At 42.7% G+C, this 1,153,433-nt stretch overlaps 4 protein-coding genes and 2 non-coding genes across 9 annotated transcripts; 2 read left to right on the top strand and 4 right to left on the bottom strand.

The window, feature by feature from the left end:
* Positions 1-409,857: 409,857 nt before the first annotated feature.
* On the top strand, positions 409,858-861,215 carry LOC126272753 (uncharacterized). 4 transcript variants are annotated; one of them, XM_049975856.1, is made up of 9 exons: positions 409,858-410,055; positions 823,899-824,152; positions 837,135-837,481; positions 840,491-840,685; positions 841,955-842,177; positions 848,181-848,946; positions 850,041-850,612; positions 853,540-853,672; positions 860,588-861,215. In XM_049975856.1, exons 2-9 carry the CDS (start codon positions 823,900-823,902, stop codon positions 860,634-860,636), a joined length of 2,538 nt encoding a protein of 845 aa, XP_049831813.1. In that variant the 5' UTR covers positions 409,858-410,055; position 823,899; the 3' UTR covers positions 860,637-861,215. The 4 variants fall into 4 exon arrangements, with proteins under 4 accessions (XP_049831813.1, XP_049831814.1, XP_049831815.1 ...); XM_049975857.1 differs by lacking the exon at positions 409,858-410,055 and adding an exon at positions 661,999-662,070; XM_049975858.1 differs by lacking the exon at positions 409,858-410,055 and adding an exon at positions 711,379-711,397.
* LOC126273328 (sterile alpha motif domain-containing protein 1-like) lies at positions 701,956-794,754 on the bottom strand. The gene is made up of 2 exons (XM_049976875.1): positions 794,511-794,754; positions 701,956-702,140 (listed from the first exon to the last, which is right to left on the bottom strand). The coding sequence occupies exons 1-2, from the start codon at positions 794,752-794,754 to the stop codon at positions 701,956-701,958; spliced, it is 429 nt and encodes a 142-aa protein (XP_049832832.1).
* Positions 861,216-871,561: 10,346 nt separating the features above from the next.
* On the bottom strand, positions 871,562-871,636 carry Trnat-ugu (transfer RNA threonine (anticodon UGU)). Its single transcript has one exon. It is a non-coding gene; the product is annotated as a tRNA-Thr (tRNA).
* Positions 871,637-872,070: 434 nt separating this feature from the next.
* Positions 872,071-872,145, top strand: Trnat-ugu (transfer RNA threonine (anticodon UGU)). The gene has a single exon. It is a non-coding gene; the product is annotated as a tRNA-Thr (tRNA).
* A 2,163-nt stretch (positions 872,146-874,308) lies between these two features.
* Positions 874,309-994,524, bottom strand: LOC126273327 (odorant receptor 47a-like). Its single transcript, XM_049976873.1, has 8 exons — positions 994,366-994,524; positions 981,632-981,931; positions 962,968-963,171; positions 952,293-952,501; positions 938,235-938,334; positions 903,300-903,404; positions 876,926-877,081; positions 874,309-874,863 (listed from the first exon to the last, which is right to left on the bottom strand). Exons 1-8 carry the CDS (start codon positions 994,522-994,524, stop codon positions 874,807-874,809), a joined length of 1,290 nt encoding a protein of 429 aa, XP_049832830.1. The 3' UTR covers positions 874,309-874,806.
* Positions 994,525-1,077,945: 83,421 nt separating this feature from the next.
* On the bottom strand, positions 1,077,946-1,152,934 carry LOC126273326 (odorant receptor 83a-like). The gene is made up of 9 exons (XM_049976872.1): positions 1,152,923-1,152,934; positions 1,151,780-1,151,956; positions 1,145,212-1,145,514; positions 1,132,568-1,132,765; positions 1,124,138-1,124,352; positions 1,117,181-1,117,280; positions 1,109,597-1,109,704; positions 1,090,949-1,091,104; positions 1,077,946-1,079,109 (listed from the first exon to the last, which is right to left on the bottom strand). The coding sequence occupies exons 1-9, from the start codon at positions 1,152,932-1,152,934 to the stop codon at positions 1,079,053-1,079,055; spliced, it is 1,326 nt and encodes a 441-aa protein (XP_049832829.1). The 3' UTR covers positions 1,077,946-1,079,052.
* Between the last annotated feature and the right edge of the window lie 499 nt (positions 1,152,935-1,153,433).

The following is a 1,153,433-nucleotide window of genomic DNA, read 5'->3' as shown; positions in this document are numbered from 1 at the left end:
TTATATGCGAAAACTGTTCTTTTCACCGTACTAATGCCGGCCTTAAAAAAGATATGAAGAACATTTAAGAACACATTACCATTCTCACCAGTTTTTATATTAATTGCATTATCAGATGGAAGCTGATGGAAGGTATAGAAGAAGCCTTGTAAGTGGCATATGTGGATAGGAAAGGAAAGAAATATGATCCGCTTGAGAAATTTGAAATAGAAATCTACCGGTTTAAGCTTTATAATGTGCTTAATATATGAACTGGCGAGAATGGAAATGCCTTCTTCAACGTTTTCTGAATATTTTTTAAAGCTGGTGTTAGTACGATAAATGTGAACGATTTTGTACAAATACCCATTGGTATGGTGTCTCTGTATGTACTTTGTATCGTCTTTGGAATACTATAGAATGACTCATGACTTAGTGTAGTTGGCAAAGCCATATACATATTTACGAACTAGCGATGCAGGCAGAAGAAGCTGATGTGACCGGCGTTTACTGCTTTACGGAAGGAAAGCTTTGGTGAGTGGGCGGAAACATAGATAAGCGGAATTCGCCATTTATGCAAAACACTGTTTCCTGCTTGCAACCCAAAGATGTTTCGGTACCTCTGTGCCATCAACAGTGGGTTCTGTTTATTGAAAAACTGTAAAAATTGAATATTTTTAGGCTATAACTGATCTAACAGAATGAGGCCTAAGAACAGTTTTTGTTGGTTTTTGTTCTTACCTTGATTTTACGTTATATGATTTTTGAGAACCACCTGTACGGTGTCCTGCACTGATAGATTGTCATCTGCAAACCAAACGACGTAAATAAGAATTTTATCAGCGAGTTAACGCATACCTTGATTTTTAAACACATGATTTTAGTATGGGGAAAGGTTTGTGTATACATTTATTATTACTCACCTTCCGTTGCGATTGATCCTTCTTCTTTCGCGTTATGAGGGCACTGCATACAAATAGTAAATGTATTTTGTGTTATTTCGGTTTTACAAACGCCTTTTTACTTCGCAAAATGATGTGTGCACGATGTTGTTATGTATCCTAACCACTCGGCGCTAATTTGTTCCCGAATGAGGTTGCCTCCGAATTTGAATTTTGTTTACTTTTATCTCTCTCTCTCTATCTCTCTCTCTCTCTGTGTGTGTGTGTGCGTGTGTGTGTGTGTGTGTTAAGTTCGTTTAGCTATTTTTGTTGCCTTTTCTGTAAAGTTCCTTTAATGTGTTAAACAATGTACCTTTACAGAGTGTAGTGTATTCATTTAAAACTTGTTTGCCTTCTGCTGTTACCCTCTGTATGTGGAAGTTCTCTTCTATCGTTTCTGATATAGGCTGCGACTGGATTTCAGTATTTTTCTATAAACAAACTCACTGTTGATGGCACAGACGTGCTGAAGCATGTTTGGGTAACAAGAAGAAACTGTTTTGCATAAAAGGTGGAACCAATATCCAATAACTTTAACTGCAAATTTGGTAAAATTACAAAAGCTGCAAATCCAAAGATGAACAGATAAGCGCTACAGAGAACCTGGTGTTGCCATTTTTAAGATGAGACGAGCACTTAATGTCCAAATAATTTTATTAGATTTTATATTTTGACTGTATGTGCTTTTGAAGTGCATGTTTATGTAAGGTTAATTTAGCCAGATTATGGAAGCTTGACTCCCAAAACGCACTGCTGTGGATTATGTTCCTAAAATTAGTGGTCGTATGCTAAAATATTTATAACGTTCTACATTGTGCTTTCAATAATTTATTTCATCAATATTTTCATAATGCTGCAGAACCTAGGTCGAATATCACAGCGAGCTGCTGTAGCGATTAAGAAGCTGGATTAACCGAGTCATAGTACCTGTTTGATGATCTAGATTTTCCGATTTTTCGCGAAATACTCCATGTGAATATTCAAGTGGTCCCATAAATGCACACTGGCAGATTCCTTCCTGCACGAAACTTGGAGTCAATGTTCACTGTCTAAAGACCTTGACGCCAGCATGATTTTTAAAATATTTTCCTCTTTCTGTTCGTTGGGGGTAATGCGTTTTACGGTTCATCATCTGTTGCGGATTAAACGTGAAGTCCCTCACTGCAATATAGTTGAAGCCTGCGGTGTCTCTAGCTAAACATTGACACCTTTATTTTTGTCTGCAGACAAAATTGAGCGGCGTGATGAATTATGAAACAGAAAATGCTTACAAAGATTTCTAATAGTATTTAATTGTTCAAAAAAGTGACCAGGTGCTCTGACTCAGTATTAAAAGGTAAGATTGTTCCAGTTGCTGACGGTTAGGAGGTCAACTTCACTGAAGTCAGAGGTCGTATAAACATTGACACCTAGACAAGTGAAGATTCTTATTTCTTGAGCAACAATGCTGCTCTCTGTAGCCGGGCACAAACTAATAAAGACGTTGTCGCATGCAACAACAACAACGTGATCACATGTACCGTGTGCCTTTTCTTTTTGCCCCAATGTATCGTTTGATAATACAGCTTGAAATGTAGAATATATTCTTACATGTATCGAATTTTTAAAGACTGTGAGACATATGTCACAATCATAATACACCAAAACAAAAACAATAATAATTCCAGCGTTAATAATAAAAATTAGCTCCAAACTTATTACCACTTATGGAACTTAATAAGGGGCAAGGACTGGGAAATTTTTTATTTAATTGCCCAAGGTGTGGACCAGCCAGTTTCTTACCTGGAGTACCACGGATACGTTTACTACAATACTTACATGATGCGCTTGTTTCAACAACCAACCGATGTACATAAAATTATTATGAGCAGAAATCAGCTACTAAATACTTATTAAAGCTGGATAGGTCATAAAAAAGTTTATTCGTATACAGTCTAATTTCAGGAAATCAATGTTTCGTGAAACTTGATGTAAAAACAATGGTAATACGTATGATAATAGATTCTATGGGAGGAAACAATTAACGTATTAATTGTATTTTCAAAATTGAGCTTTATTAAGAAAGTTAACCACAAACTTTCTAATGGATTCCCCCTCCCCCTTACGAAACCTTGTGGAAAATTACCATTGTTCTTACGACCAATTCCACAATACATGTTATCAAAGCCGACGAAAATTTCCTTCATGAAATAAAATTATTCAGTATGTGACACTAACATAAATACAGGAACTACATGATAATTTGTACAAGATGTTTCTAAATTTTCCTTTCGAAGTAATTGGAAGAGTAAGAATGCTGGAGTCAAAATAGTCTGAACGTCTGTACTCGTACTGTTTCCGTGTTGTTGGTACAAGCATGTGTTGAACAAGTGTATATTTGTGTCTACCGTCGCAGTTTATTTATTTTGCTTGTTGGCTAACAGTTTCGGTACAGAGTACCATTATGAGGTTACACTATGATAAAAAAGCCATTAAATTGTTAGAACAGTAATGCAAGAGAAACTTACAAAGATATTATCCTTTATGAAAGCAAATGCATGGTATATAGTATAAAATGTATAGTTAGCCTCTTACCCTTGTTACGCAGTCCTCACGCTACTTCCCAAGTAGGTGTGTCAAATACTAAAACAAAAAATCAATTTTGAGCTTTATCTAGATGTAAATTGCGTCCAGCAGTTATAAGAGTGCCCTCTATGTACAGAGCGTATTTTTTATTGCCTTTTGTTTTTAACTCTTAAAAATGTGTAAAAGATATCTGTAGATAGCATAAAATCTGGAAATAAAGAATTACTTTATAAAATAGTCACTACTGTAATGAAAGATTAAAAGCAAAATTGTAAACTTGACTAAACACGTTTGTGATTTTGCAGTTAATCGTTTATTATAGCGGTGACTATTATGTTAAGTAGAAAGAATTTTAATTTTCAGATATCTTTTAATCCTTTCTTGAAAACTAAAAAGGAGAATAATAATAATAACAAATAGGATAAGCTCCATACATAGGAGGCACTCTTATCAATGCTGGCCGAAAATTACATCTATTTAAAGTTCAACATTGACCTTTTGATTTAGTGTTTGACATACCTACTTGGGAAGCTAGAGCGACGACAGCTTGCCAGGTGTAAGAGGCCGCCTATACATTTCAATGTCCACAAATACGACTACCACGCGTTTGCTGTCATAAAAGATAATGCAGGGTGTCCTACAAAGAATGACCCGATTTTAACTTGTAATGATATTGAGACAAATGTCACTAGGTAGCTGAAACAACGGTAGATGCAATCGGCATGGTCTAGAGTTTCAGAAAAAATCCGCTAGAAATCGCTACAAACGCTGACCTGGAGCGTGCAGCCAGTCTCGCACAATATAGCGTCCGTGCAACAGAAGGCATGTTGTGTTATTGAATTTAGTCGTACTCAGTCAGCGATCGCAGTTCAGCGGGCGTTTCATATTCGATTTCCCGCTAAACATTCCTCCCTTACCTCATGACACTGATGAACTACAAAACAAAATATCAGCTGCTGTAGTTTCAGTGACAGAAGACACCTTATGCTTAGTTTGGGATGAATTCGGCTATTGGCTAGATGTCGTTCGCGCAGCCAATGGAGGACATATTGAACATTTATGATGGATTTTTATAAACTTCTGTCTTTTCTGAGTAATTTGGTATGCAATTTGTTGGTGTTAAGCCCTTCTTTCTAATAAATAATTGTATTTAAAATCGAGTCATTCTGTTTGGATCACCCTGTATTTTGTAAACTGTTCTTATACCACAGTTCTAACTATATAATCGTATTTTTTGATCACAGTGCGGACTGAGGATGACATTGTCTACCGAAACTGATAGCCAGCAGGCATAATAAATAAATTACGATTGTTGACGCTGTCATATATTTTCTCAGTACTGCATTGGTCGCTGTTCTACAGCCAATATGTCAAGAAAATGTAACAAATTTGTGTGTCGATGTAATCCTATCTTCCACATAATATATGAGAAAGAACCAAAGAAAATGAATGTAACACTTGTTAATTACGTTTGTTACCAACTATCTAATGGAAACAAAACCAAGAGCAGATCACTCTTCTATATGTCAAATTGGAGGCAGATAATAGAGTATGTGATAAGAAATAAATGACAAATTTGAATATTATAAGTCTCGTGTTGCTTTAGCACTGCGTAATTTTATTATTTGAGGTAGAGTGTTGTATACATTGTGCTAACTAGAGCGACAGTCAGTTACCACTGATCTTCGACTCAGAAAACATAGAAGGCTGCAGCAGCTTGGTGGACACGTTTCCTCTGACACCTACTGCCAGCTACTCCATATCAGCAAGCTGAATAGTGATTAGACATCGTGAGACAGGAGAATGGGACGCTCCGCGGAACTCACGGACTTCGAACGTGGTCAGATGATTGAGTGTCACCTGTCATACGCCTGTAAGCGAGATTTCCACACTCCTAAACATCCCTAGGTCCACTGTTTCCGATGTGACAGTGAAGTGTAAACGTGAAGGGTCACGTACAACACAAAAAAATCGTACAGGCCGACCTCGTCTGTTGACTGACCGAGACCGCCTACAATTGAAGAGAGTCGTTGTGTGTGCTAGGTAGACATCTATCCAGACCATTAGAGAGGAATTCCAAACTGTATCAGGATCCACTAAAAGTACTATGAAAGTTGGCCGGGAGGTGAGAAAACTTGGATTTCATGGTCGAGCGGCTGCTCATAAGCCACACCTCACGCCGGTAAATGCCAAACTGCAGCTCGCTTGCTGTAAGGAGCGTAAACTTTGGACTACTGAACAGTGGAAAAACGTTGTGTGGAGTGACGAATCACGAACCACATTGTGGCGATCGCTTGACAGGGTATCGGTATGGCGAATTCCCGGTGAACATCTGCCAGCGTGTGTAGTGCCAACAGTAAAATTCGGAGGCCGTGGCGTTATGGTGTGGTCTTGTTTCTCATGGAGCGGGCTTGTACACCTTGTTGTTTAGCGTGGCTTTATCACAGCACAGGCCTGCATTGATGTTTTAAGCACCTTCTTGTTTCCCACTGTTGAAGAGCAATTCGGGGATGTCGATTGCATCTTTCAACACGATCGAGCACCTGTTCATAATGCACGGCCTGGGGTGGAGTGGTTACACGACAATAACATCCCTGTAATGGATGCACACAGTCCTGGCCTGAATGCTATAGAACACCTTTGGGATGTTTTTGAACGCCGACTTCGTGTCAGGCCTCACCGACCGACATCGATACCTGTCCTCAGAGCAGCACTCTGTGAATAATGGGCTACCATTCCCCAAAAAACCTTGCAGCAACTGACTGAAAATATGCCTGCGAGAGTGGAAGGTGTCACCAAGGCTAAGGGTGGGTCAACACCATATTGAATTCCCGAATTACCGATGGAGGGCACCACGAACTTGTAAGTCATTTTCAGCCAGGTGTCCGGACACATTTGATCAAATAGTGTATAAGAAATAACGATTTTAAATGAAAATAAATGTTAGCATCACGTCAACAAGACTAGACACGATATCGTTGTGCATCTGGTCGCGGACAGATATTCACGACACGACGTCTAGGCACTTCATCATTTCCATGCTACAGTGTATCTAGATCCGAGCAAAGTCCTTGCAGCCTAAGTCAGTAAGGTATGCGTAACAAAGACAGCTTTAATTGTGATAGAGGCGCTTCATCCATGCCGTAGAAGTTCTCACTTCGTTTCGGTATTGCACAAAAACCCCAAAAAGCTGTGATCGTAGGTTCGAGTCCAGCTTCGGGCATGAGCACGAGCATGGCCGTGGTTGTGCATACTGAGTAGGCCGTTACTGCACGTTTGTGTGTGTTTGCGTACATTTATCACTCGAAATGGAAGTAATATGAGAGATTAGATGGAAGTGTACAAGCCTGAATATGATCACTATTTCATTAACAAAACGCTAAGTTGTACAAAAGGCAGTTGAAGCTTAACTTTTCAAATAAAAATGAAAGTCAAACTATTACGTACAGAGATCTCTAGCTCTTACTGTTTTCAAAACTACACTGATCATATATAGTTTTACTCATTTTTCATTTTGACTTTATCAATTAGAAAATGTTTGTGGAAGCCCGTGATAGTAAAAACGATGGGTTTGTTTCTAAAATAGCTTTGTCTGCTACTAGTCACGATTTTACTTTTATTTATCTTCTGCACTGTGCACTCCTAGACAGGATTTTCCATTTTAAACCGAGTTTTCCCCGTATCTGTCATGTATTCGTGATTTTTCTGTTTGCGGTGATGCATTGTTCTATTTTCTTTAATCTAAAGTATAAACACTCAAAATTTAGTAATTCATGATTGATCATTGTACAGAGTTATAGACGAATTTGAAAAATAAAAATGCTTCTACTTAGTGTACCCTTGCAATTCACCTGTATTGAAACTCACATATATTAAACGTCACATAGAATTTTCATCGCACAGTGCACATCCAAAAAAGCAAACATATAAAAATGAGACAATCAGTAAGATATTCGTACATGGAGTCATCAGAGATAACGCTATAAGTTATCCACAGAGTGTTATATTACATTCTTTCGTGCAGAGGGTATTTTTGTTAATAGTGTGAATCATAATTTGATTACGTATGTATTTACAAAGGCATTTATTTCTGTGTAATACTATTTTTAATTCTCTCCCTTATTTAAGGATACTGTCACAGCATCTGAAGAAAAATTCACTGATTTACTTTCCTGTCTTTGAGTTAATATTTTCTCTTCACATTTTTCTTGGCTTGAATATATACCCAATTATTCCAAAACATCGATTTTATGACCTTCATTTGCTCTACATTTCTAACGGGTGTCCTGAAATGTGTATTTGTGTTGCTGTTGCGGAAATTATGTAAATTGAGTTTGTTGGCTTTAATGTGGTCTTTATACCTGGCGTGAGAATCTTGCAATGTTTGTCCTAGGCAGAAGATGCAGCGATCTTGGCACGTTACTTTGTATAGCCTCGAATCAGAATATGACTCATGGTTACACTTTATACAGTGTATTAGTTTCTGCTGTAATTTTTACGTTGTGGTCTTTGCAGATATTTGTAACTTTTTGTGATCTATTGCCAATGTATCGTCCTCATCGAGATTCTCTGTGGTACACCTAAATCAGTTTGGCTAGTGGCCTTATAATTCCTTAGTCACCCATTTACAATCGAGATGGATCACTGTGTAATGTTTTCGATGATGGCGGGACAGTTTTAGCAACAGCACTTTATCCACGATGAACTGAAGTCACTGGTCACTGTGTTGGAGATTTTCTGTAGCGAGGAAATAAAGGCGTCTGTTGTCCGGAAAAAAACTTCGCGGCTCCACTTCCGAATCGGAGTTGTGTCCATGTAAAGGCGGAAGGAAAAGGACAGTAGACATGTGGAAGTTGTTGCGTGTGAGTGGCTACCTTCCTGCTGTCCCACATCCCTTTACGGAAGCCGTAAAGCAGTAATAATTTCTCTGGGAATCGGTGCAGACGGTGCGGCAGTGCGGCACGTCACAGGGAAAGTGGGCGTGGCTGGTGGCTGCACAGGGAGGGCTGCGTGCTGTGGCATGCGACCGCTTCCGGTCGGAAATGCCGGACAGCAACAGGTGCAGCCGCTGCGGGGCGAGAGCAGGTCCGGCACCGCGCAGTGTGACCTTCATAAACACAAGTGAGGCGCAGCCTGGCGATGTGACAGTACTGTCAGTTTGAAAGTGGATGGTACCTACACAGAACGGGTAATAAATATAAACATTTCACGGCTGAATATTGACTGTTAGTTGTAATTCACTACAATTCCAAAAAAGGCAGGTGCTGTCTGGTGTGAATATTACGAAACCATCAGTTTCATAACTCATGGTTGAAAAAAACTGACACGAATTTTCTGCAGAAGAATGAGTTCCGTAGAAGTACAGAAACACTTACAGCAACACTGACCCTATGAATTACGTTAGAATACAGACTGAAGATAAGCATACCTACGTTAATAGCATCTGTAGATTTGAAAAATGTTTTTGACAATTCTTCTTGGACTACAGTCTTCGAAGTTCTGAAAGGAGTAGGGGTGAAATAGCAGGTAGGAGCAGGTTACTTGTAACTTGTTCGGGAACAAGACTGCAGTTGTCATTGTCCAAGGATGATATTTCAGGGAACAGTGGTTGAGAAGACGGGGACAGGATTTTAACCCATCCACGATGTTACACAATCTGCACAGTTTGCAAGCTTTGACGGAAACGAGGGAGAAATTTTAATAAAGAATTAAAGTTCCCTGTGAAATAAAAATTGCGAGATGTACCTATGACATTGTGTCAGAGATGGAAAGTGCCTTGGAAGAGCAACTGAATGAATTAAACATTGCTTCGAAAAGAGGTTGTAAGGTTAACGTCCACAAAAGTAAAACGAAGGTAACAGAATGCAGTCAAAGTGTCGATGCTCGGGGAATTAGGTAAGGAAAACAGACGCTAAATATAATAGATGAGTTTTGCTGTTTTGGCAGCTGAAAACTGATGAAGGCCAAAGTACAGACAATATAAAATGCAGTGTAGCAATCGCAAGGAATGCAAGTTCGAACGAGAAAAATTTCCTAACGTCGAATATAAATTTAAATGTTACCGACTCCATTCTGAAGGTATTTAGGTAGGGTGTAAGGAAGTGAAATGTGAATAGTTAATACGAGGGCATGCTGAAAAGTAATGCCTCTGAATTGTTTATTTGACAACTCTTAAAACTTTTAAAATAAAATAAAAACATTTATTATCATTCTACATCTGGATTCTTCATGCATACATATTTATTTCTCAACAAAATCATCCCGACGATGAAGAAATTTCAGCAAACGAGGGAGCAGTTTGTTGATACCGCCATTTTAGAATGTTTGACTTTGTTGAACGAGACTCAACCTCATCTCTGCTTGTACCGCTTTATCACTGCCAAAGTGAAGCACTCCAAGGTGTTCTTTAAGTTCTGGAAACAAATGAAAGTTGGATGGGGTCAAGTCCGTGACTGTATGGAGGATGGTCGTTGATACTGAACCCAAGGTGTCTGATTATTGTAGATATCGCAGCACTCGTGTGTCGTTTGGCATAGTCATGCCGAAATAGAGGGCGCACCATATGTGGACGAAGTCTTCGAACTCGAAACTCGATTACAGCTCGCTGTTTCTCACACACCGACATAGATACATTACCCAAGTCGTGTTACACGTGTAGGGAAGGAGCATACTCATACTTATAAAATTCACATCAGTCTTTCCATTGTACGCCAGCCTAGTCCGCTGTAACTAGTCCGCTCTGACGTCATAAATATTGCGCAATACTTTAAAATGAAGTAAATAACCTGAAACGTTTCTAGCATGTCAGAAGTAATACAAAATCAAGATGTGTTGGATATCAGTTCAATAACTTTAACCATTTCCGAAATTTGGATGTTTTTCTGTAAAAATCATTGGCGCAACAGAAAAGAGGTAGAAACTTAAAAATTTAAATTTAGATTTCTTTTGTTTAATAATTTAGTAGAAACAATATTCTGGATCTCACAAATTAAAATTTTAATTGAAATTCAAGATTTTCTGGTTTTTGTCTTAGAAATTAAGGAAGCAAGATAGACTAAGTAGGCGAATAAATAAAGCTAGGATGTTTAAATTTAAGTAGAAGGGAGATCCGCTATAATCATAAAAATGTGAGAAGTTTCAACAGAATAACTATAAAACTATAGCTATAGCTTATCTCCAAAGAGCAAGTTCAGAGCTTGTCTACTGCATGTAGTGTAATTAAATTAATTCGCTCGCCCAAAATATTTGACGTAGCCACGTCAGACTTTTATTATGATTTCTTACTTGTGTGCTGATTGCACAATTAAATTGAGAGCTTCATCAGCCATCAGCAAAGGAAGCAATGATTTATTCGATAACTTAAAGTGTTACATTACTAGCCCAGCGGCTAGTCGGGAGAGCAGATTTGATCAGGCGTTCCCTTAGCCGTCCGCACCACAGCTTTATTTGTTAGAACGCTGCGCGAGGAAGAAAGGCCCCAGTTCTCTCCAGACGCTGATTAGCGCACCACCTGTGCTTGGAGTCGCGTCGCGTCGGTATCGTTGATATAAACAGCCTCGGATGCAGTAATAAGTTACTCGGGATACGCGTAACCATGAAATCGTTTTCGAGTGAAGTGTTAATTTTGGGATGACGTTAATGATCTAATTTAACTGCGTATGTCGTATTTTCACGTGCCGCCGCAGGACAGAAATTCTACCATTATTAGCGTCGCGTTTGATGAACATTATCATCAAATTATGGCGAGCATTCACTTAAACAATTAATTTGAACAGTTATAGTTGCATCAGCGCATTAGACTCTGAACTGCTCTGGTAGTTGGATTGTGTGGATTCTTTTTGGCCTGTGACTTTCAGAATGTAGTGAACATTTTAGAGAGAATGGTTTCTGATTATTAATCCCAGATAATCTCCTAATTCCTCAGAGCTATAAGCTGTAGCTATAAATCTATTTCTCAGATGAAGTCGGCACTAGGAACTCTAATTACAGGCTTCACGTTTTGCTAATCCTTTCTGGTTGCCATAATTGTAGTTGGAGAGCCAGTGTTGAGAACGGCAAACAACAGCATTAAGTAAATAATAGGAACATTAACTATTATTCCACACGCCACCCCACACATTCTGCAATTCGGGGCCCTCTAGCAGCAGATTCGGAGGCTTTACTTTTTGGGACGCTCTCGTGGTTCCGACAAAAGACTAGAAGCTTTTCAAAGGGATGCTGCTGAAGAATGCTGAAGGTTAGATAGGTGGATCGAATAGCTGCTGAGGAGGTACTCAGTCGAACTGCGGGAAGTTTCGAGGTAAGTACGGTGGTGAAACTTGTAAAGAGAGACCAGGGTTGGAATACAACTAGGTTCTAATGAATGTAATCTGCAGTACTTACGTCGAGATGAAGAGGGTTGTACAGGCTGGACTAGGAAAAAGAGCTTTATCAAACCAGTCTTCAGACGGATGACTGCAACAACAACAGTTGCAATGCAGTGAACAAAGACACAAGGAAACAGAATGTTACCAGCATACCGTTACACCTGTCATCTATCGTCAGTGTATTGTAGTGAGTGCCTTATATTTGTGCATTACTTTTATGTACACTCAGTTCTTAGGTTTGGAGTCTTCTTTGCGGATCAAATGTCAAAGGCAAATTTTCAAAATTACATACCCTCGTGGGATCTTGCAGTGAAACAAATCTTGCGTCCTGTGGCAGCAGATTTCCTCCTTTGCGTCCGACACACGCACTCACTCACTGCTAATACGTTGAGGATCTTGTCAGGTAGTTGTTACTGAGGACTACACACCTTTACACACATAAGTTGCTAAAATATTTGTTATTGAACCACTCTAAAAAACACTGGCAAGCCTTTTACGATTCTAATTGATAAACTGGTCGGGTCTTACTTCATAGCGGTGCGCTCGGTGCGGCGAGGTCCATTATACACTCCTGGAAATTGAAATAAGAACAGCGTGAATTCATTGTCCCAGGAAGGCGAAACTTTATTGACATATTCCTGGGGTCAGATATATCACATGATCACAATGACAGAACCACAGGCACATAGACACAGGCAACAGAGCATGCACAATGTCGCCAGTAGTACAGTGTATATCCACCTTTCGCAGCAATGCAGGCTGCTATTCTCCCTTGGAGACGATCGTAGAGATGCTGGATGTAGTCCTGTGGAACGGCTTGCCATGCCATTTCCACCTGGCGCCTCAGTTGGACCAGCGTTCGTGCTGGAAGTGCAGATCGCGTGAGACGGCGCTTCATCCAGTCCCAAAAATGCTCAATGGGGGACAGATCCGGAGATCTTGCTGGCCAGGGTAGTTGACTTACACCTTCTAGAGCACGTTGGGTGGCACGGGATACATGCGGAAGTGCATTGTCCTGTTGGAACAGCAAGTTCCCTTGCCGGTCGAGGAATGGTAGAACGATGGGTTCGATGACGGTTTGGATGTACCGTGCACTATTCAGTGTCCCCTCGACGATCACTAGAGGTGTATGGCCAGTGTAGGGGATCGCTCCCCACACCATGATGCCGGGTGTTGGCCCTGTGTGCCTCGGTCGTATGCAGTCCTGATTGTGGCGCTCACCTGCACGGCGCCAAACACGCATACGACCATCATTGGCACCAAGGCAGAAGCGACTCTCATCGCTGAAGACGACACGTGTCCATTCGTCCCTCCATTCACGCCTGTCACGACACCACTGGAGGCGGGCTGCACGATGTTGGGGCGTGAGCGGAAGACGGCCTAACGGTGTGCGGGACCGTAGCCCAGCTTCATGGAGACGTTTGCGAATGGTCCTCGCCGATACCCCAGGAGCAACAGTGTCCCTAATTTGCTGGGAAGTGGCGGTGCGGTCCCCTACGGCACTGCGTAGGATCCTACGGTCTTGGCGTGCATCCGTGCATCGCTGCGGTCGGGTCCCAGGTCGACGGGCACGTGCACCTTCCGCCGACCACTGGCGATGTACTGTGGAGACCTCACGCCCCATGTGTTGAGCAATTCGGCGGTACGTCCACCCGGCCTCCCGCATGCCCACTATACGCCCTCGCTCAAAGTCCGTCAGCTGCACATAAGGTTCACGTCCACGCTGTCGCGGCATGCTACCAGTCTTGAAGACTGCGATGGAGCTCCGTATGCCACGGCAAACTGGCTGACACTGACGGCGGCGGTGCACAAACGCTGCGCAGCTAGCGCCATTCGACGGCCAACACCGCGGTTCCTGGTGTGTCTGCTGTGCCGTGCGTGTGATCATTGCTTGTACACCCCTCTCGCAGTGTCCGGAGCAAGTATGGTGGGTCTGACACACCGGTGTCAATGTGTTCTTTTTTCCATTTCCAGGAGTGTAATACGACATTGTACGGCCACAGGCTCTTCGCCACAATAACCTTTGGGCCCCCAGCGCTCTTCTTAAACGTTGGTTGACCTTGATTCTCCGCGCTGTGCACGGTTACTTCTCCACATTCTGCCTGGCCCTACCGTACGGGGGGCCTTGCAGTAAAACAAGTCTTGCGTCCTCTCGCAGCAGATATCCTCCTTTGTCTCCGACCCGCTCGCTCGCTACTAACCCACTCTCGTTGTCACCTGACAGACGCTGCGCGACCGCTCCGCGCTGCTGCTCACAGCGACAGCACGATAATAACAACAACATCTTTGGATTGCAAAACGACATTCCCTCACTTGGCCAGTGCGACTACAATTCTCTTTCAAATTATTTTGCTCACAGGAAATTACTAAAACATTTATACGTCACAGTAACATACGCAACGTATTTATAGACTTCATTTAAATGTACATAGTTAGTAAAGCAGGAAAAAATTATATGTGGGTACTGTGTTGTTGTGTTGCAAGTCTTGGTAATGACAGTTAAGGCATCGGTGGTGTGATTAGATGACAGGGAGACGTAGTTAACAGGGTGTACTTTTATACGCTGGGTCTAAATTCAACAATTCCTTCTCTCACTAGTAATTTTCTGCCCACATCAAGCTTTCGTCTATGATTTAGCTCGGAATTGGAAACGTGTGGTATTGTCAGGAAGTTAAGTGGTTTATTATGACAAAGAGAGACAATATATTTGAGTAAGACATGGAATTCCCAAAGAAGGACATTGTACGACTCTCATAGTAAAACAACTAAATTTAAAGTCTTCTTACAAAAAATTAACTATGTAGAGGGAACCTTAATATACGCAAAACACCATAGAAAATCAAACCAATAACGCTATCACAAGGTATGCTACATCTTCGAGATGCGGATGGATGTACATGGTAGGATAAACTTTTAGCTGTTTCGAGGCACATTTTCCCGAAATCAAGCACTTGGGAAATATACAGGTGGTATTTATCCATAACCACTACAAGGAGTTCCACCAGAGAGTAAGCAGAGGGGATGAAGATAGATTTCAGACCCATTTCGTGGTAGGAAAACACGTTAATATCTATAAATAAAAATTGAAAATAAATTCGTCACACATATAGATAGTCCTACCACAGATAATATTGTGTATTACATGATGTGGTGCAGTATTAATGGAGCTTATTACACAAATATCACGTGACATGTTCTGTGTCTCCAGGCGGGGGACACATCTATGAAAACATTGTAATTAGTCTGAAAATACTGAACTGAGCTTTTATGAATTTTCAAGGATGGATCTCAATTTGTTCAGAGTCAGTTTAATGTGACGTCGACACCATATGGTACTCTGACAGCAAGGGACTAAAGACACAACATACCGGCTACTGGGTTAAAATGACGATGAATTCGGCACCATGGTCTCATTCTAACGTCGCGATAAAATACACGATTGACCAAGTAAGTAAACGGTGCATGGAAATCGAAGCACAAAAAATTAATGGCCCACGTGCTTCCTGGTCGGAATTAACAAAGCTCTACTTGCTACGTCACTCTCACTGAATGGTAATAAATAGGAGAAACCGAAAATCTATTCGCAAATCATATTCTACAACATATCACTGATAAAAGAGTTGAGTTAAGCGTCGTTATGAGTAAAGATTACTCATTCAAATACGAGTTCCTGACTCCAAAATCTAACAGGAAGGCTCAACACAGCAGACGTGCGGTACGCTGTCGTTGAAGAGTTGAATTTGGAACACTACCACCGACAAGAGTAACAACTACAATAATCAGAGACAAGTTCGAAGTCGAAGGAACGGTGCGGGATATGAAGAAGAGACTCAGCAGACGAAAGAAAAGTTCAACAGACTATGAGTGTGTCGACGCAGTAATCCAGGCATACACACGATCCCCGAAGAAATCTGGGAGGCAATGCTCTCGTGAGACTTGAGTCTGCAGAACAGTCTTCATAGAATTTTGCGGTCTCAGAACTTGAAGCCTTACATTCCGAGACTACTTCATGCTCTTAACGAGGATGATCCTAATAGGCGAAGGGAATTTTGTGAGTGGTTCACTAACATATGTGAAGAAGAGCAACGTTTCCATGACCGAATTCTTTGGTCAGATGAAGCGACGTTTAAACTTGATCGAACAATTAACCGCTATAATTTCGTGTACTGGGCCTGGGAGAATCCATACGTACCCGAGCAAAAGTATATTAATCTACCAGGAATAACAGTCTGGTGTGGCCTGTCTACTAGAGGGTTAATCGGGCACTACTTCTTTGACAACAGTCACGGGCGACTCGTACTTGGAAATGTTGGAAATGATAACTCCTGGTCTTAGAAATGTGTTTGGTAACGAAGATTATTACTTTCAACAGGATGGGGTGCCACCTCATTTTTACCTGGACGTGAGGGCATTTCTCAATCGTACATTCCCTGCTAGGGCGAAGAGGGAGTGTGGAGTATTCCGCTTGATCTCCAGATTAAACTCCTCTAGACTTCTGCCTGTGGGGTACTCTCAAGAAAACAGTTTACGCTGCGAGACCACACACACTGGGTGATCTTAGAGAGCAAATTGAACACGCTTTTGATGCTATTCCGTTGGAAAGTTGGCATGTCGTAAGTCGTTGGGTTCACAAGGATGATAGCTTTCCGTGACGTCACTATGATATAGCCATGTCCTGTTTCGACCGCTTTGGATGTCTATCGACTTTCGTGGTCGTATCGTGTCTCAGCTTAGTGAACCTTCCATGGAGTGAAACTTACATCCGGGTATCCTTGTTGCTGTGACTTAATCATTTTTGTAAATAATGTGACTTGTTGCTGTTTTGAGTACATTATTATTTCCAACTGAGTCAGTTTCCTCGTGTGGTTGATTGATTGTGATCACCATCATACACTACCTCCGTCCATCATTCGTAGCAGCGCCCTCTAGGTGGGGTGGTGGTAGCGCTAGCAACGTATTAAACGTATTATTATCCCATGTTACCGGAGTAGGGGTGTCCCTGGCAGTCTCGGCCATCGGGGGCGCACACCTACTCCCCAGTCTTTTAAGACGGCTATTCTGTGGGTCAGCGTGTGTTCAGCACTGCCGTAGTGGTACCGCATCTCTACAAACTGCGTGTGATGATTTTCGTTGGGCTTACGACAAGTCTCTGAGATATGTTGATAAAGCTCTGCTGACTACTAACTTCAGACGGTTAATCTTTTCGAACTACAGTACAGATTCCTGTCTCCACCATTTTTTAAATATCTTCTGATGTACCACTATTCCGGTCGGCGAAGGGCGTAGCCGGCTCTGTGTGCAGTGATTTGATGCCATTTACAATCTGCAGCACGTTGGCCGTTGAAGATGGCTGCAGGTTTTGCGAGCTAATCTAAACCTTTTCGAGAAGTCACTCGTCTGTATTCTTAAAGCTGAACAACGCATGTGTCCGATACATTGGCGTGTAATAATATAACCAAAGGTTAATGCATTAACCGAGCCAGATTCTGTCAGATACAATTATTTTCAGTTTTGCTGTAAACGTATTATGTTCTTTTTGTTTTAAACCATCAGTCATATTATCAAGAGTTTTCTTGCAGTTGGTTAGGAGGAATTACAATTGTGCACTCATCATATTAACCCTACTTCTTGTGATTTGTAAAACAGTTTTATGAGCGACCTGTCAGTTAGTTTTTACTAGTTCATTGTAAATGTTTTTAGTATTTCTGATACTGAACAGTTGTTCAGAATAGTGGTTCATTTTTTTGTATTGTCTCCAGCAAACAAAAGTAATACACATAAGACAGTGCATAAACAGAAAAATCTGTACCGAAAATTTTAACTTGCAGCCAAAACAGCTGCTAATGTATATCATCTTTTTTAAATCACTTATCTTTTTGTGAATATACATCATTTATTTCTTTAATTGATCTGTCTCCTTCTTTCTCTTGGCGATCGACTGTTCAGATGTGAGTGTCATTTAAGGTACTTTATGTTAATAAGAACAGCATTTTAATTAAGATGTGTTCACAAAGATTTATTTAAAAAATCATTTCCTTTATTACATTAAAGATATCTATTTAATGTATTTTAAATTATCGGAATACCAAAAGTTGGAACCGGGTTGTTTAGTGGTTAAAATGATCCTACACCAGTCTCGCACTGTTGCTAAACATTTTCATGTTTTCCACAAAAAACTTACTTTCATACAAAACGAGGCAAGTTGATGTGGTTCATAACGCGACTACTGATCTTCGTCGGTGTGGGAGCGTTACGGAACCAGCACATGGAAGGGGCAATGCCGTTCGCCAAGCAGGAAGACGTAGTTATCACCAGTCATCGCTGGGTGATACGGGTGGTATTCAGCGCTTGGGATATGCGTAACGACGTGAGAACAATGGAAGAAGCATTTGACAGGTTCCGTCTGGGAACGGAAAGGCACGAGATACTCAATGGCAATGCCAGGGTATGTCAGAGAATAGATAGAGCACACGAGAAATTAAGGAGTGAAATAACCCATGTACTGGAGCTTATGCCACGTACCCGAAGGAAGAAGGGTTTGATTGACGCTGAGGTCGACTTACGAGAATAGTATTTGGTGTTGCTGATTGCTCTTGAGAAAGACATTCGAAGGGTGAACGTCACCGTAGGAGAGGTTAAGCAGTGGACAGAAGTCGTGAGTGACTGGCACACTACACAGATTGCAAGTTTAGAGGAGGACGTAGTGAATAACACACGACTGCTACGACAACTCACTGGAGAAGTACGTAATACGGTGAGCTAGAACTACAGAAGAAGCAGTTAATCAGAATATTAGTAAACTACGAACCGAAGTAGAAGTCTTAGATAGGGAAGCAGTAACGACATAATGGGCGCAGTCCGTAGAAGGTAGTGTTTGGTAAATGCGAGGGAAAGTAACAGACATACACGAGGCTATGCAGCAGGCTGTATGAGTTTAGCTAGAGGTAAACTTGTTTGGCCAGAGCAGCACTTGGAAAGTGCAAGGAAAGTACAGAGAGAAATACCGCCGGTGTTGGGGTTGGTTTGAAAACCCGAGCATAAAAACTTACCTTTTTATTTCAAAGACAGCCACAGTATCGGTGAGAACTGAAGGAGCGAAAGTTTACATTTCCGCTTCTATACCAGCAGCAAGGAAATAAACATGTTACGAGTGCTACATAATTCATGTGACTTCTATCAAATGGAGGACATTGAAGAATTTTGTAGGAGTAAAATGCAGCGACTATTATTGATTGCTAAAGACGAGGGATGATGTGTACAAATCGATGAAGCAAAAGCGGAAGGAAATTAGAATGTGTCCGAAGTCCGCCCCTGGTAGCTGAGTGATCAGCGCGACGGAGTATCGTACGTACCGGCCCGGGCTCGATTCCCGGCTGGGTCGGAGGTTTTCTCCGCTCAGGGACTACGTGTTGTGTTGTTCTTATCATCATCATTTCATCCCCATGGACACGCAAGTCGCCGAAGTGGCGTCATGTCGAAAGACTTGCACCAGGCGAACGGTCTCCCCGACATGAAGCCCTAGTAACACTGCATTTTTATTTCCATCTGTCCGAATATGGTAATAAGAGAGGGGCACGATTTCTGTGCTGTGAAACTGCTAATGGAACAAATGTAAGTAAAAAAAGGCAATAAAGAAGTGATCAAGCCTGAATTATACTTTCAGCAGGTAGAGGTGCATTGGTTGTACTCTACCTCTGACAAGATGGTAGCAGTGGCTAGTTGTTTCAAGCTGGGTCAGCTTACTTCAACAAAGAGGCTAGAATTAAACAGGAGTGGTTTGTCAGTAAATGGGACAGCGGGCGAGATAATGGGATCTACTTTTCATCTTCCCATCACGATTTCAGGGATAATTCTCCTGAATATTTCGCAGCCTCGTTTGTATTGGCCAGAGGAGACCATTGAAGTGCTACCTGCCATAAATCTAACCAGCTTAAATGAAATTCTAGGGTTGCAGTTAATGAGCTCTGTAAACACGCATCTGAACCAGCAGGAGAGATAAGTCTCCGTGGAAACCCTAGTGCAGCATGTAAATACATATTGGGATAATCAGTACTGGAAAGAGAAAACACTGGCTATTGTCATACCAACCACTGCAGCGATGCTTGTTCTGCTAGACGTAGACCTTGTTTCGGGGCATAGGAGATAAAGCTCAACACTTAATTTAGACACAGCCATCGTTGGGATTTCAGTGGACCAGATACCGCAAGCAGAAGGAAGATGAATGGACAAGGGGGTGGTATTAAGAACAACTGATTCATTTAAGCTTGTAAGTTTGGAGTACAGAGTTAGAAGTTATTGTGCAAGAGTCCTAGTAATGAAATAAGTTCCGTGGTGTTTGACTTGAGGAGCGGGCAAGCGATCCTGTAGAAATGTGTAAGATTAAGTCGTAGGATTAAGGAAAGCAATGGTTAGAATAAATCTTAAGAAGCGAAACGGGGCCAGAAGAGGCGGTCGCCAGGAACTTTAGTGTAAATGATAAGGTAGTATGGTCGACCCTAGAGACCCAGTCTTGGTAAATGTAGTGTATCGACGGTTTTCGGTGAAAAAGTGCGCAAGAGCAGAAGTGAGTTGCAACAGAGCCACCCACAGGCAGGTAAGAGCGTTATGTGTCGCGAAGCAAAACATGGCCAACATACATTGCAAAGTAGAGCCATCTGGGTGCAGTATAGCAACGGTCGATGCTGCAGTACACTAGTAGAAGGTTGGAAGCCTTTCGTCACTTGCCACCACGGAAGTATTTAGAACATGTGCCTCGAGCTCTAAACGAACATTCCCCGGAGCATGTAAGCACTCAGCCACTTGTGTACTAAAATATTCTCAGTATCACAGCCTACACCATAAGCCTGTGACACCCGGAGTGACATCCAAGAATGCAGTATCGGATCTGCTGTTCGACCATGGGATGGGGTAGCCTGCCGTGACACACAAGAGCAGCTGCCACTGGAGCAGAGAGTCACCTTCTCGCTGGAGGCAGCTCACAGCCGCCTTCGAGGAATTGTTATCTGCACTGTCACACTGTCATCACGGTCACACCCGGAGATGTCGCTGACAGCATCATTCGAGTGATGCCATGTTTCGTGGCGCTCTTTGCGCTGTAAGCATTGCCAGATATCTATTGTTACGCACGAGAGGCGACCGGATTCCTCCGCCAAGCACTTCCTGATGAACTATGGCCGAGGGCTGGAATAAAGAAGCTAATTAAACAAATCTACTGCCGTCCTGATGTCTCATTTCACTCTCCATAGGTGAATATCCATGGGTCATCTGACACATTTATTAAGTGCTTTAAACTTGTCCTTTTAGAAGCTTCGACAGAGCAAAAAAAACTTCCATTTACTACAGCCTACATCGAAGGAGAAATGACGAACGTTTGCTCACCTTGTATTCAGGAATGACTTTGTAATGTTTCTAACTCTGAATAATATAAAAGTAAGCAAGACAGCTTGTGTAAATACTTTCAGCATTAACAAAATAAGATGTGGTACTGGGATGGGCTTAATTTGCACAAGTATGTATTGGGAATATTGGCAGCTAAGCTATAGAGATTAGGGAGAAGCTGTTGCATGTACCCGACGCAAATTTAATACATGGGGATTCGAGAGACAGTAGTGGCAGTGGAGTGAGACAATCCCTTCCACCGGACGTCCAGTCAAACATTCAGGACACAAATGGTAATTACTGCGGCCAAGGCAAAGTTTCACACCAAGGACATGTAACAAATGACTGGCCCCCAAATATTAAGAATTCTCCACCCATCAACAAGAGGCTAAGATATGATAATCGTTTTAATGTGGGTTATAACACAAACCACAACGGTAACCTTCGGAATTCATAGCAGAATCATTATTCAAATTAATGAGATTCCAACATTGAGAACCGTATGTCAGTAAATGCAAGTAATGCAGTTACATGGAATGCACAAGTACTTAACTCAAATCTGACGCAAAACTGACAGCCATAATTCAGGTCGCAGAAGAGTGCTCCCAATTACTAATGGTTCGTTAAATTAAGTGAAACCACATTCAGTCTCGTAATAAGTTCCAATTACAATTACAAAACGATCCAGAAAGAGTTTCTGTATGGTGCGAAAAGTGGCAATTAGCACTAAACAAAGAAAAGTGCGAGGTCATCCACATGGGTACTAACAGAATACGATATATTTTGGGTACACGATAAATCGCACAAACCTAAGAGCTGTCAATTCGACTAAATACCTAGGAATTACAATCTCGAGCGACTTAAATTGGAAAAACCACATAGGTAATATTGTGTGGAATGCGGAACAAAGACTGCGCTTTGTTGGCAGAACACTTAGAAGATGCGACTTACCTACTAAAAAGACAGCCTACATTACACTTGTCCGTCCTCTGCTGTAATATTGCTGCACAGTATGGGATCCTTACCAGGGAGGATTGACTGAGGACATCGAAAAAGTGCAAAGAACGGCAGCTCGTTTCGTGTCATCACGCAATAGGGGTGAGAGTGTCACTGATGTGATACCCAAGTTGGGTGGCAGCCACTGAAACAAACGCGGTTTTCTTTGCGGCGAGATCTATTTACGAAATTTCAATCACCAACTTTCTCTTCCGAATGCGAAAATATTTTGTTTACACCCACCTTCGAAGGGAGAAATGATCTTCATAATAAAATTAGAGAAATCAGAGCTCGAACGGAAAGAGTTTGGTGTTCCTTCTTCCCATGCGCCATTCGAGAGTGGAATGGTAGAGAAGTAGTACGAAAATGGTTCGATGAACCCTCTGCAAAGCACTTAAGTGTGAATTGCAGAGTAACCATGTAGATGTGGGTGAATGCAGGTTGTGCGATGGAATGGAGCCACCAACACTAAAAAATCTTTACACATGTTAAGGTACAATGAGGTTATCGACATAAAAGATGAGATCTTCAATGATCCAGATATGTGAGAGATTTTTTATGTGAAAGAAACACCAAGACTGATCTTTCATATGGGAAATATTATTTGACAGCTAGTGGTGAAATTATGATTTTAGATTGACTAAAACTAGGACATTGAATGGCAACATCTGTGAAGGAACAAGGGTTAAGCGTAGAAGAACCAGGTTGCCGAATTCAGACATTCGTCTGACTTATTCTGTGCAAGCACAACATCCATTCAGTTTGAATGACGATGCGCAATACAGTTCGGCTCTCATTAAATAAAAAGTATCTGAAAAAGGTTTTAAATAAGCGTCAGGAAGCACGACTATCCAATCTCTTAACATGGTATGCAGATATATATTCTCAGGTAAGGCAGAAAGCTTTCGATGTTTCGAAAATAACGTGGCAGTTATACTCCATAGGTGTTACTGTTACATCCATTGGCCAAAGACGGAGGCACCTGAGAAAATGTTACAATGGGAGATTATAGAGATATCTTTTTCGTCATTAGCAGTACAATGCCAGCAGTGTCTACACCAGGCAGCAGTGTCCATCTAGGTGCTCGACGTTAGGACAATTAAGAAGATTCTGGTCACAGTTCGTACTAGTCCAGATTCCCCTTGGAGGGAGGTAACTGGTCGCTTTCCCAGATTCAAATAAAATTAAGGGTTATACCCCCACCATGACTTCAAGGGGCCTCAGTGCATAATACAGTCTGTTTTCTCATTTAAGAGTTCTTAGTAGAGTCATTTAGTATATTTAAGTAAAAATTCCTTTTGTATACACTATTTCTTATATGAAATGCCAATGCACCCACAACATAGAACAATGAGCTTATTTTAATTCATTGACTACACTGTACACAATGTAGTCAATTTAGTTCTAGCCTGGTAACCACCATATGAAATTGTATTAAAGTGATGATTAGTTTCATACCTAAACAAAAGACTGTTAATTAGTGGAAACCAGCAAAAAATTGAAGATGTATTTTTCATTTTTATGCTTATGCACATGAATTTCTATGAAGCATAAAGAATAGTAAACTGTGTTTTTATGGTTTCCCCAGCAAAACAGACAGACTTATAAGTAAAGATTACATAACTCTGGAGCCAGGACACTTCACCTCTTTACTTTCTTTTACAAGTTGGTATACATATATATGTGCTTGTAGATTTACATTTGTGAGATCAAAGATTATAATTCTTGTAACTGTTGTACTTAAGTAATTCTTGGTGTTTCCAATAGCTGATTCATTGTGCTGGAGTGCTATACCTATATGGGACATGAATCATCTACTATGTAATTGGCAAACAAGTGACAGAGTCATACTTACTGCAGGCATTCCTGGAGTCTGTGGGTGCGCCCTTTTGTGTATGTGTTTCGAATTTTCCACATCACTTTCCGTTAGTAGTAGAACGTGACAGAATTTGTTACTGGTAAGATGAAAACAATAATGCCCTGAATATCAATGCAAGTGTTCCTACTGTTTAGAACAGCAATTGAATCGGTAAGTATAAGGCCACCGGTCATTTACGTAGATAAGACAATACAGCCATACAGATCGGAAGATATTAAAAAGGAAATATTTTCCATTCACGAAGAGTCTTGCAAATAACGTACATATGTTTTCACTAAAAGATCTGTGGAGACAGAATAGACAATATTTGTTCCCATATGAAACGAAATACGAAAGGAGAAATAAAACGCGAAATAAGCGCAACGTGGACCCAGTCCTAAAGTAACAGTGGCTGTGTTTACTGAGTGGACAGATGACGTTGCATCTCGAACAAAATTAACAAGTCGCCGGCAGTGGTGGCCGAGCGGTTCTAGGCCGCACGACCACTACGGTGGCAGGTTCGAATCCTGCATTGGGCATGGATGTGTGTGATGTCCTTAGGTTAGTTAGGTTTAAGTAGTTCTAAGTTCTAGGGGGACTGATGACCTCAGAAGTTAAGTCTCATAGTGCTCCGAGCCATTTGAACCATTTTTAACAAGTCGATGTAGTAGGCACCTTTGAACACAAGGAAGTAAACAGTAAAGTATCTGCTTCCCTCACTCAGGCTCGGCATGCGATGTAGTCGGGTGATTAATCGAATGACAGCCTTTGCTTTTGAAACGTCCCCTTAGAAAAATTATACAGTACTGCGCTTAAACTGACACACAATATTTTTAGCGCAACGCAATCTGACTTTCAATAATCCCTACAAAAGAATGGCCCTGACTAACATTAACCTATACCTTTTTACAAATCACTTACTTCACAAAAACCTCCGTTACTCAAGCTACTGCAATACAGCGAGCGCCACTACTGCCAGCTAAATAAAAGATTCGAACTACTGAAGGCACTAACTACTGATGGGCATAGTTAGCAAATTAAAGATTTTGATAGAGAACAAACAACGTATTTACCTCAATAGTGTTCAAAAGTCATAATGTATATAGCAATTCATGACATCCAGTCTTACAAATTTCAAAAGTCCGCCATCTCTCTCCCCACATCCACCACTGCTGGCGGCTCACCTCCAACTGCACAACGCTATGCGCTGTTCACATCCATCTGCCCAACACTACAATGGCAGACAACAATGCAAACTACCCACAAACTGTACACAGCACAGCCAGTGATTTTTCATACAGAGCGCTACGTGGTGTTACCAATAAGAAAACCTAAACAGCCTACTTACATAGCCCCCATGCTCCCCACAAAAAATTTTACAAAGTGTTTTGGGCTGTAGCCAATAATGATTTGATAAAATTTTTCATAATTACAATAACAAAGAAATCAAATGCGCACATTTATTGATACAATGTTGGTCAAAAGCTAAAGTTTTCTCACAGTCCATAAAGACAGTCCTGATCATTCATCACAGTAAAATTGCAGTGTGTGTTTTTTTTTTTTTTCAAAGTCTGAGCAGTAAAGGAAATGCACATGGAAGTAGTGGATTTCCATGCAGTCTTGAAGAAGTAGTGTTGTCCTTCCAACGCAAAGACAGTGCTGACTCTCGACATGCAGAGAGGTAATGGGCCACAACAGAGTAAACCCACAGCAGAGTCAGTCGACGTTTTGAATAATATTGGTAGGTAGGTCATCGCAGAACAGACCCACTGTAGTCCTGGTAGAGATTACAGTATTGGTGGGTCATCAAAGGTGTAGACCCACTGCAGCCCTTGTAGAGACGACCAGCAACCATCTGTTGCGACTGTGCAGGTGCACAATCACCATCGAAGAGTCTTGCAGACAATATAGCAAGTCCATAACCACCACTTGTGCACTCACAAAGTTTTTTTTTTAAATTGTCCTTAGAACCAGCAATGCTGTTAACCAGTCCCTTGCTGAATTGTTAACATACGTGCAAACACTATCAGTCCCTACTTCTCACATATTGTCCATATACTATGACCAACAGAAACGTGTGCAGTGACATGTAACTTACAAGTTACTTAATTCTATGAACTGGTGTCGATTACAATTTTATAACATGAGAATACAATAACAAAGGTACAAAATACATTATTAATGAACATAACAATACAGATAAATTTTTAGTAGTACAGGCTTTAGAAAAGAATAGAAATAAACAGATACATCAGTGTTACAGGAATTACGACATAAGTGAATATGTAAAATAATGAGAATAGTTTATGAAACATTATTTTCACACATGAGCATTAAAACAGAACAGAATAAATAATGTCTAAACATCTTTACAAAGAAAATAACTTAGTATTTGAAAATATCTACAACATAAGTCTTATTAGTTAAACACATAAAGACAGGAAAAAGACAAATACACAAGGGTGCATAAACACATAGCAGAATAACACAGGAGAAAAGGACAGGGTTTGTTTTCAGTGTAACATTTGGTACTGCAGTCCAACCCAAAACTTCATTCCATAGATCTTTCGCCTTATTTCAACATTTGTATCCACCAAAAAAAATCCTACCCAAGCATGCTTTTTGTATTTATATGTACACATATTTCTTACGTCATTATTTATTTTCCGATATCTTACCTCATCATTTATTTGCAAGAAAATCCTACCTACACCAGTTGTCCCTAAACCCAACTTTTTTGTTCATATCCTCTTTCAAAATACTTTTTTGGCCAAACCATTTTCTTATATCTTCTCAATGCATTTCTTCCAATTCATCACAACTCGTTCCTATATACAGTCTACCCACTCTTAAGTTAACTTAAATCTACTGAGCTCAGATGCTAAACTAAGGGACGACGCAATGCAGCAGCACAAAACAATTAACACAAACTGCATTGACAAAAAAAGCAAATTGGCAAAAAAAAGGCAGCAATATAGGACTTAACAAAGCAAATGCAACATTACAACTAATATGAACCAATGAACAGCAACAAGAAAAATAAATCAGTAGTAAAACTGGCTTAACAGAGTAATACAAAGTGAAATTCAGTAACACTATGCCTGGCAAACAGAAGCAGCAAATGCAATAACTGATATCTTAATATGACAAAGCTCAAGCAGAAAAAATATGTGTATATAATTAATGTGGTGCACCACAAAAACTTATACTATGAAATAAATTACCAAGTACCTGAAAAGAAAGTTACATATGCAGTTCCTGTGGAGGGAAATGTCTTTTTGTGCTCCCTCATTTTTTTGAAAGTATATCACAAAATTATTATTTACTGGCTCTGTGGACAGAAAATATTTATATTAGTACATCTATTAAATTTTGTTTTAACCAATGCTTCAGTGCAGCTAGAACCTAGATATTAAACAAAATAGGCAAAGCAAGGCGTGAAACGTCATTCACTGGCCATATGGCATTTCATAATGCAGTAAACAATCTATCAACTACCAAGACAATGGATGTGAAATGTTTCTCATCATTTCATTAGGAATTTTAGTAAATATCATAAATTAAGAGCTCCACAGTATACTCATATGTTTTCAAGTTTGAGCGTGTCGCATTTGCGATGCTTTCTACAAAGGAATGTCAATAGCGAGGATAATGGCTTCTTTGTTGTTTTTATTTTCACCTGTGGCTCTGAAAGGCACACACTAATGGCTTGTTTCCAGATGGCTGTCGCGCAGCTGGGTGCCCACGACGCATTACGTGCAGGTGGTCTCTTAACTTTCTTACCGAAATATTTACGACACTAGTTTCCGCTACAGTGGCAGTCTCATATAAAAATATTTTCACAGGTTGAGAATTTGCGTTACAAATCTGTAGAAACAAAATCCTGTAAATATAACAGTGCCAAGAAATTTTCGCCAGTATTGTGATACATTCACACATTTACACACATTTCATAACTCTTTAAAGTACGATTCTTGATTTACAACAACCTTTTTCACAAACCAGAGTCCCTAACCACTACTCATTATTCCTTACCTTATTCGTCGACACTTTTCATCATAACAGATACGTAGCGTAATCAAATAACTCATATAGCAACAGCTTATTGATCATAAACATACCGCAACAGCATAATACACAGTCATCGTAATAATAACATCATAGTACCTCAGTCAAATTCTCAAAATCGTCGTAGCTTCCTCCAATAATTTCAAAACCTAAAAAAAAAATTCTCTGCTCATGTCAAAAGTGTCATTTACCTCAAACGTACTTTAAAAATCGTGATCCCATACCAAATGCGACATTCAAAGCTCTCATAGTATCACAATGGTTCCAACAAAAAAATATGAACAGTTCACAAAGTACAGACAAAATACGATTTCGGAAGTGTGAAGTTATCCAACGGTGTAATTGCGTAAACATCTGTCACTGATGTAGTAAAATAAATGTTTGTCTCTCTCAGTTAAATGATCGGATAGCTGTGTAATTTTGTGTTAGAGAAATATGGTACCGATCTGTAAAGTTGTATAAGCAAATACCATATTAGCTAGGGCTCCTTGTGCTTGCCATACACATGGTACACAAAGTAAGCGTGTACCCCGCTGAGGATTAATGTAATTATACCCTCAGGTGTTACAGATTACAGCAATGGAATGAAATGGATCATGGAAAACCTTTGTATCATTGTAATTCAAAAATCTTTAAAAATAAATGTTTTAAGTACAAAATTAATCACTCAAATACGTGTACTGTAGCGCTAAACTGTGCGTCTTGTTGTAAGATATTCTCTATGCAAGTGTCCTAGTTATCGTCCTACGAAAGCTAAGTTCTGCAAAAGTCAATGTACTTACCTCATGATAAACAAAAGTGAAATGCTTTGCGTATAGATATCTTAGTTATTACGCTTTTTGCCGTGATGAAGAAAGTACTGTGCTGTAACGAATTAATGTGCTACAGAACAGGCTGTCTCATTGTAGCTATACCACAAAAGTTACTAATAAAACATGTTTTAGTTTCCAGAATAATTCAGAAAAACTGTGCAGATATAAAACAGAAACACCGCAAAAGCAACATTGTAAATTGTCACTCATTAGTAGCATCGTGATAAAATCGTGTAGCTGTCACATAAACTAACCACTGTGTCATCTGGTATCTCGCAGAAAGTACTTTAAATCCAGAATGTATTTTCAAGTAAACCAAAATGTTGCATTAAAATCTCGTTAGCAGTAGTGGTAAATGTTCTAAGACGTTACGTAATCGCGCAACTAACAAGCAAGAATGTATACACACAATAACACTGTGTCGTCTGTTCACAATAACAATGCACTCGTAATTTCTGTTTAAATAAGTTCTCTTGGTTCTTGATTGGATATTTAACTTCAAACATTGTTGCATGTTAACAGATTATAAGTCTGACAAAGCATGCTAGTAATGTAAAGTGAAAAGTTATATGGCAAATACAAAGTTAAAACAGAGATTATCTCTCAGGAAGCGGTTTTACATGTGAAGTGTGGTGCAATCCTTTACTCTTCTTAGTACTCAGAGTTTGAACTTAAATGCAATTATCATGCGGTATACGTTGGTAAGGAATATTGGAATTTTTCTCAAGGTTAGCGTCTATGTTATTTTTCGCTGAGCCAGCCGGCGCACGTGGCTGCCTGCGGTCTCTTTGTTGGCGCGCGTCGTTATTGGGATTTGGAGACCTAACTTCTACAAATTCACCTAGACGAGAAGGCCCTGCCCTGTTTGAAGCTCGCCAGTTCTGATGGAATTCAGGTCTGTCGTTTTGTCGGTAGTTTACATAGTTTCTTGTTTGTCGGTCATGTGGTGGAGAATTTATCCCTAAATAGTAACTGCGCGCTGGACCGTTGTGTCTGACGTTATTCTGTCTCCCTTGATAATAATTGTTTTTGTTCCCATATTGTCTGTTTCTATGGTTATCTCTGTCATATTCATTACTACGGAAATGCGATCTTTCTCTGTAACTATTATTACTCTGCCATTGGTTGTCATATGGGTGGTGTCTGTTTTGGTCACGATTTGCGTTGTAAGAATAGACTTGTCGTGTCCAGTTATTGTTTCTGTCGTCACGGAATTGTGACGGATGTGACCTGTAATTGTTGTATTCCTGTTTTCGCGTTCTGCGATTGTCAGTCTCAATTTCTAACTCTTGTAAGAGTCCCTGAAAAACTTCAATGTCATCTTTGCAACGTCCTGCCAAAATAAAATGCCGCAAATGTTAAGGTAATTTGATTAAGCAAATGCGGATGAGTATTGGGTTTGACAGGTACTGATTCTTGTGCAACATGTCTTCAAAATATTTCACAAGACTGGAAAATTCAGATTGTTCGAAATATATCATCATTATGATGCCATGATTTACTCGGTCTTGTGTGGCTTGAGACCAATATGCTGAGAGGAAGGCATGGTAAAATTCTCCTTCACTGTGGCAATCGTGAATGACCGATCGCATTCTTACAGCTGGTTCATTTCTAAGTAGCCACACATAAATTCTAATCTGTGCTCTAATGACCAGTTGGGGGGGGGGAGGGGGGAGGGGGGGCAACGAGAGGATTGATGAAGCCATGCTTGTGGATGAATGTCGTTGTCAGAATTCTTAAATGTTTTGAATTTACGTGTAGTAATGAACAGCTTATAGTCAAAATCATCGTGTCGGCGAGTCGCATATCGGGCATTGTTACGTCGTGTCGGCGGTTCCATCTCAAAATTCAGTGTACCTTGCCAATTTCTTTCATAATTTCCGAAATACCCTGTGTTATTATTTTGTGGCTTTTCCGTATTTCTAAGTCCCTCTTCCCGTGTTGGAGCGCGAGTGTCCTCTGAAATATGTAATTTTGGTATTACCTGCGTCAACTGATCTTGTACTTCCCGGATTTCTCTTTTGTACTGTGTATTGATTTGATTTTGATTTTATTTGAATTTTCTAATTTGTTCATACTCTTCTGCGTCAGTGAAGGCTACGGGTCTTGTGTCATTCAGATCATCATCTACCTTTGTAGATAAGTTAGTGAACTGATCCAAAAGTTCGGCTACTTTCTCCGATACTGTACTTATTTCCTCAGTGTGTTTTTCTGAACCAAGTTTCAGAGTGTCAATTTATGTTGAAATCGTATCTACTGTGTCCTTTAAGTTTTGGTGAGTTTCTGCAAGTAGCGTAACAGAATCGGTAGATGCACCTGAGTCAATTTTGGCTTGCAAGGTCTCATGATTTTCATGAACAATAGTTTGCAGTTCTTTTATGGCTGATTCGTGATTCTGTAATGCATTTCTATGCCGCGAAAAAATAGGTTGGAAATGCTCACAAATTTGTGTTTTTACGTCATTACAGACTTTTTGACATTTCGATTCGATGTTATGTAACTCATTACTTAAATCTTCACGTGTTTGTTCAAGTGTGGTGTCTAACTTTTGAAGCTTTTGTTACATTGTGTCTAACTTTTGAAGATTTTGTTCCATTGTGACTAACTGTTGCTGTGTTTGTCTCTGATTTTGTTTCATTTGCTGCATTAATTGCAATAATAATGTATTAGTGTCTGGAATCTGTTCCTCTATGCTTTTCGACCGTGCATTAGCACCGGTAACATTCACATTTTGACAAGCAGAAAATGTGTCTTGACTTATTTGAGAAAACAGTGAGGACGCAAAACCTGAATGTACAGTATCTGCAAGATTGTGTCCTTTCATTTCGGATTCCTGAGGCGAGCTGTTGCCGACCGATCGATCGATAATGCTTCCCTGTTCAGTAATTGTTTCACTGCCGACACCATTATTTGCAGCCCGCTCCATTTCCATATGCACAATTACCAAATTACTACTTTGAACATTAGTTAATTCATTACATGGTGGCGCTAACACACTTCTTTCGTCTTCACTGTCATTTCTCAGTTTACTTTGGAGCCTCGTCTTACGTTTTTCACACGCCATTATTGTCACAATATTTCACACGACAACACAGAAAAACACTATTTGAAGAGCAAAAATAAGAGAACACATTAACATAACACTGAAAATAATATCTAGTTAATTGCAAGCGCAGCTGCGAAATACTTGGTGCAAATCTAAATGCATGCCACAACTGTTTTACTGTACAACAATGAAAAACTACAACTACAAAGGAAATTCTCTCTATAATTACGCGCTAGCAATAAACAAAATCTACACTAATTACACAAACTACAAGAAAAAATCAGAAGATTCCAGTGAGGTATCCTTGGCTAAGGGTCGACATATGAAACATCCCCTTTGAACAATTATACAGGACTGTGCTTAAATTGACACACAATATTTTTAGCGCAACGCAATCTGACTTTCAATAATCCCTACAAAAGAACGGCCCTGACTAACATTAACCTATACCTTTCACAAATCACTTACCTCACAAAAATCTTCGTTACTCAAGCTACCGCAATACAGCGAGTGCCACTACTGCCAGCTAAATAAAAGATTCGAACTACTGAAGGCACTAACTACTGATAGGCATAGTTAGCAAATGAAAGATTTTGATAGAGAACAAACAATGTATGTACCTCAATAGTGTTCAAAAGTCATAATGTATATAGCAATTCATGACATCCAGTCTCACAAATTTCAAAACTCCGCCATCTTTCTCCCCACGTCCACCACTGCTGGCGGATCACCTACAACTGCGCAACGCTACGCGCTGTTCACATCCATCTGCCCAACACTACAATGGCAGACACCAATGCAAACTACCCACAGACTGCACACAGCACAGCCAGTGATTTTTCATACAGAGCGCTTCGTGGCGTTACCAATAAGAAAACGTAAACAGCCTACTTACACTTTGGGTGATCTCAGAGTGCAATACGACGCATGAGCACCCGTTCACACGAGAACACAAGTAACGCAGTAAACGAACTTAGCGGTCGCTCCCGCAGCGCAGTACAATAACAGCTACGTCGCAGTTAACGTATGCGTTCCACAAAATTTAAAAAAGAATGATGAGATAATTAATGACTCCCACTTCAGAGACACGTGTAATGAACATTAAAATTCATGAAGATTCCCGAATGGACTGTTCTATAGCTCACAGACAGCAAAGACAGTGACGTTGACATATTACTTTCGAAAGTTGGTGTGCAATAAGTAGGCCTGCCAACTGTAGGGAGAGGAAAAACGAAGTTCCCCAATATACATGACCAGTCAATCACAAAATCATATTTGATGTATTTTGTAGAATTATGAATATAATAACAGATACACCTTGATAATGCTGTAGCAATGTTTCATGTACACTGTCGGTGAGTTGCTTGACGTCCCTATGAAAATTCGACAAACCTGCCCTGGAATATGCCGCAGGGTATTCAGCCGCCTGCATAGGTGTCATCCGGATCCATGCCAGTCTGCCGAGGGTTCTGAGATCGACTACAGCCATCACGTCTCGTCAAAAGCCTACATCGTCTCTACACGGCCGGTACGACACGTCAGTAGCCATCAATAAATGATTTCAGTATACTTTTAAACAACACTCATTTTGAGGAACTTACAAAACTTTGTGTGTGGGAACTTTATTACTTTCGGGAATTTCTTGATATGCAAAATACTGTATGTGGACATAAATATTTTTATGAATTTGTTGATATACAAAACTTTGTACATGAGCAGAAGAACTTTCATGAATTTCACTGACGAACTATAAACACTTTCTTCAAACAGCTGTAACCAGCGCAATTATCTTTCTCAAAATTCATAACACAAAGCTGTATTACTTCCTTTATCGTACAAGCGGCTCCGGTTACAGACTGTTATCTAATACGAATCTTGAAGAAAAACAACTTACAAATTACGAATATGGAAGCACCGGAATGCAGCTATTGAGACATTCATTGATAAAAATACGTCAATTAGGTTCAAGTTGAGACATAACATTACAGGATATTAGAAAGCGACTGCCAGTAGGCAGTTATACATCACCCACCCGTATGCAGCCTTTCTTGTCGGTTTCCAATGCCGTGTAATGCTGTTTTTCAACTTGATTAACGCATTTTCGTCAAGGAATATCTCCATAGCTGCATTCCTTTGTTTCCATTTTCGTAATACACAAAGTGTTTTTATTCGAGTTTGGTACAAGATGATGCTTCGTAACCGATACCGGCAGTACAATAAAAGAATCAAATACAGCTTTGTGTTATGAATTTTGTGAAACGAATTATAAACAGTAGCAAAGAAAGATATATGCCCTCGTCCTAAGGGAAGGTCCCAAACTCCTAAATATTATCCCGAGTATCATTAAATTACAATCCACACTTTCATAACACCCTAGCGCATTCAAAATAGATATCCAAACTGAAGCAAATTTAGCATACGAGCGATAAACAAGTAGTTTATAAGTAAACAATACAGATTACATAACCATGCTACTTTATCAAAGACTATACTGCTGTGAAGTAATCACCGGCAGTTCTCTTGTCCCCAAAACTATCAATCAGTATCAGAACCTATGTATCTGCATGTTGGAAATGACTTACTGTTTTTGGCCATCACTTTCGTCTTTCAAGAGGGCAACAGTATTTCTCTTTTTTGTACTGTCTCCATCAAACAGAAGTACTACCCATAAGACAGTGTAAGAGGAGAAGAATTTGTACCGACAGCTCACTATGTGCCAAAAACTAATACTGTAATCTTTTCTTGAGTGCACACGTTTGTTTCCTTAGTTGATCTGTCTCCTTTTTTTTTCTCTTGGCGTGCTACTGTTGGGATGTAAGTGTCGTGTAAGGAAATCGTGTTAATAACAACAGCATTTAATTCAAATGCGATCGAAGAGATTTATTTAAAATTTCATTCCCTTTTTTACATAAAAGTAATGTTGTGTGACAAGATCCTCCAGTCGGGTAGACCGTTCACCAGGTGCAAGTCTTTCGATCTGACGCCACTTCGGCAACTTACGCGTCGATGGGGATGAAATGATGATCATTAGGACAACACAGCACCCAGTCCCCAAGCGGAGGAAATCTCCGACCCAGCCGGTAATCGAACCCGGTTCCTTAGGATTGTCATTCTGTAGCTCAGACTACCCAGCTACCTGAGGCAGATCTTTTTCGCATTAAAAACATCTATTCGATGTATTTGATATTACCGGCCGCATAAAAGTTTCTGCGTTGTTTAGTGGTTAAACCGACGTGTGCCAGTTGCGTACTACAGTCAAACATTTTCATATTTTTCACAAAGAACCTGCTGTCATATAGAACGATCTCCGTCTATATAAATATGCATTTCATTTTATAAGAATTTCAATGATTTACGCAGTCAAACGTCACTAAACCATGAGAGGAAGCAACACGGCGCAATGGCCTAACTGGAATAACACTTGTGAAGGAAACATTTTAAAAAGTCGGTCAAAGTAACTTGTATATACTGACATTAACTTTCAGTTCCATCGCTTTAGAAGTATGCCTACTCGGAGCGACGATTTAAAGAAACGATATGTTTACGTAAATTTCTATTCTTTGCAGTCCCTTTCTTCAAACATCATTCAAACGGTTGCTGTAAAATACAGGCGATAAAGTATGCTTCAACAGTCATCAGTTTTTACGCTAACTATTTTTCTTAAAAGAAAAACAGTTTCATATGCTCAGCTATCACTTTTGCTAATTTATTGTAAATGCTTTTAACACATCTGCTACAGAAATATTGCATAGTCACCAGCTTTTACGCCACCTGTTGTGCTTTTTGAAACAGTCCTGTATGCTAAGATTTCAGTTACTTTTCTATAAGTTTCATTGTAAATTATTTTAACTAGTGACCTTGAATGATTTGACTAACCAAATGCTTTAATCAATTCTTCTGATCGTCAGTCAAATCCTGATTATAGTAGTTTCCTTATGTGAAAGAACTTTTCTTCTTGAATAATTGCTCTGTTTTAACCGATCGGTTTAGTGTCAGGATGGTTTTACTGATGTTCACTTGCATTTACAAGTTGTGTCTTGTGACCCTTTAACAGAGTTATTTTTTTTCCCTGTTTCAGTTCTGCTATCTAACAGTTGTTCCCATGAGGGGAGACGAAAACTGAAATGTCTTCCGAACTGCTATAACGAAACTGTTAAAGCTAGTATTACACAAAAATCAAACTAACGACTTTCCTGCTCTTATTACAGGTTTCAGGTTACCGTGGCAGCTTTTTGTAAATGATTAAAGGCTTCATTATTTTGCTATTACTTGTGGAGTTTTTAAGTTAAAATTTGAAATGAAGGTAAGTCAAATTTGTTTTATTTTAAGTTTTCTTTTGGGTGGCCTGGTACCTTAAGCTTAGCCAAATCATCGGTAGTAGTTTCCCCAAGTTTGAAAGTATTTGTGGTTAACCAGGTTTCATCTTTCATTTCAGAAATGCTTTCCGCAAATGCACAATTACTGTGTGCGCCTCATTAGTATTAATAAATAGAAGTGTATTAATCGGTTGCGCACTGGTGGGTCAGTCTTATTTCGTCTCATCTTATTGCATTTGATATTTTTATTGACTTCGTTTTATTTGATCTCTTTATACATTACGGGAACATGTTGTTGTTGTGGTCTTCAGTCCAGAGACTGGTTTGATACAGCTCTCCATACTACTATACTCTGTCCAAGCTTCTTCATCTCCCAGTACGTACTGTAGCCTACATCCTTCTGAATCTGCTTATTGTATTCATCTCTTGGTCTCCCTCTACGAATTTTGCCCTCCAGTACTAAATTGGTGATCCCTAGATGTCTCAGAATATGTCCTACCAACCCAACTCCTCGTCTCGTCAAGTTGTGCCACAAGCTCATCTTCTCCCCAATTATATTCAATACCTCCTCAATAGTTGTGTAATCTACCCATCTGACGTTCAGCATTCTTCTATTGCACCACATTTCGAAAGCTTCTATTCTCTTCTTGTCTAAACTATTCATCGTCCATGTTTCACTCCCATACCTGGCTACACTCCATACAAATACACTCCTGGAAATGGAAAAAAGAACACATTGACACCGGTGTGTCAGACCCACCATACTTGCTCCAGACACTGCGAGAGGGCTGTACAAGCAATGATCATACGCATGGCACAGCGGACATACCAGGAACCGCGGTGTTGGCCGTCGAATGGCGCTAGCTGCGCAGCATTTGTGCACCGCCGCCGTCAGTGTCAGCCAGTTTGCCGTGGCATACGGAACTCCGTCGCAGTCTTTAACACTGGTAGCATGCCGCGACAGCGTGGACGTGAACCGTATGTGCAGTTGACGGACTTTGAGCGAGGGCGTATAGTGCGCATGCGGGAGGCCGGATGGACGTACCGCCGAATTGCTCAACACGTGGGGCGTGAGGTCTCCACAGTACATCGATGTTGTCGCCAGTGGTCGGCGGAAGGTGCACGAGCCCGTCGACCTGGGACCGGACCGCAGCGACGCACGGATGCACGCCAAGACCGTAGGATCCTACGCAGTGCCGTAGGGGACCGCACCGCCACTTCCCAGCAAATTAGGGACACTGTTGCTCCTGGGGTATCGGCGACGACCATTCGCAACCGTCTCCATGAAGCTGGGCTACGGTCCCACACATCGTTAGGCCGTCTTCCGCTCACGCCCCAACATCCTGCAGCCCGCCTCCAGTGGTGTCGCGACAGGCGTGAATGGAGGGACGAATGGAGACGTGTCGTCTTCAGCGATGAGAGTCGGTTCTGCCTTGGTGCCAATGCTGGTCGTATGCGTGTTTGGCGCCGTGCAGGTGAGCGCCACAATCAGGACTGCATACGACCGAGGCACACAGGGCCAACACCCAGCATCATGGTGTGGGGAGCAATCTCCTATACTGGCCGTACACCTCTGGTGATCGTCGAGGGGACACTGAATAGTGCACGGTACATCCAAACCGTCATCGAACCCATCGTTCTACCATTCCTAGACCGGCAAGGGAACTTGCTGTTCCAACAGGACAATTCTCGTCCGCATGTATCCCGTGCCACCCAACGTGCTCTAGAAGGTGTAAGTCAACTACCCTGGCCAGCAAGATCTCCGGATCTGTCCCCCATTGAGCATGTTTGGGACTGGATGAAGCGTCATCTCACGCGGTCTGCATGTCCAGCACGAACGCTGGTCCAACTGAGGCGCCAGGTGGAAATGGCATGGCAAGCCGTTCCACAGGACTACATCCAGCATCTCTACGATCGTCTCCATGGGAGAATAGCAACCTGCATTGCTGCGAAAGGTGGATATACACTGTACTAGTGCCGACATTGTGCATGCTCTGTTGCCTGTGTCTATGTGCCTGTGGTTCTGTCAGTGTGATCATGTGATGTATCTGACCCCAGCCCCAGGAATGTGTCAATAAAGTTTCCCCTTCCTGGGACAATGAATTCACGGTGTTCTTATTTCAATTTCCAGGAGTGTACTTTCAGAAAAGACTTCCTGACACTTAAATCAATACTCGATGTTAACAAATTTATCTTCTTCAGAAACGCTTTCCTTGTCATTGCAAGACTACATTTTATATCCTCTTTACTTCAACGATCGTCAGTTATTTTGTTCCCCAAAAAGTAAAACTCATCTGCTATTTTAAGTGTCTCATTTCCTAATATAATTCCCTGAGCACCACATAATTTAATTCAACTATATTCCATTATCCTCGTTTTGCTTTTGTTGATGTTCATCTTACTTCCTTCTTTCGAGAGACTGCCCATTCTGTTCAACTGCTTTTCCAAATTATTTGCTTCCTCTGCCAGAATTACAATGTCATCGGCAAACCTCAAAGTTTGTATTTGTTCTCCATGCATTTTAATTCCGATTCCAAATTTTTCTTTTGTTTCCTTTATTGCTTGCTCAATATACAGGTTGTATAAAATCGGGGATAGTCTCTAACCCTGTCTCACTTCCTTTCTTACCACTGCTTCTCTTTCATTCCCCTCGGCTCTCACAACTGCCATCTGATGGCTGCACACATTGTAAATAGTCTTTCCCTCCCTGTATTTTACTCCTGCCTCTTTCAGAATTTTAAAGAGAGTATTTCAATCAACATTGTTAAAAGCTTTCTCTAAGTCTACAAATGCTAGAAACATAAGTTTACCTATCTTCTAAGTTAAGTCGTAGGGTCAGTATTGCCTCAAGTGTTCCTACATTTACATGAAATCCAAACTGTCCTTCCCCGAGGTTGGCTTCTACCATTTTTCCATTCATCTGTAGAGAATTCTTGTTATTATTTTGCAGCCGTGACTTATTAAACTTATAGTTCGGGAATTTTTACACCTGACAACACCTGCTCTCTTTGGGATTGGAATTATTATATTCTTTCTAAAGTCTGAAGGTATATCGCCTGTCTCATACATCTTGCTCACCAGGTGGTAGAGTTTTGTCAGGGCTGGCTCTCCCAAGGCTATTTGAGGACCATATATATAACATAATGATGTCTGGTTACATATACCAAAATGTACGTGCGTTGTACACCAGAATAATAAATGTAGTGTTACTATAACGCTTCTGAAATGGTAAACTGATTGTAATTGCAAAGTACTGTTGTCACTGTGGTAGCCATTCTTACACACGAATTAAAGTAGCAACTCATATGTTCAATTGGCCCATTCACTACAATTTTGGAAACTATTGCTGTGTTTTCTTTGTTTGAAAGCGAGTTCGTACCAATTTCATACTCGTTATTTACACATGTATCGAAAAATTCTTAACAATAAACTCCCCCAACGTTTAAGTGAGCTATTTGAGTAAAGTACTTCCAAATTTATGCGAAAAATTACACGTCACTACGAGAAAAATGAACTACTTCACTTCCGCTTGAAAGTAATTGAAACAAGGAGATAAAACAGCAGTAGGGACATTCCTGTATCGGCACCAGAATGCATTTCGTCTACATGTGTACTTTAACTGAAGATGTTCTTATTCTTTTTAAGGAAAAGGACTGCTAAAATAACTATATAGCTCGTAAATATTCTTCTATGCTTTACAAACAGTTGAGACTAAATTAGCTTCTGAATGGTACCTAGTTTGTATTACCAGGTGATCAAGTTGCTTTGAATGTTTGCCAGCATTTGCTTTTTCCATGTTTAGTTTGTAAATTATTTACAATAACTCATTCCGGTGAGCGCTCTTACTTGCACATAACATCGAATATTACTTTACCGAACTAGGTGGCGCAGTGGCTAGCATACTAGACTCGCATTTGGGAGGACGACGGTTCAAACCCGTGTCCAGCCATCCTGATTTAGATTTTCCGTGATTTCCCTAAATCGCTTCAGGCAAATGGTTCCTTTTAAAGGACACGGCCGATTTCCTTCCGTATCCATCCGTAATCCGACGGGATCGGTGACCTCGATACTTCGTGTCATCTCCCAAATCAACTATCCAACCCGAAAGATACTATTATTGCATTAATAAGAAGGTCGTACAATATTTTAGAAAAAAAGTGAAGGTGTAAATATTAATAAAGATTTATTTTCGAGAGATCCTTGGTATCTGAAGCAGCGTACATTCGCAGAACACACGTTGTAATTTAAGAGTCCCTTATGATACGATTTTCAATCAAGACGATAAAATCCGATACGGCCTCTCCCATTTCTCAAAAATCAATATGACCACAAAAATCGATAGACATCCCAAACGGTCTTACTGGTCATGTACCTGTCATACTGATGCCACGGAGAAGTGTAACCGCGGCGGACTAACATCCCCCGTGCTGTCCTAGTCTCCAAGGGAAGCCGTTAAGTTGGCAACACTCACATAGGATGCTGTTGGCTCTGGTTCCCAGCGTAAGTTTCAAAACAACTCACTCACTCATTCATCCATTCAAAGTCGTGTTTTACGAAACGCGACTTACTGACTCATTTCAACCTAAATGGGTTGGCCGAAGAAATGGGAGGAAAGACACCCTTAAAACATGACAGAACCATCTCCTGACTGAACTGCAGCTTCCACACAATGCAAGGTAAACGTCTCATTGCACCATCAGTGCACTCTGCACTTTGGAAAGACGCCAAATCGCAACTCGTCGTACCACACCACACATCTTTAGCCAGTTACTGCCAATTTTCTGTGTTGTTCTGCCCAAGGAAGACGTGCAGCTTCGTGCGGTGATGATAGCAATGACATCATGAGAGATACTACGCTCTAAATGTCTATTGCATGCAGTTCACTCCTCAGTATTCCTAGGAAACCACGGAGCGAGCTATGGTCGACTATGTCTGCTTAAGTGAACATGAAAGCGACATGGCAGCAAACCATTTATACCAGTAAACAAAATGATAATCCATCAAATAACATCCGTATCTTACGATGGACGTACAGCAGAAGTTTCGGAGAAACTAAAACGCTGAAGAGTTATTACTCAGATTAATTTGGGCAATGGAAATGTTTGTAATGATTTGTGATGCACAGGCACTGTCTCGTGTTCTGTTATCGCATTTTAATTACTAGAGTACGTATTTTAGAACAAACACATGTTTCCAAATTACTAGGCGAAGTGCAGTTTCAGAACTGAAGCCACTGGGTTTATCTTTGGTAAGGAAATCTGTATTAATTACATCAGCATTCCTGTCACAAATACTTAGAGCACGTGTATTTCTAAATTACCTAAATTATTCTGGAAATAATCAATTAGAGAACGTTGTCTACTGTGGACCAGCGATTGAATTAGACATTTCACTGCTTTCAGACCTTGTGAAACTTTTCACCGATTCATTTTCCGTTGTGATTCTCAGTGTTTCTCAACAACTAAAGATTACAGTTTAAAATCGTGTTGACAGTGAAGAAGCTGCCATTACGAATCGTACCACAGTCCTGTTTTGTTGCAGAAGAGTTTTCCTGTTTCAGTATCGGATATTTTAAATGCTTTGAGTGTGGGATTGTGTTACAAAATACCCATTAGTTGTGGATGGTTATTTCGTGTCATATATAAAGATGACTCCTCAACATTTTCTGTATGCCGTTGACTCATCGAGGCGATGTGCTGCACGTTCAGAGGTACACGTGTCTGAGTGTAGTGTCATTGAGCTTATGTGCCGCTGTTTATTTTATGTGAAGATCGACGGAAGCATTTACCAAAAGTGCCAACCCCACAAGAGTATTTCGGTCGGAAGAATGCAATGAGGATTAAATGCCTTCATAAAGGAAAAGCATAAAAAGTCTGCCACCATAGATTACAGTCTTCATGCTGGTGTTCAGACGTGTGAAAAATTGGAGTGGAGCCTGTGATCACCAGCGATGAACGTGGAGCCATCACAAGCCATTAACCTGTCTATTGGGCGATCACTTACACTGGCGAACAGTCAAGATAAGCAAGATACGCTTTGTACCAAACGTTTGAAGTCTCTAAGATTTAGGACAGAAAATTATAGCCGGATGACTTGAGAATCGAAGCTATTATCAGCGCACGAGCGGGTGAAGACGTACGAGGCAGCAATATCCAAACTGGCAGTTGTCCCATTGAGGTGGGAGTTCGTTCAACGTTCATAGCTGTTTGCGTTGTTTGATCAGCTGCAGGGTCGTTGGAGGTGGTGTCAGTTCGTAATGCTACTATATTTGATATTTGTTTCTCTCTCTCTCTCTCTCTCTCTCTCTCTCTCTCTCTCTCTCTCTCTCTCTCTCTCTCTCAAACACACACACACACACACACACACACACACACACACACACACACACACACACACACACACACACACACGCACAAAGAAAGAAAGATCATGCACATATTATGTAGCTTTTTAGGGGGGGGGGGAAATGTAACAATTAGAGAAGACTAACCCTAGTCCTTAATCAAATGAATGGAAAATTGCGAATCCAAGTATGTTCTGGTATAGCTCTTTCAGTGGAATATGACATCCAATGATTCACACATTGTTTTCCACGAAACTTACCAAATAGGAGAGCTTCCAGGGAGGCGAAAAGTGTCGAGTTCTAGATTAACAGTTACAAGCAGCCACAGCAGGCAACTTCTGCAAGTCCACTTTCAACTGTTTACGAGTAGCGCTAATCGTCCCACACTAATAATAATGGGAACTATATTCTACATTACTCTTAGTAGACATATGAGCACAAAAACTCTTCCACTTAACTTTACTCAGTAGCTGTTTTTAAGTAATGCTTCAAACAAAGCATTGAGTTTATAAATGGAAGTATATTAAAGTATTAGAGAAGGTGCGACTGACAAGATACACTTTCACTTTGTCTTCGCATGTCTGGGCATTTATAATTTCCTGCCTGATGTCAATCAGCAACCTATCACAGAATTATGCACCAGAATATAAAATTTAATTCTAATTGCCTGACAGGTATTCAGTACACAAGTAAAATAATTTTGATTTTTTTTTCAAACTCCGTAGTTCCTCCTAAGGCCAGTTTTATTAGCCACTAAATTCGTTTGAGAGTAAATGTGTTGCACGTGAGTATGAGAATCAGAAGATCCTAGGTGCTTCACTCTTAATAAACACTTTTGCGACTTTAGTTGCAGTAACGAAGAATATTATAAGTACAGAAAGGAACCAAAATAAGAACAGTTCTTTGCACCTTTTTGTGAGATTACCACATTTTGCACCCTTTCTCTTCTGTTCCGTGCTTAAGCACCTTCCCCACATTTTTATCTGTGTTTTCAATGCAGTAGACAGAATTTTTATCTTCTTGAACATTATTTTAAGATTTTGTTTAATCATAAGGCAATTATGTTCAATAAATTTTAAAATATAGTTTCTGGAAAGCCCAAATTACTGTTCATGTGCCCCGAGCAAGAAAGACTCATCTCAGCACCAATAGTCAACCTCAGCAACATCAGTCAAGTTGCAGTTGTGAAGTCAAATAAAATTTAAAGAATGATACTGGCTCAGTTAAAACCTATATTCAGTTAGCGCAGTTCCTGCCTATCGACTGTGCATTGTCTTGCTGACCGTTTTAGTTTTTCACTAAAACAAATTTTTCACAGTAAAATCATGTCGAAGTGTAAGAATTATAAGTTGAGTGACATGAATTCAAGACTCACTTTATCGAAGCATCATTCTGCGATGTGCTGTCTGAGAAATAAATGCTGCAATCAATGACAAGCATCAAAGAAACAGAACAAACCAGCACATCCAGAACAACAAACCTCAAGAAGACAAATGCCTGCACGGTAATGCAGTCGTTCAGTGACTCATGTATGAACTTGTGGCCAGGGGTATACTATACGAAAAAGTCAGGCTTGTGATGACTGATCAAGCACGCTACATGCTTTCGTCTTTCCAACAATTGAAGGGCATGTGCCCCAACCTCAGCTATGTGACAAGTATTGCACATTATCTACACCGGTTTTGAGAAAATATCAGGGAGAATTACTGCAGGGTAAATGGCTTCATTGCTGTCGTGAAGAAGATCAAGGGGTCACAGGGCTCCAACTTCCACAGTTTCCTGTCATCAAAAGGTAGTGTATTTGAATAAGCTGCGCAGTTCTATAGCACGAAAACTATGATAAAATCGAACACTGCGTATGTACTCTAGAGTCGATGGACACAGCAGATATCAAACAGGCACAAAATTCCTCAGGAGGAAAGATCTAGAGTTGGAACTTTTGCAGTGTATGTCTACAAGTATTTCCTTGATGTGATTCAGAGTTTGGAAGAAGAAGGCATGAAGAAGGAGCCACAATGGAAGAAGTTGGTGAATGTAATGGACATCCTTGATGGAACTGCTAAAGAGAAGTTCGAACTAAATTTCAAGATTCTTTACGGATGCTGATAACATACGCTCCATTGTTTTCTGTAGCTGTTGAGCGGAGGTTAGTCGTGTACAAGGAGATATTGAGCTCTAAGGGCCAGCGACTTAGTGACAAAAACATTGCGACAATGAAAGTTAATGTAGACTGTTTAAATGCAAATAACGTATTTCATGAGCACCATTTTTCCACCTTTTTATGTATTTTCAGAATCTTTTTATTCCCTTTTCTGGCCATAGTTTGCACCCTAAAATTTTCCCTACTTATAAGACATTCTGAATGATGGAAAGTACCGAAAGTATGCAAAGATCCCGTCTGCAGATTAAATGAAAGAGATAGATTTTTCAATACAAGCAGACAGAACTCAGCTGTTTGGTTAACTTCTACATGTCTTTCTGCCATCTCAGTTCACTAATCATCTGGATGCCTAAGAGATTCACACCTGGAACCTAGTCCATCGCGTACCCATTCATGTACCTGTAAGCCATTCATGTACTTGTAAGCCATTTTTATTGGTTTGGAATTGCGTAAAGGGATTTTTTTGTTGTAATATTAACAGTTAATATACTTGCTGTGAACTGATTGTAAGCCATTTTCGCTGTTCTCCTGGCTTTATCTGGTAAGAATGCGTTTTAGCACTTTTAAATTCAACAAACATCACAGTTTCTGAAGAGTCCTCACTGTCTTAGATAAATCGTGTATGTAGGCCGAGAACAAGAGAAGACCAAGTACCGAACCTTGAAAGTCACAATATTTAATATTTCTCAACTCTGAATGTAGTTTTATTGTGTTGTACCCTTTGGCAATGTTAGATCTTATTTTCTATGAGTCAAATCGTGATAATACACTCATGGAAATTGAAATAAGAACACCGTGAATTCATTGTCCCAGGAAGGGGAGACTTTATTGACACATTCCTGGGGTCAGATACATCACATGATCACACTGACAGAACCACAGGCACATAGACACAGGCAACAGAGCATGCACAATGTCGGCACTAGTACAGTGTATATCCACCTTTCGCAGCAATGCAGGCTGCTATTCTCCCATGGAGACGATCGTAGAGATGCTGGATGTAGTCCTGTGGAACGACTTGCCATGCCATTTCCACCTGGCGCCTCAGCTGGACCAGCGTTCGTGCTGGACATGCAGACCGCGTGAGACGACGCTTCATCCAGCCCCAAACATGATCAATGGGGGACAGATCCGGAGATCTTGCTGGCCAGGGTAGTTGACTTACACCTTCTAGAGCACGTTGGATGGCACGGGATACATGCGGACGTGCATAGTCCTGTTGGAACAGCAAGTTCCCTTGCCGGTCTAGGTATGGTAGAACGATGGGTTCGATGACGGTTTGGATGTACCGTGCACCATTCAGTGTCCCCTCGACGATCAACAGAGGTGTACAGGAGATTGCTCCCCACACCATGATGCCGGGTGTTGGGCCTGTGTGCCTCGGTCGTATGCAGTCCTGATTGTGGCGCTCACCTGCACGGCGCCAAACACGCATACGACCAGCATTGGCACCAAGGCAGAACCGACTCTCATCGCTGAAGACGACACGTCTCCATTCGTCCCTCCATTCACGCCTGTCGTGACACCACTGGAGGCGGGCTGCACGATGTTGGGGCGTGAGCGGAAGACGGCCTAACGGTGTGTGGGACCGTAGCCCAGCTTCATGGAGACGGTTGCGAATGGTCTTCGCCGATACCCCAGGAGCAACAGTGTCCCTAATTTGCTGGGAAGTGGCGGTGCGGTCCCCTACGGCACTGCGTAGGATCCTACGGTCTTGGCGTGCATCCGTGCGTCGCTGCGGTCCGGTCCCAGGTCGACGGGCACGTGCACCTTCCGCCGACCACTGGCGACAACATCGATGTACTGTGGAGACCTCACGCCCCACGTGTTGAGCAATTCGGCGGTACGTCCACCCGGCCTCCCGCATGCCCACTATACGCCCTCGCTCAAAGTCCGTCAACTGCACATACGGTTCACGTCCACGCTGTCGCGGCATGCTACCAGTGTTAATGACTGCGATGGAGCTCCGTATGCCACAGCAAACTGGCTGACACTGACGGCGGCGGTGCACAAATGCTGCGCAGTTAGCGCCATTTGACGGCCAACACCGCGGTTCCTGGTGTGTCCGCTGTGCCGTGCGTGTGATCATTGCTTGTACAGCCCTCTCGCAGTGTCTGGAGCAAGTATGGTGGGTCTGACACACCGGTGTCAATGTGTTCTTTTTCCCATTTCCAGGAGTGTATATGCCTTGACTCTATAACATATTCCCCACTATAATTTTATTATCGTCACAGATGTTGTAAAGAACGCAAAAAAATGTGAAGGGGGTAATTTTCTACTGTAACTGAGTTACTGTATTGATATATTGCTTTCTTGGAGAGAAGAGTTTACGAAAGCCAAACTGGGCAATTAAAATAGGTTATAGTCCGAGAAGTGGTTTAATAGTATGTTATAAGCTGTCTTCTTAAAATTTCTTGAGAACCAGGAAAGGATGAGACCTTCCTATATCCACTTTTCTAATTGGATGCTACTTTTGTGTATTGCAGTTTACGAAAAATACAATGTGAGTGCGACTAATTAAAAAACTAAATCAAAGAGGCGCTATCAAGTCACAGAAAGGTAGTGCTTTTATTGGAATATCATCATAATTGGATGAATTATTGCTTTTCAGCGGCCTAAAGATGTTTAGAAATGTGTGATGAGTTTAACAGATGACTTTTCAAATTGACATATGCCGATGGAATAAAAATGCCTGTTTAGTTAGATCTAACGTACAAGGTGTCTAAGAAAGAGTAATCTCAATTCACAGCACTATATGTTCTAAATGAATGAGGACGGAAACCTGGGATGAAATTTAGCTTATTCATCAGGAGCCAGGAGCTCTTCAGTAAAACTTGCAGAAAGGATGTTGCATCCGTCTCTGTTGGGGAAGGTGAACAGAAAAGCTGCTTCTTAGAGGAAGGATCCTTCAGTAGTTACAACTGGTGGAAATCAAGGAGTTTGGCGTGGTAATTGTGTTGGTACCACCAGTGAGATCGAGATGTCTTTTGGCGGCTGCACTATTGTAATGAGACAGGTAATAAGAAACCACTTCCCTATCTTTCCCTAACCAACGCATTTCTCTGTAACAGACTCAAAACTGCAGAAAATCGATTTTAGCGATCGAACCCGAAACGACAACAGCATAAAGGGTGAGGCTAAAAGTACTAAACATATTAGGTTTTATTGCCTTGTCTTTCTGTGTGACATTTAGTTCCAGAAACAGCACCTGCAAGAAGATCTACACATCTTATCGAAAGATTCTCACAACGATGAAGCGGTACCAAAACTTAAGACCGTTTATCTTCTTACACAACTTCCTCGACGGCTTAAGTTCTTATACACTGAACCGCCAAAGAAACTGGCGTAGGCATGCAAATTCAAATATAGAGATATGTAAATAGGCAGAATACGGCTTGTTAGATTGGTTATTGCTACTAAAATGGCAGGCTATCAAGATTTAAGTGAGTTTGAACGTGGTGTTATAAACGGCGCACGATCGATGGGACACAGCATCTCCGAAGTAGTGACAAAGTGGGGATTTTCCCATCCGACCATTTCAAGAGTATACCGTGAGTATCAGTAAATTGGTAAAACATCAAAGCTTCGACATCGCTGCTGCCGGAAAAACATCCCGCAAGAATAGGACCAAAGACGACTGAAAAGCATCATTCAAAGTGACTGAAGTGCAACCCTTCCGCAAACTGCTGCAGATTTCAACGCGGGGCCATCAACAACTGTCAGAGTGCGCACAATTCAACCAAAAATCACGAAGGTCCACTCGAGCACCTTTCATGACTTCACGACACAAAGCTATACGCTTCGCCTGATCGCGTCAGTACCAACATTGGGCTGTTGATGACTGGAAACATGTTGCCTGGTCGTACGAGTCTAATTTCTAATTGTATCGAATGGATGGAAGAGTATGGGTATGGAGACAACCTCATGAATCCATGGACCCTGATTGTCAGCAGGGGACTTTTCAAGCTGGTGGATGCTCTGTAATGGGGTAGAGCGTGTGTAGCTGGAGCGATATGGAACCCCTGGGTATAGATAAGACTCTGACATTTGACATGTACGTAAGCATCCTGTCTGATCACCTGCATCCATTCAAGTCCATTGTGTATTCAGACGGACTTGGGCAATTCCAGCAGAATTGCTACAGAATGGCTCTAGGAACACTCTTCTCAGTTTAAACACTTCGGCTGGCCGCCAAACTCCTCAGACATGAACATTATAGAGCACATCTGTCATGCCTTGCAACGTGCTGTTCTGAAGAAATCTCCACCACCTCGAACTCTTACGGATTTATGGACAGCCCTGCAGGATTCATGGGGTCAATTCCCTCCAGCACTGCTTCAGACATTAGTCTAGCCCATGCCTCGTCGTTGAGCAGCACTTCTGCGTCCTCGCGACGGCCCACACGATATTAGGAAGATCTACCAGTTTCTTTCGCTGTTTAGTGTAAAATAGCACACACACACACACACACACGCACACACACACACACACACACACACACACACACACACACACACATACTATTACATACAAAGACATTCACACATTCCAGTTCCATTAATATGAACACCGCCTATTTCGACGTCAATATGCAGTAACCACAATGACCACTCACTGAATATAGGTGTCAGCACTAGCAGTGGAAGATATATATAAAGCGCGTGAGAGAGAGTAGGGGGGGGGGGGGAAGGGAGGGGGGCCGAAAACAGTGGATCCGTTGTCATAATGCGAAAACGGCGATTTATCTGACTTCCAACAGAGTACGATTATTAGCTGTCGGGCCAAGGGTGTAAACATGTTCAAAACGGCTAAGTCTGTAATGTGCTTCCGTGCCGCCACAGTTGACGTATACTGTGCGTGACAAAATGGCGTCGAGGCAACTGAGGTGCACTTATTTCGATAGATGACTGGAGTGAACAACTGCTGCTTAGATGTGTACGAGTGAATAGACTGTAAAGTATATATGCAGATTAAAGAGACAGATGGTAATTTGTACTAAGTATGGGATTCGAACCACGGTCTCCTGCTCACAAGGCAGATATGTTTACCAGAGTGGCTGTATGGTTTTTCATAACTGCACCCTGGCACGCTCCTCTCGTCAGTCCTAATTTCTATTCACCCCTCAGCTCCCTCGGCATTTCCCATAACCTCGAACGATATTGCAGAGGTTCTCCAACTGTACTGGACTAGCACCTCAGAAAACGGGGGACCCTGCCTGAAACCCAGGCGTAGTTTCATTTGATAAAGCACCTTTGCGCACCATTAACAAAACATGAATTTTTCAAACGAAATTAATCTTATTATTGTTTGCTGCTTATGATTCGCTGAATCTGCAAAAACTTAGTCGTCACATTTATTACCTATAACAGTGCAAAAATAGTATTACTTAAGGTTTAAAATAAAATCGGTACTATGGTGTACGTGTGTTTCAACTCAAGTGAGATGGGTTTTCTTCATATACACCGTTTGTTAGTTAATATCCACCCAACCAAAGCAATGTCAAAGATCAGAACTGTGGGTGAGACAGACTACCAGCCACGAGGTCACAGTTACCATAGCACTTATAATTTTTTAACAGTGGCTGTTCTTTCACTTCGTAACAAAATTCAGTCAAAACTAATTTTATCGTAAACAGATTATCTTAAAGAAATCTTCCTGCAACAAATATCGGAAATATATTTGCCTAAAATTATTGTAATAATAATGTTTTATACAATTTAGTTTTCACTAACATATATAGCGTTTTTCTGTTCCTTAACTTCGATTGTGTTCGATATTTTAGTTTTTACAACTTTAATAGGCTTAAACACTTGTCTCTTATGTATACAGTAGATTTTTGTGTGAATAAGATCGTAATAAATTTCGGCTTTTATAAGTTAGTCAAACTTTTCCTAAGATTTGCGTATTTTCCTCTGACGTTGTACACTTGCTTATAGACCATGAAAAATTAATTGAAAACAAGGCAATATCCAAAAATGTCAACTGTTTAATCAAATGCATAAAAAAGTGCCATATTTCTGAGGAGGCTAACTTTAGAACAAAAAACTTTAATATGCTCAAACACTTGGTCCCCATGTATTTAATCGATTTTCATGTGAATAAGATCATAATGAATTTGAGCTTTTATAAGTTAGTCAAACGTTTCGTAAAATTTGCGTATTTTCCTCTGACGTTGTACGCTTGCATATACACCATGAAAAATAATTGAAAACAAGGCAGTATCCAAAAATGTCAACTGTTCAATCAAATGCATACAAAAGTGCCAAATTCCTGAGAAGGCTAACTTTAGAACAAAAAACTGAGCATTTATAGGTTGCTACATTAACTCAGGATATCCCTCTGAGGGAATTACATTTCACTTGCCAACCTCAATGGTGTCCATCAAGTGCCGGCATTCGCTCTCTATGCAGATATCTATCTCTTTATTGTCGACAATTCCATTCCCCGCGATTACCTCTGCCTTAGCCGGTCGCAGAGAACTGCTTTATGACTTCTATTCTTAAAGTAACCCGATTTGTTGGGAGCACACTATTTTTGGAGCAGCAGGTGCAAGAGGACTTGCCTTCGTTCGATAGTAAAAAATGATTCGGAGTTGCCGCAGCGACCGCAGGCGGCCTTCAGGGAACAAAGAAATGAGCCACTCCCGGGCCGCTGATGGTCGAGACAGGGCACCCAACATTATTCGGCGGCACTTGTGTGTGAGCTGCGTTTCTTTCTTGTTAATGATGTGCACATAACAAGGAGGGTAGTGGGGCAATGCGCAGTGGCAAGCACCAGTGAACCAGTGCTCCAGCAAACGGCGTCATCCTGCAACGTCTGCCTGTAGCATGCGCTTATGGATGCATTTAGAACATTTAGCATTGATTTTCATGTTAGTTTAGGTTTACTGGGGTTCCATAGCCACTGTCGTCTTCATTATACACTACTGGCCATTAAAATTGATACACCACGAATATGACGTGCTACAGACGCGAAATTTAACCGACAGGAAGGAGACGCTGTGATACGCAAATGATCACCTTTTCAGAGCATTCACACAAGGTTGGCGCCGGTGGCCACACCGAAAACGTGCCGAGTTTTCCAACCGATTCCCGATACACAAACAGCAGTTGACCGGCGTTCTCTGGCATTGTGAAGCCTCGCGTAAGGAGGACAAATGCGTACCATCACGTTTCCGACTTTGATAAAGGTCGGATTCTAGCCTATCGCGATTGCGGTTTATCATATCGAGGAATTGCTGCTCGCGTTGGTCGAGATCCAATGACTGTTAGCAGAATATGGAATCGGTGGGTTCAGGAGGGTAATACGGAACGCCGTGCAGGATCCCAACAGCCTCGTATCACTAACAGTCGAGATGACAGACATCTTATCTGCATGGCTGTAACGGATCGTGCAGCCACGACCCGATCCCTGAGTCAACAGATGGGGACGTTTGCAAGATAATAACCATCTGCACGAACATTTCGACGATGCTTGCAGCAGCATAGACTATCAGATCGGAGACCATGGCTGCGGTTACCCTAGACGCTGCATCGCAGACAGAAGCGCCTGCGATGGTGTACTCAACAACGAACCTGCGTGCACAAATGGCAAAACTTCAATTTTTCGGATGAATCTTGGTTCTGTTTACAGCGTCATGATGGTCGCATCCGTGTTTGTCGACATCGCGGTGAACGCACATTATAAGCGCGTATTCGTTATCGCCATACTGGCGTATGGCCCGGCGTGATGGTATGGGGTGCCATTGGTTACACGTTTCGGTCACCTCTTGTTCGCATTGACGGAACTTTGAACAGTGGACGTTATATTTCAGATGTGTTACGAGCCGTGGCTCTACCCTTCATTCGATCCCTGCGATACCCTACATTTCAGCAGGATAATGCACGACCGAATGTTGCAGGTCCTGTACGGGCTTTTCTGGATACAGAAAATGTTTTACTGATGCCGTGGCCAGCACATTCTCCAGATCTCTCACCAGCTGAAAACGTCTGGTCAATGGTGGCCGAGCAACTGGCTCGTCACAATACGCCAGTCACTACTCTTGATGAATTGTGTTATCGTGTTGAAGCTGCATGGGGAGCTGTATCTGTACACGCCATCCAAGCTCTGACTCAGTGCCCAGAAATATCAAGGCCGTTATTACAGGCAGAGGTGATTGTTCTGGGTACTGGTTTCTCACGATCTATGCACCCAAACTGCGTGAATATGTAATCACATGTCAGTTCTGGTATAATATATTTGTCCAATGAATACCCGTTTATCATCTGCATTTCTTCCTGGTATAGCAATTTTAATGGCCAGTGGTGCAGAGGGGTTCTAGGCGCTTCAGTCTGGAACCGCGCTGCTGCTACGGTCGCTGGTTCGAATCTTGCCTCGGGCATGTAATTGTGTGCTATCCTTAGGTTAGGTTTATGTAGTTCTAAGGGACTGATGACCTCAAATTTGAAGCCCCATAGTACTCAGAGGCATTTTTTTTTAAACACAATACAATCGTGAGCGCTGTAAAATTGTCAAAACTAAAAGTAGGTCCGGGACAATTGAGACCTACGTTCCTAAATGGATATTTTACGAGCATATGAAGTATTTGGAAGGTGTGAGCAAGCCAGGAAGAAAAAAATATTTACAGTCGTAAGTAAAATGTCATTCACTAGCGTAACTGAAGCTGGAAGACTTTTGGTCGGAAATTTCTAATTACAACTGTATTTTGACCAGAAATTTATTTATTTCTCTTGTCATATCATTTTGTCAACATCTGATACAAAGTAGTTTGCAAATTAATGGCTTACATTGTTAATAACTAAATCTATAAGGGTTTTGTTTGGAAGTTTTTGATAACATTTATCTTTTCACTCAATGTTTAGTTATTCGTATTGCTCTCGCTATTTCACATTACCAACATCCGATACAAAGTAGATTGCAAATTCATCTCATTTATTTTTTGCAGTTCTTCCTGCGTTGCTTCCCTCTCTCTGAAGACATTTATTCTGCCATCCGAAACCCTGCCTATTTCCCGGTCTTCCACATCAAGACTGCCAGGTGGTGAATAAGCTGCGGCACTTCCTTTATTTCTTCTAAGAAGACTGTGCAAAGAGACAGTTGCAGAAGTCACAAATGTTGCTTTTGCAAGATTTAATGCATCGTTTTTCTAAGAACTGATTACAGTATTCCAGAAAAATTCTTTACTTTTCTTCTAACGCGAGATATTCGGTAATTAAGCATTCTTTCCTGGCTGCCTTTCTCTTGCCATCCTGCATATGGTTTCATCATGTACTCTGAAAGAGCAAAAACATCATCTCCACCATAACAAATGGAAAATCTTCACAGTCAGAATCCATTTCCTTTGCTTTTTCTGTAACAAAAAATAAAAACGCGGAACGGGTGTTTCTCAAGAGTTTCAATCTGCTGTCAACACTTTTCAGCAATTGTCAACAGCTGGAGTTGGTTTTCGGTGTGAAGGTGCCTGAATATTCGATGCTCTGTGATTCGACATCACAACCTTTCTGTTTACAGGCACGCACTTCATCAATAGACCATCACATTCGATCGCGAGATTCAGCCTGAATACTGCGCAGCCTTCAGATAGTCGCAAAAACGAGGAGAGCGTCCGCTATCAGTATATGATACCGGCTCAGAAAATGAAAACTGTATGAGAGACGTACATAGGAGCTGACGTGCTCCGAATTCTTTTATAACTATCGTGTATCTTAAAAATCCTGCATTCGTAGTTGAAACCGACGTCATTTATCCAGTTGCCGTTCCATATCTCCTCCTGTTCACTTTTTTCTTTTACGTTCCCTGTTATCTTCAAAAAAGTGGTGCACAGTTCTGTGGCATACGTCTCATGGTACTTACGAGTAGTATCTGTAGACAGAGGTCACTGGATGGTGTTATCGGTTGCGGGTGACCGCTTTAACGCAGATCTTCAATGTTCTCTGCCTCATGGTAATGCTTGTACGATCTTCCCATCATGCCAAACCACTTAGCACAGCCAAGCTCAGCTAATCCGTTACCTAGACACGTCTGTCGAAAAAAGAACCGGAGGACGGCCAAATGCACGACCCAGTTGTAAGTTTAGCTCGTTAAGTGTCGTATGGAAAACGTTCTAAGGAACGATGGGTACTCCTCCAGCTATAAAAGAAGCGTCACGAAACCTGACAGCGGACGAAATGACACATCACGAGAAGAAATATCGGGTAAAACGTTTCTACCATAGATACCATAGACATAATCGGTTGTATAATGCCAAAATACGACGTAAAAGCGATATAAAAACAGACCAAGAAGATCAGAGAGTGTCTCAGATCGGCAAAGGACAGAAAGACCAACTGACAATCTCGGGAGGATATCGGATACCGTGTACATGTGGGAAAGTCTATGTTGGGAAGGCCGAGCAATCGATCAATACAAGGGTCATCAAATATAAACGTAACGAATTCCATTTTTAATAATCAGCTGTACAAATAAACCTTTGTTCTCTACCTGTTCCGGCCATCAGACCATCATCACAGCATGAAAAGACAATAACTGATAGACAAGCAATGCATCTATCTCTTAGATGTTTCGAATATTCTTATGTAAGAGAAAGTTGAATTGCTATATCATCTGAAGTTATTGCGTTATCTCCCTGTGATGGTTGTCTGAGTGACCGAAAGAGCTGATGGTTTAAAATGCAGTTACGTATGTATCTGACGGCAGGAGACATTCAGTTTGCTAAAATAATAACAAACATAAAGTAGTTTTGCAGGTCGGGGCAGATGGAGAAATCGCCCGTGGCAGACTATGCCCTTTGTGACGCCGCGCACGTAATAAAATTCGCCGACACGCATATTCTCGCTGTAGAGAAGAGCTACCACACATGTTTATTCAGGGAAGAGGTCGAACTCCACTAATATAACTGCAGTTTTGACAAGAAATGGGAAAGCCTCAAGATAAACGGAACCTGGAATCCCGTGCTGCAACGAATGACCGTTGCAGATAACAAGGGACAATCACGGCGGTAATAACAAGGGAAAAACCTCAAATGTTAGCACAATAGGTGTACAGAGTGATCCAGAAAAATGTTGACACTCTCTGACAGTCAATATTAATGGAACCAAATTACATACTGTTACATTCACGGGGGACCGCTGAACTGTTGACCCATCTACGGCTGTCAGTATTGCCAGTTCGTTGCTCGTTCTGGCTTCTGTTGATAAACTTTATTTTTCAAGGACCCCAATAGGTAGAAGTCAAGAGGTCGTCTTTGACCTATCCATGTTCCAGGTAGATTTTCATGCAAGTAGGCTCTGACATTTCTGTGGTAAGGAGGCGGAGCGCCATCGTGTTGTAGGTATAATACTTCATTCCCAAACGCCTCTCGGACGGCAGGTAAAAATCTATGTTTACAGCTTGTGAAGATACACATCACCACTTACGGAACCTTCAAAGAAGGATGGGTCATTCGAATCGCACGATGACTGACCAGACTACACATTAACACCCGGTAGACTAACACGTTTATCCACTTGATCGTGAGGTTTTTCAGGATCCCAGCACAAGCAGTACAGAATCGTTTCGTCAGACCAGAAAATCATCCGTGGAAACCGTTCATCCCTGCGAAGTATGCCTTCATACCACTCCTTTGACCCTGGTCATCCTCGTTCATAGCGTACACCGATCTTGGAATGTACACTTTCCACTTTGCAGCCTTCAGAATTCGTCGTACGGTTGACCAGCTTAACCGACTTTCAGGTGCACCCTGCTTTACAAATTTCTGAGGTGACCTAGTGAAATACTGCAGCACAGAAGCGCTGGAAACTGGACTTGTTGATGTATGTCTGTCGGCCAGACCTTTCCTTATGTACATCATGAACAGCACCATCGGCTTCAAATTTATCCCGACTACGATAAATTATTGTACCTGTTTGGTGCTGAGTTCATACATATTACGCCACTGCCGTTGTACTTCCATCATGTATTCGCGCATCCAGTACCACTTCAATGATGCCTTGCGTTGCTCAAACAACAATCCCAACTTCATCCATTTCTACACTGTCGTCTGCCGGAAAACGTGCGCCAACATCTGTCGTGAAAACAATGAACAACACTACTAGTGCAAAATTGTAACCATATGTCATTTTGTTCCAAAGATATTAACTATCAAAGAGCGTCTACATTTTCCTGAACCTCTCTGTATATAATCTCCCTCCTCGCTTTCGAATCCAATCCGTCATCAGCTTTGCCAGCCACTCACGCTGGTGAATCGTCAGAAAAATCATGCAAGAAACATCGGGGGAAGATCCCGTGATGAAAGCTAATAGGTAAATCAGTGTAGGATGACCGAAAGTAATGGCCATAATTGACGAGGCATTCCATGCATTACAGGATTTACCTGAAGTAGCTTAGGGCAGCAACTGAAACACTAAATTAGCCACACAGTTAGGTATTGGGTTTAGTAACACTCCTTAACGTAACTGTTGGAGTTCTCATTGCTCCTCAGAACGCCGCGCGGAGTGGCCACAAGGTTTGAGGCGTCATGTCACGGACTGCGCAGCCCCTCCCGCCGGAGGTTCGAATCCTCCCTCGGGCATGGGTGTGTGTGCTGTTCTTAAGATAAGTTAGTTTAAGTTAGTTTAAGTATTGTGTAAGTCTAGGGACCGATGACCTAAGCAGTTTTACCATTAGGAATTCACACACATTTGAACATTTTTCTCCTCAGAATGCATTCTGGGTATTGTATTTCACGCCCGATGCCCTGCAGCTGATATACGAGTATAATCCGACTACTAGTTAACTGCCTCAAGTAGAACGACACATCGGTCAGTGAAAATGATAGGAATAACATCTATTATTCATCCTCCTACGGTAAGTGTGGCATGTATGCTGCAAAATGCATGTGACACCCAGTATGGATACTGTAGGTAGCTGTAGAGTGATGAAACAGCTAGTCGTGTCCTTGTACGGAGAGATCTCGCGCCGTAACTCCTGCTCGCCACAGCTGATGTAACCTCCTGGCTAAGGCTCATTAGCACCTAATATGGCTTCTCGCAGTGCCGCACATACGGTCTGCAAATCCATGCGAAACTTCCTATCTTGCTTTTGCTGTTCCTCAGTACAGCTTTCGATACTTAAAGTACCCAGCCCTAAGTCTATACAAATGTTTATTTATGCACTGCTTAGCCGAAACACTTTGAACATACCAAAATGAATTTTTTTCTCTGAAGCAAAGTCTGCGCTGACATGAAACTTCCTGGCACATTAAAACTTTTTGTTGGACCGAGATTCGAACTTGAGAAAATTACCTTTTAAGGCAGCTCTTGACCGCGGAAGGAAGAGGTCCCGAGTTCTGTCCAGTACGAAGTTTTAATCTGCCAGGATGTTTCTTTTCGATCATTTCCCATCGCGAAACTGAATGCCGCAATGGAATGCTGCTGGCACACGACGCATTAAGGAAAGTGTGTGAGCCGAACAGAGATGCTCGGAGAAACTTTTTAACAACAATATGGGCCGAAAATGGTGAAATACTGAGATGTGAGTGACTTAAGCAAGTGACTTAGTAATGAGCATTTCGGAAATGACAAAGTTAGTCGGCTGTTCGCAAGCTGCTGTACTGAGCACATTTGGAAAATGGTTGACGGACGTTGAAACAACTAGTGGGCGACAAGGTGTAGGTTGTGTAAGCGTGTCACAGAGGGTGGAGTTTGGAGGCTTATTCACTTTGTGAAGCAGAATAGACGGCGATTATGGCAGATCTCACAACATAGTACAGTGTTGGTACAGGCTCAGGTGTTTCGGAGCATACCTTTCAGCTCACGCTGTTAGACAGGGGGCTCCGCAGCAGACACCCCCTACATGTTCCCATATTGACCCTTGAACCTTTAGTAACGACTTCAGTGAATATGGGACCCTCGAAATTCGACCGTGGATCAACGGAAACGTATCGCCTGGTCGGATGATTCACGTTTCTTGTAACACCAAGTTGTTGGTAGCGTCCAGATAGGGTGCCATCCAGGCAAACGCCTGCCCGATTCATGGAACCGACATAGGTCAATGGGGGCAGTATCATGTTATGAGGGACCTTAGGGACATTCATCTAGTGGTCCATGGTACCTGCGGTTGTAATCGAAGGGACCACGACAGTTGTGGACTACGTGAACATCATTACTGATCACATACAACCCGACATGCTTGATGCCTTCCCCGACGGCGATGGAAACTTTGAGGAGGATCGTTGTCCGAGTCACAAGGTCAGTATGGTGCGACAGTGAACTCACGTTTATATATTGGCCACCAACTTGGCCTGACGAAAACCGATGGGACAGTTGTGTGACGGTATCGGGAGCCAGCTCTGCGGCTACGAGCCACCGGCCCATAATTTACTGGAACTGCGTGGCCTGTGAGGTGCCACGTGCCTCCGGAAACCTACCAAGGACTTGTCGAATCCGTGTCACACACAGTCGCTACCGCACTATCTTCCAAAAGTGGACCAGCACGCTATTAAGCAGGGGACCATCGCATTTTGGCTCATCAGTGCATTTCATTCCGGTTAAACTCTTATATTCTCTATTTTGGACTTCTTTCAAGAAAAGTTAACAGCATCATAGTTTGATGATGATCATTCATAACTGCAAAATATATCTTTATATATAAATCTTTTAACAGAAATTGCTAGTATTTTGGCTGAACTACAGCTTTTTATTAAACTTACGTTTTTACGCTTGCAGCTGACGATGACATGGACACAATGCTCCCTTTCAGTTTCGTCGTAATATATTTTTCCAGAATATTGTAAATAAATGTTATTGTGTGACTATTTGGTCTTATATGTAACGTTGCAGAAAGATAGGAGTTTGAAATACTGCTTAAGTTGTAGACTGAAAGACATTTCTTTTTTGACTTACTGTTTTATTTCCGTAATGTTACGTATTTCATTCTGTTTTTAGAAATAATATTATCTTTCACCTGCTAAAAAAAATATAACTATATGCCAGTTCGCACATTTTTATTGGAATTACATATTTATATTTTCAGCTGGCTATGACATGAATAAACAAGTGACCTCTAGCGGCACGATACTGAGGTGACAAACGTCATGGGATTCCTCCTAGCATTTTGTCAGACCTTCTTTTGCCCGCCGAGTGCAGCAACTCAACGAAGCATGAATTGGAAAAGCCGCTGGAAGTCCCCTGCTGAAACATTGAGTCTTGTTGCCTCTACAACCGTCCATAACTGCGAAAGTGTCGGCGGTGCAGGAGTTTGTGCACGAAATGACCTCTCCAACATGTCCCATAAACGTTGGACAGGATCCACGTCGGGCGATTTGGATGGTCAAATCTTCCACTCGGATTGCCCACGATGTTCTGAGATGACACACTGTCATCCATAAAAATTTCATCGTTGTTTGGGAACATGAACTTCATGAATGGTTGCAAATAGTCTCCAAATAGCGGAACATAATTATTTACATTCAATGACGGTTCAATTGGACCATAGGACCCACTCCACGTAAACACAGTCCATACTATTATGGAGTCACCATCAGCTTGCACAGTGCCTTGTTGGCAGCTTGGGTTCATGGCTTCGCGGCGTTTGCATCACATTTCAACCCCATCATCCGCCCTTACCAACTCAAATTGGGACTCATCTGACCAGGTCACGGTTTTCCAATCGTCAAAGACCCAATCGATATGGTCAAGAGCCCAGGAGAGGCGCCACAGCGATGTCGTGCTATTAGCAATGGCAGTCGCATCGTTCATCAACGCCAAATTTAGCCGTACTGTCCTAACAGGTACGTTCATCGTAGGTCCCACATTGACCTCTGCGGTTATTTCACACTATGTTGCCTCTCTGTTAGCACAGACAACTCCATGCAAAGGACGCTGCACGCAGTCGTTAAATGAAGGCCGTAAGCCACAGCGTTGTCCATGGTGAGGGGTAATGCTTGAAATGTGATATTCTCCGTGAGAGGTAATGGTTGAAATGTAATATTCTCGGTGCTCTCTTGACAATATGGATCTCGGAATCCTGATTTCCCTAACGATATCCGAAATGGAATGTTCCATGCGTCTAGCTCCAACTACCGTTCTGTCTTCAAAGTTTGTCGATTCCCATCGTGCGGCCACAATGAAGTCTAACACCTTTTCCCAAGAATCCCCTGAGTGCAAATGCAAACTCCGCAAACGCTCTGTCCCTTTTACACCTTGTGTACGCAATACTAGCGCCATCTGTGTGTTTACATATCTCTATCACATGGCTTTTGTCTCCTGAATGTCAATGTCAACGTCAACATGTTCTCTAGTAGCTTCGCTGCGTGTCAGTTCAGCAGCGGTCTTGCACCAGTGATGTGTTCTATGTTCTGTAATAATGGACAGAGACACTTGGTAAAAAAAATTTGTAAATACTAGTTTTAACTTCGAATATTTTTTATATGCTGTTTTTAAGTTTTGTGTGCCAATGCATCTTACATCTACCGACCAGCTACTTAAAATGTGGAGTACATTTACATTTGAAATTGGCCACATGCATTTAACTGCAGTGAGGTGTTTTTAATAATAATACAATCTCAATACTACTTAACGTGTAGCTTTACCCTCAACGCTGTTGCTTCTCATTCGGCTAAGAGACATTTTGAATCTTGAAAGTAAGATAATTTGTAGAAAGGGTGGATAATGAAGTACTTTTTAATTATCTATTGAATTGATTGCCGTTCCAAATATCTTGTCTCACGCTGGGCGGAAACTCCTTGAACACTTTTGAACCAAAGCACAAAACTCCACTCTAAGCGCTAGACCCGAATGCAGAGTCTACATGAACGTCATTTTTGGTCAGATTGGATTAAGTGCATTTTTTGTTGCAGTAGATCCCTAATGAGGAGGTTGTTGAACGCGTCTGAAAATCAAGAATTCAAATATATATCAAGGAGGTATATGAACAGTTAAAAAAATATTTACAACACTTCTATTGTTGTGATTTTACAAATTAGATTTCAGCTTTTAGTATTTGAATCATGGCTATTTTAGATTTTCTGTTAGTACGCCTGATTCATCCTCCCAGTGCCATCTTCATACTGCCAAACAAAACAGGAATACATGTATATTTAAAAACAAAACAAGAAATAAAGTGGATTATTGATTCAAATTCCGTAGACAGCGATGTCGTTAGAGACGGAGCACAAGCTTGGACTGAAGAGGGATGGGGAAAGAAATTGGCCGTGTCCTTTCAAAGGAGCCGCCAACGTCAGATCACCGAAGTCAAGCGTTGTCGGGCTGAGCTAGCACTTGAATGGGTGACCATCCGGTCTGCCAAGCACTGTCCGTCAGCTGGGTGCACTCAGCCCTTGTGAGGCAAACTGAGGAGCTACTTGATTGAGAAGTAGCGACTCCGGTCTCGGAAACTGACATACAGCCGGGAGAGCGGTGTGCTGACCACATGCCCCTCCATAATCGCATTCAGTGACGCCTATGGCCTGAGGATGAGACGGCGGCCGGTCTGTACAGCTGGGCCTTCATGGCCTGTTCGGGAAGATTTTTTCTTTCATAGCAGCCATCCCAGCGTTTGCCTTAAGCGATCTAAAGAAATCACAGAATACCTATATCTGGATGGCTGAACGGAGATTTTAACAATCGATCCCCTTCTCAAATAAGAATGCAGTATCTTATCACCAAGCGAGGTGGCGCGGTGGCTAGCACACTTGACTCGCATTCGGGAGGACGACGGTTCAATCCCGTGTCGGGACATCCTGATTTAGGTTTTCCGTGCAAATGGTTCAAATGGCTCTGAGCACTATGCGACTTAACTTCTGAGGGTCATCCGTCGCCTATAACTTAGAACTAATTAAAGCCAACTAACCTAAGGACATCACACACATCCATGCCCGCGGCAGGATTCGAACCTGCGACCGTAGCGGTCACTCGGCTCCAGACTGTAGCGCCTAGAACCGTTTTCCGTGATTTCCCTAAATTGCTCTAGGCAAATGCCGGGATGGTTCCTTTGAAAGCTCACGGCCGACTTCCTTCCCCATCCGTCCCTAATGGGATGAGACCGTTCATCTCGCTGTCTGGTCTCCTCCCCAAAACACGCCAACCCAACCCAGTATCTTAACACTTTACCACCTCGGTGTGTAGGCGAACGAAACGTAAGTGTTATTCGTTAACGGAAGGAAAAATAGTAGTTTTTTTGTCGGTGATCATAATTTCATTTCAAAATATTTCACCTGTGTATTTAAATCAATGTTGATATAGAGATGACCGAATTTAGAGGTATACAATACCACACACATAAGTTTACACATCTATAAGTCTTTCCCATTCTCATTTCACTCTAAAATGCTCATAACCAAAATTAATTGTTACTTTTTTTCGTGAGCGGGTATTCAGGCATTCGTAGAATAAATTTGTCCATGACGAGAATCTACGAAAAAGAAAAATTCAGAAACACACTGCAATCTACTTCGTAACAGTTTAGGAGGAACAAGATAGAAATTTCTGACTGGCCTTTGGAAGATCCATTGCTTCCGTAAATCACTTCAATCGAAAATGCATATGGTTAATAAGAACCAAGTCTGGTTTCCTATGCAACACCTCTAGGTTTTGGGCTTATCATCTGACTACGAAATCCTCTTTTCCATTTCACGGTCTATAAGGCACACACACACACGCACACACACACACACACACACATTCTCATTCATAGTCGAAAGTAAGAGCAAGAGATGAGCTGACTAAAATATACAGTTCCCTCATCCGACCACTGAGAAGTGGTTTTGGAACGTCTGTCTAGATGTAGATGTACGAAGCATTACTCGACAATGTATGAGCACTCAGCAGGAAACAGGAATGAGAGCAGCAGAGAGAGCGGAAGGAGATACGAAGCGAACTCACTCGTCGGCAGCCACCTCGAGTCGCACTCGGCCGCTGCACGGGCCTGAGTCACATTCCGTGAAGTCGTCTTCTCTGGAAGGGTCGGTGCAGTCACGCGCACACACCTCCTGCAACAGCCTCCGATGTCGCCTTCGTCAGTGCGTCGCCACGCTGCACGTGTTCATTTGTCCTGGGGCGTCTGCCTTCTTGCGCCGATCGCTAATGACGGTGGCCGGCGCACGCTCCGCTGGTTGCAGTAACCGCAGGGGCGACGTACCCACGCCACGCACCACTGCATGCGAAGTCAACAATAGACAGTCCCACGCGCTGGCCGCGGAGTGTTGCAGGGTGCAAATAAACGACCTGGTAACATTGAAACGGTAGGAGTGGGAGAGGAGTGCTAATGTGCCAAGCCATTTCACAAACACATCTTAAAAACAGTGTATTGTTGTATATTAAATGTAGAATGGAATGACAATAATGAAAATTTGTACCTAATCGGGGCTCGAACCCGGATTTCCCGCTAATAGCGAGCGCTCGCCTTATCATTTGGCTATCCATGCACGATTTAGAGCCAGACCCAACCTTCATATGTCGTTAACCATGCGTCTACGACCCGTACTCGTACATCCATTATTATATATACTCCTGGAAATGGAAAAAAGAACACATTGACACCGGTGTGTCAGACCCACCATACTTGCTCCGGACACTGCGAGAGGGCTGTACAAGCAATGATCACACGCACGGCACAGCGAACACACCAGGAACCGCGGTGTTGGCCGTCGAATGGCGATAGCTGCGCAGCATTTGTGCACCGCCGCCGTCAGTGTCAGCCAGTTTGCCGTGGCATACGGAGCTCCATCGCAGTCTTTAACACTGGTAGCATGCCGCGACAGCGTGGATGTGAACCGTATGTGCAGTTGACGGACTTTGAGCGAGGGCGTATAGTGGGCATGCGGGAGGCCGGGTGGACGTACCGCCGAATTGCTCAACACGTGGGGCGTGAGGTCTCCACAGTACATCGATGTTGTCGCCAGTGGTCGGCGGAAGGTGTACGTGCCCGTCGACCTGGGACCGGACCGCAGCGACGCACGGATGCACGCCAAGACCGTAGGATCCTACGCAGTGCCGTAGGGAACCGCACAGCCACTTCCCAGAAAATTAGGGACACTGTTGCTCCTGGGGTATCGGCGAGGACCATTCGCAACCGTCTCCATGAAGCTGGGCTACGGTCCCCCACACCGTTAGGCCGTCTTCCGCTCACGCCCCAACATCGTGCAGCCCGCCTCCAGTGGTGTCACGACAGGCGTGAATGGAGGGACGAATGGAGACGTGTCGTCTTCAGCGATGAGAGTCGCTTCTGCCTTGGTGCCAATGATGGTCGTATGCGTGTTTGGCGCCGTGCAGGTGAGCGCCACAATCAGGACTGCATACGACCGAGGCACACAGGGCCAACACCCGGCATCATGGTGTGGTGAGCGATCTCCTACACTGGCCGTACACCTCTGGTGATCGTCGAGGGGACACTGAATAGTGCACGGTACATCCAAACCGTCATCGAACCCATCGTTCTACCATTCCTAGACCAGCAAGGGAACTTGCTGTTCCAACAGGACAATGCACGTCCGCATGTATCCCGTGCCACCCAACGTGCTCTAGAAGGTGTAAGTCAACTACCCTGGCCAGCAAGATCTCCGGATCTGTCCCCCATTGAGCATGTTTGGGACTGGATGAAGCGTCGTCTCACGCGGTCTGCACGTCCAGCACGAACGCTGGTCCAACTGAGGCGCCAGGTGGAAATGGCATGGCAAGCCGTTCCACAGGACTACATCCAGCATCTCTACGATCGTCTCCATGGGAGAATAGCAGCCTGCATTGCTGCGAAAGGTGGATATACACTGTACTAGTGCCGACATTGTGCATGCTCTGTTGCCTGTGTCTATGTGCCTATGGTTCTGTCAGTGTGATCATGTGATGTATCTGACCCCAGGAATGTGTCAATAAAGTTTCCCCTTCCTGGGACAATGAATTCACGGTGTTCTTATTTCAATTTCCAGGAGTGTATTCCGGTGCAGGTTAGACGTTGAACTTGGAAGTCGCTGGCCCTGCAAATTGTGGTGCCTGTGTTATACTGATTACGATGCAAATTTCCTTTGGACATGCATGTATGTCCTAAAGAAAGGGCACTGCGGTGACAACCGCCGTTACACAGCTCATCAAATGAGTTCGAGTCCTGGTCCGACATGAATGTTCGCTGTTGTCATTCCGTTATACAGCTCATGGTTTTCCTTAGTCGCAATTCATTTAGTGTATTTCATAACGGCTTAAAATTAGTGTCAAAAAAGTACGTGGCAACTTTTAGTTGCCACTCAGTGTTTAATAATACATGTTTTTCTTTCCCATCATCTTGTACAGGATTTTTTTTATGTAAATTGTCCGTTAATTACTTCCTTTCCGTTTATTAGTCTAACTTTTTGATTCATGATCAGTGGTATCCCTTTCTGTGTAGTGTTGTTCGTAAGTGAATGCACAAAATAGCTTTCATTTTCCAAATTATAGCCGTGTTCGGTTTAATTACTTTTGTTTTTAGTAAACTTTCCATTAGAAAGGTCGGTTGTAAACTTTCCTCCTACTTATCGGTATCACTTCTTCTGGAAAGATAGCTTTATACAATTGGAAAAAATCCGTTAGGCATACATGTGATCCGCGGTCATGTTTTATATCGCAGGCAGTATAGGCCGATTTGTAAGAGGGAGGTTACAAGTTGTAAGGTTTTTCATTTTGCAATGCTTAAACCACGACCGGTTTTGGGCTATTACATTGACACCATCAGATGTGATACTGAAAACAAACAAGATATCGAAGCTAACAATAACTTTTATCCTCCCTACTATACATAAGAAGACAAGAGAGATGTAACGCATTATATTTTAGAAAACAACGTGGGGCAAATTGCCGTAAAACTTAAGATGATGGCAAAGCGGCACCGAACAATACAACCGACGACTGCCTGGATAAAGAAGAATGGAATAAGCACCAGGACACTTGCATTTTATGCTGCTACCCCGAGCTCTGCGATGGAGTATATACTTCATCTGCGAACAGCTCTAGAGAGTATCCGACGCTTTCTACTAGATCATTTATATGTATTGTGAACAGTAACGGTCGTATGACACATTCTTGGGGTCCACCGGAAATTACCTTTACATCATTTATCTTTACAAGCACTTGTTTAAAAATGCTAAAGCTGCTCATTTTGCAGCACGAAGAACCATTTATAACCTCGGTTTATACAGCCCTTCCCCCGTAACGCAGTCAGCAGATAAGCAGACAGCCGCAACATGAGAACGAAGGGCCGCGTACCGCGAAGTCCACAGTACACACATGCGAATTTTAAGCATTTAAACCATACCGAACGTGTCTCAAATTGTTAATTTATTTAATAACTTACAGTATACATCGACAGCTAAACTGTTTCAGATGTATTTGTTACACAAGTGACGAACAGAAGAAAGAAAATAAGGCAATGTACGACGTTCCGTTATTGACGACTTCCATCAATCCGGACTTTAATTCGTTGACATTAAGTATTTTGTAACAAATCCTGGAGCACAGTTGGTACAATAATTTCTTAATAATGTGTATTTACTAAGTATGAAACAGTCCTTTATTTATTAACTCTAATCGCCACAATAGGCAAAGTGTCTATTAGACGACGAAAATAAACATTTTCCTTACATCAGCCGCACATGACATTATATTAATGCATTCACGCACTTCAAAGTAGTTACTAGTTTTATTTATACAGAACTGGAATAGAGTAAGAAACTGTCGTCGCCGTTGTTCTGCATATTGTGCTGAGTATCAGGCACACTTGATCAAATTCGTAAAATGTGATGACAATCCAGAAACAACTGAAGGTCAGTAAACATGTTTCTCTGATAAACCAGAAATGACAAAAAACTATTGGAAATTATATTGCGTGATAAATTTTTGGAAAACACGATGTTGAATTTTTTATCGGGAGACTGTGCCACACTGTTGGTTCCGAGAGGAATCAGAATTATATTAGCAGCCTCTTGGTCGTCTTTCTGAAAACAGGGGTGTCCTTATTTAAAGGCCAAGAGTCCAACAAAAGCAGTGAATTATTTGCTGCAAATGCTAAGAAGACGATGTAAATTGAACATTATTCTCTTCCATTTTTCCAGATTTTGTTGTGTAGATTACAAGACTTGCAAGTAAGCAGTGAGGTTTTTTCCTTTTTTATTCTTTGTCCTAATTTATTTATTGATGAAGACAGATATAAAGCTACGGAAACAGCAATCCACTCCTGACTGTCACTGGCGTTGTTGTATACAACGTGTCATAGCAATCACTGACTTCACAAGCTACTCTCCTTTTTCCGTTCAAAAAGGTAAAGTGAGGTTTCCACACAGTTCTTGAACGATGTCTGATTGGCTAAATACACAGAATTTTAGGGGAAAACAAGAAGCTTCTTTTTCACGTCAACTACAAATTTCTCAGAATTCCCTACTAATGACATTTTATCTACACATTTACCTGGGGTAATATTCGTAATTTTGCGACTTGATTTTGTACAAATTCTTGAATCCGTAGAAGCCCGGAAATCAGTGATGTTCATCTCACTTGCAAATCAGAGTTCCCAGCCTCATAGATCTACCTCGGTAGCCTGCACGGACTCTGCGAGCAATTCAAAATTTTCAGAATAGATTTTCTTTCGCACTTCTGTGAGTTTCATCATGCTGCATATTTCGTATTTCGTGTCAATCTTTCTTGTACTTACAAAATTCATGTTCAGAAGTTACAGAAAGTGTTTTCTGCCTCCCCCTTTTTCCTTTAAACAAAAGCTTTTGAGACTTTTCTGTGTCACTGAAAGCTATTACGACACATGTTTTCTTTGGGCGTGGAAGGTAGTTTACTTTTGTTCTGGACATTATTCAGCGCAACAATCATTGTTCGACGTACAATTCACGGAATCGTCTGAGTTATTTTCTGTTCCTTCTAATACTCGTAATTCCATAATTCCAAACGAAATGTCGACAACATTCGAATTAATATCCAAGAAATTGACTAGTAAATAATACATATACAGGTACTCAGGAGAAGTAGGTGATGTCTAATGCACACCACGTTCTTTACATTTCACCTTTGCAAGGTTTAAAACTTTAGTAGGCCTCCCTATTACTGGGAAACTCTGGAACCTACACAGTGATAGGTGTTATTAGAAACAATTGCTAATTGTTATGCATATTAAATGAATTGCAAACTCGAACGAATAGTCACTGAGGACAACTGTGTCAGAGAAACTTTCAGCGTTAACTAAAATTCTCTTTACAAAGTATGATCGTTCTGTGCCATGTTATATGTTTACCCACGTGCCGTTAATCAAGGATTTGTGCCTATTGTGTAGCGCATGTACTGTCTGCTACAGCTATGAATGGGGTATACATTTCTCCTACCTCCTGGCTCGCTCAAATTTGTCAATTTTCAATATATTTTAAATACTTGCTGTGTGTTTTAGCAGCCAAAATTTTGACAAATGGTCCTGTTGGAGGAACATCCGCAGGCATTATACCAGAGGTAGAAAATACCGCTTCAGTTGTAAAATGCTTTCACTATCGCACGACCGGGTCGGGCTCTTATAAGTCCATCTTCAGGTGTCGTAACTTTGTGCTGTGGCTCCCAAGAGCCGCGCTGGTCATGTGCTAGGCTTGGTGTGCTACCTATACGCTCACAGGTATTTTCAGCCTCTGGTAAAATTTTGACATTGTGTTTAGTTTAGTGTATTCTTCGTGTGCAAAAGTTGCAGTGCATGTTTAGAGGTACCGGACTGGACGTTCCCTTCGTAATTCATGCGTTCCACAAGTTTCTTTCCTCGCCGATTCTACAAGAAAACATTTTGATTTCTGGACTCATCAGACAACATACTATTTAGTACCTCTTCTTAACACTATATCTCAAACGTTTCAATATTTTTCGATTTTCCAAAATCCTGTAACCCAGCCATATTTTAGGAACGGTTTCTTCTCCATTTTAATACCTTTTTGCTTTTAGTCACTGTTCTAAAACGTAATCTATTTACTTATGAATTTATTTATCTTAGTCAGATTAGGGTCATCATGACCCCCCTTACACCTAACGAGACATTCTACACATTTTACGTTTTATTCATTGTGGCAAGGGTGTCAAAAGAGTTCTGACATTGAGTTAGATTCCTACGTACCTGTGACATAAATTGTGAACACAGTGGTAAGGATAGTAGGAAGAAATCACGATTTCTGTTCACTCAAGAAAAGAGAACAAGAAACGCCAATTACCGGCAGATAGATTTAAACTATGAATGCTAAGGCATGTACTTGATGGAAGGGATGGGAGAGGGTGCAGAGGGAAGGTGATAAAACACAATGTAGACAGGGAAAAATAAATAGAAGCTACTGATTGAGAAATGGAAACAGGAAGAATCTTAACTGGAAGAAGATGGGAGCATTTCCTTCACCGTCTGACAAAGCGAAACTAGCCTTACACTTAAGTTTCATGGAAAAAGTTATGACGTTTAGAAAAGGAAGTTCGTCAACTTCCTCTTAAATGCAACGGAGCACTGAATTTTTCCCAGAGGTGAGCAGTAGCTGCAGAGAAGGAGTTTGACTTTTTTGTTCGATTTTCTGTAGTGAATTGTGTAGTGCACTCAGATTAAACCGAAGAAAGATAGACGTAATGGGAATTAGCAAAAATGAAAGTAGCAGTAAATTTAACATCAAAATTGGTGGCTACGAAGGACGAAGTTAAGGAGTTCTGTTTCCTTGGAAGCAAAATAATCCATGAGGTACAATGCAAGAAGGACGTAAAATACAGACAACACAGGCAAAGAGAGCGTTTCTGGACAAACAAGGTCTATTAGCGCCAACGCAGGCTTTATTTTGAGGAAAAAATTTCTGAAAATGTGCGTTTAGAGCAGAGTATTGTGTGATAGCGAATCGTGGACTGTGGGAAAACCGGAACAGAATAATGTTGAGAATTAGATGGAGTAATAAGTTAGGGAATGGGGAGTTTTCTCGCAGAATCTGTGAAGAAAGCACCTTATGGGAAACACTGACAATAAGGTAGGGTAGGACTATAGGACATCTATTAAGACATCAGGGTATAACCTCCGTGGGACTAGAGAGAGCCACAGATGGTAAAAACTGTAGAGACAGAGATTGAAATACATCCAACGAATAACTGACGTTATTGGGTGCCTGAGCTACTCTTGGATGAAGAGGTTGGAACAAGAGAAGAATTCTTGGCAGACGGCTATAGACCAGTCATTAGATAGATGACTAAAATAAAATTATATGTGGTCGATGGGCAGATGTAGGATGCTTGATAAGTGAGACCTTGTGTTTTATGATCAGATGACAGATACCTATTCAGTGATCCGAGGCACTGCGGTGTACGTGCATGGAGGAGTCGATGAAGTGGAGATAGCGTACTGATTTCAAGTAACTTGTCTGGCCACAGTTCATCCTAACTGAGCACATAAAGCACTAACATGCTCAAATAGACGTTTGTTGCAAATGTAACGCTAACAAACAATCGTAGTTATTTCTGATCATCCAGAGTTTTCTCTGCTGGTCCCATGGAGGACTGCAGAACAGTAGCGCAGGCTCGATGTAACGAATGCTTATACAAGTTTACGTTTCAATCACATGTAAATACGTTTACGAAACTTCTGGAGTGGATAGAAGCAAGCGGAAATCTTCATGCGGAGGGTGAGATTATTTTCTGACCAGCTGAGGTACTGATCCAAGTTACGTCTGTATTCTTCATTACTATCTGATGTGGTGTAAGGATACCGTGGAAGACAGTGTGAGACAACTACTTACGGAATTTAGGAGTAATTAACTTCTGATGGGATGCTACAATTATTTGGAACTTTTTCGCATTAAGTCCTAGGCTTAGCGCTCATCTGAAATCTGGAGAGAGACCTCTTTCATGTGGAGAATGGCAATATTGATATCTCTTGATCTGTCACTTCAGTAAACCTGGACAGAACCGTCTATATGTCACTGACACACAAAGAGGGAAGAATAGTGTGTCCAGGACTGACCCCCTGAGACACTACTAACGGCAGGTAATTCCAGGACGTCTTATAATTCCTGCATTGTGTATGTAATTATAAAAACTAAGTGCAACATAATGCAATCTCTCTCGCTCTCCTTCCCTCCCTCCCTCTCTCTCTCTCTCTCTCTCTCCCCTCTCTCTCTCACTCTCTCTCTCTCTCTCTCTCTCTCTCTGTCTCTCTCACACACACATACACACACACACACATACACACACACACACACACACAGAATCTTCCACAGAGAATTAGTTAACGTTAGGCCTAACCAAAACATAACCAGTCCTGAAATTTCGAAATAAATAACGTTTCTATATTAAGTTCTATATGGATGCGAAATACAAACTGTGAAAGGAAACAAGTGCAACAAGAAACAGAAAAATCCAACATGTGGAAAGAAGGTGTATCTACAAAACTTCATTTTTCAAATTTGTAAATTCTGTCTTAAAAACGCAAATTTACGAGTGTACACGTAATAAATACCATTTCTCCTATTTCATGGAAAGAAAGTAAAAGCCCACTGACGACAATGAAACTTCAATGAAACATGTCTTGGGAATAATAGAAAAGATAAAATTGCGTTTTTCTCGAAGCGGACACCCTCGAAAAGCAAATATAACTTTCTTATTACTGCGGCGTACTACCTAAAAAAATTTATCAGCAGTGTAATACAACTAATAGTATTAAATTCTTTGCACCCAGATTTTTATTCCTTAAACAATCGAACTCGAATATATAAATCGCATCTCAATGATTATGATATCACATCTCCTTAACTATGTGTCTTACTACGACGTAATTTCGGAGGTACATTCACTGTCTGAAAATATTTTGCGAATTGAGTTAGTGGCAAAAAAGTAATAAACTGAAACGTCATGCTTGATGCTAAGGTTTTGCCTTATAAACAGTAAAATTGTAGTACTTGGAATTTGTAATATTATTATGGATATTACCTATTGGTCTTATCTAACTTCTTTGACTGTTTTCATTCGAGTTCGATTCCCGGCGGGGTCAGGTATTTTCTCTGCCTCGTGATGACTGGGTGTTGTGTGATGCCCTTAGGTTAGTTAGGTTTAAGTGGTTCTAAGTTCTAGGAGACTGATGACCATAGATGTTAAGGCCCATAGTGCTCAGAGCCATTTCAACTCTTTTCATTTCATGTGACTTCTGTATAACCATGCTGTTTGATGTAACATCCACATAAATGTTTTATTCATTATTTATGATAAATTATGTAGTGGTAATTAATATATAAATGTAATTAAAAAATTAATGTGCTGTAAAAGAATGTAAAAGTTAAAATTTTAATTGTAATTCTGATTCATACATAGGTAAAGTAGGTTTATAATCACGTAAAACGTGGAGCGAAGTCCCTCCGCAACGAAAGTACTTTGGCGAAAATAGAAAAGATGGATACAGGTGTCGAACTGCAAAGCTCCTTTCTGACATGAGTCAGTCGGTGTCAGTCGGTGGCTAGCAGGTAAAGGGTGATCATCTTGTGAATTGAAATAGGCGAGAGGTACTGCAAGATTATATAATATAGCCTCACATGATGAAGTACTATGAACATCCGACTCTAAGAAGAGTACTTCTAGTTTTTTTTCATCTCAAATTTTCAGTTGAATACTATATAACTGCATGGAACAGTTACGTGATTTCGTTTTCCATAATAATTCTGTTATCTGTAAACTTTGTGTTCATCCACTATGTTTTATCCTTGGTCGTCTACCTAGACAAAGTCCTACCTCAAGTTCTACAATAAATCCGAGTATCCTGTTTTACTCAGCTGAATACTCGGATTTATCGTAGAACTTGAGATAGGACCCTATCCTGTTTTACTCAGCTGAATCCCCCACGGGACTTGATCTAGAAGTAGGCAGGTAGCATCCGTGGGGCCCCGATCTGAGTCTGATATTGCTTCCACTTACTTGTGTCAGACCCCTTTCTCTCTCCTTTAATGTAAGCCAGCTTTTGTTTTCTTCGACCCCGATGGTATTAGGTAGCGAGGCCTGAGGGTGTCTTCCAGTTTCCTACCTAAGCACTGAAGGCAACGGGAAACGACAGTGCTCTTTGCTTCCCCAGGGCACTCACAGGTAAACCTGTTCCCCCGCATCTTGAACACATGATGGAAAAACAAAATTGGAAAACTACGCCAGGAGGTAACGTGCAAGGGAAATCTTCCACCATCAGTGGTGCAACTAGGCTAGAGAATTCTGGGGATCCTGGACGAGAGTGTGAAAGACAGAATACAACAAAAAAAACAAAGAATACCTTTTCTTGTGCTGATTGTAAGGTACGGAGTCTATTAGAAGGAGGAAAGATGCAGACTCTCCTCGAGGAAATGACACACTTAAATATAGATATACTCGGTACACGTGAACATAGATGGCCAGATAGTGGATGTGTCAGTCAAGAAGACAAAAGTGTGTTCTATTCAGGACCTCTTACAAGTAGGAAAAATGAGGTGGCAAACATAGTTTCGAAAAAGTTCATGAACTGTGAAATTAACACAGCTACATTATCTGACCGAGTAATTTCCATCCACATTAGAAGCCTGAAGCTGAATGTGAATTTAGTTCAGGTATATGCCCCAAGACAAGAGCGCTGAAGAAATAGAGAGCTTCTAAAATGATCTCCATTCAATAACACGCACATTGAAGCAGGAAGACAAAAAAAGTCGGAAATGCAAGAATTGATGGAGTTGGAGGAGGATTTGGTCTTGGTGAAAGAAAAGAAAGAGGTATCGATTTCTGTAGGGCTGAAGAATTCACAATTAAAAACATTTTTTACACGCTACTTCCCAGAAGACTGTACCCTCGAAGTTGCCGCAAGATGCAGAAGTGAGAATAGTTTGAAATCAGATTGATTATTTACCGATCAATAAGCGATTTCAAAACAGCATGACTTGTGCAGCAGCACATCCAGGCGCAGATATTGGATGAGACCACAATCCTGGTATTGGTACCATAAAGATTAAATTTCAACGTTCAAAACCGAAAAACAGCATGGGTGTGAGACCTGATAATTAAAAACTGAAGAACCTAAAATTGAGAAAGTGGGTGGTGAATGGAATGGGAAACAACATGCCACCCATAGAATAGATCCAAGAAACAAATACTAATTAATCCTGGAAAAAAGGTACGCAAAGCAGTCATCCAAGTTGCTACAGTCAAAATTGGTACGAGTAAAAAACAAAAGTCTAAGCCTTGGATGACAGAAGATATTCTACTGAAAATGGAAGAACATAGAATACAGAAGATGCATCATAAACTTGTGGAATATCAAATATAAAGAAATAAAGAAGATGGTTCGAGAAGCAAACGCAAATGGACTGAGGAACAATGCACCGAAGCGCAAGAAATGCTGAGTTATATGACTCGTATAGTTTCTCTAAGAAGATCAATGTTATAGCTAGAAACTTTAAGAAGAGGAGTCTAACTGCTTTAAGAGATAAGGATAATCGGATAATTCTCGAATCGGAAAAAATGACAAAACACTGGGAGAATTACATATCATATCTGTTTCACGACAAAAGGAACACGACAGTACATCAAACTGAAGAAGAATCTGGTCCAAGTGTCTTACAATCAGAGACAGAATATGCGCTGAAAGTAACAAAGAACAGAAAAGCGACTGGTGGCCATTGGAATTTTAAAATATATAGACACAAAAACGTTGACAGCCGTATTTCGTGAAATTTACAGCTCAGGCCAAATTCCGGATTAATGGCTGAAATCAACCTTTGAACCATTACCAAAGAAAGCAAATGCAAAAACTTGCTCAGAATTCCTATTGATCTCGTTGATGAGTCATGCTCTGAACTTTTCTAAGAACTATAAATAACCGAATTTATCATAAATGTGAGGAGCATTGTGGAGAAACCCAGTTTGATTTTACGAAAGGAATGGGAACCCGAGAAGCGTTATTTGGCATGAAGATACTTATGCAAAGACGCTATGACTATCAGCAGGATATCCATATATGCATTATAGACTATGAGAAAGCATTTTACAGCGTTAAGCATGACCCCCTTATCACAATCTTACGAGAAATATGACTGGATGGTGAAGACATAATCATTCAGCATTTATACTGGATTCAGAGAGCAGAAGTCATAATTAACAAACAAACAAAAATCATAAACTGTGCAAATGCTGAAAGGAGTCCACCAGATCTGTATACTATCCCCATTACTGTTCAGTTTGTATCTGGACAGGATTTTTCGATCCAGTCAGGATTCAGAATTATTTGGTATAAAAGTTCATGGAGTGAAGATCTGGAACTTACGGAATGCCGACGACACAGCTTTGTTTGCTCCATCCGTAGCCAGGCTACAGAAAATACTTACAGAAATATACAAAGGAGGTCAGCATTTTGGTGTCAGAATAAATGCCAAGAAAACTAACTGGATGTCAATCGAAATAACCCTGGTTAAAAAGATTCCTTAGTCATTAATAATAGAAAATTCGAGAAAGTAACCAAATTTAAATATCTACAATCTGTGATAAAGTCGGCCGGCCAATGTGGTAGAGCGGTTCTAGGCGCTTCAGTCTGGAACCGCGCCACCGCTACGGTCGCAGGTTCGAATCCTGCCTCGGGTATGGATGTGTGTCATGTCCTTAGGTTAGTTAGGTTTAAGTAGTTCTAAGTTCTAGGGGACTGATGACCTCAGATGTTAAGTCCCATAGTGCTCAGAGCCATTTGAACCATTTGTGATAAAGTCGAAACTTAATTGTGATGAGGAAATTAAAATTCTCTGTGTGATTGCCAAAGAACGTTCCGAAAGCTACGAAATTTGCTGATATACACAGACATGCTGCTTCATCTGAGAATAAAGGTGGTACAATGCTATTTATCTCCGTACTACTCTATGGAGCTGGAACTTGGTAAATTAAAGCAACTTCAGAGATCAGAAGCAACAGAAATGTGGTTCTTGCGCCGATTACTAAAAATACCATGGACTGAGAAAGTGAGCATTGCGGAAGTGCTGTGTAGAGCCAGGGTGGATAAAGAAGTAATGGGGAAAGAAGCATGAGGAAAGAAGCATGAACTTCTGCAATAATTCTAGAAGGCAGAATAGAAGGAAAGCGCACGTCAGGTAGAAGGAAGCAATCAGAGTCACAGAATATCAAGACATGGACTGGCATCAACTACTTTGAAGAGCTGGTTTAAGAAGCAAGGGAACGTCGCCTGTGAGCAGCCAACGCACTACAGGTGTACGGCACCAGGAAGAAGAAGAAGACTCAACTTAAAAGTAATTATGTTGATTAACAAAAGTTAATCAACTTTGTGGAACTGTACAGTACACAATTGTTTAGTGAGCTTAAGTTTCGAAATACTCTACGTAGTTCTCATAAATGGACTGTTAAAGTTTAATCAAAGTGCAATTACTACTAGGAGATTTTAAGTATTCAGTTCAAAGATTCTTCTTAATGAAATAACAGTGTTTGCAATTTCAAGTGTCATGTAGTTAACAGTGTTTCCCATGTTGTGTTGTGATTGAAGTGTACAGCCTCGATCAGAGTCTACCGATAGATCAGTTTCTGGGTTCCCTTGCTAACAGTTGAGACAGATTTAATTGTCAGAGTACAATAACAGCAATCAATAATAATCAATTGGCTACAAGTGTTCATACTGTACTAGATCCAGGCATCGCATGTTCGACTTGAGCTAAATAATAAGGAAGTGAATGTCCGTTGACAATGCAAATAATAACCAGTACAAAAGATATAATTACTTCGTAACTACTTCAAAAGTAGTAATTTCCTATAATTAAACTGACAAAAGAACCTCTTGTCCAAGTCAGTAGTGCACCATCATTAGTAACCATTTACCCTTAATTATCATTATCTTCCTACTAAAATGAAGAGATAGCAAACTTTTGAGAGCCAGTTGTTGCCTAAACGTATTAATACACCTCCTGTGTAGTTCAAGTCAAATCATTGGTACATTTTTTGCGAAATTGTGTTCCTGTCCTGTATCTCAGCAGCAAAACAGAAGGTATGAAGTTAAAACAATCCCAATAGTTAACTTTCTATATGAATCATGCTAGTACTTTGCCTAATTAGGCTGGCGACCGTTTCCTTTTACGTAATTACAGTTTACATGATTACTAATAGAACCTTGGTACGATTCCCGTTTACCTTTCTAAAGCTTCCTTTTAATAGAAATATTTAGGGGAACAAAATTAGTCCAATAACTTACCATGACATTGAAACGTCCCCTTGGAAAAATTTATACACGACTGTGCTTAAACTGACACACAATATTTTTTGCGCAACGCAATCTGACTTTCAATAATCCCTACGAAAGAATGGCCCTGACTAACATTAACCTATACGTTTCACAAATCACTTACCTCACAAAAATCTTCGTTACTCAAGCTATTGCAATACAGCGAGCGCCACTACTGCCAGCTAAATAAAAGATTCAAACTACTGAAGGCACTAACTACTGATAGGCATAGTTAGCAAATGAAAGATTTTAATAGAGAACAAACAATGTATTTACCTCACTAGTCATAATATATATAGCAGTTCATGACACCAATTCTTACAAATTTCAAAACTCCGCCATCTCTCTCCCCACGTCCACCACTGCTGGCGGCTCACCTCCAACTGCCCAACGCTACGCGCTGTTAGCATCTAGCTGCCGCTGCCCAACACTACAATGGCGAGTATTACAACAATGCCAACCAGCCACAGACTGCACACGGCACAGCCAGTGATTTTCAAACAGAGCGCTACGTGGCGGCGGCGTTACCAATAAGAAAACCTAAACAGCCTACTTACATAACCCCCATGCTCCCCACAAAAAATTTTTACAAATTGTTTTGGGCAGTGGCCAATAATGATTTGATAAAATTTTTCATAATTACTATAACAAATATATCAAATGCACACACTTATTGATACAATGTTGGTCAAAAGCAAAAATTCTCTCACAGTCCATAAAGACAGTCCTGATCGTTCATCATAGTAAAATATCAGTGTTTTTTTCAAAGTCTGAGCAATAAAAGAAATTGCACTTGTAAGTAGTGGATTTCTAAGCAGTCTTGAAGAAGTAGTGTTGTCCTTCCAACGAAAGACAGTGCTGACTCTTGACATGCAGACAGGTAATGGGCCACAGCAGAGTCAGTCGACGTTGAAGACTATCGGTAGGTAGGTCATCACAGAGCAGACCCACTGTAGTCCTGGTAGAGATAACGGTATTGGTGGGCCACCAGAGGTGCAGACCCATTGCAGTCCTTGTAGAAATAATGGTATTGGTGGGTCATCAAAGGTGTAGACCCACTGTAGTCCTTGGAGAGATGGCCAGCAGCCATCTGTTTGACTGTGCAGGCGCACAATCACCATTGAAGAGTCTTGCGGATAATATAGCAAGTCCATAACCTGGCAGGGTCGCCATATGAAACGTCCCCTTAAAAAAATTATACAAGATTGTGCTCTAATGACCAGTTGGGAGGAAAACAATGAGAGAATTGATGGAGCCACGCTTGTGGATGAATGTTGTTGCCAGAATTCTTAAATGTTTTGAATTTACGTGCAGTAATGAACAGCTTATAGTCAAAATCATCGTGTCGGCGGGTAGCATATCGTTCATTGTTACGTCGTGTCGGCAGTTCCATCTCAAAATTCGGTGCACCTTGCCAATTTCTTTCACAATTTCCGAAATGCCCTGTGTTATTATTTTGTGGCTTTTCTGTATTTATAAGTCCCTCTTCCCGTGTTGGAGCGCGACTGTCCTCTGAAATACATAATTCTTGTATTACCTGTGTCAGCTGATCTTGCACTTCCCGGATTTCTCTTTGGTGTTGTGTATTAATTTGATTCTGATTTTTTTGAATTTCATAATTTGTTCGCACCCTTCTGTATCATTCAGATCATCATCTACCTTTGTAGATAAGTTAGTGAACTGATCTGAAAGTTCGGCTACTTTCTCCGATAGTGAACACATTTCCTCAGTGTGTTTTTCTGAACCAAGTTTCAGAGTGTCCATTTGTGATGAAATCGAATCTACTGTGACCTTTAAGTTTTCCTGAGTTCTTGCAAGTTGCGTAACCGAATCGGTGGATGCAACTGAGTCCATTTTAGCTTGCAAGGTGTCGTGATTTTCACGAACAATAGTTTGCAGTTCTTTTATGGCTGCTTCATGATTCTGTAATGCATTTTCTTGCCGCGAAAAAATAGGTTGAAAATGCTCACAAATTTGTGTTTTAACGTCATTACAGATTTTTTGGCATTTCGATTCAATGTTATGTAACTCAGTAGTTAAATCTTCACGTGTTTGTTCAAGTGTGGTGTCTAACTTTCGAAGATTTTGTTCCATTGTGTCTAACTTTTGAAGCTTTTGCTGTGTTTGTCTCTGATTTTGTTCCATTGTGTCTAACTTTTGAAGCTTTTGTTGTGTTTGTCTCTGATTTTGTTCCATTGTGTCTAACTTTTGAAGCTTTTGCTGTGTTTGTTTCTGATTTTGTTCCAAGGTGTCTAACTTTTGAAGATTTTGTTCCATTGTGTCTAACTTTTGAAGATTTTGTCCCATTTGTTTCTGATTTTGTTCAAGCGTTGTGTCTAACTTTTGTAGCCTTTGTCCCATTTGTTGCATTAACTGTAATAACAGTGCACTGGTGTCTGAAACATGTTCCTCAGTGCTATTCGGCAATGCATGTGAACCGGCAATATTCGCAGTTTGAAAAACAGAAAATGTGTCTTGACTTATGTGAGAAAACGGTGAGGACGCAAAATCTGAATCTACAGTATTTGCAAGATTGTGTCCTGTCATTTCGGAATCATGAGGAGAGCTGTGGCCGACCGATCGATCGATAATGCTTCCCTGTTCACTAATTGTTTCACTGCCTACACCATTATTTGCAACTCGCTCCATTTCCCTATGCGCTATTACCAAATTACTACTTTGAACATTAGTGAATTCATTACATGGTGACGTTAACACACTGCTTTCGTCCTCACTGTTATTTCTCAGTTTACTTTGGAGCCTAGTGTTACGTTTTTCACACGCCATTATTGTCACAATTTTTCATACGACAACACAGAAAAACACAATTTGAAGAACAAAAATAAAAGAACACATTAACATAGCACTGAAAATAATATCTAATTAATTGCAAGCGCAGCTGCGAAATACTTCGTGCAAAACTACATGCATGCCACAACTATTTTACTGTACAACAATGAAAGAATGCAACTACAGAGGAAATTCTCTCTACAATTACGCGCTAGCAATAAACAAAAGCTACACTAATTACACAAACTACAAGGAAAAAAATCAGAAGATTCCAGTGAGGTATCCTTGGCTAAGGGTCGACATATGAAACGTCCCCTTGGAAAAATTTATACACGACTGTGCTTAAACTGACACACAATATTTTTAGCGCAACGCAATCTGACTTTCAAAAATCCCTACGAAAGAATGGCCCTGACTAACATTAACCTATACGTTTCACAAATCACTTACCTCACAAAAATCTTCGTTACTCAAGCTACTGCGATACAGCGAGCGCCACTACTGCCAGCTAAATAAAAGATTCAAACTACTGAAGGCACTAACTACTGATATTCATAGTTAGCAAATGAAAGATTTTAATAGAGAACAAACAATGTATTTACCTCACCAGTCATAATATATATAGCAGTTCATGACACCAATTCTTACAAATTTCAAAACTCCGCCATCTCTCTCCCCACGTCCACCACTGCTGGCGGCTCACCTCCAACTGCCCAACGCTACGCGCTGTTAGCATCCAGCTGCCGCTGCCCAACACTACAATGGCGAGTATTACAACAATGCCAACCAGCCACAGACTGCACACGGCACAGCCAGTGATTTTCAAACAGAGCGCTACGTGGTGGCGGCGTTACCAATAAGAAAACCTAAACAGCCTACTTACAACATACCGTCACGATCACAAAAATGAAAATCTTTTCAGAGGAGTAATATTATCGGTATATTATTAAATGAATAGTAGCCGGTAATGTTGTCAGCTACAAAAGTTTCGGAAAGGTTTGAAACTATATGTAAATTTTGTTGGGAGGCGCTAAGTGCATTCATTCTAAAATACTAAATGAATATAGTCTGGGTAATTTGTGCGCCATGAGTTACTGTGCCTCAAGACATCTCAAGACATCTTGTACACACAGCTTCCAACTCAAATACTAGACTGACTGTGTTAAACCTGCAACGTAAGATTATACATCTTAATAAGAGGATTATGACAGTATTTTGAATTTCTAAATTCTATGATAGTTACATCGATGATCAAATTATTGTTGTCCCTGAAAGTCGTTAGATAGACAACCTTCAACTGGGGCTATAAGGTCGTGTGCCCATTATTGATATTAAGTAATACAGATACTGCGACCTCGCGGAAGTCTATAACCGTTATTGGTTTACCTAAGGTGGTCTAGCACCCAGCAATCATTAAAATGGCTGGTAATACAGGAGGATCACCGCATTATTTTGTGCTATGAATCGTTCCAGCAAATCAAAACAATGCAATATTCAGACAACAGCTTGCGTTCTGTATGTAGGATTCAATCAGACGAGATCAGACAGTACCTTACAGTCTGGAGAAGATACCCAGAGCTGCTCACTGCACTCACCTGGCTCCCTTTCTCCCTGCTCCCCGCCCCCTTTCCCCTTCGCGGTCCTTTTTTAGCCGACAATTTCCGCATCAGACGTCAGTTTAATTTGGAGCTGCATAACGCAGGGGAGGCAGCCGAGCGCGTCGGCCCGCCGTTGCAGACCATTTAACAGACTAACAACTTTTTCCAAAAACAGCTCACAATCTTCTCGGAACAGATAGGTACAAAACTACTCAAAGCTCTACCCGTCTCAGAAACCGAGGCAGCTAAAGTGCGAGTTCGATCGTGCACGATCTAGTGGAAGTCATTTCAAATTCTGAAAGTGTAAAAAAATGTCATTACCTGTGATTCGCGAACGGAGAGAGGAGAGGTGGTAGCGCACAGTAACCGCTAATCATTCGTGACCAAATGACGAACGTTATGACGTAAACACTTGCCTAGATCAAACACAGTGCCGACATGAGTCGTTAGTGATGATGCTGCAGATATCGGAAAAGAGCTTTTCCTTGGGTGCTAGGTAATGGTTTTTTATTTACTTAAAGTTTCAAGATAATTTCGAACAACAAAAATACAGCGCTACGCGGCACACATCACACCGACGACTCGAAAGTTACAAAACTTTTATCGTTGATAAAGCTGCTCGCAACCCGATGACTGATTTGAACTATGCATTGCTTTATTACGTTTCTAGACATGGACCTCTGGAAGTGGCAAGCCCTTACCTTCCTTCTTCTATGGACTGAATTTATCAAACACCTATACGGGGATCCACATCTTGATAGGGACTCCGATCCACGGTGCAACATGACGTTTTGCGCATAGTCATAGCATTGCTATGGAGGTAAGCGACGAAACGACGACTGGATTCGAAATTTCTGCATTTAGGTTCGTACTCCGGCGCTTTCCAAAACAGTCACTGATCTACTAGCAACAGAATCCTTAACGTCATTCTTTTATTATCTCTCATATATCTGTATATTATTTCTGAATTTGTATATTTTTCTCAACATATACTAATTGTAGCGGTATCATTAAGAAGGTATCTTAACAGGCTTCTGAAACTACACACCGATTTTGAGCCAAAACTTACTGTTTCTGGATAATTTTTCAGTAAAACAGACTTTTAACTGTCACAGTCAAAACGGTTTCATGTATGCCCAGCTTCATACCTATACTTTATGATGCTAACTTATTCATCACGAATAAGTCACTAAGTTTTCATATTATCTTATTACAAATACAATTTTGTTTTTAATTAAAGTACTTATTAACTGAATAAATTGTATATAGCATTGTCACAGATAACGGCGGCCAATGCAGTAGTCCATTATCTCTGCCCGTCGTACATGTTAACGAATATACTTCCCGAAATGAAAAATATATTTATCATTGTCGCCTTGAATTGTGATTTATCTATTTCTGCTAGGGCCTAAGGTGGTTACATAAAGTAAGAAATGCAATTAAAATCTCAAAATACAGTTTATTGCGGCCTTACTGATATACCTGGTAAGAAGTGAACACTACGTTTTAAAATGCACATTTCGCATTTATTTATGTCTTTATATTTTATGTTCGTATTTATTCATTAAACTTCTTTTCAATAACAACTGTAAATGTTAGGGTCGAAAGTTAGTAGTTACAAGCAATAATCATGGAAATGTATGACACCTACAATTATGGATAAAGCGATGTAAGGCAAATGATGTACAAACATGTGTCATTTCCTGTTACAGATTTATTGACATACATACCTCTGAAACAGATACGCCTTTGGCAATCACATCTTCAGTTACATAAAACACAGATTGAGCAATATATCAGATCTCAATAACCGAGCGATAAAATGTGTAGGCCTTGATTAATAATAGTTTCAGCCAAACCAAATTATGAAACAGCGCTTAGTTAAATTACAAGAGAACAGGCAAGCCTTCAATGATAACTTTAGTTAAGTAAAATTACCAATCAGAAAACAGGCAGGCCTTCAATGATAACAGCCGCAGTTAGGCGAAATTACCAGTTTGATAACAGGCAGGTCTTCTTTAATAACTGCTTCAGTTGAGTAAAATTATAAAATAGAAAACAGGCAGTGCGTCTTTAATAAACCTTCAGTTAAGTAAAATTACCAAATAGAAAACAGGCAGCCCTTCAGTAACAACTGTTTCAGTTAAGTAAAATTACCACTAAGAAAGCAGACAGCCCTTCTTTAATAAAAGCTTGAGTTAAGTAAAATTACCAAATAGGCAACATTAAAGTAACAGCTTCAGTTAAGTAAAATTATAAAACAGAAAACAGGCTGGCCTTCAACGATAACGACTTCAGTTAAGTAAAATTACAAAATAAAAAATAGCCAGACCTTCAATAATAACAGGTTCAGTTAAGTAAAATTACCAGTTAGGAAACAGGCAGGTCTTTGATAACAGTTTCAGTTAAGTAAAATTACCAAATAGAAAACAGGCAGGCCTTTATGAATAACTGCTTGAGTTAAGTAACCAAGAGTCTGAATTGCCTCCTCACGAGGGGTGCACCAGTAGGCTTGTAAGTAAGAAGCACAAGACTACACCAAGTAGGAAGGCCAAGAAAGCTTAAGTCCACAGGATCGGCCTGCCAAGGCCCTTTCCGTTCGGTACAGATCGGCAAAGGTAATATCAACACTACGTCAAGTTGATGGAAACGGTCGAGAAACTGCAGGGCTGTACCAAAATACGAGAGGCGTTTGAAAAGTCCGTTCAAAATAAAAACTATTTACGTGTTTGGGGTAAATCTTTTATATTTCTCGACCTAGTCTCCTTTTAGACCTAGACACTTCGTCCAACGCCGTTCTAATATGTTGATCCCTTCCGAATCTCTTTAATCAACGTTGTGGGTAAAATCTTCTCAGGTATTGTTGAAAGGAAAGTGCGAGTATTAGTTGAGGACCAATTGGAAGAAAATCAGTGTGGGTTCAGGCCTCTTAGTGGTTGTCAGGACCAGATCTTTAGCTTACGGCAAATAATGGAGGAGTGTTATGAGTGGAACAGGGAATTGTATCTATGTTTTATAGATCTAGGAAAGGCATATGACCGGGTTCCTATGAGGAAGTTATTGTCTGCTCTACGAGATTATGGAATAGGAGGAAAACTTTTGCAAGCAATTAAAGGTCTTTATATGGATAGTCAGGCAGCAGTTAGAGTTGAGGGTAAATTGAGTTCATGGTTCAGAGTAGTTTCAGGGGTAAGACAAGACTGCAACCTGTCTCCACTGATGTTCATATTATTTATGGATCATATGTTGAAAACAATAGACTGGCTGGGTGAAATTAAGATATGTGAACAAAAAATAAGCAGTCTCGCATATGCGGATGACTTAGATGTGATGGCAGATTCGATTGAAAGTTTGCAAAGTAGTATTTCAGAGCTACATCCGAAATGTAAGGAATATGGTATGAGGATTAGCATCTCCAAAACGAAATTAATGTCATTGGGAAAGAGAGATAAACGGATTGAGTGCCAAATAGGTGGAACAAAGTTTGAACAGGTGGACGGTTCCAAGTACTTAGGATGCATATTCTCACAGGATGGCAACATAGTGAAAGAACTGGAAGCGAGGTGTAGCAAAGGTAATGCAGTGAGCGCTCAGCTACGATCTACTCTCCTCTGCAAGAAGGAAGTCAATACCAAGACTAAGTTATCTGTGCACCGTTCAATCTTTCGACCAACTTTGTTGTATGGGAGCGAAAGCTGGGTGGATTCAGGTTACCTTATCAACAAGGTTGAGGTTACGGATATGAAAGTAGCTAGGTTGATTTCAGGTACTAGTAGATCGGAACAATGGCAGGACGGTGTCCACAATGAGGAAATCAAAGAAAAACTGGGAATGAACTCTACAGACGTAGCAGTCAGGGCGAACAGGCTTAGATGGTGGGGTCATGTTACACGTATGGTAGAAGCAAGGTTACTCAAGAGACTCATGGGTTCAGCAGTACAGGGTAGTAGTCGGGGCAAACTAAGGAGAAGGTACCTGGATTCGGTTAAGAATGATTTTGAAGTAATAGGTTTAACATCAGAAGAGGCACCAATGTTAGCACTGAATAGGGGATCATGGAGGAATTTTATAAGGGGGACTATGCTCCAGGCTGAACGCTGAAAGGCATAATCAGTCTTAAATGATGATGATGATGATTCCGAATAATAGGAATTGACCAACTCTGCAAAGTAGCTATTAGTTGCGGCAATCACCTCCTAGTTTGAATAAAATCTTTGTCCCACGAGCCATTTCTTCAAATTGGGGAACAAATAGTAGTCTGAGGGAGCCAAGTCTGGAGAATACGGAGGATGTGAAACGAGTTGGAATCCTATTTCCATTAATTTTGCGACCACAACTGCTCATATGTGTGCTGGCGTATTGTCGTAATGGAAAAGGACTTTCTTTGCGGTCCAATCTCCGGCGTTTTTCTTGCAGCTTGGTTTTCAAAAGGTCCAATAACGATGAATAATATGCACTTGTAATAGTATTACCCTTTTCCAGGTAGTTGATGAGGATTATCCCTTACGAATTCCAAAAGACAGTCGCCGTAACCTTTCCGGCCGAAGGAATGGTCTTCACCTTTTTTGGTGCCGATTCTCCCTTGGTAACCCATTGTTTAGATTGTTGTTTGGTCTAAGGAGTATAGTAATGTATCCATGTTTCCCCCACAGTTACGAAACGACGCTTAAAGTCCTGCGGATTCTTCCTGAACAGCTGCAAAACCATCCTTGCAACACTTCACACGATTCGGTTTTTGGTCAAGCTTGAGGAATCATGGAACTCATCTTGCGAATAGCTTTCTCATGTCCAAATGTTTATGCAAAATATTATGTACCCGTCCATTCGAGATGCCCACAGCACTAGCAATCTCACGCATCTGAACTCTTCTGTCACCTATCACCGTATCATGGATTTCATCAACGATTTCTGCAGTCGTAACCTCCACTGGGCGTCGTGAACGTTCGGCATCACTTGTGCCCATATGGCCACACCGAAAATTTTGAAACCACTCATAAACTGTAAAAGCGGTGGCTCGTTTTTTTACTTGCTGCAGGGGCTGTCATTTTTTTATATTTGTTGTGTAAACCAGCAAGGCAAAACATAGGCCACTACTTCCACCACATCAAGTGGATTTAGTGCTCACGTACTCACACTGAGCCGTGAACACTTCCCAGTTTATCAATGAGGAATAGTTGAACATGATTACTACTGTTATCGGTGCCATGCGTGCAATGGTCGTGACAGGCGCGCGATATGGAATCTTTATACTATCGTTAGTGGCGCGAGACCTGCACGACCTTATAGCAACCGTTATAGTTCCGCATTATTCTGTTACACTTGGGGTGAGTTCACGTAAGGAAAGAGAAAGACTGTAATATTTACGGACTCATTTATTAAACAGTTGAGAATCGAGCAATAATACAACCAAATGGGGGCGAGGGGAAGAAAGATTCGAGTTCAGAAGCGTGCCCTAACGTACGTTCATAAGACGCCATGATAGCAGGAGGAAAGGAATTTTAGTAACGATCACCGTATTATCAAATAGAATCCTATTTAGTAAAAGAAGGGATTGCAGGCGTACAATGACCACCACCAGGAATTAGCCAAGACTAGGAAGATGCTACCGTGCGTGAATCGCTCGGTAGCCTCTCGTATTAAAGCAATAAAACCCGCAAGATGCGAAACTATTCACAATGACCTATCAGGTCCCCTCTGGGCCGCAGGACGCAATCTACAGTGCACGTCGGTGCTCATGGTTACCGTACTTCATCTCCTGGAAGCAGCACCTCCGGTCTCCGGCACGGTCACACTGGAACTAACCACTGCCCCTTTGTCCACTATCTATCCGAGGAGGGCGGTTGGCGCCCGCTGGCGAAAAACGGGCGCGTACCTGAACTGGCCAATCACAGGGCCGGAACTTTACAGGGAGGCGACCAAGCGAGGTTAAATTGAGAAGAAATATCAGCTACAAGGTTGGTAAGGCAGGTTGGGGAACTGAGAACAGGAGAACCTTTGGCCACTACTGAACTTTCAGACGCCACCACGTGCTACTCTGGCGATCGGAAAAAGGGTAGGAAACGGGGAGCCATCATGGCTGCTAGGAGGACTGCTGCCCTCGCCCATAAATAAAGAAAATTGCTGGCGCCAAGCTCCTCTCACAGAACAGTGTGAGACAAGCTGCAAAAAACGTCAAATAAATCAGGCAACCCATAGAAATGATTAATATTACCTGAATTATTATTTTACCGAATACCAGAATGTGTGGATTAGAAATATGAAATTCGAGCACTGAATGGTGAATGAAGAGCACGTCCTTTAACTGTTAAAATTGAAGGTTCAGAGTCACCGTAATGCTCATAAAGCTTCTCTTTAGTCTCCTAGGCGTTTTGCCTTTCAGAATGTAGTGTTTAATCACCACACGAAATTCTTTTTCTTCAATTTTTTGACAATCACTCGACTTCCTTGATTCACACGAATGCCAACCACAAAGAAATAGAACAATAAGGCTGAAATTTGGACTGCGTTCTTTCCAAAGATGCTACTAACTACTCATGACCTCGATATGCACAAGTGGTGCCATCTATCGGACTTTGCACGGACTTTTCAAACGCCCCTCCTAAGTACCCTCACACACACCAACCACATCACACAATATTTCAAGCCCTTATTGTGCGATTGTGTGATCATGGATCCATTCAGACAGGTGAACGTGCAGGGAGGCGGCAGTCTGTACGCACACCAGATTTGGATGACAGGCTTTTATATCCTGCAGACTTTCGGAAAAACATCATCCACCCTATTCCGTTGACAGCAAAGCCAACAACTGCGAAATCATCGCACAGTCAGCTTAACACCTCATGCATTCAAGTTGCTGACAACAATAACACACAGAAGAATGGAAAAGAAAAATGAGGTTCCGTTCGATGACGATCAGTTTGGCTTTAGGAGAGGTAAAGACACCAGAGAGGTAGTTCTCACATTGCGGTTGATAATGGAAGCAAGACTGAAGAAATATCAAGACACTTTCATAGGATTTCACGCGTTCGACAATGTAAAATGGTGCTAGATGTTCGAAACTGTGAGAAAAGTAGGGTAACCTATGGGGAAAGACCGGTAAAATATAAGATGTAGATGATCCAGTAGGTAATTATTAGACTGAAAGATCAAGAACGAAGTGCTAGGATTAAAATGGGTGTAAGACAGGGACGCAGTCTTTTATCCTTACCGTTTAGTATACACCCGGGAAAGAATATTAGTACACCTGGAAATGTAACGCGGATTTTTATCCGATGACGTCATATGCCACCTCGGGGATAGTAGATGTACTGATAATGGTTTAAGCGTCGTTTGCCAACAGATAGCTTAGTACCACAGCTACCATACTGCCATCTATGCCTTTCAATAGGCAAAGCTCCCAGGCAGAAGGATCAGTGTGATGCAGCCGTGCGAAGCAAGCAGGGAACCAAGGCCCAGAGATGCTACCGTGTTTCCTACAGCAAACTGAACGAGTCTCAAAAGGGTCGAATTGTGGCTTTCCGAGAGTACGGAGTGGTCTTTTCGGAGAATTTTCACACAATTAATTCTAAGTCGTTTGGCCACTGCCTGTAATTTATGCTTCTTTTCATCTAATTGCTCTATCGCTTCTTGTTGTGAGATTTTGCCTAACCTTTTTCGTTTTTTTTTCCCGACATTTCATTTCTTATAAATTGTGTTACCTGTCTTATGTCTTTTCTCAGTTTTTCTATTCTGATCTGTAGCCCGTGTTTCCATGTTGGTTTTGTGGGTTTCTTCTGTGTGTTGGTTGGTTCTGATCTCTGCCTGGTGTGTATATTTAGTGTAGTGAGTGCTCCTATATAAATCAGTAGTTGTAACTCTTCCATAGTTGTTTTCCATTTATTTTGTTGTGTATGATTGTGTTGATAGCTTTTATTGTTGTTTCGACTTGTGGGTTACTTGGCGGTCTATGCAAGAATGGTCTAATGTATGTATTTGTGTCTTTGTATTCTATATATGTCAGCTGAAATTTTTCTTCTATATCTAACATGTGTATCACTTCGTGTTCTATTTGTGCTTGTTCTGGTGGCTATCTTAAGATTTCGTTTTCCTCTGATTGTTTAATTGATGCCTGTTGTTCTTTGTTTGTTTGCTCTGGGATGTCTGAGTCCATTACTGTATTTTCTTCTTCTTCTGATTGCACATTATTTTGTTCCAGTATTTGTTGTACTTGTTGTTTGATGTTTTCTAATTCTGACTGGGGTATCCTGTTAGTTTTGATTATTACACGGACCTGACCAGCTAGTCGTTGTTCTGTTAAAAATTTTAATTCTGGGTATCTCGTAATAAATGTTGTGTATACTTGTGATCTGTATCCGGTTGTGTTGGTTCTTAGTTTCGTTGCTTGGTAATAACAGAACATGAGGTGTCGATTAACTTCATCTGACCATCTCATCCTCTGTCTTTGTTTTCCGTCTAGGGTGGTTGCAGGAAGCATATCCTGCAAAACACTTCTACTTGGATTTAAATCATTTTCCAGTTGGCTAGCAGTGTCATTAGCATTGTGGGCGGGCATAGGGTTCAAGCGTCGTCCCCGACCATGACGGCGCTTGTCCTAGGCTTCTTTAGTTCTGTCCTGAACCAACTAATCACACTAAAAGGGGGGTTAGCCCTATTAGTGGTTTGTTCTATTCGTCGCCTTTTACGACTGACAGAACATACCGGAGGCTTCTTCTTTTCTCTGGCCTCCACGGGGATTATTATTATTATTACTATTATTATTAACACCAAACGAAGCTACACACGTTTCTATAAAAAAAACAATGATAAGATTTTATGAGTCATTTTGTACGTTGCATTTTTCTTCAGATCGTAACAGTGGTTTACACTTTACAATCATAGAAGTTACTTTTCATAATGTAAGCCAATTGGCAAGTGATAATTATGTACTTGGCGTCCGATACGTATCTATGAAGTAAAACTTGTTTTGTAAATTTTAGTGATAGTTTACATTTTTAAAAATATTATTGGTAATTTAATTTGCGTCACCTACTAGGGGATTCTTCCCTCTTGTTTTAACGTAATTTTGAATAAATTTTAGTATTTAAGCATACCATTGTAATTTAAGGTATTTTTATAAAGTTTTACCTTTCAAATATTTTTTTTAAATGCAGAACACAAACGGCAGGAATAGAGAAGGTGCTAGTTACTACAGACAAATTCGAAATACGTCATAATCTACTTATTCCACTTCTTCCTGTTCATCTCTCCCTCCCCCTCATCTCATCCTACTCCATCATATCTCTGTGTCCATTTTCTCCTACCAACTATCTCATCTCCTCCTTCCCCTCTCTATGTTCGTTTCCCGCACCTTCCTCTGTCCCTCTCGTATTCGCACACTACTCTGACCTCAATATTTTTTTTTTTTTTTTTTTTTTTTTTTTTTTTTTTTTTTTTTTTTTAGTAGTCCGGCCCTCCATGTGTCCCTCTCCTGCGCCAACATCTTCATCTCAGTATTCATCTCAATTTTCCTCTATAGTTTGCCTTCTACAGCTCCATCTAATACCATGAAAGTTATTCCCTGGTATCTTAACACGAGATGTATCATCCTGTCCTTTCTTCTTGTCAGTGTTCTCCATATATTCCTTTCCTTGTAGATTCTACGGAGAGCTTCTTCATTCCTTACCTTATCAATCCATCTAATATTCAACATTCTTCTGTAGCACCACATCTCAAATGTTTTGATTCTCTTCTGTTCCGATTTTCCCACAGTCCATGTTGGGGTACCGTACAATGTTAAGCTCCAAATGTACATTCTCATAAATTTCTTCCTCAAATGAGATCCTATCGATGATGGTAGCAGACTTCTCTAGGCTAGGATTGCCCTTTTCGCCAGTGCTAGTCTTCTTTTATGTCCTCCTGATGGGTTATTTTGCTGCAGGGGTAGCAGAGTCCCTTTACTTCATCTTCTTCGTCGTCATGAATTATGATATTAAGTTTCTCGCTGTTCACATTTCTGCTGATTCTCATTACTTTCATCATACTTCGATTTACTCTCAATTCATATTCTGTACTCATTACACTATTCACCCAATTCAACAAATCCTCTAATTCTTCTTCACTTTCACTGATGACAGCAATACCATCAGTGAACCTGTGATTGATATCTTTCCACCCTCAATTTTAATCCTACTCTTGAAACTTTCTTTCATTTCCGTCATTGTTTCTTTGACGTATCCTCTGCTTAAAAAAAGGAGTTGGTACGTCCTTCTAGGTATTTCCAATTTATTCGAGATTTATTTTTGCAACAGTGCACAAGGAGTAAGCGAAATGATTACATGTACAGAGCAATAACACAAGTAGTTCTGATGTACTAAGTACCAAACGATTCTGAAACAGCCATATTAGTACTTGGTGTAGCCTCCAAGGGAAGGAGTGCAGGCGCTGACTCTGGAATCCAGTTGATCGTACAGATGACGAATACTGTGTTGGGATACTTTATGCCACACCTGCTGGACCTGTTCATGTAGTTCTGCAAGTCTTGTTGGCTGACAAGACACAGGAGTCGCTTCTCGTCCCATCATATCCCACATGTGTTGGACAGGGAACAAGTCCGGATATAGTACATTAGAGTGGCTGCTGCGCATCATGCGGAGTAAATTCAGTGTCGTGGGTAGTGTGTGGGCGAGCATTACCCTGTTGGAACAACCCATCACCTTCCTGTTGCAAGAACGGCAAAACAGCGCATCTGACAACATTCTGCACACCCGATCCAGAAACACGGAAGGTGAATGAGAGTTGTAGCTTATCGCACCCCAGACAATGACTTGGAATGGGGCACTTGTGTCTTGAACAAATGCAGTCTACGAGACAGCACTCACCAGGGTCTACATCGTACGCGCAAATGACCGTCCCTCGCGTGCAGGCAGGATCTCCTGTCATCGCCGAAGTCCACGGCGCGCCATTCCATCTCACATGTGATCCTTTGACGGCCACAGTCGAGCCGTGCATGGGGATGCTGTGGCGTGAGTGGAAGATGGACTAGAGGGGTGCGTGCCCGTAGTCCCACTGCTGGCAGATCTTCATATTTGTGCCGTGGTAGCTGTACTACCTGACACTGCTGCCCTTACAATACGGTGATCCTGGCGTGCGTCCGTGTTACATAAACGCCCCGAAACTCGTCTATGGAAATGGAAAAGTTCACGTGATCACATGATGCCAACATTCAACACAAACCAAAAGAAATTTTACCAGACAATAAATAACACACACATTAAAATAAACAATCCACCAAACATAACAGACATGGAACACTTCTGGAGCTACATATGGTCAAACCCGGTACAACATAACAGGTATGCACGGTGGACACAAGCAGAAACACACACATACAAGATGACACCAAAAATGCCTGAAGTGATAATTTTGGAACATGAAGTCACCCAAGCAATTAATTCTACTCACAATTGGAAAGCCCCTGGAAAAGATAAAATAGCAAATTTCTGGCTAAAGAAGTTCACCTCAACACAATTCACATCTAACTAAACTATTTAACAGTTACATTGCAGACCCATACACATTCCCTGATACACTTACACATCGAATTACTTATCTGAAACCTAAAGATCAAGCAGACACGGCAAACCCAGCTAAATATCGCCCCATAACAAGCCTACCAACAATATACAAAATATTAACTTCAGTCATCACATAGAAATTAATGACACATACAACACAGAACAAAATTATAAATGAAGAACAAAAAGGCTGTTGCAAAGGAGCGCTAGGATGTAAAGGGCATTGATAATAGACGCAGAGGTGACATAGCAAGCTAAAACTAAACAAAGGTCGCTACACTAGGCATACACTGATTACCAAAAAGCTTTTGATAGTGTACCCCACTCATGGTTACTACAAATATTGGAAATATACAAAGTAGATCCAAAATTGATACAGTTCCTAAACAAAGTAATGAAAAATTGGAAAACCCCTCTTAATATCCAAACAAATTCAAATAATAACACATCATAGCCAATAGAGATTAAGCGTGGAATATACCAAGGAGACTCATTAAGTCCTTTCTCGTTCTGCCTTGCTCTGAACCCACTATCCAACATGCTAAATAATACAAATTATGGATACAATATTACAGGAACATACCCACACAAAATCACCCATTTGCTATACATGGATGATCTAAAACTACTGGCAGCAACAAATCAACAACTCAACCAATTACTAAAGATTACAGAAGTATTCAGCAATGACATAAATATGGCTTCTGGAACAGACAAATGTAAGAAAAATAGCATAGTCAAGGAAAACACACCAAAGAAGAAGATTACATATTGGATAACGGCAGCGACTGCATAGAAGCGATGGAAAAAACAGATGCCTATAAATATCTAGGATACAGACAAAAATAGGAATAGATAATACAAATATTAAAGAAGAACTAAAAGAAAAATATAGACAAAGACTAACAAAAATACTGAAAACAGAATTGACATTAAGAAACAAGACAAAAGCTATAAATACTTATGCTATACGAATATTGACCTACTCATTTGGAGTAGTGAGATGGAGTAACACAGACCTAGCAGCACTCAATACACTTACATGATCACAATGCCACAAATATAGAATACATCACATCAACAGAAAGATTCACATTAAGCAGAAAGGAAGGAGGAAGGGGATTTATCGACATAAAAAACCTACATTATGGACAGGTAGACAATTTAAGAAAATTCTTTCTAGAACGAGCAGAAACTAGCAAAATACACTAAGCAATCACTCATATAAATACATCGGCTACACCACTGCAATTTCATAACCACTTCTACAACCCTTTAGATCACATAACATCAACATATACGAAGAAAGTAAATTGGAAAAAGAAAACACTACATGGCAAGCACCCGTATCATCTAACACAGCTACACATCGATCAAGATGCATCCAACACATGGCTAAGAAAAGGCAATATATACAGTGAGACAGAAGGATTCATGATTGCAATACAGGATCAAACAATAAACACCAGATATTACAGCAAGCATATTATTAAAGATCCCAATACTACAACAGATAAATGCAGACTTTGCAAAGAACAAATACAAACAGTAGATCACATCATAAGCGGATGTACAATACTAGCAAATACAGAAGACATGACAATGTAGCAAAAATAATACATCAACAGCTTGCCTTACAACATAAACTTATAAAACAACACATTCCCACATACAAGTATGCACCACAAAATGTACTGGAGAATGATGAATACAAATGATACTGGAACAGAGCCATTATAAGAGACAAAACAACACCACATAACAAACCTGACATCATACTCACCAATATAAAGAAGAAATTGACACAAGTAATCGAAATATCCGTACCCAATACAAAGAGTATACAAAAGAAAACAGGAGAAAAAATTGAAAAATACATCCAACTGGCTGAGGAAGTCAAGGACATGTGGCATCAGAATAAAGTTGACATTATACCAATTATACGATCAACTACAGGAGTCATGCCACGCAATATCCACCAGTACATCAACGCAATACAGCTACATCCAAACTTATATATACAACTACAGAAATCTGTATTTACTGATACATGTTCAATTACCTGAAAGTTCCTAAATGCAATGTAACATATACTGTACAGCTAAAGGAAGTCAATCTTGATAAAGGTCCGCGTCACTTCCCATTTTGAACCAGACATAACGTCTGAGAAAGGAAAGAAATAATAATAATAGTAATTGATACAGGCACTTGCACTGTTAGTGGCTACTGGGAAACCACCTTGGTTCATGAACTATGAATCTTGTTCTCACTTAACGAGCTGACGCTAAGCATTTTATAGAGCCGTACTTCGAGGAATTTTGCATCCCTCTTCGGACGTATTGAGCGATGTGCCATGGGGAGATCCCTCATAACAAAATATCTCCATTTGTCCAAGAGATCGATAAACCTGCCCTTGTCCCCTCTTTGTAGCAACTTCAGTTGAGGGGTCAGATGAAGAGGACAATGCGTAGTGTCAACAAAGTGCGCAGAAAAATTTGTTTTTCAACTATATCACTCTTCTCCAATGCCATATGCTCACGACTTATATTCCTTTGCCTTGTCCCAGTTTTCCCCAAGTACAAAACAATGATAAGATTTTACAAGTAATTTTTTACGTTGCATTTTCCTTGAGATTGTACCACTGATTTGTACTTGATGACCACATACACTGATGGCCCAAAACACTATGACCACCTGCTTAATGGCCTGTTTGTCCGTCTTTAGAATGAAATACATCACTCATTCTGCGTATCAGGCATCCGACAGTTTCTTGGTAGGTTTGTGACGGTATGTGGCATCAGATGCCCACTGCAATGGCAATTGACAATGCCATTGGGTCAATACGTGAACACGTAGGGATCGCCTGCTGCGGAGCTCCATGTTGAACAATGTACGCTCCGAAACATTTGTGCATTCGCCGGCATTGTGTAATTTTTGCAGAGATGCCACATGTCACCATCTATCCTGTTTTAGAGAGCAGATAAGCCTCCGAACCCCACGTTCTGTGAAGAGTCGTGGACGCCCAACGATTTAGTGCCTAGTTGTAGTTTAACTGTCCTTCTACATCTTTCCATCGATGCTCACGACAGTAGCAAGTGCACATTCGATCTGCTTCTCCGTTTTCGAGTCATTCGTTCGCAGGCTCCGCCTAATAATAATCTGTCCTTTCTCAAAGTCGCTTATGTCAATGGATTTTTCCCATTTGGAATCCATATCTTCGCTAGGGTGATCCCTAGTTCGTGTCTACCCGCAACGCCAGTAAGCGACATGCAGCCTGGCCATGGGCAGTGGTCAAATGTTTTCGCTGATCAGTGTGTGTCCTTTTGTAACATGATCCAGTTCGGCAGAGAGAATTATGCACTCAGAGCGTTGACTTCGGGAGGACGACGGTTCAATCCCGCGTCCGGCCATTCTGATTTAGGCTTTCCGTGATTCCCTAAATCACTCCAGGCAAATGCCAGGATGGTTCCTTTGAAAGGGCACGGCCGGCTTCCTTCCCCGTCCTTCCTAATCCGATGAAACCGATGACCTCGCTGTCTGGTCTCCTCCCCCAAACAATCCATTCCAATCCAATCCAATCAGAGCGTGATACGTGTCCAGAATGTCATAACGTATAACCTGTTTTTTAGGGTTCCGTACGTCTCTAAAATTGGAACACTTACAGGATCGCTTTATTGTCCGTCGTCTGTCTGTCTGTCCGTCTGCCTGTCCGATTGCTGAGAACCGTTTTCCTCAGGAACGAGTTGACGTATCACGTTCAAATTTATGTCACATATTGATGTTTCTTGTTGGTGTAAAAATTTTAAGCCTCTAAGTCGGTTCCATTAACAGACAAGGCCATTTATGTCACACATTTTGACACACTAAAACTCACTCATCAAAACTTATATGTTATTTCCCTTTGACCTGGAAGCATGACAGTTGGCAAGTTGCAAGGTTTCACAGAACAAGTAAATAAAGAAGTTCAAGAACTGTAAATCTGTAATTATATCACACGAAAAAAAAATTTTCATTTTTTCCATCCTTCAGTTTGTTCGTCGGTTAAGCCCCATTTTCTCTGAACAAAGTTGGCGTATCAAGTTCGTATTTATCTTATATACTGACGTCAATCATCCCTTGAAGGCATAAAAATCTTAAACTTCTTCTAAGTCAATTCTGTCAAAAGATACGGCTATCTATCTCACGTATTGTGATAGTCAAAACTCACTTATCAAAACCTGTAGGGCGTTTGGCAATCAGGAAGATTTCACAGTTCAAGTAAATAAAAAAATTCGGAAATGTTAATTTGTAATTGCTTCACATGAAAAAATATTTCTTTTTTATTTGTTATCATACTTCAGACATGAAGTTTAAACATTCTTGAATATCTTGGAATCCCTGGGATCGATATTTCGCCAGTGTCAATGTTGGTAATATCCAATAATCTTCAATATCCTCGAGTCCAGGATGGATAAACTGCCCAGACCCATAATTAAATTTGTATGGAACTCTCAGGGCGCGAGTCCTACTGGCATGTGGTCAATTTTATTTAATATTACCTTAAAACCCTGTTGTGTACATAGTTCCGTGCAGTCAGCGCGTACACAACTTTTCCACTAGAGCGCACTACGAGATGGCGCTGCCTTAGAGACCGACCAAATTCTGCTTCCGCCGATCCGCGTATAAATATGTATAGCAGCCAATGAGATTGCTGCTAACGTAGAACCTTTTCTCCTTGCGGATCACACTTGTGCAGTGATACATTAACGTGTGAGGTATTATAACGAGTGTACAGACATCCAGTTAGTTCCTCCACATCCTCCGTCAACACCGCGTGGATGCCTTTGTCCGTATCTCCATCTCCACGGCTCGTTACACCCTTCACCGCACCGATAACCCGTACCCTCTGGCGCGTGGCGGAGTTACTATAGGCCACCTCAAGCACCTCCCTGTCCGGCCCCAACCTCTCCTTAACAATCCTGCCGAGCATCTCACCCTCAGCCTCATCTTCCCCACCCTTTCCATCACCTGTGCCACCATTTATGTCTGCCCTCGCACCCCCATCCTGTACGATTTCCTAGCCCACACTGACCGCACCTTTTCCACCTACGTGATTGTCGCCGACCTCAATATCCACAGCCGTGATCCTGCTGACCTACAGCGGTGGCAGTTTCTCACCACACTCCAGGGAGACCTGGTTCCCCTGCCTCAGCACACCTGACCCGAATCCAACACCACTCCCATTGTGGACCTTGCCTCTCCCAACCTCCTTGGGCGCAACACTGCAGATGTCCTTGACCTTATTGGCAGTGTTCTCCTCACTATCTCTAATGGTCGCCATCCCTGTAACGCTCCTCGCCCTGACGTCCTTCCTAAACTTGTCCATGATTACTCCTGTGCCAACTGGGATACCTACCAGGACTCCAGTCACACCCAGGTTGCCGGCCACGACCTTACCCTCCAATCTCCTGATGACATGTCTCGCACTGCTGCCTTCCTGCACCAGACCTTGTCTGACGCCGCCGCCACCCATAACCCCACCAAAGCCACCCATCCTCACGGCCCCACCCTGCCATCCTCCTCCTTCGAGAGTCCCGCTGCCTCTACCGCTCTTTTCTCCTCACGCGTGACCGGTATACATTTACCCACCACCGGCAATTACAGCAACGCATCTGCAACCTGCTTACAGCGAAGAAACGCTGTGCCTGGCGCCAGACATGTACACAACTCCCCATTAACTCTTCCAAGTATTGGTATGCTTTCCACCGCCTTACTGGGAACCGCCCCGCCTTCCAGTACCCTTTCCTCCTCAATGGCCATCCCTTTCCTGACAACCTCAGTAAGGCCAACCACTTTGCTTTGCCTCTCATCTCTCCGATGTTTTTTCCATTCCAGATGATCCCCACTTTGATTATTCCCTCTTCCCTGACGTCATGAACCGTACGAATACCTTGCTCCTAGCTTCCAGTACTTGGGCGACACACCACCATCTGAACTTAACACTCCCATCACTACACAGGACATCAGTCTCACACTCCACACTAAATGCAACACTGCTCCCGGCCACTACCGCATTACCTACTGTCACCTCAAACACTGCCCTCCCTCCTTCTTTTCAATCCTTGCCACCCTGTACAATGTCATCCTTGCCACTGGCTTCTATCCCGACCTGTGGAAAACCTCCCGTATCCTGATGTTCTCCAAACCCAACAAGCCTCCATCTGATGCCTCTTCCTATCGTCCTATTGTCTAACAGCGGTGTTCAGCAAGCTCTTGGAATCCATCCTTTCCTGCCGCGTCCATCACCACCTCCGCCAAAACCACCTCCTCCCCAACACCCAATGTGGCTTTCGACTTTCCTTCTCTGCTGATGACCAACTCCTCTGCCTCACTCATCTCCTCTCCCTCCAGCTTAACTCCCACCGCTCCACCATTTTTGTCTCCCTTGACCTCGAAAAGGCCTACGACCGTGTCTGGCATCCCGGTCTCCTGTTTAAACTCCAAACCTAAGCCCTTCCTATCAATTACACCCATTTGATGGCCTCCTTCCTCTCCCACGGCCCCTCCTATGTTACCATCCATAATGCCAATTCCCACACCTTCTACCCCTCTGCAGGTGTGCCCCAGGGCTCTGTCCTCTCGCCTCTCCTCTACCTCCTGTACACGGCAGATATGCCCCAACCCCCCTCTCCAGTACACCTCTTGCAATATGCTGATGACACCACATTCCTCGCCCGCGCTCCTACCGTCCAATGGTCCAAACGCCTTCTCCAGAATCACCCTGACCTTTTTGCTGCATGGTGTAACCGATGGCTCCTGAGAATCAATCCTTCCAAGACCCAGGCAATCATCATAGGTCGTACCACTTGCTCCTTCCGGCTCCTGGACTTTTCCCTTACTGTCTGCACCCGTCCTGTCCGCCTCACCCTCACCCTCACCTACCTTGGCCTCACCATTGACCATCACATCACCTGGATCCCTCATCTCTGCTCCATCCAATCCAAAGCTCACAACCGCCTCTGACTCCTCAAACTCCTCTCTGGCTGGACATGGGGGTTACACCCCTCTACCATCCTCCACACCTACAAATCCTTAATCCATCCCATCCTCTGCTATGACAGTCCTGCCTGGATATCTGCCCCCCCCCCAAATTCTATAAGTCCCTCCAGATCCTTGAGCATCATGCACTCCGCCTCGCCTTCCGTATACGCGTCCCGTCCCCCACACGGATCCTCTCTGATCTCATTCCTTTCCCTCATCTGCTCCTATTCCTCGAACATATCCGTATCCTCTACACCTCCCGCCGCCTTGAACCCCCTCATCCCCTGGTTGCTCCTCTCCTCTCCCATCCCCGCCCCCTGCCATGTCTTCACTGTTGTATCCCCCCTACCCTCCTACATCTCCTTTCCCAAGGTGGCTTTCATCAACTCCCCCTCCTGGATGATGCCCTCTCTCTCTCTCCATTTATCCCTCCTATCAGCTCTGATCCTCACTCCCATTCCTTTTCTCTGTCCTTTTCCCGGGCTCCCTCTCCACCCTTCCATCCTCTTTTTTCCCCACCTCCCCTCTCTCTGACCCCTTCTCTCCCCCTGAGTCCTTTTGCATGTCCCTCCTCTGCCTCCTCTCATTCCCTCTCGCGTCTGCCCTGCCCCTCTCCCCCTTTATTAGTCCTCTCCCTCCTTGGTTCCCCCCTTTTCGCTTTTTCCCTCCTCCCTCCTTGTTCTTCCCCCTTCTCCAGGTTCCCTCCCCATCTGCCTTTGGCTTGGGAGTATCATCTTTGTGCCACCCTTTTCGTACAGTGTTTCGAGTTGTGTTTTTTGGCATGTGTTGCGAATGGCCATCATACTGTCGCTGGGTGTGCTTTTTATCTCTTGCGAACAGAAACCAGACTGTCGCCTTATTTTTTTTTTTTTAATTGCATGTGTACTATGTTACTTGTCTGATTCCTGTTTCTTTTATTAACATTGCCAACCCCTTTTGCTTCTGTTTTAACTTTCCGCATTTTTCCGCCATTTTACACTTTACGTTACCGTCACATATTTCTTTACATCTGCGGCGAGATGTGAGATATCAATTTTCATAGATTTAGCTTTTTTTCTATAACGAAACATTTTCTTAAAAATTCCCGTCCCCTATTTCACCCTCCTTGTGGTTCGAGTTCCAAAAACAGTGAATCACGTATTTTTTTTATTTCTAATAGAAATACCATATACAATTTTTATAGGTTTAGCTTCGAAAAGGCTTTCACAATGAATAATTTCCTAAAACTTTTCATCTCCGATTCATTCCCTTAGGGGTTTGAATTTCCAAACACACTGAAAGACCTTTTCTTCCTAACCTAGAAGCCAAATACAAATTTTAAAAGATATAGTTTTAAAAAGACTTTAGTAGTTCTTTAATAATGATTTAATTGTTAGGAAAACTTCACACAGTATTTTACCCCATTAAAGGTTGAATTTGCAAAAATCCTGAAACACTTTTTTTTTATTTCTGAATGACAAACCAAACACCAATATTCGTAGTCCTATCTTCAAAACTGTCTCAATAGCGACATATTTTCATAAAGATTTCACCCCATATATCACCTCTTAGGAATGGAGCTTCAAACAATCCCTTCTTTAACAGTGTTTGCATTATAAATCAACACCCTTTCCAAATTTCAAGTTCTATCCTTAGCGATTTGGCCAGGGCAATGATGAGCCAGTGAATCAGTCTGGGCCTAATCCATCTCCTCAGGGGCTGAATTTCCAAAAACAGTGCAACACGTAATTTTTCATTTCCGACCGAGAGGCCAAATAACAATTTTCAAAGACTTAAGTCTAAAAATGCTCTCACACTGAAAGATTTTCATAAAAATTTTCACCCTTATTTTACCCCCGTAGTTATTGAATTTCCAAAAACACTGAAACACGTGTTTTTCTTCCAACAGAGAAGTAAAATACAAATTTTGATAGATGTAATTTTAAATGTACCTTAGTAGCTCTTCAATAGTGATTTACTTTCAAAAAAATTTCACCCTCTATTTCACCACCATAGGGGTTAAATTTCCAGAAATGCTGAAACATAGATTTCTTTACTTCTGATCGAGAAAACAAATACCGATTTCCGTAGGTCTAGCTTCGAAAATGTCTTAATTGCGACGTATTTTCAAAAAGCATTTCGTCTTCTACGAGTAATTCACTCCCTTTATGATGGAATTCCAAAAACATACTAAATTTTATCAGACGATTGTCTGATAGGCCTGGTGATTGCAATACACCTTGAATGTTTACCATAAACGTAATAATTAATTTTCTTAAAAGCCCAAAGGACAGAAAGAACTTCAAGCTCGTTACCTGAATATCCACGTTCATATTCATACAAAGTCTAGCTTACAAAATTTATCATTTCAATCTCAATTCGCTGACATCTGAAACAGAAAAGCTCCGATTCCTGTAAAGGATGAGTCAGGGATAATACAGAAGTCTAACTTGATGTCAGAGAGACACAGGATATTAGAATTCACAAGTGCATCTTTAACACTAGCAAAATATAATATTCTTCTCGGGTATGCAGCCGGATCGTAACGTCTTCAAGACACAATATTTCCGCGGTCCAACTGGCCGCCATCTTCAGGTGAGAGTGCTGCTTCAACCTGAGAAGTCTGCAGTGGCGGAACACTGTCTCACCGAGGGACACAGAATACTATATGATGAGACACAAATGGTTGCCCCTGCATCTCGCTATTGGGACTGTATTTTAAAAGAATCCATAGAGATTCGGTTATCTGACAATCTTATTAATAGAGACAAGGGTTTTCTTTTAAGTAAGACTTGGGACCCAGTGTTGTCTGACATTAAACAACAGCGGTCTGTGGTTCTATCGTCGGAATAACATTTTAATTTATTTTTATTATATTTTTTTAATTTCTGACAGCGATATCTCGATTTCGCCTCTTTCCATCACTGGCGGCGGGGTATGTCTACTGCGCTAGAGGGCGGTTACGGCACCTTCTCGCGCACGCGTTGTGGGTCTTCTGCGGCCTATATAGAGGCCGCCGCTTGCGCTGGGAAGTCAGTTCTGGCGAGATCGTGCACCAGCACTCTCACCTGAAGATGGCGGCCAGTTGGACCGCGGAAATTTTGTGTCTTGAAGACGTTGCGATCCGGCTGCATACCCGAGAAAAATATTCTCAATTATTACGCCGGGAAAGCCTTCGTAGTCACATCAGAAACCTCTACGGGGAGGAGATGGTGGAACTTGTGAAGAAGTTTGATAAACTTCGTAAGAAAAAAGGCAAGTTGCTGAGTGCCCTCGCCTTTTTGCTGAGATGCCGTGATGGAAGAGTAATACCTAAGTTTGCTAGATTTGTGCATTTTATTGATACGAAAACGGCCAACAACATCAAGAAGCGTGCCAGTTTCGCCTTGGTCAAGGAGCGTATTCGCTTCACTCGAAGACAACTGGATGTCATATCCAAGGATTTACTTTTCTTGCACTTGGAGTTATCGTCGCTGCTGTCGGATGCATCTTGGGAATGGGTGGATAGTTCTTCTTGGGCACTATCAGATTGGACGCATAGAAGCGCCGTCAAGAAACAGTCTTCGAAGTTTCAACGGCTTTGTTCTCAACCCATTATATCTGATGACGACACCCGTCGACGGACAGTGATTAACCTCACGAGTAAAGAATTGGACGACGCCACGCTGTCAGTGTTGGAGAAAGGCCTGAATTTTGCCCCTACACCGAGGAATGTGCCTATCACCGAATTCATCTGCGCAGTCCAACAAGCAGTGTCCAGCTTTTCGCAGGATCAAGCTGAAGAGATTAGGCAAGAGGTCTCACATACATTGCGGCGGGCGCCGCCTCCACGGAGTAACATCTCCTCTCTCGAAAGGGCAGCCGTCCGGTCCATTAGAGAAGACGAAGATCTGATAGTTCTACCAGCGGACAAAGGCAACGCAACTGTTCTTCTGTCACGTGATGACTATCTGGGAAAGATGGACCTCTTACTTGAAGACTCAGCATACAGAACATTGCAGGGCGACCCAACTGAACGGATAAAACGGAAGACGCTTTCACTGTTGAAGAAGAGTTCTTTACCTGACGACGTTCTCAAAAAACTTCGTCCTGGTGCTGCCGTGCCACCGAGATTATACGGTCTACCCAAGATTCATAAGAAAGGGGTCCCGCTTCGTCCGATCGTGAGTAATTTGGGTGCTCCTACCTACAATCTAGCCAAGTATTTAGCATCTGTTCTTGGCCCTCACGTCGGTAAATGCGAACATCACATTTCCAATTCTATGGTGTTTATTCAGAGATTGAAGTCCTTGTCTCTTAGTCCCTGGGATTTGCTTGTAAGCTTTGATGTCGTGTCGCTTTTTACCCGGGTTCCTCTGGAAGAATCCTTGCAATTAATTGGGGAGAAACTGGATGAGGAAACAACCAGGCTTTGTCGCCACGTGTTAACGTCGACGTACTTTTTATTCAATGACAAATATTTTGAACAGACTGACAGAGTGGCTATGGGGAGCCCTTTGTCCCCAATAGTCGCCAATCTTTTTATGGAAGATTTTGAGGACATGGCGCTGAAGACGGCGTCCTTAAAACCAACCTGTTTCTGGAGGTACGTTGACGATACGTTTATGGTGTGGCCTCATGGGAGAGAAGCTCTGGACCGCCTCCTAGATCATTTCAATTCCCTGCATCCTAGCATCAAATTTACCATGGAGGTGGAAAATGATGGAAAGCTTCCGTTTCTGGATGTTCTGGTGTACAGAAAGGATGATGGGACACTGTGACACAGCGTTTATCGAAAGCCTACGCACACGGACCGTTACTTACATGCTTCTAGCTGTCATCCATCGTTCCAGTGTACGGGGATCCTGCGGACGTTGGCGAGAAGAGCTTATGCCATTTCAGATGGAGAAAGCTTGACACAAGAATTGGACCATCTTAAGATTGTGTTCAAGAAGAATGGCTATACAGATAAACAGATCCGTCGTGCTTTCCAGTTTGGACCTTCGCCTGAACCACCAGAAGATACCTGCAAATCGGTAGCTTTTCTGCCTTTTGCTGGGAGCATTTCCTCGAAGATAGGAAGGATTCTGAAAAGATATCACATCAGAAGTATTTTTCGCCCGCCAGCTAAGATTAGAGCGCTCCTTGGCTCTGTTAAGGATGACTTGGGTTTGAGGAAGCCCGGTGTGTACAAGATCCCTTGCCACTGTGGAAAGACTTATATTGATCAGACAATCCGGACCACTCAGGAGCGATGTGTTGAGCATCAGCGGCACACAAGGCTGCTTCAACCTGAGAAGTCTGCAGTGGCGGAACACTGTCTCACCGAGGGACACAGAATACTATATGATGAGACACAAATGGTTGCCCCTGCATCTCGCTATTGGGACTGTATTTTAAAAGAATCCATAGAGATTCGGTTATCTGACAATCTTATTAATAGAGACAAGGGTTTTCTTTTAAGTAAGACTTGGGACCCAGTGTTGTCTGACATTAAACAACAGCGGTCTGTGGTTCTATCGTCGGAATAACATTTTAATTTATTTTTATTATTTTTTTTAATTTCTGACAGCGATATCTCGATTTCGCCTCTTTCCATCACTGGCGGCGGGGTATGTCTACTGCGCTAGAGGGCGGTTACGGCACCTTCTCGCGCACGCGTTGTGGGTCTTCTGCGGCCTATATAGAGGCCGCCGCTTGCGCTGGGTAGTCAGTTCTGGCGAGATCGTGCACCAGCACTCTCACCTGAAGATGGCGGCCAGTTGGACCGCGGAAATTTTGTGTCTTGAAGACGTTACGATCCGGCTGCATACCCGAGAAGAATATTATCAATTATTACGCCGGGAAAGCCTTCGTAGTCACTAGCAAAATATGTTTGATAGCTGTCTGGCCAAAACTAGACATCGTCGTTCTTCAGTAATCATAATAGTGACAGGCTATTCAGTAATTGATCGGTGACAAAACAACTAAAGAAGAACTGTAAACCGATGGATGCTTGCAACTTTAGTGTGTGTTGCAGGAAAATTCTTGATAGCGTTTATTTATTTGGGTCAACTACTATACCTCATTGAAAAATAATATGACCTAGAAACTTAATTTTCTCTCTGCCAAATTTAGACTTTTGTAGATTAGCTGTCACTTCATTTTGTGAAAATTTGTCGAAAATTCTATGTAACGAATCCCAGTATTTTTTCCATGTGGCAGTAGCAGTTAAAGTGTCATCAACTTATAACGTTACCTTGTCTTCCAAATAAGGTCCAACCACAGTGTCTAGTGCTGTAATAAATACACCAGAGTTCGCATTTAGAGCGAAAGGCAAAACACAAAACTAATAGCTCCTTCCAGCGTAAACAAAAACTGCGTATTTTCTTGACATTACTGTTAACGGGATCTGCCACTGAGAAAATCTCATATCGAGGCTAGATGAATAGTATATTGTAAAACGTTTGTAATAGCTCCTCCAAATTTTCATCTATTGGAGGTATTGATATTATAATTTTACTAATCGCACGTGCGTCTAGGACCACAGATTCTTCTCCATTATGTTCCATTAAAGGTAGTAAAGGACTACAATACTAAGAGTGTGAAGGCTCGATAATTTTCGATGGTAACATCCTCTTAATCTCGTGACCTACAAACTCATGTTTCGGCAGCGGATAGGGTATGACTTTCTATTGAAAGTACTATATGGCGCTATGTCCATTAGATATGTATAAGTGTATATCACTCCTGGTTCTTCATCGAATACACATATAAATGTGTCATTATTAATTCTTCTTGTTGTTGTCGTTCCTGCTCACCAAAATGTAGTGATTTAAGTACATCATCAAGCATACTAGTGCTATCTGTATAATTCTTACTAAGCAAGTCGATGTATCGTCAACACGTGAACTATCAGTTTTAAAAATCGTACTGTTATTCCTTCATGGTATATATCAGGCTTAACTGGAACTCGTATTAAGTCTGCAGGGGACTTCCGGCGATTTGTTGAGTCCGTGACACATCGAGTTGCTGCATTACGCCAGGAAAAAAGGCGGTCCCATACGATATTAGGAGGTATCCACGACTTTTTTCACTTTAGTGTTTGAGCAACATGTGTGTACGTGGTCAAAGCCATGCGTAAAGGGCACCTCCTAATCCCTGCATCGATTTCAACCAAAGTTGGTACACATACTACACTGAAGACCCAAAGAAACTGGCAGAGGCATGCATATACAAATATAGATATATGTAAAAAGGCAGAATACGGCACTGCAGTCGGCAACGCCTATATAGGGCGACGAGTATCCTTCGCAGTTGTCAGATCGGTCACTGCTGCTACAATGGCAGATTATAAGATTTAAGTGAGTTTGAACGTTGTGTTGTGGTCGGCGCGCGAGCGATGGAACGCAGCACCTCCGAGGTAGCGATGAAGTGGGAATTTTCCCATACGACCATATCACCAGCGTACCGCGAATATCAGGAATCTTGTAAGACGTCAAGTCTCCGACATCGCTGCGGCCTAAAAAAGATCCTGCAAGAGCGGGACCAACGACGTGACAGATATGCAACCCTTCCGCAAATTGCTGCATACTTCAATGCTGGGCCGTCAACAAGTGTCAGTGTGTGAACCATTCAACGAAACATGAGAGATATGGGCTTTCGAAGGCCCACTCGGGCATCCATGATGACTGCACGACAGAAAGCTTTACGCCTCGCCTGGGCCCGTCAACACGAACATTGGACTGTTGATGACAGGAAACATGTTGTCTGGTCGGACGAGTCTCGTTTCAAATTATATGGAGCGGATGAACGTTTACAGGTACAGAGACAGCCTCATGAATCCATGGACTCCGCATGTCAGCAGGGAACTGTTCAAGCTGGTGGAGGCTCTGTAATGGTATGGGGTGTGTGCAGTTGAAGTGATATGGGACCCCTGATACGTCCAGATACGACTCTGACAGGTGACACTTACGCATGCATCCTGTCTGATCACCTGCATCCATTCATGTCCATTGTGCATTACGACCGGCTTGGGAAATTTCAGCAGGCAAATGTGACACCTCATACGTCCAGAATTGCTCCAGGAACACTCTTCTGAGTTGGACACTTCCGTTGGCCACCAAACTCCCCAGACATTATTGAGCATATCTGAGATGCCTCTCAACCGCCTCGTACTGTCGACAGGCCTGCAGGATTCATTGTGTCAATTCCCTCCAACACTACTTCAGATATTAATCGAGTCCATACCACGTCGTGTTGCGACACTTTTCCGTGCTAGCGGGGGCCCTACACGATACAAGACAGGTGTACCAGTTTCTTTGGCTCTCCAGTGTATTTACTATCTTGAAAGAAATGCTGGGGGGGGGGGGGGGTAAGACCGAGCAGCATCAAGGTTGGGATAGGGGTAATTAGGGGTAATTACGTGGAGAGAAAAGAGGGAAGCAGGAGATGAAGAGATAGAGGGGAGAGGAAATGGACAGAAAGAGAAGAGGAGGAGGTGGACAGAGAGAGGGAGGAGAAGGAGATGGACAGAAAAATGAAAGAGAAGGAGACAGTGAGAGAGGGGGGAGGGAGGAAATGGGCATAGAGAAGGGAAGGAGGAGATAGCAGGGATGAGGAAGCGATGGACAGAGCGATGAGGGAGCAGTTGGACAGAAGAGGGAGGAGCAGATGGGCAGAGAGGGGGGAAGAGAAGATGGATAGAGATGGGAGGAGGAAGAGGTGGATAGGATAGAGGTGGGCGAAGGAAGAGGTGGATAGAGAGAGAGAGAGAGAGAGAGAGAGAGAGAGAGAGAGAGAGAGAGAGGAGGACCAATTCGACTAAGAGCTAAGAGAAGATTCGAATATCCGCGCAACATCGGGCGGGTACTCAGCTAGTCAGTCTTACATAATGCATTCACAGCTGCATGTATTATTTTGACGAATAGAGCTAATCGGCTTTTAAAACCAATGGAAAGTGCAGTGTAATATCTAGTGCTGGAAACTAAACAAATACAGTGGACGACATCTGTAAAAGACTGCCTACATTCAAATAATATTACCAGTACAAACTGTAAGTAGGCAGTAATTATTCATAACAGGTACAGGAGGCGCCCAGATTGCATTACAAAACTCTGTATTGTGCGTAGGCTGGGAGACTCTGAGAAATAATTACAGCTTTGCGCAGTGGGAGCGAAATTAACATTGTGTTGTACTGTATACTTCACAGGTGCTAATGAATAACTCCATGTTTCGATCTGATACGCTAACAAAGTGAGAGCTCATCGTTCATAACGTTGTGTTGCACAGGTGCAGCTCTTACCACAGCCGTCCACAAAACTCGTGGATGTTGACCATTTGCATATGTTCTCTTTCAAGTAGCAATGTACGCGACCAGTAAAGAGACGGGAATTATTGGTGCGTCGTCTTTACATTGAAAAACTTACTGTCTTTCCTCTTCAATTTCCTCGCAGCTTACGTCCTGGGGAAAGACGAGAAGGTGTGTTTGGTACGCAACTTAGCTGTTTCTTATGCATAAGCGTACACTTAATGACAAGAAAATGTGGCAGGTCTTGTTCTCCACAGGACGTAGGTGTGATATTGTGCTGTACTTTAGCGCAATATGTATGCACAGAAGCTGTTGTTCGGTAAAACCTGCTCAGTCGTCCGAGATGTCCGAATAAATTTTATTTTATGACCCGTAGTACGTAAGAGCCGACTACGCTTCAGTAGTTCGCTTTAAATTGACTGTTTTACGCTTTTACCTACGCGACTGTTGCAGTACACTCGAGGCGGCATACCGGAACATCGTAATGTTGACGGAAGTCACTGTCATACCTCTCCCTTCCAGGGAAAACTTTTGGTACGATTTATTCGCAAAAAGAAATTTGATATGCTAATGAATTATTGAATTGGAACCATTTAATTAAAAGTGCGAAATATTCTCCTCCTCCGTGATGTCACAAGGAAGTTGTAGATCTGTAGCGATGCGGGAACAAAGGACCCATTGTTCTCCTTATGTAAACAAACTAATCACTTGTCCTCTTAAATTTGTTTATCGAGAACGCAATTAATGGCCCATAAATGTCAGTTTAATTACAATTATTTATGATCAAAGATGGTTGCTAAGTAGTGCCTGTGTCCATGTTTACCCAGGTGTCTCAATGTGTCTAAACGTAATCTTAATGACCATAATCTAAAACCCAAAAATTACGGCCTCGCATCCTCCACTCGTTTAGTATGTTCCTATTGGTCCCCCACCACCAGTCCACCACCGCCAAACATCACGAGATGGGTCTCAACACTCGTACTTTGTACGATAAACACCATGAAGTGTCAGCAGAAGATCAGCTATCACCTCCAGGGAGAATTAAAAGACGATGCCTGTTACATTAGAATCAAAGTAATAATTCTTCTGTATCTCTCTCTCTCATTATTACTGTTATTATTATTATTATATTATTATTATTATTATGTGTTTTCTTTCTCCCACAGTACAGTGAATTCTTGAAAATGATGGTAATGCAGTCAGCCTACAAGATTTATGACAGCCAATTGAGTTTCTGGAGCACCCACCTGATTCATCAGACTTCAGGTTTCCGTCACCTGATTCTTCTTCATCCAGCTTTGAGCTCCATTGTGGCAGCGGTACACAAGTGATATATAGCAGCAGGACGTAAACAAACTCTTCTTACCGAGGAAGTTCTTGTCATCACCAACATCGACGCCACCCATTGTGCATTTACAATGCATACCTCACCTATTAAGGTGCGGCTATTCTCATTTATGTACAATCTAAATGTGAGCGGGAGTAGGTGTGTGTCAGTGAGCAAGTCCTCTAGTCCTAAGTTCAACAATGTCCCACTGAAGCTGGCAGCAGCAACCCTCCTTCCATTTCGATTTAGTGTTCACAGCTACAGGATCTGCATGGTGTCTGTTCTTGCGAAGGAACAGATACCACACATTCATATACTTGATAAGCCTGGCAGGGCAATAGATCCACTTTCTTCGGTGCGAATGCATGCAAGAGCTCCGACCTCCTGTGGGAACCACTGAGTAGCGAACAGGAGTATAATGGACAGAGTCTGTAGACAGGAGGCGCTCGGTGGCAGTATGGATCGGCCAGAAGGCATATCGAGATAGTCAGCGTAGTTGCGATAACGCTGTGCCTCGGATGGTGCAGTGTCACCTAGTAAGCAGGTGATCCCACGTTCGAATCCCGGTCCGGTACACATTTTCTCTCGACGCCACTGATTCCTCTTCATATCCCACTGCAGCTGACAGCAGTGATCCCCCTTCCATTTACATGTAGTTTGTACTGTCTGAAAAGTTGCCACAATGCCTGCGTGGAGAATAGATTCATCCACAACAGCAGTCGAATATAGGAGAGACCTTACATGCCCCAGAAGGTGAAAATCCAGGGGGTCTAAGCCAATCAAACGGGGTGGCCAAGCAGTCGGTTCACCTCTACCTATACAGTACTCTCCGAGCGAGGTGGCGCAGTGGTTAGCGCACTGGACTCGCATTTGGGAGGACGACGGTTCAAACCCGCGTGCATCTATGCTCATTTAGGTTTTCTGTGATTTCCCTAAATGCTTCAGGCAAACGCCAGGACGGTTCCTTTGAAAGGGCGTGGCTAATTCCCCATTCTTCCCTCATCTCAGCTTGCGCTTCGTCTGTAATGACCTCTTTATCGATGGAACGCTAAACCCTAAACTCCTCCTCCAGCCGGCCGCGGTGGTCGTGCGGTTCTAGGCGCTCCAGTCCGGAGCCGCGTTGCTGCTACGGTCGCAGGTTCGAATCCTGCCTCGGGCATGGATGTGTGTGATGTCCTGAGGTTAGTTAGGTTTAATTAGTTCTAAGTTCTAGGGGACTAATGACCACAGCAGTTGAGTCCCATAGTGCTCAAAGCCATTTGAACATTTTGAACCTAAACTCCTCCTCCTCCTCCTGTACAGCACTCTGCAAACTGTGTATTCATATGCCTCTGGGCAAACAGACTCAAATACAGTTGTTGACAGGACGCAAGTGGCGTGTCTTCTAAATAATCAGGCAGTACAGAATGCAAGAAATCTGTGTTCTGTCCAATAAATTTACCTGGAAGAACATAGGATCTCAACAAGAAATCGCCAACGAAGGTTGCCCAGATGTTAATGGAGAACTTCTGTTGGTGAAACGATTGGGTAGTCTTCCATCCCTAGTCAATATAGTTTTATTTGTGAATAAACCAACAGCTGCCAAGTGGGGCGTAATAATACATGGCAGAACGTTACTCTTGGAGGAGAATCCGCAGGAGACAAGGCCTGCACACGATGCGTATGGTATAGGTACAGCACGTTTTCACGTAAACGTCTCCAGATCACGTGGGGCACATTCCTCTGCAAGTATAAACGTCTTGTGCTGATTCCAAAACTTTCCTCCATAGCTTCGAGTAGACCTTCCTCATCCTCTGGTGTTGTACATCTTGGCCGACGCATACTGCCTGATGGACGTGTGAAGGTGGCGAAGGACTCCTTCAAATGCCTTTCGGTCTGGTAATTTGCGCATTGGGTAGCGTTCCTGGTATAAGCAACACGCCAACCCATACATTTAATGAACGGTCACGAGCTCTCGGTTGGTGTACGTTTCCACCACTGATGCTGCAAACCAATGATACTGGCAATAACAAACGACTTGACAGTGGTTATGGATACATTTAACATTCTTAGCATGTACGTGAAACTTCCGAGCAGACGGCGCACCATAATTAAAGACGAGCTACGCATTTAACTGGCGATCACTGTACTCCATCTGCACGTGCTGATGGATATTTAGGCCCATATCACATCGATTGCCGGCCGGTGTGGCCGGGCGGTTCTAGGCGCTTCAGTCTGGAACTGCGCTACCGCTACGGTCGCAGGTTCGAAACTCGCCTCGGGCATGGATGTTTGTGATGTCTTTAGGTTAGTTAGGTTTAATTAGTTCTAAGTTATAGTACTCAGAGCCATTTGAAGCATTTCACATCTATTCACAATTTGGTTACTTGTGTAACACATGTAACTGCCGTCGTACATTTTCCTCCGGCAAGCAACACTTGTCAGCGTGCAATATGTAACAGTAACATACTCGAATAACTCGGTATCTGTGCATTTCCGGACCCATGTGTACACAGCCTTTTTTTTTGTTCTTGTTATGTAAGGAATCCATTCCTAAAGTTTTACTTCCAAATTTTGAAACACTCTGCATACGCACACATGCACATACAATTCTTAAGACATGTACTCAGCACAAATAGCTTAATGCACAATTTACATTCATATGTGGTGCGCATTCAACTCCATACACCAACACATATATAAGCACCTATTTGCACTAAGAACCGGCCGGTATGGCCTTGCGGTTCTAGGCGCTTCAGTCTGGAACCGCGCGACCGCTACGGTCGCAGGTTCGAATCCTGCCTCGGGCATGGATGTGTGTGATGTCCTTAGGTTAGTTAGGTTTAATTAGTTCTAAGTTATAGGCGACTGATGACCTCAGAAGTTAAGTCGCATAGTGCTCACAGCCATTTGAACCATTTTTACACTAGGACAAACAGTTCAGAAAACTATTCCACATACACTCACACACATGTACACTACGAACACATCCACTCTCTATCACTCAAATGAATAGTGTAAGTATGGGAGGCTCTTTCCGCATTGTCACAAATGAATCGGATTTTTAGTTGCGATACCGTATGTACATCATGCTCTCAAGATCGACTGTTAACTTGGCTCACCATCCCCAGAGAAGCTTCTGTACAACCTCGCAGTCACTGTTATAATAAATCGTCAGAACCACTGAGGCCGCACAATGCGTACCTTTAGCCCACCTTGTCGTGGTACTGATTTCTGTAAGGCACACGTATATCTTAGATCATAGACCGACAAATTACACTGCCTGTGACCAATTCACTTAGTCTTTCATCAGCCTAATAACCAAGTTTGATCGTGTGATACCATTAGAATTATCGGCTACTTAACCAGAGGTGTGGAATTCATCAGGCCAACACCTTATTACTTCATATGGATAGCAGGCTTCCACCCTGTGGATGGAACTGCCACATCCGTGTAAAGTAATTTTTGGTCTGCAAAATGAGTTTTCCTAAACCCTTAATGAAACTTGTACATGTGGAGCGCCAAAAGGCCGTTAAGACGTTTTCGTAAACCCTTAATGAAACTTGCACATGTGGAGCGCCAAAAGGCGGTGAAGACACGGTCTACCGTATGCTGACATCCCCGCTGATATGCTTATGTCCTGTGTACCGTCATTTGAATAGCTAATCACTAAAGCATTGGAGTTGTTGGTGCTACGTTTGAACACTTACTCTAATTGGAAAAGTGCAGCAGCGTTCGTCTCGACCAACAGCAACAGTGGAGGGCCGAGAAGTCCGCTGTTCGATATATCGTAGGAATACAAGATTACGAATGGGATTCCGAATTAGAAGTTACGAAATGCTGGTCCGTCCTCTCCTAGCAGCATGGAGGTAAGGCCCCACGTGCCATTGAATATTCAAAGGCCATTGACTAGCATGCCATAAATTACGACTGTGTACACATTTCTATTCCCCCGATTACAGCGTCATCTGTGGCGACACAGAGAAAATGCTTCAGACAAAACGTAGGTAGATTTTTGCCATAGAATCGTAATCTGGAATGAAAAACGAGGATTTCTGTTGAAGAGTGTAGTATCAGTGGATGTCCCACTCAGAGAAAAAAAATGGAATTATAAACTTTTTTAACCTATGTGTAATTTTCGAGATATTTCAATTCCTTTAGTTAAAATGAATACCCTACCGATTTCAACCAAACTTCGTAAACTTATACCTTTCTATCAGGCAACAATCGCTGTGGGAGCAAGGACCACCTATCTATCAAAGGGATGGGGAAGGGGGTAAAAACGAAGGGTAGCCCGTGGCGTGTGACTTCCCAGACTTGATTAGTCCAGAATTTTATAGAACTAGAGCACTTAACGAGTTTCAACAAACTTTACAGATAATTCCAAACCTTAACAAAGCTTTTACTCGTTGGCAATCCCTACAAAATCAGGAAAGAAAACATGTTTATCGCTTGCTCCTTTTCAGTTCTTCATGCTGTAAAAGTATCACATGACGCATGACATTATATTTTATAACTACGACTAACTGTATTCGCGATACATTTCGCATGTACACACATCAAAAGAAGTTTGGCCTCACCTCGGTTCCGAGATTTCCGGAGCCTATACAGAAAATTGGAATAGAGATCAACATAAACATCATTTCTGCACTTTTTTTGCTCATTAAAACCACACATTGCATGCTGTACCACCATACAGCGAGACCTTCAGAGGAGGTGGTCAACATTGCTGTACACACCGGTATCTCTAATACCCAGAAGCAAGTCCTCTTGCATTGAGCGGTCCATTTGGCATGTTGTTGGGCCCATCTGTACCGCGCTGCATGATGTGGCTGCAAAGATGGACCTCGTCATGGACGTCGGGAGTGACGTTGCGCATCATGCAGCCTGTATTTGTCGTGGCATACTATCCACATGTTTATCAAGGTGCTGTTGGTCCAGATTGTCTCACTCCTCAACGACGATTTGATGTAGATCCCTCAGTGTGGTTGGAGGGTCACGTCGTCCATAAACAGCCCTTTTTTTTATCCATCCCAGGCATGTTATATTGGGTTCATGTCCGGAGAACATGCTGACCACTCTAGTCGAGCGATGTTATCCTGAAGGAAGCCATTCACAAGGTGTGCACGATGGGGGCGCGAATTGTCGTCCGTGAAGACGAATGCCTCGCCAATATGCTGCCGATATGGTTGCACCATCGGTCGGAGGATGGCATTCACTTATCGTACAGCCGTTACGGCACCTTCCATGACCACCAGCGGTGTACGTCGGCCCCACATAATGCCACCTCCAAAACAGCAGGGAACCTCCACCTTGCTGCACTCGCTGGACAGTGTGTTTGAGGCGTTCAGCCTGACCGGGTTGCTTCTAGACTCATCTCCGACGATTGTTTGGTTGAAGCCATATGCGACACTCATCGGTGGAGAGAAAGTGATGACAATCCTGAGCGGTCCATTTGGCATGCTGTTGGGCCCATCTGTACCGCGCTGCATGATGTGGCTGCAAAGATGGACCTCGCCATGGACGTCGCGAGTGACGTTGCGCATCATGCAGCCTATTGCGCACAGTTTGAGTAGTAACACGACGTCCTGTGGCTGAACGAAAAGAATTATTCAATATGGTGTCGTTGCTTTCAAGGTTCCTTCGGGCCATAATCAGTAGGTAGCGGTCATCCACTGCAGTAGTTGCCCTTGGAGGGCCTGAGCGAGGCATGTCATGGGCACTTTCTGTCTTTCTGTATCTCCTCCATGTTGAGAGCCCTTCCTGGCGCAAAGTAACAACGTGGACGAGATCGAACCATGGTACTAACCGTCTGGGCATGGTTGAACTGCAGACAACACGAGCCTTGTAGCTCCTACCTGGTGGAATGTCTGGAACTGAAGGGCTGTTGGACTCCCTCCGTCTAATAGGCGCTGCTCATGTATAGTTGATTACATATTTGGACGAGTTTTAGGACATCTCTGAACAGTCAAAGGGAGTTCTGGGAACTGGGGTGATACAAAACTTTTTTTGATGTGTGTAGTATCCGCAAGTGCACCTGAATGCACCTACAACATCAAATGATTGTACGACAAACAGTTCAGATGTGACGTCATAAACATTAATCCCAAGGCCAGACGCTGTGTGGCGCAGTCGTTGACGCACATCGTAAAATAAATAACTGGACAACGTCGGGTTTGTTCGCTAATTTACAAACATAGTCGTTGCACATTAATACACATTGTAGGAATTATTGTACTTATTTCACGGATCAAATCGCCTGCCGCTGTGACCGAACGATTCTAGGCAATTCAGTCGGGTACCGCGCTGCTGCTAAGCAAGTTCTAATCCTGCCTCGGGAATGGATGTGTGTGATGCCCTTATATTAGTTATGTTTAAGTTGTTCTAAGTCTAGGGGACTGATGACTTCAGATGTTGAGTCCCATAGTGCTAATAGCCATTTTGTAACGGATCAAATTGCACAACGTAAGCTCACTTACTCTCTGCTGTGTTCGCAGAGTCATAATTGTCTATGCGGTACACCCTATCTTTTAAATATCCTCACGGAAAGCAATCGGGTGACGCCAAATCCGGCGACCAAGCGGGGCAATTAATACGGCCACCTCTGCCGACCCACGGACCAGTATAAACACGGTCTAGTGCCAGCCGTGCTTATGTTGCGTAAGGGATTGTGCAACCATCAGGCTGAAACCACATACGTTGCCGAACGTCCAGGGTAATATCCTGCAGTACTGTCAGTAGTTCCTAGTCCAAAACCGTTCGATATTAAACTGAAATTTGTGGTAAGGTCGTATGGGACCAAACTGCTGAGGTCATCGGTTCCTAAGTCTACACACTACTTAATCTAACTTTAACTGACTTACGCTATGGACAACACACACACCTATGCCCGAGAGAGGACTCGAACCTCCGACGGGGGGAGCCGCACGGACCGTGACAAGGTGCCCTAAGACCGCGCGGCTACAACGCACGGCACCGTTCGATATTTGCGTCTATTCATCGTGCTGTCCATAAAATACGGATCAATTACTTTGTTCTCTATGATGCCACAGGTTGATGGTCAACTTAACGTAACCAAATTGTCTATACACCAGTATGCCGGTTAACGCTACCATGATTTGTGAATACTGATTCGGCAAAAAGTGGGAGTCGTTTGCATTTGTTGACGTGCTCATTCACAAAACACTACCCGGCTATGGCAATCGGTGCCATGAAGTTCTTGATGCAGTGACACGTGGTCTGGATGATAGTTATGACGATGCAGTATTGTGACAATACTAGTTATGGAACAGCGGTGTAACTGACGGGCGATTATCTGTGGGTTCTGGTGCACTGCCGCTAGTCCGACTACTTCGTTAGCTTCATTTGCTTTGTCTCCTTTTGCCGGTATGTCTGCTGCCATCAGGCGTTCACAACCTCGTTAAAGAGCGAACGAGAGCGAGCTTTCTCTAGAAAATTCTCGGCATACAAGGTAAAAGCTACCTCAACACTTCCCCTACAATCTCCGTGAATCAGGATCATTTTAATTTATTTTTTTTGCAACATTCGTCGACCACTAGCACGTCTGTTCTCCAAATAATAGTTAAGTGTGCAGGCAGTAAGCACTGAGCCATCTGTTCTACGCTTGTAAGATACGTGATCTCCGGTCACCGTGTACTGCCTGTTATAGTGTGTCATAGTTCGCTACGTGGCCACATTGGCTCGTCGACTAGTTCCCTGATCGGTATGTCAGGAGAATAAAACATTGCGAATGGGGTTTCCAATTGGAAGTTTGTATTACTGGCCTGTCCTACCCTCGCAGCATGGAGGCTGCTCCGACGTGCCATTGAATACTCAAAGGCCACTGAGCAGAATGACGTAAATTAGGTTGTGTACCCTTTTCTGTTTCTTCGATTACAGTACCATTTGTGGAGAAACGAAGGAAATGCTTCAGACAAAACGTATGTGAATTTTGCCGTTATCTGCAATAAAAAACGGGGGATCCTATGGAAGATTTCAAAGCTGCCCCCACCACCCAGGCATGAGGCATAGTGGAGGGTCAAGTGTGCTATCAGAGGATGCCCCTTCCGAGACAAATAAATTGAAATTATAACGTTTTTTTTACCGATGTGTATGGATTTTATGGATTATATTAGTAATATTCCAGTAAACCTCTGGATTTTATTTTTCATAGGCATTTACGACCTCTGATTGCAGATTTTCATTCATATACTTCACACATTCATGATTTCGGCTTGCAGCCATTCTCAAATGCAATTTGAAATCTCAAGAATTATCCGACCTGTCTAAATGACATGTCATCGTCTAAATAATATTTAAACCAGATAAATGTTATTTCGGCGATCAAATGTTATTTAGGCAGGTCGGAAATTTTTGAGATTTCATACTGCGCTTGAGAATGGCTGTGAAGTCGAAAACATGATAGTGCGAAATAAATGAAGAGATATACACACTCAATTGGCGAATATTGCTTTAAAAAATTCTACAAAACTGTGTCAACGCACGGAGGGAAAATTCTGTATTTACGTTTTAATAGCAATGGGCATTAGCCAATTGAAGAGTAGTTCAGATACAGCCTGACAGGAGAGAAGTGGATTCGCGGTCTTCATGCCACCTTTGTGCAAAGCAAGAACATCACTTAATGAGTCAGCTGGGTGACATATTCAGGATTTCATTGTTTCTATTCGAGGTGGAAAGACCCAAGTAGGCCCCTTACATATCCCGTTACTCCAGTGTAAATGGAGACAGTGACGTCTAATTTGTGGTAACGCAGAGAAAGGTTCCTCAAGCGCATTCGTTGTGATGACTCATAGTCAACCGCGATAGTGTATTTTATATTCATGCGTTGTAGCGTATGTTCGCCCTGTTGTCTTTAACGAGATGACGTCGATCCTCAAGTGTCTACCAGTTCACGATTTCTAATATTACTGTGCTGCTCCACCGTGAATCAAGCAAACGTGTGACCATTCATGCCGACCTTTTCGCGTATACGTCAAATGTGTTCCGTTAAATCTGCTTTCTACAGGTCTCACACACTTGCGCAGTACTCTGAGTCACACGACTTTCTTGTAAGCAGTCTCCTCTAATTGTATTTTCCCAGTTTCCTGTGCTGAAGTCTGCCACCTGCGGTACATATTAATGAACCCATGTGGTCATTCCTTTTCCAAATTTTTACGCTTACTTATCTACAAAACCAAGTTACTATTGAAACCACCTTGCACCTCATTAATGTAAAAGCTCAACAATAGCATTCAACGAAACGGCGATCAGCAGCAACTGCAGCTACAGAACTCTTAATGAAGCCAACTGTGACTGTCACATTCACTATTTAGGTGGAAAATTAAGGTAACACTTGCGCAAAATACAGGCTATCTTGGAAGGAGTGAAACTTTCGTATAATTTCCTGGTTTTATGAAGTTCTATAGAGAGTCTTTTATCTGCTTGTGTTTTCTCGCATTTTTTTTCCATGCCAGGGAGGAGAACCAAGCTGGGATCCGAAATTAAGTGCGATTTCCTCGGAGTAGTAAAGCATCTTACACCAATAAAAGCAAGTCCTCCGGTTGAGACTGCATACCAGTTAGGTTCCTTTCAGGTTACGTTGATGCAATAGCTCTGTATTTAACAATCATACACAACCGCTCGCTCGACGAAAGATCCGTACCCAAAGTCTGGATAGGTGCACAGGTCATATCAACATTCAGGAAAGCAATGAGAGTAGTTCACTAAATTACAGGTCCACATCTTTAAGGCGATATGCAGTAGGATTTTGGAACGCATATTGTTTTCGAGCATTATGAATTACCTCAAAAAGAACGGTCTATTGAGACACAGTCAATACGGATTTAGAAAACAATGCTCTTGTGAAACACAACTAGCTCTTTACTCATACGATGTATTGAATGCTATTTACAAAGGATTTCAAATTGATTCCGTCTTTCTAGATTTCTAGGTTTCTGACACTGTACAACACAATCGTCTTGTATTGAAATTGCTTGCTTATGGAATATCGTCTCAGTTATAGGACTGGATTCATGATTTCCCGTTAGAGAGGTCACACTTCGTAGTAACTGACGGAAAGTCATTGAGTAAAACTGAAGTGACTTCTGGTGTTCTCCAAGGCAGTGTCATAGACTCTTTGATGTTTCTTATCTACATAAACGGTTTAGGAGACAATCTGAGCAGCTAGCTTGGATTGTCTGCGGATGATGCTGTCGTTTATCGTCTAGTAGTCATCAGCAGATTAAAACAAATTGCAAAACGCTTTAGAAAAGATTTCTCTATGGTGCGAAAATTGGCAATTGATCCTAAATAATGGAACGAGTGGCGTCATCCACATGACTGCCTTTAGGAATCCGTTGAACTTCAGTTACATGATAAATCAATGAAAAATAAAGGCCCTAAATTCCACTAAATTCCTAAGAATTACAATTACGAACAACTTAAATTGGAAAGAACCCATAGAAAATGTTGTGGGGAAGGCTAATCAAAGACTGCGTTTTACTGGCAAATCTGTTAGAAAATCTAACAGGTCTACTAACAAAACTGCCTATACTACGTTTGTCCGTCCTCTTTTAGAATACTGCTGCATGGTGTGTGATCCTTACCGGATAGGCTTAACGGAATACGTAGAGAATGTTCAGGGAAGAGCAGCACGTTTCGTATTATCGGGAAATAGAGGAGAGGGTGTTACAGACTTGATACACGATTTGGGGTGGACTCATTAAAACAAACGCGTATCTCGTTGCGGAAGAGCTTCTCCAAAATTTCAAACACCAACTTTTTACTCCAAATGGAAAAATATTTTGTTGACGGTGACATCATCATCACAACGTAAGAGAAATCAGAGCTCTGACGGAAAGATATGGGCGTTTGTCTTTTCCGCGCGCTGTTCGAGAGTGGAATAATGGTCAGATATGGTGAAGATGGTTCGATGAACCCTATGCCAGATACTTAAATTTGATTTGCAGATTATCTATGTAGACGTAGAGGTGTGGATGTGGATTTATTTTAACTTTCATTACATTTGATATTCTAAAACAACACATACCGGTAACCCAAGTCATAATCATGGGTGACCACTGAAGGGAATTCATGTGGGTATAACTGCAAGAGCATGTAACTTAGTGAGTTCAGATTGACTTTCTTGGCTCCGCTTTGCAACGGAGGACTGAGAAATGCAGTTGAGTTTAACTTTCAAAGCTGGCTTGAGGCACCACTTGTTGGGGGCGTTTCTGCAGGGGATTTCTCACTTCGCGTCCTCACGATTGGCTCCTTCAGACTCACGCGCAAGGGACACATTTGTTAAAATTTCAGACAAACCGATGAAAAATTCTGAGTACGAGGAAACAGGCGTCGTCTACTCTGTCTTCTGATTGGAGGAGGTGTCGTGTACGATTGAGAAATTCGTGTTGTTGACAGGTCAATTCGCCCCTCCTAGTTTATTTGGCATGTGTACACGGAGGCAAGCAGTTTACATTTTGCAAAGAGAAATCGCTGAGGTGGTGTGTGCTGAGTGTGGTGAACCGCTCCTGTGCGCACTTGGACGGTGATTTTGGACGTGAGTCACTTCAGATTTTACGACTTAGGATCTTCCTGTCTTTAAAGTAATTTACGAAGGGGTACTTATAAGAAACAGAACTCACATTTTGTGGCGAGCAGAGATTATGTAGTTCCACGTTTTGCCACTAGGAGCAGATAGAGAAAACATTCCAGAGTCATCAAGCCGAGTGCCATCGCTGAAGGAGATCAGGACTAGTTTCGACAAAGTTCATATTATCAACTATTTTGTGTGATTGTCATTTTTGCGATGGCTGATTTTCGTGAACAGCGTGGGGTGGTGACATTCTGATTTTTTTTTTCTCGAAAGAAGTGGAACAGAAACTTTTGGAATGATAAAAACGTCGTACAAGGACAATGCTATGACGAAAACTCAAGTATTTGAGTGATTTTCCGCTTTCAAAAATGAAACGTCAATTGATGACAAACATCAGCCTGGTCGTCCTTCCAAGGGCCGAACAGATGAAAATGTTGAAAATATTCGTGCAGTGATCAACGAAGATTGACGATGGACCGCTATAGAAATTGTGGTGCTTTCGGAAGCGACTTGGAGTTCAGTGCAGGGAATTGTGACAGAAGCTTTGGGAATGAAAAGGGCGGCTGCCAAATTCGTGTGACTGCTGAACAAAAACACGGGCGCGTGGAAGCACGTTGTTCTTTGGATGACTTCCGAAATGATCCACAGTCTGTTTTTTAAAAGTTATGACAGGTAACGAAACTTGGTGCTACGCTTACGATCGTGAAGCAAACCAACAAACAAGTCAGTGAATGATTTCAAGTTCGCTTCGCCACAAGAAAGCACGTCAGGTGAAAGCAACCATTAAGGGAATGCTGATTTTTTTTCGGGTCGACTATTCAGAGTTTGTTTCGCAAGCTTAGACAGGTAAACAGGCTTTCTGCTTGAAAGTTTTGCAAACTGCACTATTGCGTGCGGTGGAATCTGCCTGATCTGTGGCAGTCGGCTGATTGATTTTTTTATCATGACAATGCCCTACTCACATAGTCCTCTCTGTACGACAGTGATATGACTCCTGTTCCTCTCCCCCCATACACATTCGAACGTGCCCCGTACGACTTTTCTTTGTTTCCTAAAACAATGAATTAAGTTAGGTTTCTTTTGGATACCCCGTCGGATTAGAAGCGTTATGGGGGTTTCGCAAGCGATAATTATGCTTCCGTTTAACTAAATACAGATGGGGGAATGATTCGCTTCACACATTGTGATTCCGATTGTGTTACTTGTTCCTTTGCACTGCTAGGCAGAAAGCAGTTTTGAAGACTCGACTTTTGGTAGAAAATGCCGAATATTATCTCCGTTCGTTCTGTGAGTGTTTGAGTCTCCGTGTCTGAGCTCATGGACGTCCGTGTTGGGTTTTTGAGCCAACCTAATCCTCTCTGAACAACGATAACTAATACAGATTCTCCTTACGATTCCATACTTACTCCTTGTTTAACGAAGTTTAGGAGTACACTTCACTTTTTTGCATCAATTTAGTTCTAAACCTTTCCCCAATGTGCTTGCCAGCACGCCATCCTTCCTTCTGTGATCACTACCTCCATGAGCCCTGTGAGAGAAAGGTACTAAGAAGAGTTTAGTACAGTTGAAACCTTAATCGGTCGAACACAAGTTCGGTAGCTAGATTTCCGCTGCGGGTTTCATTTATAGTCGAACCTAGGGTTAAATTCGCTTAATGTCCCTGAGACATCGGACGACTTGGCATTTAGTGGGGGAGGGGGGTAGAGAACATTAAGCACTGTTCTGTTCAACAGGAAGCTCGCGGCTACGAAAACTTCATGTTATAGGGCAAACGATCATCCCACCAAAGAATCGACAACCCGCATTTAGACGTATTGGATAGTCAAAAAACAGTGGATATCTTCCAATCTCTGCGCGCAGTTCTAGCTTATACTGTTTATGTGCTTATAACTTGTACCCTGAGTCTGCCGTTGTCTTCGCATTTCAACAGAATGATACTGTGGTGTCACCGCCAGACATCACACTTGCTAGGTGACCGAGCGAGGTGGCACAGTGGTTACACACTGGACTCGCATTCGGAAGGACGACGGTTCAATCCCGTCTCCGGCCATCCTGATTTAGGTTTTCCGTGATTTCCCTGAATCGTTTCAGGCAAATGCCGGGATGATTCCTTTGAAAGGGCAAGGCCGATTTCCTTCCCAATCCTTCCCTAACCCGAGCTTGCGCTCCGCCTCTAATGACTTCGTTGTCGACGGGACGTTAAACACTAACCACCACCACCACTTGCTAGGTGGTAGCCTTTAAATCGGCCGCGGTCCGCTAGCGCTTAGCAAGGCGCCATTATCAGTCACTATTGATATTGTAAATCATGTACCGTGAAAACCGACTTTCGTCATTAATGGATTAAAGTTAAGTATTCCTCCAGCTACGTCCGTTGTTTCTAAATTCTAATTCCTTGTCCAGTTCCAGACCTCACTCCAGCCTGCGTGAGCTAAATCGAGTGCCTTTCGGCCTCCTCTAGCTCTCCTGCCAACCACAACATTGGCGACGAGGCAAAACCGCGTTCTTATCTAAACTGCCCTGATTTACTTGTGTAATGGCTTCGCCACCATCTCCTGATATACTGTCCGAAATTTATCGCTTACAGAATCAGCAGACGCAGGCATTACTGGATGCCCTTGGACAGCTCGTCCAGGGTCAACGTGCGATGCAAAATGATGCAGCAGCCGCCGCACCACCGCTAACGCAGCCACAACACGCTGTTGTACCCACTTCTCGGCCTTTTGATGCTGCACGGGAAAGCTGGACGGAGTGGTCACGCCAATTTGGATTCCATCTTGCCGCCTACAGAGTTCAAGGTAACGAGCGGCAGCCTTTTCTCCTTTCATCCGTCGGGGTACAAACGCACCGTGTGATAGTAAAATTATTTCCCCAACGCGACGTAGCAACTCTGTCCTACGAAGAAATTTTGTCTGCATTAGATGCATATTTCCAAAGAATCAGTCAATGTACTTGCCAAACGATATACCTTCTTTCGTACAAAAGGTACGGCAGGTCAGACAAATCGGGAGTGGGTTGCAACCTTGCAAGGCCTTACTAGGGATTGTGCTTTTGAGTGTCAATGTGGACTCCGTTATTCAGATACTATGGTACGTGATGCAATTGCACAGAACGGTTCTGATGTTCATATAAGGGAACAGATTTTGAAACTAGTCAATCCCTCCTTTCAACGAGTTATTGACACATTGGATCGGCAAGACACGCTTGACTTTGCTCAGGAATCATTTAAAAATTCGCCAGCAGTGTGTCAGGTTAACCGGCCCGCCGGGCGAGCTGCACGGAGCAGTAAACAGCCGTCGCACTCGGCCGCGCCGCTGCCGCTAGGCTCTCAGCCACGTGTGCCGAGCCGGCAAGCAAATGCAGTAATCAAATCATGCCGGCTGTGTGCTACTAAACATTAGCGTGAGAATTGCCAGTCACGCCAAGCTATTTGCTTTTATTGTAATGAAAAAGGACATGTTCAGAGTGTTTGCCAGAAAAAGCTCAGATCGGAAGCTCTAAACCGTTATAGGCCCTTTGCTTCGCGCCGGAATCGGACTCGAACCAAGGATACTCAGGCTCGCGAAACTGCGCCCATGGAAATTCATTTAGTTCATTCCACTCCGCGCAGTGCCACTCTCTCTAACAGTGACTGTGTTCGTCCCAAAAATAGTATGCGTCGACATCGTCGGAACTCCCGTCAAGTCGCAAGTGATTATGTACCAGTGTCAGTTCACGTTGCACGGACATTAACGGCAAAGTGATACCATTGCAGCTCGATACCGGAGGTGCAGTTTCACTGATCAATCAAGACACTTACAAACTGCTGGGCACACCTCCGTTGCGTGCCGCAAATGTTAAGTTAACTAGTTATTCAAGTCAAGAGATCCCTGTGTTAGGACAGTGCAGCCTTCTTGCAACGTACAAAGGACAAACAAAACTTGTGTCATTTTACGTCCTTCGTTCTTCTTCTGCAGTGAACTTGTTTGGTTTCGATTTATTTCAGTTTTTTAACTTGTCTATAGTAAATCAGGTCCTATCAGTGAACCAGACTGTGCCTTCATACAGTGTTTCTAGTCTATGTGAAGAATTTGCAGACCGCTACGGTCGCAGGTTCGAATCCTGCCTCGGACATGGATGTGTGTGATGTCCTTAGGTTAGTTAGGTTTAAGTAGTTCCAAGTTCTAGGGGACTTATGACCACAGATGTTGAGTCCCATAGTGCTCAAAGCCATTTGAACCATTTGAACCATCACCAGGCAACGCCGGTCAAATGCTCTTTGTGTATGAGAAATCGGTTGGAAACTTTCCTCTTATCAGCACGTTGTAGGCGTTGTCACCGGCGCTAACCTTGTCGAATGCTCTGGAAAGCTAATCATTTGCATATCACAGCATCTTCTTCCTGTCGGTTAAATTTCGCATTGTAGCACGTCACCTTCGTGGTGTAGCAATTTTAATGGCCAGTAGTGTATATGTATTGGAGTGTAACTGACAGCCACTCATTGGCACCTTTGCACAATTCCAACTACCTGTCCTGTCCTGAGGGTTTATCAGGGTGTTTCACCTCTCGAGTGCTATCAGCAATCCTTTGCAAAATTTCTGTGCCCTTATGCCAACAAGTAGTACAAGCTTCCGAATTCGCAAATGGATCTGAGCACTATAGGACGTAACATCTATGGTCATCAGTCCCCTACAACTTACAACTACTTAAACCTAAATAACCTAAGGACACCACACAACACCCACTCATCACGAGGCAGAGAAAATCGAACCCGGGAACCAGGCCCAGGAAGAGAGAACTCAACCGCACGACCACGAGCTGCGGACTCCGAATTCACAGTAGCTTTTCCTACACACAATAGCATATGATGTATCAGACCAACAAAAGTAGGTAATAATGTGAAATTTAGAAAGTCTATGGTGAGATGAGAACAATATTAGGCGACACAGAGTAATATCACATACTGTCAATTACTCGATACCACCATGCCCATCGCCGTTAAGATTCCTAGAGTGAATAATTTGTGCACTTACATTACACCAGTAACTTAAACCACCCAATGCCGGACGTTTATAAACACTGCAGAAGTACTGGATGTGGGAAAGTTCAAATTAACGTACCAAATTAATCCTTTGTGGGCTACGAATATAGCTTCGTATTACTCCTGTACGGAAGCACAAAATTTTTCAATCTTCTCCGTCTCTATTCTCTACTATAAGACATCTCCACATGCAGGTTGAACCACCAATCCACGCAGGCACTGACACAGTTCCATTCGTCAATTACTTTAAGAACTCAGCACTGTTCATATACCAGAACATCGTTGTGATGCCGCACCGTTCTCCACCACTCCACTTCGCACTGTCTGCGCACGCCTTCTCTTTACGACACCCGATGGCGCCACCAGCGCGGGGTCATGGAGGAGAGAACTCGCAGATGTGCCACTCATCGGCACAGGGGTGAAGTGTCAGTAGCAAGTAATGTTAATCAGACAGGAGCTTACCCGCTATGGCCGTCCTGCGGGTCTACAGGGGGAGTCCCCGCAGTGCGCTAATGACGGCGGCGGCAGCGCCGGCCTCCGCCTCATTACAGGGGACACTTAGCGGCTGGCTGCTTGATTAGGCACGCGCTATCGTAGACGACGTCGCTCCGCTGCTTTATCCGGTGTTTGCACTCTGGAGCCCGGCATCCGCGGGAGATGTGAGGCACCGCCTTCTAGAGTGTGGAGCGCTTCCTCGATTGCGGCCTAACGATCACAAGTACTGATGGTCTCGGGCAGGGACGTCGTCAGGGGCGACGTATCTAAATGAGAGCTCCTCTTCCAGCATTCGGCAGACGCTTAATTTCCTACGTGTTCTACCCCCGGCCCATGTGATCGACTAATGAGCATGGAGATACCATGGCATTCTAACCACTTTAAAGTTAATCGTACATTAATCCTTAATTTAGAGGCAATTGTGAAACAGGTTTATCCGTATTCGAAGTGGACCACCAAAGCAAAGCACTTTGACCTATGGATACGTATAACCTCAGCTGGGATGCGTATTGTCTCGAATCAGTATTTACCCTATGTTGATTGTGGTGTCACCGCCAGACACCACACTTAAAAAAAAAAAAAAGGTGGTAGCCTTTAAATCGGCCGCGGTCCGTTAGTATACGTCGGACCCGCGTGTCACCACTATCAGTGATTGCAGACCGAGCGCCGCCACACGAAAGGTCTAGAGAGACTCCCTGACATTCGCCCCAGTTGTACAGCTGACTTTGCTAGCGATGGTTCACTGTCTACATACGCTCTCATTTGCAGAGACGAGAGTTTAGCATAGCCTTCAGCTACGTCATTTGATACGGCCTAGCAAGGCGCCATATTCAGTTACTGTGAGGACGTATTTTGATCAGATATTGTGAATCATGTACCGTCCATAGCGACTTTCATCATGAATGGATTTAAGTTAAGTATCAAAGTAATTACGTCCGCTTTCTGATTTCTAATTCCTTGCCATGTTCCAGACCGCACCTCAGTATAGTTCTTCCCTCCTCACGCGAGCTTGCGAGAGCTAAACCGCGTGCATTTCGGCCTCCACTAGTAACACAGTGTTGGCTCTTCTGCCAACACAACAGTGATGAGGTGACAAAAGTCATGACACGCCTCTTAATATCGTGGCGGACCTTCTTTTGCCGGCATAGTGCAGCACCTAGACGAGACATGGACTCAGAAATTCGTTGGAAGTTCCGTACAGACGTATTGAGCCGTGCTGGAGCCACAACCGTCCATAATTGCGAAAGTGTTACCGGAGCAGGATTTTATACACGAACTGAACTCTCGATTGTGTCCCACGTCACCGATCTGTGTGGCTAAATCATTCCCTCGAACAGGCAACAATGCTCTTCAAACCAATCGCGAACAAATGTGGACCAGTGACACGGCGCATAGTCATCTGTAAATATTCCACAGTTGTTAGGAAACATGGTGTCAATGAACGTCTGCAAATTGCCTTCAAGTATCCGAGCATAGCCATTTCAGTCAATTACGAGGGTCACTCAAAAAGAAATGGACACTATTTTTGTAAAAATATAGTTTTCAGTCTGCATGTCTGAAAGTTTCACAGTGTGTAGGTACATCCTTCCCGCTTGTTTTCAAATTTAGTTCAACCTGTTCAAGTGAGTGGCACCGTCACACCATGTCTTCAAGATGGCTGCTACACTTGACGTAAGTCAGAAGCAACGTGCTGTCATAGAATTCCTGTGCTGTGGAAACGAGACAGTAGGAAACATCCACATGAGGATGAAAAAGGTGTATGGAGATGCTGCTGTCGATCGCAGTACAGTAAGTCTGTGCCAAGCAGGTTACGTGATGAAAGCGGGCAAAGCAATATTGAGAATTGTCCTCGCAGCGGCAGGCCTCGTACTGCACACATTACAGACAATGTGCACAGAGTTAACGAATTCGTGACTGCTGACAGACGCTTCACAGTGAACGAATTGTCTCGCTACGTTGGGATAGGGGAAGGAAGTGTTTGCAGAATACTGACAGAGTTGGCGTTAATAAAGGTTTGTGCTAGGTGGATTCCCAGGATGTTGACACTGGCTCACAAAGAAACAAGAAAAACGGCATGCAGCGAACTTTTGTAACAGTACGAGAATGGTGGAGGTGAACTCCTTGGAAGACACGTGATGAAACATGGCTCCATCATTTTTCACCAGGGCCGAAGAGGCAATCAATAGAGTGGCATCATGTAAATTCACCCAAGCAAAAATTCAAAACCACACCTTCTGCTGGAAAAGTTATGGCTATGCTGTATTTCGATTCCGAAGGACTCTTGCTTGTGGACATCATGCCAAGTGAAACCACCATAAATTCTGATGCATATGTGACGACACTGAAGCAACTTCAAGCTCGACTGAGTCGTGTTGGACAACATTGGCAAAAGCAGGATGTTTTGCTGTTGGACGACAATGCACGGCCACATGTCAGTCAAAAAACCATGGAAGCGATTCCAAAACTCGGATGGATAAGACTGAAACACCCGCCTTACAGTCCTGACCTGGCCCCATGTGACTATGATGTCTCTGGTAAACTGAAAGACTCTCTTCGTGGAACAAGGTTTGAAGATGATGACTCCTTTGTGCACGCTGCCGAACAGTGTCTCCAACAGGTTGGTGCAGAAATTTACCGTGCGGATATACAGCTGCTGGTTTCAAGATGGCGTAAGGCAGTTGAGAGGGATGGAAATTATGTGGAGAAATGAAAATATTGTTCCTAAAGGATGTATCTACACACTGTAAAACTATCAGACAAGAAGAGTAAAAGATGGATTTTAAAAAAATAGTGATAATTTCTTTTAGAGTGACCTTCGTATATGTTCAGTTGGATCAGAGAACTCAATCCATTCCTGTAAACACACCATAGTGAAGCCGCCAACAGCTCACACAGTGCCTTGTTGACAATTTGTGTCGGCAGCTTCATGGGTTCTGCGCCACGCTCGAACCCTACCGTCAGCTCTCACCAACTGAAACCGGGACTCATCTGACCAGACCACGGTTTTCCAGTAGTATAGGGTCCAACCGACGTGGTCACGAGCCCAGCAGATGCGCTGCAGGCGAAGTCGTGCTGTTAACAAAGCCATTCGTGTCGGTCGTCTCCTACCATAGCCCATGAACCCCATAACCCCATATTTCGCCGCACTGTCCAAACTGATACGTTCGTCGTGCGTCCGATATTGATTTCTGCGGTTATTTAATGCAGTGATGCTTGTCTGTTAGTACTGACAGATCTACACAAACGCCGCTGCTCTCCGTTCTTAAGTGAAAATAGTCGGCCACTTCGTTGTCCTTGGTGATAGGTGCTCATTTTGAGTACTTTATGATAGGTTAGGCTATTGAGATGTATCATAAAATAGTTTTGTTGCTCTGTCTTTTATCTAGGCATGACATAAATAAGTAATAGCGGTTCAGGAAGACATGCTGCCAGAATGAATACGCCTACTGTATCGTAAAAGCACTCAAACTTGTCTCATGTTTACCATCAAATTTGTTAGTTTTCATTATACAGACATCAAAAAAGTTTTGCATCACCCCACTTCCCAGAGTTCCTGAAGACAGAATATGACTATGAATATTACATCTGTGGATATTCTTCAACACATTTAATTAGAAATCTCCACTCAAATCGTGAGTCATATGAAACACGTATAAATATCCTATACTTTGCGGAAAACATCGTGGATGATTCAGCTTAGGAATGGACCTTGCCGTTGGTGGGGAGGCTTGCGTGCCTCAGCGATACAGATGGCCGTATCGTAGGTGCAACCACAATGGAGGGGTATCTGTTGAGAGGCCAGACAAACGTGTGGTTCCTGAAGAGGGGCAGCATTCTTTTCAGTAGTTGCAAGGGCAACAGTCTGGATGATTGACTGATCTGGCCTTGTAACACTAACCAAAACGGCCTTGCTGTGTTGGTACTGTGAACGGCTCAAAGCAAGGGGAAACTAAAGCCGTAATTTATCGCGAGGACATGCAGCGTTACTGTATGATTAAATGATGATGGCATCCTCTTGGGTAAAATATTCCGGAGGTAAAATAGTCTCCCATTCGGATCTCCGGGCGGGGTTACTTTAGAGGACGTCGTTATCAGGAGAAAGAAAACTGGCGTTCTACGGATCGGAGTGTGGAATGTCAGATCCCTTAATCGGGCAGGTAGGTTAGAAAATTTAAAAAGGGAAATGCATAGGTTAAAGCTAGATATAGTGGGAATTGATGAAGTTCGGTGGCAAGAGGAACAAGACTTTTGGTCAGGTGAATACACGGTTATAAATACAAAATCAAATAGGGTTAATGCAGGAGTAGGTTTAATAATGGATAAAAAAATATGAGTGCGCGTAAGATACTACAAATAGCATTCTGAACGCATTATTATGGCCAAGATAGATACGAAGCCCATGCCTACCATAGTAGTACAAGTTTATATGCCAACTAGCTCTGCGGATGATGAAGAAATTGATGAAATGTATGCTGAGATAAAAGAAATTATTCAGGTAGTGAAGGGAGACGAAAATTTAATAGTCATGGGTGACTGGAATTCGGGAGTACGAAAAGGGAGAGAGGGAAACATAGTGGGTGAATATGGATTGGTGGAGAGAAATACAAGAGGGAGCTGCCTGGTAGAATTTTGCACAGAGCATAACTTAATCATAACTAACACTTGGTTCCAGAATCATAAAAGAAGGTTGTATACATGGAAGAATCCTGGAAATACGAGAAGGTATCAGATAGATTATATAATGGTAAGACAGAGATTTAGGAACCAGGTTTTAAGTTGTAAGACATTTCCAGGGGCTGATGTGGATTCTGACCATAATCTATTGGTTATGAACAATAGATTTAAACTGAAGAAACTGCAAAAAGGTGGGAATTTAAGGACATGGGATCTGGATAAACTGACTAAACCAGAGGTTGTACAGAGTTACAGGGAGAGCATAAGGGAACAATTGACAGGAATGGGGAAAAGAAATTCAGTAGAAGAAGAATGGGTAGCTCTTAGGGATGAAGTAGTGAAGGCAGCAGAGGATGAAGCAGGTAAAAAGACGGGGGCTAGTAGAAATCTTTGGGTAACAGAAGAAATATTGAATTTAATTGATGAAAGGAGAAATCGTAAAAATGCAGTAAATGAAGCAGGCAAGAAGGAATACAAACATCTCAAAAATGAGATCGACAGGAAGTGCAAAATGGCTAAGCATGGATGACTAGAGGACAAATGTAAGGATGTAGAAGCTTATCCCACTAGGGGTAAGATAGATACTGCCTACAGGAAAATTAAAGAGACCTTTGGAGATAAGAGAACCACTTGTATGAACATCAAGAGCTCAGATGGAAACCCAGTTCTAAGAAAAGAAGGGAAAGCAGAAAGGTGAAAGGAGTATATAGAGGGTCTATACAATAGAGGGTCTATACAAGGGCGATATACTTGAGGACAATATTATGGAAATGGAAGAGGATGTAGATGAAGATGAAATGGGAGATACGATATTGCGTGAAGAGTTTGACAGAGCACTGAATGACCTGAGTCGAAATAAGGCCCCTGGAGTAGACTACATAGCATTGGAACTACTGACGGCCTTGGGAGAGCCAGTCCTGACAAAACTCTATCATCTGATGTGCAACATGTATGATACAGGCGAAATACCCTCAGACTTAAAGAAGAATATAATAATTCCAATCCCAAAGAAAGCAGTTGTTGACAGATGCGAAAATTACCGAACTGTCAGTTTAATAAGTCACAGCTGCAAAATACTAACGCGAATTCTTTACAGACGAATGGAAAAACTGGTAGAAGCCGACCTCGGGGAAGATCAGTTTGGATTCCGTAGAAATGTTGGAACACATGACGTAATACTGACCATACGAGTTATCTTAGAAAATAGATTAAGGAAAGGCAGACCTACATTTCTAGCACTTGTAGACTTAGAGAAAGTTTTTGACAATGTTGACTGGAATACTCACTTTGAAATTCTGAAGGTGGCAGTGGTAAAAGACAGGGAGCGAAAGGCTATTTACAATTTGTACAGAAACCAGATGGCAATTATAAGAGTCGAGGGGCAGGAAAGCGAAGGAGCGGTTGGCAAGTGTGTGAGGCAGGGATGTAGCCTGTCCCCGATGTAATTGAATCTGTATATTGAGCAAGCAGTAAAGGAAACAAAATAAAAATTCGAAGTAGGTATTAAAATCCATGGAGAAGAAATAAAAACTTTGAGGTTCGCCGATGACATTGTAATTCTGTCAGAGACAGCAGAGCAGATGAACGGAATGGACAGTGTCTTGAAAGGAGGATATAAGATGAACATCAACAAAATCAAAACAAGGATCATGGAATGTGGTCAAATTAAGTCGGGTGATGCTGAGGGAATTAGATTAGGAAATGACTTAAAGTAGTAAAGGACTTTTGCTATTTGGGGAACAAAATAACTGATTATGGTCGACGTAGAGAGGATATAAAATGCCATAGAATTTGTCAGCCAATATTTGATTTTTGTAATTGCTGTTGTTATCTTAAGCCAAGTGTTTTCAAATCAGTTTTAAGCATTTGTTTTACTTTTTCTGTTGGGTGAGTCCTTGAAGAGTTTCCCAGTATCAAAGAATGTAACATATGTGAATTACAAGCTTATTTTTTTTTACTCCGTCAAGGAACAGTAGATTAGGAAATGAGACACTTACAATAGTAAAGGAGTTTTGCTATTTGGGGAACAAAATAACTGATGATGGTGGAAGTACAGAGGATATAAAATGTAGACTGGCAAGGGCAAGGAAGGCGTTTCTGAAGAAGAGAAATTTGTTAACATCGAGTATAGATTTAAATGTCAGGAAGTCGTTTCTGAAAGTATTTGTATGGAGTGTAGCCATGTATGGAAGTGAAACATGGACGATAAATAGTTTGGACAAGAAGAGAATAGAAGCTTTCGAAATGTGGTGTTACAGAAGAATGCTGAAGATTAGATGGGTAGATCACATAACTAATGAGGGGGTATTGAATAGGTTTGGGGAGAAGAGGATTTTGTGGCACAACTTGACAAGAAGAAGGACCGGTTGGTAGGACATGTTCTGAGGCATCAAGGGATCACCAATTTAGCATTTGAGGGCGGCGTGGAGGGTAAAAATCGTAGAGGGCGTCCAAGAAAATAGCTCTGAGCACTATGCGACTTAACTGCTTAGGTCTTCAGTCACGTAGAACTTAGAACTAATTAAACCTAACTATCCTACAGATTCGGGAAAAATAGTAAAAACGCTGAGAGGAGGAATGATATTTCTTGTATTGACAAAGTTAAACGTCATATCTATAAAACAGCAGACTGGGTACCCGTAGGTTACATGAAATAAGTGCATTGCCAGATGCGTAAAAGTATCGCTTACAATTCGTGTCTTTTATATTGTTATTGAATATGTAGTATCTCTGTACTTTAATATTTTGTACAAAGAAGTGAGTTTTTAAATAAGCACCACGAAGGGTGCCAGGGTGTGCAAGGACTATGACATTGTCGGGTACTGTATATTTTATAAATTTCAGTGAAATGTGCGGTTGGGTTCGGCTCCTTGTATGCTTCTGTCTAAACTGCCGACTTCTTTTGTAACAATAATGAAACTAGTTATGGTAAGCAGATTGTCATTAAATTGCCAATGTACGTGCATTAACTGAAAAATATTGACACTGAGCTATGCAACCGGTTGACTGATTTTTACATATTTTTCGAAAACTGTTGTCTTGGTTATTTTAAATTATTATAAGCAGCTGTCTGTTCAAAGGACAAAAAAATGTGAAAAAACGAGGAAACAGCTAGTTAATACCATTAATCTGATAACTGGTGCCAATTTTAAGACTTGATGGTCAGTAAGTGTTGCTTAATGCAGTGTATTTCGATTTAAAGGTTTCATTTTTGGCGCAGATTATGGAGTACGCAGCGGTCCACTAGTACGGTAGTGGTGGTAAGATCCTATGGGACCGAACTGCTGAGGTCATCGGTCTCCACTAGTGCTGTTGTGGCGGGGTAGTCGTAACAAATGGTTTCTTCTGATAATTCTTCCAGATAAGGGAGCGCATTTCTCTGGATCACTATCGCAGGTTCTGACATTTTCATCACGTAGAGCGGTGAATTCTTGCCTTGTGTGGGTGTGTGTGTGCGGGTAGGAGGGTGACGGAGTCAAGAGCCGAGGAGCAAACAGCGCCGGCCGCCGTGTGCAGGGTGGGATATTGGTCCCCACGGCGCTATCTCCACCTTCTTCTACTCCACGGGGAGGCGTAGGAGCGGGGCGGAGCGGCGGGCGATATCACGTTAGCGAATTGACTGTCACATCGATTATCGATGTCGACGGCCGGGGAAGCCCCTTGCAAGCCGGCGCTTCGCAGGGCAGCACCGTCGGTCTGAACTTTCTCACACAGCCGTTTCAGAGCAGCTGGAGTGTTCCCCTCGGCGATGGCACTTCTTCCACCGAGACATAGTTCCATAATCACCCGACGCTATTTTTCCCTATAGGACGGCCCTCTCTTCGGCCGACGTTATGAGACAGGGTAGGTTTTTCACATATCACTACGACATATAGCTTCATTCGCCTTTTTATCTACTATATCGTGTAAGTCGGTGAAGCTTCATTAGTTCCGCAAAGTCGAAATAATTGTTCAGTCGAATACATGATGCAAAAACCACAATCGTAGTAGTAGCAGTAGTAGTAGTATACATAGATACAAACTATGATTTGGTCTACCTCTGGCTCTTATGCTGCCACTTATGTGGCTTGGGATTGGTTGATAGAGTTGTTGGATGTTCTCCTGCAGGATATCGCGTTAAAATCTGTGCAATTGAGCGCTAGATCGTCGAAATTCTGAACTGGTTGGAGAGCCTGCTTATGACACTCGAAACGTTCTCGATTGGAAAGAGATGTGGTGACGATGCTAGCTGATGTAGAGTTTAGCAAGAACGAAGGAAAACAGTAGAAACTCTCGCCGTGTGAAGGCGGACATTATCTTGCTGAAATATAAGCCCCAGATGGCTTGCCGGGAAGGGCAACAAAACTGGGAATAGAATATCGTCGACGTACCGTTATGCTGTAAGGGTACCGCCGATGACAACCAAAGGGGTCCTGCTACGAAAAGAAATTACACCTCACACCATAACTCCTGGGTGATGGGATGTATGGCGGGCAGCATTCAGGTTGGTATCGCACCACTGTCCAAGGCATCTCCAGACACTTCTTCGCACGTATGTCAACGATATTCTAAGCTTTGTTTCGCTGCGCTTTATGACGAGTAATCCTGTGCTTACATTTCAGCAAGTTAATGCCCTCCAGCATGTGGTGAGTTTTACTGCTTATCTATATGCTTCCCAAATCCTACCTTGGCGAGTATCTCTCCCCAACTGAGAACGTTTGGAGGGTTATGGGCAGGACCCACCAACAAGTACTGGAATTTGACGATTAAGGCACCAGTTGGACAGAATTTGACATGAAGTCCCTCAGGGGCACATCCAACAACTCTACAGTCAATGCCAAGCCGAATAGTTACTTGCTTAAAGGCCAGAGGTGGACTGACGAGTATTTGACTTGCTCAGTCTGTGAAGCTCTTTCTTTTGTATACATCATCCAATAATTCCCAAATTGTTATCATTTGTTTGTCTGCGCATGTACATCATATCTATCGATTTTCGCTTCATTTGGATAATTCCTTAGTGAAGTGTCACTTTTTTTTCTTAGAGTGAACTAGAGAAACACTGACTTTTGCATCCATCCAAGAAATGATGTCATGAAATTACAGAATTGTTGTCAGCGTGAGAGTTCACACTGAGGTTCCATAAATTGACTCTATAGATGCGATGCGGGAACATTTCACAACAGAACTACGAATGTAATCTAAGTTGTATGATTTAAGTTGACCCTGAAATACGACACTATTGATATATACGTCCATAAATATACTCCACCCGCCACTTTATTGTGTGTGGCAGCAAGCACTTCGTATACCACCCACCCACCACTCCCCTCCCCTTTTCCTTTTCCAGACAAGTCTTCAGCCTGGAATTTCTCTGACTGGGGTCGATTTGTCTTCAGTGATGAGTCCCGCTTTGAACTGAGGGTCGACGAAGAGCAAAGAGGTGTGTGGAGACGCCCCAGACAGCGGTGGAATACCAACCGGACTTTCGCCTGGTATACGGCCCAACACCCAGGAGCAGTCAGGGGTGCCATTTCGTTTCATAGCAGGTCATCTGGGGCACCTTTACAGCGTAGAAGTACGTCGACGATATTCTACACTCCGTTTCATTATCTTCGTTGTAAGCCATTGTAAGATGGCAAGAACTATGCCCCTTGCATGATGTCATTAAAGATCACTGAACTCATGTTGAGCGAACAGTAGGGCTGAACAAAACTGACAGACAAGGCACAATGCATCTTGTAGAGGGTACAGTATGGACGTATTGGAATAATTAATGCTGGGTGATGATTTTAAAGTAATTCCCACAACATGAAAGTTTTGTGGAAATGCATCGATTTACTGGAGGCTAGTTTATCCCAGAGAAGTATTCAGAGTTGACCGCAGCTGGGTGGTGGCATGTGGCTGGGAGTGGCAGCGTAGTGCGGCTCAAACTCTGAGAAAGCAATAAGGGGCCACGGCCTCCAGCTGCCTTAAGATGAGTGACAGTGAGTGGGTGGTTGACCCCATGCTGGTGTATCGGAAAGCAGACAGAGAACTTGTATGCCTGTTGATAAATGTCCTTAGTCCCGTTTTTAGTTAAACATGGGAGAAAGCTGAGGAAAGCTATGGTGGAGCGGTCAACAGAGGCAGAATTACGCCTGTTTGTGACTATAGCAACATCAGGCTGAATTCACGTTCCACAGGGTCTAAAGTAAATCGGGTGAAGAACGACAGCCTCCAATGGGAACAGAGGACCAAGGAATTTGAAGTACTCTCCTGGGAGTCACAATTTCGGAAAAATTGGTGTTTTATGCAGATGCTTATCTTTATGGGTGGCATGGGAGGAGCTAAATAGCAGAAGTTGACAGGAAGGGAGATTTTGTGGGAATTTGTTCAGTTCCCAGAGCAGGCATTGGTCGGCGCTGGAAAGCGACGCATAATTAACGCGACTTGTGGTGCAATTGGCATATTGATTTTGTTGGAGAGGAAACTGAAGCAAAGAGCGGATTGACAGAAGTCTCCATAGAGGTGTTCCGTTTGTAGCTTGCCTAGAGTGCGGACGTGGCGTTTTTTACTCAGCTTGCCTGAGAGAGAGTGAGCATCACTGCAGTTTAGGACTTAGCAAACAGAAAGATTGAGCTTGGAGATAGAAAGTTTTAGTTCAGCTATGTACTGAGCTAGATAGCTAGGAGTGAATAGACGAGCGCAGCCTTGCCCCACCACGCTGAATTTGGTGATATTGCGCCCGCCCCGGTTTGAGTTAGACCACTGATTAATTTGTTGGATCATGTCGGCAAAGTTTCCACGAGGATTTCATGGGCTGTGTTTTGTAGAATTCTTCTCGCACTCCGCATTATGCCTGGGTCAATCGATGGGAATCAATTTTGATTTATCGCGCTTTACTCGATGTAAACGCCATTTATTCCCACTGCCTGTTAGGAGAGTCATTTAATGTGATGATTGAAGGTTGTAGTTTAAAATAAATTTGTGCTAATCGACTGCATCCGTTTTCAACCAAGTAGTGGAAATCCCAAGTCACTTTCTTAATTAATTTTATGTTCAACATTTGCATCTTGTGTTCAATAGCCGAATATAACATCAATGTGCACCCCTTTTAATTAAAAGGGATCAATTCTGAATCAATTAATGTCAACGCTGCCACCGCAGTTCAATCAGGAGTCACAGGGCCTTATTACTTTCTTTGTGTTATCTGATATTGCGGCAGTTTTGCACACTCTGTTGATCTGTTAGTCAATTACCTGGGGTGAACACAAGCCAAAACCAGGTAAGCGTCGTCGGGTGGGGGGTTACACCATCGTGGGCTTGCATTTGAGACAGATAATGCCCACCTGCAGAAGCAAGAGTTTTTCAACTGCTCTTCTTCATACTTGTCAAACACTGTCTCGTGAAGCAAAGTCGCCGGACCTCCCCACAATTGTGAATGTTTCGAGCAATATGGGCAGGGCCCTCTTACCAGCTCTGGATTTTCATGACCTAGGTCGCCATTTGAAGAGAATCTGCCGAGTTTTCCCTCAGGAGGACGTCTGACAACTCTATCAATGCCAAGCCGAATAACAGCTTGCATAAGTGCCAGAGGTGGACCAACGTGTTATTGACTTGTTGAATCTGTGAAGCTCTTTCTCTTGAACAAATCATCCAATCTTACCGAAATTGTTATCATTTGTGTGTATGTGCATTTACACAACATCTACCGATGTCCTACCATTTGGATGATTTTTGTCATGGTAAATGAATCAATGCAATTTTCAGTGAGATCTTATCTGGAATGGTTATTTGTTTTTTTAATGATTAATAACAGATCTTGGCATTTTTGCGCCTATATTATTTGCCCTTTCGTACCGTAAGTACGCTGCTTCAGTGTTGGCAGCGCTGTGTAGCGCTTTGCATTGGGTCTCTGACTGCTTTTTTTTTTTTTTTTTTTTTTTTTTTTTTTTTTTTTTTTTTTTTTTTTTTTTTTTTTTTGTAAGAGACTTTGTGTCTGGTCGGACTCGTTGTTGGAGGCTAATCGCCAGCACTGTTGGGCAGTTGGAAGTTAGTCGCCAGCAGTGATGGAAGTAGTGTTGGGCAGTTGGAGGTGAACAGCCAGCAGTGATGGGTGTTAGACGTGTGAAGTTAGCATTGATGGAGGGTAGTGGTCTGAAGTGTTAGCGTAGGTTAACGATCTGTACATGTTCGACTTGCAGATTAAATGTTAACCATGAATATATACCTTTGTACTAGATGTCAATTACGATTTATATTCCGGTCTGAACTGGATGTCACATTATAAAGATAAAAAAAACATTATTTGGTTTGCAAAAAAATCTTTCCTTTGCTAACCACATGCCTATTAGTAGTTAGTGGCTTTAGTAGTTACAATCTTTTGTTTAGCTGGCTGTATTGACGCTTGCTGTGTTGCAGTAGTTCGCGTAATGAAGACTTTTGTGAGGTAAATGTATAGGTTATTACTAGGATTTCTTTCTAGTCAGGGCCATTCTTTTGAGTTAATTTAGTAGCAGTCAGATCGTGTTACAGTTTTATATTGAGAGTAATTAAGGAAGACGAAAAGTTTGAATTCTGTTTGTCAGGGCAAATTCAGTAGGTCGGTGTTGTGAGGATAAAGGATAGCAAAGTGACACTTGCATTCAATTTCACTCAGCGGTTTAAATAAATATTTCATTAAAGAAGTTTCACATAGCCACTGTTCTTTCTCAGTTTAGGTAAGCACAAACGCAGCGTCAAACAACTTTAACTCAAATGAGCCACATGTGTTTCAGTTGAGTGTTAACTAACGGAGACGTGCTAGTACAAGTCGTCTTATTCGTCTTCATTCAATATTATTATTATACTGTATCTACTGCACTTAAAGCATCTCTTGATGTCAGGTGAAATATATGGAATGTAATGAAATAAAGAGAAAATATAATTTACGCAATGGAATTGTCATAGTATTTCGTAAGCAACGTTTTATTTATGCTAAATGCCTTTTCACAGAAGCCGTTTAATGAATCGAAGCCTGCGATTTGCTTTACAGAGAACGAAGCCTATATCTTTGTTCCAGTTCTTGTTTCTACACATTGCTACCCCCAGATATTAGTTAAATGACCTAATTTCCGCTAATTAATTGTATACGTGAAGGCTACCATGTGTTTACTTTTAGTAAAGTAAACAACTTGATTTTTCTTTTCATGAAGACCCAGTAGCCAATCTCTGAAACAAGTTCAGTTTTTGTGAAAATCTAACTGAATTAAAATCTCACTTTTCTTAGATAAGTCTTTTAGAAAGGAAAATCGTTGCTGTTAATAATTAAAACTATCAGCTAAGTCGTTAATATATAACTTGAGCAGCAACGATCCTACTACGTTTTCTAGTGCCGAATATGTTCTTGTGTCCTGCTATCAAGTTGAGTGATATGGACCAGTTTTGTCGATCACTTCTGTTGTATCTGAGCTCTTTCAGCTGCTGTGAAGAGTTCTCTGCTCAATAAATCTTTGTGGTCAAGAGTGGAGCTAACTTCCTAGCAGATTCTCTATATAACCCGAGGGGAACTGTTGAACTGTTGGGCCCTAGTGTCCTTCTGGGTTTCAGCGATTTCAGTTTCATCTCTCTTAATAAAGAGTTATATGACGTCTATCAGTCTGTGATTTTTCTTCAAAATTGGTTCATATGACTCTGAGCACTATAGGACTTAACATCTGAGGTCAGTAGTCCCCCACAACTTAGAACTACTTAAACTTAACTAACGTAATCACATCACAGACATCCATGTCGTGGCAGGATTCGAACCTGCGACCGTAGCGGTCGCGCGGTTCCAGATTGTAGCGCCTAGAACCGCTTGGCGACACCACCCGGCTGATGTTTCTTTCTTTCGCTTCAACAGAATATCGGCCATCAGAGCTGATAGGCCACTTTTGATCAGCAGCTTAACAAAAAGGCAAACAATATTACTTGTAATTAGAAATTGGAGCAAATTAACCACATTCTACGTAGTTTATCGAAAATCCATCGCATTTAATCACTGTAACCGAACTATCAGTTTAATGAGCCAAAGCTGCAAAAAACTAACACGAATTCTTTACAGACGAATGGAAAAACTGATAGAAGCCGACCTCGGGGAAGATCAGTTTGGATTCCGTAGAAATGTTGGAACACGTGAGGCAATACTGACCCTACGACTTATCTTAGAAGAAAGATTAAGGAAAGGCAAACCTACGTTTCTAGCATTTGTAGACTTAGAGAAAGCTTTTGACACTGTTAATTGGAATACTCTCTTTCAAATTCTGAAGGTTTCAGGGTTAAAATACAGGGAGCGAAAAGCTATTTACAATTTGTACAGAAAATAGATGGCAGTTATTAGAGTCGAGGGGTATGAAAGGGAAGCAGTGGTTGGGAAGGGAGTGAGACGGGGTTGTAGCTTATTCCCGATGTTATGCAATCTGTATATTGAGCAAGCAATAAAGGAAACAAAAGAAAAGTTCGGAGTAGGTGTTAAAATCCATGGAGAAGAAATAAAAACTTTGAGGTTCACCCATGACATTGTAATTCTGTCAGAGAAAGCAAAGGACTTGGAAGAGCAGTTGAACGGAATGGACAGTGTCCTGAAAGTAGGGTATAAAATGAACATCAACAAAAGCAAAACAAGGATAATGGAATGTAGTCGAATTAATTCGGGTTATGCTGAGGGAATTAGATTAGGAAATGAGACACTTAAAGTAGCAACTGATGATGGTCGAAGTAGGGAGCATATAAAATGTAGACTGGCAATTGCAAGGAAAGCGTTTCTGAAGAAGAAAAATTTGTTAACATCTAGTATAGATTTAAATGTCAGAAAGTCTTTTCTGAAAGTATTTGTATGGAGTGTAGCCATGTATGGAAGTGAAACGTGGATGATAAATAGTTTAGACAAGAAGAGAATAGAAGCTTTTGAAATGTGGTGCTACAGAAGAATGCTGAAGATTAGATGGGTAGATCACATAACTAATGTGGAGGTATTGAATAGAATTGGGGAGAAGAGGAGCTTGTGGCACAACTTGACTAGAAGAAGGGATCGGTTGGTAGGACATGTTCTGAGATGTCGAGGGATCACCAATTTAGTATTGGAGGGCAGCGTGGAGGGTAAAAATCGTAGAGGGAGACCAAGAGATGAATACACTAAGCAGATTCAGAAGGATGTAGGTTGCAGTAGGTACTGGGAGATGAAGAAGCTTGCACAGGATAGAGTAGCATGGAGAGCTGCATCAAACTAGTCTCAGGACTGAAGACCACAACAACAACAATCAACCATTAGTGTCAAATATTCGCGACAAATTTTGCAGACAGTATGCACGTATATCACTGAATGCAGCTGCAAAATGATATCATTGTACGACACATGATTCAGAAGAATGGATGTCATTCACAATGACCTGCAGGAACACGAAACTGACGGACAAAATTCGCTGAGTGAATTATGTTTACTATGTGTGCCGAGTCCGTACGCGGACAAAGCTACGGGTAAAAATATGCACGTAAAACCCACCAAACTATACATACTTACTACTTACTATCTGGAAGTACTTACTGCGGGAGTAAGTACCAGTAACCTCCTATTGGGGTGTGGGGGTGAGAATGTGGAGAGACAAAAGGGGAGGAGGAGATGGACAGACATGAGTAGATGGTCACATATGGGGAGGAGGAGGAGGTGGATAGACAATTAGGAGGGGGGAGAGGGAGGAAGGTATGGAGAGACGGGGATGGACTAATAGAAGATTGTAATAAATACATAACCTAGCAACGCTAGGTACTCAGCTAGTTTCAAATAAGATATTCGTTCCACGAAAGAAGTGTTATACAAAACACTCTTTCGGCCGATTCTTGGATACTGATAATAAGTCTGGGCTCGTTCACGCAGCCTCGAGCGCTTGCTCATAAAACTCTAGTGGGGCACACTGTAAGTGAGGCGTTGTGCATCACTATCGATTTCCGAGAGCACGTAGTCCAAGAAGATACAGTCAGCACATTATTTCCTCTCATGAACGGCTTGATAATTACCATCACTGGAAAATCAGGTTAGAGCCCATACTGCGGCTTACCAGCATTCGTTCTTCCCTTTCACTATTCGTGAATAGAACAGGGAGGCAGGAAATGATAGCATTGGAAGCGCTCTTCACGACAGTCTATAAGGTGGATTGCTGACTATATACGTAAAAGCAAGAGTACAACATTGAAATTTTAATTACGGAACCCACAGTAAGAAGATAATTTTCTGAACATATTTCGTAAGTAATGGTAATGCTGTACCCACAGGACCGATGGCGATAATCAGAGGAATACGAGCTGGTGTTCAAATTAAGTGCCGCTGCGATTCACCAATTAGCAAGCAATTAGTACCGCAGATATGCATTGATTGCGGAGCCTCTCCCTTAATGCGCGAACCACGTAATTGTCTATCGAGTATCAGCGCAAAGCTCTGGTGTAATTTCCATAATGAGCTAGCCACAAGATATTGATAAACCGAATGATTACAATATGTGGTGAGTAAAACAGCCCTTCACATAGCTCTTTCTGTGCTAGTACGAGGTATACCGTACATTTGAAGCTCATACTGTTTGAATAAAAATTAGCTTATCGTTCCACTTTAAGATATCACATCTGATTGAATTTTCCCAAGTTGAGAAATGAGAAGGAGTGGTAGCCATGTTAAATAAATACTTGAAAATTTCTGTTAAAAAACTTGTTTATTGTGAGTTGGAGCCTCGTGCCAAGTTATTGCATTACTGAATAAAATGTAGCACAATATACAAAGCTTTGTCAGAAATAAAACATTTACAATCAAAATGCACCTTTTGCACATGGCCACATCATTATATGTAGAGCTTATAGATGACAAATCTTAAAAAGCACAGTACACAGTAAACTGTACATTAGCACATCTGTTTACCTTAGCTTGACATGTTCCATTCATTGAAGATCCACCTTAGATGGCGTGTACAGTATAACTCCATGTACTCTCCTAGTTTATTAAATACACCTTTTGGTTTTCCGGATTTTAGCGAATTCAACCGGAACAGGTCATCAGTAGAAAGTGGAAACTGTATGTAGGACAGCTAATCTGATAGCTATCTGAGACTACGGTCAGTATCGTAACCTGAACCCTGTTACGGTCTGTGGCACAGGCGCACTATCTCCCTACCCTTTCCCACTACTTCGTCCGTCGTACACACCCAAGCTGCTTTCCCTACAGTCTCTCCACAGAAAGTACGTAGTAAACGTTCCCCACAATTCGAAATGCTGCTCTGCAAATTTGTAGCCTGGTTTTACTGTCTTACGTGCCACCTATTACGGTTTACAGCGTAAATAAAGTGTATAAACGCAAATAAAATGATACAGAACGTCCTTTGCTGTCCGCGAGATTTATTCAACGACAGTTCAGGAGTTGCTCCGAACTCGAAATAACAAGGCCGCCGTCGTGGAAGCTCTTGCAGCATAGAATACGTGTTAGAGATATCCCGCAAGATGTGGAACACTAGAATGATTTTCAGTATCGTTTAATTTCATCAAAATGTTAGGTTTGATGCCTCAGAATCAACTAAAGTTTGATGTGTAATGATTCGTTGAGATATGTAGCTACGTGGTTTTCTATGGGCTTAGCTTTGTGCCCGTGTTTCTAAGATAAATAAATTATGATCTAACCAGGCGGATGTTAATATTCGTCGTCCGTAAAGTCTGCAATTAGGATAAAATCCCCAGCTTTCGATGATTACAACTTCCGTCGTTGTCTTCTGGTGCTAGCTCCGAATGTCGTTCAACTGATGAGCCTACCACAGGATGGGGTCTGGTTGGCTGTATTACGTCATGATGACCTTTTAGAGATGATTACTGCTGAAGCGTTGTCCTCTGTGTCCAGAGATGAAGTTTGTGCTCGCTGTCCAGCTTTGCTTGTGACGCCATCATTAACATCAGCTGGCAGGGTGTGTGAGGTCTCCCTACGTGACCTTTCTTTGTCAAGCACCTGCTACGATGAGTTGCTAAGTGCACAGCCAGTATCTTCATTGGAGTTACTATCACTCTGATTTCCAACTCCTTCGCTAATAACATTTTCAGGGGCTCAATGCCTAAACCACAAAACTAGTCTTTTCAAGAATCGCTCGGCATAGTATCGTTTTTCAAAATGTCTGGACTTACGGTGATATCGTTCAAGAGAGGCCCGCCTTGATAACTGCGCGACCAGGGAGGCGGAGAGCTAAGCCAAGAGGTCCGTGTTCGATACCCGGTGGGTCGGCAAATATTTCCGCTCAGGGTCTAGGTGTTGTATTATCCTTACGTTCGTATCGTCATAACTCTCATTCCGCTATTGGCTGAATGCGCACATTCCGAAAGTCAATAAATTGGAAAAAACGCTCAAGACAGCAATCGGCAGTAGTCTGTATAGACGGGTCAACGTTAACTGATGGCACGCTCGCACTGCACTCTCAAGCCGAAATTATTTTATAGGTTTCAATGCTTCTTTAATTTCTCTTATTCCCCGGAAGACAGGCCGGATTCCTTGCCTGATTAAGAAACCACTGTCTTGCACGTTGTTGCACCGGTGAATGGAAGTCGCACCATGTGCTGGTCCTTCTGGCCTGGGTTTTCGGTATCGTGTTTGGTTTCTACAAACAGCTGATTTAATGCCACGGACTGAATACTCCTTTATTACGAACACCGTCATCAGGTAATTAGGACCCGTGGTGGTCCTTGTCCAAAATTATCAAATGGTAAATGGCTCTGAGCACTATGGGACTTAACAGCTGTGGTCATCAGTCCCCTAGAACTGCGAGTGTAGCGGTCGCGCCGTTCCAGACTGAAGCGCCTAGAATCGCTGGGCCACCGCGGACGGACCGAGATTATCCTAATTCACTGTATTAGTATGTTCAGCAATGTTCACTTTACAGCTGGAGAATGAAAATCGCTATGGTTTCTTTGAAAAGAACGCGGCTACCCACTCTGTGTGTCGTATTGCTTCTCTAATGAAGTCATTGTCGACGGGACGTAAACCTCTATTCTCCCAGCCTTTTCATTTTTACTTCATATTCCATGCTCAGCGATCCACATACCAAACGCCCTGCTGTCGCATGCTATGAAGTAACGTCTAAAAACATGGAAAAGTTAGAAGTATTCTTTGAGCTCCCATCGTTTTTAGAGGGTGCGCCATCTTGTATTTTGTACTGTAGCGATGCTTTTCTAAGAAAACGGCGCTATACATGATGAAAAGTATTGCAGGGAAATGTCATTGCTCCACAGCCACTGTCATCCTCGATCATACGAACGTCAACGTTCTTCACTCGTATGTTCTGCACCGGTGTTTGTGGAATGTCGTTGCAGAAAATTTCAAGCTATCATGCAAAACAAAGGTAGCGGTATGTGGTCAGTGGCTGAGGTTTTCTGAGCAGACTGTCACACTCGCGGCGTTCCAGCGAGTACCAGTGGAGTTGCGGAACGGACACGTCAATCCTTGGGAGGTGCTCGATCCGGCGTGACGTAAGGAGTTGCGCTGCCGCGGCCGAGGCGTTTTTATTGTTACCACCACCGCGCAAGCGTCCAGAGGAGGGCGTCAGGCGAGGAGCAGGCAAGAAGAAGACTCCTGGGAGGTGACGGAGCTCGTGTCCCGAGGCGCTGGCGGCCGTCTGTGAAACCGCAGCGACCGCAGCTACGCGCCGCGCCGCTACTTAGCGGCGCCCACTTCTTCCCAAGAGCGTCCTGCACTCGTCCGTGACGCGCGCCTAAAAGCTGCAGGAAAGAGTAACACTGTCACACAGGTCATCCCCGGTTTCCAGAAGGGACGTCGAACAGATGTGCTGAATTATACACCTATATCTCTAACGTCGCTCAGTTGTAGAATTTTGGAACACGTATTATATTCGAGTATAATGACTTTTCTGGAGACTAGAAATCTACTCTGTAGTGATCAGCATGGGTTTCGAAAAAGACGATCGTGTGAAACTCAGCTCGCGCTATTAGTCCACGAGACTCTGAGCGCCATAGACACGGGTTCCCAGGTAGATTCTGTGTTTCTTGACTTCCACAAGGCGTTCGATACAGTTCCCCACAGTTGTTTAACGAACAAAGTAAGAGCATATGGACTATCAGACCAATTGTGTGATTGGATTAAAGAGTTCCTAGATAACAGAACGCAGCATGTCATTCTCAATGGAGAGAAGTCTTCTTAAGTAAGAGTGATTTCAGGTGTGCCGCAGGGGTGTGTCATAGGACCGTTGCTATTCACAATATACGTAAATGACCTTGTGGATGACATTGGAAGTTCACTGAGGCTTTTTGCCGATGATGCTGTAGTATATCGAGAGGTTGTAACAATGGAAAATTGTACTGAAATGCAGGAGGGTCTGCCGCGAATTGACGCATGGTGCAGGGAATGGCAACTGAATCTCAATATAGACAAGTGTAATGTGTTGCGAATACATAGCAAGAAAGAGCCCTTATCATTTAGCTACAAAATAGCAGGTCTGCAACTGGAAGCAGTTAATTCCATAAATTATCTGGGAGTACGCATTAGGAGTGATTTAAAATTGAATGATCGTATAAAGTTGATCGTCGGTAAAGCAGATGCCAGACTGAAATTCATTGGGAGAATCCTAAGGAAATGCAATCGGAAAACAAAGGAATTAGGTTACAGTACACTTGTTCGCCCACTGCTTGAATACTGCTCAGCGGTGTGGGATCCGTAAAAGATTAATCATGTGCTGGAAGGTTTCTTCGGGAATGGCAGCCCATTTTGAAAGATGCATTCTCCATCCCCAAATTCCTCTTCAGCAGTGGGAAGGAAGAAGGTACTTAAAACATCAGTGTAGGCCTGTGCTGTGATAGTGCCATGCAAAACAACAAGGGGTGAATCCCCTCCATGAAAAACACGACCACACCATAGCACCACAGCCTCCAAATTTTGCTGTTGGCAGTACACAAGCTGGCAAATGACGTTCACCGGGTATTCGCCATACCAACACTCTGCCATCGGATCGTCACATCGTTTACCGTGATTCGTCACTCCACAAAATCATTTCTCACTTTTCAATCGCCCAATGTTAGAGTTCCTTACACTAAGTGAGGCGTGGTTTGGTATTTACCGGAGAGATTTGTGGTATATGAGCAGCCGCTCTACCGTGAAATCCAAGTTTTTCACCTCCCGCCTAACTGTCATAGTACTTGCAGTTGATCCTGATGCAGTCTGGAATTTCTGTGTGATGGTCTGGATAGATGTCTGCCTATTACACATTACGATCCTTTTCAACTGCTGGCGGTCTCTGTCTGTTAACAGATGACGTCGACCTCTACGCTTTTGTGCTGTACTGGTCCTTTCACGTTTCCACTTCAATATCACATGGGAAACAGTGGACTTAGGGATGCTTAGGAGTGTGGAAATCTTGCGTACAGACATATGACACCGATGATACCCAATCACTTGACCACGTTCGAAGTCCGTGAGTTCCGCGGAACGCCCCATTCTGCTCTCTCAAGATGTATAATGACTACTGAGGTGGCTGATACGGGGTACCTGGCAGTAGGTGGCAGCACAGTGCACCTAATATGCAAAATGTATGTTTTTGGTGGTGTCCGGATAATGTTGATCACACAGTGTAGCATCAAATTTATGGAACAAACATTGCTCTGTTGGGTGGAGCTCATCAGTCATCACCTAATGCTTGGCAGTAATGATTCTTCCAGAGCAATCAGAGGGACCCATCGAATACCCATCGAATACCACCAGACATTATTGAGCCTTTCTGGTGTACTTTCGAGAGACAGGTGTGGGATCACTATCCACCTTCACCACTGCTACCTGAACCTGCCACTGTTTTGCAGGAAGAATGGTGTAAGATTCCCCTGTAAACTATGCAGGACCTGTGTTGATCTATTCCGAGACAACTTGAAGCTGTTTCAAATGCTAACGGGTTCCCTACACCGTGTTAAGCGGGGCAAAGTGTTTTTGTTGTTTCCACATTTCTGTCCAATCCTTGTGTTTCAGGCAGTATTCTCGAACCATGGCAGCGCTTTAGAAAAGCAATGCACACCGTCAGTTAGCTTGATGACGTCCTACGTAACAAAAATTCTTGTAAAACTAAAGCTCCATTTCGAGCACCCTGCATCACGTCGCATTTTCAATTTGTTTTCCTTCTTTGCAATTTTCTACGATTCCAATGTTTTTTTTTTTAATCTTCTGCTCATGCTGTCCTTTTTCTTACTTCTGTACAGCAGTGTCATATTTTCGCTGAATACGAGCCCGTATAGATTTAGCACTGCATTCTTCAAATACTTTCTCGCTGTTGTATTGGTTTCGTGAATACTGGATCATTTCTGACCTTTTTTTAATTCCATGAAACCGCCTTCTTGAACCTTTTTGCAAGGATAATTAGAATATTTGTTTAGTTAATCTGATCTCACTCATCCTGTAGTTACAAAGAAATCTTGGCTTTTCCTTGGCTTTCGTGAACTTTCTACACTTTGGTGAAAGTCCTTCATTGCTATTCTTTTCCATTTGACTTTTCTCTGTGTGGCACACACTTCTTTCTAGTAATTCTTGTGTCTCGTGCCTTTGCCCGTTTAATTTATGATTCATTTTTATGTAATCGTGGCTCGTTGCGGAGTAAAAATGTAATTATGATTTATTCTGTATGTAACCGTTGTTACTTTTGCTGCTGTTAAAATACCTTCGGAGCATTAAAAAGGGCTGTAATATGCAATCACAAAGAGACACAAAACAATACACGAAGTTATGTATCAACCTTCAAGTTGTGACTTGGTTGCCATCGGTGTAGGAACCACTCATCATGCAACTGCATTCAGGAAACCCATACACGAGGTGCGTAGGGCCAACTAATCAGTGAACCTATCCGTAGCACTGCTGTGTATCACTGTGTGCAACTAACACAGCCGACAAACCAGAGACAGGTCCCACTAGTAATGACTGCAAGATTAAGGGCGAAGAGTAGCCAGCACCGGGTATCATGTGTGTGTTTCCAAACAAGACAACAGAGCACACCGCCGACGTTTGTTCTGTTGTAGACTTATTTTCAGAGCAGTTCAGACTCAAAGATAAATAACTGCTGTACAATTAAGGTACAATTATTCTGTAACGACCCTCCGGAGGTCACGGGCTCCTCTTATACCAAAATACTCAGAAACTATCCCTGAGCAACTCCAAAATTTTTGTTGAGAATTCGGATTCATTTGTATAAACGATGTTCTAGCCTTTTTTTTTAATTTATCCATGTTATATGGATGTTGTATGAGCTCTGCGACTGTATTATAAGATTATGTGGAATAATTTATACTGCTGCAGTCACTTTTTACTAATTAATATTTTACTAGCACAACGCATTTCGGCAGCATGCTGCCATCGTGAGGTGAATTACACAGTTACTTATACATCAGTTGATAGGTTGTGTACATTAGCAGTGTGTGCCAGTGGTGTTAAGGATCGAAAAATGAACCTGTGTGGAAGGATAAATCTGTTACAGTGTGTACATTTTGTGGATAGCAAGATTAGTTAATATATTAATACGTATTAATATATTACCTAATCATGCTATTCACATAATGTACACACTGTAACAGATTTATCCTTCCACACTCGTTCGTTTTTCGATTCTTAACCCCACTAGCGCAACAGCTAATGTACACAATCTATCAGCTGATGTATAAGTAAATGTATAATGCGCCTGATGATGGCAGCAAGCTGCCAAAATACATTGTTCTAATAAAATATTTAGCAAAAAGTGACTGCAGCAGGATAAATTATTCCACATAATGTTCTAGCCGTTGTTGTGCAGTGCCTTAGTTTAATTTCTAGAGATACATGTTTTCTTACGTTTTTACTTAATGCTTATTCTTTTGCACTTTCCTTTTTACTTCTTCTATCGCCGTTGTATTTTAATGTGTCTGCTTGCATCAGTGTCTGAGATCTTTCAACTTTCTTACGTTTGCAGTTTATCTATACAGGGTGAGTCACCTAACCTTACCGCTGGATATATGTCGTAAACCACATCAAATACTGACGAACCGATTCCACAGGCCGTACGTGAGGAGAGGGGCTAGTGTAATTGTTTAATACAAACCATACAAAAACCCATGGAAGTATGTTTTTCAACACAAACCTACGTTTTTTAAATGGAACCCCGTTAGTTTTGTTAGCACATCTGAACATATAAACAAATACGTAATCAGTGCCGTTTGTTGCATTGTAAAATGTTAATTACATCCGGAGATATTGTAACCTAAAGTTGACGCTTGAAACCTCCGATGTTCAGTTGCGTGTTGTAACAAACACGGGCCACGGTCGGCGAGCAACATCTGCAGGGACATGTTTACGATGACGACCGTGTTTACGAGTGTGGTTGTAGTGCACTGTTGTGATTTGGCCTAGCTGTCGCAGTGTCCGCATGTAGCGCTTGCTGCTATTGTTATTCCGCATTCGTCTCCGCACGCAGACCAACTGTAGTACACCGTGTTACAAGACGTCTGTGATAGTGTAGTGTTGTAGGAAGTGTGACCATGGTGTATTCGAACTCTAAAAAGGCGGAGATGATACTCATCTATGGCGAGCGTCGACGAAATACAGCTGAAGCCTGCACGGTGTATGCAGAACGGTACCCGGACAGAGAGCATCCAACGTGCCTCACATTGCAAAACATCTACCGCCAACTGTATGCAACAGGTATGGTCGTAGCACGCAAACAGGTCCGTAACAGGCCCGTCACAGAAGAAGCAGGTGCAGTTGGTGTGTTAGCTGCTGTTGCCATGAACCCACACATGAGTACACGGGACATTGCGAGAGCCGGTGGACTGAGTCAAAGTAGTGTCATGCGCATACAGCATCGTCACCGCTTTCACCCGTTTCATGTGTCGCTACATCAGCAATTACATGGTGATGACTTTAATCATCGAGTGCAATTCTGTCAATGGGCATCAACAGAGAATGCGTTGCAGTTCTACCTGTTTACCGATGATGAGGGTTTCACAAACCACGGGGGAGTGAATCTACAGAACATGCATTACTGGTCCGTGGACAATCCTCGCTGGCTCAGACAGGTAGAGCGACAGCGACCGTAAACTGTAAATGTATGGTGCGGAATCATTGTCGACCACCTTATTGGTCCTCACTTCCTTGCAGGGGCCCAAACAACTGCAACATACACTAACTTAAGGACATCACACACATCCATGCCCGAGGCAGGATTCGAATCTGCGACCGTAGCAGTCGCGCGGCTCGGGACTGAAGCGCCTAGAACCGTCCGGACACCGCGGCCGGCCTGTTATAGAGGACTAAATAATCGATGTATTCGACATGCTATCATACCTGATCCCTGTGACTATAATGTTTGTTCTAGGAGAAAATTAAAAGTGATTCTTATAAACAATGGAGATGCGATGTCGAAAAATGACCCACCAGGAAACTCATACATCTCTGTAAATTTCAGGTTTTCAAGACAATAAAACGCAAACTTATCAAACATTTTTTTAGCATTTTCTCGCTCATCTCTACATATACCGGAGTAGTAAAGGAATCTGTTTATTGCGAACGTTTCACACTCTTGTAATAGTCTGAGGCTCTCAGAAAATAATTTGCATAATATTGCATGCCCATTATAGTAAATTCTTGACGCCGTAAAATATATATTCGCTCTGTAATAACTCGAACCCATTCAGTGTTCACAACCAAGTCTCACATGCTTCCTCGTAAAATTAAACATTGCAACCCGTGCCAAATGTAACGCAATAAAGCACCGAGCGTAAAAATCTTGGTAAAGTGGTCATAAAGTAAGAATTTCATTACTCAGTACTGAACTCCTACGCGGCTGCATACACCCACGTGACAGTTACTGCTTTTCGTTGACACAGCAGGACTTTCGTACCGTCTGGTGCGTGAATGTCAATATTTCCAGCCCGTTGGCTACTTCTCTTCTCAGGTGACATAAATATCTGCCTATAATGAACATCACATTAAGCAATTACAACAAAAATGGTTGTAGAGACTTGCGATATGATGTATAGGTACTGATAAAATGGTTTCTGCGGTCATTATACCAGCGTCCAGGGAATTTCAGTAGAACCAAGAACATGAATAAACGTGTATATGCTATGGAATCAACACACCCATTCGTAGGTCAAAGTTCGTACCATATAAAAGTATTTGTAGTTAGTTAACAAAGCGTAGTAAATCTCTCGCTGGAAACTCATTAGACTTACTTCAAACAGATCATACGCAAAGTTGTTTCGGTAGAGTAACATAACTGGAGACCCTTATCCTATTTTATGTCTAGATATTTAATCTCTGTTGACAGCTTGCACAGGAACTCACCTTTCTTAGTGATATTACACAGCACACGGACGAAGGGAGGAAAGTTCTTATCACTTTTATGTGGAGATTTAAAGCCCTTCGTATGGGGAATGGCACTTAGGTGCTGGTAAACAAAATAAAACATTTGTTCTAAAAACTAATGCTAATTCTAATGTATACGGTGCTTAGAATGAAATAAATGTTCTCACTATAAAGAAAAGAAAATTTACATTTTTCATTTTCTCTTTGCTTCCTTCCCGTGCCTGAAATTGTTCTTCTGTTCGTGAATGAGGCACTTATTTCTGTGTCATGACTGTCTTCCTCAGGCCACAGTGTCGTTTGAATCAGAATGCGAGAAGTATCATATCCTCTAGCATTCTCAGAATTGCATAAATTCTATTTCATATGTTTTCCTAATCTAACTTTGTGCTGTATTACTGTCCCACATGTTGACCACCAACTGGTGTGCGAAACTAACAAGAAGTCAGCATATGACAGGCATTAACCCGACGTGCTGGCCAATACGAGTCATGCAAACGAACAGATGCGTACTTCAGAAATTCACTGCTTGTTATAAGGTAGAGAGCAAAATTGAAAACTGTTGTTTCGACTACGTACTTTAAGAAGTAGCAAAGGATGATGTTCGAACAAGATGCTGAATAACGAATTAGACAGGTCTGGCTTGTGTCCGTTCTAAGCATAATGAACAGCTCATACGATACCTTGTATAGTGTGCTAACAAGTAAGAATCTGGTTAGCACGTAACATTTTTCCAACGTTTCACCATAGTGCGCTACAAGAAAGACAGGTCGACGCTACGCTTTTAAACGTCCACCTGGTGTCTTGTGCTGCGAGGGGTAACAACACCACCGTATAATACTGAGTACTTTTAGTACATTATTTGTGCGCCAATGCCATCTCATTCTCCGTATAACTACTTTATTATTTATTGACAGTTGTAATCCATTCGTAACTGTAACCAGAGGGAAAAGAGACTCATGAAACGTATCTCGAACGAAAACGTGTGAACCCGTCTGAACAGTGTATTGTTGCGAGTCATGAACAGAAATACCTATGAAATGTGCAGACTGACGCACCGTACGAAAGAGTCAGACGAGAAAGGTCAGCACTACCTTTCTTCTAAACCAACATAGCTGCATTGACAGTACACCTGTCACACGAAATCAACCTCTTGTAGGGATAATGACAGCTGTTGGTCGACATGCGTCCATAAATTTTATTTGTAGGCGCTTCCATCAAGGGGAGTTTTATGCATGTCGGCTAAATACGTCAGATATGGAAGCTACACGCATAGTGGTAGACAACACGCATCTCAAGTTGTTAGGACAGGGCGACGCTGCTCCACTAACGCAGAGCCATTCTCACAATGGCGGCGTTCCGCATGACTGTCAGTGAACAATTATGGTGAGGATAATTAGCAGCACCAACGTGAAAGGGCTTTTCTCGGTCTGCACTCGCAGAAATCAGTGTGAACACCTGTTCAAAAATGGTTCAAATGGCTCTGAGCACAATGGGACTTAACATCTATGGTCATCAGTCCCCGAGAACTTAAAACTACTTAAACCTAACTAACCTAAGGACAGCTCACAACACCCAGCCATAGCGAGGCAGAGAAAATCCCTGACCGGAGTGTGGTATATAGATAAATATTTTGCAATAAGAAAATGGCGTTTGAAATTATAAAAGGCATATTTAAATATTATCGTCTGCTCAGAAATATCCTCTGAATAAAAATACTTGCAATTAAAGCGCAGTATTATGTAATTTCCTTCGTTTATGCACTTTTCATCACCAAACAGGTGGTATTGGTGTAGAAGATAATAATTTACCTTTTGTAAATTATGTAATAAAAATGTATTAATAAATCATAGTCTTCAGTTAACATTATTACACTCCTACGATAACGATTAGCGATATGTTACAGAGAGTAAACTCGAGAATATCGCAAATTTGCTGAAAGTTGCGAAGTTCGGGTACTGAGAGTGTATGGACAGTATTGGGCAAATTACGAAGTTCGTGTGTATGGCAGGTAGAGGTTGTGGAATCCTTGTGAACCGGTTACGTGGTGAGCTGCATACATGGGGCACTGATATTTACATTAATTACTTCATTATCACTAACATATGATGTTTGTAGATTTTCTCTATTAGCCCTATAAAGAAAGGAAAATCTAGATCAGAATGACTTCCGCCATGTCAACCGGCGTGGATCCCGGAAAACATGTTTCGTGCGAAGTCCCACATAACATGTTGAAGCCATGGACCAAGGCAGTCCGGCTGATTGAATACACAGAAAATGATTTAGTTCTATACTAACACTTACTAATTAAAGTACGATCATATTGGTATCAAACGAAATTTTACGTGTTAAAATTTTAGTGAAAGACGTTGAAAACTGACCCATGACTAATTTTCACTTTTTCAATTACCACACCCGTATTCGAGCATCTGCGCTGTTTCCTGCGTTTCCCGATTCTTCACAGAGGGAAGATCCATCTCCTCTTCATCATTCAGAGGCGTTAGACAACACTGGAAACTTCAGCGTCAGTGTCATATGATCGATCAATGTTACCGTACACTCCCACCAATACAGCATGCATTGTTGCGATGTTTTTCCTCTTCAAATGCTGAAAACAATTTATCGTACACTACTCGACTGTATCAAAGGGCTGCTCCATTTTGTTTTGGGTCCTCTAGCGTCGTGCTGTGGCAATGTACGAGGGAATTTGAGTGTGTACCAAGACTACAAATATTTATCAGCGCAAAGAAACATTCATTACGTAACTTTATTTTCTCCAGGTGATAGTTAAAACTTTATCCTTCGTATATCAGGCGAAAAGAATACTGTGGTATATCAGTCGTCATGTCTGCAAACATTTTATAATTTGTCTGCTTTATTCTCGGCTGGAATCGAAGCACTAGCGGCCAACTGTCCGGACAAGGGCACGAGCATCGTACAACGATCGGATCCGCGCTACGCCAGAGAAAGAATTTGAGTCGTGCGTGAAACACTCTGCACTAAGGACGCTATCACCTAACGTAATTCGCGTTCTTCAACGGTATGTAGCCCCAAACCCGGTGGGATAGTATGGTGTGAAGTGACGCTCATAACACAGTCTCATTTCGTATGATATCCGTTAATTTGGAAAGCAGGCGTTACATTTCAGACGTTTTAAGAAAGGTAGAAACGGCCTAACTTGTAAGTTTTGTTGCAAGATAATGCAAGCCCACTTGTTGACCGTGCTGTACTGAGATGCCTCGACTGAGAGGCCTAATGTCCTACGTGGGATCACGACACTCGCTAACATAGCAATGACGGAGGGACGCTCTCTCTCAGAAGAGAAACAGGTGTCCCGGGCCATCGTCAGCACCGAGTGTCAGTGCAACATTGAAGATTACAGATTCACGTCTCGTCGACATTGACTTAGGATTTAAGTGATATGTTCTCTGGCAAGTCCGATGATGGCTATATCTCGCAGAGGAACAGCGCGAATCTGCCGGAAGAGGAAGGAGCGGTGGAGGGGTCATCGACCGGCGGGGCGGGGCGGGTCTCGCGCCCACGCAGCCGCGTCTGCAGCCGACAACAATAACTGCTGTTCGCGGTCTGCCGCCTCCGCGGGCGGGCACGCCCCCCTACTGGAAGCTCAGCTCTTCTCCTCTCACCTCTGGTCGAGCACATGTTGTCCTCGACCAGCAGCTGCTAGTACACTGCTAGCGAATAATACTGCAACACCACGAATCTTAGCAAATACGGAAAATTGGCGTATCAGACATCCTGAACACTTCAGGATTAAATGTGTGGGTGATTTAGGCATAGCCGGGGTATGAAGTGTAGTACATGAGGCTGCCACCTCTGAAGCAACAGTGGCTCTACTACGGCTGGGCGTCGAGTCGAACTGAATTTGGATGATAGAAACGTCATTCCATGTTGCTTGAAATCTAACCCAGAGCTCGTACATCGCAGCGGCTCGTCAGTAGCTCGGCAAGCCATGACCAGATGTTTTCAATGGGCGAAATATCTGCAAAATGTTCTGTTTAGGTCAACAGTCGAACATCCACTCATTCGATGAAACTCAGGACAGCACGGTCAACAAGTGGTGTCGCATTATCTTGCAACAAAACGTACAAGGTAGGTAGTTTCTACAAGCCTTAACACGTCTGAAGTGCAACCCCTTCTTTCCAGATTAACGGCTATCAAACGAAATGAGATTGTGATTTGAGCGTCACTTTGCACCATACCATCGCACTGGGTTTGGGGCTACATGACGTTGAAGAATGCAGTGTTGTAACCTTCGTGCTCCTCTGAGCTCTTTTGACTACGTCCGTCATGATGCTGTGCACAAAACAGGTAATCGTCTGAAAAAGACGTCGTGCAGCTTCTATGTCCGATTTTGTCGTTTGGACCCACGTTGACGGCGAGGCTCATTCTGCTGCTCCTTCAACAAAAAATGGCTCTGAGAACTATGGGACTTAACTTCTGACCTCATCAGTCCCTAGAACATAGAACTACTTAAACCTCACTAACCTAAGAACATCACACACATTCATGCCCAAGGCAGGATTCGAAACTGCGACCATAGCGCTCGCGCGGTTCCAGACTGTAGCGCCTAGAACCGCTCGGCCACCCCGACCGGCGCTCCTTCAACAGATGCCACATCAATGGTCGCTATGGTGACACTATGTGGCGCTTCAGACGGCGTCGCAATGTCCGAGTGGATACTTGCTCCAAACATTTCCTGCAGGCCCCAGCGAACATAGGTGACTTCGGCTTTGAGATCTTCATTTTGACCAACATTTTCTCTTGACGCACTAACACAATAAAAATATTATTTTAAAAGGAAATTTCTTTCCACTTAGCTTCTCCATTTTCTGCCGCCGACAATGCCAGTCCCTTTTATTATCCAGTACATTTCCCTTATTTGAAATCACGTCTCAGCAGTCTACAGTAATGTTATTTTTTTTGTCAATTTTTCCCGCACGATTTTAACATGTTAATGTACACAGTATTAACATCAAGGACAACACCACCGTTCTTTACGTCCTCCTGCGTTACTTCTCACTGCATTTTGCGAAAAATATTAAACGAAAGATGTCAACTCAAACCTTATTAAAACATTTTCTGTTCCGTTTTATGTTGTCCAGTATTAATCTTCCTCAAGAATAAACCGTGAAAAGCTATACTTCACTTATTATTAACACGAAGATTATTGAACTACTCGTAAATTAACTTTACCTACTTTCGCTATCGTTGTCCATTGTACACTCTTGTTCGTTTGTGTTTGTTGTCAGGATATGATTTTGAATTGGCTTGGCTCCGAAGATACAGTTGGGCTCTGTTTCTGTGATTTATATCAACATGATGAATCAAAGTTGCAGTTACTTACACCAAATTTTCCAGTCTTCCTGCATACCGACATCACAACTTCTCATATACATAGCACTTAATCAACCAATATGCATCCCTTCTATCTAGGAACAGACAGACTCACATGCAAAGTCAACGACATTAACACGCCCCAAAAATCAACCACTTGGATACTGCAACAACAATAGTCGACAGATATCCATATGCCGTATAAGTTATCTGCTGAAATTGTACTCTAGTGTATCTACATTGTCAAGATCTTTGGTTGTGTAAATATGTAATAATTATGTTAATTGTTTTGACGTGTTAATAAATTATATTATAACTGTACTCCTGATTTTATATGTAACACTCTGTAAATGTAATGATTTGTACAAGTTATATATATATGCTTTGTCATCAGTCTTCTGACTGGTTTGATGTGGCCCGCCACTAATTCCTGTGCTAACCTCTTCATCTCAGAGATAAACTTGCAACCTACGTCCTCAATTATTTGCTGGATGTATTCCAATCTCTGTCTTCCTCTACAGTTTTTCCCTCTACAGCTCATTCTAGTACCATGAAGTCATTCCCTCACATCTTAACGTATGTCCTATCACCCTGTCCCTTCTCCTTACCAGTGTATTCCACATATTCCTTTTCTCTCCGATTCTGCGTAGAACCTCCTAATGCCTTACCTTATGAGTCCACCTAATTTTAACTTTCAACATTCGTCTGTAGCACCACATATCAAATGCTTCAATTCTCTTCGGTTCCGTTTTTCCCACAGTTCATGTTTCATTACCATACACTGCTGTACTCCAGACGTACGTTCTCAGAAATTTCTTCCTAAAATTAAACACGATATTTGATATTAGTAGACTTCTCTTGGGCAGGAATGTCATTTTTGTCAGTGCTGGTCTGCTTTTGATATCCTTATGGCTTCGTCCGTCAGTAGTTAGTTTACTGCATATGTAGCAGAATTGTTTATCTTGATCTACTTTGAGACCATCAATCCTGATGTTAAGTTTCTCGCTGTTCTCATTTTGCTACTTCTCACTGCCATCGTATTTCTTCGGTTTATTCTCAATCCATACTGTGTACTCATTAGACTGTTCATTCCGTTTAGCAGATCGTGTAATTCTTCTGCACTTTTACTCAGGACAGCAATGTCGTTAGCAAATCGTATCACTGATATCCTTTACCTTGATTTTTAATTCGACTCCTGAAGCTTTCTTTTATTTCCATCATTGCTTCCACGATGTACAGATGGAACAGTAGGAGCGAAAGGCTACATCTTTGTCTTACACCCTTTTTAATACGAGCACTTCGTTTTTGATCGTTCACTCTTATTATTCCATCTTGACTGTTGTATATATTGTATATGACCCGTCTCTCCCTATAGGTTACCCCTATTTTTCTCAAATTTCGAACATCTTGCACCATTTTACATTGTCGCACGCTTTTTCCAGGTCGACAAATCCTACGAACGTGTCTTGATTTTTCTTTAGCCTTGCTTCCATTATTAGTCGTAACGTCAGAATTGCCTCTCTCGTGCCTTTACTTTTCCTAAAGCCAAACTGATCGTCATCTAGCGCATCCTCAATTTTCTTATCCATTCTTCTGTATATAATTCTTATAAGCAACTTGGATGCATGAGCTGTTAAGCTCATTGTGCTGTAATTTTCCACTTGTCAGCTCTTGCCGTCTTCGGAATTGTGTGGATGATGCGCTTCCGAAAGTCCGATGGTATATCACCAGAGTCGTACATTCTACACACATGAATAGTCGTTTTGATGACATTTCCCTCAATGATTTTAGAAATTCTGATGGAATATTATCTATTCCTTCTACCTTATTTGAGCTTAAGCCCTCCAAAGCTCTTTTAAATTCTGATTCTATTACTGTCTCCCCTACTATTTTAAATCGACTCCTATTTCTTCTTCTATCACATCAGACAAATCTTTCCTCTCATAGAGGCTTTCAATGTATTCTTTCCATCTATCCGCTCTCTCATCTGCATTTAACAGTGGAATTCCCGTTGCATCTTAACGTTATCACCCTTGCTTTTAATGTCACCGAAGGTTGCTTTGGCTTTCCTGTATGCTAAGTCTGTCCTTCCGACAATCATTTCTTTTTCACTGTCTTCACATTTTTCCTGCAGGCATTTCGTCTTAGCTTCACTGTACTTCCTATTTATTTCATTCCACGGCGACTTGTGTTTTTCTATTACTGAGTTTCCCGGAATATTTTTTTACTTTCTCCTTTCATCGATCAGTTGAAGTATTTCTTCTGTTGCCCATGGTTTCTTCCCTGTTACCTTCTTTGTACCAATGTTTTCCTTCCCAACTTCTGTAATGGCCCTTTTTAAAGATGGCCATTCACCTTCAACTGTACTCCCTACTGAGATATTCCTTATTGCTGTATACTTTACTGACCCATAAGTAGGGAAGCGAAATGTAAAACCTCTAGTAAAGCCCCTCCGCTACGGAAGCAGTTTGGCGGGACTGGGAAAGGTGGACTTGGTGCGCAAGACGCTTGACTCCTTGGTGGATAGTGGTATATTGTTCTGACTGTGATAGTGAGTGATCAGCGCCAGCCTTTGTCATCAGCTATGGTTAATTTGGATGTATAAACTGAGTCAAGAAGAGCTTGCGAGCATGTAAATTAGCCTCGTGTGGAATGTAAAGTGGCCTATCCACCATGGTATCACTATTTACCCTGTTTTTATAAATTTACGACGCCAAGAAGAGTTACATACGGGCAAGCCTAGTATCTAGAAACATATTTGCTTTACCACCAATTATATAGCCTCTGTAATATGCGACAAGGGCTACCACGTTCAGCAGAATTGTCATGTAAATATGTACATACGATGGACCAGGTATTATGTACTGAATAATAATATTTTGTGGAACTTCTAAATTTCGTGTGCACACTCACGATTATCCCCAGTCACATTCCTAGACAGGGTCCTTTCCAAGTTCATTGATCCCGAGTATCCTGTTTTTATTTAACTGATAATTTTGCCAGTGAAATATTTTGCAGTTTTATTAACTTTCTGGAGTATGAAGTTTGGTTAGTTTTATGTACAGTAGTAAATGATTTGCTCCTCCTTGTTTTTCATATTAAACTTTTCTGAAGTGTGTTCATAAAGAAAGCTTTTCATTAAATAGAAGCTACCATTAAAAAAAATCAATGACAAAAATACAAAGTACTTATAGCTGTCTGTAATTAAGTTATAAAAAGACAGCAGGATTATTTCACTTTGAACGGGTTTGTAAACTTTTAATTGTTGGTTTCTTTGTATACGTTATTTTAAGGTAGTTGTTCTACTTGTGCAGTAATTTACAAAGCCAGTTTGAGTCCAATGACAGACTAGTTGCTTTGTCCCGTCGTTAACTGCTGCACTAATTCTGCATTATTCATTATGCTTAAAGTTGTTACTGAAGGTATCTGTCATTTTCTTAATTTTCTGTGTTACCAACTACAATTGCTGATGGTTCTTCAAACGATACCTGTTTCAGGAACCCCGTAAGCTACTTAGATTATGTAATAAATGGAAGTAAAGGGTATTTATGAGCAAGTGCAGCAACCAATACAATCATTAATTATGCATCAAAACTTTTCTTGTCAATAATAACGGTAATTCCCATTTGTATAGAGTAACTTCATGTGCAAATTTCTGGAGCTCATACTAATTAGTACTGTTTCAAATCATGATCCTTTTTGTGATAGTTAATTATGGTTCATGCTGTTGCCAGTCAGACTGTGTTAGTACGTTCATATGCCCTTCTGCATTTGTTCATTATTCAGCTCAGTAGTTTTTGTGATCAGGAGGCGTTCGTGTGAGACAGCGTGTATTGCTGCATTTATTGGCCATTGTACGTTCTGCATAATGGTTAACTGTTGTGTTGTTTGCTAGGACAAGTTATTGTATAATACTGAGAATAATTGCGGTAAGAGGGATTAGTTAGGATATCAAATGAGGTTAATTTTCTTAGGTGAAATCTATTTCCACTTTGCCTGATACTGCATTGTCTGAAAACGCTGCTTACCGCATGTATACACACATCACTGTTTATTTCGTGTTAGTAGAACGCAAGTTCAAAACCTGAATACTTTGCTGTTGTTACTGTTACACTTACTCACTCACTTTAGTTATAATAGGTCAATAGGTACAGTCACGGTTACGCTAAACCCTTCACAGAATGTCAATATTATCGGCGGTTGCCAACTTGGTAAGGACCGGTAGTGTTACAATATAAAGTGACTAGCAATGTTCATGTTGCGCTGTAATTCATAAATTATACAGTTACATATCTATTATTTACGTCAGAAGATATAATTTGTAATTTAATGACGTTTCATGGTTGTGAAGAGCTACTGTCTTTCATATAAAGAATGGCAGCTAGATGCTGGTAAAACACAATAAAATATTTTTTTCTGGGAAAGGATGATATTTCTGTTGCATATGGCGCTTAGAGTAAAATAAATGTTATCATAGTTTAAAAAAAAACAAAAACATAATCCAGAATTTCATTTGCGGTTTCCTTGGTTCCGTTGCAGGTCCATGCCTGAAACCGCTTTGCTGATTGTGAATGAAACACTGATTTCTGTGTCCCCACAGCCTTCCTGAAGGCACAGTGTCGTTTTAATCTGAAGGCGTGGAGCACTGCGTTCTCAGACTGCCTGAAAATCGTATAAATTACGTTTCATATTTGTTAGTAATTTAACATCGTGCTGTGTTACTGTCCTAGATACTAGCCACCAACGGAGGGACGAAACCAACAAAAAGCCCGTGTGGGGTAGGTGTTAACCCAACGTGGCGACCAATACGAGTAGCGGTTACCTCCCAGTCATGCAAATTACTGCACCTGTTTGCTAACGAAGAGCTGTGTTCGATAGAAATTTACTACGTGTCAGGTTACTGAGCGGCCTTACCTCTCTAGTCAGACTGCCACTAAATTGCCTGCAGATGCAGACGCACGATTTTCCGAACACCACCATGGAGCATCACGCTCGCATTTATCACCATGCGTGGAAGGCACGACTGCTTACAACCAACACCTTTCCCCAACCACCAACCCAAGCAAAACAAGCAGCGGAACGATCAACAGCAAAACGAGAGTCATTCCTGGCCTGCGAGACCTTATTTAGTCTCGGTTTCTCAGACAAGAGCAGAGAAATTTCTTGTGCTAGTCCAGAACGTTAATAACCTGACCTATCACTGCGCGACAGCCGCATGCTGCAGTCAGTCAAACTTTGGAGGCGTTCTGGCCCTGCAGCTCGAGCGGTACCGATCCTAGTAACTAATTTCTGTTCTAAAAGCTGAACCTGTTCAAAATCAATGTGTCCATGTGCCTTCAGTTTGTATTACGCGTGCCATTTCCACCATTTTTTTGTCATTTTCCTAACTAGTGGTCGATTCAGGAAGTCTTTTTTCACCTATACATAATTTAATTATTAATGGTCTCTTTACTTTGAACAGAACATCATCAGATTTAAAAGGTTGTTAATCAATCAGACAGCGTTAATTTCAATTTCTTTATCAGTCTGGCCCTATTAATTGTATTCAAATTACTGATGACGCTTTTAGAAGGTGACCTTACAAGGGTGTACTTCCGCAAATTCATATGTCCCCTTATAAAACTCTGAATGCGCATGTGGAAAAACATAACTTCAGTGGCACCAGTATTGAGTATCACTGCTTGCCGTAGAATAATTAGGCAGCACTCCGTCTTCAGGCAACAAGTGGCCGATCGGGACCATCCGACCGCCGTGTCATCCTCAGTTGAGGATGCGGATAAGAGGGGTGTGTGGTCAGCACACCGCTCTCCCGGTCGTTATGATGGTTTTCTGTGATCGGATCCGCTACTATTCGGTCGAGTAGCTCCTCAATTGTCATCACAAGGCTGAGTGCACCCCGAAAAATGGCAACAGCGCATGGCGGCCTGAATGGTCACCCATCCAAGCGCCGGCCACACCCGACAGCGCTTAACTTCGGTGATTTCACGGGAATCGGTGTATCCACTGCGGCAAGGCCGTTGCCTGTAGAATCAATAAGTATTGCACAATATTTGTTCCCTGGCAGTGAAGTAGATAACAAGTTCGTAAATCTTGACGTCGTATTGCGATAGATCATTACGGTAGTTTCGATCGTAAAGGCACTTTTCGTAAATGTTCCGGATGTTTTGAATAATAATCATCTTCCAACAGTGTATCCTATCCATCTATATGAAGCCATGGGATTGAACCAAACAAGACGATTCAAACGACCTGGAATATGTGACATAAACACGGGAAAACAAGCTCTGGTCATACATCGTACAACCAAGACATTCGGTTATGACAGCCAACACATGTAAATATAGTAAAATATACAGTGATGAGTCAGAAAATTATCTCCATTGCCCAGAGTGAGAGTCAGAACATTATCAGCATTACCCAGAGCGAGACGAATGTCTGGTGACTTTACGAAGACGTGATGCGGAAAGGAGAGCAGGGACAAATGGGAAACCTTTCTAGAGACCTTACAAACCGCGAAATTGGAAATCCTTTAACATAAAAAGCTTTCACAAAGGTCCGGCTTCTGGAAAGAAAGTGTAACTCAGAAATAGCAACGCTGGTCGGCTAGTAGCGTGCTACCTGTCGTAAACATCTTGACTAAGGGAAGGTGAAACCACGTGTAGGTGACCTAGCGTTGGACGTCCACGCCTCGTCACAGAACGTGAAGGGTGGAGGCTTGTCCGCTCTGTAAAGGAGGGTGGTTGACCATCTGTGGCTTTCTAACGACAGAGTATATTGTTGACGCAGGCAAGTTTGAGAGAAATTCGTGCAGCGCACATTGTTGAACATGGGGCTCCGCAACAGACGAGCCCTACGCACTCCCATGTTGACCCAACGAAAGCATCAGTTACAATTACATTGGACACGAGATCATCGAGATTGGCTCGTAGATTAATCGAAAACTGTCGCCTGGTGGAATGAATCACGTTTCGTTTCTTGTTATACCAGGTTGATGGTCGTGCAGGGATACACGGTTATCCAGGTGAATGGCTGCTCTTAACATGCACTGTCCCCGGTCGTAACCCAGTGTGAGCATTTTTATGTTATGGGGGACATTTAACTTTAAATGGACGTCGATGAGAGCTGTTGTACTAAACTACAGTAAGGCACCAGGGCACCTATGGACTACGCCCACATTATTGTGATTCACTTGCATCTTCCAGCAGGATAAGTGTCAGTGTGACAAAGCCAGAAACGCGCTTCAGCGTTTTGAGAAACGTGTTAGTGAATTCACATTGATGTCTCAGCTATTAGACTCCCCTGATCTGAATCCGATGAAATACACCTGGGTTTCTGTAGGGAGCAGGCTCTGCAGCCACAAACCACTGGGCCGTAATTTACGGGAACAGTGTGATCTGTACGTAGACATCTGGTGCCACATATCTAATGAAACCTGCAAAGCACTTTTAGACTCCATGGCACTCCCAATCTATGATGTATTGGATTAGTGAAACTGAACAAAAATGGCTCTAAGCACTATGGGACTTAACATCTGAGGTCATCAGTCCCCTAGACTTAGAACTACTTAAACCTAACTAACCTAAGGACATCACATACATACATCCCGGAGGCAGGATTCGAACTTGCCACCGTAGCACCCGCGTGGTGCCGGACTGAAGCGCCTAGAACTGCTCGGATACCTCGGCCTTCCTGAAACTGAACCGACACGGTATTAAGCAGATAGTGTACATCTACATCCATACTCCGCAAGCCACCTGACGATGTGTGGCGGAGGGTACCCTGAGTATCTACACTCCTGGAAATGGAAAAAAGAACACATTGACATCGGTGTGTCAGACCCACCATACTTGCTCCGGACACTGCGAGAGGGCTGTACAAGCAATGATCACACGCACGGCACAGCGGACACACCAGGAACCGCGGTGTTGGCCGTCGAATGGCGCTAGCTGCGCAGCATTTGTGCACCGCCGCCGTCAGTGTCAACCAGTTTGATGTGGCATACGGAGCTCCATCGCAGTCTTTAACACTGGTAGCATGCCGCGACAGCGTGGACGTGAACCGTATGTGCAGTTGACGGACTTTGAGCGAGGGTGTAAAGTGCGTATGCGGGAGGCCGGGTGGACGTACCGCCGAATTGCTCAACACGTGGGGCGTGAGGTCTCCACGGTACATCGATGTTGTCGCCAGTGGTCGGCGGAAGGTGCACGTGCCCGTCGACCTGGGACCGGACCGCAGTGACACACGGATGCACGCCAAGACCGTAGGATCCTACGCAGTGCCGTAGGGGCCGCACCGCCACTTTCCAGCAAATTAGGGACACTGTTGCTCCTGTGGTATCGGCGAGGACCATTCGCAACCGTCTCCATGAAGATGGGCTACGGTCCCGCACACCGTTAGTCCGTCTTCCGCTCACGTCCCAACATCGTGCAGCCCGCCTCCAGTGGTGTCACGACAGGCGTGAATGGAGGGACGAATGGAGACGTGTCGTCTTCAGCGATGAGAGTCGCTTCTGCCTTGGTGCCAATGATGGTCGTATGCGTGTTTGACGCCATGCAGGTGAGCGCCACAATCAGGACTGCATACGACCGAGGCACACAGGGCCAACACCCGGCATCATGGTGTGGGGAGCGATCTCCTACACTGGCCGTACACCTCTGGTGATCGTCGAGGGGACACTGAATAGTGCACGGTACATCCAAACCGTCATCGAACCCATCGTTCTACCATTCCTAGACCGGCAAGGGTACTTGCTGTTCCAACAGGACAATGGACGTCCGCATGTATCCCGTGCCACCCAACGTGCTCTAGAAGGTGTGAGTCAACTACCCTGGCCAGCAAGATCTCCGGATCTGTCCCCCATTGAGCATGTTTGGGACTGGCTGAAGCGTTGTCTCACGAGGTCTGCACGTTCAGCACGAACGCTGGTCCAACTGAGGCGCCAGGTGGAAATGGCATGGCAAGCCGTTCCACAGGACTACATCCAGCATCTCTACGATCGTCTCCATGGGAGAATAGCAGCCTGCATTGCTGCGAAAGGTGGATATACACCGTACTAGTGCCGACATTGTGCATGCTCTGTTGCCTGTGTCTATGTGCCTGTGGTTCTGTCAGTGTGATCATGTGATGTATCTGACCCAAGGAATGTGTCAATAAAGTTTCCCCTTCCTGGGACAATGAATTCACGGTGTTTATATTTTTATATTTCCCGGAGTGTATATCCGTTCTCCCTTCTATTCTTATAATCTTTTAGTTCATCAGTGTATATGCTATGTGTATTTGCAGGATAATGTTGATTTCGTTAATCTCAAACTCAATTAACAAGCACTCTCCAGTAATGTCTGTAACCGATTACCAGTTTTATTAACTGAACTTTTTCAAGACTACAGACGTCGACGGCTATTCTCTTGACTACAGCTAATGTCCCACACTTTTTACACATTCTTAAGCAAATGTGCTGTCAATAAATTGACGTAGCACCCATCTTGATGACTAGGTGTTGTGCGATGTCATTAGGTTAGTTAGGTTTAAGTACTTATAAGTTCTGGGGGACTGATGACCATAGCTGTTAAGTCCCATAGTGCTCAGAACCATTTGAACCATCTTGATGAATTAAGGCGAAGTGCAAAACAAACCAAATAAAAACGATGAGATACATGAAGTTTGAACACTTTGATGAGTTGCATCAGGGGAATGAAATCATGAAGCTTAGCAGAGTTACGAATGTCTCTTGAATCATGGACTTAACATGAAAATAATATGAACGTGAGAGACACCAATGATTATTGTCAACGGAATAACTGAAAGAAATTAAGAAACTTGCTACCACTTTCGTCAGTCAACCACACCAAATGAACCAGTGCCAGTACTGTTAAGTATTACAGAATAAAACTATGGCCCTATACTCTCGTTATAGTGTGTGAGCCGTTTCCCGAAAGAGAAGGAAACAACAGGCTCCATGATTTTCTTTTAACATTTGAAAACAGGGTTACATTCTCTATCACATAGTAAGAATTTGACATTATATAATTTAATATATATGTCTCTGTCTCTCTTTCTCTCTCTCATATGATTCTCAAATACTAAATGATTTCATTGACATACAAAAAATAGCCCGCTCGGTTAGCCGTGCGGTCTAACGCACGGATTTGCGGACTTTGAAGGAGGGCCTGGTCCCTCGCACGAATCCGTCCGGCGGACTTTTGTCGAGGTCTGGTGAGCTGGCCTGTCTGGTTTTTAGGCGGTTTTCCAACTGCCTCGGCGAATGCGGGCTGATTCCCCTCATTCCGCCTCAGCCACACTATGTCGGCGATTGCTGCGCAAGCAAGTTCTTCACGTACACCACCATTACTCTGCCACGCAAACATAGGGGTTCAAATGGCTCTGAGCACTATGGGACTTAACATCTATGGTCATCAGTCCCCTAGAACTTAGGAATACTGAAACCTAACTACCCTAAGGACGGCACACACAAACATGGGGTTACACTCTTCTGGTGTGAGACGTTCCCTGGGGGGTGGGGGGTGGGGGAGGTCCACAGGGGGCCAAACCCCACAATAACCCTGATGGAGTGGTTCGGTGTGGTGCGGCGGAGGGGTGAAGTAGACTGCGGTAGTCGTCGTGGAGTTGTCGCCCACTGCGGCTGCAGCGGAGACAAAGGATCTCTGTCGCTTTTAGGCCGCCGATTAACATACAATACATACAAAATACTGAACTAGGTGGGCAAAAGTTACAAGCAGTGTTGTCCCATTCGAAAATGACCCCCGAATGTAGCGGCCAGAGCCATCGTAAGATGCAACTGTTGACATGATATCCGATCATTCTACGGAGACAGCTGTGCAGTACACATGGCTATAGGTCGCGACTTAACGAACTTCCAACGTGTGAAGACAAACAGTACAAGACTCAATGGTTATAGCATTTCGGAAATTACCCAAGAATACTTCAATACTGCCCAGGGTGGATCTTCAATATCGTAGTGTTACCGCCGGGCCGGTGTGGCCGTGCGGTTCTAGGCGCTAGCGTGACCGCTACGGTCGCAAGTTCGAATCCTGCCTCGGGCATGGATGTGTGTGATGTCCTAAGGTTAGTTAGGTTTAAGTAGTTCTAAATTCTAGGGGACTGATGACCACAGATTTAGTCCCATAGTGCTCAGAGCCATTTGAACCATCGTAGTGTTACCAAGTGTACATAACGCCGCGTACGACAATCTTAATTGTTTGATGAATGGGCGGCACATCATCTACCCCTCCCCGACCCAGCCAAAAAAAAAAAACACTGTGACCCTGACTGCCGTCGGTTTGAACGTAGGGTATTAAGAACCAGTGTTCAGCAATTCTGTAAAAAGGCAAATACTCCCCACATTTTTCTGAGGCTGGGGAGCAACTCGCTGTTGATATCACTTGCAGTGCCTTCTAGTGAGTTTTCGCCATCCAGTGCATATTACCAACTGAAAACATGGTAGCTTGGCGTTACTTTAGAACAGAAAAGATACCACACAGTCACAGAATGGAAAGATCTCTGTTGAAACGACTGCTGGCTGCATTAGGTGTGAGCAGGTTTTGCAGTGAGATCGCCCGTAGCGAGCGGTGCTCACAGGACGTTACGCAAGTCGAAGTGCCCGTTTCCAGGGTAACACCAATTAGTGACTCCTTGCGTGGATCCGCTCCCATAGCGCCGCCGTTACATCACCGTTGCGCAACAGATGACTGGAGCCGTCTATCCGACGAAAGGGCTCTGCGAGGGCCAGAGTGTCTCTGTTCACGCTTTCTAGTCGCGTTAAGTCACGGATACTGAATAGATATAAGAACTGATCATTTTGTAATGTCGTTCCTACAACCAGCAGACTGCGTATCGCAGCTTTGTAACAAATGGCTCTGAGCACTATCCTGCCCGAGGCAGGATTCGAACATGCGACCGTAGCGGTCGCGTGGTTCCAGACTGAAGCGCCTAGAACCGCATGGCAACACCGACCGGCCAACTTTGTAACAGATGGGCAGTAAAATCTTTCGACGCTAAGTACTAATTACGATTTTCACAGTAATATTTTTCAGTGGAATGTGTGAAGCAAGGAACGGTAGGAGTGGAAAGTGGCTGGAGGTGGTGTGAGCGAAAGTACTTAACAACTTCTAAAAATATTTATTAATAACAGAATTCAATAAATCGGAGTGTATGAGTTAAATCAAAACGCAAGGAAAATGACCAGCGTTCAATTTATAAACAAGTATTAACTTAATACGTAGCATTAGGTGCCAAACGGTGAGCTACCTGCCCTTCAAAATAATTTTAGCTGACCAATAACAAAGAGCGCACAAAACATTAGACAACCATGCTCCTAATAAATGTAAAAGCTGTAAGGACGACAAGAAAAATAAAGCAGCAAGGTTCTAGCTCAGGACGCAGTACCCAAAATGAAACTAAGACCCAAAGCTAATACACATACGACTTATGATCAGTATAAATAGTAAATGGATAACTGGAGCACGTGATACAGAATGCTGGCCACAGGACCAGACAGATCAGTAATTCTACCAAGCCCAGCAGTCTGGAAGTCAGTAAGGTAAAACAGTTAAACACAACTGACAATAATACAAGGGGCATCCATAGTGCTTAATTCACACAGAGTCTTCTCCCACTGAATTTATTTCAGATACCAGAATGAGACCTTGCACTGACTCCGGCGTTATGACCATTGAACAACTCGCACGGTTTAAGATGAAACACAGCCACACAAAGGTTTGTACAAGCAGCAGTTTCCACCGAGCACCACGGGTACTACACCCCTCTTTTACACCGTTGTCCACGAAAACACAACACGGTTAACAACCTATGCTTGTGTCTCATCCGATGGACCTCCTCTCGAATTAAGATGCCAAGCACTATCGACTCGCGCAGATCGAGAACCGACCCCTCATGTTATCAAATTCGTGCTGTTCGGACTCAGACTCCAGCGGGTTGCTTCCACTGGTACATCTCCTGTACAGCCAACCCACGTCTCTTTAGCCAGCTTGCTGCGCTTCATTTACGGCTATCTGTTCACGCCTCGATTTTTTTTAGTGAGTCTCTGTTAGCTTCCAGTCCCCACGATAACAGGGGCCACCTCATCCTCCAAACCACAACGGCTGGTATCAGCCAGCTGCCAGTAGCAAACCGCCCCACCTTCCCAGGCACCACTGCCCGCAATTAAGATCCCTGAATCAGCCACTCGAGGGTGTAAACAAGATTGGCCGGATCACCATCCATGGCCCAGCATTACATGAATAGTTTCGTCCTCCCACTGCTGTCCACAGCCCCCAGTGCTGGCTCTATATAGTTTCCATTTCCTTGTCTCACACCACCTTCCTCACTGATACGACTTAAGCCCATCCATCACCAAGCCGAGGTGCTGTGCTCAGCAATTTTGCAATATCCCATACGCTCTGCTGCGATGGGAATGCATCTCCAGCACTGACGCCAACTGCCAATCAGAACGGGACTTCAGCTATGGCTTGAATCGTTAATTCAGAGCACTAATGCATTAAACATATTTCGTCTTAATTGTTCAAATGATATATGCGGGCTGCAGAAAAAAACTGAATAATGAGGTCATACACTCGAAGCGATCAAGATCTTCCAGATAACCATAGGTTGAAAATTTAGCGTTGTGAAGAGGCGCTCATGAAATGACAGCCAATCAGCAATGAGCAAGCGAGAGTGTGTGTATTTAAACTAAGATGCTCAGGATGATACCTGTTGTGTTATAGACCGCCAATAGTACTTAGTCAGTGCAACATGTGGTACAGTAAGGTTCAGTCTGATTAATGATAGAATTCAAGGGCCACATTTATTAACTTTTGGTAAAGTACAGAAAGTATGAATGAACTTTTATTCTAGCAAGTGCAGTTTGGCACAACGACCACAGCGTAACACAGCAGTAGCTTAGTCGTACAAAACAGCACTGACAGACAAACCTGAAACTTTCGACTACCTGACAAACTTAATCGCCTTCGCTGCTGACTTGTTTTACGGACGTAGTCTCACAGAAGTACATTTCCGATCTATGGTTGTTTGGAAACTTGTGCTCGGTTGGGATTCCTCTACCCTGCACCGACCTTTTTTCTCTTTCTGCACAGTACATAGCGTCCCAAATGATCGAATAAACATGTATTCTTAATATAATAGAGGTATGCCAGCAACACAAAACGTGCCCTTAACGCACACACAGTAGACACTTTGAGAAAGCCCTACAGAAATAAGATTTCATGTTTCCGTATTACCAGTAAGTAGACTGGTATGTAAAACCTAAGTACAAAACCAGTTTTCGCATGATGTGTCGCTGCCAAACAACACATCTCGACGAAACTTGGACCATACATAGAAAGAATGCTATAGTAAAGTACAGGAGGTAACTGAAAGAATTACTCAATGGGACGAACCGAAATGACTTTTTTTTCAGAAACAATAATTGCACTGAAGCCATAGCGATTTCTGGTGGTATCCTGGAAGTAACAAAAGGCGGAGCATGGTTCCTAATAGAACCTGTGATCACCACGGTGGCAATGCCTGCTCAGCAACGTGCTCCCATGCCAGGCGAAAGGTTGGTAAGCGGTTCTTGGGTAGGCCTTTCGATTCCTCCACCAGAACGTTTGACAACTGCTGTTTGGTCATTAGTGCATGAGGACGTGCTGTGGTACTTCCCTGTAACGCAACAAATGTCATCAATACTAGTTTCCATATTTGACAATAACAAAATTATTCAGGAGGTCACTTTTTTAAAATTTCATGTTGGTGATTAGCCACCTTTGCTCCAATCCATACATTGTACAACTGTGTTATCGGCTTACTAACCAGTATAACGTGAGGAATATAGGACTACTCTATAGTCCCCTACATATTGCCACCGCAGGGACTGTGAAGACCAAATTACACTAATTACAACACGTACAGAAGGATTTAAGCAATTATTGTCCCCCGGCCCTACACCCGAAGGAAAAGGGAAGAAGCACTCGTACGTGGTGGAATGGGAAGTCCTCTTCATTCCCACTTCACAGTGATATATACGTGTGTAGATGCACTTTTAGATCTAGATGCGGAGGTGTGTGTTTACCATCCCATTGACGACAAGTTATGATTAAATTACTCTCCGCTCTCTTTCTTGGCGTTCGTCGTTCTGTACTGGAGCCTCTTGTTGCAACCCTTGTTCACTCAAGTACAAGCAGCCCTTAGCGGCACGCCATCTTATTTACAACTATTCATGACGTCGCCTTTCCGGCTTAGATTTTTTTTAAATGTGACTTGTAAGTACTGCTCCTCTTTCCAGTCAGTACTAACTTTAATTTTATTAATGTATTATATACCTAATATGTTTTAGAACAGTTAGTTTAATTCTGAAGACCCGGTCAAATTTGGCTAATACTTGTGGCCAAGGTCTTGTTTGTTCTAATATAATTCTGACATGGTCACTGAACCTTAGCAGCTATGTTCAAAGTTTTACCTTTGAGTAATTTTCAATTTGCATATTAATTTAATATTGAAGGTTAAAGGTATATTTTATTCTGATCAGCGATAACATCATGGGATATTTATTGCTACCTGTTCTCTGGGAACTGTCCTGTTGTTAAAGATGAAGTCTGTCAGCTTACTTCCTGTAGCCATTAGATGAGAGAGTACAGAATATACTCGAACAAAGCTACTAAGTGCCTCAGTGACACGTGATCAATAAATAAGAAGGTAAAACCATTTAAGGATTGTGACTAGCGTATGTCATTTAACTATTTGTCAATGATTATTTAAAACAGCAGATTCAATCTCCAATTAAAGTTTTTTGCAGTCTCCTCTCGTAAAAACGTAAACAAGAATAAGTATAAAGACTGAAGCAGTCTTCTGATAATTAAATTAAAACTGATACATTATATTTCTAGCGTACAACCGCAGAAACACTATTTCTTTATCTAATAATTCGGTTGTTTATCTGTCGGCTATCTTCCGCGTGATGCCACACGGAGGCCATGGACTCCTTCGGAAGTTGGTCGAAAGCTGTATGGCCGAATTATGAGATAAAGAAATAGGGTTTCTGCGCCCCAGATCTAATGGGTCACTCATTCCGCCACGAAAACTTGAATATGCACAAAATTAAAATAAATAAAAAGGAAGAATACGTAGCTCATAGAGTCGGGACACTAGCTGGGATTGAAGGGAATGATGAAGAGAATCGAGCTTGTTTTTTGTAAGGGGATTTACCTTCCTGCATTTAGGAAAACGAACCAAAAATTATAATGGTCGGACGGTGGAACAGAATAGCAGTACATCCGGATGCGATTGCGATATACCCTCTTCTGTGTGAATTACTTCAGTAGGGTTTAAAAAGCGAACAATGCGTAATATCGGGTATGATGTACGTGCCATAAAGCAGTTGTTGCACATCTCCAGAGGAAACCGCCCAGGAGATTTACGTGTGGTGACCTCGCACGCTAGAGAAATGGATCGTAAAAAGGGATACTGGTCATCGTCATAACTAGCTAGGCGAGCCCGTTCTGATGTCACAGGAAGGAGTCCTAGCAAAGTTCAACTCACCACGCCTTCGGTGACCGTATTACTCTTCTTTAATACTGTGAAACAGAATTCGGTGGTCATAGATGATTCTCCCGTACAGTACGTTTACCACTTACGAGGTGACCCTCCATACTGTAAATAATGGATTTTTGTGCGCTTCAAATATGTTGTAGAGGCACTTATCCTGAGAACCTGGCTATCCGGTTTTTTAGCGACGGACCTTTGATTTTGAAAAAATCGATTTTGAAGTTCATTGCGATCTTTGTATGCCCGTAACATAACATATATTCCGAGCAAGTCAGCGTAGCGCAGCGGTAAACGTTCACGGCTACGGTGCTGGAGGTACCTTATTCGAATCATACTACCATATGTTTTTATTGTGTATTCAAGAACCGTCAGGAAAATTTGGTCCTAACGTTCAAAAACGGGTAGACGAATTTACTGGGAAATACAGATATGAAGTCGTGTCCTGCACGAAATCCGGAAAGTTCACGAAACTCATGTACGAAGAATTTTTGCGTTCTGTAATTCTCTCGTCTACAGAAGAATGCTGAAGATTAGATGGGTAGAGCATATAATTAATGAGGAAGTATTGAATAGGAGTGGGGAAAAGAGAAGTTTGTGGCACATCTTGACTAGAAGAAGGGATCGGTTGGTAGGACATGTTCTGAGGCCAAAAGGGATCATCAATTTAGTATTGGAGTGCAGCGTGGAGGGTAAAAATCGTAGAGGGAGGCCAAGAGATGAATACACTAAGCAGACTTAGAAGGATGTAGGTTGCAGTAGGTACTGGGAGGTGAAGAAGCTTGCACAGGATAGAGTAGCATGGAGAGCTGCATCAGTCTCAGGACTGAAGACCACAACAACAACAATTCTCTCGTAAGGGGAAAGAAAACTTTTTTGTACATTATCGATTCGTGGGGAGGGCAAACCGATTAAACTTTATACGATCATCTATTCACTGATGAAAGGAGCGAGCACCTGAACCCTAAAAGCGGTCCCACCAAAGTGCACTCCTTATTGCAGCCCTGCGATGTTTATTTTTATCGACAGGTGAAAACCTTCACGAAAATTATTCAGAATGCTCCCGACTTGATGAAAGACAATAGAGAAATCGCTTCTAGGGAAGATTCGATAAAATTACATTCACTAATCCTACATCAATGCAGCGCACCTAATTTTAAAAGCTTGATTAGATACACATGTTCGCATCGAAATTAGCAGATGAAAAATAAATCTTTTTGAATTGCAAAACAATTGTGTCTCCCGGTATCGCTCATGAAGAAACAGTGCGCCTGCAAGACGGTTGCTTCCATAAAATGCGTGTGGTGCTGTGAAAATTTGTGCTTCGGTTGTTTGTATGGTAAGTATCACCCACAATACTGTTTTGGCACATCAAGCAATGTGGACGATGCATAATAAGATTTTGTAATATTGTATGACAGAAGAAATTAATAACTGAATATATCTTTATAATTTCGTACACCTTGCTTTGCTTGTTGATATTATTTTAAATAAAATTGAAAAATTCCGTTGATTTTGAAACAAAAAAGTACACGAGTAGTGAACGACCACGGTATCTCCAGCGCAATAGCCGTTTACCCTTACTGCTAGGCTACGGTGACTTGTACGGAACGCATGTAATTTTACGGGTATACAAAGCACACAATGAACTTCAGAATCGATATTCTCAAAAACCAAGGCCCGTCGCTAAAAAACCGGGTATCCAGGTACTCAGGGCAAGTGACTCTACAACATATTTCAAGCACATCAAAATCCGTGATTTACAGTGTGGTGGGTCCCCTTGTTAGTTGGAACTGAATTTCGGACAGGGAAAATTAATTGGTTTCCTCTGGCCATGACCAGCTGCTTTTTAATCTAGATATTTCGTGAAAATTCTGGCTACGTCACCGCTTCTTCAGTGATATTTGAGAACGATCGACAGGACTTACAAGTGATATTGAAACTTCACGACAGATTAAAACTATATACTAGACTACATTTGCATATAAATACTCTTGAAAGCGTTGACCTTGCAAGCCATACGTCCCGGTTCGAGTAAAGTCCCGACACAATGTTTTAGTTTGACCATAAGTTACATTGCATTTAACATTCCGATGTATAAATGATGATCCATTTTCGAAAGAATCTCCATGTAACATCTTAAAAACTGTACTTCATATAATTTCTTCCAAAACTGCTAGTCCAATAAGTGAAGAGCGCTTTGGTAGAACTTGCAAAATAGAAGAGAGGTGCCAGATGGAGTGGTTAGCCGTGGAGTCAAAGGCCAAGTATCAGACTCAGACCGTCACATGGTTTTAATCCATCAAGATGTTTTAAAATAGCGTACAGGTCACTGCAAAGTAAAAGATTCCTTCTTCCTTCTGGAAATAACTAATTACTGTCACCAAAGCGTGAAGACACAGATACCTCCGTCGAAAGAAGTATGGGAAAATAGTATGAGTAAAAGTAGTTGTTCAACAGTCACGTGCCAACGATCACATCAAAAGAAAAATGTCATTGGTGCACAACACGAAGAAAACATTCATTCTGAATTATCGGACCCTGTCGTATTTTCTGTGATGCTATATATTCAGGAATTATGCAGTTATATATTTCATTGTATGAGTATTAAAAGTAATGTGTATACAAAGATCTCTAAATTTAATAATCACCCGTAAAGATTTTTATGTCATTACCTTGTTAATTTTGAGAAAATCATCGTGGAATCAGGATTCTTGGTCACAAAATGTTGTGTACATAGTTCCGCATAGTCAGCGCATACACAACTTTCCCACTAGAGCGCGCCCCGCTAAACACAACAGCACAGGCGCAGCACTCGTCCGTCTCCACACTACGAGATGGCGCTGCCTTAGAGACGGACCAAATTCTGCTTCTGCCAATCTCCGTATTAATATGTAATGCAGCCAATGCGATTGCTGCTAACGTAGAACCTTTTCTCCTTGCGGATCACACTCACGCAGTGATACCTGAACGCACGAGGTATTATAAAGAATGTACAGACCTCTGATTAGTCAGTCTGCATTAGTCTGTACCAGTCTGCATTTGTCTGTACCAGTCTATAGTCAAGTTTCAGTCTGCGCCTAGTAAGATTACCATATTCCTGTATATAGCCATGAAGATTAATGAATAGACACTTTGTCAAGTATCAGAGATATGTGAGAATAAGATTAACATACCAAGAACTTCAGATTGTCAATTGTAAACAGCATCCAGAATCAAGTTACGTAATGTCTATGCTTTTTATTATTTTAATAAATGTGTGTGAAAATTAATCAAGTTCTGTTTAAAGTTGGTCACCGTCAATCTGTTACTCTAAGCGTGCAAGTGGAATTTCTATCGTCTGACCTAATGGCAGAAGATAAACACTCCACGATAAGACCATGAGACATATTGCTGACACACGCCTACCTCGTTAGAGCGACAAGTCAAATAATCTGATGGTGTGTGTACCGAAGGTCTTACACTACGCACACCACACAATTTGATATATTTCTCTTTCCTGATTATCACAAACAAAACTAAAATACAAAAACGAGTGTTGTCGCAAAAGTCACCACGGAAATAACCTACCGTATGTAGCCTGTCGCATGCTATGTTCGAACGTGGGGCACTGCGCTATGGACAGAAGTCAAAAGGAAATAAATCAATAGGAAACACAGAAAAGTTTGTTTCATACCTCGTTGCAAGACGTAGAGTGCGTTTAGGTGAGAATTGTCTTCCACTCTGTAATATTATTGGATTTCAGATACTTTGCATATGAGATATTTGTCATAAAAGAAAAGGACAGCCAACGAGCTGTAGTTCGTAAAGATGCTAAGCATCATAACACGAGAGTAAATAGACGAAATATTTTTTTAATGTGCGCCTATACCAAGACTCGCGTCCAGCGTTTAAATACTCTAAATAAACACTATGTCCCGCTGGGCGCAGATATTTAAAATCATTGCCGCAGCGCTTGATAACAAGAAGCTGCGAAAGAGAAGAAAGAGCAATCTATCTTTTGTTAAGAAATATTCTAGAGACTTCATCATCCCTTGTACTTTTGGTCGCCGACATATTAAGACGTACTACATAGCATTGTACTACATAGCATTGTTACAAGTTGTATTTTTATTTTGTGTCAAAACTATGTGAAACGACGAACAAACATTTCAGTAACTCGGGTGTGGATACAATGTACTTACACACACGGAAGGACATTTAATTTTAAGAAGGAACGGACCGGCAAAGCAGCGATTACTGGACTGCGCCATGTACAAAAGAAATATCAGATATAAGTCATGCATTTATTGTGTATTTGTCAATGTCTAGAAGTTTAAAGACAAATTGTTCAAAATATATTAATATTTTACGACGCAATAATTTTCTTTTTACTCTTTTCTTACACTAACCAGTAATAATGTTCAAATTGTATATAAGCTTTGTTACAGGTTCGCTCTTTATCGTGGTGTCTCGATTGTATTTGGGAGACCACTAATGAGTTCAATTTCCGATCTGTTAATCTTTCTCTTACGAAATTCCACTAATTTGCTTTCATTTCCATTTTTATATTCAAATAGGTCACGACTTCCGGAATAAGAAGTCAGCCTCATTGTGCCAACGGCCTTGTCAAAGAGGGCGGAGGAGCGGATAGTGGTTCAGGGCACTCTCGTGTCCTAGGGGTGGGAAAGTGCTCCTAAAGGCGGAAGAATCAGCAATGATCAACGACATGAGGATGCAGAAGGCAATGGAAACCACTGCATTAAAAACACGTAACGTGTATCCACAGGACATATGGCCTGTAGTTGAAGAAGTGTCATGATGATCTCTCCATTGGCAAAAGATTCCGGAATACTCCCCCATTCGGATCTCCGGGAGGGGACTGCCAAGGGGGAGGTTACCATGAGAAAAAGATTGAATAATAACGAAAGGATAATGTTCTACGAGTCGGGGCGTGGAATGTCAGAAGCTTGAAAGTGGTAGGGAAACTAGAAAATCTGAAAAGGGAAATGCAAAGGCTCAATCTAGATATAGTAGGGGTCAGTGAAGTGGAGTGGAAGGAAGACAAGGATTTCTGGTCAAATGAGTATCGGGTAATATCAACAGCAGCAGAAAATGGTATAACAGGTGTAGGATTCGTTATGAATAGGAAGGTAGGGCAGAGGGTGTGTTACTGTGAACAGTTCAGTGACTGGGTTGTTCTAATCAGAATCGACAGCAGACCAACACCGACAACGATAGTTCAGGCATACATGCCGACGTCGCAACCTGAAGATGAACAGATAGAGAAAGTGTATGAGGATATTGAAAGGGTAATGCAGTATGTAAAGGGGGACGAAAATCTAATAGTCATGGGCGACTGGAATGCAGTTGTAGGGGAAAGAGTAGAAGAAAAGGTTATAGGAGAATATGGCTTTGGGACAAGGAATGAAAGAGGAGAAAGACTAATTGAGTTCTGTAACAAGTTTCAGCTAGTAATAGCGAATATCCTGTTCAAGAATCACAACAGGAGGAGGTATACTTGGAAAAGGCCGGGAGATACGGGAAGATTTCAATTAGATTACATCATGGTCAGACAAAGATTCCGAAATCAGATACTGGATTGTAAGGCGTACCCAGGAGCAGACATAGACTCAGACCACAATATAGTAGTGATGAAGAGTAGACTGAAGTTCAAGACATTAGTCAGGAAGAATCAATACGCTAAGAAGTGGGATACGGAAGTTCTAAGGAATGACGAGATACGTTTGAAGTTCTCTAACGCTATAGATACAGCAATAAGGAATAGCGCAGTAGGCAACACAGTTGAAGAGGAATGGACGTCTCTAAAAAGGGCCATCACAGAAGTTGGGAAGGAAAACATAGGTACAAAGAAGGTAGCTGCGAAGAAACCGTGGGTAACAGAAGAAATACCTCAGTTGATTGATGAAAGGAGGAAGTACAAATATGTTCCGGGAAAATCCGGAATACAGAAATACAAGTCGATGAGAAATGAAATAAATAGGAAGTGCAGGGAAGCTAAGACGAAATGGCTGCAGGAAGAATGTGAAGACATCGAAAAAGATATGATTGTCGGAAGGACAGACTCAGCATACAAACAACCTTTGGTGACATTAAAAGCAACGGTGGTAACATTAAGAGTGCAACGGGAATTCCACTGTTAAATGCAGAGGAGAGAGCAGATAGGTGGAAAGAATACACTGAAAGCCTCTATGAGGGTGAAAATTTGTCTGATGTGATAGAAGAAGAAACAGGAGTAGATTTAGAAAAGATAGGGGATCCAGTATTAGAATCGGAATTTAGAAGAGCTTTGGAGGACTTATGGTTAAATAAGGCAGAAGGGGTAGATAAAATTTCATCAGAATTTCTAAAATCATTATGGGAAGGTGCAACAAAACGACTATTCAGGTTGGTGTGTAGAATATATGAGTCTGGCGACATACCATCTGACTTTCGGAAAAGCATCATCCACACAATTCCGAAGACGGCAAGAGCTGACAAGTGCGAGAATTATCGCACAATCAGATTAACAGCTCATGCATCGAAGCTGCTTACAAGAATAATATACAGAAGAATGGAAAAGAAAATTGAGAATGCGCTAGGTGACGATCAGTTTGGCTTTAGGAAAAGTAAAGGCACGAGAGAGGCAATTCTGACGTTACGGCTAATAATGGAAGCAAGGCTAAAGAAAAATCAAGACACATTCATAGGACTTGTCGACCTGGAAAAAGCGTTCGACAATATAAAATGGTGCAAGCTGTTCGAGATGTTGAAAAATGTTGGGGTAACCTATAGGGAGAGACGGGTCATATACAATATGTACAACAACCAAGAGGGAATAATAAGAGTGGACGATCAAGAACGAAGTGCTCGAATTAAGGAGGGAGTAAGAAAAGTCTGTAGCCTTTCGCCCCTACTCTTCAATCTGTACATCGAGGAAGCAATGATGGAAATAAAAGAAAGGTTCAGGAGTGGAATTAAAATACAAGGTGAAAGGATATCAATGATACGATTCGCTGATGACATTGCTATCCTGAGTGAAAGTGAAGAAGAATTAAATGATCTGCTGAACGGAATGAACAGTTTAATGAGTACACAGTATGGTTTGAGAGTAAATCGGAGAAAGACGAAGCTAATGAGAAGTAGTAGAAATGAGAACAGCGAGAAACTTAACATCAGGGTTGATGGTCACGAAGTCAATGAAGTTAAGGAATTCTGCTACCTAGGCAGTAAAATAACCAATGACGGGCGGAGTAAGGAGGACATCAAAAGCAGACTCGCTATGGCAAAAAAGGCATTTCTGGCCAAGAGAAGTCTACTAATATCAAATACCGGCCTTAATTTGAGGAAGAAATGTCTGAAGATGTACGTCTGTTGTACAGCATTGTATGGTAGTGAAACATGGACTGTGGTGCTATAGACGAATGTTGAAAATTAGGTAGACTGATAAGGTAAGGAATGAGGAGGTTCTACGCAGAATCGGAGAGGAAAGGAATATGTGGAAAACACTGATAAGGAGAAGGGACAGGATGATAGGACATCTGCTAAGCCATGAGGGAATGACTTCCATGATACTAGAGGGAGCTGTAGAGGGCAAAAACTTTAGAGGAAGACAGGGATTGGAATACGTCAAGCAAATAATTGAGGACGTAAGTTGCAAGTTTATCTCTGAGATGAAGAGGTTAGCACAGGAAAGGAATTCGTGTCGGGCCGCATCAAACCAGTCAGTAGAGTGATGACCAAAAAAGAAGTCCCTTAGGTATGTTGATCGAAGATTCTGATTGCGTGAAGGCAATCCGGCTCAAAAGGTCAATTAAGAAAACCCCTTCGCGTAATCAATAAGTACGTCTCCTGAACACAATCGAGAACCGACTCATCGGTGATCAATTAATAATCTCTCTTTTTAAGTCGTACTCACACAGGACAGCCGTAAGTTCGCAATCTAGCGATAGGTTCCATTTTGTCAGTAAATATTACCAACCAACAGTTACAGCATCACTATTATTATTTACTACTATTTCTTATACAGGATAAGCAGGTTCCTAACGTCAGAATTCGGAAACCGAATTTGTGTCAGACGACGTTTTCACTTTAAAGTAATGGATCGCGACTAGATAACAGATCACAAATATTACTGAAAAAGAAATTTTCGTCGTCCATTGGCGAAGAGAAGACAACGTAAAAGTGCTGTCAACAGCATGTGCGTCAAACCTCTGGGGGAAAATGCAGATGTCTGTTCTGTCTGTTATAGAACGAAGTCGTAAAAACACTGTGGATGCAGATAAATAAATCAGAAGGAAATGTTAAGCCTTGCGACCCGCTTCGTATCAACGAAGAAGAAGAATGTTGAGTTTCCTTGTCACAGGGATCTACAATGTACAGGTGCTGTTAGGATTTATTTGTCGTACCGCATGAGGTATCCACAGGATGGTTATCTCAGCAAATGTGTTAATTCACAGCCTCGTGTACCCTTTTCATGCGCCTTCGCTTGTACGTGTGTTCAGTATCGCTGTTTCAGTCACCCTGTGTTCAGGGTATAGATCCCCATCATAAGAAAGTGTGAGTATGCGGTATCAAAGCAGGGACCCCTGCATCAGTAGTCAGTGACCGTGGACGAGTGGTCATTCTCGTACTTACATAAAACATATCCAGTTCGTCTGGTGAATAACCGCAACGGGTCTGCCAATCAATGGCACCTCCCGATTGTTTCCTTTTTACCCTTTACGTGTAAGTTCGTGCAAACCACCGGCACGCGGTTGTGGCCGCACAGACCAGTTTCTTCTTTTTAGAAGTATAATGATGGACACAGTCACTAGGACAGGCTCAGTCACGAAAGCCAGCAAGAGCTGCTTTGGGTGACGTGACAGCTAAACACAGGTTTCTTCAGAAGAAATGTGGCGTGTTTCTGACAATTTGTCGACGTCATTCCAGGGAGTTCGTCCGTCAGGTGCTAGTCTTTTTATTTGACATCACTTCAGCGACTTGCGCTTCGATGTTGGTAAAATGATGATAAAAACAACACATTTTTACAGTTCCGAGCGGATAAAATATCTATGTCGGGAATCGAACTCGTGATCCCGTGATCCAGAATGAGCAAGGTAACCACAAGACCACGGGTCGCTACGCTTGGCGGTGTCGTGGTATTAGTGGTACCTTGACCAATATCACACGGGATCTTAATCCTGTTGCAAGCAGACGGGTCCTAATGGTGCCTGATGACACAGCAGGTGCAACATATACACAGATTTCTTCCCTGGATAATGATCGGTCGCTGCTCGCACAGTGCTTTGATCTTGGCGAAAGTCTGCACTACCCTGATGTCCGCAACCTGATCTACAGGTGTAGGCAAGTCTCACAGACTACTGTTGAAAGCAGAGACACACTACCGATACAGGGTGCCCAAGATGTATAGAAATCCATCGCTACGTTTATCCAGCTCCCGACAGCCACACAATGCCACCCCATTCAAATGGCTGAAGCTTTTCAACAGGAAAACCTACACGTCACTGGGACATGATATTTCCCTAGTATGAATGGTGCAATCACTGTTCAGCTCTAAACTTAGCGCAGTTATCTCCTCCAGAGTCAAAACAGAGCGTGCGCAGACACACCTCCTGAACGCCATCTGATCGCCGATGTCCGTAAATCACAAATACTAAGAACCTTCAGTACTCATGTGTTATACGCTCCGGTCTCGCGGTTCTAGGCGCGCAGTCCGGAACCGTGCGACTGCTACGGTCGCAGGTTCGAATCCTGCCTCGGGCATGGATGTGTGTGATGTCCTTAGGTTAGTTAGGTTTAAGTAGTTCTAAGTTCTAGGGGACTAATGACCGCAGCAGTTGAGTCCCATAGTGCTCAGAGCCATTTGAACCATTTTTTGTTATACGCTCCCACCACTGAACACAGTTCTTGACGGTGCTTCATTTTTTTTTTCTGGGAGTGTATCTCCTCGTTATGAGACAAAGAATTTAATTTCCCAAGTATCTCCACTAAACACTTGTGCTAACTCACGAAGACCAACGACAATGCAATTGTACCCCGGTGGAATGAGCCCACCGGACTAGCCGCACGGTCTAACGCTGGAAGGCGTGCCGATCCCCGCCACTAATCCGTTCAGCGAGGTCCGGTGTGCCGACCAGTCTGTGGATGGTTTTTAAGACGATTTTCCATCTCCCTCGACAAATCGGGCTGGTTCCTCTTATTCCGCCGCCGTTACACTATCTCGGCGATTGCTGCGCAAACACCATTTCCACGTACACACACGCATCACCATTACTCTCCCACTCAAACATTCGGGGTGAGACATTTCCCGAGAGGTGCTGGAGGGGGGGGGGGGGGGGGAAATCCACTGGGGGCCGAACCGCACAATAACCCTGGGTTCGGTGTGGGACCGCGGTGGGGTGGGTGGACTGCTGTAGCCTGTTGTGAGGTTGTGAACGACTGAGGGCTACGGCGGAACGAAACCTCTCTGTCGTTTCTAGGTCCCTGGTTTAATACAATACAATACTCTGGTGGAAGCCATGACCAAGGAAAAATGAATCATAGTCTGGTACATGTTGATGGAAGGATACCACTATGTGTGGAAAAAAAGTGATCGTTTGGCATTATTATTAGCCAGGGTTGTTCGGTGTCCTGGTGAGTTCTTTCTATTTGATGCCACTTAGCCGATTGATGCTCGCTGAAATGAGAGGAAAACACCTAGTCCCCAAGCGAAGACAACTCCGACTGGGCCGAGAGTCGAACCCAGTAAACCGCTATGTAGAGATAGTGACGCAACCACAAGCATGTGATTGGCAATGTGGTCTCTGAAGTCTAGCTGATACCGATGGAAACATATTACCGCTTAAATGTCCTTGTACGTCTGCTACTGCTCACCACAACTGAGCTAAATGGAGGTGTACCTCAGAAAATGTTGAGTGTTTGAACATTCTTTTGATTGAATACAACACAGATGAAGTCCCGCATACGCATCAGGAAATCTACTCCGGCCACGGCCGTTCTCCGTGAGTTATAGACATTTTACACATCACGATGTTGTTTCATTATGAGTGGGGTAAAATGTGAAGCGACGCAGCACTAAAGATGCTGTGCCGGTGCGTACTGATGTAAGCGATGCTGCTGCGAATGAGGCAGCAGCATTGACCACGCCACCGAGTAGGTCACGTAATCGGCGATTTATGTTATATGGGCCATGCCTGTCGTTACGGAGCGGTCTTAAGTCCGAAGCACATAGCTCAGACTTCCATTCCACGCTAACAGGTTTAACTCTAGCCTATCTCAACTGTCATTACAGTGAGTTACGAACACTGCTTGTGTTACGAGCACTGTTTAGACTTTCTGAACTACTGCTACAAGATTATACTTTGTTCTGTTGAAACAGGGTCGTCTAGTTTCTGGCGAGTTTACTGGCTATTGTAATCACGCTTTGCGCAACGGAAAAGAAAGGCCACTAACTAGAGAAATTATCCTACTGTTCTTTACCGTTCATACATTGAGAGCGACGCTGTTATTCTGTGAAATGCATTACCTTGTACTACCAACGCTGTGTGCAACGGCCGGCCGGAGTGGCCGAACGGTTCTAGGCGCTACAGTCTGGAGCCGCGGGACCGCTACGGTCGCAGGTTCGAATCCTGCCTCGGGCATGGATGTGTGTGATGTCCTTAGATTAGTTAGGTTTAAGTAGTTCTAAGTTCAAGGGGACTGATGACCACAGCAGTTAAGTCTCATAGTGCTCAGAGCCATTTGAACCATTTTGTGTGTGTGTGTGTGTGTGTGTGTGTGTGTGTGTGTGTGTGTGCTGCGCGTAGGAAACAAGAAAACTGAAAAACAAAGAGAATGTCCCGAAGCAACATCAATGGACGTCAAAGCCGCGCTTTAAATTTATTAAAAGTTCATAATAAAATTGAACGTTCAAAGTCCTTCTAGGAAAAAGACCGTAGACCGTTTCACAATCAGTGAGAGGCATCGAAGTGCCTGATAATTACAAGGAGCTGAAGACTCAGGCTAACGAAACCCATGCTCAATAAATAACGTATAAACAAGTAGTCCTACGTTTAAATATTCTCTGTTCGGGAAACAAGGATCCTTCGGCATACATGAAATATTTGTCGTGTGTATCAAAGTCACCCCTAATCCCATCTCCATAAACCGTGCCAGAATGAAGAGAGAAAGAATAGTAGGTTTAAAAAGAACAGTACTACCAATGTTCTTAAAACTATGGCACACAATGATCCCACCTGCAACTCTAGATAAACCGTGAAAAGCAATCTAATCATATAACAAAAAAATACGAGTGGTCACCAATGTAATTCAACAAGTATCCTATTAATTTACAGGGCATTCCAAATAAAAGTGGCCGGCACGAGTGGATACGAGCGGACGAGATTGTATGCATGTAGCCACACCCCGTGACGGGCACACCACGTGTGCGCCCGTGACGTGATGGTTCAAATGGTTCAAATGGCTCTGAGCACTATGGGACTCAACTGCTAAGGTCCTCAGTCCCCTAGAACTTAGAACTAATTAAACCTAACTAACCTAAGGACTTCACACACATCCATGCCCGAGGCAAGATTCGAACCTACGACCGTAGCAGTCGCACGGTTCCGGACTGCGCGCCTACAACCGCGAGACCACCGCGGCCGGCCGTGACGTGATGCACACCGGTTCAGAGCGCAGTGCGGGCTGTGTCAGTGTGAGTGGAGCAGTGCAAAGGGGACGACGGAAGCCACAATGTAGCAGTGAGTGTTCATTAAGGGAAGTTACGCGACAACATAGTCGTGGAAACGGTGCGGTCAGGTGTTTCCTGAGAAGTTTACTGGTGTCAAAGTGCCAACCAAAGACTGCCTTGAAACGTTTAGTCCGAAAAAGGCGTCAGACATGATACCGTTTGAACAAGTCAAAAAAACATCCTGAAACATGCCGGCAATCCAGAAAATGTGGCTGGAGTTCATCAGAAAATGCTTTAGAGTCCTACCAAAGCAATTCTTCGACTGTTGCAAGAGACCGCCATATAACGTCGATCATGAGGACGAATACTTCAGCTGCCACCACACATGCATCCCTACCGAGTCTCCATTTTTCATGCATTAAAACCAGCTCATCTTTCTCAGCGCCTCCAGTTTTGTGAGTAGCTGTTCACTGAGATAACAATCAATGGCTTGGACATGCACCTGTTCTTTATGTCTGATGAAGCGTGGCTTCACCTGAGTGATTGTGTCAACTCACAGAAACACAGGTTCCGGGCAGCGCAGAATCAGCCTTATTTTCCACGAAACTCCACTACGTGACACAAAGTTTGGGGTTTGGTGTGCAGTGGCTACACGCCGCATTATTAGTCCGATCTTCTTTCATCAGACGCTGACTTCGGAGCGTTACATTGCCGACACTTTGGAATCATTTGTAGCAGCATTAACGGAGGATGAAAAGACCTACAGTTACTTCGAACAGCATGGAGAAACTGCCCGTACAACTGGCCGAACATTGGAGCACATTTACATAATCGTCAAGGCTGACGGAGTTGTTACCATAGGTCAGTCCGGTTTCGGTTCTAGCCTTGTCACGCAGGTCACCTGATCTGTCAGTATGCAATTACTTTTGGTGGGGAACCCTCAAGTGTAAGGTTTATCGCAACAACCCTCTATGGTAGAAGATTTAGCATGAGACTGCAGCAATGCAAACAGTCCAGCATGGACCTGCCTTCAGGAACTTGCTGATTAGGGCACAAAATGCCAAGAGATGAGTGGTGGTCACTTTCAACATCTGCTATAATCAGGTTGGTTCCTGTGCTGTGTTTCTTTGCACCTTGGAACTCTGTCCCCCGGGCCGCTTTTTTTCCCATTCTGCATCATGAAAAGGGAAAGTAAAATAGATATGTTTCTATTACTATTGTTATATACTCAGCGACCAATCGCGTGTACTGCATTATCGTAGAGAGATAGCTTAGTGCTATCATACGTTAACTGTTCATCACATACACGTCTGCTTGTTGCTGCATCCCGAAGGAAAAAATACTCTCACCTGAGAGAACGCGAGGACTTTGTGTTCACTGTAAATCGTGATACCACATCACGTGATGACGTGTACAAAGCGAATCGTTGTCCAAAGCACACGCCATAGGTGTCAATCAAAGATCTCACTGTCCATAGTGCAGCAACTGATAAAACAATTCTGAAAAATAATAATAAAATAATAATAAACTGAAGTTTAAAAAATTTACATGGAAACGAATGATAGAAACAGTGAACTGCGTTTTTCTTTTGTAAGGACCCATCTGCCTACGAATAAATGGAAAAATAAGGCTGGACCACGTTGATAAAATGATAGAAAATACATTACAAAACAAAAATATGAATTATTGATCGATTGGAAAAATTTTGCTGCTGAGTAAGTATTTAAGGACACCACACAACTATGGTCATCAGTCTTCTTTTGTCTCCCCCCCCCCCCCCACCACCACCACCACCACCAAGAGGGAAGCAGTGCACCCAATCTATGGGGATGAAATGATGATGAGTAGGACAACACAACACCCAGTCCCTGAGCAGAGAAAATCTCCGACCCAGCCGGGAATCCAACCCGTGCCCTTAGGATTAACATTTTGTAGCGCTGACCACTCAGCAATTTTTTTTTAAGTCTCATTTTGAGTTAGTTGCTGACGTTCCCTGACGACAGTTGAATTTCATTATTGATCCATTCACTCAGTTTCTTTTTTTTATTATTACAGAGGGCTGTTAACCTTCTGACCGAACACACTGAGCTACCGTGCCGGCATACCAGGGGCGGACATTCACATCGTCAACAGTGGACTTGGACATATTTAGAAGAACTGAAATACCCTTTACCGATTTGTTACTAAGCTGAGTTCCAATGACTCACCGACGTTTGAAGTCCCTGAGCCCGCCTGACCGACCCACTCTGCTATTACTGCTTCTTTACTAACAACACAGTATTCGCCGCCTTGTTTCAAACCGGTTGGTCCTCGTCTCGTGTCATCTAGTGTTCAGTTCCGTATTACATAGGGGGTTCCAGATACTTGTGATTAGACAGTGTAGATTTACACACACAAAGAAAGCTCTCCTCAGTCAAATATCAACACTGATATCAAATCTTGCAATGAAATTTAGAGGAATATGTTGAAAGGGTAAGCCTGGAGCAAGCATTCTGCGGAAGTGAAACTTAGGATATCAGAAATCGTAAGAAGAAAAATCTGGACTCATCTGAAATAATGTACTATAGAAAAATATCAAAAATTAAGTACAAAAAAAAGAAGAAACGGAGAAACGGTAAAATTTAGAGGAAAGGAAATAAGTGTACAGAAAACTCCTACCAGAAGAAGGAGCAGTGTAATAGGACACCTCCTAAGGCCTCGAGAAATAGTTAACCTGTTTATGGAAAGAGCAGTAGAAGGGAATATAGTACGACCGATCAAAACTAGATTGTGCAAATAGGTTTATACTGAGGTGACAGTGATATGGACGTCTACAAATGGCGTTAGTATAACGTATTAAAGGGCGGTGCATGGGCACCGCTGTCATTTGTACACTGGTAAGGTTTGCTTCGTGATTATGGCCACAAGACAAGAATTAACATGCTTTGAACTCGGAATGGTTGTTGGAGCTGGACGCATGGGACATTCCATTTCGAAAATCGTTATGTAGTTCAGTATTCCGCCGGCCCGAGTGGCCGAGCGGTTCTAGGCGCTGCAGTCTTGAACCACGCGACCGCTACGGTCGCATGTTCGAATCCTGCCTCGGGCATGGATGCGTGTGATGCCCTTAGGTTAGTTAGGTTTAAGTAGTTCTAAGTTATAGGGGACTGATGACCTCAGATGTTAAGTCCCATAGTGCTCAGAGCCATTTATGTAGTTTAGTAATTTAAGACTCACAGTGCGAAGAGCGTGCCGAGGCATTATTTCTCACTACAAACAACGCCATGGCCGACGGCCTTCAACTTAACGACCAAGACAGCAGCATTCAGGTAGAGTTGTCTGTGCTGACAGACAAGCAACACTGCATCAAATAGACGCAGAAATCACTGCAGGACAGTGAAATTCGGTGTTAATGGACTGTGGCAGTAGATAACGGGCACTAATGCCTTCGATAACAGCACGATATCGCCCGCAGTGCCTCTCGTGAACTCATGACCATATCGGTTGGACGATACACGACTGGAAAAACGTTTCCTGGTCAGTTGAGTCCTATTTTCGGTTGGTAAGAGCTGATGGCAGGGATCGAGTGGGGCGCAGACGCCACCAAACATTGACCCACGTTGTCAACAAGGCCATGTGCGAGCTGGTGGTGGTTCCACAACGGTGTGGCTGTGTTTATGTGGAATGAAGGGGGTCCTCTGATCGAAATGAGCCGCTCAATGACTGGAAATGATAATGTTGGCTACATGCAGATCATTTTGAGGCACTCATGGGCTTCATGTTCCGGTGCGATGATGGAATTTTTCTGGATGGCAATGCCCCATGTCACCGCGTTACAGTTGCCCGTGACTGGTTTGAAGAAGAACAACTCGAGCGAAATAATTTGTCCACCCAATCGCCCGACACGAATCCCATCGAACATTTCTGGGACATAATCGAGAGATCAGTTCGTGCACAAAATCCTACAAGGGCAACATTTCCGCTGTTACGGACTGATTTAGAGACAGAATGCCTCGATATTTCAGTAAGGGACTGCCAATATCTTGTTGAGTCCATGCGCCGTCGAGTTGCTGCACTACGCCGGACAAAATACAACATTCGGAGGTATCCCATGACTTATGTCACCCCAATCCCAACCCCAAAGAAAGAAAGTGTTGACAGATGTGAAAACCACCGCACTATCAGTTTAATAAGCCACAGCTCCGAAATACTAACGCGAATTCTTTACAGACGAATGGTAAAACTGGCAGAAGCCGACCTCGGGGAAGATCAATTTGGATTCCATAGAAATGTTGGAACACGTGAGGCAATACTGACCTTACGACTTATCTTAGAAGAAAGATTAAGGAAAGGCAAACCTACGTTTCTAGCATTTGTAGACTTAGAGAAAGCTTTTGAGATTGTTGATTGGAATACTCTCTTTCAAATTATGAAGGTAGCAGGGGTAAAATACAGGGAGCGAAAGGCAATTTACAATTTGTATAGAAAGCAGATGGCAGTTATAAGAATCGAGGGGTATGAAAGGGAGGCAGTGGTTGGGAAGGGAGTGAGACAGGGTTGTAGCCTATCCCCGATGTTATTAAATCTGTATATTGAGCAAGCAATAAAGGAAACAAAAGAAAAGTTCGGAGTAGGTATTAAAATCCATGGAGAAGAAATAAAAACTTTGAGGTTCGCTGATGACATTGTAATTCTGTCAGAGACAGCAAAGGACTTGGAAGAGCAGTTGAACGGAATGGACAGTGTCTTGAAAGAAGGGTATAAGACGAACATCTACAAAAGCAAAACAAGGATAATGGAATGTAGTAGAATTAAGTAGGGCGATGCTGAAGGAATTAGATTAGGAAATGAGACACTTAAAGTAGTAAAGGAGTTTTGCTATTTGGGGAGCAAAATAACTGATGATGGTCGAAGTAGAGAGGATATAAAATGTAGACTGGCAATGGCAAGGAAAGCGTTTCTGAAGAAGAGAAATTTCTTAACATCGAGCATAGATTTAAATGTCAGGAAGTCGTTTCTTAAAGTATTTGTATGCTGTGTAGCCATGTATGGAAGTGAAACGTGGACGATAAATAGTTTAGACAAGAAGAGAATAGAAGATTTCGAAATGTGGTGCTACAGAAGAATGCTGAAGATTAGATGGGTAGATCACATAACTAATGAGGAGGTATTGAATAGAATTGGGAAGAAGAGGAGCTTGTGGCACAACTTGACTAGAAGAAGTGATCGGTTGGTAGGACATGTTCTGAGACATAGATGGATCACGAATTTAGTATTGGAGGGCAGCGCGGAGGGTAAAAATCGTAGAGGGAGACCAAGAGATGAATACACTAAGTAGATTCAAAAGGATGTAGGCTGCTGTAGGTACTGGGAGATGAAGAAGCCTGCACAGGATAGAGTAGCATGGAGAGTTGAATCAAACCAGTCTCAGGACTGATGACCACAACAACAACATGTCACCCCAGTGTACAGAGGACGTTGAATGTTGTCGTTCATAAGCAATGAAAAGATTAGCAGAAGATGAGAAAAGATGGAGGTCTCCGTCAAATCAGTAGCAACCTAAAGTCAAACAAAAAAATGGTTTTATAAATTCACTGTCTTGTATTACGAATCAGTTAACAAGTAGCCAGGTGCTACTTAAAAGAGACAGAGAGAAGCAGAAACAATGAGTCTCGCCAAGCTGCTCCGAACGATATGAAGTCAAATTTTCGTGAAGTTACTCTTATCCCCATCTGAATGCTTCATCCTACGATGTGTGCCGAAATATGCTCAATCGAAGCGTCGTTGTGAGCAGAGACATAAATTTTGCAATAGGCGATTTAAATCTCCCTTAAGCATACAATTATAATTATACATGGGTCACTTTGTACCGAATTCGAAGCAAGAAGTATAATTACAGGGCACTTAGTCAAGAGGGCGATACGCGTATCTAACACGTAAATGAATGGGCGTCAGCCACATGTGTAATAATTGCCGTCCCTCTGCTCAGGCTGGTAAGCCGTGGGCAGCGCCGCGATTCAGTGTCACGATACAGGCACGCTGCTTTGGCCTCTCAGCCACTCGGGTCGCGCGTACTTCAATGTGCGTCGTCCACATTTAAGTGTAAACACGAACTGTATCGGCTTTCTGCGACAATGCTGAAGAGAAGTTACTGCATTTAGCTTTATTAGGAGATTCATAAAAAAAATACCTTAGTGCAGTTGCTGCCTCTGTGAGAACTAACAGCTTAGTTTTCCGACATAGATACAGTACAGGAGCCACCTCATCTTTCTCTGGCACCTGTTAGCATCCATTAGTCAAGGTGTTATGTTGGATCTCTCTTTCCTTTTTTGGTCTCATCAGTTGAAATGTTTAAAATGGCTATGAGCACTATGGGACTTAACATGTGAGGTCATCAGTCCCCTAGGACTTAGAACTACTTAAACCTTACTAACCTAAGGACATCACACACATCCATGCCCGAGGCAGGATTCGAACCTGCGACCGTAGCGGGCGCGCGGTTCCAGATTGACGCGCCTAGAACCTCTCGGCCACTTCGGCCGTCTGTCTCATCAGTCTTCTGACTGACAGGACCACCGTAGCGGGCGCGCGGTTCCAGATGACGCGCCTAGAACCGCTCGGCCACTTCGGCCGTCTGTATCATCAGTCTTCTGACTGACAGGATGCAACCCGCTACGAATTCACCTTCCGTGATAACTTCTTCATCACAGAGGAGTGTCGGCCCCCAGTGTCCTCAATTTTTTGCTTGATGTAGCCCAGTTTCTATTTTCCTCTTAAGTTTTTACCGTCTACAGGTTCGTTTAGTACCGCGCAGGTCATTCAGCGATGTATTAACAAATGTCCTATCCTCCCCTTCCTTCTGCTTTTTAATATTTTACCTGCGTTCCTTTCTTCGCTGACTCTTCAGAGAGCCACTTTATTCCCTATCTTATCAGTCCACCTAATGTTCAACATCCTTTCATAACACCACATCTTAAACGCTTCGATTCTCGTGTTTGCCGATTTTCCCACAGTTCATGATTCACTACTGTACAATGTTGTGATCCAAACGCACATTCTCAAAAGTTTCTTCCTCAAATTAAGTACTCTTTTTGATCTCAACAAACTTCTTTACGCCAGTAATACCCTCTTTTCCTGTGCTAGTTTATTTTCTATGTCCTCCTTGCTTCGTGCGTGGTGTGTTATTTTGCTTCCAGGGTATCTGAATTCCTTAGCTTCGTCTACTTCGTAGCCATCAGTTATGATGTTAATTTGTCGTTGATCTCATTTCTGATACTTCTAATTACTTACATCAATCTTCAGTTTACTCTCAGTTGATAGTTTCTGCTCACTAGTCTGTTCATTCCCCTTACTTTTACGAGGATGGCGTGTCATCAGCGAATCTTACCACAGATGTCCTTTCCCCGTGAAATTTAATTCCACTCCTGAACTTGTCTTTTATTTCCATCATTGCTTCTTCAATGTGTAGACCGACGAGTAGGGGTTGGCATTTAACAGATGCTCAATTTCCCTCTTCATTTTTTTGTATATTTTCCTTGTCAGCGACTTCGATCTCCTAATACCTGCATTCATAATTTTCACAATTAGCTCGGGACGTCTGTTACATGATAATTGGTACTAACGCACTAGCCATTATGTCTTTATTCGTCTACTAGATTTTGCTTTGTTTTCTAATGTGGAATAGTAACAATGAAAGTTACGTTATAATTATTTTTTTACCCAACTTAACTTCGTATTTTTAGTTTTCTGTAGGTGTTGTTGCAGATTATTTGGCTGTTTAATAGGTTACGTCAAGATACTTCCGACTCCTTCTAACGTCAGGGATTTGGCTTCAAAAGCACTGTCATGCTCCTCAGTTTTTCCAAGGAAGTTTGAGTACGCTCCCCAATTTCGTCTAGATACCTCGCAAATTACGTCCGTTTTTAGATGGTACCTTTGATAGGACACGGCCGTTTTCCTTTACCATCCCTCTAAAAATCGACCTTGTGCCCCATCTCTAACGACCTCGTCGACGACGGGACGTTGAGCCATAATCTAACTTCTTCTTTTATTTGTTTTTCGAATTGCTTTGTTCCGTAGTGTTAAAGACTTACCCCGTGAGCCTTACGTATTACGATATACAGAGTGGTCAAAAACAGTCTGAAAATATTGTAAGGAACTTGCATGATGGGTTGCGCTGAGATAAAAATATGTTGCGCCGTTTCCGCGTTAATTCCCATTGAAGCTAACCAATCTGGCGTTGCGCGCTTAAATTCAAACAGTGGTGCAAAGATGGTGTCACCAAAACAGTTTCTGTTTGATTTCCTAACACAGAACAAGAGAGCGGTATAAAGATGGGACATGGGATGGTAGGAAGGATCGAACCCGAGCCAGAGGCACGCAGTCTCATGCGCTATCATCTACGCAATGAGAATAAGTGACAGTAGTTGTTGTATCTAGCGGGCCCCTTGAATGGCGCATGCAATGGCCTAGTTGGCTAAATTCGACACTAATTAACTCGCAAACGGTGCAACCTATCGAATTTCTTTTCTTAACGAGTATTTCTTAGCACCTCCATTTTCTATTACTGGTAACGCCCGAAAGCAACGATCTCAATTTGGTACTTTATTTGAATGTTAAAAATTTTCTCAATTGACGTTCATTTCATATTCCTCATTGTGTCGTACTTTTGTGACTAGTAATTGCATTTAGGCAGCGAGGAGCCATCAATTTCAAGTTTAATTTTCAGGTCATATACCTACATCTTTGTAAAATTTGTATAATTTTTATTACAGCTGATTAATAATGTAATGAGATCATGAATTACTTCTGAAATTTTTAAAACCTATTTTAACTATTGTAATTAGCATATTACATTGTATCTAATTTTTTGTATTTACCACATTACCCACAATTAGGTTAATTTAAAACCAAATTTTAGTTGATGTTCCATTATTATTATTGATTTGTTTGTTACAAATAAATATTCAACATATTTGAATCCATTTCCTTTAGAAAATATCAATTTACCTTATTTTTATTTTATTTGTAAGTTTCGTTTTATATTCGCCAAGTCTGCAGCCAAACACATTTTAAAACCTTCAGCTGAACATTGGGGTCTCATTTGAAGTGATATGGTAAACGAAAACTGAAATAAAATTATAGCATTTCATCTGTTTTCCTTCGATATGTCAAATATGAATAACAAAAACGTCACATAATACGAACTGAAACAGAAATAACAGGTTATCTGTTAGCAAACAAAGGATTTGTGGGTCTTTAACGCAAAAGTCTCGTAAGAGACAATATCAAATGGAACCACCGTTTTGTGTTGATCCTAATGCTTAAAATCCTGGACACATATTCCAAATACGTATTCGAATCAAAAGAGATTGGAAGCGACGTTTAGCCACTTTGGTTGTGTTTTACGAAGTTTTCTTTAAACTTATTTCAGGCAAATAGTACTTTGCTTTCTTTTAAACGCCACAATCTATCCTTACTCTGTTCTTATCGATCTAGGTCAATATACTTTTTTCCAATGACTTCCTTGTCGGCGAGACTTAAAACTACAATCTGGTTTCTTTAATTTGATGACACACACTAATACATAATGATTTATCTTCAGGAGAATACCATTTTCATCCAGAAACAGTCATTTGTTATTGTCATGCCCGCGTGTCGAATGTGTGTGTGTCAGAACTAGGACTCGTTTGTGAGGTTGTGCAGCTACCCCTAGAGTCCGCTGTGGAAAGTTAGCTACCAATAATTAAGCTCGAAACGATTAATCGTGACCCAACAGGCATATAGACAGTGCTTCGTTAATTTGCGTCGATGATGGATGGTTAGCCGATCTGAGAATAGTTTGTGGCTGCCCGTAATGAGTTAGTTGCGGTATCCCCCCGCCAGTGCACTGCACGATCTCTGCAATCGACTGATGTAAATCGCTACAAGGAAGCAATTAAGAACCACTCAGGCAAAGAACCGTATCATTTCTCCTATTGTCATGGGCGTGCTCCCGTTACTGTAGGCTCATTCTTGACAGAGATATGTAGGTTGTCTGTTAAGAATAGTAGTAACCTACGTACATGAGAAAGCTACTGATCTACTCGCTTAGGTCTTGATAGGACTGTGACATGACGTAGTGGATGGTAACTTACGCGGAGAAATTCAAAGTATTAGTCTGGTATCCGAAGAAGAAAAATATCTCTGTATAGCGTACTGACGCACTGGTAGCGACTAGATACGTCCGATAATGTGAACCGTAGTAATGTTTGTTATATGAACTGAAAGAATGAAGTGAAAGGATAAAGTGACACCTAATATAGTGGGCCCTTATTCAATTTCTCTATGCCTTTTGTAAGAAGTGTCAATCGATTGCGAGATGATTTCATTAAGAAAGCCATCACTGATACCACTTCAGAAATCCGTCCAGCAATTGAGTTGGAATTCAGCTTTCGATCGATTCGCTAAGGAAGAAAATGAAATACTGACAAGCAAAAATCGTTCAGTATCTGGTCACGAGTGTCTTTAGGTAAGGTGAAACAACTGCGTGTACCGCATGACAACGGTAAAAACCGACGAATTTTGTCTCCAGATAGACAAAATGAAGAGTAAAGCAAAAAGTAATTTGTCCTCGTCTCAAAAAATTTCATCAGTAATATTTACGAGCATATGTCAGAGCGCCTGTATCAGAGGAAAGGTGATCAGAGCAATGAGAATATTGCAGAAAACCATGGCTACTACAGAAGATATAAAACCAGAAAATAAATGTATAACGATTTAGCTAGTTCTGCATGAACCTACGAAAGAGTTTGAATACCTTGCAGGTTCATCTGAGCGGGACGATTAGGATATAATTAGTAACGTTACAATTTCTATAGGGATGAGTAACCCAATGCACACCACAAGAACCTGTATAAGAGATGTTGAGTGCTGTTCATACCACTAGAAACTTCATATTTCGACTATAGTCGTGTCCTCACATATAAGTATTGAAAAAATTTAAAAGTAGGAATTTTTGGTCTTGTTATCGTTGCATTTGCAATTCTACAGTTGCAGATGAATTTACGATGTGCGGCAGACTTTTTTGTGAACAATACTGACTAAACCGCTTGATGTTTTCTCTATTACGACATGTTCTGGTTATTGCCATCCTGGAATGAAGATGAAACCCAATTTAAGAGTAAAAAACTTCTAATTCTTAAGTTACTTCTTACACCAACTGCAGGCTAAGATGATAGTAGTAGCCAAAACGTAAAATAATGTAGTAAGTAAATGGAAAGCTATGCCATCTAAACACTATCTGCATTATTCGCTAAAATACTTTCCGCCATTGGCTACAACAACAGAACTGCAAAGTTCGTAAGTACCGCTTACTCATTCCAAGACTTCCTTTATTAATTCCCTTGAGATATTTGCAGTTGTCTTATGAGAAATCTTGGTGAAACGGCTAAACTGTTGTCGTTGCTGGAAAGATACTCTGTGTTCGGTAAGCCTTAAGAGTATTACATTACTTTTTTCCAGTCTGTTTTAGCGGAGGACAAGCTCTAATGTATCTCCCTGTACAGGACCTATTTAACGTAAGATACACAAGCCACAGTAATGACGAGTATAATGCGGTTTGATTGTGTGTGCTAAGGACTCTTGTCACAATTTGGTCATTCCTCTTCATGTTAGCGTGGGGACGAACGGAGTTTTTTCGTCACAGTATTATCTGAGTCGTAATTACTATGGAAAAACAACGAATAATTATCAAAATTGATCTTAAAACAATCTAAATCGCTATTTTTATATTCGCTGTCCTTCAGATCAATTTAACAGCCGCGGTGGGACCGCGTAGTTGGTATCATCGATGATATTACGCCGTCTATAAGATATCAGTTGATTGTGAAGAGTACACAATAACCTAAACCAGTCACCAAATAGAAGCAGAAATAGCCATTTGGCCAGTTTTAGAACCAGATCACCATTTGTTATATTAGCCAACCAGCACCTAAGACTCTCAAATTGTTACATCTTGCTGAGCTCATCTAAAAAAATTTTCTACCATAAAGAGATTTTGACGCGCGTATACACACGCCACAGAAGTAAGTTACAGAGTAGTTTACTCTAACCAATGGCACCTGTGTATTAAGGAAAATAAAAAAAAGCAATGGCAAAGGTGCGTCATCAGCCATTGAAATATTGCTTTATTAATCATCCCTTGTAGTTAAACGGGAAATTACCAGCTACTGCTTTCTTAGCGACCATTTTCCTATCCTACTTCATACGAAACTGTCAAGATTAAAGATAAGAAGAATATATTTGAATGGAAAGTGAGCGTTCAAGAGCAGACTGATCGCATTACAACTTCGATTCATAACTCCTTTGATGTTACCAACACTGATCCCTGAGCCTACTGGTTGCGTAAGGGGGCGGGCTGCCGCCTGGCAGGACGCTGCGCCTCGCTGTTTCATGTCGGACAGGAGCACAGCGAAACTTCTTCAGCTGTAGACCATCTGTACAGAACTTGCTAGCATTCAGGTCATGTTGGGGAAGTCATCAAAGAAAGATGAAAAAGGTTATGACTATGACCTGTTCCAGAACGCCACGACGGTGAAGCAATGCTGGGGATCGAAGCACGAAATTCTTCAGTAAACGTACTTGTCATTAGACTACTGTTAACTTTACGGTATGTTTATAATTTTTCCTTTTGGACCGTGTAATTAGCATTGAATGAAACACAATTTTCGTGCCAAACGCGTTTCGCCTTTACTCTTTAAAATGCATCTTCAGTGGCACGTTTCGTGGATCTTGTTCTACACGTTTTGTTTTTGTTCCATTTTGCCTCTGTTCTTCTTCTTGTAATTGCGATTTGAAATTCTGTTTCTCGAAGTCCACAGCAATAGGAAATGAACACTTCTTCTGATATTATATTTTGGTTGGTGTTGCCCTCCAGTTGCAATTAGATGATCGAGAAGTAAAAAACTATCAACACACTGTAATGTTATACGCAACTGAGGACGACAGGACGACAGAAGTTGCAGCTGTTAACTTCTCCACGAGATTTACTAGGTGTTATGGTGTGTAACGTAGAGAGAAGATAAAATACTGACTGACAGTAGCAAGAGAATCCTTTGTTGACACCGTGTATAAATTTAAATGTAAGGAAGCAAAATGGAATGCGATAACTACAGAGGCATCAGCTTGTTGAATGTAACCCATAAGGTACCGTCTATCATCAGCCTCAGAAAATTACAACCATTCATGAAGAACAACAGCCAACGGCCTTGCCGCAGTGGATACACAGGTTCCCGTGAGATCACCCAAGTTAAGCGCTGTCGGGTGTGGCCGGCACTTGGGTTGGTGACCATCCAGCCGCCATGCGCTGTTGCCATTTTTCGGGGTGCACTCAGCCTCGTGATGCCAATTGAGGAGCTACTCGACCGAATAGTAGCGGCTCCGGTCAAAGAAAACCATCATAACGACCGGGAGAGCGGTGTGCTGACCACACGTCTCTCCTATCCGCATCCTCAACGGCAGTCGGATAGTCTCGGTGGGCCACTTGTGGCCTGAAGACGGAATGCTTTTCTTTTATGAAGAACAACATATAGGAATACCACACTCGTTTTCGACTAAAACGATCGACAATAGATCATATTTTCATCCCATGAGAAAATTTGGGAATATGATAAAAGTATCTATGCTCTGTTCATCAATTTTTGACGAGCATACGACGAGCATTCATAGGAATATCCCATACGACGTACTGCATGACTTTGGAAACCCTGAGAAGCTAGTGAGAATGGTGCAAACTTGTATGGATGTGTCAAAGGTAGCAGTTCGTGTCCGAAGGGTCACGTCAGAAACGTTCGAGAGAGGTACGCGTTTCAGAGAAGGGAAAACTCTCACGTCTTAGAGAAAGTAATAAGGGAATTTAGAGAAAAAGAATGGGCTGGAGCACAGATGGATGGTAATTTCAGTTGTCTCGCCTATACAGGTGATACAGTACTGCTAAGTGAATAGGACAATGAGTTGAAATGTATAATTAAATGGACAACCACGCACTGAAAGTTGAGCTAAAGGCGAATTAACAAACGTATTTAATTGAATTAAGAAGTAGACAAGGGCAACAACAATTTGTTCAGATAAATGGCGTGAGGTTCAGTGGTGTTCCGACGTCAAATACTTGAGATACTAGATTACCGGTAACAACAGCATACAAATATACAAAAAGGAGAGAACAGCAGTGTGAATAAAATGCATTTATTCCCTCAGGGAGAATCTCAGCTCAAAATTATTATCGACTAATACTAAATGAGAAAATATAACACAGTGATATGCCCAGCAGTCACGCACGGTTCAGAAACCTGGAGAGAAGTAAAACCTGTTAACATCTGAAAGAAGAGCAATGAGGAAGATATGAGTATGAATCTTGGATAAAGGAGAAGGGTGACGGAGGGAGAATGAGGAAACCTACTTATTGATGCATATGCCAACAATCCTACAGAAACTGACGAGCAAAAGAATCCAGTGCGCGGGCCCCGTCGCCTGTTTGCCAGAAGAAAGACGGGTGAAGAAAGCACTTGAGGGGAAGCCAAAAACCAGACGCCTCACACGACGACCAAGGCAGTGCTTGATGGACGACCTGCCGAACGACCTGGTAGCCTTGGAAACTGAAGACAATTGGAGGAACCGAGCACAGAAAAGAATGGAGGCAGTTGTCATCAGCGCGTTGTCTGCAAGCCCTGTGGCCGCTCAATATGTATGTACATGTGCAGAAAGTGTATTTTGAATGTAGTTTTCTGAAATGTAGCCTTATACTACAGTAAGCAGTTTCTATAGGATGTAGAGCCTTGCATCAAACCATTATTCGGGCTGAAGATCACAAAATGACATTGGATGTGACTGTTGAAACGGGTTTCTTATACAGAGCGACATATTTTATTGAAATACTGTAAGACTCCCCCCCATGAACAATGGACCTCGCCGTTGGTGGGGAGGCTTGCGTGCCTCAGCGATACAGATAAGCGTATCGTAGGAGCAACCACAACGGAGGGGTATCTGTTGAGAGGACAGACAAACGTGTGGTTCGTGAAGAGGGGCAGGCAGTGCTGACCCTACCACTTATCTTAGAAGCTAGATTAACGAAAGGCAAACCTACGTTTCCAGCATTTGTAGACTTAGAGAAAGCTTTTGACAATGTTGACTGGAATACTCTCTTTCAAATTCTGAAGGTGGCAGGTGTAAAATACAGGGAGCGGAAGGCTATTTACAATTTTTACAGAAACCAGATGGCAGTTATAAGGGTACAGGGACATGAAAGGGAAACAGTGGTTGGGAAGGCAGTGAGACAGGGTTGTAGCCTCTCCCCAATGTTATTCAATCTGTATATTGAGCAAGCAGTGAAGGAAGCAAAAGAAAAATTCGGAGTATGTATTAAAATCCATTGAGAAGAAATAAAAACTTTGAAGTTCGCCGATGACATTGTAATTCTATCAGACAGCAAAGGACTTGGATGAGCAGTTCACAGGAATGGATAGTGTCTTGAAAAGAGGATATAAGATGAACATCAACAAAAGCAAAACGAGGATAATAGAATGTAGTCCAATTAAGTCGGGTGATGCTGAGGGAATTATATTAGGAAATGAGACACTTAAAGTACTAAAGAAGTTTTGCTATTTGGGAAGCAAAATAACTGACAATGGTCGAAATAGAGAGGATATAAAATGTAGACTAGCAATGGCAAGGAAAGCGTTTCTGAAGAAGAGAAATTTGTTAACATTGAGTATAGATTTAAGTGCCAGTAAGTCGATTCTGAAAGTATTTGTATGGAGTGTAGCCTTGTATGGAAGTGAAACATGGACGATAACTAGTTTGGACAAGAAGAGAATAGAAGCTTTCGAAATGTGGTGCTACAGAAGAATGCTGAAGATTAGATGGGTAGATCACGTAACTAATGAGGAGGTATTGAATAGAATTGGGGAGAAGACGAGTTTGTGGCACAACTTGACAAGAAGATGGGATCGGTTGGTAGTACATGTTCTGAGGCATCAAGGGATCACCAATTTAGTATTGTAGGGTAGCGTGGAGGGTAAAAATCGTAGAGGGAGACCAAGAAATGAATACACTAAGCAGATTCAGAAGGATGTAGGTACTGGGAGATGAAGAAGCTTGGACAGGTTAGAGTAGTATGGACAGCTGGATCAAACCAGTCTCAGGACTAAAGACCACAACAAAAACAACAAGTGTAAGACTTCATGTAGCCATGCTTCATAGTTCATACATGGCTGTCCCCTTACCCCAGTCCTTACAGAGCCGTCGGCATTTACATTTCGCTCACATTTATTTATATTTAAATTATAAAACCCTATTTATTTTTGTTTCCCTTTGAAAAACTTACGTAAGATGTGGCAGCCAGTTTGCTGGCAGCTAACTTTCAAAGAGAGAAAAGTATCTTTATAAACCAAACGAATGGAAATACATTTATGAAACAACGGGATATTGCCTGATATACACGTGACTCGCAGTTGGCGACATTGTCGGAGCTACGGATCGACATAGAAAGCTTGAGCGTGGCTCCAGGAAACGAAAGTACGCCGGATGAGTGTGAAAACATTCTTAGCCACCAGCTATCATCTTGCGCAACGAGCCGCTTCCGTCGCGAAGACGACGACTGACCTCATTCTCGGTGCCTCTCTCTTATTTCGCAGTGATTCCTGACGTGACAACACGCTCAGTTGCAAGCCATTAATCTGATTCACAGATTTTCATTCAGCCCTCCAAATTGCGCTAAGTTCTAGCGAAATTAGTATTCCCGCAAAATTACGATTGCATAACGATTCTCGTAACTACACTCAGCCACAGAGTTTTCCAGCGATGCCGTGACTTGACTCGAAACCTGTTGGGGCAGCACTCGAATGTGTATCAGGTCATCGTGAATTACCTTTTCTCTAATTTCCCCAAAATCATCTCAAGCAATTATCAGTTATTTGCAAAAGTCAAGGCTGAGTACCTCCATCCCTCCCCTGCCCTAGACAGTCATGCACATTTGCACGCCACGCCGTTCTCGGGATTCGGGCAGACGCGTCGGCCTCTTACTGGCCTTCGTTTGGTGACTAGCTGTGGTGTGGTAGCTGTCGTCATTTCACGATACATGTGTTGGGTTCCATCATCTTGGTAGCAAACCACATGTAGATTCATTCAGCCTGAGTCGAAACGTTTCGCAATTGAACGCTCAGTGCAACTTCGTTCCTGATTAATGTGGAACGACAGGGAGACGGTCGAAAATGGTGGAATTTTTTCTTTACTACGGAATTAGATTGTTTATACACTGAAGAATTATTCCCCAAAAAATTATGCGCGAACTCCAAAAAGTAACGATTCTGTGAACGTTTGAAGCCGAGCGTGCACGTCACTTCTTGGCGTTTAGAGAAACGGAACCGCACTCACGCTCCCTTTGCTCCATCCAGGAGATGTTTAGGGCTCTTCTAATGTTGCAATAGTTTACCAATGTCTTGAACACATAGTAGACTTTCACTTTTCTCACGTTCCCCCCTGGTAGAATCTCAATGTATTATGGCAAAGGTATTCGTGATAACATCGATTCTGCTGACAATATGTGTAATGGTGTTTGGATCATGGTACTTCACAAAAGTTCTTCGGATCATAACCCTCAACATCACTTCTGCCCTGCTGGCGAGTAATCCTGCTACACTTGGAAACGCCCTACTGGAAAGTTATAAACACAAAACGCCATTGCCAAAAATCGTTATCGGTACCCTCAACCCTATTTATACCGATTTCAGTGAATCTGAATTGCTGGAGCGTTATTTGGGTGGTTTTTCTCAAAATGCGAACGAAAGTTTCAGTACTGTCATTTGGAGATTCCCTCCAACAATAACATCCAACCGAAGCGAAATTGTCAACATTGCTACAAAATTGTTCGTGTGTCTATTCACTGTGAGCCATACTGCATTAATGCACTTTGCGAATCCTCTTCTAATCAAAATCGGCTATGAAATGTGCCGATCCTGTGAAGACAGAGACGCCAGCGGCGTTGCATTCAGCGACGAAAAGTGCTTTCAGGACGAAAATGAGGGATCATTAGTTCAAAATAGCAGAAAGCAGCCATCCAGTAGCCAGGGCTATAGCTGTTATGGACCAGGCATCGATGATATACTGTACGTTTCAAGCTTTGCCCCTTTTTATTACGTGTTAAATACTTGTCAACCTTTAAACGATCTTTTCACAAAACCAAGTTTTTCGGCATGGTTGCAGTTACCCACACTACAGTTTTCATCCGATTTTAATGATTTTTGGCTCTCTTGTAGCAAAGTGAATTCTCTTTAGTTCATGGTGGCCGACTTTTTAGCATTTTTTCGGTCAAAAATGAGGGGTCCAAAGACAGCCATTTCTCTACGAATATCTATAATTTTCCTTTTTTTTTGCTAATCCCTAAAATTACATCTGTAAGGGGCAGGATGATATGTTAATTTCATGTTTGGCATAGCCACAGCCGGAGTTACAGAGATAACCGTGATCTACCTCCTTTTAGAGCTGCCGCGAGAAAATCCCAAGTACACTGTATAGATACCAATATTTTTCAATTAGAAAATACCAAAAAAACATCAATGTATGGTTTATTCATTGCACCAAACCCCATTTGTCTACTACATTCCAGTACGGAGAAACAATCCTGAATTTGATCAATATTTTCGTCCGTTGCCCTGTTATTCCCCCTAAAGTTGCAGGTACTCGATTTGCACGGCGATCAACAAACTTTAGAGTTCCACGGATGGTATAGCGATAGGCTTTGTCGCCCTGACCCCGTCTGTGCGCTCGTGTTACGTCATTGCTCATGGCTAACTGCCTTCGTTCGTGATTCTCAGTTCCCAAGAGTCATCTCTGGTTTTCCGATTATTACTCTCTCTATGTACTGTCCGAGCTCTATACATATCAACAAGGTGCGACGACGAACGATCCGTTCTTTCAGTGCGGTTCCACGCTGAGCCAGATAATTTTCGGGAGTCCAAAATAGCAAGTGAGTGTTTTATGGGTAGATGACACTCTTCTAGTACTAACAGGCTGACAATTCGGGTGCGATGGGAAGCAACCGCTCGCGCTAAGAGGGAGAGCCGGTTTCGAGTCCGGTACACATTTCCACCTGTGATCATCGATACATTTCGATACCTAAATGCTGAAGACCTTTCGACTGGACGAGAAGTTGTTTCTCGTTTGATTCTGTGCCTGTTTTATGAACATTCAGCTTAACCTGCTGCAAGTCAGCAGTTTGCCATATAGCCCAGAATTGTGTGCTGCTTTTTTTTCGAGAACATATCTGATTTAATTACATTTCTTTGTCTACTGTTTTATCCTGTTCATAAACTGTCATTGACCTCCGCAAAAGTATTCCGTTCTGTCGGTTATGTAGTCTGATGTCTCCGCGGTCCAGTGAACAGTAGATTAACAAGTGAGATCGTTATTATTTGCTGGTAGGTGTGAGTTGGCTTCCGCCTCAGTTCAATAAATGAATACCGAAGCAGTAAAAGAAATGCACTTTGTAGTTGCCTCAGTCTGGCGTTCGGAGCAGAGTAACTAAAGATGTGAAACGACGACATTTTTGAAAATGTAAATCGCGTATCGCAATTTGATAACCGCTGTATCCTGTATGAATAATTAAAATCGTCGGTCGTTTTCTTTCAATGACTGCAGGTTCAGGTTTGCGATACAAGGAAAAAAACTGCATTGAAAATTAGTAACAAAGTCACGCCAGTGGGGGATGGGTGACATGTCGAAGTGTTATGTCTCCCCCACAAAAAAGCTGAAATTGGAACTAGCAGTACAATCATTATTGACATTAATATCTAGACTAGTACTGTAATAAGGTATTCAAATACATTTTGAATGAAAGTTAGAATTATTCAGAACTTCGGAAAACGAATCTTACATGACAAGATCAGGAAGGTGAAAGACAAAGCGTACAGCCAGGCATCTCTTACCTGGCCTCGAAGAAAAAATTGAATGCGTGCCCTCATTTTTAGTAGAAATAGTAAAAGTATTCCCTTACGGACTCTCTGGTCCTAAATAGATGTATCAGTTATATCTTCCTCTACAAGGAAAGATTTATAGTAAGGAGGTCTTACATTGTCCTCTTGAGTGACTACGAAATAGCTTGTTGCTTTTTTGTGAGTGGCCATTCAGCTCATAGAAATAATAGATTCCCTCTACAACTAGAAAGAAAAAATTAATATACACATTTCTTTAGTGTTTTTCAAAACAGTCCCACAAGTGAACAAGTCATTACTTGTCAAATTCTTAGCATAGGCCTTCCTATAGATACGCGTCCTTTATATAAGGTATTACATAGTGCTAATCCTGACGGCAGAACCCCACATTTCCATCCCGCCAAGTATCTACAAATTTAGCACCAATCCAAAATATATTTTAATCGATGTTTCTAAGCAATTTCCAGTAACTGGGATGCGGCATACTGTCATGGAATGACATCTTCAAAGCGCAACTACATTACAGTGTGACTTCATTCTCATTATGAAGTTTCTTCGAATTGTTTGTAGGGAGCGTTTCCACCCTAATATCTGGGTATGACCTATGGTTGCTGTCAGAAGTTATCATTTTATAAACAAGAAGATAACAGATATTGTTTACTTTCAGGTACACAGTTTAAGACCACTGCTTCGTCAAGAGCAGGATCAGAGAAATACAGGATTTATCAGAGAGCAGCGCCGAGTTACTTTCGAAATTCACATTTTTATGATGAAACCTTTTATGGAAACAATTTAACCGCTGTTATTTAATGTTTCCCGTTTCATTTTTTTTTTCAACGAGCTGATCAAATTTAAAGATGTCAAACAGTTAAAATATGAATCATGTTGGATGAAAGGATAGAACTTTTTTATTGGGAATGTATAAATTTTTTATGATTTAGATAGTGAATAGCTACACCAGTTACCTATTTTTTCATACCTAGCATGATACGTATAGAAAATTTACTCTCGAAATCAAGATCAAATATTTACATCGGTATTTTATGTTATGTTTGCATATGGTGTTCTGTCTCTCTTACCCTGCACTCATCTTTTTGTGGTTTTAAGATACTGTACCTCTTTCATAATGTATTGTTTGTTTTTTAATTGAATACGACATTAATTTGTGTCAAATCTGATAGCGTAAATTATCTGTAGCGCTCCGCGACGGTTCTTGCAAATGACACCTCCTTTTGACCGGACAGCAACATCAACTTCGATCGCAAGTTAAGACGGTAAGACTTGTTGATTTACAGTCGCATAAGGAATTACTTGACTTTGTTAACTATAATAAGATTTTGTACAGATAATGAAGAAATATAAATAAATAAATTAACAAAACACAAGTGTGAATGTTACATTTCAGGAATTAAGAAGGTCTATTGTTTTATCACATATGTTCTCCGCTCGATTTCAGCACACGAGCAAAAAATTAAGATGGTTAAATGACCAAATAAGATACAATAAATTACAGCGGTTTGAACTGTTTTCACAAAAAATTTTATTGCAATCGTAAGTGACATATCTAAAATTATAATTACTGAGATGCTCTGCATCGTGCTGCTTTAAAAAGTGCATCTTTTGTTACATTTTATTGGTGGCAAGACAAAATTAAATTTCACAGCAACAAAAAAATGAAAAGACACAACGAACTGGACTTTCCAGGGGAGGGAAAGAGAGAGAGAGAGAGAGAGAGAGAGAGAGAGACAGAGAGACAGAGAGGGAGGAGGGGGGGGGGATTTGGGGCGGGGATTGCGGAGTGACAGAGATAGTAATCGTTGATAGACCATTTTACCTCAAACACGAATATATAGAACTTAGAGAGAAACAGAGTGTAAAACTGTAAACTCCGACATCAGTTCTATGCCAATGGACAAATTTCAACTAAGAAGCAAGAGTCAGAATCAATAGTAAATTAGCATACACAGGATGAAGATCTTCTTGGAGTTCCGCAAAATAAAGAAGCTTCCAAACAGCAGTCGGTAAATGGAGTGAATAATAAAGTTTTCGACCACTCTTATTGTGCCATCGTCAATGTTTCTACGATTCCGTGATGTATTCTTCGAAATGGCCGTTCGTGTCTTCATGAATTCAGCTACTCTTTTAACCGTCACGTGTAACAATATCAGATAATGCACGATCTTGTGGTAATAATAATAAATCTCATACATCAAGTTTCTATAACCAACTGCAGCAAATATGAGCAGCGCATAAGTTCGACTATTCACTCTTAAAATTTATGAAGCTATTAATCGTGGTTCACAATGTACGCTATCTAGCAAAATTTATAACGAAATTATTCTCCAGTATTTTCTCATATGGCTTTGGATTAAGACTTCATTTAACCCACTTTTCTCCCTTACAGTCACCAGGCATGAGGGCTACATTAGATCAAAAAAAAAAAAAATTTCAACGAAACACAGAATTGTGTAATAAAATATGGCGTACCATTCTCAGTTACACAAGTCCATCACTCACTGTAAAAGGTGCCTACAGGGTGCAATATACTTAACTGAGATACTAACCCCCCACCCGACGACTCTCTCTTTCTCTCTCCTGGTAAGTTCAGTCTGACAGCGGGAAGTTTGTAGATGTCATTTTCTGTGAGGCGTGTAACGTTCAGATACGTGGGAATACTTCATATTTCAGGATAATGCTCAGAGTGTCACATGGAAGTGATCATCAGTACCCTTTATCAAAAAATGGCTCTGAGCACTGTGGGACTTAACTTCTGAGGTCATCAGTCCCCTAGAAATCAGAACTACTTAAACCTAACTAACGTAAGGACATCACACACATCCATACCCGAGGCAGGAGTCGAACCTGCGACCATAGCGGTCGCGCGGTTCCAAACTGTAGCGCCTAGAACCGCTCGGCCAAACCCTTTGTCCCTGTACGCAATTAATATCGCTGATATTCGAAAAGCTGACATTGATGCAACAGGCGTGACCAACATTTCAGGATAAATAATAGAACCACTTTGAAAGTAGGCTCATTAGCAGGCAAACTGATGTTTCTCAAAAGATTATCGTGAAATCAAACTTGATTTTTGTTTTATATAAGAGGGGCGTTCAGTAAGTAATGCAACCCTTTTTTCTGAAAGCAGAATGTTTCTATTCAGGATGCAAATACATCATACTATTCCTTACTCTTTTGGCTACAAAATTCTATTTCTCAATATAATGTCCGTACAATGCGATGTTACGCCAACTTGCCAGGAAGGCCTGTGAACCTGCATGGCACTACTGTACTGGTCGAAGTCGCTGCCAACGTATTGTGTAAGTAGGCTGTTTAGGTTTTCTTATTCGTAACGCCACATAGCGCTCTGTATGAAAAATCACTGCCTGTGCCGCTCCAACTTGAAAACATGTGATTACACTTTGGAGTTCTTAATTTATGATATTTACTTAAATGAAATGATGAGAAACATTCCATGTCTATTGTCTTGCTAGTTGGAAGATTGTTTACTGCATTATGAAATGCCTTAAGGCTAGCGAATGATGTTTCACACCTTGCTTTGCCTATTTTGTTTAATATCTAGTTTTTAGTTGCACTGCAGTATTGGTTATAATAAAATTTAATTGACTTACTAATATCACTATTTTCTGTCTACAGACCCAGTAAAGAATAATTTTACGATGTACTTTGGTAGAAAAGAGAGCACAAATAGACATTTCCCTTCACAGGAATTGCTAAAATAATTTTTTTTAATGATTTGGTAACTTATCTGCTAGTGTAAGTTCTCGTAATGCATCACCCTAGTGTTAAGATTTGACATATCTACTAAACATGGCCATTTTTGCTGTAATATTTTTTCTGTTTGTGGGTTTGTCATGTTTAGATATAAGTTATTACATTTATTGCTGCTTGCTTTGCTTACCTGCACCTTTTTTTATTGCTGTTTGTATTAATTGTTTTGTGCTGCTGCATTGCCTCGTCCCTTAGTTTAGCATCTGAGCTCAGTAGAGTTAAGTTAGCTTAAGAGGGGGTAGACTATATAAGAAACTAACTATGATGAATTGGAAGAAAAGCATTGAGAAGCTATAAGAAAATGGTTTGGCCAATAAAGCAGTGTACAGTGGAGAAAAACTATTTTTGAAAGAGGATGTGAACAGAATACAGAAAGCAGGTTTAGATAGAACTTTTTGGGAATAATGATGAACTAAGGGAGATCTCTATGCAAAATACTGCAGTAAAACAAACCCTGTCCTTTCCTTTCGTATTATCCCTCTATGTGTTTATGTACCCTTGTGTATTTGTCTTTTTCCTGTCTTTATGTGTTTAGCTAATAAGATTTATGTTGTAGAATTTTTCAAATACTATGTTATTTTCTTTGCACCTGCACAGTCGCAACGGATGGCTGCTAGCCATCTCTACAAGGACTACAGTGGGTCTACACCTTTGATGACTCACCAATACCATTATTTCTACAAGGACTGCAGTGGGTCTGCACCTCTGGTGGCCCACCAATACCGTAATCTCTACCAAGACTACTCTGTGACGACCTCCTTACCAATATTCTTTAAAACTTCGACTGACTCTGCTGTGGGTTTGCTCTGTTGTGGCCCATTACCTGTCTGCATGTCAAGAGTCAGCACTGTCTTTCGTTGGAAGGACAACATTACTTCTTCAAGACTGCTTAGAAATCCACTACTTCCAAGTGCAATTTCTTTTATTGCTCAGACTTTGAGAAAAACACAGCAATTTTACTTTGATGAATGATCAGGACTGTCTTTATGGACTGTGAGAAAATTTTAGCTTTTGACCAACATTGTATCAATAAGTGTATGCATTTGATTTCTTTGTTATTGTAATTATAATTATGAAAAAAAAATTTTAAATCTGTATTGGCCACTGTCCAAAACAATTTGTAAATTTTTTTTGTGGGGAGCATGGGGGCTATGTAAGTAGTCTGTTTAGGTTTTCTTATTGGTAACGCCACATAGCGCTCTGTATGAAAAATCACTGGCTGTGCTGTGCACAGTCTGTGGCTAGTTTGCATTGTTGTCTGCCATTGTAGTGTTGGGCAGCGGCAGCTGGATGTTAACAGCGCGTAGCGTTGCGCAGTTGGAGGTGAGCCGCCAGCAGTGGTGGACGTGGTGAGAGAGATGGCGGAGTTTTGAAATTTGTAAGAATTGGTGTCATTAACTGATATATATATTGTGACTAGTGAGGTAAATGCATTGTTTGTTCTCTATTAAAATCTTTCATTTGCTAACTATGCCTATCAGTAGTTAGTGCCTTCCGTAGTTTGAATCTTTTATTTAGCTGGCAGTAGTGGCGCTCGCTGTATTGCAGTAGCTTGAGTAACGAAGATTTTTGTGAGGTAAGTGATTTGAGAAACGTATAGGTTAATGCTAGTCAGGGCCATTCTTTTGTAGGGAGTTTTGGAAGTCAGATTGCGTTGCGCTAAAAACTATTGTGTTTCAGTTTAAGCACAGTCGTGTATACAATTTTTCTAAGGGGACGTTTCAATTGTTGCATCAATAACCTCTCCATCATCCACTTACTGGTTCTCCCGGAATGCATCCATCACTGGGCCAAATAGGAGGAAATCGGAATTTTATTTTAGTGCCTGGCAGGGGTTTCATCAAACCACTTTCACACTAATTCACAAACAGCGATCGGTAAAAACGAACACCTATGTCTTTTCGTGCGAGCTCTGATTTCTCTTATTTTATTACGATGATCGTTTGTCCCTATGTGGGTAGACGAAAGGACAATATTTTTGCGTTCCGAGGAGAGAGCTGATGACTGAAATTTCGTGAGAAAATTCCGCGGCAACGGAAAACGCCCTTGTTTAAGTGATGTCCGTTCCAAGTCCAGTATAATGCCTGTAACACTCTCTCCCCTATTCCTCGATACTACAAAACGTGCTGCCTGTCTTTGAACTTCTCGATGTACATCCTTAATCCTATTTGGTAAGGATCCCTCACCCGGTGGCAGTACTCCAAATCAGGACGGTCAAGCGTAGTGTAGGCAGCCTCTTTAGTATATCTTTGCATCTTCAAAGTGTTCATCCAATAAAGCGCAGTCTTTGGTTCGCCTTCCCCGCAACATTTTCTATGTTTTCTGTCCGATTTAAGTTGTTCGTAATTGTAACTCCTAGGTATTTAGTTGAACTGACGGCACTTGGATTTGATTGATTTATCGCGTAACCGAACTTTAACGGATTCCTTTCAGCACTCAAGTGGATGACTTCACACTTTTCATTATACGAGTATAATGTCAATTACCAAATTAAACACCATACAGATATCCTTTCTAAATCGTTTTGCATTTGGTTTTGACATTCTGATGATTTTACTAGACGATAAACAACAGTGTCATCTGCAAGCAACCTAAGACGGCTAGCTGCTCATATTGTCTCCCAAATCGGTTATTTAGGTACGTCACAGCACAGCGCATATAATACTGCCTTGGGGAACGCTAGATATTACTTCTATTTTACCCAGTGACTTTCCGTTTACTACACGAACTATGATAGGAAACCACAAATCTAGTTGCGTAACTGAGACGATATTCCACAAGCACGCAATTTGACTATAAGCCACTTGTGAGATATGGTGTGAAAAACCTTCTGGAAATATATAAATACGGAATCAATTTGAAATTCTTTTTCAGCAACACCCAACACTTTCTATGAGTAATGGGCTGCTTGTGTTTCACAACTATTTTTTTCTAAATCCTTGTTTACTAAGTGTCAATGGACCGTTCTCTTCGACGTAATTCATAATGTTCGAACACAATCCCGTTGCATGTCTAGGATAATGATATGGGCCTGTGATTTATTTGATTTCTTCTGTTAGCTTTCATGAATATTAGTCTGACCTTTGTAACTTTCTAGTCTTTGGCTACGGATCATTCGTCGAGCGAGCGTTTTTATATGATTGTTAAGTATGGAGCTGTTGCATCAGTACACTCTGAAAGAAACAAAACTGGCATAAAACGTTGACGAGAAGACTTGCTCTTATTAAATGATTTACGATGCTCACTACTCTGAGGATATCTACTTCGAAGTAGTATTAGTTGTTCTTGATTCGATTGCTAGGATATTTACTTCGTCTTTTTTATGAAGGAATGTTGTGTTTAGTAACTGGACTCTTGCAGCACTGTCATCGATAGTATTTTCATTGCTATCGTGGAGAGGAGGCATTGATTGGTTTTGCTGCTAGCATACTTTACATACGACCAGAATCTCTTTGGATTTTATGCCAGGTTTAAAAATAAAATTTCGTTGTGGAAACTACTCATCTCGCACTGAAGTCCGCGCTAAATTTCTATATTCTGTAAAATATCGCCAATGTTGGGGATCTTGCCTTCGTTTAAATTTGGCATGCTTTTTTCGTTGTTTCTGCAACAGTGTTCTGACCTGTTTTGTGTACCATCGGTGATCATCTCTGCCGTTTGTTAATCTATTTGGTATAAATCTCTCAATTGCTGTCGATACTGTTTCTTCGAATTCAAGTCACATCTGGTTTACAGTTACATTGTTAATTTGGAAGGAGTGGAGATTATCTTTCAGGAAGGAGTCAAGCGAATTTTTGTTTGCTTTGTTGAATAGATATATTTCTCGTTATTTTGAGTTGTTCTGTGGGTTACGGTATTCAGACTCGCTATGAAAACCATTATTCACTAAACGCTGTAACCGGTTTGATGCTCGTTATTAGCTCAGGATTATTTGTTACTACTAGGGCAAGTGTGTTTGTACCACCGTTTACTATTCAGGTGGGCTTATGAACTAATTGCTCTAAATGATTTTCAGAGAATGCGTTTAGCACAGTTTCGGGTGATGTTTTATGTGTATCTCCGGATTTAAACATGTATTTTCCTCTGCGTATCGAGGACAAATTGAAGTCATCACCAACTGCAGCTTTGTGAGTCTGGTATGTGTTTTAAATTAAACTCAATTTTTCTTTGAACCTTTCAGAAACTGTGCAACTGTGTCATCTGAGTTGGGAGATCGATAAAAGGATCCAATTATTATTTTATTCCGGGTGTCGGGCACATATTTCAGATTTCAAGATAAACAGCAACAAACGCGCCACTACCACCAGTATTTAGCCTGTACTTTCTTCGCAAAAATTGCGGCTGAACCTGTCCCTAACTGTAGTCAGATTTCGGTGCCTATAACTATCTGACCATTATTGTTTTCTGTTAGGGCTTGGAGCTCTGGTGCTTTCCCAACATAGGTACGACAATTTACAACTGTTATACCTATGGTTCCTAGGTCTATGTTCTTCCTGTCTTCGACCTGCACCCTTTGAGACTGAAGCCTAGTTTCCTCAAGGAGAACTAGAAGTTCGTCTGCAGTTTTTTGGCAATGAACAAACAAAAATCGTTCCTTCGATTTCTTGAGGGTCGCACAGAGCACTTAAGAGAAGATCTTTGCTCCATAAGGAAGGTCATCAAACAGAATAATCCCTTCAGAGCCCCTGAAGACCGTCGCCACGTCTTTACCGGCTGAAGATGCGGCTTTAAGCTTTTTCTTCGGAGGGATGAGGGTGTGGCGCCAGTCCATGGATTGCCGCATTGTTTCAGGTTCGAAGTGATGAACAATATTTCATCGACTGTGACAGTGTTCGACAAAAAAATGTCATGCTCCACCTAATAAAGCGCAAGCAGTTCCGCTCAGGTTGTCCTTCGTCGCTCTGTATTGTCTTATGTCATGCGGCGAAAAAACCAGCAGCCACACACTACTGAGTGACCCAGCTGGTGGACGAGTGTGTCAGCACTACCAATACAAAAGTCCAGTTGGGCAGCGTGGTATCTGATTATGACCCGTAGATCATCTCTAATGAGAGTGTCCGCACGTTCTAACACAGCAGGAGTCCCAAGTATGTGTGACTGGCCGCACGCGGGGGATCTGACAGGTTTGCGCGACCTTGTTGCAATGATGATCGACGTCTCACCCAACGACTCACCGTGCTATTTTTCACTTCCAGATCTCTTTATAATTCTTCGAATATCTGCGATGTTCTGGTTTTCCGCCAAAAGAAGCTCAATGACACCTTGGAACGCAGCTATATTGCAGATGCCAATTTGAAGGCTAAGTATAGATCCGCCATCTACTCAAACCTCGTGAAACTACAGGAGCTGCTCGAAGGTTTTCATCAAGTTTTGGAAAGAAATGAAAATCGGATGGGGCCAAGTCGGAAGGATGATCGATGAAGCGAACACAAGGCGTCAGTTTGTTATAGGTGCCGCAGCGCTCGTGTGTGATCTGCCACTGTCATTCTGAAGGAGTGGACGAACTCTTCGAATTCCTGATTCCAGTTCAGAGTTTGTGGTGGCGCCTTCAGGCATGAATTCCAGCTGCAACACTCCTTGAATATCTCACAACACTGCCAGAACGATGTTGCCTACTGATGGCAGAATCTTGAACTTTTTTTGGCGTCGGTGATCCTTTGTGGTGGTAATCGGTTGATGCTCTCTTGTTTTCGGGGTTAAAATGGTAACTCAGCTTCCGTCACCTGTCTCGATGTTGTTAAAGAACCCATAACCCTCATGCTCAAAATGCGAACGAAATTGTTGAAATATGTCCAGTCTTCTCTGTTTCGTGCCGAGAGTGAGCACTCAAGGCAGCTACCACACACACAGTTTTCTGTACCGCTGTGTTGTAATCATGGCCTGTACAAGCTCTTTTGACGTGCCTCATTTACCTGACAGCTGTATCTCTGTTATCCGACGATTTCCTTTGACGAGTTCATCAACCTGACTCCGACGAGTCTCGTCGGTTGCCGTCAGCAGTCGTCCACTGTGAGCTCTGTTACATAGGTTGCCATTAGTACCATCTTTACCGTTTACGAACATGAAAAACCCAACGTCGCACATTACTGATGTCGATGTCATCTCTGTACACAGATATCATTCTTCTGTGTATTTAAACTGGAGGCTCATTTTCTGCTGATGGAAACTCGATTACAGCATGCTGTATCTCACACAACGACATATTTATGTTCACTCCACCATGTTACTTGCTACAATTCGGAATCCTCTAGCGGAAGAAAGTTGCAACTTCCGTCAGCTAATTAGACCGAGTAATATGCATGGCTTGTGATATCTCAACCGATATCGTGAACAAAATAAAAAATTCGGAGACAATACTTTGCGTATATAGTGTATCTATTGCAAAGACACCTATCGTCGCGTAAATACCTTTCGGCGATATTTTGCTGGTGACTTACTGCATGTATGTTTGCTAGCTATGACGACGGTCGATTATCTGTTCTCGTTTTGTACCACTTTTCTTCACAGTTGTTAAATATTTCAGCTTTCACGTAAAAGATTATTAATGCATGAACATTGTGATTTGTTGCAATATATACATACAACCTCAATCATGCTACAGAAGAATGCTGAATAATAGATGGGTAGATCACATAACTAATGAGGAGGTATTGAATATACTTGGGGAGAAGAGGAGTTTGTGACACAACTTGATTAGAAGAAGGGATCGGTTGGTAGGACATGTTCTGGGCCATCAAGGGATCACCAATTTAGTATTGGAGGGCAGCGTGGAGTGTAAAAATCGTAGAGGGAGATCAAGAGATGAATGCACTAAGCAGATTCAGAAGGATGTAGGCTGCAGTACGTACTGGGAGATGAAGAAGCTTGCACAGGATAGAGTAGTATGGAGAGCTGCATCTAACAAGTCTCAGGACTGAAGACCACAACAACAACAACCTCCATCAAGTATCTCCTCCCCAGAGACCGGAGCAACTACTGTATGGACTCAAGAGGGGGAGAAATGTGTGTCCACTTAAACATATATACAAAACGAACGTATCGGTTTCACGCTTATTGTGATTACAGATTTCGACTCTCCTTCAGATCTAAGCACTTCTGCTATCCGTTTGCAAAATACACTGGACCTCATCCATGAAGATGTCAGTCTTTTGTTATTTTGCAATACAGGTTGCACGTTGGCGTGCTCACTGAAAACACTCCCCTTGTGACGAGAAATGAGATGTCTACTCGTACCTGGTTGCCGCACATTTACACTTTCCCGAATGCGTACGCACACAACATTCGAAAACTATACCGTGCGTGTTTTTACTGCGTGGCTATAGTGGGACTGTGGATGTTGTTATGATCTTTAAAGCACGTAACAACAAGAACCATCCATCAACGTGCTTCGTAACTCTTGTCTAAGAACAACGCAAACACGAACATTCAGCAACACGGTCACCTTTTAACTCAAATGCAGCCGAGCTCTCTACCGCAACTTGTCCTGCGAACTGGTGTCTACACCCCATCTGACAAAGTGTGACACAAGTTGTTTACTGCTATCACTATCTCTTCACAATATACAGAGGACTGATGGATTTACGGATGTCAAGACTTCCCAAAAAAGGTTTTCATTAGAAGTTTTTATATTACATGTTATATGGCTATAATCCTAAAGTTTGTAAGCTCTTTACATTGGCTGAGAAACTGTTAAATTGAGCATTCTTCACTTATGTTGTGTAACAAATATGGTTTTAGCATTGTGAACTTGTGAGTGGGCTGTTTCTGTGTTGGCAGCGCTGTGTAGCGCTTTGCATTGGATCTCTGACTGCGCTTTCTTTGTAAGAGACTCTGTGGCTAATTGGACTCGTTAGTCGCCAGCAGTGATAGAAGTACGGTTGGGCAGCTGGAGGTAACAGCCAGCAGTGATGGATGTTAGATGTGAGAAGTTTTCATTGATGGAGGGTAGAGGTCTGAAGTGTTAGCGTAGGCTAATGACCTGTACTTGTTCGACTTGGAGACTGAATATTATTCATAATTATATACTTTTGTACTAGGTGTCAATGACGATTTATATTCATGTTAGAACTGGATGTCACATTATTAACGTAAAAAAATACATTATTTCGTTTGCAACAAAATCTTTCTTTTGCTAACCACATGCCTATTTGTTGTTAGTTCAAAAATGGTTCAAATGGCTCTGAGCACTGTGGGACTTAACATCTATGGTCATCAGTCCCCTAGAACTACTTAAACCTAACTAACCTAAGGACCTCACACAACACCCAGCCATCACAAGGCAGAGAAAATCCCTGACCCCGCCGGGAATCGAACCTGGGAAGCCGGGCGTGGGAAGCGAGAACGCTACCGCACGACCACGAGATGTGGGCTTGTTGTTAGTGGCTTTAGTAGTTAGAAACTGTTATTTAGCTGGCAGTACTGACGCTCGCTGTATTGCAGTAGTTTGCGTAATGAAGATTATTGTGAGGTAAGTACTTAATGAAATGTATAGGTTATTGTTAAGATTTCTTTTCAGTCAGGGCCATTCTTCTGAATTAATTAAGTCAGGTTGTAATTTTCTTGAGCAGTCAGATTGCGTTGCGCTAGAATATTGTGGGTCAGTGTTGACATGATAAGAACAAGTAAAGGGAAATTAGGCTCAGTACGTTCAGTTTTACTCAGCTGTTTAAGAATCAAATAACGTAGAAGTTTCAACTTTGCAGTCATCCTGCAATTTAAGTACAGACACACTCATTTTAATAAGTTTCAAACTACATTTTATTCAATGGGCTTTGTATATTTTAATTATTGTGTTAATATTGTCCATGTTTGTAGCACAACATAAATGAAGAGTGCTCAGTTAAACAGTTCCTTAGCCAATGTCAAGTCCTCACAATAAGTATTTAACATGTAGTATTGCATACTTTTATTATTTATCGTGCTGAACATTGTCCATTGCGTTAAGTGTAATTAACGACGTTAAGAAACAGACGGATTGTATTTTTGCTTATAACGTTTGGTTACCTAAGAATTAGTGTCCCTTTCAGACGCTAGACTGAAGATGGCTCAGTAAGCGGAAAACTACTTTGAAATAAACAAAACTGTGTACGTGCTATTCAACCGTAAATATGGAATTGTTGGACCAAGAAGTAACGGAATACTCCATAAATAATATTACAAGCTATATTTAATACAGAAGACTTGTCAGTCGTTTCCCTGTGAGCCTGGCCACGTGGATAGGCTTGCAGCCTGATTGGCCAGGAAAAAGCGCACATTCACAGAGTGGCCGTAGCTACCTTCAAAAAAATATCCGACAGAGCTTTCAAGTCCACAGAAAGTTTAATGAGGCCAGACAGAAGGGGTATGACATTACACCAAGAAAAAAATTCAAGGAACAAAGATTTTCCCTTACATTGGCGAAAACGTTTGGAGAAACAGGATTCACGTCGTTTACAAGCCTACGTATGTAGAGGGTGTCTGATAAGTCACTTTCTATTTTTCAATAGTTATAATTTCTTTATTTATGAACCAAATTTCATAGAACTACACTACGGGCCATTAAAATTGCTACACCACGAAGATGACGTGCTACAGACGCGAAATTTAACCCACAGGAAGAAGATGCTGTGATATGCAAATGATTAGCTTTTCAGAGCATTCACACGAGGCTGGCGCCGGTGACGACACCTACAACGTGAAGACATAAGGAAAGTTTCCAACCGATTTCTCACACAGGAACAGCAATTGACCGGCATTGCCTGGTGAAACGTTGTTGTGACGGCTCGTGTAAGGTAGAGAAATGCGTACCGTCACGTTTCCGACTTTGATAAAGGACAGATTGTAGCCTATCGCCATTGCGGTTTATCGTATCACGACATTTCTGCTCGCGTTGTTCGAGATCCAATGACTGTTAGCAGAATATGGAATCGGTGGGTTCAGGAGGGTAATAAAAAACGCCGTCCTGGATCCCAACAGCCTCGTATCACTAGCAGTCGAGATGACAGGCACCTTATCCGCATGGCTGTAACGCGTCGTGCAGCCACGTCTCGATCCCTGAGTCAACAGATGGGGACGTTTACAAGACAACAACCATCTGCACGAACAGTTCGACGACGTTTTCAGCAACATGGACTATCAGCTCGGAGACCAATGGCTGCGGTTACCCTTGACGCTGCATCACAGACAGGAGCGCCTGCGATGGTGTACTCAACGACGAACCCGGGTGCACGAATGGCAAAACGCCATTTTTCGGATATATCCAGGTTGTGTTTACAGCATCATGATGGTTGCATCCGTGTTTGGTGACATCGCGGTGAACGCACATTGGAAGCGTGTATTCGTCATCGCCACACTGGCATATCACCCGACGTGATGGTATGGGTTACACGTCTCTGTCACCTCTTGTTCGCATTGACGGCATTTTAAACAGTGGACGTTACATTTCAGATGCGTTACGGCCCGTAGCTCTACCCTTCATTCGATCCCTGCGAAACACTACATTTCAGCAGGATAATGCACGCCAGCATGTTGCAGGTCCTGTACGGGCCTTTCTGGATACAGAAAATGTTCTACTGCTGTCCTGGCCACCACTTTCTCCAGATCTCTCACCAATTGAAAACGTCTGGTCAATGGTGGCCGAGCAGCTGGCTCCTCACAATACACCAATCACTACTCTTGATGATCTGTGGTATCGTGTTGAAGCTGCATGGGCAGCTGTACCTGTACACGCCATCCAAGCTCTGTTTTACTCAATGCCCAGGCGTATGAACGCCGTTCTTACGGCCAGAGGTGGTTGTTCTGTGTACTGATTTCTCTGGGTCTATGCATCCAAATTGCGTGAAAACGTAATCACATGTCAGCTGTAGTACAATACACTCCTGGAAATGGAAGAAAGAACACATTGACACCGGTGTGTCAGACCCACCATACTTGCTCCGGACACTGCGAGAGGGCTGTACAAGCAATGATCACACGCACGGCACAGCGGACACACCAGGAACCGCGGTGTTAGCCGTCGAATGGCGCTAGCTGAGCAGCATTTGTACACCGCCGCCGTCAGTGTCAGCCAGTTTGCCGTAGCATACGGAGCTCCATCGCAGTCTTTAACACTGGTAGCATGCCGCGACAGCGTGGACGTGAACCGTATGTGCAGTTGACGGACTTGGAGCGAGGGCGTATAGTGGGCATGCGGGAGGCCGGGTGGACGTACCGCCGAATTGCTCAACACGTGGGGCGTGAGGTCTCCACAGTACATCGATGTTGTCGCCAGTGGTCGGTGGAAGGTGCACGTGCCCGTCGACCTGGGACCGGACCGCAGCGACGCACGGATGCACGCCAAGACCGTAGGATCCTACGCAGTGCCGTAGGGAACCGCACCGCCACTTCCCAGCAAATTAAGGACACTGTTGCTCCTGGGGTATCGGCGAGGACCATTCGCAACCGTCTCCATGAAACTGGGCTACGGTCGCGCACACCGTTAGGCCGTCTTCCGCTCACGCCCCAACATCGTGCAGCCCGCCTCCAGTGGTGTCGCGACAGGCGTGAATGGAGGGACGAATGGAGACGTGTCGTCTTCAGCGATGAGAGTCGCTTCTGCCTTGGTGCCAATGATGGTCGTATGCGTGTTTGGCGCCGTGCAGGTGAGCGCCACAATCAGGACTGCATACGACCGAGGCACACAGAGCCAACACCCGGCATCATGGTGTGGGGAGCGATCTCCTACACTGGCCGTACACCTCTGGTGATCGTCGAGGGGACACTGAATAGTGCACGGTACATCCAAACCGTCATCGAACCCATCGTTCTACCATTCCTAGAGCGGCAAGGGAACTTGCTGTTCCAACAGGACAATTCTCGTCCGCATGTATCCCGTGCCACCCAACGTGCACTAGAAGGTGTAAATCAACTACCCTGGCCAGCAAGATCTCCAGATCTGTCCCCCATTGAGCATGTTTGGGACTGGATGAAGCGTCGTCTCACGCGGTCTGCACGTCCAGCACGAACGCTGGTCCAACTGAGGCGCCAGGTGGAAATGGCATGGCAAGCCGTTCCACAGGACTACATCCAGCATCTCTACGATCGTCTCCATGGGAGAATAGCAGCCTGCATTGCTGCGAAAGGTGGATATACACTGTACTAGTGCCGACATTGTGCATGCTCTGTTGCTTGTGTCTATGTGCCTGTGGTTCTGTCAGTGTGATCATGTGATGTATCTGACCCCAGGAATGTATCAATAAAGTTTCCCCTTCCTGGGACAATGAATTCACGGTGTTCTTATTTCAATTTCCAGGAGTGTATATTGGTCCAATGAATACCCGTTTATCATCTGCATTTGTACTTGCTGTAGCAGTTTTAATGGCCAGTAGTGTACTTTTTTTAGAAACAGGACTCCTTGAGTTTGTGTTTAACATCATTTTATACCTTCACACAGGCTCCAGCATTCTATACGCATTTTTAAACGAACTGGTACGTGCGATAGTGCTGCCTGCAACATATTAGGTGGAACATTAGCTAACATATCCGATAATACTGCTTCCAATTCACCCATGTTCCGAGGTTTTCTCCTGTGCACCTCCTCCTTGGCCCGTACGCAGAGAGAAAAATCTCAAGGCGTTAAATCAGAGTTGCGGGCAGGCCGTTCGTGCGCACCACGTCTGCCAATCCAGCGACCTGGGAAATGATCGTGCAGCCATTCGCGGAAATCATTTGTAAACCGTGCTGGTGCTCCGTCCTGCATGAAGTGAAGCTACGGTTTGTTCCAGTGTGAAATTACTGGCCATATACGATCTTGCAGCAGTTCCAGGTATCTTTCGCCATTCATTGTGTTCCGCAGAAAGAAATTACAAAAACTTCGGATGACATGATACCACACAATACTGTCACATTCGAATGCCCCTGTGTTGTTTCAGCACATTTATGTGGGTTTCCGGCTGCCCAGTAATGGCACATGCCTGTTCACAAATTCTCCAATGTGGAAAATTGCCTCATCAGTCCACAGAATGTTCTCAATAAGTTCAGGCCAATCTTCATACAAGCCATTATTCTGTTACAGTCATCAGGAAACAAATGCTGCACATAATGTGGCTTTGACGGCGAAAAAGTGATATCTTCCTTAAGAATTGTTACAATTGCGTAGCGTGAAAGACCATTTCACGGGATATTTGACGCAATGATTTCTTAGGGCTCCTCGTGAACATTTCACGATCTCTATCAACATTCTTTTGTGTCCTCAAAGTTGATGGTCTTCCTGATCTTCTTGCATCGGCTACACTCCCTGTCGTTAGTAATTTGGAATGGCAATTTTTAACTTTTTTTTGATCCAGCGTTGCACGAATACCCCATTTAGTCCTCTATTGCCTCTGTGCTCGCACCACAGACGCGCAGACTCATAAGGAACTTCTATTTTGTCCCGTTCTTCCACAGCGAGTACATGCGGCGTTTTTCAACAAAAGAAACAAAAGAAAAAAACACGACATCAAGGAGTGCTGTTCCTAAGAAAAGGTTGTTCTAAAAAAGTTGGTTGACAAATAACGAAATTTTAGCAGTTTAAAAAGAGGTAGCGACTTATCACCCTCCCTATATCGTCTGCTTACCTATGTTCACAATCGCAGTGCCGAGGAAACTTCTGATAATGGTAATGGTGAATACACAAGTACATTTTGTGCTGCGGAAATTTTGGTGTTTTAAGAGTTTGTCGTTGTTGTTAATTAGTACAGTAAAACGTTACATATCTCATCAGTCTGAAAAAGTTGCGGCACTGGGTTAATATACGTTAGATAAACGTCGAGATAACAATTTTAATGCTTCAGGTGTTCTACACAATCTTCCCTAACTTGAGAGGAGTTACAAAGCCTCAAAAAGGTAACAAGTCCCATTTTCAGTTTTCAAGCCAGTGAAATAATGTGGAATTTTATGCTTAAAATTGTGTAAAATTTGTTAAGAATTTATAATTTATTTTTTTCATTTCTCAAAACTAAGTGCGCTCAGGAAAGTTACCTAACTTGTAATGTGTTCGTATGCAAACCTTCGTGTTTCCAAAAACATTGTATATAGAAGTCTGTGGATTTCACTTTTCTGTTGTAGAAATTGTGATCTTTCTGTTGATACCAGTGTCACAGCAACTACCTGTGCTTACGGTTCGGTTTCTGATCTGTTAATTAGCATTTTGAGCCTTGAGGTCCAATTGCACCTCCTTCAGAGCTCGTTATCTGTCTTCTTGTTACTTTTAGTGCTCAGTATCACAGTTTCTACGAAGCCTGGGAGTGGGAGCAACCGATCATCGGTTGATGGTATCCTCTTCATATTGCTTGCCCAGACGATCTTCATTCAAGATGCAAGTTACTGGGATTCCTTATCGCCATAAAAATTCCATCCCAGCGGCTGTTATGGAAGCAATTAAGCCAATATGTAGAGACCGGAATATCTTGGTCTTCACAGAAAATGTCTTCATTGTTGCACTCAGAATCAAAACGAGTCGTTCAGCAACCTTACATGGTATCGCGTACACAATAATGTGTTTGCCTGGATAAAAACACTGAAACAGGTAGTCAGTGGTGCTGTTATTTCATCACAGAAGTTCATTTACGTAGATTGAATGTTACAAAAATGCTCAGCACTGTTCCTGGTGTTAACACCATCGACGGTCTTCAGTTTCTGGAAAAAGTGCGTGTAAGGAAGCCTCAATATGCGGCTTAATTTAACAAGTGGAAAGCAAGGGCAGCAAGATGGAGGAAGGTTCTAGGTGAAAAACAAGAACCACAAGGTGACCCTGACTACCCTACTGAATGTTTTTGATATTAAAATAAAAGATACTTGTGAATTTTTATAATACATCACTTTAATTGGATTTTCTGACATTTTCACTGTCATATGTACATTCATCTCACAAATTATTAAATTCGATTTTTCAGAAATGGGAGGAACCAGTTAAAAGGTGCCAAGAATCACATTAATGAGAAGAACAGGCTTATTCCCTGAATCAGGAGGATTTATACGAACTTTCGCCAATTAAATCGGTTTAAGGCTAAAAAATTCATAGATATTACATCAAAAATACATTGATTATAATTCAGTGAGCTAATAATATACGACCAAAACAGCTTCCAAAGTTTCAAAGTTGCAGATATAATACTTCCAGAGAAAAAGGTACATACAATTAGCATATTTGACATTGGAGAGATAGGGCTCTCCGACTCCTCTTCAGGAAAATGCATAGAGCGTTCATAGTACCATGTGAAACTGTCAGAGAAGTCTTTCTTCGGGGCGTTACTCATTCCGCGCTTCACATTGGTTTGAATGTTGGTTGTGTCATCAGAGCGTTGGATCTTCATGAGAATTTCTGTATCTCGTTGTTTGTGGTAGGTTCGTATTGATAACAGCGAATCTGGTCACTGTAGATGATTTTTGCAGAAAACTGTTGTCCACGTTTATAATTTTATTCAAATCGCGGCAGGTGTCCAAGCGTCGTTGTTTTTGTTTGGGAGGTGTGCCAGACGAACTTTACACACGCTTTCTTCTTTTTCAAATCATTTCGGAGAATGTCTTGAACATTTGATTGTTACTGCATGACTACAATGGGAATGTGGCTACTTTTGAACCCTGTAAAGAGCGTAACAACAAGTTCTGTCAAGCAACATGTCTAGACCCCATCCGACGAAGTGCGATATGTGATACAACAACGTTGACACACTAAGGTCGCGCGTCCGCCACTTAACGCTGCCTGCTCACAACTGACTGATCACATGCACTTCTGTTGTTTACGGTTGTTAGTTTCAGGCTGCCACCGTAGTAACTGAGCTGACGTCGCTTGTATGCCACGAATACAATCAGTCACAGGTCCTTCTTTACAGACGGTGTACTTTATTATTATCAAAATCGTATGCACTTTTGGCACATTATGGGTAGGAGGGTGGTAACAAACTGTGAGCACCAAGATGGAACCTATACACTCGAGCCTAAATTCAATCAATTTTTTTCTGGGTTCGTGATCGTCGTAAATTTTCAGGGTTTGTGGTCGTCGTGTGTCAAAATTCTCGAACATTTCAGTAAATAATGCAGATGTGGAATTGGAGTAACTTCAACATGACGTAGTCACTCCCTCAAGAAATGGATGTCGAGAAACCTTAAGAAGCGTCGAGAGGGATTGTAGTCACAGGATGTCGGACGCAGGGTTCCACATACGGGACATGTGAACGAAAATTTGTGCCGGACCGAACCTCGAACCCGGATTTCCTGGTTTGTGGCCTTAACCGCTTCGTTTATCCCTGCATGAATCACGGCCGGACCCAAACTTCCATATGTAGTCGTCCATGTGTCACAATCTGCACTCGTACGTTACGTACATTCTCGTCGGGGAAGGACATATTTATTTTGTTATATGAAGACGGCATCTATTCTTTCGGACATGTCCTAAAGAATATATGCCACTGGTGACCGTGCAGCTGTCTAGAATTGAATTACAATTAAATCAATGCCATTAGCTGCTGACGGGCGTTGATATACATCAACGGGGACAGTTGAAAATGTGTGCCCCTACCGGGACTCGTATCCGGGATCTCCTGCTCAGATGGCAGACGCTCTATCTACCTGAGCCACCGAGGACACAAAGGATAGTGCGACTACAGGGATTTATCGCCGGCACGCTCCCCGTGAGACCCACATTCTCAACTTACAGACCACACGCTACATTAATAGAGCCCCTGCAGGAGATACTGGGTTCGAGTGACGGTTGGGGCACACATTTCCAACTGTCCCCGTTGATGTATATCAACGACCGTCTGCAGCTAATGGTATTCATTTAATTGTAATTTCATTCTACAGAGCTGCACAGTCACCAATGGTATCTGTTCTTTCGGACATGTCCGAAAGAACAGATGCCATCTTCATATCGTTTAAGGCTAACCGGCTGATGACCGTCTTCAGTGCGGATGCCAGGGAGTAGGCAGATTTAAAATGGAATGAAATTAATCGTCGGTAATGCAAATGTAAGACTGAGATTGAGTGGAAGAATCCTAAGGAAATGCAGTCCGAAAAGAAAGAAAGTAGGTTACAGTACACTTGTTCACATACTGTTTGAATACTGCTCGCCCGTGTGGGATCCGTACCAGATAGAGTTGACAGAAGTGATAGAGAATATCCAACGGAGAGCAACGCGCTTCGTTACAGGATCATTTAGTAATCGAGGGAGCGTTACAGAGATGACAGATGAACTCCAGTGGAAGACTCTGCAAGAGAGACGCTCAGTAGCTCGGTACGGGCTTTTGTTGAAGTTTCGAGAACATACCTTCAGCGAGGAGCCAAGCGGTATATTGCTCGCTCCTGCGTATATCTCGCGAAGACAACATGAGGATAAAATCAGAGTGATTAGAGTCCACACAGAGGCATACCGACAATCTTTCTTTCCACGAACAATACGAGACGGGAACAGAGGGGAGAACCGATAGATGTACTAAAGGCACCCTCCGCCACACATCGTCAGGTGGCTTGCGGACTATGGATCTAGATGTAGATGGCTGAACTCTTACGGGACTCGGTGGATTGTCTGCCTCGAGTAATGGGTATAAAGGCAGGGGCACTACGAATGTAGTGTGCGGACTGTAAGTTGAGAATGTGGGTCTCACGGTGAGCATGCCGGCGATAAATCCCCGCAGTCACACCATCCTCTGTGCCCTCGGTGGCTCAGATGGATCATCTGTGTTTAGGTAGTGGGGTTTCGTGCCGCATATCTCCAATTGTAAAGCTCAAAGTTGTTTCTCGATTCTGTTATTTACAAGGTCGTCATGGGCGCCAACGGTGGTAATGATGAAATGGTAACGAGTAGACTGAAAGCCTTAACAGATAAGCTTGAAGAAATGGATGCAAATTTATTGAGAGTTAAGAGCGAATATAAAGAATTTCTGGAACTTAACAGGACTGTTTGCAGTTATATTCGAGCCTCGATCAGAAGTGTCAGCTACGATGCAGAAAATCCTGACACACCAAGCGCTGGGAGTTAATACTACAGAGTTTTGGTGCATTTCGTTGATATTATCAGTTCTGAATTTGTGCACACTCAGCGGCAAGCAATGTATCGAGATGATCAAAAATTAAAATTTGTTTCCGATACCTCAGTAATTGCTTTTACATCAGGTGCTTTATTTGGGATGCCGTTTTATTTATGAAATGACATTAATCACGGTTAACATTGTGGTGATAATGCACTTTCTGAAGAGGTAATTCCAAGCCTTGTTGTCTTTCATGTGTAATCGAAAAGTTGATTGTGACTACGACATAAAGTAGCAAGCAACAGCTGTTATGTATAAGTTGGTTTGTTATTAAGCAGCGTGCACGAAAATGTTTCCATGTTTGTTCCAGTGCAGCCTGATGAAGACAGTTCCATAAGTACAGACGCATAATTGCAATACTATATATTAATGAATGGATGAGGTGAAATATCGACAACATGTGCGATGGTCTCTGTACTTTAAGTTGGTATGAGGCTGTTAAAGTAGGCCTAGCTTACAAGCTGATAGATTTTGCACGTATACTTATTCAAATTTCATTGGACATACATGTTAATATGCAGCTTACAGCTTTTAATGAGTTTGAGTAAATGTGATTTTTATTTTGAAGGTGTCTGCTTTGCTTTACATTAGTGTCAAGAAGTTGAATGTACTGAGACTGAAATAAAAATATATGGACACAAAAAAGGTGGAAAGAGCGTCTGCCATGTACGCTGGGTATCCCGCGTTCAAGTCGTGGTGGGGGCACACATTTTCGACTGTCCCCGTTGATGTATATCAACGCCCGTCAGAAGCTAATGGTATTGATTCAATTGATCATACAATGTAAGCTTTCACGGCCGGTATTGTCTCCACTTAAAACTTCCGGGCTGGCAGACCGTGGTCGAAGTATAAAACTCTCTCCTGACGTTTCGTCTCCGACTGCGGGAGACATCCTCGGAGGTAAAGCGGCGAACTGCGAAGAGAACTCGAGGAAGCGCTGATTATATAGGCAGTACAGAGGGCGCCCCTGTCGATCACGTTGCGGCGGCTATGAGATTCTCTCTGGTGATGCCAACATTCTCGATTGAAAGTAATCGATCGTCACGCTTGCGGTGCAACGCTGACAACCAAATTTTATCCAGTTTAACACCTTCGTTTTCCTGTTAAAATTATCAATCTCGAAAGCCTCTCTGTACAAGCGTGCATAGTAATGTGAGGTTTTTTATATGACGTTCAGTCCTGCTGTGGCTAACTTATTTATAAAGACTTTTGAACAACGGGCGTTTCAGATTGCCAGTAAAAGTCCAGCCAGATGGCATCGCTATGTCGATGACACCTTCGTAGTATGGACACACGGAGCAGAGGAGTTGGATGCCTTCCTGACACATTTAAACGGCATTAATCAGAAAATCCAATTCACTAGGGAGACGGAAAGGAATGGGCAATTGAACTTCCTGGATGTGTCTGTGATTAAACGACAGGACGGAACGTCGGGACATAAGGTGCATAGGAAGTCCACACATACTGATCGTTATCTACACAAAGAATCACACCAGCACCCTAGACAGAAAAGAGGTGTAATGAAAGCTTTGGTAGACAGGGCGTACAAACTTTGTGAACCTATTTATTTAAAAGATGAGATTGAACATCTAGGTCAACTTTCGTGAAGAATAGCTATTCTAGCAAAGATATAGATAGAGCACTTCGCCGTAGGTAGAGAATCAGGAGTAACGACGAACAACAGTCGTCCATGGGCAAAGTTTTTTTTCCGTTCATTAGTAAAGTCACAGACCGCATTGGGAAAGTTTTAGGCAAGTATGGGGTGGAAACTATTTTCAGACCCCCCAGAGAAATAAAAGAATTTTTAAGGTCGGCAAGAGATGCACGACACCCTTTGGCTACATTCCTTGCATTTGTGGACAGATTTACCTCGGTACCACAATGAGAAGTGTGAACACCCGTCTTGTTGAACAAAAGAGGAATTGCCGCCTGGGTCACACGGATAAATCGGCCTTAGCGGAACATGTTTACCAGGAAGGTGATCATGAATTAAAATTCAACGAGACGAGCGTCATATCAAAAATCTCGCATTGTTATGCACGCTTGCATGGAGAGGCTATCGAGATTGATAAACATCGTAATAATTTTAACAGGAAAGACGAAGGTGTTAAACTGGATAAAATTTGGATGTCAGCGTTGCACCGCAAGCGTGACGATCGATTACTTTCAATCGAGAATGTTGGCATCACCAGAGACAATCTCATGGCGACCGCCACGTGATCGACAGTGGCGCCCTCTGTACTGTCTATATAATCAGCGCTTCCTCGAGTTCTCTTCGCAGTTCGCCGCTTTATCTCCGAGGATGTCTCCCGCAGTCGGAGACGAAACGTCAGGAGAGAGTTTTATACTTAGATCCACGGTCTGTCAGCCCGGAAGTTTTAAGTGAAGATTGATTCAATTGTAATATCACATTTGTTTTGAGTCGAGGACCTGGTACTGGCTAATAAATGCGAATTATCAGTGCCTGTCTCGCAGGTCCGAAAGAACATTGCACTGTATTTCTTAGCAAAACAGGCGCAGCTATTTCGCTTTCCACGAATGCGTTGGAACGACTTGCCACCCGTTCCGTTCATTGAGTCCGGGGCTTCCAGTGATCTGTAATGGCGTTCCGAAGTGGCCAGATAGCCAGGTGAGCGGACATCGGCTCCGAGAAAACACGAGTCGGAGGCGGCCGCTGACAGGTTTTTGTGACTCGGCCGCTGGCGGCCGCGATAACCAGCCGCCCGGCCGGAAGCTGCGGTCCGCGACTTCTGCGGACTCGCAGAGGCGGCGGCGGCTGAAGCGGTGGTGTCACGGCAGGCCTCTTTGCGGTTCCGTGCACGCGGCGTGTGGTCCACACGGGAGCTTATAAATATGCACCGCCTCATAGTGCGAAATAAGCGCCCGCGAGGTTGCGGCGAGACAAAGAAGCGAGCGGGCTCAAAGGCGCCGAAACGGCCACGCTGGGGTCGCCCGTCTGCGGTGAATCACCGTGGTCAGCTTTTAAGCGTGGCTGTTCGCCGTGAATCACTGCCCGAGAACTTTTATCGCCACATCCCACACGGAAACCGTGTCGACTACTGTCGACGTAAATGGTGGACCCCTCGACGTGAAATATAATATTACTTACTACCTGTGAGAACATAAGCGCAGACAGCAAGTTAGGTCGCACAGTGGGCATGCCTCACATGTAGGAGGAGGTGCTGCGTCTAGCTGACGTTCGGCCCTTTCAGTCGCAAACTTAAACGAGTTTTAGCATGCACCGCGAGTCACGTCATTCACAGGAGCTGTATTCGTTCGACTAATACGAGGGTTACTCCAAAAGAGGTTAGCACGCTTGGACTCGCATTCGGGAGGACGACGGCTCAATCCCGTCTCCGGCCATCCTGATTTAGGTTTTCCATGATTTCCCTAAATCGCTTCAGGCAAATGCTGGGATGGATCCTTTGAAAGGGCATGGCCGATTTCCTTCCCCATCCTTCCTTAATCCGAGCTTGCGCTCCGTCTCTAATGAACTCGTTGTCGACGGGACGTTAAACGCTAAATCTCCTCCTCCAAAAGAAATGCACACTATTTTTTTTTAAATCCGTCTTTTATTCTACATGTTTGATAGTTTTACAGTGTGTAGATACATCCTTTAGGAACACCACATAATTTCCATCTCTCTCAACTGCCTTACGCCATCTTGGAACCAGCGCCAATATACCCGCACGGTAAAATTCTGCACCAACCTGTTGGAGACACTGTTTAGCAGCGTTCACAAAGGAATCATCATCTTCAAACGTTGTTCCACGAAGAGAGTCTTTCAGTTTCCCAGAGAGATCATAGTCACATGGAGCCAGGTCAGGACTGTATGGCGGGTGTTCAGTCTTGTCCATCCGAGTTTTGTGATCGCTTCCATGGTTTTTTGACTGACATGTAGCCGTGCATTCTCGTGCAACAGCAAAACATCCTGCTTTTGCCGATGTGGTCCAACACGACTCAGTCGAGCTTGAAGTTTCTTCAGTGTCGCCACATATGCATCAGAATTTATGGTGGTTCCACTTGGCACGATGTCCACAAGCAAGAGACCTTCGGAATCGAAAAACTTTTCCAGCAGAAGGTGTGGTGTTGAATTTTTTTTTCCTTGGGTGAATTTGCATGATGCCACTCCATTGATTGCCTCTTCGTCTCTGGTGAAAAATAATGGAGCCACATTTCATCACCTGTCACAATTCTTCAAATAAATTCATCTCCACCATTCTCGTACTGTTCCAAAAGTTCGTTGCACACCGTTTTTCTTGTTTCTTTCTGAGCCACTGTCACTATCCTGGGAACCCACCTGGCACAAACCTTTTTTAACGCCAACACTGTCAGTATTCTGCAAACACTTCCTTCCCCTATCCCAACGTAGAATGACAATTCGTTCACTGTGATGCGTCTGTCAGCAGTCACCAACTCGTTAACTCTGCACATTGTCTGGAGTGTGTGCAGTACGAGGCCTGCCGTTGCGAGGACAACCCTCAGTATTGCCGTGCCTGCTTTCCCACCGACTAACTGTACTGCGATCGACAGCAGCATCTCCATACACCTTTTCGAACCTCTTGTGGGTGTTTCCCACTGTCTCGTTTTCACAGAACAGGAATTCTATGACAGCACGTTGCTTCTGACGAACGTCAAGTGTAGCAGTCATCTTGAAAATATGCTATGGTGACGGGGCCACTCAAGGGAACAGGTTGAAGTAAGTTTGAAAACAAGCGGGAAGGATGGATCTACACACTGTAAAACTTTCACACACGCAGAATGAAAACTTAATTTTTACAAAAATAGTGTGCATTTATTTTGGAGTGACCCTCGTACAATGCATTGACGAAAGTCGTGGAATAGCGATACGCACATATCCAGATGGCGGTGTTCCACGTGAAAAAGGTTTCCGACGTGGTTGTGGTATGGAACGAAAATTGACAGACTTTGACCTAGTTGGGGCGATGCGCATGGGACATTCCATTTCAGAAATAGTTAGGAATTTAGTATTCCGAGATCTACAGCGGTAAGAATGTGCCGAGAATACCAAATTTCTGGTGTTACCTCTCACCACGGACAATAGAGTGGTTGACTGCCTTCACTTAATGAGCGAGGCACTGACGTCTGAATAGAGTTATCAGCACTAACAATCAAGCAACAGTGCATGCAATAATCGCAAAAATTAACATGACACGTATGACGAACGTATCGGTTAGGAGAGAGTGGCGAAATTTCGCGTACACTACTGGCCATTAAAATTGCTACATCAAGAAGAAATGCAGATGATGAACGGGTATTCATTCGACAAATATATAATACTAGAACTAACATGTGATTACATTTTCAAGCAATTTGGGTGCATAGAGCCTGAGAAATCAGTACCCAGAACAACCACCTCTAGCTGTAATAACGGACTTGATGCGCCTGGGCATTGAGTCAAACAGAGTTTGGATGGCGTGTACAGGTACGGCTGCACATGCAGCTTCAGCACGATACCACAGTTCATCAAGAGTAGTGACTGGCGTAATGTGACGAGCCAGTTCCTCGGCCACCGTTGACCAGACGGTTTCAGTTGGTGAGAGATCTGGAGAATGTGCTGGCCATGGCAGCAGTCGAACATTTTCTGTATCCAGAAAGGCCCGTGCAGGACCTGTAACATGCGGTCGTGCATTATCCTGCTGAAATGTAGGGTTTCGCAGGGATCGAATGAAGGGTAGAGCCACGGGTCGTAACACATCTGAAGTGTAACTTCCACTGTCCAAAGTGCCGTCAACGCGAACAAGAGGTGACCGAGACGTGTAACCAATGGCACCCCATACCATCATGCCGGCTTCCAATGCGCGCTCACCGCGATGTCGCCAAGCATGGATGCGACCATCATGATGCTGTAAACAGAACCTGGATTCATCCGAAAAAATAACATTTTGCCAATCGTGCACCCAGGTTCGTCGTTGAGTACACCATCGCGGGCGCTCGTGTCTGTGATGCAGTGTCAAGTGTAACCGCAGCCATGGTCTCCGAGCTGATAGTCCATGCTGCTGCAAACGTCGTCGAACTGTTCGTGAAGATGGTTGTTGTCTTGTAAACGTCCCCATCTGTTGACTCAGGGATCGAGACGTGGCTGCACGATCCGTTACAGTCATGCGGATAAGATGCCTGTCATCTCGACTGCTAGTGATACGATTCCGTTGGAATCCAGCACGGCGTTCCGTATTACCCTCCTCAACCCACCGATTCCATATTCTGCTAACAGTCATTGGATCTCGACCAACTCGAGCAGCAATGTCGCGATACGATAAACCGCAATCTCGATAGGCTACAATCCGACCTTTATGAAAGTCGGAAACGTGATGGCACGCATTTCTTCTCCTTACACGAGGCATCACAACAACGTTTCACCAGGCAACGCCGGTTAACTTCTGTTTGTGTACGAGAAATCTGTTGGAAACTTTCCTCATTTCAGCGCGTTGTAGGTGTCGCCACCGGCGCCAACCTTGTGTGAATGCTCTGAAAAGGTAATCATTTGCATATCACAGCATCTTTTCCTGTCGGTTACATTTCACGTCTGTAGCACGTCACTTCGTGGTGTAGCAGTTTTAATGGCCAGTAGTGTGATTGGGCTACGGCAGCAGATGACCGGCGCGACAGCCTTTACTAACGGCATGACATCGCGTGCAGAGTCTCCCTGGTCTGATGGCCATATGAGTTGGACCGTAGATGACCGGGGAAACGTGACCTGGTCACTTGAGTCCCGAATTCAGTTTGTAATAGCCGATGGTAGGTGCCACAAAGCCCTGGACCCAATTTGACAACAAGGCGCAGTGCAAACTGGTGGCGGCTCCATAGTGGTGGGGGCTGTGCTTACATGGAATGGACTGGGTCCTTTGGTCCAAATGAACCGTTCACTGACTGGAAATGGGGATGTTCCGCTGTCTGAAAACCATTTTCAGCCATTCACGTACTTCATCTTCTTAAACAACGATGGAATTTTTGTGGATGACAATGCCCTAATTCATCGGGCCACAATCGTTCGCGATTGGTTTGAATAACATTCCGGACAGTTCGAGAGAATGGTTTGGCCGTCCAGATAGCCCGATCCGAATCACATCGAACATTTATAGGACCTAACCGAGAGGTCAGTTCGTGCACGAAATCCTACACTGGCAACAATTTCGCAATTATGGACGGCTATGCAGACAGGGTGGCTCATTATTTCTGGTGGGGACTTCCAACACTTGTTGAGTCCATGCCACGTCGAGTTCCTACACTACTCGGGGCAAAAGCAGGAGCGACACGATATTACTAGATATGTCATGACTTTTTTCACCTCAGTGTATATCGGTTGAATTTTTCTGAATGGATGCCACAACCTCGAAAAATATGAGTTATGACATCTTTTCTACCAGGTTGTTGATTCGAAATATTAATGTATCAGCATTACTAAATAATTTCGAGGGTTGCTCGTTGTCAAGTGCGTGAATACATTGTAAGTAGGCTGTTTGGGTTATTATGTTGGTAACGCCACGTACTGCTCTGTATGAAAATCGCTGACTGCGCTGTGTGAAGTCTGTGGTTGGTTGGACTCATCGTTGGAATATTCGTTAGTGTAATGTTAGACTCTAGGATGTGAACAGCGCTTGGCGTTGGACAGTTGGAGCTGAGCAGCCAGCAGTGGTGGATGTTGGGGAGAGAGTAGACGATCTGGACGTGTATCCAGTAGAAAAAGGAAACTTATACGACTTGATGTCATGACTTTGAGCGCTATTGAGGTAAATACATTGTTTGTTCTCTGTCAAAATCTTTCATTTGCTGACTACGCCTATCCGTAGTTAGTGCCTTCAGTACTTAGAAACTTATATTTAGCTATTAGTATTGGCGCTCGCTGTATTGCTGTAGTTCGAATCATGAAGATTTTTGGGAGGTAAGTTATTCAGGAAAGGTATAGGATATTGTTAGTCAGGGCTATTCTTTTCTAGGTATTATTCAGTCAGATTGCGTTGCGCTAAAATATTGTGTGTCAGTTTAGTGTTGATCATAATAAATAAAGATAGTAACGACTGAGTACGTTCAGTTTGAAAATCAAATAACGTAAGAGTTTTTCCAGCATTGTCATTTTTTTTACATACAAAGGGAAGTTTCAACATCAACGTCATAAATGGAGCAAAACAAAAGTCAAAGTCCATTTACGGTTTATGCATTGCATTGTCATCAGTGTACAGGGCTTCGGAATAGTTCGGATAGAAACAGCAGTTTTCAGTTCCATCATATGAAGGGCTTACTTCAATAATGGTACAAGTCCATTTTTGTTCATTCTGAGATACAGAGTCCTAAAGTTAAATGAGCGCTGAAAATCTGCAGTTGAGATACCAGAAATATTCAAGTATATGTTTTTCAGCGCTCATTTAACTTTAGGAGTCTGTATCCCAGAATGAACAAAAATGGACTTGTACCACTATTGAAATAAGCCCCTCATATATGTACAAACGTTGTGATTGAATTATCGTTCTAAAAATCTAAATTAAGCGAAGACCAGTCTTCAATATAAGCGTCCGTATGTCTGTATCACAAGAAGATGACCATGAAAAAGAGAGAATAAATAGGAATTATAGGAATTAAGGAAAACAGGAGAGGTGATGAAAATTTGATAGTCCTAGGTCGCTGGAAAACATAGACAAGGGGAAAGGAATAAGTGTGCAGAAAAGCCGGTTGAAGCGAACACAATTTTCCGAAATCATGGGAATATATCGTCTGCTTGGAATAATTGACCATGCAAAGCATACGCAAGTGTGGACATAGCCTATAACGTAGTAGAGTTGCACAGGAGACTGAAATTCAGAACCACAAAGAAAAAGTGTATGGTATGACAAAGTGGACAGAATGAGGTGTAGTGAAATTTTTGTGTACCAGTGGCAAGTAGCCTAAATAAAATAGTCGAGAGTAGATCAGTACAAGAGAAGTGAATTATAGGAAAGAGGGAATTAATTCAGGCAAGACAGGACACAATGGGTAGCAAAAGTAGAGGTGAAGAACCTACGGATGTCTGAAGAAAGTCTCCATATTACTGAATTAAAAAGTGAGCATGTGAATTTTATAAATTATGTGGTATAGGTTGCATCGAATTAAATTAATACGAGGTACAAACAAGGCAGAGTGAATCAGAATGAGTGTCACCCTTGTGTTGTTATTTCCAGTCGTGGAGATCACGGGATGTGGGGTCGTGATGTTATCCGTGCCTCTGAGCGGGATTACCCACCAATACAGGCTCACCTAGGAGATAGAAATGGTCGAAAAGCAAACAACGGATAGTGGATGTAAGGAAAGAAGGGAATAAGCGAGGCGCGGTGCGAGTCCCAATGCTGGCGAACTGCTCTCAAGAAGGTAGCGTGTCAATCTGCGTGCTTGACCAACAAATGCCACATAAGCTTCTATTATTGGCGAGATATACGGACGAACACGCAAGCCGGTTGTCAGATGGCCTACAGGTAGTCTGAAGCGTTACTGCGAAGAGGTTTTCCCGAGGCGAGTCACCGTTCCAGGGCCGCGCGAAGTGTGAGGGTCGCGGCCGCTGTATAAGTAAAATCCACGCTAACAATAGTACAGAATGTGCAATGACACCACTGAGCCGTGCGTGGCTCGTGTTCCCGCCATCGTGTATTTTACACCCTGTTTTTAACGTACTTCTACCTCACTACGTTAATTTAAATTACTACTGTCACTCAGTTGCTGCTTTTCCCTACCGTGAGCGGCGCTAGCAGCGCGTATCGATATATCCCCTCTCGTAGTATCTTTGCTTGACTGCTAGTACTTCCCGGTCGTTGTCTGTCGTAAGTGGAGTTCGGGTCGCGAGTTCGGTCTAGCAGGCAGTTGGAACGCGTCTGGAGGGCATTGAGGACCTGCCAGTCGGGGAGTTGTAATGCGACACTAGTGCAGTCGGGTGGAGCAGCATTGAGGCCTGCCTTGACATGGCTCGCCCTTCCATTGCCGTCACGCATCACTTGAGCTGGGCGACGGTCTTGGTGGATCGTCGGTCGGTCGTCCTACCGGCCGACGTATTTTGGTTCGCCGATCGTTCATGAGTCGGCTGTATGTGTGTGTGTGTGTGTGTGTGTGTGTGTGTATGTGTATGTGTTGAGTGTGTGTATGCGCGCGCGCATCGGCTCCCGATTGTCTTCGTGTGGGCTTGGTTATCGTTGCGTATCGTTCAGGTCTTCGTGCAAGTGTTTGTCATGTCGTGTGTGTAGTTGCCGTTGTTTCCACTGACGACGATTTTAGATGTAGTCGGCATTCGGCGGGAGTCGATCGGTTGCTATGGAAGTTATCCCCAAACTGTTCAATCGGCTGGGTCCGCTGCCGGTTCCTGCGTACTGTCGGAGAGTGTGTGGAGCTGTTCGATCGCTACGAGCTTCGTAGTTCACCGATCCAGGACGTCAAAATGAATAGTGGTTTCAACTACCCAAGCCACATCCATTCGGTGGTTCGCTGTTGAGAGATTTTCAAATGAGCAACACCGAGTGTTTCTATTGCTGAAATTTAGCCGCCATGCGGTGCAGTTAACTATATTGATTGACTACAATTCGAGTGCACCAGCGGAATTTTCTGCCTTGTGGCCGTTACTGTTCTGGTTACCTGCCCTGGCCACTAACGTAATTTCAGGCAGCGTCCTTTCCTCACCTGTTGTCGCTGTCCAACATGGTGTGTAATTTTGACAGGTAATACATACATCATTGTGAATTATGACGTTCGTAACCCTTTGTTTTTGCGTTCTCATGTACTGATTGATGGTAAGCAAGTCGTTTTGTCGCTCGGTCCGTGGCTGACCCCTGGTTGGGTTCCGACGGATCAAGTGTATTTGGACTCACCACCTGTCTCGCCTAAGTGAATGAGGGCAGACCGATCCGCTGCAGACTCTTGAGTGCCGTTCTCTTAACTATCCTTTTGGCACAGTTAATGTTGTTGTAATTTACTGTATTTTATATATTTAATTTGGCAAGGTTAGTTGTGGGTCTTCAGCCCTGGAAACATGTTCTCAGAGTTCCTTTGAAGTCTAAACATTATCGCCTTCTGCTCTTGAAAGGTTATTGTAATTTCCTCTGGAAGATTTTACAAATTCAAAATGGTTCGAATGGCTCTGAGCACTATGGGACTTAATTTCTGAGTTCTTCTGTCCTCTAGAACTTAGAACTACTTCAACCTGACTAACCTAAGGACATCACACACATCCATGCCCGAGGCAGCATTCGAATCTGCGACCGTAGCGGTCGCGCGGTTCCAGACAGTAGTGCGTAGAACCATTTAAAAAGTTATTGTGGGCTTTCCGCCGTTGTTGTCGCAAAAAGAAAAGTTTTAAACTTAACATCTTGTTTTACCGATTGTTGTAATATATATTTCCTTAATTTGCAGAATTTGACCTTGCGGCCTTCAGCCATGTTATTTGCGTTTGTTTATATCTTTCTGTGTACTTTATGGGCCATCAGCCCTGTTAGCATCTTAAAATACTACGGCCTTCTGCCTTCAGTAATCATCACAGTAGATTTTCAGTCGCTCCGCATGCTGATCTCATATATGTATACGACTTATCTTACTCATAAATTTAACTGTATGTCATGTCTTTCAAAAATTGAACTTTTTCTGAAGCATCTGTTTGGAAGCCTTCAGCCGCGAAGCAAATTTAATTAGGTCAAAAGTGTATTTGTGAACTAAATGGCAATAAATTACAATTGTGAAATGAACCCGACCGCAACTCCCTTGCCCTTTCCACAATGCTAATTACCTGTTAGCTCTACGTGACTTAGCGGGCGTTTCACCCACATAAAACACTTAAACGAGGCGAGGAAGCACATCTAAACACCCATTCTATACATATAAAAGCATAAAAAAAGGCAACTCCACAATCAGGCCCATGTGCAATGCCAACACGCAGCTTTGTCATCATGTCATATGACGTCATGCAGTTACGGGATGGGTGGGGACGGGGTGAGCACACCACAATCCCAACCGTTGTCCGGTGTCCAGCCCTTATAGCCATTACTCCTCATTCTAGTAGCTCATCAGTTGGCATTACGAGGATGAGTGGACCCTGTCCAGTCCTCGCCCAGGGAAAAATCATTGGCAGTACCAGGAAGTGAACCCGGGTCCTCCGCGTCACAGTCAGACACGGTGACAACTGAGTTACGTAGGTGGAAGTAGATACAACAGACTAAAGAAAAAAAGACAATTCCAAAAAATTATGAATGCAGAGTAATGAAATTTCGAGAATTCATTTGTCTAGGTAACATATTTAAGTGATAAACATTGCAAGATCACAGGTTAACGTAAGAGCGAGATCAGCCATTGTAAATGTGAAATGCTGGCCCATTAATAACCGGTATAACCGCTATAGTGTTAAATGCAAGCATACAAACGTGCATGCAATTTGCGTTGTACAGGTGCCGGATGCCAGTTTGTGAGATGGAGTTTCATGCCTATTGCACTTGGTCCATCAATATAGGGACAGTTATATGCTGTCCGTGTGTGCCAACGGCCTTGAAGCAGTGGTAACACCGGTTCCCGTCAGATCACCGAAGTTAAGCACTGTCGGGCTGGGTTAGCACTTGGAAGGGTGACCACCCGGTCTGCCGAGCGCTATTGGCCAGTGGGGTGATCTCAGACCTTGCGAGGCAAACTGCGGAGCTACTTGATTGAGAAGTAGCGGCTCCAGTATCGGAAACGGACTTACGGTCGGGAGAGCGGTGTGCTGACCACATGCCCCTCCATATTCGCATCCTGTGGGTTGAGGGTGACACGGCGGCCAGTCGGTGCCTTTGGGTCTTCATGGCTTGTGCGGTAGGAGCTTTTTATATGCTGTTTGTGGATGACGCTGGAGTTGTCGTCCGATGATGTCCCATAAGTGCTCGATTGGAGATGGATCTGATGGTCGAGCAAGCAGAGGCAACATGTCGACAATCTGTAAAGCAAGTTGGCTTACGACAGTGGAATGCTATTCGTGAATGGCAGAACAACGAGCCGAATCGCTGGACTGAAGTACAAATTTGCAGCTAGGGTGTTTGGGACAACCAGGGGGGTGCTCCTGCTCTCATACGAAACCGCACCGTCAGAACGTAACTCCATGTGTAGGTCCAGTGTGTCTAGGCCGCAGACAGGTTGATTCCAGTCCCTCACATAGCCTCCTTCTAACCAACACACAGCCACCACTGGCGCCGAGGCAGAACCAGCATTCATCAGAAAATGCAAAAGACCTCCACCCCGCCATCGAATGAGCTCTCGCTTGACGCGATTGAAGGCACAAATTGCAGTGGTTTGGGGTTAGTGGAATGCACGATACAGGGCATCTGGCTCAGAGCTGCTCAAATTGCTGCTGCCGATGTAATACGATGCGCCAGAGCCATACTCCTAACAGTTCTTTCCTCTCGGTAGTGCCACGTGGCCGTCTTCAGACCGGTCTTTCTGCGACTGTTCATTCCCTTCACCACCACCGCCGACAGCGATGTACAGTGGTTGCGTTCCTGCCAAGTGTTTATGCAAAATCACAGTAGGAATATCCAGCTTCTCATAGCATTATTAGACGAGCTCTCTCAAACTTATTGAGTTATTGGTAATGGAATCTTTGTCGCCTTAAAGACATTCTTGACTAACATCAGCTCACCACGTCTAATCCCGAAGGCGCCAAACGCCGCTGAATGGTTGGACGTGCATGACTCTTCACAGAGGTTCGGTGGCTTGTCTGCTCTTTACAGTAGGATAGATGGTGATCTGTGGCATCTCTGCCAAAAGAGCACAGTGCCGGTGATCGCACAAGTGTTTCGAAGCACATCGTTCATAGTACATTGTTGAAAATAGAGCTCCGCAGCAGAATGCCCCTACATATTGGGCCAGAGACATTGTCAGTTACGATTGTTGTGGGCACGGGACCATAGGGATTCGTCGATCAGTGGAAACGTGTCGGCTCTTCGTGTGAACCGAAAGAACAGATACCATATCCATATAAATAAATAGTTCTGGCAATACCGGCTATGATCTTCCTGTTCTGTGCTGATGCACTCGTATTACCCGAACTCTTACGGGACTTGGAAAGAATGTCTTCCACGAGTAATGAGTGTGTTGGGTAGGGACACAACGAAAGCAGTGTGTGGAAATATAAGGTGAGAACGTGGGTCTCACAGTTGGTGTGAGCGAGAGTCACTGCAGTCGCATTAGCCTCTGTGCCCTCGGTGGCTCAGATGGATAGAGCGTGTGCCATATAAACAGGAGATCCCGGGTTCGAGTCCCGGTCGGGGCACACATTTTCATATGTACTTCTTTATATATATATATATATATATATATATATATATATATATATATATATCAACGCCCGTTAGCAGATGATGGTATTAATATATAACTCTAATGTCGTTCTAGACAGTTGCAGGACATCAGTGGTGTCTGTTCTTTCGGACATATAAGTAAAAAGTGTTTTGCTTTGGTAGAGAGTGCAGCCGAAGGTCAAGTGTGTTACAGTTAGTTTGATAATATTAATCAGCAAGATTATGAAGCTTTTTTTTTTTTTTTTTTTTTTTTTTTTTTTTTTTTTTTTTTTTTTTTTTTTTTTTTTCGCCGCGGGGTAGCCGTGCAGCCTAGGGCGCCTTGTCACGCTATGCACGGCTGCTTCCGTCGGAGTTTCGAGTCCTCTCTCGGGCATGGGTGTGTGTGTTGTCCTTAGTGTAAGTTAGTTGAAGTTAGATTTAGTAGTGTGTAAGCTTAGGGACCGAGAGCCTCAGCAGTTTGGTCCCATAATATCTTACCACAAATTACCACAAATTTGCTTTTCCTCACTATTGCTAGGCCATCGAAGTAACTTGGCTATTTTACTGAAAATTGTTAGATTTGAGAGATAGGAAAATGTATTGTTTGCATGTTGAGAAGTTCATTAAATTTAAAATCAGCCTTGAGCACTTTTTCTCAATATATGAAAAACATAGTGTTGTCATTTTTGCGGATATTTCATTTTCTTACCAACCTTTCTCTTACAATTCTTTTTAATGCATGATCCAACCAAGTATGTTCGATAAACTGTTCGCTTTGCAATTAACAGAGAACTCTTTGCACCTCCGACGTGTCCCTGTTTAGATAAAGTAATTTGCAGCTTTAGCATAGCGGCGCGCAAGACAGGACCGTACTGCAACGCATTTTCAAGATTTGCGCAGAATAGACGTAAGGAGAGAAGATTATAATTTTAATTTTGTTTATTTAGCCAGGGTCAACTTACGTTTTGTGATCAAGTGCCGGCCACGGTGGCCGAGCGGTTCTAGGCGCTGCAGGCTTACCTATAAAGGTTAAAATCCACACACGCGTCGGGTATCGACAGTAGGAGCACGGAGAGCAGTTATTTCAACCAGAAGAAGCTGGTCGTCACTCAGGAAGCAATCCAATCTCTGTATTACCGAGAGTTCATACACAAAAAGCTGCCGCTCAAGAAGCAGACGGGGAGCCGGCGTCCTTAGAGTCGCGATGCGATGCGTGCACGGGCTACAAGTGCCGTCGTCTGCTGTGCGCGCACGTGTACGTGTCAGTGCGTGCGACGAGTATAAGTCCGCTGCAGGACCAGGCGGCAGCCTGGCGCCGTCACGCGACGCTAGCTCTCGAGTGATCTGCGAGTTCCGCGACGCATGATCGACCTTAGGGGCAAAAAACAACGACGTGTCATCGTCCCCACTCCAATGTAAGAGTGTAAGCACACCCTGCCTCTTCAACAACCCGGGGATAGGTTGTGCGACGGGCAGTCGGAATATTTTATAATCACCCCAAACAAATAAAATAACGTAATAACTGTTTGGAGGTGCATGTCTGTAGTCATGGCTCACACTGAAATGCCCGAGCCACAGTACAGCGGCGAGCCGCTACAAGAGCAAAAGGAGAATGGAACAGCACACGGATAAAGTGAAGCACAGTGCGGTATTTAATTTCTGCATCTGAAGGTGAGCAACGGTGCAATAACCGCGGCAGTCTGGGTATACGTGTGTCGTACAATGCACCACCTTACGACACAGCGGCGCAGACGTCTTCAGTGCTGTCAGACAAGGCACGAAGTGGCAGATCGTCTCCATGTGAAGAACCAGGAGCCACAAGCGCAGTGGAGGATCTGCTGATTGATGATCAGTGTATGACATTCGAGGAGACAGTCAAGAAGGGGAAAATCAATAATGGGCCAGTTTTCCGTGTGTAATACGACATTTTGAATAAAATCTCACCGTCCGCTGGATTCTTTGACATGTAATGTACACTACTGGCCATTAAAATTGCAACACCAAGAAGAAATGCAGATGATGAACGGGTATTCATTCGACAAATATATTATACTTGAACTGACATGTGATTACATTTTCACTCAATTTGGGTACATAGATCCTGAGAATCAGTGCCAAGAACAACCACCTCTGGCCGTAATAACGGCCTTGATACACCTGGGCACTGAGTCAAATAGAGTATGGATGGCGTGTACAGGTACAGCTGCCCCTGCAGCTTCAACACGATACCACAGTTCATCAAGAGTAGTGACTGGCGTAATGTGACGAGCCGGTTGCTCGGCCACCATTGACCAGACGTTTTCAAGTGGTGAGAGATCTGGAGAGTGTCCTGGCCAGGGCAGCAGTCGAATATTTTCTGCATCCAGACAGGCCAGTGCAGGACCTGCAACATGCGGTCGTACATTATCCTGCTGAAATGTAGGGTTTCGCAGGGATCGAATGAAGGGTAGAGCCACATCTGAAATGCAGCATCCACTGTTCAAAGTGCCGTCACTGCGAACAAGAGGTGACAGAGACGTGTAACCAATGGCACCACATACCATCACGCCGGGTAATACCCCAGTATGACGATGACAAATGCACGCTTCCAATGTGCGCTCCTCGCGATGCCGCCAAACACGGATGCGACCATCATGATGCTGTAAACAGAACCTGGATTCATCCGAAAAAATGACGTTTTGCCATTCGTGCATCCAGGTTCGTCGTTGAGTACACCTTCGGAGTTGCTCCTGTCTGTGATGCAGCGTCAAGGGTAACCGCAGCCATGGTCTCCCAGCTGATAGTCCATGCTGCTGTAAACGTCGTCGAACTGTTCGTGCAGGTGGTGGTTGTCTTGCAAACGTCCCCGTCTGTAGACTCAGGGATCGAGACGTGGCTGCACGATCCGTTACAGCCATGCGGATAAGATGTCTGTCATCTCGACTGCTAGTGATACGACGCCGTTGGGATCCAGCACGGCTTACCATATTACCCTCCTGAACCCACCGATTCCATATTCTGCTAACAGTCATTGGATCTCGACCAACGTGAACAGCAATGTCGCGATACGATAAACCGCAATCGCGATAGGCTACAATCCGACCTTTATCAAAGTCGGAAACGTGATGGTACGCATTTCTCCTCCTTACACGAGGCATCCCAACAACGTTTCACCAGGCAACGCCGGTCAATTGCCGTTTGTGTATGAGAAATCGGTTGGAAAATTTGCTCATGTCAGCACGTTGTAGGTGTCGCCATCGGAGCCAACCTTATGTGAATGCTAATCACTTGCATATCACAGGATCTTCTTCCTGTCGGTTACATTTCGCGTCTGTAGCACGTCATCATCTTGGTGTACCAGTTTTAATGGCCAGTAGTGTATCTAGCGGGGCCTGTGTCTTGGTCTGTAAGATCACCTCACCTCACTCTTGTACATTTTTCTCGCTGAGACTGATTGAACACCTGTAGTAGCGAATTCTGCAGTCTTTTCAAGCTTTACGAGATGATCTGCGGGTATTTGAAAGAATTCAATATTCACCGCAAAGATGAGTGCAGTGTCGCATCCAAATGCGAAGAAGGCAATCGAACACTTGCTTTGACAGATATTAGTGTTCAGTAACTTGGAGCAAGTAATACACTGAGTTGACAAAAGTCGTGGGATGTCTCCTGATATCGTGTCAGATCTCTCCCTTTGCCCGGCGTGGTTGAGGATTTCGACTTGGCATGCATTCAACATGTTCTTGGAAGTCCCCTGCATAAATACTGAGCCATGCTGACTCTATAGTCGTCCGTAATTGCGAAAGTGTTGCCGGTACAGTAATTTATGCAAGAATTGATTTCTCGATTATGTCCCTTAGATATTAGATAGGATTCATGTCGGGCTATCTGGGTAGGCAAATTATTCTTTCGAGTTGCTGTGCTTACTTTCATTCCATAATGTCATATGGGATTATTTTTAGGGGTAATGCATGAATCCAAGCTAAAGTTTTCCGGGCACAAAAACGCGCAATAAGAGTTATAGGTATTGTGGACTGAAGAACATCCTGCAGAAGCCTGTTTAGGGAACTAGGAATACTAACTACTGCTTCCCACTATATTTATCCCTCAGTGAAAATTGTCATTAAAAATATATCACTTTTTCAAACGAACAGCTCAATTCATGGAATCAATACTAGAAATAAGAATAATCTTCACAAGGATTTAAAGTCACTCAGCCTTGTACAAAATGGTGTGCATTATTCAGGAACACACATTTTCAATAACCTGCCAGCAGCCATAAAAAGCTTAACAACCAATGAAATTGAGTTTAAGAGAAGCCTAAAGGATTTATTGGTGGCCAACTCCTACCCCATTGATGAATTTCTCAGTAGAACCAACTGATATATATATATATATATATATATATATATATATATATATATATATATATATATATATATAACTTCTGCACAATTTAGTGCAGTAATGTGTTCATTGTAAATAAGTATTATAGTAGTTGTATTGCACGTTTATTAACTTATAAATAAAAAAAACTTTTGTATTTTAAATTCAATGCATTAGTATTTGTAAAATGATTGTTTCATGTAGCGTTCATTAAAAAAATGACGATCAACCCACTTGTGACCTGTGGAATGGTACATTAGCTTATTTGTTTGAGTTGTAAATATTTGTCATGTATTATTGTTTTCCTGAGATGTTCTACACCCCGGAGGACCTCCTCACTACGGATCAATTGGAATGAAAGTAAATCTAATCTAATCTAAAGTTGTCCAGAATGTTCTTCAGACCAATCGCGAACAACTGTGGCTTTGTGACCTGGTGCATTGTCATGCATAAAGATGACGTCCATAAATGGCTGTAAATTGTCTCCAAATAGCCGAGCATAACCATTTCCAGTCAGTGATCGGTTCCGTTGGACAAGACGATCTAATCCATACCATGTGAACACAGGCCACAATGTTATGGAGCCACCACCACCTTACATTGGGCCTTGTTGACAACTTGGGTCCACGGCTTAGTGGGGTCTGCGCCACACTCAAATCCTACCATCATCTCTAAATAACTGAAATCGAAACTCCTGAAACAGGCCACGGTTTTCCTGTCGTCTAGGCTGCAACCGATACGGTCGCGAGCCCAGGAGAGGCACTGCAGATGATGTCGTACTGTTACCAAAGGCACTCGTGTCTGTCGTCCGCTGCCATGGCCCATTAACGCCAATCTCGCCGCACTGTCCAAACGGGTGCTATCGTCGTAGGTCCCACACTGACTTGTGTCGTTATTTCACGCAGTGTTGCTTGTGTGTTTGCAGCGACAACTCTCGGAGCTAATCTCGGTTGCTAAGTGAAGACCGTCAGCCACCGCGTCGATGGCGGTTGTCCTGATATTTGGTATCCTGGGCACACTCTTGGCACTGTGGATCTCGGAATATTGAATTACTCGACGGCTTCCGAAATGGAATGTGCCATGTGTCTAGCTCCAACTACCGTTCTGCGTTTAAAGTCTAAAAACTCCCGTCGTGCGGCCATAATCACGTCGGAAACCTTGTCACATGAATCACCTGAGTACAAATAACAGCTTCACTAATGCTCTGCCCTTTTATACCTTGTGTACGCGATACTACCGCCATCTGTATATGTGCACATCGCTACCCCATGATCTTTGTCACGTCCTTGTGTGCTGATGTGGTATTGTATTCTTGTTAAAGAGGCCATGGGTGAAATATTAACAAAATTAAACGCAAACTTGATTGTAAAACTTGCATTTAAAATACGCTTATAGTAGGTAAGAGAATATTTCATAATCAAGTCCGAGGCAACTGGAAATGGAAATGCCGTGTGGCTAGAGCCTCCCGTCGGGTAGACCGTTCGCCTGGTGCAAGTTTTTCGAGTTGCGTGTCGATAGGGATGAAATGATGATGACAAGGACAGCGCAACACCCAGTTCCTGAGTGGAGAAGATCTCCGACCTAGCCGGGAATTGTACCCGGGCCGTGAGGTATGACATTCCGTCGCGCTGAACACTCAGCTCCAGGGGCGGACCGAGGCAACTCGTAGCCACACATTAGGAATTATCTCGAAAAAGGCTCGTTTGTGCAGCCATGTTTACTGGAACATTCTTGTTTCTATTTTATTACAGGTCTACTTTACTCAAGTCCACTTCCTCCATCAATTACATCCTGTATATAAAAAAAAAAGAGTGTGATATATGTAATAGGGAAATCACGCAGACATGCCACCCTCAAAAAAAATGAAAAGTATGCGACTATAACGAATCATTAACACTTTTTTCAGAGTTCTGAAGAAATAATTGTCAAATTTTATCATCAATACCCACAGCTGTCTTCTTTTTGCATCGCTCATGTGTGGCTCAAATGGCTCTGAGCACTATGGGACTTAACTTGTGAGGTCATCAGTCCCCTAGAACTTAGAACTACTTAAACCTAACCAACCTAAGGACATCACGCACATCCATGCCCGAGGCAGGATTCGAACCTGCGACCGTAGCGGCCACGCGGTTCCAGATTGTAGCGCCTAGAGCCGCTCGGCCACCCCTGCCGGGTCGCTCATGTGTGTTTTCCGATATACTACCGCCGTTTTTCGTCTCCTATACCCCTTATCTACACAGAAGCGACGAGTTGAACCTTTCGGCAACTAATTGTGATCTTTAAGCATGAATAAAAACCATAGGCACAATGGTATATATAATGGCTGTCAGTGTGGCACTGATACCGGTATATGGGAAAATACGTGTTAGCCATGTTAGAAGATTACAATTTAGTCCCATAAACTGATTCAAAGAGAAATATAACTGTTCAAAAAGTATCAAAGACCAACAGAAAATTTGTTATTCGTTTAATCTGTGACTACAGAATCATTCCACAAAATCAGACAATCGTTGTTTATTAAATATGTAAACTGTCAGGCAACCAGCTACGAATAGTCTCCCGCCGTATTTTAATGTTGCAGTTTTTTATGTATTGTTTATATTACCTTACAGCCTACAACATCAGTGTGGTTAATCAACTAAATAATTCCATAAAAACACCCACTTACGTGTCCATCGTCTTTAACTCTTGCTTGGAGATGCTGCCCTTTGACGTAGATAGCTGGCTCTACTTCTGCTTGTGGAAGAAATTTTCTTTTTCAGCCAATGGCTGAACAGACGACGGCATGTAGCTTCCGATCGTCAGAGCGACAGCTAATGTTCTGTGCAGTAACCGACTCAAGAAGGACGCCTTTTAACTGAGTCGCTGTTCTTCGAAGAGTGCTACTCTCTGACGAATAGTTCGTCTCCATATTGGGCACTCAAGGGTGAGTGTTTCTCCGTTGGCATTAATAATGTTACACTGCTTTCGGTCAGTTTTGAAGCTATCTTTGGAACTATTGTTTTATTCTCAGCATGGTGAGTGTCCTAGGTTAGTTCTCAGTAGGGTACGAGCTTCTTGATGCGACGTTTGGGCTTAAGATTCATATATACAACTCAGCCACTGCCTGTTTCCGGTAAAACGACGAAATTTCTACAGTTGTTTTGAAAGCCGTTCATTAAAAGCAACCTTTCACGTTATTCATTTTTACACGACTTGTGAATCGCTTAAGTACTGCAAATACATACTGTACCCATGATCTCAACTGCTAAGCATACGACAGTCTTCGGCTGCCAAAGTGGAGGTATATAAACATTGGAAAGTCGACGTCGATTTTGAGTGACGCCATATGCCAGTCGCAGGATAGTACCTGTATTGATGACGGTTTCATAGTCGTTTGCCAACAGATAGAGTAGGGACATAACTACCAGAGCGCCGTCTGTGTCTGTTCTGGTTTCGCAGAATAGAGTGAATCAGGCTATGTTTGTTAGGGGCAGACAAAATAAATCAAATTTAAACAACACGGCTGAAGGCCTAGTTAAAAAAATCTTGAGATACCTCCTGGGCTGAAGCCCCAAAACCACACCAAAGACAAGAACGGCTGAACGCCTGAACACACGTTATAAAAATTGCTTTAAAAATACATGCTGCTGAAGGCATTACTTTAAAAAAATTTTTCACGTAAATACTCGGCTGAAGGCCACACAAAAGACATTGAACAACTCAGGGCTTAGGGCCTGAATAAGAAGAATTTCAGATAGAACAAATTTAAAAAAATTGTTTCAAACCATTCAACGCTAGGAATTTTAAATTAAGATGGCTGAAGGTCTTATCTTAAAAATATTTCACTTCAAACCCGGCTGAAGGCCACACGCAGGACATTGAACAACTCAGGACTTAGGGTCTGGATAATACGAATTTCACATAGAACAAACTTTCAAAATTTTAGTTATTCAACAAATCAATCTTTGACTTTAATTTAAGTCGGCTGAAGGCCTTATTTTAAAATTAAAACAAACTAAATTAATAGACGGCAGAAGGCCTCACACAGTTCATCACACTAAAATGAAAATCAGGATCTAAAACCATCAGAACAGTGGTGCTCAGAAGTGTTCCAAGGGTCGGGCAGAGGAAGTAGCTCTAACATAAGATGAGGTGAGACAGGCAGCCAATAGTAAGGTAAGTAATCGGATGGCAACCCGACCCAGGGATGGCTGAAGGACCAAGCAACAGCCTAATCAATTCCCTTCTGCCCAACCAACGGCACGACAAACGAGTAGAAGGCTGTCAAACTACACGCTGTGCTGGACAGCATCAACATGGCGAGAAAAACACACTGCCGGAAAACTACGCTAACGACCAGGGCATGTAACTGGGTCATTAACGGCGACAAGGCAGAAAATACCGCTAGTGCACTTCACTGATAAGTAACAACTGATTTAATAGTTAAAGACCATACAGGAAGACGGCTACAACATTTCACTGACTCCAACACACCATACATTGCTGCTAGCCAGAACGACCCAGGAACCAACAACTGACAATGAACGAAGAGATGTCACAGCAGTTGAGGTTTCATAACAGGTTAACTGATCACTCAACTTCAATGTCCAGGTTCAGTGGGCAACAAACTTCGTAGCTCTGACAGCTAGCGCCTCACAACCCGAGCGCGCGTGCATGCCACCAGCGGTCCCAGCCTGACCCAGTGTCACGGAGACTTCCTCCGTGCTCTGTCCCAACCGACCGACAGACAGCATTAAAATAGCTGCTCAGTCAAAATCCACACAAGCGACACACGGCTCCACGAAAACACCTTCAGAAACAACTCAAACAATACTAAAAACACACGGAGAACCCAGAAGTGGTCGGTAGCCAAATACACGTCGTCCGATGAGACGAGCGACCGAACGACCAACCAATGTCCTCTCCACTCAAGTCATGTGTGTCGGCAACAGTCGGGCGAATCATGGCTGTCTCGACCTCACTGCTGCTCTGTCCCAACTGAACTCACGACACACGACGACCCGGAAATACCAGCGGTACTCCAAAGATAGTGCTATGTGTATCATCGACTGGATGCCCGAGTCAGTGCCTGCATTGCCGCCCGTGGAGGCAACATCAGGTACTAATATCGATGTTTCGGCATGGGTCTATGCCTGGAACCTCACAAGCGCTTATGTCATTGATCTGTAAATGTGCTCCATATGCACTGTTGCAACAATAAATCTTGAATGAATTGGAAACCTATAAAGCGTGTACTAATTTTTTTTTCCTACATTGTATATAAAACTAGCTGTTTAACCTGGAATAACTTAATATCTCGAAAAATACGCTCCACACGAGAAGAAAAGATGTTCCTGATGAAAAGTTATATTTTACAAGGAGGGAGTCAACTTATTATTTCCTAACTGGAACCTGGCAGATTAGGGAAAAAAAATATACATTTGTGGTCGATAGAGCTGTAATAGACATGGTCGATAGAGCTGTAATAGACAACATTTAATTTTCCGGTTTTTGCAATTAAGAATCGTCTCATTTGATTCCATCTTACATTTCCGATAAAAATTTGAACCTTTTCGTTCTAAAAAGTTCATATTATTGTTAAAAATGTGACTCAGTTTTCCAAATCCGATGGTACAGTAAAACTTTTACTTATAGACATCTCAAAGTCTACCGAATAAGGTTGCATTTAACGTAATACACTTTTCTCTTACCTTCGAGATTGATTTTGGTGAGTCCTCACACCATCAGAACGATGGATTCAGCGATTGCCGTCGAATATCACCGACATTGTGACTGATTTCGCTGTGGTCTTCCGTCCGACCGCCGTAACTCTCGCGCCGATTACAGTGCCGTTTATCACGAATGGAAAATATTGTTTCAGAGAAACGCTATGTATTTTTTGGCGTGGAATCCGAATAGGCGATTGAAAAGGGGGGCGGAGGGGGTTCCCATTTGAAAATAAAATTGTCGACCTCACGTCTGGGGGAGGCAGAGGACGGAAGGGAGGGTTACGGTTTTCTTTTTTTTTTTCCTTTTTTTTCTTTTTTTATGCGATGCGTATTTTTCGAGATATTTTGTTGTTCCCAAGTTACAACAAAGAAACACGCTGTTTTGCATTCGGCTATCGGCATCCATTATGTTTCCATAATTTTACATACTCGGAGGACAGCGATCTTATTGTAGTAAAATTATTTAAAATCAGTCTAGATCCCAGCCAGTGTTAAGTTCTGACTGGTTTCGGCCTTTTAATTACGGGCCAACATCAGAGTTTGTACCACCTGACCCGTTGTGGATGCCTCAACTATTGTAACTGAGTGACAGCGAATGAGCATCCACAACTTGTCAGGCGCCATCGTCGTCATCCAGATGGTGCAAACCCTGATGATGTCCCGTAATTAAAAGGCCGAAACCAGTCAGAAGTTAACACCGGCTGCGATCAAGACTGCTTTTAAATAACATCATGTTAGCTGTTGGTGGTGCTACGGATCTTAACACTTTACGAAGTTGACTTCATATTGCGTTCTGATAGACATTCCCTTGCTGTAAAGTACAAGGATTATGGTGATGTCGTGGCTACGTTAGCGCTGCTTTGCGTAATATTTTGTTTGTAACGTTATCAGAGCTATACATGTACATTCAGTCATTTCCAGATTTAATATCCGTTGCTCAAGGAGACAGATCTTCTTCCATGCTCCCGGAACAGTAGTACCGGTATTTCAATATTTCACCCTTATGATCAGAGTATGGCTTTCGGTAGCTTCCCACTATTTTAATATTGCTCCAAGTATTCTTGAGTGGAGTTTACTGTTGTTCTGATTCTCGCGTTTCGTGGAATTATGCACCACGTGCTCCATCATGGGACAGATATCAGCTTGTTTTTTTAGTGCTTGTTGAGTTACTTACCAATAAACAGGAAATTCACTTAAGTATTTTCAATTTGTATTCGTCCCACAGTCATTCGTAAGTCTGCGCGACTTGTGTACCGTACGCAAGTGCTCTTGTATTTCTATGTGAGACAGTATGACATCTGGGAAGAAATTATCACATACATTCTGCCTTTAGTGGAATTATTAGTCGAAACTGAGTTTTGTGAAGAAGTGTCGCCCCAGATACGAAAAATATTCAAGAATGTCGATGGGTTGTTGGTTATGTCAGGCTGTCGCTCATGCGTTCCTGTGGATGCAGAGAATAAAATTTTGGATTTTTATGTTTTAATATAACCTATACCAATTTAAGTTCTTGCTTTAACTGACAGTACTGCATTGTGCACGCTCTATGTGAATCTAAATCTTCATCTACGTACCTTTTTTTGTTGGTATAAGTGCAAATATTTGTATTAGTGACTGAGAACTGTGTATTGAGCAACAGTACATCATCAGTCTTTAGTTTATTTGGAGACAATAATTATATCTTTTAGGAGTAGTATATTTTTAAGTTGGTTAGTACGGTACGTGTGGAAATAGCAAGCAGTTATTGCATTCTCCTCTGGGTAGCAGGTCGGGTGTTGAGTCTGAACGTGCAAACACAAAACGGTTGGTCTATAATGACGGGTGTGATCTACTCAGTGGTGCAGATACGACCGCCCAGAAGACATCAGGTAGTAAATTATGAGACGTGTTTGCGGGAAGAGTGTCAGACGCAGAGGAAAAGCAGTTAACACAATGAAGTGTGATTACTACATCTGTGATTACGATATTTGCACTCTAGCACTCCATACGTATGCTCTGCAGGCCACTGTAAAGCGCAAAATCGATGGTACATAATTCTTGTACCATTATCATCGGTTTTCTTTCCTATTCCATTTACACACTGAGCAAGAGAGAATGACTATATATATATGCGACTGTAAGTATCCTAATATCTCGAATCTTATTCTCATAATCTCAACGCGAGAGGTGACAAAAGTCGTGGGATAGCGATAGGCACATATAGATATGGCGGCAGTACCGCTTGCATTGGCCTAGCTGTCATTTGTACTTAGGTGATTCATTTGAAAACAATTTCGACGTGATTATGGCCACGTGACTTGAATTAACAGATTTTTCACCCGGAATGGTAGTTGTCAGTGCTAACAGACAAACAACACTGGGTGAAATAATCGCAGAAATCAGTGTGGGACGTACAGCGCGACGAAATTTGGAGTTAATGGGCTGTGGCAGCAGACGACCGACTCGAGTGCCTTTGTTGAAAGCTGGACGTCGCCTGGAGGGCCTCTCCTGGGCTCGTGACCATATCAGTTGGTCCATAGACTACTGGGAAACTGTGGCCTGTTGAGAAGAGTTTCGATTTCAGTTGGTCAGAGTTGATGGTAGTGTCTGAATGTGGCCCAGACCCCACGAAGCGATGGACATATGTTGTCAACAAGGGATTGTGTGAGCTGGTGGTGGCACCATAACGGTGCGGGCTGTGTTTACAAGTGATTGACTGGGTCCTCTTGTCCAATTGAACTGACCATTGACTGCAACTGGTTATTTCCTGCTATTTGGAGACCAATTTCAGCCATCCATGGGTTTCATGTTCCAAAACAACGATGTGGCATGTCACTGAGCCACAATTGTTCCCGATTGGTTTGAAGAGCATTGTGGACAATTTGAGTGAATGATTTGGCCGCCCAGGTCGACCGACGTGCTTTGTGGACAATTTAAGAGAATGGTTTGGCCGCCTAGATGGTCCGGCACGAATCTCATTGAACATGTATGGAACATAATCGAGAGATCTGTCCGTGCACAGCATCCGGCACTGGCTGTTATGGAAGGATGCAGCTCGTATGGCTCAATATTTCTGCTGGGGTCTTCCAACGACTCGTCGAGTCCATTCCACTTCGAGTTTCTGCACTACACCGGGCAGAAGGAAGTCCCAGAGATATTGGTTCAAAATGGTTCAAATGGCTCTGAGCACTATGGGACTTAACATCTGAGGTCATCAGTCCCCTAGAACGTAGAACTACTTCAACCTAGCTAACCTAAGGACATCACACACATCCATGCCCGAGGCAGGGTTCGAACCTGGGTCCGTAGCAGTCGCGCGGTTCTTGACTGAGCGCCTAGAACCACTAGACCACCGCGGCCGGCAGAGATATTGGGAGGTGACTTTTGTCACCTCAGTGTACTACAGTGGCAGTATAATTGTTGCACAGTCTACTTGGAGTACATGTTTCCCCATTTCACTCGACAGGATTTTACTACAACTATGTCGTTATTTTTCCCAAACATCGCCACTTAAGTTCCCAGAGAATTTCTAATACACTTTTACATTAGTCGCACTGAACTCTTTCCTCATGCCTATGTGACAGGGACCCCAAAATCGGAACGATACAGAACTGATTGCTTCACCGTGGTGGATGCGCTCCAACAAATCTGAGTCGCAGAAGCGCTTCCCTAGTACTGATTTACTCTGATTGTCCCTTTTATTTTCGTTTGTTAGCATTACCCCCCCCCCCCCTCCCCAAATACTTATACGATGTGACTCTGTGAAAATATTCACGACTATACTTATAATCAGATTCTACCGTATCTTTCTCTTTTTTATATGTATTATCAAAACATTATTCGCCTTTAAACAGATCTGCCTTTCAAAACACCAAACGGAAACTTTGTCCAAGTCCTTTTGTAATTCCATACGACCATGTCACCCCGTCGATTTCCGCCTGTAGACTGATCTGTTCCACAGAAACCTGCAGCCACGTGGGCGCCAGCCACCGAGCCGGAAGACAGCCCAGAGCGTATCTCGCAGACAGGCCATCAACAGCAGCAGGGGCGCTCCCCCGATCGCATCCGCCCATAATAATTACCCCGGCCGCCCCACCCAATTTCCTATCGCGCGAGACGGGGGCGGGGGGGGGGGGGAGATGCAGTTAATCTGCCCGGCGCCCTTCTCCCCCCTCCCCACTCTCCGCATTTCGCTGCATCCTGATAGAGAACCGCCTTCGCGATCTAATAGGACTCGCGCTCTCCGTTAATTACTGCCGCAGGGCGCAATCGATGTCGAACTGCTATTCATCGCGAAACCCAGCAGTCTTCCACAAATAACTTGTGTTTGATGTCGGGACAGGTAGGAAATTAACACGGGGCGTAAACATTAGTATTGCTTATAGTTGCAGAGGCTCAGTCCAACGCGCCTTGGGAATCCAAGTTTATTACTACGCCAGACAAACATGCTGATTAATTGAGTTTTACGTTTCATAAAAAAAACAGTCCATTTTGTAAGGATTGGTGACAAGACCAGTGAGATTTTTTGTTTTCTTTCTTTCTTTATTGTAATGGGCTGGCATTAGGACAATACTCCATTCAGCCAAAAGAGCGCGCCGGCTGGGGTGGCCGAGTGGTTCTAGGCGCTTCAGGCTGGAACCGCGCGACCGCTACGGTCGCAGGTTCGAATCCTGCATCGGGCATCGATGTGTGTGATGTCCTTATGTTAGAGAGGTTTAAGTTGTTCTAAGTTGTAGTGGACTGATGACCTCAGATGTTAAGTACCATAGTGCTCAGAGCCATTTGAACTATTTTTTGACCCAAAAGAGCTTAAAAACACAATTATAAAAATTTTAAAAGGATGAGGTAAAAAATCACAACACCAAGTTGGAGTTGTGCGACTTAACCCTGTGGCGCATAGCGTCCACTACAGTGGACAGCTGTTAAATGTTGTATCTTTGGCATTTTCAATCAGTCCTGAGGCTGCAAATGCACACAGTTCACAACAGTGGGCACTCTCTACTGGTGTTGTGACTGCATGCCTTTTCAGCCTCATCACTGTTTCAAGACGCCCGAGAATTAAACATTAAATGTTGTCCACTGCAGCAGACAGCTGTTAAAGATCGTGCACCACAGGGTTAAATGAAAACTAGGAGGTGTGTTTCTACATCTGAATGATGATGTCAATTCAAATTTTGCGCCAGTCACGTAATGGTGGCGCTAGTAGCGCCATTACGAGGATGCTTTAAATACACGTTGTAACGGTCATAAGCGTTAGCTACTTCTGAGATTGATCGTGGTGAGCTGATGTTAGTCAAGAATGCCTATAGGACGACAAAGACGCAGTATCAACGCCTCACTGAATTTCAGCGAGGTCTTGTAATAGGGCTACGAGAATCTGGGTGTTCCTTCTGCTATATTGCAGAAATAATTGGCAGGAATGTAGCCACTTTCATGTTTGCTGGCAGCGGTGGTCACGAGAATATACGGTCCCAAGATGAACGGGCTCCGAACAACCACGTTGCACTACCGAGAGGGAAGACAATCTTGTTCGGCGTATGGCTCCGATGCATCGCAGTTCAGCTGCAACTGCAGTTTGAGCAATAGTTGCCACGACAGTGACACAACCGACTCCCACAAATCGGTGACTTCAAGGACAGCCTAGCAGGTGGACGCCCTGTAGCATCTATTCCACTGACCCCAGACAACCACCATTTGCGGCTTCAGTGGTGTCAAGCGCGAGCTCATTGGGGGGCAGGGTGGAGATCTGTTGAGTTTTCTGATGAAAGTTGGTTATGACTCTGTGCCATGATGGCCGTATTTTGGGTAGGAGGAGGCCAGTTGGGGCCTGCAACCAACCTGTCTACTGTCTAGACACACTGCACCTACAGCTGGAGCTACGGTCTGGCGTGAGATTTCGTGTTACAGCAGGAGCGCTCTCGAGGTTATCCTATTCACGCTGACTGCATATCGGTACGTCAAACTGGTGATTCGAACTGTTGAGCTGCCTTTCATAAATAGCATTCCAGGGGATGCTTTGCAACAGGATAACGCTATCACAAGTGCCGCTGCTGTAACCCAACGTGCTTCTCGGAGTGTCGACATGTTGGTGTGGCCTGATCAATCACCTGATCTGTGTCCAATCGAACACATATGGGACGCCATCGGACGACCACTTCAGCGTCATCCACAAACAGCATTAACCGTCCCTGTTTTAACGACGAAGTGCAACAGGCGTAGAACTCCATCCCGCGAACTGACTGTACAGTACAAGGCAAGCGCTTCTGCATATTTGCTTTCAACAATCTGGTGGTTACAAAAGTTATTAATATACCAGCATCACATTTGCGATGGATTACGCAATTACATTCAAAAATGGCTCTGAGCACTATGGGACTCAACTGCTGTGGTCATTAGTCCCCTAGAACTTAGAACTACTTAAACCTAACTAACCTAAGGACATCACACACATCCATGCCCGAGGCAGGATTCAAACGTGCGACCGTAGCACTCGTACGGTTCCGGACGGCGCGCCTAGAACCGAGAGACCACCGCGGCCGGCCACAATTACATTAACCTGTGACCTTGGAATCTTAATTACTAAAATATGTACCGAGACAATTGTATTTACGAAAGTTCCTTAATGTACTTTTTTTTTTGGTGTTGTGATTTTTTTCCGTCACTGCATATACATGTGTTTCAAAATATATCTGATGCTCTTCACAGTCGGCATTTAAAATAACACATAACAGTACACTGTAGAATATTTAAAAACAGTGAATTATAGGGAGAGTTAAAGCAAACACTGCGTTCTGCTATATCTCATTTCTATTTGATAGTAGGGACCTGCTTTTGGATAAGGTAATGGAGAGAGGGAACGTGAATGGGTCCTTTGGGGTAGTTAAAGTGTTTCAGGAGCTACTGGATTCTGGTGAGCTGGGTTGTGGGAATAGGTATAATGTGGGAGGATAGTTGCTAGGAAAACAGGGAGTCCAGGATACAGATTTGGGGGGGGGGGGGGGGGGGGAGTACGACAAGATGAAGAGGGAGGGACCAGGAGGCAGGGAAAAACTGTAATAGAAAGAGATAGGAAATCTAAATCTAAACCGAGGGGTAGATGTCAAGGTGGGTTTCATCGTCGGCAAGGGGAAGACTCAAAATTACGCGTGGAGAGGATATGTAGAATGATACACACACATTTTTCATATTAGGTGCATTGTGCTGCCGCCTACTGCCAGGTACTCTATATCAGCGATCTCAGTGACACCGTGAGAGAACTTCGAACGTGGTCAGGTGATTGGGTGTCACTTGTGTCATACGTCTGTACGCGAGATTTTCACACTCCTAAACATCCCTAAGTCCACTGCTTGCGATAAGATAGTGAAGTGGAAACGTGAAGGAACACGTACAGCACAAAAGCGTAAAAGCCGACCTCGTCTGCAGACTGAAAGAGACAGTTGAAGAAAAAAAAATGGTTCAGATGGCTCTGAGCACTATGGGACTTAACATCTGACGTCATCAGTCCCCTAGAGCCTAGAACTACTTGAACCTAACTAACCTAAGGGCATCACACACATCCATGCCCGTGGCAGGATTCGAACCTGCGACCGTAGCGGTCGCGCGGTTCCAGACTGCAGCGCCTAGAACTGATCGTTCACCAGGGCTGGCGACAGTTGTAACGGTCATAACGTGTAATAGGCAAACATCTATATAGACCATAACAGAGGATCTACAAACCGCATCAGGATCCACTGCAAGTGCTATGACAGTTAGGCGGGAGGTGAGAAAACATAGATTTCATGGTCGAGCGACTGTTCATAGGCCACACATCCACGCCGGTAAATGCCAAGCGACGCTTCGATTGGTGTAGGGAGCATAAACATTGGACAATTGAACAGTGGAAGAACGTTGTATGGAGTCACGAACCTCGGTACACAATGTGGCGATCCGATCGCAGGGTGTGGGTGTGGCGAGTGCCCTGTGAACGTCATCAGCCAGTGTGTGTAGTGCCAACTGTAAAATTCGGAGGCGGTGGTGTTATGGCGTGGTCGTGTTTTTTATGGAGAGGGCTTGCAACCCTCGTTGTTTTGCGTGGCACTATCACTGCACAAGCCTACATTGATGTTTTATGCACCTTCTTGCTTCCCACTGTTGAAGAGCAATTCGGGAATGGCGGTTGCATCTTTCAATACGATCGAGCACCTGGTCATAATGCACGGCCTGTGGCGGAGTGGTTACACAACAATAACAGCCCTGTAATGGACTGACCTACACAGAGTCCTGACGTGAATCCTATAGAACACCTTTGGGATGTTTCGGAACGCTGACTTCGTGCCAGGCCTCACCGACTAACATCGATACCTCTCCTCAGTGGAGCACTCCGTGAAGAATGTGCTCCCATTCCCCAAGAAACTTCCAGCACATGATTGAACGTATGCCTGGGAGAGTGAAAACTGTCATCAAGGTTAAGGGTGGGCCAACACCATACTAAATTACAGAATTACCGACGGAGGGCGAAACGAATTTGTAAGTAATTTTCAGCCAGGTGTCTGGATACTTTTCAACACATAGTGTACATGTGCGTTAGCACACCTGGGTTTATGATTAGTGACGAAACGATGGGGTGTTGAAGTCCAGCTTACGGGAAGTATAGAACTTAATGAGGTGTTACATGTCGGCGAGGAGTGAGGAAAAAGAGATGATTTGGTAAGTAATTCTTGTAGGGAAGAATGTTGCATGAAAACAACATTCAAGAACTGTTTCGTAATTTGAATATTGCACTACGAACATTTTTGACAACCTCTGCAAACAGATGTTGGGCCGAGCGCTCTTCCTCACTACTCAAAAGACACAAGAATTATTTGCGGTCATCCATGTTGCTGGATCGAATCGACAGTCTTGCAGTCCTGAATTCTGGTATAACACAGGAACTAGGCAATGAAGATGTGGTCGACGAATCAGCTACAAGGAAAGCACTCCGTAATTAGCTTTTTTCTGACTAGAGTATGGTGAGTTGACTACGCGTGTATTTATTATTATCGATATGAACGCAGTAGCAAGCTCACCAACACATTCCAAAGCGCTGCACGTAAAACTGGTATTTTCCGATGCTTATACCTCGGATTCTATTTCCGATAAAAAGGGGGAGTGAAATGTGTTGGATAACCCTTGGGCTAGGAAGCATTTGTGTGGCCAACAGAAAGATCGTCCTACTGTTAGCATCAGTATCTTACAGCACAGCGTCAAAGTATGAATATTACACACTTCCTACCTCTTAGACAAATAGAGTGTATTGGTTCGTTCTTTTTGAAGTTGAAGTGACCAACGGTTGTCTTGATGTCTCCTATAGAGGCACCATTACTTCATGAGCGGTTGCTAAGAAAACATTAAAAGATGATTTTCTTACAATATTTTCGCCGTAACCAGTGGACCAAAACGCAACCGAGAGTTCCAAGAGAACTATGCACAAAAAATGGATGATTTTTTTACGTTATATTCCTAAGATCCAGATCTAGAACAAATCTGGTAATTTTCTTCATATCTTTATCTATTTCCCAGGTACAGAGGTTCAAAGTTACCCTACCCGGACACGTAAAATATGTGCGAAAAAATTAAATAAACTGATTGATGACGGCTATACCGTTGATAAACCCACTATTTAGTTAAAATAAAGGATATACTTGTGAATTCATAAATTCATGACTGGTTCCTGAGGAAACACCAAAAAAGCGTTTTTTATCAATTTTTCGCCGTCAGTAGCGGATCAAATCCCAGCCGCGGATTCCAAGACTAATTTTTACGATATATTCCTGCAATTCCGATCTCGAACAACCTTTATTTTCTTTCTATATTTATCCATTTCCACGATATGGAGATTCAAAGTTACTCTACTTGTGCAAGTAAAACACTCAAGTAAAATACGGTGCGAGTTGAAAAAGTAGTTTATAAAATGACGTAGCACAAAGAAATATAATGTACAGTGTCTCCGTTATCATCAGAAGGGTTCTGGAAATTCCACGTTGTACCACTGAAGCACATGCAATATTTTTTTTCACATAGAATCCGGTCTGAAGTGTAAACACATATTTGCGTAATTTCGATTTCATATACGTAAATTATCAAATTTTACTGAACCGTCAAGTCCTTTCATATGAGTGGCATGCCCTGCCGTGACAGAGAAAAAAAGGGAACCAGTGGTAAAATGATACTATTGGAGCACAAAAGAGACGATTATGGTCCTCTTTATTAAAAGATTCTGACTGAAAAGCGGGTATCAGCTGCTTCATTCTACCTTCCTCAACAACTTTAAACATTTTCGCAAACATATAGCAATGCGAAGATATTTGCACTTTCTTATGCCGGAAGAGAGGGAGACGATGGCAGCGGGAAAGAGACGGAGAAGTATTAAATACAAGAATATGATAGACAGTGGTGATATAGAAAGGGCGAATGAATATGGCAGTACGAGAGAAAGAGGACACAGTGGCAGTAGAAAATAGTAGACACTGAGAGAACCGTGCTAGGAAATGGGTGAAGGAGACAGCGCCATTTGGAGAGGAATAAAGAGAAAGTGGAAGTGGTTGAGACCTAGTGATAATGAGGGCCTATGACAGTGAAAATGAGGAAGAGAGAGAGCGAGAGCGAGAGAGAGAGAGAGAGAGAGAGAGAGAGAGAGACAGAGAGACAGTGGCTGTGAAGAGAGGCAGCAGCAGTCGGAAGGAATGAATGAGACAGTAGCAGCAAGACAAAAGTAGATGGAGACACTGACAGTGAGAGAAGACAGTAGTAGTAGGACAGAGCAAAGCGGACTGTGACTGTGAGATAGGAGACAATGACTGCTGGAGAGCCACAAGGAGATAATGACGGTCAGTTGGACCTAATGGGTGAATGAGAAAGGGCAGATGGGCACGACAGGCTTACAGCGATGGTTTAGTGGGTGTGAGCGATTTGCGGTTAGGGCAGCTTGTGAGAACGAGAGGTGAGACACATGTTAAAAATAACACGAATATGTTCGCACGCCAACGTTTCTGCAAAATCTTTAAAGGTGCTAAGGAAGATGGGATGTGGTAGCTGGTACCCCCACTTTTCGGTCCGAGTCTTTTAATAAAGAGGAGCGGATTCGTCTTTGTTGAGTATGCTTTATCTTTGAATTAGTGAAAAGATAGATATCTGTAAAAATTGCGGCAGGTCGTACATTCTCCGAGCTAACTACTCAATTTTAGAAAGCTGCTACGCGTAAGACGTACAGAACACATTACGAAACTTCCTGGCAGATTAAAATTGTGTGCTGGACAGGGATACAAACCCTGAAATTTTTGCTTTGTTCCAGGAGTGCTTGCCACACGAAGTATGCAGGAGAACAAATGTGAAGTTTGGGAGTTAGGTGAGAGGTACGGGCGGAAGTACGGCTGGAGGTTCGGTCGTGAGTTGCGACTGGACTGGTCAGGCAATACAGCACTAACCGGGAAATTCGAGCTTCCAGGCTCGAATTCAACCTCGATGCAAAGTTACAATCTTCCAGTAAGCTTCAAAACAGCAGCCAGCGCCATTCTATATTACATATTACGTTAAGATGTTGTAAAAATGTCTAATTAGAAAGCTCCTGGGTATATGCATTTTTGTACATGAAACTGGCCTAAATGACGTAGTCCACAGAAACAGTGATCCCACACAAGCTTCCCACTTATTTTGGTTGATAAAAACAACGTCTAATAAGACAAGATCAAAACAGACCTGCTACAACAAATCCAATCGAACCGATTTAGAACATAAATAAACAAATGAAATCGTTTAAAGAACTGAGTAAGTCAGTTGGTATTTACAGATTTCTACTCGAGCAATTGTTTTTGTTCCAGTATTATTTTTAAGGAAAAATAGCTTAATCCAAAAATGAAAATACTTCTGCAGTCTTGTCAGCTGCAGGTGGACTATCAAAGCTTTTTATAGCAAACTACTGCATCCCTTTTCGACTCACCGTTAGGTTTACTGGATGGAAGTGCACATCGTTTTTCCACTAGTACTGTATTTGTGAATATCTTCATTCCTGTGAAACTGCAGTAGATTGTTGGCAACATATTTCAGGAGTGAATAAATGTATTGTGAAGCTGTGTGAACGAGGATAACGTTAATATGTACAGTTGTTTAAATAAATGCCTGTATGATTTACATGTGTGAACTCGACATGCTATACCAATTACTTGCTTTTGCACAATGAACACTTCTCGCGTAAGTGAGTACTTATCCCCGAATATTACCTCATAGCACTAGTGAATTAGAACATGCAAATTAAGTTTTTTTTCTGATGGTTTTGTATGTCACCAAAGTTAGCAATTATTCTTATTGCAAAAGAAGGTGAATATAAAGTTTTAGCGCATATGTCATATGGCTTCTCTAATTTAAGTTTTCATTAATATGTACACCAAAGAACTTAGAACTTTCTACCTTGTTTACTACATTTATAGCGGTTGAGGTATTTTTGACGGTACAAAAGTAGATGAACTGCGTCCTTTCAAAACATGTCCTTTGTACGAAACAAGTTAACTACTTTGCAAAAACATCGTTTACCGTGTGAATCCTCCTTTGATCAGCTTTAAGATAATACTTGTATCATCAGCAAATAGGACCAATTTTACCTCGTCATTAATTTAAGATAGTACATCTTTAACATAAAACACAGTATAAGACACATAATCGAGTACAGCGGAACGCCCTTTTTGCTTCTCCCCATTAGTGTAATACGACGCCCCTATTTATATCACTAAAACATCCTAGTGTAACTTCCTGCGTCATATTTCTTAAATCGGAACTGTATTCCACAAAAACTTAATCTTCCTTAGAGAATATAATGATTGATATAGTCAGATGGCTTTGATAAGTTGCAGATGATCCAGCTGATGATGTTTTGACATTTAAAATTTGTTTTACATGTTAAGGGTAGATACAGCCTCCTCTGTAGAATAGGAGTTTGGAAATGAAAACTGTGGTTAGCTAATTATCTTAATTTCTTGTCCAGCACATTTAACTTCTTGGTATAGGTTCCGCGAGTGTTAGTATTGGTTCTGAATAAAGTGTCAGCAGCAGTTGCTCATTTCTTTTTGTTTTAACAACCGCGATCGGTTTCAGACCCCGATATCATTCTTTATGCTACCTTATCGTGCACAGGTCTCATCATGTACGAATAACTACTACAGCCTACACTCTTTTGAATCTGCTTACCGTATTTATCTCTTGCTCTCCCTCTAAAACTTATAACCCCTCCCCCCAACCAAACTTACCTCCAGTACTAAACTGGTGATCCTTTGATGTCTTAGAACGTGTCGTAGAACTGTCACTTCTTTTAGTGAAGTTGTGCCACAAACTTTTTTCTTTCTGATTCTATGCACTACCTCCTCTTTAGTTACAAGATTTACCTATCTAATCGTCAGCATTCTTCTGTAACACCTCATTTCAAAAACTTCTGTTCTATTTCTGTCTAAATTGCTTTCTAAATTGCATTTTGTCCATGTTTTACTCCCATACAAGGCTCCACTCCAGACAAATACTTTCAGAAAATACTTCCTAACACTTAAATCTATACTCAATGGAAACAAATTTCTCTTCTTCAGAAATGCCTTTCTTGCCATTGCCAGTCTATATGTTATATCCTCTCTCCTTCGACCATAATCAGTTATTTTACTGCCCCAATATTAAATCTCATCTAATACTTCTAGTATCTTGTTTCCTGATCTAATTTCCTCAGCATCACCTCATTTAATTAGGCTACATTCCATCCCCCAAGCCGTTTTTCCCTTCCGAGTTCTTTACTATTTCTGGCAGTATCATCGGTAAACGTCAACGTTTTTATTTCTTCTCCCTGAACTTTAACCAGCTTTCCAAATTTGTCCCTGGTTTCTTTTATTGCTAACTCAATGTACAGATATAATAAAATCGGGGGCAAACCACAACCCCGTCACACTTCTTACTCAACCACTGCTTCCCTTTCAAGCACCTCGGCTTATAACTGTCGTCTGGTTTTTGTGAAGGTTGTAAACAGCCTGTTGCTCACTGTATTTTGCCCCTGGTACCCTCAGAATTTCAAAGAGTGTATTCCATTTGGCACTATCGATAGCTTTCCATCAGTCTATATAAACTATAAATGTAGGTTTTCCATTATTTAACCACCTTCTAAGAAGTCGTAGGGTAAGTGTGGACTCGCGTGTTCCTAAATTTCTCCGGAATCAAAATTTATCTTCTCCGAGGTCGGCTTCCATCAGTTTTTCCATTCTTCTGTAAAGAATTGTGACAGTTTCTTGCAGCCAAGACTCACTAAACTGGCAGTTCAGTAGTATTCACACATGTCAGCACCTGCTTTCTTTGGGAACGGAGTTATTACATTCTTGCTAAGGTTATTTCGCCTGTCTCATACAACTTGCACACCAGGTGGAATAATTTTGACACGGTTGACTCTTCCAAAGCTATCCGTAGTTCTGACGAAATGCCTCTACTCCTGATTACGTCTTTCGGTGCTGTTGTGTTTGGCAAGAGAGCCAACACCGTGTTACTAGAGGAGGCCGAAAGGCACACGATTTAGCTCACGCAGGCTGGTGTGAGGTCTGGAACAGGACAAGGGAATTAGAATTTAGAAAAACGGACGTAGCTGGTGGAATACTTAACTTTAATCCATTAATGGTGAACGTCCCTCTTGACATTACATGATTCACAGTATCAATAGTAACTGATAATGGCGCCTTGCTAGGTCGTAGCAATTGACGTAGCTGAAGGCTATGCTAACTATCGTCTCGGCAAATGAGAGAGTATTTTGTCAGTGAACCATTGCTAGCAAAGTCGGCTGTACAACTGGGACGAGTGCTAGGAAGTCTCTCCAGACCTGCCGTGTGGCGGCGCTCGGTCTGCAATCACTGACAGTGGCGACACGCGGGTCCGACGTATAATACCGGACCGCGGCCGATTTAAAGGCTACCACCTAGCAAGAGTGGTGTGTGGCGGTGACATCACAGGTGCTATGTCAGATTCTTCTCGCAGTTTCATATCTCCAATTCCATCTTCATCTATGACCCCTTCCCTTTTTATAAAACTGCCTTTGACTTCACTATGCCTGTATAGCCCTCTGTATTCTCATTCCATCTTTCAGCTTTTCCTTCGGTACCACTTCATGGGTCCTGCCTCGGACATGGATATTTGTGATGTCCTTAGGGTAGTTAGGTTTAAGTAGTTCTAAGTCTAGGGGACTGGTGACCTCAGATGTTAAGTCCCATAGTGCTCAGAGCCATTTGAACCACTGGATGGCGTGGAGCAGGCGTTGGATACAATAAGCGCAAAGTGACAGGTTAACAATTTATGATCTAAGAACATCTATCAGATTAAATTTCACTAATGAAGTTTAATTTAATATTCCTTGAGTATAAGCCAGATATTTTAAAATATTGTTAATTACCTGTACACATAAAAAACAGGTTGGCCAAACAAAATGTTTTGTATTCTTTCCAGCAATCAGTGGCTGAATGATCTGCCTAGTCCCTTAGTCGATATGCAATATGCTTGAGGCCACACCACAGTGCTGCCGCTGATGTATAGTACGCAACTTAATTGCAATTTAGATGACCGCAATATGCTAATCAGCAAAGAAAACCGTAATAGTATCTTCTCATACCGTCAGCCGTTGGCTATAGTCCTGGCACTCGCCCAACATACACTTATAGCGAAGTGGCCACAGTTTCAAATCATTTTAAATAATTCCACAAAATCTTAAGTACGACTGTCATCATAACCGTTAGCACAAACTCCGGCCACATTGCGACGTAAAGAAGCAGATAGCATACAATCTTAATCTTACACCACTCTAAAAAGGCTTGATAACATTTATAATTAAAGTGGCACATAGTCGTAGACATAGTAATGTCTGTAACAATCTCTTGAAATGCACAAAATGTATACTGAAGAGCGAAAGAAACTGGTACACCTTCCTAATATCGTGTAGGGCCCCAGCCACCACGCAAAAGTGCCGCAACACGACGTGGCATGGACTCGATTAATGTCTTAAGTAGTGCTGGAGGAAATTGACACCAGGAATTCTCCAGGGCTGTCCATAAATTCGTAAGAGTACGAGGTGATAAAGAACTCTTCGGAACAGAACGAGGTCATGCATTCAAGATAAGCTCAATAATGTTCATGTCTAGCGAATATGATGACCGGGGGAAGTGCTTCAACTCAGAAGAGTGTTCCTGGAGCCTCTCTGTAGCATTTATCAATGTTTTGGGCGTCGCATTGTGCTGCTGGAAATGCTCAAGTCCGTCGGATTGCACAATGGACATGAATGGATGCAGGTTATCAGACAGGATGCCTACATGCGTGTCACCTGTCACAGTTGTATCTAGAGGTAGCAGGGGTCCTATATCGCTTCAATTGCACACGTCCCATACCATTACAGAGCCTCCACTAGCTTCAACAGTTCCACGACTGATATGTAGGGTCCATGGATTCATGAGATTGTCTCCATACTAGTACACGTCTAACCCCTCGACACAATTTGAAACGAGGCTCGTCCGGCCAGGTAACATGTTTCCAGTCATCATCAGTCCAATGTCGGTGTTGACGGGCCCAGGCGAGTCGTACATCTCTGTGTCCATCAAGGGTACACGAGTGGGCCTTCGCCTCCGAAAGCCCATGTCGATGATGTTTAGTTGAAAGGTTCGTACGCAACCCTTGTTGATGGCTCAGTGTTGAAATCTGCAGCAATATGCGGAAGAGTTGCACTTCTGTCACGTCGAACGAATCTCTTCGGTCGTCATTGGTCCCATTCTTGCAGGATCTTTTCCGGCCGCAGTGGTCTCGAAGATTTGATGTTTTGCCGTATTCCTGATATTCACGGTACACTCGTGAAATGGTCGTAGGGGAAAATCCCCAGTTCATCGATGCCTCGGACATGTTGTGTCCAATCGCTTATGCGCCGACTATAACATCATGTTCGAATTCACTTAAATCTTGACAATCTGCCATTATAGCAGCAGTAACCGATCTAACCGCCCGAGTCACTTGTTGTTTTATATAGACGCTGCAGTTTGGAACCGCACGACCGCTACGGTCGCAGGTTCGGATCCTGCTTCGGTCATGGATGTGTGTGATGTCCTTAGGTCAGTTAGGTTTAAGTAGTTCTAAGATCTAGGGGACTGATGACCACAGCATTCAAGTCCCATAGTGCTCAGAGCCATTTGAAACCCCCCCCCCCCCCCCCACACACACACATATATGCGTCGAGCATCTTTGGGATCACGCAAAGCATTCTGCCTCATTTCAGCGTTCTTTCTTCATCTTACACGATTCTCTTATTCTTTCTCCATGGAGTCTCTTTCTGTCTTCAGTCCACTTTGTCCCATGCTCCTTTGGGACTTCATTCTCTGACCTCACATTCCACTTCTGTACCTTGTCCCACATACATTTGTGTGTTCAGTTTCTATTGAATCGATTTTTGCTGCTTCTAGGTCCAGTTTGACTTCTGTGATCCATGGTATTGTTGATTTCACCCCTCGTATGTATGTTAGAATTCTCATGGTGAGTCGTTTTGGAGATAAAACTTCAACCTTCTTTTTCTGATATCTGCTAATATGTTTGACATCATCTCTGAAGTTTTCCTAAGTGTAATCTGTATCACTCTTCTGTCTGCTTTGGCCCGAGAATTTTCAAAAAATGGTTCAAATGGCTCTGAACACTATGGGACTTAACTTCTGAGGTGATCAGTCCCCTAGAACTTAGAACTACTTAAACCTAACTAACCTAAGGACATCACACACACCCATGCCCGAGGCAGGATTCGACCTGCGACCGTAGCGGTCGCACGGTGTGTGTGCGTGTGTGTGTGTGTGTGTGTGTGTGTGTGTGTGTGTGATATTTACCTTTATGCTTTTACTTGGGCAACAAAACTGAAATGTTGTTTTTCAAATGTACTTTTGCTTTCTTGCATTTGTGCATGCATGGTCTTTATATTATCGACAGAAATACGGTTTGTTTTTAAAATTGTTATCTTTCATCAAAATCTAATCGGATCATACGTAAAATTTCGGTGTGTCTTTTGTTTTGCATTGTTCTGGATTTTGTCGAAGTGCTATATTTTTTTTTTCTCCGTTCTGTTTGTTCATGTAGGATATCATTTCGATTTTTTGCATCTAAGATGCTCTTGTAGCTTTCCTGTTTGACTTTACAGGGAATAGAAAGGTTAGTGTTTGTATTTACAGTAGACTGTTGGTTTTCTCTAAGATGCGAACTAAATGTGGAGATGTTGCTTTCACCTTTGTTTATACGTTCTTTGTATCATTGTAAATTTTCGTCGTATTTGTCCGACATAGATCTTGTCACCGTTACTGTAATTAATTTTGTATATTCCTGATTGGTCATACTTCTGAGGTTTGACTGTTTTATGTATTATATTCATTCCTAGATTATTCTCGGTGCGGAAGCTAATTTTCATATTCATATAAAGAAATTTGCCACTTATTATTTTGGAAAAATATTACCCATATATTGAAGCAAGTTCTGAATGTTACGTTCGAAAATGAATTAAGCCGTAGGCATTATCTAAAGCCTTTGATGATATCAGTTTGTAATCTTCTTCATAGCAAAACATTCAATTATGTTTACCGTGGATTTGCCTTCAGTTTCTTGAAGTCGTATAGTTAGTTATGGTATATCTCAAAGCCATTTCCTAGAGCTTCTGTCATCGCTCGTATACTATTTATCGTGCCCGTATCCTCTAAAATTTCTATATACGGCATGCTTGTGAAAGCTGAAGTAAGAGTCGGTACAGAAACTACGTATTGTTGCCGTGAATGTCTGCGGAATTGGTTGACAGTTACTAAATATTACAACAAGGTGTGATGTTATTCAGATGAAGCAGGGTGGAGGACAAAGTACTTGGTGACGTCTGCGTAGGCGCAAGTGCCTTAACGTAGCTTTCGAAGCAATGAGTCTTTTATTGACTTTATGTCGCCCCCACCGCTTCCCATCTTACGTTATTCTTTTCGTCTTTGCATATCTACTCCACTCAATCTCTTTTACGTGTTCTGCTCTTCGCCTGTCGAAGTATCAGCACCAGAACAGCGTTCCTGGAACAGTCTGAAATCTCCATAAACGCTTCCCGGACACTTCAGTAAAACGAGCGCCTGGAGACGACGCTAGCGCGTGGGCGAGACTCAATTAGGCCGCAGAGATTAAATGGGCGCCTGCCGACAAAGTGGCGTGCTGCCGCCGTCCGCGGTGACAGGCAGCAACCTTTCCGGGCAGAGCCGCTCGCCAAGGCTTCCGATGAGGAACGCATTAAAACGACTTCGTTGTAAAACGGCCTCAGACCAAGTGTGTCAAGACGCGAAGATATAATTTTTATCGTTGCGAATATTGAGAAAATTTATAGCCGTTGTAAAAGCTCATTTCTTGTTTTCTCTGTTAGTCCTCGCACTGCAGATTGAAATGCCGTCCTTAACTCTGAGCTCTGGGCGTTGCCGGAGAACCTCTTACGAGTGTTGTGGTTGTCAGGACAGTGACGGTTTTGACAGTCAAAGATAAAATGCAAATCAAAATGGAAGAAACATTTTTTAATGGCTGGCGGTACAGCCACTTTCCCTGTTATCTGTGAATGAACCACAACTGTTGCTCTCGATAAAGTAGTTTAAAATGACTGTGATTCTTCCACTTCCAAGCGTGTACGAAGTTCATACTACAGTCGTTACTAGAGAATGAAGGGGGAAAGCCTGATGAAATCTGTCAAGTCTCCTTACGTATGGTGTGCTTTTGACGGCTTGGTTCGCTCATCCATATTTCCTTATTTTTTGCTAATTATACTGTAGGAAAAAAATCGCAACACCAAGAAGAAGTTTTACGACATAAATGAAAGTTATTAGGCGTGTTTCGACATCTGAAAGATGATATCTATTTAAATTTTGCTCCAGTCGCATAAGAGTGGAGCTAGCAGCACCGCTATGGGGATGCAAATCAGGTTTGATTTAAATACACGCTGTAACGGTCTTGAGCGTTAGTTCCCTTTGAGACTGTATGCTATGAGTAGATGTTGGTCAAGAATGCGTTTAAGGCGATAAAGGCGCCATTATCGACACCTCAATGAGGACATGTAATGGGGCTAAGAGAACCTGGATGTCCCTTCTACGATACTGCCAGGAATGTGGCCGCTGTATGTGATTACTGGCAGCGGTGATCACGAGAACGTACCTTCGCAAGAAGGGAAGAACATCGTGTTCGGAGTATGGCTCTGGCACATCGTACTACATCTGCAGCAACAATCCGAGGTGCAGTTAGCACCACAGTGACACAACGAAATGTTGCAAGTCGGGTATTTTAAGGAGAGCTCCGAGACAGACGTCCTGTAGCGTGTATTCACTGACCCCAAACCACCCCGTTTTGCAACTTCGGAGGTGTCAAGCGAGACCTCATTGTAGGGAAGGACAGAGATCTGTTCTGTTCTCTGATGAAAGCTGGTTCTGACTAGATGCCAAGATGGCCGTGTTTCGATTAGAAAGAGGCCAGTTGAGGACCTGCAACCAACCTGTCTGCGCGCTACATACACTGGGTCTACACCTGGAGCTATGATCTGGAGTGCGATTTCGTGTGAGAGCAGGAGCACTCTAGTTGTTGTCCCACGCACCCTGACTGCACATTTATACGTCAGTCTCGTGAGTCGACTTCTTGTGATGCCACTCATGAACAGCATTCCAGGGAGTGTTTTCCACCAGGATAACGCTCGCCCACATTCCGCTGTTGTAACCCAATATGCTCTACAAATTGTCAACATGTTGCCTTATCCCGCTCGATCACCGAGAACGTCTCCTGTCGCCCATTAGTTATTTCTTGGTGCTGCGATTTTTTTTCCGTCAGTTTGTTTCGTCTTTACATACCCACTAACTCAAGATCTTCCGTTCAAAAAATGGTTCACATGGCTCTGAGCACTATGAGACTTAACTCCTGTGGACATCAGTCCCCTAGAATTTAGAACTACTTAAACCTGACTAACCTAAGGACACCACACACATCAATGCCTGAGGCAGGATTCGAACCTGCGACCGTAGCGGTCGCGCGGTTCCAGACTGTAGAGCCTAGAACCGCTCGGCCACCCTGGCCGGCAGACCTTCCGTAATCTACTTAGCGCATAGAAGGCTCCTTCAACTGCCTTATCTACAATTTCTCCTAGCTTTGTGTTAATTACTACATGACGCCGTAGTTTTCATAGAACGTAAAATTTTACCAGCCTTAAATGTCAGTAGAAATAAGGCCTATGCCACGGTGCCGCTATTGAAACTGAAGTCCTGCGTGGCAATGAGCTTCAAAAGACATATGTTAAAGGCATAAGCAACTTACATAAGTTTGCAGAGGATGTAGCCTAAGCGGGAAACTAAATTTCATCTCAACCTTTCATAATTACAAAAGGGTTAAGACAAGTGAACTGCTTGTTTGAAATATGCATCCAGAAAGCCTTAGGCTTGTGCAGTAAGAAATATACAGGAGTGGGCATTCATATAACAAAAGATCAATATTTTTGCATCATGCTGTTGGCAGAAGGTCAGGTACTGGTGGCCACTGAAGAATCTGGTATCTGCTTTGTGCTATGAACACTTTAATAGCATAATACGTGAGTACTGAACGCAAATTTTCATGAAACTGATACCTATGTAATGGAGAAAAAGTGTAGAATATTTAATAGTGGAGGGCTAGCACATCAAAGCATGTAAAAAGTTTATGTATTAGGGTATTATCCTGTTACAAGACGAAACAAGTAACTGGGAAATAAACAGCACTGAGTAGGCTATGGAAAACCGTCAATGCATAACTTAAACCTTTTGTTATGGTCTTCTAAGGTAAGCTGGGAAGCAAATACGATGCTCTATAGAAGTACTGTAAAGGTTATAACGATCTAAGTATGCGCGTGCTGAGAACTTACTGGAAAAAAATAAAAACAAAATCCGAGTTGTAGAAATGCACTATCTCAGAAAACGTGTAGAATATCTTGGCGAGATCGTATGAGGTACACAACTATTAGGGAAATGATCCAGACCCAAGAAAGTATAGCCGATTAAACAGAAGAACGACAGCTTTATTGGCATGGACATGCAGTGCGAAAGGCAGATGACAGATGGCCAGAAGATATTGATGTACTATCCTCAGGGAAGAAGTAGAAGAGGAAGCCACATTGGGCTTGATTAGATGGGATAACAAACGTCTTTAGAAAAAGAGAATTAGAAGAAGACAAGGAATCAGGGTAAGATGGAAACAGATGGCGCCAAATACTTGGGATGTGGCGACAACTGTAGGAACTCCATGGAAGAGAGCGAGAGGAATGCTGTAGTAGATATTGCTATAACCTGTCCCATCGTTTTCAGCAATTTACTCGTTCCTTGTTCTTCCCTGTACCACCTCCTATTGTTCTTTATGGTTTAAATGGCTCTGAGCACTATGGGACTCAACTACGGTGGTCATTAGTCCCCTAGAACGTAGAACTACTTAAACCTAACTAACCTAAGGACATCACACACATCCATACCCGAGGCAGGATTCGAACCTGCGACCGTAGCAGTCGCACGGTTCCGGACTGAGCGCCTAGTATTGTTCTTTATCTCCTCCCTGTTATTCTATAGGACCACAATTCAAATGTTTCCAGGTGCCTTTATTCTGTTTTTCTCGTAGTCCAAATATCATATTCACAGAAAGCAGCACTCTAGATGGACACATTAGGAGAACATTTATTAATCTCATATCAGTATTTTATATCTGCAGAGATTATTAAAGAAAGAGTTCTTCACTAGTGCCAACCAGTTTCTATATTTTCAGTCGTAGTACATAATCTGGACTCCTGGGTAAATTATTCCATTCCTTTCACCGATTTTTTTTCGAGTTCTGATGTAAACGAAGACGCTGTTCCTCTTTCTACAGCTATTCTTCTTTCTACTAATAATGAAACCTGATAAAATTAAGGGTTTCGTAAATTTTATAATGGAGGAAGTTGTGTACACGATGAGAGATCAGCGATTAACTGTCAGTTTCATGGTCAAAGAGATATGAAATAATAATACAGGCTGAAAGCCTTCAAAGTGGTGCATGGAGACGTATCTTCACTTTACCAGCAAAATACTGTAGTCTACTTATCAAACGATAATCCGGGTACAGAATGTGTTTGCAACAGTATAACGACTCAGAATTCACGTGAAATGGATAGCTTAAAACGCGACATTTGAAAGAATGGTTTTCATGGCATCAGAATTATAAAAGTGTAAAATTTATATGTTTTATAAATAAAAAATAACAATGATTTTCTTTGGTTTTTTAAATCTTAAAAAGTTGTGCTTGTTGATCGTTTATGAAAATATATATAGGTGAAGAAGCTCATGCCTTTGGTGGCTGTGTTAATGGAGATAGTGGTGCTTGGTTTAATGAGTATACAGAAGTTGAAATGAAGAGAAATGATAATTCGTTGACTCAAACATGTGTGCAGAAGAACAAGTAATGGGTTCTTACAGGTCTCGGAGTTGGCGGTGTTGTCATCAATGATGTCACATCAGAGCTAAATTCAGTATTTCGTCCAAGTATTCGAGGATTGCAGTATGCAAGTGATTTTTTAATTTTTTTTAGTCATCAATCGCCTTATTGGTTTGATGCGGCCCGCTATGAATTTCTGTGTTTTACGTATGTTACTTTCTTCCCGATTCTGCGTAGATCGTCCCATCTATTACCTCCTCAGTTCACCTAATTTACAACATTATTCTATAGCATCACATCTCAAACGCTTCGATTCTCTTCCGTTCTGATTTCCCCACTGTCTGTGATTCACTACTGTACAATGCTGTTCTGCAAACGAACATTCTCAGAAATTCTTCCGCAAATTACGGCCAATAGTTGATACCAGTAGATTTCTCTTGGCCAAAAATGCCCTCTTTGCCCATGCTACTCCCCTTTATATCTCCTCCTTGTTTGGATAGTCATGGGTTATTTTGCTTTCAAGTTAGGTTATTCATTCCATTCGATTCAGTAATTCGTCTTCGCTTTCACTGAGAATAGGAATGTCATCAGCGGATCTTATCACTGATACCCTGTCACCATGAGTTTTGATCAAAGTCTTGAAACTCTCATTTATTTCCGTCATTGCTTCTTCTATGAGCAGACTGAATGATGGAGACGTTTTGATCATTCAATATTATTGTTTCTTTCTGTTCTTGTACATATTGTATGTTATACGCTATACCTTACTCTTATTTTTCCCAGAATTTCGAATGTTATCATAATTTATATTGTTGAACCTCTTTTCTTGGACGACAAATCCTATGAGCGTCTCTTGGTTTTTCCTCAGTTTTGCTTCCATTATCAAACGTCACCTCAGAGCAGCCCCTCTGGTATCTTTACCTTTCCAAAGCCAAACTGACCGTCATCCAAACGATTCTCAGTTTTTTTTCCATTCTTCTCTTGCTAGAATGCATGAGCATTTGATCTGATTGTGTGATTGTTCTCGCACTTACTTGTTCTTGGTATCTTCGGGATTGCGGAAAGGTAGTATTTTTCCGAAAGTCTGATAGTCCATCGCCAGTCTTATACATCCCCCCAGGGGGTCCACACCTCTTTTGTGGATACATGCGTAGCGAGCATGGGACCCCGAGTTAATGTGGCCCTCCTTCATTTTCGGGTTGCATACCTTCCTTTTCCGCATACTTCCCCATCCCCCATCTTCACCCCTCCCCCCCATCACCTCCGCCTCTTTCCTTCCCTTTCTCCCCCTCTGGAAGTACGTTTTGTGCCTACGTCCGGAGACGGACGCTCGAAAATGTAAAACAGTCTCTCTTCTTCTCTTTCTCTGCTGGCAAGTCTTTGTCCTTCTCTTTTCCTTACCTCTTCTCTTTACCCTTTTCTCTGCTGCGGCATTTGAGACCTCTCTTCTTTCCTTCCTTTTCTTTGTTCCTCCCTTTCTCTTTTTTCCTCCCTGTGCGTGTCTGAAGGCCGAAACACGCATTCCCATACGTAGCCAGTGACGGGGTGACGCGAAATTCCCCACCCCAGGTAGACAGGTAGGACACGTACGTACCCCCTGGTAACGGCCAGGCCTAGGGAGGGGTGATTACCCGAGCTGATACCCTCCAAAAGTGCCGATTGGTCCCTCCATCCTTTTCTCGGGAGGTGTGACCTGAGGTGTGAACAAACACTTTCCCCACAAGGAAGGAGCGCGCCATCAGAGACGTCGGTAATCATGGGGGATACTTCCGCAATGGTTTCTTCATCATCTCCTATGTCTGCTCACAAGCGTAAGTCCAATGAGTCTTCCATCATTGCCACAGTTCCTTGATGTTTCTCGGTTGGATGAAGGTCAAGACTTCTCCATGGTCAACCCTTTCATTATTCAGAAAGGTTTAGACGAAATTGCAGGTCCTGTAAAGTCTTGTTCCCGATTACGAAATGGCACCTCGCTGTTAGAAACAGTCAGTGCCTACAGGCAAAAAAATTACTGCGTACTTCACTGTTACACACCAACCTTGTCCGGGTGGAAGCACACTTTAAATTCATCACGTGGGGTCGTTTATACACGCTCCCTCGACGCATTGTCCAATGAGGAAGTTCAAAACTATCTGTCTGACCAGGGCATAACAGCTGTTCATCGAGTCATGAAAAGGGTTGACACAAACATCGTTCCAAACCATACTGTCTTCTTGACATTTGACTGAGTTCAACTCCCATCGAACATAAAAGCAGGCTGTGAGATAATTTCCGTTTGCCCTTAAATCCCAAACCCTATGCACTGCTATCGGTGTCAGCGGTTCAATCATACCAGCCAGTCCTGTTCCAATCCGGCCAAATGCATTACATGTGGCAAGGATGCCCATGAGGGTGCTTGTCCACCTCCATCCCCTCGTTGCATCAACTCTATGGGTGACCACGCTGCTTCCTCTAGAGATTGCCCCATTTTTAAGATGAACGGCTCATTCAGGAAATCAGAGTGAAGGAAAAAATGCATCTTGTTTGCCTCAACACTTGGAACCCTAGGTTTTTGTCTGCCTCCATGACAAATTTCTCTCATTTGGACCTTTCGGTCGGTACTGTTCCGCTAGCTCGGCGCTTCGAATGGTTTGCTCTTGCTCATACACACTCGAGTGACCACTTTCCATGTGTGCTTCGATTGCAGCCACAACTGATATATATGCGCCCGAGACGCTGGAAGTTTGCCCAAGCCGATTGGACACTTTTTTCGTCTCTAGCAACATTCGATGACCGTCACTTTCCTAGCGTCGACGATGAGGTCACTCACATTACAGAAGTTATTCTTACAGCTGCGCAACGTTCAATACCTCGCACCTCCGAATTCCCCCTGCGCCCCCCCCCCCCCCCCCCCCCCGTTCTTGGTGGAACGAGGCATGCCGTGACGCAATACGTGAGCGGCGACGTGCTCTTCGCGTTTCCAGACACCATCCTACTTTGGCCAACTGTATCCGCTATAAGCAGTTCCGTGCGCGATGCCGTCGCTTCATCCGCGATAGCAAGAAGGCAAGCTGAGACTTCTTTTTAGCTCATTTAACACCTTCACTCCCTCCTCAGAAATTTGGAGTCGGATTCGACGGTAATCTGGCGCGCCTAGTTCCTCCCCAGTATCTGGGTTCACTGTCGCGCATGATAAATTAGTGGACTCTGTCGCAATTTCTAACTCATTGGGTCAACACTTTGCTGAGATTTCGATATCTTCAAATTACCCACCAGCGTTTCTCCCGAAGAAATGTGCAGCGGAAATGCAACCTCGTTGCTTTCTCCTATCAAAAATCGCGAAAGCTATAATACTGTTTTCTCCAACATGCACTCTCTTCTTCTCACTCTTCCACCCCAAGACCGGACGGTATCCACATCCAAATGTTGCTGCATTTATCATACCATTGTGTTACCTCCTTCGCCTTTATACTCGAATTTAGACCGACAGTACTTTTCCCAGACGATGGCGGGAAGCTATCGTCGTTCCTGTTCCGAAACCTGGAAAGGACAAACATCTCCCCTCTAGTTAGAGCCCCATTTTTCTCACAAGTAGTGTATGTAAGGTTTTGGAGCGTATGGTGAATTGCCGTTTAGCCTGGTGGCTGTAGTACAGCAGTCTTTTAACACCTGCCCAATAAGGTTTCCGAAAGCATCGTTCTGCAGTTGACCATCTTGTTACTCTCTCCATTTATATCATGAACAATTTTCTCCGGAAACGCCAAACAGTAGCAATATTTTTTGATCTGGAGAGAGCATACGATACCTGTTGGAGGACAGGCATCCTCCGCACACTGTTCTCTTGGGGCTTTCGAGGTCGGCTGCCCATTTTTCTTAGTGAATTTATGGCAGAGCGCACATTTTAAAGTGCGGGTGAACACTACTCTCTCCCGTACTTTCTCCCAAGAAAACGGGGTACCCCAGGGCTCCGTGCTAAATGTTGTACTGTTTGCCATTGCCATAAATCCAATTATGAATTGTCTCGGGCTCCCTCTTTGTGGACGATTTTGCGACCTACTATAGCTCTCAACGGACCAGCCTTCTTGAACGACGTCTTCAAGGATGTCTCGATCGCCACCACTCTTGGAGCATCGAAACTGGCTTGCGCTTTACTCCCAGTAAGACCGTTTGTGTTAATTTATGGCATCGTACGGAGTTTCTTCCGTCTTCCTTACATCTAGGCCCTGTCAACCTTCCGTTCGCGGACTTCGCTAAATTCTTGGGTCTTATGTTCGACAGAAATCTGTGCTGGTCAACGGCACCTCCTGGGGAGCGGTTCTGCGCCTCTATAGCGCCTTAGTGTGCTCGAAATTGGACTAGTTTACTCCTCTGCTCGGCCGTCTATTCTTCGGCGTCTCGACTCTATCCACCAACATGGATTACGTTTAGTGTCTGGAGCTTTTTACACCAGCCCTGAGGAAAGCCTTAATGCTGAGACTGCTGAACCTCCGCTGTCCAATCGGCGAGCTGTCCTTCTGAGTCGTCATGCTAGCCATCTGGTTCCATACCCGAAAATCCGGCCCCTGACATTTTGTTCGACGCCTCCTTGGATTTAGGGTATGCAGGCCGCCCTTCCTCCCTACTACCACCGTGAGTCCGCTTCCGTCAACTGCTCCATTCTCTTTCCTTCCACTTTCCTACAACTTTCTTGACAACTTGGAGTACAGCACCGCCTTGGCTCCGGCCCCGGACCTGCCTGCTCCGTGACCTTTGTCAGTTTTCCAAGGATGGTACCCCTTTCTTGTTTATCGTCGGGCATTTGCTGCTCTTTGCGCACAAATGAAGGATGCCACATTTATTTACACTGATGGCTCAAAACCATCGTTTGGTGTTGGGAGTGCCTATATTGTTGGCGACACCCCAAATCGATTTCGGCTTCCCAAACAGTGTTCGGTTTATACTGCGGAGCTTTACGCTATTCTCCTGGCTGTCCAATATATCCGTCGCCACCAGCGGATACAGTATGTTATCTGCTCAGACTCTCTCAGCTCTCTCCTCAGTCTCCAAGCCCTCCACCCTGTCGACCCTCTGGTCCACCGGATTCAGGGCTGCCTCCACATGCTCCACTTGGGGGGCGTCTCTGTGTCGTTTCTCTGGATCCCAGGATCTGTTGGTATCTGTGGAAATGATATAGCGGTCAAGGCTGCAGTCTCTCTTCTTCGGCCAGCTATTCGCATGATTCCCTTCGCCGATCTAAGGAGTGTTTTATGTCGTCGTGCTACTCTTTTACGGCACGCACATTGGTCGACACTTCCCAACAATAAATTTCGGGACGTGAAAGCTCTTCCCTGTGTTTGGACCTCTTCTTCCCGAACTCGTCGTCGGGAGGAGGTAATTTTAACTAGACTCCGGATAGGGCACTGTCTTTTTAGCCATCGACATCTTTTAAGCGGCGATCCTCCCCCACTCTGTCCCCACTGCTCTCAACTGTGGACGGTGAGACACCTTTTACTTGAGTGCCCCTAGTTTACTCCGTTACGCGCCCGTCTACAGCTGTCGCCTGATATATCTTCCATTTTAGCAGATGACACGCGCTCAGTCGATCGCGTTTTCGAGTTCATTAGTGCCAGTGAGATGACGTCAGTCATTTGAAGCTCTTTTTGGGGACAAACAACGCCTCTTCTATAATGGTTTTTTAACCTTTTCTTCTGTTTTTGGTTTCCCCACTTTTTGAGTTTTGCTCCCATTTCTGCTGGTTTCCAGTTTCGTAACTTTAGCTTTTCCTAAGTCACAGACCGGGCGCTAATGACCGTAGCAGTTTTGCGCCCTAAAACCAAAACAAAACAAAAAAATTCTCATGTATTCTGCACACCACTTTAAGTGGTCGTTCAGTTGGTGCTTCCCCAGTTATTTTAGGAACTCCAGTGGAATGTTATCTATCGCTTCTGCTTTTATTTATTTCAAGGCCTACAGAGAATTTTTTTTAAAATTCTATCTCTAATACTTGATCCCCTGTGTCTTCCATATCGACTGCAATTTCTTCTTCTATCATGTCGTCAGATAAGTTCTCCCCCTCATAGAGGCCTTCAATGAACTCTTTCCATCCAACCCCTCCCTCCTCTACATTCAACAATGGAATTCTCATTGCATCCTTAATGTTTGTTGCTTTTAATTCCACAGAAGATTGTTTTGACTTTTCTACATGTTGAATTAATCCTTTCACCGACCGTTTCTTTTTCGATTTCTTCACATTTTTCCTGCAGACATTTACCCTTGGCTTTCCTGTACTTCCTACTTATTTTATACCTAAGTGATTTATATTGTTGTATTCCTGTCGTTCTCTGAGCATTTTTGTACTTCCATCTTTCATAGATCAACTGAAGCCTTTTTCCTGTTATCCGTGATTTCTTCTCATTACGTTGTTTGTACGTATGGTTTTCTTTCCACCTTCCATTGTTGCCCTTTTTAGAGGTGTCCATTCCTCTTCAATTGAAGTGCCTACTGAACTGTTGTTTATTGCAGTATCTATAGCCTCAGAGAATTTTAAGCGTATCTCTTTATTCCTTAGTACTTCTGTATCACACTTCTCTGCGCACTGATTTTTCCTGACTAGTCTATTCTGCCTCTTCTTCATCAGTACTAAATTGTGATCTGAGCCTATACCTCCGCGTATTTCCCTGCCTTTTCCTCTTGAAATCCTTGAACAGAGTATTCGCTGTTTCGAAGCGAAATATATTGCAAAACTCAATTAGAGTTTCCAGTCTCTCATTCCTACTGCCAGCCCATATTCTCTTGTAGCTTTTCTACTATATCTTCCCCAACAACCGAGTTACTGTCCCCCATGGTTATTAGACTTTCATCCTTTTTACATACTGAGTTACTCGTTCACTATCCTCATACAATTTCTCTACCTCTTCCTCTTCTGCTTGTGACATCGTCCTTTATACTGGAACTATATTTGCTGGCACTGACTTGCTGCGAGTTTGACGAGAACAGCCCTATCATTGAACTGTTCGCATTAGCTCACTCTCTCCCCTACATTCCTATTCTTAAAGAAACCTGCATCCGTTGTATCATTTTCTGCTGCTGTTGATATTATCCTATATTTTATACCCAGAAATCCTTATTTTCTTTCCATTTCACTTCACTGACCAACCTATATCTACACTGAGCCTTTGCATTACCCTTTCCAAATTTTATAGCTTTCCTACTCTGTTAAAACGTTTGATATTCCTCGCCCCGTCTAGTAGAATATTATTTCTTTATTGGCTATTTCATCTTTTTCTCAAGGTCACCTCCCTCTTGGCAGTACCCTCCTAGAAATTCGAATGGGGGATTAGTCCGGAAACTTTTGCCAATGAAGATATTGGGACAATTTTTCAATTACGCGCAACGTGTCCTGGGGATACACATTATGTGTCTGATGCGGTGATTCCTATTGCCTTCTGCACCCTCATGCATTAGAGAGTTGCTAATTCTTCCACTTTTTAGGGGCATTTTTGCACCCCAATGGCAAGATAGTGCCCTATAGCTCTGTCCGCTCTTCCGTCTTATTTGATGAAGCCGTTGTGAGAAATGGCGTGATTTCTTTTGCCTCAAGTCTTCAGCCACCATGGCTGATAAGTTTCAATAAAAATGTAAGCAGTGGCTGGGTTCGAACCCTGGACCCGGCACGCTTTGATTATGTATCATAAACGCGACCACTAGGTCATGGATTTTTAATTTGCACTCGAAACGTCAGTTTTACTGTCAGTAGCACGTGATTAACACTATTATAGTGGTCAGTGAGTGGCTAAATGAGAACTGCCTCAACGTAAAGCCTCATCTGCAAACAATGAATCTACATGATTACTCTGAAGTTTACTGTTAACTGTCAGGCAGAGTGCTCACTGAACCACTTACAAGCTATTTCTCTACCACCCCACTCTGTTAACACCACACAGGAATAACGAATACTTAAATCTTTCCGTGCAAGCTCTGCTTTCTCTTATTTTATTATGATAGCCATTTCTCCCTACGTACAAACTCTGAGGAGAAAGTTGGTGGTTGAAATTTCGTGAGAAGATCTCACTTAATCGAAAAACGCCTTTGATATATTGGCTGCCACCTCAATTCGCGTATCATATCAATAGCATTCTGTCACCAACTTCACGATAACGCAAAACGAGCTGCCCCTCTTCGAACTTTCTCAATGTCTTCTGTCAACCCCGTCTGTTGCGGATCCCAAAGTGCACAGCAATACTCCAGAAGATGGCACACAAACGTAGTGTAAGCTGCCCCTTTAATAGATCTGTCGCATTTTCCTAGTGTTCTGGCAGTAAATCGCAATCTTTGGTTTGCTTTCCCCACACTATTATCTATGTGAACCTTTCAATTTAAGTTATTCGTTATTGTAACCCCTAAGTATCTAATCAAATTTAAACCTTTCAGATTTGTGATGTTTATCGTGCAACCAAAATTTTGGGGAATTCCTTTTCGTACTCGTGTGGATAACACCACACTCTTTATTATTTAGAGGCAATTGCACTTTTTTGAACCATACTGATCTCTTGTTTACATCATTTTGCAATCGGTTTTGATCGCCTGACGACTTTACAAGACCGTAAAGTACAGCAGTATCTGCAAACAATCTTAGGGGGCTGCTTAGATTATCTCCTAAATGGTTTATGTGGATCAGGAATAGGAGACGGCTTACAACACTTCTGTGGGGAACGCCAGATATTATTCCTTGTTTTATTCGATGACTTCTGTCAATTACTACGAACTGAAATTAGTTATGTGCATATGTATCAGATATTGGTTTAACGAAATAAAAATCATGAGATTAGAACAGTTTGCATTTCCAATCAAAAGAGTGATCAAGTTGTTAGGAGATTGCATCGCTCATGAGCTAAAATGGTCGCATCACATTAAGCATTTATGTAAAAAATGTGGAGGTGCGACAAATAACCTTCGTACTGTTTAGGCGTTTGTTGGAGGGCAGACCTAAGAATTTGTATTCGTATGTATCGTCTTCCAGTAAAAACCTATATGGACTACAGATACAACGCCAACGATTCAGCGTCACAAAACAGTAGAGAAATTAGTTAAGTGCCAGTATAAAGTCCCAAAGGCCAGTGTTGGAGTAATTATAATCGAATAAAAGTACACAACAAATATATCGCCGCCAAACTCCTGAAACATTTCCACTTCTCAGGCGACAGATTACAACAAATCATTACTAAGTGCTGTGCTGACAGATATTAGTTTAACAAGAAACTACCGCACTTCGTACGTTTTTACTTCGATGCTTTGCCTTTCGATAAATCCGCTGCCACTTTCCCAGCTTTGAGCTGCTGCAGCACGCCGTACGCTAATACTCTGCTGAGGCTGAACATTAAGGCGTCATTAAGATGCACCTTCCATTTATCCAAGGTAGAATGAATGGGAAACTTTTAGCTGACGCTTTGGCACTATGCCCATCCTCAAGAGAGGTTTACAGAGATCGGAAAATTAATCTGGGTGCAAATTTAAGGGCTCAAAAATAGCTTCCATACTCATAGCAGAACTTACAGTGATTTTAGAAGACCTTTAATCCGCAGGTGAAGTTGAAGAATTCATTATTTTTACCACATTCACACTCAGCACTGAGACTGTTAAAGTACTGCAAGGTCAAGAACACCAAAAATTATTTAGAACTAGCCTTTCCCCCGAGACTTTGCGCATGTGTGTCTCAAATGCGTATGCATTCTGAGAAATCCTGAAGCTTACTATCGATTAGATAAACAGATGTAAAAAAAGTCAAGGTAAAGCTGTTAAATGGATGCAGTGGTAAAGAACTGATGTATTTGGAAACACAGATATGGATACTGGAAGTATGAAATACAAATATATATGGATAGGGGAATAGCCTAGTGTTGTATTTAAAGAAACTACGAAAAGTAAAGACTATGTGCTTACAAAAACATCAGTTATTTACTGTTGCGCCATTTTGTCAGCTGCTGACCATCAAACCACATAATCGTAGATAATAACGAGACTTAAATAACTCAGGGAAATTTAATTATAAGAATTATAGTAAGTGTAAATGATAATTTGTATGAAATAACGCCTACCAATCAGTCATTAATAGTAAATAAATCGTGTTCTCTAGGTACAAGACAAAAAGATTCTGTTAAAACTGTTCCAGTTGATGTAAAGTTAATTACATTTGGTGAAATAATTTTAGATTTTATCAAATTTTATTCTACATAAATGGAGAATCATGATCACATCTACTAATTAACATGTAAAAGTTTATTGACACATATAACCCTCATAGATTAACAATTAAAAAAGGAGCACAACGAATTGAAGGTATTTGTTCAATCTGTAAATCAAAAAAAGGATATTTGTTAAAAAAAGTTGGTAGGTAATGAGTTAAGTATTTATAAACAAATTATTAAGGAATTTCACAAACTAGATATAAGAAATTTTAGAAGAAAAATGCAATTTCTTTTGGAATAGATTATTTATGGAAAGCTGACTTAATAGAAACGGATTCTGGAAAAGTAAAGGAAATTTCAAAAATAAATAAAAAGTATAAATATTTATTAACTGATATAGATATGTTCTCGAAATTTGCTTGGTCTATTCAAGTTAACTCAGCTGTTCTGTTCAAGCATATGTGAACTGAAATGGTTATAAATTTGGTTTGTCATTATTTAAAAATAAAAATTAGTTTTTTAAATTTGGTTACCTTGTCTGAAAGTAAAAGAGCAGTTGCTGTTGTGATCTTGAGTCCTGGGAGTGGTTTGATGCAGCTCTCCATGCTACTCTATCTTGTCCAAACTTCTTAATCTCCCACTATGTACTGCAGCCTAAATCCTTCTGAATCTGCTTAGTGTATTCATCTCTTGGTCTCCCTCTACGATTTTTACCCTCCACACTGCCCTCCAATACTAAATTGGTGATCCCTTGATGCCTCAACACATGTCCTATCAACCGATCCTGTCTTCTAGTCAAGTTGTGCTACTAACTCCTCTTCTCCCCAATCCTATTCAATACTTCCTCATTAGTTATGTGATCTACCTATCTAATCGTCAGCATTCTTCTGTAGCACCACATTTCAAAAGCTTCTATTCTCTTTTTGTCTAAACTATTTATCATCTACGTTTCACTTCCATTCATGGCTACACTCCATACAAGTCCTGTCAGAAACGACTTCCTGAAACTTAAATCTATACTCGATGTTAACAAATTTCTCTTCTTCAGAAACGCTTTCCCTGCCATTGCCAGTCTACATTTTATAGCCTCACTACTTTCACCCTCATCAGTTATTTTGCTCCCCAAATAGCTAAACTCCTTTACTACTTTAATTGTCTAATTTCCTAATGTAATTCCCTCAGCATCACCCTACATAATTCGACTACATTCGACTATCCTCATTTTGCTTTTCTTGATGTTCATCTTACATCCTCCGTTTAAGACACTGTCCATTCCGTTCAACTGCTCTTCCAAGTCCTTTGATGTCTCTGACAGAATTACAATGTCATTGGAGAACCTCAAATCTTTTATTTCTTCCCCATGGATTTTAATACATACTCAGAATTTTTGTTTTGTTTCCTTTCCTGCTTGCTCAATATACAGATTGAATAACATCGGCAAGAGGCTACAACACTGTCTCACTCCCTTCCCAACCACTGCTCCCCTTTCATGCCCCTCGACTCTTATAACTGCCATCTGCTTTCTGTACAAATTGTAAATAGCCTTTCACTACCTGTATTTTACCCCTGCCACCTTGAGAATTTGAAAGAGAGCATTCCAGTCAAAATTGCCAAAAGCTTGCTCCAAGTGTAGAAATGCTAGAAACGTGTGTTTTCCTCTTTTTAATCTAGCTTCTAAGATACGTCGTATGGTCAGTACTGCATCACGTGTTCCCATATTTCTGTGGAATCTAAACTGATCTTCCTTGAGCTCGGCTTCTACCAGTTTTTCCATTTGTCTGTAAAGAATTCGCCTTAGTATTTTGCAGCAGTGGCTTATTAAACTGGTAGTTCGGGAATTTTCACATTTATCAATGCCTGCTTTCTTTGGGATTGGAATTATTATATTCTTCTTGAAGTCTGAGGGTATTTCATCTGTCGCATACATTTTGCTCAGCAGATGGTAGGGTTTGTCAGGACTGGCTCTCCCAAGGGTGTCAGTAGTTCTAATGGAATGTTGTCTACTCCCAGGGCCTTGTTTCGATTCGGGTCATTCTGTGCTCTTCCAAGCTCTTCACACAGTATTATATCTCCCATTTCATCTTCATCTACATCCTCTTCCATTTTCATAATATTGTCCTCAAGTACATCGCCCTTGTATAGTCCATGTACATACTCCTTCAACCTTTCTACTTTCCCTTCTTTGCTTAGAACTGTGTTTCTAGCTGAGCTCTTGATATTCATACAAATGGTTCCCTTTTTTCCAAAGGTCTCTTTAATTTTCCTGTAGGCAGTATCTCTCTTACCCCTAGTGAGATAAGCCTCTATATCCTTACAATTGACCCGTATACATCCCTGCTTGACCATTTTGCACTTCCTGTCGATCTCTTTTTTGGGGGCGTTTGTATTCCTTTTTTCCTGCTTCATTTACTGCATTTTTATATTTTCTCCTTTCTTCAATTAAATTCAGTACCCCTTCTGTCACCCAAGGATTTCCATTAACCCTCGTCTATTTACCTACTAGATCCTCTGCTGCCTTCACTACTTCAGCCCTCAAAGCTACCCATTCTTCTGCTCCTGTATTTATTTCCCTCATTCTTCTCAATTGTTCCCGTATGCTCTCCCTGAAACTCTGTACAACCTCTGGTTTAGTCAATTTATCCAGGTCCCAGTTCCTTAAATTCCCAACTTTTCGCAGTTTCTTCAGTTTTTATCTACAGGTCATAACCAATAGATTGTGGTCAGAGTCCACATCTGCCCCTGGAAATGTCTTACAATTTAAAACCTGGTTCCTAAATCTCTGTCTTACCATTATATAATCTATCTGAAACCTGTCAGTACCGCCAGGCTTCTTCCATGTATACAATCTTCTTTTATGATTCTTGAACCAAGTGTTAGTTATGATTAAGTTGTGCTCTGTGCAAAATTCTACCAGGCGGCTTCCTCTTTCATTTCTTAGCACCATTCCATATTCACCTACTACGTTTCCTTATCCATGACCATTAAACTTTCGTCTCCCTTCACTACCTGAATAATTTCTTTTATCTCATCATACATTTCATCAATTTCTTCATCATCTGCAGAGCTAGTTGGCATATAAACTTGTACCACTGTAGTAGGCATGGGCTTTGTGTCTATCTTGGCCACAATAATGCGTTCACTATGCTGTTTGTAGTAGCTTACCCGCACTCCTATTTTTTTATTCATTATTAAACCTACTCCTGCATTACCAGATATTAGTATGGTTACTCTAATTTAAGAACTATCTAGTTGTCTCATATTTTGTAGTACTAATAAATTTCATTGTTCTTACTGACTCTCTACATTCAACAAGTCAACAAAGGCACTGCATTTTCAATCATGCATTTGACATTACGATTTGCCAACTGCTCGAATTTTTCATTTTTTCTGCTAAGTTTGTCTACTCTATCATTTGTGATCAGTCTCAATTGTGGCATCATGGCGATTACATTATTAACTATGGTAAGTTGGATGAACTAGTAAATAGCTTAACAGATAAGCATGAGTTTTTAATTTCTAAGACCATGTCAGTAATGTATCTGAAAGTGAGTGTTCTGATGACATCAGCGACAATCCACAGCTCTTTAAATTAGTGTACAGACTTCTGTTTCTAAATACAGTAACACAGAATGACAATTGCAACCACCAGCACAACACATTCGCATATCTGCTTCGAACATCATCAGGAGTACCAGGATGTACCACATATACAAGTAGCAGAATAAGTGATGTAAAAAGTTCATTGAAGTACTATTTCCTACAGCACTTCAGAATGAAATAACAGAGATGTTAAATACTGAGGGGCAATGGGTTTATGGTAATCAATGGACAAACAGTGAAAAATCTCTTTTTCAGGTATACGTAGGATTCCAGTCCTTGTGGGTGTATATTGTTCACATGGAGAACCTACAAAAAGTTTGTGGGATATGGATACTGGGCGGAACATACCGTATTTCAAGCAGCAGAGTCCCTACAAACATTCTATAAAATATCGCACATCTTGCCATTTGATATGACTCCATAAGAGTGGAAAGACGACATACTGATAAACTCTCCGAAATCCGTAATATCTGGGTTAATTAGAAGTCCTCCTTAAACTACATACTCCAGGGTAAAATGTAACTGTCCCAAGGAAACTGATGAAATATGGAATCAATATATGGATTATGTGTGCAAGTAAATCTTCATTTGTACTGAAGGCTCAAATTAATACAGGAAAGGAGAGTGGAGTGGCATCAAAAAAAGTCAGGGAATGAGAGTATTTGCTGATTTTACTTCTCATTTGCGAGGTCGAATGTAACATATGACAATTTCTTTACATCATACAATTTGAGACAGCTGCTCCTGAAAAGGAAATTGACAATGTTAAGAACCATATGCAAAAATAAGCCAGAGCTCCCAAAAATATTATCAACAAAGACATTCATAGCTCATCATTTTACTTCCTAAATGACAGTACAGTGATCAATTATATTCATAAGAGAAATAGGAATGTTTTACTAAATAGCAGCCTCCACCATGGTGAGGAAACAAGTGACATCGCTGATAAGAAGCCAAAAATGGTTTTAGATTCTAATTCAACTAAAGGGGCTGTAGACATTCTTGATCAGCTGACAGGTACATATAAATGCAAATGGAAAACCATTAGATAGCCCATGATGATTTTCTACATATGTCTTGTGGGCTTCCATTGACCCTAACTGGAATGCAAGAAAACTGACTAGAAGGAGAATATTTTTGAAGGACCATGAAATATCTGTGGTTGAAGAGCTCCTTGCATAAAGCAAGCATTTTCCAAGAACAGAAGATTTTTTTTGAGAATGGCCAATAGCATCCAAGTTCCAGAATGACTGGCAGGTGAAGCTAAATCAATAACAGCAAGAAACTCCACCAAACACACCCACTGTAAATTCTGTCCTTCAAGCAATGTCAATAAAACAAACACATTGTGCGGAAAGTGTAATAAAAATCTATCAAAAACATATGTCACTGACTTGTCTCCAAAATGCAGTCAGTAAGAAGGTAACAAAGTGATTTGGGCAGATAACCAGATTGTAGTTGAGGATGACTTTTGGTGAACATGTCTGTTGTTTCTAATATACTCCTCTCGAATATTAAAACAATAAATATTCTTTAGTGAAGTTCTGGGTATTAAGATTTTTATTACTATTATTATTATTATCATCACTATGATCATTAACAACATATTGTATTATAACTACAATGTCAATGGCTTACGACTATATTAACACAAATAGTACATTTGTATAATAAAAGTAAACAGAACAACAGGATTAAAGATAAAGCAGGTAAAAATATAAGTAATTCTTATTAAAAAATATTTGAATAGATACAGTGTCTCAAGATAGCTTTCACTGTCACGAGAAAACCAAAAAACCTACAAACGGATCATTGTAAACTATTTTAATGTAAAGAATTTCAAGGATTAATGAAAAAATTAATAGCAATCATTATTTAACTTTTAGTGAATTAAAAGCATATCTTGTTGAACGATTTAATGTTAAAAATATAAAAATGTAAAAATTTGCAACTTTGTTAGATTCTAATTCTAAACATTAAATTGGCACTAATATAAGAATAAGTCTATCGAAAAAGGATAAACTGCTACTGGTAACTGGTCAACAGAAATTTTTTAAAATTGATGATGTTACACATTCTAATCGAATCATATATAAATTGAAAGATTTCAATCATGAAGAAATAAAAGGACTTTATTATGATAAATAACTATTGAAAACGAATTTTAATACATTTATCTTGTTGAAAAAGTTTTAAATAATAAAGGTAATAAAGTATATACTGAATGGTTATGTTTTGATAATTCACACAATAGTTGGGTAAATAAAATAAATTAATTTTTTTAAATCTTAATGAAAAATATTATATTTACAAGGAGATAGTTACTGAAAATATGTTCGATACTGAATATAATTTCCTTTATGCTTATTGTTTCATTAAAGACAATAGAGTATATCATAATACTCAAAAAATCTAAACAACAATGATTTGATGTCGGTATTACTTGAAAATCCTAAATTTGAATTAATTTGAATTAATGGAATCAGATGGTTTTAATAAATTTTGTTTATTAGATGAATATAAAAATCGTTATGAAGGTTATTGAAAATTTAATCATTAAAAACGTTGATGGAAACCTAGTTTTATATTATAAGAAACATTTGGCAGAATTAAACATCATCATACAATTCTTCCCATGAATAATTATACAAGGTATTGTAATAATTTCGACAAGAAATAATTCTTAAAATCTCTTTCATTAATTGTCATAAATTTACTGAATTTGGTACATAATTAATTCATAATACTTCTTCACAATTTGTATGAACAAAAAGAGGTCTCAAATTTCGATAAGTAGTTTGAAGAACAACATGTCGTAAAAAACTATTTACTTGTTCATTTCATTCACATAAAATTTTACATTTCTATCATATATTTCATGTGACTTTTTGGATGTAATTATCCTTAATCTTATTCAAATATTTTAAATGATTTATTTGAGCTTCATATAGTTATTTTAGAATATTCACCATGATTTCGTATTAGTGGTGAAATGTCTTCATAAACTCAATCTCCAAAATTTTAAGTGATGTTAGTCAATCAAAAATAAAAGAATATACAAAATGTTCTTTAATAATTTTGTATGAGGAAGAATTTTTTTTCCATAGTCATGTTTCATCACTATTGGAATCTCAAGTTTTAAAATATTTTTCTTTAATGTGTTGTTTTATAGCATCACAAGAACATTTATACTCTAACATCACACAAACTTGATTTGTACAAGACCATGGATTATTTGTTCGTCAATAATTATTAAAATTTGTTCATTGTTACATTAAAGTAAGTAATTTTCTAATAATATAGTATATGTTCAGAGTTTGGTTTTCAAATATATTTCCAATATTTTTGGGTCTGCTATTATTTTAATATTTTGTCTATTTCTAATATTTTCTATTGTTCTACGTAATACAGAATTATTCAGAAATTTATAGAAATCTTTTCAAAGTCACTTAGGGCTTTAGTTCTCATTTCAGTATTGAAGTCAATCTACTTTCCAACTAATCTGATTGTTCAAATGGTAAGAGTGTATGAATTTTGATTAACTTTAAGTACGATTTAGTCATTGTTTCAGATTTCAATAATGTAAAACATATTTTGCTTTATTATTTAATGTTGTTAGTAATTTATTTTCTTCTCCTGGTGGTAATGGTAAATCTTTACGTAAATGATGTAATTTTTTTGGATATTCTAAATCGACATCTACTTTTACTATCAGCTGGTAGTTTCAGAAATTTTCCAAAGTTAAAACATTTTGGTTCTAACCACAGAAATTTTTAAATGGTTAAAATTGAAACAGAGTCCAACCTTCTATATTATTTGCATTTAAATATGTAACACAGTATGATTGTTTTTCTGGCTCAAAATTTTTAATATATTCACTATTTCATGTAGCACATCTTTCTTTACTTTCAGAAATTCGACTTTGAATTCCTTTTTCAAGAAATAAAATTATAACATAAGTGTAATTCAATTTTTATCGTCTTAAACACAGAATCCCAAGATAAACTAGTAGCTGCAAAATACCAAGGCAGATCGAGTTTAAAAGATTTAATACATGTATCTCTAAAATTTAAAAAAAATATCTGCTAGAATTAAAACAGACAATCTATATATAATCTTCTATATTCAGCTAAATTATCCATATTGAATTTATTTCCAAACTGTTTACGCACAATTATTATCTTCTTGGGAATATTGTCTTTATTATGTCTTGCTTAAAAACATTCTTTTATAGACAGCTTAGTTTGTTGAAACTATTTCAGAATCATGTATTCATAAGGATAAATTCTTTTTCAATTATTAAAGCTAATTGGTCACTGTCAAAATATTTTTCTGATTCTCAAAATACTTTTTTGTAAGATTAAAAGTTAATTTATCATTACTTGAAGCTATAAATGTAAATGTATCTCAAAATTTTAATCTTAATACTTCTTCAACATGTTTACTAAAAGAAATATATTTTGTTTATTATTGGAAAAGCATCAGTGTCTCAGTTATCTATTGGTAATTCTTTCATAAACAAATCAACATAGTTTTTTTTCAATTATAAATATAAACTGGAATAAAATTAGAATTTTTATAATAAAGATTACAATCTACATATGCAACATATCAACATTTTTCTGTCAAATGACGACTATCCCTTACTTTTTTCTCCCTTAGCAAATTTCTTTTCACAAACAAAACAAGTTCTCAAGTTTCTGAAATTTATTTTATCTTCATTTCTCATTGTCATTGTAACATTTTGATCATATGTTTCCTTAATTTCTCTAGATTCTTGTTTTAACATATCAACAAATTTTTTGCTGCATGTTTACGAGCATACCCAATAGGAGTCCTGTAATCACCATCAAAATATTTATTATAAATAAACATTTTTGACATTCATTAATATAATCTTTCTTAAGATTTGATGAACATGTTTAAACATATTGCAAAGACATTTCAAATACGAATAAATTGCAAAAGTTACCCTTAATGAATGTTTACAATTTTAAAATTCATTTTTTCACCTCCTACAAGCATATATATATTTTCTTCAGTATGTTCTTTGCAATCTCCTTTGTCAATCTCTAATTGTTCTTGAGAATAAAAATTTCTTAAACATCTATTACAAGGATAAATATGACATCCATTTTTACTTTATTGAGAGCTAAATAATCTAGATAGATTTTTTATGCTACAATAATGTGAATTAAATTTTATTATTAACATTTTATTCTTGTTTATTTTTTGTACAGTAAAGAGGATAGAGAATAAATATTTCTTCTTGATCATTTTTGTCGTATGCATAAACATTAATTGAAATATTTGATTTCTTTTCAAATTTTGGAATATCCATTAATTGAATAGGAAAATTAATTTCTCCTTTTCCATACTTTCATACAATTCTAATCCAACATTTTTATAATTTGTAACTACTTCTTTATGATAATTTGTTGGAAATAAATCTGCCTTTACTCAATAAAGGAAACGGTTTTGGTCAACATTTTTTACATTAATTACAGCTTTTCATTTTTAATTCCCTTTGGTAAATCGAAGGTGTGGATGAGGCATGTTGGCCTTGTTCTCTGTTCAATGGAATGGGCACCTGAATGGTGATGGGTGATGATTCAAATGGCTCTGAGCACTATGGGACTTATCCTCTGAGGACATCAGACCCCTAGAACTTAGAACTACTTAAACCTAACTAACCTAAGCACAACACATACATCCATGCCCGAGGCAGGATTCGAACCTGTGACCGTAGTGGTCGCGAGCTTCCACACTGACGCTCATAGAACCGCTCGGCCACTCCAGCCTGTGGTGACGAGTGAGGGGGACCTTGGCAATGGCAAGGACAGTAGCCTTCTGGGGTCTCCCATACATCACGTTTCTGTGTATGCACCTGCAAATAAGGTGCAGGAAATAGTGCAAGGTGACGACAATACATTTTTTTGATTATTTGCATCTGCTCACACCCTTATTGTTTTGAGACCAACGACCAACATTTCCCATTGTGCTCACTGTCATCTGATTCTTATCTGTTATGTGACATCTCACCACTCAGTCAATTAAGGGCATGTTGCGACAATGCTACTGGAAGGCTTCTTTGATTGCACACACACAGCTGCTTGTAGATAACTCTTATAAATCCAAAATTTTGAGAGTGGGCTCGAAAATGATTTAACTGATACAGAATATTTTCTTAAATACTTAAGCACATAATTTTTTAACATCTAAATAGGAGTTAAATATATATTAATGCTTCGTCACATGTGACTGTTTTATCTCTTCTTAATACAACAGATAATACATGACAGTATTATAAAAAAACAAGCAATTTCTTTTTCATCAAATCATATGTTTCCAAGGTGTTACATTAACTCTTCAGGTTTGCATAATGGACCCACCTCTTATGAGGTTTATGTACTTCTCTCCTACCAGGCAGCAAACTTCATTTTTCCTTTTTTTATTTTATATCATTCTATCAACATGATCCTTCATTTTGCTTTTTTCTCTTCTATCTTGTCATTAACTGACAAGATTTTTAAATCTGATCTTATTTTCTCATTCCTAATTTTATTCATTTCATTACAGCCTCTTATATATCTCATGAACTTCATCTGTGCTGATGTGATTTTATCGCATCTAACTACCCGTAACAATGAATTCCAATGCCTGTGACAAAGAACTGACATTTGGGACAGGTTGTAACCAATTTTTACTCTGACATATCTTTTTTCTTGAAATACCAAATGGTTTTTTCGCTATTTTGTGGCTTCAAATTTGTAGCCAATTGTATATGCTAAATGGAAATTGATGATACTACTTCTTCAAAAACTAAAAATAATTATTTGTGAAAACCTTTCCTAGTCTCCCCTAATAAGATTCCATGCCAATGCGATATGGCATATACAGGGTTTCAGCATTAGTGAGGTGTGGGAACATTTCATATGAGAAACAAAACTGATGGAGAGTTTCTCTTCACTAACAATGGACTGGCTTTCGACGCAAGCAGAGCTCCAGAGGATATGTTGGGAATCAGTATGCTCTTGAATGCAAAATCTGAAATCGCCATCTGGCAAACTTCGGTTTGGAGACATCTGGTAGATGAAAATAAATCCCATTGAAAGCCATCCCTATTCACTACCAAGCTAAAACAATCAAACTACCATCAAGTTATCGGTGCACAGTCTTGGTCTGGCTCATTCAAATGACAGTTTCACAGAAGACAAGACTGCACGTAACCAGTGTGGTCAACAGTGGCAATCAAATGTTGAAACTTATTTTACCAACTGTATGTGTTCTCAACAGGTGACTGACTATCTGACGACACAAAAATGATGAAGGGGTACGACATCATACTCTTGGCCATCTTGTAATCTGCAGGAATGTGGTCAGTGGCATCTAACTGTCATGTAAAATTTCCTATTGTGTATGATTTGGATGGAGTCGTGATGGAGCTGGGGAGTTCTGCAGGTGTGGCCTCAGTTTAACAACAGATTTATGAAACATAACAATTTCTTAACAACAGAACAATTACAGTTAATCAGAAATTCATTGCAGTCCAGTACAGTTCTACACTACCTCTCCCATGAACCATGTACTAGCCATTGCTGGGGAGGGTTGTGTGCCTCAGCAACACAGTCAGCATTACCATAGGTGCAACCACAATGGAGCAGTACCTGCTGAGAGGCCATACAAGCAAGTGGTTCCTGAAAGAGGAGAGGCAGCCTTTTTAGCAGTTGCAGAACCAACAGTCTGTTTCATTGACTGATCTGTCCTTGTAACATTGAACCAAATTTCCTTGCTGTGCTGGTACTGCAAAAGGCTGAAAGCAAGGGAAAATACAGGCATAATTTTTCCCAAAGGTAAGCAGCTTTACTGTATGGTTAAATGATGACGGCATACTATTGGATAAAGTATTCCAGAGGTAAAATCTTCGCCATTTGGGCAGGGCTACTCAGGAGGACGTCGCTATCAGGAGAAACAAAACTGGCGTTCTAAGGATTGGAGCGTGGAATGTCAGATCGGATACGTAGGTTAGAAATTTTAAAAAGGGAAATCGATAGGTAGTTAGATATAGTGGGCATTAGTGACGATCGGTGGCAGGATGAAGAAGACTTCTGTTCAGGTGAATACAGATTTATAAATACAAAAACACTCAGAGGTGATGCAATAGTAGGTTTAATAGTGAATAAAATTATAGGAGTATAGGTAAGCTACTACGAACAGCATAGTGAACACTTCACTGTAGGCAAGATACACACCTACCACAGTAGTACAAGTTTATATGCCATCATGTATGATGAGAAAAAAAGAAATTATTCAGACACTGAAGGGAGACGAAAATTTAATAGGCGTGGGGGACTGGAATTCGATAGTAGGAAAAGGAAGAGAAGGAAATGTAGTAGGTGAATATGGAATGGGAGTAAGGAATTAAACAGGAAGCTGCCTGGTAGAATTTTACACAGTGAATAACTTAATCATAGCTAACACCTGGTTTAAGAAGCATGAAAAAAGGATGTATACCTGAAAGAGGCCTGGAGACACTGGAAGATTTCAGATAGATTATATAATAGTAAGAGATTCTGGAACCAGGTTTTCAGTTGTAAGACATTGTCAGTGGCTGATGTGGACTCGGACCAGAATCTATTGGTTATGAACTGTGGATTAAAACTGAAGATACTGCAAAAAGGTGGGAATTTAAGAAGATGGAACCTGGATAATGTGAAGGGTGGGAATCTAAGGAGATGGAACCTGGATAAACTGAAGGAACCAGAGGTTGTACAGAGTTTCAGGGAGAGCATAAGGGAACAATTGGCAAGTACGAGGTTAAGAAATACAATGGAAGAAGAGTGGGTAGCTTTGAGAGATGAAATAGTGAAGGCATTAGAGGATTAAGTAGGTAAAAAGACGAGTGATAGTAGAAATCCTTGGGTAACAGAAGAGATACTGAATTTAATTGACGAATGGAGTAAATGAAGCAGGCAAAAAGGAATACAAACTTCTCAAAAATGAGATCGACAGGAAGTGCAAAATGGCTAAGCAGGGATGGCTAGAAGACAAATGTAAGGATGCAGAGACATATATCACTAGGGGTAAAATGGATACTGCCTACAGGAAAATTCAAGAGACCTTTGGAGAAGAAAAAACCACCTGTTTGAATAGCAAGAGTTCAGATGGAAAACCATGTCTAAGCAAAGAAAGGAAAGCAGAAAGATAGAAGGAGTATATAAAGCGTCTCTACAAGGGTGATGTACTTGAGGGCAATATTATGGAGATAGAAGAGGACGTAGATGAAGATGAAATGGTAGATATGATACTGCATGAAGAATGTGACATTTCAGTGAAAGACCTAAATCGAAAAAAGTCCCTGGGAGTAGACAACATTCCATTAGAACTACTGACAAAACTCTACCATCTGGTGAGCAAGTTGTATGAGACAGGCGAAATACCCTCAAACTTCATGAAGAAGATAATAATGCCAATCTCAAAGAAAACAGGTGTTGAGAGATGTAAAAATTACCGGCTGCAAAATACTAACACGAATTCTTTACTTTGCTTTAAAAACTCATAGAAGCCGACCTCGGGGAAGATAAGTTTGGATTGTGTAGAAATGTTGGAACACGTGAGGCAATACTGACACTATGACATATCTTTGAAGATAATATAAGGACAGGCAAACTACTTTTCTAGCATTTGGAGAGTTAGAGAAAGCTTTTGACAATGTTGACTGGAACACTGCCTTTAAAATTCTGAAGGTGGCACAGATAAAATACAGGGAGCGAAAGGCTATTTACAGTTTGTACAGAAACCAGATGGCAGTTATAAGAGTCGAGTGGTATGAAAGGAAAGCAGTGGTTGGAAAGAGAGTGAGACAGGGTTGTAGCCTATCCCCGATGTTATTCAATCTGTATATTAATCAAGCAATAAGGGATACAAAAGAAACATTTGGCGCAGGAATTAAAATCCATGGATAAGAAATAAAAAGTTTGATGTTTGCCAATGGCATTGTAATTCTGTCAGAGACAGCTAAGGACTTAAAATGTCAATTAAACAGAATGTACAGTGTCTTGAAAGGAGGATATAAAATGAACATCAACAAAAGCAAAATGAGGATTATGGAATATAGTCGAATTAAATCAGATGATGCTGAGGGAATTAGACTAGGAAATGAGACACTTAAAGTAGTAGACGAGTTTTGCTATTTGGGGAGCAAAATACCTCATTATGGTCGAAGAAGAGAGGATTTAAAATGTAGATTGGCAATGACAAGGAAAGCGTTTGTGAAGAAGAGAAATTTGTTAATATCTGCATGAAATTAATCAATTGAAAATGGCTCTCACGTCTACGATCTTATTCGCACACCCCGTGTACTTTCACATAACAACCGTAACACTACACACAGCATCTACGGATCTTCCGCGCGTCATATTACTGCACTGCTTCTAATCTGCAGTGTATACTATATAGGTTCTCTTAATCACCAAGACACAGCCGTCAGCTACGGAAACACGTAGGTAGTGATTCTCTTGAAATTCAAGAACATCTTTCGCCCTCTCCACTGGAATCGTCCTTCCCTGGCCTACGAAAGACACTAACTGCTAAGCCGGGTTGTTTCTGTGCACACAGCGGCCAAGACCCACGCTGACCGTTACCGATGTCCCGTTGACGACTCTTTGTTCTACCAGCTTGGTGAATGCTTCTCGCTGTTGCTCATATAGCAACTCTCACTCCAACAAACTTAGGTCCAGTCCACCACCAAGGACACCTCGGGCGTCTCGTCAGTACAGCCCCAGCGAAGCGCCGTAGGCTCGTCCTCCACTTCCACTGGGCGACGTCCCTGGATCAAGATGATGATGTTGGTTCCACTTGCTGCAGCTAACTAACTTCCAATCCATGCGTCACTGCTCCATCCCGGTCCCAGCGATTCCCGCGGCAGTCTCGTAAGCGCAGAACCAGTGCGACACACGGCCAATCATGACTGAATGCGGGCAAGGTAAATGTGCTGCTTTACATTCTTCTGACTTCTCAAATCGTTGTGTTCTCAGTTACAACAAATGCTATCTGTTGCATTTTCAATTCTGCACACTAATCCTTAACAACCAGAAGAACAAATACGCATTGGTCCGCCTCTGGCCCTGATGCAAACAGTTGTTCAGCTTGATATTGACTGACTGAGTTGTTGGGTGTCCTAGCGGATGTCGAGGCAAAGTCTATTTAACTAGCGTGTTTGATCGACAAAATCCCGCGATGGTTGCAGGGTCTTAGCCACAAGCCTCCAAACCTTTTCATTTGGGAAGAGACCAAGGTAGTGTTTGTGAAGCACGAGGACAAGCAGTAGAAGCTTTCGCCATTTGCGAGAGGGCATTATATTGCTGAAATGTAAAGCCAGAATAGCGTGCCATGAAGGGCAGCACAACGGGACGTTCAACTGTGCCATAAGGATGACACGAATGACATAAAGGTGTCCTGTTACGAAGCAAAATGACACCATGGACCATCACTCATGGTTGTCGGGTGACAGTGAGGTTGGTATCTCACCGCTGCCCAGGGCGTCTCCAGAAACGTCTTCGGCCTGGAATCTCATTGACTGGGGTAGAATTACATTCAGCTTTGAATCGAGCCCTGTTGGCCATCGAAGACGCTCCACACAGCAGTGAGATATCAACCTGACTGACGCCTGCCATACAGACTGACAACCAGGAGAGATGGTCTGGGGTGCATACCATTTCATTTCAAACCAGGACCGGATCGGTTATCATAAAAAGCACCTCAATAAGGACCAGCGGTGGACCAGTGCATAACTGATTAGCTCATGACACTCATCACTTGAATTAATCATCAAATTTTTCTATAATTGCTGTCATCTGTTTTTCTGTTCTTATATATCACATCTGCTGATTTCTGTCTCTTTCGGATAATTCCTCGTGTTGCATCGTCCTCTTCCTCTTTTTTCTTCTTTTAGAGTGTATTTGGAATTCTCGACTAGATTCTCTATACACTGAAAGATTGAATAGAAAATGAGAAATACCGTTCTCATCTGAGAAGAAGATATGGCATCAGAATTTCATTGGACTTGGCACCGCTCTGTTTGAATGTGTGGCTGTTTACTCTATAGTGTTGCTGTTGTTGTTGTGGTTTTCAGTCCTGAGACTGGTTTGATGCAGCTCTCCATGCTACTCTATCCTGTGCAAACTTCTTCATCTCCCAGTACCTACTGCAACCTACATCCTTCTGAACCTGCATACTGTATTCATCTCTTGGTCTCCCTCTACAATTTTTACCCTCCACGCTGCCCTCCAATACTAAATTGGTGATCCCTTGATGCCTCAAAACATGTCCTACTAACCGATCCCTTCTTCTAGTCAAGTTGTGCCACAAACTTCTCTTCTCCCCAATCCTATTCAATACCTCCTCATTAGTTACGTGATCTATCCACCTTATCTTCAGCATTCTTCTGTAGCACCACATTTCAAAAGCTTCTATTCTCTTGTTCAAACTATTTATCGTCCATGTTTCACTTCCATACATGGCTACTCTCCATACAAATACTTTCATAAACGACTTCCTGACACTTAAATTAATACTCGATGTTAACAAATTTCTTTTCCTCAGAAACGCTTTCCTTGCCATTGCCAGTCTACATTTTATATCCTCTCTACTTCGACCATCATCATTTATTTTGCTACTTGAAGTGTCTCCTTTCCTAATCTAATTCCCTCAGCATTACCCGACTTAATTCGACTACGTTCCATTATCCTCGATTTCCTTTCATTGATGTTCATCTTATACCCTCCTTCCAAGACACTGTCCATTCCGTTCAACTGCTCTCCTTTTTCTTTTGTTTCCTTCACTGCTTGCTCAATATACAGATTGAATAACATCGGGGAGAGACTACAACACTGTCTCATTCCCTTCCTAACCACTGCTTCCCTTTCATGTCCCTCGACTCTTATAACTGCCATCTGGTTTCTGTACAAATTGTAAATAGCCTTTCGCTCCCTGTATTTTACCCCTGCCACCTTCAGAATTTGAAGGAGCGTATTCCAGTCAACAGTGTCAAAAGCATTCTCTAGGTCTACAAATGCTAGAAACGTGGGTTTGCGTTTCCTTAATCTGGCTTCTAAGATAAGTCGTAAGGTCAGTATTGCCTCACGTGTTCCAACATTTCTACGGAATCCAAACCGATCTTCCCCAAGGTCGGCTTCTACTAGCTTTTCCATTCATCTGTAAAGAATCCGCGTTAGTATTTTGCAGCCGTGACTTATTAAAGTGGTCATTCGGTTATTTTCACATTTGTCAATGCCTGCTTTCTTTGAGATTGGAATTATTATATTCTTCTTGAAGTCTGAGGGTATTTCGCCAGTTTCATACATGTTGCTCACCAGATGGTAGGGTTTCGTCAGGACTGTCTCCCAAAGCAGTCAGCAGTTCTAATGGAATGTTGTCTACTCCCGGGACCTGGTCTTTCAGTGCTCTGTCAAACTCTTCACGCAGTATTATATCTCCCATTTCATCTTCATCTACATCCTCTTCCATTTTCATAATATTGTCTTCAAGTACGTCGCCATTGTATAGACCCTCTATATACTCCTTCCACCTCTCTGCTTTCCCTTCTTTGCTTAGAACTGGATTTCCATCTGAGGTCTTGATATTCATACAAGTGGTTCTCTTTCCTCTAAAGGTCTCTTTAATTTTCCTGTAGGCAGTATCTATCTTACCCCCAGTGAGACAAGGCTCTGCATCCATACATTTGTCCTCTAGCCATCCCTGTTTAGCAGTTTTGCACTTCCTGCCGATCTCATTTTTGAGACTTTGTATTCCTTCTTGCCTGCTTCATTTACTGCATTTTTATATTTTCTCCTATCATCAGTTAAATTCAGTATTTCTTCTGTCACCCAAGGATTTCTACTAGCCCTTTTTACCAACTTGATCCTCTGCTGCCTTCACTACTTCATCCCTCAAAACTCCCCTTTCTTCTTCTACTGTATTTCTTTCCCCCATTCCTGTCAATTGTTCCCTTATGCTCTCCCTGAAACTCTGTGCAGCTTCTGGTTTAGTCAGTTTATCCAGGTCCCATCTCCTTAAATTCCCACCTTTTTGCAGTTTTTTCAGTTTTAATCTAAAGGCCATAACCAATAGATTGTGGTCAGAATCCACATCTGCCCCTGGAAATGTCTTACAATTTAAAACCTGATTCCTAAATCTCTGTCTTACGATTATATAATCTATCTGAAACCTGTCAGTGTCTCCAGTCTTCTTCCATGTATACAACCTTCTTTCATGATTCCTGAACCAAGTGTTAGCTATGATTAAGTTGTGCTCTGTGCAAAATTCTACCAGGCGGCTTTCTCTTTCATTTCTTATTCCCAATCCACATTCACCTACTACGTCTCCTTCTCTTCCTTTTCCTACTTTTGAATTCCAGTCACCCATGACCATTAAACTTTCGTCTCCCTTCACAATCTGAATAATTTCTTTTATTTCATCATACATTTCTTCAATTTCGTCGTCATCTGCAGAGCTATTTCGCATATAAACTTGTACTACAGTAGTAGGCGTGGGCTTCGTATCTATCTTGACCACAATATTGCGTTCACTATGCTGTTTGTAGTAGGTTACCCGCATTCCTATTTTCCTATTTATTATTAAACCTACTCCCGCATTACCCCTATTTGATTTTGTGTTTATAACCCTGTAGTCACCTGACTAGAAGTCTTGTTCCTCCATCCACCGAACTCCACTAATTCCCACTATATCTAACTTTAACCTATCCATTTCCCTTTTTAAATTTTCTAACCTTCCTGCCCGTTTAAGGGATCTGACATTCCACGCTCCGACCCGTGGAACGCCAGTTTTCTGTCTCCTGATAACGACATCCTCTTGAGTAGTCCACGCCCGGAGATCTGAATGGGGACTATTTTTCCTTCGGAATATTTTACCCAAGAGGACGCCATCATCATTTAACCATACAGTAAAGCTGCATGTCCTCGGGAAAAAGTACGGCTGTGGTTTCCCCTTGCTTTCAGCCGTTCGCAGTACCAGCACAGCAAGGCCGTTTTGGTTAATGTTGCAAGGCCAGATCAGTCAATCACCCAGACTGTTGCCCTTGTAACTGAAAAGGCTGCTGCCCCTCTTCAGGAACCACACGTTTGTGTGGCCTCTCAACAGATACCCCTCCGTTGTGGTTGCACCTACGGTACGGCTATCGGTATTGCTGAGGCACGCAAGCCTCCCCACCAACGGCAAGGTCCATGGTTCATGGGGGGTTCTATAGTGTATGATGGCTGAAATAGAACGCAGTATTTTTGGCAGGTTAAAATGTTCTTACTAGTTTTTAGACAATATGTAACAAAATGGCTCTGAGTACTCAGTTCAGGTCATCAGTCCATTAGAACTTAGTACTACTTAAATCTAACTAAGCTAAGGACATAAAACACATCCATGCCCGAGGCAGGATTCGAACCTGCGACCGGAGCAGTCGCGCGCTTCCAGACTGAAGCGTCTAGTAGCGCTCGGCCACTACGGCTAGCACAATATACAACAGATTTACGTTAAATATTTAGAGACAGTTTTTCTTCTCCTGTTGATACAGCTCTGCTACAATGTCTGTGGTAAGTCAATCGTGCCACCAGCCACATAACGTACTAAATTCCTGTAGCGTTCTGTTTTCAAAAGGTTGCAGCTGAAAGGCGTACTTAAAAACAGTAGTTATTTTCTGAGTGCAGAATTGTGTTTCCAATTAAGAAAGTGACGTTGCCAAAGAGATAACGCAATCTTTGAGTGACACTCGGCAGATACACTGGACACATCGAGAGAGAGTCGCGTTGACCAAATACAGAATCTTGTCTCTGCCTGGGAGCCTGAGCGAGAAAGGAAGTCAGAGAAGAACACTCAGTGGTAATTACACCTATTGATGAAACCTGTTTCTGTGTATCCGTAATTGTAATTCGCTACACTCTTGCATTAGAAAAAGACACAGTTCTTTACTTCATTCTCCTGCTTGCCAGAGATTTTCTCATTAGAAAAAATCCGACTCAGTTCCCGCGATTTTGTAGCTACATTCTCCTGTGCTCTTCACTAATTTCACATGGTTATGAAAACTTTAGGAAAACTGCAATATTTTGGGCTAATTGATCCTACTGAGGGCCAGTTCTGAATCACGATATTAGTTTATTGGGAAATACTGCTTCCAGTCCAACGATGCGGTATATGGAAAATGTGATGTTGTGCGTTATGGTATAAACTCAACTAGGTGACACCTATTTCGTCGCATCAGGTACTTGGTTCCTCGAAGAAGTGAAACGACTGAAATATACGTTACTCGTCTCCCAATGGCTGTCCAGAGGACGCCCTTATTAAAAAAAATAAATAAATAAATAAATTAAAAAAATAAAAAAAACATTGTCTTTTCTGCCCTCTAATTGTCTCTCATTCATAAACTGAAATTCCAGAACGTCCTGACGCGAGGGAGGTGAATAGAGAGTCTGAAGATGAACGCGCATCGATAAACACGTATGAAGTGCTAGCGTGTGCTGCATTACTAGTATTATCCGAAGTGACTGCGAGTATAAGTGATACACTTTCCACAAGAATAGCTCTCATCAGAAATAAAAAACATCTCTTGACATCCTTATAAATGTTTGATTATTCATTGCCAATAGCCAAGGAACCTATTAATCACTACTAGTGATCCTCATTGCAGTAAGGTTGAGAGCTGTCATCACACTTAAAACCACGTGATATTTTCTACGTAATGGTCACACTTATGTAGAGGGCATTTGCAACGAGTAACTGAAGTGCACATGCCCACCTGCAAGGCCCAAGTGAAATGCAACCAGCTCACATCATCGCGTTTTCAGCAGCAAAATCTTGAAAGAAAATAACTAATACACTGTTGGTCTAAGTTTAGTTTGACGAACAGCTTATACTAGTCACATAGCGAACATAAAACTTCCATTTTTTTCCAAATGGATTTTGTGCTAGCGTAGCAGTCTGTATTTAACGTTATTCATTTAGCTGACTAGAAGATCAAAGGAAGGAAGAATGGAGTTTAATGTCCGGTCGACGAAGACCTCTTTAGAGATGGAGGACAAACTGAGACTGGAGAAGAGTGGAGGAAAGAAATCGGTCGTGTCCTTTTCGAAGGAACTGCCTTGGAATTTGCCTTTAGCAACTCATTGAAACCATGGAAGCGTCTATCCAGATTTTTGGAAGAGGGCTTCCGACCACTTTTCCCCTTAAGTGCGAGTCCAGTGCCTTATCAGTACACCAGCTCCATCGATGAGACTAGATAGGAGAGGTACTGATTAACACCATAATTTCCTTAAGCCGCGCGGTATGGGACAGCATTGCCATGGCAGACGGCTTCTTATTATGTATTAAATTTTATGCGAGAGGATACGTTTGATGAACTTGCCCATAACTCATTTTTCTCGTCAAGCGAGAGACATTGTCGGTCAGATTGTAAGGTGGCTATAATTTCGCACTTTACAAGCACTCATCCGCATACTTTGCCGTCAACTACAACCACAATTAGGTTTCATTTGATAGGTTGTACATCGTATGTATGAATATTTAAGTGATATGACATTGTCACGTATGCCTTTTAAATAATTGTTAACACTTATTGCGTGAAAGGTGACGGATTGTCTTTATTATCAGAACAGCGCAATGATTGATTGCCTGTACTAGTAGAGGTTGGAACGCCAGTGGAGATGAAACTAAAGGCAGATCTCAAGCTCTGGGTGGAAGTCCCGCGTAGGTTTTGGTCCTGCTTAAAAACAGGAGGTAGCTATACGGACGCGTGGCACCTGAGCTCTGGAGCACAATAGGGTGACGGCCGGCCGCTATTGTAGCAGGACTGGAAGGATAACAAGGAACTCTGCAAATCTTAGACGCAGGTGAGAGGAACGAAGAAGCGGCACCTCAGAAACCACGCAGGCTGGGTTATTTCCAAGGATTTTTACTGAGAAGCTTACCATTGTACAAGTATAGGATTTTCCTCGCAAACTTCCCGCGCTGGACAACACAAGACCAAAATATGGTTGGTCGGCGTTCGGAATAATCTGTAGAGAGGGAGAATATTCCGTGGTGTCGGGAATATGATTCGTTTTCGGAATTACGAGGGTGGGGAACCGAGCCTTGCTGGGAAGCCAGCAGTGGAGAGACGAGGTCTTCCGTTGTGAGCGCCCGTGTGTGACGGTCGCTCGGTATCAGCTATGTTGGTACAGACGGACTCGCTGTCTTTGCTCTCGGGAGAGTTTATAGTTAGAGCAGTCAATCACTGTCCTGTTTCGAACCTATACGATTCTGGACTTCACCTCCGGGTTGGAAGACGTCGTTGAGTACACAGCGTTCAGTAATTGAGAGCACTTCTAATGCCAGTACTTACGTTGATCTCCGTCCTTGTGGCTGGGAGTTCGCGTTTCTCATCTGTAGAACACAGAGAGGAGAAAATAGTATTAGAGTATATTAGTGAGAGGACCGCCGTCTGCCGTCCTGGTGTTTGAAAGAGTTTATTTGTGGCTGGAGTTTGTGATATTGGATTTCAGACATTTTGCATATGAGAAAAAGACAGCCATCGAGCTGCAGTTTGTAATGATACTAAGCAAGACCACGCGAGAGTAAAGAAACGAAATCTGTTTATAACGTTCGCCTATACCAAGACGCGTGGCCAGCGTTTAAAAGGTACTTTTAAACACTATGACTCGCTGGGCGCAGATATTTAAAATCGTTGCCGCATCACTTGATAGCAAGAAGCTGCGAAACAGAAGAAAGAACAATTTATAATTTGTTAGGAAAACTCTAGAGTCTTTATAGTGAGTTGTACTTCTGGTCGCCGATATGTTAACATGTACTTCATTACCTTTGATGTTTGGTCGCCGACTTGTTAAGACGTGTTGTGTAGCACCGCTACAAGTTATGTTGCATTTAGTGTGAAAAACCACGTTATCACCAAAAAAGCGCTTTTGTAAACCTTGTGACGATAAAAAAAATACTTACGCGCACGCCAGGACATTTAATTTTTACAAAATATCACACCTACAAAAGCAGCGATTGTTGGACTGCTCCATGTATGAGAAAAACATAAAAATGTAAGTTTTGTATTCGTTGTAAATTTGTTAATGTTTATACACTCCTGGAAATGGAGAAAAGAACACATTGACACCGGTGTTTCAGACCCACCATACTTGCTCCGGACACTGCGAGAGGGCTGTACAAGCAATGATCACACGCACGGCACAGCGGACACACCACGAACCGCGGTGTTGGCCGTCGAATGGCGCTAGCTGCGCAGCATTTGTGCACCGCCGCCGCCAGTGTCAGCCAGTTTGCCGTGGCATACGGAGCTCCATCGCAGTCTTTAACACTGGTGGCATGCCGCGACAGCATGGACGTGAACCGTATGTGCAGTTGACGGACTTTGAGCGAGGGCGTATAGTGGGCATGCGGGAGGCCGGGTGGACGTACCGCCGAATTGCTCAACACGTGGGGCGTGAGGTCTCCACAGTACATCGATGTTGTCGCCAGTGGTCGGCGGAAGGTGCACGTGCCCGTCGACCTGGGACCGGACCGCAGCGACGCACGGATGCACGCCAAGACCGTAGGATCCTACGCAGTGCCGTAGGGGACCGCACCGCCACTTCCCAGCAAATTAGGGACACTGTTGCTCCTGGGGTATCGGCGAGGACCATTCGCAACCGTCTCCATGAAGCTGGGCTACGGTCCCGCACACCGTTAGGCCGTCTTCCGCTCACGCCCCAACATCGTGCAGCCCGCCTCCAGTGGTGTCGCGACAGGCGTGAATGGGCGGACGAATGGAGACGTGTCGTCTTCAGCGATGAGAGTCGCTTCTGCCTTTGTGCCAATGATGGTCGTATGCGTGTTTGGCGCCGTGCAGATGAGCGCCACAATCAGGACTGCATACGACCGAGGCACACAGGGCCAACACCCGGCATCATGGTGTGGGGAGCGATCTCCTACGCTGGCCGTACACCTCTGGTGATCGTCGAGGGGGCACTGAATAGTGCACAGTACATCCAAACCGTCATCGAACCCATCGTTCTACCATTCCTAGACCGGCAAGGGAACTCGCTGTTCCAACAGGACAATGCGCGTCCGCATGTATCCCGTGCCACCCAACGTGCTCTAGAAGGTGTAAGTCAACTACCCTGGCCAGCAAGATCTCCGGATCAGTCCCCCATTGAGCATGTTTGGGACTGGATGAAACGTCGTCTCACGCGGTCTGCACGTCCAGCACGAACGCTGGTCCAACTGAGGCGCCAGGTGGAAATGGCATGGCAAGCCGTTCCACAGGACTACATCCAGCATCTCTACGATCGTCTCCATGGGAGAATAGCAGCCTGCATTGCTGCGAAAGGTGGATATACACTGTACTAGTGCAGACATTGTGCATGCTCTGTTGCCTGTGTCTATGTGCCTGTGGTTCTGTCTGTGTGATCATGTCATGTATCTCACCCCACGAATGTGTCAATAAAGTTTCCCCTTCCTGGGACAATGAATTCACGGTGTTCTTATTTCAATTTCCAGGAGTGTAGTTTAACGCCTTTGTTCTTTGAGAATATATTGAAGCTTCACTGTACAGAAAACCTATGCTTATTCTTTTCTTTAAATTAACCACAAATAATGTTATTTTTAAATGAACTTTGTTACAGGTTCTCTCTTTATCGCGGTGTCTCGATTGTATTTGGAAGACCATTAATGTGTTCAATTTCCGTTCTGACAACTTTTTTTTACAAAATTTCACTGTTTTGCAATCATTTCCACTTTTTTATTATTATTCAAATGGGTCCCTTAGGTAATTTCATTCAAGAGTCTGATTGCGTGAAAGCAATCCGGGTTAAGAGGGCATTTGAGAAACTCTTTTTGCGCAATCAATCTGTACGTCTCCTGAACACAATCGAGAACCGACGCATCGGCGATCATTCATTAATTTTTCTCTCTTTCCAAGTCGTACCAAAAAACGTCCAAGGAGAACTGTCATGAGTACGCAATCTAGTGTTAAAGGTTGCATTCTTTATCTTGTCGGCAAACATTGCCATAAATTGTCATCATCAATGTTGTACTTGGTTAAACGTGAAAAGCAAAACCTTTTATCGTTCTTCCATCGTCGCAGACGAGTACGAGACGCACCGGAAACACTACATACGGTGCTATCGCAAATTGCTTCGGCTTATTTTGGCTATAAAGCTAAACAGCTGTGATCACGTTAGTTTGTTTCCACCGAGGTTCAACACCACCGTATATCATCTTTGAAAGTAGATATCTTCTAGTGTTTGGTACGCAGATGATGTCAGTCATTTCGCGTTCGTGTTATTAGACCGCGCAGTCATAATAAGAGGCAGAGTTGAGCAATTGATTAATAATTTGATTTAGGAAATATATACAAATGTACTTAAAGGGTCTATTTTAATCTATAATAGTTATATATTGAACAACAACGTTTATCTTTTAGTATTATTAGTTGCCTTCATCATTTATTTATGTTTAGATTGTAATTTATATGTAAAAAAGAGCATTAAGAGATACTAAGATCTGCTTCAGGGGGTAGTCAGACAGGGAAAAATCATCATTTAGCGTTTGTTATTTTCCGTTGCGCACATTCATTTTCACACCCGCCTGGAGTAGCGTCTTGGAAGATAAGTAGAGCAACTTTCCGCGTTTGACACACCTGAATCCAAACTGTACTTAATTTTCAAGCACCATATTAGGCAACATTTTCCCTTTTACGTCTCTAGGTATTCCTTTATCTACACGGCTCCAACTTTCTCCTTTCTCTAAAATTTGGTTAGATGACTGGCAATGTCTCTGGATTCATTTTCGGCACGTACTCGTATCGTCTTCTCCAGTTTTCTGTAAGTTTTCTTCGTGTAACAGAGTGACAGTGGCGTGGAAGGGCTGGTTAATAAAGTGAGTTGTTTTTAATAACTCTTACTAAAACAAACAAGTTAGAAGAACAAAACTTAACCGCCTCCAGTGGGCACAATTTAAAATAAAATTTAAAAAATTACGTACTTAAGACAGTTAGGCGCAGCTGCCACGTCACCAAAATATTTCAATAGTTAAATCTAACTAATCAGACACAGCAGGTACTGTGACAGGGAGCAGTTTTGTTCCGATGATTGCACCCAACGGCCACTTTACCAAAATTGTAAGAAAACAGTTACGTAGCAGATGCAACAGCCAGAAATTTAAAACCTACACCTAAACTAATACAAAACAGAGAAACATTTGAACATTCAAATTTGATCAGTCACTTTAAACATTTCGAGATTTATAGAGCGCCTTCAGTACTTTGTATTGCGGAAACTCTTCACGTATCCCCTTGAATAACTTGCAGTACATCAGGAATTCTGTCGACATGGGCATGTGGGACGGTGCCATCACACTCGGCAAGACGTCCATAATCAACCGTGGTAAAGCCGTTGCTATGTATGCGCGACAGCCACTGGCGCGGCTGCCCGGCTGCATGCCCACCCTCGACCTCACCAGCTCGACCACTCCAGTCGTTCTGGTGGCCCGTGTTTGCTGGTCCACCTTACGGAACGCCGTCCTTTAGAGGCTAGGCGGCACTCGGCACGTTCGCGCGGGATTCAAGTTACGCAGCTGGCAGCCGCGGAAACGTGCAAGCTGTGCAAAGTATTGTCCTTGCTGTTAGGTAATTTAGCAGTTTTTGAAACGTAGCATTTCTGCATTTCTCATTCGCCATTGTTTTCTGCTTAAAACTCACGAGCCACTTTCACACAGCAACAACTGAATAAGGACCGACAAACAAAATTTTTAAACCTGTTTAGTTCTTGTATTTTTTTCTTCACATGCCTGCTGAGTGAACTGTGTATGCAAAAACATTATGACCACATGTTTCGATAACGTGTTGGTCCCCTTTTGGAATACAATACAGAATAGTTTCTGTGTGGCATTGACTCGATAAGTCATTCGTAGTTCAGAAGACGTGTGGCACCAAACGTACGCGTAAGACAATGGGATGGGGGAGCGGGACTGGCAGACATCACCGTGAGTTCAATGTATTGCTTCTAAAAAGAGTGTATGACATGTTTTGGCTAGTGACAGGCAGAATTATCACACTGGAAGTTGCCATCGCCGATGGGGAAGACATTGCTAGGTATCTGCTGTTGCCTCTTTCATTTTCTCAGCGACTGTTTTATCTTCTTAAAGCTGTCTGATTTCTATTTTGCAACAACCTACGAGATTTTAAACTGGTCAGCACAACTACATATCGATTCTCGTTCGTTCGTAAACTGGAGGTGGTGTATGCCATGGGCTTTTGGTTCGAAAAGGAACCCATTCTTCTCTCAGTCTTCTCTTGGTAAAGTCAATTCCTGTTGCCTGGAGTAACGAGACGTGTGTTGCACTGAAGCCATGTTTGGAAGAACATACTTCATGACGAATTTATTTGCCTAAGGACGAGGAAAGATTATCAGTAATTTTACATGTCAACATATTACCGTTAAGACAATTCCAAGGTAATTTCTCGTGCGGAAGTCTGTACTATCGTGTGAACACGAACTTACATGCTGCGGTGTAGGTTACGAGAGATTACGAAGATCAGGTACTGAACACCGTATTACTGAATCATTTTTCAAGTTTATTTCACGTTATTTTGTGCTGAATTTATCCATACTAAGTCATACATAAAAGACAAGATATACGTTGGTCATGAGTTCAGGCTGTGCATCCGATTCGTAAGGTTATTTTGCAAACTCAAACCTAACCACAATCCTCTCAGTAAAACTGTAGTCTTTTGTTTTTAATTGATGAAGAACGATATATAGATTTTAGTCAAAGTCTTCGTGTTGAACAGCCATTTCTAGCCTTCATTCAAACTGCTGCTTAAATACGTGGAACGTAGACTTGAACTGAGGTTAGACAGATGGTTAGGAAACTGAGCTGAGGGTGGTCATCCGAGGAATGTGTCACGAGACAAGAATAGAACCAAATAATCTAATGTACAGCAATTAATTAATACAGAAGTGTTGTGGCCAGGAATACTTTTCAGACTTTCGATTCTATGTAAGGTGTCAACCAAATCCAACACCTTCCATGAAAACCCTGACATGATAAGCAAATCTACTAGTATGTCACATAGCTCCGAATAAATCGTGACATTAAATTAACCAAAGTAATACGAGTAACGAGTGAGCAAATGGAATACCACAGACTAACACAAGAACGCCTAAATGCATGTCATATCTTCCCACCGTTAGACCGACGCAGTTCCAAGGGGAGAAACGAGAACAGAAGCCGAGAGCAGAACCGTGTTAAGCTTGAAGGCCCTACGATAAGGGACGGACTGGACAAACACGTCGACAGCCTACCGCTAAGACTACCCCCCGCAAGTCTTAGCGTGAGACTTTTTCGTGTCTCTGTTACATCAAGGACCACCCCCCAGCCCCTGTTAAAAGCTAGAGCCCTCCAGAAAAACAGTATAGATCTTACGATAACACAAAAAGGGCCACTACCACCCGCATGTTTTAGCGTGAGAATTCTTCGCGTCTCTGTTACATTAGGACCACCCCCAAGCCCATGTTAAAAGCTAGAGCCCTCCAGAAGAACAGTATAGATCTCACGATAACGCTAAAAGGACCACACCAGCTGCAGGTTTTAGCGTGAGACTTTTTAGCGTCTCTGTTACATTGCAAACTTTAAAAACATTGCCCCACCACGAAAAGTATAACGTTTCTCATTGGATAGACAGAATTTTTGTAGGCGGAGCTTAAGGTTAACATCGAGACCCTGATTGGCCAGATGAGAACACAGCCAGATAGTTTTTTTAAACCAACTTTGGTAAATTGTAGTAAGGAGAAGTTAGAAAAGAGTTAGTTCCGAGATGGCGAGATGAGCGGAGCTGTGCTGCCCGCCGCCCTGACGCTGCCTAAACACCGACAAGGTAATGAACGCACGCGATGCCGCATTTTTGAGCGCATAAGGCTTCACTCAGAACTGCAGAAGTCTCATATGTTACACCCCCTTTTTTCGTAATACTAGTGTCGATCGTAAATTAAAGCTCATGGTGTTCACATTTGGCACTTGAAGTAAAAATCTGAAACGCGATGATTTCTCTGTTATATAATTATTGAGAAGCCACATCAGCCACTGTAATTTACAACAAGTTAGATAAGTCATTAAAGATAATTGAGGGTCACTGTAGACCATTTTGATAGTTTTCTCTCTTGTGAGCGTTAATGTAAACCTAGATTATAGATGTGATATGGCATAGGTCATCCTTCGATCCATTGTAGAACTTGGAAACCCACTCAGGGAATATTCGTTCACATTTTTGTTGAACGCAGTTGGTTTTTACCATCCTGTATTAAAACATTTCCTTTTATCAACAGTGTAATTTATAAACGATGTTTTGTGAGTAGAATAAAATTTCCAATGGTAAACTTAACTGCTTTTTCGACGTTATTTTACCAGCTAACTAAAAATACGAAAGCCTTGAACCCCTTCCACTAAATTTAGTTAGTATTAAGATTCTTTTACAGAGAGTGCAGTGGAGCTGACGCTGAAATCTTTAAGTATTTGGTTATATCATTGTTAGTCTCACTGAACTCTTCTGAATTCTACATGTCATGTGTGGTCTGGGCTCTCCATACCAGCAACAGGTCCCAGGTTCAAACTAGTCAATTCCCTAAAAAAACACGCTCAGAGCGTCTTTGCGCAAAAGTGGTAGGGACACACGATATAGAACAAACAGACACCAACATGAATGTTTAGATCTATATTGCCCAGTAATAGACGTTTAATAGATTTGCTTATACAATTTTAAAATGACAGTATCCACTTTATTAACGCTGCAGTATTTGTCTAAAATTACAAAAAATTGACCTTGCCGCCGGTGGGGAGGCTTGCGTGCCTCAGCGATACAGATGGCCGTGCCGTAGGTGCAACCACAACGGAGGGGTATCTGTTGAGAGGCCAGACAAACATGTGGTTCCTGAAGAGGGGCAGCAGCCTTTTCAGTAGTTGCAGGGGCTACAGTCTGGATGATTGACTGATCTGGCCTTGCAACATTAACCAAAACGGCCTTGCTGTGCTTGTACTGCGAACGGCTGAAAGCAAGGGGAAACTACAGCCGTATTTTTTTCCGAGGACATGCAGCTTTACTGTATGATTAAATGATGATGGCATCCTCTTGGGTAAAATATTCTGGAGGTAAAATAGTCCCTCATTAGGATCTCCGGGCGGGGACTACTCAGGAGGACGTCGTTATCAGGAGAAAGAAAACTGGCGTTCTACGGATCGGAGCGTGGAATGTCAGATCCCTTAATCGGGCAGGTAGGTTAGAAAATTTTAAAAGGGAAATGGATAGGTTAAAGTTAGATATAGTGGGAATTAGTGAAGTTCGGTGGCAGGAGGAACATGACTTTTGGGCAGGTGAATACAGGGTTATAAATACAAAATCAAATCGGGGTAATGCGGGAGTAGGTTTAATAATGAATAAAAAAAAATAGGAGTGCGGGTAAGCTACTACAAACAGCATAGTGAACGCATTATTGTGGCCAAGATAGACACAAAGCCCATGCCTACTACAGTAGTACAAGTTTATATGCCAACTAGCTCTGCAGATGATGAAGAAATTGATGAAATGTATGATGAGATAAAAGAAATTATTCAGGCAGTGAAGGGAGACGAAAATTTAATAGTCATGGGTGACTGGAATTCGTCAGTAGGAAAATGGTGAGAAGGAATCATAGTTGGTGATTATGCATTGGGGCTAAGAAATGAAAGAGGAAGCCGTCTGGTAGAATTTTGCACAGAGCATAACTTAATTATAGCTAACACTTGGTTCAAGAATCATAAAAGAAGGTTGTATACATGGAAGAATCCTGGAGATACTAAAAGGTATCAGATAGATTATATAATGGTAAGACAGAGATTTAGGAATCAGGTTTTAAATTGTAGGACATTTCCAGGGGCAGATGTGGACTCTGACCACAATCTGTTGGTTATGACCTGTAGGTTAAAACTGAAGAAACTGCAAAAAGGTGGGAATTTAAGGACATGGGATCTGGATAAGCTGAAAGAACCAGAGGTTGTACAGAGTTTCAAGGAGAGAATAAGGGAACAATTGACAGGAATGGGGGAAAGAAACACAGTAGAAGAAGAATGGGTAGCTCTGAGGGATGAAGTAGTGAAGGCAGCAGAGGATAAAGTAGGTAAAAAGATGAGGGCTGCTAGAAATCCTTGGCTAACAGAAGAAATATTGAATTTAATTGATGAAAGGAGAAAATATTAAAATGTGGTAAATGAAGCAGGCAAAAAGGAATACAAACGTCTCAAAAATGAGATCGACAGGAAGTGCAAAATGGCTAAGCAGAGATGGCTAGAGGACAAATGTAAGGATGTAGAAGCTTATCTCACTAGGGGTAAGATAGATACTGCCTACAGGAAAATTAAAGAGACCTTTGGAGAGAAGAGAACCACGTGTATGAATATCAAGAGCTCAGATGGCAACCCAGTTCTAAGCAAAGAAGGGAAGGCAGAAAGGTGGAAGGAGTATATAGAAGGTTTATACAAGGGCGATGTACTTGAGGACAATATAATGGAAATGGAAGAGGATGTAGGTGAAGACGAAATGGGAGATAAGATACTGCGTGAAGAGTTTGACAGAGCACTGAAAGACCTGAGTCGAAACAAGGCGCCCGGAGTAGACAACATTCCATTGGAACTACTGATGGCCTTGGGAGAGCCAGTCATGACAAAACTCTACCAGCTGGTAAGCAAGGTGTATGAGACAGGCGAAATACCCTCAGACTTCAAGAAGAATATAATAATTTCAATCCCAAAGAAAGCTGGTGCTGACAGATGTGCAAATTACCGAACTATCAGTTTAATAAGTCCCAGCTGCAAAATACTAACGCGAATTCTTTACAGACGGATGGAAAAACTGGTAGATGCGGACCTCGGGAAGGATCAGTTTGGATTCCGTAGAAATGTTGGAACACGTGAGGCAAGACTCACCTTACGACTTATCTTAGAAGAAAGATTAAGAAAAGGCAAACCTACGTTTCTAGCATTTGTAGACTTAGAGAAAGCTTTTGACAATGTTGACTGGAATACTCTCTTTCAAATTCTGAAAGTGGCAGGGTTAAAATACAGGGAGCGAAAGGCTATTTACAATTTGTACAGAAACCAGATGGCAGTTATTAGAGTCGAGGGGCATGAAAGGGAAGCAGTGGTTGGGAAAGGAGTGAGACAGGGTTGTAGCCTCTCGCCGACATTATTCAATCTGTATATTGAGCAAGCAGTAAAGGAAACAAAAGAAAAATTTGGAGTAGGTATTAAAATTCATGGAGAAGAAGTAAAAACTTTGAGGTTCGCCGATGACATTGTAATTCTGTCAGAGACGGCAAAGGACTTGGAAGAGCAGTTGAACGGAATGGACAGTGTCTTGAAAAGAGGATATAAGATGAACATCAACAAAAGCAAAACGAGGATAATGGAATGCAGTCAAATTAAATCGGGTGATGCTGAGGGAATTAGATTAGGAAATGAGACACTTAAAGTAGTAAACGAGGTTTGCTATTTAGGAAGTAAAATAACTGATGTTGGTCGAAGTAGAGAGGATATAAAATGTAGACTGGCAATGGCCAGGAAAGCGTTTCTGAAGAAGTGAAATTTGTTAACATCAAATATAGCTTTATGTATCAGGCAGTTGTTTCTGAAAGTATTTGTTTGGAGTGTAGCCATGTATGGAAGTGAAACATGGACAGTATCTAGTTTGAACAAGAAGAGAATAGAAGCTTTCGAAATGTGGTGCTACAGAAGAATGCTGAAGATTAGATGGGTAGATCACATAACTAATGAGGAGGTATTGAATAGAATTGGGGAGAAGAGGAGTTTGTGGCACAACTTAACAAAAAGAAGGGACCGGTTGGTAGGACATGTTTTGAGGCATCAAGGGATCACAAATTTAGCATTGGAGGGCAGCGTGGAGGGTAAAAATCGTAGAGGGAGACCGAGAGATGAGTACACTAAGCAGATTCAGAAGGATGTAGGTTGCAGTAGGTACTGGGAGATGATGAAGCTTGCACAGGATAGAGTAGCATGGAGAGCTGCATCAAACCAGTCTCAGGACTGAAGACAACAACAACAATAACAACAACAACAACTCGAGATAAGTAAGGTTACCCGAAATGCGAAAAACTTTTTCCGAGGTACATGATCATGTACCTAGTACAAATATACCATTCAAATTTAAAAGTGTTGCAGTGATTGCTGTATTACCAGTCTTTGTGTCACATTAGTAGTCTACTACACACCAATAACGAAATCAGACTGAGAAGAAGTGTTATCAAAAATCAATTACAAATTATAACACTTTGAAATAGAAGCTACTGACGAGTAACAAAATTTTCAATTTTCAAGACAAGAAAAACTGTTCGTAAGGAACTTAGTTTATTTGCAGATATTAGTTGTTCCACGGTGGAAGACCTCCCCCAGTTTCAATGTACAAGATGGTGGACGATCGACAAAGTAGACTAAACAATGTATCTTTTATATAACTACACTGACGGAAAAATATAATTAATGTAGAGTAATTAAATTTCGGGAATCCATCAGTCTACGTAACATATTTAAGTGAATAACATCGCAAGGTCACAGGGTAATGCAAGTGCGAGATAAGCCATTACAAACATGAAGTACTGGTACATTAATAACAGGTGTAACCTCCAGAATGTTTAATGCGGCCATGCAAACGTGCATGCATTGTGTTGTACAGGTGCCAAATGTCAGTTTGTGGGATGAGTTCCATGCCTGTTGCACTTAGTCGATCAATACAGCGACGGTTAATGCTGTTCGTGGATGAAGCTGAAGTTGTCGTCCGATGCTGTCCCATAGGTGCCCGGCAGGAGACAGATCTGGTGATCGAGCAGACCAATGCATCATTTCGACCCTCTGTAGAGCATCCTAGGTTGCCACAGCGGGATGTTGGCGAGCGCCATCCTGCTGGAAAACACACCGTGAAATGTTGTTCATAAATGATAGCTCAACAGGTCGAATCACAGATTGACGAAGAAATTTGCAGTCAGGGTGCGAGATTGCTCCTGCTGTCATACGAAGTCGCAGGTGTAGGTCCAGTGTGTCTCGCACGCAGACAGGTTCGTTGCAGGCCTTCATCTGGCCTCCTAAGCAAACACGCGGTCATCACTGGCACCGAGGCAGAACCAGCTTTCATCAAAAAACACAACAGACCTCTCCCCTCCCCTCAAATTAGGTCTCGCCTGACAGCACTGAGGTCACAAATGGCGGTGGTTTGGGGTCAGTGGAACACAACCTTTAGGGCGTCTGGCGCAGAGCTGTCCTCGAAATAATCGATTTGTAACTTTTCGTTGTGTCACCGTGTAGCTAACTGCTGTTCAAATTGTTGCTGCAGCCAGAGCCATACGCAAAACACGATGTTCTTCCCTCTCGGTAGTGTCACATGGCCTCCCGGAGCCTGGTCTTCTTGCGACTGTGTAATCTCGTGACCGCCGCTGCAAGCAATCATATATAATGGCTGCATTACTGGCGAGTCTTTCTGCAAGATCGCAGAAGGAACACCAACTTTCTCGAAGCCCTATTATACGATCTCGTTCAGACGCAGTGAAGTGTCGATAACGACGTTCAAAAATGGTTCAAATGGCTCTAAGCACTATGGGACTTAACATCTGAGGTCATCAGTCCTCTAGGCTTAGAACTACTTGAGCCTAACCAACCTAAGGACATCACACACATCAATGCCCGAGGCAGTATTCGAACCTGCGACCGTAGCAGCAGCGCGGTTCCAGGCTGAAGCGCCTAGAACCGCTTGGCCCCAACGGCCGGCTAATAACGGCGTCTTTGTCGTCTTAGAGGCATTCTCGACTAACGCCAGCTCACGACGTTCAGCCTCAAAGGTAACTAACGCTCACGCCCGTTACAGCGTGTGCTTAAAGCAGACCTGATTTGCGTCCTCATAGTACCGCCACTAGCGCCAGTAGCGCCGCAGTTATGCGACTGCGTTGGAATTTGAATAAGTATCATCCCTCAGATGTATGAAAGCGCCTACTAGCTTTCATTTATGTCGTACAATTTTTTCCCTTCAGTGTTGTTTTAAAAATATACAGAATTTTACGTACCAGAAAACTCTGTAACTTAAGAATTAACTATAACCTCCAGAAAGCTTTAATATATTGTATTATACAGCACTTAAATATGCAGTTATCATCATATTTACAAAAGCTCCGCAAAACACAAGCCCACCTCTGACCACAACAAAAAGAGTAGAAAATGCCAGAGACCCTCTTATCGCAGTTTCTAGTGAGCATTCCTTAATGTGGGTCCAAAACCAGTCACTCGATTGAAAGACGAACAGGGAACACCATGTGTGCCTCGATACACTGTCCTCCAACTGGAACACTCTCCCCTTGCTAGTTATTTTCAGCCATTAGGTGTTGCCGAAAATCGTACTGTTCTGACGGCGCTGCTTGATGAGTCGCTTTCATTTTACGTCTGATAAATGTGAAAGTGTTACTGAGTGACTTCATTCAAAAGTTTAGCTGCTGTTGTTTCACTGTTACTAGATGAATACATACTGCGAGAAACAACCCATTTGCATTGCGTATCGTTACAAGAGAGAAGTTGACAAAGCAGTGACACCTGTTGCCATTCTGAATCTGGGTACTTACGTATTGTATTCTGTACTGATATATGCTAGCTCTTTATTATGCTTAAAGGTATGTTAATGTGCGTTGTGTAAACACTCTTTAAGCTTCTTCCAGAGTCAGATTGAGTTAATAATCTTTCATTGCCTTTGCATTTTAGTTAAGCAAATCGCTGTAATAAGATCGCTAGCTCCTCATTACCACAGAGGGTGACTGACGCTTCCTTAAACGTCACTTCCAATATGAAGCACGAAGGGACGCAGATGGTCAACAGTAATGTCTACGTAGCCCACATCTGTCGTAGCGGATTTTATTAGCAACACAGGTTCCATGGAAGCCCGGATTAATACCTCCTACAGCATAATACATCCCACCTACCTGCGTCCGTGATGGGGTACATGTTTCGAGCAGCCTTTCGCCTAGATGACGGGATATTCAGACACGACCATCGACCTGGTGTAACAAGAAACGTTATTCATCCAACCAGTCGACAAACTGCCATTGAAACGTGGTCCATTCTCAATGAATACGTTACCACAGTAATCGTAATTGACCATTTCGTTGTGTCAATGTGGGGTCGTCTGCTACGGAGCCCAATGTTCGACTATGTGCGCTGAACGATATGCTATGAAGCGCTTGTGCGTACATCAGCACCAGCTTCGACCTCCATATACTGTAGCGAGGGGTGGATGGTGCAAATGGCTCTGACCACTATGCGACTTAACTGCTGAGGTCATCAGTCCCCTAGAACAGAACTACTTAAACCTAACTAACCTAAGGACATCACACACGTCCATACCCGAGGTAGGATTCCAGGCTGAAGCGCCTAGAACCTCTCCGCCACACCGGCATACTCTGGTTGCACACTCCGTCAACCACCTCTCGGCCGTACTTTCAAATACGCGTGCCACCAGCTACTTCGCTGCGTTTCCTGCAACCGTCACCGCGGCACGAGGTCGCTTCCACGAACGATTACGCCACTGCCAACGAGATGCAAACATCCCGTCTCCGGAGCTCCAGCGGTGGGTGTACTTAAGTTCAAACATTTTTGCACTGACCCCATTTTGTGTGTTTGCCAGTTGAGTAGCATTTACAGCATTTCGTAGCGGCCATAGCTCGACATCTTCTGAATGGACACTGTATTGATGAGTTACAGATTTTTTTTTTTTGTATCCGTATATATTTCTACATTCAGATCTACTGTTAGCAACTGATGCTGCTACTTCAGCAGCAAAATTATGTATTATTTTTATTATTTTATGTTAGATGTAGGATAAATTAACATCCGAATTGTCTGTTCATGAACAGTATCTGTTCCTCAGTCCTGTACTCACACAATAACCACACAGCAAGCAAAAACATACACATGTAGTCACCACAGTAGCACACGAAGAGCCGACCAGTTTCTCCTTTTCTGAGATGCTCATTTCGAGATGCAGGGCTGTAACTGGTTTCTCTTTGTCAGAGTCGCTTACATAAGTGGATTTTCTCATTTGCAGCCAGCGTCATCACGAGAATGATTCCCTGTTCGTTTCTGCTTCGACCATACACTTACCTGCTGCACCTCGTGCTCGCAACGCCACTTTCCGGCATTCGATCTCGCGGTGGGCAGTGGTCATAGCGTTCCGGTTCATTACTGTAGGTCTGGTAATCATGATACGAAATGAAGCTTGTATTCAAGTCTTTCATCACTTCTAAACGACTGTTCCACCAAAATACTTGTCGGTAAACAAACAGTAACGTAAGCGAATAGTCTATCTGATTAGTTGTTTGTACACAGGACGAATCACCTGTCCCTACCGCTGTCGTTTTATGCAACCCGCAATGCCATAGCTGGTCTACGTAAACCATGCGTTGTCTACACGCAAACTATTAGCCCTACAGAAAAAAATTGAACAGGACCTTTAGTAGAAAACTTAGTGTAGTTTTGTGCTGAAACATGTTTTCGCTAGAAGCCGTAGTTTTCGAGTTATTCAATAAAAACATACAGAACTGACCTTAAAACGCACCCACACTCGGACCCCATGGGACAAAAATTCTAGTATGTTGATCATGAAACTCCCTCCTATCACTGTACAAATATCTGCGGCTGCACGAAATATTTCCCGCTTTCGACCATTTTTGGTCTTTATTGACATTCCTTATTACGCCACCGGATTAGTCGAGCTCTTATAAATTGTGAAAACTACTTTCGTATAAATTTTATTCAACAATTTTTGTGAATTTTAACTGCATATGATAAAGAATTACATCGCTGTATTCACCAGTACTTCTGACTTGGATCGAATTTCCATCGTAATTAGCTTAGAGTAACGTTTACAGAAGTATTTTTACGTTGATTATCCTCACGGCCACGATTAAATCAATAATGTTAATGAGGTAGCCCACTACACAAGTGGCGTAATAGCCCAGTCAATACAGACTAAGAAAAAGGTCCAATATCGGTAATAGTTCGTGTAGTCGGGAACGTTTGTACAGTTTTGGAAGGAATTCCAGGAACAACATAATGGAAATGCTGAATGATGAGGTATGAGTTTGGGGATGGAGGTGCGCGTGAATGTCACTTTCACTTTTTCTTGAATAACTCGAAAGCCGTGGCCTATAACGAAATCTTATACCAGTAAAAAATTTAAATACATTAAATTTCCTACAGAAAGGTCATTTTCATTTTTTCTGCATGACGTGGTTTATGGAGGTCAGCTATAACACTGCGGGCTGCATAAAAGGACAAAGTAGGGTAGCTGAATCATCCAGTGTGCTGAGAGTATCGCAGGTCCTGTAATGCTTCCTGTAACACACCCTGTGTTACTTTCCTTTCTGAAGAGTTGCTGTCCAGTACAGCGTACTGGGTTCTGTTAATCAAAATTTATGAGCCGGTCACGTATTAGCGAAGGTTACACCTTAGGTACCAGCCGACAATGTGGGACAGTGTTGACCCGTTCCGGAAATCTAGGAAGACGTAACCTACCTGTTTATTGCCGATACGGCACAGGGTGTGAATAAAGCGAGCTGCGTTTCTTACGAATTGTTTTTTCTTAAAACCTTATTAATCTTCTGGATTCTGTAACAGACTGGTCTGTAATTATGTACATTTGCACTTGTACACATTTTGTAAATATTTTTGACCAACGTTCTTTTCTGATCTGCACAACGTCTAGCGTCTTCAACATAAATTCTAATAGGAATTCCGTCACCGCCTGGTGTCTTGTTCACTTTGAGTACATTTAACCGTTTTTCAGTGAGGTAGATGCTTATGCCACTATCTCTCATTTGCAGACTGTTATGGCCAAGCGTTGGTACTGTTGCGTCCTCACGTGTAAACAATTTTTAAATGAGAAATTCAGAATTTCTTCTTTCTGTTTCCTATTGGCAGTTCCACACCAGACTGACTCATGAGAGATTGAATGGAAGATTAGGACCCGTTCATTGACTTTGCACGAGAACAGAATTTCCTAGAGTTTTCTGAAATAAATTTGGAATTTTTTCGAAAAGACTATGGGACCAGACTGCTGAGGTCATCGGTCCCTAGGCCTACGAACAACTTAATCGAAATTAAGCTAACTTACGCTAAGGACAACACACACACACACACCAATGCCCGAGGGAGGACTCGAACCTCCGACGGGGGCAGCAGTGCTACCCCGCGCGGCTGAAAATATATTTTATCAGTAACTTTCTGTGAAAATTATTGTAAGCATCACGCATAGCCCGTTTTTTTACTAAGGCACGAGTTGACAGTTATGTTTTCTCAGTTGCCCTGTAGTCTTCTGTAGCAAGAGTTGTTTTTTGCTAAATTCCTTGGATGAAACTATTGACCAAAGGTGGGGTCTTTGTAGAGTTTGTGCACGTATACTCATAAGTATCTCCCGGGATTTAGATGACGGCTGCGAGAAAACTACAAGACATACAGAAAAATGAGACCTATCAACGGATAGAGCGGCTCTCGAAGTTTGGAATTTTAGTAAATGAAATTAATTCGTGCCTACATGTAGGTAACTCAATGAACAGATTTCTAAGCTGTCGCACCTTCCCTGGCAATTCCTCTGAGCTACTTCAGTGAATTACATGCATATATCGATGTTTTCCCTATCACAAAGATGCTATAATCTGCTTACCTCCTTAATATCATGCGGATAATCTGGTAACCGTCATAATCCACTTGGACAGAGGCGCCAAATAAATCGATGTGTGCGATGATAAATTACTTAACATGGTATGGGCTTGCACTGTTTGTGTTGATGCTTGGTGTTTTCGACGTTCTCTCTCCCTCAGTGGGAAAAACGTCCTTCATTCACGGATTTTATTATCGTTAATACTAGTTATTAGGTCGCACAAAAGATTACTTAGGCGAACTGAGATCAGGCGCCGTCAATAGACCTATTACGACGCAAGTAATGACTCTGCCCTATGTTGCTGGTTTTTCTATACGATTAAGTAACTTAAATATGTGTGATAGCTGTTAAATTTTCTATTCTTGTTGTACTGTCAGATACCAACTCATGTGAGGACACATTATGAGTTACGCCACTTAAATTCTCTTTCTGCCACGGACAAAAGAGTACTCTAGTCTTTCCTCTTATGTTTCGATGTAGTCCAACCAGTTCCACACATAATTGACTGATTCGTTAGTACTTCAAATCAATTGTGCGTTTGCGTTGCTCTGTCATAATAACGTATTTATTTCATAAGATCGATAGATTTTACTGCAGTACTTACAAGGATGTTGTACTGAAATAAAAACAATAATAGAAAACAACAGAAAAAATTTTTAATGTGGAAACAATCGATAGCGTTCAACGAAATGCGTGCATGTATCGGGACGAAGCTCGCCTTTTTTTTCTCAATCAAAAGTAAATTTAGTCTGAAAGCCTGTCAGTGTACATATAATTCCAGTTCATGTTTTCACTTGCTAATGTTTAAAGAGCTGCAATTCTTTGCTTATTTAGAGCGACAGTAGCCATACCTTATAGATTAAGATATTCAGTCACTTTATTTGTCTACCTCTGAAAACAGGCCCAGGATATAAGAGCTTCAATTTTACAGTATGTGGAAGCCGATAAGCCATCATCAACTTATGTCTGAAGGTTTCTGCCGACTGAGTTAATTTACATAAAACTCTTCTTGATATCAAGCGGCTTCTTAGTAGGAAACCAGTTTCAGATCACGTTAATAAACATCTGTGTTCATGGATTTGTAAACTTTTTTAGTCATGTAATGTTTAAGAAATGGGTCCCGCTCCTGGATGCGCTAATACTCGATGAGTTATCACTAGGTACAAAGAATAACTGTTTCGTTTTACATTACTGGAGTTACGTTACGAAACTTTTCAAAACTTGTTAATATTTTATCCATTTTGAGCCCTAGAGCGGTAGAAATGGCACTATTTTTATTATGTACAGGTGATATTGAGAATTGTTTACTGAGCTATTAGTTACGATCTTCAGATCTAGCAGTAGCAGTGTTGTGAAACTGTAGCATATCACACTCATAAATCTGTCGGTATGCATGATTAGCGCATTAACATTGCCCAAGGCATATCGTTATGCCACAGACGTCGTCACTTCGCAATGCGACATCTCACGAATGTCATATTTACTTTATGTCAGCTGCTTCTTCCCACTTACGTTCATTAGAAGAAGCTCGGTTTATTTTCTTCCATAGTCTTTTGACTCCATTGTAAGTTAACATGGAATAAACATAATTAACTGGATCTTATTTTTAATTTGCTTCAACAGTCTTCAAATTTCTTGAGAGGTGTCATATCGTTTGAGAGTGTGTATTTGTACGAGGGACGTTCAATAAATAATGCAAGGCTTTTTTTCTCGGCCAGTGTCGGTTATGGGACGTCGTGGGATTCCCACTTCAGCCCTTATAGTTCCATGAAGTTCCGATAGGTGGCACCGCTATATGTAGTCTTCAGCATGGTGTCTGTAAGAGAAGGAAGAGAGCTGTCATCGAATTTCTTTTGGCGGAAAACCAGAGCATCATAGACATACGTTAAGTTTGCAGAGTGTTTACGGAGACCTGGAGTGAACAAAACCACTGTGAGTTGTTGGGCAGGGCGTCTGTCATCATAGCAGTAAGGTCTCGCACCCTGTTCAATCTCCGGCGTTCTGGCCGGCCGCACACAACTGTGATGATTGCAATGCTGGAACGCGTGGACACTCTCATTCGAGATGATCGACGAATCACAAACACCTCGCTGCTAAACTGGATGTCTCTCTTGGTAGTGATAACACATTTGTCCACCAGTTGGGGTACTCAAAGGAGTCTACCTGCTGAGTTCCTCGCCGCCTAGCAAGAGACTATAAAGAGCAACGAAGGAGCGTCTGTGCTGAATTCCTTGTGCGTTGCGAGGCTCACTGCAACAATTTTTTGTCGAGCATCGACACAGGTAATGAAACATAATTTCATTGCTTCGAACCAGAAACAAAATACCAATCTGTGGAGTGGAATGACACTACATCTCCTCTGAATAATATGTTCAAAGCCCCAGCCTCAGCCGGTAAAGTCATGGCGACGGTCTTTGAAACACTGTTTGATTTCCGCCCTCATTGTGGAACGACCAACTCTGAAGTATATTGCGCTACCTTCGGGAAACTGAAGAAACGGTATCAGTGTGTTCGTAGCCACAAAAATGCAAACGAACTGCTGCTGATCCATGGCAACGCAAGACCTAACAACTCTGCACCGCCGAGAGGAGCTCACAAAACTTCATTGGACTGTGCTTCCTTATCCATCCTACAGCACAGGTCTCACACCTTTAGACTCCCATCTACGAGGGTTGGAACTTAAATAGTGGAAACTATTTATGCATAACCGACACAAAAGAGTTACATGTTTGCACCTGTTACTGTCCTTCAAAGTACTCACCAGTGTTGTGTAGAACCTGTTGCCAGCAATGTGGAAGGCGTAGTATACCGTTAGCAGAGCCTGTTCTGTTGACGGTGCGAATGGAGTGGTCTACTGCCTGCCGAATCTCTGGAACAGTTCTGAAGCGATTGCCACGAAGTGGGTCCTCCATCTTCGGAAGCAAATCAAAGTCACAAGGACTTAAGCCTGGGGAGTATGGTGGATGGTATAGTACTTCCCAGTCCCATCGACCGAACACAGCAGCCACAGCTTCCGCTGTTTGCGCCCGCGCTTTGTCGTGCAAAATGATGGGTGGGTTGAGCAGAAAGCGTCGCCGCTTCTTTCGCAAAGCTGTTCGCAGGCGATGATCCAAAAACGAACAGTAATACTGTGCACTGACTGTCTGCCGTGGAGGAACGTAATGCGTTAGGATAACACCATCACAGCCGTACACGAAAATAACCATAACTTTAGACCTCTCCATTCGCACCATCAACAGAACAGGCTCTGCTAACTGTACACTACACCTAGCGCATCTCTGGCAACAGATTCTACACAATTCTGGTGACTTCTTTGAAGGACAGTAACAGGTGCAAACATGTAACTCTTTTGTATCGTTTGCCGGCCGGGGTGGCCGAACGGTTCTAGGCGCTACAGTCTGGAACCACGAGACCGCTATGGTCGCAGGTTCGAATCATGCCTGGGGCATGGCTGTGTGTGTTGTCCTTAGGTTAGTTAGGTTTAAGTAGTTCTAAGTCTAGGGGACTGATGACCTCAGAAGTTAAGTCGCATAGTGCTCAGAGCCATTTGAACCTTTTTTTTATACCGTTTGTGAATAAATAGTTGCCACCAACCTCCAACCCTCGTATTTGTCCTAACAAAGGATGCACCATTCCGCGAGAAGCAGTACGTGGATTATGGGGAGATTATTGAGTCAGGAATATGCTAGCTCCGACGTAGACCAGTAGAGTGGTACCATGAAGGCATACAAGCCCTTCCACTAAGGTGAACTGAAATTATGTTGGAAAATAGAGAATAATATGGTCTACTGGAATCCTGAACAAAACCAAAATGCTTTCAGAAAAATACGTGCTGCCTTACTTCTTGAAATGAGACAGTCTTGGTTGCCAATTGTTTGATCTTATTGTTTATTGGCAAAGGTGCCTTTCATGTTTGTGTCAATGCCAATAAATAGACAAAACAATTTGCAACGAAGACTATTTTATTTCAAGAAATTCATAAGCGGTTACTGCACCTAGCGTCCAGCATGGAGTAGAACCATTTTTTTAATTACTTATTGAACGACCCTTGCATTTAAGTTATTATTGGCCATTCTCGGCCATATATCCGTTTTCAAGTGTAGAATATTGTGAATGTACGAGGGTTATTTGCAAGGTAAGGAACGATAGATCACGAAATGTAAACCACAGTGAAAACCCGTTAAAACTGTGCACAGATACGTTGGGCAGTGTTTCTAGTATCTACATCTACATCTACATCTACATCCATACTCCGCAAGCCACCTGACGGTGTGTGGCGGAGGGTACTCTGAGTACCTCTATCGGTTCTCCCTTCTATTCCAGTCTCGTATTGTACTTGGAAAGGATTGTCGGTATGCTTCTGTGTGGGCTCTAATCTCTCTGATTTTATCCTCATGCTCTCTTCGCGAGATATACGTAGGAGGGAGCAATATACTGCTTGACTCATCGGTGAAGGTATGTTCTTGGAGCTTTAACGAAAGCCCGTACCGAGCTACTGAGCGTCTCTCCTGCAGAGTCTTCCACTGGAGTTTATCTATCATCTCCGTAACGCTTTCGCGATTACTAAATGATCCGGTAACGAAGCTCGCTGCTCTCCGTTGGATCTTCTCTATCTCTTCTATCAACCCTATCTGGTGCGGATCCCACACTGCTAAGCAGTATTCAAGCAGTGGGCGAACAAGCGTACTGTAACCTACCAGGCTATAAACATATCGGCTGCACACAGTGTGCCGCTCTAGAGCTGCATATTTAAGTATTGATTTATTATTATATATTCTGTACCTCAAGGAGTTTGCAGCCTGCCTATCACCCCGTAGAGCAAGAATTGGAAGAAAATCAATGAACGTTCAAACTTGGTAATAACCACTGTGCTAACAGTTGCAATTGCAGGTAAGTGGCACAATGCAAGGTGTCTGACGGGTCCGTTGTTCGGTAGATTGCGTCAGGTTGATTGTCTCAGTTATGAGCGCACAGTGAGCACATAAAGACGACTAGATAATGGTGTCTCCGGCCACGTATGGGTGCCTGGCGAGATATTTCGCCTGATTTCATACAACCCCACATAACGCAGCTGTCGAGCATTTCCTACATCTTGACAGTTCTCATCTGCATTCTGCACCGGTAATGATAACGCTCCTGCAGCATCTTCAGTGGGAAGTATATAATCACCTTCCATACAGCACAGGCTTGGCTACCTATGACCTTCATCTCTGCTCGAGTAAACCGCTGACACAACGAGCGACAGTCCAGCGCAGAAAATTGTTGAAATGCACTGGAGACTGCCTTCTATTACGAGGATGTTGGAAAGCTGATACAACGCCACGACAGATGTCTAAGTCGGAGCGGAGACTACTTAATGAAGTCGCTGGAAGGTGTTGCTAACCTTTGTAAATGAAACAGTTTTAATTTTCACTGTGGTTTCCATTTCGCCAACGATATTTCCTTACTTTCCGAATAGCCCTCGTATGTCCTATGACATCCAACCAACAACCAACACGTCCAAGTAGATAAATGTGTGTTTCCCCGAGAAGCATGTGAAAACATGGATTGTGCTTACTTTTCCCAGTGTGTTCCTTACATGTTTACCAGTTCTGTACAGTCATTTTCTGCCCTTGTTGCCGTTTGGATGTTACATGACATACGAACACACTCATGGACTTGCTTACTTGCAAATAGATGGATGGATGGAATTGCCAAAGGTGGCTTGATTAAATATAGAGTCTCGCCGGAAATAACGTCCTCTTTTAGTAAAAACCTTGTCGTTCTTGTTCCTATCGTTTATCCTATTTATTATGTGATCAACTGTTTTCATTATTTGCCATATTTTATTTCAGGATTCAACTTGGTGGCTAAATGCCCATCCTGACACCACAACCATGAAGGTAACCCAAGAAAGGAAAGAAGTGTGCTCCATCCATCTGTGGACCAAGTAATCTTTTATCCGTTTGTTAACGTATTGAGTCTGAGTATCGTATTCTCCGACGCAGAATTTGGGGGCTGTTCCAGCATTTGCCTAAACGAACGTGGGAAACCGCCTAAAAGCCCCACTCAGCCGGTCTACCGTCCACGATCGGTAAACCGAAGCGCGGATTGGTTCCGGATGTGACTCACTTTCCAGTCTGGCAAGCTGGCACGTTGTGCTTTACGCTGCATGTTCAGGTCTTTTAAGAAAAATTAGTAATTTAGTTGACTGAAGGTAGAGAATACTGTAGTTGCGCACACTTTTGACACATAAAAGCTGAAATCACTTTTCACACGATGTACACAAACGCATTCGACAACTGGAAAAACGACAAAAACAATACAACAGAGTGCTGCAAAGATGTAAATACAATGTTTTGTGCTGAGTTAACATATGTATAAAGGCTTGATGTAGGGAAAACAGGTGCTCAGTTAGAGATACAGTAAGTAATTAGGCAAGCAACAATAGGCTTTGCAAGTAACAAATAAAATATACAATAAAGCTTGTAAGTTCTTGAACTGTTTATGATGAAACATACGTTGCAAAATGTCTGTCAACAAAACATGCTGTTTGTAAATGTCTTTATATTTCTGTCTGCTAAAGTTATACGACATTAAATTAAGTCTAAGCACGTGTAATGAAACATTTATTGTGGCTTTTTTGCTGTTTTACTTAGCCATACCCTTAAATAACTGACGAGTGCAACAGCTCTCGTGCCTCTGACAATTTTATTTCTAGAAAGAACTACTTCTCATGTATAACATCATGACGAGAAAGCCCCGCATTCACTGGAAGAGCGATGAAGAAAACAGGGTCTAGTGAACGACGCGATCCATCCGCTTATTATTTTAAATGTAATGTACACGACGTATATTGCACTTGCGCCGTGTTTTAATTTGTATTTTTCAGTTGTAGACACATTACGAAAATTTTCTACATCTACATCCACGTAAAAACTCTGCAAGCCACCGTCCAGTGCATAAGGAAGGGCACCACGTACCACCACTTGTCACTTCCTTCCCTGTTCCGCCTTCAAACAGAACGAGGGAAAAACAACCGTCTATAAGCCTCCGTACGCGCTCTAATTTTTCGCACCTTACCCTCGTGGTACTTGCGGTTGGCGGCATTAGAATCGTAATGCAGTTGGCCTCAAATGCCAGTTCTCTGAACTTCCTCAACAGTGCCTCGTGAAAAGAACGTCGTCTTTCCCTCCAGAGATTACCATTTGAGCTCACGAAGCATCTCCGTAATACTTGTGTACTGATCGAACCTACAGGTAACAGATCTAGTAGCACGCCTCTGAATTGCTTCGATGTCTTCTTTAACTCCGACCTGGTGAGTATCCGAAACATTCGAGCGGTACTCAAGAATGGTCACACTAACGTTCTGTATTCCCTCTCATTTACAGATGACCTACACTTCCCCAAAATTCTCCTCACAGAACGAAGTCGAGCATTTGCCTTCCCAACTGTTAACCTGATGTGCTCATTTTATTTCATATCGCTTTGCAACGTTATGCCTACATATTTAATCACTGTAACTATACTAAGCAGCACATTTCTAATGCTGCATTCGAAAGTTACAGGATAGTTTTTCCTACTCATCTGCATTAATTTACATCTTTCAGCATGTAGCGCAAGCTGCCTTTTATCACACCAACTAGAAATTGTAAGTCACGCTGTATCCTCCTACGGTCACTCAACGACGACCGTTTCCCGTAAGCAAATGACTCATTACAAAACAGCCGTAAATTGCAATATGTCATTTGGGTCTGGCGAGTAGTTGTTTCAACAGTGTTGTTTACAAATTCTATACAGTCTGGTAAAAGCCAGCATGATAATAAGGAAACATTTGGGTGGGGGACGTAGAATGGGGAAACATTTTCCAGGTAACCGTAGGTGTAAAATGTACCGTGGTGCAGCCATAGGCATAAAACGTCAACCAATCAGCGAAAAGCCCGCGGAAGTTTGTCTGGTAAGCACGTGTGTTTGGACGTTTGTAGCAGTGTGGTCTTCGTTTCAGCAACAATATCGACTTCATATCGCTATTGGAAGTAGAAATTTCCAGCACTTGTTGAAAAAAATTGTTATTTGAGAAAAAAACTGTGTTTAAACTGTGATCATTCCACTTCATATTCCCACAAATGTGACACCCAGAATTTTTTATAAGTTGATTGATTCTAATTGTGGCTCACTATATTATAGTCAAAGGCTATAGTAGAAAGCCCATTATCCGAACTCCATCTACCAGAATCACTATTCAAAAATGGTTCAAATGACTCTAAACACTGTGGGACTTAACATCTCAGGTCATCAGTCCACTAGACTTAGAACTAATTAAACCTAACCAACCTAAGGACATCACACACATCCATGCCCGAGGCAGGATTCGAACCTGCGATCGTAGCAGCAGCGCGGTTCTGGACTGAAGCGCCTACAACCGCTCGGTCACAGCGGCCGGCCACTAGTTATCCGAGTCGCTTTGCGAAAAAAAATTTGTACTGTATGACTAAAATTGTTGATTTTGATCGATAGTTTTTACAGTATACAGCACACTGTACGTTGTCGTTCTAAAATCAATCTGCAGCGAATGCATCAAAAGATAAAATCTTCCAGTGAACGATGAGTACGATTCGCTTATTGTTGTGTTTATGGCGTCCATCATTCAGCGCGGCCTACATCAGTCAGTAACGTGACCATGCGTATACACTGATTTGCCGCTATACGTTCCGTCTTTCGTTCTGTTTCGTGCGTGTGTTTTAATTTACTGTGCGGCATATGTATTACAAGAGGAAACGGGTTATTTTATCGTTGGGAGACAAAACAAAAGTTCTTGAACAATTAGACAAAGACGAAGCGCTTAGCTGAGATGTTTAGCGTGGGAACAACAACAATTTCAGACGAAAAAAAAGGAGTCCCCAATTTCAAACTTTGTGTCTGTCCTTGGGAATGAAGATGGGAGTTCGGCGGGAAAATCGATGAAAACAGCAGAAGACAAAGAGCTTGAAGAGGTCGTATTCAAGTGATGTCTGTAGCGGTCAGCATTGGGAAACCTTTCAGGAACGATTGTCCGCGAAAAAGAAAAACTTTCAAGTAAATGGAAGAGGGATCCCTGCTGCCAGCAGCAACGAGGCATTGCACGGAATCAGCGACGTCGACCGAAAACGTGCACTGGACGAAGATTCGAACCCGGGGTCTCCTGCGGAAACCACTGCGTCATCCAGGACACAGCGTTATCACAACTACATGGACTAGCTCGGTAGCCCCCCCCCACACACACACCGGCCAATCCACACTCCCACGAACGCCACCTGACCACAGCCTCTGTCCATTATACTCCCTTTGGATACTCAGAGATTCCCGCAGGAGATCGGATGTATTTCGTACCTTCACACTGAATAAAATGGATCCTTTGCCCACCTAAGTTATCAATTATATGAATGCATGGTGTCTGCTCCTTCGAAAGAGCCGGCCTCTGTGGACGAGTGGTTCTAGGCGCTTCAGTCTGGAACCGCGCGAACGCTACGGTCGCAGGTTCGAATCCTGCCTCGGGCATCGAAGTGCGTGATGTCCTTAGGTTAGGTTTAAGTAGTTCTAAGTTCTAGCGTACTGATGACCTCAGATGTTAAGTCCCATAGTGCTCAGAGCCATTTGAACCTTCGAAAGACCGGACACCACTCAGATAGGTGGCGCTCGGTGGGTTTGTGGATCGGCCGGGGGGCGTGCAGAGATAGTCCATGCAGTTGCAATAACGCTGTGTCCTGGATGGCTCCGATGTTAAGTCCCATAGTGCTCAGAGCCATTTGAACCGCATGTGTGTTTTGCAGTGTAGTTCTAATGGCTCTGAGCACCATGGGACTTAACATCGGAGGTCATCAGACCCCTAGAACTTAGAACTACTTAAACTTAACTAACCGAAGGACGTCACACACATCCATGCCCGAGGCAGGATTCGAACCTGCGACGATAGCGGTCGGGCGGTTCCAGACTGAAGCGCCTAGAACCGCTCGGCCACATCGGCCGGCGGAGTCTAGTCCCAAACCGGTGTAAAACCTTGTCAACCGACCCTGGAAACGCCAGTAACTCGACATCGTTTTAGCCATCACAGAACAGTGCGCTTAGGAATGCCAGACAGCGCACCAGCCTCCGACACTGTCAGATTCCCTTTCTCCACAATAACAATCACGCAGTCTCGAATAGCCTCTTGATAATGAGGAATGGCTCGCGAAACAAGAGGCTGGACTCAAAGCGGATGTTTCGTGTATTAACCTCGAACCTTGTACTATCACTGTCTATTGCAGAACAAATGGTACAATGACAGACTTAACTAGCCACCCACGGTAGACATGTGACTCAGTACATCAGAACATTGTCACCAAATGCGGACCTATTGCCTAACAGCTCCAGAACGACGTTTCTCTTAGTGTAATGTGATACTCGAAGGAGACTAATCTGTTCAGTCTCTCTACATATTCCCACAAAGGGTTTAGGCCAGATACCTCAGTTTTCGAAAAAATCAAGGTTAAAAGTCATCAAGTGTGAACCCTTTACGCCGGCCGCTGTGGCCGAGCGGTTGTAGGCGCTTCAGTCCGGAACCCCGCTGCTGCTACGGTCGCAGGTTCGAATCCTGCCTCGGGCATGGATGTGTGTGATATCCTTAGGTTAGTTAGGTTTAAGTACTTCTAAGTCTAGGGGACTGATGACCTTAGTTAGGTTTAAGTACTTGTAAGTCTATGGGACTGATGACCTCAGATGTTAAGCCCCATAGTGCTCAGAGCCTTTTGAACCATTATTAAACCCTTTACTACTTCCATCTGGAGAGTTGATGCGGCGGTTATAGGAAATGCTTACCTACCAGAACTTCGTGTATTGAAATCCCCGTATTTTCTTTTGTCACGTGGGTAATTAAAAAAAACTTAACAAAACTGGGCATTAACTCCGCCATTGGCGGTTGCCAGTCAGTGGTCTCATCATGCAAGTTACGACGGAGGAGGAGAGGGAGGAGTAACAACCTCGTTAAAAATAACCTGGATCCATGTAGTTCGGGATGGTGGCCCCCTGTGAAGGCCCCTGTCTAAGGTCATAGGTGGACCCCCAAACTTCAGAAACGTCTGTGTGGAAACCACCGGTACTCTGGTGAGCCTCTGTTGGCTCTTTGAGCTCTGCCGCGATTCTAGAACTCAAAAGTCCAGTCAGATTCCTGTGGATCAGGCATGTCATGCAGAGAAGAATCGGAACTTCTCAAAAACCCTCAAGTCTGAGAGAATACTTTACATATGAACACTCAACACGAATACAATACTGAAACAAGGTAACCAGAAACAAGAGACCAACACCATAGACAAATTCAATATCAAAATTATGGCAATACAGGAAACACGATTCTCGGATGGGAATCACTTTGACTCGTAAAACTACAGAACATACAAGAGTAAATCAATCATAACCATTCCAGTAAGATATCAACGCTCATCGAAAAAGGATTTATAGTATACGCATCGACACTGCACTCGGTGATAGATTTCATGCAAACATTAGAAATAAATATCAGTATCCATGAAACGGTGTGGAAACAAAACCTACACACTAATCAATGTATGCGCCCCCAAAAAATAACTAAAACTAGAGAAATGCACGGGTAGTGATCCGGAAAAAATCAACAATATCGCCATGAAGCACGAAACGTGTTACTAGGAGATTTTTAATGCTCAATTAGGGAGATAAAGATACATCAGAGACGCAACAGGAAAATACACCGCCCACAAGAGGACAAACAAGAATGGAGAGAACCCAATAAACGTCTGCAGAAATTTCGACCTAAAAATCATGTCAACGCAGTTCCAGAAACCAGACAAGAAACAACGAAACTGTAAAGCCCCCAAGAACGCCCTAGACGAATTTCAGACGGACCACATAGAGATATCCACGAAAAATGCCAGAGAAATTATGAATGTAAAAATAAGGAAAGGATTTTTTGAATCCGATCATCACCTGCACCAAATCAAAGTGGAATTTATACCCAGATGAAAAAAAAAAACAATAGAATCAATATAACTTTTAGAAGAGAGTCAAAGTACCTACAGTCATACAAGAAAGAAATAATATAAAAATCAGGAAAATCGACAGTAGTCTCTGACCAGAACTGTGAAAATAAATAAATAAGTGTGCTTATAAAATTTGTGCAACCACTGAGAAAAAAGAAACATATATGATCAGATGGTGGAACATGATATGCGACAGAGCCATAGAACACAGAATTCCAGCCTGGAAAAAAATTAACAGTCATAGAAAATCCGAAAAATGGAAATATTCAACAGGATATGTAAGAGTACTTCGAGAATAATTAGTAGAGGAAAAGAAGTTAGGTTAACAACAAGTTGAAAGACTCAGGAGAAAACTTTAAAAAATACAAAATTTTTACAGGATATTCAGAGGAATTTCGACATAACAACAGCCACCGAGCTCATGTTTCAAAAGACAAGACGGAACAATGGAGAGAAACAATGGAAAGGAAATTTCACTGCTTTCAATGACATACAGAATTTATCCAAAGGCATGTTAAATCGGCTAAGGCCCCAGATAGATCCAGGAATGGGAGTATACCAAGAAGGGTTAAGAAATCGTGCAATGAACGGATATGATGCCAGAGATCAATATTAACAACGAGAAAGTCCAGAAACACCACAATAACATTCGTCGACTTCAAGAAGTCCTTCGAGTCCATAGATAGAGGCACACTCTTCAACACTTTGGAAGAAATGAAGTTGGACAATAAGATCACAAAGATAATCCAGGAAACATTAGCGAATACATCATTAGAGATGAAGATCATGGGACAGATCTGTGAACCACTCAGAATCAAGACATGAGTGAGACAGGGAGAAGGTCTGTCATTCATTCTATTTAAAACACTGTTTTAAAAAAATAATCAGAACATGGGACAAAAGAGTCAAAGGGGTAAAGATACGGAAACTCAAGGATAGAACAGTCAAAATAAAATGTCTGGCCTTTGCTGATATAACACATAACAGAAAAGAAGCCAAAGATGTTCTAGAGGCACTACACGACATATCAGCCAAATTTATAAAAGGATTATAAAACTCACACGAAAGAAACGTAGTACACGGACACAAAATCCTCTGGCATACAACCAGTGTCAAAGTATGGAAAGATGATACAGGCAGAAAGTTTCAGATACCTTGGAGAGATTTTAGAGAAACAGTTCTGAACTCGACGTGCAATGAAAAAAGGTTCACAAAATCACAAAAAGCATACAGACTTACATGAAAACTTTACAACAGAATTCTTTCCACATGTGTCAAATAAAGACACTATAATACAGTAGTCTTACCAGAGGCCCTGTATGTCTCATAAACAGCAGTTAAGGGAAGAATGAAATGCAAGAATATTGAAAAATAAGAGTAAAATACTGAGAAAGATCAACGGGCCAGTTCAGAAGGAGAGGCTGTGGATAAGGTGACTGACAAAACAGCTGTACAGACAGAGACGATCATAAACAACACCAGGAAAAGAACACAAAGTTACATCTCCATAGAAGACATGACAGGCAGGAAAAATACAGAGAAAAAACAAGAATACAGAAATTTCAGCCAGCGCCCAAATAGAAGAAAACAGGAAAGAAGTGGACAGAAGAGAGGAAGAAGAACCACGATGAATATACTAGATGTTTTAGACAAGATAAAAGAGAGACACCAAAAATATTTCATGAAAACTGATTTTGTTTTGGACTTCCCGCCAGGGGGAATTAACGATAATAATAATACAACTGGGGATTAACTTTACTTTGTGCTTTTACAAGATATGATAAAAAGGTAGGAATAATCTACTATGCAGTTATTTACAATAATAACGCATACCTTTTCATATTGTCATTGAGGCAGCATTATGTAATTACGTACAGACACGTTTTCATGAATATAATTCAAGTTTCTTGTCCAACATCTAATAAGTTAGGGAAAATTTTATCCGCCAAGATGTCTGTTCTTCAACACGCCAATGTATATTACGGAAGATTTGTGTATTTTGAATGTTTTTGTGACTCCTATCGCGTGATACGTTGGCAAGACTCTGAGTTTGTCAGTTGAGCTGTTTAGCATACCCGTAAGGTGCTATGGATCTGATCATCGGTGACCGACAGGGAAGGGAAGGATCTCAGAACATCATGCAGGTTTAAGAGAAACAACGCCATGCTTTGAATAACGTCTTACTAACAGAAAATCAAGGGGTGGCGCGATTAAGCATGAATGTATAGGTACCTGCATTAAAGAGCTGATTTATCAACTACAAAAGGAAACCATCTGTTACTAGACAATTTAGTTTATTACCATAAGTCATCAAACAAAATAATTTATGTTGTGGTTGGCAGGAGAGCCAACCGTATGGTTAAAGGAGGCCGAAATGCACGCGTTTTAGCTCACGCAGGCTGGCGTGAGGTCTGAAACATGACAAGGCAATTAGAATTGAGAAAAACGGACGTAGCTGGTGGAATACTTAACTTTAATCCATTAATGACGAACGTCGCTCTTTATGGTACATGATTCACAATATCAGTAGTACGGATACTGGCGCCTTGCTAGGTCGTAGCAAATAACGTAGCTGAAGGCTATGCTAACTACCGTCTCGGCAAATGAGAGCGTAGAAGTCAGTGAACCATCGCTAGCAAAGTCGGCTGTACAACTGGGCGAGTGCTAGGAAGTCTCTCTAGACCTGCCGTGTGGCGGCGCTCGGTCTACAATCACTGGTAGTGGCGACACGCGGGTCCGACGTATACTACCGGACCACGGCCGATTTAAAGGCTATCACCTAGCAAGTGTGGTGTCTGGCGGTGACACCACAATTTATCCACTGGATCAAGCATATAAACATTTAATATGTGGACAAGAGATAGCAAATACGAATTATAGCATTGGAGCAGAGTAATATGAAACAGTGTTGTGGTTAAGGCCAATGACTGCGAAGATTCTTCGTGATTTCAAGAAGGATCTGCAGAAAAGTAAAAGTGAACACCAATACTTTCGCTAAAGTAAATGCTGGGTGCAACTAGCTGGCTGTGAATGTTAAAGTTGCGGGATGAAACCTTCATGAAAGATAAACTGACTGTGTTCATCCGCCTCAGTGGGTGCATCAACGGCACATGCTTACCACTCTTGAACGGTTCGAGTCTAGAAGACGGCTGCAGCAGCGGCTGGAAATTCCGAGTCCAGTGGAGCTTCTGTATTTTTCTGTGAGCTGTAGTTCTCTGCCAAGACCTGGATCAAGACAACTATTCAATGTCTTATGTCGTTGTAGCAAGTGTACTCTTCGATGTCTTTCTCTCAAGAGCTTTCTGACTTTTCTCTCCAAACTTTGCTGCTTCAGAAGCGTCGGAATCTTTCCAGCTGACTGCACAGAGACTGCATGTACTGATCCACAACCCGAAACGACATGGAGCAATACATTCTAAGAGCATATCAGAGGATGTGCTGCTCAAATCTGTGGACAACTTTTGCAGACAATTGACTTTATGCATTGAAACAAATGGGGATAATTTTGAACAGTTTCTTCATGGCTAATCTCGTTAATTAAGCACACGAAATTGTTAGAGGTAAGGAGCTCACACTAATGAAGCACCTCAAAATGTGAGAGGCAAGGGGACTCACACAAATGAAGCACCCCAACATGTGAGAGGCAAGGGGTCTCACGCTAATGAAGCACCCCATGGGAACATCATTCCACAACGTCCATGTCGTTGTTCCTGGGTAACGCTAAAAGCATGATACAGTACGTTTTGTACAAAAATAGGTTAATTTGACATTACGAAAGAATTGGTGTACATTTTTAATCGATCTGATGCGTCTTTCTCTGATAATTCTAGATAAATCAAAGTTCTTCCCCAATTTTACTTTTTTTCGATTTCAGTGCCATCTGTCAATGGTTTTAAAAAGTGTTTCAGATCAAACTTGATTACTTTTTATGGAAAATCCGAATATGCAATAAAAATGGGGGTTTCCATTTAATATGGGCTGAAGGTCACGTATAGTATCATTTGATGTCCCCCTTTGAGCTTATGATCTTGTCTTACCAAATATTTTACTCAATGTATAGTTTTCGAGATAATCTCATTAGAAATCTCAGATGGATCACCCTGTATATACTATCTTCTTCTTACAAACATTTACTGTTTACCGTTTACTCATACCCGTCACTGCATATATAACTATAATAGAAAATGAATTACTTTAATATCGTTACTAAGTCGTGTCACTGTTTCACGAATTGCGATCTAAAATTTACGTCTTTGTCTCTATAAATATAAATCGAGCATTGCGTTAAGAAGCTTGGAAAATATGCTCCTTAACGTCAGCTAATACGTCAAATGATAACTAAATTTTTATGTTATCGATTTCCTTGCTTATTCCCGTTGCCGCAAGACTGGATGTATTTACTTTGTGTTTTGTTCCTTAACGATTTCTTCAATCAAACAAAGATTTTTTTTTTTTTTTGCTTTTCTCAGTGTCAGCGATAAACTATTTACATTTCTTTTGGTATTTCAGTAAAGTTCGTTCTGTATATAATATATCTTCCAACAGCGTTGAGTTAATGGGTGTCTAATGTCTAGTGTATACTTATTCATCGTAATTATATTTTTCCCAATTTCGTTAATGTAATTAGAACTGTTATAACGCAAAACCAATTACTCAGCAGTAGAATTCAGAACTGTTTCTGCAATACTCTCTTTCCTATTGTTTTGGAATTATTCTACCATAAATTGTAGTACCATTTCTTTCTTATTAAATGCAGCTGAAGCTGTTTCTCACATACTTTTGCCTCTCTTTTATTTTACTTCCATGATCTCTTTCCATTGCCTGCATGGATATTCAGAATTGATGATGAAATTATTTTTTCAGTTTCTTACTTGCTAAAGTGACGAAATTGGAAATCTAGGATTTTATTTTTATAAATAATACATTCTTTAGTTTTTAAAGTGCTAGTACGGTCAATCGGCAAACTCTAAATAACCGTCAATCGTCATCACTGCCACTTTGACCCTACGCTCAATAGTATTAAGCAAAAATCTCAGCCTCTTCAGGCATTGACTCCTGACTAACTCTTTAAGCCGTGAACTGTTCAACACTGTGACACTCACTACAGATTTTTCCTTTAGTGGTTACTAGCACTGTTCGTGGCTCATCCAATGAGGACGAATAAACGAAAAGCACGATTAGCGCTTTTCACAATTTCAGACTGTCGTGGTATGCCGTAGTGACTTCAGATAGAAGCCAGCTGCAGCTTCCAGTAATATCTTTGCCGCTCAGGATGCTGCTAGGCTGGAAAGCTCGCCACCACCAAATGCCAGCGGCCTTTTCAACTCTAGCACTTATTTCCCTAATGAGTTCAGGCGACAAGTTTGCCAGTAAAGTCTGCCACAGAATTGTGGCACGTTACAAGTGTCTTGGGTCATTTCTATTATTTGAGTCATTAGCCAAAGTAAAGTGAATTTCTGGGCGTAATATGGTCGCAGAGCTTCGATTTGCTGGTTTCCGGGAATGTTATGCTGCATAATTCTACACCTTCCCTGCCCTTTCTTGATATCCACATTCTTTCTTTGTGTTGTCTTATGCCCATTCCCAATGCTGTTAGAGTTCGTGAGGCTTGAATTTTCGGTAACGCGTGGTCATCCACTGTGTGCCGTTAGTATTTGGCCATCTGGATTCGTCCATTGTGGTTGTAACGGCTGTTGTTTTTGTTATTTTCGACTAAGTATAAATTTAATCGAGATTAATAGTACTTATTTTACACACCCTCTGTATAACCTACCTTAATATTCGACCCGTCTTTCTCGTCGTCACGCTTTCACCGTTTATGAAACAGATTAAGCTATGATGTTTATTGATATTCTCTTTCAGCGTATGAGGTAAAGATTGTCACTGTATGAGTCTACGGGATGTGGGACAGATGCACAGAGAGATTTTCTGTTGCGCAAATTATGGACTGGTCGTGTTGATTCATTTCGGGGCTATGATTAGTATTATGTACTGTTAATGCAGACTAATTGTGGGTGTCATCCATTCATAGAGGTAATGCCCGTTAACTCTAAGGTGGGCAGCTAATTATCTATACGGAACTAAGCGTAAATGTACGGAAGCCTCACAGTGACGACCAGAAAAACTTTATATACTAAGGGCCTGTATACTGCAGTTATAGCTAAAAACAGCGCATTTTTATTTGCAGATGACCTTTCATGCTTTATTTTAATAGCTCTCAAACATAGACAGGCCTGTGTTTGCGTAATAGTTGAAGTAATAATTCCTCTTCAGAGTTTTCTCAACGCTTTGAGGAAAAATGTAATGTTGCATTTCATTTGAGTAAGTGCTGTGCTGCGATTTTCCGCCGTCACTTCTTGTGCTGAAAGGAGGGGTTCCCCCAAAAGGTGAGACGAATGTACCGCCAGCGAGCCTGCTTCTCCACCATCACGCGCGTGTACGTGACACAGGTTTGTATGAGCGCGCGCCAGGAGACAAGCGGGCAACTGCCACTGGATTCGTGCCCAGGGCAGGGTCGTGCTCCCTTTCTTCTTCGTCCCACAGCCGTTTTCTCCACAGTCACAGACATTCGCGACTCTTTGAGGTAAGTAGACTACAGTTTCACCCGCGGTGATCCACGAAAGGCATACACCACTGAATCAACAAACAAGCGTAAAGAATCTTATTTTTTTGCCCAGCTTCCTATGCTTTATATTAGCTTCATTCCAAGCAATAACTCAAGTAGAACTGTGATGTACTCATATATCATCCTCACATCTTGTTCATGACTGGATACATGTGATTCTTCTGAAACTGATTTCAAATGAATTGATAAAGCACGTTTTGCAAAAATATAGCCCCTATTTAAACATGCACTTACAAATAATTTACTTATCTTTTTATGCCCAGGTATCGACAGCCACTCGATCACTAAGGGTATGATTTGTTCCAGGAGTTTTATTTTGTGACCAAGTTTAACGGGGCCTAGACGTGGATAGCTAGCAATTTCACCCGATGTTCTGAGAGTGCACGACACCTAGGACATTGTGGATTTATGTTAACACATCATAACATTAAGCAATTTTGTATCAGATATTATACTTATTTATCTAACTAATTATTACAAGGATTTGCCTACGAGAAGAATTCTGAATACACGTTTACTTTTAGGGAACGTTAAGAACGTTAACGGGGGCATAATTAGTGTAATATCACTCAGATTGTAGCAGACTTCTCGAAACAAACATAGAAATATGCTACACCTCGTATCTTGTAGTTTCTACTAAAATCTGAGAAATAATAACAATTTCTTTCATCTTATTATTTCATCCGACAATCTGAATCATATTACACGCATAATACCCCAGGTAACGGTACCAAAAACTGAACTTTCATTCAAAATTCATTTCGTTGACGAATTTTTGTAGTAATTAAACTATCACAGATAAATAAATATAATTTCTAATACTGCTTGACCTACCCGCAATTCCATCGGTTCATATCGAGCTCTCATTCAAGCATTGTGTAGAGTTTACACAAAGTGGCATACGCAGTATCAACACTTTGTACAAATTCACACTCACACCTGGTCCCTTTAAAGACTGACTCACCTTTTTTAAGTTATTCTGTACTGATGTATTTTCAAAACGTTATGGCCTTACATATATTTTTAAACAGTGGAAAAATTCTCATTTTTCAGACATTCAGGGGGCTGCGGAAAATTAGCAGCTCACACTCAGTAAACGAAACATTATTTCACAGTGGAGTTGTGATGACATTAACTGAAAGTAACAAATAGTTTGAATTACAGCATCGTAGAAAACATACTGGTGTCATCTTTCACAGCAACATACGACATATTTTTCTATGGTAAAATGATAATGACCTGCATGAGAACTACACTATATTACCCCATTTAAGTACAGTTAACCAAATAAATATGACCTTTCTTCTAAACAAATGCTAGAATTATAACATTGCTATCTAGTGCCCTTTAGTAGTGCTCTGTATAATTATGTATAATTTGAAAAACCAAGAGGCCTCCTTAGAATCTATCTAATCATTGTACATCTAGCACAGCGAATTTCACCAATACTAGTTGGTTCATTCAGATCCAATTTTTTTCAGAAGTAACTGAAAACGTATTTCCTTCTGTACAAAAGGGGTAACTGCAATACATCATTCGACTCCAGAGTTTATATAGTTTACGAAGTTAAAATTAACAATTGTCTGTAACGATTTTCCATGTATTTCGTATAAAATTCTCTAATGTTCTTAGGTTACGCATCCATGTACGGAATTACTTGAACGGAATGCAGAAAACAAAACAAAAAGAGATGCCAGACTGTTTTAAGTGTCCGTAGTGGTTAAGAGCAGTTAATATCACACAGGAGTCAACAATGTATAGAAAATGCCGTAAAAGTGACGATTTCCCTTTTAGAAAAGGCGATACTCTACCTTTCTTTTAGTTATCAAGTTTTCTTGTCTTATGGTAAAGTTTATAATCTTGGGTATCAATATTTAAACCACAGTCACCATGTCAGTTGTTCATGTAAGAAGTGATTTATCACACAATCAGAAGCTCTTTCAGAGTCGGTTGGTGGCATACAAGAAAGTGATCCGCAAAAGTTTTATATAGAAATCTGACTGTGTACGGCCAGAAAACGATTTCATTACGGCGCCTCCTAAATATGGCCTGCCTCTGAAGGTGTGTGGTCAGTGCGGTTGACTGTCATCCTGTGGGACCCGGGTTCGATTTCGAATACTGCTTGGATTTTCCCTTAAGGAGGGGAAGGGGAGGGGAGGGGAGGGAACTGGTACTGGGTCTACTCAGCCTCGTGAGGCCAACATAGAGGCTACTTGACGATTACTAGTTCCAAGGTCAAGAAACCCGATAACGACAGGGGCAGAACTGTGCTGACCACATGCCCATCCGTACCAAATCCAACGACGCAATTGGCGAAGGATGACACGGCGGTCGGTCAGATCCCACTGGCCCGTTTGGAGACAGAACGCTGAACTTTATCTTTTTTATGTCCTAAATATGAGCCCAGTGTATTAACTTTTAGCCAGTCTATCGTCATGCTTGGAAAATGTAGCTGTTGCTATCTGTTCAAGGAATGTTTGCTTCCAGTTGTAGGGCTGGGCAACGGATATATAATTTCTGCGATACTACTTCGAGCAGCATGAGAGTTTGATTTATTATCTGACTTAGTACTCCCACAATACGTGTGAATCAATTGCAAAACTATGATACCGTGGTTTGAATTTTGAAACTGTGTTATACTGGAAACGAAAAATTTAAAAAATGTGGCATAACTTCCAGTCTGGTACAAGCCTTTCGATACGACCCCACTTTGGCAACTTGCGCGTCAATAGTGCCGCTGAATTTGTTGCACACCTTCTCAATTCGACTCACTAAAATGAGTGGACCACACGCTAGATATCTCTACTTACGAAAAACCCCGACAAATTCAGTACAGTTTTTGTAGCAAGTGGTAACCCTAACAATTGATCTACTTAGGCAGTCCACTTCGCAAATGAAATTAAAACAAACAGCTAGAATAATAGTACTGAAACAGTTCTACATCTGCATCTACATGGATACTCTGCAAATCACATGTAAGTGCCTCGCAAAGGGTTCATTGAACCACCTCACAATTCTTTATTATTCCAGTCTCGTACAGCGCGAGGAAAGAATGAACACCCATATCGTTCCGTACGAGCTCTGATTTCCCTTATTTTTTCGTGGTGATCGTTCCTCCCTATGTAGGTCGGTGTCAACAAAATATTTTCGCATTCGGATAAGAATGTTGGTAATTGAAATTTCGTGAGAAGATTCCGTTGTAACGAAAAACGCCTTTCTTTTAATGATTTCCAACCCAAATCCTGTATCATTTCTTTGACCCTTTCTCCCACATTTCGAGATAATACAAAACGTGCTGCCTTTCTTTGAACTTTTTCGATGTACTCCGTCAGTCCTACCTGGTAAGGATCCCAACCGCGCAGCAGTATTCTAAAAGAGGACGACAAGCGTAACGTAGGCAGATTCCTTAATAGGTCTGTCACATTTTCTAAGTGTCATGCCAATAAAACGCAGCCTCTAGTTAGCCTTCCCCACAACATTTTCTATGTGTTCTTTCCAATTTAAGTTGTTCGTAATTGTAATACCTAGGTATTTAGTTGAATTTGCGGCTTTTAGATTAGACTGATTTGTAGTGTAACCGAAGTTTAACGAGTTCATTTAGGACTCATGTGGATGACGTCACACTTTTCGATGTTTAGGGTCAACTGCAACTTTTCGCACCATTCAGATATTTTTACTAAATCGTTTTGTAGTTTGTTTTGATCTTCTGATAACTTTATTAGTCGATAAGCGACAGCGTCATCCGCAAACAACCGAAGACGGCTACTCAGATTGTCTCCCAAATCGTTTATATAGATAAGGAACAGCAAAGGGCCAATAACACTACCTTGGGGAACGCCTGAAATCATTTCTGTTTCACTCGATGACTTTCCGTCAATTACTACGAACTGTGACCTCTCTGACAGCAAATCGCAAAACCAGTCACATAACTAAGACGATATTCCATAAGCACCCAATTTCACTACGAGTTGCTTGTGTGGTACAGTGTTAAAAGCCTTCCAGGAATACGGAATCGATCTGAAACCCTGGTCAATAGCACTCAGCACTTCATATGAATAAAGAGCTAGCTATGATTCACAGGAACGATGTTTTCTAAACCCATGTTGACTGCGTGTCAATAGACCGTTTCCTTCTAGGTAATTCATAATGTTCGAACACAATATATGTTCTAAAATCCTGCTGCATATCGACGTTAACGATATGGACCTGTAATTTAGTGGATTACTCCTACTACCTTTCTTGAATATTGGTGTGATCTGTGCAACTTTCCAGTCACTGGGTACGGATCTTTCGTCGAGCGAACGGTTGTATATGTTTGTTAAGTAAAGTATGGAGCTAATGCATCCGCATACTCGGAAAGGAACCTAATTGGTGTAAAGCCTGACCAGAAGAGTTGCTTTTATGAAGTGATTTGAGTTGCTTCACTTCTCCAAGGATATTTACTTCTACGTTACTCATGTTGGCAGCTGTTCTCGATTCGAATTCTGGAATATTTACTGCGTTTTCTTTTGTGGAGGCATTTCGGAAGGCTGTGTTCATTAACTCTGCTTTGGTAGCACTGTCTTTGATAGGATCTCCATTGTTATCGCGCAGAGATGGCATTCTAAATCTTGCACGTTACGTCTTGACCAATGTGTGGTTCTTAAAACAAAATGGTTCAAATGTCTGTGACCACCATGGGACTTAACATCTATGGTCATCAGTCCCCTAAAACTTAGAACTACTTAAACCTAACTGACCTGAGGTCATCTCACAACACCCAGCCATCACGAGGCAGAGAAAATCCCTGACCCCGCTGGGAATCGAACCCGGGAACCCGGGCGTGGGAAGCGAGAACGCTATCACTCGACCACGAGATGCGGGCAGGTTCCTTAAACACCTAAAATGTTGCAGTGGTCTTCTGTCCGAAGACTGGATTGATGGAGCTCTCCTCGGTAGTCTATCGTGTGCAACTCTTTATCTCTACGTATTCCAATACAATGCCATTTAACCCCTGTTACTGTGTACAAGCTTTGGTTTTATAACCCGGTCGTCGGGATTTACTATTTAATTATCCTGATTTATTAGAAAATATGACAGTGAGCAGCAGATTACCCAACTCCGTGTTATAACAATTTATCAAGTACACGCTATGATAGTATTTCACTTTCACGAGCACGAACTTACAGCTTAAAATCAGAATGAAGTAAAGCTTTCACGATAATTGGAAGACTGGCGTAAGTACTGCTAATGATGTAATACAATATTCTGGTGCCATAACGCATACAGAAGTTATTCACACAATCATTTACGCGAACTACACTGCTAATTATGAAGCAAGCGAAGTTGATATTATTACAAAAAACAATGTGCAGCTAATGAACCTATTCGTTTACTACAATGACTGAAAAATGCGTTTACAGGGTGTCAAGCTTCGACTAATAGCCAGTATAAGTTTATGATGACAGTTTGCAAAATAGTCGATAAAAGATACAAGTTCTCTGCACCATACTAAATTTTAAATTCCACCGGAGAGGAAAGCGTCATCGAGAGACTGAAATTTGCAAAAGAATATCGAACTTAGCTGGATTGATGTTGTGGACATCGTGAGTCTCAATCTGTGGCAGATAAACATGCGGTTCTAGGCGCTTCAGTCTGGAACCGCGTGACCGCTACGGTCGTAGGTTCGAATTCGGCCTCGGGCATGAATGTTTGTGATGTCCTTAGGTTAGTTAGGTTTAAGTAGTTCTAAGTTCTAGGGGACTGATGACCTCAGAAGTTAAGTCCCATAGCGCGCAGAGCCATTTTTAAACAATCTCTCATATGGTCCCTCAGTCCTTCTCTTAGTATGTTACATTATATGACTCACAGTGACAAATCGCTTCATCTGATCACCTCAGCATATTGCCACCATGTCTGTATTTTGTCACATGTAGTTCTTCGAACATAACAAACGTACACAGCTATACTTTAAGCACGCACGACGTCTGACTGGCAACCACTACTCTCGATGCTGTTACGACGAATAAAGTCTCTGACCAAGTAGTGCTGGTCTATTACAGCCATAATAAAATGTTTTACCTACTTTGTTCCTTTATATTACACATTCTACTGTTTCTGTGTTGTTTAAGTTCAAAGAGCTGTTAACAAAAGTAATAATATCTACAGTTACTAATTTGCTCAACATTCATGCAAACAGTTCCCTATGCTACTCGTTACATTTACCAAATATGAAAATACCTCAGAGTGAATTATCAATTGAAATTAACAAATAACGAACGAAAATTGTGCTGTACTTTTACGTTTTGAAGGAGTGTGTCTTAAATGTATATTAATGCCAATACTTAATTGTGTGACTGCAGTTCCTTCTACTAGTTTACGTCTCGTGTTTCCCTGCATTACCATCTTTACTAGTCCCTGTCGACACAGAATGTGCCGTATCAACCAACCCCTTCTTTTAGCCAGGTTGCCCCATATAAATCTTGCTTCCCAGATTCGATTCAGTGTCTCTTCACTGGTTATCTAATCTAAGACAGTTAAAGTAGAATAGTTTATTTTGGAGGTCATACTTGATTAAGTTGGCGATATAATGTTATTATTCTAGCGATAGAAAACAGCTTGGGTTTGGTTAACGATCTAACAGGACTGTTGTTGATAGCTTTGTATTGAACATTTGGCATCTGAAGTTATATAATTTTGCTTATTATAGCCTTAGAATTTTCAGCAATGGTTTAGTCCAATATTTGGTGTATAGATTAAATATGAAGAGGCAAAAAAAGAGCAATTTCGATAGATGTTTCTAAGATTACATAATAAGATCTTAATTTCCAACTGTAAGATTACATAATAAGATCTAAAATTAAGTTCTCTTTTAATATGTTAATGCATTCATAGCCTTTGGTTTCTTGATCTGTAAGCTATTTTTTATTCATTATATCTGCGCATAACATCTGTGTTTTTGTTTATATGCCACATATTTCTATTATTTGTTGGTCGCAAGTGAATCTTTATTTACCCGTGTGCAACAAGGGAGTCATTGCTGTGCATAACAGTTTTCCCTTTCTATATATTTGTCTGCACTGTGTAAGCGACAGTGACACTTCGTTACATGAGTACTAAGCGAACTGTACTAATAATGAAAATGCAAATTCAGTCTAATGATGAAAAATCTCAAAACAGTTTCCATACACAAAGTTAGGAAAAATGTTTTTGTGTTTTAGTAAAGGATAGCCGCCTCATTGCGGTAGTGACATATGTGGGGGGGGGGGGGGGGGGGGACATATCCAACTATAACGGAAAGCAACTCTTGCAATTGCTTTGATTCGTGTCACACTGACTGTGTTGATTTTCCGTGTTCACGAAGAGCTTCAGACTTTGACAAAGCCTACTGCAACTCAAAATTTTACGGTAATCGTAGGTTAGACAAATTTGCTATACGTAACCAGCGAGTAATTTTCTTCCGTGTGGAGATTTGAGAAACGGTAAATGGTTACTTCCACAAAAGCCACATATTTGAGGGTAGCCATCTATGTCTCATTGCTTCCTCGCTATTTCATTAAGTACGTCGGTCATTCTGGCACAGAATTGCTACCGTTGACGAGATATTATGTCTACGTCAGCTATTTTTGAATGAATGACCGACCATTAACAAAAGTGCAGCTCCCTAACAATAGTAACTGTCCATACAGAACAGACAATGTCAAATGTATTTCAGGATAAAAATAGCGTCATGTTATGAGTACCATTTCTTAGTATCCAACTATGATTGACAATATTTATGGGTGGCATATCAAATACAGTCTCGTTTCAATAAAATTGGCCGGGAGGATTACCTCTACTACTCCTGCTAGCACAACAAAGCATATACTGTTACGTTAAAGAATGTTAACAAGGAGGTTGGTAGGTTTATTTTCCCCTCTATGATAGTGCTCTCAGGGTCCGTCGTTACTTTATGAGCTCTACAGTACTCAAGACGAACTTTTGAATAAAAGATGCCTCCCACCACACACCACTAGTCGACTTGTGACGGAGCTGAATTAATAAATCGTCGTTGTGGTGCTTGTCATTCACAGGTAAGTTAGGATGTTGCGTCACTCCTAAGATGGTATCTGCTGTGTATGTATAACGTGTACCCCAGTAAATTTTGGGAGCGGTGTGCCCTCAGTAGGACAGCCACAGTGATTATGCAGGTGGTTTAGTTTCGTAGCCTACCTGGAACGACATCAAAACCGAAGTACGGCTGAGAGTAATTCCTTGGAACTGTATATACAGGTGCTCGGAAAACCCAGCTTTCTCTCCGCGCGCGGCTGAAGGTGGGGAGACTCAGAGTGAAGGGGATCAAGGAAGATCTTCGGACTTCATCTACAATTCTCTGCAATAAGTAGCAAGCGCTAAGAATGAATTAAAGTTTGGATTACAAGTTCATCGTAGTAAAGCTGTGATTTGAGAGCTATCACATTACACTTACGTGCCTTATGCCGGTCTATATTTGTTATTAATTTTCTATAACCACTACAGGTTTTGTAGATTAAGAGCATGCTTTCGTATACGCCTTATTTCATTTTAAGAAACAGAAAATATTCAAATTCAAAGAACTTGCAGAATAAGAAAGCCTATTACACAAAACTGTTGAAATGAAAGTTACGCCTACATTTGCCTTACATTTTTTGGAGTTTGGAACGTTGTACTGAATGCTGAAGCAGTAGGGTGGACTAAAAGGACAGTTTGCTGGAGTCAGCATAGTTTTACTTAGAGGCTGAATGGTTTTCAAAGAAATTAAATGCAAGGAAACTTTTCGAAAATAACAGAATTATTGTCATTTCAATGCTTGTTCCATTCAAGAATCATCAGTAAACTGGAACACTGAATTACTTAATCATCATTTATAATCGGAAAAAAATCATAATGCTAGATTTGTCTGCACAGGTTTCGCAATATACGTGCGTCATAGGTTTTGGGGAAAAAAATAATCGAGTATGTGTGACATACACGAAGCATTCAGCAAAATATCTGTTCAACAACGTTCGATATCCTGAGTATAATGTCAATAACGTAAATACAATGCGAGGAATGTAACCCGAGTTAACAAATAAAAGTGAATAATTAATAAAGATACCCCGTATTTGGAACGGTGTGAAACTGAGTTCTGGCTTGTAACTACTTTTGTTTGCTTGGATAATGAAAGAGACAACAAAAGAAGACATAAATTTCAGAACAGAGCTGAAATGGGAAGAAGAACAATAACCAAGGCAATGGTTTCCAACTGACAGAGCCCTCCAGGCGACTTCTGTCTTAGAGCAGCTCAAATAATTTTACAGTCTACCTCGCATAGAAACTCAGAATTTCAGAAACATACTGTGTCCTATATAACAGACAAGGCGACCAGAGCAAGAATTATATAAGGAGCAAATTGGTGCAAGCAAAGTAAAAGACCTCTAAAAGTATTGGTAACTGGTCAGGAGCTGAGAAAAAGCGTAGTATAGCACAGTACTGAATGGAAGTGAAATGTAAAGCGTGGGAAAATGGAGAACAGTAAACTATAAGTGTTTTTGAAGCGATGTTAGAATGCTGTTAGAAATTACACATGTGAATAAAAAACTAAGATGAGAGAAAAATAAAACAAAAGACGAAGAACTAAGTCTACAGGGAACAACTAAAACGAGTCGGATGTCTTGCTGCAATAATCGCACAAGGATTCTCATCTGCTTGCATGTGCTTATTGTGGTAATTTCCTATCATACTCTGTTTGAACCTCACCTTCTGTCTTAGAGCAGCTCAGATGATTTTACAGTCTACCTCGCATAGAAACTCAGAATTGCAGAAACGTACTGTTTTCGTACTGTGTGCAAGTTCGGAACTACAAAGCATCATCAAGAAAGTGGTTCATGCCTTCAGCCGATCCAATTCTCTCAGAGTTGTTTCAAGATCTTCTACTCGTCGCAAAATTTACTCCTCCATATCTGATGTGTCAACTGTGTGAAATCCCTTAATACCAAGTCCTTTTCCGGATCATCCCGTGTCTTTAAGTACTTAGAATAACTAGCTGTACATTTTTTTCTATCAGACATAATGCGGCGTTACGTATGAAGCGTGGCTGCTGTTCTGTCTCCTTTAACCACCCGTACTTACAAGGAGACGGTGACTACTCGTCATCACCGATTTCGTCCAAATTTAAGGTAACTCGATGCAGGGCTCGGTCAGAGGTGAAAACGACTGAAGTGGGAGCTCCAGAATGCCAAGCATCCAGAAAAAATTGTGTTCCTGGCGCACCTCAGAGGAGGCATGAACCTTTTATGTTAGGGGAGTCTCCAGGCCACGGCTTCTGACTGGTTTGATGCGACCGGCCACGGATTCCTCTCCAGTGCCAACCTCTTTATCTCAAAGTAGCACATGCAGCCTACGTCCTCAATTGTTTTCTAGATATGTTCCAATCTCTGTCTTCCTCTACAGTTTTTGCCCTCTACACCTCCCTCTGGTACCATGGAAGTCATTCCGTGATTTCCTAACAGATGTCCTATCGTTCTGCCCCTTCTCATTGTTAGTGTTTTGCATAAATTCTTTTCCTCTCCGATTCAGCGCAGAACCTCCTCATTCCTTACCTTACTAGTCCACCTATTTTCAACACTCGTCTGTAGCACCACATCTCAAAAGCTTCGATTCTATTCTGTTTCGTTTTTTTCCACAGTCCATGTTTCATTACTGTACAACGCTGTGATCCGAACGTACATTCTCAGAAATTTGTTCCTCAAATTAAGGCCTTTGCTAGATACTAGTAGACTTCAATTGGCCAGGAATGTCCTTTTTTCCAGTGCTAGTCTGCTTTTGATGTCCTCCTTGCTCCGACCATCAATGGTTATTTTGCTGCCTACGTAATAGGATTCCTCACTTCATCTACTTCGTGACCATTAACCCTGACGTTAAGTTTCTCGCTCTTCTCATTCCTGCTACTTCTCTTTACTTTCATCTTTCTTACATCTACTCTGAATCCATATTCTGTACTCATTAGACTGTTCATTCCATTCAGCATATCATGTAATTCTTCTTCACTTTCACTCAGGGTAGCAATGCTATCAGCGAATCGTATTACTGATTTTTTACTCTTGCTCCTGAACCTTTCTTTTATTTCCATCACTGCTTCTTCTATGTATAGCTTGAACAGTAGGGGCGTAAGACTAAATCCCTGTCTTACACCCGTTTTACTCCGAGCTATTCATTCTTGGTCGTCCGGTCTTACTAGCCTTTCTTGGCTCTTCTACATATTGTATATTACCCGACTCTCCCTATAGCTTACCCCTATATTCCTCAGAGGTTTGAACATCTTTCACCATTTTACATTGCTTTTTCCTGGTCGACAAAGCCTATGAACGTTTCTTGATATTTCTTTAGTCTTGCTTCTGTTATCAACCGCAACGTTAGAATTGGCTCTATGGTGCCTTTACCTTTCCTGAAGGCAAAATGATCGTCATCTAAAACATCCTCAATTTTCTTTCCCAGTCTTCAGTACATTGTTCTTGACAGCAAATTGGATGCATGAACTATTAACTGATTGTGCGATAATTCTCGCACTTGTCAGCTCTTGCATTCGTCATAATTGTCTGGATGATATTTTTCCGAAAGTCGGATGGTGTGTCGCCAGACATTCTACACTCCAACGTGAATAGCCGTTTTGTTGCCACTTCCTTCAATGATTTTAGAAATTCTGATGTAATGTTGTCTCTCCCTTCTGCCTTATTTGATCTTAATTCTGATTATAATATTGGATACCCTATTTCTTCTGTTTCTTCTTCTATCAGATCAGACAAATCTTCCCCTCCTAGAGGCCTTCAAAATACTCTTTCCATCTATCCAATCTCTGCTCTGCACTTAACAGTGGAATTTCCGTAGCACTTCTAATGTTACCACCCTTGCTTTTAATTTCACGTAAGGTCGTTTTGAATTTCCTATATTCCAAGTCCATCCTTCCGACAATCATATCTTTTTCAATTTTTTCACATTTTTCAAGCTACATTTCGTCGTGCACTTGCTATTTATTTCATTTTTCAACAATTTATATCTTTGTTTTCCTGAATTTCCCTGAACTTTTTTATACTCCCTTCTTTCATAGATCAACAGAAGTATTTCTTCTGTTACCCATAATGTCTTCTGAATTATCTTCTGTGTACCTATGTTTTTCTTTCCGATTTCTGTAATGGCTCTTTTTAGAAATGTCCATTCCTCTTCTACTCTTCTGCCTACTGAGCTGTTCCTCATTGTTGTATCTACGGCCTCCGAGATCTTCAAGTGTGTCTCGTCATTCCTTAGTACTTCTGTGTCCCACTTCTTTGCATATTGATTCTTTCTGACTAATCTGTTAAAGTTCAACCTACTCTACATCAGTACTAAATTGTGATCTGAGTCTATTCTGCTCCTGGATGAGCGTTACCATCCAGTATCTGATTTCGGAATCTCTGCCTGACCATAATGTAATCTAATTGAAATCTTCCCGTATCATCCGGCTTTTCCAAGTCTACCTCCTCCTCTCGTGACTCTTGAACAGAGTATTCGCTATTACTAGCTGAAATTTATTACAGGACACAATTAATTTTTCTCTTCTTTCATTCCTTGTCCCAAGCCCATATTCTCCCGTAACATTTTCTCTACTTCTTTACCTACAAATGCATTCCAGTCCCTCATGACTGTTATATTTTCATCTCCTTTTACGTACATGTATACCCGTACTATCGTTGTCGGTATTGGTTTGCTGTCTGCCCAAAACAACCCTATCACTGAACTATTCACAGTAACCACTCTCTCCTGCACCTTCCTATTCATAACGAATCCTACTCGAGTTATACCATTTTCTTCTGCTGTTGATTTACGCTGTACTCATCTGACCAGAAATCCTTGCCTATTTTTCCGTTTCACTTCACCCCTACTATATCTAGGTTGAGCCTTTGCATTTCCCTTTTCAGATTTTCTAGCTTACCTATCACGTACAAACTTTTGACATTCCACGCCCCGACTCGTAGAGCGTTATTCTTTCGATGATTATTCAGTCTTCTTCTAATGGCCACCTCCCTCTTGGCAGTCCGCTCCCGGAGATGCGAACTGTGAACTACTCAGGAATCTTTTGCAAATTGAGAGAGCATCATGACACTTTTCCAATTACAGCCCACATGTCCTCTCGATACACGTCATGTGTCTTTGATGCAATGGTTTCCTTTGCCTTCTACCTCCTCATACCGTTGATCATTGCCTATTCTTCCGCCTTTAGGGGCAGTTTCCCACCCCAAAGACAAGCAAGTGCCATGAACCTCTGTCTGCTCTTCCACCCTCTTTGATAAGGCCGTTGGCAGAAGTGAGGACGACTTATTATGCTGGAAGCATTTCTCGTGAGAGACCCTACCCGCCCATGACACCCGTTGAAGTTCATTGTTGATCCATTTATTCAGCTTTTTCATTATAGAGGGCAGCTATCCCTTTGACCGAACACGCTGAGCTACCCTGTTAGCGACCTCTAGACCACAGGTGCATCTCAGTACGATGTTTTTATTAATATTTTTTATAAACAGGATGAAAAGATAAAGCAAAGAAAAATGTTAGATTGCTAATCAGTTTCGAGGAATTGATTGTCAGATGCACGCGAGAACTTCGTAATTAAAAATAAATACTTTTATTATTTTACTTTTGACGATTTCTACTTTCTGGTGTGACAGTCATAGTAAAAATAGGGGAAGCAATGCATCTCCAGATATTTAGAGCTCTCTGTAAGCGTCACTTCTTTAGAGTTCTCAAGTTTCTACAGAATATCAAACATCGTTTACATTCATAAAAGTTTCTCTCTCATTGTACAGTTTGGCAGTAAACCCTAACGCTTCATTTCGCCAAATACTGGTGAGGATAGCTGGCGATGCACACTAGAATGTATTTGGATGCAGTCTGCTCGAAGGCCAAACTAAACAAAGTAAAAACAAACGGGGTGCCAACTCCTGAACGCTTTAATTACAATTCCCTCTTGGAAGGCTACTTTCAGAGTCCTAGCAGTCGCTGGCACAATCCTTTCTTGGAGATTTATTTCGAATCTCAAATTTCCCTTTGCCTTTCTCTTTCATTCTTTTTATGAAAATATTAATAACACATTGTATTGAGCCTTAATTCGGTTTATTTGTGCTATAAGTAACGTAAAAATTAGAAATAAGAGAATTTCCATAAAGAGAATCGACCTCATGATCCTCTGGTTACCGTTCTCTACGCTTTACGCTGCGCCAACTGCTGCCTCCAAACAACGCTGATATAAACGGCTCATACTTCGCCCGACTCGTGCCGAAAACGCTACATTTTGTAAACGCTCAGCCATCTAGAGCTCCCAGTACTGTCACTTTCATTTCTGAATAATCTCTGCACATACATGATTCTGGACGAAATCGGTGATGACAAACATGCGCGGTCCCCTTTTTAGATTAAGTTGGTAACTGCCCTAAAATTTCAAAGTCAATTCTGCACATGGTGCTGCGCCTTGTGCGACTAATCTTTGCCTGACATGTGGCAGGGTGATCGTAGTGCCTCGCAGTGCTCTGTGGAGCGGCAGCCAATTGCGAGTCAACCACCGTGCGTTAGACTGAAAGCACCGGTTTTTGCTTTACGAAAGTGATGTAGTAGTTCCTGAACTTGGCCGACACAGATCTAGACACGGCTGCATGCTGCTTTAATTGGTGAGATCGCACGATACTTTTGCACATAGGGAATGTGTAGTTATTATAATTTTCTGCATTAATTTACAATAAGTCGTTCTGCTTCTGATGTTTGTTTCACGCCCAGCAAATTCAACAATTTTATTGGCCCTGGCGTGGACCAGAACACAGTGATTTGCTACTGGATGTGAGCTTTGTACCCATATGGGCGAGGATATTCATCTGGTCTTTCATCACCAGTTTTTATATGATTACTACGTGGCTTCTCTCAGATGGAAGTAAATCAATTAAAGGTGTCAGTAGCTTTATGTTCAGAATTATTTACGGGTGTTGTGAAAAATATCACTATATTGTTCTCTCCTTTTGTGGAACTGCAGTCCACATGTATCAATAATGGCTACATTTATTTCTGTGCTCACGGCACCAATAATTCAAGAATAACATACGCTATTACTTCCTGACATCTCCACTGTTGGTGGAGTTTCACGTTCTCTGGGTGTGTTCTGTATGCTGTTACTTAGTAAGCCCACCTGATACGACAATGCTGTTACAAAATGTTACTGAGTAAACACAGGGAAATTGAAATTGACCTCGTCCAGGGGTGTATGATTCGCTGAATTAAAATAACAGTCAGTGACGTATCCTCTTTTGTTTATTTTTCAATGTATCCAATATAGATTGGTACATTATGCAGACTGCACTCTCATGCACATTGCATACATGATTTCTATTAAGGAATAATTCAGCTACGTTAAAGTTAGCTGTTGCATGTTATACATTTTCAGGACCTAACTACTCACGTGCTGTTAGTATCTTCATTTATCACAACACAAGGTAAGTAGCTGGATAAAAAAGATCTTTAGTAGTTCCTTTGTGCAAGGTATATACGAGGATTTAGAATGAAGTCAGATGGGTAATAAATGGCCTTAAACCTCCCAGAACGCTCTATAAACATAAGGCATAACTACCTTACAAGGATGTCATTTGGCGTAGGTGAGACCGGGTGTTTCCGACATACCAGTCAAGACCATACCATAGTTATCTCAGCTGAGTAGCAATGTAATCAGAGGGACATAGTTCTGCAGCATAGCGAATGTTGCCAGTAGTAAAGTGCAGACGTTATGAGAGTTATTATCGCGCTAAAAATTAATTTTTATTATATTGGTTTATTCTTAGACTGCGGTAAACATTTCAAAACCTTTTTAACGGTAATAGCTATAACGTAGAAAGGTAGAATGTTTTCTGGTACACCTTTGATAGGGAGAATGTTTTCTGGTACACCTTTTGTCAGCATTAGCAAAGCCATTATAGTCTGCGGTCTGTCGTGGTGCCTGAGTGGGGTAATATTGACAAATGAATATGGTGCAATGTGGCCAGAGTTTCGATATTTTACCAATTTTTAAACTTCAGAAAAAAGATGTTTACACTTGTCTTACATTTAATTTCAGATGGTGAGAAAAGGAGAAAGAAAGAGAGAGGTAAATATTTGGGTAACTCCTTAAAAAGCCATTAACTTTAGTGAAGTCAGAGAGATCACTGAACTGCGTATCACTGGAACTAAATGAACGAAAAAATTATACTTACTGTTCGATTGAAATCAAATTCAGACAAGAAATAGTGAACCGTGTTATTACATTGGCACAGTTATTCTGTGGCATTTCCCTGGTTGCAGCAAATAATCTATGCTCTTGACAAAAAAACAAGACCTTAAACACACTTTCAATAAAATTACCAAAATCGTCGGGGAATACTGGGTTTTAAAAAGATTAATAGTGAAATAAGCTTAAGAAATCTATCAGCAACCACTATCAACTGAGTTATAGGTCTCAATAAAGCTGAAGTTCACTTGCTTTTTTGTCCAACTTGAACGCCATTTTCGAAAAACACACTGTATGTATTTTGATACATGTTGAGATAAGTAAATGTGTTACTTTCTTAGAACAGGGGTTTTATTCAATTTGTAGTTCATACTTTCATTATTACCCTGTAAGGGTAATAATGGGTCGACATTACCCATGTGCTTGGGGCAATACAGACCTGTTGGTGACTTAAGAAAATATTTATATACTCTGAAGGTATTCATCATTTTTCGAGTTTGCTAGTAAAGCTATATGTCTAATATTTCCGTGTCACACAGAGTGCCATGAAGTTTTCTGTGAAGTAACAGATTGAAACAAAACTAAAAATGTCTTAAGGTATAGGCATTTCCCGAACCTCCCCTACATGAGTTCTGACTCCTGGTTGACACCATTAACTAAACCATAGTAGAATATCTCACTTGCTATTTTTCACCTGAGAGAATGGGACTTCGTTCTGCTCTTTCCGTTGTTCAAAGAAATGGCTCTGAGCACTATGGGACTTAACATCTGAGGTCATCAGTCCCCTAGAACTTAGAACTATTTAAATCTAATTAACCTAAGAACATCACACACACCCATGCCCGAGGCAGGATTCGAACTTGCGACTGTAGCGGTCGCGCGGTTCCAGACTGAAGTGCCTAGAACCGCTCGGCCAGTTCTTGGAAAGGGAGAACAACACATGACACATACACAGAATAAGGGAAGGTTAACAGAGTGGAAAAATTCAAATATCTGGAGGAATGTATATGAATAGGACGATCAAACAATGCAACCAACAAAGAGCGAACATAAAAACTTCAGAAAGTGTACAAACTGCCATGAACACACTACAATAAGAAAAACATTTCAAGACAGGTCAAACTCAGATACTACAGTACAGTTGCACTACATGAAACTCTCAACGCATCAGAAACGACCACACTCAGACCATCAGGCATCAGAAAGAAGAAAAATATAACGTAAATGCTTAGAAAAAGTGTTTGGAGCAGAGACGGCACATGGACACATACACTGAGTGAACAACAGATGTAGTACATAGTTCATTTAAAAAATCCAGTTGGATTTAAGAAATATAAGAAGACCTAAAACAAGTTGGAATCCGTGGTGACACCAAAAGTGGTGTCTGTCCTTTTGGACATGTCCCTATAATTCCAACTTGTCTGCACCGCCTGCTTGTCCATTATTATTTTCAGTTTTTCTTTATTTATCCTTGATTTTTATAGACAAGTAAATTATCTCTAATATTTTTTCGCCAACTCATCAGAAAAATAAAACCTTGCACTATACTCAGAAAATAAAAAAATACAAAATGAATGTTCAAAGCTTGAAGTAATAAAATAATTGACAGCCATCAGTATTTTTTTACGTTCTATTGCATTGTTTCATATTGTCGAATCTGTTCTAATCAATTACGTTACAATGACACTCTATAGGAAACTCTCTTATACAGAAATACTTAAGTACACGCAGGGGTTTGAGAAACTGCATAAACCGGAGGAAATTAATCAGAGTTTCATCTATAAATCTTACGCGCATAGGAACATAGTACCAATATGTATACACTGACTGGCAATTTACTTAAACACAGTTGCATGATTATCTGACACTAGTATCGTATACATGGGGCCATAAAATCCAGAAATTATTTGTACAATGCGAGACATTATAATACCGTGTCTCTCTATTTTTCAACGCATAGTGCCTCGTATCAATATGACATTTAAAATTATGCATTTGTTGTACACACCTATGAAAAGTAACTGGTCCTACTTCCACATACTTTGCTAAACATCCGTAACAAAGATAATACTGTACCATAGCTCTTTCTAAATCGCAAACATGCAGAAACATAAGTAAAACAATGTGAAAACGTGTAACATTCAAGTTTCGCTACTACCGCAAATTGCAGACAAGCAGTGCCATCCCGAAATCACGTGACTATCCCCGTTTGACGTCAAGACCATGCGCAGTAGGCTAGGCTCACTCCACAGATACATGTGCTCCATGGCTGCAACGCATATTGGTTGGGTATAATGTACACTGTTAGAATTGATTTGGTATTCGAAACAGTGCCAAGCTTGCTCTAGTGCAAAATATTGTCCTAGTTGCTACAAACGTAATGGAAATGTAAACTTTTAGGTTTACCCGTTATCTAACTGTCATCAAATTTCATCCTGGCACTTCCTTAACAGTAAAAGCGGCATGTTCTAGTTTACTATCTATTCGTAGGCGTTAAATGAGATGCTCCTCATATTGTCTTCGCATTTTGGTTCAATACTACACTCGTCTCTGCAGTGAGTTATGAATATTTTCAAATTCGCCCATATCATCTCGAAAATCTTGAAAACACTATACAATTTACTGCTCCAGGTCTTCAACCTTATCAACAGGAATGTTACACACTTCATTTCTGAGACGACTCCAAACAGAAAAACCCAAATGACTTGGATGATCTTGAACATCAAGGAAGACGTCTTGCTCGACCACACTGGAGCGTTAAATCTCGTCTTACACTAGCAGCCAAATGTCCTGATATCCCATCAAACTTGTCGACATTCCCCAACCGTGCGTCAAAGGTGAAATTGCAATCCAATTCGATGCAGACTTAATCAAAAATTGTATTTTTCAAATACATGAGTACAATCTAGGACAATATTTTATACTGATTTCAGTGCCAGCTCATAATCGCACTTTCACAGTTATATCACATATAGCTCGTTCAGGCATACGTACTCCACAGCTCGTGGTTTTGTGGTAGCGTTCTCGCTTACCGCGCGCGGGGTCCCGGGTTCGATTCCCGGCGGGGTAGGGGATCTTTCCTGCCTCGATATGACTGGATGTTGTTGTGTGGTGTGCATCCCCATCACGGTCGGAGGGAGGCAATGGCAAACCACCTCCGCTACGACCTTGCCTAGTTGGCGCTACGGGTCTCCCGCATCGTTCCCTACGCTCCTCAGAGGATGGGACCTTATCATTATCACTTACTGGTACCCTTTTCCTTCTATTATAGAATGCTACAACACGTGTCCATTCTTGCTATTACTTATGATACGAACCGTTAAGCTATTATAGTGTTTTAAATCTATTAACAGCTTGAATTTAGCCCTTAAACAAGCAAATCGTTTACAAATAGTTTGGTAACTGTCTCGTTCGACACCATTACGATGGATGGAAATGATCTTTAAATATCACAATGGAATTTTAAGCCCGCCCATCTAGGCGCGCGGTCTGACGCGTTGCTTCCCGAAATGGAATGCGTTCCGGTCCCCGGCACGAATCCGCTCGGCGGATTAGTGTTGAGGTCCTGTGTGCCGGGCAGCCTGTGGATGGTTTTTAAGGCGGTTTACCATCTGCTTCGGCGAATGCGGGCTGGTTCCCCTTATTCCGCCTCAGTTACATTTTGTCGGCGACTGCTGCGCAAACACCGTTTCCACGTCCGCCTACACCATAATTATTCTACCACTCAAACATTTGGGGTTACACTCGTCTGGTATGAGACGTTCCCGGTGGGGTCCACTAGGGGCCGAACCGCACAACAACTTTGGGTTCGATGTTGCGCAGCGGTGGGGTGGGTGGACTGCTGTAGCCTGTTGTTGGTGTTGTTGGGTTGTGAACCACTGAGGGCTATGGCGGGTCGGAGCCTCTCCGTCGTTTCCCCAGTTTAATACATACATACATGGAATTTTATGCTATGGTCTCGTGCCTGCAGAAAATAGTAACGGATTAAACAGGGTCTGCCTTCGTGCAAGAAGACAATTTTTATTAGTTTAGTCTCAAAATATATTTTATCACAGGTGTCGCATTGTCAGTGGGTTTTCTTTCTTTTATTTTTTCTCAAATATATACATACAAATTTCGTGCAGGTTATGAATACGTTGGCATCAGATTTTGCTGTTATATATATCGTTTTCATTTATACTGTCTGTGCTTTCTGGCACACAAAATAGTTTTCCAAACCAATGTCTTAACAAAAATTTACCAACGTTCACTTAACACTTTCAGATAGCTCTAAGCACTATGGGACTTAACATCTGACGTCATCAGTCCCCTAGAACTTAGAAGTAAATCAACCTAACTAACCTAAGGACATCACACATATCCGTGCCCGAGACAGGATTCGAAGCTGCATCCGTAGCAGTAGCGTGGTTCAGGACTGAAGCGCCTAGAAACGCTCGGCCACAGCGGCCGTCACACACAACATTTTAAAACATAAAAACAAGACATTTAGATCAGGCAAACAAAAACTAAGTGGAAATGAGAACAGATCAACTACAGTAATGATAAGCGTCGAAGAAAGGGACATGTGACACTATTTTACCGGAATAAATAGTTTAAAGTTCGTATTTTAAAAACAAAGTTCAACACAGGCGTTGCCCTGACATCCGTATGTTGCAGGCATCATTCTGCAATTAATTTAGACCTGTACGTAATTCCTACAGCAGCCACAAGCCACACATACATAATTAATAAGAATGCTGAAGTCCGTTTGTAGTCTACACAAAAACAAAAACTGTTCTCAGTATATTCCTAACGTAGACAAAATTTGTGTCTATACAGGGTGGGCCATTGATTGTGACCGGGACAAATCTCTCACGAAATAAGCGTCAAACGAAAAAACTACAAAGATCGAAACTTCTCTAGCTTGAAGGGGGAAACCAGATGGCGCTATGGCTGACCCATTAGGTGGCGCTGACATAGGTCAAACGGATATCAACTGCGGTTTTTTTAAATAGGAACCCCCATGTTTTATTACATATTCGTGTAGTACGTAAAGAAATATGAATGTTTTAGTTGGAGAACTTTTTTTCGATTTGTGATAAATGGCGCTGTAATAGTCACAAACATGTGGCTCACAATTTGAAACGAATTGTTGGTAACAGGAAGGTTTTTAAATTAAAATACAGAACATAGGTACGTTTGAACATTTTATTTCGGTTGTTGCAATGTGATACGTGTACCTTTGTGAGTTTATCATTTCTGAGAACGCATGTTGTTACAGCGTGATTACCTGTAAATACCACATTAATGCAATAAATGCTCAAAATGAAGTCTGTCAACCTCAATGCATTTGGCAATACGTGTAACGAGATTCCTCTCAACAGCGAGTAGTTCGCCTTCCGTAATGTTTGCACATGCATTGACAATGCGCTGACGCATGTTGTCAGGCGTTGTCGGTGGATCACGATAGCAAATATCCTTCAACTTTCCCCACAGAAAGAAATCCGGGGACGTCAGATCCGGTGAACGTGCGGCCCATAGTATGTGCTTCGACGACCAATCCACCCGTCATGAAGAATGCTATTCAATACCGCTTCAACCGCAAGCGAGCTATGTGCCGGACATCCGTCATGTTGGAAGTACATCGCCATTCTGTCATGCAGTGAAACGTCTTGTAGTAACATCGGTAGAACATTACGTAGGGAATCAGCATACATTGCACCATTTTAATTGCCATCTATAAAATGGGGGCCAATTATCCTTCCTCCCATAATGCCGCACCATACATTAACCCGCCAAGGTCGCTGGTGTTCCACTTGTCGCAGCCAACGTGGATTTTCTGCTGCCCAATAGTGCATATTATGCCGGTTTACGTTTCCGCTGTTGGTGAATGATGCTTCGTCGCTAAATAGAATGCTTGCGAAAAATCTCTTATCGTTCTGTAATTTCTCTTATTCCCAGTGGCAGAACTGTACACAAAGTTCAAAGTCGTCGCCATGCAATTCATGGTGCTTAGAAATATGGTACGGGTGCAATCGATGTTGATGTGGAATTCTCAACACCGACGTGTTTGAGATTCCCGTTTCTCGCGCAATTTGTCTGCTACTGATGTGCGGATTAGCCGTGACTGCAGCTAAAACACCTGGGCGTCATCATTTGTTGATGGTTGTGGTTGACGTTTCACATGTGGCTGAACATTTCCTGTTTCCTTAAAATAACGTAGCTTGGATGATGTCCAGGATACGGAGCAGCACACACAGCACACGCCCTTTGCTCATTTTGATCCCAATAGGCATACATCAACACGATATACACCTTTTCCGCAGTTTTAACACCGGTAATGTCTCATGAAGCAAATACCGTCCTCACTGGCGGAATGTTACGTGATACTTCGTACACATACGTATCTGACTATTACAGCGCCATCTATCACAAAGCAAAATAAGTGGTCCAACTAAAACATTCATATTTCTTTACGTAGTACACGAAAATGTAATAAAAATGGGGTTTTCTATTTAAAAAATCGCTGAGAGGCACCCACATGCCTTGCTCAAACTGTGGCATCAAGCAGTCAGGCCTGCAAGATGAGTGGTCTGCCAAGCGAGTGGATTTATTCTTATTTATCGAGTAACAATGACTGATTATGAGCTCTAGTATCCACAATTAAGCTACAAATTATTCTCCTGTATGAATATTACGCAACGGAAACCGATAACGCCCATCCGACTATTAGTAATTTACACAACTCTGATTGTTCACTATGATCTGCCAATACCTCATTTTCTTTCTTACCCAACGGCTTTGACCAACACGTGGCCATCGCACTGAATATCAATGGTGCACACATTATAAATTCTGGGTATCATGACTACACACTATTCGAAGCACAAGGCCTCCAATCTTTTTCTTTTCACTATCTTTTTTATTCCGATAAATTCTATTATGATTCAAAGATAACCTAAACACACCATTATATTTTATACAACAATTACACATGAGTAACTCCGCCCATTGGGCATGGCTTTACACTGATGATTCTCTATCTTATGGTCTCGTAATTATCTAACGCTACAGTGCACTTTCTGGCTAGGATGGTGGATCTTTTGCTATATCTCACACTTCGACTCTCACACCCATTATCACGAAAATTTCCTCCAGACCGAGCAGTACAAAAAGGAACATGCATAACCCACTGCCTCTGAACCTATCTTGCTACTCTCCCATGCAAACCACACATACTTAAATTACATGCAATACATCACACTGGTAACATACAATACATCACAAAGAATGGTCACAACGTTAGAATCACTTCACTTTCAGCTTTCCCACTTCAGTTAGTATTCATCCAAGTTTCACACGACACTGCCCCACTTCGTAATTTTTCTTTCTTACTACGAACTCTGGAGAATATATGCACGTCTTCCTGTGCAATGCAAGCCAAGTGGCGTTGCTGTATAGACAGCTAACTCACCTTGCTTCTCTCTCAGAGTATTAGAGTCTGAATCTAGCGTCACACGGAAACATAACACGCAAACTAATATTAAGATCATATTCGTCACACACGCGAGTCCTCAACTGATACCTTGGACGAGTACTTCTCTTTATCCTTTGTCTCACACACAAATTGAGACTCACACAATACTCACCACGTGGAAGTGCTCGTCTCTAATTTCAAGTCCTGCACACGCCATTTTTTAAATATTTCCAACTTATAGTTCACTCGCCAGTAATTCAGCTTAACTTTAGCACTCGGATGTATTTCAAGTTAGTACTAGCACTCGCAGGTATTTCAACTTAGTACTAGCACTCGCAAGTATTTCAACTTATTGCTACATGTTGTTTCATTGTGACAGTTGGTCACTTCCGAATATTAGTACGATCCCTTTAATATTACCTGCCTGTCATTTAATTCTCCCCCCAAAAGTTCCTGAAATATAGAAATAATTATTCCCAACTACTCTAAAGTATTTCACATGCATACCATTCTCTCCACTCTTTCGTCTTTACGGAGCACACCTAAGACAGGTCTTACCAACACAAGATCCAGCGCCAGAGTGCTGAAACATGGCCGTTCTCCAGGTCATCTCGCACCTCCGCCGAGGTGGGGGAGCACCATGCTGCCGTATTGGTCAGCCACATTTCAGGCGCTCAAAGCTCAGGTAAATTTCATCTCTTTGGTTCCACCAAATTTGACCAAAGGACCGTCTCAAAGATGATCATATATTGCACATTCACTATCTGCGGTTATCAGACGACCATACATTCATTCATTTCACAGATCTCACCAAATTGGATGTAGGAATTTATTTTGTGAGAGTGCAGATGTAATCAATTAAATAAATCAATTGTCCTTCTTTCCTGCATTGGTATCCGGTTTCGGTGTATTAAGTAAAGTTGAGTTATTATTACAAAAAATATGTTCTTCTGACAAGAATAACGAAGAATGTTGTACCTATTTCCAATGTCGGGCAGCACTGTACCCTTTCAACGCAGTTGATATCCGTTTGACCTATGGCAGCGCCATCTAGTGGGCCAACCATAGCGCCATCTGGTTTCCCCGTTCAAGCTAGATGAGTTTCGTTCTTTGTAGTTTTTTTTCATTTAATGCTTACTTCGTGAGATATTTGGCCTGGTTACTATCAATGGACCACCCTGTATATTGCAGAAATGACAAAAGAGAAAACACATCGATGCTGCCTTAACTGTGCTGAAACGTGTTGGGGGGATTTTTCTTTTTAGAAAACAAGAGAGAGAGAGAGATAGATGCTGTGTTCACGCAATAAGGTGGATCACATCTCATTCATTATTACTATCATTATATATGAATGACCTAACTGATATCCACTTGAAACCTCATCAGTCCAAGAGGTGTTCTTCAATGTGAGCTTCGTGACCTCCTTGTAGACAGGTCGTTGAACCCCAGACGTAAAAGAGAGGGCAGCCTGCCTGATGAGCGGGATTTGTTTTCTCGCGGGGACGGAATTTTCGTTCAGTCGCGGCCCCGCCGCCGCCTACACGTCACTGACGACGGCGCCGTCGGCCGCGCGCGCTCCGCCCCGTCACCGGGGCGTAAACAGCGGCCGGAGAATTTTAACAACCTGAGCCTTTCGGTAAACGAAACAGTGGTGCATTAAACGCCGCCGGAAGTCTAGCCAAAGAGATATACTGTGCTGGGAAAATAAGCTGTCGTGCCTGTGCGCCGGCGGCACAATCAGAGCTCTCTGCGCCCGTGACAGGCCGTATACCAGCCGCGGGACGAGACAAGGCGCTCTGCTGTTTATGGCGGTGCGCCTTACGGAGGAGCTGCCCCGGAGAAAGTGGCTGCGACCGGCGGCCGGCTGAATCACGCATAGCGTCATTGAGGGCGCGCCGTAATAAGATTGGCGAACACCGCGTGGCACGCCTCCTGGCGTAAATCCGACGCCCCTTAACCTCTGCTTATGAACTGGCGGTGCAGTGAACGAGGTACTTAGTCTCTACCGCTAGGTAACATTTTCATAGACAAAGCTGCTTTACACTGCGGCTAGCAGATGCAAGCGTATACATTATCCGGTCAAAAGTATCCAGGTGCCATCATGTACGATGTAACTGAACACTAAATGTCACATGAGGCGGATCCGCTGGAATAAAAGGAGGCAGGGAGTGTTTTGTTATCAGTAGGGAAGCAGTAGCAACAGAATGGTTCAGTCAGGAAAGCTCCGTGTGTGCTATCACGTATCGAAACTCAAGGCGTCGAAATTGACAACGGAATTGCACGTTCCCGCCAGACGCCAATAGCGATCGTGCAGTATCCGTCGGACCCAATGGAGCATGCCTGCTGGGCCATGCTCCGGCAGCTCGGTTCCACGAACGTCCTCTGCAGCCGCAAAATAGGACGGCCAGCGGCATGAGTACAGCCCACTCGCACTCGGAGCCTCTTCACATTACGCTATGCATACGCCATCTAGTCACGGCTCTCAGACCATCGTGATTCGTGATTTAGTTAAGAGAGCCTCATCAAATTGGTTCAAATGGCTCTGAGCACTGAGGTCATCAGTCCCCTAGAACTTAGAACTACTTAAACGTAACCAACCTAAGGACATCACACACATCCATGCCCGAGGCAGGATTCGAACCTGCGACCGTAGCTGTCGCGTGGTTCCTGACTGAAGCTCCTAGAACCGCTCGGCCACCGCAGCCGGCGGAGCCTCATCCTTGTTGTCATTGAGAGCTGGTCTGTTTTTCTACATCTGTATCTACATTTATACTCCGCAAGCCACCCAACGGTGTGTGGCGGAGGGCACTTTACGTGCCACTGTCATTACCTCCCTTTTCTGTTCCAGTCGCGTTTGGTTCGAGGGAAGAACGACTGCCGGAAAGCCTACGTGCGCGCTCGAATCTCTCTAATTTTACATTCGCGATCTCCTCGGGAGGTATAAGTAGGGGGAAGCAGTATATTCGACACCTCATCCAGAAACGCACCCTCTCGAAACCTGGATAGCAAGCTACAACGCGATGCAGAGCGTCTCTCTTGCAGAGTCTGCCACTTCAGTTGGCTAAACATCTCCGTAATGCTATCACGCTTACCAAATAACCCTGTGACGAAACGCGCCGCTCTTCTTTGGATCTTCTCCATCTCCTCTGTCAACCCGACCTGGTACGGATCCCCCACTGATGAGCAATACTCAAGTATCGGTCGAACGAGTGTTTTGTAAGCCACCTCCTTTGTTGAAGGACTACATTTTCTAAGGACTCTCCCAATGAATCTCAACCTCGCACCTGCCTTACCAACAATTAATTTTATATCATCATTCCACTTCAATTCGTTTCGTACGCATACACCCAGATATTTTACAGAAGTAACTGCTACCAGTGTTTGTTCCGCTATCATACAATCGTACAACAAAGGATCCTTCTTTCTATGTATTCGGAATACATTACATGTGTCTATGTTAAGGGTCAGTTGCCACTCCCTGCATCAAGTGTCTATCCGTTGCAGATCTTCCTGCATTTCGCTGCAGTTTTCTAATGCTACTCTGTGTACTACAGCATCATCGACGAAAAGCCGCATGGAACTTCAGACACTATCTACTAGGTCATTTATATATACTGTGAAAAGCAATGGTCCTCTAACACTCCCCTGTGGCACGCCAGAGGTTACTTTAACGTCTGTACAACATGCTGTGTTCTGTTTGCTAAAAACTCTTCAATCCAGCCAGCCACACAGCTGGTCTGATGTTCCGTAGGCTCTTACTTTGTTTATTAAGCGACAGTGCTGCATTATTTCTAATAACTCTTCGTACGATCGGAGAAATAGAAGTAAATCTTCTGTTTACTGTGTTAACTTCTTCACTAATCATTTCTCTGAGAGTCTCCAGTTTCCCTATCACATCAGTTGACACGCCACTCTGTAGCCCACGAAATCGTACGCAGCACGGTGACTTCCAATGTGGACTAGTCGTTGGGTGTCACCTGAGTAACCAATTCTTCAGGAAAATTTCGACCCTTCTGAGGCTGCCCAAGTCGACTGTTGTGATGTGATCGTGAAATGGAAACGCAAAGGAACAACCACTGACAAATTAATACCAGACAGAACTCATGTAGTAATGGACAGGGACTGTCGAGAATTGTTGAGAGTTGTTGTATAAAGCGTACCAAATCAGAGGGACAAATCGCTCTTGAATTCCGAAGTATTCCCTAAAGGTTGTGTACATAGGGCATTAAAAAGAATGGGGTTCAACAGCCAAGCACCACCTCATATCCCTCACACTCCTGTAGTAAATGCTAAACGCAGGCTAGAAGAGGTGTAAAACATAGCGCCACCGGATACTGATTGACTGGAAACGAGTGATATGGACAGGTGAATCACGCTATACGCTGTGGCGAATCGATGTAAGGCTTTGGGATTGGAAAATGTCTGGAGTACGCTACCTGCCATCATGGCTAGTGCCAATAATGAAGTACAGAGGAGATGGTGCTTCAGCATAAGGATGTTTCTTGTGGTTGGAATGTGGTCTTGTTATTGAGCTTAAAAAACGGAAAGTTTGAACACATTTCAAACATTGTGTACTGCATGCAGTAGGGGGACAGTTCGGAAACGATTTTTGCCTCTATCCTCATGGCAATACAACCTTTAATAAAGCAATGTGGCTATGGTTTGTGTACAGTAGTATTGCTTAAATAGACTGATCTGCACAGAGTCCCGAGTTCAACGCAATGGAACACCTTTGGGATGAGTTAAAACATGGAATTTGCTCCAGACACCAGCGTCCAGCTTCGCTACTTTCTCTGGTTTCAGCTATCGAGGAAGAATGGGCTGTCATTCCTCCATAAACATTCAAGTACCGGTACATCATCGAAAGCGTCCCAAGCAGAGATAAAGCTGTCATAAAAGAGAAGGATTGGTTAATCCTCCATAATATCCACTAACATGTGTCCGCATGCTTTTGGGCAGGTAGTGTAGTGATACCGCTGCCTCCTGCCCATGTCAATATCGTGTTGGCACTAGACGACTGAACGTAATCGTTGAAGGGAGCAAAAAAAATGCAAATGGCTCTGAGCACTATGGGACTTAACATCTGAGGTCATCAGTCCCCTAGAACTTAGAACTACTTAAACCTAACTAACCTAAGGACATCACACACATCCACTCCCGAGACAGGATTCGAACCTGCGACCGTAGCGGTCGCGCGGTTCCAGACTGAAGGCGCCTAGAACCGCTCGGCCACAACGGCCGGCTTGAAGGGAGCATTTGCTGTTAGATGCTGATGTATGTTGAGGCGTGCTCACGACCGACCGTAGTGGCAACATGCGTGTTATTCAAGGCCGCACCGAGGGGACGGCGAGATAGGTCCCCGCGAAGATCGATGGTACAGAGGAAGGGGAGGGGGGGGGGGGCGCAAAAACCAAGGAAGAAAGACGGTTTAAGAATTAACCGGCACAGGTTAATAACGTATAGTGTTGTTTTCCTCTGCCTACAAAAAGAAGCCTTTCCCTCGACTCACAACGGCAAAGCCGCGCGGTCTAACGTGCTGCTTCCCGAGTGGGAAGGCGTGCCGGTCCCCGGCACGAATTCGTCCGGCCGATTAGTGTGGAGGCCTAGTGTGCTGGCCAGCCTTTGGATGGTTTTTAAGGCGGTTTTCCATCTGCTTCGGCGAATGCGGACTGGTTCCCCTTATTCCGCCTCAGTTAGACTATGTCGGCGACTGCTGCGCAAACACTGTCTCCATGTACGCATACACGATAATTACTCTACCACGCAGACATTTGGGGTTAGACTCGTCTGATATGAGATATTCCCGGGGTAGGGGGGGGGGGGGGTTGAGGGGAGGTCCACTGGGGGCCGAACCGCACAATAACTCTGGGTTCGGCGTGACCGGCGGTGGGTTGGGTGGACTGCTGTGGCCTGTTGTGGGGTTGTGAACCACTGAGGGCTACGGCGGGACGAAGCCTCCCTATCTGTTCTCGGTCCGTGGTTCAGCACACACAATACACCTATACATAACTACACACATACGTCTAAGTTGAACCATCATGTACACAAACATAGGAAGTACGCCATTCTTTTGTGCTAGGTGTTTCGTTGCTATTGTAGTGTGAATGGAACTTTGACGCATACCAATCATCGAGAGTCTTACTTTTCTTCGCTACTTTGCTACATCGTTCTTGTATCAAATCTGGCTGGACTATCGGTTTCGTTGTGCTACGTTTTTATTTAACAAAATTATAAAATTTGATAAATCTGCGTTAAAAAAAAATTTCAGAAAAGTTGTTTCACGTGAATGGCGAGAGGGAGGCGGGGAGGGGGAATCGGAAACAAAGACAACAGAGTTAGCAGTTTTGCAGGGATGCAGGATCACCTCGTGAACAGTATCCCTGGCTGGGTGTCTGGTGTGTATTTACACCCCAAGGTTCTTTAAACTGCAAGTAAACCATTTTAAGAAGAACGTAGTAGGGTTTCCATCCTCCAGAATTTTTTTTTTCTTTTTTAATGTAACTGGGTACAGTAATCATGATTGGTCGTACATTAATCTGAAATTTTTCCAATGGGTTCAGAAAATACCCCAGGTATATAGTTTAACACTTCTGCTTCATTATTATCTACTCGTCGGTAAGGTAATCCTCAAAACTTCGAAGGCAGATAAATTGACTTATCAAAAGTGCATGTCATCTCATGTTATCTAGAACCATAAGTATAAGGTTAAAACGAATTTTTTCTCCACATAACTGAAATATTCGTAGATTGCATGGATCTTCATGAATTGTATGGTTTACAGTGAAAGTGATCGGTTCCAGTTTTTAAACATTTATTCATCCGTTCGTAACATCTGATCAAATCCATCATGACATATTGCAAAGAGGCCGAGTTGTACCGTATGTTTTCGTAAAACAACTGACTGGTTCACAAATCAAGAAACATACTTTTTCACAATTTTAAATCTTAGTGAAATACTATTCGAGTTACTAACACAGGTTACACTTCAAGGTATCATCTCAAACTGCCCGTCCCAGCACCCTCGCTGCTTCCCCATTTATATATTCTAAATAATGGATGCTCACTTGGACCATTATTAGTTAATAATGACAACATATTTTTAATCGTATTTACAATTAAAGGTTCCTAAGCTAAGGTGTTCTGATTACACAGAATAATACGTCTAAAATTACAGAATTGAATAATATGTGAAATTTATAATGTAAAAATGCTTTTTAAATGTGAAAATTCCATCTAAATAATGAACTTCACAAAATTAATCAACACGCGCTAATTACACAACGACTCACATTCCCAACAATAATTGAAGCTAAGCGTGTAAAACGAAACAGGTCTTGATTGACAGAATTTGTGACAGATGCCTATAATTTTATAATTAGGCGTATATCTGGTTACAGCAATACGAGTTTAATTAATAAAGTCATTAAGACGGAATGTTCTTTACAGCTTTCATCCTAAATTTACGTTTTACTATATGTGCCTTCATTTGTAAGCGACAAAATAACTTCTTGAATGAGTAAACTACATTCGTAACAGTCCAATTATTTGAATAATTACAGTTGGTGGTTAATACCATATATTTTATCCCTACCATTTTTACTAATTCAATTCTTTCCCATTACTACAATGAATGCCACAGTTTGTTAAAATACATCGTCGTTTGTTTTATTATGTAATAGTGTCTGCTAATTAGTCTCCAATTTTGGTCATTTTTATGAAATTCACGAATCACCACAATACCAATCATTTTATAGTGAGGGATTGTACTACACGATATCGGGGAATCGAAGTTTTCATTCACAGTTCGGAAATGCGATTTTTATAAGTAAGGAATTGTATTATATTTTATTCGTAATGGACCATGATATACGCTTTGAAATGGGCTATATCTTCGAGCAGATTTTAGCAGATATACGTAACAGCGTTAGTGGTGATGAATCAGTTTTTGGAAATGAGGATGAGAGTGATACTCATAAAGATGTGACCGGAAGACGTACAGGTCGGCAATGGGGTGGATGTTAGCGAATGTGAAGAAGATAACAATGGTATTCAGGAAATCAGTGCGCCTATTCTTGTACCTACAAGTGTACAGATAAGATATGACGTAGTACCATCTGATGCGCACAGGCAGGGTTCCCCCAGTATAATACGTGCAACTGTACATATTCCACGTTACCATAAGCCACAAATACGGACAAGAGCAGACTGTCCCAGACTTTTTATCACCAATCACATGCGGAGTGTAATAGTAATCCAGGAGACAGTAAAATTCTACATCCATGTCTTGAACGCTAGATTGAACTTGACTCTGCAGAACTAAAGGCATTATTTCCTCTACTAATAATTAGTAGTTTACACAAGATACGTGGGAAACCTGCGTGCGAATTTCAATTAGGTGAGTATGACTTACCCATTTTTTGAGTCACGATGAGCTTTTCAAGACTAGTGACTTTGTCATTCCCCTCCGATTCGATGATAAACTTAAAAGAGAAAAAGAAAAGCAGTTTCTGGATCAAAAGGTGAGCCTATGTGGGCTGTGTCTGAAATGTTGACTGATGAATGGATTTCGTCTTTATCCCTTGGCGTTGTAATACATATGATGAGCACCAGTGTGCTTTCAGGGGACGGTGTCCATTCAATGTGTACATTCCTCCAAAATCTGGACAGTATAGGATAAATGTGTGCGCTGTTGCAGACTGTGAGACCGGTTACCTCATAAATACACAACTTTATACAGGTACAAGGAATCTGCTCAATGAATGGCAATAAAGCAAGGGAAACGTGGTACATGATTTAGTAGATCACATGAGGGTAAGTGGTAGGAACATTTCTACTGATCATTTTTTTTTTTACATGTTTGCAGCTTAATTACACCATGCAACAATGGAGTTGTAATTTCAGCACTGTGTATTGGCCTTACAATAAGTCATTATTATTTCTGTGAAAATATTTTGCATTTTATCGCCACGCAATTGTTAGAATCACTTTGTGGTCAAAAAAGAATCCACAACAATACCAGGTTTTTCGAGACCTGACACCATGCGAGGAATATAATCGCTTTCAAATGCTTGCAGTCGTGGTGTAGAGCGTCATCTTGATACCTCGGGTATATGTGATCCGTCTGGAATAACTGTATGAACTGTTTAATAAACACTGTTGACTTTAGATTAGGTGTGTTGCATCGTGTCACAGAGATAAGTAATAACCAGCACCGGGGCGGTTCCAGGAAACTTGGAGGACGGAGAGACTTGGTGCATTCGTCTGAACTTCCAAAGTAAGACGGAGTGTACGTTAAGTGAGAATATTTCTCGAGTCGATGAACATTCGGTTCGTTATCCTGTCGTGGATGTACCCACATCCTGACCACCAGACATGCTCTCGTGAACATGAACTGTCTTCTGTGGATACTGGTCCAGAGTTGCAATGAATTTCTTGAGGAAACTGATTTTCCTTTTAATCTCATTTTAAGAGGATGATCGAGCCATGTGTGTTTTCACAGTGATAGTTACACTAACGTATTTTAATGTGGGTTAAGCTGGCACTCTGGAAAAACCAATATAGTGTGTGCCTTTTTTCCGTTTTACGTATGGACATGACCTGCTATGATAGATGCATGTTATCCGTTTAGCATAGGGATTGATTTCTGGCGCTATGTCCTGTATTTCATGTTCAACGTGAGACGGCAACCGAGAGACTTGCATCCAGAGCGATCTGCAGCCGACCCACAGAATTGGCCGTTAAGCTACTGTGGAGCGGAGGTCTCCTAAAGTGAAATTGACCAACTGCGTCATGAGTAGTGAAAAATTGAAAAGCCTATTCTAATTCAAATTGCTTTTAAGACGCTCTTGTGCTTTCATCAAGTAACATTTAACAGACCAACTTTGTTCAAGCTTATGTAAAGTGCGTTTATAACAATACAGTTATTGCACGAACAGTGTAGTGCTACGGTAGTTTATTATAAAGTAACCTTTTTATTTACCAAAGTGCGTGACATAAGTAGACATTATTATCTTGAATTTTATTAAATGATCATCTGTCAACATAAGTGAATCAGAGAAAAGAGCATTTTTTATATTCGAAAGGAAAATACTTTGTTACAAGAAATTTTACAACAGAGAAAGTGATGGGTTGGTTCGACTTTACGACTGCTACCACATACCAGAGCAGAAGTGTTGGATTATGAAAGATCTAGACGTATCCTCCGAATAACTATTCTAAAGGAACCTGGCATGAACAGCAACTAATTTAAAAACTTTATGAAAGCGAAATCGTACAGACATAAACATGCAAATTTCGAAGCGTCTTTATAATCAATATCGTGTCTGACCTTCAGAAACCGCTCGAAAATATATCATACGTCACAGGGTGAACTTTGGTTGTTACAAGACTCATAACTGAATGAACATTTTTACATTACTTGCGCTGTTTGTACGTACCTCATAACAAAGTTTTTAAAACCTATCAACCGAAATATGTGGTATATACTCGCGCAAAGGCGTGGTGTAGTATTGTGGTGTGGAAGGAATGCTGAATTCACATATCAAAAACCATTAAACGTAGACTCTGACAACAAGACAATGACCGTATCTCGATGGAGTGTAGGAATTAAAAATACTACGACGCTGCAGCGCGCGTAACACCACAACTCTCTCCTTCTACAGCGTGTTCCCTAAATATTATTTCAAATTAGCACAACAGTCAGAGAATATCAAAGCAGATATAATTAGTTAAGTTTCTGATACTAGGGACGATTTACGCAAACGGTAGTTCAGCATTCTAATTACAACAGCGGCATTCACGGGAACTACTCGAATGCGCGACCACCCAGTACATCGTCGAATCATTGATTGTTGTGTCCGTTCGCAGATTCCTGGCATGTCCGCAATAATACCAGCACCACAAGGGTTTCATACATCAGCTGTTTCATATGCGTCCAGAGGAAGAACTCTAGACGCATGACGTCGCGTCACATGGCAACTTCAGCCGATCCATTGATTCCCGAAGGTGGCTCTGACGTGATACCTCACACCTATGCTGAAATGAGCTACACCCCGTCACGCTGGAAGTGCATTCCTTGTCTGATATTCAGAGGCACATCCAACCAGTCCGGACATCTGTCATTATACAGACCAGTTTTAAATGTCAGTATGGATTCCCGGTCAGAGACACTGACACAACAGCTAAAAGTCAGCACCTCGAAAAGAAATGTTTGCTAAAATTATAAGTTGATTTCAGAGACCACACGTGCTTATTGAAGTATATTTGTTTTAATGTTCTCTACTTCCGATATTAATTTGAAGAATAGTTTCGGAAAACACTGTATATCTACACTGAGATATTACATTTCCTTTTTTAGATTTTCTAGATTCTGTACACATTCGAACTTCTAGCTTGGCACTGTCCGACTCGTGGAATGTTTCCCTTTCATTGGCTTTCCGCCTTTTTTTCATGGCATCTTTCGGAGGCACTTTTTGCGAAACGAGTGACAATGACACTTCTTTTCGATTAAAGATCACATCTTGCGGATCCACGAATCGTATCCCTAATGGAGCGTTTGTGAACCAATATTTTTTTGTTGTTGATCATTCCAGACTGTTTCACCTTTAGGGGTAGTTTCTCGAATCAGTAACATAGTAAGGCGACCTGAACATATTACTGCTACTCCGGAATCTTTGAAAAGGCATTACGATAGAATGAGGGTGACTCATTATACCGGAAGTTCTGAAGCGAATGCCGTGAAGTGTTTTCTTCAGTTCAGAAATCGAGTTGAACTCACGAGGGAAGAAGTCAGGGCAGAACAGTAGGTAGTATAGCACTTAGCAGCACCATCAGTCAAACAAATCAGTAACAGCTTGCACTGTACGTGCTTGGCACTGTCCGACTCGTGGAATGTTTCCCTTTCATTGGCTTTCCGCCTTTTTTTTCATGGCATCTTTCGGAGGCCTGAAAGGGGAACTAATACGGCACTTTTTGCGAAACGAGTGACAATGACACTTCTTTTCGATTAAAGATCACATCTTGTGGATCCACGAATCGTATCCCTAATGGAGCGTTTGTGAACCAATATTTTTTTTGTTGTTGATCATTCCAGACTGTTTCACCTTTAGGGGTAGTTTCTCGAATCAGTAACATAGTAAGGCGACCTGAACATATTACTGCTACTCCGGAATCTTTGAAAAGGCATTCCGATAGAATGAGGGTGACTCATTATACCGGAAGTAATCGGCCACCATTTATGATTATTTTTATTATAAATCGAAACACTAGTTAGGGTGGAACCCAGGACACAGAGTGTTTTGAGTAATAGTCAAAGACGCTCCGCATACATCAGATAATAACGTCGCGCTGAACTAAAACAAAGGCGTATAATGCAGTAGTAGCATAAGTGGTAATATCTGGCACTACGACCAACTGTGACAGGCAGAATCACAAATGTAGGTACTACTATTTCAATTTGAACAAGAAATCTGACAACTACTTTTGCCCCGGAGGATAAGATACATCTTCAGTTAGACCTACTTTTAAATTTCACAGGCCACATTTAGGTTTGTGGTGGAAGGTATTTCATGTCTCACCTTAATTTTCCACTTTCCAGGTCTGAGAATTGTACGCGGAAAGAAAGTTTGTCAGCAAGTTTGCCTACAAACAGAATCAAATATTTTTTGTTTTCTTGTCAGTTTCTTCTGGCTATGGTGTGCTTGGGCTGTATAGCATACAGAAAATAATTTAGAGGTGCTCTGCGGTGCGTTATAATGTAAAATGAACCTCAGTAATTTTGCGTACAGATTAACTTTGCCGTCCTGCGTGACGAACGAAACTTGGATATACCTGCATATTTGACAGTACTACAGAGAAGAATGTCCTGAGCTGAAGACTATAGTTTTAATGGAACATTTGTTAATGGTGGGAGGCAGTACAACACAACAATATTCTACTAAAAAACGGACTGTCAGTTGTATCGTAGACAATCTCTTGTTGGAAATGTATATTACGCTCCTGCTACGCTGACTGAAGTAATTATATGCTGGCCTTTAGTTTTAATTTAATACCTATAAGCCAGGAGGAGTTAGTTAACACAGATGGCATAGGTATAATCCATAAGTGCTACATTTTAGCTGGAGAAATATTTGTTCCCTCAATCTACGATCTTGCTAAAGTGATACAACAGACGTCGAAATTCTATACGAAGACGAATAAAACCTAAATTACATTTTAGGAGCGACAGATTAAAAAGCCGCAGCACTCTTCTGTGGCTCACTGGAAAACATGATTGGAGATTTGAGCGAGAAAGGCATATCTAAGTGACTTGTTACGTGTATGTTTCGACAGTAGCAGCATCAAAGCTTTATAGAATATATACAACAACAGATATTTGTGAATAAGATTGCTATGTCATCCATATCTGGTTCTCCAACCACCACGTCGTAATCATTAAGAAGTAAAAGGTTTAACCTGGCTAAAATAATTAGTAAAGGATGCTGGAATTTTAATTTGTAGCCGACCGTGGTGGCCGAGCAGTTGTAGGCGTTACAGTCTGGAACCGCGAGACCGCTACGGTCGCAGGTTCGAATCCTGCCTCGGGCATGGATGTGACCATCAAATGTTACCACCTTCTAACTCTTTGAACTGCTTGCTAAAGTAGATAATGGTTAAATTCAAGCAAGCGATTAAAAATAAAAATAAAAATAGAGCTGTAGGAAAGCAAACTATAAAATTAAATTATCACTTCTAAGGATTATGGGCATCTAACTGATGAGAAGTAGAGCATTTTAACACCTTACAGGGGAACGAAAATGATGTAAGCAGACATATTTAGGTAAATATCCTATCTGTAGAAGGGAACGAACGATATTAACCTCCAAATGCTGAATGGAGTATGACCATCTGATGTTACAATTTCTCCGTCCCGAATATAATATTGTCAAATACACTGGCGGAAAAAATGACAACACCAAGAAAGTTGTTCGACATAAGCGAAAGTTGGAAGGCGTACTTCTACTGAAATTTCGTGCCAGTCGAATAAGACTGGCACTAGCAGCCTCGCTACAAGGATTCAAATCAGGTGTGCTTCAAATACACGCTGTAACGGACATGGTGAGTTGATGGTAGTCAAGAACGCCTTTAAGGTCACAAATACCTCTTGAGTCTGAACGGGGTTGTGTAATAGGGCTACAAGAAACTGGATGTTCCTTGTGCGATATCGCAGAAAAACTTGGCAAGAAAGTAGCCACTGTAAATGACTGCTGGCAGCGGTAATCACGAAAATGTACGGTCGCCACTCGGCACTACCAAGAGCGAAGAGTATCGTGTTTGGCGTAGATCTACAGCAGCAGTTTCAGAAGCAGTTGGCACCAGTGACAAAACTAACTGTTTCAAATCAGTTACTTCAAGGACAGCTCCGAGCCCGATGCCCTGTAGCGTGCATTCCACTGACCCCAAACCAAGCTATTTGCGATTTCAGTGGCGTCAAGAGAGAGCTCATTGGAGGGCAGAGTGAAGGTCTGCTGTGTTTTCTGATGAAAGTTAGTTCTATGAGAAGGTAGTCGTTCGTGACCGCGTCGTTGTATAAAACATTCTCTTACCTCTTGCTGCCTCAATTCAAGGTAAAATCTCAAGCTTTCAGCGATTACCGCCATCGTCTTTGTCACTTGCTCCTGACGAAGACTTCGGAGGTAATTGTCGAAATCTTGAGATTTTACCCTTAATTGACGCTGTTAGAGGTCCGAGAATGTTTTATGCAAATCTGGTTCTGTCTCAGTGCCAGTGATGGCCGTGTGTCGGTTAGTAGGGGACCATTTGAGGGCCTGCAACCAACCTGTCTGTGGTGCTAGACGCGCTGGACCTACACCTGGAGTTATTGGCTGGTGTGCGATTTCGTATGACAGCAGGAGCACTCTCGTTGTTATCCCACACACCCGGACTGCAAATCAGTACGCCAATCTGGTGGTTGGACCTGTTACGCTGCCATACATGAATAGCTTTCTAGGGCATGTTTTCGAATAGGATAACACCGGATCTGTCGCTAATCGAGCATATACGTCAGTTGGAACTTTAATAGTGGCAACTATTTATTTACAGCTCGCACAAAACAGATACGTGTTTCAAAGTTTTACTGTCCTTCAAAGTAGTCACCAGCGTTGTGTATAATCCGTTTCCAGCGATGTGGAAGTCGTAGGATACCCTTAGCAATGGCAGCTGTGTTGACAGTTCGAGCGGAGCTGACTATTGTCCGAAGAATTTGTAGCTATTCGACAGACGCTGTGGCCGAGTGGTTCTAGACGCTTCAGTTTGCAACCGCGCTGCTGCTCCGGTTGCAGGTTCGAATCCTGCCTCGAGCATGGATGTGTGTGATGTCCTTAGGTTAGTTGGGTTTAAGTAGTTCTAAGTGTAGGAGACTTATGACCTCAGATGTTAAGACCCACAGTGCTTAGAGCCATTTTGTAACAGTTATGAAACGTCCCCTTAGAAAAATTATACACGACTGTGCTTAAACTGACACACAATATATCAGTTCATGACACCAATTCTTACAAATTTCAAAACTCCACCATCTCTCTCCTCACGTCCACCACTGCTGGCGGCTCACCTCCAACTGCGCAACGCTACGCGCTGTTAGCATCCAGCTGCCGCTGCCCAACACTACAATGGCAGACAACAATGCAAACCAGCCACAGACTACACACTGCACAGCCAGTGATTTTCATGCAGAGCGCTACGTGGCGGCGGTGTTACCAATAAAAAAACCTAAACATCCTACTTACACAGTTCTGAAGCGAATGCCGTGAAGTGTTTTCTTCAGTTCAGAAATCGAGTTGAACTCACGAGGAAAGAAGTCAGGGCAGAGCAGTAGTTAGTATAGCACTTAGCAGCACCATCAGTCAAACAAATCAGTAACAGCTTGCACTGTACGTGCTTGAGAAAATCAAATGTTCAAATGTGTGTTCAAATGGTTCAAATGGCTCTGAGCACTATGGGACTTAACATCTTAGGTCATCAGTCCCCTAGAACTTAGAACTACTTAAACCTAACTAACCTAAGGACATCACACACATCCATGCCCGAGGAAGGATTCGAACCTGCGACCGTAGCAGTCCCGCGGTTCCGCACTGCAGCGCTAGAACCGGACGACCACCGCGGCCGGCTCAAATGTGTGTGAAATCCTACGGGACTTAACTGCTAAGGTCATCAGTCCCTAAGCTTACACACTACTTAACGTAAATTATCCTAAGGACAAACACACGCACCCATGCCCGAGGGAGGACTCAAACCTCCGCCGGGATCAGCCCCACAGTCCATGATTGCAGCGCCTTAGAGCGCTCGGCGAATCCCGCGCGGCTTGCTTGAGCATTGTCCTGCAAAATGATGGTCAGGTCCTGCAGAAAGTGTCAATACTTCTGTCTCTATGCTGTTCATTTTTGGATACAACCTACGACCAGCTTAGAGACAGAAGTGATGACACTTTCTACAGGACCTGACCATCATATTGCAGGACAATGCTCAAGTACGTACAGTGCAAGCTGTTAGTGATTTGTTTGATGATGAGGCTGCTAAGTGCTAGAGCACCTACTGCACTCCCCTGATTTAAGACCTCGTAAGTTAAACTCGATTTCGAAACTGAAGTAAACACTTCACGGCATTCCTCCAGAACTGCTATATAAATTCGTCGGGTAACAGGCCGCCCCGCTCGAACTGTCAACACAACTGGCACTGCTAAGAGTATCCTACGACTCCCACATCGCTGGCAACGGGTTATACAAAATGCTGGTAACTACTTTGAAGGTCAGTAAAACTTTGAAACACGTATCTGTTTTGTACTAGCTGAAAATAAGTAGTTGACGCTATTAAAATTCCAACTCTCGTATAGGGCATCATGAGATGACAACATTAGTGTCATCCACAAACACTATTATCCATCCCTATATTGACCAACCAAATAAAATAAGCATGGAATTCCTTACCACAAACTGACATCCGCCACGTGTTCAACAGAATGCAATGCATGCAGATTTGCATGCCCACATTCAACATCCTGACGCTTACACGAGTAATTAAAGTACTAGCATTTCAAATGGCTCATAGGGCTCTGAGCACTATGGGACTTAACATCTGAGGTCATCACTCCCCAAGAACTTAGAACTACTTAAACCTAACTAACCTAAGGACACCACGCACATCCATGCCCGAGGCAGGATTCGAACCTACGACCGTAGAGGTCGCGCGGTTCCAGACTGAAGCGCCTAGAACCGCTCGGCCACAAGGGCCGGCACCAGCGTTTCACATCTGCAATTGCCTATCTTGTGTTTTCATTAATCTGTGATCTTGCAATATTAATAACTTAAATGTGTTAGCTAGACAAAAGAATTCACGAAATTTCATTGCACTTCATTAATTACTTTTTGATCTAACTTACTTTGCGTCAGTGTATATATCCAAGGTTCGTTCACCGTGGAGGAAGATGCAGTTAAACTGTAGGCAAAATGAAAATACCGTAAGGTACTTGAAAATTATTTTATGTGTGGCAGACAACCCAGATGTGGACCACAGCCAAATGCACATTGTTTATACAACTTCAGCATATTACTGCTTCTACACGCATCTGGCCGCGCGGGGTAGCCATGTGGTCTGAGACGCCTTGTCGGGCTTCGCGCGGCTCGCACCCCCCCCCCCCCCCCTCCTTTGGAGTTTCAAGTCTTCCCTCGGGCATGGGTGTGTGTTTTGTCCTTAGCATAAGTTAGTTTAAATTAGATTAAGTAGTGTGTAAGTCTAGGGATCGATGACCTCAGCAGTTTGGTCGCACAGAAGCGTACCACAAATTTCCAATTTTCTACACGTGTCTCGAAAAGAGAAAATCCAGGAAATTAGAGAATGAAATGTAGGTTAGCCAACAATCGCTCTTTAGGTTGGTTAATGGCTTTTTTTTAAACCTGAGGAATAATTATAACGAACGAGCATTTGTTTTGTTAGTAGAGAGGTAGACTACGTGGAAATCGATCACACAATATTTACGATTCTCCATCCAAATTACTCAAATCGGAACCTTGTTAAATTCGCAATCGAAGCAAGACTTGGTTAGATGATTATTTGTGGTGATGGCAATTATTTGTTGATGGTAGGCATTCTGATCGTGTTGCTATGCTAAGCGCCTTCCCTGCACTAGAAGATGTGTGTACGAGTGGTGAACTAGCTGAAACTGGTTTTGTGAAGCTAGGTTTACTTGAGATAGGTCAGTGCTTCACTAAGCAGCCATCGGAACATTTCGACCTTTAGTCAATAAATCCTGTGCGCGATCACAATCGTCGATAATGTTGCAGATGCATGTGGGTTTTGCAGCAAGTATTACTTTACCTTTCAAGCTACGATTCAGGCATCACTTTAGCACATCTTTCCTCCCTAGGTGGCGGCGGCTGCATTAGAAGCATTGTGTATAATGGAGAGGATTACTGCTGAGAAAAAATCCAGGAGAGTATGGTGCGATGATATATTACGAGTCAAATTAAAACCTTAAATTTGTAAAAACAAATCGAAATTTCGCGCCGTTATCCTGCAATTTGCTAAGCGGGCTACAAACAGCGTGCTCAATGGCGTGCAGGTGGCAGCATAGTGCAGATGCACACATACCGTCGCAGTATCAGTATAAAGATGGCCGCCCCACCAGGGAAGAACAGCGTTCTGTTATTCGGTTTTTGCGTAGTGAAGGGGTGAAGCCTATTGAAATTCATCGACGAATGAAGGTTCAGTACGGTGATGCATGTTTGTCACAGCAGCAAGTCTACGAATGGAGTAGGAAGTTCGCAAATAGTGTGACTTCAGTGGAAGATGCTCCTCGTCCAGGTCAGGCACAACGAGTTGTGACTCCACAGAGCACTCCATCAGTTGAAGCTATAGTGAAGGAAAACCGCAGAGTGACACTGAATGACATTGCATCATGTTTACAGATTAGTCATGAGTCAGCGCACCACAGTTTCACAAAGTGTCTGCAACATGGGTGCCACGGCAGCCGACTCCTGAAATGAGAGAACGCCTTGTTGACGCTTGTGAAGAACTCGGCGCTTTGAACGAGGAGGTGATGGCTTCCTTGCAAGAATCGTTACTGGGGACGAAACCGTGGTTCACTTCCACCAATCGGAAACGAAGAGAGCGAGCAAGGAATGGCGCCATTCCTCATCACCAAGTGATTTCCATATGTTTGGACCACTCAAAGTCGCAATAGGAGGAAAGAAGTTCCGTTCTGATGAAGAGGTACGCCAAGTGGTGCATGAGTGGTTGCGCGGACTACCATAAGAATTTTGTTTCTGTGGGAATTTATGCAGTTTGTAAGAGCTGTAGGACTTGCATTGAGCATAGGGGAGATTATGTTGAAAAGTGATACAGCTTTGTGCCACTTCTGCACAATAAATAATATTTAAAAAAAATATTCATTTAACTCACCCTCGTATTTCGTCGCACAAATGTCTTGTGAAACATCACAACGAGAAATCACGTATGTTTACCAACAGCAATTCTTTCCACGAGAATAAAACAGGATGGGTGTCAATGTTCTACCTGCCACATACCATAAGATGGTACGCGGATGTTATCAATCTTTATCGAAATAATCAGTAACCAGGTACACATAAGAAATTTTGTTTCCTTAACCGGTTTCAGGCACTTAGGTCCTTCTACAGAAGGTTATAACTATAGTATTATTTGCGAGTGTCAACAATAAGATGCAAGCAGCATATTGCTATGGTCAGGTGGTTCATAGTTCTTGTACAAAAATGGCATAAAGATTCTCATTTCTCTTCACAATCCTCGGACATTGACTCTAGGATTATCTCAGAACGCTATTGTATTTCTAATGTTCAAGTTCTTCAAAAAACGTATGTTCTTAAAAAAACATATGTAGATCACAAGCGAATTCAGGGGACGAGACAGCACAGAGTCCATATCGGGATGGGCGGGAGGTAGGGGGAGGGGGGGGGGGGAATTCAACAACAGCCGAAATCTAATACCATGCTGATACTATACTAAGCACAATACAAGTAAAATTAAGGGTTTACTTGATCATTGGCCTGAAGAACTGTAAATCTACCTCCCTCAGTAATCTCGCCATTAAAAAACTATTGTATACCAAATTTCCTCTTTCTCATTTTGAAATTCTATTACTTTATTTTCTTATCCATCTTAATAGAACGTGGAGATGTTTCGAATAGACTTAGGAAGATTCTCGCTAAAGAAGTTACTTCGAGTAGCTGCAGGGGCAGAAGAAGTGAATGCTACTCTCCCCTAAATGCAGTATTGAAGTAATTGACTCTCGACCAGCATGTCGGAAAAATGAAAAATGCACTAACTCTTTACATATCTTGCTATTCTCTGAATACATACGTCTACTTCTCATCTCATTTATCGCATCTTATCCTATGGCCTCTATGCCAGATATACAATTACTGGGGTATACACTAATGTTCAGAAAAAAAACAGAACACCTTGAACGACTAGAGATAGAAATATCATATTCACAGAACATGTACATGAGTATGTTCTGAAGAAATGATTAGCGTTTCAACCTGTCAATCCGCGGGTTTAAGGTCAATATCAGTATTGCGGTGCAACTCATCCTAGCGGTAAAATGTTCCTGCGTCTGTCGTTGTCACTATAAACCGAAGGTAATGGATCAGTGTGACTTTAGCTGACGTGCAATGTGGCTCTCAGACGTATGCAAGAACTGTACGGTCAAATCAGTGAGTTTGAATGGTTCAAATGGTTCTAAGCACTATGGGACTTAACATCTGAGGTCATCAGTCCCTATACTTAGAACTACGTAAACTTACCTAAAGACATCGCACACATCCACGCCCGAGGCAGGATTCGAACCTGCGACCGTAGCAGCCACGTGGTTCCGGACCGAAGCGCCTAGAACCGCTCTGCCACAGCGGCCGGCAATGAGTTTGGATTATTGGCATGAAATAACGTGATGTATCAGTCCGAGAAACTCCTGCTCGACTGGAACGAGGTGTTTCGGCAGTGCAACGGGTGTGTGCAGAATGGTTCACGGAAGGCCGTAGAACACAAGATGGGTTATGTCGCACCACCGAGGTCACCCTGCTAGAAGATCGACACCTCATCCGAATGGCATTACAGGAGAGATCTGCGTCCTCCTCGACTCTGGCGCATCAGTGGAGCAGTATAACACATCGTACACTATAAGGGATGATTGTCCATCGCGTTTAGTACGGCATAGATTATGTGCGCGTCGTCCACTTCTCAGCTTACCTTTGACGAACGTGCAGAAACATGCTAGACGTGCGATGTATGGAACGATGTCACTGAGGGCAGGAATGACATCAGATAGTGTTTTCGGACGAATAGCGGTTCTGCTGGTGGCTGCATTTTGGTTCGCCGCAGACAGGGCGAGCGGCATCACAGTGACTGCATTCGCAAATGACATATAGCGCCAACTCAAGGCCTTATGGTACGGGGTGCTATTGGGTATAACCACAAACCACAGTTGGTGCGTGTCTAGGACGTTGTGACCAGTGTGATCTACGCGAATGACATCCTGCACAACACCTTACACGCCAATTATCAGCATGACAACGCAGGACCACAAGTTTCTGCACCAACACGTACCTTCTTGGTGTCACAGGATGCCAGCTATTGCCCTGGCCGCGAGATCACCAGACTTGTCGCCAACCGAACATGTGTGGAATTGGCGAAACGACGGATGCAGCGCTGTGACACAATACCAACAGATGAATTCAGCATTGATGCCAGTCAGATAGTGGAGTGAACTGCATAACAATATGGTTCAAATGGTTCAAATGGCTCTGAGCACTATGGGACTTACCAGCTGTGGTCATCAGTCCCCTAGAACTTAGAACTACTGAAACCTAACTAACCTAAGGACATCACAGACATCCATGCCAGAGGCAGGATTCGAACCTGCGACCGTAGCGGTTCCGGACTGCGCGCCTAGAACCGCGAGACCACCGCGGCCGGCCATAATAATATCAGGAATGCTTACGATGATATCAGACTTGTTACTGTAATCAATAATTATCCCAACAAAACTGTTGCTAATAATACACTCCTGGAAATGGAAAAAAGAACACATTGACTCCGGTGTGTCAGACCAACCATACTTGCTCCGGACACTGCGAGAGGGCTGTACAAGCAATGATCACACGCACGGCACAGCGGACACACCAGGAACCGCGGTGTTGGCCGTCGAATGGCGCTAGCTGCGCAGCATTTGTGCACCGCCGCCGTCAGTGTCAGCCAGTTTGCCGTGGCATACGGAGCTCCATCGCAGTCTTTAACACTGGTAGCATGCCGCGACAGCGTGGACGTGAACCGTATGTGCAGTTGACGGACTTTGAGCGAGGGCGTATAGTGGGCATGCGGGAGGCCGGGTGGACGTACCGCCGAATTGCTCAACACGTGGGGCGTGAGGTCTCCACAGTACATCGATGTTGTCGCCAGTGGTCGGCGGAAGGTGCACGTGCCCGTCGACCTGGGACCGGACCGCAGCGACGCAAGGATGCACGCCAAGACCGTAGGATCCTACGCAGTGCCGTAGGGCACCGCACCGCCACTTCCCAGCAAATTAGGGACACTGTTGCTCCTGGGGTATCGGCGAGGACCATTCGCAACCGTCTCCATGAAGCTGGGCTTCGGTCCCGCACACCGTTAGGCCGTCTTCCGCTCACGCCCCAACATCGTGCAGCCCACCTCCAGTGGTGTCGCGACAGGCGTGAATGGAGGGACGAATGGAGACGTGTCGTCTTCAGCGATGAGAGTCGCTTCTGCCTTGGTGGCAATGATGGTCGTATGCGTGTTTGGCACCGTGCAGGTGAGCGCCACAATCAGGACTGCATACGACCGAGGCAAACAGGGCCAACACCCGGCATCATGGTGTGGGGAGCGATCTCCTACACTGGCCGTACACCTCTGGTGATCCGCGAGGGGACACTGAATAGTGCACGGTACATCCAAACCGTCATCGAACCCATCGTTCTACCATTCCTAGACCGGCAAGGGAACTTGCTGTTCCAACAGGACAATGCACGTCCGCTTGTATCCCGTGCCACCCAACGTGCTCTAGAAGGTGTAAGTCAACTACCCTGGCCAGCAAGATCTCCGGATCTGTCCCCCATTGAGCACGTTTGGGACTGGATGAAGCTTCGTCTCACGCGGTCTGCACGTCCAGCACGAACGCTGGTCCAACTGAGGCGCCAGGTGGAAATGGCATGGCAAGCCGTTCCACAGGACTACATCCAGCATCTCTACGATCGTCTCCATGGGAGAATAGCAGCCTGCATTGCTGCGAAAGGTGGATATACACTGTACTAGTGCCGACATTGTGCATGCTATGTTGCCTGTGTCTATGTGCCTGTGGTCCTGTCAGTGTGATCATGTGATGTATCTGACCCCAGGAATGTGTCAATAAAGTTTCCCCTTCCTGGGACAATGAATTCACGGTGTTCTTATTTCAATTTCCAGGAGTGTACATATAAGACTCTTTGCAGACATCTTTGATTTCTCTCTGAGCACTTGTTCCCCTAGCCTTCTTTGACGATAAAGCAGAAACAGAGCAAAGGAAAACTTGGTAAAAACTTGCAACGCTCACGGATATCAGGTACTCCTCGTCGACTCAAGATAATGAATCAGTTGGAAGAGTTAGAAGACTTGAAATTAAAGTATCCTGTGACTGAAGAGGCCACTTGCTTTTTCTATGTATTGACTGAAGGAGGAAGAATGAAATCAGCGGCTTTCCCACTTATCTCCTAGAGATCAGCATCTTTCCTACAGTTATCTCCTACAGAATGGTCGGATCATTAGATGCAAGAGGTAAATGACACACCAGAATGCGCAATCAGCCAGATAGAAAAGTACAATGAAACACTGACGAAGGATGAGGAGCAGAAAGTTTTTTCTTCAGATTATATCCAGACATCGAATAGCTCTCCCTTCTTCTTCAAAAGCCTTTGTAATGGCACAGTTTACACACTTGTCAAGAGAATGATTTTATTCTTATACTTTAATACCTTTTTAAGTATTAAAAAGGCCCAGGAGTAGATAAGATTCCGTTACTACTGAGAGCTTTGGGAGAGCCAGCCATTACAAAACTCTTCCATCTGGTGAGCAAGATCTATGAGACAGGCGTAATACCCGCAGACTTCAAGAAGAATATAGCAGTTCCTATTCCAAATAAAGCAGGTACTGACACGTGTGAAAATTACCGAACTATCAGTTTAATAAATCACGGTTGCAAAATACTAGCATGGTACTTTACACAAGAATGGAAAAGCTGATAGAAGCCGGCCTCGGAGAAGATCAGTTTCGATTCCGGAGAAAGTAGGAACATGCGAGGCAAATACTGACCCTATAACTTCTCAGAGAGGATAGGTTAAGGAAAGATAAACCTACGTTTATAGCATTTGTAGAGTTCTAGAGAAAGCTTTTAACAATGTTGACTGCAATACTCTCTTTCAAACTCTAAAGATGGTATGGCTAAGAATACAGGGAGCGAAAGGCTATTTACAATTTATATAGAAATAAAATTGGAGTTATACCAGTCGAGGGGTACGAAAAGGGAAGCAGTGGTTGAAAAGTGAGACAGGGTTGTAGCCTATCCCTGATGTTATTCAAACTATATATCGAACAAGCAGTAGAGGAACAAAAGAAAAATTTGGAGTAGAAATTTAAGTCCTGGGAGAAGAAATAAAAACTTCGAGGTTTGCTGATGACATTTTCATTCTGTCAGAGACAGTAAAATGCTTGGAGGAGTAGTTGAACGAAATGAACAGTGTCTTGAAAGGAGGGTATAAGGTGAACATCAACAAAAGCAAAACAAGGATAATGGAATTTAGTCGAATTAAATCAGGTGACGTTGAGGGAAATAGATTAGGAAATGAGATACTGAAATCAGTAGACGAGTTTTATTATTTGGAAAGCACAAAATTGATGATGGTCCAAGTATGGAGGATTTGAAACGTAGACTGGCAATGGCAAGAAAAGGATTTTTCAATAAGATAAATTTGTTAACATCGGGTATAGATTTAAGTGTCAGGAAGACCTTTCTGAAAGTATTTGAATGGAGTATAGCCATGCATGGAAATGAAACATGGCCGATACACAATTTAGAGAAAAAGAAAATAGAAGCATTTAAGATGTGATGCTACAAAACAATGATGAAGATTAGATGGATAGATCATGTAACTAATGAGGAGGTACTGAAGAGACTTGCGGAGAAGACAAATTTCTGGTACAACCTGACTAAAAGAAGCGATCGGTTGGCGGCACACATTCTAAGGCATCGAGGGATCACAAATTTAGTACTGGAGGGAAACATGGGGGGTAAAAATCGTAGAGGGGGAGCAAGAAGTGAACGCAGTAAGCTAATTCAGAAGGATGTAGGTTGCAGTAGTTACTCGGAGTTAATTACGCTTACAAACGGTAGAGTAGCATGGAGACATTCATCAAACCAGTCTTTGGACTGAAGACCACAACAACGTTAAAAAACCTGTGTGCCCTAAAGCGACCTTTAAAAGTAAATATATTGATAAAATTTTCTCCGTGTGTTACTTTTAGACATAAAACACAATATAAGCCTTGTGTAGGTATTAAATTTAAAACTTCAATTTTTTTTACCACCCTACTGCACCTTGTCTCGGCCCTCTGTAGTTCTTCCTGGATTTATACACTTTTTTAACGTTGCATGTATTTCTTTTCTATGTGATAGCGTCGCCCACGAACAGTCTGACGGAGCTTCCGGCATTATACAACAGTTCATGTACACACATGTTGAACAAGAACGATGCTAAAACTTCTGTGTTCACAAATGGTTCAAGTGGCTCTGAGCACTATGTGACTTAACATCTGTGGTCATCAGTCCCCTAGAACTTAAAACTACTTAAACCTAACTAACCTAAGGACATCACATACATCTATGTCCGAGGCAGGATTCAAACATGCGACTGTAGTGGTCACGCGGTTCCAGACTGAAGCGCCTAGAACCGCACGGCCACACGGGCCGGCTCTGTATTCTCACCTTCTGCTCCTTCCCTCTCTCTACCACCTCGCCTCCAACGAAGTTATTCACATATCTCACGATTTCCCTTCGTTAAAAATAACTTGTTGAATTCTGTCTGCTAGGAAGTTCTGTATCTAAACACAAATCTGGTCCAATGTTCAGTAAGCAATTAATTTCGTCACAAGGCGACATTGCTGAACAGCATCGAATGCCTTTTCGAAGTCAATTGGCAAGGCATCACCATTGGCGCCGATAGTTGCTGTCCTTTGGGGACCATCGACAAAAAATTTTCGCGGTGTCGTTTGGATCTTGTGGACGAACGAAACTACGATCTGCTGAGATAGACTCTAGAACAAATAACTGTATAAAATTAAACGTATATTGAGGTTCGCCTAGACAGTTATAAGAAACGATGTTTTTATATGTACCATGAAAAGCTGCAGCTAGTTCTGACACTTTTCCTAATCTTATGGAAGACTTTTAGAGCTTAAAACTGTGGGTACCGCAAGTGAATTGCAGCAAAATATATTCTATGTATAGTTAAAGATGTGAAAGCAAGTAGGGTAGATGTATGGCACATCCAACCCCCAACAAGAGTTGCTTCCACAGCGTTAATTAGACACGTAACATATTTTTTAATAATGATGTACACTATGTTAAGCTTTAAAAATATTGCAGATGACAACTTTAATTATTGAAACTAGTTACAGAGAAAAAAACAGCATAATAAAGATTTCATCAGATTCTGGTGACCTACGCAAAACTGTATCAATTTATACGCTGAAACGCCAAAGAAACTAGTACCGCCATGAGTATTGAAATACAGAGATATGTAAACACGCAGAAGACGGCACTGCGATTGGCAACGCCTGTATATGATAAAAAGTCTCTGGTGCAATTGTTAGATCGATTACTGCTGCAACAATGATGGGTTATCAAGATTTAAGTGAGTTTGAACGTGGTGTTATAGGTAGCGATGATGTGGGGATTTTCCCGTACCATTTTACGAGTGTACCGTGAATATCAGGAATCCGGTAAAACATCAAATCTCCGACATCGCTGCGGCCAGAAAAATATCCTGGAAGAATAAGACCAACAACGACTGAATCTCTTAGCGTGACAGAAGTACAACCCTTCTGCGAATTGGAGCAGATTTCAATGCTGGGACATCAACTAGTGTCAGCGTGCGAACCATTCAGCAAAACATCATCAATATGGGCTTTCGCAGCCGAAACTCCACTCGTGTACCCTTGATGACTGCACGACACAAAGCTTTACGCATCGCCTGGGCCCTTCAGCACCAGCATTAGACTACTGACGACTGGAAACATGTTGTCTGGCTGGACGAGTCTCGTTTCAAACTGTATCGAGCGGATGGACGTGTACGGGTATGGAGACTACATCATGAATCCATGCACCCTGCATGTCAGCAGCGAACTGTTCAAGCTGGTGGAGGCTCTGTAATGATATGGGCGTGTGTAATTGGAGTGGTATGAGACCCCTGATGCGTCTAGAAACGACTGTGAGAGGTAACACGTACGTAAGCGTCCTCTTAACACCTGCAGCCATTGATGCCCATTGTGTATTCCTACGGACTTGGTAACTTCCAGCAGGACAATGCGACACACCCTACGTCAAGAATTACTACAGAGTGGCTCCAGAAAAACGCTTCTGAGTTTCAATATTTCCGCTGGCCACCAAATTCTCCGGTCATGAACATTATTGAGCATATCTGGGAAGCCTTGCAAAGTGCTGTTCAGAAGAGATCTCCAGCCCGTCGTACTCTTACGGATTTACGGACAGCCCTGCAGGACTCATGGTGTCAGTTACCTCCAGCACTACTTCAGACGTCAGTCGAGTCCGTGCCACGTCGTGTTGAGGCACTTCCGCATGCTCGCAGTGTCCCGACACGATATTAGGCAGGTTCTTTAGTATATAAATGATGAGGAAATTAAAGAGAGAAAATATCGATGCAAGACATTGTCTCGAGTACTGATCACCTTCGAGAGAACGTTATGATGCTGGTATGAGCCAAGGGAAAATACCTCCGCTTGGCAGATTCCGGAAGCTATGGGTGAACGAATGCTGAAGGTATAAAAGTGATAGAAGTCGTAATTAGCTCGATGGAAGTAACTCTGGTACATAGTTATTAGAGCCAAGCTGTGTTATGTTTACAGGATTACAAGGGCGATAAATGCATTCTGTCCTTCGTTGCTGTTGTTATCTTTCGGCAAAATATTGGTTCGGTGCAGTTCTGTACACTGCTATAGCCTCTGGAAGCCTCTTCATCTGCATGATTACTGCAAACCTACGTGCACTGGAACCTGACTGCTATATTCAAATCTCATTCTTCCCCACACTTCCCCTGTTCTAAATTGACTATTTCTTGATGCCTCAAGATACGTTCTGCCAACAGATCTCTTCTTTTAGTGGAATCGTGCCACAAATTTCGTTTCGTCTTAAAATATATCTCTCTCGCAAAACGACTGATTAATACTACTCTTATTTCAAGTCAAGACAAAAGGGTGTTCGCTTAAATCCCTGACTGTGCAAGTCTTTATAATTGATTTATTCGACGTTATTAAAAAGTCCCTGAACATTACTAGTCACTCAAAAATGCAAATACTGCTTACTGTTCAATCCTAGAAACATTATTCTCATAACACATGAAACTAATCCTTGAGAAGATACTTTCTATTTGGATTTGAAGAATTTAATGCCCGCCCGCACACGGCGAGTGTTTCTGCTGCTTGTCTTCGCGTTTCCCAAACCCTGTCTCGGACAGCAAGGTCACCGGATATCTCCCCAGTTGAGATTGTGTGGAGCATTATTGGCACTGCCGTACAACCAGCAGCGCTTTTTGAGTATTTGATGCGCCAGTTGGTGAAAATTTTGCACGGTATCTCTCAGGACGGCACATAATAACTCTGTCAATGAATGCCAAGCCGAGTAACTGCTCGTGTAAAGGCCAATGGAAGACCAACGCATCATTGACTTGCTCAATTTATGAAGCTCTTTGCCTTGAATAAATCATTTAATTTTTATGGAACTGTAATCATTTCTTCGTCTGTATATGTATGTCACATCTACCGATTTCTGGTCTAGGCGGATAATTCCTTCGTGGTATATCGTTTCTCTGCAGGTGAACGGGGACAGAGGAGAAAAATTTAAGCTCTGTGCGAGGCACGGATAGCACTTCTGCGCAAATACCGTCTGCAGTTGATGAGGTCACTTTCGCGTCTTAATGTTGGTAAGTTCTGGCAGCAAAGCAAGGTGAGAAGTTAGTCACGTGACAGGAGCAGGCGCGTTTCCACTTAAAGAAATGGGAGGCAGTCGTTGACATAACCATGACTCACCTCCTCTGGCATATTTTGCAATATACGATGTCCAATAGCAACACACAACATAAATTCCATCATACAACCAAGGAAACTCAAAATTAGGGCAGACAAGTGGATAGAAAAGAGATTGTAATAACTGGACTTCATAAAATGAGAAACATTGACCAAAAACCAGTAAAATCACAAGAATATAGAATTTATAAGGGAATACCAGGAAAAAGAGTGGAATGAGATTTGTAGTCAGGTTTAGGATCATTGAATTCGTAATAGAATTTAGACCAAGACCTCCCAGGATATCAAAATTAACTAGAAAAGATGCGAATGAAACATACACAATAAGCAGTGCCAAAGGCCGCAGCTCGTGGTCTTGCGGTAGCGTTCTCGCTTCCCGCGCACGGGGTCCCGGGTTCGATTCCCGGCGGGGTCAGGGATTTTCTCTGTCTCGTGATGCCTGGGTGTTGTGTGTTCATCATCATTTCGTCATCACTGACTCGCAAGTCACCGAAGAAGCGTCAACTAAGAAGGACTCGCAATACGGCGGCCGAACTTCCCCTCAAGGGGCCTCCCGGCCAACAATGCCATACGATCATTTCATTTCAGTGCCAAAGCCCAGTTAACGATAAAAGTAACAAGAAAGAACACAGAGAAGACTTGGATGAATTTTGGGAGCTATTAGATGAGACGGTGACACAATATCCCGTCGGATCACCGAAATTAAGCGCTGTCGGGTAACCATCCGGTCTGACGAGCGCTGTTCGCAAGCGAGACGCACTCAGCGATTGAGAGACCAACTGAGGAGCTACTTGATTGAAAAGTAGCGGCTCCAGTCTCGTACACTGACATACGACCGGGAGAGTCGTGTGTTCACCATCCAGTGATGCCTTTGGGCTGAGGATGACACGGTGGCCGGTCAGTACCGCTGAGCTTTTCGAGGCCTGTTCGGACGGAGTTTAGGTTTAGGTTTTATTAAATGAGACGACAATAAACATAAATAAAAATCACACCAAAATTTGAATTACGGATTTAATGCTCATTTAGGAAAAGAAAATATATGTACAGGTTGATTAAAAATTAACAGAACACACTTTGTGGGTGTAATGCATGCATCAAAATAAATGTAAAATATTAAATAAAGCTTTGTATGAAATTGTTCTATTTTCGAGATATGAGTGTAGTACGGATCACATGCATCACAAACAATATAAAATTAATTCTTGGTGATTCAAAAGTAACTATTCTCATCTCTTAAGTCAGACGTGTGCATCAAAACAAGCGTGAAATATTAAATAAAGTCTAGTCTGAAATTGTTTTATTTCAGAGCTATGCACAAGAGTAGGGATCACAAATACAACACAAACAACACAAAATTAATTCTTCTTAGAAACAACACGAAGAGATCCAAAATTCAAGACAGTGTTCATTTACCCCAGAGCATGCCCAAAATGATGTAGGCGAAGGCGACACGCCAGAAGTTTGTACCGGCCCCATGATATTTAATGCCTACCACCAGTGTGCATCGAACTCGGAAATAAAGCATTTTCAGACAAAACTTTATTTAATATTTTATTTTTACTCTTATTTTGGAGCACACATTACACCAACTAAGTGTATACATCATACAGTGCAGGCTTTCACGGCCGGAATAGTCTTCAGTTAAAACTTCCGGGCTGAGAGGCCGTGGTCAATGTATAAAATTTCCACCTGACGTTTCGTCTCCAGCTGCGGGAGACATCTTCCGAGGTCGTCCGGCTACTGCCACTGAGGCTCCAGGTACTCTCGCATTTATAGAGAGCATAGAGGGCACCACCATTCGTCACGTGATGCCGACAGTATGCCTATCTTTGGAGGCGTCATTATTCTCGATTAAGAGTAATCGATTGTCATTCTTCTTGCGCAACGTCGACATCCATATTTTGTCCAATTTTAAAACTTCCTCTTTTCTATTAAAATTGTTGTGGTGTTTGTGGATCTCTATTGCTTCCCTATACATGCATGCATGATAATGGGATGTTCGTGCTAGAACGCTAGTCTCATTAAATTTAATTTCGTGGTTCCCATCTCGAAAAACATCCTCAGCTACGGCCGATTTTTCGATGTGTCCTAAGCGACAGTTTCTCTTATGTTCGGCTAAGCGGGTGTTTACACTTCTTTTTGTTGGAAATTTTATACATCGACCACGGCCTCTCAGCCCGGAAGTTTTAACTGAAGACTATTCCGGACGTGAAAGCCTGCACTGTATGATTAAACGCCTCTACGGGGAGGAAATCTCAGTTTCGGTTCGGTCACTGGAGGGACTGCGCAAGAGGAAAGCACAACAACTGTGTACTCTTACTTTCCTGCTACGCTGCCGGGACACCGCGACAGTGCCGAAGTTTCTGAAGGCGAGGAGAATGTTTCACTCGGCGCAAGCGAATCGATTTACAACCGCATGGAACTAGTGATGCTACGGGAACGTATTCACCAGACGCGGCGGGAACTAGCGGCAACTAGCAGTAAGCTGTTATATCTCCATTTGTATATCAGTAACATAATGCAGTGTTATGACTGGAATAAGGTAGACTGTCTAACGTTCAGGACTATGGAGCTCAGTGCAGAAATGGCAACTAACAGGCAGAAGAGGAAATTCGATGGCCTACAGAAAGGTAGGAGTGAAATATCAGTCGCTGGCAACTCTCGAACTGTGATTAACATGTCTGGGAGAGAATTAACAAAAGAGGAACATTCAGTTCTATCGAAAGGAGGCAACTTTGCAGTCACGCCACTAAAGGTTCCGACGGAGGACATTATAGCAAATGTGGAGGCGGGAATCCGTTTGTTATCATCGCATTCCGCGGATGAAATCAGGACTGAAACAGCCAGAATATTACGCCAAGCGAAACCACCTACCAGCAATTTGTCTCAACCGGAAAGGAGGGCATTGAGGGAGATCAATGCGGACAAGAGCATTATTGTACTTGCAGCTGATAAAGGAAATGCTACGGTTTTGTTGAACACTGAAGATTATCACAAGAAGATTAGTGACCTTTTGGATCCCACTACGTATAAAAAGCTTCAGAAGGATCCTACAAACAAAATTTTGAGAAATACCAATCAACTGGTAAAACAATCTTCTCTTTCTTCGGATGATAAAAAACAACTCTGCAAAACGGAAGCTTATCCGCCCAGGCTATATGGACTCCCGAAGGTACATAAAGCACAGGTACCGTTAAGACCGATTGTGAGTGCTATAGGATCTCCAACACAAGAGGTGGCCAGATATCTCGCCTGCTTGCTGCAACCATACATTGGCAGAACTGACAGTTATATTAAAAACTCGGCACATTTTATTGAAAAACTGAGGGAGATTAACGTTAGCTCAAGTGATATTCTTGTGAGCTTCGATGTAGTGTCATTGTTCACCATGGTGCCTGTAAACGAAGCTATTTCATATATAGCAGATATTTTCCCGACTGACTTAGTGGCTTTATTTAGACACTGCCTGACGACAACTTATTTCCAGTACAACAACGAGTTTTACGAACAGATCGACGGGGTGGCGATGGGAAGCCCTCTCAGCCCAGCAGTTGCCAATTTATTTATGGAGATCTTCGAACAGCGAGCGCTGCAGACTGCCAGTAAAAAGCCAGCTAAATGGTACCGCTATGTTGATGACACATTTGTAGTGTGGACTCATGGTGAAGAAGAGCTGGATGTCTTCTTGGTGCACCTGAACAGTATTAACCCGAAGATACAGTTTACGATGGAGAAAGAGAGCAACGGTCAACTCAATTTCCTGGATGTGTCGGTAATTAAACGGGTGGATGGGACGCTGGGCCACAAAGTATATAGAAAGAACACTCACACGGATCGATACCTCCACAAGGAATCAAACCATCATCCTAGGCAAAAGAGAGGTGTCATGAAAACCTTGGTGGACAGAGCCAACAAAATCTGCGAGCCGGCTTACTTGCAAGACGAATTATATCACTTACGTTCGGCCTTCATGAAAAACGGATATACCAGCAAGGAAATTGATCGAGCCCTCCATCAAAGAAGAAAAGAAGCCAGAATTCCAGAGCAACAACGGTCACCTACTGGAAAAGTTTTCTTACCGTTCATTAATAAAGTCACGGACCGCATCGGCAAAGTTTTGGCTAAACATGGGATCGAAACTATCTTCAGACCCACCAAGAAGATTAAGGAATATTTAAGAACTGCAAAAGACACTCGACACCCCCTAGCAACACCTGGGGTATACAAAATTCCATGCAGTTGTGGACAAGTATACATTGGAACAACAAAAAGAAGTGTAAACACCCGCTTAGCCGAACATAAGAGAAACTGTCGCTTAGGACACATCGAAAAATCGGCCGTAGCTGAGGATGTTTTTCGAGATGGGAACCACGAAATTAAATTTAATGAGACTAGCGTTCTAGTACGAACATCCCATTATCATGCACGCATGTATAGGGAAGCAATAGAGATCCACAAACACCACAACAATTTTAATAGAAAAGAGGAAGTTTTAAAATTGGACAAAATATGGATGTCGACGTTGCGCAAGAAGAATGACAATCGATTACTCTTAATCGAGAATAATGACGCCTCCAAAGATAGGCATACTGTCGGCATCACGTGACGAATGGTGGTGCCCTCTATGCGCTCTATAAATGCGAGAGTACCTGGAGCCTCAGTGGCAGTAGCCGGACGACCTCGGAAGATGTCTCCCGCAGCTGGAGACGAAACGTCAGGTGGAAATTTTATACATCGACCACGGCCTCTCAGCCCGGAAGTTTTAACCTAAGTGTCTACAGTTACTTCTGAATCACACTGAAGAGAAGAAATAGAAAATGGTCACCACAAAGAAGAACAAATACGAATGGCTTGAGACTCGTGGAATTCTGCAGAAACCGTGAAATGATCACGAAGTCAACATGCTTCAAGAGAAGCCGAATAAACTCAAAACTTGTTAAGATCCAGATTGGCAAACAGGATAATGGCAAGTGGATTATGGCGATACAGACAAAAATTTCCACAGCGAAGTCTACAGCGCGAAACTTCTTAGATGGACACAATGCATCAGATCATTAGATGTTGATAAAAATAAAAATTAAATTCACGTCGTTGACAAATAAAAAATCCCATCCCAAAATGAAGAAAATCGATGAAACTCATAAATTGGTAAGTCAGACGAAATACTATTTCAGGCAATGAATATAAAATTAACAGAAGTTCTAGAGGAAACAGTTACCCAGTCGCAACACATAGGTGAACAGATAGCTCCAATAAATCCAAGGAAAAGACACAACAGTGGAACGATGAGTGTGATAGACAGTGGTTGACAGACACCGAGGTATCAGAACGTAAAAAAGAAGAATCATACTTGGTACTCACAGAACAAAGAAAGATATAACAAAAAGTTATAAGAAGAGTAAAACGCCAATATGAAAACTTCTTATGGTAGAAACAAATAGCGAGAAACAAACTCAAGGGATTATTACATAATATTCAGCGGACAACTACAAAGATATGACTCTCCAACATTAATGTTAATGGATAAAAATAATAAGATGGCCCACAAAACAGTAGAAATTACAGAAATTATAGCAGAAACATATAGTAAATTACGAAACTGTGAAGGTCCTCGTCACTACCTCAGATACACACAGTACCCCTATTAAAACACCAGCAGGAAATATGAACCCACCTGCAACCCATGACGTCTACAAAGCTTTGAAAGAGCTAAAAAAAATTACAAAGCAAGTGGAGAAGATCAAACATTTGCATAACTTCGGAAATCTCCTGTAGAACCAGTGAAGATGACATTACATCAGTTCACAGTGAAAATCTGGAACAAAGAATAACTATCAGAATATTAGAATACAGCTACAATTGATCCATTACACAAAAAGTACAACCGTAGAGGAATTTCCCCTTTAGGTATTACATGTAAAGTCGTGTAAAGAATTCTATACAGTCGTTGTCAAGATCAGCTTGTGTAAGTAGGCTGTTTAGGTTTTGTTATTGGTAACGCCACATAGAGCTCTGTATGAAAAATCACTGGCTGTGCTGTGTGCAGTCAGTGGCTGGTTGGCATTGTTGTAATACTCGTCATTGTAGTGTTGGGCAGTTAGCTGTTAACAGCGCGTAGCGTTGCGCAGTTGGAGGTGAGCCGCCAGCAGTGGTGGACGTGGGGAGAGAGATGGCGGAGTTTTGAAATTTGTAAGACTGGATGTCATGAACTGCTATATATATTATGACTATTAAGGTAAATACATTGTTTGTTCTGTATTAAAATCTTTCATTTGCTAACTATGCCTATCAGTAGTTAGTGCCTTCAGTAGTTTCAATCTTTTATTTAGCTGGCAGTAGTGGCGCTCGCTGTATTGCAGTAGCTTGAGTAACGAAGATTTTTGTGAGGTAAGTGATTTGTGAAACGTATAGGTTAATGTTAGTCAGGGCAATTCTTTCGTAGGGATTTTTGGAATTCAGATTGCGTTGCGCCAAAAATATTGTGTTTCAGTTTAAGCACAGTCGTGTATAATTTTTCCAAGGGGACGTTTCACTTGACTTGGAAATAGGAAAATATCAAGGAGGATTAAGCTCCTGGAGAAACTGTCCAGAACAGACCATAACTGTGAAACTACTAATGCATTACTACTAAAGTAGTCCACCTTTGTGGACTTCAAAAAGGTAATAATTGTATCGACAGGTCTTCAACGATGAAGATATCAAGGGATTTCGGTCTTCGTCCTAAGTTAATAAAAAGGATAAATTTAACTCTAGCAAATACCAAATCTAAAATAAAGTTCAGAGGAGAAATATCTGAGGCAATGGTTCATCGCCATTACTTTCCAACTATGCTCTGGAGTATGTGATTAGGGGTGGTGCAAGGAGAAGGATTGGCACAAAGAAAGATTAAATAAAGTTAAATTGCTTGTGATTCGGGGGTAACTTAGCGGTACTAGTTAATAACATTCAAGAAGCCAGAAATCAAATAACAAGCCTACGACACATATCTCCAAAATGGGGTGTCATATATCATTCGAAAAGACTGAAGTGATGGTTGTAGATCCACTAGTAATCAACCACAGAATGGTAAATAATAAGAAACATAAAACAGGCTTGATATACCTTGGAGAAATAATAACACACAACTTGGACGGGAAACCAGCATGGCGAGAGAGAAATAATAAAATGATAGCTCAATAATTAACATGGTCTACTTACAATAAAAAATGTATATCAATCAAAACTAAATTAAAACACTACAAGACAGTGGTTCAACCAAGGGTGACACACGGAAGTGAAACTGTTTTCAGTCACCCAGAAGAACAGAATCGTCAAAATCCTTAACATGAAGCAACGAACAGGATGGATGAAGAAAATCAGAGATGATATAAGAGAGTTAGAATTAACCTTGGATAATTTGCAAAACAAAACGGAAAATTTAAAGAAACTGAAAAACATTAAACAGATTTAAACCAAAAAATACAAACTACAAACAATAAAAAGGGTATTCACAGATGAAGAAAGACAAAAAAGATCAGAACGAATGGAAAGATACTGGGAAATTCGGAAGGACAACCTTTTGAAGAAAATTATCATAAAATATTCAAGTGAAGTGGTCTAGTGAGGGGTCAAAGTTACCGTTCTTGCACTTCAGTATTTAGAGACGAACGCCTTGGTCCCTATTAGCACTATTAACTTCAGCAATAACCACAACGGTGTCTAACTTGTTGGGGGCCACCTCTTCTCTTTCCGTTTCCTTTGCGTGCAGTTTATTAGCATCTGGATCGTAGGGAGGCAACGTGCAGATCGAAAGAGTTCATTCGATTGAAATTTAAAGCACTGTTTATGTGTCCAGTTGCGTCTTGCACCAGATGAACTGATACAGCTGTGCTTCATGTTTGCTTTGTATCTATCTTAGCTATTATAATACTGTTCACAGAAGTCACCTGCATTCCCATTTTCTTATTCGATATTGGTCTTTCTCCCATCCTACAGTTAACTGATTTTGTTTATAACTCATCTGATAATAGATCCTATTCTTTCTGTCATTGCTCTTCAATAATTCCTACTACATGTGACTTCAGCTTACCGATTTCCCTTCTCAGGTTCCCTAACTTAGTTACCCGATTAAGTGACGTAAAGTTCCGCAATTCGACTTTAGGATAACAGATTCTTTTTTCCTGATCACAAATCCTCCTAAGCTGCCCCACATCGATCTCATAATGGAGTATTATTTTTCCTCTGGAATACTTCACCCAATAGGGTGCTATCATCAAATCACCCAGCAGACCTGCGTGTCGTCAGGAGGTATAACGCTGCATTCTCCTTTGCTTTCAGCTGCTCGCAGTACCCACATAGCAAGGCCATATCGGCGAATGTTGCAAGATCTGATCAGTCAACCATCCAAACTGTTATTCCTGTAACTTTTGATAAGGCTCCTGCCGCTCTTCAAGAGTCACGTGTTAAATTGGTGCAGTTACTTGTATCGCTGAAGCATGTAACCCATTGCAGCGAAGTCCATGTTTCTTGGGAACCGGGGTGGGGGGAGATACAAATCTGTGATGGAATCGTGACCCGAGGTGAGACAGTCCACTTGACAGATGCGTGAAGGTGGAGGGAGTGTTGAAAGATTTAGTACTGATGTAAGTCGTTGTTACTTGGATGGAAAGAACTCTGGAACGTACTTATTAGCTGTCTGACACGCACAAGATATTCAAGGTGGATAAATGCTTCTGTTCTTTACTGGACAAACTAATTCCACTTCCTGATTTGAGACCGCGTTCTCCGTGGATCAGGAATGAATCCACATCTCGTGCGAGAGCGATCTTGGCCATCCGTGCCCTGATCGCGGCCTTCCCGTCGGATGAACCCCACCTCCAGCTCCGACCAATCCCGGCCTCAGACTTCCCCCCTCCCCTGGCGCCTGCCACCTGCAGGCTTCCAGCGGCGCTGCAGCCACCAGTCGGCAAGCGGCGCTCGCACAGTGCGCTATACCCGTGTGCCTCTCGCCAGCGGCTCTTGTGTTTGTGTTGCGCGTTCTTCCTCGAGGCGGCTACATCTGTGCGGATATGCAGGAATGACGCGGGCTGCATTCGCCTGAGAAGATCTACCTCTCCGCTACTTTTTCTTCCACTGCTGTCAACACAAGAGCCGACAAACTGCCTACCTACAGGTAAGTAACTTCACGAGCTACGAAAAAAATGCGCGTTCGCCCTCTCCAGCACACGCAAGCTGATCTAGCATTTCCTTTTTATGTCCACAAGTAGCCGGATGCGAACGCCAAATAGTTAAGAACTTTGCGGCGTTGATGTTCCCATTAAAATAAAATTGCGAGACTGTTCTCACAGAACATGCTACTGTCAGTGTCAACCTACCCCTGTGAAATTTGACTTTTCGAAGAGATGCCACTGTAGGTATTAGGTAACGTTTCATCGTGAAAGACAATCCTTCGCATTCCCCTTGAGAAAATTCTAAAAACACCTTGGGGAAACAGTGGCCAAAGTAGCAAGCTTCCTCCGTTATATTCAGTGCATCCATGAACTCTGTGCTGAAGACATTGGCCTCTAATTCGAGAGATGTAAGTTTCATTTTTTGTACGTGATAGACAATCTCAATACACTTATTCGTCATTCAGACCACGAATGTTCAATCAAAGAGTGTGTCAGAATTGTTCCTCCAAGTTTCGATTATACTGGTGGGTGGAGTGTAGGAGCAAGGTTACTGAAAGGAAGTAGCAATAGTACTTGCAATTACACAAAACGTTTATTACAAATAGTAGGAGGTGAAACTCATTTAACGGTATAGCAGTCATTCGGTGGTTATTTAGGTTCATTGCACTGTCATCGATAACCCTTGCACCACTTAATGAAGTACAGGAGTTTCCTTTCTTTAATAGGTCTACTTCTTTCTTCCATATGTTAGTTGACTGCTGCTATATTTAAAAGGTAAAACAGAATTTTTTTAGTTAAAAAGTTAAGATGCAAAAAGATAATTTTCACTGGTGTTATTTGTTTGACGACAGGGGAGATAATGATACTGTTTCGTTTGTGGGTGTAGTTGCAGTGCGAGAAATTATGTATTATTTCTGGACTTGTGTGAGACGCAAGACTTTGTTTTTTTGAAGGAGAAATGAGAAATACGCGGGTGACGTCATTGTACGCGGTTCCGCTGACAGCAACGTTCGCAGAAGCTTTAAAATGCTGTCCTACTATCCACGAATTACGTGCTATTCGCACAATGTTACTAAGTTTCATCTCGTCTGTCCTTCAGGCGTTGAGAGTAAAATTCTGGGAAATCACCTGCGTCATATCCCAAGAGCCTGTGGAAATTATTTACCTGTACGCGTGGTCCAGCACTAGTCATGTATTATTCTGGGCCGCAATAGATTCAGAAAAGAATACCGAAAAGTTTTAAGGGTTTAGAATAGCTCATGGCGACGAGAGTTTGAATGCATCAATCTTTGTCTCAGAGCCTTGCGTGACGTGTGGAGTTTGCAAATTTAAAGGACAAATTTAGTTTCATATTCCATGGATCACATGTTCGATACATCGTAATTATGTGGATAGTCATTTTACATACAAGTCGCAACGTAATTTTTAAATTGGCTACATGCTGAACATTTAAGAAGTGTTTCAGGTTTTTGTGTTTCAGTTGCACAAGAGTTCTTTATAAGACTGTTTTACCGCAAGGAAATTCGATGTAAAATCCGCCTTTTCTTGGTCTACTCAGCGTAAATGAATTCGATAAATTTCATTTAACCTTTTTTCCACTGGCTGCATCATGGACGGCAGCTAGTGCTATCATTGCTTTTCCTATGCTGTAGACTTTTCTTCCATTTGTCAGCTCATCCTAGTTTAACAATAGATACTTTTTGATTATACCGCGAGGCTCAACGTTGTAGAACACCTTAGACATTGACAGCCTGCATTGTTTTTTCTCGACTATGGAGAGCAAGGTGCCTCCGTCTCACCGCTGATTACGTAACTGAAACAAGCCTCTGTTTACCCACACTTTGCATCTGTTGGCGGTAGATAAGACACGGGCAGAGTAGGTGCTTAGCAACTGGCGACGCTGTGTATTTAGGCTGGGCGTCGTCGATCTAAGTAGACCGCGAGTTTCCTGACTTCTGCCGTTTCATTCCCTGAACAGCGGAGAGGATGATGATGCTTACAGGCAGTTAAGTGGTGTGATCTTCATGCAAGGCGCCTCTTAGTAAAAGAGCCAACACTGTGGAGAATTCAAATAAAATGCATCCCAGCACGAGACCCATTATCATAATACTCCAGCGCGGTCCATGTGTATTACTATCTTCATCTCTTTTGTGGAGGTGCTAACGCAGTGGTAAAATTGATAACCCAGCCAAATATTTCAACAAAAACGCATTTTACTGTTGATCCAAATTTGTTGTCGGTCATACGATAGGGCGAAAATAGAGGCAGGTTTATCACATCAAAAGGTTTCCAAAAACGCTTAGTGACTGAAGGAACCATTTGTATGAGTATCTTTATAGAAGACAGTTTGCCGATATTTTCTTCCATTTTTAGTGCAGTGAAGTTCGTGATCACACTTTGAAAGCAATAGTAACATTAATAAACGTTATACTAGGAGAAACAATTTGTGCTATCTGTCACTGTGTCTACGTGGCATCGAAAGGAGTTAGGTGTTCAACAACAATGTTTTTACTACGTCTATGGTTTGCTTCCGGCCGTTCTGATGAGTTGTTTTCATTTTATGCAGCAGCTGAAGAAGGCGGCTGGGTTGTTCGCTGCAATAGTGTCCACAAAATGGAAACGACTACTCTGCAGAACACACGGATGTACACCATTTATCACCCAAGCCATTATATCTTGAGAGAACGTATTTTTACCATTCACCGAGTGTTACAGAATTTAAATTATCAACGCGTCATGAAAACCTAAGAAAGCTTTAAACAATATCTAGGAGTCTTTGAATGGTTGCGAAGATCGTTATCCTAAGAGTTCGTACACATACAGAAAAGAAGACATAAATATTCGTGATGAGTCGGTGGCGTTGTAAAAATTTGAGTTAGCAGTTAATGTGCCATTTTCTGCCGTTATCTCAATGCAAGAGGTTGAAACATTTCCTGGCATGTGCGTACAGGACCTCTTCCGGCCTAAACATTCTCTGCATTTCGTATGCATCCTGTAATACGCTTACTGTGAATGCTTTAAAATGAACGAGGAGTTAGTAAAACTGTCTCCCATTCCGACTCCTTATAGAGAAACAGCAAATTATCTGGGTGCTCAAGCTATTACTGTCATAGGTACGTCAATTTGTTTATTTACGGTAATCCTGGATGCTACGTATTTTGAACCGACGACTCAGAGTTTACGATCTGCCTCTTGAGCTCTTAGAATAGTTGTATATTCTGCAAGCTTTAGATTTAAGAAAAGAAAGGTGTTGGCTATTTAGAGAAACGTGTTATGTAAAGAGATTATTGTTGGGGTGTGTGTCATAAATGTAATACTCGCTTTCCGGGTTTCACTGTTTTAAAGCAATCTCTCTTTAGTTTACTAAGGCCTCGTAACGAAAAGAAATAACCTATGACACTTATTGTTAGCTAGTATGAGTTCTCAATATTTTGTGCAGATAGCCAGATACTTCCTAATATGTAAAGCTGAGAGATGAATAGGAAAGTGATCACGAAACGTAGATAGGATAACACAACTAGCTGAACCTTGACATGTTTCAGCACTGGTGTGTTAGGAAGACATCGATGGCATCGAAACACAGTCTAGAGCTGAAACAGAAAAATCTTTGTGTCAAGTCACACTTCTCTCAACTGAACGTGCATATTGTACAGTCGTCAGGAGTCACTGTTTCCGTGTTCACTGAGATAGGTTCATACGACATGGCTGATTTAAAATCGACTAAACTAGTGTAGAGCAATCGATAATTATTAAAGGTTCGTAATGAAGAATTTGAGAAGATTGTTTGAAGCTTTGGACAACTCGATTTCGTTACGAAAAACACTCTTTCAAGCCGTTACGTGAAGATGTCTTGTCATTGAAGCCGCTCAGGGCAAGTAAAGTGTTCTCTATAGTATAATAATTATCCGGAAGCGTAACAGAAAAAGCTGTATAGCATTCAGCAACTGTGTGATTATAAATAAATGTTGAAACGGGCAGTGTGTGATGTAATGGCTGCATAAATTGTTGCGTAAGCGAGTTGCCCTTGAAAAGGACTGGCTTCCTCGTTCGTCGCTGTTGTATTAAAGGCAAGGTAATCCATTTTATGTGATACCTATGTTCCTCCTTGTGGAGCGCTAGGCGAATACTGGCACACTTATCTACGCGGAAGCATGGGTCGACTTGCAAGTGTGGCGAATTACGTCGGTAACATGCATTGCCGCCGTGGAGCGCTGTGGCTGGTCAAAGTCGGAGAATAATGGCACCTGACTGAATAGAATTGTCCTGAAATTTTAGAATGTATGAAAACTTCCATTTAAAAACAAACAACAAAATGGTAATAGCTTAATGCAGACTAAGTAACTGCAGCAGTCGGGCTTAGAGACACCTGTCTTAACTTCCTTACGTAGTTATGCATACAGAACAATGTAAGACGATCACAGTGGGAACTAATTTTCTTTTTTACCTGTTACTAATCATCTTTCTAACCTACAAGTAATACAAAGACTCTTAATGAGATTCGAGTAGGACATTGTTTTCATTCTCCCCCACACCGTACCCAGAGATTTAGATTGCTGTGGCGGACTGATGTATAGCGTAGCCCAATGTCTGGTTAAATTGAAAGGCGAGAACATGTTTCGTACTATCGAATACAACTGTGAACGCGAATTAAGTTGCGGCGATACTGACCAATAACGTGGCTCGTCGTCTATATTCATCTTTGGCAACATTTGCTCGATACTTAATGCATGTCATTACGACTACGTGTTAACCCGTCTTTGATTGGTTCAGCCATTTACAATTTTGGAAAGAATCCTTAGCAAACTATCGTTCCGTACTTAACCCGCTTTATAAATAAATTGCAAGTTAAATTCAAAAAGTTGTATTTCATTACAGAGAAATATCCAACGAGTATTTTGGTGTTTATTCTATCACTTGTTAAACATCACTATAAAAATAAATGGTGCGGGACATTTCGTAATTCCTTTTTTCAATGTATTAAGGTGCAGAACTTTTGTGCCATTGCTCACTAAAAAAGACCAGTGTGTCACAATAGAATTTCACCTATGAAGTGACATAGAAACTAAGACATTAAATTAGCATCTGAAAACGGTAGTCATCTAGGTTTCGGTCCGTCTGGTTTGTCATGACACTTGCGGTGAATGCTGAAATGGTTCCTCTGCGATTACGATCGACAATTCCACCCTACCTTACCGTATATTACCTAGTGGTCCACCAACATTAACTTTCTTTACTTCCTTTCGTAGCCCTCCAGAGTGCGTAATTCCAACAAGCTAGTTGCTAAGTCTACGTCCATTGTACAATTACTAAGGCACTGTCCTGTCCCATTCAGGTATGGAGCGCTGAAAGAGTAACTGTTTAAAGGTCCCTCAGAGCTTTGTAATAAATCTTATCCTATCTGCGCGTTCCCTCTAGCAGCAATGTGTAGGGGTTCGTGCTATATTCTCCCAATAGTAGTAAGGAAAAAGCTCAACAACAGTCAGTTCCATTTTCTGGAAGTCGGAAGCAGTTTGTTCTCCAGTGTCAGCAAATTGGAGGTGATCTGAATCCACATGGGGACATGTAAAGTGGAAGGTGCCACAGGGCCTTGTTCTTCACCTGTTATTTATTTTATTGTATCGGTGATCTGCCACTAAACGTGATAGGTGACTCAAATTTTCTCTTGGTTATCGTGTAAGACGTGGAGTACAGTGTAAATGATCTAGATAACAGAGTAGCCTGTAACAACTGTACGTGGCTTTCAGAGAACGTACTAACAATTAGCTGCTGCAAAGCGCTATGTATGTAGTGTCTAACACGGACACTTGTAAAAGCGAAAGTGGTTAGTCAGTGAATTCTGTCATTTTAAATTCTTAGGACTGAAATTGTATGAAAAACTTTCCTGGAAACATGACGCTCAAGATATTATGCAGAAACTGAGTGGTGCTGTTTCGACTCTAAGAATAATCTCAACTGTCTGTGACACTGAAACGCGTAAGTCTATTTAAATTGCTTGCGTTCATTGCTTTTCTCCTATGGTACCATATTTTGGAGCAATTGTGTGCACGTACCTATAATATTCTCAGACCTCCAAAGCGAATGTTGAGCGTCATTTCCCGAACTTTGCCGTTTTTCAGGTTTCTGAGCTCTAGCTCTTCCATCTCTTTACATACTCTATCATGGAATTTGCTGTTGACAAGATGACTCATTCAGAAGAAACTGAAACATTCGTTCAGCGAACCCTAGACAGAAAGATGCACACTATTCATCAGCTTTTATTTTCAATAAACTTCCAGCAGAACTGAAGAAATTGATTGATAAGTTCCAGTTCTCCAAATGTAGTAAGTTGAAAGGTTTTCTCGCGCCACACTCCTATTCTGTACAAGAGTTCTTAACAGTAGTTGACAACTTTCCTCTGTAATGTATTATTCATTCGTATCATCTCATCTCTGACAACTGTTTCCGCGTTCTATTGACTCATTTGTTTATTAAGTTTGTAGTCAGCATCCTGTAAATTATGATGCTGTCTCCCTTCGTGACCGAGAATCTTTGGTTCCACAGTATCTGACGGATACAGAAAGTGATGGTCCTAAATTCAAAACCGAGCGAGGTGGCGTAGTGGTTAGACAGTGGACTCGCATTCGGTAGAACGACCGTTCAATCCCGCGTCCGGTCATCCTGATTTAGGTTTTCCGTGATTTCGCTAAATCACTCCAGGCAAATACTGGGATGGTTCCTCTGAAAGGGCACGGCCGACTTTCTTCCCCATCCTTCCCTAATCCGATGAGACCGATGATCTCGCTGTCTGGTCTCCTTCCCCAAACAACCCAACCCTAAATTCAATTGCGGAACTGCAGTTGAAATTAATAGTAACTAACGATAAATCCACAACCCGCGAATAAAATGGGGAGTGTGAAAAAGATAAATAACTGCACATTTAGTGTATGCTAGAGTTATTCACATGCGCTGTGCTAATGCAGTACTTGTTTTAGGCATATTTTGCAAATTTTCTCATTTCAGTAGTGTGGCTTCTAGTCCGTACGTGTCACAGGCGAGAGAAGATAAAAAAAATCACACAGCCGGCGATAGCACACATGCCTGATGATGACTGAGATGCGACTGCGTAATCGCTTCGTTCCGTCGCCTCTGTGTCGATGATCGCGTCATCGAAGACGAGCCAGTGCGGCCGTCCGTGCGATATCTGCAGCAGTCACTTCCGCGCTGACGGCTGGCGCGGCCGGTCGCTTATCTGAGCTGTCAGCGGCGCGTGACGGCTCGTTTTCCGCACAGCCTTATGTCGTCGTCGAGTTCTTAGCACTTTCAAGATTCCAGACCTGTCACGGGGGGACATTTAGTTCCCCGTGTAATTTGTTGTTACACTTTAGTGCACATTTATCTTGACATAAAGATAGAAATTTATCCCCCGGTGTTGGACAGGAAAAGAAACGCTTTACACAGGCGTCGTACCTCGTTAAATGTCTGTAACGTTACCAGAGTTCAAAAAAGTCTTTGATACCATTTAAAATTCCACGCTGATGTTAATTTATTCGTCCATGAACTCTTATCAGGAAATATGTAGCTGTAAGTCGGCCGCTCTCACGCTGTTTAGCTGACTCGCGTCTTACATTCCTGCACTATTCAAAATTTTAATGGTCATTTCGGAGCTACTATATGTTTCATTCTAATTTACAGTCGTCAAAAAAAGTATAGAAAAATGCTGCTGGTATAACAGGTTGCTCTTTTTCTTCAACAAATTTAGTCCACATCCATGGAGCACGACGACCCTTCTTAGGTATAAATTCATGTGTGGAAAATTAGTTTCTCAACAACAGTTTACAACTTCGCTTCATTTACAAGCAAAGCCCTGTTGAGGTTTCATCTTTTGCATACGTGGTGTTCAGAACAGGATGTCACATATTCCTACAGTATTGGACAAAACGGAATACGGTTCCTATAATTATACGTTCAGAAACCAATACCTTTTGAGATATGCCCTGTAATTCTTGTGACTAGTAATGTATTTAAAGGCGTAGGACTCACAAGACATATTACCACAATATGCAAGGGTGGGCAGATGCAAATCCTCGGCCAGTCGTGGAATCAGGACCGCTGCAGTACCAGTTTGGGAGCAGGAATTATCGTAACATTAATATAGCTATACACTTCATCAAACAGCACGACGAAGTACCATCGCTACTGGAGAATGCTACACTTCCAGAAACACGATACTACTTAATGCACGATGAGACGCAAACTCATTTTGTACGGATTCTCCAACAGCACGTCGCCCCCATTGTCTCATGGGCAATTGATTGGTAGAGGATGTTCAGCAGGATGGCCGCCCTGTACACTGGACTTGAATACGTTGTTTCTGGTTATAGGGACATCACTGCTGCATGGCCAGCTCATCAATGTGCAGAAGTTACAGAAGTGAGCGTCCAATGCAGCCAAGCGTGTTGGAAACACTGCGAAAAAGGAGGTGAAGGATTCGTCAGAATGCATGGTAACAACATGCAGTATTGCCAGTGGGGTTTGCTTCTACGAAATAGACAGGTGGGAATCAAAGGACACACAACTCAAAAGGGATTGGCTTCTGGACATGTGATTAGAGGAACTTTTATTCCAGATTTGACTAATACTACCACCTATTTTTTTAGAATCGTTTATATCTACATTGAAGAGCCAAAGAAACTGCTACAACTGCTTGATATTGTGTAAGTGCCCCACGAGCCCGGAGAAGTGCCGCAACACTAAGTGGCATCTACCGGACTAATGCCTGAAGTAGTATTGGAGGGAACCGACCCCTTGAATCCTGCAGGACTGTCCATAAATCCGTAAGAGTACAAGGGGATGGAGATCTCTCCTTAACATGCCAGTTAAGCTCAATAACATTGTCTGCGGAGTTCGGTGCCCAGCGGAGGTGTTTAAACTCAGAAGAATGTTCCTGGGGCCACTCTTCACCAGTTCTGTACATGTGGAGTGCTGCATTGTCCTGCTGGGATTGCCCGAGTCCGTCGGAATTCACGATGGACATGAATGGATTCAGGTGATCAGAGAGGATGCTTATGTACGTGTCACCTGTCACAGTCGTATCCATACATATCACTGTAACTGCACACGCCCCTCACCCTTACAGAGCCACCACCATCTTGACAGTTCCCTGCTGACATACAGGATAAAATAGATTCATGAGGCGGTCTCCATACCCGTATTCGTCCATCCGCTCGATACAATTTGAAAGGAGTCTCGTCCGATCTGGCAACATGTTTCCAGTCGTCAACAATCCAATGTCCGGTGTTGATGGGCCCAGGCGAGGCGTAAAGCTTTGTGTCGTGCAGTCATCAAGGGCTCCGAAAGACCATATTGATGATGTTTCGTTGAGTGGCTCGCACGCTGACACTCGCTGATGGCGTAGCATTGAAATCTACAGCAATTTGCTGGTGGGCTACACTTCTGTCACGTTGAACGATTCTCTTCAGTCGTCGTTGGTCCCGTTCTTGCAGGATCTTTCTGCGGCTGCGGTGATGTCGGAGGTTTGATGTTTTAGCGAATTCCTGATATCCACTCTACACTCGTGAAATGGCCGGACGGCAAAATTCTCACTTCATTGCCGCCTCGGAGGAGCTATGTCCCATCGCTCGTGCGCCGACTGTAATATGACGTTCAAACTCCCTTAAAAAAACCAATCTAACAACGGCGCCAGACACTTGTTGTCATATACAGGAGTTACCGACCGGAGCGCCATATTCTGGCTGTTTACATATCTCTGTATTCGAATACGCATGCTTGCCTATACCGGTTTCGTTGGCGCTTTATTGCATATTGCCGTCACAGATCAAAGGGAATAGAACCCAAGCTCTGGACTATATTTTTAAATTATGAATAGATCAAAGATAGTGACATGAAATTATTTCACCCATGACTTAGTACTCGCTACGTTTATCGTTCAGCATAAGTTGGCAGTTCTGTCCCGAGCATCTGCCTTTTACTGAAAGTATTGGGTAAGTGGCTAAGACTCTGGGCTTCGAGTTGGATTGAGAGGGGTTTAAAGTACCATCTCTTTCTGTAACAAACATTATCAGAGGTAATGGAGATAGGCGTTCAGCTTAGTAAACTCTCACACTAGTCAGAAGCAACCAGGCATTATATCTCAGTACAGAATTTAACTACACTGAATTTCTTAGAAAAAGATTCTGTCAAAGAATATGAATATCGCTCACGTGGTTCTAGAAGACCAAGTAAAACATTGTGAGTTGCATAAAACGACGTCGGTAGGGGCAGCTGCATCACCCTGTATATTTCTTTTATTGTCACCATATCTTTTATGTACAGGTTATACAAAAGGAACAAAAGACCTTGCCCCTGTCTTACACCCTGTTTAATCTGAGGACTTCGTTCTTGGGGTTCGATTCTTACTGTTCCTTATTGATTCTTGTACATATTGTATATTACCCTTTTAACCTATAGCTTACTGGTATTTTTTACAGAATTTCGATTTTGCATTATTTTAAAGTGTCGTTTTCAAATAGAAATATTTTAAAAAACGACTCTTGATTCTTATTAAACTTTGCTTCCATTACTTTTCTTGCTGTGGAAAGCAGGTGGCTACATGTGTGTTCTTTTATTATGAATCATAATAGGACGCTTGCTTGTTCTCAGATGTAATGGGTATGCTTTATGTACTTTAGTTCAGCTACATGTACGTCGTGGTTTTGCGGTTACATGCAGGTGTCAACGAGATGTAGATCTTAGAAAATATTTCTTGCGTGTCAACTATTTTTGGGGTTCCTGACTGGCTTTTTTAACCCTTGTACCCCGTCTGTCTGTTGCATCGTGATGCTAAGCAGTGTTGCAGACTGCTGTTTTGATGGCACGTCGCACACATAGGTAAATGTTGACGGATCTGAAAAGCTACATTACTTGTTTCTGTTCCATTAGTTTATTCACAGGCTACTAATAGACTAGTATATTCTTTTATTCGTACGAAGCATGAATCCTATCAATACCATCCTTGCGCTGGCATCACGCACTACACCTAACACGGAGCTTTGTCTATTACATGCTGGATTATTCTGTCTGTTACATTTAGACACGATGTGACTATGGTTTCCTAGCGGTTTATCATGCATGATTACTTTTGTAGCTTACTGCTTTTAATGATCCATTTTTTGGGGGTGATAATTTTATTTTTATACGAATCTTTTTTTTTAAGTATGATGCGAGCGATAAACGGCGCATGGAAAACCGAGATCTCATCCCAACTTTCAGTAATCTGTTCGCAACTGCAATGTCTGTCCGGATTCCAACTTTTGTCATTTGCCAATCTGCCAAACCCAATCGAAGAGTCCTATCGTCGTCTTGTCGTGTAGTCTTGGAACAACTAATGCACGTCATTCCACTAAAACTAACAGTCCGTGCGGTATGTCGGTATGGTGCTCCAATGTCCCTTATACCAATGATTCGTCCTTTACGGAAGTTCCAAAGTTGGCGGTAAGTTGCAAGTGCACATTCCCTGTGAGTGCTACGGTGTGATGTCCACATGCAACATCCAAGTAATTCATTAATTTCTGTTAATACATGAACACCGCATAGTGACTACTGATCGTATGTGTATGTCGAAACCCTAAACTTTCTCCTTTGTCAAGAGTCGGAAATGAAAGCGGTAAAAAGATTTATAGCAACAGTATCAATACTTAAATACAATTACATCACGTATTCTGTGTTCAATTTATGCAAAATTAATTTGAAGATCGTATTCTGTGTGGCCGAAACAAGACACAGCAAGGGTAAAACCACCAACGGCGCAAAGATGCGAGCTGGTGCCAGTGCCATATATGCTCGCCACTTGCGCGAGTTTCACTAACGTCACGGGCGGCGTTCAGGATGAAGATATCGACTTCGCCTCGACCGATTGCCGGCCAAGTACAATCGGCCAATGACTGGACGACAACCAATAGAAGCCTACTCGGGAGATAGAAGAGCAGCTCTCGCCTACTTGGTTACAGATCATCGTCCACGGATGCCTTGGTCAGGAAACGTAGTTTAGTGAAATCTTAGAAGTGAACAGACAGCTGTAAATTGCATTTGTTATGTACTGTGAAGTTAACGTATGATTACTTGCCCTTAGCCAGTGAGGGCCTTTCTTGTGATTTATTGCAAGCAGTATCGCAGACTACATTATTCAACAAGTCACAAAGATATGTAAACCTTTTGAAGCCATTTGTGTGACTTTGTTACTAATTTGTTGGAGTCTTATAGAATATTCTTTCTGCTGTCCTGTTACCTAACCCTGGGGCACAGCTATATAATAGTGGCAGCGAGCGTACTGCATCAGAAGGCGTTTCAAGAATGCACAAATTCGCCCTACCGTAACAGCAGTGGCAACTCGGCCTCCACAGCAGTAGCGACGAGGCCTTTACGAAACTGCCGACGAGGGTCTACAAAACTGTATACTTTATCTTAGGGTACCAGACGAGCCACATAGATTAAGCAGCAAAAATACCAGGAACATTGTGCTGAAATGTTCAAATGTGTGTGAAATCTTATGGGACTTAACTGATAAGGTCATAGGTCATCAGTCCCTAAGCTTACACACTAAATTATCCTACGGACACACACACACACACACACACACACACACACACACACACACACACACACACACACACACACACACACATGCCCGAGGGAGGACTCGAACCTCCTCCGGGACCAGCCGCACAGTCCATGACATTGTGTTTAAAACACTAGTTTGTGACAAGTCTAATACCATATTAGAAATATAGTCTCTGAATCGATCTTACATTAATTTCATGAAGTAGTCATACAGCTATACACAACAGTTGATGTTACTGGAATATATAGTAATAGAAATGTTGCTCTGGCGGGGTCAATACCCAGCCGCTCAATGGAACTGTTTTCGTTGCCACTAATCCTTACGAACACCTCTGGCTCAGTGCTTCAGCCAGTGTTCGAAGACAGTATCAACATACAAAACTTTGTTGCGTTTGTAACAGACTTAGGAAATTCGTTCTCATTCACAGGGAACAAAGGGCACGCTACCGCAGTAGGAGCAGAACTATTAAAGAACTATGTTGTAAAATCCAACCTTGTACAGTAGGACCGTTTTAATTTCAGTGTAAAGAAGTTGAAGCTGTTCTGATAACATGCCCTGTTAACGTAACCTGGTTACTGGGAAATGGTTCAAACCAGTAGTTACATAGACTTTAGGCTTAAGCGGGAAATAAAAAAGCGACAGAGAAAAGCCTCAGCAATCATAAAACGCAGATACGAACCCCAGATGACCGTCAGATAGCGCATGATGAACGTCGCAGGCTCTAACCGACTCGCAATCTCCAGTAGCCGCACGAGATCGAGAATACCAATCTCCGAGACCTTGTGTACGCCACTCATGAAGCACGCCGTTACGGCGCTCTCGCAGAGGCAGTAATCACGATTAATGGCATCGCGGCCCAGGCCCGAGCGCTGCGGTCTGCGCGGACGGTAACTAGGCCGCAGGGGTCGCGGAACTAGACGCAATGGAAGGCGAATTGCAGCTCTGCTCTCGTCGCCGCTTGTTGTTTATGCGTCATGCTCGAGAGGCTGCGGACTCCACGTCGACCGGCGTGGCCTGCCCGCCGGCCAGGACCGCACTGGCCAGCGTCCCGTCCCGCGCTGTGCTGCGATTTCTGGCCGTGTTCCGCTCACTGTTGCCAGAGGACTGTCCTGACCAGCTTGTCAACGCAGCCCTGATGCCTACACATTTACTGCCTCGATGAAGGCAACAGCACCGCTGATAACTAGAACTGCATCACTATAGAAGTGGCCAGCTGACAAACGTCGCACTGACACGTTTGAATAACCAAATGATTAGAGTCTCAGTGCAACCATACAAAGCCGGCAGCACTACATGCCTAACACAGGAAAGGATTGTGCAACGTTTTTCCAGCAAGGGAACCTCCCCATCTCACCCCCCTCAGATTTAGTTATAAGTTGGCAAAGTGGATAGGCCTTCAAAAACTGAACACAGATCAATCGAGAAAACAGGAAGAAGTTGTGTGGAACTATGAAAAAAATAATCAAAATATACAAACTGAGTAGTCCACGCGCAAGATAGGCAACATCAAGGATAGCCTAAGTTCAGGAGCGCCGTAGTCCTGTGGTTAGCGTGAGCAGCTATGGAACGAGAGATCCTTGGTTCAAGTCTTCTCTCAAGTGAAAAGTCTATTTTTTTTTTTATTTTCAGACAATTATTATCTGTCCGCCCGTCCGATGCGAGGTAACTGCGTCGTAGTAGTATGGGGACGCTACACCTAAACAAAGATCGAAACAAAACATGTTTCGACAGGGCACAGGGAAAACTCTGTGACTGTGAAATTGTTGCATTCATTTGTTGCAGTTTATGTGACAAACTCTTATGTTTTCATCACTTTTTTGGGAGTGATTATCACATCCACAAGAAAACCTAAATCGGGCAAGTTAGAAGAATCTTTTTACCCATTCGCCAAGTGTACAAGTTAGGTGGGTCGACAACATATTCCTGTCATGTGACGCACATGCCGTCACCAGTGTCGTATAGAATATATCAGAAGTGTTTTCCTGAGGAGGAATCGGTTGACCTATGACCTTGCGATCAAATTTTTTCGTTTCCGATTGGAGAGGCACGTCCTTTCGTCTACTAATCGCACTGTTTTGCGGTGCGGTCGCAAAACAGACACTAAACTTATTACAGTGAACAGAGACGTCAATGAACGAACGGACGGGTCATAACTTTGCGAAAATAAACTTTGGTCACTCCAGGGAAGACTTGAACCAAGGACCTATCGTTCTGCAGCTGCTCACGCTAACCACGGGACTACGGCGCTCCTCAGCTCACACTATCCTTGATGTTACCTATCTTGCTCATGGACTACTCAGTTTGTATGTTTTGCTTATTTTTTTCATAGTTCCACACAACTTCTTCCTCTTTCCTTGATTGATCTGTGGTCAGTTTTTCTAGGCCTATCCAATGTGCCAACTTATAACTAAATCTGAGGGTGTGATAGGGAGGTTGACTTATAAGGCATATCTCGTTCGTCATTTGAATATTATGCATCTTGTTTGTTAGTGAAACGCTCGTGTTCTACCTACGCATGTCCATAATTTAAGCTTGTTTCGAAACGCCGTAGAAACAGAACCACTGCTCAGAATAACGTCAACTTTGAGCAGCATATTGTCACAGGGTGAAACACCATGAAACAAAAAATTAGTGAAAATTTGACCAGTAGATGGGGCTGTAAGCGTCACAATAAGAACAGCAGAAGCGCGGCACGCGGTTGTACCTCAAATTACGCCCCAGGCCCCCAACATGACTGCTTCTGTGTAGGGATGCACGCTGCTGACAAAGCTCTTATAACAATGGTACGGACATTGCACGCAATGTGCAACGCATTCTCAACGTGATCCCTGAAACACTCAGATCTGTTGTGGGACATGTTTTCTGGACTTCAACTTGTGGCCGAAGACAGTAGATAGTATGTTCAACACGTCTTGGCCAGTTTCACTATTAGAAACCGATGTCATTTCACTTTTTACGCCGTCTTTCGCCACAGGACTATTAAAAACCGATGTCATGATGCTTCTGCGATTTTTCCTGTGCGGTACGACCTTGCCATAGTGGATGCACATACCTGACTGACAGTGCTACAGCTGTTGGCTGCCCACCTTGTACAGTCATGGACATTTAGCAATACGGTTGGTGTCATATGCACCGAGAACCACAGTCATCGTATTGAGATTCATCCTTAGCGGACCCTATTTACGTTAAGACGGTGTCACTGCGCAACCGCGGCTACATAACAGTGGATATGAAAACCATATGCAGAAGAATACATCAAGGCGTATAGAATCTAGTCGATATCGCCGAATGATGCGAAACTTTTGACAATATGATTTCAATCCGTAAACTATATACACTGTTGTGACAAGTCGTAGGATAGTGATATGCACATATACAGGTCGCAATAGTATCGCGAACACAAGACGTGAAAGGGCAGTGCATTGACTGAGCTATCATTTGTACTCAGTTTATTCACGTGAAAATTTTTCCAACATGATTATGGCTGCACGCCGGGAGTAACCAGACTCTGAACGCGAAATGATAGTTGGAGCTAGATGCATGGGACATTCCATTTTTAAAATCGTTAGGGAATTCAGTATTTCCGAGACCCAGTGTCAAGTGTTTTCGAAAATAACACGTTACAGGTATTACCTCTCATCACGTACAATGCAGTGGCCAATGGCCTTCAATTGACGATCGAGAGTAGCGGCGTTTGCGTAGAGTTATCAGTGCTAACAGACAAGTAGTGCCGCGTGAAATAACCGCAGAAATCAATGTGGGACTTACGACGAACGTATCCGATAGGACAGGGCGTCGAAATTTGGCGTTAATGGGCTGTACAAGCAGGTGGTGAAAGTGTGCCTTTGCTTACAGCACGACATCCCGACAGCGACGTTAATGGGATTGTGACCATATCTGTTGACCCTAGACGGCTGGTAACCGTAACCTGGTTAGATGAGTCACGGTTACAGTTGGGAAGAGCTGTTGGTACGGTTAGTGTGGCGCAGGTCCCAAGAAGCAATGGACCCTAGCTGTCAACAAGGCACCATGTAAGGTGATAAAATGTAAATGTCGTGTGACTAGGACCTCCCGTCGGGCAGAGCGTTCACCGGGTGCAAGTATTTCGATTTGACACCACTTCGGCGATTCGCGCGTTGATGGGGATGAAGTGATGATGTCCCTGAGCGGAGAAAATCTCTGACCCAGCCGGGTATCGAACCCGAGCTCTTAGGATGACATTCTGTCGCGCTGACCACTCAGCTACCGGGGGCGGGCATGTAAGGTGATGGCTGCCCCGTAAAGTTGATTGTCGGTAAAGCAGATGCCAGACTGAGATCCATTGGAAGAATCCTAAGGAAATGCAATCCGAAAACCAGGGAAGTAGGTTACAGTAAGCTTGTTCGCCCACTGCTTGAATACTGCTCAACAGTGTGGGATCCGTACCAGATAGGAATGATAGAAGAGAAAGAGAAGATCCAAAGGAGAGCAGCGCGCTTCTTTACAGGATCATTTAGTAGTTGCGAAAGCATTACAGATATGATAGATAAACTCCAGTGGAAGACTCTGCAGAAGAGACGCTCAGTAGCTCGGTACGGGCTTTTGTTACAGTTTCGAGATGATACCTTCACCGAAGTCAAGCAGTATATTGCCCCCTCCTACGTATATCTCGCGAAGGGACCATGAGGATAAAATCAGAGAGATTAGAGCCCACACAGAAGCATACAGACATTCCTTCTTTCTACGAACAATACGAGACTGAAATAAAAGGGAGAACCGATAGAGGTACTCAGGGTACCCTCCGCCATACACCTTCAGCTGGCTTGCGGAGTATGGATGTAGATGTAATGGCGTATCCTGTTTTTAAATGGAATGGACTGGGCCCTCTGGTCCAAATGAACAGATCACTGACAAGAAGTGGTTGCATTCCGCTACTTGGAGACCTTTCGCAGCTATTCATGGACTTCATGTTCCTGACGGACGATGTCATTTCACCGGGCTAAATTTGTTCACGATTAACCGTGTACAGTTGGAGCGTATGATTTGATCACCCGAGTTGATTCTCATCGGGAAGTCAGTTCGTGAGCATAATCCTGCACCGCCAACACTTCTGCAAATGTAGTAGGCTATAGGTACTTCGAACGGCTTGAGTCCATCCCACGCCCAACAAATGGGGGTACGATACGATATTAGGAGGTATCTCAAGCCTTCCGTCATCTCAGCGTATATCCCATACTAAAATGGAAAAATAAACTTTGCTTTGCGTAACTGTGGACGACCCAGTGAAAGGTCACGGGGATCAGCGACTTTAAACCTTTCCAACTCCCGGAATCATTATGTGGGGAGTATAATTTAATACGCATTGTGTGATGAACATGTGCACAAAGTTAGATAAATGTCTGACTAGTGCCTCGCTGGGTAACACTTTCCACCTCCGTCCGTGTATTGAGGACACTGTCGCCTTTGAAACATCGTTCGTGATCTACTGTCGTGGACAACCACTACCCAGCAAGTGAATTTATGACCTATGAATGTTGGAAGAATAATTTTCCAATTTTCTCCGGTAGAAGTTTATCTGCATCTGACCCACGCCGCTATAAGACAACGAGCTTCTGTTCAAAGTGGAGCGCTACCGTAATGATGTATGACTAAGAAAAGACAGTGTGGGCGGTGAGTGAAAGCTGTGCCGCTGCCGCTGCTAGTGCGACTGTGTTTGGGGGCGGCGGGGGCGACGGCGGGAGCAGGCTGACCGCCGCCTCGTTGCGTAAGCAGCCAGCCGCCCGCCAGCTCACCGACGCCTCCGCAGGGACGGGCAGGAGCGCTCCCATTGTCGATGCAGGCTCCTGTTGCTGAGCAACGACCAGAGTCTCGCTTCAACCGTAGGTTTACAGCGGCATTTCCTGAACTTCGTGAGACGACAGCTGTCATCGGAAAAAAGTAGCTCTGGAAATGTTTGGATGCTTCAAAGAGGGCGTAACTACCTACAGTGACAAGAGCAGTATCGCTTACATTGCGAGAGTGGCGCTTGGGAGACACCTCCTGTAACAGGTACACGTGTACGGCAAAGTTTTAACATGTAAGTAGCTGAAGTATCAGTGATTCTAAGGTCAAGGTAGCTGATAGCTGAAATATGAACACAGTTCGATGGAGAAATGATGTAAATGTTTACATTTCGAACACATTTGTACAAACACTTCGTCTAATCTCAATGTGACCGCCTGTCAGAATCCTCAATAACCAACTTTCGTAGCGTAGACCTCTGCGACATGTGCAGAAAGAGTCAGGGTTTCTGGAAGGTACCGGCAGGGTTGTTGAGCCAAGCTCCGCTTAGTTTCTCGATTGAGAATTCATGGTGCGAACAGCCCGGTCCAGGTGACCCCACAGATTCTCCAGATCCTGGGAGTTTGGAAATTAGGGCAGTACGGTTAACTTACCCTTGTTTTCTTCGAACCACGCAGGTACACTGGAAGCTGTGTCCCACGTTCCATTGTCCTGATGGTTGATGCCATGATGATGATGATGATGATGATGATGATGATACCACAAACACCCAGTCCCCGGGCAGGGGAAATCCCCAACCCGGCCGGGAATCGAACCCTGGACCCCGTGATCGAGAGGCAGCAACGCCATCCACTAGATCATGAGCTGCGGATCCACTTTGCCGTGGAAAGACAAAACTGCATGTAGGGGTGGGCATAGTCCACAACGATAAATGCATACTTGTGGTGATGCATCGTGCGTCCCAGAATGACGAGATTGTCCAGGGGATTATTTTCAGCCATAATGGCTATGTTTGTGAACCGTGACTGAGTGGGATAATTATTTATTTCAAGTTTCTGCTACTAGTCACTTTTCATTTTATGCTCAAAATAACATAATGCAATGCGTTTCGAACATGTCTGCTCATCTTCAAGCGTTTATACATACATACATACAGAAATGTTACTTAAAAATAAAGTGTCTTAAACTAGATTAATCTAGAACACTTTGTCCATTGTGATTCTTGAGTTTCTCCCGGCGTATTTGATAATCAAAATATCCAAAATGTCCAACGTGCCCGTTGGACACTATAGACCGGCAGTACACCCGTGGACATTTTGATTTTGTCCATTGTTTGCTACTGTAGCTGCTCGTGTGGCATTTGGGGGGAAGGAGGGGGCAGTGTATATATAGAAATAGAAATCAGTGGTGTCTTCTGCTGGTTTTCTTCTTTGTTTTTGACTATGTATATCGCAGCCTGTATCGGATGCAGATAGATTTGCATCAGTTATGTGTTACGAAAATAGTGTGAAAGTCTTTCATAAGGCAGTTGATCACTTACAATTTCATCACCTTGCTGCTTCATTTGCATCACTGGTGTAATGACGGAGCTGTTGATTGACATTACACTATTGCACATTATATTTTGTCACTGTTTATTTTTAAGTAACATTTCTCTATGTATGAATAAACGCTTAGATAAACACAACATGATCGAAACGCGTTGAATTATGTTAGATTAAGCATAAAATAAAAAGTGACTGGTAGCAGAAACATGAAATAATCACCCAGGGGATGCCACGAAAACATTCCCGCGACTATAACGCTCCGAGGATTTTTGAGGGGTGTTTGTTCTCAAATGTTTCATGCCGAACACGTCACCGACCATGTGTCCAATGGAAAACAAAGCCTGACATATCTGGAAAGGCTACCTGTCGCCACTCAGTGGACATCGAGTTGCGGCACAGGCGTGCAAATTCCAGCCTTCGTCGCTGGTGAGCAGCAGTCTGCATGGGTTTATAAATCAGGCGCCTCCTGTAGATGCCCATACGCAACAATGTTCGCAGAACGATCGTTGAGGAGCCACTGTTGGAAGCCCATGGGTTCATCTGGGCGGTCAATTGCTCAACAGTTGCACGTCGACTCGCCAATACACAGGTTCGCAGCCGCCGTTCACCCCCGTCATTTATGGACTGTGTTGCACCACAGTTGCCTTTGCGCCGGTTTTGGATGGTACCATTGTGCCGTGCACGGCTTATTTCAGCCACTTGGTGCGCGAACCGTTCACAGACTCAGCAGTTTCGGAAATGATTCCACGCCTAGCACGACAGCTAATAGTCAGACCTTTTCGGCGTCAGAAAAATCGCTGTTTCCCCATCCCATTACGATAACGAGTTCACGGATTTGCGTGTCTGCCCGACAAGCTTTATTTACCCCCCCCCCCCCCCCCCCCCCGCTCCTATGACTGCCACCTGCTCGTTGACGTCGATCATAGGCGGTGATCACATTAATGTGACTGGATCGTAAAGTACAAAATTTCGTCCAGATGTTAATGGCGGCTCGTAAGCAAATAATGACAAACGGCTCGGTAACGGATCCATGCTTACAAGAAATTTTGTGGCTTGTTTATAATTTCTTTCTCCCATGTCGGTTTCCTCTACTGTCTGTGATACGACCTGTCTAAAGTTTGTTTGTTTGATAGCTTCTGGAATGGATGTTCTTGGCAGATAGCAGTTCTTAGTGTTCTCTGATGAAAGCATGTAACATTTTTAGTTAGGCTTTTCACTATTTTAACATAATTATTGGTACAGATTTTATTTTGCTAAAGAGCAAAATTATAACAAAGGGTTTAGACGGAATAATCTGGCTGCGTGTACATCAATATATCCTTTAGATTTTAACTGACACCGAAAGCGAAGAAGATGGCAAACACACACTATTTTGCACGTTTTTGCTGCATCGCAACTTGTTCGGAGTGTTTACACCATCTACAGATGATATAAAAAAATCGTAATAATGGTTTGTGAAAGTGTCTTGTTGCTGCGACCGTATTCTCTCGGTCTGTCGTGTACACCAGCAGCAGAATGGTCGTAGGTTGTGTTCCAAAACTGAATAGCATAGAGACAGAAGTGATGACACTTTCTGCACGACCTGACCATTTTGCAGGAAAATGCTCTAGCACGTACAGTGCAAGCTGTTACTGATTTGACTGCTAAGTGCTATACCACCTACTGCACTCCCTTGACTTAAGCCCTCGTAAGTCCACTCGATTTCTAAACTGAAGGATACGCTTCACGGCATTCGCTTCAGAACTGCTACAAATTCGTCGGGCAATAGACAGCGCCGCTCGAACTGTCAACACAACTGGCACTGCTAAGAGTATCCTATGACTTCGTCATTGCTGGCAACGGGTTATATACAATGCTGGTGACTCCTTTGAAGGTCAGTAAAACTTTGAAACACGTATCTATTTTGTAAGAGCTGTAAATAAATAGTTGCCACTATTAAAGTTCCAACCCTCGTATCTGAGCGTAGTATCTTACAGTAAGTGATACTAATTCTGGAATCCCTCCTTGCATGCACCTGCAGTTTGCTTACATCATACTAACAATATGCGAGGACGAGCAATCTCTGAGAACCTGTGGCTGATGTAACATCGAGTTTGGCGAGCAATCCGTAGAGACGAGGGGCTTCTCTAACCTAAAAAAAAAAAAAGTGAACACCGCACGTATTCTGCTATCCTAGTAGCTACCTCGTGCGTGTAATGCACGCCTGACCTATTAAGGGGCACTCTACAATTCTCCACCCTATAACGGACGTCGAAAATTCGCATTCGATAATGTCGCCGGGCCGTCTGCTTTCCATTACGCGATGGTTTCAACGCCATCTGCATTGTACTGAGGTGATCGTCGTCGAGGTGGTAATGGGCGTTATCAGTAATTCGATTATACACGCTGCCGCAAATGTTCAAATCGTGCACCTAGATTGGCCTGTGATGAAGAGTCATGTGTTTCAAGATTATGATTCAATTCTGACGTTACTTGTTTCCTATAACCTCGTGTTTTTACAAAGTTTTCCACTTGTTCTCGTCAGATGAAGACGTCACCTGAAGGTGACTAAGAGGGAAACCAGTTGAAGCATTGTGTTGAAACTATGCTATTAGGCCAACACTGTTGACAGCCAGAGAAAATTGAATTAATGAAGTTTCCCAAAAATTGTAAATTGTCACAAATTTTCTCCGATCTACAAATAACGCAGTCACTAAGGATTAGTGTCCTCCTTTAGCATTATTTGCTGACTGAGTTTCTTATCCGGCTCATGTGAGCTGTCACAAAGCGTTTTTGCCCTTCTCTCAATGTGGTTAGTTAACTGACCTACCGTGGCCTTCGGTCCAGTCCAATGTGCGTCACCAGTGTGTCCCAGATCAAGCAAAAGATAAGAATATTAGAGTTCTGACCTAGGGGACCCGACTGCAGTAAGGGACGCAGACTTCGACTAAGGGGCAGAAATTTTTCAAGTACGAATGTAAGACACTAACACAGGCGAGATAAATTAACCTAAGTTTCAATATAAGGGGAGCATAATTCCACCACTTTTGCTTCGTTAAGCAACAAATAGCGGACGGAACAATTAAGAGTAATATTAATTGTCCCGTGAAAGAGTCAAATGATAGGTGTTACTTAAAGGTTCCAAATTGAGTGACTGATTTTTACTTCGTCTCCTAACTACAGCTCTTAAACAATAAGTGGATAAGTTCTCTCAGACGTCTGTGTTGATCTAAGAATCTGATTCTCTTTGGCTGAACACGCGGTAAGGAGTTGAACGTTCTACGAGCAACAATGTCGCGAAACAGCTCGTAAGATTCAAGAGTGATAATAACAAAGTAGTTCAGGGTAGAGTCTTTGACTAGTAATCAACACCTCCTGGGTTGTAGGTTCCATCCCAAACACTGCATGAATTTTGAATTAAAAGTCATCACTAATTGCGGACTAGACTTCAGTTTAAGGAGGCGTTCTGCCAATGGTCTTGTCAAATCAAAAAGAGGGAAGGGGGGAGAGAGAGAGAGAGAGAGAGAGAGAGAGAGAGAGAGAGAGAGAGAGAGAGAGAGATAGGGGCGAATTGTGTTTGATAGCTATCTTTTTCCATTGCAGTTGGAAAACTGACCTTAAAAAGCGGAAGCATCGACACTGATCGACGACAAGAGGATGCAGAAGGCAATGGAAACCACGGTATTAAGGACAAAAAGACACACAATGTGCTTCCACAGGACATGTGGCCTGTAATTTAAATACATAAGTACCCTTAGTCAGAACAAATTGTTGTAATGCTATAGAACAGTATACAGTGTTACAAAAAATTGTATACACAACCAATTTACCCATTTTTTTTAAATACCGTATACTGACCTGTAGCATAATTTGATCTGGCAAAGGGCACTCAGAAGTTTCGTGTTTCGATGTGGGACCCCCAAAATTATGAACAATGATAACGTAGTTTCGTTTCAGTACTGTATTGTAAACGCAGGGATTTGTGCACCACAGTTATTACAGTCAAGCTGCACATGAACAATGTACACGTTGTAGGCGGTAGCTTCTTGCCAGCATCCGAGGGAAAGCTAGCACCGCGAAGCGGAACGAGGCCGTTTGCACAAACTGTTGAAGAGCAGAGCACTAACCATTCTCCGGCACGCTCCAATTATTCTGCTCTAATAAATCAACAGCGACAGCTGCAGCAACAGGTCAACAGATCCAACATTTACATAATTCGAGTGGCGTGGCCTCTTACTCAAGAACCGTGCCGCATTACCCAGTTTGCATGTCTGTCCCAGCCCAGGCGTGAGTAACTTTCTGACGGGGAATGTCCCATGTAGACTGCGCACAGTATCCAGTGACGGCACAGAGAATAAGACGAGGAATATCCATCGTGCAAGCACTACAGAACGAAAGGTATCCCACACACTTTTCCAGTTTGAATGACCAATGGTCAAGGTTTGGTGGCATATCCGCAGCACTGTGAGTACTCTTCTATTGCCTGGTATGTACATAGAACTTTCCTCTGTATGAGATAAATGGTTCAAATGGCTCTGTGCACTATACGACTTAACTGCTGAGGTCATCAGTCCCCCTAGAACTTAGAGCTAATTAAACCTAACTAACCTAAGGACATCACACACATCCATGCCCGAGGCAGGACTCGAACCTGCGACCGTAGCGGTCGCTCGGCTCCAGACTGTAGCGCCTAGAACCGCACGGCCACTCCGGCCGTCTATATGAGATAGTGGACATTATTATTTTACGGTTTTGACAGATGTTCCACTAAGCTACACCTGAAGAGGAATGTTTAATTTAAATGTGAATCACACATGTACACCAATGTGATAACTACGCTAAAGACAAGAAATAATATCGGTAACGGTTCACAGCACCTAAGGAAATTTCGAAGATGATACCTCCTTATACTGACTCTGAGCCTCCACTTTCCCACAGTCAAGTATTTAGTTGTACCTAAAATTATCAATTCTTAGAATTCATTGACGATTTGGAGCGTATTTCCCATCGACAGGTAATGTACGTGTTATACAACTCCTTTTTGGAGCAAGCCTGCTTCAGTACGCGCCAAGCAAAATTTTACTGAGTTGTTTGACTGATGCGGCTGCTAAGTGCTATACCACCTACTGCACTCCCCTGACTTAAGTCCTCGTAAGTTCAACTCGATTTCTAAACTGAAGGAAATACTTAACGGCATTCGCTTCAGAACTGCTACATATTCGTCGGGCAATAGACCCCACCGCTCGAACTGTCAACACAACTGGTACTGCTAAGACTCATACAACTTCCACATCGCTGGCAACAAGTTATATACAATTCTGGTGACTACTTTGAAAGTCAGTAAAACTTTGAAATAAGTATCTATTTTGTACGAAATGTAAATAAATAGTTGCCAGTATTAAAGATCCAACTCTCGTAGTATTAGGAACAAAAAACTGGTTGAAACCGGAAGTGTATAGCAACGAAATCCCAGATTTAGATTGGAATATTTATCTTTAGGATAGATTGGTCGCCACTGGTGGCGGCGTGCTTACTGCATCAAACAACTTACCGCAATAGAGAGAGTTTATCATGGAAACCGAATGTGAAATAAACTGGGTGAAGTTAAGCGTCAAAGGCCGGTCAAAAGTGGTAAGCGCATGCTTTCATAGACCATCTGGGTCACAAGCCGTAGTGGTAGAGCGCCTCAGAGAGAATGTAAAGAATATCGTTTCTAATGTCACTGATCATGAATTTGTAATGGGGTGGGGGGCGGGGGGGGGGGGGCGGCGGGGGGGGGGGGGTGGTGACTTCAACATGACAGATAAAAATTAGGAGAGACATGCTATCTAAGCTGGTGCCAGAGACGGGGATTCGTGTGACATTCTGAATGTCGTCTGAAAATTGCTTTGAGCAGAAAGAGCACCAACTCGTGAAGCTAACGTCTTATACCACCTAGCAACAAGGAGACTTAAACTTATCAAATCATTAAACGTAGTGGAAGGTATTGGGTATCATGAGGCTGTGACAGCAACTATGACGACGCATTCTACAAGGAATATTAAGAAAGGTGGGAAGATTTTTTGCTTAGCAAGAGTGACAGGACACAAACTGCCGAATATCTAAATACTTAGTGATGAGGACGAAGATGTGGAGCACGAATGAAAAACATTCAAAGACATATTTAAATATGCCTTGGAAAAGTGTGTTCAGAGTAAAATCTTAAGGGATGGGAAAAAATGGTTCAAATGGCTCTGAGCACTATGGGACTCAACTGCTGTGGTCATCAGTCCCCTAGAACTTAGAACTACTTAAACCTAACTAACCTAATGACATCACACACATCCATGCCCGAGGCAGGATTCGAACCTGCGACCGTAGCAGTCACACGATTCCGGACTGCGCGCCTAGAACCGCGAGACCACCGCGGCCGGCGGGGGGATGGGAAATACGAACCGTGGTTTAATAGCAGCTTTAGAAAACTGCTCCGTAAATAATGAGAACTTCATCTCAGATTGGAGAGACGTCAAAACCGAGCTGACAGATAAGAGTTGATCGAAGTGAAGATGAGTGTAAGGAGAGCAAAGATAGCAGCGTTCAGTGACGTTGAAGAAGAGATTTTGGTCTTAGGCAAAATCAGTGACTCAGCACGTCGCTTGTAACGAAACAGAATCGACAGATACAAAGGAAACTTACAGAGTATTCAAAGGCAGCATGACAGAACCTTTATTGTTTAGTGTGTGTAAATGCTCAAGTAGAAAGTTTCGGATGCTCTTTAAGACTGTTCGCAAGTCATGCGGTTATCTACAACAAAGCAGCACTGCCAGAAGACAGTATCCATCTGAAAAAGATTGATGATTGGTGCAGCCTCTGGCAGTTGACCCTGAACCTAAATAAATGCAACCTATCGCGCATACATAGGAAAAGAAAGTCATTACTGTACAACTGCACTATTCATGATAAACTTCTGGAAACCTCTGCTATAAAGTTATTATGAGTAACTATTCAGAGTGACCGTAAGTGGTATGACAAATAGTAGGAAATACAAATGCCAGGAATTTTAAGAAAATGTAACTTGTGCAAGGCGCTTGTTTGACCGATTCTCACAGAAAAGAGAGAAGATTCAACGAGGAGCGGTGCCTTTCGTCCCGGGACCGTTTAGTCGATGCAAGAGCGTTACCGAGATGTTAAACAAATTCCATTGGAAGTCGTTACAAGGGAGACGTTGTGCTTCACGGAAAGGTTTACTGCTAAAATTTCGAGAGGACACTTCCCAGGTTGACTCGGACAACTTATTACTTCCTACCACATAATTCTCTCGTAATGACCACGACGAGAAAATTCGAGAAATTACACTTACCGACAATCGTTCTTGTTATGCTCCATTCGGGAATGAAACAGGAACACACACTGTCAAACACCATCAGGTGGCTCGCAGAGTACGACGTGGATGAATTTCGTCCGATGAGTCATATTTATTTTATTTTGCAACATTCGCGGCTAACATTAACCCGTATGGACTGTCAGCGTCCTGCCCTACAGCGACATGGCGTAGTATTCAAAGCAGGAGTCAAATCTCCGCTCGACAGCTATGAATTTGGTTCTATTACACACGTTAAAGAAGGGCCGATGTGATTTCTTGAAGACCACGGCACAATCCTTCGCCCATTCATGTACACTTTAATGACTCCGATATGGAGTAGTCACTATACACGCACACATTCGTTTCGGTTTATTAAGCATGCAAATGTGAAGATCTGCAGCGCAATCATGGTGCGCTATTAATCGTGTTGCCCAAAAACGAGTGACAGCGAAGGATTAGGTGAAATTTTGTCATTACGGCATATGTTGTGAGGTACACGTGATACATACTGGATCTAAGACACACGGCGCTGACATTACTTCGAGACAAACGAATGTGTCCCTGAATGCTGCCAACGATCCAACACTTCGCGCCAACAAGAGACAGGCTGACAAGCTGTATTTGCATACATCTGCTGACGAGTTGTCCGTGAGAACGCCACTCGCTGCGTGGGTTCACGACTGAGGTGCGTGTGTACGCAGAGAACACGGGGTAACGCAGGTGCGTAAAAGGAAGCAGCGTCCTTCCGCTGTTTTTCAGCCTTGACCCACCCGAGCAGGCACGCTTGTAGTTGGTATCATTATTATTTTGCTACCTCGCTATCGTGAAGTAACAGTAGAGTTACGACGATTGCGTTCAGACAACTGACTACCTCAGAAGCTGGCCATAGACAGGACACTGGAACCGTAAACAGCTTCCGTAAAAAGATACAACACTTCTTAATCAAGAGCACAGTTTCGTAAAATAAAATTCCTAAAGCGGTATCCAAGCATACTTCATGTAGTAGTAATAGTTATCTGTTCTGCATACATCTTCTGTGCAATGTAGAAATTAAAAATTATTATTCTGTAGAGAGTTCTTGTAGGGATGTTGTAACTGAAAGTTACTAAAAATTCAGCCCAAACATTCTCGAAAACAGAAATCGTATTTTTATTGTAGGTCAAAAATAAGTGGCACTATCCTCGCAAGTAATATCTAGATTGAATTTTGTCTTGAGATTTAAGAATGCGCGATTTGTTTTACTTGGTAAAAAACTTCCTAAAGCCAATATAGGATAAATATTTCTTTATTTTCAACTACCAATTTCGACAGTCAGGTCCGTACAATAGTGCACATACATGGATTACATCTTCTATCATGAGTTATGACTCAAATAAAGCTTTTTGTTTGACAATACAAAAAAAAAAAAAAAACAGAAAACTAAATTGAGCATTGAAATTTTTTGGAAGTATGTAAATGCATAGTTTTCATTTCCGTTTCTTGTAATGTCAAACAAAAAATCAAACAAAAACTCTATCACGTCGTAATTCATGATATGAGATAGATTCCTTGTATGTAAACTGTGTTACAGACCTGAGGACGACAGCAAAGTAAATATTTATGCTATTTTGATTTCAGAAAGATTTTTACCTAGTAATAGCTAATTACACGCCTTTTTGACAGGGCAGCACTAAAACAGGAAAATGTGGCAATATAATAAGAAATAATGAACATTTGTGAAGAATAAGCATACACAACTGTGTTTAACGTTGGTAACAATTAGATGTTTGGCACTTCATGTCCCATACCTAATACGATGAAACCTGAATAACCTGGCTTAGTCTTGCACGCTCTGGTTTAGTCACTGTGACTGAAAGTATTATGCAGACGCTTGTATTAACTTCTTATTTCTCCATAAATAATTATTACTAAGCCGGAAATGCTATCCGCTCAAAGCGACTACTGGAGCTGAACTTTCAGTCTCTTGTATTAGCGCAGAGTGCAGAGACAGTGGGTAACGCTACTCGTCTACTTGCTACAGTTCAGAGTAAACAAGTGGAAACACAAGGAAAATGTCAGCCGGTGACTTGGTCAACTATCTTCCGTTCAACGTTTGTGAGAGTACGACGTACACAAAGACGAGTTAAAAAGGCTACTCATCGAAGAAGAATGTAAGTTGGCAAGACATGAATTTCAAAATTTTTCTCTTATTTTCATACAGGTAGATATAGCACAGTAATTAGCACTTTGAAACATATGAAGTGCACAATAAAGGCAGTTCTAGATTAAAAACTACATAATCAATTCAGTTTCTCTCTCTTCGTTGATGGACAGTGTACTCACACAAACGTCCAACTCAAGACGGTTCACTGAATGACCACTGAGCATTTTGCTTGTGTTTACATTTGTTTACTGTCACCTCCAGCAGTTGGACGATTTGCGTCACTCTGGCTACCTGCAATTTTTTGTGGTACAGGAGGGCCATCTCATTTTCGTATTAAAGTTTTAATAAAAGCATGTTTAAGTGAATGAAGTGAAATTTTGTGAGCAGATGTTGAGGAGAGGAAGTGGACTACCGAAAACAGATGCAGAGCGCTGTTTGAAGAAAAAACGTTTTTCGTTTGGCATCTTCATAACGAACAAAGTTCAAAGAAAGGCAGTCGTTCTGCTTAACGACCGTCTGCTAACTAACAATGAGAGGCCACGACCTCGGATCACAGCTTTACTTCTAACTTCGTTCACCTTTAGTAGGCCATTAAAACAACATAATGAGCAAGTAGCTAGGTGCACTGCTCTGGCAATTCCGAGATAATCGCAAGAGAAGTTCTACGCTTGCAATATGTGCCTTGTATATCAGTGCTTAGGTGCCGGGCGTTACGGTTAATCGTGTTCAAGTGATTAGAGCTCATGCTTCGTAAGACGAACGTGTGGGACGGTTAGACTCCCACTCAAACCTATTAATCTATTTTTTTTATCACTGGTCATATTATTTAATTTACGACATTTGAGAGGCAATAAAATGAAAAAAGTAACCACGTATATTTGCATGAAGTTTCAATTTATGATTTCCACGTCTGTGTGACAAGTACCATCTTGCAACGCATTTGATGTCGAGAGAACATCCGACGAGCAATTTTACATTACTCTTGTGGTCTGCCACATTGCGACTTACTGTATTACTGATTGTAAATAACGTCATTCGCATCATTATTTATCGAGGTTCGACTTTGGGATTTCAAAGCCTCTCCTTCGTCCTTGAAAATTTAATTACAAATAGTAAATAGTCAAATAACACAAGAATTTCACAGAAACTTCAAGAAAATGCACATGGCGTTTTTTTTCACTATATTACCTCTCGAATGACGTATAAATTAAATAATTCGACCAGTAATGGAAAAAAATATAGGTCGCTTCGTGCACAACTCTCTTGCTAAGTCCAAACGCTAACCATCAGACCACAATGACTTCTTACTTCTGGCAGCTTTGCACAGATACGTCAGTTACATAATAGACGCGTAAAACTTCTGTTGCGGTTTTCTCAGATTTGTCGAAGTAGTGCACCTTATGCTTGAACATTTCATTGTTTTCATGACCTTCAAAAAGTGTACAAAGTTGGAAGTAAATCCGTGATCCCAAAGTCGTGGACTCACCTTGTAAGCAACGTTTGGTTGAGACATTGCGTTGTTTTAAAATACCGCTAAAAGTACGAGCACGGACTCGCGTAGGACGATGAACTGACAGTTGTTCGCAGAAGCTACGTGGCACTTATGAATACAGTATACTGAAAGGTCTGCGCTTGTTTGTCGTTAAGCAGGTAGACGGCGACTACCGTGGACAAAGGTCGACCGAAATGGTTTTGGTGGAAGAATGGATTCGAAACAACAAGATTCTCATGAATATTTAACACTGGTGTGTGGTCAAAAAAAGCACCTGCACAAAAGACGGTTTGCAGCTATATCGATGGGTTCGGTAGTGAAAGTGGAAGGGAACCTGCATGCAAAAATCTAGGTATTCGTCTTAGTTAAATGTCACAGATTGCAGGAAACAATGAGGTCGAGTCCTCGTGTCAAACACAGTGTGTACTGTTACTGCCTTACATGACTTAGACGTGAGTGTCAACAGAGGCGACAGGGCAATTGATCGAAAGTTCTACTCCAGCACAGCAATGCGCGACCCTACACCAGCAATGGCACGACTGCCAAGTTCACCTCATTAGCGTTCATTGTTGTGCCACACCCACCGCATCTCGCTGCATCTGATTCTGCTTTATTAAATAACACAAAGGATGCGCTACGATTTAAGAGGTTCGGCAACAACGAATAATTGTTGGCATCAGTCCATGGGTAAGTGGGTAGTACTCCCAAACAGTGGTTCTTAGACACAATAATGAAGTTGCCAGGAAGATGACACTGCTGTATTGAGGATAGTGGAGAGCATATTGAAAGATCCCGTGTACATTGACTGACGGTCGTTAATAAGGCACAAATAACTGCTCTCCTAAGTCATTTACGAACGCCTCTCCTATTTTGCTGCGGTCAACATATATACAAAGTGTTTCAAGTCATCGCATGAAACGCCGGTCGGTGTGGCCGAGCGGTTCTGGGCTCTTCAGTCTGGATCCGCGCGATCGCTACGGTCGCAGGTTCGAATTCTGCTTCGGGTATGGATGTCCTTAGGTTAGTAGGGTTTAAGTAGTTCTAAGTTACAGGGGACTGATGACCTCAGATGTTAAGTCCCATAGTGCTCAGAGCCATTTGAACCATTTAGACTACCGGCAACTCATGAGGCATATGTACACCATGAAGTGCCTATGCCCTGGTACCTCTCAGGGACATGATCAACACAAAAGGATGCCTAATGTCTCTGTGAAGCCTCAATGAACAGTATATATGTAACAGAATGTGTTCCTTATTGTTGTATACTACTTTGTAGATTTTGCAGCTCGTGGTCTTCCGGTAACGTTCTCGCTTCTCAATCACCGAGTCCCGGGTTCGATTCCCGGAGGGGTCACGGATTTTTCCCTGCCTCGAGATGGCTGGGTGTTGTCTTCATCACGACCATCATTCATCCCCATTACGCTCGGTGGAAGGCAATGGCAAACCACCTCCGCTAGGACCTTGCCTTGTCGGCAATGCGGGACTCCCGCATCGTTCCATACGCTCCTCGGAGTGTGCGACTTACATAAAATATACTACGTAGATAATGATAAGAAGCGGTGGGCTACAAAGTGGTGCAATAAATTTCGTCGTACAGAAGCTGGACAGGAGCAGAAATGATAAGCGAACAAGTAAATAAAATAAAAAGTTTTACTTAAGACATAGGTTTTTCTAAGCATTATGAAGAAACTTTACAAAAGAGCACACAGCAATAAAGTGCAGCTATTACAAGAAGCAAACTTAACAGCATTGTGCAGTGTAAGGCTCCTGCTACTAAGGCAGAACCAAACTGTTGGAAGCTAACTACAACTGTAGAAGACTGCGACTCAGCCTGAGGCGTGTAGGTGCTGACGCCCATCTTATATCGTGACGGCAGAGGGTGCTCGTAGTCGGAGCTGCCGAAGGTGTGGCTCAGCGGGCGTGCATCATTGGATCCGCCGAAGCTGTGGCTCAGCGGGCTTGTATCATTGGATGCGCCGTAGGTGTGGCTAAACGCAAGTGCGCTTTTTTTCTAAATGAAGCCCAATGATTTCTACGTACTGGATATAAATCGCGTCACAGCGTGCCAGTTGGGTTGCCAGTCGTCTATTACAATTAACAATAACTACGAAATCCACACACCTCAGTGCGCAGCTGCCACGCCTAACAGCTGACACCCCTCCAGCCACCGGGCGTACTTGTCCTCACGGTCAGGGACGAAAGCAGCGTCGCCGCGTCTGCAGCAGACGCTCACATTGATGCGAGATTTCATTAACACGTGTGCCCGCTCTTTGTTTTTGCGCTGTCTGCCATGCATATGAATGAATATGTCAAATTGATCCTCATCGCTAATTAAAACACACTGCAAAGGGACGTCTCATTTGTAATGTAAAACTGGTGCCGCAGCCTAGCCCACTGCGGCGGCCGTGGTGCCTGTTACCCCGTACAGCAGGGTCTTTGCGAAGAAGAAAAAAAGCCGGCGTTAAGTCAGAAATTAATGATCGCTGTCGTTCATATCTCTGGCCCGGCCTGTCGAAGCTCGTGAAGCATTCCAGAGCTAACGAGGCTCGTTAATCCTGGAAGAGCGGGCGGCAGCCTGCTGGAACGCTCGGCCGCGGACCAGTATTTCGCGCAGCAATTGAAACAAAACCGCGCTCTTTACAGCTGGGTGCTCCAGGCGTGGCTCGGCTGGTTCGTCCGGTCGCCGCCCAGATTCGTGTAGCGCTGCCGGCAGCCGAGCTTTCCGCTAGCCGACCCCCATAAATAAGCCGCGGATCCACAGATTATTTCGCCAGATTTGTTGTGCGCGCTCAGACTTTGTCGGCGAAAAGTCGCTGCTCCATTGTTCGGTAAAAATGTGCCTGCGATACGCGAATAAATCCTGCTGTTTCACAACGCAGTATAATGGGCCGATATTATTTACAGCGTACGTAAGCGGCAAAGGGGAAAACCAGTGGGAAGGCCTCCGTTTATTTAGCAACACACTGGAACTGCATTTTGTACTGCGGACCGTTTCGTCCTAGCGCACGCACACTCAAACAAGCGGGCGTTATAGCGGTAGAAATGGAAATGAAAGAGGGTAGTGTAGCTTGGAAGTGAGTATAGACGCAAGGTTTTATGGAGTTTCCAGTGAGCAAGAAGTTAAAATGAGCTATGTTCAAAGCATGCCAGTTTAGTATGTGTCCAGATCCTTACTACTACTACGCCTCATTAATTTTTCCTTCGCTTACCCTCCTCCATGCTACCACGAATAACATGTAAGTGTCTTCGTTTGGAAATCTAGGATACGCGAAGGGCCTAGCCGTGTTCTGCCCCTTCAAGCTAGAACACAGACTTCTTGACACATTTCATTAACGTGATACGCAGTACTAACGTCGTTGTCCCAGTTCACTTGTACTGCACGGGTTGTGAGTTTGTTGTCCTTAAAGTGAGGCTATAAAATAGCTGGCGAGGTGGCGGAGACACTCTATTCTACTAAAATATTGAAAAGTTCCAAATTTTGGATGCAAGTAGCTTTTTAGTAATCAGATGAAGCAGGTACAGCTATAAATTGTTGTAAGACGTTTTACTTCCGTCAGATGACAGTCACATATTTTAAATTAATGTTACACTGAAGAACCAAAGAAATTGGTACACCTGCATAATGTCATGTGGGGCTCCCGGGAGTACGCAGAAGTGCCATAAAACGACTAGGCATGGGGTAGACTACTGTGTGAAGTAGTGTTGGAGGGAACTGACACCATAAGTCCTGCAGGGATGTCCATAAATCCGTTAGAGTACGGGGGGTGGAGACTTCTTCCGAACAGCACGTTCCAGTGCATCGCAGATATGATCAATGATGATCATGTCTCGGGAATTCTTGGCGAGCGATTACGTACATGGCACCTGTCAGAGTCGTATCTAGACGTATCAGGGGTCCCATGTCACTCCAATTGCACACGTCCCTCACCGTTACAGAGCCTCCACCAGCTTGATCATTTCCCTGCTGACATGCAGGGTTCATGGATCCATGAGGTTGCCTCCATTCCCGTACACGTCCATCCGATCGATTCAACGACACTCCAGTGTAGGTGTTGAGGGACCCAGGCAAGGTGTAAAGCTTTGTGTCGTGCAGTCGTCAAGGGTACACGAGTGGGCCTTCGGCTCCGAAAACCCATATCGATGATGTTTCGTTGAATGGTTCGTACGCTGACACTTGTTGATGGCTCACCTTTGAAATATGCAGTAATTTGCGGAAGGTTTGCACGTCTGTCACGTTGAACGATTCTCTTCAGTCGTCATTGGTCCCGTTCTTGCAGGATCTTTTTCCGGTCGCAGCGATGTCGGAAATGTGATATTCGACCTGATTCCTGGTACGTTAAACACGTGAAATGGTCGTACGGAAAAATCCCCACTTAATCGTTACCTCGGAGATGCTGTGTCGCATCGCTCGTATGCCAACTATAATACCATGTTTACACTCACTTAAATCTTTATAGCCTGCCATTGTAGCAGCATAACGATCTGACAAGTGCACGAGACACTTGTCTTACATAGACTTTAACATCAGCGCCGTATGGTGCCTCTTTACATCTCTCTGTATTTGAATACGCAAGCCTATACCAGATTTTTGGCGCTTCAGTGTAGAATCTATCCCAGTCCTATTACATTAAGTGTTGCAGAAAACATGTTAACAAAAATTATATACACTGTTACTCTGTTCTATGCTCAGAATATTCCCACACCCGAGATCTTATTTATGTTGCTAGTAACCGGAACTGTACCGTTTAATCACTCGCTCCAGGGTTACCATACAGCCTGAATCACTGCTTTCCAGCGCAATTTTGGTGGGAGCCGAAGGTGCACGAAATGTTTCGCCTCTATACCGTTATTCTTACATTGATGAAAACTTTAATAAAAATGGGATATGAATTAAGAGGATCCGCTGTAGAGTGACAGTTTCGTTCTGGAAACATCGCCCAGGATGTGGCTAAGCAATGTCTTCGCAGTATCCTTTTTTCCAGGAGTGCTGGTTCCGCAAGTTTCGCAGGAGAAATTCTGTGAAGTTTGTAGTGCGGGAGACGAGGTGCTGTCGGAAGCAATACGGGTAGTTAGTCGTGCTTGAGTAGCTCAGTCGGTGGACGATAACAGGTATGTTAGGTGACACATTAACAAACAGCGTCAAACCTGCAACAGACTTAACTGATCGGCAGGATAACATCCGACCGACGGCAGTAAATCTCTTCTGAAGATGTATTCCATAGCACACTGTAACACATTATTTTGCAGCAGAGGACTGACAACGTGTGGCCTGCCTAATTTAATTCCATGGCTTGGACTCCGTATGCTGCGCTGATGAGATTTTCTAGAAGCGCAGTTGGGAAAATGCTGCAAACTGTTTGACAGTCGGTTGAACGTAGAGAGCTGTAATAAACGTCAACGTAGAGCCATGGTACTGCAGGGACTTTTAATTTGAATGTCGACGTAAAGGTAATTAAATCAGGGAAATAGGGGGTTACACCTACCAGTCTTTATCACTAATCGGCAAGTCACTAGGCAGCGCATGGCGGAGGTTACTGTGTATCACCGTAATCATTATGTCCCTTATTCCACTCGCTAATGGAGAAATGATTGCCTTTACACTTCTGTAGGAAATTAAAGTTGAAGCCAAATCTAGTTACTTACGACAGGCTGTTCGCCATATAATACTCATTTTTCTGAGAAAATATTTGCTTTCACTATTTAGTGTTTCCTATATATGAGCATTTCCCTTTATTGGTTACGGATGGTTTCAGATCTATCTACAGAAAGCAATCAGAAGTGCTGTTACTCACTGGCATCGTCTTTATTCTCTTCATAAATGCGGCTGCGGAACCATAAACAAAATGCATTGAAAACAGTCGTACACAAGCGATTTTAGTTATATTTCTGTCTTGTTATGCCTTTTTTTCATTCTTGTTCTCAAAGTCAGTTCTTCTGTGTTTACGTTCTCAAACATCATACCTTTGTTTACAAGCGGAAGCTTGTAACCCAATTCCACAACGTTGAGCAGCGAAGGCCACGGTCGGCGAATGGAGGTGCGCCCACACGTCCTCCGGCTGGTAAATTAAACGCACACGAAGTCGGCCTGCGGACAGCGATTTATGCGGTGAGGAAATTTGATTCCACAGCTTATTTGCAAGGATGAGACGCCACTTCGGCTAATCCCAGTTCTCTGTGTATTCGCCTTCCGTTGCATACGTCATCGTCCTTACCTGTACTGCTTGACAAAGAACCACGTTTAATTGCGGTTACACGACAGCTTCAATAGTGCCTATGTTTTGGTTGCAGGTGACAAAGCGAGTGATACGCTGAAGACCTTAGTCGTTTTACGCAAGAAGGAATCACTTTCTGAACAATGATATCTGCTTAGTCGCAAGTACCGCCCCATCTGGCCGTTAGTGCTAACATTTTCTTTGCTTAAAATTGGTTAAACATTACTATAAATGATGAACAAGAAGCTACAGACATGGCGCACAAGTGTGCTACAGATTAACATGAACGTGACACGTCAGTGTGCAAGATATGAATTCTCGTCTGGGTAACACAATTTAACACAATTCGAAAAAAGTATTATTGCTAAAGCAAAATCGAACTACGATGACGGAGGCTATTTACGTAATACGTACGTCTGCTCGAACAAAGCAAAATAAGAAACAGAAATTTTCTTTTGAGAAACTGGGAGATACCAAGCTAAGAGTTTATCAAAGCGTTTATGAATAACTTTTGACGTATCACGAGGAAAATGTTAAAGTATGTATTGCTGAAGACGGATTCCAAGTAGTGAAAAAATTTAACGACATCGGAAAACACGGAAAATGTTCAGTTTTTTGCATTAGTTAATAACTTGTTCGGTGAATGAAGTGTCACACACTCATATCTTGTTAAGTGAGCCAGTACCTCGACCATACATTTATATTCGAATCTGTGTACCATACTACGAAACGTGCCAATGAATTTGCCAATCTAGAATCTGTCATTGTGTGAAAATGTAACATGGGCAGTGCGAATACTGGAGAAAGAGAGTCATTTGAAGAGTGGTGCTACAAAAGGATATTAAAAAGTGACTAATTGATACAGAAAAATGAAAGCCTCTGTTACCGGTAGGCGGCGAAACATGTGGGAAAGATTACCAGAGGTTAGCATAACACCTGTGGATGTATCCATGTATAGACAGAAACAGTAGAGGAAATATTTTACAGCTAGACAAGTATCAGTATACGGGAAGCTGTTTACTGAGAACGTTGGCTATAGTACACACGCAAATATGGAAAGATTTGTTAGTGAATAGTAGTACAACAAAAACGTGCTTAAATGAATCGTCGACAATGAATTGATTTTGTTCCGTGCCACTGAAGTGTTCTCAACCTCTTTGACATAACCTACGTTGCAGCTGAAATATTTTTTATTGACGATGGAAGTATGCCCAAGAAATGTCGTGCGTAAGCATGAAATTCATTGTAAGCTAGTGTTGAGTTGTAAAATTCGCCTTCTGTGCAGTGGGTTTCAGCATCTTCCCTTTCTCACAATACTGCGACCGCTGTACCTCTCACGCATGACATGATACGCCACCAGCTTTTGCATACCACGTACTTTTCCCTTACCTAGGTGATCTATCACTGACACAAAGCGGGAAAGTTATTGCGCAATGTCTCACGTAAATATGTCCTAGCCCTCTACCAAGCGAGTACATTTATAAATCGTAGAGTGTGAGCTGTTCGCAAGAGCAAACTGTTTTCAGAACTAACTTACGCGATTTCAACAATGACAGCAATTTAGTGCCGTTGTTTCATAGTATGAAGGATACTTAATCTTGGCCACGAGCTCTCACGTAAAGGTCTTCATACAATTACGGTTCTTTACCATCAGACTATGACTTGAAAGTATGGCTTCTCCACGGCAATGCAAGACCCTGCATTCAGCCAAGTTGCACCTGCGTGATTCACGAGCACCGAGTGATCAGCTTTGCCCATCTCACGCGGAACGCTGGAACCGGTAGTTTCGCTGCGTAGCATTCAGGGAAGTGATGATTCATGCGGCGGGCAAATGTTCCTCGAAAAAGATTTTCAACATCCTCCTGTGGTGCAATCTTTGCAGTAAATTCAGAACGCACCTATATCAGTGTAAAGATATTTGGAATTTTCAATTGTTTTAAACTGAAGCCATAGACTTTCCATGGCCCTCCCGCATCACCGACCAACGCACAAAATTCTTCTTACGATAGCCATAAGAAAATTCATATTAAAGACAAAAGAATAAACTGTGAAAAATTCGCAAAAACTTCCGCAGCTACGGCATTCGCAACTGTATTGTATTTTGCGGGAACATGACATACACAATACTTGCAGCGTATCCAGCAAGCGACCGCAGTGGAGGTGATACTGGACTCGTATACAGAAGGCCAGATGGAACGTGGTTCAGGTCCCCGCCCGGCCATTAACAGTTACAGTTTTCGTGACTTCGCTAAATCACTTAACGTGAATGTCGAGAAGGTTCGTTTAGGAAGGTTACGCCTGATGTCAGTATCCAACCCTGTTTTATCCGAGCACGGGTCCGATAAGTAAGTTATCTGAACGAAACAAAGTGAAGAGCAGGATTAATTTAGCTGTATGACAAGGCAATCATTAAGAAAACTTTTTTTGAGTAATGCTGATCATTCGGGAAGCCTTGCTGAAGTACAGAAGTGATAAGTCAGAGAGAGAGAGAGAGAGAGAGAGAGAGAGAGAGAGAGAGAGAGAGAGAGAGAGGGAGGGAGGGGGCGTTAAAACGATAGTTAAAAATTTTAAACGTGATAGATTGCCGTTGTTTCCCTAAATCATTTCAAGTAATTGACAGTATATTTCCCATTTAAAGCGTACGACTGGAAGTACAACTCATCATTGTTCACTTCGAGCACGTGGTCTCTCACTGATGACCTTGGCATCGATGGGGAGTTAAATAACAATCTACCTTCAGATTAGACGGATAATATTCCGCGAAGATCTCCATGGTTAGTAAACAATTCGTTTAGCGCTAGCGTTTACAACAGAAAAAATGAGGGCATCCATCACATACAGCTGCAGTATTAAAGCTAAGAATGGACATTCTAGCCAAAATCTCCATTATCTACCGGCAGTGAGGCTCTAGCTTTCGGATGACACATATCTACAGAACATCAAGCTGTCTTTTCCTTGTAGTACCGGGTGATCAAAAAATCAGTATAAATTTGAAAACTTAATAAACCACGGAATAATGTAGATAAAGAGGTAAAAATTGACACACATGCTTGGAATGACATGGGGTTTTATTAGAACCCAAAAACAGTATTGCTAGATGCGTGAAAGATCTCTTGCGCGCGTCGTTTGGTGATCGTGTGCTCAGCCGCCACTTTCGTCGTACTTGGCCTCCCAGGTCCCCAGATCTCAGTCCGTGCGATTATTGGCTTTGGGGTTACCTGAAGTCGCAAGTGTATCGTGATCGGCAGACATCTCTAGTGATGCTGAAAGACAACATCCGACGCCAATGCCTCACAATAATTCCGGACATGCTTTACAGTGCTGTTCACAATATTATTCCTCGACTACAGCTATTGTTGAGGAATGATTGTAGACATATTGAGCATTTCCTGTAAAGAATATCATGTTTGTATCGTCTTACTTTGTTATGCTAATTATTGCTATTCTGATTAGATGAAGCGCCATGTGTCACACATTTTTTGAACTTTTGTATTTTTTTGGTTCTAATAAAACCCCATGCCATTCCAAGCATGTGTGTCAATTTGTACCTCTCTATCTACATTATTCCGTGATTTATTCAGTTTTCAAATTTATACTGACTTTTTGATCACTCGGTATATGTTTAAAATTTCGTGCGTGTTTCTGTTTAAGAGGTGTAAGCTCGCATTTTGTAAGTGTAAATTCCGGCAGTCTGCAGTGCAGTTTTCATTTCTTCTGAACAGCGAGCTACATATTCTTTGAGGCATCAGTGTCCGTTGGCGATACTTAAGGAGGGTAGCAAGTTACATCTTTAAGATTCTGTCTACTTTTATAGTTTACTTCTCAGGTAGTCTTGCTAGGATGGGTAGGATAAGTGCGTGCTATGTGTGGATGTACGAGGAGCTGGCCGCAGTTCGCGAACACCTGAATGCGCTTTCCGCTACGGTCAGTCACCTTCAGGCTGCCGTCTCGGGATGTAGCGGTAGTGGATGATTACCGAAGCACACAAAATGAACAACAGTGCAGCTCGCAAATTTCTTGACCGTTTTGAGACAGGCGATGAAACTTGGGCTTATCTCCATACTCCAGAGAGCAAACAGCAATCAGTGCTGTCGCGCCATACTCATTCTCCTTCAGCCAGAAAATTCAAAAATCAGGAAACAGTGAGGAAAATCGTAGTGTTTGGGACAGAAAATGGGTTCTTCTCATTGATTTTTTGGGAAGAGGTGAAACAATAAATGCTGCAAGATATTGAGAGACCATGAAGAAACCTCGCAGAGCCATACAAAGGAAGCGTTGCAGGCAGCTGACAACGGGAGTCTGTCTCCTTCGAAACAACAAGCGTCCACACACCGCTAATGCAACACAAGAGCTGTTGACTTCGTTTGGTTGGGATGCTTTAAGCCACCTCTCTCACAGCCCCGATCTCGCAGCTAGTGACTATCACCTGGTCACTAAACTAAGGAACACCTTCGTGAAAAACACTTTTCCAACGATGAAAATCGAAGTGAAGAACTGGTTGAAAAAGGCGCCGGGAGACATCTATGACAAGGGAATCAAAAAACTCATCCCTTGAATGACAAAATGTGTTAAGGTAAATGGCGATTATATGGGAAAATAGTGCAAATCCTATACCACAATGCATGTAAATTTTATTAAAATATTCATTTTGTGTACTTCAAAAAAAATTCTTGTAGTCTTACTCTCCGAACAAGTCTCGTAGGTTGATATTGGGCTGCGACGTAGCGTACTCGTTGCTGTGGAAACAAAAGTTGTGGTGGTGACCGTACAGGGGCTCTTGTCATTGTATTATACTGCGTTGTATGTCCTTTCCAAAAATGAGGATAACAGGGACCTTAATATGTTACACATAGCCTGAATGTGAATGTGTTAGGTTATTCATGATCACTGTGTATAAACACCTCCATGTGTATCTGCTTTCATCACGAGACACATGCACAAACACAGCTTCATCGGACTGTATGTTGCAACTTGACAAACCACTTGTATTTAACTGTTTACTAACAGGAAGCTCCTCAAAACACTGCCACCTGCTTGTAAAGTAGAGCACATCTTGCTTATAAAGTGGAACACAGCTGGGGCTGCGCTGCGGATATCTGCCGTAGCAAAATGGCACTCGGAACAGATGAAGGCGATGAAAAGAGACGATGATGACAGCCATGTCTGGCGTGATCAGGTTACGAATACAGATAGAGCTTCAAACCTTTTCATTTGGGTCATCAGTGCACGCTATTAGTAACTGTACATGAGCCTAGACGACTGCAAAGTTGCAGCCAGTATTTTCTGACTCGTTTGCTCTATGGTGTCGCGACAAACACTTAACAATATCGACATTGTGGTACAGGTCCGATTTGGGCTACGCATATAACTGCTAACAATAAAATATATTTTAGTCAAATGTTCACGTAAATTCTTCAATGGCTGAACAGGTTTCCACTGAGAAATCATTTTCAGTAGCCCAGAGATAATTCTTAGCCGATGAGTGCGTTAGATAAAGTGAGAATTCAACATTCAAGTAAACATTGCCTCTTCCGCGTGATACAATGTAGCCATTGTCAGGGAAGTACCTGCAGTTTATTGAAAAAGAAGTGCCAGTTGAAACCTGATTAGCCATTAAACAGTTTACGGCAACAATTGACTACAAAACAGTACACTGTGGTTGAAGATAGTGTACTCGCTGATGCTCTCTGCCAACACATGAGCAAATATGATCAAATTGCTTAAATTTGTCAGCTTTATTCTTCAGTCCTTCATATTCTTCGACATTTCAAAGATACTTAGGATTAGCCTATTCTCTGAATCGAACAGCAGAAACTTCGCCCACAGTTCCACTTCATAATTTTGAGAAAGCGTTCTTCGTCGCACAGCTCTGCCTGCCAATAGAGCTTACTGCCTGCCAAAAGAACGTCACTGTTTCGTCACGACATAGCAACTAATATGTTGTCTAGTTAGTAAATAGAGGGGTAAATAGACTGAGATATATAGATAGATAATACAGGATGGGCAACGGGAAATAGCAAATTTTTCAGTTGGCCGCTATGCTAAGACGTAGATGTGCTCGTGACGTCTACCGCATACCATTATAAGTAGGTTGTTTAGGTTTTTTTTATTTGTAACACCACCTCTGTATGAAAATCACAGGCTGTGCTGTGTGCAGTCTGTGGCTGGTTGGCATTGTTGTAATACTCGCCATTGTAGCGTTGGGCAGTTGGCTGTTGGCGCGTAGCGTTGCGCAGTTGGAGGTGAGCCGCCAGCAGTGGTGGACGTGGGGAGATTGATGGCGGAGTTTTGAAATTTGTAAGACTGGATATCATGAACTGCTGTATATATTATGACTATTAAGGCAAATACATTGTTTGTTCTCTATTAAAATCTTTCATTTGCTAACTATGCCTATCAGTAGTTAGTGCCTTCAATAGGTTGAATCTTTTATTTAGTTGGCAGTAGTGGCGCTCGCTGTATTGCAGTAGTTCGACTAACTAAGATTTTTGTGAGGTAAGTGATATGTGAAACGTATAGGTTAATGTTAGTCAGGGCCATTCTTTTGTAGGGATTTTTGAAAGTCAGATTGCGTTGCGCTAAAAATACTGTGTGTCAGTTTAAGCACAGTTATGTATGATTTTTCTAAGGGGATGTTTCACTATACCATACCATACCATGTCATTCAGTTCGGTATGGAACGTTAGCCAGTGCAAGTGCGTACTGAAGAAGTGGAGTAGTTCTGTCATGTGCAGAGCTCAAAACGTCGTGGAAGAGACCGAAATTTCCGTTTAGCAAACACAACAACAAAATCCAGATGAATAAAACAACCCGAAGCTCTTTCATGAGGTCCAGCATAGCCGAAAGGTTGTCGTCGGTTGTACTGCTGGACAGTGCGTTGGAATCGTTGGCCCATATTTCTTTGAAGACTGCAACGGTCCACCTGTGAGTGCCAGTTACGACCGTTATACAGTCCTGATTAACAAATTTTCCTTCCACAGCTGCAGGGACATTGTGGTCTACAGATAATACGATGTGAGTGAGAAGGGACTACAGCCGACACGGCCCCTAATTCAATGGCTACACTAAGGCGCCACCTCCTACATAGATTACTCTTACCATTCCGAGATAATCCATGGCCGGCGAGATCACCTGATATTTCAACTATTATTTCTTCTTTTGTGGAGTCATCTCAAGAATAAATTGTCTTCACGGCACTCCACAGTGATGATTTGAAGGCCGCAACCCAGGAGGAGTATAGAGGCCATTCCTCAATGAGTGAGATGGTAATAAAATTTTTCGTACCGTTTTAGGCAATGTACCACCAATGACGAAAGAAATTTGGGCGATGTACTTTTTAAGAAGTGAAAGTAATGGAAATGTGTGTAGAAGAGTTATCTGTATCTTAAATAGATGTAAATACAGCGTGTTCAGTAATTCCCGTTAAAAACTTCTACCACTACTATAGGGGTGTGAGTGCGTAACATTTTGAATAGGAATTCATCTCCGAAAACGTCATCCAGTAACGCTGCAGATCGTCAAAGTTACAGTCGTCGGCACCTTTAAATGTATGTTTTTGTGATGTTGAGAACTTCCTAATTTGATGAAGAAGGATAAATTTTGTCAATTTGAGGTAAAGCTCCCCGTACCTGGAATCTATAAGCGAAAAACCGTGCTGATACGTTTGACGGTAAAATACATGTACTGGTTCTGTTGTTACTACCATTGTACGATAGGCAGTTTTCAGAGGTGGTAGTATGGACCAAACCAAAAGTCCATTAAACATGGGCTTTAATGCATACCTCAAGAGCTATGAGCAGCACTACTGAGAAACATCTAATCAATCCCATAAGTGATCATAGCTCCTCTGGTGTGCATTTTAGAGCTCATGCATAGTAGATCTTTTCTCTTCTTTTGGTCCATACTATCACCTCTGAAAATTGCCTACCCTGCAACTCAGCAACGACACCAGTACAAGTGTTCCACTGTCAGAGATATCAGAACGGTCCCTGCTAGTAATTTTCGACTCGTTCGTTCCGGGACAGGGACCATTACCTCAAACTGATGCAGTTATCGTTCTCCCTCACCCTAGAAAGTTTGTAACATTATCACGGAATCACCCTTGTACATTCATTTACAGGTGCCGGTGCCTATAGTTTCGACGGTCTGTAGCGTCGTTGGATGACGTTTTCGGACATGGGTTCCTATTCAAACTATAATGTACTCTTTTTACCATAAAAGTCCTAGAAGTTTGCAACGGCAGTTTCCGAACACCTTGCATTGCTACAACCCACAAATTCAAATGAAAACGTAACTCTTTCCTTGAGCCACTCTGTAGGAAGGTATATAGATGGATAAAGTACTACTTCAAGTGGACAGCAAAGACTTCAGAAGAAAACTTTACCGTGGCTTTGAACAATTGCTTTACCAATATCGTCAACATTCCGTACTCAAAACACTGGATCTTTGAACATATGGTCCCCCTTAGTGTCATGAGAACTGTTATTTGTCTGGATTAGCTGCATTAACTGTGACACTTCGCAGAAAGGAATCAAAGGAGACAGCACAATGCTTCCGAACTGAAATGAGTAGTTCCCGCTGCTTAGAAGAAGGGAACTAGCCCGTCTGGCGAAGACTTCCGCGTATCCCACGCTCGCCTCACCTCGCCGCCGGCTTGTGAATCACGCCACCTCTGCATCAGGAAGGTCTGCAGAGAGGACACCGGTGAAACGTGGCGCGGCCTGACTCACGTAGAACAGCTCGGAAGCAGCGCCAAGACTCGCAGGATGTTGGGGAAATCGTTACAACAAGTGGAGCCCTGTTTCTAGATTGTCAATGTTAATTGAATATCTGTGCCCATCTACACCTACATACATAGTTCATAAGACACCTTACGGTGCGTGGCGGAAGGTACCCTATACCGTCAGTAGTCATTTCCGTTCCTGTTCCACTCGCGGACATTTGAGGAGAAAATGACTCCTGTGTGCCTCCGTATAAGCTCTAACTTCTCATACCTTACCTTCGTGGTCCTTATGCGAATGTATGTTGGTGGCAATGGAATCGTTCTGCAGTCAGCTTCAAATGCCGTTCTCGGAATTTTCTCAATAGCGCTCCTCGAAAATGTCGCCTCATCTTCAGGGATTCCCATCGGAGTTCCCGAAACATCTTCGTAATACTTGCGTGTTGTTCGATCCTACTCGTAACAAATTTGGCATCCCGACCCTGAAATGCTTCCAGGTCGTCCTTCAGTCCGACCTGGTGTGGTTCCCACACACTCTACCAGTACTAAAGAATAAGTCGCACTAGCGTCCTATACACGGTCTCCTTTACAGATGAACCACACTTTCACAAAATTCTCCCAATAAACAGATGTCGACCATGCGCCTTTCCTACCACAATCCTCACATGCTCGTCCCATTTCATATCGCTTCGTAATGTTACACCCAGATATTTAAACGACATAACTGTGTTAAGCAGGGCTCTACGTACGCTGTATTCGAACATTACCTGTTTGTTTTTCCCACTTATCCGCATTAACTTAACTTTTTCTACATTTAGAGGTAGCTGCCATTTATCACACGAATTAGACATTTTCTTTAAGTCATGTTGTATCCTCCTGCAGGCACCCAGCTTTGGCACTTCCCCCGTACATCACAGCACCATCAGAAACAACTGCAGACTGTTGCCAACCTTGTCCACCAGATCATCCATGTACACACGTCAATAAAAGTTTTGCATCACCCAGGTTACCAGAACTCCTGAAGAGAGACGTTGACTGCGGATATTGTATCACAGACAGTCTGACCATTCAGAGATGTCACTAAAACTGCCCAAAGACGTAAACAACGTGAATGAGCACCGCCTATTAGACTGAGGGGGTCCGACGGACGATCACTTCGTCATTCCACCAGGAAGGAGGTGCGTGGCTCGTGTTGTCTGAAGTTCAACCGTGCCTGCACGGTCAATACCGCGGTTCGATCACGTCCGCATTGTTACTTTGTGCCAGTAAGGTCTCTCAACAAGGGAAGTGTCCAGGCGTCTCGGAGTGAACCAAAGCGATGTATGTTGTTCGGACATGGAGCAGATAAGAGAGATAGGAACTGTCGATGACATGCCTAGCTTAGGTCGCCCAAGGGCTATTACTGCAATGGATAACCGCTACCTACGGATTATGGCTCGGAGGAACCCTGTCAGCAACGCCGCCATGTTGAATAATGCTTTTCGTGCAGCCATAGGAGATCGTGTTAAGACTCACCGTGCGCAATATGCTGCAAAATGCGCAACTTCACTCCCGACGTCCATGGCGAGGTCTAGCTTTGCAACCACGACACCACGCAGCGCGGTACAGATGGGCCCAATAACATGCCGAATGGACCGCTCAGGACTGGCATCACGTTCTCTTCAACGATGAGTGTCGCATATGCTTTCAACCAGACAATCGTCGGAGACGTGTTTGGAGGCAACCCGGTCAGGCTGAACGCCTTACACACACTGTCCAGCGAATGGAGCAAGATGGAGGTTTCCTGCTGTTTTAGAGTGGCATTATGTGGGTCCAACGTACGCCGCTGGTGGTCGTGGAAGACCCCGTAACGGCTCTACGATACGTGAATACCATCCTCCAACCGATAGTGCAACCATATCGGCAGCATATTGGTGAGACATTAGTCTTCATGAACGACAATTCACGCCCCCCATCGTGCACATTTTGCGAATGAGCTCCTTCGGGATAACATAATCTCTTGATCAGTGTGCCCAGCATATTCTCCAGACATGAACCCTATCAAAAATGCCTGGGACGGATTGAAAGGGCTATTTATGGACGAATTGATCCACCACCCACTTTGAGGGATCTACGCCGAATCGCCGTTGAGAAGTGGGACAATCTGTACCAACGATGTCTTGATGAACTTGTTGATAGTATGCTACAACGAAAACAGGCATGCATCAATGCAAGAGGACGTGCTACTGAGTATTAGAGGTACCGGTGTGTACAGAAATCTGGACCACCACCTCTGAAGGTCTCGCTGTATGGTGTTAAAACATGGAATGTGTGGTTTCCACGAGCAATAGAAAGGGCGTAAATAATGTTTATGTTGATCTCTATTCCAATTTTCTGTGCAGATTCCGGAACTCTAGGAACCGAACCGAGGCGATACAAAACTTTCTTTGATGTGTGTATACCATAAAAAAATAGTAACGGCTCTATCACACCCCTGGGGCACTGCTAGCAGTATCCTTGCCTCTGATGAACACATGCCGTCGAGAACAACATACTGGGTTCTGTCACTTAAGAAGTCTTCAAGACACTCATAAACCTAAAAGTCCATTCCATATGCTCTTCGTTTACAATAAAAGGAATAAAATTTTTATTCCACTATAACAAACTTGTAGCTTAATCGTCCACCAAAGCTGTCTCTAGCTTGTTACCTGTCGTAGAAGTCGAGCGAGTTGGTGCAGGGAATTAGCGCAGTGGACTAGCATTCAGCAGGACGGGGTGAATCACCCACCAGGCGACCCTGATTTTGTTTTTAGTGTTGCTCTAAGTATACTAAGACGAATGACTAAGTAGTTCCCTTTAAAGAAACACCCTGTTTTCTTCCTCATCCTTGGCCTATCTTCCTCAATCTTGCTCCACCATCCGCCTCCGTAGCGTTACGGTCGACGCGTCAAGTTACTATGCAAAGCACCGTCGTTTAAATCCCTGTACTGCCAAGGATTGCCCCCCTTGGTGGGAGAACTGGAACAGTGCACACTCAGCTCCGAGGAGCTTCTGAGGAGCTACTTGAAAGATTAGTAGTAGCACCAAAGTTCGAGCAGCTGTGAAAGACTGGTGGGTGATAGATGTGGTGGACCCATCCCCTCCACACATCCACCAAATGACGCCACTGGTAGAGGATGACACGGCGACCGATCAGCATTGTGCAGCCCTCATGGTCTGTTGCGGACTTAGTTACCTTTGTCTGACAATGAGCTTGCATTATGAGAACCTAACCTTCGTTCCTTTTTTTTTACCCGTCTGTCTCACAGTCTGTACAAACGAAAACCTTTTAAAATCATTTTATTGGCTCTCTGTCTGTCCATATGTCAGTCTGTTAAGACCCCTTTATCTCAGGAACGGGTGAGGCATCAAATTGAAATCTGTCTACGTTTCATTGCCGGTGTAAAAAAAATTGAGCTATCTCACCGTAGTCGTAAGATACGTCAATTTGTGGCACTTATTTTGATACTCGCAAACTCTCATCAAAACCTGTTGATGAACTGTCTCTATATGTAATTAACTTTCTACGGAACCCTCAGGGCTCGAACCCTACTCACGCTTTTCCGGTTTGTTTAACTATGCAAGCTTTCTCAAGGCTGCCGTCGTATTGCAATACTCGCGCAGGATAAGTCACAGCACTGTCTTCGGAAATTCATATCTGACGAAAACTGTTACTTCAGGCGAATGTCATAGTAACCCACAAACCTACAACTGTCTTCAAAGCTTAGTAACCTACTAGCTGATTACGCGCTTCTAAACTACCTCCCGCAATTAGTTTAACATTCATACTTTCAGCCGCTTAGCAGTGACAGATACGCTTTTGTCGAGTTAACGAGTATTTCCCCTTTGTTAAATTCTTTGTTGTGGCGGAACCTCCCCTAGCTTTAATTTTCAGTCTAATACTCAAAGGTCTCCACTGACGCAGTGGAAAACCCACTTTTGTTTAGGACATCACTGAAACTGAGATAATTTGCGAGGGATTGCTCAACATACCCATATTGTAGGCTTCGCAAGCATGCTTGGCCGTATGCAACGTAATTTTGCGCGAGCATTCAGACTGTTAAGGCTGCTTGAGTCTCGATCGCTATTCCATCGTCTAAGTTTCTGAAATCACTTAATGCACATAATGCAATAAAATCTTCGCATTTATAGTCGTATAATAACGCAGTATGAGTGTTCCGTATGGGAAACGCTGTTCACTTTCTTTCCATCTTCTTTGCTAGGAGATGGAAAGGGAATAACATTTCCGAAACACATTGCGATCTTAAATGGCAAAAAAGGAAAGAAAATTCTTTCATTGATACGCTGCGAAAACCTATAAAGAACCATCATACCATGGTACTGAGAATAGTCAAGCTCGTATAAGCAAATTTCTGTTCTGTGGCAATCTTTGTAGCGGCACTGTACAGAACAAACTGCTGGAAAAGGTTATTAGAGTACAACCAGAAACAGAGCTTGCTTAAAGTGCATGCGCTTTAAATCGTATCACGATAAGGGAACGAGTGATATTCTTTGCGTTACACGTTTAATAGACTATAAAATGGTTAAACCTGCCATAGACATCTAGGTCGTTATTAAAGAGATATTTACTTACTTATTTTATTTATTTAGCATGTGGCTAATAGTCATATCATAAAATTACGTATATGTATGTACATATTTATACACAAGAAACTAAAGTTTGGCTTTACAACTAAATATCCAGTCCTTCAATCCAGCGCACTGCATCTGGAGTTGCTAGCAGGAAGTCGTCTTCGGCACCGTGTTAGGCTCGAATCCTGCATCCACTGACAATGTGGTAAACAGTCTGGTATGCAGACCCGCAGTCACAGGTCGGATTAGGCAGCGTCTTCCACTTAGAGAGCATCCCTGCATCGGCCATGGCCGGTGCGGATTCTGTTGAGGATAGTCCACTTGGAAGTTTAGCACCTGAGAAGATGTTATGCAGACGCATATCTGTCACTGCTTCCCACCGACCTTTCCATTATTCAAAGGGTTTTAAACCCTTAGCAACCATGTCAGCAGCATCGCACAGAGTTGGATCGCGTGATTTCAGTATCTTGCGATTTAAAAGTGGCATATCGCTGTGTACGGGTAAGTTAGAATTCCTGGAGATCTTGAAGTATTCCCTCATAAGGGCAGTACATCTGAGTAGATCAGGAGGCACTATACCGGTCAATAGTGGGTGCCAGTAGACTGGAGTAGATCTGATTGCGCCAGATATGTATTCAACGAGCCTTGTACGATGATTCTTCGTCCAAACAGGTGCACAATACTCAGCACTTCGGTACACCAAACTCACTGCTGAAGATCGCAGGGAGGTTGCTGAAGATCCATAGGGTCTCCTGGCAGTGACATATAAACTAAATAGTACAAACAGTTCTTTTCAGAGCTCATTAACAAGAAACATTTGGCCAACTGTCAGACTCCTTCAACTGAGTTAAAAAGATAAATTCTACCAGAACCAATTACAGGAGGTAAAAGTCGAAGGTATTTGTTAATTTGGGGAAGATTTGGGGCAGGTAAACAAACAATATCGTATTGCCGATATGTATAGAATCATATTTGAGTATTCGTTGTCCCTTGAGTTTGCAAAAAATCATAATACTACTCTGTCTTTGATATTGTTACAGTTTCTCCCTTGATTCTATTTTGCTTTTTAATCAGTGGTATTGTGAGTGATATGAGGTCGAAATGTTTTTCTCTATTGATACTGAAATAGCTGTGCCAATTATGTGGATAGACATTCAACTGTTGGAGTAACTTAATACGAGAATACGTATTTATGTTCTATGTTTTTGCACCACATACAGGGTTTGATGTTTCTTTCGCAAAGACGGCCAGAACTACAAAGTCGTTGCCGTCTTCGTTTTTGTTAGGGCGCCATGTATTATTAGGAGCAGAATCTATTGTTCGTAAAGGCATATGGGATTTTCCCACCCGTCCGCATATGGTTGCTAACAAATGATTCATCCCTACCCGTAAGTGGCAAAGCCACTGAACGGACGCTACGATATGCTAAGAGGGATTATTCTTATACTGTGACAGTATACACCGCCACAACTAAGGTTTGTAACATTATTTCCCACGTCTTTCTTACAAGGTAGGAAACGACATGATAAAGCTGCCATACTAAGTTCAGCGCAGCAAGCTCGCGAACACCTGGCAGTAGACCCCGTCAAAAAGTAGACGCCACAAGGAGGCGACAACGTAAGCAGTTGCAGGGGAGCCGTGCCTTTGTTTTAGGCCCGTGGCTGCAGGCGACACGCCGCCAAGCGCAGCCCACACTGCCGCGACCTTGGGCCTGCTGAATGAGAATTATTACCGGCGGAGGGGTAGGCAGGAAGGCTGCCGCCAGTTCCGGGTAACGTGAGCCAGACCAGCACCGTAATTTTGGAGGCGAACCCACCGACAGACGGACGCGAACAACCTGCCCGGGCCGAGCCACTGATTTAAACAGCTAACACCGCCTCTGACCGCTGATAGCATCAGCTGTCGGCAGCGCGTTCAGCGATCCGCTCAAACACGGCCGCACTTTGTGTACTCTGCCTCCCTCCCTCCAGTATCGGGTGCAGCGGCGTTTCGATGTTTGGAGATAACATTCTCTCGAAGGGGATCCGTGACTGACGTACCTGCATCTACGTACATATGTACAACTCTTGCAGTGATTCCCATATGAGTTCCATCCACAAATGGAGTGAAGGAAAAAGGACTGTCTATATATTTCCATATTAGTCGTGATTTTATTTTATTTTCAGGATCCTCACTCGAGACGTATATTAGTGGCAAGAAGGTCGTTTTTCAGTTTGTTGCAAATGATGATCCTCTTAAAGTTCCTCAGTAGCGAATAAAATATTTTTAGTTTCTAGACCGCATCACTTCGAATAATACTTCTAAGCTTTCTCAATAGCATTTCGCGAAGAGAACGTGTCCTGCTCCACAGGGATTCTTAATGGAGTTCACATAGCATTCCGCAATGTTTGTTGATAAAAAGCACCAGTAACAAATTAGCACTGTCTGTGATTTGCTTCGATATCTTCCTTCAATATGATGTGGTAGGGATCCCTCCAGTAGAATTAAAGAGTCTACAGTCTATTATATAGAAAAATGAATGTCTTGAGTATTGGCATTGTACGTTTATAACCATCAAGCTACAACAGGAGCAGAGATACAATCCCGGTATTTATTCATTTATTTATTTATTCGCCTTCTGGTGTATAGGCTGCCCAGTACGGCTTGCATGTTGTGCAGGGACAGTGTCGGTCTGCCAAACAGACCTGTTTTGCAGTGCAGCCTATATTCAGGAGCAAGGACTACATTTCTGGCCCTGATATAAAGGCTGTCTTGGATGACAGGCAAATTACGTTGGAACAATATCGACCTGCTTTGCATGGCAGTCTGTACTTCGTGGAAAAATAAATTTTCAAACACCCGGTGTTTACCCTGCCCTGCATGACAGATGTATTGGCTGTATTATTGAACTGCATAGCAGGGGCCTACAGGCCCTGATAAGCACAGCTAGGGGCAGGTTGAGAGAGGGACACAGTAAGGGGGATAGATAGAGCGAGGGGAAGAGGGGAGGTGCGTGAGGCATGTGGAAGTTGTAAAGGGGTAATGGGCAAGTGGAAGATTAGGAAGAGGAGGCAGAGACTGAAAGATAGAAGGGAATGAGGATAAGCTCCGATGGAGAGGAAGGAGGAGATGAAGAGAGTGGGGAGACGGAGATAGAGGTGGGAAGGAGCGGTGGACGCACAGGGAGACGAGGAGGTGTGTTCAATATATGTCAAACACATACTTCGGTAAAACCGTGGGGAAGCTGGCCAGTTGCCTCCTTTCTTGAGTAATCAATTTTCTGATTCGTTTGATATGGCCCGCCACAAATTCCTCTCCTTCCTCGTCATCTCAGAGTAGCGCAGCAACTTACGTCCTCAATTATTTGCTGGATGTATTCCAATTTCTATCTTCCTATACAGTTCTTGCGCTTACAGCTCCTTATAGTACCATGGAAGTCATTCCCTGATTTCTTAATAGATGTCCTATTATCCTGTACCTTCTCTTTGTCAGTGTTTTCCACAGATGCCTTTCCTCTCCGATTCTGTGCAGAAACTCATTCCTTGCCTTATCAGTCCGCCTACTGCTGCGATTCTCTTCCGTTCCGTTTTCCCACAGTCCACGTTTCTCTACCATACAGTGCTGAGCTCCAAACGACCTTAGATGCTCGTTTAATTTCATGTTACTTTGCGACACTGTGTGGCCGTACTTGTTCAGTGGATAGAACACTGGAGTCTGGCCCTGCCGATTCTGGTTTCATTCAAGCTTGGGGCGAGGATTGTTCCTCGTCCCAGTCCTTCCAGGATGGCCCTAGGTTAATTCAGATTTCTATCAAACGAGTACCGGCGATATTTCACTAGGATAAAAAGACAGCCACGGCGCTGGGCTCGCTACCCGCCGCCTCCTGGTATCTACCTACATTCACGCCAATATCCCATTCATGGGCTAGCGTCAGAGACTTCACTTACGTCCAACTTTACGTGTACATATTTAATAGCGCACTACTGATACTGTTTTCGAACATTAGGAACTGTTTCTCCTACTCAGGTGTGTTGACGTACATTTTTCTACATGTAGAGCAAGCTGGCACATACATCAAATATTAATTCTGCCCATCTCATCCTGTATCCTCCATCAATCACTGAACGACGATATAACCCGTACACTTAAGGGCCATCACCATACAGTCGCAAACTACTGTTCACGTATCGGGCAGAGCGTTTAGGCTTTTGTGTTCATGTATACAGAGATCAAGGACGGTCCTGTCGCACTTCCTGGGGCACCCCTGACTACACTATTGTCTTTGAACACTCACCGTCCAGGCAATGTAAGAGTACTAGGTCCTTTTACTTAAGAAGTCTTCGAACCAGTAGCAGATTTATTCCGTATGCTCGGATCTTCGTTAACAGTGTGCAGCATAGCACTGCCAAACGCTTTCCGGAAATCTTCCTTTTTTTCTGTACACGGTCGTATCTTTTGACAGAACTATAAGAAGATTCGCTCTACATTAGCCGTCTTCTGATGCAGTGCGTTCCACAAAGAACGCAGTTTTTGAAATGGCTGCCGTTTGTGTTTCAGTAAGCTGGCAGCACTAAACGTTGCACGACTTCCATCTGTTTCCACTTCGGTTAGTAACTGACCGCTTCACGACGGAACAGAAAGCTTATTTAAAATGTGCTGAATGTTGTGCCTAGACCGTAGAATGTTTAGTCAACGTGATTCATGAATAATTCGATTGTGAAGAGACTGACACATCTGTGAAAACCTGTTCCGTTGCCGTGCATTAAACCCTCCGGACATCCTATCGTTAGACGTTCTGCGGAAAACACCGCCATCATGAATATTAATGTTGCTGCAAATCCAGTGAAATCCATTCGCTGGCGTTTATGACTGGGTAATCCCAGAACCAGCAGGAAACGAAATCTGGAAGATCTCTACCTTCTGATCTATAAAATCCAGCTGGCGCAAGAACTGTAGCTAAATGTTCACTAAAATCTCCAAACATTTGTCACTAGGCGCTTGCGAAACAGTGGGAAAACTTTTCATCACGGAAATGTTCACTGATGGGGATGACTTAGTTGAATGGATTTATGAAAAAGCCAAATTGCAGGATTTCTTGTACAGAAGACCCTCGTGTAATAGTGGATCGAAGTCGTTACATCCGCAACGGGTGTGTGATTGCTCATGAAGTTGTAATTGACCCGTACTATTTCGAAGATAGCGTCAGAAACGCAATACTTGAATGACGATTGTTACCACAATATCAGGCTAGAGTTCCTGTGATCAGAACTAGATCATGTGAATGCTGAAGAGGTCACCCAGATCTTATGATCTGACACCATGTGATTTGTATCGTGTTATACCAACAAACCACAATAACTCCAGATCTCAAGGCTGAGACTCAGCATGTAATTTCGTCATAAGAGCTGCAAAATGCCCAAAAGTTACGGAAAATTTTATCGAAAGGACGAATGTGTAGCTGCAAAGTTGTGGAATGCTTTACTATTACACCCTTTACTGTTAGTTATGGACGGCATTTGGTGAACAATACGTTCATTACAGGCGTTCTCAAACATAGTTTTTTGCAGTTTAACAACGCATATGACGAACGTTTTGTTCACCAAACTCCACCCAGGACATACAGTATCTCAAGATGATCAATACACGCCGTAATCGGTTTTGCTTGTGTCATAGGACGTAATTGTGTCAGAAATAAGTGGTTCATACACTCCTGGAAATGGAAAAAAGAACACATTGACACCGGTGTGTCAGACCCACCATACTTTCTCCGGACACTGCGAGAGGACTGTACAAGGAATGATCACACGCACGGCACAGCGGACACACCAGGAACCGCGGTGTTAGCCGTCGAATGGCGCTAGCTGCGCAGAAGTTGTGCACCGCCGCCGTCAGTGTCAGCCAGTTTGCCGTGGCATACGGAGCTCCATCGCAGTCTATAACACTGGTAGCATGCCGCGACAGCGTGGACGTGAACCGTATATGCAGTTGACGGACTTTGAGCGAGGGCGTATAGTGGGCATGCGGGAGGCCGGGTGGACGTACCGCCGAATTGCTCAACACGTGGGGCGTGAGGTCTTCACAGTACATCGATGTTGTCGCCAGTGGTCGGCGGAAGGTGCACGTGCCCGTCGACCTGGGACCGGACCGCAGCGACGCACGGATGCACGCCAAGACCGTAGGATCCTACGCAGTGCCGTAGGGGACCGCACCGCCACTTCCCAGCAAATTAGGGACACTGTTGCTCCTGGGGTATCGGCGAGGACCATTCGCAACCGTCTTCATGAAGCTGGGCTACGGTCCCGCACACCGTTAGGCCGTCTTCCGCTCACGCCCCAACATCGTGCAGCCCGCCTCCAGTGTTGTCGTGACAGGCGTCAATGGAGAGACGAATGGAGACGTGTCGTCTTCAGCGATGAGAGTCGCTTCTGCCTTGGTGCCAATGATGGTCGTATGCGTGTTTGGCGCCGTGCAGGTGAGCGCCACAATCAGGACTGCATGCGACCGAGGCACATAGGGCCAACACCTGGCATCATGGTGTGGGGAGCGATCTCCTACACTGGCCGTACACCTCTGGTGATCGTCGAGGGGACACTGAATAGTGCACGGTACATCCAAACCGGAAAGGGAACTTGCTGTTCCAACAAGACAATGCACTTCCGCATGTATCCCGTGCCACCCAACGTGCTCTAGAAGGTGTAAGTCAACTACCCTGGCCAGCAAGATCTCCGGATCTGTCCCCCATTGAGCAGGTTTGGGACTGGATGAAGCGTCGTCTCACGCGGTCTCCGTCAGCACGAAAGCTGGTCCAACTGAGGCGCCAGGTGGAAATGGCATGGCAAGCCGTTCCACAGGACTACATCCAGCATCTCTACGATCGTCTCCATGGGAGAATAGCAGCCTGCATTGCTGCGAAAGGTGGATATACACTGTACTAGTGCCGACATTGTGCATGCTCTGTTGCTTGTGTCTATGTGCCTGTGGTTCTGTCAGTGTGATCATGTGATGTATCTGACCCCAGGAATGTGTCAATAAAGTTTCCCCTTCCTGGGACAATGAATTCACGGTGTTCTTATTTCAATTTCCAGGAGTGTATACTGCGGAGTGTCATGATTTCTGATTCAGACATAAGTAACAAAGATCACTTTCACGGCCCTTGTCGATGTTGAGAGTTCTTAAATTATGGTACACTTCATTCTTCCATAGTATTCTGATCAGATGTATCTGCCTTCTTGCTGAGGACTTACTTCTGAATCGGCTGCACTCTGTTCGCACAGGGAAACGGCGTCGGGAGGAGGAAAAAACGGTGGGTCCGCATATTCTGAAAAAATTGTGCATACTAAAATTAAAGAACTTTCAAAACCTCCAGTCATTATTGACATAGGGTACTGAAATGATTTACTTTGATTTTCTTCTTATGAATCCATCTTCAACGAAGTATAAACTATGTTCCTGTTACCCATACGTGTGTCACCATATCTGTGCTATCTTTTGTGGGACGGAGTTTTGTTTCTGTAAAACTGATTTAAATGGTTTCTGATTGTTTTTTTGTTATAAAACTGTTGCGTGTGCGTCTTTTTACTGTCTTACATTATTGTGTGTCAGTTGCCTCATAAAGTTGCAGGGTAGCGTTCTTTGGTAGGCTTTAAAGATTGGCATCAAGCTACTTGTAAAGCCGTGAAGACAAAGGCGGCTGATTTTGTTCGAAAAGCAAACATTTTTTCCGAAACTCCTGCGGGGGTGAAGATAGATGCCACCCTGAGATTCAAGGGAGACGCCACATTGATGCCAAAACATGTATGGGTAACACAAAAGAAGATAAATATTTATTTTCCGGAAAGTGAATTTCTAAAAATGAAATTTATTTCCAAAACACTAATTAAAAACAACTCTTCAATATTCAGAACATAATTATCGCATTCTACATGATTCTTTGTTTTGTTTTGTGTGTTTGTGGGGGGGAATTCAGGGTGAAGTGTCTATCGAAATGAATGAAAGTATGTAAGTGGAAAAGCAAGGGTAGAAATTTATAAACAAACGCAAATAAATCATTGGAGTAATCTCCATCTGATTTATGTTACATCCTAATCAGATAAATTCGCATTTCTTTCCACAGAGGATACGTACTTAAACATACAAGTTTACCAGTGGATATATTGCTGACGCTGCCTACAACTGCTACACTCCTTTTACTTTAACAGCAGAACTTTCATGAAAATAGTTTCTCATCGTGAAGATACTAGAGTCCTAGCTGACAATAACTGTGTCACTGAAATTCTCTCCCATATAAAATAGTTGCAAAAGAAAGCAGGGAATACCGGTTTCACTTCCCTGTCTGTCGCAGCATACCTCATTTGATGCAAACTAAGGTTGCCAGATACGTGATATCCTGTCCGCTGAGTGGTGCGTATTGGGATATTGTCAGTGTTCTGACGTGCCTGCACGAAGTGAAGGGGTACTATTACTCCTAACGGGAAGATGGGACGGAGCGATGAGGAAGACGAGACTAGAAAGGCATCATCTGTTAGTGTCAGACTTTCCCTTTGACATCATGGTATTACGCTCATCCATTGCGTCTCATTTTTCACTTTCTGCTGCGGTTTTACATCGTCCGTAAGTGGGTACTACTTGTATCTCATATTAACTGTACACATTCTGATTGAACAAGGTATTCGACAGAGGAATTAAATCATTCAAAATATCTCTTATCCTGGCGTTTTATTTAAGTTTTTACAACTACGTTTTACCACTCTTCAGGGATTCATTGTAAAGCGAAACCATTGTTACGATAACTACATAAGACTCATCCCTCTTCCCTCCACCCTGTAATCAACGCTGTTCCTTTAAATTTATACGCCAATTAGGCATACTAAAAGAAAAACATGAAGTCAAATAACTGCCTTTTGTTAGAGAATAAGGTTTTTCATTTGATTACTCTGCGCCTTGTAGTCTGGGGGATAAACGAGCTAGTCTGGCAATCAGCGTGCCTGCCGTCTCTCGTTTTGGCGTCGGGTTGGTCTTTCCCTAGCCAGCTTCTTACTGGCCGTTCCAAAGACATTAGCTCACCTGCGTAACGAGTTTCTTTCTGCTGACTCCGTAAAAAGCTGTCGGTGGCAAACGGAAGCCAGCTCTCTTGAAGGCATTTAATCAGTGGCGACTGCTGTGTAATAGCACGAGGGCATGTTAACACCCCAACTTTTGACACCTTGCGGATGTGTTACTTTTCTTTGAATGTTGTTAGATATAATGTAGATGCGGTAATCTGAAATACACGGCTCTAAATCTGCCGGGCTGTGCTACGTATTGCTCCTCTTGACTCTGTAAAACTTGGTATCAGAGTCACGAACATACCTTCACTGGTGCACTTTTTAAGAAGCTTCTGCGCATGTGCAACTGGTGTGCCGTAATCGTCTTATGGGCCAAATACATACGGATATGATAAACAATGTGCACTGTTCACAGCGTGCAGTGCTGGCCCTTACTATTCACCTCCAAGTTTACCTCAGTGTCGCCACGTGGTAATCACACTGCACCAGACTTATCTATGTTCGCTTCTCATAAATCTCGCTAGGTGGTAGCACACTCCACGGACACGCGAATTCACTCACTGTATAGCAAAATTAGATCGGACATCAGTATATGTTATACTAATTGAAAAACACATTTTGTGGGATTCTGAATGAGATGTAGTACATAAAGTTTTGGATTTTAACGTACGGTAATCGATTAGAGGCGTTGAGAGCAATAAAACACCTTGTCGATTGTGAGACTGTAGCATTTATTAATGCTTCTGACATCTGTTGAACTTATCAGCTTTATCTGTAACGTAGACCCACATTGTACAGATATCTGAACCCTCACGAAAAGCTGTCTCCCTGGGTCCTCTAATATTCATTAAATAAGGAGGGGCGAAGACGGAATGCTTTTGGCACTCAGCACCTCATTTGTATTCTAGTCAAGTGACCTTGTTGATAGATAGAACTACTTGAATTTAATCATTTCCGCAAACGGCAGTTTGCGTTTGGAGTTGGTTGTCTACTGTGCAAGAATTAGCTTTCCTCTGGAGTGTCAACACTGAGAAAGTGACGAATTCAAATTAGCGTGACTACAAGCGAACATGCAGCAAAGAACTGTATAATAAGCGCAAGCTGCTGTTGTGGGTGCACCATAAGAATCCCTGATTTTCAGTCCAGAATTTAATTCGTTAATTAATACATGAATTTAGGATCTTCTACATTTGTCAGAAAAAATGAAAAAAGCACGAGAACTCCCTCTTACACGAAAATGTCAAACGGAGAGTAGCGAAAGCGTAAACACTGTTTCGTTCTTGTCATAAATTGTACTTAATTATAAACAAAACAACAAAATTCCACAAAACAGTTCCTCATTTCTTCATACAATTTATGCATATTATTATTGTTATTATTATTGTTATTATTATTGTTATTATTATTGTTATTATTTGTTATTATTATTGTTATTATTATTGTTATTATTATTGTTATTATTTGTTATTATTATTGTTATTATTATTGTTATTATTGACAGCGACTGAAGTTGTATACATATGCTGATAAACGTAACTGTTGCATAGCAGTTGCTATTAATTTCACTCTCTCATATTTACGTGAATTTAAAAATTTCAGAACACCCAGAATGTATACATAAGAGCCACCGTTGCATTTAATAATTTATAAAAGGAGTGAAGCGTGCTGATGAAGACCGAAATTGAGAATTATAAGAAACGATTATTAAAGTAATTCGTTGGAGCGTAGAAGAAATTGTGACATTGAGCATCTTGTATAGAACAGGAAGAGAAAGCGTAAAAGCTCTGGGACTAATAAAAAGGGAAAAATGAAGAGTCAGACGAAAACTTCATAACAAAAGCACACGTTCGATATAGTTGTTGTGTAGCGAGATTAGTCTTAGTCTTATAGAATGAAATTTTCACTCTGCTGCGGAGTGTGCGCTGATATGAAACTTCCTGGCAGATTAAATGTGTGTGCCGGACCAAGAATCGAACTCGGGACCTATGTCTTTCGCAGACAAACGCTCTACCAACTGAGCTACCCTAGCACGACTCACGACCTGTCCTCACAGCTTTACTTCTGCCAGTGAGTTAGTCTCGGTCCGGCACACAGTTTTAATCTGCCAGAAAGTTTCATGTAGTCTTAGTCTTTTCAGATAAGCCATTCTTGTATTGGCCTTAATGTTTTTTTTAAGGGAACTGCGAAAGTCCCAAATGTAAATCAATGAACGGCGATCTGAAGCTCATTTCTCCTGAATGTGCCACCTGCAGCACTCCACCTGATGGCGAAAGTTCGAAGTGCAGCAAAAACTGAGAAAAAACAGACAGGAACAGACAGTTTGAATGGCTCGCAACGGAAGGTCAACAAATAACTGAAGCAAAACAACGTCGTCTTCTGGATTAGGCTCCGACTGGATGAATGAACAAACGTTTAGTTAGCAAGTGCGGAATGCAGACGTAGGTAGTCAGTGAGCGCATCGAAACCGTCCAATCTGTCTGTGAGCATACTGGCACCAGAAGGCCGAAATACTAAATTCTATCTTCTAAAACTGTTTCATCGCGAAAGATTGTACCAAAGCCGAAATATCAGATATTGAGATAAATGATAGCGGAATAGAAAATCAACTAAAAGCGCTCAATAGTGGAAAGGCGTAGGACGGTGTTAGAAACCTGCGAGACTGTAGAGAGAGATGTGGCAAAAATATTTTCTACCCCCCTCCCTCCCCCCCCCCCCCCCAGCAGCAGTTCATTGTAGTTTTCCCCACGCACCTTACTGCAATGGAACACGGAAGAGGAAACACGGCAGTGGTACCAGAAGTAAGGTGGTTTGCGCAGTAGGTGTAGGTGAAAAATCCAGAAATATATTTTTTAACGAAGAGAATATTTCCTGTGAGAAACACAGGGACACTGAAACAGGGCCGCTAAAATCAGAAAGATAGTCAGTTCCCAGGTTTTGCCGAATAATCTTCGTTAAGATATCAGTAACTTAAAAATAAATAGAAGAAACGCTGCCTTCTCTATCCTTCTACCACGACAGTTCATGTTACTAACAACGTAGGGTACTTGATAAGTTGAATTCATTTTTAGGGCTCCAGTCAGTAAAAGCTGAACTGTTATGGGATCACACTCTGGCCGTCTATTAATAAACTCTTTTTCTCAGGAACGGGAAGAGGTGTCAACTTGAAATCAGTGTCAGATACTCGAGTCCACGATCGTTTGGCGGCGTAAAAAAAAAAAGAAAAAAAATATCTCCGAAGCAATGCAGTCAAAACATACTGTCATTCCTTTTGATTGTCTTCCTTCAGCATCAGCGCAGGGTCGTTGCAGTTACTAACAGGCTTGGCAAGGGTAATTTAAGCGATAGCTTGGGATGCCCTTCTTGTCACCTCGTTACACACCCCGCTCTCCCACCACGGGACGGAATGTGTGTGCCTCAATTTTCTCCGTTTAACGTTATTCACATGAAAGTGAGCGGCAGTTTTTTTAAGTATTTGTGAATCTTGAAGTGAGAGGTGGCTTGGGTACCAGATCCGTATTCACATAGTAGGATGTGGGGAAACCGCCTATAAAACCACAGCCACGCTGGCCGGACATGGACTCTCGTCCAACTGATCGATCAGAGGGTTGGAGTACCTCCCCGTCCCTGAAATGACCTTTTAACACGCACAGCTATCCGGGAGGGTAAAAGGTACGGTCATGTACGTTACATACTTTGATACTCGCAAACTCGCTCTTCAAAACCTGCTGATGAACTGTCTGTATACATACCGAAGTTCGTACGGAACCCTCAGAATGCGAGCGCTACTTGCACCTGTCCGGCTTTTAAAGTCACTCTACGTGTTTATTTTTTACGGTCTGCTACTGTTTTCTGTGAATATTTTTTATGGAGACCAAAGTTGGTCATCTTCGTTCATCAGGATATTTACCGGCAGGGAACAATACTGTATACAACATAAACCCAATAACTTTGGCAACGTCTTAGCAATCATGCCTTACTGGACCTGCTCATACGGCACTTCAAGAGAACAAAAGACGCAAGTTGAAAAGGCAGCTTAGCTCTCCACAGCGTTTAATTAAAGCGCAGTCTGCTTTCGAGGAGCTTAGAGAGGCCTTGTCCTAAAGCTCATCTTATCTCGTGAATAAGCTTACCCTCTGTCCTTTGTTCCTCTGTTACCATGGAGAGTTGCTCTTCTTATAAATTCTGTACACACACACACACACACACACACACACACACACACACACACACACACACACACACACGAGGGGGGGGGAGAGAGAGAGAGGGGGGGGCCTCGAGGGAGGAAAGGAGATGGAGAGAAAGCGGGGAAGAGGAGGATAGTTATGGGAACAGAAGATTGGAAGTTTGTGTGTGGCTCACCAGGCTCGTCTGTCATTAATATCTGCCAAGTGAGAGGAGATCAATAGCCGCAGGGGAGGTGCAGCATCACTGCCACTGCCCGCCCCACTTTTCCCACGCCGATGCGTGCATCAAGAAGCCGGAGGACCAACTTCAGCTCGGCGTAATTACTGCGCAGCGTCGGTGGCGGTGGTCTCACTGTTCGTGTGGCGACTAGGGTTCGTCCATGTGGGGCAATTAGCTGCGCCCCATCTCCCGAGCCGGTTACCCGTCAGGAAGCTTTCGCGGGTCGCGTCCAGCGTTCCGCAGCACAAATAAGATACCCTCATTTTTTTCCGTTTGCGCTTTCTTCACTTGCTCGCTTCTAGACGGATAACTGTGCCCATCCCATTTTCTCCCTTGCCTCTCTCTTCCCTAGCAACTGGACCCGCTTTTTCAGGGTTGAGCAATATTTTTATTTTTTATTCTTATATAACTAGGATCGTCCTGACGCGACAGCCTGAGGGAGGAAAGTCGTGTGTTGTTTTATGTGGTGTGTCGGTTGTTGTAGAAGCATACCCCATAATGCACAATAACAGACTCTGGTGACCAGCGAAGTGAGGAATTATCACAAAAGATCGTCCAAATTAATTTAGAACAACTATACTGTCACACAACGGAAAATGTCTTATTTAAATGAATATCAAGAGGTAGCGCAATTAAGTATGAAATAAATTGGTACGATACCACTCACAAAGATACACCAGTGGCAGGAGGTTGCTCCTAGATATGAATTTAAGTAAATGGTCACTGTAACAATCAGATTTATTGCCTCGATATGAGATTGGACCACTAATATTTATTAACAACCACTGACAAGCAGAAAAGGAATTCTAGAATCAAATTTTCACTCTGCAGCGGAGTGTGCGCTGATATGAAACTTCCTGGAAGATTAGAACTGTGTGCCGGACCGAGGCTCGATCTCGGGACCTTTGCTGTTCTTTTGTGGTTTCGCAGGAGAGCTTCTGTGAAGTTTGGAAGGTAGGAGACGAGGTACTGGCGGAAGTAATGCTTAGAGGACGGGGCGCGAGTCGATCGATGGTAGAGTACTTGCCCGCGATAGCCAAAGTTCCCGATTTCGAGTCTCGGTCCGTCACACAGTTCTAATCTGCCATGAAGTTTCAGAAAAGAATAACCTTGGCGCAGCTGAGTAGGGAGGGTAAAACACAGACATGTTCATGATTCGTGAGAACGGTGTAAGGTACCCCTTATTTCCAGAACAGAACGCGTTTTACTTTATTTCCAGTTCTGCTATTATACGTGAAGTGGATGTATGTAGCGCTGCAGTACGTACGTTCTAAGGAGTGAGCGGTAGGTTCTCACGCTGGCTAGCAGAGGCGATTGGCCGTCAGGCGCTCTCAGAGCCAGTGTGATGAGGTGCCGATGCAGAAACCGCTTGTGGCTTCAGCAGAGACATGTGTAGGGAAAGTACATTTATTATGGTGTCAATCAAGTAATTGTTATTGATAAATACTTGATAAAAATGTTGACTTTAGCCACTCAGACGTTAGGAGTAGTCGATGGGTCATAAATACTGTCTTTCAGTAATGTTACACTGCCAGGGGCCATTGATATTAATAAATAAATGAATAACATTGGCGTAACCGAAGACGTACGATGTCATTTGAACTATACCGATCGTACGCTCAAGTTGGACTGTGCGCCATAGGCGACAGTCGTTGATAGCATGCCTTCGATCTAGTCATGCGGTAGACCATGCTCTCGTACCGTTAACAGTTAGCTTATAATCACTGTGAACAAGTTCATTTTACGGTGTTTCTTATTGAATAAACACACCATGATGGGATCCCGTGTAAACATTATTTGCACAAAAAGCTTCTTAACATTTCATTATATGAAATATAGATAGTAGTATTGCACTTTCAGAATCCGACGGTGCTGCTACGACTACGCAAGGGGACATAAAACTAAGAGAGCATCTCTACATAACAGGTAGGAATAATTCCTGCGCTGCAGCTCACTGTCAGTTCAAGGACGTACTGGCTTCATTATCGCAAAACTGGGGTGGGAAAGCGTATCCAATTATACTGTATGCCTCTTATACCACTATCTATGGACGCACTGGATAAACTGAGACATTCCTGGAGGTTTAGTACGAGTGTGTGTTGGCGGCGAGGGGGGGGGGGGGGGTCTTGCAACGGCCAATGACTGTTTAAGTTGTTGTTTAGACTTAGAAATTGCACAGGAAGGTGGGACCGAGCACCATAGAATTGCGAAAACGCATATTGGGAGCAACATGGTGTATACGGACTTTGACAATGCTTCCTCGGCTCCGGAAGGGAGTGAATTAACTTTGTCTGAATGACGTTGGAGGATGCGATGACGGCTCATCTTAGCAAATCACGCAGAGCCTGTATAAGGTAGGCGGCGGCAGTGGCTGCTGGAGAATGACTTCCGCCCTCTATTTGTACTTCGTGCTTCAGTAGACATCCTTCCAGCGGCAGCAAGGCTCATCAGTTCTCTCCTGTCATAACCTGAAGGCTTAACAAAAGCCTAAATCGAAGTGAGTTCTGAAAGATATGAATCACGGTTTTCTTGCTGCCAGAACTAGAAATCGCTCTGCAATGATCGAGAAAATAGTTGACGAAATAAATTTCGGGTGAACAGCCTGGTATGAGTGTGCATACGACACAATATTCGGCAATAGACCACGTTACCAGGCTGTTCACCCGAAATTTATTTCGTCATAAAATACGCCTGGAGAAATTGAAGAATGACTAGAAAATAGTTCCTTCGAATGAAAAATACGTAACAATATTAATCTCCTACTCCTTTCTGTCTCATTATTAGGGCCTAGGATTTCATGCAAATGCACATCCTTTTCTATTATTCGAGAAGTATGATATTTGGATAATACGTACCAATTATTTCGTTCCTTAAATTTTTTGCATGGATTTATGGTGCATATAAATGTGTATTTTGACTGTTTCGTGAATAAGCATAATATTTTCGAAAATCTCTAGTTGCGCTGAATATTTTTTTGGTTTTTGCGTGTTATTTTAATTAAAATACTTGTTCTTCAAAAAAATATGGACATTCTAAATTGTGTGTTAGCTTTTAGATGGTGTGAAAGCTTATTTTTGTGTGTTTACAATTTTCCTTTCTTCCCGATTCGCCGCTAGGAGTTACCCTTCGCGCTTGCTCGCGTAGTAAGTGGCTTCGTTTGCGGGACTTCCCCGGTCTCCCTGCAGAGTTGCACCAACAAGTTTATTAAGGGATTAGTCGGAATTGACTTTTGGAGCTGCTTACATTGTAACACCAAGCAAAAGTCTTAAAATTATTGTATATTTTTAATATGTTTTTAAATGCTTCATTTCATAACATACATAACATTTAAATTAATACAACCCTAAAGTGGCGAATGACTCATTTTCGTCGTCTCCCTCAGTTGGCCATCTTCAGTTGACTCCATGTCCTGTCTACGGAAATTCACCTAATATTTGTTGTGAGCTGTGAGTACTGGTTATTGCCGGGAGGGGCCACGCAATCCGTGACATGTCGCCTCAAACCGCGGGGTGTGTTTTAAGTTCTTCACAATTCAGTGCAATGCTAAAAGTGAAAACGAGTAGTAAGTCGAGAGTCCAACATTTTGAGCGAGAGTTCGAAGGTGAGATAACAGCGGATGTCAAAATACTTCATTGCCTTGCATGTGAGAAAGCAATTGGTAGTGAAAAACGTTTCAAAGTCGTTCAGCTTTTGTACACCAGTAATCAAAGAAAAAGTGAGACGTATATCCACGAAAAGTGCTCCCGTCTAGATGTTGTTAGGTGAATGTTCTAAAAGTACTTTTTTGCAGTTTTCTTTCGATTTGTGCCAAACATTTTGGCAGTACACATCCATTGTGGAAATTAACTAAATCTGTTTTGAGTACTTTAATTGAGAAACAAGAGTACAAAGTGCCACACAAATCCAATCATATGTAAAAATTACGTACAGCAGTGCTACGATCAAACTATTACTAAATTAGGGGATCAGGTTCAAAATACATGGAATTGTCAACCGACAAAGCACAGGTTTGTGAGAAACGGTTTGTTTAAAGTATTGTAGTGCAGTCATTTTAAAAAATGTACGGTCTGCGCCATTTATACTTGCAATAAAGCAGCTTCAAATGGCAAAATGCTCCGCAGTTCTGCCATCTTCTATTGATTCCATGAATTTACTACAGCCATCGGCATTCAGTACGAGCGTGTATTTCTGTTTGACTGATGCAGCAGGTTAAATGCTGGAAGTTAGTACCGCTCTGAAAGTTATATTTCCCAGTACGATACATTTGACGTGACTTGCCCAAGGACTACATTAAGTTGCTGAAACTATTCGTGCACATTTTCATCTTGTTAACAAGTTGGCGTCTGCTGTGGAGAAGGTGGTGTTAAATCACCTATAGAAAACAAGCCTTCAGAGCAGTCTCACCTGACATTCCCTCGCCACCAGAACCAATCATGCATGTGGTTGTCTGCAGTGATGTACTACACCGAATGTTTCTAAACTGTTAAGAGCGTCGTTTCTACATTTGATCCTAAAAGTGCACCCTCAATTGAAATTTCCCAAGATGTTCTGAACACCCCAAAAATAGGAGCCAACCTTGCGTACATACCTGCTCATTTTTCTCATCTTCCTGCTGCAATTTTTTTTACAGAGACAGGCAGTTCTGCACTTCGTGATTTATTAAGAGTTTTCGGAATCACTGTTATGAACTTGGTTCTGTCCCCGTAAGAGTTGGTGAAACAGTGAAGGAAAACGTTCAGAGCATACTTAAAAAAAAAAAAAACCAGTATATGAACAAATTTGTCAAATTTTAACTGGTAAGCGTACTGAACTTCAGAGCAACACGTCGGTAACAGCGCAGCAAGTAATTACTTTTGTACATGGACCCTTAAGTTCTCTGAGATAGAGAGAAGCTTCTCCCGCTACAAGCTCGTTGTACGAGACAGCTTACTTTCGAACACCTGAAACACATAGTGATTGTGAACTGTAACAGAAGTGAAGTGAAAAACTAATTGTGACCACAATAACTTTCCGTAAATTAATACAAAATATTAGTTTTTTGCATGTTTTGTTAACGTTTCTTCGTGAGTCATTCATAGACATTTACGTAAGCCCTTTTTGTACTGAAACGATGCCAGTTCAGTTTTTATGTCATTTTATGCGAGCAGTTTACGTGCGTATTTTAGATTTTTTCGTGCATAAATGCATACATATTTAATGGATTATTACGGCGTATAAATCCGGTCCCTGCCAAAATTTCAGCCAGTCGTTCAGACGGAGGCAACCAGAGCCAAGAGGCTTCTCCCACTCCGTGACATGATCCTCAATTGACGAATGGAGAACTGTGCACGTAGGCACAGTGTGAAAGTACGGGCTCTCTAGAAAATCCCAGTATGACCCAATGAAAAGGCGCTGTTCAGAGAGGTTTACCTAGAAATACTCAGAGGCATTGTAATGAAAATTCACATTCCCTCGAGGAATTCACACCCGCCTAGAAATTTCTTTTGTGGCTAAAAGGCTTCTGCGAGGAATTCCATGTTTGTTTGGACAGAAGAAAGCGTGTTCCACAATCCTCCTGGCGACCGAGCTGGTGGAACGAGAACGCCATCCGCGCTACATGCACTACATGCAACCGGGCCCTGCCCGGAGCACAACAGCTCTACAGTGGCAAATTCCTTTTAAAAGGACACTTAAATCGAACAGCCTTCCAAACTTCCAACTACACAGGAGAAGCAGGACAACAAACAGTGAAATCAAAAACAGTCTCTGGCCATATTAATCCAGACCTACAATTACATAGCATTGTAACTTGATCAAGGGAATTTATATATCATCCTCCAAAATTTGTTACTGTCCAATTTTAGGGAAAAACCGTCGCGTTAAACTGCCATCAGTTTGTGAGTCTTGTAAACTTCGTTCTGAGTCTTAGCATTTTTTAAAAGGGCCTGCCTGCACACACACATACACACACACACACACACACACACACACACACACACACACACACACACACACACACACAGCATATGTTGCCAATACTCGTTAGTCAAACCTTTAATATATTGGACGGAGTCAGCAATAATGTAGTTAATGATGTTATTTGGTTCAAAAATGGTTCAGATGGCTCTGAGCACTATGGGACTCAACTGCTGTGGCCATCAGTCCCCTAGAACTTAGAACTACTTAAACCTAACTAACCTAAGGACATCACACACATCCATGCCCGAGGCAGGATTCGAACCTGCGACCGTAGCAGTCGCACGGTTCCGGACTGCGCGCCTAGAACCACGGCCGGCAATGTTATTTGGCAACGCGATATAACAAAGTTAAGATGTGGAATACCCAGATGAAAGCATCTGCTGAAATTATATTAGCTACAGTTGCCAAGACACAGAAAACAAAAATGAGGAAATAGCTCCAAGAATGGGTGAAAAACTGGGAGCTACTTGTTATATGTTAGTTTACTGCCTGACATTAGGACCAGTGACAGGAAAATTTCATAAAATATTTTCGGGTGAGTCGTGTATTGTACAACATACAATAGAGAAGTAAAATAATCTACACGCAGGTCATTCGAATGTCTGAGGCTGAGTAGTGTAAAACCACCAAATAAAATCCGTAAAATTATTATGGTAACGTGTGAAACAATTGTCAGCCCTGAAATGATATTTAGTAATGAACATAAAGTAAAAAGTTTTGTGTGGTATTTCGGTAATACTAGAATACATTTCTTAGACCTCTAGTCGTTGTATACGCGTACGGTGTGTTGACCAATCTTTCAAAAACCTGGGACCATGAACTATGCACTTTATGCTGTGTGGTTGGTTCATGAAACTATCAACTTGTGGATGGTAATATTGTCAAACCGTCAATACTCGATCTTAAACATTCGGTACGTATCGGGAATGCTGAGAATGTTTTTGAGACTACCAGTACTGCTCGTAAACGTTTCTAAAATTTATGTTGTCAATATATTGCCGTTTGACAATATTATTTAACTTGTGAACACCGTTTGAATGTCTCTCTATCGTGTTGTCTAAGGCTGACTTTGGGGTTCAGCCTAGAATTTTCCTAAAAGAGCGTGGGAAACCTCCTAGAAACCTCACTATGCTGGCTGATGTACCAACAGCCCAAGGTTGCTATTCCGCTGAGAGGAATCGATCTGGGTCTGATGCACTTTTGTCTCGCACACACTATATGGGCAGATATTTTCTCTTGTCTATCTTCAATACGTACTTTGTTTTATAACACATTCTTCCATTAATTATAATTGATTTGTCATCCTCCTTGATAATTCCTCTGCTTGATGTAGCAAGAAACTGGTTTTAGTATTCTGTAGGAAACACTTATTTGTAGCCAGGCTAAATGTTTTACTAACTACTTAAGATGATTCCGTACTAAAATAAAAATTTAGTCCCCACCCATAATTTAATTTCCGAATCCAGGCCTTGAGTTCAGGCTTGAATCAAGAAAATTTTTGCTAAGCGAATTTCGTGTAGGCGTCTGAACAAGACTTACGTGTTAGTTCATAAACGTTCCTTTTCTCTTCAGTTTCGATGTGTTCTCTGTGTAGATGAACGTACTTACCGGTGCCACAAAAAATATAAAAAAAGGAAATATCCGTGTACGAACTCCGAAAACAGCCCAGTATCATATAACACAAAGTAGGAACCATGGGCACCACAGAACGATGAACTCTGAGAATCGCACCTGAGTTTCTGGCTCACATTTAGAAGTATTTTGTTAGGTGGCAGAGCCAGCCTTTTTAGCCCATGTTAATTTCAGCACTCGAGAGAACGTCTCATCTGACTTGGAGATGGATAGTGTGCCAGTCAGTCACTTGCCCCAACAATTAGGTGTCCGATAATGCCGCATGTAGAACCACTGACAACAGTGCTTTAACGCATTCGTAGACAACTGTGCTGTTAATCTAGAAGGTAAATAAGCTAAAAAGTTATTTATTGTGCTGCGAGAAGTTGAAACTGCTCTGACCTCTACGACTCTTTCTCCTGTGCGTGGTCTTGCAAGGGCAGTAGGAAATATTTGTCACAGCAAGTAAGAGTGGGAAATGGGCATAAGAGAGCTAGAACTACTGTATGCGCACTGCTTTTGGCCAATAGGTGGTGGAAACAACTTTCTTTTGCCTGATACTAAGGTTGCGTATAAAAATCACAGTCCGTCCGGAAAATTGCGTGACGCTAGTGTTCGTATCATCTAGAATCACTGGATAAATTCAGCCTTTGGATATTTGTTTTTTCCGTTCCTATAAAACTTACGATCGCACTCTCTACATGTGAGTCCCAGAACAAGTTAGTGAAGAGCACAGTTGCGAACTCGTGACAATGTGGTAGCAGCAGCTGGACTACCAAGCTAATTAAGGTGAAATGTTATTTATACGAATCATCACTGCAGATGTAGCATATGTTCATCAGTTCCACCCCAGACAAAATGACAGAGCATGTAACGAGTCCCCAGACACCTTTGGTGTCTCTTAACTTTCAGGATTTCTTCCCAATGCATTTCCTCTACAAATCCCGATTGATCGGAGTTAAAAACAAATTACTTACTGAACGATGGGATAAGTTTCTCTCATCTGCAAATTTTCGGGCCAATTTCGCAGTTTACTGAGCGTCGTAAAGTTGACGCTTTGTTTAAATTTCGTTATCTGTACGTCTTCCGATTCAGTAACACAGAAGTTATGCAACAATCAACTGCTTTCCTTGAAATCAACGTAATCTATGTCGCATGCAGTTTGATATGCATAACGTAGTAGGTACCATGCACATCCTGTAAATTGTATCGAGCATTCTTGCAACGCGCAAACATCCGTTTTTGTAAAAAGTCCGCCTTGTTGTCCCTTGAATATCCGTAGCTTGCCTTATACACTACACGATAATATTGCACGTGACTCACTCGAAATCTGTTCATAGTTGGTTGTTTTATTATTGTGCGGATGATTTTCCATGTAGTTAGTTAAGTTTAGTGTCCGTTTCTTGGACGACGCTGTCCTTGACTGCGTTTCACTGGAGACAGGATCTATGGCTCCACGTCCAACAAGGATGAATAATACATGGCTTGACACCTGTTTAAATATCACTTTCATTTGCTAAACACGTATCATCATCATCATGTACTGGGTGATCAAAAAGTCAGTATAAATTTGAAAACTGAATAAATCACGCAATAATGTAGATAGAGAGGTACAAATTGACACCCATACTTGGAATGACATGGGATTTTATTAGAACCAAAAAATACAAAAGTTCAAAAAATGTCCGACAGATGGCGCTTCAACTGATCAGAATAGCAATAATTTGCATAACAAAGTAAGGCAAAGCAAAGATGATGATCTTTACAGGAAATGCTCAATATGTCCACCATCATTCCTCAACAATAGCTGTAGTCGCGGAATAATGTTGTGAACAGCACTGTAAAGCATGTCCGGAGTTATGGTGAGGCATTGGCGTCGGATGTTGTCTATCAGCATCCCTAGAGATTTCGCTCAATCACGATACACTTGCGACTTCAGTTAACCTCAAAGCCAATAATCGCACGGACTGAGGTCTGGGAACCTGGAAGGCTAAGCATGACGAAAGTGGCGGCTGAGCACACAATCATCACCAAATGAAGGGCGCAAGAGATCAGTCGGACATTTCGTGGTTTTTTTTGTTCTAATAAAACCCCATGTCATTCCAAGCATGTGTGTCAATTTTTACCTCTCTATCTACATTATTTCGTGGCTCATTAAGTTTTCAAATTTATACTGACTTTTTGATCACCCGGTATATTGTCCGCACAGTTGAGCCTATATACAACACATTGCACTGACTCATCTTGTAGAAACGCTTTCTCACTCCGTGAAGTTCCTTGGGTTCCTTTCTGAGGAAATGGCAACTTCGACAGCTGTTGTTGTAGGTATAATGCAATGTTTGCTTTGTTTATCATTGCCATTGGTCTCTTTTGTAGAAACAACACTAGCACTGTAGCATTGTTGTGAATTACTCGTCGACCAAGCAGTTAAAGCACGCTCCTAGGCGTCATGCGGTCCTTACCAACGGATACATCCAGTTCCGCCTCCTTGTTGCCATTAGCAGCCAATATTGTGGTTGCAAGGTAGGCAATATATAAGGGTGTCGAATGCTGTCAACATGATTGGCTTTTGAGACCTCGCACTGAAGGGGTTCCTTGGGAGGCAAAGCACGCGGTTTTGCTAGTAGCTAGACTTGCGCCGACGATGTGGCTGTGTTCATCTAGTCCAGCGTGCCTCGTGCAGATGCGCCTTGTTACTCCAGCGCGGGGCTCTCGTGCCGCCACCTGCGCCGCCCTCCAGGACCCCGCTGGAGCTGGAGCACCTGTCGAGCCCTCAGCACGCCACGCCACCTGCCGCGCCCTCACAGCCCTCGCCCTTACGCCACGCATCCTGCCTGCCCCGCGGCTCTCGCTTGTTTCAAGGACTGCGTGTCCTCAAAGGCTGACCCCGCAACCAGCCGCCTCCACCGCGGGACTGCGCGGGTGAGCCTGCACGCTCAGAACCTCTGCCGCCTCCTGTCTCGAAACAAAATTCATTTTAGGGAGTATGTTTGTTCGGCCCATTAAAACGCTCTCATGTATTAATTCTAGTCTGCCTTGACCAATAATGATGTCATTCAGTTTGATCAGTTATGAAAGTAAGTCAACAAGCATCTGCACTTTCCTTCCACTCGTCTTTAGGTTGACAGTGGTGCTTTTAGAGTTAGCCAGCCAATGGAAGGCGCACTTCACTTCCAGCAGGTTTTAACGTTACCACATCAGATAGATTTGCGGCTCTTGCGACGTAAACGTGGCTTCACTGCCATGTTCGCATAAATGAAAACAGCGTTATGTAATACTTTTTTTTTGTGGTCTGTCGGTTTATGAGGAGCTGAAGTCCAAACAAGACTCAAAGCGAAATCTAAACCAGTGGACTGAACAAGTAAAAAGCGGTCGAACGAAGAAAGAGCTGGGCGTCCGGTTACATCCACTACTGATGCAAACACTGAAAAAGTCAATGACCTGACTTTAAATACCAGACAAGTGACTGTTGATTGTCATGTGAAATGCACACCAGTCACGTTCCGCATATATCTGTAACAGGCTCAACTTCCGTAAAGTATCTGAAAGGTGGGTCTCGGAACAAGTCAGTGAAGAGCGCAGTTGAAATCTCGTGACAATCTGCCAACAGCTGCTCGACTCCGTCGCTACATAACAAAAAGCGTACATGGAACATACGCCTCAGGTACTGCGGAGAGGTGGGTCCATTCTCAGTACGTCTTAACAGTTCATTCCACCAACCTCAGTAGGCTTCTTGTTGGCTCTTCCCTTGACTCTGCATTGGTAGATACTGGTTCAGCCGACAGAAGCAGCGTTGAAGAAAATTCGACTAAATACCTACCAAGCAAAGGCCGCCTAGCTTGATAAGGCTTGAAGCAGTGTTTGTAGGTCTGTTAAAGTATCGGGCGTTCGGAATTCTAAATAACTTACGTGAAAGGGTATAAAGTTCAAAGAATTGGGCTTTATCCAAAACACGCTGTAATTGGCTATCGAATCAGTATTGACTGTGATAACTATTACTGGTGCAAGTAAGCTAATGTTTTCACACGTAGGCAGCCAGAAGTTCACCAGTTGGCGCTGTATGTCTTGTGCAATTTTCAGTCACCGTGATGACGCTCCCCCTGTACGCGGCGAACCAAAATGCGACCATTATTTTAAAACAAACAAAACATGAATTCGTACCAAAACGCTGTCTGACGCCATTCCTGCCTCCAGTGACGTCCTTCCATACTCCACTGTCGTGCAGCATCTTCCTGCTCATCGTCAAAGGTAGGCGGAGAAGTGGACGACACGCACGTAACCCACGCCGTAATAAACGGAGATGGACAGTCACCCCTGAAATAGAATATCGTGTGGCAAGGGTCTCCCGGCGGGTAGACGGTTCGCCTTTTGAGGTGACGCCACTTCGGCGACTTGCGCGTCGATGAGGATGAAATGATAACCATGAAGACGACACAAACACCCTGTCCCTGAGCGGAGAAAATCTCCAACCCAGCCGGAAATCGAACCGGGCCCCCACGGCATGATAAGTCGGCGCGCTGTCCACTCACATTACGGTAACTGACACTGTCACCCCTGATAGTGTACGATGTGTTACCCCGTGCCACTGTTGCGCCAGAGCCAGTGAGGACACACATATCTCCCTCCTGTAATGCCATTCGGATGATGGTTCAAATGGCTCTGAGCACTGTGGGACTTAACATCTGAGGTCATCAGTCGGCTAGAATTTAGAACTATTTAAATCTAACTAACCTAAGGACATAACACACATCCATGTCAGAGGCAGGATTCGAACCTGCGACCGGAGCGGTTGCGCAGTTCCAGACTGCAGCGCCTAGAACCGCTCTGCCACATCGGCCGCCCATTCGGATGAGGTGTCGATCTTCTCGGGGGGAGGGGGGTGGGAGTGAGTCTGCTTGGTGCGACCTGACCCATCTCGTCGTTTTCTACGACCTTCCGTGAACCATTCCGCAACACCCGTTGCACTGCCAGAACACTTCGTCCCACACGAGGAGCAATTTTCCGAATGGGTCCATCACATTGCCTCATGCCAATAATCCGCTCTCTTTCAAACTCATTGATTTCATGGTATGGTTGACACATAAGTCTGCAAGTCATCCTGCACATCTGCTCAAGTCTCACTGATCCATCACCTTCGGTTTATAAGTGACAACGAGAACAGCAGGCACATTTTATGGTAGGTGGTGTTCCGCCGCGATATCAGTGTTGACCTTGAACCCGCGGACCGACATGTTTCAAATGCTAATCGTTTCTGCAGTACATTCCAGTGTACATGTTCTGTGAATATGAACATCCAATCTCTAGTCGTTCAAGGTATTCGGTTTTTCTGAACGTAAGTTTCTGTGTATGCTGTGATTACACATTGGCGGATATAGTAAGGCTGTTCTCAATCGACTCATAGAGACACAGAACTGTAACAAAAAGCCATATAGAAACTGCTGTAACTGCTTAAGCCCCACTGGCCAGTCTGAACAGCTCCAAGCTGAAATATTCGGGGAAATTCCAAAGTCATCCTACAGAATTACAAAGAACAGTTTATAAAAAAAAGCTCTGAATTTACGAAAATAAATTTAATTTAAATAAAACAAGTTTAAATTAAATAAAACAAAGAACGATTGATCCCTACAAAGGAGCTACTAATTGATTTAACGCGGTTATTCTCGAGCGGCTCTTACATAAAGCGTGCGTACTGGAAATACGTCCCATTTGTCACATGATTTGTGTTTGCACAAGAATTTTTCCGTGGATATCTTTTACATTGTTTTTAGCAAAAGAAAATATCGACACTTCACGTTTGTTCTCTCTCTCTCTCTCTCTCTCTCTCTCTCTCTCTCTCTCTCTCTCTCTCTCTCTACACGGCAAGACATACTCTTTATGATAGCGTACTTCACTGTAAAGTGTAGACTCGGAATAATTTTTCTACATTCCAGTACTCTAACGGCACTCATTGCTGATTACTTTAGTGATCGAAAGACGTAATGAATGAACAGTGTTATTGTAAAATAACGGACGTTTAATGCTCTGTACCAAGATATTTTACAGTTGTGCAGAGGTCACACGTCAAACGCAGAAATAACGAGAAACAACTACTGGCTCTAAGATAATTTGTGTTTCTAACCTCCAGTGTCAAACTTAAGAAAACACAGCCGCAAAATAATCTCTACCATTAGAGAACTTCATTGTGTTTGCAGAGCATTAAAGAATATTAGCTAGAAATTCCGACTGTTGATTGTATAGGCCAGAAGGACATTGCAGTAATAAAACAGTTCATTACCACCCAACTACCAATATTTCAAAGTTATTACTGCCAGGGATAGCAACTTTATTAGTATCTCTAATAATACCACCGCTAATTGGAGGTCGTTGACCCTTTCAGTATTCTAAAAATACGCTTCGGTGAGGTTCCGGTTGTCCTTCCCGATGTTACATCAAGATTTGTAAATCAGTCCTGCCCCAAACTACAAATTCAGAAAAACGGTCTTAAATTTCCTTTGTTGTCAGATTAAGCGCAGAGCTGGAATCACATAACACTTCCACTCCCTATCAACTAGTTGTCAGACCCACGCGGGTTACTGATCCACTTTCTCCGTTTCTTGTTCCTGTGCTGTCTCGAGGTGCGTCGTCAGTACAAAATTATTGCGGTTTTAAATTCGTATTTCTCCGCAAGGGGCCAGGCAGTAAAGTATCTTAATATCAATATCGCCCAGATACATTAATTGGGTTGTTGAATAGACAACGTATACCATACCAAAAAACAATAGCAGCCGTTGGTCCTCCCAGGTGTTTGTATGCTAAGCAGGCCAGGCGAGTTTCAAAACAGAAACTCGTTCGCGCCAGATTGTTTACAAACAACTGCTGTGCGTTGGCTCATCGAATGCCGTATATAATCTCGGCCCATTTGTCTGGCGCCGATGACAAACGTCAGTAAATATTTGCCGTTCTATGACATTTCGTAACCATTTGACGTAGAGAGTTTATAGCCCAGCAGCAGATACATTCTACATTGTCTGGCTAGTCGTGATAACGAGTCACAATCGGACTGCTGTTATTTGTGATAAAGAAGTCCCTGTGAACTTTTTCAGAACATAAAAGGAGCTGTGAAACTCTACTACCTACAAGATGGTTCCTAGCTTGTTAACAAAGTCGTAATCACTTCATTGGTAGTGAAGAAGGCGTTAAAGAATACGATCTACTGAAAAAAATGCAAAGCTTTTTGATCTTGAAGATGATGAGAGAACTGAAAAAAGTAGGATAATTTATAGAATATTGACCTCTTGAGTTGTGTGATGATGAATTAAGAGCTTTCAGCTTTTCAAGGGGTAGTTGCAGATTAGCATGTTATTAATTCATCCTTGTTAATAGTAATGGAGCTCGGTTGCAGAGAAATAAATTTTTGGACTCAGATAGATATGCAAGGCATGATTCTAATGAGCAGATTAAATGTATTTGTTGTATTCAGCCGCATGGGATGATCTTTGATCCCGAAACACGCTGGAAAAACTATTGGCTCCTTGCAGTGCTCATTGAGCGCAAATGAGACAGATTGAGATTCGCACTTCAAATGAAAAGTCAGCAAATTGCAGAAAATAAATACCAACATGTCATCTTCGAAGGTGTTTACACGTCACCCTTCTTAATGTCACCCCACACCCTCCGCGGTAGTAACGGTATTTTTGTACGAATATTGATGTATAAATCAAATTTTGTGGAAATTGCTCTAGGCGCTCCTGAGCAACTCTGGTATGTCACGCCTTTTCACCCCAAACGCTAAACTATAGGGATACTACGTGTTTGTTAATGTCACAGTAAATTCTTCCAGACAGCAGGTGTTACGTGTGCCAATTTTGGTAGAAATTTCTTCAAGCGTTACAGAGATGAGCTGATATCACTTTCTTTGCATCCCCATTCTCCATCTCTAGGGTGAACCGTCATCGTGACTTCCACTAATAAGTCAAGTTACCTTCGAAAGTGATAGAATTGATACTAGTGCTGGTTTATTTTTACATGTCACTTCTTCTCATCCCCACGTCATCCTCTAAGTGTGGTTCTGGTATATGACTACAAAATATTTTTGTACAAATAATTGTATAAATCATGTATATACAAAATGTGATTGAAATTGCTGCAGACTTTAAGCTTCTGTTTTTTCCCCCTTTTCACCCCCAACCTGATGGTTCTTACACCTACAGAAATCATTTCCGGGCGTGAGCACGAAACTCATCAGTTACAGCGTAAACGGAGAAATGATATAGGAGCCCACAGAAGACGAACAGACAAATACCATTCTTTTTTGTGTAATAGGTTTATGCCAAGCCGCGTTTTGTTTTTTCTCCCGTCCTCAGTTACAATAATATATTGTTTTTGTCGTCCACATGTAGAAAGCTTAAATATAAAAATTCCTTTATCTATCACTACACATAATATTTAATATATAGCATACCTACTGTAAACGCCGGCCGAGTGGTTCTAGGCGCTACAGTCTGGCACCGCGCGACCGCTACAGTCGCAGGTTCGAATCCTGCCTCGGGCATGGATGTGTGTGATGTCCTTAGGTTAGTTAGGTTTAATTAGTTCTAAGTTCTAGGCGACTGATGACCTTAGAAGTTAAGTCTCCTAGTACTCAGAGCCATTTTGAACATACTGTAAACTAAACGTAAATACACAAATCGCGAAGCGACTTAGCAAAAGAAATTGTTAGGTATCACCAAACAGTTTCAACGTTCAGAATGCTTACGACAAAACTTATTATTGTTGATATTATGATGATGATGATGATGATGATGATGATTAGTAAATGTAGAGAGGATCAGACCAACACTCCCCGGTAATTGGGTATTGTGCAGAGGTTGACGCAAACATTCCATCTCATTTAACCTGCGGAATGCGATGGAGTGCGCTTGGATTTACACATTCGTCTGTAATTGCTAAGAGTGCATTCACTTGCAGTCTGAGCCGCAACCCGTTGTTGAGTACACGAAGGTAATGGAGGAGGAGGAGGAGGAACAAGAAGGGCGCGAGGGTTGTGTGTGCGATATGGCTGGAGGGGTCTGCCGTCCGCTTACGCAAGGGGCTTCCCTTCCCTCGGCTCTCGTAATGCCATTAGCCGGATTAATAAAATCGACTGCCTCCCTTCTATTTACGCAAGACTTCCCCCAGCACGGCCAGAGTAATCTGCGAGCGACTCGATTCTGTCGAGTCCCCACTATCGCTGACGACTGAAGCGTAACCCTGAGTATACCTCTGAGCGGCTAAAATACACATTCCGATACGTCATGCTAATGCGTGATCTGTTTGCCGATGAGAAAAAGTGAGTGGTTCGCTTACTGCTGTAGGTTCTACAAAATCAAAACATTCCTCTCGCATGTTGAGTATCGCTTACGATTTGCTTCTATTTCGAAAGACTAAGTGCTGAGTCACTGCTTCAATCAAAAGTTTGTCGCCGGCGATCTCATTAATGAGGACGTTCTTCTTTCACTTTTTATGACGTGCAAATAATTTGTACCGGGTGAATCGTTCGAAAGTAATTCTCACTTCTTTCTTTACTGACGTCCCCAATAAGCTCAATACGGTTTACGTGACGTGCATCGGGAGGTAAAGTAGCACTCTTACGGCATTGTATTGTTCCTGTTTAACTAGACCGATGGCGTTTTGGAGGTACACATCCCTCCAGCACTCACGACACGGTGGCTTGCTGAGTGTAGCCGCAAATACCTGTAGATGATCGACTGTAAACTGCTGTAGACGAATAAAGGGATTCACGTGATAGCCCAGTATGTTTCCCATTTTATTCGCCAGTGAGAGACTGTTCAAAATGGCTCTGAGCACTATGGGATTTAACTTCTGAGGTCATCAGTCCCCTAGAACTTAGATCTACTTAAACCTAACTAACCCAAGGACAGCCGGCTGGGGTGGCCGAGCGGTTCTAGGTGCTGCAGTCTGGAATCGCGCGACCGCTGCGGTCGCAGGTTCGAATCCTGCCTCGGGCATGGATGTGTGTGATGTCCTTAAGTTAGTTAGGTTTAAGTAGTTCTAAGTTCTAGGGGACTGATGACCTCAGCAGTTAAGTCCCATAGGGAAAAAAAAAATAACCTAAGGACATCACTCACATCCACGCCCGAGGCAAGATTCTGAACCTGCGACCGTAGCGGTCGCACGGTTCCAGACTGTAGCGCCTAGAACCGCTCGGCCATTCCGGCCGGTGTGAGGCACTGTGTCAGATGTCAGTGGCCCAATTTTGTCCCATTCAGACATCCTCACACGAGAACACCTGGAACACCTGCCATGACGATGGGCAACTGGCAAATTGGGTGCATCACTCACTTGATGGTTGATACACTCTGTCGCTCAGCTGTCATCTTTTCAACTGGATGAACAAATACCGTCTGCATAACTATTTTTAATGCTAATGACAATTTGTTTCGATCTGCCCAGCAGGTGATCTTCAGATCTGACGCCGGAAAGTGCAGTTTAACAGTGGTATTAATTACATAAAAATTACTACTATTGACAAACAACACCTGAATCAAAGAAACAGTGATCCTCATGGTGTTCGTTCATTATTCATAATAACTGAGGCCACGCTTCGTAACATGTGGTGTCAATTACGAAACGTTCGAAAGAATCACGCGTTGATGCCAATCTCTATGATCTGAGCGGACGTACCCGTTGGTTTAATATACCGCTGACAAGGCCAAAAAAGGGAGCAGGTCCTCTTATTTTACGAGGATGACAAAGGAAAGAAGCAGTGTGCTCTACAAATGAATCAACAGACACTCCCCTACAGTGATTTTTGGCGAGGCACGAGGGGTATACTTATGGAGGTATCACCTTTCGAACGCTATAACGATGAGGTGGACCTAGATGGAACGACGTAAATAGTGTACGCGTGACTTGGCGCATCCGGCCCCGGTCCCCTCACCAACAAAATAAACAACAAACGCAAAATACGCCTTTCACAATTTCGATGCGCTGGTTCACTAGCGAAACATCACCAAGCTGGGTGACTTAAGAGAGTTGAAAAGTCACTGATAAATTTGCTATTCGCTTAATAACAATTTCGTGTATCTCAGTGACAAGGTGAAGTCTTCAAATTGGACGCAATTTCGGCGACTTGCTGTCCCTAACGTTCCCCCGTTATCTAGCCGGAGAAAGGGGTGCTACATTTTAACGTGGAATCCAAACCACGTGTCGTTTCTGGTGACTCCTCACGTCGTTGAGAAATGAAGGGTAGGTAAAACGCAGACTGAGAAAATCCGACTGTGATTCGATCCCGCGACCTTTCGGTTTTCAGACACGAGAGACCACCGGGTCTGATTGTTACTCAGGTGACAGCCAATGACTAGTCCACGTTCGAAGTCACTGGGCACTCTTGACCGACCCATAGTGCCTCTTCACTGTCAACACACTACCATACCCCCCCCCCTCCTCCACCCGTCTCCACCTCCTGTACTGGCGAGTCCTCCCCTCCCCTTGGCAAGTAAGTCATCTCGCATTAATAGAAGTGTCCAAATACTTTGGATCCGATAGCGTTGACGCTGCACTTCCCTCAGTAATTCTCAGCTTTTGTAGTTCCTCCAATAATCTCAAGGCTTGGCATAATGAACGGGGGTTGCAGAAAAACATGGAAAAATACCTGCAAATAGTAGCGATGTTGTATTTGACACGAACGGTTCAAAAAATGGTTCAAATGGTTCTGAGCACTATGGGACTTCTGAGGTCATCAGTCCCCTAGAACTTAGAACTACTTAAACCTAACTAACCTAAAGACATCACACACAACCACGCCCGAGGCAGGATTCGAACCTGCGACCGTAGCAGTCGCGTAGCTCCAGACTGTAGCGCCTAGAACCGCTCGGCCACTCAAGCCGGCTACACGAACTGCACTCGTGGAATTTCCTCAATACTTCGTATCAGTCGCGGTAAAAGCAGTGTTCTGTGTAATTGTCAGTGCCTTATGTCGGAAGTGAGTGAATGCGAATGTGGGCAAATTGTTGGAGTGCTCCCGTAAACAAAGTAGGCGAAGTGTTTCGTGTTTCATAGGGGCAGCAAACCGAAGATTCATTCCGCATACAGGGAACGCGGCAACACATCATCCGCTAAGTCATAAAGCGGACGAAAATGTGTTCTGAGTGACTGCGATGGACCGTCATTGAAGAGGATTTTAAAGAAAAATGAGAGGAGGAAAATTCATTGCAGTACTGTATGTCAGTCGTGAAACCTATATGCACCAAAACAACGCGAAGTGTGCTTCATAAGCGGGGAATAACGCAGAGATCTGCAATTTCAAAACTAGTCATCACTGGTGCAGATATCAGTAAATGGAAAACGTGGTGCCGAAGGAGAAAATCCACCAAGACCTTTCAGAAAGTAAGATCCGATCGGACACGAAATGGAAACTACAGTGAAACTCCTATTAAGCTTTGCACAGATACGTTGTGCAGTATCTCTACTACGCCCGTCGATCGCGCCACGTCGCTATTTTCACTTCTGAGCGCACAGTGAGCACGTAAAAATGCCTAGGAAATAGTTCCTACCGCTAAGTATGTGGGACAGCCGGGAGATTTCGCGTAATTCCGTGCAGCCCCCGCGACGTAACTGTCATGCAGTTCCTTCGTCACAATTCGCGGCCGCTCCCTGCAGGGACAATGAAAATGCTCCTGCAGTGTTTTCAGTTGGAAATGTTTTATCGTCCACAATACAGCACGTAACTGGCTCCCCTGAGTTTCATCTCCGCTCAAAAGAATCGCTGGCTATGAGGACAGCATTTTGGCACAGATAACGAACTGTATACCAACGTAGATGATTAGCGGAACGCCCAGGCGGCTACGTTCTATGACGAGGGTATTGGGAAGTTGGGACAACGCTGCGACAGAGGTCAAAGTTGGAGTGGCGACTGTGCAGAAAAGTAGCTGGAATATGTAGGTAACTGTTCCAAATGAAACATCTTTTACTTTGACAGTGGTTTCCGTTTCGTGACCAATCGGACCATACTTGCTGGACTGCCCACTTATAGCCGCACTTCGGCGGACTTTTAGAAGAGAGATTTGTTTACATAGTATAAATTTAAATGTTAGAATTTCTTTTCTGAAAATATTTGTCTGCAATGGAGTCTTATGTAGAAGTGAAAACGGAAAATAAACCGAACAGACAAGAAAAGAAGAGAAGTTGGGACGTTGTGCTATAGAATAATGCATCACATGAGTTTATTCTACCACATTCCATTGCCCTTGTTTTACTACTATTCATGTTGATCTTACAATCTCTCTCCAAAATGTTATCCAATACCTTCAACTGCTCTTCAAATTCATTAGTTTAATAGCTACCGCAAAGTTTTTATTTCTTCATGAATTTTAAATATCATTACAAATTTGGTTTCTTTCAAAGCAACTATGGCTTCCCTTCCGTGTGCTTGGAATTGTTAAGGCAGTCTAGTTTTGTGGAAGTCGTGTATAACTTTTTTGCCACCTGTATTCTATCTCTCGGAGAGTATGGTGCAAACTTAGGTTTGTCTCTGTTCAACCTATCTTCTAAGGTAAGTCGCAGCACCATACCTTCGGTGTTTGGCGACGATGCTTCAGCAGCAGCTTTATTTTTATTTTTTTGTTTTATCCGTGAGAGTGGGTTTTACACTTACATGTAGGTTTCAGCGTATATCCTTTGTCTCTGTGTTCTCCAGCCTAGAGCTATTAGAGTGGAAGTTTTAATGTGTTGCAGAGTGGCTGGTTTTTCCTTTTTATTCTCGTGGTCGGTTAGCCACTGTAATCTTTCTTGTTTTGCTCTCTTCTGTTTCTAACGTCTCTCTTGTCCTCTTTTGTTCCTTTTAGAGTTCGTTGTCTTTCGTTCGTTCTTGGGGTTTTTCCTTTCATTCCGTTTTGTGTTATATGTCTCGTCTATTTTATTCTCACACTTGTGGCATTTCTTTTATTAGGAACAAGGGGCCGATGACCGCGTAGTTTGGTCCCTTTCCCCCTTTTTTAAGCCAACCAATCAACCAACCAACCAACCAACCATTCTTCCCGAATAGTCCTCGTAGGTAGACTGCGGAGCAATGGGAGAAAATGATTTGGTCGGACGAGTCTTTTTCACACTGTGTCCAACTTCTGGCCGAGCTTACGTCCCAAGAGTGCAACTTGACTCGGGTTCGGTGACGATTGGGGCAGGTATGAGGTGGTATTCCGTTGGCCCTTTGACTTCTCTTCGAGGTCTCATTGGGATATTACAGCCATTTTAGTAGATAAGATCTGTCATATGGTGCAAAGCTTGTTTACCAATAGTGACGACGTGTTCCAAGACGATAGGGCCCCTGTTTATATAGCTCGCATTATCAAGGACTGGTTCTGCCAGCACAAGGATTAATTTTACCTACCTGGCCACCAGTCACTATGTATTACTCAGCCTGCGTCTACTTGTGAGAGAAGGACGTGTGATCGCTATCAACCTCCATCACAATTACCTGAAGGTGTCACTGTTTCTCTGGCAGAATGGTATAAGATTCCCTTGAAAACCATACAGGACTTGAAGTTATCCATTCCGTGACAACTGGAAGTTACTTTGAATGGAAACGATTTAGCTAGACCATATTAGGCATTTGATACATTTGGAAAGGTTGTTTCTGTAAATAAAACATTCAAGCCACTTTTCAGAGCGTATTCTATTATCCGGTATATTACTAATTATTGCTACGTCTCTCCCTGCAGAGTGCATTGCGCTTTTAATGTGGTTTTGCCAGCAACACTGTAACTTACGCAACGTTCTGCGCGTAAAAGTAACGTTATTAGACTAGTCGACATAATGCCAATGGACCTCGTAATGCACTTGTAACGTCAGGTGGTCTGTGTGCATCGATTAACGTGTTGCACATTGGCAGGTAGCCTGAAGCAGCCAAGCTTCATTAGTGTACTTGTGCTAACGAAACGACACGACTGCAACTATGTATCCTCTCAATGTACCACCTAGCATGCCCATAATTGCCCACTCAAACTGTCGGCACTTAAGCCAACGGGTGGAGAGGCGCAGCACAGCTCATCGATTCCGTGTTAAGCACAGTCAAATACGAAATTTAGACTCAGCTTCTTGTCGTATCCTGAGCTCTGCTAGAGGTACCAATTAAGACTCGGCGATAAATACCCTGTCACCCGTATGGCTGAACGGCATTGCGGATTAACCTCGTAAGGTGCAACTTGTCTGAATCACAATTATTTTTAACACGAGCGATATTTTGCTGTGTTGACACCAGATTTGTTGGCTGGTAATCACAATTATTTACTAAACGTGTTTAAGAAGCTACATCTGGTTAACCCAATATGAGTTTCTTAAAATACGATACGCAGTAATTCCTTCGCGTTCATGAGGAACATCTGCATAGTGCAATGAAATGTATAAATTCATAATTTTCAGTTTTAATTCGAACGGCTTAGCAAACATTACTTAGAAATTGATACGTATTTTGTCAGTCTCATCTTTGAGGTGCCTGTATTCTCTTTCCCCTGCTTTATTTACTGAACATTTATATTTTCTTCTTTCGTCAGTTAAATTCAATATCCCCAGAATTAACCAGGCCTTTCTTAGGTATGTGATCTTCTGCCATCCCTATTTCCTTTCTCAAAGCTATCCATTCGTCTTCTATTCAGTTTCTTCTCACTTGTTACAGTAGGAAGAACGTAACAGTTCCAAGCCAAAAAAAGCATCTGCTGTTAAGTATGAAAATCGAGGTTTCAAAATACTGATACGGATTACTGGCAAAACCATAGAGAAGGTGGTAGATTATCTTAAAGATCAGTTTGGGTTCCGTAGAAATGTAGAAACGCGCATGGCAGAAATGATCCTACGACTTACCTTAGAAAATAGCTTGACCAAATACGAACCTACGTTTGCGCTATACTCTTCGAAATATTTGAAGTCAGCGAAGATAGAATAAGGGAGCAAAAGGTTCTACACAACTTCCACAAAACCTAGACTGCCGTAACAAATCCAAGTACATGAAAGAGAAGACATAGTTGCTGTGAAAGAAACCAAGGAGAAACTTGGAAGGATAATTAATATTCATGGAGATGAAATAAAAACTTTGCGGTGGCTAATAACGTTATTCCGTCAGAGACGACTAAGGAGTTTAAAGAGCACTTGAACGTAATGGATAACATGTTGGAGAGAGATTGTAAGATCAACATAAGTCTGCATTTTACATATTCTCCGCACTGTCAACGATAGTACTTCTTACTGCCCAAATAACAAAACTTACTTACTTCTACTTTGTGTGTCAGTTGCTGGGCATCGCTTGATTTGATTAGACTGCATTGCATTATCGTATTTTTACATTTGTGCATAATGTTATAATAATATGAGTTAAAGACATTACCCATTCCGTTAAACTGGTCTTCAAAGCACATATCCGATTGTTGCATATTTTCCGTGTCATCGGCAAAGCTCAAAGTTTTTCTTTCTTCTCCCTAAACTTTACTTTTGTTCCCTAATTCCTCCGTGCTTTCCATCACAGCTTTATTAATGTACACATCGAATAATAACTGGAATAGCCTACAATCGTGTCTCACTTCCTTCTGAACCACTACTTCCCTGGTTTCCATACAACTAACAAACTTCACCTTCTCAAGTGTTACCAATTAACTTAGAGAATCATCTGTTAAACACAGCTGCCAAACTTAGAACTCGGATCATCATCTTGCGGACGCTTGCTGGCACTTCACGAGGCTCTTCAGGCACCACGTTACGTACTTCAGTTTTGGCTCTAGTATTTCGGGTAGTAGAAAACTGTGCACTGGTTTGGCTCAGCAGTACTCATACTAGACGCACCGCTGTCTAGCTTAAATTACGCACCTTATATTAGGCACAATGAATGCCAACAAATCCGCTAGCTGTACACACCAAGCAATACAGCCCCTCCCCATCTGCGACGAAAGAAATCACTCATCAGAATACTCAAAAAGATCGAGAGCAACCCCCTTCTACAAATCCATCAAAATGTCCCCGACAGCGAGAAACCCAGACTGCACTCTAGAAACCCATCCCTAATGAGTACAACAATTCTGGATGAAAATGGATTCTTCCTAAATGATCGCTGGAAAGAGGAGTGGACCAAACAGGCACCCCCTGCCTCTCATAAGATGCCTTGCCTCACCACCGCACCACCAGGATTCGACAAGCCTCGACAAACCCTGAGCTACACGCAATACAGTACGAACGAATTGTGGCAGGTGTACTGACTCCCTGTATAGAAGGGAAAAAAGTAGTTTCTGGAAAGCGCGACTGTGGCGCTGCTAGACAAACCGTGCAACATACGATGCAACTTATACTGACAGCCTTCACTGGCGACCATACAGAATTCTGGCACACTGCCTTAATGACGGTAGAATACATCAGCAAAATTATCTTTCTGCTGGAGTTGTGTTCCAGTATATTCTGTGGTTGTAGATATTCTATGTATTTGTGCAACAATTCTTTTATTTTTCTGTATAACCTGCGCGTTATACACTGAGGAGCCAAAGAAACTGGTACTTACCTAATGTCGCGTAGGGCCCACGCGAGTACGCAGAAGTGCCGCAACACGATGTTGCGTGGAATTGACTACTGTCTGAAGTAGTGCTGGAGGAAACTGACACCATGAATATTGCAGGGCTGTCCATAAATCCGTAAGAGTAAGAAAGGGTGGAGAGCTCTTGTGAACATCACGTTGCAAGGCATTCCAGATATAATCAATAATGTTTATGTCTGTGGAGTTTGGTAGCCAATGGAAGTGTTTAAACTCAGAAGTGTGTTCCTCGAGCCACTCTATAGAAATTCTGGACGTGTGGTGTGTCGCATTGTCCTGCTGGAATTGCCCAAGACCGTCGGAATGCGCTATGGACAAGAATGGATGCAGGTGGTCGGATCGGATGCTTACGTACGAGTCACCTGTCAGAGTGGTCTAGACTTACCAGGGGTCCCATATCCTTCAAACTGTACACGCCTCACACCATTACAGGTCCTCCATCAGCTTGAACAGTTCCTTGCTGACATCCAGGGTCCATGGGTTCATGAGGTTGTCTCCATACTCGTACACGTCCATCCGCTCGATACAATTTGAAACGAGACTCGTCCGACCAGGCAACATGTTTCCAGTCATCAACAGTCCAATGTCGTTGTTGACGGGCTCAGGTGAGGCGTAAAGCTTTGTATCGTGCAGTCATCAACGGTACACGAGTGGGCCTTCGGCTCCGAAAGCCCATATCGATGTTTCGTTCAATGGCTCTCACGCTGACACTTGTTGACCCAGCACTAAAATCTGCAGTAATTTATGAAATGGTTGCACTTCTGTCACGTTAAACGATTCTCTTCAGTCGTCGTTGCTCCCGTACCTTCTTGATCATTTTTCGGCCGCAGCGATGTCGGAGATTTGATGTTTTACCGGATTCCTGATATGCACGGTACACACGCGAATTGGTCGTATGGGGAAATCCCCACTTCATCACTACCTGGGAGAAGCTGTGTCCCATCGCTAGAGTGCCGACTATAGCACCACGTTCAAACTCAATTAAATCTAGATAACCCGCCATTGTAGCAGCAGTAACCAATCTAACGACTGCGCCAGGCCCTTTTTTTCTTATATAGACTTTGCCGACAGCAGCGCCGTATTATGCCTGTTTACATGTCTCTGTATTTGAATACCCATGCCTACAGCAGTTTCTTTGGCGCTTCAGTGTTCTTAATGACTGTATTGTCGACTACTTATATGTAATTGTGATGCACAATGCCATACGCTAAATAAATAAATCCCCGTTCAATTCAAAAGGTCAAAAAGAGCGTTGCCGTCAAAGGTGTTAAAACAGGTTTCTAAATCTAAATGTTCTATAAATGTTGGTTTTTGTTGTTGTTGATAAATAAATATAATACTGTAGAGTGATCGTCCGTCACAAAATAAACCCTTGCAGAATGATGGCGTAATGAACCGCATAGCTTAGTAACCAGTAACTAACATTTACGGTTGCCCTTCAGCTCGCCAGCCAGACAACAGTGAGCACTTTGCTTGCACCGATGAGGCGCGCGGCTGTGTGTTTGCACAGCGTCTGCAGGTGGTGCGCGTGACTCAGGCGGCGCTATGGCGTGGGTGTCAGGTGCCCGAGGCTGAGTCACCGGGAAACAGCCCCTCCCCAACAGCACACACAACGGTTTTCCACCCTTGTCACGAGCGGACTGCGCGTGGGGAGGAAGAGGAAATGTTGAAACATTAATACGCAAATATGGCCATAATATGACCTCTTCGTAGTCGGGGTTCCTAAGGCACGGTACAGCTGTGGTACTCCACACAGAGTAGGAGGCGGTAAGACACAGCATCAGTTGTCGAAGGGGTGGATCGTCACCAGTTTCGGCTCAACAAAGTGGAGACGATGGGGACAGTATGAGCTAATTAACCTGGGCTAAATGTTCAGTCTCTCGGCATGTATTTGGAAGACATATGATGCTGCAGATGATGGTACATCCATCGTCGTAGCGACTACGGCACTGCACTTGCATTCTGTGGGAGTGGCGATCAAGACTCTTACGAAAGGGATACGGGAATTTTCTTCACTAACCTACTCCATTCCGAAACTGTGCTGTCACTAATGGATTCGATGTCGATGTAATGTCAAACCCTAATATTTTTTTCTTCTCGTCTTTTTCTTTCTTCAACTGCCTCAAGATGACTGGATGTTTGTGTTGACCTCATCATTTCATCATCATTCATTAAAGGGGCGTGTTTGGACTGAGCAAAGGTTGGGAATTTGTACGGGCGCTGATAGCAGCGCAGTTGAGCGCCCTTAGTAACCCCATCATCATCATCTACCTTTCTTTCCTTTCTCTTTCTCTTTCCTACCTACCTACCTACCTTCCTTCCGTCCTTCGAATGGGGATATTAAATTTGTCGGGCTTTTTGGTGTTACTATGGACATTGTGATAGGACATAATATGGGGAAACTTACATGTGGTACTTATACCACGCTGTTACGTATTGTACGATACACATTTCACAGTATGGCAAATGTTAAAATATAACTTTTGGTGCTCTATATTATATCAAATACCATTGTACATGAGATAAATAAAATGTTGCACACCCATAGAATCAACTACTGTTCATTTAAATAAAATTGATTGGAATCTTTAATTGGCGGAAAAGCATCTTATTGTAATCGTCGATTTCACGAAATATCCAGAAAAACTAATTATTTTATTTGTGTAAGCATTAGACAGTAATCACGTAGAAGTGTTAGTGTTAAAATCAGTTCTGTCGTTAAATGGGAAATTGTTAAAATTCGATATTTCATAAAAAGGGAAAATTAGTGTCTTGGGAACATTTCTGGCTAACTGATGCACTGACAGTTTCGTTCATTCTCAAGACATTATGTTTCTATGAAAAATCATATCAGATTCACCGTAATTAATTTTGTAATTAAGAATTCTAGTACTTGTCATAAGCGAGCTATTATTTCGATCATTTGGTCAAAACGAGATTATTATGTAAAATTTGAACATCAAAATCTATTTCTACATTATGTAACCTACTCCAAAATATGTTAGCATCAACATTCGTATTGCAATTAACGAGAAATTATTTTGTATCAAGTACTGTTAGTCACATTTCTCAAGCAGAATTTTCGATACTAAATTTGAAAAGCAAATTTACAAATCACGTTTGTCATCAGTCATTTATTATCTTCAAAATTGTACCTTAATTTTTTATGAAGTATTTGATTGTAATTGTAACTCAATGTGACTTTGTTGAACAATAATTCAAAGACAATGTAAGCAATGATCCTAAGGGCTCAGTTACGCTGCAGGTCGCAGTTCTTACCTCCGACGTATTTACGTCAAGAGAAAGAAGAGGGTGAGATTTTGGTAAGGGGAAGTGTGACGACCTTCCCATTATGCAAAACCTCCACGGGGTGTTGGGTAAATCTGTGAAATTTCATTGCAATGTGACGCAATTAACCCGTCACATGAACGTTTGATCTTTGGCCAGTTACCTGCTTGTGTCGGCGCCTTGCTGTTTGAAGCTTCGCGGGTCCGACGGTGACGTCGCAGGTCGCCGTCCTTGTACACATTAGGGAAGAATGTTGTAAGCATCTAAGAGCCAAATTTCGAACTTCTGCGTCGCAATGGGAGACAGTTACGGGGTTCCTTTTGCGCAGTGCATGATCTAACTATTCCTGAGTAAATAGTCATATTAAAGCTTCTTGGCGACTGTAATCTCTCTTCCGAAATAGAAAAGGGTAAATGCGCAACACAATATTATGGTGTTCAGACCACTCTTTACGTCAATGATTGCTTTCTTACGATGGACTTCTTGAATGTAAGAATTTTTATTGATGTGGTCCTCAGCTGGAGGGCAGGTTTGATTCAACTCTCGGCGCCTGTTTGCCCACTGCAAGCATTTCTTCTCTGCAGCCTGCATCCATTTGAACGAGGTTACTGTGGTCAGGCTTTAGTCCCCCTCCCCCCCCCCCCCCCCCCCCTCCCGTAGCTTTTACCATCGCACACTTTCACACCTTTCGCAGACTGGGAATTCTTTGACGCCTCTGGATGTGTCTTACCAACAAATTCCTTCTTTGTATCTAGTCGTGCTATGAACTTCATTTTATCGTGACTCTATTCAGTATCTCTTATGTGAATCTACCTATGTGATCTTCAGCATTGCACTTAAAACACCGCATTTCACAAGCTTTCACTTTCTTCTTATCTGAACTGTTTATGCACTATCTGAGTCTGATATCTATTAGGTGATATTAATGTAAGTCGTGTCCATCCTTCGCCTTTGTGATGGCTTGAACTCTGCTTGAGACACTTTCAGTGAGGTTTCTTAGTGCCTAGAGATGGCAGCGTGGACATTCGGGTTTGGAACGAAGTCCGCATTCTGACACATTCTGAAGGACCGATACAGTTGTCGTCTCCTAACTTTCTCTCTACGGCTCGATCTGTACGATTTTGTGGAATAGGTTCATATCATCCTACATTTAGGGGTTCCCTTATCGAAATAAAAGGACCATACCGTAAGCTCGAGAAACACACCCATATCGTGTAAGAAGGCTGTTTCGGTTTTTATGTTGGTAACGCCACGTATCGCTATGTATGAAAATCACTGACTGTGCTGTGTGCAGTCTGTGGCTGGTTGGACACATTGTTGGACTATTCGCTTGTGTAGTGTTGGGCAGTTGGATATGAACAGCGCGTAGCGTTTCGCAGTTGGTGAGCCGCCAGCAGTGGTGGATGTAGAGAGAGATTCCAGCGTTTTGAGCGGACTATCTGGACGTGTGTCCGTCAGAAAAAGGAAATTTGTTCAGTTGGATGTCACAAAATTATATATATAATAACTTTTGAACGCTATTAAGGTAAATACATTGTTTCTTCTCTATCAAAATCTTTCTTTTACATACTATGCCTATCAGTAGTTAGTGCCTTCAGTAGTTAGAATCTTTTTAGCTGGCAGTATTGGCGCTCGCTGTGTTGCAGTATTTCGAGTAACGAAGATTTTTGTGAGGTAAGTGATTTGTGATAGGTATAGCTTATTGTTAGTCAGGGTCATTCATTTGTAGGATTATTGAAAGTCAGATTGCGTTGCGCTAAAAATATTCAAAAATGGCTCAAACGGCTCTGAGCACTATGCGATTTAACTCTTGAGGTCATCAGTCGCCTAGAACTTAGAACTAATTAAACCTAACGAACCTAAGGTCATCACACACATCCATGCCCGAGGCAGGATTCGAACGTGCGACCGTAGCGCTAAAAATATTGTGTGTCGGTTTAGTGTTGATCAGAATAATCAAAGAGAGTATTGTCTGAGTACGTTCAGTTCTGCTCAGCTGTCTTTGTATCAAATTACGTAATTAACCAGCACACTAATTCATAATTTTCTAAGGGGACGTTGCAATCACACAACCACCTCCTCCGAACTTAGTTGTGGGCGCTACAAATAATATAACAGTTATCTCCAGGCATTCGCAAAACCCAAACTCTTCAAATTCCTACAGCGTGAATAGTGATTTATCAACCTTTCCACTCATTCACTGGGCAGGGGCGTCGCCCTTTACACCACCTCATGTGTCGCTTAGCCACGACTAAAGAAATGTGCGGCTTAAGAGGAGCTGCTCGACCATTGACTTCATTCTTTTCAATTCCCTAAGCATGGTGATTGTGGTAGCTGGACTGCAGGTAGCTCTCTGGAACTTCAGCTGATTTCAGGTGATATTTTGCAATCACCCCTTCCGCAATGCTCGACAGTCCGATCTGTCAGTACACGGGGCCTGCCTTGTCTTCATTTAAATGTGGTTGTTCGTGTTTCCAGTTCACTAGCAGTCGACTTGGCAGCCTTAGAAGGGTTGAAGCCTCTTTAACGCATTTGTTACTCAGGTGACATCCAATGACAAGTCCACGTTCGTGGGCACTGAGCTCTCTTAACCGAACCACTGTTTTGTTGGTTCTCTAGTAATAAAAAAAATGCTCAAATGTGTGTGAAATCTTATGGGACTTAACTGCTAAGGTCATCAGACCCTAAGCTTACACACTACTTAACCTAAATTATCATAAGGACAAACACACACACCCACGCCCGAGGGAGGACTCGAACCTCCGCCAGGACCAGCCGCACAGTACATGACTGCAGCGCCTTAGACCGCTCGGCTAATCCTGCGCGGCTCTCTAGTTATAACACAATACCCGTCGCCTCCTTTTACGCTCACGAGTCTGCCTCTCGTGACATCTAATGGCCAATTCTGCATTACATTAGGGTGACGGGATAACTTTAGTCAGATGGTCTGAACGACTTTAATTTTTGGTAATTTTATTTTCAAGCTAAATTGTTCCGCGACGATTTCTTGAAGAAAGTGTACGGAGCGAGCAACAAGTGGCGGGGAAGCCCCTGAGGGCGGAAGCGGCTGCAGCGAGTCTCGAGTTGCTGGCGGAGCGGCGGGCCGGCTTCCGCCACCCACGTGGGGCCGTGGCCGGGGTGGAGGCTCAGCCGCCATATGGCCCTGCCTGCTCTGCGGTCGCACGCCTCTGCCTCCAGTCAGGGCGACACTGGGACGCGCCGGCGTTGCGAGACGCGCTCCTCACTGGCGCCACGCGGCCTTTCGAAATAAAATGAGAGAGACCAGACTATTAGTCCAGTTTCGCGCTTGCGTGAAGCGGGTCTACCCACTGGATGAGACGCCCCCGTGGGTCGAATACGTTGGATACAATGGGACAGGCTCACGATATTTCTCCTCAGCAACAGCTTTTCCGCGAAACTGAAGTGAATGTATTCTGCCTATTTACATATCTCTGTATTTGAACAGGCATACCTATACCGTCTTCTTGGCACTTGAGTGTATATGGATAGTCCCAAATGAACTATTCATATCAAAAGCTGAGCTCAATATATATAAGTGGTTGAAATTTTTTAACTTTCACTGCACTGATGATGACCACACAAAGACCAAAATCTGATTTGCAATAAATATCATTTGGGACTGTTTGCTTTTCTCTTTACCACTTGATCCATAAGGCCTATTAGACAGCATTTCTAGATGCAGCGATTCACTTTCTCTTTCCCCCCAGGGGGCTCGCGGTCCTTTCGTGAGTACGTGCGTGGCGAGCACGGGGCCCCGAGCTATTGCAGCCTTCCTTCTTTTTCCGGGCTGCATTTCCTTTACCTTCCCCTCCTTTCCTGTCCTTCATCCTTCCCTCCGACCTCTCCTCTCCCTCTCTTGGTGTCCCTACTTATGGTGTCCTTCCTTATGTTGGCCCTGCTATTCTCCTGGTTCTGTTGACCTTGCAATTCGGCCTTGTTCTGTAATTCCTTCATCCTTTTGGTATTCTCTGGTCCCCTCTGGGGTTTGACCTCCATCACTAAATTTTCTTCCGTAGTGTGAGCCATTTGGGGAAGAGCACCTTACCTAGTGTCTCCGGCGTGTGCCATCATCATTGATTCCATCGTTTCCTTTACGTCGTTGTTTGACGCTAGGGTCCATAGCCAGCACGGTAGCCAGCCCGTGTGGTGGGGTCGCTATGTACCCTTTTGGTTGAGCCCCCTGAAAACACAGGGATCACACGTCTGATACCTGAGCTGTGACCTCCTCATGTAAGCCTAGGAGTGGTTGCTTGTCGTCCTGGAGCATCGGAACTCCCAGCAATGGCCGCCGTGCCAGACGGCCCTTGCTGTGGCTGGGTGGCGCCCATGAGGAGAGCCCCTGATCGGAGTGGGTGGTATCAGGGCGGACACTATGCTCATGAAACGCATAAGAGTCCACAACTCTGGCCGTTCTCCGGCCGTCTCTTTGACTGGAAAAGATTCTTCACGTGCTGCTTCCTCTGCCCCTTCCGCCTTCCCTTCCGTGGCTACCCCCTGGGAGGAGGGCCAGGCTCGTCGGCTGGGGGCGAAACCTTTCCCTCGCTATCTGGTTTGCGCCAGAACTGATGGGGATACTTTTACTCATACGAAACCTATGTTTTTTGTTGAACACATCGAAGACAAGTTTGGCGAGGTGGACTCTATCAGCAAGATGCGGTCTGGGTCGCTGTTGATTAAAACCGCTTCAGCTACCCAGTCTGCAGCTCTCCGTGCCTGTACCCATCTTGGTACGATTCCTGTGTCAATTACCCCACACCAGTCCTTGAACATGGTGCAAGGTGTAATTTTCCATAGAGACCTCCTCCTTCAATCTGATGAGGAACTTCGGGACAATCTAAGCCGGCGGGGGGTTCACTTTGTTCGGCGGGTTCAGAGGGGTCCGAAGGACAACCGCGTTGACACTGGTGCCTTTATCTTGGCCTTTGAAGGGGACACCCTCCCTGAGAAGGTCAAGATTATGGTCTATCGGTGTGACGTGAAGCCATACATCCCACCACCTATGCGATGTTTCAAGTGTTTGCGTTTTGGCCACATGTCTTCGCGCTGTTCGCAGGCCCCCCTCTGTGGTGACTGTGGACATCCGTTCCATGAGGGAAGTTCCTGTGTTCCCCCTCCTGTGTGCGTAAATTGTCGTGGAAATCATTCTTCACGGTCACTGGATTGCCCAGTGTATCAGAAAGAGAAAAAGATACAGGAGTATAAGACTCTTGATCGTCTCACCTATACCGAGGCCCGTAAAAAGTATACACGCCTTCATCCAGTGACCCTGACAACTAGTTATGCTTCAGCAGTATCTTCACCCCCTCCTCCTCATTCCTTACCCCAGTCCCAAACCCCTTTCCTCCCCCCTCCCCCTGCGGTTCCCACACCATCCCCCCCGGGCACCGCTTCCTCTCCCCGGCTGGAGAAGTGTCCTGCTTCTTCGGCGTCTGCCGGTCATGGGCGCCCCTCGCGGGATCCCCCTTCCCGGCACCTTCCAGGCCAAAGGTCTGCTGCCACGCGGCCACCACGAGAACCACGGTCTGCGGGCCCTCAGATCGCCCGCTCTCTTTCTGTTCCCGATCTTGCTGTGGCTGGCTCCATTTTGTTGCACAGCCCTCCACGATCCCAAACAGAAAGAAAGAAGAAGCACAAGTCCCGGGACAAGGAGTCTCGGGTATCGCCAGAGGTCTCGTCCCCATCTTCACAACCTAACTCTGACCTGTTATTCATGGATGTCGCCCCCTCCTTGTCGGTGACGGGTGGTGACCCACCGGCATGACTGACATTAGCCTGTTCACCCCCCAATTGACTCATCGTTCTTTGGCTATCCAATGGAACTGTAATGGCTATTACCGTCACCTACCGGAGTTGCAATCCCTTCTTTCGTTTTACTCTGCGGCTTGTGTGGTTCTACAAGAAACTCATTTTACTGGTGGTCACTCACCAACCCTCCGTGGCTTCCGTGCTTTCTGTCGAAATCGGGTCGGCCCCCTACGGGCGTCTGGCGGAGTTTGCACGTTGGTCCGAACGGACATTGCCAGCACGTGGATTCCTCTCCAAACTACATTGGAAGCAGTTGCTGTTAGGATCCACCTGGACTCTGGAGTCACAATTTGCAATCTGTATCTCCCTCCTGACAGAACTCCTACACCTGCCTCCTTAAGTGCCCTCCTTCAGCAACTTCCTCCTCCCTTCCTTATACTTGGCGATTTTAATGCACATCATCCCTTGTGGGGCAGTGCATTTCCATCTAGTCGGGGTCATCTCATTGACCAGTTTATTACCGACCACGACTTGTGCCTTCTTAACGATGGCTCCCCTACCCATTTCAGTGCCGGTCATGGTAGCTTTTCTGCCATTGATCTTTCTCTCTCTTCTCCCTCCCTCCTCCCTTCCCTAAAATGGTCACCGCACGACGACCTTTGCGATAGTGACCACTTCCCGTTGATTCTCTCGCTCCCTTCCCGCTCCCCCATGGACAGATCACCTCGTTGGTCCTTCCAACGTGCCAATTGGCCTCTGTATACTGCACAGGTCGTTTTTTCTCCCTCATTGTCGGATGGTATTGATGATGTCATACGTGACATGTCTGACGCGATTGTTCACGCTGCTAGCCTTGCTATCCCGCGCTCATCTGGACCATTTCGCCGCCGGCAGGTCCCTTGGTGGAGTTCGGACATTGCCGTTGCCATCCGTGATCGCCGTCGAGCTTTGCAACACCTTAAGAGGCATCCATCCGTTGCCAATCTTATTACCTTTAAACGCCTTCGCGCAAGGGCCCGTTACTTAATCAAACGGAGCAAACGGATGTGTTGGGAACGCTTTGTTTCTTCCCTCGGTTCTGCTGTCCCTCTGTCGCGGGTATGGGCTACGCTTCGCTCCCTCCAAGGTTGCCATCGGCAGTCTACCCTCCCGGGTCTTCACCTCCCGGATGGCCTTTGCACGGACCCGTTGATTCTCGCGGAACACCTTGCGACCCATTTTGCAACAGCGTCGGCATCAGCCTCCTATCCGGCTGCTTTCCTTCCCCAGAAACAGCGGGCCGAAGCTTCCGCCTTATGTTTTACCCCCAGCCAGTCAGAATCATACAACGACGCTTTTACTGAATGGGAACTTCTTTCCGCACTCTCCTCTTCTCATGATACGGCCCCTGGCCCAGACTTCATTCATAACCAACTGCTTCAACATCTCAGTGCTCCACAACAGCGACATCTTCTCCGGGTATTTAACCGTATTTGGCTCCAGGGTGACTTCCCTTCTCAATGGAGGGATAGCATCGTGGTTCCCGTCATTAAGCCCGGTAAGAACCCCCTGTTCGTCGACAGCTATCGGCCAATTAGTCTGACGAACGTTGTTTGTAAGTTACTTGAACGGATGGTAGCCCGTCGGCTCACTTGGGTCCTCGAATCTCGGCGTCTGTTGTCCCCTTACCAGTGTGGCTTCCGAGAGGGACGGTCTCCGATCGATCATTTACTTCGCTTGGAATCCGCAGTTCGGCAGGCCTTTTCCCAGCGCCGCCATTTGGTTGCTGTATTTTTCGACCTTCGCAAGGCCTATGATACGGCTTGGCGCCATCATATCTTACTTACACTTCATGAGTGGGGTCTTCGGGGCCCACTCCCGATTTTTATCCGCCAGTTCTTGTTTCATCGTTCGTTTAGGGTTAGGGTTGGTACAGTTTTAAGTTCTCCGCGAACCCAGGAGAATGGCATCCCTCAGGGTTCCGTATTGAGTGTACTTCTGTTCCTCATTGCTATAGATGGACTTGTGGCCTCCGTCGGTCCTTTGGTCACTCCTGCTCTGTATGTGGATGATTTCTGCATTTGGGTTAGTTCCTCTTCGATGGCCGCTGCAGAGCGTCAGCTCCAGGGTGCTATACGGCGTGCCTCTGCATGGACCATCTCACACGGATTTCAGTTTTCTCCTTTAAAATCGCGAGTGGTCCACTTTTGTCGCCGTGTGACAGTCCACCCCAATCCAGAGCTCTATCTCAATGCACAACGATTACCTGTGGTCCCACAGTTTCGTTTCCTTGGCCTTCTTTTCGACAACAAGCTCACTTGGCTGCCTCATATCAGACGCCTGAAGATAGGATGTTTCCGTAAACTAAATGTCCTTCGCGTCCTTGCCCACACCTCTTGGGGTGCTGACCGTTCCACTCTCCTCCACCTTTATCGGGCCTTAGTGTTGTCTCGCTTGGACTATGGTTGTCAAGTTTACGGTTCAGCTGCCCCTTCTACATTGCACCTCTTGGATCCGGTCCACCATCGTGGTATCCGTTTGGCCATCGGTGCCTTCCCGACTAGCCCTGTAGATAGTCTCCTGGTTGAGGCTGGGATCCCCCCCCTTTCCGTTCGGCGCTCCCAGCTTCTGGTTTCGTATGCAATCGCTGTCCGTTCCTCTCCCACTCATCCTTCCTATTCTATCCTTTTCCCTGCCCAAGGAAGTCGCCCACCTGACTCCCGCCCTCGGGCGGGTTTACCGGTTGGGCTCCGCCTAGCGTCTCTTCGCCGTGATTTTCAGCTTCCTTCCTTTTCCTGTATCTCACGTTCCCTCCCCAACACACCTCCTTGGTTAGTTCCTCGGCCCCGAGTTCGGATGGATCTCTGCCGAGGTCCGAAAGATTCCGTTCCCCCGATGGTGTTCCGTTGTTTTTTCCGCCGCATTTTATCTGAGTTTCGAGATGCTGTTGTGTTTTACACTGATGGCTCTAAATCTGCTGATCGTGTGGGCTATGCCTTCACCTCCTCTGTAGGCATGGAAAATCATCTCCTGCCAAATGCATGTGGGGTGTTCACTGCGGAATTGATGGCGGTCTCCCGGGCCCTGGCCTTTATTAAACAGTCCAAGCTCAATCGCGTTTTGTTATGTACAGACTCAATGAGTGGCCTTCAGGCACTTGACCAGTGTTTCTCCCGTCATCCCTTGGTCTCCTCCATCCATGACCATCTCGCTGATCTCCACCATGCTGCTTGTTCTGTTAGCTTCCTTTGGGTCCCTGGCCATGTGGGCATCCAAGGAAATGAGCTTGCTGATCGTTTGGCTGGGGGAGCAGTCACTTACCCCCCATTCCCTGTCACCCCTCCTGTGGCGGATTTACGGCTTCATCTCAAATCCCACTTTGCGCAATCATGGGCCACATCCTGGGAGGCTACCTCCTTGTCTAATAAACTTCGTGCGATTAAGGTGACACCTGTCCCATGGCGTTCTTCCTTACGCCTCTCGCGAAAGGACTCAACCACCCTCTGTCGTCTTCGCATCGGCCATACCAGGCTGACCCATGGTTTTCTTTTGCGTGGTGAGCCACCCCCACTTTGTGGTTGTGGAGTTTTCCAGTCAGTGGCCCACATTTTGGTGGAATGCCCCCTTCTTTTAGCTCTGCGTACTAAGTACAGACTTCCCTGCACTTTACCCTTAATATTAGCAGACGATTCCCGGATGGTTGAACTGGTTCTCAGTTTCCTCCGTGAAAGTGGTTTTTATTCTCAGTTTTAAGGATTTTCATCTCGCTCTGGAGTAGGGGCAGGGCGGTGAGGGTTGGGATGTCTCCCACTGTAGGCTGTGCTTGGAGATTCCTGACTCCCCTCCCTGGCCATGTTCTATCTTTTTTCCCTTTTACTGTTTTTATCGCCTTTTAGGTTTGTTTAATCCCTTTTACAATCCGCCCTTTTACACTCTGGCGGTTGAACGCTTTTAAATAGCATGTGGTCTTGCTTGTACTGCTTCACAGGTGGGATATTTCCTCTCTTGAGTTTGCCCATTTACTGACTTCCCTCCTTGTGTTTTTATCATTGACGACACAACTGCATTTTTTTTTTAGACTTTTACTTTTTACCTTTATCGTTTTTGACTCTTCTGAGCTGTCCCTCTGTCGGAACTGACCGTCTTTGTAACAAGGGACTGATGACCTTGCTGTTTGGTCCCTTCAACCCCAATCAACCAACCAACCAACCACTTTCTCTTTGTTGTTGTGGTATTCAGTCCTGAGACTGGTTTGATGCAGCTCTACATGCTAATCTATAATATGCTAGCTTCTTCATCTCCCAGTACCTACTGCAGCCTACATCCTTCTGAATGCGCTTAGTGTATTCATCTCTTGGTCTTCCTCTTCGATTTTTACTCTCCACGCTGCCCTCCAATACTAAATTGGTGATCCCTTGATGCCTATAAACACGTCCTACCAACCGGTCCCTTCGTCTTGTCAAGTTGTGCCACAAGCTCCTCTTCTCCCCGATTCTATTCAATACCTCCTCATTAGTTATGTCATCTACCCACCTAATCTTCAGCACTCCTCTGTAGCACCACATTTCGATAGCTTCTGTTCTCTTCTTGTCCAAACTATTTATCGTCCACGTTTCACTTCCATGCATGGCTACACTCCAAAAAAAATACTTTCAGAAACGACTTCCTGACATTTAAATCTATGCTCGGTGTTAACAAATTTTTCTTCTTCAGAAACGCTTTCCTTCCCATTGCCAGTGCAAATTTTATATCCTCTCTACATCAATCATCATCAGTTATTTTGTTCCCCAAATAGCAAAACTCCTTTACTACGTTAAGTGTGTCATTTCCTAATCTAATTCCCTCAGCATCACCCGATTTAATTCGACTACATTCCATTATCCTCGTTTTGCTTTTGTTGATGTTAATCTTATACCCTCCTTTCAAGACACTATCCATTTCTCTTCAGGCTATGCAAACTCTAATGCTATTTTCATATTAAGCTATACGGAGAGAGAATCAATGAACTCTGTTTAAAAGAGTGGTAAACAACAACAAGAAATTTAATAATAAGTACGAGTATTTACATTTGCGGAACCGTACCCTGCATAAAGCTAGCATTGTGGGTCTCAGGCGAGGTTCTACGCGCTGTTGCACATTGAGAACACAATTACTTTCACATGGCGTTCTGCCCGGGTCTGAGCGGTAGATGCGGCGATAGGTCAGCAGACAACACGGTCTCGTTCTCTTACGTAAGTCGGTAAGCTTCCGCGAGCGTTGTCAATCAGAGTTGAACCTTTTGAACTGTGTAGCAGCATCATTTCATGTCAACGCGCTCCTCCGCTTCAGTCCTATTGCTGGGATCTTAAAGAGTAACTGTTCTTCAGATTACATAACATAGAGCAACTGACCCGTTTAACCCGGTGTGTTGCCTTGCAGAAAAGAAACGAAGTTCATTATTATCCTAGCAGTAATTCCAATTTAGGTAAAAGGGGACTCCTAGGAAAAGTGTGGCGAATAGTGGATGAGATTCCCTGGGCCGTGCGAACACGTCAACGAAAACGACTATTCTCGGTGGAGGTCTCAGCTTTGATATGGTCAATAAATTAACGGTGTGCGCTGACCGCAAGATTGCAGCAAGCATCAGGGGTATGCAAGGGGTATGCGACTTTCCCAAGTCGATCAAACTGAGAATTTTTGTGCAGTGTTAAAGGGAAATGAAAATGAGTTACTTCAGCACATTACCTCGACTGATAAAATGTGGGTATACTCAAACACAAGGTTTTTAACAAGCTAATTTGTGTGTAGAGCTGTGCTTCAAACGAATTTGAAAACTTGCTAACGTTTCAGAAATACATGAAACTGTTAGAAAAGCCTTTAGAGAACACTAAGAACGACATAATTTTATAAAATGAGAACATAGGCTATATTTACATAAGAAAATAAGACAAAAGCAAATTTTTTTAGATTTCCGTTCACTGCCAAAGAGAGTAAAGCGTTGTAGGATTCTCGGCTTTTCCCAAGCAATCCTAGGCAGTGACATAGCAATTCCCACTTAGGTATATATATGGGAGCAGATTTAGACTTTCGGGCCGGCCGTGGTGGCCGTGCGGTTCTAGGCACTTCAGTTCGGAACCACGTGACTGCTATGGTCGCAGGTTCCAATCCTGCCTTGGGCATGGATGTGTGTGATGTCCTTAGGTTACTTAGGTTTAAGTCGTTCTAAGTTCTAGGGGACTGATGACCTCAGATGTTGAGTCCCATAGTGCTCAGAGCCATTTGAACCATTTATACTTTCGGAATTAGCTTGCTGACGTAGGAAAGGTTTGTTTGTTCAGTTGGCCATTGCGCCTATCGTCATATCTCGCAAGAACGACGATGTGTACGGTGTTGGGGGCCTTATTACCGATATCGCCATGGATCCATATTGTGGCACTGCACAAATGAACTTCGCCTCGTGCCGAAATGCGAACACGAGGTCCCGCAAGATCAAACGGCGGAGGAAGAAACCCGAATTAATCAAGTTCAGATGTAGGTACCTACAGAGCATTGATCCCTCCGTTAAAACAACACTTTGAGGTACTGATTTTTTAATACTTTATTTCGATGTACGTACAACTTGACACACAGAATTTCCTCTCAAAGATAAATCGGACTGTAAACCAGCTTGACATACAGCATAACAATATGTAAATTGATCAGTGACTGGTCAGTTGTATGATACCCATGAGATGACTTGGTAGTTTCTCCAAAATAGCGAAAACTCGAAGAAGTCGCTGAAAATTTGAACAGCTCTTAGTTCTTGAGAGATAAACTGGCAAAGGAAACTTCCTCCTTCCCCTCGCATGGTGCCTAAGCAGGGTGGGAAGCCTCTGAAAAGCGAAGGCATTATGTGCTTTGAGTGTCTTAACAGGCAGAACATGGCCGTAACCTTTCTCAGAAATTGTCAGAAACACGCTTCCTTTCTAAGTCAGAAGCTTAGTGAGTGCCGATCACCCTGAGGCCAAACTTCGCGAAGAAGCCGTCTCAGCCCCCATTCTGCTTGTTCTCTGACATCTTCAGTTACACGTTCCGAGGAAACCAACGGTTATCGCATTCGACTCCAGAGAGGCACAAGGAGTCTAGTTAAAGTTTTGCTGTTCATCGCAATGGACGTGTAATGACACTAGCAATAAAGCGCCATTTGTCGTTTCGTCAAAACTTCCACGACTCCAATGATTCTCTGTTTATATCGAAAGCTTTCCGCCAACTGTATCTGCAGTTTAGAAGTCAAAAATAAATTCTAGATTAAATGCTCGTTGTTCACTTCTCGGTAACCAAAACTTGATTATTAATACATTAACAATGATGGTTTCCCTTTGAAGTATCATAGTTTTGTTGTCTGAAGTGAATTCTTGGCTTCAACCATACTTTTGTGGAGGCTGTTCGAGGCACTATGAAAGCTCTTCGTTTTCTACACGAATATTTTAATGGTAACCTTTCCCACTGCGTTGTAACTCCGTTGACCTTCTCAGCTTCTGAACTTATCAGCTGATAACAACTGCAGGTGGTGACACATTTGATTGCCTTACGCGGTCAGTACTTAGTCTGGAAATGATATTTGACTCTTCCATGTACTGGGTACAAGGTGGAGATACTTTCCACCCCACTTCCCTTTCATCACTTCGACGGTATGAGTTTCCCCGTCCAACCCAGTTTCAAAATCAGCATTAATTAGTAAACCGGCAAGGTATCTGCGGCATATTAAGATGCAGACAGTATAGGAAGATTTAAAGACCCATCTTCGTTGGGGCAAAGAATAAAGACGACGACGACGACGAGGAAACATTAGAAAAGAGTTCTGTGCCTCCTACGTACATAAACAAAAGAAAAAAAATCTTTTGGACGTGGATCATCGTTAAATGATTCACACACGGTAATGAGACTTTGCAGGGTGGAGATGTGAACTGATGCACAATGCAGTGGAACAACTGAAGACAGTACTTGCCTTGCTGTCCTGCTTTTGGGGCTGCCCTCTGAAAGACATCCGCCTCCTTCGCCGTTTTAGAATAACAGTTACAATTAATATTGCATTCCTACATTGAAAATAAAGTACACAGAATATTTACAATTTTTAGGATTGAAAACGAGTAGTAATATCCGTTACTAATCATTAAGCGATACTACATAAAAACTTAATTCTGCTGCCGTGAACATAAATCGTTTTGTTACTCAGGAATATCTTTGTAGCCTGTTTTCGTTTGCATTCTGAACTACACGTGTTTCTGCCGAACAGTTTGTGAACCTCGCCAAAATCAGAATTGCTTTAATTCCAGCACGTACGCTGTCATAGTCAATTACTCTTAAGAAGAAATAGGTTGCAGCGTTTAAAATCTTTACACAAGACATGAAACGGATACTCCTCCAGAGATTTTTTGAACTCTTTATGAAATCTACAGTGTTATTTTTAGTAGACGTCAAACAGAATCATAAACATAAGCAATAGCATAAGATTCTTTCACAAGTCATGTTTGCATATTTGCTGTTTCTGTGTTGTCAAGCAGTAACTGTATGTGGTTTAGTTATGCCAGTAACAATATAATTTTATTATATTTTCTTACTTTGTTTGTTTTGTATAACTTTCTTCAATATGCAATCTTGTATTCATTCACGTATTTCAAAGCATTGCAGTTGGCGTGCACGAACTTATTAGAACATCAAATTCTCGAATTCATAAATTACATCCTTTCACTGACATTAGATGTTCTTTTTGTATTTTGTTGCAGGTACGATCAGCACAAATACTCCCCTTAACACACCAGTCGCACATTCCTTCTCAGCCCTGTGCTTTAAAGGTAATTTCTTTACTATCACCAACAAGCAAAGTGTGTGTGTGTGTGTGTGTGGGTGTGTGGGTGTGTGGGTGTGTGTGTGGGTGTGTGTGTATGTGTGTGTGTGTGTGTGTGTGTGAGAGAGAGAGAGATTAGTTTAGTGCGGAGCTTCAACGGTTTAAATGGGACCGTTAAGGTGTAAATCGTTATTATGGTAATTAATAAAAATTAGTTCAGTGGTAGCCTCGTCGGCAAGTCGTGAGTTCACTTCCGCTCACTGTCAAGGCTTTTAATCAAAGTCATAAGCTGCTATGGTGGTCGAAAACTTCGGCTGCTAAGAGTCTATCTTTTCTTAACAGGGTGAAACGCAGAAAGGTTGTCAAGAATACTATTGTCCTTAAGATGAGAAACTGCCGTTTGAAATGAAAGAATGTACAATGATCAGTGCCTTGGGAATCCATAGTAATTGAAACCGCTGCATGGAAGCCACTGTAACTGACGTCGCAGAAAATTTAATTTTCACATGCGCGCCAAATTTAAAAGCATGCTTGGGTTAGTGGCACCTAAGATAAACATTCAAAAGAATGTAACTTAGCAGTGGAAGAAGTTTTAGAATTGAAGAACTGCCGATTAGAATATGTAACATTAATGATCGATGTTGTGTGTATTAGATACCCATAAATGGGGGATAGCGCGAAACGAAATGAAAATGGGTAGAAGGGTGCTAAGTAAACGTGAAATAGGTAGTTCATAAAGTACTCAAACGACCTTTTCATGTCAATCGGCCTGCTGTTCTAACTAGACAGGCTTAACACAGTCCTAACAGCTGAGTTGTATGTATTCCACGATAAGTTATCAGAGAACTAGTTGGAATTGGCTGCATGTTATTGTTAGGTATCAGTGTCCTACTGGTAAGGGGACGACACCTAATGGTTTGCAGGATCCTTCTTATTATATATGCACCTGCAGATAGTGCTATATTAAAGTTCAGTTGTCAACCCTCTGCTACATACTGTTACATCGAATTACGATAGCGTGCTGGAAATTGATGCTCCTGAACTTTTTTATTGTCTTCTTAATATCGGTCGAGGTTTTAAATGTCATGTAAATTACTCGGTCGACTTTCTCGCTTCACTTACGCAATCCTCTGGCGAGAGGACCATAAATAGTGGCGTGTAACATGCGGTTTAAAACGCAACTACGATGGTGCGTGAGAAACAGCGTTCTGTAATCGGGTTTCTAACCGTAGGAAACATGTCTCTAATTGAAATTCTGAAGGTAGCTGGGGTCAAATGCAGGGAGCGAAAGGCTGTCTGCAATTTGTATAGAAACCAGATAGTTATGAATCGAGGGGCAAGGAAGGGAAGCAGTGGTCGCGAAGGGAATGAGATAGGGTTGTAGCCTATCCCCGATGTTATTCAATCTGTATATCGAGCAAACAGTAAAGGAAACAAGGAAAATTTGGAGTAGGAATTACAAACCACGGAGAATAAATAAAAACTTACGGTTTGACGATAATACTGTAATTCTGAAAGAGACAAAGGACCTGGAAGAGCAGTGGAACGGGATGGACAGTATCTTGAAAGGAGGATTTCAGATGAAAATCAACAAAAACAAAACGAGGTTTCTGGAATATAGTCGAATTAAATCAGGTGACGCTGAGGGAATTAGTTTAGGAAGTGAAACACTTAAAGTAGTAAATTACTTCTGCTACTTGGGGAGCAAAATAAACTGATGTGGTCGAAGTAGAGAGGATAGAAAATGTAGGCTGGCTATGCCAAGGAAAGCATTTCTGAAGAAATTTGTTAACATCAAGAATAGATTTAACAGTCAGCAAGGCTCTTCTGAAAGTATTTGTATGGAGTGTAGCCATGTGTGGAAGTGAAACGTGGACGATAAATAGTTTAGACAAGAAGGGAATAGAAGCTTTCGAAATGTGGTGCTACAGAAGAATGCTGAAGATTAGATGGGTAGATAAAGTAACTAATGAGGAGGTAATGAAAAGAATTGGGGGAGGACAGAAATTTGGGGCACAACTTGACTAGAAGAAGGGATCGGTTCGTGTGACACGTTGCGAGGCGTCAATGGATCACCAGTTTAGTATTGGAGTGCAGCTTGGAGGGTAAAAATCGTAGAGGGAGACAAAGAGATGAATACACTAAGCACATTCAGAAGGATGTAGGTTGCAGTAGTTAGTTGCAGATGAAGGGGCTTGCACAGCATAGAGTAGCATGGAGAGCTGCAGCAAACCAGTCTCTGGACTGAAGGCACACAGTTTTCTGTACCGCAGCTCTGCAGTCATGTCCTGTACACGCTATTCAGATATGCCACACTTAAATGAGAGCTGTGACTGTGTTGTTTGGAGGTTTTCTCTCACGAGTTCATAAAACCTATTTTGACGAGTCCCGTCGGTTGGCGTACACGGTTGTCCACTGCGAGCTTGTCCACAGCTAGTTCTAGCGTTGCTGCGTCTGGATCACTGAGTCCCAGGTTCTATTCCCGGCCGGGTTGGGAATTTTCTCTGTCCGGGGACTGGGTGTTTGTGTTGTCCTCATCGTTTCATTATTATTATTATTATTATTATTATTATTATTATTATTATTATTTTCATGATTATTTCTTTTCTCAGACGTTGTGTGGTCTAAAATGGAAAGTGACGCGGGCCTTGATCAAGCGTGATTTCCTTTTAACTGTATATGTTACATTACATTTAGGAACTTTCGGGTAATTGAACTTGTCAATAATTACAGATTTCTGTAGTTTTGTGTATAATATATTGCGTTGATGTACTGGTGGATATTGTGTGGTATGACTCCTGTAGTTGATAGTATAATTGGTACAATGTCAACTTTATCGTGATGCTACATGTCCTTGACTTCTTCACCCAGTTGGATATATTTTTCAATTTTTTCTCCTGTTTTCATCTGTATATTTGTTGTATTGGGTATAGATATTTCGATTAGTTGTGTTAATTTCTTCTTTTTATTGGTGAGTATGATGCCAGGTTTGATATGTGGTGTTGTTTTATCTGTTACAATGGTTCTGTTCCAGTATAATTTGGATTCATCATTCTCCAGTACATTTTGTGCTGCATACTTGTAGGTGGGAATGTGTTGTTTTATTAGTTTATGTTGTATGGCAAGTTGTTGATGTATTTTTGCTACATGTCATGTCTTATGGTGTATTCTGTATTTGCTAGTATTGTACATCCGCTTGTGATGTGATCTACTATTTATATTTGTTGTTTGCAAAGTCTGCATTTATCTGTTGTGGTATTGGGATCTTTAATAATATGATTGCTGTAATATCTGGTGTTTGTTTGATCCTGTATTGCAATCATGAATCCTTCCGTCTCACTGTATATATTGCCTTTCCTTAGCCATGTGTTGAATGTGTCTTGATCAATGTGTGGCTGTGTTAGATGATATGGGTGCTTGCCATGTAGTGTTTTCTTTTTCCAATTTACTTTCTTTGTATCTATTGATGTTATAAGATCTAAAGGGTTGTAGAAGTGGTTATGAAATTGCAGTGGTGTAGCCGATGTATTTATATGAGTGATAGCTTTATGTATTTTGCTAGTTTCTGCTCGTTCTAGAAAGAATTTTCTTAAATTCTCTACCTGTCCATAATGTAGGTTTTTTATGTCGATAAATCCCCTTCCTCCTTCCTTTCTGCTTAATGTGAATCTTTCTGTTGATGTGATGTGTTCTATATTTGTGGCATTGTGATCGTGTAAGTGTATTGAGTGCTTCTAGGTCTGTGTTACTCCATATCACTACTCCAAATGAGTAGGTCAATATTGGTATAGCATAAGTATTTATAGCTTTTGTCTTGTTTCTTGCTGTCAATTCTGTTTTCAGTATTTTTGTTAGTCTTTGTCTATCTTCTTCTTTTAGGTCTTCTTTAATATTTGTATTATCTATCCCTATTTTTTGTCTGTATCCTAGATATTTATAGGCATCTGTTTTTTTTCCATCGCTTCTACGCAGTTGCTGTGGTTATCCAATAAGTAATCTTCATGTTTAGTGTGTTTTCCCTTGACTATGCTATTTTTCTTACATTTGTCTGTTCCAAAAGCCATATTTATATCATTAATGAATACTTTTGTTATCTTTAGTAATTGGTTGAGTTGTTGATTTGTTGCTGCCAGTGGTTTTAGATCACCCATGTATAGCAAATGTGATTTTGTGTTGGTATTTTCCAGTAATATTGTATCCATAATTTGTATTATTTAGCATGTTGGATAGTGGGTTCAAAACAAGGCAGAACCAGAAAGGACTTGATGAATCTCCTTGGTATATTTCTCGCTTAATCTGTATTGGCTGTGATGTGACATTATTTGAATTTGTTTGGATATTAAGTGTAGTTTTCCAATTTTTTATTACTATTGTTTATAAACTGTATCAATTTAGGATCTACTTTTTATATTTCCAATATTTGTGGTAACCATGAGTGGGGTACACTATCAACAGCTTTTTGGTAATCAATGTATGCGTAGTGTAGCCACCTTTGTTTAGTTTTAGCTTGATATGTCACCTCTGTATCTATTATCAGTTGCTCTTTACATCCTCGTGCTCCTTTGCAACAGCCTTTTTGTTCTTCATTTATAATTTTGTTCTGTGTTGTATGTGTCATCAATTTTTGTGTAATGACTGAGGTTAATATTTTGTATATTGTTGGTAGGCATGTTGTGGGGGCTATATTTAGCTGGGTTTGTTGTGTCTGCTTGATCTTTGGGTTTCAGATAAGTAATTCCATGTGTAAGTGTATCAGGGAATGTGTATGGGTCTGCAATGTAACTGTTAAATAATTTAGTTAGATGTGAATGTGTTGAGGTAAACTTTATCCAGAATTTTGCTATTTTACCTTTTCCAGGGGTTTCCAACTGTGAGTAGAATTAATTGCTCGGGTGACTTCATGTTGCAAAATTATCACTTCAGGCATTTGTGGGATCATCTTGTATGTGTCTGTTTCTGCTTGTATCCACCGTGCATGCCTGTTATGTTGTACCGGGTTTGACAATATGTTGCTCCAGAAGTGTTCCATATCTGTTACGTTTGGTGGATAGTCTATTTTAATGTGTGTGTTATCTAATGTTGAATGTTTGGTTTTGTTTCCTTCTATTTTCACTTTTCTTGTATGTTCTAAGTCGTTTGGCCAATGCTTGTAATTTCTGCTTCTTTTCATCTAATTGCTCTATCGCTTCTTGTTGTGAGATGTTATCTAACCTTTTTCCGTTTTTTGTCTGATTTTTCATTTCTTATAAATTGTGTTAGCTGTCCGATGTATTTTCTCAGTTTTTCTATTCTGATCTGTAGCCTGTGTTGCCATGCTGGTTTTGCGGGTTTCTTCTGCGTGTTGGTTGGTTCTGATCTCTGCCTAATGTATATATTTAGAGTAGTGAGTGCTCCTATATAAACCAGTAGTTGTAACTCTTCCACAGTTGTGTTTTCATTTTTTTTGTTGTGTATGATTGTGTTGATAGTTTTTATTGTTGTTTCTTCTTGTGGGTTATTTGGCGGTCTATGCAAAAATGGTCTAATGTCTGTATTTGTGTCTTTGTATTCAGTATATGTCAGCTGAAATTTTTCTTCTATATCTAACGTGTGTCACTTCGTGTTCTATTTGTACTTGTTCTGGTGGCTGTCTTAAGATTTCGTTTTCCTCTGGTTGTTTAATTGATGCGTGTTGTTCGTTGTTTGTTTGCTCTGGGATGTCTGAGTCCATTACTGTATTTTCTTCTTCTTCTTCTTCTTCTTCTTCTTCTTCTTCTTCTTATGATTGCACATTATTTTGTTCCAGTATTTGTTGTACTTGGTGTTTGGTGTTTTCTAAATCTGATGGGGGGGTATCCTGCTACTTTCGATTATTACATGGATCTGATCAGCTAGTCGTTGTTCTGTTAAAAACTTTAAATCTGAGTATCTGGTAATAAATGTTGTGTATACTTGTGATCTGTATCCAGTTGTGTTGGTTCCTAAGTTGGTTGCTTGGTAATAACAGAACATGAGGTGTCAGTTAACTTCATCTGACCATCTCATCCTCTGTCTTTGTTTTCCTTCTAGTGTGGTTGCAGGAAGCATATCCTGCAAAACACCTCTATATGGATTTAAATCATTTTCCGTGTGGCCAGCAGTGTCGTTACCATTGTGGACGGGCATAGGGTTCAAGCGTCGTCCCCGACCATGACAGCGCTTGTCTGAAGCTTCATTAGTTCTGTCGTGACCCAACTAAGCACACTAAAAGTGGTTTGTTCTTTTCGTCGCCTTTTACGACTGACAAAACATACTGGAGGCCTATAATTATTATTATTATTATTATTATTATTATTATTATTATTATTATTATTCGTGGCAGTGGCTACATGGGGTTGTGTAAAAATTGGGACTTCGTACAAGCGCCGATGACCGCGCAGTTGAGCGTCCCACAAACCAAACATCACTACGAGCTATGTCACACTCGTTGAGATTAGCACCTCTGTTTCCATCATTACGAGCAGAAACAACGCAACATCGCCCATAAGTGATTTAGATACAATCACCACAGTAAACAGCCTCCATTCTCCTAAGGATTTTTAAGTTGGAGGCACGTTGTCTGTGGTCAGAAACGCTGAGACACTTCCACGCTACAATTTGGAGCCCTCTAGCGGCAGAGGGTTGCAGCTCGAAACAGCGAAACGAGAAAGTCGATAGTTATATGTGAGCCCTCTAATAACTTAACAGATACTAAGAACAGAATAAAAAGATTCGGAGGCGTTACTTTCGGGCCGCCCGCTGTGGCCTAGCGGTTCTAAGCGCTTCTGTCGTGAACCGCGCGACTGCTACGGTCGCAGGTTCGAATCCTGCATCTTGCATGGATGTGTGTGATGTCCTTAGGTTAGTTAGGTTTAAGTAGTTCTAAGTTCTAGGGAAATGATGACCTCAGATGTTAAGTTTCATAGTGCTCAGAGCCACCTGAACAATTTGGCATTCCGTTCCGACACGTTCTCGTAGTTCACACCTGCAGATAGGCAACCCTCTGAATAACTTGCAAAGCGGGCTGCTCTCGCGCCTTCCGGGACACCTCGTGTCAAGGAATTTCATGGACGTATTGACGTCTGCTGCTTAACAAGCGGAGCTCGTAATGAGCATCAGGCATCTAGGTTAAAAACTTGGAGAGATGCCCTGTCTGCTGATGTGTGTTTCCTGTAACTCTTTGTTTTCATCTCAAACGCTGGCTGCACTTAACGAATAACCCTGTATGTTCCACAGCTGCACGCTTTCGAAAACAAGGCGGCGAAAGTACTTTATTTCATATTCTTACTTCTAAGTACGACGTCAATTGAAATAACCGAACATTCCAGAATGAGATTTTCACTCTACAGCGGAGTGTGCACCGATATGAAACTTCATGGCAGATTAAAACTGTGTGCGGGACCGAGACTCGGACTCGGGACCTTCGCCTTTCGCGGGCAAGTGCTCTACCAACTGAGCTACCCAAGCACAACTCATGCCCCGTCCTCACAGCTTTACTTCTGCCAGTATCTCCTCTCCTACCTTCCAAACTGCACAGAAGCTCTTCTGTGAAGCATATTAGCGCACACTCCGCTGCAGAGTGAAATTCTCATTCTGAAAACATCCCCCAGGCTGTGGCTAAGCCATGTCTCCCCAGTATCCTTTCTTCCAGGAGTGCTAGTTCTGCAAGGTTCGCAGAAGAGCTTCTGTGAAGTTTGGAAGGTAGGAGACGAGATACTGGCAGAAGTAAAGCTGTGAAGAATGGGCGTGAATGTGCTTGGGTAGCTCAGATGGTAGAGCACTTGCTCGCGAAAGGCAAAGGTCCCGAGTTCAGGTCTCGGTCCGGCACACAGTTCTAATCTGGCAGGAAGTTTCATAACCGAACATTGTCCTTCGCTCCGAAAATAACGGGCAGGGAAAAGGTTAATGTGGCAGATGGAAAGGCTCCAAGGAAGAGCGACATGGTTCGTCGCGCGTTAGGTTAGCAAGCTCCGAAGTGTCATCAACATGTTTGTCTAACTCTAGTGGCAGACACTACGAGAAAGGCGGTGAGCGTCGTGGAGTGGTTTGCTGTTTAGCTTTCCGAGAGCGCACGTTCCAAGAAGAGTCAATATATTACTTCCTCCTACATACCTCTCGAGAAATAACCCTGCCGGTAAAATAGAAATTAAAGCTCATCCGCTGGTTGACTATTCGCGAAAGAGTGGAAATTACAATTCTACCAAAGGGCCCTCCGCCACACACACCATAACGTGGCTCACTGAGTATGAATGTAAAAGGAACAGTGGGAAGATAAATCCCAAGAAGTATTGCTCACCGATTTGGAACACGTTAGTGACCAGTAACGGCAGTGCGTGTGGAGCAGGCGCTGGTCAGCGACCGCCAAATACAGCGGTGCCCCGCGCCCCGCCTTGCAGAGCCAGCGCCGGGCCGCGTGCTTCTCGGGCGGCTGCGGTGCCGCTGAGTCACGCAGAGATGCCGGTTCTTCGCCGCCGGTGAGCGAGATGAGCTATCGCCTAGTCCACTCTCCGGCCAGCTGGGGACCGGTCGTGGGACCAACTCGCGGACCTGGTCTCCAGTACAGGCAGCGCTTCAGTCTTCAATTAAGACCGACGTCAATTTACAGCTCTGAACCGGACCAGTGGTAAAGAACTTCACTTGTGTTGGAATCGACATGCAACCGGTCTGAATCACGTTTAATGAACACAGTGCAAAAAGTTGCGCTAAATGATTCAAACGAAGTTAGATTCAGCTGAAATTTTTAGCGGCTGCTAAGAAATCGTGAAAACAGTCCCACAGGATCAATTTTGGGTCTATTATTAATCCTCACATATGTGAACAGCCCTCGGCTTAACATTCAGCAAGCAGAACCGATGCATTTTTCAGACGATGCTAGTGTTACAATAAGTCATATTAGTGGGAAAGCAACAAAGAAAATTGCTAATTCTTTTCAAAGAATTGTTACGTGGTTTTTGGAAACAGAATTTCCCTAAAATAAAAAAAAACGCTATATTCATGTTTCTTACAACAAACAGTCATACCAACTATTGCTGTAGTACTTGAACAGTCAGTAAACAGGATAGAACGCTCCAAATTTTTAGGCTTATATATTCATGAAAACTTGAATTCGCAAAAGACTGTTAGTGAACTTTTCAAACAGTTGAGACTAGCTTCTTTTAATCTTTCTATAATTTCTAGACTTTGAAACAAACGGATGAACCTTCTGACACATTTTACATATTTCCGCTGAATAATGTCTTATGGAATAGTTTTCTAGGGTAAGGGAGAGGGAGAGAGAGGGAGGGGGAGAGGGAGAGGGAGAGGGAGAATGTGAATATAACGAGAATATAATATGTTGTCACCAGTAGTGATCATGCTGGTATGTTATCAATGAATTATTATTTATTTAGCTTATGGCATGAAACACGACATTGGAAACAGCATAAAAGAGAAAGTACACTGTTAAAATATAGGACACAGTCATAATAAAATAACGTGAATTAAACATTGGCACATAACAATAAATGTATAACTACATTACAAAACAATAAGATTGCTGAAAATACTGGAATATGAACTTTATGCAGTCATAATTCCACACTTAAATTCTGTAGCCACTACACAGCTTGCTGTGTTGCCCTCAGGAAGTCATCAGTGTCGGTGAACGCCCTCGGTGGGCACTCGGTGACGGCGTGGTGGATGGTTCGTTCTTTGGCACCACAGTTATTATCAATGAATTAGAATGCCTGACTGTAGCATCACAGTACATACACTCACTAATGAAATTTGTCATAATAACCCATCACAGTTGAGATGATGTCCATAGCGACAACACTAAAGGAAAAATAACCTTATTACCCATTATTAAAGCTATCACTGTCTCAGAAAGGCATTAAATATACAGCAACATAAATTGTAAATAATTTTCCCCATAACATGAATGAATGTTAAACAGCAAAGCAAGTTTTAAATCTGATCTAAACTCGTTTCTGCCGGACAGCTCATTTATGCGATATACGAATTGGAATTTAAAAAGTGGTAGCCTATAAAAAAAGCCTAGTTCGTAAGTGTAGTAGCATGCAAACAACTACAAAATGTGTTTGTTAGCGTTAACTGTCTCATTTAACGTTTCGATAAAAAAAAGTCTTCAAATGATCTATGGAACTCGTAATTGTCTTGTGAAATACCCCATCATAGCTCATTTTAAAACTTGAAAAAGTTGGTTACTAAAGACCAATGTTTGTGAAACAACTACAATAATATTCTATGTGCTCCATTAGGCAGAATTTGGTAAACACTGTTGTGATGATGGTTTTATTATACCATTTAGCTTTCAGAACTACTACACATTAATTACTTTTTTTTTTATAAATGCTACACTTCCGGTTAACATTACATTCAGACTAATTTACGCAGTTAACTAGTATGTGGCATTTAGAGTTACAAAAAATAATCCTAAACGTGCTAACTGCAGGAATGTCTGGTCCACTGCGATTTTTACATTTTGAACCAGAGCTTAATTGACAGTACCCGAAGATTTCAGAAAGTACCAGTAAATTACCTGAGTGATCGCACGTGAAGACCACTGCGCAGCAAGAACGACTATTGTCACTAGAGTGTACGTCATGTTTTGGGTTTTCCTGCATTCACAGTTGTGCTGGCATATGAACGACAGGTGCATTACATTGAGGGAGTGAAGCGGCGCGGCAGCTGGAAACGCATTGCAAAAATGAAGTGGGACAGTACGGTTCTTGTGGGTGAAACGTCAACATTACATACAGATTAGCTGTGAAATTATGGCGGTTTATGGACTAAACGGAATGTCGAGTCTGGTGGCCGTGCGGTTCTAGGCACTTCAGTCCGGAACCGCGTGACTGCTACGCTCGCAGGTTCGAATCCTACCTGGGGCATGGTTGTGTGTGATGTCCTTAGGTTAGTTAGGTTTAAGTAGTTCTAAGTTCTAGGGGACTGATGTTGAGTGCCATAGTGCTCAGAGCCATTTTGAACCATTTTTTGAATGTCGAGTCCCGTCTTAGAGAAAAGATATCAACAATTTGACAAAGGCGGTGCAGTTGCGGGTGATGTTGGCCGGGAAGGAAGGCCGGAGTCATCGACCACCGACGCTAATGTCCAGGCAGTGGAGCAAATGATCAGTAGCTGTTGCAGATTTTCCGACGATGAGGACATAAACACAGTGGTGCTCCAATAGCTCCGTGAGCAAGGACCTGGTTCCTTTCGTCAAGGAACTGACAGAACCGTTGTTAATAGGAACTCATTGACTATGTGGAAAAATAGTATCTTGCACCTGTGTCACTTTGAAGTGTAGTGCAGCACTTAGTAAAAATTACGTGGCCTGACATATGTAACACGCTTCTTGACTTCCTCTAGCAATTGTCCGTTATAAGGAAGCGAGGAACATTGGGTTATAGCGTCCCGTCGACGTCAACGTCGTTACAGACACAGCACCAGATAGGATTGCGTCAATGATAAGAAGGAAATCGGCCATGGCCTTTCAAAGGAACCATCCCGGAATTTACCTGCAATGATTTAGGGAAATCACGGTAAACATAAATGTGGATGGCCGGTAGCGGATTTGAACCGCAGTCTTCCAAAATGCATGTCTAGTGTGCTAACCACTGACCGCCTCGTTTTTCTAACGTGCTTAAACTTAAGCACTTTCCACCACAAACAATGTGCCTATTTATCAATGACAAACGTAGGGTTACTTTTCTGGGTGTTAGCTGTTAACGAATTTGAAGAAAAGTAAACATTTTCATACGGATGTGTACTGATTTCCAGTTGTGAAGATATTTATGAGGCGGAGATTAGTGCGTTGGCCTCAAGTGTGTGGCGGTGTTGACATGAGTGACAGTAGCATAGACTAGAATGGACCAGCCGTCTTCCAATGACTCAAGATGATTTTCATCGCTTAAACTCGAGGCCTAAATATGGAAAGACATCTACAGAAGTTGTATTTCCAAAACCAGACGTAGAAGCAAAGTGTCTCTCCCCACAAGAGTGCAGTTTTTTCTGCCGTCACACAGCCAAAGTTTGCGCTGGGCGTATCCTTGCTTTTATTGGTCAGTTTGTTTCTCTCACGCCAGTCAAGTGGATTTTACCCCCACACTAAAAACATATTCCCTAAAAGTATTCCCCCTTGAAAGGATCCCAGAATCCGTAGTGCCTGTAACGTCATAAAGTTACCTGCCGTCCGGTCACAGCTCTGGCGCGTCCGTTCTGAACTACTGGTGACGTGCAGATAAACATGAAGCCGGTCCCACCCGAAACTAAAATAACAATTGGATTAATCGCCTGTGTTATTATCCGGAGAGCTGCAATATCTTTCTGTTGGCAGGTCCTCCCTTCTGAATACCACACTGCAATCTCCTTAACATAACTACGTAGGCTTCAGCAGCCGGCATCTAGATTTTATACATAGGAGAGACAGAGAGACCAGTCAACACCAGTGTGTCAGAACATGAACGTTACGTGCGATTTCAACAACACAATAAATCGGCAATAGCAGAACATCACTGGATAGTAGGTTACCTGTCATGTTCCTAGAGAACCGTGTACTGGCAAATGTCGTGGATGCGCCAACGAAAGATACGAGAAGAATCTGAAATTATTTAGCGGCCTGACTACACTAATAGAGATGATGGCTGCAAACTACTGGCGTCCTGGCTGAACGCTGTCCCATTCCGACGCGCCGCCAGCGGTTTCTGAGCAGAGGCTTAACGGGCACAGACGAGACAGCTTAAATATATATATGCACCGTCAGCGCATTTCCGCGCACACCAGGAATAAAATATTCCCTCTAGAAGCCAAGCATAGGTCTGCGAACAGCCACCAATCATCGACAAGCCGGTAGTCGTCCAATAGTCTCCTTCCTACATTCTCTTTCGCCATGATTAGCCTACTATATTGTATGGCCAAAAAAGATCCAGTAAATAGGGACACCTTTTCTTCAACAGAACACAGAGGAAGGCAGGTGAAATACGTCTGAAATGTCGGTTTTACGGTTCATATATCTAAAAATACTTTATATTTTATATAGCGGCGCGGTACAACACCCAGAAGAATTTGGATTCTGCAATTTCCTTGTTAGGCAAAGTGTAATGTTTCACTTCATAACCGCATGCCCAGCAACGAGGCTACAGAAATCATCCAGAAAAACTGGCCAGTGACGCAGAGGCTAGCACACAGGACTCGCATTCTTGATGATCACAATTCCAACCCGCGTCCGGCCATCCTGATTTAAGTTTTCCGTGATCCCCTAAAACACTTTAGGCAAATTCCGGGATGGTTCATTTGAAAGGGCACGGCCAATTTCCTTCCCCATCCTTCGCTAATCCGATGGGACGAAAGTTAATTCCGGCCGCTCTGCGGCGGACTTTCAACCTTCCCAGCGCTCTACCTACAGTGTTGGGCGACAGTGCCTCAAGAGCAAATTTAGTTTTACGTTTTTTTCCGTGAGAGGGATTTTCATCGTACCCTCTAAGGGTGGGCATCCGGTCTTCTCTCCGAGGGATCCACCCTCCCTCCATTTTAACTGTCTGTCACCCTTTCTCTGCATTTGTTTATTTTGGTGTTCGTCTTTTCACTACGTGTGTTCATCTCGTCCTGTCCTTTTGGGATGGACATTTTAGTGTCTTGCAGGGTGGTTGGCTCATCCTCTTTTATTCTTGTGATCATTCAGCCCATACCATCCGCTTTACGGTTTCAATACCTTCCTCTACTTTTCCTCGAAGTGTTTGTTTCCCCCGTTTTTTGTTCGTTTCTCTCGTTTTCTCTTTTTTTTTTTGTTTCCCATTCCTTCCCCCCCCCCCTCCCTCTTACTTTCCCAAATTTATTTTGGGTGTTTTACCTTGAGCCTTGTTTGTGTAAAAAAAAAGGGACTGATGACCATGTAGTTTGATCCCTTCATACCGCAAACCAACCAACCTACAGTGGAGGCAGTAACCGGACAGCCCAATAAAAAACGATCACAAAACTCACTTAATACTTAGACATATACATATGAGTTCTAGGAAACTGTTTTCCTTTACAGTGGACCACACACTCCAAAGGCCTCCAGAGCTATGTCTGTAGGTTAACTAATGGCCGTGCTCACAAAGCACTGTGCAAACCTTAAGAGCATGAGACATCGGTTGCGCTGGCCGGGGTCGCCGAGCGGTTCTAAGCGCTACAGTCTGGAACCTCACGACCGCTGCGGTCGCACATTCGAATCCTGCCTCGGGCATGGGTGTGTGTGATGTCCATAGGTTACTTAGGTTTAAGTAGTTCTAAGTTCTAGGGGACTTATGACCTCAGAAGTTAAGACCCATAGTGCTCAGACCCATTTGACCCATTTTGACACCGGTTTCTGTTGCACGTCCTATTCCGTGAAACATCACGAAAAGTCTCCAAATGGAGGCATTCAGACTATTTTTATCATAGCTTCCAGAAGCTCGAAACGTAAAATAACCAACGAAATCTGAAACTTCACCTACATTTTATTAAATCAACTCGCGTATTTTTGGCCGTTTGGATTTTAGCAGGCAAACGGAATTGATGGCTACTGCTTGGAGGGCAAAATTACAACTGAGGTATACATGGTAGTTCGAGGAAATTCTTAATCACACCTGCTGACACATGCCGTATCTGAAACTCCAGTAAATCTCATCTTAAGTCCCACCAAAAAATACTATGATTATGATGGTTGTAAAATAACACTAATTTGACTGTACTAGATTTTTTGTATTTAAAACACAAGCAAGATTATTCCTAATCACGCTCCCCCGGTTTCCATATTCATTCACCTAACATCGTTTGAATCTAATTAGCCATTGTTGCAAAATTCTCTATGGTCAGCTTTCATTTAAGAGTCGTTCTCTGAATTTGTAAATAACCTCAGTTCTACAAATTAATAGTTTTTAATACCTGATCGCTCACAACGCTCACTCTTGCCACCGTTAAGGAGGCTCAGGCTAGAGTTCCTCATTTACGTACCAAACTTCACGGCGGGCGCTAAGCCGCCCCCCTCCAGTATAATGGGGCTTCCAGTCAGAGGCGCTAACTCGCTGGAGCAAAAACGCGTAATGGTAGATTCGATCTGTTCGGGACAGAAACATACAATATGTAAACGGAATGCCGAACATTTTATAACGAAAAATTGCGAGGAGACGATGACAAACTGTCTTGTTTCAACGACAAAGGAACAGAATTTCAAAGCGGAAAAGAGCACTCGACATTCGCACGGAGCGGCAAAATCCCTGAACTTTGTGCTCCAAAATACTTCTACCTGTGCCAGCATTGTACTCTGGCGACAGACCTCACACATATCGCCACCTATCCTGCTTTATAGAACAGCGAACCACTGCCCAAAACGCTCTGTGATCAGGCATGACTGTCCAACGCATTTTCATCCACTCTCGATTTCAACGCTCTTCGACAATTTCCCACAGATGCGCATGACAGGAACTCACGAAGAGCCGACCGGCTTCGCTGGCCCATAACAAGCTGCCCTTTGTCAGTCGCTCACGTCAGTGGATTTCCACGTTGTGGCGCGTATCGTCGCTGGAAAGCTTTCCCTTTCGTCTCTACTCCGCTTATCTACTTCACCGCGTCAAGTGTCCGATTCGCCACAAGGCGGCAGTTTATTTCACAGTGGGCAGTGGTCTTATTGTTTTTACTTACCAGTGCATTAAAAAATATAGGAATTATTTTGTGTGCAAAGGAGCAGTAGAAGGAAAAGCCCCAGGAACAAGCAAGCAAAGATTACAATTCGCAATACAAATTTAGAAAAAGTCAAGTTATGCAATATATATATATATATATATAATGTTTGACCATCAGCTGTTCTTATTTTAAACCCAAATACCAACCTGTTTCAGTCATGGACCATTTTAAAGGATAAGGGTTAAAATAGTTTAAGCCGTCATGCTACATTTGTCATTACTGAAGTAATGTGCAAAGCATGTCATGATGTCATGAGTATCAATAGACGACACAGGTCTCCTAGGAGCGAACATACTAAGTGCGCACAGAGCTCTGTGTGCACTTAGTACGTCCGCTTCTAATAGTGCAGTGTAGTAAATTAATGTTCATGGCATGCTCCACATGTTGTTTTCATTTTAACCTTACCTGTGAACTTAGTCCACCACTGAAACCGGTTGATACTTGGATTTAAAATAAAAGCAACTGATGATCAACGTACATTTTTATACACAAATTTAGAAGGTTGCTGGGTGTCGTAATGACGGGGACGGAAGAAGTAAGAGAAATTGGGGGCTACAGACACAGTTTTGTGGTGCTCGCCATACGTGAATGGAACAGAAAGAAAGAGGAAAGCGGGTCGGGGGGGGGGGGGGGGGGGGGGAGGGGGGCAGTATATGAACCCTCCATCATGCTGCATACAATAACACGCATACACGTTGAAATTCAGCAGCCGAAAATGAATGAATGACTGAATGATAGTATGGCTTCGTTGGCCGGAAGTTCCCATCTGGGGAAGTTCGGACACCGAGTTGAGTCTTCCCAGTTGACGCCACATTGGGCGTCTTGGGTGTCGATGATGATGATGATGATGATGATGATGATGATGATGATGATGATGATGATGATGATGATGATGATGATGATGATGAATAAATGATACCACAACACCCAGTCCCCGAGTGGACAAATCTCCATATCATCCAGGAATCTAACCCGAGCCCGCTGCATAGCAGTCACAGACGCTGACCACTCAGCATACGGGGGCGGACGCCTGTAACATCTACAGCGCCTCTCGGTGTTGAAAAGACAAAAATAGCTCCAAAATTATCTCCCATGTACTTAAAATATCAATTCACAAAATGACCCAAGTCCCTCCACAATAGTAATTACGAAAAATAAATAAAACACAAACAGAGGGAAATATCTAGTATAGAAAGGAAAAGAAAAGGAGAATTTAATCATAAATCTTACAACCATGGGAAGGGGGGAAAACAGTGGAAAATATTAAAATATTAGTTATTCCAATACGTAAGAAAATCTATAACACAGTCATAGAACGTAGGTCTGGGACACCAAAGATAGTGTTTCTAAAGTATAAATAGTCATACGTTGTAATTACGATACTCCAGTCTGTAGTCTGTTCTAGTTCGGAAGTCATTTAGGACATACAGCTTTAGAGAACAACAATTGGGACTTAATTAAACTGGGATCAAGAATAGATCGTGACGAGATTGCTTTTGAGGATTGTCAATTCAAGACTATAATTTGGACATTCATCAGATTAGATAAACGGGAAGGTGAATAGTAATCTCTTTGGCTGTAATGTCAATTCGTGTGAATATTTAAACGCTTTTACTGAATTGAGAATTTTAACCGGATTCGGACTTTCAATTGTGATAGTGGGAAACTTTAACTTCACGCGGCTAATGATAATGGTTAATGACAGTTTGCGGATATTAAATAGAAATAATTCATTTACCGAAAGTGACAGGATATTATCTAACGTCCCTGATGCTAGCGGGAATCCTACTTAAACATCTAATTAAAGAACTTCTTTGAATGAGATCGAATGAGTGAACCTATTTATTAATAATTCTTGTCAATAAACTGACGTTGTTAATTTGAAACATAATACAGGTCTTGAACATTAATTTAATTTAGATTAATAAACGTTAAGGTTAAGTGATCTATGCCAAGAACAAACTAGCGATTCGTAACTAAAACAACTGAACGAAAAGTTAAAGTATCGTCGTCTGTAAACATTGGTAGTAAAGCTACTAAAGATTTTTTCTCTCAGAGTTGGGAAGACTATATGTGTAGTGACCCACGTTTAACATCGGGTTTTAAAAGTAATCAAACTGATACTTAGCAGGAACAATATTAAATAAAAGTAAAACCCTTCAATGGCAGTCAATGTGTAAATAAGTAAAATCAAACTTTCACCTATTAGACGGAAAAGCGAAAACAGAAAAAGGGCTCCAACATGCAAAAAAAAAAAAAAAGCGCGGGTACCAGACAAGGCATCTGCAACTTGTCTGAATTATACATGTCAGAAGAATTTCTTCTCGAATGAACTCAGCCGGATACTAGATGCGGCCATTTAAACCTGTTAGCATCTGACATAATTGTGGTGGACGGCGGAATGTGACGCTCTGCAGCGGACAACGCATTCCTCGGGGCGGCATCCAGGCCCGGCGCGGCGCGGCGAAACCTGGCGGGTGACCTTTAGCGGGCCAGCGACCGCTCGCCGCAGCCGCTGCTGCTGGCGCTCGGGTCGGCTCGGATGTTTCTTGGGTGAAAGCTTGAAGTTAACAGCGCACCCACCTCACACACACTTGCTACCGTGCGGGCGGCCCGATTGTCTGTCCAGACTGGTCTGTGCAGGAATGTGGTCATTCTGTGTTACGCCGTCTCCCGCTTTCCCCAGGGGGCGGACAACGCGGCGACACATGGCTAACAAACACTCCGCTTAAACACAAATCGTATAATGGCTAATTCTTTAGGGGTGGCAAACTCTTACGGCACATCAGAATTAGGTTAATTAGACATTAAGGATCCCTTGAGTCTAGAAATGATATAAATTAATTTGGAGTACAATTTTATTTGTGAGCTTATGCTTGTTGCAAGAGCGAAGGAAAAATACCAAATAGTAATGATGGCCCAGTATAGAGATGATGTTTTTGTTCCAAGGAAGCATTTTGTGTTAAGTTAGCATGTACCTTCACACATGCATCAGAGAAGTGGTTATGGCGGTTATGAGAAGCTAGTGTCTGGCAACGTAACAGAACTAAGCATCTTTACCAAGACTGTGCAAGTAAACAGAGTTCGGTTGGCTATGAGACGTAGAGCCCCCTATGAACGACAAGCGCCAAGCACGGACTTCACCGTGCTGTGACGTAGGTTTGCAAAATGTCACCAGACAGATACTTCGGGGCTTGCCACTGTACTACACACAAGTCTGAGTATTGTATCTGCTAACTCCAAGCAATGAAGGTGATAGATAGTTCTTGCTACTCGGCGCAAGTCGGCGCTGTAGAAACTCGACTGAAGTCTGAGCACTGTAATGACACCATTCAGAATAGAATTTTGATATGACGCTCCAAAGTGAGCTCTGCTAGTCTAATACAGCTCCCAGCGGATATCCGCAAAAAGGTCTTACACTGAAACTTCCTGAAAGATTAAAACTGTGTACCGGACCGAGACTCGAACACGGGACCTTTGCGTTTCGCGGGCAAGTGCTGGCGGAAGTAAAGCAGTGAGGACTGGGCTTGAGTCGTGCATGGGTAGCTCAGTTGGTAGAGCACTTGCCCGCGAAAGGCAAAGGTCCCGAGTTCGAGTCTCGGTCCGGCACACAGTTCTAATCTGCAAGGAAGTTTCATATCAGCGTACACTCCGCTGCAGAGTGACAATCTCATTCAGGTCTTAAACTATTGTAAACTAAACAGCACCTGACATTGAGCCCCTAGAGAGCAAACATTTGCATCCATTTCTCCACCAATCATAAACAACGTTCTAAGGTAAGTCGCTAGAGCTAGTGTTCTCCGTATGCACTATTTCGTCATCTGGTATTGGGTGCAGCATTTGAAATTCCGTACAGTTCTTTCTAGGAAAGAAAGCTATTCGCGACTCACTTGCTTAAATCGCACATTTATCGCAATTACCGCTCTGTTCCTTGATATTCATCGGACGTAATGCAGTGAGACGTAATTGAACCGGTTGTTACCTAGCCCATTTCGAATGGAATGCTTGTTATGTGTGAGTAGCTAGCTTCGTCAGGCTCATCCATCCAACTTAATTTACCTGCGGAGACGCTGTCTTGTCACGTGAAAGGTCTTGTAACTAACACGACGGGCTTCGGCTGTTACCAATGCCATGACTCTCCATTAAAGTATTGAAGAACGAAGCTGAACGCTGCGTAAGGGAAACGTCAGTCACAGTAGCTAGTCATTATATTAGACCACAGAAATAATTGATACAAATGTAATGATGGCATTCGACATAGAAAAAAAGATTGAAATTTCTGATCTATGTACAGCAGCATATGACATATATATTGTGTGCCTGTCAGCTACTTCCTTTATAATTTTTCTTATTCGTTACTTTATTACTAATGTTTATTAGCACGGCGCGTTTAGGCAGCATGTTCCATCATAAGTTGCTTATAGTCACATATACATTAAATTCTGTTTTAGGTTCTTTTGGACTATGGTGAGGTCTATTTGCTGGGTGTGCCAGTGAGGTTATGTACCTAAATTTATTCCTGTACAGAAAGATCTACTTCAGTGTTTGTGTTACGTGAGCTCGATGTAATATAAGTAAACACAATGAGATGTTTTAAACAAGCAACTGATGTGAGGTACACAGCGAAATAAATTAATCTCTCTCTCTTTACAAGGCTAAATTTCCTTACATAACCTAATTGGAACACCCAGTAAATAAACGTCGTCACACTCCAAAAGAATCTGTAGTTGACAGTTAGTGGAAACCCTTAAAAACTTGACAACGGCAGTATGTTTCACAAAAATGTCGTAATATTAAATATTATTATAAAAAAATGTGACTGAAGCGGATCGGTCGTTGAACAAAACTGCATTTTGTTCCAGCTACTGACTGACGAACCACCTGTCTTAAAAGTGGTGGTGGTGTCCCATACTCAAAGGAGCGTAGGGGACGACGCGGGAGACCGACCCGCATCGGTGTACTAAGCAATGTCTTTAATGGAGGTGGTTTGCCATTGCCTTCCTCAGAGTCTTATAGGCAGCCAAAATTTACCAGAGGTCGATAAGCGGGCTAGTATGAAGTAACGCACCCACATCACATATTCAACGATTCTGTTAATCCTTTTGTCTCACGACTAATGTGATTCCGTTTCTCTAACAACGCTTGAAAAAAACAATATAAATGTGCTAATAGTGTTTTTTTCTTACTCTCACGAAATTACGCTTACAGATAACGAGGAAATAAGCTTGTGACTTGAATGTATTTTTGCAATATGAAGTTCTCTGGAACATACATAGCCACTTATGACTCCTTACTCGTGGCTCTCTTTTGGAACAGATGAACCTAAACCAAGCAAGCCCTGTATGTGCTAGGCACCGTCACGAGTCTACAAAACAAATATAAGGCTTCTATGATCTGTTCGCTGTACAGGCTGTACGAGAGCTATCAAATAATATTGCGTATCTCGGTGATGTGATTCATGAAGTAGCTGTAAATATAACGTGCGTGGTGGAATTATTTTCTCAGTGTGACTAACAAATACTTCCATATTAATGGATTAAATCCAAATGCCCAAAAAGAGTTATTGCCACCTCATAAGAATGTCTGCATTGCGCTGGTAATATTGACAGTAAATAGCAATTAATCAGAATACAGTGGCATGTATTTTGCGAGAGATGCTTATTTTCTTCGGTGAATAATTTAGAAGTGGGGAAGTGCAGTCCACGAACACCATTAAGCTACACTTTAGTGACATTACTGGTCAGGCAGCAATAAGCATGTAGGTATTTATCCTAACGTACATCCAATCACCATACTTAATCAAGTGCACTGTCGTATAACGACTCTTTCGACATCGTAGCCTTTACGACATATTTTGATTTTACGAAAGTAATTCACGTTACATAGGCGGAATTATAAAAAAGTCACACTTTCATCATATGGCGTTCCTCGTTTGAAGCTGTCCGCTATACGTGAGATGATACATAAGCACACGAGACAAATCAATTATTCACGTTTAAGGGACAAGTCACGAATACTTTGTAACACTCCTTCCAGCCTTTTTAATAGGTTAAAATCGGCGAGAAAGTGCGTCCGCAAGTATACGAGATGCATTCAAGTTCAAAGGCCTCCGATTTTTTTTCTCCGGACTGGAAAGAGATAGAAACATGTGCATTGTTTTAAAATGAGGCCGCGTTCATTGTCAATACGTTCCAGAGATGGCAGCATCGTACGGCAGATGGAATTTTACCGCCAGCGGCGAGAATGAGAACTGTTTTAAATACTTAAAATGGCAACGTTTACCTTGCTTGAACAGCGTGTAATCACTCGTTTTCTGAATTTGCGTGGTGTGAAACCAATTGAAATTCATCGACAGTTGAAGGAGACATGTGGTGATGGAGTTATGTATGTGTCGAAAGTGCGTTCGTGGGCTCGACAGTTTAATGAAGGCAGAACATCGTGTGACAACAAACCGAAACAACCTCGGGCTCGCACAAGCCGGTCAGACGACATGATCGAGAAAGTGGAGAGAATTGTTTTGGGGGATCGCCGAATGACTGTTGAACAGATCGCCTCCAAAGTTGGCATTTCTGTGGGTTCTGTGCACAAAATCCTGCATGACGACCTGAAAATGCGAAAAGTGTCATCCAGGTGGGTGCTACGAATGCTGACGGACATTACTAAGCAATGTTGATGCGCAACGACAGCAGGACTTTCTTTTCGTCGGTTGTGACAATGGATGAGACGTGGATGCCATTTTTCAATCCAGAAACAAAGCGCCAGTCAGTTCAATGGAAGCACACAGATTCACCGCAAGCAAAAAAGTTCGGGTAACCGCCAGTGCTGAAAAAATGATGGTGTCCATGTTCTGGGACAGCGAGGGCGTAATCCTTACCCATTGCGTTCCAAAGGGCACTACGGTAAGAGGTGCATCCTACGAAAATGTTTTGAAGAACAAATTCCTTCCTGCACTGCAACAAAAACGTTCGGGAAGGGCTGCGCGTGTGCTGTTTCACCAAGACAACACACCCGCACATCGAGCTAACGTTACGCAACAGTTTCTTTGTGATAACAATTTTGAAGTGATTCCTCATGCTCCCTACTCACCTGACCTGGCTCCTAGTGACTTTTCGCTTTTTCCAATAATGAGACACTCTCCGTGGCCGTATATCCACCAGCCGTGCTGCTATTGCCTCAGCGATTTTCCAGTGGTCAAGACAGACTCCTAAAGAAGCCTTCGCCGCTGCCATAGAATCATGGAGTCAGCGTTGTGAAAAATGTGTACGTCTGCAGGACGATTACGTCAAAAAGTAACGCCAGTTTCATCGATTTCGGGTGAGTAGTTAATTAGAAAAAAAAATCGGAGGCCTTAGAACTTAAATGCACCTCGTATCTAGGTACTGACCGTTATGATCAAACTTCATCACATTATTCGCAGTTGTGCAAAGGCGTTCTGAAAAGTAATGCCTCCGAATTTTTTGCGTGAAAGGTCTTTTTTTAAATAAAATGAACGTTATTAATACACTACTGGCCATTAACATTGCTACAAGAGGAAATGCAGATGACCAACGGGTATTCATTGGACAAATATATCTTACTAGAACTGACATGTGATTACATTTTCACGCAGTTTGGGTGCATAGATCCTGAGCAATCAGTACCCAGAACAACCACCTCTGGCCGTACTAACGCCTGGGCATTGAGTCAAACAGAGCTTGGATGGCGTGTACAGGTACAGCTGCCCATGCAGCTTCAACACGATACCACAGTTTATCAAGAGTAGTGATTGGCGTATTGTGACGAGCCAGTTGCTCGGCCACCATCGACCAGACGATTTCAATTGGTGAGAGATCTGCAGAATGTGCTGGCCAGGGCAACAGTCGAACATTTTCTGTATCCAGAAAGGCACGTACAGGACCTGCAACATGCGGTCGTGCATTATCCTGCTGAAATTTATGGTTTCGCATGGATCGAATGAAGGGTAGAGACACGGGTCGTAACACATCTGAAATGTAACGTCCACTGTTCAAAGTGCCTTCAATGCGAACAAGAGGTGACAGAGACTTGTAACCAATGGCACCCCATACCATCACGCCGGGTGATACGCCAGTATGGCGATGACGAATATCCGCTTCCAATGTGCGTTCACCGCGATGTCGCCAAACACGGATGCGACCTTAATGATGCTGTAAACAGAACCCGGATTCATCCGAAGAAATGACGTTTTGACATTCGTGCACCCAGCTTCGTCGTTGAGTACACCATCGCAGGCGCTCCTGTCTGATGGAGCGTCAACGTCGTCGAACTGTTCGTGCAGATGGTAGTTATCTCGCAAACGTCCCCATCTGTTGACTCACAGATAGAGACGTGGCTGCACGATACGTTACAGCCATGCGAATAAGATGCCTCTCATCTGGACTGCTAGTCATACGAGGCCGTTGTGATCCAGCACGGCGTTCCGTATTACCCTCCTGAACCGACCGATTCCATATTCTGCTAACAGTAATTGGATCTCGACCAACGCGAGCAGCAATGTCGCGATACGATAAACCGCAATCGCGATAGGCTACAATTCGACCTTTATCAAAGTCGGAAACGTGATGGTACTCATTTCTCCTCCCTACACGAGGCAGCACAACAACGTTTCACCAGGCAACGCCGGTCAACTGCTGTTCGTATGTGAAAAATCGGTTGGAAACTTTCCTCATGTCAGCACCTTTTAGATGTCGCCACCGGCGCCGACCTTGTGTGAATGCTCTGAAGAGCTAATCATTTGCATATCACAGCATCGTCCTCCTGTCGGTTAAATTTCGCGTCTATAGCACGGCATCCTCGTGGTGTAGCAATGTTAATGGCCATTAGTGCATTCTAAATCTTTATTCTTTGTGTCTGCATATTTACAAGCCTCTGTCCCTAGGGGACTCCGAATTATAACGTGTAACGTTGCTGTGTGTAACGTAACCATATTGGTGCATGAGGAACAGTGTACTGTAATCGAGTTTCGAATCCGAAGAATTCGTCCACACATGGAACACCCTCTCACGAGCCCTGGAACATCTGCAACAACCTGACGCTTGGGTTCAATGTCTTAGATTATCCTCCATCCAATTTCCCTCTGTTCCTAGAACTTACGAACAATCTTCGAGGGCTTCACTTCGATAGGGATGAAACCTTGAAAGTAGAGGAGAGGTTGTGACTCCACCAACAAGTTCAGTCTTTCTACGGTGACGGTATCAAAAAACTGGTCTCTTTTCGTAAGAACTTTGTTCGTCACCGGGTGATGATTAGAAATAAATATTCAGACATGAAGAATAAAGATGCACAATGCTAATAATGTTTATTTTATCTGAGGAGCTATGAGTTAACACACAAAGCCGGAGGCATTACTTTACGGCACGCTCTCGTAACTCGCATTGTTCTTCAGGAATTCCACATCCGGCTTCAACCACTCACTGATGATTAGATCCCGTGTAACTGTCTGCGGTGATGTAGATTGCTACTTTTCATCCAATATTCCAAATATGGCCACACATTTCCTATGGGGTTAAGATCGGGTGATTTAGCAGACCAGCCTTGGCGAGATATGGTGCCTTAATAAGTGTTCTTCAATGCAGAAATGTATGCAATGAGCGCTGTGTACACGGCTGTTGTCCTACTGGAAGTTGGCAGTGTTCATCATGATGATGTAGAAGAAAGGGCAGCGTTTGGTAGCCGAGAATGTTTAAATAAACATACTGTTGCACACTGATAGCGTCCCGAACGCCTGGACCAAAGTCGTGCTACTAACAACACTCAAACTTCAAAGAACCACCTACAACCTGAACTACACCCACCGTACAGTGCAGATTAAGTGCCTCATTGGGCTGTCGGTGACTCGCATGATTTGAAAGGAGGAAGCAAGATTACGACTCATCGGTCGGTACTATAGCCTCCTTATCAGTTACTGTAAAGTCCGTGTCGTTCAGCGCGTTTAAGATCTGCAGCTTATGCGCCCTCTCAGAAACCACTTTGTGCGCGGTGCCAGACTGTAAATGTTCAATCGCAATATTCCGTCGGACACGGTTGAATCAGATATTGTTATGACTTGACGAAAATGCAAACTCCCGGTCATAATTTTGTTCCAGATTGCTCAGCTAGACGGATGGTTCGATCTCCAACATACGCAATTTTATTTCACTTCATTAGAAGAATTATAAAAACGTTCACTTAACTTTCTATAGTCGTTAGCCACATTAATGTGCCGAATATTTACAACCGACTTTTAATATTAAAGCCTCACTAGGTGTACACATTTACTAAACAATTCTCTCGGAGCACAAAGTTCTCAGTGTTCAAAAGTACATTTCCATCTAAGGCATGAGCAACTCATCAGCCCCAAGTAGTCGATGTTGTCCTCTTGATCGGAGGTCACGAACTAGAGCGAGCGATTCCATGCTGGGCCGTATATCGGCCTCTGTGCTGTGGCGTTGTGGCACTGGGAGCGAGGCTATGGCACCGCCAGCACCTCCCATTCGTCGTTGCGGATTGCAGAGAGACATCGATAACTTTTCTGATACTGATGCGGGTTTCCGGCTTCGTTAGGTACCGCTATCTTTGGACGACACCGTAGATAGGCATTCATTGTCAGCAGCAGTTACTGTCGGGTCTGAAACAGTTTGACAAGGCGTGACACTCGTATCTGGTCTTTGTCGGTTGGGAGGTTCTACGATCACTATACTTATACTGCGTTATGTGAGTGCGAGAAGACATTTCAACAATCCGCACTGATAAATCAACTAGTGGGTCAATTACGGTGTGATCATGGGAACATCCAAACATGGTAGGTCCTTTCTGTACAACTCCCCTCCCTCCCTCCCTCCCTCCCTCCCCACCCCCTTCTCCCCGCTGGCATGGTGTCCAACGTTTAGGAGTGAATGATACTTTGACTGGTGGTTCGGGCACGCTGCGTCGAGTTGCCAACCAACACCCCTCCTACCTCCAACTGTTAAACCCTTCCCCCCCTCCACCGACTGCAGTTCCCAGTTCACTATGTGCCCTTGCGGGGTACATGTCTGACGCTGCAGATAAATCGTTTACGACAATCATCATCATCATCATCATCATCATCATCATCATCATCATCATTAGAGACCGGATAATATGCATTTGCATGTTGTATATGCATATGCATATTTGGCTCCTTTTCACCTGTTATTGCATATTGTAACTAAAAACTAGTGACGATGCATATTTTAGCTCTACATTTACTACATTTTAAAAATTTAGACGGAAGGTCTCTAGTTCGATCCTATTCTCATCTGTAATATCCTATCGGCTGTTACGTGGTTATCGAAAAGGGTTTCCATTTTACATGGCTACCCGTACCTAAATGTAGTAACTTAAAGCGCACAGTTATAGAAAGTTTTTCGTAGAAAAAAATATAAAGAAATCGATTTAGCTGAATCAATGTGCCGTTAGTAATAGGTGCTCAGTCATTAAGTGGCCTGTAATGTAGTCAGACGTGCTGAAAAAGCGGATCCCTTCCATTATATTTAAAGCCTTCTTGTCACGCTCCTAATGATCAATTACTTAACGGCTGCGCTGCTCTGGCTACATCGCATGTCACCCTGAGCTGAGACACATGAATAGACGATCATTGTGCATAGTATATGTAAATGAACGTGTGGATGAAGTCGGAAGCTAAAAGAAGCTGTTGGTAGCTGATGCAGTTGTGACGTCGCAACTCCAGATATCTGTAACAAAAGGCAAGAACAGGTGCAGCATGTCAATCCGAAACCGATACCTCCTATTCTTTTTCATTTCGCGTGTCCGAACCATACTACACTCCTGGAAATTGAAATAAGAACACCGTGAATTCATTGTCCCAGGAAGGGAAAACTTTATTGACACATTCCTGGGGTCAGATACATCACATGATCACACTGACAGAACCACAGGCACATAGACACAGGCAACAGAGCATGCACAATGTCGGCACTAGTACAGTGTATATCCACCTTTCGCAGCAATGCAGGCTGCTACTCTCCCATGGAGACGATCGTAGAGATGCTGGATGTAGTCCTGTGGAACGGCTTGCCATGCCATTTCCACCTGGCGCCTCAGTTGGACCAGCGTTCGTGCTGGACGTGCAGACCGCGTGAGACGACGCTTCATCCAGTCCCAAACATGCTCAATGGGGGACAGATCCGGAGATCTTGCTGGCCAGGGTAGTTGACTTACACCTTCTAGAGCACGTTGGGTGGCACGGGATACAAGCGGACGTGCATAGTCCTGTTGGAACAGCAAGTTCCCTTGCCGGTCTAGGAATGGTAGAACGATGGGTTCGATGACGGTTTGGATGTACCGTGCACTATTCAGTGTCCCCTCGACGATCACCAGAGTGTAGGAGATCGCTCCCCACACCATGATGCCGGGTGTTGGCTCTGTGTGCCTCGGTCGTATGCAGTCCTGATTGTGGCGCTCACCTGCACGGCGCCAAACACGCATACGACCATCATTGGCACCAAGGCAGAAGCGACTCTCATCGCTGAAGACGACACGTCTCCATTCGTCCCTCCATTCACGCCTGTCGCGACACCACTGGAGGCGGGCTGCACGATATTGGGGCGTGAGCGGAAGACGGCCTAACGGTGTGCGGGACCGTAGCCCAGCTTCATGGAGACGGTTGCGAATGGTCCTCGCCGATACCCCAGGAGCAACAGTGTCCCTAATTTGCTGGGAAGTGGCGGTGCGGTCCCCTACGGCACTGCGTAGGATCCTACGGTCTTGGCGTGCATCCGTGCGTCGTTGCGGTCCGGTCCCAGGTCGACGGGCACGTGCACCTTCCGCCGACCACTGGCGACAACATCGATGTACTATGGAGACCTCACGCCCCACGTGTTGAGCAATTCGGCGGTACGTCCACCCGGCCTCCCGTATGCCCACTATACGCCCTCGCTCAAAGTCCGTCAACTGCACATACGGTTCACGTCCACGCTGTCGCGGCATGCTACCAGTGTTAAAGACTGCGATGGAGCTCCGTATGCCACGGCAAACTGGCTGACACTGACGGCGGCGGTGCACAAATGCTGCGCAGCTAGCGCCAACACTGCGGTTCCTGGTGTGTCCGCTGTGTGGTGCGTGTGATCATTGCTTGTACAGCCCTCTCGCAGTGTCCGGAGCAAGTATGGTGGGTCTGACTCACCGGTGTCAATGTGTTCTTTTTTCCATTTCCAGGAGTGTATGTTAATGTAGAACAATTTTTTTAAAACATCGATAATATCCTGTTGGTTTTGTTGGTCTACGACAGACAGCAACAGCAGTAGTGCGGGAAATTTCAAAAATAACATCTGGCAGAGTTGTGTATAAAACTGGGATGTCATTGAATTCCACACTGCTGAACAAATTTCGTCAGTTGAAATCCATCGAAGCGTACCAATACTGTACGGAGGCGGTACTGTATATGTGAGTAATAAGACGTGGTGGGTCCTGCCTTTCGGTAGTGTTCAAAATGATGTACGCAAGCTGCAAACAATGGTTAAAACAGTGGGTTCACTCTCGGATGGGCGGAGGTTCAGATTCCCGTCCGGTAATACAGATACATGTTTTCAGTAAGTACACTTAGTATGTTTGCTTCTACAAGTCCAGTGTAGTAAATTCATATTCAAAAATGGTTCAAACTGTTCTAAGCACAACGGGACATAACATCTGAGCCCATCAGTCCCCTAGACTTAGAACCATTTAAACCTAACTAACCTAAGGGCACCACACACATCCATGCCCGAGGCAGGATTCGAACCTGCGGCCGTAGCAGCAGCGCGGTTCCGGACTGAAGCTCCTAGAACCGCTCGGCCGCAGCGGCCGGTATTGAACTAAGGAAAAAAATTAGTGCGACCTTTCTTGTAGGAAATTTAATAAAGTGTGTTTTGCACTGCGATACAGATTTGCTAGAGACCGCGGTTTTAGAGATACTCAAACATAGAAAAGTGGTCTTTAAACGCTTACCCATCGCCACACTCACCCCCCCCCCCCCACCTCTTTCCCTTCGGTCAATCGGTCAAGGTTTTTAGTATGTTGTTCATAGCATTCCGTCCTACCATTGTACAAAACTTAGCGGCTGCACGAATTATTTCCCATAGTCGATATTTATGGTCTTCTTTAGTTATATTAATAACGCCACCGGCTTAGTCGGCTGTTAAGTTATATTACCAGTTTAAACGTTCCGCGAAATAAGACGTCTGTGAACATCACACAGAAACTAGGTTCACAATTCTATCTAAGCTTAACCCTTAAAGGCACAGTAGTTTCGTAGTAAGGAGACCAGACGAGCAAAACGATTCATTTATTTTGGGAATTAATAATTGATTATATTTGCATTTTGTACTTACCAGCTTCATGGCATTAAGAGCAACAGTGTATGGTAAACACTGCACAACAATCAATCAAGAAGGAATAAATAACCCTGGGACATGTACTGACATATATCCTAAAATTGCATTAAGATATTGAAGTCCTTAAACTATTAAAAACTTTGAGATGGTGATCCCAAAAAATTTTCATAACCAAAACATAAGAGCTAAAAGGATTGAAACTTCGTACCCAACATTCGTAGTCTGTCAGAATAAAACACCCCTAAAAGGCGGTATAACATTCAATAAAACACCCGGATGCATGGATTCCGATCCAGTATGGTGGATGTGACCACAACAAATTGGTAAGGTGAAAATATACGAAAACGACTAAGGCCTAATTTGCAGCTATTGTGAAAAAAGTGGTTGCAGAAAAATGGAGAGATATTCTGAGTAACTAAGACATAAGCGTCAAGTAACTGGCTGTCGATGGAAAAGTAGAACCTGAAAACAGTTTCTCCGGTCTAGACCTAGTCGCGGAGTAGGGGACACGACAACGTGCTCTCTCATACTGGTGGCTTGGCTATAGACGGCTGGCGCATGCGTTATAGAATATTCACTAAATAAAGCTGAAGGGCTTTGTTAATACCCACGATGAATACTCATGGCTGTTCTTGTCCTATCTGCAAGATTGCCCGATGATTTGTTAATTTTATGCTTTTAAAATTCTCGTAATTGCGAGATAGACAAACGTCAGTTTTACAATTCGTAAGCGCACAACTAAGTCGGTAGCGTAATATCCCACTCAATGAAGACCAAAACTGGCCGGATGTATGAAATAATTCGTGTAGTAATAATTATCACATCCAAACAAAGTAAAGTTTTGTAAGTTTTGGATGTTGTGGCTCTTTCAAAATATGAATGCACCTTCTGATACACAGTTCACTGAAATCTGACTCATATAGGCTTACATTTACATGCAAATTATCCCACCACACTTCTCAGACGATGAATGTCCTCATAACTCTGGCTTTTGGGGCACGATGCATTGCCAACGAGAACATTGTGCAGGATGAGTTACTGCACTTAAGCGGAGTTTTCGAAACAACCGAATATTCTCCGGAACAGATACATAAAGCACAACGAATGAAACCTAAGATGGGCTTATGGAGCGAGGAAGACGTAATAGGGACATTTAAATCCATGGCGTATACTTGTATACGGGGGAAGCCTGTCGTCAAAAATTGGTATGCTTCCCACCAAGCACAAAGTGATTTCTCGCCCTCCACCTAAGACAGTAGCACTTTCGGGTTCCATCAGATATACTCCGCAAGGGTTAACAAGAGCCCCAGCGAGTGTGGCCTTCCATACACCCAGCAACCGACTGGCACAGTCTATGGAAGATGCACGTTACGCAGCAGGTTATTAGAGCCCAATAAATCTGCTGTGACGGAGCACTGCATCGACACCTGTCACTCGGCTGGGTATGAAAATAGCAACATTCTAGTGCTGACATCTTTTTGCGATTTAGTGGTGAAAGAAGCCACTGAAATTAGTTTGGCGAAGAATTCAGTTAACAGTTATAGTGATTCAGTCTGGACAAACTATGGAATCGGGCGGCTCCGTTAACTCGCAATCACGTCCTTACAGTATAGCGCATAATGATACATCGATGTCCCTGCTCTGATAGACCACGTAGACGCATATTCAATTTAAGCTTGCTTTTTTGCAACCGCCGAACGATGTGGCGCAGTAATTAGCATACTGAGCTCGCATTCGGGAAGACGACGGTTCAAATCCGCGTCCGGCCAGCCTCGTTAATGTTTTCCGTGATTTTCTTGAGTAGCTCCAGCAAATGCCGTGATGGTACCTATAAATGGGTAAGGCCAGTTTCCTTCTCCATGTTTGAAACATTCCGAACTTGTGGTCCGTCTCTAATGACCCCGATGTCGACGAGTCTTCAAACCCTAATCTTCCTTCCCTTCTTCCTTCTTAGGCGCCTAACATTAACCTACACGTTTCACAAATCGCTTACCTCACAAAAATCTTGGTTATTCGAACTACTGCAATACAGCGAGCGCCACTACTGCCAGCTAAATAAAAGATTCAAACTACTGAAGGCACTAACTATTGACAGGCATGGTTAGCAAATGAGATTTTGATAGAGAACAATCAATGTATTTACCTTAATAGTGTTCAAAAGTCATAATATATATATATATATATATATATATATATATATCAGTTCATGACATCCAGTCTTACAAATTTCAAAACTCCGCCATTTCTCTCCTCACATCCACCACTGCTGGCGGCTCACCTCCAACTGCGCAACGCTGCGCGCTGTTAACATCCATCTGCCCAACACTACAATGGCAGACAACAATGCAAACTAGCCACAGACTGCACACAGCACAGCCAGTGATTTTCATACAGAGCGCTACGTGGCGGCGGCTTTACCAATATAAGAACCTAAACAGCCTACTTACAAAAGGTATGCAGCTGAATTATTAGAAGAGGAAATATTGTTTATGCGGCTGCACGTCCGAAACTTATCGCATTATTTATTGGGACGACAAAACAAGAAGGTGCCCAGTTACTTTTTTGTTTTCAGTTGCTTGTCTGTAGTCCTGTTACACACTACAGTCTCCTCCCCACAGCACCGTAGCACCCTACTAGGGGCCAAAACAAAATGGTGCAGCCCATCTCGACCCCTCCCGCCGGAGGTTCGAGTCCTCCCTCGGGCATGGGCGTGTGTGTTGTTCTTAGCATAAGTTAAAGTAGTGTATAAGTCTAGGGACTAATGATCTCAGCAGTTCGGTCCCTTAGGAATTGACACACATTTGAACATTTGCAGCTCATCTACACTTGATCAATAGCTCCTCTAGCTGAGTGGTACGGTGTTTCAGGGTATTCCGATGTGTACCAGAACTGTACATATCTCCCTGGAAACAAATTAATTTCATAACATTAGTTTTGGATGTGCTAATTAAAACTTTCACTACGCCTGGAACATATTGGCTATAACTGAAGGAGAATAGCCGGCCGCGGTGGTCTAGCGGTTCTAGGCGTGCAGTCTGGAACCGCGCGACTGCTACGGTCGCAGGTTCGAATCTGCCTCGGGCATGGATGTGTGTGATGTCCTTAGGTTAGTAAGGTTTAAGTAGTTCTGAGTTCTAGGGGACTGATGACCACAGTAGTTAAGTCCCATAGTGCTCAGAGCCATTTGAACCATTTTGAAGGAGAATATCAGAAATCACATGACAAGGTAAGCCGTTTGGGACTGGGTCAATCTAACCCCGGTGCTTGTGCCCACGAAACCACCCACTGCGCGGCTGCCGCACTTGGTTACAGCGGTTGCCTAGCGACTGCTAGAGGGGCCTGTGTCTGCTGTTACAGCTCACCGAGGGTCGCGCGTCACGCCCCGCTCATTAGCCAAGCTCCTCGTCTCGTTTTCCATCGTCCTATCTTGAAGCCAGCCTGTCGCTTCAATTGCTGCTCCGTCGAGTTCTGCGAGAATTGTGCGTCGCATCTGCCGTCTTAACTGCTCAACAAGAAGCTGCTCTGTACACGTTTGTGAGAGGAAGCGGCATTCTGCTTACCTACCGGGTGGTTGTAGTCTAAGTGCAGTTGCTCACAGTGGGCCTGTGTGGGCTGTGATTGTCGTATGGCAGCGGCACTTCGTTGGTATTGTAAATCGTTAATACGAAACTGATTTACGCTAGAAAAAAAAAATAGTTCCAATTCTGGCTACCAGGGGCAAATCTGGCGCTGTGAATGCAAGAAAGACGTACAGAAATTATTTCATATGTCGAGGATTAGGAACGGGACGTGGGTAGAAAAGATCAAAAAAGTAAGAAAGGCATAATGTTTATTTCATCATTAACCATTTTGTATGAAAACAGCGGTTTACACACGGTTGCGCTCTTTCCGTTGCAGGATTCACAAGCTGTACTCGGGGGTGTGGAAACCTGCAGACGTCACGGTACACATGACAAGCCCCTTGGCTTCTTTCTCTTCAGAGAAATACGGACCGAGAATAAAGGTGCTTACGAATCTACATCCCACTGTGACAAATCGTGAGTGCAATGGCTGTTTGTACAGAGAACGCCGTTCAACAGTACCACAAATTCGGTAGTTGTGTGTATTCACTGTTGCCTGGAGCGTAAAATGTGCCTCCTCACTCCACTGAATATTGCATGGCCATATGTCATCAGCTTCGATCCGTACCAGAAATCGAACAGCAAATTCAGAATGTTGCTCTGGAACACGAGGTTCTAGTTGCTGCACCTTCTGGATATTGCACGGGCACCGGTGTAAAATAGAGCACAGAACTTTGCGTACTGCTGCCCATGGGATGGACAATTCTCGTGACATTGCACGAGAACTAGCACCACAGCGGGCACGCGCTGCTGGATCAGTTACATCGACTGCATGCTCGCTAATAACTTCCACTGGGATAGGATGCCTTTCTCCTCCAGGTGCCTCACCAGGCTCACCCGTTTTTTCGAATTTCATAATGTTCTGCAAACCATGTAATGACACTCAAGCTCTCGTCATACTTTTCGGACGGCGATACTCTCTCGGGCAGCACTGTAATTGCTGCCATTCCCGTAAAACAATTTCGCTAAGGTATCTCTTCGCGACAGCCATACTGTTCATTCACGTAGAAGTAGTGTAGTAGTAGTAGTAGTAGTAGTAGTAGTAGTAGTAGTAGTGGTGGTGGTGGTGGTGGTGGTGGTGGTGGTGGTCTTCAGTCCATAGACTGGTTTGATGCACCTCTCCATGTTACTCTATCCTGTGCAAGCTTCTTCAGTCCCCAGTACCTAGTGCACCATACATCCTTCTGAATCTGTTCAGTGTATTCATCTCTCGGTCTCCCTCTATGATTCTTACCCTCTACGCTGCCCTCCAGTGCCAAATTGGTGATCCCTTGACGCCTCAGAATATGCCCTACCAACCGATCCCTTCATCTACTCAAGTTGTGCCACAAATTTCTCTTCTCCCCAATTCTATTCAATACCTCCTCATTAGTTACGTGATCTACCCATCTAATCTTCAGCATTTTCTGTAGCATCACATTTCGAAATCTTCTGTTGTCTTCTTGTCTAAACTATTTATCGTCCACGTTTCACTTCCATACATGGTTACACTTCATACAAATACTTTCAGAAACGAACTTCCTGACACTTAAATCTATACTCGATTTTAACAAATTGCCCGTCTACATTTTATATCCTCTCTACTTGGACCTTCATCAGTTATTTTGCTCCCCAAATAGCAAAACTCATTTACTACTTTAAGTGTCTCATTTCCTAATCTAATTTCTGCAGCTTCACCCGATTTAATTAGAGTGCATTCCATTATCCTCGTTTTGCTTTTGTTGATGTTCATCTTATATCCTCCTTTAAAGACACTTTCCATTCCGTTCAGCTGCTCTTCCAGGTCCTTTGCAGTCTCTGACAGAATTAAAATGTCATAGGCGAACCTCGAAGTTTTTATTTCTTCTCCATGGATTTTAATTCCTACTCAGATTTTTTCTTTTATTTCCTTTACTGCTTGCTCAATGTACAGATTGAATAACATCGGGGAGAGGCTACAACCCTGTCTCACTCCCTTCCCAACCACTCCTTCCCTTTCATGCCCTTGACACTTAAAACTGTGATCTGGTTTCTGTACAAATTGTAAATAGCCTTTCGCTCCCTGTATTTTACCCCAGCCACTTTCAGAATTTGAAAGAAAGTATTCCAGTCAACTTCTCTAAGTCTACAAATGCTAGGAACGTAGGTTTGCCTTTCCTTAATCTATTTTCTAAGATAAGTCGTAGGGTTAGTATTGCCTCACGTGTTCCAACATTTCTACTGTATGAGAACCATCCCATAATCAAATGTTTTAGTGAGCCGTCATTCCCGCGTCCGCGTTCGCTGCGGTACAGGGAGATACCATCCCGACACCCTGCAACATACATCATTCTGAGAGCGAAGGTGGCCAAATCTTTTGCCAGAGTAGCAGTCAGCGTAACCATGACTTCACTACACGGCGGTGCACAGCGCCTCTGCCACTGCAGTTGGATGCGCCCGCCTTCATTTGGATCCTCGTCGGAGGGTGGCCTGCAGTGATCTGGCGCGTGCTTCGTCCTCTCCATTTGGGCTACGCTCGCCGCGCGCCGTGGTGCGGGCGGCCTGTCCGGCTGTCGTGGAAGGGGACCGCCCCGCCGGCCCGGTCCCACGCAGCGCACTGCTTCTCCTTATGGCGGCGGCGGGCAGGTGGGGGCCAGGCCGTTGACTCGGCGTCAATCTCGCTCCTGGCCACTTGCTGCGCCACACCCTCGCGACAGTAATCATCGTCCGCTGAAATAATGAAACCTTGTACAGCATTTCCGCTTCTTCGTACTGGCACACATTTATGCAGCGAGACACAAGTTGATGACTTGTTACTTGACTTCCGCAATGTCGTACACGCACTTCCTAGTTGCCTCCAAGTTTGACATGTCAAACACGGTATGCGACTGGACAGAGACATTCTCAGCAGTGCAAGTAGTGTACAGGTTGTCATGTGAGCGGGAGTTCATGACACGACGCTGCGCTTTTGCCATCAGATTGAAAAGTAATGCTACACAATACGCATAGATGTTTCCAATTCAATTACTGGAATTACATGTGAGAGAAAACCAAGACAAAGACTAATGAAAATTAGGTAAACAGTATTGCAAACTATGCAGGGACAAAGAGAATGCGCATTGCAGAAAATCATAATTAAAGATCTAGAGGAAACGTTTCTCCAACCGTGGAATGATGATGTTACATAATCGTGTCAGCCATCCTTTCCTGTAAACGTGATTTAAATGTGAACTGAACAGTGGCAGTAGTAGATCTATTCAGAGCGTTAATAAGCCACCTTTGCGTAACAAAGGGGAATGGGGGAGAGGGAGGGAGAGAGAGAGAGAGAGAGAGAGAGAGAGAGAGAGAGAGAGAGAGAGAGCGAGAGACACGCAGAAACATTTCTTTTGTTAACATACCTTCTTCGAACGAAGTAAATGCCTGTCCTCCAAATACGGGGACTGGAACTTAAATAGTGGCAACTATTTATTCATAACCGATACAAAAGAGATACATGTTTCCACCTGTTACTGTCCTTCAAAGTAGTCACCAGCGTTGTGCAGAACGCGTTGTCAGCTATGTGGAAGGCTTAGTACACCGTTAGCAGAGCCTGTTCTGTTGATGGTGCGAATGAAGCGGTCTATTGCCTGTCGAATCTCGGCAACAGTTCTGAAGCGCATGCCACAAAGTGGTTCCTTCATCTTCGGAATCAAATAAGTCACAAGGACTTAAGTCCGTATAGTACGGTGGATGGTGCAGTACTTCTCAGTATCATCGACCGAACGAATGGTTCAAACGGCTCTGAGCACTATGGGACTTAACAGCTGTGGTCATCAGTCCCCTAGAACTTAGAACTACTTAAACCTAACTAACCTGATATCACACACATCCATGGCCGAGGCAGGATTCCAACCTGCGACCGTAGCGGTCGCGCGGTTCCAGACTGTAGCATCTAGAAACGCTCGGCCACTTCTGCCGGCCATCGACGGAACAGAGCAGCCACAGTTTGCACTGTATGCGCCCGCGCATTGTCGTGCAAAATGATGGGTGGGTTGCGCGGAAAGTGTCGCCGCGTCTTTCGCAAACCTGGTCGCAGGTGATGCTCCAGAAACGGACAGTAATACTGTACATTGGCGGTCTGCCGTGAGCCATAACTTTCGACCGCTCCATTCGCACCATCAACATAACAGGTTCTGCTAACGGTATACTATGCCCTCCACATCGCTGGCAATGAGTTCTACAAAACGCTGGTGACTACTTTGAAGGACTGCAACAGGTGCAAACATGTAACTCTTTTGTATCGGTTGCGAATAAATAGTTGCCACTATTTAAGTTCCAACTCTGGTAAATAAATCAAAGACCTGAAGAGGGAAGTTTAGGGATGAATGTTAAGAAAGATTTCCACCTCACATTACCAATGAAGCCGTTCGAACCTCACGACTAGTCACCAGCAACATGCAAATGCTGAAGGAATTAGGTCGATCTACACAGCGTGAACATCTTCTCAAAAACAGTGTCGTTAAAGTCTGGACGCAAACAGAGTTTGACAAAGATGGGGAAGAGACCATTCCTGAAATATGCAACCTCAAACATATCTCACGTGACACAGAAAAACGTAGAATGGCCAGGTAGGTATTTGATCTCGGCCTTTTTCGGATAAGTGTTCTGAATCTCGACCACTGCGTCACATCTGTTGTGTTTCTCCAGTTAATCTCTGTCACCGCTGACAACTGCTCGTGTAGTTTAAGCTTTTACAATTTATACAGTCACCGACTGCCCATAAATCTGTTGGCACCTGCTGTGTTCCTAAACATTTCGATTCTTCCACATCAGATTTCAAACAGACTTTTTTCAGTAAAGAGTGTAAGGGACTTAATAGACTCTTTTTTGTCTAAAGATGTAAAACAAACCCTAGTAATATCTTTTAGTTTTGACGATTCTATGTAAGCAATATGAGGAATTTGCTCTTGCAAAAAATTCATAGTTACTATTTAAGAGATGACTTTAATTCAGTGAGGACATTGTGTAAGTTGGGAGGTATTTGATAGTAACGTTTCACTTAAACACACTAAATGTTTTCCTCTGCTCGCATATTGGAGGACGATGGTCGAAATCCGTGCCGGCCATCCAGGGTTAGGTTTTCCGAGATTTCCCAGATCACTCCAGACAAATTTCGGAATGGTTCTTTTGAAGGGACACGGCAGATTTCCTTTCCCATACTTAAACCAAAAAATCCATCTGCAGTGACGTCGTTGGCGAGGAGGCGTTAATCCGTGAGTTTCATTCCTTCCTTCTTGTTTTCCACTATGAAGACTTTCAGATAGTTTGTTGTGATTCTTGAGTTTCTCCCGGCGTATTTGATAATAAGAGATAGTGCGCGCCCTATGTACTAGAGTTTTAAGTACCCCATTCCTCTGTGAACATCAAATTCACTATGGAGACTGAAACGGAGGGTAAATTACCTTTCCTTGACGTCTTGGTCAGGAGAAGGGCTGACGGCACCCTAGGTCATGGGGTGTATCGAGAGACAACGCACGCTGATCTGTATTTGCACGCAGACAGCTGCCACCACCCTTCACAGAGGAATGGGGGTACTTAAAACTCTAGTACATAGGGCGCGCACTATCTCTGACACAGAGTGTCTACCCCAGGAATTGGAACATCTGAGAACTGTATTTCGAAAAAATGGGTACTCAGAGTGGCAGATCCAACGTGGTACCCGCCCAACCATTGCATCACAACCTGTTGAGATGGATGAAGTCACGAGGGAGGAGGTAGGCACTGCATTTATTCCATACACAGGCGCACTCTCGGGGAAAATCGCCCGCATTCTGAACAAACACCGGGTCGGAACTGTGTTTTGTTCTCCGAATAAAACGCGTGCACTGGTGGGGAGCGCCAAAGATGACCTCGGTTTGAGGAAGGCCGGCGTGTACCAGATTCCGTGTCAATGTGGCAAGTCGTATATTGGTCAGACGATGCGTACCGTCGAGGATCGATGCCGTGAACACCAGAGGCACACTCGACTGATGTATCCGAGCAAGTCGGCGGTCGCTGAACATTGTTTGTCGGAAAATCACGCTATGGAGTATGACCGCACGAGGATTCTGGTACAGACGTCGAGATACTGGGACAGCGTTGTTAGAGAGGCCATCGAAATTCGCACCAATGACGACCTCATAAACCGTGATTGTGGCTATAATCTTAGCAAGGCTTGGGAACCAGCGATTGGGTTAATCAAGAGTAAATCGAGCAAACGCATAGTTGTGACGACCACGGCGGACAGAGCCATCACATCGACGTCATCTCAGACGCAGTCGCAATCTGTTCCACCGCGAGACCGTGGCACGGGGCGCGGACGGCGGAGGGAGCGCGCCGCGGGCGGAGGGTATTTAAATCTGCCGCCGCCGCGACCGAACCCAGTTCCCCCTGAGCAGCCATAGCGTACGGATCTCCGTGCCGGCACGTTCACAGTGTAACGTTCCCTCTTTCTGTTTATTTAGGTTTGATTTGTTTGATTGTTATTCTTTATTTCTATTATTCGAAATCTTTTTTTTTTTTTTAAATTGAGCCTGAAACTTACGTAATAAATACTTCGCGTGAAGTACGATTTGCAGCATAAACAAAAATTAATTTCAGAAATGTAATCCACTGAATATTAAAAGTAAAGCTTTTGAACAACGCGCGTGACTGACTAGATACATTCAGAGGGTACGTACATTCGCGTGCGAGTGGTTGCGGTCTGATGAGAAATTTTCATTGTGAAATAATTTCGTCGTAACACACTCGGAGATTGCGAACGTACATTCAGAGTAGAGGCACGTACGTTCTATCATTCCCGTGGCCTGGGTAAAAGAATGATAATTATTTAAATCTAAGAGTATTTCTTTTGCATCGGACTAGTATTTTTATAAGAAAAAGAAGATTGCAGGTTCTGAATGTCTCGGCAAAACGAATCGGAAGTAATTTTAGCGGCCACGAAAGGAAAGTAGAGAGCACAATCACGTACCTCTATTGTTGAGCAGCGCCGTTTTGAAGATCTTCGGTTCCATCTAAAACTCGCCTTCTCTGCTTAACATAAATACTCAATAGGCATGGGAATAAGGCTTGTTGTGCGATGAAAATAATATAAAACACATCTTGCGTCTTTTAACTCATTCATTTACCACACACACACACACACACACACACACACACACACACACACACACACACACACACACACACACTAGTAATTAGACAGTACGACATCCCACCAGCCCATCAGAACAAAAAGGTAGTCGTTCATACAAGAAAAAAAAAACGAAGGGCGAAATTGTTCCTATGTCTCTCAAAGATAAAAAGTTTACCAGATATTTCTCTGGTGTGTCACTGGAACAATTTTTCAGCACCTCTGCGATTAAATCACAATGTTTTCAGTTCCTTTACAACAGGAGCTCAGTCCGTCAGTTCACCTGATGATGGCCACATGTTTGATCGCCGAAATATTGTGCCCGTTGGACACTATAGACCGGCAGTACACCCGTGGATATTTTGATTTCAGATAGTTTGATTCGGGACTGTAAGTTAATCAGTGATTTTTCCATAAAAACCGCTGAAGTCTCAGATATTTTTTCGCCCACTAACTCTTCCTGTTTTACATTTTACTGAATACAGTGGTACATGAGGAGACATTTCTGTACTCCCTACTAATATTGACATGATGCGGTACTAAGGGACTACGTCTTGTAATATTGTTAGCTTTACTGCCATCATATTCAGCTACAGGAAGCTCTTCTTAGACCGGCTGAGAAGGCAGCAGTGGGAAGATAACATAATGTGGTGTGAAGTACCTGTAACAGGTGATTTATTCGATACATGTATCTTGGCAAAGACTACCTAAATTGTGATCCTTCTCCGCGATTGGCTGCCGTGTGTTCGGAAGTAACGCACAAGAATGATAAACCTTTGCTACTAACACCAGAAAAATTAAACAGCGAATTTGCATGCGTTTCCTATGAAAGCATCTCTCAATAGCAGGCTAACATTCCGTTACTTCAGAAGTGTTAATAACCAGCCAAATAATAAGCAATTGCTAAACGGAAAGGTAGACGAAGCACTTCTGAGACCTTTGGGTCGCGCCTATCTTGGATGGCGGGCGAGGTGATTTGGCATCTAGTCAGAACTCGATCGGTAGTCTCTGAGAACATACATGTTGTCTGCAGCGGTCGCTATGGGTTAACAGCTTAATCAGCAATCTCTGTTTTTTGGACGTGTAATTGAGAACTAGTTCGATAGTAATAAGGCAAACATGTAGTTCTTTATTTTGTTTGTGAAAAGTGGGAAGTAGGAAATTTTATGGTTCATAAAGTGGATTAAAATTGTGCAGTTTCTCTTATCATGCTAGTACAAAGCGAGAGGCTTCTCGTTTAAACGAGAAAAATCGAAATTTAATTATTCATACAATAATAGTTCCTCGCTGATAGTTCATTGCAACCTCGAGATAACGGATTTACTACATATGTGTTGTTCCCTGCTTAGGGGACAACTACTGTAGGAGAGTGGAGGTTGGTATGCATTATTCAGAACTTACGCATTCCACTCAGGACGGTGCAAGCAGCTAGTCCCCTCCCGTGTGCTGTAGTCTGAGTGCAAATGAGATCAGTGATATGTCATATATGGTAACATGGAGGCAGTACGAAGGAAAGATATTTTCGAACGAAGGGATTTATCACACACAAATCTCTCTCTCTCTCTGTCTCTCTCTCTCTCTCTCTCTCTCTCTCTCTCTCTCTCTCTCTCTCTCTCTCTCTCTTTCCCAGTTGCCGCAGTCTATCGCCCGTCGTCAATTGGAATACCGACAAAATTTTATTGCTTTAATTATAGTCTCAATTACAATGTTTTTTTGAACTTAAGCACTTATTACAATAAAGCGCAAGAGAAATCTTGGTAATGCGCATTCCACCATTCCACATCCCACCTTCTCGTGGTCGCTGGGCGTCGGCTAAACATAGTGGAGATCGGCAGTGCAAAACTTGGCGTCAGTAGTAGTAGTAGCCAAAGTTGTTACCACTCGTTAACTCCACGAGAAGCAGAAAACAGAGAAGATCGTGTGTATGTAATGAAATAAAACTAATGTAAATACTCTGAAAAGCAAATGCATAAATGTTTACCTGACGTCACCTGGGAGCGGAAGACATCGGTTTTCTCGCCAATGCTCGTTGCATCGATGCAACGGAAAGCAAATATAAAGTACTTCCATACAGACCAAAGAATTACGCTGTCTTCAGAACTTAATGATTCAAAAGAAAGGCTTGACTATTCTCTGGGTACGGTTTCACCTGGCTTTCAGAAGCAACCCGTCGAGAAACTACATGCCGTATAGCAGCTTACGCTTGAGAAGTTGTTTTTGGGGACAGTAAGGTCCTGTGTACTGGATGCCAAGAGGTGATGGGAAAGTGGAAAGTTCGTTGGAGGGACAGAGAGAAGCGAGCGATGATGGTGTGGAGACTTAGACGACTGTGTGTATAATAGAGAACAGTCTGGTTTACATTGTGGAAGTGGGTGATCGTGTCGTAGCTTAGGGACTGGAGCCGTTGATCCTGTAACTTGAGAGGACGGCTGCGACGCGGTATAACGCCACGTTGTCTGCCTGGCCGGCTACTATGCAGCAGTAACGCCCTGACAACGGGCGGGCGCACTCGTAAAGACGCGTTTTAAGGCCCAATAAAAGCACGCCAGGCGGCGGATAGCACCTCAGCGGCTCGCACAGTGCCTAAGCTGCGAGCGTTGGCTTCTGTTGCGTCCTCTCCTCCACAGATTGGCGAGCGCGTTTTTTTAATTGTTTCGAGTGCGGGATCGGGCCCATCGTTGGTAGTCGTAACTCTGATCCACTGTGAAGGCCGGCTCCTGTGTCAAGCGGCATTTATCGCGCGTGCGCGGAATTAAATTTACTCCTGTGGCTCGCTTTATACGGCCGGGGCAATGGACTATTAACGCCGAGCGCGAGCTTACGCGCGCGATAATTCACAGTGGTCACGGCAGTAAGTCATCGGTACGGCCGCTGCCATCCCTGCCCCCCACCGAGCACTGCGCAACTCTGCCTTACTGGCTGCCTGTAAAGCACACGAATAAGTATGGAAGACAATGACTGGAAACGCGGAATTAATGTACACTCCTGGAAATTGAAATAAGAACACCGTGAATTCATTGTCCCAGGAAGAGGAAGCTTTGACACATTCCTGGGGTCAGATACATCACATGATCATACTGACAGAACCACATGCACATAGACACAGGCAACAGAGCATGCACAATGTCGGCACTAGTACAGTGTATATCCACCTTTCGCAGCAATGCAGGCTGCTATTCTCCCATGGAGACGATAGTAGAGATGCTGGATGTAGTCTTGTGGAACGGCTTGCCATGCTATTTCCACCTGGCGCCTCAGTTGGACCAGCGTTCGTGCTGGACGTGCAGACCGCGTGAGACGACGCTTCATCCAGTCCCAAACATGCTCAATGGGGGACAGATCCGGAGATCTTGCTGGCCAGGGTAGTCGACTTACACCTTCTAGAGCACGTTGGGTGGCACGGGATACATGCGGACGTGCATTGTCCTGTTGGAACAGCAAGTTCCCTTGCCGGTCTAGGAATCGTAGAACGATGGGTTAGATGACGGTTTCGATGTACTGTGCACTATTCAGTGTCCCTCGACGATCACCAGAGGTGTACGGCCAGTGTAGGAGATCGCTCCCCACACCATGATGTCGGGTGTTGGCCCTGTGTGCCTCGGTCGTATGCAGTCCTGATTGTGGCGCTCACCTGCACGGCGCCAAACACGCATACGACCATCACTGGCACCAAGGCAGAAGCGACTCTCATCGCTGAAGACGACACGTCTCCATTCGTCCCTCCAGTCACGCCTGTCGCGACACCACTGGAGGCGGGCTGCACGATGTTGGGGCGTGAGCGGAAGACGGCCTAACGGTGTGCGGGACCGTAGCCCAGCTTCATGGAGACGGTTGCGAATGGTCCTCGCCGATACCCCAGGAGCAACAGTGTCCCTAATTTGCTGGGAAGTGGCGGTGCGGTCCCCTACGGCACTGCGTAGGATCCTACGGTATTGGCGTGCATCCGTGCGTCGCTGCGGTCCGGTCCCAGGTCGACGGGCACGTGCACCTTCCGCCGACCACTGGCGACAACATCGATGTACTGTGGAGACCTCACGCCCCACGTGTTGAGCAATTCGGCGGTACTTCCACCCGGCCTCCCGCATGCCCACTATACGCCCTCGCTCAAAGTCCGTCAACTGCACATACGGTTCACGTCCACGCTGTCGCGGCATGCTACCAGTGTTAAAGACTGCGATGGAGCTCCGTATGCCACGGCAAACTGGCTGACACTGACGGCGGCGGTGCACAAATGCTGCGAAGCTAGCGCCATTCGACGGCCAACACCGCGGTTCCTGGTGTGTCCGCTGTGCCGTGCGTGTGATCATTGCTTGTACAGCCCTCTCGCAGTGTCCGGAGCAAGTATGGTGGGTCTGACACACCGGTGTCAATGTGTTCTTTTTTCCATTTCCAGGAGTGTAGAAAGCGCTTCTCCGCGGAGTTAAATCGTTCCCTGGCTGAGCTTGCCGAGCTCCACTTGGACAGCGAATACTCCTGTGTGACTGAAAAAAAGTGTCCCTATCACTGCAGCTTACGAAAAAGATAAATTTTCTAATGCACAGAATTACAGATCAGTATCACTGTCGTCCTTCCGTTAAAGACCCTAAAGACCACAAAGAATCGTAGAGGTTCAGGAAGAAACACGTATGTGAACAAAGCTTTCTTCATTCGTATACGTCTTGCAAGCATGTGCAGGCGTTAGATACTGCACTACATAGCCGAATACGTAGCAAGATACGATCATGTAAAGTCTGTATCAAAATGTGACTCGCTCCTTTTACACTCTGAAACAAAAAGAAAACGACGCACTACGAAGGAATTATCCGAATCGGCCGGAAGTCGGTAGCTAAGATATGTACGGAAAAATAAATGATTACAATCTCAGAAAAATTGGATGTTTCATTCAAGAAGGAACAGCTTGACAAATTGAGCTAGTCAATAGCTCGTTGGTCCACATCTGGCCCTTATTCGCAGTTATTCGGCTTGGCATCGATTGACAGAGTTGTTTGATGTCCTCCTGAGGGTTACCGTGCCCAATTCTGTCCAAATGGCGCGTTAGTTTCTCAAAATCCCGAGCTGATTGGAGGACCCGGCCAATAATGCTCCAAACGACATCTATTGGGAAAAGACCCGGCGACCTTGCTGTCCGAGACAGGGTTTGGCAAGCACAAAGACAAGCAGCAGAAACTCCAGTAGTGTGCGGGCGGGTATTATCTTGCTGAAATGTAAGTGCAGGATGGCTTGCGATGAATGGCAACAAAATGGGGCGTAGAATGTCGTTGATGCACCACTGTACTGTAAAGTTGCCGCAGATGACAATCAAAGGGGTCCTGCTATAAAAATTAATGGCATTCCAGACCGTCACTCCAGTTTGCCGGGCCGTATGGCGCGCGAAAGTGAGGTTAGTGTCCCACCACTGTCTGGGGCGTCTCCAGACAGGTTTTCACTGGTCATCAGTGCTCAGTTCTAAGCAGGACTCACCAGTGAAGACAGTTGTACTCCAGTCAACGACAGTCGAGGCCGAATGTCATCCACACCACTGCACACAAGTTTGTCGGTGTACTGAGGTTAATGGTACTCGGTCCAAGAGGCGCCGTGAGGTGTGTCCCCTTTCTGTGAGCCGCCTATTGATAGTCCTCGTGACCACTAAAGTACCAGTTGCACGTCAGATCGGTGGTGGTGGCACAGGGGCTCTGAGTCTCTCTCTCTCTCTCTCTCTCTCTCTCTCTCTCTCTCTCTCTCTCTCGGTCCTCATGTTCCGTCGTTTCACTAGGTAAACCGCTTCTGTTCGGCCATGGTTCAACAGTTGCTGCCGTCATCGTCGAACAGTGACATCGCCCATGTGTATATGTTGAGCGATTCACTGGTTCCTCCAAATGGGTTCTTTGAGCTCAGCCTAAAAATCCTTTCTCAAGTATCGGTTCAAATGGCTCTAAGCACTATGGGACTTAACATCTGAGGTCATCAGTCCCCTAGACGTAGAACTACTTAAACACAACTAACCTAAGGATATCACACACATCCATGCCCGAGGCATGATTGAACCTGCGGCGGCGGCGGCGGCGGCGGCAGCAGCAGCAGCAGCAGCAGCAGCAGCGCGGTTCCGGACTGAAGCGCCTGGAACCACTGGACCAGCATCGGTTCATGTTTTTCGTGTGCCTGTCGGCGGGACGGTTAATGTCCAACTGAGTACACGGAATGAAATTCGCGAAGGATTCCTGCACTGGTATCGACGTGTCCCCTGGTCACTATGCATGCCAGCTGCGCGGTAAACAGAGGTAGCGACTGGACCACATGGTGCGAATCTGAATAAAGAGGATGGAGAGAGGAACTCGAGGCTTGAGTACAGTTCTTACTCAACGTAGATACGTAGGAGACATTCGTTTTCTGGTGCAGAACACTGATTTTACTTTATTAAATGTGAAGGATAAGTCATCCACTGGCATAACTGTTACTACGATAATACTAAGGATCGTCATAACTTCAGTATAAGTACAACACAGTGCAACAAACCAGTCAATTAAGTTGCCGAAAAGGGCTACGAAGTTTCACGATACAAGCAAGATATTTTGGCTCCGCGCCAATATTGCTAATCAGGATAGCATGTCGGATACCTGATAGTCAACTTTACCATGCTCTCGGATTTTGTTAACTTCTTGAGAAAAATCTTTTCAAGATACTAAACTCTATTATTTTACGGTGTTTACAAATATACGCAACTTAGAATAACAGGTTGTCTGCCTGAATCTTCTGAAATATCCAGTGGATTAAAATAGCTGCTTTGAGGGACAGCATCAGCGATGGATTCACAATGAAAGGATCATTTTAAACATTGCAGTATGCAGTAGGAAAATTTGACATGAACACTGTACGTCACATACACTAACACTTACGAAATCGCGGCTGAACTGAGAAACTTAAATGGCTGTTGTGGACCACGAGGGGAGTCTGCAAGTCTCTGATCAGTTCCGTTAACTCTCGCAAGCCGCTCATACATTTTCGTCGAACTGGCGGTTGAAGAGCGGCCGCTGAAGAAGGGTGAAAAAGACAATCTTGGTGACATTTCTCACTTCTAACTGTTAGTAACAAGTCGACGCAGAAAGATGCATAAACTCAGGCTATCAGGAAATGGTCTTACATCGTCTGACCAATTTAGATACCATGAACTCGCAGGACAATCGACATAGCAGTTAAGAAAATCCTCATCTGTTACGTGAAGAGGTTCTGCTCGGCGTAATAGAAGGTATGTGGTACGCAGGTAATGCAACAGGAAGATTGACCCAGACTGTTTTTGTACCAAACCATTACTTCTGATAGGTACGTCAACAACATACGACAACCTTTTTTCAGAGTACTAACAACAAATAAAAAGACCTTCCCTTATCTCATGCAGGACAGTGCAAGAACTGACCGCCAGTGTGTCTATGAACTATCATTAGTCTTTTCTGATGATAGTTTATTTATTTGTTTGTATGCAACACTGTTGTCATATGGTTCTGACACCAGTCTCAAGTGCTAAATAGTGCAACAACTTTCTCGGTCGTATAGTTCGGCTAAAACAAATACGCCACCTGTCAGGGAAATAGATATCGCTGGTAAACGGGCTCTGCTTCGAGGGAAAAAGCGCTTGCGTCATACCTGAAATATGCAGTATACTTCAGGATTGTAAACCCCCTAGCAGCTGTGTAGTATTTATTTATCAACAAATATTTTCACGTGAACGCTACAAACAAATTCTGTAATCGTTTTGGTCAACTTTCCAATTTAATGAAGGGCGAGCGCATGCCCGTGTGTGTGTGTGTGTGTGTGTGTGTGTGTGTGTGTGTGTGTGTGTGTGTGTGTGTGTGTGTGTCACTCTCCCTGCTTACTTAATTAGCCAACTACTTATTCAGCCTCACGAAGCTAAGCGGATCAGATTACGGACTTTGTTATTCCAGAAACATCAGAGGTATCGCCAAAAACCGAACGGCGGGCGCTGCGTCCATATTATGTGGCCAAAAGACGACAGCGGCAGTCTTCCGCCACACTAGTAACTGGTGCCACGTGAGAGCGCACATACCAGGAGCTGGCTGCAGCGGGACCAGGGCTACAGCTCACAGCGTTAGCGGCTGTTAAGCGCGGCGTCAGCCTCCAGGCGTCGTGACGCGTCACATCGCCCGGTAATGGAATGCAAATTGGTGCCACGGGCTTCCGCTAATGGTAGTGTCGGCACGCCGTACTTCGCAGGCGATCAGTCGTGGCGGTGGAGACGGTGGGGACGCTGGCTGTGGACTGAAGCTACGTAAACTAAAGTATCTGCGCCAGCAGAACAGAAATGAAGAAAACAAGTCCGAAAACAGTTTATTGGACTCAACAAAACGAAACAATAATTCAGTCTTCAAAAGAACAACAGACTTGATCCCAACTGCGGATCGATTACTAATATAATAATAATAATAGGAAATACACGTCTCTTTACGGGGAGAGATCACAATAAAACAATCCTACAATGTCAAGAAGTTTTTCTACTATACCGAGTCCGTCTTCAAGACATCGACCAGCTAGAAGAGGTGTCCGTCCGTAAGTGCCGGGGAGGCAGCTCTGTATACTTCCAAGAGGTGCGACGAATTGCCCTTTGCCTTTTTTTTTCCTTTATTGGTTTTTGATTCCTCCCCACCTGGGGAAGGGCTAGCAGACAGCAGCTTAATACACTGCTCTACAGCCGAGAGAAAAGTTAAACAAACAATGGTGAGAGAACAAACAATATATAAAAAGGCGATAAAACGGTGACTTCGTTAAAAACAGTAAAATGGCGGAAAGTGGCGTAACGTAAAATACAAAAATACGGTGTTGACGATGGGGATGGAGACAAACAGGAAGGAGAAATGCACAATTAAAAAAACACGGCGACAGTCTGGTTTCTTTTCGCATGAGATAAAAACACAGCCAGCGACAGTATAGTCGCTGTTTGCAACACTGACAGAGGATGCACAACACTGAACACTCACTTAACCCAGCACTGTAGAGGTGACACGGTGGCAGATAGGGAGGGGGGGAGGGGCTGGTCTGATTAAGGGGAAAAAGGGGGGAGAGGAAAGGAAAAAAGGGGAGCCGACGGAGGGAGGGGAAACAGAAAAAAGTTTGGCTGGGCGGACACGAGGAGGAGTGGAAAAGGCAGTGGAGGGAGAGCAAAATGACTTGGGGGAGAGAAGGGAGGCAGAAAGAGGGTAGCTGGGAAAAAAACAGGGTGGAAGAGGGGGGGATAGGGAGCCCGGGAAAAGGATAGAGGAAGGGATAGTCAGATGAGGATCAGAGTTGATAGGAGGGATAAATAGAGGGAGTAAGGGCATCATCCGCGAGGGGGAGTTGACGGAAGCCACCTTGGGAAAGGAGACGAAGGGTGTAGAGCTGAAGGGTAGGAGGGACTCAACGGTGAAGGAGCGGCAGATGGCGGGGGTTGGAGATGGGAGGAGCAACCAGGGGATGAGGTGTATCAAGGTGCCGGAGGGTGTAGAGGACGCGGATATGTTAGAGGAATAGGAGCAGATAGGGGAAAGGAATGAGGTCGTAGAGGATCCGTGTGGGGACGGGAGGTGTATACTGCCCTTTGCCGGCAGTGCACGGCTCTATAAAGCTCGTTTGGAGGATGTATTTGCAGGAACTATTTGCGATCACGTACCTAACGTATCAAATTACTTCCTGGGGTAGTTGTGACCTTTGGTGAAGCTGTTCTGCAGGATCCGTGAACGGGTAGCGATCCCTGGCGGCCGTTGGAGAGCTGGTGTTATGATGTGTTGTGTCTGCAAATTTTTGTGTTCACAACACAGACTTAGTAGGATTTCCTGGTGAAAATACTCTCTGTGATGCAGGCATCACGTGTTGGCTGGATGTGAAGTTGGTGCCGATGCAGTAGACGCTACAATGTATGAAGTGGGCGGCTACAGCATAAAAAGTGCGTGCTTAGCCTCTACAAGTAATCTGTAGCCAACAGAGAGGAGAACTACTGGAACAGAGGTGGAACCCAGATTGGCGGGGTCCCGCCTTGCAAGTGTTCAAAGTGTTTTGCACCATGCATGTTGGGTTCAAAACTACATGTATCTGTATCGTTTCGTAGTCCTGTAGTAAAGTGGGAGGTTGGTGACGAAGGTCGCGGGGTCGAATTCCGGTCATGCAACGGAATTTTTCAGTCTGTCTTGACGCAAGCCATCGCCTCCCAGTGATGTGTTGTTGTTGTTGTGGTGGTCTTCAGTCCTGAGACTAGTTTGATGCAGCTCTCCATGCTACTCTATCCTGTGCAAGCTTCTTCATCCCCCAGTACGTACTGCAACTTACATCCTTCTGAATCTGCTTAGTGTATTCATCTCTTGGTCTCCCTCTACGAATTTTACCCTCCACGCTGCCCTCCAATACTAATTCTATTCAATACCCCCTCATTAGTTATGTAATCTACCCATCTAATCTTCTGCATTCTTCTGTAGCATCACATTTCGAAACCTTCTATTCTCTTCTCGTCCGAACTATTTATTGTCCATATTTCACTTCCATACATGGCTACACTCCATACAAAGACTTTCAGAAACGACTTCCTGACACATAAATCAGTACTCGATGTCAACAAATTTCTCTTCTTCAGAAACGCTTTCCTTACCATTCGGTGATACAAGATATAACAATAACGACACATTAAACTGGAAGACATCTTTCCGCATTAGGATTTCTGGTGTAGGTTAAGGACTTAAAGGTCGTCGAAGTGGCGTCAGATTGAAAGAGCTTGAGGGATTCGCAGCCAATCATGCCATAGGAATTTAGTTTACTGGGTGTGGTGCTAGCGTACCGTTGGTTCCCAGGCATGCTATTTTTGGAAGTCCGACTCGGAGAAGGTACTTCACGTACTCAAATTCGTTAATCGCACTTCAGGAAGCTATTTATGTCGTCGTGAACTTACTGCATAATCCAGTATGAGTACTCAGTTTATGTTAATTATGGAGGTAATTCAATAAGTAATGCAACACTTCTTTTCTGAAAGCAGGTTGGTTTTATTCACGATTACAATAAACCATATTACTGCCAGCTCGTTTGGCTAAAAAATAGTATTTTTTTCAAATAATCTCCGTTCAATGCGGAGGCCTTACGTCACGTTGCTGAGAGGGCCCGTGTGCCCGCAAATTACCAACCCACTGGTCGACTGTCTCTCATGACTTCGATGTCGACGGGACGTCAAATCTTAAAGTCCCTATACTGGTCAGCGTTGGAGTCGAAGTCTTGCAGCATGGATAACCTCCCCATCAACCATGTACCACTTACTGCGGAGTGCATCATTCATTGCGGAAAACAGATGGAAGTCGGAAGGTGCGAGATCCCGACTGTAGGGAGGATGAAGAACAGTGTAGTAAAGTTTTGTGATCTCTTCGCGAGTACGGAGATCTAAGTGAGGCCTTTAGTTGTCATGGAGAACGAGAAGTTCTCTCTACCTTAGGAGACAACACAAACAGTTAAATAATACAAATAGGCTATTCCAGCTTGTTTGACCACCAGCGGGCAGATGGGTGCCCGAACACAAGTGGGCCGAGTTGGTAAAATGGATGTATGGGCAGTAAGACCGCCGGGTCGTTGCGTACACGACATTTATGCCCTAGGCAGACCCACGCAAACAGGGAAGTGCAGGACGCGTGTTGTAGAACTGTCTGGTGGGTTGCCTATACCTAGCTGCGCCTATCCGCTAGCAACCTCAAGAGAGCCTGGCAGTATCCATGCATGCCCTGTGAGGGCGCTATTCGAACATAATACACTCTGATGAGCTAAAAAATTATGACGATCTGATTGTCAGCTTGTTTGTACGTCTTTGGTACGAATTAAATCACGGATTCTGAATAGCATGGATCAGACAGTCTGTTGGTAGGTCTGTGAAGGTATGTGGCGTTAGATGTCGGCGCGCAGGTCATTTAATTCGCATAAATAACGGGCCGATGATTTGCGCACGCAGTGATGGCGCTCGATAGCGACCCAGATGGATTCCATAGTATTTACGTCAGCCGAATTTGGTCCGTGAGACATCGTCAGTTCACAGTACTCCTCCTCAAACCAATGAAGCAGGGCTCTGGCTCAGAGACACGGACGATTACACTGCTGAAAGATGATATCGCCATGGGGGAAGATGTCGAACGTCAGGGGATGCACGTGGTTCGCTGCTTCAGTGTGTCTTCGCTAACTACCACAGGTCCCATGCAAGCCCAGGGGAATGTCTCCCATAGGATAATACAGCTCCCACCAGCCTGCGTCTGTGGCATATTGCACGTTTCGAGTTGCGATTCACATCGATGTCGTTCATGGAGACGGCAGTCGACTTACTGTAACGAAAATGTCATTCACCCGAAGAGCCTACACGTTTCTATAGATCGACTGTCGAATCCCGATGGTCCCATGTGTACTGCAGTCGTAATTCACGAAATCGTTAGGTCAACGTATGAGCACGTAGGGGTGATCTGCTGCGGAGTTCCATGTTCAGAAATGTACTATGAACGGTGTGCTCCGAAACACTTACGCGCATGAACGAGCATTGTATTGCTTCGGCAGTGGTGCCACAGGTCACCACTCTTACTACTTTGCAGAGTTGACAAGCCTCTGAACCCTACGTTCTATGAAGAGCTGTGGACGTCCAACCGTTTAGCGCCTAGTGGTAATTTCACTGTCCTACCCCTTTCCGTAGATGCTCAAGGCAGTAGCACGTCAACATTCTACCAACTTCACCGTTTTAGACACACTAATTAGCAGGCTCTAGTAATAATAATGTACCCTTTCTCAAAGTCGCTTATTTCAATGCTTTTCCCCAATTGCAGCCCATATCTCCACATGGGTCATCCCTCGTCTGTGTCTGCTCCACGTACTGTACACACTTCAGTTACCGCGTCACGTTCCCGCAACACAGCCAGGAGGCATCCAACGTCGCCGTGGGTAGTTTCCATAATGTTTTGGCTTATCAATGTACGTATAATGACAAGATTCACAGACAGGTATCACGCATACGAATGCATACGACTTCCCTCCCTCAGTATACGACTTGCATGATAGCTGTGACTACTGGAAGGGCATCCGGACAACAAGTTAAAATGGAAATATTGTTTAATATTTTATCCATCTTCAGCAGTTGTTTTTCTGTTTGTTGAAGTAACCATCAACCAGTAATATTACTTCCATTACCGGTTCCAGGCGTCTAGTGCCTTTGTTCAGAAGATTATAACCATAGCATTGCTTGCCAGTGTGAAAAACAAGACGCATGCAGCATACTGCGATAATGCGGTTCATAATAGCTGTACAAAAATGTTAGAATTCCTTACACCATATTTGTACAGCTCCTCCGAACCACATGACCACAACAGTATGTTGCATGCGTCTTACTTTCCACACTGGCAAATAATGCAATAATCATAACTTTCTGAAGAAGGAGACTAGGTGCCTGAAAATGGTATAAGATATAAAATTTCTTTTGTGCAACTTGCTGCTTATTATTTCGACAAAAGTAATATGTATTAGGTCATGAAAACTTCTATGAAAATATCACCACATGAAATCAAAAGATAGGATTCACTAATACTTCACACTCCATCTACCAGGATCGTTTTTTGCTCCGAAGTACGTTGGGAAAACACCATGCTTCTACGGCATTGATTAGCTTGAAAAATTTAGGTAATGATACAGTCTGTTCACTAAAAAGTTGTTAGTCACCACAACAAATCGGGATTTTCAGAATTGGACAGAAAAAGAAGCGGATCTTTAATATATTAATTTTTTAGTAGGCCTAATATATGTTAACAAAATTATTTTTGTTCTAATTGCTATGAGAACTAATCGATACTGATGACAAAATAGATGTCACGTTTAAATGCGATTCCGTGCGCAGGAATTCGAGATGAGAGAATTCAGTACCAGCCGGCCTTTGTGGCCGAGCGGTTCTAGGCGCTTCAGTCCTGAACCGCGCTGCTGTTACGGTCGCAAGTTAAAATCCTGCTTCTGGCATGGATGTGTGTGCTGTCCTTAGGTTAGTTAGATTTAAGCAGTTCTACGTCTAGGGGACTGATGAACTCAGATGTTAAGTCCCGTAGTGCTCAGACACCTCAGAACTCAGTGCCGGATGTAAGACTGTCGCTAAGAACTATAGAACCACTTGCCAATTTTTCTTCTTTTGACGCCTTGCGGAGAATTAAATTCTTTGGAACACTTCAATTACGAAAATACTGGCAGCCATTTAAAGGGGAACTAACTCTTGCCGACAGCAAGTTATTTGGTTTGCACAAGATACACCGTTTGAACACTATGTAGATTTATACATGGACCATGGGAGTGACAACATTAAAATTCGATTAAAGAAAAACGAAACAAAAAATTTTGCGAGCAGTACAGCTTATGTGAACGAAGATTTAAGAAACTCAAACATGCTGTTCCTACATAACTTCTGCAGTGATCTCTCTTCGTGACTTTTATTAAGTCTTACGCAGTTAACGGAAAATATGCACAGTCGAACCTTGGATTGTGACATGGGGTTTTCGAAGACCGTAGCCCCAGCTACGTCACGGCTTCCTACTGCAGCTTCAGAGGAGAAGCGGCCGTTGCAGTGGGCTGAGAGAGGCTTAAAACAGAGTCTGCATTTGGGACAGGCCACCCACAAGTGGCGGCTTGGTTTTGTGGAGCACCGGAAGATGTGGAGCGTGAATGCGTGTGCGCCATGGTGGCTGCCGTAACGAACCGTTCTCCTTAACTCGGCAAGCCTGACGCTCGCTTCCGATACAGTCTCAGCAGTTCATGTACTAGTTTTGAAATACATCCGCTTTGCCGTGTGAGAAAGAGCTATCGTCCTTCAAGGGTGTGTCAGCAATTCCGGTAATATGGGTAATATTAACGTCCGGAATACAGTAGATGATATACAGTCTCAATTGTACGTTAAAATACAGGCTGCTCGGAAATTCCAGTTACAATCCTCTACGACTTGTAGAGGAGAGTGTGTACATAAAATTCTGAATATTAACTCATTTCCAGTAAAGTCATCTAACGAAGCTACGGATCGTCAACATTATAGGAGTCGTCGCTTGGAAACGTATGCATAGAAACGGTGATTCCTTAATGATAGTATAAATTTTAAAGGATGTAGGTCGCATTTCGTAGTAATAGACGGCAAATCATCGAGTAAAACTGAAGTGATATCAGGTGTTCCCAGGGAAGCGTCCTGGGACCTCTGCTGTTCCTGATCTATGTAAATGACCGGAGTGACAATCTGAGCAGTTATCTTAGATAATGCTGTAACTTTCCGTCTAGTAAGGTCATACGAAGACCAGTATCAGTTGCAAAGCGATTTAGAAGAGATTGCTGTATGGTGTGGCAGGTGGCAGTTGTCGCTAAATAACGAAAAGTGTGAGGTGATCCACATGAGTACCAAAAGAAATCCATTGTAATTCAATTACTCGATAAATAGTACAATTCTCAAGGCTGTTAATTCAACTAAGTACCTGGGTGTTAAAATTACGAACAACTTCAGTTGGAAGGACCACATAGATAATATTGTCGGGAAGGCGAGCCAAAGGTTGCGTTTCATTGGCAGGACACTTAGAAGATGCAACAAGTCCACTAAAGAGACAGCTTACACTACACTCGTTCGTCCTCTGTTAGAATATTGCTGCGCGGTGTGGGATCCTTACCAGGTGGGATTGACGGAGGACATCGAAAGGGTGCAAAAAAAGGGCAGCTCGTTTTGTATTATCACGTATTAGGGAAGAGAGTGTGCCAGATACGATACGCGAGTTGGGATGGAAGTCATTACAGCAAAGACGTTTTTCGTGGCGGCGAGATCTATTTACGAAATTTCAGTCACCAACTTTCTCTTCCGAATGCGAAAATATTTCGTTGAGCCCAGTCTACATAGGTAGGAATGATCATCAAAATAAAATAAATCAGAGCTCGAACAGAAAGGTTTAGGTGTTCGTTTTTCTAGCGCGCTGTTCGGGAGTGGAATGGTAGAGAGATAGTATGATGGTGGTTCGATGAACCCTCTGCCAAGCACTTAAATGTGAATTGCAGAGTAATCATGTAGATGTAGACTGATAAATGCATCAATTTCGGGTAAGGATCCGTGGTTTGGAAACGAACGAGTCGAAAGTTTCAAGCGACAGTTATTCTGCTATGTCTGACAGTGGAATACATGTGCCGGTACTGTTGTTAAGAACGTGGGCAACTTTTCGGAGGTTCTAGTATGGATCAAAACAAGAGAACATTTTAGTAAACAAGGGCTCTAAAATGAAGACCTGAGGAACTATGAGCACCAGCTCATTTTCGCTACTGTGAAACACATCTCCGTTATTGAAGTGGTACTCACAGCTCTTAAGCTATGCATGTTAGAGCCCATGTTTACTAGATATATTTTTGTTTTGGTCCATGATACCCCCTCTGAAAGTTGCCTATCCTACAATCTTAGCAATAACACTACCGGTACATGTATTCCACCTGCAGAGATATGAGAATGGTTTGAAATCCGTTTCCGGTACAGGGAATCTTGCCTAAAATTGATAAAGTTATCCTTCTCCATCACCCTTAAAAGTTTATGATATCACCAAGGAATCAGTGTTTATAGTTGTTGAGGGCTTCAGTCCGAAGATTGGTTCGATGTAACTCTCCACTCTACTCTATCTTGTGCGACCCTTTTCATATTCCAATAAATACTGCAATCTGCATCCTTTTGAATTTGCTTACTGTGTTCGTCTCGGTCTCCCTCTACGATTTTTATCTCTCACACTTCTCTCCAATACTAAATTCATAATCTCTTGACAACTCAGAATGTGTCCTATCAACTAATCCTTCTTTTATTCAAGTTATGGCAAAAATTTATTCTCCCCCCCCCCCCCCCCCTCCCCCAAATCTGTCCAGTACCACCTCAATAGTTGCGTGTTCCACGCATCTAATCTTCAGCATTCTTCTGTAATACCACATTTCAAAAGTTTCTATTCTCTTCCTGTCTAAATCGTTTATTGTTCATTTTTCGCTTCCATACATGCTTACACTCCAGAGAAATACCTTCAGAAGAGACCTCCTACCACCTAAGTCTATATTCGATATTAACAAATTTATCTTCTACAGAAAGTATTCCTTGTCATTGACAGTCTACATTTTATATTCTCTCCACCTCGGCCATCATGAGTTATTTTGCTGCCCAAATAGCAGAATCTATCTACTATTTTAAGTGTCTCATTTCCTAATCCAATTCCGTTAATACCACTGATCTAATTTGACTGTATTTCATTACCCTTATTTTGTGTTTGTTGATGTTCATTTTGTACCACTCATTATATATAGAGGCGCTGGCACCTACAACTTCGACCTTCCGTAGCGTTGTTGGATGATGATTCAGGAAACGTGGTATTATTCAAAAATTATGTATTCACTCCCCACAAAAAATCCTAGAAGATTCTAAAGGGAATTCTTATAGACCTATTTACGACCGGTTTTACATGGCAAACACCCAATATCAAGTTTCAGACATTAATGAGACTGTCACTTTGTCACATACATCTGAAATTTGATCATAGACATCACTATTCACCCAACTGAAGAGTGGAAGTGAAAAGCTTTCTAAGTGTCCAATGTGACATCTGAGAATGAAAAAACAATGTAATTTTCTACAGCTGATTTTATCTTTTTTTATAACTGATTTACATCCACAAAATTGAAAAGGTATTCTGATGTCGTAGACTTACGCTACTTGCACCATCACAGCAAAAAATGACACAAATTAGATAATAAATATTTAATTAATAAGGCTATAGGAAGTTAAAAGTGCCATACCAGATAACTGGCTGGTTCTATGTGCCAGTAAGATAGTTTTTTCAAGACGGTTCTTGTAAAGAAGGAAACAGCAAAAAGCCACTGCCAATAAAGCTATTTTTCACAAGTATCGCCGCTCCAAGTTTCCAATAGACAGGTTCGTCTTTAGATGGCTGTTCACGTTTATATTACATTTGTTATTATTTGCATTAGTTGTGTGTTTTTTGCCCAACACCAACAAATATAAGCACGAACAGCTGTCTGAAGATGAACGTGTAGATTGCAAACAGGTAACGTCGCTATTTGTGCAAAATAAATAGCATTATTAACAATGGCTGGTAGCTGTGGTTTCTGTTTTGAGAGAATAAATTTGTCTACTGCACAGTCACAGTCTCAACAATGACCATTTTCGACAAAATAGCGGGAAAAAACTTTCTTCATCTGCCATTAATACTGAAGCAGTAAGTGTTGTGATGATATAGGTACAGAAAAGCAGTATTATGTTTTTAACTTGCAGAACTATTTCCAAGGAAAACCATTTCACGTATATTTTAAATTTGAGAAATCCAGTTTCGAATCCTGCCTCGGGCATGGATGTGTGTGATGTCCTTAGGTTATTTAGGTTTAATTAGTTCTAGGGGACTAATGACCTCAGATGTTAAGTCCCATATAGCTCAGAGCCATTTGAACAATTTTTTTGAGAAATCCAGAGGGTAACCATGCGCCATCTACTAACGCCTATTTGAAAGACTTTCTCCATAGGTTGGCACCTGGAACAAATCAAGGGACATGCAACAGACTAGCGAGAACACAATACCACTGAAAACGCGTTTTCTGAAGAAATTATATTTAGAAGATTTCTCGTTTGCGTACAGTTATCCGCGTGTTACGTGAAAATGTTAAAAGTTTCATGGTGTAAGGAAGTAAAATTTTATTCGGTTTGTATTCCTCTATTTTTGTGTTTTAAACGAACATGTGAAAATGTGGAGAGGAAGAAATGGGAACTACAGTGAATTCACCCACAGCTAATCATTTCCAGAAATCAGCGCACATTTCCCACGTAATGCGTTGTAGTCGTTTCCTTGACCATTCATGTTTGGTTTCGAGAATCGTGCCTTACCACGAGGTAACATTTCACCGCTTGTATTATTCCTTGTATGACAACGTTCTGCGAAGAGTATAGCATTTCCAGTCTCCCATACTCGTAGGTAACGGGCGTGAAATTCCTTGAATATTCTGAGAGGATGAGTTCGTGAAGAGGCATCTCGTACGAAGTCGGCCCTGGCTTTGGTGAATACCGCAGTTCGACTAATATGCAAAACGCACCAACCAACTCGTTTCTCAGAGCTCCTTTCAAATCCCGTTCTCTTTTTGCATGGCCAGTGGGTTTTGAGAAAGTTTTAGGCAAAGATCAAATCTACGGATCACGCCAGCTGATCAGACTACCTGAGGGGTACAGGAGCCACAGTGTGGTCACTCAGTGATATTTTTGAACAGTCGCACTGCCATGTGTAAAACAGATTGAAAGGTCTGATTAAATCGTAAGTAAGTGTTAAATATTTGTCTTCAAACATTTCCTGCACTGTGTGTTGTACAGTGATAAAATTTTGCAGGTTTAGTCAGTGGTATATGCGGATACTGTCTGCGATATGTGTAGCAAATAGAATTAGTAGTAAAGAACTAATAAATTAAAACGTCATACGTCATACGTAATGCTTAAGTTTCCCTGAGTGAACAGCGAAAATGTAGTAAGCCATAAAGCTTTTTTCTTTTCCTCATTTTGTGGGAGGTGTCAGCGATGTAAAGTTCGGTGAAGATTTGAAATTACGTGTAAAGTTTGTTGGAAGTTGCTAAGTACTCCTATTCTCAAATAATGAATGAAAGTAGTCTGGGAAATTGTGGCACCGTCAGTTAAGCACACTCAAGACATACACTTAATACACGTTCCTGAATGTAATACTGGACTTAGTGTTACAGCTTTAACATGATCGAAGCCCGTAATGAATAGATTATAAAAGCCATTTTAAATTTTGATTTCGGTCACTAACTGTATGAAATAGTGGAAATAAAATTTTCTTGCCTCTAAAAGCCATTAGATAGGCAATCTGCAACTGATCCAAGTCCCGGGCTACCTGTTTAGTAATACGGATAAATACATCCTTGTGCGTGTGCGTCCCATTCATTATGCTTATTTGTGTATCCTGTGCATTATTGTCTGGTAATCGTTGACGAGCGTGTATAAGGCTACTCTTATCCTGATGTCCAGGTACTGACTAGTTAAATGCATTGCTAGGTGAAATTAAGAGAGCAAATACATCTCAAACCCTTACGAATTCTGAGGCTAGCTTCGCAAGCAGCAGTAGATACTGGTGGACCCTTAACATTAAGGCCACATGGTTAATAGTGTGTTGCATCGCTTTTGGAACCCAGTGCAGCTGCTATTTTTGGTGGCACTTGTCCGACGAGTCGTAGGTTTCCGGTGGTGTGTGGCACCAGAACTCTACTCACATGTGATGCAATTCCCGTAAGTTACGTGTCGTTAGTGTGTGTAGCTGGCGCCCGGCAACGTCCCACATGAATTACACTGGGTTCAGATCAGGTGACTACGCTCTCCATGCTTTTCAGATTAATGTGTCGCGAGTCTGGCCTTGTGATACAGTTAAGCTATTGGAAGATTTTACTGCCGTCGAGGAAGAAGTCAAGCGTGAATGGATGCAGGTGGTCCGAAATAATGCTGCCGCTGTCAAAATTTGTCACTGTGCCTTCAATTACTACCATAGGTCACCAAGGAAGCCCAGATAAATGTCCCTGTTCTTGTGGATCTCCTTGGCAAGCAGAAGTCTTCGCCTGATTTTATTTACACTCGGCTGCTTGATGGAGGGGGAAATCCAAGGTCACCACCTCTGGTCAGGACGCCACTGTTGTCCATCGGATAATGAAAAAGATTGATACACATGTAGTCCCTACTCATACTTTTCTCACATTTGATCGAGTAGTGCTCCCATCGGAGATTAAGGCAGGCTATAAAGTCATCAGAGTTTGACCATACTTTCCGAACACAATGTGTCGTTACCATATTAACGTTATGACAACTATAGCGTGTCCTGTCAAAACACGACCAAATATGTTACTTGTGGTAAAGACGCTCGTGAGACCGATTGCCGGGCTCCTCCTCCTTTTATGTAGTTGTCGTGATAGTACCGGTTTCTTATGCAGAGCTAATTAGCGTGTAGCATTACTTAAGCGTAATTAAATCACGCAAGCGTGACGGTACGACAATACAAGCAAGTTAGTCTCGTTCGAAATAACAAAACGCGGTGTTGACTTCGGCCTCCTGGTGATATATGTGGAGCTAACATAGCTCTCCAAATCTTCCAAAATCAAAACTTTTGAGGGTCGTCTTACGTGCCGATCTTTGTTAACATTTACCTAGGCGCATTACCAGTTCTTACACAGCACGGAAAGTGGTTCTCGCTGTCCTGCGCAGTACAAGTTAAAGCTGATCACGGGAGATAACAGAAAGAGCGAATGGTACGACGGTCAGAAGTACTTACATGGTATGCATTTTAGATATGGTTCCAATTCGGGTTCAGTTTTCCCACTCTCAGCTGTCAGGGAGTAGTCAGATTCAACTGAGAATTCTACGATGCGTCACCCTGCGCAGTTGCGCAGATCTAGAAGAAAAGAGAAAAATACAGAGATTTGAGATCGATATGCTCGGGAAAGACACAATGTGAATTTTTCTTTCTGCATGTGCAGCCTAATTAAAGCACTCGTATAGAGATTTTGATGTAGTTTTCATTGATAGACTGGCTCACGAGGAAGGTTTGTGTATTGTTATTATTATTACTACTCCGAAATGCAAGTTGTCCGATCATAAATATTTTGTGCTACCTGTGCGAATTCGCAGTGGGTCGCTGTTCTAATATACAAAAATGAATCATGTATGTATGTATGTATGTATGTATGTATGTGTGTATGTATGTGTGTATGTATGTTCGTATGTTTGTTTGCCGTCCGTTCGTCTTCTATGCATTCCTTTACTGCTCATCAGATTACAATAAAACTTAACTGAGCTGGGAGCGGACCCAAAAAGGTTTCTGCGGGGATAAGAACCACCTACTACCCATAGGAATGGGAGTAAAAAGGCGGTGATACAGAAGTATAACTCAAGACTACCTTGAGCAGTTTAAATCAGATTTGTTACATACATGCCTCATTATCTGTATAAAAATACTGTGGATGTAAGAAACCTCTTACAGTGCTAGTGAGTGCGGAGTGGGTTACGGGAATGATGGGTGAAATGTAGAGTCGTCCAGTGACGAACTATTGCTAATTATCTCCTGTAAATCGTTGGCTCGGAACATTTTACAAGCATTCTATTTGCATAGCTCAGTGCATCAACCACATCGTGAAAACGAGCACTGCAACAGCCAATAATTTTGCGAACGTCATTCCGCGCCATAGATCATACCACTCTGCTCGATACCACAGATGCATATAGCGTCGTCTGTGAAGATGCATAGTGAATAAGTCAGAGAATCATCCATTTTTCCGCCACAGGCCTTTTTCTCCAGAGACACAAAACTAAAAGTTTCCTCAGTTTGGATGAAATTCCATGTCGAAATGAGCTAGAGGTGCGGATGAAATGTGTGTACAAATATGTTTGAAGTATGTTATGTGACAAAGGCAAAAACGTAGTACACTACTGACCATTAAAATTGCTACACCAAGAAGAAATGCAGATGACAAACGTGTATTCATTGGATAAATGTATTATACTGCAACTGACATGTGATTAGATTTTCACGCAATTTGGGTGCATAGATCCTTAGAAATCAGTACCCACAACAACCAGCTCAGGCCGTAATAACGGCCTTGATGCGCCTGGGCATTGAGACAAACAGAGCTTGGATGGAGTGTACAGGTGCAGCTGCTCATGCAGCTTCAACACGATACCACAGTTCATCAAGAGTAGTGACTGGCGTATTGTGACGAGCCAGTTGCTCGGCCACCATCGACCAGACGATTTCAATTGGTGAGAGATCTGCAGAATGTGCTGGCCAGGGCAACAGTCGAACATTTGTATCCAGAAAGGCCCGTACAGGACCTGCAGCATGCCGTCGTGCATTATCCTGCAGAAATATAGGGTTTCGCAGGGATCGAATGAACGGTAGAGCCACGGGTCGTAGCACTTCTGAAATGTAACGTCCACTGTTCAAAGTGCCTTCAATGCGAACAAGAGGTGACAGAGACTTGTAACCAATGGCACCCCATACCATCACGCCGGGTGATACGCCAGTATGGCGATGACGAATACCCGCTTCCAATGTGCGTTCACCGCGATGTCGCCAAACACGGATGCGACCTTCATGATGCTGTAAACAGAACCCGGATTCATCCGAAGAAATGACGTTTTGCCATTCGTGCACCCAGCTTCGTCGTTGAGTACACCATCGCAGGCGCTCCTGTCTGTAATGCAGCGTCAAGGGTAACCGCAGCCATTGTCTCCGAGCTGATAGTCCATGCTGCTGCAAACGTCGTCCAACTGTTCGTGCAGATGGTTGTTGTCTTGCAAACGTCCCCATTTGTTGAATCAGGGATTGAGACGTGGCTGCACGATCCGTTACAGCCATGAGGATGAGATGCCTTTCATCTCGACTGCTAGTGATACGAGACCGTTGGGATCCAGCACGGCGTTCCGTATTACCCTACTGAACCCACCGATTCCATATTCTGCTAACAGTCATTGGATCTCGACCAACGCGAGCAGCAATATCGCGATACTACACTCCTGGAAATGGAAAAAAGAACACATTGACACCGGTGTGTCAGACCCACCATACTTGCTCCGGACACTGCGAGAGGGCTGTACAAGCAATGATCACACGCACGGCACAGCGGACACACCAGGAACCGCGGTGTTGGCCGTCGAATGGCGCTAGCTGCACAGCATTTGTGCACCGCCGCCGTCAGTGTCAGCCAGTTTGCCGTGGCATACGGAGCTCCATCGCAGTCTTTAACACTGGTGGCATGCCGCGACAGCGTGGACGTGAACCGTATGTGCAGTTGACGGACTTTAAGCGAGGGCGTATAGTGGGCATGCGGGAGGCCGGGTGGACGTACCGCCGAATTGCTCAACACGTGGGGCGTCAGGTCTCCACAGTACATCGATGTTGTCGCCAGTGGTCGGCGGAAGGTGCACGTGCCCGTCGACCTGGGACCGGACCGCAGCGACCCACGGATGCACGCCAAGACCGTAGGATCCTACGCAGTGCCGTAGGGAACCTCACCGCCACTTCCCAGCAAATTAGGGACACTGTTGCTCCTGGGGTATCGGCGAGGACCATTCGCAACCGTCTCCATGAAGCTGGGCTACGGTCCCGCACACCGTTAGGCCGTCTTCTGCTGACGCCCCAACATCGTGCAGCCCGCCTCCAGTGGTGTCGCGACAGGCGTGAATGGAGGGACGAATGGAGACGTGTCGTCTTCAGCGATGAGAGTCGCTTCTGCTTTGGTGCCAATGATGGTCGTATGCGTGTTTGGCGCCGTGCAGGTGAGCGCCACAATCAGGACTGCATACGACCGAGGCACACAGGGCCAACACCCGGCATCATGGTGTGGGGAGCGATCTCCTACACTGGCCGTACACCTCTGGTGATCGTCGAGGGGACACTGAATAGTGCACGGTACATCCAAACCGTCATCGAACCCATCGTTCTACCCTGGCCAGCAAGATCTCCGGATCTGTCCCCCATTGAGCATGTTTGGGACTGGATGAAGCGTCGTCTCACGCGGCCTGCACGTCCAGCACGAACGCTGGTCCAACTGAGGCGCCAGGTGGAAATGGCATGGCAAGCCGTTCCACAGGACTACATCCAGCATCTCTACGATCGTCTCCATGGGAGAATAGCAGCCTGCATTGCTGCGAAAGGTGGATATACACTGTACTAGTGCCGACATTGTGCATGCTCTGTTGCCTGTGGTTCTGTCAGTGTGATCATGTGATGTATCTGACCCCAGGAATGTGTCAATAAAGTTTTCCCTTCCTGGGACAATGAATTCACGGTGTTCTTATTTCAATTTCCAGGAGTGTATAAACAGCAATCGCGATAGGGGTGGCCAAGCGGTTCTAGGCGCTACTGTCTGGAACCGCGCGACCGCTACGGTCGCAGGTTCAAATCCTGCCTCGGGCATGGATGTGTGTGGTGTCTTTAGTTTAGTTGGGTTTAAGTAGTCCTAAGTTCTAGGGGACTGATGACCTGAGAAGTTAAGTCCCATAGTGCTCAGAGCCATTTGAACAACGTTTCACCAGGCAACGCCAGTCAACTGCTGCTTGTATATGAGAAATCGGTTGGAAACTTTCCTCATGTCAGCACGTTGTAGGTGTCGCCTTGTGTGAATGCTCTGAAAAGCTAATCATTTACATATCACAGTATCTTCTTCCCATCCGTTAAATTTCGCTTCTGTAGCACGTCATCTTCGTGGTGTAGAAATTTTAATGGCCAGTATTGTATGTGTAAAATGGCAGCATTAGCTTGGCTCCAAACTTGTAAATCCAGATATTGGCCTCGCTACCTCCCTTAACTCGATAAAGCACTCGCACACATAGGTGTAAACTTACGTGAAGGCCGGAAATGAAGCGACTGGAAATTTAGCACTCCTGCCTTCTGCATAGTTTTCCGAAAGAGAGTCTCCTCAGAACGCAGCAGCTGTCAGTGTCCCGGCCACGCCTTTCCATTGAGCGCACAGAAGAATTGCTGAGCTGGATAATCCATTACGGCGGCCCACGCCGGCCGTGGATAGACGCGGCTGTTTAACGACGACGATGGGCGGCCGGCCTACAGCCCTTCCCTTCCCTTCCCTTCCCTTCCCTTCCGGCTGGAGACCCGCGATCCCGGCCGCCCAGGTGCGAAGCGCAGTGGCGTGTTTCTTGAGGGGCAGCCAGCGACGGGGTGCGCAGTAAATCCCCGCCTCCGTGGTGCATAATTAGCGCGCTCCCGATAAATCAGGGCGCCGCTTCCGGAGTAGATACGGCCGCGCCTCCGACACGGGGAGGCGTTACGCCAGAGAGCCCTCTTCGCGCCCAGTTTCGCTCGCAGCGGGGCGCTTCCACTGTCGAGTGACGCCCACGTTGAGTCGGCGCTGAGAGGTGGAGTAATGCGAAAACCAGATGGAATACACAGGTGGCCTGCGGGATCAGTGTAGGAGAAAGGTTCACAGGGGGTGTGGCCATTGGAAAACAAAGTGATGAAGCTATGGCATGCGATGCTTCGTGTAGTCGTTTTTAGGCTATTCGTGCAATAAAGTACTGGGAGATGAAGAAGCTTGCACAGGATAGAGTAGAATGGAGAGCTGCATCAAACCAGTCTCAGGACGGAAGACGACGACTACAACAACATGCAATTAATTACGAGACGAATCGGAACCATCGTTCTATGAATTTTCCATTGGGTGCGTAATTTTTTGTATATTTGGATTCATTATTGTAAGTTCTTTGTACATGTTCAGTGGGAATACTATTGCAGTGTTTAATGGTTTTGCATACGTTAGCTGCAAATCTGTTGGTTGGTTTGTGAGGAAATTCTGTCATATTATTAGAGTCAAAGGAGGACATCCCCCTGTTTATACAGGGTGGTCCATTGATCGTGACCGGGCCAAACATCTCACGAAATAAGCGTCAAACGAAAAAACTACAAAGATCGAAACTTGTCTAGTTGGAGGGGGAAACTAGATGGCGCTTTGGTTGGCATGCTAGATGGCGCTGCCATAGGTCAAACAGGTATGGTGAATGATGCTTCGTCGCTAAACAGAACGCGTGCAAAAATCTGTCATTGTCACGTAATTTCTTTTGTGCCCAGTGGCAGAACTGTACACGACGTTCAAAGTCGTCGCCATGCAATTCCTGGTGCATAAAAATATGGTACGGGTGCAATCGATGTTGATGTAGCATTCTCAACACCGACGTTTTTGAGATTCCCGATTCTCGCGCAATTTGTCTCCTACTGATGTGCGGACTAGCCGCGACAGCAGCTAAAACACCTACTTGGGCATCATCATTTGTTGCAGGCCGTGGTTGACGTTTTGCATGGAGCTGAACACGTCCTGTTTCTTTAAATAACGTAACTATCCGGCGAACGGTCAGGACACTAGGTTGATGTCGTCCAGGATACCGAGCAGCATACATAGCACACGCGCGTTGTGCATTTGAATCACAATAGCCATACACCAACACGATATCGACCTTTCCCGCAGTTGGTAAACGGTTCATTTTAACACAGGTAATGTATCACGAAGCAAATACCGTCCGCACTGGCGGAATGTTATGTAAGAACCTTCAACATTGCAGCCCGTCAGCAATCGTTTGTTAATATATTAATGGACTGAGATCCGCCTCGATTGCGAAAAAACACCTAGTGTTTACCTAGGTTTCGGTGTAGATAACTACACCTTCTTCAGAACAATATACTCAAAAGTGTCTATAAAGACCTTTGTCAATAATTAAAAGCTCAGCATAGCTATATATTTATAAAAGAAAAAGATGACACATAAAAGTACATGTGAACAAAGTCAAAAGAATAATGTTATGTGATCCCACGTACTTACACGTTTGTGACTATTACAGCGCCATCCATCACAAAGCGAAAAAAGTGGTCCAACTAAAACATTCATATCTCTACGTACTACACGAATATGTAATAAAAAATGGGGGTTCCTATTTTTTAAAAATGCACTTGATATCCGTTTGACCTATGGCAGCGCCTTGTAGCGGATCAACCATACCGCCATCTGGTTTCCCCTTCAAGCTAGACGAGTTTCCTTTCTTGTAGTTTTTTTCGTTTGATGCTTATTTCGTGAGATATTTGGCCCGGTCACTATCAATGGACCACCCTGTATATTCGTTTTTGTTTAGTGTGACGATGCTACGTTCCTTTATCAGCTTTTAATGCTACAGCTTCAATTAATAGTAGTATATATTTTATTATACTTAGAATTTTTTGTTCGTTTCTTACGTTAACTATAATGTCAGTCTCTTTCTGTATGAACCAATTCATTATGTCCAGTGCAACATTAGTAGTGGCTGTCCAGTATTTTATTGCATTTTTTCTGTAATTTTTGGTGCTTTGTTGTATTTCAGACCTTTCCTGATGTGATTTGTTATCTGTGAATTCTATATTTGTATAACTTAGTAGACGTGAATGAAATTGGAAATGAGATTCATATTAACGTGTAGGTTGTCATATGTGATGCTGAATTTACAAAAGTATTGTGAATTTCTTATTATGGATATGTTGAATATATCTTCTTTTGTTCTATAACAAGACGTAAAAATCATAAAAAGAATTTTTTTACTTTAAATTTTGCTTGTATCTTTACTTTTCAGGAAAACAACAATTATGCACAATTTATATATTACGGTTACATAGGTATCACATCCTGTTTCAGATGTTACCAGGTGAAAAGATACTGAAATAAACCTGAAATTTAAAACATGTCTTTCTTATAATCCCATTAATACGTTTAAAATCTAATGATAAACTCACATTCATAGGGCTCAAAAGCAGACAAATAAAATGTACGTAGAAATAAATCTTCAATACCCCACTGTTTCGAATCGGAATAGAAAGTCTTAAATAATTTCTTCTAGCCCTATACAGATTCCTAATTTATGATTGTGAATTTTTAATAGCTTTGAAAACAATTGTAAGATTTAATACGAAAAAAGGGGCGCATATAATACATAATTGATGCATGAATAGTGCATCTCCTTACTATTACCTTTTGCAAGTGCCCCATATTTTTCGTTTTAAATCTTACTAGTATTTTAGTAGCTATTAGAAATTAACAAATTTTAGTGACCGAGTGGGTCACAAACCGGTAAGGGGTTAGGAATCTGTGGGTTGAGGAATCTGTGGGTTGAGGAATCTGTGGGTTGAGGAATCTGTGGAGAGATAAGAGAAGTTATCTTGCACTTTTTACTCCAATTTAAAAATGCCTATAAAAATTTATTTAAATAATTACTTCTGAAGCATACCACTCTAACATTTCATTTTTTTGGAAGTTGGCGAAAATGATACCTTCAGAACAGGGCTGATACACTTTCCAAAATTTGGTAGAGGCAGTATTAACGAAAGTTAAACGGTGTATCTACCAAATGTATTCTGACGTTATTTTAGAATATATATATATAGTATTAACTACAAACTCAACAGAGGGGTAAACATGAGAGCTGACAGACCGTGTGTGTGTGTGTGTGTGTGTGTGTGTGTGTGTGTGTGTGTCGCTGCGTTACATGAAAGGACTTTCCGCTTGATGAATTTCCATTTATTATTTCGTTTCAACTGCTGCCATCATCACATCGAAGCACAGAACTATTAAAACAGACTCAATACTCCCAAAAGCATAGGTTTAATTGCAGCTAACACAGAACACTATTCTATGAGTTCTAAATTTTTGTGTACTAGAAGCAGCCGAAACTAAGTAAAAATTAAAAATACATTAAGTGATCCATAAATATTCACGAATATCCATAATCATTGCAGATTAATTTAGGAAAATTAATTCATTCATTGATAACTGAATATGACAACCCTATTTTCGGTCGTTTTTCCACTGGCTGCCACTTTTCTGTTTCAAGGACATTAATAGTGTTTGACTCTTTCCCTGATTTAATGTTCTCAGTCCTCATGTGTAGTTGAACATTAGATACGAATCTACGCATGCAGACTAATCACGTCATTTACTTCTTGACTTTTTACTGTCTTGCTAATGTTACCACTAGTTTTACAAATGCACTAAATTAGTTCATTACAAACGAGTAAAGAGTATACAGGCCAAGCATGTGTCTAAACTAACGCCGTATTCACTACAGATTGTGGTTTGCCGTTCCATGTGCCCGCATCTCGTGGTCGTGCGGTAGCGTTCTCGCTTCCCGCGCCCGGGTTCGATTCCCGGCGGGGTCAGGGATTTTCTCTGCCTCGTGATTGCTGGGTGTTGTGTGTTGGCCTTAGGTTAGTTAGGTTTAGGTAGTTCTAAGTTCTAGGGGACTGATGACTATAGATGTTAAGTCCCATAGCGCTCAGAGCCATTTAGCCCGTTCCAGGTACTGACATATCTACATCTTTCTTCTACCGACGATTTACAAAATTTAGTTCGTTCGCTGGTCGGTTTATTTATCTCACCTAATTGTTCTTCATTACGATCAACTTTGTTTTATCTCACGCGACGTGGCGTGTTGCCGGCATGGCAATCTTTTTAAATGATTCGCTGGTTTATCGTTCTACGTTAACACTGGTTCGCTGCTGTGCTCTTTATTCACCTACCTTACGGGGTAGATTTGCAGAGCATACGAAATGTGTTCAGCTCTCCCCGCCTGCAGTCAAGTCTGTCTCACACCGCCCCTCTCCTGCAGTGCTTCTTCAAATATCTTCTCCTCTGCCTTTCTAGGCCACTTTTATCATTTCTTACCATTTACCCCTACATTCTTCAACAACGCTGAAAAAATCGAAACCAGTGCAGCTGCTGCTCTTGGATAGTCATCTGCATATACCTTACATAAAAATTTTCTACATTTATATCTGCATCACTCCTGTACTGTTAACACAAGTGCCTGGTAGAGGATTCTTCGAACCACCTTCAAACTATTTCTCTACCGTTCCACTCTCTAACAGTGCGTGGAAACATTTGAATCCTGTACGAGTTCTGATTTCTCTTGTTTTATGATGATTATGATTATTTCTCCCTATGTAGGTTGGCAAGAATAAAATATTTCGAGGATAAAATAAATGATGGAAATTTCGTGAAAAAATTTCGCCTCCACGAAAAACGCCGTTGTCTTAATGATTGCCATTCCTTCAATAGAATAGTAAGTACTGCGGAGAATGTGAAAAGATTTACTTTATCCAGTAACACCAAACTTCGTATACAACAGGTTAATACAACCATTAGCAGAAAGCTGCTGAAAATCTGTCTTGGGTTATTCATGTACATCGCCAGTGATACTAGATTCTGCGAGCTCAAGACTTATACACTCCTGGAAATTGAAATAAGAACACCGTGAACTCATTGTCCCACGAAGGGGAAACTTTATTGACACATTCCTGGGATCAGATACATCACATGATCACACTGACAGAACCACAGGCACATAGACACAGGCAACAGAGCATGCACAATGTCGGCACTAGTACAGTGTATATCCACCTTTCGCAGCAATGCAGGCTGCTATTCTCCCATGGAGACGATCGTAGAGATGCTGGATGTAGTCCTGTGGAACGGCTTGCCATGCCATTTCCACCTGGCGCCTCAGTTGGACCAGCGTTCGTGCTGGACGTGCAGACCGCGTGAGACGACGCTTCATCCAGTCCCAAACATCCTCAATGGGGGACAGATTCGGAGATCTTGCTGGCCAGGGCAGTTGACTTACACCTTCTAGAGCACGTTGGGTGGCACGGGATACATGCGGAGGTGCATTGTCCTGTTGGAACAGCAAGTTCCCTTGCCGGTCTAGGAATGGTAGAACGATGGGTTCGATGACGGTTTGGATGTACCGTGCACTATTCAGTGTCCCCTCGACGATCACCAGAGGTGTACGGCCAGTGTAGGAGATCGCTCCCCACACCATGATGCCGGGTGTTGGCCCTGTGTGCCTCGGTCGTATGCAGTCCTGATTGTGGTGCTCACCTGCACGGCGCCAAACACGCATACGACCATCATTGGCACCAAGGCAGAAGCGACTCTCATCTCTGAAGACGACACGTCTCCATTCGTCCCTCCATTCACGCCTGTCGCGACACCACTGGAGGCGGGCTGCACGATGTTGGGGCGTGAGCGGTAGACGGCCTAACGGTGTGCGGGACCGAAGCCCAGCTTCATGGAGACGGTTGCGAATGGTCCTCGCCGATACCCCAGGAGCAACAGTGTCCCTAATTTGCTGGGAAGTGGCGGTGCGGTCCCCTACGGCACTGCGTAGGATCCTACGGTCTTGGCGTGCATCCGTGCGTCGCTGCGGTCCGGTCCCAGGTCGATGGGTACGTGCACCTTCCGCCGACCACTGGCGACAACATCGATGTACTGTGGAGACCTGACGCCCCACGTGTTGAGCAATTCGGCGGTACGTCCACCCGGCCTCCGGCATGCCCACTATACGCCCTAGCTTAAAGTCCGTCAACTGCACATACGGTTCACGTCCACGCTGTCGCGGCATGCTATCAGTGATAAAGACTGCGATGGAGCTCCGTATGCCACGGCAAACTGGCTTACACTGACAGCGGCGGTGCACAAATGCTGCGCAGCTAGCGCCATTCGACGGCCAACACCGCGGTTTGTGGTGTGTCCGCTGTGCCGTGCGTGTGATCATTGCTTATACAGTCCTCTCGCAGTGTCCGGAGCAAGTATGGTGGGTCTGACACACCGGTGTCAATGTGTTCTTTTTTCCATTTCCAGGAGTGTATTTACATCTTGCGGGTTCTTTCCAGCCGCATCTCTCGTCACCCACGCAGGCGTGTGTGTCGTTTACTGAGACAGCGAGAAGTAGTGTTTAGATGTTGTTAGTTTGAAATGTTTTAACTTCTAGATCTGGTCCAGGTTATTAGTTAGCATTCGAACATTTTGAGTCATTTTAACGGGTGTTGATCGAAATATTTAGAAAGCTAAAGCGGTCCCTCCTTGCACCCCCCCTCCCCCCCTCCTCACCCTTTTTCTTTTCTGAGTAGCATGTGTCAAGGGCTTGCTTGCATCGAGTCGATCTTTTGATCGAAACTCTTATTCTGTATTGTGTTTTAGGCAGACAATATGCACATTAATAGGAAGACAGAAAGCGTCGCGATACAGCGTTAAAAAAAGACCACTTTCTCGGATACCACAACGTTTCCCCGAGCTTAACTTACCCTATCCGACGTACTACTCAGTTCAGTGTCACGTGAGCTCGTTCTATGAGGCAGTGAGGACAGTTTTGAGCTTTCACACGCGACACTAAAACACAGTTCGATGACCAGGAATGGCACTACACCACCTTGACAGAAATATTTCGGGAAAGAAAATTTTTCCAACTTTAGAATTCCAATCGGTGACTTCTGTATTCTGACAAAGAGATCAAGGTTCTTGGCGTTTAATATAAGCAATGTAAAAGGTGTCCACTGAACTGAATAGCACTAATCGACCTAAGCCTTGTTTATCTCTTCTTAATCAATTTGGGAAGTGAGCTTACAAACCTCTTATCGATGTACTCTGATTTTATACACACATCGAAGAAGTTTTGCATCACCCCAGTTCCCAGAACTCCTGAAGACAGACGTTGACTGTGGATATTGTATCACAGACACTGTCCCTTTGACTTCTGAGATGTCACTACACCCGCTCAAAGACGTAAACAACCATGCGTGAGCAGCGCCTATCAGACGGAGGGGGTCCAACAGCCAATGAGTTCCTGTCATTCCACCAGGAAGGAGGTAGACGGCTCGTATTGTCTGTAGTTCAACCATGCTTAGAAGGTCGATACCGCGGTTCGATCGCGTCCGCATTGTTACCTTGTGCGAGGAACGGCTCTCAAGAAGCGAAGTGTCCAGGCGTTTTGGAGTGAACCAAAGCGATGTTGTTCGGACATGGAGGAGATACAGAAAGACAGGAACTGTCGATGACATGCCTCGCTCGGGACGCCCAAGGGCTGCTACTGCCGTGGATGACAGCTCCCTACGAATTATGGCTGGAGGAACCCTAACAGCGCCGCCACCATGTTGAATAATGCTTTTCGTGCAGTCACAGTACATTGTGTTACGACTAAAACTGTGCGCAATAGGCTGCACGATCCGCAGCTTCACTCCCGAAATCCATGGCGACGTCCATCTTTGCAACCACGACACCATGCAGATGGGCCCAGCAACATGCTGAATGGACCACTCAGGATTGGCATCGCGTTCTCTTCACCGATGAGTGTCGCATATGCCTTCAACCAGACAATCGTTGGAGTCATGTTTGAAGGCAACCTGGTCTGGCTGAACACCTTAGACACACCGTCCAGCGAATGCAGCAAGGTGAAGGTTCCCGCCTGTTTTGAGGTTGTATTAAGTGGGGCCGACGTTCGCCACCGGTGGTCATGGAAGGCGCCATAGTGGTTGTACGATATGTGAATGTCATCCTCCGACCAATAGGGCAACCACGTCGGCAGCATATTGGCGAGGCTTTCTTCTATATGGATGACAATTTGCGCCCCCGTCGGGCACATTTTGTGAATGACTTCCTTCAGGATAACGACATCGCCCGACTAGAGTGGCCAGCATGTTCTCGAGACAAGAACCTTATCGAAATGCCTGGGATAGATTGAAAAGGGCTGTTTATGGACGACGTGACCTACCACCCACTCTGAGGGATCTGCGCCGAATCGCCGTTGAGGCGTTGGACAATCTGGACCAACAAGGCCTTGCCGGCACGGTAGCTCAGAGTGCTCGGTCAGAGGGTTAGCGACTCTCTGTAATAAGAAAAACTGAGTGAACGGATCAACAAAGAACCAACAAGGCCTTGATGAACTTGTGGATAGTATGCCACGACAATTACAGGCATGCATCAGCGCAAGAGGACGTGCTACTGGGTATTAGAGGTGCCGGTGTGTACAGCAATCTCGACCACCACCTCTGAAGGTCTCGCTGTATGGTGGTACGGCATGCAATGTGTGGTTTTCATGAGCAATAAGAAGGGCGGAAACGATGTTTGTGTTGATCTGTATTCCAATTTTCTTTACATGTTTCCGAACTGTCGGAACCGAGGGGATGCAAAACTTTTTTGGTCTGTGTCTCTTATGTATAATAGGTATGAGACACTAAAGAATTAATTGTTTAAATTTTTATGTTTCAGGTATGTGGCGTACGCTTCTCCAAGTTGTCTGTTTCTTATTTCGGGGTCTTTAAATGTACGTTAAGATTCTTTTAACACTACTTTTTCTTTATAGTTACACTATATTGTTCTGAACAATGAATTTATTAAGATGTCGTGAAGAATATATTGTGCCATGTGCAACAGGATAACAATTAAGAAAATTGTAACACCATCGTATGAAACTTCCCTGTCTGCCAAATGAAAAGATGTATAAACGGGTTCGAATGAAGCTGTGTTACCGTGACTCTTTTTTGAGGCCCCAGATAGAGCTGCTGTAAGACTTTCTTCCGGTTTCTTAGTCAGAGAGACCTTAGGTGCACTATTGATATATCGATTCAGTCACGTGATTCCTTTGCATCAACATCTATTAATTTTTACGTTAAGCTTATATATAAAAAGACTCGCCGACGTTTGGAAATACGACAATAATTAACAACTAGATCAAAAACATATGAGACGGGCGTTATTCAGTCACCTATCGTCCTATACATGTCCTAGTACTTGACATTAACATCAGTTGCATGAAATAATATCCACACCTATTATAAAAATGTATGTGTGTATGCACATTCCACATCTCCTCCTACACTACTGGACCGACTCCAACGAAACTTTGTACATATTTCGCTTACTGTCCGGGAATCATAACTAGGGGGCAAGAAGAAACTACATATAAAACGAGTTAGCATAGGCGTGAAAAATCAGTGTAGCCAGCGATGCACGAAACTCGGAACATGTACTCACTCCTGAAAATGCGCCACTGTTCTTGCGCAGTGGTCTTAACGTGAGACAATGTGTGTGACATACTTTCTGAGGTCCCTACGTACGTCCACATGCATATATCTTTAATTGTTTACTATACAGACAACATTAATCTGACAAGTACGAAAATCATACGAACCAGAAGGAAGGGGGTGTTGCCATTTTCAATTTCGAGGTCAGGTCTAAAACATGTTAAGATTAAAGACATGCTCTCGCATCTTCCCACGCATAGCAGTTACAGCCGCACACTCGTGCGTTTCGCTATAGCCGCGCCACACCGCGTCTCAACGTCTTCCATTCGTATGTCATTTATGCTGTCACAATTGCGTCAAAAGTAAGAACAGTTGAGATACACAAAGACACATAATAGATGTTCTTTCGGCAGGTGACCGATTTCGGTCTTGTACCCCTTTTACAACCAAATAACGCTGAATGAACATCTATTTTATTCGCAACTCCGTCTGTCTTTTCATAATAAATCAATAGAAGTCAAGTGTCATGTAACATCCAGCATGATGGATGCATGTGTGTGTTAGCATCGGTGGCTGTGCTAGCGCCCCATCGCACATACGGTTTCTGGGGCACCCCTGCTCTCCCCAATTCCACCCTCCCTCCTCCCCTCTCCCCACACTCCTGTTCGTTCCTCTTGCTGCTGCCCAGACTTCCCTTTCCGCTTCTTGTTTGCACGTTATCCCTTCCCCCTGGGCCGGCCAGAGTGGCCGAGCAGTTCTAGGCGCTACAGTCTAGAACCGCGCGACCGCTACGATCGCAGGTTCGAATCCTGCCTCGGGCATGGATGTGTGTGATGTCCTTAGGTTAGTTACGTTTAAGTAGTTCTAAGTTCTAGGGTACTGATGGCCTCAGATGTCCATAGTGCTCAGAGCCATTTGAACCATTATGAACCTTCCCCCTGACTGGTTAGTGCTGTTAGTCTTGTTGCTCCCTTGATTGCTGCCATCCTCCATCATGGGACCTCGCTGTTTGGTCCCCTCCCCGAAACTAACCAATCAACCAAAATTCTACCACGAATATTTGTTTCTAACACGTCAGAGATTTGCTCCTACACCGAAGTCCTAAACAAACTCGTATAGGCATGTCTATTAAAATACAGAGACATGTAAACAGGCAGAAAATGGCGCTGCGGTCGGCAACGTCTATACAAGACAACAAATGTCTCGTGCAGTTGTTAGATAGGTTACTGCTGCTACAGTGGCAGGTTATCAAGATTTAAGTGGATTTCAACGCAATGTTACAGTCTGCGCACGAGCGATGGGACACAGCATCTCCGAGATAGCGATTAAGTCGGGATTTTCCCGTACGACCATTTCACGAGTGCACTGCGAATATCAGGAATCCAGTAAAACATCAAATCTCAGAGATCACGGCTGCCGGAAAAAGATCCCTCGAGAACGGGACGAACGACGATTGAAGAGAATTGTTCAACATGACAGAGGTGCAATCCTACGGCAAATTGCTGTAGATTTCAGTGCTGAGCCATCAACAAGTGTCAGCGTGTGAACCATTCAACGAAACATCATTGATACGGGCTTTCAGAGCCGAAGCCCTTTCGTGTACCCTTGATGGCTGCACGACACAAAGCTTTACGCCGCACTTGGGCTGTTGATGGCTGGAAATATCTTGCCTAGTCGGACGAGTCTGGTTTCAAATTGTATTGAGCGGATAGACGTGTACGGGTGTGGAGACAACCTCAGCAATCCATGGACACTGCACGTCAGCAGGGAACCGTTCAAGCTGGTGGAGGCTCTGTAATGGTGTGTGGCGTGCGCAGTTGGAGTGACATGGACTCAAGATACGTTTAGATACGACTCTGACAGGTGACGCGTATGTAAGCATCCTATCTGATCACCTGCATCCGTTTATGCCAATTGTGCATTCCGACGGGCTTGGGCAATTCCAGCAGGACAATACGACACCCCACACGTACAGAATTGCTACGTAGTTGTTCCAGGAACACTCCTCTGAGTTGAAACACTTCCGCTGCCACAAAACTCCCCAGACATAAACATTATTGAGCATAAAACTTCCTGGCAGATCAAAACTGTGTGCCGGACCGAGACTCGAACTCGGGACCTTTGCCTTTCGCGGGCAAGTGTTCTATCAACTGAGCTACTCAAGCACGACTCACGCCCCGTCCTCACAGCTTTCCTTCTGCCAGTACCTCGTCTCCTACCTTCCAAGCTTTACAGAAGCTCTCCTGCGAACCTTGCAGAAGTAGCACTCCTGAAAGAAAGGATACTGCGGAGACATGGCTTAGCCACAGCCTGGGGGATGTTTCCAGAATGAGATTTTCACTCTGCGGCGGAGTGTGCTCTGATCGAGCATATCTGGGATGGCTTGCAACGTGCTGTTCAGAAGAGATCTCCACCCGCTCGTACTCTTACGGATTTATGGACAGCCGTGCGTGATTTGTGATGTCAATTCCCTCCAGAACTGCTTCAAATATTAGTCGAGTCCACGCCATGCCATGTCGTGTTGCGGCACTTCTTTATGCTCACGGGGGCCCTACACGATATTAAGCAGGTATACCAGTTTCTTTGGTTCTTCAGTGTAATTTCTTCGAATGAAGAACGGTTCTTACGCAGTGAAGCACATTTAAACTGTACCTGAAGGAACGGTACAAGCAGTGCACCGCAGTTCCTACTCTGCGGTTGGTTTTCAGATATTTGGGAACTAACGTATTAATTTCTGCAATGCAGCGTCAAGTCACTCAGCTGCTGCATTAGATGCCGCATACGGGTGTTGCGGCACCAAAAGACACGAATACGACCTGGTTCGTTCTGGGCTCGGTGGAGCATCGGAAGACGGCTTCCGCTTCCGAGGACGCAGCTTCCGCTCTTGATAGCAAACCCGCTGCTGCAGCATATGCGCTGCTCCGCAGCAACTTTAGTTCCTGTTTTCCATATAAAGCAACGCGTAGAGACTTCCAGACGCGCACTTAAAGTTAATTACAGTAACAAATCTGATCCTTAGAGACACCTGTTCACCAGTGCGCCCCGCTACCTACAGATGCGGCAGTACTGCTTTCGGCCCCAGGCTTCAGTATTTAATATAGTAGACTACTTTGTTGTTGTTTCTTGGTGTTAAGTAGGGGAGTTGAAGGTAGAAATATTTTGCTTTAGTGCAGCGACAGTGTACGAAGACTAAAGCTCGAATTATGCCACACTTCTGTAATGTGTTTATGTTCAGTGCTTCATCTCATTGTACCACAAAGTTTCTTCGATGAAGGTATGTTCTCGAAACTTTAACAAAAGCCCGTACCGAGCTACTGAGCGTCTCTCCTGCAGAGTCTTCCACTGGAGTTTATCTATCATCTCCGTAACGCTTTCGCAATTACTAAATGATCCTGTAACGAAGCGCGCTGCTCTCCGTTGGATCTTCTCTATCTCTTCTATCAACCCTACCTGGTGCGGATCCCACATTGCTGAGCAGTATACAAGCATTGGGCGAACAAGCGTACTGTAACCTACTTCCTTTGTTGTCGTATTGCATTTCCTTAGGATTCTTCCAATGAATCTCAGTCTGGCATCTGCTTTACCGACGATCAACTTTATATGATCATTCCATTTTAAATCACTCCTAATGCGTACTCCCAGATAATTTATGGAATTAACTGCTTCCAGTTGCTGACCTGCTATTTTGTAGCTAAATGATAAGGGACCTATCTTTCTATGTATTCGCATCACATTACACTTGTCTACATTAAGATTCAATTGCCATTCCGTGCACCATGCGTCAATTCGCTGCAGATCCTCCTGCATTTCAGTACAATTTTCCATTGTTGCAACCTCTCGATACACCACAGCATCATCTGCAAAAAGCCTCAGTGAACTTCCGATGTCATCCACCAGGTCATTTATGTATATTGTGAATAGCAACGGTCTTATGACACTCCCCTGCGGCACACTTGAAATCACTCTTACTTCGGAAGACTTCTCTCCATTGAGAATGACATGCTGCGTTCTGTTATCTAGGAACTCCTCAATCCAATCACACAATTGATCTGATAGTCCGTATGCTCTTACTTTGTTCATTAAACGACTGTGGGGAACTGTGTCAAACGCCTTGCGGAGTCAAGAAACACGGCATCTACCTGTGAACCCGTGTCTAAGGCCCTCTGAGTCTCGTGGACGAATAGCGCGAGCTGGGTTTCACACGACCGTCTTTTTCGAAACCCATGCTGATTCCTACAGAGTAGATTTCTAGTCTCCAGAAAAGACATTATACTCGAACATAATACGTGTTCCAAAATTCTACAACTGATCGACGTTAGTGATATAGGTCTATAGTTCTGCACATCTGTTGGACGTCCCTTCTTGAAAACGGGGATGACCTGTGCCCTTTTCCAATCCTTTGGAACGCTTCGCTCTTCTAGAGACCTACGGTACACCGCTGCAAGAAGGGGGGCAAGTTTCTTTGCGTACTCTGTGTAAAATCGAACTGGTATCCCATCAGGACCAGCGGCCTTTCCTCTTTTGAGCGATTTTAATTGTTTCTCTATCCCTCTGTCGTCTACTTCGATATCTACCATTTTGTCAACTGTGCAACAATCTAGAGAAGGAAGCACAGTGCAGTCTTCCTCTGTGAAACAGATTTGGAAGAAGACATTTAGTAATTCGGCCTTTAGTCTGTCATCCTCTGTTTCAATACCATTTTGGTCACAGAGTGTCTGGACATTTTGTTTTGATCCACCTACCGCTTTGACATAGGACCAAAATTTCTTAGGATTTTCTGCCAAGTCAGTACATAGAACTTTACTTTCGAATTCATTGAAAGCCTCTCGCATAGCCCTCCTCACACTGCATTTCGCTTCGCGTTATTTTTGTTTATCTGCAAGGCTTTCGCTATGTTTATGTTTGCTGTGAAGTTTCCTTTGCTTCCGCAGCAGTTTTCTAACTCGGTTGTTGTACCACTGTGGCTCTTTTCCATCTCTTACGATCTTGCTTGGCACATACTCATCTAACATTATTATTATTATTATTATTATTATTATTGTTGTTGTTGTTGTTGTTGTTTGTGTTCGGAAAAGCATGATTATGACCACCATTGCGGAGAAGGAATAAGTTTTGAATCGCGCAAAACGACCTGCCTCTCGGAGCCGTGAATTCCTTGAATCTCTTGAGGTGTGTGTGTGTGTGTGTGTGTGTGTGTGTGTGTGTGTGTGTGTGTGTGTCTAGACTTGCAGAGGCATATTGACAGAAAGAGGTCTCTTGTTCGTGACTTCTTCCTTGAGTCGCGCTATACAGAGAGCTCGTAGGCCGACCAATACTACACAGTTTCGCAAGGAAGGCTGAAGTGTCACCTTGAGAGAGAAATGAACGTCACGTTATCCTAGAATGAGTGAAGGCAGCGGATATCTGACTCAGGAGCAGCAGACAGGCATGTGAGTCGTCCTTCCGCTCATGAGTCCGTAACTCACTGCCTCATTTGATATCGTTTCAATACGTCATGCCTCTGACATTTGAAACTAGCTTGTTTTAGGAAATATAACTGAGTAATCAGCATCTCATCTTGATCGGTATTCTGATTAGCTCAGTTAAAGGAAGTTATCTCCATAGAAGTTACTTGAATATCACTGTCGGATATACTTTCGCGAAAATGAACTGTTTACCGTAGATGGTGCACCTGTCAAGATACAAACGATTACACCCAAAAAACTGTGCATGATCTCTGACTTGGAGAATTCAAAATGGTGTGAAGCCATCACGTGCTGCTATCGAAAAGGTCCTGACATGGCGTCGAACATAGTCTGCGTATGTATCTGTGGAATATCCCTACACGCATTTCGTATGTTGGTGAACGAACTATCAACAGCAAAGCAGATACAGAACCGTGCAGAGTTGCCGACCAACTGCATGACGCAGTTGTAAGACAGCGACATTTCAGATGAAAATACATACCTGGGAAGCAGTGGCGTACGTCGTTCTCTGTAGAAGATACATTTCTCAGCTCATGTGGCGGTGCATAGTCCTCCTGAAATCAAGAGCACTTGGCCGAGGGCAAGACAGTAACTCAGCCTCGAAAACATCCTCATACAGTTGTTGGTGTTAGTCTTGTCCTCTGTATGAAGGAGTGGAGATTGTGTGTTGCGTCCAGGGAAACCCTATACCATCTTATTTAGCTTTACGTAGCTACGCCAGCTAAAAATGCAAGCAACCAGGCAGCAGTCAGCACAGTAAACATGGTAGGAGAGACTGAAACAGCCAGAACTCACGCAAAACAATACCTTTTACCACACAGCCTGTCAGCGGCGACTTTTGCGTGCTTTTTCCAATCCGAAACGTTTGCGTTATTTGGACAATGTGTTCATGCTGTAACATTTGTGATACCCACCCAGCCAATAGCAGGAGATGTCCCTCTCTTCAAGTATGACAAAGTTTTACAGTTTCTTATTTGCTTCGTCTGTTTCTGCGACATGTATGTAATTCCTGCAATATATCTGACCACCTTTCAATCAGTCTGAAGAGAACCCAGTTGCCTAAGTGTCCACACCTGCTACCCTGCTCCACCGCCGAACAACACAGCTGAGGGATCTGTATTGTTTTCTATACTCATTCCAACAAGAGAGCAGTCACTCCGTACCGTAGCCACATCACACAGTCCAGTTTCTGCCTGTACCTGTTTACAGTCTCCTGTCCAAACCGATCCAAATGGAAAAGAAGTAGGACACTAGACATGCATTCGGAGTGCAGCAGATCAAATCTCAGTCCAGCTATACAGATTTAGATTTTACGTTGTTTTCCTAAATCGCCTAGGGGAAATCCCGAGACAATTTCTTGAAAAGGACACGGTTGGTTCCCTTTCCTACCCATCCTCGGTCCAAGCTTGTAGTCGGTATTCATTGATCTCGTTGTCAACGGAACGATAAATCTTAACCTTCCTTCTACATCTACACATACACACTCCACAAGCCATCGTACGGTGCTTGGCGGAGGGTACCAAATACCAGTATTAGTCATTTCCTCTCGTGTTCCACCCGCAAAAAGAGCAAAGGGCAACGACTGTCAATAAGCCTGTGTACGAACCCTAATACCTCGCATCTTATCTTCGTGGTCGTTACGCGAAATGTATGGCGGCAGTAGACTGAATCAGCAATCGGCCTCCGGTCTCTAAATTTCCTCAATAGTGACTCGCGAAAAGAGTGTCGCCTTCCCTCCAGGGGTTCTCATTTGAGTTCACGAAGCATTTCCGTAATAGTTGCGTGCTGGTCGAACCTACCGGTAATAACTCTAGCAGCACATTTCTGAACTGCTTCGGTGTCTTAATTCGGCCTGGTGGGAATCCCAAACAGTAGAGCAGCACTCAAGAGTGTCTCGCACTAGCGTTCTATGCAACGTCTCTTTTCATATAATATATGAGCTACGTTTGCCGAAAATTCTCCCCGTAAAACGAAGTGAGCATTCTCTTTCCCGACTGTCAACCTGACGTGCTCATTCCATTTCGTGTCCCTTTGCAGTTTTGCGCCTAGATATTCCTTCTTTCCTGCCTTCCCTGTCCAACGATCCCACTCATGAAACTTCGTCGTAGTAGGATGTCCGGGACAATAGAAAAGGCACAATGACAAGGGTATTTCTTGGTAGCGGATTACTCTGCCGCACTCAAATTTAGTGTCAGATTTTGACGTCGTGGAAGAATAGTTAGTAATTCAACATAATCGCCGAACAAAGTCTGAAGCCCGCATCTCGTGGTCGTGCGGTAGCGTTCTCGCTTCCCACGCCCAGGTTCCCGGGTTCGATTCCCGGCGGGGTCAGGGATTTTCTCTGCCTCGTGATGGCTGGGTGTTGTGTGATGTCCTTAGGTTAGTTAGCTTTAAGTAGTTCTACGTTCTAGGGGACTGATGACCATAGATATTAAGTCCCATAGTGCTCAGAGACATTTGAAAGTCTGAACTGTCGCATTAACCGTGTATTGGTGTTCCCCTGCACTCCTTCGAATTAGCATTCATTCGGACTATCCTCTCTGTGTGCATTGGAATTATCCAGACATTACTGTGTTACTCGCGCTGATAAATTCTCGGCTTACGGCTGTAACTCCATGGAGAAAGAAGCATGCCTGGAACCGTCTGTCCCCAGCCTCGCACGTAAGTGGAATGCGTTGTAGGGACACGAAGTGAGGCTGCCATAACTCGGGACGGGTTCGTTACGGGCGGGATTTAATGAGCTACACCTCGGCTCTGCTCACGTCACCTCAGCACCACGCTAATTCCAAGAACTGTGCAGAGGAGCGGAACAAGACCGCCCCCTGTAGGCTGCATATCTTGGGGATTCCCCTCGGCCACTTGGCGCCGTTTCTTAGCGCTCTCGCCAAGTTGTCAGAGGGTGCTCATTAGACGCGGCCACAGAATCCTCGTATTATTCTTAAGCTTAAGCTTCAGCTTCTTGGTGCCTCTCTTCTTTTGGATACAGTACAACTAGAGACTCATTCCTCAGCTGTTCTCTTCAACATGATACTCTTCTTTATAGATAAAATAGTACTGAAAACTTAAATCCTAGAAAGTTATCTGCTCCATAAATTCGGAAATGTTCATGTAGAATGTACAAAACACAAATGGCTCATAAAAGGCTCATCGCTAGTAGACATGCCATTGGATACGAATATGATAAGGTCACGATAACAAATGGTAAAACTGGACTTGGTCGTAATATTAACGATAAAGTGCCAACATTCAATAATTCGTTGAAGTGCATAGATATATTGCTTTCATTTGTTCCAGTAAAACTCCTCAAACAGTATAACTATACACAGGCGCTTGTTATAGACACGTAATCAAAATTCGGAAAACTAAGGCCTATGATTGCAGTTTTCCAATCCAAATAGATTTGGCTATTGTTTCTCTCTCCAGACAGGTACAATAGTTGATATTAACCTGTGTAGACTAAACTCCTTGTATCCGCCAACAACATGGTGGACGCTGCCGGTACATGTTAGGTCACACCTAGTGAGAGCCACTACCAGCAAAAAACAGTTATGATAAGACTAAAAACACCTCTCGATAAAACATACTTGATTCCAGTCGTTGAAAAGGAAAGGATACGTATACTTAATTTCTTTCAACCGCCTAACCCAGCAAGCAAACTAACAATAAACACAGAATTTGTAAAATCCCTCAAAATTAAGAAATAAACTAACGTTTGATAAAACTGTAACACCGGAAAGATTGAGGTGAATCCATGCAAACTCACAGAGTAAGCGTAGAACACGGAAACAGCAGTCAGTCATCATGGTACCAATCTTTTAGTTCGCAATTTCTAGTCAATACTACGAAATTCTGTGTTTTCGCTGCGTCAGATCTGAGCAAGAACTCAAGCTTCAAAAGATTAACATCATTTCCGTCGTCGGGAAACTACACAGTGCTGAAATAGGATGTGCGCATCTAACGTAGTTTCGTCCCACGCTACTTTCGTTCTGCGTTACTATAGATAGTGTTGTCACCTGAAAATAGGCGGCGATTGTGATTAGAATGCACAAATGTAGGAAATTAGCACTGAAGTAGGCACAGCCTTCACCATCAACATTCTCTGGGGCGGAAATACGGAACGGAAGAGAAATAGACACCTCACACCTAGCATTTTACGGAACTTCATATTAACGGCCCTAGTGATGATACTTATCCACTAAGATACAAAAGAGGTAGTAGTAGAAATTCTCAGGTTAAGCACAACATTTAACAGAGGCAATGGGTGCAATCATCCTGACGCCTCGGACGAGGACCTAGAGTTGAAATTGTCACAAAGAGCGAAAATTTCAGTACCTTTCAGTTACACTCAGACTAAGTTTGCTTTGTGAGTGGCGTTTCAGCGAGTCGAGTGGTAGGTGCCAATTGTAGTCCGTACTGAGCGCCACGCGTTCGCTATGTTGCCTGTTTAATAGGTTTGTGAGGTGCCTTTGGAAGCGTGACAGACAGCAAGCCGGCAACACTGGCCCTCGTCACTACGGTCTTTCAGCCACATCGTAATTTGAATATTTGAGTACGATGTCAAAGGGGTAGGCGATGTTCGGAGCTTTCTCTTTTGCCCCTCCCAGTTCACAATGCTGATATGTTTCTTTGTGTGCCGATTTCCCGCATTTCCACATGCGGATTTCGTCTCCCCTTCCCCATATTACGTCACTCCACCTCCAGCAGGCAGAACGTCACTGCATAAATGGTACACCTTGATTGCGGCAGCAAAAATTGGATGCTGTCCGTACCACATTTTGAGAAAGTCATCGACTGTGTGTACAAATAAATTACACATACTCCTGGCTTTCAAAGTCTCTTTCGAGATGCAATATCTCATAATTAAAATTAAAATAGTCTCCATCTCTGATACTAATGTAAGTTTCCGGGTGTTTTCCCTAGGTTTTAAGGCAAATGCCAAAATTGGAAATCCGCTGCCTCTGCCTCACTGCCAGCTCTCAGGGACTCGAACCTGGAACTTGAGCGGACTCTGCTAGCAAACCACAACGGAGGACTCGCATTCATAGCCCCATTTCCCTCTATATCTCTCTCCTACGTTCCAAACTTCATAAGCCTGCCTTGCGGAGCTAGAACTACCGGAAGAAAATAGTAGTCGGGTGCAAATTTTTGTTCTGCCTAGAAGTTTCAAATCAGTCAACACACTCCTCTGCAGCTTCAAAATTCATTCTGGACCAATCCGCTAAGCTGTCACTAAGTTATTTTTCCGTAATAGCGTCTCTGTCAGGAGTGCTAGTCCCACAAAGTCTGCAGAAAAACTTCTGTGGACTTTATAGTTCACGGGTGAACGGCCGGATGTCACAGTCCGACGGGCACGATATTTCAGAGATCACATTCTCGTCAACGGCAATGAGTGTGTCAACAACCAAGAGCTTGAGCATCTGGAGAAAATATTCGGGAGGAACTGGTACACTGAGCGACAAATCTGGAGCGTCGTACACTGACGGTAGAAGCGACAGAATAGATGAGGAATCTCAGGGGTATGTGACCACTGCGTTTATTCCATTTTGTGGTGCATTATCGGGAACGATAGGACGAATTCTGCGGAAACGACGAGTGAAGAGTGTCTTGCACCCCCCCACCCCCACCCCCACCCCCACCCCCACCCGCCAACGCCACCGCCCCCGCCCCCGACCCCCCTCAGCTGAAACTATCAAGTAGTGCCAAAGACGACCTTGGGCTAGGGTAGTCTGGGGTCAATGAGATCCGCTGCCAATGTAGCATAACACACACGTCAGTGGTGAATACTGTCGATTATTGTTGCCGAGAACACCAACGGAACACAAGAGTGCAGCAGCCTAACAAGTCAGAGTCGCGTAACACTGCCTATGGGAACTACGTGCCGCGGATTATGACCGTACTAAGATACTGACAGAAAAACTAAGTTCTGGGACGGTGTTGTTAAAGAATGTATCGACATTTTCGCAAGGGAACCGCTGATCTATTGTCATATCGGCTACATCGCTAGTAAAAACTGGGAACCTGCACTTAAATAAAAGAGGAAGGATATATCCCATAGTGAACTGGCTTCGAGGGGGTGTGGGAGCAACGGCAGAGGCGCCGACAGCGAATGTCCTTGGGCACGTACCTCGTACTGAGTGATATGTCGGTGGAGGGGGGGCGGTCAATGGAGAGAGCGCAAGGTCGGGAGTGGAGATGGGGCAGGGAGGAGGAGATGATAAAAACCCTGCGCCAGCTTCTAGAGAATTTGTTTACCAGAGCACCTGGTGATGGTACCGTGGTCGCCTGCAGAAATATTGTGCCCGTTGGACGCTGTCGTCCCCTCGCTGTTCACCCGCGAAGTATTTTGTCACGAGTTATACAGGAAGAAGTTGAAGAATCAAAACTCCTCTGGCGTTTGGAAGGTAGGAGGGAGCGGTACTAGTGAGGATGCGAGGATGAACCATGAGTCGTTCTTGAGTAACTGTCTGTAGAGCACTTGCCCTCGAAAAGCAAGGGTCCCAGGTGTGGCACTCAGTTTTAGCCGCCAGTCTGAAATCCGACAATGCATCATCTTGTGAAGATGATGACCGGGCTATTAATTGCATGCTAAAGTTTCTGCCCAAATGTGTTGCTACTTGAGTATGCGCAAATCTATCAACGATGAGCTCTCAAACCAAATGAAAAACTGCAAACAAGGTGCAGTTTGGTTCGCCTGTGATAAAGAGCGAAAACGGTAGAGTTGTAGTTCGTGACGTACATCGGTCACACCGCGACACTTGGGCATCTGCAGACCATGTCGCTAACACGCTCTCACTCAACGACAGTGTTGTTCAAGTACACGCAGGAAGTTAGCGTCGCAGCTGCGGTCTGTCTGACTGTGTTGTTGAGCTGCGTGGTGGAAAAACCCTGGTGTGGTGGAATCTGCCGCATTTGGATGTAAAACGTGCTACCGGTTTGTGCTTATTGTGGGCAGTCCAAACAGAAACTGCTATGTCACGGTTCCCGCCAATGTGCTACCCCTCCTTCGGACAACCGAACCTGTCGTATTATAGCAGGATAATGGCTGGAAATATGTGGCGAAGGATGTGCAAGCTTGCTCGAAAACTATGGGAGAACCACGCCTTCACTGGCCTAAAAGCTCATTTGCGATGTTTATAGAACAGGGTTTGAATATTGTTAGTCGACAACTTACCTGTTACCATCTTGCAACAATCACTGTTGATTTTCTGCTTTTGTGGAACTTAGATGGAGGTGTATTTCTCAGAAATATTTCCCTACCCTCTTCAATTTCTTAACACCACACCGCTCTGACTGCAAAATGAGAGGTGTAACCTCTACCTTGCCTACTTAAGAAGGTGGAAAGACGGTAGTGTAAAGAATATAGTCGTAACCGTCTCCCAATTTCCAGCAGGAAGTCAACTAATTGATGTTAGCTGAAATCGGCCGAGTGGTGCTTGTTAATTCCTGTTGCAATTTTCTGTTACTGCATACGGATCTTAGAGAGAAACTCAAAGCTACAGACTTGGCCCAAAGTAATTTTGAAAACTCAATTGCTTAAAGCTATCGCTCAGTCCCGTTTTGCTGTATTGTTAACGGAGAGTCTGGTTTCGGTTCTGAGAGAGTGGAGGTTCATTGGTGCTCGATAAAAGATCAGATAATTCACTAACCTGTATATCGATCACGCCAATAGCGGACGGCCTTCACGTCAGCACCATCTCAACTCTTTCACGGAAAACTGGGAACAAAGCTGATAATTACAAAAAATTAATACAAAAGGACATGCCGGGACTATTAAGCAAATAAACTCGAAATATATTGATTTAATTATACTTAAAATATTTGCGGTTCTTAAGAGCTAGTAAGATAGACGCGTACATAGCGAAAGCTGAAGGATGAAAGACGATGCGAAACTGCAAGGCATCTCCTTGGTGGCAACAGAAACTATAGGAAGGCTGCAACTTCCTTTATTATCACAGAAAGCCTTACAAGTACTTACTTACATTTGAGGTCTCTCTGTTCCATGCATTTCATATTTCATGAGCATAAAGAAAGCAAAATTTCTTCGAGGTCAAACAAATAAGTGATACTTTAACGCTACATTGAGCTGCATCGAATCCTATGAGTCAGAAATAATGTGCATTTCGATAATAATAATAATGATGTTGATGATAATTATTATTATTATTATTATTATTATTATTATTATTATTATTATTATTTGTTTGTCGCCATGTACCCAAGTTTATTTCACTAACCAGGGATTTCTTCAGACATTTAATGAACTACCACGGAGATCGTGTGGGTCTTGAGAGTGTTTTCTTAGATCCGTTGTAGGTACGTGATCATTAAGTAATAAAAAAAAGTTCAGTAATTTAGCATACTTTTGCATCAGTTTGGGTGAATTTAGACGGAGATGTGACATCGAATTTTTTAAGCGCCTGACAATTAAGACGTAGCTCTACGGTGTTACTTAAAGGAACATGACTAGGGTGAGACACAATGTTTTCGAGGTACTAGATCTTGGCAAGAGCGATTAATGTTAATTTGTGACCTCTAGGTGGCATTATTTTTAGTGTAGTTACGTAGCGAGGCAGCAGCTTCGCAATGAAGTCACTCGCCAGTTTTTAGAATCGGCTTCCTACGCCGAATTCCAGGCGCACCGTTATAATGATATGCACGATTGTGAGTGCTGACGCAAATGTGTGGGTATCGTAGCCAAACGTGTGCTGCCGTATATCCGCCACTGAAAAGTGAACCATTCTGTCAGTTCACCGTACATTGCAGCTTTGTCTAGTTCTATGAGAGACTCTTCCACGCATTTGAAGTATCTTCCAAAATCTGCTAGAAACATTCAAAATTCTGCATACGTTGCGCACTTGAGAACATAGCCACCACTATTTTCAGAATCCGAAGGATGTTTATGTCCATATATCACATTCCATTGGCATTTTTATGCGAATTAGTGAATAACAAGCAGCTTTGAGATATTACGCACATTGTACAAAGGTATATAGTCGTTGCTAAATTGTTTCAGCTCCTGTAGTTTACAGACAACGCATGCTCTTCCTTTTAGCAACTGAGTCTGACACCCAAATGAGACGCGAGAAATAGGTTACCTGAAAAAAATCGTCGTGCTTTTGTTAGAAAATGAAATAATTTTATAAACTGCGGTAGACATGGTCGTCTCCGTACGGTAAAAGTTTTTTTTTTCCGTCTTTTCTATTATTGTGCTTCTGAAATCTTGAGTGGTAGTACCCTTTATGTACCAGACAACTTTTTCTAAGTTATCCTCAAATGGTTGATCTCTTCCATCTTCCTTACCTCTTGTTAACAGTTCCATGTCATTTTTGAAGCACTTTTCGTCAGAGTTTTTTAGGTTAAATTTTCCGTGAACTGGAGTTCTATTGGAATAACACAAGGACCAGAGTGTCTGTTGTTCTAGTCACAGGTTTGTGCAGATAGTTCTCTCCGTTTATTAGTGTTTTGTTTATTTTCAGTTTCAGAAAATACATCGACAGGATCCTGACGGTGGATAGATTATTTTAATACGTGGTTGATTTTTTAACTGCAAGCGGTAGTATCCTCCTTTACCACAGGCTTTTTTTTAATTTTTAACCTCTTAAAATTCTACATTAACCAAGGTAGTCTAGAGGAAAAAAATGAAATGTAGAAAATTCGCTCCAATTTCCTCAGCGAAATTATACTAAAATGTACACATTCCATTTCCAGAGAAATCATAAAGACGAAAGACGATTACACATGTCTACGGTATAGCCTACAAAATCCGTATGGAAACAAGTTTTTCACTTACACGTACAGCTGTACCTCGATTGCAAATTATTTCGTTATCCAGTTTTCCTTTTGAATTGGTTCTACAGTCAGAAGCATCAGAACTGTACACAACTGGAACACAAGTAAGCAACAAGTAAAATTCGATATGTGAGCGATTAATCTGTATTTTAGAAATGCTCCCTATTATCTGTGTGATGCAGCATCCATGCCAACGGACTGAGAAAATGGGCCTCCAAGGAAACGAGGCGCTTGTATGTGGTCAGGTATTCATGTTATGGTAAAGCACCTTCGACTAGCCTTTCCCGCGAGCTTCTATGCAACGGTAATTTGGTGCAATAAATATTGTACTTTGTCCTTGTATAAGTGCGTAAACTTCATTATTGGTTAGGGCTACCCTCATATGCTCACAGACGATCAACGGACTTTGTTTGACAGTATGTAGGCAAAATTATCATTATGATTTACAATTTCCCACTTCCTGAAGAAGGATCGAACGAATTTTCAAATGCAAGAAACACGATGTGACGTGAAGTGGTACAGGAAAGTCACAACAACGCCAATCTCGTCGTTCGAATCAGTGTTTTAGTGCGATAATTATCGGTATGCTCAGACAACTGACCATCGAATTCGACAATCCTTAGGTTAACTGCGTTGAAGCAATTTTAAATGTATTATTATTGCTGAATCAAAATGTTACGGCTTGGATAGAAAAGTCTTTCATATACTGTAGTTAGCGTCTTCTCAACAGCAGGGATTTGTGCAGCCCATCTGGAACTTCATAGCCTATATAGAGAAATTTTCTAGATTCATAATGCCACGTAAGTAATAGGTGCAAATACCGCACAGTTGGTTTAAATGGCCATAATAAGATTTTTTCCTTCTCTTATCTTAATTTGTCTAACGTCTAAAAATAGGTTAGAAAAAAAGTGGGGTCTACTGATTTCACTTTTCGTGATATAACCTAAAATTAGATATCAATTGTGAAAGGCCAATGTAGCATAATACTATTTTTGAATCTCCCTGGTATCAAACGTACGTTCCGGACCACGACTCGAACCTAGGACCTGTGTCTCTGAAGGATAGGAGATCAGGTACTGGCGCAAGTAAGGCTGCGGTCTTCAGTCGGTGCTCGGATAGCTTAGTTGGGGGAGCACTTGCCCGCGAACGGTTCGAGTCCCGGAACGACACACAACTTTCATCTGGCAGGGAGTTCCAAATCATTCACGCTGAAATTTTTTTCTGCACCTGTTACATTTTTTACGCAATAGTAAACTTTATGTGTGTTGTAATTCAACAACCTTACAAGGAAAGTAGAGCCGAAGCTCCTGCGAACGTTTGACGATATCATAAAGAATGAATGACGTCGCGTTGGGCTGGTAATCTCCTAGCATTTGCCACAATGAACTGACGTAAAAAACCTTGATACCCAAAACAAAGGGATGGAAGCGGTCTCCATGGAAGTACTCCACTTTGACAAAGAAGCGAACGTCTTGCAATTATTAAGAATTCATACATACTTTACCATAAGCATTTTGTTTTATACATTTAAAACATTATCAGTCGATCGGAATCAGACATTTACAATTTTAGTTTGCTGCTGTATCTTATATACATTTGTTCTCCGCAAATCACCTTAGGGTTTGTGACAGAGGGTATTTTGTGTTCTACTGTCACTGTGGCAAATGTTTCGAGGGAAGAAAGATTGTTGGTAAGCCTCCTTGTTAGCTCGAATATCTCTGATTTCATAGCCTTTGTTGCGATGTAATCATAGGACAGAGTTACATAGGCTGACTCTTCTAGGAGATCGACAGGAAGTGCAAAACGGCTAAGCAGGGATGGCTAGAGGAGTTTCAAACGTAAACCACAGCAGCATGCAGAACGCCTCCCTGGAGGTAGCTGACCATCTACGTGACACTTCCGCGCTTACTCAGTTAACATGTGACGAAACGCGCTGCTTTTGTTTGGCTCTTCTCTACTTCCTGTATCAATCCTATCTGGTATTAATTCCAGACAAACGAGCAAGATTGATGCAGATATCGAATGAAAGTTCTGTAAACTATCTGCTTCCTCTGTTTCAAAAGGTAAGAAAATGTGAATTTTAGTTATTCCACTTTGGAATTCCACCTATAGCTGGAAATATGGTCTCTATGCATATCTTCCATATCGACGCACATGTGCGCTCGCGTGCTCTTGTGTGTGTGTGTGTGTGTGTGTGTGTGTGTGTGTGTGTGTGTGTGTGTGTGTGTGTGTTTTGGGGGATTGGGGGTTCAATTGAACTTTCGTTCCTTCGATCTGTAATCTACCATGTACCCCCCCCCCCCCTCCCCTCCGTCAGTCAAGAAGTTGAGAGACTGGATTAATAAAAAACAGAACAGTTAAGATGATGGTTTTTATGCTAAAGTTCTCCCTCCCTCCTACTTGCCTAAAAGACACAGAAAATAAACAAAACCTTGTAAAACCGTCAGTCCTCCTTTGGGATGTTTTTCAACTCTCGCGTTACATTGGCTTGAATGTGACCTATGTCCTCAAACCGTTGACTCTTCATGTGAATTTCTGCACTTTATCATATTGTGGTAGGTTGTTATTGATAGTACCAAGTCTTGTCACCGCGACGATTTTTTTCAGTAAAAAAATTGTCCGCGTTTTGCACTTCAAGCAAGTCGGCAGGTGTCCACGCGTCGTTTTTGTTCCGGAGACGAGATGTGAGGGACAAACTGTGCCCATTCTTCTTCTCCTCTTCAAAACATTCTGGAGAATGAGTTGAACACTTGCTTTAGATCCATAGCCATCAATAACATTGACACATCCAAGCCTTACGTCCACCACTCACCTGATTGATCTAATGAATGTATGTTGTTCACAACAGTCAGTTCAAGTTGCCTCAGTAGTTACTACACTGACGTCGGTTATAATCCAGAAATAAATTATACTTTGTATACTTACTTACATTGATTTATTTTAATATGTGTGTTGAAACACAAGTGTAAAAATTAATCATCTAAATAGGGAAAGCAGTATGTTGGGGGTGGGGAGGCTAAAGCTTGTAGGCACCTTACTGAATCCGACCCCTGTGCCCTTCACATGAGCTAGGTAATAAAATGGCGTCTTAGTAACTACAATCGCCTAAATAAAAGCCTGTGGCTTACTTGGTTTTGATACACTAATAGAACGATAAGAATATGACAACTGGAAAGAAAGAGAAAGAGAAAGAAAGAGAGAGAGAGAGAGAGAGAGAGAGAGAGAGAGAGAGAGAGAGAGAGATGGCGAGGAAGATTGACGCGTGCTTCCCTCGAAAATTTCTCTCTTTCATACCTCCTTTGTGCTATCACAAATTACACATCCTTGATATCATTTGTACTAAGATCGCAAAACACGCAGGTGCCTATACGCTTCCACAACCCTGAGTGGAATGCACGAGTTCTAATAAATGTTCACCAATCTGCAGTCTTCTATAGTTGTTGTCCACTGCGAAGGAAACACCATGTAGGACGTGAAACCGGTATCTGGAGGCTGTAATAAACTCTTAGCGAGGAAATGACACTGTATGAATAATTAAATTTTCAATTACTCCGTTTGAGGGATGTGACTTGCTTTTTATTAGCAGAACACGAGAAACTGCACAATTATATCTCACTTTACGAATCCTAAATAATTCCCATTCGGCTCACTTCCATATAAAATAAAACAATGATGTCCGTGTTTCCGTAATTATCGTCAAACTCATTTCAATTACATATCCAAATAACCAGGGATGACTAAATTCTTAACCGATACCGATAAAGGCACACAACATGCCTGTATTCCGAGACTGCCGAACCAGCTCTGCTCGTACAGCCGAACAACTTCGCCCACCATCCAAGTTAAGCGCGATCCGAAGATCACAGTCCGCCTTTTCGTTTAGTAGTTATTATTCTGCTGGTAATTAAAGCATACAAAATATTGGATTCATAGCCTGCTATTCAGAAACGCTTTTATATGAAATGTAAGTAAATTCACTGTGTAGTTTTTCTAATATCAATAGCAGAAGTTTATCGTTTTGGCGTGCTGCTTCCGAACACAGCAGCCAATCGAGGAGAAGGACCACAATTTAAGCGGTCTCTCTCACGATACACGAACCGAATAAACCATCTGCGACTGGTACCTCACAACCGGTAGCTCACATCACATTGTTATCTTCCCACTGCTGCCTTCTCAACTGCTGTAAGAGCTTCTAGTAGCTGAATATGATGGCTGCAAAGCCAGAAAAATTACACTGAAGAGTCAAAGAAACTGGTACACCAGCCTAATATCATGTAGGGCCCCCGTGAATACGCAGAAGTGCTGGAACACGACGTGGCATGCACTCGACAAATGTCTTAAGTGCTGCTGGAGAGAAATAACACCATGACTCCTACAGGGCCGTCCACAAATTCGTAAGAGTACGAGGGGTGGAGATCTCTTCTAAACAGCACGTTGCAAAGCATCCCAGGTATGCGCAATAGTGTTCACTTATGGGGAGTTTGACGGCCAGCGGAAGTGTTAAAACCCAGCCACTCTGAAGCAGTTCTGCACGTATGGGGTGTCGCAATGTTCTGCTGGAATTGCTGAAGTCAGGTGTTCAGACAGGATGCTTAAGTACGTGTCAGCTGTCAGAATCGTCTCTAGACACATCAGGACTCCCATATCACCCCAACTGAACATACCCCACGCCATTAAAGTGCCTCCACCATCTTGAACAGACTCCTGCTGACATCCAGGGTCAATGGATTCATACCCGTGCACGTCCATCCGCTCGATACAATTTGAAACGAAACTCGTCCGACCAAGCAACATATTTGCAGTCAACAGTCCAATGACGGTTCCAGGCGAGGAGTAGAGCTGTGGTTCAAATGGCTCTGAGCACTATGGGACTTAACATCTGAGGTCATCAGTCTCCTAGAACTTGGAACTACTTAAACCTAACGAACCTAAGGACATCACACACATCCGTGCTCCAGGCAGGATTGTAACCTCCGACCGTAGCGGTCGCGCGGTTCGAGACTGAAGCGCCTAGAACCACTCGGGCACAGCGGTCGGCCGTAAAGCTTCGTGTCGTGTATTCATCAAGGGCCCACGAGTGCGCGTTCGGCTCCGAAAGCCCATATCGATGATTTTTCGTTGAATACTTCGCACGCTGACGCTTGTAGATAGCTCAGCACTGAAATCTGCAGAAATTTGCGGAAGTGTTGCGCTCGTCACGTTGAACGATTCTCTTCAGTCGTCTTTGTCCCGTTCTTGCAGGATCTTTGTCCGGCGGCAGCGATGCCAGAATTCTGATGTTTTACCGAAAACCTTATATTCACAGTACACGCCTGAAATCATCGTAAGCGAAAACCACACTTCATCGCTACCTCGGAGATCCTGTGTCCCAACGTTTGTGCGCCGACTATAGCACCACATTCGAACTCACATCTTGACAATCTGCCAATGTAGCAGCAGTAACCGATCTGACTACTGCGCCAGACACTTGTCTCATATAGGCGTTGCCGACAGCAGCACCGTATTCTGCCTGTTTACATATTTCTGTATTTGAGTATGCATGCCTATACCAGTTTCTTTGGCGCTTCGGTGTACGAGACATAGTTAATAAATGTTACCGCAAAGTGCTTTCGTCACGGTTTGTCCATATGGATTTTTAGCGTCATTGTGATCTCTTGCCGTCAGACTGTAAAGGCCCTAGCACGAGACGACGTTGAGGATAAAAGTAATATCACTTTCCGCTCTCATTTTCGCGGTTGGGATGTGTGAAGCGATTGCTGTCACACGCCGTTCGGTATGACGACGGTGGCTTCCGGCGTAGCATCGCGGTGTGTTAGCCGCAGCGCTATTTCGGTGCCTGGGTATCCGGTGCGACGAGCTACCAGAGGCACGCGCCTGCCTCCACCTCGAACGGCGGGGTATCTACCGCCAGTCATTTGTCTCTCCTGAAGCACCCTCCCGCCAAGTGTTGCGATGATTTGTGTACCCCATTCATAAATACACGAGACCAGTTTCCAGACACGTTTAATATCTTAAAGTGAAGGAGAGCTCAGAACGCAGTCGTGTATCTGTTCCACGCAGGTTTTCCAATGCCGTCATGTGTTCGGTGATATTGTGCTTGATACTACAATAAAACTCTTCTTGCATTGCAGAAGTAATGTCTTTGTCAAATATTCGCCCTGTAGCTTAATGTATTAATTCTACAACTTTGCTTCCACAGTTCCGCAATAGATGCCAGCAGCGGCAAGTGGTGGTGCAGGTGGTAGGCTGTAAACGTCATACAATAAGATTAGGCGTTCGTAAACAAAGCGCCATCAAAATTTTGGTCGATTTGAAATTGCATCATAAAGTTGTTCTCGACTGAATATGTCAGTTGACGAGTCCAGTTGTCATTTGCGGGAAGTTTTAATTTTCTTCTTCAACATGAAGAAAATATTGGGTAAGACCTATGGTGAGGCAGCTGTTAGTGAAATAACGTGCTCAGAATGGTTTCAACGCGTAAAGAACGGTGATTTTTGACGTCGCAGACCGGTTTGGCGTTGGAAGAGAGAAGCCAACCGAAACAATCATAAGATACTTGTTTTGTAAATTAAACTGCCTTTTGCTGCTGCTATTTAGTTTATTTCTCCCATACGCCTTTTCTTGTTTTAAGGCATCATCAGTGGGATCTACAAAGATACATTTTTGTTTAGTTTTAGATTTAGAAATCATAAGAGATCGTTATCGAAGGCAGTTGATGCGTTTGAGCCGAGCACTGAAAGACAATCGGCCACATAGGCATGAAAATGTGATGTTCCAGTGTGACAATGCTGGACTACATTTCGCAAAACCCATGGAAAGAGACTCGGAAATGCGAAGTCCTACACAGAGACGTATTCTCTACACTTTGCTGCCTCTGACTACCACCTTTTTCATTAATGGCCCACGGCCAGGCTGAGCAGCGTTTCCGGTCATATGAAAAAGTGCGGAACTGAATCGATTCATGGGTCTCCTCAAAAGACGACCAATTCTTCCGCCACGGGATTATATGATGCTCTAACGACGGCGGTAAGTAGTGGCCAGCGACGGCCAATATTTTGAATCGCGAGGTTTTTCTAAGTTTTTCATAATAAGACCTCAAACTTCAAGAAAAAAACGCCAGAAGCAAAGTTGTAGATTCAATAATTAGTCGGGGTATGATGTTTAAGGTACGAAATTGGTTCATTGTAGCAACAAGTGCCGTCTGCAAGGATGCACATTAATAGAAAAACTCTGTTAAAAAATCTCCGGAAAAATATTAAATTAATGTTTGGTATAGATCATTATATCGTCTCTAAGCATTTCAGTTTTTTTTTAATTAGAGCCGGATTAAAGTTAACTTTCTAAACGAATGAAGTTTTCTAGTTTGGGAAATGATTTCAAACTTACCACATCGTGTTTCGAAAATTACTGATCTCACTAAGGTTTTTTTTTTACTATCAAAATACTGTGTAGGCCAAAAGTCAAAGCCAGCCAGTGTGGCCGAGCGGTTCTAGGCGCTACAGTCTGGAACCGCGTGACCGCTACGGTCGCAGGTTCGAATCCTGCCTGGGGCATGGATGTGTGTGATGTCCTTAGGTTAGTTAGGGTTAAGTAGTAAGTTCTAGGGGACTGATGACCTCAAAAGTTAAGTTCCATAGTGCTCAGAGCCATTTGAACCAACCAAAAGTCACGAAATGGTTATAACTGTAAATAACATTTTTAACGTTTCAGAGATCATCATTTCCGTCCTTGACTACATAAATTACTTACTTCACTATTTCTGTTTCGGCTTTAGTATATTATCAAGTGTTACTGCAAACGATTTTGCTTTAGCTCAAATCAGGCTTCAAAATCCTACGAACTGTAGACATTTCAACGTCGGAACTACAGTGAAAAGGCTTAGTTCCCACAACGACATGTATACATATCGGATGATTTTAAAATCTGACATGTGATGATACAAAATACTTTGCAGTGACTGTTGATAATGGACCCAGGGCCAAAGCTGCAATAGTGAGGCAACGGAGAATATAACGTCCTTTAAAAAATTCTAAATTCTCACGAGTTCCCATTGAAATGATGCTGAATATGTCCATGCTCGATCTCCTATCCTTTCTCTGCCATAATCTGAAACAAAAGGAAGAAGAAAAGAATGAAGTTACTCAGTTACAGCTCCTTCGTGACCTTTTGCCCTCCCTGTACTTCGATCTACATCGGATCTAGCCTAAGTTTCGTATCGTATTGTGTTTGCTACGTGTAAGCTACGGAAAGCGGTTCTTTTCTTTAAATTTTGTCGTTAAGCAGCTCCTAACAATTAATTCTGTCTTCTACAAAAAAGGTTGTAAACAGGTATGGTATAGATAGCTACAGTATAAGTTCCGTAGTTGACAACCGGTGGGGCTCAATGGCTTGCACTGTAGCAAGACAATGGGAGACGAAGATGCGTCTCCCTTTCGTGTACTGCTTGGCAGAGCATCCCAACACTCTCGTAAGATAACTAACTTAAATCGGACTACAGTGACTTATTGAGGCTCGAAACACGTCAATTCATTAACTGTTCAAGGGAAAAGTTGTACCTGCACCAATGTTAAGAAACCACTTTCTAAATTCTCAGTATACTTTAACAGTGGAGATCACAGATACCTCTATGGGGATAATACGGGTCAAGGCAAAAGAATTCTATAATAAATATTGTTTAGGATTTTCTAAGTCTTCAGGAAGTTGGGCTAAACTGGAAGTCTTAAAATGATAACTTCTCATCTGATACATTGCCCCAGATTGTTCGTACACTTGGCCCTAAACTCACAACCTAAAAATCAATTGCCTTCAATTAAGATCTAATTACATTGCTTGGTAAAATAACTTGTTAGTGGCTGTAAGTGTAATGTTGTTTATTAATGGTGTGATTGGCTGTTAACATACCTGTACTCATTTTATTCACCCACTGCGGGCACTTAATAACCGAAAGTGTCACAGTAGACGAATCACTATTTCAAACTGACTGATTTAAAAGGAAACTGCAGCACAGAACTACTTAGCCTAAGGATGCTTAGAATAATTGAATTGTGGGAAATTCTCCGCATGTTCCAGACATATTTTCGACTGGAACAGCGGCCAGGACAATCTAAAAAAATTATTTGCATTAGTCTAAATTTAAACTTTTATTTTGTTGAATAACTGCCGTTTCCCGTATCAAGTACTATCACGTCAGTCGTAAAACTCGCTTATCCAAGTAGTTATGCCTTAATACTCAGACATACCTTAGTAAGGTAATTTGAAGACTGCGTCTCAGACCAAAACTGGTAGTCATTTGACACAAAAATACGACTGTAGACAACAGCAAATAATGTGTTCGCCAAATCGTTTTGCGATTTAACTAGCATTGCGCTCTCATTTAAATATATGGCCGAAAGAGTCCGCCTACAGGAATTGTGAATCAAACCCTGTCGCCAAGGACCGCGTGCCACAAAGAGCGCAGATTCACCACGAGATGGGGAAACTCAGAGGCGTCTATTGTCTACTGAGGCCTAAGCGCTGTAGTATGCGAGTGAAACAGACGAGAACCTATGTCATAGGTAAACCCAGTAGAAGGCTTTCGTGGACACGTAGAGACGTAGCAGTGTTAAATATGGCGGAGTTAAGATCGAACATAAAGGGAAACATTTATAAAAACTATTTAATTCTGTAGTAATGCAGGGAATCAAGCTACAGTAATTTTAATCGGCCATGTTCCATAAATTTTCATGGTGATCCCAATAAAACTTGAATATTGATCATATCTATATTAGTTTAGGATTGACTGTTAAAGTGAAATTCACAAGTTTTGTAACAAAAGCCTCAATGCTAAAATCTGAATGCTTTAGTCGATCTTATCCATCGACATTTCATATAGAAGCGCATCATTAAAGTGACTAATGTTGCAAATATCAACTCTGTAACTTCATTTGTTAAAAAGATATAGTAAATTTAAATTAGGAGTACTTCCAGTTCAGCATCAGATCATTATTTCCTTCACAGAAAACACATTGGACGATGACACCATGACACCATGACACCTTATTGAATCATTAGGCAATAGAATATTTGTTGTAAAGTTTAGTGCATAATACTTTTGTTGTTTGTTTATTTATTTATTTATCAGAAAGCACATTGGTGCAAGGCTACTGGCCGTAGCATTCAAAGCTAAGAAGGAAATTGTATTGGTTTTATGTAAAAGAATTTAACGTTTATTATGTAATGGATATTATTGTTACTTTATTTAGAACGTGAAAGTGGTCAAGCTTTGATTATTTGAATATGTTAAAATGTAAAATAATGTAGAATAAGCTGTAGCCAATCAGATGGACGGCCTCAGGAAAGAGAACTGCACAAGTCAGTTCAGCGAAGATGTTCGGCGCGCGGGAAAACGCGGCCGGGGACGGGCAGAGACACGGCTGGTTGTTCAAAAATGGTTCAAATGGCTCTGAGCACTATGGGACTTAACATCTGTGGTCATCAGTCACCTAGAACTTAGAACTACTAAAACCTAACTAACCTAAGGACATCACACACATCCATGCCCGAGGCAGGATTCGAACCTGCGACCGTAGCAGCAGCGCGGTTCCGGACTGAGCGCCTAGAACCGCGAGACCACCGCGGCCGGCCACGGCTGGTGGAGACGCGAAGGCGGACAGTTCGGCTGGAGACACCAAAGTAAACAGTTCGGATTGAGACGCGAGAGCGGACAGTCGGTCTTTAGGCAGCTACGAAGTGAGACGACTTAGAAAATTTCGCGTTGTGTGTTATCACGGCGCTTAGTCTCTGAGCGGTGAGCAGCTGCACGCCTGGTGTGAACTCTTCACTTTTCGCTGTGAGATTGTGAATGATCTCACTGTGTCAAATGGATACGCGCTCGAGTGTAAAAGTAACTCTAAATACGACCACTTGAGCAATTAGTTTGCTTTCTGAATAAACATTATTCTAACCAAATCGCAACTGTGTGGCCTACGTCATTTATGGGCCGTTAATTTAGTCCCCGATATTATTATTACTACTGTTACTATATGTTATGCTGACTTTGTATTTCGCGAACTTGTCATCAGCCAGACAATTTAACCAAAGGGTGACAAGTGCGTGATTTATGGCGTCTAATGCGACACGTGCAGTTCAACCCCTAGACGAGTTTGAGCAAGACATTTCAACGAAGAGGAACCGCATGTGCGTCCAAACATTTCTGAGATGTTAGCTCGCAGTTTGTTTCCTTTATTAAAAGCATGACTTTTGCTTTAATGTGTATATAGTCGGAAGCCGAGGTACCAAAAGATTTTTCATATTACCACCGCCAAATAAGAGCCCACAGCAGTGCCAATAAAAGAAACTTCGCTCTGCCAATTAACTTCCACTGTAAAACTTCCGGCGGTATAAACTGTCCAAAAGACAGTTGCGAAGCATCCTTCGTATACCAGTGCCTTCCGTACGACCTCTGGAGACACACTGGTTGTGTTGTTCCTCGGAATACATGTACACCATACTTGGAGATAATGTAATAAATGGCAATGTTCTGGAAAAAGATAATAAATTTGCAGGCAAATGAAAAATATTGCTTTCCTGAGATGTAATGTTCAAGAATATTACTCCTTGAATTCTTCGACAAATAAGTGCTGAAATATAAAAACACTCAGACTCGTTTATCTCAGACCAGGGGACCTTTGCGAAACTTTTGCACTTTTATAGTTCTAAATAATGACTATATTTGGAATAAGTGTAGTGACTGGGTTAAAGGTAGTTGCGGGAATGAAGAGAAAACAATTTTACAAACAAACCGAACGACGTGAAACAATCTTGAATTCATGATACATCCATGTGTCCATAAATGTTTTGCATTCAGAATGTTCGTCCTGGTTTTTTAAGATGGGCAGGGATCAGGTACTCTCAGTAGGGCCACGTAACCTATAACTTTTTCTCTACAAAAATTTTCAGGTCCAGTAAGCACGTTAGACCGTTGTAGCAAGAGATAAATCACAGTTCAACGCGACAATGAAAAATAAGTTTGTCATTTGAGAAAGTATATTCGTTCGGAAAAGTCAACTTGTACGACGGACAGAGATAATGGATTACCGCAGTGGTCACGGTTATTATCTGTGGCAAAGCTGTATGCAAATTATCCAGTTAATAAGTGCTTTAAAACAAGTAGACAGGTATTCGTAATAATATAATATGAAAAGGGAGATACGGAAAGGGAATCTATTATTTGAGGTTAATAAACTAGCCGAATAAAATACAGGTATGAAGCTGTGCTTCCATGATGCCCTTTTGCCTCTGATAAAGTCTCTTTCATGTTAAAACTGTCCACAAATAGTAAGTTTTTGCGCAAAATCGTATGCACTGTCAGAAGCCGGATAATAAAAGTTTGCAATGCTACCTCATTCATCCTTGCACGATTAATATGCGTTGAGAAAAATTGATGTTGACTTCAAAAATATGTGGCTTTTATAAATTTGTTACACAAATGCAACCTGTAATTGCGCAAAAGGTAAATAACTTACACAAATGTCTGATACAGCGCTCAGTGCAGTATATCTTAAAGCTCTATTTACAAATGTTCAATGTAACTGTCTTTTGTAACACGATAAATGTTCCACGAGTAAGTAGTTTCCTGCAAATTGTGGTCTCTGTTGTCGCAGCTCGTAACGTTTCCCGGAGCCGGAGGAACAACCTCTCTGTCTTTAATGTGACGCTATACGTAGAAGTCCACTGGGGTTAACTCAGGTGACTGTGATGGCCATAATATTGTTCCACCACGTCCGATCCAGTACGGAATGCACCCATGGAGGTACATACAACTTCATGGTGATAATGTGGTGGCGCGCCATCTTTCTGTAAAATAAATTCTGTTGTAATAGCTTGAAGTAATGTTAAAGTATGTTCAGATACGATATGATTGTTACAGTTGACATGCCAAAAAGGGCCGTTAATCTAGTTGCAGCTTACTGCAGAAAAAACATTTACCTTAGGCGAGTCGATTACGTGACATTGTTCCTACTCACCCCTTATCAGAACGTTATGCCTATTAACTTTACCGCAGGTACTGAAGGTGGCTTCGTCATCAGTGACAAGTTTAATCAGTGACAAGTTTAATAAGAGAATCGTCTTCCACCTGCATTTTGTTATGCATCTCTGCACAAAACTCAACTCGTTTTTGTCACATTCTCTTAAGGTTAGCAACAACTTCTATTTGTAGGGTTTGAATGACAGGCGTTTCCATCATACGTTTCACAGTGTAACACGAAGTATATTCGGTTCGAACCTGGCAGCTTTTATTGATTTACCGAGAATACGAATGTAAGACTAGATCTTCTGCAACAGCTACATCGGAGACTGCTGGCCGTCCCTAACCTGGCGTCTTCTGTGACAACAAGCCAGTTTCGGTGAAACGAGTGTACCAGTTAATAACAGCTAGTGTTTAAGGTGGTGGCTTCCTGAATTGTTTCTGAACTGTAGCACCGGATTTGGATTAACGAAACCATAAACACACTCTGCACCGTCACACGACTCCATGATGTCTATTGGAGTAACTCATTCGAGCGTGTCAACTAGCGGGAATGTCAAACCTAACAGATTACGCGGGAATAAAATATGAAAGTTACACTGCATTCAGTAGCTTATCAAACATTTATGTAAGTTACTTACGCTTCCCGCAATTACGGGATTCTTTTGTGTAACTAATTTATAAACACGCTGTATATGATCTTCTGCAACGTAAAGTTCGAATGTTACTTAAACTAGTTGTTGGATTTAATTCAGTTGTTAGATGTAAAGACAACCAAGGAGTAAGAACAAGAAAGGGTATAATTAGGAGTAGTAGAGAAGGAATTGGAGAAAATGACGAGACACTGAGAGGACAACGGTCAGTTAGTATTGGTGGCCGCGCGCTGCGGGAGACGGCACGTGGAGACCCCAGCCCCACACAAGCACTGCCCCGCCACCCCGTGACTTATGTCCCAGCATTCCAGCAGCGGGCCGCCTCTTATGACGTCTCATTATTCAGCGCTCCTGGGCATTGCCCTTTCGTCCTGACGAAACCAATTCAGCGAACTTCACAGCTACGTGACTATACCTCGAGCAATAAATGCAATTTAATGAACACAGACCCTACAGTAAAATGGTATCATTAAATTTTTGTTGTTGTGGTTTTCAGTCCGAAGAAGTTTGTCGCAGCTCTACATGCTAGTCCATCCTGTGAAAGCCTCTTAAAATGTCCATAACTGCTGCTGCAATCTCTCTCTCCATTTCAAAATGCTTGTTGTATTGAAACCTTGATCTCTCTCTTCAGTTTTTACCCTCCCTTCCCCCCAAACCTCCCCCATGAATACTACCTAACGTTACCAAATTAACTATTCCTTGACACCTCATAGCATTTCCTGTTAACAAAACTCTTTTAGTGGCCTTCAGTAACGGAGTATCCACAGAATATTATTTACACTCTTCTCTTTTGTATGTGATGCACAGGCAGGGCTGAATCATAGCTTGATAGCAACAACTATTTTCGTCGATTTAACAAACAAACAAAAAATTGGTTGTGTCGGTCATACAGTATTTTAGCAACAAGTTGGAATATCATGGGAATGGGGAAAGAGCTCAACAAGGTTAATTTCATAACTGGAAAGTAGGAAGTAGACGATAGCCCTGCCGGCTGGGGTGGCCGAGCGGATCTAGGCGCTACAGTTTGGGACCGCGCGACCGCTACGGTTGCAGGTTCGAATCCTGCCTCGGGCATGGGTGTGTGTGATGTCCTTAGCTTGGTTAGGTTTAAGTAGTTCTAAGTTCTAGGGGACTAATGACCTCAGAAGTTAAGTCCAATAGTACTCAGAGCTATTTGAAACATTTGAACGATAGCCCTTCAGTGCCCATTCAACAATCAGTGAAGAGGTCGAATCTGACTCGGATAGTGGTAATAAGGAGGTGGGGGGGGGGAGAAGAGAGTGATGCCAAGTAGCTCTGTTCCGGATCCATTGCATTTCCTCATATATATCACTGATTCACCACTACACATAACATACGATTTTTTTAAAAAAATCTCTATTCAGATTATACAACTGCTGTTGTGAGAGATTTTGAAGTAATATAAGTGGTGTATGTACGAGGGGCGTTGAATAACTAATGCAACACTTTTTTTTTTCTCGACCAACTTCGGTTGAAAAAGAGCAGAATTTTCTGTGGGAAAGCCTGGAATAGCCGTTCGTCAGCTCCTACAGTCCCTTTAAGTTCAGGTATCGCGCGATGATATACGTAGCCTTTCAAAATGGCGTCTGTGAAGGAGGTGCGTTGGAAGCACAGCTGTCACAGAGCTTCGCAGATAGTCTTAGGCGCTTGCAGAATGTCTACGGAGACCTGGTAGGGAATAAAAGTGCTGTTAGTTTTTGGGTGAACCGTCCGTCGTCATCACAACAATGTCGTGCAAACCTGTCCGATATCGAGCGTGCCGGCCGGTCGCACATAACTTCGAACCTGGAACGAAACAGCAATCTATGGAGAAGCGCTGCACCACGTCTCCTGTGAAGAAGTTCAGTGCCACACATTCGGCCCGTAAAGTCATGAGAAAGGTCATCTGGGAATCTCGGAGGGTTATTCTGTATGATGTCCTCCCTCTTGGTGCAACGAACAACTCTGAAGTGTACTGTAGAAACCAAATTCTCCACGACAACGAAAGTCCTCAAACAATTCTGAGACCCTATAGAAGCTCAGAGAGCGTCACTGGAATGTTCTCGCCCCCATTCAAAATATAGCGTGGATCTTGGACCTACCGACTTCCATCTGTTTGGCCGAATGAAGAATGCACTCGGTGGAAACAGTATTGGACGGTGGAGAGGAGACGATGGGTCCAACGTCGACGAGTAGAGTGGTACCATGCAGGCACTCAGGCCCTGCCAGTGAAGTGGTGTAAGGTCGTCGCATTGGTTAGAGATTATCTTGAAGGAGGGCTTTATAGCCAAAAGAGTGGGGAATAATCTGGGATTTGGAATCCTGAATAAAACTAACCTGCTTTCACAAAAAAGTGTTGCATTACGTACTGAATTCCCCTCGTAATAGGTCAGTAACCAACTTCAGAGCTTGACATGGAACAGATTAATGTTTAATTATAACAAAACCCAGCGCATACTGTTCCTGACGAAGAATTCTTCTAAAAGCGAAAATTTGAAAGTGATCAGTCAGTCAGCAAAGTCTACCATTCTAAATATCCTTAAGTCTGAAGGTGGATGGAAGGCTTTCCCGGAAGCGTCACGTTCCGATCTTGTGCAGAAACTGAATGCTGCTATCTTCACTGCAAAAATGATCACCACTATCTCTGACAGTGAAACATGAAGGCTTGTTTATTTAGCTTACTTTCACGTTATCTCGTATGGTGTTAAATTTTGGGGCGTGGCTGTACGGTCACCAACAGTATCCTTAGGCCAGAGACCAGGAGTCAGCCTGACCTGTGGTGTCAGTTCGCGAACTTCGTGTAGGCTGTTGTTCATGTTTCTTGGAATTCTGACTCTGTCGTCTCCGTGCATGTATTCCTTCCGTCTTGGGATTTGTTGTTCAAACATAGACCCATTCAGAAGAAACTGCAACATTCATTCAGTGAAAACTAGACAGAAAAACGAAACATACTTTATATAACACCGTCTAAAGCGGTGTACAGAAATTTGTGTACTTTCCAGCAGATTTTGTTTTAAATAGGCTACCATCAAAGATTAAAACAATTGTGTGACTAACCCAAAGAATACAGATCCTGAATCAAAAGTTTGTGTTGTATTCCTGTTCTGTACAGGTGTTACAGGCAGTAGTTAAGAAAGTTTCTGTGTAATGCGTAAACTTGTGCGCGCGGACCGTGACAAGGCGCCTTAGACGACGCGCCTGGGAGGGGGAAGTCAATGAAACTTGAGATTGAAAATTCGGCCGCGAATACTGAAATGGTGAGAAACGCTGGCATAGTAGATTGTTTCCAGAATGAATTTTCCGATTGTAGCCGAGAGTGCGCTGATACAGAGCATTCTGGCAGATTCAGACAATGAGGATGCGTTGTGAGTCGTACCTTCATAGGTTAGTCGGTAGGAAATAGCCCGCGAGAGGCAAAGGTGTTTTGTGTTAGAGTCCCGGTCCGACACACAGTTCTAATGTGCGAGGAATTTTCAAGAAATGGTGCAAATGGCTCTGAGCACGATGGGACTTAACGTCTGAAGTAATCAGTTCCCTATAACTTAGAACTACTTAAACCTAACTAACCTAAGGACATCACACACATCCATGCCCGAGGCAGGATTCGAACCTGCGAGCGTAGCAGTCGCGCGGTCCGGGATTGAAGCACCTAGAACCGATCGGCCACCGCGGCCGGCAGGAATTTTCAAATAAGCACACACACAGATGCAGAGCGGAAATTTATTCGGGGAACAAATATTATTGCGGCTTAGTAGTGCCTGCATTACGTTATGTTGCGGTAAAGAACTGGTTATCGATTCATACCCAAAACAAAAACAAAATTCCTTTAGCTGTACATCGTGTTAGGGGAATTTCGGTTGTTGGGATTATTGTGCTGCTGGAGAAAATGCTCCCTTAGAAACAAAGCGCAGTGGCGTCGTTGCTAGAGCGCTTGTTTACCAGAGAAGCAGGTGGTCAAAGGCTGTGAGCACGCGAGCGCGTCGGCGCATTGTCCGCGCAGGACGCGGCACAGCTGTGTTTGCTGTTCTCATACTACCTGCCCGTGACATCACGCCAGCCGCCGTGGACCGCAAGGCGGCCCCTACCGCTTCTCGGAAGCCGCGCCGCGCGCACTCGGCCTGCAAAGTGTCACGTTCTGCTGCACCGGGATATGCACTTGGCCCTTGCGTCATCCAGGGCCATATTTCGACTGCAATCCTCCCCCGGGGGAGAACTGTTCGCCCTTGTAATGTAGTTGCCTGGAATCAGTTGGTGAAAGCAGTCTTCATCAGTAAAATTTGAGCATCCACGCAGAAAACCATATCGACACTAATTCTGATCAGAAAGCAGTGCAGCCGCACGGGATTAGACGAGCGGTTTGAGGCGCTGCAGTCATGGACTGTGCGGCTGGTCCCGGCGGAGGTTCGAGTCCTCCCTCGGGCAAGGGTGTGTGTGTGTGTGTTTGTCCTTAAGATAATTTAGGCTAAGTAGTGTGTAAGCTTAGGGACTGATGACATTAGCAGTTAAGTCCTATAATATTTCACACACATTTCAACATTTTTGAAAGCAGTGCACTAGTATTCTGCACTAAATTCCAAACATTTCATAATTTATAAAGTGGCATTGGCGATACAGGCACTGTAGTTAATACAAGTGGCGTTCAATAAATAATGGTTGGTTGGTTGGTTGGTTGGTTGGTTGTTTGGGGTAAGAGACCAAACAGCGAGGTTATCGATTTGTAGGATTAGGGAAGGATGGGGAAGGAAGTCGGTCGTGGCCTTTGAAAGAAACCATCCCTGCATTTGCCTCGAGTCATTTAGGGAAATCACGGAAAACCTAAATCAGGATGGCCGGACACGGGATTGAACCGTCGTCCTTCCGAATGCGAGTCCAGCAATAAATAACACTTTTTTCTGCAGGTAGGTTGTTTTTGTCACTATTCCAGTACACTGTTACATTTCCCACTCTTTTGGCTACAAAATACTGTTTTCCAACATAATCTCCGTTCCGTGCGACAGCCTTACGACACCTTCCTGGGAGGGCCTGTATGACCGCATGGTACCACTCTACGGGCCGATGTTGGAGCCAACGCTTTGCTGCTTTAATAAACTCCCCATCACCCACGTACTGCCTCCAGCCGAGTGCATCCTTCACTCGGCCAAGCAGGTGGAAGTCGGAAGGTGGGAGATCCAGGCTGCAGGGTGGATGAGGAATGATAACCCAATGAAGTAGTGTGAGCTGCCCTCGCATGAGCAAACTTGTCATGTCGGAGAAGTTCACGTGCCTTTTTGTTGTAACGAACACGCTGAAGTCGTTTCTTCAACATACTCAGGGCAGCTCAATACATATCAGAGTTGACCGTTGCTTCATGAGGGAGAACAGCAAACAGAAAAAGATCCAGAAGACGTTTGCTATGACTTTTTAGGTGCAGCTCTGAACTTTTTCTTCGGAGGAGAGGTGGATTGCCGTTTACTTTGTGGCTCGAAGTGATGATCCAGTGTTTCATCACCTGTGACGACGTATGACAAAAAATTGCCACAATCAGCACGTAACGCACTAGTAATTCCGCACAGATAGTCCTTCGTTGCTCTTTACGGCCTTCTGTTAGGGGACGAGAAATCCAGAGGGCACACGAATTTCATTAAACCAGCCGATAGACCATTATCAACAGAAACGTTCAGTTGTGCAGCGTGGTGTTTCATTGTGACACATCGATCACCTCAGATAAGAGTGTCTGCACTTCGCAATATTGCAGGAGTCGCAGGTTTGTGCGTCCGACCGGCACCCCTGAAATCACAGGTTTGCGCAACCATTTTGGAATGATGATATTCCTCGCCGAACGATTCACCGTGCTTTTATTCAGTGCCACTTCTCCGCAGGCAGTCTGCAGGCTCCCACGATGCTGTGGCTTTACACCAAAGTAAACTCATTGACAGCTTGGAGCGCGAAACCCATTACAGACGTTATTTTGAAGGCTACGTGTAGCTCTCCCACTTGATGAAACTATAGTGGCCGAAGCGCAAACATTCCACGATATCCCACAACAAATTCTGCGTTTTAAACGGAAACTTACCAAGGAAAAAAGATGTTGCATTGCTTACAGAACAATTTCGCTGAACTGCAAGTCCACGTGTACAGTTTCATAGCTACAGCCAAGACTGGTGAGCAGAGATAAGTTTTGTTGCGATGAACACAATATTAGTTAGTGTTATAATTAACTGTTTTATTACGAGCCACCTCATCGAGAAAAGAAGTCTGACACAACAGAGAGTATCTTATGTTAGTGCAAACTTGGAAGTATGAGCCCAATTTGTACTATCACGTTGCATCGCCACTTGCCTGGCTCCATGCACTCATTCAGCTGTGAAGGTTGTCATAAACTTGTTGAATCATCTCCTGTGCAAGCAGGCCCACAGCATTTGTGACTGGTCCTTATCTCCTGGGACTGATGCTGGGACACATTTGACGCCCCAGCTGGTCCAACACTCCTTGTATCCGATACAGATCTGTAGCCAAACGTCTCGCGAACAGTTTGTATAGACACGTGCCATGTATGAACGTGCATTGTCGTGTTGAAAACTGGCACTACGATACTGTAGCACGAGAGGTAACACAGGAGGGCGCAAGATATCTATGACGTGCCATTGTGCCGTCAGTGTCCTCAGCTGCTACCAGCAGTGACGTCGACTCATACTCGACTGTGCTGTCTAAAATATTGGAAGAACGGTACCTCTCGCCAGGTCGGTGTCATACTCGCCGACGATCGTCATCCGGGGAAGCGCTGAACTGCAATAGATCGATGGACACAGTGTGACGCCATTCATCAGCACCACAACAAACACAGGCGTTTGTGTTGCTGTATTAATGGAAGCCTATGCATAGTCGGTCTAGCTGCTTCTAGTCTGCGACCATAAGAAAGAATCTAGCATGGAGTCCATTACCTGTTCTCGGAATCAAGGCGCAGATGCTTGGTGCACAATGCAGCGATCTTCGCTTGAGGCGCTCAGACATTGCCGACAGAAATTGAGGATGAGTGTGCCTGCCCTGAAGTTACCATGCTGTCCAGCATCGGGCCACTGTCATTTCCGAAAGACCCACGAATCTGTACATAGCACGATTCGATCACTGAGACCCATAATGAGCCCTCTTTCAAAATCGTGTCCTCTACTGATCATTGAGCATCTGTTTTTGCTCACGTTTGTTAAATACACTACCAGGCCTGGGAACAGCATTATACTCAGACGCCACTAGTGAACTCTGATTGGTCGTACTGTCACAGAGAATCGTAAATCTAATCATTCAAATACTCAACAGTGGTGTGTATGTATAGGAAGTTAGACTGACATCCGATCATGTCTTCTGCGTGCTTTCCTTTTAATTCCTACAGTCATAAATATCTCTCTCCAGCGGCTACCTCTCATTTACATAAATACTCTACTAAACAGAGTACACTGCATTTTACCACTGACTGGTACTGTACCTCTATTGTAATGTGAAGTTTATTACAATCGATAGTGCCTCGATCGTACAGCATCTTCTGTGGTAATTTTAATATTGAAATAGTCCTAGGTTGCAGGAAGCTCTTTGTTGACTCAAACACGACGCGTTTCTTCCGGACAGAGCATCATCAGTATATCTCATGCAATATAGGACATCAGTCATAGCAGCGCAAAGTGAGACCACGCTCAAAAACTGTAAACAACGTCCCAGGATAACTGCTGGTGGCCGATCCGCGCTCATATAGTTTATAGACAGTATTGATACACTGTGTGAGCACGGATAGACCACCAACAATTTGCCCGGGACCACGTTTAAAGTTTTTGAGCGTGGCGTCATTTGCGCTGCTATATCTAATGACTCACATTGCCCAAGATAAACTAACGCTGTCCTAGTAGAGTGAAAAGCGGCAATAGAATCGATCCGTAGTCCGCAGCAGGTACTGGTTCTCTGATGTCCTTCAATAATCTTTTGCGAAAAGGTAGCTGCAACAGACTCATCCAATAAGCACTAATCGGCCAATCGCTTTACCTACAGTTGACATTAATGTTCCTTACATTTCACGTCGCAATGCTGTGTAACAATCGATGAGCAAAAAGTTAATTTCTTTGAAACGTTACGGGGATGTTTCTCCTTCCACATTAACAGAATTTTATCTACTTTTGAACTTTTAAAGCAAAATGCCTTTATTTGCATCCAAATAAAAAAAGTGTCTGTCACTGCTATCTCATCAGCACACATTATCACATTGCTGACCACCTATGTTTCCAATTCCCTCATCGCCTCCCTCCCCCCCCCCCCCCCTCTCTCTCTCTCTCTCTCTCTCTCTCTCTCTCTCTCTCTCTCTCTCTCTCTCTCTCTCTCTCTCTCTCTCCACACCCCCCCCCCCCCTCTCTTTCTGGCGTACAACAGCTATTACGTGTAAGGCATCGGATAACAACAAACAAACAGAAAAATTCTTCCAAAATATTTGTGCCGCCTGCACTAGAATATTATTCTGAAGTTTGTGTGGGGGCTGGTGGTGGGTGGAGGGGTGCGGGGGGGGGGGGGGCGGAATCATTATCAGATTGGGCTAACAGCTTGTATAGAGCGTACACTAAACAGACAGCGAATGATAACAGCTGAATGACTCGTACAAGAACCTAAAATAAATGCTTGGCTCTGAGCACGATGGGACTTGACATCTGAGGTCACCAGTGCCCTAGAACTTAGAAGTACTTAAACCTAACTAACCTAGGGACATCACACACATCCATGACCCAGGCAGGATTAGAGCCTGCGACCGTAGCTAAAATAAATGCAATTTATATTAGGTGGCAGAAATAGGAAGGAATCCGCTTAACATGTCACGGAAACCTACTTATGCCGAAGAGACTCTGAAACACTCAAAGAAGCATGTAAGCGTTTGTTCTTGTGATGCCCTGTACATGAATGAAACGAGAAGAAACCTCATGAAGTCGTGCAACAAAAGAATATCTTCCATTATGTACTGCGTAATGATTGACAGAGCGCAGTAATGAAGTATGACGTCGGTAAACTTTCCCACGGACAGTGACGATATGTCACACGTTGACATTCCAATGAAAGAAAATTGAACTTCCTGTGTGTGTGTGTGTGTGTGTGTGTGTGTGTGTGTGTGTGGGTGTGTGTGGGTGTGTGTGTGGGTGTGTGTGGGTGTGTGTGGGTGTGTGTGGGTGTGTGTGGGTGTGTGTGGGTGTGTGTGGGTGTGTGTGGGTGTGTGTGGGTGTGTGTGGGTGTGTGTGGGTGTGTGTGGGTGTGTGAGAGAGAGAGAGAGAGAGAGAGAGAGAGAGAGAGAGAGAGAGAAGAGAAGAGAGAGAACGCAGCGCGCGAGCTGCCTGCTGCAGTGCTGCTACGTGACTGCTGGCCGTGGCAGGCGTCGATCGTTCCAGGCCGTACCTGCCACCACGCAAGCTACGCACACAGCATAGCGCCTCACAGCCACAGTGTAAACTGTACTCGCAAGCCTCGGTTTTCTATGTATTTTACTCGAAATAAGAAAGCGATAGCTGACGGAAATTACCGCTGCTTTCCTACAACAACAAAATCAATCAGTATTGCCTGGCGAAGCGAACTGAAGACCAGGTTAGGAAGACAGCATCTACATCTACATGGATATTCTGCAAATCACATTTAAGTGCCTGGCAGAGGGTTCATCGAACCACCCTCACAATCTAGTACAGTACACGGGAAGAGTGAACACCTATATCTTTCCGTATGAGCTTTGATTTCTCTTACTTTATCTTTGTGATCGTTCCTCCCTATGTAAATCGGTGTCAACAAAATACTTTCGCATTCGGAGGAGAAAGTGTGCGATTGGAATTTCGTGAGAAGATTCCGTCGCAACCAAAAACGCCTTATTTTAATGATGTCCGTCGCAAATCCTGTATCATTTCTGTGACACTCTCTCCCATTTTTCGCGATAATACAAAACGTGCTGCCCTTCATTGAACTTTATTGATGTACTCCGTCAGTCCTATCTGGTAAGGATCCCACACCGCGCAGCAGTATTCTAAAAGAGGACCGACAAGCATAGTGTAGGCAGTCTCCTTAGTAGGTCTGTTACATTTTCTAAATATCCTGCCAATAAAACGCAGCCTTTGGTTAGCCTTCCCCAGAACATTTTGTGTGTGTTGCTTCCAATTTAAATTGTTCGTAGTTGTAATACCTAGGTGTTTGGCTGAATTTACGGCTTCTAGATTAGACTGATCTATCGTGTAACCGAAGTATAACGCGTTCCTTCTACAACTCATGTCGACGACATCACACTTTTCGTTATTTAAGGTCAACTGCCACTTTTCGCACCATTGCGATGTTTCTCCTAAATCGTTTTGCAGTTTGTTTTCATCTTCTGATGACTTTATTAGTCGATAAACGACAGCATCATCTGCAAACAACCGAAAACGGCTGCTCAGATTGTCTCCCAAATCGTTTATATAGATAAGGAACAGCAAAGGGCCTGTAACACTACCTTGAGGAAAGCCAGAAATTACTTCCGTTTTACTCGATTACTTTGTGTCAATTACAAGGAACTGTGACCCCTCTGACAGGAAATCACATAAATGCGACGATATTCCACACGCACGCAGTTTCACTAAGAGCCGTTTGTGTGGTACAGTGTCAAAAGCCTTCTGGAAATCCAGAAATACGGAATCGGTCTGAAATCCCTTGTCAATAGCACTCAGCACTTCATGTGTTTCACAGGAACGATTTTTTCTAAACCCATGTTGATTGTGTCAATAGACCATTTTCTTCCAGGTAATTATGTTCTAAGATCCTGTTGCATATCCACGTTAATGATATGGGCCAGTAATTTAGTGGATTACTCCTACTACCTTCCTTGAATATTGGTATGACCTATGCAACTTTCCAGTCTTTGAGTACGGATCTTTCGTCGAGCGAACGGTTGTATCTGATTGTTAAGTATGGAACTAATGCATCAGCATACTCCGAAAGAAACCTAATTGGTATACAGTCTGGACCAGAAGACTTGCTTTTATTAAGTGATTTAAGTTGCTTCACTACTCAGAGGATATTTACTTCTACGTTACTCATTTGGCAGTTGTTCTCTATTCGAATTCTGGAATATTTACTTCGTCTTTTATGAAGTCATTTCGGAAAGCTGTGTTTAGTAACTCTGCTTTGGCAACACTGTCTTCGGTGGTATCTCCATTGCTATCGTGCAGAGAAGGCATTGATTGTTTCTTGCCGCTGACATACTTCACACACTACCAGATTCGCTTTGGATTTTCTGCCAGGTTTCGAGACAAAGTTTCGTTGTGGAATCTGTTATAAGTGTCTCGCATTGAAATCCGCGCTAAATTTCGAGCTTCTGTAAAAGATCGCCAATCTTGGGGATTTTGCGTTTGTTTAAATTTGACGTGCTTGTTTCGTTGTTTCTGCAACAGTGTTCTAACACGTTTTGTGTACCAAGGAGGATCAGCTCCGCCGTTTGTTAATTTATTTGGTATAAATCTCTCAATTGCTGCCGATACTATTTCTTTGAATTTAAGCCACATCTGGTCTACATTTACATTATTATTTTGGAATGAGTGGAGATTGTCTTAGGAAGCCGTCAAGTGAATTTTTATCTGCTTTTTTGAATAGGGATATTTTTCGCATATTTTTCGAGGATTTGGGGATTACAATATTCGATCTTGCTACGACAGCCCTGTGTTCACTAATACCTGAATCGGTTTTGATGCTCTTTATTAACTCAGGATTATTTGTTGTTAAGAGGTCAAGTGTGTATACATACTGAACGCAGGTAGGGGAAGTAACAGCGTGCATTCCAGATTTTTCGCTAGTAGAGTCTTGTCATACGGTTATATAGCTTAAGTCTAGCTTTGACCGACACTATCGTTCCACAATACTTGTCACACGGCATCATTTGGATACAGTTTAGCCATGATAATAATCCACGATACAGCTGAATAAACCACTTGGAGCTTAAATTCGGATATTTAATTTTTTCATAAAATTCTAATGTAGCATGCCTTCCTTAAAACAGTGAAGTCTCGTTCGTTCGAGATGACTCGTTTATTTTGACACCTTTCAATACCAAATATCAAAATCAGAATAATTTTTTCATGTGTTTCCTTGTTAGCTTCGGAGGACAGTCAAGTGCGAAATAATCAGTTAAACCTTTTTTTTGTGCAATACGTCTTGAATTTCATGAGTTAAAGTTAGGCTCTCAGCGAAAATATGTGGTATTAATGAAGTAATATTTTTTCTCTGTTTGCGCAATTGAGGAAGAAAGGTAATTGATTTGCCTCAGAACATTTGTGCCGTCCGTGCAGATCTTGCAATTCGAGAAAATAAAGCAAACAAATGGATATGCTGTGTCCCAGAGTGTCTCTTTAGTATGAGCACAGCGTTCCGTGCAGAAGACAATCTGGCGCTTCTGAAGACTTCGATTCATGAATTCTTCCCAGTCAGCGAGCAAATTAGTAGAGTCGATGCAATGCCACTGATCTAGTACCGACTAGCAATATAGAAAGATACTAAATAGCAAATCTAAGCGGCCCGCTACTTGAGCTTATCCAGTCAACGTCAGTTAGTGAACTGAAGTGATCATTCACATCGGAACACGAAAAACTGGTAGGAATGATTGAGACGTAAAACAGGACCAGTGTGTTCCGCAGTAGTATTTATGCATTCCAAAATGCAATAATGTCTTGACAGTTTTTTTTTTAAATGTATGCCACGATTCAGTCAAAATAATGCATTACCGAGGACACTGACGCCCTGAAGTTGCAATGGAAGAACGACGAACTGGAAGACTGCATCATATGCTGCTGCAAAACCGATACTTCGCGCGCGCGCACGCAGCCAGCATACAACAAGAACCATTTACCCAAAAGCATTCTGCAGAAGAAGATTATTCGTAATCGATATTCTTCAGATATTGAGCATTCGTATTTGTACCTTTTAATGTTATCTCTGCAGTAATTATCGGGCCTGATTTACATACTCACTTAGGCTCACAGGCCGCTTAGTCACGCGACGCGAGGTAGCAGCATTGCTCCAAGCACATAAAATCAAAACTGTAGCGTCCATGACGTTGAGATTTACAAGGTAACTCACCGACTGAATAGAATCCTTGTTGCGACACGCTACTCCAAGCCAAGAAAATATGGCTGAAAACAAACGCTTTTGGGAGTACATTCATTTTATGTTCACCCGGCATTTCTTCTACGGGACGGATAGAAAGCAATGGCAGAACGATTGGGACACGCGGGCCGCCAGTTTCCCACCCGTGAGCTGGATGGTATGCGTGCCGAAATTTGTCTCACATCCTCAGCAAACCTGCCTCACATAGTATTTACTATTACATCATTTGTCTTCTTTCATTTTCAAAATATTCATTGCAATAAGTTTCCTGTAATTTACGTCTATGGTCACAATGTTTTCTGTTTAACTAATTACCGGTTTCGGTCTTCAATGACCATCATCACATCTGTCTCATAAAAACAGTCCTAATGCACTGCAGCCATAGTGGCATAGTCAGCTGTTAAATGCGGAATCAGCACCTGTATCGTCAAATACATATAAATCATATCACATGCACGAGTCATGTTGTCGGTAAAACTACTCACTTCATTGTATATCAGTCTTGCGTTTTCTCAAGCGCAGAAGTAAATATTAAAGCCATATTGTAATACCTCTACGGCAATACATGGACTATCGAGTATTATTAAAAATTTTCTGTGTATTAAGCATGGATGAAAAGATGTCCTCCTTAATATGAAGGTTTCGTCCCCTATCTGCGGACTGCCCCTGCAGTCCCATTCCTGCGAACCGGTTTATTTCCTCTACGGTGCTGAAAACCCAGCACCATTACTGTTAACGCCTACCACTTTCCGAATGAAATTCTCATTCTGAAGAAACTCTGTTGCTTGTCTTGCAGATATTAAAGTACTTGAGCTTTGCTACTGGGACGTGCGTCTTACAAAATTGAATCCTTGTGGTTTCCCGACCGAAACGCATGTTCTTCTACAGCTGAACAATCAGTCGCGTTTACGTTCCTGTATTAGCCCTCCCACCGTGTTCTTTATAGTATCCATAACTGCTTGGTTTTCTGTGCGTTCCTACTTTTTCCAGCTGTCAGCGAGCATTCTGGGACGGCATTAAAAGCTTACATTTGCATGTCGATTTGTATACTACACCAATATACCATTTTTCTAGGGTGATAGCTGCGAAAAGTTTACAAAACCGTCGGATTCTGCACACACCTGTACCCTACCGTGGTCTCTTTATGACCACCGTAACACTCTTCAAATGCTCGACGGTAAGTACCTGTTCTTTAACAAAGCGCTGGTGAGGAGATATTTCATTTCTTATCTATTCAAGTCTGGTTCATAGATGTATTTAGCTTTTTCTGCTGAGGTTTATTTGCTCTTACACTCTTGCCGTGGATGGTGATAGGAGACGCTAAGTACGGGGTTTTCCCTACCCATTGTGGATCGTATGTGCCTCAAATCAGCCAACATGCATCCGCTGCGTACAATAAACGAAGCTATACACAGCTACGCTCATGAAACAGACAACCTTATTAAAAATTTTCAACATGGTGGAGTAAATGAAGACTGGAATCAGATTAAATCTGGTATATACAAAGCAGCAGAAAAGATAGTTGGAAGAACTGAACCCCAAAAACAAGAGGAAATGGATTACAGCAGATATTATTGAGCTTATAGAAAACAGAAGATTATACAAAAATGCAACTGAGGAACAAGGAAAAGCTGAATACAGAAGACTAAGGAATTTAGTTAATAGAGAAGCTAGGAAAGCAAAAGAAAATTTTCTTGGAGAAATGTGCAGGAAAGTAGAAGAAAATATGCAAAACGGAAGAACTGATTTAGCCTACAGAACAGCAAATCAATTTTTTTTTAACAAACGTAGAACAGTACTCTCAGGCACAATAGAAAATAAAGAGGGGAAAATGCTGTTTGGTGAAGACATGCTGAAGAGATGGAAAGAATACATAGAGGAGTTGTATGCTGGAACACCTCTTTCGGAGGAAGTAATAGGAAGAGAAGAGGAAGTAGACGAAGATGACAAGGGAGATGACATTCTGCAAGAAGAATTTGACAGAGCTCTAAAAGAACTACAGGACAACAAAGCAACGGTTATTGATGACATCCCTGCAGAACCAATAAAGAATGCTGGTGACGGCATGAAAATGATGCTGCTTAAACTTATTAGGTCCATCTATAACACAGGAGAGATACCGACAGACTTCCAGAAATGTATCATTGTTCCTATACCAAAGAAGGCAGCAGCTACAAAATGTGAACAGCACCGAACTCTTAGCCTAATGTCACATGCATCAAAAGTCTCATAAAAATAGTTCTGAAGAGAATTGAAGAGAAGGTGGAGGATATGCTGAGTGAAGATCAGTTTGGTTTCAGAAGGGGATTTGGAACAAGAGAGGCGATTCTGGCACTAAGACTCATTATCGAAAAGCAATTACAGAAAAATAAACCAACTTATATTGCCTTTATAGACACGGAAAAGGCATTTGATAACGTTATCTGGCAAGAGATGTTCAGAGTGCTGAGGAAAATTGGATAAAGTACAAAGACATCCGCGTGATACTCAGTTTCTATAAGAATGAGGTGGCAGTGATTAGGAACTGTCACCAGGAACAACAAGCAAATATTAGAAAAGGGGTAAGACAAGGATGTGCTCTCTCTCCTCTTATATTCAATGCTTACATCCAGGAAGCTATAGACCAAGTTCGAGAAACTACTGAGATGGGGATCAAAATTAATGGGCAGAAGATAGACATGGTACGTTATGCAGATGATATTGCTATAGTCACGGAGACAGAAGAAGATCTAGAGGAAGTCCTCAGAACAACGGAAAAAATTCTATACAATCAGTATGGAATGAGAATAAACAAGAAAAAGACTAAAGTGATGGTATGCAGTACAGGAGCAGAATATGAACCTTCGAGAATTAGAATTGGAAGAGAGGAGCTGGAAGTGATACAGGAATTTACTTACCTGGGAAGCAAAATCACAAGGGATGGTAGAAGCCGGAAAGAAATTGCGACCAGAATACAAAAGGCCAAAATTGCATTTAATCGGAGAAGGAACTTACTCACCAGCAACAACATCAGTCTGAAAATAAGGAAATTCATCATGAAAGGTTTCGTTTGGAGTGTGGCCCTATATGGATGTGAAACTTGGACAGTTGGAAGAGCAGAGAGAAGACGGCTAGAGGCCCTGGAGATGTGGTGCTATAGAAGGATGATGAAAATCAGCTGGACAGACAAAGTAACAAATGAAGAGGTGCTTAGAAGAGTACAGGAAACCAGATCTCTGTGGAGGCACATCCAAACAAGAAGAGACAAACTTGTAGGGCACATCTTACGACACAACAATATCATTGGAACAATAGCAGAAGGAGTTATTGAGGGAAGGAATCGGCGGGGGCGACCAAGGATATCATACATGCAACAGATCATGAATGACGTTGGATGTAACACATATGTGGAAATGAAGAGGAAAGCAGACAGAAGAGAGGAATGGCGCTCTGCTGCAAACCAACCTCAGGGTTGAACACTAAAGAAGAGAAGATACACAGCTTACCATCTCTACCCTTTCCCCACTCCCCCAGTTATGTCTACCGCAGATGAAGACGAAAGGTTGGCTTTAACAATAAAATCCGTTAGACAGCCGCATAAAATCCGGGAAAATTTTAATAGCTAACGTTTACGGCTGTGACAGCTTGGATTTTATGAACACGTATTAATGGAACATCTGAAGTGCACGTGCATGCCCAAGCCTGGACGCCTCCGACCTCAGCATCACGGGGTACGACGCCACACTGAGCCCAGGAAGCCGACGGCACGATTCCTATCATCCAAGAAATGTGGACGTAGGATTAATCGGTATTGCTAGCCCACTAGAGTATGACTTAAAACATGCACTTCTTAAACGGACTCCACATTTCTGCCAGCACAGCACTCATTTTGGCTTGCCCGATTACTCGAATGCATGCAAGGAGGTCAGCACATTCTCTATGTGGAATATTCCAGGTGATGAGAGACTGAAATCCAGGAAAGTTAGGCTACTTCCAGTTTTAACCTTACGTGATGGTCATTGCTCATATCAAGGGCGTATTCGGTGAGGGGCAGGGGATGGATTACTCCCCCCTCCCTCCCACGCACACGCAAAAAAAAATAGCCTTACAAACTGGAAACACATCCTGACAAAGCCAGACAGACAAACGCATCGATTCAGCAAGAGTTCGAAGGAAACCGGGACATGCTATTGATACTGACGAGTAAAAAGTGTACCCAGATCCATTTGCAACGACATCGCCTTTAACGCAGGTTCTGAGTTCACTTTCGTCACAGATCATCCGTCCTCCGTTGCACCCGAAGTATTGTTTTTTGATCATCCAACTCAACAAAGCTGCCTATGCGTATCAGAGATTCATGATTTGGTACTGTCCATGGCTCAATAGTAGTAGTAGTAGTAGTAGTAGTAGTAGTAAGTTGGTCACGTGACACCTTAGAAACAGCCCAATCTGTTTATTAATCAGTCAGCAAGAGCTGCCGTGACGCCCGGTCCAGCCACCGGTTGGCGGACATTCCGGAGGAGGTTGCGACACGTGTGAGCTGCGGGTGAAGGCAAGGCGGTGCCAGCAGCGGTAATGAAACAGAGCGAGACAATGGCGCTGGCGGGCGTAATGGCCGCCAATTACTGCCAGCAATAGCACTTCGCTTGGGGAAGGTTGTAGCCCTGTGACGTACTGAAAAGGAAACAGGGAGGGGACAGGGGTAAGTGACCGAGTAAGTTATATCGCGAGACGTCGTAGGCATAATCATGGCCTTGCCCTCCAGAAATAATTCTCGTCACAGAGCCTATCGTGCACGTGGCTACATTCCCGAGTACCACAGACGTTTAGTGGAAGTACTTCAGAACCGCACTCTGTAAAACGTGACGATGGAAAAGTGGCCGTCTCACTAACATACTATAACGTGCACTGAAGAGCCAAAGAAACTTGTACACCTGCCTAATATCGAGTATGGCCCCGGCGAGCACGCAAAAGTGCCGGAACACGACGTGGCATGGACTCGACTAATGTCTGAAGTAGTGCTGGAGGGAAACGACACCATGAATCCTGCAAGGCTGATCATAAATGGGCACCCAGGTACGATCAATAATGTTCATGTCTGGAGAGTTTGGTGGGCAGCGGAAGTGCATAAACTCAGAAGAGTGTTCCTCGGGCCACTCTGTAGCGATTCTGGACCTGTGGGGTGTTGCATTGCCCTGCTGGAATTGCCAAAGTCCATCGGAATGCACGGTGGACATTCATGGATGCAAGTGATCAGACAGGATGCTTATGTACGTGTCACCTGACAGAGTCGTATCTTGACGTATCAGAGGTCCCGTATCACTCCAACTGCACACGCCCCATACCATTACATTGTCTCCACCAGTTCGAACACTTCCCTGCTCACATGCAGTGTCCATGGAATCATGAGGTTGTCTCCATACCCGTACACGTCCATCCGCTCGATACAATTTGGAACGATACTCGTCAGACCAGGCAACACTTTTCCAATCAACAGTCCACTGTCTGTGTTGACGAGCACAGGCGAGGCGTAAAGCTTTGCGTTGTGCTGTCATCAAGGGTACACGTATGAACCTTCGGCTCCGAAAGCCCATACCGATGATGTTTCGTTGAATGGTTCGCACGCTGACACTTGTTGATGGCCTAGCATTGAATCTGCAGCAATCTGCGGAAGGGTTAAACGATTCTCTTCAGTCGTCGTTGGCCCCGATCTATCAGGATCTTTTTCCAGCTGCAGCGGTGTCGGCGGTTCCATGTTTTACCGGATTCCTCGTATTCACGATACACTCGTGAAATGGCCGTACTGGAAAATCCCCACTTCATAGCTACCTCGGATATGCTGTATCGCATCGCTTATGCGCAGACTATAAGACCACGTTCAAACTTAATTAAATATTTATAACCTGCCATTGTAGCAACAGTAATCGATCTTATGACTCCGCCACCACTTGTTATCTTATATAGGCCTTGCCGACCGCAGCACCGTATTCTGGTTGTTTACATATCTCTGTGTTTGAATACACATGCCTATACCAGTTTCTTTGGCGTTTCACTGTATAACGTATCATTGAAGCATATGCCGCCTTCTGTATGTTGATGTTTAAAATTACGAAATTCGTATTAACAAATTCTAAAAGACGACAAATGAGCAACTGAGAAACAGAAATAAGAAAATTTTAACCTTTACTTATACAGAAAATAGAATTTGCTGTGCCTTGAGAATGAACACTCCATGTCTAAGAACTAGTATTGAGAGAGAATACATTACATTGTAGCCGCTTGCACGTAGAAGACATGAAGTCTTGTGAATTCTGTATTACAGTGTTTAAGCTATTTTCGTGAGCAATATTGAAGTTGCTACATCAGAAGTCATTTCTGAATAATAAACAAAAGTTACTATGCGTGGAAATGATAAAGACGTCAACTATATGGTATCTAAAGCAAGAATACAATTGCAAATGAAAGAAAATAAAGTTTGGCCCTCCCGCTAAGAAGTGCTGAGAAGAAAATTTATGACTCTTATTTCTAATTTGAGGCTACAGAGTCAAGAAAGAAGAGATACATCATGACTGTAAGTAGACGTTCGAAGAATTTTCATCAGGAGCGAAAGTAAAGTAAGTGCGCAAGAGCTTAGTAAGCAGATAAAAGAAATTTCACACCCCGTTAATGAAACATACGGGGTGCGAAATTGATCCAGGAATAGTTGTAATTATATTTGTAACATACGTGTAACTTTCCGAAGACATTCACACAGTCGTATCACTATCTGTACGTGGCCGTGCGGTTCTAGGCGCTTCAGTCTGGAACCGAGTAACCGCTGCGGTCGCAGGTTCGAATCCAGCCTCGGGCATGGATGTGTGTGATGTCCTTAGGTTAGTTAGGTTTAAGTAGTTCTAAGTTCTAGGGGCTTACGACCTCAGATGTTAGGTCCCATAGTGCTCAGAGCCATTTGAACCATTTTGAACCACCACCACCACCACCACCACCACCACCACCACCACATAGAATACACATTAAGTAATGTGTACTCATTTTATTTATTTACACTCTATTATTTAATTTCCATAAAATAACTGTAGAATTAAGTTACATCCATCTAATTACGCATTCTCGGCTGTTCATTTTATTTCAACCTTCCTTAAGTTTGTTGCTAACTGACCCAGTTAAAATTTCAAGAGAAGGTAAACCGAAATAAACAGAATCCTAAAGTACTGAGGAACTGAAATACGGAAGCAGATTTCGGTTACGGTCATTCGGAGAAAAGCTGATAATTTGCTCAACATGGCGGCAACAGTTAAAAAATGTTTCAAACGGCTTCTTTATCTGCTTCATGGGGCGACAGTGATGCGTGATAATGACAGTTTCCGACGGTAGGAATTGAGGCAACAAAAGACATGGTCAGTAACAAGTAATCCTTGGACTGTGTTCCTCCCCGTAGTTGGCAACAACCATATTTTTTAAGGATCAGAAACTCACTGAAGCGCACAGACTCTGAGGCCATAACTCGGAATTCAGCTGCCCCAGCCTGTATGCTATTTGTCTGCTTTCGGACCTACAACCGCCGCGAGTCACGCCAACGCGAATGCGCTTTGCTCTTGGCACGTGCCGCCTTGCAGACCAGTCACAGTTTGCCTGTTCACTGCTTCGAACAGAATGTCTTGATGTTGGTCACGTACAGACGTCACTGTGTTTACATGTCGTGCGCGATTTCTCGCTCCTCGGCCAAACACCAACGGCGCCAGCCATATATAGTCCGATTAGAATTACTTGATACTTGACGTCTGTCACCACCGCTGCAGTGTTACCACATCGGCTACTGGCTACCGTTCGGTTGTAGGTGATGCACAAATACACAAGTCACTTCACAAATTCTTTTAATGGTTACAACGTAGACTAATATCCTAACTAACCACAACCTCGTGATTTCCGATGTATCCGAAAAAACGGCGGTCGACAGTCTGCAGCAGGACTAAAATCACGATCACTTTGTTCATGGCGATTAAGCCTAACCTCCACGAGCAAACTCAAGACCGATTTTTTTCTGTTTCAACGCTAAATGCAACCAACAATTTCTCTCTATCATTGATTAGCTGAAACTATCCTCACACTGTCTACACTAGCTGCCGCGTTACCAGCTGATGAGCAGTCATTGTTGGCATTTGGTTGCAGATTATAGGCGACACAGGCAGATTACATTCTATGCACTTCACGCGCTGGAGATGGTTTGCTCCAGTCAGCACTCAACAACGAGCCCGAACCGTTCGCCGTTGCCACACTGCCCCAACAATTGGTCAGTTCACATTTCTTGTGTGACAGTCTTTCATGTTGTTTGTTTCTATTCAATTAATTGGTTTAAAAATAAATTGTTTATTTCTAATTATTTGTCGCGTCATTTTCATCATCGTTTTGACTCTTTATTTACTCTTATTTTTCTTCCTATCTTTCGAAAACAGAAAGATCGAAAGAAAAATAAGAGAAATAAAAAGTCAATACGTTGATGAAAATGTCGCGGCAAAGAATTAGAAATAAAGAAATTACATTGAAACCAATTAATTGAATAAAAACACCCAACATGATAGAATGTCGCACAAGGAATTCGAAGTGAATCGACCAATTGTTGCGGCAATGTGGCAACGGCCAACGGTTCGGGCGTGACGTTGAGTGCTCTGATTGGAGCAAAACAGCTCCAGCGCGTGAAGTGTGAACTATCAAGTAACGTTAATCTAACTATAGCAACAACTCACCCAACAATATTTTTTGTTACCGTAATCACAATCTCATAGGTTCAGTACTCTATTTCTGGTATAACAGTATCTATTCACGCATTCGCTCCCAAGCACAATATTTGTGTTACTTTCGTGTAAACAGCTTCGTACATTTTTATGTAGATCCTATTACTCTCTGATTAAGGTACCTATCAATGTACAATGTTTTTCTGTATTGCTAAAACGTTAGTGAATTCAGCTCTTGGCTTATTTTGGGACTTTCTAATATCATAACGTATCTCATAGTTAATCATTAACCTGTTTTTAAATCTGAGTTGTTACCCGTATTCGCCTGCTTCAGTCGCCCAATTAATCAGGGACCCCGGTGTACTTGTAGCTACGAGGCAGATGCTTTCCTAGGTTGGGACTGAGCTGAAAGTTCATTTAAATCCCAGCAGGTTTTTAATTTGTCTACCATGCAGACTGGGAACTGCTGTCTGGGAGTGGCTACTAAAAGCGGGAAAGAGAGATATATAAACACGCCTAAACTACACACAGCAAGGAAAACTCGCTGTTTACGAGTAACAAGTTCTCGAAAATTTGGACCACTACAGACATAAACTATTGTCCACTGAAACGAGGTGGGCCGGATGCACTTCTTCTTGCTTTCAGCATCTGGGAACAGTAAAATTTTTATCTTGCTCTGATCACAGGCCAGCACAACAATTGGTTGAAATGGCTCTGAGCACTATGGGACCTAACTTCTGAGGTCATCAGTCCCCTAGAACTTAGAACTACTTAAACCCAACTAACCTAAGCACATCACACGCATCCATGCCCGAGGCACGATTCGAACCTGCAACCGTAGCGGTCGCGTGGTTCCAGCGTGTAGCGCCTAGAACCGCTCGGCCACCCCGGCCGGCCGAGCACAACAATTTCCCGCCGTTGCAGGTGTTGACTAGTGGTGGCTGGCTTGAAACTGATTATAAATTATTGCAGCACTCTGCTAAAATTTGAAATGTATAGAACAAAACTTCGCAGTACAATCCATAGTTCTGTTGCACATAGTAAAAACGGAATCAAAGGCTAAGAAAACCTGGCTTACGTTGTGCTTAGTAGCGACATTTCGTAGGAGAAAATAAGCACATTGGCATATCTCAATGAAAAATTCACGGAAGTGTGTTGAAACGCTGTAGACAAATTTACTGTACAGTGTACTACTGCATCCCAATCTGTATGCAACAAAGTTAATCATCAAGGAGAGCAAGTGCATTTTAGGTCTAAATATTCACCATCTTGCACTGCTTAAATATCATTGGGGAGAAATTACCACTTTCAAAATGTTTTACTTGTGTTCTCTCTTGCGTCCTGTTCGTTGTCTAACTCGCGTTTTGTTATGTGATAAGTAATCCACATTTCTTCGCCATTTTTTCATCTTCTAACGTCACAAGTTCTACAGACATATGAGACAATTGACAGACATCTTCAGATTAGTGGTACAGTACGTCAACAGATCAAAATCAGATTCAGTGGATTGGCGCGCAACTCCCGTATTTATAATCTCGCATTTCCTGTGATTTTTCGCGGAACAGACACTTTCCGATTACAATACTTTCATAATTATCACATGAATTCTGACAAAAGTAAACATTTTTAGGAACCTCAGAACTATGGCTGCAAGACTCTTAGGTCTATTAATAGTGTCTAGCTCACTACGTTGTGCCATGTCGTGTGCTCTGGAAAGGTATGTATACACTATAACTTTTTCCCTGCACTCGTCTTACTCGCTGGTGAGTAGTGTTAAATTCTCTGGATAAAGGTCTTTCGTTGATTTTTCACGCATCACGGTCAGTCTTTATACATAATATAACAAAATGTCTACCGAACTTCAATTAACTTGTCTTTTCTGTCCAAGTAATTCCCATACACCTACCTCTCCGTTGCTCACTTAGTAACCCCTCACGTTACAGTGCTTTCCGAAATCTAGGTCCAGTTCTCACATCCATAAATAAAAACTGGAACGCACACTGCTTGAAAATTTCCTTTTCGGGGAACATGGACAGCTTTATTTTGAAAAGCCTTTACCAAAAGTAATCGAAGCCACTTACGTTCTTCTATTATTTAAGTTTCCCTCCAGAAAATTGTCTGCTTGTGACTAGAATACAAATCCTCATTTTGTGACTTTATTCTCAACTTCTAGTATGTTCTTTTGCTGTGTTGGCTATACTTTATACTATTCTTCCTGTAATTGATTTTCAAACCTATTTTAAAAATTTAAGCTCCTTCATTTACTGTTGAAATTTGTGTGTACTAGACACAGATTGTTTGCGTCTAATTTTCTGCTTGAAGTTATGGATAAAAGATTTATCCCAATAACAAAAAGGAACGTGCACTGATTTCACATTATTGCAATGTTTTTGGAGCTGTACATGTTTCTTAACATTGTGCATGCTTTTTCTCTGGAGACGTGGCTTGAGCGTACCAATGGCTACATTTTTAATAACAAAAGTGGAATTCGCACAATAGGACGTGTTATCCATGGCTGAAGCGGATGTTGTCCCTGGATAAGCTACACTACACCTTACATCTGAACAGCCCGCAGTGAAACCCAGACCTTTGTATCCAATTCATCTAACCCTGTAGCGTATGAGCAAATAGAGTAGTGTCTACATTCATTTTAACGATGGGTGTTGATGAAAAAATCACATGAGTTTATTTGACGTTATGGAATCTTGACATGAAGTCGGTTAGAGTCGGGTAGCTTTACTCAACGAGTTGCCGATTTTGCTTGGTAGAACTACAATACGACTGCTGATGTTCAAATAGCTTCAGCCCCTTCATCGCATCGGTGTTACACAATCCCCGTTGTCTGCATGTCTTGTAAATGACACCATCCATATGTCCTCCGAACATAAATGGGTGTCGACAAACGTCACGTTGCGAAGTCCGTTCATAGTAAACGGTTCTAGCTCGACTTCTATGTCGTGACTATTGTAAAAGTGATACAAAGTGTATTGATCGTTTCAGATGGTTTTAATAGGCTTGAGATAAGCCTGCAATGTGAAACTGCTGGTGATGCGCATACAACGTACAGCGCACTGGTAACAAGTCAACTTTTAATTGGCCTGATTATTTCATACTAATGTAACAGCGTTGCCTATAAGACACAATCACAGCTGGCGAAAACCGTAAGTTTAAAAAAAAAAAATGCATCCGATTTCTCAGGACTTTTATATGAACGAAAATATAAAAATGGTTCAAATGGCTCTGAGCACTATGGGACTTAATACCTGAGGTCATCAGTCCTCTAGAACTTAGAACTACTTAAACGTAACTAAGCTAAGGACATCACACACATCCATGCTCGAGGCAGGATTCGAACCTGCGACCGTTGCGGTCGCGCGGTTCCAGACTGAAGTGCCTAGAACCGGCCGGCCGAAAATAGAAACTTCAAGTGATTTCTAACTTACGCAAAGAAGAGAAAGTTTGCTCTTTAAAAAGCACTATCTGTTTTTCCAAGGCATGGGCAATTGCTTTTAGGATCAGATTTTTGTAAGACTTTCTCTAATGGTCAATGTGTCAACCGGATGCACGACAAACAACCAGCCGGTAATCCAACTAGTCCAATATTTTTTTATGATTATTTGTGGAGCTATGCGGCGTCATAGATCATCCACAGTCGTTGGAAGGGGAGGCACATAGACGGAGTCTTCCACATAATCTCTCAAAACGAGAGAATTCACTTACTGTGAGATCATGGGACCCTAAGGGCTCGTGCAGTGCCAGGTCAAACCCCCCAATGAAACTGCAGGTACCATCAAATGTTTTAAGCTGTGATAGCACTGCTGTACTTTCGACGAACAGAACGCCGAATATTTGTGACAGGAGTGCACATGATGAAACGGAGAAAGAAAAACACATTTCATTGCTGGGCTATAGCCCTCTCTACTCTGCGCACATCGGGTAATGAGCGAACGAGTGAGCGATAGATCGATATAGATGGATCAGGGAAACATCTACTGACAACCACATGGACCGTTAACTTACAACTCGCACCAAGGGAAACTTGTTGTTTCTGAGCGTAAGTTAAAATTCACCCCAAGTTCCTATCATCTTTTATGCTTAACATACAATATTGTGAAATCGGATGAATCTTTTAAAAACGAGAATTATCCGAAAGTGCTTTGATAAGTCTGGTAAATTTCGTGAATAAACGGAACATTTTTGTTGCGCCTTCATGGTGGTAAGCTTGATTATTCCAAGGATAGTATAAAGAATTTAAACAACGTACAGTTCGCAGGTCATTGTTGCGACTGAAAATTTAGAAAACAAAGTTCCGTGCTGTTGTTATCCTTTTTCATTTGAAGGATTGGACTACCGTACAAATAAAAACACAACTGGATAAAGTTCACGCGTACTCGACACCATCCCTGAAAAACAATCACCTCTGTACTAGTGAATTGGAATGTGGTCGGACCAGCACCGAAGGCGAAGCGCGCTCCGCCCCGTCCAATTGAGGTCACCACGAAAGAAAACTTCGACAAAATCCACAATGTGGTATTGCAGAAACGCCAAATAAAAATTCACAAGATTACTAAGACAGTAGGCATGACAGATGAGATGCTTGAAGAACTGTCGATGAAGCAGCTGTGTGCGAGGTGAGTGCCGCGATTGCTCATAGATGACCAAAAGCACATCCGGCACTACAGTTCAATATTATGTCTGGCGATGTTTGATAACAATTCGCAAGACTATTTGCGTTGATTTGCGTCTGTTGCTGAAACCCGATTCCTTCATGACACACACGAGTCAAAACGGCTATCAAAACAATGGACAACGGCTGGTGAGAGTGTATCCGAAGAAGGCGAAGACCGTTGTGTCAGCTGGTAAAGTGATGGCCTCCTTTTCGTTTTTTTTTTTAATTTCCAAGGAATAATCATCATAGATTACTTGGAAAAAGGCAGAACCATAACTGGACCCTATTATTCTTCGTTGTTGGATCGTTTGAAACTTGCCTTGGCTGAAAAAAGAAAAAGGTTGGCACCCGAAACACTAGGATCATGAACCGTCCCACACATCAGCAATAAAAATGGCGAAAGTGCATCAGTTGGGCTTTGGTTTCTCGTCCACCCTTTTCGCCAGACTCAGCTCAAAGTGGCTTCTTTCTGTTCCCCAAGTTAAAATTTTGGCTTGCTAGGAAGAAATTGTCATCAAATGAGGTGATACTTATAGTCAACCAGTATTTTTCAGAATTTGACAGAATTTGTTTCTCTGCTGTGGTGAAAACACTGGAGGCTAGCTGGATCAAGTGTATGTACCTCAGATGAGACTGCCGAGAAGTAAGGTGACTGGTTTACGAAACTTTTTTCATTCTGTTTTACCAAACTTATCAAACCACCCTCATAACATAAACTTAAAAAAAATCTAAGTGGCACTTAGTTACGATTGAAGTAAAGCAGATGGCAGGCTTCGACTGATAAGTAATAATTTGTTTGAAAAACTGCAGTTTGCCTACAAGAGAGATTCCTTATAAAATATTTCTACGACTTCTATTAGAATTTTGCTTGCGTGTGGGGAACCAGATGGTACTAGCTTAAGGAACAGTCCATGGCGTGGTAATGCACTACTGGCAGAGAGCTCAACAGAATCCTGAAAAAATCTTAACTATCCAAAGCGTGAAGAGATGCTTCTGACACACTGAGAAAACTACTCAAAAGATTATGAGAACATATTTCCAATGAGAAATGTGGAAAGGTAAGTCACTACGATACACGTCGCTCTCGTAAGCGTGCGTGAACTTGAGAACAAACTAAAAAGATTCATCATAAAGACGTTCATATAAGTATGGTTCTCATGTTCCAATTGTGAAATTTAAGGATAGAACTGTAATGGATCATACGGTAAAAATACCCTTCATCTCACAATGGGCTGTGGTTTGTGGTGTACAGCTGTAGATGCAGACCTATTAGCATGAGAGTTCTAAAATGATCAAAAGGAAGCAGACGACGTCACACTGAAACCACGACACCAACGTCCGCACTCCATTTGTTGGATTTTCAAACGCGTGTTCGTAAGGGCGAAATCGGTTGCTGATCTCGTCCAAAAGTTTCTTAGGGAAGTTCCTCCGTATAGGTGGGGTGGATGTTGGCGTGTCGGGACCGTTAATAGAGAAACGGCTGTGTTGCCTCTAACAAGCTCGTTAGAAACCGTTGCTGAAATCAATGCTTGCGATGAAGTTCTTGCTGCTTTGTCCGATGTCACACATTTTCTCCTGGGGTCACGATGAGTGTGTGTCTACTTTCGGTAGAAAAGCGTGTAACTGATGCCTCACATTAACACGCCATTAGTTTGGTTTCTCCCCCTTTTGTTTAATTACCTACCTATCCACGCACCCTGAGACAAACTTTCTGCGAATCCCCAAGTCTGGTAAGTTTCAGCTGCCGAGAGGACTATGTGAGGAAGGTCATTATGCTTTTCCTCCTGTGTCTCCTAATGACCTTGATGCAAGCAAGGCTTTAAATCACTCCCGACCTTTAACCCTTCTCAGAGTTCGTTCACTCTCTCTCTCTCTCTCTCTTTCTCTCTCTCTCTCTCTCTCTCTCTCTCTCTCTCTCTCTAGCGTCCTTCAGAACATAGACACATTGGAAGCTAATTAATTCATACGATCCCGAACAGGTACTGCACGGCATTGTCAACAGAAGTGAGTCACAAAGGAATTACAGACACTGGCTGCGAGTGGGCATTTATTTAAATCAATGCGGAAAGGCGAAAATTATTGTCGGGCCGGCTTACCAGGTAGATGCACTGACCACTTCACCATCCGGGCATAGTAACCATCGCCAGTGCACCAACTACTCTAGTGCGCCTCCCGTCAGACCCAAATTCCCGACTTATACACGCACTACTAATGTAGTGCCCCTCGCTCATTATTCCAAATACTCGCGGCAATTCGCCGATTTCCGTAAGAGTTCGTCCTGGAGTGCATCCGCCGTTTACGCCACATTGAGAGAGAGAGAGAGAGAGAGAGAGAGAGAGAGAGAGAGAGAGAGAGAGAGAGAGAGTGAGAGTGAGTGAGTGAGTGAGTGATTACATATATAATCTGCTATTCCGGACGTGAGGCGAGAGAATGCCCAGTGATATCTTTGGTGTGGATACACACCAGCGCTTGTCCGAAAGAACAGACATCACATATATATAGGCACAAAAATGTGCGATAAGATTTATATGTGGCGTGAACTCAAGAACATCCTGCATAGGCCTGTTTAAGGTACTAGGGATACTAACTACTGCTTCTTAATATATTTATTCCTTAATGAAACTTATCATCAAAAATATATCACTTTTTCAAATCAACAGCTCAGTTCATGGAATCAGTACTAAAAATAGAATAATCTTCACAGGCATGTAAAGTCGCTCACTATAGTACGAAAATTCAGTGCAGTAATGTGTTCATTGTAAATAAGTTCAAAAATGTTTCAAATGGCTCTGAGCACTATGGGACTTAACTGCTGAGGTCATCAGTTCCCTAGAACTTGCAACTACCGTAGCGGTCGCGCGGTTCCCGACTGTAGCGCCTAGAACCGCTCGGCCGTAAATAAGTATTGTAGTAGTTCTATTATATGTTTATTACCTTATAAACAAAAATGTTTTTAAATTCAGTGCATTAATACGATCTTAGTAAATGAGTGTTGTAGAACGATCCTTTCATATAGTGTTCATTACAAAAAAGACGATCATTCTACTTCCGCTGATGAATGACAGTTCTTGGGTGTTGCAGGCTATGTGATTGACGCAGCCTACTGCAAGCAGCAGAATGGTCTGGTATTATGTGTGTAATAAGGAGAGATGATGATTGTTTACGGCCAAGTAGATGGAAACGGTCGAAAGGCAGCACGGCTACACTGAAACAAGTACCCACACAGACTCTAAACAAATCCCACAATATTTGAAGCCCTTTTGGGCGTTTGGTGATCGTATGTCCTTTCAGACAGACGAATGTGTATGGAATCTGCAGATAGTGCGCACACCAGACTTAACAGGACCTGGTTCCACACTTCCACATGATAATGAGAGGAACCCTGATACAAGCTCCAAGCAATTGTCAAGCGGCCCGCCAACACTGTGCAAGCCAAAGTATGATCATGTGCATCGAACATGACAACCGCTACTATCGATGTCACCTGCAACTCCATGGTGGCCACTTTGAACATCTGTTGTGACGCGGATGCGACGCAGCTCTGTACTGTGTTCCGGGACGATCTCCCACAGTTGCACGCACACCGTCCATTTCCGGACACATGTTCATAGGACCTTTTCTGCCTCAATTTACTGTCAGGTATCAGTCCCTGCAGTTTTCCGGTTCTATTCATGTTCACCCAGTATAACTAAGGCGAGAATGGCCAGTAATACCTGCAGTGCGGATGCACATCTGAACTCTTACGGGAATCGGCGAATTGCCGCGACTAATGAGAAGAATGAGCACAATGAACGAGGAGCACTACGTTAGTAGTGTGCGGGTAAGTCGAGAATTTGGGTCTGGCGGGAATAATACCGGGGTACTCCGAGCAGGTGCGAAGACCACTGTGTCCGGATGGCGCAGCGGTCAGCGCATCTGCTTGTAAGCAGGAGACCTGTGTTCGAATCTCGGTTCGGCACAAATATTCGATTTCTCCGTTGATTTAGATCAATGCCCGCTCGCAGCTAATGCCTATAATTTCCTTTTGCCTTAATTCATAGTGGCTGTTGAATCAATATGGTCTCTCTTTTTCATACATACATACATACATACATACATACATACATACATAGTTACCACAAGCAACGCTGCCTATTGTCTACTTCTACGTATGACCCAGATGGGAAAGAAATGACAGAGTGGTCCATATATTAGCTCGTTTACGAACATATCATAGCAGGAAATTTTCTTTTAGTTTTGACCAATAATAAGTCCTATAACAATAGGTGACACTTGTTTTTTCCAGAAAGCGTCCAAGCTCCGGCTGTTCATCTGATCCGCAAAGTATTGGAATTCCATGTTTTCACAAGCGGAGAGTTACTAGTTAAGATAATTGCCCAAATGAGAGGTTCTATCTGTCCTTGTATTATACCACTGTTACATAGGTCCTAGGAGCATTTAATGTGCGATGTATAGGCAGAGTCTAAATAGTAATTGTTTACAACATAATCCGTCGTAAACCGATTATAGGATGCGCAGAAATAATATTTTACTTTGCAGCGGACTGAGTGCTGTTTTGAAGTTTCCTGAGAGATAATGGTGTCAGAAGGGGCTCGAAATCGGAAACTTCGAGCGAAAGTAAACAGTAATCCTTATAGGAGTCAAAAAATTTCAAAAATCTCTTACTTTCATCCTCTACCAATTCGTACTTGAGAAGTGTTCAAAGAATGTTCAAATGTGCGTGAATTCTTAAGGGACCAAACTGCGGAGGTCATCGGTCCCTAGGCTTACGTACTACTTAAACTAACTTATGCTAAGAACACACACACACACACACACACACACACACACACACACACACACACACACGAATCAAGCCGGGAAACAGCCCCAAATTGGGCTACAGCGCAAGCGTGACACCTGGTATTTTGACTATTTTTTCACTTTCTTAAGCCACCGACTAAGTCGGCTATTAAGCTAACATTATTAAAGCTTCTCATGATGATAACGGAAAAAGGCTCTTAAAAAGGTTATGCAAAAAGTAAATGCCAGTTCAGTTAGACGTAAATTTAAACCTTGCTAGTAAGAAGACCAGAAAAACGAAACGATTTAATAGTAGATTTTTTACTGTTAGAATTCTAAATATTGAGACGTAAAATGTAAACAAACGTCAGCTTTAAAATTGGAAGTGCGCGAATAAGGGATTTTAAATGTTAAAGAATGATTTTAGCCAAAACCTCGCTCAGCGCGTGGCTTTTGTATTCCAGTTTAAGGTTGTTTAAGTAATAGACTTCACCTACACAACTGCAGTATGTTGTAAGCAATTGCCGTTCACACCCTGTATATTTTGCATTTGTAACTTTTTCTTCCGAAAGAAACTGAGCTTTATAACGCAATTCAAAATTGTCAAGTATTGTAATTTTACTGCATTAGGGGCCTGTTGACACAAGTATGTTACACGGTTGTAAAAAAATCACTCTTCCTATGAACAATTTACAGCCGTTAAACCTTTATTGTACTTTTCTTTGGTATTCCGCAGTGTAATATTTACATATCCTTTACATCACCGTAACCAGTAATTCTCATTTCTTTTCGTATCTCTGCGATAGACATATTTGTCTCAAACTGTTTTGAATTGCATGTACAGGTTTAAGTTACAGAAACCATAACACGGGGCTTCACCTTACTCAAGTTTTCCAGTACCCATCTACAAACCTACTTGGGTTACTAGTACTACCAATATAACGTTTGTAATGTTCATCAAAACACTGAGATCACCAACGACGTACGGGATTCAAATTTAATTTTACGATGTTACATGGCGCTGCAACTTCACCTCGTTTTTGGCTATATCTATAATTCTCAATTTTTATTTTTTTCCTTCACGAGGGTAGCGGCACTTTTATATGCCCATATGAGCGTGGACAATACAAGACCCAATTTGTTGACTTGGCTCATTACATCATGAGTTCCTTATGCAACGTCGCTCTAAAGCCCCTTGCATTTAATAGAGTTGATCTTCTAACCCTGTTTTCAGTAATTAGATCAGTAAAAGCATCCTGTATTTATGGGTAGCCTTGCAGGATTTATGGTGTCAGTTTCCTCCAGCACTACTTCAGACATTAGTCGAGTAGCATTAATGTCAAGGACATGGGGAAGAGAGACAATGAAAAATCAGTTCAATTGAAACACTTTTAATGTCCTGCTACGGCAGATCATACCATTACATACCAGTCCCATTACTGCTACAGAAGAGGCTCAATATGGCACCCACCAGTCTCCAGAAGAGTCTCAAAGCGCAGAATTGCATTCTGCACAGCAGAACGAAGCATGTCCGTATTTAAGCTGGCTACCTCTTCTGATATTGTGGGCTTCAAATCAGCACGTATGTGGATGTTCCCCTGGGAAAGCCCGTTCTTCAGGTAGCCCCACAACCATAAATCACAGTTAGTGAGATCAGGTGATCGTGCTGGCTAAACATTTGGAAACGATCGACTGGTAATTAGGGTACGCCGTGCTAGCGAAGTATATCGCAATAATGCTTGCCAGTCACACTGCACATTTTTGTTGCTTGAGCGCCAACCTGTTCAAAAACAAATGGGCCAGTGATGACTGTAGCGGTGAAGCCACACCATACGGTAACACGTTCACCATACAGAGGAACTGCATGCACAGAAGGTGAAGACCCCACACTCTGCAATTCTGTGTGTTCACCTCACCTGTCAGCGAAAACTGAGCATCGTCTGTCCTAGGTGGTCCATTGCCAGCCCTCGTCAGCTTCATTCCTTGCTAGAAAGTGGAGAGTGAAGTCAACATGTGATTGTGCGTGCTGTGGTGCAAGCTGCTTTACGATATGGATCTTGAATGGATACCAATTGAGAATGGTTCAAAACACTTTCCGTATAGTGGATCACGGGACGTTCAAATGTCGTGACACAGCACTGCCTGACGATCGAGAATTGCGCGCAGCGTTGTCTGCCATAGTAACAGCGAGTTCATCAACCAACTGTTGTGCAACCGATCGTCAGCCTCTTCCCGGTGCGACGCCCCGATCTTCAGTTCATTCGAATTTCATCATGCTCCGCACTTCATGTGGAATAAGAGGACTCTTCCGTAATCTTTTCAGCCTTCGATTTTCTCGAAGAGCAGTTGCAGTATTAGTGTTCTTTTGATAAGAGCTTCACCAATAATGCCATGCTCCTTTTGCCCAAGCTCATGTCGACACGTTGAAACGTCCCCTTAGAAAAGTTAATGAATTACTGTGCTGATAAACATCTTACGTTGTTTGATTTTCAAACAGCTGAGCAAAAGTGAACGTACTCAGACATTCAATAAAGTGACACACAATATTTTTAGCGCAACGCAATCCGACATTCAGTAATCCCCTCGAAAGAATGGCCCTGACTAACAATAACCTATGCCTTTCATGAATGCTTATCTCACAAAATTCAAACTAATGCAATACAGAGAGCGCCACTACTGCCAGCTAAATAAAAGATTCAAACTACTGAAGGCACTAACTACTGATATAGTTAGCAAATGAAAGATATTGATAGAGAACAAACAATGTATTTACCTTAATAGTGTTCAAAAGTCATAATATATCTAGTAGTTCATGACATGCTGTCTTAAAAATTTACTGTATCTGTCCAGATCATCCGCTCGCAAAACTCCATCTTACTCCCCACATCCACCACTGCTGGCGGCTCACCTCCAACTGCTCAACGCTACGCGCTGTTAACAGCCAACAGCCCAACACTACAATAGCGAATATTACAACAATGCCACCCAGCCACAGACTTCACACAGAACAGCCAGTGATTTTCATACAGAGCGCACGTAGCGTTACCAACATAAAAACCTAAAGAGCCTACTTACAACGTCAACAAGTGCACTGCGACTGGTCAGGTGTGAGTGTCTGTGAATTAGGATGACTGATCACCGCACTTGGTGTTCATAGTTGGAACTGGACGATGGGGCTGTGATGCATTGAAATAATGAACCGTTACTCTGGATATTAATGCTATTAAGTTTGGTACTCGTACGGTAATTAGTTTCCGTGCTATAGCCTGTCAAATAGGGAGACGTTAATTATAACTACCCGGTACATATTCGTGTAATAAATAAGTTAATGGGTTAACAAAATATCACGTATCATTTCCATTTGATTTCCCTGCACCTCGGCTATAAAATCACATCGAATCTGCCCCTCTTTATTGGATACTTCGCTTTGGGAAGGAGAAACTGGACTGGTCGATGACTACCTAAATACGAGAGCCACGGACCAGCTGCTGAGCTGCGAGGTTCAGCATCCCAGACCACCTCCGACGCGGCTGAACTGTTCTGGGCGGATCGAGCTGGTGTCAGCCCAGACAGGGTCGTTAAGGCATCGGCGGTCGCGGACGTCTGGGTGTCTGCCCCGCCAGGAATGCAACAGGACAGGAAGACGGCACCGGGCTGCCGCCGCCGCCGTTCTGCCGGGTATTTCTGTCGCACTGAGGCGCGCCGCTGCTTGGGTCACTGCAGTGCCACGTGCCCAGGAGACTCGTCTCTGCGACCCCCCCCCCCCCCCCCCCCCACGCCCCAAACACCATTCATCAACCCCCAGCTCCTTCAGCCACGCGCACGTAGACACATACAGATACATTAGTACATTATATCATTAGATCTGATGTTTTGTATTGATAGTGCGATCGGTCAGTTCGTAATTTAACATATAAAAAAATAAAAAAAACTCCTTCCACTACGTCTGATCAAAAAGTCAGTATACATTTGAAAACTGAATAAATCACGGAATAATGTAGTTTAGAGAGGTACAAATTGACACACATGCTTGGAATGACATGGCGTTTTATTAGAACCAAAAAATACAAAAGTTCACAAAATGTACGACAGATAGCGCTTCATCTGATCAGAATAGCAATAATTAGCATAACAAACTAAGACAAACCAGAGATGATGATCTTTCCAGGAAATGCTCAATCTGTCCACAATCATTCCTCAACAATAGCTGTAGTCGAGGAATAATGTTGTGAACAGCACTGTAAGGCATGTCCGGAGTTACGGTGAGGCATTGGCGTCGGATGTTGTCTTTCAGCATCACTAGAGAGGTCGGACGATCACGATACACTTGCGACTTCAGGTAACTACAAAGCCAATAATCGCACGGACTGAGGTCTGGGGACCTAGGAGGCCAAGCATGACGAAAGTGGCGGCTGAGCACACGGTCATCACCAACGACGGGCGCAAGAGATGTTTCATGCGTCAAGAAATTCTTCTTTTTTTTGTTCTAATAAAACCTCATGTCATTCCAAGCATGTGTGTCAATTTTTACATCTCTATCTACATTATCCCGTGGTTTATTAAGTTTTCAAATTTATATTGACTTTCTGATCACCTGGTATAATAAGGTGCCTATAAATTCCTGCCTTCTAAAGACGAGCTTGCTGTGCAGTGGAAGCTGCCCGATTCAAAAGCTTTAAAAAAGCATCCTTAACTGAAGGAGCGGAGGGAAACTCAGTTAAGTTAATCTTCATGAACAGTGTGTATTTTTATCGCATGAGTACTTCGCTTTTTGTCAGTCATTTTTGCTTAGCCACTGGCAACCTTATCCGCGAAAAGCACCGTCTCTTGTCATGAAACGTTATATGAAAGATGCTTAGCGACCTCAGATGAACTTGGCCACTGAGAGGATAGGAAAGCTACATGGACGGCAGGTGTAATTAAAGCCGGCGCCACAGCCGTTTATCTTCGGGGCCGCCCGTGGCTGCCCACCGAGCCATTACGTTCTCGTAAAGCAGGCCACGGGCGGGCTGGCTTTATGTTTGCCTAGCGCCGTCCACTGCCACTGTGAACTACGCCTGGGGCCGCCGACAAAGGATGCTCACGTGAGGCAATCAACTGCTCCTAATGGGGGACGCTTTTCGTTCCGGTTTCATATTGTAGCCGCTCTGCCCATTCCCTACTCCGTCGAGTTTTGGTGTTCTTGTTGCTTAGAATCACTAATGTACCATATATTTATCACAGTATCCGCCACCATAACGAAGTAGCTAACACAAGCCTTTACAGCGGCACTTGATTTGGAGGTACTCAGCTCGAACCCTAGCAATAAACCAAATTGTCATCAACGGCATATGACCGGTTAAGCGACGAGCCATTGTTACGTTCAGTCACTGATCATCAAACTTCTGCACCTTGGAAGTGTGTGTGTGTGTGGGTGTTTGTAGAAAACTGAATTACTGTCGTGAGCAGTGGATGGGAAGCACTGATGTTTGAGCTGTGAATTAAATATGAACCTAAGCCCCAGAATATTAATGGAAATGCAGTCTGACACACAATTATTACCGGAAAAGTCTCTTCACCCCCCCCCCCCCCGCCCGCTCTCCTCTCTCTCTCTCTCTCTCTCTCTCTCTCTCTCTCTCATATATATATATATATATATATATATATATATATATATATATATATATATATATATATATATATATATGCCTTTTGCTTATAGCGTCCTCAAACATGTAATCAATCATGAACGCTAAACATGAAAAAATAGTTGATACAGCATTATTAGCACACAATTTAATAATATGAAGTGCTTTTAATGTTTGAGTAAGATGCCAGATTACGTCACAGCACATTTAAATCAGCACCGATCGCCGTAAGTTCAGTCGCCGACGTTCCTTTAGGCTCTGCAACCTAATTTCGTATCAGCAGAAAATGATTTCTAATGTTAAGCTTCAAATGGTTCAAATGGCTCTGAGCACTATGGGACTTAACATCTGTGGTCTTCAGTCCCCTAGAACTTAGAACTACTTAAACCTACCTAACCTAAGGACATCACACACATCCATGCCCGAGGCAGGATTCGAACCTGCAACCGTAGCAGTCGCGCGGTTCCGGACTGAGCGCCTAGAACCGCTAGACCACCGCGGCCGGCGATGTTAAGCACTTGCGACCTTAACTCAGTGAGTGGCCGCAGGTATGAGGATACTCGAGGTCCGTGATTAGAATTAACAAGTTAAAAGGGACATGGCGGTGCAGTAGCATGGCATATTATCACGTACAAGCGACAAGGAAGCGACTGGATTTAGGCAGAATTAATTCAGAAAGAAGTTCAGTAATTACAGATATATTGTTACTAAAACGATGGAATTAACTTACAAAGCCAGATCGGTCCACAAGGCAAGAATAACATGCGTGAATCTCGCAATGACCTGTCGGATACTAGGTTCTCAGTACATAACATTTAATAAAATAACTCCTTTACAATTCAGAATAGGGTCGTAACTTCCAGTTTACAACACAATGGATTCTTTCGTCGCTACGGCCAGCTTCCATTTACTCAAAACCGTGCAACCTGTGGATTTTCATTTCGTCATGCCGAAGCAAGCCTGTTGGCGGAATAGTTGCGGGTAACATACGCAGAAATTTAGTAAGAATGTCCGAAACTTCGGAAAAGTCTGGGGAAGGTACCCGAAGAATCGAACTATTGCAGTGGGCGAACGTCCAGAGCGAATACTTAGGATAATCGTAGCTCTTCGGTTGTACTCCGCATTTGTCCGTAAAATCTCGGTTATTTTGAGGTCGTGACCGTTTACTAGATGCCTATGGCTTTCAAGGACGCCAATTGCGACCTCCGGCCGCAGGAAATTCAAATTGAAATTTGTCCGGATTTTAGCGCCGCACCCTGTATTCTCGGTTCAAATATAATAAACTTCCTTGAGACCGAGAAACTTGTGTCCACGAATCAGCACGTTCTTCGAAAGCATCGCTGATGCGACGCAGCTTGCCCTTTTCTCACATGATGCACTGCGAACTATGGATAAAGGGCGACAAGCAGATCCCATATTTCTTGATTTCCGAAAAGGATTTGGCGCGATGCCCACTGCAGACCGTGAACTGAGCCACGACCGCATGGGATAGGTTCCTTGATACGTGATTGGCTCTAACACTTCTTAAGTAACAGAACTCAGTATATTGTTCAGTAGTGCCCCAGGGAAGTGTGATAGCATCGGTATTACTTCCTAAATATATAAATGATATGGCGGACAGAATGAGCTGCAACCTGCAATTGTTTGCTGATGTTCCTGTGGCGTACCGACAGGTGTCGAAGTAGAGTGTCTGCAGGAGGATAGAAGGTGACTTGATAAGATTTCTAGTTGGTGTGATGAATGGCAGCTAGCTCTAAACGTAAGAAAAATGAAAGTCGTAATGATGCAGAGCGATACGAAATGGAACGAGCGTGTGAGGATAGCGGTACGGAACGCGAGTGGTCGACTTTGGTTCATTGGGAGAAATTTGGGAAACCGTGGTGCATTTGTAAAGGAGACCGCATATAGGACGCTAGTGTGATCTATTATTGAGTATTGCTGGAGTCTTTGGGATCCGCACAGGGTCGGATAATAGAACACACTGAAGAAGTTCAGTGATCCATTTTACCTTCTATGAAATGCAATTTTCTAACACCTGCAGCTCTCATACAGCCTCACACCATCAGGTAGCCACCACTGTGTTTAACAGTTGGCAGAAGATTGCGTGGATACATCTGCCATCCGACCCGAATACGATACATTTACTCTCATCAGAATATTACTCTATTCCAGAAGTCTTCCTTTTTGAATCTATGTCCCATCTTTCGATTCTGTTCACTGACCCAAAATTTCTTGCGCGCTACCCGGCCGTGATACCCATACGTTTTGAAGGTGTTTCTGATTGCGTTGGCACATACCTTCTTCCCCCTAGACTCCAACTCCCCAGCCAATTTACGAGCGCTGATTTTAGGTATTTTCTTCATTTCCCTCATGATAAGTCTCACGTCTGCATCAGTCAAAGTGTGAGGGCGTCCGGTACGTGGTTGGTTTCTTAATGATTCTATTGCGCAAAATCGATCTATTATCGACTGAACTGTCGATCTAGATCTACCGACTACTTTATCAATCTCGTAAGAAGATTCTCACTCATTATGTAAGGGCAGAATACTTTTCCTTTCGAGCAGCGTCGTCTCACTACTCTTACGGCCCATGGCGCTAATTGCACTCTATTAGCGCCGTTGACTCTAAGTGTGTGCCGTGGGTCAGCATTATAGTTTAATCGCTGCTCACAGAGTTTCGGCATGTTCAGATGGTGGACGAATACTTTATGAACTAGCTCTTGTATTACATTTTCTATTTTGTTAACCTTGCTGTCGATTTTAATGCATTTCTTTCCTTGCTTTTCAACAAAAATGACTCACCGAGGTACTTCTAACGTGACTGGCTCTTCAGATTTTCTATACTTGCCATGTTACACAGACTGTATTTTCTAAAAGATATGCTGCTAGATGAATAATTTTTGGACTCACTGTAGATGAAAGCAAAATGTTGTTTTCATGGATAGATTCAGTATCACCCATTCGCACTGTACTCCCTCAGAACTACACGTATGAGCCACTAGCACCACAACTAAATGTGGTGACGAGACTTCAACACGTAACTGAACTGTCATATTGCTTCATATATCAGCCATTTAATGTCGTAATAGAACTTTCATAACACATAGTATGTAATGAAAGAAGTTTTGTGCTGCTGATAAGATCTTTGCTACAACTGACAGCATTCTTTCTTTTCCCAGGTAAGTCTGCTGCCTGCATGAAGATGGTTCATCTGCAGAGACAACATTCCCGCTCGGCCGTGCCAGAGGACTGACGTGGGTGGACTGCAATAGCTGTGCGGCGGACAGACAACAGGTGTGTGGTGTGTGTGTGTGTGTGTGTGTGTGTGTGTCCTGCACATATGGCGGGCGCCAGCTGCCGCCTCGCCAGCGGCAACATGTTGCGCTCCCGCCACATAATTATCACCAGCCCTTTGTGGCCGTGCCTGATGCATAGACAGGTGCCCCCGTCAATAGCGTGCCGGCTGCCCGCCACACAGTACCCCAGTTTGTTTTCGGTGATCGGACAGAAGTTTTCTTTTGTGCCAGCAAAGTAATTTTCTTTTCGTCCTAGCAGTCTGCCTCTCGTACTAGGGGACCTCATAAAGTAAGTTGCGCGCGTCATCCCAGGCAAACACCAACAAGAGAGGCACATCGTCAGAAAGGGGTACGTGTTCCGGCTTTCCTGCACACCTAGTTCTGCTGCGGTACGGCTAATAATGTGGCAGTGAACGCTGTGCGAAGTGGGAACTGACTAGACAGTTGCTCTACCAGAGACGGTACGATTCTTGTGGGCAAAACGTACACATTGCGCACAGATTAACTGTGAAATTCTGGCGGTATGTGGTTAAAATGGAATGTCACGTCCAGCCGCAGAGTGTGCCAAGAATGGGACCATGACCGCACAGGCGAGGGTGGCGATCATAGGTAAGGAACGGTATCTATCAACATCGACCACAGATGCCAAGCAATGAAGGAAACGATTCGTAGCAATCGCAGATTTTCAAACAATGAAGACGTTCTCAAAGCGGTCCTCGAATGAATTTTTCGCTCTGCAGCGGAGTGCACGCTGATGTGAAACTTCCTGACAGATTCACAGTGTGTGTCTGACTGGGACTCGAACCGTGGGCCTTTGCCTTTCGTGGGTAAATGCTCATCCACCTGAACTACCCAACGACGACCGACGACCCGTCCTCCCAGCTTTACAGCTGCATCTACATGTATACTCTGCATATCAGTATACTCTGCGGTCGCAGGTTCGAATCCTGCCTCGGGCATGGATGTGTGTGAAGTCCTTAGGTTAGTTAGGTTTAAGTAGTTCTAAGACCTAGGGGACTGACGACCACAAATGTTGAGTCCCATAGTGCTCAGAGCCATTTGAACCATTTTTGAACACCGTCACAATACTTCGCTGTTCCACTCTGGAACAGCGCTCGGAAACAACGGACACATATCCAGAATGAGATTTTCTCTCAGCAGCGCACTGTGCGGGATATGAAACTTCCTGACAGATTAAAACTGGTTCGCAGAAGAGCTTCTGTAAAGTTTGGAAGGTAGGAGATGAGGTACTGGCAGAAGTAAAGCCTTGAGGACGGGGCGTGAGTCGTGCTTGCGTAGCTCAGTTGTTAGAGCACTTGCCCGCGATAGGCATAGGTCCCGAGTTCGAGAATCGGTCCGGCACACAGTTTTAATCTGCCAGGAAGTTTCAACGGACACACATCTTTCCGTGGGACATCTGATTTCGCTTGTTTTATTATGATAATCTTTTCTCTCTGTCGGGGCCAACAAAATATTTTCGCATTCGCAGGAGAAAGTTGGTGATGGAAATTTCGTGAGAAGATTCCGCCTCAACGAAAAATCCCTTCGTTTTAATGGTGTCCATCCCAAACCCTGTATCGTGTCCGTGATACTTTCTCCCCTATTCCGTGATAATGCAAAATAATGCAAAACGTGCTGCTCTTCTTTGAACTTTCTCGATGTTCTCCGTTAATCCGTGGCGCACACTGGACTCGCATTCGGGAGGACGACGGTTAAATCCCGTCTCCGGCCATCCTGATTTAGGTTTTGCGTGATTTCCCCAAATCGCTTCAGGCAAATGCCGGTTCCTTTAAAAGGGCACGGCCGATTTCCTTCCCCATCCTTCCTTACCCTGAGCTTGCGCTCCGTCTCTAATGACCTCGTTGTCGACGGGACGTTAAACTCTAACCTCCTCCTCCTCCTCCTCCTCCTCCTCCTCCTCTTCCAACTCCGTTAATCCTCTCTGGTAAGGAACGCAGACCGCACAGCATACTCCAAAAAGAGGCCGAACAAGCGTAGTGCAGGCAGTCTCTTTAGTAGATCTGTTGCATCTTCCAAATGTTCTACCAATAAATTGCAGTCTTTGATTCCCCTTCGCCACTACATTTTCTTCGCGTTCTTTCCAATTTAAGGTGTTTTAAACTGCAGTTAGTTCAATTTAGAGCCTCTAGATTCGACTCTTTTGTGATTATCCGAAGTTTAATGGATTTCTTTCAGCACTCATGTGGATCACCTCACTCTCTTCATCATTTTGGGTCAATTGCCAATTTTCACACCGTACAGACATATTTTCAAAATCGTTCTGCAATTTGTTTTGATCTCCTTATGAGTTTACTAGACAATAAACAGCATCATCTGCGCGCAATCTAAGATGGCTGATCAGATTGTCTCATAAATCGTTTATATAGATATGGACAACAGGAGGCCCATAACACTACCTTGGGGAACGCCAGAAATCACTTCTGTTTTACTCGATGATTTTCCGTCAATTACTATGAACTGTGACCTCTCCGACAGGAAATCACGAATCCAGTCACATAACTGAGACGATATTCCATAAGCATTCAATTTCATTACAAGCCGCCTGTGTGTCACAGTATCAAATGCCTTTTGGAAATCTATAAATATAGAATCAGTTTGAAAACCCTTGTCGCTAGCATTCAAAACTTCGTGTGTGTAAAGATAGCTAACTGTTTTTGTCCTTCCATCTAAACCTCAAAGAAGTTCCCTAGTGCAACTAGAGGGATTAGCACTGATGGAAAGAAGGGGTATTGCAGATTCATGGTTTCGTGGTTTCGTCACAGCCTGGGGAATAGTTTCCAGAATGAACTTTTACTCTGAAGTGGAGTGTGCGTTGACAAGAAACTCCTTTTGTCCAAGAGTACCAGTGAAGCATGTTACACAGGAGAACTTCCGTACAGTTTGGACTGGTGAAAAAACAGGTATGAGTACGGGTCTTCCGTCGTTCTTGGGTAACTCAGGTAGTAGAGCCGCTGCCCGCGGAAGGCAAAGTCCAGGCCCGGTACACAATTTCGATCCGCCAGGAAGTTTCGTTGCGATCGTTGTTTGCAGACGCACGGTGATTTAACTGAAAAATAATGTCGTGAATGTGTGTCATTTTGAAGTGTAGCACAACATTCAACAAAAGTTACTTACCCTCCCGTAATGATGCGTAACTTACTTCATGAATTCACAGAGAGAGAGAGAGAGAGAGAGAGAGAGAGAGAGAGAGAGAGAGAGAGAGAGAGAGAGAGAGAGGTGGTTTTCTTATGCATCGAAAATTGAAGGTGGTGGTGTCTTGACGGTAATCATACTACGTATTAATTAGCAACTTAGGACAGTAAGATCTGAAAAATACGTAAAAATCTGCCAACCGGTTGTATAGGTTTTCTATATACCTTGACCACGTTTCGTCACCTCTAAGGGTGACATCATCAGAAGGTAAGGTAATTACATGAAGAACATATCGTCAAAGATGTACAGAGATTTAAGAGCTGAGTTGCTAAAGTCATACATTAGAATCTAAGACATAATGTTCTAAAATTCAAAGTCTCCTCACACCACACCGGTGTTACTTATGTTTTAATATTTGACTTTTTGAAGAACATTATGTCTTATATTTTAATGTATAACTTGAGCAACTCAGCTCTTAAATCACTGTACATCTTTGACGATATGTTCTTCATGTAATTACCTTACCTTCTGATGAAGTCACCCTTACAGGTGACGAAACCTGGTCAAGGTATATAGAAAACTTATACAACCGGTTGGCAGATTCTTACATATTTTTCTAATTTGTGTATATGGTTGCCGCAAATTTCAGCCATCTGTAAAAAAAAAACGTAAAAATCCGCGCTAGTGTCTTTACAACGGCGTATTTTAATCATTATTAGTGTGCATATGAGCGACGGATAGCTCATCAGGATTTTTCATCCGAGGAAAAGGCCTGGTTCTGAAGTTTCTTCTGCTTCCCTTCAAAATGAATGGAAAAATGGTTCCATCGCTACCTCGTTATTCCCTCGCATGGACTGCGGGTGTGTAGGGTACGTGGGTGCTGTTGTAAACAATATGGTCAAGAGTAGTGCTGAAGGGTATTGGACGTTACTTACAGGTGATGTGTGATTGTCTATTCATAAGACGCTTTATTTTAGTTTCCTGTTACTACATATAACATACCCTATAGGATCATTTTGAATGCTGTAGCACCAGCCGTTTTCTATCTAGATGAGCGCCGCCATTCACATGGTCTGTACGAAACATGTTCCATGCACAGTCTGCGCTGAGCATGTGTCACGACTGACAATTTCAGTCAACCTCTGCAAATCGATGTTTTTGTTGCGGTCACATGATAAATATTTTGTTCATGGAACTAAATTAAACACTGTAAATGATATGCACGATTGGGATACTCATATCTTTGATAGGGTTTGTAGCGCCTCTAGAATGCTAGCAGAGTGATACACCGTATTTTGTATTGAAATGAGTTCAATCCATTTCGAACTGCGGAGGAAGAGTGAAAGGTGTATGATATGAGTTTTTACATACTTCTTCGTCCTAGGGAAGAGTAATAACTCACGTAAATTTACGTATGTTCCTGTAGAAAACTGAAAGACCCCGTTTCGGAAGTAACGAAGTTCTTAGCTAGCAGGAGCACTTTTTTTTTTTACTTGTATTGATGCACATTTCTAAACGGTAATGGCGAAAAGAGCCGTAGTGCCATTCTGTAAAAGCAGAAGATAAGCCAGCATTAATGAAGTCAAAAATAAGCCATACGTCATAATTAATAACACGACGTCCCTGATAAGGCAGGAGGCTACGAGAAAAACGCTGATAAGAGAAGTGGGACGTAACGAGTCGAGGCCTCGGCCTGTGCACCGCGCAGGCGGCCGCTGCTGCGACGCTTTGTTACGTCTACCAGTCGGGGAGGACGCCGCGGCATGGGGGCGATCATGGCGCGCCGGGGCGCCGTGCCAATGGAGGCCGGCGGCGCTGGTGCAGGCGGCGACGCGGCGCTCCACACCTACCTGTAAGTCGCGGTCCGCAGTCCGTTTCATATACAACTGCGTTATTCCGAGTCCGATCTGAGAACAGAGACTTAAGGGGGGCGGGACGTCAAACGGGCCGACTTGGAGCAGGAGAGACATCACAGGACATTTTAATTTCTAGTGTCTATACGTTTACAAATACATTCATAAAACTTTGTCAGCATCTCCAGGAAGGATTCAGGATTTACTCATTGCAGTGGAAGTTCGAAAAACATAACAAAATAATTTTTTTTACGTATGAAATTTTCATCATTTTTTCGCCTACTAGTGTCTGCATTTGTTGCTATAGGTTCACTTTTCTTTGTAAGTTAGAGAGATTCTTTGAATTTAGCACAGCATACATACGATACTTACAGCTGTCTGAAACCCTAGAGTTTATTTAATTTATGGAAAAACGAATGATCTGTTGTATTTTAAACTTCATGTTTAGAAAAAAACACAAATTTTGTAGTTAATTACCTCAATTTTTACCACAGTTTTTAATAGATTTGGAAAATTCTAGAGTTTCATACACCTGTAAGTATGGTTTGTATGCTGTGCAAAATTCATCGAACCATCTCTCTTACTTATGAAGAAAACTGTACCTATAGCAACAAATGCTGCCATTAGTAAGTGAAAAAATGATGAAATTTCACATGTAAAAAAATTACTTCGCTATGTTCTCGAACTTCCACTGCTATGAGTGTGAATTCTGAATGCCTCCTGGTCATGCAGACAAAGATTTATGAATTTATTTGTAAAAGTATGGAGAGTGGAAATTAAAATGTCCTGTGGTGCCTCTCCTGCTCCAAGTCGGTCCGTTTGACGTCCTACCCCCCCCCACCCCCCCACCCCCCTTAAACTGTTGATATATGCATGTATAAAGTATTTGCAGTCAGTGTTAGCAGAGTACTATATATAACCATTCGACCATGCCAACTCACTAAAACCTTTCTCGGTCATATTCTATGCATACTGTATGAACCTCTACCGCCGGAATACATGCAATTTATTTTCTTGTTATCTGCGTCGACAGTTCCAAATATTTTAGAAATGACAGCTTTTTTCGCTTGAACTATTATTAAACATGTTTACTTATTTACGATAACGATTTCGGCTACCGTGACAGTCTCATGTAGCAGCTGTAACTACATCAATTGCTAAAAGACCATTTCAGTTTTAGGGAAACACTGTTCCCAAAAATCTGTAAAAATTAAATTTTATTTTAGTAAGTTGTACCACTTCCTACCTTAGAGTGAACTGCATCAATCCTTTAAGAGGGCGTAGTACCCGCGACAACCACGCGATAATACTTCATATGCTTCACTGAATAGAAATCGTCCTTGTGTATACGAAAGGATGTAGCACTTCATTAAATACGACGAGATTGTCAGACGAAGTCGACAAGAACGAATTCACTCAACTTATTGCAGAAAATAATTTCAAATAATGTGTAAGACGTGACGTTAAGATGTAAACGTATTACCATGCTAAAATATTTACTTCTGCGTAATTTTCTGGTTTTTAATGAAGTGTTGTGCCCTTCTTCACAAAATTTTAAGAAATGCAGCAAACAGTCACATTTTTACGTATTTGCGCCAGTAGACGTTTCGGGCTACTGCCTATCTTAAATGTACATATAAATCTTTAGTTATTAAATTGTTAAAACATCGATTGCGATTTGAATGCTGCACCTGCCCTGTGCAAAAACCAATTATGTCAAACTACTGCACTTCGCGAGTTGTATATGTACAACATATCGCTCGTCAGATCACTTCCTACTCTGCTTGTTTTTGCTCCAATTTTTCGCATGTATTATCGTGCCACAAACACTTCTCCTACGCAAAAACAGCGTGTATCCGCCATGTTGCCGACTGACGTCTTTGTTTACGTCGGAAAATTACGTGTGAGGTGAATGAATTTTGCTTGGATACTACTGAAGTAAGTTCGGTGTATACATTAAATATTTTTGATTTAAACTTCTGTATCACTAGAAAACTGAAATTGCTTAGCATTAATAAAAAAAGGATAAGTTAATACTTTTATATAGATGACGACGAGTCCTAGAATGTATACAAAAAGTATTGACATAGTTGACAGGAGAACTACATCCTCTTAGTAGGAACGCATATGCATTGATGCACTTCGGTGAGGTAGGAAATGGTATACCTAAAACAAAAAAGAAAAAAATAGCTTTTACAAATTTTTCAAAACAAAATATTTTCTTGAAATTTTAATGGTCTTTTATCAACTTCCATTGTTACAGTTGTTACTTCAGAATGGCTCAATAGCTGATAACGCGATTGTAAATAAATACACACCTGGAAAAACTCTTCAGGTGACTGCCATGTTTGATTTCTGAAACTAGATAACAGACTTCACTTGTTTATTCTTGTCTAAGATGCACTTGCGCTCAGTTAACATTCCGTTTCAACGCTACACAAGCTATCATGCTGTTACGAGCTGCAGATTCCCTCCCCCTCCCCCCTCTGGCCAACCACTGAGCACCAACTACACCGGGTTCTGAATGTTTACCTCTTCATTGCGGGGTGCTGATTTACTATGTAAATCAATAATTCTGACCCAGTTTTTTTCTTTTCAAAGCCTCCTCTGTACAGTCACTTTTTCACATTTACCCATCAATTATCGTCTAGTTGTTACTACATAATTATTTTCCCATTGCTGCATCCCCTTACTTACTCAAACAGTAACTCATTACACATCCCAAAGGGCTCTTATCGATGGCGTGATATGCATAGCTCGATGCATGAAATAATGAACAAATTAATATTGCATTATTGTGAAGAATGAGAGTTTATCCGTATTGCCGCAACGACCTGTTCGATAAACGATAGTTACTTAAGCAATATGGTCAGTATAGACATTTATAAAGTGCGTACGCAGTTAATATACATAGATGTTACTCGTACATTCGGCTTTAATCACTCGAATCAGTTGAACATTGTGAAATTCGAACTGAAGGCTCTCAAATACACTCACAAGCGAGAAACCTCGAATATTAGCCTCACAACGACCACTTCCTGTCATGAAACTAACGCTCAACCAACGTACAGTATTTAAGCAGACGGGAGCTGTAAATCTGTGATCATGTACTCTGGATCGAAAACGATTTCATGTCTTTTAAAAAAAAAAACTTTTGTGTTGATCGATTCAAGCTAGAATTTTGAATGGTCTTGAAACAACTTTTTATCTAGTAATTTAATGTTGTTAAATAAAGAAAACTAACTAAATTCAGCAGCCTTTTCGAGCTAGTACCACAATACCTTATTAAATAAAACTGAAGTACTATATGTCCTTAACTTCCCTTCCCTACAGGCTGTGGCAAATAGGTCATATTGAGTGATCGCCTGTCATTCCACCAGGTAAAGTACATAGTTCGTCACAACCGTAACTCATATTGTACCCCTCGCCTCTGGCGAATTTATTTATGACAACTGTAGCGAGTACTTACGTTCCGAATAAAATATTCCATTTGTTCGCCAAAGTTTTCACGGGATGTAAGAGTCCGTAGCTGCGACGCAACTTCTGTAGATGGACAAGTAAGCTGACAGATAACCAAGGAGACACACGAAAAAAATTCCTTAAGGTATTAACTGATACTTATAAAAGACACCACGTAAATAATCCTTTATAGACATTGAAGGTGAACTCTTTCGGTAATTTTACACTTTATCAATAACAGATAAGCGTTAGTTTTCATATATAATTTGAACAAAAGAAGATACCACATTTCATTAAAAATGTGTTTCTCCCATAAAGGGGAAATAGCTTTCTGGGAATGTTCGTTAAAACTTCGATGACATCCATGATTTACAACTTACGTCGGCTGCAGCTTTTATTGCGGCTATTAGAAGGTAATTGTATGCTGTGAAGTACATCATTACTTCTTAACGATGAATAGCCCACCAGGCACAATGGAATCCGTGTGCTATTTTCTTCCTTGGCCTTTACAGTCGCCCATGTAATATTTCAAAAGTGATCGAAATTTTGAAACGGTTTTCGATAACTGTTTCGGGAGACTCTTATCTTGTGTGTATATCATGGTAACATTTCTGACTACCGAAACTAGTTTCTTTAAATTCGTCAGTTTTTTAAACATGGCATCATCGCCAAGGATTCACCGTTCTATTTCTCTCCACAAGAGAACACTTATGGTTTTAATAAACACATATGATATATTAACAAACCATACCGGCTTCAGTGTAATGCCAAGTAAAGAAATTTACGTATATTAACCAACCAAAAAGAAAAAAAGTGATCCTGTTGAGTAATTTATTTTGATGTACCGAACCATCTGCAGTTTCAGGTGCTCTCACATTACCTATACACGTCAAATCAGGCGTATAATTTGGCGGTTTGTGGCGCTAGACGGTTTTCTATATCGTGTTTCCGTGCACTGTCACGTGGTAATAACACAAAGAAAATTGATTTGCGAGGGATCATCGCTGGATGCAATACGAACTACTCTAATATACAAGCAAATAAATAGTCTCTAAAAATTATTCATCTTAACAGAACGCTAAAGAAAAAACAACATAACTTGCTGATGTTGATATCAGAGCTACGAAATGGATTATTGTGATAAAGGGTAATCAAATTAAGTTATTTCGAATTAATTTCAAAACGGAGAATAAATAGTTATCCACGTAATAATACATCAGCTGACTTCTCCATCTGGTCATCAAAATGAAAAATAAAAGAAAAGATAACGCTTTCGCGCACAGCAGAAACAGGCAAAAATAATCTATACCTTGAAAGGCCGCTCACTTCACTTCGTCGAGTCGTCACGATCGTACCAGGTGTTGTACAACGTCTTTATATAAACAGCCGCAAGAAAGCGATTAGGTGTGCCAGCACAGTCTCTATGGCCGCAACTTGCTTTCAGTGTGTGGGTGCGTGAGAACTAGCCGGTACAGCGCTCTTCCTTGTTTCAATGGGAGGAAAACTGTTCCCAAAGTCTGTGAAATTATTTGCAATAGCTCAGTAAGTTTATTATTCTACAGTAATGATCTCACATACTGTTTTCGGCATAGTCTTAGCACCCTTCGTTCCACAATTTGTTACCAAATTAATTATTCCTCTTAAACTCAAAATGTGTATTATTTATCGTGTCAGATGCGAACCTGTCATGAGATGTGTGAATTTTTTGGGTCGACCAGCTTTTGGTACACCTCTACAGCTAAACGTAAACGACTTGCAGCCCTTTTTCTGCGTACTTACTTTCTTCCTCTTTTACAAGGTGTTACACTCAATTTCACGACATAGTTTCAAATGAAATAATTATATCTATCTTTCTCAGAAAGAAACATAGGAGAAAGTTGAGTAATTATTGTAGTCGTTCCATGTACTTCGTTCGTGAAAAACAGATGTTTCACCTCATTTACCGCAACTTCAAGCAAATTATTACATTGAAAGAAAATTCCTCACTGAATCATTTGCTCAGTTGTTTCGAGACATAGTGATCCATTTTCATCCTTTTCATTCGTACATTGCATAGAAAACTTGAGTTCAATAACCACAACGATATTTTTAGCAGACCAGTCCCTTCTTTAGTTTAATCAACGCATCCTTCTTCGCTGTATTTAAGTAAGGAGTGTCTGAAATTGTGGAGTTCCTATAACCTAACTTGCGAGATACTCATCTGCTCATATTGTAGTTGGTAGCAGTAAGAAAGTCCCCAAATCATTGTTCGTATTTCCTTCATCACGGCCTCTGCGGAGGCACACACAGAGATACCGCTGTGGTACAGCCGCACGGCTCCCATGTTGACCCCCAGATACGTAATGCGCACAGTGTTACGTCAGCGTTGAGTTTGTATCGCTGAAGTTCTTTGCCCTTTCGCCTAAGCTAACGGAACGATGCTAGGCAATCAGAGAACCATACTTCCCTCCTTTATATTTCTGAATATATCGTCCACAAGTAAATGGTTCTCAATAAATACGTTGTGGCCGCTTGCGCAGTTCAGTGCTGTGCAGTATTGACACGGAAGTTCTTGAACAAGGCCTTACGCATTCGTCCTGCGCCAAAACTAAAGAGAAAGCAATTACCTCGTTTGTGTTGTGGGTAGTGCAAGTTGAAGCCCTACCAGAAACATACTGCCGATGGCAGATGTGGCCGAGTTCACGGCGTGAGCGGATCGAAGGACATGAAACAGTGTTGTTTCTTCTTCTGGTCTCCAGCCCGAAAAATTGGTTTCGTGCAGCTCCCCTCTGTAATTTAGGCTGTGCCCTCTACATCACTGCTTAACTAGTGCGTGATCATTACCATATTGACGATTCCTAGACGTCTCAGCGTGCTCTACAAACCGATCCATCCTTCAGTCGATCTGTGCCATAAAGTATGCCTACCTTCGTCATTGAAGATTGCTTTGTTGTCCAGATACTAAAATTTTGCTATTTCTTTCAGTATGTGACTTTCCGATTTATTTCCCCCGGTATCATCTGAGTTCATTTGACTACATATTACCCTTGTTTTTCTTTTATTTTCATCTTATAAGCTGTTTTGAAGGCATATTTTCTGCTTCCTTTCAAAGCACGTAATACATCAGCAGTCTTCTATAGATCAACTCCAAGAGGTGGTAAAGGACTTCGAAGACCAGCTCATCGGAATGAAAATCAACCAGAGTAAAATAGAGCGTATGGGATTTAGACGCATCAGTCGATGCTGACGAAATTAGCTTATTAAATGAGTCACTAAAAGTAGATGATCAGCTCTCCTACTTGGGCAGCAAGGTAAATGACTACCGCCGAAATAGAGACGTTATAAAATGCAGACTGGCAATAGCAAGAAGGCATTTGTGAAGAAAAAGTAATTTGGTAACATCTAATGGAAATTTTTTGGAGTGTGATCTCATGTGGAAGCCAATCGTGGGTGATACGCAGTTGGAACAGTAATGGGATTCAACTTTAGAAATGTGATGCTATGGAATGTCAAAGATTAGATGGATAGGTCGATTAACTTATGAGTAGGTACTGCATCGATTTGGGGAGGGAAAATATATGAGACAACTAGATTACAGAAGGGATCTGTTGGTTGGACTCATCCTGAGGCATCAGGAAATTGTCAGTGCGGTAACGGAAGGTATTGTGTGCGCAAAAACTGCGGAGGGACACTGTGGCTTGAGTAAAGTAACCAAGTTCAAATAATGTAAGGTGCAGTCACTATCCAGAAACGGAGGCTGCACAGGGTAGACGAGCGTGAAGAACTTTATCAATGGAGTCCACGCGCACACTCGCACATTAACTTTCTTCTGGGACGATTGACAGTATTGTCCCATTCTTCTGGTGTACAGAACTTTATATGAGGAAAGTAACTTTCAGATGATACATCACTACCAAGTAGGAACCCTCGATGAAACTCGAACTACGCATGAAAATAACTGCCACACTATAGTACAGAAGGTAACTGAAGGAAATACGCAGTGAGACAAACAGAAATGACACATGTATTCAAAGACAATAATTATGGTCCCATGGGCATTACGTGGTTATTAATAGTGTGTCTGATCACCACGGACGGCAGTGCACGCTGTACGACATGATGTCATGCTGGCCACAAGCTTGGTAAGGGGTTCTTGTGGCAGTGCGTTCCATTCCTCCAAATGCGCCGTTGACACCTGCTGGGTGGTCGTTTGGTAGACTTCGACGTGGTGCACTTCCGCAACGCATCCCACCGACAGTCGATGGGATTCAAGTCGGGGCAACGGTGACCCACTCCGTTCACCAAATATACCCTCGTTACAAGAGCTGCTTCACCTAAGCCGTTGCATGCGCTCGCACACTGTCGACCGTTAAAATGAAATCGAGGCCGAATGCATCCATACATCCCCGAAAGGACACCCCTCGAGGGAGGGGGAGGAAAATGGGTACAGTGTCATAACAATGTTGACCGATGACTGTGCAAAGATTACGCCAATGCAACATTATGCAACATTATGCCTTCCCACATAAAGTTCGACAATGCTGGATATGAGGAGAGGTGTAAGACGTATTGCTCCCGGGAACATGATCGGTTTGATGGTCCAGGTGTTAGTATTGGAAGGCGTAATGCTGCATGGGCGCACTGACATCCGAATCTTTGAATACAGTAACACTGGGCAGCGTCATTGTGGCACTGTAGGCCTTTACGATGTGTACCTATTGTGGGGCGCACTCGGCCTTGCTTTCATTTTTATTGATAATCCTGCTTGACCCCGTGGAACAGCGCAGGTGGAGGAGCTCTTGGCAGCCGGCCGTTGTGGTCGAGCGGTTCTAGGCGCTTCTGTCCGGAACCGCGCTGCTGCTACGATCGCAGGTTCGAATCCTGCCTCGGGCATGGGATGTGTGTGATGTCCTTAAGTTAGTTCTGTTTAAGTAGTTCTACGTCTAGGGGACTCATGACCTCAGATGTTGAGTCCCATACTACTGTCATTTGAACCATTTGAGCTCTTGCAACGAGAATGTATTCGTTGAATGGACTGGCCTACTCGTTCCCCCGACTTAAATCCCATCAAGAACGTGGGGGAGGGGGCGGGGGAGTTTGGGAAGAGGTACTGATGCTTATCCACAAGCACCGACAACCGTACTGATGGAGGAATAGTACGCCTTACCCCAAGAACTTCTTAGCAACCTCGCAGCCAGCGTGCCAACACATTGCAAAGCACGCTTTGCCAGCCGCGTTAATCACACTCCCTATTAAGACCCAAGTTCCGCCTTTTGCAGTGTCCAAGGGATCATCATAAATTGTGCTGACTTCAGTGTAATTATTGTCTCTGTATGAAACTGTCATTCCTGTTGGTCTCTTGCGTATTTTTTTCAGTTACTTTCCATATTGTACTGTAGCAACTCTATGTATGTTCAAAATCACAGCAAATTATATTACTTCGAAGAGAGATTCACTCGAAAGTTACTTTCGACCTTAAGTTTCGCACACCTGTCTTTTCCAGCCTCTCCCTTTGTCGTCAGGCTAACGCTGGAACGCGGAAATATCCCGAAGGTTTCAAGATTGGGATCCCCTCCACTCCACTGCCAGGAAGAAGGGATATTTAGCTGCAAAAGGTGAAGTCCTACAGCAGTCTGTCCTACTGTCAAGAGTCGGGAGTGAGAGACACAACCAAAATTCGTCTGATAACAGTTGCTATTGCATTCGTCCCTAAGTCAATAGCGTTTCCCCATATGTTTAGTAAACGCAATAGATACAGATCACAGACTTCAGCGACCAATAATGTATTCTCCTTCACCATTTACAACTTTCTGCCAACCCTGGGATAAATTTTGGATTCCACAACAGTAGACACAACGTAGTTTTGAGGGGAAGAACTCGGTGAGCCAAGGTAGGAGCGCATTTTCTTCCGGAAGGGAAGCTCCTTGACGGCTGTTCGAAAAAGCTGAAAATCTGAGGGCGAAACATCAGGTGAGAAACGTGCATGTGGAATACATTCCAATGCAACTTCTGCATAGCGATTTTCGTCACTCTAGCAGAATGCGGGCGGCCCTTATCGTGGAGTAGTATAATTTAGCGCAGTGTTCCTGGTTGCTATTCTTGGTCTGCGTCTGCAAGACGTCGCAGTTGTTGACAATACATGTCAGCAGTGAGGGTAACAGCTGGGGGAAGCAATTCGTAGTACATCACACTGTCTCGCCAAAGGCATAACATTACCTTTTGCGGATGCGCGCAAATCCTTGTATGGTGAGATTGTGTTTTGTTTGGCTTCTAACATTCCATTTCTTTCCTTACATTATTAGCATATAGACGTTATGTCTCGTCACCAATAGCGATACATGTTAGGAATGGTTGATGATGTTCACGAGCTAGATGATGACGAGCAAGCAGAGACGCACATATAATGCCCCCTGATTTTAGTGCTTTTGGCATAGAGCATGCTGTACCTATAGTTCCGATTTTTGAACCATCCCTATTTCATGCAAATGTCGCACGACGGTGGAATGATTACTGTTCCTACATCACATTTGCTTGTTCTCGACTACACTGACTTGGGTTAATGTTTTCATCAGAACCCGCAGCTCTTCCTGAACGTGGAGAGTCACTAACGTCAAAACGACGTTCCTTAAAACGAGAAACCATTTTCTTGCGCAGCTCTGTCCAGTGGCCTTACGTGCAAATGTTTCTGGCTGCATCTGCTGCTGTCACACATGTCCTGAGCTCAGACAGAAAAATATGTCGTAAATGTTCCGATTTCTCCACTTGGCACTCCATTTTCTAGCGTTCACAGCTCCACTCACTACCTCCAAATGACAAAATGACAGTATATAAAATCAAATACCTACACAGAATAATGAGAATCGATAAATAAAGCTATTGCGACCGGAATACCGAGATGCGAGCTAACGCACAAAATTAATATTTTCTTTACAGAATCGTCATCGCATTACTAGATACTGATTTAGAAAAATACACTGAAGAGCCAAATAAACTCGTATAGGCATGCGGATTCAAACACACAGATACGGAGAAAGGCAGAATACGGCGCTGCGGTCGGCAACGCTTATTTCAGACGGCAAGTTGTTAGATCCAGTGGCTGGTTATCAATATTTACGCGAGTTCGAACGTGCTGTTATAGTCGGCGCACAAAGTGGTGGGACACAGCATCTCCGAGGTAACGGTAAAGTGAGGATTTTTCCCGTAAAACTACTTCAGGAGTGTATAGTGACTATCAGGAATCCGGTAAAACATCAAATCTCCGACATCACTGCGGCGGGAAGAAGATCCTGCAAGAACGGGACCAACGACGACTGAAGAGAGCCGTTCAACGTGACAGAAGTGCAACCCTTCCGCTAACTGCTGCAGATTTCAATGCCGGGCCATCAACAAGTGTCAGCGTGCGAACCTTGCGACGAAACATCATCGATATGGGCGTTCGGAGCAGTGGGACCACTTGTGTACCCTTGATGAGTGCACAACACAAAACTTTATGCCTCGCCTGAGTGTGCCAACGCAGAAATTTGATTGTTGATGACTGGAAACACGTTGCCTGGCCGAACGTGTCTCGTTTCATATTGTATCGAGATGATGGATGTAGACGGGTATGGATACAACGTCATGAATCCATGGACTCCTCACGTCAGCTGGGGACTATACAAAGTGGTTCAGGCTCTGTAATGGTGTGGGGCCCGTACAGTTGGATGTGGGATCCCTGATACGTCTAGATACGACTGTGACAGGTGACACGTTCGTAAGCATCCTGTCTGATCACCTGCATCCATTCATGCCCATTGTGCATTCCATGGACTTTGGCAATTCGAGCAGGACAATACGACACGCCATAGGTCCAGAATTGCTACAGAGTTGATCCAGGAACACTCTTCTCAGTAAAACACTTCTGTTAGCCAATTAACTCCCCAGACATGAACGTCATTGAACATATTTCGGATGCACTGCAACGCGCTATTCGGAAAAGATCTCTACTCCCTCCTACTCTTGAGGATTTATGGACAGCTCTTCAGGATTCGTGGTGTCAGTTACCTCCAGCACTACTTCAGACATCAGTCGAGTGCATGACACGTCGTGTTGCGGTACTTTTGCGTGGTCACGCGTGTTCTACATATTAGGAAGGTGTACCAGTTTCTTTGGCTCTTCAGTGTGCAAAAACCTAAACCAGAATGGCTGTACATGGCCTTTCCCTAAGGGGTGAAGGAAGATGGTTTCCTGTGGGGCACACGGTTTCATCGCTGAGGCAGCAGCGCTCGGAGTGCAAGGAGCTGCGGTGGTCTGCGCGAGCTGACGCACTGCGCGTCCAGCAGTGGGTGGGTCAGCCGCCGAGGCGCGGTGCGTGCAGAGTGGAGCGCACCTGGGTCGGCCAGAACAGGTTCCCGGCGGCTCCCAATTGCCACCGCTGAGCTGCGCCCTGCTCGCTCCGCTCGCGGCCCTGCTCTCCACCGGCCAAGGAAGGACACTTGTCTCGCCAGTGGGCAGTGGCCAGTGGCCAGACTCCGGACGACAAGAATCCGGATTCGCCAACAGGTGCTGTTCTCCAGCCAAGGTCGTTTTACTCGTGAGAAGGAATCTGGCAAAATACTACTCTGGCAGCGACAAGCCTTTTTAAAGTTATATCACGTTAGTCCGTGAATCCCGCAAGAGTGGTCTGTCAGATTTGCAAACATGTCAACGATACACATTTTATTTAAGTGCCCGATACAATGAAATATTCCATTCATATACTGTTGAGGTTTGAAACTAATTCTCAGACACCATATAAAAGTAGTTCCTAAGCTTGTAAATTTTAGAAACGCTTATGACAGAGTGGCCTCTAAGTGTCTCTTCGAAATCATGAAATAAAACCAATGCAATTCCTAGCGATAGACTAAATGGATCAAAGTCTTCGGAAAAATTCAGGGGAGAAATTTTGGAACATTGCTCTAAACAGACTGAAACAACTGAAGGAACTGTCTTAGTAACTTTTCAGTTCTTTCATAGGATTTACTGGTTCTGTGTCAGGATATTCAAATAGCACAAAAAGAAATAAACAGAAGGGAAAAAAATTACATGGATAGCAACAACTTGGCACTCAAAAATCTAAAACGTAAATACTGGTAAATCGAGTGAGTAGTCCATTTAAGATGTTTAGGCGAAATCTTTCAGGAGACTGGCCTGGAAAAGACTGGTAACGAAATTCATTTTCAGAGAGTAGAAACTGCTATTATTCATAAAAAGTTCTAAATGTAACAAAATTTCATGTCGTAATACACAAAACTGAGTCACAACAACAACAGCCGTCAAAATGGTGTGACTGAAATACTCGTTTTTAAACAGAAACACAGACGCCGAAGAAATTAAAATGAGAGATCGGAAAGTGGACACGAAAAAGTGAGGTCCTAATTATACTGAGAAGGTAACATGCAGATATATTGAAAGCCACAACACCATTTATTGGAATGTGAAGAAAAGCAGGCTGAAATTCTGTGTGTACATTTAAAGAATGAAACCAACTAGACTAACTGCACATATTGTGGAATTCTAAGAAACTCGCAGTGAAGCTAAAATTGAAAAACTGAAACTAACGTGGGCGCAAAGAAAACTGAAAAAAATTGTTAAAATGCCCCTTATTGTTTATCTCTGGGCCAGTAAGGCCCAAATGTGAATAATAATAATAAATTCGTCATCCGTTTCACAGGTGGTATTGGATTCAGATCGTCGATTTAGATATTAAACATATGAACCAGTTGTTTTTAAAAGTGCATAAGTCCGCAAGCCGTAACTATCGGAAAATTAAAAAAATCTTTCACAAAAAATTGCTACATTACAGACGTTACTTTTCTTCGTAGTTACGTGTTGCGAAAAGACATATTCTACCATATTTTCACAAAAAATACATTTATGTGCAACATTTGTCTTCATAAGGTTTGTTGTAATGCCTTTAATCAGCTTCTTCTACGTCCTTAGTTGACCACTCACAGATATCGTCATAGAAGGGTGTAATAAGCTGTCCCGGAATATACTGCTCGAGTTTTCTAATGTTCTCCACTTTTTTGGAGTTAATCGGACAATTCTCCAGCTACGCCTCTTTTCTAGGAAGCAGCATATTTTCACATTTTGCCAACTTAAAACTATTTGATCTTAATCTGTCGTTAGTGATAAGTTTTCAGTACTCCCTTGTTGTGCTTGTTGCTTTCAAACATGTAGCAATTTGATATACCGAGCTGTAATTATTCTTCTTTAGGAATATCCATCCATAAATATTCAGCAGATAAAAAATTTTTGTCTTACAAAATTTCTTCCAGCTTTTGAAATCAACTGAACAAAAATTTCCTTTCTTTTACAGTTTTAACACTGTAGTTTGTGTTAGTGCTTAGATTTTGCACCTTTTTATCAGATTTTGATTAGAATAATTTTTTATGCTTTTGCGTTTTTAGAAACTATTTCCTCCTGCAAATCAAAGTCGGAATCCATCTTCCTGAAACGGATAAACATAATCTAACTAAAATAAAAATAACTGTAATAGCCGCAAGGAATTAAAGGATTGACAGGAGTCTCCCGGATTATCACATGAGAGCACTAATGTAGTTGTCTGAATAGGGCATCGTCTCATGGACTAAGGCCCCTTTTCAAAACGTATGAACCCCCACAACTCTTTGGCAGGTTTGTGCTTGGCTACCACAGGGTCCCAGGCTTTTCAGCATTTTTTTTTCCCATTCCGTGCTGTATGTCTATCCTGTTGCTGTTCTTTTTCCCTTCCCTTGTGGAACATGTTTGGGATATTATTGGGAATGTTCTGCTTTCTGTCAATGACGTGCGAACAGTATCACCTGTGTTTTTCGCTCTCTTTTCCTTTCTTTGTTTCCCTCCTCCTCTCGTTCCTCCGCTTCGGCTTTTGAGGATCCCCTTTTTTCCTCCCTGTGTGCTCCTGAAGGCCAGCCCACACATCTTCACGCATAACAGATGACTGGGTAACGCCTGATTCCCAGCCCCAGGTCGACAGGTAGGGTTTGCATGTATCCCCTGGTACAGGCCAGACCCAGGAAGACGTGATTGCCTCAGCTGTAACCTTCTCAATTTGCCGATTGGTCCCTCCGTCAGGTGTGACCTGAGGTGTGAACAATCGCCTAAAGTGGGTGCGCCACCTTGTGAAGGGAGCCCCAGTTGGAAGGAGCTCGCCATCGGAGACGCTGTAAATCATGGGGGATTTCTTCGTGATGAGTCCCACTCATCGTCTACAAAACGTAAACGCAAGGAGGCCAATGTTTCAAAAACCCTTTCTGTTGCACCGCGGTTCCGCGTGCTCTCATGTACTGAAGACGGTCAGTCTTTCGCCGTGATAAATCCGTTTATTATTCAGAAAAGTGTAGATGCAGTTGCTAGCCCTATGAAATCCTGCTCTCGCCTATGAAATGGCACCCTGCTTTTGGAGACCACTTCTGATTCTGTCGATTGCGTTATACATTTTATCCGCCGAAGCAATATGGCAAAGGCCATTTAATTTTTATTTTTGGGCCTCCATTTCTGTACGGCTTTTTTAGCCCTTATTCCACGTGCCTTTTTTTTAGCTGTCTCCTATTCTACCCATTGGGACTGTCGTATAGACGTTTAACTCCTCTCTGTGTTCGTGTTCTATACTTTTGACTTGGGCGCGTCTGATTCAGGCTGTTTTTTGCGCCCTAAAACAAAACAAAACATACGGAATTTTCAAATAATTGTAACTATGATAATAAGCAATAGATTGGTTGGTACAGTCGTAAAGAACGTGTTCAACTCCTAAGCTCATTTTCTTTTAAAAAATGCGACTGATGTCCTTTCCAAAATAACTGGTTCAGTTATGTCTTCAGCAGCACTCGTGGCAGTCCAACTCCACCGTAACATCGAAGTGCATAAAGTGGTCGAAACAGAACTACATCGAAAATCGATAGTACTCACGTAATCATAAAATACGCCAATTGTGGGCATTCGATGCAAGTTGTACTCAGTTTCCTTTGAGCAGGCATGAAAATTCCGTTACAGTACGTTTCGCCTTCATAGTAGTTGCACTCAGGAACTGGCATACTTTATGCTTACAGTAGAACAACAATGTCAATGTGGGCTACAGGCCTGACTGAGCTGTAGTGTGCAGCCTTTCTTCATCACGTCGTAAGAAGGGAGAGGGTGACGCCCCATCCACCAGCTGCATTTTATCACTGGGAAAAATCCCCGTTAGTCACTGGATAGCAAGCTGTGCCTGGGAGCGTTCCCGAAGGACTGGAACGAGCCAAATTCTCCTCTCCCATCCGCGGTTGAACCCGTGACCTCCAGGGCGGAGTCCAGTGCTCTACCCTCTGGACCACCACTGGCACTTACGTTGTTATATAAAGGTGAAACGTTAAGAGCTCTAGTAAAAACAAATTACATCGCTTTAACACACACGCATATTGCAAGAATCTCATTCGCTGGTGGCCCAGAGGGATTTCAAGATGTGACAGCGGCTCCTCGCTGTATTTTATAGCCCTGCCTTTTTTTACTAGCGCTCATAAGTTTTTACGCGTATATAACAACAGGAACGTTCTATTGCTTCAACATGTGATAATGGAATATTTCGTATGAATCTGGAAAACACTGGATTTTACGCTTTGAAATAAGGTACTGTAAATAAAACCCAAAATACATACAGTGGACGGAATTTTATTCGTAAAAGTCTTCCATTATCTCTGAGTGGCATATTAAACCATTACGAATTTCTTAAAAAAGTCTGAAACATTAAATTTAATAATTTCTGTGGAGATTGCCATGAGTGGAGTGGGACGATTTTCCCAACTAACTTTAATTCAGTCCTCCACCACATTACGTACATAACATTTAGCATGCACTGGAAGATTGGTAGTTGAATACATTTTTAAGCAGACTGTTTTCGGTTCTGCTGTTAGAACCACATATTTCACTATTTTTTTAAGAACAGAGAAATGACATTTACGGTTAAATGCAACAAATACAAAATTTTTTGAACAGGTCTCTGCACGATATTTCAGAATTTGCACCAAATGTAATTCCCATAATGATCTTCTGTTCCCTGAAAACATTCTCTCTCTAACTCGAATTTCTCCATTGCTTGACTCATTAGTGATTGGAAATATGCAGAATACGTTAGTTTTTTCAGTTTTTAAATTACTTATAGCGGTATCGTAACAGTAGCTCAACTACGGTGCATCATTAATTCTAGGCAGTGGAGTTTCCACTTAAGGCTATGGCCTGTTTGATTTAACACTTTCTACTTATTGCATTTTATAGTTAGAGAAAATTATTTTTGTAGCTTCTCCTGTGAGAAGTACTGAACTTCACGTACAGTATCTTGCCAAATTTCAGTAAAATATTTGACTTGATCATCTGTTGACGTTTTCGATCATTTTGGTTACTTCTTCAGTCAGGAGTCTCGTACTATTTTTATTTCTACACATGCAAAGCCTCTAAAAAGAGTTATTCTGCAACTGTAAACGGAAGAGCGTTGTTATAAATCAGCAACAGAGGACCCGAAGTAGAGCCCTGTGACACAGTGTGACTGGCTGCTTCAAACTTGTGATGACATTTAACGTTTAACAGCCAGCTTACACCTACCTGTAGGTAACCTACATGATACTAGAAATAAAAAGGTGCTAAGCTTCTCAAAGATGATTTGCATTTAGTCGGAATCATAGTGACTTCTTGCCAAAACCGACGCAGAGAATGGGTATTTTGTTCAATAACGTACATGGCGGAAAATATCTTCATTTTCAGGGCTTCAGTTGACTATCAAAGTATTACTGTCAGATCAAAGTGACAGAAATGCGTAGGTCTAAACTTGGCTGTTTTTCTTTTGTACATGAAATCGCAGTCAATAAGCACAGTGAACAAACTATTAATCCCACGTTAAAAGAACAAAGTTGGCGCTTTGGAGAGTTTTAGCTGGAATATAACTGTTACCAGAAATGTAATCAACTGACGCACACTGTAAGTCATTATAATATATATATATATATATATATATATATATATATATATATATATATATATATATATATAATGTGTGTGTGTGTGTGTGTGTGTGTCCCACGTCTGCACACATACATACGTTACCAGTTTCACGAACATTACGCACTAACGCTCCCCATACTAATCCCATAGCCATAGACAATATCTGGGATTACTTCGAACAGTGGGTGATACACAGCAATGAACATCCCCGCAGTTTGGTAACTCTTTGGGATCTAGTCAACAGTGAGTGGGTTTAGCTGGACGTGGCACACCCGGAGAAATTTATCGACCCGCCCTCTACGCTCAACTGATTGCATAATCAATACTAAATGTGGTGTTAAACGGCGGCTCTTAAAGTGTGGAATTATTTCAGACAGAAAAATAGGAAACAGGACGACACCAGCTAATTAGGTAGTCTCGATATAAAATTACGAATAGCTCAGATTCGAAAGACCTACAATCTTAAAGAACTTCATCTGTGATAGCATGATCTCCTGTGGGGGTATATCTGTTTCTTACGATCTGTTTTTCTCCGTGTCCTAATTTTCCGACTTGTCATAACGACTTCAGACCGTAAATAACTGATTTTACTGCAACTTAAATACGTAGTTTTACATCTAAAGCGCCAGCATCCCAATTTATCATACTCGGGGAGATGTTCTCAGCAGTGTACGCGCCCGGAGATTAAGACCGCCCGCTCTATCCCGTTAGGCACGTGGACCATTCGTCGCCAGTAAACAACATTCCGGCACACGTGCGGGGCGCGCCGGAACAGAAGCGGCAGCTAGACGCCGATTAAAAATACGCGCCAGGAAGGGCCAATAAAAATTCCCGTACCGACTACGTCCACGACTCAATGGATCACGTCAGCTAAGTTAACTGGACCTGGGCAGGAAAAGCGCACCTCCTTTCTCCGGAAGCGGCAAGTGGTGTATTTTCGGATTCGTCGAGCTATGCTGATGCTTTGTGTCACCGTCTGACTGCAGTGATTTCTCATATTACCGCCGTGTAAGAAGCTGGCTAAATATGATAGTGTTCACGATCTGCGCACAGTGGTACTAAATACGTAGAAAATTTTACGCGCAGAATAATTAGTTATTATTTGTTTTATAGCGTTTATAGTAGTCGACAAATATCTCTCTAAAACCCACTGTGTGTGCTCATGTACGTTGTACTGGACCGATTTCAACCAAATTTAGTAAACGTATCACTTACAGTCTAGAAAAAAAGCTCTGTTGGAAACCACATCTTTCGCCTAGCTGTGAGGGTGAAAGGGGATTGACATAGTAACCGAACCTAGGAACGTTTGCCGCATTTTCAGCCAAATATTGTACATACATGACGCATATATGCATGAAAATACTGTGGACGACTACTACACCAAGGAGTGAGAATGGAAGTGAGAAGCCGGGAAAAGTGAAAAAACTCTGTAACGGCCAATGTTGGTATCGAGGTCGCTGGGCAGGTCAGTGTCAGTCCCGATGACGTTTCACCCTCTCTCTTCTTTATCCTTTGCTACGCCAAATCATATAATGAAGCTTCGACTGGGAACTGTTTCAGGCTCCTGGCTCGTTACAACATATGGCCCTAGGCCTTGATAAGACTCAAATGATCATGATTACGTTACTCGAAGACTCGATCTTTTCTATTTGCCTACAAGACGTTTCCCCCGCATTGAGGCAGTGTCCTCGCCCAACTAAGCAATAACCCAACGTTCATTGACAGCCACCGACCGATTAACCACATTAACGTCCTTTGCAAACTGTTCGAAAAGATTACATTCCGACGATTATGATCGGTTCTCGAATCACAGGTCCTTTCGTTACAGTATATTTTCAGTAGATGGTTCTCACAACTGGTAGTTACTTCAGAAACGTCGTAATCAGCGCCTCAAGCTGCTGATAAATTTCTTTATTTAACAATCAGTTTCGGACAATAGACCATCACCACGTTCTTAAAAGCATTTACGGCAGCATATCACGTGAATATAAAAACATTAATTCGTTGTTTTATTACCTGTCGTCAGTGTTGTCATTCAGAATGGTTGGAATTGCTCTAAGCACCTTGGGACTTAACTTCTGAGGTTATCAGTGCCCTAGACTTAAAACTACTTAAACCCAGCTAACCTAAGGACATCACGCACATCCATGCCCGAGGCAAGATTCGAACCTGCGACCGTAGCAGCAGCGCGGTTATAGACTGAAGCGCCTAGAACCGCTCGCCCACAGCGGCCAGCGTTGTCACACCGTAATATAAATAACACCGTCAATATATTAACTGTGCAAGGCGGTGCACTCCTTCATGTTAAATCAGCAATCGACGTCAACGTTATGAAGCACTCTGACGATGATTTGATCATTGTTTAAATTTCTGGATGGCATCGCTAATTCCAGATGAATTCTCTCTTGATAGAGGGACTAGTGGCTCTCTGTTCAGTCTCTTAAATCCCAACCACCCGACGTTTCACCAAAAGGAGCGGAGTCTGGGTTGAGGTCACAGTGTTACATATTAGCATCTCTAACTCCTGAAGTAATTTCTATCGTTCTTGGTACTCGTAGCACTTGTTACCTGGACAAAAATTACTGTGACTGCAGAACATTGCAAGCACACCTATGACTGGGGATGGGCGTGAAATCGGATGACATGTAAAAACCTCAGGCCTCTCCATCGTCTGTCACGATGTCAGGGCATGTGACATTGTTGGTGGTGATAGTTCTCTCCAACGCTCACTTGAATAATGGTGGAATGTGGAACTGAAACTCATTTAATAAAGGTGTACAATATTAATAATCGACAAGCAGACTACATGAAAACAGTTATTTATTTCACTTGAATGTCACCTATGTCGAAATTGGTCCCATTCTCTGGATGTGAGAATTGTTGGGTTGGTGGATAGATCCGGAAATTTCTCTCTGCCTACGTGGGAATGTTCCTTGTGAAAATGGCTTGTTGCTATTTACCCCGAGCAGTTATTTAGTTCCAAGTTCGTGTCTCTGTCGTGCGGATAACTGCTTGTACAGTGTAGTTCTATGTTCTCGCAGACGCGCATCCTGGGTTCGATTCTGGGGGAGGGTCGGCCAGGGTGGCCGAGCAGTTCTAGGCGCTACAGTCTGGATCCTCGTGACCGCTACGGTCGCAGATTCGAATACTGCCTCGGGCATGGATATGTCTGATGTCCTTAGGTTAGTTAGGTTTAAGTAGTTCTAAGTTCTAGGGGACTGATGGCCTCAGAAGTTAAGTCCCATAGTGCTCAGAGCCATCCTGGGGGAGGACACGGTGATTTCGAGGTTGACGATAGTTTAATGCTGGGCAGAGTACAACTGTGTCTGGACAGACATTGCACCGAACGCTTCTAACGATGGGCCTTCGCAGCCGATGATCCATGCATCTGCCAATGTTAAATCCACAGCATCGAGAACTACGACTAAAATGGGCACGTGACCACCGGTACTGGATTTTTGCGCATTGGTAGCGAACTGCGTGGTCTGATCAACCCCGATACCTTCATCATGCCGATGGGAGGGCGCTCATCCGTCGTCTTCCAGGAGAACAGCTCCTTGACACCTCTACTGCGGGACAGAGACAAGCTGGCGGCGGCTTCATTACACTCTGTAGAACATTCGCCTGGGCATCCATTGGTCCAGTGGAGCTCACACATGGCACCATGATGGCCAAGGAGTGTCGTACACTGTTTGCACACTACATACGCCCCTTCATGACGATCATGTTTGTCGACGGTAGTGGCATTTTACAACAAGATAATGCGCCATGTCACAAGGGCAGGAGTGTGATGGAGTGGTTCGAGAAACACAGTGTCGAGTTCCAATGTGGAATAGAGGTGTCGAACAGTGCACCATCACCTCATAGGCCCGTTGTTCGTAAAGGACCATCTTCCGTGCTTGTTCGACCTTCTCCTTGAGAGTAGGAGGAACCTGCAGTATCAACATAGTGGATGTCCGGCCCACAGTTCACTAATTTCTACTGCGTGTCTTTTCTTCAAATCGATGGATTGGACGAAGAAGACTTGTACCGTGGCCGGTCTGTTCGTCAGATCTGATGCCATTGGGTTTTTGCTGTTGGGGAAGGTGAAAGACTGTGCAGTTGCCGTAGAAATGCTAGAACGTGTGCAGCAATAGTTGTTTGGCAGACTGCTAGCTTGTGTTTACGTTGGTGATGGTCATTTTTAGTACAGGGTTTGAGGGTATATTGGTTCTTTACGTGCCAGACTCCACACAGGTACTACATTAATCTTCTTTTGTCTTTCGTTTGTCCTAGGCAATGCCCCATTTGAAAAAAAGACACCTCCGCAGACGTAATAATTTCTGTGTAGGTCTGCACATAAGCACCCATGTCTGGTTCACATTAGTTTGTGCTACCACATGGAGCAAACAACTGTCGGTATTTACAGTGTTCGAACTAAGATATCTCGTAAACTGTTTGCTTTAGACACATTAAACAAATACCATTGACATGCCAATTTACTCTACTCTGAATGTGGTACCGTCAATAGGCATTGTTCAAGTGCTATATTTGTACCTTTTGTAAATACCTACCCATTCGGAACTGATAACACTCGGTGTATGGTCTGCAAAGGTGGATCCTGCCCACCATTTCAATATGTGAAATCCGCATATCAATGGGACCTTGTTGTTGTTGTGGTCTTCAGTCCTGAGACTGGTTTGATGCAGCTCTCCATGCTACTCTATCCTGTGCAAGCTTCTTCATCTCCCAGTACCTACTGCAACCTACATCCCTCTGAATCTGCTTAGTGTACTCATCTCTCGGTCTCCCTCTACGATTTTTACCCTCCACACTGCCCTCCAATCCTAAATTTGTGATCCCTTGATGCCTCAAAACATGTCCTACCAACCGATCCCTTCTTCTACTCAAGTTGTGCCACAAACTTCTCTTCTCCCCAATCCTATTCAATACCTCCTCATTAGTTACGTCATCTATCCACCTTATCTTCAGTATTCTTCTGTAGCACCACATTTCGAAAGCTTCTATTCTCTTCTTGTCCAAACTAGTTATCGTCCATGTTTCACTTCCATACATGGCTACACTCCAAACAAACATTTTCAGAAATGACTTCCTGACACTTAAATCTATATTCGATGTTAACAAATTTCTCTTCTTCAGAAACGCTTTCCTTGCCATTGCCAGTCTACATTTTATATCCTCTCTGCTTCGACCATCATCAGTTATTTTACTTCCTAAATAGCAAAACTCCTTTACTACTTTAAGTGTCTCATTTCCTAATCTAATTCCCTCAGCATCACCCGATTTAATTGGACTACATTCCATTATCCTCGTTTTGCTTTTGTTGATGTTCATCTTATATCCTCCTTTCAAGACACTGTCCATTCCGTTCAACTGCTCTTCCAAGTCCTTTGCCGTCTCTGACAGAATTACAATGTCATCGGCGAACCTCAAAGTTTTTACTTCGTCTCCATGAATTTTAATACCTACTCCAAATTTTTCTTTTGTTTCCTTTACTGCTTGCTCAATATACAGATTGAATAACATCGGGGAGAGGCTACAACCCTGTCTCACTCCTTTCCCAACCACTGCTTCCCTTTCATGCCCCTCGACTCTTATGACTGCCATCTGGTTTCTGTACAAATTGTAAATAGCCTTTCGCTCCCTGTATTTTACCCCTGCCACCTTTAGAATTTGAAAAAGAGTATTCCAGTCAACATTGTCAAAAGCTTTCTCTAAGTCTACAAATGCTAGAAACGTAGGTTTGCCTTTTCTTAATCTTTCTTCTAAGATAAGTCGTAAGGTCAGTATTGCCTCACGTGTTCCAACATTTCGACGGAATCCAAACTGATCCTCCCCGAGGTCCGCATCTACCAGTTTTTCCATTCGTCTGTAAAGAATTCGCGTTAGTATTTTGCAGCTGTGACTTATTAAACTGATAGTTCGGTAATTTTCACATCTGTCAGCACCTGTTTTCTTTGGGATTGGAATTATTATATTCTTCTTGAAGTCTGAGGGTATTTGGCCTGTCTCATACATCTTGCTCACCAGCTGGTAGAGTTTTGTCATGACTGGCTCTCCCAAGGCCGTCAGTAGTTCTAATGGAATGTTGTCTACTCCGGGGGCCTTGTTCCGACTCAGGTCTTTCAGTGCTCTGTCAAACTCTTCACGCAATATCGTATCACCCATTTCGTCTTCATCTACATCCTCTTCCATTTCCATAATATTGTCCTCAAGTACATCACCCTTGTGTAAACCTTCTATATACTCCTTCCACCTTTCTGCCTTCCCTTCTTTGCTTAGAACTGGGTTGCCATCTGAGCTCTTGATATTCATACACGTGGTTCTCTTCTCTCCAAAGGTCTCTTTAATTTTCCTGTAGGCAGTATCTATCTTACCCCTAGTGAGATAAGCCTCAACATCCTTACATTTATCCTCTAGCCATCCCTGTTTAGCCATTTTGCACTTCCTGTCGATCTCATTTTTGAGACGTTTGTATTCCTTTTTGCCTGCTTCATTTACTGCATTTTTATATTTTCTCCTTTCATCAATTAAATTCAATATTTCTTCTGTTACCCAAGGATTTCTAGCAGCTCTCGTCTTTTTACCTACTTTATCCTCTGCTGCCTTCACTACTTCATCCCTCAGAGCTACCCATTCTTCTTCTACTGTATTTCTTTCCCCTATTCCTGTCAATTGTTCCCTTATGCTCTCCCTGAAACTCTGTACAACCTCTGGTTCTTTCAGTTTATCCAGGTCCCATCTCCTTAATTTCCCACATTTTTGCAGTTTCTTCAGTTTTAATCTACAGGTCATAACCAATAGATTGTGGTCAGAGTCCACATCTGCCCCTGGAAATGTCTTACAACTTAAAACCTGGTTCCTAAATCTCTGTCTTACCATTATATAATCTATCTGATACCTTTTAGTATCTCCAGGGTTCTTCCATGTATACAACCTTCTTTCATGATTCTTAAACCAAGTGTTACCTATGACTAAGTTGTGCTCTGTACAAAATTCTACTAGGCGGCTTCCTCTTTCATTTCTTAGCCCCAATCCATATTCACCTACTATGTTTCCTTCTCTCCCTTTTCCCACACTCGAATCCCAGTCACCCATTACTATTAAATTTTCGTCTCCCTTCACTATCTGAATAATTTCTTTTATTTCATCGTACATTTCTTCAATTTCTTCGTCATCTGCAGAGCTAGTTGGCATGTAAACTTGTACTACTGTAGTAGGTGTGGGCTTCGTATCTATCTTGGCCACAATAATGCGTTCACTATGCTGTTTGTAGTAGCTTACCCGCATTCCTATTTTCCTATTCATTATTAAACCTACTCCTGCATTACCCCTATTTGATTTTGTGTTTATAACCCTGTAATCACCTGACCAGAAGTCTTGTTCCTCCTGCCACCGAACTTCACTAATTCCCACTATATCTAACTTTAACCTATCCACTTCCTTTTCTAAATTTTCTAACCTACCTGCCCGATTAAGGGATCTGACATTCCACGCTCCGATCCGTAGAACGCCAGTTTTCTTTCTCCTGATAACGACATCCTCCTGAGTAGTCCCCTCCCGGAGATCCGAATGGGGGACTATTTTACCTCCGGAATATTTTACCCAAGAGGATGCCATCATCATTTAATCATACAGTAAAGCTGCATGTCCTCGGGAAAAATTACGGCTGTAGTTTCCCCTTGCTTTCAGCCGTTCGCAGTACCAGCACAGCAACGCCGTTTTGGTTAATGTTGCAAGGCCAGATCAGTCAATCATCCAGACTGTTGCCCCTGCAACTACTGAAAAGGCTGCTGCCCCTCTTCAGGAACCACACGTTTGTCTGGCCTCTCAACAGATACCCCTCCGTTGTGGTTGCACCTACGGTACGGCCATCTGTATCGCTGAGGCACGCAAGCCTCCCCACCAACGGCAAGGTCCATGGTTCATGGGGGGGCCTTGGGTCCATAAAATACTTGCGGTGCAAGTTATAGGTGAGTCACCTTGTATATGCAGCCATATCTAAAGGGACGATCACGTAAAACCAAAATCAGGTAAGGCGAAAGGAAGGAAGATTTGTTTGGAGGGTTTTTGGAAAGTGGGATGCATCTCTTCAAGAAACAGCATTCAATACACTGGTGTGACCAATTCATTTGTTGCAGTATTTGGAGTCTCTATCAGGTAGGCATTACAGATACACGATAAATTTAAAGACGTGCTGCTGGGTTCGTAATTTGTCGCTGTAGTTGATAAATAAATGTAAATGTTGTGTGACTAGGGCCTCCCGTCGGGTAGACGGTTAGCCGGGCGCAAGTCTTTCGATTTGACTCCACTTCGGCGACTTGCGCGTTGATGGGGATGAAATGATGATTATTATTATTATTATTATTATTATTATTATTATTATTAGGACAAAACGACACCCAGGCCCTGAGCGAATAAAATCTCCGACCCAGCCGGGAACGAACCCGGATTCTTAGGATTGACATCCTGTCACGTTGACCACTTTTTTTTTTTTTTTTTTTTTTTTTGTAGTCTCATTTTGTTCGTTTTCGTTCGTTGTATCTGCTCGGTGTGGACGTCGCAAGACACCCGTTTCAGTACGTCGTTGATCCATTAACTCAGTTTTTTTTTTTTATTATTATTATTACAGAGAGCAGCTAACCCTCAGACCGAACACGCTGAGTAACCTGCCGGCAGCACTCAGCTGCCGGGGTCGGACGCTGTAATCGATAGGAAAGTATAACAGAAACGCTCGGCGAACTTAAATGGGAATTCTTGAAAGAAGAACGACGTAGTTTTCGTGAAACGTTTTGCGAAAATTTGAAGACCCTGCATTCGAAAAATATTGTGCGAAAATTAATCGGGCAAAATCTTATCGTGGGCGGAAAATTGGTGCACGAACAAATGCATGTAGGAAATCATTTATTCTATAATACTCAAATAGAATTGGACATAAAATCGATAACATTTCTCGAAAGTACCCTCAGACATGGACTTCACAAATCTTTGTAGAATATGCGTGTAGATGGAGACGAACTGCGCGAACCAAGAATTGTGTGACAAACTGACAAGTTCTTCTCTCATGCAGCTCGCAGCAGATTTCAAAAGAAAAACTGCATTTGGATTGTTTATAGTGCACGTCTTCATTTGCCACAACAGCGGAGAAATAATGCTCGCTGTTAGACGGATCCCCCATCAACGCTGCAGCTGCTGAAGGTAAGTTGTGACTGGCTGCGTGGAGCCGCTCCAGAGGTTAAGCAGCGGCAGTGGCTGTCGAAGTGAGTGCTGCCTGCCTGTCTGCCTGCCATATTACATTCAGGAATGCGAGCTCCAAGGTCGGTCGACTCGCAAGGCCGTAGCGGATACAATTCATACCAGTCGGATATGCTCTTGAGTAACATCGGCATCATGTGGGAAGGAGCTGTAAAGTTACGCGCTTTAAAGGATAGTTGGTTACATGAGGTAATAGAAGTAATCTCTACCAAAAATAGATGTGACTTTTTGAACGTTTCTGCCAGAGACCTACGGATTTCGTTTCTTGCCAAACTAAAACATAGCGGTCACAGTTTATAACTAGATTGCAAACTAGCATGCTTTGAGTCCGCACACGCATGACCCTATTACAGCGAGTACACCAAAATACGAAGACGTTTTTACGAAAATTTCAGTCTTTAAAACCGAGCGAGGTGGGGCAGTGGTAGCACACTCGCATTCGGGAGGACGACGGTACAAACCCGGGTCCAGCCATCCTGATTTAGGTTTTCCGTGATTTCCCTAAATCGCTCCAGGCAAATGCTGGGATGGTACCTTTCAAAGGGCACGTCCGACTTCCTTTCCTAATCCGATGAGACCGATGACCTCGCTGTTTGGTCTCTTCCCCCAAAACAACCCTCAGTCTTTAAAAAAACTATGGTGGGTCTCGGAAACCAGGCTGATAAACAAAATGCTTAACAACGACGACAACAACAAACCGATGGGCTGCTGTCAACATAAAGACGCAGCAACTCGGTGTGTCAAGAACTGGGACCGTAGGGAGCTGCGGCAACCGGACGCACCAGGCATCCTTCTGCACGGAGTCGGCCTCCCAGTAACACCTACCCACAATTAACTTCATAAAGTTCCAAATTATTTCGAATATACAAAGGTAAATTAAGAAAACGAGATGTTCGGAAATTCCCGTTAGAAACTTCTAGGACTTGTAGAGGGAACAAGCACTTTACTTCGGATAGGAACCCATATCCAGAAGAGTCATCCAACGACGGTATAGATCGTGAAACTTACAAGCGCCTAAGCCCGTAAACTTGTTTATATACAGGGCAACTCCGTGATGACATTACAAACATTTCTAGGATAATGAGAAATGTATTAATCTGAGGTAAGTGTCCCTATACCGCAAACGAATGAGACGAAAGTTGCAAGCGAAAACAGTCAGATACCTCTGACTGTGGAAGACGTATACCGGTACTGTTGTTGCTAAGATTGTAGGGTAGGAAACTTAACGATGTGGTAGTGTGGACCAAAACAAAATTTGTCCAACAAACACGGGTTCTACACTACTGGCCATTGAAATTGCTACACCAACAAGAAATGCAGATGATAAACGGGTATTCATTGCACAAATATATTATACTAGAACAGACATGGGATTACATTTTCACGCGATTTGGGTGCATAGATCCTGAGAAATCAGTACCCAGAACAACCACCTCTGGCCGTAATAACAGCCTTGATACGCCTGGGCATTGGGTCCAACAGAGCTTGGATGGCGTGTACAGGTACAGCTGTCCATGCAACTTCAACACGATACCACAGTTAATCAAAAGTAGTGACTGGCGTATTGTGAAGAGCCAATTACTCGACCACCATTGACCAGAAGTTTTCAATTGATGAGAGATGTGGAGAATGTGGTGGCCAGGGCAGCAGTCTAACATTTTCTATATCCAGAAAGGCTCATACAGTACCTGCAACATGCGGTCGTGCATTATCCCGATGAAACGTAAGGTTTCGCAGGGATCGAATGAAGGGTAGAACCACGGGTGGTAACACATCTGAAATGTAACGTCCACTGTTCAAAGTGCCGTCAATGCCAACAAGAGGTGACAGAGACGTGTAACCAATGGCACCACATACCATGACGCCGGGTGATACGCCAGTATGGCGATGACGAATACACGCTTCCAATGTGCGTTCACCGCGATGTCGCCAAACACGGATGCGACCATCATGATGCTGTAAACAGAACCAGGCTTCATCGGAAAAAAATGACACTCTGCCATTCGTGCAACCAGGTTCGTCGTTGAGTACACAATCGCAGGCGCTCCTGTCTGTGATGTACCGTCAAGGGTAACCATAGCCATGGTCTCCGAGCCGATAGTCCATGCTGCTGCAAACGTCGTCCAACTGTTCGTGCAGATGGTTGTTGTCTTGCAAACGTCCCCATTTGTTGCCGCAGGGATTGAGACTTGGCTGCACGATCCGTTACAGCCATGCGGATAAGATGCCTGTCATCTCGACTGCTAGTGATACGAGGCCGTTGGCATCCAGCACGGCGTTCCGTATTACCCTCCTGAAATCACCGATTCCATATTCTGCTAACAGTCATTGGATCTCGACCAAAGCGAGTAGCATTGTCGCGATACGATATCCCGCAATCGCGATAGGCTACAATCCGACCTTTATCGAGCTCGGAAACGTGATGGTACGTATTTCTCCTCCTTACACCAGGCACCACAACAACGTTTCACCAGGCAACGCCGGTCAACTGCTGTTTGTGTATGAGAAATCGGCTGGAAACTTTCCTCGTGTCAGCACGTTGTAGGTGTCGCCACTGGCGCCAACCTTGTGTGAATGCTCTGGAAAGCTAATCATTTGCATATCACAGCATCTTCTTCCTGTCGGTTAAATTTCGCGTCTGTAGCACGTCATCTTCGTGGTGTAGCAATTTTAATGGCCAGTAATGTAGAATGCACACATCTGGATGTATGAGCACTTAGTGATTAGAGGAGATGTGATAAACAAGTGCACATAGCCCATCAGGTATGCATTTTAGAGCCCATTTTTACTGGACATTTTTTCCTTGTTTTGGTCCATACTACCACATCTGAAAGCTGTCTACCCTAATATCTTAGCAATAAGAGAACCAGTCCACGTATTCCACAGTCAGAGGTATACTATGTCATCAAATGTATCCGGACTCCACCAAAGAAATACGTTTTTCATATTAGTTGCATTGTGCTGCCACCTACTGTCAGGTTCTCCATATTAGCGACCTCAGAAGTCATTAGACATCGTGAGAGAACAGAATGGGGCGCTCCGCGGAACTCGTGGTCTTCGAAGGTTGTCAAGTGATCGGGTGTAACTACTGTCATCCGTCTGAACGCGAGATTTCCACACTCCTAAGCATCCCTAGGTCCACTGTTTCCGATGCGATAGTGAAGTGGAAACGTGAAGGGACACGTACAGCACAATTTGTTTCTGGTACAGGGACCCTTATCTCACTTCAATATATGCATCCTTCATCATCCTAGAAAGTTTGTAACTTCACGGAATCACCGCCATACATACACACATACATTTACAGGCACCGACGCCTATAACTTCGACTCTTTCGCGTTGTTGGTTGACGTTTCCGGATGAGAGTTCCTATTCAAAATATCATGTACTCATCTCCTCTACAAGTACTAGAAGTTTGTAGTGGGAATTTCCGAGCACCCTTTAAAACTTCGTTAGATCACAATATAAGTTCATTTACAACGTTAAACATTCATGGAGATTAACAAAGTGGTTTCAAAACTAATGCGAAATTTGATTACTTCCCTGATGTACCATTTTCAATGTGGTCTGACTGAGCGAGGTGGCGTAGTGGCTAACACACTGGACTGGCATTCTGGCATGCCGCGTTTGAAATCCCCATCGTACATCGAGAGTTAAGTTTTCTATGATTTCCAAATATCGCTTAAGGCCATGGTTCCTTGAAAAAGGCAAGGCCAGTTTCGTTACCTGTGTTTCCCCACTGCGCAGTTGTGCTCAGTCGGTAATGGCATCGTCGTTGACGAACTCTGCTGTGCATTGAAACCTTTAAGTACATTTAATTCGTTAAATGAAGCATCGTAAACAATGTAGGCGTCTCTTAAACAAAGTTGGCACTGTTCTCTCAGACACACCACTACTGTCCACAAAAATTACGAGTAAACTAAGCAAGTATTCGTCAAGTATAAAATGATATTAAAACATGCGGTGCCACCTGTTGTTAAGTCTAAAGCGAAGTAAGTATTCACTTGCCTCTCAGAACTTCCGTTCCAACTCGGTAACACAGGCATTTATTGCAACTGCATCAACGTACTTTTTCAGCGGGACATTAAATATCAATTTGTCGTGTAGATTATCAGCATTTCTGATCACTACAGATAATGTGATTCTACAACATATATATATACTCGTGCAAGGTGAAATGCAACGAATTTCGGCAATAGCACAGACAAGCATTTGCTATCTACCGCTAAATAATTACTGCAAACATATAAATCTTGAGGCCTAAATTTTCTGTTACAATTTTGCAGAAACAAAACGACAAGGGTGACTGTAAAAGTAGCAGCTTACAGTATGTGATGGTGGTAATTACTCTAGATATGCGTGTGACTTATAATTCAATACTGAAATACTGTGCAGTCTGATAGTTAGCTGCTTCAGACATTGTTATTGTAAATCACAAAAGCTTCACAACCAGAAATAAGTGAACGACACATAACAGAGCATGTAGACCAATGGGAAAGTTTCCCCTAGCTGCAATATGGCGGACTTTGCACACGCCAAGGATCTGCGAGCATGCCGAAATTCTATGCTACGAAAACATAGTCCTACATCTATTTAGTACAGAGACCATTACGTAACACCGACCTCAAAGCTCAATTACCTAAGAACATAATGAGAAATCATTCACTTCATAAATTACTCATACGGGTATCTAGAAAGTAAAACAGCTTACCCGCACACAACAAAGACCCATCACACCTTCTTGGGACATTCCTGAAATTACCTTTACGTCTGTCGATTTTATTCCGTTAAGAGCGGCGTGATTCGTTCTGTCTACAACCCAATCATCATCATTTGGTTCGATACTCGCTAAGCTCGTATTTTTTTCAGTAAATGAGAGGTGCGTATCAACTGCCTTCCTGCAGTAATGGAATACGGGATGAGCCTGAACGCCGATATCTACGGCGCTCTAGATCACAGGGACGGACAGAGCCTGCTGAGTTTCGCAAGATCTCTGTTTGCGGAATCCAGTTTGACTTCGCAGTGGAGATTTTCGTTCACAAAAAATTCATAATTATTGAACATAAAAGGTGACAACAATACAGAAGATCTGGCCCATGTCCCTTCTTGAAAACGGAAATTACCTGTACTTCTTTCCAGACGGTAAGGATCCATCTTTGCTCTAGCGACCTACAATAATCTGCCGCTAGCAGGGGAGCAAGTTGTTTCTCATGTTCTCTGATTGAAAGGTAGGACCGTATTACAATGTTAAGCGGTGAACCGGTTTCGGAAAATAGAATTCAGTATTTTGAGCTCGGGATTTTAGTCAGATCTGATGGCAAAATTTAACTTTCTAATTCATTTATACTTTGTTTTTCCCATCCTTACGCAAATTATTGCTTCGTACGGCTTTTGTGTCAACTAGGTTCAGACTTCTTTTACATCTTTGACGAAACTCTCTCGCTTCCGTAGAAACTTTCTATTACGGTGATGAGACGACGGTGGTCTTTCCTATCCCTTAAAACTCTGCTCGGAACTTAGTTGTCTCAAAAATATCGAACGATGGTTTTGAAATTCATCTAATTTTGCTCCATATCTTAATCCTCAGAACTGGATGTTTGATTTTAACTACTTAGATACTCTGCAATTTGTATTTGTAATTCTTTCTAAACAAAACATTTTCGTAACGTTCTTAAGGTTCATAATAACTCCCGTACTCACTAATGCCATCACACCCTTATCATCACTGATGTACTCCTTCACTTTGATTCGAAAGGGTCAGGATTGTTTGTCTATCGTAGCCCTAAAATGTAACACTCAGGATATAGTTCCCTATCGGCTCGAAGACATTCAGAATGATGTTACACGAATAATTTCTGGCTAAAGTTTTGATCCCATTCTGTAACAGTGACACTGAAGTCTCGCCTCATGAGAATAGCGAGATAAAAATGTTCTAAAAAGTTCCCTGTTAAGGGTTCTGCCACTACAGCTCCTGATACAAGCGGTCTCTAGAAGCGTCCGATTACCTTGTCTGACCCACCTATGATGCTTACCATCACCTACATGACCCGCTGGGTTCGCGACTGTTCACACCCTTACGAAATATCCGCCAAGGCGAGGCAGCAGCTTCAGTACTGCAGCTGTGTCAGGCCAATCCAGATCTCCCTTTCAGCTGTTTAATCACCGTGAGCGAGTGCTGAGTTTTCGGTATGAGCCAGAGACAAATGAGCAGACCAAGCATTCGAAGCATGTCGATCCATCACAAAAGGAAAAGGCGAAAACCAAACCAGGTGATGTTGAGTGTTCCGTGGGACTGGGATATGTGATGCTAACATCGTGTACGAGGTGGCAACCAGTCAAGAAATATTTACTGAGTTGGTTTAAAAATATTTTATTTCAAAGGCCCCAATTTCTGTCAGGTTAAAGCTGCTGGAAAGACACCCCATCAGCGCTCCGCAGAAGTTGCTAGCAAATTCATGTTATCGGTTTGGCTAATAGCGTGCGTGGGAGGCAGGTCGCGCATATGCACGCTGGAGGGATTCTACGCATTTGCGTCTCTCTTGCTGTCCAGATCTCGAGTGCAACAGACGTCTCTTTGAGAAGCAGGAGCCTCCAGCTCTGCGTCACGTGAGTGGCGACCAACAGATTTTAACGGGAACCGCCTCCCCTCCCGTTGCCCACTTTGTTCAGTTTGTTTGACCTCCAAGTCTGACCTACATGTGGTAACTTCCTAACCTAGGCGCTCCCCTCACATCCCGTACATTGAAATATATTCTCTTCATTTAACATAATTTCCTGTTGTCATTTCACATCAGCCCTGGATGCCCACCTGATACGTCCTGACCGCCCGACCATCTGTACAACTGCCGTCAGTTGTATGCAACAGCCTCCGTCTCCCCGCACCTGTACATATGCTTCTCAGGTGCAAATCGTCACAGGAGCATGTTCACGAAATCACTTGACGAGGCTACAGGATGTTATCAAAACGGTTTCACGATTAAATGTCGAAGGAGATGTTTTTGCTTAACGATAACATCCCAACCCATTCTGCACAGAAATCACACTTGCTGCTTCTTTGGGTTGTCAAATTTTGCCTCGCCACCGTATACTTCTGACATGGCGCCCACTGACTACTTCTTGCCTCGATTGAAAAAACCATTGAGTGACAGGCATTTCAAGAATGACCACGGTGTGATTTGCGAGCTTTTAAGCTTTTTGAACAGCCAAAACTGTAGAGTTGTACAGTCAAGACCAAGTCATCCATAGTTCGGTGTGTACTGCACAACCTTTCATACCGTTGCTACACAGCAAACCTGGACCTGTATTTAAAAATGATCGTTGTGATCCACATTTGCCGGCCGGGGTGGCCGAGCTGTTCTAGGCGATACAGTCTGGAACCGCGCGACCGCTACGGCCGCAGATTCAAATCGTGACTCGGGCATGGATGTTTGTGATGTCCTTAGGTTAGTTAGGTTTAAGTAGTTCTGAGTTCTAGGGGACTGATGACTTGAAGTTAAGTCCCGTAGTGCTCAGAGCCATTTGAACCATTTTTTTGATCCACATGTTGCGAGAAATGTTTAAAGAGTGTAACTCTACTTGATTCAAAATAGTTACTCTCTAAGTCACCTCCGTGATTTCCAGGCAAATGCCGGGGTGGTTCCTATCAAAGGGCACGGCCGGCTTCCTTCCCCGTCCTTCCCTAATCCTATGAGACCGATGACCTCGCTGTCTGGTCTCCTTCCCCAAACAACCCAACCCCTAAGTGGCCCTTCTCTTGAAGTCTTCTCCACTGGACAAAGGTAGATGATCTTACGAGAGCTTCTCAGCTACAGCCAGTCGTGCTGTTTATCTTACTCTGGTACAAAGTACTCGTAATGCTTTGAAGTGCGGTAAGACGTTCTTCAATTCGATGTCACGTAGGGTTTTGTGGCATCCATTGATGGGAATAACACGTCGCATTGGAGGGTAAATACGTGGAGGACACCATCACCAAATGTCAGGGTCGTAAACTTGGTTTTTTCGAGGTGATAAATAAAATTTCGGCTACCCGCCGTAAAATATAGCATTTCTGAATGTCACTTATTATTTTAGGCGCTGTCTGTAGCGGGCGGTGCCTCTACCGGCTGTTACACAGGTTACAGCCGAGAGCGCCGGGCATGAAATGCATAATACAAAGTGGAGCGTTTCGTCACGGAGTGGCACATCACGCCTCCACGCCGCTATCGGGCGCGCAGAGCCTTCATTATGCAAACAGGACTGGGAGGAGGAGGAGGTGGTGGTGGTGGCGGCGGCGCCAGGGCGACGGTCGGGGCTGGCTGCCAACACGAGCAACGAGACGGCGGCGAGGCGAGGCGCGGCGCACGTAGCTGTTTAGTCCTCTTCCGGCCCCGAGGGTCAAGGTCGCCTGCAGGACGGCCACGTGGGCGACGGCCCACACTCTCCAGTTCTCAGGACTGGACTTGGAAGGCTCCTCACAGATGCCGAGGAAAGTGAGTCGCTAGCAGGTTCTTCTGCGTTTGTCGCCAGTTCAGCTGGCGTTGAGGCGCAGCTAGTTACCTGAGCAGGTCCATTACTTCTGTCCAAAAGTCCGGTAAAATCAGGATATTATTTAATTTTTCTCGAACAGAATAGAACAAGATATGGTTTAATCGAAATGCACTGAAATGAAAAGAAAAGCTACCATGTAGGAATTGTCCATATGGTACGAGTCCTGTCTCCCTCCATCCTTCCGGCCCTCTTCCTCTACCCCTCCTTGGTCCCTCCCTCGCTTGCGGCTTTGCTTGCATTTGTCCTGCGACTCCAAGTCCTCCGTTCCACCTGCCAGTCTTCGTCACTTATTTCTGGCTCTTCTTGCCGCTTTTCGCGATGCAGATGTAGTCTATACCGATGGTTCTGTGGTCGATGGACGCCCTGGGCTTGCTTTCATCCACGGCGACTATGTAGAGCAGCATTCCCTGCCTTGTGGGAGCAGTGTTTTCACTGTGGAGCTGGTTGCTCTTTATCGTGCACTCGCTCACCTTTCCTCCTGCCCTGGGGACTCATTTGTCGTATGCAGTGACTCCCTGAGTGGATTGCAAGCACTCGACCAGTGTTTTTCTCGGGACCCTTTGATGCGCGGTATTAAGGATGCTGTTTTTGCTCTGGCCGAGTGTGGTCGTTCAGCGACGTTTGTGTGGACCCCGGGCCACATCGGCATTCCAGGAAACGAACGTGTCGATCGGTTGGTCAAAAAGGCCACCACTTCGCCACCCCTGGAGCTTGGTTTCGTGGAAAGAGATCTCCGGTCAGCCCTACCTCGCAAGGTCCGCGATGTCTGGAGCTCTGAATGGTCTGTCTTGAACACGCCAAATCAGCTCCGCATGGTCAAGTCGTCCACGGCCGTATGGAACTCATCCTTGAGGAGCAGGCGTAGGGACTCAGTTGTTCGCTGCCGTCTCCGAATTGGACATACGCGGTTGACGCACAGCTATCTCCTTCGTCGTTAGAAGACGATGGACTGCCTCCTTTTAGCCCCCTTGCGGCAGTCCTGTAATTTACCAGCTGCACTTCTTTTAATTCTCGGTGACGATGCCTCTACAGCTGACTCAGTTTTACGTTTTATCCGTGCAGCTGGGTTTTATCACTTGCTCTAGTGTGGGCGCTCTCGCAGGATTTCTCAGGCTACACCCTCTCCAGCGACTTTTAATTGTGACGTGGATACCAAAATAGTATCTTTTATGGTAACAAGTTGTGTTGATACCTCAATCAACACTTTCCAGCTGCAGGTTCTTCGTTTGTCGTTGAGTGGTTGACCTTTTACCTGATCCATCATCCACTGTAGTCTGTGTTACTCTAGTCAACTATTTGCTCTGCTCCTTTTAAGTGTCCTCTTTTTGTGTTACTGCGGTGTTCATTTTAGCTCTGTACTCCAAGTTCCCTCCCTCTGGGTGCAGAGGTCACACTTTTACTGTGTAGGCCTTTTACAAGTATGTCTGTTGGGAACTGCGGACTGATGACCTCGATGTTTAGCCCCCATCAAACCCCAAAACAAACCAACCAACCAACCACATGGTACGGAAATCAGTAGATGAGATGTATATGTACAAATAAGTACAATTTTAGAAAAAGTGGATGATTCATTTAAGAGAGAGAGAGCTTCACAAACTGAGCAAGTCAGTAACGCGTTGTTCCACCGCTCGCCCTTAATCAAGCATTGCTCGGCTTGGCACTGACTGATACAGTTATTGGATACGCTCCTGAGGGATGTCGTGCCAGATTTTTGCAATCGGCGCGTTAGACCGTCAAAATCCCGTTCCTGTTGAAGGGCCCTGCCGATAATGATCCAGATGTTCTCAATTTGAGAGTGATCCAGCGACCTAGCTTTCCAAGGTAGGATTAGGCGAGAACGAAGACAAGCAGCATGAACTCTGGCCGTGTGCTGGCGGGCAATATTTTTCTGAGATGTCAGGCCAGGATTACTTGTCACGACGTGCAGCAAAAAGCGGGGTGTGTAATGTCGCTGGCGAAACACTGTGCTCTTAGAGCGCCGCAGACGGCAACGAAATGGGTCTGACTATGAAATGAAGTAGTACTGCAGATCCCCATTCCTGGTTATCGGGCCATATGGCGAGCATAGTGAGGTTGGTATCCCATTGCTGTCTGGGACGTCTCCACATAAGTCTTTGCATGTCATCGAGGCTCAGTTTGAAGCCAATTCTACTCCAGTCAATAGTATTCATCATCGAGCAGGTTGGGGATTGCGCCTGGGAGTGACGCCTCTCGCTGCATGTGAGCCCGGAGACCGTCCCCCCCCCCCTCCTCCCCCATCTTTTTCCTGGATTTCAAGCCGCATCAGTCCGACATTCACGTCCCACGGAACTACTCTAACCTCAAGCGTCGTTACTACCCCAAACACCTCGACTCAACTATTACTACTGCCACGGCAGTACGATCAGGAGATCGCTACCAGAAGCCAGCAGCACTACCTTTTATGGGCTTGATTTGTGCCCGAGGGACTCATTACGTCGTAGTTAGATCTCTTACCTTAAAAAAAAAAGTCTCCTTTTTAAGATGAACGTAATTGGCGGTTTCTTAGCTGTAAAGTATTAAGTTTTCACAACAGGTACGCTCTCTCCATTTTATTTCTTTCGTTCATTATAGTCCACACAGAAGAAATATGGACCATTTGCGCCTCTGAAGACTAGCTTGTGTGGTTGAAGAACCTGAGCTTTGTACCTCCGGTTTTACCTGAATCCCTCTAACGAAAACATACACTGTACGTCTGTCCATCACGATCTCTACCCACATCACGAGCCCATAGCACGAAAGTCGTCTAGCTCAAATTTGCTAAATCCGCAACAGATGTGTGAGAGGCATAGGCAGTTTTACGACTGGTACACTCTGTTCCCCTGTACACTGAACACGTATTGCTACATAGAAGCCATATGGAACTTTGTCTGCAGTAGAATCCTCGGGCACAACTATTGCGACAGCTGCTGCCATCATTGGATTTCATGATGTAGTTAGGCAAGGTACTAGATTTCATGAGGGAACTGTTACAGTTCATCGACATTGAACTGGTCAGTGACGAACATTTTTTTGATACTGGAGCCTCGAACCGAACTAGGTAGCTCAGATATTAGATTAGCATTCGTAATGAGCAGTTTTCGCATCCCCGTCCGACCATCCTGGAGTAGGTTGCCCCTAATTTCCTTAAATTGCTTAAGAGAACTCTAGGACTGATCCTATGAAAAGGGCACTGTCAGTTTCCTTTCCTCACCCTTGCGACTTGCCTCTAACACCGAGGGGATATTAATCTAACCTTCCCTTGAAAGACATGAAATGATGATTTTTGACACACTCAACGCTGCTGAGACTGTTAGGTGTATTTCATCTGCTCCAAGGAGTCTAAGTATTTTACTGTCCAGACACGGCTCCTTACAGAACCTTTGTGGCATTACTTTGTAAACTTCAGTCCCAAAACTATATTAATAAAGATGAGTTATTTGTTTTGAGCCTATTGCCAGTATTTGAATAAGCTACTTATTCGAGTTGTGAATACGTACTTCAGACATACTGAGACATTAAGGAACTCTCAAATTGGTAATGGAGGGAAGTGCGGGGGATAAAAATTGTATTGAGAGACTAAGACCTGACATCAGCAAGGAGGTTGCTGAAGTTAAGTAGCGATGAAGGGACTGGCGTGGAGAGCTGCTGCATTTAACTAATCTTCGCACTGCATAAGACAGCTTATATCGACAACAATGAACACTATACACGTGCTATTGATCGGATTCCTCATTTACAAGCGCGGATCCCGAAGTGAAAATCTCGGTTATGAGGTGGTCGTTGTCAGTAGAAGAAGCTGTTCATTAAACACGTCATTCTGTGCATCTTGCTAAGGGTCAGAGTATCTCTCTCAAACTGTTCAAAGTAACCACGTACCGCCAGAATGCAGAGTTCAGCTCGCCGCCACTGTGAATGTGAAAACACTCGAGTGTCGCAGGTTTCACTACCAGCCAGTTGTGTTGTACAGGGTCAAACACCTTTTGGAAATCTAGTAATACAGAATCAATCTCAAATCTCTTGTCAAGTAGCTTTCAAAACTTCGTGTGTGTAAAGAGCTAGTTGTGCTTCATAAGAACAAATTTTTTTTACAAAAATTCGTGTTGATTGCGTGTCGATAGACCGTTCTCTTAAAGGTAATTGATAATGTTAGAACACAATATATGTTCCTAGAATGAAATTTTCTCTCTACAGCGGAGCATGCGCTGATCTGAAACTTCCTGGCAGATTAAAACTGTGTGCCGGACCGAGACTCGAACTCGGGACCTTTGCCATGAGGATAAAATCAGAGAGATTAGAGCCCATACAGAGGCATACTGACAATCCTTCTTTCTACCAACAATACGAGACTGGCATAGAAGGGAGAACCGATAGAGGTACTGAAGGTACCCTCCGCCACACACCGTCAGGTGGCTTGCGGAGTATGGATGTAGATGTAACTGCCTTTCGCGGGCAAGTGCTCTACCAACAGAGCTACCCAAGCACGACTCACGGCCCGTCCTCACAGCTTCACTTCTGCCAGTACCTCGTCTCCTACCTTCCAAACTTTACAGAAGCTCTCCTGCGAACCTTGCAGAACTAGCACTCCTGAAAGAAGAGCACTTGCCCGCGAAAGGCGAAGGTCCCGAGTTCGAGTCTCTGTCCGGCACACAGTTTTGATCTGCCAGGAAGTTTCACAATATATGTTCTCCGTGTGTTCACCATCCGCTTATAAAAGCAGAAGGAAAAATCATCGCCATGTGTGGCGTGTCATAAGACACGAGAATCGACCCGTCGCAGTGAGGAGACGGTGACCGCCGGACTCCCCGGGGCATGCTTTCGCCGTGTCGCACCGCGTCCACGGCGCCTTTCGATCGGCCACACTTTCGCCCTCGCGACGGCGGCTGTCGAGCATTAAGTGAGCACATTCGCCGCGCAGCCGGCGTGTCTAACGCGAAGTCCAGTTCGCGCCGCGGACTCAGAGTCCCGCGCAGAGGAATAATAACGGAACGGCCGCCTTTTGCTTTCTTTTCGCGGCAGTGCCTCTCGGGGCGTGTTCCCCCGCGTGCTGTGCTGTGCTTTGCCGTGGCGTGGCGTGGCGTGGAACGAGCCTGTTCGCCTTGACTGCCGAGCCTCGCTTGTCGCCACGAGTGACTCGGTGCGCGCCGGTACCGTTGCGACAGGCGCTGCCCATGCCGAAGAGAGCCACGCACAGCCTAGCCTTTTACTTCCTCACCTGCTAATACAGCAACTGCGCTAGCTGGTCAAAATAATAGGGGGCGTTCAAAAAGAAACGATCCGGAAGCACAATTACAGAACCCGTTACCTTTATGTCAGAAGTATTAACGCTGTTGAGACACTTGTCCCACTGTGACACAAGGCGGTGAATGGCTGTCTCATGAAATTCCCGTGGCTGCGATGTTAACCACTTTCGCACGTACAGCTCGACGTCGTCGTCCGAGGTGAATCGCTTGCCACTCGGAGCCTTTTTAAGAGCACCAAAAATGGCGTAATCACAGGGAGAGGTCCGTGCTGTGTGGATGGTGGCCGAGAACCTCCCATTTGAATTTCTGCAAGAGTGCCGCGACTGTGTTGGCCGTATGAGGCTTTGCATTGTCGTGGAGCAGAGATAGCCTGGTCGTTTTGATCTGATCGCTTGCCGAAGGGTGGTAAAGGTTTGCGAGTAACGCTGGACATTCACTGTTGTCCGGTGCTGCAGGAAGTGAATGAGAAGATTACGCCATTTTTCGCCCCCTTAAAAAGGTTATGAGGGGCAAACGACTCACCTCGGACGACGACGTCCAGCTGTGCGTGCGGAACTGGTTAACATCGCAGCTCCGGGAATTTCAAGAGACAGCCATTCACCGCCTTGCGTCAAAGTGGGACAAGTGTCTCAACAGCCAGGGTCAATACTTCCAACACACAGGTACTGGTTTCTGTAATTATGCCTCCGGCTCGGTTTTTTTTTTAATGCCCCTTATATGATGGGAACTCATCGAGTAAAACAGAAGCGATTTCTGGCGTTCCCCAAGGTAATGTTATAGGCCCTGTGCTGTTCGTTATCTACATAAACAATTTCGGAGACAATCTGAGCAGCCGTCTTCGGTTGTTTGCAGATGATGTTTGTGATGTCCTTAGTTTGGTTAGGCTTAAGTACTTCTAAGTTCTAGGAGACTGATGACCTCAGAAGTTAAGCCCCATAGTGCTCAGAGCCATTTGAACCATTTTTGAACCAACGTTCTCCTACGAATTCGAAAATATTTTGTTGTCGCCGACCTACATAGGGGGAAACGATCATCATAACAAAATAAGGGAAACACCGAATGATGTAGGAGTTCGGGAGTGGAACAAAGGAGAATTATTGTGAAGGTGTTGATGTTTGGTTTGTGGAAAGCTCAACTGTGCGGTCATCAGCGCCCGCACAAAGTCTCAATTTTTGCGCAGTCCAATGTTTACGTCAATCAAATCTAGCAATTGTCACAAAAGATGATGATGATGATGATGATGATGATAACACGAACATCCAGTCCGCGGGCAGAAAAAAAATCCCTAACACGGCCGGGAATCGAACCCGGAACCCAGTGAGCCAGAGCAACGCTGGCCACTTGACCACCAGCTGCGGACTACTGTGAAGGTGGTGCGATGAACCTTTGCCACGCACTTAAGTGTGATTTGCATTTGGATGTGATGTAGACGCAGCCGTATACGGAGATCCCTATGTAATGGAGTTTTGACCACTAGATGCCACCAGAAGCGGACCTGCCAGTATAAAATGAGGCAGAGAACATTGTGTTGTCAGTACAGCAGTAACAGCAGAATGGTTCCGTCACGAGAGCTCTGTGACTTCGTTCGTGGACTAGTCGTAGGATGTCACCTGACTAACGAATCCTTCTAAAGCTGCCGAAGTCGAATGTTGGTGGTGTGACTGTGAAGTGGAAACACAAAAGAACAATCACAATTAAACCAAGACCCGACAGACCTCCTGTACAGATGGACAGGGACTGTCGAGCATTGTAGAGGGTGGTTTTAAAAGAAAAAGGAAAAAAAATCGCATTAAATCAGCGGTAGGGCTCACTCGTGAGTTCTAAAGTGCTGCCAGGAATCCATCTAGCGGAATGACTCCGAGTAGGAGATTAAATAAATAGGGTACAATGGCCGAGTAGCTCCTCTTAAGCCGCAGATTTCTTTAGTCAATGCGAAGCTACTCTTAAGCTGGTGTAAAGAGAGAGGCCACTGTACAATGGATGCCTGGAGACTAGTCATATGGAGTGATGAATCGCACTGTACCGTTTAGAAGGATTTGGATTTGGAGTTAAAGAATGGTTATAGAATGTTACGTGCGATGCCAACAGTGAAGTACGCAGGAGGTGGTGGTGCAGTAAGGGGGTGTTTTTCCTGGTTAGGGTGTGGAACCCTTAAATGTACTTCATGAAAAGTTAAATGTGGTAGGATATGGACACATTTCGCAGCATTGTGTACTGCGTACAGTAGTGGAACAGTCAAGAGACTATGGCTATTCATAGTAGCGTGACAATGCTCCCTGGCATAAAGCAGCATTAGTGAGGTAATGGTTTGTGGACAACTGCTTTTCTTGAAGTGGACTGGCCTGCCCAGAGTCCCGACCAGAAACAAATGGAACACTTTCGAGACGAGTTAGAACTTACACTTTTCTCCAGGCCCCAGACCCAACATCACTTATTTCTTTGGTTTTGGTTCTTGAGGAAGAATGGGCTACCATTCCTTCACACATTTAGACATCCTCCATTGGAAGTGTCCCCAGTAGAGTTCAACCCGCCATAAAGACGGAGGGTGGATACCCCCATATTAACTTCCTGTAATTAGTGTCCGTACACTTTTTATCAGACAGTATACTGGGTTTTTTTGCGCTGCGCCATACTTGCCTGAACGATGTCGTTGAGTAAATACGTAGGCTTCCGCAGGCGGAGACATCTGTTACGCCTGAAACTTTCCTACTGGAGCTTCCGTGTTGGCAAGCGAAGGCATATACGCAACCATCATCTATTCTCTGTCCAACGCAGGGCGCACGAGACATATCACCTGACGTATTGCTATGCCGAATTGCTCGGAAGCAGGTTACTGGCGGACGCCGCTTTATCTGCATCACTGCAAATTGTTCAATCAGAAAAAAAATCCAGCTTCGTTTTCACCATAGAAAGGTAAAGCTAAGCGTAAACATAGTAACATCCGTAGAAACTCAGAGTACCTCCTGGATGCTAGTTACAGTAACAGAAAGCTCCGTGTCCTCCAACCTTCATCCCAACATAATTTCTACCCCCACCCCCAACCGTAAACAAACTGCAGTCAATCACCTTCGGCACTTTACGTTTCACTGCACATAGTGCGTCCCTCCATTGCTCCAAGTAGAACCAATTATTTCTTGCAGATTAGTAACATCGCCTCTCGCCGCAGTCCGCACTCAACCATCCACACTTGAGGCCACCTTCACCAGAATGTCTACGTTTCACCCATTTTCCTACACACCAACGCGCTTGTCTCCTTATTGCTCCTTCCATTGGTTGTACCACTAAAGACCATAAAAGTGAGCCCCCATTTGTCACTCGGTTCTTTTGTCGCCTAGCACATTGTCGTGCTATGTACTCAAAGGTGAATTTCCGATACACTCGTCCGGAAATCACAAATATTACTTTACAAAAAGAAAGCAGATGAGAGCCCTCATCTCTCCTTCACAAATAGTCGGAGTTCCCGGAGCTGCTATGTTTCCGTAATGAAAAAAAAAAAAATACAAAAAATGTCGTGATTAGGGCCCCCCGTCGGGTAGACCGTTCGCCGGGTGCAAGTCTTTCGATTTGACGCCATTTCGGTGACTTGCGCGTCGATGGGGATGAAATGATGATAATTAGGACAACGCAACAGCCAGCTGGGAATCGAACCCAGGCCCTTAGGATAGACAGTCTGTCGCGCTGACCACTTTTTTAATTATTAATCTCATTTTGTTCGTTTTCGTTCGTTGTATCTGCTCGGGGCGGACGTCGTAAGTCATCCGTCCATATTTGTCCTTGATCGGTTAGCTCAGTTTTTTTTTATTACAGTGGGCTGAGCTACCGTGCCGGCAATCACTCAGCTACCGGGGACAGACTGTTTCCGTAATGACTACAGGTATCGCACAGTCTCCCTAGCAAGCATTGCCATGGGTTTACATCGCCTAGGTCAGAGTACCAGAGCGCGTAGGTAAACCTGCCTTTCGGCTTCACCATGTCCGTAGCAGGCTGTCGACATTGGCCTTTAACTAAAGAACTATCGATGTGAAGTTAAACCTTCCGATTAAGGTTTGCATAAACGTATCATCAAAACTCCCCCAAGCTAAAACACTTCTCCTTTCGATTTAAGACAGCGAACACTCCAAGAAATAATAAACGTTATCAAAAAAAAAAAAAATGTTTCAAATGGCTCTGAGCACTATGGGACTCAACTGCTGTGGTCATCAGTCCCCTAGAACTTAGAACCAATTAAACCTAACCAACCTAAGGACATCACACACATCCATGCCCGAGGCAGGATTCGAACCTGCGACCGTAGCAGCAGCGCGGCTCCGGACTGGAGCGCCTAGAACCGCACGGCCACCGCGGCCGGCTAAACGTTATTAGCCCGTGGCAACATATCATCCTTTCGTTTGGAAATTTCAACATAATTGCAACCAAGTTAGGTGCGTCCCTTCTACACTGCACAATACTATTGTCAGAGAAATGAGGAGTGTGTGTGTGTGTGTGTGAGAGAGAGAGAGAGAGAGAGAGAGAGAGAGAGAGAGAGAGAGAGAGAGAGAGAGAGTCAGTGTTACACCACTTAGCTCGCATCCCACTAAATGGGCACCCTCGCCCCTTTAAGTGTTCCTCGCCTATCGTTGCTTCACTGCCTGAAAGATAACGTCTACCCAGGTGCTGCTCCCATTGTCTTGGTCTGGCGCAGACTTAATTACTCGCGCGGGAGTGTAGGAGTTACAGCTCCGGTTCTCCAGGACGACGGCTTGATGTGTAGTGCTAGCTGGCTCGATTCGTCTACTTCGTGTCTCATTAAACCGGACCGGTTCCGCATCAGGCTCTGCCCATTTCGTTCAGCGTAGGTACGGCTTCATTGCCAGCATAAACTCTGAACAAAACAGACACCACGAACGTTCAATTCGAATAAAAGAAAGAATTGTTACTGTTCATATCCTACCATGATCTCAGCATGCACTACGAATATAAACACAGTACACTAAGGTATTTGTAAATAGCAACACAATGGAGGAATCGTCAAAGTTCGTCTTCGTATATCCGAGAGAGATAGTTGCAAAAAAAAAAAAAAAAAGAGCAGTAAAGCTGTCTGTATGCTTAAAACCAATATTGAGTGAAATTTAATGTGCCATGAAGCGGAAACAAACAGGAATTGAATGAATGGAGACCAGATAAATCAAATTTCATACTGGTTTAGTGTCGCAAGCTAGTTGCCGACCATTGAAAACACACGCATATTAAATCTACATCTACGTCTATATACTCGGCGAACGGCTGTTAAGAGCGTAGCAGAGGGTACGTCCCACTGTACTAGTTGTTAGGGCTTTTTCTCGTTCCATTCACGTATGGAGCACGGGCAAAAATGATTGTTTAAATGCCTCTGCGCCTTCTGTAATTAATTTTTGTCCTCGCGATCCCTGTGTCAGTGTCGCCCTAACCGCCATCTGCTTCCCGTCTGCTGTGCAGCGAGCTACCTTAATTTAAGTATTAACTGTATTTTTCTTACTTGTCACTTCTTCTTCCGTGTGTTTTTGCTTTTAGGAAGCTTTAATTGTCGAACGCTATTAATAGTGTTCCATAGATTTCGTGTTTGTTTTGAATACAGTCAGAGAGAGTCCCTTTAGTCAACCATAGTGCCAGTAGTGTTAGTGTTTGTTTTCAATACAGCCTAGAGACAGGTAGTGCTATTTTCATTTTTTTCTACAAGAAGTGGCTAGCAATCACAGTTTAGTCAATAATCAGCCACCTTTAGTGAATTAGCAGTCTAGTTAAAAGTTGATTAAGTCTCTGCAGCAAATTGATTCCTTAGGATGGAGAGGATGTGTGACTGCTGTGTACGGACGCAGGAGGAACTGACCACTCTTCGCGAACAGCTGAGCGTGTTGATGGACGCGGTCAGCCTTCTTCAGGCTGCTGCCTCGGAGTGTAGCGGCAGTGGGGAGTCTGGTGCGTCGCAAGATACACCCCAGGTGTTACATGCTTCACCCACTGTTCCTGCTGTCGAGACATCTTCGCTGGTACCGGGCGCGGTTGGGCCACACTCTCCCCAAGGGGAGTGGCGGGTTCAGCGGCGTTCGCGGCGTTCGCGGCGCACGAGGCGGAGGGTAAATGTGGAGGCTGGCCGTGTGGCATCGCCCGCTCTGCCTGTGAGTGGACATGTGGTTGCTCCTTCAGCAAGGTCCGAGCAGGCACACGGGAGGAGGGGTTTATTAGTTATTGGGAGCTCCAACGTTAGGCGGGTGATGGAGCCCGTTAGGGAAATAGCGGAAAGGTCGGGGAAGAAGGCCAGTGTTCACTCTGTCTGCTTGCCGGGGGGTCTCATCCGAGATGTGGAGGAGGCCCTACCGGCGGCGACAGAGAGCACTGGGTGCACCCGACTGCAGATTGTTGCTCATGTCGACACCAATGACTCTTGCCGTCTGGGTTCAGAGGTCATCCTCGGTTCGTACAGGCGGTTGGCGGAATTGGTGAAGGCGGAAAGCCTCGCTCGCGGGGTGGTATCAGAGCTAACTATTTGTAGTATCGTTCCCAGAACCTATCGCGGTTCTCTGGTTTGGAGCCGAGTGGAAGGCTTAAACCAGAGGCTCAGACGATTCTGCGGAGAGCTGGGGTGCAAATTTCTCGACCTCCGCTATCGGGTGGAGAAATGTAGGGTCCCCCTGAATAGGTCAGGCGTGCACTACACGCCGGAAGCGGCTACAAGGGTAGCGGAGTACGTGTGGAGTGCACATGGGTTTTTTTAGGCTAGAGAATTCCCTCCCTAGGCCCGACAAGACGCCTCCTGAGACGCGGCAAGGTAGGAGTAGGCAAAATGCAACAGGGAATAACAATATGAATGTGCTAATAGTAAACTGCAGGAGCGTCTATAGAAAGGTCCCAGAACTGCTCTCATTAATAAACGGTCACAACGCCCATATAGAAATAGGGACAGAAAGTTGGCTGAAACCAGACGTAAACAGTAATGAAATCCTAAACTCAGATTGGAATGTATACCGCAGAGACAGGCTGGACATTGAAGGGGGAGACGTGTTTATAGCGATAAGAAGTGCAATAGTATCGAAGGAAATTCACGGAGATCCGAATTGTGAAATGATTTGGGTGAAGCTCACGGTTAAAGCAGGCTCAGACATGGTAACTGGATGTCTCTATAGGCCCCCGGGCTCAGCAGCTGTTGTGGCTGAGCACCTGAAGAATAATTTGGAAAATATTTCTAGTAAATTTTCCCACCATGTTATAGTTCTGGGTGGAGATTTTATTTTGCCGAATATAGACTGGGAGACTCAAACGTTTATAACGGGCGGCAGGGAAAAAGAATCCAGTAAAATTTTTTAAGTGCCTTATCTGAAAACTACCTTGAGCAGTTAAACAGAGAACTGACTCGTGGCGATAACATATTAGACCTTCTGGTGACAAACAGACCCGAACTATTTGAATCAGTTAATGCAGAACAGGGAATCAGCGATCATAAAGCGATTACTGCATCGACGATTTCAGCCGTAAATAGAAATATTAAAAAAGGTAGGAAGATTTTTCTGTTTAGCAAAGGTGACAAAAAGCAGATTTCAGAGTACTTGATGGCTCAACACAAAAGTTTTGTCTCAAGTACAGATAATGTTGAGGATCAGTGGAAAAAGTTCAAAACCATCGTACAATATGCGTTAGATGAGTATGTGCCAAGCAAGATCGTAAGAGATGGAAAAGAGCCACCGCGGTACAACAACCGAGTTAGAAAACTGCTGCGGAAGCAAAGGGAACTTCGCAGCAAACATAAACATAGCCAAAGCCTTGCAGACAAACAAAAATTACGCGAAGTGAAATGTAGTGTGAGGAGGGCTATGCGAGAGGCGTTCAATGAATTCGAAAGTAAAGTTCTATGTACTGACTTGCAAGAAAATCCTAAGAAATTTTGGTCCTATGTCAAAGCGGTAGGTGGATCAAAACAATATGTCCAGACACTCTGTGACCAAAATGGTACTGAAACAGAGGATGACAGACTAAAGGCCGAATTACTAAATGTCTTCTTCCAAAACTGTTTCACAGAGGAAGACTGCACTGTGCTTCCTTCTCTAGATTGTCGCACAGTTGACAAAATGGTAGATATCGAAGTAGACGACAGAGGGATAGAGAAACAATTAAAATCGCTCAAAAGAGGAAAGGCCGCTGGTTCTGATGGGATACCAGTTCGATTTTACACAGAGTACGCGAAGGAACTTGCCCTCCTTCTTGCAGCGGTGTACCGTAGGTCTCTAGAAGAGCGAAGCGTTCCAAAGGATTGGAAAAGGGCACAGGTCATCCCCGTTTTCAAGAAGGGACGTCGAACAGATGTGCAGAACTATAGACCTATATCTCTAACGACGATCAGTTGTAGAATTTTGGAACACGTATTATGTTCGAGTATAATGTCTTTTATGGAGACTAGAAATCTACTCTGTAGGAATCAGCATGGGTTTCGAAAAAGACGGTCGTGTGAAACCCAGCTCGCGCTATTCGTCCACGAGACTCAGAAGGCCATAGACATGGGTTCACAGGTAGATGCCGTGTTTCTTGACTTCCGCAAGGCGTTTGACACAGTTCACCATAGTCGTTTAATGAACAAAGTAAAAGCATACGGACTATCAGACCAATTGTGTGATTGGATTGAGGAGTTCCTAGATAAGAGAACGCAGTATGTCATTCTCAGTGGAGAGAAGTCTTCCGAAGTAAGAGTGATTTCAGGTGTGCCGCAGGGGAGTGTCATAGGACCGTTGCTACTCACAATATACATAAATGACCTGGTGGATGACATCGGAAGTTCACTGAGGCTTTTTGCAGATGATGCTGTGGTGTATCGAGAGGTTGCAACAATGAAAAATTGTGCTGAAATGCAGGAGGATCTGCAGCGAATTAACGCATGGTGCAGGGAATGGCAATTGAATCTCAATGTTGACAAGTGTAATGTGTTGCGAATACATAGAAAGATATGTGCCTTATCGTTTAGCTACAAAATAGCAGGTCAGCAACTGGAAACAGTTAATTACATAAATTATCTGGGAGTACGCAATTGGAGTGATTTAAAATGGAATGATCATATAAAGTTGATCGTCGGTAAAGCAGATGCCAGACTGAGATTCATTGAAAGAATCCTAAGGAAATGCAATACGACAACAAAGGAAGTAGGTTACAGTACGCTTGTTCGGCCACTGCTTGAATACTGCTCAACAGTATGGGATCCGTACCAGATGGGGATGATAGAAGAGACAGAGAAGATCCAACGGAGAGTAGCGCGCTTCGTTACAGGACCATTTAGTAATCGCGAAAGCGTTACGGAGATGATAAACTCCAGTGGAAGACTCTGCAGGAGAGACGCTCAGTAGCTCTGTACGGGCTTTTGTTGAAGTTACGAGAACATACCTTCACCGAGGAGTCAAGCAGTATATTGCTCCCTCCTACGTATATCTCGCGAAAAGACCATGAGGATAAAAACAGAGAGATTAGAGCCCACACAGAAGCATACCGACAATCCTTCTTTCCACGAACAATACGAGACTGGAATAGAAGGGAGAACCGATAGAGGTACTCAGGGTACCTTCCGCCACACACCGTCAGGTGGCTTGCGGAGTATGGATGTAGATGTAGATGTGGGAGCGATATGTACATGATTGTACTACATCGCTAGACTCAAAATCTAAAACCGGTTCTTGAAATTCTGACAACAGATTTTCCCGGATTAGTTTCCGTCTGTCTCAGTGTCTGCCACTTCATCCCTTTATGTGTGTATATACAGCGTCCTGTCCATATCCCGCACTGTCGTTCAGAGTGAAGTACAAGAAATTTCGAATAATTTTGAAGTCGGTAACTAGAGCAAGAGCGATCTTGTATCGTAATGTAACAAAAAGCAGTATCTAGTTCATTGCAGCTGACGACGGGTGCCTCTTAGCACGTACAGTGCTGCGCTGCGAACGTAAATTCTCCTACATTTCTTCTTCAGAGTAAGGTATGTGGTCTATAATAGACGACTTTCATAACGAGGAAAGTCCTGTTTGCTTGTGCTAGCCTGTTTATATCTTCGTTTCGTCCGCGATGCGTAATTTTGCTTGGAAGGTGACAGGATTCGTGCATATCGTCAGGGACGTGTAAGCCAATTTCGATAATTCCATCGCTAATATAATTTCTGCTACCCTTTGTTACTTTCATGTTTCTTCAGTTTGCTCTCAATCCATATTATGTTGTCATTAGACTGTTAATTACATTTAAAAGGACCTGTAAGTCTCTCTCAATTTCACTGAGGTAGAAACTTCCTCAGCGAATCTTACAATTGGCATTATTCTGCTCGTAATCTGAATGCCACTCGTGCATCTTTGATTCATTTCCGTCGTTGTGCCTCCATTAAACAATTGGACAATAGATGGAATCCCTTCCTTGCACTTTTTTTAAAACCCATCACTTCTCAAGTTTCATCATTTTGAATCTCTCTTGGGTCTTCTACAAAATGTATGCATCACCTATATTTCCGTATAGCTGACATCTGCAGATAAGCAAAGCTGCACGAAAGTGGCTCAAAGAATTTAGTAAATTATTTTTATCATGTAGGTAAGAACAAACATAGTGTATTTTGCAACTGAACGTTTATTTTGTTATCAACCTATCATTTTTAATCAATTGTATAGCAATCATCAGTTGCCTATGAAATAATTCTTTAGGTATCTGAAGTATCCCTACACTACCACGTAATGAGGAACTGACGATTAGACGTCCTGAGAGGCGGAAAGTATAGTTTTGTCAGTAGACAAGCAGTAAGAGCAGATTGAGCTGATCAGGAGAGCTGAATGACTTCGATCGTAGACGGGTCGTTGGATGCCAACTGAGTAACAAATTCATAAAGGACGTTTAAAATTTTCTAAAGCTCCCCACGTCAAATGTTAGTGATGTGAATGTGACGTGGAAATGCGAAGGGACGACGACACCTAAACAAAGACCAGGTGGACCTCATGTTCGAATGGACAGGGACCGTCGAGTATTGCGGAGCGCGCGTGTAAAAAATCACATGAAGTCAGTGTAAGGAATCACTCGTGAGTGCCATAGTGCTACCACTAATCCGACTACCACAAAGATACTTGTGTAGAGATTTAAAAAGAATAGCGTTTAGTATTAGAGCAGCTACACATAATTCATTTATTTCTGTAGTTAATGCTAACCGACACTTGAGGTGGCGTAAAGATCGACGCCACTGGAAAATGGATGACTGAAAACACTACTCTGTGGCACTCCGATGGAAAGGTTTGGGTTTGGCGAGGGAAAGGTTTTGGTTTGGTGAGTATCTGGTGAATGTTACGTGCCTATAACGCTAGCCATTTAATACGGAGGAGATGGTGGTAGGGTATGGGGGGGGGGGGGTTTCTCTTACCTAGGATGCGGTCCCCTTGTTTCGCTTTAGTAAAATCTAAATCCGGAAAGATATAAACACGCTTTACAGCATTGTGTAATGCGCAAAATAGAAGAAAATTCGTAGACGACAAATTTATGTATCAATATAACACTGAAACCAGTCGTAAAGTAAAATTTTTGAGGCAATGGTTTGTGGACAGTAACGTTCTTGAAATTGCTGGGATACCGAGTCGCAATCTGAACTCAATGGGGCACCTTTGGACTACTTAGAAAGTCGACTTCGCTCCAGATCCCAGCGTCGATCATTACTAACTTAATGGTTTCGGGTGTCGAGGAAGAAAGCGATTCTGTTCCTCCATAGGCATTCTGACACTACGTTGGAAGTGTCCCCAGGAGGATTCAAGCCGTCGTGTAGGCGAAGGGTGGACACAATATCTAATGCATCTGATCAGATAATGTACATACTGTCCAGTCACATTGCGACCACCTGTCAAAAACCTTATGCAGGAAAGGAATCAGTGAGGTTCTGGAAGGTACCAACAGGGATCTGGAACCACGCCGACTCGAGCACCGCGGCAACTGCGTTAGGTTTCACACTACTGGATCCGTGGCGGGAACAGCCCAACTGACGTGTCTCAAGATTGCAACTGGGTTTAAACGCAGGGAGTTTGGTGGCCAGTAGAGTATGGTAAACTCATCCTGGTGCTCTTCGAATGACGCGCACACACACACAGTGTGCTGTCAAATGTTGCAGTTTCCTGCAAGTAGACGCCACAGTGCCAGGGAAAAACAAATTTGCATGTAGGGGTGGACATGGTTCCCAGGGATAGCTGCATACATGTACTGATCCATTGTACCTTCCTCAATGACGAGATCTAACTTTAACCTATCCATTTCCCTTTTTAAATTTTCTAGCATACCTGCCCGATTGAGGGATCTGACATTCCACGCTCCGATCCGTAGGACGCCAGTTTTCTTTCTCCCGATAATGACGTCCTCCTGAGTAGCCTACGCCCGGAAATCCGAATGGGGGACTATTTTACTTGCGGAATATTTTAACCCAAGAGGTCGCCATCATTTAACCATACAGTAAAGCTTTATGCCCTCGGGAAAAATTACGGCTGTAGTTTCCTGTTGCTTTCGGCCGTTCGCAGTACCAGCATAGCAAGGCCGTTTTGGTTAGTGTTGTAAGGCCAGATCAGCCAATCATCCAGCCTGTTGAACCTGCAACTACTGAAAAGGCTGCTGCCCCTCTTCAGGAACCACACGTTTGTCTGGCCTCTCAACAGATATGCCTCCGTTGTGATTGCACCTACAGTACGGCTGCTTGTATCGCTGAGGCGCGCAAGCCTCCCCACCATTGGCAAAGCCCATGGTTCATGGGGGGGGGGGGGGGGGGGGGGGTTCCTCACTTCATCACTTCCTCCACGTTCAAATTCACTTAAATTTTGATAACCTGCCTTAGTAGCAGCAGTAAACGCTCTGACAACTGTGCCAGACTAGTTGTCTTACAAAGGCATTGCCGACCACAGCACCGTATTTTGCTGTTTTCATATCTCTGTACTTGCATACGCATCTCTATACCAGTTTCTTTGGCGCTTCATTGTAGAACACTAGTGATTAACTAACGGGAGTTCGGTTGAAAACCAAATAGTCAGATGCAAAAAAACTCTAAATATTTATTCTTACCTACGTGGCAAACGCAACTGAAGTAGCGACTGAGGATGAATCGCTGCAAACATCAACAACAGTTTCTTACTACGTGGGTGCTTGCCATCCACTGTTCCTCCCAGTCCGGGAGCATAACGGTTCAGCGGGAGATGTTGGCCGGAGGAGCCGGGATCGGTCGCCTACGCAGTGGGGCGCATCGTTTCCGATTTGGCGGTCGGTCTGCGGTAACGGGCCAGCTGGAAGGCGACCCCTGCCCGCTCCGTCCAGTGCAGTACCGTAACGCGCCGCAGACTGCTCGCCTGCCGTGGCGGACGCCGCTGCTCCGACCGCGGGGCGCCGTGTCTTTGTCAAACAGCTGCCCAGGTCTGGGCGCACCGTTAGCGCTGCAGTCGCGGCGCCGTCCGCATCACAACCCTCTGTAGCACCGGCGTTTCTGGGCTACGGTTATGTACAAATGTTCCACTCGAGCACCGTGACTTTCGAATCATTAGGACAAGGCGAGCCAAAGGTTGCGTTTCATTGGCAGGACACTTAGAAGATGCGACAAGTCCACTAAAGAGACAGCTTACACTACACTCGTTCGTCCTCTGTTAGAATATTGCTGCGCGGTGTGGGATCCTTACCAGGTGGGATTGACGGAGGACATCGGAAGGGTGCAGAAAAGGGCAGCTCGTTTTGTATTATCACGTAATAGGGGGGAGAGTGTGGCAGATATGATATGCGAGTTGGGATGGAAGTCATTGAAGCAAAGACGTTTCTTGTGGCGGCGAGATCTATTTACGAAATTTCAGTCACCAACTTTCTCTTCCGAACGCGAAAATATTTTGTTGAGCCCAACCTACATAGGTAGGAATGATCATCAAAATAAAATAAGAGAAATCAGAGCTCGAACAGAAAGGTTTAAGCGTTCGTTTTTCCCGCGCGCTGTTCGGGAGTGGAATGGTAGGGAGATAGTATGATTGTGGTTCGATGAACCCTCTGCCAAGCACTTAAATGTGAATTGCAGAGTAATCATGTAGAAGTAGAACATAACGTGCAAGTACGATCTACACATTCTGAAACACAGCAACAGTATATACCGACAACCAACGATAGAAGAAAATTACTACATACAAAAGGCTATAGTGGAAGGCCAAAATGTTCTAACCGAAACGACCACACTCTCTTAACAGCTCTGAGGGAACTGACCCAGGACACGGAACAGAAAGCACACACACGCAAAAGAACCACTTCTCCGTCACACACAGAGACAAATAAGGTTCAGAAGTCGTCGTAACCCCCGCTAAAGTTTTCATAGCCTACTCGCAACATGCGATACACCTCTCGCGACACACGAGAACAGCAAGATGGCATTAATCTTCTTGATCATAAACAAAGTGCGAAAGTTTTGTTCTTCTATGTACAGTATCAGCTACATGGCGTCCAGCAAACGTGAGTACACGAATAACTAATTAACAGCCCAGTACATACCGAAACTGGATTCCACGACACTACCGCAACCCTAAGTGTATATTGCTGACGTACTAAGTTCACCTTTAAATATTTGTTAACTACCAGCCGCTCACAGAGTTGCAGATGACATGATGTACGCTGAGAAAAAAACGACAATAGAAAAAATCATAGAAAGTATGCCGCAAAAAGCGAGATTAATTCTTAAAAACACGCCACAACATACAATAAATAAGGTAGTATGAAAGTATCCATAGAAAACTATATTTCAAAAAACGAACAGTAAAAATGTAACAATGTCTTAATGTGTCTGTATAACTACGATACTTCCTGAATGTTTTAGATTTTAAAAAACCACCGATGACTGATATTTGTCGCTGAAACTACACTCATGCTCATAAATTAAGGATAATTGCAGAATATGATGCCACACAACGTGGCACTGCACAAAACTAGCGCTAATAGCATAGGCACATAGGGAACATACACGACACAGCTCTGTAAGTCCACGGCATTGGTGATAAGTTTGAGAAAATCGTACCGAAACACACATGCTACAAAACACCACTGTTTCCAGCGCATGTACCCCGACATCAATATGGGATATGATCACCAAGCACATGTACACAGGCCGCACAATTGGTTGGCAAACTCTGGATCAGGTGGTTGAGTAGCTGCTGGGGTATAGCCTCTCATTCTTGCACCAGTGCCTGTCGGAGCTCCTGAAGTGTCCTCAGGGTTTGAAGACGTGCAGCGATACGTCGACCAAGAGCATCCCAAATACGATGGATGGGGTTTAGGTCTGAAGAACAGGCAGGCCACTCCATTCGCCTGGTATTTTCTGTTTCATGGTACCTCCTCTATGATGGCAGCTCTATGGGGCCGTGCGTTATCATCCATCTGGAGGAAGGTAGAAACCACTGCACCCCTGAAAATGCGGACATACTGTTGCAAAATGACGTCTCGATTCACCTGACCTGTTACAGTTCCTCTATCAAAGACATGCCGGGATGTACGTGCACCAACCATAATCGCTCGCACCCCACACCATCAAACCACGACCTCCATACAGGTACCTTCCTGGTTCACGCCAGATGAAAACCCGGCGAGAATCACTGTTCAGATATACCTGAACTAATCCGTGAACATAACCTGGAACCACAGTTCCAATGACCACGTACTGAGTTCTTGACACCTGGCTTTACGGACTCTCGTGTGACCAGGGGTCAGTGGAATGCACCTTGCAGCTCTCCGGGCGAATAAACCATGTCTGTTCATTCGTCTGTTCAGTCGTCTGTAGACTGTGTATCTGGAGACAAATGTTCCTGTGGCTGTGTTAAGATCCCGAGTAAGGTTACCTGCAGTACTCCGTGGCCGTCTGCGGGCACTGATGAGATACCGGCCTTCTTATGGTGTTGTACACTGTGGGTGTCTCGTACTGTAGCGCCTGGGCACGTTTCCTGTGTGCTGGAAACGTTGTCGTAATCTTGTGATCACACTTTGTTTCACACAGAGGGCCATTCATACGACCTGCTGTGTTTGACCAGCCTCCAGTCGCCCTAGTATTCTTCCCCTCATAACGTCATCAATGTGTGTTCTTTGAGACGTTTTCAACACACAGTCACCATTAGCACGTCTGAAAACGTCTGCATAGTTACTCGGTGCACCATACTCTGACATGCACCAACACACCTCTGCGTATGTGGACTGCTGCCAGCGCCACCGTGCGACGTCCGAATGTCAAATGCATCGCATTGTCATACCCCGAGGTGATTTAAATCCGCAAACCGCCCGCCAGAGCGTAACACGCGATCTAGTGTGCATTATCCTTAATTTATGAGCATGAGTGTAGTTCGGGTAATAAAGTAAGTGTTTTGCATCAAGGCGGACTCAAAGTTCCGATATTGTTATTTCTCTATACAACAGGGCCAAATGGAAGAGCTCCAAGATGAAGTTATTACTTATACCTACAATCGACTAAGGTACGGTACCGGGAATTGGTTTGCATCTGGACCCTTCGATCTGCAGACACAGTTTCAAGGACGAGGGAAAGGCTTTGCGAGCCGAAGTCAAAAATCGATAAATAAAGGAGTAAACAACTTAACTAAATAATGCAATGAGCTATAATGTCCCAAATATGAGGGTAACGTACGATTAATCATGAAAAGTGCTTTCGACAGTACAAATATCGGAACGATATATTTAATTGATACGGAAAAAATTAAAATGGCATCTGCTACATCGAATGAATGCACTTGTTTCACCTGCACAAGGAATCTGTAGGATTTCTAAGGAAAAACAAAGCTCACTGACACTTCTTAAAATTTTTCTTGCTTCTGACTATTTGAATGCAAAGAATGCCTAACGAAATATTTTCGTAAATATCGGTACTTAAAATTGGCAATGTAAAATAGAATGTATTTTAATAGAGTCTATACGAGAAGCATTTTCTCATTCGTTCTCAGTCAAATCTGATCAGTTTTGAAGGCGTTTGATTAAGTTTTTAACTTGCCTTTAGAAATAAAAGTCAAGTAATATGTCTTGTAGTAATAAAAATAAGCAAACAGCCAAATAACATTGGAAATTATTTGTCTTTGCCTTAGGTCATTCGAATGTAATACATATATATGAAATAATGACTAGCGTTGAAAAAAAAGAGCGGCAGGCGTATCAATGGCCCAAGGATTACAGTGCTCGTTCGCTATGTACATCATGTGCTCATGGCCGACACGCAAAACTTCTCTTGCACAATACGTAGCCCTAATGGGCTGTGAACTGTACAAAGTTCGAAGTAAATCCGTGATCGGAAAGTCGTGGCCTCACTTTGTTAATAACAAATTCCGTGCGAACCGTAAGTCATGGAAATATGTATCCATTTACCATTGACTGATCAGTATACCCAATTAAATTCCACTTTCATGCCAATATTGCGCCCCCTTTCTCACTTCAGGACGCACACTGACACTCGTATTCGTGTTCAGACCTCATTCGGTGGTTTTCAAAAATGTTGTCCACCTAATATGGACCTTACCAGTTACTGGAGAGCAGACGCTTTTTGATGCTATGTGCACACCATCTCTGTAATCTTAATCACCTAGTGCTGGAAGATTGTTCTACCAGGTCAGCGTTAATGTCCGTGTAAACTCCAGTTCTGTGACAGTCACATGGTAAGATGCAGAATATTCCGTCTAAATGATTTTAATGCTTTTGTTTATATACTTGCTAGCTGAATACCCGTCGATGGCCGGATATCTATTTCAAGTTCTATTGGTCCATCTCCTCATTCCTCATCCCTCTCCCGCCATCCGCCCTCCCCCTCCCCTCCCCTTCCCCCCTCCCCCTTCCCCCCTCCCCCTTCCCCCTCCCTCTTCCCACTCCCCCTTCCCCCTCCCCCTCCCCCCTCCCACTCCCCCTTCCCCATCCCCCTTCCCCTCCCCCCTCCCCCTTCCCCCTCCCCCCTCCCCCTTCCCCCTCCCCTTCCCCTTCCCTCTTCCCCCTTCCCCCTTCCCCCTTTTCCCCTCCCCCTTCCCCCTCCCCCTTCACCCTCCCCCTTCCCCCTTCTCCTTCCCCCTTCCCCTTCCCCCTCCCCCTCCCCTCCCCCTCCCCCTCCCCACCCCTTCCCCTCCCCGCCCCTTCCCCCTCCCCCACTTCCCCCTCCCCCACTTCCCCCTCCCCCACTTCCCCCTCCCCCACTTCCCCCTCCCGCACTTCCCCCTCCCGCACTTCCCCCCTCCCGCACTTCCCCCCTCCCCCACTTCCCCCTCCCCCACTTCCCCCTCCCGCACTTCCCCCTCCCGCACTTCCCCCCTCCCGCACTTCCCCCCTCCCGCACTTCCCCCCTCCCGCACTTCCCCCCTCCCGCACTTCCCCCCTCCCGCACTTCCCCCCTCCCGCACTTCCCCCCTCCCGCACTTCCCCCCTCCCGCACTTCCCCCCTCCCGCACTTCCCCCCTCCCGCACTTCCCCCCTCCCGCACTTCCCCCCTCCCGCACTTCCCCCCTCCCGCACTTCCCCCCTCCCGCACTTCCCCCCTCCCGCACTTCCCCCCTCCCGCACTTCCCCCCTCCCGCACTTCCCCCCTCCCGCACTTCCCCCCTCCCCCACTTCCCCCCTCCCCCACTTCCCCCCTCCCCCTTCCCACTCCCCCTTCCCCCTCCCACTCCCCCTTCCCCATCCCCCTTCCCCTCCCCCCTCCCCCTTCCCCCTCCCCCCTCCCCCTTCCCCCTCCCCTTCCCCTTCCCTCTTCCCCCTTCCCCCTTCCCCCTTTTCCCCTCCCCCTTCCCCCTCCCCCTTCACCCTCCCCCTTCCCCCTTCTCCTTCCCCCTCCCCTCCCCTTCCCCCTCCCCTCCCCTTCCCCCTCCCCACCCCTTCCCCTCCCCGCCCCTTCCCCCTCCCCCACTTCCCCCTCCCCCACTTCCCCCTCCCGCACTTCCCCCCTCCCGCACTTCCCCCCTCCCGCACTTCCCCCCTCCCGCACTTCCCCCCTCCCGCACTTCCCCCCTCCCGCACTTCCCCCCTCCCCCACTTCCCCCCTCCCCCACTTCCCCCCTCCCCCACTTCCCCCTCCCCTACACCCTCACCTCCCCCTTCCCCCTTCCCCCTCCCCCCTCTGCCACCATCCCACCGTCCGCCCCCCCTCCCTCCCCCGCCACCGAACCCAATGAGGTGCTGAGAATGGCGTCTTCGTCGTCTTAAAGTCATTCTTGTCTAACATCAGGTCACTACGTCGTATCTCAATGGTAGGTAACGCTCAGGACCGTTGAAGCGCTTATTTAAACCAAACGTAATTCTTATCCTCGTAGTAGCGCTGGTAGCAGCACTCTCTTACGACTGGTGCGATATTTATTACTGAGATACTTTTTTCCGTAAATGTACGATCAAAAATTTGTTTTTTCCAAGTGACCTCAAACTGTTTGCTATTACTACTCTTCTGCTGCTGCCGCTGCCACCACCATTACTACAACTACCACCCACTTGAAGAGATTTCACTGTTATTTTGTAAAGTCATCAGATGATCAAAATGACTTACAAAATTATTTAGATAAGAGATCTGTATGGAGCGAAAAGTGGCAATTGACCCTGAATAAAGAAAAGTGGGAAGTTATTCACATGAGTACTAAAAGAAATCCGCTAAATCTCGATTACGCGATAAGTGACACAAATCTGAGGGCAGTAAATTCAACTAAATACTTAGGGATTACAATTGCAAATAATTTAAATTGGAACTATCACGTAGATAATATTGCGAGTAGAGCAAACCTAAGAGTGTGATTCATTGGCATAACTCTTACAAGGTGCAACAGGTCTACCAAGGAGACTGCTTACACCACGCTTCTCCGCCTTATTCTGGAGTATTGCTGTGCGGTGTGGGGGTCAGCATCACGTCGGACTGACGGATGACATCGAAAAAGTAGGAAGAAGATCGGCTCGTTCTGTATTATCGCGAAGTAGGGAAGATAGTGTCACAGACATGCTGCGTGAATTGGAGTGGTAATCATTAAAACAAAGGCGTTTTTCGTTGCGACGGAATCTTCTCATGAAATCACCAGTTTTTTCCTCCGATTGCGAAAACATTCTGTTGGCACCCACCTACATAGGGAGAAATGAAAATCACGATAAATTAAGAGAAATCAGGGCTCGCACGGAAAAATTTAAGTGCTTGTTTTTCCCACGTACCGTTCGAGTGTGGAACGGTAGAGAGACAGCATTAAGGTGGTTCATTGAACCCTCTGCCAGGCACTTTATTGTGAATAGCAGAGTAATCACTTAGATGTAGATGCTATAGCTTCACTGTAGAAACGTGTGAATGAACATTTGTAGGTAGTAACGTGTTCTGGCAGCATTACTGCAGCTCTATAAGACGCTACAGTGACGCTGCTGTTGCGTGCGAACGGAGGCGTAGTGTGGCTAATAGAAAATGTGGCAATTTCACGGCACGACGCGGCGTGCGCTGCTGCTGCTCCCCACGCGTCCGCCCAGGAGCTCCGCGGCGCTTACGAAATCCTGAGACCGTAAATTTGCTGGGAATCCGGTGGGCGCCTCCCGGGCAGCTCGTTGCCTCTGCAGCCGCCTCTTCCGCTTTCGCTTGCAGGCCGCCGGGCGCCGCTGCCTGCCCACGCTGTATGCTAATGCCCTCGCCTCTCCGCCAGCACAATGCCTCTCTGGCCAGATTACCAATAACAATGAGCACAGCAATACCGCTGCATTCGGTTCATCCGCTATTTAAGGTTAGTTCATCCTCTCAACATTGGCTGCATACCCTGTGTACGTACTCGGTGTTCTTCTCGGGCAGATTTTCGAACCGATCATAAGATTACGCAAGTCTGTCATACAATTCCATAGCTGTTTGAATCAACTCGTTCTGTACGTTAAGCCGTGTTAATGTGAACACCAAAACAGATACAGAGCCACGTTTCGCCCGTGTTTGCAGCATTCCTCTTCAGGGTAAGTAAACTGCTGTGTGTCCTCAGGGTGAACCAGAACTCCACCGACCAACTTTCAGAGGTTATAGCGGAATACCTTCTGAGTATTGTGGTATAACGGATACACAGTCTCCGCCGGCTCACTACAGAGCAACGCTGTCACTACGATTACCATTACTGCAGTCACACTAGTTTTCTGTAATAATACCTTAACAGGCTTAATAGAAAGAGGTAATATAAGAGAAAGTTTCGCTCACTACATAAAATTAGTTGAAATTATTCCTCCATTTTCACACCCAATACCGAAACTTTTACTTGCTTTTGTTTTATCAGTTTTCTTCTTGTGGTGCAAGTTCCCGTATTTTGTTTTACTCCGACAAGTTATCCCCAACAAATTGTTTCTTCAACACATATTTTTTTCCGTTATATATAAAATATTAAACAAAAACTGTATACTCAGTAGTGTGCTGTAAAATTTTCTTTCTTGCAGTCACTTTTAATGTAGGCTTTGTATTTATCGCATATCTATGGAATATGTATCATAATTAACGTTTTATGTGTGAAGAAGCTAAACAAAGTATAAGGTCAGAAAGATGGTGGGTGGAAGAAACGGGCAGAGAGGGATGTGAAGGAGATGTAGAAAGACTGGCGAGGGAGGTAGAGGAGCAGGAGGACAGAGAAAGAGAGGGGGGGGAGAAGGACGTTAGGAATTACATGCAATTCCCATACATATTTTTGAAAATTGCGAAACTGTGCCGCGTTCTCTAGTATGTTATAGATATGATGTGAAACCTAACAGAACTGGCGATTTGCGAGCGACTCCGAATGTCATTTAGGTACACAGAATTATTCGTATAAGTGGCCATCAGTATCATTTAAAATTATATGAAATAAAATTTGATTGACAAGACACGCCTTAGTTCTGACGTAGGACTCGTTTGACTCCAATGGGAAAGAGTCGCAAGCCACCAACAGCTTGAGCTGAAGACGAGCGGTTGTCATAAGTCTTCGCACGATACTACCGAGTGTAGTAAGCAGACGCAGCGACACCTATCGGTGGGCATATTTTAAAAGATGGCGCTGTAATGTTTTTGTTCAATGTGAAGATGACAACCATGACGCGGCGAAATATTTTATGGAATCGCACTTCTGTTATTATTTCGACACTGAAAAATAATTAATAAATGTTACACAATTGTTTTTGGTTTCATTAAGTTAACATCACATCAAACGTAATACGAAGCCATGGACCTGCAACCCTGGACAACCAACCACCATAAGATAAATACACCCACATGAATTATGGATTTGGGACTCCACATTAAAGTGCGCCGCCAATAATAAAAGCAGTTTCAAATAAACGTAGGTAGATCTTGTAACATGTCTTTTACTGCCATCCTGTTTAGATATTGTACTCGTCTGTGCCAGTTTTCGCTTTCAGGGTGAAGGGATGGTTTGTTCTGCTAAAGACGATGCTCTGGGCTTCCCTAATCCTCATAAATGGTGATGGTCGGAACCCAATAGGCTGTCTAAGAGGGCGAGTGTTTTCTTCGTGACAGCCTATGTTTCCAACTTCCACTGCAGAAAATATTAAAGTCGTGCGAGGAGGCAGTATCTTACAGAAGCGCTGTGAGCAGGTGTAGGAAACGGCTAATGATAGTAATTTCTGCTCCATGTTCACACAGCCTAAAAGTCATACATATTAAATAATTTCCTGGAGCGGTTTGGAACTCGAGAGGTAGAGGAGTCGGCCGGCCGGCAGCTCTCGTGGGGTTGAAGTGGCAGGTCGTGGGCCCTCTGGGACGATGTTTGTGTTCTGTAGTGGTCATAATTCCAGGGTTCTAGTCAATGATCCTCCGTGATTAACGAGATTACGTTTCCAGTACGGAAAAGCGTTAAAGCATTCTTAAAGTGCATTCCCGTGCGCGGCGTCGAATTGTGCAGTGGCACTTTCTTGCTTTTTGTCAGCGAGTGCTGTGATTCAGTGAGCTGGGACTTGTCCTGTAAAAAGCCTCGGATCTGAGCGTGAAGCCATTAACTGACTAACGTCGTGGCAGATAAATGTGACGGCCTTGTCTAAACCAAATTCGTGCGAGTAAATTTCATTAGTTCCAGTGCAAATCTGAGAGGTATTTTTATGTGACCCTTTCCCTATTGACTGTAATCGGTATTCCGGTTTTGTTGTGGCGATTATTGGCGATAGTAATTAGCGGTCAGTTTTAAGCGGTGCATTGAACTGTTAGGGATGGACCTCTCCCAGTCGAGTGGTCGAATCTTGAAATTTTTCTGGAAAGCAGTTATAAGTAAGGTGCCGGCCGGTTCTAGGCGCTTCAGTCTGGAACTGCGCCACCGCTACGGTCGCAGGTTCAAATCCTGCCTCGGGCATGGATGTGTGAGATGTCCTTCGGTTAGTTAGGTTTAAGTAGTTCTAAGTTCTAGAGGACTGATGACCTCAGGTATTAAGTCCCATAGTGCTCAGAGCCATTTGAACCATTTATACGTAAGGTGAAAACCAATATAGCCATGGCGAATCACACTGTCAGCCCATCCTAAAAATTAGCGTTACAGGTTTGTCACTCTAGGCTCATTAGCCCGAAATATCGGGAATTCATATCAATTTTAACAGTAAATGGGACAAGTATCAACTTCTCTTCCTCAGAAAAGAGTCTATGAGTGATGATAAATGAAAATCTGAATTGGACTGAGCACGTAACTGCAATGTGCTAGAAGGCACCAGTATCTCTCCATGCCACACAAAAATGTAAAAAATTCTTCCCCCTTGACGTGCAAAACAAACTTGTACAAACGCCAAACTTCCAGTTATTGTGTACATCGATGTTATCTTCTGGCGGCTTTCATAGGAAAGCTCATGGCGGTTAGCACTAGTTATCAATGCCTATGTTTCTTATATCTGTGATGTTGGACTATATGATTATATTTCAACTATGCACAGCTATACCGCCGTTGTGCAGACAAGCGCAGAGATTTCCATACGCCCCACCTTCTCTACTGTCTTATCAACGTACAGTGTCTCCCATATCTCTCCTCGACCTTAACGCTCTTGTCTGAAGACCGCCTGTTCCCATCATAGAACAATCCTTTCTGTCGCACTCCATCGTTCAGCCACTTTCTGAAGTCCTCCTCAGTAGCAGGAACTAGACTCTGGAATAACTCCCGCAGTATATTAGAGAACTGAACATCATCTCCGGCTTCAGAAGACTGTTTATGATATATTTGCTAAACCAACAATAATGATTACCATTGTCCCTGTACATGCTCGTCACCCTTATACGTCTTTCTTTCCAACCAGATCTTTCCCATTTCACAGTATTTTTAGCTCGTGCTGACTCCTTAAATTTCCTTTCCTCAGAAAACAACTATTATCTAAAACTATTATCTACAACTACTACGTCTTTTTATATCTGCCACTATCATTGTTATGATTGTCATTATTACAGGAGTAGCAGTAGTTTCAGAGGTACTGGTAGTATTAACTTTATTTGTTCATAGCCAGTGTAACTTACTCACATTGTCAAAGAAATAGTTCTGAGCACTATGGGACTTATGAGGTCATCAGTCCCCTAGAACTTAGAACTACTTAAACCTAACTAACCTAAGGAAATCACACACATCCATGCCCGAGGCAGGATTCGAACCTGCTACCGTAGCGGTCACGCGGTTCCAGACTGTAGCGCCTAGAACCGCTCGGCCACTCCGGCTGGCACTCACATTGTCACTGTAGATACTAAAATAATTATAATACTGTTTGTCATATTATAATTTCTTGGGTAACTATGATGTAAACGGTAGTGTAAATAATAGATAAATAAATAAAATAAATGGCTACAGGAGTATTGATTATTCGCTTCGGAGTTATGAATAGCTTAACTTTGTGTCGCGGGTCAAAGAGGTTGGCAACCATTATGTAGAATAATAGGTTGTGTACTGGAGCAGATAATTAATCGGAGACCGCCAAAATGTTTCCAGTGAAATCCACGAAGCAATACGTTCCTGCGACGTGGCGTCTGACAACGGCTGTGACTTTGTGCGACGCCACGGAAGCTCCAAGGGACGGAAGATGGTCCAAATAGCTCTGAGCACTGTGGGACTCAACTGTTGAGGTCATAAGACCCCTAGAACTTAGAACTACTTAAACTTAAGTAACCTAAGGACAACACACACATCCATGCCCGAGGCAGGATTCGAGCCTGCGACCGTAGCGGTCGCGCGGTTCCAGACTGTAGCGCCAGAACCGTTCGGGGACGGAAGAAAAATACGTTTCAATCTGACGTTCTTTACAGTAAAGACTCACTGGTTCATTCACAACTGGACGACGTCGTCGCGTTGCCTTGTTCATTAGCTGGGGTCATACTGGGAACGACGCTGATACCGACGCTGTCGAGGACACTGCAACAACGGCACGATCGAGCTTGAGGTCAGGAATACAAGTAACGAACGATGCCGCTTTCTCTGTAAACTTGTTTCAGATGCAGATGGGTGAAGCTATTCGCTTTACGTTGAACTTCGAGCCTTTCAAATGACACAGCAGATCGTTCGACCCTCTGTAGCCGCCATGTAACTTGTCAAGTGAGCTCACCGCTACTCACTTTACGCAGAGTGAGACGGAAGGCCTCTGACGGGACGCAGCCAGCCGCCTGCCGCCACAGTCGTGTGTGCGCCACTGCTTATCTCCTTCCGCATACAATTTGGGTACACACTGAAGTCAACAGCCCTGTTGTTTCTGCCCACTGCTCACGGTTGATCATTAGCATACAGTGACGTAAAGGTCTTCTGTACGTTTCTGGCCATGGAGACAACGGTGGCAGTATGACACAGAGAACCCCACTGCAGAAATGCGCGATAGACATGGTGTTGGCTTCTACACAAAACGTTCCTGTCAAACAGTTCCATAACTCTGAAACACATCCGATTGGTCGACAATTCTGAGTTTTTGATGAAAAGAAAACTGTTTCAAGATTAGACTTCACTATGTTAACTGACATGTGTGTGTGCACATACAAACTAAACTCTTTCTGAACAGGCCTTGGAGGCCTAACATTACCGACCGACCGCCTTGTCATCCTCAGCGGAACGGCGTAACTGGATGCGGATTTGGACGGGCATGCGGTCAGCACATAGCTCTACCGCCCGTTGACAGTTTTGGTGACGAGAGCCGCTACTTCCGAATCAAGCAGCTTTTCAATCGGTCTCACTAGGGCTGAGTGCACCCCGCTTGTCGATAGCGCTTGGCTGACGCGAACGGTCACCCATCCAAGTGCTAGCTAAGCTCGACGGCACTTACCTCCGGTGATGGAGCGGATACGCTGTCATCACTGCGTCAAGGTCGTTGGCTCAAACATACAAACAGATTATGGTAATTACAATTAAACTTCCCTTGTTTTCACAATGAAGAGATTAGTTTTGTACTCGCATCAGAGTATCTCTTCCTCAGTTGAAGGGGCTGGCAAAAAGACATCTCGTAATTAGAGAGGCCGCTTTGTGTGTTGTGGTGGGATTACTGATGTGGATGAGGTTTCGATGGGTAGCAGTATAAGTGCCATTTTCCGCCTACGTAAGCATCGTGCATTTGTTGCGGAAGAGTGAATTTGCAATGGTGGGTCTGTGATTACTACTCAACGAGCATTGCGGTTCGAAATCGGCCAGCGTGGTTCTGTTCCCTGACAGAAAAACTATCCGAGTTTAGGTATCAAACGTGAGGGCATCACGTTATGCACTGAAAAGCAGTTCCTAATGCGTTCACCACTTAAAGATGCAGCTCATCTGATAGGAGTGTAAGAAGTTTCTGCACAGAGATCGTCACAAGCACACATACAAAATGGTAGTTCCCCAAGAGAGAAATGAGAGAAGCTCGCAGGGCTCTGTGTGACGAAATTCTGCAGAGCAGCCACCTATCCGCTGTTTTGATCTCTTTTGATGAGCCCCAAGTCCACTTTTTAGATACTGTAAATAAACAAAATTTCCACTACTGCCAGTAAACAACACTCAGGAACTTCACAACGAGCAGTTCCCAGTCGTCGTGTGACAGTTTGGTGTACTCTTGCTGAATGAGTTGTTAAAACCCGTACTTTCTCGAATGGATAGAGTAAAGATAACGGTTAATTCAAACTACTACTGTCATGTGACGGAGACCTAAGTTAAACCTGACTGTTGGGGCCATGAAGACGAAGTAGTCCGGTTCCAACAATAAGGAACCACAGCTCACACCTTTCGGATTTCCTAGAAAGTTTTGAACTTTGTTTCTTGGACGTCTTCTACTTTTTTTGCTTTTTATTTGGGAACATTTAAAGGCTATAGCGTATAAGCCTCGCTACACAACCGTGCAAGCACGTAAGAAGGCAATTACCCAGTAAGTGGTTGCCACTCCATCGGAAATGACACGTAAAATATGACAACTTCTGGGAATGGCTTCAGTAGCAATGTGTTAGCAATGGAGGACGCAATATACCGAACAGAATTTTTAAAACCACCCAGCATAAAATGGCTTAGTATTTGTAGTTAACAGATAAAAGTATTTTCTCCGTATTTTTATTTCTTGGTTTGTAACTCCCTATTGAAAAACGGGAGGTCTTTTTGCCAGATGCTGAAGATCTGTCCTGATGTTGATGTCTACCAATAGAAGAAATTGTTTCCTGTCCCCTTTCGTTCTTCAAAGCATCTTTACGTTGGGAGTATGGCTTAATATCAGACGCTAGATGGTACCTTTGTCTTTGTATGTGGCAGGTTTCAGCTTTGTCACATCGATTCACGATTGTGCTACTTAAACTTGGGTGTGTCACTCTCCTCTTGCGCATTCAAGAATATCGTTCTGTAATCTGTTTTTGTGGTCTGAAGGTGTGCCAAGAACTGAAATCAATAGTAGACTTCCAGAATTATACGGGGGTCAATCTTTTTCACAGCGAAAATTTTCACCAGTGCGTTGAAAAGCGGCCGAACAAGACTGAAGGACAATGATTTTGAATAACCGAACACTAACTGAAGTAGTGGCTATCCAGATTAACATCTGTAACGGATCTGCGTATGACATCATCCATAATGTCTTAACTTTCGTAAAAATAATAGTATGTGGTTCCTAAAACAACTGAACGAAGCTATATTATTCTCGAAGAATAAATTTCGTCAACATCGATAGCCATTCCTTTTATTGCTATGACCGGTTTCGACAGATCTACTCTGTCGTCATTGGATCTTTTTACATTATTAGTTGTACATATTTCTTACAATACTGTACGTGACATAGTGATTTTGTGTGAAATAAAACGAGGCTGATAACACAAAGGTGTCATAATTAAAATAACACATTATTAAAACATATGACAAGTTGTGCTAATGTCCCCGCATAGTGTATGCTGGGATATCAGCACATGCTGTATGATTTATGTCTGTGTTGCTTCATTTGTGACACGCTGATGTTCCCTGAAACGTTTTATTTCACGCAACATCATTGTGTGACTAGTAATGTACAACTAATAATGTTAAGATCCGATGACGGCAACATAGATCTGTCGGAACCGCTCATAGTAATAAAAAATTTGCTAGCGATCTTGGTAAACTTTACATAATCTTTCAGATCGTCCCCAAACTGATGCAATGTCAAACATATATAACTGAATGAAGTGTGAGAAGGTGTCAGCAGATGTTGGACCATCATGCTGATGAAGGATTATTGTTCTCGAAACGAATCATCGCTGGAGATGAAGTCTGGGATGATCACTGTGAACCAGAGAACAAACTCCAGTGCACGGAATGGAAAAACCATGGATCTCCAGGCAAAAAAAATCAACAGTCAACCTTTTGTAGGAAAACTGATGCTCAGCTTCTTGAGGTCGCACATGGGCCTATTGTGGAACTTGGCCTCGAAAAGGCTCAACAGTAAATAGTCAAGATTACAGTGGTACACCTAGCGGAGAGTTGAAGCGTGAAATTCAAAACAAACACAGAGATCTACTGGCAAACGGCGTTCCTTAGTCTTGGAAATCAAAAGCGCTCACATAACACCACCCATACTGTTCGAACACTTCAAAATATGAATTTCGAGGTGGTTTTCGCATCGTGCATCCAGTCTTGATCTCGACCCATCAATTTCCATTTGTTTGGGCCACCCAAAGACGGTTTAAGAGAACGTAAATTCGTCACCGATCAATAGGTGAAGGATGTAAGAATGTGCTATATACTCAGCAGAAAAATTTCCTTACGTGGCTATTGGAAATAAGGAACGTGTATTGAAAAATTGTCATTATCGATTTTATACTATTGTTGTAAATGGTTAAAAAGATACGCGCACATTTTAACCTACCACTGTATGTTAGAAACTGAACAAATACTTAGGCACTGCCCTAAGTATCTCTTGAAAGCAATGTGTAGCTCTTAATCTTGCTCTAGATCTAGTTACTGTTTAGCATCTGCTCTTTCCGTTCAGATTCATCACAATACCACTCAAAGCAATCAAAACTGAACAATCAAGATACTATCAAAGAGGCGCCTTAATAAACAGGTGGTTTGATGGTTTTTTTTTTATCAACTGAGGCCCCAAATCGACATCCAATTTCTGATATGTCCCTATTACCATGCAATCCTTCTACACATGAGCCACCTACTAGACGGTGACTGAAAGGTGGCGGGGTGTAGGACGATGGCGGAGGATACTTCTGTTATCTCTACAATTTTCCCCTTTTCCTGGTCCATTCAGGGCGTATCGTCGTGGAAAGAACGACTGTCGTTTTTGCTTCGTGCGTGCTCTACTCTGATTTTACAAAATGTATCTGGCAGGAAGTTGTATGTTGTGTGACTCTTCCTCCAACGAGCTCTCTCGGAAATGCAACAGTAAAGCTCTCAGTGATGTACACTGCCTTTCTTATAGCATCAACCACTGGAGTTTGAGGAGTATCGCTGTAACTTTGTTATTCAATCGACAAGTGATCAAACGCGCTGCTCTCCTTTCGATGTTGCCTATCTCTTCTGTTAATCTTAGCGGATAAGGAACTTAGGCTGACAGCAATACTGAAGAATTCGTAGAGCGAGTATTTTGTAAGCCACGCACTTCGTGGATGAATTACATGGTTGTTCAATAGGTAATGCAACACATTCTTTCTGAAAGCGGTTGGTTTTATTCAGGGTCCCAATACACCCTATTATTCCCCACTCTTTTGTCTAACCTTTGCTCCACCATAATCTCCTTTAAGTGCGCCGGCCTTACGCCATCTTAGTGGGAGAGCGTGTATACCGCATGATACCAATCTGCTGGTCAACGTCTTTTTTCATCAACAACATCCCCACCATCCACGGTACCGCTTATAGCCAAGTGCATCCTTCATGAGCCAAACAGATGGAAGTTGGAAGGTGCGAGATGTGTTCTATAGAGAGATCGGATAGGTTTGCACGACCGTGTTGCGATGATGATAGATGGCTCGCCCAACGGCTAATCGTGCTTTTATTCACTGCTAGGTCTCCGTAGACATTTTGCAAGCGCTCATGAATACCTGCGACCTCTGGTTTTCTATCAAAAGAAAATAAATGGCAGCTTTGTTTTTGGAACCCACCTTTGCTCGGTGTTAGTGTTGTCTTCAGTCCAGAAACAGGCTTGATGCATCTCTCCATACTACTCACCTACGTCCTTCTGAATCCTTTTCCTGTGTTCATCTCTTGGTCTTCCTTCACAATTTTTACTCCCTATGCTTCCCTCCAGTACTAAGCAGTGATCCCTTGATGCCTCGGAATGTGTCCCACCAACCGGTCCTTTCTTGTAGTCAGGTTGCGCCACAATTTTCTCTTCCCCCCCCCCCCAATTATATTTAGTGCCTCCTCATTTGTTACATTACCAGCATTCTTCCGTAGTACCACATTTCAAAAGCTTCTATTATCTTCTTCTCTAAAATGATAATCGTCCATGTTTCACTTCCATACAGGACTACACTCCATCCAAATACTTCCAGATAAGACTTCCTGACATTAAAATCTGTACTCGATGTTAACAAATTTCTCTTCTTCGGAAACGCTTTCTTGCCATTACCAGTCTAAATTTTATATCCTCCATACTTCGACCATAATCAGTTATTTTGCTTCGGAAATAGCCCAAAACTCATTTACTGCTTTAAGTGTCTCATTTCCTAATCTAATTCCCTCAGAATCACCTGATTTAATTCGACTACATTCCGTTATACTCATTTCGCATTTTTTATGTTCGTCTTACAATCTCCTTTCGAGACACTGTCCATTCCCTTCAACTGCTCTTCCAAGTCCTGTGCTGCCTCTGACAGAATTACAGTGTCATCCGCGAACCTCAAATTTTTTATTTCTTCTTCCTAAATTTTAATTCCTACTCCCAATTTTTCTTTGGTTTCCTTTACTGCCTATTATGTCCCTATTGAGTAACATCTGGGATAGGGTACAGCCCTGTCTCACTCACTCTTCAACCACTGTTTCCCTTTCATGTCCCTCTGTTCTTCTAACTGCTATCTGGTTTCTGTACAATGGAGGTACACTATTCATTTCTAACTGATAACGAAGTATGTGCTGTCAGCCTGAATTAGAGATTGAAGATATTTTATTCTAATGTACAAAGGGCAGAAAAAATCAGAATAAGCTAAGTACCTATTCTCAGACAGTAAACGTGGAGAATAGCGAGTGTTTAACTGCACGTAACCGTGTATTTCCTCACTTCGTTACAGACGCCATTTTGAAGATTACGTATAGCGTCGACATCTATTGAAACTTCATGAAACTGTAGAGGCTGAATCTGGAATATTTCAGTGTTCCACAAAGAATTCAAAACTTTTTCAATCTAAATTGGCCGAGAAAAGAAATGTTACATTAATTATTGAATGTTCGTCGTACATTTCGTTAGAAGCCTTCCAATTAATATCAGATGGACGCCGCTCGGGATTAGCCGAGCGGTCTGAGGCGTTGCAGTCATGGAATGTGCGGCAGGTCCCGGCGGAGACTCGGGTCCTCCCTCGGGCTTCGGTGTGTGTGTTTGTCCTTAGGATAATTCAGGTTAAGTAGTGTGTAAGCTTAGGGACTGATGACCTTAGCAGTTAAGTCCCATAAGACTTCACACACATTTGAACATCAGATGGACACTTCGATGGAGGGCATCTGAATGTAAGATAAGAAAATGTTCCGTGACACTGTATGTTCTTTACGTGTCTCGTAAGGGTCTTCTTTGTATTTGGTGTCAGCCTGAATTAGAAGTTGAGGAGATTCTCTTCTAGCTGCAGAAAGCTCAGAAAAAATTAACGTAAGCTGAGTACCTGTTCTCAGACAGTAAACATAGGGAATAGCGAGCGTTTAACTGCACGCAACTGCTGTGCTTCCTCACCGTCGTGTCGGCGACTCCCTAAGCAGCCGCTCGCACTCCGTCACAAGTCCTTACGGTGAGGCTGGTCGCCGCCGTAATGACGCTACCCAGGCATTTTATTTAAATTCAGTCCTCGGGGCAACATCTTCCGAGTGGTCGGTTACCATTTGCATGTCTCTCGGCGACAAGCTGTCGTACGTAAGGCAAGACGAGTTTACATTGCAAATGCAGGTCTCGCGAGCCGGTATGCCCAAAGAGGAAAACACGAAGCTGTTAACACGTGGAGGAGGTACTTAGACCAGTAGAAATTCCACATGCGCCTAATTACGTCAATTACAACGTCATAGACGATCCAAGCGAATCTTTAAATCCCATATTCATAGACTTCGTAAATAATATTGTAGGTCTTCCTGCTGCAATGATGACGCTCTCAAATTATTTTTTCACTCTGCATCGATTTTTCATCTCTACAGACATGCTTTCTTACATACAGGGTGTTTCAAAAATGACCGGTATATTTTAAACGGCAATAAAAATTAAACGAGCAGCGATAGAAATACACCGTTTGTTTGCAATATGCTTGGGACAACAGTACATTTTCAGGCGGACAAACTTTCGAAATTACAGTAGTTACAATTTTCAACAACAGATGGCGCTGCGGTCTGGGCAACTCTATAGTACGATATTTTCCACATATCCACCATGCATAGCAATAATATGGCGTGGTCTCTGAATGAAATTACCCGAAACCTTTGACAACTTGCCTGGCGGAATGGCTTCACATGCAGATGAGATGTACTGCTTCAGCTGTTCAATTGTTTCTGGATTCTGGCGGTACACCTGGTCTTTCAAGTGTCCCCACAGAAAGAAGTCACAGGGGTTCATGTCTGGCGAATAGGGAGGCCAATCCACGACGCGTCCTGTATGTTTCGGATAGCCCAAAGCAATCACACGATCATCGAAATATTCATTCAGGAAATTAAAGACGTCGGCCGTGCGGTGTACCGCTGTTGGATCAGCTGCTGCACTAGCTGCACGTTGCCCTCTGTGGTTGCCGTACGCGGTCGCCTTACCTTTCCAGCACGTTCACCCGTCAAGTTCCCAGTCCGTTGAAACTTTTCAAACAGATCCTTTATTGTATCGCTTTTCGGTCCTTTGGTTACATTAAAGCTCCGTTGAAAACTTCGTCTTGTTGCAACAACACTGTGTTCTAGGCGGTGGAATTCCAACACCAGAAAAATCCTCTGTTCTAAGGAATAAACCATGTTGTCCACAGCACACTTGCACGTTGTGAACAGCACACGCTTACAGCAGAAAGACGACGTACAGAATGGCGCATCCACAGACTGCGTTGTCTTCTATATCTTTCACAACACTTGCAGCGCCATCTGTTGTTGAAAATTGTAACTACTGTAATTTCGAAAGTTTGTCCGCTTGAAAATGTACTGTTGTCCCAAGCATATTGCAACAAACGGTGTATTTCTATCGCTGCTCGTTTAGTTTTTATTGCCGTTTCAAATATACCGGTCATTTTTGAAACACCCTGTACTTACATACATATATCAAAAACCGTTTTGCATCACCCCAGTCCCCAGAATTCCTGAAGATAGACATTGACTGTGGATATTGTATCACAGACTCGGGCCTTTTGAATGTTCAGAGATCTCACTAAACCCGCCCAAATATGTAAACAACCATGCAGGAGCAGCGCCAATTAGACGGAGGGGGTCCTACAGCCTATCAGTTCCAGTCAGTCCATCAGGAAGTAGGCACACAGCTCATATTGTCTGTAGTTCAGCCTTGCCCAGACGGTCAATACTGCGCTTCGACCGCATTGTCACTTCTACCAGGAAGGGTTCTCAGCAAGGGAAGTTTCCAGGTGTCTCGGAGTGAATCAAAGCCATGTTGTTCGGACATGGAGGACATACAGAGAGACAGGAACAGTCGATAACATGCCTCGCTCAGGCCGCTCTAGGGCTACTGCTGCAGTGGAAGACCGCTACCTAAGGACTGTGGGTCGGAGAAACACTGACACCAACGCCATCATGTTTAATAATGCTTTTAGTGCAGCCACGGGAGGTCGTGTTACAACTCAAGCTGTGCGCAGTAGGCTGCATGATGTGCAACTTCACTCCCGACGTCCATGGCGAGGTTCATCTTTGCAACCATGACACCATGGAGCGCAGTACAGTTGGGCCCAGCAACATGTCGAATGGACCGCTCAGGATCTCTTCACCGATAAGTGTCGCATATGCCTTCAACCAGGCAATCTTCGGAGACTTATTTGGAGGCAACCCGGTTTGGCTGAACGTCTTACACACATTGTCCAGCAAGTGCTGCAAGGTGGAGGTTCCCTGCTTTTTTGAGGTGGCATTATGTGGGGCCGACGTACGCCGCTGGTGGTCAAGGAAGGCGGCGTAACGGCTGTACGATACGTGAGTGCCATCCTCCAACGCACAGTGCAATCATATCGGCAGCATATTGGCGAGGCATTCGTATTCATGGACGAAATTTGCGACCCCATAGTGCACATCTTCCTTCAGACATCGCTCGACTAGAGTGGCCAGCATGTTCTCCATACACGAATCCTCTCGAACATTCCTGGGATAGTTTGAAAAGGGTTGCTTATGGACGACGTGACCCACAAACTACTCTGAGGGATCTACGCCGAATCGCCGTTGAGGAGTGGGACAATGTGGACCAACAGTGCCTTGATGAACGTGTGGATAGTATGCGACGACGAATACAGGCATGCATCAATGCAAGAGGACGTGCTACTGGGTATTAGAGGTACCGGTGTGTACAGCAATCTGGACCACCACCTTTGAAGGTATCGCTGTAAGGTGGTACAACATGCAATGTGTGTTTTTCATGAGCAATGAAAAGTGCTGAATTGATGTTTATATTGATCTCTGTTCCAATTTTCTGTACAGGTTCTGGAACTCTCGGAATCGAAGTGATGTAAAACTTTTTTTGATGTGTACATACATACATACATACATACATACATAGTAAGTCCTTGGATCAATCGATATAGTCGTTGTCGAAATGTACGGATGGCAAATAAGAGCTTATTAAGGTACACATAAAAAATGAAACATTTGCTGTACATAAGAACTCTTAAAAGGAAAGTAATTGATGTGTGAAAGTTTATTGTAAAGAAAGGATTCTAACAAAATGTCAATCGGTAGGGAAAATCTGTGGCATTTCCATCACTATAACATCTGGCACGTCGAAGAGACTGTCAAGTTCATGCAGTTAAAAGCTATATCATCATTTACGACGGCCTTTGGCGAACGGCTTGATTGATCACTTTGCAACTGCAGTGTGAAAAAAATTCTAACTAAGAGTATGTACGATGAACACACACACATTTCTAATCAAGTAATGGAAGAATTTCTTCAGTGTGCTTAGCCACTGTGTAAGTACTTTCTTCGTTTCACACCCTTTTACGAAAACGCATTTGAAACCCTCAGAAAATAGGTACGCGTTATTAGGGAGGATGGATAATACAATATACTATATATACAAGAACTGAAATATTTCCTCTTAACAATGGAAGGTAATATGAGATAAAGCCTTAAGGGAGGGACGAAGTCTTTCTACTCTACTGTGCAATATTTATATCGACGAGACAATGAGAGAGATCAAAATAAATGGGATTAAGGAATAAGGTGAAAGGGTGGTTTAAAAATGGTTCAAATGGCTCTGAGCACTATGGGACTTAACATCGGAGGTCATCAGTCCCCTAGAACTTAGAACTACTAAAACCTAACTAACCTAAGGACAGCACACACATCCATGTCCGAGGCAGGATTCGAACCTGCGACCGTAGCAGTCGTGCGGTTTCGGACTGAAGCGCCTAGAACCGCTTGGCCACCGAGGCCGGTCAAGGTGAAAGGATATCGGTGACAAGATACGCTGACGACTGCGAAATTTCAGAACTGCAAGACGTTTTGAATCGTTACAGTTTCTGGGTTCAGAGTAAACTAGGAAAGGACGAAAGTAATAAGGGGTAGCGGAATTGAAGTCAGTGATAAAATTACAACAAATTTCAGGATAACGCCAAATTGCGAGAATCAAACAAAGGTGGTATATTAATCATGTTCTCATTTCGTTGTTTGACCTAGACCCATTGTTAATTTAACTCTGTTCAAGTGACCACTGCTCTCACGAGAGAGGCATTGCGTTTTTTATGAAGTTAATGTTCATCATCGCAAGAAAGCACACATTGCGGATGTGCGTGTGTATTAAAGTCGTCATAAGAAAAATTCGAACATAGAGAATATGATTAAAATATTTTTTTTAATTTTTTGTTTGGAGTAAAGTTCTATTTAAAATTCTTAATTGTCGTCGTCGTCGTCGTCGTCGTTGTTGTTGTTTTTGTTGTTGTTGTTGTGAATCGTGGTGAAAACAGGTAAGGAAGAGCCTCGAGCTGTTTGGGATGTAATGCGGAAGAAACAGTGTTGTGGACTATAAGAACCTGAGAGGAAAAGAGTATTCAGAAAATATTAACTACAGTATTGGTTATTAAAATTGCTGCATCATGAATACATCATACATCAAGCGTCGTGGTGGTATGAAATGCACTGCAGGCTTGAGTATAAATAAAACTTAGCACTTCAAATTAACCTCCAAACACAGGAATAACACCATTAACACTCTGCAAATGATAGATTACGCAGCGGGTTTCTCATTCAGGATTCTCATTTGAATGTTGGTCACGTGTGAGAAGGTAGTGTTATGCTTCGTGTGAGAAGGAGAAACGCGTATCATGGCGTATCTGAATTCCGGCAGGGGCACGGGGGCAGGATCGTTGACTATTGGTACTGCGGTTTATCGTTTCGCGAATTTCTACGCGTGTTGCTCGGTTATCTCGAATCTCATTTGAATGTGGAATCGATGGATTCAGGTGTGACGCCACACACTAAGTCGACGACCCCATTTGGTTAGCTCCCGAAAGGGCATACATCATCTTCTAGCGGCCGTATGGGATCGTAATACACGTGACTTGCCTCAGGAAGTGGTATACTGGTAAGAAGACAGTCGTCCACATAGACAAAGCGACAGCCTCAGGAGCACCACTTGCGGCGAGAAAAAACAGTACTGAAAACAGGAGGAGCATCACATAATCTTTTCAGACGATAGGCAGTTATGTCTACATCATCAATATTGTGGAGTATCTGTGTGTGGGAGGCTGCGAGGAGAACGAATGTTGACGTATTACATTTGTTATCGTCGTAAAGGGGGCGAGCACCTGACGTTACGGTATAGTGTGCTAATGATTACACAGCGCGAAGTCCTTTGGTCCGCATACCTGGTAATTAGAAAAGGAGCCGTTACGTTTGTGAATGTGGCTATGTCCTTCTTTTGTGGTAGCTGCATCGTCGTCTTTCAACAATATAACTCAAGACAGTATGTTGCCCGCTGTGTTCTGACCCACCTCTACACAGAGGGGCTTCCACTCTTATCCTGGCCAACATATTTCACAAATGTCCCTCCCACTGAACATATTTGTTCATAGGTTGCAAAGAGAATGGCATGCCGTCACTCACCAGTCACTACTATTAGTGAGTTATGGCGTAGAATTGAAGCAACATGGAATCCAAGCTCGATCCCCAGCTGAGATAGAGCCATTATTGCTGCCAGAGATGACATCTCTGTGTTCTATATTTCGCACCCTGTTTCCCTCAAAATCACCCAGATATTTAATCGTATATTATTCGCACTCTATTAACCCTTAAAAAAGGAAGTATGTGTCTGAGGGACACGCATACATTTTTATTTTGTTAGATTGGCAAGACTGCTGGACCATGTGACCGAGCGGTTCTAGGCGCTTCCGTCCGCGGCTGCTGCGGTCGCAGGTTCGAATCCTGCCTCGGGCGTGGATGTGTGCGATGTCCTTAGGTTAGTTAGGTTTAAGAAGTTCTAAGTTCTAGGGGACTGATGACCTCAGATGTTAAGTCCCACAGTGCTCAGAGCCATTTGAACCATTTTGATTGGCAAGACTGTTTGCGCAACTGGCATGAATGATCGGTAGCTTCACACAATTTCTTTGTCGGTCTTGTGGTGTGATTGATTGTTAACGGCAATGGTTATACGTGAAGTAATTGTTGTTTTCTCAAACGCCACAATGTATGTGAGACACACATTTCCTGTAACGCAAGTTTTGTTGCGTGTCTGTTACACATATTTCCAAAATCTGTACGTTTACTTCTGTTGAGTACACCTACATGCAGCTAACTGCTTCTTCGTTTAGACAGTCTGTTAAGTTAAAAGTTCTAGCATTTTTGTAATACACTGTACATGTGGGAAAAATGCAGCGTGTTCCACCTACATCACGAAAAAGAAGACAGAAGTATTGAAAGTTGATGATCCAAATTTTGGAGGGAAGCTTACAAGGATGTGCGAAGAAATAGATGGGGACGGCGTAGATAGGGAGGGTTTATTTTCTGACGAATCCGAGTGTGATCCTTCCTTTTCTCCAGAAAAAGCAACCGCCAGGTCTTCCTCTGATGAACAAGACTCCGTTGCAGGCGCTGACTTTCCCTGCACAGGCAGGCAACCAAAAACGATAGGTCAGTGCCTTTTATTTACAAAGGCAAAAATGTATTTTGTTGGAAATCAAAAGAACTGACTAATGCTAGACGGGTATCTTGTGCTAACATAATCTGACGGATACCGGGTATAACAAGGGCTATTAAAAATTCAGGTGATAATCCTAAGATAGAAAATATTTGGTCCTTGATACTTGATAATGAACTTATAGAAGTAATTGTGAAATGGGCACAAGTTAAACTGGAACCGTACAGAAACAGGATTGAAGTCCATCAGCAAAGTAAAGACGAATCTACTGATCTGTGTGAAATAAAAGCGCTTACGGCCCCTTGTATGCTGTCTTCCATCTGCATATAAATACGTGAATTGTGATCGATCGCCAGGAACGTTTCAGAAAGAAGTGTGTTAAATGTTTAATGAGTTAATCAGACAAATGTTCTTATGAATTTGAAGCTTGTTCCTGGCATTTCTTTGCAAGTTCATTTATTTTTGTAGAGTTCCATTATGAGTGTTCATTAAAGTAGTAAATACTGGAATTGTTACTTGTTAAGGGTGTTTAGTGAGTTAGTGTTCAGTTTCTTCATTGTACAAACAGATTAAAGTACTACTTTGCGCTGCAGTCATGGGCTGTGCGGCTAGTCCCTGCGGAGGTTCGAGTCCTCCCTAGGGCACGGGTGTGTGTGTTTGTCCTTAGGATGATTTATGTTAAGTAGTATGTAAGCTTAGGGACTGATGACTTTAGCAGTAAAGTTCCATAAGTTTACACACACACATTACTTTCCGAGAAAAGCAAAACATTCTGTTGGCACCCAACTACATAGGGAGAAATGATCATCACGATAAAATAAATCATGGCTCGCACAGAAAAAGGTAAGTGCTCGTTTTTCCCGCGTCCCGTTAGATAGTGCAACGGTTGAGAGAGAGCATGAAGGTGGTTCATTGAACCCTCTGCCAGGTACTTCATTGTGAACATTGTGAATATTTTGAATAGCAGAGTAGTCACGTAGATGTAGATTGATTTGGTTTTCATCATTACCATGTCTGTCACACACACATTTTCAGTTAAGTAATAAAAATCATTCTTAGTATTAGGAGTTAAATTCGCGCAACGAGTTAAATTAGTGCAACGAGTAAAATTTCGCCATTTATGGTCCTTTCTAATGTAATTTTAACGGACAGAAATGTAGAATAATGAACGGAAGGACGCAAGGTGTCAGGGAACGCCTTTCACGATACCAGAGGGAGCCATAGTGGACAAAAACTGTAAGGGATGGCCGGTTTGGAACAAACAGAACAAATAAATGAGGACGTTAATTGTAAGTGCAACTGTGAGAGGAGGTTGGGACAGGAGATGAAATTGTGGAGGGTCTATGACTGATGACAAAAAGAACATTCTGTCAACGATCCCATTTTCCTTCTTCGTCCATTATTTACAAGTGAATTGTCGGGAATGGAGCGTGTCGTTAGTTGGTGACGGAGAAAGCAGCGCCCGGAAAACCCATCAGCAGTTGGGTAAGGTTGACGCAAAGTCCCTTGAGAGGAGAGTGTTGCGTCAGAGCTCGTATAACGAACGGCGCTCCGTTAGCGCGGGTTAAGAGGACAAGCGTCTGGACGGAGCGACCGACGGTCGCCGAAATTGGAAGTCTCCTTGGAAAGAGAGAGCCGCCCGCTCCTCAAAGGGCGCCGCCTGGCCCCTTCCTGCCGAAAGAGCGAGCGAGCCAGCGAGCGCGGCCGGCTCAGGTTACTCATCGCCCGCGAGCAGAAGTGGCCTGTCAGACGCGTGGGAAATGGTCCACTGTGAGCCGTCAGTCATACGGTACAGTGAATGAGCTTAAGCAAGGCTACCAACTCTTAATGCTCATGTCTCGTAAGGAGTTATGCTCTTTTGAAAGGCGTTGGCTGATTTTGCAAAAGTGAGCTTGCTGTTAACTTGGAGAACTCACGGTTCACTCAGTTTCCTCTTATTTTTCCTTCGGAAATTTGCCATTTATGGGGCACGCGGAACTTAACGAAATCCGGGCCTTCCTTTTCCTCTCTTCCCAGAACGTCGTCGGATATGTAGAGTATTTTTAGCGATTCCCCTTCAAATGACATTATGCTATTGACTTTGCTTCTGAATTATTCTCTGGTCTAAGCTATTTTGGATCAGCTCTAGTGCAATACCAGTTTCATGTGCATGCCGTTTGACCTCCTCCTACCCACTTAGAGACTGACTTCGATGATATGATATGATGTGATATAATGGATCATATTTTTGCTCGGTTGGTTTTCGCCCATAAAATTTAAACCACCTTTTCCGCATTGTGTCCGTGATCTTTTCGGTGTACTTACAGCTCCACGATTTTCTTATTCCTCCATGACCCATCAGAGTTTACTGGGGTCCCCGAATTTCCTAGAGCATCTTCCTTTCAGTGTCTCCCAACTACCCCTTTTCATTTAAAATAAGACATTCCGAAGTATAGTCTTCCTGGTTTTACAACTGATTTATAGTGTCTGATATTGGCTTTCTATGATATGGTTCGTTTGTTGCACCTGCTCTGTGGTTGTAACCAAGGTGTAATTTTTTGGCTCCTCTTCTGTCTCTTTATTCAGTACCTTGGTTTGAACCCGTTCTCCTAAATTAAATTAAACATGTGTTTCGATAACCCTTTCTGCCTATGTAAGTAAACGTCGACGAAGCATTTTCACTTTCAGACTGATTGAAATTTCGTGAAAAGATCTCGCCACATCGAAAACGCCTTTGTTTCAATGACTGTCATACCAGCTCACTTACCATATCCGTGACGTGCTCTCCCCTATGTCGTGATAATACAGAACGAGGTGTGCTTATGGACAAACTGACTGTAGGCAGTCTCTTTAGTAGATTTCTTCAATCTCGTGTGTGTTCTAGCAATAAAATTCAGTGTTTGTTTCGCCTTCTACACAAAATTTTCTATATGCCGATTTCAATTTGTTTGTAGTTGTAGTCCCTAGGTATTTAATTGACCTTTCAACTCCCTTACATTCCTGTGATTCGTCTTGTAACCAGATTTGATCGGAATTTCGTAGTATTAGTATGGAGGATTTCGTCCATTTCATTGCTGATAGTGAAACGTCAATTTTCGCATCATGCAGGATGTTGCGTAGATCGTGTTAAACTGATTTTGACGTCTTAATGATTTTACCAGACTGTGAACGACAATATCTGCTAACAGTGTAAGAGGGCTACTCATAGTGGCCACAGTTTTTCTAATGAATATCCGTAAGTCACATTTTTGAGAGACTGGTTTAAAGTCCCTTGTGGAACAGTACAGTTTGACACCAGTTTCCTGGATTATTTTGACTTCGGTTATTTTTATACCTGTGCGAATCTATCGGTTCCAGTTGTGCATGCCGTTCGCGAAAGTGTTTAAAAAATGATGGCGACATAGGACAGCCATATCATATTTCAGCACAAAATTTGCCATCCTGACAGTTAAACTTGTGAAACAGAAAACAATATCACTAACAGAACTCTAATTAACGTGAAATGTAGACTTTACTTCCGTTAGTGTGGAAGTAATAGTAACGTGTCTGTCAGTGCGTCCTGCACTTAAGTTTACTACATTTTTTAACTGCATGTAATAGTTACACGCTTCGTAGTGTTACTCCTACAAAAAATGGTTCAAATGGCTCTGAGCACTATGGGACTCAACTTCTGAGGTCATCAGTCCCCTAGAACTTAGAACTACTTAAACCTAACTAACCTAAGGACATCACACACATCCATGCCCGAGGCAGGATTCGAACCTGCGACCGTAGCGGCCACGCGGTTCCAGACTGTAGCGCCTAGAACCGCTCGCCCACTCCGTCCGGCGTTACTCCTACGCTCCTCGGATGTACTTAATACAGTTACTTCACAAGAAAGGTATTCGCAGTTGCGAATATGAACCATCATCGGCTATATATTGGAAGGACAATGAAAATTAGTGCCAGATTTCGCTTTTCGTGAGCGGTTGCCTCAACTGCTTCGGCTATCCGAGCACAAATCACGGCCACACCAGACATCCATATGTCGTCGTCTTTGTGACGCAAACTGCACTCGTACGTCACATACATTCCCGTCCAGGAAGGAAATACTTATTAAGAGTCGAGGGCATGATATTGGCAAATGAATACTAATAGCATCGCCTGTGTTATTAAGAAGCGCGCTGCAATGAACGCGCTTTTGAGACAGGAGCTGTGACCCGGAAACTCGTGGGAGAGTAGAAATGCAAATAAGAAATGAATTGTAGCTGTAGAAATGTTATTTCCCGAAAAAAAATGCTATAAACAAGTTCGTAATACCCTACTCGGATCGTAATAGTCGGCACGTGGTAGATGCGTCCAGTCCACATCCGCATTTCCAACTGTTAATCAATCTCGTAAATGGCTTCAAGTCGCAGCGCAATCTCGTGGCAACAGCAGAGCACAGGAAATGGCTACGTTCGCACCTATAATGACCACTAAGCGGACACTGGGTTGAACGCTGACCTCACCTTCACGGAAATGAACTGCGCTCGGGCGTAGATGAGTTTCGCGACCCGGACGAGTGGATTGCGCAGCTTCGAAGCTTGTGTACGCGCCGGCCAGTGGCTGCCCACAGCCGTGCAGTATCGCCGGCCGAGAGCGACGGGCATACCGCACTGGCACGTAAAGCGCGCCAAATTTACCAGACCGGCATTAAGAACACGCTCCCGCGACGGCGGTGGCGGCAGGCTGTAAAAGGCGCTTGCAATTACCGCACGCACCGCACAGCAGAGCCCAGCGCCTCTCCTCGCCGTCTGGACGCCGCAGAATGAAGAAGCGCCACACGCGATGGCTCGGCGTCAGTTAGGCGAAACGGCGGCTGAGAATGCTACAAGAGAGCTTCGTACATCTGGAGGAAAGAGCAGACGCTCCGCTGTGGCGCATTCAGTCGGAAAACATGTGAAGACGTTCGGTTTCGAAACGACGGGCTATACTGTAATGCCAAAGGCGGCATAGTATCAAAAAGTACCCGTAAATTTCGGCTACACAACAAGCAACAGATATAAAAGTGTCAGTTGGACTACGTCTACATCTACGTGATTACTCTGTTATCAGAATAAAGTGCCTGGCAGTGGGTTCAATGAACCGCCTTCAAGCTATCTCTCTACCGTTCCACTCTTTAACGGCACGCGGGAAAAACGAGCACTTAAATTTTGCTGTGCGAGCCCTGATTTCTCTTATTTTATCGTGATGATAATTTCTCCCTATGTAGGTGGGTGCCAACAGAATGTTTTCGCAGTCGGAGGAGAACACAGGTGATTGAAATTTCATGAGAAGATTGCGTCGCAACGAAAATCGCCTTTATTTTAATGATAGCCACTCCAATTCATTCTATCATGTCTGTGATTCTCTCTCTCCCCTATTTCGCGATATCCGGCCGGTGTGGTCGTACGGTTCTAGGCGCTTCAGGAGGAGGATTTGGGACTGAGTCATATTGTTCTGCTGCACATTTAAATTGCAACACCAGAAAGCATAGCAAGTAAGAGAGGTATAGGATAAAATTTGTAGGTGATTCGGGGTTACCTGCATGCAAAGTTTAGTTCACGGAGCTGCCACCTCTGGTAGCAACGACGAATTTAACGCCATTGGACAAAGAGCGAAAATGAGCTTGGATCAGAAATACGTTTATGCCATTTTATGGTTCTTCAGCTCTATCCAGAATTCATCAGTCGCAGCCACTGCCGAGTACCGGCGTCCCAGTTTCTCGACAGTCCATGTCCACATGTTTATGGAGGACGTGTCGGCCAGGAAAACATTGTGGTGGGCAGAACGGCATAGGCAATATGCAGTATTAAGTTATCTGGTTCAAAGATAACCTCACATAGATGACGAAGATAGGTCACAGGCACCTCATTAGTACATTAGAAACACAACACCTGCTGTCCAAATTACCAGCTATACGAACTATACATATGATCGTTTTCTGTACTCGGAGGCACCACATAACAATGAGCCAGGACCTGAGTCCTTGTAACGAAAGCAAAGTGGCAAAGTTCGAAGTTCTCGAAGCCTTCACACAGAGATACGTCCTCTGCGATAATGCACTCAGAAATAGGACTCTCCTGAAATTGCAGTGTAGCATCCCTCTTGTGTCCAGTGTTGTCGTTGGACGTCCCTTCACCATTGCGCCTCCCTCTGCTGCAGTGACAAGGGAAGCCACAGCAACGGTCGCCTTGTTGGCAGTTCGCTTGGCTCCAGATGTCGTCCCACTGTTTGTTTGGCTTCTTAAACTGATGCAAACAAAATTACTTCCCCTCTACATGACGTGCCGGTACAATCTCGTACGGCAAGGCGAACAGTGTCCCTGTCTTCTCGGACGCTAGTCACGGGAGCTGTTGGAGATCCTGCCTGGTATCAAGTATGGCCCTTCGGCAAACATCGAATCCAGATGCACATGACACTCGTGGAACCCCAGCCAACGCCTGTAGCAATAGTGCAGAACAATAAACCGCAGTCTCGGTAGGTCATAATCCTACCACTCTCGATTTCAAGCAGGTGCTTCTTATGTAAAACATAACCCTATCTTCAGATTTCTGAATGAAAAAATCCACTACCTAATAATCTCTCAAGTTACACAGAACTTACGAGGCCTTACTCCTATGTAATTTATGCGGTTCCGTGAAAGGCTAATCATTTCCATATCCAAGCATGCAGTATACAATTCATGCCGGTTTGTATGCTGCTTCATGGTGTTGAAATTTTAATGGTCAATAGGGGACCGCTGTTTTTCAACTAGGCAATGCATCACCCATTCACACCATAATAGATTGGTTCGAAAAAGACTCAAAGTAAAGGAGGGTACTTCCTCCCAACGTATCCTGACCTCAATACCGTTGAGCACATCTGGAATGCCGTCGATCCAGCGCCGACTAATCTCCTTGTGTTGCGGACGGCGGATTTGTCGTCATGGATCAGGATGGCTCCCCAACATTGTCGTTGTTTCGCCAAACGTATGGCACGACACATCGCAAAAGGAACTGAAATACATTATTAAATTTCCGTGTCTAAATCAACAGTTCGTGAGTACAGCGTTGTTCCCCAACGGCGTTGTCGCCAAAGAAGAAGACGGAGTACATAAGATTCGACCTTAGCATGCCTCTTGTTTTTGATAGATGAGACGATCAGAGTTTGAACGAAACCGGCAATCGACAACAGACTGCAATAAAAAGTACTAGAATAATTATTGTATTACAGATTCATGTCCACTTTATAACCTCCCACTAGTTTTGCACCGAGCTTTATTATTCGCATACACTGAAGATTAAGTTACATTAAATTCATTTAGTAAAATAGATAATAGCTCATCTTCATGAAACTAATTGTTGTGCTCTTCTGTTCTTCTGAAATCTAAGGAAAACTACTAAACGATAACATACTGGATTTTATTAATTAAAACATCCTTTTTGTATACCAACATTTATAAACACTCAACAGAAATCAGATACTGTGTGCCATTACGCGTACATTGACACTAATCCCTAGCCTCGTTACTGAGCAACTGTCCAAAGCCTCTCGCACACCCTACTTCCACTCACGGACTCCAACACTCGACTCTAGCGCATCCACTCGCACATTGTTGACTGCACTGCAGTCTTTGCTTTATTTTATATTCGCTGCATAGTGCAAGATCGATACTACGTAAGGAGCACTGCACTCTTACAACTTGACATCATGGCAAGCTTTTGTCAACAATTGGTATCAATTTATTTCTTTTTTTCGTCGTAATGTGCTACAGGAAGCGTGAACCTGGATATTTTAGGATGTTTGATTTTGGAATAACCCATGGCACAGGATGAAACGCACAGGAATACCATTAACAACAATCGAGCGTCCAAGAAGTGTCGTACGTAGGGACTTCAGAGAGAGTTACACGCGTCTTCCCACGATATGACCATTCTGCAACAATAGTGGCTCGTTGTCAGAAGAGACAGTATGTATTTCGGGTTTCCTACAAAAACAGTTATGCCGTGTTGACACACATTGTTGTAGCGAAATGGTGCGGCAACTGGAAACGTACTTCAAAGTTGAACTTCGGACGACAGTACGATTCGTGTGGATAAAATGTCACAGATGCACTGTGAAATTTTGGCAGTATATGAACCAAAGTCATTGCCGCGTCCTGCCGTAGTGAAAAATGAACAACATTACAGAGGCGACACAGACGTTGGTGACAGTGTTCGGGAAGGAAGACCATCGACGTCGACCACAGAGCACAATATCGAAACAATGCAGGAAGAACATCTCGGGGAAAACAGTCAGCTATTCTGCAATGGGGCCCTGAACGAGGAGCGTTGGTGGAACGTTCTAATGTTGTTGTTGTTGATGATGACTGTATTGAAAGATAGTGTCATGTATCTGTGTCACTCTGACGTGCAGTGCAGCATTCAATAAAAGTTACTTGGCTTGCCATAATATTTTGTAACTTAGCTTCTCGAAGTCCCTTAGTAACAAAACTTGCAGTGTTGAATGAGCTGTTACGAAGTGGCCATTGAGAACATTTTCTGTATACTGACATCGCACCCGCCATATCATTTGTGTGTGTGTGTGTGGGGGGGGGGGGGGGGGGGGGGGAGAGGGAGAGGGAGATTTGTCGAAGACCATGTTTACTCCTATATATTCCCTTACGACAGTAAATTTGTGTCGACAGTTGTGATAATGGGGCATTACGAATTCGTCCACGAATGTATAATTACTTTCCATTTACAAATAAATAACGAACTAATACCTGTTGCATTTTCCTTCCACAAGTAGCGTGTAAACACAAGTCGCTAACGTGGAGTACTTCGCGGCTGGGAAAGCACAGGTCTTCCATATTGTATTTTCGTTGTCGTTCCGCTGTGATCTCCCAGGCAGACCGGCGAAAGTGCGCCGGATTGGTAGGAAGCGCGAAACCGTTAGAGAGAAAGACTTCGTGCAACCGAGCATCCAGCTTTTCGGTCTGTATACCAGGCGGTCGGTGATGCAACGGGCCCCAACTGAGCATTTACCTTCATTACCTGCAGCTGTAAACTTGTTAAGCGGCTACAGCGCGAACAGGAAATGGAGGAGCAATAAGAGGGTGACCTTTAAGTGAAACTTGCTTCTTAATTACTGGGTTCGTGAATTGTCTAGAGGTGTTAGGGAACCTAGTATTTCAGAAACCAGACAGCGGCGCTAAAGTATTGATTCCCTGCTAACACTGCTTACATGCAAGCAAAGTCAAATACATTTTATAGTATTTCCGCTACGAGTGGGTGGGCCTGGATTTGAACTTGTCCTTCTTTTCTGCCCACCTCATAGACAAAACCAAGGAGAAGTATTTGCAATCTATGGTAATTGCTTCTCAAAGATTTTTTTTTAATTTTACCTTTTAACATTAATGTAAGCTATTAAGCTACAACGTGTCCCTGCGTTAGAAATCACTTTGTCTAGTTTACTGACTGTTTTCTTTTCATGTCAATTAGCGACATTCATCACCAGGTGTGGTTAGTGTAGGCGAAGATGCCGAACTGCACAACTATTTAGGTTTCGCATTAGACCATGGGTTTACTCGTACTAGGTTGTATGAATTAATTCATAGTCTCGCATAAAGAACAAGTACATAACAATATGCACCGCCATGGCTTCAGTGACGCCGATATAACCAATATGATAATGCCTAGCAAAGAGAGCAACACTTTCAAAAGGAACATTTTTTAAAGAGAGAATTATTTTTAACAAAGGTGATGACGTGTCCAATAGGACCGTGAGTAGGAAATTCCATGAGGCTGAAACAAACATCCGAAAAAATGGTCGTGCAAGGGAGCATAAGAAGTTTACAGTTGGTGAGCAACTAAGCTTTCTTCAGCAGAACATTTCCACTGGTATCAAATACTGAACAGAATAGAGGAAGAAAAGTCTAAAAAAAGTACACCACTGTAGAGAAGTGAATATGCACCGCCTGACAAAAAAGTACCCAAAAGGGAAGGGAAAATGAAACTTCACGGGTAAGAAGGTGTGTGATATTGGTTCAGAGATAACACAATGGAGTCAAATTTACAAAAAAACTTGGCAGCAAGAACCCACTTACCAGTCACGTTACACCGCGTTTGGCCTGTTTTAACGCTGGCTCACAGCTATTGTAACTGGTCTTTGACATATTGGATACTAGCAATGGGGCTGATTTAACTTCCGAGCTGGTTCCACGCATGTTCTGTCGGGAACGGTTCTGGGGATCATCTTGGTTACTGACATATCTCAATGTCACGAAGACAGTTCATAGAGATAGGTGCCATATGTTACACGAGCACTGTCCTGTTGAAAAATGGCTTAACGTTGCTGTAGCATGACAGGTAACACACGAGGACGGAGGATGTCCGTGACATACGGCTGTGCCTTCAGAATTCCCTCAATCTTTATCAGCTGTGACCTGAAGTCATACGCAATGGCTCTCCACCCAATGACGCCAGTAGCAACACCGCTGTGCCTCTCCAGGTCGCAGTCATAATCACCGACAATGGCTATCCAAGATAGTGCAGAGCTGCGATTAACCGCTGAACACACTGCGACGCCATGCATCAGCTGTCCAATCTTCCCGGTCACAGCATCACTTCCCAACACAGCCGTTTGTGTTGCACTGTAACAGCAGCCTAGGCATTGGACGGTAATACACTGGTCCAGCTGCTGTCAGCCTCCGACCAATGGTGCGGGTTACACAGGGAGTCCATTACTTGTTCTCGGATGGCAAGCATAGATGTGCTTGATGCGGAATACTGCAGTAGTCCCTTGTGGTGGTCTGAAATCGACGGCGAGTGTGCTTGCCCTCACGTTCCTTTAGAGTCCGACATCAGGTCACTGTCACACTCGAATGTCTCACAAATCTCTTTACTGCACGGTTCGACCAAACGGTCAAACAGATCGCCAGTGAGGCTCTCTTATCAGATGCTGACAACGCTCTGTCTCTCACGAATATGCAACATACGCGTGTGCTTCACAGTGATCATTAGACATCTGCGTTTTTCATGACCCTTACATATACCCTGCCAGGCATAACAACACCAGTAAACACAAACTATACTGATGCACTATGGTGGCCGTCCAGCCTGTCATAGGGCAGTGCAGTTAATAATTTACTCACCTAGATGTAGAATGTAAGTGCACGAAGGAAAATTGGCTTTCGACCATGTCATTTGGGTGCTTCGCTTTTGTTTGTCAGCCAGAAACATTTGTACTGTGTTACTGCAGAGCAGTGTTAAAATGAAGTGAAGAAAGTAAGTAGGAACTGGAATTACTACAGAGAGAAGACGACAAACCAAAGATCTGGGAAACTATTGGCCGAAGAAAGGAGATTTTTGGGAGTCTAGTGATCAAAGAACTTGGCAGGGGAGGGTGAATTACGTAGCTAGACAAATATTAGAGAAAGTTAAGGAGATTAAAGTGTGAGTCGGTTCATTTAGTGAGAATATAGTACGGCGGTGCGGGTCTCCCGCAACGTCCCCCTACCCTCTGTCAAGGGGTATGAGACTTTATCATAATCATAGTCCGAAGATGTAGTTAAACCCTATTTATTCAAAGGGAGAAGCTGGAAAACCTGCTGCTTCAGCTGCGAGGAGAAGAGCTTGATGGATAATCTCTACTTGGGATGGAGAAGGTGCTGGCCACTCGCCTGGGGATGAGGGTCCTAGGAACGCTGGACTGAGAGAACTCAACCCGCTCTTAGTGTTAGAAATCTTTGTCAGTACACCTTGCGACCACTGGCGTTTCTGTGAAATGGTAGCGGCTGCGGAAACTGAGGCTGTTTTGAAAACATAGAACGTAAGTCTCCCGGGAACTGCAAAAATTCAAAAACAGCCAAGTTTGACCGTACTCGGAAGTTTTTTCAGGACGCCTTGCGACCCTTGGAGTTATTGGACCATTACGGCTCTGGTAACTCTGGGACTCTTTTGCAAACCCAGAATGGAGGTACGTCGGCAGCTGCCAAGTGTTACTTTCTCATGGACTGTAATAGTTACATTGGGAAATTGATCTGGGAGGAACAAGAGACACAAGAGGACAGCAGGGAATTGGGTGATCCATCAGTTCTCGTCGCTGAGGTGGTTTGAGACAACCAGTGAAAAGAGGGAAGTGACCCCGACTGCAATACGCCCTGCGTTTTTACGACAAGGCAGGTGTGCTGGTCAACCTGGATGTGGATTTTAGGGCGTTTCCTACATCCGACTAGGCGAATATCGGGCTCGTACCCCTGTCTCACGTCACCTGTAAGATTTGCAAACATTTAGAACACCTCATACATTCACATGGGATAACCCTAGACGGAGACAGATGAGGGTGCACAAACAGGTTAGACATCCGCCCATCCTTTATCACTAATATTGCCAAATCCAGATTATCATGCCAACGCCGTGAAGATACGGGATAATGTCAGGAAAAACAGAAAGAAGAGGACCAAACGTATTTCCGTGCACGGGAATACACTAAAACGATCTCGTCTCGTACGCGCCTAGAAGTACCGGTGGCGTTGCGCAAATTCAGAGTCGTGGACGGAATCCACGCCTTCTTGGTGATATGAGACAAGTTAGTTGACGCACTGCCCCGTGAAAATCAGAAACTTTTACGGGTGGATGCGGATTAATTCTTTTCTCTGCAGTAATATCAGATCGGCTTAAATTAGAATCGCCGGCTTCGCCTTGATCCGCAAGACGAGGGTTAAAAGTCTCCCAGGTCCAAAGTCAATAATTATAATCAGTGCAGCTGTCTTACTTCTTTCATGGAAGATTCAGAGATCCGTCCGCTGGAGTGGTACATATGCACCGCTAATAGTTCACACATTGGCTCTACCAGGTCACCAGCAATTCTCTCACTGATCAGTAAGACAATAAAGCAGAAATACTATTTAGACTGCAGGCAGAGAGTCAGACAAAAACATCGCTCTCAAGTTTGCACTGAAAAAGAGAAATATATTGGCATGAATTAACCCTAGCAAAGTCCGTCACTTTTATTGACCACCACTTCCAGCTAGCTAATCGTTCCGCATTTTTCTCTGGAGTGTCCCTCTATACGAACAAGTTCACGCCCGTTAGTCCACGCTTATTGGCCAGAAAAACAGGGGAGTGCATAAGCAGAGTTCAACAAAAAATGGCTCTGAGCGCTATGGGACTTGACTTCTGAGGTCATCAGCCCCCTAGAACTTAGAACTACTTAAACCTAACAAACCTAAGGACATCACACACATCCACGCCCGAGGCAGGATTCGAAACTGCGACCGTAGCGGTAGCGCGGTTCCAGACTGCAGCGCCTAGAACCGCTCGGCCACTCCGGCCAACAGAATTCCACAACTGTGAACAGGAAGGTGCTTCAGATTTATCATCTGTCTTGTGTACTGCTATAACTCAATAACTTTTTTGATCACCAGGGACCTCGTACTCCTCACTTCAGAAACACAGAACGGAAACACCACCTCCGCCTGCAGAGTATACAGGACTTCCACTCCCTACCTGGGTATAGAAAAACAAGCCCCCCCCCCTATGTGAAGTCTATGTGGGGAGGGTGATGAGACCATACCACACCTAATATTCTAATGCGGAGCGTTGGCGATCAGAACACTCAGAATATTGAGCTCATCAAGTCTTTAAGAAATTGTGTCTAATAAAGAACTAGTAAAGTGCCTCCTGCTACTTTTTAAGGGTTCTGGTTGGCTTTAACTAAAACTACAGGGAGTGAAATCGCCCGATGAACCCTGTTTCAGTGCAGGCATCAGAGGGCTAGAACTACATTTGTTTTTATATCCCTGTTCAAATCAAATCTACTGTCTACAAGGACTGCAGGTCGCGCTCCAGATTGCTCCACCAACTAATTTAAAATGAACGCCTTTCAGCCATTGGTAATCAGGGGCAAAATGTAGGCACCCTCATTGCCCACTTCCTGCTGATGCTTATAGCGCTTCTATAAGGTGCTGCCGTCTTTCAGGACATTACGTTGTTCCGCCACTAATGTTGGCTGCCGTGGGGAAAATACACTCTCTGTAAGCAGCCTTCTAGGCTCCAGCCACTACTCACCTAGGAGGATTACGGAAAGATCGGCCCGTCAGCTGTAGGCTGAAGACAACCACCTTCCGCCAGAACCTGACCCTGTCGTAGCATAGTTGGAGGAAGATCACATAGGTCCGGCTAGCAAAAATATATTAATAGCATTTCTGATTCTTGTGGTCTTTCAGTATTTGAGGAATAGCTTTGTTGATCACGAAGGATCACGAACTACCGACTTCAGAGAGGTGAACATTTTAAAACACTAGCTGTGCCAAGCGAGGACACAAGACTTAGCTCTAACCCAGAGGAGGCCATCGAGCGAATCCTCCGCTTCGCGAGCCCCACATCGCTGCACGAATTTATTCAACGTTCAGCCAGCAATCAAGCCTATAGAGCAGAATGTGCGCACTTTCAGTACCAGTTGCCGCTCCCATTATCAGAACTTTTTTTGAAAGTGCTTGATGCTGTCAGGATTTCTATCATGTTCTCGAAAACTCTTATCATCACGGGAAAATCAGTATCCGTTGAGGTCAGCGTGATATTTCCAGACCACTACGCAATTATGAAAACTGTTTCATCTCCAGGGTTAACTCACGTAAGTCCTCTTTCACCCCCGAAACAAAACTAGAACTAGCGTATAAAACAGCGAACAGGACGGGGTCGCGGGGGCGGCTAGGAAATGTGTTAAATAATGAACAAGACAAATATGGGAGCAAAGAAGTAGTACATCAGACCAATTGAACTAATAACGACATGAAATGTAACCATTACTTTGTGTATTGCAAAATGGAAGACATCCAGTTTGGTGTATGAACATTCCTCGGGTATTTCGCTAATAACATAAAACCAGTCACAGATTTGACACGGGAAAGATGGCAGTTGCTGATTCTGTGACACTACCCAACACAATTAAAGACTCACTTTAATGAAGCCCCTTAATCCTCTCTCATTTCGTTGCCGGTTTGAAATGTGGCTCGAAGATGCCTGCTACCATTCTCTGTAGACATGCAAAAGGGTGGAACCGTGTGACGTCGTCATCGGGCCCAGCGATGTTTGAAACAGCACGCGAAATAATTACTTCAGCCAAAAGTATTTTAATATGAAACGTTTTTTAAAATTGACTAAGAAGCATAAAATGATTCCTCGCAGATCCATACAGATTCTCAAACCAATACGGATAGCTCTGGAAATTTTTACTTATGAGTTTTTGATAGCGGTGACAGCATTTAAATTGTAAACCGAAAACCGAAAAATCTGGGCCCATGCAGCAGATAACTGATGCATGTATAGTTCACCTAAGCCTCTAACAATTTTATTACTTTGTAAATGATACGAAGTGTTACGTGATTTTTCTTAGCAACCGCTGATCTCTACACTTCATACTGTTACACACTGCATGGCGCCATGTTTTTCGTTTTAAGTTTTACAAGTATTGTCATAGGTATTAAAAATTCACAACCACATATTCTGGGACTATCTGTATGGGTTTAATAATCTCTATGGATCTAGGAGAAATTACTTTCTACTTGTTCCTCCGTTTTAAAAACACGTTATATTAAAAAGTTCTTTTTGTTTTAGTAATTATTTCCTGCTTTTTAGTCTTGTCTGTGTGGAACATTTCAAACACTTTGACGAAATTAAAACAGCGCAGTGTGGTAAATTTACGGTTTATTTTAGTTTCTTTTCACCTGAATCAACCAATACATCGCTTCCTCCTGCGTATATCTTATGAAAAGACAGTGAAGATAAAAATTATAGAGAGTCGAGTTCACCCGTACGTTTTCCAGCAATCGTTCCTCGCGCCAAGGGTAATAACAGTGGTACACAAAGTATCCTTCGCAACACACTAGACACAAAGCGAGTTAACGTCGCATTCTCATCGAGTTCTGAGCTAAAGTTTCAAGACTCTAGCTGAGCTAAGCTATTTTAAAATAAATCGGCGCAGGGAGAGTAGACAAGAAAGCGATCTTTAAAAAACCTTTAGAAAAGTGCAAGAGTTGAGATGCCCACCTGATTTATAAAGTGGGTTAGTCACGTCGCATTGGCACCAAATGTCACCGCAGTCCTGCTCAACATTACCGAGGACATGTGTCACGACGGGAAGAGCGGCACACTTACCCTTACCCACATATTGACCCTTCTCTTGAACCGCGACGCCCAGTACATAAATTACACGGGATTTTGTGGGTGGCCGAGGAAAAAATTCCAAAAATACAGCGGCTCAGAACTGACACATAAACGCCTCACAAGGTGGCGTACTAGGAGTCAATGAAACCACCCCTTCCCTTTGGACGTTTATTGCCGCACATTCCATGGTCGGAAACGACATTTCGCAGTGAGATAAGCCACAGGACGAGGTTCGTGTCACCCTTTGATACTGCTGACGCCCCCGGGCGATTTCTCTCTTCCCTAAGGACATAGTGGGCCTGCAGTTACATTGATCGTGATCGCACCCCTTTGGAATGTAGTGCGACAGCAATATTTGCTCTCGTGTACAGTTCAGTCCCGCGTCCGGCCATCCTGATTGAGGTTTTCCGCGATTTCCCTAAATACCTCCAGGTAAATGCCAGGATGGTTCCTTTGAAAGGACCGCCTTCCTTCCCCATCCTTCCCTAATCCGATGAGACCGATGACCTCGCTGTCTGGTTTCCTCCTCCAAACAACCCAACCCTCTTGTCTACAGGATGGAACAACGAGGGACCATACAAAACAATTCGGCGAAATTTGAAAGTGATGCAAAGCAGAAAAGAGTGTCGTGCTTTTTCAGCCGTCCCCTTTCACACCCTCCTGTGTCGTAGAGACCAGTACAAGGGGCGGGGGGGGGGAGAAGAGAGGGAGGGAGTGTGGGTGGGTGGGTGGGTGGGTGGGTGGGTGGGTGGGTGGGTGGGTGGGTGGGTGGGTGGGAGGGAGGGAGGGAGGGAGGGAGGGAGGGCGCCATTGACACCTATGTAAATAAAATAGCAAAGGGTCATTCAAACCCTTCTCCCCCCCCCCCCCCCCCAAGGTTGACAATTGTGTAGAGAAATCCCTTGACAAATTCTTACGAGCATATAGGGATGTTCTAAAGATTCTGAATGCTTGCAAGCAGCCGCTACAGCAGCAGTGCAGCGCCACTCAGCTGAAGGGTGTCTAGGTGGTTGCCTGCCTGCAGGTGGCCAGGAATCTGTCATGGGTTGTCTCTGTTCAGACACATTTTTAAAACGTTGAACGAAGATGCAGAGGTGGCATGGGGCTTTGTTAAACTTTGGGGTTCTTAAAGGAACGGTTTGAGGTTTTATTAATGCATCTGTCAATGTCACAGCCCGCCACCTGTGATCACGACACAGCAGGGCCTGAACAAGAAGGCTTAAAAACCATAAACGCCCTTTGCTGCTTTGTAAAACATCCAGATTTGGTCGATTGGTTTTGAATTGTCCCTAGCAGTTTCACCCTGCATACAAGAGAAAAAATTATACTCCAAATGGGATGCGATCACGTTCAGTGGAGCTGCATGCTCCAAAAAAAAAAAGCCTTTCAAGAAGGGTTCAGTAGTCTGGGGAGGTGTCAGCAGTGTCAAAGGTTGTTCAGACCGTCATCGTGTTCCTCACTGCACTGGGTGGGAGTCAACGTCCCAAAGGATTGCTGATTTTATTAAAGCCCTTCGTGCCAACCCAGGAAGCATTTTCATGTCGGCGGCAGGTGTGTCCGTGCTCTTCTAGGCGCTTCAGTCTGGAACCGCGTGGCCGCTACGGTCGCAGATTCGAATCCTGCCTCGGGCATGGATGTGTGTGATGTCCTTAGGTTACTTAGGTTTAATTAGTTCTAAGTTCTAGGCTACTGATGACCTCAGAAGTCGCATAGTGCTCAGAGCCATTTGAACCATTTTTATGTCGATTTTTAGAGGCAAAATGTTTTCTCGGCCACCCATAAGAAAACCGCACGATTTCAACGATGGGCATCGGTTCTGACCTCCATAGCAGAGGCGTCAAGAGAAATGGTAAAATAGGGGTAAGAGTTGGTGTAACAACCTTACAATCGTACAACACGTCCGCGGCGGCGTTCGGCTGAATTAACCCACCTTACAGCTCACGTGGACGTCTGAGCTATGGCCTTCTTACGCAGGTGTCAACACCTTGTCATTTGACGAGTTTCCGAGCCCAGAGGTGATGCTGGAGGGCACCTCTGTTTTGGACCGTTACAGAGGAAGTGTGTAGACGCCTTTGAGCCAAATATCAAATTTTTGCTTCGCAATGGGGGCTCGAAAAAGTGACCCTGTAATTGCATTGCGGACTGCAGACTGTGGGGACAGGCAGTCGTGGTGGGCAGAGCGGAGATTTACGCCGGGACACGGCCGCCGATCAGCCGACGGCACCGCGCCGGGCTCCAGCTTTCTCACCGGCCTAAGCTAAACGCCGCTCCGTGCTGTCCTTGCGTAACGACTGTGTGAATGCCTACCGGCCACGCCCGCTCCTTGTCTTTCCGGGCTATCGGTGCCTGCCTGCAGTGGACCCGTTGACTTTATTCACGTCTGTATGTGACCTCTGCAAATTAAGCTGACGTAACTGAAGAGAATTTATTTAGTAGCACTGTTTATTGCTGAATCAATTTCAGAATGTCGTAGATGTAGAAAAGTTAGAGATTTATTTTCTTTGCCTGGCGCTGGGTGCTAGCATGCCACAATGCATCGCCCCACCCCCCTTCTCTCTCTCTCTCTCTCTCTCTCTCTCTCTCTCTCTCTCTCTCTCTCTCTCTCTCTCCTACGGTGCGTTACAGCCGTGGCTGTGCGCTTTGAGTGTAAAAGTAGAAGGCAAGATAGGAACAGAAGCAGCACAGTAAGAGAGGTGGCTGTCTGTGAGCGACACAGTGGCCGCCAGTGCAAATAGGGAGAGATGAACCTGGTTCGTATCGTCCATAACGCGAAATAATCGAGGACTGTATCAACCAAGTTCAAAAATTGTTCAAATGGCTCTGAGCACTATGGGACTTAACATCTGAGGCCATCAGTCCCCTAGAACTTAGAATTACTTAAACCTAAGTAACCTAAGGACATCACACACAACCATGCCCGAGGCAGGATTCGAACCTGCGACCGTAGCGGTCGCGCGGTTCCAGACTGAAGCGCCTAGAACCGCACGGTCACAGCGGCCGGCATCAACCAAGTAATTACTGCTTCCCACATCGAGCCGACATTACATAAATTACAATGTGTTAAAGGGAGTGCAACAAGCATTCAGCACCATGAGCTGAAAATCATTTGGTCAAAAATTTTTGCTTTGTTGAGACTTTCCGACAAAGTATAGTGCTTGTCATTAAAGCCAATCTGCTTACGGAGCGAAACAGAGAACGCAATTCTGCACCTGAACTGTAAATCTCGTGGTGTATTCGGTAGGTCTGGGAAGACTATCAAAGAAATCCGGCAAGAATGTGCTGATCCGCTGTATTCATTGCGTAAGAAATTAAGTGAAGCTGGTGACTGGCCGGAAGACTGGTGGAATTCTCTCTTTTCATCCCCTTACACAAGAAAGGGGCAGTCGATAACAGCTCCGCCTACCGAGTTATACCACGTAAATAAAATTTTGGCCTGTATCTTGAACCACTGTGTGATGGTGTACATTTACCCTCACGTATCCACAGAACAAGCAAGACTTACTTGAAGGTAAAGGAACATACCCCCAACATACAAGTAATTGAGAAATTGTCAGAGCTTTTTGGTGGCTGTTTCATCTGCTTATTTGACTATAGGAAAGCCTTTGAGTCCGTCATCAGGGAAAAGTTGTGGCAAGTGCCGGCTTAGGTGTATCACCACACTTGAGTGCACTGGTACAACAATACTTCACGTCACAGTTTTGGAGAAAAGTGCTAACACGTCCGATTTCTTCAATGTGTTTAAAGTTGTCCCCGCTCCACCAACTGTATATGATCTATGACTAAATTGTCATTAGGAAAGCTCGCGATTGTTGGAGTAGAGGCGTCTCAATTAGTGAAAGAACTAGCAAAAGTCTCTGATTTGGTGGATTTTGCGATGATCTACTTAAAGCTAACTAACGTAAGGACATTACACACATCCATGCCCGAGGCAGGATTCGAACCTGCGACCGTAGCAGCAGCGCGGTTCCGGACTGAAGCAACCTGAACCGCTCGGTCACAGCGGCCGGCTAAAAGTAAACTACATTAGTGTATCATACGGGTTAGATACCAATCTCCTAAAGTCCACACTCGTGATAAATATTACAGCAGAGGTTCAAGACTGAGTGAAGGAACTGAAAGACATGCGATCTTTCATCTGTCTTGGGGCAATCATAAGCAATACGGAAAATGTGAAGATAGAGGTAGATCGCGCCAGGGCGAGATGGTATGCAGACGCTCACCAAGATGTAGCAGAACAGAACGATAATGAACAGCACAAAGATCCGCTTGTTGAAACACTCTTGTTTTCCACCTTCTTTCACGCTTACGAAACACGGATCCTCAAGGCCAGAGACAAGCAGTGTATCTGGTGCTGGCGCAGGACGCTCCGGTTAAAATGGACCGAAAGAGAATGTGACGTATCCATTATTCAGCAACTTCTTAACTCTAAAAGTCTTTGTCTAAACCAAAAATTCTCTAGTTCTTTGGCTACATTGTGAGAAGATGAAAAAAATTGTACATGGAAAGATCGAGGGAAAGAGTACGGGTTGGGGGGGGGGGGGGGGGGAGGAGAGAGAGAGAGAGAGAGAGAGAGAGAGAGAGAGAGAGAGAGAGAGAGAGAGAGAGAGAGAGAGAGAGAGAGCAACGAGCAGGTGCACAGATCAAATTAAGTGATCTCCTGTCTACTGTTCAGCAGGCTTTGAGAGAAGCTAATAAGCACATGTAGCCACTACGCCCAGCAATGAGTAAGTTGACTGGTTGTGGTGGTGGTGGTGGTGGTGGTTACATCAACACAACTTAGCGAAAATTTCAAATATTAAAGTCAGCAATGTTGGTCTGTTTCGCCTATAAAATCGTGCAACATTTTCATAACGGAAAGTCTTTGCTACCAGTTACGAAAAAGATTAAAACCTTGTGTTACAAAACAGAAGCGTTAAACGATTTCTTGCTGCGACCTGTTGAAACGCATGCATCAATAAAAGTAATCTGAAAAAAAAGGAACATTCTCAAGATTTACAAATTGTGCAGTGTATATTTTACCATTAAAACGTAAAATTCTTTAAAGATAAAACATTTAAATAGTGTAAGATGACGAATAATTTTGCCTATATAATTATGAAAGACACGCAAGTGAAACTGCGTTCTGTTTGATGTCGCAGAAACTTCCAATGTGAAAGCTGTCAACAAAATACTCAATTTTGGTAGCGTGTGATAGACTACTATTCTGTCGTGCCACCAAGGAATGCGACTTATTCGTAAGAGAGTTCAAGAGGACAGGGCTCACCATGATGTCACATACCACATAGCTTTCCTCGACGGTTCGTTTCCTTAATAAGAGGGATATTATCCTGTAGCTTCCGAAAATAGTTCCGGTTATTAGAGACACCGTATCTTTGTACATGTCACTGTAAATACCAAAATCCCTTGATGAAACAAGCAGGCAACTGCAATATAATATAGCCATAGAAGAACGAAATACAAAGGTGAAATCCGTTCGTAATACTACAGTATAAAGTGAAACTTCCAAAATAATTATGTGCCATAAAGTTGAAATGCGTTTTCGTATCGATTCTTTCCAGAATCTTCGAATCCTACTTTTCGGGAATCTTGCCGCAGTTTATTCCCAGAAGAAGCGCTAGCAAGAGGACCGAAACGTTGGGTGCGGAGATTTTGAAAAGATTGATGCCGTATGAAAACCCATAAAATCATAACTTTCTCGAAAGAATACGTTTTTAGATTGTATAATACGGCCAGGACCTTGTTCTTCGGTATCGTACTGTACGATGAAGTACAAAGATATCACAATACCAAGGAGAAATTGACCGCACGCTAGTAGCTAATTGTGTTGAGGGAGCAGGCGGTACCTGCGATGTGGGTGAGGCAGGAAGCAGAGGGAACCGTCTGTAGCTTCGCAGGGACGGAATTTTTTGCAGCAGAGCATTGAAAGCGTTGGTGGAAGTGGTCGCAGACAGCCGCCAGAGAGAACTTGATTAGCTGAGGTGCAGAGCTGGAATGAATCGAGGCTGTGCTCGGCGGCGGGCCACAGTTCTCACGGCACGGCGCTGACCCCTGCAGGTGTCTGGCTGGCGTTGCCAGTCTGCACGCCGCAGTAGGCAGCGGGCAGACACAGCCGCACAGCGGACCACGCCGCCGCCTCGAAGCCTCTGCCCGCGTCGCAGCTCATACGGCGGGCTCACAGCAAGCAGTCATCGCACTTCCTCTCACAGAAAAGCTGGTAATGGGATTCACAAAGACGCTATTAGATTTGACACCTGCGAGGACTACATTAATTTTCATTATACCCACTGTGTTGTGGTCATCAATTCATAATCGCCGATAAGCGAGTCTCCCTAAGTGGCGTCAAGTAAAAATACTTACACTTGGCGGCCAACAACCCAGATAGGGTCTCCCGGCAATTAATGTCATACCATGATTCCATCTTTCTAGCCTTGTGTTCTTTTCTCGTTTTTCTGTGGCATCAAAGGACAAAAATGTATATTTACACTACTGGCCATTAAAATTGCTACAGCACGAAGGTGACGTGCTACAGATACGAAATTTAACCGACAGGAAGAAGATGCTGTGATATGCAAATGATTAGCTTTCCAGAGCACTCATACAAGGTTGGCGCCGGTGGCGACACCTACAATATGCTGACATGAGGAAAGTTTCCAACCGATTACTCATTCAGAAACAGCAGTTGACCGGCGTTGCCTGGTAAAACGTTGTTGTGACGCCTCGTGGCAGGAGGAGAAACGCGTACCATCACGTTTGCGACTTTGGTAAAGGTCAGATTGTAGGCTATCGCGATTTCGGTTTATCGTATCGCGACATTGCTGCTCGCGTTGGTCGAGATCCAATGACTGTTAGTAGAATATGGAATACTTGGGTTCAGGAGGGTAATACGGGACTCCGTGCTGGATCCCAACGGCCTCGTATTGCTAGCAGTCGAGATGACAGGCATCTTATCCACATGGCTGTAACGGATCGTGCAGCCACGTCTCGGTCGCTGAGTCAACAGATGGGGACGTTTGCAATCAACCATCTGGACGACGTTTGCAGTAGCATGGACTCTCAGCTCGGCAACCACGGCTGCGGTTATCCTTGACGCTGCATCAGACAGGAGCGCCTGCGATGGTGCACTCAAGGACGAACCTGGGTGCACGAATGGCAAAACGTCATTTTTTCGGATGAATCCAGGTACTGTTTACATCAACATGATGGTCGCATCCGTGTTTGGCGACATCGCGGTGAACGCATATTGGAAGCGTGTATTTGGCATCGCCATACTGGCGTATCACCTTGCGTGATGGTGTTGGGTGCCATTGGTTACACGACTCGGTCAACTCTTGTTCGCATTGACGGCACTTTGAACAGTGGAATTACATTTCAGATGTGTTACGACCCGTGGCTCTACCCTTCATTCGATCCCTGCGAAAGCCTACATTTCAGCAGGATAATGCACGACCGCATGTTGCAGGTCCTGTATGGGCCTTTCTGGATACAGAAAATGTTAGACTGCTTCCCTGGCCAGCACATTCTCCATATCTCTTACCATTTGAAAACGGCCAGAGGTGGTTGTTCTTGGTACTGATTTCTCAGGATCTATGCACCCAAATTGCTTGAAAATGTAATCACATGTCAGTTCTAGTATAATATATTTGTCCAATGAAGAGCTGTTTATCATCTGCATTTCTTCTTGGTGTAGCAATTTTAATAGCCAGTCGTGTATGGCACTTCAGGGTTCTTTCTGCTGGTAAAATTTTGTTTTCATTATTATTCAAAATTTGTAATTCCAGTACCACATACCACATTACGATGACAAGTGCGTATTATACCATACTTGTAGCGAAATTAAGTTCAAAACAAACAGCTGGCTGCATCCAGGAAACAAAAAGTACACTGGTCCACTTGTATGTGAGGGTCGAAGCCCTTGAAACGCGGCGTACGAGAAAATAAGTGACTGCAACAGTTAATAGCTACAATTTATCTTCTATGTCGGTGTTTATTTACTGTAACACAAAAGTCTAGTAACTGAGTGTGTGCCGGCCGCGGTGCCCATTCGGTTCTAGGCGCTTCAGTCTGGAAACACGCGACCGCTGCCGACGCAGGATCGAATCCTGCCTCGGGCGTGGGTGTGTGTGATGTCCTTGAGGTTAGTTAGATTTAAATAGTTGTAAGTTCTACGGTACTGAGGACCACAGATGTTAAGTCCCCAGTGCTCAGAGCCATTTTAAGTGTGTGTGTGTGTGTGTGTGTGTGTGTGTGTGTGTGTGTGTGTGTGTGTGTGTGTGTGTGTGTGTGTGTGTGTGTGTCCTAATTAAAATGTTTATTATGGAAATGAATTTTTAATGGGTATGAAGATAATTTGTATTTCAAGTAGCGACGAAGATAACAATCCTTCCGTTTCATAACGATTTCTTAAACTTTTGTGTAAATTTTCGTTATTTTCGCCAGCACCAAGACACTAAGGTAAAGCTGTACCTTTTATACCTGCATCTGATAATTAAGCTGCAGAGACTCGAAGAGCAGTTAATGGTACCACACAACAAACTATATTAAATTCAAAAGCCGACTGGCTGCGTGTATTACCTACAGCACACATACATCAACCGAATGTGATAATTTTAATGCGCCAGGGAAAAAATTGGCAATGGTTCGACAGCACCCTCCGCCACATACTGTAAGGTTGTTTGCGAAGTAGAGATGTAGATGAAGTTTAGACGAAGACAAAAGCTGGTCGATTAGATTTCGAGAGTGCAGCCGCATAAATTCCGTTTCTTAAACTGATAATTTTCGACCCTGTTCAGAGTGAGATGACCGACTGAAGCTACAGCGATGGCATCCGTCGTTTCAAACATGAGAACCGCGTCACTAAGGTCGTAGTCGCACAATACACAGGAGTCTGAAATGAGATGATGATAGGTGGCAAAGACCTTTATGCCAACCGTGGTTCGGCGCTCGATCCAAACCGGGATATCAATTCATCAACAGGAGTTGCACGATAGCGACATTTGTGAGAAGTGTCCAGATAAAGCACCAAATTCCATGCTTTCGCGAAGATTAAATCACAGTCCTTTTAATCAAATCCTTGACTGCATCGAGAAATCAAATGCATTAGGCGACACAGTGCTAAAATATTAAAATGCACATAAAGTTGTTAGCCTCATTATTCTCTATCTGCTTATGCTACCAAAAAATACTAGATGACATTCCTATGAAAAGTCTTTAGCATGAATTATTATCTTTCAGCCTCAGATCACACAAATGACGATTCAAACCTTCAGATTTCTAGGCAAATATTCTAGGCTGTTCACTTACTGTAGCTCGACTAACTACTGTGTAAGGTATTCAAAAGATCAGATGACTATCGAAGAAATCAAAACCACTCTTGACATCATTTGTGCCTGAGGATGAAAGATATAATAAAAAAAAATCTTTTACGAGATGGCCATTGTATTTCTCTAAAGCAATATGCTCACTCTGGATAGAATATGAATGTCTTTTTAAAAGGCATTACGGAATTTTTTTCTCCAGAATAGCATTAGCTCTGTATGAGACGTATTCAGTGAGATAGCTTCTTTCTAGACCTGACAAGAAATTGTCAAGTAAAAACATGTAGAACGTGAAATCAGGTTGTTAATTTGCCACTGGACGGCAGAAGCAAACAACCTCAGAATGGGAAAACGATTTTTTGCTAGTATTACATCACTTAGAATTTATTTTTTGTCAGTGTTCATATGCCATCTTCGTGGAGTACATGGTGGTTCCGGAGAAATGTAGGAACGTTCGAGGCTATGATGACACTACGAATTATCTCAGAAGATAGAACGAACACGGTAGGAAACCTACATTTATTGCATTTATAGATTCAGACAAAGCTTTTGACTATGTTGACTGGAACATAATATTTGCAATTCTGTAAGCAGCAGGGATAAAATACAGGGAGCGACAGGTTATCTTAAACTTTACCGCGACCACCAATGTAGTTACGTGCTTCCGAAAGTCATGAAACTGAAGCCGAAGTCTGAAGGGAGTGAAGCAGGGTTGTAGCCTGCCACAGATGTTACTCAGTTCGCACGTGGAGCAAGCAGGAAACGAAGATAAAATTTGCAAAGGTAATTAAAGTTCAGGGATGAAAATCATAAGTTTCATGATGACAGTGAAATTGTGAGAGACAGCATCGGAATCGGAAGACCAGTTAAATTGTATGGATATTGTCTTCAAAAGAGGCTATTAGGTGCACACGAAGAAAAAAGAAAAAAATGTGTAAAGGGTTATAGTCGAAATAATCGGGTGGGGCTGAGGGAGTTAGACCAGGAAATGAAACCAATATTAATTAATGTGTTTCGCTTTTTAGGCAGCAGAATAATTAACGCTAGCCAAAGTAGAGAGGATATAACATGCATACTGGCAACAGCAAGAAAAATGTCTCTCAAGAAGAGAAATTTGCTAGCCCAAAAAGCAATTATAAGCATTGTGAAGTCTCTTCTGAAAGCATTTGTCTTCAATGTGACATTTTACGAAGTGGAAAGTGGACGGTAAGCAGTCCAGAGACGAAATGCATAGAAGCTCCAAAATGTGACGCTTCAGAATAATAGCTAGAGATTAGATCAGTACACAGGATAACCGATCGAATTCGGGAGAAAAATTTATTTTTGGTCAAGAATTTAATCTCAGTATGTTGTTTATAGAAGGCTGTTCCTATCTTCTTTCTGCACCCATGAGAGATTCAGTGGGCGGTGTCTTACATCTAAAGTTAAATATTTGAACATCAGAAATATCCTCGACCTCGAATGCAAGGTTGACGTAAAATTTCATGAGAGCAAAGTTACTACGTAGACCCTACCGTAGTATGTAGTACTCGCAACAACTTAAACGTATACCCGCAACATCATCTTCCGTGAACGCCACTCGAAATTCTAGTTACCACTCGAAATATAGTTAGTTTCCTTTCTGTAATGTGCACTTGTGAGGTATACATATTATTTTGATCACTCGGTAATTTCTGTTTCTTACATGAATATCGATATGCATAGCTCTCACAGAACAAAATGATTATACTTCTGATGGTTTCTCGGGTGTCTAGCCGGGTGGTACCGTTGATATCTCGCAACGTTTCGGGAAGTATCATACTACCCATCTTCTGGCGTCATACTTCCCATCTTCGCCAGAAGATGGGTAATATGACACTTCTCGAAACGTCGCGAGATATCAACGGTACCACCAGGTTGGAGACCCGAGAAACCTCCTTCAACAGTTTACGCCGGGAAAGCCAACAGTCACCGTTATACTATTGCTACGACATCTTTCTGCTGTTCCACCGCCTCCGCCTGGGAGCGCCAGTAAAGTTACACGCATTCTACATGGAGCAGTGTAGTTTGAAAAATGGTTAGAAAATTTTGTTTGTGTCAAATGAGATGGATGGAATTGGAGTATGAAATTTTTTATGCACTTAGGAAAGAGAAGCTAAGGAGGCTATTTGTGAGTTTTTCTGCGATTGTGAGGGAGCTGTGTAAGTAAGGCAGCAGCATTGTTTTTTTTTTTATTATTGAGACTGTAATACCAGAGCTCAGATAGGATTGTTCTATACATTGCTCTAATAGGAAGAGGAGATTCCCCTTGCTTAAAGTTGTTCCTTAAAGCCATGTTAAGTAAATACCACTGTGAACATTTGTTGTTATTTAAAGCAATACTTTAGAATAGAGAGCTTCATTTGAATTAAAACAAAGACGTACTCCTTGTGGTGGTCTCTCTTCACGAAATTCGTCACCAAATTTCTCCTCGGAATACCGCCGGCCGATGGTTGCCGTACGTTTGTAGGCGCTTCAGCCTGGAACCGCGCGACCGCTACGGTCCCGGGTTCGAATCCTGCCTCGGGCATCGATGTGTGTGATGTCCGCGGGATAGTTAGGTTTAAGTAGTTCGACGTTCTATGGGACTGATGAGCTGAGATGTTTTAAGTCCCATAGTGCTCAGTCATTTGAACCATTTCCTCAGAATACCAAAATACTTCGTTGATTATCACCTACACACGGAGAAATCACCATCGTAATAAATTAAGACAAATCAAAGCTGGCACAGAAAGGTTAAGATATTGGTTCCCCATGCGCTATTCAAGAGTGGTACGGTCGAGTAGTAGTCTGAAAGTAGTACCAAACAGTTTAAGTATGAATTGCAGATTAATCTTGTTGATGTTGGTGTTGATGTCAAATGATTCGGAATCCAGAACTCATTTCAGTCAAACAATTACGTCGTAATTTGTGCATTGAGAATGGTGGCCCTAACACTGAATAGCTGCTACAAGCGTGAGTTGTTATAAAATGTAAATTATTTCTTTGAATAGCAAATTAAAATTTTATTTTCGACCTTTTTTATCTTTAAGTATTTAATCGTTCATAGTTTTGATCAAGGTTTGATACACCCTGTGTAACGGAGACATTTCTCACTGAGCCTAAGACACTTGGGATTTAATATATTCATTTTCTTAGGACTAGCGAATCACAAAGCGACTACCAGAGATGGTGCACTGGTAACACAATGGACGTGCATTCGAGTAGACAACAGTTCAAATCTCTGTCCAACTTTTCAGATTCCCTTGCATTACCTAAGGAGCTTAAGCCAAATGTCGCCATGGTTCACTCGAAAGGGTAAAGCGGATTTCCATCCCCAGCTTACGCCGCCTGTAATGGTCTCGTGTTTGACAGTACGTGCACCCTAATCTCCCTCGCTCACTGACAAGCTTCACACAGAGAGTGTAGGCCGGCGTGTGCAGTGGCATTAATCTCGACCCACGGGCACTGCGACGGATCGACGGCGGAAAAATGGTTCAAATGGCTCTGAGCACTATGGGACTGAATATCTGTGGTCATCAGTCCCCTAGAGCTTAGAACTACTTAAACCTAACTAACCTAAGGACATGACACACATCCATGCGCGAGGCAGGATTCGAACCTGCGACCGCAGCAGGTTCCGGACTGCGCGCCTAGAACCGCGAGACCACCGCGGCCGGCTCGACGCCGGAAAGAGAGCGCAGAGTGGAAAGAGCTTCCAGGGCCCGGCCACCGCAACCAGTTCAGCGTCCGTCCTTGACGCCTGCAAGTCTCGCCGTGTTTTGTTTACAGTCACGCTCGGAGCGAACGCGCCCCGTTCTCTCACGGAGCAGAGAGCTCTGCCGAGTTTTCGCTTTTACTCGCATTTGCAACACAGATTACAGCTGGTTGCTCTTCTCGCAATTACCGCCGCAGCGTGTGGCGCAACTTTGGAAGGAAACCGGGTCTTCGTTACCAGACGCTGCAGAACTTTCCAACAGCCCTGGGAATGGAAATGGGACGCCACTCCGCAAAAAATGAAAAGTCTCCTGACACTAGTGGACAGGTAGGTGGCCGTACAGCATGCTCAGGGTTCACTTCTATGAACCTTTCAGGGAAGAGTTTAGCCTTGTTGATTCGACGATCTAGTACTGAGGTGTCTCTCACAAACTTTCCGAAAAACTTTCGAGAAATGTTGGTTGAGCCGCAGGTTCGAATCCTGCCTCGGGCATGGATGTGAGAGATATCTTTAGGTTAGTTAGGTTTAAGTAGTTCTACGTTCTAGGGGACTGATAACCTCAGAAGTTGAGTCCCATAGTGCTCAGAGCCAAATGTTGGTTGACAATCTAAAAAGGGAATCACATAAAATGACCACGTCGAATAACTGCAAAAATAAATACCAAATCGTCCTTCCTTAAGAGAAGGGGCGCTCGTTGAGTAATGCAACACATTTTGTTTTCGACGAGTTTCGGTAGAAAAAATGCAGAATTTGTTGTGGAATATCGTGGATTGTTCCCGCTTCAGCCCCTGTAATTTCATGAAGTTCCCATTGATGGTGGCTCTATACGTAGCCTCCAAAATGCCGTCTTTAACTCACGTCTGTTCCGAGCAGAATTTCTTTCGACGGAAAACCAGAGCATCATATTCATAGGCGCGTGTATAATGTCTACGGAGATCCAAAACCACGGTGAATCATTAGGCGAGGCGTTAGACATCAGCAACAAGATCGACCAAACCTGTCCGATGTCCCGCGCGCCGGTAAACGGGAGACAGCTGAGAGTCCTGCAGAGTTGGAACGTTCGGACACTCCCGTTTCGGGTGACAAACGGTTCACAATCGAACACGTCGCTGTACGACGGAACGTCTCTGTTAGTACTGACACACTCTTCCACCAGTTGGACTATTCAAGTGCAGTTCCTCGTCGCCTAACAGAAGACCATAAAAAGCAACGAATAACAATCTGCGGGGAATCATTTGAGCGTTAGAAGGCTGTTCGTGACAGTTTTTCGTCGATCATCATCACAGGCGATGAGAAGTGGGTTCATCACTTCGAATCGGAAACAAAACTTCAATCCATGGAGTGGCGCCACACCACCATGCCGCCGAAGAAAAAGATGAGAGCCGAACCCTACGCTGGTGAAATGATGGCGACGATTTTCTGGGAATGTGAAAGGGTTATTCTGTTCTATATCTTACCACATGGTGCAACTGTCAGTTGTAAAGTGTATTGTGCTACCCTAGCGAAGTTGAAGAAAAGACTGCAGCGTATTCGTCGCCACGAAAACGCAAACGAACTTCTCCTTCACAACACAAGGCCGCACGGAAGTCTGCGCAACCGACTGGAGCTCAAAAAATTTCATGGGACTGTTGTTCCTCATCTACACTACAGGCCGCATCTCGAATCTTCCGACTTCCATTTGTTGGGCCCAGTGAAGGATGCACTCCGCAGGGAGCAGTACATACGAGGGAAAGCCAATTATTATCCACAAACTAGTTACAAAATTTTGTCATCGAATAGGAAACTTACAAGAACATCATTTTTCGACAGTCTCCTTGCGTTTCAACGCACTTAGTCCATCGTTGTACAGGCTTCCTGATGTCCTCGTAAAAGGAGGTTCTCGGTTGAGCTGCGAGCCAGGAATGCACCACTTCTTTGACTGCTTCGTCAGAGGCAAATCGAAGGCCGATTAATGTCTGTCTGAGTGGATAAAACAAGTGATAGTTAGAATGGGCAAGATCGGGACTATATTGAGGATGATCCAGCACTTCAAGTTCGAGATCCTGGAGCGTTTCACCAGTGTGGGCAGCAATAGGCGGACAGGCAACAACACAACACCTTTTGGCAGCAATTTCGGCGTTTGTTTAGAATTTCAGGCTTTAGCTTGGCAGTAAGAATCTCACAGTAACTTACACTGTTTACTGTTGTGCTCCTTTCCCCATAATGTTCCAGTACTGGACCTTGTTCGTCCCCAAAAGCCATAAGCATCTGTTGTCCTGCGGACGGTTGGGTCTTAAACTTTTTCTTGCACGACGAATTTGGATGTTCCCATTCCATACTCTGCCGTTTACTCTCCGGCTCGTAATGATGGATCCATGTTTCGTCACCAGTAATGATCCTGTCTAAGAAGTGGTCCCCTCCGTTAACACAGCGATCCAAATGTTTTTTTGCAGATGTCCAAGCGCGTTTGTTTATGCAACTGTGCGAGTTGTTTTGAGAACCACCTTGCACAAACTTTATGAAACCCAAGTCTGTTGTGGATGATTTCGTAGGCAGAACCGTGAATAATTTGCAGTCTATGTGCCACTTCGTCAATAGTTCGTCTGTCATTTCACGTGAACGGTCAATGGTTCATTTGTGGCGGTAAACGGTCGTCCGGCTCCTTCATGGTGCATAACACTTGTACGACCATTTCGGAATTTTTCAATGCATTTGTAGACACTCCGTTGTGGCAAAACGCTGTTCCCGTACTGTACCGAAAGTCTTCCATAAATTTCGGTCCCTGATACGCCTTCCGACCACAAAAAAAACGGATCACTGAACGTTACTCTTCTTTTGGGCAAATAAACAGCGGAGCAGCCGTGATTAACAGCACGGTAGAAATAACGAAGCTAAACTAGCAGCTTGAAAACTGCAAAAATATAACAACAAATAAACATAGCATGTGTGATCAACGTAAAACGAAAGTACTACCAAAATAAACAAAAATATAACTGAATTGCGGATAATAGCTGACGTACCCTCAGATGATGGGGAGGTCCTTGCAGCACCAAGATGATGGCTCCGATGTCTACCAGTAGTGTGGTACCACGCGGGCATGCAGGCCCTCACAGTAAGGTGGCGAAAGATCGTTGAGAAAATAGGGTTATGTAGCTAGCAATTGGGGAATAATATGGTGTGCTGAAATCTCTAATAAAACCAACCTGCTTTTAGAAAGAACAGTGTTGCAGTATATACTGATCGCTCCTCGTATAATCAAGATATAAATGATTCTCCAGAAAATATTTTGTGCGATATCTTGATTATTTTGTATTTCACTGCTGAATAATGTCAATAAAATCTACCACAGCTGTATTTCAGATTCGGGAACCAATTTCGGTATTATAAACTGAAAGCTGTCACTAGAGTCATATACAGTTGAAGAGAGACCGTGGTTATAGATTTTCTTACATCTACTTCTTCAGAAGAATTGGACTCCATTTTGTGGAGCAGTAACGCAGGAAAGAGGACTAAGATCAGTATGAGGAATTATTTATGTATCAGAAGTTTCGAAATTGAAAATAAATTTTAAATTAAAAGAAAACAGGCTCCGAGAGCATTGTCTGTAAGAAGTACTGTAGTGTCATAGCGAAGTTAAAGCAAGAACCTACAGTACTGGGAGGAGATAGTCTTAAGATACCGTTCACTGATTCAACAGAGAGAAAGTAACTGTGGTTACATAAGCCGTTTATTCAAAGAAAGAGAGCACAAAGAACTTGTCACTACATCCCAACAGCAAGAAGGGAAAGTAGGGCAGAACGAATGGAATGTATATATCCGATGAAAATTGCCATGACATGAAAACGGTTATAAGAACCCTTACGGGGCAGAAGTAAATTGTAAGAGGTCCAGGAAGCGATTAACGACTGTCAAATTGCCGCTGTTCAGCGAATACAATTCTGTAAATAGGCTTCCTCAGGTACCTCACTATACCTGAATATGTTTTCGTGTCTCTTCCTGATAACTGATGGTCCTTCAGCGCAACAGAACCACTGCCGTACTTAATACAGTTATTTAGTTCGTTATAATCCTTCCTACATTAGGGTCTTCTTGCAACGTGTATACCCTTTAGAGTCTACAATGTAGACACATCTTCTTTTACGTAATATTGAAAGCAATGTATGGCAAAAAGTTATCAATTTATATTACAATAATTATTAACGTAACATCAAAATTAGCGACAAGAATTAACAAATGTAAATTTGGAAATAGGAAGTTAAAACGTGTCTAAGGCTTGGTAACAAACTAGAGACTGAAGAAATAACGTTCACTAACAGTACGAAGTAAAGCTACAGCTATAATTACGTAAATAGAAAAACTGAGAGTTTATTTTTCAGTTGTGCAACCCATACACGAATTATGGAGATCAGAAGCACCTGGTGTAGTCATTAGCTAAACTTACGGGACTTAAAAAGGAAGCATACACCTGCCGGTCACCGACTTAACCATGTTTTCGAGAAATCGAGGTTCAAAATTTTACATAAGTGTATGAGCCTGTTGGATCCCATGTAGGACTGCTGTCTGTCAAGCAATGGCTTTAGCGCAACTATCTAAGGTGGTAAGCAAGAAAGGCATTCGTCTGTACTGCAGTCGAATCTTGTCGTTTATTTTGTATTTGTGCTAAACTTCCACCAAATACTTGTATCACTACAGGGTATCATGTTTCTTCGAAAAGAACGTAATAAGAAGAATAATTTTAGGGAAGGCACTTAGACCGCAAAAAAGAAGAAAACGTCAGGATATGTGTGATCAGATGGAGAGGTTCACAGACGCTATACGCAAGAGAAGGCTGGAGTTTTATTGGTACCTCCTCAGAATGAGCGACTGCACACTGACAAAGAAAATCTTCAACTGCGTCACTAAAGGAAAGGCAACCACAAAATGGGATGAAGAAATAAGAAAGGTCATGGAGGAGATTGTAATCTGAGAAAGATCTGGGGTAAAGAGATTTTTTGAATGAAGGTGACAAATTCAGTGGGTCCAGGAAAACCAAAGTAAAATGACCAAGATCATCTAACGAGGAAAGGAGGAACCACCTTAGCGAAAGAGTGAAGAGATTCTGGATGGAGAAGAAATCCATGGGAAGTGTCCACATAGTGAAAATATGGAATTCACCATAGTGATCTGATTTCACTATTAACTGTTCTTTTTGTATATAAAAAAGCAGAGCGTTTGGGATCTACTCTGAAACCCCTGAATCGATTTCAATCAAATTTGGCTCAGAAACAACAAGCCTGACGAGTATCAGCAGTGCAGGGCTTATAACTATCTAGCTCCTTTGGGAGATATGAACAGAAACGTGTTTTTCCAGCCCTGTAGTATAGGCTGCCCCGCGAACAGGCATTTTGTGTGTGGACCAGTATCGGCCTGCCAAAGCAACATGCTTTGCAGGTCAGTCTAGAAGTCAGGTGCAAGGTTAGGTATTTCAGGCTCCAATATGCAGGCTGTTATGCATGTCAGGAGTGTTGTGTTGCAGTAGTATTGACACACTTTGTCGACCTGATTTGAATGGCAGCCTTTACGTAAGGGGTAAAAAATTGATTTTAAAGCCCCTGATGGGTAGCCTCCATGTATGAATGGCCTACTGTGGAAGTAGTATATGCCCAGTTTATTGAATGATAATGCGGGGACACCAAGAGATGACTACACTAAGCAGATTCAGAAGGATGTAGGTTGCAGTAGGTACTGGGAGATGAAGCAGCTTGCACAGGATAGAGTAGCATGGAAAGCTGCATCAAACCAGTCTCAGGACTGAAGACCACAACAACAACAACATTAACAACGCAGGGACTACACATGTTGGGGAGGATGGCTGCAAATAGTTTGAGCTGGGTGGAGGATGGGATGGACAGAACGAGGAGGAAGTGGACACAGAGAGGAATGGAAGATGGATGAGGAAGGTGGAAAGTGCAGAGGGGTAGTGGGAGGTGGAAAAGGAAGAGGGGGAGGCAGAGATGGAAAGAGAAATTTGCTCAGAGAGAAAGGGAGGAAGTTATCGAGAGAGAGAGAGAGAGAGAGAGAGAGAGAGAGAGAGAGAGAGAGAGAGAGAGAGAGAGAGAGAGAGAAGGTGGAGGAAACTGACAAAGAGAGGGGGAGGAGGACATACACAACTAGAGGTGTGAGAATGAGGTGGACAGACACAGAGGGAGGAAGAGGTGGAAAACACAGAGGGGGCGAGAGGGAAGTGTGCCCAATATATGTGTCATATGCATACATGGGCGATGCCATGGGGAAAAAGCTAGTATAGGAATAAATAATGAGATAATTGTGATGCATTGGTTATGAGCACGAACAACATATTGTCACACATTTCTGATGTCTATATAAATCACCACGATACACAGCTTTCATTCTTCTGTGGATTTCAAGTGGAGGCGCGTGTTCTGCAACTAGAGATTGGATTATAGCATGCTGTTACTCAAGCACCAGCATAGTTACGTTACACACAGCCATGTTACACGCTACAATTCAGATCTGTCTAGCGGCAGGAGGGTTGTAATCTTGCGTCAGCGAAGTGGTGAAAGTCGGCCAAGTAATGTGCATAATATGTAATGCCACAACCGATATCGAGAACAGAATAAAACATTCGCATGCGTTACTTCGCAGCAAGCTGTCGTAGTGGCCCACCATAGCCTGTCGCCTTAACGAAGCTGCTAGACGATCGGCGCTCACGTAAGACACTGAACAGGCTCAACTCGCTTTCATGAGGACAACGGTTCATACCCACGTCCAGCCACCGTGACACAAGTTTTCTGTGATTTCCCTAAATCTCTTCAGAAAAATGCTGGACTGATTCTTTTGAAAGGGCAGGGCCGATTTCCTTCCCTAATCCGAGCTTGTGCTCAGTTTCTAATGACCTCGTTGTTGCGGGACGTTAAACACTAATCTCCTGCTCCTCCTCCTCCTTGAACAGGCTCCTAAATCTTCCAACTTCAGTTTCTCGAAACACGTAAGAGGTGCAGTGTGCTGGAGCAGCACTTCTTGTAACTAAGTACGTATTGCAACCGTGCGAAAGAGGAGGTAACCCATTGGGTTATGCATCTCTTGTTAGTTGAAGGTCGTTCCAACAATCCAAAAGTTCCAACGCTGGCCCCTGAAACCATTTTCCATTTGGAGTTAGCATGTACCTTACCCGTTGGCCGAGGGAACTAATAAGATTACAGGCTGGTGGAGGATTGTGGTGTAACTGGCCGGAGCGGCAGGCTGCGAAGTGTGCCGGCTCGGCGAACCTGTGACCCGCATCCCGGGCGAGGCGAGGTATGCCATCCAGCAGCGGCTAACTGTGCGACCCGCCGCAACCTCGTTACCCACCTGTTGCTGCTGCTGCTGCTGCTGCTGCTGCGTCTACCCGCTACGGAGCCGCAACCGTGCCACGGGTCCCACAGCTGGCAAACGATGTAACACTCCACCACCAACAGTGCTCTCCCCACCGCTGCGGGTACGATGTACACTGAAGAATCACCTTCTGGTAATAACAGCAAAAGAGTTTCGCAATACGCAGGATGATTAGACATCCAGGTGTTAAGGGTGTACTGAGACACTCGTGGTACATAATCCACTGGTACTAGCGAAACATACTACTGGCAGTGTCACATTCAACACTCACGCCATTTTTGGGTCAACAACGCAATTTAAGCAGTAGAAACTCAGTAGATTAATTACATTTTCAGTGTGGCTGAACATAATAAACACAACAAACACACTAGTGCTCGAGATAGGAGATACTACATCAATTAAGTTCCTTTCTGAGTATGCCGATACAATATCCCTTATTTAGCTATTATATACAACCACTCGCTCTACGAAAGATCCATACCAAAAGACTGGAAAGTTGCACAGGCCACACTACTAATCAAGAAAGGAAAGAGGAGTAATCCGATGGGATTACAGACCCATATGATGTCGATTTGCAGTAAGATTCTGGAACATATAGTGAGTTTGAACATTACGACTTGCCTCTAAGGTAACGGTCTATCGACACACATCCAGCATGGGTTCCAGAAAGTATCGTTCTTGTGAAACACAGCTAGCTCTTTATGCGCACAAAATAATGAGTGCTATCTATAGGGTATCTCAGATCGAATCCGTATTTCTAGATTTCCAGAAGGCTTTTGCCATCGTCGGTCACAGGAAGCTTCTAATCAATTTGCGTGCCAACGAAGTCTCACTTGTGCGACTGGATTTGTGGTTTACTGTCGGAAAGGTCAGAAAAAAAACTGAACACAGATCAATCGAGGAAAACAGGAAGAAGTTGTGTGGAGCTATGAAAAAAATGCGCAAGATAGGCAACATCAAGGATAGTGTGAGCTCACGAGCGTCGTGGTCCCGTGGTTAGCGTGAGCAGCTGCGGAGCGTGAGGTCTGCATTCTGAAGATGGATTTGGCGAATGGATGAAATTCGCACTTGGTCTGTTAGAAAGATCAATGTCAACGAAAATCATGTACGTGACAAATCATCCACTTACGGCCCACAGCTATTATGAAGTTACTGAAACACATGTCATTATTTTGATGTCTTTCCGCCAACTGTAAGAGCTAAACAAGAAAAAAGCCTGCGTTTTATCGAACGTGAGCACACCAGTTAATGCTGTTTGCCATGCAAGGTTGGTCTTCGCTCTACTGACTGTAGTGTACCACCTGTTCAATAATTTATAGCGACGTGGCAGTAACATTTCTTATGTCATCACCTACTCAATCGAGTTGTTGCTCACGTCGATCCCATGTCGCCTCGGTTGCGTCGAACTCTGTCCCCTAGAATTGCGTAGGACATTTGCTACATGACATTAATCATTTTCCTGAATCCTGAAAACAATCGTGCTGTGTACTGTAAGAGCAACGTACATTTTCTCCGAGTCACTGTACAAAACTAATCATTGCCAAATTGCCTCTTAACATACGTAACTATATCTTTCTAGTCCGTATTGTCTGTCTAAGACCTCATCTGCAATGGGTTGGTATTACTACGCATTCCTTTCGTCTTTGAAGTTCAGCTTTCTTCCAGTCTCCGATGTCGCGATCAAAGAACATTACAACTATGTTGGCCGCGGTAAGTGGTGTCGTTTTGACGCCTTCCTTTTAGGTTATGTTAAATTGCAATCTTAAACCACATGTTCTCCCACTGAGAATTGCTTGTTTGATAGAGACAACAAGCGTTTCGCCTCACCGTCACAGGGGGACGCCAACGTTACAAAGTATGGCTGTTCACTTTTCTAAATGCGTCGGTGGGTATGCGGGTATCAGATTATGAATCTAAACACCAACAGTGCAGTTTAATGCTTCTTTCGCCTTTGACAATGATGCTTCAAACTGAAAAATACCAAGCTGTACCATGGTCAGCACCCCATGTTGAACTCTAGACCCCCTTACGAGTGACTTGGTAGATCAGTTCGAAGATCAGAGGAAGGCAGGGTCAGATTTTTCAAATAACCTCCTGATTGGTTCGATGTGGCCAGGCTGCTTCCTCTTCTGTGCTAACCTCATCATCACGGAGTAGCATTTACACCATTTCAAAAAATGGTTCAAATGGCTCTGAGCACTATGGAACTTAACATCTGAGATCATCAGTCCCCTACACTTAAAACTACTTAAACCTAACTGACGTAAGGACATCACACACGTCGATGCCCGAGGCAGGATTCGAACCTGCGACAGTAGCAACAGCGCGGTGCCGGACTGAAGCGCCTAGAACCGCTCGGCCACAGCGGCCGGCTACACCAATTCCAAACACCAATGGTTCCAGTTATCTTCTTTTCCAGTTTCCCCCACAGTCCACGACTCTTGGATCAGTCGCGGAATATATTTTTGTCTGTGTCTTCCACTACAGTTTCTGCCCTCTATGATTCCACCTACAATGTAAGTCACTCTCTGATGTCTATAAATTTGGCCTATCGTCCTATAGAAAGGTTTCCCAGAGAATGCAACCGGTCGCTAATTTTGAGTTACTTAAATAATATAGAAAAATAACATGTTTTGAGTCACAAACCTCGCCTTCAGGCTGCGATGCTAATACAAAAAATTATTTACAAAAATGTGTACAGATATCAAAGTTGTTTTTTAGAGTTGTGACATAAGTTCATATGAAAGGCCCTCTGTCTACGTTTTTAAGTGCCCGTTGAAAGTGATTGTGAACAATGGTTGACAAGACCCGACCAGCCATAGAAATGGAGGTAGCAGAACACACCACAAGAGTAGAGATTTCATCTGAACAAAGACGGTCACAGAGTGTAAAGAATAACCCTAATATCTACGTGTAGTTTCGTAAAATGATTTTTTATTATGCCATTGTAGCCTGAAGATGAGGTTTGTGCAGTGTGCTTGAAACAGCCAAGGGACATACAGAACAAGTCTGGGGGGGGGGGGGGGGGGAGGCAGGCAATGCTAGTACTAATGGGGTCTCTGTCCCCTTGACATAAAAATCGGAGAGCAGGCCGCCTGGTACTGGGTGAAGAAGGAAAGGAGGGACGAGATAGTGGAAGTAATGGGGGTATACGTTGGGGATAAGCCTGGAATAAAAAGAAGGGGGAAGAATTGTGGTAAGAGCAGTGGGATAACGATGAAACTGGGCGAAAAACGTATGAGTTTTTGCCACACGTTGAGGAGCGATTACAGCTTAAATATCTCAGACCAAACATAGGACTGCTGCACTTAGTGTAAATGGACCCTACCAGATATACCTATGTCGGTTCGGGAAGCGGGCTACACTGTGGTGCCGTGCAAGGCACTCCAGACCATGTCTTGTATTAGTGCCCCCTCTTCGACGACGTTGCAGAGGAACTTAGCCAACAACTTCCTAACTACAAAACGCACCATCTGCTCAGGCATGAGAATACCTTTCACGTCCGGAATAAACTTTCAGATGCAATTTCCCGTAAAGTTCTCAAAGAATTTTTACGGAACGATCGATAATATTTCATACCCGCAGGGACATTGACTTGGCGAGCCGCTTGACGGCTGGGATCCACCATGTCTCAGATTTGGGGGGGGGGGGGGGGGGGGGGGGCTGCGCGCACACTTTTCACTCAACATGACACGCACCGACAAAGACAGTATAGATAAGAAATAGGTTAGTTGTAGGACAAGCTAGGAAAACCCCTTAGGATAGTGCTGCAGCGATTAGCGTCTCCGGCCAGCCCAGTGCTAGGGACACGCCCACTGGGGTTAGGTCGGTGGGCAAGGTCAACAACATAACATAGGTTTGTTACACGCTGGCACACCTGTAACTCTGCAGGTAGTGTAGATTACTTAGGTATAGATAGTAGCATATACATCAACAATAACAACTGTACGAGTAGAATCTGCATACCTGTAGGATTAACAATTACGCTGCAGTAGTTGTAATGTGATAATAATATTAGGACCCACTAATGTAGTAAGGTGGTGGGTTAATGTGATCCTTGTGAATTAATTTGAATAAATTTTTTTAAAAAAACAAAATACAAACAGCCAACGTCGATTAACAGGTAATATGGCCTAACTGAAATAAATGGTTGGAATTCCGTCTTAAGTTGCATTAAGAAGTACCCTTTACGTATTGATGGTGACTAGTTTCGAGCACCGTGTCCATTCTATAGAAACAGTACGAGGAGAAGTGATGCTGGAAGACACCAGCAGTTACCAAGTGAGTGCCAGAGACCGTTAGTAGTGGTGTGCGCATAAGACGAAAATATTTATCTAACCCAAAAGTTCTAATACTATCATGTTGACGTGAAAAGTTACACAGTGACACGATAAAACAAATTATAATCGCCTATTAGTCGTAACTGGCCCTCTATTTCTGCTCGTGCTGTTGAGTTTGACCTGCCTATTATATTTTAAACTATATGCATTGCCTTTTTGATTCTCAGCTGTGGCTGATCCATGACTGTATTTCAATTAACTACGAAGATTCTATATAACCTACTGTAACAGAAACTACTGCCAATATCCATGCCTCAGTGATGTTATAATAATTATATCTACTGTAACTTTGTTTTATTGTGTGTTTTCAGAACAGACACATTGTCTCAAACTAATCACCACCAATAAATTAAGGATACTTCTTAATGCAACTTCCGACAAAATTACAACCACTTCAATAAAAAGTGTTGCAGCCCTGTTCCACCTTCAGCATGCAGGATGTCCATAAATGTTGCTCTGAATTATCCTCTCGTTCTGTCCCTTCATCCAGTCAATGTTTTCCACCTACTACTTCCTTCATCGACTGTGTAGAAAACCACCCCATTCCTTATCAGTACACCTAATTTTCATGATGATTTCTACAGAACCACATCTTAAACGCTTAGATTCTCATCTTTTCCTGTTTTCCCACAGTCCGCGACTCACGTCCACGAAAAGCAACGGCGCATCAAGTTCGAGATTACCATGCCTATTAAAGCAGTGCGGCATTCGAGTCACTGTTCCAACTGAGTGTGGGTTTTCCTTCCAAACTTTGCTACGTCGTGTATATACGGAGCACAAGGATACACATGAGTACCGGTACTTGTAGGCACCCTTGATAATGATCAAATTGTTGCAATCGGCCCGTGGTGGAATTGAAATGAAATAAAGTAATTTATTCCCAACAACCTGTAACAGAGCCTCGATGAGGTACACGTTTTTAACCAGCCATGAGTGTTCAAGTCGCTGGAAATTTCATTTTTAGTAAAAATTTTAGATGCTGGTTCCTGGCGGGTTACTGTGAGTATATTTTCTATTATTTCAGCAAAATAATCAGGTACAAGTTGATTCTGGCAAAAGTCGAAAAGGCAACCAGCCACTGTTAATAATGCCATTGCTTTACCTAAACAACGCCCTTACCGGTTCAGAACCGACTGGTTTTATCTTCAGTCGGCTGTTCCCGTTAAGATTCCGTTTATTTTTGTTTACATTGGCTGGCCGTTTTTTCTCCATTGTGGCAAAATTCCCTTCCGTTGGTAGTGTCCTACAGCTTTAGTCTTCTCCACCCCAATGAACGTTTGCTAAAAGGGGGAAAACAGCCGATAACTAATGTAAACAGTAATAAATGGAATCTTACCGCGAGCAGACGTCCGAAGATGAATCTGGCGGTTAGAGACCGGTAAGGGCGTTATTTGTGTAAACGAACAGCATTATTAATAGTGACTGGTTGATTCTCTCTCTCTCTCTCTCTCTCTCTCTCTCTCTCTCTCTCTCTCTCTCTCTCTCTCTCTCTCACACACACACACACACACACACACACACACACACACACACACACACACACGAAATGTCAGTTTTTAACAAAACTGGAAGTGCAAGATGTTAGTACGTCACAGCTTTGACAACTGTGAGGATTGTTGTTGGTGCAGCGTGAGAAAATCTCGAAGATATATCGTGTCGGCGAATAACGGCTAAAGAAGCAAAAAATAAAAGCAGCTGCCGTGCGACCGCGCCTCGCTGGCATTTCCTCCTCGCAGGAACTTCCTCCGCTCCCTCGCGCCGGCGGCCTTGGTCGTAGCATTCCGGGTCCGCGTCTTGCATTCCCAGTAAGACTAGTTGCAGTCGGCTTACACTTTTCGATCGAGATAGCGGACGTGCCTACGTATGCACGAGCGGTTGTGCGAGCGCAGACGCGCCTCTGGACTCGTCTGCCGGAGCGTCGTGGTCACCTCCCATCTGGGACTCAGCATCTGAGCCTTGTCCGAGCCGTGTTCCAGCCGTCCGCGTTCTCCCACTTACTGCTCACTCCAACGATAACGTAGCTAGCCACGGATGCCTGGACACAGCCAAAATCCCACCAAACATTTCCGCTCTCTTTGGGTAACGGTTCCGACATATTTCTTTCCTTCCGTATTTTTTTTTCTTATTTCTTCAATTTTCACATGATTTGTCGTCATTCCTTTTAGAGTCATCCTGATGTATCTCATAGCAAAAGTTTCCATTTTTGTCTCACTCTGGTGATTCCATGGCGACCGTTCCACTTCCATACAGTGTGCTCCAGAGAAACAATACCGGATTCGCTTTGGTTCAGTTAGACCTTCACGTCGCTATAGTATACATCTAAATACTCATTTGCCCAGACACAACTTCCATCGGCATTGCGAGTCAATTTCTAATGTCGTTCTTGCTTGTACCATCTTATGTAATCAACCTCGGACACATGATTGTTGCACTGCATTTTCCTGAACGCTCATGTTTTAGTTTCGGAAAACTCTGCAGCATGCGGCGGCATAACAGTTCGTCCAGTTGCAGATCATGGGAGTGTTCCGTGGTCGTGTACGGGCCGATGAGGCTAGAGCTGAGCCTTCATTATCATGGTCAGCGTGTGCGGGTCTGATCTGTGACACCAACTGATGAACTTGTTGTACAAATTGTCATCCAGTCTCTCTGATTCACTGACGTGGAACGACACAAGAAGCTACTACTTCATTACCACAGAAATTCCTCCCAGTCTTGCGAAGAATTGATGATTCATTCTTTGCTCTAAAGTGCCAGAGTCAACACATGATTGGTTCAAATGGCTCTGAGCACTATGGGACTTAACATCTGTGGTCATCAGTCCCCTAGAACTACTTAAACCTAACTAACCTAAGGACATCACACACATACATGCCCGAGGCGGGATTCGAACCTGCGACCATAGCGGTCGCGCGGTTCCGGACTGAGCGCCTAGAACCACTAGAGCATCGCGGCCGGCTCAACACATGACTGTCTTTCCTTGTAGAATCGACCGATAATGCTGTATAACAAGGTATTTGAAAAATAATGTCGATTAAACTTCCGTTAATATGTTGGATAATTTTTACTCATTGCCACAGTTTATATCATGATAGGTTTCTGAAGTGAAAGATGAGTCGGCAGCGGTGACACCAGATCAAGAAAACTAATCGCAGGAGCTGTAGAGAAAGACTTCAGATACCTAACTTCGCTGACGAAGAGGCGCATTTTTTAAAGGAAGTACCATTTCGAAACGCGGCTGATAGTTTCGTGGTTGGTGCACTGCGCATGTTTCCAGACTACGTTCAGCTTTTGGTTACCCATAAACGCATTTACGGCAGGTTTCCCTCACGTTTCTTTAATTACACTACATATATAATATATATTCAAAATGGCCCAGGCAATTGAAAATGCCGCCGATTGTAAGTACACGATATTATTCGTTTCCTAAATGCAAGACACGTGAAAGCTGCCGACATTTGTCGGCAGATCACTGAATTATATGGAACCAACGCAAGGAGCACTAGAACCGTTAGAAGATGGGGTGGAACATTTAAAGGTGGCCGCAAAAACATGCAAGATGATAAACGAAATGGAGGACGTTTCGTCATTACTGACGACCTCGTGCACAAACTCAAAAAGACACACTACCCGATTTTATCATTACCTCATACCTTACCTATATCTAAATCTAAACTCCGCGACTCACTTCGCGGTGTGGCGGAGGGTACTTCTGGCACCACTATCAGCTACACAAATTGCCTTTAGCCCATCAATGCAGATTTCCAGGAGTAAAAGCATACACAATATCCCGCTTTTTGGCCGCATGGACACGTTAGTGACACTCTGTTCCCTGTATTCGTTTTCGTATAGTGGAGGGGGACTAGCAAGAATTCAACCATTTTGTTGCATTGGACGAATTTAGTGTATTTTACATCTGAAAAGTTCAGTGTACCACGGAACGTATTCGAGACATCACTCGTCCTTTAATGGAGCACTTTTGCTATTGTATACACTGCATCACTTAGTTTTCGTTTTGTACTCTCTGCAGCCGGACAAAACACAGTTTCGTCAGTCCATCTGATCCCGACAATTTGTCATTTCGCCCAGATGTGGTACATTACAGTAGGTAGATCGCGCACGCATCTTTAGTACTAAGTTACAGTGTGTCTTTCGCCATGCAGGGAGAGAATGAGTAGACCAGTATCATGTGATAGCAGAACGACTGTTCTGAGACTTATCACACTCACGGGACAAAAAAAAAAAAAAAAAAAAAAAAGGTTCAAATGGCTCTGAGCACTATGGGACTTAACGTCTATGGTCATTAGTCCCCTAGAACTTAGAACTACTTAAACCTAACTAACCTAAGGACATCACACAACACCCAGCCATCACGAGGCAGAGAAAATCCCTGACCCCGCCGGGATTCGAACCCGGGAACGCGGGCGTGGGACTCACGGGACAATAGTGGATATGAAGCAGCCAGTTTAGCACTGACACATCAGCGGCGTCTTGATTTCTAAGGTATGCAGCCCTCAAAACTACACAAGTTCTCCCTCTGTTCTTGTGCTTTCTTCCGATGAACGATTTTAGTTGATTTTCAATGCCGCGGTCACTTATCTCGGCAGCTGTTATGAGAGGGACAGTCCACTTGCAGGACGACATGTGCACTTCATTTATCGAGCGAATTATCGAGTTTCCTCGTTGTCCGTAGCGTCTTCGGACTAGCCTTCGCTGGCTGTCGGGACTTACTTCGAAGTGGAACTCATCGCTGAAGACAGTTATGCTCCAATTAAGGAGATTCCCGGCCGAATATGCCCCTGGTAGTGGTGAGATACCAACCTTACTGTCGTCCGCCATACGGCCCGACAGCTAGGAGACAGCTAGGAGTGATGGTCTCCGATGCCATTTCTTTTCATAGCAGGACCTCTTTGGTTGCCATTGTGCGGTAACCGTCTTTCTTGTTTGCGTTGCTGATCTGTGCTGCTTTCCTGCGTGGTTGTTTGGTGCTCACACAACTATGACACAGTATTCTTGTCTTCCCTACTGCATGCTTTGGTCGATAATATGACGTGTGAGTACGACCCTGATTTTTAATTGTTGATAAAACAACGGATAACAAGACACATGCGCAAAACCAAAACATTCAGTAACGGGTGTGGTAACCGCTATCATTTTTTCAGGACTACGCCCATATTCCTACTGGGTTATCGAAAGAGGAGAATGCTGCTTGATTTGGCAATATTTACGCAAGTAATTAGGGGGCTCTTACTCTTACAATTACAGATTTGAGCTTTCGTAGATGAGAGGCAATTGTCTGAAAATTCCAACCCTGGTTTTTTAGGTGGCTAAATTTTACAACAATTTTAGATGTCATAATTGAATATAATCTGGAATCACTGGTCCATACTACTATTAGTGCTGAAAAGTATTGAAATAGCTAAGTGGCCTCGTATTATCAGCGGTCACACTGTACGTAGGCACCAGGGCACAACCCTTCCGTGCATTGCCACGCTGAAGCACACCGCGGAGCACTACGCGAAATGCCACTACTACCTAAATTAATGCACAAGCGCGACCGCACAGAGCTGGGAAGCTACCCACAGAGGTGCTCGAACACACAATTTTCAAGTACGCTCGTGAGACGAGCCAAAGAGGGAAATTTGGTTCGCGAACTATGTCTACCACGATACATTGCATTTCGCATCTTAGCTCCTTCCAGACGGGGCGTCTCCACCCTGCGTTCTCTCCTCAGCACGTCCTGGCTACCTTTCCTCCGCCACGCTAACGACCAGCCGTTGTTCGAACTGCCAAGTTGCCGTTGGCTGAAGGCTAACCTCTGCCATTTAAACTCCTCAGAACCAATCTTTCCGGAGTGACTGAAGGAATCTCTGTATTTAGCTTCCCTAGTTTCTCTTTTGAGAAGCCTACTGCATCTACTGACAATCCTTTTAAATAGCTCTTCAACTGAAACTTCCTGGCAGATTAAAACTGTGTGCCGGACCGAGACCTGAACTCGGGACCTTTGCCTTTCGCGGGCAAGTGCTCTACCAACTGAGCTACCCAAGCATAACTCACGCCCCGTCCCCACAGTTTCAATTCCGCCAGTACCTCGTCTCCTACCTTCCAAACTTCACAGAAGCTCTCCTGCGAACCTTGCAGAACTAGCACTCTGGAAGAAAGGATATTGCGGAGACATGGCTTAACTACAGCCTGGGGGATGTTTCTAGAATGAAATTTTCACTTTACAGCTGTAGAGTGAAAATTTCATTGTAGAAGCTCTTCACCTACCTAACCCCAACACATTAACACAGCATGCTCTCATACATACTGAAAAGGTACAGAGAGGAAGAGGAAATGTTACATATTGAACAACTGATCGAAATAAAACAAAGGTTGCTTTCCACATGTCAATTTGCTGGGTTGTTCACGAAGGGTAGTCACTGTACCGCTTCACCCTCTGTGGCACACTTACAGCACCGCGGTACGTCGACGATAGTCGACACCCTTTTTTGTCGCCCTGCTTGGCAAGCCATCATGGCCTTACATTTCAGCAAGATAATACCCGCCCACACACAGCGAGAATTTCTATTGCTTGTCTTCGTCTTTGCGAAACCCTAACCTGCCCAGCAAATTCGCCGGATCTCTACAAAATAGAGGATGTTCGGAGCATTATGGACAAGGCCCTCCATCCAACTCGGGATTTTGACGATCTAACGCGCCAGTAGGACATAATTTGGCACTATATCCCGCGTTAGGACATCCAACAACACTATCAATATGAAACAGAGTAAATGCTTGCATAATGGCCAAAGTTTGACCAACATGTTATTGACTTGCTCAATTTGTGCAGATAGTTCACTCTTTGTTTCTGAGTGAATGTATTTGCACACACATTTGACTTTATGCCTGCGACAATGTCCCAGAAATACACTGAAATAGTTTACAACCCTCGTTCCTCCCCGCTATCGCCACCAATGGCGATCATCTTTTTCGGAAGTCTTCTAAGATTAAAACTTCTTAGAACAGGTAATGGTAATTACCTCCAGATACGGGCAACACAGCCGGCCGGAGTGGCCGAGCGGTTCTAGGCGCTTCAGTCCGGAACCTCGCGACCGCTACGGTCGCAGGTTCGAATTCTGCCTCGGGCAGGGATGTGTGTGGTGTCCTTAGGTTAGTTAGGTTTAAGTAGTTCCAAGTTCTAGGGGACTGATGACCACAGCAGTTAAGTCCCATAGTGCCCAGAGACATTTCAACCATTTTTTATGGGGAACACAAGACAGTGTCGATGAGAATAGGCACGATGTGACTAGCATCGGAGCCGCCAGTGAGGAGTGTAAGTGTGAGCGGGCCTGGAGAGCGACCCCATCACGGAGAGTGCAGATACACTGCCGGCGCGGCGACGCGAGCGCAGCGGTATGTGGCGTGGCCAGCGGCGCCGTCCCAGCCGCAGCATCAGCCTTGCAGCCGGGGTCAAGGCCGACCGGCGGTGCAGCCGCCAGCACGGGGCACGGCACGGCACGGCACCCTCCGAACTGCTCCACTCCACACCACTCGCACCTCCTCCAACAGGCAGCTCGCACGTATTCTCCTCGTGCACCTTCTAAGTAAAAACCTCCTTCAAACACCATTTCGTGCAACTACCACTGCTTGCTACGATCGAAACTATTGCCGTAGCAGTAAAAACACCAATAGGCCAGATTACGTACACTTCTGATCGCAGGAATTTTCAATGCCAAACACTCTAGTGGAATTCCACGGTGAAAAATGGTCGCCGCCTGCTACGTGTAGTTCGGCAGCACAGTGCCGTAGCCCTACGACACCTGTGGCGAAATAAATAAAAAAAATAAATTTATTGATTTTTTTTTTTTTTTGTAAAGAGGAAATAAATAGACATGGAACTGTAACTTTTGAATTTGCCGGTAATATAATTTACAAGTCTGTCTGATTAATTACATTTTTTAATTCTACGTCATTGTTGATTCTCACCTTAGACGTAGAATTAGTCCTTCTGTCACAATATTAATTCATTAGTTGCCATCGATGTTCTTCTCTTTGTTGACCGTGTGTATCTTCCTGAGTCGGCATCGGTTCACTTCACGAGGACGGTGGAAACCAAGGAATACAATGCTACGTCGCCTTAAATAACTCTCGTAAAACTTAGATACTTCTCACTATTTTTTATTCACAACATAGTACGACTTGCTGTGCTCGTCACACAAACCATAAATACTAACAAGATGGCTGCCTTTCCTCACACTCCAAAAATTACGTCCATCCTCCACAAGGCAACTATCGAAAGTGTCTCTTAACTCCTTCTTGGAGTATGAAACAAAAGAAAATCCAATATGAACATTACAGAGATTATATTCTACATCCCTCTCAGTTTAATCTTTGGCGCAGCCTTAAAGGTATTGTATATCTCTGCGTCGGAATGCGTCACTACACACTACATGCTACCCTGATGTCGGACTTGGCCACCCATACGCGCTCGACATAGAAATAATGAGAGGTGTCGGACACCTCACTACTGCAGCGAGTAGAAGAACTCTAGCCTCACAACACCTACCAGTGATTTTTTAACGTAGATATGATTAGGGTAGAGCCACCTAAAAAATACGGCGACACCTGGGCAGGGTGAACTGGGATCAGTTTAAGAAGGGTCTAAAAGACTCCCTCGCTGATATCCCACACCCAAACACTGTCGTAACTGACGAGACGTTAAAGCAGCTCAACGTCGCAAGCGAATGATTTTGCCACCCAGATCTCCCTACATCAATCCCATAAAACGTCTGTGGGACATAATCGAACGGCTCGTTCGTGCACAAACTCCTGCACCAGCAACAAATCCGCAATTACGGACGGCTGTAGACGCAGAGAGGGTCAATATTTCTGCAGGGGACTTCCAACGACTTGTTGAGTCCATTCCAAGTCGAGCTGCCGCACTACCCAGGCTAAACGAGGCCCGACACTGCAACTACTATGAGAGTTAGGCGGATGGTGAGAAAACTAGTAGTTCATGGTCGAGCGGCTGCTCATATGCCACACATCACGCCAGTAAATGCGAAGCGACGCCTCGCTTGGTGTAAGGAAAGTAAACATTGGACGATTGAAGCGGAAAAGCCGGCCACGGTGGTCTAGTGGTTCTAGGCGCTCAGTCCGGAACCGCGCGACTGCTACGGTCGCAGGTTCGAATCCTGCCTCGGGAATGGATGTGTGTGATGTCCTTAGGTTAATTAGGTTTAAGTAGCTCTAAGTTCTAGGGGACTGATGACCACAGATGTTAAGTCCCATAGTGCTCAGAGCCATTTGAACCATTTGAACAGTGGAAAAACGTTGCGTGGAGTGTCGAATAACGGTACATGATGCGGTGGTCCGTTGGCAGGGTGTGGGTATGGCGAATACCCAGTGAACGTCATCTGCCAGCGTGAGTAGTGCCAACAGTAAAATTGAAGGTATGTCATGACTTTCATCACCTCAGTGTAAAGCTGTAACGCTGCTGCAGACAGGTACTGCAGTCAGCTTAGAGGACGCGTTTCAGATGTAGAGATCAGTCTGCAGTGGCCCCTGTAAATCCACATGCGCACTGTTCACTTACGGCTGCTCAATTCCCAGCTTTGGGCGTGACGTCACGATTTCGCCCCGCGACGGGGCGAACTAACTATCGATACTGCGACTGCCTCATATTCACTGAATCTGGTGAATACCTTCTTATCTTTATGTGTATGTCTGCGGGACAGGGAGGCTGAGGACTGTCTCACTGGTTTTCCTACAGGTTTCATGAGGCCCGCCACGTTTCACCCACCTGTGCCAACCTCTTCATCTAACAAATAGGCCACTCGGATGTAGGACGCTGGTGTTGTTGTTGTTGTTGTTGTTGTTGTTGTCTTCAGTCCTGAGGCTGGTTTGATGCAGCTCTCCATGCTACCCTATCCTGTGCAAGCTTCATCATCTCCCAGTACCTACTGCAGCCTACATCCTTCTGCATCTGCTTAGTGTATTCATCTCTTGGTCTCCTTCTACGATTTTTACCCTCCACGCTGCCCTCCAATACTAAATTGGTGATCCGTTGATGTCTCAGAACATGTCCTACCAACCGATCCCTTCTTCTAGTCAAGTTGTGCCAAAAACTCCTCTTCTCCCCAGTTCTATTCAATACCTCCTCATTAGTTATGTGATCCACGATGGTAAATTTTTTTTATATTTGTGGTACATGAACTTCAGAACTTCTGCGGAAGCAGTTTGAAGTAAATCTCAAAAACTTCAGAGGAAATCGTCTATGAAGTTTTTCTGTGCCTTGGCTCTATGGTGGGCTGCTCACTGATTATGTGGGTGGCCCGACTTCGATTCCCGCCCAACGCAAACTTTTAAACAAATATTTATGTTCTAACAGCATATCCGTGAAACGAAATACATAAACATGAAAAAATAATTGGCAATACATTCTTAAAGTAAACAATCTTTGTTGATAGCCTTTCATTAAAGACCGGAAGTGAAGAGTTCGCATTTGAAATGAAAACTCGAATTTTATGGGCAATGTGTAACTAGAAATGAGAAGTCAATTTTTCACGAAAATGACCATTAGAAATGTAATTACTGTATATTTGATACATTGTATGTTTAAAATTAATTAGCCATTCGATCTAAACTGAGAAAAATGAACAAGTACCAAAATCAAGACTCGGACCAATGATTACCGCTTGCGAGCGCTACATATTTCTTTCGTCTTTATTTTATGCTTCAAGGAAATATTCGTAGAATATGCTCCTTTCTTTGAAAATCTACATTGACGGGTAGTGAAACCCAGTCCACCGTCTTGGCAAGTGAGCATTCTACCACAGATCCGTGTGGGCCATTGAAAAAAGGTGCTACATTGGCGAACTGAAGGCAGTCGTTAAACTTCAAATCGGATTTTCTCGAGGGTGTTTCAGAATTGCATCGAACGGCTTCAATTAGTTGATGTTTGAGATACGAATTTCACTTATCATTAATACACTGACGGAAAAAAATCACAACACCATAAAATAAACAGCATAGACTAATGAAATTTCGGGAATACATTTGTCTAGGTGACACATTTAAGTGATTAACGTTGCAAGATGACAGGTTAACGTAACCGCCAGAATGTTCAATTCAAGTATGCAGACGTGCTAGCGTTCTGTTGTACAGGTTCCGGCTGTCAGTTTATGGGCTGGAGTTCAATGCCTTTTTCACTTCGTCCGTCAATACAGGGACGGTTAATGCTGTTTGTGGATGACGCTGGAGGTGTCCGGTGATGTCCCATATGTGCTCGATTGGAGACAGATATTGTGATCTGTAGAGCAAGTTGGGTTACACTTGAGTTACACTGTTGGAAAACATTCTCTGAAATTCTATTCGTGAATGGCAGCACAGCAGGTCGCATCACCAAACTTGCGGCACTGCGGTTCCTTTTCGTCCTTTTTACCAGCACCTACTTGTGAACTCGTTGCAGCAGATCGCCGGTAGGAAAGCCGAACAGAAACCTACCGTACTGCCACTCGCACCAGGCTGCATACAATGTAACTGTTCTAAGAATCGGGAAAAGGTTTTAATTTTGAATGGAAGGTGGAAATAGTGGCAAAACCTGTATATTCTGTAGTTTTGTATTAAAAGTTCTCTGCCAAGCCCGTGCTAATCCTAACAGTCATGCACAAACCGTTTCATTCACGTTGGAAAGTTTATAGTGACATATTTCCCGAAATCTTAACAGCTACTAAACAGGGATTGTTCTTAAATGAAAATGCTCGCCACACTTGTACGTTTATCGGTGTCTAATGAACTCAAGCTTTTGGTCACCGGTCTGCTCAATATGCCACGCGGAGTTACTGTATTTTCTCATACACAAAATTACTTAAAAAAAATCCCTACTTTCTAAAAAACACACGGGAATAAATATGCCTTTTCTTTAAAGCGCTTTTTAGGCATAGAGCACAAGTAAAACCGGCAAAGTGTAGCAAACGTCTTTATCCCTCCATCTCTTCTTCTTCTTGTCAGTAATTTTCAGATATTCCTTTCCTCATAGACACAACGGAGTATCTAATTTATTAACAACACGCCTATTTTCAGCATTTTTCTGTAGCATCATATCTCACACTTCGATTCTCTTCCGTTCCCGTTTTCCCACCGTCCATGATTCACTTCCATAAGAAGCTGTGTTCCGGTGTACATCCTTAACAACGTATTTCTCCAGATAAGGCCAATGTTTGTTATTAATACACTTCTTTCACGGTGGAATGCTCTCTTTGACTGTGACAAGCTGCTTCTAATATCCCCCTTCCTTCATAAAAGAATCATGCAGTGCATTATTTTGTTTCCAACGCAGAATTCACTCATTTCAGCTACTGCATGGTCCACAGTATCGATGCTAAACTTATCAAGAATCTACTGCTCCACAAGACTCGGTTTTCCCTTTTTTACTCTCCACCTGTATTGTGTGCGCTTTAGACCGTCTATTCCTTTCAGCAGGTCCATCAGGACATAGAACAACAATGTCATCAACGAATCTTGTCACTGATACACTCTCTAAATTTTAATCCCACTTCTGAAAGTCTCTTTCATTTTCTTCGTTTCTTATTCTTTACACAGGCTTAACTGTAGAACGGAAAGACTTCAGCCCCATCTTGTGCCTTTTTAATCAGACCCTTCTATATACTTTCATTCTTATTGTTTCCTCTTGGTTCTCGTTCCTATGGTGTATTGCCAGTCTTTCGCGATAGCTGCACTGACAGCTTAACGCGAAGAAGCTGGGTGTGAATGCTGTTCTGTTATGAAGATATTACCACAGGAGATTACGGCGTGGCGGACCGCACAGTGAAACCAGTCTGATGACAAAAAAAACACACACATGTGACCTTTTAGTTAACATCTAATATGAAACTGAAAATTGTTATGTTTACGGACTGGTAGAATAATTTCATATTTAATGTCGATAAACAAACTGCCTTTTTGTTCCGCTAATACTTATTTCGAATCGAGTTTCGTCTTATTGGGCCATGTATCAGAAAACCACTCAAAAGCGTGTGTAGGAAAACAGATGTTAGAAATAAACATACTACCAGCAATCACATAATTTTCGCGTGTTCCCAAATGTGATAAATGCGAAATCGAGTACACATCATTCCTACACATTAAATTACAGTTTACAAGATGAATAATATCAAATTAGATAACGAAAGTACACACAATTGAACTATACAAATTGTGTGATAGTAATACCAAAGGATGTAAGGAAACATAAAAAAAAATGGTTCAACGGGTTCAAATGCTCTAAGCACTGTGGGACTTAACATCTGAGGTCATCAGTCCCCTAGACGTAGTAATGCTTAAACCTAACCAACCTAAGGACATTACACACATCCATGCCCGAGGCAGTATTCGAACCTGCGACCGTAGCAGCCGCGTGGTTTTGGACTGAAGCGCCTAAAACCGCTGGACCACTAAGAAAACATAAAGTGAGGTGTAATGACAATTATACTGTGGTACACGTTTGTAGAGATGGATTTGATCATTAAGGTTGAGGTCTAAGTGTGTATGTGGGTGGTTGGTTGAATCATGTGAAGCTTAAGAGTGGCGACGTAACAAGACGATTTAACATTTCTCGCCTAACATCATGAACAAAGGTTCTGTGTTTGTTGGCAGCATTTTTGTTACTAATATTCGGTTTCCCAAACACTATTGTCTCGTGTCGTAGAAATTGTTTCCTGACGACGGAACAATAAGCTGAAGACTGGTTCGTAACAACAAATATTAATGGAACAGAAACGCTGGTTAGTTGTTTTCCACCCTTAAATATGAAAAGTATCTTTATTCACAATATTTAAACCAGTATTCATCAATGTGTATTAGTACCTCGCAAAATGTCTGCAAATTACATGCACTACCTTTGCACAATAATTACCTCCTTACCTACCGCATTCGACCAAACTTTCTGCAACTACGCCCAAGCTCTCCTTGCCTTATTTGGCGTGTTCAGACGTTCAGCTCTCAGAATTCAAAAACGGCGTTCCATTGTCTCCTAAAACGCGTTCCAGGTTTTGTTTCCATCAGCTATGAAAAAGCCGCAGCTGTTGCCGCGTTTGCGGTGCCACTAATGAGGGGGAAATGTCCTACACCGGTAAGCGCCTTAATGTGTATGGAGCATCCATTAAACACGGGCTGCGCTTGTACTCTGTCACAGGCAGACATTTATTAAGCGCTAAACACTGGATACGCTGCCTTTGTTCAGACTTTATTGCAGTGGCTATGTTCATCAGCGACTTCATCATTCTTTACCCACTGTTCTCGCCAGTTACTGCGTACGTTTCGTACCTGTGGGCTGCGTCCGTCTGGACCGTGACGAGCATCTCGATATTCCAGTTCACAGCTTACAGGCTTCACTAAGAAGCTTTGTAACCCTTTGATTCTCGGGAACTGTAATTTACAGTATGCATAATATAGTCACATCCGATTCTTATTCAAATCTATAAGCACACCATTTCATCTGAAAACTTAAATTATCCTAAACAGAGTGAAAATTACATGTTTCAGCTGCACAGTATTAATTCACTACTCTCCCTTGTTGTCGCAGATAGTATTAGCGGGGTACTTCTCCATGACAATGACACTCTGATCATTTCCACGATCTAGATCCACCTACCGCAGAGTGTCCGCAGAGGGACCACAAAAGTGCTTAGTGAGACAATTTAAACTCCCGATGAGCGGCTTACTGCGAATGTCTGATGACCTTGTGACAGATTCAGTGAGAGAGTTGAGTAGTGCTCAGCAACCAGTGAAGCAGTATCAAAATTCTACGTCCATCGCAGAAAACGCTTTCTTTTATGAGCCAGTGAACGCCAGCTAGCGAGGAAACCGCTGCTCGATGACGCTTCAGGCTCGAAATAGACCCAAATGTAAAATCTCTAACAGGTTACCGGAAAGCTCGGTATACAGTTCGATGAGTTATCAAAAACAAGAGGTGGTCACATCGACAGCCCAGAACAGTGGTTATCATCATTTTCATAAACACATATATGAGCGACGATAATGGAGATTCCGCAGCTGAGAAAAATACACGCGCTAACTGTTTTATCGAAAAAATTAGGCTCGTGTTCTTGCGCACAAAGACGCACTGAAAGAGCAGGTTTGTGGCATTACCAATTAGTCAGCTTGTCTGTTTCTGCAGTGAGAGATAGCGAAGACAAGCTCGAGTTTCGATATTTCCGATAACTAAAAAAAAATTACAAAAATTTCCTTCAACTATGAAAAATTAAAAATAATTTGGAATATGACCAAGTAGGGCAAATTAAATTTTCTTGGTTTTTTTTTTTTTTCATCTCCCTCGCGACAACAATCACAAAATGCAATTCTTCTTCTGAAACCTCCTGACAGATAATGATTGTGTACCAGAACCCGAAGCCGAGACCTTGGCTTTCGCAGACACTGCTCTTTTGATCAAGTTGTGCCATAAAAACATTTTTTCTCCAATTGGATTAAGTACCTCTTCATTAGCATACGGTTCTATATTTATTCTTCGTTCCCTCGTACAAGATGGCATCTGTTCCTTGCTAGAGCTATGGAAGAATTTTTAATTCTGAAATTAATTTATTATTTACGGTGAGAGAGAACTGTTACTGCAGCCGTCGCTGCATCTGTTTCCTGGCAGCTGTCTTCTTGCTCACGGCGAAGAAGACAATTGGTTCATTTTACTTCATTTCTACCGTTAGATAAGAGTGGACGTGGAAGAGACCTGGTATCGGCCATTACTTTTGAGAGGATGCAATATACTTTTTCCAAGCTACTGTGTGAATTTGTTTCGATGAAACATGTATGATAAGATAGAAAGAGAGAGAACTGAAATATTTTGACTGGCGTATATAATTTAACTACCTATTAATCGCTATTTATTAAATTACAGGTGCTATCCTCGACAAAATTTCGTCTCGCGAAATGAAACTGAGAGTAACTTTATATTAAGAGGAGTGGAGCACTCTCTCCATACTTAAATGATACAAATAAAAAAGATAACAAGAGTAGTGCTTGAATACTGCACACTTGAAATGTAAAAATGCGGTTTTGGTTACTGTAGTACTGTAGTATTCACCAAAACAACTAAAAGTTCATTAATGGCGCCACAATACGCTCGAGTCATCGGTGAAGTGTGCAATTGTTTAATTGCATAAATAACCAGGTGGTTAAACGTTCTTCCTTCCGTTGTCTATACCTTGTTTTCATCCCGAAGACCGATGTGGTGATGCTCTCTAGGCTATAACAGACTCATCACTTCACACCCGGTTCAACCTACATCCATTGGAAGCTGCTTACTGTGTTATTCAAACCTCGGTAAAAACTTTGTAAAACGGAAGATTGCGTCAGAATTTCTTTATTTACAAGAGCCGGTGTCGGCTGACTTTGTTGTTATCTTCATATAAGCCTGTCGAAACCGGTTGGTGTAAAGAAAGAAATATTCTTGTGATATTGGCTTTTTACCAAGTAAAACAGATCGCTCCCTCCTCTCGCTTGCTTCCCTCCCTTCTGTTACCAAATCTACAATTCTTTGATGCCTAACACTGTCCTATCAACCCATCCCTTCTGGGTTTCTTCACAGTGTCTTAATTAATACATATTCTTCTCTTTTTACATTTTCAAAATTATTTTCTACGGTTACGTACCACAGGCAGCATCGATTAATTGCATGTGTACTGAGGGAATGCTAGGCTCACACCAACTCTAGTCTTCTTGATATTTTCAGCGTCAGCCTAACTGGAAATGGTCTTCTTAGGGGGTTCCACGTGCGGCGTTGGTAGCTCCGCGTAGCAACACCAACTGTGGCGTAGAGATGTCTAGTTACGAATTGTGCCACCCGACGCCCAAGGGGCACTCAAAAAATACATTAATTAAAGTAAAATGCAAGACGAGTATCTAAACTAATACAATATATCATATACATAGAAATAACTCATTTGTGTGTTATTTAAACATCATAATTAGTAACATTTATGCTATAATTAATTATGAACACGTCTGCTGAGTTATAGACGACTAGGATACAGACAAATTCGCACACCCTAACGCCTGTGGAAAAAATTCCGAATTTAGTTAAGAAAAATTCTCTATCCTAACAATACCCACACAGTCTTCAGCATTTTTCTGTAGCACAGTATTTCAGACGCGTCTATTCTCTTCTTTTGCGTACCTTTTATCGTCCACCTTTCACTTTCGTACAAGGCTACATGTTAAAAAATTATTATTCCATACCTCTTTCGGCCATCTTCAGCCATTTTGCTGCACAAACAGCAAAATTCATCTATTTTTAGTTTCTCATTTCCTAATATAATTCTCTTAGTATCACGTGATATAAATCGACTATATTCCATTATTTTTAAGTTTCATCTTCTGACCTCTTCCCAAAGACATCTATTAAATTCGACTGATCTTCCAACTCCTCTTCTGTCACTTACTTTCCTAACAGCATTATGTTTGGGAAACACAGAAGTTTTCAAATCTTGTCCCTGAACTTACATTGCGTTCAAAATTTCTCTTCATTAGTCTATGGGTTATACATGGACTGAGACTCTCAGATGGAGTAGAACGGGTGACCCCTCCCAGTTACTAATCTTGCTGCAGCAAACAGAAGAATGACGTCAACGAGTACTGACCGCGGAAAGCTCCAGGAACGTGGTATTTGTATGCCGCGACGACCAGTCACGCGCGCAACGTCACTGGAGGGAACTTCGCAGTGATCACGCACAGTTGTGCACTGGATGAAAATCAGTCGGTGACCGCTTCCTTCGCGGATCTGTTCCGATATAGCATGCCGAGTGACATCATGCGTCCTGATTTGGCGAGCAGCCGTTATTGCCTATCAAACAACCTTAGAAGAAAGCGTTCTGACGAACTGGAGCTAAGTGTGTGAATTGCAACATGTTTAGGTACACGCATGAATATCCGCATCTTTTAACACAGAATCGAGTAAAACTGAAGTGATATCAGGTGTTCCCCAGGGAAGCGTCCTGGGACCTCTGCTGTTCCTGATCTATATAAATGACCTGGGTGACAATCTGAGCAGTTCTCTTAGATTGTTCGCAGATGATGCTGTAATTTACCGTCTAGTAAGGTCATCCGAAGACCAGTATCAGTTGCAAAGCGATTTAGAAAAGATGGCTATATGGTGTGTCAGGTGGCAGTTGACGCTAAATAACGAAAAGTGTGAGATGATCCACATGAGTTCCAAAAGAAATCCGTTGGAATTCGATTACTCGATAAATAGTACAATTCTCAAGGCTGTCAATTCAACTAAGTACCTGGGTGTTAAAATTACGAACAACTTCAGTTGTAAGGACCACATAGATAACATTGTCGGGAAGGCGAGCCAAAGGTTGCGTTTCATTGGCAGAACACTTAGAAGATGCAACATGTCCACTAAAGAGACAGCTTACACTACACTCGTTCGTCCTCTGTTAGAATATGTGTGGGAACCTTACCAGGTGGGATTGACGGAGGACATCGAAAGGGTGCAAAAAAGGGCAGCTCGTTTTTTATTATCACGTTATAGGCGAGAGAGTGTGGCAGATATGATACACGAGTTGGGATGGAAGTCATTACAGCAAAGACGTTTTTCGTCGCGGCGAGACCTTTTTACGAAATTTCAGTCACCAACTTTCTCTTCCGAATGCGAAAATATTTTGTTGAACCCATCCTACATAGGTAGGAATGATCATCAAAATAAAATAAGAGAAATCAGAGCTCGAACAAAAAGGTTTAGGTGTTCGTTTTTCCCGCTCGCTGTTCAGGAGTGGAATAGTAGAGAGATAGTATGATTGTGGTTCGATGAACCCTCTGCCAAGCACTTAAATGTGAATTGCAGAGTAGTCATGTAGATGTAGATGTAGAACTCCGACTGCGCAACTCTCAAAGAAAGATATCCTTGATTCTTGTGTACATTCTCATATGCCAGAGCAATACATGAAGATTTTATCTTGCAAGAGCGCTGCAGCTTATGACCCAGGACGAATACTAAAAATCGAGTCAGTACATAGTGCCCAGCTCGAACTCACAGCCTGAAACGCACGCCATTTGTCCGTGTCTTCTGTGGAACTTTTTGTACCTCGAAGACCATTTCCTCAGATTTTCGCCGCGCTCGGCGCAACCTCACAAGACCATTGTATGTATCTGCTATGGAAATAACACACCGATGAGTCAAAATAATTAGAGAACATCTGCTTGGTAACTTTTTGGTACGCCTTTTGGAGACAATACAGCAGGGATTCTGATGCATGTTTTCCGAAAGAGGGTGCGGAGCAGGTGCCATTTTGCATCCCAGGTGAGTCTCGGGTTCAGATCAGGCGTATTTTGTGGCCGAGATTTCAACGTGAGTTCACTGTCACGCTTCTCAAAGCACTGCAGCACAATTCTGACCTTGTGATACGGACAGTTGTCTTGCTGTGAGGTGGCATCGCTTTCAGGGAAAAAATCAAGCTTGAAGGGATGCACGCATTCTACAAGTGTGTTCATGCAGTCCCCAGTTACGGTGCCGTTGCTGACTTTCACAGGTCCCATGTAAGCCCAGGTGAAGGTCCGCCACAGCATAATATTGCCCCCCACTGGTCTGCTTGCGTGTCTCGGTGCATGTTTCGTGGAGTCGTCACGGTTGATGACGATCCGAAAGTGAGCAGGAGTAACAAGAAACACGATTCATCCTACCAGGTGATACGGTGTCACTGATTCACCGTACAACCTAGATGTTCCTAAGCGCACTGCAATTAAAATTTTGCGATATCGTTGGGTCAACACGACAACCTATTGCCGATTAACTGCAGTGTGGAAGCCATAATGGAGAAGACCTTGTAGCAAAACCAGAAATCGTGTAATTGTAACCACGCAACCCACGCAATGCACCGAGCGAGGTGGCGCAGTGGTTAGCCAACTGGACTCGCATTCGAAAGGACGACGGTTCAAACCGACGTCCGGCCATTCTGATTTAGGTTTTCCGTGATTGACCCAAATCGCTTCAGGCAAATTCCGGGATGGTTCTTTTGAAGGGGCACGGCAAAGATCCATCCCTACTCTTCCCTAATCCGACGGGATCGTTGACTTCGCTGCATGCTTCACTCCCCTGAATCAATCAATCAATCTCGCAGTGTATTGGTAAACAGGACGTTACAGTACTGCAGGGGTGCCGAGCGGAGAGATTTCTGTGTTGTCGGTATGGTGGTGTGGGACCTTTGGAACGTCTTTCGGCGCTAATTAAACGTGGTTAACAAGTTAATATTTATTCATTGAGATTTACAGTTCTTTGTCCTATCTTCAGCTTGGGCAAACACCTCGAGCTGGTGACACGGAGGAATTCCGCTAACTTGGCAAGACTGTTGCTCCGTCAAGTCTTGCGGGCTATCGTGTGCAGGCAAATCTGTAGGGTTAGATTTTAGCCCCACACTGACTTAGAGCACACTGAGTCGCGTTGCGGAAGATATTGATGACGCACGGTGTCCCGTCAGGATGTGCGGCACTGTCGGATGTCGCGCAGTCTGCTGATCCTGGCCCCATTGTTGGACAGTTAGGCCCTGGTACGCGGAAGCGCCTGCAGCGATGATCAGGAACAGTGCGCCGATTGGCTCTCTCGCACGGCAGTAACGATGATGTTAGTGCGATAAACACCACGGGGATGTATTGCTGTTGGAAGACCCCCAGACAACCTGGTAGGCAGCCAATGCGAAGTCCCGTGAGTGGCAGCTCATGGTTACTGGGATGTTGCATCTCGAGAACGAAAAGCAGCATGTTCATGAAGAGTGCTGGAACATCAAATACATGGCTGTCACTACACGTTAATAATCGTTGAATCGAGTGCTTCGGTACGAACGCCATTGATTCTAATTCTAATGTTCAACTGAATCCAGAGCCGGAGGATAGCGGCATTTATGGAGACGGACGGGAGGCTATACCACGAGACTCTGTTCATTACGACCATATGTGACCCGCTTCTTTACTAGAGGTCAAAGTCTCATGAAGCATGATGCTTTTATGAAAGGAAATGGCTGGTTTTACAGAAATGAGTTTGCTTTTAACTTCGACAACTCGCAGTTCACCAAGCGCTCTCTCTCTCTCTCTCTCTCTCTCTCTCTCTCTCTCTCTCTCTCTCTCTCTCTCTCTCTCTCTCTCTCTCTCTCTCTCCCCCTCCCCCTCCCCCTCCCCCTCCCCCTCTCTCCCCCCCTCCGTGCACGTTTGCACGTTTTGCTTTCAATACGTAACTTGAGCCTGGCGATTGGTATGGGTGTAACAATGTCTGCTCATTTCCGCAGCAGACTTGCCTGATGTCGCCAGACTGCCTGATGTCGCCAGTGGCATTGCTAGCTTGAACTTAAAAAAAAAAATTAATTTTTCCCCTTTTGCATTCTGTGGCATAACAGTACCTTTAACTGCATAATATTTCAGCATATCATAGACATGATAAGGGCAATCGCTCACATCACATCCCATATTAATGCTATTGTAATCCACAGTGAATGATGACCTAATTGACAAATAATTAATAAATTGATATAACATAGAACTTCCCACAACAAATTTTATGAAATTGAGCATAACTGTGCAAACCACCTAATTAACTTGTAAAGGGCAAGTAAAAAAAATTATTCAATTCGATAGTATAGGTAGTTGGCTGTTAGCCAACACGTAGCCCAGGAGAGTCAAACGTGACATAAATTTTCGAAGAAGTGAGAAACAGGCTAACTGTTGATGAGAAATGGCTTATACCTGTTTGACAGGAGTTACGGACGCTCTATTATCTGGATGAGGAATTGTCGTTTGTGTGTGGTACATCGTAAATACAGTCCTGGCCGTAACTGTACTGCAGACACTCGCAAGAGGAGAAATCCCCGCCATCCATCTCTCGGTGCATTTGCGCATGGGCTGAAACATTAATTTCATGTTCCAGATATGCATCGTCGCACTACCCCGCAAGAGTATAGTGATAAATATTGAGCGCAAAGTAACATTATTTCTTTCTTTTTCATTTTCTTCTCAGACAACGTACGGTTGGATAAGCTATCCATATACCACTCTCTTCTGAATGTCACCTCAACCTGCTGCACGAAAGATTCCTACAAAGAATATGAGAGGAAAAAGATAAATTGAATGAAACTTAATATCGATATTCCGTTTTAGGCGAGACGCTATTAATTTACTATCTTTTTGCTCCGCACTTAATACGCCGAGGGCCGTTGAAATAGATTTATTTTCAAATTTTTGTTTGTAAGTATGGAAATCAAAAGATTAAAGTACTTGAGATATGACAGCAGTGATAAAATGATTTCACTGTAATATCTGTAGCTAGTTATCGGTCTTGCTTTACTTAGTTTTAACAACACCTGGAATTTCTTCTTTTTTTTCATTTCTCGTCCCAAATGATTGAACTTGTGGAAAAAACGTCACGTGGGTTACTGATCGCCTGGAAACGAGCCTCGCGCAAGAAAGACGTCCGCCATAAAGTTCGACCGTGATTCTACACTAAGAGTTCCACCCTCTCTCTGAACCACTTCAGAAGGAAATATCGCAGTTTCTCGCTGCTAGTAGCCGTAAGCGTGGCCTCCGTCCTCATTAGGCCACTTATACCAAGGGCGTACCCAGGATCTGTACTGGGCGGGAAGGGGGGGGGGGGGGGTGTGCAGCTGTCCCCCTCCCCTGCCCCTCGCCGGGTACGCCCATGACTTATACCTTTGTGTAAAGACACGATATACACAAAGTTCCCTTGATACACTGAAAAAATTGTATAATAGTGACAACGTAAGAATAGAACGAAATATTTTTCCGCAGTTAACATTTATAGCAGTAGTAGGTACTGGGAGATGAAGAAGCTTGCACACGATAGAGTAGCATGGAGAGCTGCATCAAACCAGTCTGGACTAACGACAACAACAACAACATCATTTGTTAGCATTCCTAAAACTAAGAAATTGAGAGAGCACAATTATACTGAATGAAATTGCAGTTCGTGCCACCAACTGAAAATGTTGCACAACAGGTACGTCTCGAAGCTTTGACGAAGCTTCACACGTACCAGGTCCACATCTGCTTTCACTGGAGTCTTCGAAATAAGGTGTTGGAAAACTTGCAAATGCAATTACGGTCTTCACGTGTGGTCAGGCTGTCTTCAGCCAAACCACTACAATATAGCTCGGCGTTCACGTCTTCAACATGAAAATGGACCTCCACAAACTTCACACGTCTTAATGCGTCTTACTCTTTGACTACCAACTTTATTTCAAAAACATTAATGTATGGTTATTTTAATTAATATCTTACTCAGAAGTATCAATATGAAGACAGTGTTTCCCGTCGTTTTGTTTTCCAAGGGGGTTCGGGTGCGGGGGACAGGACAACCAGGATTATTCGTAAGTACCTCCAGGGTTTCAGAAGACAACTGCCTAAAATATGCAAGACATACTGAAAAACGAGGCACATAAATGGACAGAGCATCTCCCAAAGTTTTGTAACTCCCTCTACATTTGCCCAATATGGTCTTCATTTGTGACGAGCCAAGTGTCAATTCGTGGGTGCAAGTCGTTGGCGCGATGTGCCCGGGAAGTTGCGACAGCAGTCCGCTTTGTGAAATTAGCAACTGGTTGCCTATCTGCAGGTGTGAACTAATTCGATGTGACAATGCGGACAAGAGGGTCAGCAATGAAACTTGAGGACAGCTCAACCTAAAGGTGCAGTCTGTAATTATAAGAATTCTGCCAACCATTAGTAGACTTCCCTTTACCAGTGAGAGACACAAATAACAGTAACATGTAACGAACTCCAGTTGGTTCTCTGGTAACCTGTTGTGGGAGCACTCTGTGATGAAAATATACACCTGGCTGAAAATTACTTAAAAGTTCGTGGCGCCCTCCATCGGTAATGCTGGAATTCAGTATGGTGTTGATACAACCATAGCCTTGATGACAGCACCCACTCTCGCGAACATACGCTCAGTCAGGTGCTGGAAGGTTTCATGGGGGATGGCAGCCCATTCCTCACGATGTGTCGCACTGAGGAGGGGTATCGATGTCGGCCGGTGAGGCCTGGCACGAAGTCAAGTTCCAAAATATCGCAAAGGTATTCTATAGGATTCAGGTCAGGACTCTGTGCAGGTCAGTCCATTACAGGGATGTTATTGTCTTGTAACCACTCCGCCACAGGCCGTGTATTATGAACAGGTGCTCGATCGTGTTGAAAGATGCAATCGCCATCTCCGAATTGCTCTCAACAGTGGGAAGCAAGAGGGTGCTTAAAACATCAATGTAGCCCTTTGCTATGACAGTGCCACGCAAAACAAGTGGTGCAAGCCCTCTCCATGGAAAACAAGACCACACCATAACACCACTGCCACCGAATTTTACTGTTGGCACTACACACGCTGGCAGATGACGTTCACCGGGCATTCGCCATACCCACACCCTGCTGTCGGATCGCCACATTGTGTACCGTGATTCGTCACTCCACACACTGTTTTTCCACTGTTCAGTTGTCCAACGTTTACGCTCCGTAGACCAAGCGAAGCGTCGCTTGGCATTTACCAGAGTTATGTGCGGCGTGTGAGCAGCCTCTCGACCATAAAATCTAAGTTTTCTAACCTCCTGCCTAACTATCATAGTACTTGCAGTGGATCGTGATGCAGTTTGTAATTCCTCTGTGATGGTCTGGATAGATGTGTGCCTATTACACATTACGACCCTCTTCAACTGTCTGCGGTCTCTGTCAATCAACAGACGAGGTCAGCCTGTACGCTTTTGTTCTGTACGTGTCCCTTCACGTTCCACTTCACTATCATATCGGAAACAGTTGACCTAGGGGTTTTTAGGACTGTGGGAATCTCGCGTGCAGACGAATGACACAAGCGACACCCAATCACCTGACCACATTCTAAGTTCGTGAGTTCCTCGGAGCGCCCCCTTCTGCTCTCTCACGATGTCTAATGACTACTGAGATCGCTGATATTAAGTACCTGGCAGTAGGTGGCCGCACAATGCACCTAATATGAAAAACGTATGTTTTTTTGGAGTGTCCGGATACTTTTGATCACATAGTGTTCGTCCCGATGGTGGTCAAAAGGTAAAGGAGAGTTCTGATCGATAGAAATGAAAAGCGGGTGAATTTTATAAATTTTCATAGAAGGAATTTACCTCTCCATTACACATGCGCTCATGGATGAAAAAATACGTATAGTAACAAATGAAAAATGACGGCAGCAGCTCTTGTGAATTATTATTTCTGACACCCACAAAAACACAAAATTCATTAATTAGAAGGAATGTAGGGACCATCACGATGGGGTTTTGAAAAATACCTCGAAGCAAAAATGGCAACTATTCGAAAAACATGTTAACTTCTAGGCCTGTTTTTCTAATTTCAAATGTTTAAAGAAATATTTACAATTTGAATGCAAAAAAGCTCTAAGGCCCACTAAATTGAATTCTTCCATTTAAAACAACAACAATAAATCGGTTACTCTGTCGAGCTCCACAGATCTTCGCCCACTGAAAAGTTTTGTTTCGAGAAAAACGTGTCTTATGTTCGGAGCGAGAAGAAGAAGAAAAAAAAAACCGCTGTTTCACAACTTACGGTTAATCTGTGATCCCAGGTCCACAAAAGTATTCTTCTTCAAAAAGGCTCTCTTTCTGAATTTGGTGCTACTTTTTTCCCCTTTTCAGTCCGATCTCTCTCGCAACCGGACACATTCCTTGCTTCGTGGCGGCATTAATTTTCTGTCAGATAAGTCCGCTAGTGAAATTTGCTTCCAAATCCTTATATTTGCCGTCTAGCCAATACTGCTTAGCAATTTGGATCGTCCTGTCAGTCTCATTTTTTAAACATTTGTTTTCCCTTTCGCCTTCTTCATTTGCTGCACTTTTATAATTTCTCCTTTCTTTAATTAAATTAAAAAAGTGACAGTAGTGGTGTGATTAAATCTGAATGATTACGTACATTGCCTAGTTAAAAACTCGATTTGCCAATAAGCTGCACTACAGACTAAAGATATGGCGTCAACATTTTGGGTAGACGTAGTGTTTTCATTTGTGGAATACCAGTACCAGGAATGATGCATATATATTTCATACAAAGAGCAGACGATGCTGCCTCATGAGACAGGTGAGTCCTTAAGCACTAAGTTCTACAACCTGTTGCGGACATTTTATCCCATTGCATTCATGGACTAGCTTGTTGACGTCACAGGGAGTGTGTCAAATTGCATGCCTCGTGATTCCACTGAAAATAAGCCACGGTTTTTAATCACTAGTCCCTCCTGATTTTCAAAGCTGAACCTCCTATTTTTGGTTTGCGAAGGTTGTGGCTCTGAGCACTACGGGACTTGACATCTGAGGTCATCAGTCCCCTAGAACTTAAACTATTTAAACTTAACTAACCTAAGGACATCACACACATCCATGCCCGAGGCAGGATTAGAACCTGCGACCGTAGCGATCGCGTGGTTCCAGACTGAAGCGCCTAGAACCGCTCGGCCACTCCGGCTGGCTTCGAAGATTGTCAGTAATGCATAATGCTCAGAAAATGTTGCTGAACAACCTCCGAGATATGTCGGTGAAAGTAGAGTTTACCATGCACATATCCCACCCCCACCCTTGCCCTGTTCCCCCCCCCCCCCCCCCCACACACACACACACAGAGTTACAAACTAATCAGTAGTGCAGCAGCAGTCTTAGCGACTAAATGCAGTCTCTCAGCTTCTAAAGGCTGTAAAAACACTGTGGACAAGGTGCCGCCCAGGCGTCAGTAAGCCCACTGTTCGGACAGCATTCCTTAGGAGCCGACGACAGCCGTTTCGTGGCGACAAGAAACTCGGAAGAACAGAACAGACCGTCATCGCGGCAGCAGCAGACGATCGGAATTCCTCGGCTCTTACTCTGTTACAAAACGTCCTTCGGCGGCCGCGCCAACGGTCTCCTGAGTCGGGCGACCGACAGAAATCCGATGCGGAGACCGCAGAATGCGTTTTTTGTCAGTCTGGTAGAGCACGGCAGCAGGTCGGGACAGGTCGAGGTTCTCCGTTTCGATTTATGGCCGGAGAGGCGGCCACGCTCCCGGAGAGAGTACGCTCGCCCTGGGCAGCGACAGCGCCGCGTCATAGGAGAACGTCAATTACCACCGAAGAGGCTCTAGGCGACGCTTCAGTCGAGAGTGAAAAACCACGGCTGGCTTTCTCCGGGCAACGTCTCTCCCAGACCGCCGCCGCCTTAGTTCTGTTCTGAGACGCGCCGCGGAGTGTAGAACCGACGTTCTGTTCCGTCCGAGGCCCGCAGGCGGGCGGTCTGGACGCTTCGTCATGGGGACGAGGTGTCCTAGGCGGCAGCTGTATTACATAGGACGAAATGCGCTGTCCTTAGGTCGTCACCGCGAGAGCCTGTCTTCTTGTATGTAAGGTTACTCCTTTGAAAGGATTTCTTCCGAAGAGTTCGGCATCTGATTAGTATCTAAATTAAATGGGAATTAGCGTTCCGTAGCAATTCGTAGCCTCTCCAGACTTTCCGGAATGTGTGAAAAGTGTTCCTGTTGACAGTGGAATGATGTATACATACTTCCTGGAACATACGGTACCAGGAATGATGATGCATATCTATTACGTACAAAAGGCTGACGATGCTGCCTCGTGGGACAGGTAAGTCCGTATGCACTAAATTCTACAACCTTTGCGGACGTTTGATCCTGTTGCATTTGCGGCACAGTCGTTTATTAACAGCGACAGATATTTTTACGTCATAAGCCATTGCGTTTATTCTTTAAGCACTTGTAATAATGAAACTTCCTGGCAGTTTAGAAACGTGTGCCAGACCGGGACTTACTGGCAGATTGAAACTGTGCCGGACTAGGAATCGAACCCGGAACCTTGTCACAACCAGTCCTCTCGCCGGCTTACTTTAATTTGACAGTATTGTCTTCCTACTTTCTGTCGTACATACATCGTGTTAGTACCGCAAGGTATGCAGAAGACGTTTTGTGTAGTCTGGAAACATGTAGATAGTTCTAATATTTTCAGCATTTCGCCGCCCTGTCAGCAACTGAATAAAAATTAATTTTAAATTAACAACAGCCTCAGTTGCAATGTTTACCTAGATGTACCTAGGTTTCAGTTGGGGTAACCCAACCTGCTTCAGAATAAAAGGAACCATGGTTATGGACAAATCGTAGTTCATTTTATTCTGTAGAAGGTTGGGTTATCCCAACAGAAACATAGGTAAATCTAGGTAAACATTGCAACTGAGGCTGTTGTTAATTTCAAATTAATACGTAGAGAGTTTTTGAACATAGTCAGTCTTAACGTGAATGATATTTGTATAGCACAGCCTACCTATTGCAATAATATATAACTTGACTTGGTTTCGATAGCGACTGTGGGTGTCTTCATGAGAAAATGAAAACAAAAACTTTTACCTATAAGAGATTACGAAACCATCAATATAGAGGAAAAACGAATACTGGACGGTTATTACATTCAACAAATTTGAGGTGACTATACTAACATGTAGTCATAACATATTTACGAGTAAAGTGCTCTCGTCATACAAAAAACTTTTTAAAATCATATTTAAAACCCTATAAAAAATTACAGGTATTATAATTGACGTAGCAGTTTTTACTGAGAAGTAACATTGTCAGTTTCAATACCTGGAATTTTTAATGTTTTAAATGCGATTTTAAGAAGTTATTTCATGTAACGAGTTGTTCCTAAATGTATGTTCAACTGTCACTACATGTGAATATAGTCACCTCATAAATTTGTTCAGTATAATAACCATCTATTATTGGTTTTTCCTCTTTATTAATGGATTTGTAACCTTTAACAGGTAATTGTTTTTGGTTTTTATTTTTTGTTGATGAAGATACCCATAGTTGATGTCGAATCCAGATCAAGCTAAATCTTATTACGACCGACTGGCTGTCTTATGCAAGTCATATTCTTACACGGTTGCTGTCTCACAGCCGTATTTAAAATTGTAAGTACCTGAATAGCTTATTCGGTGAGAGGACTAGTTGTGAAAAGCAAGGTTACAGTTTCAATTTCCAGTCAGACCATGTTTCAATCTGCCAGGAAGCTTCAGAATAATCCTATCTACAGAGTGAAAGATGCATTCTGGAATCATAATAAAAAATGGTTCAAATGGCTCTGAGCACTATGCGACTTAACTTTTGAGGTCATCAGTCGCCGAGAACTTAGAACGAATTAAATCTAACTAACCTAAGGACATCACACACATTGATGCCCGAGGCAGGATTCGAACCTGCGACCATAGCGATCTTTCGGCTCCAGAGTGTAGCGCTTAGAACCGCACGGCCACTCCGGCCGGCAGGAATCGTAATTCTTATATTCTCCACCTACATGCAGGCATATCTGTACGCAGATTGTTGGCATCATGATCATATATGGCTGGCCTCGTCATCTCACCTAAATTTACGTATTTATAGCACAACGAAGGTTACATCGTGTACCTCAATGATTCATCCCTCACTCCCTCCCTCCTTCTCAGATTTTGTTGCAATAGCTGCTAACTTCACTAGGCGTTGTCGAACATGAAATAACGAAATATCGAGTAACTTAAAGATCTTTAATAAAATTAAATTTTATCCGAGACATAAACCATTAAAAATTTTAAGCGTCGTTTGACATTGTCGTTTGACATTGTCGTTTGACATTGTCGTTTGACATTGTCGTTTGACATTGTCGTTTGACATTGTCGTTTGACATTGTCGTTTGACATTGTCGTTTGAGATAGGCCACGGGTTGGATTCAGCCGCCGAGTGGAATTAGGGTTCTTCCTCCGCACATATGGGTGCGTTTCCTTGTAGATATATGAGAATGCGTCGCATGTGTATTTGTTGGGTTTAGGTGAATGTAATGGATCCGTGTATAGGGTACTTATATTATGATGATTATGATGATGATGATGATGATGATGATGATATGCATGGCCTCCTGCTCCCCAATACCACCTAGGGACCCGCCGGGCTTAACGTTCCCATTCAATAAACAAATTACCATGAACAGTGTCGCATGCCCTCACTTCACGAGACACAATGGAGACATCTGAAATTTAATCCAGGATATTCGCACGAAGATCAGTGTTAACGAAATTTACGCCACCTCTCTTTCCCTTCCTGGTCAAATAATGGCTGTGAAAATTTTACCCACCGCCAGGATTCGAACTGGCTTACATCCGAGTCGAGTGCCTCCTCATACGCGTACATTAGACAACTGGGCCACGGCGACGAGCAAAAAACATTAACAACGTACTAGAAAACCAAACCAAGTTTTCAACCTACGTCCCCAGACTGCAGAAACTGAATGTGTCTAATTCGCTCTTCGTGCGTGCCTTTTCACGATCGTGTAAGTGCCCTTACTGACTCATTTGCCTCCAAAGCTTCCAACTTCGCATCGAACAAAGTTTTCACTTCAGCAACATCATTGGGGGTACAGACTGATTTCGGTTGAGTAAAAACTATTGACAGGCTTATATTCCCAACAATGTCTTTCGATTTGGACGTACATCTCTCCGATATTTCAACAAATCATACCAAAAACGAGCAGTTTCTGACTATGCTTTAATGTGCCGGTATTTTGGAACAGCATATTTTCAAAGCATGCAAATTGTAAATAAAAATCATCAATTGCAACACTAAAACCTCGTCATTTAAGCTTCCAAAATCTTTCTACCTCTGTTGCCTGCAAAAGCACCTTACAGCGAAGGAAGACTGTTCGGCTCGGCCCGTAATGAAGAAAGCGATCTTTCATCGCGCTGGATCATATTTCATAGAGCGTTGGGAAAATACGCCGGTACCTCTTCTATTGTTCGCGCTCGTAAATGCTTCGTAAGATGAAATGCCACGTTTCAGCGCCACATCTCGTCGCGCTCAACGTTCGTTTTCACACAACATCGTGTGAGGACGGCTTTAACGGCTGAGTAGTCATAAGAGAAGTTCTTTTCAGAAGGAGACGTGTGCTGCCATTCTGAAGACTGCTTTCTGGTTTAAATGATGCATTCTTGTCTTGCGCACTGTGACGACACTTTACAGGAAGCTTCGGCAAGAGTATCGCATCTCGGTTTCGTCACTGAGCATGCTAAATACGTACGTTAAAGGTAGTTTACTATCCTTCAAGACCTCGGTAATCCGTAGTTACGAGGGAATCCGAATTTGACTTGCAACCCATTGGCTAAAACATTTTGGAAAAGTGTGCCAGTTCTCACATTCCACATTCTGAACATGAGGTTTTACTGGGATGACCGAAGCTCAGCTCCTGCATCACATGCAGATTAATTTCTAAACGCATCTGTGCACACCCCGTTCAATAATCCGTTGCCACCATACCTCCGCAACACTCTTGTAAGGTAGTCGTCGTCATGTGCGTGGCGACAGCCGATGTCAGTTTCTTAGGAGAAGTCAATTAACGGCGTAGGCTGTTTATTTAAAATAAACATTTTATTTCATTATTAGCGACTAGCTCAAGAACGTACCTAGCGAGAGGCTGAGGACGCCATTTTGCCTCCCTCCTCCTCCTCCTACCTCCAATGTACAAACGGGTCGCAAGCCGAACGCGCATCCTGCCAGGCCAAACCACACACGTATCATATGAATGTGTGGTATCTGTTCTTTCGGACATGTCTGAAAGATCAGACACCACGCAGAATCCTCAGCTGTTATACATTATATGTAAATTGAAGGTGGAGAAGGGAAGAAAGGAAAGGGGAGAGATGGCTGCTATCAGCTGCATTGGGACATTACGCGGAGTCGGCGGCGACAAGTGAAAATGTTTGCCGGACCGGGACTCGAACCTTGGATCTCCTGCTTACCAGGCAAGTGCGGTAACCACTGGGCCATCCGGGACATAAAGTTATCGCAACTGCACGGACTATCTCGGCTCGCAACACGGCCGATCCAAACTTCCATCGAGCACCACCTATTCGCAGCCCCTGTCTATTTCCTTCGAATTCGCTCGTCCGAGATTTCCACTGGAGGTCTGAAAGAACAGACACCACGCAGAATCCGCAGCTGTTACACATAAATGTAAATTGTAGGTGGAGAGGGGAAGAGAGCAATGGGAAGGGGAGCAGTGATCCCTCACCTTTCCTTTCTTCCTCGCCCCACCTTCAATTTACAGATATATCAATTCAGTATGAATTTAAAGAAAGCCAGAAAACGTAAACGACATCTGAAAACTGTTTCTCCATCATCTGCAAAAGTAATATGTGGTGCCCCCTCCTCACCCCATCCCGCCTCAGCTCAGATCTTGGATTAGCTAAATTCGACATAGTATTGTTGAAAAACTTGAGATGGCTTCTGCTTTGGATAACTCTTCTTGGAGTGCTCTGACCATAAAATTATTACTGCTCTCTTTTCTACACTGCACATAATTGAACGCACTGCCATATTGTTTCATCCACACCTCTCGTTCTTCAGGTGTCGCCCTAACCGCCGTCTGCTTCACGTCTGCTGTGCAGCGAGCTACCTTAATTTAAGTATTAACTGTATTTTTCTTGCTTGTCACTTCTTCTTCTGCGTGTTTTTGCTTTTAGGAAGCTTTAATAGTCGAGTGCTATTAAGTGTTCCATAGATCTCGTGTTTGTTTTGAATACAGTCAGAGAGTCCCTTTAGTCAACCATAGTGCCAGTAGTGCTAGTGTTTGTTTTCAATACAGTCCAGAGACAGGTAGTGCTATTTTCATTGTTTTCTACAAGAAGTGTTTAGCAATCACAGTTCAGTCAATAATCAGCCGCCTTTAGTGAATTAGCAGTCTAGTTAAAAGTTGATTAAGTCTCTTCAGTAAATTGATTCCTTAGGATGGAAAGGATGTGTGACTGCTGTGTACGGACGCAGGAGGAGCTGGCCACTCTTCGCGAACAGCTGAGCGTGTTGATGGCCGCGGTCAGCCTTCTTCAGGCTGCTGCCTCGGAGTGTAGCGGCAGTGGGGAATCTGGTGCGTCGCAAGATACACCCCAGGTGTTACATGCTGTCCCTGCTGTCGAGACATCTTCGCGGGTACCGGGCCCGGTTGGGCCACCCTCTCCCCAAGGGGGGTGGCGGGTTCAGCGGCGTTCGCGGCGCACGAGGCGGAGGGTCAATGTGGAGGCTGGCCGTGTGGCACCGCCCACTCTGCCTGTGAGTGGACATGTGGCTGCTCCTTCAGCAAGGTCCGAGCAGGCACACGGGGGGAGGGGTTTATTAGTTATTGGGAGCTCCAACGTTAGGCGGGTGATGGAGCCCCTTAGGGAAATAGCGGAATGGTCGGGGAAGAAGGCCAGTGTTCACTCTGTCTGCTTGCCGGGGGGTCTCATCCGAGATGTGGAGGAGGCCCTATCGGCGGCGATAGAGAGCACTGGGTGCACCCGACTGCAAATTGTTGCTCATGTCGGCACAAATGACTCCTGCCGTCTGGGTTCAGAGGTCATCCTCAGTTCGTACAGGCGGTTGGCGGAATTGGTGAAGGCGGAAAGCCTCGCTCGCGGGGTGGAATCAGAGCTAACTATTTGTAGTATCGTTCCCAGAACCGATCGCGGTCCTCTGGTTTGGAGCCGAGTGGAAGGCTTAAACCAGAGGCTCAGACGATTCTGCGGAGAGCTGGGGTGCAAATTTCTCGACCTCCGCTATCGGGTGGAGAAATGTAGGGTCCTCCTGAATAGGTCAGACGTGCACTACACGCCGGAAGCGGCTACGAGGGTAGCGGAGTACGTGTGGAGTGCACATGGGGTTTTTTTAGGTTAGAGAATTCCCTCCCTAGGCCCGACAAGACGCCTCCTGAGACGCTGCAAGGCAGGAGTAGGCAAAATGCAACAAGGAATAACAATATTAATGTGCTAATAGTAAACTGCAGGAGCGTCTATAGAAAGGTCCCAGAACTGCTCTCATTAATAAACGGTCACAACGCCCATATAGTACTAGGAACAGAAAGTTGGCTGAAACCAGACGTAAACAGTAATGAAATCCTAAACTCGGATTGGAATGTATACCGCAGAGAGAGGCTGGACAGTGAAGGGGGAGGCGTGTTTATAGCGATAAGAAGTGCAATAGTATCGAAGGAAATTGACGGAGATTCGAATTTTGAAATGATTTGGGTGAAGGTCACGGTTAAAGCAGGCTCAGACAGGGTAATTGGATGTCTCTATAGGCCCCCGGGCTCAGCAGCTGTTGTGGCTCAGCACCTGAAGAATAATTTGGAAAATATTTCGAGTAGATTTCCCCACCATGTTACAGTTCTGGGTGGAGATTTTAATTTGCCGGATATAGACTGGGAGACTCAAACGTTCATAACGGGTGGCAGGGACAAAGAATCCAGTGAAATATTTTTAAGTGCTTTATCTGAAAACTACCTTGAGCAGTTAAACAGAAAACCGACTCGTGGCGATAACATATTAGACCTTCTGGTGACAAACAGACCTGAACTATTTGAATCAGTTAATGCAGAACAGGGAATCAGCGTCATAAAGCGGTTACTGCATCGATGATTTCAGCCGTAAATAGAAATATTAAAAAAGGTAGGAAGATTTTTCTGTTTAGCAAAAGTGACAAAAATCAAATTACAGAGTACCTGACGGCTGAACACAAAAGTTTTGTCTCAAGTGCAGATAGTGTTGAGGATCAGTGGACAAAGTTCAAAACCATCGTACAATATGCGTTAGATGAGTATGTGCCAAGCAAGATCGTAAGAGATGGGAAAGAGCCACCGTGGTACAACAACCGAGTTAGAAAACTGCTGCGGAAGCAAAGGGAACTTCACAGCAAACATAAACATAGCCAAAGCCTTGCAGACAAACAAAAATTACGCTAAGCGAAATGCAGTATGAGGAGGGCTATGCGAGAGGCTTTTAATGAATTCGAAAGTAAAGTTCTATGTACTGACTTGGCAGAAAATCCTAAGAAATTTTGGTCCTATGTCAAAGCGGTAGGTGGATCAAAACAAAATGTCCAGACACTCTCTGACCAAAATGGTATTGAAACAGAGGATGACAGACTAAAGGCCGAATTACTAAATGTCTTCTTCCAAAGCTGTTTCACAGCTGTTTCACTGCACTGTGCTTCCTTCTCTAGATTGTCGCACAGTTGACAAAATGGTAGATATCGAAGTAGACGACAGAGGGATAGAGAAACAATTAAAATCGCTCAAAAGAGGAAAGACCGCCGGTCCTGGTGGAATACCAGTTCGATTTTACACACAGTACGCGAAGGAACTTGCCCCCCTTCTTGCAGCGGTGTACCGTAGGTCTCTAGAAGAGCCAAGCGTTCCAAAGGATTGGAAAAGGGCACAGGTCATCCCCGTTTTCAAGAAGGGACGTCGAACAGATGTGCAGAACTATAGACCTATTTCTCTAACGTCGATCAGTTGTAGAATTTTGGAACACGTATTATGTTCGAGTATAATGTCTTTTCTGGAGACTAGAAATCTACTCTGTAGGAATCAGCATGAGTTTCGAAAAAGACGGTCGTGTGAAACCCAGCTCGCGCTATTCGTCCACGAGACTCAGAGGGCCTTAGACACGGGTTCACAGGTAGATGCCATGTTTCTTGACTTCCGCAAGGCGTTTGACACAGTTCCCCACAGTCGTTTAGTGAACAAATTAAGAGCATACGGACTATCAGATCAATTGTGTGATTGGATTGTGGAGTTCCTAGATAACACAACGCAGCATGTCATTCTCAATGGAGAGAAGTCTTCCGAAGTAAGAGTGATTTCAAGTGTGCCGCAGGGGAGTGTCATAGGACCGTTGCTATTCACAATATACATAAATGACCTGGTGGATGACATCGGAAGTTCACTGAGGCTTTTTGCAGATGATGCTGTGGTGTATCGAGAGGTTGCAACAATGGAAAATTGTACTGAAATGCAGGAGGATCTGCAGCGAATTGACGCATGGTGCACGGAATGGCAATTGAATCTCAATGTAGACAAGTGTAATGTGATGCGAATACATAGAAAGATAGGTCCCTTATCATTTAGCTACAAAATAGCAGGTCAGCAACTGGAAGCAGTTAATTCCATAAATTATCTGGGAGTACGCATTAGGAGTGATTTAAAATGGAATGATCATATAAAATTGATCGTCGGTAAAGCAGATGCCAGACTGAGATTCATTGGAAGAATCCTAAGGAAATGCAATACGACAACAAAGGAAGTAGGTTACAGTACGCTTGTTCGCCCACTGCTTGAATACTGCTCAGCAATGTGGGATCCGCACCAGGTAGGGTTGATAGAAGAGATAAAGAAGATCCGACGGAGAGCAGCGCGCTTCGTTACAGGATCATTTAGTAATTGCGAAAGCGTTACGGAGATGATAAACTCCAGTGGAAGACTCTGCAGGAGAGACGCTCAGTAGCTCGGTACGGGCTTTTGTTAAAGTATCTAGAACATACCTTCACCGAAGAGTCAAGCAGTATATTGCTCCCTCCTACGTATATCTCACAAAGAGACCATGAGGATAAAATCAGAGAGATTGGAGCCCACACAGAAGCATACCGACAATCCTTCTTTCCACGTACAATACGAGACTGGAATAGAAGGGAGAACCGATAGAGGTACTCAGGGTACCCTCCGCCACACATCGTCAGGTGGCTTGTGGAGTATGGATGTAGATGTAGATGTAGATCTGTTGGCATGTATCAAAACTCTAAGTGGATATGGTTCCTTCGCAGGAGCTAGACGAGCCTGCAGAGTTTACTCTGTTGCTGTATTGTGAATTGCTGCCAACTGTGTAGTTCGAGGTACCGACAGAGGGCTTGACGTGGCGACCGCATGTTGCAGGATGCGGCTGTTCAAGCGGCGCTGCTCGGACCCAAGCCCGCAGCTGGTGTCGCTGAGCCCGCTCAGCCAGGACGCGTGCGAGTCGCAGCCGGCGACGCCCGACTGCTCGCTGGACCAGCCGCCGCCGCTGGGCGCCACCACGGGGCACCAGGGAGGGGCAGCGGCGGGCGCCGGCGCGGGCGGCCGCGGCGCGCACCAGCGGGAGCGGCCGCGCAGCATGCACGACCAGCCGTCGCCCAAGGCCACCAGGAAGGGTAAGCCTACACCTACTACGCATTACAGCTGTGGCGATGTTGGTGAGTGTGGCGATGTTGGTGAGTGTGGCGATGTCGGTGAGTGTGGCGATGTCGGTGAGTGTGGCGATGTCGGTGAGTGTGGCGATGTCGGTGAGTGTGGCGATGTCGGTGAGCATCAGTAGATTTTTAAATTGCTAGTACCACCACCACCACCACCATCATCACTACTACTACTACTACTACTACTACTACTATTGTCTTATAAACTAAACAGTTGCCTTGTCACTATAAAGTAGTAATAAATGTCCTTAAAACTGGTTAAGACTTCAATACACTGTGCAACCAAATCAAAATATGATAGTAATGATAGACTCACTCTGAAACACCTCAACCTCCCTCTAGATACTTTGCAGAGGGTGTCTGGCAACACACACAACCTGTAGGCCCGCATCACACTCGTGCCATTATCATTTAAAATAATCGACAGATCAGAAGCTAAACAGCACTCAGTTCTCATACTGGTGCTCTAATGTTTGACTGACGGGTGTTTGTTCCTGCCATACGAGAAAGTTATGTGCAAGGGCGAGAAACTTCACAAGCATTTTCTCTCGCTTAGATGAGGACATTCACTGCTTGATATGGCCGTGTGCCACTGATGCTGTGGAATATAGAATTATTTCAGATTCTCTTAGATTTATCGCGGAAGCGTGACAACAGACACCAAACAAATGAGGAGATGCGCTACTAGGATAGTGTTACAGAATCCTTTAAAGAAGGTCAAAATAGTTCTCGTGAAACCCTGTTGAACGATTTTATAGGTCCTGTACACGAAGAAGACTTTCGCCCCCAACACATACCTTACGATGGGGTCATCAGAAAGAGCAAGAGATTGGGGCGCCCAAGGATTCATAAGACATTTTTCCCTCCCTCAGTATGCAAATGGAATAGGACAGAAAATCATCAATATTGGTATGAAGTATCATCCATCATGCACAGCACAATGGCTTGTGGAGTGTGTAACGCCACAGGAGAAAATAATAGCCATTCTCTTAAAACAGTACACTGGTCGCATTTGAGCGCTGTAGTTGGTGTGTAACTGCTACCATTTGATCCTCCATCCCTGTCAGGCTAATGAATTGTGTGTGTGTGTGTGTGTGTGTGTGTGTGTGTGTGTGTGTGTGTGTGTGTGTGTGTGTGTGTGTGTCACACTTGTGTGGAATCAGTGGAGTAAAACTGGTCGATGGACAGACAAGATAAAATGGCAGAATGGGTCTTGTTGATCAACATAGTGTCCAGCGTGTGTCAAGGAGTGCTGTATCATTGACAGGCACGTTACACATCATAAGACCAGTGGACGTAGGAAGATCTTAAGCTACAGCGACAGGAGAAGCGTGTCACACCGTGCCAATGATAGCTGGTTTCAGAACCGACTGAAATTGCTCCAGTCAATGAACCTACGTCAGCGTCAACCAGTTTCAGAACGAATATTGCGTAGGGAACTACGTACAATGGACATCGGTATCTCTCAAAAGACCTTTGCTTAGAGCGTCACATGAAGCTACACGTCTTCAGTGGGCCAAACTAAACAGATCCTGGATAACAGCTGACTTGAGGCAAGTAGTGTGATCCGAATAAGTGGCGGAATGAGTTGCCCTGAATATGAATCAGGACGTTGTTTCAGCATTCTTGGTGGCTAAGTGTTGCTTTTTGCTCTAGGTCTTAACGATGAGTGTGCTATGGATCTAATCTTCCAAAATGACGACAGCTGTGCTCATAGAGTTGCACGTATATGCTCCTGGTTTAACGAACGCTCAGACAACTTCTAGCATCTCGACTGCTCTGCTAAGCCACCTGAACCAAATCCAGTAGAAAATGTCTGACTCTTTGTACATCGGGTGAAACGTAGTAATCACAACCCAGCAGCTTGGTGGCTCTGGGGCTTCAGCTAGCTATGCATACCTAAAAAAGTTCGTGGCATGTCCTGCTCGCCAAGTCGAGGCCATTATCAATGCTAGAGATAGTTACACGGGTATTAACTTGCTTTCTTTCGCCGGTGACTAATTTGTTGACCGCTGTGCTTACATAGACTGAGAGATCGAGAATTCTTACGCACTAATAGATTCTATCCCGGTATTTTGCTAGGCGGTAGTCTGCACAGCCCTTACGTACATATTTTTTCTATACCCATGCTGAGTTTATGGACGTGAGCGGATTCGTTCTCCATAATTAAGAAGCTGGCTGCTTAACTCAAACCTAAGGATTTAAAGTACAAGATGTTGGTACATTCACCATATTTGAAAACTTCTCACTTGCACAAATTTCCGTGATCAAGGAAGGAAGTAAGGATCGATCAATCGAACGAACGAATGAACTAACTCGAAGGTTTTACGTCCCACTGGCGTGAAGGTCATTGGGGACATCTGGGTTGGGGAATAATATGGAAGGAAATAGACCGTGCCCTTTCAGAGTAGCCCTCTCACAAATACTAAATCTGGACTGCAGAACGTAAATATAAAATTCCATTTTCTTGAGTGAAAGGCCAGTCTTACCACTGCTCCATCGCACTTGGTTTGTGACGAGGAGGAGGAGGAGGAGATTGATGTTTAACGACCCTTCGACAACGAGGTCATTAGAGACGGAGCGCAACCTCGGGTAAGGGGAGGGTGGGGAAGGAAATCGGCCGTGCCCTTTCAAAGGAACCATCCCGGCATTTGCCTGAAGCGATTTAGGGAAATCACAGAAAACCTAAATCAGGATGGCCGGAGACGGGATTGAACCGTCGTCCTCCCGAATGCGAGTCCAGTGTGCTAACCACTGGGCCACCTCGCTCGGTTTTGTGACTAGGAAACCGTACTGAGTCCAATGAAGAGGCATTGACAAAGGTAGATGGCTGATCTACGGACTTTCTGTTATTGCGCTTCAATTCGAATCTACCCGCTGGAGAAGGTGTTGGACCAAGGTACGGTGAGCTACAAGGGTCGACATATTTGTACATTTGTGATTTGAAAAGCAGCCTTCTAGTATCAGGCAGAAAACTTCGGATGTCCAGAAACAGGAATCCGCAGAAATTTATCCAAGAGGGGCCATGATGATACTACTGCCATATTGGATGTAACTGATTCGTTCGTTTGAGACTGCTGTGCCCCAAGAACTGTGCCAGGGAGCGTACAAACCTTACTCAACATGAAACACTTAGCACCTACCCTCCCAAAGTTTTAAAGGTAGGTACATTATTTTGACACCTAATGGTAAGCATATTTCATCAGTAAATCCAAAGCACGCCTGGAAACGAAAATATTTTGTGATCGAGTTCTGTTTCATTCAATGGCCGGTTTCTATCGCTATGATAATCAGATTGATCTGTCTCCTTAAACGTAATAAGAGAGGCAAATAAAATTTATAACCAGGATTGTTATCGTAACATAATACAGTAAAAAACAGGATAAAATTGTAATAAACACTCAAACCCGTGATGCAGTGTCGTGTTACCGACGGCCCTCCGTCGCGGGTCATGAGTATTTATTACAGTTTCATCGTGTTTATTATATTATGTGACATCAGCCATGGCTATAAATTTATTTGATTCTCGTATTAAATTTAGGGAGACAGATGCACCTGACTATGACCAGAACGATCGAAACTGGCTAGTGAATAAAGCAAAACTGCGATTCTAGCACGGTTTTGGTTTTCGCAAATTCTCAAACAATAAATCGCTGTTATTTTCAAGATGGCGATGGCACCCCTCAAAAAGCACATCTATTTCTGTTATTACATGCTACCTATTTGACCCATCAATGTGCAGTCACATCTTTCTCATACTTAAATCCCTGAAATTAATTACTAACAAAAATGTTTGTTTCGTGTGCTAGGGATGTTTAGTTCACACTGAAAATTAAAAACCGTACATTGTAGAAACAATAAGAACTGATAACTAAATCCTGTTGGATTACAACAAATATAATCAGCAAAACGCCACATCAGTACCCCACGAGCTAGAAAAACAGAAAATAAAGATTAAAAACACTTATTTAACTTTTATGTTATCTGAAACACTTGGTTTTCTTACAGCACCACACATCTAACCGTGTTAATGGATTTACTACAATATTTTCATGCCTTCTCCTACGTAATGTTAGAGATTTTCAAATCAAAATGTGCTTCGAAAGTTACACTTTTGGGATTTTTGAGTAAAGTGTACCCTAGAACTAGCATTACCTGTATAAATTACGGAAATCTCACGAACAGCCCTCAAATTGGCCTGGAGAAACGGCTTTCAACAGACTTACGACTTAATCCCAGTCTGAGAGTTTATTGTACAGCCATACCAACAGGTGTTTGTAACCGCGCTCGCCAACGTTAAATCTGTGGTGCAACAGGACTACAGACAAGTGTCGCTAGAAATACACTAGAATTTTGTGAAGGAAAAAGAAATGTACATCCCTGATTATAGAGAGGCCAAGCGCCTCGCTTAACGCTACCCCACCCCACCCCATCCGCTCCCACGCCTTACCGTTCCGTGTCCCAGTGTCTACATGGGACACTTTCGAAGAAACGAGTATTCGTGGTGCCAAACGTAATATACTTCACAATAACGGCCGAGGAAGGAAGGGAAAAAAAAGTACGGTTGGGTCAATGAAAGACCAAAATCGTGTGACGAGAGTTTCAGATTGAAAAAGTATTATTATTTTACGTGGACGGATTTTTCATTTTTATTTATTTTTTGTAACTGATCATGAGACAGACGTTCCCTCCTTGGGCCGCAACCGGCCCGCATGTTTGACGCCCCTGGTCTAGGTATACGCAGCATTCAAGCTTACAATGCGCTTAAGTAAAATTTCTTCTCGGTTTATGTTGTTAGAACCCTGCTGGGCTCGAGGAGTAATTGTACGTCGGGATCTGGCGAAAGATCACTTGGCTAGTAGGTCGCATCGAAATGGCGTCGGTGAAAGGGTTCCCCAAGGCTGCTGAGCACACCGATGGCTGCTCAGGGCTCACACACCACGCTCTGCGCGGATAAACAAACGATGCGAACTCGTGAGGGACAGCAAACGCGAACTGCTAGGATTCACTGCTGGTAACCTCGGTGTCCAGAATTCCCTTCAGAAGTGCTGAAGCAGAAGTTAGCAGCGTTGTTTATCTTACCATGTGATAATGCAGTGAATCTTTCATGACATTTTCGTCCAGAGCTGCGGTGGAAATCTTCAGAGGTGCTCAACGTTGCTACACCAGTACCGTGAAAAGCGGACAGAAGTTCACATGTGTACAAGCCCTACCGGTCCAGTAGCGAGTCTCAGCGGAATCCGCAGCACCTCTGAAGAAAAGACAGCAACGGAAAAAGTTTCATGGATCACGACGATACAGTCTGGAAGCTACACACGAGCGGCGGCGGTGGTGGTGGTGGTGGTGGTGGTGGTGGTGGTGGTGGTGGTGGTGGTGGTGGTTGTTGTTGTTTTGGGTGAATACTATAGCTCTTATTTTTATCTCCTTCCTTTAAAGAGACTTCATGTTTTGTAAAATTCTGAAAACTTCATAGATCGGTACTTTAGTATTAAGTGGAGTATTAGGAGAATATAAGATAGGAATATTAATGTAATTGTATTATGACAATTAACACATTGTCAGCTTCATTAAAAAATGCCCTTTGCATTTCATTTTCTTTGTCAACTCGTAGTTAGAGTATGTAAGAAGCTGCCTATGGAGAGCCCTCAGTACAGAAAGATTTCTGTATTAATATTAATCCATTGCTTGCACTTCCAAGTTGCGGGCCTTTCCTGTTACCGGTCTTTCCTCTGTTCTCAGCTGCCGGTTTTTACTGTTTTTCTCTCCTCCTAGTCTTCCCCTTCCCCCTAGCCACACATACACAACAGTAATTTTACACTAGGCGAAAATTTGAAATAATTTGCATAAGACAGTGTTGCAAGTCATATTAGGTAGATTTGTTATTCTTAATTTATGCAACACATTTCAAACAGTATGTTCTTATTTGTTAAAATAGTTTTCAGTTGTACAACTACTTTAAAGAGCTCTTCTGACGTCTCACTTCATAAAAAACGTTAAATGCAGTCCCACTCGCACGGTATACTATGTACTGGCACAGGTGAGTGCAATTGAGTTCTGCCAGGTGATAGTGAGAAGACAACATCCAGCGGCCATATCAGTCAAGAAACAGTTCACACATCAAAAAAAGTTTTGCATCACCCCGGTTCCCAGAACTCCTGAAGTTAGACGTTGACTGTGGATACTGTATCATAGACACAGTACATTTGACTGTTCAGAGATGTCACTAAACCCACCCAAAGATGTAAACAACCATGCATGAGCAGCGCCTATCAGACGGAGGGGTCCGACAGCTGATCAGTTCCAGTCCTTCCACAAGGAAGGAGGTACACGGCTCGTGTTTTCTGTAGTTCAACCATGCCTAGACGGTCAATAGCGCGGTTCGGTCGCGTCCGTGTTCTTACCTTGTGCCAGGATGCGCTCCAACAAGGGAAGTGTCCAGGCGTCTCGGAATGAACCAAAGCGATATTGTTCGGACATGGAGAAGATACAGAGAGACAGGAACTGTCGATAACCTGCCTCGCTCAGGGCGCCCAAGAGCTATTACTGCAGTGAGACCCCTACCTATGGATTATGGCTCGGGGGTACCCTGACAGCAACGCCACCATGTTGAATAATGCTTTTCGTGCAGCCACAGGACATCCTGTTACAACTCAAACTGTGTGCAATAGGCCGCATGATCCGCAACTTCACTCCCGACGTCCATGGCGAGGTCCATCTTTGCAACCATGACATCATACTGCGCGATACAGATGGGCCCAACAGCATATAGAATGGAATGCTCAGAACTGGCATCACGTTCTCTTCACCGATGAGTGTCGCATATGACTTAAACCAGAAAATCGTCGGAGACGTGTTTGGAGGCAGCCCGGTCATGCTGAATGCCTTGGACACATGTCCAGCGAGTGCAGCAAGGTGATGATTCCCTCCTGTTTTGGGGTGCATTATGTGGGGCCGACGTTCGCCACCGGTGGTCATGGAAGGCGCAGTAACGGCTGTACGAAACGTGAATGCCATCCTCAGATCGATAATGCAACCACATCGGCAGCATATTGGCGAGGTATTCGTCTTCATGGACGACAATTCGCGCCCCCATCGTGCGCATCTTGTGAATGACGTCCTTCAGGATAACGACATCGCTCGACTAGAGTGGCCAGCATGTTCTCCAGACATTAACCCTATCGAACATTCCTGGAATAATTGAAAGGACTGTTTATGGACGACGTGGCCCACCAACCACTCTGAGGGATGTGCGCCGAATCGCCGTTGAGGAGTGGGACAATCTGGACCAACAGTGCCTTGATGAACTTGTGGACAGTATGCCACGACGAATACAGGGATGCATCAGTGCAAGAGGACGTGCTACTGGGTATTAGAGGTACCGGTGTGTACAGCAATCCGGACCACCACCTCTGAAGGTCTCTCTCTATGGTGGTACAACATGCAATGTGTGGTTTTCATGAGCAATAAAAAGGGCGGAAATGATGTTTACGTTGATCTCTATTCCAACTTTCTGCACAGGTTCCGGAACCTCGGAACAGAGATAATGCAAAACTTTTTTTTATGTGCGTATTTGGGCAAAGTGACAGCGTCTGTTTCGGGCGAAATAGGTTTCAACCGTGCATGTTTAACGCTAACATTGTGAGAGAACACCTCTCACTGTTGCTCTGTGACAATCGTGGAGAAATGGTCAAGGAGCAGAATGCTCCTGCCACCTCAACCAATGCACGTCACATCACCTCATTTCTTGCTAATCTTTTTCACAGAAATTCCTTTCTCCCACGCACTCCCCAACACTGCCTGCACCAAGTACTCAACCTTTTTCCTGAGGTATCACTACTTCGTCTTCCTAACGACTCCCGTCTCCTTTATATGAGGTGGTTCTTACCCCACAGAGTACTTCTTTCCGGATAATAAGTGTTATGCGTACCAGGTGTATTTGAAATCAATCATTGGTTTATGAGAAACTACATGCATATGTATGTACGTATGTTTTTATAATGTACAGGATGTCCCTCCTAATAGTCGTGAGACGCATTTGTTGTTGTTGTTGTTGTTGTTTCTTCAGCAGATATTTTCAATTTCACTTCTGGAATGTGTAGCTGGAGTCAGCCGAAACAAGTGGTGCTCATCTCGTCTTTCATGCGACGCCCAGCCTCGATGGCAAGCGTCCGTTTGTTTCCCGTGAAAAAAAAAAAAAAAAGATTTTTAAAGCGGAATATTACGTCCGGTTCGATAGAGAGGTTCAAAATTAATCTAATGCTCTGTTCATTTTATCGACATGCATTAACAAGAACAGTAAAATTCCAAGAATAATCAGAACTGAGTCAGTGACTGAGTGGCACTGTATACTTGGCAGTAGCAGTCAGCATGGACTAGTGCGGTGCTGTCGTTGCTGCAGTACTAGTTATTCTTCTGCGGTTTACTGTTCTTTTTAATTTTTAATACATACTTCTAAAAAGAATATCGCACTAGACTAATTTGGGGCCGTTCTATCGTACCGACACGGGGATTCCGCTTTAAAAATAATTTTATGGCGGGAAGTAACCGTTACTTTCCGACGACACTGGACATCGCGTGAAAGAAATGATGACCAGTCGACTAACAGAAAAAACGAAATTGCAAGCATCCGCCGAAACGTAAGAGAAAATGCACTTGACGGCTCTTGCAAGGGGAATCAGTAACTCAACCTCAACTGTCGGGGTGAAAAAGCACACAAGATATCAGCCCCAGCAATCGATCCCGCGAGAAAATTTGGGCTAGAATTGTGATAGTACGCAGCTGTGACCGTATGAATGTATAGCTTTTAAGTTTCGTTCCCACCGTTCGTTTGTCGCTTGCTCGGCCGCACTGTAGCCACCCAATGCCAGCATGTAAAGTGGAGTGCAGTGAGTTAGTAAGGGGTTTGTGAAATACTTCTGTGGCATAGATGACGTGCTTTGTTCATTATGTAAAACTGCGCGGCTTCTAGCGTGTAGTTTATGCTGGAGATTTCCTTGCTTTGATCACTTTTATGTTGATTCACAAATGAATTGTAAATGAATGATACGAATGAGTGTGTCAGTAAAGGAGTAGCGGAGCGCTATTTCATTATTAACACTGTTGTTCACTCTTTTCTTTGGATTTTAAAACTGGCAGTGTTCAAGTGAAGTGCATATGCAAGAGATGCGCTATTCTTTAGCGTGATTGTCATGATTAAATTGTAAATCGAAAATAATTACTTTCATAAGAATTATTGAGTTTCTTAAATTCATTCATTTAGCTTTTGAGGCGTATATATAGCTCCAGACCATCAGTACGAGAATATTGTTAATTAATATTGTGCTTAATGTTCCTGAGGCGCACAAACTATATATCGTGTCCACATTACTTACCTATTTTTTCACGAACAATAACGCGTAACACGTTTGGTAGATGTCATACTATTAATTACATTAGTGAACAAATTCAAAATTCTTTGCATCTGGTTTGTAACGAGTAGTAATAACCTAATATTGTTGGGCTGAATTCACTGGGAAAATCAGTTTTTCTCTGTAACGTCACATTTCCTAGATACACACCAGAATACAAAACAGTACTGGCGAACACTGACAGAATCAAATAAAAAAAAAAAAAAACGGAAGTACGTATTCAGGACTTCAGAACGCTCTGTTTAATATGTATAAATTGTCAGCATATTTTCAACTTTATCTACTTTGGCATTCTGAAACTGTGATAACGACGCTCTACTTTTATCTGCCGTTTTCGCAGACGTCTTAACAAGACCGCGGCATTGGTCGACCGTCATCAAAGGTTCAGTGACCTTGGTAACAGCGTTTCCTTATACGGATGTCTTTGTGAAAATGCTCACACTGCTCATCGCTTACAGCTCCCAAACTTTTTGGAAATAAATCATGGTGTGAATGTAAAAAAATGAATTTTAAGCCACATTCCACACACCGTGTCTTGTAACTAACTGTCTAGCTGATTATTCACAATGCAAACTCAGTTATCGTCTCTTCTGCTGCCCAAGAAGCCTTAAGGACTGCTTTGAAAGAGGACCAAGCAGCTAATTCGGTATTTACGAGTTTGGTATCAAAAATTAGATCTTTCATCAATTTTGTTATTTGTGGCCCATCAAATATACCTTCTTTCAGCTTTGCTTCATTAAATATAGGAGAATTTTCTTTCAGTGACTGAAGGCCCGACATCCTTTACCTGTAGCTTCTAGAAGGCTTTTCATAAGACCCAACTTGATACGAAAACGAGGCGAAATGATTTTATCGGTTTCAATTAATGAAATACTTTCTTACATTTTCCTTTTCATATACATATGATTTACAGGGTATTCAAATATTCCCGTTACAAAGTTCTGAAACTTGTAGAGGGGAATGATTAGATAATATTTTGAATAGGAACCCATGTCCAGAAACGTACCATTTCCGTTCTACGACGGTTTCAATTTAAATATGTAAGCGTCTACGTCTGCTAAGGGAAAGAGAAAGGTCTCAGAGTTGCTTGTCGTGGTATGTAATGGGGTCACCTCATGTCACTTAACGTCTGCCTTGCTACGAGACTTCTCTAGAGACAAAAGAAGATCTGCTGGCCCGAGCTCTGGCCGCTGCACTAGAAACTGAAGAGACATCAGGTGGGATGGAGAAAAGATCATGCGTCCTCGGTATAATGTCAGAAGGGATGTGCTCTCACCGTTGCTGTTCAATTGTGCACTTGAGAAAGTAGTCAGAGAATGGAACACCAGAGTGGTGTAAGACTGGGTTGCAAAAAGAACAACTTCAAAGTAGACTGGATTGCTTTTGCAAATGATATGGCCCTGTTTGCTGAAACAATGGAAGAAGCACGGGAACAAATCCTTGAACTAAAGAAAGAAGCAGCTAAAATAGGTCTTCTCATCTCCTTTGAAAAAACTAACATATTGACAAACATCAAGCACTCATGTAAGTACCTCAAAGTTCAAAGACAAAAGATAGAACTAGTAAAAGAATTCACATATTTCGGAGAATGAATTAGTTGGAATGCTGGGGAAAGCAAAGCAGTGGATCCCAGAAAAAATAAGCTTTAATTGGCCTTCCAACAAACAAAAAATCACTTTCATGGGGGGTCCAAAATTACACATTACAAGACAGTGATTAATTCATTTATATGTTTCGAAGAGGGAAATGAAGCAATTTCTGGACTACCAAAGGTGCTACCTACAACTTGGAGAACACGTTTTCTTGGGCTATTTAGCATTTGTCTCACTTTTATCAGATGTGTCTATTTTATCATCAGTGACGTACGGGACAAAGCACAACATATGTGTGTAGTGAGTAGACTATGTGAGGAACCTGTAACATCCACCGCATAATGCTGTTAATTGAGAAAAATTAATTATTGATAACTTCTACAATCAATATAAGGTATTTACAAAATTGTGATAATAGTAATGACATTTTGAAAATAATTTAATTCCGTGGCTGAAACAGAATGGAATCGTTTGCTTTTTACTCCTACGAAAATTTCGTTTTATACCTCAGGAGGTAATTATCCCTATGTTGGGAACCACTTTGGATTAGATTAGATTAGTTTTTCGTTCCATAGATCTGTGCTGAGGAGATCCTCGTGGATGTGGAACATGTCAATTTTCTTTAAAGCTGAAATAACAATACTAATAGTATGAATATATACAATACATCATTTGTTTCTATTAAAAGATTCGTCAATGGAGTAGGAGGAGTTGGCCACTAGTAAGTCTTTCAGGCTCCTTTTAAACTGACCTTTATTTGTAACTAAATTTTTTATGTATGCTGGCAAATTATTGAAGATGAGTGTTCCTGAGTAGTGGGCCCGTTTTTGAAGTAAAGTAAGTGTTTTTAAGTCCTTGTGCATATAATTTTTGTTCCTCGTATTGTATGTATGAACTGAGCTCTTTGTTGGAAAAGAGATATATTATTTAGGACAAATTTCATTAAGGAGTAAATATACTGAGAGGCAGTAGTTAGTAGACCCAATTCTTTGAATTGGTTTCTACAGGACGTCCGTGAATTTACTCCACAAATAACACGTATTACGCGCTTTTGGACTCTGAAAACTTTTGTCTGACTTGAAGAGTTACCCCAAAATACTATACCATATTACATTATGGAATGAAAGTAAGCAAAGTATGTAAGCTTTTTCACTTTTATGTCGCCTATATCTGCTAACACTCGAATTGCAAATACAGATTTGTTAAGGCGTTTCGCAGTTCTGTGGTGTGCTCCTCCCAACTGAATTTATTATCAAGTTGTAATCTCAGGAATTTAAGACTGTCAACCTCTTCTATCTGCTCTTCTTCGTACTTTATGCATTTGCTGGGTGGAAAGCTCTTACAGGTTCTGAATTGCATATAGTGAGTCTTTTCGAAGTTTAATGTCAGTGAGTAACTTTAAACCATTTATTAATATCCATGAAAATATCATTAGCAGATCTTTCTAGAACTACACTCGACATAATATTTATTGCAATACGTGTGTCATCTGCAAACAAAACGAACTCTGCTTCTGGCAGTGTAACTGATGAGAGATCATTAATGTACACAAGAAAAAGCAATGGCCCTAAGATGGATCCTTGTGGGACACCACATGTAATTCTTCCCATTCCGATGATGACGACTTAATTCACTAGTCCCTTGCACTGACACCCTCCGTTTCCTGTTAGCGAGGTATGACTTGGGCCATTTTGCAACACTGCCCGTGACACCATAGAATTCTAATTTATTTAAAACGATGTTGTGGTTCACATAGTCTAATGCCTTTGACAAATCACAGAAAATACCTGCTGCTTGTAATTTGTTATTTAATGAATTAAGTGCTCTGGGTTCACGTTCGGGAAATACCAGTTTAGGTTATTTTAGGGGTGTAGTGTAAGTTTACGAGTAGAACAGTAGTGAATAATTTGGCTGGTGACTGATATCTGTGGTGATGCGCAGGCCTGGCGACGTGGGGCAAGAAGGTGGGCCGCAAGTGGGAGCAGCTGAAGCGCAGCGACTCGTCGGAGCTGCTGGCGGTGGCGCCCGGCCGCAGGCGCCACTGGTCCCCGGGCAAGGCGCCGGCCGCCGGCGCTGCCCCCGGCTCCGCGGCCGCCACGCCGCCGCCGGCCGCGGGGGTGGGGGCTGGCAACCCCGCAGCCACCGCGTCTGCCGCCCGCAGCGGCCGCCGCATCTCCAGGGTCGAGTCGCTGCGCAGCCTCTTCGTGCGCGACGAGCGATCCAAGCAGCAGCAGCAGCAACGGGTGGCTCCTGCCGCCGCCGCCGACTCGAGGAAGGACGCCGAGTGGGTACGTTTTGCCCGTCTCATTCCTGTGTCAATAGTCGCAAGCTGGAGTGTGCTCCTCCCAGGACTGAAAGCCGATCACTAGCTCAAAAATTCACTTTCCGTTGTAGCAATGCACTTTTCGGTACACAGTTCTCGGTTCACTATTGTTTTCTGGTCGACAATTAAGTTGCCAACACGAGGCCATTAACTCGAACGTCAGCTTTCTCCGTGAAAAGTTTGTGATGTCAGAGTGTGGAAAATGTACGACAGAGGCTTACTCAAAGTCAACAGCACGGTCGAGGAATCCAGATGTTTTCAATGTGTATTCAGAGGCTGACTAATGTAATGGAAGAAGGCCACCTTTGTCACCCGTAGGTCGCTTCTCGTATCGTGACAGTCGGAGCATCGTGGCTACTGGACACAGGTAAAATGTTGTGTTGTGTGTATTACACGCATGTGAAGAACATCTGTCAAAGGTGTAAATTAACGTAATAAACATTGTTGTGTGTCTCTGACAAATTGAAAAACTGATTTATGCTCCTCCATTTGCATAAGTCTGCAGCTCGTGGTCTAGTGGCTAGCATTGCTGTCTTTGGATCACTGGATCTCAGGTTCGATTCCCGGCTGGGTTGGAAACTTTCTCTCCCGGGCACTGGGTGCCTCTGTTGTCCTAATCATTTCATCATCATCATAATCATCATCATCATCATCATCATCAAGTTAAAGAGGGCGCTCACTGCTATATTACTACATATACAGGGCGTTTATAAATCAATATCGGGGTTTCAATGCTTTATAATATTTATTATATTAAACTTACAGTTATAAATGATATGTCAAATGAAAGAGCAACTCGAGCAGTTTTACCAAGAACCTTATAAATGTGAGCACCATTTGTCACACAGCACACATAAAGTCTATAGCCAAGTTCTTCCCAAATGTTAAGTGTGTCTTCAGTGATTGTAGCAACAGTTGCTTCAATCTGGTTTCTTAATTCAGGGAGGTCTGCTGGTAGCAGAGACACACACACTCAATCCTTGGTGAAGCTTTTCCTGATGCTAACATTCTGACTTGGAAGACATGGAGTATTTCTGAGACTACAGGACTGTTGGCTAAACAGACTTACGGTACTCTTGTTCCAAGCATGCCCTTTGTTTTGAGTATGAGAAAAAAGAAGAAATTAAATGCTGATAAGTACCTTTTTATATGGGCCAAAGTTGGTAATGGCAATTGTAAAATAAAGATCAACAGAGATTGTATGATTTCTTATACACAAAGCAAGCCCTGTCATTGGGCTCCTTGTGGCCTATCCAGCACTGTGGTACAGTGAAGCTCAACCAATCGCGTACTTCACTATGCCAGTGAGGTGGCACACAATCTTGCTGGAAAATGAAGTTCTCTGGCGAATCTTCTTCCAATTTCAGCCGGAACACACGTTGCACAGTAACTACAGATTCGGTCTTTGCAAACTGCAAAACACAAAACGCTTTCTGTTTACTAGTCACCATCTTCGCTACTACTACTGTCTAGAGGATTGAGGTGGAAGCAATGTGTGCTGCACATGTGCACTAGTGCCAAACACAACTGGTTGAGTTGATCTTCCATATGAGATATCATTTATAACTCTAAGTTTAATGTAATAAATATTATAAAGTGTTAAAGCCCCCAATATTCATTTATAGACACCCTGTGGTGTGCGTACTGTAAGACCTTCGGTACACACACCATCAGATTATTTGACTTGTCGCTCTAACGAAGTAGGCAAGTGTCAGCAATATGTCTTGTGGTCTTATCGTGGCGTGTTTATCTTCTGCCGTTAGGTCAGACGATAGAAATGCCACTTGCACACTTGGAGTAGCAGATTGACGGTGACCAACTTTAAACAAAACTTGTTATTATTTTAATAAATGTGTGTGAAAATTAATCAAGCATAAACATTACGTAACTTGATGCTGGATGCTATTTACAATTGACAATCTGAAGTTCCTTTGGTCTTGGTACGTTAATCTTATTCTCACATATCTCTGATACCTGACAAAGTATCTATGCATTTATCTTCATGGTTATGTACAGGAATATGATAACCTTCTTAGATGGAGACTGAAACTTGACTATAGACTGGTACAGACTAAGGCAGACTGGTACAGACTGACTAATCGGAGGTCTGTACACTCGTTATAATACCTCGAGCGTTCAGGTATCACTGCGTCAGTGTGATCCGTGAGAAGAAAAGGTTCTACATTAGTTGCAATCTCATTGGCTGCATTACATATTAATACATGGATCGGCGGAAGCAGAATTTGGTCCATCTCTAAGGCAAAGCCATCTCGTAGTGCGGAGATGGACAAGCGCTGCGCCTGCGCTGTTCTGCTTAGCGGGGCGCCCTCTAGTGGGAAAGTTGTGTACGCGCTGACTACGCGGAACTATGTACACAACACACCCTGTATTGTTTTTCTCAATTGTTACCTTGAGAGAGACCAGGCAATGTCACCTGCATCAAATAATTTCATAAATCCACAGTCTGCAGTGCTACATGTTGTTGAAACAATACCTTCAACAGGCAATGAAACAACAGTTAAGATAGGCAGATAAAAATAAACACAGGTGACATCACTGTACAAGATGAATTTTGCATCTTCCCAAATATATTAGCATTTTTATTATAATGTATACACTTTGTTTTGATATTATTATTGTGGGTGCATTGTTGTAGTTGTTGCTAACATGATAGTGAAAAATGGAGTATTGAACTGTACATAACTGACTTGTGGTGGCCTAAATTAAGTAAAAGGAAAATTTCAAAGAAACGTGCTTACTAACGTATTCTGATATTAAAGGCAACTACTTGATTGGTGGCATCTTTACTTAACAATGTTACTGGCTTCAGTAATTCCACGTACAGCAAGTTCTTTTTCGTAAGTTTTCCTTTCCATGAAACACACACTGTGGTCTTCTTTTTGGAATTGATTTGCTTTTATTGTATTCAACTCGCAAAACTCTAAAGTTATAATAAAGTTTGTTTATTATACAGGTTAAGGAAGAATGTAGGCGTGGATTGGCAGATCTTTACCAGCTGAATGCTCTTTTGCTGGATGAGCAGCAGGTGTTGGACTATTTGGCAGCTGCGGGTGGCTCTGGCCGCACATTGAGTTGTGAGGACCTGCTAGCCACCTTGCAGCAACACAAGGCAATGGCAAATGGTGGCTGCCCTGTTCCACCTTCACAGGTACGAAGTTATGATCTTTAAAACTGCCTGCTACAAATTAAATACATAATCTGACTCACTGTAGTATAGCTCAAATAAAATTAGTTTCTGATTGACTGATATCAGTGATGGGGAGTAACATGGCTAACCCTCTCACTCACCCATCATTCCCCATGTCCCATGTAAACTGACTCAGTTCGCAGTGCTCTGTCTTCAGAAGAGACAACATAGCAATTACAGGGAATCCAGAATTAGTTTGCACTTGGCTGATGCCTATCACCCATCTCACTGAAATATCACTCTAAAAGTTACTTTAATCAGAGCTGGATATGTTGATGAAACATGCCTAATCTAAGTACCTCAAAATTGTTCATGAAGGAACCCACGTATATGAGAAGCAAAGTCTACTGAAGCTCCATTCTCCTGAAACCACATGTCCATAAGTCATTGCATTGAAATTGAGTTATTAGCATGGTTTGTATCATATTCTGATCACAATTTCTATAACCATACCCTTCAAAACATAACACCTGAACATAAATTGTAAAAGTATTCCAGCTCCTATCAGGACAAGAAGTGGGTTCTGTTTCATCTGTTGCACATAACGGTCATTTCTCTGAGACTAGAAAATCACAGTCCTCCAATGTGAACTGTGATATATCACATATACACCAGAAAATAGCTCTTGGGTGACACAAAGAATCTGCAAATTATCCCAAAAAAGCAAGCACACTGCAACTTGTTGGTCCCTGTTATCAGTTCATCCACAAACATCAGTCTAAATCGTTTGAATTTCAAATAGTTTTGTTGGCATTCAAACAGTGTGTTCCATAAAACAACTATTTCCCCTATTCAAAATTAAGAAGGGTGTGGGAATTTCCCAGGCACACTGTCGAAGTTAAGAAATGACAAAAGCATGTACATGAATATAACACATTTGAGCTACACAAGTTTTCTGTTTGGAAGTGTAACTTCTTTCACAATCATCTTTCATTGTGTAATAAAATATTTTAAAAGGGAAGTTCTGCAACAGGAAACCTGGTTTGTGTTAATGATCCACAGTGGACTTCGGCAGAGATTCTATAAATGTAAATTTCATCTATAATTTTCCCAGTACTTACTTGTGGCTTGCTGCAATCACTATCATTTAGGATTAGCATCATCTGAAAACTGTGTGCACCATTAACTATACATTCATTTACTCAACACCAACCTGACAGCATTTACAATAAATTCAGTCGCTCTTTAATGATTTATTAACCTGTTGCACCAATAAATATTGTGTTGCAGCCTGCAGCACCAGCTTCAAATGCTGGTCGTAAGTTGGCTGTGCTAACAGAGGAGACAACAGTTAGCTCTCCTCGTGTACGACGAAGGGGGAATAGCTGTGATGATCTGTTGGCTGCTGGTTGTGATGATCCAGAACCAAGGAGGCAAAGGAATAAGCCATCAGGATTTCGTGCTGGTCGTACTGTCTCTCTCACAAATCCTCCTACACAACCAGTAGCAAATGGTAACTAAAACAGCTCTTACATTTATATCATTTATATCTGCATTTCAAAAGAATTTAATTGTCATATGTTATGGATTGCTGTTTCAAATGTTGAAACGATTTCCCTCTAAAACTGCTCATGATTTTTAACTTGCTCTTGCTTTGCCAATTTATTATTAAGTTCTCTCTGCCGGCCACGGTGCTCTAGCAGTTCTAGGCGTTCAGTCCGGGCATGGATGTGTGTGATGTCCTTAGGTTAGTTAGGTTTAAGTAGTTCTAAGTTCTAGGGGACTGATGACCACGATGTTAAGTCCCATAGTGCTCAGAGCCATTTGAACCATTAAGTTCTCTAAATATTCAAAGAACTCTGTTGATAAACAATGTGACCCATTCATGTTATACTTTAGTTTCACTAACCATTGCAATACTGGTAAATGAAAAAAATGCTCTACACAGTGGATCACCACCATTTTCAAACTGATACATATTTTTCAATATTTATTTGAGAGATTTCAAGAAGATATTTTAAATGAGAGTTCGTGTCATAAGAACTTGTGTTCTTTGCATATTAGTCCAGCAGATTGGACACATTTCAAACATGAAGTGATGAATGCCTTGTAACACCCTCAACAACGAATCAGTGCACAAACTTCATTAGATCAGTTTCAAAATTCTTCTGATATTGTTGAGAAATCTGTTCTGCATTCACTTTCTCTCAGCACTCAACAAATACAGTACCCACTTTAGGCACAGATTGCTCATAGTTATTCCCCTTGCAAAATGCACCATTCTTTTACTTCTTATACGAATATGACATTACCTGTTTCATACACTTTTAATCGCTCACAGCCCAACAACACATTGTTGGTCTTTTGTAGTTCCAGTCACATGAATCATCTTCAAGGAAAGCTGAGTAATAATTGAATTCAGATAATCATTTCATGACTATTAAAAATGAAGCAACACAATGCTTGGAAAGTTTCACAGGCTTCAGATTAATTTTGATTGGGATAAACTATCCAAAATGAGCATTTCCTTGATGGGACAAAATTCTAGTACAGTTGTTTATACAAAGCCAACAACAAAACTGCTTTAGAAAGCATTATAAAAATCGAATCCAAAAATAAAGTTGGCAATTGTTGTTACTTGTTAGTATTCATTAACAAAAAATACTATTGTTAACACTCTTTGCAAACCAGACTGAAAATTTTTCACGTTATTGTAAAGCATATGATGGCCAAAATAGTGTGTTGAAACAGTATGTACTAATCTGGAATGAAAGTTTTCATTGATCTACCTACAGACACCAAAAGTCTCACACCTGAATCCTGAATTCAGGAGCAAATTGACAAAGTAGCTGTTACAAAATTAATTCTACTCAGTAAGTAAATTTTGTGGCATAAATAATCATGCTTGTATCTATTTTTGTTGTATATATTATCTTTATCACTAGTGCAAGCATAAAAAATTATCATGTTGATTTTAAAGCATTAAGATACTGGTGATAACAGTGTCTTATAGTGTATGGGTAAATATCAATTCTGATTCTTGTTCTACATCTTCATCTACATGATTACTCTTCATTTCAGAATTAAATGCCTGGTAAAGGGCTCATGGAACCCCCTTCAACTATTTCTCTACTGTTCCAGTCTCAAACAGTGCATGGGGAAAACAAAACAATCTTTCGATGCAAGCTCTGATTTCTCTTATTTTATTATGATGGCATTTCTCTCTACATATTTTCTCATCCTGAAGAGAAAATTGGTTATTGGAATTTCATGAGAAGATACTGCTCCAGTGAAAAATGGCTTTGTTTTAATGATTGCCAACACATCTCATATCATATTCATAGCACACTTTCCCCTATTTCACAGTAATACAAAAAGAGCAGCCTCTCACTGAAATTTTTCATTGTCCTTCCCCATCAATCCTATCTGATGCAGATCTCATACCACACAATAATACTCTCAGAGAGGATGTACAAGCATAGTGTAAGTAGTCTCTTTAGTAGGCCTGTTGCATTCTCTAATTGTTACGCCACTAAATCTCAAGAGCCAATACTGACATCACATGGCAGTACCTCAAGCTGCAGAAGTACTGTTGTTACTAGTAATTGGTAACCTACGTAAATGAGGTATGTTAAGGGTTCCCAATAGACTAGCTATACTAAGGGTGGAAGAAGTTGACTGCAAGCCCCCAAGTACTGATTATTAAAAGTTCACAACATTTAGAACACTTCATGTCAAGTGTTCACTGCTTTATAGCACTGACACCTCAGCGATTCCAAAGTTGTGATGCTGTAATTGCATTATGAAGTATTGCTGTGTTGTCCATGTGAACAGATGAGTACTGGATTACTAACAGTAACTACATTTATATTTAAATGCATTATACAATGTGAGACAGGGGCACAACTGGTTACTAAATGTTTTGTATGCAGAGGGTTGAAATTAACAGTACAGTTAGTCTGCAAAAAATCAGCAGTCCTCAAACTGGGGAGGTATCAAGGATGGAGTCTCACATGGTTCAGTCATGGGTCCCTTATTGCTCTTAATATATATTAATGGCTTGCCACTGTATTCATGAAGATCCAAAGCTAGTTCTTATTGACCATGATAGCACTCACATGCAACAAACAAGAATCGGCTGAGGATATCGTAAATAATTTATTTCAGATAATTATTAAGTGGTTCTCTGCAAATGGACTTTAACTAAATTTTGAGAAAACACAGTATATACAATTCTGTACAGTAAATTGCACAACACCATTGATAAACATAGACTTTGAACAGAAGTCTGTTGCGAAGGCAGAATATTAAAAATTTCTGGGCATGTGTGTGTAGGTGGGAAATTGAATTGGAAGAAACACACTGATCATCTGCTGAAACAGTTATGTTCAGTTACTTATACTATTAGTGTTATCACAAATTTTGGTGATAAACATATCAGTAAATTAACCTACTGTACCTATCTTCATTCACTGCTTTCATATGGCTTCATATTTTGGGGTGATTATCATTAAGAGAAAAAATATTCATTGCATAAAAGAATGTAATCAGAATAATGGTTGGAGCCCACCCAATAACACCTTGCAGACATTATTTAAGGAACTCTACATATTCACTTACGAAATTTGTTATTAATAATAACCCATAGCAATTCAAAAATTATAGTGAAGTGAATAGCTACAACCACTAGAAGAAAGGACGATCTTCACTATTCTGGGTTAAATATGACATTGGCACAGGAAAGGGTGAGTTATTCTGTGACAAAAATCTTTTGTCATTTGCCAAATAGCATTAAAAGTCTGACCAACCATTATTTAAAAACATATCAAAAGAATTTCTGAATGACAACTCCTTCTACTCAACACATGAATTTTTAGACAGCAAGTAATAGCTGTAAAAAGAAAATTAATTATATGGTGTACAGAAAACTTACGTTAAACTAGCACATTCCACATAATTACAAAACATCATATTCATGATCTATGGAACCAGTATTAATGTAATTCGATGTAACTGAATGTAGCTTTCCTTCTTCTCACTGCCCTGTATTATGATACCTTAACTTAATTTCTCGCTGCTTGCCAGAAATATGTGCCACTTTTGAAGATGAGCAACTGTATAATGCACAATCATGAATCCATGTTTCTACAATGTCAAAATTTATACATAGTAGCTTCTTGATACTAGTCACACATGCCCACCAGTTGTGAATACTAAAAGACCCACAATAAAGCATGCCCCTGTTGCACCCTCTAATCTCACAGTGGCTGCCTACTTAGCCCTCTGTCCTAGAGGTAATTGACCAGCTATACTTGGTTCATAGCCAAACTCACCAGCTTCCATTAAAATTGAGTACTAAGCGCATTTTAAAATGTTACTGGTCTCGGTAAATATTTTTGTTCATTACTGAGCAGGAAAACTACTCTCTCAAGCAGCTCTTTACATTAGTTAATGTTCATGGATTTGGCTGTTAGTTGCTATATGCATATTATTATAAAGTACAGCTAAGAATCATGGGCAGTAGTTTGATGACTATTGCCCTAAGTTGTAGTTGAATTGGCAGTCTTTAAATTTATGTGATTTGTTGTGTAGGCAAAATTTAGTGGATTTCTACTAGTATTCATGGGGATTAATTCACACTTCTTTTTTTAGAGTCAGTTTCCACTTTTGCACCATACAGTTATCTTGTCTAAATCATTTTGGAATTGGTTTTGATCACCTGATGACTCTAAAAGATGGTACATGGCGGCAGCAGCAGCAGCACCTGCAATCCATCTAGGAAGGCTGCTTAGATTGTCTCATAAATCATTCATGTAGATCAGGATAGCAGAGGACCTATATCACTTCCTTCAGAAATTCTAGATATTACTTGTGTCTTACTTGATGACTTTCCATCAGTTACTATGAACTGTGATCCTTTTTGAAAGGAAATCATCACTCCAGTCACACAACTGAGACAATAGTCTGTGGGCATGGAATTTCATTAGAAGTCTGTCATGAAGAACCGTTTCGAATGTCTTCTGGAAATCTAAAAATATAGGGTCAGTTTGACATTCCCTGTTGATAGAACTCATTACTTAGTGAGAATAAAGAGCTAGTTGTATTTCAAAAGAACAATATTTTCTGAATCTGTGTTGTCCATGTGTCAATAAATTGTTTTCTTCGAGGCAGTTCATAATATTTGAACAGCTTGTGTGTTCCAAATTCTTGTTGAAAGTAGAAGTCAGTGATAAGTGTCTGTAATTCATTGGATATCTCATATTTCCTTTCTTGAGTGTTGCTGTGACATGTCCAACTTTCAATTTTACACATACAGATCTTTCGTTGAGCTAACAGTTCTATGTGATTGCTAAGTAAGGAGCTATTGTACAGAATGTTCTGAAAGGAACCTAACTTGTATAGAATCTGATCCAGAGGTCTTGCCTCTATTAAGTGATTTAAGCTGCGTTGCTACACTGAAGACTTCTAAATTAGCAGCAGTTCTTGATCAAATTTTAGAAATTTACTTTGTCTTCTTTGGTGGATGAATTTTGGAAAATAAAGTTTAATGACTCTGCTTTAATGACACTGTCCTCAGTAACAGCACTATAACATTCGCTCAGTGGAGGTATCGATTGCATCTTGCCACAGGTGTACTTTACATATGACCAGGATTTATTGGGATTTCCTGCTAGGTTTTGAGACAAAGTTTCATTGTGACAACTATTAAAAGCATCAAATCTCTAACGCCATTGTGGTCAGCAGGACTTGCAATATAATGAAATAAGAATAAAATACATTGTTATTACTTACACTTTTGATGCTAGGTAACAGTCTGCAGCATTTCTGCGTAGAATTGTGATATTTGCTCATTAATTTAACTTTACACTACAGCATGCATTGAGACTTCTCCTTTTCTTTGTGTAAAAGAAATATATGAGATGAAATATCATCTGTGACATGTATTAAAATTTATTTGCGCAAACGTAGTTCTCGAGAGGGAAAGCAGGAGTCAATAAAAGTTTGTGATTAATTAATTAAACTTCATAGATGCATTGAATCAGATTGTTACCCACCAGCCACAACAAGTATTTGACATGGTTCATTTGTTACTGTAGGCATTATTTATATGTGCTCTCTCAGTGGTTAGCAAGGGTGCCCATATCTGGAGGCAAGGGGGAGACAGCCCTCTCCCTCCTCCCAGCTCTCCCAGAAAAGGAAAAAATATAATGTAGTCAGGTGTTTTTCTTTCAAGAAATGATTTAAAAGTCAGTGTTATGCAGGTTTTTAACAGGGTCATAACGGGCGCTTTTTATGGCTAAGTCACCATTCATCTTCTGGAATATTAAAAATACTCCATACCTCCATGTCTTGACCCCAACTGCCCCTAAAAACTAACATGTATGGGTGTGCTTTCTGGTTAGTAGATGACACTGAATTCTAGAAAATGCAATAGTACAGTTAATTTTTTTTTATATATAACATTCATTTTATTGTGTATAGTCAATTTACTTATTCAGAATATTTTATATTACAGGTGTGTTGCCTACTGCAATAAATGGTAACAATCTGTCAATCACAACAGCAAATGGGCAACAGCTGTCAGTTGATGAACTGTGTGCATTCCTGAGTAATTTACTTGCCGTAAAATCTGATGAGAGTGGTTATGAAAGTGATTCAACGCGAGCTGGTTCAGATTCTCCTCGAGGTTCCATAAAGTCTGCTGCATCAGATTTTCCTTCAATGATTAATGGAAATCATATACAAGCAATATTTGGTAGTGTACAACCTAGGCAGCCATTGCAACATCAGCGATCAAATGCATCGTCTTTAGCCGAACAAGATGATGAGACTAAAACTACAAAGTCTTTGAACTGTGATGATGATGCTGCTATTCCAGATGATGTTTTTGAAGAGGAAGAGGAACATTGTGATAATGTTAATATAGTTGAAAATGGGACAGATGAGAAGTTGTCATTCTCTCGCCAGAGAAATGCTCGGATTAATATGGGAATTCGCCGAGGTGACGTGAAGACACTGGGTGGCCGTAAGACTGGAAGTGTTGGTGGTGGTAATGTAAATGACACTGAACAACAGTCACTCCTCTGTGACCGATGCAAACCACAAAAACAGCAACAACCAATGCAGAATTCCCAACACACACACGAAAGAGAATTTAAGTGTATTCGATTCGCCAAGGATGATTCTGGTGAGCTAGGAGTTTACATTGAGAAGAAAGATCCTAGTGCAAGGTCAACATGTTACATAATTTCCCATATTGAACCAGGAGGACCCATTGACAGGTAAATTACAGAACACTGCTGATTAGCGTTACAAGCAATTACCCTCACTGCAGCATTAGAATATGGATAAAAATTCTCAAAGTAATTGTAATTCTTTATGAAAATACATCCTGGTATGTACAAATGTCTTCAATGTATCAGACAAATATGGTTTCATCTCTGTGTCATCATCAAAACTAAACATTTAGAAATAAGGCAAAATTACTATTAAATATGAACTGTTGTAAAATATTAATAAGTGCAATCTAATACCCAGTATCTTACTATGCTTTACGCCTTCTCATGCGCAATGCCCTAAGACTGGGATATACGTATTCATAGAAGGTACACGAGCAGGCTACATTTAAATGTGTGAGAAATCAAATGTAAAAACAAAATATTTATGTTCAAAAATTTATAAGATAAATATTATTTTCCATGTTAAAAAAATATAAACAACAATAATTTAATGTATCAGAAGACAGGCCAATGAATGGGGATAAATAATCTGATAAAATGAAATGAACATAGTATTTAATTACAGTAACTAAGAAGACCATAAAATAAAAAAGAACAAAGAAACCAGGTATAAGTAAAAACAGTTTAAAAAAGTTAAAGGTACAGATTCTTACCAGAAAAGGACCATAGAATAAGAAAGGTAAAGTTAGATGGCAACAAGTTCAGTATGGCTGGCAACACTTGTCAATATTTTATAAGTATTTATATTTAATAGTAATTTTATATGTTTATCTTATGTATGTTTTAGTTGTGGTAATGACATATTAGAATGTGAAACCATTTAACTGTAGTAAATCTGCCAAATGCAGTAAAGATATTTGAGAATGAAAGTGAGTATTTCAGTGGATCACATGCTCCTGCTTACCAATGTCAAATTTCATTCAACATTGTGAAAATTTTGCTTTACGTTAAAATTTACACACAAATTATTTTTTCTACAGCTATAATGATTTTTATGTAGTAAATATAATGTTGATGACCTTAAGTAGGAATATTTTAAATCATTTATTCCACTTAATTAACTTTCATGACTAGTAATACTAGACAATATAGGTGAAACATTAAACAATATGAATAACCTATATTTCTGCTTTCAGGGATGGAAGATTTCAAATTGGTGATGAACTTGTAAAAGTTAATGGTCGTAGGCTCCGTGGTCTCACACTGGTAGAAGCTCGTGCCACATTAAAGAATACGCCAAAAGATGTAGATATAGTTGTAGCACGTAAAGTTTCTCCTGGATCCGAATGTGTGTCTAGTCCTGCAGAACCACCTACAGCTGAGGTGCCCAAATCAGAATCAAGAGTTCCTCTCTCCTCAGCACAGCAGTTAACTGGAATGAAAAAGTTCTCGCAGCATTTCGATGCTAATCCACGCCCAAGAAGACCTACCGCAGGAGCTGCACCAGGTTCTACTGACAGCAGGAGGACTACAGGGGGTTCTGCTGTTAGTGGTGGCAACAGCAGTGGTGGTGGTGGTACATTGCCACGAAGACCAAAATCACTTTCCATGCAACTCTTCACTGTCACATTTCAAAAAGGTCCTGGGAAGAAATCTCTGGGGTTCAGTGTGGTTGGTGGACAGGATTCTCCGAAAGGTAGCATGGGAATATTTGTGAAAACTGTGTTCTTGACTGGACAAGCTGCAGAAGAGGGCACTCTAAGAGAAGGTTAGAATTACCATTTATTACTTCTTGGCCTAAGATTGAGAAATGAAAAATAAAACATCACTTAGATAAAACTGCTTCATAGTTTGTCTACTGCTGCTTAAAATTCATCTTGTTTCGTATACACTGTTCCACTGAAGCACTAAAATTGATCAGTACACCATTATCAGCTGCCATCAAACTCCTAAATAGCAAATTTCGTTCTGTGTCTTATCACAGATATATAGAATTATTAGAAATTTCCCTGGTTTCTAGATTGTGTTGCCCTGTAAAACGTCAGAGCAATGTTTTGACCACTACTATAAGTGAGCATTCGTCAGGGTATGTAATACTGTTGGACAGTCCAACTTAATTCTTATACAGGATGAGTCAGGAGGAAAGATATATGTATTGAGGGGTGATAATATTGTGATTCTGAACAAAAATTCTTAGGAACATGTGTCCTGCTCTTAAAAGTTTCCAAGAAAACTAATGAAAACAACAGGGAACAGGACAAATGCAGGTGATAGTAAATGAAACATTGTTATTTAATGTGTTTTCAGCCGGCCAGTGTGGCCAAGCGGTTCTAGGTGTTACCGTCTGGAACCACCTGACCACTACGGTCGCAGGTTCGAATCCTGCCTAAGGCATGGATGTGTGTGATGTCCTTAGGTTAGTTAGGTCTAAGTAGTTCTAGGGGACTGATGACCTCAGAAGTTAAGTCCCTTAGTGCTCAGAGCCATAATGTTTTGTTTGATTGTGAAAATTTCTTAAAAAACTGGAGAATAGAGGATGGAATAATGACAGTATAATGTAAAGGATAGTTAGCATAGTTTCTACTCACCATGTAGCTAAGATGCAGAGCTGCAGATAGGAACACCAGAAAGACTCTCAAACGAAGCACTTGGCCTCTCTCTCTCTCTCTCTCTCTCTCTCTCTCTCTCTCTCTCTCTCTCTCTCTCTCTCTCTCTCTCTGTACTTTCTTCACTCTAACCCCTGTAATCCATTAAAAGGAGGATAAACAGGATTCATCATAAAATGCATAATGCTGCTCGTGTGGTGTCTGGTGGTAGTTATGATGGATCAGTGGGATCAGTGCATTATGTGCCTTTTGCAAAAGGGCTTAAGGCTGTGCATGTTGGGGTAGCATTGTGAATGCAGTCCAACCATATGTTGTTTTCTGCTGGCAGAAGACAAAATGATAGAATCTGACAATCATCACTGAGGTTTAAGTTGGCAGGTCACTTGAGTATATCAAGTGCTTCTTCTCTCTTCCTTTTGAAGGCAAATGACTGTCTACCCAGAACATGAATTCATTCACAATGTTTCTGTTCATCACATTTATTCATCATGTTGTTAGCACTTTTTGTGACACTTGTGTTCTTTTAGCAATGTTCTGAACAGAGACCATGTCTGTTTAGTGGCAATTAATCCACACATGCAACTCCCAATGTGTGCACTGTGTCAGCAGCACCATTGGTGGACCCAATAAACCTCTACTTTTGTTGTTGTTATGATAGACTGGTTTAATGCCTACCAGATGGAGTATTTTCTCCACTTGGTCAATGACTACATATGTGTTACAATAACATTGGATGGTTGCTTTTACCGATAGCCCACGAAGTGCCACACAACTTCCTCTTGACCGACTGACTGACCGACTGATGGATTGATGTGGAACATGCACTCAAGTGTACCTTCTAGTGACCTGTACACTTCTGTGTCAAGAATTAGCTGCACTCTCTTCTTTTCTACATCTCTGGGAAATTCATTGCTGCATATTGAGATACTGGTGGAATCTGAGAGTTGGGTTTCAAAAAAAGGCCAAATAATGAGTGCATCATCAACATAGAACATTTTGGTTTTATCCATACAAAATGAAGTGCCACTTTGCCAGATGTTTCCATGAAGAGGTGTAATGTGAATAGTGAAGATGGGAATCTCACTCCTGTGTCATCAGTCTGAGTATAATAACTCGTCTATCCTAGCGAAATTAGAAACTGGTCGGGGTCCATCAAAGATGCGCTAGACACAAGGCCAATTCAAGGTACTAATGACACTTTGGTTGTTAAGTTGATAGAGGCACTAGATGTGACGAAGTGGAAGATAGCTACACGGAGGAATTTGAAGTCAGTTGCAGCCGTATATTAGCTGATTTTGAGGGGAATGGATCCCCTATTAAAACATGACTAAAAGAACATGAGTCACATACAGCTCACAAAGAATCATAAACACATTATGACAGAACATCAGATTGTGTTGCACCAGTAGTATGAAACATTGTTACAATGCACAGAAGTCCTGATTAATCAAAATCTGGCCTATGTTCAGTGTTATTTTCTTCTGATTGTTTTTCACTGTTTTCAAATTGGAGACTATTCCTGTGAATACATTTGATATGATGGCAGTTTTGAGCAATTTCCTTGAAGTGCCAGTACTCCAACTACCTGCCCTCATTAAAAGCAAGAGAGATTTCACATTTCGTCTCATTTATGTTCGGTCAATTTCACACATTACTGCTTAGCAAATTGCAGAATCTGCAATAATTTGCTCCTTGCAGAGAAAAATGACGAAGTTATGGAAATGAATGATACCCTTTCCAAAGTTCATTTATTTATGAATATAAATGTTTCCTTTCTGTTCATAATTACCTGCAACTTGCCTTGTAATATTACTTTTTCATGTATTTAATATGGTGAAGGACATACCATAATTATTTTAAAAACAGTGTTGTTACTTAACCAAATACATCCTAGAAAATGGAATGAGGCAGCTAATGCACGATTCTGTACTATGACAGAAATCCACACTTTATTGTTTAGACATTGTGATTAAAAATATTGTCTTTAGTGTGTTATTTCACTGTAGCTCATCTGAACTGAAGGCATTCTTCAGTAGTGTGATCGTGTAGTGTGATGAGATACTTACCATTTTCATTTTTTGATTTTTAGGAGATGAAATTCTTGCTGTAAATGGAAACCCACTGCAGGGCTTGACACATGCAGAAGCTATTAATGTGTTCAAAAACATCAAGTCTGGAGAGGTGGTATTGCATGTTGGTCGCAGGGATCCTCAACAACGCAGGTATGACGTATTTATTGCGTTTAACTATTTGTTTGTCTGGTCAGATCTTGTTCCATTTCTTTGTATCATACCTTTGCAAAATAAAGCTAAAATAAGCTTGCAACAAGAGCAAAGAGGAAATTTCTTTGCATGCCAAAGAAAAATTGTTTTCTGTAATAAGAAATACAAACAAATAAAAATAGTGACAAAAATGAAAGTAGGTTCCCAGATAATAATTTTGGGCAAAATAATTACACATTAAAATCATTGTCCACAAAATTTAGTCATTGAGGACACAGTAACAGCAAATATTACACTTGGTATGAACAGTAAAACAAATAGGCATTAAATTTACTCCTCTGACTTACTTTAGTTGAAAGAAAGTCATGAAAGAAATTACAAAAATAAATTTGTCACTAAGAAGTTGTAATAATTAGTTATGATAATGCTTATAGCAGAACAATATGATCTTGCACTTACGTCTCACTAAAATTTTAAATTCATGAAAGATTAAGAAAATATTTTTGACGCTAACTGATCTTTAAAGTATATTACAAAAGTTAGAGCTCTTTGCAGTAAAATGCTGCTTATCGTAGATTCTGCCCATTGTAATAAGAGCAACAGTGATTTTGCTTTGCTGCATCGCATTTTCCTAATGGGTTCATTATGTGTGTAGGAATATGCAGATAACACTGTAATTACTGAAATGACATACACACAACACCAGATTCATTTTCACTCTATTAACAAATGCCATACAACTGTACTGATCTTGGCATAGTAAACCATTAGAACAAAGCACTTACCTTAACTACTCCAAAAAACTGTCTAATTATAATTCTCTACAAATAAATTGTTTGTCAATAAAACAATTGAAGTTGTGCCAAGTTTTCATCTGGAATTAAATCAAATAGGGTCCTCCAAACAGTGACTGTCCTAATGTTCTAATTATGAGCACTTACTAATTGATCTACAGAGTTTATCACTAACATATTTGTGATGTTTTTGTCTGCTGAGGATTTCGTTGTATGTAAAACCTCTTATGCGAATAAAGAATTACTTCTGACACCAGGAATTATTGACAACAGGATATCTCTTGAATGTTTTAAGGAAAGTAAATCTACATTATAAAAAATGAATTAGTGGTAGAAAATTATGTTACATAATTCCAAAGTAGAGAGAAAGTTCATAGCAAAATGAAAATATAAATAGACAGATTGACAGTCACTCAGAATGTGCAAGAAAAATTTGTGACTATAGGATCAAAAGAGTCATTAGTCCTGGTATCGGTGATATTCAGATGTGGTATCCCAGTCTGCCATGTTACATGCTAACTAAACAGGATTACTCTCAAGCTACCTTAGTAATCCATTAGTGATATGTGGCATCTTCTGTGACGGAGGAATACAGAGTACTGACATCTGTTTATAAATACAGAAATAAGAAAATCACTTCTGTAATTAAGAGTCAATTTTCTTTATAAAGTCAGTCCTGTTTGACCTGACAAAAAATCTGTGGCAGAGCTGAGGAGCAAAAACTATTTTCTTGATATATACTAGGATCTTACCTTTGATTGCCTGGAAAATAAAATTCCGTTTGTAAATGTAAAATATTATGGTATTACTGGCTCCCTTCCTGAATGGATGCAACCTTATTTTCATACAAGAAATCATAAGACTTCATTGAAAATCATCATCATGAGGATAAGACCAATTTCAAAATGGGAGTTGGATGGCACATAAAAGTGCCACGGCAGCTCCACAGCAATCAGTTCATCAGTGCACCTGACGTGGCATCACAGTGTACCTGTTGGCCGCTGATATCCAGCTATGCGCTGAGGATTTAAAAAGGCCATTCAATAAGTAATGTAACACATTCTTTTTTTTCTCAGCTTCTTGGAATATTCCTATTTCAGCCTCTACAGCTTTATGATGTTCCAACAGGTGGTGGCACTAGATGTAGCCTTCACGATGTCATCTGCAATGGAGGTGCATTCCAAGGAGAGAGCTGTCATTTAATTTCTTTTGGCAGAAAAACAGAGCATTGTAAATATTCATAGGTGCTTGTAGAATGTCTGCAGAGTCATGGCAGCGAACAAAAGCATGATGAGTCATTGGGCAAGACGTCTGTCATCACTGCAACCAGGTCACGCAAATCTCCTCTTCCCCGCAAGCTGGCTGGCTGCACTCAGTGGTGACTCATTCGATGTTGAAGCGTGCAGACAGTTTAATTTGAGGTGACTGATGGATCACAAACAAAGACATTGCTGAAATGGATGTCTCTGTTGGTGGCGCTGACACACTCATCCACCACTTGGCATACTCGAAGCTGTTTGCTTGCTGAGTTCCTTGTCACCTACCAAAAGGACCATGAACAACAATGAAGGACCATACATGCAGAATAGCTTGTGTGTTACAAGGCTGATCATGAAACTTTTTTGTCAAACATTCGCACAGGTGATGAAATATGGTTTCATCACTTCAAACTAGAATCAAAATGGCAATCCATTTTCTCCTAAGAAAAAGTTCAAAGCCGCACCCTCTGATGGTAAAGTAGTGGTGTGGTCTTCCAGGACTCTGAAAGGGTTATCATGTTTGATTTCCTGCTTCATGGAGCAATGTTCAACTCTGAAGTATAATGTGCTACCCTCAGGAAGTTGAAGAAATGACTTCCATCATGTTTATCATCATGAAAAAGTGAACGAACTTATCCTTCTCCATGATAATGCAAGGCCTTATGCAAGTCTGCACACCTGAGGGGAGTTCACAAAGCTTCATTTAACTGCACTTTCTCATCCACCATAAAGCCCAGATCTCCCACCCTCTGACTCCCGTCGGTTTGGCTCAGTGAAGGATGTGCTCCATGGGGAGCAGTACATGGATGGTGGAGAGGTTATTGATGCACCAAGACATTGGCCAATAGAGTAGTACTATGCGGGCATACAGGTCCTCCCAAAGGAGGCATGAGGTAATCACACTGAATGGAGATTATGTCGGAAAACAGGACTTCGTAGCCAAAAGTGTGGGGAATAGTTTGGTTGGTATACTGTACTCCTGATAAAGGTAACCCGTTTTCAGAAAAAATTATTGCCATGCATATTGAATGTGCCTCATATTTTGACATAAATTTTTCTTGGAAAAGCTGAAGAACAATATTGTGATGATATTTGTAGTGACATTGTAGGGGACTTGTCTCACTATAAGCATTTCAAACTACATGTGGTAAAAGTGCACTCTCTACATCACTTCTATTGAATGAAGTGATTCACTGGGTAAGAAACTGATTTCGCCTTGAAGAGAGCTGGGTGTTGATTTCTAAACCATTCGTCTAGGTTTAGTTTTTCTGTGATTTCCCTAATTCACTTAGAGAAAATATCGGAATCGTCCTTTAAAAAATTTAGAGCTGATTCCCTTCCACAGCACATTTAGTATGGAATATCTAAAGTCAAATTAAATCGAGTGTTGCTGAGGGAATTAGATTAGGAAATGAGACACTTAAAGTAGTAAAGGAGTTTTGCTATTTAGGAAGTAAAATAACTGATGATGGTCGAAGTAGAGAGGATATAAAATGTAGACTGGCAATGGCAAGGAAAGCGTTTCTGAAGAAGAGAAATTTGTTAACATCGAATATAGATTTAAGTGTCAGGAAGTCATTTCTGAAAATATTTGTTTGGAGTGTAGCCATGTATGGAAGTGAAACATGGACGATAACTAGTTTGGACAAGAAGAGAATAGAAGCTTTCGAAATGTGGTGCTACAGAAGAATACTGAAGATAAGGTGGATAGATCACGTAACTAATGAGGAGGTATTGAATAGGATTGGGGAGAAGAGAAGTTTGTGGCACAACTTGACTAGAAGAAGGGATCGGTTGGTAGGACATGTTTTGAGGCATCAAGGGATCACAAATTTAGCATTGGAGGGCAGTGTGGAGGGTAAAAATCGTAGAGGGAGACCGAGAGATGAGTACACTAAGCAGATTCAGAAGGATGTAGGTTGCAGTAGGTACTGGGAGATGAAGAAGCTTGCACAGGATAGAGTAGCATGGAGAGCTGCATCAAACCAGTCTCAGGACTGAAGACAACAACAACAACAACATCTAAAGACTTTAATGTAGTAGAGATATTAAACCACTCATCTTCCTTGTATAGCATACAACTTCATCTTTTGGTAGTGTAAACAAAAATAAGACACTGTTTCCAAATGATAACCAGCAACTTCCAGAGATGGATTTACTGCTAGACTCCACCTAGGAAGAAGAGAAAGTGATTTTTAAACACCACATGATAGAACACTGAATCCATTACTGGTGTGATACCATTCTGCTGTAGCTAACACTGGTGGCAGACAAAGGGAATTCCCATAAAAGTGGATGTATGCATATACCTTCATTATGGAAATGTCTGGCAAGGAGTGGATGTAGATAGTATTGTCATTTTTAGGTCTTACATGACTATCTATATGTGCTCGTGGTGTAGTATACAAAGTCTGGTATAACTATATTTTGTGAATCCGATAATTACATTTTGGTTCATCATAGTGCACAGTTAATGTTTATAGTGTTGTCAGTCTTTTCATTCCAACAATAATTTGTTTTACATGTATTTTAGGTGATTAGAAAAATAACAGGTGCTTATAATTGTGCAGCTACTCACAGAAGTCCAGTGTGGGGTGTAATTACCATATGGCAGTGAGACTTTGTAGATATTCTAATGTATTAATATGGAATCAATTTATGCTGAAAAAAAAAGTAGTTCCAATTTTGGCCACCACATGCTATTCCAGCTCTGTGGTTGTTTCCATATCTAATGCATTGCGAAAAGCACCGAAGACATCTACATCCATAAAACAAAATGCCCAACAGTTGCTCCTAGCAATTCCAGTGGAATCTGAGCACCTGTACATTTATTTCAGTTGGAGACCAAATGTGTCCATGGTAAGTGTGTTGTTTTAGATATCTGCAGAGCCAAAAGTCACATGGTTCTAAACCAAGTGATCTTGCAGGCTATGCATTTGGGAAACCTCTGGAAATAACAGGTTTGTGGAAGGTTCTGTTGAGCAGATTTTTTACCGGGCACGCGACATTAGGTGTTGTCCCATATTCCATGAAAACAGTGGTTTCACCAAAGTTGCACTCTTCCAAATTATGAATCAGGTACTGCACAAGGAGGTTTCAATAATGTGCAGACTTCACATCACACCTGACTTCAAAGACAAACAGGCAGAGAATAAAGGTGCTTGCGAATCCACACCACAGTCACATACAATGAGTGTAGTGGCTCTTCATGCACAGCACATAGTCCAACAGTACCCAAAGTTGGCAATTTTGTATATTCGTTGCACCCCACAGTGTAAAATGTGTCTCCTCATTCCATAGATTATTGCCCAGCCCCATATGAGCAACTTTGATCCATGCCAGAAACCAAGGAGCACATTCAGAACACTGATGTGGATCGTAAGGTTTCAGTTGCTGCATCATATGGAGCTTGTAAGGGTACCAGTGTACCATAAGACAGACCACAAAACATTTAGTACTGTTCAATATGGAATGGGTAAGTCTTGTGACACTGCACGAACACTAGTACTACCAAGGGCACATGCTGCATGATCAGTTACAGCAACTGCAATGTCATCAATAATTTCATTACCATCTTCTTTAAACCATTTAAAGGGATCGGACCTCTCCTCAGATCTTTCAGTCAGTAATACTCTCTCAAGTATGGTAATTACTGCTATTAACATCAAAGAATTTCACTATCAGCGTACAGACTTCCTTTTCAATAGCCATACTGTGGTTTGTCAAATGACAATGTGGATGTCATACCATCATACAAACAGTATACAGCACATGATTTGCACCTGGAGACCACAATTGAAACTAAGTTTTTCCAGCATAAATTGGTTCCGTATTAATGCATTAGCATAACTACGAAGTTTCATTGCCATATTGTAACTATAGCCCACAATGGACCTCCCTGAGGAGGTACACATTAATTACAACCATCCAAGATTAAAGCTGAAGGTGCTATTTGTATGATATACTGCACATCTACATGGTACATTCCCTACTTTCAAATAAAATGTCTGGGTTCATAATTTTGATAATTTCATTATATTGTTAATTGGTGACTTCTTTTGAACAAACAAAGGCACTATTCATCTCATAAAAATTAAAGTGACAAAAGTACAATGTCAAACCTGGCACCTACATAGGGTGAAGAACACACATGGCTAAAATATTTTAGTTTATGGTCAAACTTTAATTAATTTCCTTAATTAATGAGTTTCCAAATAAATGAAATTGGTTACTGAAAAGTCCAAAATAAGGACTAGCCACTGAGTTAGGCTACCTTGTGTAGATGATGTTGTTGGCTGACAATGACATGCTATTGAGGCAAGTTCAATTACTGATCACTGGACTCGCATTCGGGAGGACGACGGTTGAATCCCGTCTCCAGCCATCCTGATTTAGGTTTTCCGTGATTTCCCTAAATCTTTTCAGGCAAATGCCGGGATGGTTCCTTTGAAAGGGCACGGCCAATTTCCTTCTCAATCCTTCCCTAACCCGAGCTTGCGCTCCGTCTCTAATGACCTCGTTGTCGACGGGACGTTAAACACTAACCACCACCACCATCAATTACTGATTTATTATATCATGGAAATTAGCAGTGATTAAATTAGTACATACATTTGGAAAAGAATATTATTCAAAATAGTAGAATGGTAGCAGGTGGGTCAGAACCATTTCGCTAGGTTTCAAGTGTACGATTAAATGTAAGGTGACCGAATAATTATTTTATCTTCTGTTGCATTAACTTCTCAGCAAGTTTTCAACATAACCAGTGTCTAAGTCTTTGGTCCTCTATTTTCATCTTACAAAGCATTTTATCATGTAGTATTTAAAAGTTTATGCAGCTGAGTGATTTTCATCTTTTACAGAGCCAACAAATCAAAATCATGTGATGATCTGGACAAATTCAATGGCTGACAAAAAGATCTCAGTACTCCACAAAGATGATCTGATTAATCACACCATGAAATATAGTTACTAGCAAGTGTGATATCCTAAAGAGATGCTTGACCTTTTGCATTCATGTGTGAAATATATAATGCAAATGCTGCCAAATATTTAACGAGTTAGACAAAATAACAGATAATTCTGTAGCTTTAAATGACATTTTTGTGTGTCCTTTAATTCTGTTAAGTTTTTGTAATTATGTAAAAAGTGTTTCTATTTGAAAATAGTAGACTGTTGTACATAGGTTTTAACATTTTAATGAAAATAAGTTGTATTATATATAGGCATTATACCAAATAAAACAAATGTAACATTTTAAATATTTAATTTTGTGGCTGGAGAAGACGAAAAGATACCAATTATAATTATCTGTGTATTGTAGCAGGGATGTACCAGAGTCACTGTCATGATAAACTGTTTATTGGCATAAAAGAAAAGCACACCATTTAATTACTATGTATTACAAACTGCGCAAGTGATAGTTTGAATTTTGTCTTTCAGTAAAAGTGAAAAATAATTTACTTCCAATAAAAAGTAAATGGAATAGTACATGATGTTTTATTACTCCTCATCACATAACCCACATTATGTTTATTACTGGAATTGAGTTCTCATTGATCTTTCCTGAAGATGACAGGTGTGTGTAGTTGTAGAACGAGCAAAGAGATTCTTTCAAGTTTCTGGTTTGAAAATTCAGGGTTACAATAATTATTTTTCTTCTGCCAGTGTCAATATGCTGAAGAAAAGCATAATTATGTTTCAAGAGTATAAAAGAAACTTGGGTTACATGAAGTTCAGAGTAAGAAAAGTATGTCAAACCCTTAACTGCATCTAAAGAGGATTAAGGAAACCAAGTGGAGTAGATCTCGATGTCCATTAAAAATGTTCACACAAGGTAGATCTTAGTACCTATAAGGCAACAATAATCATGACTCAGTTCATGGAGAATGAATATGGCTGGGCTGCTCACCATGACACAAGGATAAGACTGGTGAGTCCATGTCTGCTATCCTCCAAACTAAATGTATTATGGATAAAACAAATACAGACTAAAAGTTAAACAATGATATTTCCTGGAGGCTTGATGTCTCATTTCTGGCACACAAACACCAAGTAACATAAGGGAAAGAAAAACTCTCAACTAAAGCAGATTGCAATTGAAAATATTTATGTACGATCAAGCCAACTACTTCCAGATTCTTTTAAACATTTCCTGACCTTTCTTCTAGCATCGTAAACAGCTCTCTCTATGACATCTACCATTTATTTCTGTCATAACACTTAGACCACATATTTTCAGATTCTTATTTCGAACTAGTTTTTTCAGTCACTCCTTTTGTCTCTCGACCATCCAACCATGAACTCCTCCTCATTGTACCTCTCCCAATTCAAAAAGCTTATTTGCCCTAGCAGAATGTGTCTTGCATAATTTTTCTGTAATCTTGTGTGGCGTGTGGTATCTTACTGAGTGGACTTAGTATTAAAACTGTCGTCTAGAGCTTTCTACCACAAGAACCTTCACCCTTTGAAATCCCTTTAGGCTCTCACCCTCGGCAATCTGGTCCTTCATAATTGTACAATCCAAGCTAAAACTGTAATTGACAGCCTCAAAATCTTTCACAGAGACCTTTTTACTGCATGACCACAACTTACTCAATGCCATAACTGAAATATAAACTCTTTCCTTTTGACAGTTGGAACAGCACCACTTGAGGAAGAGATACAGGCTATTTCTGTCTTAAATTTGCATGAGATTACCTGTTGTTGTTGTTGGTGGTGGTGGTGGTGGTGGTGGTGGTGGTGGTGGTGATCTTCAGTCCTGAGGCTGGTTTGATGCAGTGCTCCATGATATTCTATCCTGTGCAAGCTTCTTAGTCTCTCCCAGTACCTACTGCAACCTACATCCTTCTGAATCTGCTTAGTATATTCATCTCTTGGTCTCCCTCTACGATTTCACCCTCCACACTACCCTCCAACATTAAATTGATGATCCCTTGACACCTCAGTACATGTCCTACCAACCGATCCCTTCTTCTAGTCAAGTTTGTGGCACAAATTTCTCTTCTCTCCAATTCTATTCAGTACCCCCTCATTAGTTATGTGATCTACCCGTCTAATCTTAAGCATTCTTCTGTAGCACCACATTTCGAAAGCTTCTATTCTCTTCTTGTCCAAACTATTTATCGTCCATGTTTCACTTCCATATATGTCTACACTCCATACAAATACTTTCAGAAACAACTTCCTGACAGTTAAATCTATACTCCATGTTAACAAATTTCTCTTCTTCAGAAATGCTTTCCTTGCCATTGCCAGTCTACATTTTATATCCTCTCTATTTCGACCATCAGTTATTTTGCTCCCCAAATAGCAAACCTCACCTACTACTTTAAACGTCTCATTTCTAATCTAATTCCCTCAGCCTCACCCGACTTATTTCGACTATTTTACATTATCCTCATTTTGCTTGTGTTGATGTTCATCTTATATCCTCCTTTCAAGACACTGTCCATTCCGTTCAACTGCTCTTCCAAGTCCTTTGCAGTCTCTGACAGAATTACAATGTCATTGGCGAACCTCAAAGTTTTTATTTCTTCTCCATGGATTTTAATACCTACTCTGAATTTTCTTTTGTTTCCATTACTGTTTGCTCAACATACAGATTGAATTACATTGGGGATAGGCTACAACCCTGTCTCACTCCCTTCCCAACCACTGCTTCCTTCTCATGCCCCTCGGCTCTTATAACTGCGATCTGGTTTCTGTACAAATTGTAAATAGCCTTTCACTCCCTGTATTTTACCCCTGCACCTTCAGAATTTGAAAGAGAGTATTCCAGTCAACATTGTCAAAAGCTTTCTCTAAGTCTACAAATGCTAGAAACGTAGGTTTGCCTTTCCTTAATCTATTTTATAAGATAAGTCATAGGGTCAGTATGCCTCACGTGTTCCAATATTTGTAGGGAAACGAAACTGATCTTCCCGAAGTTCACTTTTACCAGTTTTTCAATTCGTCTGTAAAGAATTTGCGTTAGTATTTTGCAGCCGTGATTTATTAATCTGATATTTCGGTAATTTTCACGTCTGGCAACACCTGCTTTCTTTGGGACTGGAATTATTATATTATTCTTGAAGTCTGAGGGTACTTCGCCTGTCTGATACATCTTGCTCACCAAATGGTAGAGTTTTGTTAGGACTGGCTCTCCCAAGTCTGTCAGTAGTTCCAATGGAATGTTGTCTACTCCCGGGGCCTTGTTTCGACTCAGGTCTTTCAGTGCTCTGTCAAACTCTTCACGCAGTATCGTATCTCCCATTTCCTCTTCATCTACATCCTCTTCCATTTCCATAATACTGTCCTCAAGAATATTGCCCTTGTATAGACCATCTATATACTCCTTCCACCTTTCTGCTTTCCCTTCTTTGCTTAGAACTGGGTTTCCATCTGAGCTCTTGATATTCATACACGTGGTTCTCTTCTCTCCAAAGGTCTCTTTAATTTTCCTGTAGGCAGTATCTATCTTACCCCTAGTGAGATAAGCCTCTACATCCTTACATTTATCCTCTAGCCATCCCTGCTTAGCCATTTTGCACTGCCTGTCGATCTCATTTTTGAGAGTTTGTATTCCCTTTTGCCTGCTTCATTTACTGCATTTTTATATTTTCTCCTTTCATCAATTAAATTCAATATTTCTTCTGTTACCCAAGGATTTCTACTAGCCCTCGTCTTTTTACCTACTTGATCCTCTGCTGCCTTCACTACTTCATCCCTCAAAGCTACCCATTCTTCTTCTACTGTATTTCTTTTCCCCATTCCTTTCAATTGTTCCCTTATGCTCTCTCTACAACCTCTGGTTTAGTCAGTTTATCCACGTCCCATATCCATAAATTCCCAACTTTTTGCAGTTACTTCAGTTTTAATCTACAGTTCATAAACAACAGATTGTGGCCAGAGTCCACATCTGCCCCTGGAAATGTCTTATAATTTAAAACCTCGTTCCTAAATCTCTGTCTTACCATTATATAATCTATCTAGTACCTTCTAGTAACTCCAGGCTTCTTCAATGTATACAGCCTTCTTTAATGATTCTTGAAGCAAGTGTTAGCTTTGATTAAGTTATGCCCTGTGCAAAATTCTACTAGGCAGCTTCCTCTCTCATTTCTTAGACCCAATCCATATTCACCTACTACATTTCCTTCTCTCCCTTTTCCTACTCTCGAATTCCAGTCACCCATGACTCTTAAATTTTCGTCTCCCTTCACTATCTGAATAATTTCTCTTATCTCATGATATATTTTATCAATTTCTTCGTCATCTGCTGAGCCAGTAGGCGTAGGCTTCGTGTATATCTTGGCCACAATAATGCATTCACTTTGCTGTTTGTAGTAGCTTACCTTCATTCCTATCCATTACCCTTTTTAAATTTTCTAAGCTACCTGCCAATAAAGGAACCTGACATTCCACACTCCGGTCCATAGAATGCCAGTTTTCTTTCTCATGATAACTACGTCCTCTTCAGTAGCCCACGCCCGGAGATCCAAATGGGGATTATTTTACCTCTGGAACATTTTACCCAAGAGGACGCCATCATCATTTAACCAAACAGTAGAGTTGCATGCACTTGGGAAAAATTACAGCAGTAGTTTGCCCCTTGCTTTCAGCTGTTCTCAGTACAAGCACAGCAAGGCCGTTTTGGTTAGTGTTACAAGGCCAGATCAGTCAACCATCCAGACTGTTACCCCTGCAACTACTGCAAAGACTGCTGCCCCTCTTCAGGAACCACATGTTTGTCTGTCCTCTCAACAGATACCCTCCGTTGTGGTTGCAACTACGGTACAGCTATATGTATCGCTGAGACACGCAAGCCTCCCCATCAACGGCAAGGTGCATAGCCAAGAAAGAGCCTTCTTCTCTGTTCCACGCACCCCCCCCCCCCCCCCGCCCCCTCCCAAAAAAAACGCCCATCATAGCTCCCCCAACCGTGACTTGCTGACTTACTCAACATTCCCTAAAAACTTCCTTCTCCTCCATTCCTGAAACATACTGCCCCTGAAAACCCAACCAATAACAAAGCTGTCAACCATTTTGCCCAGCAAATGTCCCAGTACTTTTAAAAAGGCCTCATCTTCTGCCCAAAACCTAAGCATAACCATGAAGAACTTGTAACAGACCTTCTTACCTTTACTCATTCCCTGCAGCGGAAAAATTTCTTGACCCCCCCCCCCCCCCCCTCCCACTGGCGATAGCCACACAAAACATCGCATAAAAACTTGTTTAAGAGAGTTCCAACCACCCTCCAACAGTGGTCCACTTCCTCTTGCATCCAAACTCCTAATAATATTTCATAAATTCGTCACTTCCAACGTGACCTCACCTTCATTTCCCAGTTTGTCCTCAGGAAGTCCAACATCACTCCTATGGAGCACACAGCTATTAATAACCTAACAACCAATCCAGCCATTAACATGCTTCCCACAGTAGTCATGAATTGTCGTTAACTGTGGCTACAGACTACCGACAACTTCGCAACACTTCTGTGCGTAAACCTAATGACCATGATCCACTTAGATTCAGATGTCAGGTTTTGGGATGAAGCTGTCTGTCTCCTCACACAAACTACTCCCTGCATTACTGCATGTTACCTACTTCCCAGACTTCACAAACTCATCCCCACAAGTCTCCCTAACGATCGTCCCATTATGACTGGATACAAAGCTCCTATAGAGAATGACCCTCTGCCTTTGTTGGCTCATGTTACAAAGTATTATCTGCAATCTCCCATACTACATTCAAGACACTGTTCAGTTCCTTCACTGCCTTCCTGCAGTTTCCCATTATCACCAGACTCCCTTGTTTGCCACTGTTGATGCAGTGAATGTTCTAACACACAAACGTTCCCTATGTCCACAGCTGCAAGACTTTCCCAATGTTGTCTTAATGTTAAACCCACCACCTTTTTCTAAATCCTACTAGGCAACCACTTCTTGACAAGCAATTATTTCACTTTTGAAGAACAACTCTATAAACAAATCTGAGATACTGCTATGAGCACTCAAAATACATCATCCTATCTATGCTCTCTTAGTTATGGTCCTCTGGAGGAACCTTCCTGTCCAGTCAACACATAAAACCCCGCACCTGATTCATATTCATTGATGACATTTTGAGACAATTTTTGCTCTTCCCTCTATACTCTAAATAACCTACTCCAAAATCCATCTACACTCCTGGAAATGGAACACATTGACACCAGTGTGTCAGACCCACCATACTTGCTCTGGACACTGCGAGAGGGCTGTACAAGCAATGATCATACGCACGGCACAGCGGACACACCAGGAACCGCGGTGTTGGCCGTCGAATGGCGCTAGCTGCGCAGCATTTGTGCACCGCCGCCGTCAGTGTCAGCCAGTTTGCCGTGGCATACGGAGCTCCATCGCAGTCTTTAACACTGGTAGCATGCCGCGACAGCGTGGACGTGAACCGTATGTGCAGTTGACGGACTTTGAGCGAGGGCGTATAGTGGGCATGCGGGAGGCCGGGTGGACGTACCGCCGAATTGCTCAACACGTGGGGCGTGAGGTCTCCACAGTACATCGATGTTGTCGCCAGTGGTCGGCAGAAGGTGCACGTGCCCGTCGACCTGGGACCGGACCGCAGCGACGCACAGATGCACGCCAAGACCGTAGGATCCTACGCAGTGCCGTAGGGGACCGCACCGCCACTTCCCAGCAAATTAGGGACGCTGTTGCTCCTGGACTATCGGCGAGGACCATTCGCAACCGTCTCCATGAAGCTGGGCTACGGTCCCGCACACCGTTAGGCCGTCTTCCGCTCATGCCCCAACATCGTGCAGCCCGCCTCCAGTGGTGTCGCGACAGGCGTGAATGGAGGGACGAATGGAGACGTGTCGTCTTCAGCGATGAGAGTCGCTTCTGCCTTGGTGCCAATGATGGTCGTATGCGTGTTTGGCGCCGTGCAGGTGAGCGCCACAATCAGGACTGCATACGACCGAGGCACACAGGGCCAACACCCGGCATCATGGTGTGGGGAGCGATCTCCTACACTGGCCGTACACCTCTGGTGATCGTCGAGGGGACACTGAATAGTGCACGGTACATCCAAACCGTCATTGAACCCATCGTTCTACCATTCCTAGACCAGCAAGGGAACTTGTTGTTCCAACAGGACAATGCACGTCCGCATGTATCCCGTGCCACCCAACGTGCTCTAGAAGGTGTAAGTCAACTACCCTGGCCAGCAATATCTCCGGATCTGTCCCCCATTGAGCATGTTTGGGACTGGATGAAGCGTCGTCTCATGCGGTCTGCACGTCCAGCACGAACGCTGGTCCAACTGAGGCGCCAGGTGGAAATGGCATGGCAAGCCGTTCCACAGGACTACATCCAGCATCTCTACGATCGTCTCCATGGGAGAATAGCAGCCTGCATTGCTGCGAAAGGTGGATATACACTGTACTAGTGCCGACATTGTGCATGCTCTATTGCCTGTGTCTATGTGCCTGTGGTTCTGTCAGTGTGATCATGTGATGTATCTGACCCCAGGAATGTTTCAAAGTTTCCCCTTCCTGGGACAATGAATTCACGGTGTTCTTATTTCAATTTCCAGGAGTGTAGTTCTTCTCAACTCAATGTGTTACCTTTCTATGTGTTAATTTCCACCCTTTAGGGTGAACCAACTGCAGATTGTGGTGAACATTGGAACAAATGACGCCTGTTTACTGGGCTCTGAGGTCATTCTTGGGTCATTCCAGCAACTGGCAAAGAAGGCTGAGAATACCAGCCTTGAGCATGGAGTTTAAATGAAGCTCACAATTGGCAGCACTGACCCCAGAACTTTTCGTGGCTCTTTCATTCTGAGTTGAGTGGAACAAATGAATCAGAGACTTTGAAGATTCTGTGACAGGCTAGGTCGCAACTTCCTGGACTTGTGCCATACGGTTGAGAACTGTAGGGTCCCCCTAATAGCTCAGGTGTGCTACTCAGTTAGCTGACTGTGTGTGGTGTGCACACAAAGGTTATTAGATTAGGCAACTCTCTATCCAAATCAGAAAATGATTAGTGTAGAAATCCCAGAAGTATCAGGGTAAGATTGCATGCAGTGCCTTTCACAGATGAAAGTATTAAAATCCTAATGGTAAACTGTCAAAGCATTCACAACAAAGTGCCAGAGTTGGAAGCACTCATGAAAAGCACTGGGTCTACATAACACTAGGTACATAAAGCTGGTTGAAACCTGAAACTGATAGCACCAAGAATTTTGGGAAAATATAAGTGTATATTGAAAGAATAGGCAAATAGGAAATGGAAGAGGTATATTTGTCGCAGTAGATAAGAGACACAAATCCACTTAGATAGAAACTGAAGCTATATGTGAGTTTGATGGGGCAAGACTCCGTATCAGGGGTGGACGTAAAATGATAATTAGATACTTCTAACACCCATCAGAGTAACTGAAAACTTTAGAGAAAATTCAGTTCACTTGTACATAAATTCCCCTGTCATACTGTAATCATGAATGCAGACTTTAATTATCCCACAATTAATTGGGAAAATTACAGTTTTGTTAGTGGTTGGTGTGATAAGACAGCCTGTGAAATTTTACTAAATGCTTCCTCTGAAAACTACCTAGAACTGATAGTTAGGGATGCCACTCGTGACAGAAACATATTGGATCTAATGGCAACAAACAAACCTAACGTCTTTGAAGATATCCACTCCAAAACTGCTATCGGTGACCGTGATGCGGTTGTGGCAACAATGAGAACCAAAGTATAAAGGACATCTAAAATAAGCAGAAAGATATGTATGTTCAGTAAACTAGATAAAATATCAGTAGTGTCATATCTTAATGAGGATATTGAAACTTTCAACACAGGTCAGAGATACACAGAGTAAGTCTGGCTCAAGTTTAAACGAATAGTTGACCATGCAATCAATAGATATGTATCCAGTAGAACAGTTCATAATGGGAGGGAACCTCCATGGTATACAGTCACTGTAAAGAAACTTCTAAAGAAACAGAGATTACTGCACAACAGGCTTAAAATAAAGCATAGGGCTATAAAGAGCTATCACAAGTTTCCTGAAGTGAAATTCCCTGACGTTTCCCTGATTTCCAGACAAATTTAGAGATCTCAAGGGTAAGCAAAGACCTAAGTTGACAAAAAATATAAGGACTTGTGTATTTCTAAACGTGAGCAAAAATCTTAGGTACTTACGTCAACATCTTTTGTAATGAACTGGTTCTAGATAAAGAAAGCAAACCAAGTGGTATATATGTTTCATTAAGACCACTATTGTTATTTTATTTCAATAAAATGAAACACATTTTGTGACAAAAATATGCATTTTGTTGATGTCGCAAGACAGGTTTACAATATCTTAACTGATTTCAGAAATAACCTCAGAAAAAATAGGCCCCTTGAAAGATGTGTATAAAGTGGGGCAAGAATTGTGTAAACCAACAATATAAGTGATCGCCAATAAAATTTTGATTCTACTATATCTGTTACTGTTGGTTATTACCCACTATGTAATGTCTGTTATTTTACAGGTATTGTGTGATTTTTCTTTCAACAAATACATGAATACATAACATGCAAACTGCCAGCGACCGCCACAATTTTCCTCTTTTTATCATCCATACTTTATAATATATATACACCACTTTTGAAGTGCCAAAATGTGCTAGTATAAATAAAATGTTTATAAAACTCTACACTGTACTTGGAGCGAGACAGTTGCACTTCCTGAAATTCATCCCCCATAGCCTCTCACCTGCTGAGCAGCATAACACTCCTGGGTCCATCGATAAACCATGAAAATTTGCCATGTTACACTAAACACAAACGGACCGGGCCTGTGGGCTGATCAGTGGGGCTAAATCTGACAGGCAGGGCCTGCACATTAGTGAGAAACTATGGGCTTCAGTTCAGCAGGCCCCAACCATTAGAGATATCCTTCACGGAAGCCCACTAATGTGGCCAGATATTCACGTGTCACAGACACCATGTTGATAAAATGAGACCGCAGTGATCAATCCATGCAACAGATAACTTGCACAAATACTCTGAGAATCAATACTAATGAGGACAGGTAGAAATTCACTGTAAAGATGATCGATAAGCCACAGACAGGCACATACAAAAGATAATGACACTCTCACAACTAAATTTTTGGCCATATCCTTTGTCAGAAAATGAGAACGCTCACACATTCACACATTCACACAATCACTTGGACACAACTTATGCATACATGAGTGCCATCACAAGTAATGGCAGTGCGGACTCCAAACTGAGGAGAGTGGTAGAAAGGGGAGCAGCAGTAAGAATGAGGAAGTAGGGAAACGCCGTACATATTCAGCTGCATCCAGCTGGTGAAGATGTGTGACATCTCGGTAAACAAACTATTTCATCCAGTGAGACAAAAACAAGGTTTTTCCAGTGCTTTTTTTTCATATTTCCCAGATATTCCCTGATTTTCAGAACTTGTGATAGCCCTGGAAATAGATAGAGAGACGCTGAATGAAACACATTTAATTGTAAGTGGAGCAATAAGTGATGCCTTCAATGACTACCATGCAAGAATATCGTCAAGTCATCTTTTGCAGAACCCAAAGAAATTCTGGTCATGTGTAAAGGCACCAGAGTTTGTGTCCAGTCCCTAGTGAATGAGACAGAAACTGAGAGTAGTGAAGCTAAAGCTGAAATGTTTAACTCCATTTTAACTATACGTGACGATAGTATCTGTTCCCGAAAGAACAGTTACCTTAGATGACCATACAGCTTTGCTAGAAATGAAATGATAATTAAATGGACACCCTAGCTGCAAACAGGCATTGATGTACTTCATTAGGGACATGTTGAAAATGTGTGCCCCGACCGGGACTCGAACCCGGGATCTCCTGCTTACATGGCAGACGCTCTATCCATCTGAGCTACCGAGGGCACAGAGAATAGCGCGACTGCGGAGACTTATTCCTTGCACGCTCCCCGTGAGACCCACATTCCCAACATGTCCACACCACTACAATTGAGTGCAGCTAAGAGTACATCAACGCCTGTTTGCAGCTAGGGTGTCCATTTATCATTTCATTTCTAGCAAAGCTGCATGATCATCTACAGTAACTGTTCTTTCGAGAACAGATACTATCGTCATGTATAGTTAAAATATGGCTTCCCGGCCATTGACCTTCTTGTGCAAACGCACACAATATGCCCGAACACGTACAGGACTTGGTAGGTTAATCTGCCACGAGTAATGAGTATGATGGGCAAACATCTCTTAGGCGCACTCAAATGTAGAGGTGTGGACATGTTGGGAATGTGGGTCTCACGAGAAGCATGCAAGGGATTAGTCCCTGCAGTTGCGCTATCCTCTGTGCCCTCGGTGGCTCAGATGGATAGAGCGTCTGCCATGTAAGCAGGAGATCCCGGGTTCGAGTCCCGGTTGGGGCACACATTTTCAACATGTCCCTAATGAAGTACATCAACGCCTGTTTACAGCTAGGGTGTCCATTTAATTATCATTTCATTTAACTCCATTTTCAATTCTTCCTTTACAAAGGACAACCTAGGAGTTTTGTCCCAATTTAATCCTCAAACCACAGAAAAGGTAAGTGAAATAAATATAAGTGTTGTGGTGTTGAGCAACACCTGAAATAGTTATGATTGAACAAAGCTACAGGCCCCAATGGAATCCCTGTCAGATTCTATGCTGAATTTGTGTGTGAGTCAGCCACTCTTCTCACTATAATCTATCGCAGATCTCTTGAATAAAAACATAATGCAGTATCGCAAACAGAATGACCTCCACAATGCCACCCAAAATGAATTTCGAAGACATAGATCACTTGAAACCCAACTTGCACTCTACTCACATGAAGTACTGAAAGCTTTGGATCCAGGCAGTTAGGTAGATTCCGTGTTTCTTGATTTCTGGAAAGTATTTACCGCACCTACACATATTGTCAATTGTCAAAAGTACTGTTATACATGCTATCAAAATAAGTACTGGGTGGTGGTCGGAGTGGGGCGGCAGTGACTTGCTTTAGCTTAAGGATATGCTGTAAGGATAGTTGCCATCTGCGCACCTCATAAAAGTTGTTGCTAGTGGGGATGGTCCAGATGGCATAGGTTGTGAAACTGCCACTGAAATCTCACCTAATGTGCTCTGCTGCATGTTGTGCCACTGGGTGGTCTACGTTGTTTTTGGAAACAGTTTGGTGGTGGCCATTCATTATAGTTAAAACCTGGTTGGTTGTCATGCCAATATAAAATGCTGTGCAGTGGTTGCAGCCAAGCTGGTATATAATGTGGTTGCTTTATGTTGTAGGATAAGCCTGTGAGCACGTGGTGCTGGGTGGGTGGAATGGGCAGGTCTTGCATCTGGGTGTTCCGCAGGAGCATGATGTCTGTGGTACGGGACTGGGGGAGGGAGTGACATAGGGATGGAATAGGACATTGTGGAAGTTTAGTGGGTGGCAGAATACCACTTCTCGAGTGATTGGAAGTATCTTGTGTAGGATGTGTCTCTTTCAGGGCATGACGATAGATAATCAAAAAACCATACCCTAATGAACATTCAAACAGGCACAGGCAGAGTGATGGGAGGATGAGATGTATGGAAACTGAATGTTCAGATGGAAATGGGCATAGAGAGAGGGAGGGGGAGGTGGACAGAGAAAGGGGGGAGGAGGCTATGCACAGAGAGATGGGGGGAGGAGGTGATGAATGGAGAGAGCCGGGATGAGAAGATGGGCAGAGAGAGAGGGGGGGTTATGGAATTTAGGATATATAAGTAAGTCCCATACATATTTATCAATTGCAAAGCATTGTCAAGTTTGCTAGTAATAAATAAAAAAAATGTACTTCCGATACAAATACAGAAAAACAAACGGGAAATTAAATCTCACTGGATGTGTAAAACTTGTAAGAATATCGCTGACAAAGTAGCAGTAACTTAACTGAGGAAAGAGCAGTATTTATTTATTTTATTTACTTTTCAACTAGTGGCTTTCTTCGTAATTTGTATGTTTATTGTTGCTTACAAAATTACAAACAGTAAGTTACTAATAGAATGTATATGACAGGTTTCTTACATAATTTTCTCTTTGGTATTGTATCTACTGGGTTCATCTTACAAACCTGAAGGTTTTCTTTCATGATGAGATCCATGTAAAATGATGAATGTGAGTGAATGAGTTTCAAAAGTGGAAACTGACTATTCCGACTGTGTTTGCAAATCACTTAGTCATATTAAGTTAATACCCATGTGCATCATCTTAAACATTCAGTGATTCTGTTACTGAGGAATTGGGTTTTGTTTCCTATTACCCCTTATTATTGATGCCATTTCAAAAACCACTATTTCCTCCTCCTGTTGCAAAAGCATAATAGAGTTTGTTCAACATCACTGTGGCACTGAAGTGTACTGTTGTTTGTGCATGGGTTGTTATCAGTGTGACCCTCAAGTTTGCTATACATGCCAATTCCTTAACACTGGATATCCAGGCAAATCAGTTGCTATTAAATGATTTGATGATGGAATTCAGAAACTAGTCCAAGATTATTTGAGCAAGTTAGCCAAGGCTTTAATTCAAACTTTAGGAAATAGGCATTTGGACATACCGAACATGTTTAAGAGACAATAATACAAATGTAGACAGAAAATTTCATACTCTAAGAGATTTTTTTTACAAATTTTGATGGTACCAACTAAAGAAATGAACAGTCAAATATAAAAAGACATTGAGCTTAGCAACTACACAATGGAAACATTTTGATGCAGTGCCACATTGTACTATTGAAAAATTTATACTTTGTTCTTCTTCTTCTTCTTGGCAATTTATTGATTTTCTGCATTAATTACAAGCAATTTTATATAATTATAGTTTATAGAATTACGATGCTGTAATAAACAGTTTTGAATTTCTATCATCAATAATCTGTTTTAACTAAAAGCACAATCAGTGATGCATGGTGTAAAACTGTCCCTCTGAAGTTCTCAATAATGGAACCAAGTTTTCTTACTGACAGCTATCCTCTTGAAAGATGATATAATCATAAGAAGAGGGCACTTGGCTATCAGATCATCCAGTCCACATTCTGTGGCTTCTCTTATCTGTCATTGATATTTCGAAGCACAGTGTAGTAGGAAAATGACAGGCGGAGGAGCTGCAAGTAAATGCATTTCTCTGATTGGCATACAGCAAGAAACTCACAACTCCTTAGCATAGTTAATGGTGCATACAAAATAATTACATTAATATTGCTCATTAATGGAGTAAAATAGTGGCATAAATCAGAAATACAAATTTTATCTGTCTAGCTCAAAAAGTAAAGTTTATATTGAAAATTAAGACTGCTTTTCTACATTTTTGACCAAGTAAAGCCTTATAAATTAGAAAGTGATGAACATAATATTTGCTGCATGAGAAATTACTAACTTCTGTAAAATTATTTATTTGTTAAAAACAAAGATTCCAAGACTTACCAAGCGGGAAAGCGCCGGCAGACAGGCACATGAACAAAACACACAAACACACACACAGAATTATGAGCTTTCGCAACTGGCAGTTGCTTCGTCAGGAAAGAGGGAAGGAGAGGGAAAAATGAAAGGATGTGGGTTTTAAGGGAGAGGGTAAGGAGTCATTCCAATCCCGGGAGCGGAAAGACTTCCCTTAGGGGAAAAAAAGGACAGGTGTACACTCGTGCGCGCGCGCGCACACACACACACACACACACACACACACAAACACACACACACACACACACACACACACACACACACACACACACACACACACACACACACACACACAGTCTGCTTGTGTCTGTGTATGTGCGGATGGATATGTGTGTGTGTGTGTGTGTGTGTGTGTGTGTGTGTGTGTGTGTGCGAGTGTACACCTGTCCTTTTTTTCCCCTAAGGGAAGTCTTTCCGCTCCCGGGATTGGAATGACTCCTTACCCTCTCCCTTAAAACCCACATCCTTTCATTTTTCCCTCTCCTTCCCTCTTTCCTGACAAAGCAACTGCCAGTTGCGAAAGCTCTTAATTCTGTGTGTGTGTTTGTATGTTTTGTTCATGTGCCTGTCTGCCGGCGCTTTCCCGCTTGGTAAGTCTTGGAATCTTTGTTTTTAATATATTTTTCCCATGTGGAAGTTTCTTTCTATTTTATTTAAATTATTTATTTGTATGGATATGTCATTTAGTGACACTGACCATTCCTTCTAACAAAAATGCTTATTGTACTTTGTAGTTTTCTATTTGCTTTTACTGATTATAAATTCCAGCAAAATAAGTTCATTCAGACAATGATATTTACTGAAGAAGCATTCATTAAGTACACACTTAAAATGAAAGTAAAGAGAATGAGAATGACAAAGGGGATGACAATGCACAGAGATGTCAGATGGAAAGGTGAGATAGGATCAGTTGTGGATCCTGGAGACAGGCTTGGTACTACAATAGAATACAACAATTTTTCTGTCTGTCTGCATAAAACAATGCTTCCTAAGTATTTGTAAGACCTATACAGGAATATTGCTTGTGTGGGTGCCATTTTAGGTTCCATTAATGAGGTACACCATGTGCACTCAGAGTAACCACACTAATTGGTCACAGGAATTAAGAAAAATAAGATGCTGCAGACATTGAAAGGAAGAGTGACACTTACATAAAAGTTTAGAACTAACCACTTTCTAGGCAGTAATCTGAAATACCCACCATCCCAACACAGAGTTCTCCCTATATGGATAATGAAGACGAGACACAACACAGAGACAAACAAAACAGATGTAAATGGAAGGAAAATGAACTTTAACATTAATCAAATCAAAAGTGAGGGATGGCAACTACTCAGCTGCAAATGACTGCTGCACTTCACACAAGACACAGAATTACTATTTTTCCTATTAAAACACACACACACACACACACACACACACACACACACACACACACACACACACGAGGATTTGATGATTTGGATGAGAAATTTTATGTATGAGTATGGGGGTGAGGGAAAGGAAAGGAGGGGGGGGGGGGGGTGTACAACAATTGGTAAAGAAAGTAGTAGTTCACTCAAAGTAAGTGGTTGCTTTTCCTCACTTTTGGGGATTGTTTCCATCCCACAATTTCTATTGATGTAATACATTAAAATTAGTCATGAATTACTTCCCACTGGTTTCAAGGGTAAGGAGGTAGAACATAGTTTTTCTTTATTAGTGACTCACCTCCACAAAGGTTTCTGTGGTTAGTGTGTAGAACCAGCCGCCTTTGAAGACAATTGTTTTCTGGGCACGCTGCATGATGAACGCTACATTCTTCTGTGTTGAAACATCATGCTCTTCCCAGCCACTGTCATAAGCTGCATCTGATATGCTCTCTGTCTGTAGAGTTGATTGCAAAAACAAGTAAGTACAGTTACAGAAATATTCTTACTTTCTTAATTTCTTTTCAGTGTCTGAATTTGTTATGAGAATTTGGAAGTAGAAGCAGAAGCTTTGTTTGATTCTCATATCTTAATTGCTAATACAGTGACACACAGGGAACAATGGAAACCAGTTCCATCACTGAAGTGAGTAGTGTGGATGGAGGAGGCTCCAATCTTTCTGACCTGATACCATCATCAGAGTTAAGATTTATGATTCCAGCTGAGCATTCAGCGAGATTTATTTCTCATGAAGGCAGTGCCTTTGATGGACACAGAGTGTTTTCATCACTCTTCCTTGTATAGGCAGCCACAACACATCACATTGAAATGAAACATGTAATTTGATAATGGCTAGTACAGTCCTAATGTACACAGTATTGCTTGACTACCAATATTGGAAGTGGACATACTAACAACACACAGTTTTTGGGCCTGATGGAATGAAATAATGTTTATAAAATGACAAAGTGCCATGTATTGATAATGAGAAGTGAAAAACAAAGGGGAAAAAAATTAACGACTGAAAACAAGTGTAATTCATTACTACCAAACTGGTTGCAGACACCGTGAAAGATTACTTATCTAAAATGATGTAACAACATTAGCTTCCTGACATCTTAAAATTCATAGCTTTTCAGGACTAGAGAGAAAAACACTCAGGAAATAGTTTACAAAGTGTGTAACACCCCGAAATTATTGAAATCAGTGTATCATTTTGTAAAAATTGTTTTCCACTATTTGGAGGTTTAAAAAAGGTGTAAAATGTTTTAACTGCAATTAATTATTTGAAGGTACTGTCCAAAAGGAAGATGAATATCAGTGAACATTCAGTTTAGGAAAAATGTCAGTTTCAGTTATTAAAATGAATTTAGCAATACACTACTGACTTAGCATCACACTATTGACAACAATTGAATAAAGAATTTAGCTAATATGTAAACTGGTGCTTATTTGAGGCAGTCTCTTGTTCTCAGTACTTTTTTGAGAGGTAATTATGTTGGATGTAGTTTAATCAGCAACATCCTGCATAACTATTTCTTGAATTTTTCTTGATAGCAGAGCTCCCTAGTATTGAATCAGCAGAAGTCAAAGAACTGTGTAACACTTGGCTTTTCTCTGGGCCTACTGCAGACACTAACTAAGACTTTGCAGAAAATAAGGATGCTAATACATAATGAAACATGGACTTTTCAAGCCTCATAATGTATCAACACAAAGCACATGTTTTTATAGCACCACCACCTCATGAGGAAGGTAGATGGGAGTCACCTCATCCTCATTACAGTTATTGTTCTAGGCTGAGCAGTACAGAAATAAGAGAAGAAAAACTGTGAATGAAAACCAAAGAAATGAGGAGAGGAGAGGAGGGGAGGGGAGGGGGAGATACTTGTTGGGATTTCTCCACACAAGTTGCAATAGAACAATGAAATAATATCAATATAGGTGACTGAGGATAAGAAAAGAAAGAACAGTAATTTGTGTGATATATTTAGTGTTTAGTCAATCTGGATTTTTACACTTTTGTGAGCAGATGCTCGCGTGTATACTGGCTTGGTTTAAGAGCAATAAAAACATTATTCATGGTTTATATTAGTTAGTACCGGAGGTTTGGTTTTAGATGGTGAAATCCACTTTGCAGTGTTATAGTATTGAGGACGACATGCGGAAATTGTAATTCTACTGTACAACCTCGCCAGTTATACTCACATCATCAATGACAGTCAACAAGCGCCCCAATTTGAAGCAGCGAAGATGGCACCACTAAAATGTCTGATGAAGACATCAGAACAACAGCTTTGACAAGTCATATTTGAAGAGAGAATTGGTTGCAACACACTCTCACAGTTTTGAACACTACTGCAAGATTCCATCTCGTAGGATATGCCAAATGGCACATAGTGGCCAATTTGGATGTTTAAATTTCCACGCTTATTCAGCCAGTGCTAATTGCGAGAGAACGTAACACTGCGAAGAACAGGTTATGTTTGACCAACAAGTTACACAGAATCCCACAACAATGCCAGGGCACTGCAGTTGCTTCCCACCAGGTTGCTCTCCTCAGACATGAGGGGGCCACAACAGCTCCATATGGACTCCACCAACTGGGTAGCCACGAGCACTCCTGGCAACACACGAAGAGGGTCTACTGACCTTCGGCCTACATCTGCTCCACTCTTAGCTGATGCCAGGTTTTCATGTGCTGTGGCTTCAACACACTTGCAAATGTGGTGGTACCATACATGCATTGGAGACAAGAGACACAACATTGGAGGCAGCTTGTGATAGGTGTGTGTGTGTGTGTGTGTGTGACATACTTGCTAAATATACTGGAATTGTAGAAAAACCTTAGACACTGGCATTTGTGGAAAGCCTATGACACATCTTTTATTGCAAATACTTAAGCAGCAGCAAGACCTTCACAATGAGAATGTGAGACTAGAGCAAGCTTTAACACAAGAACTACATGTATGACGAACAAATCTGAAGATGCTAGACAGGAGCATTTACAATAGCATACAGTGAATTCAGATCTGAAAAAGAGACTACTTACAGTTCAAAAGGACTAAAGAGACTACTTACAGTTCAAAAGGACTTGAGCAGTGTTTGTGACCACAGCACAGTCTGACAACAATAGTGACAACAGCATCAGTGACAACAGCAGTCTCTACAACAATCGCCACCACAGCAGCCATTGCAGCAGTCTACTCAGTACATACACCACACACATCACTGTCCACATAGTTTTCTGATCCAAAGCGAGAGATCAAAGTTAGTTCAGTGCCTGATATTGTAAGTGTACATGCTATCCCCCTGTGTGTGATGAGTGAAATCACCAAACATTGTGACTGAATGGCCAGGCACTGTGTGAATAATGAGACAGTGCACCACATCATTCTGCTGCTGGAGTCATCAGTTCATTATATGGCTCAGTATCTGCCATCAGATAGATTGTGCATAGCAAAGCATTTTACAGAACTACTTCTTAATGCTGAGATAGTATCACCATCAGACAATGCTCAGCCATAATCCATATATTTGTTCCCAAAAAAGAACAGGTATCATAGAACATGTGGGGACTATCATCACTAAATGCATGAATGGTACCATATAGATACCCAGTTATGAACATTATAGGTTTTTCTCATTCTTTGGCAGCAGCATCTGACTGCAAGGAGTCATATCTCCAGATCTCCAGTGTTTGAATGATATGTCAAAAACAGAGCTGTTAATATACTGTTTGGGTTGTATGAGCACCATTTCATGTCTTACAGCCTATAAAATGCCACACAGACCTAGCAGCATTTTATTGATAAAATTTTACAATGTTCTCCTTTTTGTTGTTCATACCTTGAGAGAGTCTAGAAGATCAAGAGATGCACTTTCTTTCTGTGTTCGATATCCTTTAATTATTACAACACTGAGATCAATAAGAAAAGTGTTAATTATGCCAGAAGGAAGTCTTATTTCTAGGGCACATGGTTAATGCATTAGGGGTCTGACCCATCACAGAGAAAACAGCACTGCTTGAAGCTCTGTCTCGGCCAGAATTAAGATGATTTTTGGGAACCATCAACTTGTATAAGAGACATCTATAGAGCACAACTATTCAAGCCCCAGTAAAGGACTCACTAGCAGGAAAAGACAAGCATGGCAATAAAACACTGATGCAGACTCTGGGAATTCTCAACACCTTCGATAATATCAAACTGTCCTTCCAACAACCTGCGACACTAACACATTCTGTAAGTGATGCTCTCTTGTCCATCATCATTGATGCAAGTAATGTGGCTATCAGAAGAATGCTCCCACAACTAGGTGATGGGATCCAATTTAATCCTCATACCAATGAAAAGATGAATGAAATAACTGTTAGTGTCAGTGGTGTTGAGAATGAGCTGAAATCATTAAAAATGAACAAAGCTCCAGGCCTCAATGAAATACCTGTCAGATTCTATACTGAATTTGTGGCTGAGTCAGCCCCTCTTCTCACTATAAATTTATCATAGATCCCTCAAACAAAAAACCATGCCCAGTTCTTGGAAAAAGGCACAAATAATACCCGTCTACAAGAAGGGTAGTAGAAGTGATCCACAAAACTACTGCACCATATCCTTGACATCAATTCATTGTAGAATATTAGAACATTTTCTGAGCTCAAACATACTGAGGTATCTTGAACAAAATGACCTCTTCAGTGCCATACAGGATGGATTTCGAAAATATGGATCATGTGAAACCCAACTTTCACTTTTCTCACAAGACATACCGAAAGCTTTGCATCAAGGCAACCAGGTAGATGCAGTGTTTCTTCATTTCTGAAAAGCATTTGACTCAGTACCACACCTACGCATAGTGTCAAAAGTACAATCATATGTTCTATCAAGTGAAATTTGTGGAACTTTTTGGCAGGGAAGACACATCATGATATCTTGAAAGGATAGTCATCGTCAGATGTAAAAGTAATTTTGGGAGTGCCGCAGGGAAGTGAGTTGGGACCCTTGCTGTTCACCTAGTATGTTAATAACATTGCAGACAATATGAACAGTTGAATCAGGCTTTTTGCAGATGATGCAGTTGTCCATAATGAAGTACCATCTGAAAGAAGCTGCATCAATATTCAGTCAGATCTTGATAAGATTTCAACTTTGTGCACAGATTTGCAACTTGCCCTAATTGTCCAGAAATGTAAAATTTTGCACTTGACAAAATGTAGAAACATGGTATCCTATGACTATAACGGCAGTGAATCATTGTTGGAATCGGCCAACTCATACAAATACTTGGGTGTACCACTTTGCATGGACATGAAATGGAACGATCACATAGGTTCAGTTGTGGGTAAAGCAGGTGGTAGACTGGTTTATTGATAGAATACTGGGGAAGTGCAATCAGTCTACAAAAGAGATTGATTGTTAATCACTCATACAAATGGTTCTGGAATACTGCTCAGGTGTGTGGGACCTGTACCAGATAGGACTAACAGGGGATATTGAATGTATATAGAGAAGGGCAGCACAAATGGTTACAGGTTTGTTTAATCCATGGGAGTGTCACGGAGATACTAAAGGAACTGAACTGGCAGACTCTTCAGTGCTAATATCAATGATTGCTGCCAATGTAAGTAATGTGATGATGCAGCAGGGGAGTGCCCATTCAAACCCGTCTGCTTTGACGCACGTGTGCCCCTCGTAGTATACAACCAATAACCCGGCTAGCAAATGTATTGACCATGATAAAGGAGCAGTTGAAGACAGGTGTAAACTATCCTAATCTATTAACGAAGTTTGAAGAGCCATCTTTAAATTATTAGTCTTGGGATATTGTTCATATAGTTATCATGATGATAAGATTAGAATAATTATTGCACACTCAGAAGTATTCAAAGAATCATTCTTCCAACACTCCATACATGAATGGAACAGGAAGAAACCCTAATAACTGGTAAAATCGGACATACCTTCTGCTATGCGCCACTCGATGGTTTAGAGAGTGTAGATGTAGATAGATGTAGATTGTCATCTCTCTGGCCTAGATATGTACTAGTCCCTAGGTTGGGCTCTACATTCTGTAAGGAGAGGTCAAAAAGTTTTTACCCCGAGACCATAATGTCTCGTACAAACCACTTTCCTTTATGGTGTCCCTTTGTGAGTATATAAGTTCTGTGGCTCCAGCTTCATTAGTTTTGGCACTAGGATGCTTTGTATACCATAATGTAAGCAAAATGGCACATATCAAGAGAATCAAGAACTGTGCTGTGATCGAATATCTTCATTTGAAGGGAGTAACACCTAAGGAAATTGCAGAGGACATGTGGGATACGCTTAAGGACAGTGCTCCGTCTTATGGAACAGTGAAAAACTTGGTGTCTGACTTCAAAAGTGGAAGAATGAGAGTGGAAGAAGTGCCAAGGAGCAGAAGACCTATCACTATTGCCACAGATGAAACAGTGACTGCAATTCATGATAAAATTTTGCTGGATTACCGAACAACATTGTAGCACATTGAAACTATATTTGGAATCTCCCATGGGCATGCTCATGACATTGTTGTGGATATTTTGGAATGCAGAGTGTTTCATCTTGGTGGGTGCCGAAAGACTTGAATGCAGATCACAGGTGGGAGCTTGTGCAGTGTTGTGAAGAAGTCGTCTGCCGATTTGAAGTAGGTGAAGACGACTTTCTTGCAGGGTATGTGATAATGGACAAAACGTGCATTCATCAACCTGATCCTGAGACAGAACAAGTCACAGCAACGGAAACATCCTCCGTTCCGTACCCCAAAAAATTCTGGGTGCAGAAAACAGCTGGTAAGGTGGCGGCATCGGTCTTCTGGCAAGCAGAAGGGGTAGTTATGGTGTATTACTTGCAAAAGGGCATAACAATCACTGCATCATACTATTGCATCATCCTGCTCCATTTGAGAGATGAGATAAAGAAAAAAAGTCATGGAAAATAGGCGTGTGGAGTTCTCTTACATCAGGACAACACACTGGCCCACAAAGCATTCACAACACTGGAAGCTATGTGTGACTGCAGGTTTTAACTGTTATGCCATCTTCTCCAGATTTGGTTCTATCAGACATTTTCTTTTCCCAAACCTAAAAAAAGGCTCAAAGGACGACAATTTGACAATGATGATGCAGTGACTGATGCTGTGAACATTTAGTTGGACTCGAAATAACAAATCTTTTATTTGAATGGTTTGCAGAAGATGTCTGAGCATGCCCGCAAGTGTATTAGTGTACATTGGTATTATATGGAAAAATAAAGTGGTATTATGAAATTTCTGTCATTGTTTATTTGTTAGGCTAGAAACTTTTTGACCCCTCCCCCCCTTGTATTGTTACCCCAATCCTTTTCTCTTTTGTTATTTTCTACATATTTCTCCCATTTCACATTACATCACTCCCCTTTATCTCTCTCTCTCTCTCTCTCTCTCATTCTTTCATTTTCATGCTCCTCACACACACAGTTTCATGACTGCTTTCAGAAATTAATCCTCATTCTGTATCTGGCACTGAGAATAACTTGTCCGCTTTCTCGTCTACCAACCAAAATTCCACCTTGAGTTGGTGAAATAGGGGATGAAAGGTCTGCACTGCTATTAAGACAATTTTGAAGTTAGACCCACAGTAATTGTTAATTGGTTTATCAGTCAGAAATAAAGAAATACATACTTCAGCATTTTTTTGAAATTCAACCACTAAGAGGCTAAATAGGGGATGAACATTCTTTAGAAGATAAATCATCATTAAGGAACCACTAAAGTATTTTTAAAGCTACAGCTGTGAGAACTGGTATTTCACTTTCAGTTAGATATTTAAAAAAAAAAAAAATGTATAAAAGTTTTTGGGAATTCGGCCCCTAAGGGGGTGAAATAGGGCCAGACTGATTTACTTACTCATCATCACCCAGCCTAACCTTCTAAGGACAGAAACTTGAAATTTGTGGAAGGTATGGATCTTCTACTTCATGCACAATTTAAGGAGGGATTATTCATAATTCCACCCCTAAGGAGATGAAATAGAGGATGAAAGGCTTTTTGAAAATATGTCACTATTAAGGCAATTTTGAAGTCAGAACTATAAAAAATGGTATTTGGTTTCTCAATCAGAAATTTAAAAAAATGTGTGTTTCCAACAGTTATGAAATTCATTCACTAATGGGTACAATTTGGGTGAAAGTTTTTTTAAAAAAGTTAATCATTATGAAAGAATTATTACAGCATTTTTAAAGCTACATTTATGTGTTTCAGTGTTTTTGGAAATTCAGCTCCCTAAGGGATTGAAATAGGGGATGAAAAGTTTTAAGAAATTAGTTAATTAAGAAAGAATTTTCAGCGATAAATCAAGGAAAATTTGTATTTGGTTTCTTTGTTAGAAATAAAAAATATGTGTTTCACTTTTTTGGAAATTCAACCTCTAAGTGGGTTAAATAGGGGATGGAAATTTTTAAGGCAATATTTCATTATATAAAAAGATTTTAAATCTATGAAAAATGTATTTCACTTCTGGTTAGACATAAAGAAATATGTGTTATGGGATGAAAGTTTCTATAGAGATATTACCACAAGAAAGCATAGGCATGATTAACAAGACTTCAGTTGCCAAAATCCCTTTCTGGTCAAAAGTACATTTTTCTATGGCCATAATTAATGTGAAAAGCTTAGAAGATGTTGCAATTTGTAAACAACATAAAAATTTGATTAAAGGAAAACAAAACAAATCTGTTCAGACCATATCGTTTATGTAGCCAAACCAGTCGGTGCTAAGCTAGTGTTCAAATAAAAACCATCACCAATGCTTATCTTCTGATTTTGATTGTTTTAAATTACTTACCTTGGTCTATGGGTAGTATTTTTAACTGGTACTCACAGCACACTGAGTCCACTGTTTGTTCCCAGCCAGTTCTTAAATTTTGATTCAATCATCAGCAATGGCAGCTGAAGACTTCAAAGAATTGTTGTGTCAATATCCTTGTCAAAGAAGGTGGGAAAGCACGGTAACTTCTTGTCCTTGGGGTGGGAAACTGCCACTAACGACAGAAGAATTAAGGTGTTCAATAGCAAGAGTATGCAGAAGTCAATGGAAGCCACTGCACTGAACACACATGATGTGCATTCACAGCACATTTGGCCTACAATTGAAAAGTATCAAATATGATCTTTCCACTGGCAAAAGATTCAGGGTTAAACCCTCATTCATATCTCTGGGAAAAAGATTGAATAAACAATGAAAAGGTAACATTCTACAAGTCAGATCATGGAATGTTAGAAGTCTGAATTTGGTAGGGAAGATAGAATATCTGAACAGGAAAATTCATAGGCTCTATCTAGATATAGTGGGGGTTGAGTGAACTGGAAAGAAGATAAGGATTTCTGGCCAAGTATGTATGGCCTAATATCAATAGCAGCAGAAAAGGAAATAACAGGAGTAGGATTTATTATGAATAGGTAGATGGAGTAGAGATTAGGTGTGAACTATGTACCATGTTTTTGTATCCTGTAATGAATAAAACATTATCATTACTCTGCTGTGAGAATCAGTGTTGTTTTACTGAGACCTCTTTAGCAAAAACATTTATTGGAGAACATGGTCTTGAAAGCAGAAATGAGAGAGAGAAAGGATACTTGTACATTGTGGCATTGCTGCAAGAAATTTCAGCCAGCAATTGTGAGTACACTTTTTATGAATCGTGAGATTCAGAAAAAGGCTCAGTGGCACAGAAGAATTCCAGCTAAATTATATCATCATCAGGATGGGCAGACAGAGGATTATAAGGCATACAAAGGAAAAGATACAGACTCAGATTACAGTTCAATAATGATGAAGAATATGTTAGACATTTCAGGATTTAAGCTAGCTTCCTACTTCTCCAGAGTAGATATGGAGGGAGGAGGAGTTGCCACATTTATTAAAAACTGCCATAAATTCAAGAACATTGACATTAATAAATTCTGTTTAGAGCATCATCTAGAAGCATGTGCAACAGAAGTAGAGTTCCATAACAGATCCTATATAATAGTAACTATTTACCGAGCACCTGCAGGAAATTATAATCTATTCATAAATCATCTAGAAGCTCTTTTGGGTTATTTAACAGTAATAAACAAAGAAATTTTGATTGCTGGTGACTTTAATACAGATTTTCTAATTCAATCTTCCAGTAAACATTTACTGCAGTTAGTAATGTTGTCTTTCAATCTAACTCACACTGTAAACTTTCCAACTAGGATCACTAAATCCTCAAGGACAGCCATTGATAACATTTTTATAGACAAATAAAAGGAACAAAATCATATCATAAAACCTGTAATAAATGGACTATCAGATCATGACATGCAGCTCCTTGTTTTAGATGTAAATTCTAAGCAGATTATCAAGACTGCTAAATCTGAATACAGGAGAGTATTCAATCAACCAAAAATTGAGTGTTTTAGAAAACTGCTCAAAGATATGAACTGGAAAGATGTTTATAGTGCTCATGACATGAATGAAAAATATAACACATTCATGAACAATGTCAGTACCATGTTTGAAAACTGTTTTCCTCTAAAAGTTACTCAAATTAAACAGAAGTCTATAATAAAACCATGGATCACACAAGGAATAAAGATTTCCTGTAAGACAAAAAGGAAAATGTATGTGTCGACCAAGAATAGCTCCAATGCTGATGATTTAGCTAAATACAAGGAATACTGTAAAATATTAAAAAAAGTAATTCAGGCATCTAAACAAATACACTACGAGAAGAACATAGCAATGTCAGGGAACAAAATAAAAACAATATGGGATATAGTGAAGAGGACACTGGTAGAACGAGAAAGGAACAGGAGCAAATAGCACTAAGGGTAGATGACACATTAGTAACCGATGGGCATAGTGTGGCAAATCTATTTAACAAGTACTTTATATCCATTACTGATAGAATGGGATTGTCAGGATCAGTAAATAATGCCCTTGAATATCTGAAACTAGCCTTTACAAATAGCTTTACGAACATGAATATGTCACTCACATCACCAAAAGAAGTAACTTCCATAATAAAATCTTTAAAAACAAAGCATTCTGGTGGTTATGATGAAATATCAACGAAGTTACTTGTGTAACCAGTCAATTATAACTGGGACATTTCCTAACTGGCTGAAATATGCAGATGTTAAGCCTCTATTCAAGAAAGGGGATAAAGAGATGCCATCAAACTACAGACCGATTTCACTTTTGCCAGCATTCTCAAAAATTTTAGAAAAAGTAATCTACAGGCAGCTTCTCAATTATCTGACCACAAATAACATATTATCAAAAACAGTTTGGATTTCTGAAGGGTTCAGATATCGAAAAGGCTATTTACACCTACAGTGAAAATGTACTTAATTCATTAAATAACAAGTTACAAGCAGCAGGTATTTTCTGTGATTTGTCAAAGGCATTCGATTGTGTAAACCACAACATCCTTTTAAATAAATTAGAATTATATAGTGTCACAGGCAGTGCTGCAAAAATGGTTCAAGTCATACCTCGCTAACAGGAAACAAAGGGTGTCAGTGCAAGGGACTGATGAATTAAGTCATCAGTCATCATCAGAATGGGAAGAAATTACATGTGGTGTCCCACAAGGATCCATCTTAGGGCCATTGCTTTTTCTTGTGTACATTAATGATCTCTCATCAGTTACACTGCCAGAAGCAGAGTTCGTTTTGTTTGCAGATGACACAAGTATTGCAATAAATATTATGTCGAGTGTAGTTCTAGAAAGATCTGCTAATGATATTTTCATGGATATTAATAAATGGTTTAAAGTTACTCACTGACATTAAACTTCGAAAAGACTCACTATATGCAATTCAGAACCTGTAAGAGCTTTCCACCCAGCAAATGCATAAAGTACGAAGAAGAGCAGATAGAAGAGGTTGACAGTCTTAAATTCCTGAGATTACAACTTGATAATAAATTCAGTTGGGAGGAGCACACCACAGAACTGCAGAAACGCCTTAACAAATCTGTATTTGCAATTCGAGTGTTAGCAGATATAGGTGACATAAAAGTGAAAAAGCTTGCATACTTTGCCTACTTTCATTCCATAATGTAATATGGTATAGTATTTTGGGGTAACTCTTCAAGTCAGACAAAAGTTTTCAGAGTCCAAAAGTGCGTAATACGTGTTATTTGTGGAGTAAATTCACGGACATCCTGTAGAAACCAATTCAAAGAATTGGGTCTACTAACTACTGCCTCTCAGTATATTTACTCCTTAATTAAATTTGTCCTAAATAATATATCTTTTTTTCCAACAAACAACTCAGTTCATACATACAATGCCAGGAACAAAAATGATCTGCACAAGGACTTAAAAGCACTTACTTTAGTTCAAAAAGGGGTCCACTACTCAGGAACACTCATCTTCAATAATTTGCCAGCAAACATAAAAAATTTAGTTACAAAGAGAGATCAGTTTAAAAGGAGCCTGAAAGACTTATAGTAGCCAACTCCTACTCCACTGACGAATTTTTTAATAGAAACAAATGATGTGTTGTATATATTTATACTATTAGTATTTTTATTTCCGCTTAAAAAAATAAAAAATACAAAATAAAAAAAGGTGACATGTTCCACATCCACGAGGATCTCCTCAACACGGATCTATGGAACGAAAACTAATCTAATCTAAGTTAAGAGAACTGTCTGAAAGAGTCAGTGTGGAAAGAAGTCAGACACGGGAGAACTGAGGAACGATGAAATGTTTTTAATATTCTCTAAGGCTGCTACTGTGATAATGACTACCACAGTAAGCAGTTCAGTTGAAAAGAAATAAACACCAGCAAAGAGGACAATTACAGAATTGGACAAACAAAGATAGTCAGAAGGAATGTAACAACAAGGAAGCATTGGGTAACAAAAAAAATACTTAACCCAATAAATGAAAGAAAAACATACAAAAATATTCCAGAGAGAGACAAATATAGGAAATAAGTCACTCAGGAATGAAATAAGTAGGGAGTGCACAGAAGTCAACCTGGGATGGCTGTAGTAAAAATGTGAAGAAATCAAATAAGAAATGGTTATTTGATGGATTAATTCAGCACAAAGAAAGGTCAAACAGCCTTCAGTGAAATTAAAAGCAAGGCCTTGAAAATTAGGTGTGCAGTGGGAACTCTACAGTTAAACAAAGTGGAGAGGTTAGATAAGTAGAAAGAGTACACTGAATGTCTTTTTTTAAGAAGTCTGCTGATCTGATAGGAGAAGTAACAGTAGGTGACATGGAAGGCATGGGGGGAACCAGTATTAGGATAAGAATTTAACTGAGCTTTGAAGAGCTTGAGATCAAATAAATCAAAAAGGATAGACAACATATTTTAAAATCATTGGATGAAGTGGTAAGCAAACAGCCATTATAGCTGATGTGTAGAGTCTGTGAGACTGAAAGCACACTATGCACTCAGTCCTAAAAGGTGCAAGAGCAGACAGATGTGAGATCAGAACTACTGCCTTGTCAGTACATACATCCAAGCTGCTGACAAAAACAGTGTAGACAAGAACCAAAAAGAAAATTAAAGATGTGTTATTTGATCATCAGTTTTGTAAGAGAGGCAGTTTTGATGTTGCACTTAATAATGGTAGTGAGGTTTAATTACAATCAAGACACTTTCATATGATTTGCTGACCTACAGAAAGCATTCAGCAATGTAAAATAGTGCAAAATGTTGATAGTTCTCAGGAAGAGTGGAGTAAGCTACAGGGAAAGATGAGTAATAAACAATATAAAATGTGATTGTTTTATCAAGACACATCATATACACACACACACACACACAAAAAATGCTGATGAAAAGCTAATATTTTTAAGGGGGACATCTGTATGTGTTAAAACTGGGCACCCCCTAACTTGGCAACCTCCCTTGGGAAGCAATGTTTTTTTTATGTACCACGAATGGAAAAAATTATTTCAGATAAGCCCTAAGTATTTTTGTTGTAGAACCTGAAACTACAATTGAAAAAATGGGGGTTTCCATTGGGGGTGGAGGGGTTACGCGGTGGCCAGTTTTAGCACAGACAGATGTCTGCTTTGAAAATACTAACTTTTCATCTGGAACTTTTTTTTTCATGATATTTAGTTGTTACGAGCAAAACACTGTATAGAAGAACAAAGTAGGAACAATACAACTGTGAGACCATAAGACAGGGATGTAGCATTTCATCCTTACTCTATAATCTATGCATCAAAGAACAAATGACAGGAGTAAAATAAAGATTCAAGAGCAGGATTAAACTACAGTGGGAGAGGATCTCAATGATAAAATTCACTGACGATATTGCTGTTCTCCTGGAAAATGAAGAAAAATTACAGGATCTGTTTAACAGACTAATCAATCTATTAGCACAGAGTAAGGATTGAGAGTAAACCAAGGCAAGATAAAGTAATGAGGAGTACTAAAAATGTGAACAGCAATACATTAAAACATTAAAATCAGTTATGTTGAATTAAATGAAGAGAAGGAATTCTTCTACCGTGGAACGAAAGTAACCCATGACAGACGAAGTGAGGAGGACATTAAAAATCTTACTAGCACAGCAGAGGGTGTTCTTGCCAAAGAAAGTCTGGTCATAATTTGGAGGCAGAAATTTCTAACATTGCCTGTGTTGAGCACAGCACTGTATGTTAGTGAATCATGGACTGTGGGAGCAACCAGAAAAAAAGAGATTCCAAGAATCTGAGATCTGGTGCTACATAAGACTGCAGAAAATTAGATGGACTGATACGGTAAAAAAAATAAGGTGGTTCTTCATGGAATCAGCAAAGAGAGGAACATATTTATTAGCAAGGGAGGTTTATTTATTTTATTTATTTATCATACTGCAACATAATCAAACACTGACAAGTGCATAAAATTTAATTTTACATGTATATCTAGTTAAGTATTTACATATAGTTTAGTTTTTCTTTTTGGCACAAATTTTATACACATTTTTAAATTTTTAAAATTACTATCTTAATATTACTGACTACTTTAACTGATATAATTGCAGGTTAAAAAAGGCAAATACATTTAATAATAGTTCAATATATAATGATTGAAGCAAACTAACAGCAGAGGAAGTAGCATTAATAAAGTCGCTATATGGATCAGGATGCTTCCTCTGAGGATGGTCTCTAACAATATGTTTAACAGTTTGTTCTTGGGCCCCACAATCACAAGCTGGAGAATCTCAGAGTCTCCACTTGTGCATCATAACATTGCCCCTGGCGTGGCCAGTTCTTGTTCTGTTCAACCTTGTCCACTCACTTCTCCACAGATGAAACCCTGGTAGGCTGGCAGTTGGGTCTTGGACACCTCGATGTGCTATTGTTGCAGCATTCTACCTCTTGCACCACTCTTCTTTAATCTCAACCTTCTTGTTGTTCCTTCCATTATGCAACAGTGGATTGCGAGATTTTAAGAGGTCTGGGGGAGGGTTGTTTAAGACTGTATGAATTTGGAGGTCTTGTGGGTAGTCGGGGTGGTGTAGTTTCCTCCAACCCCCATTAATTGCTTCTTGGTGTCTTAATTCAGGCGGTGGGATGTTGCTGGTGGTGTGTAGCCAGGGGATCAGGTTGAATTTTAATGTGCCCATAATAATCCTCATTGACTCATTCAGGTGTACATCCAGCTTCCTTGTGTGGGCACTATGTTTCCACCCTGGAGCAAAGTATTCAGCAACTGGTTACACCAGCATAAGTACTGTAATACATAAAGTCGATGAGTTGGCACCCCATGTTGTACCAGCTAGTTTCTTTACAATGTTATTTTGGGCCTTTAGTTTTGGCTTGTTTTTTCCAAGTGTTTTTATATGTCAGAGACTGACCTACTGTGACACTAAGCTCACATTCAGCTGCTGGTTAGCAATTCTGTTGTTCAGATGGAATGCACAGACTTCTGTCTTTGCTGCATTTGGCTGGGTCTCCATGCTTTGTAGAATGTGTTGAGAGTTTTTAAGTCTGTAGATAACATAGCTTCTCCTTCCTCAAGTGAGCTGGTTTGTACGGCAAGGTCGTCAGCATAGCAAAACTTTTCGCTAGCAGTATTTGTCATATCACTGGTAAACAGATTTAAAAGTAGGGGTGCTAGGACAAACCCTTCTGGGAGCCCATTGTTCAAGGTAAATGACTTTCTCTGTTTTTGTCCAATGCTAATCTTGAAGTAACGGTTGGTTAACATATTTCCCACAAGTGTCGTCAGTTTCTTACTTGAGCCAAGATTTTTCAACTTCAGCAGGAGTCCATCTAGCCACACAGTGTCATATGCTGCCGATAGATCAACAAAGGCAACTGATGTCTTTAGTTTCTCTTGGAATCCAGCCTCAATGTAGGATGTCAAGGCTAGGACCTGCTCACAGTAGCTCCACTTGCTTCTGACCCAGCCTGATATATTGGGGTTATGTTGTTTATTATTCCTTGTATTCTGATATGGATGAGTCGTTCCAGTAGTTTGAAGCACACGTTCAGGTCGAGGGGTCATGCACTGGCTTTCCAGATTTGAGGATTGCTAATTTTTGTGCAATCTTGAACTGTTGAGGACCCTTCCGAACTTGTAGAACTTCTTCAGTGAAGTTCTTCCATATTCCCCTACGTGTTTTATAAGTTCAGGGAATACACCATCCAGCCCTGTAGCTTTTCTCATTTTCAATGTTTTGATGGCCTCATTTGTATCTCTTTCAGAAAAGGGTCTGATATTGTGGTGTATTGTTTCCCGAGCCCTCAAAGTATATTACGTTTGGCTGCACCAATTATTACTCCCATGAATCTTTTGTAGTTTTCTGCTTTTGGGGCTACCAAGCATAAGTTTCTGTCAACTTCCCATGTATATTGATCCCAGCTAGCTTTCTAAAATTCCATCTTGGCTTGTTAATGGAATTTATTATGGGTATCTCCAGTCCTGTTTTGATTATTGTTGGACAGTGTTGGCTTCTTGGGAAGCCCTTTAGCACTTTCCTTGTATGACTCAAGGAGGGTGTGTTTTTATCAGTGGAGAGGAAGCACAGGTCATGATTAGTGTCAGTGTGTTATCTAGCGGAATGAAAGACTTTCAATTCTTTGGCATCTTAGCTGAGATAAGAGTTTTTCTCCTTCTGCCCATTCCACTAATTTTTCTCCACTTACGTCACTGTTTGCATAGCCCCAGATTGCATGGTGGCTGTTGAAATCACCTAGGTATATGCACGGCTGTGGTACAGATGGCAAGGCTGGGATGGGCCACTTGACGAACAGAGGTTTGTAGACAGAGACAACAGTTAAGACACTCAGCTCCAGAGTTATCATTTCTGTGTCACTGATCACCTGGCAGCACATTCCTTTAATATTAGAAACGCTGTTTTTGGCATACATGATAGAGCCATGTATAGTTGATGGCAGGTATCCTATCATTTTGTAACCTGTAACTTTTCCCTTTGCTATATTGTCTTTGTTTAGATGGGATTCCTGGAGGGCTATGATATCAGTGCCGTAGTTTGTAGAACATCAGAGGTGACACAGCAGTTAGCATTCTGGCCTCACATTCAGGTTGGTGATCATTCAAATCCCTTCTGAATGTACTGATTTTGATTTTCTGTGAAGTCCCTAATACAATTACCACAAACGTCTGGCTGGTTCCTCTGAAAGGGCATGGCTGATTTCCCTCCCCCATCCTTCCCTAATCCAAGCTTGTGCACAATCTCTAATGAACTCATTGCTGATGGAACATTAAACTCTAATCTTCGATCTTATTTAAACTTCGTTAGACCATTTTACATTATGTCAGACACTACAGGTTAAAAACAAGGAAGAAACAGCCTGGTTTTGCTTTAATGGATTGGTTAGAGTTATACAGAACATGCTCAAACATACTAATATTCATGCTACATCCAAGAATAGCTACCAACCACACAGGCATATACTGTGGGTTGCCACACCTCCAGCATACCTTGAGAGATCAAATGAAAACAGTCTAAACACGTAAGTGTGCTCTCAACACCCAATGTCTCTTTTCAGTATGGCACCTCAGCCTTCAGACTTCTCAGCACAGCTCCATTTCACTTACAGTGCCTAGAATTTAACGTTGAGAACCTCTTAAGGAAGTTAACCCACCTAGAAGCTGCCTTTTCCCAGATGGTGATGATGCAGCCACTACTACTTCAATAATTGAATGAAGAGTTGGAGCTATGGCCTATCTTCCTCATTTGGTTCGAACAGTGCTGTGTGGTCTCTGTGTTTCAAGATGACACTCAGCAATGAGCTTTCCTTTTTGCTTGCTCTGATGGTCATCCTTATCCTGATCTCCAGTTCCTTAACCCTGAGGTAGACCTTGCTACCTTGTCCTTTGATCACTTAGGGGCCAACTCAATGCCTACTACAACTGTCATTCTACTATAGATATACAACATTCTGAGACATCTTCCTTAGTGCTGCAGTACTCATTGCCAGTTCTTTTCACTGCAAATTCTCAGCGCTATTCTACACAATAACAATCTGCATCATTCTTCATGCTGCTCCTTGATTTCCTGCCAGTACTTAACCTTGTTAACACACTCACAGCCTTTGATGCTTCCACCCTGGCCCCTTCAAGCACAAAATCCACCCAAGTTCAGTACTGCACTATCTTGCTCCTGCAAGTCATGTCCCCCCAGAGTGCCATGCAGGTATTCCTCTGCCTGTCTGGTATTTAGGTCACTACCTGACTGCTCTGCAGCCAGTTCACATTTCCAAACAAATGTGGATCATCCCACCACAGCATTCAAGCCACCAAGACCTTGCCAAGCCCATCCTTTGCCCAATGCCTTGTTGGACTTTGTCTTTAACTGTCTTTGAGCTCTTTGCCTTGTTGCACTTTCATTTGGCCATTTAATACAGCAACTCTTCCTCAAGCTCACCATCTTGGTGAACTCTATCTTCAATCCATTCTCAAGCAGCCTACCACTCAACAGTAATTATTGGCCCCATGGACTTTGTCTTTGGAAGAACAATCCATTGCAATGCCAATGACTGACTTTCAAGCCAAGAGCATTCCAATACAATGTCAATGGCTGACTTTCAGCCAACAATATTCCACTGCAATGTCAGTGGATGAGTTTCAGCAGAAACCATATAGTGCTCACTCATGTTCTGAGTAATTGGGTTATTGTATCTCTTACATAAAGTATAATTGTTGCTTGCTACTTCAGCATATCAATTGTAGTGCATTGCACCTACTGGTCACAAACACTACTCTAATATAACAAGCACATACAGTTTGTGTTTAGTTGCTGTGATGTTTGTGTGAGTATTCTGATATACTGTAGGGGTATGTCACAATCACATAGCTTTTAATTTTTGTTTAAATGCTGACAGAATGTTTATACTTTTTATGTCATGTGGGAGCTTATAGTAAAAGACACACCATGGCTGTTTAGGGTCCTTATCTGTTAGTTTCAGTCTTTTACTTGCCATGTGGTACTCGTTAGATTCTCTTGGCTTGGCTAGGTGCTACACCAGTGTTCTGATGTTAGTGTCAGCAGCACCACCCCAAATCAGTACATAATATCACAAGCATGGATATCTGAGATTGTACTTTAGTAATGTGTCCTCATTTCCTGTGATAGACATCTTCCTCTTTATGAATACATTGCTTAATTTTTGGACATTTATTAACTACATGGTTTTTCCAACACAAGTACTTGTCTACTATCACACCCATGAATTCATAAGTGCTTTTCTGCTGTAGGTCTGTATTCCTACGTCTAATGCTGATAATTTCAGTGGGAATATTTCTACTGGCATGGACCTGCATGTACGTTGTTTTTGTTGCATTAACGATGGATTTTTACTACTGAAATACTTGGTTACATTTTCTACATTCACAGCAGTTCTTTTCTCCAGCCCACCACCATTGATACCACCAGCTATGACATGTATTATCAGTAGATATGATGACATTTTCATCTTCTGGTATACCCATACCATTTATGTGAAGACTGAAAAGCAGTGAACCAAATACTAACTTTTCTCCCTCATGCCATACTGATGAAGTTTCTGCAACAATGTATACACCATGAAAGGCTTTGCGTAGATCTAGGAATAAACCACAAACTTTCATTTGGTCATTTAATGCTGTCATTATGTGGCTCACAAAATTTGAAATTCATGACTTATTCGATCTAAGGAAACTGTATTGGGCATTGCTCAGAATATTACTCCTTCCTATGAAGTGTACCAGCGTGTGTCTTATTGCTCTCTTTATATTATCAACAACACTGAGGTTATAGTGATGGATCTGCAGTTTCCTAGATCCCACTTATTGCCTCTTTTGTATACAGGAATCAATTTACTGGCTTGAGGGATTAAGGGAATCTTCTTTCTTCCATAGACTTGTTTATTAAAAATGTTATTGGCTCACAAAAAAAAAAAAAAAAAAAAAAAAATCAGACTCTAATGTCTGGAGACAGTGCCATGTGTGTGAAAAACCTCAGAAGGAACAGATTAACAAAGCGTAGGGCTATAGACAGAGAGATGCTCAATGGAACGTGTTTAGCTGTCAAGAGACCAATGCATGATGACTTCAATGACAACCATAGCAGAATATTGTCAAGTGACATTTCACAAAACGCAAAGAAGTTCTGGTCATATGTGAATGAGACAGAAACTGAAACTGAGGGTAGCAAAGGAAAAGCTGAAATGCTTAACTCCATTTTCAAATATACCCTTACATAAGAAAACCCACGAGAATTACTCCAAATTTAATCCTTGTACCACTGAAAAGATGAATGAAATAAGTGTTAGTGCCCATGATGTTGAGAACCAGATGAAATCGTTAAAACTGAACAAAGTTCCACGCCCCAGTGGAATCCTTCTCAGATTCTATACTGAATTTGTGGCTGAGTTAGCCCCTCTTCTCGCTATATTCTATAGTAGATCCCTTGAACCAAAACCCACACCCAATTCTTGGAAAAAGACAAATGTAACATCTGTCTACGAGATGGGTAGTAGAAATGATCCACAAAACTACTGTTCAACATCCTTGAAATCAATTTGTTGTAGAGCCTTGGAATATATTCTGAGCTCTAACATAATTATGTGTCTTGAACAGAATGACATCGTCAATGACAACCAGCATGGTTTCCAAAAACATTGATCATGTGAAACTCAACTTTCACTTTCTCACATGACATACTGAAAGCTTTGGATCAAGGCAACCAGGGAGATGCAGTGTTTCTTCATTTCTGAAAAGCATTTGACTCAGTACTGCACCTACACTTACTGCCAAAATTACAATTTTGTGGGCTATCAAGTGAAATTTGTGACTGGATTGAGGACTTTTTGGTAGGGAGGACACAGCATGTTATCTTGGATGGAGAGGTCGTCAGATGTAGAAGTAACTCGTAGTCAGATGTGGATGTAACTTTGGGCATGCCCCAGGGAAGTGCATTGGGACTCTTGTTGTTCACGTTATAAAGTAATAACCTTGCAGACAATATAAATAGTGAAATAAAACTTTCTGCAGGTGGTGCAGTTATCTGTAATGAAGTATGATCTGAGAGAAGCTGCACAAACATGGTATTCAGTGAGATCTTGATAAGATTTCAACATGGTGCAAAGGATGGCAATTTGCTCAAAATGTTCAGAAATGTAAAACTGCACACTTCACAAAATGGAAAAAAAAACATAGCATTCTGTAACTATAGTATGAATGAGTCACTGTTAGAATCAGTCAACTCATAAAAATACCTAGGTGTAACACTTTGTGGGGATATGAAATGGAGTGATCACATAGATTCAGTTGTGGGTAATGCAGGTGGTAGATTTTGGTTTATTGGTAGCATACTGGGGAAGTGTAATCAGTCTACAAAATAGATTGCTTACAAATCACTCGTGCAACTGGTTCTAGACTACTGCTTTCGTTTGTGGGACCTGTACCAGATTGAATGTATACAGAGAACAGCACCACAAATGGTCATAGGTTTGTTTAATCCATGACAGTGTCACAGAGATACTGAATGAAATGAATTGGTAGACTCTTGAAGACATATGTAAACTATTCTGAGAATGGGTATTACAGTGATTCAAAAATCAGCTTTAAATGATTACTCTGGAGATATACTACAACCCCCTATGTATTGCTTGCATACCACCATTTACTTTCTTACACTTTAATCTAGCCACATTTATGTCTCATATCTTCAAAGTTATTTTAAATCATTTTATTTTTAGTATAATGTTCAACACTATATGGTATCATCTATAAAGTTGTGTTGCAGCTGCAATGTAATGTACCATTCTTTATGTAAAGCTTTTGTGATCCAGCTGTATAGATAAAGCCTTAAAGTGCATTTTAAACTGGTTTTATGTTTTTAATTTTTATCTTACATAATATATTCCATTCTTTTGTCATGTGTGAAATTAGCAGTTCTATAGCTTTTACATATATTATGTTTTTAAGTATAAAGATTATGTCAGATTTTAGAAAAGTATATAAAGTATTTCATTCTACATCTTCTAATACACACTATTTTTTTATTTTCTTTATTTTTGTATGTTTATAACTTCAATCATTTGTATCTGGCATTTTATTAGTGCCAGTCATTGTAGACTTTTTTTAATCTATAAGTAAGCACACTACCAGTCATTGTAAACTTTATTTAATCTATAAATATGCACTCCTTGCTATTGTTCTTGTATGAAATGATTATGTGCTGATGTTTCACTGCTGTAATTTTGGGTATCTTATTCATTTTATTCACACAGTTGAAAGTCCATTTTTTTACATTCAGAAGCAAAATTCTGATGATGGCTGCAAAGCCAAAACCAGTTATCATTTTCAATAAAGTAACGTGTGACCAAGACAGTGACTTCTATAATCTCTTCCCATCTATAGGAAAAAGAAGTAAATAGTCTGTCACATTTACAATATTCCTTATTTTTTCCTTTTGTGCTATTTTGTCCTATAAGTTTATCTATTACAGTGTTATAGTGCTAACTGAAAAAGGATTTGGCTTCACATAGGTCTGAAAAATCCTTTTGTCCTTTGTAAGTATTAATTTTCCATTGTTTGTGTTACTTATTGTAAATTCACCATTTTTGCTGATGACACAACACTACTTATTGATAATTCAGTAGATAAACTTGAAGAAACAGCAAATTAGGTTTTAAGTGAAACAGTGAACTGATTTAACATTAATGGCCTCACTTTTAAATTACACTAAAACAACCTATGTTCAGTTCCATGCAAATTTAAAGATGAAGAAATAGTAGCAAAAATAGGTGAGCAGGTGATAACCAAGGTGGATACCTCAGAGTACCTAGGCTTGCATATTGACAGCAAACTGAACTGGTCAAACCACATCCTGGATCTACGCAAAAGATTGAGTTCAGAAACTTACACATTATGCATTGTTTCTTCTTATAGAAGCATGGAAACCATGAAGTCAGCCTATTATGGTTATTTTCAAACCATTATGGCATATGGAATTATATTTTGGGGTAATCAGTCACTGGCTAAAAAAGTACTGGGTGCACAAAAAAGAGCCACAAGGATCATATGTGGAATCCATCCTAGAGCCACATGCAGGAATCTTTTTAAGAAACTTGGAATCCTTAGATCCACTGCACAATATATATTCTCTTTGATATGCTTCATAAGGACAGAAAAATCCATTTTTAAACTGAATAGTGAGCATCATAGTCATGAGACGAGAAGAAAACATGATATCCACTATGAACAGGCAAATCTAGGTATGGTAAAAAATGAGTCCATTTCACTGGCTGTAAGATTTTTAATGCCCTCCCTTCAAGGATTAAGTGTTTGGTAGAAGACGAGTTCTCGTTTAAAAAAACTTTAAGGCAGTTCCTATTAGAAGGATCATTTTATACGATAGAAGAGTTCCTGAATTTCAGTGTGTAGCATTTTTTGTAGTGTTAAATACAAATATGTGCCAAAATCTACATTTGTAATCCTGACTATATTTTGCAATATTTATTTCCTATAACACTTATTATTTTGTAACATTTATTTATCCCTCAAAATTTATTTTCTATAGTAGAACCTTAAGTTACTGTTTACTGTAATATGAAATTATTTTGTTTTGTTTGTATGTGCTACCAAAAATTTCTCACATTCAATATCCTATGATACTGTCACAACATGGATCACCAGAACATGAAATAAACAAATAAATAAATACATAATTTACTTCTTTTCTATCTGCATTTGTGAAAGCCTGGGCAGTCTGTGCAGTATTAAGTGAATTTTCAATTGCTTTACATGGTTTGGTTCGCCTAACAATCTGTGGTAAACTCTCTTTCTGTTCCTGGAGACTCCATCATCATTTTATTTTATTTTATTATTTTTTTTTAAATCACTTATACAAAAGTTTCAGTTCCTCTCTTGCTCCATTGATGTTTGGTGTGATTCATCCCTCAGCCACCTTCCTCTTCAGATTTTTGCTTCTCTTACATCAGCTTAAAGTTGAACAGAAAGCTTCTTCAAATTTATCAATGGATTTCGCCATGATCAAATTACTCTATTTTTATGAATTTATGCCTTATGGTACTTCCATAAATGTAACTTCACTGTGTCCTGAGTTGTCTATTATTTCTAGTACTCGTCCAGAAGAAAACACTGACAATAAAAAGGAATAGGATGTTACAATATGTATTAAGGCATTTGAGAATAGCTTCTATGCTGCTTGTAGGAGTTAAGATGTCTAATTTTATATTGCCATATTGAACATAAGACACAGTGTAGCTACATAACTGGTATGTTACACTTGAAGAAAACTTACTAGTTACTATAGACATCGAGAAAAAAAAACTGCTGAGAAAGTTGCTGAAAATTGATAAATATGGTCAAAAATTTTATGTCTCTATTTGAAAGGGGGTAAAAATGTGTAGTACGCAACAGAAATATTCTGTTAATAAAGTCATGTGAGAATGACACATGAAACACAAGTTGTAACATCATATTTCTGAAGTAATATTGTATTTCTTATTAAGATATGTCCTGGGTGAAATTTTAGCCCAATTAGGTGGGGAATTTATGATAAGTTTACACTTCATAAACATTTACATTATCAAACTTCATATTTCAAACTGAAGTCACAGAGACACATTCAAATTTACTTCCCAAATGGTTTGTGTGCTGACCCAATTTATTAGCATGTTTTTGCTTCTGTTATCACATACTTTCACCTGTGTCAGATTTTGCTACTACTAACGATACACCATGTATAGAAATTTTGTATCTGGCTGAACCTGGCAACCCTCCCAGCTTGTCGCTTCAAATGGCTGCTTGTATTGTTTCAGCCTTAAACCAACCCTGCGAAATATCTGAAAATATCTACAGATGGCTGAAGGTAAATGGACTATCATTAAATTTGAGTATGTACAGTTTAGTACTTCCCATAGCACAACATAACCTGAACTCATAATCTATTCAAGCAAAGAAATGAAGGAAGCAGAGGTTTCAGTTCTATGAAGCTATAAAGTGACCACAACCTCATATGAAAAACACGAGCCAGCTGTGGTGGCCGAGCAGTTCTAGGCGCTTCAGTCCACAACCGTGTGACTGCCATGGTCGCAGGTTCGAATCCTGCCTCGGGCATGGATGTGTGTGATGTCCTTAGGTTAGTTAGGTTTAAGTAGTTCTAAGTTCTAGGGGGCTGATGACCTCAGGTGTTAAGTCCCATAGTGCTCAGAGCCATTTGAAAAACACGAATCCTGGGTGTAATGAAGTGCCTTAGTTCAATTACATTTGTAGTACCTCATCATCTGTACATTTAAGAAATCTGTGCATGCTAACACTTCCCTTCACTAGCAAATTACTGAATTATATATTGTGGCAGCTGTAAATTGTTAAAATTTCAAATTACAGAGTATGTCATAAGAATGGTATTCTGTGTTTTTCCTAGAACATCATGCAGATGCCTCCTTAATAAATGGATTTTTGACAACTGTTTCACAATACTCATTATCATGTATATTTATCTTTTCTCAATAATAATAATAATAATCATAATAATAAAACTAACAATAAAGTATTTTTCATAAAGTGAAGATATTCACTTTACATGTCAAACACACTTGTGTAGAAGAAAATCAGTAATAGATGCTATAAAACAAAGTGAAACACATATGGTCTAAGTAAGATGTTACAGTCACAGTGGTATATAACTTTTCACAAGCTTGGAAAAGAAGGATTATATATGTTTACATGAACATTTATGGAGGTGATGAGATGTCTTGCTTTGAACAACTTGCTTCGTAACACTCTCCTAAAAATTCCACAGCTCACATGTCATAGTACACAGATTTTTAAGTTAGCCAGATTTATTGTTTAACACTAAATATAAATTTACTCCACAATCATGTGCAAAAAACCTAACAATGTTGCTGATAGATTGTAGTAACCTCTACCCCAGACATGGATAACAATATTGAAGGAGCATGTTAACATACTGATGTGCCAGGCATCAATGTTGGCTTTAAAAACTGGAATTACTACCTTTGGGGCAGTTCCTCATCATTATATGTCTTTGTGGACTGCATTGCAGCCCTCCTACCATGGAAAATTCATTGACAGTACTGAAATATAAGCCATCATCATTCGTATAACAATCAGCCAGATGGTCATACAGAAGGCATGCTGTTTAGAAATGGCATAACACAGTAAGCAGATGAGGTTGTGAGTGTACTTGCCAGATGTGAGATCTGCTGGCCACACCAGCAGTACAGGAAGAGCTGGCCCACGGCTGCAAGGAAGAACTGCGCCGAACTCCACACCTGCATCTGGTCAGCGACTGTCTGCACACAAGATGTCATCAGCAGTTGCAATTGCCTCAATAAACGCTCAATAATAATAATTTCTTTTGTTGTTGTTGTTTTTGTGGTCTTCAGTCCTGAGACTGGTTTGATGCAGCTCTCCATGCTACTCTATCCTGTGCAGGCTTCTTCATCTACCAGTACCTACTGCAACCTACATCCTTCTAAATCTGCTTGGTGTATTCATCTCTTGGTCTCCCTCTACGATTTTTACCCTCCATGCTGCCCTACAATACTAAATTGATGATCCCTTGATGCCTCAGAACATGTCCTACCAATTGAACCCTTCTTCTAGTCAAGTTGTGCCACAAACTTCTCTTCTCCCCAATCCTCTGCAACACCTCCTCATTATTTATGTGATCTACCCATCTAATCTTCAGCATTCTTCTGTAGCACCACATTTCGAAAGTTTCTATTCTCTTCTTGTCTAAACTATTTATCATCCATGTTCCACTTCCATACATGGCTACACTCCATACAAATACTTTCAGAAATGACTTCCTGACACTTAAATCTATACTCGGTGTTAACAAATTTCTCTTCTTCAGTAACGCTTTCCTTCCCATTGCCAGTCTACATTTTGTATCCTCTCTACTTCGACCAGCATCAGTTATTTTGCTCCCCAAATAGCAAAACTCCTTTACTACTTCAAGTGTCTCATTTCCTAATCTAATACCCTCAGCATCACCCGACTTAATTCAACTACATTCCATTATCCTCATTTTGCTTTTATTGATGTTCATCTTATATCCTCCTTTCAAGACACTATCCATTCCATTCAACTGCTCTTCCAAGTCCTTTGCTGTCTCTGACAGAATTCAATGTCATCAGCGAACCTCAAAGTTATTATTTCTTCTCCATGGATTTTAATACCTACTCCGAATTTTTCTTTTGTTTCCTTCACTGCTTGCTCAATATACAGATTGAATGACATTGGGGAGAGGATACAACCCTGTCTCACTCCCTTCCCAACCACTACTTCCCTTTCATGCCCCATCAACTCTTATAACTGCCATTTGGTTTCTATACAAATTGTAAATAGCCTTTCGCTCCCAGTATTTTACCCCTGCCACCTTCAGAATTTGAAAGAGAGTATTCCAGTCAACATTGTCAAAAGCTTTCTCTAAGTCTACAAATGCTAGAAACGTAGGTTTGCCTTTCCTTAATCTAGGTTCTAAGATAAGTCGTAGGGTCAGTATTGCCTCACATGTTCCAATATTTCTACGGAATCCAAACTGATCTTCCCCTAGGTCGGCTTCTACTAGTTTTTCCATTCATCTGTAAAGAATTCCATTAGTATTTTGCAGCCGTGACTTAATAAACTGATAGTTCAGTAATTTTCACATCTGTCAACACCTGCTTTCTTTGGGATTGGAATTATTATGTTCTTCTTGAAGTCTGAGGGTATTTCGCCTGTGTGATACATCTTGCTCACCAGACGGTAGTTTTGTCAGGAGTGGCTCTCCCAAGGCCGTCAATAGTTCTAATGGAATGTTGTCTACTCCCCGGGCCTTGTTTTGACTCAGGTCTTTCAGTGCTCTGTCAAACTCTTCACACAGTATCATATCTCCCATTTTATCTTCATCTACATCCTCTTCCATTTCCATAATATTGTCCTCAAGTACATCACCCTTGTATAGACCCTCTATATACTCCTTCCACCTTTCTGCTTTCTCTTCTTTGCCTAGAACTGGGTTTCCATTTGAGCTCTTAATATTCATACAAGTGGTTCTCTTTCCTCCAAAGGTCTCTTTAATTTTCCTGTAGGCAGTATCTATCTTACCCCTAGTGAGATAAGCCTCTACATCCTTACATTTATCCTCTAGCCATCCCTGCTTAGCCATTTTGCACTGCTTGTCGATCTCATTTTTGAGAGTTTGTATTCCCTTTTGCCTGCTTCATTTACTGCATTTTTATATTTTCTCCTTTCATCAATTAAATTCAATATTTCTTCTGTTACCCAAGGATTTCTACTAGCCCTCGTCTTTTTACCTACTTGATCCTCTGCTGCCTTCACTACTTCATCTTCTTCTTCTACTGTATTTCTTCCCCCATTCATGTCAATTGTTCCTTTACGCTCTTCCTGAAACTCTGTACAACCTCTGGTTCTTTCAGTTTATCCAGGTCCCATCTCCTTAAATTCCCACCTTTTTGCAGTTTCTTCAGTTTTAACCTGCAGATCATAGCCAATAGATTGTGGTCAGAGTCCACATCTGCCCCTGGAAATGTCTTACAATTTAAAACCTGGTTCCTAAATCTCTCTCGTACCATTATATAATCTATCTGATACCTTTTAGTATCTCCAGGGTTCTTCCATGTATACAACCTCCTTTCATGATTCTTGAACCAAGTGTTAGCTATGATTAAGTTATGCTCTGCGCAAAATACTACCAGACAGTTTCCTCTTTCATTTCTTACCCCCAATCCATATTCACCTACTACATTTACTTCTCTCCCTTTTCCTACTACTGAATTCAAATCACCCATGACTATTAAATTTTTGTCTCCCTTCACTATCTGAATAATTTCTTATATTTCGTCATACATTTCTTCAATTTCTTCGTCATCTGCACAGGTAGTTGGCATATAAACTTGTACTACTGTAGTAGGCGTGGGCTTCGTGTCTATCTTGGCCACAATAATGCGTTCACTATGCTGTTTGTAGCAGCTTACCCGCATTCCTATTTTTTTATTCATTAATCCCTGTGGTACCTTCTGTTACAACTCCCATCACATTGGTAGCTCATTGGCCATTACCATAATAGGTCACAAAATGCTGGTTCACTTTGTTACAACATATTTCACCTGCACTGGTGGCTCATGTCTGGCCACTACATTGCAGTATGAACAAACATCAAAGGCAGCATCATATTGAGGTTGACATGCACAGCCAATGGACAGTGAGACCTCGAGAAACTGACGATAGCCTACATGATATTAGCCCAGAGTTATGATTTGTTCCCACACTCATTTGACTCCAGCCTCAGGGCTCTTGGTACTTAATTGGACTCGACCTGGCATTGTGCCTGGACTTTGTACTGAAATTCTAAATTATGTTCTCATTAAACTGATTTTGATATTATATGCACACTTGTTTGCATGGCTTTTCAGTGCTGATGACCTCCTCAGATAGCCTGGAGGTGTATGAATGCCCACAGTGAGCTTGTATATGCAGAACACAAGTACTGCCGCCTATTTGCAGTGTCATCAATCAAGATGATTAGGAATGTAGACGCTTCATGAACATGCCTGGAAAACTGGGTCACTACCAAAGGTATCAAAATGTTTTGGATGGCTGGAATTAATGCCATGGAGATGGCACTGGGCCCTGGCTGTCACCTGTGTTGTTACAGTTCTTAGAACCTGTCTTTTGTGAGGCTGTCTAATATCTCAATATGCCAAATACATGAATACCCCTTTACCATAGCAAATAAATAGTTTCATTTTATATTTTAGGTTTCATTTTAACTGCACCACGTCATAAAAATTGTTACTTTTGCAATGTACACATACTTGTGGTAGTATTTGCGAAAATGAAGATTTTTCACTGTATACATAGCAACGCAATAGCATGCATAACCAACGCCTGCCATCTTTTGACTCATCAGAATATATACACTGCTGTGCGGAACATAAGGACAAAAGTAACTTTCAGATGATGTGTCACTGCCTGGTAACATAGATCAATGAAACTTGGACCACACATAGGAATAACTGCTACAGTATAGTACACATTTAACTATACTTCCTACTGTGAAGTGTGTGGAGGGGATTACATTCCATTGTACGAATTTTTAGGATTTTTCTCATTCCATTCACTTATGGAGCATGGGAAGCATGCTAGTTTAAATGCTGCCATGCATACTGTAATTAATGCAATGTCATCCTCAATGTGTTGTAATATATTCCTAGACTCACCATTTAAAGCCTGTTCTTGGAACTTTGTATGTAGGCTTTCTCGAGATAGTTTACATCTATCTTCAGCAGACCAGTTCAGCATATTTTAGCATCTCTGTGACACTCTCCCTTTCAAGATGGTCTGTAGGAGGAGGTGAGGAGGGTGTGGGGGGGGGGGGGGGGCGGGGGGTAGTATGAAGAACTTTTGATATTTCTGGAGATGAATGTCAGCTTGTAAGTCGCCATAAAAGTTCCAGTATGAACACTGCTAAAATCTTTCTTAGTACAGACTTTTTATTCTTTTATTGAAAGAAAAGTACCTGACCACACTGTATTTTTTCTTTCCCCGAGAGCTGGGAGGGGAGGGGGCTGGCCTTCTCTGTATACATTCAATATCCCCCATCAGTCCTATTTGGTACATGTCCCACCCATTTAAGCTATATTCTAGGATGAAACACGTGAAAATTTTGTAAGCGATCTCTTTTGTAGACTGATGGAATTTTCTCCATATTACACTAGTAAACCAAAGTATAGCTCCCAGCCTTACCCAGGACTGAGCCTACGTGATCATTCCATTTATATCCTTACAAAATGTTACACCCAGCTATTTGTATCTCGGTTAACTGATTTCAGTAGTCACTCTTTGATGTTGCATTCATAGGATGCTACACTTTTTTCATTTTACATTTCTGAGCATTTAAATCTATTTGCCAATCATTGCAGCACTTTGAAATCTTATCAACATCTGACAGAAACATTTATGCAGCTTCTTTCAGACAGTACTTGTAGATAACTGCAGCATCTGCAAAATGTCTTAGGCTACTATTAATATTGTCTGTAAGGTCATTAATATACAATGTGGGCAGCATGGGTTCCAACACAGTTTGCTAGGGCATATTCAAAGTTACTTCTACATCTGCTGATAATTCTCCATTCTAGATAATTTGCTGCACCCAACTTATCAAAAAATTCTCAATCCAGTCGCAAATATTGCTTGATACACCATACAATTGTACTTTTCACACAAAGTGTAGATGTGATATTCAGTCAGCTGCATTTCAGAAATTAATGTACCTGACTGCCTTGATCCAAGGCTTTCTGAATGTCATGTGAGAAAATTGCGAGTTGGGTTTTGCATGACTGATGTTTTCAAAATCTGGCTGGCTGGCATGGAGGAGGTCATTCTGTTGAAGATACATCATTATCCAGAATGAGATTTTCACTCTACAGCAGAGTGTGCACTGATATGAAACTTCCTGGCAGATTAAAACTGTGTGCCCGACCAAGACTCGAACTCGGGACGAAAGGCAAAGGTCCCGAGTTCGAGTCTCGGTCGGGCACACAGTTTTAATCTGCCCGGAAGTTAAATACATCATTATGTTTGAGCTCAGAATATGTTTTAAGATTCTACAACAAACTGATATAAAGGATACTAGACAGTAGTCTTGTGGATCACTTCTACTACCCTTCTTTTAAAGGGGTGTGACCCATGCATTCTTCCCACTTCTGGGCACAGTTATTTGTAGGAGGGATGTATGACAGATTGAGTAAAGTCCAAGTCCATAGAAATTCCATCACCCTCTGCAACTTCATTCAATTTTAACAATTTCAGCAGTTTCTCAACACCACTGACATTAGCACTTATTTCCCTCATGTTTTCAGTGGTACAAGTATTACAGTGGACCAATTCTCCAGGGTTTTCCATTGTAAAAGAACATTTGAAAATGGAGTCAATCATTTCTGCTTTCTCTCTGTTGTCCTCAATTTCAGTCTGTCTCATCTGTTGGTGACTGGACACTTACTTTGACATCACTAACAGCCCTGAATTTCCTTGGGTTTTGTGAATGATCGTTTGCCAATATCCTGGTTCAATATTCATTGAAGACTCTTACCAGCCAAATGTGTTTCATTTAGCATCTCTCTATCTACACAATGTAACTGAAAGATTTTTTTTGTGTTAAGTTCCTATGGGACCAAACTAAGTCACCATGATTTAAGATGGTCCCCTGGACATTACAAAAGATGGGACATAGTTTTTAATAGTGCATGTGATGATCACACATGGCAATGGGTGCTCTGAAACATGCTCCCATGCTGGCCACAAGTACAGTAAGGAGTTCTTGCATTAGGGGGTTTGCTCCTCCAACTGCATAGTTGACAGATACTGGATGGTCCTTAATGCATGTGAACATGCTGCAATCAGACCTGAAATGTCCACAGGGCCAAGATGTCAACATTCATCAGTCACTGGTTCATAATATCGACAGTGTTGCCAAGGTACGAATTTTATAGTTACACCTCCATTAATATGCAGTTGCACATGGCAATTCACTTTAACGTTCGCTATTCTATGAACAAATTAGAGAATGTGTGCTTCAAGTGAGCCATCTAAATTGACTAGTCCAAGAAGTAAGTATGTGGATGCCACATGACTAAAATTACATTATTAGCTCAATAATGCTGTATCACTTCTAATGTCACGTGACTGTTGCTTAAGACTGTTGTTAAACCAGTGCTGATTGCTTTACTTTGTTTTTAATAACTAATTATTCAAAATTAATAGAAATTTTACCAACAGAAATGTTTTATTTAGAAGCTGCAAATTTAGCCATCACTGATATGGCAAGCTGAATTTTTGCCTGTATTCTGTCACAGTTTACCAATTAATAGCTACTTAAAAATGTAGATGCATAGCTGGGACCAATAAACAACCACAAAACTGGTTAATAACACCAAAAAGCTGGTAGATTTTTTTCATATTACTATTTCCTAACACTCTACATGTCAATGGCAGACAGCATCTGCCAGTTCTGAAGTAAAGAATTATTTTTATTATGTCATCTCCAGGATTCCCCTTGCTGTTCCTTGTACACAACTCATACCTGTCAGCTGCACCAAGAGTAGAGGAACTACAAGAAGGAGTAATGTTGCATGGGCTATAGTTTAATACATAGCAATACCAAGAACCAACTGCACTGCACCTCCACCTTGTCTAGAGATCTCTGAGTATGCAGCACTGCCAGTTATTTGTTATACCAATTTTTTACAGTGTGTGCAAGAATGAAAGCTTAATTTTATTGATATTAACATTATGAAATCCAAACATAAGTCAGTGACAGTGAAGGGAAAAGAAAAAAATTGAGAGAGAGAGGAGAAAGGAAAAAAGATCAGATGAGTTTATTCAGCCTCAAATTTGTGCCTACCTCAAAGTACAATCATAAAGAAAACATCAAAACAGTCATCTGATGTTCAAGCTGCAAAAGTGGAAAACAATAAGGATAAATCTGTTATTTGATTGTAGAATAATTATTTTTTTATTAATTTCTAATTTCATATAATTTTATTTTCTCTAATGCATTATTGTAAATAATTTCAATTTGTCGCCTAATCGGCATGAAGTCACTGCAGTGTCCAATGGTAAGGCACAAAACATAACTTGTTCAACTGATGTTCAAGGTGCCTTTGAATTTTATGAGAATCATGCTGAAGTTAAACCAGTGAAAAATGGTAAGGATTAATCACTTTTTACTCTCTAGCAACTGCAATTTAGTCCCTACCTCTGATCGATATTTGTTGATGGTATCAGAAGCTATCATTATTGGAACAACTGACAACATATGCAAACTAACAGTGGGTAGAGCTGTATTTTTACCAGTGTATTGATTCATCACACAGGGTCTGACAGTGAGTGACCATGAATGAAGAGCTATAGCACACTTTCACATAACACTAATCCTTCCATGCATCATTTCTTCCACAGCTATGAGATGAAGTTGCCAGTACTTCACAGTACTGTCTCCTCACACCATTCCTCTTCGTTCTGTTGCCATTGCAGTCAAACAGTATAGCTTGTTTACTTTTTCTTAATGCATGGCAGGATGCTGCATATGGAAAAGAAAGGATAATCGTCACTGGCATCACTTGAAGTGGAATGTTGCAGGGGATGATCTCCCATAGCGCTGGAAACCTTTTCATTTTCTTGATATTTTCTGATGTTAATGGGGGAAAATGTAGATTTTCATTCATATGACACATGAAATAAGGGGCAGTGGAGAATACACCATACAGACTGAGAGCTGCTGAAAAAGGTCCTCAATACTCAGGTGTATAACTGGTGAAGCATTTTCCTAAATGTCTACAGGACAGTATGAGAAAAAGAACATTCCAGAAACAACCAAAGGATTACTTAATTGAAAGAGAATTTTATAGTGTAGATGAATATATATGTGTGAAGAACAAGGAAATCTGTTATTATTTGTACATATTTACTCTAATCTAATGAAAATATTGTAGTTTGATTTATGTAAAAGCTTCTGAATTCTATCGCAGACTTCTGAGCAGCGCTAAGGAAGTCATACCTAAAGAAAAGTTGAAAATCCTATAAACTGTTGAAGAGTCATTACTTATTAATTTGTCAGCCTGAATAGCTCATTCATTAGCAAGTTGGCTTTCAGGCATAAAGGTACTGGATTCAATTCACCAAGAACCCCCAACTTAAAAAAAAATTGTAAGACAGATCCAGTACAAGTTTTAGTGTTCTGCTCATTGGATGCCTTTAACCTTGCAGTGGTTGCACGAATTTCTATAATGTTGTTGCTCAAACGGGTGATAGCTGTCACTCATCTTTTTTTTTTTCAATGTTATTTTAACGACAAAGAAAAATGAACGATAAATAATTGCATCACGATATAGCATTTAATTAATTACTCAACTCCACATTTGAATGCACTATTTTTATTATTATATCCACACATAACACATTTTAATGAAAACAAACAAAAGTGAACTTATGTTGAACTGGAAATGAATAATAAGTGTATTCTGTGAACCACACACTGGAATACATGTATATGAGCCCCACTAATACAGCAATTAAACGAATATTTTCAAAATTACTTTCAGACGTATGTGTTATTTCATTCCATCCAAACAAAACATCGCATCTAACACAGCACTTCCTGGTTGATTTGTTCTGTGTTATACTATACCTCCAACAACTTCTCTTTTTCTATTTGTTTTCTCTTGCGGCCTGTATACAGTCTCTTCCTTTCCAAGCAGTAAAAGTCCACATGCCACCTGATCTCCTTAGGAACCTCTGGTGCTTGACATCTCCATTCTGTTTGGTGTTTTATAAGTTCCCATGCCAAATTGGTTAGGAAAGTAATTATGTTCAGTGCTTTATCTTCCTTTTAACTGAATTTTTAAATGCAAAATGTATTTATTACAACTAAGTTTAATAGATTGTAGAACATTACAATAGCCCAGTGCCTTGTATTTCTCGTCACATCATTTTTTGAGACAGATACTCAAAAAAGTCCGTACCAACTTCGGCCATGTTGTAAAATGTTATGATCTCAGACTTTTTCATATTCCCTGTATTGATAACAACATCATCGTGCATTGTAGAAACTACAAGGACTCCTTTTTTATTCTTCGGAACAGTACCACACAAGGGTCTTGTCCTTTTGAAAGCTGAAAATTAAAGCTTTTTCTGTTCTTTGTTTGTTTGTAGGAAACTCCAAAGGTTCGTTGTGTTTACTTCAGTAAAGTTTTCCCATGTAGGTAATGCTCTTATCTTTTAGGCTTTCAGTAAGAGACTACATCAGAAAACAATTATCATTGCTTACGTTTCTGTTAGTGCCCACAACTGGCTCCACTATTCATATTACTACATCAAATGGTTTATTGCTTTTTTTTATTTTTTTTATTTCTTTTTATTTTTTTTTAATATAAAGTCCATCAGCCTGCAAACCAACATAGGTATCAAGCATATTATACAATACTTAGTATAAATCCATTAATATAAGTGCTTAACACTGAAAAATAAATAACACTGAAAAATAAATAACTTACCTATGAAAATAGAAATGGAAATGGTAATACTAATAGTCACTTGGGTGACAATTGTCAACCAGGGCACAGAAAGTGGATGAACATATTTTTATATTTCCTAGCAATATCTACCTACAAAGGACAATGGTAAAAAAATGACCTTTAAAGTGTAACTCGACACTATATTAATTCATGTCGATGGACAACACATATGAGCGAGAGAACAACAAAAAGAAAATTGCTGGGTGAAATAAACAAGCATTGTGCTACTTTGCACTGTTATCAAACTTTACAATCTAACACTAGGTTATCAATATGCTAAATTTAATTTCATATTCATTACTACATGGAAGTTCCTCACACAGTTTAACAGAAGTATCTTTATAATGTGCCTTCATGAAACCTCATTACTTCTGCATGACTTTTCTACCAAAACAGATGATCAACATTGTTAAACTCTGCAAAATGGTTGGAAGTGCTTTTCTTTGCACTAACACTCTTCCTCAGGAATTTATGTATCCTTTTCCTCTAAAAGCTGAGCTCACTGGAAGTTTGTCTCACTTCTTTTATCCCCATGTGAGTCCTACCTGAACTCATCGACAGAATTCAGGAGACTTCATGTTGTTTGTAACTGCTGACAAGGTACATGATCGAAGATCACAAAACAAAAAAATTGGTCACCCCTAGAGAAAACATTACAAGTATCATTTAATATCCTGTAATTCCACCCCGGGACTTGATGACCACCTGGATTCAGTTAGGAAGTGAGTCCACATGGTTATGCACATCCACACTGAGGATTTGATCATGCAATCCCAACAATTTGCGGAGATGCTGATGTTGGCACTTTACTCACTGTTCCAACATGTCCCATAGATTTCCTATGGGATTCAAGTCAGGTGATTTTGCAGGACATTCAAGATGGAATAGGGTGGAGGAGTGTCCAAAGAACCAGTTACTTATTCTTCCAGTCCAATGAACTCTGCTGTTGTCATCTTAAAAAATACGGGTATCAATAGAATATTCATCATGCAGATGCTGATTGAAAGGCAACACCTGATCATTCAGAAGGTGTAAACAAACACGCTGGTTCATGTCAGTGGTCACTTCCATGATCAGACCTAATTTATGACAAGAAAAATACCCCAAAAACATCACAGACCCACCTCCAACTTGAAACTGACCTTGCTCACATTCAGGATGAAATACTTCATCTCAACTTGATGTCACATATCATTTGAATATAGGCAAAACATGATTCATCAGACTATATTACATTCCACCTGTCAGCTACTGTCCATTTTCAATTATTTCTAGCCCACTGAAGAGACACAGCTTTACATGCCTTTGTGAGCAATGGCCTCATATGAGGTGACCGACTTCAAATGCTCATTGCATGCAGTTCCCGTCATAGTGTTCTATCATTAATAAGTTTGGATGGACCTTCATTTAGTATCTGCAGCAGTTCCTATCGAGTTTGGAAAAGATTTTGATTCATAAGATGTGAAATGCATCTCTGGTCACTCTGAGTAGGATTTTTTCTGACCACAGTTGTTCTGATGACGACGTGTTTTGTAGTCATGTGTGTTACACCACTACTTGTAGACACACTGAACAGTCTGTTGTGAAACACCAACAAATCCAGCAACTTCACACATTGTGTGGCCATGTGCACAGCCAAACGCAATTACCCATATGTCTCACCGATAGCTACTTTTTATGCTCACACAGAAGCTGCGCTCGTATGGTGGATCACATGACTCAATCACTGATTGCTAGTTCCATATGCTCACAGAGCAATCATTGCACCATCTGTAAAGGCTTAATGCTGCATCTATGTATGGGCACTGGAGTGACAAACTTTTTTATCAGGAGAGCTTACCAACATGAGGCACTGCACTAGCTATTACTCAATGAGCTGCGTGTTACATCTCTTTAGAAACATTCTCACAAAATGTTGTTACTTACGTGCATCACTTCCACCACAGTAAGTGATCAGTATAAAGTGTGAACTGTTTGTGAGTGTTTGTGTATGTAAAAAATCTTCTATCTTCTCATAACACCATTTCTCATGCAGGGGAGGTCATCTTGCTCCCCTCTGTGCTCACTGTGATCTCATAATCCCAGGAATTCAAATAAATAAGATAAGCTACATATTTAAATGCTCAGTTACTGAGTTAATTAGTGTGAATGACAAAACATTATTCCTACTAATATTTACAAGTAAAGCACTGATGTTACTCTTTTACCATATTTTATTGAGAAGTGTCAGGCAATTCAACATAAACTCCTTCAGGGCACCCTGTTTCAAATATGCCCTCTCAATAGACTTTCTTGCATTTTTACGTTTTCTAATTTTAAATGCATTTTCTTTGGTTTAGGCGAGTCATTTGATAATTGTTGGTGAAATTGTCTTCTTAGATATTACATTACTGTAATAGTTTAGGAAATTACATCTCACAGTGCTAAAAGCTTATTAATACAAATTATTTAAAACATACTGAAATAAAATATTTTCCAATACTCGTGGCAAAACTGCTACTGCTACAGCTACTTGATCCAAACTGAAAAAATTCCTGGACTAAGATGTCAGGTACAAAATTTTGTGTCAAATATATGACAGAGGTAAACACTACTCTAGGGATAGAAATGAGATTTTAACAGTGAAATGATATCCCATCAACTGATATGGGGTGCAGCTTTTCAATGTATACAGTCTTGTTGGCTAATAACAGATGATCGTTCACTTTTGACAACATGAGAATGTCATTGCAATGCAATCAGAAAGAATATGGTGAATTAAAAAGGATTACTTACGGTACTGAAGACCATTGTTCATGGATCTTAAATTTATGCATAAGATATTAATTTGTAATATAATTCTAAACATTTATTGTGCGACAGTTTTCTTCTTTTTATAATGCGTCTTCTTAAAGTTTAGGTGACTTATTAAGTTCTCTTTTTTTTAGGTGAACCACCCAAAAAAATTTCTGGCAGATGTTAATTATCTTTAATTTTCTACAGCTCTACTTCAATGTAAACTTCCAAACATTGAATGTGTGCCGCATGGCTGATTAATTACAGTGAAAGACAACAAGCATTATTTCGTGGTCTTTGTCATCTTTTTTGTACTCAATATCTACAGTTCAATCATACCTCTCTTCAAAATCAGAGCATCAATATCAAAAGCAAAATAAATAAATAAATAAATGACTGGATCCTAGAACATTAATTTTACAACCTTCATAAGGAATGTTACTTAAAATTGCGAAACTATGAGATTCTGTTAAGATGTCCAGGTATTATATTCCAAAGAATCGAGTAGCAGATTGAAAACGAAGCTTATGTTTGGTAAAATATACTAATATGGTTATTTGTTGTGATATTTCTTGGTAAAAGACACTTGGCCTTCAGAGGTTCGTCTCAGAATATGGGAGATCCAAATTTGCTTGGAACATTAGAGCTCTTGAGTCACTATATTCCTATTCTTGCAAAACAGATTAGCAAGATCAGAGATGACCATGAAGCTGGAATTTACAAGTGAATTATCTGCGTAATGATAGAATGAATTCATTTCTTGTTGTGCCCTTTCTGTATTTAGAGCCATCTTGAAAAAGAGAGAAAATACAAACTATTTGTTTTAATTATTGTAGGTGAAACTCCCGATTCAAATCATGTTAAACACACAACATTCATTTGCATTATAGGCTACTTTGTTGAACTTGGAAATTGATAAATATGAAATAAATGAAAGGTTTTTGGAATTTGTGGATTGTAATAAAAAAAATAGAACTAACAGGAGCTGCCATTGTATACGTTATTTAATTCAATCAGCACTTGCAAAGCACTCTATTCTTATCAGTGAATTATGCGAATGAGTTACGAAAATGGAAGTAATATGAGTGGCGTCCTATTGCAAAATTGCCTCCATCTCCAGTCATAGCATTAACTTGTAGTGTATTGTATTTTTATTGATCCAGGCAATCATAGTATTGTACAACTGTACATATGATATTGGACAGGTCAAGAGAGATATTTACAAGTAATTTCTACAAATTGATTTTTACATTATTTTGTAGCAAGGAAATTATCTTTCTTAAACAAAACAGTTAATACAAATCATAGAATTGCAACTTATGTGGGGATCATGCAACTGAGAGGTGTCGGGAAACAGATCTGTTAGAATTTCTCATCAGTATGTAAGGTTGTTGAATCACCTCGAATAAAGTATCTCTACTTTATTCAAGGTGATTCAACAACCTTACATATTGATGAGAAATTCTAAATAGTGTGTTGGAATTTTGTTATATTCCATGTGTGATACCCGTCAGAGTGCTTAGATTGAAACTGTTAAGACCAATTGCACCTCATCTGGGTAAGATTGCCATTGCTGTTGAAACTCTCAGTTAGTTAAATTTGTCAGCTGAAACACATTCTATGGCATGAACCATGGACCCCCCCCATGAACCATGGACCTTGCCGTTGGTGGGGAGGCTTGCGTGCCTCAGCGATACAGATGGCCGTACCGTAGGTGCAACCACAACGGAGGGGTATCTGTTGAGAGGCCAGACAAACGTGTGGTTCCTGAAGAGGGGCAGCAGCCTTTTCAGTAGTTGGATGATTGACTGATCTGGCCTTGTAACACTAACCAAAACGGCCTTGCTGTGCTGGTACTGCGAACGGCTGAAAGCAAGGGGAAACTACAGCCGTAATTTTTCCCGAGGACATGCAGCTTTACTGTATGATTAAATGATGATGGCATCCTCTTGGGTAAAATATTCCGGAGGTAAAATAGTCCCCCATTCGGATCTCCGGGCAGGGACTACTCAGGAGGATGTCGTTATCAGGAGAAAGAAAACTGGCGTTCTACGGATCGGAGCGTGGAACGTCAGATCCCTTAATCGGACAGGTAGGTTAGAAAATTTAAAAAGGGAAATGTATAGGTTAAAGTTAGATATAGTGGGAATTAGTGAAGTACGGTGGCAGGAGGAACAAGACTTCTGGTCAGGTGACTACAGGGTTATAAACACAAAATCAAATAGGGGTAATGCAGGAGTAGGTTTAATAATGAATAGGAAAATAGGAATGCGGGTAAGCTACTACAAACAGTATAGTGAACGCATTATTGTGGCCAAGATAGATACGAAGCCCACACCTACTACAGTAGTACAAGTTTATATGCCAACTAGCTCTGCAGATGATGAAGAAATTGAAGAAATGTACGATGAAATAAAAGAAATTATTCAGATAGTGAAGGGAGACGAAAATTTAATAGTAATGGGTGACTGGAATTCGAGTGTAGGAAAAGGGAGAGAAGGAAACATAGTAGGTGAATATGGATTGGGGCTAAGAAATGAAAGAGGAAGCCGCCTAGTAGAATTTTGCACAGAGCACAACATAATCATAGCTAACACTTGGTTTAAGAATCATGAAAGAAGGTTGTATACGTGGAAGAACCCTGGAGATACCAAAAGGTATCAGATAGATTATATAATGGTAAGACAGAGATTTAGGAACCAGGTTTTAAGTTGTAAGACATTTCCAGGGGCAGATGTGGACTCTGACCACAATCTGTTGGTTATGACCTGTAGATTAAAACTGAAGAAACTGCAAAAATGTGGGAAATTAAGGAGATGGGACCTGGATAAACTGAAAGAACCAGAGGTTGTACAGAGTTTCAGAGAGAGCATAAGGGAACAATTGACAGGAACAGGGGAAAGAAATACAGTAGAAGAAGAATGGGTAGCTCTGAGGGATGTAGTAGTGAAGGCAGCAGAGGATAAAGTAGGTACAAAGACGAGGGCTGCTAGAAATCCTTGGGTAACAGAAGAAATATTGAATGTAATTGATGAAAGGAGAAAATATAAAAATGCAGTAAATGAAGCAGGCAAAAAGGAATACAAACGTCTCAAAAATGAGATCGACAGGAAGTGCAAAATGGCTAAACAGGGATGGCTAGAGGACAAATGTAAGGATGTAGAAGCTTATCTCACTAGGGGTAAGATAGATACTGCCTACAGGAAAATTAAAGAGACCTTTGGAGAGAAGAGAACCACGTGTATGAATATCAAGAGCTCAGATGGCAGCCCAGTTCTAAGCAAAGAAGGGAAGGCAGAAAGGTGGAAGGAGTATATAGAAGGTTTATACAAGGGCGATGTACTTGAGGACAATATTATGGAAATAGAAGAGGATGTAGATGAAGACGAAATGGGAGATACGATACTGCGTGAAGAGTTTGACAGAGCACTGAAAGACCTGAGTCGAAACAAGGCCCCCGGAGTAGACAACATTCCATTAGAACTACTGACGGCCTTGGGAGAACCAGTCATGACAAAACTCTACCAGCTGGTGAGCAAGATGTATGAGACAGGCGAAATACCCTCAGACTTCAAGAAGAATATAATAATTCCAATCCCAAAGAAAGCAGGTGCTGACAGATGTGAAAATTACCGAACTATCAGTTTAATAAGCCACGGCTGCAAAATACTAACGCGAATTCTTTACAGACGAATGGAAAAACTGGTAGATGCAGACCTCGGGGAGGATCAGTTTGGATTCCGTCGAAATGTTGGAACACGTGAGGCAATACTGACCTTACGACTTATCTTAGAAGAAAGATTAAGAAAAGGCAAACCTACGTTTCTAGCATTTGTAGACTTAGAGAAAGCTTTTGACAATGTTGACTGGAATACTCTTTTTCAAATTCTAAAGGTGGCAGGGGTAAAATACAGGGAGCGAAAGTCTATTTATAATTTGTACAGAAACCAGATGGCAGTAATAAGAGTCGAGGGGCATGAAAGGGAAGCAGTGGTTGGGAAAGGAGTGAGACAGGGTTGTAGCCTCTCCCCGATGTTATTCAATCTGTATATTGAGCAAGCAGTAAAGGAAACAAAAGAAAAATTTGGAGTAGGTATCAAAATTCATGGAGACGAAGTAAAAACTTTGAGGTTCGCCGATGACATTGTAATTCTGTCAGAGACGGCAAAGGACTTGGAAGAGCAGTTGAACGGAATGGACAGTGTCTTGAAAGGAGGATATAAGATGAATATTAACAAAAGCAAAACGAGGATAATGGAATGTAGTCAAATTAAATCGGGTGATGCTGAGGGAATTAGATTAGGAAATGAGACACTTAAAGTAGTAAAGGAGTTTTGCTATTTAGGAAGTAAAATAACTGATGATGGTCGAAGTAGAGAGGATATAAAATGTAGACTGGCAATGGCAAGGAAAGCGTTTCTGAAGAAGAGAAATTTGTTAACATCGAATATAGATTTATGTATCAGGAAGTCGTTTCTGAAAGTATTTGTTTGGAGTGTAGCCATGTATGGAAGTGAAACATTGACGATAACTGGCTTGGACAAGAAGAGAATAGAAGCTTTCGAAATGTGGTGCTACAGAAGAATACTGAAGATAAGGTGGATAGATCACGTAACTAATGAGGAGGTATTGAATAGGATTGGGGAGAAGAGAAGTTTGTGGCACAACTTGACTAGAAGAAGGGATCGGTTGGTAGGACATGTTTTGAGGCATCAAGGGATCACAAATTTAGCATTGGAGGGCAGCGTGGAGGGTAAAAATCGTAGAGGGAGACCGAGAGATGAGTACACTAAGCAGATTCAGAAGGATGTAGGTTGCAGTAGGTACTGGGAGATGAAGCAGCTTGCACAGGATAGAGTAGCATGGAGAGCTGCATCAAACCAGTCTCAGGACTGAAGACAACAACAACAGGGTACTTGGGATTATGTGGAATCATGGCATTAATTCAGCTAAAGATTTTGTTATCAGTTGACTACAGAAGCAAATTACTACAAGTCTAAATGCTAACACTGATGTTGAGGTAGGAAACACAGAACTCATTAACTGATTTAAAATATATTTTCGCAAAAGTTGGGACACTATCCTCTCTGAGTCTAAAGTTGCTGACAGTGCATTTAATATGATCTTGAACTTTCTTCGACGAAGATGAAATCATTTAAAGATGAAATCAGTAATGAAGTTACAGACGTGAATTCAGAAGATTTATTCAACATAAATGTTTTTTGTGTTATTATTGGCATCTTGTGTGACTCGCAAACCGGGTGTGAAACAGTGAAGGTTTCAGATGAAACATTTGGATCTTTATCGAAATACTAAAAGATGGCAGACAATCTTTGAGGCATGGAAGTTATCATTCGCTATCCTAATGATGTCACAACAGATTTAGAAGATGAGATTAAATATTTAAAACAATTCATACTTCAAACTCAGAAGACATTGCTTTGGAACCATTAGACTTATCGATAAGACGCATGAGCTTAAAATTTCTAGCTTATTTCTGAATGTATGTGCAGTTTTCGCACTTTTTGTACCCTTCCAGTGACTGATCTGGAGCAGAAAGATAATTACGCACTCTGGCTCGTCTTAAAAATTGTCTCCGATCGACTATGCCTCAACGTCATCTTTAAGATTTGGGGACCTTGGCAAGCGAATTTAATTTGTCAAGGCAACTAGAATTCGATAATGTGTTTTAAACATTTCCTTAACGAAAGGCTCACAACGTATGCTTTGCAGCGTGCTCCTATGCCACAACGTGGATAACGAGTTGGTACGGTATTCATATATACATTACCATATTGACTAGTAGGGAAAAGACGGCAGCTTGACGACTCTTCTGTTCGCCTAGTCGCGTCTTTCTTTCATTTATGTTCTGTACAATATTGTAGCACTTGTACGTATGTCCAAGTTTCATCGAGCTATTTTGTTTGGCAGGGACACACCATACGAAAGTTACTTTCTTCCTTAAGCTTTGCACAATTCACAGTGACTGTTTCCATAGAAGACGCGGCAGGACTATCTGAATAAATATCATATTCACTTTCTTCAATATTATCATGTTCGAACTCAGAGAAACATCTCACCGATTCATGGTCACCACTGTCGCGAAGTATTCTGCAATAATTTTAAGGCATTTTATATCAGGAAAAAAGAGACCGCTTATCACCTTCCTTACGACTAAGGGAAGAATAAATTATGCACAAAAATATTCCAATATAATTCCGTTTACTTACGTGAAAATGAATATATTTTTTTTTACGCGATATTCTTTAGACTGTATCTTACTGCAGCAAACAAACGCTCACTCGTACTGGGTCATGCACAATAATAGAAGAACCCACACTGCGTCAGGCTACTTGCTCAATAACGGCAGTTTAATCATCAGTGTTGAACTATGATACCAACAATGACTCTGATAACACTATTCGAAACATGCATACGATAAAAGAAAATACATTTCAATAGAAAGTTTCAAAATACCGTAGGCAAAATCTCTCGGGCCATTTTTGACGTGAGTAGGGCCTACTTTTTTGCGTTGCATAATTATAAAAAGCGCCACACACAAGAACGTGATATCGCAGTTACATGCTTTAATAAACGTTACAGTCGTTTAGTTTTGTTACCTCTACTATTTTTGCATGAGATTTCGGGCTTTCTATAGAAAAATCTACTGCTGAAAAGCAAATAACAGAGCAAAGATCTTGTTTTTTTTTTCATACTCGTTTCTATCCCTTCAGAGTAATTTTTGGCGAATTTTTATACATCACTTAATAAACTCTTTCTTTCTTCCATATTAATCAAGTTTTGACCTTCTCTTAGGTGTATTCCTCACCCCAGAGACTTCTGTCAGTCAACTCACGTGCTGCGGCAAGTTGCTTTGAAGTTTATCCATCGCATGGATATTACTTAAAACCCCTTTTTAATATGTTTATAATACTTGCCTGGGGAACGGTAACCCACCGTATGCCTGAATGCGAGAAGCTAAACAGATTCTTACACCATAGGATAACTACACCAAATAGCCCAAACAGGAAATAAAATTTCATTTATTTTCTTATAAAGTTACAAAGCTGTCAAATCAAGTCTACAGTTGCGCATTTGTTATTTGTTCCAAAAAAAAAAAAAAAAAAGCTGCTCACATGGTATCTGTATTTACGTAGCTAAAATTATGCGAAAAACGTGGGTACCAATGGCTGACACGCTTCAAAGGCTGAGATGTCAAAGCATTATAGGGTAATGACGGTAGTGAGATGTGTCATTTGGTGTCGACTGTCCTGAGTTTCTGTAATGGTATGAATGAAGGGTTCGGAAACGTCAATAATGTAAGTTGTTATTGCGATGCATACAGCTAACAGTTACTGTCTTACAGCGTTTCATTGTTGAAGTTATGGTTCCTCAGTTCGTTGTTAGTTGTGTGTGGTGTATTTCTGCCCCTACAGTTAGCGAACAAAAGTTTGAAACAGTTTGTTTTCGTGATAGTTAAATGTGGAAATCAGTGCACCTGATGCTCGGAAAAGAGTAAAGTACACTTAAAACTAAAAAAGTGGTGGAAAATAAAGCTAAATGCAGTATTGCCTACTACGTATGAAAAAGGGCTATATTTTGCGTATTGTACGGTGTGTGAAACAAATATTTCTTCGGGGGCGGGGGGACTGCTCTTGATGGACGTATAGAAAAACGCGAAGGCATGTTGTGTGACACGCTGCAAGACTGAAAAGGCAGAAAACTTTAACTTTATTCTCATTCCAGGACCCAAATGTCAGCAACAAAGTTAATTACGGTACCTGTATGACGAAAACAACAAAACTGAAATTATATTTCTATCGCCAGATCTTTCGGAATTTTAATATTTGTTAACAATTCGTAGCTCATAAGGAAAGAAAGATTATATGTAAACAAAATCGGAGCGTAAAGAATAAGCGATAATAAAACGAAACTAGCAGCCGATCGGCTACGTCTGTGCATTTACTCATTAAGAAGGATATCCCGGGTTAGAATCCGTTTCGGAAATGCTCGCCTGTCTAGGGAACGAAAAAGTGACCCTCTCGGTTCCCACGTCGTTAAGTGCTCTCATTTTCATAAACTTTAGATAGCTACGTATGTAATAAAACAGTTGCACGATAAGAATGCTTCCAAAACTTACGCCTTAAAAATGCAAATAACGGTTAGAACCTGACAGGCAGTAATTTAAAGTAGCTTGATGTTGTTAATTTCCTTTCACTTGCTGAAGGGGTTATAGCATATTTTTTATTACAGATGCAAGAGTAACTCTTGTACCTGACTGAATAGCGTTAAAGGGACACGATAACAGTAACAATGTCAAGTGATATTCCTGCGTTTGGTTTGCTATATAACATTCTTAATATCACGTAAATTGGAGGTGTAGGTGGCGGGGATGGGATAACAACTGCATCGTGACTTTATGCGGAATCAGCAGCAGCGAGTGAAAATAGGTGTCGTACCGGAACTCGAATCCGGGATATCCTGCTTACTATTGCTGCGCCACCCGGATACAGTGTTAATCGCAAATGCGCGGACCATCTCGGCCGACCTACATTCCCACCGGGCGCTACCACTTATCCACAGTCCTCGTCCATGCCCTCCGTGTTCGCTAATTTTAGTTTCCATCTAGAGGTCCAAAGTAAATATGTATCTGCTCTGAGGGTTGTGGATTCACAGACCATCGAAACACCATGATTTCATATTCCTAATATTATTACAGTTAAGTTTGCAAGATCATACGAGTTCCATTGAGCGGACGGAAAAAACTATTTCTTTTGGTTGTACTTATGAAAAAGCAAAGTCTTAGAAAATTTATATCTCTAACACTGATGTGCCAATTATTCTTGTTCTGGCATCAGCACTACATGTATGTAAGTGTACTCAGTGCATCATTTTGCCAGTAATAATTGATCATTACATTTCAGACTTGTTTCCATTCTATAAAACGACAAACCTCTCAGTCCTCCTGTATCAATTACACATAATGCAATTAAGTTCTGGACGTTTAAATTAAGTTGGAAAAGACTTGCTTGGTGGCGCAACGACAGAGCGCCTTAAGCGTTCTATTGTTATTTATGTTGTTATTAAAAATCCAAAAATGAATTTTAATTCCAAGTCCGATTAATTTTTTACGAAATGATTTCATTTGTATGAACGTTACTATGTGCACTACTGGTCATTAAAATTGCTACACCAAGAAGAAATGCAGATGATAAACGGGTATTCATTGGACAAATATATTATACTAGAACTGACATGTGATTACATTTCCACGCAATTTAGGTGCATAGATCCTGAGAAATCAGTACCCAGAACAACCACCTCTGGCCGTAATAACGGCTTTTATGGCGTGTACAGATACAGCTGTCCATGCAGCTTCAACACGATACCACAGTTCATCGAGAGTAGTGACAAGCGTATTGCGACGATCCAGTTGCTCGGCCACCATTGACCAGACGTTTTCAATTGGTGAGAGATCTGGAGAATATGCTGGCCAGGGCAGCAGTCGAACATTTTCTGTATTCAGTAAGGCCCGTACAGGACCTGCAACATGCGGTCGTGCATTATCCTGCTGAAACGCAGGATTTCGCAGGGATGGAATGAAGGGTAGAGCCACGGGTCGTAACACATCTGAAATGTAACGTCCTCTGTTCAAAGTGCCGTCAGTGCGAACAAGAGGTGACCGAGACGTGCAACCAATGGCACCCCATACCATCACGCCGGGTGATACGCCAGTATGGCAATGTCGAATACACGCTTCCAATGTGCGTTCACCGCGATGTCGCCAAACACGGATGCGACCATCATGATACTGTAGTGTCAGTGTCGCCCTAACCGCCGTCTGCTTCACGTCTGGTGTGCAGCGAGCTACCTTAATTTAAATATTAACTGTATTTTTCTTACTTGTCACTTCTTCTTCGGTGTGTTTTTCCTTTTAGGAAGCTTTAATTGTCGAGTGCTAGTAATAGTGTTCCATAGATTTCGTGTTTGTTTTGAGTACAGTCAGAGAGAATCCCTTTAGTCAACCATAGTGCCAGTAGTGCTAGCGTTTGTTTTCAATACAGTCCAGAGACAGGTAGTGCTATTTTCATTGTTTTCTACAAGAAGTGGTTAGCAATCACAGTTTAGTCAATAATCAGCCGTCTTTAGTGAATTACCAGTCTAGTTAAAAGTTGATTAAGTCTCTTCAGTAAATTGATGCCTTAGGATGGATAGGATGTGTGACTGCTGTGAACGGACGCTGGAGGAGCTGGCCACTCTTCGCGAACAGCTGAGCGTGTTGATGGCCGCGGTCAGCCGTCTTCAGGCTGCTGCCTCGGAGTGTAGCGGCAGTGGGGAGTCTGGTGCGTCGCAAGGTACACCCCAGGTGTTACATGCTTTACCCACTGTCCCTGCTGAGCTACCGGGCGTGAGTCGTGCTTCGGTAGCTCAGATGGTAGAGCACTTGCCCGCGAAAGGCAAAGGTCCCGAGTTCGAGTCTCGGTCGGGCACACAGTTTTAATCTGCCAGAAAGCTTCATATCAGCGCACACTCCGCTGCAGGGTGAAAATCTCATTCTGGAGGCTCAGACATGGCAATTGGATGTCTCTATAGGCCCCCAGGCTCAGCAGCTGTTGTGGCTCAGCACCTGAAGAATAATTTGGAAAATATTTCGAGTAGATTTCCCCACCATGTTATAGTTCTGGGTGGAGATTTTAATTTGTCGGATATAGACTGGGAGACTCAAACGTTCATAACGGGTGGCAGGGACAAAGAATCCAGTGAAATATTTTTAAGTGCTTTATCTGAAAACTACCTTGAGCAGTTACAGAGAACCGACTCGTGGCGATAACATATTAGACCTTCTGGTGACAAACAGACCCGAACTATTTGAATCAGTTAATGCAGAACAGGGAATCAGCGATCATAAAGCGGTTACTTCATTGATGATTTCAGCCGTAAATAGAAATATTAAAAAAGGTAGGAAGATTTTTCTGTTCAGCAAAAGTGATAAAAAGCAGATTACAGAGTACCTGACGGCTCAACACAAAAGTTTTGTCTCAAGTACAGATAGTGTTGAGGATCAGAGGACAAAGTTCAAAACCATCGTACAATATGCGTTAGATGAGTATGTGCCAAGCAAGATCGTAAGAGATGGAAAAGAGCCACCGTGGTACAACAACCGAGTTAGAAAACTGCTGCGGAAGCAAAGGGAACTTCACAGCAAACATAAACATAGCCAAGGCCTTGCAGACAAACAAAAATTACGCGAAGCGAAATGTAGTGTGAGGAGGGCTATGCGAGAGGCTTTCAATGAATTCGAAAGTAGTTCTATGTACTGACTTGGCAGAAAATCCTAAGAAATTTTGGTACTATGTCAAAGCGGTAGGTGGATCAAAACAAAATGTCCAGACACTCTGTGACCAAAATGGTACTGAAACAGAGGATGACAGACTAAAGGCCGAATTACTAAATGTCTTCTTCCAAAGCTGTTTCACAGAGGAAGACTGCACTGCGCTTCCTTCTCTAGATTGTCGCACAGTTGACAAAATGGTAGATATCGAAATAGACGACAGAGGGATAGAGAAACAATTAAAATCGCTCAAAAGAGGAAAGGCCGCTGGTCCTGATGGGATACCAGTTCGATTTTACACAGAGTACGCGAAGGAACTTGCCCCCTTCTTGCAGCGGTGTACCGTAGGTCTCTAGAAGAGCGAAGCGTTCCAAAGGATTGGAAGAGGGCACAGGTCATCCCCGTTTTCAAGAAGGGACGTCGAACAGATGTGCAGAACTATAGACCTATATCTCTAACGTCGATCAGTTGTAGAATTTTGGAACACGTATTATGTTCGAGTATAATGTCTTTTCTGGAGACTAGAAATCTACTCTGTAGGAATCAGCATTGGTTTCGAAAAAGACGGTCGTGTGAAACCCAGCTCGCGCTATTCGTCCACGAGACTCAGAGGGCCTTAGACACGGGTTCACAGGTAGATGCCGTGTTTCTTGACTTCCGCAAGGCGTTTGACACAGTTCCCCACAGTCGTTTAATGAACAAAGTAAGAGCATACGGACTATCCGATCAATTGTGTGATTGGATTGAGGAGTTCCTAGATAACAGAACGCAGCATGTCATTCTCAATGGAGAGAAGTCTTCCGAAGTAAGAGTGATTTCAAGTGTGCCGCAGGGGAGTGTCATAGGACCATTGCTATTCACAATATACATAAATGACCTGGTGGATGACATCGGAAGTTCACTGAGGCTTTTTGCAGATGATGCTGTGGTGTATCGAGAGGTTGCAACAATGGAAAATTGTACTGAAATGCAGGAGGATCTGCAGCGAATTGACGCATGGTGCACGGAATGGCAATTGAATCTCAATGTAGACAAGTGTAATGTGATGCGAATACATAGAAAGATAGGTCCCTTATCATTTAGCTACAAAATAGCAGGTCAGCAACTGGATGCAGTTAATTCCATAAATTATCTGGGAGTACGCATTAAGGAGTGATTTAAAATGGAATGATCATATAAAGTTGATCGTCGGTAAAGCAGATGCCAGACTGAGATTCATTGGAAGAATCCTAAGGAAATGCAATCCGACAACAAAGGAAGTAGGTTACAGTACGCTTGTTCGCCCACTGCTTGAATACTGCTCAGCAGTGTGGGATCCGCATCAGATAGGGTTGATAGAAGAGGTAGAGAAGATCCAACGGAGAGCAGCGCGCTTCGTTACAGGATCATTTAGTAATCGCGAAAGCGTTACGGAGATGATAGATAAACTCCAGTGGAAGACTCTGTAAGAGAGACGCTCAGTAGCTCGGTACGGTATTTTGTTTAAGTTTCGAGAACATACCTTCACCGAAGAGTCAAGCAGCATATTGCTCCCTCCTACGTATATCTCACAAAGAGACCATGAGGATAAAATCAGAGAGATTAGAGCCCACACAGAAGCATACCGACAATCCTTCTTTCCACGTACAATACGAGACTGGAATAGAAGGGAGAACCGATAGAGGTACTCAGGGTACCCTCCGCCACACACCGTCAGGTGGCTTGCGGAGTATGGATGTAGATAGATGTAGAACCTGTATCCATCCGAAAAAATGACGTTTTGCCATTCGTGCACCCAGGTTCGTCGTTGAGTACAGCATCGCAGGCGCTCCTGTCTGTTATGCAGGGTAATCGCTGCCATGGTCTCCGAGCTGATAGTCCATGCTGCTGCAAACGTCGCCGAACGGTTCTTGCAGATGGTTATTGTCTTGCAAACCTCCCCATCTGTTGACTCATGGATCGAGACGTGGTTGCACGATCCGTTACAGCCATGCGGATATGTCTGTCATCTCGACTGCTAGTAAAACGAGGCCGTTGGGATCCAGCACGGCGTTCCGTATTATCCTCTTGAACCCACCGATTCCATATTCTGCTAACAGCCATTCGACCTCGACTAACGCGAGCAGCAATGTCGCGATACGATAAACCGCAATCGCAATAGGCTACAATCCGACCTTTATCAGAGTGGGAAACGTGATGGTACGCATTTCTCCTCCTTAACGAGGCATCACAACAACGTTTCACCAGGCAACACCGATCAACTGCTGTTTGTGTATGAGAAATCGGTTGGAAACTTTCCTCATGTCAGCAAGTTGTGGGTGTCGCCACCGGTGCCAACCTTGTGTGAATGCTCTGAAAAGCTAATCATTTGCATATCACAGCATCTTCTTCCTGTCGCTTAAATTTCGCGTCTGTTGCACGTCATCTTCGTGGTGTAGCAATTTGAATGGCCAGTAGTGTACATCGTCAGTCACCAAGAGCACAGTTAACTAACAATCACTTATTGGCTTGAAGCTCATTTTTATTCATTCTGCTAAAGGCAAAGAAGATACGTAAAAAATAATTCGTATTACAACAATTTCAGTTGCAAATGTGGGTAATTGAACTTCAATTTTTTATCGCCTTTGGAGTCTTATGATACTTATAATCTGGGATATTAATCAATTTATTTATACTAAAGAAACCACTTCGGGGTCATTTGTACTGTGTGCCCGCTGGTTGTGCTTGTCAGTAGTTGTTGTTCGTCGTCATGTGGAACTATTGCCATCCTGTGCGATCTTATAGTGGGTGGCGTTCATTGAATAATTTTTGTACAACAGCCATCATTTAGTTAATTTCTTAATCACTACTGCAAATAAGCGCCACATTTGAGCTTGAAAACCTCTTTTATCCGGTGCCCATTGCGTAACTGCTATACAACAGCCATCATCTATATTCTTCTGGGCCCGCTGCGTAGTATATTTATTTATTGTTTGATCCAGCATCAACTGATTACAAAAAGGAATAAAATTATTTTTTGTTCCGGTCTTCTGGATGTTGTATTATTATAATCCCAAGTACGCTGCTAAGTTTCATTGTTTATTTTTAAAGTAGGCCTATTTCAGCTGACTGCCATCAATCAAGTTATGTCTGATTGTTGTGGCATCCATGCAGTAGTTCTGTCACTGTGTATCTACTGGTTAATTACGTTTCTTTGGCGTTACTGGGGTAATAATCGTTGGTTATCACTAGACGGATGATGTTTAGGTCGTAAAAATGCATTGATGCTCCTAAAATAGACTTTTTCAATACCTCATTTAGGCTACATAATACATACAATAGATCCTAAACAGTATTATGCAGGAAAACAACAATATAAAAAAACTGGTTGCATATGAGCACACTGTTATCCATTGAAAACAAGAAAAATGAAAATATACGCAGTTTGATAAAACAGCAAATGTCAAACTGATACCAAACGTTTTAGGTTTTCCAAGGTTATAAGACACTTTTAGCCATATATTGAAATACGTGTAGCATGTAATTAAATAAACGCTCGATAAACCAGTAGTTTCAAATATTCAGGCCAAGGTAAACAACTGAAACCTTTTCTAGATTTTAGAGAGAAAAAAACCATGACGCTTGTCAGTCAGTGTTAATTTAAATGCCGCAAAAGAATGTTCTACATCAATTGATACGAGAGGGGCTTACTCCACTTTCGGCACATTTTGCAAGGGAGCTGGATTTTTCGCCAAGTGTGTATGCTGCAACGCATAAGTCCCTTAGGGCGGTGTTCTGCAATTTTTTTGAATTTTTGCCCATATATTTTCTTTTTAAGTTCTTCTAGTAAAGAAAAGTTCTCTTAAATAGGCCTCCCTGAGCAGATTAACTAGGGAATAATTCTTGCCGTAGATGTGTAATTGGCTGTAATATGAGCCAAGTCACTTGGATTGAGAGATCTCTGAGTAATTGTTTCGCTGGAGTTACAGTGGCCGGACCCTCCCGTAGATCAGTTACCTTCTGGAATGATGGAAGATGCTTACTATAGCATTCCGTTGTTGCTAACGACGTGCCCCAGAGAGTAATAACTAGTTCAGGTGGCAATTGGAGATTGTCCTTTGAATGCTTCTAACCTTGATAGTTCTTTATCAAAAACTTGCTTTAGCGTGAAGATTCCTTTATTTCCCTTTGAGAATTCTAGCTTTGAAACTTCCTGGCAGATTTTAAAGCTATGCCGGACACAGACAGTCGAACTTAGGACCTTTGCCGTTCGCGGACAAATGCTCTACAAACTGCCAGGAAGTTTCATATCAGCGCTCACTCTGCTCCAGAGTGAAAGTTTCATTCCGAATTATAGCTATTCTTGCTCAGCTATACGATTGATACAATTTGCTACATAAGTTACAAAACGCATCTAAGGGTAGAATACTTTATGCATTTTAAAAGCTGCAGCCGTATATGCAGCGGCATATGTGAAGGCCAGAAGCACCTTGTTTTCGTCCACCTCATTTGGGTATAGCTAACGTGACCTTACATCCAGCTTTGGGCGGGACAGTCCCGTTTTCATGCCGTCTGTCATGTTGTCCCCAGCCAGAGCAGAAATATCCCATTTTTGCAAACAGACCAAACGATAACTGATTAGACGTTCCCTCTATCCGTTTATATCCGTTGCATTCGAAAGGCTTATGGAAGCGAGAGCGAGTAACATGCGCGATCGAGACATGTGGCACTCAACTCAGCCAGCAATCACATCGCGCGAGTGTGAACTTGACGTGCGTAAATACAGGGTGTACATAAAGCCCGGGAACACTTCCAATTACTTAATGCACAAGAGCTAAACGTTGTACAGATGTCATTCATATTGCATTTTGAAGAGAAACTCTGAAAGTTTTGTTTTACAAACATTCGATATGCGAACCATGAGTGACACGGCAGATGTCATTATGGTAATCGAATTCTTGCCACACCCGTCCCAGCATGGCATCGTCGACTGTGGCAGTCGCTTCCCGTATTCTCTCCCGGAGCTGTGGTACATCACGTGGTAGAGGCGGCATATACACCAGATCCTTAATGTGTTCCCACAGAAAAAAGTCACACGGAGTGAGATGTGATATTTTTGTCGAACTCCAACACACAGAAAGCTCGCTCCGCACCTAAACTCGCCATGTTTGCGACTAGCGCTGACTGTCGGCAAATTACCAAACTACGCCGTGGCGGTTTACATGAAAAAAAAAAATCAGGGTTACTCTTCAAATTGTCATATGTATGATATCTGTACAATGTTTGGTTCTTGTGCAATAAATAATTAAAAGTGTTCCCGGACTTTAAATCCTCCCTGTAATATTTAGTTTTAGCTCGTACTGGAGTGTTAGGGCGCTTGTGCACAATCAAAAAAAAAACATTCAACGTTTCGTGTTTGTAACATTACAAAAATGCCTAAACGCAAGTGCGCCTTTAATATTACTGTTCTTTGCAAAATAAGTATACATTTATACAACAAAGGACTGGTGCATCAGAGGTGACGTGTGAAAAGTGTCGTACTGATTTAAGTGTTGCTCATGATAGTACTAGCGATATCGAGAAATATTTAAAATCGGAAAAATATAGGCTTTCCGATCAAGCTGTTGTTTCCAGCCCGTCAATGCTTGCTGTTTTTTCCAAAAGAACCGATATTCCGGCTTTGAAGAATTTTGATGTAGGTGCAGCGGAAGAAGTTGCATGGGCGTATCAAACGATTCAAGAAAACCACAGCTTTCGCTCAAATGACTGTGCCTCTAATTTAATTCAAACATGTTTTGAGAAAAAAATAGATGTGCTTCTATAAAATCTCAGGCTATTGTAGTAGATGTGCTGTGCTGGATGAACTGACAGAGCATCTTCGTGAAGCGCACTGCATATCTTTATTAACACATGCTTCAGATCATGGCTCAGTAAAAATATTCCTGTTTTGATTCGCTATTTTTTTGTTTATGAAGGTGTGAAAGTCAAGATTTTAGAGTTTCGAGAGCACCCTGCTGAAACATCGGACATTGTTGTCGATTATTTCAAGGAGATTTTCATCGTGCAATGATTTAAATAAGAAAATTGTAGCATTTTGTGGAGACAATACTAACTGCAATTTTGCAGGAGAGAAAAAGGGAGTAATAATGTTTACGGAAAATTGAACCCATCACTCGGCAGGCAACTCATTGGTATTCGATGTCGAGCGCATATACTTCACAACGCGGTTAAAACAGCTTCAGATTGTCTCCAGGGGGACTTCGGATGTATCATTGTGAAAATTTACTTTTTTTTTTTTTACAGCTACAGCGTTCGAGTGGAAGCTCTCGAAGAGTTCTGTGATTCCAATGACACAGAGCACCTGAAACTGCTGGGCTACAGCAAAACAAGGTAGCTCCCATAATGCCGGAACTTGAAAAAATTTTTAAAATATTTCAGCCCTTAAAAAGGCATTTTCGGAGCATCGATAAAAGCTCAAATATTTTAAAAACATTTTTCTAAAATCCCACCTCTGAATTATGATTATAATTTTCGCATGCACAGGCAGTGAGTTTCCATCAAACTGTGTGTTAAAAATTTAAGCATAATGTCTCCGAGATAACTTGGCACATAGAGAGAGTTCTCTTTTTCTTCCTCACACCGCCCGTGATCTAATAACAAAATTACAAGAAACTGAGGCTGTTGTTCAGAGCGTAGAAGTTGCGGCGGCTGAATTTTGTAAGACTAGCAAAGAATACTTGATTCTGTGGTGTCAGTTTAGTGGAAACTTAGAAGTGCTTGAACGGTTAAGTTTGGCAGAACTACCTACATGGGAAGAAGAAATACACAATGTGACAGATTTGCTGATTACAAAAGATTTCTTAGCAGCGACCAACATATGGACGTATTCAGTGAGTTTTCGCTTGTTTCGAACTATGTCACACATGAAAAAATATCTAGCTGCAACCGCTAAAAACGTTGCTACTGAAGACCATCGGGTGGAGTTGTTAACACATTTTCTTGACAGCGATCTGAACTGTACCGAATTTCGTACAATTATTCAATACATTTTATGTTTGCCTGGAAGTAACGCACCAGTTGAAAGAGTGTTTTACTCTAACAAATAAGACATGGGCAAGTGACTAATCACAGTTACATGTGGCAGTTTTGAAATTATGGGTTAAGCTCCAATTCTATTTGAAAACTGGACCCGACATTTAGAAACTGATTTCCCTCGCTGACAAATATAAATGAAATGCCTTTGCAACTGCAATTTAATATTGATTACTTCAAATCATACACTCCTGGAAATTGAAATAAGAACACCGTGAATTCATTGTCCCAGGAAGGGGAAACTTTATTGACACATTCCTGGGGTCAGATACATCACATGATCACACTGACAGAACCACAGGCACATAGACACAGGCAACAGAGCATGCACAATGTCGGCACTAGTACAGTGTATATCCACCTTTCGCAGCAATGCAGGCTGCTATTCTCCCATGGAGACGATCGTAGAGATGCTGGATGTAGTCCTGTGGAACGGCTTGCCATGCCATTTCCACCTGGCGCCTCAGTTGGACCAGCGTTCGTGCTGGACGTGCAGACCGCGTGAGACGACGCTTCATCCAGTCCCAAACATGCTCAATGGGGGACAGATCCGGAGATCTTGCTGGCCAGGGTAGTTGACTTACACCTTCTAGAGCACGTTGGGTGGCACGGGATACATGCGGACGTGCATTGTCCTGTTGGAACAGCAAGTTCCCTTGCCGGTCTAGGAATGGTAGAACGATGGGTTCGATGACGGTTTGGATGTACCGTGCACTATCCAGTGTCCCCTCGACGATCACCAGAGGTGTACGGCCAGTGTAGGAGATCGCTCCCCACACCATGATGCCGGGTGTTGGCCCTGTGTGCCTCGGTCGTATGCAGTCCTGATTGTGGCGCTCACCTGCACGGCGCCAAACACGCATACGACCATCATTGGCACCAAGGCAGAAGCGACTCTCATCGCTGAAGACAACACGTCTCCATTCGTCCCTCGATTCACGCCTGTCGCGACACCACTGGAGGCGGGCTGCACGATGTTGGGGCGTGAGCGGAAGACGGCCTAACGGTGTGCGGGACCGTAGCCCAGCTTCATGGAGACGGTTGCGAATGGTCCTCGCCGATACCCCAGGAGCAACAGTGTCCCTAATTTGCTGGGAAGTGGCGGTGCGGTCCCCTACGGCACTGCATAGGATCCTACGGTCTTGGCGTGCATCCGCGCGTCGCTGCGGTCCGGTCCCATGTCGACGGGCACTTGCACCTTCCGCCGACCACTGGCGACAACATCGATGTACTGTGGAGACCTCACGCCCCACGTGTTGAGCAATTCGACGGTACGTCCACCCCGCCTCCCGCATGCCCACTATACGCCCTCGCTCAAAGTCCGTCAACTGCACATACGGTTCACGTCCACGCTGTCGCGGCATGCTAGCAGTGTTAAAGACTGCGATGGAGCTCCGTATGCCACGGCAAACTGGCTGACACTGACGGCGGCGGTGCACAAATGCTGCGCAGCTAGCGCCATTCGACGGCCAACACCGCGGTTCCTGGTGTGTCCACTGTGCCGTGCGTGTGATCATTGCTTGTACAGCCCTCTCGCAGTGTCCGGAGCAAGTATGGTGGGTCTGACACACCGGTGTCAATGTGTTCTTTTTTCCATTTCCAGGAGTGTATATAATTACTACATTGTTATCATATCTGATATCTGGATGAATTATAAACAGTAAAATAAGTTTTTTCCTAAATTCTGCAAGCCCCCCGCTCTGGCAAAAATAAATAAATAAATGGTCACGTTAGGTATGCTATACCTTCGTCAGCCCATTGTTGACAAAGTGTGCAATTGTTTCTTGGTTAGTTTTTTGGAATTGTTTTGAACGAATCAAATAAGCCCTGGAAGTGCATCTGGGTCCAACTTGCAAACAATCAGATTTGCAATGTACCTGCTAAGACTGTCATTAATTTTATCAGCAGAGGTCCATATTTAAGATTCCCTAATATCTTCCCGGATTTTGTGCACTGCGTCATCGTAAGTTGAATCCACATAATGTTTACGCAACGCTGACTCTGCAGGAACAGACTCATGACAGTACTTGTTAAGAAAACTGTTGGAAACTGGACTTCCTAGTTTTCAAAAAGGGGTATTTGCTGCCCAAATAGCATGACGCATATCACTGCAGAATCAGTTCTTTTTGGTGGATTCACCAGATGTCTCTATTAAAAGCGTTTGCTTCAGTTTTGATATGCCTGAACATTTGCCGTAAGTAACATTCCATCTGCATGCTGAGTTAAGTAGGGCTCTTTATCAATGGAAACCGAATGTACGAAAGAAAGAAGGTGCTATATAGAAGTGTGTCTAAAAATACTTGGTATTTTTAACGGTCAACGGTAACTAATTTTAGCAAAATAAAAAATAAAATAAACTTACAACGCGGTTTAGCAGTTTTAGTTTTCTAACCATCCTGTATTGAACAGATTTTTGCTACAACACAAAACTTAAAAAAACCGAAACTTGGCGTGTCATTAAAAAAAATTATGCTTTGTCCTGTAGGTACGACGTTTTCTGATTACTTACGTTTCTTTTATACTATCAAAACTGAAGTCAGCAATGTGGAAATTGTAATAAAAGTGTTCAACTGAGTCCCAGTGTCTCTTACTATATTTTTAAATAAAATTTACAAAATAATCTGCTTCACAAATGCTCTGGTGTCGAAAGATGTGGGAAGAAATTCGCAATACTGAATTGGCAGGAAGAAGTAAAAAGCATAAAAAATTTAATAAATGACCGCTTTGTTACTTGCTTGGCAGAAAAATATTTTTTCCTCCTGTGGTACTGTATGTAATTTTCTTAGCACAACCTTACACCACATGACTTGGAACTAGCTGTTTACTTTTGTTGAACTAGTTTCTCCCACTGGAAGTAGAATAGATTTTGGACAATGACACTTCATACGTCCATCGATACGCTACGTACTACACATTAGTTTGGCGGCTTGATAGCAAACATTTGCCTCGCTTTCCTACAGTGAGAGTCCGTGTATAACAAAAGAGAAAGGCGAGTTTTTTTTTTTTCTTTTTTCTTTTACTAGGCAGCTTTAACCTTCCCCTGTCAATACGATTTTTTTTTTCATGTGAGGCCAGTTCAAAGCATATTCTTTGTAGAGACAGGCAGCTAGTCAGGATTCTATGCCCCACAGATTATTTTTTTTTTCAATTTTCGCCTTCAGTTCTCCTATCTTCAATTCTTGTACGCAATTGTAATCTTCTGGAAATACATTTATTTTGTTTCATTAAGATATAGGTAGTATTTATGATTTTAAAGCTAAAATAAACAAAAATAAGCATTAGCTTCGAAATGGGACGTTTTAGGTGCTGTAAAAATAACGGTTACGAGTTTAATTACTAATGAAACGCGGAAGTACAAGTTTATTTGCAACTAGGAACTCAGGAAAAGAATAGGGTCTAAGCTAAATGTCCACGTTCTAATAATTACGCATACATCCTCTGCACACCATAGTATTAAAACAAAGACTTTTTGAATTTTTTGTGACTTTTACCGCTGTGCTGCAGCCTAGTCACTCGCTGCTCAAATGATCCTGCAGTGGTAATGAGCCCGCGGAGAACAGCAAACTGCATGTGATAATACTAATACCAAGTGCCATCATTGATGTACACTTTTAATAATCATCTTGAAAATTTCACGCGAGCATAAAGAAAGTATTCTCAACACAATAATTTGTCATGTGTGAACTAAATATTCAGTGTGTTAGCTAATGATGAGCAATAGTGAACACGACACTTTATCAAAGAAGCACTAGACGGTTTTGAAAAACGAAGCCTTAGATGATTGGAAGCTTGCAAATGTTTCCAGATTTCGCTGCTTTGTGAATGTTAAAAATAACTCAAAAATAAATTTGGGTATTTATAAAAAATAGTGTAAGATAGCTTACTGTTGTGGCCATGAAAGCGATCATGCACATGCGGATTGTATTCTCGAAGCACTGGAGGAAGAAGCTGGGACCTGCGCATGAATTGAGCTCTTGGATTGTGCTGTAACACACAAAGAAGGCCATTGAAATTTTTATTTTGGAAGCATTACTACACATCAGTTTACAACGCTGCACAACTGTTTGACATGTCACTATTCAGCATTTGCTGTTTGTTTTATACGTTTATCTTCAGTTTCATCACTCTAGATCACATAGCACTTTATACATTTTCTTTCTTTGTTGCTATTTAAGTTTCCAGGTTTTTTTCCCCGATATTGCTTCTAACCTCAATTTATTTTTTCCTGTGTTCTTTCTCTTCGTAGCATCTTAGCTCATTAACATTGTAACCGTTAAAATATCCTAGTTATATTAGTTATTTACGACCTTTGAACTCCTTTCTTATTATAGTGCTTCAGGCTGTTGTTGACTTAACGTCGGCAGAAATGCCAGATATACTTCTATTGTTTAGTCAGTTATTTATCCGAGGGAGATGGTAAGAAATAATAAACTTTTGCTTTGTCACTACTTTTGATATTCTCTGCGTATTTCAATACATCTCTTGACTATTTACTGTTCCTCTCCCCTCTTCTTTTCCATGGCAATCTTCATTTTTCTTACACTCATTCTACCAAGTGTGAGGGGCATTCAAAAAGCAACGTAAGACCTTTTTTTTCTGAATGCAGATTGGTTTTATTTGGGATTCCAACACACTGTATTATTCCGCACTCTTTTGGCTACAAAACTATAGTTTTCAGCATAATCTCCATTAAGTGCGACTGCCTTACGCCACCTTACTGGAACGGCACGTATGCCCGCATGCTACCACTCTACTGGTCGACGTCAGAGCCAACATCTTGTTGCCTCAGTAACGCATCATCACCCATCATCACCCATCCCCATCATCCACGTACTGCTTCCCGTGGAGCGCATCCTTCATTGGGCCAAACAGATGGAAGTCGGAAGGTGCGAGATTCGGCTGTAGGCTGGATGAGAAAGAACAACTCAATGAAGTTTTGTGAGGTCTTCTTCGGTGCGAAAACTTACGTGAGACATTGCGTTGTCCGAATACTTTGGAGGAGTCACAACTGTGTGCGGCCGGCCGGCACACGGGAGATCGAACAGGACTGCACGACCTTAATGCGATGATAGACGCCACGCCCAACGACTCACCGTGCTTTTGTTTATTGCCATTTGCAAGTGCCTTTGAACATCTGCGATTCCTCGGTTTTCCGAAAAAAGAAACTCGATGACAGCTTTCTGCTTGGAACACATCTCCCTTACAGGCACCATTTTGAAGGCTACGTATAGCGACACCACCTATCGAAATTTCATGAAACTATAGGAGCTGAAGCGGAATACTCAACGATGTCCCACAAAAGATTCCGCATTTTCTCAACCGAAACTAGCCGAGGAAAGAAATACGTTGCATTACGTACTGAACGCCCCTCGTATTTCTCGTTTATCTACTTTGTAATCCAAACTATCAAAAACTGGTCGACATTTAAACATCTAAAACTTACAATTGAAGTAATCCGTGCTTTACACTTTACCAAGTCATACATTTCCACATAGCCTTATTTTTCTTTTAATAATCGTGAAGTACACTGCTGGCCATTAAAACCTGCAACATCATGAAGCAGCCGGCACACACGTCTAATTGCCTTGAAGAGTACTACATGCTTGCTCATACAGATGATTATCATTTGAGTGTAATTGCATCAAGTAGATAGGGGTAACGTCCACTTTAGTCTGTACAAAGTGAAAGATTACGCACTAGGTTTCTTATTCAGAAATCGTACTCTAAAGTTGCTTGCTTGCAAGGAGTTCATGTTATGCCTTAGATAAGAAGTACAAACGTGTACATGTACGTGGAGGAATTCGATAGCTGCGAGATCGTGGGCTATTGAGGCTATCCGTTAATGAAGCTGTCAGTTGCTCATAAAGGAGTTCATTATTCAGCAACAAAAAACTTTGATCATTTGCCCAACAACATAAAGTGTCTGGCACGTAGCAGACCAAGTTTTAAATCTAGCTTAAAATCATTTCTTTTGGACAATATACTCGCCAATAAAAAGAAGAAGTTAACACAACTAATCGAAATATCCATACCCAATGCAACAAATATACAGTAGAAAACAGGAGAAAAATTGAAAAATACATCCAACTGGCTGAGGAAGTCAAGGATATGTGGCATCAGGATAAAGTTGACTTTGTACCAATTATACTACAGGAGTCATATCAAACAATATCCACCAGTACATCAACGCAATACAGCTACATCCAAACGTATATATACAACTACAGAAATCTGTAATCATTGATACATGTTCAATTACATGAAAGTTCCTAAATGCAATGTAACATAAAGGAAGTCACGCTTGATCAAGGTCCGCGTCACTTTCCATTATTAACCAGACATAACGTCTGAGAAAGGAATATAAATAATAATAAAATTGTACCTCTAAATGTAGTTGCACGTGTAGAACCAAAAATTTCAGTAATATTAATATTAGCACTATTCATGTGTGTATATATATCTTGTAATCTGACTTGTTCCACACCATATCGATAAAATAATCGTAAAAATGATCTACGGAACATATAACTAAACTAAACTACGCTTTTTCACTATGTGATGTCGCTGCTTCCACTGATCGGGATCCCACGACTGTCACGCGAATAAGGGACTGATGGGTTCAGAAAGCCCATACTTAATGTTAAGCAGGATCCCAATAACCCCACACGACTAGTATACGAATATACAGACATATTGCCCGATTGGCTGTGTAGCATCATAAAGCCATGTCATGTTCCTTGAGCGAAAATGTGCACTTCTTGTAAAATAAATATTCAAGTGCACACATAGACGTAGCATTACTGGGTGTATGAGACTGCGTCAGTTACAAAACGACATAGTATTCGAATCTATATACACTCCTGGAAATTGAAATAAGAACACCGTGAATTCATTGTCCCAGGAAGGGGAAACTTTATTGACACATTCCTGGGGTCAGATACATCACATGATCACACTGACAGAACCACAGGCACATAGACACAGGCAACAGAGCATGCACAATGTCGGCACTAGTACAGTGTATATCCACCTTTCGCAGCAATGCAGGCTGCTATTCTCCCATGGAGACGATCGTAGAGATGCTGGATGTAGTCTTGTGGAACGGCTTGCCATGCCATTTCCACCTGGCGCCTCAGTTGGACCAGCGTTCGTGCTGGACGTGCAGACCGCGTGAGATGACGCTTCATCCAGTCCCAAACATGATCAATGGGGGACAGATCCGGAGATCTTGCCGGCCAGGGTAGTTGACTTACACCGTCTAGAGCACGTTGGGTGGCACGGAATACATGCGGACGTGCATTGTCCTGTTGGAACAGCAAGTTCCCTTGCCGGTCTAGGAATGGTAGAACGATGGGTTCGATGACGGTTTGGATGTACCGTACACTATTCAGTGTCCCCTCAACGATCACCAGAGGTGTACGGCCAGTGTAGGAGATTGCTCCCCACACCATGATGCCGGGTGTTGGCCCTGTGTGCCTCGGTCGTATGCAGTCCTGATTGTGGCGCTCACCTGCACGGCGCCAAACACGCATACGACCATCATTGGCACCAAGGCAGAAGCGACTCTCATCGCTGAAGACGACACGTCTCCATTCGTCCCTCCATTCACGCCTGTCGCGACACCACTGGAGGAGGGCTGCACGATGTTGGGGCGTGAGCGGAAGACGGCCTAACGGTGTGCGGGACCGTAGCCTAGCTTCATGGAGACGGTTGCGAATGGTCCTCGCCGATACCCCAGGAGCAACAGTGTCCCTAATTTGCTGGGAAGTGGCGGTGCGGTCCCCTACGGCACTGCATAGGATCCTACGGTCTTGGCGTGCATCCGTGCGTCGCTGCGGTCCGGTCCCAGGTCGACGGGCACGTGCACCTTCCGCCGACCACTGGCGACAACATCGCTGTACTGTAGAGACCTCACGCCCCACGTGTTGAGCAATTCGGCGGTACGTCCACCTGGCCTCCCGCATACCCACTATACGCCCTCGCTCAAAGTCCGTCAACTGCACATACGGTTCACGTCCACGCTGTCGCGGAATGCTAGCAGTGCTAAAGACTGCGATGGAGCTCCGTATACCACGGCAAACTGGCTGACACTGACGGCGGCGGTGCACAAATGCTGCGCAGCTAGCGCCATTCGGCGGCCAACACCGCGGTTCCTGGTGTGTCCGCTGTGCCGTGCGTGTGATCATTTCTTGTACAGCCCTCTCGCAGTGTCCGGAGCAAGTATGGTGGGTCTGACACACCGGTGTCAATGTGTTCTTTTTTCCAGTTCCAGGAGTGTATTAGTCTCTATACTTTTAGAGCCCTCTGACCGAATGTTTACGGTGTGACGATATCTGCTATCAGCTTTGTCCCCACAAATCGGTGCATGTTCGAGGAAAAATGGCCCTATAAAAAGAGAAAGACCTTCCAAGTGGAGAAGCGCAATTTGCCACCAATTGCTTGTGATACAGCGGTGGACAGTACCACCGATCCCCAGCTTGGACAGCACGCCACCCCTCGCCAAGTAGCAACGCACCATTGCAACAACTTAGTGTCTCTATCTGCACACTGAACGCTGTGTAACTGTAGGCCATAGAATTCTGTACAACGTAGTTGATCACCCACTCAATGCCTGCCTCCATAGTTGAGTTGTCATAATACGTAAACTGATGGTGGACGGGGGAGGGGGCGGCGAGAAAGGAAGGGGATGCGAAGGAACTATTGTTGTGAGTTGCATCAGGACTTTATGTGGAATCACCGGCCTACCAGGCAGTTGTGTTATCACTCCATCACCTGGACATAGTGTTTATCGCAGTTGTGCAGATTATCTCAGCATGTCTCCCGGCCGTCCCAGACCCTCATCTAACGCCACCTTTCTGCAGTGCCCATCTGTGTCCTCCATATCGCTATTTTGAGGTTCCTGCAGGAGGTCAGTCGCATTTGTGCACCTGCACTGAGGGTGGTGCATTTATTGCCCATCGCAGTGAATCAATAATATGAATGCGTAGTTTCTGTACTTTCAGATGTGTTCGAAAGAACAGAGACTGCACATTCACAGAGCTGAGCTGTCAGTGCAGCAGAATGCCATGCGAAGGGCCTGGGTTCTATTTCCTGCTTGGTCAGAGATTTTACCCTCTCAGGAACTGGCTATTGTGTTGTCATCATCATTTCATCCTCATCGACAAAGAAGTCGCCGAAATGGAGTTAACTAAAAAGACTTGCAGCAGGCGACCAGTCTATCCGATGGGAGGCAGCGTGCATGTAACAACCTGCTCGCTGTACAGCTCATGCTACATCGAGTTCGCCATGAATGATTCCAGTTTTACCCAGGTTCCTCCGAGATCTTAGCCAATGCTCCTATGAATACATTAGGATTCATATCAGAGTGTCTTCCTTCACCACACTGGAGAAGTAATCATCTTTGTGATAACGCCTGTTACCTTGGGAATTAAAATCAGGAGTAGGTAGTTTCAGACTGTTTTATGGGTAACCATCTTGAAGTCTGCCAAGTCGCTACTTCATGTCATAAAGGGAACTCGCTTTCTACTGACTGTCCTGTGTGACCCGACACGTTAGTCTACTTCTCCAGTTGTTATGGTCCGCACAGAATGTCGTGGGTGATAGATGTGCAGCTGGCAGGGCAGGCGTGGGGAGAGCGATGGTGGTGGGGGTTAGGGGTGGTTGTTGTAGAGGTAATGCTGAGCGCTGGAGGGGAAGGCTGTTCCAAACTGGAGCCTATGCTCACATTTTTTTGTGAATATTAATTGTGACGCTCCACACCCATAATTGTCTGGTGACCATTCAAAAAGACGTACGGTCACCTCTGCTTTGGTCAGTATGTAAAATGAATACCGCCGAAACTGTAACGATTTAGTTTCGCCTGCCATTTGTTTGTTTCTTAGAAGCGTTACAGGTGGTTAATTTTGAGTAAAACCTACACATTTCTTTGGTTGCCAAGTTAAAATTTGTTTCTTTTGCCAAAACACAGCGGAATTTACACGGTCTCACCTCACTAACAAGTTGTGCATACACGGCTGCGAGAGAATTCTGAAACTGTGGTTTATTAAATGAGGAACTGAGGAAAGTAAGGTCGGTAGCACATCCTCGGTACAATGAAACAAGTGACGTCTTCACTTATGTTGTTCCAAAATCCATAGCGTTTCTCATTTCACCAGCTATCAGTGGCCCTTAGCAATTAGTATTTCATCGAAAAAGTCTGTAGTTACTGGAAAAATACGATAGATAATGAATTTCTACTTAATAACGAAATGATAAAATACTCTCCTCTTTGCGTGCTATCATTTGCCAAAATCTCATTTCGATATCTGAAACCGTTTATGAAACATAAGTAATTTTATGGGTATTTCACTCTGGTTTTATAGCCGGCGAGGAGCGATCACAAATTAGTGAGCTACGTCAAATCAGTTTTCTCGAGGTTGGTGACAGATACTTTTACCCAAGTCTAAAGGAAAATTCAGCGTGCTAGCTAAATTTCATGCACAACAACATATGTAATATGCATCAAACGCAAAATCATAGTGACCTCTATTTTTCATTGCAATTTTTTTCGAATTTTGCGCAGTGTCTTACTTCCATGTAAATTTCACAATAACTATGACCATTGACGGAACGATGAGCACATCATCATGACCCTGACATATAAAGCTGTGAGTAAAGCAAAAATGAAACTTTTTTAATAATAGCTTCTGTAAAATCGCTTGAGAAAGATTGCAGGGCGTTAACTTCGATTCTGTCATCTCTGACCGATCAAAAGCACTAGTTGGCCTTCCCTTCTGAACAAACGAATGAACTCTCCCAGTGCTTTGGACGAGAACTGGCCCTTGCGCATTGGTCACTAAGCTGTGCGGTCTCTACTCATGTCTCACTTTCAAGGAAGGTACTCGTGTCTCATACGTCAGGCGAGCACTGTCGTGGGTGCGTTTACAAAATCTCTGCTGTAGTTTCGTGTGTAAACACTGACTGGTCTGTCGAAGGACTTCATGCTGACCACAAACGGCCTCTGATACTAATAGTTCACATGCCACTGTGTGAGTCGCCACCTGTCCCATGTTAGCTTGTTTTGTAAGTTGCAAAGCCGTATAGTACTCGTTCTAGTAAGTTTACATTTTCTGTGTTTAATAAGTTGCCACTGAGTACACTTACCCAAAGGCCTGATACTCTGATAATGCTGCCTAGAGTGCTCGTTGTCCCATTATCCTATAAAAAAGCATTAAGTGTGGACTGGATAGTTAAAGATAGCCTTATGGACAATTGCTGTGCAGTTTACACGGTTGTATCGTGGCTCCATACAGTCATTCTGGTAGCTAGTGAATCCCATTAGGATATCACAGCCCGACAACTCTAATGACGGCCGCGGCCGAAACTGCCACCTAGGGTTGGAAGTACAGTGCCGTTGGGCATCCCCCTGACTGCCGACTCACTGGATATGTCCCCAGATCAGAAATAGTCGAACTGCCCAAAGTTTACCTGGCTCAATTACTGGGTCCCACATGGACAGTGAGACGCCATCTGGAGCAGCACTGGTGGCGGCTGGTGTTGCAACATCCCTTGACATGGCATTAGGGAAAGGCACACCTCTATGGGTGCACCCATTGACACCTGTGAACCTAGGGGTGGTAACACATAGTGTTTATAGATGAATAACTGTTCTCTGTACATCACCATGGAGGCATCCACATGTGGAAGTTCTGAGAAGAATGAACATCGTCATACTGAATTCGCCATCGTCATACAGGCCAACATCTTGAGGTGATTACATACCACCGTCTCTTCTGATTCGCCTATGCAGTTATTTGGACAGCTGGTCTCTACATTTATGGTGTGTTTAGGCCATTGATTGACGCTTACCTTCTTTCAACAAGATACCGCTGGCTGTTTCCAGTGTTATCCCGACCTCCCTCTATACGGAAGGTATCCTACCACCTGGCCAGCACGTTCTCTACATCTTTCACCGGTTAAAAGCTGCTGGTCAGCGATTTCTCGAAGTTTGGTACGTCACCAGTATGATGAACTCTGGAAAAGCATAAAATGATATACCCTATCTGTCATCCAAGCTCATTTTGACTCAATGTTCCACCGGTTTAGAGACATTGTTGCTATCGGAGGTGGCTGCTCTGTGTACTAAATACCGCCTCCACATCATCCAGATATTTTGCAAAAACAGACATAATGTCTTATGGGATAACAGCAATCAGTGAGTTTATAATGTTACTTAAAATCCGTCTTGATTGCAAATTTTTTTATTCATATGACCGATTTCGGTTCATTCAGAACCATCTTCAGATCTGATATTTCAGTTACAGGAGAAACCCGTCCAGATCCAGCAACTTTCACATTCTACGTAGCACCGAACCGAAACCGGTCATATGAATAAAAAAAAATTGCAATCAAGACGGATTTTAAGTAACATTATCCAGATATTTACTCGCGTATTGTATATATTGTTCCTTTTCATGCGTTTTCGCTGATCTTAATCCTATTATTGTTTGCGATTTTGCGAAAAGCCACTCTTGAACAAAATTGTGCAGTTATCACCTTGTAAAATGACTGAAATAAACTGAGAAAAGGCTTCCCACTTTCATTACTTGCCTTTCAACGTCTACTTCGATGTAATAATACATCTACACACCAAAAGAATTAGTGTTTCCACACAGATGTCAGGTAAGTTTTTGATTAAAATATTCATGGTTCGAGAAAGAAAAGAGGTTTATGGGGCAAACGCCAAGAAAACATTTAGTAAGTCTTGCTAGTATCTCCTTTTTCTTCGTTTTAAGAGAAGATGGTACATAAAATATATTTGCTCGTGGAAAAGTAACTTGCATTTAAGTAAATTTCATTGAATTAACGAAATCTTAATTCGTTAGGCCTAAGATGCAATACAAAGTGAGAAAAAACTATTTCCTCATATAACAGAATTTCTTACTGTGATTTATAAATATCACACAATAACCAAAATGACTGAAAACAACAATTAATTTTACTACTTCCTTCATGAAATGAGGATTTTTTAAATATTCTACCCTACTATTTTAACTATATAAATAAATGTCGAAGTACGAACTAACTCTTCAACAATGTTGGGTTTTGCTTTTAGAATTTACTTTAATTCAACAAAATATTAACTTATGTAATACAACTGCATATATCACATGAAATCTGTACTGTGTATGGTCTGAAAATAGTAGGAAATGCAGCTGATACAGAGGCCAAAATCTGAGAAAGCATTACAAATTACAACTGAAGTTACGCATGAAAGACGTTCGTTATTTTAGACTGTAAGAAATGACTTCATAACGATAGAGGAACATTGTAACAAAGGTTAGAACAGTTTTTAGCTGTGTAATGTCGTCCAAGAGTCTATGAAATAGCATTCTCTATGTATCTCGTGATCCTTTTTATGATCTGAGACATGTGCTATCTTTCAGATCTGATGTGCAGTCCGTCTTCATTCGTTAAAGTTATAAGCATATAAATTACATTTGACTGTAATAAACATTTATAACACTTGCTTTCTTTCTATAGCGATATCATACAGTGTGGCTTTTTTGGTCTAATTTGATGTTTTCTTGTACGCATCAAATCGTTATGTATTTAAAATGTAAGTGATAAGTTTCAGAATCGGATTTTCTGATTTTATTTAATTATTTCTTCAAATGTTCAAACGTTCAAACGTGTGTGAAATCTTATGGGACTTAACTGCTAAGGTCATAGGTCCCTAAGCTTACACACTACTTAACCTAAATTATCGTAAGGACAAACACACACCCATGCCCGAGGGAGGACTCGAACCTCCGGCGGGACCAGCCGCACAGTCCATGACTGCAGCCTCTAAGACCGCTCGGCTAATCCCGCGCGGCTTTAATTATTTGTGTTGCAGATTTTCCTACATGTCTTACTAGTAACAATATCGTTTTACGAAACGTTTTGTGAAGCGCAGGCATCAATTTATTGATTTAAGATGACATACGAAACTTTCTGTTTCTAGTTGTCTCCCAGTTGCAGTGTCATTCTTTCTTAAGCAGCTTGTTTAGTATTTTCTCCACACATGCTATCCCACATGACCAACAGGTTATAAACGGTTCAAAACACGAGAGTAATATTTTCAACGAGTCCAAAGATATCCATAGATGAAAATGGTGGCGACAGTTTGGACTGCTCAGTAGTGCGGTTAAGAGCACCCTTACTAAAACATCCTAGGCTGAAAGCGGTTAAAATATTTAAGGTTATAAATAAATAATATAAAAGCCCAGTCACTCATTTTTCTTATTTTTTCAAAACTAATAACTGTAACTATACTGCTTTCGTCGCAGATCGGTGTATTTTTCTTGATGTCTTCAAAAGTAAGCAGTAGTATCAATCGTCGCTAATCACGCTGAAATATTGTTAATACAGTATAGAGATCATGTCTCTATGGTGTCTTTGTCTTAAGTTAATGTATACCTCGACTAGTCCCACGTCCATGAGGATTCTCCTTCTTGGTAGGGTCCATGGAACGTGATGAATGAATAGATGAATGAATGAAACTTTTAATAGAAATATGCGGGAAACAGGGCGAACTGGAAAGCTATAGGAGGAGTTTTAGCATAGTTTCAGCCCCATAGTGCTACAATTATGTGACGCTAGAGGCGAAACCTTTATGCCGGCAACTGCTACCATATTCAGGTAGGCATAAGCTGACAGATTTATGTCTGAAGTATTATTAGGTTGGTGCATCAGTTCGTAGTGTTTCTGTTTTGCAAGTTGGTATTCCTACTGCTATGAGTTTATTTATCGATTGTCATTTTTTATTTGTAGTTCACTGTTAACTATTTGAGTCTACATATTGTCGTATTGTTATTTGGAGATGGTGTGTAGAGCAATGGAAGCTAGGAAACGGAGTGCCAGGCAGAGAAAAAGGAACATTTACGACATATTATTCTGTTTGAGTTCAACTGAGGGGCGACAGCTGTAGTGGTAGCCAGAAATATTTGATCCTTGTTGGGGCTAATGCCATTGGACGGAGCACAGCAAGAAAATGGTTTTCTCTTTTTAAGAAGGGTCGATTTGACATTAGTGACTTTCCACGTTCAGGAAGATATTTGGGGTTTGATGAAGATCGTATACGTACGTTAACTCGCAATGATATCATTGTATTCGAGACCTGGCAAACGCGATGAACTGTGATCATTCCACCATCGTGCGACATCTGCATGCAATGGGGAAGGTTCAAAGATCGGGTGTGTGGGTACCACGTGCTCTAAACCAAAAGCACAAAAATCAGCAGGGTGCCATATGTGCATCTCTGCTTGCTTGTCATCAGTGGGCTTGTGAACAACACCGATCATTTATATACTGTATCGTTGCTGGTGGCGAGAAGTGGTGTCTTTATGGTACATAGGAAAAAGAAAGGAATGGCTGAGCCCAAAAAAGCAGCAATTCCCCGTAAAAAGACATGAGCGTATTCACAAAAGAAAATGTTATGCATCTGGTGGAACAGCGGCGGTGTGGTATACTACAAATTACTTCCCCAAGGTGTAACAATCACTGCTGACATTTATTGTCAACAACTGAAACGTCTTGTAGACGCTGTCCAAGAACAACGACCAGGAATACTCTCTGAAGTGATGCTACTCCACCAACACGCCCGCATGCATTCTGCTGGACTGACAGAAAACACTAAGGAGTTGTGTTGGTAAGTCGTTCCAAACTCACCTTATTCATCTGACCTTATGCCTTCAGATTTTCACCTCTTCTGCTCCATATCTAACAACCTTCAAGGAACTTCATTTCCGGATGAAAATGCGCTCCGAACGTGGCTCGACGGGTCCTTCGCCTTGAAACCACGTGATTTCTATAGTTGCACAAGCGAGAAGTTACCCCAGCTTTGACAGACTGTTGTAACTACTGAAGAAGAATATATAAATGATGACTAAAGTCTCTGTTCTGTATATTAAACTGCGCTACGAACTTACGCACTAACCCAGTACCTCCGCAGCATCCAGAGATCTTCGCGTCTTTGCGTGTGCGTTGTAGCTCTGGCAATAGGCGTTATAAAACTGCACAACTGAAGTTGCATGTACGTGAAAAGCCCTCTAACGTCCGTTTTACAGGAGAAACTTACCTGGCCAAAACCAGTTACTCCCAGTGGACGCGCGTACCTCTTAAATCAGCGAGTGGATGATATCAGTGATCGCTCGACTGCGTCGAGAGTAGAGCTCTGAGGTCTTAGTACGCTGCAGACTGCGCATGTGCATAACAATGGACTGTGGCGTCCGCTAACATAGGAATTTAATCTATTCTCACTATACTCACTCATGTTATAGTAATGGATTGTGCTCTTAAAAAAAAAAATTCGTTTTACAATATCTGGCCATAGAAAAAGGTGAAAAAGGTGTACGCTGGCTATAAATAAAAATGTAAATAAATAATTTTTAATGAAAATGGATTCAATAGTAAAAACGTCAGATCTACTGAAGCACAATAAATTTTAATGTTATTTTGCATGTAAGAAATAAGACACAAAGGATAAAGTAAAAAGGCGCTATTTACTGCTTTTTAAATATTATTTGATGTGTTTGTAGGTATGATACATATTTTATCGAGCAAATATATGTTGATATTGTGAAATGTTTGGACGACACTTTTCGTACCCCTTCAGTTCTCAGCAGCATGGAGAATTTATGACACTACTTCTGTCACGGACACCCGCTTTATATTTTGCTTTGGTGTTAAGAAACTCTATTGTCACTGCTAGCCCCTTAATTCCGTCTGTAATTTCGACTTCATAAACATAACAGTACCGTTCAGGTGCCAAAGTGCACAGCAGACAGCTCTCACAACACAGTTTTGGGGTCGACGTGAACGTTACACGCGACAGAAGTTACTCAGTACAGGAATAATACGCCAGGGGCGGTGCTGTACATTCAGTCCTCGTGTAAGAGGGGCTAGGCTGGTTCCTCACTGGAAGCAACTACGTGCGCCTATGAGAACAAGCGATTTTTGCCAGTGCGATCAGGACGGAGAGTTTGCGTCGCCACGGACGCGAAACGCAAATAAGTTGCGAATTTGCGTTTTCCTAGAAAATGAAACCGCAAGCGCATTAAGTATTCAGTCCACATGTGCATTCTGGAAAGAGCGTTCAAATAAAGTGTTTTTATTTAACGATGATGTTAAGATAGACCGTTTATGGATCGCTAGGGGTAAAAGAAAACTCCTGAGTTTGCTGATAACTAAACGTGTAAGTGACGATGAAGAAGAGGATAATTTGCTCCACACTTATACGAAGCGCTGAAACAGAAACAGGAATATGCTTCGGACACTGCGTGAATTAACAATTTAGTTTCCTCGATCTTGAAACGCACCTGTAGTTTTTTGTTATCTGCTTATGAACTTGACCGTCTTGCAGCAACCGTTCCACTAGAACGCTGCATGCAACGGATTAGACTCATTTGCAGCTAGTTGGCCTGTCACACTTCACGTAAAGTGCTGGCGCAATACGCATTGTTCTCTATCGGAAAACACCTTCACTATTTTGTCACTGACAAGGAAACGATGCTTTTTATTGAACGTATTACGTACTACACGATGCAACAGTATCGCTCCTATGAAACTTCCTGGCGGATTAAAACTGTGTGCCGGACCGAGACTCGAATTCGGGACCTTTGCCTTTCGCGGGAAAGTGCTCTACCATCTGAGCTACCCAAGCACGACTCAAGCCCTGTCCTCACAGCTTTACTTCCGCCAGTACCTCGTCTCCTACCTTCCAAACTTTTCAGAAGCTCTTCTGCGAACCTTGCAGGACTAGCACTCCTGAAAGAAAGGATAGTGTGGAGACATGGCTAAGTCACAGCCTGGGGGACGTTTCCAGAATGAGATTGTCACTCTGTAGTGGAGTTTACGCTCCTAGGAAAACATCGGGGAACCGGCTCAGGAAACATCGGGGAGAGCACGCACTGGCTATGTACCTGAGGAGGTCGCTGTGATGCGCGACACAGGCAACCAGAAGTTTCTTGTGCTCGTCCGTGTCTGTGACCCGGCGAAGGCGGCGCAGGTTGTCAGCGAGGTAGCGCAGCTGGGCGCACAGCAGCAGATGCAGCCACAGCACGAACAGGTCGAAGAACACGGACAGCAGAATGTTCTGGAGGCCCGCGACGTACTGCAGGCAGTGCACCACCTGCGGAACGACGTCTCCACTTTCAGCAACTAGGCCTGATTCGTCCAACTGCGCGGAACGAGGTAGAGTTTATGGCGTTCACAGTGTCCTTGGACACTTGGTGACACTCATGTGTTTAGCTTTACCCACGAGCCAGAACTGAACAAAACCGCGATCGGCCAGATGAGTGGTGATCTGTCTTCAGTGATATAATGGGTGCAAAATCAGAGACTATCTTTGTACTATCTTTTAGAAAGTATCTCGAGACCAATATACGAGGGTCACTCCAAAATAAATGCACACTACATTGGTAAAAATAGTTTTCATTCTGCATGTGTGAAAGTTTTACAGTGTGTAGATAATCTTTCCAACTGTTTTCATACTTAGTTCAACCTGTTCCCGTGAGTGGCGCCGTTACAGCATGTCTTCAAGATTGCTGCCACACTTGACCTTCGTCAGAAGCAACGTGCTGTCATAGAAATCCTGTGCTGTGAAAACGAGACAGTGGGAAACATCCACAAGATGTTGAAAAAGGTGTATGGAGATGCTGCTGTCGATCGTAGTACAGTTAGTCGGTTGGCAAGCAGGTTACGTGATGAAAGCGGGAACGGCAATATTAAGGGTTGTCCTTGCAGCGGCAGGCCTCGTACTGCACACACCCCAGACAATGTGCAGAGAGATAACGAATTGGTGACTGCTGACAGATGCATCACAGTGGACGAATTGTCACGCTACGTTGGGATCGAGGAAGGAAGTGTTTGCAGAATACTGAAAGTGTTGGCGTTAAAAAAGGTTTGTGCCAGGATGTTTCCCAGAATGTTGACAGTGGCTCACAAAGAAACAAGAAAAATGGTATGCAACGAACTTTCGGAACAGTTCTAGAATGGTGGAGATGAATTTCTTGGAAGAATTTTGACAGGTGATGAAACACGGCTCCATCATTTTTCACCAGAGACGAAGAGGCAATCAATGGATTAGAAGTATGCAAATTCACCCAAGAAAAAACCTTCTGCTGGAAAAGTTATGGTTATGGTGTTTTTCGATTCCGAAGGACTCTTGCTTGTGGACATCAAGACAAATGCAACCACCATAAATTCTGATGCGTATGTGACGACAATGAAGAAACTTCAAGCTCGACTGAATCGTGTTCGACCACATCGGCAAAAGCAGGATGTTTTGCTGTTGCACGACAATGCACGGCCATATGTCAGTCAAAAAACCATGGAAGCGATCACAAAACTCGGATGGACAACACTGAAACACCCGCCTTACAGTTCTGACCTGGCTCCATGTGACTATCATCTCTTTGGGTTACTGAAAGACTCTTCGTGGAACAAGGTTTGAAGATGTGTATGCTGCCAAACAGTGGCTCTAACAGGTTGGTCCAGAATTTTACCGTGCGGGTATACAGGCGCTGGTTCCAAAATGGCGTAAGGCAGTTTTGACGGATGGAAATTATGTGGAGAAATGAAAATATTGTTCCTAAAGGACGTATCTACACAATGTAAAACTTTCAAACATGTAGAATAAAAGCTGGAGTTTAAAAAAAATAGTGAGCATTTCTTTTGGAGTTACCCTCGTACAACGCACAATTTACCATTAGATGTCACGAGAGGCGGATTTGCCAACATAAAAGGAGGCGGGGAGTAATGTGTTGTCAGTAGAGAAGAGGTAAGAGCGGTGTGGATCGGCAGGAGAGCTCAGTAATTTCAAACGTGTACTAGCCGTTGTACGAGGTGCATTCAAGTTCTAAGGCCTCCGATTTTTTTTCTCCGGACTGGAAAGAGATAGAAACATGCGCATTGTTTTAAAATGAGGCCACGTTCATTGTCAATACGTCCCAGAGATGGCAGCACCTTACAGCAAATGGAATTTTACCGCCAGCGGCGAGAATGAGAACTGTTTTAAATACTAAAATGGCGACGTTTTCCTTACTTGAACAGCGTGCAATCATTCGTTTTCTGAATTTGCGTGGTGTGAAACCAATTGAAATTCATCAGCAGTTGAAGGAGACATGTGGTGATGGAGTTATGGATGTGTCGAAAGTGCGTTCGCGGGTGCGACAGTTTAATGAAGGCAGAACATCGTGTGACAACAAACCGAAACAGCCTCGGGCTCGCACAAGCCGGTCTGGCAACATGATCGAGAAAGTGGAGAGAACTGTTTTGGGGGATCGCCGAATGACTGTTGAACAGATCGCCTCCAGAGTTGGCATTTCTGTGGGTTCTGTGCACACAATCCTGCATGGGGACCTGAAAATGCGAAAAGTGTCATTCAGGTGGGTGCCACGAATGCTGACGGACGACCACATGGCTGCCCGTGTGGCATGTTGCCAAGCAATGTTGACGCGCAACGACAGCATGAATGGGGCTTTCTTTTCGTCGGTTGTGACAATGGATGAGATGTGGATGCCATTTTTCAATCCAGAAACAAAGCGCCAGTCAGCTCAATGGAAGCACACAGATTCACCGCCACCAAAAAAATTTCGGGTAACCGCCAGTGTTGAAAAAATGATGGTGTCCATGTTCTGGGACAGCGAAGGGGTAATCCTTACCCATTGCGTTCCAAAGGGCACTACGGTAACAGGTGCATCCTACGAAAATGTTTTGAAGAACAAATTCCTTCCTGCACTGCAACAAAAACGTCCGGGAAGGGCTGCACATGTGCTGTTTCACCAAGACAACGCACCCGAACATCGAGCTAACGTTACGCAACAGTTTCTTCGTGATAACAACTTTGAAGTGATTCCTCATGCTCCCTACTCACCTGACATGGCTCCTAGTGACTTTTGGCTTTTTCCAGCAATGAAAGACACTCTCCGTGGCCGCACATTCACCAGCCATGCTGCTATTGCCTCAGAGATTTTCCAGTGGTCAAAACAGACTCCTAAAGAAGCCTTCGCCGCTGCCATGGAAGCATGGCGTCACCGTTGTGAAAAATGTGTACGTCTGCAGGGCGATTACGTCGAGAAGTAACGCCAGTTTCATCGATTTTGGGTGAGTAGTTAATTAGAAAAAAAAAATCGGAGGCCTTAGAACTTGAATGCACCTCGTATGTCACCTGTAACACAGTTCCATTAGAGACATTTCAGCTGTTCTAAAGGTGCCTAAGTCGACGGTTGGTGATGTGATTGTGAAGTGGAAACGCGAAGACATAACGACAGCTAAATCAAGACCAGACAGACTTCATCTACTAGCCAACAGGGACCGTCAATTATTGTGGAGGGCGAATGTAAAAGTTGTATGGCATCGTGGAAGGAATCACTCGCGAGTTCCAAAGTGCTACCATGAGTTCAAATGGCTCTGAGAACTATGGGACTTAACATTTACGGTCATCAGTCCTCTAGAACTTAGAACTACTTAAACCTAACTAACCTAAGGACAATACACAACACCCAGCCATCACGAGGCACAGAAAATCCCTGACCTCGCCGGGAATCGAACCCGGGAACCCGGGCGCGAGAAGCGAGAACGCCACCGCACGACCACGAGATGCGGGCACTACCATGAGTCCAGCTGCTACTACCGGGTGGTTATAATTAAAATTTCCCAATGTAACACGTTATAACACGGAAAATAACTACCGCACGAGTACCAAACTTGGTAGCATTAATGTCCAGAGTACGGGCTGCATGATTTCCATGCTTCACAGCGCCACCAGGTTCTGCGATCAGTCATCGTGATTCATAGTCTCACACACCTGACCAGTTGCAGTGCAATTGTTGACGTGTCAACATGAGCTTGGGCAAAAGGAGCAGGGCGTTAATGCTGAAGCTACATTATCAAAACAACAAAAATGTTGCGGCTGCACTTCGAGAATATCGCCGGCTGAAAGGATCATGGAAGGGACCTCTTTCTCCATCTGCTGTTTGGAGCATGATGAAGTAGTTCGAATCACTTGGAGAACTGGGCGCCGGCCGCTGTGGCCGAGCAGTTCTAGCTCTTCATTCCGGAACCACGCGGCTGCTACGGTCGCAGGTTCGAATCCTGCCTCAGGCATGGATGTGTGTGATGTCCTTAGGTTAGTTAGGTTTACGTAGTTCTAAGTCGAGGTAACTGATGACCTCAGATGTTAAGTCCCATACTGCTTAGAGCCATTTTAACCATTTTTTGAGAACTGGGCGTCGGTCCGGGCAGAGGCCGACGACCAGTCACAACACAGGTGGTTGATGAATGCGCTGTTGCTATGGCAGACAACGCTGCTCGCAGTTACCGATCGTTAAGCACTGCGTATGCTGTGCTGAACATCTCGTGGCCCATTGTACAGAATGTGCATCGAACCATTCTCAAATGGTATCCGTACAAGATGCACATTGTACAACAGCTTCCACCACAGAACTCGCTATGACGTGTTGACCTCGCTCTACACTTCCTCGCAAGGATTGAAGTTGATGAAAGCTGCCCCTGAACCGTCCTATGGACAGAAGAAGCTCATTTTTCTCTGACGGATGAGGTGAAAACACAGAATTGCCGAGTGTGGGAATCTTCACCTCCAGTCACTGTGCATGAAGCTCCTCTGTATGGTGAACGTGTATATGTATTGTTTGGCTTTATGGCTACGTTCATCATTGGCTCCTATTTTGAACAGGTTGGTACTCAAGGACCAGAGACGTGCACTGTGACTGGCCAGCGTTACTACGTTATGCTTCATCAGCATGTCATACCCGTCCTACAGTAGAGAGACGCATTTAACTCAGCCGCGCGTGACTAGCTGAGTGGTCTAGGGCGCTGCAGTCATGGACTGTGCGGCTGGTCCCGGCGGAGGTTCTCCCTCGGGCATGGGTGTGTGTGTGTGTGTGTTTGTCCTTAGGATAATTTAGGTTAAGTACTGTATAAGCTTAGGGACTGATGACGTTAGCAGTTAAGTCCCTTAAGATTTCACACACATTTGAGCATTTTTGCGTTTAACTCAACAGTGTTCAGGCAAAATGGGGCCCCACCACACATTGCTCCTGAATGGTTCAAATGGACCTGAGCACTATGGGACTCAACATCTGAGGTCATCAGTCCCCTGCGACCGTAGCAGTCACGGGGCTCCGGACTGAAGTGCCTAGAACCGCACGGCCACCGCGGCCGGCCATCGCTCCTGAAGTTAACCTGCTTCTCTGAGACGATCGATTTATCAGCGGATCGTCTGCAAATGCTTGGCATGCACGATCACCTGATCTCACTCCCCTTCAGTTTCTGGTTGTTGGGCCATCTGAAGATCAGTGTTTACCAGGGGAACGCTCACACGTGTGCTGATCTGAAGCGCAGCATATTAACAGAGGTAGCCAGCATACCCAAGGACATGCTTCTTTCTACTATGCAAAATGCAATCCTGCGCTTTCAGACTCTTCTGGGTGCCGTTCTGAACCCCTTTTGTAGCAGTAATAGTAACGGTATTTAATGGTATGATGTACTGTTGTAACACATTGAAAGTGTGTTAAGTGACCTGATTCTGCATTATTTATAGTAGCCATGTCCTTGACATTAATGCTACCAAGTTCGGTACTCGTACATTAATTAGTTTCCGTGTTACAATGTGTTAAATAGGGAAACTTTAATTATAACACCCCGGTATTACTGTACGCAAGGAGTTAAAAAAAGAATGGGGTACATACGCCACAGATTCGAGTAGTCAGTGCTAAGAGATGCTTGCGGGGATGTGAAGAGCGACGCCACGACTGGAAACAGGTGATATGGAGTGATTATTCACGCTGTACATTATGGCTACCCGATGGTAGGGTCTGGGTTTGGCGAATGCCTGGAGAACGTTACCTGCCATCATGTGTAGTGCCAACAGTGAAGTACAGAAGAAGTAGTGTTACAGTATAGGGGTGTTTTTCGTGGTTAAGTTACATGCAGGAGAATATGAATGCGTTTTACAGCGCTGTGTACAGCGTCCAGTAGATGAGCACTTAGAAGACAATGGTTGATTTCATCAGCATGACAGTGTAGCCTGCGAAAAATCAGCATCTGTAAGGCAATGATTTGTGGACAATAACATTCCTGAAATGCACTAGCCTACAGAGGGTCTCGATCTGAACCCAATGGTACACGTTTGGGATGAGTTAGAGCATTAACTTCGTTCCAGACCCCAACGTCTGTGCTTTAAGAGTCGAGCTGGCTATGACAGAACGTTGGCTGGAGTTTGAATGCACATCCTGGAATCTGGCTAGAGCAAACCATGTGGCACTTACTACAAATTTGGAAGCTTTGGCTCTTTTTGTAAGGATGTTTCTGGATTTTGCCACCTGTAATGTATATTTCCCTTCTGATGGCAGACTGTCTCACACTACTTAGTCTGCACTGATGTGTCAGCTCCACCACGCTTCTTCATTTTGGCTGACTTTAGTGCCCACAACCCTTTGTGAGGTGTAACTATGACCACTGGCCACAGTAAAGCTAACGAAACTTTGCTCACAGAGCTTGACCTTTATCTCTTGAATACAGGTGCCCCCATACACTTCTGTCCAGCATATGGATGTTATTCAGCCATTGATCTTGCCATTTGCACCTCTAGTCTTCCCCTCCCATCTAGTGGAAACTTCATGACGGCCTATGTGACAGTGATCATTTTCCGATTGTCATGTCCCTCCCTCACCATCAACTCACCTGGACATTTACCCAGATGGGCTCTCAACAATGGTGATTGGAATGCTTTTGCCTCTGCTGTCATCTTTAGCACCCATCACATGGAAGTATTGATGTGGTTGAACAGAGTACAACTGCAGACATTCTATCGCCCATAGACTTAGCAAACCCTTGTTCTTTGGGATCCCGCCATTGGATGGTATTTGGTGGACTTCAGAAACCGATGGGCTCTCCAACCACATAAGCCACATATATCAACGGAGCACTTCATTGTCTTTAAATGGCACTGTGCCCAGGTCTTCCACCTAATAAAACGACAGAAACTAGAATGCTGGGAATCGTATGTTACTACGTTGGATTGCATTCCCCTTCTTCGCAGATCTGGGCAAATGTTTGATGTATCTGTGGACACCAGATACCACAGGTTCACCCGATGTCTCTCTGTGAATGGTATTGTCTGCACTGACTCAGACTCGGTCGCTGAATATGTTACTCTGAATTATGCTAGAATCTCTGCATCTGACAATTATCAACTTGCATTTTCTGTTCTCAAACACAGAGTAGAGCAAGTTTACTTACATGTCATTACATATCACAGAGAGCCATATAATACTCTGTTCAGTGAGTAAAAACTCTTCAGCGCGCTTGATCTGTGTTGTGATAGGGATGCCAAGGCCAGGCTATTGCTGAAAATCTGGTCTGCCTGGAGTCTAATATCCATTCAGCTTTAGCCCAGCGCCAACACTTCATCACCATTTTCTTCGACGTGGAAAAGTCTTATGACACCACATAGTGTCATCACATACTTGGTACCCTGCATGAGTGGAGTCTCTGGGACGCACTCCCAGGTTTTATCTGGAACTTCTTGTCACATAGTTTCCTGCAGTATCCCTCCCCCCCCCCCTCCCCCCCCCCCCCCCCCTGCGCCCACAATACAAGGGAATGGGGTCCCACATTGTTCTTCATTGGTTGTGCCCTTTTTATAGTGTCTATTACATCTCTAGCTGCAGTTGTAGGGCCTACAGTGTCACCTTCCCTGTATGTTAACTATTTTTGCATTTACTGTTGCTCTTCCACTGTGGGTATTGCTGAATGTTGACTGCGGAGTGCTGCACTGAAGGTCTAATCCTGGACTCTCACCCATGCCTTCCAGGTTTTAGACGCCAAGACATGCATCATGTATTTCTGTCACTGTCCATCTACAACTAGAAACCTTACTCAACGATCAGTTGCCGGCCGCGGTGGTCTCGCGGTTCTAGGCGCACAGTCCGGAACCGTGCGACTGCTACGGTCGCAGGTTCGAATCCTGCCTCAGGCATGATGTGTGTGATGTCCTTAGGTTAGTTAGGTTTAAGTAGTTCTAAGTTCTAGGGGACTGATGACCACAGCAGTTGAGTCCCATAGCGCTCAGAGCCACTTGAACCATCAACGATCAGTTGCTCAGTGTGCTGCAGTCTTACTACTTTTTGGGACTGGTCTTCTATGCCCAGTTGACGTGAATTCCCCATTTTCATCAGCTTAAGCAAACATACTGGTCACACCTAAATACTCTTCGCTGCCTCAGTAACAGCAGCTGGGGTGCAGACAGCTATATACTTTTGTGTTGCTTCACAAAGCTCTGATCCTGTCCCATTTTGATGGGCATATGGCTCAGCATCCCTTTCAGCACTACAGTTGCTGGACCCAACAAAATGGTGGGGTCTGATTGCGACAGGTGCCTTGTGGACCATCTTTGCGAACAGTCCACTTGTAGAGGTTCAAAATGGTTCAAATGGCTCTGAGCACTATGGGACTCAACTGCTGTGGTCATTAGTCCCCTAGAACTTAGAACTACTTAAGCCTAACCAACCTAAGGACATCACACACATCCATGCCCGAGGCAGGATTCGAACCCGCGACCGTAGCAGTCGCACGGTTCCGGACTGCGCGCCTAGAACCGCGAGACCACCGCGGCCGGCCCACTTGTAGAGGCTGGGGTCCTTTCACTACAGTGCAGCAGACAACAACACTGCTTAGCTATGTGATACACATTCACTGCTCCCCTGAGCATCTGAACTACTGTGTTATCTTTGCCGGTGGGGAGATCCACCGTCCACAACAGAGCCTCATGCCTGGAGTCGTGATCACAGTTTGCATGCAGTGTCCCTGCTCTGAACTCCAACTTCCCTCACTATCGCCTCTTGCCAGGGGACAATCGGGTATGCCTAGATGATGTGTTTTCTGCCCTTGGATCTGTCTAGACCTAGCCTTCGGATAGAAATATCCTGTTGACCTCATGGTTTTTTGCTGCCTGTTTCTGGACATCCTTGATGCATTTATAGGTTCAGAAGTAATATACATTGATGGCTCTACAGTCGATGGTCGAACTGGTTTTGCCTACACACATGCAAGGTACAATTAGCTACACTCTATGCCGACTGGATGCAATATATTCCTTAGAGAATTGGTTGCCATTGCTCAAGCCCTCAATCACATTCATTATCGTGGCAGCGAGATGTTCTTAATCGGCAGTGGCCCCATAAGTGGTCTTCAGACTATCGACCAGTGCCGCCCTCGTCACTCACTCGTTGTCCCTCAAGCTGGACAATCAGTCGTCTTTGTCTGCATCTCACATCATTTTGGTATCCCACGAAACAAATGTGCTGACTGGTTAGCCAAGTTTTCCATCAGGGTGCTGACTTTGGAGATGGGGATACCGAAATTGTACCTTTGGTCAGCTCTATGTTGTCAGTTGTTGGACACTTAGAACATGGATTGGCGTACTCTTCTTTATCCAAACTATATGTTAGCAATTAAGGAGGCCACTATGTGGCAGTCTTTGCTTTGTGTTTCTTACACACAATGCACCATTCTCTGTAAGCTTCACATTGACCACACTTGGCTGACCTATGTCCACATCCTAAGACACAAGGATCAATCCCACTCTCAGTGTGGTGCCCAACTGATGGTGGCCCACAGCCTATGGATTTGCCCCAAGTTCGCTGCCTTATGGTAAACCTTAAACTTGCTGACACACTGCCTCTGGTGCTAGCGGACTACTCCAAAGTGGCTGATCTGGCTTTACGTTTCACCATTGAAGGTGGTTTATACTCCTCTTTGAGAGGTAGGGCCCACTGACCTTGTTAGCTGCTCGAGGAATTGGAGAACTGTCCTGTTGCGTGATACGCCCATAGGGCCTGCGGCTGCCCTTGCTCAGTAGTCCATCCGGGCCCTGCCTTCCCACTTTTTCAGTTCCTCTTATTTTTTGCGTCATTTGTTTAGTATTTCGATGTCGTTTTGTTTCCTAAGATTTTACCAACCTGTCCACATTTCTAGTTTTCTTGTGAAGAGTGGAGGTGAGGAAACACTGGTCAGGTGCAGAGGGTGGGTGTCCAATCACCTAAAATGCCCCGGGGACCTTCAGTAGCTTTCTGGATGGAGAAACTTACCCACATTCACTTTCTTGCCCTTCTCTCACTTCTATTTGCTTGTGTCTCTTGGTTTTATTGACTCTCCTTTACATTTGGTTTCATCAAGATTTCTCTTCTGTGTTCTTCCCCCTTTAGGACTTTTCCCAGCTTGACGTATGTAGGATGGAGGGAATGACGACGTAGTAGTTCGATTCCTTTATCACTATCAATTGAATCCAGTTCGTGTACGTCGTAGGGTCAGCATGCTTTATATGTCCACACTGAGTTTCCTCTAGGTTAGCTTCTATCAGTCTTCCCACTCTTCTGCAAATATTTCGTAATACTATTTTCCAGCCATGATTTATTGAGCAGATAGTTCGGTAATATTCTCAATTGCCAACACCTCCCTTCTTTGGAACTGTGACTATTACATTTTTCTCGAAGTGTGAGGCTAGTGTTATTTGATTAACAGAATCATTACAGATAGTTTCATGTAACATTAACAGAAATGCAGGAACCAAACTAGTTTACTTATCTGTCTTAGCGGCGGCTGGCTGGCGTCAAACAGGTAGAGAGCGTCGAAAGGCAGCGAGTTGTCGCCGATGATGAGGGGGACGAGGCACCAGTGCGTGACGCCGTACACGCACACCCACAGCCAGAAGGCGGTCGCCCACATGCTCAGGCGGCGGCACTCGCTCAGCTGTTGCTGGAGCCTCGTCACGGCTACCTGCCACATTGTGATACCCCAGCACATGAAGAGGAAAAGAACTTATTTTTATGTGAGGGGGATCCTGTCCGCCGCTGAGAAAATGCACGTGGCAGGAATGTGGCAGCCAGTCGGATGTGCATTGTGACAAAGGCATGGATCCAGAGTTCGTTCTGGGGTGAACGGGTTACAGTTTGTTGCAGCCTATCCCTCGCCCCTAGAAAATTTAACTAGCCATCATCTTCTCTTTTAGTGCGCAAAATGTGCCTACGAGTATAAAATAATAGTAACACACACATCAAAAATAGTTTTGCATCACTCCTGAAGATAGACGTAGACTGTGGATATTGTATCACATACACAGTCCCTTTGACTTTTCAGAGATGTCACTAAACCCGCCCAAAGATGTAAACAACCATGCATGAGCAGCGCCTATTAGACGGAGGGGGTCAGACAGCTGATCAGTTCCAGTCATTCCACCAGAAAGGTGGTACATGGCTCGTGTTGTCTGTAGCTCAACATTGCCTAGACTGTCAATACCGCAGCTCGTTCGCATCTGCATTGTTTCTTTGCGCCACGAAGGGCTCTCAACAAGAGAAGTGTCCAGGCGTCTTGGAGTGAACCAAAGCGATGTTGTTAGGACATGGGAGGAGATACAGAGAGACCGAAACTGTCGAAGACATGCCTCGTTCAGGCCGCCCAAGGGCTACTAGTGCAATGGATGACCACTACCTACGGATTATGGCTCGGAGGAACTATGACAGCAACGCCTCCACGTTGAATAATGCATTTCGTGCAGCCACAGGACGTCGTGTTACGACTCAAGCTGTGAGCAATAGGCTGCATGATGCGCAACTTTACTCCCGACACACATGCCGAAGTCCGTTTTTGCAACCACATCATGCAGCGCGGTACGGATTGCTGGAACTGATGGGCTGAATGGACCGCTCAGGATTGGCATAACCTTACTTCACCGATGAGGGTCGTATATGCCTTCAACCAGATAATGGTCGAAGACGTGTTTGGAGGCAACCCGGTCAGGCTTAACGCCTGAGACAAATTGTCCTCCCGGCGGAAGTTCGAGTCCTCCCTCGGGCATGAGTGTGTGTGTGTTTGTCCTTCGGATAATTTGGGTTAAGTAGTGTGTAGGCTTAGGGACTGATGACCTAAGTAGTTAAGTCCCATAAGATTTCACACCCATTTGAACAAATTGTCCAGTGAGTGCAGCAAGGTGGAGGTTCTCTGATGTTACTGGGTGGCTTTATGTGGGGGCGACGCACGTCACTGGTGGTCATGGAAGGCGCCATAACGGCTATACGATACGTGAATGTCATCCTAGGAACGATAGTGCAACCATAACGGCAGCATATTGGTGAGGCATTCGTCTTCATGGAAGAAAATTTGCGCCTCCACCGTGCACATCTTTTGAATGACTTCCTTCAGAATAACGACATCGTTCGACTATCGTGGCCAGCATGTCCTCCAGAGATGAACTCTACCGAACATGCCTCGGATAGATTGAAAAGGGCTGTTTATGGACGACGTGACCCATCAACCACTCTGTTGGATCTACGCCGAATTGCCGTTGAGGAGTGGGACAATCTGGACCAACAGTGCTTTGATGAACTTGTTAATAGTATGGCATGACAAATACAGGCATGGATCAATGCAAGAGGACGAGCTACTGGGTATTAGAGGTACCGGTGTATACAGAAATCTGGATCACATCTTCTTAAGGTCTCGCTGTATAGTGATACAATAAGTAATGTGCATTTTTCAAGAGGAAATAAGAGCGGAAATGATGTTTAGGTTGATCTCTATTACAATTTTCTGTACAGGTTCCAGAACTCTCTGAACCGAGGAGATGCAAAACTTTTTTTTGATGTGTGTACTTGTATCCTCTGTGTGTAAACGGACGGACCTCCGGCACCGATTTCGTTTAGGGCCACATTTACAGCTTGCCTGCGTGGGCTCGCTGTGTGCTGAGTGTACCCGTGGTCTAAGGGTAGCCTATTTGGTTAGTAATCAAATCTCGGTCCCGGATTCGAAATCCGTTACCGATTAAATTTCGAGTAATAATCAACATTGGCGGCCGAAGACTTCCGGCGTTAGAAGTCACTCTCATTCTGCCAACGGCCTTGTCAAGGAAGGCGGTGGAGTGGACAGAAATTCAGGGCACACTCTCTTGTCCTTGGGATGGGAAACTGTCCCCAAGGGAGAAAGACTCAGCAATGATCAACGGCATGAGGATGTAGAAGGCAATGGATACCACTGCATTAAAGACATACCATGTGTATCCACAGGGCACGTGGCCTGTTATTGAAAAAGTTTTGTGTTGATCTCTCCATTGGCAACAGATTCCGGAATGAAACTTCCTGGCAGATTAAAACTGTGTGCCCGACCGAGACTCGAACTCGGGACCTTTGCCTTTCGCGGGAAAGTGCTCTACCAACTGAGCTACCGAAGCACGACTCACGCCCGGTACTCACAGCTTTACTTCTGCCAGTATCCGTCTCCTACCTTCCAAACTTTACAGAAGCTCTCCTGCGAAACTTGCAGAACTAGCACTCCTGAAAGAAAGGATATTGCGGAGACATGGCTTAGCCACAGCCTGGGGGATGTTTCCAGAATGAGATTTTTCACTCTGCAGCGGAGTGTGCGCTGATATGAAACTTCCTGGCAGATTAAAACTTCAGGAGTGCTAGTTCTGCAAGTTTCGCAGGAGAGCTTCTGTAAAGTTTGGAAGGTAGGAGACGGATACTGGCAGAAGTAAAGCTGTGAGTACCGGGCGTGAGTCGTGCTTCGGTAGCTCAGATGGTAGAGCACTTGCCCGCGAAAGGCAAAGGTCCCGAGTTCGAGTCTCGGTCGGGCACACAGTTTTAATCTGCCAGGAAGTTTCATATCAGCGCACACTCCGCTGCAGAGTGAAAATCTCATTCTGGAGATTCCGGAATAATTCCCCATTCAGACCTCCGGGAGGGGATCGGCAAGGGGGAGGTGAACAAGAGAAAAATATTGAATAACCAACGAAAAGCTAACGTCCAGAATTAGAGTTTCACTCTGCAGCGGAGTGTGCGCTGACATAAAACTTCATGTCAGATTAAAACTGTGTGAGGGACCAAGACTCGAACGCGGGACCTTTTCAGAGTGAAAATCTTATTCTGGAAACATCCCAAAGTCTGTGGCTAAGCCATGTCCCCGCAATATCCTTGCTTCCAGGAGTGCTAGTTCTGCAAGGTTCTCAGAAGAGCTTCTGTGAAGTTTTGAAGGTAGGAGACGAGGTACTGGCATAAGTCCAGCTGTGAGGATGGGTCGCGAGTCGTGCTTGGATAGCTCAGATGGTAGAGCGCTTGCCCACGAAAGGCAACGGCCACGAGTCTCGGTCCGGCACACAGCTTCAATCTGCCAGAAAGTTTCTTTCGTAAAGCTACCGTTCTACGAGTCGGGGTGTGGAGTGTCAAAACTTTTAACGTGGCAGGGAAGCTACAAAATCTGAAAAGGGAAATGCAAAGGCCCAATCTAGATACAGTAGAGATCAGTGAAGTGAAATGGAAAGAAGAGAAGGCTATCTGGTCATATGAGTATAGGGTAATATCAACGGCAGCAGAAAATAGTATAACGGTAGTAGGAATCGTTATGAATAGGAACGTAGGGCAGAGAGTGTGTTACTGTGAACAGTTGAGTGATAGTGTCGTTCTTATCAGAATCGACAGCAAACCAACATCGACGATAGTTTAGATATACAGGCTGACGTCGCAAGGTGAAAATGAGTAGATAGAGAAAGTATACGAGGATACTGAAAGGGCAATACAGTATGTAAAAGGAGATGGAAAATCTGATAGTCATGGGGAAGTGGAATGCAGTTGTAGGGGAAGGAGTAGAAGAAACTGTTACAGGAGAATATGGGCTTGGGACAAGAAATGAGAGAGGAGGACTACTAATTGTTTTATGTAAAAAATTTCAGCTAGTAATAGAGGACACTCGGCTGAAGAATCACAAGAGGAGGTGGACTACAGGATTTGTTAAGTTTCTATGGGACCAAACTGATGAGGTCATGGGCCCTAGGCTTACACGCTACTTAATCTAACTTAAACTAACTTTCGTTAAGGACAACACACACACCCATGCCCGAGGGAGGGCTCGAATCTCCGATGGGGGGAACCGCGCGAACCGTGGCAAGGCGCACTAGACCGCGCGGCTACCCTGTGCGGCTTAGAGGAGGAGGTATACTCCAATTGATCGATGAAAGAAGGAAGTACAAAAATGTTCAGGGAAATACAGGAATACAGAAATGCAAATCGGTTAGGAATGAAATAAACAGTCAGTGCAGGGAGCTAAGACGAAATAGCTGCATGAAAAATGTGAAGAAATTGAAAAAGAAATGATTGTCAGAAGGACTGAGTCAGCATATACGGAAGTCAAAACAACCATCGGTGAATTAAAAGCAAGGGTGGTAACATTAGAAGTGCAAAGAGAATTCCATTGTTAAATGCAGAGGAGAGCGGATAGGTAGAAAGAGTACATTGAAGGGCTCTAAGAAGGGGAAGATTTGTCTGATGTGATAGAAGAAGAAACAGGTATAAATTTAGAAAGAATAGGGGATTCAGTATTTGAATGAGAATTTAAGAGACAAAGAGCAAATAAAACAGAATGGATAGATAACATTCCTTCAGAATTTCTGAAATCATTGGAGGAAATGGCAACAAAACGGCTATTGACGATGTGTGGAATGCATGAGTCTAGCGACATCCCATCTGACTTTCTGAAAATTATCATCCACACAATTCTGAAGACTACAAGCGCTGAGAAACCCGAGAATAATCGCACAATCGGCTTAACAGCTCATGCGTTCAAGTTGCTGACAAGAATAATATGCAGAAGAATGGCAAAGAAAATTGAGAATGTGTTAGATGACGATCAGTTTGTCTTTAGGAAAGGTAAAGGTGCCAGAGAGGGAATTCTGACGTTGGGGTTGATAATAGAGACACGACTAAAGAAAAATCAACACACGTCATAGGATTTGTCGACCTGGAAAAAGCGTTCGACAGTGTAAAATGGTGCAAAATGTTCGAAATTCTGAGAAAAATAGGGGTAATCTATAGGTAGAGGCGTGTAATACACAGAATGTGCAAGAGACAAGAGGGGAATATAAGAATGGACGACCAAGAAAGAAGTGCTCGAATTAAAAAGGATGTTAAGATAGAGATGTAGCCTTTCGCCCCTACTGTTCAATCTGTACGTCGAAGATGCAATGAGGGAAACAAAAGAGAGGTTCAGGACTGGGATTAAAATTCAAGGTGAAAGGATATCAATGATACGATTCGCTGATGACATTGCCATCGTAAGTGAAAGTGAAGAAGAATTACATGATCTGCTGAATGGAATAAACAGTCTAATGAGTACAGAATATGGATTGAGAGTAAATCAAAGAAAGATGAAAGTAATGAGAAGTAGCAGAAATGATAACAGCGAGAAACTTAACATCAGGACTGATGACCACGAAGTAGATGACTTAAGGAATTCTGTTATCTAGGAAGCAAAATAACACTTGACGGACGTAGCAAGGAGGACATCAAAAGCAGACTAGCACTGGAAAAGGGCATTCCTGGTCAAGAGAAGTCTACTAGTATCAAACATAGGCCTTAATCTGAGACGAAGACATTTTTGAGAATGTACGTTTGGAGCACAACATTGTGTGGAAGCGAAAACATGAACTGGGGCAAAACCGGAACAGAAGATAATCTAAGCATTTGAGATGTATTTCCATAAACGAATGTTGAAAATTAGGTGGACTGATGAAGTAAGAAATGAGGAGGTTCTGCACAGAATCTGAGAGGAAAGGAATATGTGGAAAAAACTGACAAGGAGAAGGGACGGAATGTTGGGACATCTGTTAAGAAATTAGGGAATGAATTCTTTGGTACTGGAGGGGCTGTACAAGGCAAAAACCGTAGAGTTCCCGAAGCATCTCCGTAATACTTGCATGTTGTTCGAACCTATCGTTAATGAATCTACCAGCCCGACTCTGAATTGCTTCGATGTCTCCTTCAATACGACCCGGTGCAGATACCAAACGCAGGAGCAGTACTCAAGAATAAGTGGCATTTGCGAGCTACGTGCAGTCCTTACAGATGAACCACACTTTCCCAAAATTCTCTCAATAAACCGTCGTCGACCATTCGCCTCTTCTATCACAGTCCTCACATGCTCGCTCCATTTCGTATCGCTTCGCAAAGCTACATACAGATATTTGAAGAACGTGACTGTGTCAAGCAGGACACTACTAATGCTGCATTCAAACATCGGAGTTTTGCTTTTCTTACTCGTTTACATTAACTTAGATATATCTACATTTAGAGCTAGCTGCCACTCGTCGCACCAGCCTGAAATTTTGTCTAAGCCGTCTTGCATCCTCCTGCACTCACTCAACGGCGACACCTTCCCTCACACCACAGTATCATCCGCAAAGAACCGCAGATTGCTGCTAACCCTATCCGTCAGATCATGTGTCTACATAGAGAAAGGGAACGGTCCTATCACGCCTCCTTAGGGCTTTCCTGACGATACCCCTGTTTCTGATGATCACTCACTGATAACGTACTTGGTTCTGTTACTTAAAAACGTTTTCGAGCCCCTCGCATATACGAAAATCTGTTCCGTAAGCTCGGACCTTCGTTAACAGTCTGCAGTATGGCACTGCTCAAACGCTTTCCGGATGTCTACCTATTTCCCTTCGTCCTTGGTTCGCATGATATAGCGCGAGAAAAGGGCAAGTTGAGTTTCGCATGAGAGGTTATTTCTAAATCTTTGCTGCTTTTTCGACATAAGATGTTCTCTCTCAAGGACATTTATTACATTCAAACTTAGAATATGCTCAAGAATTTTGCAGCAGACCTACGTTAATGATACTGGTCTAATTTTGTGGCTCCCTTCTTTTCCCTTTCTGTTACACTTGGGTCAACCCTGCTTTTTTCTAGTCGCTTGGGACTTTGCGCTGGGCAAGAGATTCGCGATAAGTTCTAGTTAAGCGAGGGGCCAATGTCATGAAGTAATCTTTGTAAAACCGAACTTGGATTCCATCCTTCCGGGCGACTTACTTATTTTCAACTCTTTCAGCTGTTTTTCTCCGTCAGGGATGCCTGTTACTATGTAGACCAGATGTCTGTGTGATGGTCAAATGATGGTGTGTCTGTATGATTCTCCTGCCAGAACAATTTCTTAATCGCGGAATTTAAAACTTTGCCTTTCATTTTTCTGTCTTCTACTGCCACATCAGACTGGTCAACGAGTGACTGGGTGTAATCCTTAGGCCCGCTAAGCGTTTTACAAAGGACCATAATTTTCCATCCTCGGCCAGATCTTTTGCTAAGGTATGACGATGGTAGTTGTATGCTTCGCACATAGATCTTTGTACAGACGCACATTTTATGACCAAAGTTATCTTTTGAGGTTTTTTGACTTTAATATTGCTAGCACTGGATCCCATGCAGAGCTAAGATGGAACCCTGTATCTCTGCTCACAAGATCTGTCGCACTGCGAATTTGCACAGCTCCTTTAATTACGCTGTCGCAAAACGAAGCAATGTTGAGAGATTTATTTTTTATTTTTGTGGTTCATACTGGGGCTTTTACTGAGATAAGGCTAGGCCACTGCAGATTTCGCTGATTGGTCCACATCATAACAGGAATTACGGCCTTTGAGAGTGCGCTGAAATCCTTGGTTCATCGTTCTATATGTGGTGTAGCTGTCCATCCCTCTGCCGATCAGGAAATATTTGCTGTAGGTCACACCGAATTTGGTGACATCACGGTTGCGCTTTTCTTATTTAGACTGCATTAATAGGAGACTTCAGTCAGAGCTCAGCAGTGTGTTCGTCACAGCTGAAAATGCCGATGAACTGCGATGAAATATGTTGAGATTTTGTAACGTAACGATAATACACACATCTAAAAAAAGTTTTGCATCACCCCGGTTCCCAGAACTCCTGAAGATAGACGTCGACTGTGGATATTGTATCACAGAAACTGTCCCTTTGACTGTTCAGGGATATCACTAAACCCGCCCAAAGATGTAAATAACCATGCATGAGTAGCGCCTGTTAGACGGAGGGGATACGACAGCCGATCAGTTCCAGTCATTCCACCAGGAAGGAGGTACACGGCTCGTGTTGCCTGTAGTTCAACCATGCTTAGACGGTCAGTACTGCGGTTCGATCGCATCCGCATTGTTACTTTGTGCCAGGCAGGGCTCTAAACAAGGGAAGTGTCCAGGCGTCTCAGAGTGAACCAAAGCGATGTTGTTCGGACATGGAGGAGATACAAAGAGACAGGAACTGTCAATGACATGCCTCGCTCAGGCCGCTCAAGGCTACTACTGCAGTGGATGACCGCTACCTACGGATTATGGGCCAGAGGAACCGTGACAGCAACGCCACCATGTTGAGTAATGATTTTCGTGCCGCCACATGACATCGTGTACGACTCATACTGTGCGCAGTAGGCGGAATGATGCGCAACTTCACTCCCGACGTCCATGGCGAGGTCTATCTTTGCAACCACGACACCATGCAGCGCGGTACAGATGGGCCCCACAACATACCGAATGGACCGCTCAGGATTGGCATCACGTTCTCTTCACCGATGAAGGTCGCGTATGCCTTCAACCAGACAATCGTCGGATACGTGTATAGAGGCAACCCAACCAGTCTGAACACCTTACACACACTGTCCAGCGAGTGCAGCCAGGTGGAGGTTCCCTGCTGTTTTGGGGTGGCATTACGTGTGGCCAACGTACGCCGCTGATGGTCATGGAAGGCGCTGTAACGGCTGTACGATACGTGAATGCCATCCTCCGATTTATAGAGCAACCATATCGGCAGCATATTGGCGAGGCATTCGTTTTCATAGACAGATTGAAAAGGGCTGTTGATGGATGACGTGACCCACCAACCACTCTGAGGGATCTACGTCGATTTTCCGTTGAAGAATGAGAGAATCTGGACCAACAGTGGCTTGATTATCTTGTGGATAATTTGCCACGACGAACACAGGCATGCATCAATGCAAGAGGACATGCTAATGGGTATCAAAGGTATCGGTGTGTACAACAATCTGGACCACCACTCCTGAAGGTCTCGATGTATGGTGGTACAAGATGCAATATGTGGTTTTTATGAGCAATAAAAAGGGCGGAAATGATGTTTATGTTGATCCATATTCCAGTTTTCTGTACAGGTTCCGGAACTCTCAGAACCGAAGTGATGCACAACATTTTTTGATGTGTATAATATAGATAACTACACAAAAAATTTAAATTTTCCTTATGACACTGCACTTTATTGAATATTGAAGTAGTTTTAATCGATACTTACTAATGAAAGTAGCTTTAAAAAGCTGTGGTCACAGCTTTGTGTTTCAATATTTTTGAATGTTTTATTTATGTGTATAGATACTGAAATACAATGCAAAATAAAGTAAGTGTAAATTACTGTTCAACTTTCAAGCGAAGTTTACTATTTTAAATGCACTGCTTTAGTAATCATCAACATAAGGCAGGGAACAAGGTTGTATTTACTTCTGGCGCGATTTGTGGTTGTAATTGGCACGCTCAGTGACGAGGGAACTGGTGGCGGAGAAAAACTGGCTTGTATGCAGTGAAGACGTCCAGGTAACGTTTTAAAGCGAACAGTTAAAATCTTCATCATAGTAAAAAGAGATTCTCCTTAAAATGTCTATGAAGTGGTGTGGCAAGAGGTTGCACAATTATACGTCGTCTCTAAAAAGCACAGGATGATTACAATTAAGGTCCAGTTTCAAAACGCTGTAAAAAAAGACCCTCTGCTTAAAATGGCGGAATGTTATCGAAGAAAAGCGAAACGTTACGAAAAAAAAAATTAAACGAAAATTTTACCTCAAGATTGCGCTGTAAGCGGTAGAATAGGCAAAAGGGAAGATGTGGGGTACACGGGTATTTCCCAGTTTTCGTCTGAGAAGCTGTCTCAGAGCTGGATAGCATGCTGCTGGTGGAGCTCTTTTGCGACAACTGTGACTGTGCATCAGTAGCTTTTCAGGAGTTCCAGACACTCAGGATATACGGAAAAAGGTCTGGGGAAATTGATTAGGTTCTTTTGAAGTGCAGTTCGTAGAGGGAGGAAAACAATTGATCCGATGTCAAATGTGGTCATAGCTTTTTAGGAGTCGGGTAGTGGTATGTAAGCATGCGGTACACGGGGAATTGCCAGAATTTCGGACATGTCTGTGAACACAGTGCATAAAATTCTTTGAAACTTCCTCCAATGCTGTCCATACGAAATTACTCATGTCCAGGAGTTGCTCCATGCTGACCTGCCAATAAGACAAATGTTTGCTCTCGACTTTCTTGCTAGCATGGAAGTGGACATTCTATGTACAGATGAAACCCATGCCCATCACCTAAGAATGTCAATATGCAGAACTGCAAAATATGGACAATGGAAAATCCGCTATAACATCAACCGGTCCCATTTCAACCTGCAGCCGGCCGGTGTGGGCGAGCGGTTCTAGGCGCTTCAGTCTGGAACCGCGCGACCGCTACGGTCGCAGGTTCGAACCCTGCCTCGGGCATGGATGTGTGTGATGTCCTTAGGTTAGTTAGGTTTAAGTAGTTCTAAGCTCTAGGGGACTGATCACCTCAGATGTTAGGTCCCATAGTGCTCAGAGCCATTTGAACCATTTTCAACCTGCAAAGGTGTGGTGCTGGTTGACGGCATCGTTTGTCTTGGGGCAATATTTTTTCAAAGAGATGGGTCCTGTTATCTGTAACGTCACTGGTAAACGAAGGTCTTTTGCGCACCATCGTCATTCGAATCTTTCAACAGTGTGGACGTATAGGTAGGGTCATTTGTAAGCAAGAGTGCGCTCCTCCGCATAGCCGATGAGGCAGCTGCTGCAGAAGCATTTAGGAAATGCTAGAGTTAGCCGTTATTACCCTACACTCGGACCGTTCAGATCACACGATCTCAATCCGTGTGACTTCGGCCTGTGGGATTATCTGAAAGATACTGCGTTCAGTGCTCCGACTACAAACGTACCTGAATTCAAGACACGCATTGCGCAACATCTTGTGAACGTGATCCCTGAGTCACCCCGATCTGTTGTGGGAAATGCTGTTTCTTGATTTCAACATATGTCAGAAAATGGTGGACAGCACATTGAACACATATTGCGCCACTCTCACGATAGTTAAAAACTGACTTCACGGTTGCTTTTTATGCTGTTTTTGGTCTCCCGGAGAATTAAAAATCGATTGTACCCATCCGATGTGTTACGACCTCGCCGCGACGGATGAGATTGCGAAACTAACAGGCCCACAGCTGTTGAATGGCAAACTTCTGCGGTCATGCACATTACACAATACGGTTGGTTTATTGTGCATCTCACACCATGGCCGTCATATTGCGTATAATCTGTCATTTGTAGCTGAACACCTGTACGTTTTGACGCTTACAGCACCATGTAGTGGGAAAATTTTTGATAATTTTTCCCATAATGTTTCCCCTTTCTAGATAATATTAACTTCAAATTTGACGTCATTCTGAGCAGTGGTTCTTTTATTTCACAGCATTTTGAACCTGGTTCAAAAATGGCTCTGAGCACTATGGGACTTAACATCTGAGGTCATCGGACCCCTAGAACTTAGAACTACTTAAACCTAACTAACCTAAGGACATCACACATCCCGAGGCAGGATTCGAACCTGCGACCGGAGCGGTCGTGCGGTTCCAGACTGAAGCGCCTAGAACCGCTCGGCCACACTGGCCGGCTTTGAAACTGGAACTTTAATTGTAGTCACCCAGTACTTGTCACCGATGTAAGAATTTTCAGACATAATTGACTGCGAGGTTACTGCGCCGCTACTACTTCAAGAACAATTGCTCTGGATGGCCATTATTATCTGTATTCTCAGAGACGTGAAGAAATTGTGTAACATGTTCGCCACCACAAATTACGACTGCGCATTGTGCTGCCTGGCAAGAACTTTTATGAACTCTCGTAATTAGCGGTGTATAGGGAGTAGCAGTTATCTCACCGCAGATGTTTTATTTTGAAATTCTGGAGCAATATAGATTATATGTTGTAGCAGTTATGTGTTTCAATATCTCCTACAGATATTCATGATCCTGTTCCCTTCGTCATTTGAAAAAGAGTTGATTTGTTGATAAATTATATCCCCCCCCCCTCTCCCTCTTTTCCACCCGCGGATAGCGCGAGGGAAATACGGCTATTGAACGCCTCCGTACGAGCTCTAATTTCCCTTATGTTTGAATGGTGATCATTGCTCGATTTGAAGGTTGGTGGTAATAATATAAGCTCTACATCCTCGGCGAAGATCAGACTTTGGAATTTAGGGACTAGCCTTTCCGTTTAGCGCGTCGTCTAACTGCAAGTGTGTCCTGCTTCAAACTTTCTATGAGATTTGTAACGCTCTCGCGATGGCTAAATGTACCAGTCACGAATCTTGCCACTCTTCTTTGGCCCTTCTCAATCTCTTCAATCAGACTCAACTGGTAAGGGTCCCATACAGACGGACAATATTCTCAGATTGGACGAACTAAACTATTGTAAGCAATTTCCTTTGTTGAAAGACTGCATCGCTTCAGGATTCCATCAATAAACCGCAGTCTAGAGTTCGCCTTACACGCTACTTGTGTAATCTGATCGTTCCATTTGAGATCATTTCGAGTAGTCACACCCAGAGCGTTGCTACCTCTGGATCATGGGGTCCTGGGTTCGATTCCCGGTTGGGTATTTTCTCTGCCGCGGGAATGCGTGTTTGTGTAGTCCTCATCATTTCATCATCATTGTCATCATTCGTGACAAAATTGAACTGCATAAAAATTGGACTATGTAAAAATTGGGACTTTGTACGGGTGCCGATGACGGCTCTGTTGAGCGCCCCACAAACCAAACATCATCATCATCACCGCTTCGGAAGTAAATATATGATTTCCTTTAATAATAGTTTCAATGCAGATTTACACACGTTTATAAGTGGTGAATATTGCTATCAGAAACGTGTTTTCCTAGCACAATAACAATTCCTAAATGTAAATGGTTATTAGATAAAGTTAAAATTCTAAATTTATACTTCTTCCGAGCGTAAATATTACGATACGCTCGTAAGTCAAATGTCACTCGCACAGACGCAACCAGCCATTCAAAAGTAACAGTTTGTGGACGTTATGTGCTGTCATAAGACATGTGGCATCTACGCTACTAAATATATGGTAAGAGAAAATGGCATCCGACGTCTCGCCCGAGAAAGATTTCTAAAAACTCTCACAAATTTAACGACATCTAAATGTGCCGCCACCAGTACCAGTATTCCACTTAGCGCCAAGGGCGTCCATATCCGGGGGCCAGAGATGGTCCCCCCCCCCCCCCCCCCATCCTCAAACTCTCAGGGAACGGAAAAAATGTCGTGTTGTCAGGTGGTTTTGATTCAAGAAAATGATTTAAAAATCGGTATTACGCAGGCTTTTAACAGCCAATTTTTATGGCCATTCTCAAGTCGCATTCGTCTTCAAAAATATTGAAAATATTTCATAGCTACAGGTTTGCCTCGCCCCCTGGCCCCTAGAGTGTATCGTATGGAAGCCCTTGCACAGCACAACGACTGTGAACAGAGGTCTGCAGACTGTGGTTATGCGAATTGTAAATAAGGGGATTAACTGCTGTTAGTTTCGGTCGTTACCGCCTACGTTCGGCACGTCAGTACTTCAGTATATATATATATATATATATATATATATATATATATATATATATATATATATATATATATATATATATATATATGGCTATTACAAATGATGGAAGCGATTTCATAAATTTACCGTAGCTCCATTCATTGACATAGGGTCACGACACACTACAGATACGTAGAAAAACTCATAAAGTTTTGTTCGGCTGAAGCCGCACTTCAGGTTTCTGCTGCCAGAGCACTCGAGAGCACAGTGAGACAAAATGGCGACAGGAGCCGAGAAAGCGTATGTTGTGCTTGAAATGGACTCACATCAGTCAGTCATAACAGTGAAACGACACTTCAGGACGAAGTTCAACAAAGATCCACCAACTGGTAACTCCATTCGGCGATGGTATGCGCAGTTTAAACCTTCTGGATGCTTCTGTAAGGGGAAATCAATGGGTCGGCCTGCAGTGAGCGAAGAAACAGTTGAACGCGTGCGGGCAAGTTTCACGCGTAGCCCGCGGAAGTCGACGAATAAAGCAAGCAGGGAGCTGAACGTACCATAGCCGACGGATTGGAAAATCTTACGGAAAAGGCTAAAGCAGAAGCCTTACCGTTTACAATTGCTACAAACCCTGACACCCGATGACAAAGTCAAACGCTTTGAATTTTCGGCGCGGTTGCAACAGCTCATGGAAGAGGATGCATTCAGTGCGAAACTTGTTTTCAGTGATGAAGCAACCTTTTTTGTTAATGGTGAAGTGAACAGACACAATGTGCGAATCTGGGCTATAGAGAATCCTCACACATTCGTGCAGCAAATTCGCAATTCACCAAAAGTTAACGTGTTTCGTGCAATCTCACGGTTTAAAGTTTACGGCCCATTTTTCTTGTGCGAAAAAAACGTTACAGGACACGTGTATATGGACATGCTAGAAAATTGGCTCGTGCCACAACTGGAGACCGACAGCAGCGACTTCATCTTTCAACAGGATGGTGCTCCACCGCACTTCCATCATGATGTTCAGCATTTCTTAAACAGGAGATTGGAAAACCGATGGATCGGTCGTGGTGGAGATCATGATCAGCAATTCATTTCATGGCCTCCATGTTCTCCGGCCTTAACCCCATGCAATTTCTTTATGTGGGGTTATGTGAAAGGTTCAGTGTTTAAACCTCCTCTACCAAGAAACGTGCCAGAACTGCGAGCTCGCATCAACGGTGCATCAACGGTGCTTTCAAACTCATTGATGCGGACATGCTACGCTGAGTGTGGGAGGAACTTGATTATCGGCTTGATGTCTGCCGAATCACTAAAAGGGCACATATTGAACGTTTGTGAATGGCTAAAAAAACTTTGTGAGTTTCTGTATGTGTGTGCAAAGCATTGTGAAAATATCTCAAATAATAAAGTTCTATGAAATCTCTTCAATCATTTGTAATAACCCTATATATATATATATATATTAGTGTAGAGTCTCTTCTTGCCTACCTTTACTCAATTTGCCCGTTCTGCGTGCCACCTCTCGAACATTGTCGGATTTGCTGTGGACAACAGATGTGGTCAGCCAGCGAATGGGCGCCTATTCCCGTCTGGAATCTTTTCCACAGGCCGTCAGTACCAAGCCTATCCAAGTGGGCAGGAAACTGGAAAGTGTCCTGTTATAAATACGGCTTGTAATTGTCTAGATTTCCATGCAACTTTCAGAGACTGTTAGTTTCCATGCTACTTCGTTATCTGAAAGTTAGGAAAGTAAAAATATAAACGCTTTTACTAAAATTTTTCGTGGGCGTATATCGTAAACTCATCCCGCCTCCCCAACGTTAAAAGTACTGATCTTTAGTTTTGTGGGCCTGTTCTTTTACCTTTCTGATATAATGGAGTCATTTGCGCTTTTTTTCCAATCGCTTGGTACTTTGCGTTGGACGAGATATTCGCGGAAAGTTCAACTTAAGTAGGGAGCCACCCCCGAAGTACAAAATGTGATCAAAAGTATCTGGACATCTTCAAAAACATACCTTTTTCATATTAGGTGCATTGTGCTGACACCTACTGCCAGGTACTCCAAATCAACGACTTTAGTAGTCATTAGACATCGTGAGACAGCAGAATGGGGAGATCCGTGGAACTCACGGACTTCGAACGTGATCAGGTGATTGGTGTCACTTGTGTCATACGTCTGTACGCGAGATTTCCATACTCCTAAACATCCCGAGGTCCACTGTTTCCGATGTGACAGTGAAGTGGAACAGTGAAGGGACACGTACAGCACAAAAGTGTACAGGCCGACCTCGTCTGTTGACTGACACAGAGCTCCAACAGTTGAAGAGGGTCGTAATCTGTAATCGGCAGACATCTATCCAAACCATCACACTTCAAGTACCATGACAGTTAAGCGTGAGGTAAGAAAACTTGGATTTCATGGTCGAGCGGCTGCTCATAAGCCACACATCACACCGGTAAATGCCAAACGGCGCCTCGCTTGGTGTAAGGAGCGTAAACATTGGACGATTGAACAGTGGAAAAACGTTATGTGGAATGACGAATACAGTGGCGATCCGATGACATGTTGTAGGTATGGCTAATGTCCGGTTAACGTCATCTGCCAGCGTGTGTAGTGCAAACAGTAAAATTCGGAGGCAATGGTGTTTTGGTGTGGTCGTGTTTCTCATGGAGGGGCTTGCGCCCCTTGTTGTTTTGGGTGGCACTACCACAGAATAGGCCTAACTGATGTTTGAAGCACCTTCTTGTTTACCACTGTTGAAGAGCAAGTCGAGGAGGGTGATTGCACCTTTCAACACGATCGAGTACCTGTCCAAAATGCACGGCCTGTGGCGGAGTGGTTGCACGACAATAACATCCCTGTAATGGACTGGTCTATACAAAGTCCTGACCTGAGCCCTATAGAACACCTTTGGGATCTTTTGGAACGGCGCCTTTGTGCCAAGCGTCACCAACCGACATCGATACCTCTCTTCAGTGAAACACTCCGTGAAGAATCAGCTGCTATTCCCCAAGAAACCTTCCAGCACCTGATTGAAGGTATGCCTGTGAGAGTGGAAGCTGTCATCAAGGCTAAGGTTGGGCCAACACCATTTTGAATTCCAACATTACCGATGAAAGGCGCCACGAACTTGTAAGACATTTTCAGCTAGGTGTCCGGATACTTTTGATCACATAGTGCACACTCTCCGTAAAATCGAGTTGATATTCCTTTCGGACCTGACGATTTCGTTATTTGTTTTTTGAACTTTTCAGTTGCTTTTGAATGCCATGGATGCCTATTTCTATATCCTCCATAAGGGAATTTGTGCAGCGGTCAAGTTATGGTGTGTCTGTAGGATCGTCCAGCGTTAATGATTTATTAACCGCAAAATTTAAAAACTCGTCTGTCCTTTTGCTGATATCTAGTGGCACTTCAAAGTCATCGACTATCCCATGTTATGTAAGACAAGAATTTTCTAGGCTTCTCGGCAATATTTTTCACTACTCTGTGATGGTAGAAACTGTTTGATTTGTGATCGATCTTTTCATAGAAGCATGAGTTTATACTACCTTTTGCCTACCAATATTTCCGCGTTCTTTATTGAACAGAGTACAACAGTCACTGTTCTCTCAGCATTTTCCGAATTCCATAATTAAACCAATGTGGATATTGTCCATCCTTAACGCTCTTACTCGACACGTGCTTCTCCAGAGCATGATTTAAAATCAATTTAAACTTTGCACTTAAGTCATCGACATTCATCATATCGGCACTGAATGACCTCTCTCATCTTCCAAGTAAGATTATAACAAATTCTTATGTGTTTTTTCCATGGTAGAAACGCTCCTAGCCTTCCTGATAGATTTATGAACTTCAGAAACCATGGTGGCTGTGATGATATCGTGATCGATAACCCTTGTCCCTAAACTGACAATGTCAATATGGTCAGCCCTGTTTGTAGCTAAGAGGTCTAAAATATTTCTGTGTTGCCTAATGTAGCATAGATGGATGACAATGGCGGCAGAGGAGAAATTAGAAGTGATTTTACTGTAGAAACCTTCCGATAATCGGCATAAGGTGATGTACAATGTGGAGGTGACGTTTTTGTTTCAGCGTCTGATGCACGGCATCACAGTGGCTATGGCGATGGTTTCTCATTGAGTGGGTTACACAAGAAACCTACAGCACTGGGAAGCCGTGCAGTGCCAAGACTGAGTCATAGCCATCCACTCACGAAAACAGGCACATTAGGTAGGGTCTGAGAACGAACGCACATCATCCCATATGTGGAATTTTATAACCTAGCTTCCTATGGGTTGTCACTTTCCGTGGCCATTGGCTTACTGTTTCGGCTTTGTCTGGAGAAATTCGTGCAGATTATGGAATTTCATGCATTATCCAACTGGTACCCACTATCACGTTTATCAAATTTTCCGTCATGTGTATTTCCACGGATTCTTCAATGATGGAGTTCCAAAAAGAAGATGTCATTGGTAAAATTATTATTGTATCGTAATACATTTGCAAATCCAGTGGAGATACAATTTTCAGCAATAGCTGACTAGGTTGGTTACAAAAGACAGATACAGCGTTGATATTCGATCACTGTGTTCCTTTAAGACAGTATGGTTGAGTTAGGCCAAGTATGTTAGTTGTGACACCAGTGTGCATACGTTACAGTTGGCGACCGTCACAGGATGGTTTCCTTGTTCTTTTACAAGTGGTACAATTATCACCACGTACCGACACTATGCTATCTGGAACATACCTTTTGGGCTGTCTGTGATGTAGCTAGCACAGAAGCGCTGTCGTTGGTATCGGCGAGGCCACTCAGACGGAAGCAGTGCTGGAGGCGGTCGACGAGCCTGGTGTAGCGGCGGCGGCGCGCCACCATGAAGGCCCACTTTCCCAGCCCCTGCAGGTGCAGGTCCACCACGCTGAAGTTGTAGATGAAGCGGTACAGCTCGGTCGGACCACTGACTGGCGAGGCTGCTAAAGCCATCACCTCTGCCACCAGTTGCATCAGAACGAGTGACAGCATCGCCAGACCAGTTGTTAACGCCACTACCTGCATCGAGTACAGTACCACTATGATTCATGAACACACAGCCGGAATTTCAATCGCTGTTTACGATACAAATATACTGCTGGCTGGCCATTAAAATTGCAACATAAGAAGGCGGCCTGCAACATATTGCAAAATGTTAAGAAGTGTTCTACATGTTTTGACATGCAAATGATTAGAATCTGAGCGCAACTGCACATAATATATAGAAGCTACGCCATCTACGTTTTGTGTACAGGGTGTTCCAGAAATGTCGCGACAAACTTCAAGGTATTATTTAGGATATCATAGAGGGTATCTGGAAAAACAAATCAAGGATAGGAATCCATGTTCGGAAACGTCATCCAACGAGACCAAAGAGCATCGAAGTTACAAGCGTCAGCGTCTACCACTAAGCCACCCCTTCGGCAGCGACCGTGACTTTATATACGGTGGACCGTAGGTGGAACATCCAGAAATGTTGTTTGTTATTCAGTGATCGCGACTGATTCCACGAACGCCAGTGGAGAAGATGAAGCTACTAGCTGCTGCGTAGATAGGCCCTGCTCGTAATAAAACTATGATATATTTCCTTGGCAAACGACTGTTTCGAACACGAGTTTGAGTCTGCTGTTTATTTTTGTCCTAGAGATTTTAGGGGGTTCTAGGAGATAAATGGACTGCTGATGTTAGCCTGCATTTGAAACTGTCATCCACCAAGGTAACAGAACATCGCGTTCATAGGAGACAAGGCCTGTCTATAAAGCAGCTGGCTCCATCTTCTACACTGGCTTTCGTGGCAATCAGTCGTGATCACTGAATAACAAACAACATTGTGAGACGTTGCGCCTACAGTCCGCCAGCATACAAAGTCACGTTTGCTGCCGAAGGGTGGCCTAGTAGCAGGCGCCGTTGCCTGTGACTTCGACAGTCTGTAGCATCGTTGGATGACGTTTCTGGAATAGGGTTCGTATCCTCGATTTGTTCCTCCAGACGTCTTCCACATCCCCTCGAAGTTTGCAATAACATTTCTGAGACACCCTGCATAAGGAAAGATCACACAGATGATTTTTCGTTCTGAAATCCCATTTGACTGTTGATTTAACATCCTGTTATACTTTGCTGCTTGTGTTGGTCAGGATGCCATAACTATCATGTAAATATGGAATCGATCTATACAGGAGCGCTATACTCAAGGCCATGCAGGATTTCAATCACCCCACATGTCTAGTGATCGTGAGGTCAGGCATACAGCTCAACCAGACGCACAGGATCGTACAGGACATCACGTACCGTGAGTCAGGAAATGAGCTTGTTTCAACAAGACAGCTATCCATACTGACAATGCGACGAAGTCTGTAGCACCACAGACTGTACCCAGTGACAACAGTGGACACAGAATTGCGAGTCCCGGTTCTGAGCAAAGCATAACAATGGAAGTACCTCTTTGTGTAGGTTACTAGGCTGCATTCGTCGTCATCGTATGGACCTAACACCTGGCGTGATGGTATGGATATGCCACTGGATATGCAACTCGATCATTCTGCTTCGAACAGCTAGTAATTTGGACAAAAGGCGTTACATTTATGACGTACTATGGGCGATGGCTGTGACTTATATTCGAGGTCTTCAACAAGATAACAAAAGACAGCAAGATAACCGCAGGTTTCCTCTGCTATCCACACCTACATCGATATAGAGGAGGGTTCGATTGCTGCACTGGGTAGCATTTTGTCCGATCCCTCTCCAACTGAATGCTTCTGGCAATTGGTTACCGAGATACGGAAACCACACCATCCGCCAGGCACTACGATTAGTCAACCCAAGAATAGAGTTATAGCAGCATGGAATGAAACACCCTTATTTGCTATCCTAGCTTACATCGACTCGGTTCCCAGACGTGTTGAACAGCTGTAGCTGCTAGAGATGGTGGCTACAATGGCGTTCAATAAGTAATGCAACACATTTCCTTTCTTGGCCAATATCGGTTTAAAAAACGCGAAATTTATTATGGGACATCGTGAAATATACTCGCTTGAGTTTCATGAGGTTCCTATAGGTGGCTGTGCTATACGTAGCCTTCAAAGAAATGTCGTCTGTAACGAAGGTGTATTCCAAGCAGAGAGCTGTTGTTGAGTTTCTTCTGGCGGAAAACCAGAGCATAGCAGATATTCATAGACACTTGCAGAATGTCTACGGAAACATGACAGTGAACTAAAGCACGTTGAGTCGTAGTGCGAGACTTCTGCCATCATCGCATCAAGGTCGCGCAAACCTGTGCGATCTCCTGGGTGCCGGTCAGCCACACACAGCTGTGATTCATGCAATGTTGGAACGCGTGGACACATTCATTCGATGTGATCACAGTCAAACACCTCACCACTCAACTGGACGTCTCTACAGTGAGTGGCGGAGGACACGTGCCACTGTCATTACCTCCCTTTTCTGTTCCAGTCGCGTATGGTTCGTGGCAAGAATGATTACTGGAAAGCCTCCGTGCGGGCTCGAATCTTTCTGATTTTACATTCGTGATCTCCTCAGGAGGTATAAGTAGGGGGAAGCAATATATTCGATACCTCATCCAGAACCGCACCCTCTCGAAACCTGGACATCAAGCTACACCGCCATGCAGAGCGCCTCTCTTGCAGAGTCTGCCACTTGAGTTTGCTAAATATCTCCTTAACGCTATCTCTCTTACCAAATAACCCTGTGACAAAACGCGCCGCTCTTCTTTGGATCTTCTCTATCTCCCTTGTCAACCCGACCTGGTACGGATCCCACATTGATGAGCAATACTCAAGTATACGTCGAAAGAGTGTTTTGTAAGCCACCTCCTTTGTTGATGGACTACATTTTCAAAGGACTCTCCCAATGAATCTCAACCTGGCACCCGCCTTACCAACAATTAATTTTATATGATCATTCCACTTCAAACCGTTCCGTACGTATACTCCCAGATATTTTACAGAAGTAACTGCTACCAGTGTTTGTTCCGCTATCATATAATCATACAAGAAAGGATCCTTCTTTCTAGGTATTCGCAACACATTACATTTGTCTATGTTAAGGGACAGGTGCCACTCCCTGCATCAAGTGCCTGTGCGCTGCAGATCTTCCTGCATTTCGCTGCAATTTTCTAATGCTGCAACTTCTCTGTATACTACAGCATCATCCGCGAAAAGCCGCATGGAACTTCCGACACTATGTACTAGGTCGTTTATATATATTGCGAAAAGCAATGGTCCCATAACCCTCCCCTGTGGCACGCCAGAGGTTACTTTAACGTCTGTAGACGTCTCTGTTGGTAGTGCTGACACACTCGACTACCAGTTGCGGTACTCGCATGTGTGTGCTCGCTGGGTTCCACATCGCCTATCACAAAGACCATAGAGAGCAGCGAGAGACCATCTGTGCAGAACTGCTTATGTGTTACGGGGCTGACTGTGAAAATTTTTAGTCAAACGTCGTCGCAGGCGATACAATATTGATTCATCACTTCGAACTGGAAACAAAACAGCGATCCATGGAGTGGCGCAACGCTACCTCTCCTCCGAAAAAGGAATTTCAAAGTCGTTGCCCCAGGCGGTAAAGTCATGGTGACAGCCTTCTAGGACTCTAATGGTTATTCTGTTTGATGTCCTCCCTCATGGTGAAACGATCAAGTGTAATGTGTTTTGTGCTACCCTCAGGAAATTGAAGAAACGACTTCAGCGTGTTCAAATTGTTCAAATGTCTCTGAGCACTATGGGACTTATCATCTGAGGTCATCAGTCTCCTAGAATTTAGAACTACTTAAACCTAACCAACCTAGGGACCGTAGTGGTCGCGCGGTTCCAGACCGAAGCGCCTAGAACCGCTCGGTCACAAATTCGGCTCAGCGTGTTCGTCACCACAAATATGCAAACGAACTTCTCCATCACAACGTAAGATCTTACACCACAAGTCTGCGAGAGGAGCTCACCAAACTTCATTGTACTGTTATTCCTCATCTACCCTACAGCCTGGAACTCGCCCCTTACGACTTCCATCTAGTTTTCTGGGAAGCAGTATGCGGATGATGGGAAGGTTACTGATACAGCAACGTGTTGGTTCCGACGTCGACCGGTAGAGCGGAAACATGCGGGCGTACAGGCCATTCCATTTAAGTGGTATAAGCCCAGGCCATTGAATGGAGATTATGGTGAAAAATACTGTTTTGTATTCAAAAGAGAATGTTTCACTGGAATCAAGAATAAAACCAACCTGTAGATGCCATTTTCCTTGACTTTCGGAAGGCGTTCGATACAGTTCCGCACTGTCGCCTGATAAACAAAGTAAGAGCCTACGGAATATCAGACCAGCTGTGTGGCTCGATTGAAGAGTTATTAGCAAACAGAACATAGCATGTTGTTCTCAACGGAGAGAAGTCTACAGACGTTAAAGTAACGTCTGGCGTGCCACAGGGGAGTGTTATGGGACCATTGCTTTTCACAATATATATAAATGACCTAGTAGATAGTGCCGGAAGTTACATGCGGCTTTTCGCGGATGATGCTGTAGTATACATAGAAGTTGCAGCATTAGAACATTTACAGCGAAATGCAGGAAGATCTGCAGCCGATAGGCACTTGGTGCAGGGTTTGGCAACTGACCTTTAACATAGACAAATGTAATGTATTGCGAATACATAGAAAGAAGGATCCTTTATTGTATGAATATATACTTCTGTAAAATATCTGGGAGTATACGTACGGAACGATTTGAAGTGGAATGGTCATATAAAATTAATTGTGGGTAAGGCGGGTCCCAGGTTGAGATTTTTTGGGAGAGTCCTTAGGAATTGTAGTCCATCAACAAAGGAGGTGGCTTACAAAACACTCATTCGACCTATACTTGAGTATTGCTCGTCAGTGTGGGATCCGCAACAGATCGGGTTGATGGAGGAGATAGAGAAGACCCAAAGAAGAGCGGCGCCTTTTGTCACAGGGTTATATGGTAAGCGTGATAGCGTTACGGAGATGTTTAGCAAACTCAAGTGGCAGACTCTGCAAGAGAGGCGCTCTGCATGGCTGTGTAGCTTGCTGTCCAGGTTTCGAGAGGGTGCGTTTCTGGATGAGGTATCGAATATATTGCTTCCCCCTACTTATACCTTCCGAGGAGATCACGAATGTAAAACTAGAGAGATTCGAGTGCGCACGGGGGCTTTCCGGCAGTCGTTCTACCCGCGAACCATACGCGACTGTAACAGGAAAAGGGGGTAATGCAGTGGCACGTATAGTGCCCTCCGCCACACACCTTTGGGTGGCTTGCGGAGTATAAACGTAGATGTAGATGTATGCTTTCAGAAACAACGGTGTTGTATTACTTATTCAAGGACCCTGGGATGTGTACTAAATATTGGTTTCTGTATATACACCCCTCGCCATATATCATTCCTACTAAAGAGTATGTGTACAATAAATAGAATTTCGCCGTTTGCTATACTTCTTCATGTTGCATTTTTAGATGTCTGATAGCCTTAAGTCAATACGAAATACACTGGTAGACAACAAAAGTGAAGGATACAGAAGGGGAGGTGGAAACGAAGTATCTTCTTACGGACTGTTGGGTATGTGAGATTATTTGAATGATTAAAATATCGAGAGAGATTTACAAAGCTCTTGGCAGTACAAGCCCTCTTACCAACATGGCTTTGCACTCTCTCTGGCCTCGATGAATGCACTGATTCGCTTGGGAAGGGTGACAAAGCCGTTGAATTCTCTTTTGAGGCAAAGTGACCTACATGGTCCGTGATGTCTTGGATATTGGCAGTGGGACGGATTAGACGTCCAAGTTGGTCTCAAGCATGTTCTATCGGGTGTAGGCCTGGGAAAGGGCAAAGTCATCCATCCTTGGGAACTAGTTCACTGGTGATCGCTCTTTCTTGGGAATCGTTCATATTTACTCGTTCACCATTCATTGTGCTTGGTATACGGTTCTTATGAAAACTTGAAAATTAGTAGCATGGGTGACTGAAGATGGAAGGCGCTAAGAGGGGGCACTTGCCTCCCACCTGGAGTACAGAGTTTTCATTCATAAAAGAATTCTCACACACTTGTAATTTTCGTGGTTCTGCAAAACATCTCGTTTAGCCAACCGTAGCTTTATGTGGCTGATCGCAGTGAAATAATATAAGGAGGCGCACGAAAAACCGGCCCCGAGAACAGACTGCTCACCAATTACGCACTATTTGTTGACCGCTACGAGCAGAAGAGATAAACACGTAATAATTAGGCAGTGAAGAAATAACCAATACGCTAATGCAAACAACTTAGAAAAAATAGATGACAATTGGTAAGCGACAATGAGCAGTCTAGTACTCGGGGCCGATTTTTCGTGTGGCACCCTGTGCCACTGAAATAATATTGTAGGAGTTATCGTATTCTCTTTACAAACTGTGACACCATACACTCGATTATGAAGCGCGGGCGTCATTCTGTTGTAAGTCGGTCTGCCTTTCATAACAATGAACAAGCTCTTTTACCTTGGATCAAAAAAAAAGACGGAAAATGGCCAGTCGTGTGTGCCTTGCCGACGTCCTTTGAATGTGTAATAACAAAAAATCTTGCCTTTTTAGAAGTATTTCTTCTGCTGTTTATCGAAATAGTGAAGTAAGCTGATTCGCCGTTTTGTTACCTGACAAGATGTATGTATTACATACCACATAATTTTATGTAGTTTACATAATTATAAAATACATTTTAATTACCGGTCGTGGACGCTGGATAGAATACGAAAAGAACCAGAAGTTTAGAGTTCAAAAAAGGTTTGAAACAGATCTAGAATGGGCGTGCGGAGCGAACGAAACGAACGGCAACAACTCCATACTGAACTAACTGCGAGCAGTCGGCAGTGGAAAGGACGAGTCCCGCCGATCGAGGCCGACACCGAGACAGACAGGAACGGGACCGAGGCTGGAACGAGACCGGCCGACGTGCTGTTGCGGGAACGAGACCGACCGTTTCCCGATCCCGGGAATTGCAAGTAGAAATCCGCGACCGAAGTGAACTATGGAAGACCGTTCCTTAGAATTCGATCCTCGCTCGTTCCATTCATCTTGGTGAACCGTTCATTTGGACCCATTAGTTCGCGAACGACCGATCTCTAGTTAGCTCAACGTCGTACAAACAATAAGTGAGAAGCACTATATTGCCTGTGTTCTACATGACTGCAACATATTGCTTTTCTTTTATTGTAACGTTCTATCAAGAAGCGACGGAACAATCATTTAACATCAATATCGTACAGACAATTGATAGAGACAAGTGCCGTGTGTGGAGTTGCATTGTCTTGTGGAAAATTGGTACTATGATACCGTCGCATAGAGGTAACGTATGAAGATGCAGGAAGCTTGAAGCACCATTGTACCGTCAGGTTCCGTCAATCACTAAGTCGCACGTAATGACTTCCCACACCAACATGTCAGATGTAACACCGCTGTGTCGTATCAAAACACTGGAATAATGGGACTCTTCGCTAGCTGGTTGACATGCTCATCGACGATAGTCATCCAGGGTAGAGCAGAACCGTGATGCATCGCAGAAGAGAATGCAGCGCCATTCATCAGCAGTCCGTAATCGCCGTCGCAGCACCACTCCCAACGTAGCCGTCTGTGTTGTGGTGTTAATTGCAGCTTATGGATGGGATGGTAATGCCTTAGTCTGATTACTGCTAGTGTCTGACTAAAGCTACAGGATGCCACAGAATGTTTCAAGAAGTTCATTACTTCTCGAACGGCAGGCGCAGACGTGAAGCGGTACAATTTTCAAACATACGAGTACGGAAGAAGAAATTCTGAGACTCTATGTCTAGAACATAGAATTGTGTGATAGTGAAATATGGACTGCGGGAAAACCGGAACAAAAGAGATTCGAAGCATTCGAGATGTGATGCTACATAATGTTGGAAAATAGGTGAACTAAAAGTAAGGAATGTGGAGTTTCTCTGCAGAATCGGCGAGGAAAGGAATATGTGGAAAACACTGAAGAGAAGAAAGGACAGGATGGTAGGACGTTTGTTAAGACGTCAGGGAATAACTTCCGTGGTATTAGAGGGAGCTATAGAGGGTATAACCTGAAGTGGAAGACAGAGGCTGGAATACATCCAACAAATAATTCAGGTCGAAGGTTGCAAGTGCTACTGTGAGATGAAGAGGTTACCACAGGAGAGAACTTCATGACGAGCCGTATGAAACCAGTTAGAAGATTGATAACTCAAAAAAGTATATATTTCAGTTTTTTCATACATTTGTGATAAATTCACTGCAGTGAAAAATACTCTTAGCGCGAATCTTCTCGTTTAACAACTCTAACAATTGACCGACTGTAGAGGCTTTGGCTTTCTCTATACACAACTGACTCTAAGCTTGGCACTTTCCGTTTGGTAGATGTGAAACTACAAGAAATTATTCATCATACCCCTGCAGCCACCGTCCCCCGATTCGCTCTATTTCTAGAATAAATTGCCATTTCAGGGACTTTGTTTCTATGCTACTTTATTCTCCGAGAATTTTGGAAACTGATGTATATAAACATATAAACGCTTTTACAATTATTGACCGAATGCTTTGAAATTTTGATACAACGTTGCATTAGAATACGCATGTGTTTTTATATACCTATTTCTTAAATATATGTAAAATAATTTTTTATAAATTTAATAATTGGGAAACGTTGTTACACAAAATCTCAAAGTTACATATGGATATATTAAAGAATTAGGCACCTAAAAACAAGTTCGTATTAGAATTCAACAATGTTTCAGGATTTCAGAGCAATCGATCAAGAACTTTCGGAGATACACTATTTTGATAACAAAGGAACATTTATTTTTTATGTATATAGATTGAGAAGTAAGCAGATGATATGGGAACGGGATCAGCAGTAAGAAGACCTACAGAGGACACTGCAGAGAGAAGAAACTTGGTCATAAGAAAAACATGTCAAAGCAAACCAAGAGAAAACAGTTTAAACGTGGAAGACAGAAAAAAAACGTCACCCAAAGATAGTATAACTCTATAAAAAAACACTGTAAACAGTCGGGACATCAGTTCGTGGGAATTACATTACAGACAGCAGCAACATCTACCAGTATGCATATTCAAGAAAGAGCAGTAGCAGCCATCAAAAACTCATACAGCGTTTCGAACATGACCAGACTGTCAACAAGCACAGCAATGACACTATTCAAAGAAGCAGTCGTGAACGTCATAACACACAGAATAGAAATCATATGCAAAAAAATTAAGACCGATCACATAAAAGAAACAGAAAAAGTCAAGACGAAGCTGATGAAACGGGTACCGGGAGTGCGAAAGCGAATTGCATATGAAGTCATGAAAGAGAATTGTTTCATAGAGGACATGAGATTACATAACTGGCTATCTTCCACAAGGCCAAACCAGTAAATGACTAACTTCATGGATCAAAAGAAGGAGATGGACCTAGAAGACTACAACACACCAACGATGCTGGATGACTGGTGAACTAGAGAATCATATGTAACGACAGCACTCACAGTACGTGTATTTCGTTATAAAATATGTGCCAACAGCAAATTCCGGCTCAAGAGTGTAAATGTTTGCTGGCGCGAACAAGAATGTAAAAAATACTTCATTATAACGTGTACGAAGAGAACGAAAACTACAAGGGGTGATCAATAAGTAATGCAACACTTTTTTGTTCTAATAGAAGCTGGTTTTCTTAAGGATTCCAATAGACCATATTATTCTCTCTCTTGGTTACAAAACATTGTTTTGCAACATAATCCCCATTCAATGCAATGCCCCTGTGCCACCTTAGTGCGAGGGCCTGTATGCCAGCATGGTATCACCCCACAGTTTAGCATCGGAGGAAACATCTTGCTGCATCCATACTCTCCATCATCTACGTGCTGGTTCCCTCGGAGTGCATCCATCATTGGGCTAAAGAGATGAAAGTCTGAAGGTACGAGGTCCGAGCTGTATGGTGGAGGAGAAAGAACATTCCAATGAAGTTTTGTGAGCTCCTCCCGGTGTGTAGACTTGTGTGTGGACTTGCTTTGTCACGGAGAAAGAAAAGTTCGTTTCATTTTTGTGGTGACAAGCACGCTCAAGTCACTTCTTAGATTTCCTTAGGGTAGCACAATGCACTTCAACAGAAACAGGCCCTACTAACGGCATACTACGCCTTTCACACCCGTGGCAACGGGTTCTACACAACGCTGATGAGTACTTTGAAAGACAGTAACAGGTGCAAACATGTAATTCTTTTGTATCGGTTGTGAATAAATAGTTGCCACTATTTAAGTTCCAGCCATTGTCGATGCCCTTTGAAGGCTACCTATAACACCATCATCTATCGGAACTCCATAAAACTATAGGAGCTGTAGTGAGAATATTCCACGATGTCCCAATACAAATTTCGCATTTTTTTCTACCGAAATTGGCCGAGAAAAAAGTTTTGTATTACTTGTTGAACGCCCCTTGTACATTAATGCTCAGCTTGTGCGCACTTTTCTCGTTAATAATAATTGGTTACCATTCCATGCATATGACTATGAATTATAAGGCGACATTTCCTTATGAACTGGCCGTCTATTTTTTTTCACACTGTTTAATTATTTGGATGTCATGTTATTGTGCAGTTACACAAGCTGGTCAGAAAGTAAGATATTCAAAGCAACAAACCTATGAATGAAAACGAATTTGTGTGGCAAACAGACACATATTTTCTTTGCAAGTTCTGTGGAAAAATGTGAACATTGTTGTGGGACATGGTAGAATATTCCCACTTGAGCCGCTATAGTTTCATGAAGTTCCTATACGTAGCGGCGCTGTACGTAGTCTTCAAAATGACGACTGTAACAGAGGTACTTTCCAAGCAACGAGTTGTCATTGAGTTTCCTTGGCGGAAAAACAGAGCATCGCAGACATTCACAGGCGCTCGCAAAATGTCTACGGATTCCTGGCAATGAACAAAAGCACTATGAGTCGTTGGGTGAGTCGTCTGTCATTATTGCAGAAAATCGCGCAAACCTGTCCGATCTTCTACGTACCGGACGGACGTACACGTCTGTAATTCCTGAAATGTTGGAAAGTACGAACACTGTCATTACAAATGATCGATGGATCAAACTCGAATACCTTCTACATCTACATCCATACTTCGCAAGCCACCTGACGGTGTGTGACGGTGGGTACTTTGAGTACCTCTATCAGTTCTCTCTTCTATTCCAGTCTCGTATTGTTCGTGGAAAGAAAGACTGTCGGTATGCCTCTGTGTGGGCTCGAATCTCTCTGATTTTATCCTCATGGTCTCTTCGCGAGATATACGTAGGAGGGAGCAATATACTGCTTGACCCCTCGGTGAAGGTATGTTCTCGAAACTTCAACAGAAGCCCGTACCGAGCTACTGAGCATCTCTCCTGCAGAGTCTTCCATTGGAGTTTATCTATCATCTCCTTAACGCTTTCGCGTTTGCTAAATGATCCTGTAACGAAGCGCGCTGCTCTCCGTTGGATCTTATCCCTTCTATCAACCCGATCTGCTTCCAGTTGCTGACCTGCTATATTGTAGCTAAATGATAAAGGGTCTTTCTTTCTACGTATTCGCAGCACATTACACTTGTCTACAGTGAGATTCAATTACCATTCCCTGCACCATGCGTCAATTTGTTGCAGATTCTCCTGCATTTCAGTGCAATTTTCCTTTGTTACAACCTCTCGATATACCAAAGCATCATCCGCAAAAAGCCTCAGTGAACTTCCGATGTTATCCACAAGGTCATTTATGTATATTGTGAATTCTTTCTCGACTGCACGTATCTGTTGGTACTGCTGACACTCTCGCCCACCAGATCGATACTCAAAGGTGTGTGACCGCTGGTTTCCTCGTAGCCTAACAGAAGACCACAAAGAGCAACGATTTTGGCCCAATGAAGGATGCTCTTCGCGGGAAACAGTACGTGGTTGGTGGGGAGGCTACTGATGCAGTAAGACGTTGGCTCCAACATCGACCAGTAGAGTGGTAGCATACGAGCGTACAGGTCGTCCGAGTATGGTAACGTAAGGCCGTCGCACTGAACGGAGATTATGTTGAAAAATAGAGTTGTGTAGCCAAAAGAGTGGGGAATAATATGGTGTACTGGAATTCTGGATAAAATCAACCTACTTTCGGAAAAAATGTGTTGCACTACTTATTGAACCCCCCTCGTAAGTTCATGATTGTGTAAGGCAAGTGAACATCTTTCAGCAGATTATATAATCCGAACCTCGCCAGTAATTGTACTAATTACAACGGAATGTACTGCTCATAGCTGCAATCCTTCAAATGAACCAAATGATAGACCTCCTACACAACGCACCGGCCCTACGGAATAGAGCTGGTAAGATGCTGACAGAGCCCGCCAAGCTATTGGGATGGTGGCAGTTACCAACAGAAAGGGGAAGCGTGAGTTGCGTACCTTAGCGGAGACGCGCGTGTAGGCAGAGGTTGGCCACATGCCGAACACCGCCAGGCACTTGAGGATGGGGCTGAGATGTGCGCGGAGGTCTACGGACGGGAGATGGGTCCTAGAGACGCCCGTCCCCGGCTCAGACCCTGCCTGCCACTGTGCGGCCATCGCAAGTGTGGCGTCGGGCGCGGAGGAACCGCGCGTCTGGCAGCGACCTTTCAGCAGCCGGCCGTGCCCGTATAGCGGCTGGGAGGCTACCAGCTGCCTGGTTGCGACATCCTCGGCCCCTGTGGCGTCACTGCAAACAAATACCGTAACTCTCGTCCTTGAACTAGTTCGATCGCACTAGTAATCGTACGCCTTTCAATAGGTCACATCCGGAACACCCATCTGCAATCTCGTGAAAGTGTTGATGTTCAGTATTCGTATGGATTTAATTTCAGGATTCCGAGAAGGAATTTTCTGGGGTATATTTCGATTGATATATGGTTGCTGGTCCATAATTTGTCCTTAAACTTTGAAGAGTCACATTAAATCCAGTTCAGAACTTACAGAAGGTGTTCCCCCCCTCCTCCCACCCCCTCCCGCCGCCCCACCTCAGTACATGTAATGGAATTAACGACAAGCTGACAGAAGTAGTTGACATAATTTAATTCTTTAAACTGCAACTCCATAAAAATATCCAGTTGTACTTTATCTCTCTCTTTACCGAAATATGTTGAATGTATGTGACTTTTTATTTGTTGGTTTGTTATTTGACAACAGAACTGAATGTATCTACAAGAAGGTACAGGTTATGAGTAAGGGGAAATGATTTAGGTACCATGTCGTGTAATCCGATGAGTTCGGACTACACAGCACAGTTACACACACACACACACACACACACACACACACAGACCGCACCATTTAATGCTGAGAATTTTATAAAGTTCGAAATAGCTAGATATTTCACCTCTTGAATCAAGTTGACAGAATTCGGCTTGAATGTAGCTCTTGAATAGGAACTTGACTTTTAATTGATAGCAATCATTGCCATGAATCACGAATAATTACACTGAATGTCCAAAAACAAAATTTTGAAGATAGTAACTGTTCTCGAAAGTACAGATACCATTGATGACAGTGCAGCTTCTCTGGAATAAATGATAATTAATTAAAACCCTCAGCTGCCGGAAGGTGTTGTTGATATACCTCGGTGGGGATAGCTGAAAATGTGTGCCCTAACCGGGACTCGAACCTGGGATCGCCTGCTTACATGGCAGGCGCTCTATCAATCTTTTTTTTTTTCTTTTTCATTTTGTTCAATATAGTTCGTTGCGTTTGATATGGGCGGACGTTATAATACGTCTGTTGAAGTTGATCGTTCATTCTTTGACTCAGTTTTTTTTTTACCTAGCCGACGGCTATTGATGACCGTGTAACTTCTCTAGAATAAATGATAATTAATTGAAACCTTCAGTTGCCGACAGATGTTGTTGATATAACTCATCTCTATGAATGCGCACAGGTTGCCAGAACTTTTACGGTAATCGTCACCTTAGTGTGCGCGAGTAATGAGTGAATGGGCAAATATATATTATGTACATTACATACGTAGATTGTGGACAGTTGGGAATGTGGGTCTCACGGGGAGCGTGCAAGGGATAAGTTCCTGCAGTCGCGCTATTTATCTGTGTCCTCGGTGGCTCATAGCCGGCACGGTGCTCAGCGTGATTGGTCAGAGATCTGGTTGCCATCTGTAATAAAAAACTGAGTGAAAGGATCAACAACGAACTTGAACGGATGTTATTGTGACGTCCACAACGACCAAACACAACGATCAACAACGAACAAAATGAAAAAAAGATGGATATAGCGTCTGCCATGTAAGCAGGAGATCCCAGGTTCGAGTCCCGGTCGGGGAACACATTTTCAGCTGTCCCCATCGAGGTATATCAACACCTGTCGGCAGCTGAGAGTTTCTATTAATTATCATTTATACAAAATTCTGAACCGATTTCAAGATGCAGTTATCTATTTTAATATTGAGCGAAAGAATTATTCAAGCGCATAATCCGTCTATATGGCTTTAACTCTTGGCCAGTCACATAACTCATACAGATTCTACTAGTTTGATGAAGTTCTGTCACCTTATACGTTGATCTAAGGAAGCTGCTGCGCCCCCCTAAAATTCTTTAGTACGACACACACGGAAATAGATTCTACGCCTCGCAGATAGAATATGGGCTCACCAGTGTGCAACGGTGGGCTTTCATATATAAATTCGGAGTTCGTGTAGCATATTGAAAGCGATTTGCAAGATACGTTGTTCAATGATGACAAGAGCTAGATTACAACCTCGCAGAAATTGCATATTCTTCCACATAACCGAATTATATGCAACCCCACTCTATAGCGTTGCAGTCAATATAACGGTTCTTGGTAAGTCAAAAATTAACTTTGAAGACGCACCTAGTTCATACATGTACTGTATAATCTCCTTACAACACTCTTCATGCATATAACATCATATTTTCATCTCAGTTACTCCAAACGTGGAACTTCTATTATGTTCCTAAGATGGCGCACGACAGTTAACAAGAAATACTCCAGTGTACTATACGCACAAACTAAATTGACATCCGACGCAGTGGCTGATGGGAGCGACCGTAAAGGAATTTCCCATTTACAGTCTCTCCCTTCAGCCACCGTGCTGAGTGTCACCCTAGTTTGCGCATATAGAAGACAATTAAAGCCAGAGTCGCTCCTTCTAACTGTAAGTCTTATTACACTTAGCATTGCATAAAACAGGCTGGCCGCTGTGGCCGAGCGGTTCTAGGCGCTACAGTCCGGAACCGCGTTGCTGCTACGGTCACAGGTTCGAATCTTGCCTTGGGCATGGATGTGTCTGATGTCCTTAGGTTGGTTACGTTTAAGTAGTTCTAAGTCTAGGGGACTGATGACCTCATATGCTAAGTCCCTTGTGCTCAGAGCCATTTGATTTGAACACAAAACAAAATATTGATGAAGTGAGTGATAGTATTGCTTTGAGACGTTTATGCGTAAGTATGTCGTCTCTCATATATGCGGTAGCAACGTGCACAGGATTAGCTCCTTACATCACTCTGTATTTTCTTGCTTTGTGAAATAAGTTTTCAGCTGTGCACACCTGAAGTCGAGTGTTCACTCGAGAATTCACGACATTCAGAAACAGATGGCCGCAGTATACCAATATCGACAATTTTTCAGAGTTGCATATGCGGCCTGAAGATGGCATAATGAATTGCCTAAACTGGTAGTGGAAATAAAACAGCTTCAAGATTTGTACGGCTGTTTGGCGAATTTCTTTGTTAAAGATTTGACCAGCCGCTATCCCACGTTCACAATGGATCAACAGAGAGTAAACTTCTACTGCCACAAAAAAACAAATAATTGGCTTGAAACTTCGCAGATATTATTGCATGCCTATCAGCAGAAAGAGAAATATGACGGTTTGACAAGAGCATTCTCGGAAAATCAAGGCATCTAGGGATATATTTACAAAATCTTTTACAAACCGAGGATTCGAAACGGTACTTAAATGGTCAAATAAATTACCCTGTGATATTCAGCTTACAGATAGTAGCATACTATTACAAATCTTTAATCTGATTGGGTAGAAAGAGAAGTTTCTCAAGAACTGGCCACACAAATTACTGTACCTATACTGTACCTAGAAAAAAATCTTCAACAGCAGATTTATGCCGTCCAAATGCACTGTCATCGTGCTGAGCAAAGACTTTTGAATGTCTTCTCAAATTACGTTTCGAGTGGTGGTTAGAACATAATAAAATTTTGCCAGTGCCACAGTATGGCTTTCAGAAAGGGAAGAGCACTATTGATTATTTAAGTATCCTCACGATGGACACTGAAAAAGCAATCGACGAGAAAGGTTATCTTATAGCTTTATTCTTGGAAATGTCGGGAGCATATGACTCTGTTGACGTTTTCTTACTCTTGCTGAAGTTAGACAACTTAGGTTTCCGAAACATTTGTCTTTGTCTTCTTAAAAATTATTTAGACCATACAACTGTTTACATTACAAAGCATGACAACAGTTTATATAGACCCTTCTCAGTGTGAAAGGCTTACCTCAAGGTGCTATTCTGTGTCCTCGCTTACATGCATTATTTATAGCAGATTTGAAAAACACATTTGGCCCCACTACTCATGTGCTACAATAACCAGATGATGTCTGCATATACTGTAGACAGCACCCATCAGCCTGGAACGTGTTGTTCGTATACGAATAATGCCGCTGATCTGCTATCTGGACGGCTGCTGAGGCATGGTCTCACTTTTTTACAGTGAAAATCTTCTGTAGTTTAATGTACACGAAAACACCGAACGTATCTGAAATGTGAAAATACGGCCTCTTAATTTGGCCAGGAAGGAAAACGAGGAAGGTCTAGGCCAATGGGGATTTGATAGAGTTAATTCACTGGCACAATTTACAAATTTATTTTGCCTACACTTTTTTACATTAACCCCAGTTAAGAATTTAATTAAACAACAATTAATTTGTTCCCAGACCGCAAGATAAAATGCTGATGATACGTTGTAATGAACTGGGGACCTAGAAACGACGGAGAGGATTCGTTCCCGTCGTAGCACTCAGCGGTTCACAACCCCACAACAGGCCACAGGAGTCCACTCACCCCACCGCCACCCATACCGAACCCAGGGTTACTGTGCGGTTCGGCCACCAGTGGACCCCCCTGGGAACGCCTCACACCAGACGAGAGTAGCCCCAAATGTTTGCATGGTAGAGTAATTACGGTGTACGTGGACGTGGCGAAAGTGTTTGCGCAGGAATCGCCGACATAGTGTAACTGAGGCAGAATAAGGGGAACCAGCCCGCATTCACTGAGTCAGATGGAAAACCGCCTTAGAAAGCATCCACAGACTGGCCGACATACCAAACCTCGGACACTAATCCGACGGGCGGATTCGTGCCAGGGACCAGCACACCTTCCCGCCAGGAAAGCAGTGCGTTAGACCGAATGGCTAACCGCGCGGTCTGATGATGCACACTTCAAACTAATTTAAACAGCCATAAAAATTACAAAAGTTTCATGAGCAAAAGATACCAATAAATAATTTAATGAAACTGTACTGTCCGCATAACAGGCCACTCCCAAAATATTCTTATACTAAAATACTGAGTGCCCAAAGAAGGAGAACAAAAGATTTACAACCTCATACAACAGGAATGGTAGCAAGGCTTACACGGTTTCACAATAATACTCAAATAATTAAAATTTACATTAAATATGAATGGCTGTTGAGATCTCAGCCACTAGTAGAATATTTAAGTAAATTAAAAGTTATAAAAAGGGAGGCTCTTTTAATTAACAATAGAACGACTCAGAATTGCTCAAAAATTCAATTTTACCATTAAACAGCAGCGTTAAAGACCACGGCTGCGCTTGGAAAGAATAGCACTGCAGAACATGGATAGCACGAGCTTTCGCTGTCCAAGGTTTGTGGACGGAATCGCACGAACAGCTTGCTGTGTAAGTCGACTGGGCCCAGAATGAGAGAACCTGACAAGGCTCGGTAAACAGCAACGACGGTACAGCACAAGCAGTCATAACAAAATTCCAGTTGGCGTTAAGGAATTAAGAAAATTTCAGAATTAAATAGTTATAACGGGTCCTGCAGGAACAAATGATTAAGCCAACCCCGAGGCAATTCCTCTACAATATACGGGTCCTGGGCACGTACACAGCTCAGTCAAGCTCAGACCATGGATTCTTGCTCAAACAATTCAACCTGCAAATCTCATGGAGGCGCGGTCTTTAGTACCAATAACCAGAACAGGAGCATCCAGAAATACCGGTAAACACGCCTCTGACATCTCGGCGGGTTTTCAGTAACCCACTCCTGAGGTTCCTCGGTACTGTAAGCCAAACACAGGCCAACATGACCCCAGCATTTCCTTCCAGTTTGTGCCAGCACAGAGACAGGTTGGTAGCAGCAAAAGGCCTCCTTTCCGCTTGATTACTACACTGATACCCCCATAATCACACTAACTTTCATACTGCCCTTGCGGGCCCAGCAAGCTGGGTGACATGTTAGAGCCAATGGTATCAGCATATCGATGTCGATGCAGTATGACAAGCCGCCATGGCTCACAACCCAATGAATACGATAAACATGGGGCCTTTTAGATTTAATTTGCGAACATCAGCAAAGGTATTAGGGCTTTTTCTAGATAGCAGACTATCCAGGATAGAACATGTTAATCATTTTGTTACAAAAAGAGAATACGCTCTGAATAACTTACGTTCTGTAATCCGCGTGTGGTAGGGAGCCAAACCAGGCATACTCCTTATCTTATACCATGGACTAATATGCTCTATAGTGCACTACGGAAGTTTTTTGTTTGGAAATGCACCACAAAATATTAGAAAAACTAAATTTACTTTAGTACCTGGCTATTAGACAGTGCCTAAGAGAATGAAGTCGTCATCAACTAACGCCCTTCTAATATAAACCAAAGAAATTCCTCTTGACATCCGTAGAGAACTGCTTGCTAAAATGTTTCTGCTTCAAAAATCAGTAGTGGTTCAAATGGCTCTGAGCACTATGCGACTTAACTTCTGAGGTCATCAGTCGCCTAGAACTTAGAACTAATTAAACCTAACTAACCTAAGGAGATCACACACATCCATGTCCGAGGCAGGATTCGAACCTGCGAACGTAGCGGTCGCTCGGTTCCAGACTGTAGCGCTGAGAACCGCACGGCCACTCCGGCCGGCTAAAAAATCAGTAGTACTTAATCATCCCGTCATAGTCAAAGCTAAGCTGTTGGCAAAGAGAGGATACTTAGATAAACACAAAGGAACACCACTGTTAGTAACGGGATTCCGAAGTCTCAGATTTACAGTCCCTTTCGCATGGAAGGATCGGATGTTAACACCGTTCAGTAAAGACTGAAATAACAGTCTACTAGCCTTAAGTTTTTATCTGCCAGACAGAACGAGGCAAGAGCTGAGAGCTAATACGGAAGTAATAAACTACATGGAAAGCGAATTACCAGATTTTTTACGTATGTATACTGACGGATCCACTCATAAGGAAGTCGTCTGCGCATATTATTGCCCTAGGCTGCAGATAGCTAATAAATTTTTATTACCACCATTAACAAGTATTTACACTGAAGAATTAACAGTTGTTAAAGAAGCAATCAGGCTTGGAACTGAAAAAGGGAAGAAAACAATAATTTTAGTGTCTCTAGAAGTACTTTGGAACAGTTACACCATCGAAAGCGAAAATCTGTTAACAGTTGTATCTTCGATGATACTGAACGAAAAACGAAAGGCAACAACGAAAGCAAATCCGTACATCTAATGTGGGTAAAGGGGCACTCAGGTATTCGGTAGAACGACGTAGTAGATGGTCTTGCAAAAGAAAGCATCAGAGTCGATGACCGGATATTTACACAGCTTCCTTATTCTGACTTCATCCATGTTTCAAAGAGAGAGGCATACGTCAATGGGAACAACTGCGGAAAACATTAGAGCAGGGAAAAGGCTTTTCGTTGGCAATATTTAAAAAAATCGTGGTACAGTCAGAAAACTCTTCCAAGAAGGTATGCAACAACAGTTAGAGCAAGGTTTGAACATGCATGTATTCCTGCACACCTCTAAAGGATTGGCATGATAAACTCTCTCACATGCAGTGAACATCCGGAAGACACCGGAGTCTTGACCACATTATTTTTGGATGTTCCAAACATACTTCACATCAAAATTAAGTGTGGAAAACTTTGTAAATTGAAGATTCCCTTACCAACAAACATGAGAATGTTAGTGAGTGAGAACAACCTGAAAATCAATAGTTAAATAGTACGTTACCTACAACAGGCGGAGATAAAGCTCTGACATACAAAATACTGAATTTGTAATTGTAATTTCGTATATGTATAAAGTAGATGTGTACATAAAATTTAACTTAAGTCGCTGAACTAAGCAAATGTAACGCTCTACAGTTTGCTACAAAAAGTCAGTAAAATTAACTGAAAAGAAGCATGTCGTCCTTAGAACTTGCGGTTACACATTAGGCGTTCAACTGTTCAGGGGCACATTAGATAACAGCAGGAAATGCACTACTCATCATTAACAGATCGCACCTCAGATCAGTGTTATTTGCACTTGTTATAAGTTTACATATGAAACGAAAGGAGACTGCACAGTAGCGCAACCGAGAACTAATGAGGCGCTTAAACAAATCTCAATTGGAAATTGGATGTTGCAAGACATATTAGTTGATGCAGCCCGCCACCGAATGCCTCTCCTGTGCCAGCCTCTTCATCTCCGAGTAGCACTTGCAATCTACGTCCTGAATTATTTGCTGGTTGCATTCCAGTCTCTGTCTTGCTTTACAGTTCTTACCCTCTTCAGTTCCCCCTAGCACATCGGAAGTTATTCCCTGATTTTCTTTCTCAGATTAAGACCTGTATTAGACACTAGTAGACTTCTCTTCGCCAGGAAAGCCCTTTTTCCCAGAGGTGGTCTGCTTTGCATGTCCTCCTTGCTCCGTCCGTCATGGGTTGTTTTGCAGTCTAGGTAGCAGAATTCCTTAACTTCATCTACTTCATGATCATCAATTCTGGTGTTCAGTTTCTCGCTCTTCTCATTTCTGTCACTCCTCATTACTTTCGTCTTTCATCGATTTACTCTCAATCAGTAATCAGTACTCAGCTTACCGTTCGTCCCATTCAGCAGATCCTGAAACTCTTCTTCACTTTCACTGAGGGTAGCAATGTCACAAGCCAACATTAACATTGACATTGTTCCACCATGAATACTGATTCCACTCTTGAACTTTTTTCAGTGCCACCACTGATTCTTCGACTATAGATTGAACAGTAAGACTCTGCACCACTGTCTTACACCCTTTTTAATCCGAGTACATCACTCTTGGTATTCCACTCTTATTATTTCCTCTTAGCTCTTGTAAATGTTATGTATTCCGGTCTCTCCCTGTAGCTTACCCCTCTTTTCCTTAGAATTTCGGACATCTTGCACCATTTTACATTGTCAGACGCTTTTTCCAGGTCGACAAATCCTATGAATATGTCTTGATTTTTTTAGTCTTAATTCCATTATCAACCACAACCTTAAAAATGACTCTCTGGTGCCTTTGTCTTTCCTGAAGCCAAACTGATCGTCATCTAATGCATTCTCAGTTTTCTTTTCCATTTTTCTGTATAATATTCTTGTCAGCAGCTTGGATACATGAGCTGTTAAACTGATTGTGCGATAATTCCACTTCTCCCAATGAGTTTAGAAATTCTTGGTGGAATATTATCTATCCCTTTTAAGTCTTCCGAAGCTCTTTTAAATTCTGATGCCAGTACTGAATCCTGTATGCCTTACCTATCGACTCATATTTCTTCTTCTATAACATAAAATAAGTCTTTCCCCTCATAAAGGCCTTCAATGTACTCTTTCCACCTATCCGCGCCCTCCTCTGCACGTAAGAGTGGAATTCCAACTGCACTCTTAATGTTGCCACCCTTGTTTTTAATTTCGCCGAAGGTTGTTTCAACTTTTCTATATGGTGAGTCAGTCCTTCCGACAATCATGTCTTTTTTGATAGCTTCAAACGTTTCATGCTGCCATTTCGCCTTCCTTCCTACTTATTTCATCCTAACTGACTCCTATTTTTGTATTCCTGAATACCCCTGAACGTTTTTGTACTTTCTTCTTTCATAGATCAGCTGAAATATGTCCTCTGTTAGCGATGTTTTCGCAGTTATCTTCTTTGTACCTATGTTTTCTTTTAACTTCTGTGACTGCCCTTTCTTAGAAATGTCCAATCCTCTTCAACTGCACGGACTAGTGAACTTTCTTCTGCTCCTTCCCTTACAATCACATTCCAGTTCCCCATGACTAGCAGAAGTTCACCTTCTTTTACGTTCTACATCACCCGTTCAATATTCTCATTTAGTTTAATTATCAATCACTTCATCTTCAGCTGGCGGCATATATACCTGAACTATTATTGTCCGTATTGGTTTGCTCTCGATTCTGATGAGAACAACCCTATCATTGTACTGTTCACAGTAACTCATTCTCTGTTCTACATTCCTAATCGTAACGAATCCCACTCCCGTTATACCATTTTATGCTGCTGTTGATATTACCCTATACGCATCTGACCAGAAATCCTTCTCTTCTTTCCATTTCCCTTCACTGACCCCAACTATATCTAGACTGAGCCTTTGAATTTCCATTTTCAGCTTTTATAGCTTTCCTACCACGTTCAAAATTCTGGCAACCTACGCCCCGACTTTAGGTCTCAGATACATATTTTAACGGTTTTTGTGATAATATTTACTATATAAGTGACATAAAAGTGGTTTCTTCATTCACCTCTGCCTTTCTTGTGCTGTAACCTGATATTTGTGAGTGTTTCGTATCGAGCAACGTAACCTCATACCTGTGTTTACATTCCGCACTGACCAGTTGCAGCTGTAGCGGCGCGTCGAAAGCTAAGTACTAATTAATTGTTTGTGTATAGTGGTTTATTTAGGAACTTTAGCAGTCTTCAACCGGTGTTTTCTGTGTTTTCTGGTGAAATAATTGCAGAAGAACCTTTTGGGAACTGTTTTCAGCTTCGTTACTGTGTCATTAGACGTTTGATTCTCTTTCTGTATTAGTCTTTTGTTATATTCACATTTGTTGTTTATTAATACTGTTAATAATAGTAGTTACTCCCATTGTAGAGTAAGTTTGTGATTATTGTAGTCAGGTTTTTAATATCTTCTTATTGTAGTAGCGGAACGTGGAAAAAGTAAAATTTTACCATGAGTGAGAAGTGTGGGCTTTGCCGTAGGTTCGTGAGTAGTGGATTGCGGTGTGAGGCAGTGGGGAAGTCAGTGGCATTCTGGTGAGATCCTCTCCTGGAACTGCAGGTTATGTAGCAAGAGTAAGTTCATAGAGGAGCAGGAGCGTAAGATCTGTGCCCTTCAGGTGCAATTGAAAAACGCACAGGAGGAGCTAGATAGGATGAGGAGGGAGAAGGGAGTTGGGGAATGGGAGCTGGCTGTTCCCCAGAGATCTTCTAGGAGAAGAAGATATTCACATAGTTTTACTATTGGTGTTTACAATAGATATGACCAACTGTCAGAGTCTAGTGGAGAGGAATCTCTAGTAGCTGTAGATGTAGGAAGTAAGCAGCAGACCTCAGTAGTTACGGTGGCTAGAACAGATGCAAAGTCGAAGAGAAAGACGAAGGTTCTGCTGTTAGGTAGTTCTCATGGCAGAGGTGTAGGCCAGCAGTTGCAGGAAGTGCTGGGGAGTGAGTACCAGGTCACCAGCATTGTGAAGCCTAATGCAGGATTGTCTCAGGTGACTGTTAACATAGGGGGGTTATGTAGGGATTTTACTAAAGAGGATCAGGTAATGATTGTGGGTGGGGCTGGTAATAGTATTGATAGGGATGGGGAGTTTGACATAGATGGTGACCTGGAAAAGATAGCCACTCAGACTGGCAACATGAATGTGCATTTCGTGGGACTGTTTCAGCGTCACGATCGGCCTTATCTTAATACAGCCGTCAGGCGTAATAACATGAGACTTGGGGGTGCGCTGATGACAGAAAACATGGGTCACATTACAATGGTGTCGGTGGAGTCTATCAACAGGACGGGTTTCACTAGACATGGCCTGCACCTCAACAGGTATGGGAAGGAGAGGTTGGCAAAGCTTATAGGTGACAGCGTAGGTGGGGTTGGTGGGATCACTCATGGGAAAATTCCTGCAGTAGTGGGTGTTAGAGCTGCACCTTTTTTAGAAGTCAGCTGATAGGTATTCGTGCTTAAGGGAAGTCTCTCTAACAAAGGAACCACTATTCACAAAGCTTCGGTATCTGAGTAACGAGGGAATTAGTATATTTCATCAAAATATACAAAATATTAGAGATAAAGTTAGTGAACTGCTTATTGATGTTGACTCTGAAATTATTGGTATATCTGAACACTTCTTAAATAAGGAGATAATTCAGAGGCTTCCTTTACCAGGATACAGGTTGGCTGGCAGCTTTTCGAGGAGCTCTTTGCGGTGTGGGGGAGTAGCCATGTATGTGAAAAACGGCATCCCATTTGAGTCAATAGATATTTCAAAGTACTGCACTGAAAAGGTGTTTGAATGTTGTGCAGGCGTGGTTAAATTTAATGGGGCTAAACTTCTAACTGTTGTTATTTATAGATCCCCAGACTCCGATTTCACAACATTTTTGCTAAAGCTAGAGGAGGTTCTTGGTTCACTTTATAGGAAATACAAAAAGTTAGTTATATGTGGTGACTTCAATATTAATTGTATAAGTGATTGTGCAAGGAAGAGGATGCTGGTAGACCTCCTTAATTCATATAATCTTATGGAAACCGTATTCTTTCCAACGAAAGTGCAAGGGAACAGTAGAACAACCACAGACAACATTTCTGTTCATTCCTCATTACTAGAAAGGCATTCTGTAGCAAAAAGGTGAATGGCCTTTCAGATCATGATGCACAAAGTTTAACTCTAAAAGATTTTTGTGCTGCAACACGTGTTAAACATAGTCATCAGCAGTTTAGAAAAGCTGATCCAGTTGCTATAGAGACCTTTGTAAACCTTATCAAGGAACAAGAGTGGCAAGATGTTTATAGCGCTGATACAGTAGACGATAAATATAATGCTTTTCTCAAGACTTTTCTCGTGATCTTTGAAAGTTGCTTTCCGTTAGAACGTTCAAAACAGGGTACTAGCACAAACAGGCAACCTGGGTGGCTGACTAGAGGGATAAGAATATCTTGTCGAACAAAGTGGCAATTACATCAAAAAGGTTAGAAACAGTCAACATCTAAATGCAGCAGTCCATTACAAACAGTATTGTAAGGTGCTTAAAAATGTTATTAGGAAGGCAAAAAGTATGTGGTATGCAGATGCAATAGCTAAGTCTCAGGATAAAATTAAAACCATATGGTCAGTCGTAAAGAAAGTGGCTGGTCTGCAGAGACAGGTCGAGGATATAGAATCAGTGCGTATTGGGAATGTCCGTGTTACTGATAAGTTACATATATGTACAGTATCACTTCTGAATATGGCAGGTGAACTAAATAGAAACCTAGTCCCAACAGGGAATCATATAGCACTCTTAGAAAAAAGTGTTCTGAGACTGTTACCTGAAATGCTCCTCCATGATACTGACAAAAGGGAGATTGAGTTAGTAATTAAATCGCTAAAGACCAAGAACTCTCATGGATACGACAGGGGATCTAGCAGAATACTGAAGTATTGTTATATGTATGTTAGCTCAGTACTTAGCCATATCTGTAACTTTTCCTTTAGGAGTGGTCGGTTTCCTGACCGATTAAAGTACTCGGTGGTGAAGCCACTTCATAAAAAGAGAGACATTGATAATGTTGACAATTTTAGACCTATTTCTATGCCATCTGTGTTTGCTAAAGTTATCGAGAAGGTTGTATATAGAAGGATACTGGAGCATTTAAATTCACATAATTTGCTGTCAAATGTTCAGTTTGGTTTTGGAAATGGTTTAACAACTGAAAATGCTATATTCTCTTTTCTCTGTGAGGTTTTGGACGGATTAAATAAAAGGTTACGAACGCTAGGTGTTTTCTTTGATTTAATGAAGGCTTTTGACTGTGTTGACCACAAACTATTACTGCAGAAGTTGGACCATTATGGAGTAAGAGGAGTAGCTTACAATTGGTTCGCTTCTTACTTAAAGAACAGAAAGCACAAGACAATTCTCCGCAATATTGAGAGTGGCAGTGATGTTCAGTCCCAATGGGGCACTGTTAAGTGGGGCGTTCCCCAAGGGTCGGTGCTGGAGCCACTGCTGTTTCTTATTTATATAAATGATATGCCTTCTAGTATTAGAGGTGATTCAAAAATATTTCCGTTTTCTGATGACACCAGCTTGGTAGTGAAGGATCTTGTGTGTAATATTGAAACAGTATCAAATAATGTAGTTCATGAAATAAGTTCATGGCTTGTGGAAAATAATTTGATGCTAATCACAGTAAGACTCAGTTTTTACAGTTTCTAACTCACAATTCAACAAGACCCGATATTTTGATCAGACACAATGGGCATATTATAAGCGAGACGGAACAGTTCAAGTTCCTAGGCGTTCGGATAGATAGTAAGCTGTTGTGGAAACCCCATGTCCAGGATCTTGTTCAGAAACTAAATGTTGCTTTATTTACCATTAGAACAGTATCTGGAATGAGTGACAATTCAACACGAAAAGTAATCTACTTCGCATATTTTCATACGCTTATGTCGTATGGTATTATTTTTTGGGGTAATTCTTCTGATTCAAAAAGAGTATTTTTGGCTCAAAAACGGGCTGTTCGAGCTATATGTGGTGTAAGTTCGAGAACCTCTTGTCGACTCCTATTCAATAGTCTGGGAATTCTGACATTGCCCTCACAGTATATATTTTCCTTAATGTCGTTTGTTGTTAGCAATATTAGCCTATTCCCAAGGGTTAGCAGCTTTCACTCAGTTAATACTAGGCAGAAATCCAATCTGCATGTGGAATGCACTTCCTTGACTCTTATGCAGAAAGGAGTGCAGTATTCTGCTGCATCCATTTTCAATAGGCTACCACAAGAACTCAAAAATCTTAGTGGTAGCCCAAATTCTTTTAAGTCTAAACTGAAGAGTTTCCTCATGGCTCACTCCTTCTACTCTGTCGAGGAGTTCCTGGAAGAGCTGCAAAATCAAGCAAATTCCAGTGTTACGTTGTTGATTTTCTTTATTTATACTTACGACTTGTCACCTGAATATGTTTTTTATATTTCATTTTATCTGTTTCTAAAATCGTGTTACTATTTCATGTATTGACTCGTTCCATGACCATGGAGACTTCTCCTTATTTGGTCCCACGGAACAATAAATAGATAAATAAATTTAAAAAATGGAACGTTATCCTTTTCGTTGGTATTTAATCATTTTCTCATGGTCACCTCCCCCTTGGTGGTCCCCTCCCAAAGATCCGAATGGTGGATTATTCCCGAATCTTTTGCCAGTGGAGAGATCATCATGACACTTTTTCAGTTGTAGACCACATGATGGGTGGTGGATGACATCGGAAGTTCACTGAGGCTTTTTGCAGATGATGCTGTGGTGTATCGAGAGGTTGCAACAATGGAAAATTGTACTGAAATGCAGGAGGATCTGCAGCGAATTGACGTATGGTGCACGGAATGGCAGTTGAATCTCAATGTAGACAAGTGTAATGTGATGCGAATACATAGAAAGATAGGTCTCTTATCATTTAGCTACAAAATAGCAGGTCAGCAACTGGAAGCAGTTAATTCCATAAATTATCTGGGAGTACGCATTAGGAGTGATTTAAAATGGAATGATCATATAAAGTTGATCGTTGGAAAGCAGATGCCAGACTGAGATTCATTGGAAAAATCCTAAGGAAATGCAATCCGATAACTAAGGAAGTAGGTTACAGTACGCTTGTTCGCCCACTGCTTGAATACTGCTCAGCAGTGTGGGAACGGTACCAGATAGGGTTGATAGAGGAGATAGAGAAGATCCAACGGAGAGCAGCGCGCTTCGTTACAGGATCATTTAGTAATCGCGAAAGCGTTACGGAGATGATAGATAAACTCCAGTGGAAGACTCTGCAGGAGAGACGCTCAGTAGCTCGGTACGGGCTTTTGTTAAAGTTTCGAGAACATACCTTCACCGAAGAGTCAAGCAGTATATTGCTCCCTCCTACGTATATCTCGCAAAGAGACCATGAGGATCAAATCAGAGAGATTCGAGCCGACACAGAAGCATGCCTACAATCCTTCTTTCCACGAACAGTACGAGACTGGAATAGAAGGGAGAACCGATAGAGATACTCAGGGTACCCTCCGCCACACACCGTCAGGTGGCTTGCGGAGTATGGATGTAGATGTAGATGAACTGTTGATACATTTTATATGTCTTTAATGCATCCTCACGCCGTTGATCACTGCTGATTCTTCAGCCAGGGACAGTTTTCCACCCAAATGGCAAGAGAGTGCCCTGAACCTCTGTCCGCTCCTCCGTCCTCTTTGACAAGGCCTTTGGTAGACTGAGGGTGACTTCTTAAGCCGGAAGTCTTACGCCGCCAAAGCTGATGATTTGTATTCAGCCGCCCGGAGTGGCCGTGCGGTTTGAGGCCCCATGTCACGGATTGCGCGGCCTCCCTTAGGCATTCGTGTGTGTGTTGTTCTTAGCATAAGTTAGTTTAAGTTATAATAGTTCAAGTAGAGTGTAAGTCTAGGGACCGATGACGTCAGCAGTTTGGTCCCTTAGGAATTCATCCACATTTGAAAAGCTTTATTCAGAATTTAAGCGATGGCGGTGTTCGAACCCGGAACCGAGCATATTTCGACTATTAATCAAAGACACTATTCCTAAACGAGAGGCGCTTAGAACTGACTGTTAGTAATATTAACAAGGGCATTTTAAAGAAAAGAGATTTTGACCTGAGATCTGGTTATATTCATGGTATTATTCTCCAGTCTATTGTTAACAATACTGAGGTCCGGGTTTACGATAAGCTCCCATTCTATGGTAAGATTTCGGAGAAGATTGGTGCCAGTCTCAAAGCAAAAACATTTTGTACCTCAGAGCATTGGTAAGTTCTACAGCTTATAAATTTGATGAGTCTAGTGTTTATAGTATCCAATGTGGTGACTGTCTAACGCAATGTATTGGCTAGACCATTTAATACACGATTCCGGGAACATCTTAACTTGGCCATATCGAAGTGAGCATAATCCCACATCTCCGCGAAACGGGACATACAGTTACAAACTTGCACTCCAATTTATCAATGATGGACCGTCAGCAGAAAGGCCTCATTCTCAACATCCTTGAGGGAGTTGAAATTGTTCGCAGTAAGAGCAGACTTCTATTGGATACTTTCAAAAACCGGATAGAGCTAAGACATTGCGATGTTCTAGGTAATCCGTTGGCTCCCACGACGTTTTGTATTTAATTTTAGTACCTTATTCCGTCACTAATTCTAGCATTCCCGCTAATACAATGAGCTACCCTGACGATAGCCACGTCTTCGTTTCTACTATGTTCTTTGGTTCCTAGATACAATGTTCTGCTGTTAGGGCGCTCCCCAATGTTTGGAGTTCAAAATTCCTCTGAGGCTTTCATGTGTTGTGGTCTCCATCGGTCGGTCGCTATCGCCTCCGGACAAATGGCGAACCCAGCCAGTTTAGAATACAGCGGACCGCCTTCCTTTGCCCACGCGACAAACAAGTACATGGTATGTAAATTTCGTGTATTCAGGTTATGTTAGGTGGTTCATTAATCTGTTCTTCTAGTCCCTCAGGTTTTCCATTATAAATCAAATATCAGTAGAGTAAGGTTTGTAACCTCGAAGGAAACGGTCTATTAACACACAGGCAACATGGGTTTAGAAAACATCGTTCCTGTGAAACACAACTAGCTCTTTATTCACATGAAATGCTGAGGGCTATTGAAAAGGGATTTCAGATCGATTCCGCATTCCTGGATTTCCGGAAGGCTTTTGACATTGTACCACACAAGCGGCTCGTGGTGAAATTGCGTGCTTATGGAATATCGTCTCAGTAATGAGACTGGATTTGCGATTTCCTGTCAGAGAAGTCACAGTTCGTAGTACTTGACGGAGAGTCATGTAGTAAAACAGAAGTGATTTCAGGCGTTCCCAAGGTAGTGTTATAGGCCCTTTGCTGTTCCTTATCTATATACGAGTGCTAAAAGGAACTCGTTAAACTTCGGTTCCACGATAAATCAGTCTAATCTAAAAGCCGTAAATTCAACTAAATACCTAGGTATTACAATTACGAACAACTTAAATTGGAAAGAACACATACACTCCTGGAAATGGAAAAAAGAACACATTGACACCGGTGTGTCAGACCCACAGTACTTGCTCCGGACACTGCGAGAGGGCTGTACAAGCAATGATCACACGTACGGCACAGCGGACACACCAGGAACCGCGGTGTTGGCCGTCGAATGGCGCTAGCTGCGCAGCATTTGTGCACCGCCGCCGTCAGTGTCAGCCAGTTTGCCATGGCATACGGAGCTCCATCGCAGTCTTTAACACCGGTAGCATGCCGCGACAGCGTGGACGTGAACCGTATGTGCAGTTGACGGACTTTGAGCGAGGGCGTATAGTGGGCATGCGGGAGGCCGGGTGGACGTACCGCCGAATTGCTCAACACGTGGGGCGTGAGGTCTCCACAGTACATCGATGTTGTCGCCAGTGGTCGGCGGAAGGTGCACGTGCTCGTCGACCTGGGACCGGACCGCAGCGACGCACGGATGCACGCCAAGACCGTAGGATCCTGCGCAGTGCCGTAGTTGACCGCACCGCCACTTCCTAGTAAATTAGGGACACTGTTGCTCCTGGGGTATCGGCGAGGACCATTCGCAACCGTCTCCATGTAGCTGGGCTACGGTCCCGCACACCGTTAGGCCGTCTTCCGCTCACGCCCCAACATCGTGCAGCCCGCCTCCAGTGGTGTCTCGACAGGCGTGAATGGAGGGACGAATGGAGACGTGTCGTCTTCAGCGATGAGAGTCGCTTCTGCCTTGGTGCCAATGATGGTCGTATGCGTGTTTGGCGCCGTGCAGGTGAGCGCCACAATCAGGACTGCATACGACCGAGGCACACAGGGCCAACACCCGGCATCATGGTGCGGGGAGCAACCTCCTACACTGGCCGTACACCTCTGGTGATCGTCGAGGGGACACTGAATAGTGCACGGTACATCCAAACCGTCATCGAACCCATCGTTCTACGATTCCTAGACCGGCAAGGGAACTTGCTGTTCCAACAGGACAATGCACGTCCGCATGTATCCCGTGCCACCCAACGTGCTCTAGAAGGTGTAAGTCAACTACCCTGGCCAGCAAGATCTCCGGATCTGTCCCCCATTGAGCATGTTTGGGACTGGATGAAGCGTCGTCTCACGCGGTCTGCACGTCCAGCACGAACGCTGGTCCAACTGAGGCGCCAGGTGGAAATGGCATGGCAAGCCGTTCCACAGGACTACATCCAGCATCTCTACGATCGTCTCCATGGGAGAATAGCAGCCTGCATTGCTGCGAAAGGTGGATATACACTGTACTAGTGCCGACATTGTGCATGCTCTGTTGCCTGTGTCTATGTGCCTGTGGTTCTGTCAGTGTGATCATGTGATGTATCTGATCCCAGGAATGTGTCAATAAAGTTTCCCCTTCCTGGGACAATGAATTCACGATGTTCTTATTTCAATTTCCAGGAGTGTAGAAAATGTTGTAGGGAAGGCTAACAAAAGGCTGCGTTTTATTGGCAGGACACTCAGAAAATGTAACAGACCTACTAAGGAGACTGCCTACACTACGTTTGTCCGTCCTCTTTTAGAATATTGCTGCGCGGTGTGGGGTCCTTACCAGATAGGACTGACGGAGTACATCGAAAAAGCTCAAAGAAAGGCAGCAAGTTTGGTATTATCGCGAAATAGAGGAGAGAGTGCCACAGAAATGATACAGGATTTGGGCTGGAAATCATTAAAATAAAGGCGTTTTTCGTTGCGACGGAATCTCCTCACGAAATTCCAATCACCAACCTTCTCCTCCGAATGCGAAACTATTTTGTTGACACCGACCTACTTAGGGCGGAACGATCACCCCGATAAAATAAGAGAAATCAGAGCTCGTACGGAAAGATATGGGTGTTCATTCTTTTCACGTGCTATACGAGATTGGAGTAACAGAGAATTGTGAAGATGGTCAATGAACCCTGTGCCAGCTACTTAAATGTGATTTACAGATATCCATGTAGATGTAGATAATGGTTTTTGATCTCTTTTGCCCTTCATCTGCATTCAGTTTGCATAATCAGGTGATATTGCATAAAAAGGAAAAAATCCTTATAATCCGCATAATTAAAAAAATTGAGGACAGCCAATAAAATGTACCTAAATAAAAAGAGGTTACAACGTGCTGGATTAATCGCAGGATAGCAACTCATATTAATCATTCCTATATAGTAACAGCCAGACTTGCAGGATTAGGTTTTTATTTAGTTTATGACCCGAATGTAGTCCTGAGTTAAATAAAAAGTGAAACTTGCGATTTTGGCTGTTTCTCAATCAAACTAAACGAAAAGTTTAGCGCATCGAGACGCCCCCAACGTTCGTAGTTGAATCCAAACATTTGAAGAGCGGAAGTAGTCAACAAATAATAACCTGCAGACGCACTGTGGCAAACAAACCTGTAGTAAATGTGTTAATATGATTAAAATGTAATACAAGAAGAATAAAATAAGATAGCATCAGTAGAGGGTCTGTGTGAGAAATGTAGTCCATTAATCAGCCCCGTAACGATAAAGGGCGTAAATGGATAGCGATCACGCACCCTTCTCTCCCAAGTAAGCCAGAAAGCTTCAATAACATTAATATCTGTTGACCAAGGGACATATGAAAATTCATCCTAATGTTCACCAACCCTGGACGATGAGAGCTGTGTGAACAGTGCCCTTTCGTCTTGTGAGATATCATTACCACTGGGGAACAAGCATTGTAGTATAGGATGGACCTGATCAATCAAAATATTCACATAATCCTTTCCAGTAATCACACCCTGCTGAGTAACCGTGTGGCCTATGGAATACCACAGTACTGCCGCCACGTCATCACCGAACCCCGTCATGCTTCACTTTTCGGACCTAAACTAGCCGCGAAGTTGGAAACAGCATGAAACAAGACTCATCCGACCACACGACTTTCTTCAGTTTCTCCATAGTCCAGGTTATATGACTTTGGCACCACGTTTTCCTGTTACGGGCATTTGAGTCACTGATCAGTGATTTTCGAATCCTTGTTGTTTTGGTGCTGACAGGGTTTACGACTGCAACATTCTGTTCCGCAGTGACTTCAGCGGCTGTCGTTCTCTTATTTTTCATCACAGTCCTCTTCAACGACGACCACTCAGCGATAACACAACACGCACTTCCATCCTCTTTGTGACTTACCGAATGTTGTTTTTCTGCTTTCTTTGTATGCAATACAAATCTTAGATACAGTGCCTCTTGTAACACCAAACACTTCGGCTACCTTGGTTACGGAAGCGCCCACCATACGAGAACCTGCATATTGCCCACATTCGGATTCACGTAGCACCGGCATAATTTACTCACAACTATACAAAACGATTTCCTGGAAAATGACGCTGCGAGGCATCTGTAGAACTGCATAGCACGCTAACATGTCGAGATGGGTGAGCCCTATCACTGGCATGCATGCGTCATGCGACTCAGCGCTGTTCATGGAATGGATCACGTCTCGGAGAGTGTCTCTAACGATTGCGTATTTATCCAACAACATAAAATGTCGAGTGCTTTCGTTGAAAGGATTTGTCTGTGTACACCAGTAGCCCGAACACCCTGTACACAAATAAATGCATAAAGCTTAAATGAAATAATTTGTTTTGATTTACCACGACCTTGTTCCTCAGAAAAATTACCTTTCAGGTTTCAGGAATAATTTTTCATAGTAACTGTGGAGATACAGCTGCAATGAATTAGAGGTCTTAAGTTCTGCCAGCAGTTAAAAACCGAATCATAGATAAGTGCGTATCCTCACAGCTTATAGCTTCTCTCTTCACAGTATCGATATCCAGGTCACTGACAAACATTAGCAGCTTAGATAAGTGTTCTCCTTCCATTCGCAAATAATTTCGGAAATCGTCCGGTCCCAGCAGGCGTGGGTGAATTTCTTCTTTTGAAGACGCTACTTCTTTGCCCACAGCATATCAGTTCTACAACACCAAGGCAAGTCCCAGTTTTTTCGTTTTTAAAATAATGTGTGGCATCAACAGTAATAAAATGTCAACGTACATAAAATAAAGAACAAGCATCCAGTGATAGGAATAAGGCGGCGCTGTGGTCGTTGCGTGCCGTTGGCCGGAAAGTGTGCAGGATACCACGAAATTAGTCGGCTTGTCGGTCGGTCGATAACTCTACCTTTAGGTATAAATATTTTGTTGTGTTTGATGAAACAGCACATTCCGGTTGGAGTCCGGTGAGCGCTCATCGTTGTTGTTAACAGAGCTGCCGTCTTACGAATTTTTCGTGCACTCAGAGCCACAGTTATCGTGTTAGTCGGACGAAAGCAATTTTGTTGCCGTCAGGATCGATTATGGCCCACATAATCTAGACATCCTTGCTGGATTCTGGGCCATCAGGGTTAGGGCACGAGCAGACTCAGGGCCTCTGCTGCAATGTGACAAGCCCGCAGTCTGATAGGACCAGGCCAGTGCAGGCAACACTAGACATCTGGATGAGGAAAACCTGCCGTCTTTTCCAAACGCGACCGTGAACGACAGAGTGCCAGTACCAGAGATGAATTCGCACCTGACGAAAGATGCTCCTCCAACCCGTCGAGAGGTCAGCAAGAAACGTAGTCGCCACGAGATGCAAGACGGCCGACAAATGTAGGACGGCCGAGAACGGCGGCGCAGATAGAAGATGCGTCACGGCGAACCAGGAAGACCGGGCATCGAACCCCCTCTCTCTCACACCTCGCTTTTCGGAGGAATTTGACCGCACGTCCGTAAGCCAATCGAACGTTGACTCAGCCACTTTAGCCAACGACCGGACGACTGTCAGGAAATGCAAGCAAATGACGACACCACACTTTTCAAGCAGCCAGAGGGAAGAAGACCTTTAGTCGCCGATCGCCACAGAGATATCAGGCCACTCAGCGAGCACATGAACGTATCTCAAGCATATCAAAGCCTCGGTGAAAAAGAGCCTGAACGCGCTACTCCACCGCAGAAGAAAATAGCATCCATTCGATTTAATATTGCACCTGTTATGCCTTACCACGCTGTCAACCCAGGTAAATCGAACGGTGGCCTCATGGCCCTTATTAATGGCGTTTTACGAGCCATATACGGTCTGCTTCGAGTACTACGTCCACACCATGGAAGAATACATCAAGTTTTTTAAATTCTGCCAGCATGTACCTGTCACAAGCCGTCCAAAATGTGAAGAAAACTGTCATCAAACGAGCTTCATTGCCAGGTACCGGAAGGAGAAATAATAGAGGAGCTCATATGGGAAGGAATTCAGGCACTCACGTGCATCAGTTCAAGCGAAAGACAACGACGATGGAGGGTTAATATCACAGTCGGTGTTCGTAGTACGACGCCCAAAGACGAAGCAGCTGAAGCGACACACGACGTTAAGTATTTCAACCATATGAAAGTTCGCATCGTGGACTACATTGTGAAGACAGAACCGACGCAGTGTCGGAGGTGTCAGTGGTGGACCCACACCTGTGTGGGAAGTCTCGTGCCCTCAAAGACTGTAACCTACTGAAGAACAAGGCGGCGAATTGCACCAACTGCGGAAAGGCGCACGCTGCATCTTGGAGATGGTGGGAGCATAACCAAACAGCACTGAAACGCTACAAACCGCAAGCAACCAGCATGTTTTGTACTGCACCTTTCACCGCACAGAAAGTACCTGACAAGGGCGATTTCCCGCCATTACGGCGGAAGGGAACAGCTGCTCAAGGCCCACCTAGCAGATTCATTTCGCCCCCCGCCGCCCCTGTGCTGATACCTCTATGCGAGACACGGGAGGCAAGCAGCGACCGCAGCGAACAACGCCGAAGTCAACGAGGCCTCGGGTAAAATTGCATCGCTCATTGCAAGAAGGCTAGTTTCTTGAAGAACATAGTGGAAACAAGCAAGAAGATTGTAGAAGTGCTTGTGACTTTTGCGGATTAAGTTAAATCGTGGCGAACAACGGCGGGAGGAACCTAGTTATCTGCATTCTGTATGCAAATGGAATATGCAGCAAAAAGGTGTAACTTCAGGATTTCATCTCCCAATTTACCGTTGCTGTTCTCCTCCTAATGCAGGCCCGTCTCTGGCCAATTGGGACGTTCAAGTTACGGGCTATGATCAGCTATCATTCTGATAGTATCAGTAGATGAGGAAGTGGCACCACCATCTTTGCCATCAAACCATCACCAGTACAGATGAATCTTTACCTCATCTGCACAATTTGGAGGCCAGTGCAGTTACTGTTCGGACAGTGGTGGGCTGAATCACTTTTGTGGTGACATAACAACACCTCCCTCCTACCCCTCTCACCCCCAAACACACACTCTTCATTATTCGAATGGACAGTATTGCTTCTTCCAAAGCTAAGATAAAGTTTTTGTGAGTAGAGATATCAAAGATAAACATTTCTTCTAGAATTTCAACGGAGTTAATGCTAAATGGAAACAACTATTGGACTTCCAACATGGTCAAGACGACTACACGTGGGGCCTCACGAACCCGATCTACATTCAGAGGTCCCGGGAACAATATCCAAACGTATTGGACATCGCGCTAATGAAGAATCTTGGTCGTGTACTGGAGCTGTGGACTATTAATCATCTCACTTCGGATCACTGTCCAGCTCTTTGGAAGGCCAGGTCAGTGATGCCGTCTTCTCCTAGGATGGAGAAAGACATCAACTGGCGCTGCACCAGTTCTCAAAATGTCTAAACTATAATATACAACCTATAATGGACGTGTGAACATGGTAACAAATCAGTGCAGCCATCTTATTTCTGACCGCCAAAATTAAGAAGGTTAGTCACCTCGCCTCCGTCACTGTAATCAAAGCTGAACTGCAACGGGATCCGCTGCCACCAGTACTTCAGGAGTTAAAAGCACAAAACAATACACACAGAAGGCAATGGCAGACGACACGCAACCCCTGTCAGGAGAATATTACAGCGGCAGCAATGTGAACTCTACACAAGCGAAAGAACAACGAGAACGGCGAGTTAATACCACAGTCGGTGTTCGTAGTAACGACGCCCAATAACGAAGCAGCTAACACGATGCATGATGTTCAGAATTTCAACCATATGAAAGTTCACATCGTAGACAACAAGGTAAAGGCGAAATCGACGCAGTGTCGGAGGTGCCAGCGGTGGACCCACATCAATAACTGCTGCTGACGTCCGGCCAGAATGGCAGAACAAAGTCTGAGAAGACAGTATGACCACCTTTCTGTGGCAATCGGGATGAGTGGCGCTTGTTTGAAGGGTCAGGGCGGACAAAAACCCCGCATACCCATTATGCACTGACCATGGACTTACAGAAACCCCCTCTGTAAGGCTGAAACGTTTGCTACAGCTTTGAAAACCCAGACTTCACTGCGCCATTACTGTTTACCCTTTAAGTCAATGAGATGTCTGTGGGCTCCAAATATCCAACTGGCTCAGTCTGCGGATGATATCGCATTCTTCACAACGGTGCGACTCTTTGCGAACAATGTACAATTACTTCAGAGGCAGCTGACCTTGACTAGTAAGTGGTGTCATCTGAACAAGTTTATACCTAACCCGGACAATATAGTGGCGGTATATTTCAGCAAGAAGAGGCCGTCGGGCCCAGATCACTTCATGCTGCAAGATAATGACATTTCGTGCTGCCCCTTAGTTCGATGCAACGGCATTCTCCTTGAAAACAAGCTCTTCTTCTAAATCTAGGTCGAGGAGGTATGCACCAATGCCACTGTTATGGAGAGACAATTCATGCCTTTCTTCAATAGCCTCTATTTAGGCCTGTGTACCAGACTCAAATTCTGTAAGACCACAGTGTCGGCGAAGATGCTCTATGGTAGCTCAGCGTGGGGGATAGCCAGTCAAACAGAACACTTGTCTTCGCAGAATCCTGCGTGTACAGACCCACATGGGCACCACTGATAAAGCGGTTCAGAAACGTTTTCAAATCCTCTACCAACGTATCGAGTCTCGAAGAGATACAACGGCGACTTGAGAGACGTTGATTTGGCGGAGCCAAGTGCGTTGTAGTGTTACAAAACGCTGCGCACGTTTACCCTCCAGAATTAATGCTCCCTTCAGTGGTACGTACCAGCGATGGAACGTTTACGAATCCCAGAGGTTCACACAGCCTCCCCCAAGCGAAGAAATAAATAAAGAATGCCTATCCTCCCTAAACTCGAGACGATGAAGTGGAGATCATCTAGGTGCTAGGTGATGGGATTTCAAATCACACGGAAAAAAAAGAAAGAAACTGAACAATGGAATACTGTGAAACAGAAGACAGTCAAGAAAGCGGTTCTGAGCTCGCACGTGAATTACGTGAATGAATGCACTATTACAGTAGTTTTTCAGAACGCTTCTAAAATCAGTAAATAGAATCTGCCGAACTAAATAGTGAAATTAATCGGATTAATATCGTGATATGGACAGCGAATTTTACGTACGAGTGTGTGGAATATAATTTTATGATATTCGATAAGAAAATATCTTTCGAATGCATAAAGCCGCACACCGAAAGAATAGGTAAAATCCGTCTAAGTTCAACCGTTGAGCTACTTTATTATGTATCGAAAGTGTAAAGAAATAGTTTTGATGTATTAACCTAGAGATTTTCTTATCCGAATAAAATAGCAGTGTCGCAAATCCATGCTACTTACTGTGCAATCTTCCGCAAGGAAATTGTATATTTGTAAAACCTTTTGTGGCACATAAAAAGTATCCCCATTCCCTTTCGGCATAACGTATGTGTTCTGGCGTTTCATTATTTCTTGAAGTATATTCTCAGGATTTCAAAACTTAGATGATACTTTTAGAGGGAGACGACCAAGGAAGGCACTATAGCAGCACCGTAGTAAAGACAGGCAAAACTTTGGATTTTAACAATGGTACAAGCTATAACAGTTAACAGTAAAAACTGATTTTCGGTAATAATATGGAATCTTAACATTAAAGGGGGAATTTTGTAACATCAACTATTAATCGCAATTAAGTGTACCTAAATACTGACAATGAGCAAACTTCACTCGGATGCACGAATTTTATTTAAAATTACCGTTACAGTCGGCTCTCTCTCTCTCTCTCTCTCTCTCTCTCTCTCACACACACACACACACACACACACACACACACACACGCGCGCGCGCGCGCGCGCGCGCGCGCGCTTACACACACTTAACCAAACAGAAACAGGATCCAAAACCAGAATGACATTTTCACTCTGCAGTGAGTGTGCGCTGATATGAAACTTCCTGGCAGATTAAAACTGTGTGGCGAACCGAGACTCGAACTCGGGACCTTTGCCTTTCACGGACAAGTGCTCCACCATCTGAGATACCCAAGCACGACTCACGACCCGTCCTCAGAGCTTCAGTTCTGCCAGTACCTCGTCTCCTACCATCCAAACTTCACAGAAGCTGTTCTGCAAACCTTGCAGAACTAGCACTCCTGGAAGAAAGGATATTGCGGAGACCTGGCTTATCCACAACCCGAGTGATGTTTCCAGAATGAGATTTTAACTCTGTAGCGGAGTGTGAGCTGATATGAAACTTCCTGGCAGATTAAAACTGTGTGCCGGACCGAGTTCGAGTCTCGGTCCTGCAGACAGTTTTAATCTGCCAGGATGTTTCAGGATCCAAAACGATTACAAACATCAAGCTCAGTTTTACGAACATGTTGTTGTTGTGGTCTTCAGTCCTGAGACTGGTTTGATGCAGCTCTCCATGCTACTCTATCTAATGCAAGCTTCTTCATCTGCCAGTACCTACTGCAACCTACATCCATCTGAATCTGCTTAGTGTAGTCATCTCTTGGTCTCCCTCTACGATTTTTACCCTCCACGCTGCCCTCCAATACTAAACTGGTGATCCCGTGATGCCTCAGAACATGTCCTACCAACCGATCCCTTCTCCTGGTCAAGTTGTGCCACAAACTTCTCTTCTCCCCAATCCTATTCAATACCTCCTCATTAGTTATGTGATCTACCCATCTAATCTTCAGCATTCTTCTGTAGTACCACATTTCGAAAGCTTCTATTCTCTTCTTGTCCAAACTATTTATCGTCCATGTTTCACTTCCATACATGGCTATACTCCATACAAATACTTTCAGAAACGACTTTCTGACACTTAAATCTATACACGATGTTAACAAATTTCTCTTCTTCAGAAACGCTTTCCTTGCCATTGCCAGTCTATATTTTATATCGTCTCTACTACGACCATCATCAGTTATTTTGCTCCCCAAATAGCAATACTCCTTTACTACTTTAAGTGTCTCATTTCCTAATCTAATTCCCTCAGCATCACCCGACTTAACTCGACTACATTCCATTATCCTCGTTTTGCTTTTGTTGATGTTCATCTTATATCCTCCTTTCAAGACACTATCCATTCCGTTCAACTGCTCTTCCAAGTCCTATGCTGTCTCTGACAGAATTACGATGTCATCGGCGAACCTCTACATTTTTATTTCTTCTCCATGGATTTTAATACCTACTACGAATTTTTCTTTTGCTTCCTTCACTGCTTGCTCAATATACAGATTGAATAACATCGGGGAGAGACTGCAACCCTGTTTCACTCCCTTCCCAACCACTGCTTCCCTTTCATGTCCCTCGACTCTTATAACTGCCATCTGGTTTCTGTACAACTTGTAAATAGCCTTTCGCTCCCTGTATTTTACCCCTGCTACCTTCAGAATTTGAAAGAGAGTATTCCAATCAACATTGTCAAAAGCTTTCTCTAAATCTACAAATGCTAGAAACGTAGGTTTGCCCTTCCTTAATCTAGCTTCTAAGGTAAGTCGTGGGGACAGTATTGCCTCACGTGTTCCAACATTTCTACGGAATCCAAACTGATCTTCCCCGAGGTTGGCTTCTACTAAATTTTCCATTCGTCTGTAAAGAATTCGCGTTAGTATTTTGCAGCTGTGACTTATTAAACTGATAGTTCGGTAATTTTCAAATCTGTCAACAGCTTTTTTCTTTGAGATTGGAATTGTTATATTCTTCTTGAAGTCTGAGGGTACTTCGCCTGTTTCATACATCTTGCTCACCAGATGGTAGAGTTTTGTCAGGACTGGCTCTCCCAAGGCCGTCAGTAGTTCAAATGGAATGTTGTCTACTCCCGGGGCCTTGTTTCGACTCAGATCTTTCAGTGCTCTGTCAAACTCTTCAGGCAGTATCGTATCTCCCATTTCATCTTCATCTACATCCTCTTAGATTTCCATAATATTATCCTCAAGTACATCGCCCTTGTATAGACCCTCTATATACTCCTTTCACCTTTCTGCTTTCCCTTCTTTGCTTAGAACTGGGTTTCCATCTGAGCTCTTGATATTCATACAAGTGGTTCTCTTATCTCCAAAGGCCTCTTTAATTTTCCTGTAAGCAGTATCTACCTTAACCCTAGTGAGATAAGCCTCTACATCCTTACATTTTTCCTCTAGCCATCCCTGCTTAGCCATTTTGCACTTCCTGTCGATCTCATTTTTGAGACGTCTGTATTCCTTTTGCCTGCTTCATTTACTGCATTTTTATATTTTCTCCTTTCATCAAATAAATTCAATATTTCTTCTGTTACCCAAGGATTTCTACTAGCCCTCGTCTTTTTACCTACTTGATCCTCTGCTGCCTTCACTATTTCATCACTCAAAGCTACCCATTCTTCATCCACCGTATTTCTTTCCCCCATTCCTGTCAATTACTTCCTTATGCTCTCCCTGAAACCCTGCACAACCTCTAGTTCTTTTAGTTTATCCAGGTTCCATCTCCTTAAATTTCCACCTTTTTGCAGTTTCTTTACGAACATAGCGTCCCGTAATCACAGCCACTCAGACAGACTAAATTACACAACACCTGCTTGCATAACTAATTTCTTATTTTAATGTTATGACAAATGTATGATCTGCTTGTCAGTATTATTTGTTTTGTCAAATGGAACAAGCTATGTTAAGCTACCGGTTGTTACAAGTGGAACAATATTTATCAGTTCGGCGTATTGCCACGGATTCCACTGATTGAAGATGCGAAGAATATTCACCAGTGGAGCAGAGTGGGTTTACATTATACAACAACATTAACTGATCAAAAGTATCCCAACATCCATTAGTATAAATTAATATGAGGTGTGTCCATCCTTCGCCTTTATAACTAGGGATACTTTCAGTGCGGCATCTGAATGTATGTAGAGGGTTGGTAGGACATTCTTCCTCAAGTGCCGAACCCAGGGAAAGTAGTGATGTTGGACAGTGGGGTCCCGTGAGAGATTGACGTTCTGACGAATCCTAAAGGTGTACCCTGTGTTCAGGTCGGGGCTCTCAGCCAACCAGTCCATTTCAGGAAGGTCATTGTCCAGAAACCATTCCCTCACAGATCCTGGTTTATGAGAGGGTGCAACTGCCATGCTAATACACTCCTGGAAATTGAAATAAGAACACCGTGAATTCATTGTCCCAGGAAGGGGAAACTTTATTGACACATTCCTGGGGTCAGATACATCACATGATCACACTGACAGAACCACAGGCACATAGACACAGGCAACAGAGCATGCACAATGTCGGCACTAGTACAGTGTATATCCACCTTTCGTAGCAATGCAGGCTGCTATTCTTCCATGGAGACGATCGTACAGATGCTGGATGTAGTCCTGTGGAACGGCTTGCCATGCCATTTCCACCTGGCGCCTCAGTTGGACCAGCGTTCGTGCTGGACGTGCAGACCGCGTGAGACGACGCTTCATCCAGTCCCAAACATGCTCAATGGGGGACAGATCCGGAGATCTTGCTGGCCAGGGTAGTTGACTTACACCTTCTAGAGCACGTTGGGTGGCACGGGATACATGCGGACGTGCATTGTCCTGTTGGAACAGCAAGTTCCCTTGCCGGTCTACGAATGGTAGAACGATGGGTTCGATGACGGTTTGGATGTACCGTGCACTATTCAGTGTCCCCTCGACGATCACCAGAGGTGTACGGCCAGTGTAGGAGATCGCTCCCCACACCATGATGCCGTGTGTTGACCCTGTGTGCCTCGGTCGTATGCAGTCCTGATTGTGGCGCTCACCTGCACGGCGCCAAACACGCATACGACCATCATTGGCACCAAGGCAGAAGCGACTCTCATCGCTGAAGACGACACGTCTCCATTCGTCCCTCCATTCACGCCTGTCGCGACACCACTGGAGGCGGGCTGCACGATGTTGGGGCGTGAGAGGAAGACGGCCTAACGGTGTGCGGGACCGTAGCCCAGCTTCATGGAGACGGTTGCGAATGGTCCTCGCCGATACCCCAGGAGCAACAGTGTCCCTAATTTGCTGGGAAGTGGCGGTGCGGTCCCCTACGGCACTGCGTAGGATCCTACGGTCTTGGCGTGCATCCGTGCGTCGCTGCGGTCCGGTCCCAGGTCGACGGGCACGTGCACCTTCCGCCGACCACTGGCGACAACATCGATGTACTGTGGAGACCTCACGCCCCACGTGTTGAGCAATTCTGCGGTACGTCCACCCGGCCTCCCACATGCCCACTATACGCCCTCGCTCAAAGTCCGTCAACTGCACATACGGTTCACGTCCACGCTGTCGCGGCATGCTACCAGTGTTAAAGACTGCGATGGAGCTCCGATGGCCACGGCAAACTGGCTGACACTGACGGCGGCGGTGCACAAATGCTGCGCAGCTAGCGCCATTCGACGGCCAACACCGCGGTTCCTGGTGTGTCCGCTGTGCTGTGCGTGTGATCATTGCTTGTACAGCCCTCTCGCAGTGTCCGGAGCAAGTATGGTGGGCCTGACACACCGGTGTCAATGTGTTCTTTTTTCTATTTCCAGGAGTGTATAAGCAATCGTCTATAACCTGTTCGTCTACTGTATGCAGTACACAATGCTATAATATATCCTTAAGCATTTAGCGTTTTCTTAAGCAGGAAGAGGATTACAACCTATCGCGATAAACGCCCTCATACCGTAATACCACCTACTCCACTATTCACTGTTTGCAATGGACATTATGGTAGATATTGTTCGCCAGGCATTTGTCAAACCTAAACGTGTCCATCGGACTGGCAGAAGGTATAGCGCGATTCATGAATCCAAATCACTCGCTTCTAGTCATCCGCTATGGAGTGACGTCGCGCTTTACACCACCCCATGTATCGCTTAGCACTGATGACTTCTGCTCGACCATTGTGACACATTCTTTTCAACTCCCTGCTCATAGTCATTGTGCTAGACGCACTTTTGTAACACTATGGGACTCACGTGTAACATTGTGGATAGACTACAACCGTGTCTCACTCCCTTCTCAACCACCGCTTCCCTTTCCCGTCCTTCGACTTTCAAAACTGCAGTTTGATTTCTGTGCAAATTGTAAATAACTTTTCGCTCCCTGTGTTGTATCCCCGTTGCCTTCACAATTTCAGAGTGTATTCCTGTCAAAACTGTCAAAAACTAGCTCTAAATCTACAAAACCTATAAACATTGGTTTGCCTTCCTTCGACCTGTCTTCTGATGTAAGTCGTAGGGTTAGTATTGCCTCGTGTGTTCCTACACTTCTCCGGAACCCAAACTGATCTTCCCCGATATCCTCTTCCACTAGTTTTTTCCCGTTCTTCTGTAAATAATTCGTGTCATTACTTTGCAAACATGACTTATTAAACTGATGGGTTGGTGGTATTCACACCCTCTTTGGAATTGGTGTTATTACATTCTTTCTAGATCTTTAACCAATATACACAGAGATGACAAAAGTCATGGAATAGCGATATGCACATATACATATGGCCGTAATATTGCGTACATAAGGTGTAAAAGGGAAGTGCATTGACGGAACTGTCATTTGCACACAGGTGATTCATGTGAAAACGTTTCCAACGTGATCGTGCTCGGACGACGAGAATTAACAGACTTCCAACGTGGAATGTGGTTGTCCACAACATTACTGTCCAACGTGGAATGCTAGTTAAGAATTAGACACACTTAGGAAAGCGTTAGGGAATTCAGTATTCTGGGGTCCACAATGTCAAATGTGTGCCACGAGTACCAAATTTCACGCAACTTTTCATCACGAGCAATGGAGTGGCCGACGGCCTTCCCTCAACGACCGAGAGCAGCATCGTTTGCGTGGAGTTGTCATTGCTAACAGTCAAGCAACACTGAGTGAAATAACTACAGAAACAATGTGGGACGTACGAAGAACTTATCCCTTAGAACAGCGTGGCGAAATTTACGTTTACGGGCTATGGCAGCAGACGACCGACGTGAGTGCCTTTGATAACAGCACGACATCGCACGCAGAGCCTCTCCTGGGCTCGTGGCCATATCGGTTGGACTCTACACGACTGGCAAACCGTGGTTTGGTCAGATGAGTCTCTATTTCAGTTGGTAAGAGCTAATGGTAGGGTTAGAGTGTGGCGCAGACCTCACGAAGTCACGGACAGAAGTTGTCAGCGAGGCACTTTGCAAGCCGGCCGTGGCTCCATAATGGTATGGGCTGCATTTACGTGGAATGGACTGGGTCTTCTGGTCCAACTCAACCGATCATTGACTGGAAATGGTTATGTTCGGCTACCTGGAGACCATTTGTAGCCATAAATGGACTCCATGTTCCCAAACAACGATGAAATTTTTATGGATGACAATGCGCCACGTCACCGGGGCATAGTTGTCCCCAATCGGTTTAAAAAACATTCTGGACAATTCGAACTAACGATTTGGCCCACCCAGATCGCCCTACATGAATACCATCGAACATTTATGGGATATAATCGAGAGGTCAGTCTGTGCACAAAATCCTGCACCGGCAACATTTTCGCAGCTATGGACGTCTGTGGACGCAGCATTGTTCAGTTGCCGCGTCGAGTTGCTTCTTTACGCCGGTCAAAAGGTGGTCCGACTTTCGTCACTTCAGTGTAATTCTTGTAATTCTTGTGGGAAATCTCATTTGACGACCGATTTCGCTTCGCTTATTCCTTATAGACTTACTAGTTATGGTTTTTGTTATATGGATGGGTAACCTACCCATCGCACAGATTACAGAGGAGGAAGTTGACTAAATCTTTGAACAACGAGGATTCAGAAAGGGACGTTCGTGTAGCGATAATATACTTGTACTAAGATAAATTACTGAAAAAGTCGGGAATTAGAATTAGGGACGCATATAGTCCTTAGAAATCCTTTGATAAGGTAAAAATACCCGTTTTTATGGAAAACATCGGCAATAAAAGTTTTTACGATACATCTTATTAATATCATAAGAGTGTATATATAAATACAGAAATAGTTATAAGGTCAGGTTTGAAAATGTCAGCTGAAATTTTAATAAATCAAGGTGTTCGCCAAGGGTGCAGTCTATCATCAACTTTATTTAATTTACATATTGACGACCAGTTATCATGTGGAAAGATGAAATATACTTACGAATTAGAATAGGTTCTATTGTATCATTAAATACTCTGTTATATGCTAATGACCAGTTAATAATACATGAAACGTAAGATAATTGACAGAGAGCAGTTTATTACAACATAACTATATCTGCAAATAAAACAAAGATAATGGATTTCAACGGAAAGAAAACAAGAAAATTTTAGAACAAGTATCCCACTTGAGTTATTTAGGACGCGATATTAGTTTTACCTACGATAATACATTGAGAAGATGGTAAATAACTATGATGCTATCTGCCGAACAATTGGAAGAACTTCGGGAAGAAAAACAAAGAAAGAAACACAAATGAAATTCTACAAAGTTATCACTGTACCTACTCCTGTAGATGATTCCGGGTCATGGACACAAAAAAAAGGAACATTACGTATACGAACAGCACAGATGAAGTTCATGAGGCTGTAATCAAATGGATAAAATAAGATCAGATTTGAACACGTTTTCAGTTAATGACAAGATACAAGAGAATAGAATGAAATGGAAGGATCGCGTTGATAGTATGATAGAAAATAGATCTCCAATAAAGATAAAGATTTATCGGTCGAATGAAAGAGAAAACTAGGTAGATTTCGTAAGAGATCGATGGGTGGATGATAAGAGACCAGAACAGGTGATTATAACTCCTAACCGTTGAAGGAGATGATGATTTCGCACCGCTTCATTTTATTAAACGTGATTACAAAATTAAAATTTGTTATATATACGTAGAAAGAAACAAGACTTTTTTTGAGGGGCTGGGGGCACAGGTTTTTCACTATTATTACCCCGGTAAGATTATGGACACGATCAAATGTTCTCCTTATTATTACGTAGTGAAACTCTCCTTTATTTCAAGTTGAGTTACGTGTCACGATACAAGTGGCATTTTGGTTCGTTAAGGTACTTCAGACGATAGAAAAGTGCATGTTGAGAGTAACTGCGTAGTAACTCACGCCAGACCTACACGCTGCAGCAAACCAATTCGTAGGAATCAGAGCGCAAATCAATTATCTGCATGACAGTTTGGTTTTTATTCATTCCTTGTCCCACTTTACTTGAATTACGGAGTTCGGTTTCCGACATAGCTGTGTCCATTGTGAGGCAAAGAAGCCTCAAAGAGATTTTCAAAGGCGGCTACTTCATATTTGAGTGGCATCCGTCGCCTGTTGCTTAACCGACGCCAGCGGCTCTCAGATACATTAACCAGGAGCGGCACAACGCAGTACCAGGTGCGTCGTTTCTCCAACAGCTAACAGAAGATCACAAAGTAGTGAACGTAGCAATCTCCTCCTCACACTAAATTAAAGGCACCGCCAAAATCTCGAACGATTGAGCCGTTAGCCGAGTAATTCCCTATGCTGCCCTTGTGCTGGAGATGGACCAGATGGAAACAATAACATTACATGTCGTATTTATCAGTATCACGTTATTGACATTTCGTTTTCATTTAACAATAACGGTAAACGTAACCGCATACGAGCGGTAGCAGATAGCTTCAGTATAGCATCTATCACTTTAATATCTGCAATGGATTGCATTCATACGTATCTCACTAGCCAACAAAGAACTATAAATATTTCCTAGGTATAGATGTTAGATTCATTGGCACGTTATGCTCGACGTTTAGTCAGTCATTGACACAGAGGTGCAATAAGGAAGTCTGAGAAGACCAGACGAAGTCATACTGCATGTTGATAACATGACAGGTAATGCTGAACATAATCTCCATCTTTCGGGACATTTTCTTGAAGTGGAGAAAGAAAGGGCTGAATTAATTTGCAATCAGATATTGACAAGATTTCCAGTTGGTGCAAATATTGACTATTAACTCTAACTCTTGAAATATTTACAGCTGTCTGCTTTTCAAAACGTAGATAAATAGCCCCATAAAAGAAGCAGATCATACATGGAAAATGGATACTTGAGAGTTCTAATAAGCAGGAATACGACGAAACTTTCGTTTTGAAAATTAAGAATGACAGTGCTGGAAAAACTCTTACGTTAAATGATTTTCAAACAGCTGATCAAAACTCAACGTACTTTACTTATTCTGATCATCACTAAATTGACACACAATGGTTTTAGCGCAGCGCAATCTGACTTTCAATAATCCCTACAAAAGAATGGCCCTGACTAACAATAACCTATACCTTTCATGAATCACTTACCTCACAAAAATCTTCGTTACTCGAACTACTGCAATACAGCGAGCGCCAATACTGCCAGCTAAATAAAAGATTCTAACTACTGAAGGCACAAACTACCGATAGGCATAGTTAGCCAACGCTCCACATCCACTACTGCTGGCGGTCCCCCCCCCCCCCCCCCCCCCGCTACGTGCTGAGCTAAATAAAAGATTCTAACTACTGAAGGCACTAACTACCGATAGGCATAGTTAGCCAACGAAAGATTTTTATAGAGAACAAACAACGTATTTACCTTAATAGCCTTCAAAATTCATGACATCCATCTTTACAAATTTCTTTTTTCTGGCGGACACACGTCCTGATCGTCCGCTTATAGTAACCTCTCAAAACTCTGGCATCTCTCTCTCCACATCCACTACTGCTGGCGGACCCCCCCCCCCCCCCCCCCCCCCCCGCTACGTGCTGTTCACATCCAACTGCCCAACACTACACAGGCGAATATTCGAACAATGAGTCCAACCAGCCACAGACAGCACACAGCGCAGTCAGCGATTTTCATACAGAGCACTACGTGGCGTTACCAACATAAAAATCAAAATAGCCTACTTACAACGATACTGAACTGTCATTTATATTCCGTCGTTCTGTCGTTAGTTAATTCAATGGCAGGTTTCAGATCATTGTTAGTGTATTGGGAATCAGGAGTTGACGAAATGAAGGGGTTTTAAAACGAACAAATACTGCTGCTAGAGTACATAGGATGTAGATGAAGTTAGACTAAGAGACAACATAAAGAAGAGCACTTAAATTTGTTGTACAGGGACGGACAAAAATATGGTAACAGTACAAAACAACACATTACTGTGCCTAATACGGTGCAGGAAAACTGATGGCACTCAAAACAGCATCCAGTCGTCTCTGAATGGATAAATACGAGGGCTGTCTGGTTTTTAAAGCAATCTTACATCATACTTCCTGCAAAATAGTAGCAAGTTCATATAGCGATAATGGAGGTGGATAGCGACCATTCATCCCTCTCTCCAAAGTAGACCACAGAGGCTCAAAAACACTGAAATTTGGTAAGTGTGGTGGCCAGGGTAGATGTGACAATTCATGCTCGTGCTCAAAAACCAGTCTTGGACAATGCAAGCTGTGTGGAGAGGGGCCGTGTCATCTTGGAACACAGCATCAGCATTGGGGAGCAGACGTAGTACTGTGGGACGGAGCTGATCAACCAAAAGTGGTCACGCATGCCTTGACAGTAATGCGACCTTCTAAAGTAACTGTGCGGCTCCTGAAATACCACGATACGGCTACCCGAATCATCTTCGAACCCCCGCCATGTTTCACTCATGTGACGTAAAGTCGGCCAGAACTTGAAAACAGTGTGAAAGATGATTCATCCTACTAAATGACATTCTTCCACTGCTCCATAGTCGAGGTTTTATGACGACGGCACCACGTTTTCCTGCTACGAGCAACTGCATCACTTATGAATGGTTTTGTAATTCCATCTCTCCCAGCATTCCCTTTCTGTAGTGCTGACAGGTTTATCGAGTGCAACTTTCAGTTCTGCAGTGACTTTTGCAGCTGTCGTCTTCTTATTTTTCGTCATAACCGTTCGTCACCATCACTTAACACACACTTTCATCCGCGTTCCGACTCAGCGGATGAAGTACTCTACTGGCCATTAAAATTGCTACACCGCGATGATGACGTGCTACAGACGCGAAATTTAACCTACAGGAAGAAGGTGCTGTGATATGCAAATGATTAGCTTTTCAGAGCATTCACACAAGGTTAGCGCCGGTGGCGACGCCTACAACGTGCTGACATGAAGAAACTTTCCAACCGATTTCTCATACACAAACAGCAGTTGACCGGCGTTACCTGGTAAAACGGAGAAATGCGTACCATCACGATTCCCACTTTGATAAAGGTCGGATTGTAGCCTATCGCGATTGCGCTTTATCGTATAGCGACATTGCTGCTCGCGTTGGTTGAGATTCAATGACTGTTAGCAGAACATGGAATCGGTCGGTTCAGGAGGGTAATACGGCACGCCGTGTTGGAACCCAACTGCCTCGTATCACTAGCAGTCGAGATGACAGGCATCTTATCCGTATGGCTGTAGCGGATCGTGCAACCACGTCTCGATCCCTGAGTAAACAGATCATCTGCACGAACAGTTCGACGACGTTTGCAGCAGCATGGACTATCAGCTCGGAGACCATGGCTGCGGTTACCCTTGACGCTGCATCACAGACAGGAGTGCCTGCGATGGTGTACTCAACGACGAACCTGGGTGCACGAATGGCACAACGTCATTTTTCGGATGAATCCAGGTTCTGTTTACAGCATCATGATGGTCGCATCCGCGTTTGGCGACATCGCGGTGAATGCACATTGGTAGTCGTGTATTCGTCATCGCCATACTGGCGTATCACCCGGCGTGATGGTATGGGGTGCCATTGGTTACACGTCTCGGTCACCTCTTGTTCGCATTGACGGCACTTTGAACATTGGACGTTACATTTCAGATGTGTTACTGCCCGTGGCTCTACCATTCATTCTATCCCTGCAAAACCCTACATTTCAGCAGAATAATGCACGACCGCGTGTTGTAGGTCCTGTACGGGCCTTTCTGGACACAGAAAATGTTCGACTGCTGCCTTGACCAGCACATTCTCCAGATCTCTCACCAATTGAAAACGTGTGGTCAATCGTGGCCCAGCAACTGGGTCGTCACTATACGCCAGTCACTACTCTTGTTGAACTGTGGTAACGTGTCGAAGCTGCATGGGCAGCTGTCCCTGTACACGCCATCCAAGCTCTGTTTGACTCAATGCCCAGGCGTATCAAGGCCGTTATTACAGCCAGTGGTGGCTGTTCTGGGTACTGATTTGTCAAGGTCTATGCATCCAACTTGCGTGAAAATGTAATTCCATGTCAGTTCTAGTATAATATATTTGTCCAATGAATACCCGTTTATCATTTGCATTTCTTTTTGATGTAGCAATTTTAATGGCCAGTAGTGTATTTTTCGCTTCACCTGTACGCGTTGTAAATCTTCACTGTGCCTTTTGAAACACCAGACACTTCCGTATGTTAGTTACGGTAGTACCCTCCACACGAGCACCAACAATTTGCCCACGTTCGAATACGCAGCAGTCACAGTTACAGAGAACGCTGTTCTGACCACGACTGACACTTGCGACGCATTGAGGACACTGGACAGATGTCGTTGGTTGTCAAATGTAATAGCACATCCTACAGGCTTGGCAGGCACCTGCATATATCTTCAACCATGCACTTTTTGAGGTGTTCGATACTTTTTTCAAACCCCTGTAGGTTTCAGTTCGTTACAAGTCTTGAAAAATCCATAAATTCGCTCTTTCCAGCACCACAAGTACGTAAAAATCAACTAATTATTAACAACACACCTAATAATTTTTGGCGAAGACTCAATTAAAACTCTGCACGATTCGACGTAATGCTCCTACGGAACTCGTGAGGATAAGCTTCGATTAACAGAATTGTTTCTTTGATGCATGTGTGAATATAGCCTGAATTACATTACAGCAGAAAGTAGCCTCTGCCGCACACCTCAGCTGTGTTTATGGAGTATAGATATAAATAAAGACACGTACGTTACTGCACTGCATAACTTCAAGATCACTGTAACAGTCGGGGTCGGTGGTTTAAGATGGAGCAACGCTTTGGCACCTATATAAACTGCTGTGCTCCTTTTCAGTAAAATGCTGAATATTTTTAACGTGTTGTTTTAGTTTCATATATTATGTTAAGGTGACATATAAGGAAATTTCATTTCAATAATCTAAGCACTAATAATCTAAGCTGCTGAGCACTTTGGTTTTTGAAACATTCTGTTGCCACATCGCCCTCCAGCACACCACAACAGCCACTCAAAGAATATGCGGAACAGTCACCTGTGTAATTCTGCAGTTTTATGCTGCAATAATACTAGCGTAGTGTTCTGCAACGCAGCCGTCTACCGTAGCGGTGAGCTGAGTTCCTTCATCGTGTGGCATAAACCAACGTTTCACAGCCAGCTGCATGAAGTGAGCGGAGCCCCTATCACAACACACTCAGTCAGGACAGGTGTATACACTCTTAACACAACTAAAATAAGGAATTACCAGAAGGGGATGGAAAGTGATAGATGTGATGTTCTTGTACAGAGAAACAAATGATTACAGTTTCAGAAAACTTGAACGATTTATTCAAGAAAAAGAGTTCACAACCAAGAAAGTGTTGATCCATCTCTGGCCCCTATGCAGCCAGTTATTCGATTCGGCATTAACTGGTGGAGATGCTGGATGCCCTCAAGAGGGATAACTCGCCAAATTCAGTCCAACTGATACATTATGTTATCAATATCCCGAGCTGGTTGGAGGGTCCTGCCCACATTGCTCCAAACGTTCTCAATTGGAGTAAGATCTGGCGACCTCGCTGGCCAAAGTAAGCTTTGGCAAGCACGAAGACAAGTGGTGAAAACTCTCGCCATGTGCCGGCTGTTATTATTTTACTGAAAAGTAAACCGAGCATCGCTTACCACGAATGGAAACAAAACAGAGCGCAAAATATCGTCAACATACCGCTATGCAGTAAGGTTGTCAAGGATGCGACCAAAGAGGTCCTAGTATAAAATGAAATGGCACCCAAGACCATCACTCCTGGTTGTCGGGCGGTATATCAGGCGACAGGCAGGGTGGTATCCCACTGCTGCCCGGGCTGTCTCCAGACACGTCTTTGCCGGTCACTGAAGCTCAGTTCGAAACGAGACTCACCACTGAAGACAATTCTACTCAAGTCAATGAGATTCCAGTCCGAACACGTGTCTGGAGACGCCCCAGGCAGCAGTGAGACACCAACATGAATGTCACCTGCCATACAGCACGAGTGGTGGTCTGGGTGTCATTTCTTTTCAAAGCACGACCTCTTTGGTCGTAATCTGTGGCACCCTTATAGCAGACCTGTATGTCGACGATATTCTACACCCCATTTTGTTGCCCTGCCCCTCATGGCAAGCCATCTTGACCTTACATTTCAGCAAGAACATGCCCACCTGCACACGGCGAGAGTTGTCAAACCCTAACTTGGCTAGCAAGGTCGCCAGATCTCTTCCCAGTTGACAACGTTAAGAGCATTACAGGCAAGGTCCTCAAATTATCTCGGTATTTTGACGATCTAACACGCCAATTGGATAGAATTCGGCGCAATATGCCTCAGAAAGACATCCAACATCTGCATCAATCAATGCCTAGTCGAATAACTGCTTGCACAAGGGTCTGGGGTGCACCAATGCATAATTCTCTTGCTCAGATTGTGAAGCTCTATCTCTTGAATAGATTTTCTACGATTTCCGAAACTGTAATCATTTGTTTGACTACACATGCACATCACATCTACCGATTTCCTTCCTATTCATGCTTTTCTTTCTGTTAGCGTATGTACCCCAGCTCGTTCCATTAGCGCTGTGCCTCCGTCCAGGGCAGGGTTTGCGCCAGTCATGAGCCTAACAACTATAGCTTCGTAGAATATCAACATTAACTAAGCGAAAGTGCTGGTCCATGTGACGTCACCTGGCCCTGATGGTATTGGTCTTCGAGCTGGTACTCCCAAGTCAAGGCCTCTGATTTTATACCATCACCTGACATTCCAACCAGGCCGCAAGAGTACTGGGTTTGACTCAGGGCACATGCTCGCCCCTGCCAGCTGCGTTGGGCCACAGGTAGAGTAGGCAAGTCCAGTTGTAAGCTGGCTATGCTTGTGCCAGTAAGGTGGCTGTCTCTGCCAGCTGCTGCCTCATTGAATCCACCCATTGTCGCTAGCGACCGTCAGCACCTAAACTACAGCTGCTGGTCTACAGTAAAGAATCATTGAACAATAAAGAACGTTTCATTGAGCCAACACTGCTGATTGAGCATTCAAGGTAGGACTGAAAAATCCTATTCCTACAGACCCTCTCCCCGCCCCCCCCCCCCCCCCATTTGATACTATCTGCGGACAGAAGCAGTTATCCTGCAGCAAATAGTTAACACAACTCAGTTACATGTGGCGTCAGCACTGGGATTAGTGGAGGTCCTACCATCACCATAAATGCTGTCGAGAGTGAGAAGTAGCATGTATATCCTGTAATCACTTGTGGTTTCTGTGTCACTATCATTTCTGAGATTGCCCTTCCTCTTCTTTGTCTTACTGATACATTTTGATTATGGCTGGAATATATGGGGTTGGAATACCTGGAAAGAGTCCAAAGGATGGACTCAGGAAACCAGTTATATGCTCCCAGTAGATTATGTGCCTCCACGTACTGAGACACATGACGTAATATGCTGAACATACTGACAAAGGTAACATTACTCTAGCCTTTGTAGACTGAGTGCATGGCTGAGACGTGGAAACCCATGGATATCGGCGAATTTCAGATGAATGTCAGTATTAGCGAGTGGAGGCTTAATTTATAGTAAACAGTGTTGGCATGTGAGTTAGGAATTTAGGAGAACTCCAGGGATCCAAGCTAGTAGGTATGTGATATGGCGTCCATAAAGTGTGTTGAGCTTTTCTGTTCTTTTCCACTTCTGCGCCATGCTCCTTTTACTTCTGTCTGTGATTCTATTCACTAGCGAGGTAGTGAAAGCCGTAGTACAACACGGATGGAATAAAAAATAGATCAGTGTCACGACAGTGTCTTATGCTTCAGGTTTTTTGTATTCTTATTATGCAATGTTGCCTCAAAACAGCATAGTACCGCTCTGAGATACCATACAGATGTGAGAGAAGTCACTGGCCGTGACGTCGTCGTTATACCGCTCCTGGTCCCTGGAAGTTCAGTTGGCATGATAGCAGCAAATGAAACCAAGATAACTGTCGGAATCGGTGTAAGAAGTGATGAGAGTCGTAATGGGAGAACACATCAAGTTTTAGAGGAATACAGTGAAAACAAAATGATGTTGAAAAATAGAAATGAATTCAAGGTTAATGTGCTGAACCTGGTAGAACCTCTGTGGTTAAATAAATACGTCAATAGTATTGCAGAGAATATGGAGCTAACACACAACGGTTGTTGAGAGGGCAAAACGTAGGCACAGTACTATCATCTGTGTGATATCGCAGTTGGGCGCTGCAATACTGGTGTAGCATTCTACAGTGTAGTGGTCTGCTCTAGCGATGGGCTGTACTTCTGCATAAACCAAAGTTTCACAGCTAGCTGTGTAATGGAAACTGAGCCCCTGTCACAACACACCCAGCCAGGGCAGATATATGTGTCTCCATTTTAGCCAGAAGCTTCATTTCATCGCTCCATGCATTAATCTGGCGAAGTCCCCATGCCAATCACCAGATGGATGAGCAGCCATGCAGCTACAGCTTTATCGAGCATTACCTTCAACTAGGCTTCTCATAGTGTGCTATCACTTAATGCTCCATCGAGCATTTGAAAGCCTTGGATTCAGTGCGGGACATCTGCACGCCTTAGTCCATGGGCAGTGTATACTAATCCATCCATAAGTTTACTGTGCAGTAGGGAGGACATTTGGCTTGCATCATCAAGGCCACAGTCACGAGCAGTCATTGTGAAGATCTCTGAGCATTCCATTACCGCAGTGGATTTGCTTGTTGCCACAAGCCAGTCAGCAACTGGGCTGCAGCCGCCGACCTCCTGTGTGGGAATCATTAGATAGTGACGAATGTGCCACGAGGCCAAAATTACTGACTCAACACTCAGCATAGTACTGGCAGATTCCCTCTCACAGCCTCCTGCACTCGCCATACTCAGTGCTGAAATGGTCATCGTGCAACACTGGTGTCATCACAGCTGTGTATAGTAACATGACACGTTTATAATTTGTCAAGGCACTTAAAATTTCCACTAAAATTGAGTGTTAGTAGCCCCTGAGCCGTGTGTGGCTCATGTTCCCGCCATCATGTATTTTACATCCTGTTTTTAACGTACATCCAGCTCACTACGTTAATTTAAACTATTGGTGTCACTGAGTTGCTGCTTTGCCTGACCGTGAGCCGCGCTAGCAGTGGGTATCGCTATATTCCCTCTCATAGTATCTTTGCTCGACTGCTATTACTTCCTGGTCGTTGTCTGTCGTAAGCCAGTCCGGGTCGCGAGTTCAGGCTGCCAGTCAGTTGGAACGTGTCTGGAGCGCAGTCCGGACCTGCCAATCAGGGAGTTACATTGCGGCATTAGTGCAGTCGTGTTGGAGCAGTGAGATCTGCGCCGACATGGCTCGCCCGAACATTGCCGCCACGCATCACTTGAGCCGGCCCATGATCTTGGTGGATTGTTGATCGGTCGTGTCCTGAAGGACGACGCGTTTTGGCTCGCCGATCGTTTATGAGTCGTGTGTGTGTGTGTGTGTGTGTGTGTGTGTGTGTGTGTGTGTGTGTGTGTGTGCGCGCGCGCATCGACTCCCGATTTATTTTTGTGAGTGTTTAGTTACTGTTGGATATCGTTCAGGTCAAAAAATTGGTTCAAATGGTTCTGAGCACTATGCGACTTAACTTCTGAGGTCATCAGTCGCCTAGAGCTTAGAACTAATTAAACCTAACTAACCTAAGGACATCACACACATCCATGCCCGAGGCTGGATTCGAACCTGCGACCGTAGCGGTCGCTCGGCTCCAGATTGTAGCGCCTAGAGCCGCATGGCCATCTTTCAGGTCTTCGTGCAAGTGTTTGCCAGGTTGGGTGTGTAGTTGCTGCTATTTCCACTAGCGACTATTTTAGTTGTTGTCGACATTCTGAAGGTAGTCGGTCAGTTGGTGCGGACCAGGGAGTATATCTCCGTGTGGCGCAGTCGGCTGGATCCACTGGCAGTCCCTGAACAGTGTTGGAGCGTGTGTGGAGCTGTCCGATCGCCACGAGCTTCGTGGCTCACCGACCCAGGACGTCAAAATTAAGTGGTGTTTTAAGTACCCAAGCCACATACGTTCATGTTGTGTTGTTCGTTTCGGTGGTTCACTGTTGGGGAACTTTTCCAGTGAGCAACAGTGAGTGCTTGTAGTGGTGAAATTGAGCCGCCGTGCAGTGGAATTAACTATATTAATTCATTAAAATTAAAGTGCACAGGCGGAATTTTCTGCCTTGTGGCCGTTAGTGTTCTGGTTACCTGCCCTGGCCACTAACGTAATTTCAGGCAGTGTCCTTTCCTCCCCTGTTGTCGCTGTCCAACAAGGTATGTAGTTTTGACAGCTTAATATATATTTCATAGTGGATAATCACGTCCGTAACAGTTTGGTCTTTGAGTTTTCATGTACCGATTGGTGGCTAGCAAGTCGTTTTGTCGGTCGGTCCATGACTATCTCTTGGTTGGGTTACCGATGGATCAGGTGTAGATGGGCCCACCACCTGTCTTATCTAAGTGAGACCTCACTGACGACGAGGTGAAAGAAGAGGTTCATAACTACCACAGCGTCTACAAAAATGGATCGACAAAAATGGTGATTATGTCGAAAAATAGTTATATGTCAAAACTGTAAACTGATGTAAACAACTGTGAAAATAAACAGGTCTCTGTATTTGCTTTAAAGTAAAAAAAAAATTATAAGTAAGTTTGAATTCTGGCAAGTGGATATTTTGCTGAAAGTTACTGTTGTTGTGCAATCTTTTCATTTAGTGTGCTTTCGGCCTCTTAAAACTTAAAGATTTAAGCTATTTTTTTGAATGTTTGGAAAATCAACTGTGGGCCTTCAGCCCCTTAAAGCCTTGTTCTTAACATTTCCCCTTAAGCAAAAACATAACGGCCTTCTGTCTTAAAAGATTATGGTAACATATTTTAAAATTTCGAAATTTAATTGTGACCTTCAACCGTTGGTAGTGCACCTTGTTTGTTTCTTCTATCCACTTTTGTCTTGAGGCTTTCAGACTGGCTGTGATATATACATTTATATTTTAATTATTTTATTTGCAATTTTAACTGCATGTCTACAGTCACTTGAAATTTATCTTGATTTTTAAGATTTATTGTTTAGATGCTTTTAACTGTGAAAGAATTGGATTTTGGAACTCTTAGTTGTAAAGGTTCGGCTATGTGCCGTTTTGGTTTAAATGTGTTATTAAATTACAATTTTGAAGTGAAACTGACTGCCATCTTATTTGGCCCTTTCCACAATCTGCCCTGTGGGTTTATCGGGCATATGAGCCCATTTATATGTAATGGAAAATCACTGCTTACACATACGTAGCTGAATCTCATCCCACTTTTTGTGTCCTTTCCCAAGAATACAGTTATCAGTCTACTGAGTTGGCTAGACACTACAGTGCCAAGACTGTTAAATCACTCAAGCGAGTACAACCTGGTTCCAAATCAGTTGTGCTGATCAGTTTGATTTTTAGGCAGGTGCAGATCCAGGGTCCAGTTTTGGAGCGTGTGTCAATACCAATGAAATAAGTCATCATGCTCATTTCAAAGTGCCACAGATGATAGATTTTAAAAACAATAACAATAACAATAACAATAAAATACACTGTCAGACAAAGTGAAGCATCCAGGAGGGGAGGGGAAAACAAAATAAAACATCATGGTTTGAAAGATTATACGATGTTATTTTAGTGACTACAAAATTAAGTCAGATTTGTAAAGAACTTTGCAGTATGGGGCTGCAGTCAGTAGGACATTGCACCCACTCAGACCTGGATGCATGGACTGATTCAGCTAGGTATAGTGTAGTAAGGCCATTATATTCTTCCCTGAAGCAAGATGGCCCATAGATGTTGTAACTGGTACTTGATATTGCAGATACAGCTATTAAGAAATCTGCCTGCATTGGTCCCACACATATACCATCAGGGGCAGACCTGGAGACATTGCTGGCTGTATGGATACCTAAACATCACACAGACAGTTCTTAGAGACCTATGTTGATGAATAGTGTTGAAAACTGTCATGAGTATACAAGATTTCCATGACATATCATTGTGCCATCACAGTTTCCTCAGCAGTTACTAGCCATAACATGAATTCATACCCTACCACACTATAATGCTTTGATTAATACTGCTGTGCCTCTTCAGAATGTTGGAAGAATAGGACCTCCCCCCAAGTTGCTGTCATGCTCACTGACAATAGTCTTCTGGGGTAGTGCTAAACAATGGTTCACCTCTGAACATAATACGACAATGTTATACCATTCATCACCTCCGAACATAATGTGACAATGTTATACCATTCATCAGCAATTCGTGGCTCCCTGTCATACCACCATTTCAGACACATTGGTTTGTGTAGTGGTATTAATGGCAGCCTGCACATGGACCGGCAATTTCCTAATCTGGCTATTGCTACTTAATGAGTAATGATGTGAGGTGACACAGAATATTGCAGGGAGCCTTACCATTTCTTGGATGGCAATGGCAGGAGCAGATTTGAATGACCTATGATGTGCTTGGTGTAAATTGCAATGATTTTCTGTGGTAGCACTAATAAATGATCGATTGGAACCTCGACGATGAGTATGCATACTGTCACATTGCTGCGTAGGCAATATCACGCTATTGTCACATCCAAATGCCCCACAAACCTGAATATTGCATGATTCGACTAGCCAGCCAAATGGAGACACCCACTGAGGCCCTGTATCAGATGCTAAAAATACTGTCTTACATAAATGTCTCTCATCTCCATGTCCTTCACATTGATCAGTCAATGTATGATACTAAACCAGGCCTGGTAACACCACTAAATATGAGCAACACTAATGGTGGTAATTTTATCCATCACAGAGAATTGCAGGTATAATCATTTATGTACTTATCAAATGTGCATACATTTATAATTTTACATTGACAACTGACCATACCTTTTGTTGATTCCCTTTTTTGCCAAGCAGTGTAAACATAATGTATGAAATAGTAATAATGATTTATTTTGATCATTTTATGGTAGTAAACACAAGTCTGCCATTTCAATTAAGCAGGTTTGTAAATAGGTGAAGTACTGTAAACTTCAGTCATTTCTTCCTACATTTGAGAAAGTATTGATAATAGTTTATTAATCCATAAGTAACATACATTGCATGGACTTCATCAGAACATACACAGCATAAAAAATACAATGGTGTACACTACCTTACATAGTACAAAGGATGGGATGCATTGTACTCTACCCATCATCACAGTGAAAACAGCATATAAGTCACTGATTAATTACAAAAATGAGTGAACAAGATATTTTGTATAGAAGCCATACTCTTTACAATTGAGGACCGTTTTTCCAAAACTTGCTTTATGCAAAAAGTAGAATTTTAAAGGAACTGAATTTATTTATTTAACAAGCAAGTTTACAAGGAAAAATGGTTTACTATTAGTAAATTTTGTACAGTTTTGAACATGTTTTGATAGTTTATCAACCACTGTGAGTAGAAAAACAGTTTTGTTTTTCAAAACTCGCTTTATGCTGAAACTAGATCAGTTCTATCTAAATATTAAATGGCTGCTTTTAACATTAAATTTTTGGAATAATATTTGGTTTTCTCTTCTAAACAAATTCAGGGGAGTCTTGGTTCTCATAAATTCTCTGTGAGCTGTCATGAACTTCATGCTCCTTACCACTTGCAGATTTTATGTCTTCGTAGAAACTTGCAGCATCCTTAGGAACAGTAAAGAAACGCATTAGCTTCATTACATCTTTCTTCTTTTCTGCACTTACATGGTTTTTCTTGGGAATAATCACAGCATGTTTCATGGCTTTGAACGAAGGAATGTTCTTCTTCAATACATCACAACATACTTCTGATCCAGAGAAATAAGTAGTTTTAACAGCACATTGAATCTTATCACTGGTTTGTCTGTATGTTATTGCTCGTACATCCATAATTTTGAAAGGCAAGGTAGACTTCAATATTTCCTTAGAAATCTGCTTGAAGTCATAAGAAAACCAGTCATTTTCCCCACACAAGTACCTTTCCAAACTTTGCTAGAATACCCCTGCATTCGTTAGGTGATATGTTCTCTTCTTTCTTCCGATATTCTTTCTCAACTCTACCAAATACATGATCTGGTGGCATGAAACAATGTTCATGAATATGTAAACAGTGGGTAAGTTCAGAGAACATTTTAGTGTGTTCCGTAAAATGTGCCAATATACAGAGCATTATAGAGTTCTTGTTTTGGCTGGAGCAAGAGTCTGAAAAAAGCTCAAGTTTCAATCTCCTCTTACCAATATTTCTAGTTCTCACTTCTAAATAATTTAAGAGGAAATGTTGTAGTGCAGAAGAGGTTTCATTTGCACCTCTTCCAGCTTCTGTTTCACACCAAGTATACTGAAATATGTTGTCATTATCTTGTTTTGGTTCATGTATCACCACAGTCAGGTTATAGAACCATACCTGTCATGTGTAAAACAATTCTCCAATAGAGAGCTTTGGGAGAGGTTGATTTTGTTGCATGTCAAAGGCCACTATTACAATGTCTTCAGAGTACTTGTTCATGATACTGTGGAATTTCTTTGCATGAGCTTTATGGAAATGGTTTCTGCTACCTTTATTTTCAGTTCAAGCTCCTTGCATGTTGAATAGGTGTCACTGTGAGGGTTACCAAAGCTGAGATTAAAATTCTTATAGAACACTCTTAAATTTTGACACAGAATAGCTTTTACTGCCTGCTTGACTTTGTTCTTTGCAAACATTTTCCCACATTATATTTACATTTAATGTTGGGGTCAAATATGACCTACTCAGTTTCCCCTCTGCTATAATGACACTCTCTACACTTATACTTCAAAATGTGCTCCTTCACTTGCTGGACCATAACTACATCAGCTTGAGTTTCTCTTGAGCCACCTCTTCATTCTGGTAATGCAGTCCCATGCTCTTGATAGCACCGGGCAATCCAGGCTAAGCGATCCCGGGATACACCTGTTATTTTTTGAAATATAGCTGCACAAACTGGTACTTGGGACCCATCTCAAAGTTTTTGTTTTATACTTGATAGACATTGATTTAGAAGCTTTCGCTTCAGTGGGATCCAAAACATACCTAGCTGGTGCTGATATGTCCATGTATGACAGAAGGAATGCATCATGCTTGCTCTTGTCTCCCACAGAATATAACAGATTATTGAAATATGTTAAGTCTGTGTAACTGAGTTTGCCTGCATGACAGTCTTTCCCTCCATTGTTGCTTGACTCACTCCTTTCAGTGTGCTGGCATCAATATCAGGTGCAGTATTTTGCTGTAAATATCGTGATTATTTTGCTTCGGAGTTGTTAGACTGCTTTGTTCCTCTTCTTTTCGCCCACCAACTGTTTCACTCAGAGGAGTATTATATTCACCATTACTTTCCATGGTCACTATAAACACGAGTCTAGTCTTCTATACACAACTTCCACGAAACGGCAGTAACTGGTAACCAAAACACAAACAGCTATCATCAACAAATGGAGAAATACTGCCTGTGCAAAGTACGTACATGCATGCAGCAGCGGCTGATGGAGGTTCCCGTCAGCATCTCCGCGAGCTGTCACCCCAGTTGACATGAACAGTAATATGCCCTGCCATCTACCGCCAAGCACAACAATTTCTCCAGGAGTGCAATTACACAGTCAGAAAGGTACTTGGCCTCACATCTATAGCACAGCAAACAAATTATGAGAAGATGTGGCACTACCTATAACATCATTGGCAAAAAAGTAGCATAAAGTGAGTTTTGGGAAGACCCTAACATATGCACGAGGCAATTTTTGCAAAAACAGGCTGTATTCTCTGTGCTATAAGTGCAGAATAAAGCAAGTTTTGCTAAAGCCAACTGCACAGGCCTGTAGAGCTAGCCGAACAGCATGTGTTAAGGTAAGAAAAACTATTTTCAATTTTTTTTGCATAAAGTGAGTTTTGAAAAAATGGTCCTCAATTTACGTACAAATAAAATCTGAGTATTAACATATTAGCTCAAAATACTCATTCACATTAGAGCAAACACTTCATTAAAAATACTATTGAAATAGTAATTGAATATAGCTACTATGTACAAGTGTGTTGCAGTTATTCATTTACACTGTAACAGCAGTTAGTCATCAAAAAATTTAATACTGAAGATAATTTTTTTTTATTTCTTTTATTTTTGATAGCAGTTTATTGTACAATATAGTATCCTGAAAGTTTGATTACTCTTTTTATACGAATATCACTGCACATTCTTGTGTTGTGAGAATGAAGACCTCTGTTATTTTTAAAACTATCTGTGTACCATTACACTTTTTTCATGCAAGGGCATGACACAGTTGGAATATTTTGCTCTTGAAATAATTATTGGGGGATGTATTTGTTCAAAATGGTTCAAATGGCTCTGAGGACTATGGGACTTAACATCTGAGGTCATCAGTGCCATAGAACTTAGAACTACTTAAACCTAACTAACCAAAGGACATCACACACATCCATGCCCGAGGCAGGATTCAAACCTGCAACCGTAGCAGTCGCGCGGTTCCGGACTGAAGCCCCAAGAACCACTCAGCCACCACGGCCAGTGATGTATTTGTATAGTGAAGATTATTTCAAGTATGATTTATTATGACCCTAGAAGGTGAGGACATACATGACAGAATGGATGTATGCAAAGTAAAATTCTGCTACAGTGCCTACTACACACAATACTAATTACATGTAATCCACAGTGCTACATCCTTGGTTGTTGCCCATTGCCCCCATCACAGCCACTGACATTTATTTTTTGGTCATCAGTCTACTGACTGGTTTGATGCGGCCCTCCACAAATTCCTTTCCTGTGCTAACCCCTTCATCTCAGAGTAGCACTTGCAACCAACGTCCTCAATTATTTGCTTGACGTATTCCAATCTCGGTCTTCCTCTACAGTTTTTTCCCTCTACAGCTCCCTCTAGTACCATGGAAGTCATTCCCTCATGTCTTAGCAGATGTCCTATCATCATGTCCCTTCTCCTTATCAGTGTTTTCCACATATTCCTTTCCTCTCTGATTCTGCGTAGAACCTCCTCATTCCTTACCTTATCAGTCCACCTAATTTTCAACATTTGTCTATAGCACCACATCTCAAATGCTTCAATTCTCTTCTGTTCCGGTTTTCCCACAGTCCATGTTTCACTAACATACAATGCTGTACTCCAGACGTACATCCTCAGAAATTTCTTCCTCAAATTAAGGCCGGTATTTGATATTAGTAGACTTCTCTTGGCCAGAAATGCCTTTTTTGCCATAGCGAGTCTGCTTTTGATGTCCTCCTTGCTCCGTCCGTCATTGGTTATTTTACTGCCTAGGTAGCAGAATTCCTTAACTTCATTGACTTCGTGACCATCAATCCTGATGTTAAGTTTCTCGCTGTTCTCATTTCTACTACTTCTCATTACCTTCGTCTTTCTCCAATTTACACTCAGACCATACTGTGTACTCATTAGACTGTTCATTCCATTCAGCAGATCATTTAATTCTTCTTCACTTTCACTCAGGATAGCAATGTCATCAGCGAATCGTATCATTGATATCCTTTCATGTTGTATTTTAATTCCACTCCTGAACCTTTCTTTTATTTCCATCATTGCTTCCTCGATGTACAGATTGAAGAGTAGGGGCGAAAGGCTACAGCCTTGTCTTACACCCTTCTTAATACGAGCACTTCGTTCTTGATCGTCCACTCTTATTATTCCCTCTTGGTTGTTGTACATATTGTATATGACCCGTCTCTCCCTATAGCTTACCCCTACTTTTTTCAGATTCTCGAACAGCTTGCACCATTTTATATTGTCCAACGCTTTTTCAGGTCGACAAATCCTATGAATGTGTCTTAATTTTTCTTTAGCCTTGCTTCCATTATTATCCGTAACGTCAGAATTGCCTCCCTCGTGCCTTTACTTTTCCTAAAGCCAAACTGATCATCACCTAGCACATTCTCAATTTTCTTTTCCATTCTTCTGTATATTATTCTTGTAAGCAGCTTCGATGCATGAGTTGTTAAGCTGATTGTGCGATAATTCTCGCACTTGTCAGCTCTTGCCGTCTTTGGAATTGTGTGGATGATGCTTTTCCAAAAGTCAGATGGTATGTCGCCAGACTCATATATTCTACAAACCAACATGAATAGTCGTTTTGTTGCTCTTCCCCTAATGATTTTAGAAATTCTGATGGAATGTTATCTATCCCTTCTGCCTTATTTGACCGTAAGTCCTCCATAGCTCTTTTAAATTCCGATTCTAATACTGGATCCCCTATCTCTTCTAAATCGACTCCTGTTTCTTCTTCTATCACATCAGACAAATTTTTACCCTCATAGAGGCTTTCAATGTATTCTTTCCACCTATCTGCTCTCTCCTCTGCATTTAACAGTGGAATTCCCATTGCACTCTTAATGTTACCACCGTTGCTTTTAATGTCACCAAAGGTTGTTTTGACTTTCCTGTATGCTGAGTCTGTCCTTCCGACAATCATATCTTTTTCGATGTCTTCCCATTTTTCCTGCAGCCATTTTGTCTTGGCTTCCCTGCACTTCCTATTTATTTCATTCCTCAGCGACTTGTATTTCTGTATTCCTGATTTTCCCGGATCATGTTTGTACTTCCTCCTTTCATCAATCAATTGAAGTATTTCTTCTGTTACCCATGGTTTCTTCGCAGCTACCTTCATTGTACCTATGTTTTCCTTCCCAACTTCTGTGATGGCCCTTTTTAGAGATGTCCATTCCACTTCAACTGTGCTGCCTACTGCGCTATTCCTTATTGCTGTATCTATAGCGTTAGAGAACTTCAAACGTATCTCATCATTCCTTAGAACTTCCATATCCCACTCCTTTGCGTATTGATTCTTCCTGACTAATGTCTTGAACTTCAGTCTACTCTTCATCACTACTATATTGTGATCTGAGTCTATATCTGCTCCTGGGTATGCCTTACAATCCAGTATCTGATTTTGGAATCTCTGTTTGACCATGATGTAATCTAATTGAAATCTTCCCGTATCTCCTGGCCTTTTCCAAGTATACCTCCTCCTCTTGTGAGTCTTGAACAGGGTATTCGCTATTACTAGCTGAAACTTGTTACAGAACTCAATTAGTCTTTCTTCTCTTTCATTCCTTGTCCCAAGCCCATATTCTCCTGTAACCTTTTCTTCTACTCCTTCCCCTACAACTGCATTCCAGTTGCCCATGACTATTAGATTTTCATCCCCCTTTACATACTGCATTACCCTTTCAATATCCTCATACACTTTCTCTATCTCTTCATCTTCAGCTTGTGACGTCAGCATGTATACCTGAACTATCGTTGTCGGTGTTGGTCTGCTGTCGATTCTGATTAGAACAACCCGGTCACTGAACTGTTCACAGTAACACACCCTCTGTCCTACCTTCCTATTCATAACGAATCCTACACCTGTCATACCATTTTCTGCAGCTGTTGATATTACCCGATAATCATCTGACCAGAAATCCTTGTCTTCCTTCCACTTCACTTCACTGACCCCTACTATATCTTGATTGAGGCTTTCCATTTCCCTTTTCAGATTTTTTAGTTTCCCTACCATGTTCAAGCTTCTGACATTCCACGCCCTGACTCGTAGAACATTATCCTTTCGTTGATCATGACTGACTACACAATGAGATGTCTTCACCATCTCTGCTGTTATTAGCACTAGCTTGCTTCGGCAAGTCATGTGATGCTAGCATGACTCTGCTAGTATTCCTCTACTGGATGGCCCTAAGGGTGTAGCTGTCCATGTCATGTGAGAGTAGTCGTTATGTGGCCAATCAAGATATTATTTGAAGCATACTCGCATGCAACTGACTGCGAGTAAGCAGCATCATTGCTGACGCCCTCTCTATTCCTTCAACTAAGAGAGCTTTGGTTCAATGTTAACTATTGTGAAATGATATAGTCTGGCTTCTGATCTTAATGAGCATAGATGAATGTATTACGGCTCAAGAACAAAGGTATTGTTGCAAGACAATTGGAAGACATTTTCTGATTTTGTTCGAGAATAATAAACCAATTTCTCGGCAGCATAAAAAAGGTGCGTGTTGCATAAATTACTCTCCATCTTATTCAGATTTTCAAATATCTATGCATGCCTATGAGAGATTTCTTTGGACTGTGGAAGCTCAAACCTGCAAACTCTATATGGTAATTAATTTACAGACTTTTAAACAAATCCACTTCGACGTGCAGGCTTCCATAGAAAGGAGAATTGGACCATAGTTAATGTAGAGTACGATTCCTACAGATTCAGCTTGCAGTTCAACGATTGGCAGACACATCAAGTACAGCTTACAGTCAGCATGCAACATCAGATCTCTAGTTTACCATGCACAATCTTCTGAACAATAGTGAGGTCTGTTTGGTTATTTATTCATTTCAAAGACCTAAACTCTTTTCTTAGAGAGACTGAATACTAAAGAAATAATTCCTTAAATCAGTAATAATAATAATAACAATAACTATTATTATTATAATTATTATTATTATTAAATCAGAGCAGTAATGAAATGAATAATAGCAATTCATCAAGGTTACTTTTTGACTCTGAAAGGAAATTTTCAACACACATCCCCATACAATAACTGGGTTCATGGTGAAATAATGACTCATCTCATTAATCATTCCATCTCAGTAAAAATATAACAATTTACATTCCATGTGAGATAGAGTTAAATAGGCCACCACCTAGCAGATCACCAATTGGTGCAAGTTCTAGTCTCAACCTCAGTGTATGAACATCAACATTTGACATCATAGCTCTGCAAGTCTATTCATCAGAGTGCAGTGCCACCAGCTGGAGCCTAAGAAAACACTAGTGCAGCATATACGGACATTGCATATGTACATATTTCATCATGGTGACATACTGTGTACTCATCTTGTACCTTCAAGAGTTGTTATTGTGTTGACAAACTACCATCAGATCAGGATGATCTTTCAGTTGCATTTATTCTGAAGCCGCTTGAGTTACTATCCAGAACCAAATGCAGTTGTACTCTCCCCGTCAATAAAAACGTTCTAATGGTCTCACCTATTTGAGCACATTTCTGTTCTATAGCATTCATCACCCACAGCAGGCTACTAAACAAAGCAAACAGGACTTCGCTTGACAGTAAGAGGACGTGACCTTTTTGCCAATATGCAAACCTAAAAATTTGGTGACAGATACCCACTCAGTTTGTTTATTTTGAATTCTGAGATCCAGGTAGAATTAGTGTTTGAAAGACTTTAAGCTAACTTGTTCATTTCAAACCAAGTTTATACACATTCCAAAATTCTGCAGATATTGGTAATACATTGTACGAGTTATATAAACATTTGTGTTTATGGCAAACAGAGCTATCGTCAATAGCACTGATTGGGATGTTGACATTTTTTTACATAAATAAGAAATGAGAGAGGCCCACTGTCCTGTGGTACCACTATAGGTACAGTGTGAATATCAGATTTGTAGACAATACCTAGGTTTTAACATTTGTTGAAGTAATTTCTGCTACTGGTGCCTATTTTGGAGAAGTGACTAAACAATTTCTTCACTGCTCCTTGTATACCAATAACTTCTAATTTATCTTGCAAGATATCATGTTGGACAGTATCTAATGCCTTCAGTGAGTCCAAGTTGATTCCTATTGTACTGTTTTTTTTTTTTATCATCTAGAACATTCTCATATATTTTTAGTTTAACTTTTCAATTTAATTTGTTGCATTATTTTTCATGGCTGACACCAGTACTTTTGAAAATATGGGTAACAAATCTATTGATCTATAGTTTCCCACTTCATATACATTGCCCTTTTTATACACTGATTTTACTTAGGAAATTTTTGTGGAATGCTGCATCTGATAATGATGTATTTATATGTGAGAGTAGTTATCATAAAACCACTTCATTCTCTTGAAACAGATATTTTACCATACCTAAAGCAATTTTGTCAATGTCCTTGCTGCAGTGGTAGCACCTGTTCCCATCAGATCACCAAAGTTAAGCACTGACAGGCTTGCACTTGGAGCGGTCATCGTCCAGGTCTGCCAAGCACTGTTGACAAGCGGAGTGCACTCACCACTTGTGAGGCTAATTGAGGAGCTACTCGATTGAGAAATAACAACACCAGTGAAAACTGACTGCATTTGAGAGAGCGGTGCGCTGACCACATGCTCCTCCTTAACCACATCCGGTGACACCTCAGGAGTAAAGATGACGCAGCGGTTGGTCAGTATAATTGGGCCTTCAAAGCCTGTTTTGATGGTGTTGTTATGTTAAAGCAATTTTCACTCAAATTGACTGGACTACTAGTGAAGTAGTCATTTGTATAATTTGTTAGGCTTAGGTTTCTGAGTAACACTCTGTGATCACATTTCTTGATTTTTAATATTTTCTATTATTTCCTTTATTACTACATTCCATATTGCTTTTGGTTTGTTTGTTGTTACTATAATTGCTTTGCCATTGTGCTGTGTCTTAGTTTTATTAATCACTTTTTTAATATATTTTATATTTCTTAACATATCCTGTGAAGTATTAATTTCTGTGTACATATTTTCTTGAGTTACTTGAAATGTTTTAGAGTTTGACTAGATAATCCAATAGCAGGTTATGTCCACTGGCTGTTATTCCTTGGCACAACACTGACTTTTGTGAGTCTTTAGGAATACACACCTCAAATAGTGCTATGAGAGTACTAGAAAATGGGTTGAAAGATTTATTGTTTGTTGATTTGGAAAATATGTTACCCCAGGCTTCTTTTGCTGACATTTGACAAAAAATGCTCACTTTTGTATGTAGAAGTGCCTTTTATATTCCCTTTTCTTTTTTACCATCTTGTCTATAGAAGAATTTGTACATGGTACAAGTGTGTTATGCACTGAGATATCTACGACTACACTTGTACTATGAAAAGGATAGATTACTACTCACCACATAGGGGCAGCATTGGCTCACAGACAGACACAATGTAAAGACTACTAAACAGTCAGGCTACAGCAGCCAGAAACCAGATTCAGTGGCCATGCATATGTGTGTGTGTGTGTGTGTGTGTGTGTGTGTGTGTGTGTGTGTGAGAGAGAGAGAGAGAGAGAGAGAGAGAGAGAGAGAGAGAGAGAGAGAGATTTGTGCTTGTGTGGAAGGGCATTTTCTATTTCTGAAGGGGGTCTTTTGGCTGAAACCTTAAATACTGTTATTCCTCCTGGACTTTCCATAATTGAAGTTCACATTTAGAGCCTGAGTGACATCATTTTTGATATTATTGAATATATTATGCTATACAGAAAAGGACAACTCCAATCTCCTAATGAGATCTAAAAAGAGTGGTTTTATGAGGAAACTGTTCAGGATGCACAAATGCTGTCTTTTTTTTCTTTCAGTTAACAAATTAATATTAAAATCCCTCATAATTATAACTTCATTTTATTATTATAAAAGTGTTTAGCACTGCCTTCATTTTTTTAAAAATATATTTTTATATATGTATATTGTGATATGTATATTGTAAAGACAAATAGTTTTTGCTGTTGTCCTGTGTTTTTACCTCTATGGCACGATTTAAAATGTTTTTCAGTATGTATCTGGTCCACTTCTGTTTTTGCTTCGAACTGTAATCCTACTCTTGTGTAAATGCATACTCTACCATTTCTAAAAACATTGCACCAATAATTAGAAGTCTATTATTTTTTGTCTTGGTGGATGGTCTTTCCCTATTTGTCTTGCCTTATTCCTTTTCCTGTAATTTGCCATTTCTACCTATAAACTCACAAATGGTATTGAGTTTGTTGTTGGGAGCAGGCATAGCCAGCCTGTGAGTATGTGCCTTTACCTGATTGGACTGTCTTCTGCAGAAAGTTAGGCCATAAATCTGTCCACATAAGCAGGTTCCCAGGCAAGCAGCTGCATAGTATCCTGTGTTAAACATAGCTTATAATAATCTAGTATTTTTGCCATTTTTGAAATTCTTCCTTTTCATGCTATTTTATTTTTCAAAACTTGGCTGTGAAATGTGGAAACTGATGTATGTAGAATATGAATGCCTTTAGAAACGTTTATTTTGGAAGGGGGAATGTCATCACCAGGCACTTCTCACACTCATCTTGGCACTGGTACACAGAATCAGTGTTTATGGTTCATTTATACTAAAAATGAACAGGTGAATGTGGATGAGAAGAAAGCATTTGCACATTGTAACACTAATAATCAGGCAGATTTTAACATTTCCACCTCTACCGATACATTTAATCATTAAGTATCAACACAAAATGTTGCTTAGGTTAGAATACATTGTTAACTTTATTCGAATATGAAAGTTTCTTAAAATCTTTGAACTATGGTGCACTGGCAGTGAAAATGTAGGTGGAAATTTAGAGTGTGGTGCCCTGATGTCACGGGATCTGTAACATGTGCTGTATTTGTTATATTCATAAACTGCCTCTGATTACAATGCTTCAATTCAGTTCCTGTAATAGAAAAAGTGATTTCCTTGGCTCTTCAGATTTCTCTGTTGATATTACTTTGCAGTGTGGTAGGAAGCAGAGGAACTGCAACTGATAAAGAAAAATTAATGAAGGCAGTATTAACTATTGTTATAAATGTTGTTTGGCTTATATGGACAATTTCAAACATTATTATAATTAAATTTATGCCTAAAATTGTGTTCTTTATTGTGTGGAACTGGATAGGAGCATTTCATTTTCACATAAGTTAATTTTTACAATTATTCTGGCATAGTAATGAAACATTCCTTCATGTTTTCCTCATTTGATGATATGATTTGCTCTGCTGGTTTGAACATTAAATTAAGAAAGGGAATACAGTTAATGAAGCATCTAACTAGTGCATTAATGGCTGGACACAAAAATCTTTCCCAGAGTCAAGAAGTGAGATGAAGTACTCATTGCTCCCACTGAGACATTTTTACTTCAAAAACAATCTATAAAATTAGTCTCTTGATTTTTTTTTATTTCCATTTATATTCTTTTAACCACGTTTATGGATCAGTTGTGTCATATACACAAAGAAGCTATTCAAAATTTCAATTGACTGCAAGTAGCCTCTGAAACACACTGGACTAGGAGGGTGGTGGGGGGTAGGTAGGACTGTCATTGGTTTCAGTACCAGCTTACTAACCAAGTTTTGAAAACCATATTGATCACATGTGCTACAACTGTACCAAGAATAGTACAGTTGGATTCCTATGTATAACTATCTGAAGTCAATAAAATAAATTTAATTGTACATGTTCTCAGCTTTGTGTCTAGTTTACTTGCATCAGCATTGAGCAGTATCATGACAGTTTGTTGCTAATACAATGTACAGAATAAGTTATTGTCATTTGCTTGCATTTTGTTAACATATTCCTGACTTGTTCCTCATATCTGAAGGTTATCTTTCTTCTTGAGGTCTACAGGACACACTGATAGAATTATTAGCATTGGAATTCATTCATTCATTCACACATTGTGTTTTGTAAATGCTGTATAAATGCTGTAATGGAAAAGGGCCTTCAGGGAGGAGAAACAAATCAGGTTTTACCTTAACAGGCAGATGCAAGCACTCCAGGCTCCTTCTGTGGAGTATACCAACAATTAATGATGAATAGTGCTAATTAACTCACACTGATAATTGGAGATTTGACTTCTAGATTACTTTAAATATGTATATGTATATCAGCAGAAAAACAGCTACTCTGAAAAAGCACCATTTACTCTTCTCAGCTATTGTCTTTTTTATCTAATACTTCAAAAATGAAATTTTACACAGATAATAGTCACCTGTCTGTACATACACTGGCAACATCAAAATCCATTCAGTTCAAATGTTAGACTTATGCAGAATTTACATCATTTGTTTGAATATTCTTCTACATTATAGAACAAGTGTTTAGTAAGTTAGTTTTCAGTATATGGAGATGTAATATGTTGAGTTATCAACTTTTAAAAATGTTCCTAAGGTACACTTCTATAGGCTTTGCACTCAGATGTATCTCTGTGTCGACCTGTGGGCAGAATTGTCAGCATAATTTCTATTGTATTTTGTTTTATCGAACAAAGAAATCACAATTTGTACAAAATATATTAGAAAAATCAATTGTAAATTCTCATGTTTTAATGTGTTATTTGAAGGCCTGTGCAATAATACAAGAACATAACACTTATAACATTACATATATATTTTTAATAGCTGGGTGTGATGGAGCTAGCTTTTACTATAAGATGAAGTAGTATGTGATACAATGAAATGTGGCATGAGTGTACTGTAAGAATAATAGTAATAAAAGAAGAAAAATACATTAAGAAATCATACATAAGGCACACAATTTGTTGGACATAAGTGAACATTTAGTAAGGGATTATTTAACATTGCTTTGCTCCAATTGTACATTTTATAAATATGTGTGAAATCTCTTGGCATTTCTGTTTCTTTAACATTAGCTGGTTAACTTTTGTATGTCTGTATTCCAATATAGAACAAGCTTTTATGGTAACACAGTCACATACAGGTTAGCTTGCTGCTTTGTTTCATAACTCTGGATGTGTCTATTTAATATCAATGAGCTGTCTTCATTTATGAAGTGTGACATAACCATATTGAAGTGTACACTGAGCCATTGTTCTGAATCTGTGGATTTGAAAACAGTCTTGATTGCAGTTTTTTCTTTATTTTATTACTTCTTTTGATCTATAAAATCATCATAAGATGCATCTTAAAAGGCAAAACGAATATGCAAATTTATCAGTAAGAGCATTACAATAGCACACAATGGTAATGGTAAAAGTTTTTATGTACATGACCTGAAAAGTAGTGGAAGGGAACATACCTCTCTTCTTAAAGTAGTGAACAAAACATAAAAAAACTATCAGCCAAGATAGGCACCATAAAAAGTGATAAGAACATGGCAACACTGTGATAAAACACAATTGGCCCATAGGGTAGAGTCACTGCCAGAATAATGTGCTTGCAAGTGCAGTGCAAGCTACTGGAGGAGTTGGCAGCTAGATGTCACTTACTGCCAAGGGCACCCATACCTGGCTGTAAGGGAGGGCCATGACACCCCCTTCCCCTGTCACCCTTTGTCTTCTAAAATATTAAAAATACTCCATACTCCAAAGTCTAGATCTCCTCATCCCCCTACAATATATCATATGAGTGCCCTTGCTTCCTGCATGCATGATTTACAACTGTGGGAGAAATGTGAAACGTAATTCTAAATATGTCACAAACAAATGTAAAAAATATTTAAATCCTATGAAAAAAAAATTCATTTAAGTTAAAAAATAATGAAAGTGGAGTTGGAACAATACAACAAGATCTGTAAAATACTAGCTATAATTTTAAAATGCTGAGTCTCATATAGACGTTTACTACACATGTAGTATATTAAGAAATGCTTTAGAAACAGAACACTATCAAATAAAGTAATCAATAGGCAAAGCCAAGATGCCACAAAAAATACTGGCACTGCTAGTGTGAGATGATGCTTCAATGACCAGTGAAGACATGATAGGCATGTGAGAGGGGACAGAAATTAAAAGAGCATGGATCATAAAAATAAAATATACAAAGATTATAGCAGCCTGTCATATACGGTAATAAAAAATAGACATTTTGTGTGAATTTGTTTTGTTCATTCAGAGTTTTGCCAAAATGGTGTCCTTTGTATTAGTAGATTCATATTTCTTCTAAAAGGTTCAATAACTTGCCCTCTGGTGCAACATGTACAACTTGTATTTTGTGATATACGCCCATTATGGTATGCCTGTGTTCTATATGGTAAAGTCCAACTGCAGCTTTGTTGTATGGCTTCAAGTGTTCCCTGAATCTAATGTTAAAATTTCTGTCCATCTTCCCAATACTAAATTTATCACAGTCATTGCAACAGTTTTGTTTAACAGATAACCTTTGCAAAGGATACATTAGTATAAATATATACAGGTGGTACAGTCACAAGGCCAAGTCTCCTGAAACCCCATCTGCCCAATACGTTTTGTCTCAGATTACCCATTAGATGAACTACCTTTACTTGCAACATGCTAAATACCCTCAGATGCAGTTGCAGTCAGAGTCTATCAGGCTAAGGCAGTGGTCATGTGAGTCTGAGTTGGGCTTGTGTGAATGTATGTGTATTTTCTGCAGTAGAAGAAGAACTCTATCCAAAAGCTTTAGTACTTTAGCAGCCTTTTCAATTGTGTCTTTCTGCAACACAGTGCCTCCTATACACGATGAGTAGCAATCTGACCTTTCCATATTGTTGTTGACTTCTGATATAAGTTTTATGGAAGAAATATGTGTATGTGATATATAAACATTATAGAGTTGACATTTATAAAATATTCCATCATCACTTGGAGGGATACATATTAAAAACTGAAATACCTTGTACAGATATTCCTCAATAATATTTATTATTATTGAGTTAGGTAAATATATTTAAGAGGGAGGTAATGTTTCCATTAAGTTATTTACCTGGAACAATAACAGAGATTGAAATTAGGTTAGGTGTTGTTCAGTATGCAAGAATAATGTTTTGGAAAAATATAGTAACACAATACTCCAGTCAAGAAGCACTGCTGGTACAATGCAAGTGGTTGGACCCATTTAGCCATGCATCTGGGTGTGTACGTGTGTGTGTGTTTGCCAACTTGTACTCCTTTAATTATTGATAATCCACCACGAACTTCCTATTACTATATCAGTTGGTGAAAAGCTAATAAGAGCAGTAAACTATCCTTTACTAAAATACCAGGCTTTATTGTCCTTGAAACAACAAGTATTATCACTTATTGACACTTAATTTTATGCATCATAACATTAATGTTCTGTAGGTGATATATTAAGGACAACTCAAGTAAAATAAAACACTATTACAAGAAAACTACTTACCAAGTGGCAGCAGTTTATATATGCATATTCTTTTGCAGCTGATTGGTGAGTAGATTTCTTTTCTATCCATTTACATTATATTGTCAAAAATTGATTTTTTGTTGTTACACTGTTCCATGCGAATTTTAGATATCATGTGTATGTCATTTTGCTTATTTTTTTTTAGAGTAATTGGTTACATGTAGTATTAAAATCTTCACTTTTCTGTCATAAGTTTAAGTGAATTTTAAAACTATGGAATAAATGAAAGCACATGTTTTTATAAAAATTAAATTTTATCATCACAACTTAAAATACAATTTTTTTCTTCATGGCATAAGTAAAAGTATCATTTCTTTCCTTTTAAGAGGATGCTTCTACCTAAATAGCAGTTCTACACCGTATGTGCCATTTGGCTTCTCCCACCTAACACCAGTCCCTTAGAAATGTGGAGACAGGAACTTGCACTCCAACACATCCTTTCATCCAGCCATCCTCCTGGACTGAACCTACGTTAACCAACCTCACTCCCATTTACTCTTCAGTCTTCTCCTCTTTCCCTTTCCTCTCTAGCCATTCACGCATTTTTTTCATCCTATATAGTTGTGTTTATCTTTATACTGTATACCTCTTTACTTCTGCATGCATCCTCTATGGTTTGAAGCTGGCACAGTACTTACATAGAATATCTTTGGCTTCCCTCTGACACCCATGCCTCCATCTTTGCTGCCTTCCCTGTTTACCTTTCCCCTGTTGATTCATAACCTGGGTTGTGAGTAGCTGAATTCACTTTACCTTTCCCCCCCCTTTTTCCCCTCTCTCCTCCCTGACGCAGCTAGGATACATAGATTTTCTGTTCTGTTTTGTGTATCTATCGGCTGTACTGATCCAAGTACTGGCCAGTCCCTCTATCTCTTTGTTAGTATTTCTTTCACATCTTTATATGAGATTTTCCATTAATCAATTAATCTCACTACTCATTTTTGAACTTTCAAACAGTTTTCAACTTCTGCAGCATTTTCCAACAGTTTATACCATAGGATGTAGTTATGTGCATTACAGCTCATTATGTTATGTTCTAGATTTAGTTTCACATGATTGGTTGTAGGTTGTATGTAGAGTAGAAGGAAAGTATTTTAAATTTATGTGAAAATTTCTCTATATAGCTCTCTCTTGTTTTTCTCAGCTACCACTCTTAATACCCTTCTCTTTGTTGTGTAAACTGCTCCACCCCACTACGTTATTTGCACCATAAGATAAGTTGATAGAATATTGTAACTGGTGACACTACTGCTGGCGACAGTTTGCAGACCACTTCTCCAGCTGACAATGGAGGTGTCATCCACTTAGCTCACAATGTTGAAATGACGGGGTACAGTTGAATCATTAATGTACACAAGGGTTAGAAAATGCTCTAATATACTTCCTTGAAGCAGGTCACATTGAAGTATCCAGTTGGATGAGTTAGCTGTTGGCAACTCTTCATTCCTTTTATAAGTTAACTTAACAAACCGTTTCTTGTCCTTTGATTAAGAACATCTACAGTTCTCAGAATGAGATTTTCATTTTGCAGCGGAGTGTGCGATGATATGAAACTTCCTGGCAGATTAAAACTGTGTGCCTGACCGAGACTCGAACTCGGGACCTTTGCCTTTCACGGGCAAGTGCTCTACCATCTGAGCTACCGAAGCACGACTTACGCCCAGTCTCACAGCTGTACTTCTGCCAGTATCTCGTCTCCTACCTTCCAAACTTTACAGAAGCTCTCCTGCGAACCTTGCAGAACTAGCATTCGTGAAAGAAAGGATATTGCAGAGACATGGCTTAGCCACAGCCTGGGGGATGTTTTCAGAATGAAATTTTCACTCTGCAGCAGAGTGTGTGCTGGTATGAAGGTAGGAGATGAGATACTGGCAGAAGTAAAGCTGTGAGACAGGGTGTGAGTCGTGATTCAGTAGCTCAGATGGTAGAGCACTTGCCCGCGAAAGGCAAAGGTCACGAGTTTGAGTCTCGGTTGGGCACACAGTTTTAATCTGCCAGGAAGTTTCACATCTACAGTTGTTTATGTTCAGCCCTGGATTATTTGTGTCAGTAACATTCCCTATAATGATTGGAAGGAAGTGTACAACAGCCATCCAAAAGTGGGTTTTAGAGTTAACAAGCTCAGGTGATTTATGTAAAACCAATATTCAGTGTTTTGTCTGACCATTAAATCAGATGTAAATACTAAAATAAATTTCACTGTTAGGATTTTATTATTTATTTTTATTTGATTCTGTGGTATTACAGTGTACATTGCAAGTGTATAAATAATATAGAGCGTGGTTTCAGGTGCCTGAGACTGCAGTTGTTTGTGTGTGTGTGTGTGTGTGTGTGTGTGTGTGTGTGTGTGTGTGTGTGTGTGTGTGTGTGTGTGTTTCTGTTGTTGACAAAGGCCTTAATGGCAGAAAGCTATAATTGTGAAAACCTTTTTGTTGTGCCTATCTGCATCTCCGTTATATGTTGAGTAGCAACTTTCCTTCTCTAATATTGTTACATTCCTTCCTGGATTTTCTATTGTTTAATATAGAATATGTAAACAGTTAAGTAAAGAATAAAAACAAATTCAAGGTACGGTAATGAGCATCTGCATGGCACCACCCTATGCCAGCCTATTCATGGACAATCTAGAGAAATTATTTCTAAACACCCTGAATCCCAAATCTCTCACCTGGTTTGGATTCATTGATGACATTTTCATGGTCTAGATTGAGAGTGAGGACACCCTGTCCACATTTCTCAACACTTTCTCCTCCATTTGCTTCACCTGGTCCTCCTCAACCCAACAAGCCACCTTCCTCAATGTTGACCTCCACTTCAAAGATGGATACATCTGTACCTCCATTCATATGAAACCTACCACTCACCAGCAATACCTCCACTTCAATAGCTGGCACCCATTCCAAACCAAGATGTCCCTTCCACATAGCCTAGCCACCTGATGCCACTGCATCTGTAGTAACAAGCAGCACCCTCAAAATATACCAAATGTCTCACCGAGGCCTTCACAAACCATAATATCCTCCTAATCTTGTACATAAACAATCTCCTGTGCCTTATCTCTTAAGACATCCACCACCTCCCAAAGTCTCACTGTCTGGCAACAAAGGAATATACCCCTCATGACTCAGTATCACTCAGGACAGGAGCAACTTTATCACATTCTCCAACAGTGTTTTGACTACCTCTCATTGGGCTCTGAAAGGAGGGATGTCCTACCCACTAACCTCATCATCCATTCGACTGCGGTATTCCACTGCCCAACGAACCTAAATCGTATCCTTGTCCCTCCCTACACAACCCCTGCTCCCAACCCCATGCCTCACAGCTCATACATCCTCCCACCATCACCACCACCTACTCCAGTTCGATCAAAAGCATCACCTATCCCATCAAAGGCAGGGCTACCTGTGAAGCCAGTCATGTGATCTACAAGCTAAACTGCAAGCATTGTACTTCATTGTATGTGGACATGATGACTAACAAGTTGTCGGTCAGCGTGAATGGCCACTCACAAGCTGTGGCCAAGAAACAGCTGGACCACCCAGTTGCTGAGCATGCTGCCCACATAACATTCTTCATTTTAATGATGCTTCACCGACTGTGTCATCTGGATCCTTCCCATCAACACCAGCTTTCCTGAATTGCATGGGTGGGAAATCTCCCTGCAAATTATCCTACATTTCTGTAACCCTCCTGGCCTCAACCTTTGTTAGTCATTGTCCTTCAACCACTTATCACTTCCCTGTTCCTACTCCACAGCCTTTTGTTCCACAAGCACACCCACAGTCTTTTGTTCCACAAGCACACACACAGTCTTTTTACTTCTCTCGTTTCCCACCCCACATTTTGCTCTCCATCTAACCTCTTGGCCTTGGCAGCCAGAGACAGTGATCATGTGTGTGAGAGCCTCATTTACTTGACTGTGTTTGTATATGCTGTCTATTTCAGAAGAAGGATAACTGGCTGAAAGTACATGTGTAGTAGTATTTTTGTTGTGCCTGCCTGCGACTCAACATCTAAGCTATTTGGTGAATAGCAATCTATTCTTTCATAGTATTCTCATTATTCCATCCTGGATTTCCATTGTTTCATAAAAGCATTTGGTACCATATATTTTCTAAAGAACAAGAATTTTAATTGATCTTTTTAACAATAATGATTACAAAGAATTATATTTGCAAGTTTTTTTTATTTATTAGGTAGTCCTTATTTCTTTTTTCCACAAGATGGCCTTTGAGCTTCTTTGGAAAGTTACTGTCATAGACATCATTCTCTAGGTGTTTTAGCAGACTTCTTATTTACCTTATCTCTGAATATCAAAATCATTTTTTGAGGATTATTGATCAGTGAGATATGCTTTGTCACTGGTTCATCCTACATAGGTTAAGGCACTAGTGTTTATTATCCACTACCTTTCGTGATATGTAGTGTTATTTTTATGCATGTTGTGGTTACCTGGATTGGGAGCACCAGTGTATCGTCCATTTTGTGTGGAAGAAGCCACTAAAATGTGAATACCTTCTCTCAATTAAATTCTGAATTCCATGCCACTTTCCTCGTCATTGACCTCATCCTCACCGAAGACCAGCTACACACTTCTGTCCACATTAAACCTATCAACAAACAACAGTATGTACATTTTGATAGTTGCTGTAAAATGTTTCTTTGAATTTTATTTGTAGACTGGTTTTGAAATGTATATTTTCATTATCAGTATTATCAATGCTTCCTGATGCACCAGAACGATTTCATGCCCCTTATAAGAGTCTCCACAGCATTTTACAGAGTTTATATTGGTTGCTCATGTGCGTAGTATGTTATTTTGGTTCAAATTAAAATAAGTTGCTGAAGCTCATTTGTAAATACAGTTCAAAGAAAAATTATAGGATCTGATGGATATTATTTCCCTAAAAAAATTACATTATGTATGTACAAAGATGTGGCAATTAGCAAAGGCTAAACTTTTGAGATATGTTACAGATAATACTATTCTTAAAATGATGTGAACTACATTTTTTTTCCTCTGCAGAAACACTCTTTTTATTTCATTAAATGTTTGAGTTTTCATGCACTGTGGCTGTTCAAAAAGTTAATGATACTCTGGGTACAGAAGCTGTTTGCATATTGCATCAGCCACTTCATAATGAATATAATACAGCTCAGTTTTGTAGATAGCTGTAATATGCTGTTTCCATTTCAGATCATTGTTCACAGTAATATCTGATAATTTAATGGCTTAAACATACTCTAGCCTACTTTTGCCCATCTATAAATCTAAGTGCTCTGATTCTCTTCAGTTCTGAACACTTTGTACATAGTTTTTTACATGTTTATTAGCAGTTTATTCTCCATGTTCATTCTGCTGTGATATTTTTAGAAATATATGCTCTTGTGTTAGACAGTTCCATATTTTTACCTAGATTTAGTAAAATCATATCATTTGGATACAATACTTCCCCTTACTGAGCCTACGGGCACTCTGTATTTGAGAGGTTTGGTTTCTGATCAGTATGGGTTTCTATTGACATATTCTGTTCCTGTTGCTAGGCAGGGTTATATGTAGTCTCCTTATTCCTCACAAATGCCAAAATTTTCCAACTTTTGCATGAATATTTCCTGGAAGTTCATGTTAAATGCTTTGGAAAGATCCAGAAACATCACAGGTATAGCCTGCTTGCTTCTAATCACTGTGTAATACATTCTTTGAGACTGGAAGAAGCTCATACTTTAGATTTACCTTCCTGAAACTATACTGTGAGTGAAATACAATGCTGGGTTTGCTGAGATAAGCAACTAATCTCTCACACAGAAGGATTTTTGAGAAACCTAATATCAGTGAATTTGGTCTTTGCCAATGGCACCACAATGTTCATCTTCAGTTGTTCTGAAAACATTCCACCTCTGAAACAGTTGTTTGCTATGAACACAATTGTTATATTATTTGTTTATTTACTAGCTGTATTATGTGATCTTATATTTTGTCACTGCCAGCTGATATCCTGGTGCCTAGTGACTGTTTCTTTCCTGTTTTAGACCCTCTAACACACTTATATAATTATCACTGTGTGTGGTTGCTGTTGTTCTACCATCTGTAACTGCAGGTCTGTATCTTCTCATTTTGTTGATCTTTGTTCCTTGTTTGATCTCATTTTTTTCATTTCTTTCAGGACTGGTTAATTTCCAAACTGCTTTCATCTTTTTTTAGCTTGTTATGGTGGTGGTAACTGCTCCTGTGTATTATTATCTTCTAGGCTACTGCTTTTTCAGTGCTTAATAGTTTTTATCTGTGCTCATGTGTTTCAGTCCTTGTAGCTTCCTAATTATTCAAGCATTGCACTAGTAGTGAACAGTGTTTGAGCCAACAACTTTTCTTAACTCATTATTTTGTGATATGATTTGTTGAAATGATATTAACTGTACAAATAAATGAATCACACTTTTTATTTATATTCTGCACCTGTAAAGCTTCAGTCCAAGAATTCTTAATTAAAATCATTTCAAAGATGTTAATATTTTGCTCACTCATGATTCTGACTTTTTTGATTCTTTACTTGCTTCATTTCATAAGACCAGATCTTTCTATTTGCAATACAGGTACCTCATTCTCATATCTATGAATATTACTGATGATGTCAAAATCACCTCACTTCTCACTGGATAATGCTTGAAATTATTCTATTTCTGTTCATTCAAGACAGCTATTTAGTTAGTTATTTATATTACTTGTTCCATGGATCATGAACACGATTCTTTCGTAATGATGTGGAACGTGTCAAAGTACACAAGATTCATTTATCCCAAATAATCATTGTTAGTCTTATATACCCTCCCCCCATGAACCATGGACCTTGCCGTTGGTGGGGAGGCTTGCGTGCCTCAGCGATACAGATGGCCGTACCGTAGGTGCAACCATAACGGAGGGGTATCTGTTGAGAGGCCAGACAAACGTGTGGTTCCTGAAGAGGGGCAGCAGCCTTTTCAGTAGTTGCAGGGGCAACAGTCTGGATGATTGACTGATCTGGCCTTGCAACATTAACCAAAACGGCGTTGCTGTGCTGGTACTGCGAACGGCTGAAAGCAAGGGGAAACTACAGCCGTAATTTTTCCCGAGGACATGCAGCTTTACTGTATGATTAAATGATGATGGCATCCTCTTGGGTAAAATATTCCGGAGGTAAAATAGTCCCCCATTCGGATCTCCGGGCGGGGACTACTCAGGAGGATGTCGTTATCAGGAGAAAGAAAACTGGCGTTCTACGGATCGGAGCGTGGAATGTCAGATCCCTTAATCGGGCAGGTAGGTTAGAAAATTTAAAAAGGGAAATGGATAGGTTAAAGTTAGATATAGTGGGAATTAGTGAAGTTCGGTGGCAGGAGGAACAAGACTTCTGGTCAGGTGACTACAGGGTTATAAACACAAAATCAAATAGGGGTAATGCAGGAGTAGGTTTAATAATGAATAGGAAAATAGGAATGCGGGTAAGCTACTACAGACAGCATAGTGAACGCATTATTGTGGCCAAGATAGATACGAAGCCCACACCTACTACAGTAGTACAAGTTTATATGCCAACTAGCTCTGCAGATGATGAAGAAATTGAAGAAATGTACGATGAAATAAAAGAAATTATTCAGATAGTGAAGGGAGACGAAAATTTAATTGTAATCGGTGACTGGAATTCGAGTGTAGGAAAAGGGAGAGAAGGAAATATAGTAGGTGAATATGGATTGGGGCTAAGAAATGAAAGAGGAAGCCGCCTAGTAGAATTTTGCACAGAGCACAACTTAATCATAGCTAACACTTGGTTTAAGAATCATGAAAGAAGGTTGTATACGTGGAAGAACCCTGGAGATACTAAAAGGTATCAGATAGATTATATAATGGTAAGACAGAGATTTAGGAACCAGGTTTTAAGCTGTAAGACATTTCCAGGGGCAGATGTGGACTCTGACCACAATCTATTGGTTATGACCTGTAGATTAAAACTGAAGAAACTGCAAAAATGTGGGAAATTAAGGAGATGGGACCTGGATAAACTGAAAGAACCAGAGGTTGTACAGAGTTTCAGAGAGAGCATAAGGGAACAATTGACAGGAATAGGGGAAAGAAATACAGTAGAAGAAGAATGGGTAGCTCTGAGGGATGTAGTAGTGAAGGCAGCAGAGGATAAAGTAGGTACAAAGACGAGGGCTGCTAGAAATCCTTGGGTAACAGAAGAAATATTGAATTTAATTGATGAAAGGAGAAAATATAAAAATGCAGTAAATGAAGCAGGCAAAAAGGAATACAGACGTCTCAAAAATGAGATCGACAGGAAGTGCAAAATGGCTAAACAGGGATGGCTAGAGGACAAATGTAAGGATGTAGAAGCTTATCTCACTAGGGGTAAGATAGATACTGCCTACAGGAAAATTAAAGAGGCCTTTGGAGATAAGAGAACCACTTGTATGAATATCAAGAGCTCAGATGGAAACCCAGTTCTAAGCAAAGAAGGGAAGGTAGAAAGGTGGAAGGAGTATATAGAAGGTTTATACAAGGGCGATGTACTTGAGGACAATATTATGGAAATAGAAGAGGATGTAGATGAAGACGAAATGGGAGATACGATACTGCGTGAAGAGTTTGACAGAGCACTGAAAGACCTGAGTCGAAACAAGGCCCCCGGAGTAGACAACATTCCATTAGAACTACTGACGGCTTTGGGAGAGCCAGTCATGACAAAACTCTACCAGCTGGTGAGCAAGATGTATGAGACAGGCGAAATACCCTCAGACTTCAAGAAGAATATAATAATTCCAATCCCAAAGAAAGCAGGTGCTGACAGATGTGGAAATTACCGAACTATCAGTTTAATAAGCCACGTCTGCAAAATACTAACGCGAATTCTTTACAGACGAATGGAAAAACTGGTAGATGCAGACCTCGGGGAGGATCAGTTTGGATTCCGTCGAAATGTTGGAACACGTGAGGCAATACTGACCTTACGACTTATTTTAGAAGAAAGATTAAGAAAAGGCAAACCTACGTTTCTAGCATTTGTAGACTTAGAGAAAGCTTTTGACAATGTTGACTGGAATACTCTTTTTCAAATTCTAAAGGTGGCAGGGGTAAAATACAGGGAGCGAAAGGCTATTTATAATTTGTACAGAAACCAGATGGCAGTAATAAGAGTCGAGGGGCATGAAAGGGAAGCAGTGGTTGGGAAAGGAGTGAGACAGGGTTGTAGCCTCTCCCCGATGTTATTCAATCTGTATATTGAGCAAGCAGTAAAGGAAACAAAAGAAAAATTTGGAGTAGGTATTAAAATTCATGGAGACGAAGTAAAAACTTTGAGGTTCGCCGATGACATTGTAATTCTGTCAGAGACGGCAAAGGACTTGGAAGAGCAGTTGAACGGAATGGACAGTGTCTTGAAAGGAGGATATAAGATGAACATCAACAAAAGCAAAACGAGGATAATGGAATGTAGTCAAATTAAATCGGGTGATGCTGAGGGAATTAGATTAGGAAATGAGACACTTAAAGTAGTAAAGGAGTTTTGCTATTTAGGAAGTAAAATAACTGATGATGGTCGAAGTAGAGAGGATATAAAATGTAGACTGGCAATGGCAAGGAAAGCGTTTCTGAAGAAGAGAAATTTGTTAACATCGAATATAGATCTATGTATCAGGAAGTCGTTTCTGAAAGTATTTGTACGGAGTGTAGCCATGTATGGAAGTGAAACATGGACGATAACTAGTTTGGACAAGAAGAGAATAGAAGCTTTCGAAATGTGGTGCTACAGAAGAATACTGAAGATAAGGTGGATAGATCACGTAACTAATGAGGAGGTATTGAATAGGATTGGGGAGAAGAGAAGTTTGTGGCACAACTTGACTAGAAGAAGGGATCGGTTGGTAGGACATGTTTTGAGGCATCAAGGGATCACAAATTTAGCATTGGAGGGCAGCGTGGAGGGTAAAAATCGTAGAGGGAGACCGAGAGATGAGTACACTAAGCAGATTCAGAAGGATGTAGGTTGCAGTAGGTACTGGGAGATGAAGCAGCTTGCACAGGATAGAGTAGCATGGAGAGCTGCATCAAACCAGTCTCAGGACTGAAGACAACAACAACAACAACAGTCTTATATACGGTACAATTGTTAATGCTTACTGTATTTCTTTGGCCTATGTCTAAAAATTCATCTATGGAGTAGAAGGAGTTGTCATTCAGGAATTCCCTTAACTTACTTTTGAATGCCGATTGGTTGTCTGTCAGACTTTTGATATTGTTTGGCAATTGACCAAAAATCTTTGTGGCAGTATAATTCACCCCCTTTTGTGGCAATGTCAAATTCAATGAACGGTAGTGAAGGTCACCGTGTCTCCTAGTATTGTAGCTGTGGACTGTGCTATTAATTCTGAAGTGATCTGGGTTACTAACAACAAATTTCATTAGGCTGTATATATATTGTGAAGCTACTGGCAATATCCCTAATTCTTTAAATAATTGTCTACAAGATGATCTTGGATAAGCCCCAGACATTATTCTGATAACACGTTTTTGTGCAATAAATACCTTCTTTCTTAGTGATGAATTGCCCCAAAAGATGATTCCGTAAGAAAGCCATGAATGAAAATATGCATGGTAAGCTAATTTACTGATGTGCTTGTCTCCAAAATTTGCAATGACACTAATAGCATAGGTAGCTGAGCTCAATCGTTTCAGTAGATTGTCAATGTGTGTCTTCCAGTTTAAATTCTGATCAATACAGACACCCAGAAATTTTGAACAATCTGCTTTAGCTTAAGATTTTCCCCCACACTCTATATTTATTTCCAGTGTTATGCCTTTCCCTGTACTGAACTGTATGTACAGTGTTTTTTCAAAGTTCAATGAAAGTCCATTTGCTGAAAACCACCTAACAACTCTTTGAAAAACATTATTTGCGTTTTCCTCAGCTGATTATTGCTTTTTAGGCTTGATTACAATACTTGTGTCATCTGCAAAGAGAACCATGTTTGCATCTTCATGAATATAATTAGGCAAGTCATTAACATATATTAAAAACAATAAAGGCCCCAAGACAGAACCCTGTGGTACCCCATTCTTGATACATCCCCAGTCTGAATAATCTGCTGCCCTTTGTGTACTATGTGGGTTTACTGTTTCAACCTTCTGCATTCTACCAGTTAAATATGAAGTGAACAATCTGTGTACTGAACCATTCATTCCATAGTACTTCAGCTTATCTAAGAGGATTTCCACACAATCAAAAGCCTTAGAGAGATCACAGAAAATCCCAGTTGGTGATGTTCTACTATCCAGAGCATTTAAAATTTGATCAGTGAAAGCGTGTATAGCACTATCTGTTGAAACACCTTTCTGAAAACCGAACTGACATTTTGTTAAAACGTTATTCCCAATAATGTGTAAAGTTACTCTTGAGTACATTACATTTTCAAACACATTTGAGAAGGATGTCAGAAGTGAAATAGGATGATAATTGTTGACGTCTGTCTTGTCACCTTTTTTATACAAGGGTTTAACTATGGCATATTTCAATCTGTCAGGAAATATTCCCTGGTTCAATGAGCTATTACATATGTGGCTAAGAACTCGACTTATCAGGTGTGGACAAGATTTTAGTATTCTATTGGAGATGCCATCAGTTCCATGTGAGCTTTTATTCTTAAGTGAATTTATTATTTTCTTAATTTCAGACGGTGAGGTGGGTAGGATTTCAATTTCATTTGTTTGTACCGGGAATGCCTCTTTCATATAGAGTTCTGCCGTATCTGGTGAGCAACTGGTGCCTATATTTTCCACTACATTTATAAAATGATTATTAAAAATATTTTCAACCTGTGATTTTTCATTTATAAGCTTTTCATTGTGCTTAACAGTAATAATGTTGTCCTGTGACCTTGGTTGCCCTGTTTCCCTTTCAACTATATTCCATATTGTTTTAACTTTGTCATCAGAGGTGCTAATCTCAGACTTGATACACATACTTCTGGATTTTTTTATAACTTTCCTTAATATATTACAATATTTCTTATAATGGTTGAGCTTTTCTTCATCTCTTATTCTAGTGTCTTGGTATAGTTCCCATTTCCGGCTACAAGAAATTTTAATCCCTTTAGTCAGCCATGGTTTTTTATCAAGTTTATTTGAATTATGATTCACTAATTTCTTAGGAAAACTGTTTTCAAATATACCCACAAGTTTATCATGGAATAAGTTAAATTTAACATTTGCATCAGGTTCCCGATAAACATCCTCCCAGTCTACCCTTTTCAAGCTTTCCTTAAATTGTTGAATTATTATATAGTTAATTGGGCATATTATTTTGTTTGTTTTTTTTTTTCACATTACTGTATGGAGCAAAGTCATGAATTGAAAGTAGCTGTGCATCCTGATCAGAAAGCCCGTTCTTAATAGGATAGGTGCTTACTTCTTTTAATTTATCTTGGTCTATGAAAATGTTATCTATCAGGGTGCTACTGTCTTGTACAATATGAGTAGGAAAATCAATGACTGATGTCAGATTGTAAGAGCAAAGTAATAGTTCAAGGTCGTTCTTCTTGCTTGAGTGTTTAAGAAAATCTACGTTAAAATCTCCACAAATGATAATGTGTTTTCTCTTTTCTGACAGATAACGCAGCAAGAGATCTAGGTTTTTCAGAAACATTTGAAAATTTTCAAGTGGGGACCTATATACGGTCACAATTATGAATTTACCACTGTCCAATTTAAGCTCACAAGCGCATACTTCAATGTGCTGTTCTACACAGAATTTTGAGGTTTCTATGTTTTTAAAACTATGTTCCCCCTTAACATAAATGGCAGCTCCTTCTTTCTCCATATTGTCTCTACAAAAATAAGTTGCTAGTTTATACCCATCATTAGTTACATTTTCCATTTGTGTAGTTATATGATGTTCAGACAGGCACAGTACATCAACTTCTGTTGTATTTTTAATATTCTCAAAACAAATTATTAGTTCATCTATTTTGTTCTTTAAACCCCTGATATTTTGGTGAAATATATTAACACAACTGTTTCCTCTACCTTTATTTGAACCATTTATTTTTTTACCTTTAAGAGCTGCCTGTCTGGACATCTTGTTCAACCTATAAAAGGTGCCCCTATGCCCTTTCGGGTCACAGGGGTTTTGCCTTGAGTGCTAGTGGCCCCCTTTAGACGACCTACAATTAAATCAGCTAATCTATCCTTCCCTAGACTATTTAGGTGCAGGCCATGTCGAGTGTATCCCCATCTCCCAATGCTACCAACAGGCACTGTATAAATGTGTGTTTTTGCACCGTCCAGCAGCTGCTCGCTCAACTCTCTGTTAACTCACCACACAGAAGGGTTAACCGAGGGCTGATCGTAACGCTGCAATACCTCAACAAAACCCACATTCGTACATCCTGTTGCAGCTCCTATTTTATCCAGGTCACTCTTAATATCATAATTCCTATCCTTAGCCAGGCTGTTTCCTGCCCCACCTATTACTATCACCTCATCATTCTTGTCAAAGTCCCTACAGAGTGGTCCTATGTCTTCTATCACCTGGCTAAGCCTAGCACTTGGCTTAAACAAACTCGTGACCTGGTAATCTGCTCCTAATTTCTCCTGCATTAGTTGGCCTACACCCCTCCCATGACTGCTACCTAGCAGCAAGACTTTTCTTTTCCTATTACTAGATTTTCCCGACCTAATGCTGTTACCAATTTTAGTAGTCTGCTGCACCCTACTTTCAACTACACCTGTTTTTGGCTCCTCCCTTCCTACTTCAGGTAACAAGGAGAATTTATTCATAACTGGAACTTCGACAATATCTACATGGTTGGTCCCTTTTCGCGATTTCCTTGTTACCAATTCCCATTTCCCGCAGTCTTTTTCCCCCTTTAACTTAGCTAATTCAGTTTTTACCAAATCTAGTTCAGCCTGAAGGGCACACATCTTTTCCTCCTGTTGTACGAATCTTTTTTCTATACTACAGAACCTACAGTTCCATGGGAGAGCCAAAAGCATAATCTCGTCAAATTTCCCGCTACATGAGCCCCAATGAAAAACACCCCCACATCCCCCACATACCACACCCGATTCTATCTTCCTATGGCAGCTTCCACACTTAGTACTCATGGCAATATACAGTAATAAAATTTAAACAATGATCTCTTAATACAACAAACTATATTCTTAAATCAGTAAGATAATGAACCTACAATGGATGTAATCTAACGAGCGACGTGAATTTAAACAATCGTTACCTGAAAGCACACTATGCAGTCCCTATCAAGGAATCCACAGTCCTGTCGCACACACATTTACACAAGGAAGCACATCTCAAATAGGTGTGCTTGCTTGTGTAAATGTGTGCGCACTTCCCTTTTCTGAAGAAGGCTTTAGCTGAAACCTTATATGTAACAGTCTTTTTATCGTACCTGTCTGCAACTCAACAGGTGAGGAGCAGTCTATTCTTTTCATTATATTGTTGACATTCCAACCTCAACTTCCCATTGATTGATAATATTTAAGTTAATAAGTGTTGTAGAACAAAGTCAACTCATTTGTTGAAGTCAAAAGACTCTGCATACAACTTGATTATCTTGATCTGTATCTTGCAGTGTGTCATGTGAGTGCAATGGAGGAGTTCACTCTTTTTAAGTTACCTCTTTACATTTAAGATCAGAATATGTTTATGATTCTACAATGGGTGGACCTCAGTGATACTAAGCAGTAGTTTTGTGGTGGATCTCATCTGCTGTCCCTTTTATAGACAGATGTCACCAGTGCTATCTCCCAACCATTGTACAAATTTTTGGGTTGCAGGATGTTTGATGAATTGTTATTAAAATGGAAGCAAGATAAGCCACAAACCCCACAGAGAATCTGACAGGGATTCTATAAGGCTCAGGAGTCTTGTTTGCTTTTAACAAGTCCAGCTGTTTCTGAATGCCTCTGACACTAATATCTATACCACTAATTTCTGGGTCAGTATCCCTGGGTCTTTTTTCATAAGAAGGTATTTATGCTTTAGCTTGCTACTCATAATTTTGGTTCCTGTGTCATCCGAAAGTGTCTGGACGCTAATATTGCTGCCCCATTGCATGTGAATAGAATTGCTTTTAGGGTCATGGGGGATTAATATAATACCTTTTTGAAAATCAAATATTTTTCATTAAGCATTTCTGTGTCTACAGCCCAACTTGAATAATGTATTTATGTCCCATAAGGATCTGTACTGGTTCACAACCTACATAAATGAGTTTTTGGTTCCTTTAAATATGATTTACAGATTGTGGTGTTTGCTGGTGACACAAGCATAATAATAAAGGGCCCTAATTTTATGTTACTGGAGACAGTTGTGATGGTAGGTGAACAGGATCTAATCTGGTTCCCAGTAAACAGCTTAAATTTAATCTCACAAAGTTCATAGAATTCAGTTTCAAGAAATCAAAAATGACTTGCTAGCACCAGAACTAGACATATATGGTCTTACACTATATGAAACACTACAGTACCATGACATTGTAGCTGGCTGGGCCAATGTAGCTTTGTATGTGTATGGAAGATGTTGCCAGACTGGAAAATGAACTCAGCTTAATAAGAAATCTTGCTCAAAAGGAACTGGAGCCTTTCAGGTTCTTGGGCGCCAGTAGCTTGATGGTAGCTCTGACATGCTCCCCCGAAGGGACAAGGTCACCTTTGCTCATAAATATCCCTTAAAATCCACCTTTGGGAGAAAAAATCACTTTTTCCAGTTTGCAATGAAGGCCACTCACCAGAAGGTGGTGTAAAACTGCCTCCAGATTTTGTAAATGCTTCTTTCACATGAAGCCTGTGATCCAGATGTCATTGAGGTGGTATACACAACAGGAAATGTCCTGAATCAACTGCTACAAAATGTCATTGCTAAATTCTTCATGTAGATGAAATATGGAGAAGAAGTGATTAAACTGGTATAGCCCAAAGGGGGTGTTGAGAGAAGAGAAGTGGCATCCATAGGCAGCTGCGGGTATGTGTTGTGCGAATTCATGAATGAAAAAGACTAGCACCATGACAGCTTCACCAGCAACTAATCTGGCTGCAGAATTGCATACAAGTCCATGACATAGAGCACTCTGACCATCTGTTTAATGTCACCACAAAGGTGCTGTCCACAATCTGGCTTCTGAATTACCACAAAAGGGTTGACCCATTGGCTCAACAAAATAGGAGAATGATGCACAGGTTCTTCCAACACAGCAACTTTATCTTGGTCTCATTATGCATGGTGAACGAAATGGAATGGGGGTGAAGAAATTTAGGTATTACAGATGGCTTAAGGGAGATATGTGCCTCAAAAGTTTCTGCTAAACTCACATTATTACCAAACAGCTGATTGTACACCCACAGTAAACAATCAAAATCTTGAAAGGGGACTGCTTGGGACACTAAATGTACTTTGTCAATTACCTGGAAGCCAAAAACAGAAAAGGTGTTAAATCAAAAATATTTTGCACCAACTATGAAGTAACCACTAACATTGTAAGTTTACATTTCACATTGTTATAAAGTCCAGGGACAGAGAACTTCCTCCTAAAAGGAATATAGTTCTTACTATAAAGACATCACTTATGCAGTGGCTGTTGCAACACAGGGCAGGCCAGAGCCTCTATGTGTGTAAGTTAATTATGTGACCAGAACTCTTGTGTCTAGCTGAAACTCAATTTGCTGCCTTCCACTAATGATGAAGCAGAAAGTACTGGGACAATGTTTCTGGGGTGCTAGGTGGAACCTGTGGTGTTTCGAGAATTTCTATGTAAATTCTAGAACCACTTGGCCTTCTAACATCTCAAACATATGATATTTTAGATGTGAGAGTGGGATGATAGAATCCTACCTACTGTGTGTGACATGTTTGGGTGTGCAGATTTGAAGTTTGTCGTGAGAAGACTGTAGACACGGCAGTTGAATGGCACCAACAAGTACTTGTTGGTCAATCCATGGAAGTCATAGTGAAAGAGCAAGGAAGAACTATGGAACTTCTGAGTTGTTCTGTGCTAATTGTATCAGTGACCATTGTTATAAATATCATGAACATTTGAGATCCTGAATTCTGAAAAAAACTCTTATCTTGGACTTGCTGGAGGCAAGACATATTGTACAATTTGTTTGTAATAGAGTTATGGTTGTTAAGCTAACTCTTTTCTGAAATGTACTTAAATCAGTTTCTAATATGAGACGATATGAGTGACTTACAAGAAGTCAAATGTTTATATGCGAAGTGTGAATTTTGTTCTTTATGAAGCTCAAATATACCAATAGCTGTTAACAGTATCCTTCGAGTACTTAACTATTTTGCAAGTAGAGAGAGTGTCTTTAAGATTCCTGTAACTAGCATCATTCTTCGGAAAAGAAATTTATATAGATTCTAGAAGCCAGCTATCCAGAGAAGAAAATCAGCTGTGTACACCAAATAAGTTGACTCATATAAGAGAAATGGGAAGTTTGCACATACACTTCCCACACTCTTAGTTGTCAAATCATTAGAAACCACCAAACTGAGAGAAAACACTCGGGCCTTTAATAACTATTCTTTGGCTCATCAACTGGGACAAGCTGTTGCTAAATGGTCTACCTTGCAGCATATCTCACACGTGGCATCTACATGTGGCCAATACCATCAAATACATACAATTAGGGCAGGTTCTCTGACTTGCCCATTGAGCCAAAAAAGGTGTGGATGGAAACTAATGCTGAGAATCTGAATAATGTGATGAACAAGAACTATGATATTGTGACTGAATCAAGCCCACTGAGACTGATGCAGGCAAAGACAGGCAGCTCCTTGATATCCCTCCACTCGAATCATCAATGGTGTCACTATACAGTGGGTTAGCAGAAGGTAAGGTCACATGGCTCCTCTTGTGGGGGACTGGGGTTGCTTATCACAACTGTCTAATTTAACCATCTGCAAATTGTCGGACAGTATGTCCTTTGCTGCTACTGTAAGTTCATGTCACTCTGCAATCTTAGCAACTCTGGCTAAAGAAAAGTCAGACAATGCCACTGTTGTAGTTTGGAGTTCATGGTCCAGTGTTAACCAGATGATCAGGTCCCTAATTAGTGAGTCCACATATTTGATTGCACAATGGGGACACTTGAAACTGCACTTGTGCAAGAGGCCTGCCACATTTGGCTGTCTGGAGTACTTGTGGTCCTGATTGTGCTGTAACTGTGCCACCAACACATGGGTTTGATGACCAAAATAATGTATAAGCACTTTGTATAAAACCTCAAACTTAAGTTCCTCAGGCCCAGTAGAGGGCTTCAAATTCTGCACAGTTTGTACAATCCTACATTGCTAGACAATATCAAGGCAGCCTTATCAACTTGACTAAGGATGTGCCTTACTTGTAAGTGCTCCTGAAGACACAACTACTCCTGTCAGCATTCCAAAAATGCTGGTCCACAATCACCACGATTTAACACTATGAAGAAGAAAGTGCCACGTGCTTAAGAACATCCTTTGTATCTGCACAGGTGTGGAAATGTTGTGATACCATCACTGAAAGTACAAAATGTTACTGTACTAGCTGACAGTGGCTCAAGTACAAGAACAGGGCAGTGAACTTGGGAAGAGAGAATGAAACTCAATGTGCAAGTAAATCTACGGAGGAACAGAGTGTCGAAACACTACATAGAGACAAGCACAGAGCAACCACAATGCAACTGGTGTGTGTGACTGAGTAACTAAGCATGAGGAAAAAACAGTACAGCACAAGCCAAAGGCCAGGTCTGAGGTAGTTGATGTTCACATAAGAACTACTGTACCAAGCCTTTTGCTGCTGACAGATAAACACCTGAGTCAGTGGTTCTGATCATGCAATGCCTCACTCACACCCTCCATGTCAGCATTCTACCCTATCCAGGTGTAACACCCATGTCATCTCAGCTCCATCCATCTCTATATGTTACATCAAAATTAAGTTTAGGCACTTAAGAGGGAAATGAAAGTGAAAGATGGCAACAGATATAGGATAAATTGTGGATAGTTTGCAGATCTCATTCAGTGTCACAATCAATAATAAATATGACTCATTAGCTGATGTAAGAGATGAAGAGCAGCAGAAGACAATAGTGTGCTGTGAGCTGATAGAAATAATATTCCAGGAAGATCAAATGTGGAGTCAGAGAGATAGTGGAAAGTTTTTCAGCTGAGTATAAGTTATGGGACTGGTATTGGCCAATAGCTGGAGAAAAAGGTAGAACCAGGATTCCAGGTGCTGCTTGTCATTAAGAACATTAGTTTTTATTAAGATTTTATTAAACACAGTGTGTACACAGTATTAATTAGTTAACTAAAGTTATCCTCATATGCACAGTAAGATAGTGAGAATAATTTTTCTTTTTACGCAGTGATGTGACATTCATTGCAAGGTCTTCCACACATGGTGCACTGACAATTGTCAATGATCTTGTGATTCCCTTAGTTGAGCATATTTGGTGATGCAGTCTGTGGGCTGCCACCCTCACGTACATGCAGCACAACTGGAAACTGGCTTCCTTCCATGCATTATTTGTCATTGCTGGGGTGCTCAGCAGTCGGTGATTTATGCCTTTTACTTTTTACCACCCGTCTTCCAGGAGTCAGGTGCTTTGTTAGGTTGATAGCTGGGCCATGGTCTTGGTGCATTGTTCGTCGGTCGTCCTACTGGTGGCTTTTTATTTCCACTACATTTTCTTGTATTTCGGCGCATCTGGTGTAGTTTCCAAACATCCGGCTTCATACCTTTGAATGTGTCTATCAATACACAAGGTACAGATGAAAGAAATTTTGCGATGAGAGTTTCATGTTAGAAGCGAACACTTCTTATATGTAGTAACTCTGGCCTCTTAGTTCAGGATTCAGCAAGGATCGGTTATAATTTGTAGAAAAACTGAATAACTTATAACCTTCGCTTGCTACTAAAGATGAACAGTTTTATCTCAAAGGAAAAAAAATCTAAAGACTTTTGGATATATCTCGATTTATTCCGTGGGTCTTCTCTAGAAAATACGTACTTACTCTCGTCTGATAGCATATATGATGCAATTAATTAGGAAATTCTAAACTGACTTTACATGTCACTTGCACTGTTCTGTAGAAGCCTCAGAATCTTACGCTGTATCAAGTCAGCTAGTTTGTCATAGCAACTAATATGTAAAGAAAATTGCTGAAGTGAACGTTTTGTTTTGCAATTTGGTGATTTTAATAACAGAGTAACTTCCTGGGTAATGACAACAGAAGACTTGCAATTTTCTACAGTGCACTAAAATAATGCTGAATTAGAACTTAGAATGAGTTTCCGAAATGCATACGTGATGCACCACATTATCATCAGGAAAAAGAAATCTAGATCGTTTCGTCCTCTTCTCATTCTTCCCTCATACTTCGTAGAACCGTGTAGTAGGAGAAAGACAGCTTGATGAGCTGAAAATAAAGTTCCATCAATATTCTGTGAATGATGTACACAGACATGCAGTGTAAAATACAATGTACTTAAATTTACTTCCAGTATTTGATATATACACTTAGGGTTGTTAAAGAAATAATACTGATAACAGAAGATAGTGCAGTGTTTATCGAATAGGAAATGTGTTTCATTTGTAGGATGTAGGAAAATTGCTTTCGTCCAGCAGTAATTTCAGAAGAGGGACTGAAAATTGTCGGGAAAGAACTTACGTTTCAGAATATAGCTGATGCTTCAAGCAGAAGTACCAGTCGGCCATTGCTATTAACGCATGTCGTTATTTTTCAGGCCATTGACACAAAGAGTAGTGTTTAACGTCCTATCCATAACCAGGTCATTAGAGACATAGCGTATGCTCGCACTGGAAAAGGATGGGCAAGGAAATTTGTAATGACTTCTGACAAGACTTAGTTCAGCATCAGATCCGCACACAGGATTATTTTTTGTTTTTCGGGTGGGGGGGGGGGGAGGGAGGGTAGGAGGTGGAGGGGGCAAATCGATAAGCTAATTTTATCTAGAGTGTGACGTTTTTTGCCTTCTCCCTTTCCATTTCCTTCCAATAGTGAATGACTTTTTATTTCCATTGCATTTTCTTTTATTTCGATGCATCTGCTGTAGTTTACAAACATCCGAATTCAGAATCTTGGAATGTATCTAATAATAGACAAGGTACAGACGAAAAAGGTTCTGGGATCGTGTCAGAAATGAACATTGTGTGCAAAGCTGATTGTCTACTGTAATGCCTTGGAAACAATGTTGGAACATCTTGGTTATGGCAAAGTCTGGGCGAGATGTAATGCAGGTCAGTGACAACAGGATCAATGATAACAGGACACTCTTGCCTTTGATCATGATGACGAACGTTCTATTGGTTATAAAACAACAAGAGTAGCTATACATAATTTTTATGTTTGTGCATTTATACTGTACTTGGGTTAAAAAAAGTTGTTTTGGTTACATAAAAGCGCAAAAGTTATGCAATCAACAATTATTACTTATATTACAATATTATATTTATTTTTATGTTATTATATGAATAAAGATTCGATTAAACCTTTTAATAGATCAAGAGGTGGATAATATCTGATCTTCCACTCACGACTGAAGGTTGAGGTTGGTACAAGGAGGACAGAAAACACTTGAAGCAATATAAATTTCCTTTATTTCACATCTATGGTAACAAACTTCTTACCCACAGATTACTGGTTTCAGTCTGTAATGGCCATCTTCAGATCTTCAGAAAAATATGGAAAAACATAAATACACTAGTAGATTGTCTACAGCGTAAAACAATAAAACAAGACCACAATGAAAACTACTACTGACTTACATTTGTGCGCTTTAAGTTCGAAGAGGAATACCTGTTTTATAAAAACAATGCCCTAATGCAGCCATAGTGGCGTCGTCAATGTCAAATGCAAAAGCAGCACCAGTGTTGTCAAATATATATAAATAACAGCATAAGCAAGAATCATCTTGTCAGCAGCACTACTGTTCAAAACAAACTGCCGTACAGTAGCCAAGAGATGTTTGTGTTGTAGGTTCACCAGATGTCGCTGCTGTATGCATACACAAGTCTTCATGGATTAATTGAGAAATGTAAAATAAGCTGAAACAATCGGTAAAGACTTAATGGGCTGATAAGGTATAAGAGGCATTACGGTAATAAAAAGCGATGAAATAAGTTAGACTGCTAAAAAGAGGAAGAGTTAAGACACAGTAATTGACACATGCTCAAGTGCCAATATTATAGATAATTACATACATAATAAACAGCTTTCATAGTACACAGGATTATGTGAAACATAAAAATAGCTAAAGAAGCCACAATGAAAGAAAACATACTGCCGCACATAATCAGCGTCCTCTGTTAGTACTAAAGTCAGAATTATGCATAGGCTAGAAGTGGTTAGCTGTTAGAGGAACGTGACTGCCAGAGGGCCCCTCTTACCCTACTGGAATGCCGTTGCAAGAAAAGAATGATAAAACTCTGTACCAGTGCATGAACAAGATTATCTAGTTAACGCAGTGTGTTATATAAACAGAGAAGGAACAAGAAAATACTACAGTTATGCGCACAACGTACGAAAACGAAGTCAGTACGTAAGGCATTCTATACCAGATGAAACTATCAACAAACTACACTACTGGCCATTCAAATTGCTACACCACGAAGATGCCGTGCTACAAACACGAAATTTAACCGACAGGAAGAAGATGCTGTCCCATGCAAATGATTAGCTTTTCAGAGCATTCACACTACGTTGGCGCCGGGGGCGACACTTACAACGTGCTGACATGAGGAAAGTTTCCAACCGATTTCTCATACACAAACAGTAGTTGACCGGCGTTGACTGGTGAAACATTGTTGTGATGCCTCGTGTAAGGAGCACTCATGTTGGTCGAGATCCAATGACTGTTAGCAGAATATGGAATCGGTGGGTTCAGGAGGGTAATACAGAACGCCGTGCTGGATCCCAATGGCCTCGTATCACTAGCAGTCGAGATGGCAGGAATCTTATCCGCATGGGTGTAACGGATCGTGCAGCCACGTCTCGATCCGTGAGTCAACAGATGGGGACGTTTGCAAGATAACAACCATCTGCATGAATAGTTTGACGACGTTTGCAGCAGCATGGACTATCAGCTCGGATACCATGACTGTGGTTACCCTTGACACTGCATCGCAGACAGGAGCGCCTGCGATGGTGTACTCAACAATGAACCTGGGTGCACAAATGGCGAAACCTCTTTTTTTCGGATGAATCCAGATTCTGTTTACAGCATCATGATGGTCGCATCCGTGGTTTGACGACATCACGGTGAACACAGCTTGGAAGTGTGTATTTGTCATTGCGTACAGGCGTATCACCCAGCATGATGATATGGGATGCCATTGGTTACACGTCTCGGTCACCTCTTGTTCACATTGACGGAACTTTGACAGTGGACGTTTCATTTCAGATGTGTTATGACTCGTCGCTCTATCCTTCATTCGATCCCTGCGAAACCCTACATTTCAGCAGGATAATGCACGACCGCATGTTGCACGTCGTGTACGGGCCTTTCTGGATACAGAAAATGTTCGACTGCTGCTCTGGCCAGCACATTCTCCAGATCTCTCACCAAATGAAGACGTCTGGTCAATGGTGGCCCAGCAACTGGGTTGTCACAATATGCCAGTCACTACTGTTGATGAACTGTGGAATCGTGTACACGCCATCCAAGCTCTGTTTGACCTTATGCCCAGGTGTATCAGGGCCGTTATTATGGCCAGAGGTGGTTTTTCTGGGTACTGATTTCTCAGGATCTATGCAACCAAATTGCGTGAAATTATAATCACATTTCAGTTCTAGTATAATATATTTATCCAATGAATACTCTTTATCATCTGCATTTCTTCTTGGTGTAGCAATTTTAATGGCCAGTAGTGTATATATAACAGAGGCGTTCAGTGACTGAAGTTCTCCCCAACACCCAACGTGGCTTTCGACCTTCTTTCTCTCCCGATGACCAAATCCTATGTCTCACTCATTTCCTCTCCTCTCCCTCCAGCTTAACTCCCATCGATCCTCCATTTTGTCTCCCTTGACCTCGAAAAGGTCTACCACCATGCCTGGCACCCGGTCTCCTGTTTAAACTCCAGATCTAAGCCCTTCCTGTCAACTATGTCCGTCTGATTGCCTCCTTCTGCTCCCACTGCCCCTCCTATGTTACCATCCATAATGCTGATTCCTGCACCTTCTACCCCTCTGTGGGTGTGCCCCAGAGGTCTGTCCTCTCCCCTCTCCTCTACCTCTTGTACACGGCAGTTATACCCCAACCCCACCCCCTCTCCCTCCAGTACACCTCCTGCAGTATGCCAATGACACTGCATTCCTTGCCCTCGCACCTAGCCTTCAATGATCCCAACGACTTCTCCAGAATCACCTTGACCTTGTTGCCATATGGAATAATCAGTGGCTCCTGAAAATCAATCCTTCCAAGACCCAGGCGATCATTGTAGGTCATACCGCTCGCTTCTTCTGGCTCCTTGATTTCTCCCTTACCATCTGCGCCTGTCCTCTCCACCTTTCCCCCACACTCACCTACCTTGGCCTCACCACTGACTGTCACCTCACCTGGATCCCTCATCTCCGCTCTATCCAATCCAAAGTCCACAACTGCCTCCGACTCCTAAAACTCCTCTCTGGCTGGACATGGGGGTTGAACCCCTCTTACATCCTCCACGCCTTCAAATCTTAATCCATCTCATCCTCTGTTACACCAGTCCCGCTTGGTAATCCGGCCCTCCCCCCCCCCCCCCCCAAAAAAAAAATTCTGTAAGTCCCTCCCAATGCTTGAGTGCCACACACTTTGGCTCACCTTCTGTATGTGCCTCCTGTCCTCCATGCGGATCCTCTACAACCTGATTCCTTTCCCCCATCTGCTCCTTTTCCTCAAACATATTTGTGTCCTCTACGCCTCTTGCCACCTTGATCTGCCTCATCCCGTGGTTGCTCCTCTCCTCTCAACCCCCAGCTTCTGCTGTGCCTTCACTGTTGTGTCCCCATTACCTTCCACCTCTACACCCTTCACCTCCTTTCCCAAGGTGGCTTCTGTCGACTCCCCCCTCTGGGATGATGCCCTCTCTCCCTTCATTTATCCCTCTTCTCAACTCTGATCTTCTCCTCCCCCTCCCGTCCTTTGTCCTTTCCCCAGACTCTCTCTCCCTCCCTTCCATTCTGTTTTTCCCTGCCTACCCTTTCCCTGCCCCCCTTCACTCCCCCGAGTCCTTCTGCTCTCCCCTCCACTGCATTTCCCACTCCTTCTTGCGTCCACCCAGTCCCTCCCTTTTACTATGTCCCCTTCCTCTGTCAGCCCCCTTTTTCCTTTCCTCTCCTCCCCCCTTTCTCCCCCAACTTTCCCTCCTCATCGGTCCGGGTCCTCCCCCCCACCCCCCATCTGCCGCCATGTCGTCTGTATAGTGCTGTTTTAAGTGAGTATTCAGTGTTGTGTGTCCTCTGTCAATGTTGCGAACAGCCACCATACTGTCGCTAGTTGTGTTTTTTCTATCTCGGGTGAACAGAAACCAGACTGTCAATGTGTTCTTTTAAATTGTACCTGATTATTTACTATGTGTTTTAATCAGCATCGCCGACTGGTTTGTTTTTATGTTTTCGTCGTAATTTTTTCTCCATGTTTCAGTTTTTAACAGTCACCATTTTATCGCCTGCTTTTGTTTGTTTTTCATGTATCCTGATGCTGTTTGTTAACTTTTCTGTTGCCAGCCCACCCCACCTCTGGGGGGGGGGGGGGAATCGAAATCCAACAAAGAAAAATAAGAAGATTGAAGTTAAACATTGTGAAGCCGAGCAAAGTACGTATTGGGCATGAAATCGCTCCGCAGTTAAGCAGTTTTCTTGGTTCTTTCATTTTTTGCAATGTAAATTTTAAGATTCTCTAACAAATTAACAGAACGGCCTTTTCCCACTCTGTGGAGAATACGTATACAATTCATAATGCTCTCTATAGAATGACCAGTTTCAGATACTTCATATTTAAAGCACACAAATGTATATGTCTGTCAGTAATACTATTCATTATGATTTGTTTTGTTGTTTTAAACTGTAGACAATCTGCTAGTATGCTTCTTCATATTTTGCTGCAGATCTGAAGATGGTCATTATAGACTGAAACTGGTAATCTGTTAACAAAAACTTTGTGGCCATAGACGCAAAGTAAAGGAAATTTATTCTATATTCGGGTCACTGTTTTATTTGCGACAGTGTCGCAGCTTTTGAAAGACTTGAAGCAGAATGTTTGGGACGAGAGTCTCCAAGTGCGTCCCTTATTTTTCGATTGCTTTCTCCGTTTTGTCACTCTCAACATTTTCCCATTCCTTATGCCTCTTATAAGCCAGCTCAAGGATCTAATAATACCTGGTGTCCATATCATCCATGTTTGCATCTCCAAAGTTTGACATTAAATTTCTGCAACAACACTTTGTTCTCTGGAAGCAACCTTAAATATGCTGTACAATAATATTGCCCAGTTATAATGGCTACCTAAGGGCCTCTATATATAAAGATGATCGATTAATTCTCTCTGACATTGGGCGTATTAGGACGGAAATACAATATGGTGTAATTTACTGACACACACTGGTGTGCAAAAATTATGGACGGAAGTTATTTTCGGATGATGAAACTTGGGAAGAACTGCTACAATATACAAGGGCCACTTCAAAAGAAATGCTCACTATTTTTGTAGAAATACAGTTTTCATTCTGCATGTGTGGAAGTTTTACAGTGCGTAGATACATCCCTCCCGCTTGTTTTCAAACTTAGTTCAACCTGTTCTCTTGAGTGGCGCCGTCACACAATGTCTTTAAGATGGCTGCTACATTTGACGTTCGTCAGAATCGACGTGTAGAATTCCTGTGCTGTGAAAACGAGACAGTCGGAAACATCCACAAGAGGTTGTAAAAGGTGTATGGAGATGCTGCTGTCGATCACAGTACAGTTAGTCGGCGGGCAAGCAGGTTACATGATGAAAGCGGGCACGACAATATTGAGGATTGTCCTCACAGAGGCAGTCCTCGAACTGCACACACTGCAGACAATGTGCAGAGAGTTAACGAAATGGTGACTGCTGAGAGACGCACCACAGTGAATGAATTGTCACACTACGTTCGGACAGGGGAAGGGAGTGTTTGCAGAATACTGAGTGTTGGCGTTAAAAGGGTTTGTGCCAGGTGGGGTTCCCAGGATGTTAACAGTGGCTCACAAAGAAACAAGAAAAACGGTATGCAGCGAACTTTTGGAACACTACGAGAATGGTGGAGATGAATTTCTTGGAAGAATTGTGACAGATGACGAAACACGGCTCCATCATTTTTCACCAGAGGCGAAGAAGCAATCAATGGAGTGGCATCATGCAAATTCACTAAAGAAAAAAAAATTCAAAACCACACCTTCCGCTGGAAAAGTTATCGCTACAGTGTTTTTCGATTCTGCTTGTGGACATGATGCCAAGTGGAACCATCATAAATTCTGATGCAAATGTGGCGACACTGAAGAAACTTCAAGCTTGACTGAGTCGTGTTCGACCACATCGGCAAAAGCAGAATGTTTTGCGGTTGCAGGACAATGCACGGCCACATGTCAGTCAAAAAACCATGGAAGCGATCACAAAACTCGGATGGATAACACTGAAACACCCGCCTTACAGTCCTGACCTGGCTCCATGTGACTATCATCTCTTTGGGAAACTGAAAGACTCTCTTCGTGGAACAAGGTTTGAAGACGACTCCCTTGTGCACGCTGCCAAACAGTGGCTCCAAAAAGTTGTTCCAGAATTTTACCGTGCAGGTATACAGATGCTGGTCCCAAGACGGCGTAAGGCAGTTGATAGGGATGGAAATTATGTGGAGAAATGAAAATATAGTTCCTAAAGGATGTATCTACACACTGTAAAAGTTTCAAATATGTAGAATAAAAGATGGATTAAAAAAATATTGTGCATTTCTTTTGGAGTGACCCCTGTAGTTCTGGACGTAACTGAAAAAACACGCAATGAGACGAACAGAAAAGCCACTTCTATTCAAAGACGATAATTGCGCTGAACATCGCGATTTATGATGGTCCACTGGACATTATAAAAGGCGTGACATGGTTCTTAATAGGGTGTTTAATCACCATGGATAACAAGGCACGCTCTGAAACGTCCCTCCATCCTGGCTATAAGGTTGAAGAGGAGTTCTGATGGCAGGGTATCCCACTACTCAGCCAGCGAGTTTGACAACTGCTGGGTGGTCGTGCATGTGGACGTGTTCCAACACGTCTTCCCAACGCATGCCATCCGCTCTCGATGAATTTAGGTCGGGGGCATGGGTAGGCCAGTCCTTTCGCCGAATATCCTGTCGTTGTAAGCGTTCTTCCATCACTGCTGTTCGATGCGATCCACAAAAATGAAGTTCGAAAGCAACGAGGAAAACATACACACGGGGAAGGAGTGCAGTATCACAAGAACATTGACAGGTGCTTGTGCCGTGTTCAAAGATTTAGAGGTCAGTACACCCATGCAACATTATGCTCCCCCACATCATAACACCTGAACCACGAAAACAAACATGTTCTTGGGAACATTACGTGTTCCCACCTCTCGCATTATAAGGACAAAAATGGTTCAATTGGCTCTGAGCACTAAGGGACTTAACATCTGAGGTCATCGGTCACCTAGAACTTAGAACTACTTAAACCTAACCAACCTAAGGACATCACACACATCCATACCCGAGACAGGATTCGAACCTGCGACCGTAGCGGTCGCGCGGTTCCAGACTGAAGCCCCTAGAAATTTGTCACCGATGACAGAATTCGAGCGATACCATCACACCGTAGTGAATAGACAATGAAAGGAGGCCTTTGTGGATGAGGAATTTATATTGAAAATATAAGAGAATCACGAATGGCATTGGTAAAATGAAGAATGAAAGCTCAGAGAAGATCTTCCCTGTATGTCCACAAATACTAGCGCCTAACAGAACCAACAGTTTGTTATCGCATCAGGATACACCGTGTACAAAATTTATTTTCGTTTTTATTCCACAATACAACCCAATGTAAGGCGTCAGCCGTTGGGTCTATAACTAATCGCGGTTCGGCAGAAATCAATACATGTCTTCTATACCAGGAAGCATGAGAGATTTTTCGTATTACTCATTATACTCTAACACGTATTATGTTCGAATATAATGACTTTTCGAGAGACTAGAAATCTATTCTGTAGGAATCAGCATTGATTTCGAAAAGGACGATCGTGTGAAACCCAGCTCGCACTACTCCTCCACGACAATCAGAGGGCCATAGACACTTGTTCCCAGGTAGATGCCGTGTTTCTTGACTTCCACAGGGCGTTTGATACAGTTCCACACAGTCGTTTAATGAACAAAGTAAGAGCATATGGACTATAACAGAACGCAGTATGTCATTCTCAATGGAGAGAAGTCTTCCGAAGTAAGAGTGATTTCAGGTGTGCCACAGGGGAGTGTCGTAGGACCGTTGCTATTCACAATATATATAAATAACCTTGTGGATAACATCGGAAGTTCACTGAGACTTTATGCGCATGATGCTGTAGCATATCGAGAGGTTGTAACAATGGAAAAATGTACTGAAATGCAGGAGGATCTGCAACGAATTGACGCATGGTGCAGCGATGGCTATTAAATCTCAATGTAGACAAGTGTAATGCGCTGCAAATACAATGAAAGAAAGATCCTTTATTATTTAGCTACAATATCAGGTCAGCAACTGGAAGCAGTTAATTCCATAAATTATCTGGGAATATGCATTAGGAGTGATTTAAAATGGAATGACTATATGAAATCAATCGTCGGTAAAGCAGGTTCTAGACTGAGATCCATTGGATGAATCCTAAGGAAATGCAATCCGAAAACAAAGGAAGTATGTTACAGTACACTTGTTCGCCCTCTGCTTGAATACTGCTCACCGGTGTGGGATCCGTACCAGATAGGGTTGATAGAAGAGATAGAGAAGATCCAGCGGAGAGCAGCGCGCTTCGTTACAGGATCATTTAGTATTCGTAATTGCGAAAGTGTTACGGAGATTATAGATAAACTCCAGTGGAAGACCTTGCAAGAGAGACGCTCAGTAGCTCGGCACGGGCTTTTGTTGAAGTTTCGAGAACATACCTTGACCGAGGAGTCAAGCAGTATATTGCTCCCTCCTACGTATATCTCGCGAAGAGACCATCAGGATAAAATCAGAGAGATTAGAGCCCACACAGAGGCATACCGACAATCTTTCTTTCCACGAACAATACGAGACTGGAATAGAAGGGAGAACCGATAAAGGTACTCAAGGTACCCTCCGCCACACACCGTCAGGTGGCTTGCGGAGTATGGATGTATATGAAGTTACTGAGAATTAAAAAAAATTAGTATTTATCATTTTCAGTCTTAAGCTAGCGAAAATATCGTATGAAACATTTTGTATTACAATATGGCCAACAGAAAGAGAGAGGCACTTCTAAAATCAGCTGCGATAAAGTTCCAGCGCTATATTATCATTTTGCAGCTTTGATTCTTATGTACACTGGTGCCCAAAGTTAAAGCAACAAACCACTATTTCCCCATCCTGTGTCTAATTCACGATATAAGCATACAAACTGTCAACAGATGTCCGTACCATCGTGTTCTGCTCGGAAGACGGCAATCAGGTCAACGGTCAACCACGCCAAAGATGACCTCAGGGCACCTATAAAACGGAATAGTCTTTGCTGGGTAGTCCCACATCCACAATCGCTGCGTACACAGTCACAGACTGTGCGGTATGGCACATAGAAGATGCCTACCTGACTCTCGGCGGTGGAGGGCCAAAGGAGGGATGGAAGGAGGGCAGTTGCAAACTGATGTTGCCCGATGGCTTAATGTGATCCGTTCTATTGCTTCTTGAACATGGCGACAGTTTATAGGGACCGAAATGTATCCCGAAGACCAGGACAAGGGCGACCACGATTGACGTTATTTGGTTATAAGGGCACGATAGTACAGCCTCAGTAGTGCATGGCAACTGGCATCTGACCTCTCAGCATCCATTGGAAGCGTTATGTAGGGGCAAACGGGGTACAGAAAGCTTCGGCAGGGCGGCCTTTAGCGACGAAGACCTGCTATACGTTTACCTCTGACGCATCTTCACAGAAGGGAACGTCTAGAGTGGAGTCGTCAACATCCCACTTTGACGGTCGGTCAGTAGGCTAATGTTCTTTTCATAGACGAGTCCCGATTTGGTCTGGAGAATGATTCTCGACAGGTTCGCATCAGGAGGGAACGTGGAGTAAGTTATCAGGACCCAAAAATTAAGGAAAGAGACCGATATCGAGGAGGATCCCTAGGGGTGTGGGCAGGGATTATGTTGACCTCTCGAACACCTCCTCATCAAATTGCATGGCTGAATCGGCAAGGTTTAACTACTGTCAGGAATCATGATGACATCTTGGGACACCATGTACGGTTGTTGCGAAGTGCTATGGGCCCAGACTTCGTACTGATGGACGATGATGCACGACCTCATGGAGCACGGGTGGTTAATGTTTTCTTGGAAACGGATGGTATTGCACGCATGGCGTTGCCTATTCGCTCACCCAATTTGAGGCCCAAAGAGAATATCTGGGATGCACTAGAGAGACGGGTTGCATCACGTCAGCATCGATCAATCACTCTCCAAGACTCGCGAGCAGCTCTGCAGGAAGAATTGGCTTTATTGCCTCAATATGAGGTTGATGGCATAATTCACATCATGTCCTGTTATTGTCACGCCAATACTGCTGCCAGAGGTGGTCACACCTCATACTGAGCACATTAAACAGTTGTTAGAATGTGTATGTAAACCCGTTAAGGTGGAAAAAAACGAATAACGTTTTTGTCAACCGTTATGCAAATTGCAGTTCTTTACGTTCTGTATTCTTCAAATTGTTTCTACTGTGTATGATGATTTTTTAGCAAAATACATACAACGTTGCAAAATTTCAATTTGTTGCTTTAATTTTGGACACGAGTGTATATCAGTGCCGGATCTAAGGTATTAAATATTTAAATCGATCTAATGTGTTACTGCGTTTGTCTCAATATAGAGCATAACATTTCTATCACAAGATGACTGTAAATTTCAGATAATGTATATTTTCATGTGAGTGGGCGGATAAAAATGTGTGGTCTGTTCGTTCCGTATACACCCTACGAATAAAATATTCGAAAGTTATTACAAGTTTTAGAAAAGTGTTACTGCAACTCACATCAACGAAAGTTGCGACGTTGAGTGCATAGAACCAGCCGCCTTTGAAGATGAAAGCCTTCTGTGAACGCCATATGATGATGACGATGCTTTTCTGGGACGGAACGTCCCAGTACTCCCAGCCACTGTCGTATGCCGCGTCGCCCACTTCTACACCCTGATCGTTCAAAAAAAGAAAATAATGGTGAAGTATTTCCAGAAGTTGTTCTCATTTAAATTTGTCGATTGATATAAGAAAGTGACTACTGTACTATATCATACACTTGTGAACATCAGTAACGGTGCAAAAATTAAATGAGAAAAATAACTTTCCCATCAAATAGATATGGAGTTGACTTACAACAATTTTTATTTTCAGTTACTAACTAAAACCAATTATTATTATTTTGTATGTACTATACGCTGTTCTTTAATGTATTCTTTGGTTCTGTTACAACGACAAGTTGATGTATAAAATCAAAATACTATATTCACTCTCCTCAACAACTGCGGGAAACGAAACATGGTATTAGCACTTGAAACGAGGAAGCTTTTCAGTAAAGATAAATCTCAGAAATCGAATTCACCTGTAGCCAGAGCACATAGCAGTTTTCACCCCAATTACAGTCTAATTTTTCGCTTACGTGTTCCATATGTTTTACCCTTCCTCTTACGTACACAAACAAATGTTGCTATTCTCTGTGTTTCTGATGAGGCTCACCTACAACATGAGGGAAAATAAACTTTCGAGACAGTGTGTTATTTATCTTCCCATCAAACACACACACGCTTTACTACAAACACCGCACTAACTAATTATTAACAGCTTTCTCTCCATGATCTATGGCGCTCTTCCAAAGCTGATTTAGTTTCTCCATGCTTTGAATATATTATGAGCTTTGAAGCTGAAGTCGTGAAGTCAAGTTGAACAACATTTACTTTAGTGGAAGAGGTCCTCTGAAGATTTCTGGATACGGAAGAGAAAAATCATGAGAATACTCGTTCGTAGAGCGTAGGCATTTTAGTGACAGATGGGAGAGGAGGGTGGAAGGGAAGGAGATTTTTGTTACGTTGCCTTGTCAATTTTTTTTCCAATTACAGACAAAAATCACATTAGCTGTTGCTGGAAAGTAATGTCAGAATGTATGGCTACATTCACAGCACACAATTAGCAAAATATTATTCTAATAGAAGCATAAAACAAGTCCTGTATGGATGAACAGAAACTTCTGTGCTTTCTTGTTGCGGTTCAGCCGTTACTTTCTGCTTTTGATATTACACAAACCCACAATTTTTCGTCGTCAGTAAATATCTTGGACAGAAATCGTTCTCTTTACAAGTTAACTTCTGAAACAAAACATAACTACATCAGTGATGAATTTTAATGGTGCTCACTTGCAGCGTATCGTGTTCTTGGCATGTCAGGTTTTTAATTTGTCATTAAATGCAATAGTGGTTGACCATCTTATCGGGTGACTGGCGGAGATTCCTATGAATCAAAGTGTTCAGAAATTCTTTACCAAATGCCGAAACCTTCCATACGTTTTCGTATAACACAACTACTTACTACTTTTCTTGCCTAAGCATATCCCACCACATTTTGGTCTCGTCAGAGTATCCTTATTTTGTTATATGCCTGAAAAATGCAAAGTGTTTTAGAGCAAAAATTATTATTTAAATAATGGGGCGTAAATATTTTGTTGTTTCTACTGCGATTTCTCGGTTTTATCTCAGTTACTAATATGTTTCATTCTACAAGTCATTTTATAGATTATTTAATGCCGGCCTCTGTGCAGAGCGGTTGTAGGCGCTTCAGTCCGGAACCGTGCTGCTGCTACGGTCGCAGGTTCGAATCCTGACTCGGGAATGAATGTGCGTAATGTCCTTAGATTAGTTAGGTTTACGTAGTTGTAAGTCTAGGGACTGATGACCTCAGATGTTAAGTCCCATAGTGCTTAGAGCCATTTGAACCATTTTTTGATCATTTAATGGGTGGACTGCATTGAATCTGCTGCTTGATGTTTTAACGAAGTTAGTGAGAAAATTAAGCCCGGTTGTTCCGTGAAACATTTTTGTGAGTACTTAAGAGTTTTTATGATTACCATGATTTCAGTGGTGGAAAGTGTTCAAAACCAAAGGCAAGATGAAAGTTATGGCGGCGCCACGAGACATTCAGCTGAATTATTTACTTCGTATGTCCAGCTGTTAGCTGCATATGGAGCGTAAGTGAATTACCATGCATGTATGACGGAGGAAGTATGTGAAAATAAAGAAAAGCAAGCCCTATTCTACAATCGTAAACAAAAGTAATGGGAATAACATATATAAAGTTTCCGTTTAGGGATGCACCACAACAGTGAAATCAGACATCGCTTAACAACAAGAGAAGTAAACAAATGAGAATACCTACAAGCAAATGTGCTTTAGGGTAGAGTCATTCGCAATTCGTATGATGAAAATATTAGTAGTTTGTAATAACTACATTAGTGACAACGCGACAGTGATGCACGTTTCACAGGGTAACACTGCTTGTGCATGAAAAAATCTACACTCCTGGAAATTGAAATAAGAACACCGTGAATTCATTGTCCCAGGAAGGGGAAACTTTATTGACACATTCCTGGGGTCAGATACATCACATGATCACACTGACAGAACCACAGGCACATAGACACAGGCAACAGAGCATGCACAATGTCGGCACTAGTACAGTGTATATCCACCTTTCGCAGCAATGCAGGCTGCTATTCTCCCATGGAGACGATCATAGAGATGCTGGATGTAGTCCTGTGGAACGGCTTGCCATGCCATTTCCACCTGGCGCCTCAGTTGGACCAGCGTTCGTGCTGGACGTGCAGAACACGTGAGACGACGCTTCATCCAGTCCCAAACATGCTCAATGGGGGACAGATCCGGAGATCTTGCTGGCCAGGGTAGTTGACTTACTCCTTCTAGAGCACGTTGGGTGGCACGGGATACATGCGGACGTGCATTGTCCTGTTGGAACAGCAAGTTCCCTTGCCGGTCTAGGAATGGTAGAACGATGGGTTCGATGACGGTTTGGATGTACCGTGCACTATTCAGTGTCCCCTCGACGATCACCAGAGGTGTACGGCCTGTGTAGGAGATCGCTCCCCATACCATGATGCCGGGTGTTGGCCCTGTGTGCCTCGGTCGTATGCAGTCCTGATTGTGGCGCTCACCTGCACGGCGCCAAACACGCATACGACCATCATTGGCACCAAGGCAGAAGCGACTCTCATCGCTGAAGACGACACGTCTCCATTCGTCCCTCCATTCACGCCTGTCGCGACACCACTGGAGGCGGGCTGCACGATGTTGGGGCGTGAGCGGAAGACGGCCTAAGGGTGTGCGGGACCGTAGCCCAGCTTCATGGAGACGGTTGCTAATGGTCCTCGCCGATACCCCAGGAGCAACAGTGTCCCTAATTTGCTGGGAAGTGGCGGTGCGGTCCCCTACGGCACTGCGTAGGATCCTACGGTCTTGGCGTGCATCCGTGCGTCGCTGCGGTCCGGTCCCAGGTCGACGGGCACGTGCACCTTCCGCCGACCACTGGCGACAACATCGATGTACTGTGGAGACCTCACGCCCCACGTGTTGAGCAATTCGGTGATACGTCCACCCGGCCTCCCGCATGCCCACTATACGCCCTCGCTCAAAGTCCGTCAACTGCACATACGTTTCACATCCACGCTGTCGCGGCATGCTACCAGTGTTAAAGACTGCGATGGAGCTCCGTATGCCACGGCAAACTGGCTGACACTGACGGCGGCGGTGCACAAATGCTGCGCAGCTATCGCCATTCGACGGCCAACACCGCGGTTCCTGGTGTGTCCGCTGTGCCGTGCGTGAGATCATTGCTTGTACAACCCTCTCGCAGTGTCCGGAGCCAGTATGGTGGGTCTGACACACCGGTGTCAATGTGTTCTTTTTTCCATTTCCAGGAGTGTAGTTGCAACGTATGGTCCAAAGGCTGTACTTGACATGGCACAGATGCGCTCAAACATGTTAGGCAGAAAAACTAAGAAGTAGTGCTGTATTACAGTACTCCCTTTTAGGCAGCGTTCTCTGCTGCCTCAGAAGGCAGTGTGCACAGTGGTGCTCTTAATACAACATATCTGAGCCACTGCTGGATCTGAGAGCATGACCGCATGGCTACCGTACACAGACAACTAGATACAATCCTATAACATCAAAGTGATCAGATAACGAGTTTAGTAAGACAAGAAAGCAGACTACTCAACTGAGCTATCAGAATCGCTGAGAAAACAGACATACAGATCAAAACAAACACTAATGAAACCAGATCAGTAACAGTAAATTTTAACACTAATGGTTCAAACGGCTCTAAGCACTATGGGACTCAACATCTGAGGTCATCAGTCCCCTAGACTTACAACTACTTAAACCTAACTAACCTAAGGACATCACGCACATCCATGCCCGAAGCAGGTTTCGAACCTGTGGCCGTAGCAGCAGCACGGTTCCGGACTGAAGCGCCTAGAACCGCATTAACACTAATACAGTAAATATTAGTAGTAGGTGAATTAGTAAAATGAAAGTGGCGGTGCTGGAAATAGGTATGTCGTTATCTTTGTAATAGTCTGGAGCATAGTTCCCCTTATAAAATCCTCCATGATCCCCTACCAAAACGGCCTTGCTGTGCTGGTACTGCGAACGGATGAAAGCAAGGGGAAACTACGGCCACTTGTATGAACATCAAGAGCTCAGATGGAAACCCAGTTCTAAGCAAAGAAGGGAAAGCAGAAAGGTGGAAGGAGTATATAGAGGGTCTATACAAGGGCGATGTATTTGAGGACAATATTATGGAAATGGAAGAGGATGTAGATGAAGATGAAATGGGAGATATGATACTGTGTGAAGAGTTTGACAGAGCACTGAAAGACCTGAGTCGAAACAAGGCCCCGGGAGTAGACAACATTCCATTAGAACTACTGACGGCCTTTGGAGAGCCAGTCCTGACAAAACTCTTCCATCTGGTGAACAAGATGTACGAGACAGGTGAAATACTCTCTGACTTCAAGAAGAATATATTAATTACAATCCCAAAGAAAGCAGGTGTTGACAGATGTGAAAATTATCGAACTATCAGTTTAATAAGTCACAGCTGCAAAATACTAACGCGAATTCTTTACAGACGAATGGAAAAACTAGTAGAAGCCGACCTCGGGGAAGATCAGTTTGGATTCTGTAGAAATGTTGGAACACGTGATGCAATACTGACCCTACGACGTATCTTAGAAGCTAGTTTAAGGAAAGGCAAACCTACGTTTCTAGCATTTGTAGACTTAGAGAAAGCTTTTGACAATGTTGACTGGAATACTCTCTTTCAAATTCTGAAGGAGGCAGGGGTAAAATACAGGGAGTGAAAAGCTATTTACAATTTGTACAGAAACCAGATGGCAGTAATAAGGGACATGGAAGGGAAGCAGTGGTTGGGAAGGGAGTGAGACAGGGTTGTAGTCTCTCCCCGATGTTTTTCAATCTGTATATTGAGCAAGCAGTGAAGGAAACAAAAGAAAAATTCGGAGTAGGTATTAAAATCCATGCAAAAGAAATAAAAACTTTGAGGTTTGCCGATGACATTGTAATTCTGTCAGAGGCAGCTAATGACGTGGAAGAGTAGTTGAACGGAATGGACAGTGTCTTGAAAGGAGGATATAAGATGAACATCAACAAAAGCAAAACGAGGATAACGGAATGTAGTCGAGTTTACTCGGGTGATGCTGAGGGTACTAGGTTAGGAAATGAGACACTTAAAGTAGTAAAGGAGTTTTGCTATTTGGGGAGCAAAATAACTGATGATGGTCGAAGTAGAGAGGATATGAAATGTAGACTGGCAATGGCAAGGAAAGCGTTTCTGAAGATGAGAAATTTGTTAACATCGAGTATAGATTTAGGTGTCCGGAAGTCATTTCTGAAAGTATTTGTATGGAGTGTAGCCATGTATAGAAGTGAAACATTTACGATAAATAGTTTGGACAAGAAGAGAACAGAAGCTTTCGAAATGTGGTGCTACAGAAGAATGCTGAAGATTAGATGGGTAGATCACATAACTAATGAGGAAGTATTGAATAGGATTGGGGAGAAGAGAAGTTTGTGGCACAACTTGACCAGAAGAAGGGATCGGTTGGTAGGACATGTTCTGAGGCATCAAGGGATCACCAATTTAGTATTGGAAGGCAGCGTGGAGGGTAAAAATCGTAGAGGGAGACCAAGAGATTAATACACTAAGCAGATTCAGAAGGATGTGGGTTGCAGTGGGTTCTGGGAGATGAAGAAGCTTGCACAGGATAGAGTAGCATGGAGAGCTGCATCAAACCAGTCTCAGGACTGAAGGCCACAACAACAACACAATCCCCTATTCTGTGCTAACAATGGTGCCTCTTCCGATGTTAAGCCTATTACTTCAAAATCATTCTTAACCGAATCCGGGTACCCTCTCCTTGGTTCACCCCGACTCCTCCTACCCTCTACTGCTGAATCCATGAGTCTCTTGTGTAACCTTGCTTCTCCCACGCGTGTAACATGCCCCCACCATCTAAGCCTGTTCGCCCTGACTGCTACATCTATAGTGTTCATTCCCAGTTTTTCTTTGATTTCTTCATTGTGCACACCCTCCTGACATTGTTCCCATCTACTGGTACCTGCAGTCATCCTAGCTACTTTGATATCGGTAACCTCAACCTTATTGATAAGGTAACCTGAATCCACCCAGCTCATCGCTCCCATACAACAAAGTTGGTCGAAAGATTGAACGGTTCACAGATAACTTAGTCTTGGTACTGACTTCCTTCTTGCAGAAGAGAGTAGATCGTAGCTGAACGCTCACTGCATTAGCTTTGCTAATCTTCATACCATAGTCCTTACATTTCTGATCTAGCTCTGAAATATTACTTTGCGAACTTTCAATAGAATCTGGCATCACAACTAAGTCATCCGCATATGCGAGACTGCTTATTTTGTGCTCATCTATCTTAATCTCACCCAGCCAGTCTATTGTTTTCAATATATGATCCATAAATAATATGAACAACAGTGGAGACAGGTTGCAACGTTGTCTTACCCCTGAAACTACTCTGAACCGTGGACTCAATTTACCGTCAACTCTAACTGCTGCCTGACTATCTATGTAAAGACTTTAATTGCTTTCAAAAGTTTGCCTCCTATTCCATTATCACGTAGAACAGACAGTAACTTCCTCCTAGGAACCCGGTCATATGACTTTTCCAGGTCTATAAAACATAGATACAATTCCCTGTTCCACTCGTAAAACTTCTCCATTATTTACCGTAAGCTAAAGATCTGGTCCTGACAACCTGTAAGAAGCCTAAACCCACACTGATTTTCATCCAATTTGTCCTTAACTAATACTCGCACTTTCCTTTCAACAATACCCGAGAAGATTTTACCCGCAACGCTAATCAAAGAGAGACCTCTATAGTTGTTACTATCTTTTCTGTTTCCATGTTAAAAGATTGGTGTGGCTACTGCTTTCGTCCAGTCTGATGGAACCTGTCCCGACTCCCACGACATTTCAATTATCCTGTGTAGCCATTCAAGATCTGACATTCCACTGTATTTGAGGAGTTCCGACTTAATTTCATCCACCCCAGCCGCTTTATTGCACTGCAATCTATTGACCAATACTTCGAAGCCTGAAACATTACTGATCATATTTTCACCTACATTGAGCAACTCTTCAAATATTCCCTCCATCTGCCCAAGGCATCAACAGGATTCTCCAGCAGTTTTCCTGACCTGTGCAAAATACTTGTTATTTCCTTCTTACCTCCCTTTCGAAGACTGCTAATTACACTCCAGAATGGTTTTCCAGAAGCTTGACCCAAGGTCTCCAACCTCTTTCCAAAGTATTCCCAAGATTTCTTCTTTGATGCTGTAATTATCTGTTTGGCTTTGTTTCGTTCTTCAACATAACTATCTCTGTCTACGTGAGTTCTAGTATGTAACCATTTTTGATATGCCTTCTTTTTCCTTTTACATGCTGCCTTGACTGTGTCATTCCACCAAGCTGTTTGCTTCATCCTACCTATACACACTACTGTTCCAAGACATTCTTTGGCCACTTCTAGTTCTGTGTCCCTGTACCTTTTCCAGTGACTGCAATTGACTACATTCAACTAACTGGTACCTTTCTGAGATCAGTGTCTGATTTCCTTACCCTGAAGTTTCTCCACTCTTATCCTCCTACACGTGGACCTGACCTCCTGCACTTTCGGCCTCACAATACCAATTTCACTGCAGATTAAATAGTGATCAGTGTCATCAAAGAATCCCCTGAATACACGTGTGTCCCTCACAGCCTTCCTGAATTCCTGATCTGTTATTATATAGTCAATGACAGACCTGTTTCCCCTGCCTTCCCCAAGTATACCGGTGAATGTTCTTATGTTTAAAAAATGAGTTTGTGATTACTAAGCCCATACTGGCACAGAAATCCAAGAGTTGTTTCCCATTCCTGTTGGCCTCCATATCCTCTCCAAATTTACCCATAACCTTTTCATACCCTTCTGTTCGATTTCCAATCCTGGCATTAAAATCACCCATGAGCAGAACACTGTCTTTGTCCTTTACTCTAACAACTACATCACTGAGTGCATCATAAAAACTATCCATCTTATCTTGATCTGTCCCTTCACAATGCGAATATACTGACACAATCCTAATTTTCTTGCTAGACACTGTCAAATCTATCCACATCAGTCGTTCGTTTACATACCTTATTGCAACTACGCTGGGTTGCATTTCTTTCCTGATGAAAAGCCCTGCACCCCATTGTGCTATTCCTTCTTTGACTCCTGACAGGTAGACCTTGTATTCTCCCACTTCCTCTTCTTTCTCACCCCTTACCCGAATGTTACTAACAGCCAAGACGTCCAACCCCATCTTACTTGCAGCCTCTGCCAGCTCTACGTTCTTCCCAGAGTAGCCCCCATTGATATTAATAGCTCCCCATCTCGTTACCATTCGTTTGCCGAGGCGTATCTTAGGAGTCCCTGGTTTGTCAATGAGAGGTGGGACTCCGTCACCTCCAAAGGTCCGAGGCATTTTGCTCTGATTGTTGCCAGTATCATATTTATAGTGCCAGGGAAGCAGGTTGCTAGCCTTACTTGCCCCGGGTCCCATTCAGTTTTACCCCTAATGGTTGAGGGACTAACCGGTGGATTTGGTAGTCTTTGCCGTCTAAGCACAAAGGTGGCCACGACTCGGAATATGTCCGAGATGCCCTGCCTTATTCCAAAGTAACTGGTATCCCGACTGTCAGGACCACTTACTTGGCCACTCATACGTTGCCCGTGGTTCATGAACTAGGACACGATACCAGGTACCCACACCATACACAATGATGAGATACATAATTCTTAATTTGTGTGAACATTAAAAAAATGGCCAGTTGAAAATTAGGACTCGGGTTCTGAGAGTGGCGTACAAACTTAATTATGTGTAAAAACAGCTCATCCATCCCGGGAATCCAGAATCTCTACGATTTAAGCTTGTCATCGACATTGATACTGGCAAGATATCAGTTTCGTGAATTCCAAGAGTTTCGAGAATCTCTTAATTTGAAGTCGGAAGTCGGAAGAAAAATGCCAAAAATAATTTCTTGTGTGATGTAATTACAAATTAATAATTTTCTAATTTCCAAATGTTCAAATGTGTGTGAAATTTTGTGGGTTTTAACTGCTAAGGTAATCAGTCCCTAAGCTTACACACTAATTAACCTATAGTATCTGATTTTTCCTTTTACTTCCTTGGTTCCTGCCGAATTTGGTGATTCGAGGTCGACGGGAAGTACCCTATGGTTTTTAATGGGTGAGTTTGCGAGTATCAAAATATGTGAGATAAATGGCCGTATCTTTTGATTGCAATGATTTGCAAGGTTGAATTTCTTACACCACCAAGGAACTGTAAACCTCTGTGGTGTCACCGCCAGACATCACACTTGCTAAGTGGTAGCCTTTAAATCGGCAGCGGTCCGTTAGTATACGTCGGACCCGCGTGTCGCCACTATCAGTGATTGCAGACCGAGCGCCGCCACACGGCAGGTCTAGTCTAGAGAGACTACCTAGCAATCGCCCCAGTTGTACAGCCGACTTTGCTAGCGATGGTTCACTACCTACATACGCTCTCAATTGCAGAGACGACAGTTTAGCATAGCCTTCAGCTACATCATTTGCTACGACCTAGCAAGGCGACATGTTCAGTCACTATATGTCTTCTGAACAGATAATATTGTGACTCATGTACTTTCAAGAGCGACGTTCATCATTAATGGATTAAAGTTAAGTATTAAAGTAATTACGTCCGCTTTCTGAATCCTTATTCCTTGTCATGTTCCAGACCTCACGTCAGTATAGTTCTTCCCTCCTCACGCCAGCCTGCGTGAGCTAAAACGCGTGCATTTCGGCCTCCACTAGTAACATTGTGTTGGCTCTTCTGCCAACACAACAACCTCAGTATGTGATATCAATTGTAACGGATACGTCTACCCGTTTCTGAGAACATTGCTCATTTGTCATCCGACTTTCTCTATCCGTCCGTCTGTTAGATTACTGGTTAACAGGAAGCACCCTATAGGTTTTAACGAGTGAGTTCGCGAGTATCGAAACTGTGACATAAATGGCCGTATCTTTATATGGCATTGACTTAGAAGCTTACATTTATTACATCGCCAGGGGGCTATAAACCTTATTATGTGACACACATTTCAACTTGATAAGTCTACTAGTTCATGAGAAGAAGAGTTTTCAGATAGACGGAAGGGCGGAGAAAACGAAGTGGTCGTCCTTTAAGGGTTCCGTTTGCACAGGTTGAGGTATAGAACCCGCACCCCCCCCCCCCCCCCCGCCCCCCCCCAAAAAGCCATTTCCTTTCTCCACCTCACTTTCGCACACTGAAATTCTTCCAATGTTGGTGTTGTGTTAAGAATGCTGATTCCGCTGCCCTCTGCAACGAGTATATAACTTGTTCACTGTAAATGGACGTTGTAAAAATAAATTTTTGTCGATTACTTGATTTCACTAGCGTGTAGCAACATTCTGGAGCCGAAACCCGGGACTACATGAAGAGATAGAGTGCTACTACACATTAAAGAGGACTCGATGCCGGCGGAGAATGGTTTTGAGCGACTTCAATCTCAAAATCCAGTCACGTCACGTCACGCCACGTTCAGCTCACACAGATAAGGTGCGGCATTGCTCCGAAACTGTAACAAAGGACACTACGGGTCTTATGGGAGAGGTCATTCCCGAATAAATTTGCAAAAATTGGCTAGTGCATGCCCGAAGGTGAAAGATTGAAGATGGGAACCTCACACGCTTTATGGAGCTCCTAAACGAAGAGGTGGAAGGAACTATCAACACACGAAAAATTCATGGAGATACTGCTCCACACGAAAATTAGGTACCGACAGCATCTGCCTTCCATGAAAGGTTTAAACGAAGGAGGACAAAAAAAAAAAAAAAAAAAAAAAAAAAAAAAAAAAAAAAAGTCACAACCCTTCTGTGTGTATTGTAACGAAAGAGGACATTGGTGACAAGACAGCCAGAAGATCGCAAGCTTGCAGGCAAGAATAGACGCCCTCGAGACAATGAACCGTTGCTTCCTGTGCCTTCGACATGGCTAAAACAAAGATCAGTGTTTCAAACAGGAAAAGGCGTACTGTGCAAAATGTAAGGATGAGCATTACATTTCCACCTGTACTAGCCATACGACAACAGTAAATAAAATTAAAACTATGACTTCTAACTTCACAGACTTGCAGACTGCTCGTGTGAGTCTCGTAGGACCAACTGGTAAGAGCAAACAGACACGTGCCATCCTGGACACAGAGACTCAGTCGAGTTTCATTCACCATTCACTGATTGAATCTCCCCAACTAAGTGTCATTGGAAGCACTACTCTGGAGATAACAACTTTCGAATCCACTTACAGTTCATCTCTCTTACGGAGGGAGGTGTAGTTTAATATGATTGGGTGCACCACCGATTCCCACATACACTATGTGTTCAAAACTATCCAGACACCCCCAAAAACAGACTTTTTCTAATTAGATGCATTGTGCTGCCACCTACTCACAGGTACTCTGTATCAGCGACCTCAGTAGTCATTAGACATCGTAAGAGAGCAGAATGGGATGCTTCGCGGAACTGACTGACTTCAAATGTGGTCAGGTCATTGGGTGTCACTTGTATCATATGTCTGTACACGAGATTTTCACACTCTTAAACATCCTTAGGTCCACTGTTTCCGATGTGATAGCGAAGTGGAAACGTGAAGGAACATATACAGCACAAAAGCGTACAGGCCGACCTCGTCTGCTGACTGACAGAGACCACCGACAGTTGAAGAGGGTCGTCGTAATGTGTAATAGGCAGACATCTATCCAGAATATCACACAGAAATTCCAAACTGCACCAGGATCCACTACAAGTACCATGACAGTTAGGCGGAAGGTGAGAAAACTTGGATTTCACGTTCCAGCGGCTGCTCATAAAACACACATCACGCCGGTAAATGCCAAACGACGCCTCGCTTGATGTAAGGAGCGTAAACATTGGACTATTGAACAATGGAAAAAAGTTGTTTGGATTGACGAATCACGGTACACCCTGTGGCGATCCGATGGCACGGTGGGGGTATGGCCAATGCCTGGTGAACGTCATCTGCCAGAGTGTGTAGTGCCAACAGTAAAGTTCGGAGGCGGTGGTGTTATGGTGTGACCGTGTTTTTCGTGGAGGAGGCTTGCACCCCTTTTTGTTTTGCGTGCCACTATCACAGCACAGGCCTACATTGATGTTTTAAACACCTTCTTGCTTCCCACTGTTGAAGAACAATTCGGGGTTGGCGACTGCATCTTTCAACACGATCGAGCACGTGCCTATGGCGGAGTGGTTACATGACAACAACATCACCGTAATGAACAGGCCTGCACAGAGTCCTAACATGAATCCTATAGAACATCTTTGGAATCTGGAACCGAGCGCCCGCTACGGTCGCAGGTTCGAATCCTGCCTCGGGCGTGGATGTGTGTGATGTCCTTAGGTTAGTTAGGTTTAATTAGTTCTATGTTCTAGGGGACTAATGGCCTCAGAAGTTAAGTCTCATAGTGCTCAGAGCCATTTGAACCATGTAGGAGATATGGCCTTGAGGGTGTACACCGCTGGCAGATCCTAAAGGAGACACTGAAGATCAATCTATTGACATCCTGATTGGACCTGATTATTACTGGAGAATCATGACTTTGGAACAACCAGTCAAGGTGAGCAGAGTAACCATCAATTCAGGGCAGCTTCAGTTATCTGTCTGATGGGTCATTGCACCGATTTTGGGACTGGGGGCAATCGGGATAACAGAACATCAAGAAAGAGCAATGACACACATGTACCACACTATTTATCAAGAATTTTGAGAGTCATACTGTGTGTAATATGGCTGCAGAGTTGTGTCCCTGCCTCGAAAAAAGGATACGCTTTTCTCCTGCTGCTGAACAACTGCTGAAACTCGCCTTCGATCCTTACGAAGCAAGCTGGAAGGGAGTGAAGAGTTGAAGGTCAGTTAACATGAGCCAAGTCAAAGTATATTAAGAAGGATCAGGTAGAGGTAGCACCTGAGGACTGTACTGCTGGAAACTAATTTACCTGGCACACCACATCATGAAGAAACGCAGCAGTGGAAATGTGAAGTACAGAATAGTCTTCGATCCATCCTCACATGAGCCAGAGTCTCTATCGTTGAATGATGCCCTCAAAAAGGACGAAATTTACTTCTGGATATTCTGGCAACCTTATTACGATTCCGCACACTTCCATTGGGATTAGTGTGTGATGTGGACCAAGTTTCTCCGCAGTTACCGTTGAATGAAGAGGAGAGAGACCTCACGAGGCTCTTTTGGTATCGTGTTGAACAAGCTCGAAGTGGTGCCTACAGGATCATCGCATAAATCGTTTGGCATTTGGACTTGCACCAAGCCCATTCCTTTTGTGAGCTGCCATAAGGGAGCTAGCAGCATTAAATAGTGAAAAATATCCACAAGCTCCAGGACTTGTAAACAACTCAGTACTCATGGACGATTTCGTGGGGTGTGTTAGAGACAGCGACACAGCTGTCCGCACAGCGTAAGGTAGAACAATTGCTGGCAGTTTCAGTGCTTTGGAATTACAAAATGCACACACCTACTGGGTCAGAAGAGTTCAAGAGGAACTATTCACTGCTGAACTGTCTGAACAGCTTAAGGGAGAATAATTGCCCAAGGACTAAAAGATCACTCGATACAATCCTTTTATATCTGATGGCATCTTCCGACTTGGTCATAGGCTGCAATGTGCTGCACTGTCACACCCGGAGACGCATCCAATTACATTGGATGAACGTCATAATTTAACTGAGCTTCTCAACAAACACACACATGTAAGACTGCATCATCTCGGTGTGTGGGTTGTGTTAGAGGACCTGCGAGAAGAATTGTGCATTTTGCAAGGATGACAAGCTGTTCGGAGAGTTTTTCACTCTTACTACCAGCCACTATCTACTCAGATTATGCTACAACATTCCATAACTGCCAGAGCTTTTCAAAACCATTCAGCATATTTACGTACTGCCCTACTATGCCCACCTTGGAATCACTTGGAAATTCATATCACCATGTGTGGCTTGGTGGGGAGGCTGGTGGGAATGCATGATCGGCTCTGTCAAGTGCTGCTTGAGGAAAGTTCTTGGTCGATCCCAGGTGGATGAAGAGAGTTTGAACACCACCTTGATCAGCATAGAAGCTGCAATAGACTCACGGCCCATCACTCAAGGAGAGAGCGATACTGCACTGACACCAGCCCACTTTCTAAATGGTAGGAAATTAGTAACAATTCCATGTGGGCTACAGCCAGCAACTAGAAGGTGCCTTGCCAAGGAATTCCGACTGAGACAAAAGGTCAATGAGGATGTTTAGGTGGAAGACTGAATACCCCCAGCTGCTAAGACAGTACCGTGAGGTGAAGGGATATCCTTCTCAAAGAAAACCAGGAACTGGAGAGGTAGTTCTACTCCAAGAAGACAACAAACCACAGCACTTGTGGAAGAGGGCTGTGGTGAAAGAAGTGCGGCAGGGCAGAGAGAATAAAATACGATAAGTCGTCCTCCGTCAGCCAGATGGTATGAAGATCTGTCGACTGGTTCAGACGGACATCCCCCTTGAGATAGACCAGGGTGGGGAGGATGTTGGGGAATAAAGACTCTTGCGCTATCTGTTGGTGGAGTCCTAAGACTGTAGATTGTGCTGCCCTCTGCAGCGGATATATAACTTCTTCACTGTAAATGGGCGTTGTGAAAATAAATGTGTGGGAGCAGTAGTTTTACGGTGTCGATTCCTTGATTTCACTAATGTGTAGCGACATCCACTATTTCAGTTCGCCTTTTATTCATCACTCCTTTTTCCTTCAACACTCTTTCCATTCCACTAATGTGAATGCACTGTAAAAAGCCACAATGTGCTTCGTATGGGTGGTTTTCTATTGAACGATATTCTGCAAAGGTTGAAACTATCATTCGTAGTCTCCAGCTTCCCTCGTGTTCTCATGACCTAACTGCCACAGCTCTGCCTGAATTACCAATATATACATTTTTATAATGTTTACAGGTGATTTTTATGCGCGTTAATCCAAGTCAAAGGTTTCACAGTGGCTTTACTACTGAGTAATAATTTCATAACATCATTGTTACTGTAAAAAGCAGATCCGTAGTTGCGAGATTTAAACTGCCTCGAAAGACCGTCAGAAATTTTGTCATTATGTGGTGTACCAGTTCTCGTAACAACTAGCCGATTCCTATTGGTCAGCATGTTTAAGTGGTGTAATTTTATGCATTTTCCTCTTTCCCAGAATATTTTCGATCAGACTGGAGCTGCAACCATTGCTGAAAGCAATAAATATGATTGCAATTCGGTTTGAATGGCAGATGTGGATAGCGGAAATAGTATGAGTCGATGCAGGATGGAATGGAAAGCTGTGTGTTTGTAACTTTCTAAGTGGTAGAGCCTACAGGGAGTACAGCATCGGTAGTTATTATTTCTCTGTAAATGCTAAGTAAGTGTTTCTTTGTGCTAATGGATATTTATAAATATAGAATGTAGAAATTTAGAGATTTATAGAAAGGTTTTCCCGCTCTGTTGTGAACTGAGTTTTATTATGTTTTAATGTGTCAGGAATACATTTAACCGCAAAGCATCACTTATATAGCATTTACAGAAAAACAACAGCTATTGACACAGTAAGCCCTGCACGTTCCCAGCACTTATAAAGTCACATATATGTAGCTTTCTTGTGCGTTGCGGTCTATGTGATTGACGTAGTGTACTGTAAGCAGCAGAATGGTCAGGTATTCACGTCAAGATGGTGTTTGTGTAGGGTCAAGCAGATGGAAACGGTCGAGAGGCATCACGGTAATAACAAAACAAGTATCCTCACAGGCGCCAACCACCATCATACAACATTTAAGCTCTTTTTGGGCGTTTGTATGATCACACAAATGCCCAAAATGGCTTGCCTCTCGATCGTTTGCATTCGCTTGGCGGTACGCAAACACCATCTCGGCTTGTTCCTGACTTGAATACCAGACCATTTTGGTGCTTACGTCAATCACAGAGCCTGCAACACACAAGGAACACACGGCACGTGGTCAGAGGAACTGTCATTTGTCAGCGCCATCTACCGTGCCAATGATACATTTTTGGGCACCTTTTTCCTCCATTTCCAGTCAGGAAGCCATCCCCGCAGTTTGTCAGTTTTATTAATGTTCACCCTACAAGTGTGTTAGCGTGTGCGTTTGTCTGTCTGTGTGTGCGTGTGTGTCTGAGTGAGAGAGAGAGAATGCCTCCGCAGATTAGCTATCACCGAGTCTGACTGCTGCATGGGATACAGACAAGTGCCTGGGATTCTTCCAACGCAAACAGCTATATCAATATTCCGTAAACCAACTAATGGTGTGTTGCGGAGAGTATTTCTAGTACCACTATCTGATTCTCCCCTTCCCTGTTCCATTCACGGATGGTGCACTGGAAGAATGATTGTCGGTAAATCTGCGTGTTAGCTGTAATTTCTCGAATTTTCTAGCTGTGGTCATTTCGCGAGACGCTTGCAGGAGGGAGCAGTATGTTGTCCCACTCTTCCAGAACGTACTCTGTTGGAACTGCAATAATAAACCATTCTATAACGCTTCTGTTATAGCACGTGCCACTGGAGTTAGTTGAGCATCATTATAATTTAAGAACCTTCAACATCGCTGCGCGTCAGCAATCGTTGGTTAGTATATTAAAAAACTAAAAACCCGCCTCGATTGCGAAAAAAGCACCTACCGTTAACCCAGGTTTAGGCGTAGATAACTACACCTTCTTCCTAGGCACTTGTGGGTTTTATTATTGTTCTGAAGAAGGTGTAGTTATCTACGCCGAAACCTGGATTAACACTAGGTGCTTTTTTCGCAATCGAGGCGGGTTTTTAGTTTTTTAATACATCATTATAATGCTTTCACGTAGAGTAAACGACTCTGTGACGAAATGCACTGCTCTTCGTTGGATCTTTTTTTGTCTCTTGTATAGTCCTACATGGTAAGGGTCCCATAGCGATACGACGTGCGTAAGATTTAGTCGAGCAAGTGTTTTGTAAGCCTCTTCGTACGTCGATTAGTTAATTTCCGTAAGATTATTCCAGTGAATCTCAGTCTAGCATTTGTTTTCCTACTATTTGTTTAATATTGTCGTTTCACTGAACGTCTCTCGGGATGGTTACTCCTGGATATTTTGCCGTAGATTCTGTTTCCAGCAATTTGGTGTCAATAGCGTAAGTGCAAGTAATGGATTTCTTTACCTATGAATGCGCAATATGTGATATTAATGTACGCTCAGTATCAACTGTCAATCCATACACATTTCATCAATGGTCTGCAGGTCCTACTACAAAAAAATGGTTCAAATGGTTCTGAGCACTATGCGGCTTAACTTCTGAGGTTATCAGTCCCCTAGAACTTAGAACTACTTAAACCTAACTAACCTAAGGACATGACACACATCCATGCCCAAGGCAGGATTCGAACCTGCGACAGTAGCAGCAGCGCGGTTCCGGCCTGAAGTTCCTAGAACCGCTTGGCCACAACGGCCGGCTAACAAACAGTGAGCATAGACTGCAACCCGCATGCAATCCGCCGAAAGAAACCGAGGATGGCCTCAGCTCCTCCTCGGTTTCTCGACTAGAACGGGGTGGAGTCAGTCGGGACGTAGCGGCAGCATGACCTGGAAAGCTGACGACTGCCAGGAGATTAGTACGCTGGCGTCATGCGCCTGCTAATCGTATCCAAATGATGACATTTGGCAAAGGATGGCACAGCGTTCATTTAGCACACAGTGGTCCTCTGGGACTGATCTCGGAATAACTTGTATAATAACTTGTATGTACACACCTTCTCCATACTTCAGGTAGTTAGTAATGGTCAAAATCGATTAGTTAACTTGTTTCGTGTTATATTTTTAATAATCTTTGGGAAAAATTGTGATACTGTAGAAGATGTTGGTTCTTTCAGTTAGCAGAGACATTCTTGAGAAAAGAGTCTAGCGAAGTCTTACCAAGTAAGTGAGCTCCTCGCAGCACCAACAGTAGAAGAATAACTGTTGACAGGCGGCCATGAAGTACAGCATTAAGCCCGATAGCTCCAGCAGGTCACTCGCGCCTGCCTGTAACATACATACGACTTGCTGTGGACGTCAAAAATGTTCGATAAAAACTGGAACTCTAACGCCTCTTTGAGTTTAAGCACATGAAAGACGAAACAAATGTAGACATGAAGCTTAGTTTTTCACAGAGTGATGTGACTTTTTAGTCTTGATCGTCAACTACACTCTAAGGACGAAAGACGTGCGACCATCACCATGATGTCATGAAGACAAACGTCTGACGTATCAACAGTGAGCACCGCGTCCACTACGCGGAAACAAATAAGGAAGGTTTGTGTTTCCCGTGTTGTCAACGATGAAGTCGTTGGAAACGGAGCACTTGCATCCATATAACTGGGATGAGCTATGAAAGGAGGCTCAGGCTTTTGAAATGAAATCATGGTAAACATAAATCCGGACATTTCCTCCTAAATGTGATTCCAGTGGCTAAACTATTGCACTACTTCGCTTCCTTAATCTATCAAATAAAGAGCAGTGGTAGATTTAATCTTCTTTGTGGTTATTCGTGTTTCTTGCGGTAGGCTACATCCCACTGAAGCCACTTTTCGATCATTAGATTCCACAGAGCTGCAAAGTTGGGGGCTGTTCACTGCTACGTTTCACCGCTGTTCCAAGCAGTACCAGACCTGTTGTACTGACTTCCATCGCATGATTCAGAGGGCCAACTGTGGTGTGATTGGATGCTTGAGCGTAGATCAAACGAAGATCACATGTGTGCAGCCCTCTCAACACGGTTATTGTCAACTTAAAAGACACGAGTGTCCAAGGGCACCAGTTAGTCGTCGAGACTGTTGAAATAAACATTGTGTTTATGTATACGGCAATGAGTGGGCTCCAGGAATGGTATGAAAGACACCTTCAAAATATTACGGAAGTAGCTCTGGCATCAAATAAAACTTCCAAAAACAGCGGGTTAAACATATCATTTGGTTGTCGTTTGCCCTCCCAGCCTGGCTCCGTTTGAAAAAAAAGATGCAAAATCACTGTTCGACGGATTAGGCGACACGTCGCCTGTCAGTTGCTGTCCAATTTCAGTATTATTGGCCCATAGAAGACGTGTATTTTTCTGTATTGCTGTGAGCAACGGCCTCTGGCGATGCACCGGACTTCAAATTTCGGTTGCGTACAGTTCCCTTCTCAATGTTCGCACGGAAATTAGCTGAGTTGTACCTGCGTTCACTGACATCAGCAATCCTTGTTGCGTTTGAAATCGACTGTGACTGACAAGACGTGATACGCGTCACCGGTCGCTACTGGGTTGGATCCAAGGCCCCTCATACCATGGTTTGTCGGGCTGTGGGTGGGGGTGGGGGATTAGACCTGGGGGTATGGCGTATTTTTAATATTTTTGAAGGTGAATGGCGACTTGTAAGCAGCCATAAAAAAATTTCAGTTTCTACCATGTTAATACTGACTTTTAAATCGCTTTCTTGAAAGAAAAACACCGGAATAGACTACATTTTTTCTTTTCTCTGAGAGCTTTGGGTGGGGGGAGGGTGGGACGTGGGAACCCTTTATAGGATCTGTTTACGACCACTATTCTTACGCTGAGTTATGTGACTATGTGCGGTACACTATTCTTTACCGAGACGTTGAAGAGTCCGCATTAATACTACAATGAATGGGGCAACTTCACCCTATACGCCGCCACGAGAATGACTAGACAGGATAGTACAAGTCTACCTTTCTGCACTGTCTACACATCTTACTACGCTGATTCAATACAACCAACTGCCATAGACACACTGCTTCATTGGCATGACTAACGTCAACAGTAGAGGGTTACACGACCATCAGGCATCAGGTCTATACCATCTACAGTGCTCCAAACCGAGCAGCGTGCTCACTTAAGCCGGGGACTAAGATTTTGTCCAGTGAGGTATTTCTCATTGGCCAATTGAATTTTCTCTTACCACAAAACATTTTTTGAGTTCATTGGCACCAAGCGATTCAATAACTGAATCGCATTTAAAAATACTAAAATACCAAAGGCGATACGCCTTATCATTGGATGAATTATGTGAGATAATTTTTGTATCATACACCACTCGTACACTGCATGTACTTGAGATATTTTAAGAGCACAGCAAAGTCATACATTTTTCATATTAGGTGCATTGTGCTGCCGACTACTGCCATGTGCTCCATGTCAGTTAGTAGTCATTAGAGATCGTCAAGTAGCAGAATGGGGATGTCCGTGGAACTTAACGGACTTCGAATGTGGACATGTGATTGGGTGTCCCTTGTGTCATACGTCTGTACGCGAGATTTCCACGCTCCTAAATATCCCTACGTCCACTGTTTCCGACGTGATAGTGAAGTGGAAACGTGAAGGGACATGTACAGCACAAAAGCGTACAGGCCGAGCTCTTCTGTTGACTGACAGAGACCGCCGGCAGTTAAAGAGGGTCGTAATGTGTAATAAGTAGACATCTATCCAGACCATCACACAGGAATTCCAAACTGCATCAGGATCCACTGCAGGTACTCTGACAGTTAGGAGAGAGGTGAGAAAACTTGGATTTCATGGTTAAGCGGCTGCTCATAAGCCACACATCACGACGGTAAATGCCAAACGACGCCTCGCTTGGTGTAAGGAGCGTAAAAATTGAACGATTGAGCAGTGGAAAAACATTGTGTGGAGTGACGAATCGCAGTACACAATGTGGCGATCCGAGGGCAGAGTGTGGGTATGGCGAATGGTCGGTGAACATCATCTGCCAGCGTGTGAAGTGCAAACAGTAAAATTCGGAGGCGGTGGTGTTATGGTGTGGTCGTGTTTTTCATGGAGGGGGCTTGCACTCCTTGTTGTTTTGAGTGGCACTATCACAGCACAGGGCTACATTGATGTTTTAAGCACCTTATTGCTTCCCACTGTTGAAGAGCAATTCGGATATGGCGATTGCATCTTTCAACACGTTCGAGCACCTGTTCATAATGCATGGCCTGTGGGGAGAGATTACACGACAATAACATCCCTGTAATGTACTGGCCTGCATAGAGTCCTGACCTGAATCCTATTGAACACGTTTGGGATGTTTTTTAATGCCGACTTCGTGCCATTCCTGACCGACGACATCGATACCTCTTCAGTGCAGCAATCCGTGAAGAATGGGCTGTTATTCCCTAAGAACCCTCCAAACACCTGACTGAACGTATGTCTGCGAGAGTGGAAGCTGTCGTCAAAGCTAAGGGTGGGCCAACACCATATTGAACTCCCGCATTACCGGTGGCGGGTGCCACGAACTTGTCAGTTTCAGCCAAATGTCTGGATACTTTTGGTCACATAGTGTATGAACACTGTACGCTGCAAACATTCCTGGGCAAAATACTATGCTTGGATTTGAGGAAGAACTCATCATCCCCCTGCATTCCCAGATTTCTGCTGAGGCTTTCACAGGCACTTTAAATTACTCTTCTGACTGAATCTGAGTCAAATAACAATTTCTCCGACAGTCGGTCCCTACAGACTTTAACGTATGATCCACAATTTAAATATCACTTTGACCTACAGTCATTTATATTGTATTTAGTGGTATTTATACAGAGTGAATATTATGTAAAGGGGAAAACTGCAGGAGGTGAATCCTAGTTGGAAAAGGACCAAATAATTTCTTGTCTACATATTTTAGGAAATGAAAAGTGAGTCTACATTAAACAGTTAATACTGCTACATTAACTTTCCCCATTACATGATATTAATTTCTTCTACGTTACGGAAGATGTTTAAAGAAGCCATCATGGGATGCACACAATCTTTCACACAACGCATAAAGTTCCAGGCTACAGTGGAATAGCAGCACAGGTCACATTGTGTATTAAATCGTCTGCACAGCAGCAGTATCTTCAGCATACACAATGTCTTTCAGCTGCACCCCAAGTAAAACTCGGCGCAGTCCAATGACTGAGGTAACCACGCCCAATAACTTTCTCTTACCAGCCATCTCTTGGAGAAGGTGTTGTTGAGGTGTTGACGAACAGTGATGAAGTAGGCTGTTGCTCCATTATGCATCAGCCACATTATTTGTGGTATTTCTAAAAGTGCGTTTTCCAGCAGAAGAGGAAGAATATTCTCCTAGAGTACCACACATGTGTGTCCATTAAGGCAACGTAAAAAGCAACTGGTCCAAGAAGGTGGTCGCCAATAATCCTTGCCCAAACATTGATGCCAAATCGTTACTAAACCGTATATTCAAACATTCACTAACGATTTTCGATAGGTTCTTGTGTAGCTGAGCGACACGGAGGGTGTTTTGCCATATCCTAGATTCATCTTTCTTCGGAATAGTTTTCGTCATCTTCAAGCGTATGCCTGTTCAGTATCTTCAGCTTCTCCGTGACACTTTCCCATTAATGAGATAATAAAAAGAGACTCAAATGTCTCAGGGAAACATTTAATTATAAGATCTATACTTTCCCATTAGTTAATCCTACGAGCATTGTAACTGCCCTTTTTCGTATACATTCAGTATCCCCCGTGAGCCCTACTTCACACAGATCCCATACACTTGCGCAATGTTCTAGGATGGGTATCACGTGTGTTTTGTAAGCAATCTCCGTTGTAGACTAACTGACTTTCTCTGGTATTCACCAGTGAACCGTTGTCTTCAACCTGCTTTACCTGAAAATGAACATATGTGGTCGTTCCATTACATACCCCCAAAAATTGCTACATCCCATTAGTTTTATGAGTTGACCGATTCCATTTGTGGTATTGTAGTCATAGGATAACAGGTTTTCTCGTTTTTTGAAGTGCACAGTTTTACACTGTTGCTTTAAAGAAATTCACCAATCTTTGTACCTCTTTGAAATCTTAACCAAGGTAATTCACTACAGATAACTGCGCCATCTGCGAAAGTTCGGAGAATACCATCAGTTTTGTGTGCAAGGTCACTAATGTACATCATGAACAGCAGAAGTCGGAACACATTTATCTAGGGCACACCTGGAGCTATCTCTTTATTTGTCGATGACTCCCTTTCCAAAATAACGTGCTGCGTCCTTCCTAAGAAGAAATCTTCAATCCAGTCCCTTGATACCCCATGTGAGGGTACTTCCGAAAAGCAGAAATGTGATACTGAATAAAATGCTTTTCAGAAGTAAAAATACTTCATCCACCTGACTGTCTGCATATGAAATTTTCTGTTCCTTTTACGTTCAGGAATCAACAAGTTTGTCCCTTATTTAATATTCATCCTTTATATAATAAGTGTACTGTGTGCATCGACTCTTGTGATCTCTTAAATTTTTTATTCGCTTGTCACCTGGGATTCTGTTCCATGTTCAAATACACTCCTGGAAATTGAAATAAGAACACCGTGAATTCATTGTCCCAGGAAGGGGAAACTTTATTGACACATTCCTGGGGTCAGATACATCACATGATCACACTGACAGAACCACAGGCACATACACACAGGCAACAGAGCATGCACAATGTCGGCACTAGTACAGTGTATATCCACCTTTCGCAGCAATGCAGGCTACTATTCTCCCATGGAGACGATCGTAGAGATGCTGGATGTAGTCCTGTGGAACGGCTTGCCATGCCATTTCCACCTGCCGCCTCAGTTGGACTAGCGTTCGTGCTGGACGTGCAGACCGCGTGAGACGACGCTTCATCCAGTCCCAAACATGCTCAATGGGGGACAGATCCGGAGATCTTGCTGGCCAGGGTAGTTGACTTACACCTTCTAGAGCACGTTGGGTGGCACGGGATACATGCGGATGTGCATTGTCCTGTTGGAACAGCAAGTTCCCTTGCCGGTCTAGGAATGGTAGAACGATGGGTTCGATGACGGTTTGGATGTACCGTGCATTATTCAGTGTCCCCCCGACGATCACCAGAGGTGTACGGCCAGTGTAGGAGATCGCTCCCCACACCATGATGCCGGGTGTTGGCCCTGTGTGCCTCGGTCGTATGCAGTCCTGATTGTGGCGCTCACCTGCACGGCGCCAAACACGCATACGACCATCATTGGCACCAAGGCAGAAGCGACTCTCATCGCTGAAGACGACACGTCTCCATTCGTCCCTCCATTCACGCCTGTCGCGACACCACTGGAGGCGGGCTGCACGATGTTGGGGCGTGAGCGGAAGACGGCCTAACGGTGTGCGGGACCGTAGCCCAGCTTTACGGAGACGGTTGCGAATGGTCCTCGCCGATACCCTAGGAGCAACAGTGTCCCTAATTTGCTGGGAAGTGGCGGTGCGGTCCCCTACGGCACTGCGTAGGATCCTGCGGTCTTGGCGTGCGTCCGTGCGTCGCTGCGGTCCAGTCCCAGGTCGACGGGCACGTGCACCTTCCGCCGACCACTGGCGACACCATCGATGTGCTGTGGAGACCTCATGCCCCACGTGTTGAGCAATTCGGTGGTACGTCCACCCGGCCTCCCGTGTGCCCTCTATACGCCCTCGCTCAAAGTCCGTCAACTGCACATACGGTTCACGTCCACGCTGTCGCGGCATGCTACCAGTGTTAAAGACTGCGATGGAGCTCCGTATGCCACGGCAAACTGGCTGACAGTGACGGCTGCGGTGCACAAATGCTGCGCAGCTGGCGCCATTCGACGGCCAACACCGCGGTTCCTGGTGTGTCCGCTGTGCCGTGCGTGTGATCATTGCTTGTACAGCCCTCTCGCAGTGTCCGGAGCAAGTATGGCGGGTCTGACACACCGGTGTCAATGTGTTCTTTTTTCCATTTCCAGGAGTGTAGAAAGTAAGGCATCTACAACCCTATCTCGTTTTCCTTATCCTTGAATCAACAACTATGATTGCAGTAATAATCATTTTCTATGGAATATTTTGCTGCCTTAGGAGGACTTTTTCGACATCAAAGGTGCAAACAGTTAAAGAAACAGCTAAAATCCGAATAGAACATGATGTAAATGAAATGAGCGTATTGTTGGCCGGGAGTTCTCGTTCGGGTTCGGCCGCCTAAGTGCATGTCTTATTTCAGTCCGCGCCACATTGGATGACTTGTGGCCGATGATGAGGATGAAATGATGATAACAACACAACGAGCGGAGAAAATCTTCAACCCGGCCGGGAATCGAACCCGGACCCAGTGCATGCGATGCAAGCACCTTACCACCCAGCTACGCAGGCGGACAGAAGACGATGTGAATCCACTTGACTATGAGGGTACGTACTTGAAACATGAAATGACTACCAAAAAAATGGAAAATAAAAAAAGTAGTCACTGATACTCTGGAAAAATATTTTATTTACGCAAACGATACACCAAAAGTACGTATAATGCGAGACATTAGAACCCCTGGATTCTACTTATTGAGGCTGTTATTGCCTGATGAATTTTGCATACTACTATGATACTGACCGCTACAGAATACCATGCCTTACATTGCGTGAATACGTCCCTAAAGAGGTAATGTCTCACTGGCTAATTTGTGATACTGAGCTGCATGCCGTTCACAATACTAACTGTACAGGTCTAAATGTGTTACAGATACTAACCATTGATGCCAAGAACGCCACCAAACAGAGGATCATCATGTTCTTGAAGCACTGTAGAAAGAGCAGAGGTGCGACAAACGCGTTCAGTTCTCTCATGACTCTGGAATAAAAGAGACAAAAAATATTAGAAACTCAACTGGTTGAAGTTGCCATATTGTTATCGTCAATATGTAACATACATAATTGTAGTGAATTTTTATGTCAATCACTTGATTGTTTTCATCAAGTCTTGATTTATTCATACGAATTATGAATCTTTCTATAGCATCAAACCTATAATTTTAGAACCAGCAGCAACCTCAATAACTCGTTCTATAAATTTCACTGTTTCCCGTTCTTTAAAAGTCTTACCATGTACTTCTTCTGAAATCGCCACATTGACTGATCCTCAAAACCCGAAGCCATATTTTATCAACACCTCTCTTCTTTTATAATCGTTCTAAATTTCTCATTTCTCGTCTATTCCACGCGGGGAATTCAAAAAGTGTGTTAGTTGCACAGGTCGCCTAACGCTAAGACTATTGCGTAGCAACAGTGCCGTATTGTTTCAAGACGGCACAGCACATGTTCCGGGTTTCCTGCAAATTCAGTTAGGATTCGGTACGGATAACAGATGCGTCAGAGCATCTGACTGAAATGGCTCGGAAAACTGGCAACGCACTCCAAAATTCAAGTACGCTGGACGGGATGATTCTAGTGGCTAATATGCCTAATTGCACACAGATTTACTGTATAATTCTGGTGATATATGGACCGTTATTTCCACGTACTTAGTGACTAAGCTGAATTGTGGAGCAGTATTCAATAAAAGCCACTTGATATACCATAATAATGTGTATCTTTTGAAATCCCGTGGTATCTAATGTATACTTCTTTTGGGTGTCCTAACGTTCAGCAAGGTAAAATTAAATATTGCCTTTTCGCCACTGTTAAGGTACCCTTGTAACGTACACATTCTCTGAACTGACAAGGCTACAAAACACAACTAATTCACTGCTTCAAACTTCATCGAATATGAGGCACATGGTATATTTTTGGAAATTTTTGGTAAGGTCTGCTGAGGTCATCGGTCCTAAGCCAACGCACTACTTAACCTAACTTTAACTTACGCTAAGGACAACACATACACACTCATGCCCGAGGGAGGACTCGAACCTCCGAGGAGGAGAGCCGCACGGACCGTGACAAGACTCCTACTGCGCGGCCACCCCGGGCGGCCGCACATGGTATAAGAATACATGAAAATGAGAGGACCAATGAAATCATCTACTAATGACCTTTGTAATATGTTGATATTAGTTTTCTTTGATCTTATTTCCGCTGCTTCCCATGTACTTAATTAGGGTATGACAAAGTCTAATCTGGTCATAATAAACTCAATAGCCGGCCAGTGTGGCCGAGCAGTTCTAGGTGCTGCAGTCTGCAACCGTGCGACCGCTACGGTCGCAGGTTCGAATCCTGCGTCGGGCATGGATGTGTGTGATGTCCTTAGGTTAGTTAGGTTTTAGTAGTTCTAAGTTCTAGGGGACTGATGACCTCAGATTTCAGTCCCACAGTGCTCAGAGCCATTTGAACCATAAGCTCAATAAACAAGTTCTTTGAGTATATTTAGTATGAATTATTTTTTTTAATTACACCAGTTTACATCCTGTTTACATATTGCTTACCACTGGACACGTCATTCTGTACTTGTGTATGATTTCCAGCCCCGAATACTCACTGTATACTTACTATATGTCTCGACAATTTGGCGCCAGACAAAAACGTACTCAACTAAACATCTTATTACAATATTAATTAATGAAACCTAACAGTTCTTACTATTTTCTACACTCGTGTTTTAAAATAGAACTTGTAATTACTCAAAATTTTGAAACTAGGGTTTATGTACAATTATTTTGGTAAGTCCGACAACATGGGTGTATATGTCCACATAATTTGCAAATCTTGTATATAAAAAATCATAATATTACAAAGGAAAACACTTCCTAATATTCTCCAAAATTATATTTATGTGGTCGCGAACCGGCTTTCGGGTCCTCAGGCCATCTTTAGGTGACAACTGAATGTCGCAAACACAGATAAACATGATGTGCAATTTCCACAGATATTATCTGAACAGAAAATACAAAAATGACAAAGTATTTACGTATCAAAATATTTAAAAAATTATGTTAACTGAAAAGTGGGTAAAAATGTTTTTATGTGGAGAGACAGTTAACAAATGTCAGGTAGGTTTTTAAATTAATATTCAGAACGTAGGTACGTTTGAATATTTTATTTCGGTTGTTCCAATGTGATACATGTACCTTTGTGAACTTATCATTTGTGAGAACGCATACTGTTACTGCGTGATTACCTGTAAATACCACATTAATGCAATAAATACTCAAAATGATGTCCGTCAATCTCAATGCATTTGGCAACACGTGGAACAACATTCCTCTCAAGAGCGAGTTGTTCGCCTTCCGTAATGTTCGCACAAGCATTGACAATGCGCTGATGCATGTTGTCAGGTGTTGTCGGTGGATCACGATGGCAAATATCCTTCAATTTTCCCCACAGGAAGAAATCAGGGGACGTCAGATCCGGTGAACGTGCAGGCCATGGTATATGGTGCTTCGACGACTGATCCACCTGTCATGAAATGTACTATTCAATACCGCATGCCTAGCTATGTGCCGACATCCATCATGTTGGAAATACGTCGCCATTCTGTCATGCAGTGATACATCTTGTAGTAACATCGGTAGAACATTACGTAGGAAATCAGCATACATTGCACCATTTCGATTGCCATCGATAAAATGGGCCAATTATCCTTCCTCCCATAATGCCCCACCATACATTAACCCGCCAGTGTCGCTGATGTTCCACTTATCGCAACCATCGTGGATTTTCCGTTGCCAAATAGTGCATATTATGCTGGTTTGAGTTACCGCTGTTGGTGAATGACGCTTCGTCGCTAAACAGAACGCGTGCAGAAATTCTTTCATCGTCCCGTAATTTCTCTTTTGGCCAGCGGCGGAACGACGTTCAAAGTCGTCGCCATGCAATACCTGGTGAATAGAAATATGGCACGGGTGCAGTCGGTGTTGATAGAGCATTCTCAACACCGACGTTTTTGAGATTCCCGATTCTCGCGCAGTTTGTCTGCTACTGATGTGCGGATTAGCCGCGACATCAGCTAAAACACCTACTCGGGCATCGTCATTTGCTGCATGTCGTGGTTGACGTTTCACATGTGGCTGAACACTTCCTGTTTTCTTAAAAAAGGTAACTATCCGGCGAACGGTACGGACACTTGGATGATGTCGTCCAGGATACCGAGCAGCATACATAGCAGACGCCAGTTGGGCATTTTGATCACAATAGCCATACATCAACACGATATCGACCTTTTCCGCAATTGGTAAACGGTCCATTTTAACACGGGTAATGTATCAGGAAGCAAATACAATCCGCACTGTCGGAATGTTACGTGACACCACGTACTTATACGTTTGTGATTATTACAGCGTCACCTATCGCAAAGCGAAAAAAGTGGTCCAACTAAAACATTCATATTTCTTTACGTACTACACGAATATGTAATGAAAATTTTGGTTCCTATTTTAAAAAACGCAGTTGGTATCCGTTTGACCTATGGCAGCGCCATATAGGGGGCCAACCATAGCACCATCTGGTTTCCCCCTTCAAGCTAGACGAGTTTCGTTCTCTGTAGTTTTTTCGTTTGATGCTTATTTCGGGAGATATTTGGCCCGGTCACCATTAATGGACCCCCCTGTATAATAACATTGTTCAGGTTCTTAGGTGGAAATGATATTGATTTACAGAGATGATTCTGCTTATTATAGAAAACATACGTGTTTGAGGTCACCTGATGATAGTTCGATCTGAGAACAGCCAGTATATCAATGGAAGTTGAAGTTGCAGAGAAAACTGTTCATATCTAAAACAAATAACTAAATAAGTAAATAAATAAGACCGAAAAACGCCGAAAAGGAAAACAAAAGAAAACATCTACCATTTTCTAACTAAAATGATCCGAAAGGAATATACAGGGCGCATCAAAAAGAATCATCCGATTTGGCAAGTCTGTATTTCTAAAACTAAAAAACATATACAATAAATTTTGTTTTATGCTCCTCTTTAGATGCATGACATGTCAGTAAGTTATTGAAATTATTTTCACACTGCAACGTGCATATCTTGAGATACAGTTTCGACAGCTACTGTTGTGCGATGTCTCAGTTCATTTATTGTTGTTGATAAAGGAGGCACATAAACCCCCACAAGAAATAATAACATACAGTCAGGTCCGGTGACCCTGGATGCCAGTAATGTAAGGCTGAACTATTTGGTCCAGTGCGATCGATCCATCGTTCAGTAACCATTTGATTAAAAAATTCCCGCACCGCCAGATGCCAGTGTGGCAGCGTCCCATCTTGTTGGTAAACGAAGTCATTCGGATCAGGCTACAACTGTAGGAAGAGAAAGTTCTCAAGCATATATGCTTCCTGTAACAAGAAAAATGGACCATACACATTTTCACATGAAACTGTACAAAACACATTAAAGTTTGGAGAGTCCGTCTCAAATGGCTCTGAGCACTATGCGACGTAACTTCTGAGGTCATTAGTCGCCTAGAACTTAGAACTAATTAAACCTAACCAACCTAAGGACATCACACACATCCATGCCCGAGGCAGGATTCGAATCTGCGACCGTAGCGGTCTCTCGGTTCCAAGCTGCAGCGCCTCGAACCGCCACTCCAGCCGGCCAGAGTCCGTCTCATGTTGTACAACTTCATGTTGTTGTTCGTACCCCATATTCGCACATCATGACGAATCACCTTTCTATTTAAATTGAAAGTTGCTTCGTCACTGAACACTAAGCATGGAAGAAAACTGCCATCCTCTATCTTGCCAAGAAAGAAATTACAGTACTCCACACGTCATTGTTTGTCACCTTCACGAAGAGCTTGCAGTGGCTGAATTTTGCATGGTTTCGTCTGACAACATCGACGCAACACACGCGACATGGACATCGGAGGCAAGCTGAGCTGTCGAGCTGCATCGCGAACAGATTTCAGCGGACTCCTCGTCAGAAATCTGTTCGCCATGCAGCTCGACAGCTCAACTTGCCCCCCATTTCGGTGTTGTGTGTGTTGCGTCGGTGTTGCCAGATGCAGATGCGTTCGAATATCTGTGCCAGACACTCGGGGACAGGGTGGCGATTTGCCTTTACACAAACAACCTGTTACTCGGAACTGTTCATGCCATCGTCTAATGCTCTGTGCTGTAAAAGGATCCACAACATACCTAGTATTAAAGTCACGCTGAACAGTTACTACTGACCTGAACTGCGCAACACTTAGAACACAAAAAGCTTTCTGTTGTCCCAACACCATTTTTAATACAACTGAAGTGTGCATGCACTGCTGTTACCTAGCGGGAACCATGTAAAACTCTAGTGTTTGCTCTTTCCAACAGTACGTTGTTCATGCACATATCTCAAATAACTGAATAGTTAAGATTTTTTTATAATCGGATGACTCTTTTTTGATACACACTGTATATTATATTGGGCCTTGTTTCATTATATTGTCTTAAGGAAGGAGTTTCTATCAATTTCCGAGCCCTACTCATAATGCTATAATAAAAGCATTCGCCGGCAGAAGTGGTCGAGCGGTTCTAGGGGCTACAGTCTGGAACCGCGCGACCGCTATGGTCGCAGGTTCGAATCCTGCCTCAGGCATGGATGTGTGTGATGTTCTTAGGTTAGTTAGGTTTTAGTAGTTCTAAGTTCTAGGGGACTGATGATCTGAGACGTTAAGTCCCATAGTGCTTAGAGCCATTTGAACAATTTTGTTGAAAGCATTCAGAATAAACAGCTACATAGCATAACAAAGTGGAATCCCTCCCAGATGATGATATTCGACCTTATATCTACCCCTCCTACCAACTCTAACTCCACCTTCCTCCCCCTACTCCTCAGGGCTCTCTCCTCCTCCCCTTCCCATCCCCTGAGCGGTTTTCCCCCTCCCCCACTACCTCCCTCTCTCATACCCCATGGTCTGTGTGTCTGTGCGCCCTCCTGCTTTGTCTCCCCTATTCGTCTCCCACCTCGCCCATCTCCTGCCTCCTGGTGCGCCTTCTGTCCCCCCTTTTTCCCTCTTCCACCCCCCATCAGCCCCCCCACCACCGCACCCTCCTCCCCTCTTTTCCCCTTCTCTCCAGCCTCCAATCCCTCGGCAGGTCCCTACCAGCGTTTTTTATTCTTCATGAATGATTCGTTGTTTCCAGTGGTTTTTTTTTAAGTGTCTTGCTCTGTGTGATATTTATCCTGTGGCTGGCTTTTAATTTGTGTTTGCCTCCAGTGATTTTAAGCGCGCAACGAATTGCCAGCTGTATTTTTTTAACTTTATGTCGACTTGTTAACTGTCCCCCAGTGCATGTCCCCATATGAGTGTATATTTTAACTCCCATCATCTCCATTTACTATGTCTTTTATGCCCCGCTTTTTACAACAAAGAAAAATAAAAAAAATAATGCTGTGGGATATCGGGCAGGCAAGCAAGATCCATTTGCCCAGCTTTGGTTGGGCGTAACATGAATTGGATGAGAGTAAAGCAGTCTGCTCATTCTACTGATGTTCTGTGGCAGCTTCCCTGCCTGTTAGGCAAATATGGGCAGGTTAACGGCGGATGTGTATACTTCTGGCTGCATCTCATAATGACACACGTAAAGAAGCCCACATCAGGATCGCTCCGCTCCAGAACACATCTTTCTTTCACCATCATAATAGTAATAACACCTTATTCTACGTCTCCCTGTTGATGCTCACGTTTTTCACCTCGATGAATGATGTACCGCAGATCTCCGTTAATCCATAGCCGTTTAAAGAGTTTGTTTGTCAGTCATCATCAGCTGTTTTAAGAACAGTTTTGCATACCTCAGAATGTGCTCGTGGTGTGAGATGCAAACTGCCAACGTCTGACGGCGATCGACGCTGAACGCCCCGCCGCTGCGAGAGAGTTCTCGCAGGTTTCCGGCCAGATAGCGCAGCTGTACGCACAGCAGCTGCTGCAGCCACACGAGCAGGCAGTCGAAGAAGCAGAGGATCATCACCGAGTACATGGAGCATGCGTACTGCATCCAGTACACCATCTGTGCGGCCGTCGTGGCAACCATACCATTAAATTTTACCAGCAAGTGCCTGCCTAAAGATAAGATGACATCTACAAAACGATTAACCTAACATGGCATTTCCTGTGTAACGTGATCGAGGTATTTCATTTATCGAGGGTATCATTTTAGATGACCTGTTCCCTGGTTGCATGCAGTAGTTTTGTAAAAACGTTATTATAATGGTATTACAAAATTATGTATGGCATTATATTTTGAAATCTATGATATTTTCAGCTTCGTATAGACTTCTACTACTAGACAGGGTGATTCTTATTAACGCTTAAATCCTCCGAAACGACGTAGATGACGCTGAGGCAATTAATTTAATGTAAGACACACGGAACCGCAAATGTTTCGAAATATTCCGAAGTGGATGACAAATATTGAACATGTGACGTCACCAGAAGACGTATATCACCGCATGTGAAGCGGTTGAAGCTATCGGTCTGTCGGTCCCATTCCACCCTAAGTGAAAGTATTCACCTTGGTGTGGATTCGGGAGGACGAGCGCGACTTCAGGGTGTGAAGCTCAGGGTTCGAGTCTTGCTTCTGGTAGCCAATATTTTTTTCATTGCGTTAGATAGTTACGTGTTTACATTAAGGTAAGATTTATTATTTTCTAACAGGTTTCTCATCTCCGTTGGTTTGTTGTATAGTACATTACAACAAAAACTACCGTATTGGGTCACAAGTACATGGCTATAAGCTTCAGAATTTCGTCGTTACCAATACACGACCCATGGCTCGTTTACTAAATGATGTCAGTAAACAAGAAAAATCGGGACAAAGGGAAAGAAACATAAAATAATACAAGTTTTGGTACCTTACAGAGAGGATTGTAATTTTTTTAACTTCCACGTTTACATGAGATCACGTTTACAAAAAATGTTCTAATTTTGCTCTGTTCTGCAGCAGTGTGTAGCACTGCGTTCTACCGGCGAGTGTAGGATCGACAAGCCCAACCGCTGCACTTGCGGCGAGGTACGTCATCTGGTGACGTCACATATTCAACTTTTCTCATCCATGTTTGTTTTTGTTTCCTGGCATTTGCGGTCCTTCTGTCTTATAGACCTTATAATTATATTTCCCCGAGACATTTAAGTCTCTAACCTTTATTCAATGGAAGCAGAAAAACTGAATTATAATTTGTGCCACGGTCGGACACGAACCCGGGTCTCCTTGCTTATTCGGCAGAAGTGCTAACCATTACACCATCGGAGCACTATGGTCAACAATGCTACACGAACTACCTAGGTCGAGTGTCCTCCCCAATGGCATGAACCCTCTGTCTTATATTATGTTCAAATGTGTGTGAAGTCTTATGGGACTTAACTGCTAAGGTCATCAGTCCCTATTCTTACACACTACTTAACCTAAATTATCCTAAGGACAAACACACACACCCATGCCCGAGGGAGGACTCGAACCTCCGCCGGGACCAGCCGCACAGTGTCTTATATTAAATTACCTCTCGCAGAGGCGTCTACGTCGCTTAGGATGTTTTTAAATGTTAATAAGAATCACCCTTGATACAGATAACAATGGCTCGACAAAATATCGATGACTGAAAAGAATATAAAATCCTACAATTATACATAAAATATAAATAAACTCCCTATTTTTTAAAGATGAATACACACACAAAGACGCAAGACGAAGGAATTAAACAAATGAGACGGAAATCGGTAGATGTGGTGTACATGTATGGACAAACAAATTATAACATTTTCATAGACATTGGTTGATTTGATCAAGGGAAAGAGCTTCAAAAACTGAACAAGTCAATCGCGTGTTGGTCCACCTCTGGCCCTTATGGAAGCAATTACACGGCTTGGCATTGATCAATAGAGTTGTTGGATGTCCTGAGGGGTATCGTTCCAGATTCTGTCCAATTGGCGCGTTAGGTCGACAAAGTCCCGAGATGGTTGGAAGATCCTGTCCATAATGTTCCAAACGTTCTCAATTGGAAAGAGATCCAGCGACCTTGCTGGGAAAGGTAGGATATGGCAAACACGAAGAAATGCAGCAGAAACTATCCGTGTGTGAGCGGGCGTTATCTTGCTGAAATATATGCCCAGGATAGGTTTGCCACGAAGGTAAACAAAACGAGGTGTAGAATAACGTAGATTAACCATTGTGCTGTAAGGATGCCGCGGAGTCTAACGAAAGGGGTTCTGCTATGAAACGAAATGGTGCTCTAGACTAATTGTCGGGCCATGTGATGAGCGACATTCAGGTTGGTGTCCCACAGCTGTCCGAGGCGTCTCCAGTCATATCTTCGGCCTGTAATCTCTTTGATTGGAGTAGAACTGTCTTTAGTGACGAGTCCTGCTTCGAACTAATTCCCTATTTCCATTTGTGTTTTTTTCCCCATGCTATAGTTTATCCGTATATTTTTTTGGTTTTCGTATATGTTTAAGACCCAGATTGTTGATTCCCTCTTTCACCGAGTCGACTAGTGAACTGCAGATCTTCTAGAACGAAGTAATCAGAACGCCTAAGAAAGTCTTTAAAGGAGTACCTCTGACACGGAATTTTAAGTGTCTGAAGAGATCCAGCCTTTGAGTATTTGTAAAGTATGTGAGCGGTAACTGAGACGGAGGCAGTGTTTGAGACAGAATACAATAAGGTAAAAAAACAATGGGTGTCGCTACGGAAGAACGGCACACACTAGCTGAGTGGCCAGTATTACATCAGAAATCTAACAGATGAACCAGAATCGTAATTAATAACAGAGCCAATTTAGCATTAAAAATAGTTTCTTCTTTAAGCCGACAGCCAATTCGGTTTACTGTTCACCGCTTCAATACTGACTTTAATCGCCCAGACGTTCATGGGGTTACATTAAAGTCACTGGTCTAAAGTTCATCACCCAGAAACACACCATGCTGATGCCATGTAACCCCTCCTCGACCCTAGATAATGGCCCCAATTCGACGAGGAAGAGGGCCCACAGATTTCTTCAAGAATTCTGTGTCCAGCTGAAGCCACTCTTGATGATTAAATCCCACAGCTCTACCAAACTGCGAGGATGTTGACTGCAACGTTTCACGTGCTGTACCAAGTAGTTCGAGATATTTTCTGTGTGATTGTTGAGGCTTTTATGGCTCCTTGTTGATGTATTGTCTGTTGGTTTTTATCACCTTCCATTGTTGGTGGCGGACTGGAGAGTGACCTGTGACAATGCCAGCCATTCGTTCTGGCGAAACGTCAAAACAACGTCGGCCGAAGATCCCAAGGGGGAAACCAACAGTCGATATGTCATTATCTGTGGCATTAAGATCAGTGAGCCTGCGGGTCAGTCGAGGTACAATATAGTGCCTGAGTGTTCGTAAAGTGTTGAACGTATGAATGCTGCTCTGTAAGAGAACTGTAGTCATCTTGGAAGACGGGAGTGTCCACAGCATAATTACCATGAAAATACAGAAGTAAAGGCGATACTTAGTCGACGAGTATGTTGAAAATACTCCTGATTCACGTTCAAAGTAACCTGAATGAGTGGCCCCACTCGTGGTACGAAAAACGTTCCGAGAACATCAACATCTTACATCGACAACGCCCTCCACTCATTGCAGGTTAAACGCCTAATTGGGCCTTCGGTATACTGGACGCCTTATGTCATTTGAAAAGATGCAAAACCGTGATATGTCGGACCACCTTACAAGCCTCCTGTCAGTTACTGCCCATTTCGTGCTGTATGTCCATTGAAGATGTGCTGTTTCATGTGCCACTGTGGTGAATGGCTCTCATGAATCCAATGAATGGTGTTCCCATCGCAGTGTTCGTTCAGACACTGGTTCAAATTGAGCCGCATTTAGCAATTCGTGTCGGATTTGAAAGTGATTGTTATTGAGAAGACGCGACACCATGTTACTTGCCTGCGAATGGTACACCTTTGCTTGTAGAAACGCTGGAAAGACCGCATCGGCAATCAGGCAACTTCGGTGTGCTCAAGGGTGTGTGCAAACATGAGAACTTGGTTCTGCCATTCTGTCACGTCTCCTCGTCGCTGAAACTTGATACTAGTTTTACACAATCTATAGCGTTACAAAGTGGAAAGCGCCACCAGGGTTAAGGCTATGCCCTCGTGGAACAAGCCAGTGATCTGTCCCGAGCTCCCCTCTCGGTTTGCAGATTGATCCTCTACGACTCATATATATGGAAATGAGAAGTGTACAGGGAAACGGAATGGATGGGTGGTCCTGAAAACTGAATCATAGCTGTGTGTCTTGTACAAAATTAACAATAATGAATGTCAAAAAAAGGAAGGTGAGAATTTAACAGCCATCGGCAGTGAGGTCATTAGAGATTAAGCACAAATTCGGATGACGGAAGGTCACGGAAAGAAATTGGCCGTGTTCTCTTCAAAAGAACCAAACAGGCATTTGGTTGAAGCGATTTAGGAACATCGCGGGAAACCTTGAGCCGTCGTCCTCTCGAATGCGAGTACAGAGTGCTCAACACCTCGCTCGGTCATTGTGAGTGCAGTAGAGGAGGTTGTTGTCTGCTGTAATTAAACAGGAATTCATAATCATAATAATTTATTGACCAAGTTAACTGAATGCAAAACAATACGCAACATGAAAAAGCTAATGAAGTTATCTCTTGTGCACGAGATGAGTGATAAACGGAAGCTGAGTCTGTGGCAGTACTTACGTTTATAATGTTAAGCTGGGATGGGTACATCATGAAGGGGTGAATAGAATTCTGGTAAGAAACGGAACTGAAATGTGGGGTTGCATAAGTTGTGGGGGGGGGGGGGAGAGGGAGAGGGAGAGGGAGGGGGAGGGGGAGGGGTGGTGAAGCCTGCATGAAAACTCAACAAAGTCATGGCCAAGAGATTACTGTACAAGGCATGATCGATCCAACTTTACGTAAGACGCCAAACCATACCTATTCCCTCGCGAGTACTACTGACTGCCCTCATTGCTGCATGAATTTACACTTGTGAAGATCAGCTGGCGGTGAGTGGGCTGCAGCACGTGGTGGGATGCCAAGGGACGTTTCACATCTCTCCAATCTCTGGCGATTGACTCTCCCCGAATCTAAACTTGCGAACGTCTCCAATCCCCGCCCAGAATCAGAGTGCGACGAGAATCAGGATCGTAGTCACAATACGAATAGCTTCAAAATCCGAATGATTTCTGAAACGAAGCAGAATATGACTGAAACTAAAACCAGAACGCGAATCACTCTAAAACTTGCACTCTGCCACTTCTGCCCTCCCAAAACACCAAAATTATACGTAAGCCAATCTAAATGATAGTCTCTACCTTGACCAATGGTAACTCTCGTCTAAAAAAGAGGCGAGCTCGTTATGCAGAAGTATGATCAATTTCAGGAAGTTGCGAGTTACGACGAATGGTAAGACACAATTCGTACAGCTTGCGAAGGAACTCGGCCAGGTTTTCCATCTAGAACTCCACGTGGACTGTTTTTAATAGCGACGCCAGCAGGACTTCGACATACTACAAACTTGGCCCTTATCTGTGATGTTATGCACTTCCCACGTTGTAAACTAATCGTGCCGCACCTGTTCGGCCAGAGCCGCTCGCTGTTCACAGCCTGACGTCTGCTCGTCCCCATTCAGTGTGCGTGTGTTCACTGGCAGCCGGAAGACGCTGTATAGAAAACTGTTGCTGCCTCGAGGATGTGCTATAGGCTGCAAGCAGGACCTCGTCGACCAGGCACCTCCAGTATATGATAAATTTCATCCTCTCAAATCGCGCTAGCTGCCTGCACACCTGAATGAACAGGACGAAATGACACTCGGCCATGGCCACACAAAAGTCTGGATTCCAGTCCGTTCCTGATGGCCTGACCTCGCCTCCTCTCGGGCCGTGCTAATGGAACCCTTGACCACGGCTCGGCTGTTCTGCCCACTAACCATATATAGATTCACTATCGAAACATACTCGTACATTATAAAATTAGAAAATATGGATCGGTAACAGTAAAGGTGTTTTGCTATTTGGGGAGCAAAATAACTGATGATGGTCGAAGTAGAGAGGATATAAAATGTAGACTGGCAATGGCAAGGAAAGCGTTTCTGAAGAAGAGAAATATGTTAACATCGAGTATAGATTTAATTGTCAGGAAGTCAGTTCTGAAAGTATTTGTATGGAGTGTAGCCATGTATGGAAGTGAAACATGGACGATAAATAGTTTGGACAAGAAGAGAATAGAAGCTTTCGAAATGTGGTGCTACAGAAGAATGCTGAAGATTAGATGGGTAGATCACATAACTAATGAGGAAGTATTGAATAGGATTGGGGAGAAGAGAAGTTTGTGGCACAATTTGACCAGAAGAAGGGATCGGTTGGTAGGACATGTTCTGAGGCATCAAGGGATCACCAATTTAGTATTGTAGGGCAGCGTAGAGGGTAAAAATCGTAGAGGGAGACCAAGAGATGACTACACTAAGCAGATTCAGGATGTGGGTTGCAGTGGGTTCTGGGAGATGAAGAAGCTTGCACAGGATAGAGTAGCATGGAGAGCCGCATCAAACCAGTCTCAGGACTGAAGACCACAACAACAACAACGAATCAAGTCCCACATTACACTTACACTGCGGAGACAAAAATCATGGGATAGCGATCTCTACGTAAACAGATGGCGATAGTGTTGCGTACAGAAGCTACAAAACGACAGTGCAGTGCCGGACCTGTCATTTGTACTCATGTGATCTGCTCAAATGGCTCTGAGCACTATAGGACTTAACTTCTGAGGTCATCTGACCCCTAGAACTTAGAACTATTTAAACCTAACTAACCTAAGGACATCACACGCATCCATGCCCGAGGCAGGATTAGAAACTGCGACAGTAGTGGTCGCGCGTTTCCAGGCTGCAGCGCCTGGAACGGCTCGGCCAACCCGGCCGGCTACTCGTGTGATTCAAGTGAAAAGGTTTCCGACGTGATTGCGGACGCATGGCGGGAATTAACAGACTTTGAACGCGGAATGGTAGTTGGACCTAGACGAATGGGACATTGTATTTGGGAAATAGTAAGAGAATTCAGTCTTCCGAGATCCAAAATTTCAAGAGCATGCCGAGATTACCAGGCCGTAACTCTCACCACGGACAACAGAGTGGCCGACGGCCTTTATTAACAACCGAGAGCAGCTGCGTTTCTGTAGAGTTGTCAGTCCTAACAGAAAGGCAACACTGCGTGGAATAAGCGCAGTAACCAATGTGGGACGTGCGATGAACGTATGTGTTAGGACAGTGCGACAAAACGTCACGTTAATGTACTATGAACCGACGCGACAGCCTTTGCTAACAGCGCGACATCGAGTAGACCCTAAACGACTGGAAACTGTGCCCTGGTCTGATGAGTCCCAATTTCAGTTGGCGAGAGCAATAGTAGGATTGGAACGTGGTACAGACCAAACGAAGCCATGGCCCCAAGTTGTTAACACGGCTCTGTGCAAGCTGGTGGGCGCTCCATAATGGCTCTGACTGTGCTTATGTGGAATGAGTTGGGTCCTCTGACCTAACTGAACCGATCATTGACTGAAAATGGTTGTGTCCGGCTAGTTGGAGACCATTTGCAGCCATTCATGAACTTGATGTTCCCAAACAACGTTGGTATTTTTGTGGACGGCAATGCACCATGTCACCGGGTCACAGTCGTTTGCAGTTGGGTTGCAGAACATTGTGGACAATTCGAGCGACTGGTGGGGCCTCACAGAGCCCCCGACATGTATTCCATCGAAAATCTGTGGGACGCAATCGAGAGGTCAGTTCGTGTACGAAACCCTGCACCGGCAACACATTCGCAATTATGGACGGCTATAGAGGCAGCTTAGCACAATATTTCTGCAGGAAATTGGCAACGACGTGTTGAGTCCATGCCACGTCGAGTTGCTACACTGAACCTCCTGTATTAGGAGGTATCCCATGACTTTTGTCAGCTCTGTGTACATTACACCATCATAAGGAAAATCTCCATATCACAATACAAAATTAATACATGTGCATAACAAGAATGAAACGACAGGCTATAGCCAGACTCGTATCAAAAGGTACAAGTGTGCTGTTTTAAGGAGGATGACAAATATCATAGCTTATGAAACTACAACCTTCATCATAGCTCTTTATTACACGTTATTTGTGAATACACATCCGTGAACTATGCAAAGCCGGGTTTTCAGTTGACTGGAAGCAATACTTTGGTAATCATAATGAGCAGACCTTCTTAATGGTTGGCTGATGGCTGTCGAACGGGTACCACGCGTCGTATCGCAGTGAATCGTCTCCTTTGAGGAGCGGCACGAAGTACCAGTGCGAGGCTCCGAGCACGCACAGCACTGACCACACGACGGTCACCATCCAGTAGCGGAACCGCGTCCGCTCGAGAACCTCGTACAGTTTCGTCGGCACCGCCCATCGCTGCGAGGAAAAGAAACCACCGAATGTATAAGAGCGTGCACACTGCCAGCTGTTTAACACACTATTTCTGCAGGATAGTAAATTATATATATATATAGGGTGCTCCATTGATCGTGACCGGCTCAAATATATCACGAAATAAACGTCAAACGAAAAAACTACAAAGAAAGAAACTCGTCTAGCTTGAAGGGGCAAACCTGATGAAGCTACGGTTGGCCCGCTAGATGGTGCTGCCATAGGTCAAATGGATATCAACTGCGTTTTTTTTTTCTTTTTTTTAAATGGGTACCCCCATTTTTGATTACATATTGGTGTAGTACGTAATGAAATATGAATGTTTTAGTTGGACCACTTTTTTCGCTTTGTGATAAATGGCGCTGTAATAGTCACAAACATATGGCACACAATTTTAGACGAACAGTTGGTAACAGGTACGTTCTTTAAATTAAAATACAGAACGTAGGTACGTTTGAACATTTTATTTCGGTTGTTGCAATGTGATACATGTACCTTTGTGAACTGATCGCTTATGACAACGCATGCTGTTACAGCGTGCCGGCTGCGGTGGTCTCGCGGTTCTAGGCGCGCAGTCCGGAACCGTGCGACTGCTACGGTCGCAGGTTCGAATCCTGCCTCGGGCATGGATGTGTGTGATGTCCTTAGGTTAGTTAGGTTTAAGTAGTTCTAAGTTCTAGGGGACTGATGACCACAGCAGTTGAGTCCCATAGTGCTCAGAGCCATTTGAACCATTTTTTTGTTACAGCGTGATTACCTGTAAATAACACATTAGTGCAATAAATGCTCAAAATGATGTCCGTCAACCTCAATGCATTTGGCAATACGTGTAACGACATTCCTCTCAACAGCGAGTTGTTCGCCTTCCGTAATGTTCACTCATTCATTGACAATGCGCTGACGCATGTTGTCAGGCGTTGTCGGTGGATCACGATAGCAAATATCCTTCAACTTTTCCCACAGAAAGAAATCCGGGGACGTCAGATCCGGTGAACGTGCGGGCCATGGTATGGTGCTTCGACGACCAATCCACGTGCCATATCCCGCAGTGAATATACAGAAATTAAACTCAGTGAAATACAAATTATTAATTTATTGAATATTCATTTTTACTTATAAATTTTCACATTAAATGTTGAAAGTGTACCCCTGTTGTTGAATATGCAATTCAATTCGTCTAATCATGTTTCCAAACACAAGCTGTAACATTTCTTCTGTAACAGAAGCAGTGAAAGTGGATATTTCAGTTCTCAATTCATCGATGGATTTTGGACGTTTTTTATAGACAATTGCTTTTGCTGCACCCCAGAAGAAAAAGTTAGTTGGTGTTAGGTCAGGCGATCATGGAGGCCAAAGTTCCTGTGAAATTATGGTATCACCAAAAACAAATGGTTAAAATGGCTCCAAGCACTAAGCGACTTAAATTCTGAGGTCATCAGTCCCCTAGAACTTAGAACCACTTAAACCTAACTAACCTAAGGACATCACACACATCCATGCCTGAGGATGGATTCGAACCTGCGACAGTAGCGGTCGCTCGGTTCCAGACTGTAGCGCCTAGAACCGCACGGTCACTCCAGCCGGCCACCAAAAACATCAACAAGCAATGACATTGAAACACGAGGTGTAAGCGCTGTTGCACCATCTTGTTGAAAATAACCGTTCAGTATTTCACTTAACACAAGTTCTCCTTTGAATGGGTACAGAATATCACTGCAGTATCGTTTTGCGTTTATTGTTTTGTTGAAATATATGGAAACCACAATCCGACGTCTAGAAATTGCAAACCAAACTCCTATTTTCACAGAATGAAGTGGTTCCTCATGAATACACAATGGATTTGCAGTACTCCACATATGAGAATTTTCAGAGTTCATGTACCTGGATAAATTAAACCAAGCGTCATCAGTGAAAAACGTTTCATTAAGAATATCCCATTTTGTTGAACGGAATTTTTTAACCATTGACAATAATGCAGTCTCTTGCCATGATCAATATTTTTCAGTTCTTGCACGAATGTCACTTTGTATGGGAAAAGTTCTAATTTTTTCCTTACAGCTGCGTGGGGCGTTCCGACACTAACATCGATTTCGTGGATGAGTTTTCTTGCTGACTTGTTCGGCCTCATGGACATTTTATCGGAAATATCGATTAATCTATACTCAGACAAAACTTTGGGACGACCACTTCACCGTTCATCTGTCACTGAACTCATAGTTCGAAATTTGTTAATCAAAACTCGCACAGTATCGCGATGTGAGAGTGTTGTCTCCGGAAAAACTGAATTAAATGTTTGATGGACTGAATCTGGGTATTTACCGCCAGATTTGAACACTTGTTCGACTAAAAACACACGTTCTTCAATGGTTAGCATTTTGACAGTGACAAAAACGAAACAAACAAACAAAGGAACTATTTTTAAACATTCACGTGAACACGTAACTACATACACCAACGATATTACTGACGCTGGCTGACATAAACTAAACAGTGGAATGTTGGGAGAGTCCACTTGAAGGGAAGTAACTCAGGCAGGTCAACAATCATACGGCAGGCGCGGCTAACAATCATACGGCACTGCGGAGAGACTTTTTGAACACCCCGTATAAGTGGAAAACCGTTCCGTCCCTAGCAGTCAGTGGTTTCGCTCCTGACGACGATGGCAGAGAGAGCCATCGAAAGCTTGAGAATTTTATTCGAATTGAAGTGGCTTGAAAACCGAGATTTTATGCATTTTCTTACGATTCCTCCAGTAAATCGCATTCTGGCCATTTGGTTCTCCTACAGCTAGTTTTATCCGGTCATTCATCTCTAGGTGACTCCAGGCAGCTACCAACAGCATAACATAACAGTGAGAGGCTCCATGACCATTCATGCACAGTATGCTACATTTAATTCCAACTGCATTTAGCTACAGTTTTCTGGCGCTGCGCCTTTCCTACAAAAAGTAGCATCATCTGCGAATAACCTCAAGGAGCTTCCGGCATTATCTACTACGTAATTTATTGTGATCAGTGATGGCCCTATGAGACTCCCTTTTTTTGCACGTCTGAAATTAGTTTTACTTTCAAAGAATTCACCCAGTAAGTGATCAAATAGGAATCATACTTTTATTTTCTTGGAAAACAATGGGGGAGGGGGGTCCCGCCGAGTCGAGGTGAAACTAATACGACACGTCCCTCACGTGTATCTGGAGTAGTTTTCCAGACTATCCAGAGAAACAAAGGAGTAATTTGGTAAAATTTTTATTTATTAACTACTTGGTCCAATTTGGTTTTTTTCCAGACAGTTGCACGAAGTTTTCAACAGAAGCTGTAAAGAATTAAATTTAAAAGAAAATGATGGTAATAACATTAACTGAAACTATACGAATGTGTCAGATAATCTGCTTTTATTAATACCACAGCACACGTGAATTCGTGTTAAACCGGAGAAAACAAAGCTCAGTGTTAAGAAAGTTGTACAGTGTACATATAATTTCACAATATATTTACAATAAATGTTCGTAATTGTCTCCACTGAGCTCAATGCATTTAGCTGCACGTTTATGAACTTTTTTTTCTCGTTTGTTTCACAGGATTGTTCTTAATTTCGTCTATTGCATTCACAATGCGAGAAAGTAATTAATGCCTCACTTGTATTGACTTTGTCAACATAAACTATGTCTTTCATCCACCCCTATATACAAAAATCCATTGGTGTTAAATCGGGCTATCCGGGTGGGCACAGACGTGTAGCACCACGACCAATCCATTTCTGGGGAAAATGTTCATTTAAATGTGTAGTAACGGCGTTCGTGAAATGTGGAGGCGCGCCGTCATGTTGAAAATACATTTGCAATCGCGTAGCAAGTGGAACATCCTCGAGCAAACTGGGCATTTCTTCTTGAATGAATTGTAAGTACGTCTTATCAGTTAGATGTCCTGGCAAAATAAAGGAGCCAATAAAGTGTGTGTTGATTGTACCACATCACACATTTATGCTAAATCGCTGCTGGAAATTGCGTTGCACTGTTGCATGTGGGTTTGCCACAGACCATACGTGCTCGTTATGTATATTGTTTGTATCATCTCGAGTAAGCTGTGGCTCATCCGTAAATAAAATGTATTTGTACAACTGCCGATTAGTATTTAAGCAGTTGCACAACTCCAAGCGAAGGGCATGGTCTCCCGGATGTAAATGATGTCCTTTTTGTTTATTGTAAGGATACAGATTATTGTACTTCAGTGTACACCATACCTTAGTTTGTGAAATGCCTAATCGTTGAGAGATACATGGTGTACTGGCATCCGGGATACCTTGAACAACATCCATAATATCCTCATCATCGTCTTCACGTATCGACTACTCGTTCTGTACGATTATGAACGCTAGGTAGAAAACCTGTCTAAATACTCCACTAATGATTCGTACATTCGCAGTCCTCCGAGTTGGATAACGTACGAGATATTCGTTAACTGCAGCCGTAGCATTACCATCACATTTGCCATAAATAAACACCATATAGGCGTATTCCTCTGTCGTGAATTTGAAAGGCATCCCTATTTCACAAATAATCTGCACACAACAACAGTTACTATGTGGTTTCACTTAAATACACTGGTGTTATTGTGTTCTTTCACTGAAAAATACAGAAAACCAATTCGTTTCAAAGTTAGGAAACTATTGAAGCAACTCACTAACGGTTGCCAACAACGACATAAACGCTGGTACATTCTTAATGGAAAGTAAACAGGTTTACTTGTATAATAATCTTTCCTCCTCTGAATGTTCTGGAAAACTACTGCAGATAAACGCCTGGGACATGTTTTATTAGATTCACCAGACCAATAACAACAAAATAAATGGAAATCGTAGTTTACTTTAAGCTCGTAAAATTTTGCGACGGCTTCATATTAGCGAAGTTGTTAAATTTCAGGCAAAATTTTTTACTAGCCGTAACTCAGTGACTAAACATTCGCGGTCCTATGTTTATATGAACTTTTTCCTTTAGCTTTACTTGTAGAATAACATATTAAAATATTTGCATATCTTCGTGAATCATGTCACCTAACTGTGCCACCTCAAATATCTCTGGAACAATAGGTATTCAAAAACGGTTTTCACCAGCGTGAACGTACGGAAGGGGCTTAGGAAACCAAATACTATGCTATATTTTAAAACGTAAACAAATACTATTTTCAACGCAAACTTGTGTATTTTTAAATGGACACCCCCTATTATTTCGCATGTAGTCAAGAGCAAGAAAAATCACAATAAAATGGCGTTAGTTGCATCACAACACGTCAATTACACCCCAAAAAATTGCGAAGTTCACGCTTGAAGTAAATGAAGCGCACAGATAGCGCACGTCTTCAGACTCAAGCGTGCACCTCACGTTGCCTGTGTCAGGGGCTCACACAATGGGAAGGTGCGCACAATGCACAAAATAAACAAGTAACACGTCCAACACAAAGTTATGTTTTTCAAGTTGTAAATGTATGTTTATTCTAGCGAAATGATAACTAGAGCTACAATTAGAGATAACACACTTGAATTCAATTTGCTAAACACATTTACTAGTACCATGTCGCGCCACAGAAACTGTATTGTTGTGCATTACATCCAGCGTAGAAAATACACCCACATCTTGACCAATGAAACTGTGTCACGTCAACATATGTTCGAAGTGCCCTCCGTTTGCATCAATACACGTTTGCAGACGGGTAACGAGAGAACGTTGCACATATTGCAGAGTTTCTACAGATATTGCCGCACACGACGCAGTAACACGATGTTGCGTATCCTCTATTGTCTTTGGGGGTACTTGATCACTGTCTCTCACCGCGCCTCAGAGAAAGAAGTCTAATGGCGTCAAGTCGGGGGGCCGTGCTGGACATCGCACAGTACCTCCCTGCCCCATCCACCTATTTGGAAACGTCACATCTAGAACTTCTCTGGCAACATTGTGTGCGGGACATCCATTGTGTTGCAACCACGTTGATAGACGAGTTTCCAATCCTAGATCCTCCATGAGGAGCGATAGTGTATGTTGAAGAAATGATGCTTATCGCTGTCCATTCAACGTTCCACGGTGAAATAGAGACCTACAATACAGTATGCAATGATAAAGCACCAAACATTGACACTCCACTGTCGTTGATGAGCAACTTGCCGAATCCAGTGGGGATTTTTCACGGACCAGTAGTGCATGTTCCGCAGATTCACATTACCATGATTTGTAAATGAAGCCTCGTCCGTAAACCACGTAATGCTTAGTAATACTGGATTACCTTACAACTGCTGAACTGCAAAACGATAGCACCCAATGCGGGATTCAAATGCATTCCAGTGCAGTTCTTGGTGCAGTGAGATATCGAACGGATGAAACCCATGCCGATGCAAGATTCTGCACACACCACTGTGGCTTATTCCTGCACCTCGTGCAATTTCTCGTACACGCACTTGAGGAGTGTGCACTACAGCAGCCAGAAAGCAATTTCGTTTCCATTGCCAGTCGCTGGCGTTGTACGTCGAAGTTTTGTGGGAGCCTAGCTTCCTGTTTGCTTGAGTGTCTTGCAGATGTTGCCAATGGATTGATACCGCTGATCCGGGTAGTGTTCAGCATACAGTGTCACAGCTGCGGTTGCATTTCTGTGACATTTGCCATAAATTAAAATAATATCTAGTTTTTCTTCATTACTGAAGGCCGGCATACCGATTATGTGACGGAAAGTGTAACAAGCCACAAGACAACAGGTTTTAATGTGGCAACGTATGTGAAGTACGTTACAATATGAGAGCAGCTCAGTAGAATAGATTAGGAGAGACTTGTACACTGAAGCTAGAGCGCACCGTGGTGATAATGGTGTGTTTATTGCAGGATACAGGTGCCAGTGCAGGCAACCCCTGCTCTGAGCACAGTATTACATGCGATACATTAAGTCAGAAACTGTGACACCGTTTCTATCCTTTACAAGCCACATATTTCAGAACTTATGAGGTTTAGAAACATGAAACCAAGTGTGTTACCACTAATTTTACCTCTAATTGTCATTTTGCAACAATAAACATTATGAGCAGGACATCCATCATTCTGATACCGCATTATTTGACACATTATAAGAGGTAGACCGGTACAAGTAAGACACGGCGCAAGAAGCTGCTAAACTATACCCCATTAGGAGTGCCATCAATGAAATATGGGCCAAAGATGTGTTGTCATATAATACCACACCATAAATTAACACACCTCTGACGTAGTACGTCAATCACATCACGATTACCGGCAGCATGAGGTGCACACTTGAGTCTCAGGACGCGAGCTAGTTGTGCGTTTCGTTTATTTCAAGCGTTGACTTCGCTTCGCAATTTTTCGGGATGTAATTGACGTATTGTGATGCAGATAACGCCATTATTTTTGTGAATTTTCATGTTTTGATTGCATACGAAATAATACGGGTTCCCATTTAAAAATACACAAGTTTGTGTTGAAAATAGTATTTGTTTACGTTTTAAAATTTCACATAATATTTGGTTTCCTAAGCCGCTGCAGGTGAAAACCGTTTTTTATATCTATTGTTGTTCCAGAGATATTTGAGGTTGCAGAGTTAGGTGAGACACCCTATGTGTATACTTCTTACCAATAATTATCATTGTAACTACTTTTATTACTGTTATTATTATTATTATTATTATTTCTTCCCTTTCTCAGACGTTATGTCTGGTTAGAAATGGAAAGTGACGTGGACCTTGATCAAGCGTGACTTCCTTTTAACTGTACAGTATATGTTACATTGCATTTAGGAACTTTCGGGTAATTGAACAGGTATGAATAATAACAGATTTCTGTAGTTGTATATATACGTTTTTATGTAGCTGTGTTGCTTTGAGGTACTGGTGGATAGTGTGGTATGACACCTGTAGTTGATAGTATAATTGGTACAATGTCAACTTTATCTTGATACCACATGTCCTTGACTTCCTCAGCCAGTTGGATGTATTTCTCAATTTTTCTCCTGTTTTCTTCTGTATATTTGTTGTATTGGGTACGGATATTTCGATCACTTGTGTTAATTTCTTCTTTTTATTGGTGAGTATGATGTCAGGTTTGTTATGTAGTGTTGTTTTATCTGTTATAATAGTTCTGTTCCAGTATAATTTGTATTCATCATTCTGCAGTACATTTTGTGATGCATATTTGTATGTGGGAACGTGTTGTTTTATTAGTTTATGTTGTATGGCAAGTTGTTGATGTATTATTTTTGCTGCGTTATCATGTCTTCTGGTGTATTCTGGATTTCCTAGTATTGTACATCCGCTTGTGATGTGATCTACTGTTTCTATTTGTTGTTTGGAAAGTCTGCATTTATCTGTTGTAGTATTGGGATCTTTAATAATATGCTTGCTGTAATATCTGGTGTTTATTGTTTGATCCTGTATTGCAATCATGAATCATGCCTTTTCTTAGCCATATATTGGATCCGTCTTGATCGATGTGTGGCTGTGTTAGATGATACGGGTGCTTGCCATGTAGTGTTTTCTTTCTCCAATTTACTTTCTTTGTATCTGTTGATGTTATGTGATCTAAAGGGTTGTGGAAGTGGTTATGAAATTGCAATGGTGTAGCCAATGTATTTATATGAGCGATTGCTTTGTGTATTTTGCTAGTTTCTGCTCGTTCTATAAAGAATTTTCTTAAATTGTCTACTTGTTTATAATGTAGGTTTTTTATGTCGATAAATCCCCTTCCTCCTTCCTTTCTGCTTAAAGTGAATCGTTCTGTTGCTGAATGTATGTGATGTATTCTATATTTGTGGCATTGTGATCGTGTAAGTGTATTGAGTGCCTCTAGGTCTGTGTTACTCCATTTCACTACTCCAAATGAGTAGCTCAATATTGGTATAGCATAAGTATTTGTAGGTTTTGTCTTGTTTCTTGCTGTTAATTCTGTTTTCAGTATTTTTGTTAGTCTTTGTCTATATTTTTCTTTTAGTAGTTCTTTAATGTTTGTATTGTCTATTCCTACTTTTTGTCTGTATCCTAGATATTTATAGGCATCTGTTTTTTCCATCGATTCTATGAAGTTACTTTGGTTAACAGATATGTAATATTCTTGTTTAGTGTGTTTTCCCTTGACTATGCTATTTTTCTTACATTTGTCTGTTCCAAAAGCCATTTTTATATCTTTGCTGATTACTTCTGTTATCTTTAGTAATTGGTTGAGTTGTTGATTTGTTGCTGCCACTAGTTTTAGATCATCCATGTATAGCAAATGTGTGATTTTGTGTTGGTACGTTCCAGTAATATTATATCCATAATTTGTATTATTCAGCATGTTGGATAATGGGGTCAGAGCAAGGCAGAACCAGAAAGGACTTAATGAGTCTCCTTGGTATATTCCACCCTTAATCTGCATTGGCTGTGATGTGATATTATTTGAATTTGTTTGGATATTAAGTGTGGTTTTCCAATTTTTTATTACTATGTTTAGAAACTGTATCAATTTAGGATCTACTTTGTATATTTCCAATATATGTAGTAACTATGAGTGGCGTACGCTATGAAAAGCTTTGGTAATCAATGTATGCGTAGTGTACCGACCTTTGTTTAGTTTTAGCTTGATATGTCACCTCTGCATCTATTATCAACTGCTCTTTACATCCTCGTGCTCCTTTGCAACAGCCTTTTTGTTCTTCATTTACAACTTTGTTGTGTGTTGTATGTGTCATTAATTTCTGTGTAATGACTGAAGTTAATATTTTGTATATTGTTGGTAGGCATATTATGGGGCGATATTTAGCTGGGTTTGCTGTGTCTGCTTGATCTTTAGGTTTCAGATAAGTTATTCCTTGTGTAAGTGTATCAGGGAATGTGTATGGGTCTGCAATGTAACTGTTAAATAATTTAGTTAAATGTGAATGTGTTGAGGTGAACTTCTTTAGCTAGAAATTTGCTATTTTACCTTTTCCAGGGGCTTTCCAATTGTGTATAGAATTAATTGCTCAGGTGACTTCATGTTGCAAAATTATCACTTCAGGCATTTGTGGTATCATCTTGTATGTGTCTGTTCCTCCTTGTATCCACCATGCATGCCTGTTATGTTGTACCGGGTTTGACCATATGTTGCTCCAGAAGTGTTCCATGTCTGTTACGTTTCGTGGATTGTCTATTTTAATGTGTGTGTTATCTATAGTCTGGTAAAATTTCTTTTGGTTTGTGTTGAATGTTTGGTTTTGTTTCCTTCTGTTTTCACTTTTTTTGTATCTTCTAAGTAGTTTGGCCAAGGTTGTAATTTCTGCTTCTTTTCATCTAATTGCTCTATCGCTTCTTGTTGTGAGATTTTACCTAACGTTTTTAGTTTTTTTTCTGACATTTCATTTCTTATTAACTGTGTTAGCTGTCCGATGTCTTTTCTCAGGTTTTTCTATCCTGATCTGTAGCCTGGGTTGCCATGTTGGTTTGTGGGTTTGTTCTGTGTGTTGGTTGGTTCTGATCTCTGCCTAGTGTTTATATTTAGTGTAGTGAGTGCTCCTACATAAACCAGTAGTTGTAACTCTTCCATAGTTGTTTTCATTTATTTTGTTGTGTATGATTGTGTTGATAGTTGTTATTGTTGTTTCGACTTATGGGTTATTTGGAGGTCTATGCAAGAATGGTCTAATGTCTGTATTTGTGTCTTTGTATTCTATATATGTCAACTGAAATTTTTCTTGTATATCTGACATGTGTGTCACTTCGTGTTCTATTTGTGCTTTTTCTGGTGGCTGTCTTAAGATTTCGTTTTCTTCTGATGGTTTAATTGATGCGTGTTGTTCTTTGTTTTTTGCTCTGGGATGTTTGAGTCCATTACTGATTGCAAGTTGTTTTTTTCCAGTACTTGTTGTACTTTTTCTTTGATGTTTTCTAATTCTGACTGGGGTATCCTGTTACTTTCGATTATTACACGGATCTGATCAGCTAGTCGTTGTTCTGTCAAAAATTTTAATTCTGGGTATCTGGTAATAAATGTTGTGTATACTTTTGATCTATATCCAGTTGTGTTGGTTCCTAGGTTTGTTGATTGGTAATAACAGAACATGAGGTGTCGGTTAACTTCATCTGACTATCTCATCTTCTGTCTTTGTTTTCCGCCTATGGTGGTTGCAGGAAGCATATCCTGCAAAACACCTCTACTTGGATTTAAATCATTTTCCAGTTGGCTAGCAGTGTCGTTACCGTTGTGGGCGGGCATACGGTTCAAGCGTCGTCCCCGACCATGGCGGCGCTGGTACGAGGCTTCTTTAGTTCTGTCCTGAATCAACTAATCACACTAAAAGGGGGGTTAGCCTATTAGTGGTTTGTTCTTTTCGTCGCCTTTTACGGCTGGCAGAACATACCGGAGGTCTGTTCTTTTCCCGGTCCTCCATGGGGTTTATTATTATTATTATTATTATTATTATTATTATTATTATTTATATTACTATGTTGAAACATGACATTGTAATCAACCTGAACATGTAAGAACTTCAAAAAATGCTAAAATTACGACGTATTATGTGAACAGGGAGAGTAGATCTAAAGAAAGCAATAAAACAAATAACGAAAAACTTCCATTCCCCTAACACTTAATTATTTTAGATAAAGGGTGTTGCACTGTGAAGTTGATATGTTTCCTAAGATCCTTGTGTCTTAGAATGATAAGTGGAATATAATTGTGAGTTTCTTTTATTTTATTTGATCATCACACTTTTGACTGGTTAGATGCCTTTGCTTATGTCATCTATCTTATGCTAACGCTTTCATCTGTTTCTAACTAATACATTCACCATACCTAATGATTTGTTATACACATTCTTATTTTGTTCCTGTGTCCTTGAAATACTCCCCTTTTTACTTCTTCTAGGAAGAAGTCAACTATCCCTGGGTGCTGTAATAGATGCACTAGCCAACTGTCCCTTCCCCTGGTAATAGCTTTGGATAAACTACTTCCCATGTCTGTTATTAATATCAGCTAAATTACACAACTAACAGACGTGTATGGAACCTGTGAGGTTGTTTCTCGGAATTAGACTCTCACGGGATAATTAATTTTCCTGAATCCACTGGTTATAGACCTGAAGCTATTGTACATTTAACACATCAAGTTACTGCGAAACCATCCATTGAAGCCTAAGATTTCCTTACACCAAATCAGCCAAATGCAGCCTCTGAAAGTTTAGAGCACACGTATGTATGAATAACTGCATTTTCTTCATCAATTATGCCTTTACTACATTAAATTGTTTCTATCCTTGAGCACAGGAACTAAAACAGCACATTCTAGAAAAAATGGAACTTCCTCACACCATAACGAGTACGACTGAAGTGTTGTGTGCACACCATTTGGTGATAGCAACTCTAGGAAAACGACACAGCGAATTAAGGTAGTTGTGGGAGCTAGAACATCCCTTATAGCATCACGCAGTGAATACCTGTATTCCTTGTCCTTGCAAGTAACCGTCTTGAAGTGCGAGTCGATCTGTCGGACAAGCGAGCACCCCGAGGCACATGCAGCTCTCCATCTGTCGCAGCAGCTGGATGAAGCGCCGTCGCTGGGTCAGCATGAAGAGCCACTTCCAGAAGGTGTCCAGGTGGATGCCCAGCACGCTCATGTCGTGGATCAGCCTGTCGATGTCACCATTGGCGGCCAGGAGCAACGGCGTTCCCACCACCTCAGCCAACAGCTGCACCAGGAACATTCCAAACAGCGACAGCCCAGCGGTCATTGCAACTACCTGCACAGTGGAAGGCCAACGATTCACTGTACTTATCGTAGCCAAGAACTCTGGAAGCACAGCCACACTCTCTACTCCCACTCCCAGATAATTTATATGAACTAATAGGAGCAGGGTTTATATTTCCTTAAACACTCAGTTTGATGTTAGCCTGTTCGGTGTCGGCGCCTCACGCACCACAAACAAGTCTCAACTGTCTGTACCCATTCCACTTTCTAAGATATTATGTTCACAGCACTTGATTTTCGGCGAAGTTCTGCCCGTTGTTTCCCACTATAATAGCAGTTCTTCTGGAACTCTGGTCATTATGTGGCACACATCGAATGGACACTGCTTATGAAAACAAACTCTGATTTCCTGTACATCCCGGTGATGTACTCTGTATTATCTGACCCCAGACGCCAGGCGCGAGAACAGCTTTCTTTTCTTACTTCTGCTCAACAAAACACAGCTCTGGCTGAGTTTACCTGCCTCGCATTTCCAGTCACACATGGAGGCGACAGTTGTTTTGCGAAGAACACTGTGGGCGGACTCATTCGCCTACAGCGTGTCCCTCGTATTCAGTAGCGTTCAGTCGGCTTTCACAGTGGCCAAAATCAAAATATATGTAGCTTTGTGTAGTTCTGTGTTGGAAACCACCAGTACTAATTCCTATGTCATTCATCAGTGGGTATTAATTTATTCTGGTTTAATTTGTTCCTCTCTTACGGGTTTTACACAAGTTAAGTTAGAGTTTGGTAAAAACAGTCGCATAACATTAGATTGAATGACAGACATGGATACCTCATTCGATTCTGAACAGGAAGCAAAGCTGACAAGGATTTCGTAACACAAGGGCGTGCAAGAATAGCCGAAAATGATCAGAGTAACTTTTTGCCCTTGGGCCAGAAATGGCCCTTAAAATGCGGAGGAGTCAGAGTTGATTAATGGGATTATGTTGCATAAAGAATACTCAGGAACCTGCTGCATTAAAGACGTGGGAAATAACCACAGGAAATGTCACTTCTAATTGAAAATGCGTTATGATAATCTCTGCACTGGTAAAAGATTTCGGTTTCGTCCCATATTTGGACCTCTAGGAGGGGTTTGCCAATGGGAAGGTAGCCACAAGAAAAAGACAAAAACCAACGGAAGCATAATATTCCATCAGTTGGAACATGAAACGTCCACAGTTGAAATGTGATACCAAAACTATAAAGTCCGAAAACGGAGATCTAGAGGCCGAAACTACACTCCTGGAAATGGAAAAAAGAACACATTGGCACCGGTGTGTCAGACCCACCATACTTGCTCCGGACACTGCGAGAGGGCTGTACAAGCAATGATCACACGCACGGCACAGCGGACACACCAGGAACAGCGGTGTTGGCCGTCGAATGAAGCTAGCTGCGCAGCATTTGTGCACCGCCGCCGTCAGTGTCAGCCAGTTTGCCGTGGCATACGGAGCTCCATCGCAGTCTTTAACACTGTTAGCATGCCGCGACAGCGTGGACGTGAACCGTATGTGCAGTTGACGGACTTTGAGCGAGGGCGTATAGTGGGCATGCGGGAGGCCGGGTGGACGTACCGCCGAATTGCTCAACACGTGGGGCGTGAGGTCTCCACAGTACATCGATGTTGTCGCCAGTGGTCGGCGGAAGGTGCACGTGCCCGTCGACCTGGGACCGGACCGCAGCGACGCACGGATGCACGCCAAGACCGTAGGGTCCTACATAGTGGCGTAGGGGACCGCACCGCCACTTCCCAGCAAATTAGGGACACTGTTGCTCCTGGGGTATCGGCGAGGACCATTTGCAACCGTCTCCATGAAGCTGGGCTACGGTCCCGCACACCGTTAGGCCGTCTTCCTCTCACGCCCCAACATCGTGCAGCCCGCCTCCAGTGGTGTCGCGACAGGCGTGAATGGAGGGACGAATGGAGACGTGTCGTCTTCAGCGATGAGAGTCGCTTCTGCCTTGGTGCCAATGATGGTCGTATGCGTGTTTGGCACCGTGCAGGTGAGCGCCACAATCAGGACTGCATACGACCGAGGCACACAGGGCCAACACCCGGCATCATGGTGTGGGGAGCGATCTCCTACACTGGCCGTACACCTCTGGTGATCGTCGGGGGGACACTGAATAATGCACGGTACATCCAAACCGTCATCGAACCCATCGTTCTACCATTCCTAGACCGGCAAGGGAACTTGCTGTTCCAACAGGACAATGCACATCCGCATGTATCCCGTGCCACCCAACGTGCTCTAGAAGGTGTAAGTCAACTACCCTGGCCAGCAAGATCTCCGGATCTGTCCCCCATTGAGCATGTTTGGGACTGGATGAAGCGTCGTCTCACGCGGTCTGCACGTCCAGCACGAACGCTAGTCCAACTGAGGCGGCAGGTGGAAATGGCATGGCAAGCCGTTCCACAGGACTACATCCAGCATCTCTACGATCGTCTCCATGGGAGAATAGCAGCCTGCATTGCTGCGAAAGGTGGATATGCACTGTACTAGTGCCGACATTGTGCATGCTCTGTTGCCTGTGTCTATGTGCCTGTGGTTCTGTCAGTGTGATCATGTGATGTATCTGACCCCAGGAATGTGTCAATAAAGTTTCCCCTTCCTGGGACAATGAATTCACGGTGTTCTTATTTCAATTTCCAGGAGTGTGGATAGAGGAATGACCAGTGAAATGAAATGAAATACATGGTCAGGCAAATATAGTTTAGCAATAACATCAGAAAATAGTACAAATGGAGTAGGATTCTGTAGGGCAAAGAATTGTGTTACTGTGATTGTTTAAGTCATAGGACCCGTTTCATCAGAATTAAAACCAACCCCACATCAACAACTACAGTTCAGGGATACATATGAATGTCGCAAGCATGGATTAGAGTGTATGTCTCAGGACTGAACTGGTAATTCAGTATACATAAAAAGATGAAAATACAATATCTAAAGGATCGGAAACCCATAGTTCGGGAAGGAATAGAAAGTAGATTTACGAGGGAATGAGAACCCAGCAATAGGAATGAGAAAGTGCTAAGGTTTCTTGAGTTTTCAATTAATTTCAGATGGTAATAGTAAATATACAGTGTAAAAATCACTTGCAGAGGTGGTATACATGGCCAGAAGACACAGGGAGATGTGAGATGCGGTATACAGGGTGGTCCATTGATCGTGACTGGGCCAAATATCTCCTACTGAGCAAGCTGGATTCTGACCAGGACGGAGCTGCGATGATTAACTCTTATCTTTAATAACATTTACTGAAGCAGGATAGCAATAAATTATTACAAATTGTCCCATGCAGACGGATAGAAAAACTAATTGACAACATGTTAGCAGGAAGGACATTTACGATAACTACAGGAAAAGACACTAGCTGTCCAAAAGTATTGAATAATGGCTTACCACATGGATCTGCAATCGCTCCTTTATTGTGTAATTTATATATAGATCTATGTTCCTTCAGCATAGCCCAGAAAGTTTGGCTATGCGGACGACTGGACAGTAGCTACTCAACACTTCTGATATAGACATCTAAAGCCAATATTTAAGTATATGGAGGCTCCAACCAAACTCAAATAAAACAGAAGTTTCATGTTTTCATCTGCCCAACAGATTGGCACACAGAGCCCTCTATGTCTATATTGAGGGAGACAAACGTAATAATAAGCATCCAAAATACCTTGGGATCACGTTAGATAGGACACTTTTGTCTAAGAAACAATTGACATGAACAACTGCTCATCTTAAAAGCAGGAACAACATATTCCATAAACTCTGTGGCACTCGTTGGAATCGTCAGGGGATACTCTTCGGGTATCAGTATTCAGATTGCTACACTCAGCAGCACAGTACTGTGCTCCTAGCTTAATAGTCCACACGTAAGAAAGACAGATGTACAACTTAACGATGCCATGCGAATTGTAAGTGTGTCAATACGATCTGCTCTCACGTACTGGTTACCTACCTTGAGTCACAATCCACCTCCTGATATCAGAGGGAGGGGTGGGCTATTGCGTAAACACCAGTAGATTGCTGATAACGCCGACCTTCCAGTACTGAACTATGTATTCCCCGCGGAGTGAAAAAAACTAAGTTCAAGATATTCCACTCTCATCACAGCCAAGACTCTAGCAGAAACTAATTCAGTACCATCAGTGAATGGAAGTGCTGCTGGCAACAAAACTGTCTTCCACAATGAATCAAACTGCCTTTCATACAGAAGCAACCTCCTGGATTTGACCAGCCTCTGGCAGTTTCGACCAGCCGGCTACTGTGACCGAGGTGTTCTAGGCGCTTCACTCCGGAACCGCGCGACTGCTACGGTCGCAGGTTCGAATCCTGCCTCGGTCTTGGATGTGTGTGATGTCCTTAGGTTAGTTAGGTTTAAGTAGTTCTAAGTTACAGGGGACTAATGACGTCAGATGTTAAGTCCCATAGAGCTCAGAGCGGACCATGGAAGATGTGCAGACGGTCTCTACAAGCGGAGCAAATTTTTATCGCTATCAGAAAAATGCTCATGTTGTATCACCATGTCCTGTACGCACATGCCTACAACGAACCTGTAAAGATTTCCTCACAGCGACGAGTGGTGTCTTGAGATAGAGTACGTAAAAGACCTTGATATTTGCATATAGCGGTTGTCTTTTTCTATGAATAAATCGCTGTTTGACTGTGAATAACGGTGTTTATCTTCTGTGCTGTCTACATTTGCTTTTATGCCATTATCAAGTACAATCCTAGAAGTTATGTTAAGGCAGTCCAAAGAAAACAGTTGGAGAGCTGTGTTTAAATGTTGACATGTTGTATGTTAACTGGGGACCTAGAAACGATGGAGAGGCTCCGTCCCCGCCGCAGCCTCAGTGGTCCACAACCCCGCGACGACTACCTCAGTCCACTGCACCCCTCCGCTGCCCCACACTGAACCCAGGATTATTGTGCGGTTCGGCCCCCGGTGAACCCCCCCCCCCCCCCCCACCCTGCAGGGAACGTCTCACACCAGACAAGTGTGACCCTATGTTTGCGTGGTAGAATAATGGTGGTGTACGCGTACGTGGAGAACATGTTTGCGCAGAAATCGCTGACATAATGTAGAGGAGGCGGAAAAGGGGAACCAGCCCGCATTCGCCGAGGCACATGGATAACCGCATAAGAACCAACCACAGACTGGCCGGCTCACCGAACCTCGACACAAGTCCGCCGGGCGGATTCGTGCCGCTCCGGAAAGTCGTGCGTTAAACCGCGTTGTATTGTTCGTTGTATCTGCTCTGGGCGGACGTCGAAAGACATCCGTTTCAGTTCGTTGTTGATCCATTAACTCAGTTATTTTATTACAGAGGGCAGCTAGCCCTCTGACCGAACATGCTGTGCTACGGTGCCGGCTCCAACAGGGCGGGCAACGTTGACGTGTAGTAGTTTTGTAATCTTTGTATGTATGTTGCCATACGACAAATAAATAATAATTTCCTCCCGTAGAGTTGATTACATTTATTATAATGCGCGTAGAAGCATTTAATCAGGCATTTTTACTCGCTCCATACCTGAGTAAGGGATAAAACCAAAATACGCGGCACAGTCTCAAATGGTTCAAATGGCTCTGAGCACTATGGGACTTAACAGCTAAGGTCATCAATACCCTAGAACTTAGAACTACTTAATCCTAACTAACCTAAGGACATTACACACATCCATGCCCGAGGCACGATTCGCACCTGCGACCGTAGCAGCAGCGCGGTTCTGAACTGAAACGCCTAGAACCGCTCGGCCACATCGGCCGGCGGCACAGTCTCAAGAATGCTCAATTGACGTTCGCAGTACATGCACGTAGATGTAGATATAAAAAAGCTAAACTCCACCCGAACAGGCCATAAAGGCCCAAGGGTACCAACCGGCCGCCGTGTCATCCTCAGACCACAGGCGTCACTGAATGCAGATATGGAGGGGCATGTGTTCAGCACATCGCGCTCCAGGTCGTATGTCGGTTTACGAGACCGGTGCCGCTACTTCTCAATCTAGTAGCTCCTCGGTTTTGTCTCACAAGGGCTGAGTGCGCCCCGCTTGCGCTCGACAGATCAGATGGTCACCCACAAAGTGCTAGCCCAGCTCGACAGCGCTTAGCTTCGGTGATCTGACGGGAACCGGTGTCACCATTGCGGCAAGGCCGTTGGCAGATGTAGATATGTTTGCAGGCAATTCAGCTTAAGCTGTCGCAACAAAACGTCATAATGGCTCAATTCGCTGCGCGATCAGCCACCGCTGGAAGTCAGTAGGTACCTTGAGCACATTGTTACTGAAGACAGAAGACGACCACATCCCCGTGGTCGCCAGGGGCCTGAGGATCGGCTCCAGATAGACAATCAGGTCCAGGCACGGTATGCCGCTCGCCAGCACATTTGTCTGCAAGTCCTTTCCCGACACGGCCATGTTGCACGCCAGGCCGCGAGTGAGTGGCTGCCAGGATCCTCAGTCACGCGAAACGCCGGAACATACGTAATGCCCCACTGGCCGACGTTCCCTCGTGTACAATTAATGATCGCCGTATCGCACACAAAGGAATTTCTGTGATCTCTGAACGCATCTAAGCTGAACTACGGAATCCGAAAGACTGCATATTAAAATAATTGCGAGAAGAAGTAACGTTAAACTTTAGCACTTTAATTAAGCGCCGCGTGATAAAAATACGAAAGGTATTCGAGCTCTCCGGTTCTTTCATGGATGATGTAAATGAATTTTAAGAAATTCTCATTAGAGGACCAATTAAAAGAGAATACATTTTCTCATATTTGTATACTTTTCAATATTAGAGCGAAGTAACTCAAATAAGTTTTTAAAAGTGTAACTGTCGATTCGGAGAAAGGAACAATACCGATAACTGAGTGGTATAAGGCACTGAACACCCCTATTTAATACCACCGTTACATGTAATGTTTGAAGTAATCGCGGAAATATCCGACCGACTTACGTACTATGGTACGCACGGCTCCCTGTACCATCTTTCGTAAATAAGTTTGTTGACAGCAATGGCATCTAGCCACAGAAATGAGAAAATTTATATATATCTCAAATCCAGGTTGGACTAGGAATTAACTGTGGTAGCTGAAAGAAATGGATAGAAATCCTTAAAAATTTGGTACTATTTAACTTGAAAATACACTCAATGGAAAACTGTTAATTACTTTATTTTCTCGTGATAAGATAGACGTCGAATTGATATTTCTGTCCACACCAAGATGTGCACATCAGACTAAATCGTCTTCGTTTTTAGAGACTTTCGAGGAGGAAAATCATAGGTCTCAGCGTCCTCATTAAGGATATTTGAAGGTCTGTGTCCAAGAACATGAGAGCGTATTCGGTCTGGAGCAGCGACCGCAAGTAAATATCAGCGACGTCGAATGTAAATGCGGTCCTCAGACTTACGCATTGGGACATGGCGCCTCTAACCGCACGGTCACTCCGCACGCCGCAGATTTCTATTAGTTGAGCAAACAATGAGTATTGTGACAGTACTTATAACAAAAATGAACATTTTCTGAACTGATACACTAAAATGATTATTTCTTCTTTTAAAATTATACATTTTTTAATATCAAAGATAAATTTATATAAAATGTAAGTGTAAGAAATAATTTCTCCGAGAAGTTATTTTTAAGCAGACCAGTCGCTCTAAGAAAGAGTTTTTAATTTTTTTCAGTTGAGTGCAACTTAACGACTGATTTCCCTGACCAGCAACATTCAGCTCTGCACATTTCAAATTCTGGAGTTGACAGATTTCAAGCGATTACAGGTAATGAGAGATTCACCGCTTCGTTCGCCCTCAATGGTGAATCTAAAGCGCCTCTTCACCTATAAAATCCGGCACGCACCAGTTTCGGTAAAAGGCTACATACAATATGTCCGCTACACTCCTTGTGTGTAGGCGTAGAAGTCT

Source organism: Schistocerca gregaria, chromosome 5 (genome assembly GCF_023897955.1).
Source record: "Schistocerca gregaria isolate iqSchGreg1 chromosome 5, iqSchGreg1.2, whole genome shotgun sequence".
Taxonomy (NCBI): Eukaryota; Metazoa; Arthropoda; class Insecta; order Orthoptera; family Acrididae; genus Schistocerca; species Schistocerca gregaria.
Note: the sequence above shows the minus strand (reverse complement) of the source record. Positions and strands in the feature narration are given on the sequence as shown.

What these genes read in the sequence shown, in the direction of transcription:
- LOC126272753 (XM_049975855.1), top strand. Translation starts at nt 814,678, where the DNA reads ATGATGTATACATACTTCCTGGAACATACGGTACCAGGAATGATGATG. An exon ending in GCCCAAGGCCACCAGGAAGG is followed by an intron (nt 824,153 to 837,134) that starts GTAAGCCTACAC and finishes GGTGATGCGCAG; the next exon opens with GCCTGGCGACGTGGGGCAAG. An exon ending in CCAGGAGGACCCATTGACAG is followed by an intron (nt 848,947 to 850,040) that starts GTAAATTACAGA and finishes TTCTGCTTTCAG; the next exon opens with GGATGGAAGATTTCAAATTG.
- LOC126273326 (XM_049976872.1), bottom strand. An exon ending in TGCAAGGACAAGGAATACAG is followed by an intron (nt 1,132,766 to 1,145,211) that starts GTATTCACTGCG and finishes TTTTCCTCGCAG; the next exon opens with CGATGGGCGGTGCCGACGAA. An exon ending in TGGCGTTCTTGGCATCAATG is followed by an intron (nt 1,109,705 to 1,117,180) that starts GTTAGTATCTGT and finishes TGTATGTTACAG; the next exon opens with GCAGGCGCGAGTGACCTGCT.
- LOC126273327 (XM_049976873.1), bottom strand. Translation starts at nt 994,524, where the DNA reads ATGGCCGCACAGTGGCAGGCAGGGTCTGAGCCGGGGACGGGCGTCTCT. An exon ending in TAAGACAGATAAGTAAACTA is followed by an intron (nt 952,502 to 962,967) that starts GTTTGGTTCCTG and finishes GTCGTTCCGCAG; the next exon opens with GTGGTGCACTGCCTGCAGTA. An exon ending in TCGCTTTCATGGCCACAACA is followed by an intron (nt 903,405 to 938,234) that starts GTAAGCTATCTT and finishes TCTTGTGTGCAG; the next exon opens with ACAGTCGCTGACCAGATGCA.
- LOC126273328 (XM_049976875.1), bottom strand. Translation starts at nt 794,754, where the DNA reads ATGGTGTTTGAAGGAGGTTTTTACTTAGAAGGTGCACGAGGAGAATAC. An exon ending in CGCGTCGCCGCGCCGGCAGT is followed by an intron (nt 702,141 to 794,510) that starts GTATCTGCACTC and finishes GCCGTCCTGCAG; the next exon opens with GCGACCTTGACCCTCGGGGC.